Here is a 1,153,433-nt window from a genome sequence, read left to right as displayed (position 1 = left end):
AAAATTTCCACACAGAGCCTTCCATGCTTTGAATTATTTGCTGGCATTTGTAGTGTCCTTTCTTCGCACCACTACTACACTGCACATAGGAGCAGTAACCTTGAAAGTTTTGAGCCATTACACATTATGCTAACCAAGACAGTCTGATATTCAGCTCCTAATCTTGGTTGGTCCTGAGATTTACTTTCTGTTTCTGAGGCATCAAAAGTCTCTTTAAACCTGTGATGGGTTAAATTGTGTATCTCAAAAAAGATAAGTTGAAGTCTTGGCTTCTGGCACCATGAATGTAGCCATATTTGAAAATAGGGTCATTTCAGATGTCATCAAGTTGAGGTGAAGTCAGTTGGGCAGACCCTAATCCAATATGGCTGGTGTCCTTATGAAAAAAGAAGGGATCTAAAGACAGACAAGCACAGAGGGAAGATGATATGAAGAAAACCAGTAGGAATGTTAAATAGGGACAGAGGGAGACATTTGGAATGGTGCAGCTACAAGCCAAGAACACTCCAAGATAAAGGAAATGGCAGGGCAGGATCTCATCCAGAGTCTCGGAAGCATGGCCCTGCTGACAGTGGGATTCCAGACTGTTAGCCTCTAGATCTATGAGAAAATACAGTTCTGTTAAATCACCCAGTTTTTTGATACTTTGTTATGTGGGCTCTGGGTAACTGACACAAATCCAGAGCATTGTTTTACATGTTTGGAAATGCCTGAGAACCTCAGTGAGTTCAGTGATCAGTTTTCTTCTCAAGGAATCTTAATGATCAGTTTTCTTTTTTCCTTTGGCCAAATGAGTCCCTGCTAAATATTCAGATTTATAAAGTTTACATAGCCTGCTATCTTTCCTAATGATGAAAACTGAGAACTGAAGTTACCTGTATCTACTAATTTTATTGTCTATATTATCAGAGCTTTACAATTTCTCAAGCATCATGCTTTTGTTACTCCAGGCAGTTGCCAATAACTGAATTGTTCTTTCCTGGGACATCCAGAAAATTCCATTTGAATAAACAATACTTGAACAGAAAACAGGAAATGACAGTTTTACTTCCCAAGACTATCAATCCCTTACCTTAAGATCATTTATCCACCAATGCTAAATTATGATATCATTTAGATACTGACCTTTAGCCAGACTCCAAAATCTCATCAGTCCCTCAGAGGTACCCTCCCAGCTTCTGGATGCTTACAAGACTCTGTCATGTAGTGATCTCCTTTGCTACAGTAAAAATAAACTGAGCTTTGTATTATGAACAGATAGTTTTTGTGGCAGCAGTATTTGAAAATCTAGGTTGAGAATTTAGAATAGGGGACAGAACAAGAAGACACTGTGAATGAGTTCAAAGACTTCCAACTACATAGGCTACTTGAGTTACTTAGAAAAACTAAACTGGGGAAAAGTCTTTGGAGTCTACCCTCAAAGCCTTTTCTCTGTTTCAGTCCCTGAAGCAGCAAAAGGATACATGTTTTGGGGAAATCAAAGATAGAAGCTCATTTGGAGAGAAAATTCAGGAGTGGACCCTGAATCATATGTGACTGGTTTTCTCCACTTTCTGTGTATAGTGTTGAACCAGAAAAGGGGATATAATACACAAGCAAAAACCAGAATGAATTTCATCACCAGACCTACAGTACCAAGTCGAACATTTTGAGAAAGACTAAAAACACAATTAGAATAAGTCTTAGAATTGTGAACCTATAGAAAACAAAAACTTCATGTCCCCACTCCATCTGGTAAACACAGCAAGATAAAGGATTCTTTTGTTTAAGGTTCTTGTAGCTGATATATAAACGAAAAGGACTTCGAAAGAAAGAACTAACCTGCATTATTAAGAAGCTTAAAAAAAAAAAAAGTCAATGAAGGTGCTCAGAGGAGGCATCAAAAAACCATTTTCCTGTTTTATCCTGAATCTTTTGGGAGATAATTCTCTAAATATTAAAATACAACCTTACAAAATTGTTATTAATGCAGGTGTTATGATATCAAACTTAAGTCTACCATTACACAGCCTTTCATTGAGAATCAACACACTTCACACGTGGTAATAGTCCTGGAGCTTACCATGCGAGACCTTTACCTGGACGATATTCCTCCTTCCTATGTGAAACTAGACCTACCTTAGTAAGAAGGGATCCAAATGAGAATAGCCACAAGAGGGCGCTTCTGAAGTTCTCTATCTTGCAATTTCTATCTACAAGAGGTCAAAGCCAATTTTGAAATCAATGTACCAATACTCTTATGCCTAAATCAAGAACAAATTAAAGACATCAAGTTCGCTGGGACTTCTTGTGGTCAAAAAATTCATTACATACGGACAGGACAGGAATATTGGGCCTGAACACATTTTCAGCTTTAGGTTCACCCATTAAAAATTCTATCCAAATTCACAAAATCACCTCTAAATCTGAAGGATAAATAAGGAGAAAAACCAATAGTGAAAAGACTCCCCATACGCTGCACCATTCCTTGTAACACACCTCTACTTCTAGTCAGAAAACTCCAGAGCACTATTCTCAAGTCCTCAACCAGAACTTGTGGAAAAGATTTTAAATTTCCCTCTGATTTTTGTTTTACACAGCATAGGGAAGAAAGACCTTTTGTTGTATGCTAAAAATGAGGTGAGCTTTGAGACTGAGTTCATCTATCTACTTAAAGTTTCACTTCAGAAAAAGTAAAATGTTTCTAAAGATGAGTGCAAATTATGTCCAAAATTCATAACCTAGGACATAATTATAGAGCAGCAAACCACAATCCTGGCACTTCTCACTTCCCTGTAATGACAGCAGAGGACCTGAGAGAGAAGAAAGGAGCATGAGGGAATGAATTCCCCAAGTCCCTCTGGAACAGTGATGCTCTCCTTGCTTCTTAGTAACTGGACCCATGTTCTCTTTCCCTTTTTATTTTATTTTTTTTCTAGAAGAAATAAAGATAGCATGAAAAAATGTATTCAGACCCGTCATTCTTTGTGAGTAATTCAGCATAGATCCACACATCTCAGAGCAACTGAATATTAAATAGGACAAGTTGGAGCATGTCAACTTTAAGGGTATAGTATTATACCTCTTGCCTCCACCAATTCATATTTCAACATATGAAGCCCTATCTGCCCCATACCTCAGAATGGGACTGTATTTGAAGGTGCACCCTTTAAAGGAAATGAATGTAAAATGAAGCTGTTAGGATGGACCTCATCCCATCTGACTGGTGTCTTTATAAGAAGAGGAGGTTTGAACACACACACACACACACACACACACACACACACACCAGGGATTCACACACATGAAGAAAATGCCATGTGAGGACACAGCCAGGAGATGGCCACCTGAAAGACAAAAAAAGAGGCTCAAAAGAAATCAAACCTGCCAACACCTGGATCTTGGACTTTTAACATCCAGAACAGTGAGAAAATAAATTTTGTTGTTTAAGTCACCAGTCTATGATATCGTTATGGCATCCCTAGTAAACTATCTATACTGTTTATCAGCTAATTGACTGTATTTATCAGGAGTATGATTTAGCATTCTTTTTTTAATCATCTCTGAGTAAGATAGACCTGATTTGGCTTGTTGCAATGGGTTTAAATTGGCTTTATCTTTTGTTTAAATAAAGGCAATGAAGACTAAAAACAGAAGTGCAACATTTCATGAGAAATCAATTGTGTATTATTAATTACATATTTAATTTTAAAAGGAAAAAAGATTACTATCATAGCATACAGTATTGTAAGGGTATTGAAGGGATTTTTTTCTACCTTTGAAGAATATTGTACATTTATATTTTTATTTAAAACACTCTTAACAGGGGATAAAAAAGTATTATCAAAAATTTAGTTTATTGAACAGAACTGAATACACTTGTTTTCCTACTAAGCATCAAGTGGTAGCTTTTAAGAAAATCAATGTAAAGTATCAACAAATTAAAAGCATTGAGTATTTTCTCTGCATATCAGAGTTGTCAGGTGATGAATGTCAGGTGATACCTCCTTCTACATATTTATTATTATTGTTGCTTTTCTCAAATCCTAAATGAAAAAATAATCTATTATGAGGAACTAGTATACTCTTAGGTCTTTGTGTAGTTCACTGATACATTGTTAGCACCTAGACAGAGCCTGAGTATAATAGGTACAAAATTACCATTGTTAAATATGTGAATCAATATTTATTGAACATTTGTTGCTTCTTTTGCAAATAATCTCTTTCCTTTTAATGCAGGTATTTTAGAATGTATTTTTTAATTTTTATTTACTTATTCATGAGAGACGGAGACAGAGAGAGAGGCACAAGCAGAGGAAGAAGCAGGCTCCCCAAGGAGCACGTAGCCTGATGTGGGACTCGATCCCAGGATCACGGGATCATGACCTGAGCTGAAGGCAGACGTTTAACCATCTGAGCCACCCAGGCACCCTAATGCACATATTTTGAAGTTCATAATTTTACATTAAAATATTTGTCTCCTCACTGGAAAATTATGTTTCTTTAACATATGGACCTTGAAAATCAGTTAGACAAAAAAGACAGTATTTCCAGCAAATCCTGTCATATAAAACAAATGTATTTACTAAACAAAAAATGGAACACACTTAAGTACACATATGCTTCAAAATAAGTTTCATTTTGACAAAATAAACACTAATGGAAATAAAAATCCACAGATAATTTCTATGTTTACTCTCCATAGAAAAACTGATAGAACAAGGAAATTTTTAAGCACTGTGAAAACAGAAAAGTGAATAACACATGGTGTTTTTAAAAATCTCAAATAGCTCACAATCTGCACAGTGAGCAATATATATGGATAAATATTTCCAGGCTAGCGATGATAATTATCATTCACTGATCATTTGACAAGTGTCATGTATCAGTCAAAGCATTCATTTGTATTTCTTTCTTTAATTAGTATACTGTGGTTTATTATCCTCACTCCTACTTTATCAATGGAAAAACTCAACATCTTGAGAGCCCAGTAACTTGCTTCTGGTATAGCACTTTGAAATTTCCAACCTAGTACTCAAATCTAGGCCATCAGACCTCAGTCCTCCTTGTCTTAAATGTGCCCCAGAATGCAAAGAGAACACTTTTAAAATCAGGCAGTGCTGGGAGGTTAGAGAGAATGGAACACTGTTATATGGCTGACTTCTCCTTAGAAATAGTAGGGATTAGAAGACAATGGAACAACATGTTTATGGAGTTGTGAAAGTTAAAAAAATATAAAAACTATCTAGTGGGACAGTTTTTTTGTTTGTTTTTTTTAAATGATGCTAAAACAAAAGCATTTTGTCAGAGGAATGCCTTAGAGAATTTGTCTCCAGCAGAAATCCAGATGTACAGAAAGAAAGAAGAACACTAGAAAAGAAAAAGTGGATGATAACCATAAATGACCTTAATATGATCTTTTATATGACCTTTATATGATCTTTTATGAGCATGTATGTATGTTCACATATATAAAAACTTCTTTCAAATATTACTGACTAAAAAAAAATGATACAAATATATTCTGGGGTTTATACCATAAGGAGAAGTAAAATGTAGGAATACAAAGTACAAAGGACAGAGAAAGGCACAAATAAAAACGTACTCTCTCTGAAGTTCATGTACTGTCATTAAAATAGTATAATATTTTTCAAAGATCAAATGTGACAAGTTAAAATATTCATACTATTCACTCAAGAATAACACTGTCCATTAGAACTTTCTGTGATGATGAAAGATTCTATTAACCTATGCTGTCCAGTCCTGTAACCATTTGCTACATATGGTTAGTAAACCTTTAAAGGTGGCTAGATCAGCAGCAGAACTGAATTTTTAATGATATGTATTATTAATTTAAATTTTGATTTAATGGCTATAAGTGGGGAGTCTGGGTGGCTCAGTCAGTTAAATGTCCAACACTTGATTTTGGCTCAGTTTATGATCTCAGGGTCCTGAGATCAAGACCCATGTAGGACTGGGTGAGGAGCCTAGGATTCTCTCTCTCCCTCTCCCTCTAACCCTCCCCACCTCTCTCTTTCTCAAAAAATATGAATAAATAAATAGGTATATAAATAAATAAATAAATGGCTATATGTGCCTAGTTGCTACTCTATTGGGCAATTTAGATCTAAAACAATCAATACAATTAAAAACGAAGAAGTATAACTCAAATATCTATAGAGTAAATAAAAGGAAATAATAAAAGATAATTATTCCAAAAAAAAAAATGGAGGAGAATTGAGGGGAGAAAGGAACAAAGAACTTCTATAACCAAAACTTAACAAATATGAAGATGTTAGACTTAAATGCATACAATAATTTGATCATATAAATAAACACTGCAATTAAAAGACACACATTCTCAAGTTTGATAAGCAAGTAAGACTATAAGAGCAAAAAATCGAAAATGCAACAAACCATCACGAACTTGAAATACAAAGACACAAAGAGATTTCAAAATAAATATTGAAAGAATATATACTGACTATAAGAAACTGGTATAACTGTATTTATAATAGAAAAGTATTCTTCAAAAACTCACCAGAGATAAAGCAGGGCATCCCCTGATGACAAAAGTGTCAATTCATCAGAAGACATAACAAAACTGGGGCTCTTGGGTGGCTCAGTGGGTTAAAGCCTCTGCCTTCGGCTCAGGTCATGATCCCAGGGTTCTGGGATCAAGCCCCGCGTCGGGCTCTCTGCTCCGCAGGGAACCTGCTTTCTCCCCTCTCTCTCTCTGCCTGCCTCTCTGCCTACTTGTGATTTCTCTCTGTCAAATAAATAAAATCTTTAAAAAAAAAAAAAAAGAAGACATAACAAAACTAAATTGGTGTTCACCTAATGATAAAGATTCAAATATATGAATAAAAAAACCCCACAACAAATCCATAGCCATAATCATATGTTTTTAATTCCCCACTATCAGTAATTGATAAAAAACTAGACAAATAATTATTAAGGAGAAAGGATCTCATTGGCTTATTTGACATTAATAATATATTACATCCAAAAACCACAGTCACGTTTTTTTTTAAAATAAACATCAAATATTCAGCAACACAGATGACATTCTGAGCCTAAGTTGCAATGAATTGCAAAAGATTGATCTTATTCAAAGTTTGTGATCTGAATGCAACAGAATTAAGTTGGAAATCACTGAACATAAGATATCTAGAAAGTCCTCAAGTGTTTGGCAGTGAAACCATATATTTCTACATAAATTATGGGTTAACTATTGAATATAAGAAAGTGTATAAAATGTTTCACACTGAAATATTATGAAAGGTATCAGAGAAATATTTTAAAGGTGTATCTTAGGAGTGCTGGGTGGCTCAGTTGTTAAGTTTCTGCTTTTGGCTTTGGTCATGATTCCAGAATCCTGGGATTGAGCCCCACATCAGGCTCTCTGCTCAGCAGGAAGCCTGCTTCTCCCTCTCCCACTCCCTCTGCTTGTGTTCCTATCTCACTGTGTCTCTCCTGTCAAGTAATAAATAAAATATTTTTTTATTAAGGTACATTTTAAAACTCCATGACAGGCTGATTATTGCTATTGTAGCTTGCTTGGAATTCTCAGGACACTGAAATATTACAATATACATGAAGGAAAATAGAAGTATGGAAATAGAAACAGGAAGTATAGACTAGTTTTTAAAATAATATTTTAAAATCATTTTAATGTTTAGGGACGCCTGGGTGGCTCAGTTGGTTGGACGACTGCCTTCGGCTCAGGGCGTGATCCTGGAGTCCCGGGATCGAGTCCCACATCGGGCTCCCAGCTCCATGGGGAGTCTGCTTCGCTCTCTGACCTTCTCCTCGCTCATGCTCTCTCTCACTGTCTCTCTCTCTCAAATAAATAAATAAAATCTTAAAAAAAAAAAATCGTTTTAATGTTTAGAATAGAAATACTATAATAAGTCAAGGAGGGGATTTGTTGAAATGTACAACATTCAGAATTAAGATGTCCGAGTTATTTCTTATGTGGATTTAAGAAGGAAAAGTCCCTACTGAAGAATGATTGAATGCAAATCTTCAAGTGGCAAGAATTGTTGAAATAGATGATAAAAGAATGTGAGATTGTTTACAATAAAAACCATGTGTAGAAGAGTTAGCTTACCCAGAGTTCAAACAGTGTTTGTCTTTATAATAGCAGAGGAGATAAAAACAGATAAAAACTATACATTTAGAAGTAAAATAGAGGACATTGGAGAGGTTTGAACCTAAGTTCTTAAAGACGTGAGATATTGGGCCATCAGCTGAGATGTTTGGAGCAGAGGTAGAAGGACAACAACTTTATAACAAGAGAGGGACTCAGGTTTAGACGCGCTACTGTGACGTGAGACCATCAGCTGTGTGGAATCATATATCAGGATGGTAAGATAGAGTGAAGCATCAGGCCATAAAACAAAGCAAAAGAATGTCCTATAGAAATCCTGTCATTTATTCAACTTTTAAAATCAAGGAAAAATTTACATTAAAGTATTACCTATGCAAACATTTCAAAAATTCTATTTGGATCTTATAAAGAAGTACCAATCTTCATTAGAAGGATTATAAAATCAACAACTGTCAATATGTATTTTCTGTCCCTTCATTATTGTGCTTTATAGATAGCCAATTTCAGACTAAAAAATGACTTAGTCGAAAATGGATTCTGTTTTATTCCAAAGGCATTGGTGTAAATGTGGTAACTTTTTTTTTTAACTACATGTTTAGTTTTTAGCATTTATTAATTGCGATATTTCACATAAAATTCCAATTTTCATCTTTTCTCAATGGGATCTTAAGCTTGTCAATACTATCTCTAAAATACTCTCAGATTCTAGGGGCAATTGTTTGGAGATAATCAGGAGCTACTCCCTTTAGAGGGGCCTGTAGTCAACCATTTACCACATCTCACTGCCCACAGCTCAACTTGTTTCATCATTTCTCACAATTCTTGAACTATTGTTGAGGTCATGATATATTTAGGGAAAAAGAAATGATATCTTGGTTCTTTGGTGGGAAGGGCATGTGTGAGATGAGATTTCATTTTCATTAACAGACAAAGCCATAGGTCTGTATAAAATTCATGTACACACATTTTTATGTGTGCATATACACATGTGCATCCGTGTACATTTCCTACACACATGTGCACACACACACACACATACACACACACACACACATAACTTTGGGCAATGAATCCATTCATTCATTCACGTTACTTCCACGGCCCCATTGTTGCAATTTTTCCTTTAAATCTCTATTTTGCTATACAAAATGCATGTAAACATATGTAAAGACACAGATAAGTTTGACAAAGATGACAAAAAATAAGATGAGAGCAGTTGATCTGTTCTGTCTTCTAAGGATATTGGAATATTGCCTGCAACAGTCAAGCTCAATTCTTCTCACATATTTGATTAACACAGATGTAAAGAACCTGTTTAGAACATTAAGAAGACAATAAGCAGATTAAGAATTCCTAAACAAAAAGCTTTTACAGTTTGCATCCAGATCTTAATGTTGCTAATTAATGCTGACTTCTCAGATATAATATAAGGATAATTATGAGAGATTAAACCCTAAGATCTTTACATAATTCAAATATAAAAAAAATAGTCCCTAAGCATACAACTTTCTCAGTCCTGCAAAGAAATAATGGTAATAGTAATAGTTATTATATCTAACATTTGGAAAGTGTTTCTGTGACTGGAGATGTTCTAAAGGCTATCTATACAGTAAATCACTGACTACTCACAAAATGCTTTGAAGTGATCACAAATGATCTTTATTTTAAGAAAAATAAAATGAAGAATAAGTTACGGTGTACCCAGATCAATCAGAAAGTAATAGATAGGGTTTTGAACCTAGACATCTTGTTGGGAAAGCCAAATATAATTGATTCTTGAACAACGTGAGTTTGAACTGCACAAGTCCACTTATATGCAGATCTTTAAAAAATAAATACAGCATAGTAGTACAAATGTATTTCCTCTTAAGATTTTCTTAAAACAGGGGTGCCTGGGTGGCTCAGTGGGTTAAATCCTCTGCCTTCGGCTCAGGTCATGATCTCAGGGTCCTGGGATCGAGCCAAGCATTGGGGTCTCTGCTCAGCAGGAAGCCTGCTTCCTTCTCTCTCTCTCCGCCTGTCTGTCTGCCTGCTTATGATCGCTGTCTGTCAAATAAATAAATAAAATCTTTAATTTTTTTCTTAAAACATTTTTTATTCCCTAGCTTATTTTATTATAGGAATACAGTATATAATACACATAACAGAAAAAAAAATGAGTTCATTGTCTGTTTATGTTATTGGCAAGGCTTCCATCAACAGTAGGCTATTAGTAGTTAAGTTTCTGGAGACTTTTCAAAAGTTAAGTGAGGATTTTCTACTGTGTGGTGGCCCAGCACCCCTAACCCCTGTTTTGCTCAAGAGTCAACTGTACAAGGTCTCTCTTCAATTCATGAGTTTTTACCCAGATTTTCAATGAAAATCAGACTGCTGTTTAGGGAAATACCATCTTCTGGTATTTGGGGCAGGTCAAATCTTTTTTGTATCAGCTTTATTCATGCCTTGTGGAGTATTTAACATCACACTATATTCCAGAAACATTCCCTTATTTAGTGTGAAAAAGACTTAAAATTTTCCAAATTCTCCCCTCTTGGTGATATTGCCACAGATTGGACAATCATTCTAGATATTTTTACACCCTCAAGTATGCAAAGAGCAATATACAAGCTCCCTGGAGATGCTCTCTTAATTTGACCTTCTTTTCTGCCCACATTTCCCTGTACCCCTTGTTCATGTCCCTTTTTCTTTGTTGAGGTGACTTTCACACTTTACCCAAGAATGTGATTACAGACCATGGCAGAAAAAACAGTGATCAATAAAGAAATGCTAAAAAATAATATCCATGTGGATACAGGCTAGTCAAATCATTGGTTATCAAGTTAAAAGGTAACCCCCCAGAAGAGTGTGCAAACATACACCCCTCAATTCCATTTTTCATCACTGTAGTTTACACCAAATAAAGTTAAAATCACAAATGCTACCTGGTCATGGTGGATAATCTTTTTAATGTACTGTTGGATCCTATTAGCTAGGATCTTGTTGGGAATCTAAGCATCCATATTCATCAGGGATATTGGTCTGAAATTCTCCTTTTTGGTGGGGTCATTGCCTGGTTTGGGGATCAGGGTAATGCCGGCTTCATAGAAAGAGCCTGGACGTTTTCTTTCTGCTTCAATTTTATGAAACAGCTTCAGGAGAGTAGGTATTATTTCTTCTTTGAATGTTTGGTAGAATACCCCAGGGAATATGACAAGTCCTGGACTCCCTTTTTTTGGGGGGGTGTGCGTTTGATCACTGCTTCAATCTCCTTACTAGATATTGGTCTATTCAGGTTGTCAATTTCCTTCTGATTTAGTTTCCAGGGAAGGGCTGGCTCTCTCCTCCCAGAAGCAGCTGCCAGCCAAGCCTGACTCCTCCTGGCTGCCCTAGGACACTCTCCTAGGGCTGGGAAACCAAGCAATATCTGGGCATCCTTGGGGAGAAGGCTTGGCTGGCCCAGAGGCCTGCTCCAGAAGGGACAGGGAGCAGAGTGGTCTAGAGGCACCTCTCCAGGTAGGGGAAGGGAGGGTCCCCTGTCTAGCTCCATCCCCAACAGTATGTGTTGGTCTTAGGCTGACAGTTTCTCATCTCCTCTCCCCCACTCCAAACTCTAGGCCCTCTGTGAAGCTGTTGGGGGCAGTCCATGGCTCCTGGAGGTCTGAGTGCCCTGGAGCAGATCCCTGGACCTGCCTGTCATGGCCACCCCCACTCCAGTGTCATCCCTGCTGGCCACTCTTGTCACTCTACACTGGTGACCCAGTCTACCTCTTTGTGTGTGCTAGTGGGGAAGGGGACCCTGGGGAGACAGTGTTCCCCTTGGCAGCAATGGATCAGTTGTCCCAGGCAGGGCTGTCTGTGGGCTAGAGCCAGGGGTCATGGCTTTCATGTCTTCAATAGCCTGAGATTAGGTTCCATCCTGGGGAGGGGGTGGGGGGCTGTGGTGTGGCCCTTGTGGTGGCATGGGAATGGAAGCATAGATAGAGATGTGCCTCCTGGCCCAGGAGTGCCCTGGCCTGGGTGCTGGCCATAGCCAGTGCAGGCACGTGGATGTGCATCCACATGGGGTCTGTGATTTATCCATGGGATGCAGGGGTGGCTCAACATTTGCAAATCAATCAATGTGATAGAAAATATCAATAAGAGAAGAGAGAAAAAATACATGGTCCTCTCAATTGATGCAGAATAGCATTTGACAAGATAGAGCATCCATTCCTGATTAAATCGATTCAAAATATAGGGATAGAGGGAAATCCCTCAACTTCATAAAATCTGTCTATGAAAAACCCACAATGACTATCATCCTCAATGGGGAAAACTGGCAGCCTTCCTTTTGAGATCAGGAACAAGACAAGGATGTCCACTCTCTGCACTCTTCTTCCACATAGTATTAGTATTAGAAGTCCTAACAACAGCAATCAGACACCAAAGAGAAATAAAATGTATTCAAATTTGGCAATGAAGAAGTCAAACTCTCTCTCTCTTCACAGATGACATGGTACTTTATATGGAAAACCCAAAAGACTCCACCCACAAACTGCTAGAATTCATACATCAATTCAGTAATGTGGCAGGATACAAAATCAATGTGCAGAAATCAGTTGCTTTCTTATACACGAACAATGAAAATACAGAAAGGGAAATTAGAGAATCAATTCCATTTACTATAGCACCATGAACCATATGATACCTGGGAAAAACCTAACCAAAGAGGTAAAGGATCTGTGCTCCAGGAACTACAGAAGACTCATGAAAGAAATTGAAGAAGACACAAAAAGATGGAAAAGCATTCTATGCTCATGGATCAGAAGAATAAACATTGTTAAAATGTCTATACAGCCTAGAGCCATCTATACTTTCAATGCCATTCCAATCAAAATTCCACAGGCATTTTTCAAAGAGCTGGAGCAAACAATCCTAAAATTTGTATGGAACCAGAAGAGACCCCAAGTTGCTAAGGAAATGTTGAAAAAGAAAAACAAAACTGGGGGCATCATGTTGCCTCATTTCAAGCTTTACTACAAAGCTGTGATCACCAAGACAACATGGTATTGGCACAAAGAGACACATAGATCAGTGGAACAGAGTAGAGAACCCAAATATGGACCCTCAACATTACGGTCAAATAATCTTTGAGAAAGCAGGAAAAAATATACAGTGGGAAGAATACAGTCTCTTCAATAAATGGTGCTGGGAAAAATGGACAGCTATGTGTAGAAGAATGAAACACAACCATTCTCTTACACCATATACAAAGATAAACTCGAAATGGATAAAAGACCTCAACGAGAGGCAGGAATCCATCAGAATCCTAGGCAGTAACTTCTTTGACAAAAGGCAAAGCAACTTCTTTCAAGGTATGTCTCCAAAGGCAAAGGAAACAAAAGCAAAAATGAACTTCTGGGACTTCATCAAGATCAAAAGTTTCTGCACAGCAAAGGAAACAGTCAACAAAACTAAGAGGCAATCTATGGAATGGGAGAAGATATTTGCAAATGGCAGTACAGACAAAGCGCTTATATCCAAGATTTACAAAGAACTTCTCAAACTCAACACACACAAACAGATAATCACTTCAAAAAACAGGCAGAAGACGTGAACATACACTTCTCCAAAGAAGACATACAAATGGCTAACAGACACATGAAAAAATGTTCATCATCATTAGCCATCAGGGAGATTCAAATCAAAACCACATTGAGATACCAACCTACACCAGTTAGAATGGCCAAAATTAACAAGATAGTAAACAACAAGTGTTGGAGAGGATGTGGAGAAAGGGAACCCTCTTACACTGTTGGTTGGAATGCAAGTTGGTGTAGCCATTTTGGAAAACAATGTGGAGATTCCTTAAGAAATTAAATATAAAGCTCTCCTATGACCCTGCAACTACATTACTGGGTATTTACCCCAAAGATACAGATGTAGTGAAAAGAAGGACCATCTGTACTTCAATGTTCATTGCAGCAATGGCCACAGTCACCAATTTGTGGAAAGAACCAAAATGCCCTCAACAGATGAATGGATAAAGAAGATATGGTCCATATATGCAATGGAATATTATGCCTCCATCAGAAAGGATGAATACCCAACTTTTGTATCAACATGGACAGGACTGGAGGAGATTATGCTGAGTGAAATAACCCAAGCAGCAAGCATCAATTATCATATGGTTTTATTTACTTGTGGAGGAATAACACGGACATTTACTTGGGAGATGGAGAGAAGAAGTGAGTTGGGGCGAAATCAGAGAGAGAGACAGACCATGAGAGACTGTGGACTATGAGAAATAAAACTGAGTTTTGGAGGGAAGGTTGGGTGTTTGGGTGAGCCTGGTTGTGGGTATAATGAAGGGCATGTATTGCATGGAATACTAGGTGTGGTGCATAAACAATGAATTCTGGAACACTGAAAAGAAATTGAAAAAAAAAAAAAGATAGACACACACAAAATCACAAATGCTAAGTATGTGTAAGGCAGGATGTACTGCACAGTCTGTGACATGCTGCCTAGTTTTCATATTCTATGGATTACTCTATTTTGAGCCCTATCTGTTCTTGTTAGCTGCCTTTTAAAAATCTGTTCTTGTAGTTTCCTCTGTATTATGGTAATGCTCAAAGTTTTAAATTAAGGAACTAGAAACTGAGTAATTGGAGAACAAAACTCCTATTTCCTACATGGAGCATGATAATAGAAGTCCTGGCTCTCAGTGTAATCCAACTTGACATCCCTTTACCCAATACACATATGGACATACACAGCACACACAAATTGATACACTCTCCCTCTGGTCAAAGATGATCACTGATAATATCATCATTTTCCCCTCTGTCAAATGTGGGGCTACAAAAACATTCTTATGTGTCATATTTATTCACTATAGTGTTTCTTTTTCATTTTGTTGGGGATATTTATGCTGTAAAAGAAAATGCCAAAAAATGCAATTACACAAAACAACAATTTTAAAGTGCTCACAGTTTTATGGGTGAGAATTTGGACAGTTCATAACAGAGGACTCATCGGAGCTTAGGTGGTTCCAACAGTTGGAGCTGAAATGGCTATGGTGTCTTCCCTGGAGCCACAAGTCTGGGGTCTTGGTTCTTACTGTTGGATCCAAAAATGTCATGCTCAGTCATATGTTTGGCACCTGATCTGTCGGCTGACTTGGTTGAACTAGCTGAGACTACGTGAGCAGATTTCTCTTCTCTTCTCTCTTCCTTCTCTTCAGTATCATGGCCTCAGGTTGTTGGTCTTTTTTCACAGCAACTGGCTTCCCCTAATAGCAGCATTCCAAGGGTCTGGATAGAAGTTGCAAGGCTTCTTGTGAAGTGGCTTTGGAAATCCTGAAAGAACTTTCCATATGTACAACTGATAAAGTAAATAATTAAGGAAAGCCCAGATTCAAAGGGAATAGAATTAGACTCCTCCTCTTAATGGGAAAAATAGCAAGAATTTGTGGCCATCTTTAATATATGACTGATGAAACAAGATGGGATAGGGAGGGAGACAAACCATAAGTGACTCTTAATCTCATGAAACAAACTGTGGGTTGCTGGGGGGAGGGGGGTTGGGAGAAGGGGGGTAGGGTTATGGACATTGGGGAGGGTGTGTGCTTTTGGGTAAATTGGAAGGGGAGATGAACCATGAGAGACTATGGACTCTGAAAAACAATCTGAGGGGTTTGAAGTGGCGGGGGGGTGGGAGGTTGGGGTACCAGGTGGTGGGTATTATAGAGGGCACGGCTTGCATGGAGCACTGGGTGTGGTGAAAAAATAATGAATACTGTTTTTCTGAAAATAAATAAATTGGAAAAAAATATATATATGACTGATGAGTCTACGTGGTTCAGAAACTCCAATGTTGAAAGAAAAGTATACTCAACTTGATTATAGAGTTCTTTTGGCTTAGTTGATGCAAATTATACTGAGATACTTCTGCCTCTTGACTGCTTGGCCCTTTCTGTATATTCTCTGTTCCTATTGTAGGTTTCCCATTATCAATTTACCTACATAATCCAGGAATTAAGAATTTCCTACCCTCTCCCACACTCCACAATAGAAATAGATTTTATCTCATTTGAAACTCTCAGTGAAATCTAACCCATTTTCACGGCAACTTTACACACAGAGTTTTATAGACACTGTGCCTTTGGAAGTATTAGCAGTAGTAGATGATTCCATTAAACTTCCAGTGAATGTTGTTCTTATATCACAACCTGTTTATCTTAGTAACATGCCAGATTCACGAAAATAAAAGCGCACAAGCATGAGAAAAGAATGGAAAAAATAATGTAGTGATGTTGGGTGTTTATTTTTTGTCATTATATGTCAACGTAGCTAAAATAATATTAGTTAAAAAAAGGATTATTTTACTATCACCTAATTAAACACATTCTTTGTAGTATAATCACTCACTATCATTTTAGAAATACACAGAAGCAAAATTTCTGTAGCAGCTATATTTTCACAGATTGCAGAAGGCAGGCTCTTTCAAAAATTGTCATGAGATTTCCTGCTTTTCAGAATTCTACAATTTCTTAGTTTAAATTCCTCCAGGTAAATTTTAAAGTAATGTATTAATATCCAGTTGATGGAAGGAGAAAAGAAATGGAGCTAAAGCAGTACAGCCTATTCCCATTTCAATTAAGATTTTTTTTTTTAACTCAGAATTATTACCAAGATAATACTCCAGATATTTCTAAAACTATTTTGGTAAAACAGTTTGAGTAGCCCAAAAACTGCATCTGTGGTGCTGCAAAACAAATTATATGGGTTTCCAATTGAGAAAATATTAATAGAATTAAAGACTTTAATCTCCAGTCCTATTGGGACAAAAAATAAGTAAATATCATGGTTATAATATTTCTCCTCAAAATATTGTCTCATTTCATAGAATTAAATTATGTGTCCTTTAATATACCAATTAATAAATGTCAAAATTATAGAATCCATTGTCTAGCTATTATATAAGTTCTTTGGTAGTTTTTTTTTTTTAATATTTTATTTGAGAATGAGAGTATATGTGCATGAGTGGGGGCAAGAGCAAAAGAGAGAGAGAGGGAGAGGGAGAAGCAGACTCCCCACTGAGCAGAGAGCCCAAGGCATGGCTCAATCTCAGGACCCAGAAATCATGACCTGAACAAAAGTAGACATTTAACCAACTGAGCCACCAAGGTGCCTGGGCAGTTTTATTTTAAGCAATTCAGGACTAGTATGCCCTTGTACCATTTATTTAACCCAGAAAATTACATAATCACCATGTAAGAGTAAAAATTAGAGAATATACAGAAAACAGTAATAATTTGTGAAGTTGTCCTTCTCACTAGTAGAAAAAAATGTGTTTGATTCATAGGCAGGGAAAAGAATATAGATGTAAATGTTTATGCACAGATATATACACATAGTTAAATAACTTGACAGAAATGGTTTATGTCTAACAATTGATAGCTGATTAGAAAAATTCTGTAATGATATGTACAACAGTTAAGAGATTCTTGTTTGGGTCTTCCACTGTGAAGTAAAATCAGAAATATTTTTCAGCTTAATACAGCTCTTCCATTTTCTTCACAATTTTCAGTTATTAGAAACAGATGGTGTTTTGGTGGTAAACACAATTAATTTCATTTTATAGAATTTACTTAATTAGATTTGGACTTCATGTCTCATGTGCATTGGATTTCATTGTTATACATATTGTTTATAATTCTGCCAGCTGTCATAAGTGCATACTTGTTTTTTTTTAAATTCTCAAGAATATCATTTCTAAACAGGGTATAATCTATTCATTTTACTGAATAAATTAGAAATAAAATACATTACATTAAAAATGAATTTTATAGAATGTTATATGTAGTCAAATAATCTTGTTCCAAATGCATGGAGAATTCAAAGTATATGCAAATTTTAGAACATATCACCATTTTACATCTCTTCAATTATGTTAATGTTTTTGTTTTTCATTTATAAAGTATTAACTGAAATATTTCATACTTCTAAGATCTACAAAAATACTAATCATGAGAAAACAGTTGCTTATTAGACCATGAAAGCATTCTCAAATTTTTTATGTTTTTCAGAAATGTTGCTAACGTAGAGTGTATATAAGAACCAAATAGTTTGTTGAAAAGTGAAAACACTGCCCACTTGTGATATATTGGTTCTAATAAATGCATCTCACCAAAATGATTGACTTTGTATGTGCAAGTATGTGTGTACACAGATTTGTGTGTGCATGCATCTTTTATTGATCACGTTCAGTATTCTAAAATCATATTGCTGGATTAAAGACAATAACATAAGATATATTGTTTATTTTAATACTTTTAAAATATACATTTTTATTTTTGGATAGTTTGTTCTTGTCCTCAAAATAAAATTTTCTCATGGTACGAGGTCTATTTTACCTGTCACGGATCATCAACAAAAGGTTATTTAACTACCTTGAGCATATTATTCTTTTGCCTCTGTAAAAAGCAATTAACAGTTTTGTAATTCCCTTTGGTAATGGTCTCTAAAAAGTATAAAAATCCATAATCTATCTAGATGAAATTCTAAAGAATATTTTCAATTTGTTTAAAACAGCTTAAGATAAATATTTTCTTAGAAACAATTTTTAACAGCTTAATTTTCAGGGCTTAAGGTTAGGTTATATTTCCACTTATCTTACTGACAAAAAATTCTGTCATTATGAAAAATAATGGCCAAGTATTATAAATAATAATTTGAGTCTCAAAGGTAATGTTTAAGTTGTACTGACAAATTCCCTCAGTAGTAATACATTATAATCAATAGGTTTAAATTTTACATCTTTTTAGCAGGTAAGTTAATGAAAAATAATTTACCTGACTCCAACATATCAACATTTCAAATATAAACTCTAATCTTTTTTATGTCCATTTAATGGAAAACGTTTTTCCTGTCAAAAAAAAAGTATAACATCTCATATTTCCACTAAATTTTAGCAAATCTATCGGGTAAATATCTTTAAGGTAACAATTAACAATTTTTTTTTATTATACCATGAAGCATTTTTACCCTTAAAAGAAAGAATGTTTAGATTTCTATTTCAATATTAATCTTCTGTTTCTCTCCCCCGTGCCAATAATTATTTAAATAAACATTTCATCTCAGATTCATCATTTATCTATTCCGAAGACACAAAACAGTCAAATTTCAGGGCCATTAGTAATTCTGAAAAGCCCCACCATATTCCTATTGATCTAAAAGTCTGAAGGTAGGTACCAGACTGAAAAAATGTCTAGAGAATACCTAGAGAAAGATAAAGCACCAGCCACTACCTCTGGCTGCAAAAGTAGGAAATGAAATCTAAGGATGTTTTGCAAACTGCAGTTTGAATATTGTGTCTTCTCACACAGATCCTCTTGTCAGAGGACAGAAGACATACAGTCAAGACCCTTAAGGAAATGTGACCATGTAAACGATAATGGCAGATGTTAACCTGAGAAAGGCAGGCTGAAAAAAAAAAAAAAACAAAGTAACCAAAAATTCAGTGACCACACAGTACAGGAAATACAGAATCCATAAATTATTCCAGGAAAGTTGTTAAATGGATACTCAGCAACAAAAGCAAAAAATAGCCTTTGGAGATAAAAGAATGTAATGCCAGGATTGTTACAATATATTATCTAAAATATACAATGCCTAGTTTTTAACAATAAACTACAAGTATGAAAAGAAGTAGAAGGTATGCAAGTATAAAGTAGAATAAATGATACAACAGAAAATTTTGCTAAGAAAACCCTGGTTTAGGACTTAGAAGACAAATAGCATAAGTTAGTATTATAAAAATGTTCAAGGAAGAAAGGAAACCCTATGTCTGAAGAATTAAAGAGAAGTATGACAGTGATGTCTCATCACATAGAGAATACCTATAAAAAGATAAAATTACTTGAAAAAAAAAAACCAAAACTTTGTAAGTTGAAAAGTACAATAACTGAATAACTGAATTTTTCTTAAGAAATCACAAATCCGGGGCGCCTGGGTGGCTCAGTGGTTAAGCCGCTGCCTTCGGCTCAGGTCATGATCTCAGGGTCCTGGGATGGAGTCCGCATTGGGCTCTCTGCTCAGCAGGGAGCCTGCTTCCCTCTCTCTCTCTCTCTCTCTGCCTGCCTCTCTGTCTACTTGTAATCTCTCTCTGTCAAATAAATAAATAAAATCTTAAAAAAAAAAAAGAGAAATCACAAATCCAAAAAGAACAAACAAAAAACACACTAATCACTAGAAGGGCTCAATAACCATTTGAATTCAATAAGAAAGAATTAGCAAACATGAATATAAGTCATATGCAGATTATCTAGGCTGAGGGTTACAAAGAAAGGAAATGAAGAAAAATGAACAGAACCTCAGAAGATTGTGGGCCACCCTCAAGCACATCTATATATGTGTATACTGGGAGGCTCAGAAAGAGAAGAGAAAAAGGCAGAAAAGATACTTGAAAAATTGTGATGGAAAACTTTCTCAGTTTGATGAAAATTATTAAATCTACCTACTCAAGAAGGTTAATGAGATACAAGTAAATAAACACAAACTGATCCTGCTATGTACATCATATTCAAATATTTAAAGACCAAGACCAAAAATAAAAAATATATATATATAAAGCAGCAAGAGTAAAATGACTTATAACCTACAAAAAGAACCCCAGTGAGCTGACTTTCCGTCAGAAACTGTGGAGGCCAAAAGATACTGAGATGACATTTTTTGTGTCAAAAGAAAAAGAATGATATCCCAAACTCAGTATCCTGCTAAGTGGTCCTTCAAAACTAAAGGAGAAATTTAGACTTTTTCAGATAAACAAAAGTAGAGAGAATTCATTGTTAGTAGACCTGCTGGGTAAGCAGTACTCAAGGAAGTCCTTCTGGGGCCCTGGGCTGCCTCAGTTAATTAGGTATCTGACCCTTGATTTTGGCTCAGGTCATGATATCAGGGTCCTGGGATGGATCCCCCTTTGGTGCTCCACTCAACGGGGGGTGGGGGAAAGGAGGAGTCTTCTTCTCCCCCTCCCCCTCTCCCCACTCACACACTCTCTCTCTTTCTAATAAAAAAAAAATCTTTAAAAAATAAAATAAAAAGAGACTCCTTCTGACTGAGATGAAAGGAAACCAGACAGTAACTCAGATCCATGCAGAGAAATAAAAAGCAACAGTAAAGCAAACATCATAGGTATTATAAAGGATAGTATAAATATATTTTTGGTGCAATACTTTTTTCTATCAATTTTAAAAACAACTGGATAAACAACTACTTTAAAATGTTGTTTATATACTGATAATGTTTAAGATGTATTTTGTATGACAGTAATAGCATAATGGCAGGAACACACTCCATAAAATTATAGCAGAAGACACATTCTTCTCTATCTTTTCTAGGATAGACAATAATTTAGATGATTATTTTACAAAAAGCTATTATTGATTATTATTATTATAATAAAAAGCTTGGATGTATTTTAGAAGATTGAAATTATACAAAATATGTTCTCCAATAACAAAGAAATCAGAAAATAACAGAAGGAACATTAAGAAATTAACAAATGTGTGAAAAGTAAACAATAAACTCCCAAATAACGATGACTCAAAGGAAAAAAAATCACAAGAAATATTAGAAAATACTTTGAGGTGAATAAAAATAAAAATACAACATACAAAAACTAATGAAATATGGCAAAAGTAGTGTTTACCCAGGAATTTATAGCTATAACAGGCATTATTAAAAAAGAAGAAATAGTTCAAATCAGTAACCTCAACTTTCACCTCAAGAAATTGGACAAAGATGAGCACACAAGATCCAGTGCAAACAGAAAGGAGATAATAAAGATTGAACAGAAAATAAATGGAAGAGAAAAGAGAAAAATAATAGAAAAAAATTAATAAAACCAAAGATGGTTCTTGAAAATATCAATAAAATGTCAAAAATATCAAAAAAATCAATAAAAATGTCCAGGTAAACTGACCAAGAAAAAAAGAGAAGATTCAAAATTACAAAATCATAAATGAAAATAGGACATTGTTACTGGCCTTAGAGAAATAAAAATGATTATAAAGACAAACTATGAACAAGTATATGTCAGCAAATTCAACAACCCAGATGAAACACATTCTTAGAAAGACACAGATATTAAAGTGTACCCAAAAAGAAATAGAAAATCTGGAAAGACCTTTGCAAAATAAAGATATTAAATTAATAAAAGACTTCCCACAAAGAAAGCCCCCAAACAGACAGATTCACTAGTGATTTCTACCAAACTTTCTCAAACTATTCCAAATGAAGAAAAAGGCAGGAATACTTACTAACTCCATCAGGCCAATATTACCCTGATACCCCAAACAGAAAAATACATCAAAAGAAAAGAAAATTACAGATTGATATTCTTTATTGTTATATAAATAAGCCAAAGTTGTTTCCTGTGTGTTGGCCCTATGGTGTTTACTTCTTCATAGCAAGCTAGGATTGCTAGCTCAAAAGCCTGTTGGCAACAAACTCAAATATTTACAGGTCTAATTACTTTAAGTATAGCCCAAGTAAGCAATTTGGTTTTGTTTTTGTTTTTTAAACATTTTATTTTTTTAAGGTAATCTCTACATCCCATGTGGCATTTAACTCACAGCCCCAAGATCAAGAGGCCCATGCCCCACCAATGAGCCAGCCAGGTACTCCCCAGACAGGCAGTTTTATAGGCATTTAGAGAGATCCTGCCTAACTTTGCATGTTCCACAAAACTGTACCCCAAGTCTCTCTGTAGATAAAACCGTGGGACTACAAAAAAAAAAAAAAAAAAAAAAAAAAAAAAAAAAAAAAAAAAAAAAAAAAAACCCCAAGCCACTGTTGCCCTGAAGAGTTTTCTGACTTGAAAGTTCTCATCACGGTCCTGAGCTACAACCCATGCACCAGTAGAGCCCCTCTCCAATTCGCCTGTGTCCCAGGATACCCTGTCCTTTCTTCTGGGTGGTGACGCTGTATCACTGTCTCTGGAAGGTCTTCTGCTCTGAGAGACTTGCCCTTACAGCCAATCTTGTCAAAGTGCTCCCCAAGTGAAACCCATGTGCCACTGCTACCTTGCAGCCCTATCTTTTCCTTGATCAGACCTGAAATCCTCAAACCCACTACACTGAAGACTAGAGATGTAAAAATCCTCCACAAAATATTAGTGAACCAATTCCAGCAAGATATAAGAAAAAGTTATACAACAAAAACACACGGGCTTTAGTCCCAGAATGCAAAGGGTTTCAAAATACATATATAAAATCACAACAATAAAATAAAAGGCAGAAACCATGTTACTGTTTCAATAGAAATAGAAATCACATTTAGTGAAATCCAATACATTTTCTTGATAAAATACTCAACAAACTAGGAATAAAATGGGATTTTATTAATCTGATAAAGGGCATATATAAGATCCCCGCAGCTAACATCATATCCAATTGTGAAAGACTGAAAACTTTCTCCCTAACATCAGGGACACAAGTGGTTCATGCCACTCTATTCAGCACCATTTTGGTGTTTCTTACCACGGATGTTAGGCAAGAGAAAAATAAATAAACGTCACCAAGGAGAGAATGTAATATTTGCAGGTGATTTGATTTTGTATCTTGAAAAATTATAAGGATTCCACGAAAATGATTAGAAGTAATAAATAAACTTGTCATACTCATTATAGAATATAATACTAATGTACAAAATCGTTTGGACTTAATTAAAAATTAAAAATGTTATGCTTAAAAGACCCCATCAGAAAAGTGGAAATACAATCCAAATAATAGGAGAAAATTTTTGCTAGATTGGGTCTGCTATTCATATTTTATAAAAAACAAACAAATAAAAACAACAAAATTCTTGCAACTTAACAATAAAAAAGCATCCAAGTAAAAAATGATCAAAATTGAGTAGACATTTTTCCAATGAATACTGTATAACGGTATGACCAATAAATAAATGAAGCAATTTCAACATTATTTGTCTTTAGAAACATTCAGATCAAAATTCCAGTATGATATCACTTCCCACATATGAAGTGGCTGTACTTTGAAAACAAAGCAAGCAAGCATTGATGAGCATGTGAAAAAATCTTACATCTTGCTGGTGAAAATATAAAATGGTACACCCCCTTTAGAAGGCAGAGGGACAGTTCCTCAAGAAGTTGAAGACTTACCAGGTGACCCAGTAATTTCACTTGTAGGTAATTGTCCAAGAAAACTGCAAACATGCATGCATGTAAAAACTTGTACACAGATGCTTATGATAGCCAAAAAGCAGAAACAACTCAAATCATACTAAGTGATAAGTGGATAAACAAAATATTGTGTATCAATGCAATGGAGCAGTATCCAGCAATAAAAAATAGTAAAGCACAGAAAGCGATAACTTGGAAGGACCTTGAAAACATTACTTTAAGTCAAAGAAACATACCTAAGAGATTAAAGTTCATATGAATCCCTTTTTGTGAAATGTCTCAGATGGGCAGATTTACAGGGAACGACTTGTGGAACTTGGGACTAGAGTAGGAGGAGGTGGTTAACAGGAGTGATAGTGACTGCTAATGGCTTTGCAGTTTCTTTTTTGCATAACGAAAATATTTCAAAATTAAATTATAGAGATAGTCACACAACTTGTGAATATACTAAAATACATTGAACTGCACAGATTAAAAGGGTCAAATGAATTGTATGGGATAAATTTCAATATAATGATATAAAATAGATCCCTGTGTTTAAATTAAAGTCCCTTCAAGCATTTAAGTTCTATGATTAGTCTTCTTAAACAATGTATATAAACATGTAAAATATAAAGAAGAAACCAAATAAATCACACAAATATTTCCTCCCAGAAAATGTTACTTTTGTCTTATTTCCTCAATGGTCTTTGGAGTCAAGTTGCCTGGAGCTGAGTTCTGACCTACTATCTACCCTCTGTATTACCTTGGTCATCTTTTTTTTTTTTAATTTTAAATTTTTTATTAATGTATAATACATTATTAGCCCTAGGGGTACAGGTCTATGAATCGTCAGGCTTAGACACTTCATAGAACTCACCATAGCACATACCCTCCCCAATGTCCAAAACCCCCCACCCTCTTCTTACCCACTCCCCTCAGCAAACCTTAGTTTGTTTTGTGAGATTAAGAGTTTCTTGTGGTTTATTTAACCTCTCTGTGGTTCACTTTCCATCTTTGTAAACTCAGAAGGGTCCTGTAATGACTAAGTACCTCCATATATGCAGAGTGTCTGTAACAATGCCTTTCATAGAATGATATATGATGGTCAGTGTTATACTATTACTAACACATACACAATTATGTTCGTGCGTATAGTTAACATGTGTGTAATTGCTGTTAGTACTTTTTAGCATAACCTAATTAGGGTTTATAAAGTTCACTGAAATGTTAACCAAAGTTAAATATATTTTAACTTATATAACAATCATTGGTAGTTACATTTCTAGTCAGTAAAATCATGCAGAAACAATAAAAGGATAAAAAGAGAAAGAAGATTGTGTGTAAGATTGCTAACCAAAAGGTAGGTAAAATAGGAGCACGTGGGTGGCTCAGTTGGTTAAAGTGTCCAACTCTTGGTTTCGACTCTGGTTATGATCTTGGGGTCATGAGATGAAGCTTGCATTGGGTTACCTGCTCAGTGGGGAGTCTGCTTGAGATTCTCTCACTCTGCCTCTCCCCCCACCTGCGTGCTCTCTCTCCCTCTCTCTCTCAATTTCTCTAAAATAAATAAGTAAATCTTATTTTTAAAAGAGGTAGGTTAAAGAGATTAATAGAAGAGAGAGTATGTGAAGTGTTTAATAACATTTTTAACTTTTTTATAATGAAAAAAGTATACATATGTATACACACACACACAACACATATATATATCAGTAAGTTTATTTAAAAATCTCTCCATATACATAAATGTCTACGTTTAAATGGATAATTGTTTGTAATTTTAACTGATCACATTTTCTAAAACTTCTGTTTTCAGAAAGATAAAGAAAATTTTGAATCTAAAATATTTTATTTAGCAGGGTAGGGTCAGTTACTCTGTGATCAAATATATTTTTCTACATCAATGAAAAGTATTAGAATACCAGCCCAAGAAAGAATTAACAAAATTTTTGTGGGCACTTGTGCATTTTTCTTTTTGTAAATATGTCTAGAAAACTGAGTGAGAGATAAGCAGGGAGAAAAAATAATAAAATAAGGAAAGAAAAAGATAAACAACTAGTAAAATTTTGAATATGTATCAGTCAACCAACTAGAAAAAGTTACTATTTAGATCTTTTAAATATATGGCCTTGGTCTAATTTACTCTTTTTGTGTGTGTATAGCAAATAAAATATAAAGTTTTTTCTGTTTGTGTGTGTGTGTGTGAACAAACAAGAAAAACAATCCTCTGAATTATAGACCATGTTAACCATGTGACCCATTTTATACTTGTGAAAATATTTTCAAATTCTCATTGTTGATTCTGTCTCTAAAGAGGCCACTGAACCTATCACGTAAGTAAAAATTGCTTTAGAGAGGAATAGATTTATCTGGGCAATTACTACATTGACTAAGGAACAAGGAGGCTGAGTTCCCTCTTAGCACAATTGTTATTTTATTGACTAATGTTAAGTAAGACACAGAGTCAAAGCCTTAGGACACAGGAACAATTATCCTCTCCTGGGAGCGAAGCATGATGCTTCACAGACTTGAATTCTAGAATAAATCAGTGGAATAGTGTTGGCAGCAGTATGGATCTACTATTTGAAAATAAACTTATCCCATGTGGTTACCATGATGACTGAAATAAGTGTCCAGCAATATACAATTCCAGCCATGTTTCCTTAGTGGGAATTATTTCAGTCATTGTTAATGTATTTTTGTTTAAACTGATTGTTTTCTTGATACCTGGGAATATACTACTATGACAACACAAATACTGCAAACAAAAATAAGCTAGTTTTATGGCATTATCTAATCATTTTTCTTTTTAGTAATGATTTTTTTTAAATAAAATACCTTCACAAAAATATCACAAATCACAAAAAAAATCACAAAAACACCTTATATAATTTACAGGTCAGGGTTGTATGATAAATCCAATCTCTGAAAAGGAAAATGATGATTATCAGAAATTACATTGGCTGCAGCAACCAGTCTCAATGAGAAAAGTCACACATATTCTGTGTCTATTCTGTGTAAGTATGTTGTGCATTTATTCTTACTGTGTGACGAATACTAAGAGCAAAATAAGCCTGGTGGAAGAATTCAAGGTTTTCTGTAGATTAAAAACGACAAAATTAGTCACTGTTCTTAGGTCTTTTACTTTCTCAGAAACCACATATGTGATCTACTTGTTTCCTTATTCCTACAAATAATTTTAAATCTTTGCCCTGAGTCTTGAGACAGACCCATCCAGATACCAAGTGTCCTCCATTATAGAATTGTCTCAAAATTTGGTCTTGAAACCCACCCCTTTTGCATAAGTGATGAATGCTAGAAATCACAAGAAAGATAAAAGTTTAATTACTTTTCCCATTTATGTATTATTCTTTTTTCAACCATTTATTCAGCATCTCTATAGCTGAGTAGAACATACAAGGATGAGTGCCTCATCTCAGAAAAGAGCTTCACAGTACATACATTGACCTACTTTTTTGCCAAACATTCTTATCCTTATTTCTTGTTTTTTTTTTTAAAGATTTTATTTATTTATTTGATAGACAGAGACCACAAGTAGGCAGAGAGGCAGGCAGAGAGAGAGGTGGAAGCAGGTTCTCTCTGAGGAGCGGAGAGCCCGATGCGGGGTTCGATCCCAGGACCCTGATATCATGACCTGAGCCGAAAGGCAGAGGCTTTAACCCACTGAGCCACCCACGCGCCCCTCTTATCCTTATTTCAGTTCAACTATGGAGTAAATCAAAATGGACACATACTTGCTCTCTGTCCCTCTCTTTCCTTCTCTCTCTCACACACATACGTGCATGCACACTGCTTTTAACAAAAGTCAGTGTTTTAACTTATCAATGTGATAATACTATTAACACATGTAAACAGACATTGATGTTCATGCAGGTAACTGTCCACATAAGTGTGACACTTAGTATGTGCTAGGCATTGTTCTAAGTACTTTAACTATAAGCATAAGTTAATTTGGATTTATAAATTCAATAGCTTTGTTTGAAGTTTTTACACTTAAATGTATACTTTTAATATACATTAATAGTTTAAATAGCGGGAGTAGCTTAAAAGGTTGACAATTGTTCTGAGAACTAGTTCACTTGCAATGAAGGTGGAAATCTGACTATGTGTTGAAAGTGAGGGTATTTTACCATGTGATCTCAAAGAAGTAAGCAAAACGGACATGAATGTAGAATGGAAGAGGATCTGTTTTTCCTGATAAATATTTAATTGCTTGGTATTTTAACCTATGAACTGATTTTGACTTAAAGTGATTAAGATTTAAATATTAATATTTAATACTTATAGAATATAGCTGAAAATGTTTCTTTTTTTTTCCCAATTTATTTATTTTCAGAAAAACAGTATTCATTATTTTTTCACCACACCCAGTGCTCCATGCAAGCTGTGCCCTCTATAATAGCCACCACCTGGTACCCCAACCTCCCACCCCCCGCCACTTCAAACCCCTCAGACTGTTTTTCAGAGTCCATAGTCTCTCATGGTTCACCTCCCCTTCCAATTTACCCAAATTCCCTACTCCTGAAAATGTTTCTTAAAAAACATATAACATAAGAAAATATAAATCACCTACTCTGTCTATATTTTAATTATAATTATTAATAATTAATTAATAATTAAAATTATCAATAATAATTTTAAATTGTAATATCAATTTTAAAGAAATATTTGTGGTTTTTTTAACGATTTTTCATTTATTTGACAGACAGAGATGACAAATAGGCAGAGAAGCAGAGGGAGGGGTGGGGGAAGCAGGCTCCCTGCTGAGCAGAGAGCCCAATGCGGGGCTTGATCCCGGACCCTGACACCATGACCTGAGCCGAAGGCAGAGGCTTAACCCACTGAGCTACCCAGGTGTCCCATATTTGGGGGGTTTTGATGCAGACTGGTACGGTTGAAATTATATCTCCTCCATGGAGTTTCATCATAATCTTGTACAGATTAGCCCAATGTGTAAGACTGAGTTACATCATCTGTGAAACAGAGATATTATGCAACTGATAGAATTATTATGAAGATTGAGATAATAAAGGCAAAGTAATTAGCACCATGCTTAGCATAACTCAGTAAGTGGTAGCTGTCATTTGAGAGACACATTTGAAGACAACCTCATTCTGTTAAAAATAAAAATTCCATAAAATTTAGGACTCCCTGGTGGTATATAACAAAATTGTAACTGAAGTGAACCCAGAGTACATCCAGAATTGACCACTGTGAATAAATTACAGTTCACTATGGATGTACTATACCAGAACATGGCTGTGTGCATGTATGCCTATATTATATCAGTGAAAGGAATCATGACAAATAATCAGAATTTTCTGCTCACTAAGGATCCCTTCTGAGCTTGCCTATCTAAGGGTGAGTTGGAAAGACTTTTGTGTATAAGACAAAACATTCTATGCCACGTAGGGCTGGAAATAACAATAAAAACTTTAATTCTTGCTATAATGATTGATATTACACAGAGATCATAATGACAATTTTGATCATTTTTTACAAGAAAAAATAAACTTCTTTAAAAATTTCTTCCTTTCTTGCTTTTTATTTTGAAACAAAGTTGAGGAAATACTGTGTTCTGATGCGATGAATTAACACTGGGTTTCCCCTCAGGTGAAGTCATTTATCAAAAGTTATGCAATATCAGTGAGTTACTGTGAGTAAGTATAATACATGGTAGTAACCAAACATTTCATTTGCTGACAAATTTAATTTCAAAGATTTACATTCAAATGTATATTGGGGACATCTATTTCTATACCTGCAGATTTATTTATAAATTATTTTTTGCAGTAGGTGGATTCCATAAGACCATGGGATATGTTTTATATGTCACATTTTTGAGATGTTTTTATAAAACACATTTTGGTAATGAGCCAAAAAGGAAAGAAATACAAACATTTGAATGTCATGCATGAGAAAGAGCCCACATTAGCTCACTTCTCCTTTATGTGACGAAGTTTTATTAGTAGTAGAGTCAATGAATTGAAATTGCATACGTACTGAACATATACTTATCTTGTACTAGAAACATATAGTATGAGAAATAAGACAGTCCTATTTCTTAAAACATAGTTTATATAAGGTAGACTGGAAAGTGAACAATTACAATAGAAAGTGACAAATGTTATGGCAGCAAAATCTGCAAGTCTTTTTTGTTTTTGTTTTTGTTTTTGAAGTGTAGCTGATATACAATATTATATCAGTTTCAGGTATACAACACAGTCATATCCATGACTATGCAAATGACATTGCAAAATTCTCACCACAATAAGTATAGTTACCATTCATCACCATACAATGTTATTACAGTATTACTGACTATACTCCTGATGTTGTATTTTCATCCCTGTGACATATTTATTTTATAACTGGATGTTTGAACCTTTTATCTCCTTTGCCTTAATTATCCATCCCCTATTCTCCTCCCCTCTGGCAATCACAGGTTTGTTCTCTGTATTTATGAGTCTATTTCTGTTTTATTTGTTCATATATTTTGGCTTTTAGATTCCACATAAAAATTGGAAGGGGAGTTGAATCATGAGAGACTATGGACTCTGAAAAACAATCTGAGGGGTTTGAGATAGTGGGGGAGTGGGAGGTTGGGGTACCAGGTGGTGGGTATTATAGAGGGCACGGATTGCATGGAGCACTGGGTGTGGTGAAAAAATAATGAATACTATTATGCTGAAAATAAATAAATATATTTAAAAAATAAATTAAAAAAAAGTGAATTGTATGGTATTTGTTTTCTATTTGACTTGTTTCATTCAGAATGATACCCTGTGGGTACATCCATGTTGTAAATAGAAAGATTCACTCTTTTATATAGCTGAGTAATATCCTATTTCATATATATATGTCACATATATATGCCACATGTTCTTTATCCATTCATCTATGGATGGACACTTGAGTTTATTCCATAACTTGGATTTTGTAAATCATACTGCAATAAACATAGAGTGTGTATATCTTTTCAAATTATTGGTTTTGTTTTCATAGAGTGAATACCTAGAAGTGGAATTATTGGATTGTATGGTATTCTTAATTTTAGTTTTTGAGGAACCTCCATACTGTATTCCATAGAGGCTATGCCACCTTACATCCCCATCAACAGTGCACAAAGGGTTCACTTTTCCACATTCTCACCAATACTTGTTATTTCTTGCCTTTTTGATGCCAGCCATTCTGAATGGTAAAAGGTGATATCTGATTGTGGTTTTGATTCATACTTCCCTGATGATGCAGTGATGTTGAACATCTATTCACATGTCTGTTTGCTATCTGTATGTAGTCTTTGAAAAAATGTCTGTTCAGGTCATCTGCCCATTTTTAAATCAGATTACTTGTTTTCTTGCTGTTGAGTTGCATGAGTTCTTTGTATGTTTTGGATATTAACACTTTTCAGATATATCATTTGCAAATATTTTTCTATTCAGTAGGTTACCTTTCTGTTTTGCTAATAATTTTCTTCGCTGTGCAAAAACCTTTTTAGTCTGAATACCTAGTGCTCAACACCAGTGCCCTCCTTAATACCCATCATCCATCAGCCCATCCCTGGCCCACCAGCCCTCCAGAAACCCTCCGTTTTTTTCTCTATACTCAAGAATCTCTTATAGTTTGCTTCCCTCTCTTTTTTTTTTCCTTCCTCTATGTTCATCTGTTTTGTTTCTTAAATTTCACATATGAGTGAAATCATATGGTATTTGTCTTTTTTTGACTGACTTACTTTGCTTAGCGTAACACATTCTAGCTCCATCAACATCATTGTAAATGACAAGATTCCATTCTTTTTGATGGTTAATAGTCCATTATATATATATATGTATATGTGTGTGTATATATATATAATATTATATATATTAAATTTTCCTTGAAAAGTTAAAAGTAGAACAATCCTATGATCCCTACTACGGAAAGAGCCCAGATGTCCACTAACTGAGGAATTAATAATGAAGAGATGGTATATCTATCTATAGATATAATTTTTCTATTGTTGATAATGTTGCTACAAACATTGAGGTGCATGTACCTCTTCAAATCAGAATTTTTTTTATATCTTTTGGGTAAATACCTAGTAGAACAATTGATGGGTCATAGGATTGTTCCACTTTTAACTTTTCAAGGAACCTCCATACTGTTTTCCACAGTGGCTGGACCACTTTGCATTCCCACCAACACTACCCTTTTCTCACATCCTTACCAACATCTATTATTTCCTGTATTGTTAATTTTAGCCATTCTGACTGCTGTTTATTTTTGCTATCATTTTACTTCTCTGAGGAGACAGATCTAGAAAAATATTGCTAAGGCTGATATCTAAGAGATTATGGCCTTTGTTTTATTTAGGAGTTTTATAGTTTCAGGCCTTGCATTTAGGTCTCTAATCCATTTTGAGTTTGCTTTTATGTAGGATGCAAGAAAGAGGTCAGGTTACATTATTTTGCATGGGGCTGTTCATTTTTTCCAACACTATTTATTGAAAAGAATGTCTTCTTTGCACTGTATACTCTTGCTTCTTTTGTTATAGATCAATTAATTGGTCATATAAGTGTGGGTTTATTTCTGGGATCTCTATTTTGTTCTGTTGATCTATGGACCCATATTTGTGTCAGTACCATATTGTTTGATTAGTATAGTCTTGTAGTATATTTTGAAATCTGGGATTGTGATGCTTTTAGTTTTGTTTTTCTGTCACAGGATTGTTTTGGCTATTCAGAATCTTTTGTGTTTCTATTATATACATACATATATAGTATAAATATAACATTATATTATATTATATATTTGAATATATATATTAGAATATATATGTTAGAATTATTTGTTCTGGTTCTGTGAAAAATGCTATTGGTATTTGGTAGAGACTACTTTGGATCTATATATTTCTTTGACTTCTATGGACATTTTAACACTATTGTGTCTTCCAATTCATGAGCATGATCTATCTTTCCATTTATCAGTGTCAAAATCCTATGAATCTTATCAAAGCTTCAGGAAAATACTATATAATACAGTCTTTGCAAAATTGGAAAAAGGAAAGTACTTTACATTAAATTAATGTACACACACACATAGAATAACATGGATAAAGACTTATAGCAGAACAGGAATCAGGAAATATTTGTACTATTATGATTCTGCTGTATTTGACAAGTCCTTTTACTACTCCAGTTGACCTCAGATTTTGGAAGATATTAAATTAGGAACACACCATTTAAAACATGAGTTTTTAAGTAGAATGAATTTTAGTATCCCTCTTTAAAAAGAGATTCACAAACAATAAGAAGGTTGACATGAATGGAGGTATTTCCTGCGAGTGTAATACTCCTATTACTGCTCTAAACAACCCTGCATTAATATGGTCTTCTGTAATCATTAGCCAAAAGTGTTATTTTTTATTTTTCATGCCTAATGATAAATTTTAAAAGCTTACCTCTGAACATTTAAGTGACAAGCAGCTTTCTGAAATCATCACATATAACCAATTGACTAAACGCTCACAATGATACTGTGAGATTGGATCTGCTATCATACCCATTCTATAGGTAAGGAAATGGAGTACAAAGAGAAATACAAACTTCCCCCAAATTCTGCAGTAAATGGGTAAAATCAGGATTCAAACTAAGTTTAAGAATAAATTCTCTTAATCTACTTGCTAAGTACATTACAAACTTCATGGCTTACAGTTTTCACTAGGGGTTTTAGACTAGAAAATACATATTCACAGTAGTCCCATAAACCAATGCTCTAAGCACAGGGTCTTACTTATAAATAAATACGTTATAGGTATATTATAGGTACATGTAAGTAGCCAGTATTATATTGTAGAATAAAATTATAACCATGCTTTTGGGGTGCCTGGGTAGCTCAATCAAACATCTGACTTCACTTCAGCTTAGGTAATGATCTCAGGGTCATGAGATTGACCACCATGCACATGCTCAGTTTCTTTCTCTAAAATAAATAAATAAATAAATAAATAAACCAAAAATATAACTAGGCTTTTAACTGAAGACTCTTGTGACAGTTATTACAAACATATGTTGTAGGATTTTCAAGCTATAATATGTCTATAGTGGTAAATAAAGTAAGAGGAAAAGAACTTTCATTTTTATCCACTAAAATATATCTAAGATTCTTGTTTGAAGAGAATATTATTCATTTCAATGCCTCTCTAGAAAGCCCAATGAAATGACCTATGATTTATCAAAATATATCTAATTAAGAAAGAATAAATGTTATCTTAGCACTTAAAATTATATGCTACCTAGTTGTTGTTGTTGTTTTTAAGATTTTATTTATTTATTTGACAGATAGAGAAATCACAAGTAGGCAGAGAGGCAGGCAGAGAGAGAGAGAGGAGGAAGCAGGCTCTCCACCAAGCAGAGAGCCTGATGCAGGACTCAATTCTAGGACTCTGAAATCATGACCTAAGCCGAAGGCAGAGGCTTAACCCACTGAACCACCCAGGCGCCCTAAATGCTACCTAGTTTTTAGTACTGGTCCTGTTGCTAAGAAGCTGTGAGACCTGGGAATAATCATTTTACGTCTCTGAACCTTAGTGTACAGATCTGTAACGGGAAGGCCAGGAATCACAAATTGATCTCTGAGGTCCCCTCAGGCTATAATAAGCTATGATTACATGAAATTAGTAGAATTTGAATAGAATGAAATCAATAGAGATAAACATGCCAATTAGTACATAGTAATTCAGAGCTTCTCTCTCTTAGGCTCATGTTTAAAAAGATATGTACTGCAAATAAAAAAAATTTAAGTAGAAATATTAAAATTATTTACCACTATATTTTACTTTTAGGAAAATATTTCCCAAACCAAATGTTTTGATACATTGTTATATTGAAATAATTAACTCAAGTAATTTGAAGAGAGATTTGGGATTATGTAAAAATTGCTTAATACATATTTGTAACAGGAGGAATATTCTATTGCCAGTACTATGTATGTTTGTGTTTTTAGTGTAACAATCTTCATCAGTTTTACTTCCGTGTTCTAAGAAGCTGTTTTCTGTTAAACATTGTCAAACCCATCACGTTGCATTGCTCTATATTAAAAAAAAAAAAAGATACATGCCATTAAATACTAAAAGCTTATGTTAGAATTTGATATTTTAACTATGTCCATTACTTTTGCAACATTTTGGAGTTGCTGGGGAAAAAATCTAGTGCCAATTTTCCTAGGAACAAGTAAGTATTATTTTTAAATGAAATATTTTCTCTCAGTGTGTCTCTCTATATTACTTTCCCCTAATAATTAATGATAAATTCAAATAAGAGAGAAATGCCTTTTCAGAGAAAGCTTATAAAATATTTTAGGATTTTTTTTTCTTCCCACATAAATGCTCTATATCAAAAGAGATTGTTTTAGATTATTAATGTAGAAACAATGACTATGAGGGCTTCCATGAAATAAAAGATTGTCTTCTGACAATTTACATTTTCAGGGCTAAAACAAAGCCTTTAACCCACCTTATGAGATAGAAAGGTGAGTTCTTTGATCTTTCAGCTTTGTCATCTCTTATGGAACAAAGATAGCTTTATTTAAATCAATGGTGCTGGCATAACTGGACATCCACAGGCAAAATAATGAATCTAAACACAGACCTAAACACCCTTCACGAAAATTAACTCAATACAGATCATAGACTCAATATAGATTACACACTCAATATAGATCATAGACTGAATGTAAGTGGTCAATCCATAACATGTAATCCTAGAAGGTAACATTGAAGAAAACTTGCATAACTTTCGGCATGACATTGCCTTTTTTTTTTTTTTTCCTCCGAATTTATTTATTTTCAGAAAAACAGTATTCATTATTTTTTCACCACACCCAGTGCTCCATGCAAGCTGTGCCCTCTATAATACCCACCACCTGGTACCCCAACCTCCCACCCCCCCCCGCCACTTCAAACCCCTCAGACTGTTTTTCAGAGTCCAGAGTCTCTCATGGTTCACCTCCCCTTCCAATTTACCCAAATTCCCTACTACTCTCTAACGCCCCTTGTCCTCCATGCTATTGGTTATGCTCCACAAATGAGTGAAACCATATGATAATTGACTCTCTCTGCTTGACTGATTTAACTCAGCATAATCTCTTCCAGTCCCGTCCATGTTGCTACAAAAGTTGGATATTCGTCCTTTCTGATGGAGGCATAATACTCCATAGTGTATATGGACCACATCTTCCTTATCCATTCATCCGTTGAAGGGCATCTTGGTTCTTTCCATAGTTTGGCGACTGTGGCCATTGCTGCTATAAACATTGGGGTACAGATGGCCCTTCTTTTCACGACATCTGTATCTTTGGGGTAAATACCCAGGAGTGCAATTGCAGGGTCGTAGGGAAGCTCTATTTTTAATTTCTTGAGGAATCTCCACACTGTTCTCCAAAGAGGCTGCACCAACTTGCATTCCCACCAACAGTGTAAGAGGGTTCCCCTTTCTCCACATCCTCTCCAACACATGTTGTTTCCTGTTTTGTTAATTTTGGCCATTCTAACTGGTGTAAGGTGATATCTCAGTGTGGTTTTAATTTGAATCTCCCTGAGGGCTAATGATGATGAGCATTTTTTCATGTGTCTGATAGCCATTTGTATGTCTTGATTGGAGAAGTGTCTGTTCATATCTTCTGCCCATTTTTTGATGTGTTTGTCTGTTTCGTGTGGGTTGAGTTTGAGGAGTTCATTATAGATCCTGGATATCAACCTTTTGTCTGTACTGTCATTTGCAAATATCTTCTCTATACTGCCTAGAGCAATCTATACTTTTAATGCCATTCCGATCAAAATTCCACCGGCATTCTTCAAAGAGCTGGAGCAAATAATCCTAAAATTTGTATGGAATCAGAAGAGACCCCGAATCGCTAAGGAAATGTTGAAAAACAAAAATAAAGCTGGCAGCATCACCTTACCTGATTTCAAGCTTTATTATAAAGCTGTGATCACCAAGACAGCATGGTACTGGCATAAAAACAGACACATAGACCAGTGGAACAGAGTAGAGAGCCCAGATATGGACCCTCAACTCTATGGTCAATTAATCTTCGACAAAACAGGAAAAAATATACAGTGGAAAAAAGAGAGTCTCTTCAATAAATGGTGCTGGGAAAACTGGACAGCTATATGTAGAAGAATGACATTGCCTTTTAATACACAACACCAAAGATATGATCCATGGAAGAGATAACTGATAAACCGTACCAAATTAAAAGTAAAAACTTTGGCCCTATGAAAGACACTGTCAAGAGAATAAGAAGAAAATCCACAGACTGGCAGAAAATATTTGCAAAATATATATCCACTAACACACTGATAACCAGAATTTACAAAGAACTCTTAAAATGCAACAATAAGAAAACTATCACTCCAATTCAGAAAACGGGCCAAAGGCTTTAACTGACACCTCATCATAGATGATACATAGATGCTAAATAAGCATATGAAAATACATTTCACATTATATGTCATCAGGGAAATGCAAATTAAAACAGTGAGAGGCCACTACATACTTATTAGAAAAGCCGAAATCCAGAACATTGGCAACACCAAATGTTGGTGAGAATTTAGAGCAACTGGATTCTCATCCATTAATGTTGGCAATGAAAAATGGACATTTTGGTAGATGTTTCTATGGTGTCTTATAAAACTAAGCATTCTCTTACCATGTGATCCAGCAATCACTCACCTTGTTGTTACTCAAAAAAGTTGAAAACTTGTGTCCACACAAAAACCTAAGAAGAGATGTTTGTAACAGCTTTATAATATATCAAAACTCAGAAGAATCCAATATGTCCTTCAAAGGGTAAATGGATAAATAAATGATGGTACATCCAGAGAATGGAATATTATCCAGGGCTAAAAATAAATGATAAGACAAACAAACAAACAAAAAACCATTGTCTATTGCATTAGCTATGAGGGAGATGCAAATTAAAACCAAAAGAAGCCATAAAAAGAAATGGAGGAACTTTAAATGCATATTACTAAGTAAAAGAAGCCAGTCAGAAAAGGCTGAATACTGTATGATTCCATCTACATGATATTCTGGAAAAGGCAAAACTGTTATATAGGTAACAGGGTATAAATTGGCAAGACTTCTGCACTAAAAAGTATAAAAATATTTCTGAAAGATGACATATAAATAATGAGCTTTTCTAAAATTGGAAGATTCAATGTTTTTTAAATGTCATTTACCTGCATTACCCTATAGATTCAATTTAATCAACAGAAAATTAAAATGGTTTTTCTAATTTTTCTTTAGGTACTGATAACCTTGCTTTTTATTTTATTTAAAAAAATGTGAAGGAACAAACTTAGTGAAAATAACTTTTAAAAATTAAAAAAAAAAAAAAACTTGGAAGACATCCAGTACCTGATTTCAAGACTTACTATAAAGATATATTGATTATGTCAAATGCTTTTTCTGCATCAATTGAGAGGACCATGTGGTTCTTCTCTCTTCTCATATTAATTTGTTGTATCACATTGATTGATTTGCGAATGTTGAACCATCCTTGTAGCCCAGGGATGAATCCCACCTGATCATGGTGGATAATCTTTTTAATGTGCTGTTGGATCCTGTTGGCTAGGATCTTGTTGAGAATCTTAGCATCCATATTCATCAGTGATATTGGTAAAGGATCTATACTTGAGGAACTATAGAACACTCATGAAAGAAATTGAAGAAGACACAAAAAGATGGAAGACCATTCCATGCTCTTGGATCAGAAGAATAAACATTGTTAAAATGTCTATACTGCCTGGAGCAATCTATACTTTTAATGCCATTCCGATCAAAATTCCACCGGCATTCTTCAAAGAGCTGGAGCAAATAATCCTAAAATTTGTATGGAATCAGAAGAGACCCCGAATCTCTAAGGAAATGTTGAAAAACAAAAATAAAGCTGGCGGCATCACCTTACCTGATTTCAAGCTTTATTACAAAGCTATGATCATCAAGACAGCATGGTACTGGCATAAAAACAGACACATAGACCAGTGGAACAGAGTAGAGAGCCCTGATATGGACCCTCAACTCTATGGTCAATTAATCTTCGACAAAACAGGAAAAAATATACAGTGGAAAAAAGACAGTCTCTTCAATAAATGGTGCTGGGAAAACTGGACAGCTATATCTAGAAGAATGAAACTCGACCATTCTCTTACACTGTACACAAAGATCAACTCAAAATGGATAAAAGACCTCAACGTGAGACAGGAATCTATCAGAATCTTAGAGGAGAACATAGGCAGTAATCTCTTTGATATCAGCCACAGCAACTTCTTTCAAGATATGTCTCCAAAGGCAAAGGAAACAAAAGCGAAAATAAACTTCTGGGACCTCATCAAAATCAAAAGCTTCTGCACAGCAAAGGAAACAGTCAAAAAAACAAAGAGGCAACCCACGGAATGGGAGAAGATATTTGCAAATGACAGTACAGACAAAAGGTTGATATCCAGGATCTATAATGAACTCCTCAAACTCAACCCACACGAAACAGACAAACACATCAAAAAATGGGCAGAAGATATGAACAGACACTTCTCCAATCAAGACATACAAATGGCTATCAGACACATGAAAAAATGCTCATCATCATTAGCCCTCAGGGAGATTCAAATTAAAACCACACTGAGATATCACCTTACACCAGTTAGAATGGCCAAAATTAACAAAACAGGAAACAACATGTGTTGGAGAGGATGTGGAGAAAGGGGAACCCTCTTACACTGTTGGTGGGAATGCAAGTTGGTGCAGCCTCTTTGGAGAACAGTGTGGAGATTCCTCAAGAAATTAAAAATAGAGCTTCCCTACGACCCTGCAATTGCACTCCTGGGTATTTACCCCAAAGATACAGATGTCGTGAAAAGAAGGGCCATCTGTACCCCAATGTTTATAGCAGCAATGGCCACAGTCGCCAAACTATGGAAAGAACCAAGATGCCCTTCAACGGATGAATGGATAAGGAAGATGTGGTCCATATACACTATGGAATATTATGCCTCCATCAGAAAGGATGAATATCCAACTTTTGTAGCAACATGGACGGGACTGGAAGAGATTTATGCTGAGTGAAATCAGTCAAGCAGAGAGAGTCAATTATCATATGGTTTCACTCATTTGTGGAGCATAACCAATAGCATGGAGGACAAGGGGCGTTAGAGAGTAGTAGGGAATTTGGGTAAATTGGAAGGGGAGGTGAACCATGAGAGACTCTGGACTCTGAAAAACAGTCTGAGGGATTTGAAGTGGCGGGGGGGTGGGAGGTTGGGGTACCAGGTGGTGGGTATTATAGAGGGCACGGCTTGCATGGAGCACTGGGTGTGGTGAAAAAATAATGAATACTGTTTTTCTGAAAATTAATTAATTTGGAAAAAAAATATTAAAAAAAAAGATATATTGATTAAGAAAGTGTGGTATTGGTATTAAAAAAGATGAATATACCAATGGAAAAAAAAGACAACAAATATATCTATAATACAGCCAATTTGTTTTTTATAGAGCTATTAAAGCAATTCAAGATAGAAAAGAATACATTTTTAATAAATTGCACTAAAAGCAACTGAAAATCCATAATGAAAAAATGAAACTTGAGCCTTATCTTATATCATATATAAGATTAATATGAGTTGTAAGAAATGCATAAATGTGACATGTAGAACTCTGAAACTTCTTGAAGAAAACATAAGAGACTATTCCCTTGAACTATAGACAGTCAAATATTTCTCAAAACCCATCTTTAAATGATCTGTTAAGGCTTTATGTAAATCAAATACTTTTTTAAATAAAACAACACTTTAAAAAAAAACAAATTTAGAAGTTAAGCCCCAAAGGAACAACATTCACAAAACATGTATGTTGCACATATATGTAGAAATGGAGTTGAATCCAGAATATAACAAATCAACCACTATAAAACAAATAAAAAAGAAGAAACAAAAAACTATATAAACACCAAAAAGGAGGCAGGAGCAAAAGCTTGATCAGACACTTCACAAACATGTTAGACAAATTTGAATTAATAACCTTGGACCATCCAGGCTACTATAAAAAAAATACCATAGACTAGTTAGCTTACAAACAAAAGAAATTTATTTCTCTGGAGTCTGGAAACTCCTGAGATGATACCAGCTGATTTTATGTGGGGCTCTTTTCATATAACCACATATGGTAGGGGGTAAGAGATATTTCTGGGTCTCTTATTAGGGTACTCATCTTCCAAAGGCCCCACCTCCAAATACCATCACAATGGGGTTTAAATTTCAACATGTGAATATGGAGGTGAGCAGCATAAACATTCAGTCTATTGCATTAGCTATGAGGAAGATGCAAATTAAAACTAAAAGAAACTATATGCTGCCTCATTAGGCAATCAAGATTCAAAAAGTTTGTCATGGAAGGCAACATTAGTGGGGTAAAGACAACTGGAAAAGATCAGGAGGGTATTTGGAATGATAACCATTGTTCTTAACTTTTGAGAGGGTGAGTTCAATCAGTGGAAAAGAGAAGGGAATGGTATTCCTAGGTTTTCTGCTTCACAACTAGGTAGATACAATCCTTAGATCAATCTTTTATTATTAGGAAATGTCCCTTTAATAGCATTTATTCTTTAAAAAACTGTTATTTGTTATTAGGGTAAGTCTCTTCAGTTTGTTTTATGTGATTTGAATGGTATTTCCCCTTTGCCCTTGCCCTTTAACTGTCAATCTTTATATATCTAAATCTCAAATATGTCACCTGTGGAGAGCATATATCTGAATCTCATTATTTTATCCAGCCTGACAACTTTTGCCTTTGGGATGATACTTTATTCATATGTTGTTGCTGATATGATTTGACTTGTATCTTTCAATTAGCTTCTTGTCTTCTACATATTTATTATCTTTTAATTCTTCATTTCCTGATTCCTTTTACATTAAATGAATATTGTGTAAAATTTTAATTTAATGATTTAAAGTTATCTTTTGAGTTATTTTCTTAGTCATTGCACTTGAGCTTACAACATAAATCTTAAATATTGGACTCCAGCTTTTGGACTTTATTCCAATGAGATGTGGAAACTGTTCTTTATTGCTCTTTCCCTCCTCCACTCTTTATGCTCTTATTTGTATACATATTTATGTCTATATTTGCTTTAAATCCAATAATCCACCAGAAATTATTACTTTTTATTATATGATGCATTTTAAAGAAGCTGAGAGAGAAAAGTAAATATATACTTACAGATTTGTTTTATAATAACATTTTTATTTACCATTATTCTTTTTTTTTCTTGTGGATTTGAAGATAATTGGTGTCACTTGTTTATGCCAATACAGCTTTTCACCCACCTTTTTTGTGCTATTATTCTCAATTATATTGCACTTTAATATGTTATAGGTGCAGTAGTATAATTACATAATATTGTTTTAGACAACTGCTTTTTAAATTAGTCAAGAGAAAAGGGAAGAAATGTAATTATACAGTATTTTGTAATTACCTATATAATTATCTTTAACAGAACCCATTGTTTTATATTTCATACAGATGTCACTTGCTTTCACCTTGAAGAATTTCCTTTAGCATTTCTTGTAAGATATGTCTCCAGGCAATGAATTCTATTTTAATTTATCTGGAAATGTCTTCATTTGCCATAATTTGGAAATTAATTATAATTAGTAGAAGATGGATAACAGAATCTTGATTGTCAGGTTTATGTTTAGCTTTTTACTTTCTTTATTTTGTTCTATTTTTTCTCCAAGTTTTAATACAAATTCCACCTGGTTAACCGAGTGTAATGTCAATTTTGGGTATAGCATCTAGTCATTCATCACTTCCATACAACACCCAATGCTCAACATAAGAGCACTCCTTAATACCCATCACCTATTTAACATATCCCACCTCCCCTCCATCAACCCTCAGTTTGTCTTTCTAGTTAAGAGTATCTTGTGATATTGCAAATGTCAAGATTTCATTCTTTTGGATGGTTGAGAAATATTCCATTATATATGTGCACATATGTGTGCACATATATGTGCACACACACACACACATACACACACCCACCACCTCTTCTTTTTTTTTAAATTTATTTTTATTCATTTTTTAAAGATTTATTTTAAATTTTTATTTTTTTAAATTTCTTTTCAGTGTTCCAGAATTGTTTATGCACCACACCCAGTACTCCATGCAATACGTGCTCTCCATAATACCACACACCACCGCTTCTTTATTCATTCAACAGTTGGTGAACATTTGGTCTCTTCCCATAATTTGGTTATTGTTGATAATGCTGCTATAAACATTGAGGTGCATGTGCCCCTTCAAATCAGTATTTTTGTATCCTTTGGGTAATACTTAATAGTGCAATTACAGGGTCATGGGGTAGTTCTACTTTTAACTTTTTGAGGAACATCCATACTGTTTTCCAAAGTGCCTGCACTGTTGCCTTCCAGCCAACAGTGCAAGGGTGTTCCTCTTTTTCCACATCCTTGTCAACATCTATTGTTTTCTACGTAATTCATTTTAGCCATTCTGACTGCTATGTGGTGTTTCCTCATTGTAGTTTTAATTTCTATTTCCCTAATGATGAGTGATGTTAAGCATCTTTTCATATGCCTGTTAACCATCTGGATGTTTTAGGAAAAATCTTTCTTCATATCTGTTGCCCATTTTTTTCATTGGATTATTTGTTTTTAGGATGTTGATATATTTTTTTAGATTTTGATATATTTTTTAGATTTTTCATATATTTTTTAGATTTTGGATTATTAACCCTTTATCAGATATGCCATTTACAAATATCTTCTACCATTCCAAAGGTTGCCTTTCAGTTGTGTGGGTACAAAAGCTTTTTATCTTGATATAATTCCAATAATTTATTTTTGCTTTTGTTTCCCCTGTCTCAGGAAACATATTTAGTAAGAAGTTGCTACAACCAATGTAAAAGAGGTTGCTGCCTGTGTTCTCTTCTAGGATTTTGGTGGTTTCCTGTCTTACGTGTAGGTCTTTCGTCCATTTTGTATTTATCTTTATGTACGGTGTTAACAAAGTCGCCAAGTTTCATTCTTTTGCATTCCCAATGACATTTTTTGAAGACTATCTTTTTACTGCTGGATATTCTTTCCTGTTTTTTCACAGATTAATTGGCCATATAACTGCAGGTTTCATTTTGGGGTTTTCTATTCTGTTCCATTGATCTATGTTTCTGTTTTTGTACTTGTATCATACTGTCTTGATCATGACAGCTTTGTAATATAACTTAAAGTTGGGAATTGTGGTATCTCCAGCTTTGCTTTTCTTTATCAAGATTGCTTTCACAATTCGGGGTCTTTTGTGGTGTCATACAAATTTTAGGATTGATTGTTCTAGCTCTATGAAAAATGCTCATGGTATTTTGATAGGGATTGCATTAAAATGTATAGATTGCTTTGGGTAATATAGACATTTTAACTATATTTGTTCTTCTAATCCATGAGCATGGAATGTCTATTCATATCATCTTCAATTTCTTTCATCAGTGTTTTATAGCTTTGAGAGTGAAGATCTGTTCATATGGATGTGTCGTATGGTTTTTGGTGCAATTCTAAATAGGGTTGTTCTACCGTTTCTTAGAATTTCTTGTTTTTGATGGTAAGTTTGATCATTTCTTATTGGGACTCTCATAAATAATGACTAGTTTTTCTCTTGTTGTTTTTAAGATTTTTCTCTTTGCCTTTCACTTTTAATATTTTAACAATGATGCATGTGAGATGCATGTAGAGCTTCTTGTATTTATCTTCTGTAGAGTTTATTGAGCTTCTTCAGTGAGTCAGCACATTAACCTTTTCACAAAGTCTGGAAAGGTTTCAGTCAGTATTTCCTCAAGTATTTTTTTTTTTCTTTTTACCCTCTTCTGTTTCAATTACACTTTTGTAATTTGTCCAGTTAATTGTGTCTCACATTTCCTTTAGACATAATTTTTCTTCAATCTTTCTCTTAGTTCTTCATAATTTCTATTTATTTTTTTTTCAAACTTGTTTATTCTTTTTTCTGGTAGTTGGAAATGGTTGTTTAGTTTCTCTCATAAATATTCCATTTTGGTCATTATAGTTTTCGACTGCAGAATTCCCATTCTATTATTTGTAATAATTTAAATGTTTTATTGATTCTCTATTTGATGGAACATTTTAAATGGATGTATTTATACATCCCTTCATTTTTAAAGCATAGTTTTTGAACATATTCAAGATATGTACTTTAAGTCTTTGAATTCTGATACACCATCTGGGCCTTTTCACAGGCAATTTCTAATCCTGTTTTCTTTGCCCTATACATGTCATACTTTTTTGTTGTTTATATCCATGATTTGTCTTTTTCTGGGAAAAAAGTGGACAGTTTAGATAATATGGTGTAGCAACTCTGACTACCACTCCTTCCCAGAGGTTGTTCTGTTGTTATTATCTTAGTCAATTTTTGTTTAATGATTTGTGTAAAACTAATTCTGTGAAAGCACTTTTTCCTGCGTTTGGAAGCCTCTGATGTCCCTTTCAGATCATTTCCCCTTGCTTTAATCTTTTAGTCAGGCTACCTGTGGGTCATTTCTGAGTTGATATAAGCTGCATTTCATAAAGGTTTTACTTAATTCTCTTGACTATTTGGATTATACCATTTCCTATTAGATGTCTGTGGCTTATTTCATCCCCAGTTTCAGCCAAAGATCATTTGCATGGAGGTAACTTCTCTGGTCATTCCCAAGAAGGTTTAGCCTTGGGCATGTATTCAGTCTTCTAGCCTGGAGGAAGGTGAATTTGCATTTTACTCTAAATTTTTGAATTAACCTATTAGAATAGTTTATCATTCAGTCAGTGTTTGGCCAAAGGTTTTGTTTAAACCTTTTATTATATCTGTGGCTTTTCCATCCTGCGGGTATAAGTCTGTTTGTGGAGGTGCCTGGATGGCTTAGTTGGTTAAGTGTCCAACTCTTGATTTCAGTTCAGGTCATAATCTCAGGCTCATGAGATTGAGCCCTGAGTGTGTTCTGTGTTCAGAGGGGAGTCTGCTTGAGATTCTCTCTCTCTTTCTCCATCTCCTTCTCCCCACCTCACTCACTCCCACTGTCTCTCTAAACTAAATGGATTTTTTTTTTTTAAGTGTTTCTGTGGTACCAGGGTGGCTCAGTCTGTTAAGTGGCTGCCTTTGGCTCAGGTCATGATTCCAGGGTTTGGGGATGGAGCCCTGCATTGAGCTTCCTGCTCAGTGGGGATCCTGCTTCTTCCTCTGCCTGACACTGGGCCTGCTTGTGCTCTCTGTGTATGTGTGTCAAATAAATAAATAAAATCCTTAAAAAATAAAATAAAAACTCTGTTTGTGGCTCAAAGATGCTTTCAAGTTTACCCCACATCCTGCTCTGATTACTCCTGACTGAGTTCTACCAAATGCGTGTACACAAGTTTCCCAACTCCCAGAGTTGACAATGATCCCTAAAGGCCTATTCTTGGCTTTCTCTTCCTCTTGTCCTCTCTATTAAACTTCTAGCTATTCTTCTATTTGCTTGTATAATTAACCTCTCATCTTCCTCTTATTTTTCTCCAATGAAACCTCTTTTTTTTTTTGATAATACCATTAGGCATGGAGGCCTCCATTCTTTGACCCAAATAAAAGCAGTCCCTCAGGCAGAACTTTTGCTGGAATGACTCCCTCTCTCTCTGAGTTGACATTGGGTAAGGGTGGCAACTACTGGGTTTCTCAGCTTCCTCCCCCTCCCTACACCATGAACCTCTTCCTTGAAAGTGAACCAAGGCAGGAGTACCTGGGACCCTAGTATTCTTGGTTTGATATGCCTGGGTAAGAATTCCCACCATATAAATGGAGTGTCAGGTGAGTAAGATCTGGTCTTATTATTTCCTATATGGAAAAGAACCTCTGTAACAGGGAGCTGGTGCTATAAGTGAGAAATTCAGGAAGTCTCCCTCTCCCAGGGTGAAACCACAATCTCAGAAGAGTAACTAAGAAGAGGAACCCATCTTCTTGGTATTATCTGCCTGTAGTAAGAGGCCCATATTGAGCTGCTGTTGCTTGCATGTTGCTAAGAGTGATGGTAAGGGATGAGGTCATGGCTCAAAGATTTCTGTCATTGGATACATGATTCTTGTCATTGAATCATGGCTACAGATTCTTGTTATTCTTTGAAGGGATTTATTATATTTTCTTGAATGACCATTCCTCTATTCACACTGTTTTTTAGGACAATTTCCAGATTCTCTATTTTTTAAATTAATTATTATTATTACTTTTTGCATTCATCTCATCATGCCTCATATTTCAAGAGTTATAAATATCTTATGAAACCAGTTCTGATCCCTTCCAACTGGAACCATTTCTTCTCATTATATCCCACTATGCCTAGCAGAGAGCCTTTCTCACAGACAATGCCTATAAATGTCTGCCAAACAGAGTTGCTTAGAGCTAACCAGGACATGAGTCATTACTGATTAAAAAAAGAAAACAAAACAAAACAAACAAAAAAACAAAAAACAAAAACAAAAAAACACTAAGCTAAGAATGAAGAGTAGAGAGTAATGAGAATTGTAGAGAAGTGTCATGGAGAAGATAGTACTGGAACTGAATCTTGCAGAAAGAGTAAGATTTAGACAGGTGGAAAGGAAAAGAAGAGACAATGCAGACAGGAGTCGAAGCATGAGGAAGACCTGCCACTTTCAATTATTTCAGACTCTTCAGTCTCCTTAAATAACTTTACAAATCCTGAATTAATTTGTTGTTTGCTGAAGAGAACTTCTGCTGAGCTCTTTATTCCAACATTTTGGAAACCTCTTGTTCCCCTTAGTTAAGGGTTTTGTTGCTGTTGTTGTTGTTGTTGTTGTTGCTATTTTTTGGTGTTTTGCTTTGTTTTCTGTCTTTTTTTTTAAATGCATATTAAAGTAAACTAAATATTTCTCACTATGTATATGCAAATTAGATTTAAGTATTAGGCTCAGATAAGGATTAACCTTTTTTTTTTTGAAAAATTTTTTTAAGATTTTTTATTTATTTATTTGACAGAGAGAGAGATCACAAGTAGGCAGAGAGGCAGGCAGAGAGAGAGGAAGGGAAGCAGGCCCCCCGCTGAGCAGAGAGCCCGATGTGGGACTCGATCCCAGGACGCTGAGATCATGACCTGAGCCAAAGGCAATGGCTTAACCCACTGAGCCACCCAGGCGCCCAGGATTAACCATTTTTTGGTTTTGTTTTGTTTTAGCCTACATGGGTATGTAATGAGATATTTTTAAAGCTGTGAAGTCTCTGGTAAGATTTTTTCTGTTTATGCAATTGCATACTGCACTGCAGAATATTTAACATCTCTCACTACAATTCCCTAAATGTCAGTAGCACCATTCCAAAAATTGCAACTATTAAAACTCCTCAGCCAATTTCCAAAATATACACTTTTATAAGATTATGGTCATATGATGCATAAATTCTAAAATTTGTGTGTGTATAACTACAATATATCTTTGATAGAATTCAGTGACAGTGTGTGCTGGTCTATCTCATTCTTTTAAACCATTGTTTACTTAGAGTATCATGGATGTTTTCTATTGTTTTATTCTAAAAGAAAAATTTGTTGGTCTCTTAAAGTTTTCCAAGTAGGTTGGATTTGATTCGCTCTTAAAGACTTAAAATTAGGGGCAACTGGGTGGCTCAGTGGGTAAAGTCTCTGCCTTCAACTCAGGTCATGATCCCAGGGTCCTGGGATCCAGCCCTGCATTCGGGCTGGGCTTTCTGCTCAGCAGGGAGCCTGCTTCCTCCTCTCTCCCTGCCTGCCTCTCTGCCTGCTTGTGATCTCTGTCTGTCAAATAAATAAACAAAATCTTTAAAAAAAAAAAAAGACTTAAAATTATTTGCTACCAGACTAATTTTTACTACCATAGATTAAATAAAATTTTTAAAAATATATAGTACCTTTTTCTATAAATATGATTTCTTTTAATTTTTACAGCACACAAAGTTTCTGTTACTGCATTTTAAGAGGGAGAAACTGAGGATCCAAGAGGACAAACAATTTGAAATAATTAGACAGGATTAAGAGAGGTAAATGAATCATTAGTCACAATAGCTAAGCTACAGAAACAACCTAAATATCTATCAGTGGATGAATGGATAAAGAAATTGTATCTATACACAGTGGATTTTATTTCCATCATTAGAGAGAAGAAAATCTTACCATTTGTGACTACATAGAGGAGTCTGAAGCATTATGCTAAGTGAAATAAGCCAGAAAAAGAAAAATATAGCATAGTATCACTTGGATGTGGAACTAAAAAAAAAAAAAAAAAGTCAACTTGTAGAAAAGTGGTTGCCAGGTCCTGGGGAGGATGGTAAAAGTGTATAAGCTCTCAGCTCTAAGATGTACGCAGTCTGTAAAACATCATGACTACACTGATAACACAGTACTGTAAAACTGAAATTTGCTTAAAGAGTAGGACTTAGATGTTCTTACATACATACATACATACAAACATACATACACACACGGGTACGTTAATTAAGTAGATGAAGAAAATACTTGACAATGAATATGTATATAAAATCACCAGGATGTATACTTTAAATACCTTATAGTTTTATTTGTCAATTATACCTCAGTAAAGCTGAGTTGTTGTTTTTTTTTTTTAAGAGCCAGAGGTAAATTTCAAACCAGGATTTATGCCTCATCCTTCGCACTCTACAGCTAAACTGCACTTCTGTATTTTGTTCTGAATTAGTCACTTTACACCTCTATCAATAATCTTGAGTTCTAGTCTTTTAAAATATTTCTGCCTTCATCCAACTCTCCTGAATAGAAACTAGTGTGTAAATTGAAATGTCTCTTCCAAAGAAAGCCTGTAAGCAACTAAATTGTTTAGAAATTGGGGAAATGTCTGTTCCCTTGCCTACAAGATCTTATTCCATTTATCAATTGCAATTGTTTAGATCAAAGTTGAGGGACACATGAAATTCGCTGTGAAGTCTGCAAACTACAGAACATGTGGCATTTATTTCTTAAGTTTTTTTCAGCACAAAACCTTGAAATTTGCCATTACATTCTGGACACATTTCTAACAGGCATTATTGTCTTCAATGAGTGTTTAATGTCAAAGAATAAACAAGGACAATTTCCTTGAAGACATATTCTGATTGTTTGGAAAACATCAAAAACATTAACAATTCTTGAAATGAGTAGTAAATTGTGCATTGTTCTTTTAAACACAAGCATTTTCTGACAAAGCATTATGCCAGATCTCCATTAGGTGTACTCTGCTTGTATTTTGTCTTACTATTGTGCATGTAGTCTTTATTATTTCACATGAATTACCTTTTATCTAACAGCTCCCCCCCCAAAAAAAAGACTTGACAATTATATAAAAGGATTAGAAGAGAAAATAAATGTCTGTTTCCAGAAATTTTATTTCACCCAAATCTCATCTTTGCAGAGTCTACAAATCTCTGTTCTCCAGATTAAATTTGTTTTCAGCAGTAAACTACAGAATGATAAATATAGCATGATTGTCCTAACTGGGACTCTAAAGTGGATATAATTTTTTCTTTCTGTTTTAGTAATAAGTCCTTACCTAAACAGGCATTTATCAAAAAAAGTGAAGGAGGAAGGGTGGCATGATTTGACTTTTATTTTTTCCATTTGATGATAAAGAGCTCATTCTGGTTGAAAGCTTCATACAGTATTAGAATAAAGCTCATTTGCCACCCTAATGCTTTGCACTTTCATAAGCCATTTTACCCAAAAATTTCTTGACTATATCCATGAAAATTAACTCTGTAGATTTCAATATTATTAGAAGTTGAAGGATCTTAAAAGCACATGAATAGACTGGTATTGTATCAGAAAATAAAAATAAACTCTATCACTTATAGGACAATACTTTGGGCTCTTGGGCCTGAGTACTAACTTAATAAAATATTTTACTTATTCTAGCCAGGAACATATTATTATAAGTTTATTCAGATTTTTAGAAATTATGTCTTCTTTGAAACATTAGATTTTTTTAAATTACAGATTTATTGACAGTTTTAACACAAAGAAGAAAATTCCTTTGTGCACTTAATCCATGAATTTACATATCTGAGCAGTAGTCAAAAATAACAGTATTAAGTGATTAGTATATATTAATAAATATAAGTAATAATAAATATGTTACACTTAGTTATTTAAAAATGAAAGCAAATGAACAACCACTGATGGGCAAATTGATATAAATGTGTGTGTGTCTATGTATGTAGGGAACTACTGAACACTCAAGTATATCATAATTTATTTCATACTGCATTATATAAGTTCAATTATAATCTCTATTACCTTTCTATAAACTCATTTTCTAAATGAAAATTACTCAGATCATCAAGATGTCATTATATTCCTTAGGATAAACATCATTAGCCTTTACTAACTTATTTTTTAAACTACTTTATGATGCATCTTATTACTTACTCTTTACAAACTTTATAAACTGTTATATGGTGAAACAGTGCTTTTTACTTAACAAGTGAAATTAACAGAATTTTATTTTGAAAAGAAAATATTGAGCAGGTTGTTTTTCTGCAGGTGTCTTTAAACATGCATGGAAACATGCATGTTTAAACATTCTTTAAACATGCATGGAAATTACAATTTGGATTCTCCAAACAGTAATTATTTTTAAAGAACTTTATTCATTTATTTATTTATTTGACAGAGAGAGAGAGAGAGAAGGAGAAGAAGCAGGGGGAGGGGCAGAGGAAAACCAGTCTCCTCACTGAGCAGGGAGCTGGCCATGGGACTTGATCCCAGGACCCCAGGATCATGACCCAATGAAGGCAGATGCTTAAGAGACCGAGTCACCCAGGCACCGCTCCAAACATTAGATTTTGATTTATATACTTGTTCTTACATGGTAAATAGATTGTCTATGGAAGGCAATAGTATTCTTAATTATTTTAAATATGATTATGCTTAAAGAGAACTTGGCTATGTTAAATAACTTGTCTAAAAGATTGCATATTTGGGAATCAAACTGAATTTTGAAGCAAAACCTTTTTTTTTTTTTTCAAAACACTAACATTTGTGTTTCTCTAAACCAAATAAAGAACAATGTTTATTAAAAAATGTAAAATACCCAGAATACATAAAACGTAAGTAAGATCTCCTGATTGTCGTTCTATTTCATTTTGACATTTCCCACTTTAAATTAAACATAGATAAATGTGAGAAAAATTAAGCGCTGTATATCTAAATATACATATTGTGTTGAGTGCGCATATTGTGTGTGTGTGTGTGTGTGCCTGTGTGTGTACGCAGGCTTTTGTGTTAGAGACAGAGTTCAGTAAGATGATTATTCCGTGTGAGGATACAAAGCTCTTCCTTTTTGTTTCCACTGACTAGAAAACATTTTCTTGTCTGAATTCCTATAAAGTAAAACAATATTTTCAATCTTCAAAAACTCGAAAGCCTAAACTAAAAATACATGGTTAAAAACAAATGACAAAGAGAAAAATGTGTAAAGGAGAGCACGGCAGAGCAAATACACTGAAGGGTTTTTACTATTTTATAAATAAATAGTAGACAAACTTCAGCAAACATCTTCTGAATTCCCTTTTACCCCCAAAATCATTTAAGAAACATCATTTCAGGGATCAAAAAACTGATATATAAACAGCTAAACAGAAAGTACCCCTCATTATCATTAATGGGGTTTGGGTAGCAAATACTAATACCATTACATAATGCAGCTTTGAGCCTCTGCAGGAGATAAATCTGAGAGGCCCTCATTAATTCAGAATCCAATAACGAACAATGCTCAGTTACTCAAATGTTGTAGACTGTATTTCTTTCACAAGAAAAAAAAAGTGGTGAACATTCTAATGTTGGCAGAGCTTCTCTGCTCCGTAAAATTATCCAGGAGCATGAGGTGTCAGTTTAGCATTAACTCAGCAATACTAAATCTGTGACTGCCAAAACTAGGTCTATGGTCTAATAATGTAATGTAATTTTTTTGTAATGTAATGCTATTTTTATCTATGTGATTAGTAAAGATAATAAATAGATTATTGGTGAAAGTGTACCTTTATGCAAATCAAATTCAAATTGCTGGTATGTATCAATATTTGATATGTCCCTTCAGCACTTTGAGGAAGTGGTACCGTTTATGAAAATTTCACCTAGAGGAAAATCGTATAGATGTGCACAAATGCATGAAAAATAACGTGGTATACCATTGGTGATAATAAAAAAATGTACATTTTTTTTTAATTTTAGGTGTTGGTAGTGATTTAAAACAGGTTAAAATTTTCAGACCATCTCCAATAACATGACAGAATGCAGGAGATTTTTGAAAAGTAATTTCAAGAAGCAAATAACTTAAAATGTTTAAAAAAACGGTAATAGAGCTTGTTTTGATTAAATTCTTTCAGATGTTGATGGGGCGCCTGGGTGGCTCAGTGGGTTAAGCCGCTGCCTTTGGCTCAGGTCATGATCTCAGGGTCCTGGGATCGAGTCCCGCATCGGGCTCTCTGCTCAGCAGGGAGCCTGCTTCCTTCTCTCTCTCTCTGCCTGCCTCTCCATCTACTTGTGATTTCTCTCTGTCAAATAAATAAATAAAATCTTTAAAAAAAAAATTAAAAAAAAATTCTTTCAGATGTTGAAAAACCAAAACCCTAAAGGATTTAGAATGCATAATATTGCATATTATACTTATATGCCTACTATTTATATGTATACATATGATGTATATTTGTAACTAAGTCTTATTTACTAGAAACCTGAGCATATGAGAAGAATGAGTAGAGTTAGAGAAAGAGGTGTGGGCTTATAGAAACACTTATCTCAAGTTGAATCCCACCTCTACCATCTGTAATTTTCAGCAAGTAATTTATTTTCCCTAATTTTCAATTCCATCACTTGAACAATCAGGCTAGTGAAGATTTCATTTGTTTAACTGTGGGTATAAATAAGGCAATATTTGTGTAGTACTCAATAAAATGCTAAGAAGTTAGTGTTCATGGATGGCAGTTCTATTGTTTTTCATTATTAATATTATTGTTATTGATTATATGTTTGTTAAAAGGGATCTCTGAATGCATTTAACCCAATAATTGTGCATGTATCTCTTACACAGATCGACCAGGCTCTGCAAGAACTTTTTTAGATTCAGGGAAGCACTATGCTTTTAAGAAGTCCCATTATCTATAAATGTTATAATTTTGTATACTTCCTGCTATACTAAATATATATGTGGGTATATACCAACAAAATTGATAGCTACATCATTTTAACATTTACTCAAAATTTTCATGAGTTTGCCTAACAATTTATAAGCAAGTAATTTATACATTTAACTATTTTATTATTAAGAACAAATTAGAAGATAATTATAATATAATCAGCTTCATGGGAAAGGGTACAGTGATGAATTTTCGTTGGAAACCTAATCAAATGACATATATATTAAAGTTGGGAGGCTTCTATGGAGCAGAACAAGGCTGATGTTTTGTGCCATTCTTGAGAAACAAAGTTTAGTAGTTGGGAAGATGGCAGAGCTGTGTCATACCATATTTCCATTAAATAAACTTTGTTTTTGTGTGTGTGTGTGTGTGTGTGTGTTTCTTTTTTTTTATTTTTTTTCCAATTTATTTATTTTCAGAAAAACAGTATTCATTATTTTTTCACCACACCCAGTGCTCCATGCAAGCTGTGCCCTCTATAATACCCACCACCTGGCACCCCAACCTCCCACCCCCCCCCACTTCAAACCCCTCAGACTGTTTTTCAGAGTCCATAGTCTCTCATGGTTCATTGTGTGTTTCTTTTTTTAATGAGAGGTTGATTATTAACATACTAAATCTCATTTTGGTAGGATTTTGGTGGGGGAGGAGTTTAATGAGTTTGAGGCAATAACTACTTACCCATCTCTAAGGAAAGCATCTATATAGAGGAAATCTTTGATTTTTTTTTTTTTTAAATATAGAGCTGCTAGATTGCTTCCTTTTTGCATATAGCTAGAATATAATTAAAATAGATAATTTGAGAAAGTAATTACTGAGTTCTTCTTTCAGTCCTTGCACATTCATTAAGGATTATATATAAATCTAAATTAGCCTAAAAAGTATAGTTGTTGACAGCTCAAAAGCTATCTTAAGTTATAATATTAAGAACAGTCATTTTTCTCATAAATATCTGTGTTTAATTTGGAACTATGCAAAGTTATATTAATTTGTCAAATCAAGGTTTTAAAATACTTCAGAGTAATAGATGATAAAGTAGCAGAACAGTCTGAATTTATATCATATATATATATTTTTAAAGATTTTATTTATTCATTTGACAGACAGAGATCACAAGTAGGCAGAGAGGCAGGCAGAGAGAGAGAGGAGGAAGCAGGCTCCCTGCTGAGCAGAGACCCTGATGCAGGGCTCGATTCCAGGATCCTGGGATCATGACCTGAGCTGAAGGCAGAGGCTTTAACCCACTGCAGGGGCCCCTATATCTTATATTTATTTAAATGGAAAACAAGGCAACCTTGTTTCTTTTTTCATCTTAAATTTTCAAATCTTAGATGCTTTGTTAAATCATTATTATTGTTATAAGATAAACTGTATACAAACTGATACTTTTTTCACCTGGGGCTATTCAAATTATAGGTAATAGGCTGTTTCTTTTTATTAAAACCAAAAGAGAGATGATGATGTTATGCAAAAAAGTTACTGCATTGCACACATCAGCTCACTGTGTGTAAACTCAAAATAGGATAATTGCATAGAATTTCAAGCCAGAGCATGAGTAAAAAATCTAGCATTAGTAGATATTTGAAGTCCTAAACTCGAGTACAGTGTGAATTGCATGAGTTTATTCTAATGTTGATAGTCTTTCTAGTTTTCACCTTTTATTCTCAAAGGTGATTCTCAAACATTGATTCCTGCTTAGTTATCCAATGTCCATTAGTAAATGAATCATTTGTTTTTTTCAATTGAAAGTTATCTTTGGTAGAAAAATGAAAGGGACATAGAAATTGAACAGGAAATTATGTTAAAAGGATAAAAATAAAATAGGATTAAAATAAAAATGGGATTTGTTTCAGCATAGTTTACTATATTAGAAAATTAGACCATTGTAAGGTATATTGAACAGTTTTATATTGCAGGGGAAGCAGATATTTATTAAAACACACAAATTAAAGTATACAGAAATATGTTTTTAAACTTTTCATACTTAAAAGAAAACAAAACCCTTTTCCTTATTAAGTGAAATTTCAGGTTTTTAGCCATTTTGCCAAATATTAACCCACTGTAAACTTTGGGTTAATCATTCAAGAAGACAAAATGTAAAAAAAATAAAATTTTGAGGGAGTTCTGAGTGGCTGATTCAGTCAGTTAAGCATCTGCCTTCAGATCAGGTCATGATCCCTGGAATTGAGCCGCATAGCAGGATCTCTGCTTAGCAGGAAGCCTACTTCTCCCACTGACCTTCCCCCCTGCACCTCTCTCTTACTCGCTGTCTCACTCTCTCTCAATGAATAAGTAAATAAAATCTAAAAAAAAAAAGAAAGAAAAGTTTTGAAATATATTACATTTCTTGAATAGAAGGAAGAGGTAAGAAACTTGCTATACTCGATATCAGGACATTATATAGTCATGATAACCAAGAGAGTGTGCAGAGGGGTGAACAATTGGACTAAGAAAACAGAAAATAGTGGTCAAAAAGACTACCCTATATGAACATCAGAGGAAACCAGAAAGTATTCATAAGTGCTTGTCAGAAACTAAGCTTAACTACCAGACAGGGGGAAAAAAATGAAAAAAGAAACAGTGTCACAATCTCAAATGTTGATGAGATATTGGAACAATGGATACACTGTCAAGGACAAACTGGAAGTACTATTAAGAAAATCAGTTTGGCATTACATTATCTTATAAAGTTGAAATTATACATTCCTTATGATCCAGCAATCACACTTCCAGGAATATAGTCTCATGCAACTAGAACTCATGCCTATTATTCATAATAGATCAACAGCAACAAATTAATCTGTGAAATAGATAGTGACTTAAGTATAGCCATACAATGCAAAAGTAAACAATATATTATTTGAGATAAAAGAGTAACATTAAGCAAAGCATTGAATAATACAAAATTCCTACACAGTAAATCCTACTAAAAGGAAAAAGGAGCACAAATGTGAATCAAGAGTCTCTTAATGCTTCTTAAGGAAATTGGACAAGACACACGCATGTATTTCTTCAAATTGTGCATATAAGTTACATGCAGTCTTTGATGAACATGAAAGCAAATAGAAACTAAATGTCATGAGAACTGAAGTAGCAACTGTTTTAAAGCTAAAAAATGAAAGGTCAATAGAATTTTTAATTTAAGGAAAAATTATGATAATGGATAAAAGGAAGAAATCTAAATTATTTCATGCAAAAAATATTATTATTTTATTCCAATAAACTAAACAACTTCTGAAATGAATAGCACATAATTAAGGTATATACAGTCACAGTTTCAGATGATTATTGGTGTTATTATATTCAAAAACTAAAAAGCCGCTCAACATCCTACATTAATATAGAAAAGGAAGAGACAAAATAGAAGCCACAGTTACTGTGGAACATTCTTTATTCCCCAACCATCAATAAAGAAGTCCCCTCTCAATTAAAAGGACAACCTCTCAGTTTCCCTGCTTTCATGATAAGCCTCACCACCTGACTTTATTCCTAGAAAGAGGAGAGTACAGAGGCTTATTTGTGACAGACTGTCCTTTATTAAACAGTAAGTTATTGGTTAACCTATTTATTAGAAATAATACATGCTTATCTAGAGTTTACCTACCACATATCAATTCATATGTTTTTATGTTTATTTATCAAATATGCACTAGATGTGGGGGTAATTTTCTCACTGAAGTAGAATTAAAAGCAAATCTGGTGTGGGGTTCCTTGTGGCTCAGACAGATTAGCGTCTGCCTCTAGTCATCATCCTAATGATGAAGTTCTAGAACCTAGGTGAGGTTCGATGGGCTGAGGTCCGGAGCCGATGACCAAGAAAGAATTCCTGAGACATCTTTGGTGCAAAATGGTGGTTTATTAAAGCGGGGACAGGACCCGTGGGCAGGAAGAGCTGCTGCCCCGGGTTGTGAGGGATGGCAGGTTATGTACCCTGCGGTTGGGGGAAGGTGAGGGGAAGGGATGTTTCAGTGGAGTTTTCATATGCTAAAGAGGGCCTACAAGGTGCCAGGATGTCCCAGGCCTACCGGAGGCCTTGCCCTTGCCTTGCCCTTGCGGCTTGATCAATGTTGTCTTTAGACCAGCTATTAACATTAAGATAGTTGGGAGACTTTTTGGTGGGGTGTCACAATCCTGCTATCAATCGTCTTTGTTAGTGAGATTTAGGACATTTGTAAGCCAAGGGAGACTCCTGTCTAGCAGGATTGTGAGCTCTGCAAGTTAACTATTTGCTTATTGTTCATGGCAGTCAGGGCTGCCTGAGGGATGCTACACATATGACAGGGGGGAGCGGATGGAGGGGGGGTGCAAGGCGCCAGCTTTTGCTTTGTCTTCAGCCAGCCCCGTGCTCCCTCATCACTAAGGCCTTGGGATCCGAGCCCCATATCAGGTTCTCTGCTTAGAAGGGAGCCTGCTCCTCCCTCTCCCATTGCCTGCCATTCCCCCTACTTGTGCTTTCCCTCTTTCTCTCTCTCTGTCAAATAAATAAATAAATAAAATCTTTAAAAAAAAAATGAAATCTGGTGTGACTAGTACATATTAACAAATCATTATACAATAGGAAGTTCAAGAAAAGGATTTCAACCAGGTAATGGATATTAAGGAGGGCATGTGTTGTGATGAGCACTGGGTGTTATATGCAACTAATGAATCTTTGAACACCAAAAAAAAAAAAAAAAAAAAAAAAAGATTTCTGTTAATTCATAATGCACTGATGCTTTCCTATTCATCATTTCCTGGTCACACATATAGATAGATGATAGATAGATAGATAGATAGATGTGTTCAATAAGTTGAAGTGAATCATTATTATGTTGTCTTATAGTAATACTTATTGCCACTCACAAATTAATAGCCTAATTTTATTCAGAAAATTAAATTCCACTTCCCACTATTTAATATTTTTAAATGATCATAACAGAAATACTGAGCTTAATTTTTTTTTTATACTCCTAGGAGTACACAATAACTCAGGAAACAATATGAAGAAAGAAAAACAGTATTAAGTTCTAATGAAGATAACATTAATTACATAAAACTCATTTTAGAAGTTAATCACATAGGAAGAAGTGTAATAGAGATTTAGCAGGTAACCTATAATATAAGCTCAGATTAATTTATGAAGAAACAAAGAGAAATATATTTTAAAAGATTATTCAGAGACATATTTTCTTCTTTACCTGAAGCGAAATTAGTACTGGTACATAATGCCCCATGAAATTGGGATTTTTTTCCTTTCAATACTTGGGTCTCATAAAAATGAACTTTATTTTTCTTAGACTGGAGCCTTAAAGAATAGCATTTTAGTGGAAAACTTCTTATCTATAAAATTCAAAGAGTAATGTATCCTTGTACGTGGAAGATTCCATGAAATCTAGCATGTCCCTCCCCTTCTTTCCAGTCCACATCACAATGACATCAACTTCTAGTTTGTTCCAGGTGGAGGAAAGAGTGGTGGCTTATTTCTGACAGATTGTCCTATCTTAAAATACAAAGAATATTGGCTGATTAACTTATTAAGAGTGATACTTGATCTAAAATTTTCTTTCCACATTTGTTAACTGGGGAATTATTTTCCTGCTTAAGTAAAATTTAAATAAATATCTGGCATCAGAACTTGGTGCATGGAGAAGTTGAATTTTAAGGAAAAGATTTCTTTGGAAGCATAATGCATTGTTTCCCTTTCAGTTTTCCCAAAAATAATACAAAATTTATATTTATAGATGTGAAGGGGGTTCAACTGTGTATTAATCCCTATAAAATTCAGAGGAGAAATAAAACAGCATTGTATTAGTTAGAGTTGAACTTGAACTCAGCCTTAAATAATGAAGAGAAGTTTCAGTGTTGGAAGAGGATAAGGAAGATGCTGCTGAAATTGAAACCAAAGATATAGGAAAAAGGACTAGTTCAAGAGAACAAAACAAGATAAAAATGGCCACTTAAGTAAAATCAAGAGTTTCTGTTATTCATTCAGTCTAAAAATAGTTTAAGAGCACCACCTTTTGGGAGACGATTCTCTACTGGTTCCCTTATGCTTCTGAACATCTTGCAAGCAAAGGCTCTGACAGCTTTTGTTCCAGACTGTATTTTCAATGCTGTCTATACAGTAAACCACCCAGAAAGACAGAGATGGCATCTTTCTCAGACCAAAGAGAAGACTTATTTGCTAACCACAATAATAAGGTTAATGTCTCTCTCTTGCACAGTTTGGACGGGTTTGATTATATCACCTGATAAAAAGATGAAATTAAGTTCTTCAGATGGGAGCAAAAATACTTCCTGTATTAAATCTATCTGACCCATCTGAATCTTGTTTCTGATGTGGGAATCTTCTGTTAGCTTGAAAGGAGAATAAAAACTTAGCCCTTTCACAGTTCTGGCCATTTACCATGTACTAGGCATTTTTTAAAGCACTAAAGACCCTAATGGAACAAAATAGACAATAATTTCCACTCTACTGGAGCTTACATTCTAGAGATGGGAAATTTAAAATTCTAAAATTTTAAAGGCATTAGGGTAAAATTTACATGAGGAGGTGCCCTGTGAAAACATCAGAATGATTATATACTTGAAAGATGTTATTTATTTTTATGCACACACAGACAAATGTTATTATAGCACTGCTTTTCAGAATGAACAAACAGAAAAAGTGGAAATAACATGAATGTCCATCAGAAAGGGAATGGTTATGGTTAACTAAATTGTGGTGTAGACATAAAACAGATTTTGCTTACACACACACACAAGTATTCACTTACCCGGAAGATAGTTCATAACCTATCAAGTGAAAAAGCAAGTGCAGGTGTTGAGTTGGATTAATATATATTACTTTTTAATAACAAAAACAATGAAGGTAGGAAGGAAAGAAAAAAAAGAAATAAATGAAAGAAGGAAGAAAGGGAGGGAAGGAGGAAGGAAAAAGGAAAATACTCCATACTAGTCCCATAATTACTCCATATTAACATTTGATAATCTCTGAAAATATGAGTGAATACAGATGGCAAGATTATATATGTATATATACATATACACATATATATATACACACACATATATATTCTGAACATCTGAACATATATATATATATATAAATATATATGTATATGCCTAAACAGATATATATATATATATATATATATGTGTATATATATATATCTGTCTTTTTTGAAGTTTTTATCTAAATTTCTGTTAGTTTACATATAGTGTAATATTAGTTTCAGGTGTTTAATATAGTGATTAACACTTCCATACCGGATGGTGCTCATCACAATTGCCCTCCTTAATCTCCATCATCTATTTAATCCATCCCCCCACTCACCTCCATTCTGGTAACCATCAGTTTGTTCTATATACATAATAGTCTGTTTCTTAGTTTGCCTCTCTCTCTTTTTTCCATTTTGCTCATTTGTTTTGTTTCTTAAATTCACATATAAATTGAATCATATGGCATTTGTCTTTCTCTGACTTACTTTGCTTAGCATAATACTCTCTAGTTCTATCTACATTGTTGTAAGTGGCAAATGGCAAGATTTCATTCTTTTTAGGCTGAATAATATTCCATTGTGTGTGTATGTGTGTGTGTGTGTGTGTGTATGTGTATGTATATATATATATATATACACACACTAACTCTTAATGGACACTTGGTATATTTCCATAATTTGGCTATTGTAGATGTTATTTAAATAGAGGACAATAATAAATATTGTAAGACTGGAGCTTAAAATCAATGGATGAGTACATATTTTGTATCCAACTGGGATCCAATTAGGACCTCTTTAATGACATACATTTTTAAATTATTAGTAACAATGAGAATAGAGACAAAGTTATTTAATCACTTGTGTTTCAGGGACAGTGGTTTAACTATAGTTTTAGCATTTATTGTAAAAATGGGTTAATAAAAATTAGAAAAAATAACTGTTATACAGAAATTGACAGAATCAGGAAAAAAATGATAGAGTAAAGAAGTTAGAACTATGGTCTTAGAAATTACAAATCTGGATATTGATAACATAGATGAGAGGAAAAAAATTAAATAAAAGGACTTTAATTTTGTTTTAGGCACCTTGAGTTTAGGATGGTATTAAGAATTCCAAGTGAAGGGCACCTGGGTGGCTCAGTGGGTTAAGCCTCTGCCTTCAGCTCAGGTCATGATCTCAGGGTCTGGGATCGAGGCCCGCATCAGGCTCTCTGCTCAGTGGGGAGCCTGTTTCCCCCTCTCTCTCTGCCTGCCTCTCTGCCTACCTGTGACCTCTCTCTCTCTCAAATAAATAAATAAAATCTTTAAAAAAAAAAAAGAATTCCAAGTGAAAAACTCAAGAGGCAGTCGAAAATCTAGGCCCAGAATTTAGAAAAAAAAAAAAAAAAGATTGAATACAAAAGTATATTTAAGATTATCCCAAGTTGAGGATTGATTTTGAAAGCTGTGAGAAAAGACAGGCTTTCAAGGATGTTGCAAAAATGAAGCAACAAGTGGCCAAAACTGAATATTGAATCACCTGACTTCCAGAATAGTGTAGAAAATAATCCATCAGAAAGAAATTGAAGAGGAGAAAGAGAAGCGAAAGGAAGGCAAGGGGATTCCAAGATAGTACATGGGCTTAACTACCAGGACAGATAAGAACGTCAACAAGGAGGGAGTGACCACATTGTAAGTTGTGACAAAAGAATATTAACATTGGAGGAGAAACTATAGGTGACCTTTAATTTTGTAAGGGCGAGGTCATAGAATTCATAAAGATCAAATAAGGTAGTTGGAAAGCAATTTATTTTTAATGTTACATAAAATAATAAAATTAATTTCAAGAAGTGTTATGCTGACAAGTTATCTCTGATTCATTTTTTGTCTGGCAAATAATTTTATCACATAGTAAATGTTTCATTTATAAAGTATCATCTAAGTAAATCTCTTACTCTTTGTATATATAATGTAATTTGAACATTACAATTAGTAGTAATAGTGCCTAACTATAGTTTTTTTTTTAATTTCAAGAAGCCTTTTCTATACTGAGTTCTCAAGGATATCAATTGGTTTCTTCTATTCACTCAGTTATATTAACAAGTAGGTGAAACTGAAATGATTCACTATGAGCAAAGGGTTATAGAATCAGAGGAGCAATAAAAATTCTCCAGTATTTTTCCTTCATTTTTTATTTCATTAACTTGTTTGTTGCTTTAGGAAAGAAAATGTATTTTCACCTTATTTTTTTCAATTTGTGATATAAGAAGAATAATAATACCTGTTTCAAACTTATCTAAAATGTTATAATTGATTTTGAAGCAAGGAAAAAAAAAGAAAGGAGGGGACGCCTGAGTGGCTCAGTGGGTTAAGCCGCTGCCTTCGGCTCAGGTCATGATCCCAGGGTTCTGGGATCGAGTTCTACATCGGGCTCCTTTCTTGGCAGGGAGCCTGCTTCTCCCTCTGCCTCTGTCTGCCTCTGCTCACTCGCTCTCTCTCCCTCTGACTCGCTCTCTCTCCCTCTGTCTCTGACAAATAAATAAATAAAATCTTTAAAAAAAAAAAAAAAAAAGAAAGGAAAAGTATAATTTAAAGTTTCATTTCAGGGGGCACCTGGGTGGCTCAGAGGGTTAAGCCTCTGCCTTTGGTTCAGGTCATGATCTCAGGGTCCTCGGATGGAGCCCCACACCAGGCTCTCTGCTCAGCAGGGAGCCTGCTTATCCCTCTCTCCCTGCCTCTCTGCCTACTTGTGATCTCTCTCTCTCTGTCAAATAAAATAAAATAATGTCTTAAAAAAAAAAGAAGTTTCATTTTAGGAGTGCTCAAAAATTTTGAGTAATTTTTATTATATTATTTGGTTTAACTACATCATTTCATTATATTTAATAGTAATATGAAAAATATATATTTCTCTAAAATATATGTGAACGCCTATGCCTCTGTCTCTCTAACCTAAATCTCTCTAGGTTTATGAATAATCACTGAGTTCATTAGAAACTACTGATCTGTGCAAAATAATGTGATACTTTCATATATTTAACTTCGTGAAAAAATATATTAAATACTTTTAGATTTGAAGCCATTTTTATGTGCTTACCATTTTGTTGATCACCTTAAATAAAATCTAATGCACAATGTTTTATTAGAATGCTAGTTTTTGCAACTTCCTGGTAAGATTTTAGTAGGCTGTTATGCTCTTGATGTTGAAGAGAAGAAACAAAATGTTATAGATTGTTTACTGTGATTCAGACCACCACTGTGATATCATAAGCATGGAAACCCTTAGCCATATTTCTTTCATTACTTTTTAATTTTTGTAGATTTTTAAAAAGTGATTGTGCAGATAACAATCAGAATGAGTACCAAGAGAAGTTACAGGAACATATTCTGCAGTTATATTAAAAGCAAAGGACACACACAAAAAATTACCATACAAATGGTACTGCTTATGATTTATAATTTAGAATTAAGTTTCAAACTTTCAATTCTTATGATTCAGGACATAAAATCTTGCCATATGGAATCAAGAAGAAATATCCTACCTAAATTTTATTTCTGTGTAGATGAACATCTTATGTATTTTTTAACTAATATGATAGATTTAAGTATATGGTACAACTTAAGATAATTGTAATAAGCTACCATTTATTGATAGTTGGTGATATTCCAAGCACTATAGTTGTATACAGTTTTTCATCTGATTCTGAAAATATCTCCCTTACCTAGGAATTATTATCCCGATATTTACATGAAAAGGAAGAAGGAAGAGATAGAAAGAAAGAAAGGTGGCTCAGGCTTAGCAGCATACAAAAGAACAAGGACATAATTGCAATATAATCTATTTTATGAATTTCAAATACTGTAGCAATAGTTTCTGATGTTACATTGTTAAAATATCAATGTTGGGGCACCTGGGTGCCTCAGTCAATTAAGTGTCCAACTCTTGATTTTGCCTCAGGTCATGATCTAATGGTCCTGGGATGGAATTCCACGGTATCAGGTTAGGTGCTTAGAGGAGAGTCTTGAGGTTCTCTCTCTCCATTTCCATCTGCCCCTTCCCTCTGTATATAAGCACATGCACTCTTTCTCTCTCTCTTTCTCTCACATAAATAAATTATTAAAAAATAAAAATAGTTTAGAAATATTTATTATAGTACAAAATATAAACAAACAATCATTTCTAGATGTTTTAGATAAAAGTATTGGTCCTTCTCACCCAGACTCCAACATTAATTGGAAAATCCCAATTTTTCAAATAAAAAGTAGATTATTTTCTCTTGTGACATAAATGATAAGTAAACTTTATCTCTGATTACTTTCCATCAATTATAACCTAATTATAATTGACAAAATTTACTTTTCAAGGTTTCTACTTATTTACATTGCTCTGTTTTTACTTAGCAAGTTTTAACTGCATGTAGATATTTTTATGATAATATTTGGTATTAGGTGAACTGTATTAGTGGAATGAATGAAGTTAACCTTATCCCTTTTATATAAAATAATGTTAGCCTTTCAAATAAGAACTGAAATGATTTCTGATCAAATCAGAAAATAACCACATGCTTCCTGATTTTGAACTTTTACAATTCATTTTATAAATGTGCTTTTAATTTCTAAATCAAAATGTTATTAAAAGGGTTAGCTACAGAGTGAAGATTTTTTGGCAATGCAGGGAAAATTGTGAGAAATTAAAACTATGGATTAAAATGTACAAGTAAATTCAGAGAATCACTCTTTTCCATCAAGTTTTGAGTCAAGTGAGAAAAAAAGCAAGGAATTCACAGATGTATAACTAACACATGACTCCTTTGTTTAACTGATAAAAGATACAACTTACTTGAGATAAAAATGGTTTTCAGAACTTCTTACTGTTCTTGAAATAGCCCATGCAAAGGAATGTTTGAAACTATAGAAGAGATATTATTGACCCATGTTGCTACCTTTTCCTATTTGGTGGATTTTTTTTTTTTTTTTTAAATGCCAAACATTTTCTGTGGGTCAGCATGGGCATGGTGGAAGCTAGCTAGCTATGTCAGCCTGCCAAAGCATGGTGACCCCACAGAAGGTCTGTGGGAGGTGGACTACCAGGGCAGAAGCTGATCTAAAGAGTTTCCACACCTTGCTATCCTGGCAGAACCAGCCCTCATAGATAGCTCCACTTAGTTGAAAAATTGGGATGAAGACTCTGACCCCTACCAGTTAACACATCCTTCTCCTAAAAGAATATTAAGGAGTGATGCATTGTGGAAACAGCCAGGAAGATTTAGGGAAATCTTCTCATGGATGAATACAGAATACTTAAGAAATGGATCATCCAAGTTGCTTGTAGTTTTTTTTTTTTTTTTTAATTTCCAAAATTCAGTTCAAAATATACAAAATGTAAAATCCAATTTTTATTTTGGAATCCTAAGAGTGTTGACTATAAATCTTCCTGGTTCACATTATTTTGAAGATGGTATACATTCTCCCTCCCCTTTTATCAATAATATACTCAAAGTGTAGATGGTCAGATTATATAATTGGAAAACATGAATTACCTTCTGCTTGAACTGAGATACAATAAGGACAATAAGCAATCTCATTTTTACTTCTTTAAAAAGATATTGATAATAATCAATAAGGTAAATTAGGTCAGTACGGAAATATCCTTTCATGTCATTCACCCATGATAGCCCTTTCACAGGAATTTCTCTAGCATTTAAGTAAAAACTCATTTTTTCTGCATCACTAATGTAATAAAAATTCATGTACTGAATCATTAATTTTCTATACTAATTATTATTTTATTGTTTATTTATGTTTGATATCCCCAACTTCTAAAATTTACATAACCCTTAAAAATAATAGTAACTTGAAAATAATAGATATTCAATACATATTTGGTAATTTGATTTTTTAACATTATTATTTTATAATTAACTAGTGGAAAATTTCAGCCTCTGCTTGAACTGAGAAATCCCAAAGGATATTAGGAGTAGAATAATATGGATTTGAAATACCTCTGTTTCTCACTTTATTTGTATAAATTACTGTTCTTTTTAGATCTCAACCTATTTTATAATTTCTTTATGCACTATTTCATCACTTTCCAAAGATCTGATTGTGGCATTTGGCAATTATTGATAGAATATCAATAGCTATTTGTAAATGAAGACAGATGAAACATATTGTGTAGAAAAACATTGAGGTAAATATTTTCATTGACACTCTGCTTTATTCTCAAGATAGTTCCACTTTATTTTAGGCTCTGGGTCAAGTTTTCTTCTATTCTTGGACCCAATCTAGCTTCCATTATATAAATAGATCTTAAACACTGTGAATAAACTAGTGAAAAAACGATTAACAAATCCCTTCCTCTTTTAACAGTCTCATGTTCATTTCTGAAATATGTCAGTGGTGTAGGAAAGAACATTAGGGTTCAAAGCTGAAGACCAAGAAAGAATTCTTCAGATGCCTTTGGTGCAAAAAAGTGATTTTATTAAAGCATGGGGATGGGACCTGTGGGCAGTAAGAGCTGCACAGAGGTCATGAAGAGTGGCTCATTAATACTTTCAAGTTGGGAGGGAGTTAGGGATAGTGTAAATCCCTAAGAAATTTTGAAAGCAAGGTTTCCAAGATCTTGAGGGTCCTAGCTATTGTTGGGAAAAGGTCATTCATAATTGTCTAGTAAAACCTGAGTCATGACACTCTTCAGATATATATTGGTGGGTTATATGCTTGGGGGGGTGACTGCCAATATGTATCTTGGGGGGTATAGATAAAGGAGATTTCCAAAGAAATTTTTATATGTTCAGGTAGACTTACAGGAACCTGGGGGTTGGACTAAGATTGCGGTTTGCCCTTAGCAAAGTGTTAACATTGAGACCATTGAGTCCCTAGAGGAAGGTCACTCTGCCTATTTCAAGGACTTATCAATAGGCTGTAAGTAGTAAGGAAATTTTATATTTTTTATTTTGTCTTTGTTTCTTGCATCATCAAGATTTCTATTCATAGAATTTAGGTGTATTATTGTTATGTTATGTAATGAATTGAATTTTTTATTTATACTTTTCTTCATTGTAATGGCTAAGTAACTCCTAATTTATATCAGAGAACTGCACATTCTAATTTATTCACACGTGCCTTTACTGGATTCTAACTCCATTTGAGTATAACTCATTTGGCAGTAAGCAGAACTTATAGAAGGAAAACAAAATGAAGGAGGGTGTAAGTGCAGATCTTAAAGGAAGTATGTGAATCATACTTCCTTTCAGAAGTATGGGAGATCTGAAAATATGCAGGGAATGATCCCAATCTTTTGATACCGGTTTAGTCCTGATTTAGGACCAAGGATGTGATCTATTCTGGAGAATGTTCCATGTGCACTAGAGAAGAATGTGTATTCTGTTGCTTTGGGATGAAATGTTCTGAATATATCTGTGATGTCCATCTCATCCAGTGTATCATTTAAGGCCTTTATTTCCCTGTTGATCTTTTGCTTGGATGATCTGTCCATTTCAGTGAGGGGAGTGTTAAAGTCCCCTACTATTATTGTATTATTATTGATGTGTTTCTTTGATTTTGTTATTAATTGGTTTATATAGTTGGCTGCTCCCACGTTGGGGGCATAGATATTTAAAATTGTTAGATCTTCTTCTTGGACAGACCCTTTGAGTATGATATAGTGTCCTTCCTCATCTCTTATTATAGTCTTTGGCTTAAAATCTAATTGATCTGATATAAGAATTGCCACTCCTGCTTTTTTCTGATGTCCATTAGCATGGTAAATTCTTTTCCACCCCCTCACTTTAAATCTGGAGGTGTCTTCGGGCTTAAAATGAGTTTCTTGAAGGCAACATATAGATGGGTTTTGTTTTTTTATCCATTCTGATACCCTGTGTCTTTTGATTGGGGCATTTAGCCCATTAACATTCAGGGTAACTATTGAGAGATATGATTTTAGTGCCATTTTATTGCCTGTAAGGTGACTGTTACTGTATATTGTCTCAGTTCCTTTCTGATCTACCACTTGTAGGCTCTCTCTTTGCTTAGAGGACCCCTTTCAGTATTTCCTGTAGAGCTGGTTTGGTGTTTGCAAATTCTTTCAGTTTTTGTTTGTCCTGGAAGCTTTTAATCTCTCCTTCTATTTTCAATGATAACCTCGCTGGATATAGTATTCTTGGCTGCATGTTTTTCTCGTTTAGTGCTCTGAAAATATCATGCCAGCTCTTTCTGGCCTGCCAGGTCTCTGTGGATAAGTCAGCTGCCAATCTAATACTTTTACCATTGTATGTTACAGACTTCTTTTCCCGGGCTGCTTTCAGGATTTGCTCTTTGTCACTAAGGCTTGTAAATTTTACTATTAAGTGACGGGGTGTGGGCCTATTCTTATTGATTTTGAGGGGCATTCTCTGAACCTCCTGAATTTTGATGCTCGTTCCCTTTGCCATATTGGGGAAATTCTCCCCAATAATTCTCTCCAGTATACCTTCTGCTCCCCTCTCTCTTTCTTCTTCTTCTGGAATCCCAATTATTCTAATGTTGTTTCGTCTTATGGTGTCACTTAACTCTCAAATTCTCCCCTCATGGTCCAGTAGCTGTTTGTCCCTCTTTTGCTCAGCTTCTTTATTCTCTGTCATTTGGTCTTCTATATCACTAATTATTTCTTCTGCCTCATTTATCCTAGCAGTGAGAGCCTCCATTTTTTATTGCACCTCATTAATAGCTTTTTTGATTTCAACTTGGTTAGATTTTAGTTCTTTTATTTCTCCAGAAAGGGCTTTTATATCTCTGGAGAGGGTTTCTCTAATATCTTCCATGCTTTTTTCAAGCCCGGCTAGAACCTTGAGAATTGTCATTTTGAACTCTAGATCTGACATATTACCAATCTCTGCATTGATTAGGTCCCTAGCCTTTGGTACTGCCTCTTGTTCTTTTTTTTGTTGTGAATTTTTCTGCCTTGTCATTTTGTCCAGCTAAGAGTATATGAAGGAGCAAGTAAAATACTAAAAGGGTGGCAACAATCCCAGGAAAATATGCTTTAACCCAATCAGAAGAGATCCCAAATCATGGGGGGGGAGAAATCCCCCCTCACGGTTGGGTGAGGGATCTCCTCTGATTGGGATCTCTTCTGATTGGGGTCTCCCGGTCTCTTCTATTTGGGAATAAAAAGAGGTTCAAAAAGAAAGAAAGAAAAAAAAAAGAATTAAAAAAAGAGACTGAATTAAAAATTCAATCAAGAATTTAAAAAAGAATTAAAAAAAGAGATTGAAGAAATTGGGATCTCTTCTGATTTGGGGATAAAAAGAGGTTCAAAAATAAAGAAAGAAAAAAAAAGAATTAAAAAAAACGAATAAAAAAAGTAAAAAAAGAAAAAAATATATGTATATATTATATAAACTAGTTAAAAAACGTTAAAAAAGAAAAGGGTAAAAGTTTAAAAAAATTTTAGCAGAAGAAGAGAAAAAAAATGAAAAAGAAAAAAAATTAAATTAACTCAACCACAAAAGGAAGTTTGGAAAGAACCCAAATACATGGAGACTAAACAGCATCCTTCTAAAGAATGAATGGGTCAAGCGGGAAATTAAAGAAGAATTGAAACAAATCATGGAAACAAATGATAATGAAAATACAACGGTTCAAAATCTGTGGGACACAACAAAGGCAGTCCTGAGAGGAAAATATATAGTGGTACAAGCTTTTCTCAAGAAACAAGAAAGGTCTCAGGTACACAACCTAACCCTACACCTAAAGGAGCTGGAGAAAGAACAAGAAAGAAACCCTAAGCCCAGCAGGAGAAGAGAAATCATAAAGATCAGAGCAGAAATCAATGAAATAGAAACCAAAAAAACAATAGAACAAATCAACGAAACTAGGTGCTGGTTCTTTGAAAGAATTAATAAAATTGATAAACCCTTGGCCAGACTTATCAAAAAGAAAAGAGAAAGGACCCAAATAAATAAAATCATGAATGAAGGAGGAGAGATCACAACTAACACCAAAGAAATACAAACTATTATAAGAACATACTATGAGCAACTCTACACCAACAAATTTGACAATCTGGAAGAAATGGATGCATTCCTAGAAACATATAAACTACCAATATTGAACCAGGAAGAAATAGAAAGCCTGAACAGACCCATAACCAGTAAGGAGATTGAAACAGTCATTAAAAATCTCCAAACAAACAAAAGCCCAGGGCCAGATGGCTTCCCCAGTGAATTCTACCAAACATTTAAAGAAGAACTAATTCCTATTCTCCTGAAACTGTTCCAAAAAATAGAAATGGAAGGAAAACTTCCAAACTCATTTTATGAGGCCAACATCACCTTGATCCCAAAACCAGACAAGGATCCCATCAAAAAAGAGAGCTATAGACCAATATCCTTGATGAACACAGATGTGAAAATTCTCACCAAAATACTAGCCAATAGGATTCAACAGTACATTAAAAGGATTATTCACCACGACCAAGTGGGATTTATCCCAGGGCTGCAAGGTTGGTTCAACATCCGCAAATCAATCAATGTGATACAACACATCAATAAAAGAAAGAACAAGAACCATATGATACTCTCAATAGATGCTGAAAAAGCATTTGACAAAGTACAGCATCCCTTCCTGATCAAAACCCTTCAAAGTGTAGGGATAGAGGGCACATACCTCAATATCATCAAAGCCATCTATGAAAAACCCACCGCAAATATCATTCTCAATGGAGAAAAACTGAAAGCTTTTCCACTAAGGTCAGGAACACGGCAGGGATGTCCATTATCACCACTGCTATTCAACATAGTACTAGAAGTCCTAGCCTCAGCAATCAGACAACAAAAGGAAATTAAAGGCATCCAAATCGGCAAAGAAGAAGTCAAACTATCACTCTTCGCAGATGATATGATACTCTATGTGGAAAACCCAAAAGACTCCACTCCAAAACTGCTAGAACTTGTACAGGAATTCAGTAAAGTGTCAGGATATAAGATCAATGCACAGAAATCAGTTGCATTTCTCTACACCAACAACAAGACAGAAGAAAGAGAAATTAAGGAGTCAATCCCATTTACAATTCCACCCCAAACCATAAGATACCTAGGTATAAACCTAACCAAAGAGGCTAAGAATCTATACTCAGAAAACTATAAAGTACTCATGAAAGAAATTGAGGAAGACACAAAGAAATGGAAAAATGTTCCATTCTCCTGGATTGGAAGAATAAATATTGTGAAAATGTCTATGCTACCTAAAGCAATCTACACATTTAATGCAATTCCTATCAAAGTACCATCCATCTTTCTCAAAGAAATGGAACAAATAATTTTAAAATTTATATGAACCAGAAAAGACCTCGAATAGCCAAAGGGATATTGAAAAACAAAGCCAAAGTCGGTGGCATCACAATTCCGGACTTCAAGCTTTATTACAAAGCTGTCATCATCAAGACAGCATGGTACTGGCACAAAAACAGACACATAGACCAATGGAACAGAATAGAGAGCCCAGAAATAGACCCTCAACTCTATGGTCAACTAATCTTTGACAAAGCAGGAAAGAATGTCCAATGGAATAAAGACAGCCACTCCAATAAATGGTGTTGGAAAAATTGGACAGCTACGTGCAGAAAAATGAAACTGGACCATTTCCTTACACCACACACAAAAATAAACTCAAAATGGATTAAGGACCTCAATGTGAGAAAGGAATCCATCAAAATCCTTGAGGAGAACACAGGCAGCAACCTCTTCGACCTCAGCCGCAGCAACATCTTCCTAGGAACATCGCCAAAGGCAAGGGAAGCAAAGGCAAAAATGAACTGTTGGGATTTCATCAAGATCAAAAGCTTTTGCACAGCAAAGGAAACAGTTAACAAAATCAAAAGACAACTGACAGAATGGGAGAATATATTTGCAAACGACATATCAGATAAAGGACTAGTGTCCAAAATCTATAAAGAACTTAACAAACTCAACACCCAAAGAACAAATAATCCAATCAAGAAATGGGCAGAGGACATGAACAGACATTTCTGCAAAGAAGACATCCACATGGCCAACAGACACATGAAAAAGTGCTCCATATCACTCGGCATCAGGGAAATACAAATCAAAACCACAATGAGATATCACCTCACACCAGTCAGAATGGCTAAAATCAACAAGTCAGGAAATGACAGATGCTGGCGAGGATGCGGAGAAAGGGGAACCCTCCTACACTGTTGGTGGGAATGCAAGCTGGTGCAGCCACTCTGGAAAACAGCATGGAGGTTCCTCAAAATGTTGAAAATAGAACTGCCCTATGACCCAGCAATTGCACTAGTGGGTATTTACCCTAAAGATACAAATGTAGTGATCCGAAGGGGCACGTGCACCCGAATGTTTATAGCAGCAATGTCCACAATAGCCAAACTATGGAAAGAACCTAGATGTCCATCAACAGATGAATGGATAAAGAAGAGGTGGTATATATACACAATGGAATACTATGCAGCCATCAAAAGAAACGAAATCTTGCCATTTGCGACAACATGGATGGAACTAGAGCGTATCATGCTTAGTGAAATAAGTCAAGTGGAGAAAGACAACTATCATATGATCTCCCTGATATGAGGAAGTAGTGATGCAACATGGGGGCTTAAGTGGGTAGGAGAAGAATCCATGAAACAAGATGGGATAGGGAGGGAGACAAACCATAAGTGACTCTTTTTTTTTTTTTTTTTTTTTAAAGATTTTATTTATTTATTTGAGAGAGAGAGACAGTGAGAGAGAGCACAAGCGAGGAGAAGGTCAGAGAGGGAAGCAGACTCCCCATGGAGCTGGGAGCCTGATGCGGGACTCGATCCCGGGACTCCAGGATCACGCCCTGAGCCGAAGGCAGTCGTCCAACCAACTGAGCCACTCAGGCGCCCCCCATAAGTGACTCTTAATCTCACGAAACAAACTGTGGGTTGCTGGGGGGAGGGGGGTTGGGAGAAGGGGGGTAGGGATATGGACATTGGGAGGGTATGTGCTTTTGGGTAAATTGGAAGGGGTGGGGAACCATGAGAGACTATGGACTCTGAAAAACAATCTGAGGGGAGTGAAGTGGTGGAGGGGTGGGAGGCTGGGGTACCAGGTGGTGGGTATTATAGAGGACACGGCTTGCATGGAGCACTGGGTGTGGTGAAAAAATAATGAATACTGTTTTTCTGAAAATAAATAAATTGGAAAAAAAAAAGAAGTATGGGAGAAGGAGGGGAGAGATTAGAAAAGTATATACACAAGAAAAAAAGCATGGAGACAATCTTCACCAATGGAATGGAAGATAAGAGAACTTATATATTTTTATAAAATCTTCAGGGGTTCCTGATGTTGCTGCTAATAACTGACCTCTTACATATTCATCCAAGTGCAAGCATAAATTCACCATTAAATTAATTTTAAACAAATCTTTGATAGTGAATAAATTAGTTTCAACCAGATTATTCCAGAGGTCTTAGTCCAAAAGTTTTGTTTATCCTCTGCTGATTAACATAACTTAAAAAATGATGAATCTGTCCTAATAATACCTCAAGATTTGGGTGACAATTTCTTACAATCCAAGGTGCCATCAAGGCAAGGTTTCATTTATTCAGGAAAGAAAGAAAGGGAGGGAGGGAGTGAGGAGGGAGGGAGGAAGAAAGATGGAAGAAGGGAGGAAGAAAGGAAAGAAAGCTAAGAAAGAAAGCAAGAAAATGAAGGAGGGAATGTAGGAGGGAGAAAAGAAGGGAGGGAGGGAAGGAGAAAGAAAGAAAGAAAGAAAGAAAGAAAGAAAGAAAGAAAGAAAGAAAGAAAGAAAAGGAAAGATTTTAAGTCTAGACAAAGTTCTCTTTCTTTCTGAGTAATAAGCAGCTAGGCGCAGAGTGGCAGTCTAAACTGAGCCAAATGTGAGCTACTGGGAATGTGTCAGAATCTTTCTTTAGCAATCACCATTTCAAATTTGAGAAAAGGAGTCTGTTTTTATATTTTAAATGCAAGAAATTTACATGTGAAAAGGTGAATTGAAAGAGGATATTCTTTTCAACAATATTAAAGACAACAAGGGGATTCGTATTCATATTTTCTATGTAAAACATGAGTACTTGGCCTTTCAATTCCAAATAAAAATAAAGTTTGGCAGTTTGCAATTTTTAAATGGTTTTAATTATTTACTTGACAGACAGAGATCACAAGTAGGCAGAGAGGCAGGCAGAGAGAGAGAAGGAAGCAGGATCCCTGCGGAACAGAGAGCCCAATGTGGGGCTTGATCCCAGGACCCTGGGGTCATGACCTGAGCCTAAGGCAGAGGCTTTAACCCACTGAGCCACCCAGGTGCCCCTGGCAGTTCGCATTTTTTATCATGCTATCAAATATCTAATAGCATCTGAGTTACAACACACCTAATGTGTTTAATTTCAGTCAAATACATGATAGATGGATCTAGAAATAGGAGGTAGGCCTAAGTGTTTGTCTAAGTTGGTCTTAAAGAAACTAAAAAAGAATATACACAACAAGTAAAAACCTCAGCACAGACAAATATCCAAGAATACAACTCTAAATTTCTTTTCTTAAAATTAATGCTAACATGAAAGTCAGCTCTAATGTGTGTGTTAATGTGAATCAAAATAGTCAAATCAAAGTATTCTCAGGCAACTCATTTTTTCTGTCTTCCTTTCCTTTTCAGGATAGGTAATAATTGTGAAAAGGCAGATGCATGGTCAGGACATTGACAGGGAAGCCTCTGATATTTAGTTAATGTATCTCCTTATATCCACCCAAAGAGACTCATATGGATTAGATGTCATGTCATCTGGTTCTAACAACACCATCACAACCCATTGCCTTAGCTGAGATGTCCTTGGTCTGGGTCTTACTTTATGTCTTATGGTCAGTCTGTTAGTTGCTACAACAGATATTCTACCTCCAACTATGAAGCTTCTCCAGTGCTCATTCTTTTTCATCTCTCTCCCCAACTTAAAGGCCTTTCAACATAAGGCAACAAAATACTTGTTGAAAAGTGAATTAAATAATATGCATTGATTTTAAAATATAGTAAGTATAGGAATAATTATCCTATAATTGATTTATCAAAATGACCATCCAATGCTTTGGGTGACTTCATTGTTGCAGCCTTCCCCTCAAGTTCAAAATGTTATCTAATATTAAAATGACAGCCTCCTAGGGACACCTACCATAAGGACATTGATAAGACACAGAAAGTTGTGTTAATGACCATTTCTTAGCCTGGCTTCATCTGTTACACACCACTAATCATGTATCATTTAACTTATTGCTCTAAAATATTAAATTTGTTGTCAGGGGAATGCAGATTCAAACGGCACTGAGGGAACTCTTAAACGCTATGAAAATGACTGAAATTGGAAAACTGATGTTCCCCAAAGACATGAAGATGTGTATACAAGAAAGAGTTTTATGGGAAAAGATTTGTAGAAAAAAATGTTTTTCATGATAGCCCAAACTGAAAATATCCAAATGTTCAGCAACACGATAAGGGTTGCACTGATTGTGATATGCCAATATCATGGCATATTACTGAACCGTCAAAAGGAAAAACCAGGGGCGCCTGGGTGGCTCAGTGGGTTAACCCTCTGCCTTCAGCTTAGGTCATGATCTCAGGGTTCTGGGATCGAGTCCCGCATCGGGCTCTCTGCTCAGCAGGGAGTCTGCTTCACCCCTCTCTCTGCCTGCCTCTCTGCCTACTTGTGATCTCTGTCTGTCAAATAAATAAATAAAATCTTAAAAAAAAAAAGGCAAAACCAAAGCTATATTCATCATGACATGGGTTAGCCTCCGCAACATGCGAAGCAAAAGATGTCAAACAGAAACAATGCTTCATGATTTCATTTAAATGAATTTTGTGAAGGTGAAGGTTGGCTGGGAAGGGACTTAAGAGCTCTTTCCATCTGAGACTTTAAATTTTGAATTTTCTCTCTCTTTGTACCAGAGTGCTTTACTCAGGTGTGTGCAAACATAAAAACTCATCATATTAAAAAAAAAAAAAAACCTCATCATATTGTATGTCTTTTTAGAAAGTTACCTCAATTACAAAAAAAAAAAAAAGTGACATACTGATAGAAAATTGTAATTTTGAAAAGACACTCTGTATTTATATAAGAGATACACTGGGTGAGGCAGGCTGACAGTACCATGAACTACCTAAAGTGAAACAGAAAGTTTTGATATGAGTCATAAAAGAGTAATGAGAATACAAAAATTTCCCTCCAAACTAAATAAAAAAATGCCTCCTTACACTTCAGTGTTACTCCAGAGTTGTATTAGGACATGAGATGGGAACATCATCTCAGCTAATAACTAGCACCTGATCAGGGCTGACAAAAGCTATCATAGATAAAATTTGTTCATAAGCTTTTTGTTTTGTTTCTTTTGTTTTTTAGATTTTATTCATTTATTTGACAGGGAGAGAGCAATCACAAGTAGGCAGATACACAGGCAGAGAGAGGCTGAAGCAGGCTCCTGCTGAGCAGAAAACCGAACACGGGGCTCAATCCCAGGACCCCTGAGATCATGACCTGAGCCAAAGACTGAGTCTTAACCCACTGAGCCACCCAGGCGCCCCAACTTATCTTACTATAATTACTTAAAGTAACAAAATTTTTAAAATGAAAATTTGAAATTAAATGCTTAGATTTTTCTCCCTATAAAGTGTATACTCTTTTTCATTATGACAACTTGCCTTTTAATTTAATAGATATACACACTTATTGAAAAGTATACATTATTTTCATATAAATCACATTTTTTAAAGTTTAGATATTATCACCTGTCATCAAATCATCTCACTTCCCTCATCTCAGTATTTCCAAATTTTTCTCTATCTCTTGGTTTCACTTGGTCTGTATGAAGATTAAAAGTAGGAACATAGTGAAGGTTTATAGTGAGAAATATAAAATAACTTTAAAGATGGCAAAATCACATTGTCTAACTAATACACTCTATTAAATATGTAACATTTTGAATTTATCTTCTCACTTTAAGGAAGTAAAAATAAACATGTTTCCAGATTCTCCAAAAAATATTTAATCTAGACAATGTGTTCTAGTTTCATTAATCATTTCCTTTAAACAAGCACAAAATGTATTTTATCCATACATAGAAGCAAATTATCCATTGTCTAACTGGTGGGATAAAAGGATCAATGGTATCCTTTGAAATTGCTCCACCAAGAGCTACTCCTATGTGATCACTAACATTTTTAATAAATTTTCAGTACAGAATTCAGTATGTTCCACTTAATCTGATAGTTTAAAGGACTGTCTGTTTTGCACAGCTTAGTTTAGTTGGCTGTTTTCCTTCTACCATTCTGAGGTGAACAGAAGAAAACGGACATTTATTTTTGAGTTTAGTTCACACATGATATTACATTAGTTTTGGGTGTACAATTCACTGATTTGACAAGTTTATGCATTATATTACGCTCACCACAAGTGTAGCTGTCATCTGTAGCATTACATTATTACAATATCACTGACAGTATTTCTTACACTGTGCCTTTTATTCCTAAGACTTATTCGTTCCATAACTGGAATCCTGTATCTCCTATTTCCCCCTCTTCCATTTTTCTCCACGCCCACCCTCCTCATCTCTGGTAACCATCAGTTTGTTCTCTATATTCATAGGTCTGATACTATAAGGAAGATATGCTTCCATATCTTGGCTATTATAAATAATGCTGCAATAAACATAGGGGTGCATGTATCTTTTCAAATTAGTATTTTGTTTTCTTTAGATAAATATCCAGTAGTGGAATTACTAGATAATATGGTAGTTCTATTTTTAGTTTGGTTTAGGAATCTCCATATTGTTTCCCTTAGTGGTGGCACCAGATTGCATTCCCACCAACAGTGCACAAGAGTTCACTTCTCCTCACATCCTCACCAACACTGTTAGTTCTTGTCATTTTGATTTGAGCCATCCTAACTCATGTAAGGTAATATATCAGTATGGTTTTGATTTGAAAAATGCTTATCTTAATAACATGTATGGTAATAGGAAGAAAGAAAGTGAACATTATAGTATGTGTGAATTTGGGTGAGAAGTGGAGTTTGTAGGGCTATTTTAATGACTCAGAAAGAAATCTGAGGACACAAAGTAACTGGGCGGAAAAAAAGATGTAAAGGAAAACTAGATCTCTAAAAACAAATATCCACTCTTGGTCATTTTCGCCTGGATTGTGTGGCAATTCTCATTGCCCTTCTACCTTCTGACTTGCGTATTATATACCACGTCACATGTGGGTTTTTCTCCCTGTATCCTTCTTTCATTATTTCCAGTGAAGCTCAGTGTAAATTCCAGTTACTATATATACTTTAATATTCTAAAGAGAACAAATAAATATGAATTCTCAAAAGGATTGTTAAAAGTATACATGTTTCTGTATCACATTTTTAAATAGTGTTGCATTTTTTTCTAGGGTTTCCCCTAAGCAGTGTTTTTCAAATCTGACTCTTATTCCTATAACCAGGGGAGATTTTAAAATGCACTGATATCCACACATCAGTATATTTTTAAAGCACTCCTGGTGATTCAAATGCACAGCTGTGGATGAGAACTACTGCCAAAAATCGACTAAAACAATTGATTCACTTAGTGGACGTTTCATATATAACTGATGACATGTTCAAAATCAGGCAAGGAAATGATTTGTTAGAATGCTTTCTCTATATGAACTGAGATAAAAGCGTTTATCATGTATACCTGAAAAGAAAAATAAAATTATCACTTTCCAAAACAAAGATTTCAGAAAGGCATCTTCTTTGAAAATGCAGGGTGTTTGCTTTCTGTTAAAAACAAAACAAAACAAAACAAAAAAATGTTTACTTTTAAAGTCAAGGGCTTTCCACTTGTCCTCTTCCTCCTTCATTTCTTCTTTCCCCAGAGCTGCACAGAAGCTAAAAGGCAGTGGTTTATTTTTACTTTTCTATTTGTAGAATTCTTTTAAAAATGACCTGTAAGAAAAGTAGTACTTAGTGTTACAAACCGTTTTTTTAAAAATGCAATAATTGTACTTGAATAACTTTAATTTGGAAAATAGTTTATTTTAAATGTCTTAAATAGGAATTAACTTGATAAATTCAAGTTCAAAAACCCAAAAATATATTCTAAAAGTGGTTATCCAAATGATTATGACACAGAAACACGTTTCAATATATTTTTCTCTTTCAATTACCACATTATTTTCTGAGGGCTAAGGTTCTATTTTCTCTAGAGCCAAGGTAATTCAATATCTCAATTTGGCCTAGAAAGCTAAAGTCTTTACACCCTGTATTTTAGGGAATGTCCAGGTCAGAGCAGCTTACCCCAGAAATAACTACTGTGTGTATCTTCTTAGTGATATAGCTAAAATGACCTCATTTTGTTCTGGTTCACAATGTAATTCATGATTCCTCATACTTTGTCCACATATTGTTTAGTTTCTCTTCTAGGACTCATTCAGCCCCAAGAGATGAAGGAATGCTCGTTTCCAGAAAATTTTAGGATTTAAAGACACTTCAAATATTCTATTCTTCTATCAAGACCTCATGCTTAACTCAGGAGATAATGACATTTAAGACAAATAGATTCACTTAATCTGCTAACTACTGTTTCAGGAAGCTTCTGTTTCCCTGATTTTGCATTTCTCTTAGCAGAGTCTTTACTCTCACTTTGTTCTGAAGTGTGAAAGTGAAAGAATAGTTCTTATTTAATTGATTTTCTGAGACCTTCACATTCTGGTGCATTAACCAGGCACCATGAGAAATAAATAAGTGATTACTTATCTTAACAAGTCTACCCATAGAGATTTAGAATCTTTGTCCGATATAGGACCTGGTTCCAAATGCGTGCCGAAATAAGTTGAGCTGGATGGTTTATGATTAGCTTCTACTGACTGTTTTGTTTTATTTTTGCTTTTGTTTAATGATTGTTTGATGTGTTTTAATAATGAGCAAACATCTAGGTAAGCAAGACCAACTGCTTTGGCTAACTAGAATTTGTGAATCTCATTTTGACCAGCCTTAACCAGGTACTACTGAAACAGAGATTCAATTGTAAGGAAGAGTCGTTGTGAGTCTAGGCTTCTTAGGTGTCTATGACTTGGTTTCTCATCCATGAGTACAAAAAGCCATGTTCCATTGGGGGTTTTGCACTGTATTGGCAAGTGCTATCAGGCAAGCATCTTCAAACCTACTCCCTCTCGATATCGCTTCTCGGCCTTTTGGCTAAGATCAAGTGTATATTGTTTAGACCATTTTCAGAGTCAAAGGAAGATACTATGAATAAGATATCATTTTCAATTCATGTGGATTTTCTCAGAGGCACAGCAGAACTATCCCAGCACCCACATGATCTCTAATTAATTAGCTATATAAATTCAGAAAATGGTTTAGGTAACAGACATCAAAACTTCCTCTTAACCTACAGAAAGGAAAAGCAGAACACTGTATAAACCAACAACAACAAGAAATATTCCAAGCAATGGTGCCTGTCTATTATATATGCTATTCCTTGGTTGAAATAGATAAACAACTTTTTAAAATTATTTCAAATCAAAGACTTAAAAAGAAATTTTTCAGGGATGCCTGTCTGGCTTAGTTGGAAGAACATGAGACTCTTGATCTCAGGGTTGTGAATTTGAGTCACACACTGAGTGTGGAAATTACTTAAATAAATAAGAACTTAAAAATTTTTGTTCATGCATATCTATAATAATCTGGAAATAAATTTTGCTCCAGAAATCAAGAAATAACTGAGAGAATTTTAATTCAAAAATCATTATAAAAACCAGAATGAGAAGAAAGAGAGAATAAAATATTATTTTATACCTATTCACCTGGTTTAAACTAAGGACTCTGAGGACACAAAGACTTGGAGTCACTGTGGACAAGAGGTTTCTTGCTGATAAAACTACTTTGGAAAAAACAACTGAGATGTGTATAGTCAGATTGAACGTATATATACCTTAAGATATGGTCATTTCTTTCCTATATATGCCCAACAAAATCTTTAATATCTGTGTAACTAGAGGCATCCAAAGAACAGGAACCCTGGTTGTTTGAGTGATACACTCCAACCAAAAGAGACACTACTCCAGTAGGGAATGGGTAGACAAATTGTAGAAAATCACAGAGGTAAATATTACACAATAGGGAAAATGAAGAGACCACTTAAATGAATATCACTAACAAATACTGTGTCAAGAAAGCGAGTCTCAGGAAACTATTTATGAAACAATTATATAGAAAGTTCAAATATAAGTAAAATATTATATTTCAGATGCATATATGTTGATTAAAAAATAAAATGGGCCATGATAAACTCCACATTCAAAGTAGGGATTACTTCTAAGAGTGAGACATAGGTGGAAGAGCACAGATCAATGGAAGTTGTTGTCATTAGCTTGCCCTCTTCTTTGCATTTGTGGATATTCATTCAATCATTGCAATACATCTTTTAGATGCTAAATAATTAATACTCATACCTGTACCAGTGAAGTTAGTGTGTATTGAATCAAAGGTTTGGTCAATCCAGGTTTTTGTACTGGGTTCCAAAAGGTAGGGGAATAAGGCAAACATATTAAAAAAAAAAAAAAAAAAGAATAAACAAACAAAATAAATAAGGGAAGAGAGTTCAAATTAGCCAAGCAGAAATTTGAAGATTAAATAATAAATGAGCAGTGTTCCAGATAGATAGAACATTATTTGAGTAAAATACAAAGAACAAAATATCAGCTTTATGTGTCAGATATGGTGCTGTATATGTATATAAATATTAACTCATACACATAACAACTCCCCTTGCCCCCATTTTACCTCAGGAAATGTAGTCAAAGAAAATTCACATAACTCGGATGTAGCAGAATGTGCACACTTTTCCCAATACACCATCACCAGAAAATGGCTGGTGGATTATGTCATGAAAAAGAAAAAAAAATCTTACTCAGAAAACACAACTAAAGAAGAAGGAAAGAATGAATGCTACTATCCAGCAAAATGTGCTGGCTCTCCACAAAGAGACAACTGAAAATCAGGGAAGAATCTACAATCTTGACCAAGCCCTCCTAAAATAATTGAGAGTAATAGAAGAAAAGAGAAAGAGAAGAACATGCCCCCTAACGTTAAATAGATATTGCGTCACAGGAAGAAGTATACTCCTCAGTGTTTCAAAATCCAAAAGCCTGGAGTCACTAGCCTTTAGGAAAGGACACAGAAAAAGGTACTGAAGCCCCCTTTCTGCCTCCAGGGGCTTGGCTTCTACAAGTTCAGTTCAGGAAACTGCAGAGACAGATTCTTCAGTCTTGTTTAATTTCCACGTTGTTTGTGAAATCCTCATGTTCATAGCAGCATTATTCACAAGAGCCAAAAGGTGGAAGCAACCTAATTTTTCATCAGTGGAAAAGTGGATAAACAAAATGTGGTATATGTGAATAACTTAGAATATTATTCAGCCTTTATTTTTTTTTTAAAGATTTTATTTATTTATTTGACAGAGAGAGCTCACAAGTAGGCAGAGAGGCAGGCAGAGAGGAGGAAGCAGGCTCCCTGCTGAGCAGAGAGCCCTTTTTTTTTTTTTTTAAATATTTTATTTATTTATTTTATTCAGCCTTTAAAAGGAAGGAATTTTGACATGCGAAAACATGGGTGAATCTTGAAGACATTACACTAAAAAATAAATGAGTCACAAAAGGACAAATACATGTGACGAACTTCGAATTGTCAACCTCATAGAGATGGAAGTAGAATAGGAGCTGGGACAAATGGGGATGGGGAGTTAGTGTTTAACAGGCACAGTACAGAGTTTCAGTTTGGGAAGATGAAGAAAGTTCCTATCCCTGTTTTAGCACTCAGACAGGTTTTACCTCAAAATGCACATGTATTTCTCTGACCATAATTGTATTCTGACCATAATGAAACCAATACAGTCAAAAAGAATTTTTCAGGACATCTCTTAGGCAACTGCCAAGAGTTTAGTTTGATGTAAACCAAGCCAAACTATGAATTTATCAAATCAACTATAAATAAGAGTAATAAACAAGATTTAGTTTTGTTTTTCCTACCTCGTGGAAGCTTTGAAATAAATGGAGCAGAAGTTAAACAATGTATTAGAAGTTACACACTTCAAAGTACATGGTAACTTTACAAGCACTATTTTTGTATCTCCATGTATTTATGTGAGATTCTGTGTGTGTGTGTCTCCATAATTTCATTCAAAGTTACTGTCTTCGACTCTGTAAAATTGCTTGAAAGAGAAATTGTGGTAAACTGGCTATTCTTCCAATTGTTTCACTCCATACCTGTGTTGGATAGGGACAGAAATCAAGAAAACATTGGCAAGCCTTTTGTCATGTAGATATTTTTTCCCTAACTACTATTCACCTATCTGAATAAAATGCAGACAAAAGCCGAAGAGATCAGTCTCTTTGAGGATAGAAAGTAATCCTTTCTGCCTCCAAATAAAATTGAATTATAATAATCTTATCTTTCTGGGTATCCATGTTGTTTAAAGATTGGAAGTTAAATTTTTTAAATGTGGGCAGAAATTTGTATCTAGAACATGACATTTTCACTATAATAGTTATCCCTATTGTAAGGCTAGTAAAGTCCAATCAATGATAAATGTCAAAATCATAAATGACTAAACTGTGTTCTGTGTAAGCATTGAAAACATGGAGAAAAAATCTACTTTGGAGTGGCAAAAAAAAGAAAAGAAAGGAAAAATTATGATGGCTGTTCTCTAGGGAGTATTCTCTAAAAATAAATGGCAAAAGGTATACTTGAAACGGCTAAATTTAAAAAGAGTAGAAAAAAATGGAATATTTTCATTTGTTTTCAACTTTTTTTTCAACCAGTGTTTTCCTGAGTAAGATTAATAGTACCATTTAAAATTACAGTAAGACTCTCATAAGGAGATGTGACAGTAGGAATGCTTAAATGAGAGTAAAGTAAAATAAAATGAAATTGAACATTTCTCAGGAAACAGAGGGATTCTGGGGAGTGAGGAGAAGGGATAGGGTGGCTGGGTTATAGACATTGGGGAGGGTATGTGCTATGGTGAGTGCTGTGAACTGTGTAAGATTGATGATTCGCACCCTGTACCCCTGAAGCAAATAATACATTAAATGTTAATAAAAAATAATTTAAAAAAAAAGAAACTGAACGCTAAGCAAAGGTTATCAAAACTAGTTTGAGAAGTTATATGTGTCAAGAACTTTAAATATAGTACCATGGTTAACATTCACTTCAGTATTCTCCTATAGCTATTATTGCCCCCCTTTTCAAATGAACAACAGCAGGAAGAAAAAAAAAAATAAGAAAACAGTTACATACTTTGCAAAAGCTGTATAACTTACAACACTAAGGCCAAGTGCTTGCTTATTCATTTCCGCTCATCTCTGCTCCTGGATAAATGAGGTAAAGAACATTGCAGCATCCGTATTGGATGAAGTCGTGTTTGGCTGTGATACTGAGTTCAACCGGCAAAAATGGTAGGGCAAAAAAATGTGTAATAAACTAAGAGATTTTTGGAAGACTGGTCAAAGGTCTCTGGATTTGTTGAATTTTTAGCCTTGGCTAGATTGTGGCTGAGCAAGCAGTAATGCACGGGAGTTCAGTTGAGGTTAAAAACGATCTTCTGGGGCGCCATCAGGGGAGCTTAAAGGCACAATTCCTCTAAGAACCTGTGTGACTAAGAACTTGAATTCATACAGTCAGCGGGCAAAAAGAACTTTTAGAAATGTGTTGGGAGAAGTACAATTAGGTCACTTCGGGATTGTGAAGTTACAAAAGGCAAAGATGCTGTTCCAGGGAACTGCCCTCCGTAGGTCATGTTGACCTTCAGGCTCAGGGGCCCTCATTATAGGTATGCACTGAGAACACATTCTGAGTAGTCTGCTGCAGAAGGGTATAAGGAAAACCAGCTCCTCTTAATTTTTTACCGAGTCATTAGAGAAACTGGGTGATTACAAAATATGATAGAAGACATAATTCTAATACAAAGTTAGACATTTTAAATTTAAAAGTTTCTAAAGAAATAGAGTAGATTCGAGGTTATTGGCAGTATGAAGGCGTGGTTGACACAGAGATGTGGGCCCCAGATGCCCCTTTAAGGAAGTACTTGCTGCCAATTCTGAAGTCACTCAATAGATAGACTCCAGCTGTCAGTTCCTTTAAGGACCTTATCTCTGTTGCAGAAAGCTAACTTTCCAAGGCCTCATCCGTTCTGAACAGCCTGCATTTAGTGACTTTTCAAGGAGCGGGTATAAAGGATTGCAATGTCAGCTCAATGTGGGCACCTTGACAAGCAGTCTTCACCCCAGAGCTTCCCATGGGATGGGCCTAGGCTTTTTTAAGCCTGTAAATCAGTTTTGCTACTTCTCTTGCCAAATCCTGAGTCAGCATCCTTCTCTTCACAGGTGTTGATTCTTATTAAATATTTTGCACCCCAAACTCCATCTCAAAATCTGCCTCTGGAAAATCCGACTTGTAAGTTCAAGGTTAGTAGATCACATAACGTGCTTCCTAAAAGGAAAAAGAGAGAGAGGAACATTTAACCATTAATGATATACATTGATTTCAGGAAAAAGTTAACCTTGGAAAAATAGCAATTGAAGACGCACTGATTTATGAAAATGTGAGCAAATGTCTAGCCTTCTTCTGTAATAGAAACATCAAGACTGGAAGGAGAAGACCAAAAGTCAATCTCAAATCTGTCATTTCAGTTGCATGGCCTTGAAGAAGTCTCTTATCTCACTGAGATCCAGTTTCTTCTTTGGTAGAATAGTCCTTTACTTAAGTAATCAGACTACTTTGCCCTTTTTTTTTTCCCCTTGAAGTTACCTCTTCTGTTCAGATAGCCTTTGTTCATTGTACTAGAGTGTCCCAGCGAATAGAAAAAAGATTCATACTCAATAATGATTGAGATGAATTGTACAGAAGATATGACTTATTAAATCAACTTATCAATACTTCTGCTGTTCTGAAAATAAAACTTCTCCCTAAATTTCTCAACTTCTACTGAAATAATTTTGATATTTTTGTTGAAGGACTTCTTGTGTATAAATGAACTTTTTCCTTCTAATGTAATTTAGGTCATTGAAACAGATAATGGTATGTCTAAATAGAGATTATTTAGATGCCACAGAAAATATTATTTCTCTCAGTGCAAAACTACTTTCTCTCAGTGCAAAACTACTGAAAATCTCACAAGGCTTCTTCTTTTAAGAAGCGTCATCCACAGTATGAGGACTCTTTCAAGCTTCCTGAATAAACTGACAATTCTCCTCTTTGTCCATCCAGTGTATGTGTGCCTATTTCTTAAAGGGTGTATAAAATACATAATATTTCATTACTTTCCTATCTGTTTCTCCCGCTATGGATTCTCCAAGACTATGAGATCTTCAAAGCAATGACTTCTTGTCCTGTATATACCCATTAGATTTCAAGTGTTTGACATATATTATTAAAAAGAGAGAGAGAGATAGGTAATGATAAGTTGGTTATGAATGAGTTATGTATATCCTATAATCCAACATGTAGCTTGTAGTTGAGTTTCTTTAAAAAGTCCTTTAAAAGTTCATTAAAAAGATGGGGAGGGAGAAGATGGGGAATTACCCCCTTTCCATACTCCAGCCACAAAAGAATGGTTAAAAATGGTTAAACTATTTAAACTGATACAGAGCATAGGATCATTGCATATTTGCGCACAAATTCTAATCCTATGAAATTTTCTGAAGGTTAAGGACTTTGTCTTTACAATGGGTTTAGCAAACTTTGACCCACAAACTGTTTTTACTTCTTTATTATTTTTTTTAAAGATTTTATTTGTTTTTCCAAAAGATAGAGCACAAACAGGGGGAGTGGTAGGCGGAGGGAGAAGCAGGCTCCCCGAGGGAGCCAGATGGGGGACTCAGTCCCAGGACCCTGGGATGATGACCTGAGCCAAAGGCAGATGCTTCACTGACTGAATCACCCAGGCATCCCTCACAAAGTAGTTTTAAAGAATGTTATCTTTACACATGCAAAGTCCTAATATGATGTCTAGCATATAATCAGTATTCCATGGCAATTATTTATCTTCTCATCCAAAAAATTAAATAAATAAACTGACTCACCTGATGAGTTTTCTCTAGATCACGAGATGTTCATAGCTATGAAGATCACGTTTGCAAAAGAATCTTGGATTCTAGATAGTAACTCCCACATAGAAGTGTTTTGGCTCTCAGAATCTTAGGCAATTTTTTTCAAACTCTGTTGTTTGTCACACCATAGAAGCTAGGACCTGGACTTCTTCCATGCAGCACAAACATAGATATCATAGTCAAAACTTATAAAAGAAAAAGTTCTCTCACTGTACTATTTTCCAATCTCTGCTTATTTTTAACTCCTGCCAACAAAATGGTTAACAAGCCTGCCACCACAAGGTTAGACCTTAATTCAGAAATAATTGTCTTCAAAATTTCATATCCTCTCACCATGCATCCTTTGTGTCTTCTGTTAAAAATAATACATCTTTAAAGTTGTCATAGTAAGATTGACTTCGTAGGAATTTGTGAGAACTAATGAGCCAATGAGTTTAAAGTTCTAATAAAATAATAGGTTAGTACATTTCATCTCTATCCTTGAATACTATGGTACTGTCACTAGGAATCTTACTAATGATATTATTTATTTACCCTTCTCAATCTTTGAGATAGACAAATAAACTGTATATAGTCTACATACTGGCTTAGGGGAAAACCATAGTATAAGAGTAACACAAAATTTTATTTAAAAGAAAATATCTAGATTCATATTAGCTACTTCTATGAGACAATTTCATGTTACCCTCTTCTCCCATCCTTGTACCCAAATATTTGTTAGTTCAAGTATAATGAAATGCATAATTATATGATATGGCTTTACCTCCCAATTTATATAATTCAACAAAAATCTGGAACATATCCCCCAAGTGTGACCTAAATAGTCCATGAACTAAGGGTCTGATGGCAGGGATATTGTGCTGAAAATTTCTACATCATCATGAGTTGAAACTAAGTGAAATCTTCAAAGAACATTTTTTTGGCTCCTGGCTAGTCAAAAGCTTTTGTGACAGTGTATATCACAAAATACATTTTTTTAAGACCTTATTTATTTTATTTGAGAGAGAGAGGAAGAGCAGTGAGGAGGGACAGAGGGAGAGAATATCAAGCAGATTTCATGCTGAGCATGGAGCCAGACGCAGGACTCAATCTAATCACCCTGAGATCATGACCTGAGTTGAACCAAGAGTCAGACGCTTGATTAAGTGAGCCACCCAGTCACCCCACAAAATACATTTTAAATACTTAAAATACACTAACACATTATAGAATATGTAGAAGTCTTACTGTGCTCTTGACATAATTAGGCTTGGTAATATTAATCAACAAATCAGTTAACAAGGAGACTCATAAGGTAGATGCCTATGCTATCTATGTAGTTAGTAACTATATTCATTTACTGTCTGAAGCTTTTAAATGGTTCCAAGGTTATGCAATCTTTCTTTAATAAATCACATATTTATTATATTGATTAAAAGTTTAAATAAGAAATTAAAAATGGGAAATAACTAAAAAGCAAGGATTTTTTAAAACATCTGGACAGTCAGTAAATTTTATAATTTTTACAGTTGCCTCATCTAATTCTAACATGACAACTGACTAAATGACTCGCCTTTTCCAAGTTAACTATTTATTTTGATTTTAATAGATTAAAATAAATAACTATTTACAAACATTTTTCGTTAGTTTATTAAATTATTTATTTGAATTAAATTAATAATAACAAGAACATGACAGTGAAAATGTGGATTAATCCTAATGGCTACTTTTAGTGCCACCTAGTTGCGAGAGTTTTCAGTAGCAAGTAATACTATCATGTGTAACATCTACATGGGGATTTGTTAAAAAAAAAATATTTGTACATAAGAAGTACTCTCCTTTTCTTCTCTTTTCTTTTTGTTTAGATTTCTTTTAGATTAGATTTCTTTTTGTTCTTTTGTTAGATGTGAATCCCAGAATTTTATTTTGACATAACGACTCAATTCATAGTTGGAATGATGTTCCCAAAAATAAGACTTCAGAAAGGACAATTTTTTCCCCATAGCAGTAAATAAAATTTTTTAAAAAGTGAATAGTGAAGCCACCCTCTCTAAAAGTTTCTTCTCTGAGAAGATACAGAACTGATGCTTATAACTTCATTTTAGTATTCACAGTCATTCTACCTGGTAGCCATGATCTCCAGAACACAGATGAGGAAACTAAAGACTTATGCTCAAAGATCCCTTAAAATAATTTGTAGAGAGATTATTATAAAGTAAATGGAATATTTTGAGTGACTTTGTGGAATATAAGGACAGTAAATTAAAAGAGAGAGAGAAAGAGAGTAAATTTCCTCTTTAAGTCCATGGTCTCTGCTCTTGAGATGTTCTTTCTTACAATCAGTTCTCTCTGCCTTTTATCTCTGAATGACAAATGTCCCTCCAAGTCCCATACTCAGTATCAACTCTCATATACTTCCTTCAATTTCTGCAGCCTTAATACCGCTAAGATACATTACTTGGGTTAGATTACAATTATATCTTTATTCATACAATACACATTGATTTTTTTTCAGAAATGGTTGCCATTTTTGAGTATTATATACAGTTTAATCCCTCTAAATTGCATATTTAAGACATTTTTTAAAGATTTTATTTATTTATTTGACAGATGGAGATCACAAGTAGGCAGACAGGCAGGCAGAGAGAGAGGAGGAAGCAGGATCCCTGCAGAGCAGAGAGCCCGATGCAGGGCTCGATCCCAGAACCCTGAGATCATGACCTGAGCTGAAGGCAGAGGCTTAACCCGCTGAGCCACCCAGATGCCCCAAGACATTTTTGATAAAGAAATTCAAAGGCATACACTCAAACGTAAAAATTATAAATAAAATCTACTCTACAAAGTTTAATATGCAAAGCCTACATTTAAAAAACACAGTTTCAATCTAAGGATGTATCACTTGTAGAGTACAACTGAACAGCCTTAAAGGATGGAGTGGTTTACCAAGAAGAGCATAAGATGGATTATGAAACTCTTTGGATTCTCTTCCTAGCTCTGTTGTTGCTTGACTTTGGCAAGATCGAAGATACAGTCAACTTTCACTTACTTCATGCATATGAACTAAATTAAATGATTCCCTCCCACCCATATGGTGGACTTTCTGCACAGATGCAGCTAGTATTACATGCTGAGCAAAATCCCAGCTGTAAACTGAAAACGGTGCTTTCATTTATTTCCTATTGTTTTTAGTTTTTTGAAAACAAGCTTAAGAAGCAAATGAAAAACACAAAACAGAACCAGAGTACTGGTGAGGTCCACAATTTAATGATGAAAGATAGAAAGGGCTGGAAACAAAACAGAAAAAATACACATTTAAAATGTAAAGAATGTATAAATGGGGAAACTCACATTATTTGCAAGGATCTTAAAATGTATATTCTTAAAAAAAAACAAAAAGATATCCTGCAAAAGAAAGATTCAGAAACCCCAAATGTCCTCCAAAATTCTATTGAAGAAAATAAGTTGTGAGAGAAAATCTTGCACTCCATTTTCTTTCAAGGAATATAAAAGTCTGAAAGCAGGGTAGGGAATCTGTGGTACCTCAAATGTATATCAGTTAATATTCAATTAAGGCCATGGGCAATTGTCAGCTTTAATATTAAGTTCTAAAAGAGGTGGGTAAAGATAAAATCAACTCTTTACTGTAACTCAAGGCTTTAGCTATTCTTACAAGGAATTTCTGTATTCTTTGGTTCCAGATCTCTATATCTGTTACTGTAGAAAACCACTTTTACAATTCTTCAGGCTAAAAGCCAACCTGAAAATCTGGAAGGATTCAGCATAGTCATGTGTGTGTATATAATAGGCAGAGACAGAAAGATGTGCCTGAATATGCATGTGCATTTTATAAAATGATGCACATAAAAACTCTAGCATCGGTATCACTATTCCAATAAAACCCCTTCTCCAGCTAGGTATTCTGTGCTCTCACTGGCATGATTCATTTTATCTCTGTCTCCATGTCTATCTTTATCTCTGTCATTTCTGTTTCTTTTCTTAGCAGAAGCCTTGTCTATAGGCCTAGAGTAATTCATAGTAATGGCAAATAGCCTGGCCTCCAGATCTTTAAGAAATTTATTTACCTTGAGACATTTCATCACCTTTAATAATGTAACTTGGATGAAATGAATAACATTTCAGAAAAGTTCATATTTCTCCTGAGATCAGCTCCAAACTTCATTTTAATAGTACATAGTAAAGATTAGGCAAAATTAATATCAACAACAACAAAAAGTATGAACTTTGTTGTTTATTCATTTGGGTGTCATATATAATTCTATTTACCTAAAATGGGCCTTTAGTATCATATGATATAGCTTGCCATTTCCTTCCTACAAAAAATTTTAACTCTACCCAAATAGCCCACATTTGAGAGTAAAAAATCTTAATATTCTTGCAAATGTCCAGTATCCTCATGTCAAATAACAAACATTAGAAGTACATAAAATATATATAGAAAATCTTGTTCAAACAAAAATTCTGCTATATTTAGCTAACCTTAGCCACAAGCAGAGACTAAAAATATATTCAAAGTTAATAAAGGAATGCTATCACTGAATTGCACTGAGCATATGTAAGTAAAATAGTATCAGAAGTTGTAAACATCCCGTCCTGGTTTTCTATCACTGTGTAGATAACCACCTCAAAAGTTATGGCTTTACAACAACAGGTATTTACTTTGTTCACAGATCTCCAGTTCTCCAAGGCTAAGGTGGGATGGCTCCTCTTTACTTTACTAAGCAATATTGGGCTGGCTAGACTTCCAGGATGATTTGTTCATATGGCTGCTGACTGAGCTACAGCTGCTGGCCATGGATCTCAGCTTCTTCTTTGATGGCTATCTGCTTGAAGCTACTTGGGGTTCTTGTTAGGATATGGCTGGATTTAAGAGAGGTATTTCCAAAAGACATGAAGTGGGAATTGTCAGTTTCCTAAAGCCTAAGCCTAGAAGCTGTCAGCATTATTCTGATATATGAGCTATCTGTCAACGCAGTCATACAAACCTCCCACATTCAAGGAGAAGGAATATCAACTGCACCTCTGGGTAGAAAAGTATCAAAGAATTTATGGTCAGCTTTAATTTTCCACAAACTAACAAAACTGCACAATGCAGATTATATGGAAAACCAGTGAGCCAAATTTGAAATACCCACTAATTTCAGACATTTATTCTTCAAACTGTGTCCCTCATTAGTGCACTCCAAATTTATGTGAGTATAACATTTTTAAAGTGTCTCCAAAGTACACAAGCGTATTGTGAATAACTGACTTTCAATAGATTCAACAATTTTGACTATATTAAAGATATTTTATATATAAGACTATGCAGTTTATCTTCTCTGTATATCCCTCACTATTTTGTTAATAAAAATTCAATTAAATATAGCCAATATGGTTATGATTAACCTATTAAATTATAGCTAAATTACTTAGTACTTTGATAACTATGGGTTTCTGGCACCTAACATTCACATAGTTATAAATGTTATAATTTTTATTTACTAATATTAGAACCTATAACTGTTATAATAATCATCACTTTTAAGTACCTTAGGCCATCCTAGACTGTCACATTCTTAATGTGTCCTTCTTAGTCTAATAAATCAAAAGAAAATCCAAAGAAGAATACAATTAACGTGTAGTTCTTACCCAGTAAGACTCAAAGCTAACCATTATCATTGCTTCTAAAATTTAGAGCATATGTTTCTTTAAATTGTTTATGAAAAAAAGTGTAATAATTTTAGACTGACATCTGAGTATCAAAAATCCTGTGGTATGCCGTAAAAAGGGCCATCTTAAGTTTAAATGGGACAGAAAGAATCATTTCACTGAAGAATGAAACTCTTCAGCAGAGAGGAGAAGCAAAAGCAGAGAGGCATTGCTTTTTAGTAGAGCATTAGGGAAGAGACGCAGAAGCAGACAGGCATTGTTTTTTAGCTGAAAGTTATAAAAGGCAGTAAGCTCATCATTTTTCTGACCTGTTTAATTTTTCATTCTACGTGGAATATATCATTCAACAACAAAGTTCACCCCCGTCTCAAGAAGGCACTTGGAAAGCACCAGGAGCTGTTTCTTACATACACATTCTCCTCTTGCATATCCTTTATATTTCTTATTTGCCAGGACGGTGGTAAACCAAAGTGACAGCAACTTTAACTGAGTCTGCGTTGTCATTCTTGCCAGTCTTTGAGCCCTGATTAGGCTTTGTCGTCTAGCTCACAACTGACAGAGCTGTCAAAGACAAAGATTCCATACTCTAAAAAGAATCTGATGCTGTGAAAAACAAGAGAACTTCAGAGGTCATATTTTAACAATCAAAGGGCAAATATTTCCTCTGGTCTCAAGACTACCTCTGAAATATGTTTCCTTCAGCACATACAAAAAATAATATACTTACTTGAATGATCAACTCGAATCTTTAAAGTGGAAGAAATCCTCAATACTAGCAATTATTACACACATTACAAATGAGGAAACTACTGAGAATTGTAGGACCTTGCATTAGCCACACAATTCTTTAGCAGCAGAGCAAGAATTGAGACCTAAGTTTCTAGGCCTCCAGTTTAGAGCTTTTTAGATGGTTATCAGAAGTTGGGATTTTCTACTAAAATATGTTATCAGTATAAATGATGTGACAGGCTATTTTAAATCTTTATTGTATTAGAAAGTGTATAAGGAAGTATCTTTGTCAATTACTAATAATACCCTGAAAAAACAGGATAGTTGCAAAAGGAAGCATGGACCAGCTATCTGGCTAAAATTATAGACAGAATGCTGTGTTTCTGCCACTGAGACATACAAATGCTGAAAATAATTTATGAACACTATGTAAAATATGTGATATATTTAGAAATGGAGAGAGACAGAGATGCTTGAAATTGACAAAGGGAATGTTCATATTACCTAGTGAGAAATGAGGAAAGGGGGCAGAAGCTATGTGACATGTGTGTAAGGTGACATGTTTTGCCTGGGATGTCCTAGGGTATTGCCTGTTCTACCATAACCAATAGCACCACCTAGAAAGTGATGGTGGATATAAGGCCACAGACCAGGACAAAACCAAAAGAAATCATCCTATCCGTGAATAGAGAAAGAGACTGCTGACTATTACCAGAGAGCTGGCTGAACTGACAGCTTATAAATTGAAAGAGTGTCATTTGTGGCTGAACAGAAAACCTAAGCCTGAACACCAGAGTTTCTGGTGACAAATCTCCTGTTTAAAAACCCAACATAAAAATTGTTCCAACAGCAAGTGTTTCATTAGGAACTTGTATCAGTGTTGATGCTACCAGGAAAACAAGGTGACTTTAATGAAATAATTGGTTTAATAAGTGCATTGAAATTACATGTTTGTAGGGACAGAGAGGGGAGCTGCAATCAGAGGAAATGTCACCCAATACAAGGCCATTGCAGATGGGAGGGAAGGAAAACAAACATCAAAATCTTCATCGTGAGTTCTCAATCAGTTGGTTCCCAAGACCTGGCCTGATTGTGGAAAGCTCTTCTTGACCATTTCATCAACAGCACCAAAAAGGGGACTTCTTGCATTCTTGCTGAGAAATTCCTGTGACTTTTCAGTCTAACCATATTCTGCAAGAAAATAACGTCTCAATATTACATGAGCTCTCTTATTGGTAAACTATAATTCAGGGATTCTAGAACAAGTAGTTCCCTGCTTCTGCTCTGTAGTGAAGAGGAAACTACAAAAAGGGCATGCAGTTGATGCTCATTTAACACTGGACAATCGGCACAGGCCCCAGGAGAGTTGAACGTGCTCCAGTCTTTCATAGATCCTTTTACAGCCCAGGAAACATGAGAATCCTTCTGAAAACAATACCTTTATTTAAAGAAAGGGCCACACAGAATGGCAAAAAGCATGGAAATGAATCTTTTCCTCTGAAAGTTAATTAGGAGAATAAAAAGGAAAATCCACGGCTAGAATCTAGAGATTTGGGACAATCTGAAATTTATTTTACATTACAGTTAAATTATTCAGAGAGAGTAAAAGAGAGAGAGAGTTCATAATGGGCCTAGGATATTTTAAAATATTGGTGCTTAAATTAAAAAGTGATGTAATAGAGAGTTAATTAGTTAACTGTCGTTTAATTGATTATTTGTTCAATAGATCTGAAGGAAATACCAAGAATATATCATAGTGAGTTTAAAGATGAAGACTGAGCTAAGCAGACAGGATAGGAATTGGATATATGTCTTTAAAGGAACACTAGAAATTGGAGGAAAGTGATAAAGAAAAAAGACTATACTTAAATAGGAAGTAAATTAATTTTTATTCCGGAAATATAGAAAGATATGCTCTGAAACTGAAAGACCACAATAAGTTCTGAGTAGGAAAAGTAATCTCCACTCTGAAAACAGCAAGAACAGAGAAATTCCTTTTATATCTATAGGTATATAGGAATTATGGTAACAATTGAATAATTGAATAATTTTAAGATATATATAAAAGTCCCCTCCAAGTCTATTGACTAGCAATTTCATCATAATCAAATAGTATTTTTCACCTTAGTTTACTCATTTAGAAAGTAGAAAGAGTATCATCAATTCTACCTACATCAGTGAGATATGCTCAATAAAATAGAAGGCTTATTATCTTGAAGTTAAGAAATTGTAGAGGAATATGTAAATATGAGCTGTTTATCTCCATCACTGATTTGCAACCTTAATGAGGCATTATTTATCATTCATTCATTTAATCATTGCTCCAAATACCAAAATGTTTATCCATATGAAAAAAATTAAATTGGGAAAAGTGTTGGAATGGGATGACAAGTTACTTAGGGAAGAAAGTTTAAGACCGTAGGTGAATTACAATTTGTTTAAAATTTTCATTTCCACTAAAGCATCATAACTGTATTTAAATGATGCCATTAAGTGGATTAAAATGCTGTATGAAAGGTACAAGTTCAAGATCAGAAACTGCTTTCTTTTTTTTTTTTTTAAAGATTTTATTTATTTATTTGACAGAGAGAAATCACAAGTAGATGGAGAGGCAGGCAGAGAAAGAGAGAGAGAGGGAAGCAGGCTCCCTGCTGAGCAGAGAGCCCGATGCGGGGCTCGATCCCAGGACCCTGAGATCCTGACCTGAGCCGAAGGCAGCGGCTTAACCCACTGAGCCACCCAGGCTCCCCCAGAAACTGCTTTCAAGTATGAGAATTACCAGTGATGAAGACTGATGGTTTCAGGTTATCCTGACCTTCTTAGAATTACATCTAAACAGACAAGTCCTCCAACTTTGGAGACACTACATTAAATTGTCACTTTTCAAGATCGAACCGAGCTATATGGAGGTGAATATGTATAATATTAACTGTATTAATCTAAGCATTTACTAATGGTTTTATTTTAAGAAAGAATGATGAATTGGAAATTAAACATAAATCTTCCTGCTACATTCCAGTACTTACATAAGCCATCTTAAGTCTCCAGAACCTGGCATTTAGCAGTAAATCAATAAATAAAATAAGTAGTAGTAAATGGTAAAGTAAAGTATTCTATTTTAAAAATAGAAGATGGAAAGATAAATTGGTTTCAGTTTTACTTTTGCTTTTTTACAACGCATACTGCAAAGTGAAACCTCAAAGATATTTTGTGAAATAGAGTATATAGTGTTTATAGAAAACAATTCAGAAAAATAATCAGTGTATAAAATATAACATTTCCTCAAAGAACAGATTCCTTTAAAACCAAATTATTTTATTCAAACATAGAATGGATCTTCATAATGAAAACAGCTGTCAATATAAGTTGGGCTTTTTTAATGGAAAGGACTTAGTACATTTTCCCCCAAAGAAGTTAAAATAAATTGGGGCCACCTTAATCAAGGTTATGACTTCCTTGAGGCTCATCTTCTGACAGAATCATTTTCTACAATCATTTTCTTTTCTGTTAGCAACTATTGTCTGGGGCTTTTCTGCTTCCGGACAGTTCCCTGTCTGTAAGTCCAAGGGGAAAAAGAAAAAAGAAAGAAAGAAAAAAAAAAAGATCTGATACCCTATTATTTGCACTTTTTTTTAATAATCTAAACTCAATTAGAATTGATCCACAATTAAGGATAAATTCATGTTAAGTACTAAATTTCTGGATTACAGGTGGCAGTCTAATTAGAGTGAGCCTTAACAATGATGCCTGACTTCAGTTGGCAAGCAGTGAGAATGGGGGACTGGAGAGTAGAGAGGAAGGCAAACCTGAGAGCTGGTTATCACGCAAAAATAATGGCGATTTCTCCTAGCCTGGACATCCCACCCAGCAGCAGGGCTAATGTGCCTCTCCTCCCACTACAAATAGCACAAAGCAATCCGTTTTCCTAGCTCTTAAAAGATTTGCTCAAAAATAAGCAATATTCAATGCTGATTTTCTAAAATACCACCAAAATAAGTTGATGAGACAAACCCGGATTCGTTTCTTACCATGTTAAAGACCATCACCTGGACAGAAGCTGAAAAGCACTTAATGAGATTTTAGTCCAGTATAATGTGGATCATTCAGTGTGGAGGCTTAGTTACAATTGGGTAGAACCAAACAAAATTGGTTAGGATTGTGCACCCAGGGAGGAGAGAATTTTGAGGTGAGTACTACAAAGGGTCTTCACATCCAGGGAGATCCGAGAAGGAAAAATGAAATTATTTGCAATTTTCACCTTCAGGGGCAAGAGTTTTCTGCAATACTAAAATTAAGTCCATGAAGTCAGTGGAGGAGCAAAGGCGTGTTAATGTAGACAGTAAGCTGTGTGAATGTAGTCCCCATTCTCAGCAGGGAATCCCAACAAAACAATATCAAGACTGATGAAGCAAAACAGGAAAGCAGACACCAGAACAGAGAAACAGCAGGCTCAATGAAGAGAAACGTTTTAACACAAAGAAACAAAACTATAAGACTGGATTTAAAGAAAGGCTTTAGACATACATACACATACAAATTGAGTAACACCACAAACTAAAAATTAAAAAAAAAAACAAAAAACACCTCAATATGTAGACTAAATTGCAAAATGGGTACTGCTAAAAAGTTAATAAGCAGGTGGAGTCCACATTGAGGATTGCTCTCAAAAGGAAAAGGGGTTGTAATGTATAAAGAAAGAGGTAAGGGCTGCCTGGGTGGCTCAGTGGGTTGAGCCTCTGCCTTCAGCTCAGGTCATGATCTCAGGGTCCTGGGATCAAGTCCCGCATCGGGCTCTCTGCTAGGCGGGGAGCCTGCTTCCTCCTTTCTCTCTCTTTCTCTCTCTCTCTACTTGTGATCTCTCTCTGTCAAATAAATAAAAATCTTAAAAAAAAAGAAAAGAAAAGAAAGAGGTAAGTCACTTAAGAAAATCACGTAAGTTCCAACATCCAAACTGAAGGAGCACCAGAAAGAGGAAACACAGAGAATATTGAGAAATCAACGATATAAAAATCAGTTTCACCTGAGAATGTCTCCAGATAGAATTAACTCTGCATTTCCATTCTGATGAAATATTTTTAAAAGATTTATTTACTTATTTATTTATTAGAGAGAGAATACGGAAGGAGTTGGATGGGCAGAGGGAGAGACTCCTCAAGCAGATTCCCTGCTGAGCACAGATCCCAGTGCAGGGTTCAACCTCAAGACCTAAAATCATGACCTGAGTGGAAACCAAGAGTTGGAGACTTACCTAACTGAGCCACCAGGCACCCCTGAAATATTTTGCTTTTAATATGAAATAAAAAGAAAACGTTTATGCTTCACAAAGCAAGGTTATGCTACTATAAAAAGCAGGAAAATATTTGAGCTGCTGAGGAGCCCATGAAATCACTTCTACAGTTCTAGAAAGTGCCTGTTGCTTAGGCACTGTGCAGTATCGTGTGTCAGAGATGGTCTACTCTGGGATGGAGGCCTGTTTTTCTTCAGCATTCCCTTGAAGCCATGATGGCTGGGAAGTTCTTCATATCTGAGTGACCATGAGTGACCAGAAGTTTTTATGATGAAAAGTTTATAACCTTCTTACATTGCTTGGATTCTCTCTTATAACTAACATAGAGTAGACTGACGGTGGGTCACTTGTCTCCAAACTAGTTAGCTTCTTTGACTAAATCCCAGTCCAGTCATGGATTATTTTCTGAGTCATTTGGTGGAATTATTTTAGCTAAATTTATAACAATTTCCTGCCAACATCCATCCATGTTTGCTATTCCCACAAAATAATTGTTCCATACCTTTTATTTCTGCATTTGGATGTAAAATTCCTGGAAAAGGGTGCTATCAAAATGAATCCATTTTATTAAGAAAGGTATTCTTGTTCCTTCAGAATGGTTATTCAGAAAAATAAGTTTCACCTGTCAACTGCTCATCACAAATGATACAAGGTAGTTATAATGTTATTGTGGGTCAGGAGCCACAATTTGATCTTTGAGCAGCTAAAGAAAATGCTTCCTGAAATCATTTTTTTTAATATTTTATTTATTTATTTGACAGACACAGATCACAAGTAGGCAGAGAGGCAGGCAGAGAGAGAGGGGGAAGCAGGCTCCCCGCTGAGCAGAGAGCCCGACATGGGGCTCGATCCCAGGACCCTGAGATCATGACCTGAGCTGAAGGCAGAGGCTTTAACCCACTGAGCCACCCAGGCGCCTCTGAAATCATGTTTTATTATGAGCTGCATTCTCTTTTTAGATTCATAAAGATTGTTAGCTATGTTCACAGAAAAAAGAGAAGCATCCTGCCTTGCTCCAGGACCCACCATGAAAGCCAGGCTTAAATGACACCTGCTAATTTAGATCTGAATGAAAGCCTCTCATTTTATTCATTTTATTTTTCAGTACTAACATAACACCCCTCTTCATACACTTTATCATTGAAGCTACATACTAAGGGAATGAAGGTGTTGTGTTTCCACTTTCTCTTCATAGTCAAACAAAAAACAAAGGTGGATTTAGTAAGCAGAGACTTGATTGGAAAGGATTATTCTAAGGGTGGAAAGGATTATTCCAAGGGTAAAAAGGACTCGTGCAAGAGCAGAGGGGAAGAATTGCAATAATGAGAACGCTCTGATCATAAGATCTTAGAGCGTCTCAAGGACTATAGGCAAAGAGAATTGTTCTGTTCTAGAGAAGGGTGAACAGGGCTAAAAGGAACCGTGTGGCAGAAGCGGGATGAAAGAGAAGCAGAATTGGGCCGGAGATCAGAGAATGTTTTAGTCTGAGGCCAGCCTATTCTCAGGAAGAGTGGTTAAGAAGTTACATGCCGGCCAAAGTTAGGGACCTGGGGAAGAAGAGAAGCTTTGCCCCAAACTGTTTTGTTCTGTTTTGTTTTGCTTTAACAAGCATTTTGTTCTGATTGACCAGTGGGGACAAGTAGTTCACCCGGTGATGTATGAAGCCACGAATAAGAATTTGAAGAGTTTGTGTCTGGTTTTGTCATAGGAAAACAAGGGAAACATCCATGATCTTTATCTAAGTCAAGTCGGGAAGGGTGACTTATTACAGTCGGCTTCTTTTCAGAACACAAAAGTGTGTGTGTGTGTGTGTGTGTGTAGGGAGGATTGTCGTCATAAAGGGCATTGTAGACAGGAACCAGAGATGCCTAAAAATATGTTTAAAAACTTCAAAGCACAATTCTGTATAATCTCTTGCAGTCATTCAGTGAGGATAGAAATAAAGCATTTAGGAGTTCTCTGAGTAAAGAAGGGTTGAACACAGCTTTCATCTGCCTGTTGCATTTCTTGTTTGCCCCTAATAGGCACATGTAAACATGCAAAAACATTAGAACAGTATCTGTTAGTGTTTAAACACCTTAAAAGTGTAAGACTTCTATCTCTAAAATTGGTAATGTTTCTATAGATTACCAATGATATGAACTTTATCAACACAAAATGGAATGTTCACATTTTATTTTATCTTAAAGAAAACCTAAAATAAGTGACCTGGGCTTCTAGTTTCTCACTTGAAATGTAGCAAATGAGTAGATAATTATTCCGAAGTTAAATATAGAATGTAGCTCTTAAAATAGTTATAGAATACAGAATATTATTATTCTATAACAAAAAACACCAAGTTCTAAACTATAGATTTTGAGTGGGGTCTATCTTCTAATCCCGAGTCTGCTGTTTACAGAATTAATCTTGTCACTTTGGTAAGTTATTATGTCCTCTGTGCCTTATTTCCTACGACTATAAATTGATTTCACCAATGTTTTCCAAAATTAAATGGAATAGGTATATGAAGTTAATTCACTGTATGTGGACTATAGTGCCAATTTAAAAAAAAATAAGGGGGAAATTTTTTTAACATATATTGTGCAATGATTATAGTGTGCAATAATTACCACAATAATTTTAGTTATCATTTACCAACTTATACACATTAGGGGGAAACAAGCAAAGAAAAAATTTCCTTTTTCCTTGTGATGAGAACTCTTTGGATTTACTCTCTTGAAACCTATCCCTATATATCATGCAGCAGTGCTAATTATAATTGTCATGTACATTTTATCCCTAATACTTATTATTTATCTTACATCTGGAAGTTTGTACCTTATCATCACCTTTTTCCAGTGCCCCTTTCCCAACCCCTGGGGGCCTCTGGTAAGCCCAAATCAGATATATTTTTCTGTGAATTTGGTTTGTGTTTGCTTTTTGGATTTCTCATATGAGATCATACAGTATCATTTGTCTTTCTCAGACTTATTTCATTTAGCATAATGCCCTCAAGGTCCACTCCTGTTCTTGCAAATTGCAGGGTTAACTGAGTTAATCAATTCCCCTATGATTCCTGGTAATATGGACAATGAAGACATGATACCTACCTATGACAACTGCCTGAGTGTATGCAGCGAAGTTGTCACAGTTCTGGTTCTGCTCACCTACCGATAACTCTTCCCTGAGTCTGTCCACATACCACAGATCCAGCTACTCTTGATTATTTTTTTTTTCCTAAAACAAAATCCAAAGGCTTTTCATGCTCATATTTTTTTTTAATTTTATGAAATATTTTATTCTGCTAGCACTAAAAAATATGACAAATGCCCCCAGTTTCAAAAGCAAATCATTTTCATGTCATACCCCTAGCGTTTCCTCAACTAGCATAATAATAACTGGGTCATTATTCCTCTGAGAACTGAAAATGAATGTTCCTAAAGAATTGAGTTTTTAAAAGCCATAATAACAAGGACTTTTAAATGTCACATTTACTTACCCAATTCACCTTTTGTTCTGCCGTGTAATTTTAATATGCCCTTCTATGTACTGTGTATGATTCCTTTCTGTGGCATTCTCTCTAGAAAATGGTGGATTTTCTGTAACTGAGCCTGCAAGGAAAACCAGAGGAATCTTTGAGATTATTCGTTGTATAAAGAGAACTATGATTCAATGCTGGGGCATTTTTTTAGTCTTTATGGGAATCCTTAATAATAATATTACACTATTTAATAAGAGTGTCAAGGAGAAATGAAGTGGACCTATAATCATTTAATAGCAATTAACAAGAAAATTTTTGTGCCTCATTTTGTCCTCGTATGTCTGTTTTTGTCAGGGAAGTTTCACTACTGGCTTACAGCACATCTTTTTTGGCAACAATGATATGAGTCTGTTAAAAAGTAAATTGAGCAATAACACCCCGAGAAAATGGGACTATTCAAGAGCTGTGTGTAATTATCTGAGGGCCCTGAGGAGAACGAAATGGAGCATCTGCTGCTAAGGAAAGAATCAGCAGTTGATGCCTACATGCAGTGAAAAATCAACCCAATCCTGTGGGCAGACATTTTAATACAGTATCCACACTGTAACCTCAGCTCACCCCGTATTTAACTGACAAAAAGGCTTGGAGTCCAATAGACCATAGTCTGTATTAACACTTCATAGGGAAAGGAACAAACTTGTACTCAAGCACCTTTAATAATCTGTTGTTTTATCTATTCTGTTACGTGCTACCTGGTCTACAAAGAGGGTGTGAGAACATTAAAAAAAATAAATAAATAGAACTGCCATAGATTCAATTTCTCCAATGTCATTTTCTCTATCAAACACCTATATTGGCGATAGATACATATCAACAAGTTGCCATCTAAGTACCTAAACCAAGTTTGTTTATAGTATACTTTGTGGATTTGAACAATACAAGAATGAAAACCAAACATTTATATGTTAAGGTTTATCTGATTCACAGCATTACTAAATTACTGTCAGTGTTCATAATGTCAATTTCAAATGTTTACTATGCAAATATACACAAACCCACAATGGATTGTTTTCCTCTTGAATGACGGTATTTCTATGTCCTGAACAATAATATTCCACTTTATCATGATTATTCAGGTTAGTATACCAAGATTGAAAGAGAATTTCTGGAGTTGCAACAGTTAAAGGTACCTACCTTGTAAGGCTATAGCATGGATTGAATTAATACACATGATCTAGAAATAATTTAGAATGATTTCTGACACATAGAAAGTACTATAGAAGTGTTTGCTATTATTATGACCCTTATTTTTGAAATATTCTTTTCTTCATCATGTATTACAGTCTGAAATGTCAACTACTACTAAAATATCAAATGTCCTTTTAGAAGAACTGGAAACACTACAGGACTCCCTTTTAGACAGGGTGCTCTGCAGTTTCTGGAACAATGCTGGCCATAAAAGCAAATTCATACAAGCTAATGAAATACATCACGATTGCAAAGACAGAAGTGTCTAAACCCCCAGAAATATAAGAAGGAACTTGGTTTCAATTTTCACCTTGTTTGGGAGCACAATTATTATAAGGGAGGCAAGGTCCAACCAATAGGTGGCCCAGGCAATGGAAAAGAGGCACTGGGGATGGGAGGATGGACCCATAGAACACCCTGACTCAGTTGTGACATTCCTGACAGCTAGACACAAAATCTGGGTCCAGGACTTGGGTCCCAGTTTACCAATTTCTTAAGTTAAAAGTGATGGAACAGAAGTCACTCAAACTATGTTCCATTTTTATTCTTATACCAGCTGAACTTGGTGCAAGTCTTTTTTTTTTTTTTTTTGACATTTACAAAAACTTTTTCCAATATTACCTCATTAATTCACCTGTGAAAGATAAAGGGCAGATATCTCTATTAGAAATTCACAGTATAAAAATAGGTCTAATGAAGAGGAAGGTACAAATTCACATATTACCTCAAAGGACATTTCCAATTTTATTCCTCTTAAACAAACAAACAAACAGAGTTACAACACTAAAGCTTCAAAAGTCCCAGGCCTGGAATCTGGCAGTCTGATTCTAGAGACATTTATTAATATTCTGTGCTTGAATATGACAATTCCATCAGGGACCAAGCAAGTAACACATGCATAGGGCTGTGTTGGGTTGAGTGACCCCTTCTTAAGGGGTCAACTACCACTGGGCTCAAGCCAGTCAACCCCTTCGGGGCATCAGCACAACATTTCTAGATCTTCTGACATTTTGCCAGAGCTAGAAATTGCAATTTCAATGTCATTTCCCTACATTTCAAAAGTAGGCGAATGGCGTGCCTGGATGACTCAGTCAGCTAAGTGTCAGACTCTTGATTTGGGCTCCCATTATGACCTCAGGGTTGATGCGATCAACTGTGTTGGTCTCTGTGCTCATTGTGAGTCTGCTTAATATTCTCTCTCTCTCTCCCTCTGCCCCTTCCCCTCTTCATCTCTGTCTCTCTAAAAATAAATACATAAATAAAATCCTTAAAAAAATAAAAATTTAAAAAAAGGCAACTGATTCAGCTTTGTGAAAACACTACTAACACTACTTCAAACACAATTTATGAGTGAGATTCTGCTGTGGTCAAACTCTTTACTCCAATGAGTGGGCATTTTAAATCAGAAAAGAGTCCTCAAAAAGAATGAGCAGTGGGTGAATTTGGTAGCAGCACTAGGGGATAGGGATGGGACAGTGTAAATATTAGTTAAGTGTTGGGATGACACTACCCAAGAGTGGCTTGGGTAGATATACCATGGACTTCCGTCTTTCATGTCTTTATCTCTGCCAGTGAAATAACCCAAATTCAAGTATATATCTATGTGTGTATGTGTGTGTGTGTACACACACACAAACTATTTTCTGAGAACATTTTGAAAATATTACATTTTTAAGACTAGTTTAAATTTTAGAAAGATTTTAGAAGCTATTAGAAACCATTTTAATAAGATTATATATAAATGAAAACTATTTGTGGAGCATAACAAATAGCATGGAGGACAAGGGGCGTTTGAGAGGAGTAGGGGATTTGGGTAAATTGGAAGGGGAGGTGAACCATGAGAGACTATGGACTCTGAAAAACAGTCTGGGGGGTTTGAAGTGGCGGGGGGGGTGGGAGGTTGGGGTACCAGGTGGTGGTTATTATAGAGGGCATGGCTTGCATGGAGCACTGGGTGTGGTGAAAAAATAATGAATAATGTTTTTCTGAAAATAAATAAATTGAAAAAAAATAAAATAAATGAAAACTATTGGGAAAACTTGCCATTTTTAGGGTTATGCTATGTAAAGGAAAAAGAGTTCCCTTGGTCTGAGAGGGAGGTCTGGAAATAATTTGTGGGTAGGGGGAGGTAAGTGTGTGTTTGACACCATTTGTTTTTTAATTTGAGCAATTTAGGCTATATTTTTAACAATTTAGCTAAATCTTAAGGAATATAAGGAATCAAGCTAATGAAACATGGTCAGCAAATCAAAAAGTTCTGTCCTGAAATAATATTTTAAGCCTCAGAAGATAATTCTTTAGCTCCTGGTATTGGTGCTTTCTTTTGATCCAAGCTATTTCTGAGGTATAAATCTTCCAGAGGAAGTGGCTATTGAAGTTTGAAAGGATGCTTTGAAGGAGTCATAAAGTAGGTGACGTGTAGCAATGAAGCCATTTGATTCTATGTTTTGTTTTGTTTATTTTTGCCAAGAAATCTTGATTATATACCTTGCCCTCTAATTGACTTTCCATAACCATTAGCTTTCAATCCAAACACTTTTGGCCTCAGAAGGGTCCTGGGATCGAGTCCCGCATCGGGCTCTCTGCTCAGCAGGGAGCCTGCTTCCTCCTCTCTCTCTGCCTGCCTCTCTGCCTGCTTGTGATCTCTCTCTGTCAAATAAATAAATAAAATCTTAAAAAAAAAAAAAAAGAAAAGAAATACTAACCACTACAGGAGCAAACCTCCTTTATAAGAACATGTTACTCTTTCTTCAAATATGTCATAGATGAAAGTCAGAAGCTCAGACAATGAGTGAAAAGTTGGCTTAAAAACATAGATATTATTGTCAAATTAGCAATAATAAAATTGGGTAGTGTCAGAAATGTCATGCATCCAGAAATCTACCAGGAAATATCTGCTATCATTCTCAGAAATAATTCTCCAAACTGGTGAAGACGCATTCACAAACTGAGATCTTGCCCAAGCAAAAGGAACAAAATCAAATTAATTGGTGTTATATATAATTACAGGGCCAAGTATCTGGCCCAGTGTTTGGAATATGGTTAAAACTCCTTTAAATGGATGGATATATGGCTTATATGAATACTATTATCCGTCAAATTATCTTACTGCAGGTAAGATTAGTGGACGCCAGCTACCTTAAGTAGAAAAATAAAATCACTGGAAAGGTAATAAAAAGATCACAGAATGTTTGGAAATCTTAGAGAAACTTAAAGGTAAAAGCTAATGGAGAGATTATGCTGAGTGAAATAAGTCAAGCAGAGAAAGTCAATTATCATATGGTTTCACTTATTTGTGGAGCATAACAAATAGCATGGACGACAAGGGGAGATGGAGAGGAGAAGGGAGTTGAGGGAAATTGGAAGGTGAGGTGAACCATGAGAGACTATGGACTCTGAAAAACAATCTGAGGGTTTTGAAGGGGTAGGGGGTGGGAGGTCGGGGGATCCAGGTGGTGGGTATTGGAGAGGGCACAGATTGCGTGTAGCACTCGGTGTGGTGCAAAAATAATGAATATGGTTACACTGAAAAAAAAAAAAAAAAGCTAATGGAGAAGGTGGCCAAGCACCAAGAAGTAAATTCAAAGATACCTCGCAGAAACACCTGGATGAGATATGTTGGCGGCATTACTCTAGGTCACCTGGGTTCACCACCCTCACCTCTCATGAACATCCAACTTACTGAGTTCCGGCTACATGTTCAAGTCCTCTAAGCATTATCTGGCCCCTTAGGATGCTTTAGTGGAATGGAAAGACCCATGCTCCTGGCAAGATTCACACAATAGAAATACTGCTAAAGTAGAAAATAAATTTAAATGTAGTAAAAATTTTAAAGTAGCAAAATCCACTATAATATTATACAATGAAACACCATCTTTGTGAGATTATAAATATATATATATATACATATATATATCATATATATGTGCTAAAATTCAGTCATGTATAAAATTCACTCATTTATATGTGGTAATAGATTTTATAGATGATGAAGCTCTCTTCATGATATATCTATGTATATAGATTATAGAGATATAGATGCTAAAATGGTAACTGTGATTCATGTGGATTATGGAACTTTGAGTGAGTTTGCTTGTTTTTAGTTTTATTTTTATATTTTAATAGAAGTAATTGAAATAAACCAATTATAAAGTTTTAGATTATTAATTCACTCTCTTATTCATTGATTAATTAAAAAAATGTTTGGTGAATGACTACTACGTTTAAAGGCTTTGTCAGAAATTAGATAATGTTTTGCAATGAACATGGCAGTCTCCTTGTCCTTATAAAGTTACAGTCAATTATGGGGGTGGCACATTATAAAAATTCATAAAGAACTACAAGTTTTGAAATGGAGAGAAAACATAGTTTAGTTTGTAATATAAAATCTAACTAAGAGAGTGACATACAGTTAAGACTAAAAGAATATAATAGTCAGCTAAGAAAATTAGAGATAGGCCAGGGGCATGAAGCTTTTCTGTAAGAGAGCTTTAGAATACATACTTCCAACTTGGCAGGCCACATGGTTTCTGTTGCATGTAAACCGACACTGATGATACACAATAAACAAATGAGCACAAGAGTTTTCCAGTAAAATAGGCAAGACGTTGTTGGTCCATGGACAGCAGTTAGCTCACTCAAGCTAGGCCAAGAGAACAGTTGGTGTGTATGAAAATCTTGAGATACAAACCTGCATATATGGCTTATTAAAACACATGACATTCGCTGAGCTCTATGTCTGAAGTAGGATATACACTTTAAATTCATTATCTCATTAAACTTATCATCTCCTCACAATTACTGACTTAATAGGTGCTCTTATTATTCTCATTTTACATACGACTATCCCATACCTATCGCAAAAGTAGAGGAAATCTATTGTTTGTACACTAAATTTTCTATCACTCATTTATCATTCTCTAGAAGTTACTAATGCCACTTGAGTTTTCTAGATATATTTATCCAACGTATAGTTAGTAAAAAAGAACTTTTAAATTTATATTTTGTAATGTTTATAAATCATCACCATTCCTTTCCCATGACATGTTTTTGTAATTCCAACATCGTTAAGTAACAGTGAAAATGGACAATCCTGTTTAATTGTTAATTTCGAGAGACATGATTGAATTATCCAAATATTTAGGATATTACTTGCTGTTATATGTTGGTACATTAGTTTCCTTCTAAAAACAGTATTTTGGTTAGTTTTTAATAACACTGTTTGCTGTAGTTTATTAGTTTTTGTGGCAATTATAAATGGAATCATATCTAGTTATACTTGGAATCATCACTTCAATTCAGCATTGTTCTGGATATCCTTGCTAGTGGAAAGAGAAGAAAGAAATTAACATGTAATGATAGAATGGGAAGAAATAAAGCTGTTTTTTTTCTCAGATGGAAATATTTCATGGAAATTACAAAATAAAGAAATAATTGGAATGAATAAAATAATCCATTGAACCCTTTGAATTCATGGTCAGTTTACAATAATTGATTTTGTTTCGATATTATCCATATTTCCTTATATTATTCCAAAAACAAAAAAAAATCAGAAAACGAACAAAATTATTATTTCTAATAAATTAACAATCATCTAAAGGCTTAAAATTATTCTAAGAAGTATACAAAATCTCTGTATGGAAAACTATAAAGAAATAATTGAGAGTAATGTTGCAAGCAATGATATATATATTTTGTTCATGAATTGGTATACTCAATATTTTAAAATATTACTTCTCTTCATATACCCAAATCAATATCAATTTATTATAATCTCAGGCAAAATCTCAGCATTGTCTGAATGTGCATGTGCATGTATAGGTGTGTAAAATTAAGCAAATTGATTCTAAAAGTTTGCAAATTGATTTGCAAACACAAAGGGCAGTGAAAGTTGAAATGCTCACTCTGAAAGATGACATGACTTATAAATGTATCCTAATTAAAATAGCATGGCTAATTACAATGTCAGTAAGTTCAAGGATTGAAAAATAATTCAATGGATTAGAATAGTCCAGAAACTGTCCTACATTCATATAAACTCTTTGATTAAAAAAATGATAAACTTTTTGATCAGGACACAAAGAGCACTATAGACCAATGGGTTGTCATGAATCCTAACTTTGTTTTATATCATACACAGAAGCTCACCCCAGGTGGAGGGCAGAAGTAGAAGTAACTCTGCAAGATAAAACCATAAAGTTTCCGGGAAAAAAATTAATAAAAAAGTTTCATGAATTTTAAATAGGGTAACATTTCTTGACCAGGATAAAAAGTGCTAAACATGAAGAAATTATACAATGTCTGAATTAGGACATGTTATTATCAAGAGCTATCATTACTGGGGCGCCTGGGTGGCTCAGTGGGTTAAAACCTCTGCTCAGGTCATGATCCCAGCATCCTGGGATCGAGCCCTGCATTGGGTACTCTGCTCGGTGGGGAGCCTGCTTCCTCCTCTCTCTCTGCCTGCCTCTCTGCCTACTTGTGATCTCTGTCTGTCAAGTAAATAAATAAAATCTTAAAAAAAAAAAGATCTATCATTACTATGGGTAATGTGGTGATGGGCTATATTCCCACCTATTTAATCATTAAACATATAGTCTCAGATTATACAGTATCATTCTGTAAACAATAAAATAATACAAGTCATTCTTAACACAGAACAAAAGCTCTCAAATAGGCATTCACCAAAGAAGATATTTGCATATCTCACAAATATATGAACAAGTGCAAAATCTTACCAATTTCCAGAGAAAATCAAATTAAAACAGCACCACCCGCCCAAACATTTGAAGTTAGTGAGATAGCACTACCCACCCACTCAAACATTTGAAAATTCAAAAACCTGATATTACTGAGTGTTGTTGAAGATGTGTATCAACTGAAACTCTCTTACCTGTTGTTGGGGACATAGATTGTTGAACAGTTTTTGGAAACCTCATTGGTAGTAACTACAAAAGCTGAACATAGACATGTCAATTTATACAGTAATTTTACTCCTAGGAGTGTGCTCTATAAAAATGTGCACGAAATCATGAACTTAAACACCAATAGTGCATTACTCACAAAACTATGTAATATAAATTTCTTTCTATCAATAATAAAGCAGTGGTAGTATAGTATCATACAGTGAATTACTTTACAGCAATAAAAATGAACAAACTAGAGATACACACAATAGCATGCTTTAGTCCCCAAACATAATGGCCAAAAAATGCAAAAAGAAAAGGAAACAATGCGTGACTTCATTTATGAACATAAATTCAAATTCTAGGTTTCTGGTGATTTTGATTTTGACCTAGTACTATGTAGTAGTTTGATGGATATGGTGATTGTTTTTTTTCTCTTCCAATTTTTTTTCTTGTAATAAAATACATATAACATAAAATGTACCATCTTAATCATTTTCTTAAAGATTTTATTTATTTATTATTTGAGAGCATGAGCAGGGGTAGGGACAGAGGGAGAAGGAGAAGCAAGTTTGACACTGAGCAGGGAGACCAAAGTGGGGCTCCATCACAGGTCCCTGGGATCATGACCTGAGCTGAAGGCTGCCGCTTAACTGACTGAGCCATCCAGGTGACTCTCATCTTAATCATTTTTAAGTGAACAGTTCAGTATATATTCATAACGTTGTGCAAATATCACCACCATCCACCTCCCTAATTCTTTCCTCTTATGCAACTGAAATTTTATAATGATTAAAAATATTAAAAAAAAAATAAACTCCTGGGGTGCTTCGGTGACTCAGTCATTAAGCATCTGCCTTTTGCTCAGGTCATGATCTCAGGGTCCTGGGATCGAGCCCCAATCAGGCTCCCTGCTTGGCAAAGATTCTGCTTCTCCCTCTCCCACTCCCCCTGCTTGTGTTTTCTCTCTCACTGTGTCTCTCTCTGTCAAATAAGCAAATAAAAATCTTTTAAAAAAATAACTCTTCATTCCTCCCTCCCTCCAGTCCCTGGCAAACAATATTCCACTTTTTTACTACACTAAATACCTTATATAAGTGGAATCAAACAGCATTTGTCTGGCTTATTTTACCTAACATAATGTCTTCAAGGTTCATATATTTTGTAGCATATGCCAGAATTTCTTTATTTTTTAAGGCTGAATAATATTTCATTGTATGCCTATAGCACATTTTACTTATTCATTCATCCATATATGGACACTTGAGATGATTTTATGTTTAGCTATTGGGTTTATTTTTGACACCCTTTATTAAAATGGTTAAGCTTGAGGTGTGCATTTACTTTTATATGCGTGTGTGTATATAGTTTCTGGTTTGAAAAATGATTTTATCCATATTCAAAAGATCTCTGAATTTACTGATCACATTATGAATATCTCATGATAATTCTGTATTTTATAATTTATATTTTTATGCTTAGAAAAAGTGATATCTGAGATTGCATTAAATAATCATATTTTAAGTTATAATATTAAAAATTCACACATATTAAGATATATATATTTCACATATTTCCACATATTTTTATCTTCCATAGTGTGAGTAAAAGCTCAGTTTATAAACGGCCAACTCTCCAAAAATTCTGAATCTCAGAATACCAGCTAGCAAACCTTAGAAAGCATTGAACATACCAGCTAGTTTAACTAGCAGAGAATTAAAGGAATGGTAGCCAGAGAATTAAAATGAGCACAGTTATATGATTACAATGAACACATAAGAGTAAATATGAACATGATTATATAATTAAATCATGATAGGGCCTGAACTTGTTTTTCTGATTGTTAAATTTGGTCCTCTACTCTTTGGCACTCCTGTATACTTCCCAGGAATTCCCTAGGTATGGTAGGTATTTCTCCAGTCTCCCATTTCTAAGCTTGGTGTTTGTAGTGGGTTGAGATGTGATCCTCACATAAGAAAAATAAATGCTGAATTGTTTGTTTTTTGAATATTGAGTTTGATAAGCTCTTTATAGATCTTGAATCCAGTCAAGAAGTGCACAGAAGACATGAAGAGACATTTCTCAAAGAAGACATGCAAATGGCAAACATTCATATGAAAAATGCTTAACATCACTTGACATCAGGGAAATATAAATCAAAACCACAATGAGATGTCACCACATACCCATCAAAATTGCTAAAATTAATAAGACAAGAAACAACAAATGCTGGCAAGGTTGCAGAGAAAAGGGGAACCTTCTTACACTGTTGGTAAGAATGCAAGCTAGTATAGCCACTCTGGAAAACCGTATGGAGGTTCTCAAAACGTTAAAAATAGAGCAACTCTACAACCCGGCAATTGCTCTACCGGGTATTTACCAAAGTCTACAAACATAGTGATCCAAAGGGGCAACTGCACCCCAAAGTTAGATGTTAGATGTCCATTGACAGATGAAAGGATAAAGAAGAGGTGGCATGTATATATATATATATATCTCCATTAAAAATGAAATCTTACCATTTGCAATGATGTGTATGGAGCTAGAGGGTATTATGCTAAGTAAAATGTCAGAGAAAGACAATTATTATATGATTTTGCTCACATGTGGAAATTAAGAAGCAAAACAGAGGATCATAGAGGAGGGGAGGGAAAAATAAAATAAGACAAAGTCAGAGAGGGAAACAAACCATAAGACTGAACTATAGGAAACAAACATGGATACTAAGTAAACAAATTGTGGTGTATAGTAAACGAAACTGCTTTAAGTGGGTAGGAGAAGAATCCATGAACCAAGATGGGATAGGGAGGGAGACAAACCATAAGTGACTCTTAATCTCACGAAACAAACTGTGGGTTGCTGGGGGGAGGGGGGTTGGGAGAAGGGGGGTAGGGTTATGGACTTTGGGGAGGGTATGTGCTTTTGGGTAAATTGGAAGGGGTGGTGAACCATGAGAGATTCTGGACTCTGAAAAACAATCTGAGGGGTTTGAAGTGGCGGGGGGTGGGAGGTTGGGGTACCAGGTGGTGGTTATTATAGAGGGCACGGCTTGCATGGAGCACTGGGTGTGGTGAAAAAATAATGAATACTGTTTTTCTGAAAATAAATAAATTGGAAAAAAAAAAAAGAACTGAAGTCCATTAATCAAAGGAAGAAAAACTCAGAAACACAAATACATTTCCATTTTGCTATTTTTAAAAAGATATATTTATTTATTTGAAGAGGGAGCACAGGACGGGGTGGGGGGAGAAGTCTTAAGTGGACTCCACACTGAGCACAGAGCCCAACCTGAGGCCAGATCGCGTGACTCTGAGATCACAACCTGAGTCTAAGTCATGAGTCAGAAGCTCAACGGAACTGTGCTACCGAGGCACCCCTCCATGCCCCTGTTAATCACGACTTTAGGTCCCAGATTCCTTGATAGAGGCAAAAGATTCTTACACAGCAAGCACTGAAGTAAGGAGAAACTATGGATTTGACCCATGCTTCCACCAATTAGATGAGTGTTACTTCCAGGCCATCCAGACACCCAAATTTCTTATGTGTTCAATTTTTAAAGATATAAATTAAGATATGATTAATTTATTTAAACAACATCTTAGTCTGTTCCTTGATTTAACTATTGCTTTTTGTACTTTTATTTGATTAAAGGAATGGTTTTAGCTTGGGGGCAGCAAGATTACTTTACTAAAACATAAAACATAAATTCATCTTTTCAGTGTAGTGCAAAAGCAGTGCTTTCATTACTGGAGCTGGTTCTTTGGGATGTGTGTTCATGTGTGTATGAAGGAAAGAATTTTCAAATTTGAATAGTGAATGAAAAATTAATAATTTTAATAATTTGGGGGTTTTGACACATGTATAAAATACAATGAAATGAAAGTTATCAGGATTATAATTGCTATAAACATTAAAAAAAACATATTATTTGTCACTTGAAAATGACTTTGGTAGTGTGGACAGTTATGTTTTTTCTTCCTCTTTACCGTTAGTTGAATGGTATTGTTTGCTTTTAAAATCATTTATTTGTCATGAAAATAATAGTTGAGATTCAACATAAAAGGAATAATGATATTCAATTTATGAGACTGACATACATGTTTTTAGCTTGCATTGAGTTCAATAGGTATTATGCATATTACAGGCAAAGTATAAATACCTCCTTTTTTTGTGCATTCTATTGATTGTTAAGCATTATTTTTTCAACCTCTGGATTGATTTATCAAAAATATTCAGAAAAGAAAATACTTGTAAACATATTTTCAGACACAAATCGTGTACTATTTCCCTTTAGGATAGCCTTTTCTAATCTTTGAGAATCACTATAAATAATTCTGTTTAGACTTTTTCGAGGCTACATCTTTAACATCTTTAACTACATCTTTAAATTCGAGGCTACATCTTTAACTGAAAAATTTTAAGCATGTATTTCCATTACCATTATGTCACTAGGTACATATAGTATTCTTCCAGATTTGGTCATTTCATGACTTGCTACTCATGTTGTTAACCTCATGGAAAAATATTAATGTAATAACTTGACTGTGCTTTCTCTTAATCAAGTTAGAATGGGCTTCCTTCTCCTCCTTGTGTTTGATTGAAAATTAGCAGGATCAGATCACAATCAGTGCAGTATTTTTCAAACAGCAGGCTTGGGGGTTACTTATTTTATGGACCAGGATCCACTCAGGAAGTTCAAGTCCACTTGCTTTAAGACGGAGTTCAGGAGCCTCCTTTGTAAAAATGTATTGACTGCTGTGCATATAAAAACTATAAATCTGATGCATAAGAGGAAAAAATAATGTCTGTTTTTCTTTCTCCACACTATGTTTTGAAACAAGTAGCTTATTGAAAAATTCAAAATCTATTTATTTTAGACAAATTTAATGAGAGCTTCCTATATATTAGAATTGCTATGTAAGCATAAAGAAAAATTGAGTCAGAAGAATACCTATGGAAAACTCACAGGTCAATACATTTTTTCAGGAAAAGACCAATTAACAGAATAAGCTCATGGTCAAATTTCTTCAGCAAATAATAAACAAAGGAACTCTTTTTTTTTAATTCAAATTAGAAGAGGTCCAGAAGTAACCCTCGGGGAGGATTTTGCTTCAATCCTAAGAAGGATAATATTTACCAAAAAAATAGCAACAGCAACCATAACTATTTTAGGATGGTTTAGATACTATGTATGACATAGATTATCTCTTAGTTAATTCATGCAGTATCACAGTGAGATATGCATTCTTAGTTTTTCTTTCATTTTATAGGCTAGATTTAAAGAGATTAAATAATTGGTTCAAAATTGTACAGTTTGCAAGTGGTAAAGCTATCAGTTGAACCAAGATCAGATGGGCTATTCTATCTCACACTAAGTGGGCAGAAAATCTCCCCTACAAAATTAAAAATGGCCCTAAAACTTCTAAATTGAGTTTGGCTACATTGTGGCAAGAATCTTTAGGATCTTCTAGGAATTATGACGAAATATCAGAGACAGGGTTGATATGCCACACCATGCTAACGTTAAGGAGAAATCTTAAAATAATTGCAGATATTTCACTTATTTTCTTAGTCTTCATACTGCCCCCTTCAATCTACCATCCCATTCCAAGAGAATGAGCTCTGTCATGTGGAATCCTCAAATTATGAAACTTCATTATCTTATGGAGTCTCACAAAAGTCTATTCATAGAAGTCTATCATGCATCTGGAGGCAACTAAACACATCTTAAGGGAGTATGAAAAAGTCAGTGTTCATGTGTTTAGCCATCATTTAAATATTTTTTCTTAATTATTTGTGTTAGACATGGTGGGAGGTATAGGTAAGTGTTTTGAGCAAAACGGAAGCATTACCCTGGGGGAACTTAAGTTTAATTGAGGGAGTAAAATAATAAAATTAAATAAATACACAAAATAAAATAAAGACTCTGAAATAACAAACTAGATGACCCAATAGAGGAGCATGGTCAGGGAAAACTTCTCTGTGAGATAAATTTGCCATACATATAGGAAGAGATGAGTATTTCAACAAAGAAGGAGATTTATAAGAAAGAGACAAATTGAAATAGTAGAATTAAGAGTTACGTTATCAATGGTGAAGATCTTCTTCAACCATCTGAAAAGTAGGCCTGAAAATATTTCAATGGATATTATATAAACTGAAATAAAAAGAGAAAAAAACATTGGAAGAAAAATTTGAAATCTATATGACAATATCAAATAGTCTAACATCATGTAATTAGAATCCAAGAAAGGAGAAGAGAGCTATTGATAGACAGAAAATTAATAAGGATATAGAAGTTGTGATAATACTACCAAAAGGAAAAGAAATAGAACAAAATAAAAATAAGACTAATAGAAAACAAACTACAATATAATAGTCTGAAATACTACAATATCCATAATAACATTAAATGCAAGTGGTTTAACATGCTGATTAAGCAGCAGTATTAATCAAACTGGATAAGAAATTATGCCCCATATACATGGCATATATAAGAAATTCACTTTATTTGTGAGATTAAGAGTCACTTATGGTTTGTCTCCCTCCCAGTCCCATCTTGTTTCATTTATTCTTCTCCTACCCACTTAAGCCCCCATGTTGCATCTCCACTTCCTCATATCAGGGAGATCATATGGTAGTTGTCTTTCTCTGCTTGACTTATTTCGCTAAGCATGATACGCTCTAGTTCCATCCATGTTGTCGCAAATGGCAAGATTTCATTTCTTTTGATGGCTGCATAGTATTCCATTGTGTATATATACCACATCTTCTTTATCCATTCATCTGTTGATGGACATCTAGGTTCTTTCCATAGTTTGGCTATTGTGGACATTGCTGCTATAAACATTCGGGTGCACGTGCCCCTTTGGATCACTACATTTGTATCTTTAGGGTAAATACCCAGTAGTGCTGGGGGGAGGGGTTTTGGGAGAAGGGGGGTGGGGTTATGGACATTGGGGAGGGTATGTGCTTTGGTGAGTGCTGTGAAGTGTATAAACCTGGCGATCCACAGACCTGTACACCTGGGGATAAAAATATATGTTTATAAATTAAAAAAAAAAGAGTAACTGGGAATGAAGAATAAATGATCAAGGACTCAAAAAAAAAAAAAGAAATTCACTTTATTGTGCTGGGGGTGGCGGGGGTGGTGGATGTGTATCAGCAAAATGAAGGAGTAAGAAACTCAAAGCCCTACCCCTCTATAAAAGCAATGAAAGAGACTGGTGAAAATCAATTTTCTTTCAATGTCTGGAGCACTTATTCAAGAAAAACAGCTGAATGTCAGTAAGCACAGCAAACTGTGTGGTATTTTAACTTAGCCCAGTTTGATACCCCATTCCCTAGTTCATCAGTATCTCTGTAAATAACAGCCCACATTCCCAGTACTGGGAACAGACCACTTTTACAAATAATTAGAATTATTAGTGTTATTTATTTATTTTTTTTTATTTTTACCTGTTTAGCCATTCCTTGGAAGACCTGCTCAAAAATCTTGCATTTCACCTGACTCAGAACTGGCTCAGTCTAAATCTGCCTATGTAGGTTTTTTGTCAAAAACATTTACAGGACAATCTTTTAGTTGCAGCTGCCAGAGGTCATAAATAAAAATTAGAGCACATGAAGGACTGACTGAAAACCTTGGGAGAAGTGGGTGCTTAATGAGATGTTCATAAGGGCTTTGAAAAGCCCCAGCATCTTCCTGGGAATCTAGAAGATGGCACAGAGGCCCTGAGTCATGTGCATGTTCAGAAATGACCTGAGCAAGTTCTCAGTATTTAACGCTGACTAACCTCGAGTCTATGTGGAAGCAGAAAGTGAATGTTTTTTTTTTTTTTTAAAGATTTTATTTATTTATTTGAGAGAGAGAGACAGTGAGAGAGAGCATGAGCGAGGAGAAGGTCAGAGAGCAAAGCAGACTCCCCATGGAGCTGGGAGCCCGATGTGGGACTCGATCCCGGGACTCCAGGATCACGCCCTGAGCCGAGGCAGTCGTCCAACCAACTGAGCCACCCAGGCGTCCCCAGAAAGTGAATGTTAAGGCAATGTTATCAACTGCCTGTCTGAATGTTAAAGGTGCATACACAGCATATACAGAGAACCATTCAGCAAACACTGGAAGATTTGTTTTGGTTCTAAGTTTTTAAGGAAATTCTGTTTCATCATTAACAGATGACTAAGCTAATAGAGCAGAGACTTCAGTGGTCAAATACAATAAAAAATACTGACTTTACAGATTTAGTGAAGAAAAGACATTAAACACATAAACAAAAACAACTACATTAAACAGTAGAAATAAAAATCTATAGCAAAGAAAAAAAAATCTATAGCAAAGAAGTATATCTGATTTCTAGTGTTTTACGTGCAGTGTTCAACAACAAAAACAACAACAAAAATGAAGGGCATGCAAAGTAATGAGATAGTATAGTCCATAAATAGAGAGAAAGAGCCATTAATAAAAACTACACTTGAGGAAGCCAGACATAAGAATTTCTAGGCAGGGGTGGCTGGATGGCTCAGGCATTAGGCATCTGCCTTCTGCTCAGGTCATGATCCTCCTGGGTTCGAGCTCCACATCAGGCTCCTTGCTCAGGGGGAAGCCTGCTTCTCCTTTTCCCACTTCCCCTGCTTGTGTTCCCTCTCTCACTGTCTCTCTTTGCCAAATAAATAAAATCTTTAAAAAAAAAAATTCCCCCCCAAAAAAAATTCCAGACAGATACTTTTTAAAGATTTTATTTGAGATAGAGAGGAAGAGATCAAGCATGAGCATGGGGGGGAGGGGGCAGTGAGAGAGGCAGACTCCCCATTGAGCAGGGACCCCCACAGGGCCCTCAATCCCAGAACCTGGGATCATGACCTGAGCTTCAGACAGATGCTTAACTGACTGAACCACCAGGCATCCTAAACAAATACTTTAAATGAGCTACTTGAAACATGCTCAACAAGCTAAAGAATACTATGTCTAAAAGAGGAAAGTATGAGAATGCTACCTCACCAAAAAGACGGTATCAATAAAGATTCAGAAATCGGGCACCTGGGTGGCTCAGAGGGTTAAGCCTCTGCCTTCAGCTCAGGTCATGATCCCAGGGTCCTGGGATGGAGCCCCACATCGGGCTATCTGCTCGGCAGAGAGCCTGCTTCCCTCCCTCTCTCTCTGCCTGCCTCTCTGCCTACGTGTGATCTCTGTCTGTCAAATAAATAAATAAAATCTTTAAAAAAAAAATTCAGAAATTATAAAAAAGAACCAAATAAAATTTTGGGAATTGCAAAGTAGAACTGAAATGACATAGTAAAAAACTCAATAGGAGATTTGAGCAGACAGGATCAGCAAACTTGAAGAGGGGTCAAGTCAGATTATCCAATCTGAGATAGAAAATATAATGAAGAAAAGTGAATGGAGCCAAGACCCGTGGGAACACATGTATAATGGGAATTTCAGGAAGAAAGGAGGGAGAGAAAAGGAAGAAGGGGTTTTGAAAAAATGGTCAAAACCTTCCCAAATTTGAAGAAAATGTTTTTCATCAAACATTTCATCAAAAAGCATTGCTTACATATTTGGCAAACCCAAATGAGTAGCATGCAGAAAGGATTATACATCATAACCATGCTGGCTTTATCACAGGAATGTGAGTTTTTTTTAAACATATGAAAATCAGTCCATGCAATATAGATTAAAGGGGGGAAAAAGGATTATTTCACTAGATGCAGAAAAAAACATTTGAGAAAACTCAGCATGTATTCATGATAAAAACAATACATTCAACAAACTAAGACAGGAAGTTTTAAGGGAAAATTCCTTAGTCTGATACAGGGTATCTATAAAAACCTACAGTTACTGTAATAGCTAATGGTGAAATCTTGGAAGCTTTCCACCTATGATCCAGAACAAAACAAGGGTGTCTTCTTTTGCCACTTCTATTCAATATTGTACTATATTATTCTAGCTGGGACAATTAGGCAAGAAAATAAAACATCATATATTGAAAAGGAAGAAGTGATACTATCCCTATTTGCAGATGATAAGATCCTAAAGTATACACACACACACAACTATTAGAACTAGTAAATTATTTTAGAAATGTTGCAGGATGAGAAATCAATACAACAAAACAGTTGTGATTCTGTAAATACATGAAAAATGTAAAAATGAAATTAAGAAGACAATTCCATTAATAGTACTATCAAAGAGCATAAAACTTAATCAAAAATTATAAGACATACACTGAAAGCCACAGAGTATATTTTAATAAGAAAATATCCTGATGGTAAATAAACATGATAAAATGTATGATATGATTAGTGAGATGCAAATTACAATCTTTATAAAATACCACTACAAACTTATTAGAATTAAGTTTTAAAAAAATACTGACAATATTAAATGCTAATGAGTCAAAACAACTGGAGTGTTCACACATTACTGGCAGGAATGTAAAATGGCACAGCCAGCTGGAAAATACTGGCAGTTTCTTATAAGGTTAAAAAGTACGTTAACTATATGACCCAGCAATCCCATTTTTAAATATTCACCCAAGATAATCGAAAATTTACATCAACACAAAAATTTATATTTGAATGTTCATGGCAGCTGTGTTCATGATTACTCAAGTCTGGAAACAGCTCCAGTGTCCACCACGTTTTGAATGAGTAAACACAATATTGTACACCTGTACATTGGATCCTACTCAGGAATAGAAAGGAATGAATTACTGGTACAGAGGACAAATAAATCAAGGGTGTTATGCGGAGTAAAAGAAGGCACCCTAAAAAATGTTACATAATGTATGATAACCTTTATGTAACATTCTGTAAAAGGTAAAATTCAAGAAAAAAACAGAAACAAAACAAAAAAAACAGAAAAAAGTTTATAGGTTGCCAAAGACTGGTTGGAGGGAAGAGATTGGAAACAGACACAAAGAAACTTTTTGAGATAATGGAAATTCTTTTTATACTGACTGCAGTGGTGGCTACACAACTATATACATTTTTCTAAACTAATAGAACCACACACCTGAGGGAGTAAATCTTACTGTATGTAAATTATACCTCAATAAACCTAAGAAAATAAATACTACTGAATAATTAATATCACCTACAAAAAAAATAGGTGCTTGTTTTATATTCACAGGCTGTTTAAGTAAGATATGCCTTTCAATTCTATATACTTTCAAAATTTATCTCCAGGTCAGATGGTTTCTCAGCACCTCTCACCTGTATATCTAATTGCCTACTTGCTACTTGCACTGGTATGTCCCACAGGTAATTCAAACTCCTCACAGTAAAAACAGAGATCATAAACTCTGTCATCTCTGCCTCAAACTTGCTTTTCATCCTTTGTTTCCTTTCTCAGATAGTAGAATCCTGGATACTATGCTCGTTTCCTTTTTTTTTTTTTTTCCTTTCCTTGTATTCAATCTGATCCAATCTGTATCTAGCAGATAGTAGAGATCAAAAATATAGTTTTGAATGAATGAATAAATTAAGGAATTCTGCTCCTGGAAATAGAATAAATGTTTGAATGATACCAAAGAAGGCCTCTGCCTCCAGATAAGCATCATGAAACATTAGCTCCGCTTTTCGAAACAAAATGATGCAATTAAGGGCAGAGGTGGGGGATGGGTCAAAATTAATCTGCTGCTGAGATGCAGAAGTTAAGTATTTTTAGAGAAACAAGAATAGATTGATTGAGGCAAACATGTCATAAACTCTTCTGTGTTTATCTCCCTAAGTTTTATGCTCTGCATTCTGGATCTTATTTATAATTCTTATATCCGTCTCTATTTATGAATTCATAACTGCCTTGTTCTCTCATAGGCACTCCATTTCTCTATATTTTATGCCTGGCTTTGCTAAATCAATTAAGTTCAATTGAATTTAGCTAAATAAGTCACAAAACTAAACCCAGAAGACCACATTAACAAAGACATACTGCTGCATTCACTCCCAATGAATATTTAGTAGTAACCGTATTTCCTCAATCTGAACGCTGATTTGATTTATTATTTAAGGCTGTAAATAGCATAAAATTGATTTGTCTTAAAATAATAGGCATTCTTATCTAAAAGGAATGAAAAATGCAGTAAACTACAAGTTCTAGTATTTGTGGAAGTTGTCCAGGTCATTCAAAAATAAAATGTAAGTGGGAGACCTCCAGGGGATGTGACGGGCCTTCCCTGCCTCCCCTGCCTCCCCTGCTTCCCTTCCCCATCCAGTTTCTGTGGCCATCAGTCTGCCTTGAAGCTGAGCTGGAACTGCATGTGACTTGTTTCCACAACCCCATGATGGCTAATGGCTAATGGATAGGACTGTGGTTACAAAGCACTATCTTTTGAACAAAACAGGAGTGGGACTTCAAAATATTTTAGTGCCTCTTTTGCTTCATAAAACCACCAAGTTTCCCAGAAGAACTGGCCAATAAAACTGCCAGATAGGGGAAGGTCAAGCACAAAAGAACTAATAGGATCCTCAGGGGAAGAGCAATACAGCCAGCGGTTATTACCACTCATGCGTAGACCAGAAGGTCTATTTAAAAAAAAAAAAAAATCAGAGTTTTTTTCAGCAGATAGAATAAACAAATTTATTCTGCTTTCCATATTGATGTCTCCTCTTTCAGATAATCCAGACCACTGTTTTCTTCTTTCAAATTGATTTAAGAGTCATACCTGTAAAGTTTAGGGAGGGAGACCAACCATAAGCGACTCTTAATCTCACGAAGTTTTCTAAATGCAACCTTAGAGTGAAGCACTTATAACTTGGCTCATGAACTGTTTAAAAAAAAAAAATTCTAAAGTAATATATGCTGGATAATACAAGGAATACTTTAAAATAGTTTATATCATCAGATTGTTATTTATTGCACATTTTTGGTCTATGTCGATAGTTTTTCACTGACACTAAACAATAATATATTTTAGGGACCTTTTTCTCTTTGTTAGGGCATTTTTCATGGGTTAATTTAATCTTTCTTGGGTATGCATTATTACTACTTTTTATAAAAAATAAGATACTAAGATCAGTAAGAAAGAAATTTTAAAATGCTAATTAATCTGATACAATTCCTCCTATCACTTAGAGCTTTATAGACACATTTGAGATTTTATTAGCAACCATCACCACTGTACATATACAAGTAGAAATAAAAGCAAAAGTAATTAGCTCAGGTATTCCTAAAATGTATTAACATTCAGAATATAATAGTTAATCACTTTCTGGCAATATTGATAAATTTCCTCTGTTATTATTATATCATTACATATTATATTATGTATATATAATATATTACATATTATATAATGTATAGTATGTTATATGTTATATCATTATGAGTTCACAATATTCCTTAAAAGACTTTATGAACTAACCATAAATCACTGATGATGTGATGTTAAGCTAACTTCATAAAACTGTCACCACTGAACTTACTGCTCTACATATTTGATTCACAAGCTCCCCGAGGCCTGCCCCAAACTAAGTCAATCTGGAAGAAAAAAAGAAAATTCCAATGGTCTCACTCAGATTATCTTCTATGACTCTGCCATCCATTCTATAGATTTTAAAGTTAAATATTCATTTTTCCAATATGTACAGACTATGACAATTATGCCATGATTACTCTCTGGCTGACTTCAATTTTAAGACAATTTCAACTAGAAGATACCGATATCAGAGATGTTCACATCTCTGTGCAACATCTATGTGCAAGCATATATCCTGACAGAAGATCCACAGCTAATAAATGGTCAAGACAGAATCCAAAACGAAGCCATCAGACACAAGAACCAACCAATTAGACCTATTTCACATATGCATTTGCCTGTCCAATATTCTGAAGAGAAAAAAAGATGGGAATTTCAAATTGCATTACCTCAATACTTTCCCAGTTTAATTTCTGCTTCCCTAACTGCCATCCAATTACCATAAGGTACACAGTACCAAAGGATAGCAACCATATCAAATTACTTGTTTATTTTATAGCCTACTAATTCTTTTTTTTAAAGAAGATCATTTTTATTTATTTGATGGAAAGATGTAGAGCAGCAGACAGAGGAAGAGGAAGAAGTAAGCTCTCTGCTGAGCAGGGAACCTGATGCAGGGCTCAATCCCAGGACCCTGGGATCAGGACCCCAGCCGAAGGCAAATGCTTAACCAACTGAGCCACCCACGTGCCCCAAATAAAATCATTTTAAAAAGAGTTTTATGTACCTGTCTTGCTTGAGAGTTTAGGTAAATCTTCAGGAATGACAAATTGGTGGAAGAATTGTTCAAGGCACGATTTCCAAGACTGTTTCATTCTATAAGCCAGACAAGAAAAGGATTACAGATAGCAGGTACACAATACTTGTGGAATGCATGAATGAGTAAATGAATCTCATGTTCATTTGTCCTGAATAAAATATGAGATTTTATTTTTTTAATTGAAGTACAGATAAGAAACAATTTTGTATTAGTTATGGGTGTACAACATACTGATTTGACAACTCTATACATTATTCTGTAATCACCACGCTAAGTGTGGTAACCACCCGAGGCCAAAAAAGTTATTACAGTATTATTGACTATGCTATAGCTTTCTCTGCGCTGTACATTTCCATGACTCATTTATTTTATAACTGGAAATTTATACTTTTTATTTCTCTTCACCTATTTCACCCAACCCCCTAATCCCTGCCCTTGGGCAACCACCAGTTTTCACTTCTTTGAATGTATGATTCTGTTTCTCTTTCTCATTTATTTGTTTTGTTTCTTAGATTCCACAAAGTGCAGTCATATGGTATTTGCCTTTCTTTGACTGTGAAATTTTTATTCTTGATAGGACAACCCCTCCAGAGAGGTCCTATTGAAAGCATCTTCTTTTCAATGAATAATTCCTGTTGACCCAGTTAAACCAGAATAAAAAAAAAAATTAGAAGTCAGTTGCTACTTTCATTTCTACTAAAGCATATTTTCTCTTAGGACAGAAAGGTCTATTTCACTTTTAGTAGATGGGTGAGGATGAAGGTGATGGTGAAGTTTGAATGGCCCCCTAGTGGAAATGAGAATAAAAACAGATTTCTAAAGACATAAGGTTATGCCTTTCAAGGATATCATGGACCATACAAGAGATCATGTGGATGGCTAATAGAAACATGGTGAGTCCTAATTTATGGATCTCACCCAAATCAATTAGCATTTCAAAAATATTAACCAACAAAATGAGTTTTATAGAGGTACTATTTTCTTGAAGATATGATAACAGTTAAAATTCTAATAATAAAGGAATAGAAGTGTATGCTTCTCAGTATAATGTTCACATTTATTATTCCAATCTAGATTGTCCCTCCAATAGTTAAATTAGGACAAAATTTATAACAATTTCACAATAAAGAAGATAGAACTCAAGTCATGACTGACGAGTTTAAGAGTTCAACTCCATGGTCTTCCTTTCCATCATTTTTCATTATCACCTGTTAAAAGAACAAATCATGGATAAAGCCATTAACTTACTTCTGAGAGTCAGTTGTGGGTGTAGGAAGCCTGCATGTATCATTATGAATCTGATTCCTCAAACCAATGATGGCTAAAGTTGGTTCACATATTTTACTTACCCTGATGTAAACTACCTTCTATGTACCCTGTCTCATTATGGTCCATTTAAAGCCTTATACAGCCCTGGATCCCTAGAAGTTGACCAGAATTATGCCCTTGTTTTTTTTTTTTTTTTTTTTTTTGTCTAGGTTTAGCAATATTTTGACTGTTTATCTACAACATTGTTTCATATTTGTTTCAGTTCTGCTCTGTACCTAAAACAAAAATGGTTTGTCTAATCCTTCTGCTTATTTATTGAAGATTTATTGCTACTGTATTTCTGAGACATAGAAGTAGCATAAAAGCTTAGAGTCACATTTTACCTCATGACTTGCCTAGGAAAACATCATGTCTTTAAAGGATTGGAGTACTATAATTGTTCTGACTATACTACAAAAGAAGATCCTATCCTATTGTGAATTTTTCCACTGAAGATTTGGTTTGGTTTAATGAACCTCTTCTTAGGATACTTGTGAGGAGCCCTGGTGTTGTATGTAAGTGAGGAATCCTGAATTCTACTCCTGAAACCAATATTGCAATGTTAACTAAAATTTAAATAAAATATATATGTTGTAAAAAACTGAAATAAATAAATAAATACCTCCTTCCAGTCATTTTGTGGTGAAATGAATAGAGTTGTCCAAAAATGACTGTGGCTGTGTACTCTGCATTTCCTGGTCACCAAGCCAGTTGGGAGCTCCAGCTGACTAGCCCCACATTCTCTCACCAGAAAGGGCTGAATGAAACCTCAGCTTCTCAAGGAACAAGTTGTAGCTGTTCCTTGACAAAGAGGATATAACTTGCCATGGGAGCCAAGTTTCTAGGTGCTGTGCAGCTGATATTCCCAGACAACTTTTGTCAGTAGTTGGCATCAAAATTCTTGATTGCTTGAGAACAAGCTCCCTTTGTTTTCTCCATTCAGAAAACTACTTTCTCACACTTGTTTCCTATAATGAATAAAAAGAGCAGGCAAGGTCCCTTGAAACATGAACAGCCTTGTATGTCCTTCAGCCCTGGCAATTCTTTCTGTGGGGAGATGAGAGAAACCTCAGTTTTTTCTTCTCCTGCTGACCAGGTCTTGCAAATAGGACTTTGTTGAATTCACCCAGAATCCCAATAGAGGAAAAGTTAGAGACCCAGAAGTAGCCTATTTCACAAAGTACAGTGCTTTGAACACTTTTTTCTGAGCCCTAAATGATCAGTTAAGTATCCAAGCACAGAGTGAGCAACTCAGAAGCAGTTTCCCCTAAAAGTTATGGCTCTCACCTTCCAACTAGTGTGTGTGGTTACTATAACTTTTCATTTCTCCCTAAGTTACCAATTCCTTTTATTTCACTATCTCCTCTATAGTAGAGGCTTAGTAAACCTGAAGTAATTACTCTTATTGAAGCAGAACTTTTAAATATTTTTGAAAACTTCCTTCTTCAAATCATATAGTATTTGGTTATTTTTTTGTTGGGATATTTAGGCACCCACTGATTTTAAACATTGTTTACCAATGCTGTTGATAAAAGTTACGTCATCATTTCCACCTGAAGACGATGTTCCTTTTCTTTAAAAATAAGTAGTTCATATTGTTATCATTATTATCACAAATATAATAATACCTTCATTGTACAGGTTTAAAATTTTGCTTCTTTAGTGTTTTCTGTTACAGATATTGCATTTTCTATATTATATCCTAATATCTGCAACAATATTTCCCAAAGTAATTGTGTAATATATAGAAATGAACTGTTATTATTCATATGTCAACCATACTTCATAACAATTTAAAAAAATTTAAAAATGAAAAATAACAACACACAAAATAAATTACCCAATGTAGTGAAAACAGAGAACTGGAACTGAATGTACAGTTTTATATATTTTAATGATGCTACTTTTTTTAGTATATGTGCTGCCGAAGCGAGCACAATGATGCTACATTTTTATATTCTTCAGTTCACCATAAAGTTTTCATTGTTAGCTTATTTTTAATATATAATTGATCTTTATATGTATTTTTAAATGGTTAATTGCAAAAACAGGAATATATAATGCTGTTTTTTTCTGAGTAGGGATTACACATAGCTTTTTTTTTTTTTTTTTTTTACTTATTGTCTACTGTTCTTTAAAATAAGTACTTACTATAAGAACATTTAAAAAATGCCTTCAGAAGTCTAAGGGGGCATTGGAACAGTTTGGAAAAGGCTTTATCACCAGATATTACTAACAATAATATGTGTCAAATATTGTCTAGCTCAGAGTTTCTGGGAGGAGGAGTATGTAGAATAATTGAGACAGAATACTTATGCCCTTTTTAAAAAATCTTAATAGAGAGGAGTCAGTCATCTCCCAAAGTCTAAATTTTCTCATTTAGATATTTCTACTATATTCACTATATATTCATTATTTTACCACTTCTTAATATCATGATTCCATTATTACCCTGTCCTTTTTACTTGCTAAAACTATCCTTTTTTTTAAATTTTTTTTTTTTAAGATTTGTTTATTTCAGAGGGAGAGGAAAGGAGAGAATACGAATGGGGGAGGAGCAGAGGGAGACTCTCCAGCAGACTCCTCCCTATACAAAGCTCAATACCAAAAACCTTGAGATTTAGAACTATTGCTTTGATACCTGTCTTTTTAAACTAGCCTATTTATGGATATAACGCATTGTTGTTTTTTTTTTAGTGTGCCTGGAAAAATATCCCTATTTGTCACAAGTACCACCGAAGTTAGGTTTGATTAGCTGAGTTTTAAGGTAACAAAAATTAAGACCACTATCATCATGGTACTTTGCCCAAAGTCACCTACAAAGGAGCAACAAAATCAAAAGTCAGGCCCCATTAATTTTCCAGGGCCACCATCTTGCACATTCACATGGTAGCCAAAACAGAAGGGCAGCCATGTTCCATCATGTACCATAGCTCTAACTGTGGAGTTGCTGACATTTCCTTCTCAATATACCAGCCTACCTCCCAACCTCTCATGGCTAAATGCGGCAAGTTGTTTGGCTTTAGAGCATGAGTATGCCGGTGGCCATAGACTTATCTACTCCTCTGTGAACTCGTAAATGAACAGACAGCTGCTTTATCACTGGTATGAAAAAGAAAGCTACTTAAGATTGCACTGTCATTACTGTTTCTGACTAACTCAGAAAAATAACATGGATGAGAAAGTTGACCTGTTTGTGGATTTGGTTTTATACAATTTCTTTTAAGAAAATCCACAGTCAATGAATTCTGGCATTCATATTTTGCCAGCCCCTGGTAGATGTTAAGGTTGATTCACGTCTGTTGACTGTGTTATGTGAAGGGCTATGTTCCCTAATCTTACACTACTATAGGTAGCTTACTATGATGGTTAAGGTATCCTCTTGACTACCAGGAAATTTGCTTTACTTTGATAAACTGAGGTTTCTCACCACTCTTGTAACACGAGTGATCTTTGTTATAGAGAGAAAGTGCCCTTATTTAAACTACCCAGTAGATTTTTCCATTGCTTAAATGAGGGTCTCATTGCTACTTCAGAAAACACTGAGTGATATGGTGGTGGCTGAATTAAAGGCAGGGAAGAAGAGTAAATGGCATCATTTGTTTTAAAATAAAACCTGAGGTAAAAAACGCTAACTGCGTTTCAGGAAATTATATGAGATGAAAAAAAGAAAAACAAGCAAACAAACCTACACAGCTGCTTCGCACTACATTTACTCTTTTTTGAAATAATGTGCCTGGGTCCAAGAATTCTACCTCTCAAGAAGATAATTCTACATATCGCCATCTTGTTATTCTGTGTTATACATAATGAAATCATATCAAGGCTAAGAATTAATACCATTATTTAAATCTAAAGGATTGTAGCAGCTCGTATTGATTCTTTACCTTCAAAATGATTTTTTTTTCATTTAGGGTATTGTAGAAATGATACAAATACCCTTATCAGCAATACAAAATTTTTAAAAAATATTTTATTTATTTGTCAGAGAGAGACACAGTGAGAGAGGCAACACAAGCAGGGACACTGGGAGAGGGAGAGTGAGTCCTCCCGCTGAACAAGGAGCCCAGTGTGGGTCTCCATCCCAGGACACTGGGATCATGACCTGAACTGAAGGCAGCCACTTAATGACCAAGCCACCCAGGTGCCCCAGCAAGACTAGATTTAAATGTTGTTTGAAAAAATAAACCTTATCCCACAACTAGCTATTTTCATAGAACAGAATTTATTCATATTTACCATGGCCATGGGCTTGTGCAGAATCATGACAGAATATATAAAAATTTTTAAGAGGTGGAAGGAAGGAAGTGCCACTTGGAGTATTCATGATCTTATTAGGGTTCATGAGAAGAGCAAAAAGGTTTAGATAAAGTTTCAGTGCACTTAATGTCTAGCAATTGTATTGTGCTAGACAGATTTGGGTGGGGAAAGGGACTGATATTCAAAGAAACAAGGGAGCAAAAGATATTGCTTGACTGAAACCACTGTTAACTGTCATAGGTGTCCCTCTGAAACTGAGGGCTCTTTTTCTCATGTGTGTTTCCTCATGCTGCTGCCTACCTCCCAAAAAAGTCGTATTAGCTCATCTTCAGCTCATCTTGAGATTTCCTGTAACAACAGTTAACTATATTCACCCATTCTTTGGACCCATCTCTTTCAAAAGAAATCTGCCTGGAAAAGATCAAAATACATCTGAATTAGTTTCCTTCTACCTTGTTTACTTAATTCAGTAAAGGGCTCCTTGTTTTTGCCACATCAAACTTTGGAAACAAAGATTGCTTTCAACATAGCCTGGAAAAAAATATTTTACTATCATCATAGGTGACTTGGAGCAGCCTCTCATCTTTATTTAGATTTGTCTAGGAAGAAGTCAGGCACAGATTTCATGCTCCAAAAATTCCAATACTTCAAGTCGTGCCCCTCCAAATATTATCTTTACTGTACTCTTGTCCCATACCAACACTGGACCTAGACATGTTGATGAGAATCTGGCTTCCTCCTCCTGGGAGGAGGAAGTACTACAGGAAGTAGGTACTCATTGCTCCTTCAGAAAACACTGAGTGATATGGTGGTGGCTGTACTGTACAAATACTACAGTTCAATCCCACTGTACCTATGTGTTTTGAAGGTACAAAAAAAGGTAAATGCACAGCAATGGCTAGTCTTTGTCTTTAGACAAATAATACCCACTCTCATAAACTTCTTCTCTATCTGGACATGTTGGCTAAAAGTGTCTGCAGGATAAGAGTTAGAGAACTTGTTTTTGGTCACTGAGGACCAAGTCTTGCTAATTATGCTTTTAGAACTCACAATGTCACCAATTGTCTCTCCTTTTGGGGATGTGACAAATATTTTGAGTTCTTAATTTTTTTAAGATTTTATTTATGTATTTGACAGAGAGAGAGAGAGATCACAAGTAGGCAGAGAGGCAGCCCAAGAGAGAGGTGGGGAGCAGGCTGCCTGCTGAGCAGAGAGCCCTATGTGGGGATTGATCCCAGGACCCTGAGATCATGACCTGAGGTGAAGGCAGAACCTTAACCCACTGAGTCACCCAAACGCCCCTATTTTGAGTTCTAATTAAAAAAAAAAAGGTTGGTATTTTGTTGTTTCAGAGAAGGACTAAATCTATGTAAAAAGAAATTTGTTTAAAAATATATGTTAGGGGGGCACCTGAGTGGCTCAAAGGGTTAAGCCTCTGCCTTTGGCTCGGGTCATGATCTCAGGGTCCTGGGATGGAGCCCCGCATGGGGCTCTCTGCTCAGCGGGGAGCCTGCTTCCCCCATCTCTCTCTGCCTGCCTCTCTGCCTACTTGTGATCTCTCCCTCTCTCTGTCAAATACGTAAATTTAAAAAAAAAAAAAAAATATATATATATATATATATATGTTAGGAATTTTGCAAATGGACCTGTCTAGAAAGTTTATACCTCACAACTCAAGAAAAACAGAGAATTTAGTAACAATTTTTTCCGTCAAAGACACTACAATTCAAAATTAATAGTATTAATGAGGGAGACGGGCACCAAAGTCAAGGAAGCAAACCAATATTTTCATTGATCTATATATAAAATTTTAATTGAATCCCTAAAGTAAAGATCATGACTGAAGTAGGCATAGAGTCTAGAGAGAAGACTCACTTACCTCCTATTCTTCATATATATGTGAAGAATAAAAATATATATGCACATATATATGAATATATATACATATATGTACATATGTCACATAAATATAAGAATATATGTATATATCCCATATCAATATGAGTATGTCTATATATACACACATATATATGTATGACGTTTGGCATAAAATCTTGCCTCAGAGACATGAGTCTACAACTGTTCGCATCTGTAAAGAGCTGTAAAGTTAGTCATAAGGCAAAAATGAAAAAGTAGAACTTGCTTAATGGTGAAATGGAACGGAGTAGAGAAGAAAGAGAGACCAGTTGAAACAGATATAAAAACATATGTATAAAGTTATAATTAACATTTAGGAGTATACAGGAGAACAAAAAAGATAGAAAATTATCTAACCTGATGTGGTAGTTACCATATCCCAAAGATGATTTGCCATAAAAGCTTTTAGATTTCGACATCTTACATTGGTAATGTTAAGTACCATTCACTGCTTGCCAGAGAGGAAAACTAGTTGACTATTGCTCCAGGGAAGTGTCTACTGAAAAGACTGAAAGTAATAATAAAATACATACTGTACCCAGACAGATAAGAAAAATAATCAAAGGGATATTTTTTTAGGGAGAGATATTTTAAAGAAGATAATTCTGGATTCTAGGGTTCATTTTAAAAATACAAAATCTAAACATTTGAATAAACTGCATTTTTTTAAATTAAGATTATTTCTAATGTGAAATGTATTAGAACTTTTCTTTACATATTTTATCCTCCTCCTCCATTCCTTCCTCCCTCCACATATGCATATATTGCAAGATGTTGCATATACTCATTTTTACATCTGGATCCCTGGGAAATCCCAGGTTATATTAAGAGAACAAGGTCTTTAGAAAAGTTGAAAAGAAAAAAATAGATATTTTTTGAATAATAACACAAAAGGATATTCCATATATTTATTAGTTTATAAAATATTTATTGAGAACTGATTATGAGCTGGGTATACACTAGGTATTGGGAATCCAATGGTAAATAAACGCGGATGTTTCCTACCCCCATGGAGCCCAGAGTTTTGTAAGTAAAACAGTACATGGATAATCACACAAAGATAAATATAATATTACAAACTATAGCTGTCTCTATGAAAGGGAGATGACTTGTGCCAGAAGAGTCTTAGTAGTAGGACTTGTCTTGGTTATAACCATTATGGAAGCCATCAGAGAGGAAAAAATGATGGAGCTGGGAAATGAAGAAATACATAGAGTTGAGGAAAGTTTTTCTAGCATAAAGTTCTCCTTGAGAAAATAAAGGGAGATGGAGTGCTTGAGGAACTGCAATACAGAAAGAAAGTAAAAGAGTAATGGGGAAGAGATCATATATACATGATCTCAAATAGCTAATGGCTCACTTATGACCTGTGTCCTAAAGCCAGTAAGAAGCTGGGGAGTATTTGACTGAGGTTAGTGACATAATCAGATTGTATTTCAAAATGAACGATGTGTTCTATCATGTGTGAAGAACAGATTGTATGGGGTCAAGATTAAATTAAAAGTGATTATTTAGAAGGATATTGCAATATTCCAGATGAAGAAGATGTTTATGTTAGGGAGAGAAAAAGAGATGGTGTGACATATAATTCTGAGGTAAATTCATAGGGCTTTGTAAAGCTTTGAATATTAAGGGGTCTGAGAAAAAGAAAGTGTGAAAGAAAACCTCTAGGTTTCTAATTTATTTTAAAAATATGGATGGTGGTTCACTGAAGAAGACTGCATTGGGAATGAAAGAGTTAATCATGATTTTTAATGTGGAACATGTTGTTCAAATCAAATAGAGATATCAAGAATAAAATTCATATGCAAATTATGAGACGAGAGGGGCTGTTTTGTTTTAGTCAGATGCAGATTTCTTAAACGTGAGTTTCATGGTTATAGATAACAATTTAGGCCCTGCACATTAATACCATGACTTGCTATAATAAAATATAAACCATGGAAAGTTTGGATTTCTGTGAAGGACCAGGAAGGACATCATAGCTTAATTCCCTGTTTCCTTAAGTAGAAATGTAATGTATTTCCAACCCCAGTCCTTTAGTTCAACAGAAGGAAAATGTGACACACCCAAACAAAAAGCAGCTTAAATCAGAGGACTAAAGGATGGAGAAGCAGTTGGATTCAAAAAGTTTGAGACAATGCAGGAAGAAAGAGATCACAGAGAAAATTTCCTTATACCTATCTGAGTTGGATTTAGATACAGACTGATAGGAACAAAGGAAAATTGAAAAATGCATTGTGCACCTTCTTTATGCCAGACTGAGAGAGGAGAGGACAATTTGATTATCTAAGACCTATGGGCTATACTTTGCTTTCTTCTAGACTTTAAGAATAAGTCTTTTGGAGTTTTAATCTACAGGAAAATTGAACTGGAATGAAGTATGTCTCCAAGCATGTTAGAGTGCTGAATTTGAATTAAAACACATTGTGGAATTAAGTCATTTTGAAGGTTGTCATAGCAGCTAAACTGTTAATTTTTATCAAAGCAAAAAGGCATCTGGGAAAAGCAATAATGGCCTGGGGATTAACTCTCTCAAGAATGGGATATCATGAAAAACAGTGATTTCAACTCTAGAACTTTACTTGGTGGGTCTTATTTTGAGATTGAATCCCTAAAAAAAAGTGATATTTTTTTTCCCCATGTGACTTTATCATACAGGGCTCTCTAAAATACATCTAAGGCAAAGCAGCTTATGGACAATAGTTCACATACATGCCTTGTCCAACACATAGCTGTTTAAAAAGTCGGTCTCCTTGAAAATGGAGGTAGATTCTTGAGCAATATCATGAGTTGGTGGGAAGACTCAAAGCAACAGATATGACACAGAAAGCACCAGGTATCTGGATTGGTGCCGTGGAATTAAGGATATCTCAAGTGATGTAACCTGTGTTGTAGGTCTTTAATACTAACCCAGGTTTGGTTATTTTTCACTAGGACGGTGCAACACATAGTCAAACTGAAGGATATAATTTATTGCAGCAGACAGATAAAACAAAATTAGCAAAGGGAAAGGTGTGTGGGGCCTGGTATTGAATGAATATTTACATTCTTCCCAAATTCATATGTTGATATCCTAACTCATAATGGATGATGTTTGGAGATAAGGCTATAGATATATATCTATTATCTATATCTACATCTTTCCATCATGTGAGGATACAGTGAGAAGGTGGCCAACTACAAGCCAGGAAACCATTCTTACCAGTACCCAACTATGATGACAACCTGATCTAAGAATTCCAACCTCCAGAACTGTGATAAATTTGTTGTTTAAGCCACTCAGTTTATGGTATTTTGTCATGGAAACCCAAGCTAAGTGATATATCACTTTTGTGAAGGAAACTAGGTACAAGCTTCAAAGAGTCCTCTTCCAGTTGAGTCACACAGTATGTGCTTAATTACTATGGTAATGAGCTGTGGCACCATGTATAAAATGTTTTCTACCAGAGAAATTTGTGAAAGTCTCAGTATCCAGGGTTTTAATTGAGGACTGGCCACATAGGTACCCTCTGTCTAACATATTCCAAACTTCCAGGCTCCCAGAAGGTAAGCAAGTATTCAACATAAACCGTATAGTTCATGCAAAGATTCTAGGCACAGTAAGCCATTCTTCATTTGGGCAATGGTAGAAACCCTCCCTAAATCTCAGATGCCAGACAAGGACCAATCTTACAATTTTACAAAGAAAGAAAAGCAAAGGTTGAAAAACGAAGCATTTGAATGGTGCACTGAACATATGAAAGAAATATTGTAACATGAAATTTCTGAGAGCTTAAGAAATGTTGACAATTGATGTAAGCTTTGGGGGTCTTGTCTTGAGATGGTGTCTGGGGTGAAAGCCAAGACTCCAACATTACCTGTACTTGACTGGTTACTGGCATTCGGTGAAGAGTTTGACAGCAGAAAAATTGCCAAGAAAACATATGTGGAATATGAGACCATCTGGCATAAGAAGTTTAAAAGAATTTAAGCTTTGTAATAATATGAAAATATTATTTGCAAAAGGCAATTCAGAGGGGAGACCAAGGAATGAGTTTCAGAAAGCCAGGCAATGATCAAGAATTTGTAGGTGGAGCTCACCTTATTCAGACCTACGTGATTTTAATTTAGACCTCAATCCCTGACTCTCAAGGAATTTTAGAGTTTTCCCCCAACCAAGATTCTCTTTTATTGCTAGAATTAATTCAGGTGGAAAGGAGAAAGTCATAACATACAAATAGCACCCTACTAACCTCATACACACACACACACACACACACACATTCATAGCATGAGTTTAAGATGGTGTCTTGACTCAGGTTTATATTATGCTGAGTAAGAAAGAGGGCCGCAGGACAAAGCAGATTGTTACTCTGGTAGCCATATTGAAGTTAGTAGAAATTGGAATATTGTTAACTTCTACAACCATCACAAATTCATATAGAACATTGGTCCATTGTCTGCAGTGTCATTTTCGAATATCTCCTCCCATTCCGTGGGTTGCCTTTTTGTTTTGTTGATGGTTTTCCTTTGCTATGCAGAAACTTTGATCTTGATGAAGTCCCAAAAGTTCATTTTTGCTTTTGTTTCCTTTGTCTTTGGGGACATGTCTTGAAAGAAGTTGCTGTGGCCAAGGTCGAAGAGGTTACTCCCTATGTTATCCTTGAGGATTTTGATAGATTCCTGCCTCACACTGAGGTCTTTTATCCATTTTGATAAATGGATAACATTTATTTTTGTGTATGGTATAAAAGAATCGTCGAGTTTCTTCCATACATAGCTATCCAATTTTCCCAGCACCATTTATTGAAAATACTGTCTTTTTACTACTGGATATTCTTTTCTGCTCTGTCAAAGATTATTTGACCATAGAGTTGAGGGTCCACCTCTGGGCTGTCTACTCTGTTCCACTGGTCTATGTGTTCGTTTTTGTGCCAGTACTATGCTGTCTTGGTGATCACAGCTTTGTGGTAAAGCTTGAAATGAAATAACATGATACCCCCAGTTTTTTTTTTTTTTTTTTAACCTTTCCTTAGCAATTCAGGGTCTCTTCTGGTTCCAAAATGTTTTAGGATTGCTTGTTCCAGCTCTTCGAAAAATGCCTGTGAAATTTTGGTTGGGACAACATTCAAAGTATAGACTTCTCTAGGTAATACAGACATTTAAAAATGTTTCTTCTTCTGATCTATGAGCATAGAATGGTCTTCATCTTTTTGTGTCTTCTTCAATTACTTTGATGAGTGTTCTGTTGTTCAATACAGATCCTTTACCTCTTTGGTTAGGTTTATTCCCAGGTATCTTATGGTTCTTGGTGCTATATTCTTTCCAGATTTTCCATATTTTTATTGTTAGTATATAAGAAAGCAACTGATTTCTGTACATTGATTTTGTATCCTGCCGCATTACTGAATTGCTGTATGAATTCTAGTTTGGGGGTGGAGTCTTTTGGGTTTTCCATATAAAGTATCATGTCCTCTGCGAAGAGAGAGAGCTTGACTTCTTCTTTGCCAATTTGAATACCTTTTATTTCTTTGTGTTGTCTGATTGCTGTTGCTAGGACTTCTAGTACTATGTTGAACAACAGTGGTAAGTGGAAAACCTTGTCATGTTCCTGATCTCAAAAGGAAGGCTGTCAGCTTTCCCCTGGTGAGGATGATATTCGCTGGGTTTTTCATAGTAGACACTACAGACAAGGGACTGAGATCCAAGATCTATAAAGAACTCCTCAAACTCAACACACACAAAACAGATAATCACATCAAAAAGTGGGCAGAAGACATGAATGAACACTTCTCCAAAGAAGACATACAAATGACTAACAGACACATGAAAAACTGTTCATCATCATCAGCCATGAGGGAGATTCAAATCAAAACCACATTGAGATACCACCTTACACCAGTTAGAATGGCCAAAATCAACAAGACAGTAAATAACAAGTGTTGGAGAGGATGTAAAGGGGAACCCTCTAACACTGTTGGTGGAAAGGCAAGTTGGTGCATACACTTTGGAAAACAGTGCAGAGAGTCCTTAAGAAATTAAAAATAGAGCTACTTTATGACCCTGCAATTGCACTACTGGGTATTTACCCCAAAGATACAGGTGTAGTGAAAAGAAGACCTATCTGTACATTAATGTTCATAACAGCAATGGCCACAGTCACCAAACTGTGGAGAGAACCAAGATGCCATTCAACAGATGAATGGCTAAAGAAGTTATGGTCCGTATATACAATGGAGTATTATGCCTCCATCAGAAAGGATGAATACCCAACTTTTGTATCAACGTGGACGGGACTGGAGGTGATTATGCCGAGTGAAATAAGCCAAGCAGAGAAAGTCAATTATCATATTGTTTTACTACTTGTGGAGCATAAGGAATAATATGAAGGACACTGGGAGATGGAGAGAAGTGAGTTGGGAAAAATTGGAGGGGAGACAATCCATGAGAGACTGTGTACTCTGAGAAACAAACTGCGGGTTTGGGACGGGATGATTTTTGGGGAGGGGTTAGCCTGGTGGTGGGTATTAAGGAGGGCACATATTGCAAGGAGAATTGGGTGTGGTGCACAAACAATGAATTTTGGAACACACACACACACAAATAATTTAAAATAAAAAAAAAAAAAATCATTGGCCCAGAATTCAGCAAGGAGTTTTGTTGAAAATGGCAACAGAAAGAAGAAGGAGGAGGCGGAAGAGAAGGAGAAAGAGAAGAAGAAGAAGGAGGAGGAGGAGGAGGAGGAGAAGAAGAAGAAAAAGGAGGAGGATGAGGAGGAAGAACGGGGGGAAGAGGAAGAGGAAGAAGAAGAAAGAAAAGTGGTCTTGTGATGGCAATTTATTTATGTTCTGAACTTGCTGGTCTTGGAGAGGCATACTTTTCACAAAGTAATAGATACTTTGAAAGAGTCTAGAGTCCTATTCTTGAGGCAGGAAACCATAGCTTCAGAGATAATTCATTATGAAGACTGTGGATATTGGGGAAAATATATATTATCTAGTATGGGATTCTCTATTCTAAAGCATTCCAAACAAAGAAAACAATAGTGAGGTTGTTACTTTTGGAAGTATTGAAATTGATGGAAATAAAAAATTTAAACACTATATCCTGTCATTATCAAAGATTTTCCTAAGTAAGATATGTAACAGAAATTTATTAAATAAGTAAAAAAAAATTCAGTGCAGAACAGAGCTTTTAGTGAAAGTGGCATGTGTATTTTCTTCTCTGGTTATTCAAAATCCTAACAAGTGGAAACACCAGTTTCATACTTCATTTCTTGTTATTCAGGAGGAAGAGTGCATTAAATGATCACACAGTGGTGAAAGGGAAATTCAGAAACCATATCCAAGTAGCATGCTAGTTAACAGCTTTGGCAACATAAAGATTTATACCTATGTGTACGCTCACATAAATGTAAAATCATGTGTATACAAATTTAAGAATAAGCACACACACACTCTCTCTCTCTCTCCCTCAAGGAAGACTAAATTGGATGTTTAGTCTTTTTTTTTTTTTTTTTTTTTGGATGTTTAGTCTTGATGTGAAATTTGAGAGTCACAGGAACACATAAACTAGTAGCTGCTACAGGAAGGTAAATTTTCATATAATGATGAACCCCAAGAAATATAACGAGAACCAGTTATGGTTGAAGTTTTCAACTATATAAAGTCAACCAACTACAGGACTATCTGAGAGGAAATCTCCTAGGCCTTAGGGCACTTGTGATGATGACTATAGACAGTTTATCATTTGCCCTGACCTTCATAGATTACATTTGGGGGTTAAACTTTGAGGAAATAGAAGTGAAAATAATTGGTGTTGCCCGGGACAAGTGTGTATATCACAAAATTGCTACTTTGGGAATAGTAAATTCCTTCTATATACCTATACTGAAGGTATATTGATCAAGACTATTGTGTCTGAGTTAAGCAAAAGGATAGTTTCATTATTTGAAGGGAGGAGGTAGAACTTCAGCAAATCAGAGGAACAAATCCTCTAAAATACTAACAAAAATATAAATATAGGCATAGGTATAAGTTTATCTCCAAACATGATCAATAAATAAAATATGCAAGTATTCTCAGTTAGGTAAATTTAAATTGGAAATGAGTTCACAAAACATTTAAATAGACAAATATAGACTCATAAAAATAGGAAGAAATACTTGGAATTTAGGTTTGGTTATCTTGTGAATTTTACATGTAATACTTGAATGAAAGCTTTACTCCCCCCCCCAACCCCCGAGAAAGGGTTTTCCTAACATCATATAGAAAAAAAATAAAAATGACAAAAAAAAAAAAAGAAAAGAAAAAGACTGTATTCCAAATCTATATTCCTTAAACCTTAAAAAAAAAAAACAACACTATCCAGGAGTCATTTCAAAAACACATAAAAGGATATTATGTTTAAATATGTAGGAATCACTGGGTCAGATGAAATTACACAGATTCCCTTCATGCAGATGGGGGAAAAGCCCTAAGATATTGTGCATACAAATAGGCATAAAATAGATGGTGCTTCATTTCCGAAATGATTTTTTTAACTGAAATGTGATTTAAGGAAACACCTACAAACTGCAGAAGATTTGGAAAAATGCAAATCTCAGAAGAATTTTGCAGTCTCATATCTAGAGAGTGTTCGTTCTAACGAAATGTGGCATCATATGTATTTGGTCTTTCTTGGTTCCTGACAAGGAGCCTCTAAAACCCTCAGAATGCCCCGAATGATAGAAGCATCTTCTGCTATTCATAAAGAGCCCCCCACACAAGTTTATGTTATAGGGTTTAATTCATGGCAGGGTCCCTAGATAGCTTCAGGATAGAGACTGGTCACCAATAAAGGCAAACACAGGATTAGAGGGTGGAAATTTCAGCCCCATCCTCCGCCTTCGGGAGAAGTAAGGGGACTAGATGCTGTATTCTAAAAACTCCTGAACAATGCAACTTGGAAAGCTTCTTGGTGGGGCGTCTGGATGGCTCATTGGGCTAAAGCCTCTGTCTTTCACTCAGGTCATGATCTCAGAGTCCTGGGATGGAGCCCCACATCGGGCTCTCTGCTCCACGGGGAGCCTGCTTCTCTTCTGCCTGCCTCTCTGCCTACTTGTGATCTCTGTCTGCCAAATTAATAAATAAAATCTTAAAAAAAAAAAAAAAAAAAGGAAATCTTCTTGGTTAGTGAACACGAGATATATGGTTAATATATACAACATGGGTAGATACATAGCCGGGGCACAGGGGTAGAAGAGTACCTGACTTCAGAGGTCCGAAACAAACCGGATTCAGCCACTTGGTACTGGCAATATCCAAAGGCAGAGAGACAGTGATGGTAAAACAAAAAAGGAATTTATTTCAGTGAGACCAGCACCTGGAAGACAGCAAAATATAGTTTCAAAGACTGTCTCCAAACTGCTGAAAATATTTCTGGATTTATATAAGGAAAATGTGCCACAAAAGTCAGTGGATACTGCCAAGTGGGCCATAAATGTCAGGTTGATAGTTGTCAATCTTGAAGGGTCTTGCTGGCTCAGGGCAGTCATTATTGCTTGTGGGGATAGTTTCAATTCCCATCCCAGGATGCTTTGCCCACTGGGTCTTTTACCTGAGTTAAGAGATAAGCTGGAGGGGCACCTGGGTGGCTCAGTGGGTTAAAGCCTCTGCCTTCGGCTCGGGTCATGGTCTCAGGGTCCTGAGATCGAGCCCCACATCGGGCTCTCTGCTCGGCGGGGAGCCTGCTTCCTCCTCTCTCTCGGCCTGCCTCTCTGCCTACTTGTGATCTCTCTCTCTCTCTCTCTGTCAAATAAATAAATAGATGTCTTTAAAAAAAAGATGTATCTTATAAAAAAAAAAAGAGATAAGCTGGAAAGAAGAATCAATTAGAAAATTTGAGGTCAACATGGAGGTAGCTGGAGTCCTCTTTCGGATAGATGGATAGAAGGGTAGTTACACGGATAGATAACTAGAATCGTACTGCCATAATGTCTTTTAAAATGGCTTTTTGGATAACTGGGAAAAATAAATAAATAAATAAATAAAATAATCCCCATTGGCATTATATTGAAGTTCTCATTCTGACTGATACGTAATGTTGTCTTTGCTTTTTCAACCATTTGATGTGTGAATGGTAGCATCACCTTTTGCTTTTAAGTGTGGATTTCCCCGATGATCACTGGGATTGAACCAGATTTCTATTAGCTGTTGGACTTTTGAACCTCTTCTTTCGCAAAGTGCTTGAGTCTTCTTCCTACTTAAAAAAAGAAAAAAAAAGTTTACCTTGTTTTCTTTGACTTGTAGGAGTTATTTATTTTGGCTATAAGATCTTTCTTAGGTACCTGAATTCTGAATATTTATTCAGAATTGTTTTCCACTCTGTAGTTCAAATTTTCACTCTCTTACTGATGCCTTTTGATGAACTGGAGTTCTTAATTTTAATGCATCTAAATTTGTCCTCTTTGTAAGTTTTACAGTCTGTTTAAAAAATTATTGTCTGCTCCAAGATCAAAAAGTTGTTCTTTGATATCTTCTTTCCAGACTTTTATGACTTTTTTTTACATATAGATCCACGATGCATCTGTATTTTCATTTTTGTGTGTAATGTGAGGTCAAGGTGAAGATACTTCCTTTTCATAAATTGATGTTCAGTCAACATGTATTGATAGCACAATCATTCTTCCAATTCACTGAAATATAACAGTGTGGTCACTGTCATAGTTAGATATCATAATATAGATTTTGATGTACTCCCAGAATTTATATCCTGTCCCTTAATGGGTTTCTTTTCCTATTATTTTTTAGGACACAGGATTTGGTTGTTGTTGTTTGTTTGTTTTTAAGATTTTATTTATTTATTTGACAGAGAGAGAGAGAGAGACCACAAGTAGGCATAAGAGGCAAGCAGAGAGAGGGAAGCAAGCTCACCACCAAGCAGAGAGCTCAGTGGGGGGCTCAATTCCAGGACTCTGAGACCATGACCTGAGCCAAAGGCAGGAGCTTAATCCACTGAGCCACCCAGTGGCCCCAGGACACAAGGTTTTAATATGGCCTTGTAGCCTTATATTAGAATTACATTTGATTCTCTTATATCTCTAGATTTGTTCTTCTACTTAAAGATTACTTTTCCTTTTCTTGGCACTTTTCATATCCTTATGGATTTATAATTTGTTTATCAAATTTTGAGAAAAGAAAAATCTCTGAACATTTTGGTTTGTATTGCCAATAAAAAAATAAATTTGTGCAGAACTGACATATCTACCATAAAGTCTTCATACATAATCATGTTATTTATTTTGGTCATTAGTCATTCCTTTCAATAATATTTTATTTAGTATAAATTCTTATAAACCTTTGATTTTTTCTGAGATATTTGATTATTTTTATTGCTTTTTAAAAGATATTGGTCCTTAAATTTCCAACTGTTTTGTTTTATTTTTATAGAAATATAATATTTTTTCATATTAATCAAGGGCCCAGTGACAACTATATATTCATTAATTTAATAAAGTAATTCATTTAAATCATAATATTAAAAAACTCTAAAGAGTTTTTAGTTGTCATGTTATTGCCAAGAAAATAAGTTTTATTTATTTATTTCTAATTTTTATGCTCCTTTGTCTCTTTTTTTCTTGCCTTAAAGCAATGTTCACACTCTCCACTACTTTATTAAAGTGGAAATAATATCCTCTCCCCTCTCGGTAGAATAAAGTCTAACTTTTATTTTTTTAACCACTAAATGTATACCCCTCTAGATTTTCTGTAGATACTCTTTGTCATTTTAAAATTTTCACTGAGTCTGAGTTTACTAAAAGATTTTTCATGAAAGGTTGTTGAATTTGTCAAATGCTTCTTTTTGGTTTCTCTTGATGATTTTTTTCCTTCTTTCTTGAACATTCTTTTTTTTTTCCTTTCTTGAATGTTCTTGACAGGATTTAGAATTCAAGGTTTTGTTAGCCTCATAAAAGGAATTAGAAAAGGTCACCTTCAATTTTTTTTCTGTTTTCAGAAGACTTTGTGCAAGATTGGGGTTATTTCTTTTTGAAATAATTGGAAGAGATTTCACTATTAAAGCCATCTGGTTGTACAGTTTCCTGTGGGAATATTTTTTAGGTAATAACAAATATAATTTCTTTAACAGATGCCTCTCTACTGAGGTTTTATATGTCATCCCTTAACTTTAGTAAATTGTATTTCTGGGACATTTCTTCATTTTAACTAAATTTTCAAATTCTTTTGCTCAAAGTTGTTTATAATGCCATTTAATTATTCATATTTAGATCTATATTTATGCCCCTTTTTCCATTTTTATTTTTGTTTTTCTGTTTATAATCTTTTTTGCCTTCATCAACTTTGTTAAGGATTTATCAAATTAATATTTTCAGTCTTTTCAAAGTTCTAATGATTGTCTTTTATTTTCTCTATCCTGTAGTATTGTTAAAATTTCATTCATTTCTATTTTCATCTTTAGTCTTCCTTTTTTGTTTTTCATACTCTTCCTTATTGAGATAGAAAGTTAAAATCTTGATTTTTACCCTTTCTTTTTTCTCATACATGCAAGCAAGGCTTTTTTTCTCTTTAAATTCTGCTTTGTCGGTATTGCACAAGTTTTGATTTGTCATATTTCATTACAACTCAGTTAAATAATATCCTAATCTCCATGCTAGCTTATTCCTTCATCCGTGAGTTGCTTAGGAGTGTGTTACTTAATTTCCAGGTAGTGCATCCACTATTTTCCATCTTAATTCTATCATTAGAGAATATATTTTAAATTGTCTAATATTTTTAAAATTTCAAATTGTTTAACATTTTTTGTTGTTGTTGTTTAAAACAGTTTTTTCACTTTTTTTTTCAATTTATTTATTTTCAGAAAAACATTATTCATTATTTTTTCACTGCACCCAGTGCTCCATGCAAGCCATGCCCTCTATAATACCCACCACCTGGTACCCCAACCTCCCACCCCCCCGCCACTTCAAACCCCTCAGATTGTTTTTCAGAGTCCATAGTCTCTCATGGTTCACCTCCCCTTCCAATTTACCCCAATTCCCTACTCCTTTCTAACACCCCTTGTCCTCCATGCTATTTGTTAGGCTCCACAAATTGTTTAACATTTTAAATTTTGTTGAGGCTTTGGGATGGCTCACAATATGGCTGGTGTTGATGAACCTTACGTATAAACTTGAAAAGATGTAAATTCAGTTGTTGTTGAGTGCAGTGTTCTACATATGTCAATTGGTTTCAGTGTGATAATTGTAATATTCAGATTTTTTTTGTCCTTCCATATTTTGAGTGATTTTCTAGCCTCCTGAAAAGACACTACAGATAACTGAACAAAATCCTTTCAGACTGATTCCCTTCAAATGAATTTTCAATATTGCTTTAGGTGATTTTAATTTGCATCCATCTTTAAGAAGATTCGTTGAGAGATCAATGTTTTGGCCATTGAAGTGATCCTTAAATGGATGGCAGTATTCCATTTATGGCACAAGTTTGTACTAAGCTCACACCCTGGGAAGCTCTGCAGAATAATCCACTAACATTATTTTTTTTAAGTAAGTTTTACAAGTAAATGCAATCAAGTGAAAGCATGTTTCTTTCATACATAGATGTTATTTTTATCTAACTTTATAGCATTTCACAAATGTATGTGTTTAAAGTAGTAAAAGGGAACATATCATTTCCATAAAATCTAACTATAGATTCCAACATTTTGAAAAAAAATTTTTAACTGTTCTTTGCTAGTTGTCCTATGAATCACAAAATGATTTCCTTATTATGAATTATTTTTCTCACCAAATAGTCTCAGATTATATGTAGGAGTAATAACTCATCAAAAAAAGAACAAAAGTCAAGAAGCAAAAAATAATCCCTAAATTAGATATGGCAAACAGTTAGCCTAATGGCAAAATTTGGCTCTCAGATATGTTTTGTTTGATCTGTGGAATTATTAAAAAATTAGTCAAAATTTTGACAATGGAAGATGTTGTATAAAAATAACAATGTTAACTTTTTTCAGATATTAGAAATTTGACAAAAAACAATGCCATAATTTTCTCTGCATCCCACCACCTTCAATGTTAGAACAAGAATCTGCATCCTAATACCTTTCTTCACTTAAAGTTTCTGCCTGTTAAATATAGGGAGGTATTTTCAGTTCCTGCCATAACCTTAAGCATCCTGGTAATTATCATTCATTACACATCTTATCAAAAATAGTGTGTTTGGGGTCCTGATTGGGTGCAGGATATTGTAGGTCAATCTATAATAAAGATTATGGGAACAACTGGCAAATAATATGCAAAGCAATATGCATCAAATTTGTAAGATCATATATTTGCAGAACATTCTCACAAAGTTGTTAGTGGAATTTTAATTGGGTTAAAGTTATATATGAGGATTTTTAATTTTAAAAAATTGAATGCACATAAATAACATAACCCTAATAGTTGTGACATGGCACCAGATATCATAGTAGAATGGAAAACAGATGTTGAGGAAGAGACTGGGATCTAATTATTGTCTTCTAAGGAGTCTCCCTTTTTTCTCAAATTCCAGGTCTTTGAGAGTAGCAAGAGAGAATTCCCTACAGTGTCCAACATAAAAATATGTTATTTGTGTTGTTTACAGTGGTCAGGAAATTCTTTGTTCAAGATCCAGGGTGTATGCCATAAAAAATTATTTAATGTCAATAGAACATAATAGTAGCTTCTGGAATGGTTATCGTTTTTAAAAGTTCCATTTTCTGGAATCAGGATGTCAGTTTATAGGTAACCTGAAAGAAAGCTGACTTAATCAAATGTCTCTGAGCCATGTGGAATCAGGGATTATGACATAATTTTGCCAGGAAATATTGTAGTCCAACAGTCTAAGACAGGGATATATTTTCAAAGAAGAAGGCATTAAGCTGCCCAGCAGCTGTTATACATTAGTTATTCACATTATTTTCTGAGGTGACAAATAATTCACTGTGGAAGTTGTTTGCTTCTTTAGATGCAGAGACACATTCCAAGACTACAGAATTCGGATACATTTTCCAACTAAAAGAAAATTGCTTGCCTGATTTCCCTTAATCCATGTTGATTCTGGATTTGGCCAAACAAAACAAAGTAATAATATTTAAATGTCCACAGCTCTTGAATCTTCAATTAAGAAAAATGGATAAGACCAAGTCATGGTTTCAATATAAAACAGAGGAAAAAAATCTGAAAGTATGAAGTTTAAATAACTGGACAGAAAGCTGAAACATAGAGGTAGTTTCTCTTTTGACCCTTATGGGCAACTCAATGTAATTAAATTTAGCTGCCGGGAAGGAAAAGAATAAGAAAATGTCTATATAATAACTTGAGCAACACTATAGTAATCTTTGGATAACAGCATTGATGTAGCTTAAAAATTCACCAGTATATAGAGTTTCTTCTACTTTAATTTAATGAAATTCACCAACACATCAGCTAGGTAGAGTTTTTATAATCCACAAGGACTACATTTGCTCACCCAGAAATTGCCTGGATGAACTACTGAAGATTTCCACAGATAACAACAACTTATTCTTCACCCACCTTAAACCTCGAAACCATTCTATGTAAAGAAATACCATGAAAACATACACAGGTGGCCTTGAAATTTAAATGTATAGTTGGAATTTCCCCCTCCCCACCAAGAAAAAGAAACCATTCTGGTTGAGGCTGGGATGGCTAATTATCCATGACCCACTTCATAGCTTTATTTCTAGTCCATTTGATTCAATACAGATAGAAGTTCAAAACTAGGACCAAATAAAAACAAGTGACATATTTTTAAACATTTAAGGCAAATCATCAACCAGTTTCTACTGACATACTTAAATACTTTAACATTCTAGGACAATCATTCTTTAGGTCTTCTCATTCCTAAAATGTTTATTGTTAAGCAAGTACTAAAAACAATTACATGGGATGCCTGGGTGGCTCAGTGGGTTAAGCCTTTGCCTTCGGCTCTGGTCATGGTCTCAGATCCCGGGATAGAGCCCTGCATGCGCTCTCTGCTCAGCAAGGAACCTGCTTCCTTCTCTCTCTCTGCCTGCCTCTCTGCCTACTTGTGATCTCTCTCTGTCAAATAAGTAAATAAAATCTTTATTTTTTTTTAATTTAAAAAATTTTAAAAAATACTAAAAACAATTTATAAAATAAGGAAGCATTCTCCTAACCTAAATCTAAGGAAAATAACTTATTGGAATACAACTTCATTTTCATGTGAAAATTTGTCCTTAACTTTTACGGGCCTTTTATATATGAATATTCTGGGGAGACAATGTGGAGCCTGTGGGCCTATGTCCACCATGGTGCAAAGATCCATTATTATATTTTCCTGGAGTTTCCCATAGCCTGGACATGTTTGTTTTCTATTGATATTCTATTTGTATCATATTACCATGAATACTCCCTGATATGAAAACTTGATAGCTGCTCTGTTTATCAAGGTTTCAAGATTTTTTGTTACATAACACTGTCATGTACAGTTTTAAGAATTGACACAATGGGGCACCTGAGTGGCTCAGTGGGTTAAAGCCTCTGCCTTCGGCTCAGGTCATGATCTCAGGGTTCTGTGATTGAGCCCCGCATCGGTCTCTTTGCTCGGCACAGAGCCTGCTTCCCCCCTCTCTCTGCCTGCCTCTCTGCCTACTTGTGATCTCTCTCTCTGTCAAATAAATAAATAAAATCTTTAAAAAAAAATAATTGACACAATATCCACAGTTAAGTTTTAAGGAATTTCAGTAGGAATAAATTTATTAATTTAACAAACCTTTATTGAGATTTTACAGTGTGTCATGAACCAACACTAAAAAGAATGGTAAGACTTGGAAAAAGTAACCAAACAATGAAGAGAGAACAAAATATACAAATGGCATAATACAGGTGAGAAGAGATGTTGTTTATTCATCCACCTTTTTAAAGTTGCACGGAAATTAACACGGGAAAGAGGTGAAGAAATTGTTCCTGGTGGTAAAGTTTTCAAAGGCATTAAGAGAATGGAACAACCATAGAGAGTAACAAGTAATCTGCTGTGGCTGAAGCAAAAGTATGAATGGTGGATAGGTGAGAAATGGGTTAAATAGGTCATCAGAGACCAGACCTCAAAATTCCAGGTGAAAAATTTATACTGAAGCTATTGAGAATTTAAATGAGAATAACCAAGTAAGACTGTATTTTAGAAAGATTGTTCCAGTAGCTATCTTGAGCATGGATGGATTAGAGGAGGATGAAACAGGCAGAGGGAAACAGGCAGTGATAAAGGGGATAAGGAGGAAGTAAGAATTATATTATAGGGATAACAAGCAGAGTAGGAAGGATTTAGATGTGGAGAAAAGAAAAAATATTAAAAAAAAAATTCTTTGGCAGCATGTTGATTGAATTTATTGGTCACTCCCCCTTAGTTAGAATTCAGTGGAGGAGGAAAATATGTTTTGGAGGGAAGAAAAAGAGTGATTTTGGACATATTAACTGAGAATTCGGTATGATCTCTAAGTGAATAATTAGTCATGATATTCAAAGAATTTAATAACTGGTATAGCACGGGCAGTGGTGGCTAATCAGGGTGGATAGCTAATCCCCTGGAAGAAGGTCCTGCTGTCCAGCTGGGAAGGAAAGAGGAGCTTAAGTGCTGGATGGTTGGCCGTCCGTCATAGCAGGGCTGGAGCAAGCATCTCTAGTCCAAGCAGATGATGCTTAAGTGTATGGGACAGCAGCTTTAACCCACCCACATAATGTTATTTCGCATGATCACAGCAACACCAATGCAAGCAGGATGAATACCACCCTCAACATGTGGACCTGCAGATTATGAGAGCAAGCTGTATTAGCAATAGGGGTTTGAGGACCTTTTCCCTTCACACCAGTTCCCAGAGTCCTTTGCATCAACAGACCTACTCTTTCTATTGTATTATTCAATAGTGCTTTTGCTCAAATTCTTACAAGCTTATTTCCCAAACACCAGGGGATACTCTTTTCTCTATGCTTTTCACTAAATTAATTAATTTTTTAAAATCTAAAAATGCCAAAGAAAGAATTTTTAAAATCCCAAAGATGAACATATTCTTAGGGAGTTTTTGCAAGTTTCTTTTAATTTTCTACTTGAGGTAATATTAAGTAATGACTGGATATCGTTTAGGTTTTATAATAATTTTTTTTCTTTTTTTTTTTTTTTTTAAAGAATAAGCACTGGGCTATCTGTATTCGTAGCATGTTTCAGTGTCAAATACTGAGAAGAGGCATAGATGTTCTTCCTGCAACCTGACAAGTTAGCCTGCCTCTGTTTCATGGATGCTAGCAAGACATGACATTCGTAGGTGAGGCACAAATTACTTTATTAGACACAACAATTTCAGTAGCCAGAATATCAGCATTTTCTTGAGAAAGTTACTCAGGTTCCAGCTCCCACAGGGCATGCCAATGATGACCAGGTGAAGCTTGCACATGAGTTAACAGGAAAAAACTGTGAGCTTAGGGAACTCATCTTCTATTATAGGCACTAAGAATGACTTCCTTTGCTCCAGAAATAAATATTATTTTACTCTACTGGACAGTTAACAAATCTGCCCTTTGTGTTGAAGGGAGACATTATGTCTATCTCCCAAGCCTCTTTGTTGTGTAAACATCACTGAAAGGAACTTATACCAAGATGCAGAAACTTAAAAAAGAAAGAAAGAAAGAAAGGAAGGAAGGAAGGAAGGGAAAGGAAAGGAAAGAAAAGAAAAAGAAAAAGAAATCCATCGGGGATTATCTCCCAACCATATCTGCCCCTCGTTTCTTATTATCTTTATTGCTGGGAAATTTCCTCATAAGTATACCTCTTCATGGACTATTATGACTAATCTGATAGTGAATGGCTGGAACCAAACCTGTTCAATTTTTCTCTTTCAGCATTTTCTTTAGACTGTTATTGACTTGACTCTAAGCAGCAGGATGAGGCCTGCCTTCATATTTCAAACGTGCCCTAGCATCTTAGTCTTAACCAGCTGAACAAATCAGGGTACACCTTAGAAAACCATGTACTGTTCTCCTCAGGTTTCTGAACTGGCTATTCCACATGGCCGCAGGCATTAATGCAGTGCCACAGGGTGTAGTACTTGAATGTAATACCAATTACAGACCCCATCTTTGCCTCCAAGAAAGAATTCTAGGGCATATCAACATCCAAAACAGGCCCGTGAACTGAGGATAGATGAAAGTCTTCCAGAGCAAGAGGAGTATTTCCTTAGACATTGGATGAACAAGTCAGATATGTTTTTAGAAAGGAGGCAGGGACTATAATCCAGAAATTCCCAATTTAGTTTGAATAAATTGGATTAGTGTTTGTTTCTGGGGAGCCTATTGAGGGAGTTAAGCTTAATTTATACTGTCTACATTATCAGCCAAGGAGCCTTCCTCTCCACATGAAATGACAAAGTGACAGCCATAGAAATGGGCATGGAGAAGATAGTACAGCTGTCTTGACAGGTGTTTTGTTTGGAAGATACAAGATCAGCCATCTTCCACTGCTTTCTATAAACTTATCTATAAGATGAAGGAGTGTAGTGATCAAATTGTGGACAAAATCGGTGGACACGACACAGAGTAGTATATTCAACCATGTGGTTTTTATCTTTATGATCTAGGACCATGTTGAATTAACATACAAAAATCCAGGTAACTGAACCTTTTGCCCAAGCTGCTACTCAGGGTATATAACAATCAGGTTGATCTGATGTTGCCTTTAGGAAAAAGAATGAAGCATCTTACCTAAGAATGGTGGGGACAGAAACCTCACATATGTGTATGTAACCCCTATCTTGTTCATCCTAATCAGTACCCAGGAAGCAATTGAGAGTGGATTATTCCTTTTTGTCACATTCAATGACAAAACTCCCTTACTAAGATGTGAGAATGAAGAAGAGTCAAAGGTAGTAGTCAGAAACCTTATACACCAGTTTTTGCAGTCAAATGCTCTACCCCTATACACCAGTTTTTGAAGGGACAAAAATAGCAGATGTCTATGGATGGGAAGGGACATGGATATTCATGAATATCCTGAAAATTTGTTATTGTTGAATTGTTTCTATATTAAAAAGCCCACTATTATCAGATTTCAGATGGTTTAGGAAGTTGAAAACATGGCATGTTTTAGTTTCGAGTGTTACTGTGGTGTAGCCAATCAGAAGTTTTGACTAGAGCAGCAACTCTCTAACCTAAGAAAGTATCAGTGTGATGAGGCTTGACATCTCTCACTCTTGAGGTGGCCCTCTCTGTGTGAGCTTAGTTTTCTAAGTTCAAAAGTAAGTAGAAGCTGATAGTTATTGCATAAAGAATTTCTGTAAGTATGATTTTTCTTATGTCAGTACATTCATAATTTCAACTCCATCATGTTCTTTCCTATTTAGCATGTGCATTCATTTTTGAGGGTAACTAACAAAATACAACAGAATGCGTGGCTTAAAAAAACAAAAAAATTATTTTCCCAAGGTTCTGAGAGCTTAAAGTTCAATATCAACGTGTCAGCAGATTTGACTCCTTCTGAGGCTTCTCTTGGTTTTTAGATGGCTGCCCTTTCCCCTTTGATTTTGCCCTTTGCCTCTTCACAAAGTCCTCTGTGCACATACATCTCTGGTGTCTCCGTACATGTCCATATTGCCTCTTTTTATATAAACACCAGTTGGATTAGGGCCCACTCATATGACTTCATTTCTCCCTAATTACCTCTTTAAAGGCCCTGTCTCCGAATACAGTCACATTCTGAGGTACTTATGTTTAGAGTTTCAACATATGAATTTTAGAAGGACACAATTCAGTCCATATAAGCCTATTTCCTTAAATATTAGGGTTCTAAAATATCTATTTCATCAGGGTAGCTACCTCTCCTACCTTAGGTGTCAGGAAGATTTTCATACCTTTGACAGAATGGACTTAGAGAAAGGAGAATTTTAGAAGCACGACTCAACGAAGGAAGAACAGGTGTATTTTGCCCATCTTCTCATCATTCTTCAGGGGGACGTACTGGTGATCATGTGTCCACCAGGCACACAGGATGGATTTACATTCTAGTAAGAAGTCTGATCCATGGAGGAACATACACGAGTTACAGATTTGGATGCCAGGAAGTCTGGATTGGCTTGCACTTATTTTCAAGAGTTATCTGAAAATAAAGACCTCTTGAAAATTGAATGCCTCTCAGTTTTGCAGGAGATAATGTCATTGCAGTCACTCCTGTTAGAAGAAAGATGGTCATGGTCCTGTGAAGGTGAGACCACAGTAACCAAGGCCAAGGCCAAGTCTGACAGTGCAACCAGTAAAGACACAATCATTATAAGACTCAGATAGTTTATTACATGATATATACAGTGAAAGAAATAGTGAAAGGTGGTTATATTCATAATCCACATAGCAAAAGGGATGATACTGAAACAAAAGGCACCAAACGGTTGCACTGCCAGTTGTGGGAAAACCCACTGAGAATCAATTCTCACCTGCAGTTCCTTAGTTTCACAGTCTGTAGCTATATCCTGAACCAAATAGAGATACCTTTTCAGAACCTTGGAGGCAATGAGAAACGGTCTCAGTATGGCCTCCCAGGGGAAAAGAGGGGCAGGTGAGAGATAGCCCTGAGGTAATGTCTCACTAGGCACTCCCATCTTCTCTTGTCCTGAGGATACCACAAGGAAATTTGCCAAGATTCAGACAACAGTGCTTCAAGCTTTTGCCCCCATTCCCTGAGTAGATACATGTAAGGCTGCTAGAACACTATGGTGGGGCCATTTCCATCCAGATCCCCTTGGATCATTTTCCATATAGCCAAGGCAAAGCTTCAGGGTCATTTTCAGACAGTCCTACTCTTTGTGTCATTTAGATGCAATACTTTGTAATTATTAACATCCACATGAATCTTATGCAATAGAGATGATTTCTGTGTATCAATTGCATGATGGAACTCATAATAGTCTGTAAGCATAATTGTATACAAAGGTAGCAAAATAACTCATTTTAAGGGAAAAAATCAGTTTAAGGTTGAAGGCAAAGATGCATTAATGGGGATTGCCCATTATTTCTGTTTTTGTGATTAACAACCTTAATATCACTGCCAGAAATTTGGTCATGCTATGGGAGGTTACCAGGGTCCCTTGTGAAAAGCAAGTTTTAGCAGATGTTTTAAGTTCCAAAACACCACAGTCCTTTTTAAGTCATTTTGCACTTAAATTATTCAATGTTGGCAGATAGTTGGAGCCATTTCATTAATGGCGGCAACTATGGGTTGTTTTTCCTCTTTCATGTAAATTAAGGCCCATTGTAATGATGGGTTAGGTCACTTAGGGTGTCTGAAGGCCAGAAACTTTGAAAGAAACCCAGGATTTTTAGAAATAGAAAAGCTCTGTTCCACATTTCACTCTAATATGAAAAACCACAAGATTGGCATCATCATACTGAGATTAAAATAGACTCATTCAACAAAATGTCTTTTTAGTTGTGGCATGTATATTATCTGATTTTTCAAAATGTGAGAAACTTAATCTTATTTCCTGCCATAACAGCGTGTGATTTTTCAAAAATATATATTCATACACATAAATTAATGTCATTAGCCAAATGATCCTATAATTTTAGTTCGTCACCTTTGCAAACTGAGAAAGAAAATGCATTGCATCATAATAACTTTCACTGAAACATTGCAAAAATAGACAGTTTTAATAAGCTATAGTGCTCAAGAGACATGAAAATAGAGTATTAAGAGTCAGCTTGGGAATACACAATGAGGATTAGTCACATTGCTTATTCAGTATCATACCCCATAGCATCTAACTAAATCTGTACTACATTTGGCATTAATATCTCACAGCAGAAAAAGGAGAGAATCATTAAACAGTAGGAAGTGATCTGTACTGGTTATCTAATACAGTGCTTTCTAATGCAAGGAGTAAAATGCCAGGGGATTTACAATATGTCCCAGTGAAGTGCTGAAGGAAGTCAAGGTATTAGATATTCTATTCACATGTGTTCTGTCTCTTCCATTTTAATTTAATTTTTGATCTATTAAATATGCTTATTTATTAGTGTTACATGAATTTTTGTAGTTGTGTAGTCACACAGGCATGTAATTCAAAGAAATATAAAATGTTAGCTGTGTATGATTATTTTTGCTCACAAAAATGAGAAAACAAATAATTTTAGGAACGAAAGGTAAAAATGGAAAGTATATCACACTACTTATATTACTGACAATTGAATATTCAAAAATATTTCAATGACACAAAATATTGATAACAATCAACAAGCTCAAAACCCAACTGTCAAAAAAAAAAAAAAGAAAAAAATAGAAAAAAGAAAAGGAAAGAAAAGAAAAAGAAAACGAAAAAAGAAAAAAAGGAAAAAAAAAAAAACTCCTCCGGATGCCTGGGTGGCTCAGTGGGATAAGCATCTGCCTTTGGCTCAGGTCATGATCCCAGAATCCTGAGATCAAGCTGACATCTGGCTCCCTGCTCAGAGGGGTGCTTGCTTCTCCCTCTGCTTGCCTCTCACTCTGCCTGCTGCTTCCCCTGCTTGTGCTCTCTCTCTCTCTCTGACAAATAAATAAATAAAGTATTAAAAAAATAACATTCAATTATCTTCATAAAAATCCCCTTTCAAAATAACATGTATTTGTTTCTGGTTACTTCTGTAACAAATTAAACAACACATATATATTCTGGAGGTTAGAAGTCTAAAATGGGTTATCAGGATTGTGGTTTAGGGACATTCCATTTCCTTGCCCTTTCCAGCTTTCAAAGACCACCTACATTCTTTGGCTCATGGCCTTCCTCCATTTTCAAACCTGGAAGTGTAGCATCTTCAAGCCTCATTCCCTGTTCCTCTGCTTTGATAGTTGTGTTGCCTCCTGTGTGACAAAGTCCTCCTGTGTCCCATTTACACAGACCACTGTGCTTACAGGCTGATCTGGATAACCCACATTCCATCTTCCCATCTCAACATCTTTAATTTAACCATATCTGCAAGCTTTCTTTTGTTACATAAGGTAAGAGTAACAGATTCTGGAGATCTGGATGAACAGGGACAATTCAGGAGGCCATTATTCAACCTATCACACATATAAATCATTCTTAGCTTTAAACTCTTCCAACCAAAACAATTTTTTTTTTAATTTAGACCTGATATTCATTCAAAAATACACCTGTACCCTCCTCTTTCTATTAATTCCTTGATGGAGGAGAAGAAATTGGGAGTGAAGTCAGGTAGAACTTAGCTTTACCCCAGGGGTGTGGAATTCAACTGAAATACTTAAAAAATACCACCCAACAAGATTTATTAAACTGGGATTCAAACCATGTGAGATAAGTCTAGATAAGCCTTTTTCTTTTTTAAGATTTTTTATTTATTTATTTGACAGAGAGAGATCACAGTAGACAGAGAGTCAGGCAGAGAGAGAGAGAGGGAAGCAGGCTCCCTGCTGAGCAGAGAGCCCGATGCGGGACTCGATCCCAGGACCCTGAGATCATGACCTGAGCCGAAGGCAGTGGCTTAACCCACTGAGCCACCCAGGCACCCTAGATAAGCCATTTTTATAATTCTCTCAACCTTGAGTTCTTATTGTTGTTGATTAACCTCTTTGCTTTTGTCTAACATCTGTTTTTCAAAGTGTATATAATTACTGTGTTCTAATAAAAGAAGAATATTTTTTATGGGCTTCACATGTAAAAGACAAGTTCATTTGTGATAAAATTACTGAGGGAGCAGATTATTTCTTTTTTAATTCTGAACACATTACTCCTTTACTTTCTCAAATTATGGCCCATCTCATTTTCCTCCCATGTGGCTAGCTTTCCTGTCCTATAAATGTTCCTTTACCTAATAAGCTCTGAATATGAGCCAGGAACTTTCAGATCTACTTTACTTAGATTAGCCCATTTAAAACTTGAAAAGCTTTGAGGTATGTATAATCATTAATCATTCAAAGATAAGGAAACTGAGTAGTAGAAGGATAAATATCTTATATAATTCACTCAATATATAAATGCCTTATTAGTTGATACAACTAAATTATGTCGTGGTAATTAACAACTACATAAATCCACAAAAGGTTACTTTTTTTGATAAGAGTTATGTGCAGAATCACACAATTTTCAAGGCAGCTGTGCTCCTTGTGTTAGTTCAGAGTTCAACTACTTTGATCTGATAGCCCAACATGTGCTTCGATGCTCAGTTGTAGGGAAAGAAAGAGCAAAAGGTCTTCTGATGGCAATTAAAGGACTCAAACAGAAGTGACATACATTGGCATCTTTTTTTTTTTCTTTTCAAGAATATTAATATATAAGGAAAAATTGGGCTATTAATTCTTTGTTTCCTTGACTTAATATTTATGAAAGTCTATCCCTTTCTTTCATTTCTTTTGACTTTGCTTAAATTTGGGCAAGGCACTTAAACAAATCTTAAATTTTAATATTCTGGGTCAATTCTCTTTCTAAATTGGTTTATTTAAGAAGTTTTTGCAATCCTATCTTATTTTACCATCTTCTTCTTTTTATTTCATCTTATCTGGTCTTCGTTTTTACTCCTATATTAAATACATTTTGGGTGCCTGAACAATATTAAAACAGCTTCTCTCATAAAGATATAGCTCTCTATGATAGGTAGTAAAATATGTCAATTAAATAGTATTCAGAAAAAAAATACTGTTCACCTGCAGGAAAGACGTTATCACTCAGCTGGCAGCTGTCGACTTCTTCAGGGTCAATCTCCCCCAGAGGAAAAAAAAAGAAAGAAAGAAAAAGAAAACAACAACAACAACAACAACAACAACAAAAAACGATCTTGCTCCAGGTCATGATTTTCCTGGGACAATCCATATCTGGTGACCGAGTGTGGTGGGAGTACAAATGCCTACCATATCAGCCCAGACGGACAAACCTCGTGAGCAATATTCACTTCAGCATTTACCAAAGTGGTAAAATTGCTTTGTGGTTCAATTTATCCCTCTTCAAAAACCTACTTCCTCTCCTTTCCTTTTTTAAAAGTACTGTTCCCTAGTGAATATTTTGCACTCTGAACTGTGTGTCAATTTACATGATTAGGAAGTCTCACCCTGCAACACTAACATTATACATGTGGAATTTGGCGCATCTCTGTCATAGTATTCTCTGTTCTACACCAGTTAGAAATCTTGCAGACTATCACACTCATCCTATTGATGAGGTAATGCTTATTGATTGACCCAGATGAGCCAGATGTGGCTAATCCACCAATGGGACTAGTAGGATATATGTGGTCGATAGGCTGTGAGAAAATCACTATGAATACTCAGTGACTGACCATATAAGTAAAATACTTAGGGGAATAGTCGTCAAAGGCATCCTCTCAAATATAAAAGAGAAGTAACCACACCTTGTAGTCCTACCATTAAGAAGGAAGTACAATGTCTGTTAGGTTTTGGGATTTCTGGTGGCAACATGTTCCTTATCTGTGAATATTGTTAAGATTCATACACTTTTGATTTTTCCAGCTTTAAGTAGTATTCAGAGAAGGACAAGGGTCTACCTCAGGTCTAGGTTTCAGAGAAAGCAGCCCTATCATGTGGCCTGTATAATACAACAGAGCCTGTACTATAAGAGGTTTCAATGGAAATGTAATGGTTGTGTTAACTTTGCAGGAAATCTTAACACAGGCCCTTGGAGTTCTGGAACAAGAAGATGTTGTCAGAAGTAGAGAATTATGAATCTTGTGAAAAACAGATCCTGGAGTTCCTGGAGATCCTGGAGACCATGCAGTATTATGTGACCATAAGGCCAGAGCAGCCCACAATTAGCTAGATACTATCAGATTCACCAAGTCATAGGGTTGTATGGACCCAGCGCCATTCATTTTAACAAAGAAGTGGTACATTTGGGATTTAGCTCTTGAGTGTGACCATAAGGCAGAAGCAGGATGCACAAGCAGGTAGACTAGAACTCCATGGCATTCAACACTGTCACATCGGTGCTTTTTTTCAACTCACACTTAGACATGGGTCATTCCTTAGGGCCATTTTAGGAAAACAGGGAAAAAAGTCCATTTGGTTATAGATAGCCTGGATTTCTATGTGATTAAAAATTCAAAATTTAGGATGACCGCATTATGCTTCTTTCAAGGAGGATCTTCAAAGACAGAGTTTAGTAAAAATACTCCCAATGGGTAATTTCAGGAACATCATCACATAGTCTAATTTACATATGATAAAGGAAACCCAGGATTATCAAACATATGGTCATATGGCAGTTGCAAATGGCTGGGTCATTTGGTCAAGGGCCTGGAAAGAAAAAGATTGGAACCAAGGAATTCAGGGGGAGAGGCATGAAGATGACACATTGACATGGACACAAACTATTACATGTTAACAACCACCAGAAGACATTCCACAATGGATGTTAAATTAAATAACAAGAGGACAAAATCACTGGGTAGATTAATATCTAACAGCTTCTGTCATTGACCACCCCAGAACTAACAATAGGTACAAAAAAGAAGTGGTCACTATTGCAGAAGTGAAGTGGAGAGTATGTATGGGTCCAACAGAATGGACCCTCCTTAAGACTTATCTAGTTACTGGGGCGCCTGGGTGGCTCAGTGGGTTGAGCTGCTGCCTTCGGCTCAGGTCATGATCTCAGGGTCCTGGGATCGAGCCCCGCATCGGGCTCTCTGCTCAGCAGGGAGCCTGCTTCCTCCTCTCTCTCTGCCTGCTTCTCTGCCTGCTTATCATCTCTCTCTGTCAAATAAATAAATAATAAAAAATATAAAAAATATATAAAGACTTATCTAGTTACTGTCATTGTCAAATACAGCTTGCTATAAATAAAGATCGGTACTGAAGACCCAGCATGGCACTATTTTAGGAGACAATCCAGTCACTCATTGGCAAAATAACCTGTGTTAGGTTCTTTCCATCCCAATACGGTGACCACTTTGTTCTCACAGAAAAATATTCTGGATATGAGTTTGCCTTTATTGGCCTCAAGACGTCAACAAGTATAACTATTAGAGGGTTTTCAGAGTGTTTAGTCCATTGGGTTGGATCCCACTTAATATTCCCTGGGACCAAGAAACTTACTTTTAAGCACATGAGTAGACCTGTGGCCATGGAATCCACTGATCAAATTACATTCTATATCAGTCAGGATATACTGACCTAATATACAATTGAAACAATGGCTGATAAGTCAGCATTCTGGAGGCAATAGTCTTTGAAAATGGGATATCATTCCCCAGGATGCAGGATATACACTGATTCTGTGTATATGGCTCTGTGTCCCAACAGAAAGGATACCTGGTTCTGTAACATAAGGACAGGAATCAGAAGGATTCCCAGCAGCCATTATTCCAGTGTTCCACTATGGAACTTTATACTTCCTATCCATGCAACCCTGGCTCTTTAGAATAGAGTCTTTGGTTTTCTAAAAGATTAATGTTTTTGCCAGGGCAAACAGCAAGTATCCCACTTACCTATAAACTATAATTGCCTCTGGGCACTTTGGGTTTCGTGTGCCAGAGATGAGTGGATAAGACATAAAGTCACCATCTGAACTGTAGTAATTGATCCTGATTATCACGAAAAGGTAAGAGAAGTTAAGACTTTGTATGAAAGCCAGGTAGCCTGGTTAGGTACCTCTTGGTGATTCCTTGTGCAATTCTGACTTTAGAAAGACAAATATAGCAACTCGGCTTGAGAAGTTATGATGATAAGGCAGTCAAATCCTCAGAGACTGGGGGTGGGGACCCAATCACTAAGTCATCCTGAATGCCAGTAGTAGCTGAGCATGAAGGTGCAGGAGACTGATGGTGGAGGAAAGAGTCCACAACTGCCAGCTGGGTCTAGAGGAGAGCCAAAGTATGGAGTCTATAGTTCATCCAGCTAAGCTCTCTCTTCCCTCTCTTTTCCCTTCTGGAAAAGAGCCCCATGGAGCTTATCACTGAAAATATAGGGGAAGTAGATCCAAGAGGCACAGGGGGTAGATTATGATAGTCATAGACATGCTCCATCTAGATTGGGCACTTCAAGAAAACACTAGTGGCTCAGCACCTTCATCCCTCCTCTCAGCCATAGAGAGCTGCCTGCCAAAGGTCACACGTTGGGACAGCCTGTACCTGATTACTGAGAGAGGTAGGAACATAAACGCCTCCTAGAGAACAAGTAATATCTGGTGAGTGATCAAAGCAAATGTGAGAGCATAAGACTGAAAGGCAAACAGAATGACCGTCATGCTAGAGGTTGCCAAATAGTTCCCACTGCCTAGACACACACCCTTTGGGAGCTTGCTACTCTTGAATTTCCTGGCATAGTCTGGATCCTTTCAGAAAATCTCCTAGTATTTTTTCCCCACCTTAATCTGGGTGGAAGTGGATTTTTATTTCTTACAGCAAAGTTCTTAGATCTAGGCAAGCTACCTATTTCATGCTTACTAGTTTATGTTCTTCTTTTATAAAGGCCACTTTTTTCTGTGACAATAATATCCTATTTTGGGGGGGTTCCTGCCATAGATGATTTTCAAATATTTGTTCTTCGTTGCATCTTCCTGATAATTCTTTTTTTTTCCTTCCTGATAATTCTTTATTTACTTCACTTTACCTAGAATTTCAAAGGAACTTTTGCCCTATTTTTCCCTTTAATTTCTTTATTATAGATTGACCAAATAGAAACTCATTCAAATGCATCATTTCATTAATTGAGATGTGAGAATGTGCCTTGTCTGGGCAGACCTTTTCGTATAAGCACTAATTAAATCCCCTCCTCATATCTAGACCTGAAATATGATTTACAAAATGCAGTGTTCCGCCCTATTTCCATAAGGCAACTACATCCATAGAACATAGGTTTCCTGTATTAAGCTCTAACTAAGACCATCGCTTGGTTTTCTGATAATCAAAAATAAGGAATAACAGGATGCTGAGAATGTACTATTTCCGGGAATGTTCTCATTTCCACCCCACTGAAAGTGCTTTATTTTGGATGAAAGTACGTCTACATTGCAATGTTGTATCCTTCTTCACCACTTTCAGTCTTCCTGACTCCCTGCTGCATTGATTTCTTAGCATTACAATTCCCAAATGTCTATAAAACTATGGGCAAGAGTACAAAAATCTTCTTCAAACTGTATCAACTGTACAGCATAATGATAACATTCTGGTTTTCCAGTTAGTGGAGATCTGGGTCTCTGGGTCAGACTTTAAAGTTAGAAAATAAATGGGATTTCTTTCTATGTTTCTGCTGGTAAGTCTGCTTGATTTCACCAGTAAAGTATGAGTAAACCCATAATTATCTTTCCAATCTAGTTCAATCATAGTTGAACAATTGTAGTTAATGGGATTAGCTTCCATATTTTGGTATCAATATCTCCATGTTTCCACTCTGGTTAGTTAGTTGTTTAAGCTATCTTCTGGTCTCAGCCTACCACAACATTGTGAAGTCAAAAATTATTTTGTGTTTGTTTAATCCAGGCTCTTTTGTCTCTTATCTTCCCTTCATTCTTGACCATGCACTACCAATGATGATAATAGTCTTTTTTTTTTTAAAGATTTTATTTATTTATTTTACAGAGCGAGATCACAAGTAGACAGAGAGGCAGGCAGAGAGAGCGAGGGAAGCAGGCTCCCTGCTGAGCAGAGGACCCCCCCCCCCCCGATGCGGAACTCAATCCCAGGACCCTGAGATCATGACCTGAGCGAAGGCAGCGGCTTAACCCACTGAGCCACCCAGGCGCCCCCAAATGATGATAATAGTCTTAATGCTCACTTCCTTGCTTGTGCCATTTATTAAACTATTGTGAATCTGCCTCAATCTTAGCTTTCTATGTTCAGGCTTGCTATGCTAAGGCTGGAACTCTACAAATCATCTTTCTTAGTTGGCTAGCTGGAGTCCATGAACTATGAAGTGACGTGGGTGAATTTTACTTATGATATGCTGATTGAGAAAGAAGCCAGACACAAAAAAATATATGCATACCATATAATTCCATTTATATGAAATGATAACACCAACCAAAATAAATTTAAGGTGACAGAAATCACAATAGCCTTATGGTGTGCATGGACCGACCAGAACAGGACACACACACACAGACACACAAATATTTTTAGATGATTCTGTCTCTATTAAGGTGTTGTTTACACAGAAATGCACACTTGTCAGAATTTATCAAGTTGTACACTTAACATTTATATATTTAACTGTGTCGATTTAACTCAGTTTAAAAAAAAACTAAATTGACAATTAGAGGGGGGAAAAAAAAGACAAGCCAAAAATCTCCAAAGACAAAACAAACAAACAAGCATAAACAGCAAAACAAAGTCCTAAAAATTAGCACATGGTTTTAAAATTCAAAATGATGGTTACCTTTTGAAAACGCAGATAGTGACTAATTGTCAGTTACTAGCATTAAATATTTATTGAGAGAATTGTCATAACTAGCATAGAACCTACTCACCCACAAAATAGATTATCAAAAAAAGGAAAAGCACAAAAGAAGAAAAAAGAGAGGGTGATGATGAACTAGACAAAACAAATTAACCTTGTAATAGGCAGAGTTTTGAGCCAGCCCAGCACCCCCTTAAGTCAGAAGGAATAGTGAAATCTGTCCCACACGCTTCATGTGATGTGAGCAATAACTTTCAGTTCTGCTCTTCTGGTTGACAGCTGTTTTCAGGGTAAGAAAAACAGAAAAGAGAATGAGTTCTACTTGAAGAAAACAGATGGCTACTTAAGTGTATAAATTTCTGCAATTTAAGATTACAAAAGCAGAAAGAAATATACTTTGTACACAGTCTTTATTTTTAGACTTTGATTGAGACTTTCCCTCTAGCTGCATTGTCCATTGCCATTCCAGGTTGTCAATAATGTAGCCAGTTTTAAAATGAGAACTAAATATCATGGTCACTACAGCTGTTGCTTTATTTGATGTGCATGTATATATTATCTGTTCAATAGAAGTATCTCTTTTATTATATGTTTATTTTCCAGTTTTACACATCTGTCTATATGCATTATCTCTCTATATGTATTAATAGATGCACTATTAAGTTATTATTGGCACAAATATTAATAATTGCAAAGCCGCAGTCATCCAATTTTGCTACACAAGAGAAATGCTTTTGCTACAGTTTAATAACTGAGATACTGGAATAAAGCTGTAAGCACTTAGGTTATTGCAAAGGTGTTTTAGCAATTTAGCAATATTTTTTGTGATCTTTGCTGGAGGAACCAAAAATATTGAGGCTGTTAATCTACCATAAATCTGCCAGCCCAAGTTTCTAGATCTATTCTAATCCCTTCCTCAGGTGCATTTCTAAATTGTACTATGTTTCCAGAGACCACACCTGATATAAGTCCTTACTGAACCAGATTTCTTTCTTTCCTAAAAAACAAAAATTTAAAAACACCCATTGCAACCCCTCTTTTTGGATATTTCTAATAAGATGGGAAATATTTTAGAGAGGGGCCTACTTAAATGAGATATAGAAAAAGCCAAGCTACTCTCTCAATATCCAGGTCTCTTTCCCCTCATGTCACCTGGGTAGTAACGCAATGTAAAGTCATTGAGAGGGGAGTTGTCTATCTTCTGGTTGAGCCAGAGAGATGACTGATGCTTTTGGGAAGGTTGGTAAATCTGAGAGAGATTTAAAAATAAGCCAAATTCAAAGTAATGCCCTGCATTCTAATCCAAAGGCAGAGATGATCTTTCGGTCTGCCCAGAAAATGGCTCCAACTCTGTCTTTATTAAGCTTGATCTGTTAACGGTTTTGTTTAAACTGGCTCTATACAAAAAGATATAATATATATGAATAAATATATACAAAGGAAATAAGGCAACAGAGATAACTACAGTAGTGTTGTCATATCTATAGAATTTGAAATATAACAAGAACACAGCTACCAGAGGTGCCTCAGTGTTAAACAAGCCAACAAAGAAAAGTTCTCATTTTAATTTGGACAATTTTAGATTATTTCTTGGTCTCAAAAATATGAGTTGTTGTCAGTAATTTTTTGTTTGGATTATCCCTGAATACTGAGGCATGACTGAGGATATCTGTCAATTAAATACACACACACACACACACACACACACACACATTTCCTGTTATTGTTGTTATAATACATTGATGTAATAATTATTAACATAATATTAAACAGAAAGAGAGAATGTGTGTATATTGGAGACAGAAGCTTCCAAACATGTTTATAATTACAGATATCTGTTAGCCCAAACACTTAACCTGGATATTTAATATGTATTTCTTTTTTTTTTTTTTACACAGTAATTACTATAAATCTAAATAACCTCTAGCATGATCAGATGCTAGAAATAGTATAAAGAGCACATTTTCAGTATAAATATTTGAGACTATATTAACCAAGAAAATAAGCCAATTCTTCATTTTATTTTGAATAACAACATCAATCATTACATGGAAGTTTACATGAAAACATGTAATGTTTTCCTACATCTAGGTTAATTTCCCTGTGAAACAGTGTTTTCTATTGTAGAGCATTAAATATGAAGTTTAGTATCCTTGCATGTCCTATTCACTTTATAAACTGTACCACACTGTATGCCATGGAAAACAATGGAAGAAATAGAGCAAGTAAAATTTTCTCAAAATTATTTTTTATGGAAAAGAGATATTAAGAGCTAATAGTTAAAAATAGCTGACATTTATTCATTTCTTTATATGTACTGTCTGGTTTTCTAAGTGATTTATGTTTAATAACCCATTAAATTTACATTACATTCATGGGAAGTAGCTGATTTTATAAATGACTACCACAGTGCAGAGGAAGGTAGAATACCTTACTCAGGTTCACAGCTGTTTTGGGGTCATAGCTTGGCATGTCAGGAATTTGACTCCTGACATCCCAGCTAAATTAATCACATGCTTTATCCTGTGCCATATACTTTATTTTCTTGTTACTAATCATGTTTCCCTAGATTTATAGATTTAAATCTATCTTAGCCTTACTTCCTGAATTTTCAGCTAACATAATATTACATTGTAAAAAGAAAAAAAATTAAATTGTTGTAACATTATGTTACTTCAAAATTTTGTGGAATAAAGTTAGAATAGCAGTAAATTTATAAAAAGGATAAAAATGAATGCAATTAAAATGACCTCATTTAGATAACATTTTTTAATCCTTAGGACAAATATATTAAAGGAAAAAGGACATCATTAATGCTCCATTATCTAAACCTTGAGAAATCCAAAAGGAACGATAATGTACGCAGAAAGTATCCAACTTTTTTTGTTCTTTCAGGTACTGATGATGTGTTGAGGAAGATAGAAAAAGTTTACTCTTACTTGTCACTGACAACATCCTGTGACCTTAGAGCTATTCCCTGTCTGTATCATGCTTTCAAGCCACTTTATAAACTGTGAACGTAAGCATGCCTACAAACAATAAGTAAAATGTAAAGACTTGTATGATTTGCATGCCCCTAAAACAATAACTACATAGAAAAGTCAAGGTAAATCATGATCTTAAGCTTTCCTTCCGGGAAACTCACTCTAGAAAGGATATTGTTAGACCTTTAATCTTACCCTATCCCACTTTGTGCTTGAAGTTTCAATACATTTCAAGTGATACATGAGACCAGATAGAAGACACTGTTAAGTGATGTTCAAGTCTCAGTTCTTAATGGGGATTTTGTTCTTCTTTGGTTCTTATAAATGGAATTTCCTTCACTCTCTTTCCTTAGCAATGGCTTTAAATCCTTTGAAAGATCCTTTACCAATCACTCCTGTCATACTTAGCACTGAATAGCTCTGTGTTGCCAAGGAAAGAAGAAACCAAATGTTTTAGTGACATTCAACTAGAGGCATATGTCAAAACAGATATGTACAAAATCACAAGATTTATTAAAATTGTTGTTAAATTTCTGCCCCTGAAAATTTATAATTAGCTACATGGGAATATAAAGTCATTCTTCCAACCCTTTTGACTCATTCCCCCCATAGTGTCCATCTGTCTCTTTCTCTGTCTCTCTGTCTCTCTCTGTCCCTCTCCCTCTCCCCACTATGAGAAAAACAAAAAATCATGACTTTGAGGTGATGCAACATTTATTTTCAAGGAGAAAGACTAATAACACAACATGGACATTGACCTAAGTGAAGTCTAATTTTTCAGAAAAAAGACAAGTGCATGAACAAAACATTTTTCTAACCTCAATTCTTATTTTAAGAAAACAGAGTTCATAGGTGAATAAAGCATGCAGTTCCACCAGAAAACAATCTGTTTTTCCTATTGAGGAACACTAATTTTATTGTCATTAACTTGTTTTGCTATTATCTAATCAGTATGAAAACTGTTAACATTTTCAACAATGAAGCCATTGAGCTCCCTGTACACACATATACCCAATTTCCTTCATTCCTGAACTTTTTACCTCCTACAATTACTTCAAGTTAAAATACATAGACTGAATCGTGTGGTATCAGTCTTCCCTGATGGTTATGAATTACCCATTCAGCAAAATTTATCTCCAAGACATTAATACTTTTTGTTTGTCCTCACCATCCTCATCCTCCTCACCAACCCCCATTCTTGACCTGTAAAATCTCTCATCATCCTTCACTTGGACTGTCTCAGAATTTTTTTTAACTATTCAACCCCCTTAAATAAGTGTCTAAAAACTCCCAAGAATAATATATCTAAAAGAAAATATGGCCATGCCACAACCCTGATTTAAACTCCTCCATATCATCCTGACATACGTTGTGGTATTTCTCAAATGGAAAATCTTAGTGACAGAAATTTTTTAACATGATTATTTCCAACCTCTCCAACTTCCTTCCAAATTATTATATGGCATAAAATGAAGTTATTCCTTTCAAAATCTTCCTGAGTTCAGACCTCAGGACCTCCTGGGTTCAGACCTTCAGACCTCATCACTTCCTTTCAGTTCTTCTTTCTCACCCTGAATTATTGGCAAAAGTCCAAACTGCTTAAAGTGATAAATAAACCTTATCCTGTTCTCCCTCCAATATGGAATCCTTATTTTAACTCTCAATACTTCTTAAATGTTCATAAAACTTACCACTAATAGTCAATCATTTCTAGATCCCTCTGCAAACTATGTTTAGCTATCCTTACAAGCTAATGTCTTTGCCTAATACAAAGGGCAGTGTTTTGCCTGATTTTGTAGTTTTATGGGAACACAGCCAAACCGAATCCCCATGCATTGTCTGTGTCAGCTTTCACACTACATTGGCAGAGCTGCAATAGAGTGTATGGCCTTTAAATACTAAGGTATTTGCTATCTGGCTCTTCCTTTACAGAAAATATCTGCCAACCCCTGACTTAAAATACCTTTTTTCTCTTTCAACTATCTAACCCCTATTTACGTTCCAGATTTAAATGGGCAGTAGTCTATAAGAAATATACAAAATGTGCACACTGCCTGCTGAAATCGGGTCATCACCACTTGTTTAAGTAAGTTTTTCTTCTGAACAACCATATACGTTAACCATATGTTTAGTCTACTGAAGTTTCCTGTAGATTTTCCTGTCTCTTTTGCTTTGTAAGAGACACTGTCTTTTGACTTCTGTATCACCAACTGTTACAACACAGCAAGCAGACAATATTCCTTGGACTGCAGAACTAAATAAATATATGTCAAAACCAGTGCTGGGAAGTGGGGATTCCAAGCTGATGAATATCCTGTGACTGTTTTCAATGAGATGAAAGAGTAATAGGAAAAGTTTTGCAATTATTAATTATTATAATACAGTATGATAATGAGGCTACTTATAAGAATAAAGAGAGAAGTGGAAAAAGTAATTTCCAGATGGAAATATGTCAGGAAATTTTGTACCAATAAAAGAGAAAAAAGATTTGGGCACCAAACATGTGCCAAATATGGCTAGCTGGTTAGAATTAATGGTATAATCTTCTAACATAACTAAAAATCTAAGAGAAAATAATATGACTAAGTCACAAATTTAAGAAATAGATGAGTATTAAATTCAATCATTTTCTGAAGCTCAGGCTCTTTCCACTGTATGGGATCAAATTGCTCCTTCATCCCTCTTTCCAAAGCTACATGAAAGCCTGCATGAGAATACCAGGCTTAACCTTGACTCAGATTCCATCTCCTTTGCTTTCCTAGCTCTATGCATGCTTGTACTAGGGATGTGGAGTGAGTGAGGAAATGCAGCCAGTTTTTCACTTGGCTTGTAACTCCAGTCTCTTTGAGTGGGAGATGGGTGGGTGGGGGAGGGCATGAGTTCATTCTAGAAAAACCTGTCCTCTTTCAACTTTTGGTATCCAGTGTTCTCTCTCTCTCTTTTTAATTATAATATTTTAAGTATTGTTAATTTGCCACTCAGAGTTCTCTGCTCATGCATCCAGTGAAAAAATATACAAATAGTAAGTCCGTCATAAGTATAAAACTCAATAAATGTATTATTCCATACAAATTCAATAAGTGTATACATTATTAGAATGTAGGATTATATATTGCCTATATTTATTGACAACATAATTAGAATGTTTTAATGGAAGACAATTTTTAATATATTCAGGAAAAGATATGTGAGTAGTGCATTCCCAAAACTACTTTTGAAACATTCTTAATATTTTCTCTAAGAAAGTATTAATGAATAATGCACTCACAAGGAAAATGTTCTTGAGTATTGTCATAAGTAAGAAAATTTACAGAGGGGTTCTTGGGTGGCTCAGAGGGTTAAGCCTCTGCCTTTGGCTCAGGTCATGTTCTCAGAGTCCTAGAATTGAGCCCCAGATGGCGGCGGGGGGGGGGGGAGGGTGTCTCTGCTTGGTCTCTGCTTGGTGGGAAGTCTGCTTCCCCCCCAACCCCCAACTTCCTGCTTGTGATCTCTCTCTCTCTCTGTCAAATAAATAAATAAAATATGTTTTAAAAAAGAAAATTTACAGAGATTTCCCAAGTCTTCTAATTCTTTTTCCTATAGGCTGTTAATTAACTCAGGGTTTGCTGGTCATCTCTTCTCATTCTGATGGGGGAGGGTGGCTTTAACCACAATTTCATGCTCAAACATCTCCAGCTAAGAAGGAAACACCAGTCTCTGTGGTCATAGTTGCTCCTCTAAATTGCATAATATCAAGCTTTCTGTGGGCTTTCTCCCCATACTTTCCCCAGCTTGGTTAAACTGCTAATTCCCCAGTTTATTAACCTTCCTGCCAGGGATCAAGATTTCATTTCCCTTGTCTATAGACACTTCGGTATCTAAGACTGATAATCTCTAGATTTGGCTCAGGCATGGGAAAGGAACTATTTCAGAAATCCCCAGGTAACATGATTCTCCATTTATTATTCTCTGCAATCTGTATAAACAAAGATGAATGGGAAGCTGGGGCAATGGTTGTGGGGTAACACAGCTAGTGTGATCATGGTTTAGTAACTTCTCAGAAACGTTTATGACTGATTATTAAAATGCTTTGATGGTTCTTTCTTGGGAAGATGGAGTGTTTATTGTCTCTTTTTCTTCACCCTTGAATTTTAGTTGCCAAATCTAAGGCAACTGGAAAAGGTATCTTTATTGCATAGGCATTGAAAGTTGGATCATTAGAGAGAAAAGTCCAGTTGAAAATACAGCATTTGTGTTATCCAGATTAGTAGAGTAAAATACGCAAAGAAATAAAAAGATGTGGCATGTGGAACAAACCTCCATGTTTTGAATTTTGGAATGTAAGGATAATAAAGAAGAAGGAAGAAGGGGAAAAGAGATAGGGTTAGGGGGAAACAGATAAGGTGTCTTATATGCATATTTAAAGTTTTCAAGGAAAGTTATGTTTTAAATATGCTTTATTCCACATGATCTGATACATAGAGAAATTTTCAGGAAACATGTCTCATAATGTTTTTATTTGAACAAATTCTGCCAAAATTGAGTCTTTTATCTTTATCCAGAGCTTCCTTTTACATAAAGGGTAAAATTTATGAAAATTATTTTTCATATTTTCTATAAAGTGTTACTTTAAACAGAAAACACTGTCACCATAATTGTTAAATATTTTAAATGTTAGCATCAGAATTTCAATGAAAGTGTTGAAGACAGTTCAGTTTACAGCTCTGTGGGAAACTCTTGAGACTAGACCTGAAACAAATATCTAATCAGGAAGATACTAAAGATGGCTTAACAACGGCATGCTATCAAGCTGGAAACCAGTTCTCTCTCCTGCACACACACAAAAATGGAAGTGCAATGGCTGTTCCTGAAGCCATAAATTACCCTGAGTTACCCAGCCACCTACCTAAAGAATATGATATCTGTGGGTTTTTTAATATTAAAGGAAGTCTCATTATGCAAGGAGCAGATTTTTATAATACTGGAAAGAATATGCCAAATAGTATAAAAATCTGGATGCATGGTTGAATAACATTATTAGTTTCAAAGGTAAAATAGGAAAATTCTAAAAATAAGTGTTGTCCACTTTTATGTCACAGATTCCAAAAGCCAATGTTTCCAGTGAAGACAATAAGTAAGAGCTAGGAGATCCAACTGAATTCCATAAATAAACTATATTACATTTTTTTAAACCAAGAATGCATATTCAATAAAAATGAACAAATGCGTATAAACATGAAAAGGAAACTCTTTAGTGATTCAGATTTTAAAATCTGAATAAATACAGGGTAAGCATAAATGTTATGTTTTCATTTTTAATGATGCATGTGTTCAGATGAGAAAAACTATTGCACTTGTGGACTTCTTAAAAAGTTGTTTTTGTTCCTAATGAAATAAATATTATGTAAATATAAATATTTTAAGTATTAGATTAAAAAATAAAAACCTTTGGAAGGTTTCAATGTTACTTCCACAAAGGATGTTAAAGCGATCTCTTGGTAGGACAGTGATCAGGGATCCTTTCTTATTTTCTAATTTAAAATAAGGGATTAGGCAAAAAAAGATGTTAACTTGCAGATACATTTTTCAAGAAAAATGAGTTAGTCTCAATATGTGTACCAATAAGATCTCCTACTCTGATTGAATAAATTTAATTTTCAGATTCAAATATGAAAGTCTTTTTTCTCAGGAGGGAGGCATGCTTAGGCAAAGACCACAAAGCATAAAAATCAATTCTCAAAAAATGGGCAGAAATTTGGCCTTTATAGAAATGATGCCACTAAAGTATGAGTTCCTAGTGTCTTATCCTTTAGACACACATCATGAACTACATCTCTTTTATTTCACAAACTCCTCTATCTCTTGTGTCTATGTTGTGTTAGCATGAATCATTTCTAAAATTTGAGTTTTGAGAAAATAACTTTACACATTGAAAGTCAACATAATCTCTAATCATCCAAAATTGCAAATTCTTCATTTTGCTCTTTGAGCCTCTGCTAATATTTAGCTCTTTACTCACACTAAACACTTAGACTAATTCTTAAAAAACTACTTCATATAATAAATTGCATATGTAATACAGGAAAAAACTTGCAGTTGTGACAAATATATCTGCAATTGCTTTAATTCCCCATTTTTATTTTCTAGTAAGCTTCTGAATTCATAAATTGTCAATTCAATGTGTGTTCTATACTTAACATGGGATATTTCCAATGATTTATTCTCCACACAGACACTCATTTTATTTGATATTAGTTATGATTCAATATAACTATCTTTATTGAATCGTCTAGAGTGTTGATGTAGAATTTGTTTATGATTTATTATCTTTTGAGAATCTTATATAAAAGAGGCAGGTGCAAGACATGAAAATCCCAAAATGAATAAAAAAATATACTTAGCTACCCAGTCCTATGAGAAAGAGAGACACTTATCAGATTATTTTAATAACAAATAAAAAGTGCAATACCAGAGATAGTCACATTGCACTGTGGGTTCACTATGATAATACTTTACTCAGACCAAGTAAGAAGTGGATTTCTAAGTAAGATGCCCACTAAACTGGATCTCAAAGCATGAACTAAGAAAATAATCTAGTATGGAGCTGGAAATATGATGAAGAAATTGTTTGTCTGAGAAAACTACAGGAACAACAATAATAAAAAAGAGAATTAGCACAGTGTAAGACATTCAAGGAATTAAAAACCAGAAATACAAGGCTAAATTCTAGAGACAGAAGATTTAGGCAATAAAAGAGGGAAAGTTCAGGTGATAGAGATTTTCCTCAACTAAAATGTCTTGCGAAATTGAAAGAAGGGTGTGAATTGGAATGTAGGAATATATTTGACGTGAGAAATTGCGGAGAGTGAAGTGACAAACATTAATCCAAGATTTGCACATTTGGTGCCTGGGTGGCTCATGGTAGCAACCAAAGATACAGCAATACAGAAGGATAATATTGATGTAGTTTGCCAGGGGGAGATATGGAACCATGAATGATAGAAGGCACTCTGTCTATCTTAAGCAGAAAGGAAATATATTGAAAGTTATAGTAGGCAGCCTTTAAGATGATCTAATCCCCGTAGGGTTAACGCTCTTTCATAATCTCCTCTCCTCAAGTGTGGGCTGGATTTACTGACTCACTTGGAATATGTAGAATAAGACAGAAGCGACAAGACATCGTGTCAGAGATTGGGCTGTAAAAAGACTGTGGTTTCTCTCCTGGCTGCTCTCTCAGTTCCTCTTCAATCACCCAGCCTCGTGAAAGCCAACTACCATGTCCTCAGAAGGTCCCGTGGGGAGGTCTGTGTGGCAAACATGGAAACAAATGCCCTGAGGCCTGCCAAAAGCCACATGAATGAGCTTAAAATTAGATTCACCTGTCCTTGCTGAACCTGGTGATGACCACTGCCTCACCAACAGCATGATTTCAAGAAACCTTGAGCTAGAGGAAACCAATGCAGCCACTCCCAGATTCTGGAGCCACAGCAGCTAAGACACAATAAACATTTATCCTTTTAATCTGCGACCTTTTGTGATGATTTGTTATATAGCAATAGATAACTGACAGAGGAAGATATCAGATACACTGCATTTGGAAGAATACCCCAAAACACAAAACAGAAACCAGAGAAGGAACTGAGGCTACTAAGATGGCTTAATCGTTGAAAGAAGGATGCCATCATGGAAATCAATAGACTTTGAGTCTTCAATCCACACATCATGACTTTCAAAAGTGAGAGAGAGAATCTGGTATTATGTTGGTCATATACTCACCCTTAGACAACATAGGATGGTAAAAGAAAGGATCTAGCAAAGATGGCCTTTTTATTCTCCAAAAATGCCTTAGGCTTCTGTTGTGAGAGAGCAGAGCTCCAGACAAAAGAGATACATTCAAATGAGATGGAGGTATTTCTACGAAATAAAACTGACATGCTATCAAAAACAACATGCAAATTGATGTTGGGTGGTTAAGATGAACGTCTACTGTCTGAGAAAAAGGAATTCGATATTAAACACATTTTTATGATAACCAAGGGAAGATGTACACACACTGTTTAATATGTGAGTCTGAAACTTACATGAGAGAGAACAGAGACTTCGTTGAGAGGCATCAGCACTTTGTATTTGAGTTTAGGTAATTCCATTTGATTATCCATGGAGAGCAGGGTGAATAAAATGTACCCTTAATTGAGGAAGGAATATTATGAAATATTAAGATAACAAAGAAATATAAACATTGTAAAGGAAAAAATAAGCTGATAAAGATGAATAAGAAATAATGGTCAGAGAGATTTGAGGAGAATCAGCAGAATCCTGGGAATCAAAGCTAAAAGATAAGAGCACTTCAAAGAGGAAATGACTGTCAGCATCAATTATATTAGAATATTTCAGTAAAATATGAACGCAAACTGGTACTCACCTCTGGAAATCAATGTTGATAGTTTCTTTTTCCTACAGTGAAGAATATCAATGGCCAAATTCTGCTCATAAAAGTTGGTGCTCATCTTTGTATGAGAATCAAGTTCCAAATTTTAAGTGTAGCACTCAAAATTCTCCAATAATCTTCCTATTCAATTTAGTGCATTCAAATGACTTACCTCCTTGATAAGATTATATTTCCCTTGAAGACAGAGACTATATCTTACTTTTCTATCTACTTTAATATCTACCAATATAATATAGTAAAATATAATAGGTTACCAATTAATCAGTCTTGGATAAAAGGGGCTTTATTTTTTCACTCAGTCTATGTAGGAATGTAGGAATCATCTATCTTTCTAATTATCCACCCCTCATCTCGGTACCTGTCTTTTTCAAAGCCTAGACTGTTCATAGCTAGCTCAATTATACTTTAAGTAATAGGGTTGACACTTAAAATCTCCCTCCCTCCTGCATATCTGGTGTACTCAATAAAATAGAATTCCCTATCTCTTCATTCTTCCCCTCATTTTTTACTAATTAGCAAGAGAGCAAATTGTACGTAAACATCAAGTTTTGTTGTTTATAGTTATCTGCCTTTTCTTTCTTTTTTTTTTTAAAGATTTTATTTATTTATTTGACAGAGAGAGATTACAAGTGGGCAGAGAGGCAGGCAGAGAGAGAGAGGAGGAAGCAGGCTCCCTGCGGAGCAGAGAGCCGGATGCGGGACTCGATCCCAGGACCCTGAGATCACGACCTGAGCCGAAGGCAGCGGCTTAACCCACTGAGCCACCCAGGCGCCTTTTCTTAATAACATCCTTTTTAGTGTAGAAAACAAACAAACAAAAATAAAAACAACTAATTGCCACTGTATGGTGTATGCCTTAATCTTTTATGAACTATAATCTGCATTTCCTTTGAAAAGACAGCTACACTATTAGAACCACAATAGTTTTTGTGTAAGTCCCATTAATTAAGGTGTTCAAAAGTAGGCTTTAATACTTGGACAAAAAAAAAAAAGTGCTTAATATATGTTATCTACACCTTTTCCATTTGTTAATTTAAAGAAATGTTTCATGTGTACAGATCTGCCAGTCCATGATAACAAAGAAGCAAAGTGTAGGAGGAGCTGCTTGGGAACACACGAGTTTCTAGCTTTTCTCTACTATTTGAGTCACCTGCCTAATAATCACATAAACTTCAGGAAAATATTTCATAAACTTGGCTTGAAAACTAAAACTAGTTTTTCAGTACTTATTTTGTTTGGATATACATTTGGAAGATCTTTTCCCAGGTTAATAGTAATACTGATTTGTTTCAGTGACTCCTGATGTTAATATTTTATAAGGCTTGCATGCAATTTGTGACATGACTTATTTAAAGTTAGCAGGAGAGCAGCCATCCTCCTTTGCCAATTCCAGTTCGCATACTAAATGCAGATTTTCTCATGCAGTACAACACCTGCATAAATTTGAAAAATTGAGAATCATGAAAATGGTATTTCAATAGCGGTTCAGTTCAGGAAAGGGACAAAATTTGCCATGCAGTCTAACACGGTGAACAAGGTTAATGCCTTGTGGAAATTGTATTTCCCTGAGACTTTGCTGTTGTTGATGATGATTTTACTTAAATACATGCATAATCCTTCTATTCCACATATTTTTGTCAGATGGATATCAAAATACTGCTAAAGTATGACTATCATGTAAAAGGATACTATAGCTCCAGCAAAAATAAGTCACAAGGCACACATAAACAGCACACATACACAGCTGAGTGGGAGGAAGGCCACAATTCTCTTTAAATAATGAAAATCTTATGCAATCTTACTTTACTGAAGGAATAAATACTTGCTAGTTTTTCAATTTCCTATATTTATTCCCAAATTCAAAGGTAATGACAACTTTGACAAACCAAAAAAATATTTACCCGAATTACACAGCAAATTCTCATTTTGTGTACTTTCATTTTAACCTGGGAAAACTGTCCCATTTCAGTAGACACACACACACACACACACACACACACACAGGGAGAGAACACAACAATCTGTCTTCTGTTATCAAGTTATGGATCATTATGAGGAATTTAGTATAGTCAAAGTTTTCTAAAACTTGATGCTTTAAAGAGTTTGAAATGTGTAATAAATCAAAAAAGTTTGTCCTTTAGAAATGAATTCTTGAACTCAGCCAACTACTGTACACATTTTCCCCATACCTCTCTCTGTCTCTCTGTCTCTCTTACAAACACATACAAGCACAGACACACACACAAATTTTTTACCATAAATAATCAAAGCAAATTACTAAATTACTCTAAAGACCTTAATAATTCTTAGCACATAAAATAGCAAATATCAGCAGAAAAATCTTATAGGGAGACTCTAGGATACCAAATAAATATAGGCGAACTTGTTCAATAAAAATTTGTAAAGTTTCTGTTTTGTTTCATTGAAGTGAAGGTGTTTGTATGGTGTACTTAGCTCACAAATGTAAATTTCCACGCATACAAAATTATAAAGGTAATTAATGTAATTGTTTCCAATTCTTTTTTTTTTAAAGATTTTTTTTATTTGTTTGACAGAGAGAAATCACAAGTAGATGGAGAGGCAGACAGAGAGAGAGAGAGAGGGAAGCAGGCTCCCTGCTGAGCAGAGAGCCCGATGTGGGACTCGATCCCAGGACCCTGAGATCATGACCTGAGCCGAAGGCAGCGGCTTAACCCACTGAGCCACCCAGGCGCCCTGTTTTCAATTCTTATTTTCAAAATTAGTTTTTAAGTGTCAGGTTAAAAATCAGCTGAAAGCATCAGTTTTCAAAGAAAAAGTCAATATTCTTTAAGAATCTATAACACTGAAGTTTCCCAGTAATGGATGGAAGTGTCTTTCTCTTCATTGTGGTAACTACCAAAGATGACAAAAGCAAAGTCTACCTTTTTGCCACTCTTAGATTCAGTTTGATTAAACAGTTATTTAAATCTTTATAAATTTCTTTGGAAATATTTTAGAACTGTATTCAAATCTCTTTGTTGTGTTTTAAAAACTAATATATATTATATTATTATATATTGCTATTATATATTATTAATAAATACATACATCAGTAGTAAATGAGCCTTTATATGAGGGTTTAAATTTCCTATGAAATATTGTTTAAGGAATTTTGTACCAAATTTTTTTAATATATTTGGGTTTATTTGTTTGTTTATTTTGTTGGGATTTTTCCTTGTTTATTTATTTATTTATTGGCTATAATTTTTACATATTAGAATGGTATTAGATTTTCTTCTAAAAAGTTCTATTTGGTTACTGTGATCTAAGCATTATGAAAAGATGATGACACATTTCCCATATTCAACCAACTAATAAAGTCATAACTTATCTATATTATCCATAGATAAACTTTTTTTAATATTTATTTATTTACTTACTTGAGAGAAAGAGACAGAGTGGGGAGATAGAGGGAGAGGGCATGAGAGAATCTTAAGCTGATGCCCTGCTGAGCACAGAGACCAATGTCAGGCTTGATTTCATCACCTTGAGATAAAATTAGATAACCTTGCAAGATAACCTTGCTGCTCCCCCTGCTTGTACTCTCTCTCTATATCTCCTCTCTCTGTCAAATAAATAAATAAATAAAATCTTTAAAAAAATAAATAAAGTTATGGATAAATCTTATTAACAGTGCTAAATAATTATAGCATGCTACTCAGGAAATGCATTATTGCAATAAAAGTATCTATACTTCTCTATATAGCTTCTGATCCTAGTTATATAAAGAAAATATAAAATAACATTTTTAAATTATGGGTTGATAGAGATGGAGAGATAGGTGGAGAGGGAATATTTTGGTTTAGAAGTACTAATAGATACAAAAGTTAATCATAATCATCTTAGGAAATCATTTTTCTTTGGCTTTTTCCTCAGTCGGACTTTATGGGAATAGAAAAATCATCAAGGTAACTTGCTTACCTCAAGAAATTCAGTCTTATTTTCATGTTCCCTATTTTCCTATTCTTCTCTTGCAAACATATTTCCCTTACTTACTAACACTTTCAATCCCTTTCTTGGCCACACACACACGCACACACACACATAGTCATATAGCTGACATTGTAGGATCCTTCTAAAGCAAAGTTGATTGCATCGAGCAAGTCCAAGTCAATTCTTTCATAGTGGTCTCTTTCAATTCTAATTGAAATTAGAATTGGTAATTCATTTATAAGAATGAAGAGATGTTTTAGTCCATATGTCTTCTCCAATGTATAGTTTCAAAATGCACTTATTTCAGGAATGAATTATTCATCCATGCATTTATTCATTTCAGAAACATTTATAAGCAATTTCATATATATCACATACTCCATTATGAATTAAAAAATTAAAGGAACTGAGACTCTGAAGTAGAGACAATTAAGTAAACAAATAATGAAAAAAATATTAGAAAATCAGTGTAAGAAAATAGAAGAAGACAGAGAGGAGGATATGCCAACTATTTCTGCAGTTTGACAGGAAAGCTTCTATGAGAATACCAAAATCGAGTTGATTATTTTAGGTCAAGTGAGACTTTACCAGATGGAACCTGGAATTGAGGATGTAGGAATGGCCACTTCTACCAGAGAAAATATCATATGACAAAGTGTAAGAAAGAGAGAGGGGAATAATAATCCTGTAGATTTGAAGTATAAAAGTAAAAAGAGTCCAGATCAGGGAGAGACTTAGGTGTTAACAGTAAGATATTTAATCTTTGACAATCAGGAAGTACTGAAAAATGAAGTATGGAAATGTCATTCTTAATTTTAGTTTCATATTTTAAATTTTACTTGTTTGAATAAACACTTGTAATTTCATGTTTGTAGTTAGCGTCCTTATACTTCCTAAATGTTGTAGGAACAATATTTAGAGTCAGATAAGACTGGTATTCCTTCTGAGTGTTCTGTATAATGTGCTGAGTTGGTTCTGTCTTCTAATCTGCTATACTGGATTGTGATTTCCTGCTTATAGTCCTATAACACTCATGCTTCAAGGATAATGGCTATATTTCTAATGACCTAGGTGGCCCCTAACATTTCAAATAAAATAAAATTATAACAATTATTTGGTTGAATAAGTGAATGGGTGATTCACTCTCTTCTACCCCTGCTCCTGGGAAGTACTTGCTCTTTTCCCACTTTCTTCTATCTCAGTAAATGTCACCACAATCCATCCAATTACTCAGGACATTTACCTGTGAATTTTCATTATTCTACTCCACACAACCCACATTAATCCATGAGAAAATTCTCTCAGTTCTCTCTTTAAATTAGATCATGATTTGACAACTTTTCACATGGTCAATCATGGTCTGAACTATTCTAATATCCTGCTGACTTATTTCTCTAGTTTCTATTTTATAGTTTCAATAGAGCGGCAATAGTTATTTTTTAGCAAAGATATAAATTAGATCATGTCACTTCTGTGCTCAAAATGGTCTCTGGTTCAACATCTGCCTAAGATAAAGAAAGCTAGAAAGAGGGGCGCCTGGGTGGCTCAGTGGGTTAAGCCGCTGCCTTTGGCTCAGGTCATGATCTCAGGGTCCTGGGATCGAGTCCTGCATCGGGCTCTCTGCTCAGCAGGGAGCCTGCTTCCTCCTCTCTCTCTCTGCCTACTTGTAATCTCTCTCTGTCAAATAAATAAATAAAATCTTAAAAAAAAAAAAAAAAAGAAAGCAGGAAAGAACATCACACCCACTTAAACAATAATAAAAACCCAGATAAACTAAAATGTTAGAGATTTTTGTGAGCCAGTTTCTATTGTCCTACACAGAAAGCTTAAGATTCAATCACGAAACATGAAATTAATGAAAGAAGAAAAAAAAAATATTACCAATAGACAAAGCAATCAACAGGACCAGACTCAGAGATGACCACTATGGAGGAATTCTCAGAGAGACATTTTTTTTTAAGATTTTATTCATTTATTTGAGAGAGAGAGAGTGAAAAAGCATAGAGGGAGAGAGAGAGGGAGAGAAACAGAAAGAAGAATCCCAAGTGGACTCGGAGCCCAACAGCAGGGCTTGATCCCTGGACCCTGAGATTTTGACGTGAGCTGAAACTAAGAGTCAGACGCTTAACCAACTAAGCTGCCAGGCAGCCCCTCCCAGATAGATAATTTATAATAGCTATGATTAGTATGGTAAACTGCCTAGTATAGCTTGGAAAAATAGATGGGGAATTTCAACAGAAATAAGAACACTGTGAAAAAACACTGAGATCTAAACATGCAGGGTAAAACAAAACAAAACAAAACAAAATAAACAGTAACAACAACAACAACAACAACAAAAGAAACACAAAAACGTTACTCAAGATAGAACTGTGAGACAATGATACATACTCTAACATGCATGTAATTCACATTCCAGATAGAAGTGACAGAGAGGGAATGGCACAGAAGAATATGATGCCAGACAAAAAGTACATTAAAACACACAAAAAATGAACGGCTCTGGAAGTTGTTGTAATATAGGGAAATATACAAGTACTCCCCCCCCCCCTTTTTGGTTAAAGACTTTAAAGCAGAATTTCTCAACCAAGAACAATTTTATCTCTCAGGACACATTTGGCAATTTCTGGAGACTTTTTTTTTTTTTTTTTTTTACTTTATGCCTGGGTGAATCTAGTAGGTAGAGACCAGAGATGCCACTAACATATTGTAAAGCGGACCATCCTAATAGCAAAGATTTTACTTGATCCAAAACGTTAACAGTGCCAATACTGAGAAACTCTGTTAAAAGATATTTGATGTTCTAAAGAATAATGATAGCAATGTTCTGTGGCACAGGCAAAATTTAAAAAGAGTAAGTATAGTAGCCCCAAAATTAGGAATGAAATTAGAAGCATACAACTTTAAGTTCATTACAGGTAAACTAGTATAATATTATTTGAAGAAAGCCTGTGCTATATTAAAGATGTTACTGTAAACCCTAAGATAATCACTATTTTTATTTTACAAAGGTACAAATAATAAAGCAGTAGTGGAGGTAAATGAAATAAAAAGGAACACACAAAATTAAATGACAGTCAAGCAAATAAAAATAAGATCAGGATAAGGAAAGAACAGGATAAGTAAGAACAAGGTGCTAGATTTCATTTGACCATATCAATATTATATTAATTTTATGAATATATAATATAATAATACATTGATATAATTATTATACTATAATTTGTAACATCATATAAATTATATAAAATTGATAATCCTCTAGCTTAACTGGTGAAAAGAAAGAAAGAATATACAATTACTGGTATCAGGAAGGAAAGAGTAGCCATTATCACAGATCATAAAGACATTAAAAGAATAGCACTAGACTATTAGAGTAATTTTATGCCCCTAAATCTGACAGCTGAGATGGAATGGCAAATTAACTGAAAGACTCAAAGTACTCAAGAGCACATTCAAGAAGAAAGAGTGTGCTGAGTAGTCCTAAGTTGATTTTAGAAATTGAATTTAATCATTAAGAGTATTTCTTACAGGGGTGCCTGGGTGGCTCAGTGGGTTAAAGCCTCTGCCTTCGGGTCACGTCATGATCCCAGAGTGCTGGGATCGAGCCCCACATTGGGATCTCTGCTCAGCGAAGAACCTGCTCCCTCCTCACTCTGTCTTTGCCTGCCTCTCTGCCTACTTGTGATTTCTGTCTGTCAAATAAATAAATAAAATCTTTTAAAAAAAAAAGAATATTTCTTTTTTTTATTTTGCATTTTTTTAAATTAATTTATTTATTTTCAGCATAACAGTATTCATTATTTTTTCACCACAACCAGTGCTCCATGCAATCCATGTCCTCTATAATACCCACCACCTGGTACCCCAACCTCCCACCCCCCTGCCACTTCAAACCCCTCAGATTGTTTTTCAGAGTCCATAGTCTCTCATGATTCACCTCCCCTTCCAATTTCCCCCAACTCCCTTCTCCTATCTCCCCATGTCTTTCATGCTATTTGTTATGCTCCACAAATAAGTGAAACCATATGATAATTGACTCTCTCTGCTTGACTTATTTCACTCAGCATAATCTCTTCCAGTCCCGTCCATGTTGCTACAAAAGTTGGGTATTCATCCTTTCTGATGGAGGCATAATACTCCATAGTGTATATGGACCACATCTTCCTTATCCATTCGTCCGTTGAAGGGCATCTTTGTTCTTTCCATAGTTTGGCGACCGTGGCCATTGCTGCTATAAACATTGGGGTACAAATGGCCCTTCTTTTCACGACATCTGTATCTTTGGGGTAAATACGCAGGAGTGCAATTGCAGGGTCATAGGGAAATTCTATTTTTAATTTATTGAGGAATCTCCATGCTGTTCTCCAAAGAGGCTGCACCAACTTGCATTCCCACCAACAGTGTAAGAGGGTTCCCCTTTCTCCACATCCCCTCCAACACATGTTGTTTCCTGTCTTGTTAATTTTGGCCATTCTAACTGGTGAATCTAACTGCTGATATCTCAATGTGGTTTTAATTTGAATCTCTCTGAGGGCTAGTGATGATGAACATTTTCTCATGTGTCTGATAGCCATTTGTATGTCTTCATTGGAGAAGTCTCTGTTCATATCTTCTGCCCATTTTTTGATATGATTGCCTGTTTTGTGTGTGTTGAGTTTGAGGAGCTCATTACAGATCCTGGATATCAACCTTTTGTCTGTATTGTCATTTGCAAATATCTTCTCCCATTCTGTGAATTGCCTCTTTGTTTTTTTGACTGTTTCCTTTGCTGTGCATAAGCTTTTGATTTTGATGAAGAATATTTCTTACGAAGACAAATCCAGGCCCAGATGATGTCACTAGCATATCCCACCAATTTTAAGAAGATATAACATAAATTCTACAAAAATCTCTTTCAGAAAATAGAAGCCAAGGGAACCACCGTTTTTATAAGGCCATAATTACCCTAATTTAAAAAAACAAAGGATTCTACCAAAACATACAGATATCATTATATCTAATGATAAGAGTGAAGTCCTTCCCTACAAAGATCAGGAACACAGAAAAATGTCCATTTTTACCACTTCTATTTAAAATTGTACAGTACAAAAAACTGATGACAGAAAGCAAATAGTATCTAAATAAAATATGGTTTGGGATTGAAAGATTCAATATTGTTCAGATGGCAGTTCTAAAGAGGTAATGTAGATCCAATAAAATTGCAACTGGTTTCTTTTTTTTTTCATTTATTTGTTTTGTTCTTTGTTTTTAGAAATCAACAAATGAATTCAAATTTTGTTCAGAAAAGTAAAGAAACCATAATAAGCAAAACAAATTTGGAAAAGATAAATATTAATAATATTTCTTCCAGAGACTTTGGTAGGAAAATAAAATAACAAGCCATTGTCTAGGAGAATATTGCAAAACACTTATCTCCTCATGGGCCTATATCCAAAGTATATAAATTATTCTCAAAACTCAGTAATAAGACACAAAACGATCCAATTTAAATGCATGAAAGAGTTAAACAGATAACTGATATAAAAGAAGATATATAAATGGCAAATAAATCCATGAAAAGAAGTTCAACACCATTAGCTTGTAGGAAATTGTGAAGTGAAATTACAATGAGCTAGTACTATACTTGGAAGTGCACAAAGAGCTTGTCCTATGCTTTCTTCTAAAAATTTTAGAATGTCGGCTTTTAAATTTAAGTTTATGATCCATTTGAGTTAATTATTTTAAATGAGTTTTTGTTTGGGGTTTGGTTTTGGCTTCTTGCCTATGATATCACCTTGTCCCAGTTCCACCTGTTGAAAAGACCATTCTTTCTCCATTTTGCAAAATGGTTGAGTTTTTTTTTTTTTTAAGATTTTATTTATTTATTTGACAGACAGAGATCACAAGTAGGCAGAGAGGCAGGCAGAGGGATACGGGAAAGCAAGCTTCCCGCTGAGCTGAGAGCCTGAAGTGGGGCTAGATCCCAGGACCCCAAGATTATGACCTGAGCTGAAGGCAGAGGCTTAACCCACCTAGACATCCAGGGGCCCAAAATGGTTGTGTTTATATGTGTTTATCTCTTCCTAGAATCTCTACTCTGTTCCGTTGATCTAAGTTTCAGTCTTTTTGTTAACACCACACTCTCCTGATTATTGCAGCTTCATAAGCGTTGGAATCAATTACTGAGAGTCTTTCAACTTTGTTTTTAAATTTTATTTATTTTTATCTCTTATGCTAAAATATAAAATCCATGATTACAAAGTCAGATATAGTCTACTTTTGTCCTTTTGTCCATTTTGTCACTCTATTTTTTTTTTCTAGTCACTAGAAAATTACTAGGCAAATGTCAGATGCTCAGAGTATCTGTTGAATAAATGGTAACATCTGAAAAGTCTTTTTTAATTGGCATCACCTTAGGAATGAAGATTCTTATTATCATCGAAATTCTTTAGGTATATCAAGAGTCTAAAATTTCTTAAACTTCTGAAATTTTACACTGGGTGTTTTGAAGCTTTTGTTTATTCATTTTTTACAGGATTCTTTTGGCAGTCCCTATGACACCTTTGGTTTCCTTTTCAGAATATTTTTAATTCCTAAACTATAATATTAAGAATAAATAGGAACAGGGGCGCCTGGGTGGCTCAGTGGGTTAAGCCACTGCCTTCAGCTCAGGTCATGATCTCAGGGTCCTGGGTTCGAGTCCCACATCGGGCTCTCTGCTCAGCAGGGAGCCTGCTTCCCTCTCTCTCTCTCTGCCTGCCTCTCTGTCTACTGTCATCTCTGTCAAATAAATATATAAATAAAATCTTTAAAAAAAAAAATAAATAGGAACACAGATATATTAAAATAAGAGTCTAAAATAAATTTTAAATTGCAAGGTTTAGGGACTCCTGGGTGGCTCAGTGGGTTAAGCCTCTGCCTTCAGCTCAGGTCATGATCTCAGGGTCCTGGGATGGAGTCCTGCATCAGGCTCTCTGCTCAGCAGGGAGCCTGCTACCCCTGCCCCCCTGCCTGCCTCTCTGCCTACTTGCAATCTCTGTCTGTCAAGTAAGTAAATAAAATCTTTAAACAAATTGTCAGGTTTATTAATTAGTACCTCATTACTAAATATATTAACATGATTTAGCAGAAATATTCTAATAATTATAATTACAAATTAGCAGTAACAATAAAATAAAGTATATATACAATATCCCTAATGGGATAGGAATAGGAAAAATATGTATTATTTCTTTTGATAGCAAAGTATTGCAAATACTGCTAATTTTTGCTATCCATGCCTATAATTGGAAAAAAAAGTGTAAAATATCACTTGGGGACTAGTGAAAACAAATATGTAATCCATCCCCCATCTAAGTTCATGGATTCCTTATTTTCTAACCATGAAGCTCTTGAACAACTGAAGACACCAAATTAAGAAACTCTCCTTAAAAGACTTTTTTTTCCAAATGCTACTCATTTTTAGTAGTAGAGAATAGTCTGTAAAAATTTAGTCAGCAACAATGAAACAAACGAGCAAACAAACCAGAAACAAAATCATAAATATAGAGAACACACATCCTCGGTCCTAAATCAGGACTCAACCGGTATCAAAAGATTGGGATCATTCCCTGCATATTTTCAGACCACAATGCTCTGAAGCTAGAACTCAACCACAAGAGGAAGTTTGGAAAGAACCCAAATACATGGAGACTAAACAGCATCCTTCTAAAGAATGAATGGGTCAAGCGGGAAATTAAAGAAGAATTGAAACAAATCATGGAAACAAATGATAATGAAAATACAACGGTTCAAAATCTGTGGGACACAACAAAGGCAGTCCTGAGAGGAAAATATATAGCGGTACAAGCTTTTCTCAAGAAACAAGAAAGGTCTCAGGTACACAACCTAACCCTACACCTAAAGGAGCTGGAGAAAGAACAAGAAAGAAACCCTAAGCCCAGCAGGAGAAGAGAAATCATAAAGATCAGAGCAGAAATCAATGAAATAGAAACCAAAAAAACAATGGAACAAATCAATGAAACTAGGAGCTGGTTCTTTGAAAGAATTAATAAAATTGATAAACCCCTGGCCAGACTTATCAAAAAGAAAAGAGAAAGGACCCAAATAAATAAAATCATGAATGAAAGAGGAGGGATCACAACTAACACCAAAGATATACAAACTATTATAAGAACATACTATGAGCAACTCTACGCCAACAAATTTGACAATCTGGAAGAAATGGATGCATTCCTAGAAACATATAAACTACCACAACTGAACCAGGAAGAAATAGAAAGCCTGAACAGACCCATAACCAGTAAGGAGATTGAAACAGTCATTAAAAATCTCCAAACAAACAAAAGCCCAGGGCCAGACTGCTTCCTGGGGGAATTCTACCAAACATTTAAAGAAGAACTAATTCCTATTCTCCTGAAACTGTTCCAAAAAATAGAAATGGAAGGAAAACTTCCAAACTCATTTGAAGAGGCCAGCATCACCTTGATTCCAAAACCAGACAAGGATCCTATCAAAAAAGAGAGCTATAGACCAATATCCTTGATGAACACAGATGTGAAAATTCTCACCAAAATACTAGCCAATAGGATTCAACAGTACATTAAAAGGATTATTCACCACGACCAAGTGGGATTTATTCCAGGGCTGCAAGGTTGGTTCAACATCCGCAAATCAATCAATGTGATACAACACATCAATAAAAGAAAGAACAAGAACCATATGATACTCTCAATAGATGCTGAAAAAGCATTTGACAAAGTACAGCATCCCTTCCTGATCAAAACCCTTCAAAGTGTAGGGATAGAGGGCACATACCTCAATATCATCAAAGCCATCTATGAAAAACCCACCGCAAATATCATTCTCAATGGAGAAAAACTGAAAGCTTTTCCACTAAGGTCAGGAACACGGCAGGGATGTCCATTATCACCACTGCTATTCAACATAGTACTAGAAGTCCTAGCCTCAGCAATCAGACAACAAAAGGAAATTAAAGGCATCCAAATCGGCAAAGAAGAAGTCAAACTATCACTCTTCGCAGATGATATGATATTGTATGTGGAAAACCCAAAAGACTCCACTCCAAAACTGCTAGAACTTGTACAGGAATTCAGTAAAGTGTCAGGATATAAAATCAATGCACAGAAATCAGTTGCATTTCTCTACACCAACAACAAGACAGAAGAAAGAGAAATTAAGGAGTCAATCCCATTTACAATTGCACCCCAAACCATAAGATACCTAGGAATAAATCTAACCAAAGAGGTTAAGAATCTATACTCAGAAAACTATAAAGTACTCATGAAAGAAATTGAGGAGGACACAAAGAAATGGAAAAATGTTCCATGCTCCTGGATTGGAAGAATTAATATTGTGAAAATGTCTATGCTACCTAAAACAATCTACACATTTAATGCAATTCCTATCAAAGTACCATTCATCTTTTTCAAAGAAATGGAACAAATAATTCTAAAATTTATATGGAACCAGATAAGATCTCGAATAGCCAAAGGGATATTGAAAAAGAAAGCCAAAGTTGGTGGCATCACAATTCCGGACTTCAAGCTTTATTACAAAGCTGTCATCATCAAGACAGCATGGTACTGGCACAAAAACAGACACATAGACCAATGGAACAGAATAGAGAGCCCAGAAATAGACCCTCAACTCTATGGTCAACTAATCTTCGACAAAGCAGGAAAGAATGTCCAATGGAAAAAAGACAGCCTCTTCAATAAATGGTGTTGGGAATATTGGACAGCCACATGCAGAAAAATGAAATTGGACCATTTCCTTACACCACACACAAAAATAGACTCAAAATGGATGAGGACCTCAATGTGAGAAAGGAATCCATCAAAATCCTTGAGGAGAACACAGGCAGCAACCTCTTTGACCTCAGCCGCAGCAACATCTTCCTAGGAACATCGCCAAAGGCAAGGGAAGCAAGGGCAAAAATGAGCTATTGATCTTGATTTTATCAAGATCAAAAGCTTTTGCACAGCAAAGGAAACAGTTAATAAAACCAAAAGACAACTGACAGAATGGGAGAAGATATTTGCAAATGACATATCAGATAAAGGACTAGTGTCCAAAATCTATAAAGAACTTAGCAAACTCGACACCCAAAGAACAAACAATCTAATTAAGAAATGGGCAGAGGACATGAACAGTCATTTCTGCAAAGAAGACATCCAGATGGCCAACAGACTCATGAAAAAGTGCTCCATATCACTCGGCATCAGGGAAATACAAATCAAAACCACAATGAGATATCACCTCACACCAGTCAGAATGGCTAAAATCAACAAGTCAGGAAATGTCAGATGCTGGCGAGGATGCGGAGAAAGGGGAACCCTCCTACACTGTTGGTGGGAATGCAAGCTGGTGCAACCACTCTGGAAAACAGCATGGAGGTTCCTCAAAATGGTGAAAATAGAGCTACCCTATGACCCAGCAATTGCACTAGTGGGTATTTACCCTAAAGATACAAACGTAGTGATCCGAAGGGGCACGTGCACCCGAATGTTTATAGCAGCAATGTCCACAATAGCCAAACTATGGAAAGAACCTAGATGTCCATCAACAGATGAATAGATAAAGAAGAGGTGGTATACATACACAATGGAATACTATGCAGCCATCAAAAATGAAATCTTGCCATTTGCGACAACATGGATGGAACTAGAGCGTATCATGCTTAGCGAAATAAGTCAAGCAGAGAAAGACAACTGCCATATGATCTCCCTGATATGAGGAAGTGTAGATGCAACATGGGGGCTTAAGTGGGTAAGAGAAGAATAAATGAAACAAAATGGGATTGGGAGGGAGATAAACCATAAGTGACTCTTAATCTCACAAAACAAACTGAGGGTTGCTGGGGGGAGGGGGGTTGGGAGAAGGGGGGTGGGGTTATGGACATTGGGGAGGGTATGTGCTTTGGTGAGTGCTGTGAAGTGTGTAAACCTGGCGATTCACAGACCTGTGCCCCTGGGGATAAAAATATATTATATGTTTATAAAAAATTAAAAAAATAGAAAATAAAATAAAAAAATATATAGAGAATAGATTGGTAATTGCCACAGGGGTGGGAGCTGGGAGAGGAGAATAGGTGAAGAGAATTAAGAGGTACAAACTGCCATTTATAAAATAATTAAGTCACAAGGATGAAAAGTGCCGTGTAGGGAGTAGAGCCAATAACATTGTAATAATGTGTTATAGTGACAGATGATAACTATATTTATTGTGGTAAGCATAACATTATGTTTAGAATTGTCCAAAATCACTGTGATGTACACCTAAAACTAATACAACATTTTATGCTACCTCTATTTCAAATAAAATTTTAAAAAAATAGTCAGCAACAATGATTAAATGATCTTACTGAGTATATTTATATCTCTCTACCTCTCTATTTCTCTCTTTCTTTATATCCATGTAACACTCTATAGGAATTTTGCAAAAAAACACAAATTAGCAAAAATAAAATTTATAGAAAATTTTCTTATCTTGAGTGAATCAAAGAGAGTTTTCTGCTTCTACAAAATGATGTTTGCTTTTAAAATAGGTATCTTGGGACCCTTAGCTATTTCACAGAAAAAAAGATCTGAAACAGTCTAGTGCTCAGGTTCCTCAAGTTGGCTGCAAAATAGTTCTCTTGAAAGCATCTGATAGAATGCAGAGATAAGGAGCCAAAGGTAAGGGGAAGGTCTGCCAAAAGAGTCTATAGAATTGAAAGTATTTGCAGAGAAGTGCCCCTTAGGTAATTGATAAAAACTAGAGATAGAGTCCACGGAGATAAGAAACTACCAAACATAAGAGAATAAAAAATTTCTGCTGGGAAATACTGAGTTAATCCATCAACTTGATTTTTTTTATGCCTTTTCTATTTCACTTTCCTTCACTAAAGTCTTTATTTTGACAATGTAGAAAGGTTTACACAAACAGCATGTAATGGAAAAAGTATACTAATCCCAACATTCATTTTTTAGGACAAGTTTACTTGTTACAAGGCAGGCAGAAAGTTAGCAATTTTTAGCACATTTGGACTAACCATAAGCAAACAGGCCTTTACAAAAACATTGTAGAAAGTTAATTTGTTTGGTTAGTTGAATGGAACTCTGGCTTTTAGTGGGAAGAAAGTAAAGGTTACAATAAACAGCCAAAATGCACTTCTGCTTCCCAGCCCTACGTGAGGCTCCATACAGGTGAAAACTCTTGCTTTAATAAAAATGTGTATACCAAAACCATTTTCCTAGTTACACAGAATGGGGTTATAGAGTTGTCAGGGAAGGAACGGGTATTTGATGATTCAAATATTTACCAGATGTTTTACTTGGTATAAATAAATGTGTCCTAAATCATATTACCTTTAGGATCATAGGAAAGACACTAGAAGTAGTTTACCCCAATTTCTTGGATCACTAGGCATCACACACACACACACACACACACACAAAGTCTCAGGCCACTACTCTTCCTTGTTGAGTCTAGGAATCCCCCAAAGAAATGCAACAAAAATCTAATTTACTACCTGGTTGCCTCTAGTTCTCTGAAGCTTCCCCTTACCACCCATTGTCTTTCTGTCTATGTCACTTCTGCTCTGCATGAAGCCACCAGCCGTGGTGAGCTCCTTTCTGTTCTGCCTGAACCCATCTGCAGCATTACGCTCCATGAACAGAGCTTTCCTTGAGCAGACTTGGGTATTGCTTGACCTTGACAACCTTAGGGAAACTAGTCCCTCTGCAGCCACAGAGTTCATCAACATCTCTGCCTGTTTCTATGCTCCAGAGTTTCACGTCTCTCTCTGGAAGACAGGAAAATATATTCTCTTCAATGTATATGAACTTTTTATTAAAAAATTATTTATTTATTTATTTGACAGAGAGAGAGAGAGAGAGAAGAGAGAACACAGGAAGGGGCGCTGCAGGTAGAAGGAGAGGGAGAAGCACGCAGCTCCCTGATATGGGGAGCTCAATCCCAGGACTCTGGGATCATACCTGAGTGGATGGCAAATGCTCATCTGACGGAGCCACCCGGGTGCCCCATATATGACTTTTGTAAAAAAAGATATCAGAGCAGAATTGTTTGCCACCCCCGCCCCCTCCCTGGTGATACAGTCTTTTCATCCTCTCACGTAGTCTTCTGGTCCCCAAGATGCCAGGAGTTAGAATGTTGACATGTGAATGAACAGCCTTGCGTTCTACCCAAAATGACTGCTTCATTCTACCAGGTAGACCTTCTGCTCAGTCTGGGCCCCGACCATTAATTTTTCATTAATGATTTTTTTTTTCCTAAGGTATCTCATGATCTTTTCCTATAATCTGTGTTTTACAACATTCTATAATCACCATTCTGTCAGATGGGATTTGTATCTTTTTCTTCTATATTCCATGGACATTTGTGACTTTAAATCTGAGGAAATAGATAAAAGTTTATAAAAATATTAAGCATTTGATAATAATTAAAGAATTTGTACTTGCCCAGAAAATTATTTGCTCATCCTTAGCAGTACGATCCCATTGACCAATGTGGCCAGCATATCCCAAACTCAATGAAAGCTCAGAAAGGGCAACATGGTACACAGCCCCCTGGCACATACATCATCTCCCTAATGCTCACTATAAGTTGTTCATGTTTAGAATTACTGATTTATATTTTATAATAAATCACGATAAATTGAAGTCACATAGGAAATAGCAAAGTTGGAGTAAAACAGGTATCTCTAAACCCCCAAACAGATATATTACTACTCAAAATGTCATTGGAATTATCATAACAATTGACAGACTATCAAGACTGATACAGTGTGGCATATCCTTTTTCCTCTGTAGCCCAGCATATGGACAAACACTATGGAATGAACTCAAGTCTGAGAGATTTCTTTCCTGTGTGAAAATCAACAGCTCTTAATTTTGGAAACTGAGAAGGAAATATAACCTTCCTTATTCCTCTTACCTCTTAGACAAACTGTTCAAACTCCTTTCAGGATATTGTGGGAAACAAGGTATGTGGTTAGATCATAGTCTCTCAAGTCTACCCTCAACCCCTCTCCAAATCCCATATTTATTGCTGACTGACTGTGTCATTTGAAATCAAGTATTTAACATCTTTGCCTACATTTTCTTAATTGAAAATGGGGATCACGATAGTGAGTAATTTTTTACTTAATTTTTCATTTCTTTAATTTAGTTATTTAAATAAAATTAATTTTATTTAATGTTATTTAATTTATCTAATTTTGAAAATTAAGTGAGATATTACCTATAACAGGCACTCAAGAAATAATAGCTATCTTACATTTGAAAGAATACATAATGCATTGGTTAAGTCAGAAAGTCAAAGAAGAGGCTGAAGAGTGTGTGTTTTAACTCCGGATATGTTTATTAAGTCATTAGGGAAATAATGATCACAAACTGTGATTGATCTCTAGCTTTAATGAGCTAATACTATTTTTCTAGTACTGTTATTACTTACAACTATAGATGAAGATGTTTGAGGACAGAAGAGAAAGTAATTTATAGTTGCTTGTGAGTGAGCAGTTAGACAGACTAGGAAAATAGAGCTGGATTGCAGGGCAGCATTAAGAGGTCACGTGCTGTTAGAAGTCCTGAATTTAAAGTCAGATCAGCCAACAAGGCTTTTTATTCTTTTTCAGCCACATTCAGCTGCATGCTTATAGTTGTCATAAAGAATAGAATTGAACCAAAGTAGATCTTTTACTATCAGGGAGCAAAGAATGGAGAGACCAGGTGTATCAGTTAAATAAGCGAGGTCATGCTGTTGAAAATAAAATAAATATGACTCAGCAGCTTAAAATATCCAGTTAAAAAAAATCATGCTTATTTCTTCCTCTTGTTTTGGTTCCATCATTGTCAAGATGATTAGTTATATTCATGGAGGCTGAACTTCATAGTTTCAAGGGTCACTCAGGACTCATTGACCAGAGCTAAGCCAAAGGCTCCACCTGATGGCAAAGCGACCAGAAAGTGAAATCCTACCTGAACAGGAGAAAATCAGAGTGTCTGGTAACAGCACTGACGCTTGTCAAACTTTACAAGTGGAGGGATCATCAGTATACATGTTGCTATTAAAAAAGAAAAAAATATCAAAAAACAAAAAACAACCACCACCACCACCAACAACAAAAACTATGATAGGATCTGTAGAGGAGTAAGGTTCAGTTAGAGAAGAGTTAAAGAAACAAAGGGTAAGTGATCACAGAATCTATAAATAAAAGTTTTTAAAAAGATGGAGGGCAAGTAGTGAAATCTAATAAATGTTTTAAGGAACAAAAAGTGGTTTAAGGCAGAGATGAAGAGGTGGGTTCAGTCTGAGAAAATGAGGAGCAAGAAAGATAATGTCCGTTTTCCTGTTCAGTTTATGAGAACTACAGGTAAAAGATCTTAGGTTAAAGCCAGATATCTGAACCAAAAAGGCAAGCAAAATGAAGGAAGAGTTTGGGATTAGAAAAGTTTTAACTGCTAAAGGATCATGTGAGTTAGAAGACACAATGGCAGGATTTCAGAAATTGGGGAGAACAGCAGACAGAGTCAGACTAAGCCATGTGCAGATCCATATGGGGATGTGTTTCCAGGGGATGAGGTATGACTGTGGATTTCTGGGCATCTTATGATGCCTGATGAACAAAGAAAAAGGGCATAATGAGATTTGTGTCTATGTTCTCCAAGATTGATTATAGTGGTGATATTTTGGAGAGAGAAGAAAGAGACTCCAGGAGCACTTGTTGGCTTCATCTGTATCTGTAACATCTTCACCACTGGAAGTGTTGAAGAAGTCAATGGAGCCATAGGATCGTACTGACTGTTGCTTAAAAGATTGGCACAGTAGCAGCAACAAATTCAGACAGTAAAAATCCTAGAATGCATTTAGTGTCCCATGCAAGGTAGCCTTTCAGCTTACTAGGAAATCTGATCTGAGTTTAATTTTCTATATGGATGAAGACCCTAATAAAAGTCCTAATTAGCTTGACGTTCACTTCTGTGAAATAAGTAATGGGTATATACATAATTAGATGTTGAACCAGAGAAATTGTTGGAATTGTGTGTATGATTTCATTGCTAAAGATTTGTTACAGTGATGAGGTTTTCGCCTGTGTGGTTTATCTGGCAGCATTGTTGAGTAGATAATTATTTTAAAAAATAGATCTATTCGACTAAGGGATTAGAATGAAAAGCTATTAAAGAAGATAGTGATACAATTGGTTTCTGACCCAGTAAATGGTAACTTGAGAAAATAAAAATTTTAAATCACTTAATTTATCACATACCTTTTTTTAGTTTTCTGTAATTTAAAAGCATAATTTTCCCCATCTTTACTTTTAATGAACTCCCTACCGATTAGATCAACCTGAGTGCCTTCTCTAAATTTGAATTAATAGATGTTTATACAATAAACATCTCTATTGCATATTTCATATGACCAATTAAAAAGTCTGCTCTAAAAATAAAAGGTTTGAATTAAGCAACTTATAAAAGACCAACATTTTTATAGTAGCATGAAGCAGAAGTAGTATATTTTAAAATTAAGTTTAAAACTTTCCCTATAAATAATATAGAAAGGGATATGTTTTATTAATATGCAGAAATGAATATCCAGAAAATGTTTCTAAAACTAATAGTAAAAGAACAAAACAATGAATAGCAATCATCCTGGCTTTATAGGGAACTGATGTATTCAAGTCACTTTCTATTTACCTCTAATAATCAAGCCACAGTGAGGTTGTGGTTAGCACTAAGAAATCACAGGATAGCACGTCTTTTGTACTTCCAAACCCAAGATAAGATTAAAGCTAACAAGCATTCTGGGAAGAAATTTAATCTGCATTACCACAATGTTCAACCTTCTTATTTTTAATAAGTATGTTTGCCCTGATGAACTAGTTTAGCTGATAGAGTATACCTTAATCACCTTTAAGTAAAGAGTATAAAATTTGAAGCCTAAATTCATAGACAGCATAAATGGAGCATCTGAAATGTGCAAGAAAAGAAAGTTCTGGTCAAGAGGGTCCATGTACCAGGCTTCCAATCTATTCTTTATTATGGAAGTTTGTGCTCTAAGTTTGTAAATGAGATTCACTGCTAGAAGTGATGATAAATTTGAAAAGCAATAAATATTTTGACATTCACACTCTCAAAAATCAATTGGAGAATTTTAAGAGGATTATAAAGATTTTATTTATTTTGATATAGGCTCCTCAGCTGTGGTTAACGTGGTTGCCGTCTCTTTCCTCTGGGACAGGAGCCATCAAGCCAATGAACCTGCAATTGCAGAGAAAAAACTGCTTTGCTGATTTTGTTTAGGAGAATAAATATCTTCAGCCTTAGACTTGATTAAGTTGTAGGTAGTTTCAGAATGGAACAGTTCTTTTTGGCTGAAATGCCTTCAATGCAATAAAATCATGATTTCAAGAATTGCTGGGCCATTTGTTGATTATTAAGTCACAATTTCAAAAGCGATTCACTGATTTAGATGAGAAAAACTCCTTAGGATACATACGAATTACAAAACTTCTCCCCTACAGGTGTACTTCAGATTCAAGTGAACTAATTGGACTAAAAGAAAATGTTTTGCCCAAAACTGATGACATATTCTTAAGGCTTAAGGTTTGGGGTGGAGAGGAAGGGAGATAATGAATTCAAGAACTACCTGGAAATTTTTATGAACAATTCTGGCCCATTTTGGTATGCTCTGACTCTGTCTAACCACTGGTTATATGGATAGAAGTCAGAAATACAATCCTGATTTTAAATTCCTCAGATTCTTTCTTTTTTTTTTTTAATATTTTATTTATTTATTTGACAGACAGAGATCACAAGTAGGTGGAGAGGCAGGCAGAGAGAGAGGAGGAAGCAGGCTCCCTGCCGAGCAGAGAGCCCGATGCGGGGCTTCATCACAGGACACTGGGATCATGACCCGAGTGGAAGGCAGAGGCTTTAACCCACTGAGCTATCCAGGCGCCCCAATTCCTCAGATTCTTAAACATTCCAATTCTTCAACAGAGATACTGGCAAGTACTTTTATTCTCATTGGCTTAACAATAACAACAACAAAATCCATCAGTAATTGGCACTAGGCCTAAAACTATATCACTGCTAAAAGAGTACACATTTTGAAGAGTAAAAATTATATTTAGCATTACATCACACATAATTCATTTCAAGTTCTGCAACATGTTCTTCCAAGCCCATCATGATCTTTTCCCTTGTGTTCCGAACTTGTTTCTTCTATACCTTACCTTATAGTTTATATTCTAGCAATTCAAGTTTAAATGGTTCCTGGAATCCAATCCACCCTGCTATTTTCTATTCTTTTATACACATGCACACACACACACACACACACACACAGACACATATACATATATATGCATGTATATATTCATATATAAATAAAAAATATATTTATACATTTATATTCATGAAATATAGAACATAATATATAATTATATATTATTTATCATATATTAAAATATATTTATAAATGTATATTTATAGAATATTACATTATGAATTTATGTTTGTTAAAATATTATATTTTTAACAATATTAGATCTATAATATATAATATTATATATTAATCAGGCTTGGAAAATACACTCAACTCCAATTAATAAAACATAAACTACAGAAAAGACATGAGGCACAAAAACCAATGAAGAAAAAGCCTTACCAAAAATACCAAATTAAGACAGAGAGGAAAGATTATCATCCAGCTGTTTGCTAAGACTTTTCACTGACTTGTCAGATTAAAGCAACCCCATGTGTGGTCCCAAAGAAGCCTGGTAAGATCAAAATACCTATGGAGAAATCTAGACAAAAGATGTGTCTCAAAAAGAATGGTGGGTGTGACTATTGACACAAGGGGCTGACTGAAATCAAATAGCTAAATGCCACCAAGTTTTTGAAAGTTGTATTCCAAAAGTGTCACCAGCTAGGTTTAAAAGATACTGTAACTAACATGTGAAACAATCCTGAAGCTCTCAATCTTCCAATGGCAGAAACAGGGAAGATTACACAACTTCCACGATGGACATACTCTCTGATGAGCCTTTCTGATGGGGCTAAGAAGAGGGAAGGAAAAAGAGAGAAAAAGAGGTCAGGGTCAAATAAGGAACAAGGAGGGGTGCCTGAGTGACTCAGTTGGTTGAGCATCTGAGATCATGATCTCAGGGTCACCCTGTGTCCAGCTCCCCATGCAGCTGGGAGTCTGCTTCTCCCTTTACTCCCTCACACACTCATGCTCCCACTCTCTCCCTTAAATGGATAAACAAAATCTTAAGAAAAAAAAAAAGAGAAACAAGGGTTGGTGATTTACTACACAGGAATGAGTAGAATTTGGGTTTAATCAGGAAACATTCTGTTTGTCTAGTAATGATAGACCTGTAATACTGTGACACAGAGATTAAGTCCTCTTCTTTCTCTATCTAAATGGGTATGTTTATTTGGTTACAGTAGTCCAGTTTCACCATAAAATATAGGGTGTGGATGAGGAATATACTTGTGTTATTTGTTCATTTGTTTTTAGATCAAAAGGAACTTTATCAGGAAGTGATTTAAATCATGAGATATAGACCTTTGCATCTTATGCCTTAAACTTAAACTCTTTTGGGGAAATATTAATTACATTTTTCCATGCAGGAGAAAAGTCCAGTATATGGCATCAAAGTGGAAATTGAAATAGTTGGTGTTATTTTTTGAATATGTGCTTTTTACCCTCTAACAGTAGTAACCCTATCTCCCAGAAGTGAGGTACAATTGCCTACTCCAGTGTAAGGTATGGATAGGTAATTTGTTTTAGCCAATGGAATGAGCATAGACACGACACACAAGATAACAGTTCAAGTTGAATCTTCAGGTACATCTCTGCAATATATTTGAGACCCCTCTTCTTTTAAAAACAAACTATCCCAGCAGTTGGTCAGTCTTTCACACTGTGTTCTGGAACTAGAAGATGCATGGAGCTAATCTGAGTCCAGTCAAGTCTGGCTTAATAGAGCAGAGCTCAATTAACCCAGAGCTGACCTATAGAGCTTACCTCCAGCAAACCTGTAGAGTCGATGTTATTGTAGTAAAAACAAATATTTCGTATTACAATAAAGAAAGAATAATCAGGAAAAGCCTTAACAAACAGGTGCCATCTATATAAATAAAAACGTGAAGCAAAATATATTTGAAGCAGATTTAAGAGAAATTGCAAAGTCAGGGTAGTAGGAATAAAGTTGGCTTGTTGCAGAAAAAAAAAGAGTTATTCTGATTACAGAACAAATCGCATGATAAAGAAAAACAAGGTGTGGACTGAAACTCTATGCAGATTGGTAGGATCCACCATCTCTGGAGCTTTCTGACTGGCATAATAATTTAACCCAGGCAGCCTATGTTATGGCAATGTGTTCTAGCTTCTGTCGTGTCTATGCTGTGAGAGTTGTCCTTCCAGAGTGCACCCAATTTTCACAAGTAAGCTCTAAAAAAGCAAGGATATTTCCAAGACTCTTACATTCACATTATGATTTGTTAAAAAATATTAAAATCTTAATTCGTTAAAACATATTCAAATCTTAATCTGTTAGTGTGAAATCCTTTAAACTTTCATTGACTCTGAGTTCACCACCCATAAGAATTGGTCTTAACATTAATCTGAATGTAGAAAAAAAGTAATCAAATGGCAAAAAGCAACATTTTAATTACCTCCCTTACATAATTGGATTTTTACTACAAAATACGAATATATATTAATTTGTGTAAAACAGTAGTAGTTGTAGTAGTATTTTATTCAATAAGAGAAAAGCTCTGTCAGCTACTGAGAAAGATTATCTTTGAACTATGTGACCTAATGAGCTGTGGTCCAGAGGGTAGAGACATCAGTAACATTTCTTTCAGTCTTGATGTCATCAGAGCTGTGTTTGGGGGACATGAGTTTATTTCAAAATGACAGGTGAGCTTTGTAACAATTTTTCTTTTTCTGTTTCTTAGAAATGATGATTTTTCAGTATGGTTAGTATTTTTTTTTATCTTTTCTAAATGGTAAGTAATCAGGAATAGTGAAATTGATGCTCGTTTTTATTTAACCTATGAACTCTCTGTGTCACTAGGTGACTGAACCATCTTCCACATAATGCAGTTTTGTCTGTTGCCACAAAGAAGAGTTTTAACATGAGCAGATATAAAAGTATTCAACAGTGTGCCTCAATTCAGTAATCAGTGATTCATTGATTCAATGTGGTATTTTATGTTTTAATCCCAACTGAATGGTATCAGTTCCTTTGATTAAGATGTCACTTTACAGAAAAATGAGACATTCATATTTTTTTTCCCTGAACAGTATAATTTTGAGATTGGCTTAGCAACCACATTCAAAAACCAGTCATATTACTTTAACGTTAAATCTCATACTTACATCATTATGCACTTAAAGTAATTTGTAGAGCATTTACCTAAACACTGAAAGTTGAAAATGTCACTTGGTTAGTTTATTTGACTTAGTAATATAAATTAAGATTTTCATTCCATAATAGCTGTAGGAATGCTGACAATACTGACTCCATCTTTGGCCCTCCATCTTGTTCGTGTTTGCTCAATAGCCTCTCTTGCGACTACCTGTTTTGGTAGATTAATACACATACCTTAGAAACATCCACTAGGGTCAGATGAGGGATGCTTGCTTGGGCCCTGCATAAATTTGTTAAGGTTTATATAGACTCTCCCCTTCCAGGCACCTAATACTTGTCACATACTTTAGTGCTTCTCAAATGCTATTTAGACACTTTAAAGTCTTTTCTTACTTGTAGCAAATATTAGGTAATCTCAAAGTTCCTATACAGATTGCTCCTTGTATTACTCTGCAATTCCACAATTACATTCCACACCCCACAGCCACATCCAGTCCCTTTGATCTTCTTTTGATTTCCTCTAAATTTCATGCATCACAGATCCTCCAAGTACTTGAAAACCTTCCTACCCCTCTTTGTCCAGACAATGTCCCCTCAATCTGTGTTTCTCAGGACTTACATCATTTTTGTTCTGAAAATTTTTCTGTAGTTCTGGACGACTAGATTAGATGCTTCTGTTAATGCTCTCCCACAAAGAGTATATACTCATATTATATATTCTCATATAGTTATATATGAGTTATATATTCTCATATAGTTATATATGAGTTATATATTCTCATATAGTTATATATGAGTTATATATTCTCATATAGTTATATATGAGATATATTCTCATATTAATTTTCATATTCATATTTATTCTCATATATTCTCATATTAACTCATGTATTTATCTCTAAAACTATAATACAGAATAACCTTTTTTTTTTGCCAATTCCTTCTTATTTATTTAAATTTGGGAAAAATCATGTTTCTAATTAATTCATCTGGTACTAGTTATTCAAGTTGGAGAAAAACTATCTGTGGCCAAATAAAAAGATGGCTGAATTCTAGAATTACAAAACCAAATATGACTCAGGAGAAGGTCTAACATGTAGAAAAGAGACATGTGATAAACTCTCCTGAGTATTTTTAGAATGTCTTACTCCATTTGAGAATGATATTTGCACTGAGTACAAGCTCCTCACTAGACCACTTTAATTGTGTCTCTCGGCAGATATTTGGTAATTGCAATGCATAGGTCAAATAAACTCCGTAGTACATTCTTCAGCACTTTTAGCAGACTTCCTGCAAGTTAAATACAAGTATCAAATAAGAAATTGCAGGATCGGGCTTTTTTTTTTTTTTTTTCCTAATTAGAGAAGAACTTTTTATTACCATTTTAAGTATTGCTATTTCATCTGTGATCTTGAGTTAGCTACTGCTTGATAACTCTGGTAGAAGAAAAAAGGTCATGGCTAACTTTGTATAGGCATTTAGCCTTTGTCTTGTCACAGCAGGAGCCATTGTTCTCTGCAATGCTTAAAGAAAAGAAATCTGTGGCTTTTATGATGATTGAGAAACTGTATAATGCCTGGGTGGAGGGGTTAATTGGGAATGAAAGGGTTTAAAATCTCTCTCAAAGCAGATCTCTTTGGGGAGGTCATTTTCAGAAGGTTATAGATTTATAGATCTCTGAAGTGGGTTTTTTTGTTGTTGTTTTGTTGTTTTGTTTTTTAGAAACATATTCTTTTAGAGGTTCCTGGGTGGTTCAATCAATTAAGGATCTGACTCTTGATTTCAGCTCAGGTCATGATTTCAGGATCCTGAGATGGATTTCTGCATTGGGCTCCTGCTGGGCACAGAGACTGCTTAAGATTCTCTCTTCCTCTCTCCCTGCCCCTCCCCCTGCCCCCTCCCCTTGCCCACACAGGCTGTCTCTCTCTAAAAAATAATAGTAATAATAATAATAAATTAAAATAAATTTTAAAAATAAAAGCATATTCTTTTAGAAAATAGAGAACCAGCCAAAAATCCTGAGGATCAGAATTACAAGGGATTTATTAATGAATAAGAAGTAATTTCAAAAGTTCATTAGGAAATCTAACAACTTGTGTTAAAATAGTGTTATTTGCATGTATTTTACTGAAGATATGATGAAATAATACTAATTTATAACAGGCATTTTGTAACTGGTTGTTTCAGTCATTTTTCTCAGTTTATATTGAACAGTTATTACATTTTTGCTTGCGATTAAATTGTATTCAGAGTAGTTATATAGATTATCTTCCAGGGAGTCAGTTAATTTTGTTCCATTCAGAACTCAAAATGTGAACAGGATATCTTTGAAACTATAAAACAAAATTCAATTAATTGACTAGTCCAATAACTGTAGGATCTTATGCTAACCACAGAGAAAAGAAAAAGAAAAAATAAATTTACATAAATATTTTCTACTTTCTGGTAGCTTATAATCTACTAGAGTATAAGTGGCAGTTTCAAAAATTAGTTTGCAATAATAGGTGTCTACTGCCATGTCTGGAAAAATGCCACCACAATAACCTACAGATAAACAAAGCCCACGTTTATCACAACTATAGTATAGGAAGCCACCAATTGGACAGAGTTCTAGAAGCATCTCAGAAGGAGACATCCATGGTATTATATTCAAAAGGCTTTGGAGATCTCATTTAGAACAGGTCTTCTGTAAGGCAAATATAAATTAAAAATAAGAGGCTTAATTTGCCCTGCTGAAAATAAGGGAAGAGATCTTGCTCCCCCCCCCCCTTTTCCTTGAACAATTTATGTTAGAAACTTAGAAACATGTTATTTGAAGTACTTTCTTCTCTCTTTGGCATGTATATAAATCCCCTTGAAGACTAGATTGTCATTTTGTTAGTATATGACCTAGAAATGTCTTTCTCCAGGAGCTGGGAACTATCTCTTTAAAATGTGATGATCAGGGCAGGTAGCACCTCTGTCTCTGTGGGACTGTAGAAGCTCAACTTCGGAGGGCATCTCGTTCCGAGTTGCAGAACTACTTCCTATCATAAAGATATTAGACATTTATTTTTCTTCTGGATAAAGCAAATTAACTCACACAGATGGTCATCCGGATTATAAGGAAAGGTTAAGAACTATGTGTGACAATGCTGTTAAGTCCTCTGACTTGAGGGTCAATCATTGCTTATCTTGAAAACATATAAATAATGGCTTGTATCCGCATGGGTGTATAAAAGAGTGAGATTTAATTTTGTCTTCACAATCTCTTAGCAGATTACTTGTAACCCATATTAAGTTCTGGTTTAATTAGTGTTTTTTCAATAATGAATGGGTTCTCATTCTCCTTATCTTTGTAGAAAAGATTTCTGGGTTGGGACATTTGGTTTGTACTTCTATGTGCCCAACACTTCCAGTGCAGGGGTTCTGTTTGGGGCTGGGCAGAGATTGTGATATAGTAGTTTTGGATTGGTGAGCACAGTGAAAGAATGGTTTTACGGGAGTCTTGATGAGTAAAGATTTGTTTGTTCAGCTGAATTGGGCATTATTATACTGAGAAGGAGCTATTTACTCTTACAGAGGCAAGTAAACTAGCCCGTTTTTCAGTAAATGGATATCCAATAAATTCCCAAACCAATTAATAAAGTTGTTACAATATCCACTTTCTGGGTAAAATATTTCTGAAGTATTAAATTCATATTAATTGCAGGCAGTAGAATATTAAATTCATGTTAGTGTAGACAACAAGCTGTGTGGCTCTAAGTGATTTCAATTCTCATGTAGAAAATTGCCATTTAAATGGTATAAGCCAAATGTTGTTAGTGTTCAGAGTAAAGGGACATCATATTTCAGTTATGATGAGAGAAAGCATGTTCACAGTTCTGTTGGAGATATGACTATTCTTGAAGACAAGAAAAAAATTCAATAGGAAGGCATGAGTAGTAAAAATGTTCTAACTAGAATTAATTGAAAGCGTGTGAAGCTATAATCTGGGGAGAGGATATGGATATTTAGCTCCATTGATTAGTAGCCAGATGAGGCTAGAAAAAAGATAGAAAGAGATTGTGAAAATTCTGACTGTTGACCTTAGAGCTTTGTTTTTTACTTGATAAGAATTGGGGGCTGGGAGGGGGAATTAATCAACAAATGATTTAATAAGACTTTCTAATTCAGTAATATCACCAGAGAAAGTATCCCAGCTAGAATGTTTCAGGTGCAGGATACATTATTATCAACTTTGTTTTTTTTTTTAAGATTTTATTTATTTATCTGAGAGAGAGAGAGAAAACAAGAGAAAGAGCACAAGTATGGGGAATGGAGGAGAGGCAGAGGGCAAGGGAGAAGCCCACACTCCCTGCTAAGCAGGGAGCCTAGAGGCAGGGCTAGATCCCAGGACCCTGGGATCATGTCCTGAGCTGAAGGCAGATGCTTAACCAACTGAGCCACCCAGGTGCCCTATTATTGACTTTAATTATCCAGTATTTAAAGATGTCCGGAGCAGGTAGTTCAAGGGTTATTTAACCTTTTTACTATTCTCTTGTTGACAAAATCGTTTTCCTGAGGATTAAACCCCACATGCTTATATGGCCAAGTCCAATCTTAGACTTAAGAAGGTGGTTTTCTGTTTGTTCATCTCTTTCTCTCTCTTTCTCTTTTTTAATCAGAAAGGCACACCTTTCCAGAAATCCCCTCAGAAGACTTCACTCCAGATTAGAAGATTGGAACACATGCTCACACTCTTGCTACAAAGGAAGAAATATGAAAATAAGTGGAAAGAAAAAAAGAAGAATGAGGGCAAGAAACTTCTTTCACAAATATCAAATTACATTACACAAAGCTGAAAAAACATTGAGAAACATCATTTTGCCTGAAGAACTGACAGAATGGATGACAGACCACTTAAAGCGACAGTCAAGAAAAAATAGAACAAATGATAATGATTATATAAAATGTCAAAAGAGTTGTGATGATAAGCTAACTAATTAAAAAAAAGGTATAACTCAATCTCAAATTATATTATGGCATAAATTCCATAATGATTAACATAATTAATTATAAAAATGAAGTTAAAAGCTGGATATAAGAATATATTTTAAACTTTAGGATCAGTTTATATCACAATATAAAAATGATATCTTAAAGGAAAAGAGAAATCACAAATAATTTAAACTACATGACCAAAATAAAGCACCAGAAAAAAAATGTAGATGAAAATGCTCTTGGGGACGCCTGGGTGGTTCAGTTCGTTAAGCGGCTGCCTTCGGCTCAGGTCATGATCACAGCGTCCTTGGATCGAGTCCCACATCGGGCTTCTTGTTCCGTAGGAAGCCTGCTTCTCCCTCTGCCACTCTGTCTGCCTGTGCTCCCTCTCTCTCTCTCTGATAAATAAATAAATAAAATCTTTTAAAAAAAAAGAAAAAAGAATGCTCTTGAAATACTTGCCATTTATTTTATGAATACTTATATATCATTGTTAATTTATAAATCATTTTCAGAATTACTTTTAAAAACATATATAGTTGTCCCCTGAATAGGAAAAAGGAGAAAGAAAAATGTAAAAGAAAAAAATGTGAAAAGAAAATTACTAATAATCAATAATTGTAAATTTGAGCACAATGATGTTTTCTACCATATTGTCAAAGAAGAATAAAAATAGACAAGAAATGTTAAGAATGTTGGAAAGTTGGTCTTTCATATCTTGCTTGTTGAAGCAAAAAATTAAAATACACCTCATTTCTAGAAGATGATTTGGTAATATATATCTAATTATTAAAATATGCCTTGACTTATTATTATGGCCCATGGGTACTGAGTAATACTGTGGAAAAAGTACTATTTGATGTACTTTATTTTTTTTAAGATTTTATTTATTTATTTATTTATTTATTTGACAGAAAAAGAGAGCACAAGCAGGAAGCATAGCAGAGGGAGAAGCAGGCTTCAGGCTGAGCAGGGATGATGTGGGTCTCAATCCCAGGACCCTGGGATCATGACCTGAGTGCAAGGCAGATGCTTAACAGACTGAGTCACCCAGGTACCCCTATGTATTTTTCATAGAGTAACCTGTATCATGTTTATAAGTCTATAAAATAGGAATCATTCTTTTTCACTTTTACAGATGAGGAAATAAGCATTAAGTGGTAGAACAAATTCAGGTGACAAGTTGATAAGTGTTTGAGCCAGATTTCAAAACCATAGTGTCTGTCTCAAGTGCTTCATACAGATAAATGTCATATTACTCTGCTTCTGTAATTTTAAGAATCTTTAAAAAGATAAGGAATTATAAGATGTCTGTAGAATATATTTATATAAGCAATTTTTAAAGTAGCTTAACCTCTGATATGAAATAACTGTCCAAACAAGAATTTTGCTTAAAATGTTTACATTTCTCAGGGTGCCTGACAGGCTCAGTCGGTAGAATGTGTGACACTTGATCTTGGGGTCATGAGTTTAAACCTCACTTTGGGTGTAGAGATTACTTAACAAAATGTTTACATTTCTCAAAACTGTTAGTAATGATCCTTTTCTTCCGGCTGATGATTAAACCCACTCATGTCCTTCACTTTAAAGATCTTAGGGAAATGACAAAATTCAAGTTCTGAGAATGTCTGATTTGTAGTCTGTTTTTCTTTCTCTCTTTCTTTTTCTTTTTTAAACAACAGTTTGGCAAATTCTTGACACTATGTGGAGAAGCATGGATCTCTGGGACACAGGAAGTAAACTATAGGAAGCATAGATTGTTCAAATTGTATGATTCTATGCCCTACTTTCAATCTTCTTTCTTTTCTCTCCTCACCAGCCAAAATATTTCATTACAAGTTTTGTTTCTGTGTTGTTTTCCAGTCAGCAAGCATCAGGATTTGTGTTACATTTGTTATTTTGGATAGAGATCATAGACTGAGTCTGTTTGTCTGTCTATTCTGTGTTAGGCTAACCTCCTCTTAGGGGATGGTTAGACAGATGAGAGAAGATACTTAGATATAGATAGATAGATAGATGATAGCTAGCTAGCTAGAGGAGACATAAAGACAAAGAGAGTCTCTGTGTCTCTATCCTCAGCTTAATTTATCCAACAACAAACCAAGAGATGAGAGAACAGAACTAACAATTCTGGTCACTTATCCTCACTCTTTTTTCTTCTATTTTCTATTTTCTTAATCCACATGAAAGGGGAAAAGCATTATTTCTGCCTTTTCTCAAGAAAAAACATTATGTAACCCAACTGATACAGGTTTTTACTCTGCTGGAATTCTCTACTCTGAATTTTTCAGACTGGTTCTTCAGGAATTTGGAATATCCCTTTTTGTTTTTTTGTTTTGGTTTTTGGTTTTTGGTCTGAACCTGGATTTCAAACTGTTTCCTTACTAAAGGGATCAAGTACCCCATGTGTTTTGGGATGTTGTCCTCAATATTCAGCCGCCAGTGGGATAAACTTTAAAAGAGAAATTATACTTATTTCTGTTATACAGATGTATTAATAGTAGACAAACATAAAAGCAACAATTTTTTTTTTCTCTTAAGTACTTTTGGGAGGTTAAGTCATTTTTTAAAATGGTATACAAACTGTGTTAAATCAGAACAATTAAAAATCTTATATATTTGAAACTGGGAAGACGAGGGGGAGCCTATAAAATTACACTACAAGTCATGCAACAGTATTTTCATAAGGATTAAGTAGAAATTTAGATAATGGACTAATTAGCAAATAAGGAATGGAAGATGTGGCTACAGCAAAATGAAATGGACTCACAAATTAAAATTTGTCTAAGAGTTTTAACCACAAACAAGGGGGAAGAGCTGTGTAATAGAAATGTTGTGCCAAGTGTTCCACTTTCCCTAAACCTAAACTAATCACTAGTTTTACTTTTGTCTTCAAGGAAAAAAAAAAAAGAAAAGAAAATATTTGTTCAAAAGCATTAGGATTTGTGTTACATAAAATACTCATTCTTTCTAATTTTTATAATTTTTATTCTCAAGTCCTATCACTAAAAAATCTGATGAAATTAGAAATATGGCATTTAAATATTTACATTTAAATGATAGCTTATTCTTGGGACATCTGGGTGGCTCAGTTGGTTAAGCAGCTGCCCTCAGCTCAGGTCATGATCCCAGGGTCCTGGGATCGAGTCCCTCATCCGGCTCCTTGCTCGGCAGGGACACTGCTTCTCCCTCTGCCTCAGCCTGCCTCTCTGTCTGCCTGTGCTTGCTCGCTCTCTCTCCCTCTGTCCCTGACAAATAAATAAATAAAATCTTTAAAAAAAATGATATCTTATTCTTGATGAATGGATAAAAAGATATGGTATAGATATACAGTGGAATATTATGCATTCATAAAAAATGAAATCTTGCCATTTGCAACGACATGGATGGATTTAGAGGGTATTTTCCTACGTGAAATAAATCAATCAGAGAAAGATATTTATCAATAATCTCATCGAGACATGGAATTTAAGAAACAAGGCAGAGGATCATAAGGGAAGAGAAGAGAGGAAAAAATGAAATAAGACAAAACCAAAAAGGGAGAAAAACCATAAGATACTCAAAATCTTAGAAAACAAACTGGGGGTTGCGGGAATGGAGAGGAATGGGAGGGATCGGGTGGCTGAATGATGGACATTGGGGAAGATATGTGCTATGGTGAGCACTGTGAATTGTGTAAGACTTATGAATCACAGACATTTAGCCTTGAAACAAATAACACATTATATGTTAATTTTAAAATAAGTTTAAAAAATAATAATTTATACCGTTAAACCAAGATATTTCTCTCTTACGTGGAACTTGATATCAACATGTGAAATGGACTCTATGGGATGTTGGAGAAGATTAAAGGTATAGAAGGTAATCTGAAAAATAGAATTCTGCAGTTTAATTTTATGTTGAAGGACTTTCTGAATCTAGTTTTGTTTGTGTTTTAGTTGAGAAGTGGCATTACGTTCTATACATGTGGAAACATTTTAGAGCAATATTTTCCTTTAAAACAGTAAGAGATACATAGAAATGTATGAATCATTGATATATGAACATGATTAGGGAAATTAAATTGTCCATGACTAAATAATTCTTTAAAAGTGTGCTATTAGAAAAATCAGAACATGACAAGTTGTAATTATTACCTTTTAAAAATATCAGTATATTTAGAAAAATATACTATGGTAAAGTAACCATTAGTTTTACAGACAATAAAGAACTAATGCTAATAAAATATATATGTAGACATGTTATTTCTAACTAGATATTTTCTTAATTACCTTTCTTAATGACAACTTTGGATTAATTCATTACTTTTTCTATTTCAAATGATGTCTTTTTATTTTTTTAAGTCTAGAGATGAAGTGGCTTCCTTTGAAATATCAGTATCAATAAATATATGCCACAACTTATTAACATCAAATTAAGTGAAAGAAGCAGACAAGTGGAAATTTAAAAATTCAAAGATGTCGCCCAGTTCATCTATGCATATCTTACTGATTTATATTGAAGAAACTCAAATATATCTGCTCTTAACTCACAAATACTAGCAAAAATAAACATAGAACATGAGTTTAAATTATACAGATGAGGAAGCTGAGCTATATAAGAAAGAAGAATGTGAATGTCAGAGAAAAAAATCAAAGCTAGGAGTACTTATCTACTATCATTGCTCCAAAGAGTAGAGTGGTGGCTGCCAGGGACTAAGGGGTGAGACAAATAGGAGATGATTGTCAGAGTACTAACTTTTAGTTATAAGGTGAGTAAGTTCTGGGTATCTAAAGTACAGCATGGGACTATGGTTAATACTGTATAATTGAAACTTGTTACGAGACTAGAGCCCCAATGTTCTCACCATAACAACAGAATGGTAATTATGTGAGGTGGTAGATCTGTTAACTAACTTTGTTGTGGTAAACATTTCCTGATATATATGTGTATCAATTCATCACACTGTATAGCTTACCCATGCAACATTATATGTAAGTTACATTTCAGTAACACTGGGGGAAAAGCTAAGGAGATAGAAGTTTCAAGAATCTCCTCAGGTTCTTGATGCATAAATCAAAAGAATAGACATACTTGATATTTGGATTCTTAATTCATTTAAGCTAAAAAAGAAACCACTTCTATAGGGGGGAGTAAAGTTTTTTGTTTGTTTGTTTGTCTGTTTTCCTGATACTTATACTTGAATGATATGTCTCTAGAGAATCCCTTGGGACATAGAGACATAAGTCCTGAAAATACTGTATTGAGTTCCAATTACATGTTTAAAATAACTTTCTTCAATGAAAGACAATTTTTCAAAGGACCAAAACACTTATCAGCACTCCAGTTGTTTGATTTAAGTGTAAAACTAAGACCACCTGGAGAAGTGATTATTTGATGAAGACCAGACAACTGTTTCAGAACTAACCCCAGTATCAAATTTTATAAGTAATAGGTAATTTCCTGGTCAAATGCATGAATTCAATCTGACTTCTCTTCCATTTTTCTTTATACACTTATTTTTCAGCACAGTTTCTGATAGATTTTTTACTTTGGAATGTTTATTCCTTCTTATTCTTCAAAGGTGCTTGTAGATTTCCCAAGTTACAGATGAGGAAATAGATGCCATCTGAAAAATAAGTTTCCTGAATATTCAGTCAAACAACTGCATGTGGACAAAGCTTGAAAGAATCCATTTCCAGAGAATAAATATACAAGTTCTTTGCATTACCAACATTTTTTTAAAAACATTTTATTTATTTATTTGAGAGAGAGCAAGCATGAGAGCAGGGAGAGGGATAGAGGGAGATGGAGAAGCAGACTCCCCACTGAGCAAGAAGCCTGACCTGGGAACTGAACTTAGGACCCTGGGATAATGACCTGAGCCAAAGGCAGACACTTAACTCACTGAGACACCCAGATGTCCCTATACTACCAATTTGAGCCCAAGTTTACCTGAAGCTCCAATACTCCTTGGTTATAATTTTACAACCTCATTTGATCATGCTTTAGGCAGAAACAATTTATTTTTTAATATTTTGTGATTTATGGTACTTTAAATAATGTGTAGCAGTACACGTTTAATGAATTTTATATGAATATATAAATGGTATGCTTAAATCAATCACTATCTAACTGCCTATAATTTGGTTCATCCATTATTTAATCATTAATAACCCATTCATGTAAGATTTCAGCAATCAGAATAAGTCTTCTGAATAGGTATGTTTTGTCAATGAGGATGACTTCAGGTATAAGTTACAAGAAAAAAAAAAATGGATGAAAGAGTAAGACGACTTATTATCTTGAGTAACAAGAGCCATCCAGGGAAGGATGGTTTTTCTAGTGGTTAATTTATTGGCTTAGTGATATTATTAAAGACCTTATATAGTTCTTCTCTGTCATTCCTAGTATATTTCTGGAAAACTTTAGGGATATGAGAAAAGCAAGGAACCTCCAAATAATGCATACCAACATTCCAATGTGTAGAATGTCATGATGTGTCCAATCCCTGGCAACGGGAATGGTACTATAGATCATAAATCATCCCTGAGCTTGGGGCTTGATATTGGCTAACATAAAGAATAGCAAGATAAAACTTTTTTTCTGGGAACATAACTAAAAGAATTTGCTGCCCATATTTACATTGTATTGATTAGGAACATACTTTAATTTTCATGGAGTAATAGAATTTAGAACCACTGATAACATTTTTTATAGATAGAACAACCTGCCTTTTGAAAATGTATTCATAGTTCTATTGCTACTCTTCTATGTCCTGTTGGTTTGGAGTTATCCAAAACTCATGTTTGAGTGTTTCACTTTTTTTTTTAAGTGATCATTTTTAAATTTCTACTGCATTGATTTATGCTCTGATCTTTTTATTTCTCTTCTCCTGCAGGGTTTAGGCTTTATTTGCTGTTCTTTCTCAGGTTCCTTTAGGTGTAGGGTTAGGTAGTATATTTGAGACATTTCTTGTTTCTTGAGAAAGGCTTGTATTACTATATACTTTCTTCTCAGGACTCTGTTTGCTGCATCCCAAGGATTTTGAACAGTTGTGTTTTCATTTTGATTTGTTTCCATGTTTTTTTTTTAATTCTTCTTTAATTTCCTGGTTGACCCATTCATTCTTTAACAAATCAATGAAACTAGGAACTGGTTCTTTGAAAGAATTAATAAGATTGATAAACCTGTAGCCAGACTTATCAAAAAGAAAAGAAAAAAAGGACCCAAATTAATAAAATCATGAATGAAAGAGGAGAGATCACAATCAACACCAAAGAAATACAATTATAAGAATATACTATGAGCAACTATATGCCAGCAAATTTGACAATCTTGAAGAAATGGATCCATTTCTAGAGATGTATAAACCACCAAAACTGAACCAGGAAGAAATAGAACACCTGAACAGACCCATAACCAGTAAGGAGATTGAAACAATCATCACAAATCTCCAAACAAACAAGAGTCCAGGGCCAGGCGGCTTCCCAGGGGAATTCTACCAAACATTTAAAGAAGAATTAATACTTATTCTCCTAAAACTGTTTCAAAAAATAGAAATGCAAGAAAAACTTCCAAACTCATCATGTGAGGCCAACATTACCTTGATCCCAAAACCAGACAAAGACCCCATCAAAAAGGAGAATTACCGACTAATAACCCTGAACATGGATGCAAAAATTATCACCAAAATACTAGCCAATAGGATCCAATAGCATATTAAAAGGATTATTCACCATGACCAAGAGGGATTTATTCCTGGGCTGCAAGGTTGGTAACATCTGCAAATTAATCAATGTGATACAATACATTAATGAAAGAAAGAACAAGAACCATCTAAAACCCTCAATAGATGCTGAAAAAGCACTTGACAAAACTCTTTCATGACCAAAACTCTTCAAAGTGTAGGGATAGAGGATACTTAGCTCAATACTATAAAAACCATATATGAAAAACCCACAGCGAATATTACTCTCAATGGGGAAGAACTGAGAGCTTTTACCTTAAGGTCAGGAGCATGACAAGGATCTCCACTATCACCGATGTTATTCAGCATAGTACTATGGAGTCCAAGCCTTAGCAATCAGACAATAAAAAGAAATAAAACACATCTGAATCAGCAAAGAAGAAGTCAAACTCTCACTCATTACAGATGATATGATACTTTATGTGGAAAACCCAAAAGACTCCACTCCAAAACTGCTAGAACTTGTACAGGAATTCAATAAAGTGTCAGGATATAATATCAATGCACAGAAATCACTTGTTTGAAACCAACAACAAGACAGAAGAAAGAGAAATTAAAGACTCAATCCCATTTACCAACATAAGATACCTAGAAATAAATCTAATGAAAGAGGCCAAGAATCTGTACTCAGAAAACTATAGAGTACTCATGGAAGAAATGGAGGAAGACACAAAGAAATGGAAAAATGTCCCATGCTCATGGATTGGATGAACAACTAATGTGAAAATGTCTATGCTACCTATAGAAATCTACACATTTAACACAATCCCTATCAAAGTACCATCAACTTTTTCAAAGAAATGGAACAAATATTCCTAAAATTTATATGGAGCCAGAACAGATCCCAAATAGCCAGAGGGATGTTGAAAAAGAAAGTCAAATTTGGTGGCATCACAATTCCAGACTTCAAGCTCTATTACAAAGCTTTAATCATCAAGACAGTATGTTACTGGCACAAAAAACAGACATATAGACCAATGGAACAGAACAGAGAGCCCAGAAATGGACCTTCAACTCTATGGTCAGCTAATCTTCGACAAAGCAGGAAAGTCCAATGAAAAAAAAAGACAGTCTCTTCAACAAATGGTGTTGGGAAAATTGGACAGCCCCACGCAGAAAAATGAAACTGGACCATTTCCTTACATCACACACAAAAACAGACTCAAAATGGATGAAAGACTTCAGTGTTAGACAGGAATTCATCAAAATCCTTGAGAAGAACACAGGCAGCAACCTCTTCGACCTCAGCCACAGCAACTTCTTCCTGGCAACATCTCCAAAGTCAGGGGAAGAAAGGGCAAAAATGAACTACTGGGACTTCATCAAGATCAAAAGCCAAAGGAAACAGTCAACAAAACAGAAAGACTACTGACAGAATAGGAGAAGATATTTGCAAATGACATATCAGTTAAAGGGCTAGCATCCAAAATACATAAAGAACTTATCAAGCTCAACACCCAAAGAGCAAATAATCCAATCAAGAAATGGGCTGAAGACATGAACAGACATTTCTGCAAAGAGGACATCCAAATGGCCAATAGACACATAAAAAAGTGTTCCATGTCAGTAGGCATCAGGGAAATACGAATCAAAAGCACAATGAGATACCACCTTATACCAGTCTGATTGGCTAAAATTGACCAGTCAGAAAAGGACAGATGTTGGCAAGGATGCAGAGAAAGGGGAGACCTCCTACACTGTTGATGGGAATGCAAGCTGGTGCAGCCACTCTGGAAAATAGTATGAAGGTTCCTTAAAAAGTTGAAAATAGAGCCACCCACACACCAGCAATTGTACTACTGGGTATTTACCCTAAAGATACAAATGTGAACTGAAGGGGCACATGCACCCAGATGTTTACAGCAGCAAAATCCACAATAACCAAACTATGGAAAGAACCTGGATGTCCATCAACAGATGAATAGCCATCAAAAAACCTGAAACTTTGCCATTTGGAATGATGTGGATGGAACTAGAAGGTATTATTCTAAGTGAAGTAAGTCAATCAGAGAAAGACAATTATCATATGATCTAATTGATATGAGGAATTTGAGAAACAAGACAGAGGACCATAGGGGAAGGGAGGGGAAAATTAAACAAGATGAAACCAGAGAGGTAGACAAACCACAAGAGACTCTCAATCTCAGGAAATAAGCTAAGGGTTCCTGGAGGGGAAGAGGGTGCAGAGAGCATGTCTGGGTGAGGTACATTGGGGAGGGTATGTGCTATAATGAGTGCTATGAATTGTGTGAGACTGATGAATCACAGACCTGTACCCCTGAAGCAAATAATACATTATATGTGAAAAATAAATAAATTAAAATAATCAGTTTTTTAGGTCCAAGTTTCTAGATTATGGAAACCAATTCCAAGCCTTCCTTAATTGAGCCCATCAAGGTATTTTCCTATCAGCTTTTATTGTATGGTGTTAAAGGGAATCATCACAAATGCTTTTATAAAATACAAAGAAGGAAAGAGAGAGAGAATGAGAGAGGGAAAGTGAGGAAGGGAAGGAGGGAAATACCTAAATTGCAGGAAATTTTGTCTTTTTAATTTTTTTGCTAGAAAAGGATATTTAAAATAAAAAGTTAAAATCATTACAGAAATCATATGAACATTCTTTTTGCATATTTAATCATTCTGCCATTATAACTGATTGTACATTAAATGCTTACCATGTGCCAAGCTAGTGTTTTGACTAAAATGATTAAGATATATTGCTTCTCTAATCCTTTAGCTATTTTAACATTTATTTCAGTAGAAGCTATATTATATTTTAAGAAAACAATGATTATTTAATGAGGGGGATCTTCTTCAAGTATTTTTTTTTTTAACCAATGTTATCACAATATGGGAAAAAATGTTTATGAATAAGAGAACACACATATCTTGTTTGGGGCAGTATCCACCAGCTATGCATTATCCCCAAAGAATGAGATATGAATTTAGAATACCTACATTATGTCTAAATAGAAAGCAAGGATATTGTCTCATTGCCAGCAGAAGTAACTTAAAAGTGAAATAATTTTTAAAAAATACAGAGGACATATATACTAGCCAATTCTATGTCTTTGTTGTCCAAAAGGTCTTTGAGGATATTAATTACTTTCCCTCCTCCATTTACCCCATCCCCAGTGAAATATAATGATGGTTGGTGTAAGGCAAGAGGATCATTGACACAAATCTAAATTTCATGAAGAAATAACATTTTATTATGGTAAAAGTAAAAATAACAAAGGTATTGCTATAAGACAGAATAATTGGTTACAGTGTGACTGAAATATGAGGAACTTGGTGGAGAGTTAAGGATACATGAGATTCCATTAGAATTGGTAGACAGATTAAATTATGCATTGTCTTTTGTCATGAGTCATGTAAGAAACAATGAAGTGTGTAGTGTGGATTACTTCCAAGAGATTTGGAGTAGGAATTGGAATAGTGCTTTGAATCCTGGTGCTTCTATTCACTCATTTATTTCTTATTTATCTTTTATCAATATATCTATGTATTTATTACAATGAGGTTATACAGTTATATAATGAGGTTATATAATGAGGTTATAATGAGATTTTAACATATTTTTAAATGAAATATGTTTAATCTAATTTTGAGTTATTATTTGCAGGTCAAATTTTCTTTATTAGTTATTTTATTTATTATCATCAGCAATAATATTTTCATGTGATAGCAAAACTCTGATGCTAATAAAAAATAATGGGTAAGTCTTTTGGGGGAATCTTGTTGGGAAATTTGTTTCCTAATCACAGTGCCTCTTCCTTGAGATTCAGGATATTGCTGATATGCTAATTTTGAATGATTATCACTCACAGAAAGATTGAAGTCTCTGAATTACTAACTGTTCACCACTGATCCTGGGGCTTGAGTTTCATATGTAGGTTTAGGCATTCTTTTTTTTTTTTTTTTTTCTTTAAGATTTTATTTATTTATTTGACAGAGAGAGAGATCACAAGTAGGCAGAGAGAGAGGCAGAGAGAGAGAAAGGAAAACAGGCTCCCTGCCTAGCAGAGAGCCTGATGTGGGGCTCAATCCCAGAACCCTGGGATCATGACCTGAGCCTCAGGCTGAGGCCTTCACCCACTGAGCCACCCAGGCGCCCCAGGCACTCTTTTATACTGTGTATTTCTCAGTACTGTCAGTGAGCATAGTCCACTGGTTCCCATTTCAGGCTCCTTGGCCCCTGTAAGGCTATCTCTGGGGATGACCATACTTAGAGTTTCTGAAGGCTTTTCAGGTCTCGTTCCCCCACAGCACCAAAAGGCTCTTCTAGACAATGTCATTTATTTCCCTCCGATTGATGTGATGTCATGCTCTCACAGGTAGTTCATAAGCTGAGCTACAGCAGGGATGGACATTACTTGGGTGATTTGGAACATTCTTCTAACTCAATTCAGAGCCCTCACCTGGTCTCCATTCCCCTTCCTACATGATGATTTGTGCAAAAGTAGTGTGGAATGTCAGCATTGAAAGAGATACAGTTTTAAAATGCCATGATTATTGCCTAAAAAAAAAAAAAAAAAAAAAAAAACTTAGAAAATGAATATGTCATTGAAGATGTATTCTACTTGTACTCTGTAATATCCCAATGGTAAATATAACTTTTATTCAGATTTTCCTGCATATTCTGAATAAGATTATATGTGATATCATTATCAATGAACCAAAGTCACATATCTTTATTCTATTAGTTATTTTATTTATTTGAGGGAGTCCTTTGAAGCCAGTACACATGGATGGCACAATGAATGATACAGTATCAAAAGTAATGATGTAGGCGTCATTAAATAAGTGGCATTCAAGTACTGCAGAGGCAAAATATCCATGTAGTTTTCATTCAAAGAGACTGAGAAGAGCCATTCCTTTAGGTGTAGTAATAACATTGTTACCTTTTTTTCTTACAGTGGAAGCGGTGAAGTTAGCAAGATATGGCACAAAAGACAATAAATAATGAGAATAGATGGTCTCTGAGGCTGAATAAGAAAAGTTGGTTTACTACCATACAAAGAATCTTCCTGTGCACTATGGAAAAATACATAAATACCTCACTTCTGTCCTATTTTAACTCTTCATTAATAAATCACTTTACCCCACATGGGTCTGTTCATTCCTTACATATCTTTAAAAATCAAACTATTTGTAGATATATAGGGTCTCTGTAAAAATTATCTGCTTACAGCTTCACATACCCTTGGGCCAGCCCAGAAATATGGTATCAGTATAGTATACCAGAATAATCACATGATCTGGAATCTACTTTCTAATGTCTCATCCATTCTTCACTGCCATGAGATTTGAGGGAAATTAATCCCTTTGTTTTTCTTTTTACCTCTTCAGAATGTATTTCTTTTGACTTCGCTTATATCATTAGTATGGTGTGAACAAAAATTACCCACATAGAGCAAACGTTTACTAATTGTTGGCTACTGTTATTCCTACTAGTCTAGTGCTCCATAAGTATACTGCTAATACTATACTACTGCTACCATATTAATAGAATATTGATGGGCGCCTGGGTGGCTCAGTGGGTTGGGCCGCTGCCTTCGGCTCAGGTCGTGATCTCAGGGTCCTGGGATCAAGGCCCGCATCGGGCTCTCTGCTCAGCGGGGAGCCTGCTTCCTCCTTTCTCTCTGCCTGCCTCTCTGCCTGCTTGTGATCTCTGTCTGTCAAATAAATAAATAAAATCTTTAAAAAAAAAAAAAGAAGATTGTTCCTTGAATTAGAGAGATGATAAGGGAAAATTTCCTGGAGGCAGAAATGTTTGAGAGATCTTTAAGAATACATTCTTAAGTATTTAATATTCATTGCTGTTTTTGAAACTCCTCTATTGTCCTTCATGTTCAGTAACCTCTGGTATACACACAGATTTGAACGGTCCATGGTTCCTGAAAAAAGATGGCTTGTGAGAAGTGGCACAATATGGAGATGAATTACTTCTGGGGAATGACATCACTTAGAAGGTGAACTACAGGTACAGAAGAAGAAGGGAAAAAAAAAAGAATACAGAAGAGAGAAAGAAAACCTGAAGTAGGAATTTAGAGCTTGAGACCCCAAGGAGAAATATGTAAGCAACCTTTCCTCCAAATCTCCGGGAATCTCTAAGGACATTGGAAATGAGTATCTTCCCTTGCACCCATCAAATATGGAGAGTCTATTTATGACAATTTTACCTAAATAGAAGAAAAGGTGACAAACAACTTGGAGAACTTGGGAACACACAACTTAGCATCTGGTTATAAAGAGAGTTTCCTGTGTTATAGAAGTGAAGGAGTCTGCTTAACTCAAGTCTCCAATCTGAAAATAAATGAGGCACATTATATTCTACTCACTTGAATAACATTTTACTCATATTGAAGATGGAGTCATAAATTCACTTAAGCTTTTTTAAATAATCAAATCTGATATTTAACCACATCTTTGTTTCATTAGTGTTAATTTGTTCCTCCAGTAAAATCTACCAGAACATTATTATGTTGCTACCACATCGAAGAGGCACCTCTGTGGCAAGCAAGCTTCAGTATTTCAAGGTTTCAAAAGAGTTCATCCCTAAACAAGGCTTTCATTATAGCACCTACATGTAAATTAACACTTTTGACCCAGCCGCAACCTATCTTCTGACTACCAGCATTTTACACATCATTCATTGGCCGATTCACAGTCTCTAGTCTCTGATCAGCATTTCCATGTATGGTCCGCCCCTTGACATTGTATCCTGGTGGAATCTTTTCAGTCGACTGCCCTCCTCCATACTACTTCTATGCTTAAAGGGCACTTCCAGTCTTTCTTCATCAGGGGATATTTTGTATCATTTTGGTGTAATAATTTAGTATAAACTCTCAGCACTTATTCTCTAAAATGCTACTGGAACTCATATTCAAAATATTTTCTAAGGAGAGCAGATAGTGCTGACTTGTGGCATCATTATTTTTTCTGTGTCTAAACATACTGTATTCCTTACTAGTTTCTGATCTCAGGAGGATTAGGTCCTTGTCATATACTCCTTTGCTTTGTACTGTGCTCAGCACATAACAACAATAATGAAGGCCTCATCTGATGTTTTCCAAAAAAATTAGTAATATCATACACATTTAGGATAGATACAAGAAATAGGGGCACTGAAGAAATTTTAGTGATACATAATTTAGATCTAATTTTTAGAAAACGAAATATAAATTGGAAGTTATGATACAACACAAGTATATTTTAGATTAGCTATGAGTTCTTTAATAATTAAACTGTATAAACACTCTCCAGACATTTCACAGTTGACATGATAAATGCCTGACTAAATCAATTAATAAATAAACAACCTAATAAAATGCTGATGAACAAATATTAATCAACTGGAATACAGATTAGAAAAAATACTGGTAGTCACTTAACTGTGAAAGAGTGCAATTTTGAGCCTGGAATCTGAGCTGTTGGCTATGAAGCATTTACAAAATATGTCAAATATAAATATGAGTAACAATTTTTTTGGAAAAAAAAAGTTCCATATTTGCTGAATTTTCCCTATGATGACAAAGGGCTGGTAAGTAGCAATTTAACTTAAAAATGTTTTCTTTAATATATAAGTAATACCTTCACAGCAAATAAAGAAGAAATACCTCTGAAAGAGACTTATGCTATGGAGAGATCATTTTAATAACCAAATTAGGAAATTTTTCATTGCATGTATTTTGTTATTGAAAATGAGGTGTGTGTCAAATGTATCACTTACTAAAACTCTCATTTATCTAAACTTTAAAACCATATTATATGGACTGGTGAAATTCTGTGCCTTAAGAGTTTCAATGTGTTTTGCATATTTTTATAAAATGTAATATAATAAAAATGCATAGTAGCAAAATAACTCACACCATTAGTTATTTAAAGTATCTCATACACATTAGGGAAAATAAAAAATTCCATAGTTAAATTAAAACTGCAACCTTTGTTGAATATTATATGGTTTAAAATGAATGTCTTGGGGCATCTGGGTGGCTCAGTAGGTTAAACATCTGCCTTTGGCTTGGGTAATGGTCTCATGGTCCTGGGATAGAACTCATGTCCCACTCCCAGCTCAGAGGGGAGTCTGCTTTTCCTTCACTTTCTGGACTCTCTCTCTTTCTCCCTCATTCTCACTCTCTCTCAAATAAATAAATAAACTCTTAAAAAAAAACAAAAAAAGAACGCTTGCTTTACCATGGGCAGATAGTAGTAAATTGTTTATTTATCTTTGTATATAATTCCAACATTTATTTCTGAACTATCACAACCATTAGGATAAAATACCCAAATAATCTGAATTTAGAACCTGATTTTTTACTCTCTGCATTACAAATTCTTAAACTAACTTTAAATTCTAGTAATAGCAAAGCACGCTACTTCTTACAAAACATACTATCATTCATTCATTCATTAGCCAATTAATATATAACTTAGTAATACATTTAGAACAAACTGTTTAATTACATTAATAAAGTTAAAAATTTGAAGCAAGCATATTTCATCTTGACCTGATACTTTAACATTTTTATTTTATTCTCTTTCTATTCATGGAAACAGTAGTCCCCACTTTTTAGAATAATAGCTCCTCTTTATATATGGGAAGATACATTCCAAGATCCCCACGGATGCCTGAAACTGTGGATAATACTGTACTTTATGTATACTATATTTTTTTCCTAAACATACATACCTATGATTGCTTAATTTTTATATTAAGCAAAGTAAGACATTAACTCAATAAAACAATAATTATAATATCATACTGTAGTAAAAGTTATGTGAATGTAGTCTCCTCCTATCAGAATATTTTATTGGATTGTACTCACCATTTTTCTCATGATGAGGTGAGATAATAAAATGCCTACAGGGGGGTGCCTCGGTGGCTCAGTGGGTTAAGCCTCTGCCTTCAGCTCAGGTCATGATCCCAGGGTCCTTGGATCAAGCCCCGCATCAGGCTCTGCTCAGCAGGGAGCCTGCTTCCCCCTTCTCTCTCTGCCTGCCTCTTTGCCTACTTGTGACCTCTGTCTGTCAAATAAATAAAAACAAAAATCTTAAAAATAAAATAAAATAAAATGCTTACATGAAGGGATGAAATGAGGTGAATGATATAGGAATTGTGATATAGTAGTGTTAGGTTACCATTGAACTTCTGAGAATACATCAGAAGGAGGCTCATCTGTGTCCAGATTGCAGTTGACCTTGGGTAAGTGGAACCCCAGAAAGCCATGGATAAGGAGGATCAACTGTTTATAATGTCACCTTATGTTATATACGTACATAAAAGCACAGTGAACTGCAAAGATTTCCTATCAATCATCCATATTCTGAAATCATGTTTAGCACCCCCAATATATCACAGAAGATAATTTAATGCTTATGGAGTATACTATTTTATACAACTCGATAAACAAATCTGAAGAAAATTCCTTGCATAGAATTATATTCCAGTTTTAGCTCATTTTAAAGCTCTTGCTTACCCCAGAATCTTGAGGATTTTCAAGCAGGTACTCCATTAACACATTTTTTCCAACTGTACTTTCTTGAAAGCCTGCTTATATTATTACTAGCAACAATGAAAGGAGCTAAAACATGGTAAGTGTGATCTTAAAGAAATAATTTTCACTATTTCCAACCTACGTGTCTTTAAGAAAAATCTAGTATTTAGAGATACAACGGAATGAAAATCGACCTTTTCTTTTACTAACTCTCTTTGATAATGATGGCCTCATTCTGTTGGGTCCCATTGTCCTTAGGATTTGACAGAAATATATTGTCTGAATTATGTGGTATTGATTCTACGATACCAGTTGATACTTTTAAGAACTAGAGATACAATGCTTTGGCTAAATAAGAGGATTTTTTCCCCAAATGTCTGAGATGATCTATAAAAAACCCCCACAATCCCTGTAAGTGCTTAGCTGCCATCACAAATAATTCAGTCATTACATTTGTCCATGATTCCGTAGGCTTGGGAGATATGTCAATGCCATAAATCTATTTATGATAAAAATCAATGTATCTCCAGTTATGAATAGAAAAGAAATCAGAATAAAAGTACAATGACCACTGACTGGACAATCATATTGGCAAAACTGAGAGTTAGAATTATCTATGATACCCTAAAGTAAATAATGTTGGTTCATTATTTAATATTCTTTTGATTGTGAGTAACACAAACTTCAAATTAAATTATGTCTTAATGAAAAGATTTACCATCAGAACAGAAAATGTCATGGTCAGAGTTTAGTGACACCCATAGGGTATGCATGGTCCTGGGAAAACATTTTGGCAGGGAACCAATCAGTATGAACAATTTGATTTTTTTACAACTGTGTTAAACTGTCATGGCGTGTGTGAGGTATAGTGATTTACTGAAGACTGTTTATCTTAATGGTAGAGAAGAGGGCCATAAATATCTGTTCGTTGTCCAAGAGTGCACTTGAAGATTTTTTAGTGTCCAGCCACTATCTCTTCCTGGGCAAGGCCATCAACCATCTCTTTATGTACTTTGTTGTCATTTGTGCCCTTCCTGGGTGTATTAGGTCTCTACTGCTGCAAAATTGGCACAAACTTAGCAGCTTGAAAATAAAATTTATGATCTCTCAGTTTCTAAAAATCACAAGTCAAGACACAATATGATTTGATTCTCTGCTGAAAGCCTGGATGGACTGAAATGATGGTGTGAGCAGGACTGTCATTTCCATCTGGGCGCTGGGTTCTCTTTCAAGCTCACTAAACAATGATGGCAGAGTCGTTTCTTTGTGATTGTAGGACTGGATCCCCGTGGTCCTGCCAGTTGTTGTCTACAGGCTGCTCTTAACTCTTGGAGAACCCCTGGATGGGATTCATTACCATATAGCTCCCAGACAGTTCATAGAATAGATGTTTGTTTGCTTTTTTCCATCTCTTCTTCAGGCAGCCAGATAAAACATTCAGCTTTTAAAAGCTCACCTGGTGATTCCTGGCCTACCCAGGATAGTTTCCCTTTTGCTTTAAATGTATCATTATCACAAGAATGATATCTCCATATTTCCATAAGTTCTATCCACATTTAAAACGGAGGGATGATAAAAGGATAAGAGTCATTAAGGACCATCTTAGCATTCTGCCTACCGCACTAACTTTATATCCAACACAATGAGAAAAAGTAGAGAAAATTATGACAGAACTACCACTCATACCCCTGTGACCCTTCAGAAGTGATTTGTATAAAAACAACATAGATTTTTTTGCCCCTGTAGTTCCCTAACACCATTTACTTAATGTTGGCTTCATCAGGACCCATGATGTTGCACCATCTGTGTGTTAACCACAAATCCTGGCCTGAATGCCTCCTTCAAAGATTGTCACTGGGCTTTGCTGACGATGACCCCAAAGATGTCTCACCAAGATTATGTAGAAAGAATATATGATGGTTCATTTTTTTGGTCATGTTAAATATATATTACCCTGAATTCTGTAACAGTAAATCTAAATAGTTTTTCATCTGTATCTTCTCTTGAACTCTTCAAGCCATAATCAATGTAGTTTTAGAATTTTATCTCTTTCAACCTTGACCTCCCCCCCTTATCTGCCTTCCATGTACAACCACAAGTGGAGAGGATTGGATAAGAGAGGATTGTCTGACCCTTATCCACATCTTGTACATGTTAGGTCCCCTTTTCATTGGAGCAATGATCTCAAAAACTCAGAGGATACAGGTGCAGCCATCCCTAAAGGACTGGTGGATACATGCCAGGGCTTGCAGCTATGGTGAGGCAATTACCAGGGTGCCTACTCTGGGTGTCAGACAGAGTAAGGGATTCACATTACCCCTGCAATCATTCAGTGCTAGCCAGAGGCAGTGCTTTGTTGAACACATGCTCTCTCTCTCACTCACAGCTCAAGCCAAACCTCAAAGGTGAAAGTAACTAGTTCATAGCCCCACATTTGGAGAGTCGGACACATGATCCGTGTCACTCCCTCTTCAGTGAATCTGTAGAAAAATAGAGCCCTAACCAGTGGGAGTGACTGACTCCTGCATTACCCATCTGGAACCCAGCCAGCCACAGGACTCCTTACGATCTCAAAGGGAGGAGCCCTGGAGCTCCTCCAGGCATCTGATTGACCCTGCTAAAAGGTTTGTAGAAGTGTCAGAGAAGACTTTAAGGGGAGAAAAGGACCCTGGACTCATGAAAATCCTTTTCAGGGTCCATGGTGCCGAAGTAAGACCACTGAAGACCCTGGCACATCCTAGGCACTGGAGAGGCTTTACAAAATTTCAATGAGGGGGCAAGAGGCTGAGGCCAGGGCTGGAGCAGATAACTCACATGCCCTGGCCCTGGGATGGTAAATGGCTTACTTTTCTCCTCTACTGGCCCTTTTCTTGCCACTTTTGGTTTATCCTAGAAATATCTTCCTGACAATCTATTTAGTTACCTCATTGCTGACCTCAGGGGAAAACCCGTATGTTAATTTTCTATAACCAAATGGACCATCAAAATATGTTGCTAAACAAAGCCAATCTTTCTTCATTTCTCCAATTCTGTTATCACTTTTTTTTATTAAGATTTTATTTATTTATTTGACGGACAGAGATCACATGTAGGCAGAGAGGCAGGCAGAGAGAGAGAGAGAGAGAGGAAGCAGGCTCTCCACCAAGCAGAGAGCCCGATGCAGGACTCGATCCCAGGACCCTGAGATCATGACCTGAGCTGAAGGCAGAGGCTTTAACCCACTGAGCCACCCAGGTGCCCACTGTTGTCACTTTTTAATCTACTAGTTATATATAATTGAACGTCTCCCACAATATTTCATGAGTGTTACGGGAATGCAAAATTTTTGTTTTGTATATGGCAGAGACTGACTGCATAACGTGAAGTAGCCAATTTCCTGTCATTTTACTTGTTCAAAAATAACTCAGAATCAAATTTCTTCCCTAGCTGGATTTCGTAATGACATATGACTCTTAAATCTGATTTTATCATAGCCTCCAACATAAATCTGAAACCCATATTAGTAGCAAATTCCATTTGTATTCATAGGGTCTGTTATTTTACATTTAGTCATAATCTCACCCAAATCATTACCTAGAATATAGATAGGGAAATATTTGAGGTTCTCAAGTCCTCCAATTCTATAAAATCCTTTAGGAGCTTATTCATATTTTTAACAACCTCTCTTGTCAAGAAATTCATTTTTCTTTCTCACACTTTGTTGAACTTGTCATTTTCTCCTTTAAAAAAACTCTATAAACCTTTGCCTTGGTCATTTTTTTTGTTTTTGTCCTTTAGTTGAACTACACATATATGAAATACAGTTAAATAGAAGAAGGAATTATCAATTTTAAATGTATTCAGATTTGGTTTAATGATACTAACATGAATAAAAATGAAAAAATATATAAGTTTAGGATTTATGATGTTAGGAAAGTTCCTGCTCTCCATTATTATTCTTTTTTTTTTTTAAGATTTTATTTATTTATTTGACAGAGAGAGATCACAAGTAGGCAGAGAGGCAGGCAGAGAGAGAGAGAGGAGGAACCAGGCTCCCTGCTGAGCAGAGAGCCCGATGCGGGACTCGATCCCAGGACCCTGAGATCATGACCTGAGCCGAAGGCAGCGACTTAACCCACTGAGCCACCCAGGCGCCCCTCCATTATTATTCTTCCCCTTGAAAACCAATATCATATTAAATAGCTGCAAAAAATTTATAAGTTAAAGTTGCATTGTACTTTAAATCAGAAAATTATGAAGCTATAACAAATTTTAAAACTTGTATATATCTAAGGTAAGCTAAAATACGTAATTGTTTACATTTAAGTTCTAAAATAATATTTCCTAATTTTTCTTGATTAAAATTGACACAATCTGGGGCATCTGGGTAGCTCAGTTGTTTAGAGCCTCTGCCTTTGGCTCAGGTCATGATCCCAGGAGCCTGGGATCGGGCCCTGCATCGGGCTCTCTGCTCAGCGGGGTACCTGCTTCCTTCTCTCTCTGCCTGCCTCCCTGCCTACTTGTGATCTCTGTCAAATAAATAAATAAAATATTTTTAATAAATTGACACAATCTGTCTCAAATAAATAAAAAAGATTAAGCGAATATGTATCGGCTGCTTGGATTTACTTCTTATTAAAACTGGGGCACCTGGGTGGTTGGCTCAGTGGGTTAAAGCCTCTGCCTTCAGCTCAGGTCATGATCCCATGGTCCTGGGATCTAGCCCCATATCGGGCTTTCTGCTCAGCGGGGAGCCTGATTAAAAAAAAAAAAAACTGAATGAGAAGGAAGTTTTCAAATCCAAAGATCTTGTTTAATAAGAGAAACAAATTAAAATCCTGAGATCTTATGTGATTTGTGCCCTTGATTTTAGATGTAATTCAAATCAAGGAAAAACCCAAAAGTCTAATACTTCTGTCATGACCAAATAAATCCAATTATCTAAATAAATATGTGCACAGATGGTGTTTAAATATATATGTTGAATAAAAAAAGGAATTAATGTATCATTTTGTGATATATTGACAAAAATATTATTACTGGAGTTAATGGAAAGAGCATGACATTCCTAGTTCTCTTTGTTCCCCAAGATTATATACTTGTATAATTATAACAACCATGTCATTATTATCTAGTATCTAAAAGAACTGAAGCAAGATTAGTATATTTGCGTGAGAAACGGGAAATTTAAAGTCTGTAGGGTGAGAATAGAGGGTTCGAATACAGCAAGGGATATGAGTGAAGCAGAGTCATGAATTTGGGAGATGCCACAGGACAACTAGGTCTACTCCCCACAATGTTGTCCAGCCTTGGTATACACTGAGGAAAATTGGGAATAAATTCAGTTTCTATAAATTTGTACATGTCAATGACCAAGTTAGGAATACCACGTGCTGATTATAACTTTTCCTGTTAGGAAGAAAAGAATGACTGAGTTATAAATAAGCATCTGTTACTGTTGTGACTCCTCATTCTGCCTGGGTCCCTAGTCCTAAGTTTACCATCACCATCTACAAACAAGGAAAAGAAAGATAAATAAAAACAAAACAACAAAAACCCTTAAAACTTAGGTAAACTAGAACATTTCATGGGTAACTCTCAATTTCCTGGAACAAAATAATTACCCAAACAGGAATAGCTATTTTTGCTGTAGAAAGCTCTTGAGAATTAACTATGAGAGAGGTAAGATGCATACCTTAAAACAAGATTTAATTGGAAAGTTCTGAGTCAAGTTGCTAGGGGTTGTGCATAATTCATGGAGTTGATACCTTATTAAGACTGTTTGCAACAAGTTCAATGTGCTTCTTCTCTCAGTGTAGTGGTAGAAAAATTTCTTTTATTATTGCTATTATTGGTTTGGAGCCTTAGAAGATTGCATTTGGGTTTTTTTGGTGTTTTGCTGTTTGTTTTGTTTTTGTTTTGTTTTGGTCTACATATTTTCTCTCTTCACCTGACTATTGAATGTGTGAAAAAATGGGAGGGCGTCAATCTAAAAAACAGAGTGTTTGGAAAGGAAAGGGAATAGAGTTAGCTAGAGAGGTAATCAGGAACACATCTAACAAAAGTTTATTAGAACCTTATTAAATAAACCTGGACTTTGTCTCCAAAGAACTATTTTACTGGTGAGGAAGGAAAAAAAAAAAAAAAGAAAGAAAAAAAAGCTGAGTCTGTGGAGAAGTGCAGGGACATTGTCAAATCCATTACATTAAAAAAAAAAAAATCTGTTACATTGCTGATGTGAAATGTTGGGATTTGGAACAAGAGAGCAAGGCATCAGGCAAATCAATCAGGAATTCTTAGCAGCAAAAGTTAGGTGATTATTGAAGGAATCCCTCCCAGCAGTTCCATGGGGAACATGATCATATAATTCATGGTTCAAAGTAGGACACTTTGAAAGTGAAAGGAGTATTATATGTTAGGACAAGAATAAAACACAAATACCTGTGCAAACTGCAAATTCATCACAGAGCAAAGTGTCAGGGCCTCAGCAGTAGTGGTAATAATTAAAACTACATTATCATCATTTGTTATTGCCATCTTCACCATCATCATCATCATCATATCTTGTATTGCCTTAATTTAGATGTTTCAGTCATCTGTTTTATTTGTTAAATACTTTAACCTTCTTAGCTACCTGATGATAGGCATGATTATTACTATTCTTCTTCTTCTTTTCCCGGGAAGAAAATAGCGACATTGGGAGAATAAATAAATTTGGCAGATGTCATACAGCGGAAAAGTGAGAGAGCCAGAATCCAGGTCTCCATTACCCCCAAGGTCTAGTTAACACTGTGTCATATAAGCCAACTCTAGCAAGGGAGTCAGCTGAAGCTTATTTACAAATTCCATGCTACAAAGAATAGAGGCAGATAGAAAAATTGCTCTAAGGCAGGGGTGGGGGGAGTGTTACAAAATTAAGAACTGAATATGCACAAATAGAAATATAGTTCTCAGTTCATAGACATAATAGTTTCACTGAACTCTGCAATGAATTTTTTTTTTTTGCCAAAATAAAGAAGACTCGTGAAAAGTTGTCTTAGAAAAAGGAACAGTCCAAGTAATCTTAGTCCATTATTTTGGGCCAAGGCCCAGCATAGCTGCAAAGAATATTACCTGGAAATTGTATCTTCTTTCTCAATCAAAGAGATCTCATTGATCAGTAATAGTACTACCCAACTACTGATTTTCCCAAATACTTCTTGAATGCTTCTTTCTAGCCAAGGTAGCGTATCAAAAGTTTACCAAACATTTCTACTCATTTTATTTCTTTGTTTTCTTTGTAAACAATGGTTCATCTTTTATACAATGTTTCATCAGACAGTGTCTCCCCAAACCCCTGTCTTGCTCACATCCTTGTCATCTCCTAGTGTCTTGTGAGTTCTCCCTCATAGGCCTTTTCTGACCACCTTCTACTTTCACGTACCAATAATTGTCTTAACTATGATTATAATTGTTTTGTATTTCCCTGATGCCGAGTGATATGGAGCACTTTTTCATGTGTCTGTTGGCCATCTGGATGTCTTGTTTGCAGAAACGTCTATTCATGTCCTCTGCCCATTTCTTGATTGGATTATTTGTTCTTTGGGTGTGGAGTTTGCTAAGTTCTTTATAGATTTTGGACACTAGTCCTTTATCTGATATGTCGTTTGCAAATATCTTCTCCCATTCTGTCAGTTGTCTTTTGATTTTGTTAACTGTTTCCTTTGCTGTGCAAATCTTTTGATCTTGATGAAATCCCAAAAGTTCATTTTTGCCTTTGCTTCCCTTGCCTTTGGCGATGTTCCTAGGAAGATGCTGCTGCGGCTGAGGTTGAAGAGGTTGCTGCCTGTGTTCTCCTCAAGGATTTTGATGGATTTCTTTCTCACATTGAGGTCCTTAATCCATTTTGAGTCTATTTTTGTGTGTGGTGTAAGGAAATGGTCCAATTTCATTTTTCTGCACGTGGCTGTCCAATTTTCCCAACACCATTTATTAAAGAGGCTGCCTTTTTTCCATTGGACATTCTTTCCTGCTTTGTCAAAGATTAGTTGGCCATAGAGTTGAGGGTCTATTTCTGGACTCTCTATTCTGTTCCATTGATCTATGTGTCTGTTTTTGCGCCAATACCATGCTGTCTTGATGATGACAGCTTTGTAATAAAGCTTGAAGTCCGGAATTGTGATGCCACTGATTTTGGCTTTCTTTTTCAATATCCCTTTGGCTATTCGAGGTCTTTTCTGGTTCCATATAAATTTTACAATTATTTGTTCCATTTCTTTGAAAAATGTGACCATATAGTCTTATGGCATTCTCTCTTTTTTTTTTTTCCAATTTATACCTCCAATTTGAATTTTTAATATGTTTAAATATGTTAAATTATTGCAGGGCTGCGAATATTTTACCCATCTTTGTAATTCCATCACCATCCCCACCAAATCCAAACATTAGAGCATACATAGTAATCACTCGGTAAATATTTGTTGCTTTCATTTGTGGGTATCCCTTTCATTAAGGATGTTCCTTTGGTTTATTTTCTGCACTGCTTTATTTGGTTCCTCTTGTTCTATCACACATACACACACACACACACACACACACACACACATATATACATATATAGACACAAATATATATAATATATATGCACATATATATATATTTCATATGTATAAATGCCATATTTATGCAACACAGATGAATTAGGGAGTCTCTATAGCAGGAGTACCAACCATTAATGTGCATTTTTCAGAAGCAATGAAATGAAAAGAGTGCATTATTCTCATTGAACAGGGGCGGATTTACAAGTAGCACTTTCCAACTCATCACTGTGAGATTTGCATTTGCATTACATGACCCTGGAAATTTGGTAGGAATAATTTCCTATTCATTGCCTTCTCTTCATTCGTGTGTCCATTCAATAAAACTAAGCATACATCTCGATTAAGCTTTGCATTTGGAAACCAACAATGCCCACGTAAAAGCTCAAGTGGACAGACATTCCCCAACAAACTCTTTTTTATGAAAAGATCAATGACATATTAGGCTGTACAGAGCTGAAGGGTCTTAGTACATTCTGGTTTTTAACAAGCAACAGGAAAATTACAAGCTAAATCAATATGTCCAACAAAATGCCTGCTCATTTGCTACTGACATAGGCTATTCCTGGAGATCCTTGTACAGCTCTTTTTTCCTACATTTTGTTTTCAGAACTGGCACATGGAAACTTGAGGACTGAAATACTAAGACTTCAAAGCTCCCACTCTGTGTGGGAAGCATCTTTCACCGACATCAAGGATGACACAATCACTTTCATCATGGGGCTGAATAATAAGCCTTCCTCCAGGGGGCAACTCCTTGGAGGAAGCTCCCTGCACCCATTATGTCAGACTACAATTTAGCAACTTGAGGGATTGTGGCCCACTTGCACATAAGGCATTCGTATTTTTCTAAGGCTTTTGTCCAAGTGATAATTTTAAGGCTATATTTTGAGATTAAAAAAGAAATTGTCACTGAAATTTATATTCTGAACACTTGAAAAACACTGAGTCCTATAAAATAATATTGTTTTCATGCTAAAATGTCACTTTAAATACAGATTTTCCTACAGGGAATATAACAACAGCCATAGAAAAAGCAAAACTGTGTCCTAAGTATTTGAAACTGAAAGGAACATTAAAAAATTTTGCTTTTAGCTGAATACAATAGAAAAAAAAAATGATACTGTACTGCTTTTAAACACATTTACCTCACAAATAGCCATTAGGGAAATTAAGAGAAGTTTCTGGATGTTGTATTAGGTACACATTTTTGAATTACACAAATACAGTTACTGCCTTTAAACAGCTACTTTCAAATATATTATTAGCCAAAGTTCTCAATAATGTAGTCTTTTATGGACATTGTGGTACATGCTCTCAATTAAACCTTTTTTTCAGTCTACCAAAGCATTGCAATCTTCGGTATAAGCTTGTAATCGTTGGTATAAGCTTAAATTATTAGGAAATTGGTTTCCTTTACTTTCTTGCAACATAAGCCTACTGCCCGCAAACCACCTGTCAAACCGGAGAACCTTACAGAAATGGTAACTATCACACAAGTAAGAGTGAAAAGTCACCTACTACCTGGCACGAATGGGTATTTTAACAGTGATACAAAGTATGAAAAGGAAAAAAAAGTAATAATTCATATACCTTTGGGTGTTGAAACTGATGTTTTTTTAATGTTATGTTAGTCACCATATAGTACATTAGTTTTTGATGTAATGTTCCATGATTCATTATTTGCATATAACACCCAGGGCTCCATGCAATGCATGCTCTCCTTAATACCCATCAGTGGACTAACCCACCTTCCCACCACCCTCCTCTCTGAAACCCTCAGTTTGTTTCCCATAGTTCATAGTCTCTCATGGTTCATCTCCCCCTCTGATTTCCCTGCCCCCATTCATTTTTCCCTTCCTTCTAATGTCCCCCATGCTATTCTTTTTTTTTTTTTTTAAAGATTTTATTTATTTGTCAGAGAGAGAGAGGGAGAGAGAGCGAGCACAGGTAGACAGAATGGCAGGCAGAGGCAGAGGGAGAAGCAGGCTCCCCGCCGAGCAAGGAGCCCGATGTGGGACTCGATCCCAGGATGCTGGGATCATGACCTGAGCCAAAGGCAGCTGAATTTAACCAACTGAGCCACCCAGGCATCCTCCCCATGCTATTTTTAATGTTCCACATATAAGTGAAACTATATGATAAATATCTTTCTCTGCTTGACTTAATTCATTTAGCATAATCCCCTCTAGTTCCAACCATGTAAGTGCAAATGGTGGGTATTCATCCTTTCTGATGGCTGAGTAATACTCCATTGTATATATGGACCACATCTTCTTTATTCATTCATCTATTGAAGGGCATCTTGGCTCCTTCCACAGTTTGGCTATTGGGGACATTGCTACTATGAACATTGGGGTGCATGTGGCCCTTCTTCACTGCATCTGTATCTTTGGGGTAAATACCCAGTAATGCAATTGCTGGGTCATAGGGTAGGACTATTTTTAACTTTTTGAGGAAATTCCATGCTGCTTTCCAAAGTGGCTATACCAACTTGCATTCTCACCAAAAGTATAAGATGATTGTCACTGAGTTAATGCATAGAGTTTATGGCTGGTATATGTAGTAGTAGTAGCAGTAGCAACCATAGTACTACAAATATCATGGTAATAATAACCACAATAAAAATTATTTTTTCATCCGTCAGTGTTACCATCATCAAAATCATCACCATAACCAAACTGAAGACATTTTCCATAAGCCTATGAAACCACTTAGTCAATAAATTTAAGAAGGCCTTGATATTCAAATATTCTTACTATCTTATATTAAATTCACTCTAATTGAATATAACATTTGAAATTGTTAAGTACTCAGTATCTGGTTGTGATGAGAATGAGCTAGCTCTGAGCATGAGATGACACTATGGGAGGAACCATGAAGACTTCAAAGTTTTGTCTAGAATTTTAGATCAAAATTTAGACCTGGTATGTGTAACTTCCCCTTTGTCCCTACCATAGCTTCCTCTACAGGCTTCCAGTGTATGAGATTTGAATGTTTTTAGATTAGGCAAACTTTTATGAGACTGCTATACTTAATGGTTTTATATACATACATTTTACATACATACACATACTTATCACAAAATAATAGAAAGACTGAAATTAAAAAAAAACACCTTGAAGGTTCCTTTCCATTTATGTAAATCTTATTGAAATAAAACTATAAAAAACAAACTGCAAATTTTGACACAATGAAAGTTCTGGTGAGATAATTTCTCTGTGGTTAGACCTTGTTCTATTGTCCATATTATCAAAGAACAATAAGAACCTGGTTTCAGAGTCTGTCTTTATCAACTGCTTTATGTCTAGCACCTGGCCTGTAATTGTACTTAAGGTAGAACTATTTAATGAACAAACAGATGCATGCATTTTCCTTTTAATTTAACCAATTCGTGAACTATTTTCAGGCGTAGTTCAAATGCTTTACTACACTGTTAATATTTAATTCTTGTAACAATTTTATGCAAAATGAACCAACCTTGCCAACACCTTGCTTTCAGATGAAGGGTTTTGTGAGTCATGAGAGAATGAGTTTCCTTTGTTAAGTCCCCCAGTTTGTTTTGGCAGGATTTGGGAACTCATACACATGTAAGCAAGGTTAAGTTTAAAAAGAACCAATCTAGGAACCTAAATAAAACAAGTGCATCTAAACAGTAACAAAATACAGCTGCTCACCGTGACTACTAAAATCTATCACTCAGTAATGTCACACTTTTGTTAGTTTCTCTTTTAACAAGGACCATTTGAGTGTACTCCTTAATTAAGATGTTTAAGTGTGAAAATAACAAGTTATTCGAAACATAAACCATTGTGTTTGGCAATAGTTTTATTTTGATAGGCATTGAAGTTTGGAGTTAGCAAGGAAATTTGTAGCCTATCTATTCCAAACACCTACACAATTTTGGAAAAACTTCAATGACTTATTTGAAAACCCTACATCTAGGGGCACTTGGGTGGTTCAGTTGGTTAACCGTTTGCCTTCAGCTCAAGTCATGATCCCAGGACTCTGGGATGGAGCCCAGTGTTGGACTCACTGCTCAGGGTGGAGCCTGCTTCTCCCTCTACCTGCCGCTCTCCCTGCTTGCCCACTCCCTCACTCTCTCTTTCTCCATCAAATAAATAAATAAAAATCTACTAGAAATAAATAAATATAAAATAAAAACCACACATGCAGTTGTAGTATCTTGTCGCGAGTCCCCCAAATCCCAGGTCTATAACCTCATCAATTAAAATGTTCTTGGAAAATCGTTAATGTCTACTTAGCGCGAATGACTGTGCTTCTATTTGTATATTAGGAAACAACTTTCTTATTTATTTATATATTTATTACTTCGGAAAACTAAGTTTCCTGGGATTTTTTTTTTTTTAAATTTCTGCATCTTATTGGTTTTTTCTTCTCTCTCTGTCTCTCTCTCTCTGTCTCTATCTCGTTTTAGATTTCTCTCTCTACTCCTGGGAACAGGGTACCCTACACTTTCAAGACTACTAACACTGCTATGTTAGTTTGTCTGGTCAGTGACCCTTCAATCTTAGAGATTTGGGCAGAAAAAGGAAACAGTAAGAAGCGGTCAAGACCAAGCATCACCTGTGTGTTCATGTGAGCCTTCGCATCTCTAGTGAACCAAGGGCTTTAACTAACATTAGGGTTTTTGGAGCCCAACAGAAAGTCCTCTGAAGAGGTACTTCCACTGAGTTCTATAGACATTACCACAGATTTCTATTCTCATTCAAATTGAAAGCCCACTGATTTCCAGCTAACTGGCTATTAAAATGGCAATTCAGAATACACTCTGATGGTTGTGTTAAATGAAACCAACTACAGGTTACCCTGCCCCCTCCTCCAGCTCCAACAAAGAAAAAGATTTTTATTACCTTGGTTTTTTTTTTTTAGACTTTTAAAAATTCATTTGACAGAGAAAGACACAGTGAGAGAGGGAACACAGCAGGGGAGGTGGAAGAGGGAGAAGCAGTCTTCCTACCAAGCAGGAAACGCAATGCCGGGTTCAATCCCAAGACTCTGGGATCCTGACCTGAGCCGAAGGCAGACACCCAACAACTGAGCCACCCGGATGTCCCTACCTTGATTTTTATCTTTGCAAATATGTGTTTTTCTTATTGTAATTCTTTCGATTTATCAGATAAATAAAGTTAAATGCAACATAGCTTCTACAAAGGTTTTATATTAAAAAATAGGGTCAAAGTTAGCAAAATCATTTACTTTCAAGTTTTCTAGCCACCATATTTATGGATTTTTTTTCTGATTTTGTTTCAGTCTAAAAGAAGCATGATAGCTTTTTTATTTATCATTTATACAATGACTGTTGTTTTGAATCAATCATTACCATTCTTGGTAACAGATTGAAAACAGATTGTTGTGTATGAACAATATCCAAATTTAATATTTTAGATAAGCCTCATTTTGTCTAAAAGCTGATAACCAGGGAAGTTATAATTAGAATATAAGAAAAAAAGTCTTATAATTAAGGTTAGGCTGTCCTTTTAATTCATATCCATAATATTCACATGCATTCATTAATTTCAGATGTAATTGGAAGGCACATAATTAATGCAATGGCTCTGAATATTTATCAAATTACCACCAATCATCATAGTTTCTTGATGATGCTCTACAACACACTGCATGGACATCAATAAGATACTAATTACAAATTACTAATTAAAATGACTCCACAAGGCCTAAAAAACAGCATTACCGTTTAAATTAAATTTAGTTTTATTGACTTAATTATTAAAGGATGAGCTGTTTCTAGCTGTAAAATTTTGAACTGATATTTTAAATTACTTCTGTTATAATTAATGCCAATTCTTCCAAAAGTAGGAAACACAAACAAAAAGATGCTCAGGATAAAAAGTTCGCACAAATTAACACATGCTTGCTTACTAGATGCCATGAAGTGAGATAAATGTTAAAATACGTCGATACATTTTTATTTCAGCTCTTAATTAAAAAACACACACACGCACAAAGAAATGTGGAAGTAATGACCTTTCAAGAATTTCTCAGAAAACCTTTTTACATTCCATAAATGCAAACATACCTAAAATGTATTAAAACAATAATAAAGACCACCTCTGATTTTTCTATGGTATTATGTAAAACACTATTGTAATTAATCTGCTTCTCTCCAAGCTTGAAGTCCCCTGCTATGCATCAGCAAGGTGATCATTCTCTAATAAGTCTTTTCACATTATAAACTCTAGAAGAGTAATCTTTTAATCAATTAAATTATGTATTTAAGGAACAATTCAAACTTAATTAATTTCAGAACTCATCAGATGAAACTTGGTTCAGAAACACAGGCGAATCCAAATTGTTTCCAACTTCAAAACATTACTTTTAGCTGGAAACACATGTTAATTACTTAGGCATGCCAAAATTAATATCTCAATTAATTTTTTTCACATTTGCGCTGACAAGTGGTATACATTTGTAAATGTACACTTTGTGTTAAAGGACGCTTATGTCAGTTCACATATTCAGGCCCCTTTCAAGGGTGATTAATTCAGGGGATCTCCAGCTAGGAGACCCTAAAAGGCTGTGGGTGGAAAGCAAAAGCAAAACAACAAAATAACTTCAGTATTGACCATCTTTCCTGACTTTATTGTTGGTAGTTCTAGCACTATCAAATTTAACAAATATTTTCCAGAATTGTGAAATACAAGAGGCCTCCCAGTTAATTTGGAAGGTGCCAGTGCCCTTCACCATCCACAAAATGGATGGAAAAATGGAGGAAAGTTGGAAAAAAGGCAGACAGAGGCAAGGCACACAGCCCCTACCCCCCACTCCCCTACCTCCATCCAAAGAGGAAATTACCCTTAAAATGAAAAAGACTCCATCCTGTATTCTACAACACCCTGAAAAGAGCCCTCCACCCTTTCCCAAGTAAACAACTATGTGACCGGTAGATAAGGACAAGGACAAAAACTCAATTGGGTGACAGGCACATGGAGATTTAATCAGATTAAAACAGCGTGCCCACATTCTCATAAAAATCCTAGACTTAGAAACTCCACCAGCAACTCTCTAGGATCCCCTTCCTCTTCAAGAGCTTTGTACTATTGTTCAATAAATTGTGCATTGCTGCCCACCCCTCTTCATCTCTTCATCTGGTCTACCTCTTCAGTCTTTGAATCAGCATGACCAAGAACTGCAGGCACTAGAGGAAAAGAAATCCTGAAAGATACATAGTTCTGACATTGCAACAAAAGCTACATTATCAATTGCCTGCTTGTATTCTTAGTGATGAACTCAGATTAAGAATAACAGTGTCCTGTATTTTGGATTGAAATAAACAAGTTTATTCAAAGCTGAACTCACTAAATACAAGATTATAATATAGATGATTTTTTTAAAGCTTCACTGAAAATTTTCCAAGGAAACTAGTTTTTCCACAATAATGTCACTGATACCACCTTTCAAAGCATAAAATGCTTGAACTTCATATACTCTTTGAATCCTATATTGTCTATTTTTTTTAATTTGTTATCTCTCTCCCATAGGGAAAATTTTACTTTATTTGAAGTCAGTACTGGAAAACTTCTAGAACAGTACTTTCTGAGGAGTCCTGGCTATACCTTTATTTTACTCTAGAAAATCTTTCCTGCTGTCTCTGAGGGCAATTTAGGATGAATGGTGTTAACCAAGATGTCCTTAATATCCTCCACAGTTTAACTAAAATTTAGACAGGCTTCTTCCTGCCTTTAGATCCCTGACCTCCTTTTCACAATGGACCTTATAGAATAGAGGTAGCCTAAACACAGAGAAAAGCATTCCATATGCAATGGCCCTAATCACAAACTCAATAAACAACCCATCAGCAGACTCATTGATCAACATTCCCTAAGACCCTCTGAAACCCTGCCCCGTAAGGTTAATGAGGTTGAAACTAGCAGAAAATTTCAAGCCTTTTTTTCAGGAAACTACTTCTCCTTTAGCAGCTAGTATGTCTTTTCAGACGCCACTAACAAATCCACTATCTGTCTCTGCAGAAGCCCGAACTCAAGGTCAACCAATATGCTTCCAGCCTACGAACAAGCAAGGCCCTGCATTCCCTACCAGAGATAATCAGCCCAAAGCCTGTTCCAGTTTATACTGGCTCTTGGAGCAAGCCTTAGCTCCTCTCCTTATCCTAAGATAACCTCCTGATACCAGGCACTAACTCTGCCTAGTTCTAACGTTGTCTCCAAACCAAAGTGAACATGGGATGTACATTATATATATGTTTGCTCAATGTACATGCTCCATCTTTTCTTATGACTAGTCATAAGTTTCCCTGCCCCTTTCATCAATATACATGTAATCTCAACCCCTTATAAAAACTTGTTTTCTCCCTCTTCTGGGAGGCAGAGTTGAGAGTCACCCTCCTGTCTCCATTGGCTGCCTCTCATATAAAGCCTTTCCTTGCTGGATTCTTGGTGTCTCAGTTCCTTTCCATCTAGCTCATCCCAGCCTTTAAAAATTTGACCATTCATTGTTCCAGCAGAAATGAATTCAGACTTAGTTATGGCCTCTCTCCCCTATTATAATAGTCTCAGATAAATTCATCCATGCCAGGTTAACATTGTCTGGTGTAATTTTCTTTGACAACCTTGTAAAAAAGGCAGTGATGTTACTGTACTTATGCATACAATGTTTGAACTAGGATGTACAATATGAGAATTTGAGGACTTCTCGGTGGTCTATAGTTAATGAACAATGATGACTTCTAAGGGTGAATGCTTATGCACTCTAACAATCTGAGTTGTATTAGTTGTTGATACTGAAAGAATGAGACTGAGAAATATAGTAAAAGATAACAGAGATGGTCACAAGGTAATAAATATGTGAACTAATAGAAATTATCTGCATTAAATTCTCATAGGACATTTAAAAACTGATGAATGTGAGCTTAACAGAGACAAGTGTGTCAGATAAAAGGGCCTGGTTATAGACTAATAAACTGGTCTCTTCCGTTAATGTAAATTACTACATGGAAACAACCCTTCTTTGTACTATATTGTTGATAAATAGGTGCTTATAACCAATTATTTTTGAAATTAGATGCTTGTCCAATGTTTCTTTTCAACAAACTACTCCTAGCCTATATTGACCTGTTCCCCTTGCCCTACCCTATGTTTATAAATGCAATTACATATAAGATTTTATTTTCTCTTTCAAATTGTAGGACCCATTGTATTCTGATGTTAAATACAATGAATACAATAAAGAATTTTGCTCTATTGGCTCTGCAAAGGTCATAGAGATGCCCATGGGTAGAAAAAGAAGAATCGTCAATGCATCTATGTATAGTTTTGAGATTATCTGTTTGTTTGTTTTACATCCAGTGACATCCATATCTCCTAGAATAATTAGAACATTAAATTACAATTTGCTCCAAAGTCCTATAAAAATATTGTTCTATTTACTACATTATGTCCTTGTATCTATACATTTATTTTTCCAGAATGACTTAATTTATTCCTCTTACAGTCATATTGAAGAACAAAGTGATTTTTGAGCCTATAATAAGTCAGGCATAATTCCTAAAAACATCCTCACATGATTATTTTTTATCACCTAAGTATAAACTATCTTCCACAGAAATTCAGCAAAAAATTAGGATAAAGTGTTAATGAAAACCCCAAGGAAAATACATACCAAAATATTACAATAAATAAAATATTGTAATCAAAATATCAAACTGAAATGTCTGACTCCAGATGTCTTGCTCTTAACCATTCTTTTCAGGAAAGAGGAGTAAGAAAATGGACTTTCCTTCAAAAAGCTTACAGAGCAGTATGAGATGAAGATAATGTGTAGAGGTAAGTGATTCAGGCTGTTTACAATTTAGGAAACAGTAATAACAAACCAACAACAGTGGTTAACATCAAGACTAATAGTTGTGAAAATAACAATAGCTAATATTTGCTTCGCACATGTTGTATGCAGGGTGTTTTACTAAACACTTTCCTAAAATATTTAACTTATTTTTTTAATTTAATCCTTCTAAAATCCATATGAGGCTTACAGAATGATAAAATGGAGAAAAGATAATGTAGTTTGCCAAAAGTCGTAACTGTGGTAAGTGACGAAGACAGCCAGTATTTATTTATTTTTTTTAACAGAATATTGATCTTAGGCAGGGGAAATGTCTATCTTTACCACTCTTTTTCTTCAAGAGTTCATATTTGGTTGGGCAAACCACCCTTTTATGTGTAATTATTTTTTTTTCTAGTAGAGAAAAACAAGAATTCATGAACTTGTGGAATGCTATAGACACAGGCTATCACCAAAAGTATAAGGAAATTCTTCTAATCTTGCCACACACACACACACACACACACACACTCACTCATTCAGAGTGTTAATTTTATGGGTTAACTTGCCTGGACACAAGATGACCAAATTAATCATTATTTCTGGATTTGTCTGTCAGGGCTTTTCAGAATGAGATTTACATTGGAATTTGTGAACTCAACTCAGCAAAGTGGACTGCCCTCCCCAGTGTAGGTGGTCATCATGGGATCCAATGAGGACCTGAATAAAACAAAAAGGCTGAGGAAGAAGGGATTAATTCCTTTTTTTTTTTTTTTTTTTTCCTGCCTCACTGGTGAAGTGGGACTTCTCATTTCATCTTCTCTGACCTGGACCTGCAGACTGGAATTTACACTATCAGTTTCCTAGTTTGAAGATTCAGACTGAATGATATTACTGGCTCTCCTGGGCCTCCAAGTACACACAGCCGATCACGAGACTTTTCAGCTTCCATAATCACGTGAGCCAATCCCTCATGTCTAATCTCTATCTATCATCTACCTATTCGTCTGCTCTTCCACCTCTTATTGATTCTATTTCTCTGCAGAATCTTGACTAATACTTTCAGGCACACACACAACATAGCAACACACACAGACACACGTTTGGGATTCTTCTATCTCCACACCTGAAGAATTTAATTTTTAATGTGTCGCACCTACCAAAGTGAGATTCAATAAATACAAGTGCAGATAGAAAAAGGCAGCTGAAGACCAAACATAACTCAGTCAAGACTAAAACACCCTCAGTGACTCTATGAATTGTAGGTTTATGATGCTCATCACATACTCTTTCCCCTTAAATGTTTTGGAATGTTCTTTTAAAGATTTCATTTATTTATTTGTCAGAGATAATGAGAGAGAGCATAAGCAGGGGGAGCTGCAGAGGGAGAGGGAGAAGTGGGCTCCCTGCTGAGTAAGGAACCTGTTGTGGATTCAATCCCAGGACCCTGAGATCATGATCTAAGCCAAAGACAGATGCTTAATCAACTGAGCCATGTTGGCACTCAAATGTTTTGGAATTTGTTCTGAAAATATGCAGATAATACAGGCTGCAAAAATTTCTTCAACAGGCAAGTGTTTAACTTGATCCAGTGCATTTTCATTCCTGTTTCCGTTTTAGTTGTCTTGTGTAATGTTAGAGAAGGAACTACTACTTTTTTCTTTCTTATGAGAGATCTATGACAACTGTATTTTGAACTGCTTCTTTCTTACTGTGAGAAATGCTTTTTTTGTCTTAAAAAGGAGTTATAACTTCCCTTTCCTATTCTAAAGGTACAGACTTTGATGCACTGTTAGTTAGGGCAGATCTTTCAGAAGTGGAGCTTTCTTTTGAACAAGCACGAGCTGAAGGGGCATGACCATGTGTCCTAAGGAAAAATGTCCAGATATGCAGCTGATGGTTTTCATTTTAGTGGTCCAGCTCTGCAGCTCTTCCTTAGAAAGTTATTCTCTGAAAGCTTGACTGATTGTTACTTTTTATTTGTCTCACCCTAATTCAATAGACTTCTAAGAGTATTTACTCTCTTCTCCACGAGGTTAAATAAAGCAGACCTTATATTAACTGCACATGTCTAGGAAAATATCAAGTAAGCACAATCCATGAAAATTAAGACTAAACATCTTGTTTTAAAGTATATGTAAATAGTTATTGGAGTCAGTATATACTTAGGCCTAAAAAAAAAAAACTCTAAATAATTTTGTCTCTGGTTTAATTTGTAATTGCAATTAAAAATAATGGTTGTTCTCCATAGCCTCCCACTTAATAGCCTCACATTTTCTTTTATACTAGAGAGAAGTGTACGGAGAAATCCTGTTTTACAAAATGAGCTACCAATTCCAGCTTCTCCACACTGTATACTCCTGTCACCTTCGAATGCTGGGAGTGATGTGAGCAGCAGTGGTTTAAGAAATGTTAATAAACTACACTTCATTTTCAAGTACATTTTACCGTTCTTTGTGGGGACAAGTTTTTCTTATTTGAAAATGCTTGAAGATAGCCAGGCTAGCCAAAATGGTAAAGACACATTGACAATAAAACAATGTAAAGGACACCTACAGATCTATGACAAAAAAGGGTAGGGAGGGAGGAAGAAAAAATTAAGAATTTTACAGAGAAGGATTTAGTGTGGAGTTTTAATATGGAAGCAATAAATGTCATACTTTCAAGCAAGGATTAATTTTATTACAAGATTCTTACATATAATAATTTCTTTCCTGACTGGAAAATATGAATATAATAATTATATAAAAGTAAAAACATGCAAATAAAACTCTCCATTTCATAAGCAGATTTCAGAATCCTTCCACACACAAGACTTTTCTTTACCTATTACATATAAACTAATCTGACCTTTCTAACCTCTCGATGAATGTTCTTCATATTCTTATCTAATTCATGCACCTAATTTAGTCCTAATATGAGTTGAGTCCTAATATGAGTTTACCATGTTAGAAAGTCAGTTGTTTTTACTGGTGTTGTTTTATTTTTCTGTTTGTTTGTTTGTTTTGTTTTTTTCTGTTTGTTTGTTTGTTTTGTTTTTGTGACCAGCCATGCAGAGTAAACTGTCTATGAAACATGTCTTACATTTAAAACTTCAGATTGAAATTTACTAAGGAATAATAGAATCTTAGCGGAATAGCTTTGGAATATATATTCTTCTTATCAAGGTCAATTTTCTCAAGGTCTTATGAACAGATGAAATTCCACTTACAATGGCACAGACGGAAAGTTATCCTATTTTTTGAGATTTTGTTATTCAATTTTTGAACAGGCAGAAATGTACATGGAATAAAAATCAAAGGCACAAAAGGGTCTACAGCAAATATTGAATTCCCCTTATTTATATCCTACAGCCTCCAGGTTCTAGTATCTGAGATAACTATTATTACCAATTCTTTATTATTTTACTTGAGATATGATGGGATTATATAAACCTAAGTACGTTCTTATTTTACATGCTTTTTAAAACCTAGAATCATAGCTTAGATATTGTTTGTTATCAGTATATAGAGACCTATTTCATTTGTTTGAAAGGAAATATCCTGCTCTCTTAAAAGGATGTACTGTAATGGGCTCAGCCATTCTTTACAGAGAAGCATTTAAATGTTTCCCAAATTCTTTCCCTTTAGAGACAAGGTTGCAGTGAATCTTTCCCAATTTGGGTTCCACCAGAAACAGAACCTGAGAAAAGTTCTTAAGTCAAATAGTTTGTTTGATAGGGATGCCGGAAACACAGGACAAGAAGTGACAAAAAAGAATCCATGTTTTAGGAAACTGGCTGTTGTGGGCCATTGAAACTCAGTCCTGCTGGGAACTCTGGCGCAGGGAGTAGAACATTCCTTCGTTTTTCCAAATCAGGGGCTGGGAAGCCATAGCACAACTCCTCATCCAGCCCATCATCTTATCTCTCTAGCACTGTTGGATTTCCTTATATATGGTCTGAGCACGCTCTTAAAGATGGTAGAGAAGATGTAAAGAAGGAACTGAAATGATCGTCAACATTATTCTTATTGATACCTTTATGAACAAGGACTGGGAGTATGTCAACTTTTAGTTCGCAAATGACCAATATAGCAGCAATGTGTGAATCTTTCACACATATTTGTCCACCTACAAAATTTTATGATACTTGACACCATATTTGCATATTTATGATACTTGACATCATATTTTCTAATAACTGAAGAAAATAATGGTATTTTACTTCTGTTTTGGCTTTCTATAGTTCCATTAAGGTTAAGATTAAGCTAAAAAAAACAAACAAAAAAAAAGTAGCCTGAGTCATTTTATTTGACTTTCTATGAACTATCTATTCACATACTTACTAATTTTAAAATCATGTCATTGATCTTTATCATTTATGACAAGATCACCACATATTGAAGAAATAAAGTATGTGTTATATAAGAATTATATTTGATTGGATGTATTCAAGTATTTTGAGTTTCAGATATTTAATACTGTGCAGAAAAATAGGATGGTTTTTCAGAAATTGATAGGTTCATGGAAATTTTTCAGCTTTGGACAAAAATAATCAAATCTATATTATAGAAAGTCTTATCAATTCAAATTATCTCCAACTTCTTTAATATACAATAAGATTCTTTAATATACAATAAGATTTTCTGATTCTTTAATATACAATAAGATTCTTTAATATACAATAAGATTTTCTGATTCTTTAATATACAATAAGATTCTTTAATATACAATAAGATTCTTTAATATACAATAAGATTTTCCATGCTATAATTCTTAATATTAAAAATATTTGGCAATTTAATAGCATGTCATTATAGTAAAGGCCTACAAGCAGGATGAAAGCATAAATATCATTGGAGACAAATTCAATAAAACAGAAGAAAAGAGGATGGATAGAGGGTTGTGGCCTATTGAAACCTTAGATATCTCCAAGAAACTTAGAATTCAACCATAGCTTGGTTGGAATAACATTTAATGATCAGGAAAAAGTTAATTAGGGCATTTCTGGTCTAGGAATGACATGAGCAAAACCATGGCACTAGAGATAAATATTTTGTGCCTCTGGATCAGTGAGCAGACCAGTATTGACCATCTTGACTCTATTCATGTTTTGGACAAGAAAAGGTCTTTGGAGATTCTAGGGTCAGGCAAAAGAAAGGTGACTAAAGAAAAGCTTCTAAACCCTAACCTGGGAAATGTATACAGTTATGATGAGTTATACTCATCAGATAATGATGAGTAAAGTTCGGCAAATAATCTGCTTGAAAGAATCACTGAAGTTCAAGTTGTTCTGTAATAAACATACAAAACAATAAAATTGGTGCCTTTTGAGAACCAAGTCCTAGAACCACCAGAAAGGATCACATATGGAGATGATCACTGTATAACTGTATTTTCTAGCATTACCTGCAAGAAGTACTTGAAGAACATACTCATAGAAGAGAAGAATATTGAATATATACTTGTCAGCCTTTAATTATTTCAGTATCTCATTGTTAGTGGAAGAAACTTGTTAAAAATTTAATACCAAAGCTTAGATTTAGTACCTTTATACTGCTTTATATTTGCAGACAAAGAAGTGCAAAACTTTATAATGCAGATTTTGAGATGAATGGTTTTTGAATCTAAATTTGCCTCTACAACATCCAATCTGCAGTGAGATTTTAGTAATTAGTAATTTTAGTAATCTCTTTTCATTAGAAGATGAAGTATTAACTAGAACATTAAAGGAAACCTTAGTTCTCCCCTGACAAGAGGCAGAAGTCAACCACATTGGTCCTAAATGGCTAAATGAACTGATCCCCTTTTCTTTACTGAAGTAGCTGTGATTGACATTAACTCCTCTTGCCTTAAAACAAAATCATGGAGATGTGATTTCCAGGGAATCTCAATTTGCTGTCTCATTAATTCTCATTTTTATTTGATGAGTTCCTAGGAACTAGTTCCTCTGCTCTGTTCAACAATACTATTCTCACTTTTGTTTGGCACTAGTGTTAGCACCTAAAACTTTATACCACATGAGCATTGATGAATGATCATGGAAGTAAATCAATTCATCAGACCTGTAGCCATTGGAGCATCAGTTTTCTCTGTGGAAAACTAATGGGTTTGGAAATGAAGTGACTACAAGAAGCAATGTAATGAGATTTACAGTTTATTTTTCTCATTCAACCCATGGCTTCTCTTGACATAGGAGTCACAATATTGAGAGACAGTGTTTAATATAAAATTGACTTTATCATAATATCATATGGATACTCAGGTCAAAGTTGTATTGACAATGCAATAATTGGAGAGAAACAGTGATAAGATTTCTCTAGAAAGATAGTAAACTTCATAAACTTGAATTAAGAAATATTACAGAGATAATATACATCACTTAAAATCAAACAGTTGTAGGCAATTAGTTTGATATCAAATAGGATTGAAGAACTTTTATACAATCTTGGTGTGACACATATTGTTTATTAATCATGAAACCTATTTTCTCTTCTTCCTGGGAAAGCTGACAATTTTCCCACTTTTCTTATAGTTAAGAAGAGCAATATGACTATGTTTGAGCCAATGGGATGAGATCTGATGTGACACACCAATAAACTTCCCACAAAGTATCAGTCATGGACACACTCCCATCCCTTCATCATGACCTTGGTCCTGATGCACTTTCATTTGCTTCTTTTTTCTCTTATGACATAGCTATCAGCAGCTGGTGAGGCAGATGTGCAGTGATACTCATCCCCAGTGACATTTCAGCAGCACTCTCCTGGGTAAATTCCTAGTAAGTCCACCCCAGTGATCCCAGAGGTCATTTTTGATGTTTCACTAACTGTACCTTAGAGGTGTGTTTCCTGTTTGCCTCATCTGACCTCAGTTTTCCAACTGCCTGTATCAAGAAGGTATGTTACTTGCTTGCCAGTCTTGGCTGTGGTTCCCTGCCCACCAGACTCAGCCATCTATACCTCAGAAGTATGTTTTCCTGTTTGGCCAGCAACTGTCAACTAGTTGTGGCCTAGAGCAAGTTAAATTCTCCATTATCCAGTAGGGCCACAACCATACCGTCTCCAATGAGATATGAAATCCAGACTTGACAAAGGGCCCATCTTCCAAGTTTGTCCCTTCTTTGGGTCTCTCCCTCTGCCAAAGGATATTCTTTGGAATTTTCTTTACCCTTTGTAGTGAATAATTAATTATATATTATATACCCTGTTCAGATTACTCTGTGGTTTCTGTCTCCTAATTAGGCTCTATTGATACAGTAGGATTAAGTATCTAATTAAGTATTCCATTTACTGAAATACCCAGACACAATTCTACACAATCCCCCAATTGGCAGCAAACATATCTTTTCTCTACAGATAGGAAATTGCCAAATTCTCCACTGGGAAATCTAATGAGTCCCAAAGACACAAAGACCCTGATAGGTATGTTTCCCCAACTAAAAAGGCCAATCACATTACCCTAGAGTGAGGCTCTCAGAAGACAAAATATATCCACAAGCCCAGAGTTTAAAATCAGCTATTTATCCCCCGCCTTTAAATGCAAGCAAACAATGAAGGATTACCAGACATCTGAGGGAAACCTCTAAAGGAAAGAGAATAAAACAAAAAAGAAAACAATTTGGATGAAGTAGAAATTATTCAAAGAATGGAAAAGTTTGAAAAAAAATAGTATTGATAACAGAGTCAAAAGATTTTGCATTGCAACCATGCAACAAAGTTATTATTTAAAAGACAAAAAGACACTCTGGTAATTGAACCAACCATAGGAAATTAGAGCAGGTATGTCAGAATTAATAAAAGTAACAGATATATTAGAATGTAAAGTTGGAGAAATCTCCTTGAAAGAGAGCAAATTATAAAAATAAGGAACATAAGGAGATGGTATGATCATTAGAGGCTTATTACAGGAACCTAATAGCTACATATATGCTATTTCTGGGGAAAAACAAAACAAAAACAAACAAACAAAAAAACTAAGAATAAAAGAACCCAGAATATCACACATAAAATAATTAAAACAAAATTTTCCCCAAACAAATACGTGATTTGGCATGTCCAGCACATGTTTGAAAGTAAAATCAAATCAAAGCACATGAAATTTCAGATCATTATGGACAAAGAGAAAATTCTATAAGATGTGGGAAAAAAATAGTTACATACAAATGATAATGAAACACAATGGCTACAGTTTCCTTCATGGTTACACCAGAAGCCAAAAGCAATAAGACAGTGCCTTCAAAATGTTGAATCAAAATTATCTTCAACTGAGAATATTTTTGAAAACATTAATACCCCAACATGCATCAGGAAGGAATGACATTTTTATCTAACATCCTCATTTTTTTTTTATGATTAGCCCTTTTTTAGATGGTTCTGACAAATGTTTTCCACTAAAACAGAGGAACAAAGGAAAGAAAAAGCTACCTTAGGACACATAAACTAGAGATCTAATGGAAGTCCCAGGAAATCTCAAGATGCCAGCTGTGCAATTGGTGTAGAGAGCAACTAGCCAAGAACAAACCAGCCCAAGTGTTCCAAGAGAGGACTTTAAAAAGTTGAAATTGATAGAATGTGTGATGGTTTCCATGTTTTAAGAAGTGATTTAGACATGAATGAGTGTAGTAGAAGTATACTTCGAAAACTGAGTGGAAAAAAAAAAAAGAAAGAAGGCTACTAAAAATTACAGGAATAATGGGAAAATGTTTAGTAAAAAGTCAAAGTAAGCATACTTTGCTACATAGTTAATTAGGAATAAGATTTGCATTGTGTTCATAAAGTAAACATTGGTCTATCACAAATTACCATGTAACTGAATTGGGAGGATGAGAGCATTAAAGTAGGTGTTGGGAGGGAAACATAGAACTAATTCTTCATCTTCTACTTTGGAAATCAGTAATATTTAAACCTAAAAAAATCAAAATACGATCACATAATTTAGACATAAAGAGATGAAGTCAAAAAAATAGGGACTAAATGAAATGAGACCTTAGAAGAGAGGGACATAGGGAGTGGGTTGCAGAGACTATTTTTTTCATAAGGAATTTTATAGTTATTTTACTTTTAAACTGTATGTATAAAATAACTGCCATATAAGACAGTTTAACGTATTGATGTCACTGTTTTAATGGATTGAATTTTAAAAGCATGTATGAGCTACCTTTTTAGTTTATTTCACTTTTCTTTTTTTCATAAATTATGTAGTAGTGGTTTAGAGAAATGAAGCTTTGATTATGTTGATAAACTAACTTGAAATACCATGTAAAATGAAATATTGAGAGAAAAATATGTGTGGTATAGGGACATTTTTGTTATTTACTATAAGCCTTCTTTTCTCTATAATGCAAATAAAAATTTATTTAGAGCACGAGGTTCCTTAAAGTGTTATCTGTATGATTAAAAAAACCTCTTAATTTTCCCTAGAAAATATTCAACTTTACTGGAATTTTAGTTTTTGTAACAAATGTCTCCATCATTTTATTATTGGTGAAATCTAGTTTCTTGATAAACCACATATTGTCTTCAAAGGGTATTCTTTCCAATAAAGATTTCATGTCTTTGCCTAAGTGCTCTGGTTTAAACGAAATGTTGATGGTGTTTCATAAATTGGAACCATAAAGATTCCTTAAGAGTTCAGCTTAATGTGTTTTCATGTCCATTAGATAAGTCAGTAAATAATAATTCTGTAAGGGATTAATGGGCATAGCAGGTAAACCAGCATACCATTTGCTAATCTCCTGAAATTGCTGATCTAGAATTCTATTTATATATTGTCTCTAAAATTATTCATGTCTTTGAGTTTTTATGTTGTCTGGCCTATGAATTAGTAGACTGTAGTTGAAAGTTTTATTTTTCGGGGGAGACAATGTCAGGAGGTGATAATTTAAACGTTATAGACATAAATGCTGCACTTGGCATGATACTATTTGATATTGTATTCCATCTATTTCACTTTTATTTCAAAAACAATGAAAGGGCTCTCAAAGGATTACTTCAAATTTAAATGTGACTGTAGACTAAAAAAATAAAGAGGTAGTTTAACTGAATTCACTTTTATATGTTACACTTAACTTAAGAAATGGACCTAATTAAGATGACTATAGGAAAACAAAAGGTGTGGCTTTTGCCAATTGTTCTCTTTATAACTTCCTGAACATAGACTTTTTACTCTTCCCTGGCTATTTCTTTTCTATCAAGTGGGTATGCAATTATAGCCCCAATCATGTTCTATATTTTGTATAGAACAATCATGCTCTATATTTCCCTTTCCTAAATTCTGGAAATGACTATCTTATGTAAGTCTGATAAGGATATCTTTTTATAATCTCATTTTAATTTTCTCTACCAATCTATGCATTGATAGCACTGATACATAGAACCAAAACATGAGCTTACTTAGCTATCTACACACAAGTTTGGTGTAAACATTTTAATATAATTAACATAGAATATATAACAAATACTTTTCAGAAAACCATATCAATTTGTCCATCAACAGTTTATGAATGCTTATTTCCTATAGTCACAAGACACTGACAGTTATGATATTTAAACATATTTCTAACATGATAGAACAGACCATTGAACCCCAGCATTGTTCTAATTTGTAATATTATACATTTAACCATTATATTCTTAGCTTTATTTCAAATGAAGTTTAATATAATGCAAAGTAGAGGTGGTAAAACTGAATCCCAGAAGTAGAACATCAAGTTCAGAGTAGGTAAAAATCTTTCTATACTTACACTGTTTATCATGTCCTAACATAGTATTTGGCATATAAAAATTTCATTTTATTGCTATCTTCAAAATGCTCAGTACATTTCTGAAGATAATGATGTGACACAGAGTTTAATACCATTGAGTCAGAATATGAATTCATAAACTTCTTTAAAGGTTGTTTGATTTCTCTAAAACTCAGCTTCATCTATAAAATGCTATATATAAATATTACATATAATATTTAAAAACTCATGAATGTCCTAGATTTATAGGACTGAAGGGAAATAACAATATGAAAAATTATGGGCATGATGCCTTAGCCAATGTTGATTAAGACTGGAAGTCATGATATATAGAGTACATGATACTTGAAGCAGGGAAGTATTGTTCCAAACAGTGGAAAGACAAGCAAATCAAAAAGGAAACAGATACTCCAGACTCCTTCAAGGGTCTTCATTAAGACCAATGGTCATAAATTTCAAAAATTTTAGAATAATAAAATGAAAATGATTCTAGAAATATGAATTTTTTACAATTTAAGAGGCCTAAACTATTTCTGCTTTCCTTTTCATTTATTTAAGAGGTTGGCTATGTTTTTGTCAAGAATCTTCAACGTGGATTTCCCATATATGAAAGGAGACTGCGTCAGAGTAACTCCAAGAAATTTTAAGTTGATTATGTTTTTGAAGTCTGCCAAATTCTTTGAAATATCTCTGTACATAGATGTACCCCATATATCAGCTCAGGGTGGAGATGAAGTTGGGAATAGATGGATGTGCGTAGCAAATGGCTACATTGCAAAATGGTTTTGGAAGATAAAATGATGTATTCTGTGTTTCCAGATTTTTAAGTCTATTCTCTTTAAATAAAAATAAACATTTAATTGTATCCAATTAATACCACATAGAATACAGAATTCCAAATTCTCTGTCATTATACTTGGATTTATCCTACATGAAATGTAGGGATTTATAATTTTTGGCTAATGGTAATTGTGGCAATTCAATTTTGAACACAATTGTCCATGTAAGGCACTTCAGAAAGAGATAATGGATCCTGAGATTTCAGAAGCTGTTGGCCAAATTTGCTGAAAATTCAGATTTAATAGCAGTAATCACTAGAAGCAAGAGTTGGAGGTGAGGAGTTCTCGTGAATGACCTATAGATGTCTCAGAGGTTTATCTGAATAGAGAATCAAATACAGTTTTGATCCAAATTCTGTAGACCTAAATATGAAAAGATCTGGCTGTTCACTAGAGAATGGGCAAAGTAAACACACCTGCTAGCAGAGATTAAAGGGCATGTTGCTTTGAGAAATGAGTATTAAGGACCTAGAAAGTTTTCTGAAGATGTTAAAATGTATATATTGTGAAAGATGGAGATAAGCCTACCTTTTGGGTTTTCTTTTAAAACATAGCTAATTTTGCACTGTTCCTTCTGAGAAATTTGTTGGGAGTGTGGCTAACAAAGGTGCAGAGGGAGCACAGGGAATTTCCTACTGTTCACTGGATACAACAGTTTATTCACTAACGCCACTCTCAGGATGGCTGATATACTTGTTACTATTTAGGAGACATGTTCGCTTCATAATCTGCCTGCAAGATTTTTTTTTTAATTTTGTTTGGTTTATTATTATTTTTTTATGGTGAAGAAAATGTGTGAGTTGTTCCTTTAATTCATATATATATATTTTTTAATCCAAAAGAACAGGTCTCTCAATTTGGTACTCAAAGACTCTTTTATCGGCCCATGATTTTTTTTTCCCCCATACTGCAGACATGATAGAAAAATAATGTTTCTTTCAGGCCCCCCCCGCCACTATTTCACTCATTCTAAACTCTTTCAGTTCTCATATTGATCCTTAGTCGTTCTCAAAGGTAAATCATCTGAAATCTAAAACTTCTTGGCAACAGAGACAGCATTTTTTAAATCTACAAGAGTAGCACTTTAAATTTTAGAGGCTCCCCCGCCTTTTTGAGTAACAGTAAATCTGGCTGATGTCAGTTTTAGACTGCTCATGTTAAAGTAACTTGGAGGACTGCATTCATTAAGCATTTTTGATGAGAATGGAGTTTTCTTAAATCCATTTTCACAATGGATAACTTGCAATGTACTCAAACAGCAGAAACTAAGTGTTATTCTCTAGAGGAAATTAATTATTTAGGTTGGAAGAACATGTAAAAATATTGGAACAAAATTGGTTTCAAAAAAAGAGAAAGAAAGAGAGAGAGAGAAAATGATGATATAGTCAGATCCCAGACCGCATCTAGAATAGAGCTTGACTCTGGGACGTTTTTCTCTAATTCTCCAAGCTTTTAGTATTTCCAGCTTTAGAACTAGAGAGTCAGATCTGCTAATTAACAAAAGTTCTTCCAATTCAAAACAATCTAGAATTCCAGGAAAAAAAATCACAAAACTTGTGTTGATATTGATTCATTATTGGAAATGATGAATATTTTCAATTATGTTTACTTACAGAAATTCATTATATTAGTGTTAAAAATAAAACAAAATATACCACTTAAATTCATTTTTAGTATAGCAAATGTTCAAAGTTAGCTGAACCTTCTAATATGTATACCTATCTGTATATTCATGCATATGTGGGAAAGTAGATCCCCAAGAAATCATTAATTAATTATATTACAGTTAAAAGGAGAGGCAAAATATACATCAAGACACCGATATTTTTTTAAAGTAGTATTGAATGTCATAAATTCTAAAAGATGTTTGATTTATGTTTTAGGTATCCTCTGTGAAAAAATAATTTAATGTTTCAGAATGGAAAAGCTGTAGTGGATAATTAAAGCAGATAAGTACTTCTAGTTTCTTGAAAAATACCTGAATGTAAAGATACATCTAATATAAAATGGAGTCCCAAATGGTAATTTTACAGACCTGTAAAGGAGGTCTGTAAAGGAATAACCGTTTCTCTATAATATCATGTATGACATTTATAATTCAAAAGATTTCATGTAAATTTTGATTCTGAAGCATTGAGTAACCTCACAAGAAACTTTAACTTGTTATTTTACACCCAGACTTCATAGATCTACAGCTCTCACTTAATCAAACTTTGCTTAAGGCACTCTTCAACGAGTATTCACTTAAGTAGGAGTATATCTGTGCTTCTGTTTCAAAGTATAATATTTACTCAAACTATAGACATTATCTCTGATATACAACTCTAACCTCTGAAATCTTAAGCAAGTTGCTCACAGTCATGCAGCTGATAATATGATCAAAGGAGATATATGAACATAAGCATCTTAACCTCCATGTTCTTCTTCACTGAGCTGCACTGCTTCCGATGCATGGATATAAGAAGAACAGAATTTTCAGCACATATAACCAGGACTCCATATAGAAGTATAGCTTGGTATAGGTCATAGATGAGTTTATAAAATGTAAAGATGCATCAAGTGAAAGGTATCTAATTTAGTGATTGTCTTTTCTGGTCCCCAGACCCATTTCTGATGTGAGAAAGTAAGGGAAGTTTCCCCCTGCAGAGTACCAACCATTTCTCAGATATCAGCAAGTGTGCAAACATATGGCTCAGTTCTAACACTATCTACTTGGAGATACTACCAGAATCAATAGGTCAAGGGTTCAGTCCTACAAGGCTGACCTGCACCCAACCTGACTTCAAAGGCCAGTCACAAGCCCCAGGCTGTCACCGGTGCTTCTGATGGACTGGTGGTTCCAAGGGCCTTCTCCTTAGGTTCTTTTAATTTAATGAAGACACACAGAATTCAGGGAATCACTTTAACACATTTACCAGTTAATTAAGGAATATGGTTTAAAAATACAAATCAACACCCAGGAGAAGAGATGCATAAGAAAGGGGATGGGGAAATGGAACAGAACATCCATGTCCTCTCTAGGCAGGCCACTCTCCCTGAATCTCCACGTGTTCACCAATCCAGACGCTCTCTAAACCCAGTACTTTGGGGCTTTTATGGAGGCTTCACTGCATAGTAATCACTGATCAAATCATTAGCCATTGGTGATTGATTTCTCAGAGTTCATGGAGGTGGAACTTGGGGTTCCAACCCTGTAGTCACTTGGTTAGATCTTCTGGCAACCAGCCTCCATCCTTAGGTTACCCAAAGGATTCTGAAAGGTCACTCATTAAAATAACAAAATAACAACATTACGGTCCATATCACAGGAATTTTCAAGGGTTTTAGGAGCTGTGAACCTGGAACTATGGACCAAGACGAGACACATATGAGAAATATATTTTGGTCATCTGAATGGCCAAATACAGATATCTTATGAATCACAAAATCACAGATGGAAAACTCAAAGTTCTGGAGAATAATGGAAAGAATGTAAAAGATAAACTAAAACAGAAAAGAACATCAAGTATATTTTCTCCTTCTTCTTTCAGGTACAGTTTGGAATGAGCCATATAATAAATGAAATGTAAGAATGAGGGAAAGATCAGTACTAACATAGTCCAGTCAGTTGAAGACAGCTGAAATCGTTACTTTGAATTCTACAAATGTTGTTGAAGGTGTGTCCTTTGAGAAACAGATAAAGTCAAAGGGTGACTTTTTCTTCAATTTAGAATAGGAAAGCAAGGGAACTGGGATTAAAAATATAAGAGAGGGAGGAAAAAATTGACTGCAGAATTTCTCAGAGCAGGCATTAACATCCAGAACTTAGGCTTCTGGATCTATTTTTAGGGGAGTAACAGGGAAGGAGAGCATGAGTGAGAACTAGTGAGATAAAGGGGAGCAAATTCTGAATTGTTTGCACTTGCTGTGGGTGACTGTTCCTTTATTTAAAGCAATGTCTTCCATTATGTGAAATTGTCATGGCAGTGTATTGAGTAATCCTTCACAAATGAAGAAAACTCTCTCAATGAATATTTAATATTTCCCTTGAAAAATGGAAAATCCTTCTGAAGTACATTGTTTTGATTAAACCAACAAGTAACCACCACAAGAAAAAAAAAATAGGAGCGTCAAATTTCCACTTGATGTTTGCTTTAAAAAATGTGAAGGTGTAAACTACCAAATAACAGATGTGTTAGCATGGGTGTCATTTTTTTTTCCATGATTATGCTAAGAAGGTTAAATGAGGTATTCACTTTATTTGATAATTACCAGCTGTAGACATGACATAGTTATTAAAAAGTCAGGAAGATTATGCATTAAATCTGACATGCTTATGGAATACTAAAAGCATTTTCACCCTATATCTGAAATGTGTTTCTCTTGTATAAAAGTTTTAAAAATATACTGCCTAATCTTGTTTTAAATGACAATATGTGTTCTACAACAATCTTTCTCATTTTTCCTTGATCTAAGAATGAAAGCATTTATGTACATAAATCAATGGCACAGTGTCATGCAGTAAAGTTCTGAACAGAGGAAAAGAAATGTGCTTTTATCCTTAGTAATTGCTACACGTAGGTGCTTTGGACCCATACAGGTTCACCCTTGGATAGTGACCCTCACTGAGTTCTAAGAGAGCTAGATCCCTGAAAAGAAATCATCTATTGCCAGAGCAAGCCAGAGGTGAGTAGCTATGGGCTGACATTATCATATCAGTGCTTTCTCTCATAGTGTTGTAAGAATATGGAGCTCATAATTAATAGGACTCGAAAGAGTCATTGAAAATTCTCCATGTAAAGAACATTGGGAGGGCAAGATGGTGTGGTCAGTCAGCACAGGCCTTCACCACACACAGTGCTGAAGAGCTTGCCTGGGGTTCTGTGAGGTCTCTTCTTGTTCTATAGCTTGAGGCTGGGAATTGTGCTGATTGGGCTGCCAAAGGCATACATCATTTTCTACATTACACCTGTTTCCTTGCACTGAATTCATAAAGGTAATCCTATTGTGTTTCTTCCTCTTGGCCTGAAAAATCTAACCAATTATATAAAAAATATCAAAAAAGTTGAATTAAGAATCAGAAGAGCTAATGTATAACCTTTTCTCTACTATTGAGTAAGGAAGTAGCATGAAGTAAGTCATGAACATCCTTTTGCCTCAATTTTCTTATTTATAAAATAGGACTAATAGTAAATGCCTTCCTTACCTGCCCTATGGAAATGATGCAAATAAAGTACATATGAAAAAATGTTTTTTAAATTGAACATATTAAAAGGAAATTAGCTGAACTATTTTATGGAACTAGAAAGGACCATATGGTAATTTCACCATCAGATCAAGAAGCTTCTTTGTATAAAGACAAGAGAGTAAGAAGTTATTTATTTTGTTTTCTATTTAAAATGCATATGATTTGTTTACATGACAAATTTTTGAAAGATGAAACATAAGATAAATTTTAAGAAAGAAAAACTTCTCCAACATAAATTCTAACCAGACTCATTTTTAAGCAAAAATAAAAAGAATGTATATATAGAACTTAATTTTATAGTTTGAATTAGGAACACATTATAAATTGTACGTTTCACAAATAAATTTAGACTTTTGATCTTGGGTGACTCTACAACTCTGGCTTATACAATGGCATCCTACTTCTTCATGGGGAAACTATCTCCGATCAGATGAAAAATGAGCTAATACAATTTGGATCAAAATTTCCAAGCCTTTGAAGCTTTGGGCCTATTGGAACAGATAAGACAGAGTCATGTAGACTTCATTTGTTCCACTATGTAAGCCATTGATATGTTTACTGAGAAACCATAATGGAATAAGTTAGTAATCATAGATTATTTAGAACAAAATTGTGATTTAGAGACATGCAATCATTTTAGATAATAAGTGATCACATCAATGCTTCCTGTGTAACATGCATTCTTCTAAATGCTTTACATGTACTAACTCAATTCTCATAGCAATCCAATGAGATAATGCATTAGTTCCCTATTGCTACTATAATAAATTACCATAATCTTGATGGCCTAAAATAACTCAAATGTATCTCTTACAGTTCTGGAGGTCAGAAACCTGAAGCGAGTCCCATGAGGCTAAAATCAAGATGTCAGCAAGGCAATACCTTCTGGGAGCTCCAGAAAATAATCCCTTCTTTGCCTCTTCCAAATTCTAGGAGGTACTGGCATTCCTTGGCTTCTGGTCAAGGAATAGCCAAAATCTCCTTCTTAGAAGACTGATTGTGATTGCATTGGAACTACTCAAATAATCCAATATAATCTTGATATCTCAAGATCCTTAATCACATTTGCAACATTTTGTTTAACATGTAAAGTAGTATATTCAGAGGTTCTGAGGATTCAGGATTCAATATATGTTGGGGGGAGGGCATTATACTTTATACCACAGATAACTTTTTTTTATAAATAAAGGAGAATACTGAGGTTTAGAAAGAGATCAAATAATTTGTGTAAGGTTATTTAGCTAGTGAAATGGTAAAGTTTGAAATCCAGTACAAGTTCTCAAGTTCTTGACTACCATGTCATTCTGGCTTTATGTTATTCGAGGTAGAATAAAGCCCTGAATTTGAAACTTTGACTGATGCATCATAATCATCACTTCTTTTTTTTAATATTTTATTTATTTATTTGACAGACAGAGATCACAAGTAGGCAGGGAGGCAGGCAGAGGCGGAGGTTGGGGGGAAGCAGGCTCGCTGCTGAGCAGAGAGCCTGATGTGGGGCTTGATCCCGGGACCCTAGGATCATGACCTGAGCTAAAGGCAGAGGCCTTAATCCACTGAGTCACCCAGGCGCCCCCATAATCACTTCTAAACAAGGCTCTATGTCACAGTATTGGGTCATGCCTGAAATGTGCTCACTGAGGGTGGATGAGCTAACTGTTTTTTCTGTCTGCCCTCATTAGTGTGTATGTCAGCAGTCCTTAGACTCCATTGGTGGCACAAATATCTCCCTGGCTCAGGTGTCCTTGACAATGCAGAGCAACCCAGCCAGACTTCCTGTGATGCCTTTGCCACTGAGAGTCTATTTTTGTGTTCCTCTAATAGCAGAGCCACATGTTCCATATTCTCTGTGATGTTGTTTCTCTGTCTTGTGTGTGTGTCCAAATCACCTGGGGATTAGTATAAAAGTGACTGTGGACCCACAGCAGTCCCACTCAATGAGAATCTCCCAATGGTGGGCCCAGCTAGAGTTGTTTGATCATTTTTTTCTGCTTATTCTGACACACACCAAATTTTAAAAATCACTTTAGGTTTAATCTTGAGTCATAATCTAAAGTATTTTCTCATCATTTTGTTTCAGAGGGGATATTTGCCAAGATTTTAGAAGGCTTTTTTTTTTGTAGTCACAAGGGAGGAGAGGCTACCATCACTTAGTGCATGGAAGCCAGGGTTATTACTAAACATCCTGCAGTGGACCAAACAGCCCCCTCATGACAAATAATTATCTAGCCCCAAAGAAATCTGTTCAAAAAGGATGTGAAGAGATGATGAGGTATCTATTATTTAACCTAGATCCAGTCTTCTCTGCAAATGAGCTTCTTCACATCAGTATTTTCATTTAGCTTTGACTCTGAAATTTAAAAAAAAAAAAAAAAAGGTGAGAACAGGTACGCAAAAAGTTGAAAAAAATTTTATATGTATAGGGTTAGAGATAATAAGCTGTCCATATTAATATTTTAAACATATTTTATAAAGAGTAATACTATACTCATTTGTCTCCCAAGAGCAAAAAAGCATCTAGGAAATAGTTGAGCAATCCACGCTCCCTGATTGTGGTTCACTGCCATTGTCTGAGTGGTTTCCAATCTCTTAAGATGATAAACAACAGATGGAGAGTGAGCATCACCAACTTTTTTTTTTTTTTAAGATTTTATTCATTTATTTGACAGAGAGAGATCACAGAGAGGCAGGCAGAGAGAGAGAGAGAGAGAGAGAGGAGGAAGCAGGCTCCCTGCTGAGCAGAGAGCCCGATGTGGGACTCGATCCCAGGACCCTGAGATCATGACCTGAGCCGAAGGCAGCGGCTTAACCCACTGAGCCACCCAGGCGCCCCGAGCATCACCAACTTTTATAACCATTAGTCATTGCCAGAACACCGAAGCTTGACTTTTAGTCTACAAGCTGTATGTCCCTGAGAAAGTTAACTAACCTTTCTAATCCTCAATTACCTCATCGTTGAATGACTGGTGATTGTACACGCCAATATTATTTATATTCTTGTATCTCCAAATAGCAAGAACTGATAAATGAATGGAACTCCATCTGTTTCAAGGGAGCTCTTTTTATTGAGAACTTACTAGGCACATGGGCATTGTGTGAGTATTTTATAAAGATTGTCCCACAACCCCGTATTTTTAAACAACAAATCTAAGAAGAAAACAATATTTTGTTTCTTTGATTGTTTGTTTGTTTTAAAAGGTCTATACACGTTCTTATCTTCTACATTGTGAGAGGACAATCTATAACAGTAAGAAAAGAAATCTCTGTACTGCCGACATTCTTGTGATAAGACAGAAGACACTGGGATTTTACGTCCTTTGCCACTTATACTGTTAAGTGCTGAGAATCTCTGTAATGATTATTTTTATTTTGAACAGCAGAGTTTAAAGAACCTAGACATACAAGGAGAGTAAAGCTATTAATTCATTCATTCAATAAAAATTCTATTATTGATTTCCAGTATTTGGGAGACTGGAAATAAACCGCCAACAGAGCAGAAAAAGCCCAGGTCTTCTGAGTACTAATGTTCTGGTGGCGAGAAACATTCATTCTCCTGGAACCAGAAAACAAGAGTCACCTCACATCCCAGGTATGTGTGGGAGCCTAGGAAGGAACTTGAATAGAGGATGGATTAGGTTGATTGCATCTGTTTATTCTATTTTATTTTATTTCTTTTCAGTGTTCCAGCATTCATTGTTTTTGCACCTCACCCAGTGCTCCATGCAATACGTGCCCTCCACAATACCCATCATCAGGCTCACCTAGCCCCCCATTCAACCCCCTCCAAAACTCTCAGTTTGTTTCTCAGAGTCCACAGTCTCTTGTGGTTTGTCTCCCCCTCCAGCTTCCCCCAACTCACTTCTCCTCTCCATCTCCCAATGTCTTCTGTGTTATTCCTTATGCTCCACAAGTAAGTGAAACCATATGATACTTGACTCTCTATGCTTGACTTATTTCACTCAGCATAATCTCGTACGGTCCCATCCATGTTGATACAAAAGTTGGGTATTCATCCTTTCTGATGGAGGCATAATACTACATAGTGTATATGGACCACAACTTCCTTACCTATTCATCCGTTGAAGGGCATCTTGCTTCTTTCCACAGTTTGGTGACTGTGGCCCTTGCTGCTATGAACATACACATACAGATGACCCTTCTTTTCACTACATCTGTATCTTTGGGGTAAATACCCAGTAGTACAATTGTAGGGTCATAGGATAGCTCTATTTTTAATTTCCTAAGGAATCTTTACACTGTTTTCCAAAGTGGCTGCACCAACTTGCATTTGGTCTTGATTATGTACATGGATTTGTGTTGAGTTAAATGTCCAAACATTATAGCTGAGGGAATTGAGTTTTGGTAATTGTGGATTAAGAAATTTGCCCATGGATGCCCAGTTATTATGTATTAGATCAAAGAATGCAATTCAATTCTGTCTGATCCCCAAATCAGGGTCCTAATGACCTTGCTGCACTATATTGAATTGTGATGAGGAATAAAAGTGGAAGTTAAACTGATTGTCTCAATACTACTTTGCATATCAAAAGATGGTCTGTGCTTAAAGAAATGTAGTGTGGTTTGTAATTAGAAAGGCCATTATTAATTGAATAATACATTTCATTGTGGGTTCCATTTACATATTACAGCTTTCTCCTTAGTTGACTTTAACTACCTAGTGTGTTTTAAATGAAAGAAAACCAAATGAATAATCCACAAAAATAACTACAATGCCTAAAGTTAAGTAGTACCTACCAAATTTCAGGTACCATCATAGATACTGCATATATATATATATTTTTTTTTTAAAGATTTTATTTATTTATTTGACAGAGAGAGATCACAAGTAGGCAGAGAGGCAGACAGAGAGAGAGAGAGGATGAAGCAGGCTTCCTGCTGAGCAGAGAGCCTGATGCGGGACTCGATCCCAGGACCCTGAGATCATGACCTGAGCCGAAGGCAGCGGCTTAACCCACTGAGCCACCCAGGCGCCCTGCATATATATTTTTATTAAATCTTACAGGAAACCTGAATGGCAGTATAATTGGTTCTATGTTTTTGTTTGAGATAATTGATATTTTCTCCAAGGTTTACAAATAATACCAGAATTAAGATCTGTTCCTAGGTCTATAGTTTGTAAAAGTCAAGAACTGAAGTTTTAGATGTTGAAATATGTGTTTTTTGTTTTTACTTTGTATTTTTTAGACAATGTCACCACTTTCAATCTGAAAGACCAAAATGAAAAATAATAATAATTAAAATATAATTTGTATTAGAAATTTACAAAAATAAATGAATACTCAATAAAATGAAATATCAGTTTTCAATTTTGCTTAAGGTTATACTGTTTATATATCTGAAGTTACCAAAGCTTAAACTTACACTGAGAATTTCGGGACAAGTGTGCTACTGCCTCTTCTTAATGTCCAGAGTAATTAAATAATGATCAAGCATTGCTATTGACAGAAGTAGAATTCAAAATTATATATAGATATAGATATAGATATAGATATAGATATAGATAGATATATAAAAAGTGTCAAGGTGAAGACAGCCTGGTCACTTAACTTCCCTAAAGATTACGTCCTGTGTATGACTTGATTTTGACATTCGATTCAAAATCATCTTATTTTTAGACATAGCATTGGTGGTTGCTTTAATGGAAGTAATGATAAATTACTCTTATTCACCTTATTTTTAATTCTTTTAAGTTTATAGAAAATCTGGATACCTGTAATACATAACTTTTCTTTTTTTTTAAATAAAGCAGTAGCTGCAATTCATTCTTTGCAAAAAGATGCCACAGGCAAAGCTATTAAAAATCTTTGTAACTCTACACACTATACCTGTTTGTAAGGTAGATCATTAAAAGGCAATTTGCTAGATATGAGTTGAATTGCAAGACAAATAATGTTTACAAATATGAGCCATTAAATTGAAAACCACACATAGTGTTCTGCCATATGACATTGAATCTATAAACATAAAACTTAAATTGCTTTTAAAGTATACCAAATTTGGGGGGATAAAGGGGCAATCCCCTGCAATGTAATTGAAGGCAAAAATTTATAAGAGTGAATAGGAAAATAGACTTGGGGAAAACTATTACTTAAGAAAAATAGTTTAAAGAGGAAACTGTATTTATAGTTTGCAAGTGTGGACTTTTAGTGAATTTCAAGTAGTCTTAGAATAAACGTTTTCACAAGTCATGTCTCTATATTTTAAATACTAAGGTGGGGAAAAGGAGCTAAAATAAAAATCACAGAAAATTGTATGTATGTATGTATTATTTTTTAATCAGGAGAAATTTTTAAATGCATGATTTTATTAACAAACTTTCAGTTGTGCATACTCTCTTCAAGGAAAATATATATTTATCTTTCTATACTAGAATATCCTTTAATAATTATTACACATTGAAAAAGCAAAAGAAGTATTGAGGAGAAAAAAATACTGGTATGAAAAATCTTATCCCATTTTCCCCACCCGTTTCCCATCAAATTAGTTATCAATTTAAAGTGTTTTTATTTCCATGTTTTTAAATTCAAAAGTATCTTCGTCATTACAGGGGTTGTTTGTATGATCAAAATTGTTGAGAGGATGGAAACGGAGATGCTGGGGGGCTGTAGTAGGAGCATCCAGTTTCCACAAGGCCTATGACCTCATTTGCACACTATTCTCTCATCAGAGCAATCTACATACAGTCACCTGTTTGTTCTGTGTTGAGAGGAAGAATTTTTCTCTACTCCTCAAGATTCTTCTGGCTATTTTAAGAATTAAATCGATATGGAAGATATGAACAGGAGAAAATCACATTTAATTACTTACATATAGGGCTCCACAGGAATATGAAGCCCATGGACAGTCACTCAGTTGAGGCTTTTATATGTCATCCTGAGCTAAGGGGAAGAAAGCAGGGGTTTGGGAGTTCAAAGGGAAGGAGTACAATTTACAGGAAGATGAAAAGAGTGAATGTTTGGTAAACATATTTAGCTGGGCCATACAGAAACAATGGGACATACAGAAAAATGGAACATAGAGAGAAATTTTAATAGTTTGCCAAGTTCCTCCTCATCTACCACAACTAGTTAATATTGCACTGTAGCTATTTGCAGTGATTGCTCCCTTCTTAGAACAGGTCTTCCATCTAATTCTTTTAGGCAGTTGGTAGTGAAGGCAAAATGAAAACCTTCTTGAGACTTCTGTTTCTTTTCTTTCCTTTTTTTTTTTTTTATTATGTTACTCACCATACCCCTACATCTTTTTTTTTTTTTTTTAAGATTTTATTTATCCCTTTGATTGACAGAGACCACAAGCAGTCAGAGAGGCAGGCAGGGAGAGAGGAGGAAGCAGGCTCCCCACTGAGCAGAGAGCCATATGCAGGGCTCAATCCCAGAACCCTGAGACCAGGGCCCAAGCCAGAGGCAGAGGCTTTAACCCACTGAGCCACCCAGGTGCTCCTCATTTGTTTTTGATGTAGTATTGAGACTTCTATTTTTTAAAGATGACTGGCCCCAGTTACCATATGATCTCACTGATATGAGGAATTTGAGAAATAAGACAGAGGATCATAGGGGAAGGGAGGGAAAAATGAAACAAGATGAAACCAGACAGGGAGACAAACCATAAGAGATTCTTACTCTCAGGGAAAAAAACTGAGGGTTGCTGGAGGGGTGATGGTGGGAGGGATTGCATGGCTAGATGAGGGACATTGGGGAGGGTATGTGCTATGGTGAGGAAAAAAAAAATAAATAAAAATAAATATATAAAAATTTAAAAAATAAATAAAATGCTTGACCCCAAATAATCCACATTCCAAAGAGACACAGTGTGAGGCAACAAATTCAGTTCACCTACACTTTCTCTTTGCACAGGCATTTCTGTTCTATGTTGAAATAGCCTAAGCCTGTGTGCATTTCTCTATCTCCTGGTTAGAGTTCAAGATAATCTCAAAATTATCCACTTTAAAAATCTTACCTCTTCCAGTCTCTTCGCATATCAGACCTGGTTAAATGCCTCTTACCAGAAATTGCATAATACCCAGTTTTTATAGGTATGATAACAGTTATCACACTGAACTACAACTTTTTTTTTGTGAATTAAAATCAAAAGCCTTCTAAAATGAAAAATTCCTTGAAGATGAAGACTACTTTATATCAGACTCACCAGCCTGGCATAATAATTGACATTTTGCAGATACTTATAATTTTTTTAAGATTTTATCTATTTATTCAATGGAGAAAGAGAGAGATCACAAGCAGGCAGAGAGAGAGGGGGAAGCAGGCTCCCTGCTGTGCAGAGAGCCTGATGTGAGGCTCCATCCCAGGACCCTGAGATCATAACCTGAGCCAAAGGCAGAGGCTTAACCCACTGAGCCACCCAGGCACCCCGAAGATACTTGTAATTTTAAAATTGGTGACATTTATTTCTGCCATGAATGTTGTTGCTTTGCAATGCCTTTAATAATATACAGTTGTGGGGCGCCTGGGTGGCTCAGTGGGTTAAGCCTCTGCCTTCGGCTCAGGTCATGATTCCAGGGTCCTGGGATCAAGCCCCACATCGGGCTCTCTGCTCAGCGGGAAGCCTGCTTCCTCCTCTCTCTCTCTGCCTGCCTCTCTGCCTACTGCCTACTTGTGATCTCTCTCTCTGTCAAATAAATAAATAAAATCTTAAAAAAAAATAATAATATACAGTTGTATATATAGACAGACGTCTATTTGCACATCAATTATATAAGCAATACATATTTACTATGTATATGCACCCACATGTACATACCTGCATATATAGTTACATATATTTACATGATATGCATACATATGTTTCTGTGTTTATATAAAATTATTTGAGTTTATTTCTTCCAAATTGGATATTTCTTGTTTTTTTTTTAAATTTAAATCAGAGTATCTAGCATATTCTTGTTCTTTGAAAGGAGTCCACGTGACAGAAGAAATCAAAGCTATGGTTAAAATTCATTTCTAAAATATTAAATAAATTTTTAAAATTTACCATGACTGCACATAAAAATTGAGTACTCACCTAGAAGAAGTATTGTATGAATTATTGTTTTGTGTTAATGAACAAATTTATTCAGTAGGATGAGATGTGTTGGAAATTGCCATTCACTATAAAATTAATGAAACAGAAAAAATTTCCCTTTGCAATCTAATGCATTTTAAAACTCAACATAGATATTGAGATTCAAGTTTTTATTAAATGCAGCTTGATCAAGTTTCAGCATGCATACATCACTGTTGTCCAGCAGTAATTGAAGATTTTGTTGCCTACACTACTATTATCAGGAATTTCATGTGAATATGAAAATGAAGAGAATGAATATGAGGATTGATCTAGGACCTCTGGAGGGTGCCAAGCTCTTCATTTTCATAAGAACTTATTTTCAGATGCCTCATGAAGGTTAAATGCTTTTCAAAACTTCATTACAATTTGGATTTTGGAAAGCTGATCCTGAAAATAAATGTATAAATCAGATCTTCTTAAGCCCCACGGTAAAGGAGATCTCTGTGAGTATCCTGTGCCTAGTGATTGTGGAAGCTAACATTGACTTATTGGTAGGTGCTGAGAAGGAAATCCTCATTAAACATATTCAATGAAGTAAGATGTGCTTATATGAAAGAAAATGGTTGAGATTTCTTTGTTCTATTATTTGAATGTGTAAGTTTAAGAGTGTGTGTGTGTGTGTGTCCATGGGCTTCATGTTTGGATTAATACATTTAGAAAAGACTGAATTTGATTTTCAAAGAGCAGGAGCAAATAATCCTAAAATTTTTATGGAAATAGAAGAGACCCTGAATTGCTAAGGAAATGTTGAAAAAGAAAAACAAAACTGGGGGCATCATGTTGCCTCATTTCAAGCTTTACTACAAAGCTGTGATCACCAAGACAACATGGTACTAACACAAAAACAGACACCTAGACCAGTGAAACAGAGTAGAGAGCCCAGATATGGACCCTCAGCTCTATAGTCAAATAATCTTTGACAAAGCAGGAAAGAATACCCAGTAGAAAAAAGACAGTTTCTTCAATAAATGGTGCTGGGAATATTGGACAGCTACGTATAAAAGAATGAAACTTGACCATTTTCTTACACCATACACAAAGATAAGCTTGAAATGGATAAAAGACCTCAATGTGAGGCAGAAATCTATCAAAATCCTAGAGAAGAACATAAGCAGTAATTTCTTCGACATAGGCCACAGCAACTTCTTTCAAGACATGTCCCCAAAGACAAAGGAAACAATAGTGGAAATGAACTTTTGGGACTTCATCAAGATCAAAAGTTTCTGCACAGCAAAGGAAACAGTCAACAAAACAAAGAGGCAACCCACTGAATGGGAGAAGATATTCACAAATGGCACTACAAAGGGCTGGTATCCAAGGTCTATAAAGAACCCCTCAAACTCAACACACACAAAGCAGATAATCACATTAAAAAATGGGCAGAAGACATGAACAACCACTTCTCCAAAGAAGACATACAAATGGCTAACAGACACATGAAAAAATGTTCTTCATCACTAGCTATCAGGGAGATTCAAATCAAAACCATATTGAGATACCACCTTAAACCAGTTAGAATGGCCAAAATCAACAAGACAGTAAATAAGTGTTGGAGAGGATGTGGAGAAAGGGGAACCCTCTTACACTGTTGGTGGGAAGGCAAGTTGGTGCAGCCACTTTGGAAAGCAGTGTGAAGACTCCTTAAGAAATTTAAAATAGAGCTACCCTATGACACTGCAATTGCACTACTGGGTATTTATCCCAAAGATACAGATGTAGTGAAAAGAAGGGCCATATGTACACCAATGTTCATAGCAGCAATGACCACAGTCACCAAACCGTGGAAAGAAGCAAGATGCCCTTCAACGAATGAATGGGTAAGGAAGATGTGGTCCATATACACTATGGAGTATTATGCCTCCATCAGAAAGGATGAATACCCAACTTTTGGGTATGAATATCAACATGGACGGGACTGGAGGAGATTATGCTAAGTGAAATAAGTCAAGCACAGAGAGTCAATTATCATATTGTTTCACTTACTTGTGGAGCATAAGAAATATGGAGGACATTGGGAGACGGGGAGGAGAAGTGAATTGGGGAAAATTGGAGAGGGAGACAAACCATGAGAGACTGTGGACTCTAAGAAAAAAACCAATGGTTTTGGAGGGGGTGGGGGGGTTGGGTGAGTCTGGTTATGGGTATTATGGAAGGCACGTATTGCATGGAGCACTGGCTGATGTGCATAAACATTGAATTTTGGAACACTGGAAAAAATTAAATTAAATTTAAAAAAAGAAAAGACTGGATTTGATCTTATATTAGACACACAAATTAAAGATAAGGATAAAGGTATGATTTGTTTACCACATGCAAGTATTTGGATATTTGTACTAAAATGGCAGTGGATTTTACTGAGGATATATGGAAGATAAAGGCTAAATTGATGTCAGAAAAAATCTAATTGCTTATAAAAAATGGTTGGTATTTCAGCATTGCTCCACAAAGTTAAGCAAGAGTTCAGCTTGTTCTCTGGAAAACAGCATGGAGGTTCCTTAAAAAGTTGAAAATAGAGCTACCTTTTGACCCAGCAATTGCACTACTGGGTATTTACCCTAAAGATATAAATGTAGTGCTCCAAAGGGGCATGTGCACCTGAATGTTTATAGCAGCAATGTCCACAATAGCCAAACTATGGAAAGAACCTAGATGTCCATCCACAGATGAATGGATAAAGAAGATGTGATATATATATATACAATGGAATACTATGCAGCCATCAAAAGAAAAGAAATCTTGGGGCACCTCGGTGGCTCTGTGGGTTAAAGCCTCTGCTTTCGGCTCAGGTCATGATTCCAGGGTCCTGGGATTGAGCCCCATATTGGGCTTTCTGCTCAGCAGGGAACCTGCTCCCCCTCCTCTCTCTCTGCCTGCCTCTCTGCCTACTTGTGGTCTCTGTAAATTAAATAAATAAAATCTTTAAAAAAAAAAAAAGAAATGAAATCTTGCGATGACATGGATGGAACTAAATGGTATTATGCTTAGCGAAATAAGTCATCAGAGAAAGACAACTATCATATGATCTCCCTGATATGAGGAAGTGGAGATGCAATGTAGGGGTTTGGTGGGTAGGAAAAGAATAAATGAAACAAGATGGGATCGGGAGGGAGACAAACCATAAGAGACTCATACTGTCACAAAACAAACTGAGGGTGACTGGGGGGAGGGGGGTAGGTGGGGCTATGAACACTGGGGAGGGTATGTGATATGGTGAGTGCTGTGAAGTGTGTAAACCTGGTGAATCACAGACCTGTACCCCTGGGGCTAATAATATATTATATGTTTATAAAAATACAAAAAAATAACAAAAAAAAGGAGTTCAGTTTGTTGCTCTCCATCATGTAGGCCATGATCTTCTTCTGCATCAGTAAGAATGAGTCTTTCATCTTCTTGTGCCAGCCCACAGTAAGGAAATAAAAGAGAGAATGGGTTACCTCATTAATATTCTGTGTCCATTTCCAATGTGTGGGTTTTTTCTTCCCAAACTACCAAGCAATTCTCAGACACTGGGTGCATGTCTTACAGTTCAACTCAATTCTGATTCTATCTTCTTGGAGATATCATCAGATTCCAACGCAGGGGCTCAGTCCTACAAGATGTCCCCACACACTCTCAGACAACAATCATAAGTCTGGATTGCCACCTGTGTTTCTGACCAACTGGCTACAGATTTCAGTTTTGCATGGCCCCATCCTTAGATTTGTTTAATTTGCTAGAGTGGCTCAAAGAACTCAGGGGAACATTTTTCTTACTAGATTACCAGATTATTTTAAAGGATATGGCTCAGGAACAGCCAGATAGAAGAGATACATAGAACAATGTCTGGGGAAAGGGTACAGAGTTTCATGTCCTCTCCAAGTGTGCCACTCTCCCAGCACCTCTACATCTTTACCAGCCTGGAAGTCTCCAAATGTCACACTTTGGGGCTTTATAGATACTTCCTTACAAGGGCATGATTGAATAAATCATTGGTAGTTGATTCAACTTCCATCTCCTTCCCTGGAGGTCTAGGGAGGGACTGAAATTTCTAACCCTCTAATCATATGTTTGGGCTCTGGACAACCAACCCACAAACTTGGGTGGAATCTGTTTCTAATGTTAATATTATTAACATAATAAAGGACAACTTTGCCCCTTTTCTCACTTAGGAAATTCCAAGAGTTTTTGAAGCTGGTGCTGGGGACAGGAATGAAGACCAAATATATATTTCTTATTATAAGTCACAATATCATGCTCATACATAACACTTCAATGCTAAGGCCTGGAAGTGAAATGACCATTTCGGTCCACCCCTAGTTGGCCTGAACTCATTTATGTGACCATTCTTAACAGCAAGGAAAGTTGGGAAGTGCCCAGTTTAAACTCTGGATGGGAGATTCATTGATTAAAAGGAAGAAATAGAGAATGCATGTTGGAGGGAATGCCATTATATCTGTCACTGTAATGTCTGGCAGTTTTAAAAGTCTCTGATTTTTATATGTGTGGGTTTTGTTTTGTTTTGTTGCACTTTTTTAGCCTGTAGTCTGTTCCCACTTAGAATTACTTGGAAGAGATTAAAAAATATTACTCCAAATCGAATTCAGAATGTTATTATCTGATTATGCTACTGCCAGTCTAAAACACCGTTTCTAACTGTACTTCCGTTGTCTTGTGTGACTCAAGTCTTAGAGACTGGCCATGGTTAATTGCCTTTTCAGAGTTACCAGTTACAATGTTAAACGTATTATCCAGAATGAACTTGTTATACTTCCTATTATGTTTGGACAGTTAGTATTATAATCAGGATTTGCAGAAAAGATAAACTGGTATAGAGGATATACTGTTTCTAATATATTATACAATTGGATACACTATTTCTAATATGTTTGTTTTGTTTTGTTTTTAGATTTTATCATTTATTTGACAGAGATCACAAGTAGGCAGAGAGGCAGGCAGAGAGAGAGGAGGAAGCAGGCTCCCTGCTGAGCAGAGAGCCCGATGAGGGGCTCGATCCCAGGACCCTGAGATCATGACCTGAGCCAAAGGCAGAGGCTTTAACACACTGAGCCGCCCAGACGCCCCGATTTCTAATATGTTACATGTAATATATAAAAATATATATGTAATATCTATATCTAATACATAGAGAAATAGTGTATTCTCTACATCAGTTTATCTCTTCTGCTAATCCTCAATGTAATGCTATTATATATAATTAATGTTTATAATATTAATATTAACTAATAATTAAATATCAATGCATTAATAATTATGCAATTAAATGATACATAATAATTATAAATATAATATGATTATATTAGGCAAAGAATCAGAGAGAGAGAGACAAAAAGATAGATTCTGGGAGATTGAGAGAGAGACCATCATAGATTCAGACATAGAAAATAGACATATCTGTGAAATTGAAGTCAGGTTAAAAATATCCCACTTAACTCTAAATAACTTACAAACACCGCTTTGCAAATATTCTGTTAAAAGCTACTTGTTTACTCAAATGTAGCCACTAATTAGTGTTACTCTGTTACTTTTATAGTGATTTATTTTTCTACATCCTTAAACCCCCAAGTGTCTGTGTTTTGTGTTCAAACATTTTAATTAGTTTTAGCTAAAAACATCCAGTGTCCTAGAAAGCTAGAGTTTGAAGAAGGGCTTATGAATGTGTTTGGCAGAACAAGATTTAAAGCCCAAGGACCCCTCAAGGAGACTGGAACCATAATGGTATTACCTGAACTAAGCCAATAAAGAATGATAATCATGGCAAGAAAAGAAGAAAAAAAAAAACAAACAAACAAACAAAGGAATGGAGCTAGTGGGGTTCAGTGCAAATCCAAACCATTTGCAATGTTCCTTGCTGTGACAGAAGAGTCTTCACTAACTTAAATTATAAGAAAAATTTCCTATCCTAGAAGAGCAGCTGTATGTGTTGGGATAATTGGGTTTTGAGGATGGACACATTCAGTCCTACAGTGGTTCTAGTTCTTCTCCGCTAAGATTCTCTTCATGAGGCTACTTTATTTTTAGGTGGAACAACAACAACAAAATAACAGCTTCTAAAAGTTCTACATGGGGTGTGGGAAGATCCTGTCCAAAGTAGGACTTCCTTAAAACCCCCAGCAAATACCTTCACAACGCACTGCCACAAACTGAACCATGAGCTCGTTCTTGAACCAAACATGCCCAACTGTGACCTTACCTCCCAGTTTCCCCCAAAATGTTACCTGTTTTCTTTCATAATTAAATAGTGTCCCCTTTCATTCTTAAAAATGCTTTATTTTGGATAATAAATTATGTTGCTGTTCTACCTAAAAAGTCATACTAGTCAAATCCTGAAATTTGAGATGTGATCAGCTTTCATTGGGGCATAGGTGCAAGATGAAGAAGGGAGGGATACGCTGTGAAATCAGGGTTCTTGATGAAAGAGGAAAAATATGAGAGTCTGCAAGAAATCCACAGGGTCCTACCAGGTATCTTTTTCTGGGTTATGAACTGAATTGAGTCCCTCCCAAACCACAGATTAATATTTTGAAGCCCCAACTCCCACTGTGACTGTTTTGGAAATTGGGGCACTAAGGAGGTAATAAAGGTGTAGTGAGGTCTTGAAGATGAGACCTTACTTCAAAAAGACTAGTGTTCTTGTAAGAAGAGGAATAGACACCAGGAATCCCTCTCTGCTCACCATAGTAAAAGCTCTTTGAGGATGAGAAGTTGGCTGTCTGCAAGCCAGGAAGAGTTCACCAGAAACCAATCCTGATGACACCTTGATCTTAGACTCCGGAACTGAGAGAAAACATACTTTTGTTGTTTAAGCTACCCAGTCTGTTGTGTTTTGTTAGGGAAATCTAAGCTGGTTAATGTATCTGCTATGTATTTTTTTCTCTACTAAGAATATGGAAATTTACCTATGGTGTTGGGCACTTTCAGCTGTGAATGCTTAGGGGGAACATGGGTTCTTCTTTTCTACTTTTCCCCTTCATCTACCTCTACATTTAGAATTCTTTGGTTCTTTAATTACAGAGCTAAATTCTCAATTCTGGATGAAAAGACTGAATGTACACTTTGCCCACAGTCCCCAAACTTATAAAATGCCATATGCCGTGTATATATTCTGGAATAATTGTGACCCATTTTCGATTTCCCCTATGGCCCACTTATGAGTTGACTGAGGTGTGGTAACATGGACGGGCTCAGCATAAATTTCATCTGACTTATAATAACAAAATTAAAACAAGCAAACAAACAAAAAAAATCCAAGAAAAGGAAAGTGGGTTTTTTGTTTGTTTGTTTGTTTGTTTTGGAGGAAAGCTTCTAATATGAGATCAAAGAATATGAAGGAGAGTTAAAAGAGGTATGTTTAATCAGAATTGTAGTGAAATTCACGGTGCACATTTTAGAGAGAGTTTTTTTTTTTTAAGATTTTATTTATTCATTTGACAGACGGAGATCACAAGTAGGCAGAGAGTCCTGCACCCTGAGATTATGACCTGAGCCAAAGGCAGAGGCTTTAACCCACTGAGCCACCCAGGCTCCCTAGAGAGAATTTTTTTTTTTTTTAACCTAACCTCAACTTGGATCTTCCTCATGTTTGTTCAAATGTACCTACTTCTCTCATTTTTTCCCTTCCTAGTTGAAAATCCTTTTTGATAAAGAACAGGATTTCCTATATGCTGTATTTGTCCTTAAATAAACAGAACTTCAGGTTAAATTCCCTTAAAGCTGTATTAGATTTGCTCTTCATCAAGTTTGTTATTAAGACACATTTACCAAGGTAGTGACTATCTAATCTAGGCATTCATTTTAAATTTAATGTACAAGTTCTAAAAAATGCAAGGCATGAGGGGGTGGAAGATTTATGCTGGATATATACAATTAGACTGTACTGGGACCGTCACCATCTAATTGTTAAGACAGCAGTTCATTGGTTTCTAAACATTTTGTTTACACACCGCTATTGAAGATACAGAAAAGTATTTTTAACATGCCCAGGAGGATCTGAGAGAACAACTTGGAATAAAATACTTCTGGAGTAAAATGTGAATATTCACACTAAGTATTATGAAGATCGTAAGGTTAACTCAAGTCAGCTTTAGCTTCTGAAACAACTTGGATTGGTTGTATTTGTAGCTCTCTGAGTTAACAGAAGAGGCTTTTACTTTCTGGGGAGTTTTGGATTTCAAAATAGAACGAGAGGTTAGAGACCCGTAATATCTTCACAACCCAGTTTTATGAGGAGGAAATTGAGATACAGAGAGTAAAAACAAAAACAAACAAACAAACAAACAAACTCAGGGCTCCACAGCTGGTCCCTGACAAAGGCACAATTCAAGTCCCTGCATTTCAGATTCTTCAAGTCATCTCTGTGAGACAGGTAACAAACCAAGAGAAATCCTACTGTCTCATGGGGTGAGGAAGGTGTCTTAGTGGAGGTGGCATTTGAGCTTTACTGTGTTGGATGTTTTTAAGTGCATTTCTGACTCAGTATTTTTCCTCACCAAGTAAATAAAAACACAGTCAGCATGAGAAAGAAATTCAAACATGATCTTGACTTTTGGATGAGTTTGGAGGTGACAACAGTTGGAAATGGGACGAGAAAGGATGAAAGACCAAGTCATAGACTCTACACATTCAACTCATGCTTGGAAATCCGACACAATCCTGAAAGTAGCAGAAATATGATTGAATGATGAAATGGTATCTTCGGAGTCGTGGAGGATTAATGAGTTAACAATACATGGATAGAGAGAAAGGAAGGAATTAACTGAACACCTTCATATACATAATTCCAAAACAAAGCAAATGAGTAATGTACAGTCCCCATTAAACCCTGCCCCCCAAAATCAATGCATAAGTTTACATGAATTTTTTTTCTATTCCCTTTAACAAATCCTATCTGTACTAAGCTTCCAAATATTAAATTATGACGTGACCTTTTCCATGTAAAGCTGGGTACAGTGTGTAGTACAGATTGTGGTACAAACATGGCATGTCCTCCTTTAAACTGTAAGTTTGGAGCTAATCTGAAAGAAATTTTTTTATAAAATTCTAGTCAATATTTGGTATTTAGTTAATACTTTGGTTAGTTTAAGAATTCACTACTGAAGATTTTAGAAATGATATTATGGGGAAGTATCTTGAGATAACTGGTTATCTTTTAAGCTCCAGGTTGTAATCATAGGGCATAAACACAACCAGTTGGATTGATTGGAGGATCTTATGTAAAGCTATCACTCACTGAGTCAAAACAATACACTAAGTTACCTAAAAATGTAGTGTTTATTTATATTTACAAAGTAAATAGTAAACACCCTTTCTCAATATATTGAAGTAAATCAAGATTGAGTACAGAAAGGGAGTCAAGCAAAATAATGTGCCAAAATCTATAATGAAATATCAAAATTGTAGAAGGAGTTAATAAAAATGTGTTAGCTGCAGGTTACAAGTCACTGTTGCTTTTGTTATCAGTATATGAGAGAATTAAGTATAGTAGCACTCAAATAACACCAGGATAATTAAAGTTCTGTCAGGATCCCTATTATAAAGCCCCATTTTTCATGCTCAACCATGTAACTTGCCCCAAAGAATGAAATTTAGGGCATAGCTGAAGGCTAAGAAACTAGCTTCTAAATGGAAACCTTGGGTAAAAGTGCACACATTACATATGTTGTGTGTGCATTTATCTATATATATATATATGAATCTCTGTGTATGCATATCTATGGGTGCATATACATATATTCTAAAAAAATTAATTTATTTAATGTAATATTTTTGAAAGTTAATTTACTGTGAAAACTTCAGGAAGTTTAGTCAGTTAGTAGTCATCCATTTGTCTATGAGCTACTAATTCTAATTTTTTGTTTTTTTTTTCCTAGAAGCCTTTATTTTTTGTGTGACATCACTTCCCTTAAATATTAAGTTTATTTGCAGAAATTCATCTTACCTAGTTTGTAATTATGCTTTATCCAATTCTACATTTAGCTTCTACTTGTCTCTTACTTTCCCTACCAACTCTAAAGAGTGTTTTGAATTTAAATATTAAATTGCAAGGTCTGTTCAGCATTTGAAGGGTGCAGAAAACATGTCAATCATCCACAAAGGCTAACAGACCTTTGTTAAACCTAGAACTGACCCATCTCATAAGTCATGCTTATGTATAACTCATTAAAGGATTTTTTTCTAAGTCTCAAGTTTATTTTCATGTTTCCACTCTTCATTATTGTTCTTTATTTTACTGATTAAAAAAAGAAATGCCTGGAGTATAAAAAATATAAATTTTGTGATAAAAATTGATATGGACATACAAGGTAAAAGACAAGTTATAGGCTGAGATTTTTTTTGAAACTTTTTTATCTCCTGTCTTAGCCTTTACAAGAGAATAATTGGAAAGGGAAGAGTAAAAGATTCTTCTTGCAACATCTTAGAGTCATAATGTGTTTTTGCAAAGTTAAACTGTCTGACTATGTTGAAATTTAAGTGCTACCTAAATATAATTTCCAAATGAGCATATTTATACATACTATCCATTACTAACTTATGTACATTATTAAATAAAAAGCATTTCCATGCACCCTGGCATGAATTAAAAATATGAATGCTACCCTACTATTTGTTATTGTTCTAAATGGTTACATAAATACACTAAGAATCTTTCAATGATACACCTTGTTCTTCTGAAAATGTTTCAATTTTGTACAAAATTCATAAACTATGTCTACTGTTAGAAGAATAAGCGTTTGTAAATGCTATTTCAAAGATGGTTCTCTATCACAATAGTAACAAGATTCTGTTATAGAGAATGCATCTCACTACTATTAATAATAACAGTCTCTACTGTAAATCACATTGCTGTGTGAGAATTTAACAATTGCCATCTCTAATTTTCACAGAAGTGACCTGTTTGCTAAGCAAGTTCAATAATTTCAATCATGATACTATTGTTGAAAATACATTAATAGGCAAGCTATTGTGCCCGGTGCAGGAGAAACTAAGTGATGGCACAAATATTTCAGAACTCTCTGACCTCAAAGAACCTATCAACTAACTAAAGGAGATAGACAGAAATGATGTCTACTGATTCAAAATACTCTCCTTATGATGCATTAAATATTTTAGTATCCTCCTACCTAATTATTTCACTTTTATTTATAAAAAAATGCAGTTTACACAATATATATGTATAAATGTGTCCAAATTTATACACAAACTTAAAATTAATTACTTTAATATAATCAACAGATGGATCTATATTACCCTAAAAATAAGAATTGAATTATATTTAATATCAAAGTTTAAAAATTCTATATGATTTTCTTAGAGAAAACAGGGCACCAACATTCATGGTCTATAATTAGGGTTGCTAAGATAAAGAATCACTATTGAAAAGGAACTGTATCAAATATAATGGCCCTTATTTCCACTCAGAAAGTAATCATTATTTCCAAGCTACATTGGGCTGAATTTCTTGCTAACAAATGTGATAATATAGAACTCTATGAAAATTAATGTTGCAATGAGAGCTTCAAAAATGATCTCCTCAAAAAATAATATTAGTGCAATAAAATAAAAAAATTACACATTAAGTTCCAAGTTAAGCCCTCATAGAATTAATACAAAAATGGGCTGTGATATACAATTTCTTCCTTTTAAACCTTTTTTAAAGTGTTGGAAGATGTTTAGAGTAATGTATCTATATACCAAGATTAAGATCATAATGAAGCTCATTTATCAGAAATGTTTAGAGGGATTTCAAAGAAGTAAAGCAAAGAATTTCAGAAATAATATTTAATTTCCATTACTAATATAAGACATCCTTTTTTACTGTTATTGATTATTTCACTTCTTTTTTTTTTTTTTTTTTTTAATGTGAGTGTTCAGACCATTACAGTACTCGGTTTGATTTTACTTGAGCCATCATGTGCTGGTAACTTACTTTTCTTTGTCTTAGAACCATTGTTTTCTTGTTCTTACTTTCTTTTTTAAAATTTTACTTTAGGGGTGCCTGAGTGGTTCAGTGTTTCAAGCCTCTGCCTTTGGCTCGGGTCATGATTTCAGGGTCCTGGAATCAAGCCCTGCATCAGGCTCTCTGCTCAGCAGGGAACCTGCTTCCCCCCTCTTTCTGCTGCCTCTCTGCCTACTTGTGATCTCTCTCTCTGTCAAATAAGTAAATAAGAAATCTTTAAAAATTTTATTTTACTTTAAATACTTATTAGATTTCATTTGGAACATTCTGTTTGATTTGGAAGTGAGCCAGAAAGATACCACTCTGGAAAACAAATAACTTTCCCTATTCTTTACTACATAATCTCCCACCTGTATACATAAACTTCTGTACAGGTTGTTCCTGCTCTTAGATTATTCTAGAATAAATGAAGTATAAAGTAGTGAAAGTTTTGCATTAAAGACACCAGTTCTATTTATAAATATGCAGAAAAGGGGGAGGCAGAGAAGAGGCCATGGTGGTGCATAATCAGCAGCATCATGAGCTTTTGGGATATGATAGTCTCTGCTGAAAGGTCTGTATTTACTCTCCATGCACTAGCATAGCTGTGCTCAGTGACCAGTGTTCATTCTGATTTATTGATGCTCCATTTTAACTGGTTGGTACCCAGCTGTACAAGTTGTTAAATATATTAAATATCACCCTTCCTCTGCTGGTGAACTTGGGCAAACTAATCCTTTCTCAGCTTAAACTGTGAAACAAGAAATTTGAACTGATTAGTCGTCCAAATCCCTTTCTGTCATTACAGTCTATCACTTGGGACTTAACTCCACATGATGAGCAGAAGTCACAATGCAAAGTGAGAATGCCATAGAACAAAATTTTGAGAACACTGCAACTGGACCACTGGGTTGAAATATATAATAATATCAGTTGTTAAAATAGAAATTGAGAGTAGGCACTCCAGGGTCTTGTGGAGATGATTTTCTCAATTAGACAACATGGGCCTATGTGGAGATGGAAGCCAGCTGGTTTTGTAAAACTAAGCCTCAAGAGTACAAAGACTAATGTTAAGTATGCTCTTCTTCTAGAAGCTTGCCTAGCAACTGAAGCTTTCTTGAACAGAACTACAGAGCCAGAAATTTCCAAAATACTAAATCTACACATTGTGGTTTGTTAAAAATTTTGTTTTAGTTAAAATGTGGATAATGACTCTAACTGCCTTGATTAATACAGTGGATATAAAAACACTTCAGGAATGGAAGTATACTAAAAATATATTAGTAAGTTATTATTTATCATGAAGTATCATGCTTTTGTTCATACATACATGAGATACAGCCTTTACAATATCATAAGCATTGTGATAATGAACTACTTGTACTCAAATCTTTTTGGCAAAGTCTGCCTCCGGGAAAATCTAGCCTAAGTCAGGTCAGTGTGTGTGTGTGTGTGTGTGTGTGTGTTCTTATGTACATGCTAATATGTTAGAGCAGGTTGGGAGGTGAGATGTAGTACATTCCAGACGGCTGGAAAACCATATACAAAATGATGGAGATAGAAAACAAAGAGAAGAATTCTAACAATACCTAATAATTCACAGAATGACAGAAGGACATAACATACAGAGTGGTAAGAGAACATCCTGTAGTGGATGTTAGAAGCAAGAATATAAATAGCCTTCTATGAACAGTGAAAGGAATCTATACTTGCTCATGAAGACCACTGGGAACTTGCTTGGGTACAAGTGAGTGGGTACAAAGGAATTTGTTTGGGTACAAATCCTATTAAGGAAGTTTCCTGTATCCTTTTACAATAACAAAGAAGTTTAAATGAGCTAATGAGAAGATGATTAAAGAGTAAGATACAGACACAATAGTTACAGAGTTGTTTAATGTCCAATTATTTTATGTTGATCAAAACATATTGGTTACCAATGGGAGAAAAGCAAAACTGAACTTCTACTCTTCCATCATGTAACAATAGAGTAACATGACTTATACTGCCCTGTGTTCCATTTAACTGATCCTTTCTTCTGTTTGGTCTAGCGTGTTGTTGAACTGCTCTACTGAGCTTTTCCTCTATTATACTGTTGAACTTCCCTACTGAGATTTTCGTCTAGCTCTTGTATTCTTCGGCACTATGATTTCTGCTTGATACTTTCCAATATATTTTTATTTTTTAAAACATTTTATTTATTTATTTGACAGATATCACAAGTAGGCAGAGAGGCAGGCAGAAAGAGAAGGGGAAGCAGGCTCCTTGCTGTGCATAAAGCCTGATGTGGGGCTCAATTCCAGGACTGTGGGATCATGACCTGAGCCGAAGGCAGAGGTTTTAACCCACTGAGCCACCCAGACACCCCTATATTTTTATTTCTTTGATGAAATTATCACTTTGTACATGTACTGCTCTCCTGACCTTAGTGAGCATCTTTATGACTGTTATTTTGAACTCTCTATTGAGTAAATTGTCTATCTCCATTTCATTTAGGTTAGTCTCTGAATATTGATATTGTTGTTTTGTTTGGAACATATTTCCCTATTTATTCTTTTTGACTCTCTATGTTGGTTTCCATGCAGTAGGTAAAACAGCTATCTCTCCTAGTCTTGACAGAATGGTCTTATGTAGGAGTTGAATCTTGTCAATCAGCCTGGCCTGAGATTTTGATTGTCTCTAAAACCTTGGTGATTTGTCCAAGCCATTTTTTTGTTTGTTTGTTCTCAGAAGCTTCTACCAGTTGAGGTGTACCAAAACCCATCATTGTCCCAAAGCCATAAGAAGTGCCCATCTGCTTAGTCAAGATTCCAGATATAATTGTCTCATCCTTTGGTTCTCCAATGCAGGCAAATTGGAAACCTGAGTTTCAAGCAACAGTGGACGTGAGATAATGCAATCTAGCTCCTTTTCAGGGAGAAACTAAAACTGGGTGTGTGTTCACTCACACTGTACTGACCCAGAGGGAATAGTTGTGAAAAATTTTTGTGCTCCATAATAGAACCACCTCTTGGTTTGGATGATCCTGGGAGACTGTGGCTCCTGAGCCTCATCAGCTTCCAGAGCTCAGTTATCTGGGATCCAGTTTCTCTGATTGAAGGTGAAAATTGGAGTGCTATATATGGGACAAGCTTATTCTAGGGAGAAACTGAAAACTTGGTTATACTATTGGAGAAATGTGTATGTAGGGTAAGGAAGAGACAATACGGTTCATGCCCACAGCTCATTCAGGCTCCAGGGAAGATCCCAGCCAGGTCCCATGTGCAGGGTGATTAGAAACTGGAACTTTTGCCAGCAGCTGGGAAAGTATTCAGTCAACTCATTTCAAGAAAAATTGGGAGATGGGAGCTTTTGTCTTTGTCCTCTGTGCTGAGCCTGGGTGGGTAGTTGCAGAGTGTTTGTGCACTCATTTAAAAACTGCCTCTTTTTTGTTCTGTGTGACTCAGGAATGCATGCCCACTGCCCATCAGAGATAGGTAATTGTGGGGAAGACACCATTTGGGTGACAGTCTTAAGTATTGCATTACTGAATTATTAAGTGTATGAGTGAGATCCTCCTCGGATGAACCTGAAGATTCAGTCTTACTGTTGAGCAAGACAGAGGGAAGAGGGGGCCAACTGGCTACTTTGGGTTCCTAGAAGGATATCAATCAGCACTAGATTCAGGCTAATTAGAAGCTGAACCCTCAAACAATAGCTAGTAAGGTATCACTCAAACGCTTCCATGGAAAAACTGAGATGGTTTTTTCTGTCAGCTCCCTCTGCATGGAGTCTAGAAGCAATAGCCAGAGGTAGTGCTTGTGTGTCCCTTTAACAACTGCTTATGTGTTTGTCATTTTCCTGTGACACTCATGAATATAATACTCACTGGCTAGGAGAGCTGGGTGATTTGGGGACCTGTCCCTTAGATGGCAGTCTTAAAAGTTGGGGAGTACAAACACTTTGCTTGTCGGGGAAAACCTGGGAGTTGGGAAGGCCCAGTTGTAAGGTACTGTGCTGGGGTAGGGTTTATGGTGAGAATGTCTTATTTATTTCTACTTGTTTCAATGTGGGCATTTTCTCAGTGTCAGTGTGTAGGAGCCATTCAAATCTGGCTTCTGGATTTCTCTCTGTGGAAATTGCACCATGTGTATCTCTGTATTCTGTGCATCCATGGGAGGAGGGAAATTCAGGAACCTCCTATATTACCAACTTAATGGCATCACTCTCTTCCCATTTTATTGAATACATTTGGAAAACTGTGGAATATTGTTTCCTTTATTTAAGTAGATTTTCCAGGGAAATATGAAAAGAAAAGGAAGAAAATCCTCACCCTAGTAGGATGCCCAATGCTATTAACAGTCCCCCTAATTGCAGCCTTGTAGGCTATACTGTAATTATTGTTCATAACTCTCCCCTGCATCATCAAGATAGGTTCATGGAAATTCTTATCTACATGGTTTGCAATGGCCACGGGTCAGCCTCCATTCTGCATATTTTACTACTTTTCCAACAAACTGTAAACTAAAGTGCAGAAAGCTTTTAATATTTCTTTTTTTTAATGTTGTGCATATTTTGTCAGTGTAAAGATGTACATGAGCATGGCTTTTCTCCAGAAACCAAGAAAGAGCACCCTTCAGCTCAGATCAGCTACACCACACTGTCTCCTTCGAATTAGGACTCATCAAAGAGTACTGCATGGAGATCCTTGGTATAAAATGTCTAGTTGAAATTCAGATATCTACTTAGTTCTGAAAAATTACTGGGACAGAGCTGACACTTAAATTTTTGTGAACAATTCCACTCTATCATTAAGATATTTTTAGGCTGAGATTATTTTTTTCTTAAATGAGGCAGTAAGCAAAAATCTCAGTGTGCCGTGTAAAAATGTATTAATTTTAACATGGCCCTTTGTCTCTATTTAAATATTATATCCATTTATAAATGGGTTACTGAACTGATGAGAGAATAAGAAATGGCCTCCCAGATATTCAGACATATAACCAAGAATGAAAATCAGCAGTCTTGGTTTAAAAAAATAAGATATGGTGAAATCAGGGGCTCCTGGGTGGCTCAGTGGGTTAAAGCCTCTGTCTTCAGCTCAGGTCATGATCTCAGGGTCCTGGGATCAAGCCCAGCATGGGGCTCCCTGCTCAGCAGGGAGCCTGCTTCCTCCTCTCTCTTGCCTGCCTCTCTGCCTACTTGTGATCTCTCTCTCTCTGTGTCAAATAAATAAATAAAATCTTTAAAAAAAAGATATGGTGAAATCAAAATAATTTCAAAATTTAGCGTGAAAAAGAATTGTTTTAAGATTTTGAATCAAATATTCAAAGTCTTTGGAGTCATATCGGTCTCTGGAGTCCTATTGAACTCATATTTTGGGTAAGCCTAAAATTATAATGTAGCAGATATAGTATTACTGGATTTTTTTTTTTTCTTCAGTGTCTCTCTGTCACACCCTTAAATCTCCAGATCTGACATTTCTGCAGGGAGAATAAAGTCCCAGAGTAACAATTATATAGAAGAGAGCCTGCTTCTAACGCAACGCTAATAAACTCGACATTTCGCTTGTCCATCTTTCGGGCACATTCCATTCCTAAATCTCCTGTTCATGATGTCTTCATTCTAAAATAGTTGATACTCCACTTCTGCGATTCACTTCCCACTTTTTTCTTAATTATCTACCCATTAAAAATTTGATTGAACAATTATGCCTGACTTCAAGGGAAGTGTGCATGCGTGCGCGCGTGCACGCACACATGCACGCGCATACCAGCACCCTTAGATAAAACAAACATTTGAAGTAATTATGTTACTCTCTCAGGTTGTAAAACTGAAATTAAAACTCTATTGGTTTGCTACTTTTTCTCAGTTCCCCCCCCCCGAAGTGATTAGCATCTTATTCAAATTTATGAGCCCAATATTATTTATGTTATAAGAATTATGCTAAATATCAGTGATTGAAGGTACCATAGTCAATGTTGGAATTCTGCTATAATATTCTGTCAAGTTATCATTAAGGAACTCATGATATTAAGAAAATCCATCCTATTTTTATTTGTATACTTCTCAGAAAGATCTTATAAAGAATCCAAAACTACGACTATTATCTTTCACTTACTGGTATTATTTCTACCTATGGGCCACACAAAACAAGTCTCCTTCTGAAAAATGTTATCTGTTTAGATATTTTCAAGGTACTATGATTTCTTATATTAACATTTTCTTTTCAAGATGATATCCACAATTCCGTGAACTATTCTCATGAAATACTTTCCATACAGCTCAACAAATTTGTGATCCCTTATTTTTCCCCCTAACATTACAGTACCTACAATCATGTTAGTTTTCCTACCACTTATTCATTGTCTGTTTTCAAACATTGAAATAAGTTCCCTGCTAAATGAAACCTATCTGCCCTCTTCATTATTAAAGTCTTAAAATACACCACAATTCTTAGCACATAGTATATTCAATAAATATCTTTTATATGAATAAATAAAAGGATGACTCTTGTAGCGCTAAATGATCTTAGAAAATAAGCACTGAGTTTAAGCCTGTTGCTTGAGATATGGTTCTAAGCTACAAGAAGATGTGTGAATTGCTTTAAATCATACAGTTTGCAGCCAGGTTTGTAATAAAATGCGGGTCAGTTAATTCATTCCGGGGCTTATTGCTATTTTAACAGATGTCTTTACCCTGACAACTGGAATCTGCATAATCTCACTTGTATTGTGACATTTCTAATTAGACATGATTTTTACATATTATTCCATGCAGCCTGGATAGGAATTATAGAATAGTTCTCATGATTGAAATATTTTAAATGTAGTCCTCTAAAATTGTGTCAATTTTTAAAGCAATTGATGTCCTTGTTGCCTCATACTTGTGACTAGCAAGCGCTCCACGATTTTTAACATCAATTGGAGTTTGTGCATTTTCACACTTCATTTATCCCCATTAAGATGATAGCTGTTGGTTTCATCCCATGTTTCCAGAGTATTGAGATAATTCTAAATCTTTAATGCAGACATCTATGATATTAACTAGCAATTTCACATTTGCGTTTACCACAAATTTGATTAAAGTGCATCTATGCTTAAGGATGCAAAACAAAGTCTCCAGGGCTGAATTTGATTCATGTAAGTATCTTCATTAGCCAGTACAGTTATTTTTTAAATGCACAGGAAGGTGTATTAGTTTTCTAGGGCTGTTGAACCAAAATGTCAAAAAGCTGGGAGGCTTAAAACAACAGAAATTTCTTCTCTCCTAGTTCTAGAGGCTGCAAGTCTGAAATCAAGATGCTGGCAGGGCAGTGCTCTCTCTGATGACTCTAGGGGAGAATCCTTACTTATTTCTTCTAACTTCTGCTATTTGTCTGTGTAGAGGCAAAGGACAGGTTGCCCTAAGTGCATCACTTTGGCATATTGAATGTTTTAAATAAAAGTTATCTAAGAGACATCTGTGAAGAAGGAATACTCAGCCTGTCCTCAATACCCCTGAAAGCAGGAAATAAATCTCCCATGTGAAGTTACCCTCCCTGAACCAGGAGGTACGGAAGAGATGAATCCCTTACCACTAGAGATAGGGACTTCAAAACAGAGAAGGCTATATACGCACTTTTCACTTTTACCAATTTTCTCCCACAGCCCAAATTCTGTTTAGAATTCCTTACTAATTGAAGTCCAAAGTTAAGTTTTTATTATCCTGTCTATTCTTCACAGATTTAGTGTCTCTGTTTAAAAAGCATAAGAACTGTCTGTCTTGGTCCATTTCTTTAGGTCTTGGTGTCATTGTTGGGCTTCCATGGACACATATAAAACTTTGATTTCTTTCTCCTATTAATCTGCCCCATGTAAATTTGATTCTTAATCCAGCTAGAGGAACCATGGACAGCATAACTTTTATTCTCCCCTGACATCTGCAATCCTTGTCTCATGTCTCATTAAATGCATCTCTCTAGTCACATGGCCATCTTTTCCCTGTGTGGCTTTACTTTGTCTTTCCTCATGGTGTGTCTGTCTCTGTGCACAAATTTCTCCTTTTGAAAAGTATGCAGGACATATTGGGTTGGGGCCAAATCTAATGAGTTCCTTTTAATGTAACTACCTCTGTAAACCCTATTTCCAAATAAAGTCACATTCTGAAGTACTAGAATTAAGGACTTTAACATATTTTCGTGTGGGAGACACAATTCAACTTCTAACAGAAAGCATTTAGATTTGTGATATCTATTCATAGTTGTGTGTATATATTATGCTATTCATCATATTATACAGATTATGTCATGCAAAACATACATGTCATACATGAAAGTCCCAAGTGGATATATGTCCAAACATAGACTAACTATGGTGTGTTCTTGTATATGGGTATGTATATGTGTGGGCATAATATATATATATATATATATATATATATATATATATATATATCAAGTTACAAACTTTTTAGTCTGCATAAAAAAAAATCTGCTTTGACAAAACCTAGTGGTTAGAAATTTAAGGTAGTTTTCAGCACATAGGATTTTTATCTGATTGACTTAATTGTGAAGTTAGTTTATATGACCTCGTTTTACACACAATAATATCACAAGTCCTCATTCCTCTTTCAATATGATAGCAGATTTTAAAATGGAGCAAAAAGAGGAAACTGTTTTCATCACCATGCTGAAGTGCTAAGATGATACAATACCTAGCAATATTTCTATAGATCTAATAGCTTCCAAGAGAAAACACGAATTTCCTTTAAACGTCTCTTAGGTTGAGAGAAAATAGTTCATACATGAATGTGACAGAATTCAGATATTTTTCAGCTAAAGTAAGTCATTTTCTTATTTCTCTTATTTATAGCTTAATATTCAAAATAGCAGAGGTCATCAACTTGCATATATGTCACAGCTAAAAAGATAGAACGACAGTATATTCAATTAAGAGATTTATATTCTTACCAATGATAGACATGGGAAAATAGAGCAAAATGGATCATCAAATTCTAATTTTTTTAAACAGAACTATACATTTGTCTAATCAATCTGTAAAAAGTATTTTAAATAACATATGGGTTACCATGGGATTTGTTATGATGGGATGAGATATAATGTATAGTGGAATTCTTACTCGCGAAAATCTTAGTTTAAATTCCAGACTTAGTTTCTTACCTCATGATCCATTAAAATCAATGTGTCAATCTGATTTTACTCCTAGAAAATGGTTCCCAATTCACACTGTTCAACAGGAGCGTCTGCTGGCTGTAAAGGTCACCACTAACTTCATGTTGGTTGGATTTCTACCATCTTGTAGGATCTAATCATCATTCTAGAGTGTGGTGTTCAGATGGAGGGTTGGATAGTATGGGGAGAAATAATAGATAATCTAAAGGGCTTGAGTGAATATTTCTTTAATAGTTCTAGTTTAATTTCACACCTAGAGAAAAATGAGGTCTTTCCATTCAGGGTTTCTATAGTCTTATTTCTTATGTCACATACAGTAACCAGCTTGTGGATGGCTGTATGTTAGAAAGCCATTTATGACCATTGTCTCAGAAATGGCTACATTATTTATAGATATGAAACATAGTTTTATATGATGAAATAACAGGCTTCATAAAAATGATTATAAGAAAGAAAAATGTTCTACCGTGTACATCAGTATTTAAAAGGTACACTTTACAACATAATGGTGGTTATCACAGGAAGAGTAGAAAATTTGAAAAGAGGTCTTGAATCTCTTTCTTATTATTTTCAACATATTAACGTTGAATTCCAAATACAAACTCTAAATATTATCCTAAGGCACAAATGATGTTTTTGATGTGGTATCTCTCAATGTAAGTAATAACTGTATAGCTCACTGATAGGGATTCCTTGCCAACATTCTCTGACACAGACGATTGGTTTTCTAATAGGGATGTTCAGCTTGCCATATTTAAAATTTTGCCTCAGTAACACTTTTTCTACAATGAAGTTAAATTTATTTTAAGGAAGCTGAACTTGAAGATTTACTTTAGTCTTGGGATTTTTATTTAAGAAAAACAAATTTAAGCATTCAGTATTCAGGAAAAGAATTTCTTCCTAATGCAGCATAATATTCATATTGCAGAGATTAAAACCTTTCTAACTCTATCAAGTTATCATCTGGTTAGTTACTTCTGATAGTTTGAAGAGTTATAGCAGTAGAATCATTGTTTTTTTTTTTTTGTACCAGGAAGATATATACATATATATGTATACATACATATATAAATATAAATTTTGTTCAGCAAATAGTCATTCTCTCTTCCATCCATTGTGGGTGAGTTTATTACCTTGCCCAGTGAAGTATGATTTGGACTTGAGCCTTACTTTTGCCAATGGATGGGTTTATATGCCTACAAAAATGTGAATACGTTTGATCAGAGCAGAGTTCTTCAGTATGTTCACATATTTTGGTTTACTTCTTATGCTATTAGGGTATATTAGGCACTGTTCCTTTAGCCAAAATAACACATTGTGAGGACCTGAACCCCATCTCCAACTTCAGAACCTAGCCAAGCAAAACTTCCCAGACAAACCCTTTCTAGGTCAACTGAATTTTTCTTAGGGTTTCACTAAATCTATCTTTACTGGTGCTGTTTGGTCGTTTCCTATCCACCTGACAGCAAATCAGTAAGCACCATTCAGAGTTAATATTCTTACAGGGGTAATTGATTCTGGTTTTCATGGAAGGGTGGGTAGTTGCAACACAGTAGGAACAGGAAGGTGTATGGCTGGACCTGAGCTGACTCCTTGGGTTTCTTCTTGGCATATTTACATTGGGTAACAATCATAGTAACCATAGATTGACAATGGTATGGAAACCAGGGTCTCAATCCCTTGAGAATGAAGGTCTGGTTTATCCCATGCAGTGAGCAAACTACACCTGACCAAATGGTAGAAGAGAACATGATGAGTATTATTTGTAGCCTCAGTACCAACTGCAACAGCGACTACTATGGATTTTCTATTATTTTTTCTCTTATAAGGTTTTTTTTTCTCCTAAATAAATTATGCTTTGCTTCCATCATGAAAAAGAAGTATTGGGGGGTGCCTGGGTGGCTCAGTCGTTAAGTGTCTGCCTTCGGCTCGGGTCATGATTCCAGGGTCCTGGGATCGAGCCCCGCATCGGGCTCCCTGCTCAGCAGAAAGCCTGCTTCTCCCTCTGCCTGCTGCTCCCCCTACTTGTGTGTGTGCTCTCTCTCTCTCTTTCTCACTATCAAACAAATAAATAAAATATTAAAAAAAAGAAGCATTGGTACACAGAGAATTTATTATGAGAAACAGGTGGATCTGAGTGGCACAAAGAATGAACTTCTACAAACACTGTCAGCACCCTTCCACTAGTGTGGTACATTTATCATAATTGATGAACAAATAGTGATATATTTTTAGCTCCAGAATCCACATTATATTTGTATTGTACATTCTATGGGTTTTGACAAATGTATAATGACATGTGTTCACCATTACAGTATCATACAGAATAGTTCCCCTGCCTAAAAATCCCCTCTTCTCCATCTATTCGTCGCCACCCCCCATTACTGACAACTGATCTTCTTATTGTCTCATAGTTTTGTTTCTTTCCAGAATGTCATGTAGTGGGACCCACATTCCTCTTTTATTAAATGCTGAGGCTGTTATCACAACGAGATCAGAGATGTGAGGCGTGCTGCATTTTTATCTTGAGCTGTAGAGTTAGCGCCTCAGTCTGAGTCTTTGGGTTCTTGGTATGAATCTTTGTTGAAAACTACAAGTGGTAGGAGAACATTTCTCTTACGTCCAGAAAGTAAGTTATTCATAGATTTTCAACTGTTCTATTTACCTTCAAGAGATACTTCAGCAGCAGTTGAAAACTGAGCGACTTGCCCCAGAGAGAACAAAAATTGGAAAAAAAATATATGTAGCCATAAATCTACCAAAAATTATGTGTAGAAAGTCACAATTGAGAGTTAGAGTTAATTAGTAGGCATAGGAGCCATAAGTAAACAGGCCTTTAGGTTTGCGTTCAAATTCAACCATTTCATGACTCTGCAAGTTAAATATTGTGATTAACCATACTATTTCTCCTAAAAAGTATTCTCCATTAATCTTTCTGGAGTAGTTTTCCAATATACCCTGTAGCCACCAACTTGAATTGGCCATAGTTGTTCTGCTACATGTGAGGCACTTCAATTTTTTAAGGGATTACATGTTGCACTACTTCAAAACATGATCACTATTTTTCTTATTACTTCATCTTTGCACTTGGAAAAATATAACCACCAAATTGCTATCTCTGTCTCACTTCTTTCTCTTGGTATTATAACCACAAGCAAAGCAAACAGATGTTTAGCTCACAAAAAAATGTAGAAAATATGCTAGGCCAAGAGAAACAACAACAAACTTAAAATGCAGTTAACATTATTTTCTCTAATCCATTAAAGGTGATTACCCCAAAAGGGTCCTGTTAATGCTACCCCTACATTTCTAGGAAGTTGCTGATTGATTACTTATTATATAGAACAATTGCTTTTCTTTGGTCATTCTGAATCTAGCATAGTACCAGTTATAGATCAATGACCGACTTTCTGTGATACCCTAGCTACTATGGAATAGTGTGTGATTTGAAATTCAGTTATTTATAACATAATCATCAGTATTATCTGTTATTCCAGCAAGAAAAAAAATACTGCATTTAGTACTACTAATTTATGAAATAAATCAAGTTTAAAATAATCCTGAACACAGTTAAAAAAAAAAAGTAGAGGTAGTCACAAAAATGAACAATTTTATACACTCTGATCTTGTTAGGAGATTAATATTGTCTATCTCATTTAGATTGCTTTTGGGTAATTATTGTATGTTAGCATACAAGACCAAAAGTCTAAGTTTAGAAGGTCTAAGTTATTGATAAGGGGAAATATTATGAAGTAATTATTTGAATAAAAACTTAAAGTATGAATATCAGCTATTTTTTAAGATTTTATTTATTTATTTAGTTGACAGAGAAACAGAAAGAGAGATGCAGCACAAGTAGGGGGAACAGCAGGCAGAGGGAGAGGGAGAAGCAGGCTCCCTGCTGAGCAAGGAGTCCGATGTGGGGCTCGATCGATCCCAGGACCCTGAGATCATGACCTGAGCCAAAGGCAGACGCTTAACTGAACCACCCAGGAGCCCCAAGTTTTGCATTTGTTTAAATAATATTTTCTTCCATTAGTATTGCTTTCAGTGTCTTTTTCTTATGATTATAACTGTGTCTCTATCTATCATCTCTATCTATGTACATATGTATATATATATCATCTTCACTGCAAATTGCATGATCATAAGTCCTTCTCACTCATATGTTGAGGTATTCATTTTTTACTACTGATTTAAATTAACCTCTTTAGTAATGATTAAAGCTTTGTACATTATAAACGCTGATTGTTTTCTCCATTTTTATTTACTTTTCAATTTTGCTCATTCATCAGTATTTAAAGCACAGAAGTTAAAATGTTTGTGTGGTCCAGTCAATCAATCTTTTGCTTTATGGTTTCCGTGTTTGGTGGTAAAAAGTGGTTTTGAGGCAAGAGTTTTCATTTTCAATAAACTTTTATTGAGCACTTGTCCTAGCTTACAGGCAGAGAGAGTCAATTAAGTGCTTGTCCTGTTTGAAATTTCAATCCAGTTGTGGAGATTAAAAAAATAAATGTACATTCACACAACATTAAGAAATGTTTTACCAACAGCAATCTACAAATAAATGCAAATTGATACAGTGCAAATTGAGAACATATGTGCTAAGAATAAAGGAATGGGTAATTGAATAGAATTTTACAAGAGAGGGAAATTAGAGATAATAAAAGGCACAGGGCTTTCAAAATTTTCATGACATCTTTTTTAGTGGTTTTTCTATGCATGTATGAATTATTCCACTTTGCTTATCTTGAAACAAGCTGGACATTGTTGAACAAATTTTGTATACTTTCTGCTAGGACACGAAGAGTTGCAATGCTATAAATACTTAAGTAGAAATGTTATTTTCAGCATCCTTCTATGAGAAATTGAGAGAGCTGAATATGGATGGAAAAGAAAAATTATTTCTCTTACCAACCATGAACACACCCCACACCACCCAGCTGCCATTCACCACTCTAGACGCTTAGTTTCAAAGGTAAATATATAAAAGAGAAAATTGTGAAGATGATGATAGTATTATAAAATCACCAAAGGAATAAAAGTCACAAAATAAGAAAACAGAACTGCTTACTTTTACATCCAAAAATATACATCATAATCTAGTTGTCATCATTGGCGTCTGATGCCCGTTTGACTGGGAAAAAAAGAATTGCAATTTTGGAGAAATATGTTAGTGAAATCTTCTCAGTACTTTCTAGTTATCACTTGATTTTGTTCTAATGTCTTCCAATGATTTCCTGGGGGTTGTCCGTGCTCTGCCTCCCTCCAGCAGTCTCCATTGCCCACTGCTAATGCCAAATGAAGCAGGAAGAGGTGATGGCATTGTTGACAGTGGCTTATTTTCAGTTCCTATGCCTGCTGTATACTTTACCTTTTAATTTTCCTACACTTGGACTTTGAATGATTTTATTCAGAGCCATAATTTTTATTCTTGATTAGAGCATCTGCCATGAAGACCTAAATTCCATAAGGTGAGCAGGACAGGGGGAAAAAAATCTCATGATGTTGCATTCATATTATTTCTTTAAACCAGAGAAATTAAAATTATGCTTCTCCTTCTTATTAGCTAATTAGATCACTTGATACTGAATTGAACCCACCAATTATAGTGTTCTCAAGATAAAAATTTGCCTGGGCACCCAGGTGGCTCTGTTGGTTAAGCTACCGCCTTTGGCTCAGAACATGATCCTTGAGTCCCACACTGGGGTCTCTGATCACCGTGGAATATGCTTCTCCCGCTGACCTCTCTCCTCTCATGCTCTCTCTCTCTCTTTCTCTCAAATAAGGAAAATCTTAAAAAAAAAAAAAAAAAGATAAAAATTCTCCTAAACCACAATATACAGTTTTGTGGTATCTTTCCCAAAAGCAGGATAGGAAACAGTATGAAAGGACATCTGCTTTCTTTCTTAGAGTAACATGTTTTGGTTCCACTGATTGTCCATTTTTTTTAAGATTTTATTTATTTATTTGACAGACAGAGATCACAAGTAGGCAGAGAGGTAGGCAGAGAGGCAGGCAGAGAGAAGGGGGATGGGGAAGCAGGCTCCCTGCTGAGCAGAGAGCCCTATGCGGGGCTCAATCCCAGGACCCTAAGATCATGACCTGAGCTGAAGTCAGAGGTTTAACCCACTGAACTACCCAGGCACCCCCTGATTGTCCATTTCTAAGATGTGTAACTATTATATCAGAGTTCAGGGTTTCTGACAATTCTATGAAAGCTGCTTATTTCTTTATAATCCTTCTTCATACAGTATATATGGTTTTTATGACCCCACCCCTACCCCTTGACAGAACTGTATTTAAAAGGGAAATATGGATCCGCCAAAATCTCTTACAGTCATGTAAGGTGATAACTTACTTTCAAGAAGCAACATACCATAAAATTTGTCTCATTGTCTTGTGTGTTCAGTTAGAAATGTGTCATTTTAGAATAAAAAAAAGTGTATTGTGTTTGTTTTTGCAAAATTATATTTTGACTCATACTGTTTATCAAATTTAACCATGTATGTTTTTGATTTTGTTCTCTTACTCATTTTGACTCAGAATTTTTCAATTACTTCTGAAAAATGTTTCCCATTTTAATAATGTCAATGAGAGCATAATATCTTACTACATTGTGATAGGATAAAAATGAAAGATGAAGGGAAAATCTTTTCTGGACCCAATATTTCATGTAGTTAATACTCATGAAAATAAACCTCAGAGGATCTTAATGAATCAGAAACTCAAAACAAATGCTTGGTAAATTAAAAAAAAAAAAAATTCTCCTTAAGGGCCTTGGAAATATTTGGAAGAGGAAGAAACATGAACTGTTAAGTAGAGGTAACAAAACCATCACGTTACAAATTTATTTAAAAACTACTAAATTGCTATCCTTTCCAACATTTCTGTTTTGTCATGATTAATATACACCATCCCCTCATTACCCATAAGCATTGGTCTCACCTTGAACCAAGTCTCACATAGGACACTATGGAATAATAAAAAGTTATTCACCATTAAGGGGTCAGAAGACTGAAATAAATATAAATAAACTTTATAACAGTAACTCCAAATTTTGAAATTCATGTTAGTGTAGGAGAGTCATTGTATGGAGTTAAAGAATCAGTTGTGCTGGAATTGTTATTTGGGATTGGATACAAAGAGAGCCCTTAGGAAATTTAAACATTCTTATACTTGATTCTTTGTGATTAAACTTAACCTTTTTGGTCTCATTTCTGGAAACTATACTCTTGAAATCAAAGTTCCATTTAAATTGAAGTCCCGTCTATTCCTGGAAAAACTCTATGCCTGCCCCCACCATTTTCCTGTGCTGTATTTTCTACAGGCAACTTTTTCTTTCACTCCCTTCAACCATGTAGTTCCTTCTTAACCTACCAGTTTTGGTATTTCAGAATGTTTCTTGAGCCTCCAAAGCCAGGAAGTTGCCATTCCCACTGCACCCTCTGGTGGTCATTTCCATATCCACCTTAGTTGATTAATTTAAGCCAATCCCAGTATATCCCAAACTCTACACCCTGTGCAGTTTCAGAAAAAGACATGTGATCCGAGTCTAGACAACAGAACCAGAAGTAATTCTATTGAAAGACTTCTAATAAAAGTTTCCTCATTCACAAAAGAAAGTCACAGGAAAATAACAGTATCTCTTCTATTTTTAAAACTCCACTATTTTTGCTTCTGCCATTCCTATTGTTGATGTTATTTTTTTTTTTACATGATTTCTGGGACTGCTGTACTATCTTTTTTAACAGGTTGAAGTTGGAATCAACCAAAATGGTGGAATAATGAAGACATGAGAAGAAATTAAGTTTCTGTCCACATCGTGGTGCCAATACATCAGCCACATTTTAGGTCATTTTTAGAAGTTATTATTCCTCTTGTTTATCCAGCATCGGACTTGCTCTGTATATTTGCAGAATCTTCCACTTTCTTAAAGAAGAGCCCAAAAACTCACTACCAAATCCAAAAATGCCTTATGTTCTTTTCCTTAGCTTTCCTTGTGTTGGAAGATTTTTCCCATGGAATTCATCCCTGTGCAGCTGGAGTCCCTTGAGCCAAAGTATATAGTCAATTTTTGTGTATGGAAACAGTCCAGGATATTTACGTTTTTTCCCCCTTTTTTGGAGGAGATTTGCTTATATCCCAAGATAATATATATAGATATGTTTTCTCCCTCACTCTCATATCTCCTTATATTCTGCAATAAAGATAATATTCCTGTTGCTCTTTCTTTCTCTGGAGGGGAGGATAGACAGGTCATGAGCTGTCCTACATAAGATCAGAGTTTGCTCATTCTGACATTTCCTTCCTGTGAGGCACCTCACAGCATATGCAGATAACTTCTGGCTCTCATTATATTTCCCTGTGGAAACTGATGTGTAGGGCACAAATATGAGTGATAAATGGTGTTTGTCTCTGACCAAGGAGTCATCTGCATTTTATTAGCCTGCCACGGGTATAAACTCAACATTCTGTCCCAACACTCAACAAAAAGAATGGACTCGGCATGGCAGCATGGTCCTTGACATTTTTTCTTTAGTATTTATTTATTTATTTGAGAGAGCATGAGTTTCCTTCCACCCCCAGAAGGGGCAGAGGGAGGGACAGAATCTCAAGCAGACTCGCAGCTGAGTGTAGAGCCTAATGTGGGTCTCCATCCCAGGAGCCTGTTATCATGACCTGAGCTGAAATCAAGAGTCTAATGCTTAATCCACTGAGCCACCCAGGCACACCCCAGTTCTTGATTTTCTATGGCAAGTTAATTTGTTAGTTGGCAAATGGAGTAAAAGTACAGACTCTTTATTGTTTTCCATATCTTTGACATCTTATGGTTAGAGTTTAGTCACATGACTAAATCCAACAATTGGATACCTTATCCATTCTCAACTGGAAATGTTCATATGAAAAATCAGGTACCATGCTGAATTTCTAGACACAGCAGTTGCATTTTCCAGCATCCGTTGGCAGTTGTGTCAACATTGTGAGGTGCCAGAACTCTGCCTGTTGGTGCTGGCAGCCTTGGGATCCTACTAAAATGTAAGTCAGCTCATGTCACACAGAAACTTTCTCCTCCTGCCAGAGGATTTTTTATTCTCCATGATACTCACCAAAGTCTGGTTTACTTCATCGTCTACTTTCTATATCCCCACTCTGGAATGTAATCTACATGAGGGAAAGCCTTTTATATGTTATTACCTCCATCTGCACATGATAGACTCTCAAAATATTTCTGAAGGAATGAATACCAAGAATTTGGAAGAAATTAACATTGACTCACTATTTTTCTCTTGAGGAAATCATCCATTGTGTGGAGTGAGTAGTTTTTTTTTTTTTTCTAACATCTATAAATGTAGAATAAAATTTAAATATCTGGAGAACAAGTGGAAAGTGACCATAAAGAATAAAATGTACTGATACATACAATTTGTAAACGAATTTTAGTATGCAAATTGCCACTATGATTAGCAATTGTGTTAGTTACCTAGCCACACAATGAATTATCCAAAAACTTAATGGTTTAAAATGATAAACATCATTTCACACATTGTCTGTGGGTGGGGAATCCTGGAGTAGCTTAGTTCATGGTTCTGGTTTTGAATCTCTCACAAGGTTCCTATTAGAATTGTGGCTGTGGCTGCAGAGATCTGAAGGCTTGACTATGGCTGGAGGATCTGTTTTTGTGATGGGCTCATTTCCAGAACTGGCAAACTGATCAGGCTGTCGGCAGTTTTCAGTTTTTCACCACTCAGTGCTATCCTTAGGGGTGTTAGGGATGACTTAAAACGGAGCAGCTGACTTCTCCCAAAGGGAGGGATGCAATAAGCAAAGACATCAACATCCCTTTTATGATTTAGCATTAAAGTCATATTCTGAGCATTACTGGGGCAATACTGGAGGCTGGCTTCCACAGCAATAATGAAGTCCTACAAAAGTCTTACATTCCTGCAAGGAAAGTATAGACATTTAGAACATTTGTAAGATCTGTAAAACATTTTTATTAATAGACAAAGGAAATGACCAGGCAGGCGAAATAAAATAAAGTGTGTAGCTTTGTGATGTTATAAGAGATTCTTAATTTCTCTAGGCTTCATTTTTAGTTTAGGCACAATTTAACCAACAGAGAGATTGAATTAGCGATATATTCCTGCAGCTATTGGTGGATGCTGGGAGGTTATATAACAAACTGATCGAAACTCGAGACTTCCTCACACACAGTGAGTGCTCATGTTATTATTTACTAATTTCAATCCCTGGCAGATGCTTTTTTTTTTTTTAAAGGAATTGTAAGCTCTAGTGGAGCCTAAATATATGACCATTTATTAGATGGTATCTGTCATGTCTTTACACTTTGATGTGTCCAAAGAATTATGTAGATCCTTAAAGAATGCATTGAAGAGACCTTAAAGTGTTGTGTAAAGTAAGATATATTATGAAAGTAATAAATGCTCTAAATTGTAGATAGTAAATTATGAAAGTACTTTTCTTCTCAATATATAGAAGGACTGTGAAGAAAGAATATGTTGACTAGACCAGCATTTGTTTTGGCCCACGCTCTATACGACCAATATTTATCTGCCATTTTTACCTCTTATATACTGTATTACTTAGCATCTGCTAACCTGAAGATAAAGAACCACACAAGGAGAGGTAAATGAAGGTTTCCCTGGGATCAGAGAACTGCATTTCAGGGAGCACAGATTCAGGTAGAAACCCAGTGTCCAGCTGACAGAAAGAAAGTAAGGGGTTTTTATGAGGAAAAAGAAGGGGTACAATTCTAGGAGTTGAAGAAATGGGGGAAAATTTTTTCTATAGGTGTTAAGCTTAATTACTCTGCATTGTACGTTGATTGACTACTGATTCTCTCTTTAGAAAGTACTCAAACATCACCCTTGTGATCAGGATGTCCCTCTTCCCTCTGACTTCTCCAGCAGTTGCTTTAGACAATTGTCATTTTGCCAAATCCAGAGATTTTGGCCCAATTCAAACAAAGGTGGCTATGGCTACGGAAGTTTCTCAGCAGGTGCAGCTCTGACTCTGTTTGAAAAGGGCTTGTCATTTCAGTATTTCACACTCTACCTAGTGCCTACTGAGACTATTACAAAACCTTGTCTGCATTCCCATTAATTAATTAATTAGTTAATTAATTTGTACCACACCCACCATGGGGCTTAAACTCAAGACCCTGAGATCAAGAGTCCCACGCTCTACCAACTGAGCCAGGCAAATGCCTCTGCATTTCCTTTTAATTTTCTGTTGTCAGACTTCTTTTTTTTTTTTCTTGCTTTGTTAATTCCTTTTTTATTAAATTATAATGTATTACTTGCCCCAGAGGTACAGGTCTGAGAATCATGTCAGACTTCTTAAAACTTGCATTTGTTACTATCATTCTGAATTTTTACTGAGAGAAAAACTCTACATGGTTAACCAAAATTTAAATTTGTACCCTAGTTTATGTTTAGTATGGTATGTATTGTTCTCTAAGCTATTCTCACTTGTGTCTTAATGTGCTTAAATGTTCCAAAATATTATAAATATTTTTAAAACAATTGAATGTCTTTAATTTTACTATTATTAAAAATGTGTTTCTTGTGCTTTCAATAATAAGAACAATTTTTAAGTTGCTATGATATTATGATTTGTAATAAGAAATATATGTTGAGTCTTTATACCTTTTGGCATAGAGCCCCCCAAAGCCTTGGAATTTCTGAATTTGTGAGAGAGACAAAAAATGTCTTTTGTTATGTTAATGAGACAACTTTTAGATCTCCCAAGGATGAGGGCTTTGAGGAAGCATCCAACTGATTAAATGGCTGGAACTTTGAGTGCCATTCTCCTAACCTCTGGGGAGGAGAGAGGGACTGGGCATTGAGTCAGTGGCCAATGGCCAATGATTTAATTAATCATGCCAATGTAATGAAGCCTTTATAAAAACCCCAAGGTATGGAATTTTGAGGGCTTCCAGGTTGATGAACATGTGAATATTTGGGGACACTGGCACTACCAGAGAACACAGAAGCTCTATGCCCTTTCACCATACCGTGCACTATGCATTTCTTTCATCTGGCTGTTCCCAAGATATATCTTTTTGTAATAAATCAGTAATATAGTAAGCAAAATGTTGAAGTTGTGTGATCCTCTCTAGCAAATTAATAGAATCCAAAGAGGAAGTGATGATGGAAATCTGCAATCTATAGTTAGTTGGTCAGAAATACCAAGCAGCAACTTGGATTTGTGACTAGTATTTGAAATTGGAGAGAGGGGAGTCTTGTGGGGCTCTGCCCTCTGTGGAATCTGATGCTATCCCTGGGTAGATAGTGTCACAGTTGAGTTGAACTGCAGGCACCTAGCCAATATCTTGAGCACTGCTTGTTGGTGTGGGGAACCCTTCCCCTACCACACACACACACATTGAAATTTGTGATGAAAATCCAAGACAGCAGTCTTAAAATAAAACAGATAATCTGGACTTTTTGTGTCATTTTTCCTCCTCAATTTGAATGGGTACCTTCATTTGAGTCAACAGTCTATGCAAATGAACAGTATTTTAGAGATGTATGACTTCTCTTAGCCCTACACAAATTCATGCAATTGAATTGAAAATTCTACATGCTTCAAAATAAAGTAAATAGAAAATTCAAAACTTTAAGTCTTTAAAAAATAATAAAAAGCATTCACATTATAGGGGTATCTGTGTGGCTCAGTTGGTTAAATGTGGCTCTTGATTCTGGCTCAGTTCATGATTCAAGACCTGGGATCAAGCCCTGCTATGGGCTCTGTACTCAGTGGGGAATCTGCTTGAGGATTCTTTCTCCTCCTCTCCATTTGCCCTTCCCCCTGCTTGTGCACCTGCTCTCTCTCTCTCTAAAATAAACAAATCTTAAAAAAAATTTTCACATTATATTTGATGTCTAATCCACTGCCTGTGACTATTAGATATCTTCTGGAAGTACAATAGTCCAGGTTGTTCTTTCCCACTGGAAATCTATTTTTATATTATTTCCCCAAGATTGTATTTTTCAAAGTTTAATCTTGTTAAATTTTTTCCCAAACATTTTTAAATAAAATTTACTCATGTTATAAAATTACTTAATATTTAATGAAGTCTGTTTTACACACCTATAATATTAATCAAAATAAAATTTGACTGGAATTAACAAGAAAGGGGCCAAATATTTTCCTTTTCTCAGAAACAAATAGAAGATATGAAGTTTATGTCATTCCCTACGTACTCATGAAATGCTGCCTTACACAACTAATCCTACAGTTCACACCACACCCTTTCTTTTTGGATTGAATCCATATACCTGGAGATTAAACTGGTCAAGCATTCAAAGGTGCTTGGAAAAAACATAACATTAAGCTATGATTGTCCACACAAATAAGCAATTCATGAAACCAAATAAAGAAATAAATCTACTTTATAAAACACATTGTTTAAAAAGATCTTCTTAGTTTTACATAATAGATATTTATTTTGGGTTCAAATTTAGGTTGACTTGGAAGTTCTCAATATCCTGAATATAATTCTGGTTTTAAAGTTCTGCATACAAAGAGCCAACATCTATTTTTTGAAACCATTAAGTTGTTTGGTTTTTTTTAAGATTTATTTAGTTATTTATTTTGAGAGAGAAAGAGCATGAGCAGGAAAGGCAGAGGGAAAGATAGAATCCCCAGAAAACATTCTGCAGACAGGGAATCCGATGCAGGACTCAGCCCCACCACCCTGAGATCATGACTTGAGTGGAAACCAAGAGTTGGTCACTCAACTGACTGCACCACCTAGGTGCCCCAAGAGCTAACATCTGTTTTAAAAAGATGGTAAATATCCTTTATATGATATTCTTAGATTCCATGCTCTTTTATTTATAAAATATATTGCAATTATCTATTTTCTTTTTCCTCAGCTAAATGTTCAGCTCCATGATGTCCGGTATATATATACATATTCATTTGTTATCTCTGTATTAAAAGTGCAAAGTAGTTATACGTAGTTGGTAACATTATAGTATTCTAAACTTTCTACAGAGTGATTTCCAAGCATTTGAGGTTATGAAAGAATAGTAGACATTTGGGACTAGAAATGGATTATGAGATTCAATGGACTTTCTAACTTATACATAGGGGGCCAATTGTATCAGATATTTTCCGAGGTCATATAGCTTATTAATAAAAGGCAAGGTAAAATGCAGCTCACTTATTCAACAAATGTGCATAAAGTACTATGCAACAGGTACTCTGAATTGGTAGCACTCATGGGATGTAGTTATAAATTAACATCGTTCTTTCTTCTATTTTTTTTAAACCTTCCAAAACTGAATATCCTCCCCTTAATCCTGATTGAAAAGCTAGAATGATTTCATGACATTTTTTATCACTATTAAAGAGCAGAAAGTCAAACAGTCACTTTATAATAAAAATACACCTTCAATTAACTAATTAAAACCATCCAATACATAGATCAATACTGTAAGCATCATTCAATGATGATTTTTTTCCCCCAGTTAAAGCCAGCTGTGGTGGGTTTCCAGCTGCCTTGAAGTAGAACTATGGTTCTTTGACTGCCAGTTATCATTCACCAATTTCCCTTTCTTTTTCTATTTTAACACCTTCAAGAACAAAGAGATTAGAGAGATAGGAGGGGAAGAAATAAAAAATAGTTAATTCATTGGTACTATGAAGGATGGTTTTGTATTCTCATGAATAATAAATGTCTAAAGCTTCTCCTTCATAGATATTATCTGAGTTCTCTGCTAGTTCCCTCAGTTTTTGTGATATGGGCTTGGTTTTTCTTTTAACCAGCCACCCAGATGTCACACTTTAGCATCTTTTCCCTGTGAAGCAGGCTACAACCTCCTACTGTTGATATTTTATCATCCTGTAGACTATCTCTTGTGCTGACTTCCTTATGGTGGTTGCCTCACCTGGCCCCAGAAATCCACATATTTCTTTTGCTGCCGGTGTGTAGTTATTTTCAAGGTTTAGATCGTCTTCCTATTGCCATTGGTCCCTACTTTCCTCAAGTATGAGTCAGAATCTTATTCTCTGTGCCTTTCCCATGACATAAAGTATATAATAAGCTCCAAGAAGGACCTAGTTGAAACCCCTTCTAAGCATGAAGTTAGAAAAAGAATCCCATCCATATATCACTCCTTACTTTGGTAGAGAACAGATTAAGACTCAAAACAATTCCCATCAGTCTGGCTCAAAAATCTTCCCTCAATATGTACTCCCTCAAATACATCACAGATAGGAGTAATCAACAACAACTACCAGTAACCCATTTTAAAGATCCATATGAACCAGCAAATATTTCAAGATACAAAAAATGTACTTACTGTAAGTTTAACTCTTTGTTATAGCAGTTGTATGTTAAACATTGCCATGGAAAGGTAATGGTGAACTAAAAGATTTCTGGTCCCTGTACCCATGGAGCTTAGTTTGTAGAAAGGGAATTACCATTATTCAAATGATAGTAGTAACAACGGCAAAAATAAAGTGTGAAATTACAACTGAGTAAGTGCTTGGAAGGGGAGGTAAATCCTGCTCTAAGCCACCTCCTAAAGACTGTTTGGACCAATAAAGAGGTTGGTTGAGGCTTCTGTAAGTAAGAGACCATTTAGTTGGGGTCTGAAAGTTGAGTACAAATGAACCTGATGAGAGAGAGTGGAATTTGGGGAGAATTAGGGAAAACATCTTGGGCAGAGAGAATTTCTCATTCAATGGTTTAGTGCTGGGACAGACAGAAACAGGTCAGTGGGCTTGGATTTGGGGTGAGGATTCCTGGGAGCAAAACTTGAGGTGAGAGATTCTTACAGGGAACAGACTATGCAAGGCCTGATAGGCTATGTTAAACATTAGTTTTTAATTTTAAATGTAATGTTAATCCATTAAAGAGTTCTAAACTGAGGGTAGAAGTGGAGGATAAAACTGCTGTTTTAAAAAGAGTATTTTTTTAAAGATTTTATTTATTTATTTGACAGAGAGAGATCACAAGTAGGCAGGGGGGGGGGAAGCAGGCTCCCTGCCAAGCAGAGAGCCCAATGTGGAACTCGATCCCAGGATCCCAAGACCGTGACCTGAGCCGAAGGCAGAGGCTTGAACCCACTGAGCCACCCAGGTGCCCTAAAAAGAGTATTTTAGACTACAGTTTCAAAAAGGTCTTGTGGGGAAAAGCATACAGACACAGATGACAGATTAAGGAGGTAATCTCCAGGTGAGATTTGTTTCAATGAGAGTGAGTTAGAAAGATCTTCCAAAGGAAAAAAAAAAAAAAGTAGGGGAGTGGAGGAGAAGAAAGAAAGATCTTCCAACTTTACGGTAAAGCTTATACCCTCATTTTTCCAGCATTAATTTCCAGACTTCCTGGTGGCATGAATGCTAGACCAGTTATAATTTTGGCCAAGTTCAAAAGACACATTTTATAAAATAATAGGGTACAAATGTAACCCACCAGTGAAACTTGCTTAATGACAATGCAGAAATTTCCACTGATTCTACATTTTTCAGGTTCAAGTATTATCTATAATACTTACTAAATTCAATGTTACTTAAATATTGAAGGAGGCTCACCTTAGACAACTATTTAAAAACAAACTAAAAGTGTTCTACTTTATGTCTTTATTGCTAAATGTTTGCACAGCATATGATAAGGCAATAACATGCATAGAACATCTTTGTGCAAAACACTGTTTCTACAGTGATATTTTAGGAAGCCTCAGCTACCCACTCTTAATCCTTGCAGACAAGGACTTCCATGACATGGATGCTTTCTCTCACTGAAAAAAGATGTAATCTTCCACTGGTCCCCATCTCAGAATTTATATTCTAACCTTGATGATCTGCTTTTGGTTCCCAGACTTACCAATTAGTTTCAAGCTTCTGCAACTTCACAAGTCCGTTGGTTTGAAAAAAAGACTGTTTCCTTTTCATTCTCTTGGATTCAGGCTTCTCATCCTTCAGCATGTGGTGTAGATCTGCCTTAACCAGAAAGTCTCCGTATTTCTTATCGCTATCCCAACTCCAATCTTCAAGGCAGGATTATATATCCTCCTCTTTTCTTCCCTAAAGTCCTTTTTCTTCCCTAAAGCACTTGTCATATGTAATTACAACTTTATTATTGAATATCTAATTTTCCAACTATAAACTCTTTGATGAGATTGTTTTTAATTTATTTCTGTCTGCCTAGAACTTAGTACATTGTGTACATGATAAATTCTCAGGAAATATTTGTTGGAGTGAACTAAACTGACATCCCATAACATCTTTCCAGGAATCCTCACAATGAAAACATTTTTTGAAAAACATTTCTTATTATGTGTATTTTGGTCCTAATGGCTACTATTGAATGCAATCTTATATTCAGAACCTGTAACTTTCTTTGACACTAATTAGATTAAATCAGTTAATGAGGCTGCCATGGCATATTTATAGCAAAACACTGGAAATAATGTAAGGATATTTCAAATTAATCTATATTTTCTTTAGCTCGTTCTTCTTTGGAAATGCCAAATAAGGCAATTGAGTGTTCACATTTTTCAGAATGCATTTTAGGAGCAATTCTAAAGTGTGAAGTGCTGAAATAATATACATTTATCTTTTTTCCCTTATCTCAGAGCTCAAAATGATAATTTACCATATTGAGTTCTTAGGAGCTAGCACTATGGAAATGTATAAAAAATAAAGAATATAAAAATTTTTCTAATAATTTGCTCTTTGGAAAACACAGTTGAAATTATCTTGAAATCCTGAAAGTATGTTTTGAACAACAAACCTCACAATATCGATATCCTATATTAGTGTACATTTTATAACTGGCAAAGTCCCTTCAAATATATTTTTATTTCATTCATAATATTATTTTGGGTTCTTTGGGATCTTGCTCTGTGTTATGCTAAGAACTGAGACTACAAAGATAAATGTGACACAGTCTCCACTTTTCTGGAGCTTTCACTCTCATTGGAAGAACAGATAATGGATGATTAGAATTAAGGACAGTAAGTGTATTGGGTAAAGGGAGGTGACACTAAGTTTTCTGTAAGAAATTCAAGGTAAGGTAAACAGCATTACTTTCTGAGTGATAAATGAATTCAAGAAGAAAACAATAGTCTCAAAGCCTGAAGACATAAGCAATATATTTACTGAATGTAAGTATCAGACCTGAAGAAAGAAAATGTTACTCAGAAGAAAGTTCAGCCAATGGAAAAAATTAAGATACAAGGGGATCATAGAAGCTAATGCAGACAGGTTTTTATTTTTGTTTTTTAGAGAGAGGCAGTGAGACCAAACAGAACTCTATATAGGGTCCAATCTCACAACTCATATCATGACCCTGAGATCATGACCTGAACCAAAATCAAGAGTCATATGCTTAACCGACTGAGTCACCCAGACACCCCAAATGTAGACAGTTTTAATCAAATACCTATCTATGGGAGTGGGCTTACCTAAATTAAAAATAAATTACTCTAGTTCTATTGTTAAAATTGATTATATCAGGGGCGCCTGGGTGGCTCAGTGGGTTGAGCCGCTGCCTTCCGCTCAGGTCATGATCTCAGGGTCCTGGGATCGAGTCCCGCATCAGGCTCTCTGCTCAGCGGGGAGCCTGCTTCCTCCTCTCTCTCTGCCTGCCTCTCTGCCTACTTGTGACCTCTCTCTGTCAAATAAATAAAATCTTAAAAAAAAAATTGATTATATCATTAGGAGTTGTACAAGAAGTTAAAGTCAAATAACTTCCAAGAATCCACTCCCATATATAAGGCCACACCTCTTATGGGTATGGATATGGAAGCCATTAAATATTTTATTCCTTTAATTTTTTCATTATTATTTGAAGATTACCAAGCAAACTTTAATTATGATGTTGTTTCCCTCATAGATCTCCCACAGGACAGAAAATATATAGTGCTAGTTAGGCTGAATTAAACATTTCCATCTATGTGGAAAGGACATCTCTTTTTGTGTTAACAGATGGCATTCTGATGTGACTTCCTTTAATGTAAATCTACCACTAGGAATGGAATTCCAAAATGTTCTAAAGAAATCAATTTCCAATGCCTGAAAGACAGGACTGTGGCAAACTTTGCAATATAGAAGAAAATCTAGATGTAGAAGTTTGGGCAGAATTCAGGAGAGAATGCAGGAGTTCATGTTCTGGATTCACTGCCTGCTGTCTGTGTAACCTTGGAAGATTTACTATCTGGAGCACAGTCTCTTTATCTATGAAATGAAAACAATTATGTTATTTACCTGATAGAATTGTTGTGAAGATATCCAGCTGCTTAAGTAGAATGGGATTTAAGATAGGGATCAGTGCATTTCACAATCACTGATAAATCCAAAGCAGAGTATTCTAAGGTCTGGTTACAACTTCCAGAAAAATTTTAAGAATGGATGCCTCTGTGTCACAATCAGGATGTTAGGGAATCAATAAACCATCAGTGTAAATATTGGGTACAGATGGCCCTTCTTTTCACTACATCTGTATCTTTGGGGAAAATACCCAGTAGTGCAATTGCAGGGTCATAGGAAAGCTCTATTTTTAATTTCTTGAGGAATCTCCATACTGTTCTCCAAAGTGGCTGCATCAACTTGCATTCCCACCAACAGTGTAAGAGTGTTCCCCTTTCTCCACATCCTCTCTAACACACGTTGTTTCCTGACTTGATAATTTTGGCCATTCTAACTGGTGTAAGGTGGTATCTCAATGTTTTTTTTTTTTTTTTTTTTTTTTTTAATTTGGGAAATTTAATATATTTCCCCCCCTCTTTTTTATTTTATTTTTATTTTTTTTATAAACATATAATATATTTTTATCCCCAGGGGTACAGGTCTGTGAATCGCCAGGTTTACACACTTCACAGCACTCAACATAGCACATACCCTCCCCAATGTCCATAACCCTACCCCCCTTCACCCAACCCCCCTCCCCCCAGCAACCCTCAGTTTGTTTTGTGAGATTAAGAGTCACTTATTGTAGGAGAAGAATAAATGAAACAAGATGGGAGTGGGAGGGAGACAAACCATAAGTGAATCTCAGTGTGGTTTTAATTTGAATCTCCCTGATGGCTAGTGATGATAAACATTTTTTCATGTGTCTGATAGCCGTTTGTATGTCTTCATTGGAGAAGTGTCTGTTCTTATCTTCTGCCCATTTTTTTATAGGATTGTCTGTTTTGTGTGTGTTGAGTTTGAGGAGTTCTTTATAGATCCTGGATATCAACCTTTTGTCTGTACTGTCATTTGCAAATATCTTCTCCCATTCCGTGGGTTGCCTCTTTGTTTTGTTGACTGTTTCCTTTGCTTTGCAGAAGCTTTTGATCTTGATGAAGTCCCAAAAGTTCATCTTCACTTCTGATTCCTTTGCCTTTGGAGACATATCTTGAAAGAAGTTGCTGTGACTGATATTGATGAGGTTATGTTCTCCTCTAGGATTCTGATGGATTCCTGTCTCACATTGAGGTCTTTTATCCATTTTGAGTTTATCTTTGTGTATGGTATAAGAAAATGGTCGAGTTTCATTCTTCTTTATATAGCTGTCCAGTTTTCCCAGCACCATTTATTGAAGAGACTGTCTTTTTTCCACTGTATATTTTTCTGTTTTGTCAAAGATTATTTGAACATAGAGTTGAAGGTTCATATCTGGGCTCTCTACTCTGTTCCAGTGGTCTATGTGTCTATTTTTATGCCAGTACCATGCTGTCTTGGTGATCACAGCTTTGTAGTAAAGCTTGAAATCAGGTAACGTGATGCCCCCAGTTTTATTTTTGATTTCAACATTTCCTTAGCTATTCAGGGTCTCTTCTTTTTTTTTTTTTTTTTTTTTTTTATTTTTTTATTTTTTATTTTTTTTAAATTTTTTTTTTTAACTTTATTTATTTATTTGAGAGAGAGAGACAGTGAGAGAGAGCATGAGCGAGGAGAAGGTCAGAGAGCGAAGCTGACTCCCCATGGAGCTGGGAGCCCGATGTGGGACTCGATCCCGGGACTCCAGGATCACGCCCTGAGCCGAAGGCAGTCGTCCAACCAACTGAGCCACCCAGGCGTCCCTCAGGGTCTCTTCTGATTCCATACAAATTTTAGCATTATTTTCTCCAGCTCTTTGAAAAATACCAATGGAATTTTGATCAGAATGGCATTAAATGTATAGATTGCTCTAGGCAGTATAGACATTTTAACAATGTTTATTCTTCCGATCCAAGAGCATGGAATGGTCTTCCATCTTTTTGTGTCTTCTTCAATTTCTTTCATGAGTGTTCTGTAGTTCCTTGAGTACAGTTCCTTTACCTCTTTGGTTAGGTTTATTCCCAGGTATCTTATGGTTCTTGGTGCTATCGTAAATGGAATTGATTCTCTAATTTCCCTTTCTGTATTTTCATTGTTAGTATATAAGAAAGCCACTGATTTCTGTACATTGACTTTGTATCCTGCCACATTGCTGAATTGCTGTATGAGTTCTAGTAGTTTGGGGGTGGAGTCTTTTGGGTTTTCCATATAAAGAATCATGTCATCTGCGAAGAGTGACAGTTTGGATACCTTTTATTTCTCTTTGTTGTCTGATTGCTGTTGCTAGGACTTCTAATACTATGTTGAACAAGAGTGGTGAGAGTGGGCATCCTTGTTGTTTTCCTGATCTCAACGGGAAGGCTGCAAGCTTTTTCCCATTGAGGATGATATAGCAGCAATGACCACGGTCGCCAAACTGTGGAAAGAACCAAGATGCTCTTCAACGGATGAATGGATAAGAAAGATGTGGTCCATAGACACTATGTGCACATACATATACACCATCAGAAAAGATGAATACCCAACTTTTGTAGCAACATGGACAGGACTGGAGGAGATTATGTTGAGTGAAATAAGTCAAGCAGAGAGAGTTAATTATCATATGATTTCACTTATTTGTGGAGCATAACAAATAGCATGGAGGACAAGGGGAGGTGGAGAGAAGGGAGTTGAGGGAAATTGGAAGGGGTGGTGAACCATGAGAGACTATGGACTCTGAAAAACAACCTGAGGGTTTTGAAGGGGCGGGGGGTGGGAGGTTGGGGGAACCAGGTGGTGGGTATTAGAGAAGGCACAGATTGCATGGAGCACTGGGTGTGGTGCAAAAACAATGAATACTGTTATGCTGAAAAGAAATAAAAAATTAAAAAATAAAAAATAAAAATAAATAAACCATCAGTGTAGCTCTTGTCTCCAGAAATATAAAATTGTCCCTTCTGTCAATGGATTAGGGACACACTACTTCCACATTCCATTCTAGAACCACACCTTCTCTGTTAGATCATTAATTGTGAATGGATAGTCCACGTAGTACCAAGGGGTGGCATTCTGTCTTTTCATAAATAAACTCTAAATTTAGATTTTATGAGATTGCATCTGATTGAAAGAACCTCAATATATCAACAACCCCAGTTACAATGTGGTCTGGGGAAGGCAATTTAGCAAGACATAGGTTATTGCTATAGAGTATGCCAATCTAATGTAGTAGATGACACTGTTCTATCTTCTTTTAATTTAAAAAATTTATACATATTAGGTAAGCAAAAGAGATCTCCTAACAGTGGATGCATACAAATGGATTTTTAAAAAACACATGAAAAGACAAACAAAAATACTGATTGGAGCTAGTAGCAACAACCACAAAAAGTTGTTAGGAGATCCCCAACAGTGAGGAGAACTGTAATTAAATTGCTGAATGGAGATCTTATGGCATATTTATTTATTCCCAAGCTACTTCTGTTTTCTAGAAGCTACTTCTCTTTGCTACTTCTGTTTGTATAGCTAGAGGGCAGAATTTAAAACATGAAATGATGAACTAGAAATTCTGTGAAGAAATCAAGGCACAGTGAATCTTATAACCATAGTAAGAACATGAATTTTATCCTGAGCTTTTATTGAGTTACTGGAATTATTTTAAGTACAGAGAACTAATCATGTCTGTGTTTATAGAAGGACAGTCCACAACTATATGAACCATGATATGGGCAGGAATGGGTGCTCCAAGCAGAAGGCAGACAAGGCAATGAACAGGAAGATGAGGTGGGTATTTGTAAATCACTAAATAAAAATGATGAGAATATGTGGAAATTTTATAGCAATGTTAATGGAAAGAAGATAGTTTATGTATTTAGATTGTATATCTAAAAATACTTAGAGTATTGGGAGTAGATAATTTAGATTTAGAAAACTATTTTGCATTATAGAACAATTTATAGCTATAGGGACAGGTTTGGGGAGAACATGATGAGTTCAAGTCCACATATTTAATATACTGACCTGCCTGAAGGTCTTCCACTAGCAGATATTTCACATATAGTTAATTATATGGACAAGTGGTACCTGAAGAAAAAGATCTGCTTCAGACATAAGTATTTTGTAAATCTTTACACATAGGCAATAAATGATGCTATAACTGTTGCTATTATTTAGATAATTTAAGTAAGGTCTTACATATCAAGCTGTATAGAGGCAGTAAAATACAGGATAGAAACTTCCAGAAAAACTTTTTAATCCACTAAAGGAGCCTGCAAAAAGACATAAGTTATGACCAAATAATTCCAGCCATCCAGAGTGGCTGCCCTGGCTATGGCAGCCCAGCCCTCTGGTGGAGGGAGGGGGTGGTTTCCACCACCTAAGGAGGAGACACACAGTCAGCCTGTCAACCCACACAGCCTACACCACCTGCACACTGCCTACCGTGTTGGAATGCTGGCACTGGAGATGCTGGGTCGCCGAGCACATAATGATCACCCCAACAACTTCTCCCGCTCCCCGCCTCCACACTGATGATGCCAAATGGTTGCTGGGCTGGCAGCAAAGCTGGGAGATGGTCATGGAGACGCTGCAGAGGCTGAGCCCTGCTCATGCCCACAACCACTTGCGTGCCCCAGCCTTCCACCAACTGGCGCAGCTCTGCCAGCAGGCTTACATGCAGTACATCCACCACCACCTGGTTCTCCTGACCCCTGCCGACTACGACGACTTTGTGAACACGATCCGCAGTGCCCGCAGCGCCTTCTGCCTGACACCCATGAGCATGATGCAGTTCAACGACAACCTGCAGAACCTCAAGCGCCACAAACAGACCAAGGAGCTGTGGCAGCGGGTCTCCCTCGAGATGACCACCTTCTTCCCATGAATCTAGCCCCTCTAGGGTCCTATACAGGGACACAGGCCTGTGGCTATGGGGACCCCTCACACAGGGAGTGAATCTTGGCTGGACACATCATCCCCACTCAGTTCTCTGGTAGCCCAGACTGGCAGCTGCTCCTGGGCTGTAGCCTGGGGCCAAGATGTCTCAGACGCTAGAAGCCTAGGGTTGGGGGAGACAGCCCTGTCTGGGAGGGTGCATTGGGTGGCCTTTGGTATTTATTTGGCATTTATAAATATATAAACTCCTTTCTTACTCTAGTCTGCCTGGGACTTCACCTTCCTTCCCTCCATGTGCAGATGAGCTTTGAACCGATGTGGGGGAAAGACTGTTATTTGCTTTAGTCTTAAGTTTCTCCCACTCCAGTGAGGCAGACAAAACAGAAAAATAAGGATTTTTATTAAGGACATTTCTAGCCCACAGCTAGGGATCATGCTTAGCTCTATGAGCCACTGTCCAGCCTAAAGAAAAAATACATATATACATATATATGTATATATAAAAGAAAATATAAGAAAAACCAGCAAATATAAGAAAAAATATATATATATATGAAAAACCCCTAGTTCAGTGACTGAGAATGCTGAACATATAGAAAGGTCAAAGAAGATCATATTGACAAGCTATGTATGGGAATACTACCTAAGTCATTGGAAACATTGATAAGAGTATTTAGAATAAAATGACAAGTAAAAAAACTGGAATTTATTGAGTTGAGGATGGAATAATTGATAAGGGAGTAAGAACGGTGAGAATAAATCACTTTCCCAGAAAGTTTGGGAGTAAAGCAAGAGATATTTGGTGACATCTGGTTAAAATCCAGGATCATAGAAGCAAAAGTAAAAGAGCTCTCTGGTCGTGTGTGTGTGTGTGTGTGTGTGTGTGTGTGTGTTTTCTTTACCTGTTTGTTGATTTACTTGTTTGTTACGCTGGGAGGTAATGAGTATACTTACACAATTGCACTATAGGGACAAAAATGGTAAAGTATATTTGTCATGGTGTGTTTTGCTGGGTTGATGCTGCTTTGTTTCTGGATTCATACTTGGGATGATCATGGGTTGCTGGAAAAAAATACTTAGAAGGAGGAGGAGAATCTAAGCATTCGATTTTCATTGGAGAATGGATTGAGCAAACGGTAAAATGACCAGAAAGATCAAAAGAAAGGGAAAAGAGAACAAGTTGCTTCAATTTTGAGAATTATTTTTGTAGACAGAAGCCAGCAGCCAGGTTACATAGTAGAAATTATGAAGTGAAATATCAAAAGAATATACTAATAAAACCTCTTTGTGGTGTAATCCTTTTTTTTTTTGCCAAATTTTAAACCTTTGGGGGTAAGATTTTATTCACATTTTAAAAGCATGACATTATGAGATTTCTCTAAGGGAGGGCAAAATTTAGTCAAGTTATAACAATATGATGATGAGAAAAAGACAAGAAAGGAGTGAGATCGAAAGAGCAACTCACATTTAATCTTTACATGAAATTTCAAGTGGGATATGGCCCTGTCTGAACTACAGATGAGAAAGTGGTGACTAGCACAGTTGTAAAAATGCACAACTAGAATGAAAACACAGATTTTAAAACCTATGAAAACTCCCACATGTTAACTCATTCATCACTGTAAAAGAGAAAAAAAATACCTCTTTTTAGAAGTAACAGAGCAAAAACTATAATTGGGCCCAGAAAACCTATTCTGTTCTTTTTTTTTAATTTTGAAAAATAAAACAAAATTTTTCAAGCTTTACTCTAAATCTTTGGTTTTCAGAAACAATAATTTATCAAAAAGAGAAATAATAACAAATAACAAAGAGCTTGAGTAGAGCAACTTTAAAGTGTGTATAAAGTAAATCTTCTGTGAAATGAAGAAGTTGCACAAAGGTCTTTAATAGAATGAGGAAATATTGTTCATTTATTAAAATACATGCATGGTACTTATTATGCTATGTTCTCCTGACTTTGCAAACATTGATTCATTTACTCCTTATCTGTATCTATTTATTTTTTTCTTTTATAGGAAAGGAGATTCAGCTGTATTTGAAAGTAAGAAAATTTAATCGAGGGAATTGATCAAGAGCAGAACAACTAAACAAGGGAAGGTAGAATATCCCAATTAACAACAACAGAAACCTGTACCAGTTTTCAAGTGGAGGGAAAAATGAGAGGAACAGGGATTGTCAGAGCACCTGGCCCAAGTGACCAACAGAAGGTGGAAAAACAGATCCCTCCAGTGGTAGCTACTGTCCCTGGAGAGCTGTAGACATCCAGGAAGCCATGAACTCAGGGAGGATATCCATGGTTCCTAGGGAAACCACAGAAGCAGAGGGAGTGTTGTGGGCTCACTTGTGTCCCTAGCGCCCCCCCCCCATTCATATGTTGAAGTCCTAGGCCTCGGTTCCTCAGAATGTGACAATATTTGAAGATAGGGCCTTAAAAGCAGTAATTAGGTAAATGACATCATACAGGTGAGCCCTAAACCATCTGTCTGGTGTCCATATGAAAAGAGAAGATTGGGACACACACAAGAGACATGACGAGTGTGTGCATATGGAGGAGAGTTCATTTAAGACACTGTGCAAAGGCAGCCATCTACACGCCAGGAGAAAGGCCTCAGAGAAAATAAACCTGCTGACACCTTGATCTTAGACTTCTCACCTCCAGAACTGTGAGAAAAATCTGTTGTTTAAACTACCCAGTCTGTGGTATTTAATTATAGCAGCCCTGGCTGACTAATATAGAAGGCCTAGGCATGGACTCTGACGACTTCTTTCCTCTAGCTGGAAGGCCCCCGTCCCTTCTTCCCATGGACCAATGTTGCTGGAGAATGAATGTGAGGCCTTCAGGAAGAGCGCACTTGTGATATAAAGCAGAACAGCTGAAAGCACAGGGACAGCATGTGTTGAAGCAACCCTAAGTATTATGCTAGCTTCTTAGCCCATTTTAAAGGGAAGACAGCTCTTCAAAGGCTCAAATGCACCAACCTACTCACCTGAGATCACAGCTCACTATGGTTCCAAAGCCCCTGCTGTAGCCAGTCGCTATGCTGACTCTTGGTTGATTTATGAGGTAACAACCTTCCTTTGCTACCCATTTCACCATTTTCAGTGAGAACTTGGGCTGTGGCAAGGAATATAGTAATTGCACAACACTAATGGTAACACAGAGAGAGCGTCAGGGTTGTGTGTGTGTGAGTGTGTGTGTGAGAGAGAGAGAGAGAAATAAACCCTTTGGAAGGTAGTCCTAAACTGACTCAATTAAGCTAAGTGTTTCCAAGTATTTGCAATTATAGTATCACATTGAATGTTATACTTTGTTTCTTTCTAATCCTTTTTTGGTAAGTACCATGGTAGTATGCATTTATTTAAATTGAAACTGTGCGGGGAGGGCTGAGCAACAGCATACGAGACTATTGAAATCAGACATCCTGTGGGGATAAAAATTATATTGTTTAAATTGTATTGAAAGACATTTCGTCATTCCTTTCATTGGCTAACCAGATATCCATTCTTTTTCTTCTGTAGACACATCTTACTGAAATTCATCAACCTCAGTTTTGCCAAAATAATTTAAGGGAAAAACTAATAAACTGGAGAGGATTATATATATATATTAAAGAAACACTGACAACCTAGTTTCGCTACATCTGGTCCAAGAATTTGGATGGCTTACAAATAAGGCACCTGTTCTAAGTGTTAAATCCATTATCTTGTTCATAACAGACCATCTGAACCCACTCTTCTGTGATTTCTCAGAATTAATCAGTCTCCTAAGTCATGCTTGAGTGGCAGTGTTATTATCAATAACACCAATAATTTGGCAATCATACTTTAAAGTATTAAAAGACACATCTAAACTATGCTGAATTTTTCCAGACAAGTAAATATAAATTTTCATTGGAAGGTACGTTGTGCATATGAATGGAGACTTCTTCAAAGCCCACGTTCCAACCAGTGACATCACTGTGGGCATCGGGCTATTGCTTTATAAATTGTGCTCTTAAGCAAATCAGTAGTCTACTAAATAAATGATTTTTATTACTTCATCAAAAATCATTTTTTTCTGCAGTGTTTCTCTTCTCCCAGCATATAATTTGCAATATATTCTTACTTCCATTTAAAACTTTCAGACTCTGAGGATTTCTGATAACTCTGTAATAACCTTGAGAGTAAAGCTCAAATGGTCTTTCATGTCTTAGGATCCTGAAGATGTATCGCCTTTTTAATAGGATCTCTTGGTTGTTTTGCATAATTCATGGCTCACATAAGACTTTAACAAGGAAAAATGCATAGTTTATATGATGTTTTGTTGGCATCCTGCATATTGATTGTCTATTATATTTCATGTCTTGATTGCAATATTTTTCTGAAATAATTCACTTTTAAGTGGTAGAACTGTAATACCAAGAGTGACTCAGGACTCTGTATGCTAGAGGTTTTCCTATTTGCATACTCTTATCCTTTTTTATTTTGGATTACAAGGTAGAGGCATTTCTAGATGCAATACCAATATAAGACATTAAAGGAATCCCCTTTCAACAGAGTTTCATGGTCTTCTGTTACCAATACTGGAAAATCAATGCTTTTACTAAATCTTATTCAAGAACCTCCCTGGAATATAAACATCATTTAAAGCAAAGCTCGGACTTAGTGAATTATTAATCATGTTTAGTAAACCATTGTTACCTCCCCTTAAATTTTAATCACAGTGTGATGCAAATAAAATAAAATAAAATAAAATAAAATAAAAACATGCAACAAAAGCCAAGGTAGAGAAATAATTTTTCACTGATATTTTAAAAGTGTATCATTTCTCATTTTTAATTTAAGCAATCAACAAGTAAAAATAAGGTAGAAAAAATTTTAAATAAACTTAAAGTTTTCTATAATCTAACTTTATTTGTTTAAAAACTTAAGCTTACTAGTTTGTGGTTGAAGTAACTATTCTTTCCTAATCATTTTATTTATTTCCATTAGTAGAAAATATGTAAAAACAATGTTAAATCCACAATTGTCTGTCCTGCTCTAGCTCTTTGAGTTCTGTGGAATTCTGTTTTCTGAAAAATTTATCCTGAATGACAGAAAATAGGGAGATGTTAAATAAAGGCTAATTATTAGGAGATTTTTTTAAATAAGGAAATTAACTGTGTAGATGTATGTAATTCAGTCTTCATTGAAATATATCTAAGTATATTTTCTAGGTCAGCCAATTGAATTGAATCGATCCAAACGGCCAGTTAATTCATCCTTTATCTATACTCTTCAAGTACAACAGTGAGATTGCTTCATCCTTTGGAGGTAAAGACAATCATAAACACAAGAGATCCAGGGAATCTGGGCAAGGAGATTGTTAAAAAAAAAATCACTTAAAACAGTTATGGGTTCATCTTTTATGCAGCTGTTTGATTTTCTTCTTTGTTCAAATGGTTGTATTGTTAAGTAGCGACAGCCTGAGATGACATGATTATATGAAAATGTGTGAGAAGTGAACAAATGTTCAGTTCCAGAGACAATGCGGCCTTTCTTCCCCTGTTTTGGCATATAAGAAGAGCACATTTTGACCTCAGTACAATTTGTGAGATTAGTACCATGACAGTGGAAGTAATATGCAAGCTTAACATGTCAAGGAACAATTCCAGGCCAATCCTTTTAAAAGTAACTCTTTTTAAATTTAATATAAAAAATAAAAACAGTCATCGGATTGGGAAGATTTGTTATTATATCAATATAATAGAATCTCTATTTCATTTGTCTAATATGCTTTCTTAGGGTAGCTTTATAGATTATCACATGAAAATTCACTGAGCTCCTTTGGGAAGTATAAAGGGAAATTCAGCCTGAAAATCTGATATAGTTATTTTAGATCTGTTTTAAAGCTGAGGTTCTCCACCAGGGGTGATTTTTCCCTCCAGGGGGCATTTTACCATGTCTACAAATATTTTTGGTTTTTGCACCTGGGAAGGTGTTACTACCATTAGTAGGTAACAGAGCCAGAGATGCTAATCTACATCCCACAGTGCACAGAAGAGCCTTCCCATGATTATTCAGCACAAGAGGTTGAGAAGCCCTGTTTAAATGAATTAAAAGTGGAGGTGCTGCCTACCTTTACAGAAGGAAAAGTTGCTCTGCGGAATGTGAAAACTTGTCTCCCCTCAAAAACCTTGTTATAGAATGTGCTCTGGTGTCTATATAATTTCTAAATCAAAACTGTATCTCTGAGGGATGCCTGGGTGGCTCAGTGGGTTAAGCCTCTGCCTTCGGCTCAGGTCATGGTCTCAGGGTCCTGGGATCGAGTCCCACATGGGGCTCTATGCTCTGCAGGGAGCCTGCTTCCTCCTCTCTCAGTCTGCCTCTCTGCCTACTTGTGATCTCTGTCTGTCAAATAAATAAATAAAATCTTTAAAACAAACAAACAAACAAAAAAAACTGTATCTCTGAAAAACGTCTATGGATATGGACTTGAGAAAGCAAATAATTATATGACTTTTTCTTTCATCTGTGACCAAATTATGATTTAGAGGTAAGGTTGGAAATTTCTGAATTATTGCTGCCAACCAAATATAAAGAAAGCATACTTGTAGAAAGGACAATATGATTAGATAAGGTCAGGTGGGTTAATGTAAGTGAGAGAAGGAAAAAATAGTAGATAAAACAAGACATTTGAGAAGTGTGTCCCTAACATTTTGAAATAAATAACAATGATGACAAGCATGCCCTTTGACAATGCCGGGTCTGGAAATACCGTGAAGATTTTTTCTTTTTTTACAGAAGTTGACGGTACCTCGATCCAATATCTTAAGCCTTAATGTTTGAAGTGGTAATGTAGATGTGCTTTGGCATGTGAAGGAGAACAACTATGCTAATTTTTTTTAACTTTCAGTATTCTAGCAACATGTTGGTGGAACACTAATGTAAATGTCGCCAAAGGATATACTTAACAGTCTACATGACGTGCTCTAACTTTGATGGACCAGAGCAGATAACGAAACAAGTGTGTATTTGTACATCAGGCAATTTTTAGGCTAAATATCATTATGGGTTTTCCTCTCCTTAAAAGTAGAAGGACATTTTAACAATATCAATTCTTCCAATCTATGAACATCGAATATCTTTTTCTATTTGTTTGTGTCATGTTTAATTTCTTTCATCGGTGTTTTATAGCTTTCAGAGTACAGGACTTTCACCTCCTTGGCTAAGTTTATCCTTAGTTATTTTATTCTTTTTGGTGAGGTTGTAAATGGAATTATCTTCTTAATTTCTCTTTCTGCAACTTCATTACTAGTGTACAGATATGCTACAAATTTCTGGGCATGAATCTTGCATCCTGCAACTTTGATGGATTCATTTACTACTTCTATGTTTACCATCATGCTATCTGCAAATAGTGACAGTTTAATGTCTTTATCAGTAGGGATGTCTCTTATTTCTTTTTCTCATTTGATTGTTGTGCCTGGGACTTCCAGTACTATGTTGAATAAAACTGATAAATGTGGACATCCTTGTTCAAAGGTTCACAAGAGACAAAGCAATCCACAGAGTCAGTGTAATTCTTTGTCAAAGTACTAACATCATTTTTCACAAAACTAGAAAAAATAATACTAAAATTTGTATGGGACCACAAAAGACCTAAATAGCCAAAGCAATCATGAGAAAGGAAAACAAACCTGATCTCTGTAGAGATAAACTACAAAACTGTAGTAATCAAAACAGTATAGTACCAGTACAAAAATAGACACTTAGATCATTGAAACAGAATACAGAGCACAGAAACAAACTCATGCATATATGTCCAATTAATCTATGAAAAAGGAGGCAAGAATATACAATGGAGAGAAGGCAGTCTCTTCAACAAATGGTGCTGGGAAAATGGGACATTTGCATGCAAAAGAGTGAAGCTGGACCACTTTCTAATGCCATACAAAAAACAAACTCAAAATGAATTAAAGACCTAAATGTGAGACCATAAAAATCCTATAACACAGGCAATAATTTTTGTCACATTGGCTGTGGCAACATTTTTCTAGATATGTCTCCTAAGACAAGCAAAGCTAAAGCAAAATTAAACAATTGGAACTAGATAAATTTTTTAAAAAAAATGTTTGCACAATGAAAGAAACCATTTGATTAATGACAAAAAGGGAAAATTAATGACATATCCAACAAATGGTTAATATCCAAAATTTATATAGAACTCAACAACTCAAGAAAACAAGCAATCCAATTTAAAAATGAGCAGAAGATATTTTTCCAAAGAAGATCTACAGATCAACTTACAGGTGTCAGAGTGGCTAAAATTTAAAAAAAAAAAAAAAAAAAAAACAAGCCAAAAACAAGTGAGGTGAAGATGTGGAGAAAAAAGAACTCTCATACTGTTGGTGGGTATGTAAATTGGGGCAACCACTAAGCATTAAAAATGAAATACCATATGATCCAATAACTTTGTTACCAGGTATCTATCTACCCAAAGAAAATGAAAACACTAATTCAAAAAAATATATGTAACCCTATGTTTCTTGAAGCACTATTTATAGTAGCAACCAAAATCTGGAAATAACCCAAGTCTTCATTGATAGATGAATGTGTATACACACACACACACACATCTCAACATATATATATATATCATCTATGTAAATATATATGTGTATATACATATATGTATAGATATAATGGAATATTATGCAGCCATATATTACGCAGCCATAAAAAGGACAAAACTCTGCTATCTGTGACAACATGGATGGACCTGGAAGATATTGTGCTAAGTAAATGCTAAGTAAAATAAGTCAGACTAAGAAAGATAAATACCATATTATTTCACTCATATGTGGAATCTTAAAACAAAAACAAAGAAACAAACAAACAAATAAAAAAACTCAAAATGAATAAAGAAGCAAAAAGCAGAATCAGACCTGTAAATACCGAGAAGAAACTGAAGGTTATCAGAAGTGAGTTAGGGTAGTTAGAGAGGAGAAGGGAGTTGGGGGAAATTGGAAGGGGAGGTGAACCATGAGAGACTATGGACTCTGAAAAACAATCTGAGGGGTTTGAAATGGCAGGTAGGTGGGAGGTCGGGGTACCAGGTGGTGGGTATTATAGAGGGCACGGATTGCATGGAGCACTGGGTGTGGTGCAAAAATAATGAATACTGTTATGCTGAAAATAAAAATAAATAAATAAATAAGAAGTGAGTTAGGTGGGGATATTGGCAAAATGGGTGAAGAAGAGTGGAAGATAGAAGTTTCCGTTTATGGAATGAGTAAGTCACAGGAATACAAGGCACAGCACAGAGAATATAGCCGATGATATTGTAATACCGCTGCATAGTGACAGATGGTACTACACTTGCGCTGAGCATAGCATAAGGTATAGAGAAGCTGAACCACTATGTGGTACACCTGAAACTAATGTAACATTGTGTCAACTATACTCAAATAAAAAAAAAATTAAGACATAAGGAGAAAGAAGAAAGCCCACATCATTGCTTTCAGTTTTCAAAAATGTTTCAGCCTTTTTTTAAGGAGGCTCCACACCCAGTGTGAGGCTTGAATTCACAACCCCGAGATCGAAAGTCACATCCTTTACTGATTGAGCCTGCCAATCACCCCTCAGCAATGTTTTTATTTAAAAAAAAAAATAATAATATGTAACTGGCCAAGTTAACCCAATTGGCAGAATGTTTTAAATTTACAAAGTCATCTCTTTAAATAACACTATCGTTGAATCAAATATAGTTAAGCATTCAACCTTTTGATTGCTTCTTCATAAAATTAACTCATTAGAAATTAACTTTTGGGGCACCTGGGTGGCTCAGTAGGTTAAAGCCTCTGCCTTTGGCTCAGGTCATGATCCCAGGGTCCAGGGATCGAGCCCCGCATCGGGCTCTCTGCTCTGCGGGGAGCCTGCTTCCTCCTCTCTCTCTGCTTGCCTCTCTGCCTACTTGTGATCTCTGTCTGTCAAATAAATAAATAAAATCTTAAAAAAAAAAAAAGAAATTAACTTTCTACTGCTAATGGGCATAGCACCCGAATCATGTGTGTGTAACCTCTGCCATCTCTCAGGATTAAGCCTGGCTTAGTATGTTACTGTCACTGTCTTGAAGTTTGTAACAATTGATTTCGGACAAGCGGCCCTGCATTTTCACTTTCCATCAGACCCTACACACTTATATAGCCGATCCTAAGGGTCACCCTGAGAGAAAGGAGCCAGGGAAGAGCTTCCTTTGCTGTAAAGGACACTAGCAGGGAAGCACCCATAAGGAGAGGTCCTCATCCTGGTGCCAGAGAGGGACTACCATAGGTGGCGTAACATTCATCCTGTTAAAACATAACCGCCACACGATTGTAAATTTAGGTCAGAAAATTCCCTGTTAAGGAAACTGTCACTGAACACTGAAGGATGTTTAGAAACATTCATGGCCAGGGCGTCTGAATGGCTCAGTCGGTTAAGCACCTGCCTTCAGGTCAGGTCATGATCTTGGGGTCCTGGGATCGATCAAGCCCTGTGTTGGGATCTCTGCTCAGTGGGCAGTCTGCCTGTCCTTCTCCCGCTGCCCCTCTCCACTGCTCATGCTCTCTCTCAAATAAATTAATAAGATTTTTTTAAAAAGAAACATTCATGTCCTTTTTTGATTTGATTCAAGTAACAACAGCCTCACCTCCTATTCTTAATTTGTAACCACCAAAAAAATCTATCTTCCATCTATCTATCTATCTATCTATCTATCTATCATCTATCTATCTTCAGGCATTGCCAAATGTCCCTTGGGAAGCAAAATGCTGTTAACTGTGAAGTAGTGTCTTCTATGTTACAAGACCATTTTATTCCTCATCCTATCCCCAGATAGGAAAGAAAGCCAGGTGCATAGCAGACTCCTGACACCCTTTTCAATTTATTATTCAAACCAAACCAGTTCCGGAGTTAGAAGGATGCTGTTCATAATTACACTGGGAAAACAGATTTAAATCAACACTGTGTTGGTCAGTGGGGAAAATCAGTCACATGACCTATGAGCCACACATAACCGAAGATGACCGGAGAAAGCCTTTTACCTGAGCTGAGGGCCAAAGTGGAGACTGAGTGAAAAGGACAATTTACAACTTTTTTTTTCTTTTTATGCTCATATATTAAGTAACTGGATCCAGTTTCAATTCCAAAGTGTTAAGAGTACTTACTTGAACTATACTGTGTTAGAGAGTTGGACAGCATAACAGGAAGTAATCTTCAAAATCTTGGCATTAGCTTCTAGAAGCCATTCTAGTACAACAGATCTGAGGTTTTCACAGGACTTTACCAGAAGTCATTTGATTCCCAGGTTCACGCATACGGGCCACATGCTTCTCTGGCAACACATTTACTTTAATTTCTCTCAGACCGTCTAGAAGTTGGTAACAACTTTGGACATACTATTTTCTTGTAATTCTCTTTACCTCTTCATATTGGCAAATATATTTATTGTTGCTTTGTTTTGTTTTCCTAAAGACTCATTTCTAGGGCTTAATTATCCCTTTTCCCACCCCACATCTCTTTAGGGGCTAAATAGTGTTGCCAGCAGAGGTGAAATATTATGTTGCAGGAAAACGTTATTGATTTACACAATATCCAATGAATAAAAAATAGTATTTGACAAAGCAGATGTCTGCATAAAGTTAGCGCAGTGACAAAGCAGGGAGAATTTTATCAAAAATACGATACTACGGGTCCCTGGGTGGCTTAGTCTGTTGGGCTTCTGCCTTCAGCTCAGATCCCAGATTCCTGGGATCAAGCCCCACATCCAGGTCCCTGTTTAATGGGGAGTCTGTTTCTTCCTCTGCCCCTCACCCTTCTTGGACTCTCTCTCTCTCTCCCACGCTTTCTCAAATAAATAAAATATTAAAAAAAATACAATACTAGACATGAGTTTCTTTTATTTGCATATCTTCTTTTGCCCCAATAATTTAAAGCATGAATAGAATTCTACTCAAATAGTTCTTTATCCTGGTCAGCAGAGAGTGATGTCAGAAGTTCAGTAGTAAGAAAATAATAGTGTAATATTGTTCTTTTGTATAAAATTATCTTGATAATTTTGTATTTCAAGTAGTGAAAAAAATATTTCTTAAAAGATTGTGATTTTAGTGTAATTAGAATTCTTTATCACAGTAATAAAATTATTTTTAGTTTACTATAATTTTAACTTATTTTTTCAACTTTACCTTATTATAGTTTATACTAAAAATAAATTACTCATTCTAATTACTATCATATTTGTTTTTTAGGGCAATGGGTTTTTTACATGTTGAACCTTCAAAAATAAAATTAAATCTTGACAATATTCATTTTTATTTTATTGTTCTTTATCTAATTGTAAATGGTAACTATCAAATGGCTTGAAAATTAAGGCTTTGTTTAATATTTTAAAGAAAACTTGATTCCTTTAACAGGAAAGGTTACAGGAAGTAATGTGCAATATTTTTAATCAATCAGTAGACTTGAAAAAAATCATATTTTTAGCCCAAATTAACTGATTGAACTCCTTTCCAGTTATAGGTATCCCCTGCTTTCCGAGAGTTTGCTTTTTGCCACTTGCCTTTTACGAAGTACCCAAATTAGTATAATAATAGCTTTTTTTTTTTTTTTCTAAAAGCCGAAATCCTTTTTGGATTTCTTTTGATTAGTAAAAAATAAGTATTCATAAAAGTGAAACAGCCTAATGTGAACTTCCAGAAAGTGGAGGTCATCTTTCAGTTTAGGAACATTTCCTTGGATCACTCTACTTTGCTCAACTTTCAGATAACGTGAGAAACCTGTTAAAGCTACAAAACTCAAGTGAGCTTATCCTAACCCCCACAAACTCTATTTTATTCACTCTAGTCTATTCCTACTCTTACTCCTCAAGTGACAATTTCTAACTCTCCCAAGTTCCACTTCAATATGTTCAAACTCTACCTATGCCTAAATCTACCTTTATTTCTTCTTCTTCCTCTACTTCTCTTTCTTCTTTTTTTTTTAGTTTTGTTGTTATTGTTTCTCTTGTGGACAAGTTTGGCTGCCCCCACCCTCAAACTTTTTATGGTACATTTATATGGTAGATTTGACAATTCCTTTGAAAAATTTCATGTTTAGTTAGATTTTACCTGTCCTATTTGCAGGATATTTGCAGAAGGGGACATTGGAAGGGGTCAGGTAGGCCTGGGGATTTTCCAGTTAATGCCTTCCTTTCTGTTGCTACACTGATGGACTGTTTCAGTAAACCATGATGCACCCATGTAGTCCTCCTGCCTCTCTTCCCACCTCCCCTGGTTTAAGGACAGCTTCTTGTCCAGTTCGGAGTTACCTATGATTCTCCTTGCTCCTGACTCCAAGGCACAGACCACGCTTATCTTTAGGGTGGAAAGATGTGCTGGTATAAGCTGGGATTTTCCACCTCTAGGCTATATGTGTCCTTCTCACTCTACCTTGTCCAGTGTTCATACTCTGGTTGACCTTGGCCCCATTCAAAATGATTTCCACTTTGGGTGAGATACTTCCCTTCTGGGAATATGTTTTTACTAACTTTTTCTGAGATCTGCCACTGCTAAGACCTCCTGACCATTCCTATTCTCCCTTGCTGCTTTCGTCATGGTTTTGAAAGTCTTCCCACAAGGGCTCTACTACTCTGGGTTGATATGGGATGACTCAAAATTAATGTGAAATTGGAGCACCTGGGTGGCTCAGTGGGTTAAAGCCTCTGCCTTCGGCTCGGGTCATGATCCCAGGGTCCTGGGATCGAGCCCCACGTCGGGCTCTCTGCTCAGCAGGGAGCCTGCTTCCTCCTCTCTCTCTGCCTGCCTCTCTGCCTGCTTGCGATCTCTGTCAAATACATAAATAAAATCTTAAAAAAAATTAATGTGAAATTATGAGGATAATCTCAGTCTTCTAGTTTTGCTGAAAAGAAGCTCGGTTTATAAGGCTTTGACTTTCTGTATTTTTTTAATTATTCTGTTCAGTTTAAAGGAAGAAAATTAAGAAGCATCAGAAAAGAAATTTCTCTGTACTTACATCCTTAATGGCTTTTTAAAGTCAATCACATAATAAATTCAATTTTTATATCAATAAATGTAAAGATCATGTTCACTGAGAAAGTGAATGTAATCTCTCTTTCTCTTTTTCTCTCTCTGTGCGTGTCTCTCCTTCTCACTACCTCTCTGTTTCTTAAGGATGGCTTGTACATTGCAAAGAACGATAAACAATGAGATAATAAATGCTGAAGATTTGGATATCCGAACAAAAAAAAAATTGAGAATGTTAAAAATGCAATAGATTTAAATGTCATTGATCATTATTAAACTAGAAAAATCTAAACATTCACATTTTAGCTATGAAAAAAGAATATTTTTCAAAATTCTCTGTTTTATAGGTATTATACAATTAGTTTTATTGTGTGTATCTTTTAAAATGTTTTCTAATTTGGTTTAATTTAAAATGTCATTTAAATTTACTTCTCAAACATATTTTTAAGTCAATGTGCAAAGCACTGAGTTAGATGCACTAAATATTAATAAACTGTGCCAAACCTTAAAATGAATTACCAATATGAGAACATATACAGGATGTAGGAGATAGTATATGGATTATTTTTTCACTGTATATTTTCTCTGCTCCACAGAAACAGACTCTACATAATCTGAATTATTTAGAAGAAGATTTTTATTGTTAGAATTCTTATTAAACTACTGAATCTGAAAAATTCTTTTATGTTTTCTAAAAAAGAGGCTCAGATTCACCATGCTAGGAATTATTTTGGTCCAATTTACTGAAGATTTTATTTGCTTCTATTTTTTTTTTTTATCAATTGCTTGCATATGCACACTTCTGAGAAAGTGTGGCCTACAGTATGTGGTCAATAAATAGTACAGATTTTCAGTCCCTTACTCAAAATCTATGGGGCTGAATGTGTTTCAAAATTCAGGGTTTCTATATTTTAGTAAGATAGATTGTCAGAGATATGATATTTACTGCTTGACACATCAGTAGGGTCTTGGCAGTACACAGTAATGTTTCTGAAAGGAAGTGGGTGAAACATACACACATTAATTGGAATTAAAAATAGCAAGACAACACAAAGAAAACCTTTTAAATAGCTTCGTTATAATTCCAACCATATTTTTTCATTCAAATGAGTTATAGGAAAATTCTGATTGCAAAGGTTTTGGATTTCAGAATGGCAGATGAAAGTTCAGACCTGAGGTGGGAGACCATCTTTGCAGCTCAAAACACCTTTTGACACAAGACTAAAGAGTTTTTGGAGCATTTTAAGTGCCACCCATATGTCAGGAGAGAGTACTTCGCTATAGATGTGATAAGAATCTTATAATTTTATATATGAGATTTGGGCTGTTTAAGCTCTGCCTTTGACTTGGGAATTTGCTTTTGTTGAAACTGTGAGTCTTCTAAGCAGCCAAAACTGTGTACCCACTAAGTATAAAGTGGTGTTTCATCCCTTGCAATTAGGTTTATTTTTTGCAAAGAAGTCTAGTTAATAGAAGTAAAACAATTTACACCAGCATGAAGCTGTATATATTTGAAGTGTCAAATGAGTGGTAAGGATGATGAATTTTAGAAGAGCTTAGAGATTTAGAAATGAGAGAGACACCAGTTCTTCACGTTGTCTTCTCTGCTCCCTCATAGCCCCCAAGAAATATTTAAGTCTGAGGTAGAGAAGCATTTGGTTGTGGTAATAGTTCTCAGAGTTCTGTAGTTATAGCAATATTTGTCTTTGCTGATTTTATAAGGGTGTATATGGGGTGAGTGTGTTTCACACAAATATATGTGAGAGAAAAAGAAAGAAAGAGGACAGAGAGAGAGAGAGAAGATCGTGAGTCTTTTGTACACATCCTAGGAGATTTAAGAAATAATGCTAAGTTAAATGATTATGATATACATTGTGGACATATTGAAAATTTTCCTCTCTTCCATTTATTAATTCATTAATGCATTATTCATTTATCATTTAATTGCTTATTATGTGTCAGATATGATGCTAGGCACACAATAAATCCTGGAAAAATATGCTGACTTTTTTTTGGAATATCCCACATACCTTTTAGATCAAATTGCTGTGTAACAGCAAATAGCATTTGAGTAGTATATCCAGAAAGAGTCAAATTAAATTCAATTTATGGCAGAAGGAATATTCAATACAAGACAGTTATTTGTCATTTTTATGCTTTCCAATTTTCTCATAAGACATAAGTTCAAGAAGTCTATGTCCATTAATATTGCAATTCCTAATTATCTATTCTTTTCTTGCCAGAAAAACAACTAACTTTTCCTTATGGAATGTACTTGACAGCAAGTTAGGTGTTTATGCTGAAAAACAGCATCTGTTCATTTTTCCAAACGAAAGCTATAGCTAAATTTCCTTTAATTACAGACATCCATGTTAGTTTATTTTATACACTATTTCCTGTGTGATACCTTTTATGCTGTGATTATACATTACATGTTTTGTTTATTATATAAATTCTGATTCAAACAAAAAAGTTAGCTTAAAAAACTCTTCTTAAAATTAAAATACTGCCCACATAGTATGTGTTTCAAAAATATCTCATACTTTAGGGCTTTCCGTATTTTGAGCCCCAAATGAACAACCTACTTAAGAGGATTTAAAAAAGAACAATGCTGGTGCTATGTTACTCAAAAGTCTATAATTTTCAGCAAAAGATCTGCAGGAACCCAGAGGTTCCATCAATACTCCTCCAGGGCTTCAGTTAAATACAGGGCTCTCCTAGCTGGGCTTACTTAGAAAAGTTTTCAAACATTACTAATATAGTAGCATAATCCTCTAAAAACAACTATATCTGCATATTTTAAAACATATATATTTTTTCACTTTCTCTACTTACTGTTTTGACTGAGGACAATGTACTGTGAATATGTGTCATTTTTCTGAAGATACCTGGTACAATTGTGATTTGCCATCTCTACTAGTCCAGTAATACTTCAGCAATATCATTGGAGCAGGATTAGAATTCCTGTGGAAAATGGCTAGCTCTTTATCCTCCATTCTGAGCTTTCAACTTGCTTCATTTCAAAATCATAAGAAGGCACACACACCATGTATGCATGTATGTACACAAGCATACTTGTATTTTATGTTTTGCATAAACTAAATATTAAAAAGATTACAATGTTAATAAAAGTTTAAATATATATTGCAATGTAATTTCAAATTGAGTCATTATATGAATATTTTAAATTGTTTCAAGTCAGTCCAAAATCACTAGAGATAATTGGTTTTCCAGCCAATTCTATAATAAATAAAGCTGCTACAAACTGGACTCCTGAATTCTTGACTGTATACATGATAACCTTGAAGTTGAATTAGTGAATATTAAGCATTTATATGCAATGCTGAATAATCTTCCTGTAACATTGTGCAAAAATCACAGTTATGGACACATTTTTTTTTTTTTAAAGAATAGAGTGTACAACACTGAGTTGAATTCTGAAGAATGGACTTTGGTGATAATGATGTCAATGGAGCTACATCAACAGTCACAAATGGTAGCTAATGTTGTTAACGAAGGAGGCTATTTATGTATCAGGGCCGGAGGTATATGGGAAACCACTGCATCTCCTGCTCAACTTTGTTATGAACCTAAAATTGTTCTGAAAATAAAGTCTATTTAAAAATAGCAAAAGTGAAAATATTACCAATAAAAAAATTAAGAGAGTAACCAAAGCCATGTGAAAATAAGAACCATTATCCTTAAAATATCTTATTTTAAAGAAAGGAAAACTGAAGGCATCAATCTCAAGAAAGTAAAACAAATAATAAAATTAATAGTAGAAAGCCAGTGGTTAGGATGCAACTTTTAAAAATGTGTAATTTTTTAAAAATTTATTTATTTGACAGAGATCACAAGTAGGCAGAGAGACAGGCAGAGACAAAGAGAAGAGGAAGCCGACTCCCTGCTTAGCAGAGAGCCTGATGCAGGGCTCAATCCCAGGAACCTGAGATCATGACCCAAGCCTAAGGCAGAGGCCTTTACCCACTGAGCAACCCAGGCGCCCCTAAAAATGTGTAATTTAATGGTTGCAAACTGAAAAAATGGAGGAATGACACTATCCTTAATTTCCTGAACTCTTCTCAGTGTCAGACCTTGTTCAGTGTTCTGAATACCTTATTGCTTTGAATCCTCAAAACAGCTCTATGAGGCTGACGCTTATTTCCATTTTACATAAAGAACTAAGACCTAGAGAAAGGAGGGAGTGTCAAGGTCAAACAGAAAGTAAATAGTGGATGTGGAGTTTCAACCAGTTCTACTTGAGCACATGCTCTTAATAATTAAATCATAATGTCTATAATATACAAATCTAGTGCCATTTTTTTATTTTTTTTTACTTATTTTCAGTGTCCCACAATTCATTTTTAGGCATCACACCTAGTGCTCCATGAAATACACACCTTCCATAATACCCCCCACCAGGCTTACCCAAACCCTTACCTTTCTCCTCTCTAAAACCCTCAGATTGTTTTTCAAAGTCTACAGTCTCTCGTGGTTTGTCTCCCCCTCCAATTTCCCCCAACTAATGCCAATTCTTAAGGAAATCAGTGAAATAGAATAGTTTCTGGATAGGTAGATGGAAGAAGTGTATAAAACTTTTCTGTGAAGGATTACAAAACTCCAAAGTATAGACAAAAATTTGACATAATATGAAAGAGAAAATGGATACACTTCACCATTTTAAAAATATATTTCTCTCTGATTAAGCAGATAAAAAAACTATCAAAGGCAAGTATAATAAATTCAACATAATTAGAAAACAATTCAGTTATCTAATAAATATAAGACTATTACACCCAACAATTTAAGACTTATATTATTCTCAAGCAAAGTTAGAATAATTTTTTTAAAGATCTATTTATTTATTTATTCAAGAGGGAGCACAGAGGGAGTGGGACAGAGAGAATCTCAAGCAGGCTCCCTTCTGAGTGCAAAGCCCAGTAGTCAATACCGGGGACTCAATTCCACCACCCTGAGACCATGACCTAAGCTGAAATCAAGAGTCCAAAGCTTAACAAATTGAGTCACCCAGGAACCCCAGAAAAATTATTTTTTAAAGGCCCTACTTTAGAAACAAAAATATATGAAGTACATATATATTAAAAAGAATATGTCAATGGTTAGATATAGCACATTCTTAAATTAGAACTACAAAAATCAAATTAAGTAGCATAGTTCATCATAATACTAGACAAGATAATTCTAAACTTTATATGGGACAATGACAACAGCTAAAGGCCATGAACAGACAGAGTGCTCCTGAAGGGGCAGAAACAGCATGGCTGGCTTCTTTGAAAATTTTTTTGGTTCATCGTGAAAATAAAGGTCCAATTTATTAGAGACACATTTGGATGTCAAAAAGGTAACCTAGAGTTTGACTGTCTAATCAACATAAGAAACCTAGAAGCTGTACTAGGGGAAAAAAAACATATTTATCTATGTAAAATATAAAACTTTTGTAAGACAAAAATATATGACAGACAAACCCAGGATATAAAAATAAGAGGAATGTTTGACATTCAGCAAATAAAGGGTTAACAGTTCTTTTGTACATAGGCATGTGTATCTTGATAACAAAATTAAATCCAATATAATATAAACAAAAAAATCATATAAAAATTACAAACAGGAAAACCAAATAACCAATTAACATATGATGGCAAATAGTGCGTAATCTTCTTAATGGGCCAAGGAAATAAAAATTAAATTCACAATGAAATACACCTGTGCATCCAGCTGATTACTAAAAAACAAAGAGTACAATAGCTTCTACATTTGGAAGAGCTGGTGGGGGTGGAGTTGTCAACTCTTCTAAATAACTGTAAAGCAACAAACTTTATACCCAAATGCTTAAAATTTGTATCAAAGGACTACACAAATCTCTATGCAACTCATAACACAGCCTTTGTATTCATAACAACCATAGTGGACAAAACAGAAAGACAAATGGAGACAGAATGTAGGAAGAAAACACTTTACTACACCTCCATAAGTCTATGGTAAACCAAATGAGATAATAATGTAAAGACTTATCAGCAAGTCAGATCTAATTCTAATATATTGTATTACATTTCTTGAAAACATAAATTAGACATTCTTTTCACTTATACACAGAACATTTAAATAATGTTATCTATTTCTACAAAGAAATTTTCAACAAATTCTGAAAAGAAGAAATAGTATAGAGAACATTCTTTAATCTCAGTAAAATAAAACTACTCACAGATAACAAATCAGAATTTTAAAAGCCAACCACACATAAAAAACAACAAAACTTGTCTTCAAACAACTCCTAGTTCAAAAAGAAATCAAAAGTGCATTTTTATCTGGGATATAGCTAAGGTAATTATTATGAGAACAATGAATAATTCTAAATTTTATATTAAATTAAAAAGAAAGTTTAATACTTTAACATTTAACACAAAAGCTTAAGGAAAAACCATAAAATAAAGAAAGAAGATGGAAGAAAAATATTAAATTGCAGAAAATAACACATAAAGGGAAGAATAGTGTTACACCTTGTAATTAAATCTTTAAGCCAATTCTCTGGATAAAATATTAAAATATATAAATAACAATAATCAGAAATAAGGAAGAACACGTATAGTACACATATAGAATTAAAAAGGGAAAATAACCACTGGTACATTGAAAATTTGAAGAAACTGAGGAATGACTTTGCTCAAAACTATGAAAATAAATGAGATTAGGAATGAGACAGACAATTGAGTGTGAACATTTATTACTATAAACATTACCAGTGCAGATAAAACACCAAATAAGCAAGTAGTCCATTGGAAAAACAGTTAAATTTGTTCCCAAATCTTCAAAAACCCCAAGGGCCATAGAGTATTAATGGGGAATTCAAATTTTAGAGCACAGAAATTTTCACAGATATTGAAATTATTTCTGAACAGAAAAAGAAAAGTTTGTTTCTTTTTTTTCTGAAATCTGCATGGTGCCATGTTTCAACTCTTCATACATGTTGCATAAAAGGAAGACAACAAGCCAATCTAATTTGTTAACAGCCAAGGAAAAATACCATGTATTAGCAAACATAATCCTGAAATATATGAAAATAATAATAATGAAACATGACGAAAAGCAGTTTTTCCATCCTTGGGAAGGCAAAATCATCTATTTAGTGAGGAGTACATATATTATTCTATAAGTATTATCCATAGATATATGTAATATATACATACATACATGAATACTCATTTGATATATAATTTAATATTTATATCATGAATAGATGTTAAATATATAACATGTTAAATAAGTAAACAAAATTGTTAATAGGAAATCAGGAAAAATTATTAACAAATGATTGTTATTGTAATTGTAATTGTGAATAGATAAATATTTCTGCAACAAAATAAAATTAGAAAAATATGATAGTAGTGTCTGGGCAGATAAGTGTAGAACAATGGAATGTCCAGATATGTACTTAAACAGTTATAAAAATTTAGTATGTGTAGGTCAGGAAGTAGTCATTTGATATATATAGTGACAGTCATCTGGGAAAAAAATGTTTGAATCCACATTCACTGCAAATGGAAAATAAGTTTAAAGACAGAAAATAGATTCATAAAAGTGACCGAAGAAGCCATATGATGACTGTTTTAAAATGACATAGTGGATGAGATCTTACTATGACCAAAACTGAAAAAAAATTTTTTTTTATTATTTGCTTACATGCAAAGAAAATATTTTTGACCTCACAAAAATAAAAAAAATCTCCTAGATCAGAAAACAAATACCATAAGAAAAACAATTTGTCAAATGGGGAAAAGCATTTACAACACATAGCTAAAACAATATATAGTTGTCAAAATGTCCTTCAAATTACCAAGAAAAATCTTGGTAGAAAAACTAGACAAACTGATAAAGAGTTCTGAAAAAAGGAGCTTCAATACCTTCAGTAACAATTGACTGGAACAAAGATCACTGAGGTATGGTTTTCCACTGGTCACAAGGGCCAAGATGCTAATGTTGGGTAATATGGGTCAGCAGGATGGGAAATAAGAGTCACTCCCGCCCCCATGCTGCTGGGGATATTGCAAAGTATCAAAACTGCATGGGCAATTCTCTTTCAAAATAACAAATATACACTTTCAATCAGGAAGATCCAACTGTGGAGTGTTTAGTTCCAATATATTTACACATTTTGAAATGATATATAAGCAAATAAACAAAAATCAGGACAAAGTGATAAGGATTTAGGGATATGCTGTGCATAGTCCCGGAAAAGACAGAGGAAAGTGAAGAGAAAATTGGAAGAAAGGAGTTCTAAAAATATCACTAAAGAAAAGAGTAAAGTGAAAACTACTCTGTTATGCCTGTTTTCATAACAAAAAAAAAAAAGAAAAGAAAAGAAAAGAAAAAGAAGAAAGAAATATCTAGCTAGGTTGTTAGTTCTTGCATGCACATAAAAAATCTCTGAAAAAAATATGAAAGAATAATAGTATGGGTTCAGTAGTTAGTGTGGGGAAAACTGAGTAGGTAGGATCTGAGATGGGACTACCCCACCTAAGGTAGGAAGAACTGCCAAGATAGATTATTTTTTTTAATCTTTGAATTTAATGTGTTACCTCATTAAAATGGGGGGGCAAGTAGTTGTCAAAAGATTTTATCTATCACCACTTCTTTATTTTTCTAGATTGATGGCTAATGAAATGTAATAGAGAGGATCCCCATTTCAGTGACATTGAAGATTAATTATCGTTTGATGATATGTTACGCATTCATTTTAATAAGAGTATGTTCCTAGTATTTCAATTGCTTTATTTTGAAAAAATATGCGGATTGGAGAAGAGGGAGAAAACAGCACCTGCAGATGTTGGGTCCACGTAAGAAGAACCAAAGTCACTTGGAGACACATGAGCCCAAGGGTAGGCATGCTGACCTCTAAGTCTCAAAGCCTACTCACCACATGGAGGACACACCCAAGCTCACAGAGCTGTATCTCCATGAACAATGGAATGTCCTGAGAAAGGAGCCAGAGGTCCTGAGAAAGGAGGCAGAGAAGAGCACAGCAGAGCTGAACCTGAAAGCTAGGAACTCTTTGGGCAGTAGAAGCTGAAGAAATTTAGAGCAGAGTCAGGAAAACAATCTGAAATTCCTGATCAACTGACAGGCATATAATAATCAGAGCTAAAAGTCATATTTCTTAAGGAACGATGTTCATAGTGACCAACCATCCACTCATTCATCCTTTTGAGCAAAGACTTGTGTGCCAATAACACTTTACATTCTGGCTAATTAGGTAAAAAATGACTTTTTAAAAATATTTTATTTATTGACAGACGGAGATCACAAATAAGCAGAGAGACAGGCAGAGAGAAAGGGGGAAGCAGGCTCCCTACTGAGCAGAGAGCATGATGCCCTCTGGGGATGCTGCAGCCCAAGACCCTGAGATCATGACATGAGCCGAAGGCAGAGGCTCATCCCACTGCGCCACCCAGATGCCTCTAAAAAATGACTTTTAAAAAATATTTTTAAAACTTTTTTTAATAGCTTAATATTTCATAGCTTTTCAGATTTGGCCTCTAATATAGATTCCTCTGTGATTTTAGCTATGAGTTCCCTAAGTTGATACTATTTTTTTTAATACTCAGGTGGAAGAAAAATCACTAAATCTTTCTTATATCATGTGACTATTTTTTTTCAATGCACGTATTTTTTTTCACTGTTTATTTTTTGTTCTTGATATAAATATACAGTTCTATAGTAAGCTGTTAGTTGTTTGGGGGATATTTGAAGGCTATCTTCTTTGTTTTCTCTATCATGTGAATTAATACAACATATGCCAATCTGGGGTATAATATGTTAAGAGAATTACATTTATTACCTAAGAAATGTTTTGTGACTATATGTATATGTGAGCCCCATATTTTGTATATTGAGAAGCAAGTATTAATTCCTGAAAGGCAGACAGCTGTGAAAACATTTCCTTGCTGTGATCAAGTTCTCTTCACATCACTGATTTATCTGTAAAGATAAAAAGGAATTCCAAATCTATAGTAGATAGGAATCAAATGGATAGGTTTAAAGCTAAAAACAACAAAAAAACAAAAACAACAACAAAAAACAAAAACTTCATAAATACATTGTTTCAAGTGCGCACTTGAAGGAAACAGAGGTAACTTCCCTAAGACTTCCTCCTCTGCTTCATTTGATAAACTGCTTCTCAGCATATCCTCTCCTCAGGAAAGAGCAGTTTGGTTTTTCCAAGTTCCCTTTATTTTTCCCAAGTTGCTCATTGTTTGTTTGTTTGTTTTTGTTTTTATTTTTATGAAATGCTCTTTATCATAAGCAGTTGATAGAGTGTTCACAGCCATATTTGCAAAGTCACAAAGTTTCCATTCTCTTCTGAAGAACCTATCCAAAAAGAAAGGAAGGGGTTTTTTTGTTTGTTTTTGTTTTTGTTTTAATACAAACATTTCTAACCTGTTTATTTATAATAACAAAAAAAGCCATGGTGAAATAACATTTCTTACCCATAGTTTTGATTATAAAAATTGTGACATTATAATAGCCTAGCATCCGCTTTGAATTGCTATACAATTTAGAAATAAACTTGCCTTTCCCAGTTCTCTTAATACTTCTTTTTTGAGCTAAAATATCTCCTAAAATCTGTGATTCAAAGATGCTGACTATTAAATTTTAGTTGAAAGTTTTTAAGAGTATTATGAAAATCTTCTTAAAGAGATTTAATAAATTCAATAGCCAAAATTAATAAGATTGCAAAACAAAGAATTTAAATGTTCATTTAATGGCTAATTTTAGCTACTTCTGCCTAGTTATATTTCAAGCATCATTTTGTGATACTCAGCATTTCATTTTGGTGTAGTTTTTATTGGTAATTATTTATTGATTTAGCAAAGTGGAAATTCAGGTTGGTTCTTCACTTATAAAGAATTTGACTAAGTCACAAAATAGTATTCTCACAGTATAATTATTATCAGCTGTATTAGCCTGATGCATTTATGGAAAACTCTGTCTCATGTCTGAAGTTTTACAGATGATCATTCTCACATAGAAGATTCTGTGAAGCATGCAGTGGCTGAGCTCGGTATAAGGGCACTACTTGAGTTATGGGAACAGGTATAGGGATATTAGCTATTTTAATGAATCACCACAAATTATCTGGTGTATTTCAACATGTTTTACTGAAAAAAATTTTACATATGGAATGAAATAACAAACCAATATACATTTCTTATTTTTTTTTTAAGGTTTAGGTATTTATTTGAGAGAGAAAGAGAGAGAGAGAGAGTTGAGGGAAGGAAAGAGGGAGAGGGAGAAACTGAAGCAAACTCTATACTGAGCGGGGGCCCAACACAGATGCGGATTGATCCCACAACCACAAGATCATGACCTGGTTTGAATAAGATAATTCTTGGATTACTAAAAAAAAATGTAGTAATTTAAGATAATTTTATTATTTTAGTATTTGACAATACTGTCAAAGACTTTCCAACATGATTTTTCCCCAGATGTGATATATTCAAGAAGATATTTTCTCCCTAAAATCCAGGTATATTGAATTTCCTCACACATTTACCATTTGTAAGGATCTCTTTATCCTACTTACTTCCAAAGATGATATTTGTGAAGATAACTGGAACATCAATATATTCATGCTAACAAAATACATCCTTTTGAGTAAAATAAGAATCTATGAGGTCTACACTGATTTAAATAAACAAGTTAATTATAAATGGAATGAGGGAAGTTATTTCTTAAGATAAAATAAGTAATAAGCATAGAAGGAATAACAGAAATAGCAAATCTCCATTTGGCAATTGTCATAGTTATAATTAGCTACTATGTGAAAGTTAGATGAGCATTGGGATACTTGAATAGTCTAAAAGTACTTTTCAACAGATTTCTTATTAATTATAAGAAGGAAGAGTAGATAAAGCTAACACACAAACTTAACATAGTGATAACAATTAGGATCGTTCTAGATGGCCATGCAATGAGAGTAACACATCATCAGTTCTATGATATTCCTGCCAAAAATGCATAACCTGCATGTACTCATGAGGAAATATTAGACAAATTCAAATTCAGGCATATTTCTACAAAATGACTGACCTATATTCTTCAAGAATTTAAGGCTGTGATGATCAAAGTAGCCCTGAGGACATATTTTAAGATGAGAGAAACTAAAGAAACATGGTGATCAATGCAAGGACTGATCAAGGATTAGATTTTTTTCCCCAAACAGCATTGATGAGAAAGTTGGTGAACGTGAGTGGGATGTCTTGGTGAAAGGGGTTATGGGATTGTTTTCATACTATACTTGCAATGTTTTATTTAGTTTTTAAACTATTTATGTATTTATTTATTTTAGAGAGAGAGGGAGAGAATCTCAAGCAGATTCCCTGCCGAGCACAGAGCCCCATGTGGGGCTCCATCAAATGACTCATGAGATGATGACCTGAACCAAAATCACTAGTCAGCCACTTAACTGACTGAGCCACCTGGGCAGACCCCAGTGTCTTATTAAGTCTGAAATTTCACCAAGACAAAAAGAAAAACATTGTACTGATAACTGCTAGTAATATATAAAGTTACTCCTAGCCCCTTGGAGAATATATTATTAAAATAAAACTAGAAGATTAGGGTCTGATTGTTATTTATCTATCAATCTTTTGTCATACATACTTGTGTTCTAAATAAAATATGTATTCTAATTTCTTGACTAGATTAACAGACACTCTTATTGGGGAAAATTAGAATTTTTCTGTGATGAACCACAGAGCCAAGAATCCAAAGGAAAATGTATTAAATTCATTTTTGCCAAGTACTTTTTAATGAACTATGAACTGTATCACAATGCTATCAGACTGTATGTCTACTATACATGAAATATACTTAATTATTTTTTTCTTTAAAATTATGAAAGATTCAAGCATCCTTGGCCAAATAATTATCTATCATGACAACATTCTTTTAAAAAGCATGAAGTAGATTTTATTGCATCACATATAAAACAGATTTTGAGACAGATGACCTAATACATAGTGTCATGGCTCTAATTTTGATGATGAGATAAGAGAGGTCATCCAACACAAACTTAAATTATCTCTTATGACAAATAAATGACCCTTATGTTTCCAAAGGTCATCAGTTATTAACTTTAAGATAAATATGAAATTATAGGAGATTTGTCATATTACTGTCTTATGGACTACCTCAAGAATAGAAACCTATAACAACTTTAAAAGGACACAACAACATTTAAGTGTGTGTGTTTATTGTATAATAAGCTTCACCCCATGAAATTTTACTCTGATCACAATGAAATGTATTTTATTCACCATATCAGGAAAAGAAATCACCACTAAACAGCTTGAATGTTATGTTCATTCAAATTTGTTATGGCTGAAAAGAAAAGGAAAGAGGTTTTCTATGCAGTCGTGTTTTTCAATTTCAGTAAAACAGAACGAGATTATATTAGTTTTATGAAAACACCTGAGATCTGGGGTACAGGTCTTGTTTTCAAGCTTAAGCATAGGTGGGAAGTCATTTACAGAATATCGTTATCATATGCACTCTACCAAAAATTGTGAATAAAAGGCTGTGCAACAATTTAGCTTTAGAAATCTGAACTGTCCACTTCTTGCTGAAGCTTGAGATGAACATCTGGCAAAGGAATTACAAGTCAAAAATTCTGTGACTTCTTCCATTAATTTGTAAATATATAGCAACCAAATGGAAGGTATTTATTTAGAGAACTTCTCAGTTATTGTTAGTGACAAACTGTATGTACTTTTCCAAAAATCCATGTATTGTCATAGTAATGAGCTTCCGTGATAAAGGCAAAGCTATAACTTGTTTGGACTATCTCCATTTCCCCTGCACATGTGAGAAGACTCCATTTCATCACTCCCCTATCAACAAGATGGGGCCAATGGCAAGTTCTGGGCAACATCCTATGGGCAGATGGGCTGTAGCAAGCTTTCACTCCTAGCCATAAATTTATCACACATTCTTACATTCTGCCTCTTCATGTACAGTGGCAGGATGGCAAGATCCAAAGTTCCATAGACCCAAAAAGTGGAAGAAATTCCCTTCCCTGAATCATCCCTTGAAGAGAGAGAGGCCCAGGATAGTTGTCTGACCAAGAACATCTATATTGGACTATGATGTAAACTTAAATTATGTTAATCCATTGATATTTGGGTTTTTTTTTTTAGCACTCATCTAACTAATACAGCTTTTTATTTTAATGATCAGGTAATCTTGAAAAAAATGATATACAAGTATGTGTGTGTATTTGTGTGTGTGTGTCTCCATGAGTGTGCAAAAAAGAAAGCCAAATTGTATAAATTCCCCATTGTCAAACAGAGTAAATGGTTTTTCCCTTCCATTTGTGCAGTTAATTTTTTTTATTATTTTTTAAAGATTTTATTTATTTATTTAACAGAGAGAGACAGTGAGAGAGGGAACACAAGCAGGGGAAGAAGAAGAGGGAGAAGCAGGCTTCCCGTGGAGCAGGGAGCCCGATGCAGGACTCGATCCCAGGGTCCTGGATCAAGTCCTTGATCATGACTTAGCCAAAGGAATCACGACCTGAGCCGAAGGCAGACGCTTAACGACTGAGCCACCAGGCACCCTGCAGTTAATTTTATAAGAAATGCAGTCTATGCAAAATATCCTGATTATGATTTTTAAAATTTTTTTTAAAGAAACCTAAATTCAACATAGATTTGGCTAAGCTATCTGATCATCTGTATCACTAGTGCCATGTAATCAGTGGTCCTAATGTTCATAACAATGGCTCTGGGAAGGTACAAGATGCTTAACCCTTGGGCCAAGATTTTATCCCAGGGACAAATTACAAAATTTGTAAATCCAATGGACCAAAGATTATTTTTAAATATGAATGCCCACATGGAGGATATAGAATTTAATCTGTAGTGGAATAGACCTGGCAGGTCGCCTCTACACACTGGTCATTCCGAGAACAACTTCAGGTCTGTTACCACACTAAAAGAACAGACAGCAAGTATGTAGAAAGCTTGGCAGTACAAAAAACACTTTACACGGACCATCTGACTAAATTCTCGTAACCAGTCCAGGACTAAGAATCTGATTATTACCCCTCGTTTATGAGTTAGGAAACTAGCCAGAAGGCCGCTATTCGGAGACTAACCTAGAGGGAGAAGTTGTACTGAAGGTATCCTCAATACTTCATTCATGTCTAATAAACAATAATCACCTGGAAGGTCTTCTTTGCAGAGCAAAGTAAGCAAGGATTTCTCACGTGTTCTCTGATTCTAAGCTTGTCCTGTTTGCCAATAGCACAGATGTCTCCAACAGGGAGACCCCTGTGATATTCTAGTAGTATCTCTTTCCTGGGTCTCTTGCTGTGCTCCTTCCCTGCACCTCCAAAAAATGATAGCCAAAGATATGCCCTATAGTGAATAACCATCCTACTTCTGAACTGAGGAAACTGGAACCCGAATGCACTTACAACAATAACTTGTTGTAAGTACATACTGGAAGAACCCAAGCTCACAGATAAAATAAGCCAGTGCTTTGCACTTTAGAAGATGTGTCTTGGCTTTCAAACCTTCCTGCTCTATCCCAACCCCACAGGAGTATAGATTATATTCTAATAGTAAAAGATCAAAGTAAGAAAAATTAAGAGCTGACCTCAGCTGCCAGTTCCAAAAATCAATGTTCACACCCACCCAATCTCAAAATGCTGCTTCAGCCTGGTGAGGAGAAATGGTGATCTCAGTGGAAACTTCAAGATAAAAAGAACACTGTGTTGTGGGAGCTAATCAATAGCTTTCTGAGGAGGAGTAAGTCATTCAGCTGAGCTTTAAGCAGGATCCTTCTTCCTGTCAAAGTTTTAAGAAAGGGGTTTGAGGATTATAAGTGAAAGTTATACCTTAAATGCAGCATCTCAAGACTTTGGGCATGTGGTAGCTCCCTTTGCTTTGATAATTAGGGAGAGAATGACAGGATGCAATTCTTTTTCAGCTCTGTTTATGAAAATAAAGAAAAGAGGGTTGTACCATTAGTAATTAGGGGACACCATAAAGAATTGATATAAATCTAGTGGCTATATCAATATAGCTTACACATGGGAGATTTTGACTTACAGATCAAGTGTTATATGTCTTTTGACACATTGTAAATATTAATTTGTGTTCATTAATTTTGACAATAACTTTATTTTTATATTACCATCCTTTCTACAATATAGAAAATGGTCTTCAGCCTTATTCTCATCCAATGAATTCAATATCCAATTACTTACACCATCTTATTTTCCTTGTGTTAGAGATGGATGGGCATATATTTCTACATCAATATTAAACTGTATCGGAAGGTGAGGTGTTCAATTCAAATTGGAAGGATTTCTATTATTAGTTTATTTCTTTTTTTTTGTTTTGTTTTGTTTTAATTTTTTTTTAATTTTTTTTCTCTTTATTTTTTTTCCAATTTATTTATTTTCAGAAAAACAGTATTCATTATTTTTTCACCACACCCAGTGCTCCATGCAAGCTGTGCCCTCCACAATACCCACCACCTGGTACCCCAACCTCCCACCCCCCCGCCACTGCAAACCCCTCAGATTGTTTTTCAGAGTCCATAGTCTCATTTCCATTTGAAGGGTGGAGAGAAGTTGGAAAGAAGTTAAAATTTATTTTGATTTTGAGAATTTTATAAATGTTACCTAATTTAATTCTGATGATAATACCATATAAGATAGATATTGGTGTCTTCTCTTTCTTTTTCCTCCCTACCCCAAAATTTTAGTTTAACTTTAGGAAGATAAAACTTTAAGAATTTAATTACTTTGTCCATCATGACTCAGAACCCTGTCTGATTCCAAAGCTACTGCTTTAATTTTCTTTATTTAGAATAAATAAATAAATAAATAAACAAGAGGGTTCATCTGGGAGCTATTCCTTACAGGATAATATTGAGAGAAATTGTCCAATCTGCTTAGAAGGGGTAACTTTTCTTTTCTTTCTTTTTTTTTAATATTTTAAATTTTATTTATTTATTTGAGAGACAGAGAGCGTGTGAGAGTGGAAAGGTCAGATCGAGAGCAGACTTCCTGCCAAGCAGGGAGCCCGATGTGGGACTTGATCCTGGAACTCCAGATCATGACCTGAGCCGAAGGCAGTTGCTTAACCAACTGAGCCACCCAGGTGCCCCACAGGTAACTTTTCTTAAATGTAACTTAATGAAATGTTCTTCTTATGAATACAGAGCAAAGAAGCTCAATCAATTTGCAATAGGGAAGAGCGCCTGAGTGGCTCAGTCTTGAAGCAACTGCCTTAGGCTCGGGTCATGATCCCAGGATGCTGGGATCAAGCTCTGCATCAAGGCATCAGGCTCTCTGCTTCTCCCTCTCCCACTCCCCCTGTTTGTGTTCCCTCTCTTACTGCATCTTCTCTCTGTCAAATAAATTACTTTACAAAATATTTACAAAATATTTTAAAAGAAAAAAAAAGATGCAATGGGATTTTGATAATTTCTTAAGAGTTTTTTGCTCCTCCAATTTTTGTCAAAATGCTCCTATTTGCTGTTATGGATGTACAGCATGTAATTAAGTTGTTCCTGAACAATGTGGGTGACCTGAATTCTGACCACAATTCTATGAATTGTGATCCAAATTCTGATTCAGCCTTGTCTCCCATTATCTCTTTAAGCAGTGTTCCAGAGAATGTAATCTGACTTGCCCCGACTGAAAACTTACAGATTCCAAGGCTTTTCTGCTCTCCCAGAAGAAATAGTTACATATATGGTTTCCCATTGTCTTGACACATCTTAGTTCAGGAAGTGGAATGTCCAATCCAAGACATTAGCTAGTACTATGAACCTGATTTAGTTTCAGAGCTTCCTCCCTTTGAGATTAGGGCCTGGCGGAGGGTAAGAGACTGCTGAGTGATGTAGGCAGACACGACAGCTTCTTGTGCTTCATCTTCCATGAGCTCATCCTCCTCTCCTCCCTCTCCTCCACAAAAGCTAACTAGGTAGTTTACCTGTGCATCATCAGTCTTGGGTGAGTGGGGGCAGGGACTGGCCGGTGGATAGCAGACATCTTATCTGAACAGATGCTGTTATGAATTGGTTTCTCCTTCTCTGGATCTGGAAAAGTTTCTTTGGATGTTGCCTTCTCATGCTCCTTTCTTTTGCAATTATCTTACTTTGAGTGGTGGTATCTCCACACATTAATAAAGGTGGCCACTTGTGACAGTTTCCTTAGAAACTGGTGGCTACCTATGGTTTCTTTTGGCTGAGATTTCCCCACCCACCTGGATAGCCATCTTGGACAGGACATAAAGCAACTGCTTACCGAATTGCTTTCACCAACATGGGATGCATCTGAATCATAGGAAATGCATACCCTTTGCCTCAATACTCTGGAGTATCAGGCCAGTCTTGGGTACTAGGACTCTCTTGGCTCTGCCCTATAGAAGGCCAACGTGTGGGAATGAGCCCAGGGAAAGAGACAGGAGTTTAGGTGAAGCCCCTCCACCCTTGAACTTTGAGCTGAAGTTCCCTTCTCTTTTATGGGTGATCAAAATGGGATTAACAGCATATCTTTCCACCAAATACCTTCCTCAAAAGACCCTGCTGAGCTTTAAAATGTTATTTGAACAAAAGAAATGTGTTCGAGGGTCATGAAATAAGTTCTTAGACATTTCTTTTAAAACTCTGAGTGTGTTGACTAATTTTGAACTCTTATAACTGATGTTAGCTCCTCAGTTTTTTGTTTTGTTTTGTTTTTTTTAGATTTTATTTATTTATTTATCAGAAAGAGAGGGCGAGAGAGCAAGCACAGGCAGACAGAGTGGCAGGCAGAGGCAGAGGGAGAAGCAGGCTCCCTGCAGAGCAAGGAGCCCGATGCGGGACTTGATCCCAGGACGCTGGGATCATGACCTGAGACGAAGGCAGCTGCTTAACCAACTGAGCCACCCAGGCGTCCCTAGCTCCTCAGTTTTAAACTCAGGCTGGAAGTTTTGAATATACACACCACGTTACAAGCAATTGAAGGTCTTTTCATTTGTCAAAATACCACAGCTATCCATAAAAATTTGGGTCATAAATAGGAAAAGCGGAGAGTAAACATGTCTTATACCTGCTCTATATTAATGTGAAGGGCAATTAGATCTCAAGAGCACACATAAATACAAAAACAGTGTGCAGGTTAGGAAAACAAAGAACACTCTGGGTACATTTAACAGGAGGGAATATAATGTAGGGAACTTTACACTTACACAGTATTCTGGAAGAACTTGGGGTCCCAAGATCTGAAAAACACTCTGGCATATTATCTCAATTTCCTATGGAATTAAAATGAGTACTTTGCTTATCTGGAAACAGATAGGAAACCCTCAGATTTCCATGCACTTCCCTGCAGAACCCACTGAAGAAGAATGGCTTTTCACTTAATGCTACTCAACCAACAGGGTCTGACTTAGAGCGTTCCTAAACTGATTAGCCTGTGTTTACAGGGAAAAGTACAGAAGGGTTGGGGAAGCCGAAATCCCTGCACAGAGATATGCGTATGATTTCAGTTGCTAGAACATCCCAAAGATAAAGTAGAAAATATTCTTAAATGTAAAACGACAGTAGTTGTGAAAAACTGGAAACAATCTCAGAAATATATGCAATCTCGAATAAATGTACTACAATGCCTGTAAAAATAAGGCCACGTAATATGAAAGAATAAAATTGAGTTCAAAGAAACTAAGTACCTTGGTTTTTCTGAAGGAGAACTGATGATGTTGGGAAACTGTTCTTTCCAAAAACATGCACACTGATTAACCTATTGTAAAAGCACTTATTTATTCTTTAGTAAAAGTGACCTTCCGAGAAAACACATTTTCAAACTGAAGTCTTACCCATCTGAGAGATGATAAAGATGGAGGCTTTGTAACATTTTTTTTATACTCAACACATACATCAGGAAGGCTCTCAAATAAGAGGCAATAAAACCCCTTAGAAGAAAATGACAAAAAACTTCGCCCTGTGTGTGTGTAGCCCAGTGATTCTGTAGACTAGCGACAGTGGCAGATAGTCACTAAGGAGCTCCAAAGTGGAAGGTAGCAAAGGGAGGTCTTACAAGCTAGCCCAGTGCACACTTCATTAACTGGATCACTAGCGGTACACAGAGGAGCTCCTGATGTACATCAGAGTATAGTTCCAAAGAGTTTATTTCACACACACACACACACGCACATACACCATATGGCATTTTAGAATTAAGAAATCCAGATTTTTAAAAAGTTATTGCCCTGAAAGCTAGAACATTTTGTATTCTGTTATTCATAATATTAAACTGAGAAACTGGAATTAGCAAGCACAAAGCCAAGTGAAGCATATTATTTATTGCTCTCTTTGAATGGTAAAAGGACTTAGATTTCACCCAAGATTCTAATAGTACCACTTCTTCAAAGAATGTGAAAAGAGATTTCAAATACAAAAATGTCGTTTTTCTTGGGCAGCTGTTATCTTTTTTTCCCTCCCCACCATGGATATACAGCTGAGATTGGGGGTGGGGGGAGAAGGAAAGAAAGAAAAAGCATTGATTCTGACAGATTTTAAATATTTTTGCCAAGAGCTATATTTTATAGCAACATGTATGCAGAATAACAAATATTATAAGAGTTAACATAATATATATTCTTTGCAGCTGTGCTCTTAACCGATGGCAATTTCAAAGTAGAGCAAATGACCACAAAAAAAAAGATTTCAAGTACCCCCAAGGGTGCTCACTTGTTCTGTCTTCTCATCTTACTGGTTTCTTCTGTTTGGTACTAGTTTCCATAACTCACTTTCAGTTAGTTCTTTCTTTCTTTTCCTCCGTTCCTTCCTTTCTTTCTCCCTTCCTCCCTTCCTCCCTCTCTCCCTCCTTCCTTTCTTCCTTCCTTCTTTTCTTCCTTCCTTTTCTGTAAGTTAGATCTTTGTGAAAGTGTTGGGATTTATCTAGGGTTGCCCACATAAAGAGGCTTGCATTCCCTGGAAGAACACTGAATATTAAAATTCAAGTTGTCAAGAAAAGCCTGCCTGTCTGGCAGCTGATTAAATGTTATTTGTGAACTCAGGTACCTTTTTCTCCTTTCTGTGGGGAGATTGAGAGCTGGCATCATTTCTGATAAGATCAAGTGTGATATTGCCACTCTGAGACTGAACACTGCAGCTCTTACAGAATCCTGTACATTTAAATTCCCTATGTTCTCAGAACGTCCTGGAGATAATAAACTTAATAATTTTATTAGAAGGACCTGTATGAAGCTGATATACAGTCTAAGGACACATTATTCAATAAACATTCAGTGAGGGCCTGGTCTGCTCCAGAAACCGTACTGCGACCTAGACATAGGATGGCCTACAATAAGAGATGATTTTGAGGAGATTAGCATCCTCACATAAATTTCCTCTACTGAAACAAATTTAATGGACTTGACAAAGACCACAACCGTCACGTATTCTCCTGAGTTGGCAATTCTGCAATAGACTCTCATTTATTCATTCTTCTGACCAATACTATCTTAACAATGTCAGGTTTTAGAATAATCCTAATTCAAATAGTCTTCTCTTTTATATTGTGGGAGGGGCAGTAAATCACATGTTCTTTCTAGACCTTTGAGTTTGATCACTATACTTTCTTCTACTACTTAAGGGTTACTTAATATTTTTAGGAGTTATATCTATGGATATTTTTTAAAGTAACATATAATGTATTACTTGCCCCAGGGGTAAGGTTTGTGAATCATCAATCTTACACACTTCACAACACTCACCATAGCACACACCCTCCCCAATGCCCATAACCCTCCCACCCCCCAACATCCCTCAGTTTGTTTTGTGAGATTAAGAGTCTCTTATGGTTTGTCTCCCTCCCAATCCTATCTTGTTTCATTTTTTTCCTTCCCTCCCCTATACGAACCCCCGCCCTACCTCTCAAATTCCTCATATCAGAGAGATTGTGTGATTATTGTCTTTCTCTGATTGAATTATTTCGCTTAGCACAATACCTTCTAGTTCCATCCATGTCATTGCAAATGGCAAGGTCACTTAATTTTAAAACACCAAGGGCCTTTTCTGTCATAAACACGTCCCCCAAATCCCAGTGTGGGGTGTTCAGTATCCATCATCTTTCCATTCTGTGACTCAAACCTATTTAACGATACACGAGAAAGTTTGGCCCTGTGCTAAATCAACACTTCCTGACAAGGGAATAAACAAATTCTGGGATTGGAAAGCTTTGTCAGCTCCTACACAGTGTGGATTACAGTAGGGACAAGGAGAGCCTTGTCAGCAATTTGGCTGACCTAGCCCATTCAGATGTGACGCTCCTTCCTCAGCTTATCTACAAGAAGGGAACATTCAGACCAGGTAAAGCTATATTTACAATCAGAAGTTCTAACACCAGATATTGCATAGGACCCAGGCAGGGAGAAATGGCACTTTTGTTCGTATGAAATGAAGAGCAGGTCAGCAGGGCTCCCGGTGTGACAAGGCACTTTCTTATTACATTGAAGAGGTGATGGCAGGGTGCTTGAAGTTCTCGGACGGAAAACAAACCCAGCTCTGGAATATTTATTTCAGCAGCACAGAGATGCTTAAAACCAGTTTCTTCTTTTCACAGGAAGAGACCCAACTAGCATAGATATCTGCTTAAAGTGATTTTTGTTTGGTGAGCCTGGATGGTGGGGTCAGTTAAGCGTCCCACTCTTGCTTTCGGCTCGGGTCTGGTCTCCATGTCCTAGGATCAATCCCCATGTCAGGCTCCTCGCTCCGTGGGGAGTCTGCTTCTGATTCTCTCTCTCCTTCTCCCTCTTTCCCTCCCCACTGCTCTTGCTCTCTAAAATAAAGAAATAAGTCTTTAAAACAAAATAAAGTGATTTTAGGTTCTGTATACCAGTGATTAAAGAATGAACTCAGTTCTATCCTCAAACCTCAAGGCTAATGTGCTGACAGTCTCTTCCGTTATATAAACTACGTCCCGAATTCAGATAAAATGTTGCTCTTGCTTTTCATTTTTATACATAAACACACACACAGACACACATAGATATATATATTTACTCATACATATAACATTCATAAACAATTCACATATTCAAAATATAATGTTATCTGCACCAATATCCCAGAACCCAAAAAATGAATTATAATTTACTTAATTCTACATGAATAATTATAGTTGGATTTCAAATATTATGGCATTATCTTCATAGCAGATGACATTTTCATTGTATTAAGAGTAGCCCTCTTCAGACTGTTAGGAATCTGCGTAATGTATCTGCAGTTAAAAATCAAGTTATTTCAGGGCGCCTGGGTGGCTCAGTGGATTGGGCCACTGCCTTCGGCTCGGGTCGTGATCTCAGGGTCCTGGGATCGAGTCCCGCATCGGGCTCTCTGCTCAGCAGGGAGCCTGCTTCCCTCTCTCTCTCTCTGCCTGCCTCTCCATCTACTTGTGATTTCTGTCTGTCAAATAAATAAATAAATAAAATCTTTTAAAAAAAAATCAAGCTATTTCAGGTTTTTTCAAATATATTTCAGGGCTCCTCTCTGGTTCCCTTGCTGTTTATGAGGTTTTGGCCTTGTTTGGTTCTGTTTTGTCTTTGTGGCCGACTGACTTACCCAGCTTCATGAAGCAGGTGTCTATGTGTTTACTCTATATTGACCCACAGCTGAACGATGGCAAAGAGAGGGTGGAAAAAAAGCATTTTTCATATATTGATGAAGATATGGACTGGAGAAACAATAGCATACAGATCAATTTGTGGCTCAGAAATCTGGAATTGTGTTTCTATTGTTAAGCAGGCAAAGAAGAGAGAGTTTTTCAGAATGTTTTGTCAATAAAAAGGGATCATGACCCAAATCAAACAATGCCTCATATTTTCAACTAAAGCTGTTTGGCCTTTAAAATATTAGCATTAACTACATCTGTTACTATTGTCCAGTTATTTTGGGGGGCCATGTGCACTAAGGATTAAAAATACTAGATATTTTGGGGGTCCATGTGCACCAAGGGTTAAAAATATTAGAAGGTATGCATTCTCAAAAGGAATAGGGGTATTGATTATGTGGTTCACACTGACTTCATGATGTAATTGGCCTGGGCGTGCATCCCAGGCATGGCTAATTTTTCAAAACTCCCCAGAGTCTTCCAGTGTGGTGGAGTCAAGGTTGAGAACCACTAGAATAGTGCTTCCAAAATTTAAATGTGCATCTCAGTCTCCTGGATATCTTGATGTACTGCCAATTCTGATGTAGGAGGTATTGCATGGGTCCTGAAAGAATGTCTTTGCACAAAGTCCCTATAGGATGTGGTTGCCACTGTGGCAGGAACTACGTGTTGTATAGCCAGGGGTGAGATGATGTGGCAGCTGTGATTGCAAAGTCAGCAAAATGCCCGTTTTAACACTGGTTATAAGGCCTAATCTCTCTCCTTCTCTCTAAGATTTATTAATTTATTTGAAAGAGAGAGGTGGGGATGGGCAGAGGGAGAAGGAAACTTTAGCAGACTCTATGCCCCACTGAGTGCAGAGCCTCTTGTGGGGCCCAATCTCATGACCCCCAAATCATGACCTGAGATGAAACCAAGAGCCGGTGTCTGTGCTGACCCCACCATCCCAGCACCCATCCAATCTTTTTCAACAATGTTATACAGAAGCCTCAGAAGTTCCAATTGCCAATTTTTGTTTGTTTCTCAAATGGACATTTACATTGTTTTGCCACATTGTCCACAATTGGTTATGTTATTTGCATTCATGTTTCTAGGATCCAATGATGAACAAATAATGCTTTCTGAATTAAGTCACATGTCTACCTATACATTTTGGAAGATATTATAAGGCTCCATATATTGAATATGCTGCCAAGTAATAATAGAATGAAAATTGATTGGTACATCTTCATAGAAGCCCGTCTATTAGGACCTTGTGGGGGGGGGCATACTCCCTAAATAATCATTACATGGAACACCAGAAAACATTATTAACCAGGATGTTTATTATTTTCTCTTTTAAAAATATTTTCTAAATTATACAACTAGAATACAAATCTAATTAAATTCTGAAGCATTTCAAACACTCTATAAATGAACAAACACCAGTCACCATATTATTGAGTTCAGAATTTTATCTGATAGTTTCATGGTCAAAACCTTTCAAATACATCAGAGATTTACTTTGTATTCATATTGTGAGACTATGTGGTTTAATATAGGCAATAACCAATACGGTTGTTCTTCATCCATCTCTTCAAGCACTTTTTTAACCTATGTCATGTTTTTCTAGGAGCAAGACCTAGGTTCATATTTGTTGTACTTTGGCAAGTGGCATCTTGGCAAGTTCTTTTTGCTACTTGGTTCAAATAAGATGTGTTCAGAAAGTGAAGTTTCATGCTATCTGTGCAGAATTCCTTCTTTGTTAGTGGTGTGTGCAAAGCCATCTGTTCTCTTTAAAGCAGCAGTGATGACTTGTGTGGGACAGTGAGTGCTTGTCAGTGCCTGGAAGATGGTCCTCTGCATAAATCATTATCCTGTCTTTATGTCTCACAAGCAGTGAACCCTTTTTAGGCTGCATTTCTGGCTGAGGTTGGCATGCACTGGGGGAAGAGTATCAGAGTCAAGGAGAGTTGCTTATTAAATTACTCATCTCACTTTTACAGAACAGCTGCTGAACCAAACTGGCTAAAATATCTTAGTAGTTATCCATGGCATATGTTTGAATACAGATGCTCACTCTAAGCAATTCAAAGAGCCAAGGCTGTGGAGGTTGATAAATGCTCAGCTTTTAGATAAAAAGCAGAGGTTAAATGGATATGTCAAGATGCTTAGCTTGCTTGCTACCTTCCGCTGAAGAATAAATGGTGGCAAGCTTACCACTAAACTATTTCCAAACATAGCATGTGAAAAAAAATTAATGAAAACATTCATCTACTGCTTTTAATATTGCTTTGGCTCCATTAATAAAATGGATTATTTTTTAAGAAGTAGAAACAAACAAACAAACAAACAAAAGAAACTCTTTAAATTCTATTCAGATCAAGGCAAATCATAGAATGATATGTTTATTCATGCAATAAGATGTGCAAATGCATATATACCTAGTATTTCCTATGGGATTTACCTTATTGGAGGCAGAAACTCCAAAGAGTTCACTCCAAAGAACTATTTATTAAAGGTTGATGCATTAAATTATGACTTTCGTGTGCATGGCCTTGAGATATGACATTTGGCCTTCCAGAACTTGAAGTCAGACCACTAGCCAATTCTCATGGGTCACTTAGCATCCATTAAATTACAGCAACTTTTAGTCACAACTAATCTTGAGGTGTTTGAACTAGTAACCTAGACATAAAATGTTTCATAACTCATTACAAGTCTCTAATCAATGAAGTGACTCTGATTTGAGGAAGGAAGCATCTTTTTTTTGGGGGGGGGTGGTCAGTTCCTATGTAATTCCTAAGTTGATTTTAGCTAAAAAAAAAGAGTATTTAAGAAAACCTAGTTTTCTCTTTGAACTGTTCCTTCCTGCATAAAGAATTGGCTCCATTAAAGTCATTATTATTTTTAGCAAATTAAGAAAATATTGATGATGATGATGCTGGCATAGACTGTCTCAGTTTGAGTTTGAATTCGATTTCCTGATGGGTCTTTATTAGGAATTCTATTTCCTGCTGCCTACTAGATGATAGGCATTTGATGGAAAGTCCTTTTTTTTTTTTTAAGATTTTTTTCAATTTATTTGACAGAGAGAGACAAAGTGAGAAAGAGAACACAAGCAGGGGGCATAGGAAAAGGAGAAGCAGGCTCCCTGCTAAATAGGGAACCTGATGCAGGGCTCGATCCCAAGACACCGGGATGGTGACCTGAGCCAAAGGCAGACACCTAACGATTGAACCACCCAGGGACTACAGTCCTTATTTTTAATACCAAACACATGCAAACATGTTCAAAGCAGCAGCAATTCCCTAGGCAGATATAAGCCCATGCAGCCTTTAATATATTCTTTGATTAGCTGGATAATTAATCACTTTTATTCATATGCTCAATACCACATTTACCACTCAATCCACAATACCACTACTAATTTAAACAAAATTCTGCATCTGACATCTTTTTCATATGCAGATTCAGTTCATCCTCAATACTTTATATCAAGAAGGAGAATAAAATAAAGCTCAGGAAAAAGTTAAAATAATCCATGACTGCATTATTCTTCAAAGGAATTCTTAAGCCATCCTTTGAAACATTGTGAGAAATCTCTTTGTGGAGAGTGGATTCATCATATCTGCAGGTTACTGAGATGACAGAATGTGTGGAAATGTGACCCTAATATTAGCAAGAAAGATCAAAGTAGAAAATTAGAGTCACGATGGTCCACTCTTCTGTTAAAATATTAAAAAACATGATCACTTTCAAGTACTAGCATTATGATCTAAGTTGTTAGAAAGTAGGCAACACGTAAGACATAAAAAGGCATAAAGCCTTGTCGAAGTTTGTTTGTTTGTTTTTTAATTAACCTATGCAATTTGGAAAATGTCACCTGGAAACTTACGATGTCCAAGACTGCCTCATCTTTTCCATTTGTTAGGGCTTTGAATGAAGAAGACCAGGTATTTGTGAAGGAAGCTCTTTCAAGTTTAAAATTATCTATGAATTGGAAGAATGTTCCTTACTCCACACCTAACTCTATTTCTTAGTGTTATGTAGACATAAGCTGAATGGCTAAGTGATGGACTTGGCCATCCCGTCCCCTATTCTTTTCTCAAGACCAGAGAAATGTCTTTGCCAGCTACTAACAATGTCTGTTTAGCTTATTCTCTGAATTTCTTTTAGTTCCAACTCTTCTCTCAATTACTAAGAGGTCTACAGTCTATCCTCTGAAGTCTGCAGTTTTATACTTTATACAAAGCTATTTATTTCTCTTAGCTTATATGCGCTTATTATTTAAAGCAATTTTTAAAATAAAAATATTTCCTTTACATCCTGTGCAACTTATTATTTTCTTTATTATTAAAATTCATAAGTCTATGGATTATATCCACTCTGTTTCCATATAAAATATTGTATGATTGCAAAAATAACTTTTCTAAAATTTACTGTATAATACAGTCTATGGATATACCATAGTTTAAAGTATCACTTTTCTGATGTTGAAGTTTTTTTTTTTCATTTTTTTTAACTTTCATACTTTGAAATGTTGGAATTATGAGCAATGTAAGAAAATGTGTCTCAATCTTCATCTACCTCTCCAAAGATTATCTATAGCGTTTCTTTTAAATTAGTTTGTGCTTTCATTACTTTATAGAATCTACCATTGCCAAGATGACCAAGAAATTATTTCAGATCAGATAAACACCCTTACTTGAAACCCCGATTTAACTGACTTTTCTGGTTTTTTTTTTTTTTTTTTAGATCTTATTTATTCATTTGACAGATCACAATTAGGCAGAGAGGCAGGCAGAGAGAGAGAGAGAAGCAGGCTCCCTGCTGAGCAGAGAGCCTGATGCGGGACTCGATCCCAGGACCGTGAGACCATGACCTGAGCCGAAGGCAGCGGCTTTAACCCACTGAGCCACCCAGGTGCCCCTTAACTGACTTTTCTGAAGAACGGATTCCATTCACTTAATTTGTCTTCTTGAATCTCCCTATTCTTCTGAATATTCAATGACTATTATTCGCTGTAAGTGTGCATAGTTCATTTAAACACATAGATGCAACCACAGACTTATTTTCTTCTCCTCAACTCTTGAGGTTTCTTTCCATTTAGAAGAAAGCAAAAGATTCTGACTGCAATAAATATTACCTCAAGATGTTATCACCTTGGAACTGCTTCTTTCCTACTAATCCCCTTTTTCTGGTCCTCCATATTCTAGAGTGTCTGGTTATCAAGTATCTTGCTCAGTCTTATATCGACTCATAGTTACCCTTTGGCATCTGATTGACTTATCTTCTGGCTTGCTTTACTAGTTTCTTTTCCATTTTAAGGTAAAACATACAGGACATATAGAAATGTGTGTGTATCATAAACATACAGTTTGATGAATTTTCACAGTGAACACAACTGTGGCAGGCAAAATGCCAATTTGTTCCTGCGATTCCTGCCTCTAGTCAACCGGCCTGTATCATTCCCTCACCTTGAGCATGAACAAGACTCAGGCAAGGGAATTTGATGGGATTCATCACTCCTATGATTAGGTTACTTGGCTGATGTGATTAAGGTGCAAAATCAGTTGTCTTTGAGCCAATCCAAAAGGAGATTACCTGGGTAAATCATGGGTAAATGCTTATTCAGAAAGGCATCTAAAGAGGATCCAAGCCTTCTCTGAAGGGAGAGATTTTAAGTTAGACTTATTTCCCTACAGCCTTAAAGAAATGAATCAAGTCTCCATACAGTAACAGGGCCTGTGGGCAACCTCTAAAGGGCCCCAGCTGACAGCCGAGAAAGAGCAGACTGCATGCTGCACCCCAGGCAACTGAATGCTGCCGACATCCCCAGTACCTGGGAAGAGGACCTTGAGCTCCAGAAAGGAACACAGGCCTGCCAACACCTTGACTGCATCCTGAGCCCCAGAGTGTGGACCCTGTTAGGCCCTGCTCTACCCATGGAAATGATGTGATAAGAAAAATTTGTGGGTATTTATTACACTAAATTTATTTGTGGGAATTTATTACACTAAAATGGAAGACTACTACACCACCCCTGTGAAAAACAGCCTCATCAAGCACAACAGATGCAGCATTACAGGAGCTCCCAACATGCCCCCATTTAGCCACCACACCCTGAAACAGTGTGATGATGATCCTGAGTAACACTACGGGGGAATGTTTCCTATTTTTGAACTTTTAGTGATCACAACTACTCACTGTCAGCTATTTACACCAAACGTCTTCCACTCAACATTATACTGACGAAATTCACATTTTCCTTGTAGTGATAGTTCAAGTATTCTCACTTTTCATGATATTTCATTTTATGACTACACCACAATTTATCCATTCCTCAACTGACAGGAATTTGGGTTGATTCTAATTTTGGGCTGTTAGGCATAGAATTCTTCTATACGTCTTTTTGTGAATATGTGTGCCTTTTGGGTGTACATCTAGGAGTGAAATGGCTTGTCACAGAGTTTACACATTTTTAGCTGAATAGAGGATGATTTAATTATCACTGTCCAAAGCCAATGATCATCAGGGACCAGAGATTAAACTTGCCTCTGAGACTTCTGAAAACATGGAGGAGAAATAATTATTTACTGGAAATGATGGTTAGACAAAGAGGAAGGAAAGATGGGTTAAGTGCGACAAAGAGTAAGGCCCAAAAGATGTATTTATGTTAAAATTCAGGTATAGCTAATGCCCATTTAGTTTCTGGAAACTTAAATTCATCTCAAGAAGGAGGCCCAGCAAAATAAATCATAAATATTTTAAAATTCTTATCTTAATTCTTATTTTTGATCAATTCTGAGTTCCCCACGACAGTTTCTTAGTTTCTTTATTCCTGTTATCCCTCTCGATAAGGCAAATATTGAAAACTGTTTGTCCAATGATGTACCTGACATTTCTACTGATTTAACATTTTCAACAGTAACTGTCTTCCTATTCCCCTAAAAATAAATCCATATGCAGTATCTATTTTAGTCAAATATTGTAAATTTCTGAATTCATGTGTCTTATTGATCAGCAATATTACTTATTGATTTTAAATGACTTCAGTGATCATCCTGAACTTATCCATAATGGAAATTCCAATATTTTGAAATACAGAATAGTAGCAAGGGGGATAAACTCTTTAATAGTTGTGGTGGTAAATATTTGATTTCCATAATTTATTATAAAAAATCTAACTTCTTATATTTTGAAGTTTTACTTGTATTTCAAAATTTACTTTGTATTTACTTGAATTTACTTGTATTTAAAAATTCTAAAGTTCTCCTCTTAAAGTAAAAATATGGTTGGGACCAAGAACAGATTACTAATACTTCGTGAATCTCACAAAATCAGCCACACTAAGCTTTCAGGCTCACTTTTCTAACAAGTTTTGAAAAAATAGACTCAATATTCCAAATGCTATCTTAGTTTAAAACTTGAGTATATCTGAATTAGTGTCAGGTACTAATTTTATCTCTCAACTCTGGTTTCTGACTATGCCAATTATCTCTCTTGTTCTTAGTATGAATCTATAAAAGATTTCCCCAAATAATATAATATTTCTGTAAAAATTTTCTCCTTAAATAAAACTTGTGTGTACTTTGAATCCTTAGTAAGTTAAGATGAAAGTATAATAGAATATCTGCAATCGGGGCACCTGGGTGGCTCAGTGGGTTAAAGCCTCTGCCTTCGGCTCAGGTCATGATCCCGGGGTCCTGGGATCGAGCCCCACATAGACTGTCTGCTCAGCAGGGAGCCTGCTTCCTCCTCTCTCTCTGCCTCCTCTCTCTCTGCCTGCCTCTCGGCCTACTTGGGATCTCTGCATATCAAATAAACAAATAAAATCTTTAAAAAAAAAAAAAAGAAGAAGAATATCTGCAATTGATGTTAAAAACTAGTTCATTAAAGCTATTTTTCTTATCCCATAACAAATTAAAAGTGGCTTCCCATGGCAAAATAACAAACAATATCTTATAGCGAAAGAATTGAAGATTGCATTGACTGTGAAAGAGAATTCAATTTGCTTTCATATGACATTTATACATTTATTATATTACATTTTGTGTTTTTTTGTGAAAAAGCACAAAGACTATAACTATAACAAAACATTTGCCAAGATACTACATATAAAATCTGTTTCTCTCAATTATAATAAATTATCATGCATTTAATAAAGTCAAATTTTTCCTCTCTGTAGGAATTTTAAGTTTTCCATAACCTTTCTAAGATAAAAGCATTAATTAATCCATAGCATATCATATCATTGACATGGCTCAATATACATTGTGGGATGAAAACTTAACCCTATTTTTACAATAAAAGTAATTAGGATAATATCCTGCATCTGACTCTTGATTTTGGCCCAGGTCACAATCTCCAGGTCCTGGGACCCAATCTGCATCAGGCTCCTTGCTGGGCTGAGCACTGAGCCTGCTTAAAAGTCTCTCTCACCCTTTGGCCCTCCCACACTGCCCCCTCACTCAGGAAGGAAGGAAGGAAGGAAGGAAGGAAAGAAGAGAGAAAGAAAGAAAGAATTCTGTAAATATATACCAACTTTTACACATAGGCCTCAAGTGACTAATTTCCCCACTTTGATCTAGATCAATTTTTCTTATTTGTTCTAAATTTCAATGAATTTGGGGAGGAATTCTTGATCCTTCCTAGCAAAATGGAACACTGGAAAATAACAGAATTGTCTCTCATAGTACAGGTCTAATTTCATCAGTTTCAATGACTTTCTCATTGGATCTCAAGACAGGACTTGCATTTGATTCTGCCTGAGTTTGTCCTTTTCACAATCTATGGAATTATTTATTTTGTACTGTTTAGAGAAAAAAAAAATCCTAGTTACCTAAACTTATAAACAATAAAAAGTGTGAGTTAGTATCTATGGTACAAAGGGTTTCCCTTTACTTAAGCCTTTAGAGACATTCGAAGGCGCCTGGGTGGCTCAGTTGGTTAAGCGACTGCCTTTGGCCCAGGTCATGATCCCAGGGTCCCAAGACCAAGTCCTGCATCTGGCTCCCAGCTCGTTGGGGAGTCTGCCTCTTCTGCTGACCTTCTCCCCTCTCATGTTCTCTCTCTCTCTCAAATAAATAAATAAAACAAAAACAAAAACAAAATCAAAAAAACAAAACACCCTTTAAAGACATTTGAATTGGTCAGGAAGAAACTGTTCTATAATAGATAAAAAGGTAGGATGGCCCGCCATTAATTTAAGTGTTCACAGCAAAGTTAGATTTCCCTTATGTTTTAAAATGTACAGCTGCCCCAGGAAACATATCCATTTTCTATATTCCTACCTTCATCTTAATAGGATAGAGAAGAAGGAAGGTGTGATGTGTTATTATTGAGGATATTACACTTACTACTTTGTAAAAGAACCTTGAAGGGTCCAGTGTTGTAACAAATGCCACTGCTCTTTGTATTCCTGCTTGCTTGTTTGTTTTGCAAGGGAATGATCAAAGAAGGATGGGTACTGGGCTATCATCTGTTTATTGCATAATGTAATTTATAATTTAGGACTTTTTATAATCTTGATTTAGAGAAAGATGTGTAACCATGACTTGAGAGCCACTAAGGTCCTAATTTTAAGGTGCTACTTTTATTTTATGAAGTGATACAGAAATTCGGGCTGGGTCTGGGCACTGGGTCTTCACTTCGGTTATCATTTGCATCCCTTCTGGGATGTCCTATTCCAAAACCAAATCCTTTCATTAGGAATGTCTTTCTGTTGTTACTCCTAGAAGAACCCATCCACACTGTGTGTGTTCAAATCTTTCTCTCTCTCTCAGCAACCTCTGATCCTCTTTTCGTATTCATCTTTGTTTGTTCTTGTTTTCCAACGTAGTGCAAAATTCTTCACTTAAAGTACATTGACTCTGGAAGACGTTGTTTGAATCCTAGACTCTAGAAGACGTTTTTTGAATCCTGGTTCCCAAAATTATTAGACAAGTGTTCTGTAAGAGCATCTGACACTTGTTTTCTCATCTGTATGAGCATGATACAAAATATGACCTAAATGTTGCTTCGAGGGACAGATGACCAGATGTTCGGTGCATTGTCCTTAGCATGTGGCTTAAATTCAAAGAACGCTTAACAAATGGTACATTCATTTCTTACTAATTCCCTGTCTTATATTTCAATTATCTGAACTTTTGTTATTATCTCCTTTATCTTATATATGTTATATGGTTAAAAATTGTAACAAAATGGTATAAAATATAGTAAAGGGATTTTTGTGGGTTTTTTTTTTGTTTTGGTTTGTTTGTTTTGTTTTTTTTACATTTATTTTGTTTTGTTTTAGTTTGGTTTTGGACAACTTTTTTTATTTCTACATTCAGAGACTTAGCCCCTAGGATTGTTCTGGAATGACTGACAGAGTTTTCAGTTAATTTCAGCAGATAGCAATTTAAGCCTCTTAGCTGCAAGATATTCTTTAACCCTTTGGAACAGCCCTTTGAAATTAAAGATCAGATTGTTGCCAGAATATGATTTTTTCAATTTTGAAAGAGGGATATAAGAAGAATCTAAAGGATTCAGTTACCTTTATTCTACCCTGATAGGGTGTATGAGAAAAACTAGACTGGTAAGTCATAAGTAAGGGAAGATGATATAAACAGTTTTCAAAGTAATATCAGGGAAATGTCTCAGTAAAGTAAAAATTTTAAAAGTGAACAAGAGAGAGTCAGATGTAGCCCCGAAGGAAATAAACTTGCTATCAACAAATTTCACCTTGTATTTTACAGATGATCAAACTGAAGATTAGAGAGTTTAAATTGTTTGCACAGAGTAATTACAGCAGATAATATCAGAGCTAGATCTGTAACTCGAGTTTCTTAATAAATTATCCTTTGTCTTTCTTATCCATTCACGACAGGATCAGCAAAAGCCAAAGCCCTTCAGTCATTACGCTTATTGCTAAAACTGGAGAACGTAGGACTATGAAATACAGAGTGAAATGATGCCCTATCAATAATTTCTCTAAGTCTGTTCCAAGTGATAGCAGGTTCAATAAGAAGTTTAATGGGGGGGAAAAAAAGTATCTTTGGCATCTAAAACATTTAGAAACACAGTCCTTGGCAAGATTATCTTCTTGGCCAAATTTTTGGACAGGCTTTTCTGAGCTCTCTCTTTTTTTTTTTTTTTTTTTTAAAGATTTTATTTATTCATTTGACAGAGAGAGATCACAAGTAATCAGAGAGGCAGGCAGAGAGAGAGGAAGGGAAGCAGGCTCCCTGCTGAGCAGAGAGCCCAATGCGGGACTCGATCCCAGTACCCTGAGATCATGACCCGAGCGGAAGGCAGCGGCTCAACCCACTGAGCCACCCAGGCACCCCCTGAGCTCTCTTTTTGATGAAGGTTTCCATGCACTTCATTGTAGAGTTTAGTTCTACCAAGAATCCTGTTAAGTAAGTTTTGTAAAAATATCAACGCCCCCATCCTTGGTATCTGATCTCCCAGGCAGGTCTTGAGGAAGAATCCTGGGAGATCACTATTGCCAGAATGCCTCCGTATCTCTGATGCTTCCTGTCAGTAATTTTCCATCCAGCATCCCCACCCTGTTCCCTGGGTGCCCATTCCCACTTGTTCATGCTGCATTCAGTTCAATACTAAAGTCGCTGTCTCCCAATTACTATAGTACTTATAAATAATATCTGCTTTCACATCTTGAACATCGATCCTACTCTGGTTTTCTTTGACATCCCAGTCCTTATTTGTTAGTGTGTTAAGGGATCAGAGATACCCGATATAAATAAACATTCAAATTGATACAACCCCTTGACTATTATAATTAACACATTTTTGTCTATTTTATGCAATTATTTAATTGATGATCTAGATATTTTTGTATTACGGAACATTTTTTGATCATTGCTGTTCTGTGTCCATGCCTCGTGATTTTTTCTTAATTTTTTTTTTTTATTTGACACAGAGAGAGGGATCACAAGTAGGCAGAGGGACAGAGAGAGAGAGAGGGGAAAGCAGGCTTCCCATTGAGCAGAGAGCCCAATGCGGGGCTCGATCCCAGGACCCTGAGATCTTGACCTGAGCTGAAGGCAGAGACTTAACCCACTGAGCCACCCAGGTGCCCCTGCTTGTTTGTTTGTTTGTTTGTTTTTTAAATATATTTATTTATTTGACAGAGAGAGGAGTTTTTGTTTTGTTTTGTTTTGTTTCATGCCTCGTGATTTATGAGTCAAATAGGAGCTAAGATTCAGAGTAAGTTATCATTTGTCTGACTTTTGGTCCTGGTAATGCTTTCTTTAACATACTTGGAGTTTTCCTTGAACCCATAAACTAGAGGATTAGGATCCTAGATTTTAAATTTTATTTACTGAAATATTTTTATTGCAAATATTCATATAATTTATTATGAATAAAATATACCCTCTCAACATCATTTAACAAGTCAACCCTAAAGTACATGGGTAGTGATTTGTATATTATAGTTAGAGGCAACATTTTAAAGCAAGTCTATGGGGAGTTATAAATGTGTAGAACCTCCAGGCTGACCCATAAAGCTAATCTTCACTGATTTTAAAAATGCATTTTCCATTTGAGCCATTAATATTTAGAGTTTATTTTCAAATGGCCCCGTTTATCTGAGTATTTTCAAGTGTCTCTGAGATCACTCTGTAATAATTCAAAATCATTCAAATACAGGCCCTCTAGTGTAGAGATAGTGACATTACTTCTGGTTTAACCTTGTATTGGTGCAGTGGAAGGAATCCTAGATTAAAATCAGGACATGGTCCAAGTTCTTGCTTCCTGTGTCATCAATTAATGACTTAGAGTCTCAATTTCCTCACTGGTTAATGCTTTTCTTGACTCACTAAATTATGGATTTCAAAACCAGCCAAACATGTAAAAGTTCTTTTTAAATCCCACAATAGTCTATAAACTTTGGTTGGCATTTTCGTTATAGTGCTACATGTACATGCCCCTTCTATATTCTGTGAATACCTTAAGAGACATTCTGCTTTGAGCAACACATATCCCACATTTTACCCCCCGCTTCTGAAAGGATATTAAACATACCAACAAAAAGTGAGTTAGAAGTGAAACAAACGTGATTAAAATACATTTCCCAGGACACACACACTACAAAAGAAGTATCGCCCATGAATATCTGTATCTCCACTGAGATTCAGACACAATGACATCCATTAGAATATGATCAGTGAATTTAAGTTGAACTGAGTTTTGAAAGGAACACAGATAAGAGGCATTGAAAATGGTGTGGTATTAGCAATTGCAGTGACTTTTTGATATTTCTTACATTCTTTAAAACCCAGGTCAACTATTTTTTATTTCCATTTGTAGAAATCTTACCAAAGGAACAAATAAACACTCATAGATGCTTTGTCATTTCAAAGTTATTAAAATAGGTCCAAGGGTCAGAATTCATATAGAGAGTGAGATTGTTTTTGAGAACATAGATATTAAGGATCTGATCACTCCTGGGTGTCATAAGTATCCAGAGGGTGGTTATATCATTTCCATTTGGATAGCTTTTTGAAAACATAAATAATACGTATCCTTAACTAGAGGAAAAATACAGCTGTCTAGACGTGTATTGTCCTATATGAGAGCCAATAGTTACATGAGGCTCTTTGAATTTAAAGTATTGGAAATTAAATAAATTGTAAAAATCTGTTCTTCATTTCAAGTACTCAATAGCCACATGTGGCTAGTGGCTACTGTATTGGATGGCAGCAATTCTAGAACATTTCTATCATTGAAGAAAGTTCTGGAAGACAGTGTTGGTCTATTTTTTTTAAAGAGGTAAAAAAACACATACTGTACCTCATGTCTATTCTTTAATCAGGTTGTAAAATTTTAATATTCTCACCCAGAATTTTAGTTCTTAAAATCTTAATCATTTAAATTTCTAGTCATTTATTGATCCTATATATTGTGCATTGTTTTGTGGAAAAAATAAAGAAAAATGTGAGATGTATTCATATTATTACATACAAAAATCATAGGCTCCATTCTTCCCTATGTATTTTACATCTGGGTATTCAAAGTTTTTTTTTCCCTAAAAACTGAGATAAATTTTGTTTAAAAATGCCTAGAGAAGTCATTAGTACAATACTGTAATTCAATAAATATTTTCTTCCCTTTAATTTCAAAGGAAACCAGCACCACCACCAACAACCAATGAAACTAACAATACATACCTGAAGGTTAAATACCAAATACCAATTCTTTAAAAGTCTTTTCTTCCATAAACTTTGCTATATTTTTATAATTTTGATGCCTTGAATGTATACCTAGGAAAACAAAACAATTTAAATGAATTTGAAAGGTTTATGTAATATCTCCTGAGAGTTTGCTTCCTGTCCTACTATCTGCCTTTACCAAATATAGATCTTTTCTTTATTAGCTTTGGTATTTGTCTGCAACTAGTATCTGTTCAATTACCAAATTGTTTGAAGTAGCCTGATGATCAGCTAACTGAAGACCCTTCCATACTCAGAAATTCTCTCTTAAAAACATTGAGGATATACAGCAATTTCAGTTTGGTTGCTTATTGCCACATTCATGATTTCTGCATACTTTTTTATTACTATATCCTGTTCTGTTAAAACAAATAGACAACTTTCTGTTGAGATTTGAAATGATGACATCAGCTCGTCTGGTTCCGGTAAAAAGGTAAAGGACACTATAAAAAATTATCCTATTACATGTCTGCATGAGAATACACACACACATGCACGTACACACACACTACAGACCCAACATATTTTTATTTTTTTTAATATATTTTACTCTTGAAGAATTGGACATTATCTTTTCTTTCCTTTTCAGTGGCTTAATTGTCCCAATCTTATTACAATGAGTAACATGCAAGTCATTGATCTGTTAAAATCATTGTTCAACACAGTGTTGCCAAATCTTTGAAAAGTTAGTGACCTTAATCCTTGAATGAATTGCTGACTTTAGACTCAAAGTTTTTTCAAACGAACACTTGTTTATCTTGGTGAGTATTCTGCCTTTCACATCACTGGTATCTACCTTTCTACAATTGGAACTAATGTGGGTCTTTGATACATCGCACTTGCCACTCTTATCCATGCGAAGGTTTTTCTTTTGTTATCATTTGTCTTCATTCTTCAAGACAGTTCTTTATCCAGGTAGCTGTCTTCCACATCCCTCCGTAACAGCCGACCTTGTAGATTTAGTTTTCTATCTGGTCATTTAGGGAGCAATTTGTACTGTAGGAAAATTATGTCCCCAATTTTCTCTGACAACTGTATTATTTTATCAAGCAAAATACTATCTGGTTTGTCAGGTATGGTTGTCTTCCTGTGATCCAGGCTGATTTTCTTTAAACAATTCATCACTCTTTGAATGCTGCTTTCTCAGCTCTGATCAGCATTTCCTGTTATTTTCAGTGCACCTGAATTTATTCTGACAGAGAAATAAAAGTTGCAATTCCCTTTCTACTGAAAATACTGGACTTTTTTCCAATAAGATATTTCTTATATCCCTTTAATTTGTTATTGTAATAACTCTATGTTTTATTCTCTAAGGGTTTCAGAACTGGCAGACCATTTTCACATACATTATCTCATTTAAATTTACATATTTAATATGGGTTACAAGATGGTAGTAAATGAGTCAATTTTGTTAAAAAATCATTTTCAGAAAAAGATAAATATTGTTACATTATTTTTTATTTAATGAAGGACCTGGGTGGATGTTACATTTGGTTAAAAAGAGAATGCAAAAAGTAAACACATTTATAGATCAGGAATATTCAAATTATTATGTATTTGGAGGCAAAGTTGGGTTTCCCTAGGGTGGAGGAGAAAAGTCAATTGAACCTCTTCTAGCTAGGGTGGAATTTGCATGCTAAACAGTGACTTACAAGTTGTGATTATAAAATAGCTCTAAGGTAATAAAACACTAGAATCAAATAACTCAGAAGGGTATGCTGTAGACAGTGCATAGTTTTCCACCAGAGTACAAATATTTTTCTCCACTTTTCATAAATTAAATAACAGTGCTTGGTAATAATAGTAACTTCCTATTGAACACACATAGGAGTAAATCAAAATAACTGCTAATATGGCACAAACTAAATTTTATCCTGAGTTTTAGGTACAAAGCAAATATTCATTAACCTGTGTTTTTAATTTAATTTATTGTTTTCATTAACGGAGTCAGAATAACAATGGGATTCCAGAAAATGCTCCTGGGGAGAGCTTTCTAGAGGATGTACAGCTGCATCCTTATGTGTCCCAAATGAGTAACAGATGGCACATGAAGAAATTGATAACCTTAGCTTATAGGGCATAATGGTAGAGACTGGGCAACAGGGATTGTGGGCTAGTCACTGCTCCTCATAAGCAGCCCCGTTTGTATCTCCAAGTGTGACCCCAAGGAGCAAGGTTTGAGGTTTCCCTCCTCCAGATCGTGCAGGCAGTGTGTACATTAGGAAGATCCAAAATCTGATGTTCTGTGTACTTGCGGCTAAAAACGTGCTCAATCGTGGTATCTTTTTCAGCAGCTACTTGCCACACTTAGTTCTACCCTTTCGAAACAAGAGGCCTGTGGAGCTATAGGGAGATTCTGGGGTCCCGGTACACAAGTAGCAGAGTGTACAATTGAAGTGGAAGGAGTGTACTGCGGAGAGAGGTGGGGCAAAGCCAGCGGTGATCTCAACTCTGTGCCTTCATTGTGCAGTACTTCCGTTCACTTTCAGTTATTCTATTTTTTTTAAAGTTTTTATTTATTTATTTGACAGAGATCACAAGTAGGCAGAGAGGCAGGCAGAGAGAGAGGAGGAAGCAGGTTCCCTGCTGAGCAGAGAGTCCAATGCGGGGCTCAATCCCAGGACTCTGAGATCATGATCTGAGCCAAAGGCAGAGGCTTAACCCACTGAACCACCCAGGCGCCCCCAGTTATTCTATTTTTAAACGGCACACAACTCAACCTGGTGATGACTTCTTTAATTCCATATGCATATTGTCCTTGATTAATTTTGAATTCTTGACTTGTTAACATTTCATTTGACTTGAAAATAATTCACATTACCATGAAAAATTTTGACATGTCCTTGGTGTGTAAGAGAAATGCAAAAACTAGAGATTGTGTAAATATAATGTCAACCAATTTACACTGTTCAAATTAAGTTTCTTATCAGTGGGTTTTACCAACTCACCTCATTACCTGATGTCCACCTGGTATGAAACTGTCAGACTGATAGAGTCAAATATGGTCATTCACCTATTATGAAAACCACCCACTAATTTTATTCTTACATAATATGGAATTGTAGTGAAGAATACAGTTCATAGAATCTTGCTGCTACAATTTAATATCTATATGACTCTGGGCAAGGCATTTAATGTTTATAAGATTTACATTCCTCATACATGAAATGGGAGTAAAAATAATATCTGTTTTAGAGATTTGTTAGGACAGTTGAATGGGTAATGCATGCAAAGCACAATAACTGTCATAAAGTTAAATTAGAAAAAAAAAAAAAACTTCGCTCTGTAAATTGAGTATAATTTCATTTACTTGTTTCCTAAATCTAGTCAGCTCCAGGCACTTAAAAAGAGGCTGGCATTTTAAAGACTTTTATGAAAGGGCACTGTGTTTAATCTCTCTCTTAATAGGCACCCTGTTACACTTAGATGAATAGTTAATATGAAGTTTGACAAAATTAAGATTCAAAAATCTCTAGGCAGTTATTTGATGATCATAGATAGTCAGTGCACTCACTATGAGCAAAAAGAAAAGACACTCTTGGAATAGAGACCAAATGTTTCTTATAAATAAAAAGGAATGACAGAGGGAATGATCAATTCCTATGCTACCAACCCTTTATGAACAGGGAATTGACAAATTTCTAAAATCCCTTCACATCTAGTCTTTTAAAACTGGGTTTTGAAAGCATAAACTCCTCATGCCGAAACAACAATGGAATGGTGAAACCTCTAACTCACCTAAGAGGAGTTCAGGCCAATCCTCATCCTCCATTCTTTTTACAAGGTGGTGAATGGGGACCTGCTTAATTGTCAGGTACAGAGCATTTTCAGAAGCCTTTGATACATGGAAGGGTCCCCAAGGTCTTGGTCAAAGGATGGGACAAAAAGGGAGGTTACATTGTGTTACCTGTTGCGAAATCATTTTCCGAACAAACAATTAGGCTCCTAGGTATTACCATTGATTGATTTTTAATGAAATTTCTGAACTCTGTGATGAACTGAATGAAAGTATAATAATATGCCCTAGAAATCCCACAGACATAGGACCTCTGAGATCTACACAAAGGTGAAGACCAGAGGATGACTCCAGGGTCTACAGAGACATTGTTCCAGTGAATAAAATTTGGTAGCCAGTGTAATACTGCATTTTTGACAGATTTAATTCAGTCTATGTCATGTTTCCCATAAGATCAGTGTGCACATTTTTAGAAAGTAGACTTTAGCATCACCGAAAAAAACAGTCTCTAAGTTTACAATTTTCCATTTGAAACTTATACAGGCTTTCTCACACAAAGGAGAAATATATGCTTCACAATCTTTTAATCTTGGTTGACTTTTATTGCAAATGTTTTCATTTCTGCCATTAAATTTTTTTCATCATTCTATGCACTTTCTTTTGTGTTTTCACATTTTATACTTTAATGAATCTTAACTGTTCTTTAAAATAGTCTGAGTCATCATTTAAATTTGGCCCTTGTGTTTATTGATACGCTGCTGTTCTTTCAAATTTAGTCTGTTTTCATAATGGTAGTCATAACTCGTGACCATATACCTGCTTCTTAATAAAATTTCTTTAGTTTTGTGTTATTTCTTGCAACCCACATTGTTTTTTTTCTTTCCAGAAAATTCTTTTCGCTTTTATGTTATGATTTGCCATGTGTTTTTTTTTTTTAATTTTTGTTTATTTATCTGACAGAGAGAGATCACAAGTAGGCAGAGAGGCAGGCAGAGAGAGAGAGGAGGAAGCAGGCTCCCCACTGAGCAGAGAGCCCGATGCGGGACTCGATCCCAGGACCCTGAGATCATGACCCGAGCGGAAGGCAGTGGCTTAACCCACTGAGCCACCCAGGCGCCCCATTGCCATGTGTTTTTGATAAAGTTCAATTTCTTTATTTTCTTAGTTTTGCTGTTAATTTATCCCTTAATCCAAACATATAATAAAAGATCATATACTTTAATCTGTTCCACAAGTTTGTTTTTGCTTTTGTTTTTTCTTTTGGAGTCGCTGCAGCTTAAAAACAAGCTGATATCTTTATTTCCATGAGAATCAAGCATTAAAGAAACATGTATAATTATTTCCATGTTTGATTATAAACCCAAGAAGCTAGAGCTCTTGGTATGCTAGTTATGATCATAAAAATAGAGAAATTTTATATTAAAAAATATATGGAAAATATATGAACCACCAGGAGCGCCTGGTGGTTCAGTTGATTCTGTGTCTCCCAGCGCCCTGGGATCGAGCCCTGCGTGGGACTCCCTGCTCCGTGGGGAGACCATCTCCCTCTGCTCTCCCACTCAAGCTCTCTCTCTCACTCTCTGTCTGGAATAAACAAATAAAGTCTTAAAAAAAAGAAATATACAAACTAGTTTTCAGACTTAGAGCTTAAAATGTTCCAACTGTATAGAACTTTTTATGTAAGGAATAACGCTGGCAAACTCAATTTTGTTATTTAAACTCTTCAATTCTTTACATATATTATCCACCTTTTTAGATATTCTTTACACAGGTGACATAAATATAGATGTAGGCATTTTACCTTCAATTTATCAAAGTTATCCCACTTCCTCCTATCATTTTTCATTATCCCCATAAAAAATATGTGTCTTACTTACGTAATTGCACATTTTTTAAATAATTGCACTTTTTTCAGAAATGTCAAATGCTCACTCACAATCAGCTCCAATTGCTGAATTATAGGGTGAAATGCCTCAAAGGAAGCCCCAGAGATCCCCCTGTTTATGCTTGAGTCCATCATTTCATGGTGAGAAAATGCATCAAGGGAAAACATTATCATATTCAATAGCTAGTATTGCAAGATTTTAGACTTATCTTTAATATTATCTAACAATTCTCAACATGTCTATAACTGAAAGAACCTAGAGACAAATATTTAATGTGGTTTCAAATTCATATCAAAACCACTAAACAAACAACTCTATAACTGAAGTTCTGACATTGATAATGTCCCAGGCTATATGTGGTATGCCTTTATTCTTGTTTTGCTGTTTTGTTTCCATATATATGTATTTTTTTCTGAAATAGAGTTGTAACGTAGTAAGACAGAGAAAGTATTTTTTTGAAGGAGTGACGGTTGAGAATTTCCGGTTGGAATAGGTGGGACAAAAGAAATAATTGAAGAAGGTTATAATGTTGGGAATTATTTTAGGAAGTTGGAAGTAAATGCATATATGTGTATTTGCATGTATCTAAAATATAATATGTGGTATAACATGTCATAATATTTAGAATGTTCAAATTGGTTACTGAAAATAACTTAATTTTGTAAACTATAAATAAACAAAAGGAAGGATGATGCCAGATTAATTTTTTTAATTGCAAATGCGAAGCTAACTTTAATTTAAAATGAAATATTTTTGCATTATTCATCACTTTGGATTACCTATGTTCTGGTTACACTCCATTCCTTCTGATAAACAAAATTTTACTGAATGCTGAATTTTGGAGTAATTGCTTATCAGTCAAAACAATTGAAAAGGAATGTAATCTATTACATGGAGAGATGAATTAGCTGTTCCTTGACAAACCATTTCATGCAGGTATATTGAAAGCATAATACAAACCACAAAAGAAATTAAAAAGAGAGAAAGAAAAACTCTATTTAGTTTCTGTGTAACGACTTCACATTACTGATTGCTTCCAAATTAAGTTTTGGGTACCCCCTACCTTCCCTACTTTCCCCACATTTTCCACATGGAAAAGCCAGCTAAACTTTTCAGGAGGTGGGGAATGGGGAGAGTGGAGGATTGAGGGAGTGGGGGGGGTGGGGCTGGGGGAAGTGGATGGGAATGGGCTGTAAGGATCTTTTGGAAAGCAGGTCTTTTCCAGTTGTCCAGGCATAAATAGTTCCAGTATTTTCATTCTGAAAGTAAACGCAGAGCCTCAAGTCCTCGTGGACTGCAGTGGCTCATACAATCCGCAGTCACTAAACGACCAGTCCTTCTCTAATGTTGGCTGCCCATGGCAACCACCTGTTCTGTCTGAATGATGGAGCATCTAGGAGCGTGAAGGGGCAACTCCCAAGCACAACCTGCGCAAAGGGAATTGGCTCTCCAGCTCCCTTCACTATAATTGAATGCCCCGTCTCTAAATCAGTATGTAGCAAACGCACCACCTGAATGTTATGAAGACAGAGAGAAACACCTCTTCACTGGGAATCTGCTGTACATTTTGTAAAATGGTTCAAGTGCACCAATATAATTTTTCAGCAGGATTTTAAAAATAGAGCACTGGCAAAATGGTGTTCAAATTATGGGGACCCTTCCTTGATGCTTGATATAGGTAGTTCTGTATTTGAAACTTTTTCTATCTTTTTAAGTATGTACAATAGTTAATGTGAGAGCAAGCTGTTACATTTAAAAAATTAGGAATATACTTCTTATTCCTGCTTTCTTGTATCTAGGTTATAGTGAATAAGTTTTTTGTTTTTGTTTTTGTTTTTCAGTAAATTGCAACTCTAATCAATGGTTTTTGGTATTTTTATTGCATGCCCACTCTGTGCCTAGGATTTTTTCCTAGGTAATACTGAAGAAGATAGCCATGTTTTTCATTTTGACTCTATTTTTAACAGTCATGGCATTGCACTATATATTTATCCATCAACTATTTAAATTCAACAAAGACATATGCTGCCAACAGAAACTAGTAATCCCCTTTATCAATTCTTTAACATGGTTTTGAACATTCACTTAATGTTTTTTTTCCAATTTATTTATTTTCAGAAAAACAGTATTCATTATTTTTTCACCACAACCAGTGCTCCATGCAAGCCGTGCCCTCTATAATACCCACCACCTGGTACCCCAACCTCCCACACCCCCCCCGCCACTTTAAACCCCTCAGATTGTTTTTCAGAGTCCATAGTCTCTCATGGTTCACCTCCCCTTCCAATTTACCCAAAAGCACATACCCTCCCCAATGTCCATAACCCTACCCCCTTTCTCCCAACCCCCCTCCCCCCAGCAACCCACAGTTTGTTTCGTGAGATTAAGAGTCACTTATGGTTTGTCTCCCTCCCTATCCCATCTTGTTTCATGGATTCTTCTCCTACCCACTTAAGCCCCCATGTTGCATCACCACTTCCTCATATCAGGGAGATCATATGATAGTTGTCTTTCTCTGCTTGACTTATTTCACTAACCATGATACGCTCTAGTTCCATCCATGTTGTCGCAAATGGCAAGATTTCGTTTCTTTTGATGGCTGCATAGTATTCCATTGTGTATATATACCACATCTTCTCTATCCATTCATCTGTTGATGGACATCTAGGTTCTTTCCATAGTTTGGCTATTGTGGACATTGCTGCTATAAACATTCAGGTGCACGTGCCCCTTTGGATCACTACGTTTGTATCTTTAGGGTAAATACCAAGTAGTGCAATTGCTGGGTCACTTAATATTTTTCATGGATGTAGTTTTAAATCCCAAGCAAGTAATCAGAAAATGCTTATAAACTTAGACCAAATATGCTGGGAAAGGTGCTTTGAGCTATGAAAGGAATGCTCGGCTGGCAGACTGGCTGCTTGGTACCTTGAGCTGAAGTGAAAACAGAGCTGAGACCAGGTATGTCATGGAGGCTTGCTGAAGCTCAAATCCCGGGTTGGGGTGTTTCTTTCCTACGTAAAAGGGGTAGAGCACAAATGGTACATTACAATGGAAAATACTTTTGATGAGCTTCTGTTTTTTGTTTGCTCGTTATTTTTTCAATAAAAAGCTCAGTGTCATGAGAGAAACCCCAGAATTCAGGCAAAGCTGCTTTCTGTAAGGCAGAGGGATGAGTTGGGACAGGACAGGCAAGACAGGAGGATGAGAAGTGGACTCTAGTTACCCATTGGAACTAGAAACTCAGGATTTAAGTTAGCACAGAATGCATTTTGCAGACCCTAAGTGGGTTTATTTTTATTTTTTTACTATTTTTAAATATTTTATTTATTTGAGAAAGAGTGAGCAAGAGGGAGAGAGCGCATGAGTTGGGATGAGGTAGGAGGAGAGGGAGTAGCAGACTCTAGGCTGAGCAGGAAACCCTAAGCAGGGCTCCATCCCAGCACTCTGGAATTATGGCCTGTAGCAGAAGACAGACACTTAACCTACGAAGCTACCCAGATACCCCTAGAAGTAGATAAAAATGTCTACCCCCTATTGACTTATATCCAAAAAAAGAAAAACATACATATATGAGAGATCGGGGCGGGGGAGGGGAGAAGGACATGTAATATACATTCTGATTGATTTGTAATATCTTCTTTAGTACATTTCAATATAATGCCGCTATCTCTCTATCTCTTTACCTATTTAGGTAAAAGTTCAATACAATATGCTAGAGGAAAAAGTTATGAAGGTGACAATTTATTTCCAGTGTAATTAGTATATTCATTTAGAGTACAGTGTGAAGTTGTCTCACATTTATTCAGGGGATACTAAGAAATATAATTTCATATAAATTATCCATTACATTCTGATAGTATTTTAATGAGATACATTAGAATTTTACAGACATGGAAACTGAGAATACAAGGCTCTAAGAAATGGTATCAAGATCATATGGTTGGGGTCCCTGGGTGGCTCACTGGGTTAAGCCTCTGCCTTCAGCTCAGGTCATGATCTCGGGGTCCTGGGATTAAGCCCTGCATCGGGCTCTCTGATCAGCGGAGAGCCTGCTTTCCCCTCTCTCTGCCTGCCCCTCTGCCTACTTGTGATCTCTCTCTCTGTCAAATAAATAAATAAAATCTTAAAAAAAAAATAAAAAATCACATGGTTAGTAGTAAGTGGTGCTCACAGGAATTAAGGAAAATATTATCACTGAATGATAGAAAGACCAGAAGGGAAAATGGATTCATGAAAAGGATCAGAGATATGCAATATGATTATTTCAAAAGAGGTATGCATTATAATTATCATAAAATTGATTTTTGAAAGGTGTATTCAAATAATTTACCTTTTTTAAATCACTGACAAAATTATTTTTTGAGAAGGTTTTAATAACATTAATTACAAGTTCTTTGGGAAGGGATGCCTGGGTAGCTCAGTCAGTTAGTTAACCACCTGCTTTCCACTCAGGTCATGATCCAAGAGTCCCAGGATTGAGCCCCTCATCAGGCTCTGTGCTCAGTGGGGAGCCTGCTTCTTCCTCTGACCTCCCCCCCCAACTCATGCTTTCTCTCTCTCACTCTCACAAACAAATAAATAAAATCTTAAAAGAAATTTTAAAAACCTTCTTTAGGAATTTGGAATAATGATTTCCAAAAGGGATTCTGAGAGTCTCATATCTAGATTAATTCTGAATAAACCAGAGTTCTTGTTTATTGTTTTGTTTTGTTTTGTTTTGTTTTGTTTTGTTTCTGTACCACTGTGAAACATACTATCTATCTGTTCTGACAGAATATGCCAAAAAACAAAAACAACAACAATAACAAAGAGCAATTAACCTTCATGACAAATAGGATATTATTTTCATAAGATGTGGCATTAGAAATATTTTAAAAACATGACATCAATAAGCACCTTGTGAAACTGTTAAAGGGAATTTAGAAATTCTTTTTATTGTTCAATGGCTGAAGCTCCAGGAAGCAACAACCCAAACAAACACAGGCTCTCCCTGTCTTTTGCCTGGCTTAATACTAAATTATGAGTATGGTAAAATGTTGCAATTTCTATTTTGTTATTCCCCAAGGCAGGGATAAAGAAAGAGTGAATTGCCTGAGCGTTAGGTATTGTTTTTTACATACATTTGATTTAGGGAAAAAATAAAGTCTGGATAGTGAGTGCCCTTTGCAGAAGTGACAAAGGGACTTAAAGGAGGATTTCATCACCACTAAAACAATAAAGCCAAATGATAGCCTGTGAATACTGCAAACCAATATGTTCTTACAACAGGGCAGGGAGATAAACCCTATGTCCCAACCACACTGAAATTCAAACCCTAGAGGAGCTCACTTTACCCCTCAAATCTCCTTCTCTCACTCTAGATTCCAAGTGGTTTAGAAATTGCTCATGCCTTTGCATTTTACTGGAAACATTCAAAGTAATTACAGTCAAAGTGAATTTTTAAATGATAATGTTAAGGAGTGAAGATATATGGTGCAGTTTATTTTTTTAAAAAACCTCAATAAGCTAAGCTATTTGTTGTTGTTGTTGTTGTTGTTTTCCATTCTTAGGTGTTGGGCTGAGTCTGAATATTAAATCTACTACTTATAAATAGGATGAAGAATGATGTCACTTTCGTTCCTGACATAGGTGGGTAACTTGGGCTCCCTCTGGTGTCTGCCTAGTTCCTTCTCAGGTACCTAAAAGGGACAGAAGAAAAGATCAAAGTTTTAAAATATCAACTTCTATAACAAAGACAATGATAAAAAGAGCAAGAATAACATACATTTTTATAAAGCCTTCCATAAGAAGTGAGCATGACTTTTAGATTAATTTGAAATAAGGAAATAGGCATTCTTATGATAGACACTTATGCACAGACTGCCATTTAGTCAAAATGAAAACAGAGACCAATGTGATTTAGGAATGGTCTTCAGAAATTTTGCCATCAAGTCTGAAAACTGTAGAAACAAGTTGTTCAGTGCTGAAGGAGTCAGTGCTTAAATTTATACTTAATATATAAATAATAACAGAGCTCATTAATATCACCTATATTCAATCAAAATTATTTTTACTAAAAACAACCAATGTTTGTGTCCAGAAAAGCCTTTATTTAAAAATAGAGACAATTGGAGTGACTGGGTGGCTCAGTGGGTTAAAGCCACTGCCTTCGGCTCGGGCTGTGGTCCTGGGGTCCTAGGATCGAGCCCCACGTCCAGGGAGCCTGCTTCCTCCTCACTCTCTGCCTGCCTCTCTGCCTATTTGTGATCTCTCTCTGTCAAATAAATAAATAAAATTTAAAAAAATAAATAAATAAAAATAAAAATACAGACAATTTCAGGAAACATTAGAAAAATTCACAAGTTTTACGAACTTTATAAAAGGCTGTATGTGACTTAAGAAAGGTAACAAAGAGAAGATGTGATCAGTTATAATTATATGGAAGACACTCCATATCCTGATATTTCATCTTGTTAATTTCATTAAATTCTGGTGTGTATAAGTACATTTAAATCTACTTGACTTTGATTTACCTGTTACACAGTGCTAGGACTTTTGCTCCGTGTATGTGTGTGTGTATAATTATAAATATATGTAATATGAATTGCATATATTTATGTGACCATGTTACAATATTAATAAAATTATGCAGCTTTATATAGATTAATAACGTCATTATTTGTATAAATATACATTAAAATATATATAGCCACTGATATTTTCTCACATGTAATTATAAATTAGATTCTTGGGTCCAATTTCAACATGTTTATCAGGGTGGGAGGCTTCCCACACAACACCAAGCATTTCTCAGAAGGCATCCAAGAATTCAAGTCCCTTCTGACTTTTCATAGTGAAGATAACATCAGATTCTAGAAGCTGAAGTTTCAGTCCTATAAGACTGCCCTTCCTCCACAACCTCAGATGCCATCACAAGCCTGGGATGTCATCTGTGCTTCTAACTGACCAACCACAGATCAAAGGTTCCCACAACTTCCTCCTTGGGTTCAGTCAATTTGCTAAAGCCTCAGAGAACTCATAGAAACATATTACCTTCTAGTTTACTGGTTCATTAAGAAGGATATAACTCAGAAACAGCCAGATGAAAGAGATGCATAGGGCAAGGTATAGGAAAAGGGCACGGAACTTCCATACCCTCTGCAGGGCCCACTCTCTCTAGAGTTCCATGGGTTCATCACCCCAGAACCTCTCTGAACCCTGTCCTCTTGGGTTTTTATGGTGGCTTCATTACATTGGCGAGATTGATTAAATCACCATCTATTGGTTATTGATTCAAACTTTCAGGTTTTTCTCCCCTTCCCAGATTTTGGGGTTGGGGTGGGACTATAAGTTCCAATCCTCTGGTCATAGTTGGTTCTTCTGGCAAACAGCCCGCACTTTAGGCAGATTCTAAAAGTCACCACTTTAACAGAACAAGAGCCACCTTAATCCAATTTCAAAGGTTTCAGTGCTAGAAACGAAACTATGACAAAGACCTAATATATATTTCTTATAACACATAGTAATATCATTGATTATCATTTTTGTAGTGCTATTTCTTTTTTTTTTTAAAGATTTTATTTATTTATTTGACAGAGAGAGATCACAAGTAGGCAGAGAGGCAGGCAGAGAGAGAGAGAGAGGAGGAAGCAGGCTCCCTGCTGAGCAGAGAGCCCGATGCGGGACTCGATCCCAGGACCCTGAGATCATGACCTGAGCGAAGGCAGCGGCTTAACCCACTGAGCCACCCAGGCGCCCTGTAGTGCTATTTCAAAAGTAAATAATTAGGGGTGCCTGGGTGCCTCAGTTGTTAAGAATCGGCCTTTGGCTCGGGTCATGATCCCAGGACCCTGGGCTCTAGCCCCGGAGCCTGGCATCAGACTCCCTGCTCTGCAGGAAGCCTGCTTCCCCCTCTCCCACTGCCCCTGTTTGTGTTCTCGCTCTCTCTCCTGTCTCTCTCTATGTCAAAAAATAAATAAAATCTTTTTAAAAAGTAAATAATTGAAGTTGGATAAAATATGCAGGAAACAAAATATACTTTTCTAAATACAAATATAATTCTAGAAATAAATATATTATTCCTATAAGAATCAGGAAATCATTAGTTTAAAAAATTATTCAAGCTCCAAAATAGAAAGCACCTATAGGAAAACAACGATTGGGTGTTGACTATCCCATGTTTAGGTAAACTATGCTGTGGTTTCACTGCCTTAGCATTACAGGACTAACACCCTGCTGGGACCTTAAACTGAGGCTAGTGCCCTCAGGCAAAAACTCATCCTAGGTAACAATCTGCAGTGGCAAAGAAAGATAAATTCCAGGTATCACTCCCTAGCACCCCCTACGATCAACAGTCTCCTTTGCCGCCTGTAGTGATTCCTTTTAACTCCACATAGATAAGTCCTTTGTGTAACTTACCAAAACTCTGTTCTTTTGGTTTGATTCAACCAATCTGGCCTTAGCCTGGAATCCCAAACCACTCCATGGTTAATAAATAAAGGGACCTTAATAAAGGCATGTGCTCCACATATGTATTTATAAGTACATGCCTTCATACTTCATAATTACATCTCTTATTACTATACTTACTTGACTGCCATATTAGATATGTAGAAACTCTTCCTGAAAGAAAGGTCAAGCTTATGCAGAAATTGTTTGATATGATAGAAATAATCCACCAGTCGAGTCCTCTAATCAAGGTTAGGGAAATTTTGAAATTAAAAAAAAAAGCAAGAAAACCAAAAAATCAACAACGGAAAAGCCCAGAATCTGCGCTTTTGTCAACCCTTGTTAAATACGCCTGGTCATAACAGAAATCTATAGCTCCTTTGTACAACAGTGACATTTTTATCATTTATTGTTGCCTTTAAGTCACCTTATAAGAAACACATACACACACACACACACACACAGGAGAAATGTCCTTTCTTCCTTTGAGAATATAGTATATTATGTATAAAAGAAAAAAAAAATGCAAGTTTTCCTCCATGAGATCTATTTTCTTCTGACGTTGAGTGAGAAAATCAACTCTGTTAAGGGCCTATTTAGCCAGAGCGATTCCATTCAGTTGAACAGCCATTTTGTTGTTTATGTAGTAAAACTTAAATTGACCCTGCCCCCCCGCCCAGGGGACTTACTTAAAAGCAAGATCGGGAAACCAGTCCCAGGTAACAGAGCCCAAATACAAGAGCGGGTCAGGCCAGGTGGAGACATCTGATCAGTGGGGCACGCATACTGTCCCCCTAACTACCAAGGAGTGTGGGCCCCGCCATTTGGGCGCCAATTCCAACCAAGGCGATAGGCTAGTTCAAATATCTACTATAGGGTAAATTGTAATTCAATTGACCACCTGTGTGTGACCTAGTATGACTATGCAACTTTCTCTGTGTGTTACAATCTCATTGGCCACCTGTGCCTGGCCAGACTCAACCACATGGCCTTTGCCCTTTAAAAGTTAGTCTGTGAGGCAGGGAGGGGTCTCCCTCTTGGTAAGAGGTGGCCCCGAACAGTCAGTTTGATTCTGGATGCTTGGTGTGAAATAAAGCTTTACTTGACCTTCGCTTTGTATCAGTCTCACTCCTTTGACCACGGACCTATCAACTCCAAATCTCTCTAGCGGGAAGAACTGATCTGAGTGTTGGCTGTGGTCCTCCATTTTCCTATGGCTCCAGCACATAGGGACAGAGAGGAGCTCTTCTTAGCATCAGACCCAAGTCTGAGGTGTTCCCACTGACAGGGAAATACAGTGAGGGATGTGAAAAAAGAGTTTTGGAAAGAGGGAGCACCTGGTTGATGATCAATCTTTTTAACAGCCTAGCTCTAAAAGCTTTATCCTTTTATGGTAAAAGGAACGAGTCTGTTAGACGGAGCTGCAAACTACAATCTCAAATCCCCACACTTTCTTTTGCTCATTTGAAATCCACGTGACACGCAGGGTACGACCTCATGTACTGGAACTCAATTTCTGCATGTGTGTGGACTGGAGAAGTTGTAGAAGACATTAGATTCTCAGGGAAGGAAAGGAATGGAAAGGTAATTTATTCATCTTTCATGGACCACAGATAAGATAAATCCTTTCTGCTTTCACTCTAGGTTACCAAGTGGAATCAACAGGGGCCGTGACAGCCGAGAAAGGACTAGAGGAGAAATTATCACCCTCGCAATTCTTCTCCTGCGCCCAGGTGTGAGAGACAGAAATACAAATATAGAAATCGGTTTCCCTGACAATTAGTAAAAAACCACCATTCAGGCAGAAAGCTAAGGGCCATATCATTCTCCATCTAGATGTTGACATAAATTGGCAGTTATTTTTGCCTCTCTGAAAAAAAAAACCCATAAATTATGAATTGAATGTATGCCATATTTAGTTGTATTACTTTTGGTAGCTCTGTCTGTCAGGATAATACTGCCTTTTTACTTCTAAATTAAATTTCTGTACTTTGTAATTCTATTTAGAAAAAAACACTGCTTTTTATCAGACATAAACACATTTCAAGGGAAAAGTACAAATTTTCATATAAACTGTCATGGTGTTTTCTCTAAATTTAAGAAAAGAAAAAGTGCAAAAAAGTAAAATAATGAGTGTTAAGTTCAATACATCTTCAGGTATTGATCAAGTGATGGCATGCCCATTTAAAGGAGGATATGTATAACTCCTAAAAGTGGATTTAGTATAGAGGCAAAAAAAGTGGCATCACTAATTATTCTAATTATTTTTCTTTCAAAAGGGCATGAGAAAAGGTCCAGCAAGTTAGATAAGGCAAATAAATGGTGAACCAGAATGCATTTTTCTTTCTAAGTAGATAACCCATCTTCTCCAAAAGTCATAGTTATGTACCATCCCAAACTATAAAATCACATTCAATTGTTTGTTCTAAAGTGTTACCTATAATTCAGCAATCAGCACAGGTTAGCAGAAGACTTTTATTCCCATAGCAAATAACATGCAAGGAAAAGTTTTCAGTGTGTATGATTACCAAGATTTTTAAAAGATATTACTTCATTTGTATCATAATTGTGTTGAAAGGGTAAAAGACCCAGTGGGTCCCATAATATAGGATATAGATCAAAGCACTCTGCCCTGAGTACATTACCCAAAGATAGAAGTGTTGAAATGCAGTGGCTAATGTATCCAATGCTAATATCATTCTGATATTTCAAATATCAGAGTAATGGGTCTGGAAAACCAAACCAATTATGAGCCTTGGATGGGCAATCAACACCCCACTGGGAGGAATGCAGGGTAGAAAACGCTTCAGGTAAGTGTTCAAAATAGCAGAGGAGAAAACGCAGGTACATGCAAGTCACAACAAAATAACAGATTTTCTAGCAAATGCTAAAGTGATCAATAACACCATGACGTTATTTTCCACACTAAAGAGTGGGCTAGCAGTCTTTGACTTATTTTCTCTGTAACAAATTATGAATGTAGACAAAGTTTATTTTTAAGAGCAATGTATAATATATCATTTGAAGCATGGAGTTTTCTGCTTATGCCCATGTCAGAAAAATATGTTTATTTATTTATTTTGTTTAGGAGGGGGTAGGTAGCATCGTGAAAACGGTACCACACACTATGGGCATGATTCTGAGCATGCCACTTCGTATCTCCAGGCTTCTGTTTCAAGCTTCCGGTCTTGTCTCAGTCCTGCTGAAGGTCTTGCAGCGCTAGAATCCTATAATCCTAGGGCAGGCTCTTTAGGTACTCTCAATGGCCACAAGGATTTAGGAAGACAACACAGGGCACATGCATTGCCTAGAGGGCTGGATCTGCTTCATGAGTCTCCACGCCAGCCTTTTTGGGGAACAAAACAAAAGAATATGGCATGGGAAGCATGACTTTCCTCCTCCCATTTGCACCTCCTTTATTTCAGAGTTCACTGCTTTGTTCTTGTCTGTTATAGACAGAACGCACACTCTGGAGACACATGGCATTTCCCTGTAGGACAGAATGACCCCAAGTATAGCACATTCTTTGCCAAGCTAGAATTGTTCCTAATAATTCTTCAAGATAAAAAAGAATCTCACTGCACAGAGGCCCATTTTGCTAATATTAAATTGATTTCTGTAGATGATTATTCAACACTTAGTGGAAATCCAACTGTGCACCAGGTGCTGTTGGAATACAAAGTTAGTCACATTCCCCACCCAGTGGGCATAATTACAATCCAAATTAGACAGGTAAATCAAACCAACACAAACAATGACAGCTTTCCTAAACGCAGTGGTCATTTCTGAGTATGAAGGGAACCTTAAGGTCAAAGGATGGAGAACCCCACGTCCTGTCATTTTATCAGGCCAAGCGTATCTTGAATGCCACTGCTTTTTAAAGATGTTAGAACAAAAATAGAACCAATAACAGATCTGTGGCCATATTCAAGATTTTTTTTACCAAGTGGAAAAATACAAGGGATAGAGTGGTCCACTGGAACATAATTTATGTTAGTGCCTCTTTAATTGTGTTTGCAGTATTCACAAGGAAGCATTCTGTTTGGATAATTACTCATCTTCGTGAAGATCGGTAATTTGGTTCATGAACACTTCAGAAAATTACTCAAAATGTTGCAAGGAGAGAATTTCCTACAAACACTCAGACCTACAAAGTATAAATAAGTGCTTCTTTCATCCTCTTTCTACCAGAGTATTTTAAGAAATTTCTTCTAAGCTTTTTTGTGGTTTTAAGTTGTTCATAAGAGGTTTGTTTTTTTTGTTGTTGTTGTTGTTTGTTTTGGCGAAAAGAAAGCCAGGTATTTTCCTTCTTTTATGTGTATAATTTATTATACCTCACACTAAAAAAATTATAAATGTTATGACTAAGGGGAAATTAAGTATATGCTAAAGATACTTGTAGGTGATAAATGTATCCAACATGCATAATAAATAAAATTACTTAATCTCATGTCTCTACATATATACAAATGTGTTGTCATTAACACTTATTTAACAGCACATTGGGTATTATTTATTTATAAGTTATTTTATTCTTTCTAATTGTTGACAACCAATAAAATAATAGTTTTAAAAATTATAAATTCTATAAAACTTTATGGAAGTATGTATATATCTATTGTATATGCCATAATTAGCCTGTCAAAACTTGATAATTACTATTAGAAATCAACAAATATTGTCAACCTTTTCAATGTTAACTTCTTCACCTAGAATTTTTGTTAATTTAATTTGATTGTTTCCTCATTTAGGTCATCTAAGTAATCAAAATTGTACTTCATGTGGAGAATTTTGAAAATTTTCTACTTTTTCCCTTTTACAACATCTTTGTTTTTCTGAGTCTTTAGTAAATGGCTTAGAAGTTCGTTATATCTAATGCAGATGGGGGCGTCTGAGTGGCTTAGTGGGTTAAAGCCTCTGCCTTCAGCTCAGGTCATGATACCATCCCATCCTGGGATGGAGCCCCACATTGGGCTTTCTGCTCAGCAGGGATCCTGCTTCCCCCTCTCTTTCTGCCTGCCTCTCTGCCTACTTGTGATCTCTGTCTGTCGAATAAATAAATAAAATCTTAAAAAAAAAAAAAAAAAGAAAGAAAGAAGAGGTTGTAAATGGATTGAAATACAGACCTATGCATTCAGGTATGAGTCCAAACCATAGCTCTGACACTTCATGACCCTGATCTTCTCCCGTTGCTAGAGCTTTCCATCCTCTAGCTTCTCATATATAAAATGGGAATAATAATGCGTGCCATGATGTTTCTCTGAGGAATAAATTGTGTGATGCGTATCAAGGGCTTACCTCAGTACCTAGGGCATATTAGCTGTTCAAAGTTTACCAAATTGCTCATGGACCTTGTTGGAGGAGTTCATGGAAAGGACATGACCTCTAGTTGATACTCCATCTGGACTGGGCAGTCTGAGGCTCCGCACCCTCTCCCCTGTCCTTGGAGTATATATTCTACTCACCATTATCATGGTAGGGGCCACTTTCAAGGATGTAGTCTCGAGAGCAATATGAATTTGAGACTATCTGAGTGATATGTGCGATAGAACCCTGTTAAAGATGCTACATTGAACTTTTAATATTCTGGCAAGAGTGGGTGTAGAGATCTGCTCACCTTGTAGTCACCCAAGATAAGCCTCATATATACATCCCCTTGTTTATTAAACCTGCCACCTACCAATCTGAAGTGGCCTCTTTCTTTGTTTCTCCCTGCCCTGCATTGGGGAGAGTGGGGGGAAGGTTGGTTTCAGACTTCACCTGGGAAACCCCCAAGGTTGAAAAACAACACATGTCAATATTAGCATATTCTCTAGTGCAGATAGGATACATACTTCATATTATACTAGAAAACACAATGAATGGGTATTTTCCTTCTACAGCAATCTCCACCCTATGCTATTTTTCTCATTACATTATAGCCATCATGCTAAGGGTTTAGTCATTTACATTATAGGCAAATCAAAATTTTCTTTTCAATAGATATCTAGTAAGCACTTACAATCAAAAAAGAAACACTTTTTTAAAAAAGATTTTATTTATTTGAGAGAGAGAGAGAATAAGCATGTGCAGAGGAGGGGCAAAGGGAGAGGGAGAGAGAGAATCTCAAGCAGACTCCCCACTGAGTGCATAGACCTGATGAGGGGCTTCATCTCACAATCTCATGACCCTGAGATCATGACCTGAGCCCAAACTAAGAGTTAGACACTTAACCAACAGAGCCACTCAGGTGCCCCCCAGAAGGTAATTCTGTATGCTACAGACAGCACAGAAAAAGGGGTCTACTATTGAAAGCTGATAGTACAATGCTTTCTGAACTATCTATGTTAAATAAACCCTACTCTAACTTGTGTACTCTCTCTTTGCATTATGCTTAAAGAGTTGATTATAGCCAATTATCTGTTATTTATTGAGCATCGATTTTGTTGATCACCCACATGTAGAAAAAATATATATAAACTTGCTATTTGGGAATTTTAGCCAATAAACTGTCATCCTGTGATGATTTGGCTCGGGTTTGCACTTTTAAATCAGTTTTTGGCATTGGTAGCTATAGTCACTTTGGTAATTAGAGATGAAAGTTGAATTAAGAAGAAAGAATCTATTAATATATAATAATGGCATCAGAGTCACCAATAAATAAAACTGTTCCTCTGAAATCATTAGAGTGGAGTATAACTTTTAAAAAATATCTTAACAGGCAATACTCACACTTCATTTAGGAAATAAATTATAGAATTATATTATGTAGTGATTAGGAAATTGATCTTGCATTTTTCCATTTTTAAGCATTCTGTAGCAGAAAAATTATTACTCTAGATTCTAGTTATAGTTTTGCTCTAGAAGCTCAACGAAATTGGGCCGGTCATTTAATCTTTCTTAGTGTCAGTTTTTTTCATTTGTAAATTTAGAGAGTCAGACTCATACGTTCCGTCCAAACTTTCTCATCTTTTTCACTGAGTATGGAATACACATGATGATGGTGTGTAGAACAAAATGTTTCGTTTACCACTTGTTTGTAAGTAAAAGGAAATCCAGGCCTAACAGGCTTATAAACAAATTATGTTTAGTAGGTCTTCTGATTTTTAAAGAAGAAAAATGTCATATATCTACCAAATAATATATACAAGTAAATGGAGTTAAGACAGAAACATTGAATTAAACATCACTTTGGCCTTTCTAATAGGGAATGAACCTGATTTTACTATACTATACTTAGGTGTTACTGTGGTACTTTCTTGAGACATCACCTGTAATTTGAAGAAGATCTACTTAAAGGTCAAATTTTCTGAACATTGATTTTCTATCTTGTATGAACAATGAATTTTGAAGTTACATTTTATGACCACTATTTAATATTGCCATTTGCTAATTTCAAGGTGCATTAGGTATAATTATTTTTTTAATAAGGGCAGCAGTATAAAGTGTATTCAAGTATCAGGCTTCATGAAGTTGTCGTATTCCTGTTTCCTCCCTACAGCATTTTCCTCTCCGAAGCCCTTATTAGTACCAGTTTCTCGATACCACAAAGATTTTTAAACATGACTGCTCCATTTCAGGGGTGACTTAAAGAACAGATTCTCCAGTGTTTTAGGACACTGTTGCTTCAATTCTGATGAATTAAATAATTCCAATATTCATTCCAGAATGACCCCAGACCTTCAGGACAAGCATTGTAGCTTAAGTAGGAGCACTTGCTATATTCCCGTTTCTGGGAGCTGGTCTGATAGCTATTCGTCAGTGTCATTATGGAAACAGTTATGAAGTCAGAGGAGGGATGGAGCCCTAAACTGGTGGGTGATCCAGGCAAGGGGCAGTTTCCATGATAGGAGGCATGAGATGATTTGTGAAATCTCTGAAGATATGATTTGAAGTGATAAAGAAGGGATGGAGTCAATACCAAAGCTGAGAAAGACAGTATAAAACGGGCCTGCAAAGCTGACATGCTAAAAGGAGAGAGGTAACCATAAAGCCAGAGTAGAGAAAGCAAGAAAGACACTAAGGTTGTAGGTGAGTCTGGAGCAATTCCATTGTGTCAGTTTTTTTCATTTGTAAATGAAAAAAGATGTGCCTAGGCACATCTCCATTCTGGTTTACCTGGGTTCTTTTTTTTTTTTTTTTTTTCATTTGTCAGAGAGAGAGATCATAAACAGGCAGAAAGTTAGGCAGAGAGAGAGGGAGAAGCAGGCTTCCTGCTGAGCAGAGAGCCCTATGCAGGGCTGGATCCCAGGACCCTGAGATCATGATCTGAGCTGAAGGCAGAGGCTCAACCCATTGAGTCACCCAGGCACCCCACCTGGGATCATTTTTAATGACCACAAGGGACCTACATCCCTGATGTTACTTGAGTGGCTGTAAATTGGTATGAATGACATTATTCTCAGTTTTGTTTAATATAGGGCAGAGTATTAAGTATATTGAAGCAGGGCTCATATCACTTAATGGTAAAATATTCTTCAAATAATAACTCTTTGTAGAAAAATAAAATTTATCCAAAAGATGATTAAAGAAACTTTGAATTTCACTTTGATCTTAAATGTGGGCTACAATCAAAAGGAAGGATACACAAATAGTGCTTATTGTCATTGTCCTCTTTAGCTATCAGTTCTTTTCCATTGTTTTTACTTTAACACATTCATTCAACATACACTTACTGAATCCTTGTCACTCTCTGGGTTCTATGCCCTGGAAATCTAACAGTAAACAAAAGAAATGATTTCTTCATGCTTTTTATCCTCAGAAATGTCTCTGATGGGTCCTTCTGGAAACCAAACCAAGTTTTTACTTTTTCTTGATGCATTTTCTTATCTATGGGTTATTTCCTCAACAGCTTAGTAATCGAAGTAAAAAAACTGATAAAATTATCTTAGCATTCTGGACATATTAACAGTTTGTTAAATGAGGTCCAGATCATAATGTAAGTAGCCATGTCAGCAAACTGCTAGCAATTTCTGCATTTTGGGGCATGGGCCAGACATGTTTTTGTTCTTATTTTATTTATCTCATTTTATTTATTTATTTTTTCATGTTTTCATTCTTGAAGGGATTCTGAAGATGAATCTATTTCAATATGGAGATATAAGGCACATATACATCTGTTTTTCTGGGATATCTCTGACTTAATGAAGTCATCTCTGTGTAAGCTATTTTCATCTTAAATGTTGAAGACATTTTAAAGAGTAAATTGAGCACATAATTAGCAAACTAGATGTTTCCTGAAATATAATGTTTGTCTTTTCGCTTTTTTAGAAGAGATTTATTTATTTTAGAGGGAGATTGAGAAAAAGAGAGAGAGGGAGAGTGGGGGACAGGGGCAAAGAAAGAGGGAGAGAGTGTCAAGCAGACTCTTCACTGAGTGTGGAGCCTGATCCCACAACCCTGAGATCATGAGCTGAGCCAAAACCAAGAGGAGGCTTAACCTACTGAACCACCTAGGTGTTCCTGTCTTTTTGTTTTAATGAAGATGGAACTGTGCTGGCTTTATTACAATAGTTGGTTCTTAGAAGTTGTTTTCCCCGTGTCCCCAAATCATGCCATTCCAAGACATTAGTTTATAGGGAGACTGAAGAACAATGTGTCAAGTCAGTAGGACTTGCCAGACTGAGCTTCTTATAGGTTGTTTTGCTCATAGAGTTATATTTAAATAAAGACATTTTATGTAAAGAATATGGAGCCCCCTTGGGGTTTCTCTATTAAATGCATTTTTCCTTTTGGGGTCCAGCATATAATATCATTTAAATTGAGGGAAAAAAAACCTTTGGAAATTAATTTTCCATTATAATTACTGCCTTTTTTGGACCACAAAAGGTCATACTATATCTAGGGTCAAATTTTGTTCTGGAAGATGAGGATTTCATTCAGAAGTATTAAAAATACTTCTGAGAAGAAAATGGGACAGGCTTTTGTTTTAAAGAAGCAAATAGACTGCTCTTTTTCTGGGGATGCAGGCAGTCTAAGAAAGACAGTTTATTTTATTTATTTTAATTTTAATTTATTTATTTGAGAGCGGGAGTGCATGAGCAGGGAAGTGGGGAAGAGGGAGAGGGAGAAGCAGACTCCCCAATGACCAGAAAGCCCAATGCAGGGTTCAATCCCAGAACCCGGAGATCATGACTTAAGCCAGAGGCAGACACTTAATCAACTGAGCCACCCAGGTGCCCCGAGAAGGACAGTTTAGAGCAGGATTTCTCACCCTGATGTTTTTGATAACTATTCACTGTGGAGGGCAGTTCTGCACATTGCAGGATGATACTGGATGTCCTCCCAATCATGACCAAGAAAAGGGCTCCAGACATTTGTCAAATGTTCCCTGGAGATCTAAATTGTCCTCAGCTGTGAAGGACTGGGTTAGAAAAATTTTTCGGCAAGTAACTGGTGCCTAAAACAACTCACAGTGCTAAGAAAGAGAATCCATTAAGGGGACTCAATGTGGAGAGAAGAAGTGTCCCATAGTCTCTAGAATGGGTATCTGGTTTTTCAAGATACACCTTTTTTCAGAATGGTTTAAGTTGACAACAAAATAGAGAATGAAGTAATGATTTCCCATTTACTCCCTCCCCCATACATATGGAGATTCCCTGTTATAAATACCAGTCATGAGAATTCTACCTTTTTTTTTTTTTTTTTTTTTTTTGAGAATTGTACATTTTTGACCAAGGATGAAGCTGCACTGTCACATTATAATCACTCAAAGCCCATAGTATACCTGAGTGGTCATTTTTGATGTTGTACAGTCTATGGTTGTGGAAAATGTATAATAACTTATAACCATCATTATACTATCACACGGCGTTTTTTCATTACCTTAAAATGAAATTTGTGGTCCACCTTTTCTTCTCTCCCTTAACTGCTGATCTTTTTTCATCATCTCCATAATTTTGCCTTTTCTAAAAAGTCATATTATTGAAATCTGAACAAGAGAAATTAAAACTATTGGTTACTGACAATTAAAGAGTTTTTCAATACTTATTCTAATAAAGAAAATGAGAATCTGTGAATCCTGAAGGAGAAAAATAGCATTAAAAGGACATAGGATATTAAGGAGAAGTCCTTCAGTTCACCTTAAATTGAACAGTTTTTCTAGAGTCTGGTATTTTAATCGAAGATGATTAAAGAAACCACAGAATAGAAACTCTCAAGAAATTCACAAACAAAATATAAAATGTAAATATAATAAAGTTATGATAATGTGAGTGAAGTGTTTTTAGGTTTTCTTGATCAGAGGATAAAGGATACATTTAAGAAAACAATGTATGCAATATAAATCCAGTACCTACAAATGGTCATTTAAAAAAAATTTTTTTTATTAACATATAATGTATTATTTGCTTCAGGGGTGCCAGTCTGTGAATCATCGGTCTATACAATTCATAGCACTCACCATAGCACATAACCCTCCCCAATGTCCATCACCCAGACACCCCATCCATCTCACACTCCACCCTCCAGCAACCCTCTGTTGGTTTCCTGAGATTAAGAATCTCTTATGGTTTGTCTCTCTCTCTGGTTCCATCTTGTTTCATTTTTTCTTTTTTTTAACCGAGCTATACAACTTCTAGCAGGCTATGGATATAACCTCTACCATGTTCAAAGCTTTATGGGCAACGATATTCACACTGCAGTGTTTTTCATTAGAATAAAAATTATAGAAAGACACTAAATGCCTGTGTAGGAAAATTGTTAAATATATTAGGGTGTAGTTCATGCAATCAAATAATTAAATTTATATTCACAAAAATTAATGACAATGTAAAATACTAATTTCCAATATGAAACAAGATGAAATACGACAAATTATACTATCTCATGCTAAGAAAAAATAATTTTGTATGAAATATTGAACAAAAATGGGCCCATGTGCTCAAAGGTAGTGTCTGTCTGGTTAATAGGGTATAGACATTTCTAATTTTTTAATTATCAGAATGTAGGAAGTTGGGAATAGTAAATAAATACTAATTGGCAGTAAAGCATGTACAGATATATTGTTTCATTTCTCTATCTTATTTATATATTGCCAGGTCAATTTCTTCCTTAGGTGTTGAGTTCCTCAGTTTTAGGTAGGTTATTAAATCTGTAACAGGTATTAAGTACATATTCATTTAAATATGAGGACTAATGATTAAAAACGGTTGTAGGGAAAATGCATCATTACTTTTTAATGAGTGAGGATCATCTCATTAACATAAAATACAAGTGTTTTAACCTAAATAATTCGCATTAAAATAAAAGAATGTGTATATTCAAATAATATGCATTGGTTAATTATTAGGGACACTAGTAATGGTTTGTGGACATATAAGAGGGAATCTTGTTGCTACCAGTATTTTGTCTATTAGTAGCAGAATTGCTTATCCAACTTGAAAATTAACAGAAACATAATTCTATTAAGGAAACAACCAAATATGCAGTGAGAGATTTTCAAATTTAACTACCTATTGTATTTGTCCTGCCAAAATGCATTTGGTTAATGTTCTGTTTCCTCTCAAACCTATACCTCTTGGGATCACTTGCCAGATATGAAGGATTTGCTGTTATCTAGGATGTAATAACTGCCCTCCATAGGATAGGATTTGTTAAGACATCACCTTGGTCAATACTACCTATGGACAAAAAAATATGATTTCTGAGTGCTGTGATCAATATTTGGGCAACCAGCTCTTCCCATTATGATCCTTGTCATATCAAGCAGGTTCATTGCTATCTACCACTTGGTTCCTTTTTCCTGCCTCATTTTGTCCCAACTCTATTCTCGAAGTTATGTCAATCACTATTTTGTCAAGGTGTTACAGGTCTGTTACCATATCTGCTCTGTCCATCATTATATTTGCCGGGAATGCTGTGGCGGAGAAAAATATAATACTCCTTGGAGTTAAAAAAATATTATTCTGGCAAGTGGCAAATTACAGGCAATTATTGCATAATTTCAGAGCGAAGTGAGCAGTTATTTGCCCAGAGGGAACATGAAGTAGCCATGAAGGAAAATGACCCCATGTATCTTGAAAGAAATTAAAAAGTAAGAATCAGTGACAATTAGGGTGCCTCAAGTGTCATAAATCTCTCCCTTCTGTTTCTTAATTTCAAATAGGATGGCTAAGAAAGTAAAGCATTTACAAAGGAAGGTGTTAAAAATCTAAATTCTACTGCTACAGTAGCTACCGTCAGATGCTCACAAATAGCCTGGCAAACGGTCTAAAGTACTGTTGTATCAAGAGAGTTGAAATTATTTTCAAAGGCATGACTGTTAGGAAAAGTGGCGCTAATGGAGAAGGAAAAGCAGTAGCAGGATAATATATTTATAGAGGTTTCAGGCTATCTGCCTACATATACAGTGATTTTTTTTTCCTTTGTGGTAATAAAAAAAAAGTCAAAACAGACAATTTTCTAGACAAGTAAATGAATGGGTATAATGGTTTATGACATTTCAAAAATATAAATGAACACACAGAATGTCCCATTTGCTCATAGTATGATCTTAACACACGTGAATTCTGTTAACAGAGACTAAACAAAAATAACATCAGAAATATGCAAACCAAAATAATGTTTAAATCCTGCCCACAACCCACCATTCATGTCTGGGATCTATGTGTGGATTGTAGACCTGCATACCTTTTGCAAGAACCAGTTACAGACGGAAGAGGTAGAATCTCCCAGAGAAGATAATTTCCACACATAATGCACCTTATCGTTTTCTATCTCTCTGCTACTCCTTCATGTTCATTTTATTGATTCCTCTGAAACAAATTTATCTGCTTTCATTTAACCATGCATCCAGTCCTGTTGATATTTCTTATTACTTGCTCTTCATAGCTTCCTGAATCCTGTTCAACTTTCTCTTATTTTTATAAATGGAATAACTAAACCCCCAGCTAAACCTCTGAAACACTTCCTCAGGTAGATGGACACTATGATCATCTGTCTTCAGTGTAATTATAAGTCACATAAAGGAGGAAGGATGCTTTCCTATACCTTTTATCTCCTGCCCAGTACACATGGCTTAGTCACGTTCAGAGATTTGGGACATTAGGTAATTAGCACTCAGTGTCTGCACGCGAGAAGCATGTGTCTGCAGTAGGCAAAGGTAATTTTTCTACAAGTTGTCCTCACACTGGCAATCTGTTGTGGAGCAGACCTGACCAAGGCAAATGTCGGGTCGTGCATCATTTTGTCAGTGCATTGGGGGACGGGTGTGCTTCTGATGGAGTCCTGGAGGGGTACTTCTTCCTTTGGCTAAGAAGCAGTTTAAGCAAATGTGGGAAGGTTTTCTTAGAGTGTGTGTCACCCTGCTATCGAGACCTCCTGGCAACATAAATTCAGGATAACTATACATACAACCCCAGAGAGCCTGTGTTGATAATCTTCCCATAGGTTCACAACTCACAGCTTATGCCTCAGGGATGGAAGGGCAGCCATTCTGGCTCCTCCTGACCATGCATGTCCGGGCTTCTATTCTGAGAGGTTGTAATTACTATTATGATATTTTAGCATAACATGGTCCCAGACCCCTTTTCCAACTCCATCCAATATTTATATTTTACACTGTACTTTTTCCAAATTAGACTTCTCTCTGTTCTCCACACAAGCTGTGTGCTTTCACATCCCCAGGCTCTGGATAAGCTCCTCTCTGTCCTACCCATGTCTCTACCCAGCTAATTTCTCCTCTTTCTTCAAAGCTTCCTAAAGCCTTTCTCAATCCTCTATTCAGAAATGATCGCCTCCTCTTGTGTCCCGATAACAGTTTTTCTCTTATGACATTTTCACAGCCTGATTTATATGATCGAATCTTGTGTTTATTCTTGAACTATTCACTAACACTATTAGCAAATTGAGGGTAGGACCAATACCTACATTGCCTTATATTCCTGAGTACCAGTGCTTTATTTTTTTCAATTGTTTCCATACATACAGGTACACACACACCCATACACATCCATACACACAGAGACTTACTTTTTCTTTCCCGTTCTCTCTCACAGATAGTTTGTACATGGTCTTATAATATAAATCTCTACTCAGAAATTTCATTAATATCTGATAGATCGTTGCTACCTTCTCTCCTCCCTCCACCATATTCTGAGCAGAATTAATAGCTAAATTAACTTAAAGGGTACCAGTGAAATTCTCCTCTGGCATGGTTCAACCCTTTGTCTGAAGTAAATGTAATTCGACTTCCAAAAATAAAGAGGGAAATCTAACCGTCAAGATTGACCGGTGTTTGTGTGTGTGTGTGTGTGTGTGTGTGTATTTGTATGTCTTGCACACTTGACCACTCCTGGTGTCACACTGAAAATTTCAGGTTTTGTAGTGAAGAGGCTATTTGGCACAAGTAGTATGCATTCAAATTTCTTCAGCAACCCCGTGTGTGTATGTGTGTGTGTGTGTAGCATGTCTTGACTCCTTACAGAAATCAAGAACTGGTGAAAATAAAGGAGACATTTTCAGACCTATAAATGTGCTGTTTCCACCCTTTTCTGCAAAGAGCTGACAATGACCTTACTTAAGTACAGTTGGTGCCTCTCAGATTGTGGAAAGGGTGTGAGGAGGGAGCTTTGACAAAAGAACTTTCTAAACGCATTTTCCTAAATATACTACTATAAAACCAAGTGAAAAAGGAGGTTCTCAAACTGAGAGGTTCTGAGAGAGCCATTGGTTAGACTTCAGCCATCAGGGATGCTGAGAGCTGCCTTTGCCTCCACTCATCTCAAAAACCCATTCCAGATGCCAAGTAAGTGAATCTTCTGGGTAAGAAGATTGCATTCTGCCTGAGGAACACAAATCGCAGACAGTAACTCCTCTGTCCCTGCTAGCTCCTTTCTATCCCTTTGGACTCCCTGAAGCAAGAAAACCTGCATTTCAGCATCAAATCCCGATGTGTGTGTGTGCGTGTGTGTGTTGTGTGTTTTTTGCAGGGCGGTTCGCGCCGAAGGGGTGGGGGTGGGGGGGCTGGATTTTGAGCTCTACAGTATTTCTATTCCCTCCTACTTCCCACTTCTCATCCTCACTAATAAGGAAATGGCCAGTGGTCTCGCGGGGTGAGAGGTGAGGCAGTTGAGTACCCTAAGGAACCAGAACAACTGTGCAGAAGAAAGGATCCATTGTCAGTTCCAGCCCGGCGCTCTGACCCAGGCCGACCCACCAGGGCCCCGGGGCCAGGGAGTGTCTGCCGCTTGCTCGCTCTTGCCGCAGGCTTGACATCGCACTGACGAACCCTCCTTAGCCTTCCAGGAGAAAGAAGGGTACACCCCAACCTTCAGAGGAGGAGAGTTAGTTCTGGGAGCTCGCCACGGCTCCATCAGTCCAATTCACACGCGCGCGCACGCAGGTGTGTGCACGGGTGCCGGGCGGGCTGGGGACGAACCCCCGCGCAACTCATCTTTGCACCTTTCCAGGACCTCCCTCGTCGCACTCCTCTCGGGGACCTGGCCGGTGCAGTGCGCTGGGGACCCAAGGCGGAGCTCGCAGAGAGGGGCTAGGGGGGGACTTTGGACGTGTCCAAGGACGCGGCTAACGCCGACAGCCGCGTTTAACGCAGTCGCTCCAACACCTCGCCCCCTCCCCAATCTCTGTCCCTTAAGTACCTGCTCTGAACGGCAGTGGGTCGACGTGGAGGAGAAACACCACTCACATCCTCCCTACCCTCTACCACCGGAGGAGACATGCAGTGTAGACACTAGAGGACCACTGCTTCCCCTTTCCCGCGGCAGCGGGGAAAGCGTGGGACGCGGGCAGGCTGCTGAAGGGTTCAGCGAGAGGGAAGGCCTGGGAGAGACAGAATCTTTCCCCTCCCACGCCCTTGGAGAAATGAACGCGGCAGCACCCACCCCCGCCCTCCGAGTCCCCACTCCCGCTCAATCCGGGCGCGCGTAGAGCCCGGGGCCGGGGCGACCGCCCGCAGCATCAGCAGCGGCTCCAGCTGCCCACTTCGGCGAACTGGCCGGCGGCGGTGCAGGCGCTCCAGGCGGCCCTCCCTCCGCGGCCCAGGGGCGGCTGCCAACGTGCGGGTCTCCGTGAGGCTGAGCGTGCGGTCGCCACTCGCAGACGTGCTCGTGCCAGCCCGACCGCGGCCGGCCACTCTAGCTTGGAGGCCCCGGGACCCGAACCCGCTTTTCCCGAGCTCGACTGCGGACGAATCCTGGGGGCCGCGCGTCTGGGGAGAAGCGGCCGCCGTGCGGCGCGGAGGGATACACCTCGGCCGCGCCTCCCCTCCCCGCGCCCCCGCCCCCGCCCCCCCTCCCCGCCCGGCTCTGCTGCCGCCGCGGCGGCCGCTGCTGCTGTTGCTGCTGCCGCTGCCGCCGCCGCCGCCGCCGCCGCCGCCGCTGCCTGGATATAGTGCGGCAAGGAGCGGAGCTTGCAGTCACTTTGCGAGGAGGAGCGCGCGGGCTGCGGGCGGCTGGGGCACCCCGGGAGCGGCGGCGGCTCTAGCTGGGGCGGCCGTGGCAGCGGAAGGTTCTCTCTCCAGGGCTGGACTTAATAACTTTGGAACTGTCCTCCAGTGTCACGTCCTGAACATGAGCCTCCTCCTCTCCTTCTACCTGCTCGGGTTGCTTGTCAGTAGCGGGCAAGGTAGGAGTGGGGTGCTTGATTGCCTGTACTTTCCCTCCCCCTTCCACCCCTTCCACCCGACCGACAGGGGCAGGGGGAGGCACGGGGAGAATTAAATGAACGAACTAAAGTTACAGTTACGGTCGTTGGTGGGGTGATTTTCACTGTTTATTTGAGCTGCCGCTAAAAATTGTATCTGTTCTGTGGAACCCTTAAATGAGAGGAAACACAGAACTGGAGGCTGGCATCGGTGAGCAGGAGATCGAGGCAAACTGCTTCTTTTTCTGGGATCTTGGCTTGCTCGGATTTTCATGATCGAAAATTGGATGAGCATGTTGGTGTGTATTAGCAGTTAAATATCTGAGGCTGAGGAGGGAAGGGGGACGACGATGTTTTACAGAAGCAGCAAAAACTATCAGCATTAAACTCGTGTGTGACACATCTCTCGTGTGCAAGAAATTGAATTCTTAGAGACTCCTTTTTTTTTTCCCCCCCCTTTCCCAAGACCCCCCATCCCTGGCTAGGAAGTGAACGATGATGGTTTATTTCTGTTGAAACTAAGAGAGGGGCCATGGATGTTGTGTGTAAGACGGCAGATGGATAAAACTAGGCATGTGTTGCAGTCATTCATTTCCAGCACCCCCCACCCTTGTTAATCCATCAAGGTTGAAAATTTGTATAGCGTCAGACTGTAATTCCACCTGTAAGGGATGTTTTAGCTTGTGGAGAACTGGTGAGATTTTTATGTCTTGGGGTGGGGGGCGGGAATGAATAGCTTACTAGAATAACCTGAGAGAATTTGTGGAAGCTACCTCTATTTATGTCTATAGAGGTAGATCTGAATTTATCTTGCTTTGCTTGGGTAGTTCACGTTCACATGAAATATATTTATAATAAATGGAAACATTTTCAACTGTCCAGACAAGTTTGGACATTTAATTGGGAACACAAAATGCTAAAACATACATTGGTGGAAGTCTTTAAAGAAAAAAGAAAATAGCTGTAATTTTGTGATGTGTAATAATTGCATAGAGTGTTATATTATTAGTATGGCATGAAAATTGTTTTTTTGAGAAAACATAAATTATAAGACAAGTTAAAATATCTCCACTAGATTCAATTCTAAGCATTTTCTAGCCTCTTCGGTGTTGCTCATTTAGTCCAGCAGGGGGTGGTAGAACTCCATTTTAAAATCAGAAATGGTTGTTTCTGTTCTTCCACACTCACTGGGCCCTTCTATCATTCTTCAGCAGGGCTTGACATTTTGGATATGAAGCCTTCCTTTCTCTGCCCTCACCTCCCTAAAGCTATATAGTGTTAATGGCTGATGAAACATGATTGGATGCAGATTTTATGCTCAGAAATCAGAATGCAAATACTGAATGTTGCTGTAGTTTATAAAGTGTCTTGGTAAGATGCTGCTCATTTCCCCTTGATAATATAGAGTATGCAAAATTTCAGTCATAGAAAAATTGCAGATATATCCATCTGAAGCTGATAGTAGCCCAGTTAATTAAATCACTATTATAGCAAAGATCAACATATACTTTATGCCCTACAGATATGTTGCTTTCATTTTTGCAAAGCTGCTGATTATGTTTAACTGTTCATTTATAACATAGACAGGTATTAGTGAATCCTAAGAAGCAGTTCCTGAAAATTGCAGTTAAAATACCACTGCAATTAACTGAGTGTAGCTAGTGTGGAGTAAGATGGGGACATAATAGAAAGCAAGTTTATGCAGACTTACGATTACATTAGGGCTGGTTTGGAAAAGAAATATGTCTCAATGGTGGAGTCTGTGAATTTACATTTATAGACACTAAGTGTGTTGGAATTTGGGGGACAAAAGAGAAATCTAGGAATGTTTAAATATTATACGCAGGCACAATTTAATTTAGGTCTCTATATGTGACATACCTGAAATTTGTGATTCCCCTAATTTATAATTCAGAAAGCAGGGTAATTGTAAAGAAGGGCTCTAAAATTAAAGCATGCCTGAAAGGGAGCCTATATTCACTGTCATGAAACAGGGAAGGAGGGGAACATCATTCGGAAGATCTCTTTATCTAGTGTGATTTAAAAATGCATGGCACTGATAGAGGCATAGATGCACATCAGAGAGACTTAGCTTTTGTGAAACTGGACATGTAGTACTTCTGTGCCATGTCTCCTAATGAAGTCAGAGATGCTGGGAAACAGCAATCCTGATCTTGGAGTCCGATTCTCCTATGCCACTGTTTTGTCCTCCAATTAATGATGCAGAAGCAAGTATCAGATACACCACTGGAGCAGTTTTTGAAAAAAAGGGATCTAGTGCAACTCATAATTTTGTTTATTCTTTTATAAATGGGGCCATAGAAAAGCCTCCAGTTCGTGATCCCTGGGCTTACCTTAGAAATACTAAAATCCCCAGCTTGCTGATTTATGTTTCCAACAATATACTTGCAGGGGATTTTATGAAGCATGATTGAAGCTATTGCTTTGGAAAGTGGTGTGCAGTTAGACTGGGGAAAGGCAATGATGATGTATTCCCTTTTAAGTAGTCAAAACGTTTTGAACTGCAGCAGTTGAGCAGCAGAAAATGACAGAAGTGAAAAACTGAGCAACTTAAGTGGATGCCAATACCATAATTAGCTAACAAGGTCTAATAGTTCTAACTTTCAACACAACATTATTGTTCTACTGTAGTGAAAGCCTTTTTTATTACAGCAGGAATACGCCTTTAAAAGTCTCTCATTTCCACTGCAAGATTAATATCTAATGAAGTAAGGTTGGGATTTAATTGTCAAGTCTGAATTTAATTGTCAACTGAAAGGAGATTCTGTAACTCTTAACTTCTGCTATTATTTTTCTTTGTATTCAAAACTTGTTCACAGTCTCCGTCATCATAAATCTCAAGTAATAACCTGAGTCTGTGATTCACAGTGTATTTGCTGTTTGGATCTATGTAAACCCAATTCCCAAACTGTAATACGTATGTGCTGCTTTCCTGAAGCTTTATCATTTTCTAAAATTATTGCCCTCTCCTTTTTAAAAATTACTCGAGTGTGATTAATAAACATCTATTAGTGGATGCTTATTCCTCCAGTGTGATAAATGCTTCTGTGTCAAACATAAATAGGATTTTTGTATGACACTGCAAGGTAAGAACAGATCTCTTCATCTCTTTTGCAATCCAGTTCAACCATACAGTTAGAATACTTACCTAAGCCAAAATCATGGGAGGGGGAGGTGAATTGCCCAGTTAATTAGTTGAACTTAAGGCTCTCTGCTTACATTTTCTCTTTCTGGTGAAGTATCAGTAAGTCATTGTTCATTAGAGACCTGTACCTTCTAAAAATAAAGCGTGGGGGTGTGTATGTGTGGGTGTGTGGGTGACTGCTAGTTTCACTTCTGCAGGAAGCGTGGGTGTATGGGTGACTCCTAGTGTGTGGGTGACCGCGAGTTTCATTTCTATGGGAAGGTCTCCACGAACCTGTCTTCAGTGTAGGCTGTTCACAGACAGCCTCTCTCGTGTCCGTTTTAATCTACTCTGCTCTAATTCTTTGATATCAGCCTCTTTTGGAACATTTCTATTGAATCAACTCCATATGCATTTGCACTTAGAGAAGACAGGCTGTGTGAATTAATACCGTTATTGTCAATGAGCCACCCAGAGGATTTCCTTTCCTGCTTTATGTCAAAGGAGTTAAACAGTGCATTTGACCACTTCGGTTTCTAATGCTGAATTGGAGCCCAGGAGAAGAGCAAGAAGGGAAGGTGGTGAGCCCCCAGGGGGTCCAGGGAGTCTTTTCAATGGCACAGTGGGCTAATGTTCTTCCAGAGGTAATGGCCCATTAGAGAAGCAATTAATGGAAGAAAATAACCTCATTCAGTACAAAAAGAAAGTCAGACTTCATATAATTTAGTAAATAAAATGGCTTTCTTTCATACAGAGAGCTAGTTTGTGATGGGACTGAGAAATGCGCTCTAGAAATGGACGCTGGTAACCAAGGCTAACAGTGTCATTTGTTTTTGTCTATTTTCTTGGGAGGCAGGAATGTGAATGGAAACAAGGTTGCCAATCAGAAGGCCCCAAGGAACTAGTCTGTTGCTCTCTCTGGCTTTTGACATTTGGGAAATGATTTTAATTTATCTGTTTTCAGAGTCATTCTCATAGCAGTGAACTTTCAAAAGCGTGAAGAAAGGGATTGATAAGTGGTAGCCCAAGTTTGAATTGCTTTTGATCTGTTTGTTTGTTTTGGTTTTGGTCCAGAATTAAATGAGTCCTCTGGGTGTTGGTGTATGCAAAATTAATTTAATAATTTTAATATTCTGATAAAGGGGTACCATTGTTTTTCAAATTTTATTAATCTAGATTCTAAATTCCCTGTGCCCTTAATACTCTCCCAATTATGCTGAGGATGGACCTATTTAAAATATTATAAAATAGCTTTAATTTTCCAAATTGTATGCTATGAGAACACTTTGAGATACACCCAGTGCTTGTATTCCTTCATTAAATGTAATCTTCCTGAGCTTCATAGAACCAAGGTATCTTTAATTGTTCAGCAAATAAAAGTGCTTCTATATGGCATTATTTAAAATATTTTAATAACTTTTAACTATTTGCAAAGTTATAGTTATAATAGTGCTGATTCCAAATGGCTATCAACGTACTTCCTGGTGTCACATATTCACTTGGGCCATTAGCAGATCATCAACCATTACAAGGCATTTTAGAAAGCCTTGATCTAATGCAACAGACTTGTCTGAGTTTAAATAGTTAAGAGGTATGATAAGGAAGTTTAAGAGTATTTACAAGCATAACAGTCAATAGATGACAGTTTTAAGGATTTCAGGTCAGTTGGTCAGAATTTTCTTGGCTCCATTTTGTTATTAAAAATAGCACAAAAGGGGAGAGAATGTTGGATTTGAAATCAGAAGATTTAGACCATTAAGTCTTTGACTTTGAAAGAGTAACTTAAATTCTCAGATGTGTAGGGCTCCTCTAAAATGTCAACCCTATTATGCCAGAGGTATATTATAAATACAGACAAATCTGCCATGGTTTAAAAACATTTCATTTATTCAATTTTTTAGTCATCACAAACTTCTCTATGAATAAAAACAAATATTGTGCGGGGCAGAGATAATTTAATTCATTGATAATGGTGGCTCATTCATCATTTACTCATTTATCAAACATTTATTGAATGCCTATAGTGCCTCAGACACCTTATTCAGCAGCATTCCTAGGAATGGTTATATAGGTTGTGTGGTGAACAACTCCAGGGGGCGCCACTCATGGGTGTAGTGATAGAATGCATATTTATTTTCACAATTTTCCAGCAGATGGCAGTAAAGAGTCTTGAGGAATGGGTTTCTTATTGTATCACAGATCCCTTTTATGGGCCAGCACCAGGTTGATATGAGTCTGGAGAAGCTTAGGGTGGGCACAGAATTAGGATAAGTGATTTACTAAAGATCCGAATAGTAGCGAGAGCTATGGTCTCTAAACTCTTAATTCAGTTCTCTGAACACCAAACTTTTGCAGCGGTTTAAAAATATTAACATTTCTTCAGCTCAGAATAATAGTAATATTTAAATTTTATGCCATTTTGTCAGTTAATCAATTAACAAATACTTGTTCAGGACTTACAATGAGCATAATGCCACCATTTTGTAACCCCATAGACCACTGGCTCAAAGTGCGTTCACTTCCTTGTAAGGAACGATGAGCAAGAATCCAAAGGACTATTAACTATTTTATGATGGAAGAAATTGAAATGCAGAAGAATTACCTGATTTGCCTATATCAGTTATAGTTAGGAGTTATTTGGATTTAAGATTAGATTTTCTCATTTCTAGTTCAATGCCTATTTTTTAAATGTATTTAATGTTTTGTTTGAAAATTTGCAGGTGTGTGGAAGGGGTAGTGCATAGAATCCAATGCTGATAGTTGAGAAGGCAAAAAATATAAAAGCCAATTAAGCATATGAGGTATCAATAAACTGGTCAACAAAATGTTGAAAAATGAGAAAAGATATATAATTAATTAAAAATTAAGGGGTATAAAGAAGCCCATAAGAATTCGACGCGGAGAAAGAGCTAAAATTTGTTGAATGTTTGCTAACTGCCAGGGTCTATTGTAAGCACATTACATTGGTTTAAGTAGCTTAATATGCACAACAGCCCTCTAGTTATTATCATCTTACTCTTCCCTTTTTACACTTGAGGGCTGTGAGGCACAGAAAATTTAAATAACTGTCTAAGGTTGCATAGCCAGGAAAGAAACATGTGAACTCAGAACATGTACAAAAGACTTGCCCTTTTAACCAGGGTACCAAATTTTGGGTACCAAATTACTTTATTTGAAGGAATGGTACAAATGAAAAGAAGTTAAGTAGATGTTTTGGTACAACTTATAGAAAAGGTAAGGTAACCCCAACATGCATGCATGGCCTCAGGGACCAGGTGGCTCTGGGAAGACAGCCTAAGGCTTAGCTCTCACTATCACTGTTTCCCAAGGTGTGCTTGTCAAAGAGATACTCTGCCATGCCAGATTCGGGGGCCCCCATCTTGCGCAGGTTGGTTACGTGGTCACCCAATTCTTTGATGGATTTCATCTGCTCATTCAGGTAATGAGTCTCAATGAAGTCACACAAATGGGGGTCATTTTTATCAGTGGCCAGTTTGTGCAGTTCCAGTAGTGACTGATTCACACTCTTTTCCAAGTGTAATGCACACTCCATTGCATTCAGCCCATTCTCCCAATCATCACGGTCTGGTTTCTTGATATCCTGAAGGAAGATTCGGCCACCTCGTTGGTTCTGCAGCTTGTAGAACCAAGGTAGTGAATGGCACTACCTTGCCATTCACTGAAACAGAAGGGGATTCAACATGGAAGAGGGAGAGGATAAGACAGAGTGAACAACAAGTGAGCATATTGGGAGAAAGGATGCACTAAGTGTTCAGAGGACAGAAATACTCCAATTCATTAAGAAGTTGGAAAGGTGAGTTGTTGGACTTGATTATGGAAATATTGATGGGACTTAGAGGCATGAAGGCCTTGAGTCAGGCTAAGTGTAGGTCATCAGAAGCCATTGTTTCGGCAGGAAAAGAGCATGCTTAACATTTTGTTCTGTTTTGAAGTCTCCTGGCCAGGCATGGGGCCTACCAGAGGGAAATGAAAAAGGAGTTGAGGGTTCATGTCTAATGTTTCTTTGAAAAAAATTAATGAGTCTTAATAAGGCATTCGATTTGGGAGATTGGGAGGCAGGTTGTACCTGAAATTTTCAGCCTTTTCATGGAAAGAATGGTTATCTTAATAGAAATAGGGAAATAGATAATAAGACCACTTATTTTAGGTGAGAAGGGTTTGTGTTCTTGTTTTGCTTATTTGTAATTTTCTACATTGATACCTTGAGGTTCAGGTACAAATGGAGTCTAGATGGAAATGTCATGAGTAACTTTGGAAAGGCCAACTGTTGATCTTTTCATTTCAGAATTTTTCTCCACTTTTATTTAACTTTGTTCTCTTGTTCTACCATCGCTGTTTGTGCTAAAATCATTTGATAGGTGTGTGTCTGGAACTTTGAGTAAAATTTCAAAAGCATTTAGGTCAAATTTGCTTTTATTATATATTCTTCATTCATCTTCACTGCTTATGCGTAGCACCCCCCCCTTTTTTTAATTGTGGGGAAACAAAAGAAAACATGAAGAAATAAGAACATTTAAAAAAATGAAAATAGCTAAACTAAAATCAAAAACCAAAAAAAGTTTGATATGAAATATACAGACGTGGACATTCTTTCTGTTCATCTTCAGGGGAACTAATATTTTTGAGAGCCTCCCATGTGCCAGGTGGACATTCTCACTCATTGTCTCACTTAGTCCTGATAAAAATCGCCTTTGATAGATGATGTCTTGAGACAGAGAGTGTCCGCTTGGCCTTGCGCTATTATGTATGTTCTGTGGCTGACCCCCAAAGTTGCCACTAATGTGCATCCTATGCATGAAGATACAATTCTGTTTCTTTGTGTGTTTCTTTGATACAGGATTGGTTAATAGGGGGCTGATGCAGGAACTGTGTTGTTCCATATACCACTTCTTCAGCCCAGTCATTTTTGAAGTGATCAAGAGCAAGCTTTCTCACTATTAAAGAGAAAGCCTTAGCTTTCTATGAAGATGTTAATAAAAAATATGAAAAATCAACTCAAGTGCTTTTCCTTTACTGCGAGTATTTGTTTGTTTAGCAGTTTAAGAACCATCTTGATTTCCGGTGTAGTACATATCTGGGAATACTGAGACTGCTCCTAAGAAAACTGGAAATCACTTTCTCCTTTGTTAAAATGATGTATTTGTTTTTACTTTTTTAAGGGCTACACCCTGGATCATAATTTTCATTTTAAAGTGAATGCCCTTCAGGCCTTGTATCTCGAAAGAAGATGCAAATACTAGATACAAGCATCTTTAGAGATTTAACTGTGCTAGTATTTTCATTAAGATTGTTATGGTAGTTGTTAGTGCTTGGTTACACATTTCTGTAGGTTTGGAATGTTCTGACCTCTAATCCTGTCTTTTCCCATAAGCCATGATATTTTTTACTTCATAATTTTGCAGACACCAGCATTTTCCAGGGATGCAAATATGGTGTTAGCATAGAAATGCATGCCACCACTTGTAAAATAAACCAATGTAATAAAGCTAAGACTTACAGTAGAGTACATCCTAATTTAAGAAAATAAGCACACATAGACTTTAAGTATTAATGAGTGTTGTGGACAGTTTTTCTAATATTGTAGCTTGTCCATTCTCAACCAGCTGTTTAATAACTACGGTACTACTTTTTTCTGATTACTTTTATATTTATTGCCCTCCTTAATTTATCTCTGATTATTATCATTTACCAATGACAAATATTGAATACACTGTCTGAGCGGAGCAGTTGCAACTTTATATTATAGTAATAGCATTCTGTCATCAATGAGAGAAATGTGAAACACAGATTATGTAAAAATTAAAATATAACATCAAGTATATGCCGTAATATGTCAAAGTATTGATCAATATTGACCTGTTTTATTTAAATTTTCTGTATTTACTTATGTAAACCATTTATAATTCTCTAATGTTTCTAATGCCAGCTGAAATTAAGTACATTTTCAATCCTGTTCATTTTTTTTAAATGCACTTAATCTCACAGAATCACTGGGTCTGTCCTACCTATTATATAAATTATATACTAATATTTTAAACTAGGTTAAACTTCGGAATTATCAAAGGGTTAGAGTTACATTGTAGAATTTAATGATTTCAAATGTATATATACTAAGACGTATTAGGTAACAACAACTTTGATGGTCAACTTAAATTTACCTACTTAAAGTCCCACAATTACCCTGAAATGTAGGTAGTATTCCTGATTTAGAGAAGAAGAAAATGAACCTTGAAGAGGTCAAATTAATTACTTGTCCAAGAAGAAAGACTTGAAAAATGGTTGGCTTAGAACTTGATACAAATATTTTATTCTAGATGCAGCATTTTTCCTATAACAATGTCTGTGCTTTCACAGAAATGTATTTTACTCCTATTAATGGAGCAGTTTTCAGAAATAACTTAGTCGTATAGTAGATAATTTATGTTACTCTGCTCTTCAAAGTTACTTTTGGACTGTATTTACAGGATACATGCTGTTCATTTTAGAGGACTCCCTTTCACTTGACTTATTTGGGAGTTCCTGACTTAGAACTGTTAAGACTTCTACCTTTTATTCACTTGCATGATCCTGTTTTCTTAGCCTCATTCCTGTTACTACATACACCAAACACTTATGCACCATTTCTGAAATTCCCAGATTTGGGCCCTGTGTTCAACACAGCTTATGTATTTTGCAGTTTTCCTAACTCTCTTTGTTTGGACAATTCCTATTGTTTTTCTTCAAAACTCAGTTTAGCCATTTCATCACTGAAGACATCTTTCTTAATCTCAACAAATCTACAGTAATCCCTGTAAGTGAAAAGTAAAAAACAAACAAACAAAACACACACACACACACACACACAGAGTAATCCCTAGCCAGTGTGCAAGACACGGAACACCCAGTCATGGATGGTAATATACCCGAATTCTGCATGTCAGACTTCATTGTAACTGTATGTGACCTTCTGTCTGAACTCTCTGAGAGCAAGAACACCTTTCCATGCTGGCTTGCCATTAAATACAATGTACTTGGTTAGGGAGTTCACTGTAAATTCTTATGTGTATTCTTGAAACATAGTAGATGTTTAGTAAATATATGCTAAATGAATATTTAAATATTACCCAGCAGGAGTAAAACAAACTAACTAAAAATATATTTAGTTTGGACTGTTGAGAATATATTATCTGTTGGTTTGGGTATTTGTTTTAAAAATTTTGTTTATATCACTATTGCATGTGATAGGCCTTCAATAAATATTTGAGTATCTATAAAATAATCCAGTCAAAAGGAAAGAAAAGATGACCTGTCTTACCTCCTGAACTAAAAATAAATTAGGGAATAAAGCAGACTTTTAAATCTTGCTATAAGATTTCTTATTTTGAAGCCCTATCTGGGACATAGGAGACCATTACATTGTTGAGGTTTCTGAGTCTTCACTACATAGAAATAAATGAGGGAGATATAATATGTTGATAAGGGTATAATTAAACAGATTAGATATTGTCAATAGTAAATGTCTGATTTGTCAATAGAGCAAGTATTTAAAGTCCTCAAAAATCAAGATAATCCCTGGGGTTAATTAAAAGTTGGTTATTCAGTCAATGATTATTGGAAGCCAATTCTAAACGGTATGTATGGGAAGACAAGCAAGATAAGAGTATTTTGCTTTATTTTTTCATAGGCACTTGGGTTTTGTTTCTTTTACAAAAAATGAAATTCCATTTAACCTAAAAACATGCTTTCTTGTCCGTTAGCCATGTTTTGTCATGATATTATGATATTTTCTATGTCAGACTTCAGTGGTAAGAGTGTTTAAGTTAATTGGACAAAATACATTTTCAGCTACTCTTGAATGTCTTTATCACATATTTATTTGTCTCCCTTCCATTAGCCTACTAATGTTGCCAGTATTTTGTATGCCACTTCTAACTTGAAACACAGTTTGCAATTAGAGATATGACCACTGCTTCTGATTCATCCATGTTTTAACTTTCATTTCCCTCCTTAAATTTCACATAATTTATAAACACTTTAATTGGTTATCCATTTGAGTCCTTTTATTTCATAGCCCCCTCATAAGCCCCAAGGTAATGCATTTTACCTCTGTGGGCATTGTGTGTGGTCTGCAGTTTAGCAACATAGCTCAGCACAGGTTATTAAAGGATATTATGCCATTCTCTGTGCTTTACTAAAAACTTACACAGCCATATCCAAAGTGGATAGGAAATATTCAACTCTAGTATTCTCATGATATTTAAATAATACTTCGTACAGAATACTTAGTACAGAATCTTGAATAATTATGAAGTATCCTAAGTTGCTAATGTATTTTCTCTTTCAAGTCCTTGTTCTGTTTCTATTGTATGAAACGTTTTATTAAAAATACCCTCCATCCTACCCTGTGCATTAATAGATTATTTGGTGAAAGATGACTTCTTCAAGGAGAATGGCCCTTCTTCTTGCTAGGAAAATCAAAGGATTGACATCATTGGGGTGTCTGGGTGGCTCAGAGGGTTAAGCCTCTGCCTTCCACTCAGGTCATGATCTCAGGGTTCTGGGATCGAGCCCCGCATCGGGCTCTCTGTTCAGCAGGGATCCTGCTTCCCCCTCTCTCTCTGCCTGCCTCTTTGCCTACTTGTGATCTCCCTCTGTCAAATAAATAAATAAAATCTTTAAAAAAAATTTAAAAAAGGATTGATGTTATTAACTATGGTGGGGAAGGGGACTTACTTTTTAGTTACCTTTCCCTTCTCTCTTCCTGTTTGGCTGTCTCTCAGAAGGCATCTCATTTAGATGTCTCCACATCTCAGGTGATGTACCTAAATGTGGATGTGTGATAGGAGAAAGGAGGTTGTCCTAAGAAGTATAAATTGTCTTTGACTAATAGTGATTCCAGAACATATTCTGACTCCTGAACAGAAAGGCATACAGGGAGCTAAGAATGAGAAAGGAGAGTAAATACTGTTAGTCAAGATCAATCCCTGTTTTATTTCAAGGGTAATTCATCAGCTAAACAGTAATGAGGGAAGGGGTGGTGGGGTCAGACATTGAAGAGCTGGGATAAAGTGTGACATACCTGCAGAGGAGAAGGAGGTGCCCAACAAAGCAAAGAAGGGCTGCAGACATCCTGGTGTCCTCAATGAACAGTGTCTGTTTGTAAATATTGAATGAATGAATTGAATGAAGGAAACATCAGAGGTAAACAAAGCCAGACACTAGTTACAGTGGTTAAGGACAGATCTTAATCGGTAATACACCATATTGGAAAGGAAGTTTATTATTGTATTCAATAAGGTAAAGAGCCTAGTGTGGCCTGAACTGAACTTTGCTTGGTACAGAGGTGACCCGGTATTCTAAAGGCACAATGAGGGAATAGGGAGGAAGGTGCATGGGGGCTCAGTGGAGCCAGGGAAGTGAAAAATTACAAAAAGCAGGAAGGAGTGGTTTGGTCTGTTTGAAACCCACCTGGGTTTGTTAACTGATGGTTAGCAAAGCTAGGCTCCTTCCCTCCCACAGAGGTTGGGAGATAAGAGTCCCATCGTGAGGTATGGACTGAAACAAACAGAAGGTCTTTTTGCAGCCTCGAGTTTTCTCAGGCACTTTAAGTCATCCCAGGGATGCCCCCTTGAACTGTTAAAAATAATGTTAGTACTTCATTCAAATCTTTATAGGTTAGGGTTGAGACCTAGTTGAGAAGAGAGCTCCGTGGAGCTTGGTTACAGTTTGGCAAAGGGGAGAATGTCAGAAAAAAAAAAATCTATTAGTCACCCTGCCAAGTACTGGGTTACCTCATTTTTATATTGACTACATATATAGGATTTCTGAAAATTATTTTACAGATGAGGGAACTGAATTTCATAAAATTTAAATGGCATCTAATAAGTCAAGGACTTGAAATTTAAATTTAGTTAATATTTGGTTCTAAAACTTTACTCATTTCTGTGGCTGAAACATGGTACCTTTGAAGCAGCTAGGGATAGCTGAAGGGAAAAAAGAAGTACTAGGAGTAGCTTTAGTTTCAGTTATTTCTGGCTATTTCTTTTGAATGGCTAAACTCTAGGTGAGTGACTACCAATTAGCAAATGAGTAGATCTTTTAGAGACCTTAAACATTAATAGGCACAGAGAACCAACAGGATTTAGAAATACAGGGTTCATGGTGTTTGTAAGGTGGGGCAGTTTGATTGTTCAGGTTAGTGTAATTCTTTAAGGACTATATAACATTAATATTTAAATATAAGCTATATTTTTTAAATGGCTTCTCTTATTGTAAAAACTGGAGTCATGAATAATTCAGTAAGTCATCTGTTTGTGGTTGACTTACTGAATACTTTCATAATAAAATTACATCAGTTCAGGATGTTTTTCGGGTCAAAGAAGAAAAGGATATATTTAGACGGACTTAAAAATAAAAATCTGTGATAGCATGTAAGAAATCATCCAGAGGCAGATTGGGACTGCATGTTTCTCTTAGGTTTTGGGTATTTTTCCTTGGCTTCATGGAAGAAAGTTATTTGCAACAGTTTCATGTATCACGTTCTTCTCAATAAAATCTGAAGTTAGGAATGATAATTAAATATGTCACTGGCCTTGTATTATGAAAAAAAGGATAAATTCTCATATATCATCCAGGAGACTTTTCTCAGTTCTCATTGGCTAGAATTGTGTCATAGGAACTCTCCAAAACTAATGGCTGGTGAAGAGAACACCATCACCATGATTTCCCCTGATGAATCAGCTCCTTTCTGTTGCTGAGGAGAAGGTCAGCCTCCCTTGAAATATCTGATTCTTCCATCAGACTCAGTGTTCATTTACTGAAGAACGAGGGAGAGGAAACCCACCAGTGTGTGGTCCGGTGTGACTGCCACGGAAGAGTTGAGGGGCTCTTTTTTTTTTTTTTTTTTAAAGATTGTATTTATTTATTTGACAGAGAGAAATCACAAGTAGACGGAGAGGCAGGCAGGGAGAGAGGGAAGCAGGCTCCCTGCTGAGCAGAGAGCCCGATGCGGGACTCGATCCCAGGACCCTGAGATCATGACCTGAGCCAAAGGCAGCGGCTTAACCCACTGAGCCACCCAGGCGCCCAAGGGGCTCTTTTTGACAAAGAATGTACACTGTGTCACAAGTCAGTATTTATTAAGCCCTTACAGTATGCCATTTCAGTGTACTTTGTATGTGCGATCTGTTAGAATTCTTCAGACTTACTTGTGAGGATGATTCTGTTCTAGAGAAGGGGATGGGAACAGATTTTGAGGTGTTTGAATGACCTGTCAATCTCACAAAGCTGCCCCGTGGCGACATTGGGATTGGAACCCTGGCTGGCTGGCAAGAGTCCTCTTTCCCTGCCAGGTCCCTGTAAAAGGAAACCGCTAACATTGGGCATAGTTTTACTATTGTTAAGTTGAAGAATGGTAGGTAAGGATACTAACTTCCTTTGTGAACAGGGTGTATCTTGGGAAATCCTGAGAAAGCTGTTACACTTGATCTTAATATCTGTGTTTACACATCTTTTACTATCTATCTTTTTCTTTTTAAATTGTACAGATAATGAAATTAAGAGAAAATGTGATAATACAGTTTATCCAAGGTCACATAGCTGTGAAGGAGCCAAGTGGGATTTGAATAAAGGCACACTTTGACTCTGAGGGCTCAAGTACTTTCCACTATACAGTGTTTAAGGACTGTATATATGTATGGCAGGGCTGGAGTAGTAGATTTAGGATAAAACAAATTACATAAACCTCACTGGTCTTCCAGAATCTTATGAAATAAAAGAAGCTAATTTTTTAAAGGAAATCTATTTCATTTTCATTGTCCCCCCCCCCCCTCGCCCCAAACCTGACAGGTGGATAATGTTCTCAAATTTAAGGGGGCCAAGGAAAAATATTCATTGGATTCTGGAAGAGATGGATAAAAAATAGAAATAGAGGCTAGAATCTCCTTTAGAAAGAGAAGTGGAAACTGAAAACAAAGAATATTGGTTTGATATTGACTGATGAGACCGGCTAACTATGAGTAGAAATGAGTAGATTCACTAATCAGGGTGTTAATCTACTATATGCCTAGACCAAGATATGAACCACACCAGTTCCTGACCTCTCTATGGCTTCTTCCTGAGACTACACAGTGAATTAAAAGGCAGGATAGTGATTAAGATGCTTGGGGTATAAAACTCTGTGCGTGCTCTGCAATTACTTTTTCTTAGAAAGCCATTCTGCTTCTTCCCACCCCCTCACCCCCATGCCACGTACTCTCACCAGCACTGTTTTTTATGAATGGCCAAATATATAAAATTATATATATATATATATATATATATATATATATATATGGTGTGTGTGTGTGTCAGAGTATGTGTGTATGTATACCTACCTATACATATATATGTAAAAACTTAGGAAAATCATTTCATCATTCCATGCTGAGTCAAAATGCTTGTTACATTTATTCCATTATTTTCATTAGGGCTGAAATTCATGAATATTTTAAGCGATTTGTTCTTTGCTGCTTTTTGCCTCTAAGAAGGAAATGTACTCCACAATAAAACATTGGACTTATTATTCACACTTAGTGTAACTGAAGACTAATTAGCTAGTGTTTAATTTCTCAAGACTACAAAACAATATCTGTTGTCTCTCGGTTACACAAAATGAACAGCTAAACAGCTCTCCCACCTTATTTTTTTAAACAAACTCTCAGCACACAAACATTCATAATTTATGATGTTTTCCATCAAAACATATTCCCTGAATATAGATAAAATCAGCATTTGGAGCGTGGATGCTTTGGTTCCAGCTCAGGGACTGTGATTGAAATGCATGCACATGCTTGAAAAATTCTTCATTTTCATTTTCCCCAATTTCTAACTGAAGACATGAAGGCTGCTAAGTTTCTAGCAGTGTTATGCTCTCTTTTACATTGCGTTGTACAACTGAGTTACAACATTTGTTTCAAAGCTGCTGAACAAATTGTTTAAAGTAATTTGTAATATCACAATGAGGACTGGATCGTAAAATTATCGTAGATACACATTCTCTTGTATCTGTGTTTGATTGCCATGTCCCTTTTGAGGATTACTAAGTAGATAATCTGCTTCTATTTCTGATGACAGAGAACAAATTCATTTGTGTAAAGAGCTTTTGTGAGATATGTTGCTGATGTTTTTCATATAAAGAATTTCTGTATTTGCAGGTATTCAAGACAACCGAGTTTACTTATTTGCAGCCAAGTAATAGTGTTCAAGTTAAATAGTTTCTATTAACTTTATCATTGACTGGTTTATGGTTTTATGGAAATAAAAAGTACTTTGAGAGGAGCTTTCCTTTTTCAGTAAATGGCATTGAATGGTCCCATTTTAAAAGATGTCTTTGATATTCTTTTAGTCCTTATGGTTTGGTGACAGCAGTCAAAATTGTTTCTAAAGTGTTCAGAATTCACATCGCGTGGCTGGTTGTTGAAACGTTCTGCCTGAATAGTTGGGTACTAAATGAATTCATGCCAGCCCATGGCAGTTCCAGTCATTGAGGCCAATGGCTGCTTAGTGCTGGGGCAAAACTCTTTCCCATGCACAAGTTGGTAGTGGTTTCCTGCGAATAAATTTGGATCCTGTGGCCCAAATGATGTCTTCAAGAAATAACTCAACATCTGTGTTTTATTTCCAGCTCTGTTCCATAGTCAGTGAAGCCCAGATCTCTACTTAGAGCTAAATATCTTTACATTCCCTTTCGTGTCAAAGCAAAAGTTTTGTTAATTTTACTTGCAAACATTTTTACTTTGATTTGTGGGCATGCAAAAGCTTTGAGCCCTCAAAATAGCCTTTCGTGTCGGAGGCTGTGTGGTGAAAAGCACAGAGTCTGAACTCTGGCAGATTTGAATTCAAATCCTACTCACCCACTTGTTTAATAAGAGATCACAAACAAGTGATTCATGTCTCTATGCCTTCGTATTCTCATCTGTAAAATGGGGATAATAATAGCACTACTTACATAGTAATGTTCAATTAATATTGCTATCATTATTAATATTACTATAAAGCCAAGGTATAATTATATATATGTTTTTTATAATTTATTAACCAGCCTTCCTTAAAAGGCTTCTAAAGCATTTAGCTCCATGAAAAACAATGCTGTGGTAAAATGTCAGATTTTTTTTTTTTTTTTTGAGGTAATTATTAGTTTTGGAGAGCTGTGTTATCACTGTGCCATTGATTACACTCTGTTTAGTTTTCCCACCCATTGCAAAGGATGGATGGCAGGCCACTAGTGACTTTGGCATTTGGGACTTTTATGGTATCTAGGGTCTCTTCTTCTTTTTTTAAGATTTTATTTATTGATTTGACAGACAGAGATCACAAGCAGGCAGAGAGGCAGGCAGAGAGAGAGAGGAGGAAGCAGGCTCCCCGCTGAGCCGAGAGCCCGATGCGGGGCTCGAACCCAGGACCCTGGGATCATGACCTGAGCCGAAGGCAGAGGCTTTAACCCACTGAGCCACCCAGGTGCCCCTAGGTCTCTTCCTTTCTTTGCCAGCTGTTTGTTATTGTGGTATAGGGCTTCACAACTGAGGTAGAACGAGGAATTAAAGATAATTACACCATTTATTATGTGACCAACTCAGAACTGTTTAAATCCTGCATCTAGTGTCAAGCTCTGTCTTGCTCTCTAGGACTTTCCTCCTCTTCCCGTAACCCTACTCAGACTCATTTCTGGGGTTAGCTGGAGGTTTATTGTCCTTGTTTGTTTCTCTACTCTTATCCATCACCTGTTTTCATCCTTCCCAACAACTAGCTGCAGTTCATCTCATTTTAGGGAATGGGAAACTGTCCTTAGAGCAGGTGCACTCTTCCTTCTCCGTGGATCATGTTTTATAACCCCTTTGTTCTGAGTCATCAGTTATTGATATTTAAAGGGATGCTTGTTGTGAAATACTCTTTTCTTTCAAGTGACTGGGTTTTAACTCTAAAGTCCTAGCAGTGAAAGCTCCCCATTCTGCCATGCTCTACTTAGAAGTGCTATTTGAAAATCAACGCTCATGGTGACATGTTGGCTCTCCACTCTTGAACTCCCTGTCAAGGGCTGGATGGCTCAGCGGACCAAGTGCAAAGCCCTGGGCAGCAAGTTCAGAGAACTGCAAGGTGATACTCAGTGTGTAGACATATCAGAAGGAAACGGAAACATGACAGAGGGGACATGAGCAAATGATGATCATTGTGTTTACATAAAGTAGAAGGATGGATTTGATCCCCAACTAGAAATTCCAGAATAATTTTCTAGAGGTAGTGTTTAGACCCTTTATAAGATGACAGTTTTGAATTCTCTCAGTTTATCATATAAAATGAAGCTCAAACCTTGTTTCATTTGTGAACCCTTTCTTGGTCATTCCAAACTACATTTCTCCATTATAAATCACTAGAATATAGATTAGTACCACCCATTTATAATCTCATACAGTTCCGGGTTGTAAATGGTTGTAAATGTTTCACTAATCTTACCTTCTAATCAGATTCTAAGCTTATAGACAAAGGCTTTATGTTATGCAATGCATATACTGGATGCTCAGTGAAGGGCTGTTGAAAAAAATAAATGAATGATGCTCTTACAGTGATATCTATATTTATAATAAAAGTAGAGATTTAAAACCGTGACAAAATGAATTTGTGTTAAATAAAAAAGACAAGTATCTGGCTTGAAATTAGCACACCTTACTGATAAATGGTAATAGAACATTTGCTCTTTTTTAAGAGTATTCTTTAAGAAGATATATATATATATATATTTTTTTTTTAAGATTTATAAAATAAATATATTCATAACATCAAAAAAAATTTATTGACTTAGTGAGAGAGAGTGAGCATGAGCATGTGGAGGTGTGGAGGGAGAGAGAATCCTCAAGCCCTGCTAAGTTCAGAGCCCAATACAGGGCTTGAGCCCTGAGATCATGGCTTGAGCCAAAATCAAGAGTCAGGAGCTTAACCTACTGAGCCACCCAGGTGCCCCAAACATATATTTTTTTCTGCTTGGAACAGTTTTGGTGGGAATATAATTAAACAACCCAAATTGTGTCCAAGTTCTCTGAAAATATATACTGAAATATTAAACTCATGTGTTTTTCCTCTTCATATTAATTCAGGAGTTTAAGTTAGCAATTTAATAAGGAATATTTATACTTTTCCTTCTCAGTGATCTCTCTTACAAATTTTTACAGAAGATAGCAAGTAAGTGTAAACCCAGAGCCTTATCTTCTGGTATATACCTTAGTTGCTTATGTGCATTTTCTACATACCTAAGTCCCCCCCACCCCGACTTTTATTATTCCATACCAAAAGTCTATTTCACTTATAAAAAATATGGACTGACTTTTCAAATAGCACCATCCATATAAATATTTGAATTATTTTGTTACTTAAAACTATTATATTAGTAACACTTATACCCAAGTGAATTCATTCTGACTACTAAATGTGTCCAAAGAATACTCTGAAACACATATAGCTTGAAATAATTGTAGAATATTTAAACATCATTTTTTTTCTAAATAGTCCATTTATGTTCATGTAATATTACAGAGTACTGACAATTTCTCAGTCATCCACTTTTGATTATTTTTAATGTTTCACTTGATGAAACAAATGTCAAAATTCTTATAATCTCTTTTCAGTTTGATTTCAACAGGAAAAAGTTCAGAAAATTAAAAGATTTTTTTAAATTTGTATATGATTTGTATATGAACATATAACTTAGGATAATTACATAAGCAAAACTGCAATAACAGAAGCACACTGAAAGTTAAGTAGGAGAAATTAGCTATCCCAAAATGTCTGTGATTTAAAATAAAATATCCCTATATATTTAATTTACTTTAAATTGTGTTACAATTTATAGCCTGCAAATGTGAAAATTGATCTGTGGTCACACTGAGAGATACACGCACAATGGTACTCCTAAAAACCTAAATAAGAACATAAGAGGGAAGAAAGGTAATAGAATAAAAATAAAAATTGCTATGTTAGTGCATTTAAAGTTACATTTAATTCAGAGTTTTCTGGGTAAAGGGTAAGATAGGTTATATGATTTTTATTATCAAGTGATCAAATTATACCATACTGTTTATCCAGAAGAATGATTAAAATTGATTTAATGTATGACTTTTGGGGGTCAGATAGTTTTAAACAATTTAATAGATGATGAGTCCCATAATAGTTTTAGGAAAGATCCACATATATTTTAACAGTACCATTTCATATAGCCAACTTGGAAAGAGCCTAGGGCAGACCAGATTATGTTAATCTATATCATTTTCTTTTATGTAGCATTCAGTGATTCATTAGTTGCATATAACACCCAGGGCTCAACACCACACATGCCCTCCTTAACACCCATCACCTGTTTATGCCATCCCCTCACCCCCGCCCCCTTCTATAACAGTTTGGTTCCTGGAGTCCAGATTCTCTATGGTTTGTCTCCCTCTCTTGATTTCTTCTCATTCAGATTTCCCTCCCTTGCCCTATGGTCCTCCATACTCTTCCTTATGTTCCACCTATGAGTGAAACCATATGATAATTGTCTTTCTTTGCTTGACATATTTCACTTAACATAATCCCCTCCAGTTCCATCCATGTCAATGCAAATGGTGGGTTTTCTGATGGCTGAGTAATAGTCCATTGTACCACATGTCCATGAACCACATCTTCTTTATCTATTCATCTTTTGAAGGGCATCTTGGCACCTTCCACAGTTTGGCTATCATGGACATTGCTACTATGAACATTGGAGTGCATGTGCCCCTTCTTTTCACTATGTCTATATCTTTGGGGTAAATACCTTGTAGTGCAATTGCTGGGTCATAGGGTAGCTCTATTTTTAACAGCTTGAGGAAGCTCCACAATGTTTTCCAGAGTGGCCGTACCAGCTCGCATTTCCACCAAAGTATAAGAGTTGCCTTTTCTCCACATCCTCACCAACAATTTTTGTTTCCTGTCTTGTTAATTTTTGCCATTCTAACTGGTGTAAGATGATATCTCATTGTGGTTTTGATTTGTATTTCATGTCTCTGTTAGCCATTTGTATGTCTTCTTTAGAGAAGTATCTGTTCGTATCTTTTATGTTTATTGACTGGATTATTTGTTTTGTTTATTGACTGGATTACTTATTGACTGGATTATTTGTTTTTTGGGGTTGCTTCTTAGTTTTCTTGACTGTTTCCTTTGCTGTGCAAAACCTTTTTATCTTGATCAAGTCCCAAAAGTTCATTTTTGCTTTTGTGTCCCTTGCCTTTAGAGACACGTCTTGAAAAATGTTGCTGTGGCCATTGTCAAAAGAGGTTACTGCCTATGTTCTCCTCTAGGATTTTGATGGATTCCTATGTCACGTCGAGGTCTTTCATCCATTTTGAGTTTATCTTTGTTTATGGTCTAAGAGAAGGTCCAGGGCTCCACCTTCAGATTACTAGAACTCATACAGCAATTCAGCAACACGGTGGGATACAAAATCAATGCACAGAAATCGGTTGCATTTCTAAACACTGACAATGTGACTGATGAAATCTATATCATTTGTTTATATCTAATATAAATAAAAGAGATAAGCATTTTTTACTGTTTATTGCTTAATTTTTATTCTTAGTTCAGGGATACTAGATTTTTTACATTAAAGCAAGGTGTTAAAACATAAGTTTGAGTGATGAATAATGAAAAAAAAAATCACAAAGGCATTTTTTTAGGATTGAGCTTGTATATCTTGTACGCATTCCTATTTGTCAAATCCTTGCAGCCACGGAAAGCCTATGGGTAATAAAAAGATATATAAGCCCTGGATCATTTTCTCAAGGGATTTACCATCTAGCATCAGTAATAATACACTTATTCCCAAAGCAATAATACAAGGAATATGCGATATTTCCATATAAGTGACAAAATGTGATATCAGCCTGTGAATGCAATTTGATTATATGGGTGCCTACCAAGTGCTGAGAATTTGATTGAAACAACACCATGCAATGAAACTCTGACTCAGGAAATCAACCAGTTTTATTCTGCCACCCACAGCGTACTCGTTCCTTTATGGGACCATTATTGCTGGGGTCAGGTACCTTGCTTTTTGCTCATGCACTTCTCCCTGAAGTAAAGAAGATGGTTAGGTTTTATGTTTTCCAAGAATTCCTATAAAAGCAGACCAACTTAAAATATTTATTGATAAGAGAAAGAGTTGCAAATTATTTTTATCAATAATCTGATTTTATAAATGGAAAGAAAAAAAATCCCTTAAAGGGATAAGTGACTTGTTCAGTTACTGGCAACCAGTAAGTAACATGACTTGATCTACTTTGACTGTCAACTTAAGTAGAAAAAATTTGAATAGTTCGTATTAGGGGAAAAGCTGTGTTTGGCCAAACTTTTATAGGCTTTTAAAAATTATTTTAAATGTGTCAGATTATTTCCAGTGTTTTATCCAAATATCCATGATAGTCTCTTATTCCAAAGGGAAAGGATTTAAAAGTTAAAGAGTGGAACTGTTGTAATGTGTTCTGTCTCTCCAAGAGTGGCAATACCTTTATATCAGAGAAGACGTTTCCAGGATACTGAGTATCCCACTGTTTCTTTAATATTTTATGAATAATTAGAGGAATTCAATTCCTATCTTTTTAAATACTAAAATCACTGTTAATAAAGATAAGAGTTTCTACTGCACCTGAAGTAAGTGTGTTAATTTTACTTGGAATCATACCAGTATATTTTATCTTCCAGGAATTCTGTGATATAAATGTTTATTTTCTCACAAAAGGAGACATTTTAAAAGAAAAATAACAGAAATACTGCTGCACTTCCAAGGCAGAGAAGGTTATGTTGGTAGGATGGAGCCAATGAACTGAATGGGTATACTAGAGGTGTGAGCTACTGTGAGTCAGAGTGAGAGAGCAGATCAAGAGGGAATTGATTTGTGAAGTGTACCCATGGGTATGTATGAAGTCCTGGCCAAACAATGTTGATCGAATTGATAAATGTCTTTGGGCAAATTATGTGAAAATAGAGTTGAGGAACTTCAAGGACAATCACTATTTTTTACTAAATTGTGAATGATAACAGGAGATTGGGAAGAACATAAGCCAATTTCTATGGTGGAGTCATTTAAAAGGTTAAAGTCCAGAAATAAGTTTAATGAGAGCATTGAGAACTTGGGAAATGTTGGTGTAACATGGACACATCCTGAAAATGTGGTGATGATGGTTCAGAGAGGGACTCATGGAACGCTTGGAAGTAAGCCAAGTTCAGGCTGACCATTTCCTAACACTGTATTAAAGGCCAACAGAAGAATACTTACCTGGAGATAGCTAGGGTCTGTTTGAGAAAAGCAAGAGGTTGGAGAAGAAGGTGTAAAAACATTTTGAAGTTTGAAATTAAATGCTCAGAATGTAAAAATCTCTTGAAATCTTAGGAAATCCAAGATCAAGACACCATCAGATTCAATGTTTGGTGAGACCCCACTTGGTAGTTCATGGACAGCTGTCTTCAAGCTGTGTCCTTATTGTTAAAAGGGACTAGGAAGCTCACTTCACCCTTTTCTATTAGGGCACTAATCCCATGAATGAGGACTCCACCTTCATGATCTGATCTTATCTCAAATGTCTCACCTGTTAATCTCATCACGTTGGGGTTTAGGATTTCAACACACAAATTTGAGGCAGAAAGCGCTGGGGGAGGGTCACCAACATTCACTCTATAGCCCTATTTAACCATGACAACTTTCTTTTTTCCTTGAGTCCTGTGGGTTTTGTTTTTTTGCATTTTTTTTTAATTGACCATAGGCAGTCTGGGGTATTACAGTATATTTTTCCATTGTTAGATATTGTGAGTTCCCTTATGTGTTTACTTACTTTAAGACATCTTTGGAGAATCAGGTGTTTACCAGTCATTTTGATAAGCATTAGGATATAAATTAGTTTATAGAGATGAATAAATGTGTAAAACTTTTGTCTTTTCCCTCAGGGAGCTTTAAGTTTTCAGTAGAGAAAACAGTTAAGCAAACACCTCCTATACATTATTTTAATTTTAACCCAACTCTCAAATATGGAAACTATTTTTGAACATGAAATAGTCTTGAAACGTAATTTCATCATATTATTTGACTAGTCTGCTTTCAACTTTAGAATTATTTCTTCAAATGTGGAAATGAGAATGTAGCTTTATTTCAAGCTTTATAGCAAGGGAAGAACCGTGAATAAAAATACTTTTTCTAGATTAACACATATAGTGAGTTCACATTACAGATGTGTCACATTGCAGATGTGTCAGAAAATGGACACATTGTTTGAGCCCTCTGTTCTTCCTTTTAATTACTCTGGACCATATTCTATGTTATGTATATCACTTCCCTAGTTATTTCAATAATTTTACTATACCAAAGTGAGTTCTGAATATAAATACGTAATTCTTTATGATGCCCTTTTCTCTGAATTATATTTATTTCTTGTTTCTAGAGTGAATGAGGTTGTTGCTAAAATATCTCCTATGCTCACTGGCTTGTTGATTGCTTGATGATTTTGACATTTTTCATAGGTAACAAATTTGTTGTTTTGATTCTTTAGAAATGATATGAGTCTCCCAATTCCAACTGAACAAATAACATTAAACTCATGATCCTACTCCAAAAATATATGTTGTATTAAACTATTTACTAATTAGATTCTTTAATGAAGTCTGGCCAGCTCTTTGAAGTGAAAACCAAATACAGTGATTCACATTTCCCAAACAGACCTTCAGTCTAAATGATTTTGAGTCATATTTGAGGTCACTTTGTTGTTGTCATTGTACTTAATCTTCCCAGCATCTCATTGTTATTGCCAGAAAACTTTGGTGTGCAGCCTGCATGTAATCAGGGACAGAAAACTGCAGCATAGACTACTTTAACTGAATTAAAATGAGGCAGGGCCATTCAATATGCAGACTTACACAGGACAAACATATTAAATTTGTATACAAAATGCCCTAACAGTCTGTCTTTGGTAATACATACATATGTATGCTATCTATAATATACTAATAATTTTAATTAAAAATCAGTATTGCATATGAGGATACCTGATTGTACTTGATATTCTCCCAGAGCATAGGGAAACAAAATGTGTGTGTGTGTGTGTGTGTGTGTGTGCAGGATGTTTAATGTTTTCATACAATTTTTTAAATTATCTAATCTACAACCAGATATGTAATCCATGTTTTTCATAGGGACAAATGTTAAAAATTACTTTTAGTATTGAAATTAAGTATGGGAGAAACTAATTTCTGAGAGAATTCATTTGAATGAAAATATAGCTCCTCTTGGGCTGCCTTGGAGTATGGGCTTAGGGGAATGAGTAACACGTAGCTTCTTTAGAAAGGTTGTGGTTGTCACCCATAAATACAAATCAACATGCTTTGATTTTAAAAACAGAAATTGTTCACTAACCAAAGGTATGCTATTGTACAAATGTTTTCAGTTTGCTTTTCCCATCTATTTTGACTTCCTACATTGCTTCAAACTTTGTTATATTTTTCAGACGAAATCTGTGACAGTGGTCAAGGTATATTTTAACTCCATCAGAAGCATTTAATGCAATCAGAGAACAATAGATTCTTTCTGATGTAAAATTCTTAGTTGTCATGTTGCTAGTGTGCTGTTTGTGACTAGAATGCAAAGTAGTTTTAATCCATACATCCTTTTTTCTGTGCTGGGATGCCCGCCAAATCTATGTCTGCGATTAACTTTTGAGGTTGTCAGCTCTAAACAAATGTAGGGGCAAAAAATCTCAGGATGGTGGATTTGTATCTAATGCACATTTAACCATAGTGTTTGTTTTCAGAATTAGAAAACAAATAATTATCTCCGTAGACTAAAAGTTTGCTTGACACCACATTTCCTTTTTTAAATTGTCCTGTGCTTTTAATCTGAATATCCAGTAAATTTCATGTAAAATGGTAGAATTTAATAAAAATTATCTGTTAAAATTATATTACATAATTATACATGTTATTAGAGTAGCTAGAACTCCCTCCTTTTTTTTTTTTTAAAGATTTTATTTATTTATTTGACAGAGAGAAATCACAAGTAGATGGAGAGGCAGGCAGAGAGAGAGAGAGGGAAGCAGGCTCCCCGCTGAGCAGAGAGCCTGATGCGGGACTCGATCCCAGGACCCTGAGATCATGACCTGAGCCGAAGGCAGCGGCTTAACCCACTGAGCCACCCAGGCGCCCTAGAACTCCCTCCTTTTTAGCTGGAGGTGAAAGTCAGCAACATTTAAGAACAATGTTACCTGATTTGCTTTAATTCTTTGAATGATTAGTTAATATTCTAGCCAATTGTCACTTAGTGAAAAAAAAACGGTTGGGTTCAAGACAAAATTCCTGGATTCATAATTAACATTGACTTAATTTCTCCGGGCTTCCATGTTTTCATCTATATAAATCTTCTTTCCTTTTGTTCCATGCTTTGGGGGTATTCACCTCATTAGTACTGAGTAGGGATAGAAGGTAAGAAAATTCACATTAAATGAATACAACTACTATATCCTAGTTTCTGTCAGACACTTTGAATGAATCCTAGTAGCCAATCTATTAGGAATGTTCATTTTATGTAAATTCCCAATTAAGAAACTAAGTCTCAGAAAAGGCAAATCACTTTTCCAAGGTTGTCCAGTTAATAAGGGAAGAATCTAAAATTCAAAAACTGTGATTGTCTTATCTGCTTTCAACAATCTTGTTCATATGACTGCGGATAGCCTTGACTCTATATACCTCCAGCCATAGCTTCAACTCTCATTTCTTACTGCCTTCATGATGATGGAAGGGAGGAAGTGATTTTGAACATTTGGTCAAAGGTCTGTAAAAATACAGTTATTGTTGTTGTTGTTGTTTGGGGGGGGGCATTAACTATCCCAGATCCTATAGTAAGAATTAGACATATATAATCTCTCTAGAGACTAAACATAAACTTATAGTGTAAATACTATTACTGAGCCATTTTCAGAATATGAAAACAATGCTCAGAAGCTTTAAGTGACTTTTCTAAACTTCAAGACGAGGTAGCCTAACTTCAAAGGCCATGTCTTTAACTACATGGTGTTAATTTCCTTTCCCTGCTGTAAAAGATTACCACAGAGTTAATGGCCTAAGCAATACAGATTTTTTAAAATTTCAATTCAATTTAGTTAACATAAACTGCATTGTTAGTTTCAGGGATAGAATTTTGTGATTTATCATTTGCATATAATACTCAGTGCTCATTATATCACATGCTCTCCTTGATGGCCATCACCCTGTTACCCCATCCCTCCACCTCCCCCCAGTAACCTCAGTTTATTCCCTGTGGTTAAGAGTCTCTTATAGTTTGCCTCCTTCTGTTTTTATCCAATTTTATTTTTCCTTTCCTGCCCCTATGTTCATCTATTCTTTTTTCTTAAGTTCCCCCATATGAATGAAATCATATGGTATTTGTCTTTCTCTAACTGACTTATTTCAATTAGCATAGTACCCTTTAGTTCCATCCATGTTGTTGCAAATGGCAAGATTTCATTCTTTTTGATGGCTGTGTAATATTCTATTGTATGTTTCTATGTGTGTGTGTATCTGTGTATATACCAAACATCTTCTTTATCCATTGCTCTGTTGATAGACATCTGGACTCTTTCCATATTTTGGCTACAACTATTGTGGATATGGCTGCTGTGAACACTGGGGTGCACGTGCCCTTCACATCACTATGTTTGCATCCTTTGGGTAAATACCTAGTAGTGCAATTGCTAGATAGTAGGGTAGTTCTAGTTTTACCTTCTTGAGTATCCTCCATACTGTTTCCCAGAGTGGCTGCTCCAGGTCTCATTCCCACCAGCAGTGCAAGAAAGTTCCCCTTTCTCTGCATCCTTGCTAACCTCTGTTGTTTTCTGAGTTGTTAAATTTAGCCACTCTGACCCATGTGAGGTGGTATCTCATTGTGGTTTTGATTTGTATTTCCCTGATGATGAATGATGTTGAACATTTTTTCATGTGTCTGTTATTAAGGAATGCAGATTTATTATCTCACTGTTTTGGAGGTCAGAAGTCTCAGTGGGCTAAATCCAGGTGTTGGCAAGTCTGTGTTCTTTCTTGAGGCTCTAAGTGAGAACCTATGTCCTTTCCTTTCCCAGATACTAAAGGCCATCTGCAGGTCGTTGGCTCATGGCCCCTTCTTCCATTGTCAAAGCCAGTGGTGTAGAAGGTTCACATTTCTCCCTTTCCTTCTGTCTCTCTGTCATTGTATCTTTATCTGAATCACCAGCCCCCCCCCTTTTTTTAATAAGGGTCCTTGCTATTATTATGAGTCCATGTAGAGAACTCAGGGTAATCTCCCCATCTAAAGATATTTAATCATTTCTGCAAATTCTCTTTTGCCATATAAGGCAGCATTCATAGATCCTGGGGATTAGGATGAGGACATCTTCAAGAGCCTTTTTTTTTCTGACCACAAGTATATTTTAGAACACATGATGTTAAAGGAGATAAACTGAAGAACATAATAGTCCTCTCTATGAGGAGCTTAAAAGAGATTATCCAGTATTAATTGATTAGTAAGGGAAATGTTAACACATTTGAATTCTGCATCCAATGTTGTTTAAAATAATGCACAAATATAAAGATACAGTGGACTTCAAAAGCTATATAAATTGTATGACAAGAAATTCATCCCAATGATTTTAATTGATAAAATTAATATCAATACATTAATTAATTACCTCTTTTGAGGCATGGCAACTAATGTGTATCATTAGTCTTACCATGTATTTTTTCAGTCATTTTTCATTTTGTATTTGCCATTTTATATTGAGTTGTTTTACAATCTGCTGTAATGATTTTTAAGGACTAGACAGGGTATTCATCCTAATGAAGAAAATGCCATTCTGGGACATGGTGAGTTTTAGTATATTCCCCAGAGTCTCGCAGCTAATTGGTAATAGAGCCTCACCTTGCTCCCTTATTCACTGGACTCGAACTCTTACATGATTGCTGCTGAGTCCAAACACTTCCCAGATTCTGAAAGAACTTAAGGAGCCCTTAGGCTTCTGATGCTATACCTATTTAGGTTCATTTGTGTAATATAGTAATTGGCAAGAGTTAGTCGTCTTTGTTGTGATCTAGATCATCTTGATTTTGGTGGGGGAAATCTGCATTATATGACACTTTTTTTTTTTTTAAGATTTTATTTATTTATTTGACAGAGAGAGAGATCACAAGTAGGCAGAGAGACAAGCAGAGAGAGGGGGAAGCGGGCTCCCTGCGGAGCTGATGCAGGACTCAATCCCAGGACCCTGAGATCATGACCTGAGCCCAAGAAGAGGCTTAACCCACTGAGCCACCCAGGTGCCTGTCCTATGACACTCTTAAAGTGGGTCTTTCATATACAGGCAGTGCTGGTCTATGGAATTGGCAAGTGAACTAGAGTCATATTTAATGGTCCCAAAAAAGCTTTTGCGAAGTTAACTGATCAGTGTTACCTCAATACATATTAACATACTTTTTATTAAATCTATTCTCCCTCTGTCCCTCTCTCTGTCTTTCTCTGTCTCTGTCTCTCTCCTCTCTCACACACACATAACACATACAATTTTGTTGTCTTTATTTGTAAAAATACATTTTGGCTGTCATCATATAGTCTGTGTATGGTTTCAATAGATTTTTTGTTTTTGTAATCTTCATACAGAGATATTATTTTAGATTGTGCTTCATAGTGGAGGAACATTAAAGTAAAAGTGGTTTGCTAAATTTCAATATTGACTAGATATTTTTAAACTTAGCAAAGATAAATTTTGGTCCATTACTCTCTGATGTGATGTCAGTGTAATATTGAGCGTACTAATTTAGGAAAATATCTAGCTGTTTTTGACCCTTCTAAATTAATTTATTTAACAAAATTGGTTTCATTCCGTATCACTCCATAGATAATTTTCTGTAGGAAGTGATTTTCACCTAGGGGCAATACATCCTAGCCAGTGATTATGGAAATGGAGATAAAACTATAGCAGTTAAAATATTTTTATTTATTATTTAGTAAGGAAATTAAATTACAGATTATGTTTACTTAAGCGTAATACATAAAATGGATATTTTAAAGTCAAAGTTTTCTATGTGATTTCCTTTGTCTTATAGGCTAATACATCTCCATGATTCCTTCTTCCAGAAAACCACTGGCATTAGTCTGTGAATTATAGAGTGGCTACATATCAACACCAGAAAATGTTATTGTAATTATTAGAAACACCATCAGCAAATAATCCTAATGTCTATAGTTTCTCAGTTTGAATAGAAAAAAATATGTGTTGACTATAGCAAATCAAAATAAACCTCTCAGTACTTCACATCCACATTCTGTATTTTGCCTTAGTTCTAAAATATGGATTAGCTCTTAGAGTTTTTTTTTTTTTTTAGGAATATAATTACAGTGTATTATGAAACTATAACAGAATGTTATTTCACTGAAGTAGTCAAGTACTAATTTCTGAAACAATAGAATAGTCAGAGACACAGTTATTAACTTATTTCATGAGGTAAATTAATGGTTATTGGTAGCTAGGAACAAATTCATCAGTACTGTATTGTGACTTGAATCTCTTTTTCATAAAATACATTTAGAAATGTATCCATGCACCTTGGCGAAATTCTGTTCTGTTTTGTTTCTGGTAGTAACTTTAATTCCTAACAAACCTTTTGTTAATTTCCTTGTTTATTTTAATACAAAATTCGTAATGTACACCACATTGTGTTCAGGCACATGGGATGATAAACTGTTAAGTGAGCATAGCTAAGATCATGGTGTCAGAAAAAGAAATGTTCTTATCTTTCTTACATGTAGAATGATAGTGATTATAGAATGTAATTTTCAGTAGTAGTCCATGCCTTCTTGTAACTTTGTAGGTATGTTTTCTCCTAAAAGCTACTAATCCAGTTAAAAATTTCCAAGCAAATGATTTTAAGGATGACATTTAAACTCTTGAAAATGGGAGCGTGAAATTGAATGATTTATAACTGATTATTCACTTCAAGTTGTTTCTGTTCCATGTATTTCTTAAATAATAAGAAATGCGAGGGATTTATTGGTATTTACAGGCTCTGTGTTAGGCTATGTGTCCAATAAGGTATGACAGGAAAAGCACTGATTTACTGATTTCCAACCTAAGACTAACTGTTAAATCTTTATGATTCCCATAAATGAAGGTATAAGAGAACATTATGGAGATATTACTAGAGCTTGGATTTTGTCAATTAGAAGTTCAAATCTAAAAGTGGGGAGGGTAGAGGAGAATTTTGGTTTGAGGGACTGATTCATTTTGACACATATTTCTTTATATACCATATATTTGAAGTTGGTACTTCATGTTTACTTGATTAAAATTGGAAACTATGTAGTAGAATGATTCAATTTTCTGATAATTTTGATCTTGTGATAATAGAACTTCTCTATTTGAAAAGTAGAATGCCCATTTTAAAGACATATTAATGCAGATAATATCATTTGTCTTGGGATATCTTATAAATTATTCTGCTTTTTCTGCTTGTGAGATTATAAAAAATGGGAGGAAAAGATGAATATGGTCTCTCCTGTTTTTTAGCTTTAATTTATGGTTTATTTTGAGTTGTTTCTGTTCACAAATGTTCACAATTGTTATAAGATTTTTCCTGCTGCTACTGTTGAATAACCAGTCGGCATGGTCCAAATCTGAATTTGTTTTAGTGACTGACAAGATTGATTTTTATTAAGAATACAAAGATTAAGACACAGATCAATCAGCATACTAAGAACCATTTGGTCATTTCCCCCCAAAAAGAATATGTACAGATCTGCAGAAATTGTTTCAGCTGAAATTTTTGTGTATGAAAGAAACTCATGGATTAATTCAATATTTTAAACGATTTTATTGTCTGAAAGAAATAAAAATTATAAATTGCTCTTCGCTGAGAGAACTCAAATCCCGATCTTCTACTGTCACTTCTGAAATTTCCTGATTTATTTAATCCCATTTTGACTGTGGAGTGAATGCACAAGCGATCTTCATGCTCAGTAGGTTTCAATTAGGACGGCTTCGCACAGGGAACACTCTGACAAGGCAGAACCTCTTTCTTCTCCTGGAAGACATTCTTTCAGTATTTATCATCTTACAGTGTTAACCAGACCACTCACCTTTCCAACCACACAGCCAGCGGATATATTTCTTGGTCAGAGAAACTAAGACCTATCACTATGAAGTTTGTTTATGCCATTCTTCTCCATAAAGAAATGTGCCCGGACTTGTTCTTTTGTAGTTTCTGACAGTTCCTTTAATTAAGAAACCATATGTAACAGGTGCATTAATATAAATTTCTTCTTCAACAATAATGGCTTAGTAAGGGATTTTTTTTTTTTAAGAGGGAACAGGAAATCTTGTAGACAAATAATGTAACTCGAGGAGAAACTCAGGGCTATATTAAAATATATGCATATGTTAAATTAATATTTTAATAATCATTTTGGTTTTTGATGTGTGAGCACATTAAAAATTAAAATGAGAATATTTTCCCAGCCGCTCCATAACTTTCTGCTGTGGACATATGCAAATCACTGAGTTGCCAGAGGGTCACTTATGGTATTTTCTCTCAAGTGCAGCACTAAATGTTAGGATTGCTTGTTGATATCTAATCCTCAGTTAACATCATAAATCAGCACTTGTCAGATCAGGGAAGCATATTAACTAGAGTTATTATATTTCAAAACAGTTAGGAGTGTTTTTTATTCTGACAGCTTCCCAGAGAGGGGAGTCTGTGATGAGTAGCTGTAGATATTTTACACCGGTAAGGAGGCTACACATTGCCAGTTATTACTGTTAAGGGCAACCTCAGCTAGCACGTCGTAATTCTCTCTAGAGTCCTCCATTTTAATTCTTGTCACGCCACAAAGTTATTTACTCCCTTTACCAAGCTAACAGCTGCCAGCCGAGTGCAGTTTTATGGAGTTATAGAATTTTAGAAAGGGTCGGTGTAGGGAGAGAAAATCTACAGGTACCTTACGAGTCTTCCCTTTCCTGTTGAAGATGCTGATCCCTTTTCATTATTGAGGACTTACTAAGCTGCTCTCGCCGCTCGAAGATGTTTAATTTGCTTGCTTCAGATTATACAACTGACTTCTGTTCTAGCATCCAATTCATTCATTTTCTGTCTCTGTCTCTCAATGTGCTGGTACCTACAGAAAAAATGGCTTTTGCAATTTTAATGTATTATTCTGCAATAAGCCAATGGAAACCTCTACATAGAAATAGTGCCATATTGTACAAAAAGTATTCACAAAAATTAATGTAATTTATCCAGTTTAAAAAAAAAAGAAAACTATCAATTGAAACATGGTTTTCTTCTTTTTTTTTTTTTGAAAAAACATTTCCTGATAGATGCATATTTACAAAGGGCTGTAACAGTAACAGAAGCAATGGCTACAGAACAACATTCTCTTTCTATAAGAATATTACAAAATTACTATAGCCAAGAATAAGGTGAGACTTGTGGAAAATTACGACTTGGTGAAGCTATGTTGTGATGTAAAAAGATGCTGTCACTCACTAGTTATGTAAATAGATGGCTTTAAATAAAACAACTGTATGCTTAGCTGATGACAGAGAGAAAGTAGATGCATAATTCTTTTTCAGTTCTTTGAGAATGATTTTTAGAAGAGATAGCTTAGGAACACTGACAGTAGAGTGAGGTGAGTAGTCTTTAAGAAAACAATTACCCTAAATGCTTTTCATCTTCCTTATTCCAGTAGATTATTATCACAGAATAATACCTGAACCTAGGTGAGAGCATTTTATTCTGCAGTCTTTGATGTAGTGAAAGTTGCTATGAAGGTGTGAACTTCTTGAGTTTTTCACAAAGTAGATATAACAAACTCTATGTAAGTGAACTTGACTTGGATTCTGGGAAAGACTTCAAAGGACATGAGATAGCATGCACGTGTGTGCATGTGTGCACACCTGTACGTAACATGTACCATCAAACACTTAAGCTGGAAGAGGGAAAATGGTGATTGTTCAGAAGTTGTTTGACTTTGTGGTTAGTCATTGGACTGATTGAGTAGGGGAAGTTTTTAAACCTGAGGTATCTGAATGTGAGCTCACCGTTTAGTAGCAGCTTGCCTTGTGGGTAGTATGGCAAAATTGGACAGAAGAATTGATTTGTAACAGCTTAAATGACTGTGTCAACCTTCATTAATTTTAAGCACAGTGGAACACTTTTGAAGATATTTACACATTTTTTTTCTTAAACAGTCACACATATACAAAGATAAAATCTATTTAAACAGATTAAGAATCTAAAATTTGGAAAGTGTCTGGGGATTGTTCAACCTGACCCTTGTAGGGGGGATAAATAGACATAAAACTCTCCTTATCTCATGGGTTAAGCATATGCTATTTCTTGGAATTAGAAGGAAAGTGAGGTTTATCTCTCTAAACTTAGAAGTAAATGTTAATGTACAAAAATCTCAGGGATTTGTCTTTTCATGTATCTTAAATTATTTGAGCTTCAAGTTTTTTATCTATAAATGAGGAATGTTGCCAACTACAAAATCAAGTGTGAATTATTCCCATCAGACCCTTTATCTCATATAGCAGCTGTTATATAGGTTGACATTATGCACCAGAAATCAGCTAGGTTCTAGAGAATGAGGAATTAAGTTGGCTAGGTAAAAGGAATGCAAGCTCTACATAGATCTTATTTTCTGCAAGAGTTGTCCTTGATCAATAGGTTTAAATAACAACAAACTTAATTTTCCTAGAGAACGCATTACTACATTTTCTCTCTTTGAAAGCTTTATAAAAAGGGAAGAGAAACAAAATAAAATGCCTGAAATCCAGATGTCAGTATTAGTATTCAGATTTATTTTAACACCTGCCATCAACATAACTTACCCCCAATTAATGTTTGTGACATCATTACACCAAGAAATGGCAGGCATCCTTTTGATTAAGAGATAGAGTGTGAGGCACATTAAAATTTTCCAGAATCGGAGTGTATGTTGATTCAAATTGGGCAGCACAGACTCAAAGTGAGGTCAGGAGGACTCTACTAATGAGAAGGGAGAGGTTTTTGTAGAGATGTGGCAACAAAGCAAGGACATTGTTTGACTGGCTACAGTTTTGAACAGGTCCCTTATTTGGGAAAGCCCAGTTGGCATTTTGCACCTGGGTGTTCTTAATATTAATTCTCTGGGATTTAAGTTCATTGACTCTGGCTTTGGTTTTGATTTATTAGGCTACCAAAGGCTTTAGAACCACCTCAGCCTCCTGGATTCCTTGTTTAACTACTTTAATATTTTTAAACATGTCAAATGGTAATAAACTTACACATATGAATTATACCCAAGAAAACAGTTGTATATGAAGCCATCGTCTGATTAAGGAAACCGACTCTTCCTTTCCCTGTCTCATGCCCTCTATAAATGGCTAAATTAAAGTCCATGAATATCACAAATACAGTAATTGGATTTATATGGGAAGTATAGTTCAGTGGTTAAAAACGAGGACTTGGGGCACCTGGGTGGCTCAGTCATTTAAGCATCTGACTCTTGATTTGGGCTCAGGTCATGATCTAGGGTCATGAGTTGGAGCTCCTTCTTGGGCTCTGTGGTGAATGTGGAGCCTGCTTAAGATTCTCTCCCTTCCCCCCTCCTCTTCCCTCCTTCCCTCCTCTCTAAAAAGCAAAACAAAGTGAAATAAAAACCAGGGCTCTGGACTCAGTATAGAAGTCTAGTGACTCACAGTAGAACCTAGGATGAATAATTCAATCTTCTGTAAAATAAGAGTGATTATAATATTTATCCCATGGGATTATTTTGAGAATTAAATGAGATAATATAGATAAATTAGATGGTACAATTCTGACATCTAGTAAGTAGATTTTGTTTTAAAAAAATTGCTTAGAAGAAAAGTATTATATGCAATGTTAGTAATTTATCTTATTAGGGTGATGCTGTCAAATTATATTTTAATTTAAAATGTAAAATATGCCTATCAGTCTTTGAAAAGTTAGAAATAATATAAAACCATAAGTGCTGGAACTTAAGAACAGGTTGTACTGGAACATGCTAATTAAGTATTTTGGATTAATTGATAATTTTGGCTATTTTAGCCATAGGAATAGTGTTTTTTTTTTCAAATATTTTATTTAAAAACTGCATGTGTGTGTGTGTGAGAGAGAGAGAGAAAGAGAGAGAGAGAAGAGTGTGCTTATTAATGTGAAATTTCACTGCAAAACATATTAGTACATTTTACCTACTAAAATGTGAATTTTAGTATGTCGTAAGGGTGTATTTTATAACTGCTACAATCTTAAAAAAATGTAAACTTATTGAAGATTTATGCTGGAAGGACTTGATCTTTCTTTTCAAGGCTGTGAAATAGCTTGAATAGCAACAGAAGAGCAGGGTTTGTAATAGATGGTCCCCATTACTCTGCTGGTTTATCTGATATTTCTGTATTACATTTAAGACCTGTAAGCTTACAATGACGACCAGAGTGAGGAAATGCAAGCCTACTCCATCCCACTGTGAATGCCACTTCAATCTCCTATTAGATGTTGTGTGCCTTTAAAACACAGACAAAGGTGAGATAGAAATGCCATAGAATCAGTGCTTCCTTTTGTGTAAAAAGAACATAGTAGTACTTGCTGTCTGGAATTATTATGGATATTAACTGATTTAATATAAATCAAACTCAATATGCAAGACTTGTCTTCTAGCAGGTAGAACTAAATGTTAGTAGCAATGAATAAATAAATCAGTGTTTCTGTCATCAGATTGGCTTGCACTGAAAATCGACAAGTAGGTCTTAGGGAAATGATCATCTGAGACATCAATTTGTTTCAATTTAACATTGCCACATATATCACAAAGTATCAGCCATGTTCTCTTCTTCCTTGCCTATCTGCAGAAGTATTGCATTTTTTGAAGATCTCTTTGAGCTATCTGGTATACCAGCAGTGAGAACATTCATACCAGATAGATAGTCTTTAAGCCACTGGATCCACATTGTCTAAGTTTAAATTTTGGCAACATCGCTTACTAGTTGTCTACCTTTGGAACAATTACTTAGCCTCTCTTTTGTTCATTTTCTTGCCTGGAAAAGAAGGGTAGCTATGGGTCCTCTCTCCTAGGATAGGCATGAGGACTATAGGTAATGTGTAATGAGTAAAGCACTTAGAAAAACTCAGACCTCAATAGATATTACCTATTGTTTTCTGCATCATGTAGAGCTCTATCTCATGATACTTGTTTGTACATCTCTCTTCTATAGGAGACTCTGAACTCCTGAACAGTAAGGGAAATGTTAGTTATCTTTCTGTATTTCAAGTCTATCCTAATTTCAAGCAGATGGCAGAAAGTTAATATTTTGACTGTTGTTAGAACTTAATTTTACAAGTTTTCTCAAATGCAAATTGCATGGTTTTGTTTTGTTATTAAATTCTAAAAAGATTTTATTTATTTATTTGAGAGAGAGAGACACCACCAGCTGGGGGAGGGGGGCACAGAGGGAGAGGAAGAGAGCGAAGCTCAGTTTCTTTACTTAGCTTATGCCCTTATAGATATTATTTTTAATTAAACTGAAAAAAAAATCAGTAAGAATAAAGTGTCCCTGGACTATAGTATCAATGTAGACATATAACTAAGAAATGAGCTACAAGCACTTTTTGATGCTGGCAAAAAGTCTAAACCAAGAGATGACTCAGAATTAGTTAGAAAGGGAAATCTGTATCACAGAAGACTGAACTATGCTAATAAGAAGTGGAAAGGAGGAAGAAAGCATTTATTTTAAAAGTTGCTTTAAGAGAAAAGATATATATATATATATATACATATATATATATATAATTTTATATATACATATATATATAATTTTATATATATTTTATATATATTTTATATATATGTATATATATATTTTATATATATTTTATATATATTTTATATATATATACATATATATATATATAATTTTATGGGGCATGATTTGAGATTTAAATGTTTGGATTTGTGAAGAGAGAATCTAATGGCATTTTGGATAAAATGTAATTCTGGTCCTCTGGTGGGGGGAGAAATTTATAAACACATTTTAACGGAATTTATCCATTCCTGAGGGGCTCAGTTAGTTAAGCATCTGCCTTCAGCTCAGGTCATGATCCCAAGGTTCTGGGATCAAGCCCCACTTCGGGCTTCCTGCTCAGCAGGGAGTCTTTTTCTACCTCTGCCTCTGCCCTTCCCCAGAATCCTGCCCTCACTCTCTCTCTCTCTCAAATAAATAAAATTCTTAAAAAAAAAAAAAAAAGTAAACTAACCTCTAAAGGAATTGAGGTGGTATTTGCTGCTAAAACACACTACAACTTCCTAAATACCATTTGAAATAATCTATCTGCATTTGTATAGCTGCTTTATGAAACAGTCTATGTCCTTTTACAGAAAGGTTTTGTGTTATCACTTGTTTGTGCAAGTTAGAGAAGCTGTCACTAAATAGTTGTGTTATATTTGCTTTAAATGATAATGATTATATACTTTAAAATGCACTGAGGAAATTTCTGTTTTTTATTGGGGTATTTAAGACAAAGCTTGTAATTCTTCAGTAGTTTCCTTGATATGATTACATGAATTTTGGCTAAATAAATATTTTTTCTAAATAACAACTATTTGAAAAAATAGAAAAATATGCTTAAAAACAAAACTAGTTTTGCTAATGGGTTGTCATTTAGATTCTAAGTATTCATTAACCAGGAGGTGGCTAATGAACAGCTGTTTAATGAGCAGCAAAAATGAATAGACAGGTTTTTTTGTTTGTTTGTTTATTTTACACTGACTGAAGGTATAGTTAATGAAATAAAAAAACCTGAAATATATCCAACTTGATATGACTCAATGGAAATATATTCTAATAATAGAATTTAATATGGTTTGGAGACTTTCATTAGAATTTCAGAAAATTATTGATACAATTTTAGAGATAAATGAAAGTAATACACAAATGGCAATTAAAGTCATAGAAACAAATATAGTCAGCTCATTTCAATATGTTATGCAATGTTTTCTTGTCCTTCATTGTATCTCATTAGGTAATTGCCATGTTACTGCTCTTTTACTGGGGTAGGAAATTCTATATATTTGTGGATTCCTCCATCTTGGGTTCAAGTTTACTTACCTGATATTTCTTATACACTATGCATCTCTTATAAGATAATCATAAGGCTACTAGAAAAGCAATAAAAACATTTTCACACACATTTAATAGTAAAATATTTGGAAGACCAATTAAATGGGTCTGCATTTTATAAAACGGAAAATCACAATCTTCAGATAACTTTTCCATTTTGAAACAATGATTTCTTTCACTTTCTTCTATTTGGTCTATCACTTAAAACTAATTTTCAGATACAGATCTCTTAAATTTTGGTTTCCTAAGTGAAATTTTTCAAAGAAGCAAGCTGTTATCCCTATACCTTAATAAAATTTCATTTTCTGGTTCATTTGGGCAAATATTTTCCTTTTATTGGCCATTAAACACTACATTTTATTAATGATCAGTTGTAATTTTACTTTACTTCCCTTTAGTAATCACCAAAGCAAAAATTACAGCTTTTCTCTGATTTTACCTCATACCTACTGGTAAAATCAAATTGTTTTATTTAATCCCCTCCTCAATCTAAATATGGAACAGTTTGGGGAGTAACACAGTTGAATTAATCATGGTTTATCTCTAATCATTAAGGAAATTTTACAATGCTAGGGTAATATATTTTTTCTTTATTTTTATATTTAATTTATATACTGATGCAGCTAAACGATACAGATTAAATACCCTATAATGATCAAATTCAAATGTAATTTTTCACGTCCATAAAATAACACAACATTAGGTTTCTAATTACATGTTTGATTCTTTTTAATGGATTTATAGTTGATGGCAAAGACCCTTCTGAATTGCCTAATAAAAAGAGCATGAGAATTGGAATTAGCTACTGAGTATCATAGCTACTTCTTCCTCTGTGTTACTGTAAAGAATTCATCTGTGTGTTACTATAAGGAATTTATACCCTGAAGTCTTCATTTAATATGGTAGGTAATATTACATAAAATTATGCATAGAAATGAGCTTTTGAAAAATATGTTAGTGTATGCAAGTGTAGGTATTAATATTGGGGTAGGAGTGTTTAAAAAATAATTATTACCCTAGATTATTAGATACACAGTAATCTAAACAGGTCTTTTTCAGGTCAAGTGACTGATTGAATGACTCCTTTCATTGACTGACAAGAACTTGCAGAATGTGGATGTTTATCTAATTCACACTGAGTACTGTAAAATGCAAAACTGGCTTTATTCCTCATGAATCCATTTTAATATGATCATTGCTTAATTTGTATTTCACAAACTTTCCCAATTTATGACAGAGGTACAGAAGGGAAAGTTACAAATTTTTTTAAGGATACCCTGGAGAAACTATCATTTTAGAATCCATGTAATTTAATTATGCTAAAATCTGCTTTTAGCAGGATTTAAGATTTAAGAGATTATGTGCTACTCAGGTAACTATTTTTGGGGGGGGGCGGTGAGAGGGAAGATTATGAACAGTCAATAGAACTTTAGGGTCTCAAATACTACCAGTCTGGCCAAAATAAAGAATATGCATTGATTTATATTGCTTTCTGTGTTGTTCCTTAACCCCATTTGGTTCCTTCTTTTTTATTCCAGCTCTGTGTTATGCTGACCCCACTTAGTCTAGTATTTCACTTTTGGATTTGTAACATGTTTATTTGTCTTACTAGAATGCAAGATATCAAAGTCAGAGACTATGTCTTTTTGATCTTTGGATTCTCTATAGTAAGGGGCTGAAAGATCTTTTAGTACTAGGTGTAGTACCTTTTTGGTGCCTCACTCTCTGGATCAGGGAAATGAAAATGAACACATTATGGAAGTCCCTCTGTGATTTTAAGAATTAATCGGTCAATTCCCTAAGTCAGTGGTTGGCATACATAGGCATTAAAAATGTGAGTTATTATTGGTTATCATCATTGTTCTTTTCTTGAAAGTTGTAGAAACACTGATAGTGCTACCCAAAATGAATCTGGCTGTGAAAATTGTTAAATATTTATTGGTAACAGTATGAGAACCTTGATTTCTTTTTATCAAGTGACTTTAAATTTGGCAGTCTTCATACCAAGTAATCTGGGCCCAGCATCACTTGGTCTCCACTGAAAGGGGAATTTGTACCAGCTGCAGAGAGGGCTGTTAACAGCAGATTTTTATTTTTTTTTTAATTTAAATTCCAGTTAGTTAACATACAGTGGAATCTTAATTTTAGGTATACAGTTTAGTGAGTCAGCACTTCCACACAATACCTGGTACTCATCACAAGCGCCCTCCTTAATTCCCATCACTTATTTAACCCGTCCCCAATGACCTCCCCTCTGATAACCACCAGTTTGTTCTCTAGATTTTTGTCTCTTCAGAACCGTTTCAGTTGTAGATGATGCCTAAGGTCACTCCCTTCTTCTGGATCTGTCTATAGCCTATAACCAGTGGAGGTGGTATATGAAAGTCTGGCCTTTATTTCCCAGCTTCAAAAATAGTCTAAAATACGCCTCTAACTCCAGAAATCCCTATGGGCTTAGCTGAAGCTGTCATTGGGTCCACATTGCAGTTTGATATCTCTCTCTTCTATTTATTTATTTAGAGAGAGCAAGAACTTGTGAGCGAGGAGGGAAGGAGCAGAGGAAGAGAGAGAATCTTAAACACCCTCCATGCCCAGTGCAGAGCCAGGCACGGGGCTCAGTCTCACAACCTGGAGACCTGAGCTGAAATCAAGAGTCAAATGCTTAATCCACTGAGCCACCAGGTGCCCTAGTATCTCCCTCTTCTTAATCCTGTATCTCTTCCTCCATTTTCACAAGTGTTGATTCCAAGAGCACTCCATAATAAACATCCTAAATAAACATCCTAAAGCACCTCAGAGGCTGTTTCCAGAAAATCCAGCCTGAGATACACAGTGTTATAACTTTTCACATAGTGGATGTTTAAGAAACAGGTATAAAATCAAGCTGGAGAACAAAATTAAAGCATTCTATCTTCAGCATCCAACGTTTTTGCAACTCAGCTTTCTTAGGGCATGAGGGGATAAGACTGGGCATAGGAGTTTTGCTCAGTGTTGTAGCTTTGTTGGTGCCTAGCACAGGGTCTGATGCCCTAACAGGCTCCCGGCAAATACCACCGTGTGAAAGAACAGGCAGAATAATTCTTTGACTTTGTAACATTTGCTGTTTAACTTCTGTTGCCCACTCCTCTTCCAAGTCAACCCTTTGGGTTCTCAGAAAAGTGTAGGAATATCTTTATTTCTGTTACTGCAAGAGAGTTACTAGTTTCCTGTTTTGCTGCTCTTATGGCAAAGATGTAACAGAAACAGCGGCTCAGGTAATCAGCCTCAAAGATAATTCTCCATTATTGTTATTGCCAATATCAGGCTAGCCTCTCCAATGAAAGGACAGAATCTTTTAACCATGATCTTAGCGAGCTCTCTAACAGGGGACTCTAACTCATGATGCCTTTTTCTTCAGGGCATTCCAGAGATTTTTGTCCAAGTCCTAAAGTAGGGGTGACTTATAGGATCTTTCTGTCTAGCACAAAGAGATTCTGTGGGGCCTCTGCTGGACAGAGTCTAAGGAGTCATAGTTTATAGGGAGCATTGAAAACCTTAACTTCCCCCAAAACTGTAAACTCCATCTTCCTTAAAATGAATTTCTTCCCTGGAAGAGTTTTTGTCCCTTAGGCAAATAGACCTCTGGTGGCCCACACAATAATCCTGCCAACCAGACAGGCTCAGACAGGTTAGAAACCCTATAATGAACCTAATTTAGGTTCCAGCTGGAGTTTCCACTATAATTAGAAAGTAAGTGATTATATAGTATCTTGCATATTCTTTTCCTTTAAAGCAAAAATTTTAAAAAAAATAGACAATATTAGACTATTTAGCACAGAACTCTTGACTTTCTAAGGAAGTTTAGAGAAAATAAAGGGTTCATAAGCTTCAGATGGTCAATTCTGATTTTTTTTGTGTGTTTTTGTATTTTGTTGTGCTTCACTATTCTCTACCATTTTTCACAATTTACTCACCTTGAAGGGTATGCATATAATTTCTTTTACTTAGAGCAGACACTTTATTGAATATCAGGAAAAAAAAAGCAAAAAGCAAAAAAAAAAAAAAGTGATTTGTGTGTGTGTGTTCTATTGTGAAGATGTTGAGAATCAATTATTATAATTTTATAGAATTAACAAGTTATATTGATAGGCCTAATTTAAAATTTAAACTTTGCTTCTGAGTATTTATATGGTGGTTATATATTTGAAAGTTGAAACAGAAAATAAATCTGTAATATAAAAATTGGGGGTGGGCATCAGGGTGTATTCTTTCATGTTATCTGTATTTCCAATAATTTTTTCTTACAAATTCTGATGAAACTCATCTGTGAAGTATGTGGATCAGAAGCTGTTTTAAATAGTTGACTTTTAATAATTTCCAATTCTTCTTATATGTTTTTTCCCTGCTTAAATTTCCTGAATAAAGGTCAACTTTGTGGACTACATATTATAAATAATCTATTTTATCTTAATTTAATTATTTGCCATTTATTTTCATGTGACATCTTTTAAAATTATATATATATATAGATAGATAGATATATACATATATATACACCCTTTATTATCCCTAATGCTGTATATTTTTCTCTATTTTTTTTTTGTTTTGGTCACTAGTATATTCTTTTTAAGAAACTAGCTTTTATTTTTATTCACCTCTTTCTTTTTGTATTTTATTCTCTTAAATTAATTTTTATCCATATTGGTCATTTAAATTTTTCTTTATTTTGTTGCTCATTTTCTTTTCCATACATTGTATATACTATACCATGTGTATATATATGTATATATATACACACACACAAATATGGTGTTCCCAGAGGTTTAGATTTAAACTATTCTTTTTTAAATTCTGTATGTTTAGGGATGCCTGGGTGGCGCAGTTGGTTGGACAACTGCCTCCGGCTCAGGGCGTGATCCTGCAGTCCCGGGATCCAGTCCCACATCAGGCTCCCAGCTCCATGGGGAGTCTGCTTCGCTCTCTGACCTTCTCCTCGCTCATTCTCTCTCTCACTGTCTCTCTCTCTCAAATAAATAAAATAAAATCTAAAAAAAAAAAAAAAATTCTGTATGTTTATATAATTGGGAATCTCAGTTTTTAATTCCATGTAGATTTAAAAGATGATCCTTAGAAAACCAATTAGTCAGCCCAACCCAAAGTCTAGAATGAAATTTCATATTTTCATTGGTTTGAATTGAGAATTAGAAACTCTAATTTTGATAAAGTAAGCATTGTATACTACAGGACATTCTTCCCTAGTTAATTGTCACCACTAAAGCTTTTTGTCATTTTGTGTTATTGCATAGCCTGATTACAAATATTTTCAATAATATTACCCATTAGGAGTCTCATTGTTGGATATAGTTTAGACAATGTTGCCATACTATACAAGATAGAAGATATTCAGACAGTTGATTTGCTTTTAGAAATTCATTTTAACTTTTTTTTTCTAAGATTTTGTTTATTTATTTGGGAGAGAGATCACAAGTAGGAAGAGAGGCAGGCAGAGAGAGAGGGGGAAGCAGGCACCCTGCTGAGCAGAGAGCCTGATGCGGGACTTGATCCCAGAACCCTGGGATCATGACCTGAGCTGAAGACAGAGACTTTAACCCACTGAGCCACCTACGTGCCCCTCATTTTAACTTTTTTACTTAATTTGTACATCTTACTACTAATATATCCTTGTGGTCTAACTTCTTAGATTAATATAAAATGTTAAGATTGTAACTTTGATTCAGTACATGAAGATATACTACTCATATATACTAGCTCATGAAGAGTATCACAAAATATTTAGGGGCATAGTTTGTAATCATAGACTTGATGAAATCTATTTAGTTGTACTGCTGAGGAGTAATGATCTAAATATCATTATTAGCACACATACATATAGAATCAGTTTATCTTAATACCTCAAAAGTTCATGATTTATGATTGTTAGACACTCAATTGTAAGACATATTTAAGAATTTCACTTCAAGTCTGTGCATAAGTAGAACTAAAATACCAATGCCAAGCTTCAAAATATGAGAGAAAATATTTTGTCCAGGTTAGTTTATAGCTGGCAACTCTATGGTCATAATTCAAAAAGAAAATAAATTTGTTTCAAGTTATATCAGGCTCCACTTTAAATTGTTAGAAGATAAATGAATTGAAAGTTTGACTTAAGCAATATATTTTTATAAAAGTTAATTCAACTCTGCCCATTAAATTTAGATTCTGAGTGTCTTGAAGAGAAATATGCATGTGGGAAAAGCATGACAAAACCTGAATGTGTACTACTTATTTGAAGTGAAACTTTAACTTTTTAAAATTCTTCTTTCCTAGTCCTGAGAGAATAATCTATGAGAGTATTTATGTCTCATACATCTTTACAGATAAAAACCTTCTTAAAGTGAAATTTCTTTTTTTTTTTTTTTTAAGATTTTATTTCTTCGACAGATAGAGTGTGAGAGGCAGAAAGTCAGAGGGAGAAGCAGACGCCCTGCTGAGCAAGGAACCTGATGCTGGTCTCAATCCTGGGACTCCAGGATCATGACCAGAGTTGAAGGCAGTCGCTTAACTCACCCACCCGGGTGCCCTTAAAGTGAAATTTCCTAAATGAAGGAGTAACTTGGTTACTTGTTGTTTGGATATTTGTTAAATCCACACAGTAAGTTTCGATTATTTTCTTTTAAGATCCACGGGAAAATGTGTATCACCAACACTTTAATGTAAAATGAAACAGAGATACCAGCTACAGGAAAGAAATTCATGTATCATATTTCTTTCTCTAGCATTTCTTAAATTTTGGACAACCCAGCATTGTTACCTGTTATGTTTGGTCTGTATTTGATATGTCTAGATAAACAGAGAAAAGAGTTAAAACAGGGAGGCCACTGGGGCATCTGGGTGGCATAGTCAGTTAAACGTCTTAACTCTTGATTTCAGCTCAGGTCATGATCTCAGGATAGTGACATCGAACCCCACTTCAGGCTCTGGGCTGAGTGTGGAGCCTGCTGAAGAGTTTCTCTCCCTCTCTCTCTCTCTCTCTCTCTCTACACACGCACATACACACACACACACATAAAAAATAATAAAACAAAAAATAAAAAAAGAGAAGCCACTGAAGTAAGCTAAATTACCTTCCAAACACTTAGACATCATCTGTGTAATCACCCTATAAACCACTCAAATAATGTGTGTGTGTGTGTGTGTGTGTGTGTGTTAGTGTGGTTATGTCCACTGGGCAACTTAGTAGGATAGTTTAAAACTTTATCATCTCTCTTGATCCAGCAAGAAATTATCTGATAGGTCATGAGTAGGAAACTATACTGATGATTCCCTTTACTAAAAATAACGATCGTTTCAGTGTATTATTTCAATGTATTAATCAGATATGTTTTAGGTAGAGGATAATGATGGGGAACCTGAGGATAATTTGAGAGCAGTCCTGCTTGAAGAGTGTCTTCTTAGTCTATGTTCATTAATTTGAAGTAGAATGAACTCTTGGAAGGACAGATGTTTCCTTAACTGTGCTTAAGTACGAAAGCCTATCACATCTCAGAACAAAATGGGAAACACTGTGGGAAATGCTGGTAGAGGTTGTGGTTATGAGAAGGCTCAGGAGCCCCCCACGTTGAATTAGACTAATAACCTCATCGCTCTGTGCCTGTTATTTACACTTCCTAAGCCTTAATTTCCTCATTGGTAAAATCATTATAAGAAGCCTAACTCACAGGTTGATAGAAAAATTGAAAGAGAAAAATCCAAGTTAATACAATATCTAGACTATCCCATGCTCAGAAATAATAAGCTCTTATCACCATTATTATTACACTTACACATCCCTAAATATGTATTACACATTTCTATGGGACTAGAAATCCATTAGAGTGAATAAAAGATAAAATAGTCCACCTGTTTTTAAAGTACCTCATTTTAAGACTATAATAGTTTATATCCAATAAACTATTTTCTCTCTGGGGATAGAAATTCTGGCTTAGGCATTTTTAATTACACTATATCAACTACTGCGTGTGCCTGTAGTTTAAAAACAAAACAGAACTAAACAAAACAAAACAAGAACAAAAGCCGTGTGTATATATTAGAAACCTTACCAAGGCTGACAGGGTTCATTTTAAGATTTAAACATGGAGTCAGGTTTTTGGATTTATTGACGAAACTTCCCAATAGTATATACCTTGATCAACAACATGTATTGAATATATTTGTGAAGAAAAGTGGCAGAAGCATTGTGGAATTCCAATAGAAATTAATGAGGAAGTAGATTTTATTTGACTTTTTCTTATTTTCTCCTACGGTGTAATTTTATTTTACATTCGTAGAACTACGTTACCCATTCTTCTAGCTCATTTATCAAGTTGCAAAAATTCCTCAAGAGACAAATTAAAATAAATAGGTAATTGCTAGTGGGGAGCAAGTGACAGGGATACGTATTGTTTTTATCACAAAAGACTTCTCTATTGCTACTTCTCTTAGAGAAAAAAAGTGATCTGAAAGGCAAACAGGAGTTAGTCCTGTTCAAGGTAACTAAACTCACCAAATTGTTGCTGCTATAGAAAGTTGGAGGGTAGCTTTGATTTATACCTTTAAAAATTGAGAATAAACAGAGATAGAAAAAGATATCATGATGAAAAGGCCAAGGGCAACCTGCAGATTTGGGAAGGGAACACTTCAGTAATTGGAGCTGGAATCATGTAACCGTAAAGAAACCAAACAGTAGACTCTTTGTACTTTTTTTTTCCTCTTCCATCTATTTTTTTGGCATTATATAACCTCTTGAATAATATGTTGGAATGAATACTTTTTTATTATCAATAATCCTACTCCTTTGAGAAATACCTTTTTTTTTTTTTTAAGATTTTTTATTTATTTATTTGAGAGAGAGAGACAGTGAGAGAGAGCATGAGCGAGGAGAAGGTCAGAGAGCGAAGCAGACTCCCCATGGAGCTGGGAGCCTGATGTGGGACTCGATCCCGGGACTCCAGGATCACGCCCTGAGCCGAAGGCAGTCGTCCAACCAACTGAGCCACCCAGGCGTCCTGAGAAATACCTTTGAAGGAAAGTTTCTTTGTTATATATTTTTCCTAGGAAAAAAGATTAAAAAAAACTTAAATATAATTGTTGAGTCACTATGTTGTACACCTGGAACTAATATAAAACTGTATGTGAAATATACTAGAATCAAAAAAAAAAACCTTACTAACGACAATCTTAAAGAGCAAAATTTATAGAATTAAACTTAGGATAAATGTACATATATATATATAATATATATAACTTAAGATATATAAAATTATGAAATATACAATATTTAAACTTATAATTATTGGAAAAGATGTAGGTATCTAAAACCAGATTTAAAGGCATACTTCTAGAAGGAGTTAAAAGGCTTTCTTTGTAAGCACTTTAAACTTCACCTTTTAACTGTTGATGAAAATATACAGAATTTACAACAGCAGTTATGTGAAAACCAAAAGATGACAGGGAAGAGGAGAGATTGTGATTGCAACAAGTACAAAAAAACTAGAGATGTAATAAAGCAATGGAACTATCTGTCAGTGGATAAACCAGTTATATATTCTGTTTTCATAGTTTGAATGGTTTACCATATAATGGCAGTTCCATTTGGAAGATATCCTATATATAACCTGAATGTAATCAAGGTTTCCAGATTCGAGAGGAGTAATCTCTACGTTTATTGTACAGTACTTGAACACTTATATTTCACAAGTGTAAGTGATCCCCAGGCAGGACAAAATATTTACACATTCCACAAATTGTGATTGTTACTTGTCATCTCTCTTCTGAACTTTCTCATAATTTCTCCCCAATTATAACTGGTCTTCTTGGGAACATCTCCAAGCAACTGATGCTCTTACATTAACCAAGGCATTTCTGAAGTTGTCATTTTTAAAAGACTCTTTCCTAAGGGTTGAAGATAATATAATGCAGTGACAACATTAACTAGCAAAAAAAATAGGGTCACTTGCCTCTGCTCCTAGAAGCTTTAGGCCTTTCACCTTCCCTAGGGCTTTTTGGGTTTGCTGTGTGAGTGTGTGTGTGTGTGTGTGTGTGTGTGGTGTTTTGTTTGTTTGTTTATTTGTTTTACAGCCATTTCTCTCTTGTGACCCTCATCTTCATTATGTGATACTCCCCAGATGGTAGCCTTACTTACACTGGACCGGAAACTCCCAATTCCTCTCCCCTCTCTGTATCCAGACCTCAGCCACTGGGAAGAGAACATGATTTTCCTGCGAAGAATTTCCTGCTCCCAGTCAAAACGACTTCTCTTTAATTGGACGTAATGCTTAACACTTCATCAAGAACCACCTGCACCAGAGATCAGTAATGCTCAGGAGCTCTTCTTGGTGGATTGATGACAAATGCTTAACTAAGAGAATGTAACAAAGTGGCTTCCAAGCACCTTTCTCTCCTACCCCAAAAAGTCTAGCTTTCCAAAGAAAAAAAAAAAAAGATAAAATATTAAATAGCATTTTATTCCCATTTTCGGTAGTTCCTTTTCTTTAAAAAAAAAAAAATACAATTGACTCTCTTCTCTATGCTATATCCCCACTTTCAATAATTTAAATTTCAGAAATACATGTAGTTGAGTGTGCGTGTGTGTGTGTGTGTGTATTCTGTGATGTTATTTCATTGTGCTCATGCATACCTAAGAGCAGTTTTCACATTATTATGCTGAGAACTCCTCAAATACCCATCTACTCTATAGTAAAGCTAATTATATTTTATTGTCAATTTATATTAAGGGAATCATCAAACATTTGTTGATACACTCAAAGAAAAATTGAGAAACATAAAGCAGTTGGCTATAGAGTTGAATTATGTTATGTTAAGGATATGGTTTCCAGAGATTTTGAAACACTATTTTGTCAGCCATACATTCAGGTGTTTGTGAAAGCAGGCTTACAGTGAAATTCACAGGAATTATTATTATTTTTTTAATTTCACTTGTATATTGACCCATTGGGTCACGTTTTTCCATGTTTACTAAACAGAAACAACAACAACAAAGAATCAGTTTTTTGTCTTATAGTCCATTTGTAGTTTTTGTTATAGGAAAATAGCTTTTCCATTCTTCACTGCATTTCTTACTGCAGCCAGCCAAATATAGACGTCTTTGTATTAATTTGTGTTACACTGTTCAGACTCTCATACCTTGTCTGAAGGACCATCCATAGTCATTGGTTTCCAATAGTTGTTTAGAATATGACATTCAAACTTGATTTTAATAACCCAGATATTCCTTGATCGTGGGTGAGTGTATTTTTCCCTCTCCTCCTCTTCTACCTCCCTTTTTCCAGGTGATTTGCCCATTCTCCCTACCTTCCTGTGGCATGGACATTATTTCTTTTACAGAAACTTCAGTTTTCATTAACTATTTCATTTACCATATCACACATTTGAGTCTCTTCATGTTTGAAATGAAGAACTTTTTATCTTACATATGTCAGCTTCTTTGCTTCTTTGCATTTTTGCATTTTTTGATCTAGAGCATAGCATTTGAAATGTAAGGGAAATATAGATGAAGGCAGGGAAATAACCTTATACTATGTCAGTTGATTCAGAAGAGAATATTTAAAGCCAAAGTTTGAAGCTAAATAAGTCAGAAATTTAGGAACAGATATGATATGGTATTGGAAGAAAATAGTGTGAGCAGAGATAAAGTGTTTCAGAATTTCAGATTTGACTTTGGTTAGCTTAATTTAAAACTTCAATGAGATATCACCTCTCCCCTATTAAGATGGCTATTATTTTTTAAAAAATACAGTTGTTGGGCAGGATGTGGAGAAATTGAAACCACTGTGTACTGTTGGTGGGAATGCAAAATGGTACAACTGCTACAGAAAACAATATGGCGGCCACTCAAAGATTAAAAATAGAACTACCATACGACCCAGCAATCTCCCTTCTGGGTATTTATCCAAAAGACATGCAATTAGGATCTCAAAGAGATACTAATATGCCAGTGTTTATTGCAGTGATATTCTAAATATGTAGAAACAGCATGTATGTCCATCAAAAGATGAATGGGTAAGGAAAATATAATGAAATATCATTCTGCTTTAATAAAGTAACAAATTCCACAAACATGCGACAACATGGCTGAACCTCATGGAAAGACAAAAACTACATGATTCCATTTACATGAGGTATCTAAGATTGTCAAACTCATAGAATTAAAAAAAAAAAATTGGAATGGTGGTTGCTGGGAGCTGAGACAAGGGGGAAATGGAGAGCTACTGATCCAGGAGCATAAAGTTTCAGTTAAAGAAGATGAGTACCTTCTGGAAATCTGCTGTACAACACTGCACCTACAGTGAATAATACTGTACTGTAGTCTTAAACATTGTTAGGAGGGTAGATCTTATACTAAGTGCTCTTTAAAAAATCTATTACTTTTAAAAAGTTTAAGTGACATTTTGGGAGGGAGACAAACCGTAAGTGACTCTTAATCTCACAAAACAAACTGAGGGTTGCTGGGGGGAGGGGGGTTGGGAGAAGGGGGGTGGGTATATGGACATTGGGGAGGGTATGTGCTGTGGTGAGTGCTGTGAATTGTGTAAACCAGGCAATTCACAGACCTGTACCCCTGGGGATAAAAATATATTATATGTTTATAAAAAATAAAAAAATTAAAAAATTAATAAAAAAAAACTTTAAGTGAAATTGATATTTCATTCCAGTCTTTGAGATGATGTATATGGGAGTGTTTTGTAAATAGGAACAGGATTAAACGATCATATTATTAGGGAACATTTTAACCTAAGAACTTTTTTATATTTAGAATACAGTGGTCTGTTGTGTGTGTTAATGCAGTCTTTATCTTTTACGTAGCATTTATGATACAAGCCATATTTTATTGAGAAGTTAAAAATGGTTTTGCACAGTATCCTCTTTGATTTTAAATTAACCTATTCTCAAACTCTAAAGTAGTGGTTCTCAGAGATGTTTTGTTCCCCAGATGTAATGCCTAGAGATATTTTTGGTTGTCACAATCGTGCAAGAGTGTGGGGATGCCGCTAGTATTTAGCGGACGGAGACCAACAATGCTGCTAATCTTCTGTCTTGAATGGTGCCACTGCCATCAACCAAGAATTATCCAATGCAGATTGTCAGTAGAGTGGAGGTTGAGAAATTCTGTTGTCGAAGCTAAAAGGTTGTAATGTCTGAAAGATTATTTTTGGTGGTGTGTCTGTTCAGATGTGGAAATGCTCAACTGAATGGATTTTGCATCATTATAATTGATTATGTGAAATATACTGTCCACATGTCTGAACTATAATATGATTATAAAATTAGAGTTGAATTTGTACATGCTTGACATATATTTGTAAAGAGTGACTATTACAGATACACTGATCATGGTATATTTATTTCATTGGTCTTAAATTTAATAAGATTTCTTAGGCAATACCCAGTTTAAAGAAGTAATTGTTTAAATATTTCAACTTACCACATCACTGAAAATGAACAAAAGGATCACATCATCAGTGAAAATCATCACCATAGTCAAACAGTTTTAATACCTATTCCAGCGTTTAATGACACATAAAGGTATTGTGTTATAAATGCATTCTCCTATCTGTGTGTGTGTGTCTACACATTTTTTCGTCTAAATCCCCTAGATTTAGAACATTTTCCTTAAAAAATTGTTTTATCTGAAGAAAAAAATGTCAGTTGATGTATGTATGATGTAATTTTCTATCCAGATGTTTAAATTTATTCTGAAGGAAGCAGTTTCAGGCATTAGAAGATCAGAAACATTAGTTTCAAGATACACAGGAACATTAGCGATATTAAATGCCCAGTAAAACTGCCTATCAGGAAAGATGTAATCTATCACACCAATATTAAGAAGAGGTGGAAAGTGACAAAATTGAAATACTGTGATATGTCTGTTTTCTGGTATCCACACCTTAATGGGGGAGGGGAGTGAGTAGTGCACATATATGTACATGTGCATCTGTGTATACAGCTATCGGCTACTTTTGGAAAGCTCATATTAAGCCATTTTACTTTTACAAAAGACCTACATTATACCTGTTTTTGCTAACTGAAAAATCCAAAAAGGATTCTCACTGTCATAATTTTTTTTTTTTGAAAACCAGAAATATCTTCCAGCATTTGTTTTGCAGCAAGTCCTTTGTTATCAGAGGCCGCACACACGTCAAGCAGCAAGAGTGGCCTCGCCAACCTCCTTCCCTGGAAACTACACTCAGCATCTCAGCATCAAGCCACCATAGCTTGAATTGTGTCTGAGCATGTGTGTTCTATCTCAATTTATTTTGTGCATCTGTTAGCAAGATGCATCCTAAGGCATTGGAAAAGCCTAAGGTTATTTTTTTGGCCTGGGAAACCTAAGAAAAAATTTTTTTTTCTATTTTAAAATTAATGGTAATTGCATCTTTGCTTTATATCATTTTGGCTTATGGAAGTTTTCATAGAAATGCCCTATTTTGAGAGTGCAGGGGAGACAAAGAGAGAGATATCGATGCATGTATGCTTTCTTATTGGGGAAAGAAAGAAGGTTTTTTGCCTGTTCCGTTGAAACTTCAGTGTGACAAACTTGAGCACTAGGACAAGCAGAGGGGAAGACATGGGAGCTACAAAACAATGAGGAACTGCTCGATAGAATGTGCTCATGAATGGAGGCAAGTCATCTAGGGTCCTGGTGAGATTTGTGGGTATTAGGCATGTGGCAAAAAATGCTAAGAGGGATGGGAAAGATCCAAATGAAGATGGACCTAAAATTGAGTTTTTTTTCAAGTTTTTATTTAAATTCCAGTTAGCTAACATACAATGCTATGTTAGATTTAGGTGTAGAATTTAGTGATTCATCAACTTGCATCTAATGCCTGGTGCTCCTCACAAGTGCCTTCCTCAATCCCCATCACGCTTCTAGCCCATCTGCCACCCACCTTGCCCCCCGCAGCCCTCCCTTTGTTCTCTATAGTAAAGAGACTATTTTTTGGTTTGCATCTCTGCTTTTCTGCCCCTGTGTTCTTTCCAAGGGATCTTCTTGGCTGACTTCTCCCTCTTCTTTCCAAGGTATAAAGATGCTTACTGGAAAAAGAGGAAGGAATAAGTATAAGGTTTGAAAAGATGGGAAGGTTCCGAATAGCTATGAATAGCAAAGATCCCAGCTATAGGACCTAAGCTGGGATCTGAAGAGTTCTGCTGAATGGTACCAATCTACATAATATGCAGCTACTGTGATATTTCTGTCCTAAAAGAGAGTTAAAGGCCATATTAAATATTAAACAGTCTCTTTCAGAGTGTTCTTGAAAATATAGTCTTAGTGTCATTTCATGTTATTGCTGAGGCTTGGCTTGATTATTAGTTGGCTGCTGTTAACAACCACAGTTTTAGATACTGAACACATCATTTTTTCTATTGTATGGCGTACTTTTTTTTTCCCCCAAGTTCTAAAGATAAAGAACATAAAGAACAAAATCATTTAAATTTAGATGCATTTTATACTTCTAGACGTAGTAAATGTTGATGATCCCTTTCTTAACTGAGCTGAAGGAGAGCTTTCTTTTATTAAAAAGATGAAACTCTCAATAGATAATCTGACTAGAAACATTTAATTCATTCATTCAGTAATGAGTTAGAATTTAGGCAGATAATTTCCCTGAGGCTGGAAGAACAAAATACTTTTAACCTTTTATTTCTTTGAAATGTATACTAACTGGCAAAATAATAGAAATTAACTGGGTGGCTCAGTTGGTTGGACGACTGCCTTCGGCTCAGGGCGTGATCCTGGAGTCCCGGGATCGAGTCCCACATCGGGCTCCCAGCTCCATGGGGAGTCTGCTTCGCTCTCTGACCTTCTCCTCGCTCATGCTCTCTCTCACTGTCTCTCTCTCTCAAATAAATAAATAAAATTTTAAAAAAATCTTTAAAAAAAAAAAATTACTGGTAATTAAGTTACTGGTATTGATTGGATGTTTAAAACACAAATTTAAAAAAAAAAAGACCTATTTATAGCCCTCTATTTGGGTCTGGACTACTGTTATTTAATTCTGTTAATTTATTAAATATTCATGATGTATTTTAAAATAATCTTTATTTACAGTGTTCTGATACTCGATTATAATAATATCTCAGAAATAATAGTAGCACTTTACTGTAATAGCAATTATCATCACATTATATGTTCTGTATTGGAAAGCAGGAATAATAGAGAGTAGAGGGTGGGGGAGAACCTACTTTACAAAATAAGGATTGTCCAGACACCTTTACTCTAGATGTTCCCGCTCTCCTCACTCAAATGATAAAGCAGAATATCACTCATATGTTTACTTGGTTATCAGAAGTGGTCAAATGTAATGTTAAAACATTAATTGGGGGAGGCATTTTTGTTTGTTTAAAGTGAGGAACATATCTTGAAGGAAAGAGAGGGCTTTTTTATTTTTAATTTTTTATTAAAAATTAATATTTTTATTTTTAATTATCAGTATATACATAAAGAAAGCTGAAGGATAATAGTTGGGTATACATAAAGTTGTCACCATCTGCAAAACACTCATGGCCAGGGTACCTTGGTGGCTCAGTGGGTTAAGCCGCTGCCTTCTGCTCAGGTCATGATCTCAGGGTCCTGGGATCAAGTCCTGCATCGGGCTCTCTGCTCAGCAGGGAACCTGCTTCCCTTCCTCTCTCTCTCTACCTGCCTCTCTGCCTACTTGTGATCTCTCTCTGTCAAATAAATAAATAAAATCTTTTAAATAAATAAATAAATAAATACACTCATGGCAACATCTCAAAATATTTTTTGTTTTTTGGTTATTTTTTCTTCAATATACAGAAATCATCATCCCCATGTAGAATGTCATAGCCATAGAACATCTATTTTAATAACATCAATAAATCACAAAAAATAACATCTGGTGGTAAATCACAAAGTATACACAGTTTCATTATCCTACTATAATACTTACCCAACAAACAGTTGGCATCCACCCATGCTATATCTTAGTCAGGGATACAACATGCCTGCCCTTTCAGGACTTGATGACTACAAAGGAAGCAGAACAGAGACAATTACATAAATAGGAAGAGCATTGTGATAAGTAGGAGTAGAGACGGTATTATTTTATTTATAATGATACTGAGACTTAAGAGAAAGCATTTGGCTCCATCTAGGTTGTTAGACTGGTAAAAAGTAGAATTTAAGTCCATACATATTTTATTTCTGGTTTTATGGCCCATACTCTTTTGGAGATTTTATAGTATTTACATTTATTTAACTCTGTTTTAACATATTTAGTGACATTTTTTTTCTTTTAATGAGCGTGCCATAGGTCTGTCAATTGAGAAATTTTTTTTTTCCAAAATTATTTTACCATGATCTGGTTTACTTTATATAATGTTTACTTGCAATATCTTTTATATTTACTACAAATGAATTTAGTTGGAACATTTCTTTGATTGATGGCCTGTGAAGTTATGTGATGTCTTAAAACAGAGGCTGTTGCTATACCAAACCAACAGTGGGAGACTGGCTTGTATCCCTCCTTCAATTCCTATGTTGAAGATACCTAACTACCAGAATCTCAGCATGTGACCTCCTGTGGAGACAAGGTTGTTGTGGAGCTCATTGTGTGAAAATGAGGTAATTAGAGTGGGCCCTGATTCTAGTGTGACTGATACCGCTATAAAAAGGGGGAAATTTGAAGATAAACACCCAAGGAGAATCCCTTGTGAAGATGAAGGCAGAAATGGAGGTGATTGAGCAAAATCCAGGGGCCACCAAAGCTTGCCAGTGAACTGTCAGAAGAAAGGCGTGGAACAGATTCTCCCTCAGAGACCTAGGTCAGAAGGACCCAGTTTCTTGATCTCAGACTTTTGGCCCCCAGAACTGTGAGACAAGTTGCTGTTGTTTAAACCACTAAGTTAGTGGTATTTTGTAACAGCAGCCCTGGCCAACTAATACATATGTTTTGAATGGGAAAAATGTATTGTTTGTTTTTATATTTATACTAATAGAAAGGTCAATTGTAGCTTGCCTAGAAAAGAAAGCCCTCATATCGGTGATTGAAAATAATCTTGCAATCATTTTCAGAGTACAAAATTAGTATATTTATTTGGATTTGAAAAGCTTATTCTATGTCAGACAGAACAATGATTATATATAACACACATATGAAGGAATATGTATGAAGGAAACAATACTGTTTTGAGTTCTCAGAATGTGAAGCATTTCTATTTTCAGATCCTTGCAGTGACTGTTAACCTTACATTATAATTTATCACAATGAAATCTAACCTATGAAAAGAGAGCATGAACATTGGCATAAAATAATAAAACTTCGGTGTTTTTTTTTCTGGTCCAAAGTTATCCTACTTAACTATTTTCTTTTACCCACTGCTGGCAAAACTAGTTCTATAGTACATACAAGTAAATAGATTTGTAATCTCTGTGAATCACCGTTGAATCTTAAACTTGCCCATCAAGTCAGAAAGCTATCTATCCTTACAGTCTTAATACTGTGGAAAGGATGAAATGTGTGAGGTTTAAAAATCACATATAAATTTAAGTGTGTGAGGAAACAATAAATTTCCCAGTTAATAAAATAGCTACCTTAATATGTGTGAGGGCCTCCAAAAGGAAAAAGGAAACAACATAACAAAAATATGCCAAACAAAACAAAGACCAAATCTCATGCAATAAAATGTGCTTTGTAAATTATTATCAATGCTTTTTTTTATTATCAATGCTTTTTATAATATTTATTAATGGCAGTATCCATTCTAATTACTATATTTGCATTTTAATAGCTTTAAGAACTTAATAATTATGAGGCACATTGTTAAGTTTTGGCGATAAAATAACTTAAAAAAGCTTTTTATATCAGTGGAGTTTTTGGTCTGCAGTGGGCATGGGATATTTGCATAAATAATTATATTTTGATTACAGCCAGGAAGAAAGCAAAATTGAAGGATATAATGAGAAATAATAACAGGCAATTTTTTTTTTGGTTTAGACGTGTAGGATGAGACATGTTGTTATCTGAGATGTGAGTGATGCTAGAGATTCCTGGCAAAGACTTGGGGAGCACAGATGTCCATAGAAGGAATAGGACCTGTGAAAACAATGAGCTGTGAGATTTTAAGATTTTATTTATTTATTTATTTATTTATTTGACAGACAGAGATCGCAAGTAGGCAGAGAGGCAGGCAGAGAGAGAGGAGGAAGCAGGCTCCCCGCTGAGCAGAGAGCCTGATGTGGGGCTCGATCCCAGGACCCTGGGATCATTACCTGAGCCGAAGGCAGAGGCTTAACCCACTGAGCCACCCAGGCGCACCGAGCTGTGAGATTTTAGCACGTGCTGGCAATAAATAAGAACAGTGTGACTACAGTCTAGTGAATGGGGATTGCTTTGAGCTGGAGATACAGACAGCGATAAGACTACACTTGTCTCTGAAGGGCATGTACTTTGCTATTAATACTTTGCTATTAATCCAAGCACATAACCTTAATCATCCTTCAGGTCTCAGTTTAAGCTTTGAGTATAATAAAAGGAGACCCAGTGTGGTTGTCCCAAAGAACAATGTTAATCTTTATTCTGCTTCTTAAAAAGACTGACCTAGCACTTTCATGGAATGTACTGTGTGGAAAACTTCTCAGGTATCATTTCCCCAGAGTTTCTCAGTCACAGCATTCATTAAAAATTGCACTCTCTCGCTGATGTATTGATGCAGTTCCCACCTTATGGTCTCTGGTCATTTATTTCCTTTTTCTCCACCCAAAGCCTCCTGGCTTCCATCTGCAAAGCCACACTAGTCATTTTAGGAATTGCTCTAGGTTCAGAACCGTCTGAGAAGTGTGGTTTCTCTGTCACTTTGATTGCTTGTTTTTTAGAAATTCATATGGACAGTTTCTGATAAAATTCTGCATCCTGTGAGAAATGTGAATCTCAGGTCTCCAGACATCATTTTTAGTTTATTGTAACTTTGTGTAGTGGTGGGGCTGTTACTGTAATTTCTCTTATGTTAACCTAGGCATCAAATCCGTAAGATCTCCGTCAGTTGACTGCTTGATTACCTACCATCACCTCTTTTTTATTATTCCCTTTTAGAAATAATAGAATAATATAGAAATTATAGGCCAACAGCACTGCTGTACCTTGAGTTCCATTTAATACAGATATTAACTTGAAAACCCCAAGTCACATGTACCCTGGTTTTTCATTTTGATCATATGAACACTAAACACTTTAAGAATTTAAGCTTTATGGGGCGCCTGGGTGGCTCAGTGGGTTAAGCCACTGCCTTCGGCTCAGGTCATGATCTCAGGGTCTTGGGATCGAGTCCCGCATCGGGCTCTCTGCTCAGCAGGGAGCCTGCTTCCCTCTCTCTCTCTGCCTGCCTCTTCATCTACTTGTGATTTCTCTCTGTCAAATAAATACATAAAATCTTAAAAAAAAAAAGAATTTAAGCTTTACTGCTTCCATTTATATCTGAGAATCACAAACGCCCTCTAATTAACAACAAAATAAATGCTTTAAACAAGTCCACAGCTGAAGCATCATAAACTTGTTTGCATACTGGCGTTACATGAATGTTTTTGTTCACTTTTGAATGGGTGAATCTTCTTTACAGAATGTTTCTACTCATGTAAATATTTCTTGTTATTAAAAATGGTGGCTTAAAAGGTTATTCCTTTATTCCTGTATGACAGGGTGTCCAGAGTCCCAAATCTTTGAGGATGGCTATTACTAGTTAATTCAATATTCATAGTTTAAAATTGGAAAGTGTTAATTTTTATTCAAGGTCATAAAAGTATTTGTTACTTTGATGGAAATAGGTGCTATGACTAATATATTTGTTATTAGATATTTATAAAATGGTTTATATGGAAGAGTTGTATGTCAATAAATTTGAGCAAAGTGGACAAAGGAGGGTTCGATTTCATTTCAAAGATAATTTTAATTCACTAACTCTTAGCTAGATTAATGCTCCTAATAAAAATTAAGCACTCCCCAATGCATGGCATGTGTACCAAATGACCTCATTAAATAGGTATATGGCGAACAGATGCCTCTATGACCTGTCTCCAGATTTACTGAGGAGGGAGTGTCCTTGCTTTAGTGTCCCTATGATCAGTGAATGAATCTCCAATTAGAGACACAAGGACGACATTGCCTCACGGGATGTTCTCTATGCAGTTTGGCAAAATCTGAAATGTTAAACAAGATTCATCTTTTGCTGATGAATTTATCATCTTCTTTACAAGTCAATAAATGCTTGATTAATAAGCAGATTTTAGTCTTTGAATATGTTTTTTCAGTAGGATACCCTTTTCAGGCAACGGGCATCAGTCTTTAGGTTCATTTTTGTAAATATTACCACATTTTAAAACGATACATGATTTGAATTATTCTGTACATAATATTGATCACTGTGAATGCACTGCTTTCCATAACATACATATGCCCTTAAGGTGTCTAATCAAACCATTATTTGTTTGTTGTTACTGTAATTGCTTCTGCTACCGTGATTAGTTTTATAGGTTTCTGTTAGCTACAAAATAATATAGCTGTTAAACCAATTCTTGACCTAGTGTCGTTCTATGGATGGCACCTCCATGTATAGGAAAATTCAAGGTAGATATAAAAATCGTAACATTGGGGGCGCCTGGGTGGCTCAGTGGGTTAAGCCTCCTTCGGCTCAGGTCATAGTCTCAGGGTCCTGGGATCGAGCCTCATATTGGGCTCTCTGCTCGACAGGGAGCCTGCTTCCCTTCCTCTCTTTCTATGCCTGCCTCTCTGCCTACATGTGATCTCTGTCTGTCAAATAAATAAATAAAATCTTTAAAAAAAAATCGTAACATTGTAAAATTAATTTTTCTAATGCTGTATTTTAGGTTGTTGGCTTTTCTGTTGTTCTGCCTTCGTCTTAAAAATCAAAAGGAAGGGATGCCTGTGTGGCTCAGTCGGTTAAGTGTCTGCCTTCGGCTCGGGTCATGGTCCCAGGATCCTGGGATAGAGTCCCACATTGACCTCTCTGCTCTGCGGGACGCCTGCTTCTCCCTCTGCCTGCTCTGCCTGCTGCCCCCCCCGCCGGCTTGTTCTCTCTCTTTTGACAAATAAATAAATGAAATCCTTAACAACAACAACAACAACAACAACATAACCAAAAGGAAATGTAGCATGACTTTAGAGTCAGTTGGTGTATTGACATCGAAAGCTCTAACAGATACATGAAATGGGAGCTAAGTTTGATGATAAGGATTTAATGTGCCCACAGCATTGTTAGGTGGTCTTAATGTTCCTATAGAAATCCCAAATTACTCTGTTGATTGAAAGTGCTCATTTAGTCTTAGCACTTTGAGAGAACCACAACATAAGCTACCCATCTACTGAGCATGTTACTTAATGTATCTAAATGTTACCTTGCTATTGGAAAGCTTTAGAAATAGGTACATTAGCTAAGTAGGCTTATATACACTTGGCGCATACATTATTAAGAAAGGAGCTTTCTGCATAAACAACTCCTTAGTAAAATTGTTTGGTATGTTTATCAGCTCAAAAATTTTTAAATATGAAAATTTACTAGGCAGCACATGTAAATTTGTTAAGACTTGTCAAATGTAATTAACTACCTTTAAAGCTGGCATATGAGGGAGAATAATACTTCAATTAAAAATGCATTACTGAAAAATCCTTCTATAGGAAAAGATAAACTCTTTATAAATGTATGTCAGGAAGGAAAGTATGCTATATTTCTATATAAAATAAGAGAACTAAGTAAATGAATATTATGAGTAGTAAATGAATATTATGAGTATACATTTTATAATACATTTGTGATACATATAGAGAAAGAAGAATGTTGATCTTAAAATATGGATACTTATTTAACATGGGAATGATGGGAATTGCCTTAAGAATGAGCATTTTCTAATAATAGGTCACTCAACTCTTAATACATGTGGAAACCTTTTGGAAAATCTGAACCTTGATATTACTCATAAATTAAAATCCAGAGCATTCTGTGTACTCCTTTGCATCATAATATTTTTCTACAGGCCATTCTTCAAACACCGGTAAATGCTTTACATAATATAACACAGCTTTCTTATTTATATTAATTATATAAAATTATCTTATATTACTTGGAAGAAAGAAAAAAGTAGACTTCCATAAGTTACTTGAGAAGATTAACATGATATATAGCAAACAATTAAAGGCAAGGAACATATCTATAGAATAATTCTATTTTGATAAACCCAAAATTAATATGTGTATTTGTATGTATGTTTGTATAATCATAGGAATTTTAGAATGTACCACATTGACTTGTTAATTAATCTTGGCTATAATAGGGAGCTAGGATTGTGTATATTGGGATATAGGGTGAGGAGTTGTTTCAGGAATACATAAAGGATAAATAATTTCTTCAAAAATGTGATGTATTTGTCAAGCTTGCTTTCTTGATGAAAGAAGTAACTGAGGAAATTGGCTTTCATGTATCTAATATATTAATTTAACTTTTCAGGTTATAATAAGTTTCTATAAAAACAATGTCTGTACATATTCAGACACACTTCCCTTCATCATCCTGGTAAGAAAGGATTCCAATATAAGCATCTTAACTAAATCCTAGCAAGATGAAATATATATTTCTATCATCCACCTACTGGTGCTTCATTTTCAAGAAGATTAAGATGAATTAAGTATGAGTGATGAGGAGTTTACATAGTATCGATATGTGAAGATCTCCACAAAAGTTATTGTTTTATTTCCTTTCTTTAAGTTCATCTATAGTAGCCATCCTTAGAGGTCAACAGTGATCTGATTTTTAAGGTCAATATGAATGAAATCATATGACTTCTCTTGGTAGCTTATTACATTGGCAAAGTTAACTTTGCTTTCTATAATATGGGTTATTAAGTGAAGAGTGAACTCTCTGTCTCTTAATTATAATGTCCCTAAGTGTATATATAGGCACTTAGACAAGTAGTGATTCACCTTAAGTCATTATGTTGAGGATAATGTTTAACAAAATTGACATATTTCAGAAAATATAGAAATATAGAAATATTCCTTTTGGCTTTTAGTTTAAATTGTGCTTTCGATTTTAGAGAATTTGATTTTATTAGTATTACTTAGGATTCTTTTTATCAGAAAAATACTAAATATTACAATTCAATACAACTTTGGTTTGAACTAAGAACCTCTAATAATTTTGGAGAAAAGTAGATGGAAGAGATCTAAAAAAAACAGGCATTTAAAATTTATTAGATACCATTTTCTCTCCTGGGAGGTAAGAATTTGGATATCTGACTCTCTGTTTCTTCTCCAAAAATAATGAAAAATCTTCTTTATCAATTCATCTGTTGATGGACATCTAGGTTCACGTAGATGGAACTAGAGGGTATCATGTTTAGCGAAATAAGTCAAGCGGAGAAAGACAACTATCATATGATCTCCCTGATATGAGGAAGTGGAGATGCAACATGGAGGGTTAAGGGGGTAGGAGAAGAATGAAGGAAACAAGATGGGATTGGGAGGGAGACAAACCATAAGAGACTCTTAATCTCACAAAACAAACTGAGGGTTGCTGAGGGAGGGGGTTTGGGAGAGGGGAGGTGGGGTTATGGACATTCGGGAGGGTATGTGCTATGGTGAGTGCTGTGAAGTGTGTAAACCTGGCGATTCACAGACCTGTACCCCTGGGGATAAAAATACTTTATATGTTTATAATAAATAAATAAATAAATAGAATTTTTAAAAAATAATGAAAAATCATTGGTTGTAACAAATATGATTGATTTTTATTTCAACTTTTTTAAAAGTAAGTTTGAATTTGACTCTTTAGGAAGGTGATCAAAATGACTCCTATCATTCAGTGAACTGAATGGATCAAACAGAGTGTTTCCCAGAAGCATATAGAAACATTCTACTCCACATTCTTGAATTATTATGTAACATATGCTGGAGAATAGACGCTCAGTTAGAAGTCGAGTGAACAATAAATGGTACCAAGCTAGAGTGGGTGTTGAGAAATATTGGATTAGATAGATATATGAGATTTATATCTATCTAATTTTATTTTCACTGTATCACTTTAAATGATTTCCTTTTTAATATCTAATTTCCTTTCAGCCATTTCAACTAGAAATAGAATATATCCTATAAAATTATAGATTTATAGATTTTTGGGTTTTGTGATGGCTTGTCTCATTTAACCTAATGTCTTTAAGGCACATCTATATTGTAGCATATGTCAGAATTTCCTTCATTTTATGACTGAATAATATTTCTGTGTGTGTGTGTATATAATCTATAGATACACACATATGTATTTACACATATTGTTTATCCTTTCAAATTTTATCCATAAATTTTTGAAGTTTATTGACATTGCATTAAAACCTGTCATATCCAATGTGTTACTCCTCAATCAGAATGCATAACTCAGTGAATGTATAATATAAAATTACAGTGAATATGGTATGATAACTCAGCATTTCCTTGAGACCCTGCACATGCTTACTTATGTACCACAGAAGGTTTGGGCCTCTGATTTTCTTTTTTTTTTTTAAAGATTTTATTTATTTATTTGACAGGCAGAGATTACAAGTAGGCTGAGAGGCAGGCAGAGAGAGAGGAGAAAGCAGGCTCCCCGCTGAGCAGAGAGCCTGATGCGGGGCTCGATCCCAGGACCCTGGGATCATGACCTGAGCTGAAGGCAGAGGCTTTAACCCACAGAGCCACCCAGGCGCCCCGGACCTCAGATTTTCTTTACTTTTTTTTTTTTAAGATTCTATTTATTTATTTATTTATTTGACAGATCAGAAGTAGGCAGAGAGGCAGGCAGAGAGAGAGAGTGGGGGGAAGCAGGCTCCCTGCTGAGCAGAGAGCCCGATGCGGGGCTTGATCCCAGGGTCCTGGGATCAAACCCTGAGCCAAAGGCAGAGGCTTTAACCCACTGAGCCACCCAGGTGCCCCATCTTAGTGTCTCTGATTTTCACTGCACCTTTAGTATACCTGAATTGAGGAAGTGTTTAAGAGATTCATATTTAGCCCACTTAGTTTTGTAAATTATCATTCAACAGTTTTCTTCCCGCGCTGGCATAGTAGAATGGCAGCCATTTTGTTGGCACCAGTCCAGGTGATCTCCCCTTAGTCTGTCCAGTGCAGGCATTTATAGGTTACTTAACATGATCAATAAGTTCAATATGTGCTTATATTTCTAGTGTTTGTGACCACAGTGTGTTTTAAGCAGATTCATCTTTCCTATTTTATAGAAAAGATCTGATTGAAACTCTGATTGAGTATTTAAGTGACTTGCTGAGGGTCAAGTGCTTTTATCAGAGTCAAGAATAGAACTAAGGCCTCTTGGTTCTCTAGCTATAGCTTTTTCTCCAATATAGTGTTCTTTGTGGTTTCTCATGTATTATTTTTATTACAAGTTTGTTTGCTTAGTCTTGGTTTGATTTAATCACACTTCCTTAATTGTGTCTTGAAATTGTCACATAGCTAAAACTGTGTTTAATGCCTTATCTCCCTAGAAATATATCCAGGTATTCCTGTCTGAGATTTATGATACATACAGAAATAGAATTACTTATCGTAAATTTGCTGATATTACAGAAAAGATAATATATAATTTAAAATATTTTTAAATGATTAATACAGAGATACCTTGAGGATATGCTTTAATATTCCATATCAGGTGGAATGCAGTTTTCATCTTAGACTCCAGCTCAGTTGACTGGAACTTCTTCCAGTGGGTCAGGATCTGCTCTTCATCAGTGGGTCAGGGTCTGGTAGATGGAGAAGGTGAGAAGCATGAGTCACTGCTTCTGAAGAACCATACGATTAGATGGAGTTTAGCTAACAGGTGTTCTTTGCTGCTTCCTCCCTCTTTACTCTCTCTTGATTTTGGAATTAATAAAATCAGATTAAAGACATTTTCTGTGACAGGATTGATTTGGGGGAAGCACTAAAGAATCATGTGCTATCTTTGTTAGTGATGGTGATTGTTTTATGTGTGGATATTGCATATACGGGACTCAGTTCTCATTTTAACAATTGCTAATAGAGCCACATTCTCTTACCCGAGTCATGCCTTAGTGACAGCATGGGAACAGATTCATCATATACTGAGATAGACTGATATATAACCAAGAGCTCAATCCTACAAATGTTTGTTCAGATGACTAGAATCAGTAAGTTTTGTGGGCAGTAGCTGATAGGTAGTACCCAGTGAACATAAGCAGGTACCATACAGGATGACATGGATAGGTTTAAAGCCTAGGAGGCACAATAATTCTGTATCAGCCATGATGGCAATTGACAGCTTCCATTAATTCATAATCAGTTCTAAGTGTGGTGCTTTTGGATCTACCCATGTTAATGCCCAAATGAAATCAGAGGCTTACAGATAAGCCTTACTTTGCTTCAATGTAGAGAGATTTTGGTCAATATAAATGGCAGTTCCTTGAATCTTCAGCATTGTTGTTCAAGTAAACCTCAACTTTGTCCCAAAGTCACAATAATCTGGTATAATTGCTCATGTTCTAAATGCATGCAGATTTTCCTTTTTGCAGGATTCATTCTTTAAATCCCGTATAAACACAATTCAATACAGAAATATAAAATGAGAGAAACTTAACTAAAAAAAAGTGAAAACCTTCTCTAGAGATAAACTGAGAAACATGTTTAAAAAAGTGAAAAACTTTCTTGCTTATGATGATGTAGTTTAAGGATATGATCATGAAGATCAGCATTTTCAAAAGAATTTCAATAAAAGTGTAATTTGTATTACAAGGGAAATGGACTGAAAACATTCTTCTATAGTGCTTTTATGGGATTTTTAAAAGCTGACTATGCATTTAATGCTGCACATATTGAAACTTGGGCTCTTGTAATTTACTGAAAAAACAAACAAACAAAAAAAAACTTAAACAAAAAGGATGTCTTTAGTTTCTGTTCTGATCTTTTTGAGTGCTTTGCTAAGTAATTATTTCATATTTATACTGGCAAAAATTTGTTAGAAAATCAGAACCATTTATTTATTTATTTATTTTACTGTTTTCTTTTGTGCACATTTCACTTCGCCTAGTTTTTTCTATTAAAGATCTTTATAGCTCTGTCAGTTAAGTTTGAGACATGCCATTCCCTCTTCCTTTTTTTTTCTTTCCTAAATATCATTTGTTTTAAAACTGGGTCAGTCTGCTTTGATTTCATTTCCTTGCTTTCTGAAGATTATTGATTCCAAAATGAAGAAGCTCCCTGACATTCAGTATTATATATGATTCATAAAATAGCTTTGAGAGTCCTCACAGCTGGCCATGTGGTAGGTAATGTTCTCCAGGTCCTAATTTTCTACTTTTTTTTTTTTTTTTTTTCAGGCACAGTGCGGGGAAAACCTAATTCTGCTCAAAAGGCTTCCTTTTCTGGGAGCAAAATGGGCAGAATCCCATAAGACACAAATTTCTTCTCCGCTCTCTTCTTCCATCTGGTTAGGGAGGCTCAGAGAATTAAACGAAGAGGACTCCTTTGCAGTGAGTGCATTAACAGAGAGTGTGAGGTGACCATAACCTTGGCTGTATTGTTAAGGCTAATTTCTTTCCATGATTAGAGATTGTTTGTCAGGGAAAAGGCGGCAGCGTTGAGCAGAGAAGTCATAAAAAGGAAATCTGAAATCCTAGTCCTCAACTTCTCTGAGTTTCAGTTCTTACTTAGAAAAAAGAGGGACAACCCCTACCTTTTTTTTTTCTAATTAATACATATTTATTAAAATGGCTAAAATCCAGAAGACTGCCAACACCAAATGCCAGCCCCTGCCTTTTAAGGAAACTTTATGAGACGATATTGTAGATCAAGTGCAAATCACAAATTAGTTTTTCCGTAATTTGCAACTCAGGTGATGATTACTAAAGATAGACTACATGTAGCACTGGAATTGACTTAGTGCTTTATTTCATCCCAGTTTTTCCACATAGATTATTTAAATCTAAGCAAAGAACACTTCTGCCTTCTGTTGCAGATTCTAGGTTGGATTTTTTTTTTTTTTTTAATTTTCCTTAATAGGGTAGGCCCTCAGTTACCTTTCAAAGATAATTGAAGGATTATGGAAAATGAATCATCTGCTGGTTCTTGTACAAAAATAAAAAAGACAAACCCCTGTTTTGCTCCCCTCCAAGTACTAACCAGGCCTGACCCTGCTTAGCTTCCATGATTAGACATGATCAGGCGTGTTCAGGGTGGTACCTTGTTTCTCAATTTGTATCTATCTTCTTTCTCAATTTCACATTATTAAGACTCATTACATTTTGAGACAGTAACATTTTTTAAAGGATAATTCCTATATGTTATCAATGTTATATAACCCAAAAAGGGAATCAGAACCTTTGCTTTCATATACAAATTTTATAAGTAAAAATGAAAGAGAATTACAGGATAAAAATCCCTTTCCTCCTGTATAAAAAATAAAATAGTTCAAATACATAGAAGGAACAGGAACAAAAATGTTAAGATAAATTTGAGATGAGCTTTCACTGATCCCATTGCAAAAGAGCTACAGGTCTTGTTTAACTGACCTTTACTAATAGATCACAGGTCAATATTTTATTGCCTACAGCCTTATTCATTTACTAGAGCATGATTTTATTCATTTACTTGATTTAGAGAAAATGGTCATGTGATTTTCATAGGCCAAATTGCAACTAACTCTTTAAGGTTTTGATGAGGTCCAACAGTGAATTTTGAAGATTGTAATTTAGAGAATACTGTAATCAAATGTTGGTTTTAAGGGAACAGAAATGATAGAAGAATTATCTTACAGTGATAGTAAAATTGAAGTCAGTAAACTTCTACTTCATATCACTTTATAAACGGGGCTTAATTTTCAGTAAAGATGTATCTCACGTAAGGGGAGTATATTGTTCTATCTTAACATACAATAAAATATAAGTATTTAGTATTACTACCTCTTGTTTAGACTCAGTTGTTTTTAGGGCCACATGTAATGTGCTTGTGTATTTCAGTGTTTCTGTATGAAGTTGAGGCTTAGCTATATTTGTGTGTTATCATGTAAAACAGCATGGTGCTATATGGCTTCAGCCCACTTTTATTCTAAAGAATTAATTGTAACTTCTGACTTTTTTTTTTTAAATCTTGGATCATCATCTGACCATTGACATAAGTGGCACTTTCCTTAAGTGTCCTGTTTCACAGAATATTTAATCTCTCACCATAATGGTAGCTAAATTTAGTTTGAAAAGTAGCTAGCTCAATTGGTTTTTAGTAAAGACGTCATTAAAAGTGATACTAGATGTTACTACTACTTTCACTCCTGTGATTATTACATCTAATGATACTGCAGTTAACAATAGTTAAAGGGCTTTGTATTTGCCATGCAGTGTTAATAGTGCTTTTGGGCCTTATCTGAGTCTTTGCTGTCACCTGAAGGAGATACTGGACTGATTTGTTAATATCATCTTTATACCCCGTGCTCCATGGTAGTAGAACCGTAGTTTGTCCATCTCCTTCCCTGCATTCCATCTCTACTAGATACCTTAGATTTTCACTGATTCACCAGTCTCTTCGGCCTCTGAGCTTTCATACTTTGCTTGGACTGCCTGATAAGCCCTTCCACTTTCCCAGGACCTCTATCTCATGAGGGACAAATACCCAAGTATATGTAGTCCAGAAATCTCCCTAGCTTCTCCTAAAAGTCTGAGTGGGAAGCCTACTGTTTGCTCCTTCCAGGGTTTTCCTTCTGCCATCAAAACAGGGCATCTGTTGATTCGGCTGTCTGATTGGCTCCTTATTCCCTGAGGTCAGGAGTCTCCATTATAATCAGTAGTAGTGACGGTAGTAGTGGCAGCAGTCCTGGTAATAATAGTGGTAGTGGCAGTTTTATCAGTAGTAGCATTTGTATTTCCAACTTTTTAGTATAGCACCTGGAACTCAGCACAGACCTAACGTTTGAATGGATGAATGAATGGAAGAATGGGTAAAATGTTATCTTTGTGGTAATTACCATTTTCATTTTATTGGGGAGAAAGCTGTGGTTTAGGGAGGTAAAACTTTTTCTTTGCAGATTTATCAGCTGAACTTGGAATCTAGATTCCAGTGAACTCTAAAATGCATTTTTTTTATTTAGTTGAGATTTTTATTGAGAGAATTGTAGATTCAGTGTTGTATTTGGGTTTTTCAGAGAAGCAGAACCAGGAAGAGGTAGATGGATGGATGGATGAGTAGATAGGGATATAGCTAGAAGAGATTTATGATGAGATACTAGCTCACCTGGTGATGAGGCTGAGACATGTCAAGGCTTGCATGTCCATGCAAGCTGGAGACTCAGGAGATCTTCGTATTGTTTAAAGGCCCGAGAGCTGGAAAGCCAAGGATGTAGATTCTAGTGCAGGATGAAAGCCTAAGAGCTAAGAATATAAAGGGTGGGAGAAGATCAGTGTCCAGCTAAACAAGCAGAGAGGAAATTTAGCCCTTCTTTGCCTTTTCATTCTGTTCTGGCCCTGGAAGGACGGGATGGTGCCCACCATAGGGAGGAGGGCCATCTGCTTTCCTGAGTCTGCCAATTCGAATGCCAGTCTCTTCTAGAATCCCCCTCACAGACACACCCAGATATAATGCCTAACTAGCTATCTGGGGATCCCTTTGGACCCCGTCAAGCTGACACATAAAATTAACCATTGTAAGAAATTAGAGAAATTCCTTGTAAATTTTGTCCAGCTTTTCTCAATGGTAAGATTTTCCAAAACTCCGGTATTATTATAACTGGATATTGACATTGGTGCACCTAGCTGATTCAAATTTCTGTTTTACTTTTACATATTTGTGTGTATTTTGGGTGTAATGAGTTTTATACAATTTTATCACCTGTGTAGTTTCCTATGTCAACCAGCGTAGTGGAAATACTGAATGGTTCCAGTACCACAAGGATTTTCATATTATACTTTCACAACCACACATATTTTCTTTCCCCTCCTCCCTGGTTCCTGACTCCTTGCAATCACTGATCTGCCTTCATTTCTAAAATTCTGTTATTTCAAAAGTGCTATATATATGGAATTATATAGCATGTAATCTAAGATTCTTCACTTTAAAATACTGGTAATCAATAAAGTAGTTATAATAATATTATTAATGATTTACTCTCATCTGTGCATGTTATATATTTATCACTGATTAAAAGGCAGTGTCATATCTGGATACTTCCTCTCCATGTCATAAAGACAGGGACTGTCATTCCCCACCTCCCCACCCCTCATTCTACTGCTTCCCAGGTGACCTGTACAGCACACATCATGTAGTTGATATTCAATAAATATTTGTCTAAAAGAAAGAATATAAATTTGTAGTTAAAATGGCAGAGTTTTATACTCTGGGTTTATATAGTAAAAAACAGAACCTTTTCATCTTTGATAATCATCGTTCATGTAATTAAAATATTTTTATATTGAGTTAAAATAGTTGGTCACTGTACTGGTGTGATTTTACAGATATTAAAGAAATCGACGCACCGTGCTCCTGTGTCCACTTCTACTTCAGTCAATGGTTAAAATTCTTCCATTATCACATTATTGTAGGATTCAGAAGGCTAAAATTTAATCTTTTTAAAAAACTAAATTCTGATTGACATACAGTATTATATTCGTTTCAGGTATACAATGTAGTGATTCAACATTTGTATGCATTGCAAAATGATTACTATGGAAAGTCTAGTTGCCATTCATCATTGTACAATATTAACACAGTATCACTGCCTGTTCTCCATGCTCCACATTGTATCCCCATGACATTTCTTTTACAACTAGAAGTTTATACTTCTTGATCTCCTTCATGCATTTTGCCCTTCCTCAACCCCCTTCCCTCCAGCAATCACTGATCTGTCTTCTGTGTCTAAGAGTCTGAGTTTTGTCTTGTTTTTATTGGTTGTTTTGATTTTAGATTCTTCATGTAAATGTGGTATTTGTCTTTCTCTGTATGACTTATTTCATTCTTTTTTATGACTGAGTAGCAATCCATTGTGTATATATATATGTGTATATGTAAACATCACAACTTCTTATATTGATTGTATGATTTGCAAATATATTCTTCCATTCAGTTGGTTGCTTTTTCATTTGGTTGATGGTTTTCTTTGCTGTTTAGAAGCTTTTTAGTTAGATGCAGTCCTATTGTTTACTTTTTCTTGTTTTCCTTGCCTTTGTAGTTAGATTTTTAAAAAAGTCACTAAAACCAAACTTATAGCCTATGTTTTCTTCTATAAGTTTTATAGTTTAAGGTCTTCCTTTAAGTCTTTATCCTATTCTGAGTTAATTTTTGTATATGGTATAAGATAATGGTCTATTTTCATTCTTTTACATGTATCTGTCTAGCTATCCCAGCGCCATTTATTGAAGGGATTGTCTGTTTTCTGTTGTGTATTCTTGCCTCCTTTTTCAGATATTAGTTGACCTTATATAATGGGCAGTATGAGCATTTTAACAAGATTAATTATTCTGCGTTATGAGCACAGAATCTCTTTCCATTTATTTATGTCTTCTTCAATTTCTTTCATCTATGTCTTACAGCATTCAATGTACACACTTTTCACTTCCTTCGTTAAATTTATTCCTAGGTATTTTATTATTTTTGATGCATTTGTAAGTGGAATTGTTTTCTTGACTTCTCTTTTTGATAGTTTATTCATGGTGTTTAGAAATGCAAAGGATTTCTGTATATTAGTTTTGTATCTTACAAATTCACTAAATTCGTTTATTAGTCCTAACAGTTTTTTGGTGGCATCTTTAGAGTTTTCTATATGTAGTACCATGTCATCTACAAATAGTGACAGTTTTATGTCTTTCTTTCCTATTTGTATGCTTTTTATTTCTTTTTCTTGCCTAGTTGCTATGCCTAGAACTTCCAATACTGTGTTGAATAAAATTGGGTAGGATGAGAATCTTTGTATTTTTCCTGATCTTAGAAGAAAAGCTTTCATCTTTTCATGCTTGAGTATAGTGTCAGCTGTGAGTTTGTCATTTATGACCTTTCTTATATTGAGCTATGTTTCCTTTATTCCCAGTTTCTTGAGATTGGGTACATTGATGTTGAATTTTATCAAAATCCTTTTCTATATCTATTAAACAATCATGCTATTTTAATATTTTGTTATTGTGGTGTATCACATTGGTTGATTTTCAAGAATGTTGAACCATCCTTGCATCCCTGGAATGAATTCCACTTGATCATGGTGTGTGATTCATTGTATTGTTGAATTCAGTTTAATAGTATTCTATTGACATTTTCTGCGTCTATGTTCTTCAGAGATAGTGGCCTGAAATTATCTTTTCTTTGTTGTTGTATTCTTGTTTGGTCTTGGTAATAGGGCAATGCTAACCTTATAAAATGAATTAGGAAGCATTCCCTCCTCTTCAATTTTTGGAAGACCTTGAGAAAGATAGATATTAAATCTTCGAGTATTTGGCAGATTCACCAGTGAAGTTATCTCATCCTGAACTTTTGTTTGTTGGGAAGTTTTTGTTTTTTTTTTTTTTTATTATTGATTCAATCTCCTTACTAGTGATCTGTCTATTCAGATTTTCTGTTTCCTCTTGATTTTGTCTCAGAACACTGTACATTTCTAAGAATTTATCCATTTCTTCTAGGTTGTCAAATTTATTGGCATGTAACTGTTTATAGTAGTCTCTTATGTTCCTTTATATTTCTGTGGTATAAATTGTAGCTTCTCTCTTATTTCTGATTTTATTTATTTGAAGCTTCTCTTTTTTCTTGATGAGTCTAGCCAAAGATTCATCTATTTTGTTTATGTCTTCAAAGAATCAATGCTTAGTTTCATTCATTTTTTTTCTATTCTCTTTTTAGTCTATGTTTTCTTTATTTTCACTCTGATCTTTATTATTTCCTTCCTTCTACTAAATCTGGGCTTCATTTTTTTTTCTTCTTCTAGTTCCTTTAGATGTAAAGTTAAACTGTTTAAGATTTCTCTTATTTCCCGAAGTAGACCTATATTGCTATGAATTTACCTTTTAGGATCACTTTTTGCTGCATCCCATAGATTTTGGTGTGTTGTATTTACACTTCATTTATCTTTAGGTACTTTATATTTTTTCTTTGATTTCTTCTATGATCTAGTAGATGCTCACTAACATTTTTAATCTCCATGTGCTTGTAGTTTTTTTTTTTTTTTCAGTTTTCTTCTAGTAATTTATTTCTAGTTTCATGCCATCATGTTTGGAAAAGATGCTTGATATGTTTTCAGGCTTGAATTTATTGAGACTTGTTTTGTGGCCTAACATGTGACCTAACCTGGAGAATATTCCATGTACACTTGAGAAGAATGTATATTCTGCTTCTGTATCTATGGAGTCTGTCTGATCTAATGGGTGATTTAAGGCTGGTGTTTCTGATTTTCTATCTGGATGCTCTATCCATTGATGTCATTGGGATCTTAAAATCCCCTTTTACTCTATTGCTGTCTATTTCTTCCCTTAGGTCTGTTAATATTTGCTTGGTGTTTCTATGCTGGGGATATATATATATATATATATATATATATATATATATATATATTTATAAATGCTATAACTTCTTCCTGAATTGAACCCTTATCATTATGTAGTGACCCTCTTTGTCTTATCTACTTCTATAGTCATTTTTTAAAAAATTTTTAAATAATCTCTACACCCAGTGTGCGCCTCAACCTCACAACCCTGAGATCAAGAGTCACACAATGCTCTGAATGACCCAGCCAGGTTCCCCTCTACAGTCCTTTTGAAAGTCTACTTTGACATAGTAGAGGTACCCCAGCTTCTTTTTGTTTCCATTTGCATGTAATATTTTAGCACCTCTTTACTTTCAGTTTGTGTATTCCTACTTCTTAAGTGAGTCTCTTAAATTTAGACAATATATGGATATGAGATGTGCCTTTTTTTCTTAATCCATTCACCCATTCTATCTTTTGGGAGTCTATTTATATTTAAAATAATTATTGATAGGTAGATAGGTACTTGCTGTCATTTTGTTAATTGTTTTCTGGCTGTTTTTGTAGTTTCTCTCTGTTCCTCTCTTCTCTTTATCTCCTACCTTATGGTTTGATAATTTTCATTATGGTTATATTTTGATTCTTTTTGTTTTCATTTTCCCTTGTGTATTTACTGTAACTTTTTGTTTTGTGGTTATTGTGAGGTTCACATACATCATCCTACTTATAGAAGAGTTTATTTCAAGTGACAGCAACTTAAATTTCAACATATTCCAAAACTCTACCTTTTTATTTTACTTCCACATTTTATGTTTTGATGTCACATTTCATATGTTTTTATTTTATGTATTTCTTAACTAATCATTGTATTAACTTTACTACTTTTGTGTTTTAACCTTCATAATAGCTTTATAAGTGATTAATGTACTACTTTGGCTATATATTTACCTTTTCCAGTAAGATTTTTACTTTCATATGTTTTCTTGTTATTAACTACGGCAACTCCTTTTCAGCTTAAAGAAGTCCCTTCAATATCTCTTGTAAGATTGGTTTAGCAGTGATAGACTCCTTTAGCTATTTCTTGTCTGGAAAACTCTTTGTCTTTTCTATGATTCTGACGTTACTGGGTAGAGTATTCATGGTTGGAGGTTTTGTTGTTTGTTTGTTTGTTTTTTCCTTTCAGCCTTGGGAATATGCCATGCCTTTCTCTTCTGGCCTGCAGAATTTATGTTAAGAAATCTGTTGGTGACCTTATGGGGTTCCTTTTGTATATAACAATTCCTTTTTCTACTTGTTGCCTTTAAGGTTCTCTTTTTATCTTTAAATTTTGACATTTTAATTATAGTGTGTGTTGGTATGGATCTCTTTGGGTTGTTGTTATTTGGAACTCTCTGGGCTTCTTGGACCTAGATACACAATGCTCTGAATTGTGTACATTATTTCTTCAAATAAATTTTCTGCCCCTTTCTCTCACTTCTCCTTCCGGGACCCACATAATGTGAATGTTATTCTGCCTATTGGTCTTGTCTTATTGGTCCCTTAAGATATCTTCATTTAAGTATTTGTTTCCTGCTCTCTCAGGGTCACTTCCATTGCTTTGTCTTACAGATTACTGATTTTTTCTCCTTTGTCATCTAGTCTGCTGATGAGCTCCTTTATGTATTTTTATTAAAGATTTTATTTATTTATTAGAAACAGAGAATGAGCAGGGAGAGGGGAGAGGGAGAGGGGAAAAACAGTCTTCCCACTGAGCAAGGAGCCCCATGCAGGGCTCTATCCCAGGACTCTGGGATTATGACCTTAGCCAAAAGCGGACACTTAACCAACTGAGCCACCCAGGCAGCCCCTCTAGTATACTTTTTAGTTCAGTTATTATTTTCTTCAGTCCTCTTACTTCTGCTTAGTAGTTTCTTATATTTTCTATGTCTTTGTTGAAATTATCTCTGTGCTCATCCATTGTTCATTCAAGTTTGGTGAGCATCCTTATGACCATTACTTTGAATTCTTTATCAAAAAAATTAGCAATATCTGTATCATTAAGATTTTTTTCTTGAGGTTTATCTTGTTCTTTCATTTGGAACATATTCCTTTGTATCCTTATTTTGCTTGACTCTCTGTGTTTGCTTCTATGTGTAGACAAAAAATCTATGTCTCAATCTTAAAGGAGTGGACCTTCTATAGGTGATAAAACTTTGTTGAACTTCATGGTAGTTGTAAGTTGATCCTTGAATCTTTGTGATTGTCTAAAGTGCCTAATTTATTCCTGATATGTCCCCATTGTTGAGGGTCTTCCAAGACCCGTCAGTCTTCCAAGGTGAGGAATCTCTTTTACCATGAACTTGCTACTTATAAAAAAAATGCCTAGTGGTAGAATTGTATGTGCACAGCAGACCACTGTTCAAAATGCATACTGCATCTTCAATGGTCAGGAAAGGTTTATCCCATTTTCCTATGCTACTTCATTTGTATTACAAGCCTGAGGATGCATAAGGTGGCTTTTGAGGTGCTACAATGATCAAGGCTATCAAAGAACAATGCAGGATGCTTCAGTGTAGCAGCATGTCACCACCTCAGAAACTGTAATTAGCCATTTTGAAATATTTACATAACAAGATGTGTAATGTGGGTTTTGGTAGTGCTTAAATATGAGTCCTAAATAAAATGGACAGTTAATTCAACTAGAATAGTGAATAGAGCAGTTTAATTTGGTTTAAAATATCACACTCTATGCCTCAAGAAGTTCCCAGTTCAAGTGTGTGTGTGTTTGTGTGTAATTTTCTTCCTATTCTTAGTCTTTACTAAGTTTTTACTAAATTTTAGTCAATGTGCTTATGTTATACTGATTTTTTTAATTTAAAAGATTTTATTCTTAATTTTTTCAAGTACAAAGATCAGTCCATCCTTTTAATAATGATATTTAAACTTTTATGGACATATCTAACATTGTAGTGTCTTCCTGTCAAGACAAGTATTTATTGTATGACAATTTAGGTTGCCACTGACATTTAGATTATGCATTGCTATATTTTACCTCTTAAATTATTTCCTGATAATTGCAAGGATTAGAAAGGAAATTTCAGGTTTGAAAAGAAAGCCTACTTTTTGTATTCCTTTGAGGGTTTGTGTTGCTGTCTTTTATTTACTTCCTCAGGTCCCCTCTACACTTCTGTACCCTTCTCTGTTCCAGAAACTATTTTAGTCTGTTGGGATTGGCCAATAAGGACTCCTTTCAAGAGACAGAAGGAAAGGGGGTCTGAGTATTATATATTCCTTGACTTATTCTTTGAGACCGTGTTCTGCCCTATTGCCACCGTTTCCCTTCAAACAACTCATCCACACATCTCTTCTGGGTTTCGATAGCTTCTTCTCCCATTGAGGAGACAACTAGTAGCAACCACTCCATCCCTGCTAGCCCTGGTCCCTGAACTTTGCCTTATTGTTCCCCTATTCCTTGTCCACACCTTTGTAATTAGTCCCTTTGCAAATAAAGTGTTACCTTAATTTGAGTGTACCAGCTGTATCCTGTGGGGACCATGGGGAGATACAGCATTTTGGGTAGCACAGATAGGATGTGGAATCCACTGAGACAGGAAATTGTGAGATTATTGCATAAGGTACTAAGAATGCATCTGTTTGGATTCTGGACTGAAAAATCAAACAAGAGTCTTCTGTTTGTCTTTTCCCTTTGTCTTTGGCTTTTGCATCATTTCTGACAAATCTGATCTGTGTGTAATCAATAGTTGTGTGATCACATAAGGACTCAATATAACTAAGAGTAGTATATCAGAAATCAGTCATGTCCTGAAATTTATCCTTACTATCTGAGTATCATTTTTCAAATACATTTAAATAATTAAATTTATATTGAAATAAATATCTCCTCATTTGTTTTATATGTTGACATTCTTTAAAGTGATGTGGAACTGTAATTATATTACAACAAGCATATGACACTATATTAAATAATTAATACTTTATTTTGTACATGAAGTTAATAGCTTTCAAACAGATAAATAAGATCCATATTAGCAGTCAATACAGATATTATGTGTATTACCCAGATCACTTTAGAAGAAGCTTTATCTTTTTTTTCAAGCTAAGCAGATGTCAATAAAAATTTAAATAATGCAAAGCCAATATAATAGATATTAAGTTACGCCAAATTTTTAAATTCATATTTCATTGTTTAATGTACTAATATCCCAATATCAAATAAAATAATCTTCAAGAACTATATTTAAACTATAACTCCATTTATCAACTATAAATTTTCAAGAAAGAGTTATGTTGTAATTCTTCACTTTTTGAAACTGAATTAAAAACAGATGTCCATGTTGTTACCTCATACTTTCATATTAGAGGAAAACTCTAAATCACGTATAACAACCCTTGTGATCAGTCATGTTGTATTCAGACAACTATTAAAATAATCTGATATTGCAGGGGTTCATTTTGTGATGAAATTTTTCCTTCAGGATCAGCTTTGGGGAATTTTTTTTTTTAATTGAGATCTAATTTACATGTAAGTTTATGTAAGTTTAAGGTGTATATGTGCTGATTTGATACATTTATGTATTGCAATATGATGACCACCATAGCATTAGTTAATACCTTTATCATGTCACACAATATCATTTCTTTTTTGTGGTGAGGACAATTTAGATCTGGTCTCTTAGCAGCTTTGAAGTTTATAATATAGTATTGTTGGGCACCGGGGTGGCTCAGTCAGTTTAGTGTCTGCCTTCAGCTCAGGTCATGATCCCAGGGTCCTGGGATTGAGCCCTGCATCAGGCTTCTAGGATGCCTGATTCTCTCCCTTCCTACCCGCTCATGCTCTCTCTCTTTCTCAAGTAAATAAAACTCTTTAAAAAAATAATATAGTATTGTTGACTATAATCGCTATCCTGTGCACTAGATTTGCAGAACGTATATGTGATTTTAACAATCAGTGTTCAGTGTAACTGTTTGTTGGACACATACATTCACAGCCAGAGACCTTATAAGTAGTGGGTTTTAAGCTTTAGGGATCATAGATTTACAATTGAGGTAGCTAGCCATCTTATTGTAATCTTTTGTGAGTTTTTTTGTTTGTTTTGTTTTGCTTTTTAGCAAAAACTGGCTGTTCAAAGCCTTCCACTCAATACAAGGAGTTTAGAACTAGAGGAATTATGCCATGGAAGAAAATGGAATCTTTATTTGAAAATACAATAAAAAAATCACCCCAATAGAGAAGTATTTGGAACAATTACTGTTAATAAAGGAACCTACCTTTAAAAATAATTTTGTTTTCTGAAAAACTATCCCCAGTAGCAGTTTGCTATTCCCAAAGTTATGGTGCAATTTAGAATATAACAGCTTATTTTGGCCAGAAAACTTCTATGAGGTTTTTTTTCCTCCCTTATGTATCTATCCCATCTGCTGGCTATTAGTGGCAATCAAACCCACAATAAAGAATCACATTAGAAACCACTACTTTTCTTTTTTTTTCCTGTTAGTTTTCTGAAATTCTCACACTGTTGGTAATGATGCAGACTGAATATTTCTCTGAACGTCTATGTGTAATTGAAGCTGGATACCTACATCAGAATGAATTGTCTGAAACTGAGATCTGAGCATGGATGCCCATGACGTCTAAAACAACTGTTCTCTGCTTGCTTTCTTTTTCTCTGTGTTAATGTTATTCAGTTATTATGCCCCTTCCCTCTCCCCCAGAATTCCCCGCTGTGATTTGTCACTGCTGTTTACATAGCATATTTAAGCTGACTGTCCATGTGTTCCTGAAAGTCAACTGACTTTATATTTCAATGGTGAAACATGCTACTAATTATTTTTCTTTTGAGTTTATAAGTGTATCACCTGTGTGCATTGCAACCCCTAGTTTTATTGTTGAATATTTTATTTATTTGAGAGATAGAGAGAAAGAGAGAGGAAAAGAGAGCATGAGCAGGGAGAGTAGAAGAGGGAGAAGCAGGCTCCTCGCTCAGTAGGGAGCCCGATGTGGGACTTGATCCCAGGACCTTGGGATCATGACCTGAGCCAAAGGCAGTTGCTTAACCAACTGAGCCACCCAGGTACCCCCCAATTCCTAGTTTAAAAAACTTGCCATCCTCTTTACTTATTTCATCCAAGAGACCATATTCTAAATCAGGAGATAAATAGTCAGAAGGCTACAGGCATCAATGCAGTAACTGATGGGGTCCGTGATCAAAGGAGCAAGACTGATACAAAGTGAAGGTCAAGCAAAGCTTTATTTAGCTCCAGCACCGAGAATCAAACTGACTGGCCGGGGCTGTCTCTTACTGAGAGAGCGACCCCCGCCTGACCTCACAGACTAGCTTTTATAGAGCAAAGGCCATGTGGTTGAGCCTGGCCAATGAGATTGTAACACACAGAGAAAGTTGCATAGTCATGCTAGGTCACACACGGGTGGCCAGTTGAATTACAATTTACCCTAGAGGAGCTATTTGAACTAGCCTATCACTTTGGTCAGAATTGGCGCCCAAGTTTGACGCCCAAAAGGCGGGATTTACATTCTTTGGTGGCTAGGGAGATTTTATATGTGCTTTAATGATTGGATGTCTCCACCTGGCCTGACTCGTCCTTGCATTTGGGCTCTGTTATCAGGGACTCAGGGACTGGTCTACCATATTCTACTGGTTACCCAGACTTGTTTCTAAGTAAGTTTCTCTGGGGGGCCAGGGTCAATTTAAGTTTCTGCATAAACAACAAAATGGCTGTTTTATCAAGATGGAGTCGCTCTGGCTACGTAGGCCCTTAAAGTAACTATAACAACTTGAACAACAACAGTGAATGGGTTGAAATGTGGGGATTGGAGGAGAGGGTGTGAACTCTTACTACCCTCTTGCTCCTTTCTACTCCAGGTCTGGTCTGGACCTGCATCATTAGCAGCCCCTGGAAGGTTGTTGGAAATGTACTCTCAGGTCCTACTCCAGACATTTTCAGTCACAATCTGCCAACCACAACTTCCCAAGTGATGTGTATATACATTAAAGGTCCAGAAGCACGGCTTTTCCCTCCCTTCTTAAACTTTCTTTGTGTCTTTCTATCTGCTCTTGTCAGATCTGCTATCATTTTTTGAGGTATGTAGATTTTTAATGTGAAAGTTCTTAATTTTCAAAAATTATATAATTTGCTTTTTGTTGTTACTGTCATTTCCCCCCCCCCTACTTTCTGGGACCAATAAAACAAACTGAAAATATCATTAGGTTTGAGAGACTACCAGTTTGCAAACTGTTCCAAAGCAGGCAATGTCAGAAGTGAATATGGGCAGCCTTATGATATTTTCAGGAAACATTAGTACCTAAATAAAAAAACAAAACTATTAATAGCAAAAAAAAAAAAAATCAAGTATTGCCATCACTAGATATGCCAAGTTTTATTTAGTTTTTAATAAATGGCCTACGTTTATGTTATCTGTATTGCTGCCTGCTTTCCCTCTTCTACTCTGTGTATTGCAGTCTTATAGCAGCTAGAGTGACCCTATTAGAAATGAAGTCAAAACTATCAGTTTCTTCAGTGGCCTCTGTCTTACTCAGGAATAAAAGTCAGCACCTTGCAAGCTTTTTGAAAGACTCTTGATCCAGTTTCTCTTGTTTAAAATTATGTCCAGTCACCCTGGCAAGCTTGCTATTCCCTCGGCCACCTAGAAGACTCTGCCCCGTCTTCCCAGATATGTGCGTGCCTTCCTCCTCAGCTACATGAGCGCTGCCTCAAATGCAGTTTTCACAATGAGGCCTTCTTTGATGAAAACTGGAAACGGAAAACCCCTCACCTTCCCTTCAGCCCCTGACCTTCTTTGGTTCCTTCCTTCAGAGCATTCACCACCATCAGACTTCTGCAAATTGGTTTTTTATTTGTTCATTCCCTGTCTCTCACCACTCGAATGTTCATCCTGAGACAGGGACTTTCGGACTTGTGTTCATGGGGTATCCATGGTGTGAGTACAAGACTTGGCACATGTGTGGTAGGCTTTTAATAATAGACCCACATGCTGTGAATGGATTACACCCTTGCTTAAAATTTATGTGATACTACTCCCTTGTCTATAGGTTTTAGTTTGTTTGGTAATAGTACACAGTTGAAGATTTTATTAAGAAAGCGTGTAGTGCAGGTATAACATGCTTAGAATGTTTTTTATTCTATAGGTTATATGTATCTGTGAGTTATTTATTCCTCTGTTATGCTGAAAGTTTTATGACTATATTACTTTACTTTTAAATGTGCCCGTAACATAATATCTTCTTTAATAAAATTTCTTCAAATTGTGAGTTCTAAATTCACAATAACATCTCTATTCTAAGTTACATATTTGAACTCTATTGTTTTGAACAAAATGCAACTTCAAATAAAATAAGAGCTCTCATAATATAGTATAATGAAACAAGTCCAGTTATCCTTAAGAAAAGTGTTTTTCCCCCCCTAAATCAGAATAGCAATGAAACAATCTTATATAATTCTTCCTTGAGATATTTTCCATTTTACTGAGAATAACAGTGTGATTCCAAGTGCTATTCAGGTATCATCCTAAGAAAGATTTGAAACTGTATGTTACTTTTCTCAAGTGCACTAACTAGCCTCATAATTATCTGACACTGAACAGGTTACCCTAGATAGAATATCTTAAAAGGCACAATGTGATTTATTACTATAATTAAATTTCAATGTTCAAGAACTGATGCTTTTAAAAATAAAGATTTTTCATTTTTCTTTTGGTTTTTTTTTTTTTTTTTTTTTTTTACTTTTTATAAAATCCTTCAAAGATGTACTTAGGAACACCTTAAAAGCTAATATTCATTTATGTATTCTCCATCAATTAAGGAATTGGTCTACAAAACCTTTGTTTTTAACGCATACATGAAGCCCTCACAAACTAGGTGTTTAATAAGTATTTGATAAGTAACAAATGAATTCACTGAAAAATGAATTCGTGGTCAACATATGTATTTGTCTATAGAATAGTTAAGTTCTTGCACTGAGTTCTCAGTGATAGGTGGGGAACTTGCCTGTTATGGGAAGGGTCATGAGGCTCTTTATATAAAATGGGTGGTTGGTAGAGCGTCTCTTGACTGAAGAGTTCATTGAAATGTACTCTCTGAAACATTGTCAAATGTTAGATAAAATAACCTTAAAGGGAAAATAAATAACCTTGTGATAGATAAAATAACCTTAAAGGGAAAAATATTTTGAGTTTGCATCCAATCTACTTTAATGACAGAAGATTTTTAGTAGCCTTCTTACAGTTTCTTTTGAATTGAGTTTCAGTTTATGTATTAAAAATAATTTTAAATATTTATTTTTCCCTTATCTGCTGCAAAATAGATGGTGATGCTAGAGGAATTTTCTGCACTAACAATTTAATAAATTTTAGCTTTTAATTTTGGTAGAAATATCCATTAGCATGTATAGTTATTTTTATTGTCTAAATAAGGGCAACACATAGTAGCTACCTGCTTTGATGCTAGTAAGAAGATAAATGCGTAGCATTTCTAGAGATGCTAGGTTAAATGAACATCAAATTCCTTGATTTAATATTTCTATTTTAATGTGGAAAAGAAAATGTGAGACAAAGGAGTGATACAAATTGGGAAATCTGGATAGGAACTTGAATCCCTTGATTCTCATCTAAGCCATGTATATACATGTAATACATAGTTACATATTGCAGACATGCTCTAGAGATATTAAACTGATATATAATTCAATTAGTATATAATAGAAAATAATACTTTATATCTCTTTAAAAACATGTTGTTTTTACTTTCATTTATATAGTAAAATTCTATTTAATATTATATAAAATAGTAAAATACAAATAACAGCGTCAGTTACAAGTATTCAGAATTTTTGTAGCAATGAGGGGAATATCAGTTACTTGACATTACCTACAGTTTTTGTAACCTTTTAATAACTTTTCATAATATGTCAAGTCCAAAGATACCAGAAAATACAGGAATTGGAGGAGGATCAAGGAAGATAATTGGTCACACCCAGGAAAATTAATCAATAGGAGTAATAAATTGGGTCAAGGTTTAAATGTTGCGGTGCTCAAAGCAGGCATGGCCTATGAATAACAGGGAGGCTGAGATTCTGGTCTGCCTCCTGAACTATCATTTTGCCTCGTCACTCTCTCCTTCCCTAGAATAGCACAGTCTTCTTTTGGGAACTGCCTCTCTACTTTCTCTAGGTAGGGGTCTAACTGACAGATGCTATTGGACACTGCTGCCAGCCTGGGGATGGACATGTGCTGTAAACTCATCCCATCATTGTTAAGGGTGTTTCTAAGTGGAAATGGCAGGAAAGAACCTATTCCCTTTTGGATCATGTGGTAAGGGGATGTGTACTTGAAAGGCTCTGTCGATGACCCTTCAAAGGAAGCCAAGCAAAAATGATAACAAAATTCTTGATAGCATATAGGTCTTTGCTCCACTAATCCTCTCCTGTCCTGTGATGTGGTGACGTGAGCCAGGAATTCTTGCTTAGGCTGAAACTAGGTTCATTCTTTAGTTCTCAGCTTGATTTCTGATTAAGGCATCTTCTGTGGCAAGAACAGTTCTTACTAGTGCTGTTTGAGGGCAGATTTTATGTTAGTAGGGGCTGTACCGAAACCACAGTTTTAGGTACAGAAGAAACAGGAAATAAACATAATATAAGAGAATAGAACATAAAGATGAAAGGATGATAGCAGGCCTCAAACTCAGTGTCTGTTATTATGGAAAATGAAGCAAAAAATCCCAATATTTTATTTTCAATGAGATGTCCCAGCTCATTTATTTAATGAATCATCATATTGAGCCTCAGATCTGGAATCCCACAACATTTCATAGAAAGCTACTCCTTTCAGAACTCTCCCATTTCAAGCAACAGCCTTAGCCCAAATAAAAAGGAGACATTCATGATCAGAATATGTCCTCTACCTAGGTCTCAACCCATTGAGGTCTGTTATACTTATTTTTGAACAGGACTCTAGCTTCTAACCTTGACCCAGATAGGGATAGTTTAATATTGTGGTTCAATGTATGTCTCTTTTCTTCCAGCCTAGCATTCAAATTCTCTTCTCAGTACTCTTTCTGTTTTGGCTTTGGTTTGGGAAGCATTTACGGATCTTTAAATCACAAAATTTCCCTATGGCTTTGACCACAAGGCCAGTTGTAGGACTGTGTGAGTGTTGGGGGAAAAGGAGACCCAAATATTTTGCAATATTCTTGACTATACGAATAATTTGAGTCCCCAGGTCTGCATATCCAGACAGTTCTGGTGAGCTAATTTTATAATTTCAGAAAAGAAATCCCACACTGACCAGAAAGAGTTATGTTTTTATCAGGTCTCTCTCTTGAAACCTACCTTCCCACTAGGTCCCTAGGAGATTACTTAGGCACAAGTTCAGAGACCTTCAGGGCAATTAGTTTGACTTTAAACAGGTTGAAAGAGAGTATCATGAAACACAGAAGTGTGGGAAAGGGATTAACTCGTGTGGGTCCTGGTCTTAGCTCAGAGGACCCCATCCAAATGTCCCTTCCAGCCATGCTCAGTCTTACACACCAAATGGAAACTTAGAAAATTTTCAAGAAGGCACCAAGAAGCCTGGTGTCTCTGTGAGGTCTCTGTGATTAGGACCTCATCAGGGGCCCAGGTTTTCTAATCTAAAGAAGGTATATTTGGCTTACTTGTCTCTCTTTTTGGCTCCAGTCATGGTTGTACAAAGGATGGCTTTCCCTTAGCCCAGAACTCATTATACTCCCATCCCCAAACTTCTGACCTTCTAATATTTTATGTCTATGAATAGCATTGCCAGTGATTCCATTGCCCAAAAGGATGACTAGGAATCATTTCCTATCCATTTATCCTCCCATACCCAGCCCATCACAAATCATGCACACTGGATGTCTTAAATAAAATCATCTTGGATGTCATCCACTAGTGTCCATCTTCACAACCTCCTTCATGGACCAAGCCATCAGTGGTATAATCACTTCATAATCCATTCTAGTTCCTCTTCTAGAGAGAGCATCCTGTTTTAAACTGGAGGCATGATTATACTACATTTTTGCTGCCAAAAAATTGATTTAGTCACCTCTCAGTCTTAGAATGAAGTATACCAGACTATGGTAGGGACAATTCCTTTACTGTGACCTGCTTTTGTAGTACCTCCTCTCTCCCATCTCTCTCCCTTAGCAGCATCTTTCCCTGTGACTAATGTTGGTCTCTAGGCTCCAAAGTGCTATCTGTATTTTGGTCCTTTGTACTTCCATCATTTCACTTCCTTTGCCTAGAATGATCTTGCCTTCCTTCATGGCTTCCTACATTTCATCTAAAATGTAATTTCCCCAGGGAGATCTTTTTCTAAAGGAAATGTCTCTGAGTGGGTCAGATGGCTTTTTCTCTAAACTCTCCTTGCATTTTGCACTTCTTTATTTCTCGTCAAATTTGCAAATGTATATTTATCTTATTTCCAGAGATATGTTTATGTTCCCCACTGTGTCAGCTCCATGAAAAGAGATCCAGTTCCTCATTTTGCTACAAATCATATGGTTAACCTCTTAGTATTGTGACTGGCTCTGTAGGTTGAATACTAAAAAAAAAAAAAAAAAAAAAAAAAAAAAAATCTGAAAATTGAAATTTATTGATAATGAAATTGAAGTGTTCATTGATGAACTTATATGCACAAATACACATTTGATGTTAACTTATAGAGAAATGGAATTGTTTTAAAAGCATACAGACAACAATGAAAACAAATAATTAGATTGTTCAAAAAGCAAATGTATTCAGGAAGAAAATGGAAATATATGCCCTGAAAAACCCTACAGGAATGGTAACATAAAGATAATTACAATGTTTGGACTTTTTTTTTCCTTATCTGAAATGTAAGGAGTTTGCTCAGTCATTAAGGATGTTCTTCTAGAAAAAGTATTAGAATATCAAGTATATTTCAAAAAGATTTGCTTGAATGAAAAAAATTCAGTGTGGTTTTATAAATGGCACTTATTTCAGGGTTTTAAATTGCGTTTTCTGAATAAGTGAATATAAGCTTTGTTTTGAACTTTAAAAATGTGTACTACAAGGTAGCTTTCTGCAGGGATATTAGTTATGGCATAATTTGAGGGCTTATGTATAGATGTAAGTGAATATGTTTAAAGACAATTCTCAAAGGGTAAGTTAACTAAAAGATTTGAGAAAATTCAAATTAAACACTTCTAATTGGCAAAATTTCCATAGGGATATTAATCATAATCAGTGAATAATAAAGAATATTGGTGCATATTAGAGACATAATGATTGACTTCTAAGAGAGTTTTAAGTTTCTCTGAGCATTGGTATTCACTATTAAAAGGAATCAGTTCATTAGATTTCTCTAGACAGATTTATTAATTAACACCTGATTAGTTAAATATGATCACTTTCCTGAAGTAGAACTTTAGGCTTGAATGTCTTGAGAAATGTAAAGCCAGGGGTGCTTGGGTGGCTTGCTCAGGTTATGATCCCAGGTTCCTGGAATGAGCCCCACATTGGCTCCCTGCTCAGCAGGGAGTCTGCATCTCCCTCTGCCTCTGCTTCTCTCCCTGCTCTTGCTCTCTCTCTCTCTTAAATAAATACAATCTTATTATATGTGTGTGTGTGTGTGTGTGTATAAAATCAATTCAGATTAGGTCTATGTTTTAAAAAGTGAAGTGTATACCAGTTCTAAAATGAAAGTGTTAACTTCATTGTCAAAAAATATAAGTCAGGGGCACCTGGGTGGCTCAGTGGGTTGAAGCCTCTGCCTTCGGCTTGGGTCACAATCCCAGAGTCCTGGGATCGAGCCCTGTATCGGGCTCTCTGCTCCACAGGGAACTTGCTTCCTCCTCTCTCTCTCTCTTTCTCTGTCTGCCTGCCTGTCTGCCTAATTGTGATCTCTGTCAAATAAATAAATAAAATATTTAAAAATATATATGTCAACAAATAGATTCTTTCGAAGCATGTATGCTCCAGTTTAATCTTTTCATTTGGAGATAAAATTTTTGGTATAGATCACATGAGTGCCTTATTAGTCACAGAAGAAAAATTAAGGCACATATCTACACATAAGACTTTTTTTTAATTTATTTTTTATTTATTTTCAGCATCACAGTATTCATTATTTTTGCACCACACCCAGTGCTCCATGCAATCCGTGCCCTCTATAATACCGACTACCTGTTACCTCCCACCCCCTGCCCCTTCAAAACCCTCAGATTGTTTTTCAGAGTCCATAGTCTCTCATGGTTCACCTCCCCTTCCAATTTCCCCCAACTCCCTTCTCCTAACTCCCCATGTCCTCCATGCTATTTGTTATGCTCCACAAATAAGTGAAACCATATGATAATTGACTCTCTCTGCTTGACTTATTTCACTCAGCATAATCTCTTCCAGTCCCATCCATGTTGCTACGAAAGTTGGGTATTCGTCCTTTCTGATGGAGGCATAATACTCCATAGTGTATATGGACCACATCTTCCTTATCCGTTCGTCCGTTGAAGGACATCTTGGTTCTTTCCAGTTTGGTGACTGTGGCCATTGCTGCTATAAACATTGGGGTACAGATGGCCCTTCTTTTCACGACATCTGTATCTTTGGGGTAAATACCCAGGAGTGCAATTGCAGGGTTATAGGGAAGTTCTATTTTTAATTTCTTGAGGAATCTCCACACTGTTCTCCAAAGAGGCTGCACCAACTTGCATTCCCACCAATAGTGTAAGAGGGTTTGCCCTTCTCCACATCCTCTCCAACACATGTTGTTTCCCGTCTTGCTAATTTTGGCCATTCTAACTGGTGTAAAGTGATATCTCAATGTGGTTTTAATTTGAATCTCCCTGAGGGCTAGTGATGATGAACACTACACATAAGACTTTTGATACAATTGAAGCAGTAGTGTGACTAATTATTACAGCAAGCACATAAAATATTCCATACATTTTTCAAAGTCATCTATCTGTTGAAAGACGTAGCTACCTTCACCTTTAGCAAAAGATAAGAAAAGGGAGAAAACATGAAATATATAAACCGTAAGTGCGTATCCAAAACTAAATATGGAAGCAAAATAAAGTGAAACTTAAAAAGTGAGATCTTAAAGGGAGAAAGACTGATAAAATACTTCTGAAATATGCCTATTTCTACAAAGAATGAAGGTATCATGTACTTGTGAAAATATAAAGACAATAGGCATGAATATTATAAAGAAAAATGTCAGTGAATAAGAAAATATTAAAAACTTGTGTGTCATTTATTAAAGAAAATCATGTTATTTTTTATCCTTTGTTTCAAATTTCTAAGTATCAGCTTTCCCATAGTATCTTTCAGAGAGTCATGATTTATCTTTTTTTTTTTTAATATTTCTAATCTAGCACAGTATCTGATATAGAGTAGCACTCTTTAAGGATTGGCTGTTGACTAGTACATCTTCCCATCAGAAATTGACAGATGGGGGCGCCTGGGTGGCTCAGTGGCTTAAAGCCTATGCCTTCGGCTCAGGTCATGATCCCAGGGTCCTGTGTTCGAGCCCCGCATCCGGCTCTCTGCTCAGCGGGGAGCCTGCTTCCTCCTCTCCCTGCCTACCTCTTTGCCTACTTGTGACCTCTGTCTGTCAAATAAATAAGTAAATCTTTAAAAAAAAAAAAAAAAGAAATTGACAGATGTACTTTTTAAAATAAATGGAAGTTGGAGACAAGAGCGAAGAAACTAATAAGGTAGGTATATATAAAAGTCAACAGGAGCAGAACATCTGTTCATGGGAAACTGAAAAGTCCTTAATTATCCGACGGGAATAACCATAAGATTCATTTACCCTTGGATTTTGTCATTGTCTTACCTTAAATTTTACCATTACCTCTTACTGTTTATTTACTACGTTAGATAACATTGTCACAAATTCTGATCAATAAGAGTATTTGCCAGGTTGTTTCAAAGTTTGTTATCTCAGACAGAATAGATAAGATGTTGACTTTAAGTGTATTAATTAATTTTATATTCCTAGTTGTTTAGTATGAATTTCTTTTTGCATTTTCTTTCTTTCTTTTTAAAGATTTTATTTATTTATTTATTTATTTGTCAGAGAGTGAGAGAGAACACAAGTAGGCAGAGTGGCAGGCAGAGGCAGAGAAAGAAGCAGGCCCCCCACTGAGGAAAGTGCCTGATGTGGGACTCCATCTCAGGACCCCGGGATCATGACCCAAGCTGAAGGCAATGGCTTAACTGACTGAGCCACCTAGGCATCCCTCTTTTTGCATTTTCACTCTGCAGTGACTATGATGAATATGATTTCACTATGCATATGACTGTAATGATCTTTCAACGTGCATTTACGTGGAAGTGCAGGGCCATAAAATGACAGTGCAAGATGCATCTACACAAACAAGTCAATGGGAAAATGATGATTGTTCAGTTACATTTAAGTTTTTATTTTTTTTTATCAAAACATTAAGACATCTCTTACTTTGGTCATGAATACATAGAGACATAAAAAAATAATAAAACTAATATTTATTTAATACACTGTAGTTTAAAGTATTAGACATATTAAGAATTAAAGGAACTTCTTTCTTTGTAAAATCCTTCTCCAGAGTTGTGTGAACAGTGCTTGGCTTCTCATTGTATAATTCATGGTTACTATCTTTTTCGGATGCCTTGGTGACTTGTCATAGTTCTTTCTAAGTTTAGATGAGCTTTCCAGTACTTTATTCTTTGCTCTTTCAATGTCGTGAAATATTTCTGAGAGTTCCTTTAATGTGATGTTTTTGTTGGCATCACTTCCTTTGGAATATCTTCCTCCTTTTTGTCAAAATCAGTTTTTTCATCTATGCCAAGTTTTGCCTTAACTAAGTTTCTCTGGCTTCCTGTCTAGAGCCTCTGCAGTGGCAGCAGTAGCTACATTCCCAAGCAAGTTATTTCTTCTATAACTCCATTTGACTTTGAGGTAAATTTTACTTCACTTCAGCACTCACTCTGAGGTTCTTCCTCAGTTTTCGTTGGCCAGTTCCCTTATTCATGATCCATTTCTGTTAAATGTCATAGGAGTTCATCACTGAGAAACAGAGAGACAACACAACCATCGGCTTTGCTTTTGGCTCATGAGTTGGATAGGCTGATGTGATCGATCACCAACACACTATGAAAGAGGTGACATTATTCATCATTAGTCATGATGAGCATCTGTTATTTACATAGTAATCTACGTGCTGAGGAGCTAGCAGCCAGGTGTGAACCTAATGCAGTTACAGTCAATATGCCATTGTAATAATATACTGTGTTGTAGAGGCTGATATTATTTAATTGAACTGTGGTAACCAAAATTCATACACCTTGGAACGGTGGAAAGCAAGGACTACCTGCATGTTTATTATTTGGTATGAATATTGAATAGTTTTTTTTTGTGTGTGTGTGGACATATATGTAAAATTATCTTTTTTTCCCATTTTATTCTTTATTTTCTCTAAAATAAAAATATGTGAGTTTATGGAAAAAAAAATAGAGCCTAGTAAGACTAAGCACAGGTCCTGCTTCTTCCATTGGCCTGGAGGCTTAAAGTCTGTTTTTGCTACTTCTCAGGATTACTTTTTTTTTTTAAGTTTTTATTTAAATTCTAATTAGTTAACATACAGGGCATCATTAGTTTCAAGCATACAATACAGTGATTCAACACTTCTATACAACACCCAGTGCTCATCACAAGTGCCCTCCAATCCCTATCACCTATTTAGCCCATCCCCTACCCACTTCCCTCTGGTAACTGTCAGTTTGTTCTCTATAACATGGAGGTTCCTCAAAAAGTTAAAAATAAAACTACCCTGTGATCTAGCAATTGCACTATTCTGTATTTACCCTAAGAATACAAAAATACTATTTTTGGCAAAGGAATATATTTTAAGGAATATATATATATATATATATATATATATATATAATATATAAGGAATATATATAAGCAAAGGAATCCATTCACTTCCACGCTTATAGCGGTATTATCTACAATAGCCAAATTATGGAAACAGCCCTAGTGTCCATTGACTGATGAATGGATAAAGATGTGCTACACATGCACAACTGAATATTACTCAACCATAAAAAGAACAAAATCTTACCATTTGCAACAACATGGATGGACTTAGAGAGTATTGTGCTAAAAGAAGTAAGTCAGCCAGAGAAAGACGAATACCATATGATTTCACTCATATGTGGAACTGAAGAAACAAAACAAATGAGTAAAGGAAAAAGAGAGGCAAACTAAAAGACAAACTTTTAAAATTATCCATTAACAGAGATGTCATTTAAAACTTCTCATATCCTATTATAAATATAAACTTTTCTATATTTTAAAGTGCACATAGTTTTCCGTGATGGTCCTATTTATGTTGCATTAACTTGGACACATAGTAGATACCTGTTAAGTGAACAGTAAAAACTTATCTGGCTGTTTCAAGCATGCCAAAGCCAGTGTCTGCAAGGAAGAGTCTGCAGGAACTCCTTTATACCAAAACACTAATTGTTTTACCTTAAAGCGCTCTGAGATTGATTCATTCTAACCTAAGCACAAAAAAGCAATATGTAACTCAACTTAAATGTTTGAACTGATAACAAAAATATAACCATGAATTGGATGAATATTGTCACATTGGGTTTTGTGATACATTCTTTCACAGATAGGAATCCTAGCACAACTTTTAGCTCTCATGTGATGGGTTTGGACAAAGAGCTAGAAATAGAAGTGAGTACATGTTCTCACTGACAGGCCCCTCGGAAGGCCGGGTGCCGGACACCTGAAAGCACATATTCTACAGCAATACATCTCATCGTGGTAGCCATTAACCACCATGGCACTTGAGCACTTGAAATGTGGCTAGTCCAAATTGAAATGTTCTAAGTGTAAAACACATGCTGAATTTGAAGGACTGCTAGGAAAAAATAATGTAAAAATCTCAATAACTTTTGTATCAGTTATGTGTTGAAATAGTATAACATATTAAATAAAATATGTTATTAATATTTCACCTGTTCCTTTTATTTTTCTCAATGGGGCTGCAGAAAATTTAAAATCACATTATGTGACTTACATTGTAGTATTGGGGTGAGCATGACCCCAGAACCATAATGAACTAGGTTCAAATCCCAGCTTCCCAATCTCTTCGTCATGTGAGAATGGAATATAACTCTTTTGTTCTGTTTCTTTATCTGTCAAATGTGGAAAATAACAGTTACTAGAATATAATAAAAAAAGTTTTATTTAAGTAAGTTAATAATAAATATTAAGCACTTAGATATTTGCCTCATATTTACTTAAGTGCTATGTGGTAGTTACTATTGTTGAGCATTGACCACAGGAGGAAATACATTGAATGTATCATTTCTTTTAAACTCTTTTGTATGTTTGTGTCCTTACAATTAGTATCCTTTACTCTTTCCAGACATGTTGCTGTATAAGTGGATCAGATTACGTTTTCTTTACATCAGCCATTTTGAGACCTCTTTTCCAAAGAATACACACAGGACTGTTGACAGAGTTGAAACACAGCCCAGTTTCATCACCATCTTGTTCATATTTCATCACAAGCATATTCACATACTATTCCACTTTTTGGTTCACTTCTGTGTATAATAATTGTATCTATTGTGTGTGTGTATATGTCTGTGTTTTAATTATTCTCACTTTCCTTACCAAAGGATGACTTTTTTCTCACACTGTGGCAAAATGATGGGAGCTCTTTTATTTTTTATGGGAGAGCTCTTCCTTGCTAAGAAATGATTATACTATTTAGTTTCAAAAATAAATTTTTTTCTCACTATGCCTCTGCACTTGTTTTTTTTAATTTTTAATTTTTATTTTTCTCCATTTTTATTTAAATTCCAGTTAATTAACATACTGTGAGGGTACTGGGTGGCTCAGTCGTTAAGCATCTGTCTTCGGCTTAGATCATGATCCCAGAGTCCTGGGACCCAGCTCCACATAAGGCTCCCTGCTTAACAGGAAGCCTGCTTCTTCCTCTCCCACTCCCCCTGCTTGTGCTCCTGCTCTCACTGTCTCTCTCTCTGTCAAATAAATATAGTCTTTTAACATACTGTTTAATACTGATTTCAGGTGTACACTTGAATGTTTCAACACTTATTTATAACACCTGGTGCTCATCATAAGTTCAAAAGTAACTTTTAATTTACATGTAATATAAAATTAAATTTTCATATGTAAATATTAAGTACAATTTTGAATATAAGAAGGTTTAATACTAGTGTGTAGTTCTGTGGTTCCTTTTATAGTCCCAAGTAACCACAGGTGTTGTATAAACCACATAGATTTATAGGTTATAGGTTCATTGACATGAATTTAACTTTCAGATATATTTTCAGAAAAATACTTTTAAAATGGAAATGATTTCTAAATGTAGGTGACTTAACTAGATTTCTGTGGTAAATCAAGGATAAATTGCATTCATATCTGTTTTATGTTAAAAATTTTCTGTTGAGATATTTTGAGAAAATAATTCTTTTAGATATCTGTAGTATAATTTTTCATTTCTTCACCATAGATAATGTACAGTATATCAATTTGCTTTCTGTGTTTTATTTAGTGAACAGTACTTGTACAACCAGAACAACCATAATCCAAAATAACTGTTCCTCAAACGTAGGCTTCCAATGACATGACTCTGGTATTTCTATATCCTTTTCTTTTTCTCAGTGTCGTGTCTAGTGCTTATGCATAAGCCTAGACAATGAGAAAAAGAAAAGGGTACAGAAACACCAGAGTCAGGTTGTCTAGGGCTTATACATAATTCCTAGACATTGAGAAAAAGAAAAGGGTATAGAAACACTAGAGTCATATCATTGTAGATATCCTAGATATCCATAAGTAACTACATTCATCATTCATGATGGTCAATGAGAACACAGGCTTTAGTGTAATTTTTAATCTCAGTTATGAATTTTCTCAGTTTGAAATATTTCTATCCTGATGTTATTGTTTTCTCTTAAAAATATACCCTCTTATCCTAACTCATTTTATGTCCCATTCTTTGGTTAGTTAATTTATCTATTAATATCACATGATAAACTTCATCTAGAGCTTTCCTAAAGTCTATACTTTATGAATTGAATTTGAATGTGTTCAGGCAGTAATAACCTCAAAGTATTGTAATGGGTTTGTTAAGCATGAATTCTCCTGCCTGAATTCATGTTGGCTATAATTAATCAAATTATGCTTTACCAGGTGTGCATTTTCTATGCTCCCTAAATACGTTTCCATGAGTATAATTCTACAGCAGATGTTAACCTTTGTCACTCTTAATTCATCTTCTGTTGTTCATTTTATATTACATTCTCTGATTTAAGTATCCACTTAATGAAATAATAATACTCATTAAGTAATAGAAGAGATTATTTATTCCAGTTGAACTTCTTAGTTATTTTAACTAGAATTTCCCAAGGATTAAATCTTAACTATGTTCTTAAACTCTAAATTCTTACAGTCAACAAATATATATGAAATGATTTCTGTAAAATAAATTTCAAGTTTTAGAAGGTTACCATTCCTACATTTTTCAACTTTATTTTCACTTACAATCATGTGGACAAAGTAAATGAGAATCTCTGTAGTAGCATTTACTCAGATGAAGAAGTATCATAATCAATCCCCAGGAGAAGGTAGTTTATCCCTGAGTTGTACATTGGGGTCTGGAGGTAATGAGGAAAGAGTACAATTACAGCTAGTCTTTAAATGTGCCTAATTCAAAAAGCAAAGAAAACAATTTAAGGTATTCATCATCTGCTACACAAATAGCACTATGACATATACCATCAATCTTTAATATTGTCCTAAATTATTATTTGGCTTTGCAGTGTGGAAACAGTTAAAAGAAAAAAACAACAACAACAACAACAACAACAACAAAAACAGTATTCTCTTCTATTGGTAATTTTTTTTTCTTCGTCTTTTATTTTCCCAGTTTTCATCAAATATACTTATCAAAGCATCTCCCCTCTTACACATAATGATATTAGCCAAGCCATCTTGCTGAAAGGTCTTCCTTCCTCTAGTGGTTGCTGGAAATGGACCCCAGTCATCTAGACTCATGCCAGATTCTTATCGGTTACAATAGACACCATATTTCTGCCTGTATTCCTATTTGACCTCTTGACTACATCGGACACATGTATATATGGATGGACAGAAAGACAAATAATGAGATGCTACAGGTCAATAGCTGCTTTCAAACCAATGCTATAATTACGAAAGCCCAGCTTTGATTTTCCTGCTGCTGCATAACTCTTGTTTCAGGGTGTGGAAAGTTGAGATTGATTTATCCCATAGCACACCACAAAAAAAGCTTTTGAAGTAGAGAAATGTGTCCACAAATGTTTGTTTAACTCACAAGTATGTTTGTAGGTACTCAGCCTACATGGGACTGTCCCTGTGTATTCAATAGGGATCAGTAAATATCACAGCACTGTATGTTACCAGACATTGACTATGTGCCAGGCACTGTGCTGGTGATGGCCATTCAAAGACAGAGTAAAAAAAAAGAAAAAGGAAAAAGACAAAACAGAACCTGCAGCTAAAGGGCAGTGCCACGCAATGAGGATTAATGAACACCATTTTTTAAAACAAAATGTATTATCTCTTTAAAATTGTTATCTTTTTGAAGGTGCAAGTGAGGAGTAAAAAGAAGTGTGGCCTTAATAAAATACAAGTAACAAGTACTGCACTTGGGTGGCTTAAACAACAAAAGGATTCTTCTCACGGTTGTGGAGGCTAGAGTCTGGGGTCAAGGTATTGACAGAGTTGGCTCCTTTGAGGATTTTCTCCTGGGCTTGTAGATGGCCTTCTTTTCCATGTGTCTTCACATCATCTTCCCTTCTTATCTGTTTGTGCCTAATTTCTTCTTCTTCTTAGGATACAAGTTTCATTGGATTAGGGCCTATTCTAGTATGTCTTTGTAACTTCATTACCCCTGCAAAGATCTTCTCTCCAAATATGGTCACATTTTTGTGGTATAGGAGGCTAGGATGTCAACGTACAATTTTTTAAGAGGGCCCAGTTTATCCCAAAACACCCTGGAAAATTTTAAATTAAAATTTTTTAAAAAGCACATAAAATATTTTTGACCTTGTTTTTTAAATCAGAATTTGTATTTTCATTTTTATTTCATTTGTAGAAAGATTGAATTAACAAGATATATAATTAGATGTTATGCTTCAAATAAAAACTAAAGAGAAATTTCTGGTGAACGATATAGCTTATAATATCAAAATATACCTTTGTTCTGATATCTGCAGTTTTTCTTGATTTTTCCTATATTTGCAGGAGGCAGTAAGTACTTTAGTAATTGAATGCACAGTATAGGTCATTACAAGATTTTTTTAAGGACTCTATTCATTTGGGAGGGAGAGAGGAGAGAGAGAGAAAGAGCAAGAGTGCAGGAGAGCGCAGGTTGGGGAGGAGCAGAGGAAGGAGAAGCAGTCTCCCTGCTGAGCAGGGTGCCTGATTGAGGGCTTGATCCCAGGACTCTAGGATTATGACCTGAGCAGAAGGCAGACATTTAATCAACTGAGCCACCCAGGCACCCTAACAGATACTTTTTTTTTTTTTTTCCTAACAGATACTTTTAATGAATAAAAATGGAATATGGTTCTCTAAACTGGATTCATAAATGGTGTTACTTTTTTTTAAGTACAACATAGATTTCTCTTTTTTTTTGGTCTATTTTTCTCACAAAAATATATACCATACAAATATTTAAATACCAATCATTATAATTCTATACATTTATACTCATCTTTTTACATTTATTAGAATTATAACATTTTAATGCATAATTTAAATGATAAAGAACAAGTAAATATTAAATGAACTACTTTAAATTTTATTCTTACTACAATATATGCCTTTAAGGTTTAATTTTATAAAATTGAAAGTACACATATATCATATAGTTCTAAACTATTTTTAATTTTTAGTACTTTATGAATAAAATTTTTGTTAAGTATTTTCATTTTAATTTTTTGGTTTTTGTAGTTTTTGACTTTTATAGTATTGAAGTCAATTTTTGGAAAACCTATTATTTATAAAGATGTGCATTGATGATATAAATGCAAATTTAAATATCCATATGTGCTATAATTTCAATGCTATAGCTATATTTCTGTTAGAAGTATTAGCTTTTTTCTTTATATATCTTCATAATAGACCTATTTTGTAATATGATTAATTTCTTTATGTATCTTCATAGAATTAGCCTTATTATTCTTACTCATATCTGACATTATATTAAAATATTCAAGTGGATTCCAGAACAAAACAGGGATGATCCATTTTTAGTATGTTACCATAGATTAGATATTAAACCTATTATCAGATTTATTGCTAACATTTGCTTTATTAGGGAAGTAGTATTATCCCCATTTTACAGACAAGGAAGCTGAGTCTCAATGGATTGAGCTGAGGAATTGGTTCCATTTTATTCCAAAGCTGAAGTATTTTCTGTGATGTGCACTGAGCTGTGAGAGAATGTGCTTCGTAACTCTCTCTGGATGTTCATTAGCTGTATCTGACTGCAATGTAAAAACTGACAAAAAAGAATTGCCTTTGAAGTTGATATCAATATGGAAAACAGTTTTTGTTATTATTTTTTAATTTGAATTAAATTAATTAACATGTAATATATTATTCATCTCAGAGATAGAGTTCAGTGACTCATCAGTCTTATGTAACACCGATTGCTCATTATGTTATGTGCCTTCCTTAATGTCCATCACCCAATTACCTCATCTCCTCACCCACCTCCCCTCCAGCAACCCTCATTTTGTTTCCTAGGAATAGGAGTCTCTTATTGGTGTCTCTGTATCCTTTGTCTTATTTTCTTTTTCCCTCTCTTCCTTTATGATCCTTTGTTTTGTTTCTTAAATTCCACATGTGAGTGAGATCATATGATAATTGTCTTTCTCTGATGACCTGTTTCGCTTAGCATAATATCCTCTAGTTCCATCCATGTTGTTGCAGATGGCAAGATTTCATTCATTTTGGTGGCTATATAATATTCCTTTGTGTATATGTACCACATCATCTTTATCTATTCATATGTTGATGGAAATCTGGGCTCTTTCCACACTTTGCCTATTATGGACATTGTTGCTCTAAATACTGGGGTGCAGGTGCCCCTTCAGATCACTACATTTGTATTTTTGGGGTAAATACCTAATAGTGCAACTGCTGTGTCGAAGGGTAGTTTGATTTTCAACTTTTTAAGGAACCTCCATACTGTTTTGGTATGGCTGCTCCAATTTGCATTCCCACCAACAGTGTAGGAGGGTCCCCCTTTCTCCACATCCTCGCCAGCATCTGTCATTTCCTGACTTGTTAATTTTAGCCATTCTGACTGGTGTGAGCTAGTTCCTCATCATAGTTTTGATTTGTATTTCCCTGATGATGAGTGATGTTGAGCATTTTTTCAGGTGTCTGTTGGCCATCTGGATGTCGTCTTTGGAGAAGTGTCTGTTCCTGTCTTCTGCACATTTCTTAATTGGATTACTTGTTTGGAAAGCAGTTTTTTAAATCTACTATTCCTCAGAGGCCTAAAATGGCTTCATCTGGAGTGCTAATTTTAAGAAATTTCCAGAGACTGATGAAAGGAAAATTTCCTGTCTGAAATCTCCAGGTGTAGGAAGAGCTAGGGGATAAAGTTTGGTGAGAGTACTTACAGAACAGTAGGAATCCAATGGGGAACCCATGCACAGGTGGAGTGACTGTCCATGAATTCATCTGTTCACCACTATGTCAATAGGTATGTATGGATGAGCTTTCAGACAAGGAGTTAGACATTTTCCAAAGGGTCAAGGAGGCAGAAAGAGTGAAATGAAGTGAGAAAGTGATACCTAAGGATCAGTAATCAGAATTCTAGACCATAGAAAGATGGATGGTAGTGAAGTATATATACTTTGCCTTTATTTATCATCAATTTCGGGGTAACCCAGCTTAGCCAAGCTACATTAAATGTATAAAGTAAGAGTACAGAAATGGGCTCTAAGGAAAGGGACAGTTGATAGCTTAAATAATTTTCAAGTGCCAGAAGGAATATTGGCGGTATTCCTCCATTTCTGTCCTTGAACCTAAAGTTAGTAGTAGATATCTCAGTGCACCTAACGCCCCTGCCTTATCATTTTTACTTCTATGCTGCTGACCATAACTTAGTCACGATGCTTCTGCTTATCTTGCCTTTTTTTATTTTTCTAATGCCATCCACCCTCTTATTGCCTATATTCCAACTTGATTCCTTGCTTTGGCTGTAACTTGCCATGATTTTGTTTTTTGTTGTTGTTATTGTTGTTGTTTGTTTGTTGTTTTTTAGCCTCCTTTGTCTTCTGCTGGCCAGCACAGACTAAGGAATTAATCAAGGTTTTGTTTATTGTTTTTTTTTTCTTCAATTTATTTATTTATTTTTTAATTTATAGCCTTTCTCCCTCTAGCCCTTGTCCCTCTCTCCTTCCCTCCCTTCCTTCCCTCTCTCCTTCATATTTTTCCATTTCTCAAACTTGAGTCTAGTTCCTCTGAATATGGGCTTTTGATATAGTTGGCATCTCGTTCTGCTTAGACGGTCTTCTCTTTCTCCTTTTTTGTTTCTCTGGCCTGTGACTGCTAGTAAATCTCCTTTCTCACCTCTGCAGGGCCTAGACACACAGGTACATATCCATTTTCTTGGGCGCACACTTCTTTCAGGCATCCGTTCACCACTTCATTTGTCTTAATGTAACAGATGTGCTTCCCCAGGATTCAGTTTGCTCAGCCTAATAAATTTGATCTGTGACATTGACTTACTGACTAAGCCCTAAATGTCCCCAACAATATCCTCCAATGAAATCTACGTAACAGGGTGACATTTAAGGACACACCAAGTGTGTAATGTATGATATTCTGAGGAGGTAGTTATCTAATAACAGTCTAATGTGAGTCTATAATATTTACTCTTTAACAAATATTTCACAAAAATTACCTCAATTTAGCCTTTTACATGAATAAATAACGAATAGTATGTGTCAGTTTTCCTTAAAAAATAATATATAGGAGAATGCATACCCCTAAGCATTACAGATAATAGATAATAAATATATGTTGTTTGGACATGGGACATTTTATAATTAACTATGATTATGCATTTGTATTTTTTCATACAAATGCATAATCATAGTTAATTATAAAATGGAAATGATGTTTCATTTCTCTTGTGTTTCTCCTTCTATGATTGTGATTACTTAGATACTGCTTTTTTATTTTTGGAAGCCTGAGCTATGCATACTACCCTACTTATAATGAAACATGCATGTTCTCAATGAGTCAAGGCTGACTCAATATAATCAAGTGATTTTCTGATGCTAGAGTCAGACTTCCTGTGTCTGAATGCCATTTTCAGTGTTTCCTGGCTGTTTGACTCTGTGCAGGTCATTGGACCTCTCCATGCCTCAGTTTCCAAATCTGAAAAGTGATGATAACATATATAATTTATACTGTTGAGGATTAAACAGGATAACATGAAAAGTGATGATAACATATATAATTTATACTGTTGAGGATTAAACAGGATAACATGAAGCACCTAGTAAACACTAAGTAATTGTTAATTTTGATGTTTCTTTTATTTAATAGGTACTCATAGCTTTAAAGCTTTCTTTTATTTCAAATATTTAATCCTGATGTCATAGGGTAAAACAAGGCACAATTGTCAGACAAGTAAGAGAAAAGTTATTTATGACTCACAAGCTAATACTGATAAGTAATATGTTTAAATGTAATCACTTTTCCAAAAAGTTAGAATAGTGTTCTCTGACTTCTGAGGCAACCAACGGAACAAAAGCAGCAGAAAGGAAGAATGAATTTAGATTATTGTACAAACAACTAAATGATGCCAAGTAAAAAAAAAAAAAAGTAATTTAAAATCATTAGTTTTGTTATTCCATTTTTATTTTTTGAGTTTACACACAGCTGCTACCTGAAGCCACAGGTTTGACAATGATTAGTGGTGTTTACCAAACATCTCCAGCTTTCACCTTTTGGGGGTATGTTCCAGGATTGTATTTGCCTGCTTCTGAAATTAGGCCTCGCATGTAACAAATTTTGGCCAGTAAAGTGCAAGAAGAGGAAGTGGTCCCCTTTCTTTGCTCTACTCTGACAATCCTGGAAGCTCCAGTCAAGGCAAAGCTTCCATCATCCTGAAACTGTGACCATGATCAGAGAGCCCCCTGCTGACCTTCACCGGAGATGAAACAAGTGTTAAAATAGGACACTTTGTAGTTGTAGGTAACTACACCATAACAGGCCTAAGCTGTCCTGACTGTCACAACATTTATTTAGATTTAAAATCTAAGTGTGTAGTATAATATGCTATGATATAGGATATAATATGACATGATAGAACACTTTTTATTAGAAACACTATTTACTTAAAATTCTCAATTTGAAAGGTGGTAAGAACTTGACAATTTAATTTTTTAATTCCTCAAAATATAGTACTTCTCGGGTGGTTGTGTATGTATGGTGTGGTTCTAGTGTATTACAGAAAACTTTGAGCAGAGCAGCTCAAGGGAAGTGAATTGGACATTTAGTAAGATTCTTTGGCACTTAACATATCCTTAATTCATGGATATGCACCAAAACAGTTATAATAAAAATTAATTTCAAGTGCAAAATATGTGTAAATCACTGTGGTAAATTTTTGAAGGAAAAACATAAATGAAAATAGGGGAAATGAGGCATCCACATTTGATGGTTTTCTAACTTAATGATGCTGAGTTATAAAAATTCCAGTAGAAACTATCATTTGTGTATTGTGAAAGAGTTTGAAAAGGTCTTTCAGTGAATCAACCTGTCTTTGGTTTGGGGTTTTATTTAAAATGAGAGTAAGAATGAAAGATGGAAAGACAGAAAGAAAGAAAGAGGAGAGAAAGGCACCATTCTCTGCCTGTTGCTATCTTCCTGATAGGTGTTGAGACAAATAAAAAAAGAAAATCCTTATATATAATTATGTAGTATATCTGTGTGTTATCATACATTCTTTTGTGATTTTGCCATTTTTTATAAAATATGTCATAAATAGTTTTAAGTCTCATCATCTAATGCATGCATTCTTGTCTTGTCTTTTTATCAAAGGATTCATTCTTGTGAATCAACAAGGCATAGACCCAGACCAAAGAGAGCTTTCATCGTTTTTAAGAAAGTGACGCTAGCTTACAGTCTCCTAGGAAACTCAAAAATCCAGCAGCTGTAGAAAGCCCAAGTTTTACAAAACAGCTATTATTGGGGTAAAATCTTCCAAAGAAGCATACCCTGCAATCTCACCTTATTTTTAAATTTAGTCTAAGAAATACTTATGCAGTGTTAATGGTTAGCCATTTGTTACAGAAGAAAAAAATGAACAAAACCCAGATTTGGACAGTTTCCATATTCCTTGATCTGTGTGGAACTGCAATTAAACTCAGGAAACTTAACAAAAGGCTGATTATTTGAAGGGAATGGTCGTCAAACAAACACAGAAAAAAAAATACAAATCCAGTAGGCACAGACAGAATCATTAATGAAGCAGTGTAATAGCAATTAATTAGGAGAAATGTATATCCACCCCAGAGAAATATGTATTTCAAAGTATAAAATATAAAAATTAACAATACATGAAATAGTCAATTTCTCTCCATGAAATTAAGAGCTTGAGCTAAATGAGCTTCAAAATTGCTATGGAGAGAAAAAAATTCTGCGATACTCTTTTTTTTACTTTGTGAGTGTCTAGCATGCTCTGTTTGTTATTTACATTCCCTTTTGGATGCTAAGAGAGCAGCATGATAGAATATTGCTTTTAGAAATATGTACCTGTTTTAAATTCCCATGCTGCTATGGAAGATGGTTGTACATATTGCCTTCATGGGGATATTAAATTTTTGTAATTAGGTGAACACTGTGTAATATTAGGCATTTCATTAGTGTGTGTTAATGACTCCTTTATTATCATTGGATCTTGACGAGAAACAGTCCTACTTTTAAGAATGAAAAATTAAATTCTAGAACCATTTCCTTGACAACAACAAAAAATAACATCTGAGAAAATAAACATTTGTGGAATTTTCAGCGTGTTGAGTCATGCTTGCCCCTGTGGGGTAGAACAACAAAGAGGAATGTCTGACATCCAGCAGATCTAAACAGAAAAAAAAAAAAAAAAAGATTTTTAATATTATTTCTGGGACTTTGAAAAAGTTCAGTAACTTCTCTGAAATTCAGTTTCTTTATATGAAAAATACAGACATTGTAATTACCTTAGATGGGTTTAGGAATTTTTTTTTTTTTTTGAGATACTATCCTAAGGTGTTTTTTTGTTTGTTTTTTGGTTTTTGTTTTTTGTTTTACTTCTTTATACTTATGACATTTTTCTTTCTTTTTAATCTTTTTTAAAATTTTACTTTATTTTATTTCTTTTAGTGTTCCAAAACTATCTTAAGTTTTTAGCAAATGTTACCACCCTTTCCACTCTCCCTTCCCATAGAGACTTAAGTAAATTCTTAAGCAGTTGCTATAATCTGATATAAATGGATATATATCATTATCATATAATATATATGTTCTGATATTTATTTTTATATGTATATAAAAGCACACATATATGTATATGTGTGCTTTGTATATTTGTTTGCCAAATGCAAAATAAATAAGATGGAAAAATAAAAATAAGAAAAAATATTTGCCATATATGTTATTGAATAGCTTTCCTATAATCTCTATATTTTCTCATAGTTTCTTTTATATATATATGTGTGTGTGTGTGTATGCTTTTATGGAGATATTTACTACTTGCCATGCATTTACTTTATGAATGGCATTGAGAAAAACAGACATATTTTGCTGTCACGGACCATATATTCCAGTGGAGAAGAGAAAATGAGAAAGTTAATAAGCAATTGAACGACTAGGTATTTACCAACGCATACAAAAATACTTATTCAAAGGAACACATGCATTCCAATATTTATAGTAGCATTATCTGCAATAGCCAAATTATGGAAAGAGCCCAACTGTCCATTGACTGATGAATGAATAAAGTAGAAATGGCGCGAGTGTGTGTGTCTGTGTGTGTATGTGTTATATATACAGATACACATATAATATATACACACATATTATATATATATACACATATAATGTATATAATGCATATATAATTGTGTGTGTGTGTGTATATATATGTATTACTCAGCCATAAAAAATAATGAAATCTTGCCATTTGCAATGACATGGATGGAGCTAGAGTATATTATGCTAAGCAAAATAAGTCAGAGAAAGACAAATACCATAAGATTTCACTCATACATAGAATTTAAGAAACTTAACAGATGAACATGGGGTGGGGAAGAGAGAGAGAGGCAAACCAGAAAACAGACTCTTAACTGCAGAGAACAAACTGGAGGTTGCTGGAGGGCATGTGGGTGAGGGATGGGTTAAACAGATAATGAGGATTAAGGAGAACACTTGGCATGGAGCACCTCGTGTTGCGTGTAAGTGTTGAATCACTAGATTCTGCACCAGAAACTAATGTTATACTGTTTGTTAACTAACTGGAATTTAAATAAAAACTTTAAAGACACAAGAAAAATTAGAAAGTTTAAATTCTTTTTCAAGATGGTTACATTTGAACTGAAGAGCCGAATGATACATTAAAACCAAGCATGCTGTCATCTCGAGAAGATTGTTTCAGGCCAAAAGAACAGCCAATGCAAAGTTCCTAAGGAGAGAATCACCTTGGAATGGAAAGGAATAGGAAGGAGGTCCTGTGACTGGAGTATAGCTAGCACGGTCTAGTAACAAGCCACCAGTGGCCCTTAATGGTCCCTGCTTGTGTCATCTGTAGCCACATTGTACTGCGTTTGGTTTATATACACAACAGAGTATGGCAAAACCGATGGTATGTTACTTCTGAGATCAAGTTATAAGAAACACTGTGACTTCTTTCTTGAATTATTTTTTTTTTCTTTCTCTTGGATTTCCTGTTCTGGGAGAAACAATGTTGTGAATAGTACAGGAGGGATGTTTCTGTAGAGAGGAGCTAAAGACTCCTGCTACCAACCAGGAGAATGAGCTTAGAGTGAATCCTCTAGCCCCAGACAAGTCTTCCGAGATTGCTCCGCTAACAGGCAGGATGCCTGCAATTATATGAGAGGCAGACCTGCTTGGTTAAGCTCCTCTGAGCTTCTTGACCTTCAGATATAGTATGGAGAATTAACTGCTTATTGCCTCAAGTACCCATGTTTGGGGATTTTTTTTATGCAGCCATAAATAATAAATACACAGAAGAAGGGTGCTTAGAAATGAAGTACATGATGTAAGATTTCACAGACCTTGGTAGAGTTTGAATTTTAAGTTATTTAAAAAAAAACTTAAGTTATTAAGTAATTAGAAATTATGAAATACATAGGTCAAGGGGTTTGACTCTGTTATAAATAAAACTAAGCTGATTCTTGAAGACACAGTAATTTGAAGGACTGTAAGAATTCATCAAGATGTCACGTTAATAGAAGTAATACAGATGTGTGTGAGATAATGATTAGAATTGAATAGAACAAACACAAGTGGAGGTATTTGGGTTACAAAGGTGACGGAACTGGCAAGAAATGCTGACGATGGGGATATCCTTAATATACATGATTACTTAAAATCCATGAGAAAAATAAAAGGCAAGTAACTAATGAATTTATAAATGACAAAAATGTATTTGCAAAAGATGCTCAATCTCATTGAGCAAAAAAAAAAAAAAATCAATAGTAATGACATTTTTCATCCTGCAGATTTCAAAAGACTGATAACACTTCATTGGCAAGACTGAAAAACTTCAGTCTCATTTATTGTACATGTGAGTCTAAATTGATATAAACTCTGTAGTCTGCAAAGCACATATAATTTGTTGTAAGGAGTCTACTTCCAGGAATTTATTCTAATGAAATTTTGCAATATTAATGAATACTTACTGTTCATTGCAAGATTATTTACGTTGGTGGAAATTTGGAAGTAGTTTGTAGCCTCACCCTTTTATCTGTAGTGAATCATGCTTATGGCGTCATGTTAAGCAAAATAAGGGTTTCAAGATGGTGTGTTTATCATGAATTCATGTGTGTAAAACATTTGTGCCATTTTTCCATGGTGTGTGTGTGTGTGTGTTAAAAGGTAATAGAAGAATGTTCATTTGGAGTTGATTTTTACTTTCTTTAGATTTTTCTCTATTAAGTTTCTTTTTGCTGACATGTTTTTTTTTTCCCATTGTATATAGGCTTTATTTTTTAAAAAGTTATAAGCTCCTGGAAATATTGGGAAAAAAAAAGATTTCGTATATACCCTGCAAAATATGCCTCACTACTTCTCCCATTAATCCCCCACCAGAATAGTGCATTTATTACAGTTAATGAACCTACATAGACACACCATTATAACCCAAAGTCCATAGATGCCCTTGTTGTACATTCTATGGGTTTGGACAAATGTCTAATGGAATATATAGATAAAGATATAGATATAGATATAGATATAGATATAGATATGGATATAGATATAGATATAGATATAGATATAGATTGCAGAGTATTTTCACTAAAAATCCTTTCTGCTCTGCCTACTCATCCTTCCCTCCCACCTAACCTCTGGCAACCACTGATCTTTTTACTGCCTCCCTAATTTTATCTTTTCCAGAGTGCTATACAGTTGGAATAATACAGTGTGTAGCCTTTTTCAGATTGTCTTCTTTTACTTAATAATACATATTTAAGGTTCCTCTATGACTTAACAATGCTTTATAGTTCATTTCTTTTCAGCGCTGAATAATATTCCATTGTCTGTATGTGCTACAGTTTATTTGTCTCTTTACTGAACGACATCTTGGTTGCTTCCAAACTTTGGCAATTAGGAATAAAGCTGCTACAGACATCTGTGTGCAGGTTTTTGTGTAGACGTAAAAGTTCAACTGCTTTGGATAAATAAATAAATAAATAAATAAAGGGTATATTTAGTTTAAAAAAAAAAAAACTCCAAAATGTCTTACAAAGTCGCTGTATCATTTTGAATTGCCATCAGTAATGAATGAGCATTCCTGTGACTCCACATCCTCGTCAAAATTTGGTGTTGTCAGGGTTGTAGATTTTTACAATTCTAATTGGTGTGTAATGGTATTTCATTGTTGTTTTAACTTGCATTTCTCTGATGAAATTTGATGTTGAGCCTCTTTCAATACGCTTATTTGCCATCTACATATCTTCTTAGGTGAAGTATCTATTAATGTGTTTGGCCATTTTTTTGTTGTGTTGTTTATTTTCTTATTGCTGAGTTTTAAGAATTCTTTGTATAGCTTGGGTAACAGTCCTTTATAATATGTGTCTTTTACAAATGTTTTTTCCCAGCCTGTGGCTTTTATTCTCATTCTCTTTATAGTGTCGTTGGCAGAACAAAAGTTTTCATTTCACTGAAGTCCAGCTTATCAATTCTTTCTTTTATGGACTGTGCCTTTGGTTTGACATGTTATTTTTACAAATGCAAATAATCCAAAACTATGGAAAAAATAGAAGAAACTAACTGAAGGGAAAGTACTTAAAAATCTTAATCTATATCATATTTTCTATTGTAACAAGTAACTACAGAAATAATTCTATTGCAGTAGTCATTTTCCCCTTCAAGCATTTTCTTTGTAGTTATACTTTTGGATTTTCCATCGTCTATTTTATTTACTTGTTCAAGTCTTTAGAAAACTTTCTTTACATTTATTGGTTTTAATTAGAGCAGAAAAAGTATAAGAATAATAAGAAAAAAATAGCACAGGATTGATCATTGAGGAAAAAATAAAACAGGACATGCAGTTTTTTAAAAGAGGAAAAGGAAAATGAAAAAAAAAGGAAAAGGCTACATATTCGCTACAGATTTATTACAGATACCAAATTTCCTGGTTTTTAAATAAATCATGGACCAGTCACAGATTTTTCATAGAGATTGCTAACGTGATGATTTTTTATGTCAGTTTTTGCAAAACAATTTAATTGGATAAAAACTATTTCCTCCAAATTATTCTTAGATTAAATTGTAGTTTATTCAAGATCTGTAGATCTGTCCTTCAAGAATCTTACCCACCAAAATACTGCTTTATAATTTTGGCTCTTGGTTGATCAAGAATCAAATCTAAAATCAATATGAAAGTTCCGCTTTCCACATTTATTTGATAGTAATTTATCTTATTTAGGGATTATTGGAGGTCTTAAAATATCTGGCAATTTAATCTGGCAATAACAGCCATAATAATAATAATGTGTTACATTTGTAATTACTAGTCTTATTTGTGCTTTACATACAGTATTTCATTTTATATCTACCATAACTTGGGGTAACTTTAATGACCTCCATGTGAGAAATCAGACAACTGAGGCTCAGAGGGGTTAAATGGTTTATCCACCATTATAAATCAATTAAGTAGTAGAACAAGAAAATGATTCCAGAGCTCAGAATGAAATAATGTCTCCAAAAACATAAATCAGATGTTTTTTCCATTCAAAATTGTATATTTATTCACACAGTTTTCAAAATGTCCCATTTGGTTTCACTATTAAACAGGGGCAGGAAATTTGTTCTGAAAAGTGTTTTTCCACCCCAGTCTCTCCACCTACATTTTTCTCTCTGTATAGTAAATATTTCAGTTGCCCTATTTTTTGTGTAATTTTTGTTTTGAATATACTTGCTTTATTAATTCAATTAAAAATAGCTTTATATATGTCTTAATATACTCTATTTACTACATATAAGCATTTAAGACAGGACTGTAGTCCTAAAGAGCTTACATGGGGATATAAAGCACGTTAGAGAAATCATTGAACAGGAAAAGCAACTTGTAGTCCAGTGCATTCATTATTGACAACTTGGGTCTTATCTCTTTAGCACTACCCAGTGGATATGATATGAACCGACTTTACTTCTACCTTGATGCCATTGCTAAGACTTAAAATATATTTATCAGAGTATGAATTACATATCTGTCTTCTTTAATCTGGTTACTTCAAAACATTCATAAGATACTACTTGGATATAATCTGGTATTGTTCTGCAGTTCATTAATATATTCACGAGTATATGAAAATGCCCAGTATACATTATTGCACCTAATGAGTGGAAGTATATTTGTTCGATGTATAACACTTGCAACATATGAATGACCATGAAGTTTAATTATTTAAATCCTATGTTTTTTATTTATTTTTTGTATATTATGTCTCAAAAATGGCCTTATGCTTGAAAAGCTAAATTGTTTTACTCAAACATAATCAAGTATTTTTAAAAAGCAATTTGGCTCATAAATACTCTATTCTCTCTCTCTCTCTCTCTTTTTTTTTTAAGATTTTATTTACTTCTTTGACACAGAGAGAGAGAACTCAAGCAGGGGTAGCAACAGAGGGAAAGGGAGAAACAGGATCTCTGCTGAGCGGGAGCCTGTTGCAGGAATGGAGCCCAGAAGCCTGGGATCATGACCTTAGCTGAAAGCAGATGCTTAAGCGATTGACCACCCAGGGGACTCTATACTTGATTCTTTTTCATTAAAAACATTAAAATGTACTGTACGCTAGGCTTTAAGTCTCACTCAGGAATTCTGCAATGCGAGGCAGTATTTTAGACAGCTGAATTTCTTTCACAGTTTAATTTCTGTTGTAAAAGTTGAAAAACAGTGATGTAGAATACATCTGGCCATCAGTGGTCCTTTTAATTTTGAGGATATACTGAAGCTGTCACACTGCTGTCCAAATCATTGTCAGAAGTGAGTGTGCTAATTGAAAAGCTCTGGCTATGAAATGAAGTATTGTGATTTTATCAAGCAGGGATAACAACTCTATATAATCTGTGGGTTTTGAGGCAAATTGATTATCAGATTTTAAGAGTGCACCACAATTAGAAAATCCTACAGTATATTTTTTCTTCCATTTCTGATTTATTGTGAAGACTGCATAGAATTTCATATATGAATATTTCTACCTAGATGTAAAATTCCATACTCACATAACTCATGAATCTTCTCCTTGCTTTCTGTTGGATTTGGAGGACTGTGTGACATACAAAATACTGAAGTTCAGGAATTTATAATCAAACTCAGAAATCATATGCTTTTATTTTCTGAATCAGAGTGTGTGTGTGTGTTTGTGTGTGTGTGTGTATGTATGTGTGTATGTATATATAATTTATTTGGAGACTCCATGTTTCCTTACTCTAAAACTATCATTGAACATTGAGCAAGGACAAGAAGAACAATTTATGACTGAATATTGACTCTACTGTTTATAAATGGAACAAATTTAGTACCTTAGTCTAGAAGCTTCAGGTCTTATTCCAGTACATACAGATAATAACTACAGAATAAGTGAGATTATCAAAAAACTAAGGAAAAATGTGTCTGGATATTGTGCTTGTTTAATAACAACAATTGAATATAGAGACATGTCAAAGTACTTATCATGAAAAGTAGTTATTGTAAATATTATTTCAGAAAACATTCTTTGTGTACTATCTTTTTTTATGTTTTCATTCAAATTCCATTTAGTTAACATACAGTGTAATATTAATTTCAGGAATACGATATTGTTATTCAACACTTCATACAACACCCCATGCTCATCACAAGTGCACTACTTAATCTTCATCCCCTACTTAATCCATCTCCCCACCTACTTCGCTCTCTTGTCCATTATTTTAAAAAGCAATGAAATTAATTCTTCATAGAATATAGTTCCAAGCAAAGGATTATTCTCTGAACAAAAAAATAGGCTTACTTTCAAGTGAAATAGGATATTATAATATCCATCATGTTTTCCTGTCTAATCAATCTTTCTACATTTTGAAGAAACTCAAACCTAAATGAATAATAAATTACAGTAACTGTATTTTTCCAAGTTCTGATTATTCTATTTTACTTTTCATGCAATACTGCTCTTCTAAAATATCCAGTTTCAGTAAAGAGATCAAGACTAGAATTGTGCATTTGGAATTGAAAGTGCAGAGTTGTTATTTAAAGCTGCAGACTGGATATGATCCATTAGAGAGGGTAAGTGGAGGGTGGAAGAGATTCCAGGCTGAGCTCTGGGACTTTACAGCATCTGGAGGTCTTCAGGATGAGATTAGTCTCAGAAGAGACATCGACTGACACGGAAGAGAAAGAATAGCTCCAAAAGCCAAGTGGAGAAAGTAATTCAAAGAAGGAGAAATTGAATCCTGTTACAGATGAAGGCAGATTAGATACAGAGCAGGGATAATCTGCTCACTGGAACAAGAAGAAAGTCAAAGTAGGTGGTTCCAGAAATCAGGTGATTGGTAAAACCAGTGCGTAGATGGGGAAGGTGGAAGTTCTCCTCTGATTCTATTTCATTTTCAACATCCGAGTCCCATTCATCTGTAAATGTGAAGATGAGGAAGGGAATGTTTAAAGTGAGGAAAATGGAGAAGGCATGGAGCACTCCACCAGAAAACTCAGAACTCACTGACTAAGGAGGATCTCTGTCTTCTCATTGGCCTGTGCATTTTTCAAAGCAAAACTTGCGTCTCATGACCAGTAGGTAAAAAGTGCAATGGATGAATTTGGCATAGTAGATTAATGTTTATTGCGTGAATTACTCAACCATTATTTTAATGAATCACATAATCCAGGCATACCTCTATGTTATTACGTTTTGCTTTATTGCCCTTTACAGATACTATGTATTGACAAATTGAAGGTTTTTCTCAACCCTGCGTTGGACAAGGAATGGTGCCATTTTTTTTGTTGTGCCATTGTTGTGCCTGTTGGTGCCATTTTTTTCCAGCAGCATTTGCTCACTCTATGTCTCTGTGTCACTTTGGTTTTTCTCATAGTGTTTCAAAACTTTATTATTATATTAGCTCCATCTAAGCTTTCAGTGAATTATAATCACTGATCACAGATCAATATAACAAATATTATTATTATATTTGTTATTGATCTGTGATCAGTATAATAATATAATTATTATTGTTATATTTGTTAAATTGATCTGTGATCAGTGACTATAATTCACTGAAAGCTTAGATGATGGTTAGCATATTTTAGCAATAAATATTTTTTTATTTTTTTAAATCTTTTTAAAAGATTTTATTTACTTATTTGACACAGAGAGTTAGAGATCACAATTACGCAGAGAAGCAGGCAGAGAGAGAGCGGGGGGGGGGGGGAGGAAGCACGTTCCCCACCGGGCAGAGACCCCAGGATCATGACCTGAGCCGAAGGCAAAGGCTTTAACCCACTGAGCCACCCACGTGCCCCAAAGTTGTTTTTTTCTTTTTTTTAAGTAAGGTATGCACATTTTTTGAGATGTAATGCTATTGCATACTTAGTACAGATTACAGTATAGTGTAAACACAACTTTTATATGTCCTGGAAAGCCCAAAAATTCACTTGGCTCACTTTATTACAATTTTTGCTTTATTGCAATTATCTATAGTTATATATCTACCAACTATAGCTATCTCTAAGGTAGTGTGCCTGTAGTTGTATTAAAGGATGTTTTATTAATATGCTGAACAGTTACACGATTATGATTTGGTACAGACATCGCATTGTCATTTTATTTACCATAATTTTATCGTACACAAAATTCAAATTTTTGCCTTCTCTGTTAAAACAAAATATTGTATTCTTAACAATAGAATTCTTAATTCTTTCTTTTTTAAGACACAATACTCTATAATGATTCCTTATGTTTTATTTCAACTCTGCCACTGTTTTCTCCCTCATTCTCTCTCTCACGATATATAGATTTTTTCCTTTTTTCCCCCTAAAGCATATTTTGGGTTTGGGTTTTTTCCCCCCTTACATTCTGCTCTGAATTTTGTGTTTAGATTTTTTTTTTTTTTTTTGGCCTGTGGAGAATAGAGAGGCAGCTTGAAAAAAAGTAACTATTTTTCTAAAAGCATGACCCATCCTTCCATTCTTCTCTCACTTACCTGTTTCTATTATAACTTCTATCAACAGTGTTGCTTTCCTTTTTGAAATAAAGTCGAACCATCACAGGCAGCCTGAATGAACTTTAAATATACCTCAAAGGAAACTGAAATGTCTTCATTCCTTCTCACACCTTCAGGGCCTGCAGTCACTGCTCTCTGGCACTTACTTTGTGACGCCCTGATTGCCAGATGGTATCAGTCCTGATAACTCCATTTAAGAAGTGTAGGGAGAGAAAACTTTATCAGTCTGTCACCATCAGGCCTTATCACCCACAAGCAAGTGGTCAAAGCTAGAAGAATAGTGCGGATCAGAAAGAATGCCCCAAAGCAGATTATTATAGGAGATTGGGCAGGAAGATTGAGCAAGTTGCAAAGGATTCCTCTTTTTGCTCTTGAATCAATAACACGCATTGGTAGAAGCCTATCTTGAGGCCTCCTTAAACTAGGTAGGGTTAAAATTGGCTCCCTAGGATTAGAAAGAAGGCTGTGTGTTCTGTCGCTTTTCCACACGTGGACCTGAAATGCAGTGCCTCAGTTGCTGTCCTGCACAGAGCCATTTATTTCACCAAACTTCTTTGCTATGAGTTAGCATAAGGTGTTGGGTCTTTCAGAAGTTAAGACCTTCCCCAGTAGTTCTCAAAGGGAGGATATCCTGCAAATCCATGGACCAAAACTTTCAGGGGATTTTGAATTAAACAAGCTGTTTTCGTAATGATGGTAGGCAGTTGTTGGAGTTTTTCGGGGTGCTGATATTTGCTCTCACGGTAGTAAAGCAGTGGTGGGCAAAAATTCTTAGCAAGAATCAGACTGTGCCACAAGATTTTTCTAGTGGTCCTTTTCTTCACTATCACACAACCACAGGGGGAAGAAAGCCAATTTCTCTTAAGAATGTACTTCAGTAAGCAGTGAAATGTAATGTTTTACATCTCAACACTTGACTACGCATCTTTTCAATATTTAGTGTGACAAAATTGCAACTACATATAGAGCACTTCTGCTGCAAACAAAGATATAATTATCTCGAGGAAAAAGCAAATGTGGTTTATTTGAGTGTGAGCTGAACTAGCTATTCTTTTTTTTAACATGGGACATTATTCTTACTTGAAAAAAAACATGACTGACAAAATGTGGTTACTCAGATTTGGGTTAGCAGACATTCCTTTTTTTTCCCCTAAAATGTGCAAAGCAAGCCTGTCATTTCAAGGAAACTACAAACAGTATTTGTTGTCATCCGTATAATTTGTGCTTTTAATCAGCTAATCTTAAATAATGAGATGTATACTGCACTATGAATATTTGATATTTTTCCCTCCAGTTATTTATCTAAGGTTTTAAGACTTAAATTAATGCCTCTTTCATTCTGATTGACCTTCTAGTAATCCAGTATTAATGCTGGTTTCAAGAAGGTATAGGCATATTGTTAGGCAGTCGATTTTAATTTGAATGACCTCAACTTCATTCTAATTGCTATATTTTAGAGTTAAAACAGTCTGAAAGTTTCATACCGTTCTGAGTTATAATCACCCATGTGAGTTATAATCACTCATGTGAATCAGCTAATTTTGTCATGTCTATTTTAGCCCCCGTTTCACTCCCTTCCTTAATCTGTGCTTCCATAATATATTCTTACTATTTAGTATGTGAATACTCACGAACCAAAAGAAAAACACCTCCAAATTTATATTCCTTAACATTTATTAGAAAAATGATAAACACTTTGAGTATGCCTTTTGGATTATACCTGACTGCCCAAGGTCCTCGTTCCCTACCCAATTTTTGGGAGAAGAGTGTGGCCAGCTTTCTCAAGAATATTCAGGCATAGACACACTTGAAAGTAACATAAAACATCTGATATATCATTTTTCGTTTGATATTGGTTTTTAAATGAGCCTTTGTTCTATACAGTATTTCATTCTTTAAATAGAATGTGGGTTGTTAGAAACAATATTTCATCCTATATGGTACTTTTAGAAGCATCATTTATACGTTGCAAGTGGTTTTGCATGAATGTTTTTCTAAAATTGTTTGGGAATACAAGTGTGATCATAGACTAATGAAGCTCCTGGGATATAACCCTTAGTTTACAAGGGTCGGTGTTAATGCACGGCCATGGGGACAGGTTAGTAATAAGGGTGGATGTGTCACTGGTGCCAAAAGCTGTTTCTTAAAACTAAAGAGCATGACAAACAATATAGCTTAGGCTATTTTAATGATGCCAAGCGTACTGAAAAAGTGGTTTATCAAAAACTGTCACAATGAACCACTGAGCAAGCTTCTTAGGGCAAGGGTCGGAGACTGAATGACAGACCAAACAGCTCTGCTTTTTTTTTTTTTTCCTTCTTTTAATAACCTGGTTTCTCCTTTTGTCTGTTGCTTTCATTTGAAGACACAGTTTTCCTACATGAAATAGTGTGAAAAAGATGCAAGGAAGCCATAATTAATGACTGCTCCTGCAAGTCGTTGTTAAATTTACTTGAAAAATTGTCCCCTAATATTAACCAGCATGAAAAAGAAAACTAGCACAAGAAAATTTCTTAGACCCTTTTCTAGTCTGTCCTTCTAGCTTTCCCCTTTACTGTCTGCCTCAGCTCCTAATGCTCAGTCGCTACTTAGCACCCTTGTTGTTTGATTAACATACAGTGCAGACTCAAGGTGCACATTTTATAGGAATTAGTTAAGTTAAATAGAAACATAAAAGTGTCAAATTTGTTTTCCGTGTCCCATGTCATTTAATTCTGCACTGCATCTCTTCTCAACAGGTAAAATGTTAGATTCATTCTGGTCCTAATGGCCAGATCAGTTGTTAAAACAAACTGTTCTCACAGGCAATTAAGTCCCATTGCCAGCTTCTGTGGATAGGTTCATGGAATGTTTCTATATTCAATGTTCATTTTCCTGGGGACAGAGTCTTTCAAGAAAATCTTACATAACATGACTTTTTCCAGATTGCTATCATGTAATTCTATATTCTGAATTAAGCGCCTTCGTTTTTTTAGGCACTCATGATTCTACAACCTTCCTTCCTAACAACTATACATATTTTCCCCCCCTGGATAAAGTTTACTTTTGAATTCAGAACCACGGAAAGTGTGTGTGTGTGTGTGTGTGTGTGTGTGTGTAGTTTGCAGTGTTTTCTTGGAGAGGAGTAAAATCTTTTTGAATTGGCTCAAAGATGTTGAAATGTTATCTTGTGAGATAACGGGAAATTCACGAATAGATCTGGAGTTCAGGATTCTGACTCCACTTCTTGTAGATTCTCTTCTTTCCTTTTTCATGGGTTGGGTCTTTCCTTGGTTAGACTGCTTCCAGTGTGGATACATAAGTTCCAGGCATCATATCCAGATACAGTAATGTCCAAAGGAAGAGACTATATTTCCTCTTCTTGCATTTCTTACCTGAGGATCAATTAATTCGTTTTCAGATCCTCCCAGCAGACATCTCTTTTACCAGAAGTGAGTTATGTGCCTTGTATGAACAGATTATCAGGATTGCTTGGATGGATAATCTGGGGAAACCACCACTCCGACTAGTATAGTACCATCGGGGGAAATAGTTGTTTTCTTGAACATTGTTAGATTGTATGGGACATGACATACAATAAAGAAAATGTACCCTTCAGTACTTTGTAAGTTAATTGATATACATAATATATCATGCCTGGAGTGAGCTGGTGAAGTTGTTTCGGCATACTGACCTTCATTCAGTTCATTCAGTATCTTTCAGTGTGAAGTCCTTTCCTATGTTGACACTCTGGGACACTCCTTTTATTTGTCTGTTAAAACTTAGATTTTAAAAGAACTGTAGTATTGTTTCATAGCCCTAAGTTGCATAGTAAGCAGTAATTGCTCTTTTGGCTAATATATTTTTGTTATTGCTGGAATCATTCATAGTTTATAAAGCAGCAGAAAATGTGCAAAATCTAATCAGATACATCTTAAAATAACTTTTATTTTATTATTATCCTATTTAATAACCCAATATAGAAAATAATGCAAGTCTCTTCACTTGTGTCCTCAGATCACTTCCTTGAGGGATCTTGAAGAATCTTCCTAGATTTTCCAAATTGCTTCAAGTCCCTCTGTATTTTTTTTTTTTCTATCGCTTAAACACCAGTTGGGTAGTCCTTGATTTGATGGCTTTCACCTTATTGAACTGGCCCATTTAGCATAGTGAGTGCTGCAAGAAATAGTTGTTTACTGACTCAAAAAATATATGAATGAATGAATGAGTCACAGAAATAATTAAAATTGCAAGGCAGTGTCTTTGAAGAAAAGCAGAAAACCACCAGGACTACTCTCTGTACAGAGAGCAGAGTCTTCCATCATTTCATTCAACTTGTGAAGATTTATTGAGGATTATGGAGCTGGTCCTTAGTTTTTTAAGGATATATCACAGTTTGTGGTCCACATTTATATGTATGTTTCCATGGTGGTATTCCTCATTAGATTTCAAATTCTGTGAAAAAAGAGCTGTGTCTCATTTGATTAACAATTTAAACAAGAACATAGCTCAGTAATAGGCCCATACTAAAAAACTTAATCCAATTCTGTTTAATGATTGAAGTAACGAGGAGATTAATTTATATGATATTCATGACTTGTACTGACGGAATTAGAGATGACTGCATATTTATTTAGGAATAAGCTTTCAAATCTTACTTTTTAAAAATATTTCATTTATTTATCTGAGAGAGAGAAAGAGAGAGCCTGAGCAGGGGAGAGGCAGAGGGAGAAGCACACTCCCCACTGAGCAGGAAGCTGGATGCGGAACTTGGCCTCAGGACCCTGAGGTCAGGACCCGAGCTGAAGGCAGATGCTTAATCAGCTGAGCCACCCAGGCATCCCTAACATTTCAAATCTTAATGGAACAATCAGTGAGCACTAAATTGGAGAAAAATCCTCAATTTTCTCTTCTCAAAGTACCTATCTGTTAGAGTGCCTACTGAGACTCAACAAAAAAAAAAAAATAAAGAGTAAATTCTTGTGATGACACTATTTGGTGTATGTTTGTTTGTTCTTCAGAGTGACATTCCATCACCCTTTTCTCCTGCTCCATACCCTTGCTTGGTTAAGTGGATCATGTCATCAGCAGGAAAGGAGTTTAAGTTGTCACTACCCATGCCTAACCATCTGTTCTAAGGAATTATTTATCATAAACAACCACCAAGGCATAAAAAGAAGGGTATGATTCAAACTGAAAATGAGTTGAAGAACAGGTGCCTTAATGGTGTAGGAATGGGAGAGGTCTTTCTGTCTTCCTGCAAGATGGGTGACCGGAACAGGGCCCTGAAGGCTTAACCAGTTCAGACAAGCTAACAGGAAGGGACATTGTAGCTGGAGAGAAGTTAGTAGGGAAGAATTCTCCAATTCAGTGTAAAATCTGAACTGATCAGTAGCCATACTAATTAGGATAACACTGAAAGAAAGGCTTTTGCTTTATTTTTATTTCTTCTCTTCTTCCATCATTCTCTCTCTCTCTCTCTCTTTTTTTTTTTTTGCTCATCCCCTCTTTCCTCTCTCATTTTTCTTCTCCCATCTCATTCTTATCTTTCCCTTTCCAACATTTCCAGTGGCGAGTAATCCCTTCTTGATCCCTGCTCCCAAAACACACACTCTTGTGTCTGTTACAGTTGTTTGAAATAGCCTGCTTGCACTCTCCCCACACTCACTAATTTCTGATATAAAAGATCAGCACTTTGTTCCCAGTGTTTCTATATGACAGTGTTTTTAGGAACCCAATTATGTTTAATTATGTCTATGTTCTACAAGTTCTTAATATTATGTTCACTCTTAGAGTTTTGGATTAGTGAGTACTATTTTATGGGTACCTTGTTTTGTTTGGGTTCCTGTTTGTGTTTGTTTTCATTTTATTTTGTTTTGAGCATTTTGTAGTCTTTTTGAAAGTTCAACTGTAATTTTTTATTTGGAAGATCATGAAACTACATTTGAACTTCATTCAGAGCAAGGTAATTGGGCATTTTCCTTCAGTTCTTATTCTCTTTTTATATGTTCTTTTTAGCATAATGATTACTCACAGTAACATTATAGTCTTCTTCTTACTTTAATTAATGTCACATCTCAATTCTAAGTGCTTGTTTTCAGCCCCAGGGTACTAATTTCATATCTTGTTTCTTAAATTAGCTGACTGTAAGCTCAGATTTCTGGTGGTTATGATAGTCATATAGCTATTCCCTGTTCCCAACAATAAGAAGAAATTACTGTTTTAATGAAGAATTTTCTGCTATTCTGTTAGGTATTTGATTTTAAAAGAACTGTACTATTGTTTCATAGCCCTAAGTTGCATATTAAGCAATAATTTGCTTTTCAGCTAATATATTTTTGTTATTGCTGGAATCATTCATATTTTATAAAGTGGCAGAAAATGTGCAAAATCTAATCAGATGCATCTTAAAATAACTTTTATTTTATTATTATCCTATTTAATAAGCCAATATAGAAAATAATGCAAGTTTTTTAGAAGCCTTAAGAAGATTTGTTTATGAACTCTATTTTTTCTTTGATAACAGTGTCTAGGAACAAAAGAAGAAGAGATCCTCTAGAGACGTCTTAAACTGTTAGGAAAAAAATAATTCCAAATGCAGGTTACAAATACTGAAATTTGTATTTTTAAATTTATTCCACAGAAAATTCTGAATCTTAAAACATAAATAGATAAGATTTGTATTAAAGTAAACTCTGTTGTTTGTGTTTAAATATAACCTTTTTACTTTGATTTAAATTTTTGCAAAATCCCATTGTGACTTTAACCTGCCTTGGTCCCTAAGCACTGATTTTTCTCCATTACCTCAGTGTTTGATTTGTTGCCCAGTGAGTAATGATGATTATATTGAAGCCCCATCATTGTTATAGTTGCTTTAATAAATATATTGTCTTTATCTTTAGTTAGAAAGTTTTACCTGTTGCATTTGTTCCTTATGTGCTATAGAGAATGAAAGATACTTTTTTAGTCTTCATTATTTTGTTAGGGGAAATAATGCATTTCCTGAACATAGAGATTTTGTTTACATTAATAGCTTTATTAATGATTTCTGAGGATAATGACATGTAAATTGAGTTTTCCAGAATTGTATTTAAAAATGAAAAGTTGGAAAAGAAAGTGATGTCCCTTGACTGTTGGAAGTCATACATGATAAAAAATACAAGTGATATGATGAAGAAGAAAGTAACATTAATTTGGGGAGAGAAAAGGAATTTCTGTGGTGTCACTGTGTGTATGTCTGCGTGTGTATCTCCCTAGGACGTGGTTTAAAGATGATACTGGAAGTGTGAAGTGAAAGTAGGAAATGTATTTATAGCCAGTGGAAACTGTTGATGCAGAACTCCTGCAATAAAAGGGAGCTTGGATTCAACAGGATGGGGGAAAGAGTAGCTTGGTCCAGCATGGAAAGACATATAATGACCTTTTTAAAGGCAATGAAAATTTTAAAAGAAATTTATTTTTTATTTTTTTAAAATCTGAGATGAATTTTTTTAAGATTTTTTTTTTTTAATTTAGTTGACAGAAAAGAGAGAAAGTGAGCACACAAGCAGGGGGAGCAGCAGGCGGAGTGAGAGGGAGAAAACAGGCTTCCTACTGAGCAAGGAACCTGATGCAGGGCTTGATCCCAGGACCCTGAAATCATGACCTGCACTGAAGGCAGACACTTAACTGATGGAGCCACCAAGGTGCCCAAGAAATTGACTTTTTTAAATAAGAAATTTATTTTTACTTGTATACTGTGAAGAACGTTATTGAACATATATTTTTACTTTATATGCCTGTTGGGTTTCTCTATTTTTCACTGATCTTTGATATGATTACTATCTATAATGTTGCTTTCTAATGTTCCAGAAGTTTCTTTTCCTTTTATAAAAGTCTGAAGGATTATGCTCTGCCAACATTGATTTCGATGATTCACATTTTTACAATGAGCATCACAGATCCTTCCTCCTTTTCTCTGACCTTCCACCTTTTTGTCTTCAAGCTGTTTATTAAAAATTATTCTTTAGGGTGTTTGAGTGGCTCAGTGAGTTACGCCTTTGCCTTCAGCTCAAGTCATGATCTCAGGGTCCTGGGATCGAGTCCCACATCGGGCTCTCTGCTCAGCAGGGAGCTTGCTTCCTCCTCTCTCTCTCTGCTCGCCTCTCTGCCTGCTTGTGATCTCTGTCAAATAAATAAATAAAATATTTTAAAAAATTATTCTTTAGATTGTATTTAAGATAGTTATAATCTTCCAAGCACATGAATTGATGCCCGGAAGAGAATAGATGAAATTACTAGACTTATTTAATATTTGCTGTTTGATATAAACTCCATACAATGGAAGGAATTCTTTGGTGTCATAATTTTATATTTAGTTGCATATCACAGCTAAAAATTTGAATAACTTTGACAAGGCTCTAATTATGATTGGTAAAGTTATGAGAGTTTTTTTATTCTGTTGTATTTATTAAGCAATTAAGATATGTCCAAATATGATTATGGATACAAAAGTTATTATGATCCTTCTTTTAAGTTCAGAGCTCTTAAGGATAAGAGAATCCATTCTAGACAGTTTAAACAGAAGAGGACTTATCATGGATTATAGCTTGCTCACTGAAGTGTTTTGAGAGCTGATGGAAAAGGCTATATATAGGCTAAGCCTTCAGGAATGCCTGCCAGAATCTTGATGTTCAAGTGACCCACCAGTGGATCTGATGTCTCCATCATGACGTGGTCTATGATAAATCAAGAAGCTAATACCTGATCTATCTGCATATCATATTGCTTCAGAAAAGGTGATGAGATAGGTTAAAGGGAAAAAGACAATTCATTGAGCTGAATCTAAAAGAGTTATTATGCCTGATTCCAGAAATAGCTACAAAATATAAGAGTATGAGCTTGAAAGACAACACATTCTGATAAACACTTGAACCAATTGGGTTTTATAAGGAATTAAAACCAATTACTATTATTAGTGGAGGTCTGATAATACTTATAAGTTATGAAATATGATATCCCAAGTAGCAAACATTGGTAGACTAGGAAAAGAATCAACCTTTTAGTTAGAGGAATTATGTCCTATGATTGTCCTTGCATAATTTAATAATAATCCAGCATTTTAATGATGATGACACATTTTATTAAACTTCTTAATATAACCCGGTAAGGTGATTACATGAGATGCCACATGGTTCAATATAGAAAAAAGATCCTATTTTCTGTATATAGTCAAAGCTACTCCATAGACTATATAAAGCCTAATTTTCACAAGACATGCAATCTAGAGCCTTAATGTTAGTAACAGGCAGAGGAAAAATAAGTGTGAATCCTTTGTCTCACAGTGCATTATTTCTCCTTATATTAGTTGTGAATTTCCACAATAATGTTACACAAAAAGCTATCCCAATAATTACTGGATAAAACATCAGCTATTTATTATTTCTCACAATTCTGTGGATTGGTTGAATGATCTTTCTGATCTATGTTGGCTGACTTGGGCTGGGCTTGCTCAGGTGTTTCCAGTCAGGTGGTAGGTTGACTAGAAAACTAGCTGGGTCTTAGCTGTGCTAGTCAGTTTTCCTTCACTTGCTCTCAGATTTTCTAGGAACACAATCCTGTGTTCTCAAATCAGAGGCAGGAATCCAAGAGTTTTGGAGGCATGCCAGACCTGTTGAACCATAGGATTAGAGCTGACACACTGTGACTTCAGGTTCATTTTGATAGCCTAGGAAAATTATTAAAGACTGTCCCAGAAGTGAGAGAGAAATAAACTACAACTTTTGTAGATATTGCAAAGCTGCATTGCAGACCATTTACCATACTCTCCTATACACATCTTAGAAACAAATCAAGCAAGCTCATTATCCTCAATGAGTTTTCCTCAACTGCTTCTCCCTTATTAAAATAGCAACTCAGTTTCAAATAAACACAACTCTAAGCAGGATATGTATTGTCCTTGCCAGTAAAATTACCCAAACCCTAGTACATTTTAAAATTTATTGAGCACACATTATTTCAGAATTCTGCCATGCCCAATACAGAATTGAAACAGAACCAAAACAACCCAATTTCTAGTATAGTCTGTAAGAATCATGGAAGTTTTCACATCATCTTAAATAAAAAGCTAAACAAAATGTAAACAAAAACATTTCTTAGATCTGTGAGAGAAATGAGGCCCCCCCCCCCAAATTGAAGATAGGTGTTTACTGACAGGTGGACACAGAATCGCAATTTACCTGAACAGAGTTGAAATGTCCTCAGAAACCAGTGTCAAAGTAGGGAAACCTGAATTGTAATTGAAGAATTGCTGGGGGACACCTGGGTGGCCCAGTTGGTTAAGGTCTGCCTTTCAGCTGAGGTCATGATCCCAGACTCCTGGGACAGATCCTCTTGTAAGACTCCTTGCTCAATGGGAGTCTGCTTCTCCCTTTCCATCTGCACCTCCCCCTGCATGTGCTAGCTCTCGCTCTCTCTCTTAAATACATAAATAAAATCTTAAAAAAAAAAAAAATGTTGGAAGCTCAGTGTGGAAGTTTCAGAGATAAATAATGCAGAGAAATCCACTCATCAGGAAACCCCCATATTTCTGTGAATTTTATTTCCTGGGTTTCTACCAATTCTCTTTCACATGGTCTCACAATGAAAGTCAGGGAGAAATGCCCATGCGCTTCTACCACAGGGAGGGCAAAAGGAACCATTTTGAGTAGGCCAGAACATTCTGCAGTTCTTAACAATGTCTGTTCTCAGGAAAAGTATTAAAATAGAGCTTAACATGCTGGGGTTTTATTGGAGTCTAGCTGACTTGGGTGAAAGGAAATACCCAACTTCTGCTCTGTTTATCCTTCCTTGTGGGAGACAGAAAATTCCCAACTGTAGCCCATCTAGCATCCTGCCCCTCCTAAGAGTGAAGACAGCCTAAGAAGCACATGTGAAGTCATAATCTAGAGTCACAAGATCACTAAAGACCGAAATCTAATTATAGGATAACAGAGTTCTACCCTCCCCCCACACCTTACCATCACCTTACTAATGGCTTCTTTACATCATTCCTTGTAGCTAGTACATTATTGCTAGAAATCATGCAAAAAATTACAAGACATACTAAAAGTCAGAAACACAATTTGAAAAGATAGAGCAAGCATCAGAAACAGACTCCTATGTGGAAGGGATGTTGAATGATCAGATTAGATATTTAAAAAAACTTGATTAATATGCTAAGGACTCCAGTAGATAAAGTAGACAGAATGCAAGAACAGGACAGTGTAAACAGAATTCCTAAGAAAGAAATAAAAGGAAATGATAGAGATAAGAAACTCTGTAAGAGACATGAAGAAATCCAATTGATGAGCTTATCAGTAGACTGGACATTGCTTAAAAGAAAAAGAATATCTGAGATAAATGAAAACCTCAAAAACTGAAAAGCAATAGGAAAAATGACTTGAAAAAAGAGAAGAATGTTCAGAACTGTGGGACAAGTACAGAAGGTATAGCATAAATGTATTAGAGATGTCAGAAGGAGAATAAAGAGAGAATGGAAGAAATACCTGAAACACTGAGTGAGAATTTCCCCAAATTAATCTCGGGCACCAAACCACAGAACCAGAAGCTCAGAGACACCTAGCAGAAAAATGCCAGAAAAATGACACCTAGCCACATTCAAACTACAAAGAAACCAAAGATAAGGAAAAAAATATGAAATAAAAAAATACCTTACCTATACAAAAACGAAGGTGAGAATTGTATCTGATGTCTCAGAAATCATTCAAACAAGACAATGGAACAAAATAAAGTGTTGAAAAACTATTTCCTACAGTCAACAAAACTAAGAGGCAACCCATGAAATGGGAGAAGACATTTGCACGTGACATTACAGATAGAGGGCTGATATTCAGGATCTATAAAGAACTTCTCAAAATCAACACTCAAAAAACAAATTACCCAGTCAAAAAAATGGCTAGAAGACATAAACATACACTTCTCCAAAGAAGATATACAAATGACTAACAGATACACGATAAAATGTTCAACATCACTAGCCATCAGGGAAACACAAATCAGAACCACAATGAGATACCCCCTTACACCAGTAAGAATGGCAAAAATAACAAAACAGGAAACAACAAATGTTGATGAGGATGTGGAGAAATGGGAATCCTCTTACACTGTTGGTGGGAATGTAAGCTGGTACAGCCACTCTGGAAAACAGTATGGAGGTTCCTTAAGATGTTAAAAATAGGGGCGCCTGGGTGGCTCAGTGGGTTAAAGCCTCTGCCTTCAGCTCAGGTCCTGATCCCAGGGTCCTGGGATCGAGCCCCGCATTGGGCTCTCCGCTCAGCAGGGAGCCTGCTTCCCCCTCTCTCTGCCTGCCTCTCTGCCTACTTGTGATCTCTCTGTCAATGAAATAAATAAAATCTTTAAAAAAAATGTTAAAAATAAAGCTACCTACTACCCAGCAGTTGCATTACTAGGTATTTAAACCACAGTTATAGATATAGTGAAAAGAAGGGGCATATGGACCCCAATGTTCATAGCAGCAATGTCCACAATATCCAAACTGTGGAAGGAGCCAATATACCCTTCACTAGATGAATGGATAAAGGAGATGTGGTCCATATGTACAATAGAATATTATTCAGCCATTAGGAAGAATGAATACCCACCATTTACACTGACATGGATGGACCTGGGGGGCTTGGGGGTTGTTATGCTAAGTGAAGTAAGTCAAGCAGAGAAAGACAATTGTCATATGGTTTCATGCATATGTGGAACATAAGCAATAGCACGGAGGACCGTAGGGGAAAGAAGGGAAATCTGAAGGGGGAGAAATCAGAGAGGGAGACAAACCATGAGAGACTCTGGACCCGGGAAAACAAACCGAGGGTTTCAGAGGGGAGGAGCATGGGAGGATGCGGTAACAGAGTGATGGGTATTAAGGAGGCTACGTGTTGTGATGAGCACTGGGTGTTACAAGCAACTAATGAATTGTTGAACACTACATCAGAAACTAATGATGTGCTATACAGTGGCTAAGTGAACATAATAATAAAAAATAAGCTACATATGAAAGAAAAAAGTGTTGAAAGAGAAAAAAATGAAAAAAAATAACTTTGAACCATGCAAAGTTGCCTTCAAAAGTAAGGGAGAAATAAAGACTCTGATATGAACAAACCATATTGGTATCTCAATTTGCGGACTTACTGCTGATGCCATACTGTTAGGTAATTTTTTTTTTTTTAAAGATTTTATTTATTTATTTGACAGAGAGAGATCACAAGTAGGCAGAAAGGCAGGCAGAGAGAGAGGAGGAAGCAGGCTCCCCGCTGAGCAGAGAGCCCGATGCGGGACTCGATCCCAGGACCCTGAGATCATGACCTGAGCCGAAGGCAGCGGCTTAACCCACTGAGCCACCCAGGTGCCCCACTGTTAGGTAATTTTATGCGCCAGGAGTGTTTGGATTCCAGATTTGTATTTGACAGACCTCTTCCTGTGACTCATCTTGTATCTCTAATTGGAAGAGAGACCCAGATACCAACCCAACGATGGGGCCGGAGACCCTATGGTGTTGGACTGCTTATTGCTAGTTATGATGATATGGAACCTCCCATTTTCCAAACCTTTCCTTTTGCCAACTATTTTGACTGTAGAGCCATGTCCGTTGGAGCCCATTCTCAATCAGCTCATACTTAACTTGGGGAGACATATGTCTGGATTTATGGAGTGTAATTTAAATGGACTGGTTAAACATGGTCTACCGGCCTTACAAGAGACGCTTCCAGCAGAACAGAACCTAACTATGAAGAATATTTCCATTGGAATTGTTGGCAAAGACTTGGAGTTTACAATTTATGATGATGATGGTGTATCTGCATTCCTGGGAGGTCTTGAAGAATGACCGCGGAGAAAGGCACTGCCTGCTCAACCTGCTGATGTACCTGCAGAAAAGGCTTGATGAACCGAGGGAACATTAAGTTACAAGCCAGTCTATGTGTGGATTATCAAATCTGTAAGAATGCAGGAACACCGACTAACGCCTGGGTGGCTCAGTGGGTTAAGCCCCTGCCTTTGGCTCAGGTCATGGTCTCAGGGTCCTGGGATTGAGCCCCACATTGGGCTCTCTGCTCAGCAGGGAGCCTGCTTCCCCCTCTCTCTCTCTGCCTGTTTGTGATCTGTCAAATAAATAAATAAAATCTTTTAAAAAATTTAAAAAAGGAACACATACTGATGACAGTAATCTATACTATGAACCAGAAGATGCAGGGTGGTGTTATGGTATGTTTTAGTAATCAGTCCAGATGTGTTTTTCCTAAGCAGCTTGTCTAAAGCCATATAATGGCATGCGTTTTCTTTGAGAGGGTCTATATAATCATTTTTTAGTAAGTATAGTTATCTATACTAATGTTTTTATATGAAGAACATGGTGTCTTTGTGGTTTTAAAGACAACTGTGAAATAAAATTGTTTCACCTGAAAAAAGTACATTGTATGATTTTCAAATATATGACATTCGGAAAAGGCAAAATTTTGGACACACTAGAAATCAGTAGGTTCTAGGTATTAAGAAAGATAAGAAGATTAATAGGTAGGGCAGAGAGGATTTTTAGGGGAGTGTTCTGTATGATACTGTTATGGTGGATACATAACATTATACATTTACATATACATTATACAATTGTCCAAACTCATAGGATGTAGAACACCAACCCTGCCCTGAACCCAACTCTGAATACCTTTGGACTTTGGATGGTAATGATGTGTCAATATGACCCTGCAATTGCACTACTGGGTATTTACCCCAAAGATACATATGTATTGAAAAGAAGGGCCATCTGTACCCCAATGTTTATAGCAGCAATGGCCATGGTTGACAAACTGTGGAAAGAACCAAGATGCCCTTCAGTGGACGAATGGATAAGGAAGATGTGGTCCATATACACTATGGAGTATTATGCCTCCATCAGAAAGGATGAATACCCAACTTTTGTATCAATATGGACAGGACTGGAAGAGATTATGCTGAGTGAAATAAGTCAAGCAGAGAGAGTCAATTATCATATGGTTTCACTTATTTGTGGAGCATAACAAATATCATGGAGGACAAGGGGAGATGGAGAGGAGAAGGGAGTTGAGGGAAATTGGAAAGGGAGGTGAACCATGAGAGACTATGGACTCTGAAAAACAACCTGAGGGGCGGGGAGTGGGAGGTTGGGGGAGCCAGGTGGTGGGTGTTAAGGAGGGCACGGATTGCATGGAGCACTGTGTGTGGTGCAAAAACAATGAATACTGTTACACTGGGAAAAAAAAAAGAATAAGTAACACTTAAAAAAAATATATATATATATATATATATATATATTCATCAAAGTTCATTAATTATAACAGATGTATCACTCTGGTGGTGGATGTCCATAATGGGGGATGTTACACTTATGTAGCAAGAAGGAGCATTTGGGAAATCACTGTACCCTTTGCTCAATATTGCTATGAACTTAAAACTACTTCAAAATATCTATTCAAAAAATAAACAGTAAATGGAGTCTACATTTGTCTACCTTTAAGACCTGTTTGATTTTTTTTCTTCTTTTTTCACTCCACCACCTAGGATTATAACACACTCGTTATTAAATTTAACCTCAAGTGCTGTTGCATGATGTGGTGAATGTCTTGGGATATTTTTATCTTGTTGCCCTATTTTTTTGGCAAATATCTATGATGGGTGTTGCAAATAACATGTTTTCCTCTATATGATGAAATAACTAAATTAGAAGAGCTAAAATATATTGGATTTTTATTAATCACCTTAGTCTTTACAAAACCTTATAATTTAGATGGCATTGTTATCCCATTTTACAGATGATGAATCAGAGGCACAGAAAGAGATCACATTTAAGTTCATTCCTGGGGCATCTGGGTGGCTCAGTTAGTTAAGCTTCTGCCTTCGGCTCAGGTCCTGATCTCAGGGCCCTGGGATCGAGTCCTGCATTGGGCTCTCTGCTCAGCAGGGAGCCTGCTTCTCTCTCTCTCTCTCTCTCTCTCTCTGCCTGCCTATCCGTCTACTTGTGATTTCTCTCTGTCAAATAAATAAATAAAATCTTAAAAAAAAAATTAAATTCATTCCTGATTATTTTCAAATTGCATTTGAGTTGATTATCTTTGGCAAATGTAGGGGCAAAGATTACCCAAAAAGTGGCACACCAGGTTATGTTGCCCAAACTTATGCTGAAACACAATGCCCTTCAATCATTTACAGTGAAATTATAGTGGATTCTTGTAAAATACTTAGAACTTAGAAGTTAACACTATCTTCATATCTACACACAGTGTAGATATATACTGTAACACTGTAACACTGTTACAATATTAACAGAAGTTAACACTATCTATATATCTACACACATCATTAGACAACTTGGATTTTGTCTGGCTTACATAAAGACAGCAATATCAAACAGCATTTATTACTTTGTTACTCACCTGAGATACTTAGACCTTTCAGGATTTAGTGTAAAATTCGAAAATAGTAACTAATCATCAATTTTAGAAGGTTATGTTTGCTACTTGAACTAGAATAATAGAGTAAAATATCATAGAGACATAGAATTAAGGAAGAAACTTATGCTCACAAAAACCTTGAAACTTACATAAACCCATTGCATTGAATTTCTGAACCATGAACCATACCTAACAAGTGGTTTAAAACATATATTGTGGTTATTTTAAGGACAGTTTTTTCTTCCTCTAGGCTTTCTTTCATACGGTATGACGCCATTCCTTCAGTAACCTGAGTTCCTACGCTATTCTGCAGCCATCCTATTAGAATTAAGAATAAAACTCGATCCAGCTTCTCTTATGAATGGTCCTAGTGAGTTATTAATGTCACCATTTTTACCTTGGGAAAAAGAATGTAAAGCTAGAGGGCGAGTTTTTTAGGAGTCTGTACCAATTCCCTCCAACAGTCACGGTTGCTAGGCAGAGCTCATAAAAAGCAGTCCCGGGCACACAGGTTACTTTATAGCCAGAATGTCTTTAATGCTCAAAGCCAGATAAAAAGAGACAACATGGGGATACTTTGGGCATTCTCTCCATGAGAGAAGGCATGAGGTGTACACTTGGCTATCTCTTAAAGGTCTGATTTCTTATCTTGGGGTTATGGGGTCGAGCCCAGGGTTGGACTCTGAGCTTAGCAGAGAGTCTGCTTGGGATTCGCCCTCTCCCTCTGCCCCACCTCAATAAATAAATAAATCTGTAAAAAATGATAATAAATATTCAAAAACCCTCACTTTGTAATTGTTTCATTACATATCTCTATTAACTATGCTCCTTCGGTTATTTACATCTATTGTATATCTCTGACATAAATACTATACAATTTAGTATTACTCTACATCTTCTTTAAATACCACATTTAGTAATGTCACATTTATGGCTGTTTAACCACCTTTGTATAAGACCTACTGTGCAGTTATTTCCCAGTGAATTCTTACTATTTCTCCACGCAGGATCTTCCTTCAACTATAGCCCACCCTGGTGTGGGATTTAGTTAATCTGACTGCTTTGTGGAAACCTACTTTGAAATTTCTGCATGGAGATAATAATTTTTTTTTTTAAATCAGGCTATTTCAGCGAAAGTAGAAACCAAATATTCTTTTCTTTGTGAATGAACCCCTTAGACTCCAAACAAATCTGGTTTTCCAGAATTGTTGAACTGGCATGAAATCAGCACAGCACAATAGTCTTTAAATTGAACTTGAATAAACTTCATATTTCATTAATTTTCAGATTTGATAGAAAGAAATGATGGAAAAAGAGATAAGCAAACACTTCATTTTTTTTTCTTCTCCAGTGTATCAGATTTACCCAACAACAAATTTGTCTGCAAAGCTTTTCCTTTAGCACTTACTTTGTTTGTGCCAGAGAATCTCTAAGCTTCTACTAATACTGTGATGTTAGCTAACATGCTTTCAAAAATTGGCCACATCCAATTATGTTTATTAATCAGAATGTTCTATTAGTCTCATTTATAAAGGGTATTTTTCTTAGCAAAACATAATGAAATAATTGCCTTTGACAGTGTGTAGTGAGGGAACTTTGACTGGGGTAAGTGCTATGAAAAGATGAGGTCAGATTTGAGATTCATTTGTCATGTTGTCATGGAACATTAAAAATATTTATGGAGAAAAATTTCCTTTGAGTTAATGTAACCTAATGAAAATAGTTTTTAAATTATTATGGTACCTTCTCAGATTGTACATCCAAATAGATTTGCTTATTCATTAGGGCTAAACATACATATGTACATATGCTTACACACACATATACATATACTTTAAACATAAGAGATGATTTTTTATTTTTTGTTCTATATGTTTATATTTCTATTACAGTTACATAATAACCAAAATATGAGGATATTATTAAATATCTTTAGTAAGCCCCATATGCATGTTTTATGCAGGGTATGCATGCATACATGTATATTGTGGTTGTATTTGTATATTATTTGTGGACAACCATATATTTGATGTATTTGTTGAAGCCCATTTAATCATAGGAAAGTGAAATTTCACTGGCATCTCTATGGAAAGAGAAGAATCTCTTAGTATGAAAGTATGAAAAATCTTACTATATGTATCTCATATATATATTTATAAGCCTTATAAAAATTAATGACCTCATAATAGAAATATTAGCAATTAAATAAAATGCCAATTTTTTTACTAAGTAGTCATATTGAAAAAAAAATCTGAATGTATTTTTATATTTCCAGACTTATTTTTCTAACTGGTATATGCAGGCACTTTAAAAGTCATTGTCTTATTTTGTAAATTCAAAAAACTTTTTTTTTAATTTTAAGAATGTATTTATTTTATTTATTTATTTATTTATGAGAGAGAGAGAGAGAGAGGCAGAGAGAGAAGCGGATTCCCCAAGGAGCAGGGAGCCTGATGTGGGACTCGATCCCGGGACCCTGGGATCATGACCTGAGCTGAAGGCAGATGCTTAACCATCTGAACCACCCAGGTGGATCAGAAACATCTTAATCCTCAGCATAATGGTATTCTTCCTTTCCAGAAACAAACAAAATGTATATCAAAAAACTGCAGGGGCGCCTGGGTGGCTCAGTGGGTTAGAGCCTCTGCCTTCAGCTCAGGTCATGAGATCCTTGGGATCGAGCTCCGCATCTGGCTCTCTGCTCAGTGGGGAGCCTGCTTCCTCCTCTCTCTCTGCCTGGCTCTCTGCCTATTTGTGATCTCGCTGTCAAAAAAATAAATTAATTAAATCTTAAAAAAAAAAAAAAAAAAACCTACAAGTAGGGGCACCTGGATGGCTTGGTGAGTTAAGTATCTGACTTCAGCTCAGGTCATGATCTCAGGGTCCTGGGATTTAGCCCCACATTGGGCTTGTCCCTTAGCAGGGAGTCTTCTTGTCCCTCTGCCTCTCTCTTTGCCCCTCCCCATCTACACTGGTGCTTCCTCTTTCTCTCTTTGTCTCTCAAATAAGTAAATAAAATCTTAAAAAAAAAAAAAGACAGCTAAATTTTACTGCTTCAAGTATTTCAGTGTAAGAACTTTCAAAAAATAATAATAAATATACATCTTCACTCTGTATTTCATCTATATTTCCCCATTATTAAAAAAATAAGAATCAGTCTTTGATATATAAGTACACCAACCTTATAATGTTTACATGATTTTGTTTTGTCTATAACTAGTTTTGACCTAAGGAAATTTGATCCTTAAAGGAAATTATTACACAAATAATAAGTATTCAGTAAATTGAATACTTTAATGTATATTTACAAATAAATATCAGAAAAGAGACATCCTCAAGTAGAAGAAAAAGGCCAAAGTGAAACATTTGCGAGGATGGTCAAGTAATTGATTATATTTTTACATAAACACATTTAAATTAAATCTATCTGCATTTCTATCTAAACATGTATACTTTGTAATAAACTGTCCAAAATCTACTTAGAGAATGTGCAGTGATATTAACAACTGGCAACTTGGCTGGCATTCCGCTCACAGCTGGGATCGGTATTTCGTGATGGCAAGTGTGGTATGTTTGCCATCTCATGTTACTACCTATCATTTTTTTTCAGTCAGAAAAAGAACAGTAGGCCAGGAGTGAAGTGGTGTCACCACACTACTACCTGCTACATCTGGGATGTGAATTTTAAAGAAGATGAAATCAGACAGAAAATAAACTGTGAATGGTAGACTGTGAATACTACTGGCTTTGCTTATTGTGTTGGTCAAAGAAGAAATACAGAGTGAATCAGATTTGTGCAGAAATAATTATTTTTCTTACATTTCAGGGACAAGGCCATAAGAGTAAGGTAAAGTCTTTAGTTCAGAATTGAAATTGATGCATGCCTGGTATTCACAGGAGAATTATCTAAGTATTATACATGTCACCATGACTTCCAAGTTAACATCTGATAGGGAAAATTCATCAGTATGCAAATTGAGAGATAGGGTGACTGATGCAGTGAACTCTTCATATAACATATACCAAAAAGATCAAGATCTCTCTTCCTTTTTTTTTTAAGATTTTATTTATTTATTTTACAGAGAGAGAGAGATCACAAGTAGGCAGTGATGCAGGCAGAGAGGGAGAGGGAAGCAGGCTCCCTGCCGAGCAGAGAGCCCAAGGCTGGGCTCGATCCCAGGACCCTGAGATCATGACCTGAGCCAAAGACAGAAGCATAACCCACTGAGTGTCTCAGGCATCCCACAAGTTCTTTTTAATTAACAATTGAGACATGAAAAATAAAGGATGAAAGAAGATAAAAGTTGAGAATTCTATATTACCACATGCAAAATCTGAAATTTATAAAATCCTGTAGAAACAGAGCAAAAGTAGTGTATTAAAATATAGAGATGCTTTTTAAACATTTGGGTTTTTTTGCTTGTTTTTTTTTAAAGATTTTATTTATTTATTTGACAGAGATCACAAGCAGGCAGAGAAGCAGGCAGAGAGAGAGGAGGAAATCAGGCTCCCTGCTGAGCAGAGAGCCCAATGGAGTACTCGATACCAGGACCCTGGGATCATGACCCTAGCTGAAGGCAGATGTTTAACCATCTGAGCCACCCAGGCACCCACTTTTTAAACATTTGATTTGATTGTGGATGAAATACAAAATAAATATGAAATATTTGGATTTTTGTAAGACAAGAAGTAAAAATGAGTTGAAAGCATATCTCAAGATAAAAAGTGGTTTGATATAGAAAGATAGTATTGAAACAGAAGATCAATAGCTAAATGAAATCTAGCCTTTGAGATGGTGAAGAACCATAATTATTACTGTACAAAATTGAACCAAAATTGTACAATAAACAATACAGAAAATAAGAAGGAAATGTTAAGAGGACTAAGGACACTTCAATATTTTATGGATGTGCAAGACCAAAATAAAAATAACTAAAGAATAGGGGATAGAAATGATTTAAAATAAATGCAGCAAATGCTGCAAGTATGTGTAACAAATAATAAATTATAAGATGTACCTAAATTGCGGGGCACCTGGGTCGCTCAGTGGTTTAAAGCCTCTGCCTTCAGCTCAGGTCATGATCCCAGGGTCCTAGGATCGAGCCCCACATTGGGCTCTCTGCTCCGTGGGGAGCTGATTTCCCCTCTCTCTCTCTGCCGCCCTCTCTGCCTACTTGTGATCTCTGTTTGTCAAGTAAGTAAATAAAATTTTTAACCAAAAAAAAAATAATAATAATAATAATTATAATAATAATACTAAGATGTACCTACATTGCTTCTTGAATAGCAGTCATCAGTTTTGCAGATAGGTAGATTTTTTTTTTTAATTTTTTAAATTCATTTATTTGAAAGAGAGACAGAGTGAGAGAGACAGAGTGAGAGAGGGGAGGTCACAGGGAGAAGCAGACTCCCCATGGAGCTGGGAGCCTGATGTGGGACTCGGTCCCAGGACTCTGGGATCATGACCTGAGCTGAAGACAATCACCTAACCAACTGAGCCACCCAGGCACCTGGTAGATAGATTTTAAAACATGAATTTGCATATGCTATTTATTGCAGATCTGTTGATCACATGAAACTGTATGTCACAATTTTAACAATGTTTTAAAATTGGAAGATTGAAAATAATTTAGATCAGTTACTATATAGTTTTCTTTATTAAACACCTTATTAATCTAATTAGAGCAAATCAGAAGGTTGAAATAACAATTTAACTTGTCTTTTTAATTTTTAAGCTGCCTATTAATTCTGTAGGCTGTAGAAAATTTAACATAAGAAATTATCAAAAGATGGTAAATATATTTTATATTTTGTATATATTATATATATATTTATACAATATACAATATATACTGCATATATACAATATACAGTTTTTAACAAAAATCAGCTATATAGCTTCTATACTCCTGGTTTGGGAAATGCAAGATGGATTTTGGACTTAGAAAATCCAATCATTGTACAAGAATAAATGAACCTTTACCTGAGATTTAAAGGAGTATTATCCATCTATCTATCTATCTCATCTATTAGAGATTTATTTTATTTATTATTTTAAAGGAATATTATCTATCATCTATTAGATATTTATATTATTTATTATTTTAGAGGTGGGAGGGGAAGAAGGAGAGGGGAAGAGAGCCCTGAGTATAAGGCCTGTCCCAGGGCTCCATCCCACGATTCCTAGGTCATGGCCTGAGCCGAAATCAAGAACCAGACACTTATAATTGACTGAGCTACCCATGCACCCCAGAATATAGTTTCATTTAACTAAGAATATGAAACCAATGTCTTCAGAATAATGAATATGTTTTGTTAGAATGGACCTCTCTACACTTTATAAATTATTGTGTCAGATATGCACACTTATAAAGATGTTAAATAATGAAGAAACAGAAAAATGAATATATAAAATAAAACATATTAAAATAGTTAATATGGTCTAAATATGTTTTAAACCAGAAAATTGTGCGTGAAATGTCTTTTGGGTTATTTCTTGCAATTTTGTGCTCTATGGAATAATGCTAGCATAATAATTTGCCAGGAGCGAGCACTTTGTAACTCAATTTTATACAACTGGAAATTATGCAAAAGTTATCCTGTTCATTGTGGGGAATAAATATTTTCAAAAGGATTTTATTAAAGATACTTAATAAAATATTTAGTGGAATACCTCTTATTTTAGAGTGATTTTAGTAATATTGACCAGCCATCTAAGAGGTATATCCCAAACTCTTACTGGGCTGTGTAATTGTCGCTCATAATTTTTTTTTAAGATTGATATATATATAAAAGCCTCAACCTCATTATATGAAAAAGAAGCATATATAATTACAACTAATCCCAAATATTACTTGATAACCTATGGGGGATAGTCAGTAGAAATGAGTTAATAGGTTTAAATATTAACTGAATTAATGTGGTAAAACATCATTGCCATAGAATACTACCCATAGCTGAAGAAATATTTTAATTTTACTTGCTTACTCTGTACTATAACTTTATTTTTACGTAACTTACAAGCTATTGTGGTAGTCTTTAAAGACATTAACTTATTAAATCAAAACTGTTGAAAACATGTTCTTTCAAAGGCATTTTTTCTTAGAGCCATTTTAAAGAGAGGAAAGTATAGAGAATATCCCTTTGTCCCTGTCTGCACACATAGATAGCCAACTCCATGATCAACATCACCTACCACAATGGTACATTTGTTACAACAGCCGAACCTACACTGCTACATCATTATCCCCCAAAGCCTGTAATTTATCTTAGCGTTCATTCTTGGTGCTGTACAATCTGTGGTGCTGTACATTGTGTGGGTTTGGACAGACATATAATGACATGTATTCATCATTATGATATGATACAGAGAGGCTTTCCTGCCCTCTGTCCTGTTTATTCCTCCTCTTAACCCCAACCCCTGGCAACTGCTGATCTTTTTATTGTGCCCGCACTTTTGCCTTTTCCAAAATTTTACATATGGAATCATACAATATGTACTCTTTTTCAAACTGGTCTGTTTCAGTTAATAATATGGATTTTAAGATTTCTCTGTGACAGTTCATGACTTGACAGCTAACTTTTTTTAATGCTGAGTGATGTTCCACTTTCTGGATGTACCATAGTTTATTCATCCATTTACCTACTTAAGGGCACCTTGGTTGCTTCCAAGTTTTGGCAGTTATGAATAAAGCTGCTATAAACATCAGTGTGAAGTTTTTTTGCTTGTTTGTGTTTGTTTTTTGTTTTCTTGTGGACATAAGGATTAATTTTGGAGGGTCAATATCAAGGAGCACAATTGCTGGATCATTTGGTAATAGTATGTTTGGTTTTATAGGAAATCACCAAACTCTCTTCCAAAGTGGTTGTATCATTTTGTATTCCTGCCAGCCATGTATAGGAGTTCCTGTTGGTTCATATCCTTGCTAGTATTTGTTGTTGTCAGTGTTACAGATTTTGACTGTTGTGATATATATGGGTAGTATCTTTCTTTAATTTCTTTAATTTTTTAATTTGCCTTCCCCAGATGACATGTGATGAGGACTATCTTTTCAAATGCTTATTTTCCATTTGTATGTCTTCTTTCATGAGGTACCCATTAAGGTTTTAGCCCACTTTTTAGTCTGGTTGTTTGTTTACTTATTTTTGAGTTTTTAGGAGCTCTTTCGATGTTTTGGATCACAGTCTTTTGTTAATCTTGTCTTTTGCAAGTATTTTCTTCCTCTCTGTGGCTTGTCTTCTCATTCTTCTGACAGTATCATTGACAGAACAATTTTTTTTTTAAGATTTTATTTATTTATTTGACAGAGAGAGATCACAAGTAGGCAGAGAGGCAGTCAGAGAGAGAGAGAGAGGAGGAAGCAGGCTCCCTGCTGAGCAGAGAGCCCGATGCGGGACTCGATCCCAGGACCCTGAGATCATGACCTGAGCCGAAAGCAGAGGCTTAACCCACTGAGCCACCCAGGCGCCCCAGAACAATTGTTTTTAATTTAAATGAAACCCAGCCTGTTAGTCCCCTCCCTGCCCAACCATGGATCATGACTTTGATGTTATATCCAAAAAGCATCACTATACTCAAGGTCATCTAGATTTTCTCCTATGTTAACTTAGGATTTTTATAGTTTTGCATTTTTACCTAGGTCCATGATCCTTCTTGGATTAATTTTTGTACAGGATTTGAAGTCTACATCTAGATTTGTGTGCATTTATGTGTATGTCCAATTGAAAAGATAATCCTTTGCACCATGGTATTACCTTTGTTTCTGTGTCAAAGAACAGTTGACTGTGTTTATGTTCATCTATTTCTAAGCATTCTGTACTGTTTCTAAGCATTCTGTACTGTTTCAGTGATCTATTTGTCTCTCTCTCTCTTTTTTCTTTTTCTTTTTTCTTTCCTTTTTTTTTTTTTTTTTTTTGCTGATACTAACTATATCAGCAAATATTGACTACTATAGCTTTATATTAAGACTCGAAGAGGGTAGTGTCAATTCTCTATCTTTGTCCTTCTTCGGAATTGTGTTGGCCATTCTGTGTCTTTTAACTTTCTGTATAAAAATCAGAATCAGTTTGTCAATAGCCACAGAATAACTTGTTGAGGGTTTTGCACAGAATAACTTGTTGGGGGTTTTGCACTGAATTTATAGTTTATAGCATTGGAAAGAAATGACACCTTGACAATATAAAGGCTTCCTATCCATGAACATGGACTATCTCTAAAAATTTAGTTTTGTCTTTTTTGTTTGTTTTAAGTCATTAGAGTTTTATAGTTTTCTTCCTATAGGTTTTGCACCTATTTATTTAGATTTATGCCTAAGTATTGCATTTTGGGGTATGCTAATCAAAGTGGTATTATATTTTTTATTTCAGATTCAACTTGTTCATTGTTGGTGTGTAGGAAAACAATTGACTTCTCTGCACATTAACCATCACTACTTTATTCTTTTTGTTACATTACTTATGATAGTCAAAAAGTGTTAACAACTCAGATGTCCATCAGTGCATGAGTGAATAAATAAAATGTGGTATATCCATGGCTGGAATATTATTTGACAAAAGCAGAATAGTAACTTTATAACTACAGCAATATATATAGATATCTATATATAGATATCTATAGATATATCTATATATATCTCCACATTGGTCTTTATGCTCTACTCTTTTAAAAATTATGTATTGTGGGGCACGTGGGTGGCTCATTTGTTGGTTGTCCAACTCTTGATTCCAGCTAGAGTCATGGTCTCGCGGTTGTGGAATTGAGACCCACATCTGGCTCTGCACGGGATGTGGAACCTGCTTGGGATTCTCTCTCTCCTCCTCTGCACCTCCTCATCCCCACTTGCATGTGAATGTGTACACGCACATACACACACTCTCTCTCTCTAAAAATAAAATTAGAAAATTTAAAAAAAATTAAAAATTGTGTATCGATGTATAATCTGTGTAGAATTATGCCATATTTTTCTCTAATTAGAGATCTGTTATTACTGCAATTCTATATATATATAGATGAATTACCTACATAATAGTGCTGTATAAAAACAAACATTAATTTATTACTCAGTTTATACTCATATTCATATATTCAGTTTATATTTCATTCAGAATCTTTTAACTTAAAAATAAATGTAATAAAAATTACCACTTAAAATATGCTTGTAGCATTAAAGATGCTATCTCTTGTAGTAACTTCACCTAATTTTTCTTTCTCTTTTTCTTTCCTTGATATTCATTTCATCTCTTATATTTCATTCATTTATTTCAATATATATTGAACTCCCACTATGTGCAAGATCCTGTGCAGGATCTGAACATATAAAAGTGAAAAATATAAAATATATATCAGTGTAAATGGGTATGTAGGTATATTAGTTTCTTATCAATACTGTAACAAGATGGGCATAAGTTAGTAGTTTAAAACAACACAAGTGTATCATTCTAAAGTTGCTGGAAATTGGAATTTTGTAATTAATCATAAGGAACTAAAATCTAGGTATTGGCATATTTTCCTTCTCAAGGCTGTAGTGAAGAATCCTTTTCTTTATCTTTACTAGTTTCTAGAAGTTACCCGCAAGCATTTGCTCACAGCTGCTTCTGTCTTTAGAGCCACCTGTGTGGAGTCTTCAAATCCTTCTCTCTTGCTCTTTGTCAGTCACTCTTGGTCTTTCTCTTATTCTCTCTTTTGCTCTAACCTTTGGTTAGTCACATGGTCTCTGACTCCCTCACCATTCTCTTTCCCTTACAAAGCCCCTTGTGGTCACAATGAATCCACAAAAATAATCCCCAGTAATCTTCCCATCTCATTTCAAATCCTAACATAAACCCATCAGCAAAGTACCCCCCCATGTAAATTAACAAGTTCATAGGTTCCAGGGGTGCCTGGGTGGCTCATTGGTTAAGCTTCTGCCTTAAGCTGAGTTCATGTTCCCAGGGTCCTGGGATAGAGGCCTGCATTGGGCTCCCTGCTCAGTGGGAGACTTGCTTCTCCCTCTCCCACTCCCCCTGCTTGTGCTCCCTCTCTCTGTGTGTCTCTCTCTGTCAAATAAATAAATAAAATCTTAAAAAAAAAAAATCGTGGGTTCCAGAGATTAAAAATGCACATCTTCAGGGGAGGGGGGATTTTTCTATCTATTGCAGGAGGTATTTCTATATATCTGTTATAACTTCCATTTATAATACATGGGTGCATATTGAATGAGAGAAAAACAAAGTTCAATATCCTAATGTTAGATTTCACAGAGTGCCTGTACATATTAAAACAGGTTATTATTGAAGTCCATAAACATTGCTAAAGATTTTAATGGAAGGCTCTCTTTTTTTTTATAAGATTTTATTTATTTATTTGACAGAGAGAGAGGGAACACAAGCAATGGAGGGTGGGAGAGGGAGAAGCAGGCTTCCTGCCTCCGAGCAGGGAGCCTGACTTAGGGCTCCATCCCAGGACTGGGATCATGACCTGAGCCAAAGACAGATGCTTACAGACTGAGCCACCCAGGTGCCCCTCGAAGATTCTTTATAGAATAAACCCAGATTTGGTTTTGTATGATCAGCATAGATAAATGTCTATTTTTATGAAAACATATTGTTATAGAATATAAAACAGAGACAAGTACATAAAGCAGACATTTGTACCATAATTAATATTTTTTAAAGGATCACCCATGTAAACACTGTGCGCTGGAGAACCCCATGAGAAGAGAACTCTGTCAGCACTGTGGAAACATTTGTATGTTGGGGCAACTGGGTGGTTCAGTGGGTTAAGTGCCTACCTTCTGCTCAGGTCACGATTCTGGAGTCCCAAACTGGAGCCCAGCGTTGGGCTCCCCACTGAGCAGGGAGTCAGCTTCTCCCTCTACCCTTCACCCTGCTCATGTTCTCCCTCTCTCTCTCCTCTCTCTCAAATAAATAAATAAATAAATGCACGTTATTCCCAGGGTGTAATCTTTAGAGAGAGCTACTACCCTACCTTCAGTAATCTTTTCCTTGATATTTTTAACCCTTAGACGTATGTCCCTAAACAATATATTCTTACTTGATTTTATAATGTAAGTCAAACTACATTCTATGTATTATGATATGTCTTGCCAGATTATATTTGTAAAATCCACGCATCATTTTGCATATACATCGGGATTTTTTAATGTGATTTTGTACAACATTGCACTGGTTTCATTTATAATCCAATAATCTTAGAGTGAAGCCTATTAGAAAGTATAGATTGAAATAATAAGGTATAATAAGCATGATGATAATAATAAAGAATTATGTTGGCTTTCCTATCTCATTACACTTCTATTACCAGTCTATACAACATGTTCTTTACTCTAAATCTGAAGCAACAGCCATATCTGGGACATGCACAATTTCTGTGGCAAAGGGAACAAGTAAGTGGGTTGAATTGGGTTTTGTTCTTTAAAGCTTATTCCAGAATTTCCACTTATCATAACCCAAATAGGTCACAGACCCATATGTGATTTCAAGGAAGCAGGGAAGTACACTTATTTTGTGTAGCTTGAGGGGAGAGACCTGGTTGGATCTCATGGACTACACTAATCGATTCTGTGACTGCAGCAGTAATTAGTCATAAATACTCAATTTGTTATTTCTGCTACAAAATCATACTCAAGTACATGGTCATCGTGTGTAAAGTGCGTTATTAATTTGTAACAATTTTAGGAAAATGCAATTCGTAAGTTAAAGTTTTGTGAACCTGTATTGAAATGTGGGTAAAACATGATGCTTGTATAGTAAAATTCAAAAGATAGAACATTCCACTACCAGTATTGTGCTAAAAATAGGACTGTAGATGCCAGAATATATAAAAATGATCTTACCTTAATAAAATAATTTACAAAATTAGAACTTTGGGAAAACAGATACTTTTTTATAATGTGACATTTCACATCATAGCAGACTTTTAAAAATGTTAGTACTTTAAAGTGCCTATAGAACATTTTAAATCAGGTGAGTCTTTTGTGTCATTCAGTATGACTTGGGAAAATGTTGATAGCATAAAGATGAGCTCCTTTTAGTTGCTTCCAAGCCTTAGAGGATATCCTTTGAAGACATTTGTCAGTTTGGGGGAATTTGTGTGTGTCTGTGTGTGTGTGTGCACGCGTGTGAATGCATTGAGATTCTTTTCAGTTCTCCTTGTTATGACTTATTTTCTTATTTTCTTTTCCTTAATCGGTGTAGGGTATTAGCAGGAAAGTGGCACCACAATTTGGTATTGGTATACTTGGCTAGAGCTTTTATAGCAGTGTTTCCTTAAACTCAGCTCACTCCAGACATCAGCTTATTGTCATCTCATCTAAAGTCTGTATTCCTCTAACAGAGAAACACATATGTCCCCCCTTCCAAACTCTGATCAAGCAAGGCATTTCTAAAAGCAAGTCCTGCCACTTGCTGATGCCTTATCTTAGGAACGGCTTCATTTCACATTCCCAAAATGTTTGCCAGCACAGACTTCATTAATTGTTAGGCTAAGATGTCAAAGTGAAATTTCCCCCGTTGGTTTGCCTTGAGCTGACACAGGTATTAGAATTCTCCCCAATCCACTCTGCAAAACACCTTTACAGCACTTTTCAAACCTTGGTGTAGTAGTGAAAAACAATTAAGAAAAAAACAAAACAAAACAAACAAACAAAAACCAGGGACTTATTGATAGATGTGTTTGACTTGCCTTTTCTATATTTCATTTTCATTATCTGTAAATTGAAGATGATAGTGATAATCATAGTTCCCAAATCTTAAGATCTAGCTTTTGTTCAGTGTCTTCATTTGCCTACCACATCATAGGAATGAATTAAAAGTAATTGCTTCTGTCACTTTACTAAATGTGTCCCACACCATTTTGTGAGCTACATGAGACTAAAGGTTGCCTTTTTTTTCATATTATACCTCCCAAATCTACAGCAATATTGCAAACAGAATGCAATCTTTATATACTATCATTAGACTATAACAGATAACTGCTTTTAGCTATGCCATATTCATGAAAAAAAAGGTTTTTGCAATGTTGAAAATATTTCTAATAATTAAAGCCCAGTTTTATAGCCAAACGTTTTAATGCCAAAAATATGTTGCATTGTTTCAACATTGGCTTTTTATTTGACATTGTGGTCATTGACTTTAAGTGATAGTAAATATCTCTGTGTTTATAATGCAGTCATTATATACTCATGGAAAATATATATGGAAAATATATACATATTTTCTATTTTTCCATAGTTATTCATCACGTTGTTCATGCTAGGACATTTTCAGCATAGAGAATAGTTATATAAAGTAGTGAGTGAGATGGTGGCCTTCCCCAGAACTTATAGAGTTACCTACCTTCTTTGGAAAAAAGGTCTTTGTAGATTTATTAGTTTGCTAGGTCTACCATAAGAAAGTGCCACAGACTGGATGACTTCAAATACACATGTTCATCTTCTTACAGTTTTGGAGGCTCACAGTCCAAGACTGGGGTGTCAGCAAATGTAGTCTCTTATGAGTCCGTCCTCCTTGGCTTATGGATGGCCTCTTGGCTTAGAGATGATCTTTCTTTGCTGTGTGTGCCTCCTTAGTGTCTCTCTGTGTTTACAAATTTCCTCTTCTGATAAGGACTTCAGTCAGATTATATTAGGGCCCAAATATATGGCTTTATTTTACTTTAATTACCATTTAAAAAAAAAAAAATTTTTTAATGCATGTGTCAAAGAGAGAGAGAGACAGCATGAGGGAGAGCACAAGCAGGGGGAGGGACACAGGGAGAAGCAGACTCCCCGGCAAGCAAGGAGCCCGATGTGGGACTCAATTCCAGGACCCTGGAATCAGGACCTGAGCTGAAGGCAGCCACCTAACCAACCTTGCCACTCAGGCATCCCTAATTACCATTTTAAAGACCATTTCTAAATAGGACTACATTCTGTGGTACTGGGGATTAGGCCTTCAACATATGAATATTGTGGAAACACACTTCAGCCCCTAGTAGCAAATGTAATTGAACTAAGGATTTTGATACGAAGATTATCTGGGTGGGTCCTAAATTCAGTGACAGGTATCCTTCTAAGGCAAAGGGAGAGGGGGATTTGAGATCAAGGGAAAAGAAGGAGGCAATATGATAACAGAGGCAGAGATTGGAGTGATGTGCCCACAAATCTAGGGATGCATATATCCACCTTAAGCTGGAAGAGGCCAGGAACAAATTTCCTCCTAGAGCCTTAGATGGAGTGGAGTGTGGCCATATCACATTTCAGAATTCTAGCCTTCACAATTGTGAGAGAATACATTTCTTTTTCTTTCTTTCTTTCTTTTTCATTTCTTTGCTTTAAGCCATCAAGGATAATGGTAATTTATTATGGCAGCCTCAAATAACTAATACAGATTTGCTTATGTCTCTTGTTCTTAGCACCTGTCCCTGAAGATTTAGAATGGTCTTTCATAAACACTCTTAATCCATTTAATTTTTTCTGTAGAATATAAGAAGGGAATTAATATACAAGATACACAGTAATATACATATATATACATACATGATTGCAACAATCTATAGATATCTTTATTTCATTTTGTGTCTTTTGCATATGATGTAGGATAAATATTCAAGAAATTTTAAATTCTTATTTTTAGCATCTCCAAGATGCTGGAGAAAATCAGGATTGTTTGAAAATATGTGTACGGAAAAGAAGTCTACAGTATAAATTTATAAGGATTTGCCAGTAATATATATACATATGCATATATCTATGTATTAAAATATTTAAAATGCCAGTACATAATGAATATTTGCTTGTGCATGTGAAAAATACCACTGCCCTTGTTTGTTAAGCTCAATTTGCTAATATTGTTAATTATAAAATTTTTTTCTAGTATAAATAAATCTAAAATTATTTAGTTTATTGTTATAAAGATTTGCTTTATTGGAAATACACTGATAACTTTCATTTTTTTTAAAGATTTTATTTATTTATTTGACAGACAGAGATCACAAGCAGGCAGAGAAGCAGGCAGAGAGAGAGGAGGAAGCAAGCTCCCTGCTGAGCAGAGAGCCCAACACGGGGCTCAATCCCAGGACCCTGAGATCATGACCTGAGCCAAAGGCAGAGGCTTTAACCCACTGAGCCACACAGGCGCCCCAATAACTTATTTTAAGAAAGTATTCACCATGAACAGGTTTTTCACTGAGGAAGATGATGTCCCAAGAATTTAGGACATAGGAATAATGGATTCTCAGATTTACCCAGAGTTTCTTTTTAAAGAATATTTCTCTATGACTAGAATAAATTGTCTGACTACTATTTAGAAAATAGGAAAAATATTAAAATCCCCTTCTAAATCATTAGAATTGATAGGATGCTGTTGCTTTGTATCAGTTTCAGAAGTTGGAGATTAATAAACATAAGGAAAAACGAGTCTTGAAAAATAAATGGTACTAAAAATTTAAACACAGTTTTGTGAGATACAAAGATAAATTATTCTCTTTCAATACCTGGATATCAAAGATAAAAGTTTCTATTTTAGTCCTGTTGGCTAGAGCATCTGAAAACTCCACAGGGGGCCTCTGGGCACAGCAACTACATTCAGTATGCCAGACTTTCAGTAAATGATTCTTAGCGAAAATAGAACTGTTAACAGAAACATGATCATCTGTATCCTACCATTAGTGCTATTTTCCTTTTGGGCCTCAATAAATTATCATTGCAAAGTTAACAAGCAAGGTGTATTTTAATTTTGAAAATGCAGAATAAAAATCACAAGAGGTGCACAGGTTTTTCTTCAGTGTGAGTCTCATCAGCTGCTTTCTCTTAGTGGCATCACTGGGGTCTGGAATCTGGGACTCTGATTACAGCCAATGCTTTACTTGGAGGGACTCAGCAAGAGCTTATAGTATTCTTTCGTGTTCTTTTTTCTCACTTTGGTTCAAACCACCTCCCGGAAAATCTTGAAAAATCACTTTATTCTTTCAATATTTTTAATAGTTTACAATTTCTGAATCCACAGATTATCAGGAATGCCCCCAATTCAATTTAAGGATTGTTAGATCAATTAGTTAATAAAAGATCTCTGCATTTTGTTGGTGGCGGGAATGCAGAGGTCATTCTGGGATGGTTTATATTGAACAGCCAGGAATGGAGAGCATCTGTTTTCTTAATTTAACCCTGACTTGAGATACGCCCTGCCTTGAAGGCCTTTTGTAAACTATCCACGGGGACAGTTTATCTCCAAGCCTGGAGGCAGCAGATTCTCTCCTTGGAGGGAGAGATGGTATCTTAAACAAGGCTATTTCCCCATCTTTGTACATTTTAGTAAGTTTTACTTTTTTGATCCTGATAAAATTGGAGGACATGACATTTCATCATTTCAAAATGCATAGGGTATTTGTGGTATTTTGTAATAGTATTCATGCAAACTATTTTTCAGATTTTGTTGCTAGAAAATCTGTAGAGTGGATACAAGAGTGGGTGTATAAAGGTGATGTGTTGTCGTTGGACACACTTCTCTGCTTCCCGTAAATTGTTCTTCCATCAAGAGGGGCACCTGGGTGGCTCAGTGGGTTAAGCCGCTGCCTTCGGCTCGGGTCGTGATCTCAGGGTCCTGGGATCGAGTCCTGCATCGGGCTCTCTGCTCAGCAGGGAGCCTGCTTCCTCCTCTCTCTCTGCCTGCCTCTCTGCCTGCTTGTGATCTCGCTCTGTCAAATAAATAAATAAATAATCTAAAAAAAAAAAAAAAAAAAAAAAGAGGCACAGCCTGTCGGGTGTCTCCTTGCTAACAGCTGCTGGTGATCTTTGCTTCCCTCCATTAATTCACCCGTGGTTAAAAATGATGCTATTTTAATTCCATCATTCTTTCCTCACGTATTAGCAGATATTTTTATAAGGAAAAACATCCCTCAGGGCTCTAGTGATTAACTGAACATAATAAAGGAGATAAGAGCCACTTGAGCCCTGACGGGACAAAACTGACCACATTGGTTACAAGCACACATTTCTTCACCATGGACAGCGCACGCCCCTATCACCACCAGCTGCTCCCTTTTCCCCCCACCGCCCCCAGCACAGTTAGGATGTACGGATGCCCCTAAAGAATGAGATGCTTTGCTATGATACAGTTCTGCTTTCCTGACCATGATAAGTAGAAGTATTAATTATAGTATTAGTATTTGCTGAAAGCCCTCTAGGACTTCTCCGCAGTTAATGGGGGAAGATTTCAGAATTGTGGGCCATGAGGCTCCCCTGACTGTATTTCCATGATTGTGATGACATCATTTGAATCTAACAAGAGCATTGTACCATGGGGTGAGGCTGGTATCATCATCTGTGCTTTACAGATGAGGACACTGGGGCTTCAAGGTCAGCCTGCTCATGGACAAGACAGCTGGGAGAACAAGAGGGCTGGGAAGCAGTAGGGCTCGGATGGACGTTCAGGTGTTCTACTCTGGTGCCAGTCTTCCTCGGGGCTTCCAGTCCTTTCCTTCTCCTCATTCTTTTCCTTTTCTTTCACGCTAAAGGTCACGTCCATTCACTTGTAGAAGGAAAAAAAAAATGGAAAACATCCCTTTATCAACCCATGGAATCAGAAAGGCAGAATAACTACTTGATTCATTGTCAATGACTAGCTTTCAAAATAAAGATTTGCTTGTTTAGAACAATTAGTAGTTTTGTTTATTCTTTATTTATTTTAAATTTTATTTATTTATTTGACAGACAGAGATCCCAAGTAGGCAGAGAGGCAGGCAGAGAGAGAGAGGAGGAAGCAGGCTCCCTGCTGAGCAGAGAGCCCGATGCGGGGCTCGATCCCAGGACCCTGAGATCATGACCTGAGCCGAAGGCAGAGGCTTAACCCACTGAGTCACCCAGACGCCCCCAATTAGTAGTTTTATAAACATCATTATGAACTCTTGTTTATAAATACATCTGATGGCTTTCTACCCAATCAGGTTATTCTCCTTGTCGATATTCACATTTTCTCAACTTCTCCTCATGGGAACCTCTTCAGTTTAGCTAAATTCTTCAAACACAGAATACAGCCCGAGTAAGTCTGGTAGCTTCCAGGCTCTCTGGGATAATGGTGTTCTAGGTTTAAGTTACGTAGCTCCTTCCTCACACTAGAAGTCAGTCAGAGCTCCAGAATGAACTACTTACTTTTACTGGGCAACTGTATCTGGACACTGTAATCTGGGTGATGGGGAGTCTTATGACTACATTATGCCTTGTTTCTGCACACTTCAGAGAACAGAGCTATGAAAATCCATAGCTGATAGATGTCTGATCTATCTGACATAGATATATAGATGAAATAAGTCAAGAGTCCATACTCCGTTTTCCAATTCATATTCAGCTCTTAAGGGTTTTTTCATAATCAATTCATTTTACATCTTCAACTTTCTGCTGCTTTTCAGCAATATTAGAAATAATCGAATTAGAGTAACATTTGCTTTATTCCACAATGTACATGAAAGAGCCTTAGCAATGCAAAAAACAAAAGAACAACCAATAATGAATGCTGTAAAAAGTTTAAGATTCTGTTTTGATAGCTTTTTCTATCCTTAGGTTCTGTCTCGCTATAAAATAGTCCAATTGCTATGGTTAATGTCACTTGGAATCATTCATCCATGTGTGTTTGTGTGTGTGTCTGTTCAATAACTAGACACATATTTAAGTTCCCTTTTTCATTTTTCCTTCTTTTTTTTAAATTTCTTTTTCATCGTATTTGTGTAAAATATTTTGAATGGGTTTTCACTCAAAAAGCAAAGCAGAGAAAAGTGTGTATAATATGAATGTATTTTCTTTTTTTTTTTTTTTCATTTTTGATACCTGGGGATCAAATCATAGTTATATACAAATGAGTACTCATGCCTTTGTTGAGCTATGATTTCAGAGATGTAGCACACTTTATTCAACTGGTTCTTCATTGGAAAATAAATTTGGATTATTGCTAGTTTTGTTGGGTCCCACCCCATCACATGGAGTGCTGCCATTATTTGCTTAGTTTTCAAAAAATACTCTTTTCAAAAATACTTTTGCTAGTGTATATTTTAGATATATTCCTAGAAGTTATATTGCTGGGTTAAAGGGTAAATAATTTAAGAATTTATCGCATTGTTTGTTCACAAGCTCCTTGGGTGCTTCCCAGGTATACTCGGAAACTGGTCCCTATACTCAGAGGGCACAGAGAGACTGAGGAAAGAGGCAGGCCACTCCAGATTGGTGTGTGGCAGGTTTCATAAGCAAGGGAATTTGCATACAAGGTTTGTCCTGGGTGGCTGCAAGATGAGTAGATCTCCACACCTGCCTGCCAAGTCTTCAAAGTTTACATAGAGTCCTTAACTGGGTTCGGTCAAGTGTACCTTTCAGATGGTCTCAACACCACATTACTGTCTCAAGGCCATGTCCTTCAGGCAGCCTGTGGGATCAGGCAAGGCAAGCAGAAGCACATTCCAAGGATGGGGAGGGGATATCAAACCTCTGATTCCCCAGATCTGGTTCTGGGTGGTCGCATCTTCTGACCTCCTCCAACGCACATAATGCCAAATTATTCTTCATAATGATTTTATCAATGTGTCATCCCACCACTAATGTATGATGGTTAATATTTAGCTGCCCCCTAGTTAGTTGAATATGTTGTTACATTTTTTTTTTTTACTTTTTGCCAATTGTAGAGGTGAGAAAATGGCATTTCAGTTTCTGGATTATTTCCATTTCTTTTTCTAGGATGTGTGCTTTTTTTTCCTCTATTTTTTAATGCTGTTGAAGATTTTCTTCAACTTTAGAGCTCTCCATTAAGCATATTAGCTCCTTGATATTTTAAGGTGCAAATATTTTTCATAGTTTGACATCTGTTTACTTACGGTGTCTTTTGCTATGAAAGTTTTTAAATGTAATCAAGTGTATATCAAGTTTATTTCCTTATTGCTTCTGGATTTTGAATTATAGCTTAAAATAATTTTTCTTCCCCCTTTTATAAAAAAGGCAACCAAGTTTTTTTCTGTTATGTACAAAGTTTTATCCTTTTACATTTAAATTTCTAGCCATTTTGGAATTTATCCTCATGTATGATATGATGAATAGATACAATTTGATATCTTTTCCTTACTGTCTCCAGTCATACACACACCTACTTATTTAAGAACACACTTTTTTTGTCATTTTTCCAAGAAGCCATTTTCTCTTTTTGCCCCGTATTTCTTCTATCTATTCTTGTACCCAAACACAGTTTAAAGTATTTAAAATTTTTGGCATCCTATGGAATTTTTCTTCCTTTTCCTTATTTTGTTTTTCCTCAGGATGTTTTGGCCAATAATTACTTCCATTTGTTTGTTTTTTCAAATAAACTTTTGAATCCTATTCTTAATGCTTCAGACAATTAAAAATGTGACTTTACTGGTATTGCCAAAAATGCTTAACTTATAAGTCAAATCTTTATGATGTGGGGTCTTCCTACCCCAGGATACAGTATTTGTTTTTTAGTACTGTATATTACTTTTATGCCTGTGATCATTTTTTCTAATATTTCAAAATTAAATTGTTTTATTATATGCCAACATTATACAGTTGAAAGGCTAGTAAAAAAGAGGAATTTAAAATAAAATATAAAAATGATATATTAAAAAAAAGCATGTATATAGCAAGCAAAAGAACGTTGCTGAGAGAACTCAAGACCCAAACACATGCAGACACACACCATGATCATGTATTAAAGGACTCAGCAGTATCAAGGTGGGACTTCTTTCCAAATTGATCTATACATTCCACTTAATTACAATCTTTATATATAATTAAATATATAAAATATATAATCTTACACATAATTAACATAAATTATATACAAAATTTATATGTAAATTTTATATTTTAAATATAAATATTAAATTAAATATATAAAACATATAAATATATAATTTTATATTTTAAATTTTAAATTTATATATAAGTTATGTATAAAATACATTATATATAAAATTATATGTACTTAATATAAAATTTATATTTTTAAAATGTTAAAATAAAATATATGATTTTATATTGTTTTCTATATTGTATAGATTATAAATAAATATGTAATTTTAAAATTTAAGATTTCCATTCATGATACATCTGTGAATTTCTTTTTCCTTACCATCATACAACACAGGAAAAATCCTCCCCAGTTCAGATCAGCACCTGTGCTCCCAGCTGCCCACGTGCCTCCATCATTCCTTTTTCCCCCTTTTTATATTCATAGATTTAATTATAAACAAGCAAGAATACAAAATCTAAGATGTCTTGATTAATGAAATTCTTAATCAGTAAATTAAATACAGGTAAGTCTAGAGAAACAAGCAGAAAGCAAGCCAACATTAGTGGAAATTTCCTTGAAAAGTCAAGGATTGGAATGCATGTGAAAAGCAAATCAATGTATGAGAAGTTGAAAGAAAGAATGATCACTGAGGCTGGAAAAACTTTATTGCCACTGATAAGGATATTGAACAATCCTTAATTCCTAGTAAGAATTCCAATGCATCTTGATACATCAGTGATTTTTTTTTTAAAGGATTTTATTTATTTATTTGACAGAGAGAGATTACAAGTAGACGGAGAGGCAGGCAAAGAGAGAGAGAGAGAGAGAGGGAAGCAGGCTCCCTGCCAAGCAGAGAGCCCAATACGGGACTTGATCCCAGGACCCTGAGATCATGACCAGAGCTGAAGGCAGCGGCTTAACCCACTGAACCACCCTGGCGCCCTACATCAGTGATTTTATTTTATGATTACTCCGCTAAACTTTTTCGAAATTTCTTATCACTGAAAAACAAGAAAACCTTTGGTAATGACAAAGCAAAAGCAGAATGGAAGGCTTGGAAGCTAGTGCTAATATGAATTGTAAATTATTTTTACAATAGCTTCATTCAATATGACAAGAAAAACAACAAACATTTTAAATCGTGTTACTTGTTTTTATTAGTAAGATTTGTCACCCTCCTGACTATTACTTAGATATTTTTAAGTTGAGCAGTTATGAAATGGAGTATAAATTATTAACAACTTATTGAAATTTATATGTGTAATCACAGTGATGAAAACAATCTTTATGTTCCCCGTGTAACCATGCACTGTCTTCTACAGAATTAAATATTGATGAAAACTATTTTGACTTTAGTTTTGTTATGTGGGTTTATTCTTCTGTTATTCTCCAATGGTTTAAGGTAGTTTGTAAATCTGTATGCTACAAACAAGATGAAGCCAAAATAGAAGAGGGTAAGAGGATTTTTGTAAAAGGAGACTATGAATAGTAAACTATGACCAACACAAGAGAATTTATAAATTAAAGATTTATCTATAAGAGGTTTATGATCTCCAGTACGCATGGAACAATTCAAGACACTGAGGATAAAAAAGATGAATAAATAAGATTTTTTTTTAACCTAAGGATTTTACAGTCTAGTAGGAAAGATAGGCAGTGACTCTGGTGAAGTGTGATACATTTAACAATAGCAGTGTACTTAAGGAGCTTGGGAAAAGAGTGAGGACTATGATTAAATTTGCCTGAGGGAAGCAAGAGAGCCAGGAAGGCTTCACAGAGAAGCAGGCTTATAGACAGTCAAGAAGCAGTATCTTTAAATAGCAGCTGTGCCTGAAAACTTTTGCAGTGGAGAGGCACATTTTTCTATATTTTCTTAAAAAAAAAATAATGGATAAAGGGAAAGTATGAATTGAATAAATTCTATCATTGGATGCTGTTATAAAAGTATTTAAAATGTAAGAATAAGCCTCTGTGATTATCTAGAATAGTCATAATGTATTTTTACTGAGTAAAATATTTCTAAATATTAAATTTCATTTAACTTTATTTTACAAAGATAAGCTCTTTCTAAGGGTAAAATCACAGCCTTAGTTTACCATTAGCTTATATTCAGGTTTCTATTGTTAGTTTTGTATTGACTCTTACATATTATAAAAAAGCTAACTTTCTGACATGAATATGATCTGATCCTTTCCAGCAGATGTTTAAGCCTTTTGTGATGATCTTAAATACCTCCTGTGGACTGAAACTACCTAAAGGGTTTAAGCTTCAATATTAGGACCACAGAAATGAAGGCTTTCTCTATTTTAAATATTGTTGAACAGGAAGGGGTCACGCACAAGCCTCGTTTGGCAGGAGAAGCAATTACTGATGCTTCACAACTGTGTCACCTTTCTTCCGTTGCTTTCTATTTTCTCTGGGGGCAAAAAAGAAAAAAAAATTGTTCTGTAAGAAGATACTGTTAAAATGGAGATTTTTTTAAACAAACCCAAAAGAAGGCAAATATATAACATATCATTCCAGAAACATTTATTTATTTATAATTAAAAGTAGAGAATAATAAAAAAAAGTGGATAATAGTGCTGGGCTGCAGTTTTCTTTGTGGGAAGCTGTTTTAGTAACTTCAGTGGGAAGTATTCTCGCATGTGCATAAGTTGTCATAGTTATTAATAGTTCTGAGAATTTCCCTGAGATTTCCCAGTGTATCCATTTAATGCTCAGATTTTTGCATACACTTTGACTTGAATTTATTTACTGATCTGCAAATAATTATTAGAGCAGAAGTAAAAAAATTTGTGATTCTAAAGTTGTACATCTCATGCAGTATTTACTATATTTTTTGTGCTAGTAATGCATACATAGCTACCTTTGTTGATTTTTTGTTTTCAAATGAAAATCTACTTCATCTGCCAACACTTTTTAAAAATCTGTTTTTCCAGTTTCAATATCATAGAGCTTTGTTGAAACCAACTGACCATGTATATTGGATCCATTTCTGGAATCGATTATGTTCAATTAATCTATATTTCTATTATTCCAATACCAAACTATCTTGATTTCTATAGGCTTATATAAATTAATGAAATTAGGTATTATGCACTTTCTTATGTTAATTTTTCAAAATCATTTTAATTATTCTATTTTTCTTATAACTTTAGAAAATTCTTGAAAATTTTCTCAAAAAAATGTCTACAGAGAATTTTGGGGAGATTGTATTGAATCTATAGATCAATTTTCTCAATTTATTTATTTACTTATTTATTTTTAAAGATTTTATTTATTTATTTGACAAAGAGAGAGCGCAAGGAGGCAGAGAGGCAGGCAGGGAGAGAGGGGGAAGCAGGCTTCCCGCTGAGCAGGGAGCCTGATGCAGGTCTCCATCCCAGGACCCTGTGATCATGACCTGAGCCGAAGGCAGATGCTTAACCAACTGAGCCACTCAGGCACCCCTATATATTTGCCTTCTTGCCTTTATTTTACTATTTGGGAACTCCAGGACAATGTTGAATAGAAGTGCTTGAAAACACACAACCTTGTCTAATTCTGATTTTATGGAGAAAACATTCAGGTTTTCATCCTTTAATATAATAATGTAGGTATTTTGGAGGTATTCTTTATTAGATTAAGGAAATGTTCTTCTGCTCAAATAGATGTGTGGCAATGAGGAAGGTGGAATGTCCAGAGTGTATGCCTAGTGTTTATTTTTCTTGTCTGATACCTGTTACACTTTTATACCTGAGATAGAGAATACTTGACACATAAGAATTTGAGGGGATGAGATCATATGACTTTTAGCACATAAGGTTGGAGAAGACTGCTTCAAGTTTGGGTAGATATATCTATCCAGGCAATTGAATTCAGATTTTCCAAATAACAAAACAGTATAAAGCGTAGAATAACAAGGTAGATAATACCATAAAGAAGTAAGTAGCAAATTTCATGTGGGAGGGGGCGCCTGGGTGGCTCAGTGAGTTGAGCCTCTGCCTTCGGCTCAGGTCATGATCTCAGGGTCCTGGGATTGAGCCCCACATCAGGCTCTCTGCTCAGTGGGGAGCCTGCTCCCCCTTCTCTCTCTGCCTGCCTCTCTGCCTACCTGTGATCTCTGTCAAATAAATAAATAAAATATTTTTTAAAAATTTCATGTGGGGAATTACATCGATAAAATAACCCATTTTTCTTAGCATATCATTTATATCTAAAAATGGGAGAATTGTTATTGAATGAAAATTTTATACATTTTGACAACAGTGCTGTATGTGAATGTTACTTGATGACAATTTGCACAAACCAACTCTAAAAAGTATTTATCAAGGAAATTAAATACGGATATCATATTATTTGAATTTGAAGAACTATTTTAATTTAGTGTAAGGATGCATAGTGGTCCCAAAAAAGAAGTCTAAAAATTAGGTCTGTGTCAGTAAGAGATGTATGATGACAAACAGCATTCTGAGATTTTCTTTAAAATACTGTAGGAAAAAAACAATAAGGGAAGGAAATACAAAGCAAGTAGAAAAATATTGACCATTCTTGAAGCCATATGTTCTGGTTTTATCTATGTTTGACAATTTCTATGACATTAAACGCAAATGTGCCACTTAAAAGTAAATTTTTGATGATAGATTTTAGAGAAATATACAGATATACATGTACAGATATATGTGTTATGTATATATATGACACTTTCAGTTATAAATTATATGAAATTGCTATGGAATGAAATACAGAACTAGAAGACCAACAGCAGATATCTTGAAGCTAACATTAAGGTAGTTGGAAAAAGATCAGATACAGAAGCCATACAAACATCTGGAGAAATGATAGTGAGAGGGGGCTTTCACTATGATAATAAAAAAAAAAAATGAAGAAAGGTAAAACTCAAGATGCACCATTGTTTTGGTAAAATCCAAAGATTTTGCAACTGCTTCAAGTTTGGGGGCAAAAGAGGGGAGAACATTCAGCTTTGAAACTGAAGTTTTGAACTTGACTGTAATAATGCTGTCAACCAAAGTAGCAAACAGAGAAAGGATCGTAGCCCTAAGAGGAAATTGGATGGTTGGATATGATCTAATTGTCAGATGGTATATTGAAGAAAAGGCACTTCAGAAAGTTTTTGCCAGATGAGTCCTCACCACAGTGAGTGACAGAGCATTATCTCTTCCTACACACTCTGATTTTTGAGTCTGCTTAATGTTGCTATTGAAATGTTATTGTTTGAATATATTTAAAAATTGGACTCATTTAAATTTTGACATTTTATAGCAACTCATAAATATCTTGAAATTGCTTATATGTATATCTATACCTTGTGGATATTTTATACTTCCTTTTTACTTTTTAAAAAACTTAGTGCAAAACACTATAGTCATATGTTAACTATGACTATTCATGATATCACTATGACTATCATGCAGTGTTTTATTCTTCCTTTTTGTCAACTTCTGGCTAAATACATGATTAGTGGCATGATGAAATTTAGACATTTACTTTGGTTTTAATATATGGTATGAACTCCTTTTTTGAAATAATCAAAATCAATAATCAGTAAAATTTATTTAAATCAATAAAATTTTAATAGAAATATTGTAATATGCAAAATATGCTGAACAGTTTAGATAATTTAAACATGGATTTTCTAACTGCAGCATAATTTTTTTTGTTAGATTCTTCACAAAATAAGGTATTCTATCTTTTAAAACTATGGGGACCTTTTTTTTCATAAAAAGATTTTAAAAAGTATTTTAATCCCAAGTGAAGGTGCATGAAACACCAGGAAAATCTTGGGAAACACCCTTTAAAACAGTTTAAAAATATTTATTAACTAATATAATTTGGTATGTAAAATGACCATATTAAACTTTAATTTCCATATATAGAGAAGACCTTCTTTCTTTAGTTAAATTATCATTGATAAGGTTGTAGTAATCTGCACACTTTGCATCTTACCCTTGGACTCAATATCTGAAAAGTGCTCGGAGACCACTCCAAACCATACTGAATCTCCGTCAATCTTTTCAGACATTTATACACAATGATGTCAAAGATAAAAATGGTCTTGCTACTATACCATGCATCTTCTATAATATTTCTGTCTCATACTATAAATAATAAAGCATTTTTCTTCCGTTTAATGGAAACAAACCAAAATTAGGTAAATTCCAAATTAGTAGTATTTTAATTCCAAAGGAATAAATTTATTTCTGAATTCACCTAAAAAGCTCTGACTAGATGGCAATAGGATGGCCAAGTACAACAATATTTTGACAGTAAGTCATTTCACAGCAAATATTTGCCCTTCCTCTTTGGTCTGGATATGGGTAACATGTATTACAATATGAGCGTGGTATAGCATGTCAGGAACTTCTTTTTTTTTTTTTTTTTTTTTTTTTAAGATTGTATTTGTTTATTTAACAGACAGAGATTACAAGTAGACAGAGAGGCAGGCAGAGAGAGAGAGGAGGAAGCAGGCTCCCTGCTGAGCAGAAAGCCCGATGCAGGACTCGATCCCAGAACCCTGGGATCATGACCTGAGTCGAAGGTAGCGGCTTAACCCACTGAGCCACCCAGGCGCCCCAGGAACTTCTTGATAATCCTATGAAAGTGATACTAATTTGTTGCTTGTTTCTTTACTTCTAATTACTAAGTCATAACTACTGAATCAGTTTTAAATAGATAGATAGACGACACAAATAGATGCATAGGTCTATGGATAGATATATAGATTTTTGATAAAATATAAATGCGGATATGGCTGTAATTATAGATCTATGTCATACTATCTAGATAGTATCCTTTCGTAAATATTTTCCAGAGATAACAAAATGAGAACAACTGAATGTATCAAAAAGAATGAAGAGTTTCTTCCGAGAAACCACAATCATAACTGTATACAAAACTATAAATATGATATAGTTGTAATTTATCTGCTAACAAAGACACTAGGGAAAATCTTATCCAGGGTTGGCTAAGAAGATTGCATCTATCCTAATAAAGACTTATTGTCTCTTTTTCATTCATTTTCTAAGTCCCACCTCTCTTCTCTCACAATTGCCTAATACCTCTTCTTTTTATCAGAATCCAAATTATTACTGTTAGAATTTTCTGCAGAAAGTGTCTGCATCCACAGTTTTTCATTTTACTGCAGAGGAACAGCTGTATTCCTCTATTCCTATGGATTTTTTTTCCCCCGCTTTTCTCTAATAGACTCTGTAACATGCCTGCTTCATGTTCCTTATTCCCTGGAATGGCTTCTCTACTCATCTGTGGACTCTTCGACTCATGACTGCATCTTTCACTCAACTGATGTGTTACTCACGGTCACATTAATAGAAAGGAGTTATATCCTGCCCAGAATTTTGGCAGGGGGAGTAATTCACCACTTGAATCTGAGCTAAAATTAGCCTCCACGTTGGTTAGAAATATGAACACCTTGCTATGTCCTATGCAATACCATTGAACATTATCCCCTGGCTGCTGCGCTACAGATCTGTCTCAACTATATTTTTACACACAATGTTACAGATTGCGGTAGCTCTAAGAGTTGGCAAAAATTCTGCTTTTGTACCATCCCAAATTATTTTGAACACAGAAGAGTTGCAAGTCTTCAGGATGCTATGGAGGCTTATGATCACAAAACAATTACATATTTAAATTTTAGAGAGTAATCGTGTATCACCATATTTGTACCATCATCATATTTGTGCATTGCCAAGTAAATGAAAGGGGAGAATCAAGTACATTACACTTGATCCTGTGTGCCCTGTTGTAAAATCTTCAGAATGAGAACTTCCTTTATACGGAGTCATCTGCGTTTTTTAAAAAAGATCTTCATAAAACATGCAAAGAACAGCTGCCTGTACTTGCAGCTGCAAGACAGAAATATTTTAGTACACAGTTTCTATTTGTACAGAGGCAGGTGAAGGTTAGCTGGATCCACTCTAGGCAAAACGGTGAAGCCTTTGAAGTTTTGCTGTCATTCTTGTCGTTTAATTTCTAGCTTACATTGAGCATCCTTTACAGCATCTTCTTCCTGTAAGTGCAGGCATGGAAAACTTGGAGGCACCTGGGTGGCTCAGTGGGTTAAGCCGCTGCCTTCGGCTCAGGTCATGATCTCAGGGTCCTGGGATCGAGTCCCCGCATCGGGCTCTCTGCTCAGCAGGGAGCCTGCTTCCTCCTCTCTCTCTGCCTGCCTCTCTGCCTACTTGTGATCTGTCTCTGTCAAATAAATAAATAAAATCTTTAAAAAAAAAAACTTGGAGGGCCTCCTCACTCTCCCGGACATGGATATTTGTGCTTAACGGAAAGGAGCCAGTTAGGCTGAAGTTCTGGGTTCTGAACTGACCTTGATCTGGGTTTGCATTTCACCTCTGTAACGCTTACCAGCCCTGTGATCTTTGAAAGTTTACCCTCAGTGTTTTTCATGTATTTGTTTACTCAGAAAGTTACTGAATGATAATAGGCATAAATATAAAATAACAACAAGCCTACCTTTTTGGCTTATAAGAATTAAATATAATAATTGCTTTAGAATAATGAATTAAATGTATTTGGAATACAGTATGTGTTGGATATAATTTTAATTTTCTCCTCTTCTGTGTTAATCTTAAAGTTAATTATAATTTAAAACTCTTGCACATGATTTTATATACACGTGTATGGATGTATATATGTGTATATATATTGTGTGTGTACATATGGTATATGTGCATTTTATTCCACTTAATTTTTACAATGTGAATATCTTGCCAAGTAAAATATATATATATACATATATATATATCATTCATCCAATCCAATTCCAATGTTAGAGTTAAATATTTTATATATATATAAAATATTTATATATATAAAATTTATATTTTATATACATATATACATATATATTTAAAATATATTATTATAAAATATATTATTATTGTAACATATATATATTTTATAAATATATATGTGTGTATGTATATATATAATATAAATATTTTATATATTTATATATAAAATATTTAACTCTAACATTGGAATTGGATTGGATGAATGATATAGACAAGGAAAGAAAAGGCCTCCATAATGTAGACATTTATTATTATTGAAGTAAGGAACAACTGAGAAAAGGCAGTTTCCACTTACCGTATGTTTTCAAATATGTTTTGCCTTTTTGTGAACCCTAATTAGATTACCGAGGGTTTGCCTCACCATTTCTTATTATCAAGTCCTCTAATTATATGCATTGTGTATTTTTTTTCTACCAGATTCAGTTGTTATTTTTATTTTATTTAATTTTCACCATGTGAATATTTAGTGTCAACATGTGAAAATTGGAAAAAAAAGATAGTATGTGAAAATTTAAAATAAGCATAAACAATAGGTCACCTAGTAATATCATTTATCCGTTTTCATGATATAAAAATTGACTTAATTATCATTTCCTTGTAGCAAAACTATTTTTTTAAATCCATGGTTATCAAAGTCAAGAATTTTACAAAATTTAGTTTCTAGTGAATATTTTTGCTACACAACAGATGAAGCTAAGTTTCATGATGGCTCTTTTATGAAAGATAAATGTTTTATTTCTTTCCTAAACAAGATTCTAAAATCTTACAATATTATCTAAATATTAAGTTCAAAATATTAATATGTATATTAAATAGTTAATATTTCTAAATATTAAGTTCAAAAGAGTGTTAAATATTAGTTGAACAATTTTAAAGGTGAAAAACAAATTTAAGGTGAAAAGGTACACAGACTGTACTATGCCCTCATTATCAGTAAAATAGAATAAATCTGATTTGTGCCATCATTTCTTAATATCTTATTATTTCCTTTTTAAAATTTTAACTCCATAATAGAGTGTTGTGTGTACAAGAGAAAATGCATAAAGTAAATTTTCTAGGACATCCTTGTGAAGTATGAAAACAAAGCTCCAACATCATTACATTTTAGTCTTTTTTTGCAGTAATATTTTTCTTCAGTTGTTCGTGTAATCTTTTAGTCTTGAGATATATTATACTGAATGAGCACTGAAACACTGAGAAATATTGGAATGATTTTTTATTCTGTTCAGGCATTGGATTAAAAAGGATTCTGGGGGCGCCTGGGTGGCTCAGTGGGTTAAGCCGCTGCCTTCGGCTCAGGTCATGATCTCAGGGTCCTGGGATCGAGTCCCGCATCGGGCCCTCTGCTCGGCGGGGAGCCTGCTTCCTCTTCTCTCTTTCTCTGCCTGCCTCTCTGCCTACTTGTGATATCTCTCTGTCAAATAAATAAATAAATAAACACTTCAAAAAAAAAAAAAAGGATTCTGGCTACAAATGCATAAGATCACTTCATGCTATAATAAAGGAGCCCCTGAAGTACCAGTTGAGAACTTTGGACTATCGACCTATGTTCGGGTTTGGTTTTGTTTTGTTTTTTGTTTTCTGTATAGTTTTCTCTTACTATCTAACGTACCTCCATTAAAAAGCAGAAAAATTTTCCTATCATCAGTTTAGACAAAAGAACAGCTAGATCATTTAAAACAAAATTATTATACATGAATATGCAACAGATTAGATAGAAAAAAGGATCAGTAATCTTAACACACAGAAGAAAGGACTGAGGAGTTAAAAATGCCTATATGGCATTTGCTGCATTTTTTATTTATATAATTTTTCATGTACTTGTTGACAAATATGAATTAAGCCCTTAAGATGTCCAAATTTTAGAGTAATTTATTGGGAGTTAAAGTTGTTTTTAGTATATTCACAATTAGATAATCATAAAAATTTGTTGCAAATGATAGTTCACTATACTCAATTTATGACAACCTCATAATTGTGGAGGTTAAATGATCTGAGTGAATGTATCCTATTATGTATTATATATTAATATATTTTAGTGTTTACTGTAAGGGCCAATTATAAACTTGAAGGCCATAAGCCAAAAAGAAGAGCTAGCAAGCTAGAGGCACGGCCATATAATTGATAGTTGAAGCATTCAGACCCCGGGAAGGCCAGATGAACAGAGATTTGCAGTCATTCAAATCAGGCAACATTCCAGGTCTATATGACAGATGGCAAAAACATTTGTCCCAATAGTGTGTTTAATGATATTAGTTTTGTACTTTAGTATTTTTAAATTAACTTGGATTTTGCAGTCAGTTGATATTTGTTCGAGGAGTTTCTATCAAGTTCCTCAAGTTTGGGCTCATATGACAATCTTTTTCCTATAGGATTTGCATATATATTTATGTTAGGAAAAACTTTCAATTTACTTTACGGCATGTATCTTTAGGATATATGGTTTTAAAATGTTGTCCACCATTCTGTTTCAGCCCCAGTTGGTGTACTATGATCTGTTTCTGACACAGACCACTTCCTAGAGGTATTGGAGACCCCATGAAGGAAGGCCTCAGGGCTGCCCTAATTTGAGAGGAGTTGAAAGTGAGGTCAGCAGTCCATCCATTCTTCTGAGGGCCTTCATTCAAATACAGAGCTTTGCAAGACTCCCTTAGGTTTGATAATTTGTTAGAATAACTCATCGAACTCAGAGAAGCACTCAACATTTATCATTTTATTATGAAGGATACAACTCAGGAAGAGCTTAATAGAGAGACACAGAGAGTAAGGTCTGGAAAAGTCCCAGATAGTGTTTTGATGTCCCCTTTACTTAAATCAGGGCAAGTCACCATCACATTAATGTGTGCACTAACCGGAAGCTTCACTCTATGAGGTCCAAAGTGGAAGCTGGACTACTTATGCCATGACTGATGAAATCAATTGCCCTGTGACTGAAAGCACTGGCCAAATTCTAAGGACTTAGAATCTCCTTCCCAGGCACCAGGGAAGAAGGTAATCAAAATCAAAATCAAACAGCCACTATTTAATTTACATGGTATTTGAATTCAAGGAGATCTCTGAGGACTAGAAGTATGTAGTATATGGATACAGTTTAGGAATAATTTGGTTCATGAGAATACATGATAGAATGTAAGAAGTAAAATCATTTCATTTTTCATTTGTTTCTCCTTGAGTCTCTGCATTATATTGCTCAAAAATAATTAGGATTTTGGCAGGATGAATTCTGTGACTAGAATCTCCTAGTGTGTCTCACTGAATTTATGATATATTTAGAGATATTTATTATAATACTCATATTTGCATATCATTTCTTATACTACTTTAAAAAACTTACCCCACATCCAGTTGAAAAGCAAATTTAGAGAATGATTTATTTCACACAGATATTCATCTGTACCACATTTGAAATGTAATCATATTTTCACAAAATAAAATTCTGGGACGTGATTTCAGAACTATTTCGTATAATGAAGGACAATTCTCTACAGAAGTTTAAAAAAAATATTCTTCCTGTGAAATAGGAAAATAAAGTGGGTCATATGTCTGAAAAATATACATAAAACATAGAGACGAATGTTTGCTGATTCACCAGATTGTACATTTTCATGAGCAGTTGTGCTTAAAACTTTGTTTAAATACCAGTTGAGCAAATTACTAGCATAAAATATCACAATTTACATATAACTGTAGGCTGTTAGGGGATTGGAGTATATTTAGATCATCAGAAAACTCTGCATGAAAAACAAAGGTCCTCTCAAGTTCATATACTTTCTCTCCTCACACTTAGTTTAAAAGCCTAAATTTTGCATTATCTTGTCCCAGTCTTATATTTGACATATTTACGTAACTGATTACAGGTATGGAAAAGAAAAAAAAAAAATCCTTGGTAATGATTGGCATGTACCAAGATGCAGACAAAAGCTTGTAAAAACCTGTCGGATTATCCCAAACCCTAGGAAGCAAGTAATTGTTGTTTCTAAATGTTACCGGCATCAACACTGATCTGAAATATATCCTTTGTTGATGAAAAAAAAAAAAAAAACAGGTTGATGTTTAATCTGTCAAAAAGTATCATGAATAAGTAGTTTAAGTTTTTCACTTGGAAGAAATTCGGCAGTTCCTGTGAGGAGATTAAACTGCTTTTATGAATAGATAAAAAAGGGAAGTCCCAATTGCTTACTCAGTCCTTGTGCTTAAAATAATGAAGTGTCCAATTAGCATATTCTTTCATCCCCTTTCCTAAATAGTTATGTTGAAGCAAAAAAGAGATGTTTATATAATCATATATTTCTGTCCTTGATGTATGGCACTGAATTAATGATGTCAGGATACAGACTAAGAAATAAACTCAATTCCCCTGAAGAAGCTTACACTCCAGTAAAAATAAAGATTAAATGCATTATTTGCAGTGGTGACAGCCAAAATCAAGGTCAGTGATTACCTGTAGGAGAAAGCATGATTGAAGGCCATTCACTAGAAGAGAAAGATGTAGGAAGATAGAAAGGAGAATAAAACTCTTTCATTGGGCAGCTTATGCCTGTCTGGTTCCCTTACTATGTTAAATGTTTTGTATTAATAAGCACACTCTCTCATTGAAGACATTTTGCTTTGTAAAGTGATATTTTATGGTTTTATTTTACTTTTATTTTTTTTTTAAGATTTTATTTATCTGTCAGATAAAGAGCAAAAGCAGGGGGAGTGTAGGAAGAGGGAGAAACAGGTTCCCCATAGAGCAAGGAGCCCAGTATGGGGCTCCATCCCAGGACCCTGGGACATGACTTGAGTTGAAGGCAAGTGCTTAGCCCACTGAGCAGTCCAGGTGCCCCTATTTTATGGTTTTAATTCCTTTCCTTATCTCTCTCTCTCTCACACACACACATTCTGGAAACCCAACATTCTCACGTATTTTTAATTTGCTTAATTTTTTCTTTCATCAGAGAGACACAAAACATCTGAGAAACACAGAAATGTGTAATCAAATGTAGTATTATTGATCACAACTTATTTTAAAGCCATGCAAAGCCAGCAAGAATCAGGCTCGACCAGTACTTGATTGCACCCATGTTTCCGTGGGATATGGGCACCAGCTCTGAGTTACACAGTGAGACCCTGCTTACTTCCTTTCCACCTTCCTGGCAAAATTTTTGTTAGAGAAGGCAAAGGATGGTCAGTTACTGAATCATCAGTCGTTTGAAGCATGGCAAAACAACAAGAAATAATAGTGTAATAGGTGTGCAATAAGTATCTGATTGTTGAATTGGGGCTCAAAAGGCAGGAAGAAAAATTATCCCCACAGAAGGTCATGCTTGAAAGGCATTTCAGCTTATAATTTAAAAGCAAATTAATGCGGGGGGTACCTGGATGGCTCAGTGGGTTCAGGTCAAGATCTTGGGGTCCTGGAATTCAGTCCCCTGAGCAGTCCCTGCTCAGTGGGGAATCTGGTTCTCCCTCTCCCTCTACCCCTCCCCCTGGTTCTGCTCTCTCGGTCTCTCAAATAAATAACTTCTTTAAAAAAATTAATGCCAGAAGTCAGCTTTTTAGAAATGTCTTCTTGCCACTTTTATATGGGCCAACACATTCCAAAGGCAGTTTCCTCTTTTCTGTAATTTTTTAGGTTGATACTCAGAGCAGTCTGCTTCCACCGTCTTTTGTTTCTCATGAAGGGAAACACATGAAACAACCAAAAGCACTTTTTTTTTTTTTTTTTTTTAGTGCAGGGTATCCCTTTTAAAAAAAAAAAAACTTCTGTGAATTATCTACTTAATCATTACAAAAACCCTACAGAGAAGCTACTGTTATTACTCTTCTTTTACACATAAATAAATTAAAGCCAAACAAATTTAGGTAAATGAAAGATCCGAGCCTGACATTGCTCCCAGAGTCTTCTGATCTCACCCTTATCTATTGCTCACCCTTAATTGAGATCAGGGAGGGACTTGATAACAACAGTTTTCTCCTGACCCAATATCCCTGGGTTAGACTATTGCAGTGAAATGAAAACTGAATATGTTACCTGCATCACTGAAGGTCTACTGCTGCGGGAGTCTGAGCTAACACGCCAACACCCAGAAGTCTCCAATTATATTTAAACTTGAGTGGACAGTTGCCACCAGGTGGCGCCAAATACAATCAGAAATAGACGGATAAACTTGCATCCCAAATTATCAGATTCTTGAGGTAAAATCAACCCTATAATGTTTTGCAACTCTGTAGTTTACAGTATTGAGAATTTTTTGACTTCACATATTCGTGTTATGGTGGGGCATTTTGAATCAGTATCTGAGACGTGCCAGGAGGTTTAAAAGCTACTTCTCTAAACAGATGAAATGATTGAATTTGCCTTATAATAGCTCTAATTAAAAAAAAAAAGAAAGAAAGAAAGAAAAAGTAGAGTTGTTGCCTGAAACTCTTTAATGAGAAACACAGTCCCTGAAGTCTACTGTGCCATCTTTTGTTAAATCATGGTTAGAAAATGCTCTTTTTGGGCGTGGGGTGGGGGGAGGTGCGGGGGCTGGGAGGAAAAGCAGGATGCAGGGGAAGAAGGGGTAGAGAGAGAGGGAGAAAGAATCTTAAGCAGGCTCAACAACCAGTATGGAGCCCAAGGCGGGACTCCATCTCATGACCCGCAGATTATGACCTGAACTGAAATCAAAAGTTGAACACTTAACCGACTGAGCCACCCAAACACCTCGGGAAGTGTGCTTTTAAAATTGAACCAAAATCTACATTTAAATAACTTTTTCTTTTTTACTTTTCTTAGTTCTAATTTGGAGGGTATTATAAAACCAAATGAGTCTTCTCCAATTTAACTTTTCTTCAGATACTAAAAAAAAAAAAAATAATAATAATAGTCTTTAGAGCTATTTCCAAAGCAATTTATCACAATTCTTTTGCTTCTTAGTCATGGATTTATTTATTTATTTATTGAGGAAATATGAATTCAGTGATTTAGTCTGTGCTTGACCCTGTGTGAGGTGTCAAATGATCAGGGGGGTCAAATGGTGAGTCAATCAGACAAAACCCCTGCCACTGTGGGGTTTATATTCTAACGGGAGGAACACAATTCTCAGATAAACATAGTGATTACAGATCGTGTTAAGTTCTCTGAATGTAACGGGGAAAGATTTCAGATCGTAATAATGGAAATAAGATGATCCTGTTCTTACCATGTGCCAGGCACCATTGCAAGTACCCTTCACCCATTATCACATTTCATTCTTACAACATCCTTGTTCATGTTTGTTCCCTAAACCACCTTTGATAATTCACTAGATAGAACTCAGAGGGCTCAGAAAAGCTCTGGTATTTGTGTTACAGTTCCTAACAGTGAGCAGATACAGACTGAAACGGGCAAAGAGAGATGGTACATAAAACAAAGTCCAGGAGAAGCCAGGTAAGTTTCAAAGCGTCTCTTTCCAGTGGAGTCACACTGTGACACACTTAATTCTCACATCAGTGATGTGTGTCAGTACATGCAAAATGCTGTCAATTAGGGAAGTTCAAACGTTGGTATCTAGAAATTTTATTGAGGTCAGTCACATAAGCATGCAGTACCCCATGACTGCCCATAGCTACTAAGACTCCTGTCCCCTCCCAGAGCAAAACATTCACCGTAAATTTCACAGTTTGTCTAAACTGGATCCACATGGTACAAAACCACTCTTATCAGGCAGATCTTTCCAAGAGCTGGATTATTCCCCAAGAACCACCCAATTTCTTTCTTTCTTTGGAATGTGAATGCTTAGAACAACCTGAGTCTGCTGAATTAAATTTGATGTCTCAGTTCACCTGCCAGGTCCGATCCTAGGCTCTCCTACTGTTAAGCGATTATATTGTTTTCTGAACATTTAGTATAACATTTGTGTTGCCATCAGACAACAAACCAATGAGAATTATAAATGTATTTGCTATGCCTTCCCACCAGAATCGGTCCTTGCACATATACCAGATATGTTATGGACAAGCGTCATAGAAACTGGCCATGATTCAGTTATTTCTGGGTTCTAAGTCAGTTGGAGACAAGACAGTCACTCTGTCTTAGTCATGGGCTTGTATTGAGACTGGTTGGGGGCAAAAATGATTTAGTTTGAGCCTTCCGTGTCTGTCTAAGATAGGGCCATCCTCTGTGACATTTCAGATCCATTCTGTGATGCCTCCTGCTTTATTCCCACTGGGAATCATTGTTTTTTTGTTTTTTTTTTTTTTTTTACAATACTGGTTAATAGCTTCCTGCCTACAAAAATTGAGGTGATAAGGATTTGTGCACAGCACACTGTGGCCTGTCGGGCATGCGGTAACCTATTTTGTCCGCATAATCAGGGACCTTTCTAAGCATTTAGCCATCACTGTTTATAGTCACATAGTGATTAGTGTGCTAAGACACCTCATACCCTGATGGCATAGTAGGGGATAGTTTTAGAAATTTTTTCCCAAATAGTATCTTTTGTAGTAGATATAACCAGAAAAATGGGAGCCAAAAGGTGCCGGTATATTACTAGAATTTCACTCAGTTATCAATGATCGGTCTGGATCATCAGCTATTGTATGACCAAAATGCCTCCCAATACAATGCAACTCAGATTTATAGATTTTTGTTTGAATGCGTTACTTTCCAAAAGTAGGGATTGTTTTGGAAAACAGATAGTTTCACCCTTTTGGGTATCTGGTATCTTAACTTGGGCTACAGGCCTTTCTTTGGAATATGTACAGTTTGAACAGCCCAGGACTGTGGAGCTCACCCTCTACTGCCCAGATGGCTACTATTTGTATCCCCACTTGCCAGTTTAACTTGGATATGAAGTTAATAACCTTCTCAAAGTCCAATGATGCAACTTTAGAAAGGTTGATCAAAGAAGGAACGAGTGACATTTAAACAAAGCCTAAAAATGAAAAGGAGCTAATCTTAGAAGGAGTGGAATAGAAGGCACTCCACATGAAGGAGTAACTGGTTTAAAGTCCCCAAGATAGACGAAAACTCTGAATATTCAGAGGATTGTAGAAAGTTAAATGAGGATTAGCACAGTCAAGAGTGAGTGAGGGAGAACATAATGTGAGGTAACATTCAAGAGATAGACTCCAACAGATTACGCAGGGCTTTTAAAATTTTTGGAAGAGTAAGAAATGAGATGATGATGATATTTACTTTTCAAAAAGAGTCATTCTGGGACGCCTGGATGGCTCAGATGCTTAAGCGTCTGCCTTCGGCTCAGGTCATGATCCCACAATCCTGTGATCGAGTCCCGCATCGGGCTCCCTGCTCAGCAGTGAGTCTGCTTCTCCCTCTGCCTGCCTCTCCCCCTGCTTGTGCTCTCACACACTCTCTGTCTCTCTCTCTCCGGCAAAGAAATAAATAAAATACTAAAAAAAAAAAAAAAAAATGTTGTTCTTTCTTAAAAGTGCTGGATTATGGTAGAGGAAGAAGAGATGATAGATGGAAGTAGGTTGCAGTTCTAAGGAGAATGATGGTGAGCAATGCAACAAGAAATGAATTCAAGTTAATTTGGGGGAGATGAAATCCAGAGCGCATGGAGATGGTTAGGATACGTCAGTGAAAAAAAATCAGGCATCTAAAGCTTTGAGCTTTATTACTGAGCTTATTTACGTTTGTTTGAGAGAGACACAATAAATATAACAAGTGAGCTAATTATGTATTAAATATGTAAGTAATATGGGAAAACAGAGCAAGTCAACAGAGATTACAAGCAGAGGATGAAATGAAGCATGACCTTGACTGGAGTGGTCACTTTTGGAAAAGTGGCATTGGAACCATCTGTCCATTATTTCTCCAGATAACTTAATCCTCTTCTCTGAACTCTAGTTTGCTCCTACTTGTGATGTATTTCAATAACAATGTCAATTTTCTTCACCTGGTTGAGTTTCTAGTTGTAATCTGTACAATAAAATTCTATTTTGTTGCTTTTCCTTCATGCTTCATGGGTCTCTAAGCAGCTGTTTATTCTTCACCATACTACATCTCTTCCTAAAAGATATTTTTGGTGGCATGGAATCATTCTGGTTAATTAGAATATTCCATTTCATCAAATTTTGTCACTACCAGCGTAAGAAATAGTCACTTCCTTTGCCATAACTTGTTAAATACTCTGCTTTAATTGTTGCCTTACCTCCCACTGACATTCTTAGTTTCACTTTTTTTTTTTCTCATTCTCTCTCTTTTTACTTATTTATTTATTTATTTTTTTAATCTAACTAATCTCTACAGAAGTGGTTTTCAATTTTGGAGAGGGGAGTAAAGTATGGGAAGCAGACTTGCCAGTGAGTGGGTGAGAATTAAACCGAATGTTTTTGTCCATTTTCCGGAAAGGCCTGCCAGTCTTACCCAAGACAGAATGACACCCTATCTCTCACTCTCTTCTTGAAGCTTATTATGCCTTATAATAAGATCATCAAAAGGCTTTACTCATGATTAAATGTAGATTTAGAGATAGAGAAAAAGTATATCTCAAAGAGATAGGATTTAATTTCACATGACAAGTAAATCTGTTTTTAGTTTGAATAACTTAGAAGAAAGATACCACATTTCAACAGATTGTCCTTAAAAACCTTATGAGCTTCCACTTTTGAAAACTAGAGAAAAGAGGAGCAAATTAATCCAAAGGAAGCAGAGGAAAATCAATAATAAAAATTGGAGCAGAAATCAATGAAATTGAAAACAAGAGATCTGTAGTGATAATCAACAAAGCCAAAAGCCTTTTGGTTGGAAAATAGATAAGTTTCTAGCCAGGCTAAGAAGAAGAAAAAAAAGAGAAAAACCAAATCGCTCATATCAGGAGAAATAAAAGAGGGGCTATCAACTACAGATGTCCTGCATATTAAAAGGACTAAAAGAATACTATGAACAACTCTATAATTAATTACAAATTTGAGAATCTAGATGAAATGAACACATTCCTTGAAAGTCACAATCTGCTAAAACTCACACAAGAAGAAATAGATAATCCAAAGTATAGACATTAAAACAATGATTAATAACCTTCCAGAACAGATAGATGGAGGTCTACATGGATTCACTGGTGAATTCTATTGAACACTGAAAGAAGAGATTATACCAATTCTCAACAATCTTTTCCAGAAAATAGAAACACAGGTAATTGCTTCTAGTTTATTTTGTTAGTCTTGAATTACTAAAACCAAAGTCATTACCAAAAAAGAGAGAAAAAAGAATCACACGCCCAAAATTTTCACTAATATGGTTGCAAATATTTCTTTTTTTTTTTTTTAAAGATTTTATTTATTTATTTGACAGAGAGAGATCACAAGTAGGCAGAGAGGCAGGCAGAGAGAGAGAGAGGAGGAAGCAGGCTCCCTGCTGAGCAGAGAGCCCGATGCGGGACTCGATCCCAGGACCCTGAGATCATGACCTGAGCCGAAGGCAGCGGCTTAACACACTGAGCCACCCAGGTGCCCGGTTGCAAATATTTCTAATAAAATGTTTTAGCAAATTGAATCCAACAATATATAAGCAAAATTATACACCATGATTAAGTGGAGTTTATTCTCGATATGCAGAGTTGTTTCAACATTTAAAAATCAGTTGATGCATTTCCTTACATTATAAGCTAATTAAGAAAATCTCATGATTATGTCCATAGATACAGAAAAGATTTTGACAAAATTCAGCACCCATTCATGACTAAAATCTATCTGCAAACTAATAATAGAAGGGAACTTCTTTCTTTTCTTTTCTTTTCTTTTTCTTTTTAATATTTTATTTATTTATTTATTTGAGATAGAGAATGAGAGTAAGAGCATGAACTGGGAGACATAGGGAGAAGGAAAAGTAGCTCCCTCCTGGGCAGGGCGCCTCATGCAGGGCTAGATCCCAGGACTCCAGGATTATGACCTGAGCCAAAGGCAGATGCTTAACTGACTGAGCCAGTCAGAGGCCCCTAAGCGGAACTTCTTTAAAACATCTACAAAAACCAGGGTGCCTGGGTGGCTCAGTGGGTTAAGCCGCTGCCTTCGGCTCAGGTCATGATCTCGGGGTCCCGGGATCGAGTCCCACATCAGGCTCTCTGCTCAGCAGGGAGCCTGCTTCCTCCTCTCTCTCTCTCTCTCTCTCTCTCTGCCTGCCTCTCTGCCTACTTGTGATCTCTGTCTGTCAAATAAATAAATAAAATCTTTAAAAAAAAAAAAATCTACAAAAACCTACAGCTAACACCATACTAAAGAGTGAGAAACTTGAAGCTTTCCCACCAAGATCAGAAATGAGGCAAGGATACTGCTTCTCATCACTGATTTTTAAAATTGTACCAGAAGTCCTATCTAATGCAATAAGATAATAACAACAAAAAAGGAAGTAAGGGGCATACAGTATGGGAAGGAAGAAAACAAAACTTTGTTCTCAGGTTACATGATTATCTATACAAAAAAATCCAAAGGAACTGATGTAAAAAGCCTCCTAGAACTAGTAAGTGGTAATAGCAAGATCACAGGATACAAAGTTAAAATACAAAAAGTGCTTTACATATCAGCAATAAACAAGTGTCATTTGAAATTAAAAACATATTACTATTTACAATAGTACCCCAAAATACTGAGCTATAAATCTAATTAAATGTATACAAAGTCTATAGGAGGAAAACAAGAAAACTCTAATGAAAGATATCAAAGAACAACTAAATAAATGGAAATATATTCTATATTCATGGGCGGTAAGATTCGATCTTGTCAAGATGTCAGTTCTTCTCAACATGATCTATAGATTCAGTGCAATATTAGTCAAAATCCCAGCAGTTATTTGGTGAGTATCAGGACAGATTCTGAACCTTACATGGTGAGGCACAAAACTTGGAATATCCAACTCAACATTGAAGAAGAACAATGTGAGGGGAAGACACAATTCAACTTGTAAGGCTTCCCAAAGTGCTTCTGTAATCAAGACACTGTCGTATCGATGAAATAATAGACAAATAGATCAGTGAAACAGACTAGAGAGGCTACAAATGGGTCTGTGTAAGTAGAGTCAACTATTCTTTGACAGAGGAGAAAAGGCAATACTGTGGAACAAATACAACTTTTTTCACAAATGGTAGAATAACCAGGCATCAATATGTGGGGGGAAAGAAAAGAATCTAGGCATAGGACCTTATACCCTTCAAAAAATTAACTCAAAATGGATCGTAGACTTAAATGTCAAATTTAGATTGCAAATCTATTAAAGTCCTAGCAGATAAAAGAAAAGAAAACCTACATGGCTTTAGGTACGGTGGTAACTTTTTATAGTTATTTATTTATTTATTTGTAATAACGTTTTAGACACAACACTAAAGGCAGTATCCACAAAAAGAAGAATTAAGCTAGATGTCATTAAAACTAAACAAAAAATACAAAAGACAATGTCGGGAAAATGAGAAGACAGGCCACAGACTGGGAGAAACTATTTGCAGAAGACATAATTGACAAAAGGTTGTTTGCCAGAATATGCAAAGAATTCTTTTTTTTTTCTTTTTTTTGCAAAGAACTCTTAAAACCCAACAGTAAGAAAACAGACAATGCAATTAATAAATGGACAACAAGCATGAACAGAAACCTCACCAAAGATGATATACAATGGCAAATAACTATATGAAAAGATGTTCAACCTCTCATGTCCGTAGAGGATGCAAATTACAAAAGCAAGATACCTCCTACAAACCTATTAGAGTGGTCAGTTTCCGAAATACCGACAAAACCAAATGCTGGTGAGGATATGGAGAAAGAGGAATTCTCATGCATTGCTGGTGGAATGCAGAATGGTACAGGCACTTTGGAAGGCAGCCGTTGGGCAGCTTCTTGCAAAACTCAACAGTCTTGCCGTATGATGCAGCACTCACACTGCTTGATACTTACCCGCATGATTTGAAAGATCATATTTACCACAGAAACCTGCACCTGCATTTTTGTAGCAGCTCTATTCTTAATTGTCAAAACTTGGAAGCAAGTAAATGTCCTTCAGTAAGTGAATGGATTAGTAAACTCTGGTACGCTCAGACAATGGAATATTATTCAGTGCTAAAACTAAATGAGCTATCAAGCCATGAAGACACATGGTAGGAACTTACATGCCTATTCCTAAGTGAAAGAAACAATCTGAAAAGACTGCATTCCACATTTTTCCAACCATATAATATTCTGAAAACAAAACAAAACAAAACTAACCCAGAACCTTGGAGGCAATGAAAAAGATCAGTGTTTGCCACGTGTAGGGGCAGAGAGAGGGATGAACAGGCAGAACACAGAGGATTTTTAGGACAGTAGAAGTATTTTGGATACTATGACAATGGTGGATACATATCCTTATACATTTGCCGGATATCAGGAGTGAACTATAATATAAACTATGGGACTTTGGGTGGTGATATATCAATGTAGGTTCATTAGTATAAATCTACCACTTTGCTAGAGAATGTTGACATTGTGGGAGGGCGTGTGTGTTTGTGAGAACAGAGGGTGTAGGGGACCTTTTTCCATACTTTCCACTTAACTTTGTTGTGAAACTAGGACTACTCTAAAATAAAGATTATTTATTAAAAGAAGTCTTATGTGATCAGTGTCAAACTTCTCCATTTTATTTTAAAGATCCTTGGACACATCTTCAGCTTTTAATTTTGATATTGTAATAGATTACATGGTCAATTAGACGAAGGTGTGGTAATACATTTATAATGTGACACTTGCAGGTTCTGGTGTGATTAATTGCTATGCATTAAACATTGGCCGAGAAACCACACTTAGTAATGATCATGAGATTATTACTATTTGAACAAAGTTCTAAACTGGAGGAAGACAAAGACTTGTAGGATGTTTTCTTAGGAAACTATTTCAGATTACAAATATCCATGCTGCAATGCCTTGTAAATGGTGAGTATTAGTGATAGGAATCTAGGAATTAAAAACAAAACTGTATTGAGCACTCCATGAGACTATACACGAATAATACTAGTTTGTCCTGTGATATCCCTGTTTTGTAGGGTATGTTTTGCCCTGTTGTGACATTGAGGAACTTGTGAGGCACCCAGACCTAAAATAAATTGCTTGAAGTCACACAGATAGGAGATGTTGGAGTCAGATGACCATGCTCTTGCCTCCAGAGTATGCCTTGTAGCTATTTTATGATCTTGTCTCCCACCTTCCTCTTGACTGTCACTGACTAGAAATGCAAGAGCAGTGAGTTTTAAGGAAAATATTTCATTCTGCTGTTTTCTAGGTCAGTAGCCATTTAAGAAGTTTGATGGATAAAGAGGAACAAAGCAACACAAAAAATATCTCGGAAATATTTTCTGTAGCTTAAAGATTGTGGAGTACAGTTGATTGAATAACAAACTGTTTTAACGGAGAATGCTAATGTGGGCAGAGAGAAAGGTTGATACTAAATCAGTAGAATATTGCTTTGGTAGCTAGAGTAAATGCGGTTGTAGTAGTTAGCCTAGTAGCAGGTTTATATTCTACTTATATTTCCATATTGCAAGAACTACTTCTTATATTTTTAAAAAGCCTAGTCATTGTGAGCAAATGAGTCACTTTTTATGTCTTTTATTCCCCAATTACCTTAATAAATCAGCATAGCCCAGACAGAATGTGGCTTTTCCACATATTTATTTGCCTTACCAAATACAGATGATCTTTTTTTTTCCCCTAGTCTAGTGTCCTATTTAAACTTTTTTAGCAAGCTTGCATTTGTTTCCAATTGTTTTCTGACAGAATAGTGACAAAGTCATCAGTTTGGTAAATTAGGAGGAAAGAATAACAGATCTTCACATCTGGAGCCTCAGGCTAAATTAAAAAAAAATTCTTCAGACATCACCTTTATTTAAGTATTTATCAGTTTGTGATGTCTTACAACTCACTCAATAATAAAATTATTTTCTTCTTTGATACATTTATGTCATTTTGATCTAGCTTAATTTAATCTTTAGGAGAAATTTTTGAAGTTTTATACATATATATATGTATACACACACACACACACACACACACACACAATTTCTTATTCCTACTCGCTTTCTATCTATAAGTGTGGAAAATTGTCCTGTAGAAAGACACCTTGAAACAGTGGCTTCTTCTATACACATTGCATATTGCACAGTTGAAGTCACATATAAATATATAATCAATTGGTTGCCATTCATAAGGTTTGACATAATTATATGGAAAAAGCAACTGCATTGGTTTAAAAGTACTTCAGCATTTAAGTAGGTATTGTGTTTCCTCTCACTAACTAAATGGCACCATCAATTTCATCTAGAGCTTCAGGCAATTCATTAATACTTCAGTAGATGAATACATGACACTTAAAATATTTATCTAACTGAAAACTGAAGACATAAACTGCATCTAACATGCTATTGGCTGAGATTTTTCATAAAATTTATAGATGTTGTAAGTCACTTTTCATATATATCTCATAATGCTGTTTTCCAAATGTATATTTTATAAAGAAGAAATAAACAATGAAGACAAAATATATTTGTTTAATCCACTTCTCCTACTTGATCTGCTGCTGCTTTCAGTTTTTACCTTGTAATATTTTTTATGAGACTCAATAATAGTGGACTTGACTAATGGTTACAGTGTAAAATGTATCTTTACTTTGCTTTCTTGCATGGGGATTTGAGAGTGCAGAGTGATGTAAATAATTAATATAACACAATGCCTAGAGCAGGGTATTTAAGAGTTGTACAAATGAATGATAAAATGATGACATTTTGCATTATTTGTTTATGAACATACAAGAAAACTTCTGTATTGATGTAGAAATGTATCTCAGAAAGGAACTATTTGTCCTCAGGGGTTAAATTTTTACCCTTCATTGGAAAGAAAGTAGATGAAGCTCAGTGGAATTAGGTTTGATAACCCAATGAAGAGTTACATATATAGTACTAGATTTTAGAGTCTATACCAGAGTAACACAAACTTTATTAGAGACATATTAATGGCATTTTTTTCTTCCATTTCCAAGGTTGTCAGTGACATTGAGCCTGGTATCCACTTAGATGTGCACTATGGAAATGAAGTAAAACATAACGCATTTAGTGAACATTGACAAATCTAGTAGAGAATGACGGGAAGAATGTCACTATGAAACATGCTAAGTTGGCTTTATTTAGTGGTATCTTTAGGTTTCCTTGGAGTAAGTCAAGAGCTTAACTCCAAAGGCAATGCCATGAACTTCTTTTATAAGAGGCCTACACAATTTCACATGGATGCACTAACATTCTGGGGTATTAAATCCTGCATTTTTTTACATCCTTGGAATAATAAGCATATGCCTAGAAAAATAAATATCCCCGATACTTTCAAAGTACCTGCCATAATTATCACTCCTTATCAGTCAGATGTCTGATAAAAATTGGCAGAGAATCTGTCCACAGTCACACTCTCTAGCAAGCCTAGATCATATCCATGTGGCTGGTAAGTAGCATATTATAGGCTTGAAAAGTCATGAGACCTAGAGTTGACCTGTAATTTTGAAATTTAGAGGTTTAACCAAAGCTTGTCTCCTATTCATTCATTCACCCCCCTATTTACAATATGTTTTGTGGTAGAATTGCCAGATTACACAAATGCATATACAGAATGCTTACTTAAATTTGAATTTCAGATAAACAATGTGCAATTTCTCAGTACACGTATCTCCCATGTAATATTTGGGATGTATTTATTCTTTTAAAAATCAGTTTTTATCTGAAAGTTTTATGGATGTCTAAATTTAATCAGGTAAACCTTTATTGAGACATCTAGGGGAAGATGAAGATGGACATAATTTCTGCCACGTGACCAGCCCTGTTTGAGAGATAATGAACTTCCCACAAAAATCTGTATTTTTGGAAGGCAATAAGCATGAATTTCATTTTAAAATTTAATTCATTCAGCATATATTTATTGAGTGCCTACTGGATGTAAGGAATTCTGCAACGTACTTGGTAGTGAAAACATAAGATCATTGACTTTAGCGAGAGACAATTTAGCTAGAAGACATAATAAGCAAAATGGATCAGTAAATATAAATGGAGAAAGATGATATGAAGTAAATGAAACAGTAACATGAGAGAGAAGAGGGCCATCTTTAAATAAAGAGGCCTGAGAAGGGCTAGATGAGGGAATGACTTGAACTGACACCCCCAAAATAAGAGTGATCTGAATTAGTCATATGGAAATCTGAGATAAGAGCATGCTAGAGAGTGAGAATTCCTATATAACACTGTCCTATATCAAGAAAGGACTTCATATGGAATGTAAAGGAAAATTATTTATGGAACACAGTGAAACATTTTATGGAAAAATTAAATAGGTCCTTGTAAGTCATAGTAAGAAATTGGATTTTTTTTTTCTTTTGTTTTCCTTTTTGAAGTAGAAAGTCATTGGATTCCTTAAAGGAGAAAAATAACAAACTTTGTATTGAATTTTCAGAAGACGAATTTAAGTAACATAGGGAGAATATATCGGAGAAGAGACAAATACAAACTGAGGGACAAGTTAAGATGCAAATTCAGTGGTCTGAGGGGTGCATGGGCAGACGGCAGACTTAGAAAACCAGAGTGGTACCAGTAAAAATGGCAAAAAGTGGAGAAATGTAAGGTTCACTTTGGAAGTGGTAAGTGCATGTGAGACTTGCTAAGAGCTTAGCTGTTGGAACTAAGAGAAAACAGCGATAAAGGATGACTCAGCATTTTAGGTAAGAGTGGTACCAGTGCACTTAGAGAAGGAAGGCCATTGGAAGAAGAGGGTTATGAAATAAAATCAAGTGTTAATTTTTAGTAGAGATAAATGGACATACTCTATGGTAGGTATCCTAATTATTTTTTTCTTTCTTTTTAAAGATTTATATATTTGTTTTGAGAGAGAGACAGAAAAGTCTTATGAGTTGGGGAGTGGCAGAGAGAGAAAGTGAGAATCTCAAGCAGACTCCCCACAGAGTGTGAAGCACTTTGGGACTCGAACTTAGGATCCTGAGATCATGACCTGAGACAAAAATCAAGAGTCAGACATTTAAGCAACTCAACCACCCAGAAACACCTTCTAATTATTTTTTTGTTCCATTCCTACAATGAAATAGCCCAACGTTTTCATCTAATAGTCGAAACAACCAATTTAACTCCCCACCCCCCCCTTATCACCTAGCAGACTAATTCTCTGCAGGAAATTTGGTTAAAAACAAATACCTAAAAATTAACTTTCCCTAAATTTCAGAAGCACAAAGCATGTTTAAGCACTACATGGTATTCTAAAAAAAGAGCATTGAGGTAGCTGTGAAATGGTCCTGAAAAACCCCATTTTCTTAGTCAAGAGATAACACCGTGAATTACTTGAGTTTGAAGATATAGGCTATTTGTATTACTTGTTACCTTTTCTCAGTCATTTGTATAGAGATGTTAGATTAAATCAATCATATTTTGTAAGTGTATTGATGACTTCAGTACCATTTCCAGTTTATTTGGCTAAAAATTACCATCAGAATAATTCACAGAAAGTTCTATAACCATAAATATTGAGAAACAGGAGTGTCACTTAAAAAATCTATATATAATTGAGATATCCTTCTAATGGTGATGGATAATCATAATTGAATTTCATTATTAGCCATCTGTCTTTCACATCCACTTGCTGATTTGATTTTCTAATAAAATCATTATGAATATCAATCTGGTTTTTAAAAACATATTGAATTTAGGATATTTCTATGAAAATGTAATTGAGCATGATACATTTTTTTTATGATACATTTTGATAATGTAACATAGTGTCAAAAGATAAACTGAGTCAAATTTTTTAGGAGTGTATTTGAACAAAAATTGATTTGAATTGGGCAGCATCCAGTTTAGCAGAGGAGCTCCTAAGAGCTGCACACAATGAGAGACTTTTATAGGCAAAAAAAAAAAGCATGTTGCTTATTACAAAGTTACTTATTTTGGGGGGATAGGAAGGGTCTATCAGGCAGATTATTTAACTAGTGCTGATGACGTGATTGCTGATGGACTGTTTTAAGATTCCACTTCTGGGAGAGCTGAAACTAAAATAAACTATAATTAAATCTTAGTTTGGTGACATGGGACTCTGCATAAACTGCTCATTTTGGGTTTGTTATCTTAATTTTGACAATTTTCCTTTTTGATCAGCCTCTCAGTTTAAATGGGGACATATGATTAAAACTGGAAGGTATTAGTGCTACTCCCATAAACTGCGTCTGGAGTCCTCACAGCTTCTGCTGGATCTCTGTGTGGTGTTCACTGGTCATGATGTGGGGTTCACAGTCTTAACTCACTCATACTCTTAGCTCCTTTCCTGGTCTTCTCGTCATAGGGAGATCATTTGCTTGTCAGTTAGGGGGTTGTGAATAAGCATTTAACGATTTTGAAAGAATATGGTATACCAGAGAGACTATTATGATTATCATAAGCAGGATAATTCCCAATGTCTAGAGTGCGGTTGGGAGCCTTGATCCTCAAAACCCAAAAACAATCACAATCAAGTAAGTCAAATGAAGACCCCATTCAAGAAGACACTTTCTTAAGCCAACTTGTTTATTCATTGAACTCCTGTAACTGGGTTTCAACTTAATTAGATGTGTTAATTCAAGTGCAGCAAGGGTCTTGGCCAGAGCACAGATACCTCCTTACTCAGCTAAAAGATAATCAAGGGCTCTCCTATTATTGAGAACAGATATGGCCAGAGAGTTTAGGGAATTTTGTTGGGCCGTTTTTGCCTTCACAGCAGATTCTGCAGTATCTTCAAGAGTTAAGAAGAGATTCCTGATCAGAGTCTCATTTGTACTTATTCTTGCCAGGGGAGTAGGAATCTGCCAAGGGAAGTGAATCATGACTGCCTCCTGATAATTCCTGGCTTGGGACTGGGAAGGTGGTAGCTGTGGAGGCCAGTAGAATTTAAGGATCTGTATACCACACAGGTGATTTTATTCTGGTTACCCTGACCTTGTGTCCCTTTCTTTGTATAGACTCTTGACTCAAGTCTCCCTAGGTTGGGGGTTGTTAGCTAGAGAACCCCAGGATTAATGAGTTAGACACAACACAGAGGGGACAGAGTTTGTTCCAGAAGAACTGAGGCATTAGAAATCGAGAGAAATTTGTGACAGGAAAACTACAGGATCATCACCAAAGTGACAAATACAGCAGTGGTGTAGCGGCTGGATTACCCTCCTTTGCAATGACCTGAGACATATGAACAATGGAATTATCTTTCCAGGCCATAGAAAGGCAAAAATTGTCCAAAAGAATCTGAAAGACTGTCATGATGTAAGAATCAGAAAGGTGTTCAGAGAGTGAAGGAAGAATAGAATAAAACGTTCTTGATTCAACATCTTGGGAGGAAGCAGTCAACCTTGATGTCAAAAACTTCTCTTTGATTCTGAGGTCTCCAACATTTCCACAGGACCAGATGTACTGTGCCATATTTTGGGGGTCCCCAAACTGATGGTTTGTCATGCCAAGATCTCAGGATACAAAATGGGACAAACAAAAAGTCAATCGTTATCCCTGGGAGAGAAAGGATCAACTGCATAAGGAAAACTGAAGGCAAATCCACGAGTCCTAACTCAAATATCTAATTCTCACAAACTTTTTTTGGGTGGGGAGGGGAGGGTTTTGATTTTTTGTTGCTGTTCTGCCTGCCATTCTGAATTTGGGAAGAAAGGGATAATATGAAATACTACCTTCCTCTCTTGATCAGGCACTGGTTAGATTTGGGAGAGCTGGCTTTGGCAACAATTCTCAATCTTTACCAGCTTCTTCTGCTATTTTCTCGAGAATCCCATCTATAGGTTGCAGAGTGAGTGGGGTGTCCCAGTGGATTTCATCCTGGTCACAAGAAACTGTAGAGGAAGAAAAATATTTCCTCTAACCTTTATGTTGAGTACTTGGCTGAGACCCCTTTTTTCCTAGGCACCTCATAAATGGATGAGGTTATCTGGATTAGAATTTCTCAACTGTGGCCACTGTAATTGAAGGTTATCTTTGGTAAGGTTAACCTGCGTGTTTAGTCTTTGAACAAAATTTTATTCCCCTCTAGCCTCACACTGTACCGAGTCCAGTTTCTAAGGCAGACCAGTCTGATCCTGACTGATTTTTGGACCCAGGCTCGAAAAAGAAGTGTTCTCAAATAAAATCTGAAAGCACATAATGCAAAAATCACAGAGCTAGATCTCAGGGGGACTTAACCCGTAGCCTTCAGAGTCAGCAGGAAAAGCAGTGAGCAGGGTTCACAGGTACCTCAGCCTGGTTCCTCAGTGCTCCGATGAGCCTCCAGGGGTCTCTTTCAGTTACCCCTTCTGACACCAGAACTATTAAAAGATAAACTGAGGCATATTAAAAAAATGTTAAAAACTTATCTGCGCAAACATTGATTCTAACCAGGTACATCCAGTCAAGCAGATAGAAAGTGCTATAGGACATGAAAGACTTATAGGCAGAAGGGAATGGGAACAAGGAAGTCACACAAGGCAAAAAAAAGTAGGTTGGTTATTGCTAGGGAACTTTCCTTTAGGGGATGACAGGGATCTAGCAGGCAGATTACCTAACTAGCTCTGATTAGGTGATTATTGACTGGTTGAAGATTCTAGGTCTGAGAGAGCTGAAACTGGAATTAGGGCTTGATTTGGTGATGTGGGGCTTAGCTGACTCCCTTCTGAGCCTGTTGTCTTGTTTTTAACAATAGAAAATTAAAATGTGATCAAAATGTAAGTAAACTTATTTAGAGGAAGAAAATAACATAGTTGACATAGCTTTTATGTAAATTTATTTTAATTTGAAACAAAAAAAATAAATGTATTTTTCAGAATTTCACTTTTTATGCAAAAGGTTTGAAATTTTATATATTAAATATATTTATGGCTTTTGTAATAAAAGCCATAAATATATTTATGTTTATGTTCTGTTCCAACATAACATTGGAACAGATGTTCCAAGTGAAAATATATCACATACTTTATTTTCCAGCTTTTATACAAAATCATGAAATTGTTGTAAAGCAAGGTTTAGTTAAAGTAGGTGGTTTATGTGGTATATTTTTCAACATTTAACTGCACTAGATAATTGTTGTACTAGTTATTTATTGTTCAGGATTATGAAGCTGTTTGTTGATGTAATGATAAGAAGGAAAAACAAGCAAAAAATCCGTAACAAACCTTAGAAATTAAAATCTTCCCAACATCATTCTCTATTACAACCAAAAACTGCACTTAAATAGGAATATCTAAGCCATATTACATATCAATGCCTATTTATCTCCACTATTTCCAGTTATTTTATTGGCACAACTTTAATGTGTTCTTATAACACAGTGCCGACCACATTGACAGAAAGGAAGAGAGAGGGAGAGGGAGGGAGACATAAGGAGAGGGAGAGACAGATGGATATATTGTGGGAGCTGTTATGAAAATTATCTCCCAAACAACTCTTTCTTTATTCCATTCCATTCCATTCCATTCCATTCCATTCCATTCCATTCCACTCCACTCCACTCCACTCCACTCCATTCCATTCCACTCCATTCCATTCCTTTTCTTTCCTTTCCCTTCCATTCCTTTCTTCCCCTTTCCTCCACCCCCTCCCCACCCTCCCCTGGGCTCTCCTCCCTCCCTCCCTTTTCTTTCTTTTTTTCTTTCTTTCTTTCCTCATCTTTAGCTTTATCAGAAACTTAAAGGAAGACCATGTGGTGCAGAGCCCATGTTTACCAGTTTTTGGTGTTAATGACTTATTTCCTACAAATAAGTTAATGTTAATCTTCATATGTTTTTCCTTTGTATTCCTGTAACTATTTTCTAATTATATTATATATATATATATATTTTAAAGGTTTAATCTATTATATATATCTGACTCAAAATTTGTGTTTATTCATAATGTTTCTGAATGACTATAGAATATCTAGAAACTTATGATTATATTCTTCATAGTTTATCTTGGGCTGTTGTAGAAATATTTACTAATAAGGATTACCAAATACTTTTTAAATGCTTATTATTTCACATGAGGAACAGATAATAATAATAGTAAAAGTGAATTATGTAGCTGTTTTTATTTCATATTCTATCAAAATTATCATATATATATTTGAAGCCAATAAAATGAAAGGAAATCATATATTCAGTTTTTGTGAAAAACTTATTTTGTATAACATATATTAATATAATATATTAACATATATCCCTCTCTCTCTCTCTCTCTCTGGCCCTTTCTTCCTCCTCCTCTCCCTCCTTCCCTTTATCCTTTCCCTCCTTCCAACAATGAATGGGACATTTTCGCCTCAATGAAATGAACTGTACTCCATCTTCTTTGTCATACTGACCATCACTGCTGTTATCCTGGGATAATATTATTGATAGGTAAGTTTATAATATAAAAAGAGGAGTATTTTGCTTTATAACGCCTGACATGTATTTTGGGAAAACATCTTATACATGTTTATAATTCTGCTTTGGGCAGGAATGGATAGGAATTAAGTACTACGATTTTAACATCATTATTTTGAAGTTAATAACAAGTTGAAAATCAGTCTTTTATATCTGATTAAAGACAGTAAGGACAACAATAATAAGGGTATTAGAAAATGAATTACTTAATAAAGGGCATATTATTGCTGTTTTCTTCTTGTAATGGTAATTCACATAAAATTTTTCTCACCAAAGCACCCAATCTCAATGCATTATTGCATCTTCATTTTCATTTCAGATAGAACAATTATAATCCTGAATTTGGCTAGTGCCCCTGATTTTCCTTTTCTGAAAGACAGAGAACAAGACAGTGAGGAGGTCAGGGGGTAGTGGGAGCGATGGAGAGAAGGAGGCTGCATGTGCTATTTCAGATGGCAAACATTAAGCATAGTAAGCACTGCTTTCTTTTCTTTTAAACTAAAGATTTATATTTATTCAGATAATTTCTGATCTCTCTGTTATTCCCTCTACAATTTTCAATTCTTATATAAACCATTCAGCTCAGGAAAACTTTAATTTTCTGAATTTTTATCAGTAAGACAGATATTTTTCTAAGAAAGAACATTAACACAAAATAATATTGTATTTGGAGTCCATACTCCATCACTGGGGTTGAACCTATCACTGGGGTTTAAAGAGATGAATTAGACATCCTTTTAATCTCATACCTTGGATTTCCAAACAGACATTTTTAAAGCGAGTTATGATTTATAATCTTCTTCACCTGCTTTATTTTATGTAATCATTTGGTTTAAACTCTTAATCTGGTTTTATATAATTCTTTAACACTGGTATAAATTATTGAAAATAATAGTATTATAATTTTATTGTTTCAAATAATACATTTTTAATATTTAAAAATAAAATTAAAGGATTACCTGTTGTCCTTTCCTATGAAATGGCCTTCTTATTCTTAGGGCTCACACTTGAAAAGCATACATTCTGCCTGCAGACCAGTGTCAGATATTGGCATAGAGAAGGTCAAAAATTTGTCACAAATGTCAGGTATACCTTACAAATATTTATCAGTTGACTTAGAATTGGTGAAGGCAGATTCAGAGATGAGAGACCATAATACCTGAACATTGCTCAGTCTTGATGATCTCACTCATATCCTGATAAGTATTTTTCAGGACTGCCTCCGAGTTTTTAGAATGTTTTCATAAAATTAAGGTTTGAAATGTTTTTACATTCTAAAAAATTTTAGAGCTTTTGTGTCTTAAAAACTATTAGGAAAGTACACTATTTGCTGATAACATTATTAAATTAATGTTTTCTGATAGTTTGCTTCATGTATTTCTCCGATTGTATATTTGAAAACAGTACAAAATCATATATACCTGACAAAGACTGATTTCCTCTTTTTCTCCCTTCATAGACAGTTTTGTCTTAAGAAGTTATTTTTTTTTTTACTGTAAAAATACTAATGAGAAATCCTAGTCAATTCTAAGATGACATTCTCCCAAAATGTTATGGGTGTTAAATATAATTAATTCCAAAAGCTGTTGTCTTCTTTTATGTGTGGCATTTGTCAAAAAGCCATTCTCATACTTTTGGCTTATTATGGTGTATCTGGGAAATTTTATTCAAATTAGAAAGTATATTTACTTCATGATAGAAATAAATATTTCTGGTTATTACATATGTTATTTCCATGAGAAATATGTAATTATTTATTTTAAAAAAAATTTTAAGTTTCAAGTTCTTATTTAAATGCTAGTTAGTTAACATCTAGTGTAATATTGATTTCAGGAGTAGAATTTAGTGATTCTTCACTTATATACAACACCCAGTGCTCATCACAAGTGCCCTCCTAATCCCCATCACCCATTTAACTCACCCCCCAGCTACCTCCCCTCCAGCAACCATCAGTTTGTTCTCTAGCCTTAAGAGTCTCTTATGGTTTGGCCTTTTTTTGAAAATTTTATTCTCCTATGTTCATTTGTTTCATATCTTCAATTCCACATGTGAGTGAAGCCATATGGTATTTTCTTTCTCTGACTTATTTCACTTAGCATAATACCTTCTAGCTCTATTCATGTTGTTGCAAATGGCAAGATTTCATTCTTTTTGATGGCTGAGTAATATTCCACTGTATATATATATACATGCACACACATACATATACACACACACATATATTACATATATATAATACACACACACACACACACACACACACCACCTCTTCTTTATCCATTCATCAGTCTTTGAAGATTTGGGCTCTTTCCATAATTTGGCTATTGTTGATGGTGATGCTATAAACGTTGGGGTGCATGTGCCCCTTCAAATCAACAGTTTCATATTTTGGATAAGTACCTGGCAGTGCAATTTCAGGGTGGTAGGGTAGTTCCATTTTTAACTTTTTGAGGAACCTCCATACTGTTTTCCAGGGTCGCTGTACCAGTTTGCATTCCTGCCAATAGTACCGGAGGGTTCCCCCTTCTCCACATTGTCACCACATCTTTTGTTTCTTGTGTTCTTGATGTTAACCATTCTGACAGGTGCGAAGTGTTACCGCATCATCACTCATCATCAGGGAAATACAAGTCAACACTAGGACATTATGGGCTAAAGCTACTGTAAACTTCAGTGTCAGAGCTGTTCCTGGAGGCAGTAGGGTATCCACCACAGAGGGACCACTCCTGTGTTATTTCAGTTATCTACTGGTATGTAACCAAAACAGACCCAAACTTCATTAAAAAAAAAAAAAAAGCGATTTATTGTTCCTCATAGTGTTGTTGGTTCACTGGGAATTCTCCTTCATTGTCAAATGGGGCACCTGCAAGATTCAAAATGACCTCATGGAAATGCCCGACTGTTGTGCCACTTCTGTAGTAGGGATCCAGCTGGAGTTTGAAGGCAGGGACTTCATTAGTCCTCCACATTGACTTCTTCTCAGCACTGTTTGGGCTTCCTCAAAGAATAATGGCTAAGTCCCAAGGAGGAATGTTGGCAAAAGCTGTGCAACTCTGAAAATCCAGACCCCAAAGTAACACAGTATCACTCCTGCCACATGCAATTTTTTCAAAAGAGTTTGTGGATTGAGACATAGGAAGGGAAGTAAAATGGGTTTTCTTCCCCTGGACTATGAGTAAATACAATTTATTTACTCAACAAATGGTAATTAATTGCTTTCTATATTAAATATCTTGTAGACTTTGAGTGCTTAAAGATTATTTCACTTATTTACTCTTTGCCTTGTTTCACAAAAGGTTAATGTATTTATGGTAGCTTGTGATAAAACACTCTAAAACAATATCACAAACAGAGTAATACCATATAGTAAGCCATCATCCTAGGAAGTAGGAAGAAGGTCATATAGAGAAATATGTACTTTGCATTGATGTTATAGGCCTCAAACTATAGCAAAGCCGTGGGCAGTTCAGGAACATTCTCTTATTAAAAAGCTATCAATATGATTTTTCTTAGAAGTGTGTGGTGGGTGTATGCACATGTGTGTTTTAGAAGAACGTTGTGGTATTCTGCAATCATGTTAACTCTGTGAAAGTAGCATTTTTCTTTTTCATGACCTCCTCTGTTCATGGGTACTTCAGCATCCGTTTTGTTGAAAACAAACTATAATCTCAAACCTAGTTTACTGATACAACTATACATTTTCACATTAGAAAAAAAAAAAGATTGATTGAATTACATTTTATAAAGATACAAACTCAGTTTGGTATGACTTTTCTACGTGTTATTCCCTGGCGTTGAATTTCAATGCAATAAGGGAATGTGCTGATAGAAGGAAAATTACTTTTGATTTAAGTTCTAAAATCATTTTGTCCTTTATAGAACACAACTATATAGTTTTTCTGTAAATATGTAGTAGTTGAATGTGTCTCTTCACAAAATTATGGCTTTGTAGCACATAATCTTAGCATTTTATGCAAGTAAAAACCTATTCTGTTCTCATCTTACAAGGTTTATTTAATAGAAGTGGAATAAACAACTTTGATGTGGAAATATATAATTTACAATAACTAATGCTGTTTTCATATTTACCTAAGCCTTTTTTTCCCTGTGTTGCAATGAATAAAAATAAAATAGTTATTTCACAGTGTGCATTTTATAAGAATGCTGATGACTGTGATGGCCACAGACCCTTTGTGTATGACTGCTCCCCAGTCATACCCATTCTTGTATTAGGGCCTTTGCACTTCCTGAAACTTCTACTGGAATGTTTTTTTCCAGATACTTTTATAATTTGGCTTTTTCATCCTTTCCTCAGATCTTTACTGAAATGTTTCCTTCTCTGTGACAATCTCCCAGCCTTCCAGTATTTCTTATCCCCCTTTCTGTTTTTTTTACACAATACTTGTCACAATATTGTATTAATTATCAGTCTGTTCTCTCCCTGTTCCATTAGATGTAATCTTTGTGACTACTAGGAATATTTTTTATTTTAATATTGCTCATAAGTGTATCCCTATCACCTATAAGAGGTACTGATACATAGTAGCACTTAGTAATTTTCTTGAATGAATGAATGGTCATTATTGAAGCAATGATAACTCAGCAATAGTAATGATGAAATATTTAACATACATATTTAACTGAACTTCACATATACGGTCTTATGTTGATTCTTTTAGAGAATTATTTAGTAACCTTATGACAAGTGAAATTCCCAACAGCAATAGAAATACGTATTAACCTGCACTTGGACACATCTCAGTAAATGTAAGAAACATACATAATGTGAAGTCTCTGGACAATATAAAAATGTTTTAACAGTTGGTTAAGATTTAGTGTGATAGCTATTTTCATAGTAATTTCAGAATAAATATTTTTTAGCCATTCAGTTACTCTATATCTTTTGATCAGAGCATTTATTCCTTTTACTTTAAAGTAATTATTTACAAGTATGTACTTAATTGCTATTTTGTTACTTGTTTTGCAGTTGTTTTTGTAGTTCTTCTCTGTTTCTTTTTTCTCTCTCTTTTTTTTTTTCCCCCTTTTGGTTTTTGATGTCTTTCTTTAGTGTTATACTTGGATTCCTTTTTCTTACTTTTTTTGTGAATCTATTATAGGGTTTTGATTTATGGTTACCATTAAGTTCCTACATAAATGTATTATGCATATAGCAGTATGAAGTTGATGGTCGCTGAAGTTTGAACCCATACTTTCCGAATACATATTTTCATAGGATAAAAATCCCTATAGTTTTCTCTGGTCTTGGGTTGTAGAGACAGTAGCTTCAATTTTGATATTCATCTCCATTACACCAGCTGTTAATGTGTTTCATGATCCTAAGTAACATCTATAAATTTCGCCATGTGTCTGTTTAAAAATGTTCATTAGTGCTTTGCTCTAGTTGAATTGGCTTTGATAAAATTTATATTAGCAATCTTCACCAATCCAGTTTTGTTTTAGCTGTTCAGTTTGGAATATTACTTCACACACAATTGCTATCATAGTCCTAATGCACTGGAAAGCCAATATTGTTGTGATTTTGATGGAGATTGGCACTCGACAGTTTGACAGGCTGGGCAGTATTATTTCTATTATGATGCATGTATGCCTTGTCCAAATCATTTTGGTCACTTGCTCAAAATGTACTATGGACCATTTGAAATAATCTAATAATAATTTCTCTAATGTGAAAAAAATAGTCCAGAAAAAGTGAGATAATTTTTGTAATAATCTTTAAAACTAAATTGTGAAAATGTATTTATGATATTTATATTAAATAGTGCAATACAGATAATAATTCACTCAACCAGCATCAACTGTGCATATTTCTGTGATGCACTAGGTGCTAAAAATAAGGATATAGTAACAGGTAGCAGTTCTTGAGAAGTTACTGTATCTTCCGCACTGTGGTCTTATTTTATATAAATTACATTATGCATCCTGTACTCCCACTGTATGAGGCAGACATTAATTTATTATTTCCATTTTACAGAAGAGGAAATGCAGGGACACCCAGGTTAAATCATTTGCTTGGGTCATACAACTGATAAATTATGAACCTAGAATTCAGATGCCTGTGGTTTGACGGTAGAAGCCAGTCTCTTAATCCCAATGCTATGTTGCCTCCCACATAACTGTAACCAAGCCACAGAAGTTATTGTCAATGAGAAAGAGAAACAGATCTATCTTTAGTGTGCAATGAATTTTATGAGAAGGGTACGTGGGGGTTGTCCTGAGAACGTGTTGGAGCAGCCAGCTGAAGGAGCTTTGGGTGGCAAGGACATAAGCTGAGGAAACTTGATGAGAAGGCAGACCTAGTTTGTCTTTTCATTGTTACATTTCCCAGCCTGGCCATGACAGCACTTTGTGGAAGGATGGCCTAAGCAGATGTGACATCTAAACAAAATCTTAAAGACCTAAAGTATGAAATATGGAGGAGTCTCTTTCGAATTTTTCATATGCATCTGAGCTGAGATGAGCTGAAAGTACTTGTTTTAGCTCATGTCAGATTCTTAATCTGTTGTATCTAAAAGAATACCAGAATCTTTACTGACCAGGAAGACTTAGGTGGTCAAAGTTCAGTTTACTATACTGAGACCAAATTGGAAAAATAACAAAAATGTAAATAAAAACCAAAGTAAATCCTACTAACTCCAAAATATGACATTTTCATTTTAATGATATAGCAATTTAATAGAGGTATAGAATTGGATGCTAATTACCAAATTTTGAAGTTTCTAACCATAGTAGGAATTTGCCAGAATATTTATTAACTAAGATATTATAATAGGAGAAAGGAGAAAATATTCACTGTCTAATACATAGATACCCATAAAAATATTACAAGAAGAATGTGCTTCAGCATTTTTTTTTTCAGTGCTCTGGAGGGGTTTTACTATTATTGTACAATATTTGTGTATTTTGTTTAAAATGCTTTTAAGAGAGGTAATTTAGTTTATTGAGGTCATACTGTTGACAAAACATACAGTTAAGATTAGGAATCTGGAGAAGAAAATAAAATTAGGGAGTCAATTTCTGTGAGATACGGGAAATGCTAATGACTTGCTATGTCAGGGGAGTGCTTTAAAGATGGTATTTGCAAAGAAAAAAAAAGAGAAAGAAAAGAAAAACAAGAAAGTATCTCAACTTGACAGAATACTTGAACATTCTTTGCTTTAACTGTAGAGTATATTTTGGTATTTGAAAAGTGGATGGCGTCTTGTTGTGGTTCTCAAAACAGGCTGCTTCTTCCAATCACCATGGGAATGCTTAGAAATACTGATGCCTGGGCTTCCCCTCTAGATTAAGATTTAATTGGGCCTGGATGAAGACCTGGTCATGAATATATTTTTTAAAGCTCCCAGGTGATTCTAAGGAACAACTGTTGTTGAAAATCAGTAATTCAGGGCTTCATAGCAAATTATTTGTTGGGAAGAGTTAATATTCAGAGAACAGTGTCTTTATGTGATAGCTCTATTTGTTGCCAGTTTTTCAACCTAGTAAATACCAAGAGTGTTAACAATTAAAGAAATTGTTCTTCATTTCTAAGGAACTTCTAATGAAATGAATCAATATTGAAGTGCCCAGGCTGTTTCTAGGAAGAGCAAATGAAATGTGTTCTTTGGGAAACTGTTCAGCAAGTACTGTCATTTTAGCACTTCTCTAGCCCTATTTTTACAAAAGGCTGTTCAGGTTTAAAGTGGAGGGATAACTGTACACAGAGTACGCTTAGAAATGCAATTGTCAGAGGCGAGAGAAGAGTCAGTACTAATTTGGTCAATGTGGACAAATGACACTATATATATTCTCTGTACGAGGAGAGTAATATGCAAAATATTATGTAAAATATATATGCAAAGTAGTGATGCATTTTTCAGAAATTTGATAGTACCATGTAGCAAGTTAAAATGGTGGCTTAATCTTTCACAGTTATTAAGTCTGATATTTAATACCCTCATATACATTCAGATATTTACATTAGTGTTTCTGTTTCCAAATGGATACATATAAGTATTTAAGAATGCCTGCCAGAAAATCTCATTCATCCGTTGACTCTAGATATGGTTTTGTTCCATGCTTGTTACTTTTGACACTAGATGGGGGTTAGCTAAGGCTCATGCTGGAGGGTAATGACACTCATATAACACGTGGTCCTGAGCATTTATTATTCAGATACTCAGCACATTTATCCTTGACTAACCTGCTCATCATATTTCATTTCAAGTTTATCCTTTTAGACTCTTAAAATTGCTATTTTCTTCTAAAATTGTTTCTACCTTACTTATAGAAAATTACCTTTGCCATTATATCCACTAAACCTCCATGGGACTATAACTATTAAAGTTAAATTATTTGCTTTTATCTTTAAAAGTTTGCCTTATAGCCACTTTGGAAAGTTGTTTGACAATATCTTCTATAACTGCACTTGTATTGTACTATCTTTCACTCAGCTTGTCTGGTCTTATATATATTGGCAAAAGAACTGAAAAAGTTAAGTTCATAGTAGCACTATTTCAATTAACCCCAAATGGGAAAACTATGTCAATCGGTAATAAAATGGAAAAAATACATTATGGTATATTCACAGTAATTATTATTCAGCAATAACAAACAGAAACCTAGAGTTACATGCATAATATGAGTCAGTTTTCCATACATCATATTGATGAAAAGGAATGAGAAATATATAAGCACATAATATACAATTATATTAACTTACAATTAAAAAAACTTATTGTATTATTTTAGAAAACAGAATAAATGGTCTGGGGCAGGTGATGTCTACAAAATAACACAGCACAGATTCTGTTGTCTTTCTTGATGTAGACTCTAGTTATTCTTAGTTGTGAAAATTCATAAGCATATAACTTCACAATGTGTGTATTTTTCGCCATGTCTGTTATACTTTAAAAAATGTTAAAAGAAACATCCAAAATTTTGCCAGAACCTGAGCTGGAACCCTAAAAATATCAAAATAAGGATAGCTGGGTTTTTGTTTCTTTTCTCAGCATTTTCTGAAAAATAACTTAGAATACAGACAAAAGTATGCAATTTGTTATTACCGCAAAGAGCAAAACATGCTTCTGTTAGCAAAGCTATATGGACAATATTTGGAAGCCAGATATGCTCACCAGTATAGTACCAGTGCTGCAAATGCGGGCAACATTTGAAAATTATTTTCTTATTATTAACCCCTATCATTCTGGAACAGACTAGGTTGAATAACCATGTATGATGGAGTGGGAGGGGTATAGTTTATTGTTGATTGCACTAAAAATGAGGAAGCATCGTTATTAGTCATGGTTAACCATCAGTGATGATGTAGTGTGTGTTTGTGAGTTTGTGTGTGTTAAAACCAATTAAAATTTTGTAAAAGTCTAGAAATGCTGTACTCTGAGGACAGTTACATAAAACAGTAAATACTGTACTCCACAAGTTTACAAATGTACAATTTTCCATGTGTTTATCATTTTTCCTTCTCTTATTATTCTCAAATGTATTGTTTTTAGGAAAATTCTTTAAAGAGTAGGGAAAATAAATTATTAATTCCATTATAAAGAGAAGCAAATTAGGAGCCAGATGGGTTAAATGACTTTCCAAAGGTCACAAGGGTAATAGTTGTTTGAGTAAGTACCAGAATCTGTGTCTCCTAATTTTTTTTTGTCTATTTTTCTAATTAACTTGAAATATATGCCTAGATTGGCCAGGAGTTTATAGAACATGATCTCTGTTAAAACACATTTCAGATTATATTTGAAACTGGTTCGGTTCAACAAAATAAAAGAAAAAAAATCAAGATTTTTTGAGTTCTATGACATCCAATTATATTTACAATTTCAGAAATTAATTACAACTTCATAAGTTAAAAAATACATAAGACTACAGTATCTCATACCACTAATGTGTTTATTTCAATGACAATAACTCATTTTATCCTGTTTTCCATCAATACAAAACAGCAATAAATGGGAACTTTAAGAAATTATATTGTAGGAATTTTGAATTTACCTTCCCCTCCAGTATAAAAATTTATAATGTAAAAAGAATTATTACTTGGACACAAATCTTGATTATACACAAACATCCATCCTCAGTAATATGTAGACTGTGGGTTATGAAGGACTTTGAAAGGAGAAATCATAATTTTCTCTCTTTTTTCTTTTTTCATGATGTCATGATAAAGTCAAGGACTAAATAAATTTTTTGATCCAAATATAACTATCATATGATATAAACCAAGCAAATAGAAGGTCATGACACAAGTGGCTCTAGTTATTAAAACTTTATCCCTTCCTTGGGATTATGCCATATGACTTCGTATAATTGTTGTGTCTTGGGTATTCATTAAACCTGTCTCCCTGGTGAATGAGCACATTAGTGAAATAACACATCAAATTGTCATGAGAGCTGAAATCAAAAGGGTAGATTATGTCACCATGGTCAGATAGATAATATCTCTGAAATTCTGTACTTCAAACTTTATAAAAATATATTTCTAGGCAGCTTTATTACTTAAAATAAATGTGTGTGCTAACACATAATATTAATGATGTTATTAAGAATAAATACTTGGGCAAATATGGAGGATATTCATTTACTTCTCAAATTCTGTGTGCTTTACAGGGTTCAAATGAAGCACAAATAAAGGAGTGGAAATTGAGTACAAAAGTTATATTGAAAAAAAAGAAAATATGAAGGGAACAACTCTTCAGATATTGGTCTAATATAGCTGTTAATAGATTTAAATACTTGTGAGTTTTAGTAAATATTCAGTAGTGTATGGAAATCAGAACAAAGTTTGGAGATAATTATTTTTCATGTTCAATGATGGAATAAAGGTATAATTACTACCCATTAAGGTCCTTTAACAACTGTATTTTGAAATAAAAATGAGTTATTTCATATGGAAGATTGAAATATTTCTATAATTGGCTGTGCTTTAAAAAACCAGAAATCTCATTTCATGGTGTTTATCTTTAAAGGAAGCTCTTATTAAAATAAAGCTGGATATAATTCTGACTAGAGATGCCCCATTAACAATCAGCAAGACGCTGAATTAAAATAAGTGTTTGATAAATAATTTCATAAGGGCCCTTGGATTTTCCAGCCACGAAGCAGTACCGACATTTATGCTCTTTGCTGATGGCAAAAGTAAACAAAGCCGTGAATTGCGAGAAATGACAGGGATGATTGCCTCTTAGGGGTCCCGTGGATCACAAAGAGACACCTGAAGAGATGAAAGGTTCTGTCCAATGGTGAATAGTTTAGTCCATTTAAAAAACAAGAGCATATGAGAGCTGGATATATTCATTATGACTTGAGCAGTAGTTGAAAAACAAAAGAAATGTAAACCTTCAAAGTACAGAACCTTTTTGTCAAGTGCAAATTTATGTAGGGTCCCCTGATACACAAAGTATAAAAAGGAGGGCTGATTAAAATGGGGCAGGTGTCTTGGAAACCAGCCCAGAAACTTATGAGAAACCTCCAGGGATCCCAAGCCTTCAGTAAAACACATGTGCATTTTAGATTATACAATGCTAGACCCAGTAAAACTTCAGTGTTTATCTAATCCCACTCCTTTATTGTACAAATGAGATATTAAAGTTCTTCTGGTTTGGGGGTTTGCCTTTTAATCCCAAGGAAGTAGTCAGAAACTTTTTGTCTTCTGAAACCAAATCAAGGGTATTAAAAACTACTTGGTTCTTAAAAATTTGCTCTGTTGGTCCTATTTTAATAGCAAATCATTTTTGAAGACAACTTTTAAATATATAATAAAAAATAAGAATAAAAATGGGTCATCTCTTACAGAGTGGCTTGGAATTTAATAATGAAAATTTTTTTAAAAAACTACTTCTAGATAAGATTTAAATATTTTGTAAGTAAGGGTGTCAAGGATTACTAATTGGACATTACAGTTTCCAGACTTGACTGAAGTCACAAGATTTAAATGGTATCATAAACCAAATTAAGCAAGATTCACTTTTTCAAAACAGTTATTTTTGAATAACTACTTTGGGATTACTCTTGAATCCCCAACCACTAAAGGTATGAAAGTGATAAACTGTTTGATGTTGTGGTGGAAAGGTATTTTTGAAGTGTTTTTCTTTGGAGAAAACTGCTAGGAATTTACACCTCTCTGTGCCAAAGGCAAAAGTGTGGGTTGGTTCTCCTGTCTTCTCTGATCAGCCTTTTATGGGACCACTTAGAGATATGACCCTGACAGTCAGGGAGACACTAATATTGATGTTCACCTAGTCTCTGAATTTTCTGTAGGAGAGAGGTGGGCAAGGGGTTGTACTGGTGATGGGGTAAAGGAAGTAGTTGCTAAATTGCAGTCATTATGAACTTCTAGAGTTATCCAACAGAAAAATGTATATGTGTTAATAATGACCAGATTTGGGCCATGCAGAAGAGATGCACTGGAAAAGAGAAGGAATGATTCAGGCTATATGCAACTGAGCCCTGAAAAATGACAAAACAGAAGCTGGGAAGAGACCACTGGGTTCCTCGGTGTCAAAAAGTGAGCAAGCAGCTGCTGGAAACGTTACCTCAAGTGAAGACAGGTCTCCAGATACCAGCAAAAGTGTCCTGTGAAGAAATGAATTAGTTTTAACTGTTTCCTAGTTTCAGAAAGTACAGGACCATCTCCAGACAATGAGAAGATGGTTTACGTCTCTTATCTACCCGCCCATCCACTGCTTTCTGGAACTAGGAAATAGTTAAAACGAATGTATTTATCCACAGCACACTTTTGCTGGTATCTGGAGACCTGCCCTCCCTTGAGGTAACTTTTCCAGATACAGCTTGCCTGTATCAAATGAGACGATGGTTCACCTCTCTTATCCACCCACCCACCCACACTCTACTCCCCCACCTACTCCAACCCACAAGGTTTTATCCAGGGCCAAGGGAAGAAATTTCCCTACCAAACAAATTTGAAATGAGGCAACAGGAGAAAAATAAATTTGCTTTTTTATGATTTTGTTCGAATCTTGTTTTTTTGTAGTGTAGTTATCGATGTAAGAATTTACCATTGATAGTAATAATACATTTGGTCCACGCTCCTAGTTAAGATTACAAAGCTTCTGGATTCTCTTCCACTGAGTGAATGCAATGTGTACGTACGTACGTATGTACGTGTGTGTCTGTGTGTGTGTGTGTGTGTGTGTGTGTGTGTTTTAAGAGCCTAGCACAGGAGGTTAAGAGATTACGAGAACAGATTCTAAATCAAGACTAGCTGAGATTACATTCCAGCTGTACCACTTACTAACAGTGTGACCTCCAGTGATTTATTTAATTTCTTGGTGCCTTAATTTGCTTATCCATAAAATGTGTGTAAGAAGACTACACCCCCCACAGGGCTCTTTCAAAGAATGAGTAAGATGAATGACTCTCAGCACATGTGAAGTACCATAAAATTATGTATTGTTGCGAACACTGTTATAAATAATAGTGCTGGTTAGCTGGATATCTTGTTACTGACAATGTTGGGTCAAAGGTCAGACGTATTTACATATTTATTAAAAGCTGTCAAACTATGCTCTGGAAAGCCATTTACAAATGATCTCCCTTTAGATTTAAAAGCAAAAGCTACATATAAATGGAGGCCTTGTGAAGGGAAACATCAGCAGGTCCCTTTAGCGATGACTAATAGTTTATGGAGAGCCAGCCGCTTTGAAAGTTATTTGGGAGAAATACACAGAACAGGTGGACTGTACGACCTCTTTGCCCTGTGAAAATTAGTATTTGAAATGACCCGATTCTCAACCTGAGAATTTTCAAAGTGACAAATTATGCTCATTTGGCTTGTAATGATGTCCTGATTATAGGCTATAAGACCAATGATGGATTTCCTTGACTTCTTTTCTTAATGTTCTCAAATCCTGTTGTGACCTTTTCATATCCAAGCATGTAGCAATATTTTCAGAAACAGCTAAAGGTTTCATAATTATATATTTAAATATGTACTGTATGTCATAGGATAAGCTTACATGTTTTATTTTCAATCAGTCTTTCTATATGTGCTTTAATCCTTATTTATTTATTTTTATTTAAACAAACGTGTGATGAAAGCAGCTTTAGGAATTAGTGAATATCTCTTGTCTTTGGTAAGAGATACTTTAGGTATACCTGTGCAAAAATAATTTTTTAAAATTTTTTTAAAAAGATTCATGTATTTATTTTATTTTATTTTGTTTTTTATTTATCTTTTCAGCATAACAGTATTCATTGTTTTTCACCACACCCAGTGCTCCATGCAATCCGTGCCCTCTCTAATACCCACCACCTGGTTCCCCAACCTTCCACCCCCACCCCCTGCCCCTTCAAACCCCTCAGATTGTTTTTCAGAGTCCATAGTCTCTCATGGTTCACCTCCCCTTCCAATTTCCCTCAACTCCCTTCTCCTCTCCATCTCCCCTTGTCCTCCTTGCTATTTGTTATGCTCCACAAATAAGTGAAACCATATGATAATTGACTCTCTCTGCTTGACTTATTTCACTCAGCATAATCTCTTCCAGTCCCGTCCATGTTGTTACAAAAGTTTTAGAGACAAAGAGAGATCATGAGCGGGAGTGGCAAGAGGAAAGGGAGAGAGGATCTCAGGTCAACTCCATGCTGAGCATAGAACCCATCAGAGGGTTTGATCCCACCACCCTGAGATCACAGCCTGAGCCAAAACCCAAGAGTTGGACACTTAACTGACTGTGCTACCCAGGCACCTCTGTTTTAAGATTATTTTAATATTATTTTCATTAGTACATTCTTAGTATTTATTGAGTTTCTGTTGTGCAGCAGGCATAAAGCTAGGTAAAGGAGATAAAAATGTGAATAAAAAGCAAACCAGGTCAGTATCCTCACGATGCTGACAACTTAGGGACGAAATGGACTGTTAACAGTCTTACATTTGTGACTTGCTGGCGTTTTGAGGGATGAATCAGATCACCTGGGGAAACTTGAGAAGAGGCTTGGTTTTAAAAGCTAAAGAAAGGGGTGCCTGGGTGGTTCAGTCAGTTAAGTGTCTCCCTTTGGCTCAGGTCATTATCCCGGGGTCCTGGTATCAAGCTCGGAATTGAGTTCCCTGCTCAGCAGGGAGCCTGCTTCTCCTCCTCCTTCTGCCTGCCACTTCCCCTACTTGTGCTCTCTCTCACTGTCAAATAAATAAATAAGATCTTTAAAAATAAATAAATAAGTAAAAATAAAAGGCAAAGAGAGAAGAAGCCAATGAGTGAGAAAGAGAAACAAGAGAGGTGGGATGGAAATTCTGAGTGCTCTGAAATGGAGAAGAGATTGTTTCCAAAGGGAAATGGTGGTCAAGTCCGCAAAGGCCACCGATAACTTCTGTGTGATGTAGAAACATAGAGGTTATTGGAAACCTCTTCAGAGCCTGTTCATGGCCAGAGTAGCCGCTGAAAGTAAACTGAAGAGGATTTAAGAGTGAATCAGAAAAGGGAAACGAAGACAGTGCAGCAGCCGTTCCTTACACAAAGCTTAGCTGAACAGAATGCAGAGAATTGGGTTGTTTGCTGGAGGGAGATGTGGGCTCAAGGTGCATCTTAAAGACAGTGGGTCTCAGAGTGCGACAGAATGAGCCCTGCAGGGCTGAAATGACGACGTAGGTAAGAAACCTGAGAATGAACGAACGATGTGTAGCATGGGAGGAAGGCGTAGAGAAATTGCAGGTTGAGGTCAGCAATACCAATCTGTTGCTCATGGGAAGAGACTTGAGAGGGAGGAAATTTCATGGGCCTGAGCCCCAGCCTCAAGGTTTTATGTGTATCCCTCAGTGTGGCGGGGCTGGTGGGATCCAGTGATAGAACAAAGTACGCAGCTTAAGGGGAATAAAGGAATTCTTTATAGTCTTACAAATAACAGGCTATTTCTGTTTCTTCTTCAGAGTAGTTGGTTTGTGTGAAACAGTTAGCTTTGAATTCAACAGATACTGGTCTTAAACTTAAGCTCCTTTTCTTGTTTATGCCAGTTACCTGAAATCATAATTCTGTACCCCCCTCTCTCATCCCAGTCCATCTGGACAGATACGTCTCTATCATTCATGTCCAGGCCAGTCTGGGTACATAGTGAACTCTCAAATTTCAACTGGATGAACGAATGGATTTTATGTGTGTAATACTTATAGTTTATGTGGTTATTTCCTTCCTTATTATTTTCTAAAATGTCCTGTAAAATCTGACCTGTTTGAGCCATGCTAAGAGGAAGAAAAGATAAAGCTTTTTAACCTATCACTGGCAGAAAAGTTAAGGAAAATACAGCCTGTCCTGGGAATAATCATGGCCATGACAGTAAAAATAAGCTTGAAGAACTTCAAAGAATAGCTGAAAATGAGTGAAGAGGATTTATAAACTTGGTTTCATTTTCATTACAGTTAATATCTCAGATTTTATTCAGAAGTTCTCAATAATAGTTATTTCAAATGTAGAGGTAAATATAGTTGTTACAATTAAACATTGGTATTGAACTTAAAACATCTTTATTCATCTTAGTAATGATCTTATAGTAAATTATGTTAATTGGGATATGTGTTTCTCTTTCATATGAGACCAGAATTTTTCAAAAATAATTTAAAAAGAAAGAATAAAATATGATAAACAACTCACATGTATTATCATTTGAAGTAAGTTCCCAGTGTATAATTTTTACCTTTAATAAGACAAAGTCTGACTTCAGTGAACAGTTCTAGTTTCTTTTTATTAAAACTATAATTGTAATTATTATATAGTTTTTCTTTAATTTATCATATGGTTGATCATTTCTTCAATTTATTGGAAAAGCATTCCAGGTTGGAATGAATTTGAATTATGGCTATGTATATACACACCCATACACACATAGGCACTTAACAGTCATATGAGATATACACATGTAGTGCTATTTATAATCAGAAATACTGAGTTCTTACAATATGCTAGGTCTTGACTGAAGCTCTTTACACCTATTAATTCATGAATTTTCATAATGGGTAGGTGTATCTCCCATTTTAAAGACAAGAAAACTGAGACAGAGAGATACAGTTTAACTAACTTGTCCAAAGTAGTTTAGCTAGAAAGGGACAAACAGCCACTCCATTATACACCCAGGTGTTTCTGCAGAGCCCAATAGAAGTAGTAAATCTTACTGGTAGTTATATTAAGAATTTACAAAAAAAGGGGTGCCTGGTGGTTCAATCGTTAAGCGTCTGCCTTCAGCTCAGGTCATCATTCCAGTGTCCTGGGATGGAGCTCCGCCTCTGAATCTCTGTCCGGGAGGAGCCTGCTTCTCCCTTTCCTGATTCCCCTGCTTGTCTTCCCTCTCTCACTGTCTCTCTCTCTCTCTGTCAAATAAACAAAATCTTTAAAAAAAATTTTTTTTAATAATTTAGAAAAAAATTTTTACAAAATTAAAATAAATACAAGCTTATATATAATTGATTTCAATATTTTAGAATATAAATAATTAACCAGAGGAGTGCCTGGGTGGCTCAGTAGGTTAAGCGTCTGACTCTTGATTTTGACTCAGGTCATGATCTCAGGGTCAAGGGATGGAACCCCGCGTCAGACTCTGTGTTGGGTGTGGCACGTGCTTAAGATTCTCCCCTTTGCTCTCCTTATGCCCCTCCCCCCATAAAATAAATAACATAAATCTTTTAAATCAGCAATTTATTAGAGCTGACCCCTACTTTGAAATGGAGAAGACTGAGGCTCCCGGTATACCTGATGATAATAAGAGGGCAGAAGTGATATTGTTAAGTTGATGGTGAGGAAACAAATTTCATAGCACCCACTGAGGCAATAAAGGAAGGGAGAACATTAGCAAACACTGTTCATTTTTATTGCCACATTTCAGTAGAAAAACAGATAGAAACAGAAGGAAATAAATGTGAATACATGTATAAAATTGTTAAGATGTAAGAACTATAATATTTTGCTTAGTGTCCTAAGTTTAAAATAAAAGAAAAAAGAATAATCTGAATTAAGAGTATTCCACATTTATGCCTTAAAGGAAAATTTTGTTCTACAGAAAAGACTTCCAGTATTTACCTTATTCTCAAAGATCCATATAGAAATACAAGCATAAGAACCTAAAATAATCAGCTAAAAAACAGAGTCAACAGGGAAAGTAAAATAATTAGGTGACTGTGCATATTTTCTTTTCAAAACCACTATATTTTTGTTTCTATGATAACATGAGATTCTGTCTATAGTAGATCATCCCAAAGGCATGCAGTTCTAAAAATTAACATTTATACAATATCATTAGCAAGAAGTAATTTTTTACAGGAGTAAAATCGAGATCTGGAATGTGGAGCACATTTTGTGTTTCATATAGAAGGATAAAAAAAGATCGACTAAAACATATTCTGATGCATGTTTGATCAACTAACTCTTCAACATGTATTTTGACAGCTTGTGCAGTGTTGCAGATCTTGCTGTAACTGTAATGAACAGTTCAATGTGTGAATATAAAATGTTAGACTCCAGTAATATTTCATTAATTTTATATTTTCAGAAACACCAACCCTAGGAGGGAAGTGATTGAATGAGAAGTGAAACTGTGAGCTACATTGACCTTATAAACTTGTAGTGGGGATGGAAAGACTTTTTTTTTTTAAGATTTTATTTAATTGAGAGAGAGAGAGAGAGAGAGCGCACAAGCAGTGGGGTGAGGCAGAGGGAGAGGGAGAAGTAGACTCCCTGATGAGTCAGAAACCAGACTGGGGCTAGATCCAGGAACCCTGGGATCATGACCTGAGAGGAAGCCAGACACTTCATTGACTGAGCCACCCAGGATCCCCTAGACTTTAAAATTTTGATAGGACTGAGAAACATGTGATTTTAGATTATTAAAATAATCAGATCTAATGAAGTACTTCACATTCTCAATCGTCTTAAGCTGCATCAGAGTGTGAAGCTTCTGTGCAGCTAGTTGATCTGAGTTCTAACCAATCACACTTTGACTTGAGTAAGGTCAGATGGTGTGATAAACACAGACAGATACCACTCGGACCCTCAAGGAAGGACTTGTTCCTGCTTTCTTTGAGATTTGTCAGGAGACAGACTTCAGCTGTCATCCCACTTAGGGGTTGCCCTACTGTAGAGTCATTTCACCCAAAGTCATGGCCTTGTTGGAACAATGTGGATTTAATGGCTAAAGTGGGCATAAAAAGACTTGAGTGTTTCAGCCCAATACAAGGTAACTCTGAGGGACCAATTAAATCCCACAGCTCCCTATGAGGATTGCTGAACCCATTGGACCATCTTCTGGCGTTGCATTTGAATTTTGTTCTCCATAATGCTGAGTTCTTCCCTTCCTTTCTGAAGGGCTGACTTCTGAACACTAAATATTTAATGGAGTCTGCTGCAAAGAGGTTCCAAGTTATGACGTAAGGATATAGAGCTAGCTCATGGCAAGTTACCATCTAGGCCCTAGGGTTACAGGGTCAAATTTTATAGGACCTGTCTCTGTTTGGACTGCTATCCTGAAATACCACAGACTGGGTAGTCTGGATAGTCTGGGTAGCAGAAATTTATTGCTCATGGTTCTGGAGACTGGAAAACCAAGATCAGGGTGCCAGTATGGTCGATGAGGGCCCTCTTTCTGTCAGCAGATGTCTTACATCCTCACATGGCTGCAGGGCAGGGATCTCTGTGGGATTTTTTTTTTTTTTTAATGGACTGTAATCTCATTCATGAGGATGGAGACATCCTCATGTCCTGATCCCTCCCAAAGGCCTCACCGTTACATTGGTACCATTACACTGGGTGCTAGAATCCCACTATGTGCATTTTACAAGGATGAAAACATTTAGACCACAGTGGGAGCCAAATGGGTAACTTACTGAGTGAATTAGCCTAAATATAATATAATAGTAAGTATGGCAATGATACCATGGGGACCAGAAATTGGAGAGCACAAGCCTCCTCTAAAAACAAACAAACTTAATCAAAATATAATGTGAGCCAAACAAAATATGTTTTATAATGAAAAGGGAAGACTCACCATTGCTAAATCTCCAAAGCATAAAGTCATGTGTGGCAAGGGAGGGAGAACAGAAATCGAGCAATAGTCAGGGATTTCAGATCCTAAACTCCGAATAACGTGACATTTTCTAACTAAAATATGACTATACAAAATCTGAGGCAAATTATTGCTGTACTTTTTTGTATAAGAAATACACCTTGCCAAGATTCTTCCTGATCCATGGCTAAAGAGTTGTCAGCATAGAAATGATGAAGGTCAGTGAGATACATACAGTAGACTGAGTTGAGGAATTTGCCAGAAAAATGCTGAGAGAAAAAATCAAACCCCCTCTTGAATGCAGTTAACATGGGACTGAAATATGAGTTAGGCTTGGTGAAGTGGAAGCATCGCACATTTGGTGAAAAAAAAATCAGTCTGAAGGTTGTCTCCATAGTTACCACAGCTAGGGATAGGATTGATACTTTCCATGTCTTGGTCGTTTTCTCTGTTAAATTACTCTAATATGAATACTTTGCACTTTGCCTTGTTCATAAGACTTGTGAGGATCATGGGAGTTAACGTATATGAAAACACTTTATTAGTGTTTATTGTTTCATCCCCCCCCCACATATACGTATGTATTATTTAGAATTTTTTCAGCCGCTTCTCATGTACCCATGGAGAATTCTTTTTATTTTTTTTTTAGGTATAATTTCCCTTTGGAGATCTGTCCTTTTTCAACCTTTAATATCATTAACTCTATTCTACCTATTTGCATTTTAATGTAATTAAAGTCATTACAAGTTTTTCTTTTGCATATACTCTGATTTAGCATAACCATACAGAATAGAAGAAAAATAGTACGTTCTTTCAGTTTAGCCAGAATGTATTTTGCAGGGAAGAAAACTATATAAAAAAAATGAGTTGAATTAGCACCTTCATACCATGAATAAGAGAATGACCTTATAGAAAGTGAAATTAGAATGCTTTGGAAGTTGTAAGGAAACCTGCTGGTTCACTTAATAAAGTCAAACATTGGTCATTCAAGGCTAGCAGTGGAGAAGAAAGAATTTTCACCATTCTGACTTCTGTCCTCAAGATTAACTTTCTTCTCAAGGTCTGTTAATAATAACTACTGGTCTAAAGATATGAAGCAGAAAAAGTCATTGTATTCTTTAAAGCTCCTGCCTGTGGCTGTAAACTTGCTTGTGCTCCTCTATATATTATATGCAAATATACCTCAATCAATAGCACAGAGCTCCCCATATAACAAATACTTGATGCATAGTTTCTTAATGAACATAAATGTCAGAAACCAAAATGGAGCATTAAGAAATGTTTTTACTATTATTTCAGGAATAAAACAGAATGAATGAAAACAGAGAAAGTTAACATTCCACCTTTAACCTTGAACTTAGTGACCTTATTCAGAAGATGGCCCTAATAAACTGGATGGCCTCCCTTCATGATCTCAATAGAGAACAGAAATAAAATAAATTAACATATATGCAAGAAATGCACATATATATGTGTAGAGACTGTTTGCAGTATAATAGGATAAAGTATATGTCAGATAGTTTGTAAAAGTTTTATTATACAAGTTCACCTTTTTATTATATAATTGTCTAAAATGTCTAGAAAATACTTAAGTCATAAATTGTTTACATCATATCTTGTGTTTCCTGTTAGAAAATTTCAAGGCTAGGGCCTGGCCCTTTGAATATTCCACAGCATTTAAACAGTGACTTCATGCAGTCTGGCAAACAGCCATTGAGAAAGAAAATAAAACTCTAGGATAATTCAATTGTTTATAATTTTTATTAGTGTATATATTAACTGACTATACTTCTTTGCCACTACATCAAGACTGATGTATTTTGAGGAGGTTCTAATATGAAAATGTTTCAGTTTGTGTGTGTGTGTATGTGTGTGTGTGTATGGGGTGTTTCTTTTTTTCTTTTCTTTTTTATTTTTTTTTCTTTCTTTTTTTTTTTTTTAATCCTCAAGGAGACACACCTTAAAGTAGAGGAAGAAAAAACAAACCAAGGCAGGATAGAAACTAGGCTGACTTAGCTGATAGATCCAAAGCTATGCCATGAACTCCGGGCTTGACCCCTAAGTAACCGTACCACGAAAGGATAAGTAGAACATGTACTTTGAAAAGAGATGCTTTACTTCGGGAAATAATGAATGAACTTACATTGGTGTCAACACTTCGTTCATACCAGGAAACACTGCCTGATGGTTCTCAGAAGTCGCATGACTCATGTAGCCAATCAGCCCTCTGGAGTGGATTCTAAGAATTCCAAATGAGACCAAACCATCCCAGTAAGAAAACGGAAATATTCATTTGTCTTTCATTAGTAGTTTTTCCAGCTATTATTTTTTCCGGTTCCAAGAGATAAGAAGGATAGAAAACAGTAAATGGCCAGATAAACCTGTCAGGTATAATTTGTAGAGCCTTAGAACCTTCTGGTCACTGTGGAACAGGGAATTGAATGCACAGAAAATGCAGATCACATCTTTAAACAGTGTACTTGGTGTTTAATTTATAATGCTATCTTCTATTTATCAGGTTATGATTGGGCTAAATTAGTGACAAGGTTTATAATGTGATTATTCTAAAAATAATTAATGTGGTCCTTCACTTCTTTGAATCTCAAACTTCTCAACAACATTTTGATTCTTCAAGAAATAAAATTAGTCTTTTAAACATGTGTGAATGCACACAGATGCATGGGCATGCTTATCTTAATCTTCTCTAACTTTAGACTATAAATTTTTAGGTTCAGTAATAACGTGTCTATAGATCTTTTTTTCTACAATTGTATCAGAGTGCATAGTAATGAGTAAATGATTGAAGGATACATTTTATGATTTTGTGTATATTTCCACCTCCTAAGCAGTTTGCTGGAATAACATAATGCAATTTACTATTGCTTGTTGATACTCTAGGTGCAGATAATTAAGCCCACCTCCACAGTAAAACAATATCCTCATTTCATTCCATTTCTTTACTGTACATGCTCATCATTTATTTTATGAGTTGATATTAAAAGATGTAGGAAATAAGACTATAAATGTGAATATAACCTCTTGTTTTTAGACTGATTGAAATAGTTAATCAGGATCTAAAGACAAGGACAATTCCCCAAGTTCATGATCTTGAGTTAATCTATTCCCACTCCCTTTTAGCCAGGAATACCTCTTTTAATGAGACAGAGGTCATCTCCTATAATTAGTAGATGAAGGTCAGAATTCTAGAACAAGTTTCCCACCTAAGGATCACAGCTCAGATAACCTAAATATAGCTCAGTAACAGCAAATGACCACATATCTTTCTTTGACAGTAAAAGGACAATAATGGTATCTTCATACAGCCAATTAATGGAAAAAGAAGCATAATCCAGAAGAAAGAGAAAAAAAACCTGGAAGATTCACATACTTTCAATATCCACTAAATGGATATCTGTGGCCCTTAAACTGGATAAACAATGTAGTTCACCCTCAGTGGTTGGTTGGTTGGTTAGTTGATTGATGATTGATTGATTTCAGTGTTCCAGTATTCCTAGTTTATGCACCACACTCAGTGCTCCATTAAATATGTGCCCTCCATAATACCCACCACCAGGCTCACCCATGACCCCTCCCCTCTAAAACCTGTTGGTTTCTCAGAGTCCACAGACTCTCATGATTTGTCTCCCCCTACAATTTCCCCCAATTCACTTTTCCTTTCTGTCTCCTAATGTCCTCCATGTACTCAGTTGCTTTTAATATACGTTTAAAAAAAATCTTTCCAACAATTGCAGTGAACTAGATAGTGTAAGGTGATTCTCATCCTTGGAACTGTACTTTTTAATCCCTTGAGGAGATATACCCACCCTCACATTTTCTGTTCCCACTGATTGAAGGCAGCAGCTCTGGATCAGTTTCAGAAAAGTAACTTTCTAGAAGGCGTACTGTTTTCCCACCTTTTCATCAGAGTATTGGGAATGTAATGATTTGCTTCTCAGGTCATCGTTATGAGTACCAGGTGTTTGCCTCCAATTATAGAGGCTGCTGAATTGGGCAAACTAACTTGGGGTCCAAGAATACCAGTGGTTTCATACATGGAACTTTATTTAAATGTAATTAGTATTTTGGAACTCTATTTTAATTTATATTTAATATTATATTTACTTATATGAATATATAAATATATAGTTATATACAGTATACATAATACAATATATAATACTTGTTCTGTACATGCATTTAATATTTATATTTTACTTAAATTATAATCCAAAGACAGAGTTATCAGACTATCAAATAATCATTGACATAAAAATTTCAAAAAGATGGGAAAAAAAAGTTAATGACTCCCATGTAAGAATAATTTGACTTTTAAATTAATCGACTCCTCATATCTATGGTCTTTATTTCTTTTGTTGTTTTTGTTTTCTTGTTTCTCTCATGAACAACTAGCTCTAAATCTGCTTGTTTATTTATTTATTCCTGTGTATTTCACCTAGGAAATGAAAAACTAGACTTTGTACTCTAGAATAATTTTCTGAAAGCTCATAAGAGTCAGCTGTACAAACTTTTCACACATGGATTAAATGACATTTATTTTGCCAGTTTCAAGGTTTTTTGCAGGGTATCATTTCATACATATAGTAAATGACCTCAAAGTTAGTTTTAAATTGCCCATAATGTCCTTTGGCAGTATGATTTCCTACAGAATAGAAAATTTGTATTATTCATTCTTGAATCCCAGGAGTCTAGAGCATTTCTTAACATATGGTAGATGTTCAGTTGATATTTAATGAATAAAGGAGTAAAAAAAGTGAGGTGATGCTGTCCTGTTGTAGAAAGCCAGGAGCACACAACGGTGTGAGAGTTTCACAGGTGACTTTGCTTGGGATAATCCTCAGTATCTGAAACAAATAGAATGTAATGGCTTTGCTAATGCCCTTAAAAAATGTATTGATATTGATAAATTGATTTTTGTTGTATCACTGGGATTCAGAATTGATTTATAAATGTAGAGGCTTGTTTATACAAATGAAGTTTACTAAGCATTTGTCTTATGAGTTCCTTCTTTGGACCATGCCAGTTTAAAATCAATTACTTTTGTTTGTGTTTCTTCTTATTAATCAATAAAAGATTTTGACATTGTTATAGAATATTTGACATTTTTTAACACTGAAAGTCATTCATTTATTCATTCATTCAGTGTCTATTGAGTACTAGAAAGTATTGCCTAATATAGGTGGCAATTATTACTACAATTCTCCATCTTCAATTTTGAAATGTGTTTACTTACTGAGTTGGAACTCTCTCATCTAAAAGTGATTTTACTACTATTTCCTGATTCTTACAATTTTAGCTTTAAGCTTTGACTTTGACATCTATTACTTCTAACATCTAAGCATGGCAGTTATTCACAGAGCCATGCCAACATAATAAAACTATAAAATGTATATTTATGGTGCTCAAGATAGTTACAGCTGAAATTATTTTTATGGGCACGTTTTATCTTTGAGATTTCCTATAGCTTTGTTATATTTGGTAATAAACACATACTCTATAACTTTGTGGTACATAATTTATATAAATCAATGAGGATAGAGAGATTTCTTTGGAAGCCTGTTTTGTTCATTTTTTTTTTTCTTCAATAACATTTTCAAACCTGGGATAATTTTTAAAATTGGAAAAGAGACCACACTGGAAATCAGATCTGGATTCCAGCCAATATTCTGATAAAGAGTCCTCTAACCTTGACACTAAGGTTAAATGGACCCTTTAGATTGTATCATGAATATTTGCATAGACTGAAGTGAAATTATCCAGTTTATTTGAGGTAACCTTTTTCAGACTGGTGATACTTCTGCTCTCTAACATATAGTAAAAGGTTTTAGAAAAATTGGCTTGTTGCCAATTTATTCATATCATTGCATACAGCCATCTGGCAAATATTTTCCTTAATTGCTTTTTGGGGTGTTATGCATAGCAAGGAACTATTGTAGCTCTCTCCTGACTACAATTTCTACATTAATATGGAACTTGATCCTCTGATGGCAGTTACTTCTATTTTCCATTTTTCCTTTACACCCTTTACTTTCTAAATTTCCTTTTTATAGGCACATGCATCATTCTTTGTAATAATAGACATGTGAGATATTTAATGGATGTTTTGATAGAAATTATGTATTCCTATGCATGTTCATATGTATAGATGTATAGATGTATACACACACACCCACTAAAAATTCTGATGGGTAGAGACCATTTCTTTTTCATCTACTATACCATTAAAGATGTGAATTTGTAATATTTTACCTGCTGATGAAACTTCAATATATTTACATATTAGAACTGAATATTCGCTTTTTTCTGTATATACATTCAGACATTTTAATAAAAGTGTCTTATAAAACCATTCAGTGGTTTATAATTGAGTGTTGTAAATATTCAGTATGTCAGAACTATGCACCTTTCAATGGATCTTTAAAATTTTCAGTGGATCTTTAAAATTATATTTTAATTTACGTTAGTGCCTGGATACCACTGCAGACTGATTGAATCGGAGTATTTTGGAATAAGGTTTAGACGTGTAATTTTTAATTTTTTTTTTAAGATGTTATGTATTTATTTGACAGAAAGACAGCAAGAGAGGAAACACAATGGGGGGAGTGGAAGAGGGAGAACAGGCTTCCCGCAGAGCAGGAGCCCTACATGGAGATTGATCCTAGAGCCCTGGGATCATGACCTGAGTTTAAGGCAGATGCTTAACTGACTGAGCTGCCCAGGTGCCCTTAGATATGTAATTCCTTTTAAGTTTCTCATGTCATTCTGATGTACATTAACTTGTTTGAAACCTCCTGCTTTTTATGTAGATTATAACTTGTTAAAATCTTGTTTTAAGTTTAGAGAATTTTTAATAAATAATGAATAATGATGTTATAAAGCCTTTTTTTCCTTTAAAATAGAATAACAATGAAATACAGCCAGCATAATAAATAACCTATATTCATACATTTGACTACTCAAAAGGAATTTCCAAACTCCTTAATTTTTAAGGAAACTTTAAATTTAGTTTCAAGAAATTTTAAGAGTACTCTTGCAGTTTATCCAATTTTATGTTACCTAAAATATTTTCTGTGCTTTCTTAGACATGGTAGATGATTAACAACTGTAAACTAAATGAATGAAGGCTGTTTAGAAGAGTTATATGAATGATAGAATGATGGTTATCTTGTATTTTATAATGCTTTAATTTGCAATGTGTTAAATTCCACATCATAGTTGTAAATTTATATTTATATGTATTAATAGACTCAATTTTATGTGTTGATAGGATAGATTTTCACAGTTTAAAGTTGAATATACTGGGTGTCTGGGTAGCTCAGTCAGTTAGGTGTCTGCCTTTGGCTTAGGTCATGATCCTGAGGACCTGAGATGGAGTTCCATATGCCTGGCTCTCTGCTTAGTAAGGAGCCTACTTCTCCCTCTGCCCCTCCCCCCACTCATTCTCTCTCTCTCTCTCTCTCTCTCTCTCTGTCAAATACATAAAATCTTTAAAATAAATAAAAAATAAATACAAAATTTGAATACTGTGTCTTGGAAACTTCTATTATAACTAAATTCTTCAAACTACATTCCATACTATATAAATTACAGTTATATATGGAAATATAAAAGTCAGCTTACTTTATAGTTGATTCACGTAATTATTCTTAGCTAATTATGCTCCGCAATGCTGCTATGACCTTAACAGACAGAGCCCTGAAGCATAGTAAAATGTCACATAGCCCTACTAAGTTTGAACATTTATCAGAAATACAATATCTAGTAAATTCTTATGAAATAATTTTTTTAAAATCCATTTTTAAATTACTGATTTTTTTATGTCCTCGTGTTATAGATGTTGTTATATGCTTCTGCAACATAAAACGTCATGCTTAATAATTTTTTTTTTAATTTTCTCACGATTTGGAACCCAAGTTATTTTAAATTTATACCTTAATTTCTCAGCATATAAATTGGAGATAATGTGGCTGGTTTTTGTAATGATTAAATAAAAGGATAAATGCACTGATTCATTCAGTAGGAAGCCAATGGAATAATATAGAGTACTGCTTGGTTTGGATCTGTAACATGTGCAGTTAACTCAGATTATTATAGATATTAAATAATGTCTTATTAAAATTATGAGGGGATAATTTGCATATGGATGAGGAGATAACTAATGTCTCTTTCTTTAGAATATACAAGGTATTTATAGATGTCTAAATAAGTCAAAATCATTTTAATAGACATCTCTCAGAACTTTAGCAGTCTTTAGAAAAATTGTTTAAAAGATCCTATGATAATTATTGAATATGAAAACCAAAATAGGGGCTTTTTTATACCAAGCAGAGTTTAAATAATATTTGATGTACTTAATGAAACACACTAGGTTTTAGCTTTGACAAAGAAAAGTTCTGCGTCAAGGAACTTGGGCCATTGTAGTAAGTACCATGAGTGCACTGTAAACAGCGATTTAATGCGTGTTAAATTATTCCTCATATTTGAATTTCATCATCTTTAGTTTTCCTTGTATTTAGTTTGTAAACTCTAGATTTAATATTTGTGTGTTTTTAAGTATTATAATTTACAAACTGGAGACCTAGAAAATATTTTCCTTTACAATCCTACTATCTAGTATACTATACTATAATCCAAATACAGACCCTGCAGTCAGAAGTATGAAGCAATTAATTCTGCACAAGGGGAGGGCTGGAAAATTTTGCCAAGATACTGTCATTATAAGAATTCTCATCTTGAAGAATGAGTACTGGTACGGTAGTCCAAGACAGGGCGAGAGAAAGGATAAGGAAGTAAGACATATAAAAAGGCAAAAAACAACAAAAGAGCATACTACAAGAGGGAGTGATAGAAATAGAGATAATTGCTAAGGACCTTTTGTGCTAAATAAGAGAATTTGGATTTTAATACGTTGTCACTAAAACTAACACATACAAAAAGCAGGGGAACGTAAAATAGGCATTTATAAGTAAATTGTGTTTATATTGACTTTTTGTAAATTAAATCATATTTTACGTAACATCAGAACCCTATTGGTTAAGGCCCTCTGGGAAGTAAATGGTTTGTAATGAAAGTAAATTGCCCTGCTGGTTGTGGTGAGCACAGCATAACAACCAGAGTTGTTGAATCACTTTGTCGTACACCTGAAACTAAAGTAAGATTAATGTCAACTATACTTAAAAAAAAAAAAAAAAGTATAAAGTATATTGCTAAAATAAGTTCAAAACGAGTAGTGATACTCATTTCAGATATATGTAACCTGAAACACTTCTCTGCTTATGAACTATTTTATTATCTGCCTTGTCTACTGTGTAATTAGATATGAAACTTGTAGGTATTAGAGAACCATATCATTCAAGATGGACCTCTGTGCCCCAGAAAAAGATACTACCCATCAGAAGGCAACAAATTCCAAGTACTAGGAGCTCCATAATGAGAGTGCACTGAATGCAGAAAGCTAAAGTCTAATTTCCCTGTGCCTTGGCTACTTTATGAAGAATAAGACCTTCTTTCAGAATTTTGTCATGGTAATTGACTATTTGTTGACTTAATTGTCTTACTACTTTATTTTGTTTTTGTTTTCATTTTTGTTTTCTTAGTTTAATTACATCAGAGACTGTATAAGAATTTTACATCAAATTTAGAACCTGCTAAATCAGATGGCTTGACAAAATTTATAATTAATCTAGATTTTTAGATAAATTTGATGTAACATTGTAAAAAAAGATAAATCACCCTATAATTATCTAAAAAAAATAAAATAGGAGAAACAGAAACAAGATATATTTTAGATTATATAGTCATATTTGTTTGCATGCATATAACACGTAGCACAGGTAAATCGGAATACTGTTATGTTAAAACACCAAGTGTCCCATTAATTGGGGAAAGTTTCAGCAAAATTGAGGTCTTATATAAAGGGTAGGAATGAATGTGTGCAAGGGGGAGTTTTGGCAGTCGGGAATAAGTGGTGTGTTATCTATGCCAGATGTTTTGTCTGTGTCTTTGCACAGTTTTCCTGTGACCAGACACCAAAAAAGATGCAACTTCAGTGCTTCATGGAAACTAAAACCATTCTGTTGAATCTGTTACACCAAGCCAGAAGAGCAAGTCTGGGTCTCTAGCTCAAGGGAGCAAACTGTATTGTCTGGTGGGGTTTGCCCACAGAAAGCTGAATAAGAACCTGCTTATTATGAGCAGTACACAAAGTTATTATGAGTCTACAAGTAACTAACCGGTAGGGTATCCTGCAGCTATGAATTATGTTCGTTTATTCAGTAACCGTTCCAGATACTTATTCCCAAGTTAAGGCCAGCATGAGAACTTGTCAGCTGGTAGGAGACTGAGTGAATATGATGGTAGAGAGCTAAGCCTATCAGTATAAGAAGACCTTCCCCAAATGACAAAATATCAAATAATTCATGAGCATAGAAATTGGTTGACTGCAAAACTATCACAGTTAAACTGTGATAATAATCATAATGGGATGCAAGTGTTTTACTCTCTTCTTGTTTATATACATTGTCAAGAAGAATTCAACCAAAAGCTGTAACAGTGTGTTTCTTAAGAAAGGTATGACTGTCAGTTTTCCAAGTTAAATAAGCGAAACTGTGCCTCTGAATTATGAAACAACTAGTACATCATTAATTTTTTTGTGACTATGAACTTAAGTAACCAAATTAATAGAAGTGCTGTTAGATCACAAGCCCCTTTGAAGTTGATTACAATTAGTTGCTAGGAAGAATTTTCCAAGGTATACTGAAAGTATAACGAGGTATAAATATTTCCAGAGTATAAAGTAGAAGAGAAAAATTTTTAGAGTGTGGAAGGTAGCACTGGACAATGGTGTGTGACCTTGAATCAATTGGCAATGAATAAAATAGAACATATTAAAGAAACATTTTAATTATCACTTCAAACCATTTAAATGTCTTCAAACTCATAAAATGCAATCTGTATGAGGCAGCAGGGAAGGATGAAATTGTCTGTCTCTGTTGTAATATTAATACCAATTAAAAGATTTTGTAACATGAAGAGCCTACGCGGGCAGACATCTATTAAACATCAGGATTTTATTCCTCGTCCATTTTTAAATTAGAATGACCTTGGGTAAAATACTTAGACTCCTTTTTATTTTAGCTTCTTTATGGCAAAATGTATATAAGTTTTAGCTCTCGTTTAATGGATATATTTGACAATAGATCACATTTTGATTATAAGATAATATGAGTGCTTAGAAAGTGGTACTGCCTATGTGGAAGTTATTATAGAAGAGATCTTAAGGAAAAAAATCTTGGACATTCTCACCTGTAGCTACTTAGCTTATGGGCAAAGAGAAACAGAAAAATAAGTAGCTATTTAGTTCTTAAAATAGTTAAAATTCGAAGCATTAGTTTTCTTTTTTTTTTCTTTTAAATTCAGTGGAAATTCTAGAACTGAGAAATACAATATCTTTTTTTTTTAGATTTTATTTATTTATTTATTTATTTATTTGAGAGAGAGACAGTGAGAGAGAGCATGAGCAAGGAGAAGGTGAGAGGGAGAAGCAGACTCCCCGTGGAGCTGGGAGCCCCATGCGGAACTTGATCGCAAGACTCGGGGATCATGACTTGAGCTGAAGGCAGTTGCTGAACCAACTGAGCCACCCAGGCACCCTGCAGCATTAGTTTTCTTATAGCTTCATTTCATTTCATACACAGTGTTTTCATGTTCAACTAAAATTATCTACTTAAATTAATAAGCATGTTTTCTCTTTGTGATTTATGTTGTTGAGAATGGACCTTAAGAGTTTCACCCTTAATAAACAAGAGTTTGAACAGGATTTTAAAAAATTTCGATTCTTACATTGATACCTTGTGTATGATTGGGTTTAACATAAAAAAAAAAAATAATTCCTAGTCTATGATCTGTATCTATGTTGTATTTCCATGTGCTTGCTTTATTTACCCCCTGAAATTTGTGCTCTCAGCATCCTGTCCAGAGGTAAATTTGAGAACATGAAATGGTCATGGGCAGGAATTAAGAATTGATTCTCATTTCATTGGGTTGACAATGGGTTTAGATTGCATTTGAAAACATGGTACATGTGGAGTTGGGGGAGCAGGTCTTCATCATGTGAAGCAGGAAGACTAGAGAAACTTTTCAGCCAGTCAAGAGAATGGATCTGTGTACACATATATGGGTCATTGCAGAATGACTGTCTTTTAATTCCATTTTGTCATAACCTGCTATCATAAATGCTTTCGCTCTCTGCTCTATTAAAAGAAAGTGTGTGTTCAATACATGAGACCAAAGAGTGAGGACAGGAGGGGTCCTTTCACTGGAGGACTGAGGGGAAAGAACAGTGGCAGATATTAGAAGCCCATTATTCTCAAAAAATGGTGAGGCCCACTCATCGCCAACCCCCTCAAAAGCAGCATAGTAATATGGCAAAGTGGTTGGAGTAGAAGATTCTTAGAAACTTGTCCAGAACATAGCCTCTGAGGAATAGGCTGGGATTGGAAGTGCTGGCTAATATTTGATTATAAATTCAAGAATTGATGTCACTGCAGTGGGTTTGAATGAGAACATAGAAAATAAACAGTTGGTCCCTCTGCCACAAAACAGTTGAAATACTATGATAGATCAAACTTGGCCATGCAATCCACTGTTTTCCCTTATCTCCAATCAAGTTCATTTTACTTTGAGACAATTTATTAGTTGCTGAACATCACTATTTTGGTATTTACTGCACTTTAATTTGTCAATAGATTAGAAATATATAGAAAATTTTAAAAAAACTGTTTTATTACCACTTACAATAGTTCTAAGCCATCATGTCATTTTACAGTCATAACTTAAAGTTTTAATCACCTAAGTTCTACAAGCTAAGGGAATTGCAGGTGACCCTTGAACATAGGTTTTAACTACATGGGTCCACTTATACATGGATTTTTTTTACAGTACAGATTGTAAATGTATCTTCTCTTCTTTGTGATTTTCTTAATAAGATTTTCTTTTCTCTAGCATACTTTATTGTAAGAATATAGTATTAATAAATGTAATGAACAAAATATGTGTTAATTGACTATTTTACTCATAGGGCTTCTGGTCAGCAGTATGCTGTTAGTAGTAGGTAAATTTGGGGGGAGTCAAAAGTTATATGCAGATTTTCTGCGCACAGGGGGTTAACACACTAACCGCCATGTTGTTCAAGGTTCAACAGTGATTTCTTTAACGCTTCTTCAAATAGTGAGATATTTAAGAGCACTGGGCCACTCCATGACTGGTTTATTTTAAGAATCCTTCCTGAAATACAAATCCTTAAAAATTGGAGAAAAATAACACACTTAAAAAACTCTCTCTTTCCAGCTTGTATTTGTGAGCACAAATCTACCTGTATTAATCATTAGGCAAGGTCTCTTTGTTGACTGGAAAGAGAGGAAGCAAGCATTCTATCTTGAAAAAGGGCAACCAGAAACAGATTATAGGATAGGCCAACTGGACAGTAGCCCAGGGCTATAATCTGTAAGGATTGTTAGAATGTCTTTGAGAGACAATAAAGTGAAGAACATCTTATTTACCAGAATTCCCCTAGAGGGAGAATATGCTTTGTAGTTGAAGGGGATCCTTTAATAAGTTACTAGTGATGTTGGTCTAAGAGGGGAGAGAGAGAGAGTGAGAAGGATGGGAAGTGGGGAGCAACCACCAAACGGGACACTAAGGGGCCTTCTATATAAGAGAGGTACAGGGCTTTTCTTTTTTTTTTATTACTCTCCCCAAACATAAACACACATATGTGTACACACACACGTGAGTTACTAATATCAGGAATTGCTACCGGGAGTTCTTTCCCATGTTTCATAAGTCACTAAACAAATTTTAATAATCTTAAACTCTATGCTAAATAAACCTAAGTATCAGATTTTTTTTTTCTAAATTATACCTTTAATTTCTTAGGTTCAACTCCAAGGTCAACACCATCCTTTCCCCAAATGTAGACTTAGCAATTGATGGGCAGTTTCATCCAAAATGAATGAAAACTTCTTGCTTAACAGTAGTACATCTGATTTTTTTGTAAAGCGTTTTTATTATTAGAAACAGTATGCTGTCATATTTGCCAGACATTGTGATAAATCATTTAGGAACAAACTTTATTTAATCCTTACAATAGCCATAGGTAACATATGTTATGAGCCAGAATTCAAGTCCAATTCAAATCTGCCTGACCCTGGAGTCCTTGGCACCTTGGTATTTTCAATGTATTTCAGGAAATAGCCTTAATTTAGGTACCATAACCCATACTTACACTCTTTATCACCTAGTGGGTTAGAAAGGATTATTTGTTTTGTGTTAAGCTATAGAAGTTAGCTAGATAAAGAGAGTAAAATACACTGAAATACCTTATAAAATTCATGTTACAGAAAGGGCAGAACACATTTTCTGAAAAAAAGTACCTGCGTCCAAGATTGAGATGCTGTTGATTTCCTCTCTGCTATAGTCCCTGCTTCTTTCCTCATGTCCCTTTCATTGTCTTCTCTCTTTGAAAATGAACTTCCTTTGTTCCATGGTCTGATAGTAGAAATATACTGTCACCTTCAGCCTGTAAAATGTTGGTCTGGCCTGATTATTAACCTTTGTAGATAGAGCCTTTTTAGTGCTCTTTACCTTGAGTCTTTATATCTTTATATTGTGGGAGATTCAGAGCAAATGGGTCAATTGGACATTGTTGTTGGGGATTTAATATGACACAGTCACTCTAGAAATTGGTTTGGTAGTTTCTTACAAAACTATATATGCAGTAAACCATAGGACCCAACAATTGCATTCTTCAGTATGTATTCCAGAGAAATGAAAATGTATATTCACATAAAACCTGCATCCATATGTCCGTTGCAGCTTTATTTGTAATAGCCCCAAACTGGAGTTAGCTCAGCTGTCTTTCAATAGGTGAATGGTTAAGTAAGCCATAGAACATACATGCCATGGCATACTGTTCTGTTTAAAGGGGAATGGTTACTTTGTAACAAGTTGGTTGAATATTGGGTCATTGTGCTGAATGAAGAAAAGCCAATCCAAGAAGGTTGTATACTGTGTGATTTTCTTATCTAAAATTTTTGAAATAGCAAAATTTAGAAATAGAGAACACATTTATGATTCTTAGGGTTAGGGATGTTGGTGGGGCAAGTGAAAGAAGAGTATGTGTGAGAAGAAAAAGCAAGAGGAATGTTCCTTGTGGTGTTGGAAGCATTCAGTATTGTTAGTATTGTTATCAGACTATGATGGTGGATTTACAAAATTATACAGATAATAAAATTGTAGAGAGCTTAATAGATATACACATATAACGCACATACCCAAATGACTATAAGCTAAACTTGCGGAAATCTGAATAAAAGAGGTGACTGTACTAATGACAGCATCTTATTTGTGATATTATACTATAGTTTTGAAAATGCTGTCACCAGAGAAAATTGGGCAATGTGTATATGGGGTATTTTTGTATTACTTCTCCCATCTTCATTTGAATCTTCAATAATTTCTGCTAAAAGCTCAACTTAAAGATGCACTTAATTAAGTAAAAACTTGTTCCATGAATGAATAAGTGAATCAATCAGTGGACAGCTTCTAGCTGTATGTGGATATATAATGACTTATGACCTTTTTTAAGTTGTTTATTAATAACCTAAAATCATTTCCAGACTTCTTAGATACATGGATGACAGCTATAGTATATAGAAGTGCAGGAATTCATATCATGTGAATGGTACAAATTTAGTATATCTAACTTTAGTAATAAGTTCGAACTTAAGTTTAACTTTAGTATTAAGTTTAGTATTAAGTTCGAACTTGAGAATTATTGACCAAAGGTAAAACTACAGTTTAAATGTATAAATATATAATCTAAAATATAAAATCTTAAAAAAAAAAAAAAACTACAGTTTAAAATACTTTAAAGTTGGGGCACCTGGGTGGCTTAGTGGGTTAAAGCCTCTGCCTTCAGCTCAGGTCATGATCCAGGGTTCTGGGATCGAACCCCGCATCGGGCTCTCTGCTCAGCAGGGAGCCTGCTTCCCTTCCTCTCTCTGTCTGCCTCTCTGTCTACTTGTAATCTCTGTCAAATAAATAAATAAAATCTTTAAAAAAATAAAATAAAATACTTTAAAGTCATAATTTTTGGTAAATGCTTCCCAGTCTTCAACTGATTTATAAATAACATTTTATACTGTTACCTCATTTAAAACAGGGTGTGTAGTTCATGACCTCATAAAATATACTAGAAAGCAATATTGTTCAAACTCTGAGTATTGCATGCTGCCTCAAGAACTTTCAAGATAAAAGCACTGAGGCGATGCTATTAGGAATAGTGCTTTTGAGATGTGTTCACATTACAGCCTTTTTACACCTTTTACAGAAAAAGAATCTTATTTTTCTGTCTAGGGGTCTCCATAGGCTCATTCCCATTTGAAACACATCCTGTAAATCTTCAGGTTTCATATGAACATGGCTACCCAGGATGTTAAAATGTCACAGCAATGTACAAAAATAACATCAACTGACAACATAAAATGATTAGGTATACACCAAGTTCAATCAAGGAGTACTTATATGGTTTTTTGGATAGATTTTTTAAAACACTGCCTAATGTAAACAGATGTACAATATTAGGAGCAATTAATTGAAGGACATTTCAGATATTCTACAAATGGACCCCTTGATCAACTCAAATCAACGAAACTGAGTAATTGACAACCATATTTTGACAGCTGCACTCAATGTACATATGCACCTGAAATCTGTGTGATTTATTTGCGAGGACAATATTTGAAAATCACTTTCTACTTTGAGCTCAACCTGCTAAGATGTACCAAAGCTAAATTCTGAGTGTTTGTTTTATTTTCCTTCCTTCTGTGAATGAATTTCACTTACACTAAAGATGTGTAGGAAGTGAAGCTCATGGTACTGTGTGGGTGCTTTTGTGCTTTCCACTTATTTTGTGTAACTTTTCAATTTCTGAGAATTACAGTCTTTCCAAGTAAAGCATTTTATGAAATATGCTTGTGGAGTCCAGATTGTTGAAACAAGTATGGTAATTACCCATACTTTGCATTCTTTAGTAATGTCAGTATTTCTAAATAGCCAGCTCCAATTTTCTTTCCATGATATCTCATTTCTGTGAAGTACTTATTAAATTACACAACGCTTAGTGAAAAATTAATTTGAGTAAAGTCACATATTTAATATGGACGCCATGACAATCGGCAATGTAACTACACTGTCTTAAGATTTGAGTTTTTTCTCCCCAGTCCAAAAATTATTTTTAATTCCTGAGAAACTCCTAGAGAGTTTTATTTCTTGATACAATACGAGCTATCCTCTCAGCACAAGATATTATGAGGAAGAAAAAGTATTTGCAATCAGGTTTTAGACCTTGAAATTTATTTGGGTATTTGCATTAAAGAATCATGACTGCCTCAAGTAAAGCAAACAAGTTTCTTAAGAAAGGGAGTAATGGGGGCACCTGGGTGGCTCAGTGGGTTAAAGCCTTTGCTTTCGGCTCAGGTCATGATCCCGGGGTCCGGTGATCGAGCCCCGCATCCAGCTCTCTGCTCAGTGGGGAGCCTGCTTCCTTTCCTCTCTCTCTGCCTGCCTCTCTGCCTACCTGTGATTTCTGTCTGTCAAAATAAATAAAAAAATCTAAAAAAAAAAGAAAGGGAATAATGAAATTAAGATTAGTTTGTTAGGGGGACTTAAACTCTGATATAATTAATTTTAGTTTGAAGTAGCACTAAAACAAAGTCTTGGCAAGAGGAAGATTTAACTCTGGAAATATGCTGATTTAAGAAGGCTTGAATATATTTAACAATGCGAAACATTGTGAAAAGCCAGTACTAAAGTTTTACTAATCATTATGTTTGTGAAGATCAAAACCTACAAAACAACAACCTAAGGTCATGGAAATATTGTAGAGTATAAAGAACTTCTATAGAACCAATTCCAGATGTTAAAGATATTCTAAAAGAAGCTCCATGAATGTAGTGAAGTTATGTGCTTCAGATTTTCCATACGTTCATCTGTTCATTTTTCTACAAAGAGTAATACATGCTGTGTCAAAAGCTTTCAGGATAAAACAATTTGGGCAATGCTGTATGTAACAGAGCCATAGAGATATACTTGGATTAAAGCAGCAAAACTTTGTTAAAGAGGTGTTTGAAGAACACACTTAAGGATTATTTTTCATGTAGTCAATTCATTAGACAAAATTAGTATTTCTTAAATTTTTCTATAATAAATAATATAGAATTTATACATTTGTTCATTCTCTGCAAAAGGAGATGTGTGTGTATTATATATATATATATATATGCACATATATGTGCATATATATGTGCACATATATATTCACATATATATGTATATGTTATCAGATACTGACGAAGTTTCTTCCCATGGAGGAATAAAAGAAGTCACTCTGATAAAATCTTTTATCTCTTTTTCCTATCTCTTTCCATTTGCATGGGAAGAAATATAACTTGTTTGGCAAAATAATTCTCACCAAACCTAGGAACAAATTCAAGTTGATAAAATTGAAGGCTGATAAAATAATTCTTTTGATAAAAGAAACAGGCATTGTCCATTTCCCAGGCTTTTGGGTCCCAGACTTCTATATCCAATTTTAGCAGAGATAGTCAAGAAATATTTAATGATTTTTTTTCCAATTTATTTATTTTCAGAAAAACATTATTCATTATTTTTTCACCACACCCAGTGCTCCATGCAAGCCATGCCCTCTATAATACCCACCACCTGGTACCCCAACCTCCCACCCCCCCGCCACTTCTGTGTGTCAGACACTGTGCTACAGCATCAGGAAAATATCAGGTAGTCTAGAGCTAGGTACTTAATTATCAGTCACTAGGAGTTTGTAGCACCTGGAATAAACAAAAGTAACAAACAACAGATGTATGAAAAGCACAAATTGAGTAAAAGGAGTAATTGGGGTAGAGGTGAATAAAAATCAGAGTGTGTGTAAGACAATGCTGGGTTTTGTGGGGTAATAATTTATCACCTTTTTCTTCCTCTATGAGTTACAAACCAACTGAAAATAAACATGGAGTTGACAGATGGAGAACTAAACTTTAGCTTCATCACTGCTAATGCTGGTTTGAGGGACATAACCTAGATATATGGCCACAGCCTGGCTTCCTAATACTTATTCTTTCTTTTTCTTTTTTTTTTTAATTTTTATTTATTTTTAAAATTTCTTTTCAGTGTTCCTAATACTTGTTCTTTGAAATGAACTTATCCATCCATAACTACAGGGCTGTTCCAGTAGGATAACTGTAGGATTGGAGGACACAGCAGAATACATGATCCTACCCAAGGCAAGGCTGAACGGAGCATGCCCAGGTCCTTCTCACCACCTTGTTAAATCCATCACACTGTTCTTGACTTACTTAACAATGAAGAAGAAGGCTGAGAGGAAAGGCAAACCTGTGCTTTCAGAACATGACCCTGCTGAGAACTGGAATGGGAATCCTTTTCTTCTAGAAATGTGAAGAGCGATAGTTTCAGGCTCTCCTCTAATCAGACATATGTCAGAAAAACCTGGATAGCATAGACCAGTGATACTTTAGCCAAATCAGAAAAGAAAGAAGTCCAAAATATGTTTAGCAAGTGTGTATTGGTAGAGCAGGCAGTTTGGAAAACTTGGCTGAGGTTCACTTTATGATCACAAGGCAAGTGATAATTGGCAAGCAGAAATTCCCCAAAGAAATAAAGCTGTTTTTTTGTTTTGTTTTGTTTCTTAAACTTGGTAAAACTACTGATGTGCAGACTGACAACTGATAGCACAAGGGAAATCCCAAGGGTGTCCAGAAATTTTCCTTTGGGTAGAAAATACAACTTCCACTGTGAGTGAATATAGACAGGCAAGAATTAAAATAGAGAGTGAAATATATGACACCCAGTGCTATTAATAATAATGTAACGTACCATCAGGGCATTGATCGTTCAGTATGAGCAACATTTGGGGAGAATCACTGCGGAGGTAAATTACGTACAGTGATCTCCATCTGTGTACAAACTCTAGAGCACAAAGTTGGAACACGTCAATGTGAAAGGCAACCATCCATCTGGCCTTGGAGCACAGAAATGCTAAATACCAACTATTTGGTATTTAGTTTTAGTATTTTAATTTAGTATTAATACATGCTAGTGACACTGAATTCATATTTAGATAGATTTTTTATTTCTCTGATTTACTTCATCATATCACTGTTGTGAAACTGGAGGGGTGTAAGGCACAGTAAAAATGAAAAGAAAATCTTAAATATTGTTCCTACGAGTGATAGGACTTTAAAAATAATCCACCAAGGTTCTCATCTTGTGGTTATTCAATCAAACATGAATGCAGTTATTGCTGGGGAGGGATTTTGCAGATGGAATCAAGACTCATCAACTGACCTTAAAGAGGAAGATTATGCTGGGTGGAGTGTAATCACATAAGCCTTTAAATCAGCAGAAGAGGGGCACCTGGGTGGCTCAGTGGGTTGAGCCTCTGACTTCGACTCAGGTCATGGCCTCAGGGTCCTGGGATGGAGCCCCACATCAGGCTCTCTGCTCAGCAGGAAGCCTGCTTCCCCCACCCCACCTCTGCCTGCCTCTCCGCCTACTTGTGATCTCTCTCTCCGTGTCAACTAAATAAATAAAATCTAAATATAAATAAATAAATAAAAATAAATCAGCGGAGGAAAGCAGAAGTGTCAGATAGGAGAAGAGAGAGGCAGAGAAGAGATATAGTAAAAGGAGAGGTCAGAGATTTAAAGCATGAAGAGGACTCAAACACATCTGCTTGCATGGAAGATGAAAGAAAGGAACCACAACCAGGGAATGTAGGTGGCCTCCAGAAGATGACAATCATTCCAGGCTAAAAGCCAGGGGGGAAAAACTGGAAACTCAGTTCTATAACCACATGGAACTGAATTCTGTAAACAACTCTAGAACCTCCAGAAAGGAGCCCAGCCCTACCAACACCTTGACTTTGGCCTTGAGCAGAGGACAAGGTCTATGCATGGTCAATACTTCTGAGCCACAAAAACTGAGAGATAGTAAATGGGTACCTTGAAGCCACCAAGTTTGTGGCCACTTGGTACAGCTGCTATAGAAACCAGATACAGCACAAGAGTGCATTTAGAATACGCTCGTGGGTGGGGCCTACTTGTGCTTCCAAGCGTGACCAGTATGCTGAACCAAGAGCAATCAAGTGCACAGAAATCTTAATCACCAGATTCTAGCTAGCACGTGCTGAAATAGCAGTAATGGAATTTTTCCTACTTTTAAGATTTGCAACACAGTACACTTTCAGAAAGTCCTCGTGGAGTTCCAGTTCATTGCTATTCAGACTTTTGTACTGTGGATTTGCACTTTGGAAGGATATTCAGTGGCTAGAAGTTGTATGGAAATAAACCAAGTATGTGGCCTAATCCTAGCCTGCAGGGCAGGCCTGCTCAGCTCTGCTTCCTCACTCACTGCATTGCTTAATTCTTTAAAAGAAGAGCAGGAAGCTGTCCTAATACTACCCACATATCTAGTACAATTTTGGAAGTAAATTTGCTTCCAAAATTTTCACAAAGGGAAAAAAAAGCAAACAAACAAACAGTGGGTGATGGTAAGAATCATGTTGTGTGTCATTTCTGTGAACCAAGAGACCATTTGCTTACTTTTCCCAGACATACCCCAACATATCAGTATCCACGGATTATGGACAAAATTTGGAAGCATTCAACCCCTTGATATGCAGAGAAAATGAGACGAGATCTTTACAGGGACATTGTTTTTCATATCACGTGCTATAAGCTTTTATAGCATAAAGTAGTTTCAAAGTTTGAAGATCCTGTTATAGATACCAGTTATCATTAAGCCCCTGAGGCCCAAAGATTATAAATGGTTTGTCCAAAATCAGCACCATGAAGGTTTCCTTTTTGGTTTTTTTGCGACTATAATGCTCATTAAATTGGCGTATATATTATCTTTAAAAGAGAGTAACAACATTTATGTGGGTAGCTCATAAGCAAAAATAATGCCCAGTTGCAAATAGCAGCTGTAATAAAAGGAGAATTTTTTACATAGTAGTTTCTAAAGGGAAGGCCCATTAGCTAATACCCTGATGTTTTTATTCTGTGACTTTCTCCTACTAGAAATGAAGAAAAACCACTCTTTGGAGGACGCACAACCTTCTACCTTTTCTTCTCCCTAAGAAACTGTTGGTGTCAGCTGTTCAACTGGACAGCACTGTTTGTCAGCTAGACAGCTAATAATTGCATTGGTGGTTGTGTTAGGAAGAAGAAATGCCCCCTCCCTCACCAAAGATGTCTCTGTCCCTGAAGCATATGAATACGTTTTTGTGTTTCAAAGCAGAGGAAATGAAAGTTGCAGATGGAATTAATGTTGCTAATCAGCTGACCTTAAAATAGAAGTATTCTTCCCTAGTCCCTTCAGAAAGAAACACAGCCTTACTGATACCCTAAATTTAGCCCAGTAAGACTTGTGTCAGACTTGTGACTTAGAGACAGTAACTTTCTCTTGTTTAAAGATACTAATTTCGTGGTAATTTATTATAGCAGAAAATAGAAAGCTAATACAAAGTGAATAGTCGCACGTTATTATTTTGGTTTTACTCAGTTTAAAACGTTTATTCACTTCCGTCCCTTCAAGGAGCTTTACCTCCTATCATCCCACTGTGTCTTTAATCCTTTTCTACTCCATCTGCAAAATCTATTTTCATTCAGTGAGCCTTCAAAATAATTCCCCTGTACATCTCAAAATGTAATATGTTTAGGAATCCTCATCTTATGTTAAAGTGTAGGTTCTTTTTCAGTCTGACCTGGGGTGGGGATTCTGCATCTGTGACAAGCTGCTGGTCTGCAGATCATACTTTGCTATCCTGAGTCGGTGAGTTTGCCACAGGTGGAACTACCTTCAAACTGCAGGCTGAGTCATACATAATTATCTCTCTATATTTTTAAAAAATTTTTTTTTAAAAATTTAAACTATTTTATTGATTTGGCAGAGAGAGACACAGTGAGAGAAGGAACACAAGCAGAGGAGGCAGGAGAGGGAGATACAGGCTTCCCCCTGAGCAGGGAGCCTGATGTGGGGCTCGATCCTAGGACCCCGGGATCATGACCTGAGCCGAAGGCAGATGCTTAATGATGGAGCCATCCAGGTGCCCCTATTTTTAAATAAACTATATATAGATATAGATATCTATGTCTATATCTATATATAACAGGCATATTTTTGGAAAATTCTTGTGTTTGCTAGAAATTCTAAAACTTTCACTTCCATATTGAGAAAATAAATGGGTTTGAGTGGTTTAGTAACATCATCAAGATTGGAGTTACTCATGAAAATCTTCCAAAATATTATGCTACAAAGTATCCAAAGTTCCAGTGAAAAATGAAACAGTTTGGTTACCATTCGGAATTGTTTATATAAAGAGCTTTTGATAATTAGTGATTAGTGTTTAGATATCTGTACTAGAATGTGACATTTCTTTTACATTGTAGCTTTTTAATTGATGTACTCTCCAGAATTCAGTACAGATTACAAAATCAACTGAATGTGTCTGCTATTATGACTAAGTGCAAAGATAACCACTTCCCTTTGAAAGTCTGCATTTATCTTCACACATAGTCATTATCTCCAAGGAGAGCTATAGTTAGATGGTGGTGAAAGAAATAATAACTTCCCAGTAATTCCAGAAGATGATCTAAATAGACCAGTATATATCACATCGTGGTTTCCAATCATCCAGGGAACATTTATAAACCAGTATTTAAGCCTTCTCCCAGACCAGCTAAAACAGAATTTCTGGTGCTAGACCTAAAGCACTAGTATTTTTTTCAAAGCTCCCCAGGTGATTCCAGCGATCTGTCAGGTCAGGGTTGAGTTTCATTGGTCTGGAACTGCACTAATATAGTAACCACTAGTCACATCTGAATATTGAGCACTTGACTTATGTGTAGTTCAAATTAGGATATCATGTAAATGTAAAAACACACCAAATGTTGAGGGCTTAACATGAAAAATGAATGTAAAATATCTCATTAGTAAATTCTATATTGATATATTGAAATGTTAATAATTTGGAACTATTGAGTCAATAATATATTCTAAAAATTGACACCTCCTTTTTCTTTTTAAAATTTTTTAAAAGATTACTTAGCATACATGGGGAGAGGGGGAGAGGGAGAGGAAGGGAGAGAATCTTAAGCAGACTCCATGCTGATTGTGGAACCCAACACTGGGGGGGAGGTGAGTGCTGGATCTCATGATCCTGAGATCATGATCTGAGCCATAATCAAGAGTTGGATGCTTAACCAACTGAGCCACCTACACACCCCTTCACTTTTTTTTCTTTTTCTTTAATTTAATTTAATTTATTTATTTGACAGAGAGAGATCACAAGTAGGCCGAGAGGCAGGCAGAGAGAGAGAGGAAGGCAGGAGGAAGCAGGCTCCCCGCGGATCAGAGAGCCCGATGCGGGACTCGATCCCAGGACCCCGTGATCATGACCTGAGCCGAAGGCAGAGGCTTAACCCACTGAGCCACCCAGGCGCCCCCCCTTTTCTTTTATTAATCTAGCTTCCTAAAAATTTAAAATTATGTGGCTTATGCTTATGACTTGTCTAATCCTTCATCTTTTTAAAATTCAATTATCCAATGTAATGGTACATCATTAATTTTGATGTTATGTTTAATGATTCATTAACTGCATATAACACCCCATGCTCATCACTTCACGTTCACTTCATAGTACCCATCACCCAGTTACTCCATCCCCATGTAACACTCCCCTTTCCCCATCAATCCATTTTGTTTCCCTGAGTCAAGAGTCTAATTCTTCTATTTAGTGTTCATCTACAAAATCATATAGGCTTCTAATCTGTTAACTCACAGAGCACTTCTCTCTTCTGATGTTACTTCTCTCTGTCTTTTACTGTAAGTCAGACTGCTGGTGCTCAAACTATCCTATTGCTACTTTAGTAGACATTGAGTGAAGCAAGTCAGCTATGATGAACATCTCCAAGTTTTTCCTTACAGAACTTTTCTTCTAACTATTCCTCAATTAATGTGTGGACTCCATGATTGATGAGTTCACGATTTAATTGTTTATGGCCAGTAAAGTTTCATTGCATATCTCAGTATGATAGATATCAATATTCTACAATTTTTTTTTCTGGAAAAATTCTCCCTTTAAACATAATAACTGAAGAAATACTGATTATTAAGTATTGGTGAAATAAAGTGGGGAAAAAGTAATTTTTATTTTGAAAAGTGATCATGGCTTCTTATATAGAAAAGGAATATGGTAATCTAGAATCATTTGTATAATAACTACATGTGTTTTTTCCCACTCTCTTCTTTATCTGCCTTTTTGTTTCTTCTCTATTCTTAACTCCACTTGAATTTGTAGAGGAATGGAAGAATATAAAACTTTTAAGACTATATATTATTAGGTGAGCTAGAAAAATTATTCTTCTTCTGTTGGAAGGGATTACTTCTCCAGTCAACCCCTTTTCATCTTATGAGAAAATTTAAGGAAATATTATATACTCTTTCATTCTCTTTTTCACTCTTTTTCTACCCTTTATCTTTCAGAACATGAAGCTCTTTGATCCATCTGAAGCCTGGTTGTTATTCTCTGTATTTTTCATTACTTCTACTCTTCACTTTTAGAACAATAATAATTTTCCAATGAATACATGACATATGAGAGTTTAAAAAATATATTTCTACTAAGAATTAAAATTATGTGCATCTTGGGAGTATATGTATATGCATGTGTATGATACACACATATATATTTATTGTATTAGTAATAGATCTCCGCAGAAACAGAATCAGTAGGGTATATGTGGGAGACAGTTCAAGATGGTAGTATAGAAAGACCCTGATCTCATTACAGGTACATCAGTTCTACAGCTGTATATAAAACACTTCCCTCTGAAAAAGACCTAAAACCTAGCTGAATGGCCTCTCCACAATGAAGGATAAAAAGGCCATATCAAGATGGATACGTGATGCAGAGATGAGGTCTCACCAGAAACTCCACCCCTTGTGTGGTGACACACAAGCAGGAGGGATCTCACAAATATGGGTCATATCCCTGAAGAGCAAAGATCTTGAGCCTCACATCAGGCACCCTAAGCTTGGGGCCTGCACTGAAGAGATGAGTCCCTAAAACATCTGGTTCTGAAAACCAATGGGGAAACCCAAAAGGCTATAGGAAACTGAGAGTTGTCTTTCAAAGGGCTTGTGCAGACTCACCTGTCCTAGATCTAAACACAAAAGCAAAGGTTGAAAAGTGTCTAGAATACATGTGAAAGAGATTCATGGGCTAATCTTAAAGCATTTGTTGGGCAGGCAGAGATCATTTGGAACTCTGGGGATGCAAGTTTTGGCAGTTGCAATTTTTGTACTCTTTCCACCTTGCTAGTGCCCCTTGTCCTGCCCCTGTGCTGTTCTTGGCCCTCCTCTGCTAAAGTCAGCAAGCAGGCTTGCCTTACCACTGTGCTCTTATCCAAACCTGCAGAAGGCAAACAGGCATGCCCCAGCCTGACACTTCCTCATGACTTCCCTCTGCTAAACTTGGCAAACAGTCTTGCCCAAGCCCACAGCCCCACCAAAGCCAGTGAGTTAGCACAATTGACACAGGGGACCCCCTTTTGAATGCCTAGCTCTGGTGGTCATAGAAGCTTGGATTTCTGGGTCCCAGGACTGAAATGGGGACAGTTCTTGGCAGATTACCATCCTTGGGTCACTGCACAAACAACAGACTGAAACACAACTATCTCCCTGTTACCACTCCCTCAAGACTGGGAAAGATAGCTTTTTTGCCTAATACATAGAAATAAATACTGAGTTCAAGCAAAATGAGGAAATAGAGGAACATGTTTCAAACAATAGAATGAGATAAAACCCCGGGGGTGGGGGGAGAAACCTTAATGAAACAAAGAAAAATATTATCTAATAAAGGATTCAAAAGAATGATCATAAAGATGCTCACTGATTTCAAGAGAAGAATGGATGAACACATAAGGCTTCAACTAAGACATAGAAAATATAATAAAGTGCCAAAGAGAATCACAGAGTTGAAGAATAAAATGATTGTACCGAAAACTACACTAGAGGGGATCAATAGCAAACTAGATGAAGCAGAAGAAAAGTTCAGTGACCTGGAACACAGGTCAGTGAACTTCAGAGCACCAACAAGAAAAATAATTTAAAATGTGAAGATCCCCTAAGGGACTTCTGGTACAACATCAAGCAGAACAACATTCATATAATAGGGATTCCAGAAGGAAAAGAAAGGGACACAAAACTTATTTGAAGAAATAATGGCTGAAAACTTCCCTAACTTGGAGCAAGAAATAAACATCCACATCTAGAAAGCTTAGAAACTTCCAAATGAGGCCAACCCACAAGATCCACATCAAGATACATTATAATTAGAATGTCAAAAGTTAAAGATAAATAGAATTTTAAAAGCAGAGGGAGAAAAACAACCTGCTATCTACAAAGGAACCCCCATAAAAGTATCAGCATATTTTTCAGCAAAAACGTTACAGGCTAGAAGAGAGTGGCTAAATATATTCAAAGTGCTGAAAGCAAAAGAATTTCAGTGAAGAAAACTACGCCTAGCAAGGTTATCATTCAAAATTGAAGGAGAGGTAACGAGTTTTTTAGACAAGCAAAAATTGAAGGAGTTCACCACTACTAAACTGGACTTACAGAAATATTAAAGAACCTTCTACAAATGCAAAAGGAAAGGTATTAATTAGTAACCAGAAATTATACGAAAGTAAAAATGTCACTGATAAATTTTATATAGATATATCTATATAAAATTAGGGTAGTAGACTCATTACTTTCAAAGCTAACTTAAAGGCTAAAAGCCAAACAAAGCAAAAATAACTATAACTGCAACAATTAGTTAAGAACTATAAAGATTTAAAAACATATAAAAGGTACATTGAGGAAGGTATGTGCTATGGTGAGTGCTGTGAAGTGTGTAAACCTGGCAATTCACAGACCTGTACCCCTGGGGCTAATAATACATTATATGTTTATACAAAATTAAAAAAAAAAACATATAAAATGTGACACAAAAACCAGTAAAAATGTAGAGTATAATATGCACTCAAACTTAACTAGTTATCAACTTAAAATAGACTGGTAAATATATAGGCTGATATATTTAAGCCTCATGTTAACCACAAAGCAAAAACTTATAGTAGATAAATAAATGATAATAGAGTAGAAACTAAATATAACACTAAAGAAAGGTATCAAACTACAAGAGAAGAGACCAAGGGAAGAAGAAAGAAACAGAGCACTAAAAACAACCATAAAATAGTTTACAAAATGGCAATCAGTACATACCTATTTATAACTTAAATGTAAATGGACTAAATTATCCAATCAAAAGGCATAGAGTACCTGAATGGATTAAAAAAAGAAAAAGAAAAAGCAACACCCGCTTATGTGCTGTTTTTGAGAGACTCGGATGTAAGGACACACACAGATTGAAAGTGAATAGATGCAGAAATTATTCCATGCAAATAGAAACCAAATGAAAATTATCATAGCTATACGTTTATCAGACTGAATATACTTTAAAACAAAGACTCTAATAAAGACAAAAATGGCCATTACAGAGTTATAAATGACTCAATCCAGCAAAAAAATATATTTTCAAATTTTGTAAATATTTAAACACCCAATGTAGGAGCACCTAAATATTTAAAGTAAATATTAACAGATCTAAAGAGAGAAAGTAACAGTAATGTAATAATAGTAGGGAATTGTAAGACCCCATGACATAAATGGATAGATCATTCAGACAGAAAATAAGAAAACATAAGTTTTAAATGACACATTAGTCTGGATGGACTTAATGGATATATACAGAACATTCCATCCCAAAGCAGCAAAATAAACATTCTTCTCAAGAACACATGTAATACATTCCATGTCAGATCATATGTTAAGCCACAAAATTGGTCTCAATAAATTTAAGAAGGTTGAATCACATTATCTTTTCAAAGCACAATGATATGAAATCAAAAATCAATCATAGAAATGTGGGGGCGCCTGGGTGGCTCAGTGGGTTAAAGCCTCTGCCTTCGGCTCGGGTCATGATCCCAGGGTCCTGGGATCGAGCCCCACATCGGGATCTCTGCTCAGCGGGGAGCCTGCCTCCTCCTCCCTCTCTCTCTGCCTGCTTCTCTGCCTACTTGTGGTCTCTATCTGTCAAATAAAATAAATAAAATCTTAAAAAAAAAAAAAAGAAATGTGGAAAAGTCCACAAATATACGGAGATTAAACTACATGCTACAGAAAAACTAGTTGGTCAGTGAAGAAATCAAGGAGAAATCAAGAAACACCTTGAGACAAATGAAAATGAAAATACGATATAACAAATTCAGTGGAATATAGCAAAAACAGTCCTATGAAGAAAAGTTCATACAGGTCTACCTCAAGTTCAAGAAAAATATCAAATAAACTATTAATTTTACTATAAAGTAACTAGAAAAAGAGGAGCCAATGAAGTCCAAAATTAGCAGAAGGAAGAAAACAAATACAGAGTGGAAATAAATGAAATAGAGACCCAAAAAATAATAATAGAAAAGATCCATTAAAATAGGAGCTGATTTTTTGAAAGGATAAACAACATTGATAAATCTTTAGTTAGATTCAGAAGAAAAAATAGAGAGAGGGTTGAAATAAAATCAGAAATGAGTTTGGAAAGTTATAACTGATACCTAAGAAACACAAAGGGGTGACACTAATGCAAAAAATCATATGCCAACAAATTGGACAGCCTAGAAGAAATGGGCAAACTCCTAGAAACATACAATCTTTCAAGACCAAATCATGGAAAAATAGAAAATCTGGATAGACTCATTACTAGAACATAAAATGAATCAGTAAGCAAAAACCTCCCAAAAAGTAAGTGTCCAGGGCCAGAACACTTCACTGATAAATTCTATAAAACATTCATAGATGATTTAATATCTACCCTTTTCAGTCTCTTCCAAAAAATTAAAGAGGTGAAATGCTTCCAAACTCCTTTTATGAAGCCAACATTGTTACCCTGATACTAAAATCAGACCATGATGTCATGACAGAAAAAAAAAAATTACAGACCAATATCCCAATGAACATAGCAAAAATTCTAAACAAAATATTAGTGAACCTAATTCAATAATATATTAAATAATTCAATAATATATTAAATGTATTTACATACATCATGATCAACTGGGATTTATTCCAGGAATGCAAGGATAGTTCAATATTCACAAATCAATCAAAACAATTTGTGTGATACACTGCATTAACAAAGGGTAAAAATAGTATGATTATCTCTATAGGTGGAGATAAAGCATTTGCTAAAGTTCAGCATCCATTTATGACAAAAATTCGGAACAGAGTGGGTGTAGAGGAATGTTTATTAGCATAATTAAAGCCATACATTACAAGCTCATACCTAACATCATACTCAGTGGTAAAAGTTGAGAGTTTTTCTCTAAGATTAGGAAGAAGACAAGGATTCCTATTCTTTCTACTTTTATTCAACATGGTTTTAGAAGTCCTAGCAAAACAATTAGGCAAGAAAATAAAAGGGATATATATATATATATATATATATATATATATATATATGGAATAAGTAAAAATGCAACTGCTTGCAAGCAACATAATTTTTTATGAAGAAAATGCTAAAAACTACACACACAAAACCTGTTAGAAATAGTAAGAAATTCAGTAAAACTCAGGATACAAAATTAGCATACAAACATCTGCTTGGGAGCACCTGGGTGACTCGGTCGGCTAAGGGTCCAACTCTTGATTTCTGCTCAGGATGTGATCTCAGTGTCATGAGATAGAGCTCTGCATCAGGCTCTGTGCCCAGCAGGGAGTCTGCTTGATACTGTTTCCCTCTCTCTTACCCCCTCCCCAACCCTCTCTCTGTCTCTAAAGTAAATCTTCACAAAAAAATCTGTTGCATTTTTGTACCACTAACAATGTCAGAATGACCATTACCAAAGAGAAAAGAAATAATGAGTGTTGGCAGGAATGTAGAGGAAGGGGAACCCTTGCACGCTGTTGGTGACAAAGCAAACTGATGTAGACACAGTAGAAAAAAAGTATGGAAGTTACTCAAAAAATTAAAAATAGAACTACTGTATAATCCAGCAATTCCACTTTCAGGTATTTATCTGAAGAAAATGAAAATAGTAATATAAAAAGATATGTACTCCCGTGTTCATTGCAGAATTATTCATTATAGCTGAGATTTGGAAACCTACTGTGGCCATTGATGGTTAAATGGATAAAGAAGATGTGATATATATTTAAATGTGTGTATATTTATTTTTTTATTTTTAAATATATTATAAATGTATTTATATATAATATACAAATATTTATGAAAATATATTTATATATTATATATAATATATACATAATATATATTTATAAATCTTTATGGATTATTTATATTTATTTTGCATATATATATAGCTAGATAGATATAAAAACTATATCATAAAGGAATACACTCAGCCATGAAGAAAAATGAAATTTTGTTTTTTGTAACATTGATGGGTCTTGAGTGTTTTATGATAAGTGAAATAAGTTAAGACAGAGAAATATAAATAAATACCAAATGATTTCACTTATATGTGAAATCTAAAAGCTTAAACAAACAAAACAAAACAAAAGCAGACTCACAAAGAGTCAGTTGCTAGAGGGGAGGTGGGTTGTAGGATGGGTGAAATGGTAGAAGGGATTCAAGAGGTACAAACTTCCAGTCATAATCTATTTAAATCATGGGGATGTAGTATACTGCATGGTGACTATAGTTAATAATATTGTGCTCTCTATAATGCAACTTTATATCATGACGGGAAACAAGACTTATCATACTGATCATTTCACATTGTATATGAATATCAAATCATTATTTTGTATTCCTGGAATTCATTTAATGTTATATGTCGATAGTATCTCAGAAATAGGATATATGTAGGCATATTAATGAAAGAGATTTATTTTAAGGAATTAGCTCATATCATCATATGAATGGCAAGTCTGAAATTTGTAGGACAGCCTGTAAGGTTGGAAACAGAGGATTAATGTGTTATAATCTTGAGGCAGAATTATTTTGTTTTTTGAGACTGTGATTTGCTCTTAAGATCTACTAATTGAATGAAGCCTACCTACATTATTAAGGGCAGTCGCCTTTACTTACATTAACTAATTGTGAATGTTAGTTATATTTACAAAATATCATCACAGCAACAATTAGACTAGTATTTCATCAAACAACTTCTACCATAGGCACCTAAGTGCACATATTATATATAAGTATATATAAAGTATATAGTATATACTTTTATATATATATATATATATGGGTCATTTAGAAGGATTTTTAGTAAAATAAATGAAATTTAAAACTTAGTTTTACAAATTTAATAGAAGATGTATTTTTTCTTGTTAGAAAAACCACATATTTTGGGTAGTTTATCAGTTAGGAAGTATAAAATTAAGACAAGTACTGAAAAGATGTCACTTTTGAATTCTCCATATTACACAGGTCCATTAATACAGAAAATAAGGGCAATAGAGATGAAGGGCATCCTATCAGCTTGGGGGAAAATATGTAATAATGATGATCTCAGCTCACTAAACAAGTCTAAAAGTTCTAGCTTCTAATCATTTCTCTCATTTAAAAATCATGGCTACATTAAGTACTATTCATTGGACTGTGAAGTAGCTATAATGCATTTTTTATATAGTCTTACTATATTAAAATGTCAACTAGCTTTTTACATATTTGGTCTTCTATTAATATATTTAGTGTATTTAATTTCCAACTTGGTATTGTTTTCTTGCCATATTCAACCTGGCTTATTTCTTTAGTATCATTCATAATTTTAACACTTTGACTTTACTGAAGTTAGAAGCAGTGAATAAGTTAATAGATAGATCTGAACAGTTATAGAATTTTATCCACTAAAACATTTAATTTTCTTATATCTTACTAATGCCTATTAGAGCACATCATAAAATTCTTTTCATTAATGCCAATTGCACAAAAACTAATTGAGTGAATACAGTGGAAGGAAAATATAATGAACTAATTGGTATGCAAATCATTTGCAAAGTGAAGCTAAAAGATTTAAAACTGGAATAGCTTCACAATTCTTTTAAAGCAGAATTTCATATTATACATACTCAAACAGAATCCCATGTATTTTCAATATTATCCTGAAAAATGAGAGAAACTATGTTGTTTTTAAATCGATGGCCATTCTACCTCTTTAACTCCCCGTCTCTTTGACTGAAATCTGTTGATCTAAGGAGTAAACTCTTTTTTCTTTAAGTTGTGATGTTGTTGTTGCAATACTGATTAAGCAAGAAAAAAAAAGGGGGCCTGGCAAATGTGAATTTAGGACCCTCTGTTAGTCAATTATTGTAACTTAGTTCTTCTCAAACTTTAAGAAGACTTATCTGTAAAATAGGGAAAATAGCATTTTGTACATGGTTATGATAAAAGACAAGTCTGTATGTAGCTGACCCTTGAACAACAACATGGGTTTGAACTGTGCAGGTTCACATATTTTTTTTCAGTAAGTATATAAATTTATAGTATTGGTAAATACAGTACTGTAAGTATATTTTGTATTTCTCATAATTTCTTAGTAACATTTTGTTTTCCCTAGCTTATTTTGTTGTAAGAATACATATGTAATCATTAGCCCTCAGGGAGATTCAAATTAAAACCACATTGAGATATCACCTTACACCAGTTAGAATGGCCAAAATTAACAAAACAGGAAACAACATGTGTTGGAGAGGATGTGGAGAAAGGGGAACCCTCTTCCACTGTTGGTGGGAATGCAAGTTGGTGCAGCCTCTTTGGAGAACAGTGTGGAGATTCCTCAAGAAATTAAAAATAGAGCTTCCCTATGACCCTGCAATTGCACTCCTGGGTATTTACCCCAAAGATACAGATGTCGTGAAAAGAAGGGCCATCTGTACCCCAATGTTTATAGCAGCAATGGCCACAGTCGCCAAACTATGGAAAGAACCAAGATGCCCTTCAACGGATGAATGGATAAGGAAGATGTGGTCCATATACACTATGGAGTATTATGCCTCCATCAGAAAGGATGAATACCCAACTTTTGTAGCAACATGGACGGGACTGGAAGAGATTATGCTGAGTGAAATAAGTCAAGCAGAGAGAGTCAATTATCATATGGTTTCACTTATTTGTGGAGCATGACAAATAGCATGGAGGACAAGGGGCATTAGAGAGGAGTAGGGAATTTGGGTAAATTGGAAGGGGAGGTGAACCATGAGAGACTATGGACTCTGAAAAACAATCTGAGGGGTTTGAAGTGGCAGGGGGGGTGGGAGGTTGGGGTACCAGGTGGTGGATATTATAGAGGGCACGGCTTGCATGGAGCACTGGGTGTGGTGAAAAAATAATGAATAATGTTTTTCTGAAAATAAATAAATTGGAAAAAAATAAAGAATACATATGTAATTCCTAAAGCATACAAAATACCTGTCGATGATTTATGTTACCACTAAGGCTTCCAGGCAGCAGTAGACTACAAGAAATTGAGGTGTTGGGGAGTCAGAAGTTACATGTGGATTTTGAGTTGTGTAGGGTGGAATCAGCATTCTTAACTCCTGCATTGCTCATGGGCCAACTATAATTACTTTCTGTAATATATATTCAGTCTGTCATGCCTATACTAATATACATATAAATGACACATTTTTATTATACTGTTGATGTAGATTAAATACATCCTGGCAAACCATCTTTACAAACCTTATGTGTATACACAGACATGTCCTTCTCTCTGATTATTATTTTAAGGAATATTCTTTATATCCTGGTATATAAAATTATCTATCATATATTTATCGGTGTTTAGTGGTTTAGATATATCAATATCCGTAACAACCTCAGTGAGGTAGACATTCTACTCCCCATTACTGATAAAGTAACTAACTGATGTTCAAAGAAAATAAGCATTTCTAATTGCTCTAAATAGTAGTCACAATTGATGTGGAAGACTGCCTGAACATAGAGCCTGTAGCGTAGCTCAGTACTTTATTTTTCCTATTTAGTTGTCTGTTCCTCTTCAACATAACATCTGCTTCTATTAAGCCATTGACATTATTCATTCAAATATTGCCAATATCTAAGACATTACAAAACCCAAGTTTCCTTAATCTTATTTTGTCATAAAGCTACTGGCACTGTGGAAGCTCGTCTCCTTTTTTAACATTCTGCCATCCTACACCCCCTTGGCTCTTGCCTTCTGTCACTGGTAGTCTCAACTTGTAGCATATAGTGGTAGAAGAGCAGTGGACTATGGACATGGACTTGGATTGGAATCCTATAATCTCAGGCAAGTCACCTATTTTTCAACCATGTTTGCTCATCAGTGGATAATAATGGTACATATCTTGCAGGGATTTTATGAAGACTGAATGGATAACATTTGTAAAGCACCTAACATAGTTCATATGATACTTCAAAATTTGGTTGCCTCACTTTACTAATTTATTTTTGAGAATGGGACGATGAGACATATGGGTTTTCTAAGTTTCTGCCATTAAACCCTCTTCTTCCACTCATTTTATTACAATTGTACATTTCATCCACACTCATGTTTATAAATATGACTTTACTTTTTCCTACCTCTAGTTATTCTGTTCTTATGTTCTAGGTTCTGCTTTCACTTTTTCACTGCTTACTTTACTGTTGCTTTAATCTCTGCTCTTTTCTTTCGTTTTTTATTACCCTATATACTCCATTCTCAAAATACTCCTTATAATGTGTATATTTTAATATTCAAATTCCAAAATGGCCAGCAACTCTCCATTGTTGTCCAAAAAAACTAAAACATATCTGTCAAGATGTTAAATGTATTTAAAAATCCCCCTGAAATCTCTTTATAGTAAACATCATCTATGTTGTCTATTCTTTTTTTTAATATTTTTATTTTTTTCTTTTATATATTTATTTGACAGAGAGAGAGAGAGACAGTGAGAGAGGGAACACAAGCAGGGTGTGTGGGAGAGGGAGAAGCAGGCTCCTGGCTGAGCAGGGAGCTCGATGCAGGGCTCGATCCCAGGACCCTGGTATCATGACCTGTAACGAAGGCAGACGCTTAACGACTGAGCTACCCATGCGCCCCTACATGTATATTCTTGAAATCAAACACATTATTCAAGACAAATCAAGCGCTTCCCTATAACTAAAGTTATTGGAGATTTTTCTAAAGAGATGATGTCCTCATTACACATTTTTATATATTACATACTTCGTTAAAATCTTTCCCAGGAGACTTACTCTAAAATTCTTTTTTTTTTTTTCATTTTATACAACACTATGCACATGATGTATCCACTTAGCTCCTGTACTATTCACTAAATTGTCTTGATTAGATGTCACACTATGTTGTCACCTTTATATAATTTCACACATGGTTCTTGATTCTAGAAACAATATTAAAAATTAATTAACAAAATTCTAGAATAACAAAAATACCCAAGCAATAAAGATAGATTCAGTGGGGCGCCTGGGTGGCTCAGTGGGTTAAAGCCTCTACCTTTGGCTCGGGTTGTGATCTCCGGGTCCTGGGATGGAGCCCCGCATCGAGCTCTCTGCTCAGCAGGAAGCCTGCTTCCCTTCCTCTCTCTCTGCCTACCTGTGATCTCTGTCTATCAAGTAAATAAATAAAATCTTTTTTAAAAAAGATAGATTCAATACCATTTAGTAGTTTTTAAAAAGTCTGCCCTACTTTCAGTTTTCCCCACTCATGTCTATGAGAATCATGAGACACATCAATACCATGCTTTCAAAATTCTGACTATCCTGTTTTATTCTCTAAAAGGACACATTTACTTTCTCATTTCTCAACAAAACTTTGAATTTTTAGGTATATAAAGGAAATAGTGAAGAGGTAGAAAAGAAAACATTGCCCTTCTTTCTTTCAAGCCAAGTATACAGTCTTCAGATCAGTAATAGCCACCTTGGAGAGTACTAGAATGAGGTTTTTGTGAGCCATGCAGATCCTCTAAAGAATTTATAAAACAGGAGAACATAAAGCTTGAATTAATGCTCCATGCAATGTTATCTGATGTATAGAAAATTTTGTCAGTACCATTGAAACAGGCTTGCTTTGCAAGTTCTTTTCAGACTAGAACTTGAGTGAGACATACAATTGAAAAAGATAATAGTTATATTAATGAGATTCAGAAACTATGCTTTATCTCAAAACACTGCCAAACTAAATACAATGTAAACAGAAATAAAGTGACATGCTTAAGAAGAAGAAAGCATAATCTAGACACGGAAAATGAAGCAGAAAAAGCATTTGCAGTCATCACATTCCAAACACAATTGGAGAGATCTGAAATATAGCCCATTGGAAGGAAAAAGCAATCACTGAACATAGTGCATGACAGGGCGGGGGAGTGGAAGATTCAGAGTTCTGTAGAACATTTGTTATCATAGTGGAGTTCCGTAAATGCTTTTCTTATGAAACCACTGATACTGAGTTTCCAATCTAGCCACACAAATGTGAGCAATTGGAATGTTAGCACAGAAAGTCAAAGACAAAATTTCCCCCCATAGGTGTTACCAAATACTACAAAGCCTTGATGACTTAAAGGTTTTTCATGTTTTTTCTCCTCTGTGAATTGGATATGAATCTTTCCAAGGGAGAAAAACAATCTTATTTACTTTAACAGGCATAGGGCTCCTTCCATTCCGCCGCAGATGTTACTGAATTTCCACTGTGCTTAAGATGTCTAAGTTGTATCTGGAATGTATAAAACATTTAAGGATAATCTAGGTAGCATGTAAACAAATGTTTAGAGACTGTTATCTCACATTTTCAAATAGATGTCCTTCACCAAGGAATTCTTTTAAAGAATTAATTTCTCGTGCAAATACTTTTAATCTTTATAAAAACACATAGACATATGTTAAATATATTTTAGAAGTAATGTATAGTTTTATCCATAAAATTCATTTAACCATCTTCATTTTATACTTTAAATTTTAATTAAATCCAAAGGAAATTTAGAAAAGGAGATTAGCATTTACATACACAGTGGCAGCATTTGGAACAATCTAATTTTTAATATATGATTGGCAGGCAAAGATGTGACCTGGATAGATACCCTTAGGGAGTCCTATGGGAAAATAATAGATTTTTAATTTTTTATATACACCCATTGTCTGTAATATCATTTCTGTTAAATATTTTTAAAGTGACTAAATTTGATGATGAAATAGAAAAATTCCTGGGACATTACCTTTAAGCTAAAATAATAAAACATTATCAACCACAGTAGGAATATGTGAAGAACTCTGCTTTCTTTATATATTCATTATATATTAGAATGGCAGTCACAAAAGGCTCATTCCTTTACATAACAGAGTAAATCAACTTAAAAACCTTAGAAAATATGAGAATCATCTGGCATGCATTATTTATTTTGAAGGTGAAGAAATTCACATATAAGAAAGTTTACAGACTCACTCAAGCTCACATTGTTAAAGTCATAGTTGACCATTTCTATCTTAGTGTATTAATTAAAACAATACTGAAAAGGAGTTCCTGGGTGACTCAGTGGGTTGAGGCCTCTGCCTTTTGCTCAGGTCATGGTCCCAGGTGTCCTGGAATAGAGTCCCACGTCAGGCTCTTTGCTCAGCAGGGAGCCTGCTTCCTCCTCTCTCTCTGCCTGCTTGTGATCTCTGTCTGTCAAAAAAATGAATAAATAAAATCTTTTTTAAAAATGCTGAATAATTTATTATAGGTGTCAGAATATATATGTATATTATAACACTGATACTAGATATAAATCCATTAATTATTTCTTTCCATTTTCTTTTTACATCATATTCTACTTAATTTCTTAATCTTTACCTTAAACTTTAACTAAAGTTAAAATTATAAATATACAGCAAATCAAAACGGAACTGAATTTGCAATAGCTGTTATTTTCCAATGATAGTATTCCAGTGTTGATTTTTTTAAATTTTTTAAATTTATTTATTTTCAGAAAAACATTATTCATTATTTTTTCACCACACCCAGTGCTCCATGCAATCCATGCCTTCTATAATAACCATCACCTGGTACCCCAACCTCCCACACCCCTGCCACTTCAAACCCCTCAGATTGTTTTTCAGAGTCCATAGTCTCTCATGGTTCACCTCCCCTTCCAAATTACCCCAACTTCTTCTCCTCTCTAAAACCCCTTGTCCTCCATGATATTTGTTATGCTCCACAAATAAGTGAAACTATATGATAATTGACTCTCTCTGCTTGACTTATTTCACTCAGCATAATCTCTTCCAGTCCCGTCCATGTTGCTACAAAAGTTGGGTATTCATCCTTTCTGATGGAGGCATAATACTCCATAGTGTATATGGACCACATCTTCCTTATCCATTCATCCGTTGAAGGGCATCTTGGTTCTTTCCATAGTTTGGCGACTGTGGCCATTGCTGCTATAAACATTGGGGTACAGATGGCCCTTCTTTTCACGACATCTGTATCTTTGGGGTAAATACCCAGGAGTGCAATTGCAGGGTCATAGGGAAGCTCTATTTTTAATTTCTTGAGGAATCTCCACACTGTTCTCCAAAGAGGCTGCACCAACTTGCATTCCCACCAACAGTGGAAGAGGGTTCCCCTTTCTCCACATCCTCTCCAACACATGTTGTTTCCTGTTTTGTTAATTTTGGCCATTCTAATGGTGTAAGGTGATATCTCAGTGTGGTTTTAATTTGAATCTCCCTGAGGGCTAATGATGATGAACATTTTTTCATGTGTCTGATAGCCATTTGTATGTCTTGATTGGAGAAGTGTCTGTTTATATCTTTTGCCCATTTTTTGATATGTTTGCCTGTTTCGTGTGTGTTGAGTTTGAGGAGTTCATTATAGATCCTGGATATCAACCTTTTGTCTGTACTGTCATTTGCAAATATCTTCTCCCATTCCGTTGGTTACCTCTTTGTTTTTTTGACTGTATCCTTTGCTGTGCAGAAGCTTTTGATTTTGATGAAGTCCCAAAAGTTTATTTTCACTTTTGTTTCCTTTGCCTTTGGAGACATATCTTGAAAGAAGTTGCTGTGACTGATATCGAAGAGATTACTGCCTATGTTCTCCTCTAGGATTCTAATGGATTCCTGTCTCACGTTGAGGTCTTTTATCCATTTTGAGTTTATCTTTGTGTACGGTGTAAGAGAATGGAACTCAAACACCTGGAAGCTAAAGACCACCTTGCTTAAGAATGCTTGGATCAACCAGGAGATCAAAGAAGACCTGAAACAATTCATGGAAACCAATGAGAATGAAGACTCTTCGGTCCAAAACCTATGGGATACAGCAAAGGCTGTCCTAAGGGGGAAATACATAGCCATCCAAGCCTCCCTCAAAAAAATTGAAAAATCCAAAATACACCAGCTGTCTCTACACCTTAAAGAACTGGAGAATCAACAACAAATCAAACCAACTCCAGACATAAGAAGGGAAATCATCAAGATTAGAGCTGAGATCAATGAGGTAGAAACCAGAGATACAGTAGAACGTATCAATGAAACTAGAAGCTGGTTTTTTGAAAGAATCAATAAGATCGATAAACCATTGGCCGCACTAATCCAAAAGAAAAGAGAGAAAGCCCAAATTCATAAAATTATGAATGAAAAGGGAGAGATCACAACTAACACCAAGAAGTAGAAACAATCATCAGAAGTTATTATCAACAGTTATATGCCAATAAGCTTAGCAACCTAGATGAAATGGATGCATTCCTGGAAAAATATAAACTACCAAAACTGAACCAGGAAGAAATCGACAACCTGAATAGACTGATACCTAATTGAAGCAGTGATCAAAAACCTCCCAAAAAACAAGAGCCCAGGACCTGACGGATTCCCTGGGGAATTCTACCAAACCTTCCAAGAAGAAATAACACCTATTCTCCTGAAGCTGTTTCAAAAAATTGAAGCAGAAGGAAAACTTCCAGACTCTTTCTATGAAGCCAGCATTGCCCTGATCCCCAAACCAGGCAAAGACCCTAACAAAAAGGAGAATTTTAGACCAATATCACTGATGAATATGGATGCTAAGATTCTCAACAAGATCCTAGCCAACAGGACCCAACAGCACATTAAAAAGATTATCCACCATGATCAGGTGGGATTCATCCCTGGGCTACATGGATGGTTCAACATTCGCAAATCAATCAATGTGATACAAGAAATTAATATGAGAAGAGAGAAGATCCACATGGTCCTCTCAATTGATGCAGAAAAAGCATTTGACAAAATCCAGCATCCGTTCCTGATTAAAACACTTCAAAGTATAGGGATAGAGGGAACATTCCTGAACCTCATCAAATCTATCTATGAAAGACCCACAGCAAATATCATCCTCAATGGGAAAAAGCTTGCAGCCTTCCCGTTGAGATCAGGAACAAGACAAGGATGCCCACTTTCACCACTCTTGTTCAACATAGTATTAGAAGTCCTAACAACAGCAATCAGACAACAAAGAGAAATAAAAGGTATCCAAATTGGTAACGAAGAAGTCAAACTCTCTCTCTTCGCAGATGACATGATTCTTTATATGGAAAACCCAAAAGACTCCACCCCCAAACTACTAGAACTCATACAGCAATTCAGCAACATGGCAGGATACAAAGTCAATGTGCAGAAATCAGTGGCTTTCTTATACACTAAGAATGAAAATACAGAAAGGGAAATTAGATAATTGATTCCATTTACTATAGCACCAAGAACCATAAGATACCTGGGAATAAACCTAACCAAAGAGGTAAAGGATCTGTACTCGAGGAACTACAGAAGACTCATGAAAGAAATTGAAGAAGACACAAAAAGATGGAAGACCATTCCATGCTCTTGGATTGGAAGAATAAACATTGTTAAAATGTCTATACTGCCTAGAGCAATCTATACTTTTAATGCCATTTCGATCAAAATTCCACCGGTATTCTTCAAAGAGCTGGAGCAAATAATCCTAAAATTTGTATGGAATCAGAAGAGACCCTGAATCGCTAAGGTAATGTTGAAAAACAAAAATAAAACGGGGGCATTACGTTACCTGATTTTAAGCTTTACTACAAAGCTGTGATCACCAAGACAGCATGGTACTGGCATAAAAACAGACACATAGACCAGTGGAACAGACTAGACAGCCCAGATATGGACCCTCAACTCTATGGTCAATTAATTTTCAACAAAACAGGAAAAAATATACAGTGGAAAAAAGACAGTCTCTTCAATAAATGGTGCTGGGAAAACTGGACAGCTATATGTAGAAGAATGAAACTCGACCATTCTCTTATACCGTACACAAAGATAAACTCAAAATGGATAAAAGTCCTCAACGTGAGACAAGAATCTAGTGTTGATTTTAAATGAGGTCAACACACTAAAGAATTTACAGGTGTACTTATCTACTATCATGCATAGTAATATTTAAAACAATTGTGTTCTGGGATTTTTAGAATAGAACACAAAGAGAAACTAAGAATCTGGTATCTGAAAGATACATTAATATATAATTGCTTCTGACTTAATTTTGAGTAAATAAAATTCAAACACTGAAAAAATTAAATTAAATTTTAAAAAAAAGAATAAAACACACACCATAAATTTCAGAATAACACTTAGAAAGTCCTGACATAATTCTAACTGCAAATAGCAAAAAAATATGAGAGTATGAGGATTTAGCATGAGAATTTCAGGGCAGGAGGATTTCAGGATAGGATAGGAGGTTTTTGTGGACTAAATGCTGTATTTACTGTATTTATGGGTAACTGTGCGTATTCCAGAAATAAAGATGTATAAGGAGAGTAACAAGAAGGCGAATTCCCTGATGAGGTCACTGTGTGTTTGCCTATGACCATCTGGAGATATATGTGTGCATACACACATATCCATATGCATATGCATATGCATATACATATACATATAAATATATTCCCAGCAGTTGTCATTCAGAAAGAACTTGCTAAAAACAAAATATGTATATTCATATCTGAAAATAATAACGAGTAGAACATTTGGGTCTTTATAATTGAATCACTTTAGAAAGGGCGCTCTTAAATTCACTAACTGAATGACATGTTTTTGTTATATAGATTTAAAATTTTTCACATTAAGTTACAGATCGTAAAATATCCTTCATTCATTTCAATGATAAAAAAAAATCTTAATACTTTTCATCCAGGAATATACTATTCCATGGTATCTGTAGCTTATATCCCTACAACTTTATAACCCTTCCAGATAATATCATCACCACACTAGTCAGTCAGTGTCTGAGAGAGGTCTCTGCTCAGCCACCATTTGCACAAGTTTTGTCCTTCACAAGTTGCCTTGACCAAGGAAGACCAGTGAGAGATAAAACCCAGATCTTGTTCTGCACACCGAACACACGACCTTGGTTCAGGACTGCATCAGCTGGTAGGACAGGCCAGCTCTTTGTCATTTCTTTTCCCAGGAAGTGCATCTTTTTAAAATTCATAAACCTTGAGTGACAACTCATAGTATCTTAGTGAATAAATAGATAAAATACTGGTACTCATGTACCATCTATTCCACGAATTCTAAAGAGATAATAAAGATAAGTTGTACAATGTATTAAATGCTGGCAATTATTATTAAATAAAAACGTCAAATTAACCAAGCTGGAGTGGTCAGGGTCAGGGTCTTTCAGCAAACACTGAAGATAAGGGAGTGATCTGTCTTGCTGAGGGACTAACAAAAGATCTTTGATTTTAACTCTGAAAAGTGAAAGCACTGATAAAAATTTGATTAGATATGTCATAAGATCTAACTTATGTTTTTAAGTAATTAATTTTCAAATAAACAATCTTCCTGCTGTGTTGATCAAACTTCTGTTTCTTTTTAAGTGATTACACTTACTACACTATTGATAATGGAATCAAATTTTGAAAGAGGAAAAGCAATTAGGACATTATGGCAAATATCCAGGGTGAGAGAGACGTGACTTATGAGAGAATTTTAGTCGTAGAAATGGAGTGATCAGATACTAAATGCCATTTCAAGGTGAACCTGTAAGGATTTTCTGATTTATTATGTGTCAGTTGTGAAGGAAAAAGAGGAATAAAGATTATGAAAATTATCAAACCATAGTATTTCCCCATCGGAATTATCAAACCATAATACTTCTCCATCACTTTCTCTATTCCATAGGGAAGCGAGACATTTTCTGTAATTCCGTTTATGCCTAATCCACGAGATTTTTACTATTTGTCCAACTCTACAATTTTATCATAGAGAGGAATGGAAGCTAATGATGAAAAAAGTATGAAACATTTGCCATGGCCAAATAATGGCTGTCAGTCAATAAATATATAAAAAGATAAAGATCTGGGAAATGCAGATGAAAACAGCAGTAAGACACTATTTCAAACGTGTCAGCTTGAAGAAAAAGTAAAAATATGTTAATGCCAAGTATTGGTAAGGATATGACGAAGGAGTCACTCTCATATATTTTTGATGGGAGTGCAAAACAGCAAAAACAATTTGATAAAAAAATCTGACGATGTCTTGCAAAGAGGAAGTCTCACGTTTACTTTAACCCAGCACATCTCCTCCTAGGTACGTGTACTGCTGATTCTCTTGCCCATCTTCTCAAAGAGACAACAGTAATGTGCAGCGCATAGTACTTTTTCATGGCCAAACAACTTCCACAAAGAATTACCTTGATGTTTATCAGCATGCGAATGCATGTATTTCATTATTTACACAATGTGATTTTATTATTTCCCTATTGTTATTTAACAAATAACCCTAAAATGTAGCTGCTTAAGACAGTGTGCATTTAATTATCTTACAGTTGCTGTGGGTCAGGAGTCTGGGCATGACTTAATCAAGTCCTCTGCCTCAGGATCTCTCATAAGACTAGAGTCAAGACGTTAGCCAGAGCTATTGTCTCATCTCAAGACTAAATTGGGGGAGAATCTGCTTCCAAGCTCACTTAAGTGTTTGTTGGCGGGATTCAGTTCCTTGTGAGCCGCTGGGCTGAGAGCCTCAGGTCCTCAATGACTATTAGGGGCCTCCCTTACTTCCTTTTTATATGGGGTTCTCCCTGCAGCAGCTCACCGCACGGCAGCTGACTTCCTTCCGAGCTAACAGGTGAAAGAGTAAGAGAAGGTGTGGAGAGAAGCCAGACATTTCGTGATCTAATTTCAGAAGTGGCATCCCGTTGCTATTGATTTTGATTCGGGATAAGTCAGTAGGAAGCAGGGATCATTGGCCCACGTGTTAGAAACTCTCTACCACAGCTTCTAAGAGCAATTAAAATACAGAACAATTAAAACATATGATCTAATGCTGCAAGTACCAGTGTCTATGTGTAAACCCCAAACACTTAACAGTACATGTTAAATGCAAAGGGCAGGGTACATAAGGTTATATACAGTATAATACTACTTCTATAAAACACAGATATATCTGATAGATGATAGATGATAGATGGATGAAAGATTTAAAGAAAATATGAACATTCTATTCAGGGCAGTGGTTTCTTGTTTGTGGGACAGGAGGGGATCATATCAGGAAGTATAAACAGAAGGGTTTAATTGTTTTTGGAAGAATTTATTTCATACTCTGTATGTTAAGTATAATATAATTATGCAAACATGTTTTATAATATTTCAGAAAAAAATTGAGAACCTGCAGTGTACTTCAAAAGGGATTCAACTGTATCATGGAACTTTATGTATGGAATGAATGGAAAACCCCTGGTCCCTGCTCTAGGGATAGAGCACACAGTGCAACGTCTGTCTGGCTCATTCTTAGCTCCCTAAACCCTTTATATATGCAAATTCATCACATCTTCCCTGATTCTCGAAAGCAAGCCTCCAAAATTATTTGAGTCTCATCGTGCTCCACTTATTCCAATTTGTTTGAATCAACTTGTTTTCTTGATCTGCCTTTGCTCTTGACCACCTTATGTTAAACTGAGTATTATCAGACATTGTGTGTGTGTATGTGTCCCAACACTTGTTTCTAGACTGACTTTCAACACTGGGTCCATAGGAATACCATACACTCCTTGCTATATCATGTTTCTCTAGCTACAAATGCAATCATAGTTTATGGCAGTTTAGTTTGGATAAATAAATACCTAAAGATATTTTCTAAATTTAAGTTGACTTGAGCCAAAGATCCATACTTTTCTCCTATTTTAAAGGGACTACGGAACCTGTCTTGGGGTAAATCGCTATCATTTTATCTGTAAAATGCTTTTTCTTTTCTTAGTTTTCAGAGTATAGATGATTTTTTTTTAATAAGGAGATAAATTTCAAGAATTAAACAAAAAAATGAGAATGACATGTAATGGGACTTTATGTAGAGGAGAATTTTGTAATTTTAAAGAAAAGCTATTTTAGATTCAGTATGGGTAAAATATTTTATAAGAAATTTTGTATCCAGTTTTGTATGATGGGGAATGTATCTATGTTTTGTTGATAAATATGTAATACAATGAAGTTGGATGAAACATACTTCTTTTTTTTAAGATTTATTTATTTACTTATTTGACAGATAAGAGATTACAAGTAGGCAGAGAGGCAGGCAGAGGGGGAAGGGAAGCAGGCTTCCCTCTGAGCAGAGAGCCTGATGCAGGGCTCTCCCAGGACCCTGAGATCATGACATAAGCCGAAGGCAGAGGCTTAACCCACTGAGCCACCCAGGTGCCCCGAAACATACTTCTTAATTAAATTAAATTTGTGATATAACTGAAGACCCAAATAGTAGAAAATTTCTGTAATACTCATTTGTAATCCTGAAACCAAAACCAGACAAGAGTAGCTCAGGAAAATTAAATCCTAGGCTTATCTTCCAAAACTACGAAAGAAATGAAATAAAATATTAATATAACAAATATACATACACACACACACACACACACACACACACACAACAGGTTTTTTTCCAGAATGCATGGGTACTTTAACATTACAGAGACTATTAATACAATGCTCAACATTACTAGATCAAAGAAGAAACAAACAAATAAATTTATATGATTATTTTAGTTGATGTAAGAAATGGAAGAATTTAAAACTCATTTATAAGGACTGTTAGCAAACTGGGACTACAAGGTAATTTTCTTAATTTGATAAATTGTATTTACCAATAGAAAATAGGGCAAGTATAAATAATGGAGACACTTAGGTCATATCTTCTTTAATTAAGAAGTAAGATAAGGCTCCTGCCAAGTCTTGTTTATTGAATATAATGTTAAAGTTGTAGCGGACACACTAAGTAAAAAATAAAAAGGACTGGAAAAGAAAGATAAATGTTACTACTTGCAGATGACCTAATTGGTGACAGAAAATTTAACAAATCAGACTAAGCATCCTTCATCTAGGGATTAAAGAACTGTGATTTATTCCCAGGATACAATAATATTAAATATCCGTGAAAACAACTGAATTGTATCTTCATGAATCACTATGGATAAAGACTTTAAAATACAGTATTCAGTGAAATGCTAAGATGTTGAAACTGTATTTATTTATTTATTAAAGATTTTATTTATTTATTTGACGGAGACGACAAGTAGGCAGAGCAGCAGGAGGGGTGTGGGCGGGGGAGGCTCTCTGCTGAGCAGAGAACCTGATGCAGGGCTTGATCCCAGGACCCTGGGATCATGACCTGAGCGGAAGGCAGAGGTCTCAACCCACTGAGCCACCCAGGTGCCCCGAAACTGTATTTAAAACAATACAATTGATTTAAAACTTTAAAACATACCAAATAGGGTGTGGTGTGTCTTCAAATTATGTGCATGTGGCCTAAGGACAAAACTGCTCCTGGGAACCATCTCCTACCTTGGGGTTAGTTTTTATTCCTAGGAAGAAAGGAGATGAAGTGAAAGTTGAAAATTTTCTGTATCTGCTCCAACCCTAACACTCTGTTTTGTAAAGAGTACAATTTGTATGACATATGGCAGAACATTATATCTCAGTACTGGATCATAATTGTTATTCGGTACTTTTTTAATATTTGAAACATTCTATTACTATTTTTAAAAAATAAAATAAGTGATTTTTTATTTTATATGTTAAAAATTTTAAAATTATTTTGTATATTTAAAACATGAAATACATAAATTATCACTTTTTTGTATTTCAAAATGTATTTGTGTACATATTCACATGTATTTGTGTACTCCTATGAAAAAGCTTGGCTTAATCATTATGGTGGACATTTGTTTCTTCAGTCACTTTCACTGCCACTTTTGAGCAAAAACATATCGAACTTAGAGGGTTTATTGCCATATTTGAGGAGATTTTAAATTATCAAGTAAACTTAAAAATTAAAATAATACACTTTAATGCATTCTCAAATGCTTATCATTTTATTATCTTAAGGACTTATGCTTGAATTGCTAGGTAGATTACTATAGATCCTAATATTAAGACACATTTTCCTTGTAATTGACTAACCTTGTTCATGTCTAAATTTTACTTCAGGTACTGAGTAATAAATAATGAACTGTAAAGCTATTTATAAGAAGCTATCAGTTTTGCCAAAAATTAGTTTACTAGCTTATTCTTTAAACATTATAGTACTAATTACTACATTTCTTTTTTTTTTAAAATGATTTTTATTTATTTATTTATTTGATAGAGAGAGATCACAAGTAGGCAGAGAGGCAGGCAGAGAGAGAGAAGGGGGAAGCAGGCTCCCCGCTGAGCAGAGAGCCCGACGTGGGGCTCAATCCCAGGACCCTGAGATCATGACCCGAGCTGAAGGCAGAGGCCCAAACCACTGAGCCACCCAGACGCCCCTAATTACTACATTTCTATTGGTTTCTCTATTCCATGGACATTTCTAAGTACTCTGCCTACCTCAATTTATTTAATCTTGGTAAAAACCTAGTGAAGAAGTGAAGAGTCTGAAGTTACTTGCCCAAGGTCAAAAAGCTAGGAAGTGGTACATTTGATATTTGCAATCTGATAATATAGCTTTAGAGAAAAGGTTTTATCTCATTATCTCATTCATTCTGTGTATCAATCCTTTCTGTTTTACTACATATGAACCTATTGCATAACTAGTTCAACAAATATTTAGTGAAGGCACTTTTGTATTAGTCATTGTTCTTAAATTGGGAATGTGGAAGCAATACAGATTTTTAATGCTCTAAAAATTAAATGAACTATCTCAGATGTGTTTATAAGCTAAGGGACATAAATATATCTGAATAATCCCTTGGTTGGTGGTATGGAAGTCAAATTAAATCTTGAACAAAAACAATAAAATATGGTATATCTAACATTTTGAAGCATGTATTATATGCCATGGAACTTTTCTAAGAGCTCTATTGATTGATTTATTCAAATTTCACACACACACACACACACACACACATACATACACACACACACGCCATAATTATCATTATCTTCTACGGTGAACAATTTGAAGCACAGATATTTTAACTAATTTGTCTGAAGTCTCCCAACTATGAAGTACCAGATTTGGATGATCAGACTGGGGTCCATTAGTAGTCATCAAATGCCTTATTTTGCTAAATAAATAAGTAAATTTTTAAAATTAATAATGAAACAATAAGCTATTTTATTTTAATAAAGCCAGAATTCATTAATAAACTAATAGAATATCTATTATGGTTGTTTAGTCTATATAGTTTTAAAATGTTATTATTTTTAAAAATTTTCAGCAAACATTCTTTGGTTCATTTCTTTCTTGACCTCCAGGCAATACTTCTCCATTGCGGTTGATATCCTGCTCTCTCACTCACTGTGATGCCAGCATTGTTTTGGTTTCATATCTTTTCTCTTTCCCTTCCTTTCCTTATACTTAATTTGTTTTTAAACAACTGTTTCCTCTTTTATTTTCATTTATTTTTATTTTTTTGGAATTTTGGTTGGTAAAACAGTTTCAGATTTGGTTTATTTGTGTGTCCTTGCTTAAAAATATTAAAATTGGAAAACTCTGTGGCCCCCAATAACTGTTTGGTTTTTTTGTTGTTGTTGTTGTTGTTGTTTTTCAATTTATTTATTTTCAGAAAAACATTATTCATTATTTTTTTAACTGTTTGTTTTTATTACATGATTTGGCTGGACCATGAAATCCAAGCCTATGGCCTAAAGATGTTAAAGCCTCATCTTCTAATCACAATGTGCTTTGATACTTAAAGTACAAATATTATTTTGTGATTTTTTTTCTTTCCCCTCTATCCTTTTGTTTTCCACTCTCACTTCATTATGATGAAAAATATTAAGTCCACCTTATTCATCTTTGTTAAATTTTTATTGCTGGTAAGACGTTTATCCATAATCTGTCTTGAAGAATTTTGTCAAAATTGAATTGTGTTGTTCTCCAAAATGATTCCAGGTGATCTTGGGCTCAGAAAATTGTAAAACCACAGATTTAATGAAAACTTATTTTGGCAGGTTTATAATTTAAGAATGTAAATATTACATATTATATATTTAGTTGGTTCAGTAACATGCCCGAGAATACCTATGATGTTCAGAACTATTGATAGAGTGTTCTTTTCCACTTTATGCACATATTTTTAGGTGGATAGGATATTTCACTATAGTGAAAGAAATGAGACAGATGTGTAGTAATAATTTGTGCAATTATAAAATATTTTTGAAGACATTATTCTAATGTGTGCTGGGTGCTAAAATTTTGACATCCTCACAGAGTTGCCAAGCAATTAAGAATAATGGCAAGACTAGAAATTGGAAATTAATCATTGCTAAAAATGTAGAAGTAGTATATTGATTTGTACTAAGAAAAAAATTAAAAGTACAATGCCAAAAGTACCTAGTTGTCTAACTATTGCAGCTATAGAGCTGATTTAGTAGATGAGGGGGCAGTAAATTTAACCGAACTTTTCATAAAACAGAGATGTTCATGGAACATCCAAAATATTGCCTAATAAATTGAACTGCTGTAGAATTTATATGACAGTTCTCCCTTTTTATAATTTAATGGGAAAAGTTCTGACAAAAAACTTACAGGAATATATGTATCATTATCGTATACTTCCTGGGAAAACAGTATGAGATATGCACTTTTGGAGAAAGTAACAGACTATAAAATTAAATGTAAGTGCCAATAGACTTGGCTTATTTTCACTATAATTTTATACTATAGCATGAATGCATATTCTTGTAGATTATTGCTGTTCAAGAACTCTACTATATTTCGTGGTTTAATCAATGTCAGAAATTATTAAAAGGGCAAAATTTAGGAAGAAATTAACACATCTTGTTTCTGAAAATTTGAAAACATTAACTGATTGAAATAAATCTTGTATAGGATCATTCTGTTTGATTTGAGAAACTATCTTGTGAAAATACTATTTACAAATTTTATGTAGTTCATATTATTTCCAACCAAAATGATCTTATCTTTCCAATTGTTGGGAAGCCAAGAATTACAAAAACTGATGTTATTTCCATACATATCTAACCTCTTTTGGGGGGTGTATAGAATTACAGTTTTTCATAAATATTTCAAATGTATTTGCATGTTCAATGCATACCTAAACAGCAAACACAGAACACGTTACGGAGTTTTCTTGTGTCATTATAAAAGCCAACTTTGTTCATTTTAATGAAATTATGTTCTCTTGAAATTGACCATTTCGCTTAGAGGTCTCAGGTTTCTTTTACCTTCTAACTTTGAAACACTCTTCTGCATATCCATCTCATCCTTATTTTATGCATAATTTTATAGATAATCCAAAGCCTTTAGGGGACATCTGTGTGGCTCATTTGGATAAGCATCTGACTTCAGCTCAGGTCAAGAGCTGAGGGTCCTGGGATCCAGCCCTGGGTAGGACTCCCCTCTCAGTGGGGAATTTGCTTCAGGAGTCTCCCTCTGCACCCCCCAATCCCGACTTGAGCTAATGCTGTTTCTCTCCAATAAATAAAATCTTAAAAAAACAAAAAAAACTTAAGCCTTGCACTAGAGTGCAAACTCAGTGACAATACAGGATCCATACAGAGGTTCACAAGGGGCTTTCAGATGGTCGATGGTACTAGATTCCTCATATGCAGTAATCTTAACTTAAATACAAACCAGTCCTGCATATCTGAAGTTTCTATTACACTCAAATTTTATGACATAAATGTAAGAAAATAGTTTTGAGGAGATAATGTTACAAATACACGTTTATATTTAGTTGCTACTGGAAAACAAACTGAGATTGATGACTTAAGAATGAGGTTCTACTAACTTACAGGATTAATGTTAGTCTAATTATAAAGTCTCTGAACAAAATACTTTCATATCTTTAAGTCAGGAGAATGAGTCAATGATTATTGTGAATAAGTTATACAGCTATGTTAGAGTATTGCTTGGGTTGTCACCTGATGGCAATCATCTGTTTGGTATCAGAAGGGCATTTAGCTTTTCTTCTGGTGAATGGGGTTTAGATGCCTTAGACACAGAGTCAATGATCTTAGGCAAATTAAACTTCTTAGGTGGAGAATAATATCATTTACCAAGACTAATTTTTGCTAGATATGGAAGGATATATTTCCCTGCAGGTTTTTTCCAGCTTTATTGAAGTATCGTTTGACAAAACTGTAGGATATTTGAAGTGTGAAGCATGATGATTTAATGTCTGTATACATTTAAAAGGATCCTGCCCATCAAGTTAATTAACTCATTCATCGCCTCACATATATATCTTGTGTGTGTGTGTGTGTGTGTGTGTGTGTGTGAAAACATTAAGTTCTACTTTCTTAACAAATTTCAATTACACAATATGGTATTATCAACTGTAGTTACCATGTCATGTATTAGATCTTCAGATCTTATTTATCCTTAAAAGTTGTTACCCTTTTTCCAAACTCTTCCTATCTCCCTCTCCCCCAGCCCCTGGTAACCACTTGTCTACTCCCTACTTTGGTAAGTTCAACTGCTGTTTTTTTGTTTGTTTGGTTGGTTGGTTTTTATTCCACATGTAAATGACACCATGCTTCTGTTCTCTATTTGGCTTATTGCACTTAACATAATGCTTTTCAGGTTCATCTATGTAGTTACAATGGTAATCTCCTTCTTTTTAAAGGCTGCATAACAGTACAGTGTATGTGCGTGTGTGTGTATGCATATGTGTGTGTGTTCACCAGATTTTAAAAATTCATTCATCAGTTAGGGTATACTTAGAGTGTTTCCATACCTTGACTATTGTGAATAATGCTCCTATGAACATGGGAGTACAGATATGTCTTGGAGGTAGTGATTTTATTTCCTTTGGATGTATGCTCAGAAGTGGAATTGCCAGATCATATGGTAGTTTTCTATTTTTAATTTCTTGAGGAATCTCCATAATAATTTACATTTTCTCTCTAGTACTTCACATTCTCAACAGTGTACAAGTGTTTCTTTCCCTCCACATCCTTTCCAGCATTTGTTACTGTTGTTTAAAAAATATTTTATTTTTTAGATTTAATTTTATTTTTTGGTAAGACACATCATTACATTATCTCATTATGGTTTAAATTGTATCTCGCTGATGCTAGTGATGTTGAGTATTTTTTCATGCACCTCTTGGCCATTTGTATGTTTTCATTGGAAAAATATCTCTTCAGGTGCTTTACCCATTTTTTAACTGGGTAATTTGGTTTTTTTTGTTGTTGAGTTGTATGTGCTTCTTGTATATTTTGGATATTAATCCCTCATCAGATATGGGATTTGCTCTTATTTTCTCCCATTCCATAACTTGCATGTTTTTTAATGAAGAATGAACATTATTTTAAAAATATTTTAAAAGGGATTTTATCTTTTAACATCATTCCTGATGTAATACCAAGAATGTTTCAATTTTACATAAGATCCTTTTCATCATTAACCCACCAGTCAACTCACTCTTGTAAGTATTAAGGATTGCTTGTCGTCAAGACACTGATATCTGGTATACTTAAATTTAAGTTGAAATTGTTTTAATATACTTTGTGTGGCAGATGAAATTTTGACATCGCCAACTATGGATAAAAATAAAATGTAAAACCACAGGAAGTTATATATGCTTTTCCTTCTTCATGAAATTATTAATTTGGGTTATAATACATATTTGTCTTGCTATGTAGAGATAGTAACCAAAAGGAAAAATTGTGATTTTTATTATTATTTTTTGTATTCAGTAATGGAAGTTAAATCTGGTAATTATACCAAATAACTATCAATATACATACCTTATCTTCTGAAATAAGATATAATTTCTATTTAATGTAATGGAAAGTATATATTTAATAGAATACATAAAGTTCATAATTTTCACATACGTTGAAAATAAATTAAGACTTAAGCTTAAATTGATGCATACATCTACAATTTTAGAGTACTATGTAGTCATTATTTCACCTGATGTCATAATTTCTTTGATTATAATTATGAATATTTCATTAATATACACCTCTACTAAAGGGGTGTATATTACTTTCTAAAGGAAAAGAAGATCTGAGGAGTAGTTTTTTAAATACTTAGAGAGGTTTTACTAACAGCCTAAAGTACACTTGTTAGTATTGGAAAAAATAACAATCACTCCTTAAAGGATATCCTTGCAGTAATTTATCTGTTCATTTATTAACAATATACTATGTACCAGAGAAGCACCCTGCCTGGAAGGTTCCATGATTGGTAGAGGAATAAGTCCCTCATGAAAATTTACACTCTACATGCAGTAAGAAAGTGAGCAGGTATGTGTGGTGATAGGAAAAATACAAGAAACTATTTGAGCATGTAATGAAAGTATCTTAGTTCAGAGGCAGGACCAGGAAAGACTCCCTGTAGGAAAAGATACTAATAAGCACTGACACATCTTTTAAATGGGCATATGCATATGAAAGAAATATAAATCAGAATTTGAATGAACTTCTCTTAAGAGTGTTTGAAGTATTGACTTACTCCCAAGAAAAAAATTTTCTGTTAAAATACTCTGTGAAAATAAGATGCTGATTTTCAATTCTGTAATAACTTTTTTTTAGTGCTGACATTTCTCATTTGCACATTATCCATGGTGTGAACCATATATGCACCTTTTTTTTCCAGCATTAATGAACTCTTAGCTCAAGCTTTCTCTAAGAGTTAATGAGTATCTGGAGTAGCAGGAGCTTTTAAGAGGAGTTGAGGACCCTTGATCCATATGGTCATTACCTTACAGGAAATGCCTGACCAACAGGTCATTATTGCTGTTATTGTGCTGAGAATTTAAATAAATGATGAATAAATTGCTCAGTAGATTCTTTTGCAATTCACATAGATATTTAGTAAAAAGCAAATTGCAGCTAATGGTATTTTAGTTCCATATTTTACTTTTATAGTTTCTACGTTTATAATGACATAACATAGTCTATAATATTTTCCAATTTTAAAAGTGAGACATTGCAGCGTTAGAGTTTTCGTGTAATTTCCAGGTATCCATCTGGCAAGTCAAAATAGGACATCAAATTCAATTATGCAGACACCTTTAGTGTTAGATAATTTTATGGTAAGTATACAGGAAAAATAAGTGGTATTTAACATGAAATATTTACATGCTTTGGTAACAAAGAAAAATAGCTTTATCTTTTTGCTTTTTACCAATTTAAACTTTTATTAGAACTTAATGAAATATAAATGTTCACATATTTTACATTTTAGGTTGGGCAAGTAAGAAATACTTGAGATTGAAGTATTTCCAGAGACATTCAAGGAAATTTAATTCATTGTTTATTTATTCTTCGGTTAAATAATGTCAAAATTATTTATTATTTTATATATAAATTAAATTGACCAGCATAAAAAAACTACATTGGTAAATGGACCTAGCCCACTTCATTATTTCTAGAAATTAAATTCATTAATCATGAAAGTCTCCAGAGATATCTAAAATTATGAACTGAAAATGGTATGAGTGCAAGTAAGTGGTCAATATACTTCCAAATCAATAAAGACCCTTTGTATTGAATATAACAGAAAATTCAAATAAAACTGGTATTATAGTGAATGGAATTAATTGACTCACCTAATTAAAAGTATAGTGGTATGATTGACTGTAGATGCACCTTTACCCAGCTGCTCAAACTCAGCAAAAAATCCACTCCTCTATCTGCCGATTGCTGTTTGCTTAGTTCCTCTTCTACATTCAGATCTTGGCTCAAAGGCCAATACAGTTTAGGACCACCTGTCATCAACCTCAATCTTTATTGGACTAGAGGAAGTCCCCCTGTTTTATGTTCTCACAGCAGCTTCTATTGTTTTCTCATTGTACTTATTAGTAGTAATACGTGTATGTGTAGTTGTAATTTCCTTATTATTAAAGTTTGTAATTAATTATTTCCTTGCCTGATACATCTTAAGCATGTAGTCTGTAATGAATGCTGCAATGAAATCAAACACCCATCACCATTCTTTTTTTTTTTTTTTTTTTAAAGATTTTGTTTATTTATTTGACAGACAGAGATCGCAAGTAGGCTGAGAGGCAGGCAGAGAGAGAGGAGGAAGCAGGCTCCCTGCGGAGCAGAGAGCCCGATGTGGGACTCGATCCCAGGACCCTGAGATCATGACCTGAGCCGAAGGCACAGGCTTTAACCCACTGAGCCACCCAGGCGCCCCACCCATCACCATTCTTAATACACAACATGACCATGAAGATCAATACGGTCTGCGTTACTTTCTCTTGGCCTTGGTTCAGTGTTCGCCATTGCACTGCTCTCTGCTGAAATCCTGTCTTCCATGAAACTTCCCTGATTCTCAAAACAAAACAAAACAAAAGAAAAACTAGTCTCTGTTTTTGAAACCCCATGAGATATTATCTTTCTTTTAGCATTGGTCACGGTCAAGTATCCATCAGTGATTTGAGGATGTGTGTTATTTTCTCTACTAAATCATTAAATTTGGAGAGCATGCATCGTCTCGTGTTTCAGTTTTCCATGGTGGAAAATTCATAGCTATAAATAAATATATTTGAGTTGATAAATTAAAGAAGCACTCCTCTTAATTTGACAGTTTGATGTTATTTACAACTACTAGTGTTTCCTCGAAAATGTGAAAGGGATCTGTATTTTTATTTGTATAGCTAGTGCTTTATAATATCATATCTAATCCAGTTTGTGCAAATTACATCACGTAAGACTGCCTTCTTTTAAAAGAATTATCCTCTAGGGGCACCTGGGTGGCTCACTGGGTTAAAGCCTCTGCCTTCGGCTCAGGTCATGGTCTCAGGGTCCTGGGATTGAGCTCCGCATCGGGCTCTCTGCTCGGCAGTGAGCCTGCTTCCTCCTCTCTCTCCATCTGCCTCTCTGCCTACTTGTGATCTCTCTCTCTCTCTCTCTGTCAAATAAATAAATAGATTTAAAAAAAAAAAGAATTATCCTCTAATAAAAAATAAATAACAAATAGATTTTTGCTATATGATGGTCTCTCCATATCCATTTGTAAGTAAAATGGAATGAGATAAACTCAGTTCTCTTTTATGATACCTTATATTTCACAAGCATGAAATACTTACTAGGTAACTTCATTGGTTCTCTTTCCCATGAGAGAAAATCTCAATAACATCAGTAGATAGTTAAGATCTAAAAAAATCAAAGTTTCGCTAGATATATACAGGCAACGTAGGTAGTTACTGAATCCAATACATATAAGATGAAGTTGTTTCTGTAGGTTTTCAAACAGTGGCTCTTTAAAAAATATTTTGTGCGCTTTTTTTTTCTTTTTTTTACTATCTAAAGAGTATTTATAGCCATTAATAGGTAGAGGTATTGATTTTGGTAAGTGAGAGTAAACTGTTTTCAAAATGTATTATATCTTTATTACCTAGTAGTTTTGCTTTTATTTATGAAACTTGGTTATTTCTTTATAACTCTTAAATCATATGTATTCATATATAATAATGATTGACACAAACTATTAAAAGACCACTGTTTCCTATTTTTGTAGGCATTTTCATAATAAAATCTTTAAACTTGGAAGTATTGGGTTTAAACTTATGACACTGTGGTATTTAAAAAAACTTTTTTTTTCCAAAAAATATTTATTTTTGTAAAAAGGAGAGAGTGTGAGAGTGAGCACAAGTAAGGGGAGAGGCAGAGGGACAGGGAGAGAGAGAGAATCTTCAAGCAGACTCCACGTGAGTACAGAACCCAACATAGGGCTTGATCCCAGGACCCTGAGGTGATGATATGAACCGAAATCAAGAGTTGCTCAACCAACTGAGGCACCTAGGTGCCTAAAACTCTTTATTTAGAATTATTTGAAGCCACACTATATTGGATGACCTAATAAACCCACATAATAATAGCAAACACTCAGTTTCAAGCCATACCCACAGAGATGACTGTGTGTATTCATTTTACAAACAAAAATTTGAAGTTCTTACATTTTCCCTATTACCTAAAATATCATTAAGAATAACAGAATCTTTAACATAGACACTTTGGCAATGTGGAGGTGTAGGACAGAAAAAGGATGTTAAATATGCAGTTCTGTTTTAGCACAGTTCCTCTGTCTTAACGTGTCCATTTTCAAAGTTTCTGTCTTTCTATTTTTTATTCCCTTAAGGCCAAAGCTGTTAACCTTAGAATGCTGTCCCTTATTTATGTTTCTATCCCTGGTTTTTCTGCTTTCCAAGCCATTAATTACTGATTGACAGTTAATCCTATTTCTGGAGGCACATGGTTGGTATTTTCAGGAGAGTGAACAGAAATAATACAGCTGTAATGGGCATGACTACCTAATTCCATAATCCTTTCATTAGTCAGGCATCTCGTTTAGTAGAGTATTTAATCCTGCAGAGAGCCCGGAGGGATCAGCTCATACTGTCACTGTGGTTTCAAATTTTTTAAGGGTTCATATCATTACATCTGAAGAAAAGTTCTAACTATGTTCTATAATAAACTATGGCAAAAGGTAGATTGAACATAAAACTTTTGGCATATTTAAATATTTCATAACAAATGATGGTACAGTGATGGGCCTTGTGCCCACTATTTTCCCTTTTAGCATTCCAACTCCGAATTCCCAATTCCTGTATGAATCAGAATCCCAATTTGCTAACTTCTGATAGTCTTCATTTAAATGCTCTTTAGCTTGCCTTATAGCCCAAAGATTATATTGAAATAAAGGATTTCTCTCCCAGATTAAGAATATATATTTTATATATGGTTTCCCACTTTATCAAAGCACATGTTCTACTGAGTAATAATCAGTTCAAGGTTTACAGTTCTCCAAATTAATTTGAGACTTGTCTTTCCATAAATTTTAATTAAAGGAAAATTCTACTTGCTATACATTTTATTATCCTAATAAAGGACATTACTGTAAAAAATAAACTTCATTCATCAAATCATGCAGCAAAATTATGGTTTAAGTGGGGTTTTTTAAAATAATATTCATATTTAGTGTTGTTTCAAAGTTTTAAGCATTATTAAATACTGAATTTCAGGCAATAAAAAAAAATAGGATAACATTTTTGGAGGATCTTCCAATCCTTTGAAATATTTTATTTAATGCATTTAAATTCTTAAAACTAAACCCACAACATCACGATAAATTTGCAAAATGAATTATTTTCATTTGCTATAAAAGTTTGCCATATGAAGTGATTATTAGAATAAAACATAAAAAATTATTTAGATTTACATATTTTTGCTTCCTTTAAAATAATATTTATTTTAAGATTTTTTAATTTATTTGAGAGAGAGAGAGTTAGCACATAAGCAGGGGGGAGGGCCAGAGGGAGAGGGAGAAACAGACTCCCTGCTAAGCAGGGATCCCCACACGGGTCTTGATCCTGGGACCCCAATATCATTACCTGAGCTAAAGGCAGACACATAACCAACTGAGCCACCCAGGCACTCTTAAAATGATACTTAAATTCTCATTTTTTTCTTAGTCTAACAGTCTTCTGACCCTGAACATGGGAAGTTTTACAAATAACCTTTTAATTGTGGAGTGTATTTTTTTTTTAAGATTTTATTTATTTGACAGAGAGAAATCACAAGTAGATGGAGAGGCAGGCAGAGAGAGAGAGAGGGAAGCAGGCTCCCCGCTGAGCAGAGAGCCCGATACGGGACTCGATCCCAGGACCCTGAGATCATGACCCGAGCCGAAGGCAGCGGCTTAACCTACTGAGCCACCCAGGCGCCCCTGTGGAGTGTATTTTTTAACATAAAGATAGTAGAAGACCAAATATATTATCATATGTGAAAATACGAAAGCAGATAAAGATGAAATCATAGAAACATTTAAAACCACGAACATTTTAGTTTTGAGTTTCAATTTAACTTTTTTAAAGATTTCATTTCTTTATTTGACTGAGAGAGACACAGCGAGGGAGGGACACAGTAGAGGGAGGGAAAGAGGGGGAAGCAGGCTCCCAGCCAGAACAAGGAGCTCAATGGGGGTCTCGATCCCAGGACCCCAGGATCAGAACCTGAGTCGAAGGTAGATGCTTAACGACTGAGCCACCCAGGCACCCCTCAATTTAATTTTAAAAGCAAGTTTTTGTTTTAATTGAGTAAACTCAGGGTGTGTCAATATTTTTTCCTCTTAATATTAGCATTTCTTAACTCAGCCCTACATAGAACCACCTCTGAAGAGGGTAAAACATGTAAAAAGAAAATGGAATCTTTAGTCATTTTAGCAACAAACATTAGGGCAGTAGTCTTTCTTGTAATAAGCTGGCCATTTTCCCCTGACATAATCAACTGGCAGTTCAGGGAGTTGTTTACCTCAATTTCCTAGGGTCGCAAAGTGGCAGCTCCTCAAATATGTATTATAATACTGATAAAGGCTTCAATCGCGTGGCATAATCTTCTCAGAGCAATTCCCCTTGGTGGGTCATTAGAGCAAATAATGGAAGTATTTGTAATCTCTAGATAAAATTGGACTAAATGAAATTAGGTTCCCAGTTTCCTTCATATGAGAATATTTCCTAATGTTGTCAGCATTTATTGAGCAATAAACTGGGGTGTTGACATTGTACAAAAGAGAGACAGAGGCCTCCCCCATCTTCCTTTAGCTTCGCCTCTAGAATGTTTGTTCTTTAAATTAAACATTTATGCAAACTGTAGTTTCAGATGCTGTGCAAGCCCAAAGCTAAAAGGGCTGGTGAGGAGTTTTTCCCTGAGGCACTTGCAACCCATATATATATTTTTTAAAGTTTCCATGTGCAGAGGGAGAGTGTGCATGCCTCCACAGCCATCTTCAGGCAGCACTCATCCAAGCAGACAGCTGGAGCAGAAAATTTTAAGAGGGGGGAAAATGTGGTTGATGGCAGAAACAGTAGGCAAGCAGTCTGTTAGCTATAATCTATATATAGGGTATTACTTTGCAACCAGCAAGTCTTCATAGAAATTAATGGTGTACCTGTGAAGACCTTACTGGGTAATCTTGATAATGGCTCAGTGTCATGATTGTTCAGTTCTGGAGTGGTAATAAGAGAATGTGAAGCTTTCTTCATTTAAGCATTGAGTTTGCAGGTATCACATAGATCATCTATCTAATTATTGAAGCTTTTTTAAAAAATACTTTTTTATTTATTTGACAGAGAGAGAGAGATCACAAACAGGCAGAGAGGCAGGCAGAGAGAAGGGGAAGCAGGCTCCCCGCTGAGCAGAGAGCCCAGTGCAGGGCTCGATCCCAGGATGCTGAGATCATGACCTGAGCTTAACCCACTGAGCCACCCAGGCACCCCTAATTATTGAAGCTTTTTGCAAACTTGTATGTGATGTGTTCATGACCACAAATATGGGACCATTCAGGAATAACCTGTAGACTTTTGTTCCCAAAATGGTGGGAGTTTTTCTGCTCTTGCAACACATTGTTTCATTGGTCAGTAATGAAAGATTTGGCAGCCTTTACATGAAAATATTCTAGTGAATAAAATATATGTGATTTAATTTCAAAACATTTTATAGAATAGTGTATTAAAGATTAAGGTCGGAGATACTTTAATATTATATATATATTATATATTTATACATTATATATATTAAATATATATAATATATATTAGCACAGTAATTATGTGCTAATAAATATATATTAGTATTATAAGTAATAAATACATAAACTAATAAAAATAAATTATATTAGGTAATATAACACTTTTTTAATTTCAAACAACACTTGTTTCAGGAAATATGTGACGAATTTTCACTTTGTCCCTGTCTCTCTCTCGTGCACACATATGCACACACATACACAATGAATGACACCATCACCTAGCTTCCATTTCTTCTAGAAGTTGTGTTTTAACTAATACACATTTTTAATGTTGCAAATTGCTTCTACTGAACAAGTATTTAAAGAATTAAAATGAAACTGTTTTATTTTTTTTTATTTTTTTTAAAGATTTTATTTATTTATTTGAGAGAGAGAGAGTGTGAGAGAGAGCATGAGCGAGGAGAAGGTCAGAGAGCGAAGCAGACTCCCCATGGAGCTGGGAGCCCGATGTGGGACTCGATCCCGGGACTCCAGGATCACGCCCTGAGCCGAAGTCAGTCGTCCAACCAACTGCGCCACCCAGGCGTCCCAAAATGAAACTGTTTTAAATGGGACTACGTCAAACACCCAACAGACTTCTTTTAGCCGCTTATGAATTGTAAACTATTCCCATTTATGGTGGCATATAGACCTAAAAAGTAAAGTGCAAAAACATAAATGCTTTCTCCCAAAAGTTTATAAGGTTTTAGTGATTGGGGCACTTAGGTGGCTAAGTCATGAAGGGTGACCTTTGACATCAGTTCAGGTCATGATCTCAGGGTCATGAGATTGAGCCCTGCCCCTGTTGCAGGCTCTACCTGGGCATGGAGACTGATTAAGATTCTCTCTCCCTCTCCTTCCCCTCCCCACAGCAGCACATATGCTTGCTAGCTCTCTAGTAAAAAAGGGATTTTAGCAATTAAAACAATACTAGCATGCAAAAGTATTTCAGATTAATTGGCTGAAATATTTTTAAAAAGCAAAATTCTGCAATTCTGCATTAACTGCTTCTAAAAGAAAATTGACTTTTGTACTACGCTGTTGCATATCCAGTCTATGGAAAGACTACTTCCTTTTCTCCCTCTTTATCTGACATGTGGTATAGCAGAAATTATACTTAACCTAATTCTTGTTCTGTCACTAATTATCTAAATTGTCTCTGGGGAAATCTCTTATTTGAGTGATAATTTATCCTTTTGGAAAATTGTGCTATTTATAATAGTTTGTAGATTTATATTTTCATATCTACCACCTCATATTATTCTTACATCAGTCCTATGAGACAACATATCACTTAGGCTAACTCTGTAACCCATTAAGATGTCAAGAATTGTTGAGGGTTGAAAGTGAATATAGGCAAATTATCTATCTTCTGTACGTCAACTCTCATTGGAAGGAATGAGAATAATTATTCCACCAGATTGTGAGGATTAATTGAATTAATATTTATAAAACTTTCAGAACAGTCCTTGGCACGTGTAAGTACCAAACAAAATTGCAGTTATTATTGTTGTTGTTCTAAACAGCAGCATCGCTAGCATCATCATGACACAGTTAAAACTAAGACCAGATCTCTTACAGGACTGTATTACAGTGATTAGATTAAAACCCCATACAAAGGAGCACCTGGTGGCTCAGTTGGTTAAGCATCTGCCTTTGGCCCAGGTCATGATTCCGCGGTCCTGGGGTCCAGCCCTGCATCAGGCTCCCTGCTCAGCTTCTCCCTCTCTCACTCCCCCTGCTTGTGTTCCCTCTCTCGCTGTGTCTGTCTCTGTCAAATAAATAAATAAAATCCTTAAAAACAAAACAAATAAAAAAAACAAAACAACACTATGTAAAGGATATGGAAGTTTTTTAAGAACTGTAACCTCCTTTTTTGTATAGTATTTTTAATAAGTTCAGAGCACACTTTGGACCATAATGTGTCAATAATATCTTCAGTTAAAAACAAAAAAAAAATCACCTGCCCTTTAAAAGGATAGTAAAACAATGGCAACAACAAAAAAATGATTTTTTAAAAAATATATTGGGCTTTTGGAAATTATTTTTGCTGACCTTAAAACAATCATAGTGTCCTGATGGTTTGTCTATGAGAAAAGGCTTTTAGGACACCGTTCTAAATGATTATAAAAGTACCATTTCATGATTTTTTTAGGCTGGTCCTATTTACTTAAACTTGTAAGTTCTATGAAGTGTTTTGCATATTACTGTTAGCTTTCATATTCTATAAATTACGGAATTAAAGCATGTATATGCAGATTAACTTGGCCAAGCTCACTGAGGGTGGGTGATGGAGTGTACACTGTAACCCAGATTTATTCTGCCCAAGTCGCGCATGCTTTACCCCGCTGCAGCAGGGCAGATGGTGGAGAGGGCTCTAATGACAAGCTGTCTGGGAAGTCTTGCCAACTCCATTCATGTGAAGCAGTTGCCAGGTTGTTAAAGTGTTTATTCCAGGTAATTTAAGGAGCTGAAATAGAGACTGATTTAATTTTTTAAAACGTAACCCATGATTTGGTACAAAAACTTACATACCTCTCAGCATCCTGTTGACCAAAAATTCTGCTTAGAGGGTACTGTGATTGTGATCAATAAAGTTTGGTCCTGAGAGTTCAAAAACTGTCTTCATTGCTTGGTTAGCTTCCCCACTAATTGATGGTACAGAAAAAAAGAAAAAAAAAAAACCTGCTAATTGTGAATAAGGTCTGGCTAGAAATCTAGGTTGAGAGATTAAAGGATAATGTCATTAAATAAAGATTTGGAAATTATTAAAATAATGTATCTCGGAAAAAGACTGTGAAATTAACTCATTCATTCAATGAATTATACCAAATTCTACAACAATTGTTGAGCACCCATGAAGGTCCTGGCACCTTTGGGTAGTGGGAATACAAAGACAACATACGACGTATATTGATAAATGTTTATTGGTTATTTGTTCTTAATATTTAAGTAGCAGGTAAGGCTTTTGGAATCACCATTAAGGGAAAGAATTGTATAAGAACTGACTGAAGTTTTTCCAGTCAGAGAAGAAATAAGAATAGCAGGAGAAATGGAGGAAGAAAAGATATAGGAGGATTTATCTGTGTATTTTAGACCTTATTTCAAGCAAAACCAGATGAAGTATCAGCTAAGGTATCTTACATACCTAAATTAGTACTTCACACAAAGAGATAATTGAGAGATAAAGCAGAGGACCTTGAAAGAAATACAGAAAACCCATAAGGCAGATGGTTCCAATGTTTTAAAAACCAAAGAAATGATCTAATGTCAGTGCATGAGGGCAATGTTCGCATGAAACTCAGTGTCCCAGAGGTTCAATATTTCTATTAATGAAGAGCAAAAGTCTTAGAACTGTAGGAAGGAATCATTTAGAATGCATAGATATGTTCCAGACCATTTGAGAAAGAGAATTACACCTTGAAAAAAATCATAAAATACTGTTAATTCTTTGTAGGGGAAATAGTATATAGCTCATAAAGTTTAGCAGAGGTTCTATTATTACTGATTGAAAAATGTTTAGGGCTATAATACCTTTTTTTTTTTTTTTTTTGGGCTTACCCGTTGATGAGAATTTATTTTACTGTTGAGATATGCTGAAAAGTAAGTCTTCAAAGCTGTTTTCTCTATTATAGTTGACTAGCCTTGACTTTGGTCCTGACACATGGTCCTGACATGGGTAATCACAGTAGGGCCATCATATGAACTTTGTAGCTTAAGACATAACTGAAGCCGTTTGCCAGCACTCAAATGCTGATTAAAAGATGGAAATATAAATTACTTGCAAATGCTATAGCTTGTCCTCTAGAACACACATTTCTGGGAAAGAATAGAGGAGAAGGGACGGGTATTATTTAAGGAAAGTAAGGTACAGCCTATTTTACACATAAAAAAAAAAAAAAGACCAAAAAAAACCTTATGGAGAAAGATAGAGAGCAAAGGGTCTAATTCCAAGATGCATATCTGAACCACCTAAGGAATGTTTTTTTCTGTCCTTTCCCTAAATTCTGCTTTAATTGATCTAGGATGGTCTCCAAACATTGGTATATTTTAAAAGCTGGCTGGGTAATCTTATGTAGAAACAGAGTTGATAACCATTATCAAGATTAGAAAGACTATTTTTCTGCCTACCTGTACTAAGGTGAGACTAAGTCACAGTTGGTAGAAAGCTCTAGAAGGACACAGAATATCCTATTTTCTGCATTAAAAGTTATAGCTAGCTAATCAAAAGAGTAAATTCCCTTTGTGAAAGGAAATTTTTCCTTCCTAGAAGGAAAAACAAAGCTTAGTGAAAGGAATAGCAACACTAAAAATCAGTTATTGGAAATGTATACTTAACTTAGTTTTGAAATCAAGTACATAGCTATGTAGATTCTAACATCCCGTAGCAGCCTCTCAAGCATCTTGCTGCTTTTTCTTCTTAGAAAAAGATGAAGTTTTGTTATGAACTCTATGGAGGGAAAATAAACACCTATAAAAATTTTTATTTTGAATTGAATTTACATATACCCTCCATATTAAATGCTAAAGTTATGTATAAACAAAACAACAAAATAAGAACCTTCTGTATAATAGTACTTCATGGTGATATCAGCTAACTTTATTGGTTAACTAAAGAATACTGATTCAAAGGGACACATGCACCCCAATGTTTACCGCAGTATTATCAAAGTAGCCAAACTATGAAAAGACCCAAATGTCCGTTGACTGATAAATGGATAAATAAGATGTGGGAGACATATAGGCATACAAATATGCATATATATGTATACACACATATACGTATGTATATATGTATATATGTGTGTATATATGTGTATGTACACACACACACATATACGATGGCATATTACTCAGACATCAAAAAGAATGGAATCTTGCCATTTGCAACAATTTGAATGAATCTAAAGTATATTATGCTAAGTGAAATAAGTCAGTCGAAGAAAGACAAATACCATATGATTTCACTCATAGGTGGAATTTAAGAAATCAAACAGATGAACATTGAGGAAGCAGGGGAAAAAGAGAGGAGGAAGCAAACCATAAGAGACAGTTACCTACAGAGAACAAACTAAGGGTTGATGGAAGGAGGTGAGTAGGGAATGGTCTAGATAGGTAATGGATGGGTATTAAGGAGGACACTTGTGATGGGCATTGGGTGCTGTATGTAAGTAATGAATCATGAACTTCTACACCTGAAACCATTTTTGCCATATTGCTAACTAACTAGAATTTAAATAAAAAATTTAAATTAAAAAAAAAAAAACTTCATTGGTTAACTGTCTTCTCAGCTTCCCCCTTGAATTGAATCCATGACAAATGATATGTCTGTTCAATAACAAGCATTGCCAGGAAAAGTCAAAATTCTTCAAATCACAATTTAAAATAAGTTGAGAATATCCAGTATCCAAGGAGAATACCACCTGTAAGACTGGTGATTGAAATAAGGTTGAGAAACATCTTGAACCATTCCTTACATGTTTCTCCAAGTTTCCATGGGCCAACCAGATTATCTGTTACATGTATATTTCATGTAAATTCATGTACATTTCATGTACATTTGTATACATTTCATGTACATTCGTGTACATTTCATGTGCATGTACATTCATTCCTTCAAGCTTTAAGCTATTTTTCTGCCTAGTGCCCTTTCTCTTCCTGTATCAGGAAGAGATCAAATACCATAAACCTGTGGATTATTCACTGTATACTGAATTCACCACTTCCATGGCTGAGAAAATTAATAACTCCTTTGTGCTTCCATGAACTTTTCAATTTTATCACACTATATGCTTATATCTATGTAATTCCATGTGTGAGTGTGTGTGAGTGTGTGCGTGCATGTGTGTGTGTGAGTGTGTGCGTGCATGTGTGTGTGTGTGAGTGTGTGTGTGTGATATCTCCCTTATTTGTGGGGGGTAAGTTATTTGAGAACAGGAATGTGTCATTTTCCTTTGTCATAAGCCTAAGTGTTTTCCCTGTTGTTTAGATTCACATGAAAAGTTGTTCTATTGTGAAGATAGACTTGTAAATGGTAGCCTCAATAGCCAAATAAGCCATCTCTTCAGTAAGATTGCTGGGATGAGGCATGAAAATAATTTGGATTACGGTGTATTTTTTCTTGGATCCAAATTACCAGAAACTTTAAAAATTTAAACGTTTAAAAACAAAATCAAAAAACAAACAAACAAACGAACAAAACCAAAACAACAACAACGAAATGTACCAAAGTGTTTCCCTGTACTCTTCTCCTAAAATCATGTTGCAAAAATCAGAGCTCATAATATTGGTTTATTTTATACTGTTTATTTCTCTCGTATTTTTCTTATGAAGACATTATTTGCATTCTTCCTCTCTCTTTCTCTCCTCTTCCTTCTGAGAGAGGGAGAGGGAAGAAGGGAGAGAAGAAGAGAAAGGAAGGGAGGGAGAGAGGGAGAGAATGAGAAGGAACAAAGGAAGCATAAAAGGAAAATAGGTAGATAGGTAGATGGTAGGAGGTGAGAGGTGAGTACATAGTTGGGAGATACGGTGGTTTTAAAATAAGCCATAAATTCATAGTTCTCCTTTCAAGTGATGGAGCCTTATTTTCTTCCTTTTAGAGTGGATTGTAGTTAATGGCTCACTTCTGGCAAATAGAACAGAGCAGAAATGACAATGTGCTAGTTTTGAGACTAGGTGATAAGGGCACTGAGACTTCCTTCCTCTCTTTCTCTGTCTCGGATGCCTCACTGTGGGGGGAATGAGCTGCCATGTCCTCAGGACACCCAGGCAGCCTGTGGTGGAACTGATGTAGCCAGGAACTGAGACTTCCTGTTGCCAGCCCCGTGACTGAGTTGTTTTGGAAGTGAATCATCCAGGTGACATCCCAGCTGCAACCACATGAAAAGCCCTGGCCCAAACCACGCAGCGGAGCCATTTCTGGTTTCTTGATTCCAGAAACTGTTATAAATATATGTATTAACAGAGTTACAGCTAACTTTTTTGTAAACTGGTTTGTCCTGCAATTTGTGTGTGTGTGTGTAACAGTCAATTTCAAAGAAATCTGCAAACATTTTTTTTTTTTCACCTATTTCCTATTCACTACATTTTCTGGATATTCACAATAACAATAATGAATTAAAGGAAACAAAATGAATCAGAGAAAAGCTTCCTTACGTGGTTCAAATTTTTAAAATTTAAAAATGAGTTTTTTAACTTTTGTAAATAGCCAGTATTGACTGATATTTCTAGCACCTCATTAATCTATACTTTTAGTGACACTGTCATTATCTTTACTCATTTGAGCCACCTTAGCTTATCTGCCTAATGTTAGCTTTTCTGTGATTCAATTGTCTAATACCTCTATTTTATTTTCCCTAGTGCATTCAAACTCGCTACTGTATTGATCACCACCGCTGATTTAAACATCAAACACGGGCATTCAAAATTTACAGAATAGAAAGCTATAAGTCATGACTTCATGTACTTTTTGGAGAACAATGAATGTAAACCTTATTTGTAGATGGGGAGACTCAGAATTCTCAAGCCATACAGCTAGTATGTAACCAGTATGTGAATTATGGGTCCTCTTGATTGCCCTGTCTCTATAGCAGAGTTTAATGTGTTAAAGAACATTAATTAAACAGAGATATTACAGTTATTTGATACTTCAGAGAAATCGAAGACAAGAAGAAAAATTCAGAATGAATCTTTGAATTTGGTTTAAAAGCTAAAATCTGTTTTATTTTGGAAAACTTGCATTTCACTAACCATGTCTTGGATGAATGAAAATCTATCTAGGTATTCCTAAAATAATGACTGCACAAGTGAAATATAACTACCCTGTTATTTATGATGAATTATTTTTTATCCCCTGATAAAAATATCCCCTGAGGAACTCCGAGTTGAATGAAATGAGTTACCCTACAATCATATTGTTTATCGTAACCAGGGCTTGTAGATACATATTGCCATGTAATTACAGCATTAAAGTATAAAGTAGGACAAATGCACATTCATACTTATTCACACCTGCTTTTCTTCGATCATCCTGTTGGATGTGATTAACTCAGAGGAGAATGTTTTTACCATTGCTCATTATTGCACAGAGGCTTGCTTTCTTTCATTTTTAAGAACATGAGTTTAAACAGGAAAACTGTTTAAAGGTGCGTGCATGCGCACATGCGTGTGTGTGTGTGTGTGTGTGTGAGAGAGAGAGAGAGAGAGAGCACGTGCAAGAGAGCTAGGTCCCTGAGATAAAGACCATAGACTGTATTATCTCCACGTAGATTATTAATCCTCCAGGAGCGAGAATCTAACTTGCTGACCCAGCTGCTTTGTTCTTTCCCGATCCTTGACTCCTGCCTCTCATGGAACAGCAGTCTTTTTTAGACAGCGTAGTTGCTCTCACTCCAAATCATAATCACTGAGTCCCTTTGCTTTGCTTCCTATCCACTTAACTAGTAGTCATTATCCTTTCACGATTTAAAGAGTATCATTTTGCTACTCAATAAATAATTGAGTAACGTTCCTTTTTTTCCTTTATAATCTTATAGCACTCTTCTAAGTGTTTTTTGACTCATAAGACAGACCATGATGCCTGAGAGTTTTTGCTTTCTTATGAAAGTCCACTAAAATTTTCAGCTTTCTTTGTGTACCAAAATGCTTTGCTCTTAAATCAGAAACATAAGGTTTTGATTAAAACTTTCAGGTACTAAGAAAAAGAAAATTCAGGTTGATTGACTCTGTGACTTAAAAAAAATATCTTGGAAGTCAGATAATGCTAATTTCCGAGAAAGCCTTTATTTCTCCTGATCTTCTAGCTCCTTTTATCTTTTCCAATAATGTGGTAAAGAATAGTAATAATAATAATAATGATGATAATGATAATAAGAGTAATAATAATAAATCAAGGTGATAAAGTAATGTTACCTAGCAGGTAACTCAAAAAGAATGTAGATTTTTTTTTCTGCGTCTGAACCAATTATTCAATAGACCCTTACCCCAACATTTTCATGTGGGATTCCTCAAGAGAATTAAATTTTATAGAAAATGATTTGACTAATTCTTTTAAGTACAGTATATTGCTAATATCATTATTGATGCATTTGAGAGGAGTTAATAGTTTGCGTACAATGCCTTGGGCACTGAGTTTAATTCTCCTGTAGAACTGTGATTCAGAAGAGCTGTTCCACTCCCAAGGTACCAAAAAATATCTGTCTGCCCCACCTCCCTCTTTATTTGGTTAACCGGGGAAAGTAATTAGAGTCCTCATTAGGTCCTTTATCTTCATTTATATTACAAAGATGTACTCTCATTTCTGAAATTTGGATGTGTTGTATAGCCAATATGTGCATTCACTAGAGAAGTATTTTCTTTGTTTCCTGATACCCTTTTGCTAAGATGTTGACCTACCTTACAACAAATGTCTTATTAGGGTCAGGAAAATTGAAGACCTTCTTTTTGCATCTCATCAGCATCCTCTTCCAGATTTATTTTTCTCCCTCAATCTTTTGGGGACTAAAATAGAATGTCCCTGCAACAAACAATATTTTTCTCTAAATAAAATATTATAACAACTGCTAAAATTTAAATTGGATGAAGTATTTAGAAGTGAATTGTTTCTTCTGTTAATTTCTTTAAATCTGTAGTTTTTTGGGGTTTTTTCCTGTGGCAGGATTATAGAATGAAATGACAGATGTAACACAACCAAATCTATTTAATGGTTGTAAGAGTAACGGATTAATATTGCATGGTTTTCCACCAAGTATACCATGCCTCTCCACGGTCTAGCATTTGAGTGATTTCAAGAACCAGTGCCCTGAGGCTTTTTTTTTTTTTTTTTTTTTTTTGGTGCTGTTGGATAATGTGCAGTAATAGGTTCAGATAGACTAATTTGTGGCTAAGTGATAGCTAATATATCTTCCTCCCAGATAGTATTTAACTTGATTAAAATGGACAGGTCAACATAAGGCATTTCAAGTGGGAATTTCAAGCACCATTGAAAGCTAATTGGGCAAGACAAAGCTTATAAGGAAGAAAGTATACTTGGAGTCGCCAAAATTCTAAATGGATGCTAGGAAAAATTATATTTGCATCAAATTTGATACAAGCTCTTTGGTCCTGCTCGGTGCATGCTGTCAAGGGAGCTGCTTACTTTACCTAGGAATTTAACTTTCATTACTGATTAGCAAATTGGAAAAAATTCCAGTTGACTTATATAATGGGACCACATGAGCCACATGTTTCCAAATTTGCATTTGATGGAGAGTGATTTTAAAAAATATAAAAATTATCAGTCTTTTTCTAACATTTTTCCAAAAAGGAAAAAGAAATTAAGGAGGGCACATTGTGGGATGAGCACTGGATGTTATACACACCTGATGAATTGTTGAAAACTACATCTGAAACTAATGATGAGATATCTGTTGGTCAATTGAATTTAAATTAAAAGAAAAAGAAGCAAACATATCAAGATATGCAGTACATAGGTCAACAAGTCTAATGTTTATACAGAGACCCTGGCAGCTAACTGCATTTGGAAGAGAGGAAAAGCAGAGATCCCCACAGACCTGAGCATGAGGGATCTCCCAGAAGACATTCCAAGTGCACTTAAAAATTTTTTTTTTTAATTTATTTGAGACAGAGGGAGAAAGCATGTGAGAAAAAACGAGAGAGAGAGGGAATGCTCGCACATGCAGGGGAGGAAGGGCAGAGGGAGAGGGAGAGGGAGAAGCAGACTCCCTGCTGAGCAGGGACCCTGAGATGGGACTTGATTCCAGGAACCTGGGATCATAACCTGAGCCAAAAGCAGATGCTTAACCAACTGAGCCACCCAGGCACCCCTCAAATTCACTTTTAAAACAATAGCGTGGGCCAAACAATTTCTACTGTTCGCCTTATAACCACCAAGGATCAATCTGTAACCCTGGAGAGAAAATTTTAACCCCAAACTTTCTCTTAAATTATAAATGTTTTTATTTATACTAAATTTCATCCAGTGTAATTTTAAGGGTCATTTTATAAGATGTACAAATAACTATTTAACAAATTCCTTTTCTGGTGAGGTTATATTTTATTCACAAAAAAATTCTGATCATAGGTTTTTCTCTACAGCTGATCTAATATTACATGATTATAATTGCTTGTCGTTTATTAGATAATATGTCCTTCATATAATAATATAGGGCAGAACTAGATTAAACTAAGCACATGATTCTTTTTAACACCTGATCTGCCTATACTCTTTTATGGGGAAAGAATTAATGCAACACTTTGTTTTGTTTTGTTTTTGATTATATGTCATTAAAAAAGCTAAGTGCAGGGCACCTGGGTGGCTCTGTGGGTTAAAGCCTCTGCCTTTGGCTTGGGTCATGATCCCAGAATCCTGGGATCGAGCCCCGCATTGGGTTCTCTGCTCAGTGGGGAGCCTGCTTCCCCCACCCCCAACTACCTGCTTCTCTGCCTACTTGTGATCTCTGTCTGTCAAATAAATAAATAAAATATTTAAAAGAAAAAAAAAAAAAAAGCTAAGTGCTCTTTCTCTTCCTCCAGTATTCATTAGCTAGAATTATTAACAGATAACTTTATCTAAGATTGAGTCTGACTCTCTTTGTTTTATAATCTATCCAAATATGTTCTCTCTCTTTTTTAAAAGATTTTATTGATTTATTTGGGGGGGGGGCATGAGATGGGAGAAGGTCAGAGGGAGAAGCAGACTCCCTGTGGAGCTGGGAGGCCAATGCAGGACTCGATCCCAGGACTCCAGGATCATGACCTGAGCTAAAAGGCAGTGGCTTAACCAGCTGAGCCACCCAGGTGCCCCAAATATGTTCTTTACAAACAAATAAATAAATTAGATTATGGAAGATACTGAAACACAAGATGCACAGGAAAATCTTTCAAAAATTAAACCAAATAAAACAAAATAAGAGCGATGTAACTACTTTCATGGCTTAAGTATTTGTGCTATTTTATAACAGATGGTTAAACAAATAAAAATATCCCCATACCCATGCTCTCTTACTGTATACTTAAACACAAGGAACTATACTGGATGAACTATTAGCCAGGATCAATTATAAAATGAAAATGAAATCATCATCTTTCTGTCTTCCAAAACTTCTTTTTCTTCTCTCCTTCCCACTCATCCTCCCTCACTTCCTTCCTTCTCAGTCCTTCCAGAGACATCATTTTCCTTCCACTCAGCCAGGTCCAAGTCTTCCATTTAAGTTCTAGCCTATACTTATGTTCAGCCTATTTTTGTCACATTAGAAGCATTACTGCCATCTGGACCTAAATTGTCAAGTCTACCAAAACCACTGAAAAATGGCTTTTTTCCCCCCTTCCTTGTGTTATTGGACATATTCTTTCTATGCTCTGGGGTATTTTTCTTTCTCTCTAATTGTGATGGGTGAATAAGTACGTCTTTTGACCATTTCTTCTAAAGTCCTTCCACAACTCTTAGTATTCATGTTGCCTTCTTTTTGCTATCACACTTTGCTTATGCAAATTTCCCACATTCTTTCTCGAATATTAATATGGTTGGGTTTCGCTCCTGTTTCCCACTAAATTAAACTGAGCATCATCTCATCATTTCTTCCCCTCTTTTAGTGTTAGTTTTTGTTATCAAAGAGAATATCTAGAAATATTGAGTACTAAAGAATCTGTTCATGGCATTGTTTTGCAAAAATTCCTAATGGAACATGAATATTTCATTTTCTGATGTGTCCTTCATTAGGACTGAACTGATGCAGTTACTTAATTTGAACTGCAGCTGATTTATTTTTGTAATCCCAACAGTACCTAGAACCATTCTTCTTTTATATGGTAAATTCTTAATAAGTACTATTTAACTGAATCTTCCTAAACTCAACCAGTCTTTAGAAAATTGTTGAGTTCTTATATTGGGAAATTATTAAAACTAAATTATCTATGCTTTCAAACTTGCAGGTATCAAGAAACAGCTTAGACACTGGGGTCTAGGGCCCATTAGGCAACTGACCAAGATTTCTGAAACAGGGTTGTTAGTGATTATGAGCTCAGGCTTTGGCATTAGAACTCAGTGAGATATGTTAACTCTCACCTGAGGAGACTAGAAACTTTGAAACACAGAGGAATTATAAAATCTAAGACCTTTACTGAATTTCCAAATAAAAGATAAAAAAATAGAATGTTAAAATAGAATAGTCAAACAAAAATCATTGATCAGAAGCAAATTTCAAAACAAGAAGTCAACTACCGGAGTCTGAAAACCAAGATAGTCCAAATTTTAATTTCATCATATTTGTTCTGTTTGTCTTATTTATTTTCCTTAACTGTGTGTCAAACAGTACATTAAGCTTGTCACATTATTAGTCATTTTAATTCTTAGAAAAACGCTATGAATTCAGTGGTATTCATCTGTCGCTTTGCAGATGAATAATCTGAAACTAGAAGACATCAAGAAAACTGACATTTCCCAGCTATTGGATGGCAAGGCCAGGATAGGTTAATCAAGTCTGATGCCAAAACTGAAGTCCTAATCATTCATAATCCTTAGAAAACTTGACAGAGAGCCTGTATTCAAAACTGTTATTTGTGGATTGGATTTTATTTGGCAGATGGGTCATGTCTGTGAATAATCAGAAAATCACATGTTGGTGATTTGGCATTGCCTCTTGGTGCGGTTCCCCCCTCTAGAACATCTTTTGGAAAGAGGTTGGGCTTAAAGACTAGAACATAACCAGTCGTTTGGCCCATAATCTTCTTTTCATACATGTTACTGAAATTGACCCCATTCTACTATATAATATGCTTCACTTCTTCAATTGCCCAGTTTAGGTTTGGAGTAAAGTTATAACAAAGCAGGATACCTCTAAGGCAGGATAAGGATACATGAAGTGTGTATGGGGGGTGATAGAACCCCTTCAGTGATTCCACAAGACTCAGGGTGGTAGGTCCTCCATTTGTGACAAGGTTGGATATGTATAGCTATTGTGAAAACAGACATTATTCCCAGTATGTGTATCCTTTTTCTATTCATTATTGATGGTTAGCATATACATTAGGGTTTTTATGATTTTTTTTTGTCATCACAAGAGTTTGGTTCCAAGTAAAATCTTGAGTAAAATAAATCCAAAGCTATCAAAATGATATTGACAACACAGCTAGGATGCAACGGGAGTGTTGATAGCCTGAAGTCTTTTGAAGGGTCATAATACCTCTCTATGCTTTGAGAGGTCATGGCCCTCGGCACTAGAATCATACTTTCCTGTACTGCAGAGAGCTATAGGTTACCTGAGCTTCCAGACTTCTCAGGGAGGTGTGCCCTATTTACCAAAGAGACTGGAGTGCTTTTTGTGTCTCCCTTTGTTCAAGACTTTCCCTCCCAAGATCGAAGCCTGGCTGCTTTAATCAAGCAGGGCTTCACCATGCTATGAACCTCTATGCTGTCTCTGCTTACTTCTGCATCCCTGGTGCCCTGGCAAGTAGGAAGTCATCTGCTGCTAGCATTCTACGCTATCCTTCAGTTGATGGTGTTTTAGGTTGTGCGATAGACTGCCTTCCAAAAACAAAAAACACTTTATCAAAGTATTCTGAAAAATGCTCCATGTTTTCTTTTTTGTTTTCCATAGCATGAATTATTTCCATAATTGGTTTTTTTTTTCCCATAGCACTACTTATTTCTCCTATTTGTCTGACTCCCACCTCCTCAAATGTAAACTTCACAAGGGTAGAAATCTCTGTCTGTTTTCTTCACTGATGTAACCTGACTGCCTAGAATAGTACTTGGCATATAGTAGATTCCTTGTGAATAGTTGCTGAATGAATGTGGCCCAACATATTTGACCTGGGCCCTATGCCCTGCATACTCTAGGCTATGGTGGTTAGGCCTAAGAGGCTCAGGGTGCCATACACTTTCAGTAATTGCCATCATCATCCTCCAGAATACAGTTTCATTGAAAAGTTAGCCCTCAAACATGATCCCTGGTTATGACTGACACTAGATGAGGAAGTACTGAGGTAACTGCCTTTTCAATATAGGTATACAGCTCCACCTAAGTCCATGCTTAAAGATGAATTTTCTATAAGGTAGGGTAGACTGGGTTAACATATGGCTTAATCCTGGCTGCTATAACCAATTACGGTACCTGGGTGGCTTAAAGAGCAAACATATATTCCTCACAGTTTCAGAGGCTGAAAGGCTGACCACAGGGTGACAGCATAGTCAAGCCTGGTGAGGGTCCTCTCCCAAGCTGTGGTCTGCCTACTTTTTTTTTTTTTTTTTAAAGATTTTATTTATTTATTTTTTTTGACAGAAATCACAAGTAGGCAGAGAGGCAGGCAGAGAGAGAGAGAGAGAGAGAGGAGGAAGCAGGCTCCCTGCTGAGCAGAGAGCCCGATGCAGGACTCGATCCCAGGACCCTGAGATCATGACCTGAGCTGAAGGCAGAGGCTTAACCCACTGAGCCACCCAGGCGCCCCTGGACTGCCTACTTTTTGTTGTATCTTCGCAAGGTAGAAAGAGAATGAAAGAGCTCCTTAGAGTCCCTTTCATAAGGCTACTAATTACATCGTGAGGGCTCCTCCTCTCACATGATCTAATTATTTCCCAGAGACCTCACTTCATACTACCGTCACACTGGGGTCAACATCCAAAGTTCAGGGGAACATAAAATGCAGGGCAGAACAGGATGGGGGCATAAATAAAATTTTCAGTTATTAGAATACTCTAGATGTTTCTGGGGATCTGACCTAGTCCCTTCCTTGCATACAGAGATCCATTCTTTTAGCTTGATTGTGTAAAGCTCAGTGATGGACTGCTTATACTTTCTTGCATACACACGGGCTTTTGGGTGTCCTTGATTGTTGGAGGGTTTCCTACACTTAGAGACTGAAATAGAGTCCCTCCCCCCTCCACCTGTTGATGACCTAAAATGCAACCTCTATACAATCATGTGCATTTTTAAAGGAATGCCATGTTTCCGAATGCAGAGAACAGATGCTCACACAAGTCCACTCTAAAGAACAAGTTACTATATTTCAAGTATATTATAGTTCCTCAGCTTGGAGATTCAATAACTAAACTGTTAATGAACCTCTAGAAGAAGTCACTTCTGTGTGTTGAACATGCCAGTGATCCCCATCCAGAGGAGATCCTATATACCTTGGAAGTCCAGCTTCATGAAACATTACAGACGATATCATGACCTTGAGCAGTGCATACTCAGTAACACTAGAAAAGCAGTAGTCCTCTGTTCTTTACCAGGAGCATCTTTGAAGATGTAATTGTTGTTCCCTCCTTTGGCTTTCCTGCACTGGACCAGCAATCATTCATCTTTTTAATCAAGCTGCTAGTATAGAATAGAGCTCTGCAGTGATTTAGTATGTCCTAGGAATCATTATCATAGGCTTTCTGTATGTAGGAGGTGAATTTCACCCTGTTCCAGTTTTTCAGATAAACAAGATAAAAAGAAACCACTTGCCTGGGATTGCCATTAAACTGTAAACTCTTTGGCTTGTAAAATTAAGTGATAGATTGAGTTGGAACACAACCAATTTCTCTGTAGGTCAGGAGCAAAGAGTGATCATGGGAGTAATCACGGAATTGACAGCCAGGCACTCCCTTCTGTCTCTTAAGTGGAGAGTCAGGTAAACTGTATATAATCTTATCCCCCATTCTGTATGAAAGACAGAAACTTCAGGAACCTTTGAAGCTGTATAAAATCTCCAATGGAATTCTTGTGGCTGTGATTAGAGCAGATTACTTGTCATCTGAGATTGTAAAGGCTCAAGAAATCTAACAGTCTTCTAAATTTTTAATAGACCAAATGGTACAACGAATAAAATCAAGAATCCAGGAACCAGAGATGAAGGAGAAAGAACATAAAACTGTTGATTTTTTTCTTATCCAGCTACACTCCTGCATATGTAGTGGGGAGGAGGAATCCACTTATGTAAATATTCAGTGATTGGGGGATTCATAGATATATGCACCATCCTGTCATTTTTGGGTCAGGTGCACGTTTTGGGCTCTGGTCAGTTTCCTGACCCCTTGGACTCATATCTAAAGGGACTAACTGATGAGTTTTAAAAGCACAGCTATAAGACAGAGTGTCATAAATTTAGTTAATATTGAAAAAGTGGACAAAGTTGAATATTATTTATGAGTTATAAAATATGTGGTTTTACTTTTCTGTTCTATTTTAAGGTATGCATATTCAAAATGTACTAATAATTATAGGTATTCAGGACGTACTCTTTCTTTACTTCTGTTAAGGTTCTAAGCTAGGTCACAAAATATGAAGGTATAAAATACTTTTATCAGCCCCCATACTCAGTACTCAGTTGCATGAGATGTAGTTGGTTTGAATGAAAAAAATAATAGTAATGACTAGGTTAGTGTGTTATTTTCAGTCTGAAACCTATCATAGAACTCACTGTTGCAGTAATAATCATCTTTCTTTGCAATCAACAAATCAATCAGTCAAATAGTGTTATTCAGATTTGCTTCTTTCATTATTTACCTGGTATTAAAATAAAAAGGTCGGATTCTAGGAAATCTTTTAAAAATATAAGTTAAAATAAGTACCCTGTCTTTCCCGTGGGTGGGAGTGGGGAATAGATTTGCATATTTTTATTTGGAAAATTTATATTTAGATGTGTTGATTTTTTTTTTAAATATCCAATTCGTGTTTACATTCATTCTTTAAGACATGAAATAGACACCTGCAATATTCCAGGGCATTTAATAAATTTAGTAAGGCATTGTCTTTTCTCAGCAAAAATTCAAATTAGAAAAATGGCCATATAAACAAATAGTTATCCCTTAAATGTGGTAAGTTAGACCGAATGGTATGCTGAAGGAGCAAGACACAAAGTGACAGAGAGAGGCAGACAACCTAATTCTGGAGGGCAAAACAGAAGGGAGGAAATAGGAGGCTTGCCATGTTGAAGAGGAGGACTGCATGAAAAAACGACCTGAGGAGACTTCTGATGTGTAATTAACAGCTTCCAAGGGGGCCCGTTGGAGAAGGAGCCATACTTACATGTGACAGAATTTGGAACATAGGGTACCCTTAAATATTTATTATTACGCTAGTTTGGTAGAAATGAGTTACTTTGATACTATTATAATTTCTCTTAGCATTGATTTAGAAATTTGGTTATTTCAGGTGTATTTATTACATTATAATAAGATTTATAATAACTCTAGTCCAGGGGCGCCTGGGTGGCTCAGTGGGTTAAGCCACTGCCTTTGGCTCAGGTCATGATCTCAGGGTCCTGGAATCGAGCCCCACATCAGGCTCACTGATCAGGGGGAAGCTTGCTTCCCCCTCTCTCTCTGCCTGCCTCTCTGCCTACTTGTGATCTCTGTCTGTCAAATAAAATCTTTAAAATATATATAACTCTAGTCCATAGTTTTCTGCAAGTGGTGACTGAGACAATAGCTTTTTGTGTTTGTAGGGATAAAACTTAAAATTTTGCACTACATTTTCTACCCCTCACCAGGGTAATGAGATCCTGGAAGTGAACACCAGAATATTTTGTATTATTTGTGTATGCGTCAGCAAATTCTATAGTCTACTGTAGAAAGTCCTTCCTAAGGGAAGAAATCTTTAGTACCTCAGTCCACATTATTGAATTCAGGCCTCTCTGATCTGAATGTCTGTGCCCCTCCAAAACTGGGATGGTGGCATTTTAATGCCCAAGATGAAGAGGTTAGCAAGTGGGGCCTTTGGGAGGTGATAAAGTTATGAGAGTACAGCCCTCATGATCGATTAGTGCCCTAATAAAAGGGACCCCCAAGAGCTCTCTCCCTCTTTTTGCCCTGTGAAGACACAAGAAGTAAGCAGTCTACACCCTGAGAGAGGTCTTCACCAGAACAGGACCATGCTGGTGCTGTTGACTTCTCAAAATATATAAATTGTTTATTTCATGAAACTCTAAACTTTTCAGCTTAGGGAAATAGTTTTCTTGTGGTTATATAATAGCAAGCTTTCTATATGTGCTCAGGTGAATCTACTTAGTGATCCCATGCATGGTTATTGAGTGAGCCACTGAATGAGTAAATAATTGCATTTACCTTTGAGTTATAAATGTCAGTTTTATTCTAGTAGTCATTGTGAGTTACCCTGTGCTATTGAAAACCTTTAAAAATATTATGACTCATGCCTTATAATATTCTTTCAAAACTGTTTATTTTAAAAGAGTGTATTCCTATAAAAATATTTTGAATTCTGGGACGTAATGTACTCATGTTATAGTAATTTTATGATTTACACTGAGCAAAGGAAATTAGTATGGTCTTACATTAAGGATGGCATCTTTCATGGGTCCCTTATAATAGTGCTTCTAATTTAAAACATTTTTGTACCTAAAGTTGAGGAAGACCTGTTCTTTCTTTTCTTCACACCATTTCATACTAGAATTTGCAATATCCTGACAGGTTTCAGGTTTTCTGAAAATGTATATCAAGGTGTGCTGATAAGCACTATGAGTGCTGAATAGCCAGCACTGTGATTCAATTCAGGCAAGGAAGGCAGGTGAACACTGATGTGGCTGGGCTGTGACAGGTGTTTGATTTCTGATTCGTCAGGCTTATGAATAAGGCTTATACTAACCTTAATCTGGAGAGAAAGTCCACACACTTGGAGTAGACAAAGCACTTAACATGGGCATCCAGACACTTAGGAATTAGGCTCAATGCAAACACTCTTCTTAATTTAATTTATTACTGCATAGTATTAGCAGTGATTCAAAATTTTACACTATGTTCTATCCTAGTTTCATCAAGGCAGCTAATAAGTTACATGTCTAAGTGGTGTCTATTGAAATAAACTTGGATTGGATGTAGAACTTGGACTTAGCTGCCACTTCAGGATATTTTAGTTTTAATTAAATGTCACGCTCACCAAAAGTGATGAGTGAGCTGTGCTTGGTCTGGTAACACACTCTGGGCCTACCTACCACCCCGTAAGCAGAGATCGCATCACTTCACACTCAGATGACATTTTTCAGACTAATTGGCATAAAGGGATATTTTTTACTTTTATTTAAATTTTAAGAAAAAATGATTTATTTTAAAATATGGAATAGACGGTCTTATTGCTTCCAGGTTTATAAATATTAAAGTAATTGTTTTACTTTTATTGACAAACTATTTTGCTGAGTATGCTATGTATTGAAGTTTATTTAAATTTGAGTTTCAAAAAATAAACAGACAAATTTGGAGTTTCAACTTCTATATCTCATTCTAAACTTACTACGTGTTACTTAATTTCAGACAGTGTATTTTGGGGAAAAAATTTTGTCTGTTTTTACAACAAAAATATATTTAAATCTGCACGAACTTCATTTCACAAACATTTCCTCTTTGCTATGATTTATTTACAATTTCTTGGTAAGTCTAGGTTTTTAAATGCTTGACATGTGGGAGAATCTCCATACATAAGTGATTGATTTTTGCTCAGTGCTGTGGTTCTATGACATATAAAAGTGTTATGACCGTAAAATATATTGCCTCACCATGATAGTGTTCCCAAGCTCATTATTTCTTGACATTTCTTTACAGATCTTCTCATTGTATTTCTTTCTTTTTATCCTTATTTGGCCTTTCTTTTCCCTCACATATTCTCTTTTGAACACTGATTACTTTTGGAGTACCAGTCATTTGGATGACATTTTTATATACTTCTATTCACAAGTAAAATGCATGTTTGGACTGAAACACAAATATCCACAATTACTGAATAATCCATGATAGCAAAACAGTTTACTCAAAAGGCACTTAATATGTCACTAATTTAATTTATGCAATTTTTTCTAAATTTAGCAAGGCCTAGATTCTCAAAAATAGAGTAGTCTACAGAGAGTAAACATAGATCAAAAACTGCTATTTATTCAGTTCAGCCAACAGAAACATTCATGGAGAAATATGAATAAGAAATTTTCATTTGCAGGGCACCTGGATGGCTCAGTCAGTTATGTGTCTGCCTTCGGCTCAGGTCATGATCCCAGAGTCCTGAGATCGAGTCCTACATTGGGCTTCCTGCTCCATGGAGAACCTGCTTCTCCTTCTGCCTCTCGCTCTGTCTCTCATGAATAAATGCATGAAATCTTTTTAAAAAGAAAGCAAAAAGAGACATATTCACTTGTTTTTGTTTCATTTTCTATAGTATCACTTCGTGTATACACATTTTTAAATTTTTTTTTAATTCAAATTAGTGGACACGAAGTGTAATATTAGTTTCAGGTGTATAATATAGGGTTCAGCACTCTATTATAGGACATCATCTGCTGCTCATCACAGGTGCAGGCCTTAATCCCCATCACCTAATTCACCCATCCACCCTCCTCCTCCCCTTAGGTAACTATCAGTTTTTTCTCCATAGGTAAGAGTCTCTTTCTTGGTTTGCCTCTCTCTCTCTTTTTTTCCCTTTACTCATTTGTTTTGTTTCTTAAATTCCACAAATGAGAAAAATCATATGATATTTGTGTTTCTTAGAATGATTTATTTCACTTCGCCTAATATTCTCCAGCTTCAGCCATGTCATTGCAAATGGCAAGATTTCATTTTTTAAAAAAAATTAATTTTATTTTTTTCAGCATTCCAAAATTCACTGTTTATGCACCACACCCAGTGCTCCATGCAATACGTGCCTTCCTTAATACCCGCCACCAGGTTCACCCAAACCCCCACTCCCCTCCTCCAAAACCCTCAGTTTGTTTCTCAGAGTCCACAGTTTCTCACAGTTCAACTCGCCCTCCGATTTCCCCCAACTCACTGCTCCTCTCCATCTCCCAATGTTCTCCTTGTTATTCCTTATGCTCCACAAGTAAGTGAAACCATATGATAAATGACTGTCTCTGCTTGACTTATTTCACCCAGCATAATCTCTTCCAGTCCCGTCCATGTTGATACAAAAGTTGGGTATTCATCCTTTCTGATGGAGGCATAACAGTCCATTGTATATATGGACCATATTTTCTTTATCCCTTCATCTGTTGAAGGGTATCTTGATTCTTTCCACAGTTTGGCTAGTGTAGCCATTGATGCTATGAACATTGGGGTACAGATGGCCCTTTTTTTCACTACATCATTATCTTTGAGGTAAATAACTAGTAGTGCAATTGCAGGGTCATAGGGAAGCTCCATTTTTAATTTCTTCAGGAATCTCTACACTGTTTTCCAAAGTGGCTGCACCAACTTGCATTCCCACCAACAGTGTAAGAGGGTTCCCCTTTCTCTACATCCTCTCCAACACTTGTTGTTTACTGTCTTGCTGATTTTTGCCATTCATTTTTATGGCCATGTAATATTCCATTATATCTATCTATCTATATCTGTATCTCACATCTTCTTTATCCTTTATGGACACTTGGGCTGCTTCCTTAACCTGGCTACTGTAGATAATGCTGCTATAAACATTGGTGTGCTTGTATCCCTTTGAATTAGTATTTTTGTATTCTTTGGGTAAATACTTAGTAGTATACACATAGATTTATTATGGACTTTCTTACAAACCAAACTAAGCCAGAGAGGATACAGAACAGAAGCAGATTTGAGAGAAACTTAATGAAGAGTGAGTTAAATTTTGTGAATTTTATATCAGTGAGAGGAGAGGGTGAGAGAACCTTAGAAATTTCTTTTTTTTTCTGGCAAACTAGATTTAATAGATAGTAAAGCCATAACTTAAGATAGAAAATAAAGAATGGAATAAAACAGAAAGAGAATGCTTTTGAATTTTGATATGTTGATTTTGAGGGTTATGAAAGTTTTTTTTTAAGTAAATCAGTATAATAGGCATTAGCAAATATGTTTCTAGTTCTCACAAATTATGAGAGGGAGATGCATACAAATTTTATATCAAATACATATAATTGACATGTGGAAGAGGGGATGATGGATAAATAGAAGCTGAGTTTTGAGTGCTTACAATGAAGCCAGACTACACTGAATATTTAAAGAATATTTATGTGAAGGGTATAGTGAAGTAAAGATCACAAGCACTGAGCACAAATTTTTGGATTCAAATCTGGCTTCACCATATATTGGATGAGTGACTTTTAGGATGGAATTGATTAGATGGGGTCTGTAGCTTGACAGAAAAGGCCAACTGAGACAGAAGCATTAAGGAGGTAGACCAGTTTCTTTTAAAAGGACGCGGGTGATCTAGCAACTGGTATATTTATTTTGCTACCTTAGGATGGGAAAATTGAATTCAAATATAAAACAACAACAACAACATGGAGTTGAAGAGGAATTACACTAAAAAGTTTAACTTCATCTTTGTAAACTTAGATGAAAGAATTTATTTATAAATAAATTTCAGGGTGTAGATGGCTCAGTTAAGTGTCTGCCTTAGGCTTAGGTCATGATACCAGGGTCTCAGGATCTAGCCCCACATCGGGCTCCCTGCTGGGAGATTCCTCTCCCACTCCCCCTGCTTATGTTCCCTCTCTTGCTCTCTCTCTCTGTCAAATAAATAAATAAAATCTTCCAAATAATAATAATAATAATAATAAAATAAAATTTTCATAAAATATTCATAGCCATCAAATTTCCTAAAGTATTTGAAGATAGTCTTTCTTTCTTATGCTTCCAAAGTTCTGAATTTTCTTAAACATCTTCAAAATCTAGTAAACCACTTAGACTGTTGTAATACGGTGACATGAGAATTCAATAATAAAAAAAGCAAGTAATCTATGTACCTAGTTCTCTTAAAGCAGATAAGTTTTAAAAGGTTTTCAATGAAAAATGGAGAAAAATCATAATCATTTGGCATAAATAATTTATAAGGACTTTCAGTGAGTAAGATTCCTTGAGGGTTTCTGTAAGTAGTAGGTAAGTGCCTTAGTTCTCCCAGCTCCCTGGATGTGGGGGCCAAGGAGTAATAGCGCTTGCTTGAAAAATGTTACAAGTCATTGTACCAAGATAAATCAGTGCCTTAAGTTCTTTCTGCGTGTCTGTTGAATTTTAAGTAAATCCACCTCTGCTTTGTGTCAGGCATATAGTAGACTGATTAAGTTGTCACTTTTTAAACCTCGGTAGGTGATAAACTGGCCATTTTAAATGCCATTGTTAAATGTTGTATCAAATTGCAATGGGCTCTTGGGCCCCTCATGGAACTTAGAAATGCCAGTGACTTCATTGTATTTATATTCCTACAAATTAAAAAAGCCTCTTTTGAATATCTGCTATTTGATATGCCTGGTTAAATTATTAATTTAAGCTTTGTTATGACAGCAGTTACTTTTGTTAAAATGGTCCCTGTGTTCTATTTTGAGAAATAATTTTCATTTAGGAAAGAAACCACAGTTCCATACATTCCCTCCATTAGCTCTTCTCCTGATACTCTTTTTCACTTTGGTGACCTTTGTTTCACTGAAGTAGAAGATCTTAACGTCTTTGACTTTTTCCCTTTTTCACCATTTTTCTAATTGATCAAAGAGGTAACTCCTATTATGATCTTTCCTTGTTACATCCATTGCTGTCTTTCCATATTCCTTGCGACCAGCCAACGCAGATACTCAACATAGCATACTCTGAAACGCTTGTCCCTTTAATTCAGTTGTCAGTCATCTTATCTTCTGCCTAACCTTTATTAAATGCCAATTTTGTCATGTCAGTATCTATTCATAAAAAATTAATGAAGAAAAATTTAAGGTTCGATATTTACCATGGCTTTTGAGATCCTCTGATGTCTTTTCAAAACTATTTCTCCTGATAATATATTACCAATATTATACATGAAGTTAACCTCCTCTATATTGATCTCTAGCTATCCTCTGAATGTTCCTTGAATACCTTTGCCTTACCTGGAATGTCCAGAAGCACATATATTTCTCATATGTCATAGACACATTCACATATTCACATATGTCTACCCTCTTTCTGTCTACTGCAATATCTATCACATCTTTTTCAAGTTTTTTTGCCCTCTGTGAAGGCTTCCTGATTATAAATCTCATGATGGCCATAATTGATACATTCCATCTTGTTTTATCATTTTTCCTTTTATGTAGTATTAATTTTGCCAAATAAATTATAATTCCTTTGACATTCGGAACTGTGGTTTATTATTTTTATATACCATTGTATTTAAAAGAGTGATTTGGGGGCGCCTGGGTGGCTCAGTGGGTTAAGCCGCTGCCTTTGGCTCAGGTCATGATCTCGGGGTCCTGGGATCGAGTCCCTCATCGGGCTCTCTGCTCAGCAGGGAGCCTGCTTCCCTCTATCTCTCTCTCTGCCTGCCTCTTCGTCTACTTGTGATCTCTCTCTGTCAAATAAATAAATAAAATCTTTTAATAAATAAATAAATAAATAATTAAATAAAAGAGTGATTTGCAAAATGCAAATAGTTAATAAATACACTGATTTTTATAGATAATTTTTTATTTACCTAACTGTACTTTAAAGGTCGATATTACATGGATTTCTTTGAAATTAGTTGACAGAGGTTACAGATTTATCATGGCTCCACTTTTCAGTCTATGGGTTTAAGATTTCTCTTACTTTAAGACTCTATCATGAAGAGGGGTGCCTGGCTAACACAGTCAGAAGAGCATGTGACTCTTGATCTTGGGGCTGTGAGTTTGAACCCCACATGGCTGGGGTGTAGAAATTACATAAATTTTTTAAAAAAAGAGAATGTATTGTGAAGATACTGACATTTTTTTCAATGATTCAACCCTATTCTAATACAAAAAGATGATTTATTGATTAATTTATAAGGAATGCCATGATTTAATCAATGATGGCCCTTGTAGGCAATGAATCATTGAAATACTACACTCTTCACAGTTTTCTTTAAAGTTATTATATCTATTCCAAATGCATAAAAAGTAAAACATCAAAAAGGGGTTGTTCAGCATCAGTGAATGCCATTTTATTTTCAAATTCCAGTCCTAAATGGAAATTGTAATTAGAAATGCTTTTTATTTTTTTCTAAATGAAATAAAGGCCTCATATTACCATGCACTTTCATTTTTTGTGTGTGTAATTTGAAACACCAAAAATGGAGAGATTAACTAGGTAGGTATCAAATATATCAGCCCTGTCCACTTTTCTCTGAACACAACTTTTGACACTACAAAACTTTAATTTTCTTCTGACATTTGGGTCCAAAATGAGACTGTTGGATGTGGCCACAGGTCAAGAATGATTACGAGAAACTCTGGATGTTAAATCACTAGAGCCATGATTAAGACATGACCTTAAATTTTAGTTGTCCAGGTTTTTCCTAATATGCACAAGTTTTAATGTATCTGTAGAGGTCAATTAGAGCACATCTAGCCTTTGGGAAATGTATTAAACTAAAGAATTATGTATTTTCTTTATATACTTTAATACCTGAAGTATAGCAATGTATTTAGTCACCAAAATGTCCGTGGAAAGTATGGTCTTGATTAATGGGTGAATTGATCGTTTTTACTGAAAGAAAAATTAACCAAGTATTTTAATATAAATTAACTAATTAATTTCAGGCTCATTTTCATTTTATTACAATGAATAGGTTATCTATTATACCCATCAGCAAATCTGTGTAAAATTACCCAGAATTATATTTAATATTTAAAGTGCTTACATCCTTTGTCTTTTCTATAAACTTTTCCTTAGAAAAACAAATTTACTACAAAGACCAAAAATGGAAAGTGTTTAAATAATAATCAGCAGACATTTCTCAAACTGTCTGACATCCTTAAATTCTTTTTAAAACAATGAAGTCATTGCACAATTTGATATTGTCAATAAAGTCAGTGTTCTGTACCTGCTGTACAATAAGCTCTTGGTAAGTGTTTATCCATTGTTCTGCTATGTATTCATATGTTATCAGTTTAATTAAAGGAGGAACAGAAGTGAGGTTGATGAGCCTTCACTTTTAGAAATTTACATTTAAATAAGGTAGAGAAGTAAATATAATTAGCTGTTATGTAAGTTCCATTTGTTTAATGAAAATGCCTACTGATCAAAGATATTTATTTGTTGTTACCGTAGAGGAGGCTATCAAAGAACATTTTATAAAGTTATTGATATTTTACTCTTGCTTTGAAGATAGGATATAGCCAGCCATGTGGACAAGTGAGAAAGGGAGAGAAAAGCGGAAGAAATAGTTTGAGCGAATCCACATCGACAGGAAAGTAAAGGAGTCCATGAAAAAATGGCAGGGATGATTCATTGTGGTTGTCTGTAGCTTCACAGGGTTGGGAGAGAGTAATTGGAAATAAACTTGGAAAGGCAAGTTTTCTTTCAATTAAAATTTGTGTAATAACTAATTGGGCTAAGCAAATCCACTTTGAGGACTTTTGAAACAGGCAGGTGAAATTAAACAGCTTTAAAAACTTATCCATGCAGCAGCCTGAGAAAAACTTCGTGGAAAGAGATTGAAGAGATAAAAGTCACAAAAAGAAATACAGAATCTGATATATCACTATCTCAGATTAAAATAAACATCTCACATTAAAATTAATGAGTACATGTATTAGGGGGAGAAGTGTTGGAAATAAATAAGAATGCAGGCAAATGATATTTCAGAGGCTCTATCTCCAAGACTTGAAAATTGATTGATGATGCCCCAAAATGGAATATGAACAGTGAGCAACTTTTGACAGATGGAAAATAGATTCGGTTTGCACATAGAAAGTTTGAAATTAAATTATGCTATCCGACTGAATTCTAGCTGAGGATTGGAAATCATAAGATTAGGTTTTGGAAAAGTGCATACTGAAGATCCCAAGAGAAAAGAAAGAAAAGGGAGGAAAGAAGGAAAACATGGAACAGAATGGAAATTCCCTTTTTATTTTCAACCATATAATGTCTTTTTTGCCTCCTTCCCTTCTATCTGTTAGAAGATCTTTAAACAAGAAAGCAGTGCCACTTGTGGGGCTTGCAGCTCAGTGACAGATGAGCATAACCCCTTTCTGAAGAACTGTATCATTAGCCCACACTGCCCAAGCTGTTCATAAATTAAGCTCTCTTCAACCTAAACTCTTTAAGCTAAACTCAGATCTTTTCTATCTGCCCAGCTCTTTCTCAGTTTATAAAACCCCCAACCACATGCTCAGAATTGTGTATCCCCAAAACCTCAGCCATCTCTTCCCATTTAAACTTCTTGTAGGGACAGCCTCAATTTCCTTAACTTCTGCAATTTGCTTCTGTTGTCCCATTACACTTAAACTAAATGCAGTGGAACGATTAGTTGTGCTTCAAAATGAAAAGTTCTCATCTGTGAATGCTCACTGGAACTGGCCTTGTTTGTAGCTTTTAGATAACTCTGTAGTCCCCTGGTTCTCCTCTTTTTCTTCCTATTCTTTCTAACTTCTGTGCTTTTCTTAACCTATTTCTCTCTGAAATCTCAGATTTTACTTGACCACTTGTTGAGACTCTGTAATATGCCAAGCACTCTTTGAGAATTAAGGAATTATGAATAAAAATAAAGCCCAGACCTGAGAGGAGAAGAAAACCCTGTAAGCCAGCCTGTTTCCCAAACAAAGAATGTGTTATTCAATGATGGGGAGTATAAAGAAACATATTTTAAAGAGCTTAAATATGTCCAGCAAGTCTTCCTTGATCAATAGTTTCTTCTTCTCTCATGCTTTTGATTGTACCTTTCATTTCTTTAAATGTTTCTGATATAATTAAGTTATGTTTTGAGTCTTATTCCATTTTTTGAAATTTCATGGGTCTGTTTATCCTTTTGAATGTTTTAGTTGACTCTTGCTCTCAGTGCCTTATTTCACTTTTTTTTTTTTTTGGACAGAATATCAGTTTAGGTTGAAGAGAACTTAATTTATGAACATCTGGGGCAGTGTGGGCTAATGATATAGTTCCTTGGAAGGGGATTATGCTCGTCTGCCACTGAGCAGTGAGCCCCACATGTGGCACTGCTCTTTTGTTTAGTATTTCAGCTTGGAGGTTCCCAAAGAACATGTGTCTATAATTAAATTCCCGAACCTGGGATATGGCAGAGTGTGGTTAATCTGTTTAAACAGAAACAGTTCCCTCTCCTGCACAGGCTAGGAGAATCCACTCTCCTTATCACTGCCCTTTTGCCAGTGGGCTGATTTATTTTCTACCCTCCTCATACTAAGGGTGAATTTTATTCTGCTCCCATGTTACCTGGTGTGCTACAGCACCCCCTTTTATAGACAAGTTTTGACCCCATCTTTATGCAATCTGTGCACCTTTTGCTTACTACAATCCACAAATTTCCAGTATCACTTTATACTCTGATTTTTAGATTGTTCCTCATTTCTTTTTTTAATCCCTTGATGCTCCATTACTTTTCTGAAAGGCCAGCTATAGGCATCTGGAAGTAAGGGATGGTGGGAAGGGTTTTGGAGTATGGTCACACTATCTTGCCTACCATATTATTAGAAATATAAGTCTTTCAATTTGTATTAAAATATAATTCTAAGTATCCTCTAAAATTTTAGAATATTGAGCTATTTTATTTCAAATCGGACAAGGTTATTGAACATCTTTGCTATTTTATTACCATCACCTTAGTTCCTTCACTTAATTTACTTATCTTGTGAAAATAGTGTTCATTCACATTTCTTATGCAGTGTTTTTCATCTTTTCATGGAAATATTTTAGTAGGTAGTCAAAATGCAGTTTGTATTTTAATTGTTATGATGACAGTGTAGGATTTCGAATGAGGTTCCAAGTGTTGGACAAACATTTTGTAGTCATTGCCCAATGTGGTGGCACATATACAACCAAGAATGTAAATACGGAAGTGAGTATAAATTGACTTATTTATGTGACAAACAAATTTCAACATGTTATATTAAATAAGTCCTGTATTTGATCTGGTTGTGAGTTATATACTAATGGAACAGACATAATATTGTTAGATTATATTTTATAATTAGATTGCATTTTATAAAACTTTCATTTCTTTTTATAGGTAATAAAAATTTACAGGGAAAATAATTGCTGTTTGGGTCATGTCATTTATAGATCATGTGATAGAATCTTAGAATTCATGTTAAAAGCCATATTTAATTTTGATTTAAATATTTTTTTCAGCTCTTCTTCAAGTGACAATTTCACTTAGCAAAGTAGAGCTTAGTGTGGGTGAATCTAAATTCTTCACATGTACAGGTATGTATTTATACATATATTTTCAGATGATAATGTGTTTTATGCTTTAATTATTTAATATTATATATTGGCAACATTTAAATGGTGAAAAACAATCTTCTGAAAATAAGACCTTTTATTATCATTGGGTTTATGAGGTTGGAAAGTGTTAATAACCCTATTTTGTATGTTAAAAAATATGAATTTTATTTCTGTTAATTTCAACTTATTACTTTTGACTGCCAAACTAGCTCATTTATTTTGAAAATATCTTATAAAATATAAAGTATCCACAATAACCTAAATAAATTCAAATAGTTGTCCTGTATAAACAGTAATATTAGGATGAATGTAAATATTATAACTGAATTATCTTTGTAAATATGCAATGAATAAATTAGATATGGCACACTGCACTGTAGTTACACCTGAATGAAAACTTTGAGACAAAGCAAATCAAATCCATCCTTAGGAAGAGTGAATTTTTTAAAAAGTAGATATTTAATCAGCAAAACTTTTGCAAGAATTTTGTGACTATTAATCAAAAGTATCATATATCATAATACCTGTGGGAAATTTTATGGACCTCATTTACTTTAATCATGCACATGCAGAATTTTTTCAGAAGACATTTAAATACTTAAGCAACAAATTCTAATTCAAAGTACTGTGGAGCTCACAAATGCACACATTCGGCTTCTATTTATATTCATCAAATTCATTTTTATGCACACAAGCCTTCATACCTAGTTTTAAATAATATTCATCTAGAGCCAAAATTGCTTTTTAGGGTATTTTAAAATTGCTTGTATTCCTGAATATGCCTAAGTAATTCAAATCTGAATTAAAATAGGCATTTCTGACATAAAATGCATTATACAAGTCTTGAGAATTGCATGGTTTATTTAAAGTATTATTAAAATTAATAAAATAGAAATAATAATAACATTTATAAATAACATATACTATGTTATATTACATGATATGTATGTATAATATCACATTTTATAAAAAACTAATAGAAGCCACAATTCTTCCTAAAGGTCTAAATTGATAGGTCTGTGAATGCTTATTTTTGCATATTGACAAATAGGCAGAGAACAAGTGAAATATTGGTTCAACATCATTTATTATATCAGCAGAGCTTGGTCATAAGAATGTATATCATTGTTTTAAATCTCATCCATATTTTGTATACACAAATACACAAATGCACACACACAGCTCAGTTGTGTCATATATTCACAAAATAATGAGTATTTTGAAATTGGAATTGTATTATTTTCTTACATTTGCATATCACAGTGATTTAAATTATATAATGTTATTACCTCTATAGGTATTACATAAGGTCAATTAAGACATAATTTAAAAGAATGAATTCATATCATTTAGTGTGCTAAATTTTGCTCATAAAATATGGCTAAATAATGAAACATTTTTATTTTCTTATATAAAGATGTGTAACCAAGAGCCATACAGTTGTCATATAAGTGGCCTTATATATAGGAAACAGAGTAGTAAAACAAGAATCAAAAAAAAAAAAATGATGGGGGGAAACCCCTGCAAATCAGAATGCTTTCATCTATTTTTCCTACTACAATGCTGACCAAGTTGCTATGTCTCTGAAATTTCTTGATATACTAAAACATAGACGTCTAAACTCAGTAAAATAAATGTCTTAAATTTACACTGTCAGGGGGTCAGACCCTCAGAGGGCTAAATAAGAGTATGTCATAAATAGCAAATGAAATTGTATACTACATTTTTAAGAAAATAAAAACTTTAATGTTATTTATCAGTATCTCCAGTAGTCTACTCTTAACAAAATAACATGGAAAGTTTCACTGGAGATTATCATTTACTAGAGATGTCATGAAAAGAGAATCATGACTGACTGCTCTATGAAAATGCGGTATAAATTCTCCATGATAATGAAATTTTATATCATATTATCAAGTAAGAAAATAACCAAAATATTTCACAGAATGTTCGATATAATTTGCTGTATAAAATGAAATTTTGTATTGTTCTAATTCAAAGTGCTGCTCATTGAAATTATTCATTTGAACTTCTCTGTGGAGAGGGCGATCAAAGCAAATACCTCCCCCAAACCATCATCACGATGGTTTTATGGTTCTGTCCAGAAAGAACTGAAGATAACATAACTAAGATCCATTTAAGATTTAACTAAACCGTCTTCCATACTTTTTACTCACGCATGTCTAATCTGATGTGGAAAGCACAATAATTTGTTTCTAAAGGCATTTCTTTGGGAAAAAATAAGATGGAACACTGTTTTTCAAAGTGGTCCTGCAGATGTTAATTTTATGCATTTTACCCTGATACTTTTGAGTTAATAGTGTATACTGCTTCCACAAATTATCTCTCAAGGAATTAGGTGAAACACATCCTTCAGGTGAGTAAAAGCAAACATTGGAAGCTTCAGCTTTTACGAAGAGTGTATTAACCTGGATTCTGAATTGGAAAACTTAAATAAATGTTTACCCTGTAATGATTTGGTTGTAATTGCCTAGCAGTATAAGTATCATTTCAATGCATTCTAATTATCATATGATTAAATAGTTAACAGTTTTAGATTAAAATGATGAAACTGTTCATTTCAGTTGAGAAGAGAGTTTGGGATTCCATTTTGAAAAACAGTTATTAGCCTTATCTGTATAAGTTTAACAACTTGGGAAATTAATAACAAATTCAGGATTATCAAAAACCAAGGTTTATTTTGTATAGGATTTACATTGTTATGAACTTTGCTTTTTGGGGGAAAAAAGTGCTATCTCCTGACCCTGACAAAGAGAATTGGGAACAGGTGAAATCATGTTAGTAATCGTGTTTCTGTTCAGATATATCAAACATTTTAAATTTATGTCTGACTCAGTGGCCAAGCCAGTTTTATACGTTAACTGTAGTAATAACTCATACATTGCTATAGTAAAATTTCAACTATCAGAGCTTAAATACCATGCTGTCAGTTTCCTGTAGAACTTTTGGGTTTTGCTTATGCAAACAGGACTGAATTCTCAGCATTGGATAAATAAGGATGAACATGTGTGCTAACATTTGTGTTTACTTTGAATTTTGTAAGATTTTCAGACTTCCAGCCTTCTCCTATTTACATTTTTTCCCCAAATTGTTAAAAGTTGTCCCATAATAGTAAATGTCAATGCCAAAACAAACACTTGCAACAGATCTTCAAACATATCTTGTCCGTGGATCTTTGCAGCAATTGGTGAACCTGAGAGTATAGATTGGTATAATCCTCAAGGAGAGAAGATCATTTCAACACAGAGGGTAGCAGTGCAAAAGGAAGGTGTCAGATCACGACTGACCATCTACAACGCAAATATAGAGGATGCAGGGATTTATCGTTGTCAAGCAACAGATGCCAAAGGACAGACACAAGAAGCTACAGTTGTTTTGGAAATTTACCGTAAGTCATGCATTTATTAATGGATTAAAAAGTGGCTGTGAGAAAAAAATGCATTTAATAAAAACTGACACTCATGAAAAACTATGTGCTAAACAATATCCTGAGACTATTACAAATATCAGCTTGTTTCTATTTTACTATAGTGTATCTCTAAAATAGAATGGATAATAAGAAATAGTAGAGGATAAACACATAGATGGACATTTCTGTTGGTTAAATCACAGAGATGAAAATGATTTAATATTCTCCAGCCATTGAAAATCTTTTGGGTAAGTAGAGAACATTATTTAGTATTATGAAATTTGTAAGGAGTACTTTTTCATACTAAAATAAAAGGTCAGGACTAGAACAAATGAAATTGCATATATGATAGCAGTGACCAATCTAGAATGAGAATGGAGGAGTAAATACAGAAAAACTGAAAACTCATCTAGTGGAGAATGATATCTACCTGGATTTTTCACCATCAGAACTTTTATTAATAAAATGTTCCACGCTTATACTTCATCTTATGACTTGAGATTGACTGCCTCTACATTCTTTCCCCCTTCTTACATTTAGGAATCATTAGCCTACTTTTCTTTTTTTCTTTCTTTCTTTCTTTCTTTCTTTCTTTCTTTCTTTCTTTCTTTCTTTCCTTCCTTCCTTCCTTCCTTCCTTCCTTCTTTCTTTCTTTCAAGAGTTACTTACTTATTTCCTCTTTCTTTCTTTCTTTCTTTCCTTCCTTTCTTTCTTTCTTTCTTTCTTTCTTTCTTTCTTTCTTTCTTTCAAGAGTTACTTACTTATTTTAGAGGAGGGGAAAGGGCAGACAGAGAAGGAGAGACAGTCTTAAGCAGACTCTTAGCTGAGCAGGAAACCTGGCACAGGGCTGGACCTCATCACCCTGAGATCATGATCTGAGCCCAAACCATGGTTAACCATGCTTAACCAACTGCACCACCCGGGTACCCCAAGAATCATGAAACTGTTTAAGAACACATTAAAGCCTGTTGACCCCCTAGGCTTGAAACCAGCCTCTATCACTTCCTTTTGTGGCTTTAGCAAATGTCTACCCTCTCTGTCTTCAGTTTTGTCATCATAAAAGAGATCTAATAGTATTGCCTACCTCATACATAAAGCTGTTTTAAGCACTATATTAATTATTAATATTATATAAAGTTTTTAGAACAATGCCTTACAATTAATGTGTGATAGTATTTCTACTATATTAATGAAAAATATCTGAAAAATTATAAATTTTTTTAAAATACTAACTCAAGATAGTTCTTCCTTAAAGTTTTATTATTATGACTATTACTACTATTATTGTAGAAACAAGATATGGAAAAAAAAAGGCAAAGCATTCCCACAGCACGACTTCCTTCTTGATCTCCAGTGCAATTTGCTAGCACATTACTGCCATTTTTCCTGATTTCGACTTTGCCCCTACTCCTGGTAGTTTCAAAACTCCTAAAGAAAAAGATGATATATCTATTTATATGATCCCCACTGTACCTATTTCATAAATAGAAAAAAAATAAATTGAAGTGATCATTTCACAGACATAGTATTTGGAAAGATTTTTCATTACTTTGAGTGATGAAAAGGAAGGTGCCTGGTGTTTTGTTTGTAAACTAAAGAAATGACTTTTTTTTCCTAGCAAGAACAATGAATTACTTTTGTGAAAATTTCTCAACAAGCATAAAGACCCACATTCTTTCATTCATTTGACACACTTACTGGGTGTCTACTACATGGCAGGCAATATTCTAAGTCCTAGACACTCAGTAAAAAGAAAATGTTACCCACTTGGTGCTTATTATTTTAATAAGCAGAAAAACACAATGAATGAACGTAGGTAAGTGCATGGATGCTAGATAGACATGCTATAGAATTCTATAGTGAAGAAAGTTAGTGTGGTAAAGAGAGGGAGAGTTGAATTGGGAAGAGAGAAGGTTATTTTATCTGCGAAGGTCTAGCGGAAATCTGAAGGAATTCAAAGGAGCACAAGGCCCGAGGATGGGAACAAACCTGGAGTATTCAAGGGATTGCAAAGAAGACTTTTTGTCTGGATCACAGGGACTAAGAAAAGAGAGAAGAAATCAGGATCAGAATTGTGGGGCTGACTCCAGTTCACATAGTACGGCATTATGTGGACTACGAATTTTCCTCTCAGGGAGATGAGAAGTTCTTGAGTAGAGGAATTTTTTTTTTTAATATTATTTATTTATTTGACAGACAGAGACCACAAGTAGGCAGAGAGGCAGGCAGAGAGAGGAAGGGAAGCAGGCTTCCTGCTGAGCAGAGACCCTGATGTGGGGCTCGATCCCAAGACCCTGGGATCATGACTTGAGCCAAAGGCAGAGGCTTAACCCACTGAGCCACCCAGGCACCCCGAGTAGAGGAATTCTTACCCAGCCTAAGGTTTTAAAAGATCTAGGGTTAGTTGATGATTTCATCATCGCATCAATCAGGTTTTGGAATACGTTACTGGGAGAAGAGAGAAATAATACTTTTGTGGTTTGTTCTACTTTCTTGAAACAGAAAAACTCACTTTCAAAGAAGTGGTATCTCCTCAAGAATTCAAACAAGGAGAGGATGCCGAAGTGGTTTGCCGCGTTAGCAGCTCACCGGCCCCTGCTGTCAGCTGGTTGTATCATAATGAGGAAGTCACCGCTATTTCCGACAGTTAGTATTTTGGTAACTCCCTAAATTATATGTTCTAATAATAGTGCAATTTTTAAAAAGACTCCATCTACCTGACTGCGTATAGAAATTTTATTTTTTGGATTCCAAGCATCTAACAACTTAAACTCTGAAGTTGGGAGTTGGCAGATAATGGACCTCGGGCTCAATTCAGCCCCTCTACTGTCTTTTTATGGTGTTGTGAGGTCACAGCCAAACCTGACCATTACATAGTAGCCAGGGCCACTTCGGGGACAGGGTTGAGCAGCTGTGACACAGATGGAGTGGCCAAACAAAACTATGATATTTATCATTTGGAGATTTACAGAAAAGGTTTGTCGACCCCATCTTTCTAAGAAAAAATTAGTATAAACTGTATAAGGATAATAAATAAATGAAGGACTCAGTCCTGATGCATTCATATTTGACACATCACAGTTCAAACATCATCCCCTGGACTCATCTACGTAATGTTAAAATAATATCTCTGTGAACCCTGTTTCTTACTCTGACAGTGTTCTTTCAAGGACACCTACATATTCTAAATATTATGGTAAGATACATATGGATAATAGATGGAAAAATACATTCATTCAAATTGTCTTCATAATTTTGATTCAGACTGAGCTAAAATTCCAGAATAATATGACATCTGAAATTGAAAGCATAATTTGCTTACATTATGCTACTTTACCATTGTGCATTGGGAGCAGTTTCAATTTAGAATATTTTTCAAAGCACCTGCATTTGCAGAGAGTTATGAAATAATTGAATCTTTTCAAATACTTTCCATCCTGGATGATTCTGTTGTGTGTTTCTAAGAGCTAAAACTTATAGCATAAAGGAGAGAGAGCAGATAGTATCTATTTTTGAATATGTACAGAGGACATGTCATAATCACGTTTAATAGTCAGTTTTTAAATTTTGAGACAATTTCTCTCATCATAGCATTTTCAGCTCTTGTCACTTATTGACTACCTCTCTCTTTTTTTCTATTATAATAAGTTAGTGAGAAATCGTACTTTATTTCCTCTTATTTTATTTCAAGATAACTACTTTATATTTCATTAGCTCATCACATGAGTACTTTGTGCAATGTATTTTCAGCTATTTTTTCCCTCAATAGTAAAGAAAAGGCAGTTCTTTTATAGCAGTTAGATGACAATGTCTAAACATTTTCAGATTGCCTCATCTTAGGCTTCAAGTGTACATCTGGTTTATTGTAAACCTTAATTACATGAAGGTTTTGAAATGAATTATAGTTTTTAAAAGACACAGAGAACAAAAGCCTCAAAGCAGAGATTGATAGTTAAGTGTGACGGTAATGGAGGAGCACTACTCTGTGCTATAGCTCACACAGTTTTTCCCAGTATCCAGGGACAAGATGATTTGAAGCTGGAATGCCATTATGGCTCTACTCTTTCCTTGGCCTGGCAGCTTTGAATTTTCTAATAGCTCTGTATCTAATTCAGATTCTCTCTCTGTAAACAGTGGGTTATTATCTCCAATTTCAACAATAGTTGTGAGTTTCAAATAAGACTTGCACATAATAAATATTTGTTAAATGAATGAATTAAATATTTGCATACGTATCAGTTTTGCTACACAATGACATTTATCTTTCTCCTTCCTTCTCATTGAGTTTTTAAATCTTGAGAATCAGTGTTACCAGAATGATATGCACTCAGGTTATAACTAGAATAAAAAAATTGAATGTAGAGGAAAGTGACTAGCCTAGAGTAAACCTGGTTCAGAGTTGCATGGCAAGCAAAGGAAAAAAAAAAGGGCACAACTTTTTTTCTCTTTTTAACTCTAGAATATAAAGTATTTATGTGGACTGTGAGGAAGGACAAACTTTTCTAACCTTTTGATATTGGAGAAACACTCCACATGGTTTATTGTTGAACAATTTGCGCATTCATAATGGCTTTACAAGAAATAATATTCTTTACCTGATTATATCTTCAATGGCTCCTTTATTAGATCTAATGGAAGAAGATTAAGTTTATAACTATGAAAGGAACATGTAAGGGGATTTGAAATAATGTAGTGTGTCCAGGTAACTTTCTGAAGCTTTAACGTGGCACGTGAGTCAAGTTTGTAGGTTCCAGATGACAAAAGGAAGGTTTGGAAATGTCCATCTTATTGGCCATGCTTTTGGTAGTAGCTGTATGGCAGATATTTATAATTAAAATTCCAATAGGATACTTGAAGTGGAGGTTCTCCATGTTGCTTGTTGAAAGAAATCCATCCGCTAAAGAGAATCCAAGCATTTAGGGAGTAGGGAGTAAAGGTGGCATTTTGTTATAAAAGTTGAATATCCCAGTGGAGGGATATGCTATTCCAGATGCTCATTTGACCTCAGCCAATTTGAAAGTTGTCCCTAAAATATTCTAAATGCTTTGATCATTGACTAATGAGGTACCCTGTTTCCATCAAAAACTATGAGTAAAATAATCTTGATCAATATTCTTTTTATGTAACCTACTTCCAATATAAGAATTCATTCAATTTTGGACTACTTGTTGAAAACCTAGTACGTGCCATCTAATGTGCTGGATGGTGGCTAGTCCTAGTTAACAAGATAAACAAGTTCACTGCCTTCAAAATACTAATGATCTAGTAGAAAAGATTAATAGAGAAATGAATGAAAACAAGGCATACTGAGGTCTATTAGAAGGAAAGTGCAATGATAGAGAATGATAAAGAAAGAACATCTCAACTTAGGGGTTTTTGTAATTTTATTTTTTCAGTGTTCCAAGATTCATTATCTATGCACCACACCCAGTGCTCCATGCAATACGTGCCTTCTGTAATACCCACCACCAGGCTCACCGAACTCCCCACTCCCCTCCCCTCCAAAACCCTCAGTTTGTTTCTCAGACTCTATAGTCTCTCATGATTCGCCTCCCCCTCCCATTTCCCCCAACTGACGTCTCCTTTCCTTCTCCTAATGTCATCTCAGCTTGTTAGGGCAAAAGAAGGTGTCCAAGATGCCTGCTGAAGAGAGAAGTAACCCTTAATTATGAAAAAGAGGTTAGTCAGGCAAAGAGTGGTGGGGACTTTTCAGGAAGGGAAAACACCATCTGCAGCAGCCCAGAGGTGAAAGACATCATAAATGGTGCTTTCCAGAAACTAGAATTAGTTCATTATAATGAGAATTTATGAATAAGTGCAACTAGAATACTTATACTAAAAGAAAAATATAAACCAGGATTGATCATAAAGACTAATAAGAGAGGAAACTGGAAAGGAAGGTTGAGTCAGGTCATTATGACCTTGACATCTCTGTAAAGGAATCTGGCATTTATCCAAAGAGAACATCACTAAAGGATTTTAATCAAGGCAGTGACATGACCTGATATGAATTTGAGAAGGCTATTAGTACTTCATTGAGGAGAATGGATTGGATGGCAGTCAAGACAAAACTCCAGTAACTGATAACAGTTCAGATCCTAATGAAATAATTGCTGAAGGAGAAGGAGATTTAGACCAAGTAATAATAAAGGTGGAAGTGACAGGACATGGGGTCTGATTGAATATGCAGATGGAGAGAGATGAAGAAATCAAAGATGGCTCAAGGAATTTGACTTGGGCAAATAGTTCAACATAAAGACGTGAAGACAGACCTGGAGAGACCATATGAGGAATTTCAGGTGGAGATAGTAAACTAAACTTTAAATTTGCTGAGATTAAAATACTTACAGTTCTTCCCAGTAGCTATATCTGGTCTACCATTAAGCACTTTTATAGTCATATAATGGTCTGATCTGAAGAAAACTTGTGTCTCAAAATATAGATGGTGATTGAAGCCATAAGAATAGATGAGACCAACCTTCAGTGGCTGGGAATAAGAAGAGGGCTAGAAAAAAATCTGCTTGAAGGAGCATAAAGCAGATTGCTTATTTCATTTATTTTTCTGATTGCAATAATGAAAACTTGGTTTTTAATGAAGTTCTGTATAATTGAGAAAAATGAATAATCTCTAATAATCAGATAGTTCTCGTGTCCATAGTTATGTGTGATTGAAGCAGTGCTCTCTTCAAATGTTTTCTGCCTTTTGATAGCTTACTAACATCATTCCATGGACTTTACATACATACCTAGGATTTGACTTGAGATTTTCATATAGTTTGTTTTCTGTTTTGAAACATTGATATGTATTTCAATTTAGCAGGTAGCTACTGTTTTCCTAATATTTTAGTTTTCTCTCAGCCAGTAGAGGTAATATATTAAAATGACCATTTGAAACTAAAATTTTGCCTTTAGAAGAAACACTGATTTATTCCCATCAAATTATGTATTATATACATTCAAATTATTTTCCTTTTAATATCAAGTATAGCCTTCCTGATTAAAATAATTCTTCCCCTTATTATTTTTTAACTAAATACACTTTGACCATTAAAGAACATTAGAGTTAAATGATAATACATATTTTAGTAATTTAAAAATACAGTATTACAGTTATCAAGGTATGATTATATGCATCCCAATCTAAATTTGAACTTCTTAAGTTGATAATTGCTTCCCACCCTAATTTCCAGCCACATGCTTGAATAGATCTTTTCACTGACCTTGAAACATTCTAAATTTTTATGAGTTCTGAGTTACTCCAGGACTTCTTGTGACTTTAAATTTAAAATTTTTTGCAGATTCTTTTTCTTCAAGCTTCCTTGGAGAAAAGGAAAATTTACCAGGGGAAAGCATCTGCATGAATATTTGTGTCTCTCTTCTTCAGGTCAACTTAAAGAAGAAATAAACATTATGGGAAAGTTTGTGGAGTAGCCTCCCCTTGTCTACGGGGGATACATTTTAAGACCCCCAGTAGATTCTTAAAAGCAAAAATAGTTCCAAATCCTATACTGTTTTTTCATTAAAAAAAAAAAAACTATGGTAAAGTTTAATTTATACCTTAAGCATTTAGTTTATAAATTAAGAGATTAAGAGCAATTGCTAATAATGAAATAGAACAATTATAACAATATGCTATAACAAAAGTTGTGTGAATGTGACCACTATCTCTCAAAATAGCTTATTATACTCTACTCACCTTTTTTTCCTTTTATGACATGATGATACAATGCCTATGCGATGAGATGCAAGAAGTGATGTAGGGTTAGGCCTATTTTGATCTCTGATAAAATGTCAGAAGGAGGATCATCTGCTTCCAGACCATGGCTGACTGCAGACAAATGAAACTGCAGAGGGCAAACCATGGATGGGGGGTTGGGGGCTTTACTGTACTTCCTGAGCTGATAATCATGTCTGCAGCTTTATAATCAATATTTTACATCTCTGGGATCCTCTGAATCTACATATTTCTACTCTTTGTTTATTTTCTCTCTTGCTTACCCGTAGGAAGCATAGTCCTCCCATAGTCTGATGACTTCCCTATTTGTATTTGTAGCCCAAAGTAGAATTGGTATGGCATTAAGGAATTGCATTAAGGAATTGCTATGACAGGTGAACCCCAAACCTGAACTGAACCCCAAACTGCCTGATATCACAGCAGTTTATTTCTCAGTTATACAAAGTCCAGTTGGCAGCAAGGGTGGGGGTAAGAGTATACCCCACACATCCATTCAGCGCTCCAGGCTGAGGGCGGCTCTAGCTTTTACTCATGTGGTTTCCATATTTGCCCTAACCCATCAAGCCAGCAGATAGGGAAAGAGCAGTAAACACTGGAATAGATCCAAAAAGTAATATTTAATGGTATAACAGTAAATATCCCAGAGATGAGTACCTTAAACTAATGGGTCCAAGGGGTCAAGCATGTATCTCTTATTTACCAAAGTATCTCAAATACTGTAAAAACCAACTAGCGGAGACAAACCATAAGTGACTCTTAATCTCACGAAACAAACTGTGGGTTGCTGGGGGAGGGGGGTTGGGAGAAGGGGGGTAGGGTTATGGACATTGGGGAGGGTATGTGCTTTTGGGTAAATTGGAAGGGGAGGTGAACCATGAGAGACTATGGACTCTGAAAAACAATCTGAGGGGTTTGAAGTGGCGGGGGCGGTGGGAGGTTGGGTACCAGGTGGTGGGTATTATAGAGGGCACGGCTTGCATGGAGCACTGGGTATGGTGAAAAAATAATGAATACTGTTTTTCTGAAAATAAATAAATTGGAAAAAAAACAAAAACAAAAACAAAAAAAATGCTGAAAGTAAAAAAAAAAACAAAAAACAAAAAAAAACACAACTAGATGATGTCCAATGATGTGTTAATTAGTGAAATGGAAGATATTGCTTTTGCAACATGTTTTAAAATAAGACTAGAAGTCAGACCATTCTTTACTAGACCAAGGGGAAAGGTCTTAACACTGCAACAAAATTATGATGATTAAAAACTCGGGCCAGACACTGTGGAAACACTGTCAGGCTGAGATGCTGGCTAGGCTAGTCAGATTATCTTAAGCAATCAACTAATGCATGCCCTCTCACAGCTTATTTTTAATGTATATTCATGTGCATATACTCATACCTAAAATGAAGTCTTGAAATAAAATTAAGTCTAATCTGTTCATTCTTGATGTGGATTATCTGCATTTAGAGAAAAAATTCAAATAAGTTAGAGATATGGCCACTTTATATGTCCTCTATGTGACTTGAATATTATTGCATCATTTAGCTGCCTCCTCGGGGTATGCAGAATTATTAGTTTAATTATTGTGTGGGAAGGCTGTTCAATCAATTTTCTAACCCTTTTCCATACTCAAGTTGCTACAAAATGTCTTCATGTCTGCAATATCTAATCTCTCAACATTGTTCTTTTGTGTATCATTTCTGCATTCAAAGTACCAAGGGGAAAATAATAGCCTAACCATTTTATGTGGAAATAAAGTCTCGAATGTGTTTTAGAAAAAAAAGGTGTAACAAGCCAGTGTGGAGTGGAAAAATTGAAGCCATGAAATTACATTTTACTTTCAAATTCGAATTTGTTTGTTGATGAAAAGTTTGATAGTGTCAGACAAGTGCCATATTTTAACTCTTGGCAATTTAGAGCACACTGGACTCTGCTTTCAATTACTGATATCATTTCCTCCCCTTTGCTTACTTTCCAGATCGCTTTGCTATGCTAGCTAACAATAATCTGCAGATTCTCAACATCAATAAAAGTGATGAAGGTATATACCGATGTGAAGGAAGAGTGGAGGCTAGGGGAGAAATTGACTTCCGTGATATCATCGTTATTGTTAATGGTAAGCAGCGAATAATTTGTACCTATTTTATTATCGCATGTTAGCAATATATTTATTGAAAGGGCAGCCAGTGGATACAGCGCTCCTAATATACCTCTTCTCTACCTGGAGGAAATCTCCTCACCTCAGTGATAGCATCTATTACATTGTGTGTAGCCTCAAGGGCAGGATCCGTGACTTATGCAACACCATCATCTTTTTTACAAAAAGTCTTATAAGAGAGTCATTGCCTTTTGCTGGCTTTGTAGTTGTTGAAAGAATGCCAAGTGAAACATAGTTAAGTATCATACTAGATTTTACTTTTAAATTGCATGAATCCCTTGTTGCTTAAATGAATCTGTTTAACAATTTTGTAGGTTTTCTTAAATTTAAAGTTAATAATTGTTTCCACAAGGAGATTAATAACTAAGTTTATGGCATCATGATGACATCTCTACTTCCAAACTAGGCTTCTCCTACTATATTTCCTGCCTGTGTTAACATGACATTCTGTGAGGACAGAAGATATTTTAAGGTTATTCTACTTTGACTCTATTTTGGTAATCTAATCTGTAAATGACAAGTCACCTCATTTTTTTTTTTAACATCTCTTAAATATATTCTACCATGATGCCCTCCTTAAGAGTGAAGCCCTTTCATTAAAAAAAATTTTTTTTTAAATTTCCTCTACTCTCAGGCTCATAATTTCTATTTTTATTTATTTATTTTTTTAAAGATTTTATTTGTTCATTTGACAAAGAGGATCACAAGTAAGCAGAGAGGCAGGCAGAGAGAGAAGGGGAAGCAGGCTCCCTGCAGAGCAGAGAGCCTGATGCGGGACTCAATCCCAGGACCCTGGGATCATGACCTGAGCCAAAGGCAGAGGCTTAACCCACTGAGCCACCCAGGCGCCCCATAATTTCTACTTCTTCTCCATCCAACCTTTCAACACTTAAAATTGTCAGTGCTTCCCATTACCTTCAAGACAAAATCAAAACTGCTTTTTTTGGCATAAGAAACCTTTTATGATCACCAGCCCTTCTTCCTTAACATTCAGCCATGAGCAGCCTATGTTTCAAACATATGGAAATACTGGTAGTGACACGACACAAATGTACTTTCAGTTTTTTCTTCTGCTTTAAAATAACAAGTTAGGGGGCGCCTGGGTGGCTCAGTGGGTTAAAGCCTCTGCTTTCGGCTCAGGTCATGATCCCAGGTTCCTGGGATAGAGTCCCACATGGGATTCTCTGCTCAGCAGGAAGCCTGCTTCCTTCTCTCTCTCTCTCTCTCTCTGCCTGCCTCTCTGACTACTTGTGATCTCTGGCAAATAAATAAATACATAAATAAATCTTTTTAAAAATAAAATAACAAGTTAAGGGTGCCTATGTGGCTCAGTCGGTTAAGCATCCAACTCTTGATTTTAGCTCAGGTCATGATCTCAGGGTTGTGAGATGGAGCCCTTATCAGGCTCCATGCTTGGTGTGGAACCTGCTTAAGATTCTCTCTGTCTCTCTCTGCCTGCCTCTGCCTACTTGTGATCTCTCTCTCTCTGTCACATAAATAAATAAAATCTTTAAAAAAAAAAAAAAAAGATTCTCTCTGTCCCTCTCCCACTGCCCCTACACCTCTAAAAAATAAAGTAAAATAAAGTAACAAATTAATGATAACGATAGTGACAGGATTCTGTAAGCAGAATATCAATTGTTCTTTTTAGAATAGGCAAAATATAAAACTGAGGAGTTAGCCACATGTTTCCTGTAAGTTAGGGGAAGGATGGAGAAATAAGTTTGTGTCTTCTTCTGATTCCTATCTTCATCCTGCCATGAGCTATCTCTCCAGTTTCTTGAAGACTGGAGAACACTAGGAATCTCATATAGATCTGAAAAAGTTCTTTGGCTGAGTAATATTCCAATGTGTACATGTACCACATCTTCTTTATCCACTGATTTGTTGATGGACATCTGGGCTCTTTCCATAGTTTGGTTATTGTAGATGTTGCTGCTATAAACATTGGGGTGCAGGTGCCCCTTTGGATCACAATGTTTGTATCCTTTGGGTAAATACCTAGTAGTGCAGTCATTGGGCTATAGGATAGCTTTATTTTTTAACTTTTTGAGGAACCTCCATACTGTTTTCCAGAGTGGCTGCACCAGCTTGCATTCTCACCAACAGTGTATGAAAGTTCCCCTTTCTCCACATCTTCGCCAACATTTGCTGTTTCCTGACTTGTTAACTTTAGCCAGAAATCTTACCATTTGCAACAACATGGATGGAACTGGAGGGTATTATGCTGAGTGAAATAAGTAAATCAGAGAAAGACAATTATCATACAGTTTCACTCATATGTGGGATTTAAGAAGCAAAACAGAGGATCATAGGGGAAGAGAGAGAAAAATAAAATAAGATGAAATTAGACAGGGAGATAAACCATAAGAGACTCTTAATCTTAGGAAACAAACTGAAGGTTGCTGAAGAGGCGGAGGTGGGGGGGTTGAGGGGATGAGGTAACTGCATGATGGGCATTAAGGAGGGCATGTGATGTAATGTGCACTGGGTGTTATATGCAATTGATAACTGAATACTACATCTGAAATTAATGATATACTCTATGGTAATTACTTGGATTTTTTAAAAATAGCAAAAAATAAATAAAAACAAAAGTTCATCGGTCTTTCACTACCTGCAGCAAAAGTAGTTTGACCACCAAGTTCATGCTGAAAGAGGAAAAAAATATGAAAACTCTGTTATCATTTTCTCTCCTTCTTGAAATTTATAATTAATTGAGATTAGTGGATAGTATAATGGAGTAGACCAGATGGTATGACATAGAAATTAGGCAGTCTGATAGAAATTACACATGCTAATGGAGGAGACCAAAGGGCCAAGACTTCAGAGGAGATTTCTTTTTTAGAAATAAAGAGTCTGGTATTTACTATGAGTACCATAGTTCAGAGGTTTTGACCTTCAACACAGGGGGCAGATTTCAGTGCATGAAGAATAGGTTTAAAATGGAGGTGCGTATCTATATATGTATCTCCACGTATTTCTATTGGATAAACATCTCTAAGCTATTTCTTTCTATTATATACAGTAAACAAAGATAACTTACGCTGTTGAGTTTAACTATTAACAACTCTCTACTGTGACTTATTTCCAAAGTAGTTTATGTTGGCATATAAAAGTGTATTTCATCACAGACAAGTCATTGTCCTGAGTATTCTTTCATGAAAATAGGAATTATAATATTAGTTTTTACATGTTGAGTTTTGGAGGCAGTATATAAATTTTACTGTTATATGTTTTATATGTGTAATGTCAGTGTCAAATTATGCACATATTTTTACACTAAAACAGTAACTCAAGTCTGATGTTTAAAAGGAAGTATTGGGGCACCCGGGTGGCTCCATTGGTTAAGCATCTGCCTTGGGCTTAGGTCATGATCCCAGGATCCTGAGAAAGAACCCCACATCAGGCTCCTTGCTCCATGGGGAGCCTGCTTCTCTCTCTGCCTGCTGTTCCCCTGCTTGTGCTCTCTCTCTTTTTCTTTTTAAATAAAATTTTTTTTTAAAAAGTAAATGTTATTTAACAGACAGAACATGTTCTCCCCTTATTAACTACTTTGCTATTGTAACTTCTACCTTAATGTATTTAATAAGTGTTCTAATCTGTTTCCATACTAGTTTATCAGTGAATGTTTATATATGATTATATGTGTTTTGAAGGAGGCTTTATTCGGGTATGAGTGTGTTCAGTTAACAAAGTTTGAATCTTCAAGTGCATCATGGTGTGCACTCAAACTGGGATATTGAGTTCTGCATGTCTGTTCCTATTATGTCAGGGTTCACAAGTAGATAACATGGGACTGTGTTCTTTTGTGCCACTCAGATCAATCACATAGGTGGTTTTCTGTTCTGTCTGCATCACACTGAGCCTCCCAAAGGCAGATCATTCTCCTTCCACATCCCAATTTCCTGTAACAGAATCAACTACAGATCCTAATCTGCCCTTTACCCGAACACTGCTTTATCTCCACTTCTTCTAATTAGTCACATTTTCCCTTTATGGTTACCAATTCTCAAACCTTAGAATTCCCGGCACCACTTTTCTTCAAAATAACAGTGTTCACAAAAATCAACCATTGATTTATTCCGCTTCAGGAAGATGAAGTTGGACCCTGTCAAGGGAATGCATTGACTGATGCCACCAGTTCGTCTGTGCTTTGCTCTCACATTCTGCTTTTACCTCAGCCAGAAAAAAAATCATTCTCCTCCAGTCTTATTGACTCTTGTGCTGCTTACTGGCGACTGGCTCCTTTTAAATTTTGAACTCTCCTTAAAAGTATCCCCCTATTAGTTCTCTCCTATAAAACCTCTTGAGGACATTGCAATGAAAAGTTGAAGGGTCCAAAAAATAATAATAAAATAAAAGCAGTAGCTTTATCCATGTCATGTTTTCTTTCTTCAGTTACAAATTTGACTTGTTCTATGACCTTTTCCTCAACTTATGTTGAAAACCCTCTCTCTTAATTGATACTGATTTTTACCCTAACTGATTTGCATTTTATCTTGGACCTTCTTTACTTGTCTCCTTCCTCCTCAAGTACACTGGAATCCTGAAAGAAGGCTCCAGGCAACTACTTATGGACATTTCATTTCTCCCTTATAAAATCTTGAGTCTGGAAGAAGCTCTGATCTTTCTTTTATTTTTTGCTCTTTGAAAACGTCTCCCTCACGTTTCCTTTCTTCCAGTTCATACACTTTTGTTTCAATAATTAGTTGAAAGATATTTTTGGTAGGTTCCTCTGTGGTACGAATAATCCTAAATATTAGGAATTTTTTTCTTATCTCCCTCTATGACTTTCTTACTATATTTCTCAATGCCTGTGTATAGTTTTTCACAAATACCTATCTCTCCTCCCTTGAAGAGGTTATATGTTATTGCTCATTGACCTGTGGATAATGGTGCTTCCAGTGCAAGAGTTAGAAACCCACCCAATTGATGACGTGACTTCTTCTGGCCAGTGGCTTATAGGCAAATGCAGTAGACACTATGACTGAACTCAGAATGCTAGAAGAATCACATGTTTCTTATTATGTTCTTTCCTTCTGACATGAAACTAGCATGCCACAAGGAGAGAATTCTCTTTGACCTTGAACACCATGATGAAGACAAGTGAAGCAGAGTCCCAGCTCATCTGCGGGTGCAGACACATTACATAAATAAGAAATAAAGTACTTTTTTTTAAGCCTGAAATTTAAGGGTCATTTGTTATCACATAAAAGCAGACAAATGCAATGCCAGTGGCTTTTTCCTATTTAAAATAAGCAAATTAAATACTGTCTGACCTAGGGGTACTTCTGAAATTACTTCCCTAATATGGCACAGACATCTTATAATCCTACTTTCCCCTGATAATGATAATTTCTTATGATTTTTCTATCACCTTATCTCAAAATACTAGAATTTCAACTTAAGACTTTTGACTGCAGTTTCAAATATTAATAACATAAAGTAACATAAAATAATCAACTTTACTAAAGTCCTTTATTGTTTATGGGGAAGCTGAATACAAAACATACTAAAGGAAATTTTTATAGATATTAATGGACTATTTTATAATAAAAAGGAGTACCTATTGTAGCTGAAGGGGAGATTTGGGATAAATCTATTGATGAAAAGGTGTTACCTTGTAGAAGAGAGAGAGAGAGAGAGAAGAGCAAATAAAGCAGCATCTGCAAAAGCAAAAAGAGGTGTGATGTGAAAAAACATCCAATAACTTAACTGTTACTGGAATGTGATATTTTGGGGATGGAGTAATGGTAAGGTTAGACAAAGCTGAAAAGTAGGGAGCCAGGCCATGGAGGACTATGGACTCTCTTCTATGAGGCTAAGATGAGCTGACATAGAAGAACAGGGAAACTAGAGAACAAGGAAGTCGACAGAAGGATGGAGGGAGGAAGAGCAAGTGAGTTAGTTCAAGTGAGAGATAATTAAGGCCTGTGCTAAAAGACAAAGAAATAAAGGAGAAAACAGATAATTGGATGATATTTGAAGCAAAGCCTTTCTGTTACACGTGTGTCACAGAGGCTAGAGCAATCAAAGGTCATTTGAAGACTTTTACTGTAGGTTCTAGATTTCCAATACAATAAATACAAACAAAAGTGACCAACAAAGTATGAACTGAAATATATCTGCTGAATTTGACTATTACGAGATTATAAGAGACGTTAGGGTCAATGATATCATTTGAGAAGTCTAGAAAAAGTTCATACCGCAATGTCTTGAAGAATGTGCATTGTACGTTGATTTGAAGAATGAAGGTAGCAAAGGCACAGCATTTGTTACCTCAGCTAATTGGAATCAGATGTTAAATGGGAAACATCACAAGGTTGAATTAGACTAGAGGAAGTGGTTGGTGTTCTAGGACACTTATAAGGAAGATATTCCTTGCACATAAGGAGAAGATATTTTATGTTGAGCCTGGAGGAAGTGAGTCAAAAATGAGCTAGGATGTGGTTAAATTAATTCAAGGATAGGTCTGGTTGATAATTTGAGAGAAATCTTGCCCCATGACTTCCATATTCTATTTTCAGTCATCTGGCTTCCCTCATCTGACAAACATTGATGTATTCTGGATAGTTCTCAAATATTTCTCCATAGTTTTACGTGTTTACGTCTTCTCTTTATTGGATTTTCAAGTAAGCTTTGTAACATACCTTAATTTTTTTCACAAATCTTCCCGTGGCTGCTGTCCTTTTATTATTATACCTTATTATATTATTACATATTTGATAAATTGGCTGGCTATCTTCTCTATAAATTCCTGAACTCTTTTTACTAGATTATTATATTATACAACCATCCACATGTACATATTATTGTATGATATCCAGAATCTTTTCTGGATACAGAAAATGTATCCAGATACATTTCTTTAAAGGAGAATTAAAAATAATTTCTCTTTTTAACCCATGCTCATTCTCCATCAGGTTCCTGGCCCTTAGATAAGTAGAAATGCTCTCTAAAACTACTCAGAAAATGTCCATATAAATGACAGATCTGGAAATAACTTTTAAATTTAAAGTATAGTCAATAGAGAGTTATTTTTATAAAATGCTCTTTTAAAGTATAATGATTCATTATTTTTCAAATCTTTTGTAAATTTGTGGAGAGCGATCCACTAATTGCCAATTCAAACTTGGGATAATGGAGGCAGGAACAATTGAGAATGGATGAAAAACACCTAGCAGTATAATTTTAAAGCAATTGTGTCTTTAGTCTTCCTTTGAACATTAAAATCAACAGTAAATGACAATGGCCAGAGATATTTGTGCAAGTACATGTCAGAATAGAGAGTGTACTTTGTTAATGCAGTGGCCCTCAGGCAGTGATTTTTGTATTCCTACCCATTTTCTAGCCATTTCTTAAAATTAAGAAAACTGGAAAAAGTACTTTCCTGTTTTAAAAATGAAATGTCAGAATTTTCCTCTTTAAATTTTATGCAATGTTATATAACATAAAGGATATAAAGAAATATAAAAGACTGTGAACTAGCCTCTTGTGTATCAATAATACGATTGAATTAACCATTCAGAGCAATAGTTTGTCTGTTTAATTACTGTAAATTATGATGGAATTCTTTTTTCTTTTTTTAATATTTTATTTATTTATTTGACAGAGAGAGATCACAAGTAGGCAGAGAGGCAGGCAGAGTGAGAAGGGAGAAGCAGGCTCCCCGCCGAGCAGAGAGCCCGATGTGGGGCTCGATCCCAGGACGCTGGGATCACGACCTGAGCAGAAGGCAGAGGCTTTAACCCACTGAGCCACCCAGGTGCCCCTGGAATTCTTAATTTATAGCAATAATATATAATATATAATTCACCAAAGAGTCAGTAAATAAACACTTGTCAAAACCAGAATATTTTCTGATATTATTAAATATTTTTACCCCTAATGATCCCTTTAAGTATCAAAGATTAGAAGTCTGAGACTATAAGGGAGAATTTATTTTCTTTTTATTCTTATCCAACGGTATTTTAGAAATTTCCATAATAAAGAAAATGTGATGGATTATGTTAGCAGAGAGTCCTGTTCCCCAGTCTCATTTCTTGAGTTGGGCCAAGAAAGAATGCAGAGCCAAACTCTTAAGCAAGCAAGCATCAAAGTGAAAGTACTCTTAAGGGTGGGGAGCAGGCAGGTTGTCAAGGTTGTCTTTTCTTTTTATGTTTACAAAGTTCTGAGTCATTGCTAAGGTGGTCTCTGACCGAGGTTGCTTTCAATCATCTAACAAACTCCTCCTACCTGTCAGGAGGGAGAGTTTTTGGCTCCCTATGGTCTTTGTCAGAATTCTTATGCAGCCTTCCCCGGCAGCGAGGGGAGTGAAAACCACAATGTAAATGTATTATAATGAAGTTATAGGTTACTATAGGACAGGAGTTATAGGGAAGAATGTATGCTAATCAACTGGGGTCTTTTCCTGCTGTTTGGAACTTGGTTCCTGTTGGGTCCATGGTCAAAGGAAGGAGACTGATACAAAGCGAAGGTCAAGGAAAGCTTTATTTCGCGCCAAGCATCAAGAATCAAACTGACCGGCCAGGGCCGTCTCTTGCAGAGGCGACCTCTCTCTGCCTTACAGACTAGCTTTTATAGAGCAAAGGCCATGTGGTTGGGCCTGGCCACGCACAGGTGGCCAATGAGATTGCAACACACAGAGAAAGCTGCACAGTCCTGCTAGGTCACACATAAGTGACCAGTTGAATTATAATTTACCCTATAGTAGATATTTGAACTAGCCTATCACCTTGGTCAGAATTGGCGCCCAAAAGGCAGGGCCCATACTCCTTGGTAGCTAGGGAGACAGTATATGCCCCCACTGATTGGATACCTCCACCTGGCCTGACCCACCCTTGTATTTGGGTTTTGTTACCCGAGACTGGTTTCCTGGGCTTGCTTTTAATTAAGTCCCCTGGAGGGGGGGCAGGGTCAGTTTAAGTTTTACTGCATAAACAGCAAAATGACTATTTAATCCAAGATGGAATTGCTCTGGCTAAATAGGCCCTTACAGTTCCCACTCATTTTTTATCATTTCCAAAGCACCTATTCCCTGTCATATCCAGCTAAAGTGCATACTCCGTTAGATAGATAGATGATAGATAGACAGACAGATGGATCACCTACAAATATCTAAGGACATTTTTCTTTGTCTTTCCTCTCAAACAATTAGTGTGAATAGTTAATATAGTTTCTTCCTTTTCTTCAATCTGTATTTTTTTTTCCTCAGAATTTTCTAAGTACACTTAAAGGGCATAATATTGTATTTGCAAGGGTATAGAGAAGCATACATTTATTTTACAACCTATTCCTTTCCATCTCTGATGATAAGAGAAGGCAGAATTATCCCACGGACTGAATCAGAACCTGGCTCTGAACTCAACCATCCTCTAGATGGCAGTGTCCTGGGTAGGTGGAGATTGGTCTTTGTAATTTTTCTCTAACACTTGGTTAATAAGTGCAGAAGTGAACACTACCATTTGTGAAAGCCAGAATGAAAATTTCAAGAAATCTATAGAGGACACAAGATACTGCAATGATTAAAATATTTTACATTTTATGGAATAAATCAGTAAAGTAAAAGACCCCATCAACATACTATCTGGCGTTGTGCAGATGAATGACTTTAAGGACAATTAGTGTCTAGATTTCATTCATGACATTCATGAGTTTTGTTCTTCAAACTGGGTTGCACCAAGGGATGACTGAGGAAACAGTGTCTCTATTTAATTCATATTTAATTCATATTGCAAGTTACTTATGACCAGTATCTCTTGCTTTCACTTTTTTTTTTTTTTGCATCACGTCCACTGGTTTTCAATAAAGTGTAGGTGGTCAGAACATGTGTCTTTTTAACAGAGGAAACAGTTAAGAAACAGAAAGAGTTACATTTAAGTTAAATATGAATTAAGTAAACACCCAGTTACAAGTAAAACTAGTCCCCTATACCGAACACATTTTGAAACACAGTATGGTCTGCCCCTTTATGAAGGTACACTTAGTTTTACTAGGATAAATGAGTGTGCAATCTCTGTGTCAAATGAGTCTTCTGTCACAACAACAACAACACACACACACACACACACACACACACACACACCCCTTAGCTTGATTTCTATTTCCCCTATAAGACTTAGTTCAAGTATCAATTCTAGCAAGCTTTTCCCAATTTTACCTGCCTTGTTATCTGACTTCTTCACCTTGAGATCTCATACCATTAGAAAATTTTATCTCTGTAAAATTGAAAGGACTCACCAAATTCCATACAGTATGCTCACAAGAAGGTCTTATTTTAAAGGAAAGAGGAATGTGCAGCGACAGGATAAGAATGCAGGGAAACATCAAGGAAGCCTCCAGGGCACAGTCCCCTGGGGGAGTTCCTCCTGGGCTCTGTTTGGTGAGGAATTGCTGAGAAACTCTTAGCTCTCAGTGGGGGTCCTTAAGTAATTAAAGCAAGTTTTACCAATTGGTTAGTCCAGGTACAAACTGTTAGTGCAGAAATGTTTGGGGATTCCTAGGGGAGTTTCTGGTTCATCATAAATTCCAAAGCCTTTATCTTTGTCCAAAGTCAAAAAACAGACATCCAAGCATCCCCAAAGCTATTTTAGAACTTTTTGTGCAGAGCTATTAACAAACTCCATCGCTACGGCCTCTCTCAGTGTACGTTTCACACTGATTTGAAATGATCTATTTGTGTGTGAAATTTTTTCAGACTAGACCATTAATGCTTCAAGAACAAAGGTAATATTTTATAGCATCAAGAAATACCTTAGAGTTTTGGATATAGAAAGCAGTTAACTTTTAGAATAATGTTTTCAGTTTTTAATTATTTTATACTAAAGTAACATTATCCCAATCACTGAAGATATTTTAATTCAATAATTATCATGGCTTACCTTTTTTTCTCTTTAAAGCATAATCCAAAATAATCCAAATTATTCTAGTATTACCTTGAGGACATTATACTACCCATTATACGACCAATCTACTAATCCAATTTCAGTTACCTTGCATGTATTTTAACAGTCTTATTGAGATATATATATATATATATATGTGTGTGTGTGTGTGTGTGTGTATAGTTCTATATAATACATAATAAAATGTATTTAAAATGTCATATATACATATACATATGTACATATATGTATATATATATATGAATGCCAAGTATATAATATGAACCAATCACCACAATCAAGATAATAAATTTAAGTGAATATACCTATTACCCACAAAAGTTCCAAGAATTTATGTAAAAGTAATCTTGCAGGGGCACTGAGTAGCTCAGTCGGTTAAGTATCCGACTCTTAATTTTTGCTCAGGTCTTCATCAAGACCTGATGAAGACCTGAGATCAAGCCCCTCACCAGACTCTCCGCTGGGCATGGAGCCTGCTTAAGATTCTCTCTCCCTTACTCTCTACCCCCCTGCCCAGCTCCCCCCCTCTCTTTCTTTAAAAATAAAATAAAATAAAATAAAAGTAAAATAAAAATAAAAAATAAAAGTAGTCATCCAGTATATACTCTTCTAAGTGACTTCTTTCAATCAGCAAAATTATTTGTAGATTCACCTATGTTGTTTCTTGCAAATAATACTTAATTTCTTTGCATTGCTTAGTAACATTCAATTTTAGGAATATTTCATGATTTGCTTATCTATTCATGCAAATGACTATTTGGGATCTTCCAAGTTTCTGGCTTACAAATAAAACTGCTATAACACATTTGTATATATGAGACTTCGCATGGGTATATTCTTTTATTTCTCTTGGGCTAATACCTACAAGAGGTATGACTAGATCATGAGCTATGTATATTTTTAAACTTCTTTTAAAACATCCACCAGGGGCACCTGGGTGGCTCAGTGGGTTAAAGCCTCTGCCTTCAGCTCTGGTCATGATCCCAGAGTCGTGGGATGGAGTCCCACATCGGACTCTCTGCTCGGCAGGGAGCCTGCTTCCTCCTCTCTCTGTGCTTGCCTCTCTGCCTACGTCTGTCAAATAAATAAATAAAATCTTAAAAAAAAATAAAAAACATCCACCAAATCATTTTCCAAAGTGGTTGGGCTATTTTATATTCACCAAAGCAGTGTATTGGCCTTTCAGTTGCTCCACATTCTTAGCAAAATTTCCTATGATCAGATCTTTTAGGATTAGACATTTATTGTTTAGTGGTTTGACATTTGAATATTTAGTTTGCATTCCTCTAAGGACTAACTAAAGTCAAGCATCTTTTCATCTGCTTGTTTACCTTGTATCAGTTTTCTTTTAAAATCTTTAATCAGCTTGCTTTACTGGATTATTTTCTTCTTATGGAGATTTCAATTGCACTGACCCTAATCTTTCAGGGGAAATATTCACTATTTCAGTGTCAAGTATATGGTTAGCTGTTGGCTTTTCAGAGATGCTCTTTATCAGGTTGAAAAGCGACCCTTTCCTAGATTGGTAAGAAATTTCATCAATAATGATTTCTGGGTTCTTCCAAAGAGTTCTTTTCTGAATCTGAGATAATAACATAGTTTGAATTTTTTACATTGATTAATTTGGTGAAATACATTTTTTGATTCTAGAATGTTAACTAACCTTCTATTTCCATGTGGCCATAATGTGCAATTCTTTTATATAACATGGGATTTAATTTCCAAAACCTTTGTTAAGAATTTTTGCATCTGTGTTCTTAGGAGATATCATTCTACAGTTTTGTTCCTTTCCTTTTTCTTTTCCTTTCCTTTTTTTTTTCCTTTCCTTTCCATCTTCTTCTCCCCCCCCCACCCAAGTTTTTTTCTCTTGTTATGCCTTTCTCTCATTTTGGTACCAGAATATGATTGGCCTCATTGAATGAATTGGAAAGAACTTCCTCTACATTGTGAAAGTTTATGCTAGGTTTAATTTTCTTTATTAAATATTTAATAAAATTCATCATTGAACCCATCTGGCTCTAGGGTTTACATAGCGGGAAGATTTTACACTGCTATTTCAGTCTTAATAGATAAAGGTTAGCCACTTCAAGTTATCTATTTTTTCTTAATTGAAATTTGGTGGTTTATACCTTTCAAAGAATTTGTCCATGTCATCTAAGTTGCTGAGTTTATTGGAATAAAACGGTTCACAGTATCCTCTATTATCCTGCTAATATCTTTAGAGTCTGTAGCCATCTTGACTTTTCAGGTCCAGTATTGGCAACTTGTATTCATTCTCTTTCTTCTCCTCTTAATCTTTCTGTCTCTGTCTTTTGTTCTCTCACTTTTTTCCTTTGTCCCTTTGTCCCTTTTCCTTTGTGGCTAGTATTTTACTAATTCTATTGGTTTCTTAAACTGATTCAGTTTAGTTTTCCATTTGTTTTCCTTTTTTCTATTTTATCAATTTCCAATCTGATCTTTATTTCTTCTTGCTTATGTTGAGTTTAATTTGATCTTCTTCTCTATTTTCTTTTAGTAAAATCTGAAGACACTAATTTGAAATCTGTCTTCTCTTCTAATGCGTATATTGAATGCTTGAAAATATCCTATTTATACTGTTTCAACTCTATTACACAACTTTTAGTATGTTTTTTATATTTGCCATTCAATTAAAAGTGCTTTGCAATTTCCTTTCTGATTTCTTATTTGTCCTATGGGTTAATTTAGAATTGTGTTATTTTGTTTTCAAATATATGGGGATTTTCTAAATATTGTTCCATCATCGTTTCTAGTTTGGTTCTAATGTAGTTAAAGAAACCACTTTCTATGATTTAGATCTTTTCAAATGTATTTCCTGTGCAGTAGGAAAGAATGTGTGATCTGCTGGTTTGATTAGAGTTTTAATAATAAGTAGTCAAGTTAGGGTCAATTGATAGTGTTGAACAAGTCTTCTTTATCCTTCTTAATTTCTTGTCTGCTTGCTCTATTAATTATTGGGAGAGGGCTCTTTAATTGCTAATATAATTATAGATTTAACTATTTCTCCTTACAGTTCTATTAGTTTCTGCTTCATGTGATTTGAATCTCTATTATTATATGCATAAAAATTTGGAGTTATGTCCTCTTGATGAATTGACATCTTGATCATTAGGACATTAAGCAGTATATAGTCAGTTTAGTGGTTTTTTTTTTTTCTTTTTTTAAATTCTCAGTTCTGACAGTCCTTGGCTTTGTATCAAAGAGTTTGCATAATTTATATTAAATGTCTTATTGATTTAGTTGCTATTTGCTTTCTATATATCTTATATGTTCTTTGTTCATTTTTTCTATTTATGATCCCTTTAGATTTTTGGAGTATTTTGTATCAATCAATTAATTTTCTATCTTGGCTCCTTAACTATAAATCGTTATGTTATCTGAGTAGTTGATTTTCACAATCCGTCATCAAGCGATGTTCTATTATTCACACATTGAATAACAGTATTCCCTTTCAGCTTCTGTATAATTGTCATCATGTGTTTTACATCTATATAAATTATAAATCCTATATTAGTTTTCCATCTGTGGTAACAAATTACCACAAATTTAGTGCTTGAACAACAGAGATTTATTACTTCATAGTTTCTGTAGATCAGAAATCCAAGCAGGCTCAGGGTATCACAGGTCCACAATCAAGGTATTTGTGGGATTGTGCGCCTTGCTATCTATTCTGAGGAAGAATCTCTTCTAGTAATCAGTTTATTGGAAGAATTTGTCCTCTTTTTGTTGTAGAACTGAGGTTCTATCCTTGCTAGATATCACCCAGAGGAGCCTGTCCTGGGCTTTGAGGGACATCTCTGGTCCTTAAATATGGCCTTCTTCCTGCAGTGCCGACAATTGTATAGTCAATCCCTCTCATAGGTGGGGTATTCTGGCTTTCCCTTCTGCTGCATCTCCTTCTCTCTTCTGTTTTGTATTTAAACAAGAGAGAGTTCTCTGTTTTTAAGGGTCCATGCAGTTGGTCTCACCTGGATTATCTAGGATACATTAGGATACTTTTCTCATTTTAATGTTTATAATCTTAATTATTATCTGCAAATTTCCTTTGCAATTTAACATATTTATAAATGGCTGAGTTTATGGCATTGATGGAATTGATGGCATTGACATCTTTATAGAGGAGAGGGACATTATTCTCTATTATTCTCTACTGCCACTTCTCTTTCTCTCTCTCTCTCTCTCTCTCTCTCTCTATATATATATATATATATATTTGTTTAAGTTGTCAGCGAGCTTTTAAGGAGACTTTAATAAGGAAAGCAAAACTTTCATATGTGAACAAATTGTTACCATTTCTAGATTTCTTCATTATTTTGTGTATATCCGTATTTCCTCTGGTATCACTTCCCAAATGCCTGAATGAGTTCCTTTAGCATTTCTCACAGGGCAGTTCTGCTAGTGGTGATTCACTTCACTTACTGTATACCCGAGAAAATTCTTCATTTTGCCTTCATATTTGAAATAAAATTGTTGAATACAGAATTCTAAATTGAAAGTTTTTTCGTAAGGGTTTTTTGTTTGTTTATTTTGTGGTATCTTAAAAATTCTCAGCCATTATCTTTGGCCAGAATTATTTCAAATGAAAAGTCTACTCTTATCTTTATTTTGTGCTACTATACCTTATGTGTCCCACCCACCCAGTTCTCCTAGATTCTTGAAGATTTTTTTCTCTTTTTCACTTGCTTAAGGCAATTTGGATATCATATATCTTGGTGTGGTTTTCTTCATTATTCATGTACTTAGTTTTTTTTTTATACACTTGGATTATAATCCTTATCAAATTTAGAAATCTTTCAGCCAATAGGTCTTCACATACCACTTTCTGCCCCACACTCCTTTGGAACTCCAAGTTCACATAGACTAGGCCACTTGAACTTATCCCACATCTCTTAGGTGTACATTTCCTTTTAGTCTTTTTTTTTTTTTTTTTCCCCTCAATGTATTACTTTTTGGATAGTTTTTGTTACTTCTTTCAAGTTATCTTTTCTTCTGCAATGTTTAATCTACTACTAATCCAGTATTGTGTATTGTGCTTTTAGATACTGTAGTTTGAAGATGTATAAATTTGATTTTTAAAATATCTTCTATGTCTGTAACATGATCAGTCTTTGCTCTAGATTCTTGAACATATGGAATGCAGTTATAGTAACTGTAATATTCTTGTCTGCCAAATCTATCGTCTGTGCCATTTCTGGGTCACTTATGGTTGAATGTATTTTTTTTTTCCTCATCATGTCTCATATTTCCTGCTTCTTTTCATGGTGAATACTTTTAAATTAGATGCCAGAATCTGTGTATTTTACTCCTTTACTGTGCTGAATATTTTTGTATTTATTTTAGGTCTTTTTCAGGAATCCAGATGAATTACTTGGATACAGTTTCATCCTTTCAGTTCACACTTTTAAGTTTCGTTAAAAGTGTGCAGCGGGGGGGGGGGGGGGGGGGGGGGAGGGTACAAAATAGTCCAGAGCTAATGTTGCCTCACTCTTGAGGTAAAATGTTTCTAAATTCCTTATTTGACATATTTTACAAGGTGCTTTATGGTTTTTTGTTTTGTTTTTAGTTTTTTGTTAATTCTGGCTCATAGGATTAAAAACTATTTGTTTCCTTGTTTGAGCTTTGCAAATTGTTTCTCCTGAATCTTTTAGGAAGTTCTTTCCCTGGCCGCAGTTGTTCCCTTTCATGGGTGTACACGCAGCAGTACTCATCTGGAACACCCCAGGAAAATTCACTGCAGATCTCAGAAGTCTTCACTGTGTACCTCTCTCCTGTCTGGAACTCTGTCCTGTGTGCTTTGCTTCCCCTGACTGCCTTTCCTGCCTCAATTCAGGGAGACTTCTAGACTCCAGCTGGGCCCCTCCTCACTCGACTGCAGCCTAGAAACTCTCTCTAGACAATTGACTGGGGTAGTAGTAGGACACACTCATTTCCTTTTATTTTTCAGAGATCACTGTTGACTGCTTTGTTGACTGATTCAGAATGTCTTGAAAACTGTTGTTTTGTGCAGTATGTTTGATTTCTTGGTTCTTTCTTTTACTCAGTAGGATAAATCGGGTGCCTCTTTCTACATCTTGGCTGGAAGCTGACATTCTGCTGTACAATATTTCAACATAGTGAACGAAATTCTGCAGAGACTGATAAGGATTGGAATAATGTTAGCAATATGTTTTGTTTAAGGTGATGTTGCTCACTCATACCCTAAATCCTGACCTCCAAATACCACAGTCTCCTGTTCTGTACTGAATTCAAAATCATTTTGTATCTACCTATCTGTGTCTAAATTTCACTTTTGCCTATATTGCCCACACATTTTGTTTTGAAGTTAATTGGGTTTTCTTAATTAATTTAATTATACTCCAGTGTGGACACTGGACTGTTGATAGCAGGGTATCACAAAGATGCTCTGAAAGAGCCAAAGGCATGGACTGAAACATGGTCAACATTCTAGGCCAGTGGGTCCATGTCTCATAAACATGGAGGACTATAGAAGCTGTGAAATCTACAGTTCATGATAGATAAAAACAAGCAGCAAGAAGTAAACGGATTTTCAGAATTCATTGGGCAGATCAGAGTAATGAGTTAAAGAAAGGAGTAAGTTTAAAAAGTAAGGTAGAAACAAGCTCACTTGCTCACCTTAAACAGGAGTCGAGACTTCCACAGAGTGGGAAATTTCTGAGACTTTCCTGCTTCTGAACAATGAGAAACTGACTTCTCCAGGAATCATGGACTGTTTTAGTATGTCACCTTATTGAATCTGGTAGACAATCGTTATACATCTAATTATAAATTAAATAATACCATTATTTATATTATACAATGATAGTATTTTAATACAATTGTAATTTTTTAAAACCTCACCATGGAATTTTTTTTAAGTTCGCATGTTTAATTTATATTAACATAGAGTAAAATTCAGTTTTTTTAAATTTTCACTGATTAGTTTGATGAATTTTAATGTATGCATAGATTCATGTAACCACCACCATCACAATCAGCAAACAGACTTATTCCACCATCCTCCAACAATTTTGTTTTTCCTTTTGAAGTTACATCTTCCTACAACCACTAAGCCTCACACAACCACTACTTCTTTCCTTCACTATAATTTTGTCTTTTCAAGAATGTCATATAAATGGAATCATCTAAAATCCAATGTTATCTAGGGTAAATGCCTAGGAGTTGGGTTGCAGGGACATGAGGTAAGTGTGTGTTTTTAATTTCATGAGAAACTGCCGAATCATTTTCCACAATGGCTGTATAATTTTGAATAATTTCTAATAATGTATAAGAAGTCATGTTGCTTCTCATTCTTACCACTGCTTGATCTTGCCAGTTTTTTAATTTTTTTTTTTTTTTAAAGCTACACATCAAAATAGGTGGATAGTGAAATCTCTTTAGTTTTAATGTGCATTTCTGCAATGTGTTGCCATGGCCAGTGATGGTGCGTACCTTTTCATGTGCTTGTTTCTCATTCCTGTATCCCTATGTCCTCCAGTGAAATGTCTCTTTGCAGTGTCTGGACTGGATTTTTTTTTTATTGGATTATTATTATTTTTTTTAATGAGATTGGATTGGATTTTTTTTTTAATTTTTTTTTCCATTACAGTGTTAGGGTTCCTTACAGATTCTGTAAGTTCAGTTTTGCTTTCCAAACAGCCTCTTTAGTAACGTCTGTTCACTTCTTTTCACTTCTTTTTCTTATTGTTGAATTTAGATTTTCTTTATATGTTTCAGATACAATTCTTTGCTCAGAGATGTGATTTGCAAGCACTCTCCCCCATGCTGTGGCTTATCTTTCACCCTTTTAACAGTGTAATTCAGAAAGCAAAGCCTTTTAACTTTACTTTTAAAAAAGTCTGAGTACTAATCTTTTTCTTTTATGGACCATTCTTTTGGTGTCATTTCTAAGAACTCTTCACTTAGTCCCAAGTCACAAAGATTTTTCTCCCAAATTTTTATGTAAAAGTTTTATACTTTTACATTTTCAGTTTAGGTCTTTGATTCATTTGGGGCTCAAGTTTTGTATGAGGGATAAATTCTGTCCTCAGTTTCATGTATTTGCATATGGATATCTAGTTAGTTAAAAATAATTGCTAAAACACTATTATTTCTCCATTGAAATGCCTTTGCACTTTGTAAACTAAAATTTAAAACTTTGGCCGTATACTACTATAGTAGGAGTCTATTTCTATCTCTCCCTCCTGTTCCACTGATCTATGTGCCTATCCCTGTGCCATATTCTCCAGCTGCATAGCTTTATCCAGGCCTTAAAATCAGAAAGTATGATTTCTATAACTTTGTTCTTCTTTCACAAGAACCTTTTGTAAATTCTAGTTTCTTTGCCTTCCACTAAACTTTAAAATCATTCTGTCTATAAAATTATATACTCCTGGGATTTTTAAATTTTTGTCTCCTGGGATTTTAACTAGTATTGTATAGTCTTGATAACAATTTTGTGATATCTGACATTTTTTTCAATGTTGAGTCAACAAATATGTGAACGGGGTTTGTCTCTTTATTTATTAAGGGTTTTTATTTTTTCATTTCTTTTTTTTTTTAAAGATTTTATTTATTTATTTGTCACAGAGAGAGAGATCACAAATAGGCAGAGAGGCAGGCAGAGAGAGAGGGAAGCAGGCTCCCTGCTGAGCAGAGAGCCCAATGTGGGGCTCGATCCCAGGACCCTGAGATTATGACCTGAGCTGAAGGCAGAGGCTTTAGCCCACTGAGCCACCCTTTTTTTTCATTTCTTTAATTTGTTTTTAATTTAAATTTTAACTAAAATTTAAAATTTAATTAAAATCTAAAATTTAATTAAATTTTAATTAATTTTTAGTGTTCAGATGCCACATGAATTTTGTTTGATTAATACCTAAGTGTTATATTTTGGATCTATTGTATATGGTTTTTATTTTTAATATAGCATTAAATAGAATATAAATATTTATAAATATAAATATGTATTAATATATATTTAATTGTTCATTGCAAATATGTATTCAGAAATATGATTTGTTCTGTGTTTTTCTCATATCTTGTGACTGTTAGGTGCATTTATTAGCTCTAGCAATGTTTATAGATATTTGGATGTACAGTGAAGACATCAGTGCATCTGCAAATTGAAAGAAGATCATTTTTTCCTTTCCAGTTGCTTGGTTTTTATTCTCATTTGTTGCTTAGTACTGGGTTGGCCTTCAGAATGATGTTAAATAGGACTGTTGAGTGGGGACTTCCTTACTTACTACCAAGCTTGGAAATAAAGTATTCATTCTTTTACCTGAACATCATCTGGATTTTATTTGTTTTCAGTGTGTTCTGTTTTCCATTCTTCTATTTCTTCTTCCCTGCCTTCTTTTGGATTTTGTGAACATTATTTAGCATTCTATTTTATTTATTGTGTTTTTGGCTATATCTATTCTATTTTTTTTTCTCACTGTTATTGTGATTACAATGTACCTATTAATTTGGGAAACAATATTTTACTGTCTCAGTTGAAATGTAGAAACTGTAGCACCATCTAGGTCCTTACATACCTTTTTTTTTGTCTTAGTTGTCTTTTGTTTTATATTTGCATTAATTGAAAACCCCTGTACTCAACATTAAAGTTCTATTTCAGTCATAAAACATACTTTTATAAAGATATTTACCATTTCTCTTGCTCTTTCTTCATCCCTGAAGTTTACTCTGATAAAATTTCTCTTTTGACTGAAGAGTTCCCTTATCCAGTTCTTTCAGGATCAAGTCTTTTGGTTTTATTAATTGTGAATGATAATGTTTTCATTTTACCCTCATTTCTGAAGGATATTTTTGCTGTGCATAGAACTTTATTTTGACATATCTCTCTTTATGGCACTTTTTTTTTTTCTCTTTATGGCACTTTAAAAATATTGTTTCACCTCTTTTTGGCCTCTAGGGTTTCTGATAAGAAACCTACAGTTATTTGAATTATTATTTTCCTTTAACTGATACTTTTTTTTTGTATTTGTGTGGCTTTAGCTTTTAGCAATTTGATTATGATGTTGATATTTTTATTTTCCCAAACAATCTGAATTTTCCCAAATTCAGGCCACATATTGTGACCAGACTTCTGTAGATTGTGGATTAAAAATCAGTTACATTTTCAAAACCTTTGCAATAGTTTCAGATCTATATACCTGTACAGTGTCCATTTCAGTGCCTGTGTGGTGGTTCAGCTCTCAGTTCAATTCTCAAAGTCTTGGTACTGTTTAAGATCAGATCTACAAATGCACAGCTCAGGGCTGAGCCCAAGATTTCATGAATAACTTGATACGGTTGCTTTCCTAAGTTCTTTCTACCCTGTGATGCCTCCCATACTTCCTGTTCTGCAAGTCTCCAATTTACTACAGTCCCTTAGACTAAAAACTGAGGCTTTGAAAAATAAAAATAAAAACGGGTTTTATCTGTTCCTCACTGTCACAGATGTGCGCTTATTGAGGGCCCACTAGCTGGAGAAAAGACAAGGAGGGAAGCAATGGGATTAATTTTGCCCTCTTGGGACCACTGCTCTCCTGACTGATGAGGAAGAACATCTTCTCTCAGAGATTCAGGCACTTGTAGGCTCCCACTGCTGTGCCAGGGGATCTCTTCTCTCTGAGACTGAACTAGAAGGCTTCCCTGGATCTCTGTCAGGCCATGTTAATTATTTTTAGAGTTCCTAGCTGCCTTCATTCCAACCAAGGTGTTCTGAAGAAAAAAAAAAATATATTTTTTTCCACAGGTTTTCTATTTTTTCCTTTTTTTTTTTCCCACAGGTTTTCTTATACTATTTCAAATTCTGTTATTTTTCTAGTAATAATTTGCCTGCTACTATTTACATTTCAAAATCCTCAAAGAGATTATCCATGTATCCTGTCCTAGTGTTAGGGAAGAATTAAGGGACACAGACAGGATGCTTTGGGGTTACTTTGATTAAACCAAAACTGGAAATCTGCAATATTATTTTTAAACTTGTTGACACGTATATGATCAGGATTTTTTGTTCTTTTTTTAAACTCAAAATGAATATCTTTTCAATAACCATATAACTGAAATGATTTACAGCAGCTCCCTTGATTGATACTCAATGTGTCATCCTAGTGTGCCTCTGAATGTTTAGCTCAGACTCTAGGACAGCTCAGCCTACTTACTAACTTTTGACAGGAGTGTATTTAAGACCATATGTATCTACTTTAGTAAGTGGGACAACTTTAAAGGACTTTGTAGGGGATAAAAGGAAAAGAGGCTGCAACTCTTCTTTCTTTCTGTCAGTCTATCACAGATGAAAATTATATTGGTCTAATAAAATTTGTTCTTTAAAAAAATATGTAATAGTAACTTCCCAAAATTAGGAGCTATTTGATCATTTGATGATTTGTTCTGATATCTATACAGAAATCATAGTAAACCGAACAGTTTTTAGTACCAGGGTAACCTTTTCCTCCCAATATTTTTGTTATTATCAGCATTTCCTTCATTCCTGGTATATAAATGAGCCAAAGAAGAACCTCTTTCTCCTATATTAGTCCTCATGTTGTTTTCTTCTTCTTAGCATGGAAAGATGGGATCCTTCCACAATTAACTCAAAACCTCATTAGCACCAAATTCAAATTTTTGCACATCTCTTGTTCTAAATATAGCCAAAATATGCATATCTTAACCATTTAGAATCCACCTGCTTTGCACAGCTTGCAGAAGCGCACCCACCTTCTACTAGCTGTAGAGGAGACAAACTCTGGGGCAGCCCGAGGGACTGCTGCCCTCTGGAGTTCTCCTGCTGTGCTACTGAGTGCAGTCACCTAGACACAGAAGCCTCTTTCCCAAATCCACCTCTCCCAGGAGTTTCTTTGCCCCCTGATTGTGCCCCTTACTATACCTACTGTCTCTGGAAGGTCTCCTGCTAGGAAGAATTCACCCTCTTATGCAACCTGTCCAAGCACCACCCAAATAAATCCTATTGTCTAGGGCATGCCACCATGATCAGTCCTGCAGTCCTCCAGCTAATCCCATTTCCCAACAGATTCACTTCTCCAGAATTTCTCAAACATGATCCTCCTGGAGCACCTGGGAGGCTCCGTCAATGCCTTCAGCTCAGGCCATGATCTCCGGGTCCTGGGATGGTGCCCCATGCCTCCACTGCCCTTGGACTCCCTGCTCAGCAGGGGGTCTGCTTCTCTCTCTCTCTCTCTGCCCCTCCCTTCTGCTCCTTCTCTCTCAAATAAATAAATAAAAATTAAATAAAAAAAAATAAAAAAAGTGATCATTACTAACTCTCTAAGAATGTGTTCCGAACCCTTACACATTAAGATTAATTTTAATCATACACTATGGCTTTGATTTTAAATTACTTTTCTTGGCAGTTTTATAAGACTTATTATTAAAGGCTAATTTGAATTAACAAGTTGTTTTCTACCTCATTTTGTACCTCAGGTGACATCAAAAGTTTTTGCCTTAGAACTCCTCATATTTGTAAAATTATTGGGGGTTCCTCAAGGTTTTGTTTATGTAGGTTATGCCTATTTATGTATATAATATATATTTCATATTAGGCATTGAAATGTGAAGTTTTAAAATATTTGATTAATTTATTTAAATTTTAAAATATTACTTTAGGGGCACTTGGGTGGCTCAGTCAGTTAAGTGGCTACCTTCGGCTCAGGTCATGATCCCAGAGTCCTGGGATCGAGCCCCACATTGGGTTCTCTGCTTAGCAGAGAGCCTGCTTTTCCCTCTCCCTCTGCCTGCTGCTCTGCCTACTTGTACTCTCTATCTCTGTGTCAAATAAATAAAACCTTTAAAAAATTACGTGAAATGTTACCTTATTGTTAAAAATAATAAGTATGCTAATCCAAGTAACGTGTTAAAGAAAATAATGACATTTTGAAAAATATAGTAAAACAGTGACTACTTTTTACATTAAAAAGTACTGTTGCAATACAGTTGACAATGTCATATTTGTTTTAGGTGCATACCTTAGCGATTTGATAATTCTGTACATTACTCAGTGTTCACCAAGATAAGTGTAGGTCATCATCTGTCACCATAATTACATAATTATTACATAATTACATAATTACAGTATTAGACTACTTTCCCTGCTCTACTTTTTATCTCTGTGACTTATTTATTTTATAACTAGAAGTTTGTACCTCTGAATTCCCTTTATCTATTTTACCCAGCTCCCTACCCATGTTCCCTCTGGCAATCACTAGTTTATTCTCTGTATTTTAAGTTTACTTAAAAATACTCTGTATTTTTGTTTACTTTTTTGTTTGTTTATTTGTTTTTTTAATATATTTTACATATGAGTGAAATTATATGTCCTGTGTTTTCTTAGTCTGACTTACTTCATTTAGCATAATACATAATATCCATAGTTGAATGGATCTATCCATTCAACTATTGATGGACACTTCGGTAGTTTCCATATCTTGGCTATTGTAAATAATGCTGCAATAAACAAAGGTATGCATATATATATTTTTTGAATTGGTGTTTTCATTTTCTTTGAGTGAATACTCAGTAGTGAAATTACGGGATTATATAGTATTTCTATTTTTAATTTTTTGAGTTAACTCCATACTGTTTTCCATGGTGGATACACCAATACTTTCTGACCAACAGTACCTGAGGGTTTCCTTTTCTCTATATTTTCACCAACACTTGTTAGTTCTCATCTTTTTGACACTAGCCATTCTGACTGGTGTGAGGTGATACACTGTGATTTTGATGTACATTATGATTTTGATTTCCCCACTGATTAGTGATGTTCAGCATCTTTTCATGTGTTTGTTGGCCAACTGTATGTCTTCTTTAGAAAAATGTCAATCCCAGTCCTCTGTCCATTTTTGAATCAGATCATTTGGATTTTTGGTGTTGAATTGTGTAAGTTCTTCATATATTTTGGATATTAACCTCTTATTGGTTATATCATTTACAAATATATGAATATGTCTCCTCAGGCAAGAAAAAAAAGCAAAAATAATTACTGGGACTATACCAAAAATAAAAAAGCTTTAAAAAAATTTTTTTTTTAAATTTGACACAGAGAGAGAGAGAGATCACAAGTAGGAAGAGAGGCAGACAGAGAGAGGGGGGTGAGCAAGCTCCCTGCTGAGCAGAGCCCCACACTGGGGCTTGATCCCAGAACCCTGAGACCATGACCTCAGCTAAAAGCAGAGGGTTAACCCTCTGAGCCATCCAGGTACCCCAATAAAAAGCTTTTTTGCACAACAAAGGAAACCATCAACAAAACAGAAAAAGCAACCTTTTGTTTTATTTTTTACATTTTTGTAAGTTTCTCTAGTGTGTACTGTAACAGAAGACAGGGAGATTCTCATATCTGTTGCTGCATTCAGTCTTCTGTGATATGTTTTTGAACCTGAGAAAAGAACACTTTTAAACAAGGAGATGATTGAACTTTTCCTCCATTACCACAGTCCAGTAATTGGGATTGTGAAAATTGTGAGAATTTTGTTGCAGGAGAAATCCATATTTACACAGAGAGGTGGCTGGAAAGGGAAGGCATCGTAAGACCCCCTGAATGGATTCCGAGGACTTCTGAGTTTCTTGAAACACACTTGGAGTACTATAAAGTATTGTTAATCACAAAGTGTACTCTGAAGAGCATAAAAAGGGCCATGCTTAATCATTAAAGTATCCTTCAACATGTTTAAGACTTTCAGAATTTTTTTTTTTTTTGCCCTGAGTTATTTTCTATATGAACTTTAGTCTTTTATTTAGTTATCACCTCTTACTGTGGAAACAAGGAGAAAATCAAAGTAGTGCTTTCCATGCTTCCAACTGTGATTTTTCACTTGGGTGTTCTTTAATAAGGGTTCTAATGCTTATGGACATTCAGCTATGAATTAACTAGGAAATTACCTGAAAATCATTTACTTCAAATTTTATTGTTTTATTTTCTTATTTTCTCACTATATATATATATATTTTTTTTTTTTTTTTTTCTTCTGCTTAGAAAAATAATCCATAGTTGGGGTCAAAAAGTGTAATGACCACTGAAGGCAATTTGATTTAGTCCTCTTCAGTCAAAATTATATATACATTTACTCTTTGAGATATCAATTTTACTTCTAGATAATTAACTAGAGCATTGATTGCAGTAGATAAAGATTATAATAGATAAATATTTGGATATTCTCAGGTGACATAATACATGCTCAATAGAAGACTATTACAAAGAAGACTGTAATTTGAACAGGAGTGAAGAATTTCTCTATGTAGTAACATGAATATATCCCTTGCATGTATTATTAGTTTGAGAAAAGAAGCATGGTACAGAAAAGGGTATATTTTGTAAGAGAAGGAGGAAATATAAAAACTGTGTGTTATTATTTGCATAAAATTACAAGCAATTAATTAAGAGGTTAAGGAGGAAAGGGGTAAGGTACTGTCAAGAGGGGAAGGTCAAGAATTTTAATCAAAATGTATTTCACTTTCTGTCTCGATAACTTTGACTATTCTAAGTACACAGTAAGAGGAATCATAAGAGTATTTTGTCTTTCCGTGACTGGATTATTTTACTTGGTATAACATCCTCAAGGTTCATCCATGTGTAGTATAAGTCAGAATTAACTTTCTTTTTAAAGCTGAATAGTATTCCATTTTGTGGACGTACCACAGTTTGCTTATCCTTTCATGCATTGATGGACATTTCATGCATTGATGGACATTTAGGTTGCTTTCACTTGTAAAATATTGTGAACAATGCTGCTGTGAACATGAACATTGCTGTACAAATGAGACCTTGATAGCAATTAGCCTTCCATGTCTTCTCCTGGAAGATCAAATCTCCAGTAGACTGCAGAGATACAAGACAGTTACATTAGACAGATTCTGCAATTGCTGCCAAGATGGTTCTTACTATTCTACCATCTTTTTCAAATCCACCTTTATACTAATTTCTTTTTTTTTTTTTTTTTTAAGATTTTATTTATTTGACAGACAGAGATCACAAGTAGGTAGAGAGGCAGGCAGAGAGAGAGAGAGGGGAGGAAGCAGGCTCCCTGCAGAGCAGAGAGCCTGACATGGGGCTCAATCCCAGGACCCTGGGATCGTGACCTGAGCTGAAGGCAGAGGCTTTAACCCACTGAGCCACCCAGGCACCCCTATACTAATTTCTAAGTGTCACACAGCCTTAAGAGTAAACACAAGGAAAAGTAAGTAAGAAAGGACTGTGAATCTTAGTTTTAGTAGTCTTCTGCCAAATAGAGGATATACATGGGAATTTATTTGGTGACATATATTTTGCCCAGATCTGATTAATCAATGAGTTATGCAAGAATACTTTCTTGGGGTGCCTGGGTGGCTCAGTGGGTTAAAGCCTCTGTCTTCAGCTCAGGTCATGATCTCAGGGTCCTGGGATTGAGCCCTACATCGGGCTCTGTGCTTAGCAGGGAGCCTGCTTCATCCTCTCTATCTCTGGCTGCCTCTCTGCCTACTTGTGATCTCTGTCTGTCAAATAAAAAAACAAAATCTTAAAAAAAAAAAAAAAAAGAATAGCTTTCTTGACAGTGGTGGTGATTGGAGGTGGAGGTTGTTATCCTTATCTAGAATAAATTTGGGGGGCTATTGGTGGTGGTCAGTTTGAACCACATGCATATTCCATAGTGAATGCTATGTTTGTTCTTCATCTTCTGAGAAATATTTAAGTGGTAGTGTGTGGAGGAAGAGGGCAAGACACAAAAGACATGTGGGACTGCTGGATGTCATTGTTGATGAAAGGGAATTAAGCTGTCAAATTTGTGGGATCTTAGGTGTCTGAGCAGCCAGGGAGGAAAATTATAACATGAATTTGGGCCAAAAGCTCCATTTAAGTCAGAGTTCTGGAGCTACTTGCATCTACATTCTCATGTTTCTTAAAACCAAAGAATGAGAACTGAACCTTACCAGAAAATATTGGCTACTTAGTATATATAGAGTATAAGTTATTGTAAGGTTATTAAAACTAGAATTTCAGATATAGTCAAATAAAAAAAGGATTAAGAAGTTAAATTCCTAAATATGGGTCTTATGAGATAGCAAGGCATTTGGATGAAATATAATTGTAATTTCTTTTAAAATTATTTAATCCAGGGGCTTGGGTGGCTTAGTTGGTTAAGGACTGCCTTCTGCTCAGGTCATGATCCAGGGTCCTGGGATTAAGCCCCATGTGGAGTTCCCTGCTCCACGGGGAGCCTGCTTCTTTCTCTCCTTCTGCCTGCCACTCCTCTCTCTCTGTCTCTCTGTCAAATAAATAAAATCTTTTAAAAAAATTATTTACTCCAACTCAATAGCAAATTCAGAACCAATGAGGTAGTACACATAAAAATGCTCTATAGTTTGATCAGTGGCTTACAAATTCCCTGAATATCCTGGCATCAGAACTAGTGAACACCTCTGCAGGTTTGGAATGCTATTATTCTTCAGAATAGTTCCGGAATTACTCTTCAAAGTACCCTATAAATATGCAATGGTAATATTGTTCGACAAATCCACACTCTAAGTAAGAACGCACATTTCATGAGCTGAGTCACTGTATCATAAAATGTAAACATTAAGATTTGTCAGTTCTTACAAACCATCCAGCATATGCAGTTTATACTACAGAACAGAAAATCATGAGAAAGAATAAATAATGTGTTTCAGTAGTAAAAATAGTAGGACAAGCGCTGGAGCATGTGATTCCCCATTTTGAAATGTTAAATGTTTTCATTTACACAAATACAGAAATTTACCCAAATGGAGAATTTTTTTTTAAAGAGTTCATTTACATTGTAATTATCTAATGGGTTAAAATATTTATTGTTGTAATAAAAAAATAGTCATGTGCTATTGCAACTACATTTATTATAACAAAATGAAAGGCATTACATTTTGATTAAAGTGTTCTTTTCTATAATTACAAAAGAAGTAAAACTAGGTACAGAAAGTCAAATTTTATGTTACTTAAAATGCAGAGTTAATGTCTCAAAAACAGTCCATCCTACTGTAATACTTGTAATTACTATGTTACTTTAGAGACAGCATGTCAGATCATGTCCCTTGTATCCAAATTCATAAAGGCAGAAAGTTGATTCATTGTGCTTAATTGGTAAGATACATATCAGTTCCTATAGCCACCATCAATGACAAAAATACAACATCAATGCTGACCTGAATGCTATTGTGTAGATATTTAATTAATGTCACACTTCTCAATGCCTGTCTGGTCATGTTGTTTAGGATATATAAAAAACAATTCTGTTAATATAATTAATTTTAGGAATATCATTTTGTCAGATTCAATTGAAAATCATTAAAGTGTGCATTAAAATAAAAATTTATGCTGTGCTTTGATATTTAGCATCTATTATGGATACTATTGATTTATTTATTGCAAACAGTCCATTTCAGTAACAGTTTCAACATGTCCAAATGTGCAGCATATACGGTTTTTGCAATGTAATTAGTTAGAAATTGGGGAAGCTTAATTTTTAAAATTGAATTGTTCATGAAAATCTATTTCATACTCTCTATGGCTTGAGCAGTTTCTCTTCATAAAATGTTCTATAGTTGTGTGAAGAAATTAAGTGCAGTTAATCAGAAAGAACATTATCGTTTGACACCTAATTTGAAAGCCCTGTCTTGAAGCAGTGAATGATTGCTTATAGAATTACATATACCGATGAAGACCCAAATAGGAAATCCATTTATGCTCCAAGTAGATCTCAGTGTTGCTGTCAGGGTGGTATTGTCTGTTTTTTTGTGAGAAATATTTCATAAAAGTATACATATAAATTTGTTAAAATGTCTAGTTTCTCGTTTATTCTAAATTGATGGGTTAAAAACAGTAAAATAACACAGGTGTGTATTATTTAATTATTGTACCTTGGAATGCAGGTCAATGGTCTTTACTGTGCAACCAAGTCCATCTTGTTGATATAAGTAATGTAAGTACAGAAGTAAGTGAACAAGCTCTAAAGATTAGCATTTTAACAATGACAACAACAACTAAGTAGTTCTAAGGAAGTCTCGATGGTGTTGATGAAATGTTTTTCATCTCTATTTAATCTATGTTTATGTCTTTTTTCAGTGCCGCCAGCAATCACAATGCCTCAGAAATCCTTTAATGCCACAGCAGAGAGAGGAGAGGAGATGACATTATCTTGCAGGGCCTCTGGCTCCCCTGAGCCCTCCATCTCCTGGTACAGGTAAGTGTTACACATATACATCCTTCCGGCTTGTATCCAGAATCAATGTCATCGAAAAAGATTTCTGATCTTATTTTATCAAGAATAAAAGCATTCTTTAGAATTTTATTAAAAGGTTGTGGTGGTTTTGTTTTCAGTCAAATTGGTTAGAGTAAATTGTTAAAGAGATTAACAGAGTGAATTAACCCAAGTCAAAGGCCCGCATGTTTCTGGCCAAAGTGGGCCCAGAAGCCCAATGACTAATTCAACCACGTTAATCTTACTTCTAGAGAGTATCTAGAAATAGGAATGCTAGTATTAATAGCATCACCACTGTGTGTATATAAAAATCATATTTTATTAAAATGTAAATGTATGTTTTATTTATGTACCATATTATTCAGGAAAAAAGCTAATTATCTACAGTTAAATTTCCATAAATGTAGTGTCATTTTTTAAATTTTACTTCATCAAAAGAATAAACTCTCTATTCTAAATCTGTTCCTTGACAGTTTACTTTTATATATTTCTACAGAATTTTTAAATGTTACTTGATTTCTATTAACATCAGATATCAACATATTTCATTCTTTTTTAAAATTTTTCATTAGCTTTTTATTAATTGACAATTTTTAAATATTTTGCTTCTAATTATTTAATACTAATTTGATTCTGTCCATGGTTTTTATTATGTTCAGTTAGCCACTGTATAGCTTTTGATGTAGTGTTCAGTGGTTCGTTAGTTAAGTATAACACCCAGTGCTCATCACAGCACATGCTGTCCTCAATACCCATCAACCTATTACCCCCTCCCCCCACTACCTCCCACTCTGAAACCCCCAGATTATTTCTTGGGGTCCATAGTCTCTCATGGCTTATTTCCCTCTCTGATTTCTCCCCCTTTGGGTTTCCCTCCCTTCCCCTATGGTCCTCCATGCTATTGCTTATGTTCCACATATGAGTGAAACCATATGTTGTCTTTCTCTGCTTGACTTACTTCACTTAGCATAATCCCCTCCAGTTCCATCCATGTTGATGCAAATGGTGGGTATTTATGGTTTCTGATGGCTGAATAATATTCTTTTGTGTTTATATACCACATCTGCTTTATCCATTCATCTGTTGAAGGGCATCTCAGCTCCTTCCACAGTTTGGCTATTGTGAACATTGCTGCTAAGAACATTGGAGTGCACATGCCCCTTCTTTTCACTATGTCTGTATCTTTGGGATAAATGCCCAGTAATGCAATTGCCAGGTCATAGGGTAGCTCTATTCTTAACATCTTGAGGAAACTCCATACTGTTTTCCAGAGTGGCTGTACCAAGCTTCATTCCCACCAACAGTGTAAGAGGGGTCCCCTTTCTCCACATCCTCGCCAACATTTGTTGTTTCCTGTTTTGTTAATTTTTCCCATTCTAACTGTTGTAAGGTAGTATCTTATTGTGGTTTTGATTTGTATTTCCCTGATGGCTAGTGATGTTTAACATTTTTTCATGTATCTGTTAGCCATTTGTATGTCTTTTTTGGAGAAGTGTCTGTTTATGTCTTCTGCTCATATTTGACTGGTTTATTAGTTTTCTGAGTGTTGATTTTGAGACATTCCTTATATATCTTTATAGATCTTGGATATCAGCCCTTAATCTGTAATGTTATTTGCAAATATCTTCTCCCATTCCATGGGCTGCCTCTTAGTTTTATCGACTATTTCCCTTGCTGTGTCCAACCTTTTTAACTTGATGAAGTTCCAAAAGTTCATTTTTGCTTTTGTTTCACTTGTCTTGGAGACATGTCTCAAAAGAATTTATTGTGGTCAATGTCGAAGAGGTAATTGCCTATGTTCTCCTCTAGGATTTTGATGGATTCTTGTCTCACATTGAGGTCTTTCATCGATTTTGAGTTTATCTCTGTGTATGGTATAAGGGAATGGTCCAGTTTCAATATATTTCATTCTTTTGGGTTTTGGCTCTAACTGTTAAAAAGGAGATAATGAAACTTTACAAATGGACAATCTTAAAAATATATCTTAGTTATTAATTCTGGTTACCACTCAGGCATAGCTACAGATATTTACAGTCTCTTCTATGCTTCATGAACCAAATCGTTTAAGAATAATCACAAGAAAACAATTAGTAGAAATATATTCATATTGACAAAAATTAGCCATAGTGAGGATTAGGTTTTTTTAAAAACTTTTTCAAGAAGAATAATTACAACCCAATTCTCTTTTTTTCTATTAATTCCTGAGAACTTACTGATATTCTATTCCTTTCAAACCCTTATCCGTTTAATACAGCAGGTAGCAATAAACAAGATATTTCTTCAAATAAGGTAAATAGATGTTCTTTGCAAACATTAATTCCTTTGTGACATACTGTTGGTATTTTCTAAAGGATTACACATCAAACATGAACATATTCACCCCAGATAATGATCATGTATCTCTGAGAGTTCTGGTTTCTGGTGTGTATCCTTAAGAGTCAATATTACATCTAATTGCAGCACAGAAAAGCTCCTGGATCATTCATTACAATGAACAAATATTGTTCTAGAATCTCATTCTCATCATTTTATCTTTCCAGGGAGACTTCCTTCTGTTTAGATTTCTGTCTTAAAGTTCAACATTTGTTCAAAATTCTCATATTTAAGTGGAAACATAATTATCATACAGGCTAGAATAAGTCAAATTCATAGGCTAATATAGTAAGTCATTTAAATCTATATTTTTTATCTTTACATCTTCAAATAGCATTTGTTTCATCCCTTTAATGGTACAAATAATTGTTCCATTCTCTAGATATGTAATGTATAATAGCAGAATGGGAATATATGTTAATGACATATTAATGTCATAAAAACAAAATTAAAATTAGTTTTTACTTTGACATTTATATATGTCATATTTATATATGTGTATATACAATGTGTAATTATAATGCTTATTATTTTTTTCTTAAATATTTGGAAAATTTTCCAGTGAAACAGCCTATGCTAAGACTTGTGTTGTGTAAAGGTTTAACTACAAATTCAAGTTCTTTCATAGATCTAGGTTTATCCCAGAAATATCTTTGTCTTTAGTGGTCTCTGGTGATATCTATCTTTCCAGCCATTTGTCCATTTCATTTCAGTTGTTTTTACTAGCATATAGTCATTTACAGTATTTTCTTATTATATTTATAATTTTTGCATTATCTATATTGATCCTTCCTCTCTCATTCTGATAAATTGGTCACTGGTTATTTGTTCTTCTCTCTTTTCATCCTGATCAGTCTAAAAAAATGTTTATGAAAAGAACGATCTTTTCAATGATCAGCTTTTGGTTCACTTACTTTCTTCTTGTTTTTCTATTTTCTAATTCATTGATTTCTGCTCTTATTTTTATTATTGTCTTCCTTTTTTTTAACTTTTTATTTAATATTCTCTTCTATTTTTAGTGGCTCAAAGTGGGTACATATGTCATTGATTTTAATCATTTATAATTTTCTAATAGAAGCATTCATTTCTCCCTTTTACGATGCTTTAATTGCACTGTACTAATTTTAATATGTCCATTTTTGTCCAGTTCAAATATATTTTTAAAAGATTTTATTTATTTATTAGAGAAAGAGAAAGCATGCATGAATGCAAGTTGGGGGAGGAGCAGAGGAAGAGGGAGAAACAGACTCCCTGCTGAGTGCAGAGCCTGATGCAGGGTTTGATTCCAAGACCCTGAGATCATGACCAGAACTAAAGGCAGGCATTTAACTGACTGAGCCACCAGGCACCCCTTATTTAAGTATTTAATGTTTTTTTCTTGTAGTGTTATCTTGTTTGTTTCAAGTTTTATTTACATTCCAGTTAGTTAACATATGGTGTAATATTAGTTTTAGGTATAGAATTTTAGAGATTCATCACTCACCTATAGTAACCAGTGTTCATGACAGCAAGATACCTCCTTAATCTCCATTACCTATTTAACCGACTTCCTTCCCCTCACTGCCCCTCTAGCAACCTTCAGTTTATTCCCTGTAATTAAGAGTCTCTTTTGTGGATTGCCTCTCTCTCCTTTGTTCCCCTATGTTCATCTGCTTTGTGTTTTAAATTCTGTGAGTGAATTCATATGCTATTTGTCTTTCTCTGACTTATCTCACTTAGCATCATATACTCTAATTCCATCCACATCATTGCAAAATACAAAATTTCATTTTGATGGCTGAGTAATATTCCATTCTACTATTTCTTTATCCAATTACTCTATCCTTTCATCAGTCTATGGACATCTGGGTTCTTTCTAAATTTGGCTATTGTTGATTTTGCTGCTATAAATATCAGGATACAATTGTCCCTCCGTGTCAATTCTTGTAACATTATTTTTGGCATTGGTTATTTAGAATGTTGCTGATTTTTTTTCCAAATATTTGGGTATATTTCATATGTATTTCTGCTACTAATTTAAAACTAAATTCCTTAATTGTTAGAAAACATACTTTGTATGATATCAATTTACTTAAATTTATTAGGTCCCACTTTATAATATTTTCAAATGTTCTGTTTGCACTTGACAAATACATATATGTGTATATGTGTATATATCTATATAGAGATAGATAAATAGATAGATATTCCACTGTCATATGGAGTAGTCTCTAAATATCAAATAAGTCAGCTAGGTGATTAGTATTATTCACATCTTCTATATCCTTACTGATTTTACAACTATTATCTCTTTTTGTTCTCAGTTCTCTCTGTTTTTATTCCATGTCTTTGGAAGTTCTGTTATATGTTTAAACATTTATCAATGTCAGTATTATAAAAATTATTAAAGACTTTGTTTAGGAATAAAATGATACCAGATAGAATTTTGAGTCCTTTTTTCTGTTTTCAAATTTTATGTCTTTAAGTTTACTGAAATATATTGCTATATTTTCAGATTATTGATTTTTTTCTTTAGCAATGTTTAAATTACTCTCAAATTTACCAGAGTATATATCATCATCCTATTTTTTATCTCTATAAGTTTGATGAAGGACTATTTTTGAGGCAAAATTGGTATAAGGTATTATTAGTTTCAGGTATACATCATAATAATTTGATTTTCTGATACATTACAATGTGATCACAACTGTAAGTCTAAGTACCATCTGTCACCATACGATGATTTCCCTTTACCCATTTGACCCATCCACTATCTGCCTTCCCCGTTGACACCCGCCAGTCCATTGTCAGTATCCATGAGATTGTTGTGTTTGTTCAATCTTTTTGTTCTTTAGGTTTTACATGCAAGTAAAATCATATGGTATTCATCTGTTTCTGTCTATTTATGTCATTTAGCATAATACTTTTAGGGTCCATTAGTGTTGTTAGAAATGGCAAGATTTCCTTTTTTTCCTATGGGATTTTTCCAGTTATCTTTTTGTAGCTGATTTCTATTTTCATATCGTTGTGATAAGAAAAGATGCTTGCTATGATTTCAGTCTTCTTAAATTTAATGAGACTTGTTTTGGGCAAAATGCCATTTATCCTGGAGAATATTCCATGCACACTTGAGAAGAATGTGTATTCTGTTGATTTTTGATGGATTGCTCTGTGTATATATATAGAGATAGATAGATAGATAGATAGATAGATAGGTAGATGTATATATCTATTACATCCATCTGGTCTAATGTGTTGTGTAAGGCCAATGTTTTTTTATTGATTTTCTGTCTGGATGATAGATCTATTGGTGTAAATGAAGTATTAAATTCCTTTACTACTATTGTGTTGTTGTCAATTTCTGCCTTTAGGACTGTTAATACTTGCTATATATATTTAGGTGCTCCTATTTTGGGTGCATAATTATATATAAATGTATCTTCTTTTTTGAATGACCCTTTTACCATTACATAATGCCCTTCCTTGTCTTTGTATTGTATTTGTTTTGTTTTAAAGTGATCATTTTGTCTGATATAAGTAAAGCTATGCTAGCTTTGTTTTCATTTTCATTTGCTTTTTCTACCCCTTCACTATAATCTCTCTGTGCCCTAAGATCTGAATTGGGTCTCTTATAGGCAACATATCAATAGGTCTTGTTTTATCCATTCACCCATTATATGTCTTTTGATTGGAGAATTTAGTCCATATGCATTTAAAGTAATTATTGATAAGTATGTACATAGTGCCATTTTGTTAATAGTTTTCTGGATGGTTTGTAGCTCCTCTTTCTTCCTTTCTCCTCTTTCTCTTTTCCCTTGTGGTTTCATAGCTTTTTTAGTGTTATGTTTAGATTCTTTTCCCATTATCTTTTGTGCATCTACTATACAGGTTTTTGCTTTGTGAAGCACACATATAACAGACTGTCTGTATAGCAGTTTATTTTAACTTGTGAGCATTGTAAGTTTTGAATACATATTAAAGACTCTAGATTTTTTCTCCCCCACCACATGTCTTATGTTTCTGATGTCATATATTTTTTATTTTGTGTATACCTTAACAAATTATTGTAGTTTTAGTTTATTTTACTACCTTTGTCTTTTAAACTTTTAAATTTTAAGTGGTTAATCTGCTCCTTAATATATTTGCCTTTTCCTGTCAGATGTTTACTTTCATATGTTTTCTGATTACTAGCTAGTACATTTTCTTTTTAGCTTGAGGAAGTACCTTTAACATTTCTTGCAAGGCTGGTGTAGTGGTGTGAAATCCTTTAGCTTTTGCTTATCTAGAAAACTCTGTCTGTCATTTATTCTGAAGGATAGCCTTGCTGGGTAGAATATTATTGGTTGGAAGTTTTCCTTTTAGCACTTTGAATACACCATGCCATTCTCTTGTGGCTTACAGAGTTTATGCTGAAAAATCAGCTGATAGTCTGATGGGGTCTCTTTATATGTACCAAGTTATTCTCTTGCTGCCTTTAATATTTTCTCTTTTTCTTTAACTTTGACATTTGAATTATAATGTGTTATGCTGTGTAGCTCTTTGGGTTCATCTTTTTTGGGACTATCTGTGCTTCCTTGAACGGGATGTCTATTTCCTTCCCTAGGTTGGTTAAGTTGTCAGCTATTGTTTCTTCAAATAAGTTTTTTGTCCCTTTCTCTTTCTCTTCTCCTTCTGGGACCCTATAATGTGAATGTTACTCCACTTGATGTTGTTCCATAGGTCCCATAAGCTATCTTCACTTCGTAAAATTCTTTTTGTTATTATTGTTGTTGTTCCTTTTGGGTGAGTTCCACTGTCCTGTCTTCCAGGTTGCTGATCTGTTCTGCATCATCCAAACTGTGGTTGAAATTCTTTAGTGTATTTTTTTTTCAGGTCAGTTTTTGTATTCTTCACCTGCATGACTTTTGTTTGATACTTTCTTATATTTTCTGTTTGTTTGATGTTCTTACTGTGTTCATCCATTCTTTTTCCAATTCAGTAAGCATCTTTATGACCACTACTTTGGACTCTTTACTTATCTCCATTTCAACAAGGATTCTTCTTTTCTTTTCTGGATTTTATGTTGTTCTTTTTTGGGGCATATATTCTATTTTTCTCATTTTGTTTTTCTTTATATTTCTGTTTCTGTGTATGAGGTGGAATAGCTATCTTTCCCATTCTAGAAGGAGTGGCCTTGTGTAGGTGATGAAACTTTTCATTCAACCTTGCCCTAATTCTTGGATGTCTTTTGAACTTCGTGTTTACCTACACAGTCTGATTTATTCTTAACTGGTGAGAGCACAAGCGTGGAATGAACAGCTTGGCATCGTGGGGGCCAGGAAGATATAGCATTTGGGCAGGGTGAGCCTGCTGGCTTCAGAAGCCCCAGAGGGGCCCCTAGATAGGAGGGAGCTCACTGGCAATAGTAGGGCCACCAGAGCTTGTGGGAAGGGCAAATCAGGCAGCTGCATCAGCTATAGGATTACAGCTACCACAGGACTATGTGGGGCAAGTCCTACAATACTAGCAAGGTTGAATGAGAATGTACAAATGGTGCCACCAGCATCTTCTCCCCTGGAAAATGTCCTACCAGATGCCTGTGTCTCCAGCACATGCTAATGAATGTCTACTGCATATAGAAATGTGCTTTCCAAACTATGTTTTTTGTTTTGTTTTGTTTTTTTTGAGATTCCTGGGGTAAGTCTGTAAGACCTTTAAAAGCATACTTTTCATTTCTCACAGCCTTTTGGATCTCTAACATATAAGCCCTTTTGCTTTGCAGAATTAGATATTTTGGATGTTCATCTCTCCAGTGTAAACCCCAAGGGTTGGGGTGCCTGATATGGGGTATAAGCCCCTCACTCCTCAAGGAGAAACTCCAAATTTGTAATGTTCCTCCAAATTGTGATTTGCCATGTTGACAGTAGGAATTTTGGCAAGATTATATTTTTGCTTCTCTTACCTGTCTCAATCCTTTATCCTTTGTTGTGGAGAAACTCTTAAGCTAGTTTTCCTGTAGTTTTCAAGGGGAATTTATCCTTGCATAGCTGAAGATTTGTTATGTCCATGGGAGGAGTTGAGTTTAGGATCTTCCTACACCACCATCTTGAACGTCCCCTCCATTTACTCCATATTTATTATACATTCTATGATACAGAACTTTCTCTTTCCTCTTACAAGCTTATAGCTCATTTTTACTTTCTTGAAAATATAGAATATATTCTAATAGTTATTTTAACAATCTTTTCTCCTATTTCTATCATCTGTATCATTTCTGGATCCTTCTAATTTATTGACTTTTCTCCTTGTTATATGTCATATTTTCCTACTTATATATTAGCCTGGTAATTTTTGATTGAGTGCCAGGTATTAATGATTTTATGCTTTGGAGTACTGGATATTCTTGTACTCTCTTACTCTATTTTTAGATGTAGGAGGTAACTTGGGATATGTTTGATCATCTGAGGATTGCTTTTAGATTCTTTTAGTGGATCCAGAGCAAGCTTCATCCTAGGGTCAGCTTGATTCCATTATTGAGGCAATATTCTTCTAAGGAGGTGACTTAATGTCCTGCATTTTAGGTCTTTTTACCCTGAATGACTGAGAAGCAAATTATTCCTGTTTCTGGGATTGCTGTGTTTTATCTTTTCCAGTGGTTCTTTGCCTATGCTGGGAAAGCCTTTTTGGCATGCAGTCACAAATCAGTAGTTAAAGATTGGTTGGGGATACACTGCATATCTCTTTACCTTCTTTCTTGTGCAGCTATCTTTTCTTATATTCTCTGGTTCACAAATTCTAGCTACTTTAACCTCCTCCAACTGAGAACTCTGCCTCGCTGTGCTTGGGTTCCCCACTATAAGCTACACACTTGAAACTCTCCTTGCATAGTAAGCTATGGTGGTCTTAAGAGGTCACTATTATGAGCTACTTGTTGATTAATGTTTAAAAACTGTTAATTAATCAGTGCCTATTGTTTGCTCTTTACAGTGGGAGGGTAGATATGGTCCCTGTTACTCCATTATGCTTAAAAGTGAACTATCCTCTCTTCTTTATTATCTCCACTAATTCCCTGATTCTAATCCTTATTTTCTCATGCCTAGAAAAGGGGTACTTAGAGAAGTGGTTTACATTTTAAAGTATAGGCTTACAGAATTCCATCAGAATTCTTTGGGAATCTTTTTCAGACATGGGATTCCTCAGAAGTAGAGTGTGAATAATAGCAAGTGTATTCTATATCACAAGTTTATTAGGAGAGTGGTATTAAAGATCTTACTTTGGTTATATCTCTTGCTGATATCTTTAAATTGAGCTTTTGAAGGAAAAATAGTCTTTACACACAGATTTCCTCTAAATCTCTTCAAAATCTCCCCATTCACTTCAGAGCCCAAATCATAATTATTTTTTTTCCCCATGAAAATTTCTGGAGTATTTTACCCGTCATCTTTTTCCTTCTCTCCTACTATAGTATATCCCTCCTTGTCCCTACCTAACACAAAAAAAGTTATTATAAATTCATTAATGGGCTCTACCTTATCTTCAGTTACTGCTCTTAATGCCAATGATATTATAAATTCTTTATGATAGGTAGCCATGTCTCACTCATTTCCTATACTTCAAACATTTGGCATGATATTCCAAATGAGGTAGGAAAATAACTCTCTTTGTCAGAAAGAACATTAGAATTTAGTTAATCTGCTGCTTATATTACTATGTAAATCTAATTTTCTTCATCTATGATTTCAGGGGTGGGAAAATCATATTTACAATTTTAGTTCTCTAATATGTGAATGAGGGTAAGAAGGACAATGGACATATGAGCTAATTGTGAGTTTTAAGTCAAGTTGAATATATAAGGAAAGTGTCTTATAGGCCATAAGTTGCTTAAACTTCTAGAGTATTATTATTATTATTGTTGTTGTCCTACAAATTATTACTTTCTATTGATTAGAGTAAGAAATACATTGTATCACTAGTTGCTGTGAAAATTCTACTTATACATTATATTCTTGACAAAGTTGTTGAAACATTATTTTTGATTGTTATAAATTTTATATTAATAAAAATAAGAAAAAATATTAAAAAATACAGAGCAATACTATATATGTAGTATTAATATTTTACAGACTACTTTTGTACCCCACTCTCATGCGATTTTTGTACATTTCATGATATCTTTAGAGATGTCAATAGAAATGGGAAAAGTGGATGTTAATGAGCCATAGAAGTATAAGTTTTATATTAGGATATGTGCCAATGCTTTCTGGAAGTGAAACCAGAATTCACTGGAAAGATCATTTAGGATATTAAAGTAATATTCTCTCTCATTTTAGGAAATATTTGTTATAATTCATTCAAAGATTTTTTCTTCTTCTTTTTTTTTTTTTTTTTTAATTTAAACTTGTGTGGACAAATAGATATCCCATCCCCTAAGGACAGATCCTAAACGTTTTACATTAGTGGGCCTTACAATCAATTCAGTCCTTCAAAATACCATTATAAGAAATAAAAGGAAAACTAAAGGAGAAAGAAAAAGAGAAGGAGGAAAAGGAAATGTAAATAAACTAGAATGGAAGGGAATAGACAGTATAGGAAGGTTTCACATATATTAAGGAGAATTGTAGAAATTACTTAAGATTTAAGTATGTTTAAGACATTTCTTACTGTAAGTCAGAAAAACTTTGAAAGACTTTTTTTAATAGATAACAAAAAGTGGAACTGGAAGAGAGTGAAGACTATTTCAACTCAGAAATAACTTGGAAAATATTGAAAATTATTTATGTTTAAGAGGAAACATATCTAAGAATGAATAATGAATTAAATCATCATATTCAGGATAATTTCTCTAACTGCATTTGCACATAATTGTTTCATCTTACCCTCTTATTGGTAGTGCTTATTTGCAATATAAATTGGTAACATATTTAAATTGTGTTTATTTTGAAACTTCTTTAGAGGATGTTTCCATAGAAAGTTTCTTAAATGTATCCTAGGTACCTGGTAAATAAACATGTGTTGACTCACCAACACAAAAAGTGTATATGGAATTAAAATCGGCAGCACAATTATTTATTAATTTTTTTGCTATTAAAGTAAAAATTGAACCAATGTGCTTATTTTGCCCAAGGTCAGTGTTAAGATTTCAACATAGCTCAACTATTATTCTTGTCTCTAAGTTTAAGCGATTTTCAATTATAATTTCAATATCTAGTAACTGAGTTTTACTGGATTACTAAAAGTATACTTGTGATTGGAATATAGCTTTGTCTATCCAAATCCATATAATGATTGAAAACTACCGATCAAAAAATTGAATACAATCTCCTCCTGAGTTATGAAGTCAGATTTATGAAGATCAACCTCTGTTTTCTTCTTTAGGAATGGCAAGTTCATTGAAGAAAATGAAAAGTACATATTGAAGGGAAGCAATACAGAACTCACTGTCAGGAACATAATTAATAGTGATGGGGGTCCTTATATCTGCAGGGCCACAAATAAAGCAGGAGAAGATGAAAAGCAGGCATTTCTCCAGGTCTTTGGTAAGTATTATAGCATAGTGGTTAAAATTATGATGTCTAGAGGGAAGTCTGAGTCAAATCCTACTCTGTCATTTATATGTCATTAACTTTCTAAAATTAAATCTGTTTTCTCATCTGAAACATATTTTAGCATTGCAGCTACAGGTTGAATTATTTGAAGAATTACATGAAATGATACATGTATATTCTTATAAAATATTGGATGACCTATAACAGAAGATGGAAGAAAATTCCTTTAAATTACACATAACTGGGATCTGTTATAACTTACAGATCATTTATATTTACATATATATATATAGGTTGGTCTTCATAAATCTTTATGTGACACATGTTGAGATTAGTTTTACTTTTAATATACTTCAGAACAACACATCTGTAAGCTAAAATTAGGAAATATTGACCTGTATCCATAAGAAATTACTTTTCTTCATTCTATTAAAAGGATATGTAATATGAATGTCTTTCATATTTACCAAAAGCTGTATTGTTTTCTTTGGGGAACTTACAGAAAGTGGATAAGCAGTAAGGTGTTTTTTAAATTGATTTAGCTTCCATTATGTTTGTAAGAAGAAAACCAGTTTTACTTGTGTATTTGGAATATGTCATTGTCTTTAAAAAGCATAATATAAAATTATATGCATTAATAACATTTAATATGTTTTCTCCATTTTTCAAAACACTGTTATCAAAATTCCTTCACAACAAAAAGAGGAAGTGGGAAGAAAAGAAGGAAAATTCTATGAGAGTAAGAAGGACCATAGTTCATGTAGAGGAAAGAGTAAACAAACTTAAAATTGTTAGAAATCATAAAAAGTTGTGAACTTATTCTAGCAGTATTCACCACTTAACAAGATTGTTCTCTTTAGAACCTACACTAAATAAATATGACTCAGTATAAAAATTTATTAATTACTAACAATAGTTTCTGAGATAATCCCAAAGAGTAGACATTCTCAATTTACATCAGAGTGCTATTATGAAATACTAATAATTTTTTTATTAAGCTGGCAGTGCATGAGAACAAAGAGATAAAAGAAAGATTCTAATATTTTTATCTTTTCAAATGGCAAATACTTCATGATATGCTATATCACTATTGTAATCACTTTTTTATAGTAACACTAAATAAATTTGCATTGTGCTTGAAACAAAATCAAATATATATAGTAGAAATCCAACTAAATCCATTTAAGTCGATGCAATAAACACTGAACTGTTAAAAATTATACATTCCATACTTCCAATATTTGAAAACTAGGTTTCCAAGATGAAAAGCAATTTATTTATATCCCATGATCAGTTGCATTTAAAGATTAAATAAAGTGTTACTTTTCTGAAATACCATGTGCTGGCTTTCACCCCTTTTAAGTTCTACCATGTAAAAATTTAAGAAATGCAGATAATACAGATTTTATAATTGTAAAGATCTGTGGTATCATGCAAATTTGTGGATGGACATATTTTTAATATAATGATAATTTAAATTAGTAGACATAATGTTTTCTCTCATTACTGAAGTCATAATTATAATGAAATGATTAGTTACAATGCCTAAAATATTGTTAAAATAAACTGAAGTAAAAAATAAGTCAATTGGAATAATGTAACAATCTAACATATATATACTTACTTCATAAATATTTTAAATATTATGCATAATTTTACTTACTACATATTCAAGATACAATCATCATTTTCTTTCTCGGGCGGAATTATTTTTAAAGCTTAAGAGATAATCACTAAATAAGCAGATGTTACGCATGAACACATACACACTCATAAACATAAAGCCACCATGTGGCTTTAAAAGAGGAGATTTTAGGGGCGCCTGGGTGGCTCAGTGGGTTGAGGCCTCTGCCTTCGGCTCGGGTCATGATCCCGGGGTCCTGGGGTCGAGCCCCACATCAGGCTCTCTGCTCAGCGGGGAGCCTGCTTCCCCCTCTCTCTCTGCCTGCCTCTCTGCCTACTTGTGATCTCTGTCAAGTGAATAAGTGAAATCTTTAAGAAAAAAAAAAAAAAAAGAGGAGATTTTAATTTTGTAGATTTAAGAGAGAGAAAAATAAAGGTCTTTTGAAATCACAAAGTTTCAAAAGGAATTATAATTTGTATGTTGGCTTTTAAGCCACTTCAAATTTTTTTTTATGATAATCGATGAGAATTATTTTCTAAAGCTTTTCTCCCTGTACTTTGCCAGTCTCTTGGCAGTCCTTTAATGCAAAGTGTGCTGCTGTAACTGTTAAAATGTTAGTAATTCTATACTGTACTAATGTGAACTTAAGTGCCCACTGTGGCTTTTGAGTCTGAATAGTGATATTTTCCTCCCATACAGATTGAGTAATGTATATATTCTTTACAGTACAGCCTCACATAATACAGCTTAAAAATGAGACTACGTATGAGAATGGTCAAGTCACACTTATATGTGAAGCAGAAGGGGAGCCTATACCAGAAATCACTTGGAAAAGAGCAGTAGATGGCATCACATTTTCTGAAGGAGATAAGGTAAAAGGATCTCAATATATAGTCATTTTCAATACCATTGTATTTTCAGAGTTTTGCACATTACTAAATCTCACATTGGACTTCAGTTTACCAAGTATCTTGTAGGAATGCAAGAAACGGTTGAATTTTTCGAGAGGTAATGCTACCACACTCAGCCCGAAAATTAGTGGAGAAAAAGTGAAAGTGTAATATTTAAAGATGTTTTTCATTATGTCACAAAATTTTAGGTTGTTGTTATTCATGAGTTTTCTTACAGGAATTTTGGCATACATGGAATTTATAAGTTATTGCAATTTTAGCTCCACACCCCATGCTGTAAAAACGAGAGTCATCACAGTTGACCAAATTCTCTGTCATCATTAACTCTTTACTCTTTAGAATTGTCTTGTGCAGTGCAAAGTTAGGTGTCACCTTCACGAGGTGGGGATCCTGATGATGGGAGCTGAAATGATGGGGATACTACTGACTGGTGATCAGTAGACGTATTTATTTCTTACAATCACTTCTTTTATACCTTCACAAGATCCGATGGCAAACAGGATATAGATTTATGTGCAGGGTGTGGGCTACATGGGAGATGTGATTTACGTGCAGGCAATCAAGTGAGACAAATGAACAACAGCGATTATCTCTTAGCTTTAAATGACAGGAGCGAGTTAGGGATTCTCCACACTTACCAGATCTGTCTCAAGGAGGACATGAAAACACTCCAGGGATCCTCCCATGTTTGTTCTGGGCCCAGGAAGACTCTTGCCCTCCATCTCCTGGAGTTTTCTCACAGGGTTTGACTCGACCCCAGTCACACTGGCGAGTATCTGGGTTGTGTTTCAACAGTTAGGTTTTGCTTTCATGTAATTTAGAATCTAATAAAGAGAAATAAACACAGACAGAACAAAATACAGTACTTTGGTAATTGTCAGTCCCATGTAAATGGGCGACCTGTCACCAGAACACATTTACATTACTAACTAATTAATAATAGATTTTCATTATTGCTCATTTTAATAATTATTCACACAAACTCCAACGTATGGACAAAGTGAAACAGAAAGGAAATGATAGTGAATTAGTGATAAAATGAATTGACATTTCACATGTGTAAAAGAGGGTAAGATTAAGATTACCAATATCTTTTCTTAATATTAAAGAGAACCTCCTTTAAGCTTTTCATTAATTTAAATCAAGTTCTGGAAAGCACAGTGATTTCTACAATATAATTCTGTACCTTTGACATACTAATAAGGATAGCAGAAAAATCTGAAACCCACTTTATCTGAAAGACAGTTTCTATCCCTCCAACTCATCATGTAGTTTTGAACAACTTGCTAACTGCATAAATTGACAAAACAGCCTTTTCCCTAGCTATTTACCATTTATTCTCTGTAAGAATTGTATTCACATATATATGTATATATGTATGTATCATATACATATATCTAAGATATACATGGTATGTATTCATATATATATCTATATATCAAACTTCTTTGCCTCATGTCCTCCTCATGATGGCATTTTTAAGAAAGTATATCTTTTTTGATAATAGTAATAATATTTTGATATACTTATTGTATATATACAAACTGAAAATCAGATTTATAAAATATCTTCTGGAAACCCAGAGAAACCATACAGACTTTGCTTTAACATTTTCTTAACAGAAAATCCTAGATATTATTAAGGCATAATTGTCAAATCTGAAAGGAGTTATATTTCCATAAAATTTTTTAAATTATAAAAAAGTAGATATAAAAGACTATAGGTAATTGTTTTCCTGTCAATTTAGTACATTTCTTTAGATCTCTCAAGAATAATGATTTTCATGTCTTCAAGCTCTTATTAATTATACCTTCATATTCCTAACTCATGCTTTCATTATATTTTTGACCACTGTAAAATTCCTAAAAGTTCTTGTCTTTTTTTTTTTTTTTACTAGTAGCTGTTGATCAATTTGATGTGAAGTTATTTCAAAGTATGGGACGGGAATTTGCATGTCATCCCTATGCAGGGGTTTTACTTATCTTCTTTTTATCATTCCAATTTTAGTATATGTTCTGCCAAAGTGAGCAAGCCAGCACCTGAAAGTTCTCATCTTAAGATAGTGTTTACTCTTCATTTAATGGATATTTCCTTATGTGTATACCAAAAATGAGAGATGCATTATGTCCAGTTATTTTATCATGAAAAATTATCAAGTAACCAGAAGGCTGTGACATTTTTTTCTATACTGTAAACCCCCGGCCACCCAAAACTATATTCAGAAATTTCTTCTCTAGTAGTTATGAAGAATAATCAACTAGTTTTGTTTGAAAAGAATTGTCTCTATTAAAATACTCTTTTTATTTTTTATTTGGTTTATTTTCTACAAAACAATTATAGAAAACCATATATGCTTTTGTTTTTCCAAATGTAACTTCTATCCAGTGGGTAAAGAAATGAAGGTCATTCACTTTCTATCATGACATTTCTCCTAAATTATTTTGATTCATATCTTATTTTCTGCATAGTAAACCTCATTTCTCATTACTAGTTTCTTCAACAACCGAAATTCAAAAACTGAATGGTTGACCTGAGCTTTGAAGTAAGACATACCTGGTTTGAATCTCAGCTCTGCCGTTTGGCAGTATTATCTGAACTCTTATTAATATGAGTTTCTTCATCTTTAAAATGTGGATAATAACATTTACTTCCCTTAAAGGAAGAATAAATCTGGGAAGTAGTCCTAACCCTTTACATTTTGTAAATATTCAATAAACTTTATTTTATCTTTGTTATATTATTTGTCATATTACATAATTTTTAAAGCAAAGTTTGTCTTGTTTGTTATTCTGAATAAAATCTAGTTGTTAATAGACTCCAAAAAGTCTGGTAACTGAGGTTTGATTAAACACTATCACGGAGTATATTCAGATCATATCTGTCTTGTCATGGAAAGCATGAGATTGTATTTTCCGCAAGAATCACTTGGAGAGCCTGTTAAAATGCACCTTCTAGAATCCCACTCCCTGATGTTGATTTAGTATGTCTGATACAGGACCTAGAAGTACATATTTAATAAACTCATAAGGGTGGTATCATATGGATTGACTTCAGGCCATACTCTGGAAAATAAGACTCTTAAGTCACATGAAATTTAACAGCTAATCCTGTCAACAGAAAAGTGCTCTTAACAGATTACTTGGCACCTGATAGAAGCTTGGGAAATATGGAACAAAACAAATCAAAACTTCCCGTCATGTATATACTATCAATGTTTTGATGAAACTGCTCATTCTGTAGGTCATAGTGAAACAGCATCAGTGTAATGTGCTCATACTAAAAACTTAATCCAAAAATACGGCAGTGCACTTAGCAGTTATGTTCATCAGTCTAGATTTACAAATGATGGGGTCTCAATTAATAATATCCCCTTTCCCTACCTAAATTCTCAATCACTAGATAAGACAAAAAATAATAATAAATAGAGATAAAATGTCATGCGACTTAAACCAGCGGGTAAGTGAATGTTCTTATACCGAACCAGAGAATTAAACAGTCTTACCCAGCACAGTCCTGAGTAGCATTCGACCCTGTAGCCCCCCACTGTGGGAGAGCAGATATCACTGCCAAGGTTACCATCATGGCTGAAAGCAAGGGAGAACCTCTGGTCTCTCTACAGGAAGGTCCTTTCTGAAAATAAGAGAGCAGCTAAGAAAAACATATTCAGTATGATCAGTATGATATCCTCATAGTTACCCATCAAACATCTGCCTGGTTCTCATGGGGAAGAGTAATTAAGGAGTTGGAAAGTCCAGAACTGGTATGTTCACAAGTTCCCTTCCCATGGAATAAATGTTAGGAATCCATGAGAAGTGTTTATTGCCCAAAATAGCCTTATGTTAATAACATCTTAATAAGCACTGTATATACATTTTCACAACTTAACTTCTGATATTCTTACTCCATGCTAAATGGCCCCAAAACAAAGTGGAACAAAACAGCCATTTTCTTTTGTTTATGATTTTGTGCATCAGGAATTTGCAGAGGCTCAGCAAAGGGGACATCACGAGGCACTTCAAATGTGCTCACATGTGTATGTTTTCTGTATCTATAGTTTTGTAGAACAACTGAACTATGTATATTAGTATACCATAAAATATCCTTGCATAATATGGCATCCTTCAGAAATCACAACAAAAAATGGGGTCCTTAAATACATTTAAACTCATGACTATTTCATCGAACCCACTATAATGCATCTTATCTACATTTAAAATAGTGTATGAAATTTTAACAACTTCAGAAAATTTCAGAAATATGTATAATATGTAAGAAAAAGAGTATTCACTTGCTTCAAAAATATTTTCTTAGTATTCATTGTTATTTCAAAATAACATTTTGTCCATCATTTTATTGTTAAAGAAATTTCACATTTTTCACTTTTAGTTACCCATTTAATTGAAATTTCTAGACACTTTAGTGCAATTTAAGTATTATTTATGATTCTCTCTAAAAATATTGATTTACCAGGGTTATCCAGAAATTCATTACACTTACAGATTAATATTAGCAATTTATTTTGGAGTCATCTTAAAATACAATTGTTTATAAAAATCAGAAATCTCTAGCTTCTTCATTAAATGGATACTATACATACAATCTTAATAATATTTAAATGTTATATAATAGAGTTTAGGACAAAACCAAAGCTACTGTTTTAGAATATAAAACAACCATGAATTGAAAGTTATAAATTGTTTTTTAATTAACAAACTAAGCAATCTAATTTTTTATACTAAAATCTCTATTTAAAAAAAAAAAAACCTGTTCTTTTTTCACAGAGTTGATCTACTAATTATGTAAGATTAAGTTTCTACAGTGTTTGACAGAGTGCCTGGCATTAATATATGTCATCTATTTTTTTTTTAAGATTTTATTTATTTATTTGACAGAGAGAGATCACAAGCAGGCAGAGAGGCAGGCAGAGAGAGGAGGAAGCAGGCTCCCTGCTGAGTAGAGAGCCCGATGTGGGGCTCGATTTCAGGACCCTGAGATCATGACCTGAGCAGAAAGCAGAGGCTTTAACCCACTGAGCCACCCAGGCACCCCATCTGTCATCTATTTTGAACCAGTTTCTTTAGATCATTCCTTCTTATAATTCTTATTAATAAATGTTAGTATATATAAGATTATAGGTATTGGAAGTCATGCAAAATGTCACACAAGTCAACATTTAATCCTAATTCTGTCACTTTGTCCCTTTGACACTTTGGTGTATCACTCACTATATTACTTCTTATATCTGACCTCAGTTTTTGCATGTCTGAATCAGGATAATAAGATATCCCTAAAAAAAGTTTCTGAAGATGAAATGAAAGTCCATATAACAATATCCTAGACACAAATCAAACATTTTAAAAGTGTTATTTTCTCTTGTCTTTGGATATATCCAGTCTTCAGATATTTTATGCATGAAAAAATGATCATATGGATTCCCTGTTGATGACTGCTGTCACAAAGGGAACCAGATAAATAAATTCTCTGAGCATGGTCATATGTTCTGTATGAATAACACAAGAACAATAGGATGGTGTAACAGCTGTTATAGATTGTGCTTCCATGATAACTGTATGTAGAATTTACTATAAAATCACCTCTAGCAATATCAGTTCCAGATCTTGTAACTATTATCACATTCCTCATGGAAGTTGACAGTGTCCAGCATCTGCATTTGAGTATTCACCTCACTCACTGTATGTTTGATGTCAATCTCTATCCCTGCAGGGAAGCGTAGATGAGAGCTCAAACTTTCTATCTTGGGTGAAGATAGATTCCAATGCTAAAGAAAGGCTGGTCCTTCTTTTAATGAGACATGAAATGTCACAGATTATTTTCCTCTCTGTCTTCTCTCCCACACCAAAATTTTCCTCTCTAGGAAGTGATTCATGTTTTGCCTTCTTTTGGGCCCATGTAGACCTCCCACATTACATAGTGATAAATATTGATTCTAAATAGACTCTTTCACGTTGTAAGAAAGGCTAAACAGATCATTAAAATGCGAGGAAAAAAATGCCACACTCCACAAAGCAAAGTTACTTCGCAGTGCCTTGTGCATTCTTTTTCCAAACTAGGACTTCACAGTCATCTGATAAACCTGGCGTCCTTTAAACATGTTTAAAGAAATATTGTTACTTGTTATTTTAAGAGTAAATGTAAGTAAAAAGATCTACGGGGAGTGATTTTTACTTCTAGAATTCTTACAAAATGGTAAATATAACAGCTTGCAAACCTGCCTATATGAATAGAATGTTTTATATAATAATTACAAAGTGCTTATAATTTTGTCTGGGAGATGACATCTCACATGTGCCACTTATCTACTCTTTTAAGATACAGAATCTATAATTATTTTACTCCTGTTGTACTTGTCCTGCATAGTAAATTATAGGCCTTCCTCTACTAGAAATTAATCCCACCCTACATTGAATAAGAAGTATTTGAAATGTGTTGCGATAAGTTATAACTGTCTTAAAGCAGAATTTCTCAAGCTTCAGTCATTTGACAGCTTCCTCACTTTTTCCTTTTTTAAATTTAAATTCAATTAGCCAGCATATAGTACATCATTAGTTTCAGATAGAGTGTTCACTGATTCATCAGTTGTATATAATACCCAGTGCTCATCACATCAGGTGCCCTGCTTAACGCCATCACCCAGTTACTCATTCCCCCACCCACCTTCCCTCCAGCAACCCTCAGTTTGTTTCCCAGAATCAAGAGTCTCTCATGGTTTGTGTCCCTCTCTGATTTCTTCTCATTCAGTTTTCCCTTCCTACCCCTATGATACTTTGTTTCTTAAATTCCACATGTGAGTGAAACCATATGATAATTGTCATTCTTTGATTGACATCCTCTCTTTTGTAGTCATGTGTTTCCTGTTATATAGTTTTTTTAAATGAATTAGTTTTCAGTTTATTCTAATCCTGCCCAAAAATACCAGTGGAATCAGTATACTAGTTATACTTTTAAATGTCATTAAATAAATATAAAACTATAAAAAATTGTTTTTCAAAGTCATATTAAAGCTAGCATGCAAATTATTCTTTTACATATCTTACTCTATGGGTAATTATTCTTTTACATATTCATTTACAAATTATTCTTTTGCATATCTTACTCTATGGGTAGCTCTTATAGCTATACATTAGTAAATGATTTCAGTTAGTAAATAACTGAAAGAGCTATGTACAGCTATAGCATGTACACAGATCATACTTTTAAAATAACTGCTTTTCAAACATACTTTGAATTATCATGCTACAAAATTTAGTTATGAAATTTTGGGCACTGTAGTACATTCAGACATACTCCGATTAGGACAGAAAGCCATTCTCTGTCCTCCTATTGATGGGACCAGGCACTTCCTTCCAGTAAATAAATGTGTTTCATTATTAATGAAAGGCTAAAGAGATTACAGATCCTAGTAACAGAACCTCATTTAGTTTCAGTCCTTAATACCAAATGGTCCTTTCAAAATGATGCCAATAAACTCAATACATAAAGCAGAGTGGTTAACCTCAAAAACAATTTCTTCCTATTTTTGCTGCAGTGAAACATCACATTCTAGTCATGGTCTGAGTTTAAACCAGTTCAAAACTTTGTGATTAAAAAAATAGGATTTTCTGTTCTTTTACATTCATTTTGAAAACTGTATCTGTGTCCAAGAGAGCAACCTGATTCTACATTAATTTTCATATTTTAAGTCTATATAGCTTTTTGTTACTTCACAACGATTTATTTAAAATGAATTTTAAGATTAAAAAATTACTAAGCATGAATAGTTTAACATTTAGCTTTGCACATACATGTACTGAAGCAATAGTTGTACTGAAATGCTTCTTTCTATCACAACAGTGCAGAAATGGTGAACAGTTTTCTCCATGTATTTAGGCACTGTGATCTGGACGATACTTAAAATGCTCTTGCAGACTAAAATACCAGGTCAAAGGGATTTCTGGCAATAATAAAGATAGGGAGTTCTGTCACAGAACTACTTGAACAAAACATGATGTTTTAAATTTTATAACAATTTAAATATCTCAGCATATATTTATTATTACATAAATGTATTCATTATTAGATTATTGATTTATGCTTTAGGATATTATTCCTTATTGTCCATGTACATCTTTGGACCTAAAAAATTTCCCATTTAAAAAAATGATTTATTTAAATCCCTTTAATGAAAGGCAGAAGGTAACGGTGTGAATGTTTCACATCACATGAAAATCACATGAAATTTTCAGTGTTGAAAATTCTTAGATCTTTTATATTTAAAATGTGAAGATTACATTAACCTTTTCTTGTGTTTTTCTTTTTTTTTAACTCTAAGGCAAATATGACTTCTTGAAAAGATAAATTTCATAAAATGTAAGCAGTAAAATAATCTTTAAAGTGATAAGATTTTATATGACTAATGTTTTCTTTATCACTTACCCAAATTCATTTAACAACTATCAACAAATACTACCAAGCGCTGTTATGTTTGCATGAACTATGTTAGGCACAAAGAATGCAGCACTGAAAAAAAAAAACTTTTCTGCTTTATGGTGCATACAACTTAGGCGAGATGGAATCAAAGCATACTTAAAATCAGTAGTCTTTTCCTTATGAATATGCAATTTTGAATTATGCAATTTTCACATGCAAAATACCAATTTTGAGTATGTAAGTGAACTTTTACAAGACTGCAGATATAGCTTTGGTATATTTTTCTGTGCTAACACAGACCCAGTTTAACTTGTCCTTCTGACTGGTCTGTGTATTCATGCAGGTTGGAAAGTAGGTCTGCTCTCATCAGAATATCTCCACTCAGGTTGCTCCAGGCTGATAAAAATTGCTTGACTCTGATTTAAAAACAAAAGCAAAAAGAAAAATAATGGTAAAATTGGCAGCACCTTTTGTATTACAATGAAAAAATAAGATTTTCAATTTCCTTTTCCTCTTTAAATAGAAATTAACAAAATGAGATCAACAAATCCACAATTATGGATTTAAAAAGGAGAGACTGTGGAGTTTCAAGTACCAGCAATTTATTATAAACACTGTAGCGAAATGAAAAACTAAAGTATGATGACATATTTATAGCATCATCTTTAAGTATGAAGGACAGTATATAAGTATCTTTTATATATCTTTTAAGTAGCTGTACTTCTGGGCAAATTTTTTACAGCTGATTTTTACTGCTTTTATGATGAATTTTATTTGTACCTTTCACCAAACCTAGAAGATGCATTTTGGTATGTAGTCATGGGCAATTTTTAGTGTCTGATTCAAGACCAAAAAACAAACAAACAAATACAAAAACACAGGAACAGAAAGGTCAAGATGAGACGTACAATGTAAAAAACAAATAGGCAAGTAAAATCAATAAAATGTTTTAGTAAATAATTTAAAGAGCAGTGATGATACATTTATTCAAGTATTTTAAAGACATCCATACATATAGTTGAACTAGCCATTTGCTTAATGTGGATAATCATATGACAAATGAGGGGAAGTTATAAAAAGGCAAAGACTTTCCATGAATCAGAGATTACAGATAATGAAATTATTAAATTTCAAATGAGAGAATGCCCAGTCTGTTGAATTTTTCTAGCGTAATTTGCAAAATCATCAGTGTCCAAAAGGAAATCCCTTCATTTGATGTAATACTGCATCAGAGGATCTCAAAGAGCTAACCATAGAGTAAGATAATGTAAAAGAATAATTTGCATAACCCATGGGTTCCTAACCATGTTAGCTTTGGTATTCCCAGTTCATATAAAATGCAGTCTAATGAACTAGTGTTACATAGTTGTTATAACATCGATTCTTTATTGCAATTCTGAGACTTGCCATTTACCTGCTCTCTCATATCAGGTGAATTGCCGTATTTTTCAAAGGTACAGCTCCATTGTTTATACAGTAAGTCCCCATCAAACTCTACCATTTCCTTGTTTTATAAATCTCTTTATCAATTCAGTAGGTAACCACACATTTTTAATATACAGTTTTTATTCCAATGCTAAGTCCTTTTTAAAATTATTTACTAATTTTCAGTTCATGCCTTTTTAATCGCTTAGTATAGTGAGGCAGTGTATTTGCAATCTCCTTCTTCTATAAAGCTTTTCCATATAACTCAGTCATAAGGAAAGTTAAGACTACTTTGGTAATATCTTTACATTGGGAAGAAAAAAGTCAAATTTTGATTGTAGAGAAGAGTGCCAAAGAACATACTCCTGGCACCTGTAGATTTTAATGCCTGTATTTTTTTTCCCCTTTGTAGAGATAATGGGCTTTTCTGAGGGATTTTGTATTTGAATGACATTTTTAAGGTCCTCCTAATGCATTTTTTCATACTAGTGCTCTGAGAGCAATATTATAGGTCCCTGCTGGGCAATAGGTAAAATGGATACTTCTATTCCCTATCTGATGTAGGTGGTAGAATATAATTAGGCAGGTTGGAAATCTTCCTGGATGCTACTGAGCTTGCTGAGAGGTGGGTTTTCAATCATTTACAGCTTCCTGAAATTTCTTTTCCAGCCCACAGCTTGAATAACAATTATCAAAGAAGTCAAGTCATAAGTTCAACATATCCTTTTAAAAACTACTTTTGAGAAAATTCTGTGAAATATTTTAAAAATAAATATGTCGTTCTTTAAAAAAACATGATTTATTAATGAACTAATATTTTTAAATGTGTTATAAGAATTTCCACTTGAAGGAAACTGTCATCAGGTTTGTAAGATGATATAATAGTAGTTCACAATTTTACAGGAATTGTTTTGTGGAAAAGTGCTATTTATACACTGAAAGTAATTTTACCACGGCTTTGTAGCAGAAAGTATTTTTCTTGTGAATACTTTATCCTACATTGACTTCAGTTGATACTTATTTCTTCTTACAAGCAATCTAGTGCTATCCCCTGAAAAAATAGAAAATCATAGAGCTTATAAAGAAATAATGAAGATGTCAGTGAAAATTAGTAGACTTAAAATAATTTTTCTGATATTTGTAACTTTGGTATTTTCTGAATAATATTAACTAAAGTCAAGAAACAAGATGAAGCAAATTGGAATGAAGGTATGACAGCTATGTAGTCATTTGGGTGCAATTTAAAATAATCCATATAAAAAAGAAATTCAAGTTCCTATTTAATAGATACACCATATCTGTGAAAATATTTAAACAAACATCTAGTAAACAGCTTGCATAAAAATAATACATCAGATGTAATTCATTGTCAACTTTAAGCATGAGACAAAAACAGGTGCACAAAAGAATGTTAGCTACACAATAATTAATGAATAAAATTGAATACATTTTAATGAAACTTAGCATAGTTATTGCAATGCCTTCATTGCACTTGATTGAGGAGTTAACAGGTAATAAATTTAAATGATATATTAAAAAAAGGTTTTCAATGATAACTCTGTTCTGCCATCTACTGAGCAGTTATGATGGGCATTGGGGGTGGGACAAAAATGTTTTCGATGTAAACCAGCCTTGGCTATAATGTTGCATTTTCATGATCTACATTTTGGAGCAGCATCATTACTGTTGCTTGGTAATACACAGGAAGATCTTATCTAGCTTTCTAAATCTCTTATTCTCAAATGCCAGATTTTTAGACGCATTTTTTTAAAGGTTTTATTTTTTTATTTGACAGAGATGACAAGTAGGCAGAGAGGCAGGCAGGGAGAGAGGGGGGGAAGCAGGCTCCTTGCTGAGCAGAGAGCCGGATATGGAGCTTGATCCCAGAACCCTGGAATCATGCCCTACGTTGAAGGCAAAGACTTTAACCCACTGAGCCACGCAGGTGCCCCTTTTTAGATGCATATTTAATAGTGCGTCTACATTTAAGAAAGATGTATTTGTGTTCTATCAAATATGTAGAAGCAATGTAGTTCTAATATTTGTGGATCCTACAATGTTTTTCCCTGACCTAGACCACCCATTTTGCTCACCTTTTTAAATCCCCATACTAAATTTCATTGTCTATTATTATAATTATGACCTCATATGCACTCCTCAATCTTTTTGGCTTCATGAAATGTTTCTGGCACAACACCACTCATGGTTTAATTAACCTCCACATCTATTCCACAAGTGTGTTAGAACATATGAGCTTACCTGGAGGAGAAAAGCCTGTAATCATTCTGAAAGGTCTTTCTTTAAAGTTGTGGCCCATATTCACTGTGTGTTCTCTGTGTTGTGTACCATTCATCCCACATTTTCCTCGTCCATTTTCTTGGCCAGGTTAAGATAACTACCTTATGCATTTCTTCCATCCTGAAATTTGCAAATTTTCTCTATCCCGAAAGGTTTGTTGATGATCTGCTTCTATTTTACTAAGAAAATAAAGAAAATTTGAACAAATTCCTACTACTACATCTACACTCATACATAACTGAACCTATATGTTACCCATGAGTGAAATGTGTGGGTTTTTATGTGAATCCTAGTAGTACCCTTTCTAATATATGATGGGTATCAGTCCAGTAATTCAGATCCCTATTCTCAACAATATTTTTATTCAATACCTTATTTATCATTCCTGTCACCTTTCAAAAATATTCTATCTTTTTTTTCTTTTATGGTGTATATATCATATATAACATATATATATTTGATGTGTATATCTGTAACATACACACATACCTACTACACATACCCTTCATACATGAGAATATATGTATGTATATGACATAGACACAGTCAGATGATAGGCAGGTAGATAGATATCTCACAGCTTCCACATACCATTTGATTCTACATCCTGCCTATTTAAATGAAAAATGTTTAACATTAATCTAATTTTCTTCCTCTAGTTATTTCCTGGATACAAACTTTGATCATGTCACTACACTGACAAGTTTACCAGTAACTCCCATCCTCTTAAATTTAATGGCAAATTATCACTCTTCTTTTTTTAATTTTTTTTCTGCCTAGTAACAGCAGTGAACCAGTGAAATTATCTCTTTTGCTTAAAGCATGTTCTTTGGCTTTCTGTATGTTCCTTGTTTTTCTTTTGCCACACACTCACTCCTTTCAGTACTCTTTGATTAGTCTTTACCTTCTAATTGATCTTTAAGTGACGGAGGACCCCAGGATGGACCCTATTCTTGAATTCCTTTTTCTATGCTTAGTCCCTAGACTTATTCATCTAGTTTCATGGCTTTGATTATCACTTGGATCCCTTAAGCTCTAAATCTCAATCAACGGACCTTTTCACTGAACCTTAGTCTTCTACATCCAATGGTATACCACACAGCTTCATTTGCATATTAAAAATAGCTTAAACCGAAAATGCCCCCATACAATTCTGTACATTTTCTTCACATTTGCTTCTTCCTCAGTCATCCCACCTCATTAAACGGTGGTTTTTACAGTTATATAACTGAAATTCTTAGAGCTGTCTTTGATTCTTGTCTATTATTACATCCATATTCTTATTCTTATTTTTTTATTTTTATTTTTTTTTTGGCAAATCCTTTTAGCCCAATCTTAAGTATATTCAAAATTTTATCATTTCTTAACACCTATCTATTACTGTTCTGGTCCAAGCCATCATAATTATTTGTCTAGATTATTACAATAACCTTTTAAGAGGTCTCAGTGCATCCCCCATGCCTCCCATCAGTCTCATTAAAATAACTAGATTGCTCCACTTGAAACAACACACATAATATCACTCTTTTGTTCAGAAGCTTCCAGTAGTTTTCTTGTATCATTTGGAAATTCATTCTATGACCTACAAGGCTCTATAGGGTAGGCTACTCTTCCAATTTCTGTTTTCTCCTTTTTCCTCTTAAATCCCAATTAGTTTCAATCAAGTAAGATTTCATATTCCTCCATCAATCCTTGGATATTGCAAGTTTTTCAGTGGTGTGTCCACTTTATCTACCTAGAACATTAATGTTCTAGGTAAACACATTTTTTGATAAATATGTATCAAAAATATTTTGATACATATTTAAAGTCATGAATGTAGTGTTTTTCTAAAACAATCTAAAAATATGGATCAGACAGGTCTGTGATCAATCTTTACAGTTATGTATATCAATCATTAGATAATAAAAAATTAAGAATATTATCGTTAAAGGGAAATCTGGTGGAGCTAAAGACCCAGGAAGCAGAGACGGTCAGGAAAATTATATTACCTTTGCTACAAGACAAAAAATTGATGAGGACCAGTTTTCATCAAGCCTCTAATTGTGTGTTGGAATATGCAGGCTTAAGAGGAGGTCAAATAATTATACTACAGGGCAGAGTGTTGTAATTTTATGAGAAGGTACTAAAAAGCATACTAATAGTGAGTGAATAGGTAAAGTGCTATCTCAAGGTGCTGATCAAAACAGCCAGCCACACATGTTCTTGTAATACAGGAAGAGATGGATAAAGCCTTGATAAACCTCCAGCATCTCCTGTATGGTTCACACAGGAAAAGTGTGCAATTTAATGGCTTGGTTGTCTCCTACTTCTATACAGACTGCACATGGGATCCCCTTAATTATCACCTTTTCTATCATTTGACTCTAAGTATATTTTAATTTACAGATAAACAAAGTATTACTTCTCTAAGCAAAGGATTATATCAAATCATTCGAATGATCGACTTATGGATATGCTACTACTACTACTTTAGCATTATATGTCTGTATTATTAAAATTTTGTGCCTGTATCATCACAGTTCCAATGACTCCAATGACTCCAATGACTCCAATGATAGATACATTGAACTTCAGAGTTGAATGCGAATGTCCACAGAGTAAATGAACTCTCATGTTTTAGACATAAACTAAGTTCTTAACTGGTTTCGAACTTCGTAACTGAATGTGTTTTCTCTTGCTGCTTTTAGGATTTTTTCCTTATCTCTATATTTTGTAAACTTAACTACAATATGTCTTGATGTTGGTCCGCTTTTGTTGATTTTGCTGGAATTTCTCTGTGCCTCCTGGATGTGGATATCTGTTTCCTTCCCCAGATCAGGGGAGCTTTCAGCTATAATTTACTCAAATAAACCTTTTGCTCCTTTTCCCCTTTCTTCTTCCTCAGGGCTTCCTATGATACAAATTTTATTATACATTATGGAGTTGCTGCGTTCCCTAAGTCGATATTCGTGATTCAATATTTTTCTTTCTCTCTTCTTTTTTAGCTTCATTATTTTCCATAATTTTATCTTTTACTTCATCTACTCATTCTTCCACATCTTCCATCCTTATGGTCACTATATCCAGTTGGTTTTACATCTTAGTTAATAGCATTTTTTATTTCTGCCGGACTAGTTTTTAGATATTTTATCTCTGTGGTAAGGGACTCCCTGTTGTCCTCTCTGCTTTTTTCAAGTGCAGCAGGTATCCTTTGATTATTGTTTTAAATTCTAGATAGGCATATTACTTACATCTATTTCAATTAGATCCTTGGCCTGTGACCTTTTCCTTTTCTTTCTTCTGGGATGAATTCCTCGTCTTGGCATTTTGTTTAGGTCTCTGTCTTCTTCTGTGTGTTCAGAAAGCCTGTTATGTTTCCTGCTCCTGAGAGTAATGGCTTTTTTAAGGAGTCACATACTTTCAAGGGCCTGGCACTTCAGTGAGTGCCTTGGGTGTGTGCTGTGGACACTCTTCTGCTGTGCTTTGGCTGCTGTTTCCCTTGCCAGAGTTTCTCCTTGCCAGAAGTGGTAGGTGTTTGGACTTTGGCCAGACATGTAATAATACAGACATGCAGTGCTAAAGTAGTAGTAGTATATCCATAAGTCAGTCATTCAAATGATTTGATATAATCCTTTGCTTAGTGAATTAATACCAGTTTTAACTAGGTGTGTTCTGATCTGCTTGTTATAAAAGAGATTTTATGCTATTTACACTAGAGCTGAAGCTTTTCAGAGCTCTGTGGTCAGTAGATACGATACGTCTACTCAATGGTGTGAGGAGGGGGTAGTGTGAGGGGGGAACATGGTGTGGAGAGAGGGGAGTGTTGTGCTGCTTTTGTGGGGGATGGGCCTGCTGTGCTGGTTCTCAGGCACACTTGCTTAAGAAAAGCAGAACCCACAGAGCTCAGGGAGCAGGACTTGGTGTAAGCAGTTTAAGCAACCAGGGTTGGTGTTTTGCTGCTTACTGAGAGGTGGGGGAGAGCAATGGTGTAGCTGACTGACTCTTTTGTCCCCAGAGAGGCAATGCCACCTCTCCCAGATGTGTGTGCTCCAAGAAGGGGGAACCATCTCTCCCATTATGTCCAGGACATTCTCAGAGAGGAGGGCTATCCTCCTCCTCCAGGGGAGCACTGCAGTGCCCTCGGGGCTCCACACCAGCCATGCTGCATACCTCTAAAACTTCAGTCTTGGAGCCTCAGCTCCGCTCATTTTCCCAGTCAGTGGCTTTGGGGAAGCGGTTTCCTTATGCAATCCCTTATGTGCTCCTCGTCCTCTCTCTTTCTCTCTCTCCTCCGCTCTCTGTGATCAAGGCTCACTCTCCTCCGTGGCACCTGTGATTTCTCCCCCAAATCACGTCTCTGCACCTCCACGGTGTGACCTCTTCTCTACCTCTGGTTGTGCAGTTTGTTCTGTCAGACCTCAGACCAGGTTCTTGGGTACACAGAATGATTTGTTATTTATCTAACTGTGTTCAAAGGACAAGACCAGCCCAGGGTCCTCATACAACTCTGCCACTTTAGCTCCTACCAGTCAAGTGCTTTTTAACTTGTGGTATCAGTCCGATAAAGATGGGGTTGAAAGCGGTGTGTTGTGTACCTAAGAATTCTCGTAACTATGACAGAAAGTGGTCCCTAGAGGGTAAACGCACTGCATTTTCTGATGTTAAGTATGGAATTAGTAGCAACTTAACATACTTGTGGGGGTGTCTGGGTGGCTTAGTCGGTTAAAGGTCCAACTCTTTATTTCTGCTCGGGTCATGATCTCAGGGTCCTTGGATCAAGCCCCAAGTTAGGCTCCCCACTCAGTGAGCCGTCTGCTTGTCTCCCTCTGTCTCTGCCCTTCCCCCCATTCTCTCTCTCAATAAAATACTTGTTAGAGCTTCTCTTTTATAATGGATAAAGCAGGGCTTGATTTACACTCTGGCTTTAAACAACAGCAACAACAAACACAATTTATGACATTATGGGCAGCACATTGATCCTTGAGAGAAGAGAAACAAATGATGTAAGTCCTGTGATTGCTCAAGCATAATGTCTGGAGAGAGTTTCCAGGCTACGGCAAAGGGACGAATAGTCTGGTTGTTTCTCTTAGTTGAGGGGACAGTGTTCGGAATTTGAGTGATCCACGTGCTAGAATTCTTAGTATGGGGTATTAGAGAGGAGAGAGCTCTGTGGAGAAGAGAGGAATTTGCACAGAGAGCGGTCCAGAGATCTTCGGCATTTTCCCCTGGATTCTTCAACTGAATACCGGTAAGTGTATGTGCGGGAAGAGACTATTCACAGTCATAGAAAGAACCACTGGAACACTGAACAATGTTCCTTTAGTAATGTGACCAGATTAGTCCTGAACTGAAGATTTCTCCCAACTCGCCCAACAAAATTTAAAATTCTCAGAAAAATAAAATTGTTTTCAAGGAATTTAATAGTGTCTCAGAGAAGAGACCACACATATTTAAAGGAATAAAAGAAAAATAGAGCACTCAGAATCTGACACCCAGTCAAAAATTATGAGATATGCAAGATGCACAGAAATATAACCCATAGTAAGGAAAAACAAATCAATCAATAGAAACAGATCCATTAATGACATAGGAGATGATATTAGTAGATAAGAACATTCACATATGTATTTTTTACATATAATATATATACTGCATAAGAGAAAGCAAGAGCATAATAAAGAGAGACATAAAGTTATAAACAGATTAAATGACAGTTCTAGAGTTCAAAAAATGTCTGAAGTAAAAAAATAAGATTAACAGCAGATTAGATATTACAGAAGAAAAGATTAGTGAAATCAGAGAACAGTATAACTTATTCAAATGAATACAGACAGGAGCAGACTAATATGTTCTTTGAGTAGTCTTTTATTTTTTTCTTTAAATATGGACTGAAGAAGACTTATTTGTCCCATTAGATAAAACAAAGAAAAAATGTTCCCAAATTATTTTTGGTTTCTAAAAGTGTAAAAAATTCCATTATATAATGAATATCTTGCATGGATTTATATAGCAATATATTAATGGAAAAGTATAATGCCTGATTATAGCTAGTGCTTTTTGAAAATATAGTATATAACAGGTACTTTTTTTAAGCACTTTGTATAACATCATTGTACTACTCCCTAGTGTTGTGCTTCTTGCTTTTAAAACTTCTTTTATGTCTACATTTTGAGCTGGATTACCATACTTCTTAAACTGGTTACATAACTGATTATTAACATTTCTCATGTACCTAGAACCGAACTTGCATAATCTTATATGATTCTAACCAGACGTGGGAAGAAGCAACAGAGAGTAAATACTGTGTATTAGATAACTTGTACTGTGATAGCTCGAGGAAAGTCAATAACATTTAAATCTCAGTGCCTTTCAGTTAAAGAACTTTATGGATTTTTAAGCAGGTTGAAGCAGCAGGCCATAGACTTGACCTTGGGTTCAGATCTCTACATTGTTGTAACAGTCTAGGAAATGGTCTAAAGGAAAGTTCCATCTTGACTATGCTGTTTAAAATTTTCTTTGGTAAAATATATGATGTAATTAAAAGCAAAGACAGACGATTATAGTAAAATTAAATCTCATGTCTATTGCTCACCTGTAATAGTTACTAATATTATATGATTCCAATTCTATTATTTTTAATATTGTGCTTCATCTGTTTCCAGTGGGCTATCTTTGTGCTAAACAGCAAAACATTTAAATTTTGGATTAAAAAAACATGAAACCAGGTCACCTATGGATTCTTCATCCCTCTATTAATCATGGAATCTGTGCATATTAGTGATTACTCACATTACTTCCAGTGCAGTATGATATAATAACATGATATCAATGTTCACAAGTTAAGTTTAGTTATGTGACAGAAGTCATTGCAGTACAACTGAGTATCTTGTAATAAATGTTGACTAGGAAGGTTTAGAGTATAATAGGCCTCATTTTTTCACATCTCTTTTCTGTCTTCTTATGGTTGTGTGACATGAAACTAAATTTTACCTCAATAGAGGATGTAATCTTTATATCAGAGTTTCTTCTTGGCTTCTTTATTTCTTATTGATTTTTTAATAAGCAGTTCTTACATTTCTTATTTTCCATTATGAAGGATACACAGAAAAAATGGGAATCCAGAAAAGGTAGTGACCATCCTATTTTTCTTGGTTTCTTAACCTTGAAGAAAACACCAGAATTTTACATAGCTTGAGATCTTGAATCAGTTCTATTTTCTAAGTCTTGAATTTCCATTCTAGCCCATACTTATTATTTAATTTCATGTGTTCTGAATTTTCTGAACAACCCTGATATTCAATATTTTGTTTTATTATCTTTAGATGAAAATTATACACATAATTGCACAAAAATATAAGTGTCTTGTCAGACAGAGTAGCCAACAGTTATGTTAGAATTATGGTCAAGCACATTCTCCTTATTTGGATTTACTTTCTTGGAGCTTCAATCACAATGAGTAGCCATAATAAGTAATTGTAATATTACAGACATGGGGTCAGGTTACTTTAAATGACTTTGACTAGTGTAAATTTGAAGGAGGTGGTGCATAATCATTAGAATCTTAAAATTTGAAAACCACTGAATGGTATCATAGAGTTCGTATCAATGTAACACTTACAAGACTGACCCCTGACACCAAAGTCATGGTCTTTGGACAGGAAGGTCATCCTGATGAAGAGCAAAGTCAGGAATACAAAGCAAGCCACCCAAAAATGTAATGGAAATTACAGACAAATTCAATATCTAGAGTTTTATTAATAGCATTATGGATATAATAAAATATAAATCCCATTATTCAGTAATTTAATTATTTATGTGTGAAATGTTTTATCATTTATCAGTAGGAATTTTACTCTCCTATAGTAGTTTTTTCATCCTAACTTTAATTTTGTTCTTTACTGACTATACTACATATTTTTCATTGACAAAATATTATAAATAATTAGGATGCAGTTCATGAGATTGTGAAAAAAGTCCATCAATAGTAATGCACTGGTGGGTAAAAAGAAGATAGGAGACTTACTATTTCTTTGTGAGAGTAGAATGCCTTTAGCTATCACAATGAAATGGATATATATAAGCTTATATATTTATGACTTAGATCTGGATATAAGGTGTTTTATGTAATTTATTTATCATGTACTAACAAGTCCCAAACTCTATAAATATTCACTCATTTAATCTGCACAGCAATACTATATGAATGTTGCATTCTTATACCCATTATACAGAGAAACTGAAGCACTTCTAAGTTATGTAATTAACTTCAGGTCACAAAGGTTGTAGGTGGCACTATCAGGATGTAAACTTTCCAGTCTGATTCTGCAGTCTTAACCGCTGTGTTATACTCAAGTTGGCAACACACCCAGGCATTAACATCAAATAAGCAGGTCACAATCTGAAAACCATCATTTTGACAATTGTTAGTTGCAACCCAGCTTATATAATATTTTAAAATTGAAATCTCTGAAAAGTTTATTCTACTTCCACTTTTTATCAACATTTCATTCATTAACATTTCAATTTTAAATATCAGTTTTAAAGTAATGAATATATAATATGAAACAGAATGTATGCAAGTTATTAAAATATGGGTATATATAATAAAATATGAATACATACATACATATGTATAATTTATAAACATAAAGTAGTTTACCAATGATAGATAATATTTACCATCTGGGGCTCTGTGAGAGGAACCTAGAAATACTCTTACTTTTTTCTTTCATCACCACTTCTCATTCAGCCATTTTACTAAACACAGTTGATTCTTCCTCAGACATTTCCAGAATGTATCCACTCCTCTCCATCTCCACTACCTCCACCTTTCACCAGCACCTGATCAGTGCAGTATGCTTCCCTTGGGCTACCCTTCCTCCTCCTGAGTTCCTTCTTCACTCCACAGGGTGAATGATCTCTTCAAAGAGCAAATGCATTTGCCCTGCAGGCCTACAACCCTTCATATCCTTTTCCAGTAGCTTCTAGAACACCTAAATTCCTTCCTTTGTCTTTAATTATGAACAGTTTTATTTACAAATAATTCATAGAAAATGCAATTCATTCATTAAAATGTGCAATAAAATGTGCCTTAGTATATTTGCAGAGCTGTGCAATCATCCACAGAATCAATTTTGGGATATTTTCATCATCTCAAAAAGAAATTCCTCCCTTCTTGGCCATCACTTCCAATCTCCTCACACCACCTGCCAGCCCTTGGCAACCACCTATAAACTTCTGTATCCATAGATTTGTCTATTCTGGAAATTTTATATAAATGGAAACAGTCAATATGTACCCTTTGTTGCTAGCTATTTTCACTTAGCCTAATGTTTTCAAGGTTCATCCATATTGTAGCCTGTGTAAGTACTTAATTTCTTTTTATTGCCATATAATATTCCATTCTATGAATATATCACATTCTATTTATGCATGTATTAGTAGATGGACATTGTGGTTCTTTAACTTTTTGGTTTTATTAGTAATGTTATTATGGACATTCACGTATAAGGTTTTGTGTGCATGTATATCTTTAATTCTCTTGTGAGTATAATTGCTGAGTCATATAATAAATCTGTGTTTAACATTCTGGATAACTGTGAGATTTTTTTATCCAAAGCACCTGCTCCATTTTTCCTTCTCACCACCAGTGGTACATGAAAGTGCCACTTAGGCCACAGCTTCACCAACACTATTATATCTCTTTTTGATTACACAAGCCCAGAGGACGTGAAGTGGTACTGTGGTTTGGATTAACATTTTTATGGTAGCTAATGACATTGAGCATCTTTTCATGTTCTTACTGGTCTTCCCTTGACCTCTGAAGCTCATTAGAGCAGCCTTGTCCCTCTCCAGCCACTTTATGTCCTACCCCTCAACTTTATATTGAATATTCCAGTTCTCAAGAGCTTCTTTCATTGTTTTGAATGTGCCGTTTTCCCTTCTCGTTTAGGCCTATGCAGTTCCCATTTCCGTCCTCCTTTCCTTTCCTTTTTGCTTGAGCAGAGCTGACTTCGTGAATGTAGTACGTGCACAGTTGCATAGAGCCTGACACTCGGAATGGCCCTGCGTTTGCTTCAATCTATTGCTGTGGTTGCCTTGAAACTCACAATATGTTTTGGACAATAGACCCCATATTTCATTTTGGAGCAGGTCCGGCAAATTATGTAGCTGGTCTGATGCCTGACTTATCATAATTACTTATCTTTCAGTCTCAGTTTAGACAGAGATACCTGCAAGACATCATCTCCCACCTCCGTAGACTGTCTTCTGTGCTTCCCGAACTTCTTTCATTCCAGCATGTATTATGATTTTTCATCTCTTTCCTCTAAGCCCTTTGACCTATGAGACTAAAGTCTTTGCCTTTCTGATCCATTGTTCTGTCCTCAGAAACCAACATAGTGTGTATCACATAGCTTCGATTAGATATGTAGATCAACCACGCAGTTATGGCTCAGGTGATGGGTCACAGAGGGAAAGTAATTTCGAATATGAACTCCAGGGCCAGACAGCCTCGACATCCAGTGCTATCATTTGTAAGCCGTGTGGAGTCTGGATATTTAATGTTTCTGTTCCTCAATTTCCTCATCTTTAAAGTGTGAGTAATATTAGTCCAAATCTCATAGTAGTATCACTGGGATCAACTGGGATTAAGTGAACTAATAAATGTAAAACATTTAAAATACCACCAACAATCATTGTTACCTGTTATCAGTGTTTTATTCAGTTCCTACTTGTTGAGTAAATTATTGACGCTATGTACAAAGAGGAAGAGGGCACTAGAATAGGGAAAAATTATGTAACTTAAGAAGTTACATTGTCCATGTTACTCTTCCTTACATGAATTTGCAATGCTAGGAAGAAGGAAGTTGTACAAAAGTTCAGGTTAGGTAATCAAAATAGGAAGAAAATTAAGATGTTGAGAGCAAGCTCAGAGCAAAGAGAAATTAATGCTAAGAGTAAGGATAGGAATCTTATAAGGAAAGGAAGAGAATCTGTTGACATTTTTTGCAGAAATTATTCAACTTAACACAATGTTAACACAATTTTGAGAGGTTAGTTTGGGTGAATTAATGCCAGTAACCTTTGGAAAGTTCATTTAATTAGTGGTTATGCTTTGACATTACTGCTATGTATTTGAAGTTGTATTTAATTTACAGCCAGTAGAGATATAACATCATTACAAAAAAGCAACCAAAATGTATAATCAAGGGGTGCATGTTTTCTGTATGTCTGTATTCGTCTAGGGTTCGGCATGCTGTCTCTGCTTGCCTATCCAACATCAGGGGATCCCATGTGCTCTGACTCTCTTCTCTGTGCCTGCCTGTTTCTCTCAGTTCCTTCATATGACTTCTGGGGGTATAGGCTTGGAATTCTCTCACAAACCTGCTCCTCTTTCACGATTTTCAGGTCATAATACATACCTCAGTTTATCAGGAACATTCTTCTAACTCTACCCCACCTCTCCACTGACTCACCCCCAAGATGAAACTTTGGTATTCCTACATGGTACTTTTCAGTTTATTTGTATTATTTTTTAAAAATTATTATCTCCTGAACTTTTATTTACCAAAAGGTAAAAATTGTTCAGATTTGCTCAATGTGTATCCCCAGTGCCTAGGTGCTTCTTGTAAAATAATTGCACAAGAAAAAAATTGCTGAGTAACTAAGTGACAGGATTCACCAATCTCCCAAAAGACCAAAGAGGTCAATGACAACGGTATGAAGAAGAAAGATGGGGAATACTGTCACCTCAAATGTGTTATGTCCAACAAGTGGGTTCTAAACTTGGCAGTAAATGTCTAGTCAGGTCAAGTCACAAAAACAACCTATAAACACGATACCTTGTATAATTTCAAATGTCCCACAATTAAAAGGGGCAACGCAATATTTGTGTTGGAACTAAACTCCAGAAGGTAGTTATCATATAGGTATTTCATCAAGTGATTCTTGGAAGGACAGTAAACTCTATAAATGACCATTTTTTCAATAAACTCTATAAATAACCATTTTATAAAAATATTGAAATACTATTCAATAAACAGTTCTTAAACTGACCTTCTGGAAAGGCAAAAATATAACATTAAATCAAATTTCAAAAAGTGCCTTTCTGTAAAGGATTGGAGTAATAATGTATAGTCAGGCACTTTACTTTCTAATCATCTTACCTAATGCATTGATAGAACCTGAAAATACTAGATGGACAGCTAATATCCCCATTAACCTGTCTCAATCAAATATCAGATGTCTTAAATGAATCTTCGGTAGGTGGTGAATCAAAGCCAAGATATAAATTAATTTTCTTTCAGAAATGTGTAATGCTTTTTTGTAGCACAAAGAGAAAGATGTCCTTTGAAATGTCAGATATGAGAGGGAATGACTTTGGTCTTCTAGTGTAAGCATTTGAGACAAATGAATGTTATAATTATTATAGAGCCAATGTCAAGTCTGAAAATGACTTATGATTTCCCAGGGAATCACACACCTTCCCAAAGAAATTCTGTTCTTCCTGTTAATAATTCCAGATACATTGAAAATAACTTTTCAATTCCAACATCTTTACTAATATCATACTAATTTTATAGACACCAATAGATTTTTGTAAGACAAATACCATATCATTTATAATAGTTAATAACATGAGGACCTGTTTATTTTCAAAGGACTATATTTGCCTTTCAATTCTGTGAAAGAATGGTATTTTTCCTAATAGAAAAGTGAAGAATTTATTTTGTATCATTAAAATGGTATTTTATCCCATTAATAAAGATACTAAATGTAAGTTTTTAACTCAAAGTAATAGCTGGAGGAATACTTTTCCTTTACTACATCTAAATTTCACTATAACTTAATTTGCTTTAAAGATATTAGAATATAATGTTTCTGTCCTTGGTACTAGTCCAGGTGACTTTAACATAAAGTACCATAAAAATAAAAATGTTCTCACATTTGTCCAACTATAATATCACCCTACAGGGTGAATTCTGAAGTTCTAATAAGATTAGAAAAAGTAGTGTGTCCTAGGAAAAGTACAGACTTCAAAGTAGTACATTTAATAATTATATACAATAGTAATTTTTTTAACATAATTTGATATTTTCCCAATAAATTAAGGGAATGATGAGAGAATCCTGCCATGTATATATGGAAGGGGGAAAGGGGGAAAGGTTGAGGCAGGGCTGTGGACGGTACTTATGGAAATGACAGTAATTCAGATTAATTGGAAGTCAAATTAATGGTATCCAAATTGTGAAGTGTGCTCAGACAGAAAAGTGATGTCTTAGAAAGGCAGGGAATTTATTCAGAAATCAATACAATGTTATTCATTATTATAGAGCAGGGGGGATATGAAATCTTCATGAAATTTTTGTGAGAATTAAAAGTTTGCTTTTTAAAAAAAACATTCTTAGCTACACAAAGAAATAATTTCTGCATCTGCAATGGGACTTTGCTAGAGGAACATAGGGAATCACATAATGCTGATGGCTTTTGCAGAGTCAGGGAATCTTTCTCGGTCACATTCACCCTGAATGTGATTGTTGTTTCTGAAATCCAGAGACACCCCTTAGTGTTCCTCGAACTCAGCAGCATGACTAAGACTGCAAATAGGTGAAGCAGAGAGCAGAGACGTCCTTGGAAACACAGTTGCTAGACGTTGAAGGTGATAATTTTGAACACAATGATAAACTGACATTTACCATCATTTAAATTATAAACAGGTAAATGTTCAAAAACTGATTCAAACTGAAGATGTAGTCCAGCATGGGGCATGAGAAAGAATCTGTACCATTCACGGAGGGGGAGACCGTGGAGTAGAGCCGGTCATGCTGGGTGAGGGAGTTGTATGTTCGGATCTGCACACGCTGGTTTGAGAAACATCAAATGGGCATGCCCTGAAAGAGCCATATCTGGTTCCATAGCTCTCCAAGGACAGAGGTGTCCTGCCTGGAGGAGGAGTGACTAGAGATCGCAGCTGCTAGTATGGGAGGGGATGAGGGTGTCTTAAGCAGAGTGCATTGGTTGCATCCATGACAGAAACCAGGGGTCCCCAGGGAGAGAGGAAGCTGCAACGCAGACTAAAAAGTAGTCAGGAAAGAGACACTGGAATTAAAAATAGGAGAGTATGGAGAGTATCCATCCAGGAGAGTATCCCTGAAAGCCAAGGGAAGTCTGCACTTAAGGAAGGAAGGGTAGTTCCCTAGGGTCCAATGATAGTTAGAGGTGCGATAAGGTAAGGAACTACTAACCCATTTATATCAAAAAGTAATTAGTTACTTTGAATAACAAATTGGCCATTCTGCTTTTGAGTTTACTCATTCTAATTTTAACTTCTGTGAGTTTCTGCATTTTTTTTTTCTTTCCTCTCAAGGAAGTAATTGGGTTGGCAGAGGAACATCTTAAATATTGGCAGCAGAGAATCCCTTCTGCTTGAAAGCTTCACCTTACTATTTTTTAGCAATACTTGAGAATTGGGGAACATATTTTTGGCCTGATCTGGGTTGCATAATACATTCTCAGCAAGTTTTTGTTTCTTTGTTTTTGAAGAACATTTTTACGATAATGATAGTAAATGAATTATGAGTGACTGGTTTAGTTGTATAGTAACTGCATGCCTGTATAAAACTAGAATGCAAAAAAAGTGATCATATTGTGTCCCAATCAAATTCATGTTTGAAAAAGAGCTTTAAAATAGTCTGTTGCTATAAATAAAAGAAAATAAGTTTTAATAATACAAAGTACATGTATTGAAATTTATATGAATTTCAGTTATATAGAAACTTAAAAAACCATTATATTATTACATAATAACTTACATATTTCAAAACCAATGTGTGCCATGCAGTTTTTATTGAGGCACAAAAACCTCAAACACTGAAAGCAATCAATTCAATAATAGTAAAGTACATGTTACAAGTGAATTATAAAATGCAAATTTCACTCTATTCCCTGATTGTACAAAATAAAATTCAGTAAGTAAACTATCTCTGTCTTAATATGTGTGCTATAATGGTATTTAAGTGATTTAAGAAAACAATTGTAGGTATATCAATTAGGTTGCACACAAGAATTCTTATTTGAAATGTAATCTATAGGCTATTGGATTAAAAGCAAGTCCTTGATTTGCATCAATATTCATGGAGCATGTGATTAATCTTTTTCATGTTGTTTCCATTGACTTTCTAAGAAGGACTTATATAGTGCTGTTTTTAATAATTTCTGTTATGAGTAATGTACTACATAGGCTTATGAGCAGTGCTGTTTCATTCATTCCAAAATAACTATAAATTCTTCTTCAAGGCTTTAATTTTCATACATCTTGATACATTGTCTTTACACGGTGAAACAGGAAACTAACCTGAAGGAGGAATATCATTTTCACTGGGGGGTTTCAGCTAGAATTGAATAGGCATTGTTGATCTGTTATGTTTTCAAGAAGCGTAATTGGAAGCCAACAAAGCCCTTCCTAAAAGAACATGCCAGCTTTTTAAAAAGCACAGAGTACACTAAATAAAAGGGGTTGATAAAACACGTGTTGAAGTTTTTACTACATGTGACTGTCCCTGTAAGCGGGTGGGCAGGTACAACGGAAAAGCCAAAATCAATCAGTAAGTCCTAAATACAGAAACATTGCTTTCAAAAAAAAAAAAAAAAAAAGTAATGCAGGTAAGACGTTATTTTCATTTATCATATATGTGATAAACACCCTATGTTTGGTCATCATTTTCACACAAAACAAGCGTAAAATCTTTCTTTTTCCTGAATCGATGTAAACAGAGCCCAGACGGCCGTATCGAAGTCAAAGGGCAGCATGGAAGCTCCTCGCTGCATATTCAAGATGTGAAGTTGTCAGATTCAGGGAGATATGACTGTGAAGCTGCGAGTAGGATTGGAGGGCACCAAAAGAGCATGTACCTTGATATTGAATGTAAGTCACTTTCCTTCTGTATGTTTATTAAAACAACTTTGTCTGCTTTGAAAAATACGAATTTTAGTAGGATCCTCCAAATAGCTCTGTAGTTCAGGATTCGGTATTTGACTGATAGCTCTAGAACGAACGTGGCCATTCATAGTCAGTTATTAGAGACATCTAGTGGATGTTATAGGACATTTCACAGTGCTATAAATTTAATGGTTTTGATACTGCTCATTCAGAAAATTGTGATTTTCTTTTTTGCAGTGTTTAAGCCAAACACAGTATAAATTGAATTGCTTTAGCTGTCAGTTATTGGTTAGTATCTCCTTAGAGTTTTATCTGTTTTCTTATAATATGAACGGTCCTGTGTTTCACCTGAGTAGTTATTTCGTTGAATTATTTTAATTCTCGTAAGATATGAAGTAGTGTTTTTAAAATGATTGAATATATCAACATTCATATTTTATCAGAATAATGCTTGTTGTCTGTAAAGTTGGAATTATGACCTGAGATTTGGAGAATATGAGGGCTGATTTAAATGCACAATCCACTTTATATCATTGAGTGGGATTTTAGAATAATGTCATATATAGGTTCATAAAAGGGAAGAAATTTAATATTATTTTCAATAAATATTCAAGATTCATCAATGTTGGAGATTCTCTGATGTTCAAGAGGACATAACTGTCATAGTGGGAGTGTATAAGATACTCTGATCGACAAAATATTACTATTGGAGAATTTCTAGTACATTAATATCGATAGAAGGTGGTGATAACTGTGAAATAAGATTATTTTCTTTTTGAGAATGTCTCTAGAAAGCAAACACTTCCTCAAGAACAGACACAAATAATCCATATTATTTTACATATTCATAAGTGTTCTTATTAAGAAATTCATGGAAAGGCCACTTATACAATTGCAAAAAATTATGAAGGATATAAAATAATTATTTCACAAAGTACGGGTTTCATTTGCTAAAGTTAGAGAATCTCCAAAAAGTTGTTTAATTGCCATCGTATTTCTCAAAATAAAATCAAAGAGACGAAAAAGCCATGTTATTCAGGACACACAGAGAAAGAAGTGATACTAATAACTAATTTAGCTTTTTTCCTAATAGTGTTTTCTGCTATTTTTTCATTATTTTATACATATATATATTAATAAGCTATGTATTAAGATATATAAATTTCTTTTTCAAGTCCATCAGCACTTGCAACAAATTAGAACTATTTCTCAAACTTTCAACATGTTTGTTTAGATTTTGTAATTCAAAATATGTATTTAAATCCAAAATTTACTTTATTATTTTTTTTCTTTTTCTTTAATGTGAATCTACATTAGCAAAAATTTAAGGGTGCCAAAACATGATTTATATTAGAGCTGTCCAACCTGTTTGGAGGGCAAGTTCATCGACTTCTCCCAGCCTCTTCTTACTGTGCTAAAATAGTGGTAGGAATCATATTCTCTTAATAAAACTTAACTTGGTTTTTTTTTTCTTTGCATTTTGTAAAAATTTAAAAGCTTATTTGACATATCATAGAATTATTACTAAATCACTGCTGTAAGTACACAGAAAAGTGGAGCTCTGGAGAAATGAGCACTGTCAATGTTTCCAAAACACAATGAGGCTGACAGGGTCATACAGGCAATATTGGATAGCTGTACCTGTGCTAGGATTGATGCTAATTAGTTGTGTGACCTGCATCCCTGGGACCTCAGTTTCCATATACGTAAATTAAGAGGGTTGAAGGAAAAAATTCTTGGGGTTTCATCATACCTAACCATTTAAAAATGCACAGCCACATTCTTCAAAGGTGTCCTAGAACTTCTGAATTGCCCTCCAAGCATGCCTACCTAAGTTTTAATTATGAAATAAATAAAAAATTAAGATCTATAATTTCTGTGTCTATGTTTTAAAACCTCATTGAAAAGAATTTTAAAAAACCATACTAGATCAAATTTAGGGTGTTTTCATTGAGCTGTTTAAGATTTAGAATCAGTACTGAGTGACTGTGGACACAAAATAAATAAAACAGAGCTCATGCTTTATTAGAATACTGGGATTGACAGAGATTTAAATCAAATCTCAACTTGAATTCAAATTCTGAAGTGATGGATGGAGAAAAATATCAAGATAATGTGAAATGCTGATATAAAATGATGTGAGATTTGTAGTTATTAGTGTTTTCAACTAGATAGAAAATAATGGGGTAAACACATGATTGTATATATCAGTACAGAAGTGCATGTTCTTGTGATCTTTTAATAAAATAAATACTTTAATACAAAAAAAAAGTACTTAGGGCACTCTGTTTTTCAAGGATTGATACTACAAGATGCAAGTTGCTTTTGATCACAGAGGTATTCTTCCTTTGCTTTAAAGGTTGAAACATTGGTCAGCCTGTTTAATTTTCTGAAGTAAATGCTTAGAATAAAGCTCACGAGCAAATAGTATCTCTTATTTAGGAAGGATTTTTAAAAACCTTGCTTTGTAAAGGAATGTTTTGAGAATTCTTTGAACATTCCTTGAGATTGTTGTTTCTTGTTGATTGAAGCTGGTTAGATAAAACTATTTCAAAAATCATAAAATAGTTTTTTTTAACTATTAAACCATTAAGAATAATTTTTGTTTTATTTTTTGGTAGTTTTCAGAGCACATGATCAATTTTTCCTTTTTTTAAGAAATTAAATATTTAGTTTCATTCTTCTTTAGTAAAAATAATTAGAACAATAAATATCCCCTGTTGACAACTTTTCTGAAATATAGTTGGACCACAGTACAATGCCAATTTATGAAGGGCAAAATGTGATCAGTTTTGACATATGGGTGTGCCTGCAAATCTGTTACATCATCTAAACAAACATTTACATCACCCCCATCAATTTTCTAAAGCTCCTTTGTAATGTATTTATTCATTTACTCTCCCTCCCAAGCAAATGTTAGTCTACTATCTGGCACTATAATTTAGTTGCACTTCCAGAACTTTATATACAGAATCATACATCACTTCAATTTTAATTTTTTGCTAAGCACTTTCAGTCAGCATGCGTTGATATGTTGAATATGAATCAAAAATTTATAATGTGTTCTTGTCTTTGCATTGTATGGGCAAAACAGAGTTTGTTTATTCACCTGTTGATGAGCCTTTGGTTATTTTCAGTTTAGGGCTACTACAAAAAACTTTTGTGTACATTTTTGAACACTGTGTGGATATAGTTCTTTTTTTCTAGAATAAATATGATTCTTGGAAGAGAAGAGCAAAAGATTTAAATTTTGCTCAAGTCCAGCTTATCAAATTGAACTCATATGTGAACTTAAATGTTCCATTTAAGAAATCATCATCTAAGCAAAGGCCACAAAGATTTACGCCTAAACATTCTTTTTTATTTTATTTTATTTTATTTTATTTTTATAGATTTTTTTTAAAAAGATTGTTTTTTAATTTGTTGGACAGAGAGAGCACAGGCAGTGGGAGGGACAGAGGGAAAGGGGAAGCAGATTTCCTACTAAGCAAGGAGCCTGATGCAAGACTGGATCCCAGGACCCCCAGGGATCATAACCTGAGCCTAAGGCAGATGCTTAACTAACTGAACCACCCAAGCGCCCCCTAGGCTTTCTTTTAATGTTTTATTGATTTAGATTTTGCATTAAATCTGTGATCTGTTTTGGATTCATTTTTATGGAGTCAATACATATTTTTTCATACATCTATCAAAATAATTCAGCCCTATTTTTGAAAAGACTTTCCTCTTTCTAACCAAGGATTTGCCAATACTGTTGATATTTACAAAACACTAGCTTTGGGTTTTGTTAATTTAATTCTTTATATATAAATCTATTTTCTAATTTGTTGGTTTCCATTTTATTTTCATTACTTCCATTCTATATATTTTGGACTTGCTTTAAACTTTGGTTATAAATCCTTGAAGTGAAATATTAGGTTATTACTTTAGATATATCTTATTTTCTAATATAACCATATAAAACTCTAAACTTCCCGCTAAAGAATATTTCAACACAACCCCCAAATTATGATATGTTGTATTTTTGTTGTCATTCAAATAGTTGAAAATATTTTCTAATTTTTTCTCGTGATTTCCTCTTTGGTCCGTATTTATTTGTAAGGATTTAATCTCCAGATATTTAATGTTTTCCTAGATATTTTGCTGTTATTCATTACTAATATCATTTAGTTCTGTTTAAAAAATACTCTGTTGTGTGATTTTTTAAATTCTTTTTTATTTATTGAGATATATGTCACCGCAAATGATCTATTTCAGTGACGACACAGTGTATTTAAGAAGCACGTGTATTCTGCAGTTATAGAATGCTGTGTTCTAGAAATATCAATTAGATAGAGGTAGGTGACAGTGTTGTTTGAATCTTCTGTCTTTACTGACTTTTTTTATACAGCTGTTTTATCAGAGTGAATGCAGAGTGAGAGGTGTGAAAACCCTCCTCCATGATTGCGAACATTTCTCTCTCATTTTAATCCTGTTGATTTTTGCAGTCAGGTATCTTTAGGCTCAGTGAGGCCATGCCCATGTATAGCTTGTTAAATTGTATTCTTTTTTTTCCCCTGCTAAAACCAGTGACAACAAACTTAATTGCTAGAAACAACACAACTCCGTTCTCGTTTAGTTCAAAAGGATTTTCACTGGAATGAAATGTTGGTAGGGCTGTGTTCCTTTGTGTTCTTTTGTGGAGATTGTTTTCTGTCCCTTTCAGCTTTTAGAATCTGCCCACATTTTTTGGCTCTTGGTCTGCTTCCATCTTTAAAGCCAGCAAAGGCAGATGGAGTCTCTCTCACTTCACCCCACTCTAATTCTGCTGCTTTTCTCACATCTTCTCTGTCTCTGACTTTTCAGTACAGGAGACCCACATTGGATAATTCAGGATATTCTTCTCAACTCAACATCTTTAACTTTATCACAGCAGCAAAGTTCTCTTTGCTGTAGAATAACATACTTACAGGTTCCAGAGGTTATGATGTGAATATCTTCCGGGGGGGGGGGGCGCAGGGGTAGGTCATTGCCCTCTCTCCCACACATGTCTTCCTCATGAATTATTTCTTTCATTTTCTCCAGTAATCATTTGCTTTAATATATATTTATCTAATATTCAGATAACTACTCATACCTCCCTATGCTAACTGTTTATACACCCTTTTTTCAATTATTTACTTTCCACCTTGTTGCACTTTTATGTGAAATTAAATTGTGTCTTTTTAGGCAGCATATGACAGAGTATTGCTTTTTTATTAATTCTGTCAATCTGTAACTTAACATTAATGTTTGAAGTAGGAATCAGCCGGAAATGGGCCAAGTAATAAATATTTTAAATTTTCCTTATATGGTCTCTGTCACCTAGAAACTATCTTAAAAACTTGTGCATTTCTCTCTTACAACAATTAAAAATGTAAAAACCATTCTTAACTGTAAGCACGCATATACGAGGTCCTTGGACTGAATTTTGTCCATAGTTCATAGGCTAGACTATTAAACTGAATGCTGTATTTGATATGATTTCATTCAGGTATAAAATTTTGTTTTCTGTGTTTTCCCTCTGTTTTTTCATATTCTATTTGTTTTTTCTGCATTATTTTGAGTTATATGAGATATTAATGATTTATTTTAATTTCTAAAATTTTTTTTAAAGATTTTATTTATTTATTTGACAGAGAGAGATCACAAGTAGGCAGAGAGGCAGGCAGAGAGAGAGAGGAGGAAGCAGGCTCCCTGCTGAGCAGAGAGCCCGATGCGGGACTCGATCCCAGGACCCTGAGATCATGACCTGAGCCGAAGGCAGCAGCTTAACCCACTGAGCCACCCAGGCTGGCAATATACTTTTGGTATTGTTTTTCTTAAGTGATTCTCTAGGAATTTTTTTGTTCCTATTGATTTCAGAGGTATTACATCTACATTCACTGAAATCTCACCATAATTTATGATAAATTTTGTATTGAACAGTCATACAGATTTTAGGAATTGAAGACAAAATATTTTAGGGGCCCCTGGTTGGCTCAGTGGATTAAAGCCTCTGCCTTCGGCTCAGGTCATGATCCCGGAGTCCTGGGATTGAGCACCACATTGGGTTCTTTGCTCAGCAGTGAGCCTGCTTCCTCCTCTCTCTCTCTGTCTCTCTCTGCCTGCCTCTCTGCCTGTTTATGATCTCTATCTGTCAAATTAATAAATAAAATCTTAAAAAAAAGAAAATATTTTAATTTACTTATCCATCTACCACTTATTTCACTCTTTCTTCGTCTCTAAAGACCCAATTTTTTTTTTTTAATATATTTTACTCTTTCAGCCTGCAGAAATTTCTTCTCCATTAATTTTGACCATATGTATTTGGGATAGATTCTACCCCCCCCCCCAATCTGGAAATATTCTCCTCATCCTTCATTCCTGAAGGATTTTTTTTTTTTCCTTTTTTCACCTGGAAGGAATTATGGTTTGCCATTTTTTCAAAGGCTTTGTTCCACTGTCATCTAAGCTCCTTGGTTTCTGATGAGAAATTCATGATGATTTGAATTGTGAATTTCTCGTATGCCACATGCCGTTACTCACTAGCTGCTTTCAGGTTACTTTATCTGTATTATTCATTGTTTTGATTGGGTTGGGTTAGGTGCAGTTTTCTTTGAATTATCCTGTTTGGGGTGTACTGAGCTTCTTGAATCTGTAAATTTATATTTGTCTATAGTTGAGCATTTTTGGACATTATTTATTCTTATTCTTTCCTAATCTCTTTCTCATTTCTTGGGCTTAATTTATGCATGTTAGACCTTTTAAAATAACCTAAAAATAATCTCCGAGATACTGTTCAGTTTTATATATTTTAACTATTCACCATTCTTTAGATTATATAACTTCTGCAGTTTAAATTCAAATTAACGGAACTTTTATTCCATCATCTCCTTTTTGCTCCTAAGCCCTAATCAATGAGTTCTTTAAGATAGTATTTTTTTCCCTGAGTTTCTAATATTGTTTTGTTTCATATTTTCTGTTTCTCTGCTGACTTTTTAAAATTCTTACTCATTTTACATATTCTCCTCTTTATTTCATGGAGCATAGTTAGAATAGCCACTCTAAAAATCTATAAATCTAAAATCTGATAAACTCAACATCTGGGTCATCTAGGAATGCATGTGTTGATTATCTTTTGGGGGGTGGGATGGGATGGTTGGGTGATAGACATTGGGGAGGGTATATGTTATGGTGTGTGCTGTGAATTGTGTAAGACTGATGAATCACAGACCTGTACCCCTGAAACAAGTAATGCATTATATGTTAATTAAAAAAAAAAAAAGAATTGGTCATGTTCTTCTGGTTCATTGAATATCAAGAAATGTTGGTTTGAATCCTGGGTACTGTAAATATTATGTCGTGCAGACTCTAAGACTTTTGACAAACATCTGGAAAAAATGTATTAAGCAGATATTCCCCTCTAAATTCTGTGTTGCCTACTATAAGCGGTGACTCAAATCTCAAATAACTTCTTAAAGCCTTTGCTATATGAGTTTGTGCCTGTCCCATGCATTCAAAGCTCAGGACTTAGGCTGATTTTTGTGACTTATATGAAGAATTATGGCATCTCCTTGTATGATCCCTATTTGGGATTGTCCCCTTTCTACTCATCCTGTATTTGCTTCTCCCAAGGAACTCTGCACTTCTGGACAGATTTTAACTCCAGTATCACCACCGTGAGGCACCTCAGCTATGGCCTGCCCTCTATACAAAGTCATAAGAGAGAAAAAGAAGTGGGAAAGTAACTTATCTTCCACAATCTCATTGATTTTGTTTACAGAAGCCTTGGGTAGTGACTTTTGCTATTGTTTTTGTATTTTTTGTTTAGTTTGAGTCTTCTCTGAAGCTTTTAATCATTACCAGTAGGGGAGATGGGCAATCACAAGTTTATACTGCCATTATGGAAGCAGAAATTTCTATATATTCTTCATATGACCTTAAATCATAAAAATATTTATTTTCCCTCATTTCTGGAATCAAGATATGAATGTTTTCATTTCAGGTTTTTTTTGAGTTTTTAGTATATTTCTTCCTTCTACTTTTTTTTCAAATTTCATTTTTGGCTTTTATTTTTTATAAATCATATGTTTGCAAACAAAGCATTACTTCAATCAAAGATTATTTAAAATGCAAAGTCCTAAAAGGAGTTGAGTTTCTCTTTCCCTTTTCAGTATATTGATATTCTCTGCAGTCAATTTTATTTATTTCTACACAAACCTTAATTATCCTAAAAAATGTATTAGTTCTCCATGTGTAAATCACTTCAGATTTAAATTAAGAGACAGTCTAACTTTAGCTGAGGTTTAGAATAGATGTTCAAAGTTTTTAATAGTATCCTTCAGCTATAGAAATATAATTCTACTGATAAAGGCTAAATTTTAAGTAAAACAGAAGAAAATGTCTTATATTTTAAGATGAATAAACATACTTAATTGAGCATTCCATTGACATTTTTCCTTCTTCTTTTTCTAAAAATTTCCAACTGGAAGGAGCTTCTGCTGTGGTTCTAACCTACACAGGGATGCTATATACAAGATGTCGCTTCTGGTTTTCTCCTCATGATGAATATCATTTAAATAGTCCTTACAATTATTTGTAAGTCTCTAGAAGTATACCTTCTTTCTTGATTAATCCAAATTCTTATACTATTTCTTCATATACCTTAATGAAAATTCTTTATTTTTCACAATTAAAATTACTCATGATTTCTAGGACACTACAAAATATGTTGGGAGCCTAGCCCACTTTTCCAAACTTATACTACATTTAAGAATAAATATTAGCTTTAGTATGCTAAAATTTTCCCATCCATGTGCCTGACCTCTTCTCTATGCTATAACCTCTTACAATTATATAAGATTATTACCTCTTGGATAATATAATTTATCAAAACTGAATCATAAAAATGCTTAAAGTTGATGAAAAAGATGGTGGAAAATTCATTTATGTAAAGTTATGTAAATATGCTGGTGAGAGATGAACTTTAAATAAAAATTAACATAATTATTAATCTTAATTTCATTAATTGCTGAAGTTCAAATTTTATTCTTGTGATAGAAATAGAGGAAATGGCATAGCGCTATCATCTGTCTACAGTTAGGATTATTTTGGGGATTATTAAATGATCATTTGGAATATGTAACCATGGTCTTCATTTAAAATTTAGTCAGCCTGCTCTTCTCTTTCAATTATTTTCCTTGTAAATTAGTGTAATTTTATTATGAAATTTGGAACACTTTTTTAGACTTATGATACCACCACTGTAGTAACTCTTATATTCCTTCATATAAAGATTAGTGGACATTTTGATTGGATATTACACCAATAATAAGTATTGACGCTATCTAATAAGCTTATTTCTTGGTAATTGAAGCCTGTGTTTTTATAAGATAGGACGTTTTATTTAGCAGCTAATTTATTATACCACTGAAACTCTTAGAACTTGACATGCAATGCTATGAGAAGTTATTTTGTAAATAAATATTTACAAGTGAGAAATGGTAAAAATATTTTTATTCTGCGTCTTTAAATCAAGGACAGTATAGGGAACTGTGAAAACTATAAAATCACACAATGTCATAAAACACTGACCAAAACAGTCTTCCCTGCCTTATTCAAGCAGCTACCGTCTCTGATTTCTAAAAAAGAGTGAAAAAGAATCAAGCCATTTATAATTGACACCAACCATATTTACTATAATAGCACTAAAGTTAAGGTCTTTAGATTCAGCCCCCCCCTTTTTTTTTAATTCAAAACCTCTTTTATGTTTCATCTGAAACAGATTTCTTGGCTTCCTGCCAGTTCATTTTCAACATTTCAAAGGCATTACCTTACTATTAAACATAGGTTGAACTAAAGTTCCAATTTGTAAAACAAAGGAGGTAATAGGCATATGATATGTGGTTTAATACACTAAGCACCAATTACATGTACATTTGATTAAAATTAGTATTGTGACAATCTACTTATTGCATATTACCTGTTAATTAAACTTAATTATTTTATGTGATAAATTTAATTTAACAGTTACATGATAACAATGCATGTTAAGAAATATTGAATTTTTCGTTTACATTTTTTTTCTCATCCAGCTTTCTGCACCTGCTTTTGTTTCTTGTTAGACATAATAGCAATATTTATGTGCATTTTCTCCTGTGGTGTAAAAGCATTAGGAATATCAGAAACCTTTTAAGGATGTGGCAATATTAATTAATCTTATAACAGATGCACATTACTTCCATATTTACATGCCTTTCCTAGAATTGAATTTGCTTTATCCCGTAATACTTTCTTCACATTTTACAGTCTCCAGGTAACAGTGATTCTAGCAGCGTGAGCTGCTGCATGTCCAGGATAAGGTAGATAAGATGTGAAAGGATTTTAATATTTTAAAAAATATATCTTAGTAAATACTTTGAAATTAGAAAAATTTCCTGGTTGTGGCAGACACACATTTCTATCTGTGATTGAAATCTTGTCTTACGATCCCAAATTTAATACATTTAAGCTGTTCAGACTTTAAAGAAGAGGGTTCATTTGTAGAAATAAGTTGGTTCTAATGCTAACAACGGTTTAGGCTTTATATCCAGTATGAAAATTTCAAGGACAGTCTCTTAGAGAAATATAAAGCTATCTCTATCTGAAGAAGGTAAGAATGGCATACGAAAAGAAAAAGATGAAAAATCTTTTACTGCTCAGGTGTATTTTTTTAACCCAAGCTTTACATGTATCCCCTGGGAAAATTCAAAATACCATGCTCCTCAGGTAAAGATACCATCAGTTACTCGAGTCTATCTCTCATAGATACCATTTGATTCAAATCAAATCATTTTGTTCAAATGTACTTCAGAGATTAAGATGATGAAAAGTTGTTAAGGAATTTTAGGAAATATCCAACTCTTGAAAGATAAACCTGAGAAATGAACAAATAAATATTAAAGAAATAAAAATAGTCGTATTGTATAACTACTGGATTTATCACTGCCTCTTGGCATCTGCTTAACTGCCCAGAAATAGTGAGCTCTGCCTCCAGGTTGTCACAGCTTTCTGTCCTTCCTCTGGGCTGAAGACCTTGCCCCAGAAATCCCAGTTCTTCCTAGCAAGTGAGTGTCTTAATTTGAGCTGTGATGACAAAATATCGTAGACTGAATGGCTTAAATGCAACCATTTGTTTCTCACCGTTTGGCAGTCTGGAAGTCCAAGATCAGGGTGCCAGTGCAGGCAGGTTATCGGTGAGAGCCTTCTTCTGGCTCTGTCCTTACATGGCCTCTCCTGGATGCAATTACACGGAGACACTTCCTCTTTCCTTAAGGGCATTAATTCCTGTGATGGGATTCTACTCTCCTGACTTCTACAACTAATTACCTCCAAAGATCCCCACTTCCAAATCCCATCAGCTTAAAGATTAGGCCTTCAACCTAGGAATTTGGGGTGGGGTGGGGAGGGTACACAAACATTCAGTGCCCAGCAGGGAGTTTTCCGGTTTTGATGGAGATCACCTGAGAGATGAAACTAGTGCAGAAGGTCACAGAGTGAAGCTTCCCACCAAGATCCCATCATCCTAAGACTTGACTGACTTCACAAGTTTTATGTCTTGAAGATCCTGAAAGATATGCTAAGACCCTGTGGCCGACTGCTTACAGCCTGTCTTAGTCCCTTTAGGCTGCTAGAAGAAATGCCACAGATTGGGTGGTTTATTAACAACAGGAGTTTATTTTGCATGGTTCTGGAGGCTGGAAGTCCCTGATTAGGGAGCCAGCATGGTGGGGTTCTGGCGCAGACTACAGCTTCTATTTCTGTCCCCATAGGATAGAGAGCAGAGCTCAGGAACAATGTTCTCTCCTGACTCCCTCAGGGTACTGATCCCGTTCATGAGGGCTCCATCCTTATGACCTCGTCAGCTCCTCATGCCTCCCAATGCTGTTATGCTGGGGAGCAGGGTTGCTCCATGTGAATTTGGTGGAGATGAGGCACAGACATTCAGTTCATAACAGTGCTTCTCCACTTTCCTCCTTTCCCTAGGAAAGGTGCCAGTAGACTTACCTTACTGGATTTGCTACTTTACACCTTCATCCACAAATACCATGGCCACCAAAAGTTATGATACTGAGTCTTGGAAAAGGCCAGTCCAACAACTTGAATCCAGCCAGCCAGAATTCTGTGGCCATAAATCCTTTCATCCTCTGAATTCTGTCCTTTAATCTCAGTGGAACACTAGCAAGAACATGATTTTCCCAATATTATCTATGTATTCTTGACGCCTGTCCCCTGACAGAAGTCCACTTTTGTTTGTGATGATTTAAACTAGATGGTAGTTTTCTAATATATTGGGCTTTACAAAAATAATATTCTGAGTATTAGCAGGCATTCTTAGATTTTAATGAATCTGCTGGATCTAATCCTAGGAAATTAGTCATCTAAATGATCAAAACTTAAGTTTCCCGATTTGTAAAATGGGAGCAATGGATCAAAACTTGTTATTTTATGAATTTAAGCATGCTTAGGTTAGAATATTAATTGTGTATTTTTTCACCCAACACTATTTATCGGGCAAGTCCTACAAACCAAGCACTTTTCCATGTGTTGAGTATAGAGAATTAAACTAAGCAAGCAAAAATGACTTTATGAGTCTTACCCTCCAGCAAGGAAAACAGATACTAAACAAAACAAAGTCGCAAAATCTGTAATATGGGACAGTGAAAAGGGCCAAGGAGAAGAAAATAGAGCAGTGCAGTGAAATTCATCGCAAAAATTGTACATAACAAACACCCCGAAACTCAGGGGCACTTGGTAGTAATTCTCCTACTTAACTGGAACCAGCAGATACATTCTGTAGGGGGCTCTGTGTTAAGCAGCAAGGCTTAACTCCATGCTTTGGGTCCAGTAACACTTGTAGCCAGGCGGAAGAGGTGACAGCTACAGGGATGAAGGCATTTCCTTGTGATGGCAGAAGCATGAGAGATCAAGCCCCATAACAAAGCTGCTCATGTCACATCCAGAAAGTCAGGTGGCTAAGCCTATCGCCAATCCAACAGGGGATGGCCCCCTATTGGGAGGACTTTGCGAGCAAATATCTGCTGCATAAATCACGCCATCTCAGAAGTGTCTATCTGTGAATGAAAGATCATTTTAAAATGATATTCAAGTTTATGAAAACATGTATATTTACATTTCTCTCTAAATTGCTTCAGAATTGTGTCATCACATAGTGAATAAGAAAAACCGACCTAATTTTCACTATGTTGTTTTAAAGATGTTAAAGAAGTAAATGGTATTTGTGTATCTTCATTTAGTGACCTTCATAATAATTACTCAGGTTCACAATATTGTATAACATCAGAAGTAGTGTATTATTAGTGCTTTTCAAAGATGCAAAATGACTGATGGGATATGCAATATGTATCCAAGGAAGCTGGAAACTACTTATATGGATCAGCTTAGGAACTATCACAAAATAACATGTAATTTAATGCAATTATAATTAAAAATGTGTCATAGAAACTATACAAAAGGGCTAATAAAAAACACAAAATCCTTTTAGAAATGTGATATCATCATAGTATTTTCAAGAAGAAACTAAGATCAGATCATATTGATTCTATATGCATACAATTTCAAAGATCTATGTAACTCGTTTGCCTTATTACACTTACTCACATAGATCACTTTATTTCATATGTTTTAGGTCTTCCAAAGTAAAAGTTACTCTTTGCTCTATTATTGCTGATAAGAGAAACCATTTATGCTCCTCTGATGAAGATGAAGGCTTGATAAGAGAAATTCATCTCTTTACAATAATTATTTTTATCACCCTTGTTATCTTAAAATGCTTCCTATGTAGCAGGATTTAAAACATTGCTTGTTAGATACAAGTAATTCAGTGATAATCCTGTTTGTTTAAGAAATCTTTGATTTATCTTGGGCTTGCCAAAAAAGTCTTCTAAAAATTATAAGAGCAATTATCAATATAGTCAGCCCAATAATATAAAAGGTATTCTAATTTTTAATAATTTTTTTCTGTGATTTTTCTCAGATTTCAGGTGATGAATTTCTGCTCCCAGTTCTTGTGAGTTATCAATGCTAACAATTGATTTGACCATTTTTCTTGCCCTAAGCAACAGTTTATATTATGATTACTTATTTTAACTATTTTTAAAGAGTGTTATTTTAGACTTTTATCCAAGAATAAAGATTAGATATGTAAAAATTCCAGATCATATCCTAGTAAACCAAGATGATAATTTCACTTGAATATGTACACATTTATTTTAAAATATTATTTAATTTTTTTTTGATTTGCAGAATGAAATATTCTTTCCTAGAACGAATAGAAATGTTTCGACTATAGCATATATGCCTAAAACCAAAGCCAATTATTCCTAACATCTCTCTTTTTCTAAAGTGAGGAGAAAAAAGGAAGAAAGTGAAAGAAACACATATTTTTGCCTGCTTGGATTAAAATTGTAGGTGACTGAGAAACTGATTACCTATTTAATCAAAGGGATAATAAAATCATTTAAAATAAACATAAAGGGAATAAAATGTTTCTTTGATCATGTCTTTGTTATACAGTGGTATTTTTCATTCCGACTATGGTTTACACTGTGTTCTTAATCCCAGCTGAGCCATCCAGGCAGCCCTCAATCTTATTTTCATTTAATCTCTCCACTCCTTCATCCAATAATATTATTATACAACTGTTGACTATTTCTAATACAGATTTTATACATAATAGTATAGTACCAGCTGCTTGATACTTATTGACACATTCATTCATTAAACAGATACCTATTGACACACACATTCATTCATTAAATTAGTATTTATTTAATGCTTACTGTATGCTAGGCTGCATATTGCCCTTAGGGAAACACAAATAAAGAATGCACATATTTTAGCTCAAAAACAAAGAAAAAGCTAAACATGGAGATCCATGTCAATATTATTTTAGTAGAAGCTGTACATTTTTTGTTTTTGTTTACTATGATGCAGTGCTCTGAAAATATGTCATACATGATTCATTTCCGATCATACTTGAATTACTTTTATTCCATTTGACTTAAAATATTTTGCTTTGTTATGTAAAAATAATTTTTAAATGATAGCTTATCACCTCTTTAAAGGAAAAGGTGTTCTAATCAAATGCACATCAAAAATATAAAATATAGGGGTGCCTGGGTGGCTCAGTGGGTTAAGCCTCTGCCTTCGTCTCAGGTCATGGTCTCAGGGTCCTGGGATAGAGCCGCCCCATTGGGCTTTCTGCTGAACGGGGGGTCTGTTTCTCTCTCTCCGTCTGTTTCTCTCTCTGCCTGCCTCTCTGCCTCCTTGTGATCTCTCTTTCTGTCAAATAAATAAATAAAATCTTAAAAAAAAATAAAATAAAATACAGGGACGCCTGGGTGGTTCAGTGGGCTAAACGTCTGCCTTCAGCTCAGGTCATGATCCCTGGGTCCTGGGATCAAGTTCTACATCTGGCTTCTTGCTTAGTAGGGAGCCTGCTTCTCCCTCTGCCGGCCACTCCCCCTGCATGTGTTCTCTCTCTCCCCTCTGACAAATAAATAAAATCTTAAAAAAAAAAAAAAAAAACATGCCAACATAAATGGTAGTTAAGCAGAAGGAAATTGTGATCTAAGTCCAATTAAATAGTACTCTGCGGGTGCCTGCGTGGCTCAGTCAGTTGGGCTGCTGAGTCCTGTTTCTAGTTCAGGTTACAATCTCAGAGTCATGAAATCCAACCCCACCTTGCATTCTGCACTCAGCAGGGAGTCTGCCTGAGAGTCTGTCCCTCTGCCTGTCCCCCTACTTGTTCACATTTGCACACTCTCTATCTCAAATAAATACATCTTAAAAATAAATAATTAATAGATAAATAAAAATTAAAACATAGTATGATTATTTGAATATTAAAATATGTGACAATTTGATACCATTTTTTATTTAAGACATTTAAAGGAAGCTAGAAGAGTTTTATATAATTTCCCACATTTCAACCTTTCAATTAAAAGGCAATAAATATAAAGGTAAAATAGTGATGATACTACCTGATGTAATTGCAACTTAATTTATTCATTACATAAATTACTTAAATATTGCTTGACAGGTCATAAGACCATGTTAATTGTTATAATCATTATTTCTAATGTTTCTATTATTATTATTGTTGTTATTGTTATTGTATTATGGCAATAATATTGAGGGTTTGTTTTCCATTATTGTGATCCAGACACTCCTCTATGCATGTAATAAGTAACTTTCTAGAATGCACAATCATGCACTTTTAGATATAATAGTGAAAATGTTTTAGTTTGTTTTTGAAATATTTTAGGTCATCAGTGTTTGATAAGTTCATGAACAGAATTAAACTTACTGCATGTAAGACTAATCACTTAAACATCAAATTGCATCACTAGATTAAACAAATGTACTTTTCACTTGATAGGGCTTTCTTTTCCATTCTAATAGTAGTGACAAACTCCAAAATTGTTTGACATCAATAAGCACAAATTACATAAATTACAGAATGTACTACAGTTAAGGCAGATTCTGAAGAAGCTAACATTATTATTATTTATAAAACAATTTTAATGCTGCTATATCTGTATGAGCAATCTTTCTTCTTTTGACAGATCAGAAATTTTTACAAAAGAGATCCACTTAAGCTTTATTTCCAAAATTTCTATGTAAAATTGTGCATAATAATAATATAGTTCTTAAAATACTGTAACTTTCTGGAAAATTCAATTATATAGAGCAGCTATAGAGGAAAAAATAATTATAACTAGTGAAATGTTTTTATTAGTATATTTATATATGATTTAAGGGAGGGAAATATTAAGACAAGAAAAAGAAGAATAGTAGTACAAAGAATATTCACTGTACTTATAATCAAGCTTTTCTTATTATCAGCAATAATTCTATAACTGATATCAATCAAATTAAAGAAAAACCCAGTGTGTGCTAAGAAGTTCTATATAGGCGTTATCTTCATATGACACTTATGACTCCAGGGTCATAAAATATGCTAAGATTTATGCATAACTTGGTTGTTCAAATTTAGTACAGAAAATGCACATCCAACACTATGGTGGGTTAATTGGCAATAAGCACACGTCTAATTTAGTATTCCACATAGCCACTAGAATTCCCATGGTACATGGACTGAGTCCAGTTAATTGCCATAGCTGATTCTGCCTATGAGTGAACACGCAGTAGAGCTGGATCTATGAAATTATTAATTGAATTATCCTCTAAATGTGCCAAAGGATATATTAGTTTTTATTCCCTTGGTAGTTTCCCTCAGCATAAATCAAATGTGAAAATTCAATGACTGAGAAAGCGTCAAGGTATTTTAGATATTAAAAAAACATGTGCAGTTAATTCCTGGTTAATTTAAGGGGCTGGCTTCCTCACAAAATAAGCAATAAGAATCTATGAAAGACAATGTATTACCACAGAATTAATGCTGCAGTATAGTCCTAAATTCTACCATACTGGGAAAATGAAACACATGTCGGTGTATCTTTCCTTCTCTGATGATTCTGATGATATCCAGAATCCGTACTTACCTGGATTTTTACTCATTTATTTAACTATTATTTACTGAACATCTACTGAATGTCAAATATAAATTCAGGTGCTGTACAGAACCGTGAGAAAAGCAATATTGTCCTCACTGTCATGGTGTGCTTTAATTTGGGAACTGGAAAGCATTAAGATGAAATGTATCAAAAAGTGAGGAGACGGATAGGAAGCTAGTGCAAAGTGTGGACAACAAGGAAGTAGGTTAGGGATGGTGAGTGCCTCAGGATGGAACTTATCTCAAATAGAGACAAAGTAGACACAGAAATAGGCATGGGCCAACTAATGCGGAAACTTCTAAATCTTTATAAAAGTTTTTGATTTCAGAAGTGTGAAAAGGATCTTAGAGAAAAGATTAATCAGGATAGTAACGTTATCTTAAAATAGAAGCTGGAAGGCTGGCTGGTAAGCCAGGAAGGACCAGCCTTCTAAAGTTAACCAGGTAATGATGACGGCCTCAACCAGGGACATTATAGTGACAACTGAGAGAAGTGAATGGTATTTTTATGTACTGTGATTTATTGGTGAGTAATGAACGTCAAATGTTTAAGAAGATCTTATTTATTGTGGTTCTTAAAATCTAACATTAAAGAAAAAAAATTGAAAATGTTTTACCAGAAGATATGATGATTAGAAGAGAGGATAGTATTTCATGGCAGTATAGAAATTATTTGGAGAGTATGCAAGACAGATTTGCTATAAACCAAATACTGTTTTAGAGGGGCAACACGTGTTATGTCATCAGTATGATTTTCAGGGACAGATTTATTTTTCATTGATAGTAAATCTTACCCTATTATGCTCTTCAATTTGATTCACAAAATGGGTAGTGTACAGTGAGTTTGTGTACTGACTTGCCTGATTCTATTATTTATGAACCTTTGGAAATTCAGGTCAAAGATTTTTATAGTTCAGATCCCAGAGCCCGTGTGTTGTCTTTTATTATCATTTTCAGCCAGCTCATGAACAAGCAGAATTCAGGAATCCAGGTGGGCACTCAGCAAGATGTAAGGCTTTACTCAGATCACAGGTACCAACCACAAATAAAGCGTGTTCAGAAAAAAGCCTTCAGAGCCTGAGAGGGAACAACAGGAGAATGTGAAAAGCTTTCATTGAGCAAATAGCCAAGGAGGAAAGTTTGGTGCCATGTCAGGAATGCCGTGATGAGTGCTGGCTGCACGTTCAGCCTGAAGTCTCAGCCATAAGGCAAAAAAATAAAATAAAAAAGTACATTCACCAAACAAGAGTAACTTGACATCAAATCTGAAGGCAGTCTGAAAAGTTTCTTTAATGTCTCCCGGTAGGCCTGGAACATACTTTTCCTGATCCCCATTTTGAGGAAATGACAAATTTAGATCCTGACACGCTCTGCCGTTTCTTCTTATGCTGACAACTTTAAATTAGAGATTCAGTCAAGGTCATGGATAGAAGTGTGGTTGAAATGTCTTAGCTCAGCTGCCACGTAATTAAATTTAAATGATTTCTCCTTAGACATCTTTCCATTGTGATAGGAGCTAAGACAACATAGTTCTTTGATTTTTAAGGTCTGTGTTCATTTTACAACCAGTGTTACATATTCTCCTTCTCACAGTCTATGCAATAATGTTTATAGTCTTGTTAATCATCTATTCATGAGTAGAAGATGCAGGAGCCTGAAAATCAGGTGCTTCCTGATATTTTCACCACCAAGGAACTCACATGATTTTCTCTCATGCATTCTTCAGTTTTAGAGATATTAACTTATTAAAATGATATTAATAAAAAGGATTATTCTTCATTTTCATTATATGCATACATATATGTATATAATTACATGTATGTGTGTAAACTCCCAACCAGAGGCTTTTATAAATATGAGATAATTAACATTATCCTGAAGGATTTATAATTCTTGCCCAAAGCAAATTTCATCTCTATATAATCCAATGCTTCTTTATATATGGTAAATACTATAACCTTATCTCTATATTTTTAACTTGCCCAAGTCTCTTGTTTTCTGTGTTAGTAAACTCCTAGAGGTTAAAGAAACAAGTTCAACTCATAATTCTATAAAGAAAAACAGAATCAAAAACCCAAAGATCAAATTAATAATCAGAGGTTTATTAATCAATTAATGTCGAGGTGACATAATTGCAATCTGGCAAAGTTGGGACCCGAATCCAATGGCAGGCCTAATGCTATTTCTGATATAATATATTTATAAACAGCAAGTGCAAAATTCTGTCTTCCATTGTGTTCAGCCACTCTGTGTGTGTGTGTGTGTGTGTGTGTGTGTGTGTGTGTATGTGTGTGTGTCTAGATTCTTATAGTCAATCTTAATGTGACAATCCATGGGAAGCATTTAGGACTGTATTCATCATATTTTATGTGCTCAAAAAATGTTAGAGGTAAGGGGTCATGATCTTCCAGCAGTTTACTTCGAGCCCTCCCCCCGCAATGTCCTAATTAGGCTCAGAGCTAATAACTTTGAGACAAGAACCTTACCCATTGCACTTCCATTGTATTTATGTGCATGTACATGTACTTAAATCGCCTTCATTATACTTATGTATTTCTGCATCTGCCTGACCTACCAGAACGGATTCCCTGTTGACATGAATCGCCCACATTTTAATAGTAGGTAGCATAAAACAGACACACAATAATAATTTGGGATAATTAGTGCAGCAGCTATCTTTCCCGGAGCAGTGCATTTGGAATCTTTATGAAGAAGCCTTAGACGTCTATTTTCCCACAAGCTCAAAATATGATTTGATGAATAGCCAGGTCGGTGAAACCTTTATACCTAAACGATTATATCCACACTTGTTAATGGTTACCTTTGTGTCAGTGGACATAAATTTTGGTATTTTGACTGGAGATGTGCAATCAAGTCAATGATTTAAAAATTGCAGTATTTTGTTTGGCCAGGCACCCTAAATATTAGTTAAAATGTCAAACCAAATACAACTAAACCATAAATAAAATGTTAATCATTCACAGTAGATTGTAGAATATACTTGAATCTTAAACAAGTTAATGTACAAGTTATTGTTTAAGGGATCTAGTACAATACATGATATCACAATATTGAGTATTGAAGATGAATTTTGCCCTTGATAATCCAAGGAAAAAATATAATATGCTTTTTTAACTATGCTTATGTAATAAGCATATCACCACACATGCAGTACCTTAAGTTTTTAAAGTATGAAAATGAGGCCACTTATGATTTAATTCCAAATAATATCTCTCAACAAATAAAACAGCTTGAAATTTCCCTGAAATGATGCACATATAATGTTCATACTAGAACACACACACACACACACACACACACATAAAGTTCTGTAAGTTCACTGACACTAAAAAACATCAAAATTAGAATTTCACTGTTAAGAAAGGTACCCGTATTTTTGTTTGTTAGTTTTATATATGGAGAATATTTTGCAGTTACATTTAGTATTTTTTGCTATATCTTATGAATTATATTTTCAGAAGAAAATTCCCTTACTTTTCATTATATTCTAGAATATTCTTTTATTAGAGATATCATATACTCAAGAAAAATATATTTAGGGGTGCCTGGGTGGCTCAGTCAGTTAAGCATCTGCCTTCAGCTCAGGTCATGATCCCAGGGTCCTGGGATGGAGCCCCGCATCAGGCTCCTTGCTCAACAGGGAACCTGCTTCTCCCTCTCCCTCTGCCACTCCCCCTGATTGTGCGTTCTCTCACTGTCTGTCAAATAAATAAATAAAACTTTTTAAAAATATATTTGGACATTAACAAAATATCTATAAATTGTAATTATCAGATTCAGATATGAAGATAATCATACTCAAAATGGTAATTGCATAGCACATGTTAAAATTATAGTGATGGAAGCAATGTAACACACTCTCAACTCTTAATGTTTTGAAAAGGAATAGCCACTTGATTGAGCTCAACTTGGGAAATTCCTATGAATTTTCCTGATGTAAAAATTACATAAATTCACTTTTTGAATGATTTATTTATCAGAGAGAGAGAGAGAGAGTGCGCATAATCAGCAGGGAGGAACAGAGGGAAAGGGAGAGAGATTCTTTTCTTTTTTTTTTAAGATTTCATTTATTTATTTGAGAGAGAGTGAGAGCGAGCATGGGAGGGGAGAAGGTCAGAGGAAGAAGCGGACTCCGCATGGAGCTGGGAGCCTGATGTGGGACTAGATCCCAGGATTCTGGGATCGCAATGGGAGCTGAGTGGCAGTTGCTTAACTAACTGAGCCACCCAGGCGCCCCAAGAGAGTTTCTTAAACAGAATCCTTGCTGAGCTTGGAGCCCTATGTGGGGCTTGATCTCAGGACCCTGAGATCATGACCTGAGCTGAAATCAAGAGTCAGACAGCCAACCACTTGAGCCACCCAGGCACCCAATACATGCATTTTTAGATGAAAAATATAATTTAAAATGTGTTTAAAAATCAATTGTGGCTCAGTGGGTTAAGCCACTGCCTTCGGCTCGGGTCATGATCTCAGGGTCCTGGGATCGAGTCCCACATCGGGCTCTCTGCTCAGCGGGGAGCCTGCTTCCCTCTCTCTCTCTGCCTGCCTCTCCATCTACTTGTGATTTCTCTCTGTCAAATAAATAAATAAAATCTTTAAAAAATATATATATATATTTTAAAACATTAGTAAATATGTTCTTCTGGGGATTAAATTTATTCTTTATTGAGATGTCGAATGATGTCTTCAATTTATTGAGGAAATTTACTTTTTTTTCCCCCAAATATTCTTTTTTTTAATTTTTAATTTTTTATAAACATATAATATATTTTTATCCCCAGGGGTACAGGTGTGTGAATCGCCAGGTTTACATACTTCACAGCATTCACCAAAGCACATACCCTCCCCAGTGTCCATAACTCCACCCCCCTTCTCCCAAACCCCCTCCCCGCAGCAACCCTCAGGGGGTAGGAGAGGAATTTTACTTTTAAGGCAAGACTTCACTTGTCATGGATCAAGAGCAGAAGTGCTATGGTTAGCATATTCATAATTTCTTAACCAATAAAGGGCTAGACTGCAAATTTTGAGATTAACTTTGAAATGCCAATCTTGAATATAAGCAGTAATCAAACAAATTTTATACACTACTTCAATTTATTAATCTTATTAATTCTGAGAGAAAGGTATATTCAAATTTTCAAACTGGAGTTTAGGGAATTATCTTTGACCTTTTTTTTTTTTTTAACATTTTATTTATTTATTTGACAGAGAAAGAGAGAGAGAGCTCACAACTAGGCAGAGAGGCAGGCAGAGGGAGAAGAGGGAGCAGGCTCCCTACTGAGCAGAAAGCCCGATAACAGGGCTCAATCCCAGGACCCTGAGATCATGACCTGAGCCGAAGGCAGAGGCTTAACCCACTGAGCCACCCAGGCACCCCTATCTTTGACTTTCTGATATTGAAACAATGGATTAACTTTTCTCCTGTTTACAATTTTAAATAAACTTATAATTTATTATTTTAGCTTTTGGTGTCTTGATGCTGAAATTGAAAGGGTATATGTGTTATTTCATATTACCTCAAATTATAAAATAAACTTGAGAGAGCACAGAAACTTCAAGTAGGTGGGGGACCTTGAGCATTTGTTCCCCAGTACCCAGAAGGGAACACAGGATGAAATCAGGAAATAGTTCTAAGATGTAAATTCTACAACAAAGCAAAATATACTTTATTGTTTTATCCTTGTTCTTATTTTTCACTTCTCTCTTCCAACCCTCCTTCACTCTCCCTCCTCCTCTTTCTCCCCATTCCAGGTTTTGTTATTTTTCAATTCTTATGTAAGGTTAAGTTTCCTGCGTTTTTATCTAAGCACCTTTTATTCAAGGATATGTCGCTAAAATGTGATTCTAACCATTAAACCCTTAGTGCAGAAAATAACTGGCATGCCCCAGAGTACATTTCTTCTTACCTCTTAGCTTCTCATATATCAGCAGAAAAATTGGAAAAGTGACGATGATTTTAATTACCTCATTTTATTGGCATCACCTAGAAATAAGTGAGTGTGCAAATGTGCACCTGTTTCCATCAAAATTTTTCCTAAACTGTACTGCATGTTTCCTTTATTGCTTGAATACAGCATATAGGACTAATAAAATACTTCCTTGATTACTTGGTATAATCATTTCAAACACTAACTTCATTATTGATGATCTACAGAAACCACTTGCTGAAAATGTACTTAGTTATTAATAGAAAAACTAACACAGTGGTATGATTTCCTAATGCAATCATAAACAGCCAAAAGACTATGGGTTGGCTCTGCCACCACCTTCCCAAGTATCTCAGAATCAGTTTTTTGCATATAGAACAAAGATTTGCAGATGACTCTCATGTTCCTTTTCAGCTATTAGGTGCCACGAAATCTGTCCAGTTCTGCAGAACTTGAAATGACCATGTGCACAAAAGTATTACAAGTTTAACTTTTTCATAGGTAAATACAATAAATACAGAGATCTCCTCATATAATGAGAACGTGGGGGAATTCACACACAGTTGGGTATAAATATTTTTTATCTCCCTGTCTGAAAGTCTGACTGGGGTAAATTTCTTTATTGTGTGATTGATTTTCAAAAATTGTTTCATTCTGGAAGACCTGGGTGGCTCAGTCGTTAAGCGTCTGATATAATCTATCATATTTTGTCAAGGAAAAAGTATGCGGACACTGAAAAATGGTAAAGAGGGCCATATTCAAGTCTATTGCAATGGGGGGTGGTCAAGACTGTTGAATAGGAGAGAGAGCTAAACTCAACTCCAAATATAACAAAGACAAGTGGGGTCTTAAAGCCAATGAGCAGAATGACAGAAGTCAGTGGATGGAAAATTACTAAGAGAAACTTTATTACATTTCAACTATAATGTGCTTCTTGCTAAACGAACCTGACAGAATTCTTGCTAAAAGCAGGCCACGGACATGGGCATTAAGGGAGGATAATAAAGGACTTGATCAGATTTCAGAGATACTCGGGTATCAACGGAACAATTCCCCCTGAATCGACTTAGCATGATTCTTTAGTAAAGGAAGAAGCAGACCAGGAGAGGGCCGGAGGACAAAGCCAAGTCCTTATAGAAGGGCTTATGGAAGCGTGACAAAAGTTTTGTCAAGGAGAGCATTGTTGCCACGGTCCTTGGTTCTCACTGTGACCAAAAGCTTCTGAAACGATTCTTCTCCTTTTCCATCCACTAAATGACATATTTCATCTTGTCACAGGCAGATTTCTCTGATTTTTTCCTCTACTTTTTGCTCACAAAAATGCTCTTCCAATAGAGTTATTTCTGTTCGTTGAAATTTGTAGAATATTTTATTTTGGACCTGAACGGAATTTGGGGGACATAGACTGCCTTGAGAGACATTTCCACTACTTGATGTGCTGTTGATGCCATATTCTTCTCTCCTCTTCTTTCCCCCGGCTGTTTGGTTAACTGCCAAAGTTTATTTCCTCTGCACAATATTTGAAGCCTTTCATGATGTAAAAGGCCTACTTTTTAAAAAAGATCGACGCTCTGAAAATTACTATTTTTGATTTATCAAGATGAAATATGGCTACTGGTTTTTAGCCTGAAGTTTTCACATGTTGCCTGTGCCGGAGTCACATCCTTCAACCAGCGACCCAACACTATTTGTTGGATTTTATTAACATGCCAGTCTTGTGCCAGTGAACATTGCTGCCTTGCTGTTGATGGGGAATCTACAAAGCATATAATGTAGAGGAATTTACTTTATGTATTATTGTAGATAGAAGTTATCAATATTTTCTTGCCTCGCTCCACAAATACATTTTTTTAATGTGGCTTTCAGTATAGCATGCATTGCCTGTAAGCATGTTTGCATTCAACATCAGTGATTCCAAATTAAATTCCTACTGAGATCATCAGGCAAACAATTAGCAGCAATTGCTTACTTTTGTAGAAAAATCAAATCTTGCCCTAAGTTTATGGTTAATTTATAATACTATAACACATATTCATGCAGATACTACATCATGGACAGAGTACACTGTGAGTCAGCTATTAATAGCTCGATTAGAATGTATGATTTTCATATTGGGCTATATTTATATGCAAATAAATTATCCATAAACCTTTCCTTAGAATATTAGAATATTAAAGAGTTTATATTTCATATTTGTTAAGAGTAATAAAATGTTTTATAGAGCTAGAGACATAGATATAGATATAACCTTAGCTTTTGACTGAATATCAGCAAGTTTTGTTTCTCTTACAGTTACACCCCTAATTAGTTACACGTCTTTAGATTTTTCACTTAATCTTCCAGGTTTGGGGAAAAACAATTTTTTTTCTTTTATCCTTGAAAATACCTTCTGTTCAATTTAACCAAACTGTTGAATTGAAAATTCATTGACTGCTCAATTTCAAGTAAATTCAATGTACATTTTTTAAGAACCACATAAACGTCACACACAATGTAAGCAGTCAGGTATATAATTGTGACCAAGACATATCTTAACTCATAAGAGTCAGATCATTTGGTGGATCTTTCCACTGCCTATTACCATGCTGAGGGAAAACACAGAATCTGTGGGATTCTGTGTACAGAAGCTCAGCCACAACTGAAGGTCATGGAAAAGGTGTGTTTAGGAAGTGTAGAGCCTAGTTTTGAAGGCAGCCAGAGGGGAAGAACAGGCACATTGCAAGTGGAGGGAAAACCATAGGCAGATATGTCTGTGTAGTATTTAGCACACCTGAGTGCCAACACGTGTTATTACTTATTTAGACAATTCTGTTTTATGGGACGTTACGCTTTTTTGAGTTTTTGTTAAGGTAGCAATGCATTAAAAGCCTTTTATATAAACTTCTAATATTTCTACTTATTTTCTCTGGAGAGAGATCTATGACTGAATTGTAGAAGCAAAATTATAAAGCTTTTTAAGGTTCTTTTTCTTTCTGAGGAATTGTTCTGATTCTATTCCCTTCAATAATGTATGATGGGATCCACATCACCAAAATGTTTCTAGCACTGAATGATACAATTTTGTTGCTGAGGTGAATGGATCTATAATGAATGGTCTTTGGTTAAAATCACCATAAATTCATATCCTACGATGTAGTGCTGGAGTAAACTTGACAGCTCTTACTCCAGATCCTTCATGCTTACAACAGGACAATATCTTCCTCACAAGGTTATTTGAAAGATAAGACAGAACTCAATGTATAATCTCACTGTCTTAGATAGAAAACAGTCAAGTAGTATTTCATACCTCTGTGTGAGACTGACATTATAAACATACAATAAAACAAATATAGGATAAGAATTTTTCAATTACTTGTGCATTTGTACTACAGATTATAATTCTTATGTATCTTCTATAAAATCATATACAACAAAATTGGTGTAGCTCATTTTTAAGTACTTGGGGTTAGTAAAACAAAACATTTAAGTTAGATTACTAAAGTTGATATTCTATGCGGTGATACTAAGTTTTAAGTAGTCAATATTAGTGACAATAATAATATAAATATCAGCAACATTTTAGCTACCACTTAATATAGGACTTTGATTTTATGTAAAAATTTTAAAGATGAATTCTTTCAAATACTTATGCTGTTAACTACTGAGACTCAAAGAGGCTATGGTTGATTGGCATTTGTGCTACATCATTGTTCTAGAATGGAGCAAGACTAAAAATCATGTTTGTGTGTCTTCACAATTAGGTAATTTCAATAAGGTAATATAATAATATTGTCTATTTTCTCTTAACTGTTTTTATAGAGGTCTGAGGTAGGCTATGGAGAATTGGCAGAGCTTCATAGGAGCTGATTAATCTTCAAGTCAACTTTGTGGATTAAATTAAATCATCTCTGATTTAATTAAAACTGGAAATGATATTTCAGGAAAAACTTGTTTCTTAATTGTGATATTGGCATTTCAACTTAGATTTTATATCTGTTTAAAAATATCTCATAGAAGAAATTATATGAGTAAGACAAGATTTTTTTTTTTTTTTGAGTAAGACATGATTTAAAAAGGACCCAACACCATCGATTTTGTTATGCTAACTCACACTTTATAATTAGAGGTTTGTTCCAGAAAGAGATTTCACATATGTAGATACCTATTAATTAACTGAGTAGATAATTTTTGTCAGGTTATCAAAAGCAGAATTAACTCTGAGCATTAATCTTTCATACTTTAATAATTGGCCAACTTTTAATATTTGTATATTAATTAAAAATTATTTGATGAAACAGTCAAATAACATATTTTCATGAGTTCTCATGTCACATATTAAATATATGACATTAGAATTTCTGTGGCTTCTTAATTACATTCAAGCAGTAATTATTGTTGTACATACTAATCAAGTGATTATTTATCTTAAAGAAGAGGTCTATAAATGTTTTATTGTTTTGCTTTACAGATGCTCCCAAGTTTATATCAAACCAAACAATTTATTACTCTTGGGAAGGAAACCCAATCAATATAAGCTGTGATGTGAAATCTAATCCACCAGCATCAGTCCATTGGAGAAAAGAGAAATTAGTCCTGCCAGCTAAAAACATCACTAATTTAAAGACATATAGTGCAGGGAGAAAGATGATATTAGAGGTAAGTCTTCGTGTACATATGAATAAGTTGTATTATTTTAGCAGTCACCTACTGTTTTAGAATGCATATAAAATGTTAATATAAATACAATTATATAATATACATTTATATTACATAATATATATAAACACATACAAATTTTATTGTGTCTCTTTCTTGTGTATTTACTTAAAAAGAAAATTTTGTGCATTTAGATCATGGACCATTAATGATTAATAATATCTCACTCTTGTATAAAAAAGAGTCTATTGTAAAAGCCATTATTGTTCATAAATTTTTTGGAAAAAAGTCAGTTATATCAGGAAAAAATAGGGTGAGGGAATTAGTAATTTACCAGTTATTAAGGACCAGAAGTGTTGCTGATACTAGTTATTGATTTTGAGATTATGCCCTCCGTCTAAGACGCATACATAACTTTTTGGTGGGTGCATATTTACAAGTCTCTAAATAAACCAGATTTACTTGTTCAATGCCTCACTTCATTTTATATTTTAAATTAAGATTATAGATAATTGTCTTTATACTGCCAAGTGCCTGGCCTTTTAATTCTGTTTGAATACAATACCTTTTATTTATTAATTGTAGATTATGTGTGTGTGTATCAATTCCCAAAGATTTTGTGTCTATGATCACAATCATGAACCTTCCAATTCCTCATGTTTTCAATACAATTGGGAAGCTCTCTCAAATAACCTTATTTAGCTAAAAAGATGCTATGTTTTTCACTGTAATTCAATTTACATTCATTTTAAAAATTCATGCTTTAAAATAACATTTGACAGTCAATGTATTAACTTAAAGGTGTTCTCATTGGTGCCATATTTACTTTTCTACCTGGTAATTGGACTTCATGAAAAATTTGGTTGACAGAAGGATTTAGCCATCACTTCCCTAAATATTTAGATAACTGACTCTTTGCTCATTAAATGATTGTCTTTATCTGTTTCTTTCTTTTTAATTTGTATTTTATTTTATTTATTTATTAATATAGCCAAAAAGATAAGAGGGTAGGTCTCTAAAAGGAACTATTGTTTTATATCGATTTTCTAGGCCTAGGGCAGAAAGGCTTTGACTATCACTTACATGCCCAATAAATACGTATACTATAAAATATTAGTAAGGCAAATATCTGTGCACACCACCCATTCCAAAGGATTTAAACACCTCGGGATGGGTGGTGTCTAAATTTGTTTGAATTTAAATTGGTTACTTTGTAACTTTATTAGAAGAACTATTGGGAATTGACACAGAGGTCAGTTTCACAAAGAAACTTGGTTAGATTTAACATAAAATTTAGATTCTTAACTAGTTAAAAAGTGAGGTGAGGTTTAACTTCAGTTTGGGGTACTTTGTTCAGGCTGCCATAATGAATACCACAAACCGGGTACCTTAAATAAAGTAATCTCCTTCCCCCCACATACTTCTGTAGGCTGTAAGTCCAGGATCAAGGTGCCAGAGGGTTGGGTTTTGTTGAAATTTCTGTCCTCGGATTGCAGGTGTGCCCTCTAACCATGCACAGAACGAAGAGAACTGTGGTATCTTGTCTTCCTATAAGGACATCAGGGCCCATGTTTATGACCTCATTCAATCTCAGTTAGTTCCTTAAAGACCCTATCAGGGTTTCAACATATTTATTTTGTGGGGGGTGACACAATTTATTCCATAACAGGTAGATTTAAGTTCATTCATGTTTAAATGACTAATGTGTAATTTCTGCTTTGTTCATTTTACCACTTTTCAGTTTCTGGGATAGCTCGTAATTCGCCGTAGTCAGTATTAAGCAATGTGTTATAAATCTGGCATTTAAATATTTTAAACATTTTCTATTTAAATATTTTATCCATATAAATCTCTCACGTTATTTAATCTTCTGCCTAAATGGCATTCCTTTCCACCCCAAAGTAAAAACGAAGTGATTTTTGTTTTTATAGACCGCATGATTTATTGGTTAAAAAGCATTGGCCTTGGGATGCCTAGGTGGCTCAGTTGGTTGGGCAGCTGTCTTTGGCTAGGGTCATGAACCCAGGATCCTGGGATTGAGTCCCACATCTGGCTCCCTGCTCAGCGGGAAGCCTGCTTCTCCCTCTGCTTGCTACTCCCCCGCCTGTGCTTTCTTTCTCTTTGACAAATAAATACAATCTTAAAAAAAAAAAAAAAAGCATCCACTTTGATCATACACTTTTTATGTGTATACTATTTTTTAAAATTAAATCAAAACCCTGAATAAATAACTAATGAGTAACTAATATAACTTAAAATAAAACAAAATGGCAATAACTACCCCAAAAAAGCAACGATAAGCATTACAGATTTTAAATTAATAACATTCATATTTGCTTAGGATAGTACAGTATTTTTTTTTGCTTAAGAATTATTATAATAGTCACATAATTGCTAATTCTTAAGAACGTGTAATACAATATACAAAAATACAGTGTGCAGTTGATAACAAATGGGTCAATAACAGATTTCTTGAATTGGTTTTTAAAGTTTTTCCTTTTTCATTGAGCAAATATGTAATTCAGTCTTTTAAATTTATGAATTTTAAAACATAACAGAATATTCCATAAATCCTTTGGATTGGTGCTAATAAAATAATCTGTAAAAGTCAACTTTTTTTTTTTTCTGAGCACTTCCTAAGATAATAAGGTAATAAGCCAACATTTTAATATATTGGCAAACATTGATGTAGAAACTTTCTAATAGGTTGATTAGAATAATATTGTGCTTTTGATAATCTGTGGTGTTGTTCTTTATCTTAAGTAAAAGGCTAAGTATTAAACATATGATTTTCTCACTATGGAACACATAGAAAGAGGAAATTAAATTTATGAAAGTTTAGGAAAACAACTAGAGAACTCTTTTATTAGCACTTTACTCCTAGCTCATATTTTGATGTTCAAAATTATATTTGTTGATCAATGTATTATGTACTATTAAAGCCCACCATCTTAAGTAAGCTTGAATTATTTACCTGCATATTAAAATGTGAAAAAAGTGGAGTCATATGTAGGTGTTCCTAGCACTTCCTGGATAAATATCAGCAATAATTGGTATTTTTAAATGTGTGAATATTTTTAAACTGCTTTATAACATACCTTTGCTGTACAATACTTTATTTTTTGATAAAATTACCTATCATTCCATTGAAATGGGCTTGGTCATAAAGTCACTATTGAATGCTGCATTCACATTGCTTTCCTAGGACACATCAACTATGCAGCAGGGATCATGATTTGCCAGGTTATATATAGGTCTGTGGGCTTTTTTTTTTTTTTTTAATAATCTGTACTACTAGAGCTGTTTTCTGAATTTGTTAATCATACAACATAATAAAGAAATGATTTCAGATAAAACCGTAAAACTTTTATCTTTGATAGGTCAACTTCCAGGAACAGAAAACAAACCAACAAATGAAAAAACCCTGAATTGAGCCTTTTAAAAGTTGTTCCAACAAAACTGGCTATTTAAAATACTTGCTTAATATTGAGGGGCTGCACAATAGTCCTGATTCTTTGTCATGGCCATCCTGTCTATATTTTATCAATTCAGTGCACATTGTTCCCTATGGACTGTACAAATAGCTCTCCTATGCCTGCAAAATGTAGAAATGTTGGGGGCAAATTCTTTCTCACTAGTAAAATTATGGCCAAGTCAAGTTAGCTTGGTTTATTAAAAGCTGAATGTAAGAAAAATGAATGTTTTAATCTCTCAGGAGTACTTACAAAAGAATGATTAAAGTCTCTAGTCCTTAAACTTACGATCTATTCCTAGATAGACAGCTAACCAGGGAATGAATGGCACAGCTTTTTTGTACTTTTTCAGAATTATCATCTTCAATGGACCTCAAAATTGCACTTTTAGTTAAGAGCCTCCCATTACCACAAAATCATTTCCCCCCCTTTTGGGATAGAGTTGAAATTAACAGCAACTCTTGTAAGCATATTCTCTCTTAATAATAGTTACTGGGATTGAAAATTATATCTATTACTATCATCAAATCTCTTTTCTGAATTGATACTTCAGAATTTCGGTACATTAGAATTACAGGGTTGGCCCCAATGTTCAGCAATAGATTCCTGGAAGGTTAACTTAATTACGGATTTCAAATGTGTAAGGACTGAGGTCAGCTATTTTCCACCTAAACTGAAAGAGAATGATAGGAATTGAACAGAAATGGAGGCAAGATACTATTATTAGCCATCAAGATAATGTGCCTATCTACAGGGGTTGCTACCCAACGGCAACATTTTCTAGCAAAATACATACCTGGGAAGATTATTTTTCTTCCTTCCTTCCTTCCTTCCTCTTTCTTTCTTTCTTTCTTTCTTTGGATAAGTAAGTCCTCATCCTTCATTAATATTTTATATTCAATAAAATCATGAGAGGGGGATAAAAAAACCTGATATATTTCCAGCCTTTCATGAACTTTAAATCTGCTTGACTTTAGTCTAAAAGAGAAAACAGAGGGTTAATTAACCATGCTTTTGGTACAGTGTTCTGTTTTCAACTTCATGTCTACAGCAATTGCAGAATGTATATTTTACAAACTGTGAGCCACTTTCTGAGCTTTCCATACACAAATATCTAATGACTTTTTCTATTCAATCGATATAATAAAATGATGGCATTTGTCTACCAAATAAATTAATAGTTAAACTATATTTCACCTAGTGAAAATATAGTTACATGCATTACATCTTAAAAGGGTGTGATGCTTACTTGACAGAGAGAAAAAGAGTTATGACAAGGAGTTGTGAATAATTGAACAAGTGTGAAAATGGTGGTCATACTAGAATCTACTTTAAAACTGCCATGATTTTGTTTTAAAATTGTTAAACCTCTATTATTATGATTATTTTAGATAGCACCTACATCTGACAATGACTTTGGACGATATAATTGCACAGCCACTAACCGTATAGGAACAAGATTTCAAGAATATATTCTTGCTTTGGCTGGTAAGTATAGCCCAATAATTTCTGAGATCTCATAAAATATTTCTATAAGCAAATAGCTTTATTTTTATAAGACATGATATAGGTTATTATTAGGAAGAATGAACCAGTGCTTAAAAATTTAGAACAATTGCATCTGACAGATAGTGAGGAATTAGAACATATTTACTAATCAAGATTGATTTTAAACCATGATTCTGATTACCCAACTTTACAAGTGAGCCATCTACAAAAGAAGTAAAAAAGATATGTCTTATGAAAGCAAATTATATTTTATGTTGAGTAAGAATCCTATCAAAAGATTTAAAAAGACATCTTGAGAGAAAATAAACTAAAATTCACCTATTTTAAAATCCTAAGCTTGAAAGTACAAAGAATAGCTTATTTTTAAGGCAAATAGAAAATTTAAAGTTATATAACTTTCAATGAAAAGTGTTTCATTTTATATATGAAAACGTTCTAGTTCTTGCCCAAAAGTTTAAAGATACCAAATAATAACATGTAGACACAATTCATTTTAACTAGAAATTGTTACGTTTTTGTTATATAAATAAGCTATATATAACACACATATTTATTTCTAGAATTTGCATTATGTTTTATAAGACCGATTGGAAGTCTGAAAGTATACATTGTAGTATATTTCGCATAGCTCAGAAGATACAAAAACATGATTTTTGCCTTTTAGAACTACATAGAGAAATATCAGAAAATTATTGTAATGTTAGTTTTTTTGGATTGTTATGTTTTAATAGAATAAGTAGTTTCCACAAAAATATTTTAAAATGTTTTCTAAGTAGAGTTCTAGTATATAACTATAATTTTATATTAAGAAATATATTTACTTCTGTTGATATGTAAAGTCATGCCATTAGTTAGAAAGACCAAAAGGGAAATTTAAAAGTTTACAAAGCTGATAATACTCAAATTATTATGTAACTGGAATCTCTTTTTCTCCAATTCAAATTTTGCTACACTAGAGAAGGGAGAGAAGGGGTTGTGCAAAAGGGCTTAAGGGAAGAAAGGAGGAAGGAAAATAATGAGATAAGAGGGAATTTAGGGAGAAAAGGAGGGAGGAAGGAATTAAGGAAGAAAGGAAATAACAACTATATGTCATTTATCATGAAGTTTTTAGAAAATTAATCTCAGAGGTGCCTGGGTGGCTCAATCTGTTAAGCCACTGCTTTTGGCTCAGGTCATGTTCCCCGGGTCCTGGGATGAGCCCTGCATCTGGCTCTCTCCTCATTGGGGAGCCTGCTTCTCCCTCTCCTTCCCAGTAGTGCTCTCTCTAGCTATCTCTGTCTCTCTGTCTCTCAAATAAATAAATAAAGTTTAAGAAAAAAAGAAAAGAAAATTAAGCTCAGTGAAAATCATAGGACGTAGACTATCCACATTTAGGGAGATGAATAAACCATTACACAAGCAATTAAATTCTAGGAAAATGAAATGTGCTAAGTCATATAAAAATTCACTGATAATAAATTGAAGTGAGCATGATCTTTACTGATCAGAAGCATTCACTATTTACATTAATTCCAAGTCTCAGGAAATTAGGCAAATTTTCTTCTAATTAGTATGAAAATTTTTATAGATAATAACCAAATATGTGATCAGTATATGTATATACAGTTATATCAATACTGATATACAATTTTACATTGCTTTTTTACAAATGATGTAGGTCTGTATAGGTAAACTTGCTAATGACTAGATTTTTAAAATATTTTAAGTACTTATAATTCTGGAAAAAATACAAAAAATAGAAATTATATTCATGAGATTTTTATATCTTATTAAATTCTCAGGAAATATTTATTGTCTGTATACCTTCATATCTAACAGTTTTTTTTTTAAAAAAAGATTTCATTTATTTATTAGAGAGAAAGAGAGCTCACAAGCAGGGGGGAAGGGCAGAGGGAGAAGCAGGCTCCCAGATGGGGGCTGGATTCCAGGATCCTGAGATCATGACCCAAGTCGAGGGCAGACACCCAGTGGACAGAACGTGAACTACCCATGTGCCCACATATCTGACATTTCTTACTGTGACATTTTTCACTGAAAAATGTATTTGATATCTATCCTCCTAATGAAGATACTAACTTAATGAGTTTCCCTCAGCCTAACCATAAAAAAAAAGAAAGAAAGAAAGAAAGAAAGAAAATGTTCCCTCAAGCTAAGAGCTAAAATGTTATTGGGAATATTTCTTGAATACTGCAACTTTCCTAGTGTTTCAAAATTTTGTGACGAATACATACCTAAAATTTGTTTCAGAAAGAGATAGATTCAACTGAAATTGTAACAGAGATATAAAAATAAATTAGGCCCTGAGCCTTAGATGGGAAACATATCTTTAAACATCAGCAGTAATAAACATTATTCCTTTGATGGGACCTCTTTATCTAATGCTTACAAAATTTAGTTTTTCCTGAAGAATTTGAACAATGAAAGTGCATTGTGATTTTAAATAAAATGTAAGAGAAATGTTACGTAGAAATTCAAATATTTCAAAATAGATGTCAGTATCACAGCTCAGTATCTCATTGGCCTATCTGACCTAGTAAAAGGCCCAGATCATTTGGCATGTGTTATTTTATGTTGTAACAGATTACTCTGATTTAAAAGGGCAATGAATTAAAACAGCAACAACTGCATATGAAATTATGTGTTATATATTCTGAGAAAACTGTAGGAAGAAAACACTTTTTAACTTCCTTTGTTTCAAAATCTTTTTTTTTCTTTTTTCTTTTCCTTCCTTCTTTACCTCCTTTATAATTAAGTCTTACATCTGAGCACAATAGACATCTGTGTGCAGGTGGGGGTGCAGCAGCCTATCATAGGGCATCAGACCCTTAGCAGAGTTAATAGACTAAAAGGGGGTTCAGTGGTCTAGTGTGGGGTGTTGGAGTCTGGGCAGGTAAGAAGCATTTGCATGTGGCAAGATAGAAACAGCAAACCAGAGAGGAATGTTGGAACCTAATCAGTGTAAGGTGGGGTCCAAGTAAAATGATAAGGTAAAAGATCGATGATTCATGTCTGTAAGCACATGGGTGTCATCAGCAATTATATAAAAACACAAAAACTAGAATGACCCTGGGATAATGGTTGGGTATTGGAGTTATTGGTGTGAAGTCTGGTTTTAATGTATGTAGGTAGATACAGAAAGGGGAAAAGAAGTAAAGGTGTGTGTGTGGGTGTGTGTGTATGGGTAGGTGTGTTCAGTCATTTCCACAAGGAACTTCTCTTTGTCAGGAATTTTGCTTAGAAAGCAATTTCTGTATATGTAAATGATGAATCCCTAAATTCTACACCTGAAACCAATTTTACCAATTCTACACCTGAAACCAATTTTACTGTATGTGGTAGCTAACTAAAATTTAAATAAAAACTTGAAATTAAAAAAAATAAAGAAAGAAAGAAAGAAAAGAAAACAATTTCTCAGCCAGCTGTATCCACAGAGAGGACTTGAGATCTCCAGCACCTCAGCAGCAAAGACCAAACATGGCTGGCAGCTACATTTTGGTTTCTAAATACTAAAAGTAACTAAGGTTTCTTGAAAAATGGCTGATTCTAGGAGTGGGACAAGGAAAGTACAAGATAAGTCTGGAACAATGTGTTTTGCTAGGAGGAAAAGAAATTTTAAAAAAGCATCCATCAATCATTTTTAACAAATACCATAATACAAATAATTTACCTGAGGGGCATCAATGGTTGCTAATGCAGGTATATGTTGTGAAAAAATTTAGCAAGTTAGATGATAAAAAAATAAATAAATCAATCAAAATACTTTTGAAGTGTCTACCCCCAACTTATCTTTAATTACAAAGGGAAAATAGCAACATTATAGTCGTAAGCCTACCAGATCCCACTTTAATTAAGTGATCAAAATTAACATCACCAGTAATGAGAAAATTAAACTTGGATGCTACCAGAAATAGGCAATGAGAAAAACACAGAATAACAATTATAATTTTCCTGCCAAAAATGCATAATCAGAATCTAGTATGAGGAAAGGGAAGGCAAATCTGAATGGAGGTGTCTCCAAAGTGTCAAAGCTATGCAAAGGAATGATTAAGGAAACTTTCTATATTAAAGGACAATAAAGATAAATAACAAATAAGTGCCATGCCTGCATCTTTTGTTATAAAGGACATTACTGGGATGATATGAAATTTGATTGTAGTCTTTGGATTAGATGGTAATTTAATTGTTTTCTAGAGTTTATGTAAGAGAGAGTTTCGTTATGGTAAATGCACACTTAAGTTGGCACCATGTCAACTTACTCTAAATGGCCCACATTAAAAAGATAAGTTCTGTGCAGTAGTCTTACAAATTTTCTACAAATATGAAATTATGTTTTTAAAAATGAGTAGGGGCACCTGGGGGGCTCTGTTGGTTAAATGTCTGACTTTTGAAATCAGCTCAGGTCTTAATCTTGGGGTCGTGAGTTAAAGCTTTGCGATAGACTCCACACTGGCCGTGGAGCCTACTTTAAAAAAAAAAGGAAACTAAGGCCAACAAATTCCTAAATATAGAAGAGCAACATAACTTGTGAATATAGCTAGCATTCTTGATAAAAAAAAAATCTTTTGTGTATGTGCATACATCATTTCTATCTGTGATCTTATAAATGGTTTTAAAACAGTTAAAAGAATTTTTGCATATTAAATAATCATTGATTCACAGACAACTGGTGTTTTTGAATATAGAGGTCTAATTTTTACTCTGAAATATAGTAATTTATTTAGACATCTTTTTTAAATGTTTTAGTAAGTATGATAATAGTACTTTCTTTTTTTTTTTTAAGATTTTATTTACTTCTTTGACACAGAGAGACACAGCAAGAGAGGGAACACAAGCAGGGGTAGTGGGAGAGGGAGAAGCAGGCTTCCCACCAAGCAGGGAGCCCGATTGCCTCAATGTGGGTCTTGATCCCAGAGCCCCAGGATCATGACCTGAGCAAAAGGCAGATGCTCAATGACTGAGCCACCCAGGTGCCCAGTAGTACTATTTCTTAACAATGGTGGTCTAGTCTTTATTTGGCAGGATATGGAAGTGTATGGTACAGCAATGTATGGAAATTGGCATAGAGATACCACTTATATTTGTAAGCTGGATATTTCATCTCTATGCTGCCCACTTCATTTGCTTTTATCTCTGCTGGGAAAAAAAAGCTTGATAAAGTTCTAGCAAGAAGACACATTGGAGTGGTTAGCTAACTTGAATCCTGAGTAGTCATCGACATAATTCTCAAAGTAGCTCAAAGACATACATGAGAAATTATTTATACTTATTTTACAGAAAAAACATACATTCAGAAATTAGCAAAAATATGTAAAAGCTCAGTTTGTTATTATTATATCTATTATGATGATGATTTAAATAGTAAGTAGGATAAAATATTGGCTAGGTCAAAGGTCTCCTATGAATAAAGGGTCAATGAGGAGGCAGAGTCTTTTTTTCCTCTGGTCTTACTTCCTACATGATCTTAATTGGCCAAGTCCTAATTTTAACTCCATTTTTATTTTTACATTCTCACAATTAATATCAAGGAACTTATGTCCATTTTTCAAATGATTTTTTAAAAATAATTTATATTTAACTGTGCTTGAATTAAATCAGAAAAACCATGAACAGGGTCTTCCTATTAGTCCCCGGCTTCATATTCAGGAGCAAGGATTGGTTCAGTCCTCTTTGGTTTATATTCTATCTTTAGAAAATCACGATATATGGGAAATATTTCCCATATGTGTTTGATAACCAATTTTGCTATATTAAGTTTTTTATTAAAATACCACATATAAATACAATTAGATGAAGAGAGGGACAGAGAGGTTTTTTTAAAAAGACTTCTTCAATAGTTTTTTTTTTTTTTTTCAAGTGTACTTCTTAGGGTGATAATCTTTTTTTTCTAGCTAGAAACATATTTTCTTTTTTGATTTAAATACTCATCTTAGAGAAAATTAAAAATATAGAACAAAATATAGAACATAAAGGAGAATCAAGTTGTAACAATATAGTTAACAATTATCATTCCTTCCTTACATTTTTCTACTTCTAATAGTCATGATCTGACAAGGTAGTCTATATGTATTTATATGTGTATTTTTTGAAGTTTTTCTCAAAAGACTATTAATCTAACTTTTGCAGATTATCAAATGATTTCATTCATTATTCCAACTTTCTTCATTTCATCTCTTATATTTAATTCTTAACTGTAACCTTTTTCATATTAAATCTTAATATGGTGAGCTCCCATTTGCCTCATTAGTTGATAGGCTTTCCTGATAAAGTCACCTTTTCTTGGGCACTTTTAGGGGAAGGACTCTGCCGTAGCTGGCAGGCAGCACATCTCACATTGGGAATGGGTGCTTCTGTGCTGAAGGGGGTTTCAGTGCTCCACAGAAGCCACTCCAAGATCCAGCTGAGCAGAACTGTGTGAAGACTAAGTGAGAAAATGAATTCAAAGCCCCAGCACAGGGCATGGACTCAATAAATACTAGCGGGCTACTATTATGGCCAAGTTCTAGTTCATATTGATCACTTTTTTTTGCGTAAAAGTCAGTTTGTTAAATGCCTCTTTAGATATAATGCACAGGTCTAGGGAAAAACAACAACAACAACAACAACACACAGATCTGGTAATTGTAGACCAAAGCAGAGTAAAACTTGATTGTGTGGTAATGACCTCCCTTATACTGGACACTGTATTTCTATTAAAGATTACAAAATTTCAGGTCATTTTGCCTTTGTTTCCTTTAGTCCTGTATCTTTTGCACAGAAACTGCTCTTAAGTGAGTTCTCCCATGCTGTGCTTCACAATTGATTTTTATTTTAACCTCAGTCAGGACCCTTTACTTACCCCTATTAAATCTCATCTTGTCCATTTGGACTCATCTTTTTAACCTACTGAGACCTTGTCAAATCCAATGTTTTAGCCCTCTTTCCAGGATTGATTTAATTCAAAAATACCATAAAGTGTGGTCATCTGTATTTTCACCTAAGTCATGGGGAAATCTATCAAGGCATTTTTGGGAAGAATAACCTGCTTATAGGCTAACCTGGATCAATTGAACAAAATTCTGTATTTATGGAATTATAGTCAATCTGCACATCCTTATAACTGAATCATATTTGATCCAGACCCTTGTTACATAAAACCTGAAAGCAGGTGAAAGTTGGTTCATTTGGAAACAAACTTTCCTCAACTGAATATAAAGCCAGGTTTCTCTTACATGATCAGTTTTAGTAACTGGTCTGGAAAAGTCTATGTCTTGCTCTATTTTTTCCAAAACTATGAGGCAAACTTTTGTGTGCCTTCATAAACTATGTATAACATCAGCTTAATTTTGTAATTCCCTGGTTCCTCTGGAAGTAAAGAAAATTAGGATAGTTAGATATTATTTTCAAGGAGCCCCTCCTTGCATCAATTTTTAATCATTTGTTAGTTCACTCACTCACCATGTGTATCATGAGTTTCTAGTAAGTACCAGGCACTGTTTTAGACTTTGGGAATCAGGAAATGAGTAAAATATGGCCCCTGATCTTTATACTGAAGTTAGAGTACAAAAGAAGGGTAGAAATCTACATTTAGAGAAACATGGAAATTGGAAATTGGCCCATACCCTATACCATATTGAGATCAGTCTCTATAATGTTACCATCATAAAAGGATCTTTCTGCTTTGTAACTGAAAACTCCAAACTTCCCTTGCTATATACATGATAGAGACAGATGCAATGAAATGAAATGAAATGCTGGGGAATACAGAATGGAATTCCCTTTAGAATTCTTGGGGATGGTTTCAAATAGGTGTCAACTTCCGAGTTCAGTTTGAAAGACTGAGTAGAAACAGGTTCCTTGAAAAGAAAGGGAGAAATGGCAAGAATCAAGGGTTCCATGTTGTGAAATAGCATGGACTGTACAATCACGGGAGACTGGAGGCCATATTGTGTGAGGACATCAGTGGTGGTGATGAGAATAGGAAAATAATGAGGTGGTCAAATTATGCATGTCCTTAAAAACATTTAGCATGTTTGCATTCATCTACATATTTCATGTCCATGTTTCTCTAAATAACCTAAAATTTATAAGTGTAAACTTAAACATCTTAACATCTTAAGGTAATGCCCACTGTTCCAGAAAGGGAGATAATAGAATGTATATATTATTTATACATATATATATATATGTATGTATGTATGTGTGTATGTATGTGTCTGTGTGTAGAACAGGAAGATGGATTACTTTCCTTTTGTTTTGGTGGGTGTCAGTGTAAAAAAAAAAAAAGTAAGCTTTTTATTTCTTTAGTGAAAAATAATTCTTATCTTAAAAAAAATCATCTTGATCTTATAAATTCTTCTGGCAACCACATCAATTCTTTGCCCTCTACTCTTCCTTAATAAAAAAAAAACTTCACAAAAGAATTGATTATATTTTCTGTACCTAATTACTTTTCTTTCATTCTGTCACAAACTCTTCCGGTTGGGTTTTTACCTTTACTGCTCTATAAAACCTATTATCAAGGTATCCGTTGAGTTTCTTCATGCTCAATCCAGTGGCCCATTCTCAGTCCTCATACTTCTTGATCTACGGGCAGAATATTACCCAATTAATCACTTCTTTCTCCCTGAATCTCTCTTCAGCCTCCAACTTAGCTAGCATGTCAGCATGCTTTTCTTGTTTTCCTTCCCCATCGGGCTCTCCTTAATATCTTTTGCTAGTTATAAATCTCTGACCTGTTAAAAACCACTGTCTCTCAGTTTTTCGATCTTTTTGTTTTTATATAAACTCATATCCTTGATATGCTAAATTCTTATGGATTTAAATACCACCTGTATTCCACCTGTAACTCCAATATATATCTTCATCTTGGATCTTTTTCCTGAATGTTAAATTTCATAACCAACTGCTTAATTCCCTTTCCCTTTAAATGTTCTATAGGCGGGGTGCCTGGGTGGCTCAGTTGGTTAAGCCACTGTCTTCTGCTTAGGTTGTGATCCTGGACTCCAGGATCTAGTCTCACATCAGGATCCCAGCTCCCTGGGGAGTCTACTTCTCCCTCTGACCTTATTCCCTCTCATGTTCTCTCTCTCTCTCTCAAATAAATAAATAAAATCTTTTTTTTTCCAATTTATTTATTTTCAGAAAATCATTATTCATTATTTTTTCACCACACCCAGTGCTCCATGCAAGCCGTGCCCTCTATAATACCCACCACCTGATACCCCAACCTCCCACCCCCCCGCCACTTCAAACCCCTCAGATTGTTTTTCAGAGTCCATAGTCTCTCATGGTTCACCTCCCCTTCCAATTTACCCAAATTCCCTTCTCCTCTCTAACGCCCCTTGTCCTCCATGCTATTTGTTATGCTCCGCAAATAAGTGAAACCATATGATAATTGACTATCTCTGCTTGACTTATTTCACTCAGCATAATCTCTTCCAGTCCCGTCCATGTTGCTACAAAAGTTGGGTATTCGTCCTTTCTGATGGAGGCATAATACTCCATAGTGTATATGGACCACATCTTCCTTATCCATTCATCCGTTGAAGGGCATCTTTGTTCTTTCCATAGTTTGGCCGTGGCCATTGCTGCTATAAACATTGGGGTACAGATGGCCCTTCTTTTCACGACATCTGTGTTAAAAAAAAATTGTTCTGTAGACAATGAAAATGTCCAGATGTCCAGATATCCAAAGCCAATCACCCCTACCTACCTTCCTTTGGCATTCTTTCCATATCAATAAATGTTAACTGCCACTTTTCAGTTGTTCCTTTTCAGTCATCTTTAAATCTACTTATGTACCCAGGCCCAACCCCTTGATGTGTCTTGTTGATTCTACTAGCAAGGTATTTCCAAAGTCTCCTTGGTTTCGTGAAATCAAATTCTATATTTTGGTTGTTTTTATTTCTTTGGTTTGTTGGTTTGCTTTGCTCTTAATATAGATTGTGCCATAAATTCCTAAATCGGTCTTCCCGCTTTAGCAAGAAGTTTCCCCCTGGTGTATATTTTAAATAAACAACAACAAGAGGAGGAATTCTTTAAAAACAAAAACAAACAAATAAACTAATTAAAAAACGTGATTTTCTTCTACTCAGAGCATTTTGGTGGCTTAACGTTTTGTCCAGGGATGAAGCCATAGTGATTATGAAAGCCTATGAGGCTTCACAATGTTCCTTCTTATCCTGCCCTCCTTGACTTCTCTGTCCTCTGTCTCCTTCTCCCCCAGCTTAGCCATGCTCCACTGCCCAGATCATCCCCCTTCTTTAAAAACCCAAGACATAGTTCATCTTTTTCCTTACTATTTTCTGTACCTTGCATTTTCATGAGTTGTTTCTTTCTTTCTTTTTTTTATTCCTTTAGGCCCTTGGTTAAATATTACCTTTTTTTAGCAAAGATATTCTTGTTCCCCCAATTTCTTTTTTTTCTTTTTAAAAATTTTTATTTAAATGCAATTAATTAACATATAGTGTATTATAAGTTTCAGAGGTAGGGTTTAGTGATTCATCAGTTGCCTGTAATACCCAGTGCTCATTACATCAAGTGCCCTCCTTAATGCCCATCACCCTGTTACCCCATCCCTCACCCACCTCCCCTCCAGTAACCCTCAGTTTGTTTTCTAGGATTAAGAGTCTCTTATGGTTTGTCTCCATCTCTGATTTTGTCTTATTTTATTTTTAAAACTACAACACTTCAGCTTTCATCCCTATCCCCCAACTATCTCCCATGCCTGCTAAATTTTTGACCACAGTATTTACAGTAAACAATTTATGTATATATAATTACTTTTATCTAAATACAATGTAAAATTTACAAATATAATTACTTTTATGTAATTACAATGTAACCACCAAAAGAGTAGAGATTGCTGTCTCACTTTTGCCTCCAACATAAAACTGACTGACTTGTAGTAAGTTTAAATGAATTATTGACTGTATAAAGGATTTAGTATGTTTTATTTAATATGTTTATTAGTCATAATGGAAATGCCCCATTAATAATGGGATATGGGAGTCCATGACTTGTGAGAAGGATCAATACTTGAGTATTACAGAGAGAAATAATTTCCACGTATACCTCAGGTGTAAATGAGCACTTCAATGGAGAATATTAGAAGTAGAAATGATCTAATTAAGGAGAGCTTCCTGGATTACCTCAGGTTAATCATTGGACTTAAAAATATAGGAACAAATAAAATAAGAAGCAATTATTCAGAGAGTTAATATAACCACTGTACAAAGAAAAGTTTAAAGATGTGTGATCAAGTGTTGTGAAAAGATCAGTAGAATAATGCTTTAGATTTGGCAATTGGAGAAAAACAGATAGGTAGTGAAATAAGAAATGTATAAGGTTTTAGATGTGTTGTGAATTTGCTATTATGTTTAGATGAAGTTTGTAACTGAAATAGGAACAATAGACACAAAATCTTATTGGAAGGAAGATGGTCACCCAGAGCAGAAGCAGATGGAATCCATCTTAGCATAGTCCCCAGATGCATGCAATTGATATGACCCTGCACATTATATGACCTTGCTGAATCCAGGAAGGTCAGTCCTTTATGAGACAATCCCTTAATAATTGAGTCTTTTATCAGATGGAGACTGACTAAGAAACCAAGCAGAAAATAACTGAATATTGAGAGTTGAGTGGTTATAAAATCATTGAAAAGACAGAGGAAAGGGAAGACCAGAGAATCACCAGTCTTCTGGCTTCAGAAGTCAAATAGCAAAGTGCAATTCAGTGGTCAAGTCTGCAACTGCTAACCGGAAGTCAGGAGACCCTACTGCCAAGCTATCCTTCTGTTGACCTGACAGCCATCCCACACAGAAACCTGTGAACAGGCTGTGGGGTAGGGGGTCCAGGTTCTCCCTTCATTCACATCTGTAGGGCCTCTTGTCCAGATGAACCTCCTCAGAAAAGTGGGAGTGGTTTTCCCTTCCCATCAGTAATGTAAACCACTTACTCGATATCTCACCCTGAGTGCCTTCATAGCACTTAAAACCATACCAGCAAGTAAGTCTGCAAAATGGAAGATTTTGCCTTCCATTTCTTCTGATAAAAGGGAGTAGCTTAGATGATAGAAATGGATATGATGCATCAACAGAAAAAGTCTAAGACATGTCTGTTACCTAGATTTAAAGCACCATTCTGGCCCAATACTTACTTGAGTATTTTCACTTCAGGGAAGGTTGACAAATATCAAACTCTTCCAGTTGATCTAAGGTTAGCCATACCCACATCCTCATCCTCAGAGCTGAGTCAGTGATTCTGAACCATACCTTTGTCACCAGCTTCCCAGTGTCTGAGGAAACCAGATTCCCAGGAGTAAAGATGTTAGGGAAGAAATTACAAACAGCCTGTTGAAATAGCAGGACTGGGAAGCAAAAAAATAAAATAAAATAAAATAAAATAAAATAAAAATTTTCATGGCCTGAGAAGAAAATAGAACTGAAGAAAATGTATCATGTGAGAGATCTTTATAGTTCATGGTAATAAGATGCAAGGAAGACTGAAAATACAAAAGACTAAAAACACAAAAGGGAAGAGAAGAGCTCTCTGGTAATGCAGTGATCTAGAGAAGAAAGAAGTTAAAGAAATTGCATTCAGAGATGTAGGGTTTGGCCTTCAAAAAAAAAAAAAAGAGGAAGGCAGCCTTCCATTTCAGGTTCATCCAGAAGCGATAGGGTACAATTTGAGCAAGCTTGCTTGATGACTTCTATTTTTCGGTCTTCATATTGAGATCGATTTATATTTGCGAAGAATCGTGGATGCCGTTGAGGAAGAGTGTGCGAGCTAAAGCACATATGCAGAGCTAATCGTTGTTGCTGTTGTCTTCAATAGACTATATTTCAGCTTAGCCTATAGCCAGAGGAGTTACTGCTCCGTAATTCCATGATTCATCTCACTTTAAAAATGTTTCTAAAACATTTACTCATCCGAGATTTCCTATGCAGTCTCATTATATTCATGAGCTCCCTTCCGTTTCTTCCACATGTGTACCTTTGGACATATACTTTGAGAATTTTGCTTTATAGAGTGTATCTTTACTTTGGGATTCTTTTTTTTTTAAGAGGAATATGATATTTAATGTATTATTTTGGATCTGTTTTCAGACATCTCTATCTATATCTGATTGTTGTGCTTTTTTTTTTTTAAATAAAGTTCTTTGTACCATGTACTTTCACTTCACTTACTAGTTCCTCTTTTACTTTTTCTTAAGATTTTATTTATTTATTTAAAAGAGAGAGAGAGCATATGTGAGCAAGGGAGGGAGCAGAGGGAGAGGGAAAGTGAACTCCTCGTTGAGTGTGAAGGCCAGGACCCAGAGATCATCACCTGAGTGAAACCAAAATATTCAACAGATTCAGCCACCATGCGCCCCATAATCCCTCTTAATATTTTATTTTATCAGGATTAAATTCAGAGAAGCAACTTTTTTCATTTTTTTTTTAACCTTTCACAAGATAACATAATCACCAAGTCAGACTTCCTGAAAGTTTTCTCTTTTATACTTTGATCAAGCTGTGGCTTTAGGCATATGTATACATATCAAATTCTTTGTCAACATTATTTATACTCTGACAGCCTTTTTAAAGAAAAGAAAAGTGAAAATGATATTTGTGAATTTCCAATGATTTATATCCGCCAATTTATCTTCACGACTGCAACTTTAGTGTTGTCATTATTACCCATTTTTTTAATGAGGAAACGAATAACTAATGTATTTAATTTAACTGCATACTGCAATTCCTACAACAGTCTGCTAAAGATTGTTTTCATCCTGCTCCTAGATCACAGCCCCAGTTCTTTGGTATCATACACCATTCACATCTCTAAGCTGAACCTCAATATTATTATATCTCTTACCTTCCATTTAATTAAAATATTACACTCAAGGTCAAATCAGTTATTTTATATTATTGAATTTACTTTGTTCCTTGGCTTCAAAATATTCTAAGCAGGTGTTTGTGTTCTCTGAAGCCAAACTGATGGTGTCCAAAAGATGTTGGGTTATGCATAAATTCTTAAGACACAGATTTTTACTCCTAGAATATGTTGTTCTTTCTTAAGGTTCTATGCAGGATGATGTATTGGATAAAAACAATTCTGTGTGTCTAACACTGAAAAGAAATAAAATAAATTGGAAAAAAAAAACAATTCTGTAAGTCTGTAAATATGTCATAAATAAATAATACCTCAATTAAAAAATAAAATATTGATATTGTGGATATGCAATAATGCAACAGAAGGGATATGGTTATCAGGGAAGGATAACAAAATGACAGTGACAATATTTGCTAAGTACATCTCAGGTCTGTTTTGTATACTGCATTACTTAATCCTTATGGCAACCTTAGCAGTGGGTATCATTATAATTTCCACTTTAGAAAGAAAAATATTGATGAAAAACAAAGGATTTTTCTAAGATTGCAGTTCAAAAATGTAGCAAGGACAGACTTTGGATGCATAGATTCTGATGATATATATCCAAGCTCTTCATCTAACTTTTTGCTGGTTCTAGTAGAGGTGAAAAGAAAGAATAAAGAAACACATGTTTGTACAATAATTTTATTCATTCTGTATTGGGTGGCATTCATTAATTATTGAGATGGAAGGTGCTAGGAAGTAGTTTAGAAAAATATACTAACAGTGATTGTTATGGAATTAGATATCCGCAAGGCCCATTGTAAACCTAGGACCATGTTTGATAGTCTTTGACAACATGATTCTCTGTTTGCATAGACTCAGTGAGGTCAGATAATTCAGGATATTGAAAGCCAGGCTGAAAAGCCCAAGCCTGATGTTATCAAGAGGAGGAAGCTCTGAATACACTACCCAGGGAAGTGACGTGATTAGAGTGGTGCTTTAGAAAGATTGATTTTGCATTTACATGCCGTATGGATTGAAATTTGGTGGGATGTCCAATAGCAAAGGAAGCCAAGAGCCGCTAATGGCATTGCAGGTGGAAGCAGATGAGATTTGGACTTAGAAGTGGAAACAGTAAGGAAGAGTAGAACACAAGAATTATGATGTGGGAATGATGAAAATAACTTTGTGACTTATGATGTATCGAAGAGATAGACTTGAGGATGAACATGATTATAAAACAATTGAGAGTGGAGAGATGAGTCAGGGATATTGGTTCTAGGCTTATTAGACCCTTTCCACTTGAATAGGTTTTGTACCTTTGTATACTATTTTTAATAACCGAAATGTTCAATTCATCATCTATTTCCTGGGGACTGAGTAGAGTCTAGTCACTTTTCTTAACGTTGCATATATGTATGCATACATATGTGTAAGTGTGGAATACATTGGTCGTAAGTGGTTGGAAATCTAAAATCAGGAGGTAAAAGAAATAAAAGTATTTAGGGATATATGAGAACTGCAAGTCATAAGCATGGTTTTCCTTTTAGTCAGTAGCAGAAAGAAGAGACCAGCAAAAAATAAATGCAAATGAAAAACCAGGTAAGAGTCAGGCCATCGGAAAATAGACAATCTGGCTAGAAAAACATACCCTCTGGCTCGAGTTTTAGTAATGGTTCCTTTGTGCTAAGAAAAAAAAGCTGCTTATTTCTCCGTAGTTGTATCATGTCAAGGGCACAGGTTAGCTATTGATACTTACCTCTGTGATCAGAGTAAGAACCAAGAACCATGTCCAATCTGAATGTGTGGTCAAAGGTGGAGTCCAGGATGTATCACATCTCTCCCTTCCCCCCTCAGTACTTAGCACCTTTCCTTTTCAAATGTATCCTTAAACTGAAGATTATAATTGCTGTGATGTCCAGTTTAGACCTGGCTCACAGTAGAGCATAAACAGGCATTAAGTGAAGAATTGGCAGTTCTGTTATAACCAAACATGAAGTTGGTGTATGTTTTGTTTTGTTTCTGCAAACTTTAGGTCAAACCTACAGATTAAAAGAATTTACAGTCATAACCTGGGGATTAAAGAAACATGAAACTATGGTAATGTTTATATATGGCATCTTTCATTGATTTTTTAGGTCATTTGTAATTTTTATTTCCAGGTAAGATTTTAATAGCAATATGATTTTGGGTTACATCAATATTCTTCACATTAATCTCCAAATCTTAAAGTTATTCCATAATGCACTTAATAGGATATCCAAATAATTTACAGTTACTAATTAAAGCTGAAATGTACACTGTTGCATTTCTCTACAATATTCATATCTAAAAGGCCATAAAACTGCCTTCCTGGTTCTTTCCCAGTACCATTTATAAGGCATATTTTTATGTGATCTACAGTGCTCTCTTTCAAGTCTAGCAAATGAGGCACACTTGGCTTTTGACAGTCATTAAAGATTTTTATATGAATGTTTGATTGTGTCAGAACAGGAATTTACATTGACTGTGTTATTTTCAATCAAGTTTTTTCTTTTCTTTTCTTTTTTTAAGATTTTATTTATTTATTTGAGAGAGACAGAGATAGTGACAGAGAGCATGAGTGGAGAGAAGGAGAAGCAGGCTCCCTGCTGAACAGGGAGTCCCATGCAGGACTCGATCCCAGAGCCCTGGGATCACCACTTGAGCTGAAAGCAGGTGTTTCACTGACTGAGCCACCCAGGTGTCCTCAAGGTTTTTTTTTGTTTGTTTGTTTTGTGTTTTTTGGTTTTTTTTTTAATAAAATTAATTTCAGAGATTGTGTGTGTATGTGTGTATATATATGTATATATATATATATATATATATATATAATATATGCATTTTAAAGATTTACTTATTTATTTTAGAGAGAGGGAGCAAGAGGAGGGTAAAGGGAGAGAGAGTCTTAAGTAGCTTACGCTGATTGCAGAGCCTGGAACAGAGCTCAATCTCAGGACCCTGAGATCACCGCCTGACCTGAAAACATGGGCCATATGCTTAACAGACTGCACTAACCAAGCACCCCTTACTTATATATTTTTATAATATAAGTATATATTTTAAGTAAACCATATGTAAATTTCCAACTTTATGATTGTTTCAAATATAATACTGAAAAGAAAGAGAAGAGGGGCAGCTGGCCGACTCAGTCACTAGAGTACGTACGTGACTCTTCATAGTGTGTCGTGAGTTCAAGACCAAGGTTGGATGTAGAGATTACTTTAAAAAAAAGGGGGGGGGAGAGGATAAAAAGAAACTGAGAGATAGAGAACACTTCAGTGTTTAACATACCTCTAATTTTTTATGTTTCTGGAGTAGAAGTTTCATTAATTTCCTCGTGAGACTTTTTTCTCTCTTATTTTCTCCTCTTGCCTCATTAGCATTTTTGATAATTATTTATAAAGTTTTGTATACTGGAAAAAACAAACAGGATACATTATTGAGCTTGAAATAACGTAATGGATGGACACAAAAACACGCAAGACAGACTTTCTAGCTGATTTTTAAAATATAAGGGTTTCACATAAAGGTTTATTTTACTTAAATAATACATAAGCAAAACTAGAACAGGAAGTTTACAGTTTTATTTAGTTCATAAGGACACTTACTCTAAACTTGACACTTTCCCCCAAATTGTTATTATAATTTTAATGAACAAAAAAATAAATCTCACATCTTCACAAGATTTTTGTACTGATGATTCAATAAAGTCTTTGTTTCTTCTTATATTTTTTAATAAAGAATTTATTTCTTTGTTTGATAGACAGAGATCACAAGTAGGCAGAGAGGCAGGCAGAGAGGAGGAAGCAGGTTTCTTGCTGAGCAGAGAGCCCAATATGGAGCTTGATCCTAGGATGGGGCTTGATCCTAGGACCCTTTGATCATGACCTGAGCTGAAGGCAGAGGCTTTAACCCACTGAGCCACCCAGGGACCCCTCTTCTTATGTTGTTTTTTAATTGTACCTTCAGTCTCTGTCCCTTTCTTTTTCTTTCTCTTACACACACATGTACACACACACACATACACAGGGGAGCTTGTTTTCCTTGAATGCAAATAAAATCCCCATATTGTATAGAAAAGGCAGAAGTAAAATTAATGCCTCCATCAATGGAATTTATTTACAAAGATTTTACTCTTCATTTTCTATAAAGATTGACTAATGTATACTTTCTTGCAATTTGAAAACATCATTCAGCAGTTTATGCAAGCTATCTAATTCAAATATATTAAGTGACATAGGGAGCAATTTTCCTTTATTTCTAATTGTCAGCATACCATTAAGCCTTAACAATGGCTGCCCATATTACCTGCCTTATATTTCCTTTGTTTTTGCTTTCCTGTAGATGTGCCATCCAGTCCCTATGGAGTGAAGATTATAGAGCTGTCACAGACCACAGCCAAGGTTTCTTTCAACAAGCCGGACTCCCATGGAGGTGTGCCTATTCATCACTATCAAGTGGATGTCAAAGAAGTGGCATCAGAAACCTGGAAAATAGTACGCTCCCATGGAGTTCAAAGTGAGTCAGTGATTTCAAAGTTTGTCGGTTAATTCAAGCTGACCTTCAGTGTTCTTGTGTGATGGGGTTTTCGTTTTTCTTCAATGTGGACTTTCTTTTTCTTTTAATAAAGTGGAGTTGGGAAGACATTTCCACTGCCCTTTTCTTCTTAGGAATAATTTTAATACAGAGTGGAAAGGTTTTCATCTTTAATAAAGATAGGGGAGTTTAACAAACTCCCCAAAGTTCGATTTTTGGAGAGAAAATTTAGTATGTAGAATTTTGGTGGTGGAGAAACAAATGCTGACATGATAGATTTGATGGCCGGATAGTCTGAAATGTGTTTTGTTTTTTAATTTATTTGTAAGATGTCTTCCATAAGTAGAAAAGTCATGTTGTAAAAGGTAGAAGTACAAAAATGTAAAATGTAAAAATCTTATATATATATATATATATATATATATATATATATATGAAACCATCTATAAAAATTACCTGTTTACTAAAATTTATTTCAAAATTGTGTTTTGAAAACTCAAGTTTTCCTACAAATTATGGTCTTTCAAGTAATGGAATAAGCTAATTCTAAGAAGTTAAAACAATTTACAGCACTTCTTTTCACATACAGAATTTCATCATTGTGAAAATGTGATTTGTTTTCCCATTATAGGAAGAAGCTAAAGTAGGAAATGACAATTAATTACAAGAGGGAGACTCTGTTTGTTGGAATATAGAACTATATTGCATAGTTCAAAAGGACAGTAAAGAAAATAGTGAGGAAACTATTGTTCTGTAGTGTCCCCCCTCTGCTGGTGCTGGCTCTGGCTTGATCCTAACATGCCTGGTATAAGGGCTCTGTAAAAGGCATGAGCTGTTCTAAAGAAAAGCACGAGCCCTCCTGTGAAAAACTGTCCTAGTGGACAGCAGAGACAGAACAGATAAAATCATTCTAGTTTCACCTGTGTCAACACCCCCTAGTTCCATTTTTACTGAGAGTAACTACAGGTTTTTGATAGAAGTGCCAGAAATATTCATTAATCTGTCATAGTCATTTACTACACGCTTCAGATAATACCCCCCAGACATGTCAGCTCTTACCGTATTTTGTGTTTTTTTTTGTTTGTTTGTTTTTGTTTTTTGGGTTTTGTTGTTGTTGTTTGTTTGTTTAATGATGACAGGATTTGGATACATACTTTTTTTTGTGCAAATGCTATGTGGTTCAGGAGAGAAGACAGTACCCCAAAAGAATGAGCAAATGAGTTCTGAGACTTTAGTGAAGAAGCCATTATCTTAGATTCAAGAACACTATTTTTTTAAAAGAGTAAACAAGAGACGTGAAAGATGAGAGACAGAAAGACAAATGAATTATTTCGGACACTACAGAACATTCCAAGTGTGTGCTTTGCACAACCATGAAGGAAAGTAATGTTAAAACTGAATATTAGATAAATTAAACTTGGCAGAATAATATTGCCACACCTCACCCCTCCACCCTGGTGAAGAAGTTTAAAAGATTGTCCCAAGACTTCTTACAAAGCTACAACACAATTACGGATTTATAATTGCCTTGATCTGATGGAGTTGTTCATGTTTCCAAAACCTGCTTTGTGACTCCAGGAATCCATGCTTCAGAAGCAGATTTCTATGTTTATAAAACTTATATATAAGAAAGAACACAAATCAGTTCATAGTTCATAAATATTTATTTTATTTTAGTCGCCGTGTTAAGAACTGAAAATAAATCAATAGATTTTGAGCACAAACTAAAGAATTTGGTATTATCAATATCTTCTATTTTATAGAGGATAAAGCTGAGGACTAACTATATAAAGGAGAAAACTGAGACTATAAAGTTTAGCTTCTTATCTGAAAGGAAATATGGGTAAATATGGGTAAATAATAGAGCTAAAATTCAAAACCTAACAGGAAATCTGATTCCAAAACCTTTCTGTCGACTGCTATGCACCTTTTTTCCCTCTATTCAGTTAAGAGTTGAGAAAGTGGAACAAAAATTACTGCCTTGTAAAGTATGAATATGACCCATTTTATAAATATATATGTATATGTGTGTGTGTGTATACACACACATAAGTGTGTGTTTAAAATTTGAAAGTATGTTATACAATTTTAAATATATTTATATATAAATAATTTTTATAATATTAAAATATATATAATGTGTAATGTGTGTATGTTTGTGTTTGTTGGCAATACATTTTAGATAGCTAGTGGAAGGAGTTATATAGGGAATTTAGGGAATAATTTGCCTGACCAAGTTAAATATGAATTAGAAAGTTGAAATATCACTATTATTTAAAAGTTTCTTTTTAGAGAAGAAGAAAGCAGGAAGGAAGGGACAGGAATGGGGAGAGAGAGAAAAAGGAAAGAAGGACAACCTGTCAGTAAGAATGGCTAAAGTTGGACATTTTAAATGATTTTTTTTATAGATTATTTATTTGATAGAGATCACAAGTAGGCAGAGAGGCAGGCAGAGAGAGAGAAGGGGGAAGCAGGCTCCCTGCTGAGCAGAGAGCCCGACATGGGGCTCGATCCCAGGACCCTGAGATCACGACCTGAGCCGAAGGCAGAGGCTTAAACCACTGAGCCAACCCAGGCGCCCCAAGTTGGGCATTTTAAACATGTTTCTTCACTCCACCCCATATATGTATGGTTGACAGGGTCCAGAATATATATGATAGACATTGTGTACATATGAGTTGTGATTATGTGATGTAGTCATTGATGGTTTCAAAAGGATTATAATTGATAGAGAAATAATTACATAGTTCCTTCAATGAAAACATAGTGCTTCAATGCAATACAAAGATATAAGAACAGTTTAGTAAAAATTATTACAAAAGATCTAAAGAATGTGGGCCTAGTACACAGCTGTCTAATGCAGCTTGATTTAAGGGTGAAAGTTCAATGATTTGGAGCAGAGGGCAAGTTTAACAATAGTGAAAATATTAAAAATTGTCTTCAACTTTATAATTATCTGTACATATTCTGGAAGGGAGAGCCATAGCTTTCATTAATTTCTTTAAAGAAAAGTATCTTAAAAATGTTTTTTTTAGTTTGACTTTATTCTCAAATAATAGTTTAGCTGAGTATATAATTCCAGCTTGATCATTACTTTCCTTTGGTGATCTAAAGAGAATATTTTACCCTCTACTGTCTTCCCTTGTTATTTTAAAGTCTGCTGGAAGTTGTCCTTTCTTTGTAAATATTTTGAGTTTTTTCTTAAGCTGGTTTTTGTGATATCATTTGTTCTGTTTGAGGTTCTTGGTATTCCTCAATCTAAAGATCCATCTCTTTCATCAATTCTGGAAAATGTTATCATTAACTTGGATATCTTGAATATGAATATTATTTCTTCCCTCATTATCTCTATACATTTATTCTATTAATCCAAGTTACATGCTACATTTGTTATTCGAGATATTAGACTATCATATCTCTTTCCCTAGATTTTTTTGTTTCATTCCTTTGCCATGTTATTTTTGTTCTACTAGTTCACTAATTCATAATTCACTTATATCTCCCATTAAAACTCTATCAAGATTTAAATGATCATGGTTTTAATGTATATAAGCTATGTTTGTTCATTGTATGTTTCAGCAGTATCTCACTTATGGTGGTCTGTTTAGTAGTATATTTTATGATTTAATTGTGATCCCATAGTTTGTTAATCTTATTTTCTAGGATCATGCAAAGCCTGGGGTTTGGGGGCTTCTTCCACAAAAGATAATCTTTTGCTTCAGGTAGTTGCCCTGGAACTTTCCAAAGGTGGAAGCACCAGAGCACCTTAAATTAATTTCTTCATTTGAGATTTTCTGTGCTATGAGAGCCGGTTTATAGGTACTAATTTTCAAGAAGTTTTTATCCAACCCCCTTTTGCTGAATTGGGATTTGGCTCAAGGCCAAGCCAAACAAAATTTTTCTAACCCACGGTTTTACTTTCTTCTAAGGACTTTGGCATTCCTGGGTCCATGAAGGGGTACAAGTCTCACATCTCCCTCTTTCTTCTTTCCCCAGTGAGGACATTCAAACCCAATCTTCTATATTACAGATCTGTGCAAAAGCTCTCAGCTATTTGAGTATCAGCAAGGTTTTCCACAAGACTGCAATAACTGATAGAAAAGCAATTTCATAATTGCTCCTCTAGCTTCAGGTCTCCCCATTCACATCATTTTTTCATATTTCAGAGTTAGCCTTCCTTTCCTATGAGATTATATGTGCAGTTAAAAAGATTTTTAGAAACGGTGTGTATAATTGTTAGCATATTTAAAAGACTTGATTTTTTGATTGTGTAGGTAATCGTATTGAAATTCTGAAGGCATCTCTTAAAGCACATACATAGTTTTGAATGGTGAAGAAATGCTTTTTTTGTGCCTTTGTTTTATAGTTTGAATTGATAATTCATCTTAAAGTTTGAGTTTTGTAAGCATAGCTGTACTCGTTGGCTTTAAGGCATTTGTTAGAAGACAGATTTAGGTTTATCTGTGAAAAAGTTGTCGTGGTTGTGAATATTTCAGCTGTGACTTCTTACCCTCGACATGGTTTTATTTGTTTATTTTAATTTACGTAAGTTCAGTTGATATTCATTTATTTTTCTTGGCTCGTAAAATCTATAATGCATTGTATACTATTCATATATCTACTTCTACCTAGAAGTAAATATCTGTTCTTGCTTGATTGTGGTGGCATAAGCAAGAAAATTTTAGCAAAAAAAAAAAAAAATTTCTATTAGTAGATTCTGATCCTAAATAACTCATTAATTAATTTCCTGTGAATTTCACCTGCTCACTCTGCACCTGGCCCTAGGTTTAGGGTGCATTTGCAATCTAGACCAGTTATTATCTTCTTCAAGGTTTAGCTGAAGTCTTACTGATCATCCCAATCACTGATGTGATACAAAACTAAATTTGAAATGAGGAGAGTTGTGAACAAATCTGATATCAACAACCTGAACTATTCAAACTTCGAATGTGAGTCATTCTGACATTTAATTTTGAGTGAAAAATACGTATCACAGGTGTAGCAAGACTTTTTGATTGGGAGGGATATATGACATTTTCATTATCCTATCATTTAACACTTTGTAAGCATGTTCTATATACCTCATTGGGCACAAATGAAGAGAAGATAATAATCTTGCAAAACAGCTACTCGTTTTTTGGTATTCAAAATAAAAATGAAAAATTAACATTTTAAAATATCAAGTTCTTTTTATCAGAGCATAGAACAATTCTCTCAGACAGCATAATCTATGTCTTTTAATTTGTAAAATGTTTAGCCAGCTAGAATCACACATAGATGTCCTTTCAATCTCAACTAGATTATTACATGCTGTGCTTTATTTGGGCCTAAGGTTATAGTAGAATTTCTCTTTGTTCTTGAAAATAAGGGAGATAATTTTTATTTGAAAATAGTGGCATTTTCTAAATGGGACATTCATTAGAAACTTATTCAAATTCTCACCATTTTTACTAATCAAAGGATGTAATAACTGACTACAATTTGGAAATAAGTTCACAGTTGGACTTTCAGTTCTTTCATTGCATAATTTCACTAAACCTTCAATATGGCTTTGCAGGATGCAATTGCAGTGTGTATGTTTTAACCTGCAGATAGTAATTTTAACATTATAGCATTTAGTTTGCAAATGTTGTGATTAAAGTTATGTACGTGCTTCATTATTACATATAGTGCCAAACTTTTTACCCAGGTTTTAATTTTAGTTCAATTTTAATTAAAATCTGAAGGAAAAAAAAAATCAAACTTGTATGGTAGAGAAATCCACTTTCAGCTTTGTGAAGAAGTTATTCCAAGTCAGTTTTGAAGTACAGGTTTGAATTTATAAGTCATATGCCTGTGCCTGAAAGGTCCACAAACTGATTTTAAATAGGAGCTTAAATTGGAATAGAATAAAGATTAATAGATCAAATACAAAGAAGGATTTTGATGCAACTAAAGAGATGCTAATTCCCAGTACCTTCCTTTGTCTCAAAGGGGTAGCCCTAACTTCAATGGCGCCAGCAGCTCTCTTGGAATAAAGAAACTTCCTGGTCTGAATATTCCAAAATCACGAGCTTAATATTATTTATATAGATTCAGGAGGAGGCTCCACATCAACAATGAAAAGCTTATTTATTACATGCATGGAATTTCCCTGTACAAACAGCGTGTTACAGCACCTCGTTTCTCCATGTTTTAGTTTTTCCCTAGGAATCACTTCCATGCTCTGCCATCTTCCCATCGACCCCAAACCACAGGCTCTTTCTCTTAGTGCAGCTGGCTTGATACAGCCTACAAAGTGTGCTTTTACATTATTTGCCTCAGATAATTGTTTAGCTTTTAAAACTGGACATTAATGCCCTTCAGAGGTATGGCAGATTTTGGCACAATTATTTTGTAATTTTTTCCCACTGCTTTGTATTAGAATTTCTTGATCAAATGTTAGCAGTTTTTCAATCTTCCTGTTTCGAGTGTTTCCTCATTGTCTCTACATTTACTCTACTCTAAAATTTTAACAATTATATTTTTTCATTTACCTCTTGTTCTTAAAATTGTTCAATCATGTATGCAATATATTCTCTTCTCTCTCTGATAATTGTAATGACATTTCATTTTCAGAATTATTTTTGCTCCATGATTTGGTTTTCTTTTCCTAGACTTATTTTGTTGTTGTTGTTGTTTGTTTTGTTCTTATTCACATTGGAGACATTCCCCAAGTATTGGTAATCCTTGCCTGAATATGTGCATTTAAAAGTAAGAAAAAAATCACCCCTAAGCTCTGTGCAAAGACAGGGTTTTTTAACCCTTGACATCAGATGGGTTTCTAACTTCCCCATCAACAAAGATCTGTGAAATAGTAACAATCTTAAGATATCATTTTGAGGCTGTTCAGTTATTATTGGCATACCTGGCTACCAAGGCACTGTGGAAAAGTAGCTTCTGTCAGATGGTGTCGTATGCTTCCCACAAAGTTTGCCCAGCAAATCAACTCCATGCTCCCTCATGTTTAGAATTCCAACGTACAAAACTTTTTCGGTCCTACTTATCCAGATAATAGACCTTCCATCTTCTGTTGAGGTGAGAGAGAGGAATTCATGTTCTCTTAAATCTGAGGAAAGAGCAAGAGAGAGCAATTGTTTAAATGTTTGATGATCATCCAGTTCTGTATCCTTTTGGACTTAAAATTATTGAGACTTTTCTAAAACTTCTGTAAGTCTAATTAGTTTACCTCTCTTTATCATCTTATCTTCATATACAAATTTTTATAATTTCTGATGTAACATTATATTTTTATATGTGAGTTTTTTCAATTTTTAAAACAGACAATATTAAATTAACTTGTTTATATATTGATGACATAGTATTGAAAATTACACTTTCAAGAAAAATGAGCATATCAATGTTACTAATGATTAGTACCTATAATTATCTAAGCTTTCTGTTCTGTTGAGCAGCTTATGGGCAAAAATATTCTCATTTTTCTTGGAAACTGACTAGCTTCACATGCACATTAAGTAGAAATTTTAAATATAGATGAAGCTCCAAAATTTGGCAGTTTTCCCAACAATACCCAGGATAACAAAGACCATCGGATATGGATACACACAGCGTAAATTTGCATATATTGTATAATATACAACCACAAGAAATATTTACATAGACTATGATGTAAGTGGAACCCTATGGAAATTATTCAATAAGGCAGCTCTGCCTATTGGTAGATATTTTTACATTGTGTAAAAGAACCTGTTAAAATCCAAAAGGTAATTTAATACAACCAGCTCCTTATTGAAAAACATGCTATTTTATTTTCACTCAAAATTTTTTTGTTCAAAAGCCCACTAATCATGCAATAGATTTCAGATTATTCAACAGCTTCTGGGTTCTTCAGTGGTAATTGAGGAACATACTGTATATAAACAATGCTATATAAACAGAGTGAATAATAACATAATAGAGCAGATTTATTTCCATTAAATTATTAACTAATTTTAGTAGTGAAAATATACAGAGTTGGGCTTCTTTTGTTATGAACTGTAACTCAGAAAGTAACATTGTCATTAGAACCACTTTATTGAAGTCATTGCCTATAAATGTTTTCTGGGATCATTATTGAATTTAAAACCTTTTTGCTTTTGTTCTTACTTAAAAAGAAGGCTAGTGATTATTTAAAATACAGAAGGAAAATAATGAGAATGAGCATCATATCTCAACTAAAGTTAGAGTAAGTCCACAAATGTATTGCTTCAAATGCATCACTTTCAGAAATTTATCAGAAATTTTCTATGTTGTGTTATGTTGCCACTAAAAATAATGAAAGAAATAATTGATATGCCTTTGTTACTTAAAACTTTTAAAAAAATTTTTTGTTGTTGCTTTTGTTCTTTTGGAAATGCACCTCAGAAGATGTCCCTGCATGACAAATGACATGATCATCCTTTTAGATCTTTGTCTTCTGCTTCTTCTGTCCATCAACCAGACACAATGGTCCCTTTTACCAATAAAAAGGAATTTCCTTGTTTTTTTTTTTTTTCTTTTACCTTTGTGTGTGTTTTTGTCTGTGTTCTTGAAACACATATTATCATAAATTTTCTTTTGTTTGGTGATATATTGGCAGGCATCTTTTCTAATTAATGAGTGAAGAGTTCATGTGGCCCAATGACATGAACATGATAGTTACTTCAGGTGTGCAATGCTAGAACATACCAGGTCTCAACAAACTTTTTGGCTACAGGCTGTGATGGAAAGGGTCTGAGAGGGTTTTGGGATTAGTTTGTTTGTTTTTTAAGTAATCTATGAAACATAACTCTTTTCTGTTATAGTAGGAATGTTTTTTCTGTAGAAGGATTGTAGTTTTTCTGTGGTTTACCAATACCTAAAAGTTATTATAACATCATTTCAAATTACACTTAAGATTTTTATTCCAATGTTTCTTTAATCCATGTTATTTACAGTAGCCTGGGTGATACTGGATTACCAAATAGTTTACTACTCAGTTTTACTGTTTTAGAAACAATTTTAAGTAATCATTATTTAAGATTAGCTCTAAACTACTGCAGATTTTAAACTCTTAATATATTCTAGCGCTTTTAAAAATTCTCTACAAAGAATATTTTCTACAATTACACTATTTCCAACATAAATGTGTCTGAAGAAAAATGGTTATCATTTTAATGACTATATTTCACATGGTTAAAGAGAAATTGACTATAAAAATCATCTATTTTAAATACAAGGGTAATAAACTCTTGTGAATTTTAAAGAAAGGGAGATAAAAGTAATCCACGTTAATTCTGTATTTTTAGTGAAAGGAAATTTGTTCTAATTTGAATATAATAAGTAGAATTCTGTGTGTTAAAAATGAAAACAAGAATACCCTGGACTGTTTTCATTGTGCCTATTAAAAAAAATGAGCTAAATCAGAAATTTATATTTAATAGCAATCTTACTGAATTTAAACTACATAAATCAAAACATACGGGAAATACACAGAAAACAAGGCTAAGAGAGAAATTGAGTGAAATACCACCCTTATGTAAAATTACTTTTATGCTGGAACCTTCCCCACATATACCAATATGAAGACCCCAATTCATTCATAATTCTGTACTTAGCCTGGTCTCTGTTATAATGAGAAAAAGAGCTCCTATACAAATGATTTTTAAATTTTCAATAAAATTGGGGCACCTGGGTGGCTCAGTGGGTTAAGCCGCTGCCTTCGGCTCAGGTCGTGATCTTGGTGTCCTGGGATCGAGTCCCGCATCGGGCTCTCTGCTCAGCAGGGAGCCTGCTTCCTCCTCTCTCTCTCTGCCTGCCTCTCTGCCTACTTGTGATCTTTCTCTGTCAAATAAATAAATAAAAATCTTAAAAAAATTTTTTTTTCAATAAAATTAATGAACTCTTCTGTATGTATATAATTTTATAAATCAGAGAAATAAGTGGTATGAAGAAATGAAATTAATTTATATAAGATGTTTGTGAGTAGTGAGAAAAGAAACATGAATATTTCATGAATGTTTTATAGATATTTAATCCACAGGAAAAAGAAGTATTCATTGGTTACTAAAAACTTAAAAAAAATAAGAGTCCATCTCACTGCTCAAACATACACATTTTTGGACACTTTAATATTCAGTATAAATATGATTTTTCCTTGAGTGTAACTCATAAATTTTTCTTAATTCTAGTGAAGAATCACTGTGGGGTGACCATTGTAATTATTTTAGTACAGAATTTAACTAATAGGAAATCTTAGAAGATATGTTTAAATTTTACACCCCTAAAGTTTTTTAAATCATGCCTAAAATAATTCACTTTACTAAATAAGCATTATTTGATTTTTTGATTATTAAAAAGTTCATCATTATGAACAGCATTTTCTGTATTATAGTATATAAATATTCTCAAAGTTAAGAAGGAGTACATAGCTTTTCCTTTATGTACTAAGTGGCTCAAGATTCTTCTGTTACTGGGAAGATTCTAAGGCCTTCTTCAGTAATGCCATCATATAGGCAGGATGGCCATCATGGCCTGGCATGATCATAAATGGTTTCAGAGACTGACAGTACTCTAGTTCCCAACTCTTTTACATCATGTATGGACCATGCAGACAATGTTCTTACTTTTCATACTCTTGCCATTTCCTGTGTTCGTTCTTTTTTCTACATATGGAGGTCTGATTAACATTTTACACTAATAATGTACTGCTTTGATTTTTCTCACTGCCCTTTCTAGAAATCACTAAATATTATCACATGGTTTCACTTACTTGTGGAGCATAAGGAATAACATGGAAAACATTGGGAGATGGGGAGGAGAAGTGAGTTGGGGGAAATTGGAGGGGGAGACAAAGCACGAGAAACAACTGTGGACTCTGAGAAACAAACTGAGGGTTTTGGAGGGGAGTAGTGTGGGGGGTTGGGTGAGCCTGGTGATGGGTATTAAGGAGGGCATGTATTGCATGGAGCACTGGGTATGGTGCATAAACAATGAATCTTGGAAAACTGAAAAAAATTAAATTAAAAAAACACTAAATAAATACATAGCCCATCAAAGCCTGTCCACTCACTGTGGCATACACACATTCTACATTCTTATGGCCACGCTTGAGTTTACGTTATACTGTCTATCCATCCATCAAGGTCCAATATAAATTTGACCTTTTTGGTAAGGGTTTATTTTTTAGTAGAAATATTTTTACATTCCTTTGAAATTCTATAGTAAATATTGCTTATACTAACTAGTATTTGGCAGCTTCTCACCTCATAACGTAAGTATTAAGACACAAGTGACATTTATCCATCTTGATTGCACAGCTGAGAGCCTGTGTAACATAATGTATGGACCTTTGAATCTTCTACATCACCTGAGATGAATAAATGGATTACTTAATTATTGGGTTTGCTTTTACTCAAATAAAATTACATAGCTATTAACTCTTTCCAAACTTCCATGAAGTATGACTGTGTCCAGGCTAAATTAAATGGAACCATCTAAGCAAGTTGGTTGTTTTTCCCTTTCTTTGGAGTTTTCAAAAGATTCTGCTAGCTTTTCTGGGTGCTAATATTATAGAATAAGCTGTTCCATAAAACCTGGTACTAGCTCACCTAAGATTAAAGAAAGAAGAACTCCTTAGGTCATAGAACATTCCTATTCAGTTCTGGAGATTGGGCATATCAGTGGACAGTTAGGATACTTATCACATCATAGAAAAATTAGTGAGCTCTGTAAAACTGCTTCAATTTAGATCGTTTTACTAGAGATCTTCATCCTCACAACTGAGTTCTGTGACACAGCCACACATAGTATGAACTTTGGATTTGGAGTTCAAGACATGTGATCTCCTGTCTAGGGGAGCATTATTTTACCCCCTCATTTATTGGTGGGGTTGCTTATCCTACATATTATATCTATAAGACTTTGAGTACTATTGACATTTTTAATAATAATAAACATTCTAATACATGGATATGGGATATATTTCCATTTATTAATATCTCTTTTAACTTCTTTCCCACAATTTTTGCAAAAATATTTTGTAGTTTCTGTTCTGCAAATCTTAATTTCTTTCATTGAGTTAATTTCTAAGTATTTTATTACTTTTTATGCCATCAAAATGGAATTGTTTTCTGAATTTTCCTTTTTAGATTGTTCATTGTTAGTGTACATAAATGCAACTGATTCTAGAGTGTTGACTTTGTATCTTCTCATGACACTGAATTCATTTTTTTAGTTCTGAAAGTTTTTTGTGGAACTTTTAGAATTTCCTACATATAAGATCACATCATCTGTGAACAGAGATAAGTTTACTTCTTTCTAATTTAAATGCTTTTTAAATTTTTTTCTTGCCTAATTGCTTTGATTAGAAATTCCAGTACTTTGTTAAATAGAAGTGGTAAAAGCTGGCATCCTTGCCTTGATTCCTGATTCTGGAGGAAACAAATTTTAATCTTTCACCATTAAGTATGATTAACTGGAAATTTTTGATATATGGCTTTTATTATGTTGAAGTATTTACTTTTTATTCCTAGGGTTTTTTTTTAGTGTGTTTATCATCATAGGGTATTAAATTTTGTCAAATGCTTTTTTTTCATCAATTGGGATGATTGATATATATATATTTTCCCTTTATCCTATAACTGTGTTGTATTACATTGTTTAATTTTTGTATGTGAAACATCCTTTTTAGGAATAAATTCTTCTTGGTCATGGTTTACAAACCTTTTAATATGCCACTGAATTTGGATTCTAGTACGTTATTGAGGATTTCTGTATCACTGTTCATAAAGGATACTGATTTTCTTTCTTTCTATCTTTCTTTCTCTTTTTGTAGTGTTTTATCTCAATCCAGTATCATGTTAATGCTGGCTTCATAGAATGAGTTAGGAAGTGTTTTTTCCTCTTCATTTTTCTTTAAGGAATTTTTGAGAAAAAATTGTATTAGTTTGTCTTTTTCTTTTTGTTTAAGATTTATGTATGTGAGAAAGAGGAGTGGGGGAGGCACAGAGGAGAGAGAAAATCCTGGAGTAGGCTTCATGCTGAGCTATGACCCTGATGCAGGGCTCAATCCCAGAACCCTAAGAGCATGACTTGAGCCAAATCAAGAGTTGGACACTACCAGCTGAGGCACCCAGGCATCCTGGTATTAGTTTTTCTTTAAATGTTTGATGAGAATTCATCAGAAGCTATTAAGTCCAAGGTTTTTCTTTGTCAGGAGATTTTTGAATACAGCTTCAATCTTTGTATTAGTTATAGGTCTATTCAGATTTTCTGTTACTTTATAATTTAGTCTTTGTGTAGCTAGGTTTTGTGTAACTAGAAATTTGTTCTTTTCATCTAGGTTATCCAATTGATCAGCATACAATTGTTCATGGTAGTCTCATAATCCTTTTTAGTTATGTAGCATTTGTAGAAATGTTTCCAGTTAATTTCTGGTTTTAGTAATTTTAGGTTTTTTGTTTGTTTGTTTGTTTGTTTGGTCTTAGCTTATGTAGCTGATGTTTTTTTAAACCTGATCTTTTTTTGAAGAATCAACTTTTGGTATCATTGATTATCTTCATTATTTTTCTATTTTCTATTTCATTTTTATCTGTCTTAATTGTTCTTATTTTCTTAACTCTGCTGACTTGGAGTTTAGTCATTTCTTTTTCTAATTCTTTGAGTTGTAAAGTTAAGGTGCTGATTTGAGATGTTGCTTGTTTCTTTTTTCTTTTTTTTTTTTTAAAGATTTTATTTATTTGACAGAGAGACAGAAATCACAAGTAGGCAGAGAGGCAGGCAGAGAGAGAGAGAGGGGGAAGCAGGCTCCCCGAGGAGCAGAGAGCCCGACCTGGGGCTCGATCCCAGGACCCTGGGATCATGACCTGAGCTGAAGGCAGAGGCTTTAACCCACTGAGCCACCCAGGCACCCCAAGATGTTGCTTGTTTTTTTTTTTTTTAAGTTTTTAATTTGTATTTTTGATTAATAATAAAGTTGTATATTTTTTCATACTTGTTTTTTAATGTAAGCATTTGGAGATATGAATTCCTCCTGAGCCCCATTTTTGCTGTGGCCCATTAGTTTTTTATACATGATGTTTTCATTTTTATTCATCTCTAAGTGTTTTCTAACTACGCTTGTGATTTCTTCTCTAACTCGTTGGTTTATTTAAGTATGCAATGTTTAATTTTCATTATTTTGTGATTTTTTAAAATTTCCCTTCTATTAATGATTTCTAACATCCTACTGCTAAGGTTAGAAAAGTTATTTTATATATAACTTTTAAAGTCTGTTGAGATTTAATTTGTGGCCTAATATATGGTCTATCTTGGAAAATATCCTATTTGAAGTTAAGAATAATCTAGTTGTTTGGACAGTATTCTAAATTTAGTTGGTTTATTTTGTTGCTTAAGTCCTCTGTTTCCTTTCTTATCTTCTAATTTATCTGTCCATTATTGTGAGTGGAGTATTGAAGACTCCAAATATTATTGTTGAGTTAATTCTCTGTTCATTTCTGTCAGTTTTTCCTTCATATGTATTTTGATGGTCTATCAGTAACATGTGTTAGTTTATAATTGTTATATCTTCTTCCTGTATTGAAACTTCTATCAATGTAATTTCCATTTTGTCTGCTCAGATGCTTTTTGATTTAAAGTGTCTGTTTTCTCTGATATTAGTATAATCAGCCTTGGTCTCTTCTGGTTACTATTGGACAATCTTTTTCCATCCTTGTACATTCAATCTATTTGTCTTTGGATCTAAGATGCGTATAGTTGGATAATATGATTCTAGTCATTCTGCCAATCTCTGTCTTTTGTTTGGAGAGTTTAATCCGTTTACATTTAAAGTAATTACCAATAAGGGGAGGACTTCTGTCATTCTGCTACTTGTTTCCTTTATGCTTTACAGATTTATTTTTGTCCTTTATTTTCTACATTACTGTCTTCTTTTGTATTTAGTCAGATTTTTTGTGGTGAAATGTTTAAATTCCCATCTCATTTGTTTTTGTGCCTATCCTATAGCTATTTTCTTTTTGGTTACCATGGGAACTTCATTTAACATCCTAAAGTTATAATACTTTAATTTGAATTTATAATAGCTTAGCTTCAGTAATATACAAAAACTCTGCTCTTTTATAACTTCATCCTCATCCTTTTTGGTTGTTGGTATCAAAAATTACATCTTTATGCATTACATGCCTAAGAACATGAACCAATAATTCTTTTAAATGTGTTAATATCTTAAATACTGTAGAAAGAAAAATTTGGAGTTACAAACTAAAGTTATGATAATATTAGTTTTAGAATTTTCTTCAATGTAATCTCTAAAGTCATGTAGGAAACCACAAGTACAGTTGCAAATCATTGTTCCAGTAGTACCAGCTTTTGTAGTTGTCAGTGTAATGGCCTTTATTGAGATCTCTATTTCTTCATATGACCCTGAGACATTGTCTAGTGTCCTTTTATTTTACACTGCAAGACTCCTTTTGAGCTTTCTTGCAGAGTAACAAAGTACTCATTTTTTGTTTGTCCAGAATGTCTAAATTTATTCCTCATTTTTGACAAATAGTTTTGTCAAACATAGCGCAGTTATTCTTTAGCACTTTGCATAAACCATTCCTCTGCCTTTTGTTATTGCCTAATGTTACTGCCTAATGTTATTGAGGATGCCATATATATAATGAGTTACTTCTCTCTCGCTGCTTTCAAGATTCTCTCTTGAGCTTCAGCTTTTGAAAATTTGATTATAATATATCTTGGTGTTGGACTTTTTGAGTTCTGCTCCTGTGAAATTCATTGAACTTCTTGGATGTTTACATTTCTGGCTGAACTTTTCAGGCATTATTTCTTCAATTATTCTCTTTGTTTCTTTCTCACACTCTTCTTGTGAGACTCCCACAGTATGATTATGACTCATTTAATCATGTCCCACTGGTCCTTTAGGCTCTGCTCATTTTCCTTCAGTCTTCCTCGTCTTTTTTTTTTTTTTTTTTCCTTTCTGTTTAGATTCAAGAGTTTTCACTGTCCTATCTTTAGGTTCATTGGTTCTTTCTTCTGCTCACTCAGATTTACCTGTGAAACCTCCTAATAAATTTTCCATTTTAATTATTGTACTTTTAAGCTCTATAATTTCTTTTTGAATTCTTTTTAGATTCCTTCTCTTTATTTTAGCCATACTTTTTTTTTAATTGTTGTTTTGTTTGTTTGTTTGTTTTCTTTGTCCACATCTTCTTTTAGTTTTTTGATCATCTTAAGATGGTTGTTCCAAGTCTTTTTTCTAAATACCTACCATGAGATATTTTTCAGGGAAGGTTTCTGTTGATTAAAACATTTTTCCTTCAATGGACCATAATTTCCTGTTTCTTTGCATGCCTTGTGATATTTGTGTTAACAACTGGACATTTGAATTTAATAATATGATGATAACTCTGGAAATTAGTTCTCCCCCTTCCCCCGCATTAACTCTTGTTATTCTTGTTTATTTTTCTTTTTAAATTATTGTTGTTGTAGGCAATGTCTTTGCCAAGGATTAGACTCATGTTAACTTAAGGTCTTCTTAGGGTACTAGTTCTTTAAATCCTTAGGAAGTCACTTTTGCCAGAGGAGGTAGGGCATGCAACCGTGAGGAAAGGTACAACAACAATGGCTGCCCATCTTCTTGTCTGCATCTCTGTGATCAAAAGCTGCAATCAAAATCAGAGCAAGAGGGTGCCTGCGTGGCTCAGCTGGTTAAGCAACTGCCTTCAGCTCAGGTCATGATCCTGGAGTTCTGGGATCCAGTCCCGCATCAGGCTCCCTGTTTAGCAGGAAGTCTGATTCTCCCTCTGACCCTCTCCCCTTTCATGCTCTCTCTCTCACTCTCTCTCTCAAATAAATAAATAAAATCTTAAAAAAAAAAAATCAGAGCAAGACCCCTGGTATTTGGAAGAGAGTGTCCTTTTTTATCCCCCTGACTCCTACATGCTGAGTGCAGGCTGCTGCAAGAATGTTTGTGCATCTGCCTTCTACTTGGCTGGGGTGGGAATGGGAAGCTGCTACTAGCTAACAGCTGAAATTGACCAAAATTTACCACAATTTGCAATCTATATCCTCCCCTAGAAGTTGCGAGCCTTTAATAAACTCTAAGTTTCCAGAATATTTACATCAGGCAGGCAGATTCTGCCAGTACAATTTTTGTTTGGGGGAAAAAAAGATTCTTGGTGCTTCCTCCTCCACTTCCTTCCTAGAATCCTCCCTTTCCATTTATAATTCTTCATGTTCACTGACACTTTAATTTATAGACATTCATTCTTTCAACTTTAAAATACAAGATTCAGATGACTATTTTAAAAGCTTTCATTAGGGAGTCCAGTGGAATTGTTCAGATGAACATCTTCCGTTTATATGAAATGTTTGTAAATAAGTGAATTACACATGTGAATATTTGGTCATATAATTATCTGCCTCATAATTTAAATTCTCCAAAAAAATTCAAAATTCTCTAAGTCAAATAATTTGATACCTTCAAAACTAGCTGTATAGAAATATATTTTCATAAAATACTAAAAATATTTACACATAATTTTTTGTCACAAATTGTTTTGGTATATGATATCTGTAAAATATGAATGGCAAGCATTCACAATAATTTACCTGAAACACTTAAAGTTTGATGGAAAATGGAATACATATGTATTAAACAAGATAAAGAAAGGATCATACATAATCCAAAATATCTGGATAAAGTAGAATGTTTCTGTGTTCTGAGATTCATTGAAAAATATCAAGCAACTGATGGGAACTGGTAGAGATGTCTGAATTAACTACAGAAAAGCATACTTTTTTTAAGGTGAAATTTTAAGTGCCATTATGAGTTTTAAAAAATAGTATATAACTTCCTTTAAATTAGAGAAAGAAAACTTTTAAAAAGTAACTAGGGGGAAAAACTGCCCAAGTTGCACTTTGTTCTGAATCTTATATTTTAAGGGAATCTCTAAGCTGTCTGTATTGTTTGGTGTGTTGAGATAATAGAGAACATAAATAATAGAGCAAAACCAGCTCACTCCTCATTATTTGGAAAAATGGCTAAGGATATATGGCCTTGGGCGGGATATATGAAATAATCTGTTTGATTTGTTTTAAAAATAAGTAAGACAGAAAAAATTGGCTAAAATGTATAATAAACAGAACCATCTGGGAAATGTCTCTCTTGTGCAGTGAGAGGGCTCAGAATCAGAATTCAGTGATCAGATAGTCTGAGCCTACTTTGCTTTGAATCTCTCATCATTGCATTTCTGCTTTTATTATAACGTGCTCCTGTGAACTAAAGAAAAAAAAAATCGGAGTTGTATTTATCTTACGGTGCTAGGAATTTATGAAGATTATCAACATACATTTATATTGTGCTTTCTGATGACAATCCAGAAACACATAAGTAGACTATTCTAAAAGATTGTGTTCTCTGATAGCTTAAATTAAATCTTAAAAGTCATAGGCAGTATTACCATTTTTGTTAGCTTATCATTTTTAGTTTTATATGTAATTAATGTCTTTGGGAAAAGAATACATCTTTCTACATTTAGGTTTATGAGGATTTTTTTTTTAATTCCTTTCTGTACTCTGGTTTTCTAGGCTATGATACAGCTTTGAGAAGATGAAAAGATTTAACTCTAAGACAGAATCTTGTTTAAATCTAAGCTTTGCTACTTAGTGGTTGGTTGATCTTTCTGAGCTGCCTTTTATTTATAAAATGTAGAATGCAACCAAACTGTACTAGTCTATGAAATGAAATACCATCAAATGAGATTTGAGTTATGGATTTTTTTTCCCACTAGCAAAAAGTTTTTCTTGAAGAAATAAAATGTGCTTTAAGTGTTCAGCAATACAAGAGTGAGGTCAATAAGTGATAAAGGATACCAGCTATAGATTTAACAGTGTCCACTTTGGGTCAGTTTCTTTGAAAGTGATGTTTTATTTAGCATATTTTTAAAAATAACTATTTAAAAACTCTTTATTGAATTCTTACTTCCCATTCAAAATGTGTAGGCTCTGTGAGGGATGGAGACTCTCTTTCACTCTCTCTCTGTCTCTCTCCATATGTGTGTGTGTGTGTGTGTGTGTGTGTGTGCAAGCGCATATGTTTTCTGCTCACCTGATTCTTACAATAAAACGTTTCCAAACGATAAAACAATAAAAGCTTCCAAATACAAAAGTAGGGAGCATAATCAGTAACAGAAAAAAAAATGTATGTTATTAGGAGGTTATATTTAAGGTTTATAAAAAGCTTAAAAGTTTCTATAGGCACGGTGTGGGGGGTCATGGCATTTAATTACAAAAGCTTAACTTAAGCTCACAACCCCTGCCAAAAAACCTAAATAAAACGGAAAGCTACAAAAAGCTTGTAGCATTAAAAGTTTTGTGAGCACAGACATTTTGAGAAATTAGTCTATTTAGAAGTGAAAAATAATACTCTGTTTACATTTAATCATCAAGAGAGTTCGTATTTTACAAAAACTTATTGTTTTAGACTATAGAATGAGATGTTTGATAATTACAGATCTATCATATTTTATGTACTAAGTGGATCCGGAGAACAAATATCATTTGAACTTTTCTTGGATGAATAATTTTATATGCTAAGAAATAGATTTGAAGTGAAAGAAGTATGAATTGTTTGCGGAAAAAAATTCTTTGATGAAACTGTTCTGTTTTTAAATCAAGGTTTTTATCTAGAGTATATACTTCAAAAGGATGCCATTTGATTTCAAAAGACAGTATGCACTTCTTGTGTAAAATCTCGTGTCAGTTCAAACTCACTTGTTAAATTGTCTATTTTTATGCTTTATACTCATGATGAAAAAGAACACAAAAGCAGTACAATAAGGAAAAATAATTTTGAATTTCAGAAGTGATGAGCCGTGGTCTTAAAATATGCCATCAACATACTCTTGAGTAAAAGCCCCACACAAACCACATAATTATTTGATTAATTTTTCTTCCTGCTTTTCATCAACACATATCAATATAGATCATCTATTACACAGAATCAATTCTTAAGTGTTGTATATCTTAAAATATATATCCGTGCAAGTTATAAATTATGATTCATAGAAGTTTTTAGTCATTCTTGAAAAGATGAGAGTATATCGTTTTTCAACTAATGGAATCTTGAAACACAATATAATCTGTACAAAAATGCATATTCTACTTTTCAAAAGGAAATAAAAATCTAGCTGAACTGAGGTGATTGTTTACATAAACTTCTTAAAATTTAAAGACAGTGCACTGGCATAGTCCCTCAAGTCTTTCATATGTATGTGGGGAATAACTGAAGTGAAAGTACAAAAAAACAGTCTACATTATGGATAAAATACACTTTTCTTTAAACCTGTCGCAAACTCCTGCAGAAGACAGTCTGATTATTCTCCAGGAGAAGAAGAAGGAGGAGGAGGAGGAGGAGGAGGAGAAGAAAAAGAAGTAAGAAGAAGGAAGGAGGGGAAGGAGAAGAAAGTACTCCTGGGTGGCTCAGTCCGATAAGCATCTGCCTTCAGCTCAGGTCCTGATCCCAGAGTCCTGGGATGATTCTTGCCCAGGGCTCCTTGCTCAGCAGGGGGCCTGCTTCTTCCTCTCCCTGCCCCTCCCCCTCTTTGTGCTCCTGCTTGAGCTCTCTCACTGACAAATAAAATCTTAAAAGAAGAAGAAGAGAAAAAAGAAAAAGAAAAAGGAGGGGGGGAGGAGGAAGAAGAAAAAGAAGAAAAAGAAATAAAAGGGGTTTTTGGCTTATTTTCATTGCTAGGGAACAAAAGCTGAATCTTGGGTGAGAACCTTCGGGGATTTTATTATATTTACAGATTTATCTGAGGAGATCAGCAGTAAGTGTAATCCATCCTAGCTAAGCTTTGTGATTTCTTGTCTCAAGGTTCCTGACAGCCTGAATAAGTGGCCTTTCAGGTGGCCTTTCTACCTCCGGGAGTCCTTACCTGCTTACACTGAGGGCTAGAAAACCCCATGGAGAGGCCTGAGGTTTAAGAGAGCCAAAAGAGCATGGCTCAGTTCCATCTCACTTTAGAACTTTGCTCAGCCTAATGAGTTTGCAAATATGTAATTTATTTTGCTCGAAGAGTCATAAATAGTCTGTAGCCTCTGCTTCTCTTGACAGCTAAAGGGATGGTATTTACAATATGTAATCTGAACAAACTAAAACTTACTTTATTAACTCCCTTTAATGAACTCTGATTCCCCTCTTAAAGGGAAAATGAAACTTTAGATTTTTCTCTCTAGCAATACCATCTCCATACTTGGAAAAATAATGTAAAAACGTTTCTGTTTTCCTTCATTTGCCAGTTTCAATGTCATTAGTTTTATGCATTTCAATATTTGCTAGACTTTTGCATTTACAGTTAGATGACAAAATAGTTGTTTATGGAACTTGATTATATTTAAAATCAGGCAGAAACATTAAATTAATGAAGAAAACCAGATTCTTTGCAGAACCTATACCTGTTGCCATGTCACAGAAAAATTCATGGTGGTTTATAATTTTCAGAAGAATTGCATTATGATTTCCAAATCATGCTAACTGAATATAACTGTAAAATAATTTATGCCATTTGTCCTTAAAGAACTTGTAGTAGTTTGTAATCTAGATCTACTCTCACCTAATTTTTGAGTTGGATTCTAACAAATTATAGGGAAAGAACCGATCCCACACCTCAGTTTGTGATTCTTTTGTTCTATTGTATGCGCACATTTGGGGAAAGAAAGCCTTCCATTAACTAACTTCATAATTTGAGGTATGAGTCTTTTATAAAGTACGCGGCCTTTCATATTTCAAGTGGTAGTTTGCTTTCAGGCTCTACCTTGGGTGTTCAAAAACCCTGTGTTTGGTAATATGCCAAGAAATTGTGGATGATTTAACGTATGTATCGTCTCATTTAAGAAAGGCAAGTCAAATTACAGATCCGGGCTTTGCCTCCCCTGACTCTTTTCCTTTCCCTCTCTTTAAATGGGTCCCAATTTATGGAGCGCTTTCTGTTTCATACAATAATCTTTATGTTCACACAATGTTAATAAGCCTTATAATAAGGGTTATTGTAGCAAAACCCTTACAGTCAGAACTCAAAAGCAGACTGACTTCTTCTTGTGTATAAACTTTGTAAAACTTGCTGCAATAGGTTTACTTTAATGCCTCTCCCCTGTAATTTTGCCTCCACAAGGCCCCCTCATCCACATTACCGTTGGCTGTTGTAGCCCAGGGCTGTAATAACAATTCAGGCAGTAAGTCACCTCTTTGCCTCTCTTCTCTGCAAACGCTCTGGCTCTGCTGTGAAACTCAAGTCAGCAGAGGGGAGAGTCTTGATACGGAGAACAGAAGAATATGAGGAAACTTGGAGAAACGTGATTTTCTGATTTGCTTATAATGTAATTAAAGAAATGAGTTTCTCCCTGGCAGAGACAGAGGGACAACTCAACACTCCTCACAAGTCCTGTGAAATGACAGAGGAGAAAGAATGCCGACTAACCATTTAAGTCAGGAAAAGCTTTTACTAGAAACATTCAGATAATCCAAGTAAAATGTGGAAGGTTTTTCTAGGGGGAGGTGGGGGTTGTTTTAATTATTTAATCTAATAATCTCCATTTTTCTTTTTCGATATGCTCTGATAGTTTGCTAGTTCTATTATCCATAACCTAAAAAGAGGAACCGTCTGATCTCCACACTTTTGATTTCCAGATGATTTTATTTACAAATAAAGTCACGTGATTTGAATTCTACTGATTTTCTTGCTGAGTTGTATCAAGGCACACAAATGAACAGAAACATTACCAATTGTTCTAACCTACATGGCTGAGTTACAGTGTATCAATGATCTTAAAATGATGGTAGCAGTTGCATCTTTACGTCATAGAAATATGGGGAGGCACATAGAACATAGCAAAGTTGTCTGCAGCAGGAAAGTCGTCTATAGCAATCTCTCCTGTATCTGTGCAAATGTTGATATTTATAAATAAGTACCCAAATACAGAATATTTTGCCATTAAAAAGAGTCAAAGATGAACAATTTTTGGGCTATCTGTTATTATTTTGCATTACTTCAGTCTCCATATAATATCCTCATGTGCATAGATCATTGATGCGTGGTGATGATTATTTTATGGAGCACAAATTATTTTATCTATACCTACTTTCAATTTATTTTTCTACTTGTGTTTCTGTGACGCTTAATAAAAGTGTCTTCGTTGATGAGCTGGGAGACTCACTCAGTCCTGAGACAGTAGGATCTCAGTCGGTGGTGGAATTAGGCTCAGAACCAAATGACTTCCTTCATGACTTTAAAGCATGCATCACAACAGTGTCTTCTTGCAAAGTTTTTGTAGTCAGACTAATACTTGCATGAGTCTACTATGTCCCCATGCTATATCAAGTCATTCTCCATTAGGGTAAAGGCAGGGGCAGTCAAACACCGACTGCTTCATGACGTCACATTCAACATTCACTGGTGCGTGACGATATTGACTGTTCAAAGGGGTAAACATTTTTATTACAAGCCCTGATGAACAAACACACTTTTATAAAGCTTTAAAAATCTCTGCAGAACAGTAAGCTTAGTTCACACTGGCTTTAAATTTGTTTTATTTATTTATGGCAAAATTGATAAGATAGGATGACTTTTAAACTTTTGCATTCCTTGTTATACTGACCTTGAACAGAAACTTTCTTTCAAAGACAGTAGGATTTCAACTTCTCAGCATTTTAGCTTTCAAAGTTTTCATTGGATTCCCTCCTCTTTTCCCTTAATCTGTATGATCTAATGCACTAACCTCTCAATTGTAGCTATTTATTTTTCTTGGATTGATATTACATATATAGATTGATTCCAGGTCACCAACCAACTGGATGTGGGTTTCCTGAAAAAGCTTACAGGTTGTTAGCTTGGCAGCAACACTTGGATTAAGCCTTCATATTCCCATTTATTTTAGTAGTTTCTAATCAGTTGGATATCCTTGCTCATCAGACTTTCCCACATGGCCTCCCTTAACTTTGACATCAGGTATTATAATCTGAAGCTTTGTCAAAGCAATGCACTCTCAAAAGCAAGGTCAGTTTTCTTACAAGGTAGAGAAACGGAGAGGTACAGATGTCAATTTTGCCAACTGGAAATATATCCTTTCTGCTGGCTTTAGAACATCTGCACTGTATTAAATAAAGTCTGTTTGATATCTGGGATCTTTTTTGCCATTAATAATGATCTGATATATATGACAAAATATATCAGATACATGTAAAAAATATATATATAATTTTTATGTATTTTAACTTCTGCATTTTAAACAAAGAAAATATCTTTACTATTAATTCATTTTTTCTTTTCTGTAGTTGAGTAATTAATTCAATGAAATTAAGCAATTATAAGAAAAAGCTAAAGAGATGTCATGATAATGAATATTAGGGAGAGTGTGAAACAAAAGGAAGTATCAAAACAAATTCATTAAGTATATTCATACCATGTGGAATGAAAAAATGTTATCTAAAGAATCTATATTATAATGCAATTAGTTTTAAGAAATATGTTAATAAATCATAATTTTATTAATGTATACCATCATCAGTCATGGGTCATATAAAACCATGTCTCTGCAAATCTGATCTTGGTTACCTTGATTTAAACTTTTATTTTATGACTGATTATATCGTGTATTAGGAATTGATCATTTTATTTGGAGTGATTATATAAGCCATACATAATTTCTTTCTGACTATCTGTTAAGGCTTTACCACTTCCACTAGTAAATTTGTGTGCTATTTAGCAAAAGCAGTAAGGTTGGAGGAATCTATGGAATTTTGTTGACTTCCTCAGAGGAATTTATAAAGATGGGGTATTTTAAAGCTACCATTACACCCAAAATTCTTTGGTAAATTGAAGAAGTTGGCATGACCTAGGAGATATTTCTAATCACCTTCACATCCCTGTACTTTTTCAGATGCTCTCTTCTTAGTGTCATATTGAATCCAGGTCTGATGGGAAGTATAGAATTAAAAAGAAATTCAGAGAAAAAATAGAGGAGGTGACAACCTTCAAACCAGCATTAAAACAATTTGATTTGGTTTAAGATTATCACATAAATTATCTATTTTGGTTATGGAGTCAGCTTTATGACACTTTTCTACCATGAGTGGAATACCCCATACCCAAGACCAGAGTTCTGTGTGTTTAATTCCATATCTCCATGAAGTTCCATAGAAGTAGTGTATTTAAAGTAGATAAAATATTTGGGATGCATATAATAAAGATATTTTGTTTAGATTATTCTTATTTATTGAATATAGTGTGAATGCATCATGAAAGAAGCTATTACATTTCTTCTTTGGTAATAACTGCATGGAGTCTGCAGGCTAAAATCAAGGTGAAGAAGGGCAGTGTTCACAAATCATCCTCTTAAAAATATTTTCTATTTTTCAGGTGTTTTCTGGAAAGATTTACATTGAAATTATTCACTCAACTTTGTAATAGGTTGGTTTCTTTACTTATTAAAATATATTAACCATAGATATATATAATATGGTTTTTTTCATCTTCTAGCAATGGTTGTTTTGAGCAACCTGGAACCAAATACAACTTATGAAATCAGGGTTGCAGCAGTAAATGGAAAAGGGCAAGGAGACTACAGCAAAATAGAAATTTTCCAGACATTACCAGTCCGTAAGTAATCATCTCTTTTTTGCTCTTTGTTGCCATTCTCTTCACTGCAAACTTAAGACATCTTAAAATTCAGGGATGTGTTTCAACACTTTGGGGAAGTGAATTACATCTTTGTTGAAGTGGTTTCTGAAATTGGTGGCATCTAAGTCTTATAAAAATAACTTTGCTCTGAATGAGGAAAAAAAAAAAGTGCACACATAATAAATACAGTAAAACTGCCCTCAGGAAGTTGTCCTCATCAGGAAGGTGTCCTATTTATTAATAGTCCGATTAATTGGATTATCGTGCTCAGACCATAGTCTGTGAGAAAGTAAAAATAGTGACTATGTAACATGTCCAATATTTCATTATTTTGATGAGACATGACTATTGCCTTTATCCCATAAATTCTGTAGGCCCAAAGTGAGAGAAAAAGGCACCACTGAATTAATCCATTTTCATGGTGACTGCAGAAGATTAACTATTGTAGCCTTGTCCCTGCTACTGTCCTCCTTTGGGGGTATTGTAAGGCTGTGGAATTACATAAAGTGAAGATAAATTTGAAAAGACTTCCATTTCCTTTATGTTGAATAATTATTTGACAATGTGAGGAATTTACCGTGACCTAACAAGCGCTATTATAAAATCTGGGCATCACCGTGCTTGTTATGTACACCTAATACAGCAAATTGGCGAGAATAAATGACCTTATCCTAATTTGTGACCTGCTCTTGGTTCTCACAGAATCTGTCAGATGTCCCCTTTTCTCCATTTCTAATGCTTTTATCTTTTTCAGTCCCTCCCTGTTTTCTCTCCAGGACAACTATTGGTTCATATTAACTCATAGCTACACTTTCAGACTAGAACGACTTTACACGAATTTAAGCAGATCTGTAACTTCTCTACTTCTAATCCTCAACACCAGCCTTCAGCTTCCGTCCACACCCCTTTTGTCCACACACACATTTGCCTGCCTGCCCTCCTCATACCGCCTTCCTCAGTGGCCTCGGTGCTCTCGGCATCAGTAGGTGGAAGTGAGGTTTGGTCAGACTGTTTTCCTTTCCCTTTTCTGTCTTGGTTCCTCTCTCCATGTCACTGCACATCAGCCCCCAAAGAGGACAAGACCAATAAGACTTTGGCTAACCTCTCCAACTTTGTCTCCTCTTCAATTAGGCACTGTCCCCTTCATTTGTTTGTAGAACACCATCCTAGGTGCTTCAAACAGAAAACCCATCTATTTCACTCTTTCTTTTTTTTTTAATCTTTTCTTTTTAACTCATAATACTTCTAATCTCTTAATGTACTGCTATTGACTTGCAGACCTCAGTCTTAGACACTGAAACTTTAAGGGCCAGGTCTAAATTTTTTTATTCTGTTTTTGTTTTGTTTTGTTTTACTTTTAATTAGAAATATGCATTTTAGCTGCTTCACAAATTTTTTAAAATATTTATGTATTTATTTATTTGACAGAGAAAAAGAGAGAAAGAATGGTGTGTGAGTGGGGGAATGGGCAGAAGGAGAGGGAAAGGGGAAGAAGACTCTGTGCTGAGCACAGAGTCCCACGTGGGACTCAATCCCATGACCCTGAGATCATGACCTGAGCCAAAATCAGGAGTCAGACGCTTAATAGACTGGACCACCCAGGCAGCCCTGTAGCTCTTTCTCAAGACTTTTTTGAGGTTTAAAATAGATGATATATGTAAAGTACTTACTTTGTCATAGCTGCCCATTATTACTTTCTTGATTATTATTTATATTATTACTTTGGCATAAACATTCCATTGTTTAACTACTAATAGAAACTATTATTTTAATCAATTCCTTTTTGATGAAATTTACATTTGTTCTGAATTTTCTTTTCAAAGGAAGTTAGCAATTGTAATGGAATCACAAATTTAGTGTATTGTAAAGGTTAAATATAGACCTAAATATTTTAAATTTATATGTTAAAACATTTGTAACAGAAAATATAGTTCCTGCTGTATAACTATTATCTCAAAATGTTGTTATCAAAATAATATGATTATAATATTATTAAATAAAGTCATACTGTATAACACAGACATTCTAAAATGTAATTTAGATATGATATTAAACTACCTGAGTATAAGATCCCTTTTATAATATTTATATTTTCCCACTGTCTCTTGTTAAGTCTTTTTAAGAAATTATTGTACTGGTTTTTATAGACATTTAATTTATTTATTGAAAATATGTTATATTGAATATGGATCATTTCATATCATAATATCTGCACACCAATTTAATTAATTTTAATTAATTTTTAATTTTAATTTGTTTCTGTATGGCTGTAATATACAAGGCTATTTTATTATATACTTGCATGTCACCATAGCCCATTGGCATATTTCTTTAACTATATGCCTTTTTCAAATAAACTACTCATTTCATATGGCTATAAACACCATGTTAAAAAAGATAACCTGCTGAAGGAAAAAACAAACAAACAAACTCAGATTCTCCAAGTTTGGAGTCATAAAATCCTCTTCATTCTATTCTGCTTAGTTTGTCTTGACATTCTTCTGAGTAGACCCATACATATTACAAGTTTCTGGAACCTTGCATAGTAAAGCATGTCTCCTGAAAGTTCCTTAGTATTACTATATTCCTATCTATAGGGAATTGAAGGAAAAAAGTGTAGAGGATGCTAGTGCATGCTGAAAAACATCACATAAGTGACACACAGCAAGAAGTTCCCTTTCCATGTTGTCAAGCAGTGATGGCACCCTTCACATAGAAAAATACATTTCACTAGATCCCTGTTCATATTAAACATATAAGCATCTTTGTTATAAAACCACCTCCATGGGATGAATCACATCAAAGGCAAATACGTTCCTGATGTTAGAGGAAAACATAACATATTGGAACGCATGTCTATTGATTAGATATCACAAAATTTCTGTATTCAAATCTGCATCTACTTTAAAAATACTCATTAAGGGGCGCCTGGGTGGCTCAGTCAGTTAAGCTTCCAACTCTTGATTTTGGCTCATGTCATGATCTCAGGGTCATGAGATTGCGCCCACATCAGGCTCTGTGCTCATGGACTCTGCTCATGGACTCTGCTGAGATTCAGTCTTTCCATCTCCCTTGCCCTGCCCCCTCCCTCAAAACAAATAAAAAAATCTTTAAAAAAAAACACCCAGTAAAGCTGATAGGTAATTGCTAAACCATTAACTTATTATCTTTCCTGGTAAGTATATATTCCACGTAGTCTGATAACAATGTTTATATTAAAACATATGTACAAAATGTTTACAGAAATTAACATGAATAAACAGGATTGCATACTATTAATAACCCAAGAAATAAATGTTTCACTTGTATAATGCAATTCTATTCTCAGAACATTTGCACATCAGTATAAATGATATTTTGGTTCTCAGGTGTCACAATTTTGTCATGACGCTGCAATATTTATGTAGATTTATGAATATTGCTGTTTCTTAGATGGGGAGAAGGGATCAGCAGTTTTATCACAACAAAAGGCAGATGGAAAAATGGTAAATTCAGGATCACATCATTTTTTTTTTTTAAACTACATGACAATGTTCTCTTTATTAGAATGAAATTTTTCCAGGTATCTGAGGTGTGGATAAAAACCAAGAATGTTGTATTGCTTATTTAGGTGAACCAAGTCCTCCAGCCATACATGGGCAGCCAAGCAGTGGAAAGAGCTTTAAACTAAGTATCACCAAACAGGATGATGGAGGGGCCCCTATTTTGGAATACATTGTCAAGTATAGAAGTGTAAGTGCCTTTTTATTATCATTTTGTATAATTTTTTCAAATTGTATTAAATTTGTATTAAATTTGAATCCATAGACATATTAGGCATGAATGTATATTAACAATGATAAATAGTACTCATAGAAATTAAACTGCTAATTGTCCATTGCTGAAATTCATCATGATAAATTGTGAAATACTTACCTTTTGCATGTGTGCATAAAATCTAAGCATTGATCATCAAAAAATGCCATGTATTCATCTTGTGATTTCTAAACTTAACATTTCAGAAATGAAAACATTTTCCTTATTTTTCTCACAAATTTAACAGGATGTTTTTGCCTTCCATTCTGCTTGATATTAGTAACTTCAAGCTAAGCCCCTCTTCTTAATTTTAGTTATTGTAATTTTAGTTATTTAGTATTGTATTGTAAGTAATTAGTTATTGTATCAAAACTATTTCATTTTTTATTCTTATGAATTATTAGATTATTAATGCCTTAAGTTAATAAGTGTTTTGATATGAATTGATATTGACATTTAGTCACTTGATTAAAACACAAATTGCCCCAAACAACATTTAACAAAGAATTGAACTTGTGGAAGAAGGATTAGTTCTTTTCAAGTTTAATTAGCACTAGCTAATATGGGATTTGGGATAGCTAAGAGCTGCCTTGGGACTTATGGATGTAGAGGTGAAGGACATCCTCTGGTTGCAGAGTGATGAAGAAAGTGACATAGTGGACTTTACGTTTGGCTGAAAATTATACCTAATGCCACTTAAAGTGGGTTCTCTGCTATGGAGTATTTGTGTCTCTTATGGAATATGTTAAAAGTGAAACACAATTCTAAATTAAACTGTGTGAAATTTATTTATTAACATTTATGATTATCCCTATAATACACTATCAATTTTACATTTATGTTTATGGGACACTTAGTAATACTTCCCAAGTTTATTATATTTTAACAAATAGTGTTTTAAGTAATCATTCCCTAATAGTCTATAAATGAAGCTGTTTTCCCATAATTTCATAATTTTCTAAATTATAATATTTTTTAAAAATTTAAACATCTAAGTTTTAAAGTTTTGTTATAAGAGGAGCCTTTTTTTTAGGAGTTTGATTTTTGAACAGCATACCTAAATAATTAATTTTAGACATCAGTCTTTAAATTTAAAATTAATAGTCCCTTTCCTGGAACCCTCTTTGTTGCAGGTTTCATTCTGGGAATGGTGAGCAGCCGGGGAGGGGTGGGGGGGTTATGACTAACTGTCTAGGAAGGTTTCATGCCTGTTCCCCAAAGTGGCCCTGAATGGCTCAGTAGTCCTACTATGAACATGATGGTTTCATGCTACTCAAATCAGGTTTCATAACTGCTCTTGTTTGATCATCTGGAAACTCTTTGGAAGGAAAGAGTCTCTAAAGATCACAGGCCTGAACAGAATCATGAACTGAACTGGAAGAACAGATTTCATTGCAGATTGTGGCCTACAATTAGATAATTTATGGCACAAAATACAGGTAGATGATAAGAATTTATATGCAACCCCAGTAAAATCCCATAGTGAACACTGAGATCCAATGAGGAGTTATAAAAATACATCTAATATATTTTCTATTAATATAATTTGTACCTAAAACTAAAAGCAATGTTTGACTTATCCTTTGAAGAGTTGGATATTGGAAATAATACCAGTGCTATGTTGAGTTCAACCAGAATCATTTATTTCTACTGATGATAGCAGTATTTATTATTCCTATTATGACTTTTATTCTTATACTAGTGGCTTTTATTAATACAACATTATTTTTGAAGAATGTATGACTTCTTCAGCTATAAAATCAGGTATCCAAAATATTTTTCTTTATGTTCTTTCATCCTTAGCACATTGACTTTTATCTTCATATAGATTATCTTTAATTTTAAGATGGTGGATTCACATCCACATTTAGAATGTGAAGAAACTAGAAAAAACAAAAAGGTAATAGGCTGTTTAAGCTGAATTTGTCTTTCTTTTCCAGCAATACAGTACACATTTTCTAAAAACTCCCACTAAGCAAAATTAAAATTGTGTCCCACTAGACAGAAATATTTCTCAAGACTAAAAAAAAAAAAAAAAAAAAAAAAGAAAGACTATAACTAAATGGAAAGTGGTTATAGTTGGGTGTTGGGTCAACTTAACAACAGGGCCTGGGTTCTGTTACAAATTGTTAAAATAATTATCTTTTTTATTAAATAGCCATCTCAGTCCTCTTGGGCTACCATAATAAAATGCCATAGTTGCTTGGCTTAAACAACAGAAACTTGTCTCAGTCTGGAGGTTGGAATTCCAAGATCAAAGTGCCAGCCAGTTTGGTTTCTTCTGTGGCCTCCCCATATGGCTTGCAGATGACTGCCTTCTTGCTGTCATGACTTTCTTTCTTCCTTCCTTTCTTTCTTTTTTTTAAAAATAAATTTAATTTTTTAATTCAACTAACATATACTATATTATTGCTTCAGTGATTCATCACAGGTAGAGGTGAGTGATTCTTTAGTCTTATATAATGTCCAGTGCTCATTATATAACATGTCTTCCTTAATGTCCATCACCCAGTTACCCCATTCCCCCACCCCCTCCAGCAACCTCTAGTTTATTGCCTATGATTGAGTCATGGCCTATTGTATGTACACATATATCCCTGATCTCTCTTTGTCTTCTTATAAAAACATCAGTCTTACTGGATTAGAATTCTACCCAAATGACCTCCTTAAAGCAGTATCTCCAAGTAAAATCACCTTGGAGTTTAGGGATTTAACATGAATTTGGGGTGGGAACACGATTCACTCCATAACAATCAGACATGAGTCCTGTGTATCTGAAAGGACCCACTATTGGCATTTTGAATAGCATAATAGTGAGCCATCCAGAAATCGACCCTCTATTACAGAATGTTTAATATCCCTGCCCTCACTCATTACACAGCCAGTTGTGCCCCCAGTCATTACTGAAGCCAAAAATGTTCCCTAGATTAGCACTGCATCTGTTCAGAGCCAATTAGATTCACAAAATGGGAAGAAAAAACAAATAGCATTTTAGATATTCAAAGGGAAATTATATATTTTATAATAATGTATTCATTTTATAATTTTATTGTTATCTATTTTTATTATTTTAATTAATAATATAAACCATCATTTAAAATGCTGACCAAATTCTTTAACATGAATTAGAATTGATTTATTATGAGTTTTGTGTGAAACATATATGGATACAAATAAGTTACAGTGTTAAGTATAATAAGATTAGAAAACTTGGAGTAATTCAAGTTTCCATAAAGAGGATGAAAATAGTTTAATATTTAGACAGAGTGGACATGGCTTAGTCTTCGATTAAAATTTGAACAAACTTTTATTTCCAGTAAATGTGTATCTTGCATTCTTTTTCCGTTCTCTTCCCCGTCAAACCAATAGTAGGGGAGCCCTATTTTTGTCTATTCACTCAACATCTGTGTTTCCCCTACCAGTACAAGAAAAGTTTTGGTCTCTTCTCAATTCCATCTTACTTCTGTAACTTTCTAACTTGAAAAGGTGCTGGCAGATTTGTTTTTACATATCTCAGTGAAGATAATTGGTTGGGTCACTAAAGCATAGCTGCAACTGACCGCCAATTACTGTGCTACCGCTGTCAGACTGGGTAGCATTGGAGCATGGAGCACTGTTTTAGCAGCAGAATTTTAGGCTCCTATGGCAAGATTTATTAAAGCAATTCCTCTCCATTCTTTGTATTTCAAGGAAGGCATTTCTCCGTCTTGGACATTATAAATATAAATATAAATATAAATATAAACCATTAATCAAACATAAAGGAAAGGGGTGTTGGAGACATAGTTACAGGATGAATAAGTCAGTGGTGTAAAAGGCACAGAATAAAGAATATAGGCAATGATATTGTAGTAGAGATGTGATGTATCTGGACAGACGATGCTACACTCATGGTGAGCCAAGCAAGATGTATAAACTTGTCCAATCACTATGTTGTACACCTGAAGCTAATGTAACATTGTATGTCAACTATACTAAAAAAAGTACATTGATACTTTTCAACACCTTTTAATGGCTAAACTGAACCTTACTGAATGTGGGTGATGTGGTGGGCGTAGGAAACAGATATCAGAATATAAGACTTAAAATCTAAACAGTTTTGCAGCAGTAAGTGTCGAATAGAAATCTTCCTGTGGAAATTATACCGATACTTCAACTCTCCCATCTCAACATCATTTGGCTAGCTCTGTGCATCCAAAGGCCAACCATTCTGATCCAATTTATCTTTGCCATATCATTTATGGTATGCCTTCTACTTCAACACATTAAAATAATCTCTATATGTCTATTTTTTTTTTTCTTTCCCTTCCTTCTCTGCCCCCTTCATCCTGCAAACATCATGCTCTATAGGTCTAATAGGAAATTCCATGATTCAATGTAAGTTCTATGAATGTGGTGAAACAAGAGCAGATCTTGGGAAGGACTAATTTTCTCCACATTTTCTTTCTCAACAGATTAGTCCTTCACATTTAAAAATTTGCATGTTAAGGTTTGTCGGCTAGATATTTATGGCAGTCTTTGCTTTGATGGTTGCACTTGTATTGAAATAGTAACTATCTCAAAAAGGTTTTTAATCATCTGTTCTCTTTGTGTGATTCCAAGCCATTTCATCTGTTAGTTCCTCAAACTGCATGAATTACACAGTAAAGTACAATTGAGTAACTCAAAGCATTATTTAGAGATACGCAGTGCATTTTTTAATTGCATAATCTCTATGATAAAGACATAGGAGAATTCAGAAAGTAAGCAACATCATAAAGATTTTAAACTTGATTGATTCTGGGGCACCTGGGTGGCTGCTCAGTCAGTTAAGTGTCTGTCTTCAGCTCAGGTCATGGTCCCAGGGTCCTGAAATAGAACCCTGAATTGGGTTCCCTGTTTGTAGGGAGGCCTGCTTCTCCCTCTCCCACTGCTTGTGTTCCTTCTCTCGCTGTGTCTCTCTCTCTCAAGTAAATAAAATCTTAAAAAAAATCAATAAACTTCTTTGATTGCTTCTTTGACCGTTGCTTTCAACTCTCCAGGTGTGTGTGACTATATGTTTTACAACCTGGGAACAACAATATTGAGATAAAATATTCCTTATGAAAGTGTTGATTGCTAGCAGAAATTGAATCTAAGTATTAAACCTGCATTTCACCAGGATGAGGAAAGACAAATTATATCCTAATATAGAGAATATGTAATACAGATCAGGAACATGTGTAGGGCACATGACTTTGTTCAGTTACACATTAAGAAGACAGACTTTGTAAGAACAGAGCTAGAGTAGTGAAAGAATTAGATGTCTCTATGGATTCTTTGTGAAAATTAATGTCTCTAACAATAAGCCAGTAGGATTAAACCACTTTAATCCCGCTTATTAATTTCATAATATATATGGAAAAAGAAAGAAATTATTTTATGTATAGAATATTTTCCATCTACTTTGTGTTGTAGAGTCAGTGTACTCCATATAATTTAATAAATAGCTTTTTACATGCTTCCATGAGTTTTTCACTGTTTTCTCCCTAATTTGATGATAGCTGTGGGATCATAACTATCACTTAGTGTTGGCACATTAAATAAGTCTCCGGAGCTAAGAAGGACTAAAGAAAATTAGTTGCTTAAAATCAATTGTGAAGAAAGTACTTTAGGGACTAGCAACAGTGCTCTAGCATACATTTCTGAGTCTTAATTGACCTTCTTAAGCTATCGGGAGTTTGGAAGGCTGTATCTCAATGGCCACAGGAAGAGAAAAGATAATTTTTTAAAGGGTCTTAAAAGAATACATACATGAAATTGAGTTCTTCTTGTTGAGATAGCTAATTTTCTAATTAATTATTAATAATAATAACTTATTTTCTGATTTACTTATGTTGAGGTGAAATTTATTTAAAACCATCAATATAAGTTTTGAAGCATTTCCAAATAATAATTATGGATGTTAAAGAGTTCTAAGCTTTCTCTTAAATTTTCTTTGGCCTAGTGAAGAGGAGGAGTTTTATTCATTCTGGTATGGAGATCTTCAAAAAGACTATTTGTTGTCTGAATGAATAAATACAAGAATCAATGAATTAATGAGTCTGTGTTGAGCAATTACACATAATTTTATAATTAGTTTAATAAATCTAAATAATCATGAATGCAAGAGAAAAAAAAAACCACTTGTACTGAGTAAATTTTTATGGATTGAGAGAACGCAGAAGGTGATGGAAAGGAAAAAATTAGATTCCAGTTGTCCCTAAAGAGATATGTGGATGATGGAGACTAGGAATAGATTAAGTAGGATCTATTTTTACAAAGTTTTACCAAACCTCAGTATATGGAACAAAGGCAATTTGAATTAGTTATGATAATAGAAAAAAAATCGGAATTTGAGTCAACTGTATACTTCAATTAAAGGGAAAGAAATTAGAATTTGAAGCTTCAGTGAAATCCTCCATATTTTGCATCTTTTGAAATCAAAACTGAGTGTGTGTGTGTGTGTGTGTGTGTGTGTGTGTGATTGCTAAGTCACCTCTCTTATGTTCAGAGTAATAAATGGAGCTGTAGAGAATTCTGGGGCCTTTTGTGAGGTCATACAAATAGAGAATAGCTGAACCACGTTACCAGGAAATCCAGGAACCAGAAACTGCCTTATGTGGAAATAGAAAATCTTAAAGCATAACATAATAGAGTCACAGAAACCTTAAAATTCAAGTTAGTATAAGCTAACCTCCTCTAATGTCCACTGTTGATTCTATTTTCATTTAAGATGATATTAACCACATATTCTCTGAGACTTCCAGAAGGATTACTGAATTAATTCTTATTATAAATAAAAACAGGGAGTCCTCTACAAATAAGAAAACCAACACCTCCTTTATCTCTTCTCAGCTTTCCTCCCTATAGAGATGATAGCAAATATTTCCCCATATGCTGATATTGTCATTTTAGAATAATTGATAAGGAGAGGTCTTAACTGTCATTTGGCCCTGCTATCTATTTTCTGAGAAAAAAAGATTGCTTAAGAGAAGCTATATCAAAGCAAAATGACCATTTTTCTTTTAGTAGCTGCCCTTCAACATTTAATTGGCTTATTAATAATAGCCCTATTCAGCAAATCATCTCATTAAGTTACCTAGGGGAACATTTTGCAACTAGATTATCTTAAATAGTTCCCTAGGCATTTAAATTCTGTAAATTAGGCACTCTACAGATGCATAATTGAGATTTTGATACTTAGGGGAGTATTTGGTAACACCCACTTTAATTTTTTTTCCCTATTCCCTAAGAAAAGCAATTAAGGGATTAAAAAGCCTCCTTGTGTAATGGTTGAATGGAAAATGAAATTGACTTAAATGGGGGGAAATATTAGAACTCCCTTTGGTTCCTTATGCCATCAGTCCAACTATCTAAAATGATGGAGGGGCTTTTAATGTATCACATTAAGAGCTTCAACAATTAAGAGTTACATGATGGGTAATTCGGAAGAGACTATCTACATGTCTTGTGCTTGTCTGGAAGTTTCACTTCAAATGCAGATTTCCCAGACATAGTATTTTTGGAGGATTATGTGAAGGACATGAAGTCTCCCCATCACTGTGAAGAATAAATTTTATCCTTGGGTAATCCAGATCTCAGCTGTTGGCTCATTTTCTGCCTCTTTCAGCCACATCTGCACTCAGATCCAGAGCAAAAACTCAATTCTGGATTTTCACTGAGATATTCATTCTTACCAAGCACTTCATAGTTACTTAGGACTGATGGAATTACTGGGAAAAAAGGATGTCCACGGGGCAACTCTTTACTGCTTCATATACCCTTTGTCTTTATCTAACCTTTCACTTCTCCTGCTTTCACCCCCTCCTTCCTGTACATGTGTATGTATACACATACATGTACAGACACAATATGTATACACATATATATACACATATACATGTAATATATCATCTAAGATTGTTTTGAATCAATATTTTTAAGGTTTTTTTTTTTTTGGTCAATACCTATAGTTTTTGTTTTTTTTTTACATTTTTACATTTACTGAAAACAACAAACCTATAATATGTATTTTTCTACCTCCCAGTGTTTGTGCTTATTTCTGAGATTTTCAATCATTGTGCTTACTTTTGGATCCAAACCGCAGGGAAGGAATCACACTTTTTCATTAACTGTTAGGACAAATGAAAAGTGACACTTCCCCAGAGCCCCAGACTCTATTAAGTTTCCCTGTTTCATGCCCCCAGAGCATTCTTGGTTTTTCAAAAAGCTCATGTCTTTCTCCTGGCTGGTATGAACTCGAGTATTAGCGTATTGTACATGTCCTGTTCACTATTGTGCTCAGAGTTCTAGAACTGCCCCTCTACCCAGTAAAGGTGGAATGAATAATTGACGGTGAATTGATGAAGAAGGGAGGTGTTGGGAAAATCATGGCTGTTTGGTACATCAGTCCCAAACATTTCAAAAGCATTCCTCACTTCCTTTCTTAGACTTACTAGTCAATTAGTGATGTAGGCAAGTTATAACTGTCATATGGCCTCTTCAGTATGCTTCATAATACCTTAAAATAGGACTGGGCAACAATTCATAAACTTAATCCATTTCTAAGTATCAAAAATCAAGGAAATGCCTTTGTTTATATGGGAACTTTAAGTTTATATGGGAACTTTAACTTCAAAGCATTAAGGGTTTTAGTTTTAGATGAAATATCAAAACAAGCTAACTGAAACCTTTGTAATAAAAATTCTATGTAACGAAAAATAATTAAGTAAGAAAATAGAGTAATAATATGGTATCAAAATAATAATGTCTTCCTGTCTCCTTTTAATGGACACTTTATGTTTGTAGTACCATCAATTTAATGCAATCATGCATTTAACTTCCACAATTTAATTTCAGAGAATAAATCCTCAATTTTCACCATAAATGCTGAAAACATTGTTATTCTTTATAGTCAAAGCAACATTGTACAACATTGGCTCAACTGGGCTGAGCACTGAGGTTAAAAAGATTGATCTGTCTCTCCTCTATCTATCTATCAATCTATCTGTCATCTCTCTATCTCTCTATCGATCACCAGGCTCTAATTTACTGATAGTTTTAACTCTGGGAAATTGAGATTTGTAATTATAAGTGATAATTTATTAAGCACATTATTCCAGCAAATTATTATTTTATTTTCATATAGTTATTATAGAAATATGTTCTCCGTAATAATAGCTGTCATTTGCTAAGTGCTTATGATTCCTAAGGCCCTGGACTACCCAAAGTACTTGGTTTTTGTGGTTCTCTTCATTGCTTCCTCATAAAACTGACAGATGCAGCTGTTACTACCACTTCTGTAATAGAGATGAAAGAAACAAGGTAAAGAGACTAAGGAATGTGCCAGTGTTTAAATGGATAATGTGGCACAGCTAAACGTTCACATTGTTTAGGTTAGTTTAAGTCATTAAATTGTATAACTTTATTTTTCTTTTTTAATTGTAGTCATAGTATAATTTTCAGATAAGGGTAATTCAAATATGGATATAAAACATTTATTTTATTTTATTTTTATTTTTTTAAAGATTTTATTTATTTATTTGACAGATAGAGATTACAAGTAGGCAGAGAAGCAGGCGGAGAGAGAGAGGGGGAAGCAGGCTCCCTGTTGAACAGAGAGCCTGATGCAGGACTTGATCCCAGGACCCTGAGATCATGAGCTGAGCTAAAGGCAGAGGCCCAACCTACTGAGCCACCCAGGTGCCGTAAAACATTTATTTTAGAAAAAGGATCAGGATTTAAGTGTAGATTTTCAAGGATAGAATGATACATTTTATTTTCTTACACTAATAACATTTTTAACAGGTAATATTTTTATGAGTCTAAAACATCAGAATAATAAAAATACCCATAGTAATTTAAATCTGTAAAAAATATCCAGCCTCTATTTGTAAGACGTTTTACATTCCTTCCCCCACCTCAAGCCTTAAACAATAGTCTCTGGGATTTATTTTATTTTTTTTTTTTAATTTTATTTATTTATTTATTTATTTATTTATTTATTTATTTATTGTGCAGAGGAAAAAAAGATTCCATCTGGACATCTAGGAATTTATGAGGGTATATATTTTTAATAAATTAATAACAAATATATTTACTTTCTTTTCTGACCCCTTCTATTTAACATTTCAAACATAGAGAGAATTTGGAAAACTACAGTAAACACTCTATACTCTCCATCAAGAGTCCACAATTGTTAACATAGTGCCACATTAAAACACCTTTCTCCATTTATTCCCACACATGGATAAATCCACTTGCTAAAAACATATGATAAGAACATCATGACACTCCATTCTTCAATACCCCTTCAACAAATATTTGGGAATTCAAGGAATATTCTCTGCATAACCATAATACTATAATTATATCCAAGAAAATTAGCAATAATTTCATAATAACTTTCTTTTTCTTAACATTTTTTATTATGTAGGTCACCATACAGTACATCATTAGTTTGTGACATAGTGTTCCATGAGGCATAGTTTGTGTGTAGCAGTCAGTGGTTCATGCAGTATGTGCCCTCTTTAATACCCATCACCAAGTTAATCCATCCCCCCAACCCTCTCCCCTCTAAAACCCTAAGTTTGTTTCCTGGAGTCTATAGTTTCTCATGGTTTATCTCCCCCTCTTATTCTGCCCCTTCATTTTTCCCTTCCTTCTCCTAATGTCTCCACGCTAACCATTATGTTCCACAAATGAGTGAAGTCATATGATAATTGTCTTTCTCTGTTTGACTTATTTCACTTAGCATAATCTCCTTCAGTTCCATCCATGTAGATTCAAATGTTTGGTATTCATCCTTCCTGATGGCTGAGCAATATTCCATTGTATACATGGACCACATCTTCCTTATCCATTCATCCATTGAAGGGCATCTTGGCTACTTCCACACTTTGGCTATTGTAGTCATTGCCGATATGAACATTGGAGTGCATATGGCCCTTTTCACTACATCTGTATCTTTGGGATAAATAGCCAGTAGTACAATTTCTGGGTTATAGGGTAGCTTTATTTTTAACTTTTTGAGGAACCTCCACACTGTTTTCCAAAGTGGCTGTACCAACTTGCATTCCCACCAACAGGTTAAGAGGGTTTCCCCCTCCCAAAAAAAAAGAAGAAAAAAGAAAAAAAAAATGTTTCCCTTTCTCTACAACCACGCCAACATTTGTTGTTTCTTGTTTTGTCAATTTTTGCCACTCTAACTGGGGTAAAGTTGTATCTCAGTGATCTCAGTGTGATTTTGATTTAAATATCCCTGATGGCTAATGATGTTGAACATTTTTTCACATATCTGTCAGACATTTATATATCTTCTTTGGAGAAGTGTCTGTTCATGTCTTCTGCCCATTTTTTGATTTGATTATTTGTTTTTTGGGTGTTGAGTTTGAGAAGTTCTTTATATATCTTGGGTACCAGCCCTCTATCTGTAGTGTCATTTATAAATATCTTCTCCCATTCCCTGGGTTATCTCTTAGTTTTGTTGACTGTTTCCTTTACTGTACAGAAGCTTTTTATCTTGATGAGGTCCCAAGTGTTCATTTTTGCTTTTGTTTCCCTTGACTTTGGAGACATGTTTTGAAAGATGTTGCTGTGGCCGATGTTGAAAAGGTTACTGCCCTTGTTCTTCTCTAGGATTTTGATGAATTCCTGTCTCACATTGAGTTCTTTCATTCATTTAGAGTTTATTTTTGTGTATGGTGTAAAAGAATGGTTGAGTTTCATTCTTCTGTATATAGCTGTCCACTTTTCCCAGCACCATTTATCGAAGAAATTGTCTTTAACCTTTGGATACTTTTTCCTGCTTTGTCAAAGATTAGTTGACCATAGATTTGAGGGTCCATATCTCGACTCTCCATTCTATTCTGTTCAGTTGATCTATGTGTCTGTTTTTGTGTCACTACCATGCTGTCTTGGTGATCACAGCTTTGTAGTGTAGCTTGAAATCAGGCAACATGATGCCCCCAACTTTGTTTTTCTTTTTCAACATTTACTTGGTGATTTGGGGTCTTTCTGGTTCCATACAAATTTTAGGATTGCATACAAATTTTAGGTTTCATACAAATTTTTCCAGCACTTTGAAAAATGTCATTGGTATTTTGATCAGGATGGCATTGAATGTATAGATTGCTCTGGGCACCATACAAAAACCATCTATGAGAAGCCCACAGCAAATATCATTCTTAATGGGGAAAAGCTGAGAGCCTTTCCCTTAAGATCAGGAACACAACAAAGATGTCTACTCTTTCCCTGATTGTTCAACAGAGTACTGGAAGTCCCAGCAACAGCAATCAGACAACAAAAGAAATAAAAGAATACATACTCAAATTGGCAAAGAAGAAGTAAAACTCTCTCTCTTCCCAGATGACATATACTTTATGTGGCAAACCCAAAAGACTCTACCTCCAAACTACTAGAACTCATATAGCAATTCAGTGATATGACAGGATACAAAATCAATGCACAGAAATCGGTTGCTTTCCTATACACTAGCAATGTAACTGTAGATAGAGAAATTCGGGAATTGATTTCAATTATGATAACACCAAAAAATTTAAGATGCTTTGGAATAAACCTAACCAAAGAGAAAAAGGATCTATACTCTATAAACTATAGAACTCTTATGAAGGAAATTGAAGAAGACACAAAAAGATGGAAAAACATTCCATGCTAATGGATCAGAAGAATAAACATTGTTAGAATGTCTGGCAATTATTCTAATGGATATACTAAGCTTTTTCTGTAAACTATGTTTCATTTTTTTCTGTCCACCTGGCTACTAATAATCTAAAAATGGCCAAACAGCAAATTGATGCCTGTGAAATAAAAATAAAATCCTAATGAAGGTGAATTATCACCACTGAGTTATCAAAGATTAATTATGAAATCATTCTTTGGCTAAAATTTAAAAAAATACAGAATTTTTATAGAAAATTGTTAGAAATGACTTCATTGACAAAGTAACTTTCTTTATCCCTGTAAATGATAAAATATCATTTTTTGAAATTAATAAAAGCCCTTTTTCTACCTGAAGATAAATTATATTTTTTTAAAAATCATAACTTCAATGTATTTACAAAATATATCTTATTGCCCCTACAGAAAGATAAAGAAGATCAGTGGCTAGAGAAAAAAGTGCAGGGAAATAAAGACCACATTATTTTGGAGCATCTACAGTGGACAATGGGGTATGAAGTTCAAATTACAGCTGCCAATAGATTGGGATATTCAGAACCAACAGTCTACGAGTTCAGCATGCCACCAAAGCCAAACATTATTAAAGGTAAGCGAAACTATGTACTTTCTTAGGTGGCTATAAATATGATATCATCTTTTATAAACTCCTCTGGAATTTTTCTTAATACTAAAAACATAATTTTATAGAAGGGAGTGTAAATCCTGACTTCTAATCATGGTTATTGTGACATGTCTTACTCAAGATTTCTCAAATTGTTCTTGCCATGGGGTATCAGTTAGCTGGTAAATGCACTTTGACAGCTTTGGTGGCTGAAGGGATGGGGAGAGAACAGAAAGAGGGGATGGAGGGTAAGAATGAAGTGTCAAAAACCATCATGAAAGATTTCTATTAAGTCCAGAAAATCTTTTGCAAAGAAGACGTCTCTACCAAACACATGGAGGCTGGTCCTTCACTTTTGGAAAAATGTGATCAAAGATAATGATCAGTCCATCCATGACTGATCAAGCCAGTTGATTTTGGAAATACAGACTCAATCACATGGTGAGGCAGAAAAACTACAGATGTACCCCAGAAAAAAAGTATAACTAGGGTTTCAAGGAGGCTCACAATATTTCAAGACACTTGACATCAGTATTCACAGTGCACTGGTGAATTCTATCTTTATTAAGTAACAGTGCTTGCATCATTGTATGCTAGTGATGCTATAAAAGTCCACAGGAAGGATATTAAATTTTTTTCAAATACATGCTCTAGAGGTAAAGATGCAAGAATTTGTCCAGATTCGTTGTCATATTTAACTCTGAAAGTTGTCACATGGATTATATTTTAACATCCATCATTCCTTTAAATATAATATGTAACATTTACTGATGAATTTTATACATACATGTATGCATATATGTAATATACATATACTCTTCGTCTGTATATATGTAGAGATGAGAGCAGCATATTCATAAGCGTGACTTATTGAAGTCATATTATATTAGAGTGTCTGTATTGTTGCATAACACTGTTGAGACTGGGAAAAAATAAAGTTTGTTAGTTCAGACATGCTCTTTAGCCCTCTTGTGAGTTCAAATTGATATTAATCTCGTTATGAGTTTGTGACATAGTACATCTTTTTTCCAAATTGAAAGCATCTTTATACAGTTAATATTTCTGTTAAAAAATAATTACTATTGGTTATATGTATATTACTATTGGTTAAAAGTAATTGATATTTGGCTTTGTATTGTTCATATTAATTAATAAGTGCTTCCAATTACAATTTGAAATTAGGAAGCTGGGAGCATCTAGGACTAATACTGATATGTTGTAATGGAATTTAAAAAAATTTACAAAGTACTTGTGCATTTGTTATCTCATTATCTCATTTATATATCTCTGAATCTGAATTGAACAAGGAAGAATTATACTCATTTTACAGATGTAAATTTGGAAGGTTAAGGGATCTGTTTCAAGGTCAGAGCTACTTTAGTCATGTGACAAATCCAATACCCTTAATAAGATGATACACCTAAGAATAATGGTTGAATATACTATCAAGTTCATTGCCTCTGTGAGTTTTAAACATCAGTAACTACCTCTACAAATACATCTTATTTTTGTAGTAATTATCCTCTACGCAGATATCAGCAACATGATATAAATATGATTCTAAATCTGAGTCAGAATCTTCAAACGAGGATTGCAGCAGTGTATTCCATTTTCTTCAATCTTTAATTCAGCTCATATGTTTGGAGAAAAATAATTATTTTTATCAAGATAAAATTGATCTTGCATGAAGTTGGAAGACGACATTTTAGTAACATTTTATAGGTAATAGATTGTGAAAAAAAATAGACTTTAGGTAGGTTACTTCCAGAGTCCCTGTTATTTTTTATAAAAAATCATTTTTGAAGGATGCCTGGGTGGCTCGGTCCGTAGGACGTCTGCCTTCGGTTTAGGTCATGATTCTGGGGTCCTGGGATTGAGCCCCGTATCAGGCCCCCAGTTCATCAGGGAATCTGCTTCTCCCTACCCTCTGCTGCTCCCCCTGCTTGTGTGTGCTCTCTCTCTCTTTCTAATAAATAAATAAAATCTTTAAAGTAATCATTGTTAATAAAAACCAAAAGTAAGTATGGACAAAAAGGTAAATAAGAATATATGTATATACACATATACATACATATATAGACACATACATACATATACAGGCACAAAAATACCTAAGATATATTATGATACATTTACTATAAAAACACATTTTCTTTGAGTTTCAGAATCAGATTGTGGACAGTACCTAGAAGATAAGTGAAAAGAATTACAATTTATAATTTCAGTTTAGCTCTTGTTACTTAATTTCCTTTGATACACATTTCTTTATCTCTAAGATAGTTTCTTCTGGTCCTGTTATATTAAGATTCATTCATTTGTTCCAGATATTTATTGGGATCTTACTTTATGAGAAGGGCAGACATGGGTACAGAGGAATGACATGTGAAAAATACAGACTAGCCTCTGCCCTCAGGGACTTTACAATCTAGTAGGGAAGGTAGGCATAAAGCCTAGGGTTAGAATAATGACCAAATAATTGCAACTAATAGATGTGCGCGTGCTGCATGCTGCATGAAGGGGTTTGGCACTTGTACCTAACTTGTGAGAGGGTGGAGTTCAGGAAGGGTTCCTTTAGAAAGTCCCTTTCCAAAAGAAACTTATAAGAAATGAGTCTTCCAAGGAAAAAGTGTCATATACAAAAGCAGCCTCTGCCTGGGAAGTAGATACAACATGGTTGAAGAGAACCTGGAAGTGTGAACAAAAATAAGGATGAAGAGGGATCTGCGACCCAGATAATCCAAGGTCTTCTGAAAATGACACAAGCAATCTTATAAAAAGTTCTTAGAAGCAATAAGAAATCATTTGCAGCAGGGACGTTATATGAGTAGATAGACATTACAGACAGATTAATCTAGCTCAGATGGTGAAAGGAAGAGGTGGGTGAATAGAACACTTGGAAAAAAGTGATAGCAGGAGCAAAAGAGAGCTGTGAGTAAATTCTGGACACAGTGTAGATGTAGGTTAACCTTATACGTGTAACATATTGAATTCAGTAGATATTGATGACTTTGAGTTTCTTGCTTGGACAGTTAGAACACTGTGGGCATCATCTCTCAGGATAAAGAATTTGAGGAGCAGAATTTGGAGAATAGGATCAAACACAAGATCGGTTTGGTGGTCTTTAAGTTTGAAATGTCTAGTAGTTATATGTATGTGTATAAAGATGAGAAGACAGCCATAGATTGGAAACATATATTATTACATTAACAGGTTCACAGGTGAATGGTATCTGAAACCTGGGTGAGGATAAAATTAGACATTGAGTAATACCTAAGCTCTATGGAAAGGAGGCGACATCTAAAATACTCATAGATGTCTCCCTGGTACCTAGAAGGGTGACAGGCACAGCACAGGTATTCAAGGAGTACTTCTTGGGTAACTGAGTAGAGAATGAAGAACTGAGTCCCAAAGAACTAAGATATTGTACAGGAAGAGGAAACCACAGCAGCCCCTACCCCCGCCCTCTGAGACAAAGATGTAGAGTTCCTGGCAAAAGAGAAGACTGTAGTATCTTGGAAGCTAAGAGAGAATCATCTTTCAGGAAGAAAAGCTGTAAATCACATGTGCCACTTCAGATGCTGCTGAGAGGTCAGCGAAACTCAATGGAAAGGGATGTGAAGTGTCCTTCATACATACAACTTTGCTGAAGTGGCTGAGAGAGAAATTAGGTAGGAGTGGGCTGAGGATTTTATGTGAGGTGAGGAGGTTTAGATTCCATGTTTATTTAATGCTTTTAAGAAGGTTTTCTATGAAGGTGAGCAGAGCTAAAAAAAGAAAAGAAAAGAATAGAAACAGTGTTAGAAAGACTTGTAGGATGAAAAATGCTGGAGTGTGTTTCGTAGCTGATCATGCAGTCAAGAAGTCAGAAAAAGCTATCTGAGAAGATAGGAGAAGGAATTCCTCCTCTCTAAACTGGGCAGCTAATACAAAGCAATAGCAGCCTCCTAGACAAGGAGAAAGAAGAAGAAAAGATTATAAAAATGTTACAAAATAATGTCTAATTAACTGTAGCCACAGACTCAAATCCTCAATCCATTGGCTACTCAAGCCTCATGGAAAGCCACGTTAAAGATATGCCTTTATAGTTTAAGCATTGCTCTGTTTGGCTCTAGAGGTTTCTTGGGGCAGTTTTAAGGGCTGTGATGGGTGATGGTGAATTTGGGAGCCTTTATGTCCATGATATCCTACAGAGTTAAAATTATGTACTGATAAAATAAGGAAAATAATCTGCATATGTTGTCATCAAAACTACTCTTGTATGATTTCTTATTCCATTTTAAAGTAAATATTATAAATTCACTCATATCTGAAATAAGTTATCTATAATAAGCTAGCAGGTCTTAAATCTTTTTATTCTAGCTTTAGAAGATGTGAACTTTACAAGTTAATTTAGTTTTAATTCATTTTTGGTAGCATGCCTTGTAAACTGTCTAAATAAGTTTACAGACTTTTGAAATTAAAAAGCCATTGCTTATGTGCATTTAATATATTTAACCCTTGTAAGCAATAAGCTAAATATGGAATACATGTAATCATTGGACTGAAGAACTATTTTTTTAACAATATGCTCACCTTACATTCATACATTACATTACATACATATATATATTACATTATATACATACACATGCACACACACACATATACACAATATATTATTGACAATACTAGCTTTTCTTTGTATGTGTATTAGAGGATACCACACTTCTCCATAATTTATTATTCCAATTTAAAAAGTACTTCATGATGAATAATATTTTCTCATTTTCTTTTATTAAATATGTATTTATTTTGAAAGATGTGTTTCTTGAGTTACATAGAACTGGAGTGCAAAATCACAATCCTGTTCTTTTTTGGAATATTCATAACAGCATAATGCCATCTCACTTTATTTATAAACAATGAGAATATTGAACAGTTATAACAAATTCTTTTTTTAAATTTTATTTTAAAATTCTTTTTTTTAAACTTTGTTTTATTTTTTTCAGTGTTCCAAGATTCATTGTTTAGTGCATCACACCAAATTAATTCTTATAAAATAATTACAAATCTATGGAATAATAGTCTGATAAAATGACTTTTATGGATTTGTTCTGTAATCTTTGTGGCTAAAAACACTAGTACTTTGGTGGTTTGAATATAATCTAATGTTTTAAAAATTTCTTGATGATAAATTTATTTTGAAAAACATTTTCCACCATTTCTTTTGGTTTATGACAGGTTTAAAACTGTCTGTTTTAACAAAAACAACAAATTTTTTAGTAATTGCTTCCTTTCTCTCCTTTTGTTACTATGAATTGAACACGTCTAATTTTAACACTATCAGTATAATTTGGTGACAAAGAATTCCATTCATACGTTGTTGAGATCTGATGATAAAACTATTCTACCATATGAATTCAAGCACGTAATAATACATCTATAGGAGTTCCTCAAATTTAAGAAGCTAAGAAAGAATTATACAAATCACCACCACTAAATATGCTGTTAAAATTTTTCAGGTTTTTTTTCTTTTGTCTTTTCATGGTCATTTTGATTATACTTCTAATGAGCTGAAGAGTGAAATAATTTTGATAACACTCCATCTAGTTCTAAGCAATACTAATATACTCTTACAGTTCTGAATAGCTCAACATGAACAAAAAATATATTCAAGTACATGGCAAATACTAAAATGCCTTCTTAAAGTTAAATTTATTATCTGTTCAGAATATGAATAAGAACAATTTTAAAACAATGGTGAAATTGAGTTTTAGTTAATTGGAAAGAACTTTATTTTAACTATCTGAAATCTCAGTCAAAACTAAATATTAATACTACATCCAAAACAATATTTCTTTGAATTTAGCACGTAATGAAAAAGTCAACATAGTTTCTCATGATTGATTTGTTTTCAAAGTTATTTTTAAAGAGGTACAATGACAGGGTTGCCTGGATGGCTCAGTGGGTTAAGCCTCTGGCTTTGGCTCAAGTCATGAACTCAGGGTCCTGGGATCAAGACCTAAACCTGGCTCTCTGCTCAGCAGGGAGCCTGCTTTCCTCTCTCTGCCTGCCTCTCTGCCTACTTGTGATTGCTCTATCAAATAAATAAATACGAACTTAGAAAAAAAATAAAAATAAAATAAAGAGGTACGATGACATAGGTCTAGAGTTTGCCTTTCGTTAGTTGGATCAGGACTCCTTCCTTCTATTCTTATGGCCAATTTTCATTGTGTGAATATGTAATTTTCATTGATATTTCTTGGTAGTTTATTCACTATTAAAATATAACTACTTTAATTAAATATTTCTTCTAAGATACAATGGCAGCGAAAAGTACTATCGGTAAACATTGCAGAATAATATGAGTTTGTATCTACAGTAGCAATGTGATTTTACCAGTATAGTAGCACAGTGAAATGGCAGATGCCTTCTCGGTTATAAGTTGTATCTTCATTTGAGAATAATTAAGGTGCCTACATTTAAAGAATCAATGACAGAACTACTGTCTGATTTATGTGTAATAAACATTATTAATATTGAGTATTAATATTGAGGCTCAGCTATGATTTAATATGAGACAACTATTTAGAAATGTTTTATACAGATTTTAGTCATTCTTTGTCTTGTATCAAAGTAATTCTTTGTAGGTAATTTGTAATGGCTTTGTGTAAATCTTGCATTAATTATTTTCTCTTTTTTTTTTCTTTCCTACTGTCACTTTTTTCTTTTTCTTTACTTTCATATATGTAAACTTACTCTTTTCTTCCTTAATTATTTTATTCTTACTCTGTTTTCAAAAACAATTTCCGTCATGCAGATAAATGCTGTGAAGCGAATAAAGGTGAAAGCAGAAGCAAGTCATGGCAGCTGAATGCTGCTGGGTTTTCTTTCATTCTAGCCATAAGTTTGTCTTGGATGTTTTAATGTTGTTGTTATATGATATTTCCTTTTATGCCCTGAAAATTTACAAGGTTAATCTGAAATTATGATAAAAGGTTTTCTATGGTCCAACTAATTATGCATGTATCTTCACCCATGAACAATTAGCCTATTTTTCCCTTCCCCAAATTGTCAAACTTTAAAGTAGATAATTTGTCAGAAAATCACTGAAAGAAAGAGAATAAGGATTGTTTCTTCCAGGATACAGTTCACTGAATAATTTGCTTCATTCTAAAGTTTCCTTTAATTTCTGAAGTTGACCTTGTTAAATATCATGTCACTTTTACTTGGAACGTAAGCATTTGCTGCATCTAACCTATTTTATTTGATTATTTTGCAAATCTAATTCAATATCCATGAGCATACATTGTACAAATAGTAATTTTATTATGTAGAATTATGGATCTTTTATGTTGGTTTAAAATGTTATCCTTTTAAATTTAAGTTTCTAACTTTATGGACATTTATAAAACTTCATAGTGTTTGCCATTTATATAAAACATAACCCTGATAACTTTTATTATATTAGATGTGTACCCCTATTGTGCTGCCTATTTTTCTTTTAATGACCTAAAATGTCATAAGGAATAAAAGTGGAAGAATTTCTTCTTTTAAATTTGAACACCAATTTTCAAGTATCCATTTTTCATTATGTGAAAATATCTCACTGCAGTTGTTCCAAAGTGAATAATAAATTAAGTTTTAACGTGTTTAAAAGTTGCACCCTGTTCACTGGATAAGGACTGTACTGTGAGCTGGCATCAGCTGCTCTTACCTACTTCTTGAGAGAAGATGAAATTGAGGTGAGAAGGAGGTGTTGCTACATTCCATTTTTCAGAGGAAGCTGGATTTGAGGGAGTATCATGAGTAATGATTTCAGTTTTGACAATTTCATTCATTAGGAAATAAGAAAAGTGTTTTGGGCTTTTTACTCTCAAACACACTCTTGCAAATGATTCTTAACACTCATACAGGACAATTAGAAATCAATCAGATTTATGTATATCACAAGAGTGACCATACCTATCTGGTAAATCAAACGATTGGATTCTGGGCTTTGAGAGTACCTCATCAAAACCTATTTATTTTGCTGCATGAAAACATTTTCTTATTCTTTAAAAAAAAAGCTACAGGATCCTATTACGTAAGATGTAACGCTAGACTTCTCCTTAGTAGTCTGTTTTCTTTATCTTTTCTAAATTCTGCTAGGCACTGCTGTCCTTTCTTCTGACCTAGCAATGGACCCTTTAGAATCCAAAAGTAATCCGTCCACAGATTAAACACTTTCCTATTTCCTTCCCTTTTCTTCTGCTGAGACAAAGGGACTCCCAGACTTGGGCAGGATGGAACTCTAACCTGCTTATGGAGAATGTTTTGTTTTTAAAATCACCATGGCAGGGGGGGTCTTAGTCAGTTAAGCATCTCCCTTCAGCTCAGGTTATGATCCTGGGGTCCTGGCATTGACCCCACATTGCTCAGCAGGGATCCTGCTTCTTCTGCACACCCTCCACTTCTGTTCTCTTTCTCTCTCTCTCTCAAAGAAAAATGAAATGAAATGAAACAAAATTACCACAGCCAACTTTTTTTTTTTTTTTGGACTAAAGAACTAATTATAAGTGCATGTTATATTCCAGGAGGTCTGTATTTGGGGAAGATATGTAGACTGGTTGGTTACTAATAACCAGAAAGTGCTGGGAAAGAAAAGAGTGCCAATAACTCTTCCAGGAAGTTTTTCCTGTTCACTATAACCTGCCTGAATCTTTCCAATAAGACAAAGGCTTCCATAAGATTCATGCAGAAATTATTTTGACATAGTATATGATAGAAAATGCTTTTGTGGAGAACATGGAATATGGATTTCATAAGATAACATAGCTGATTTTTAAAAATTTAATATTCTATGACTTAAGGTCACCAACAGTGATATGAGGAATACTCAAAAGTCAGGTTTACATGGTTTACATGGTACTTAAAGTGATATTTTGACAGTTGAGAAAATAATCTCAAATGAAAATTTTATTGTCTCACAGAATTATTTACATTTAACAAATTCTTCACTTAGTTTTGATAAACACTTAAGTACAGAACAAGTTTTTAATCCTGAAATTAATAAGCAATGTATCACTTGACCAAATGTTTATGCTTAGAAGAACAGTTATTTTGCAGTGCTGAGAAATGTGTAAATTCTTAAAAATAGATCCTCAGACATCTTAAAATACAGGTTCTGTGCTTTGGTTTATTTCTACAAGAAATAGGAAAGCACAAAACTCTGAATGGCACAGCTATAACATTTCGATAATTGCGACCTTAGAGATTATAAATTACCTTCTTAGATTTTTTTAAAATCTTAATAATATGTAAGTTTTGCTACTAAATTATCATTTTTATTATCTGAGTTTTAGTTTTGTTATATGCAACCATGTAATCTGACAGTGCTGTTTAGTCTAATTAGTATCTACCTGTGGGTATAAATGAATGTCATTGTTGGTAAACAAAACATAAAAATTCAACTTCTTTTAAGTCTCTCCTTCATATCATCCAGTGATTTTTTTTCAACCAATAAATTCTTAAATAAAATCCTGTGTCTAAGGTGTATAAAATATGAACTTGTGTGTTAAGGTGAGTTTTCTGTTAACCATTACATGTAATGTGTCTGTGTCTGCAGATATGTAGATCATATCTCTGAATGTTAAATCATTCCAGAAATTTGAGTATCCTCTACCAGTTACTAAGTTAGTTGATTAGCTTGAGGATGATTGCTGCAATTCCATGTGAGATCAGGATTAATCTCTTCTATAATCGTGGATATCTCCTTTTTTCTTCTCCCCACTCTTGCCTGGCTTGTCTTCTTTTCTTCTTTTATTATTTACGCTTCTGGTTTCTCTACTCCAAACCAAACTCTGTAATTATTTACCAAATCACTAGAAGGCTCACCTATACCATGTGCCAGATGTGCTAACTGAGTATGGCTAGAAGAAGACAGTTCTTTTCTAGCAAACTTCTTGTGTGGAGAATCGTAGGTCAATTGCCACTTTGCATCCTCTCTCCTCATATTAGTCATTGGAAATAATGACATTTTATAAATGCTACACTCTTACTATTCCAAAAAAATGACACAAATGAACATATGTATATTCATTTGTGGTAGATCTGGATAAGATTAAAATGTCTTATGGCTTATTTTAAAAAATTTCTTTCCTTTAGCCAAAATATCTTAAGTATTTCAAAATATTAAATAAATAAATATATTTTAGACACTGGATTAAAAATTTATGTATATAATTTCAGTTAGACATATAAAATGAATACATGCATAAATAACTTAATTGAAAATAGTTTTCATTATTTAAATATACAGCAGGTTTTTTTAAAATTAAGAATTAAAGGGGCACCTGGGTGGCTCAGTGGTTTAAAGCCTCTGCCTTCGGCTCAGGTCATGGTCTCAGGGTCCTGGAATTGAGCCCCGCATCAGGCTCTCTGCTCAGCAGAGAGCCTGCTTTCCCCTCTCTCTCTCTGCCTGCCTCTCTGCCTACTTGTGATCTCTGTCTGACAACTAAATAAATAAAATCTTTAAAAATAAAAAGAAAGAAATTAAGAATTAAAAATACAAGTATGCACAGAAGTTCATAGGTTATACAATTCCGGTCAATTTGGAAGCCATTATAATTTAACTGAAATATATTCCATGTAAGAATGGTGACTTATCATATTTAATTTAAAACTGAAATAAGGAAAATTCTACAGTAGTTTCAACTTAGAACATTTGGATTTGTGATTATTTAGTTATAGTCAACAAAAAAGAGTGTGCAAGAAATAATTAATCTTTTTTGGGACAGGATGAATTCTATTAGACATCTGAAAACTATTGTATTTATTAATATGGTATACCTAAACTGGGAATGGAAAAATAAATTTTAATTTTACAAATGATTTTAGTGATTTAAGATAGATATTTATATATCAACAGTAGAATCATTAAGTATGTTCAGGTCTAGTTTTCAAGAAGAGATAGCTCATGTTACTTGTAACAACACTTTCAGTTTTGAAGTAGTTAGGCAATCTCTCTCCTCATGTAAAATTATCTGAAAATTTCTACCTGTTTGTTTTTGGTTATGACATTAACTGCATTAAGAACTTTAAATAGTGTGTTACAGTGCTACCTAAATTAAATGTTATTTATAATTCTCTTTAGCACTTATGTATTATAATTTTACTTATCATGAAGGTTGTATCCACATGTGTCATTTAATGTATTTTATTATGACTCAAATCTGTGAGGTGTAATATCTTTAAACAACCTTTGAATAGGTACAAATTAAGTAGGTTCTCTCTTATATTAGCTTTTTTCCTTCCTTCCTTCCTTCCAATTTATTCTAATATTCTTTCTCCCTTACATTCCTTTAATTCCCCCTCTTTGTCTCTCTTCCTGGGCTATTCTCTCTCTTTCCCAACCCCCTCCAGCCTTCCATCCCTTTCTCTCAATTTCTGCCCATGAATAAATAGGGTTTATTTTTTCTACTTCTTTTTCATTAATCACTGTTAAATTTTAAAGTCTTACAATTTGTGCTATGGATATATGTCCTAAAACCTTCAGAAAGACTAATTCATTGAAGGGATAGCTCAAATTTGCATACTTTAAATTATGGGACCTGCAAATATTTTACAAATTGCCCTTGAAATTATCTCAATATGCATTGAAATTGGCAAAAATTCCATTCCCAGCTGATTATGTCGTAAATAATAAAGAGAATTATTTAATCACTGTTAATACTTGATAGTTTATCTTAGAATCCAGAAGGTATTACCACAGTAAATTTTAGGACCTAACTAAAGGAAAAAAATCTTTCTAACCTCTTCTTAACCTGATCTCTTCTGTATTACCATCTAAATGGGTAGAGTTAACATTTAAAGTTACCACTTCTTTAAACTTTTAAATATAAAGCTATAGTATTATCTCTTTTTAATTTATTGTACTTAAAAACTTGATGAAATACATAAAGATTATAATAGCATCTTGACAGCTTCTCAACTTTTACCTAAGACAAACAACTTCAGTAAACTTAAATTTAGTTGTTCTTCCATAAAGACAGAGATAAGAGTGTGATATCAATGCTGTGTTTTCCAAATACCTTTGGTTTTATTATCTTACATAATATGAGCCAGATAAAGATTTTCTGATAGTAATCCATTCTTCCTGTATGGCTATTAATTAATTTTAAAGACTAAATTGAAAGAAAAATCAAAACAGCTAAGGAATACACATATGTTCAAGAGTTCTGTTATTATATCTGTGCTGATCTGAACTGCAACTGATGTCCTTAACGGCTCTGTTGGTCAACTATTATTTTACCTAATTTTTAAAGAAAGGTTGATTCAAGTAGACTCAAATTTCATTTTAAGTGTGAATTAATTAAATGTATTTTTAGTTATAATGTAAAGTTTCTTAATTTGTATGTGTTCAAATTCAATTAAGTTATTCTTTATCATTCCATTTTAACTAATGAAAATGCAAAATAACATATTTATAAGCATTGCATAATATTAAGAGATAGCATCTTTTTCTTAATTATACCATATTTATTTTTATTATGTACTTGTACTAAATGGGCACTATGAAATAAATCTCCTAGTTAGTCTTTTTTTAAATGCAAGCAATTAAAAATTACTGTTTTATGTAATCTCCATGATTCATGAACTTCTTTAAGAATATTTTATCTCACATCTTTCACTGATTTTATGTATAACACTTGTGTTTTAAAGTGACTATTTCTGATCATTTTAATTGCATTTGTTTTCATCATGGCTTATTTTCTTGAAAAAAATGTACATTATAAATGTATTGTCTTCAGTATCATCTCTTATTTAAAACCCTCAACATAATATCCAGCACTATGTGTAATCCTATGCATGTGTTTCATAGTAAATTAAATGTCATTTTATTTTCTGTACCTCTGTGTCTCCATTGTTGTAATAAAGAAAACTGAGGAAAAGCTTTGTTATATGTGTTTTCTTTATTACTGGTACAAATCTTTTCTGTCCTTGTTGTGTGTTTTCATTCCTAACTTGATCAAATCCAATATCACAGTGTAATAAACATACAATCATTGAGTGACTTCTATTTGGGACAAATACTTAAGATTCATATTGAAAAAATAATTTAGAAACACTACTAAATAGTGTTTCTTTCATAGTAAACTAGTTCCAAAGACTTCTTACAAACTTCAGTAACAAGTAGGAGACCAAAATAGTCAGAGTCTATCTCAATAACTAAATAATTTTAATAATGCAAGCTTTGTTAAATAGTTTCCTTTGCTAGCAAAAGTTTAAAAAGGCAGATGTAAATGCTTAAAGAGATTTTTCACATCTCTTTGATCAATGTATTACTGTAATTCAGTTTAAGCACCAATGGAATGAAATTGTAGAAAATTCCTAAGTTTTGCTTCTCAACCATGGACAAGGTTTGAAACAAAAAGGATAGCTTCAGTTCTGTTTCTTAATGTGTACTATGCCACATCCCGTGTGGAATATTTCCTTCGTTCCTCATAAAATCCCTCTGAAGTATCATTTCTCCCATATTTTAGAGGAGAATAGTGAAGCCTAAAGAAATTGAGTAGTTTACACAAAAAGTCATAATTAGCATCCAGGTCCAGGGCTCTTAATAAAACATTTTATTTCTCTCTTTGTTTTAGTACTGGACCTGGGTTCAAATGATAATTCTTTAATATGGAAATTATTCAATTAGTTTTTATAAAGTAAAAAATTGCTGACTTAGATATGAATACAGAAGTCTCTTAAATAATTATATCAAGTGCTGCATTGTCAGATAAAAATGAAATAGTAGAGAGATTACAAAGGAGAAAAAGTCGGTTTCCGTAGTGTAGTGGTTATCACGTTCGCCTCACAAAGGAGAAAAAGTTCATTTTCAAGTTTTGCATTATTTTAAGGCACACTCAATCTTTCTTATTCCAGAACAGCCCACCCTCAAATGTAATCTTAATCTATATATCTCCCATCAAAACATATTTGTATATATTTCAATTAGTTTTTATGAAGTAAAAAATGTCAATATAATATCTGTATTTTGTTATAATTTTTAAACTTCTTTCAATTGATTCAATACTTACAAAAGTTTTGTACATTGGGAGAGAAAGAAAGTTAAGTTTTTTTTGTTCTTGGTTTTGTTTTTCCTGAAACCCCTTGAAAGTGAGCTGGTATCAAATGGGAAGTATCTAAGAATCGTTGGATATTTGTAGAGTGATGTCATGGTGACTTTATGTTACTCTATTACCTATATATTACTTCATTGTTTGGGGTCACTGTGAAAAAGCTAAAGAAATTTGAGTAAATATATTCTAATATCCTAATCAATCCTGTTATCTTATTATGTCAACAAACTGAGGATCAGAGAAGCCCAATGATGACTAGTCATTGACTCAGCATTCCTTCTATCTTTGTTTTATCAAATTACACTGAATCGGAGATGGCATAACTCAATCCCTAGTCTACAATTTATATGGTCCTGTGTCTCTGACCTAGTTCCTTTGATTTCTTCTTGATTGCCTCATAAAAAATCAATGTGGCTCAGGAAAGGCCATGTACTAACCAGCCACAGATCTTTCCAGTAATCATGGTACTTCAACAAGTCAGCTCTTGTTATAACCTTTCTCACTTTAATTCCTACACACAGAGCTACTTTCCCATGATCAGTGTAATAAACTTACATTCAGTTTACAGCCCCTAAAGAATATCAAATTAAATGTAATCACTTTATGATTTTTACACATTTTCTGAAAACATCTTATAAAATTACTTTTTTACATTGTTTATAGAAAGATTATTTTCTAATAGTATGAAGTAATATTTTTACATACTGGCTAATAAAAACATAACTATGGTTTCATATCAGCATCTGTCCCTTTCATTTTAAGAAATAAAAATAAACAGCTTGGAATTAGAATTTGCATCATGGCTATATCCTTTCTTCTCTACTGATTTCTCATTTATTATTACAAAGAGAAATAATTAAAATATTTAAAATTCATATTATAATAAATAGAGGATATTTTTTCCCGCTTAGATAAGGTTAACAAAAGTAAAAATCAGCTCTTCAAACTAGCATTTCTGTTTGAGAAATGCATGAACAACTTTCAATTTGCTATTGTTCCTATATAATTTCACAGAGGCTAAACTGAATGTATATGTTACATGGAGGGTTAAATGCAAAACTCTGATGTTCTTCAAAAATGATAAGAAAAATATTCTCTTTGCAGTGCTTACTGGTGGAAAACAGAAAAAAAAATATTGTGGCGTTTTTCTATACTAGCCAGAGACTTACTGTTCCATCAGATGGCTCAGACATGAAGGAAAGTTTATTTAAGGGAATAGAAATATTTCTCTACAGCAGAGTGTGGTCTAATTCATTGGTGGGTCCCCTCCTACCAAACCACAGAGCTAAAAATGTTTACAACTTTCCTGTGAGTCAGTCATCACTGAGGATGCCATTTTTTTTTTAATTATTAAAGGGTGTGAAAGATTGTTTATGGAATTTACAGACATTCCCAGTCAACCCAGGCAACATAACCATTTACTGGAAGATTTTAAAGATACAATTCTGTATTTTTCCTCATTCTTAGATAGACTTTACCTTTTAGAGGAGTTTCAGGTTCACACCAAAATTGAGAGGAATGTCCAGAGTTCCTATATAATGCCTGCCCCAATACATGTATAGCCCCCCGCATAATCAACATGGGAAGTGGTACAAATGTTACAATCAGCCAACCTAGACTGACACCACTGACATCATTTTTACCCAGAGTCCAAAGTTGGTATTAGGATTTATTCTTGATGTTGTACATTATATGGGTTTTGATGAAGGTGTAATGAAATCTATCCACCATCATAGAATTTTACAAAATTGTTTCATTGCCCTAAAAATCCTCTGTATTCTGCCTATTCATCCCTCCTTCTCTCCTAACTCCTGGCAACCACTGGTCTTTTTTTACAGTCTCTAAAGCTTCTCCTTTTCCATCATGTCTATAGTTGGAATCATATATTACATAGCTTTTTCACATTGGCTTTTTTCACTTAATAATGTGCATTGAAGGTTCTTTCATGTTTTTCATGATGTGATGACTCGTTTCTTTTTCACACTGAATAATATTCCATTGTCTGGATGTACCATAGTTTATCCATTTGCCCAGGGAAGGATACCTTAGACGTATTTTTAAAATATATTGAAAATTTGCACTCTTATTTTAGAGTTGAAGTATACAATACAATATACTATTTAGATGCCCTATATAATAATATACATTATAAGTGGTCTTATGTGTTTAGATGTTTAATTTTAAAAATGTAGCTCTTTAAAATCTATAACCCTAATGCAGAAATTGAAGTCTCTAAGACCCGATGCAGTGAATGTCTAAAACTGGAAATTTTTCAAAACCTAATGTCATAAATTCTTTGGAAGATAATACCATCCATATATTCATATTTTTCATCTATTGTCTTACATATTTATAAAATTCAAAGGTTTATAGACTTAATAATTTCATAATAGATTAAACAGATTGGAGTTTCAACAATTTAAAAATATAAATTGTAATTTAATCCTATATGGGTGTGATTCAATTTTGTAAAACATTGTTTAAGAAAAAAGGTATTTTTGGGGTTCCTGGGTGGTTTCGTCAGGAGAGCATCTAACTCTTGATTTCATCTCAGGGTCTTGAGGTCAGGCCCCTTGTGGGACTCTGTGCTCAGTAGGGAATGTGCTTGCCTTTCTTTCTCTGTCCCCACCAAAGGCACCCACTCTCTCTTTCTCTCAAATTAATAAAATCTTAAAAAAAAAAAAGAACTAGAAAAAAAGGTATTTTCCATTTGTGCAAAGAATTCTATTTTCTATTTATGGAATAGTCTTTTAATATTAACAGAAAAAAAAAGAATTTTGCCAGTTAATGGTTAAACCAAGGGACTAAAGTTAAATTATTCAATTCTTCAACACTAGCTGATGTCTATTTTGGTCATATTCATTCCAGTCTAGGAAGGTTTTCTTCCTATAAGCCAATACAAACCTTCATTATCTTATAAGAAATACCTAAATCACTTTCACCAAAGAAAACTGGACACATATCATAAAATTTAAACTGCATATGGAAAACGTATGGAGTCAGTGAATAAATAAGAATACATTTCAAAAGTAGCAGTTTGAATAAATATGACATATAAAATATTTTGTATCTCTTTCATTTTTTTGTGAAAGGGTCAGTGGTTTCTATGCAGGTACACTTAGCGATTTGAAATGTCAGTGTAGTTAAGGGCATAGGTATTCTGTTGTGCAAAGACTTTAGGTATTTCACAATCTCTCATGGTTTATCATTGTACCAGATTTGTGAAACACTTACAAATATTCATTTCTAAAGTTTTCAGTTATTTGAAACATTTATCAAAAAAGTGCTGTTATCTATTAGTGTTTAGCCAACTTTTTAAAAAAAATTAACACATTTTATTTCATTCTTTTTCTTATGTTAAATATATTATTTTAACTTTTTCTGAGAGTGTAACAGGTTTCCATCAACACTCCCATGGAACAATAATAACTTTATATTTTTGAGTGCTCCTTTTCATAGGGAATTGTTGCCAAAAGATAGATACTAAAACCTTAAGGGGGATTTTGTAGAGTAAAAATAAACAAACAAATGGTGTGAAGGTGATAAGCCACTTGCAATGTTATTCCACTTAAAAGTATACAGAATAATTTTATGTAATTGTAAATATATATTATGTGAATGATAATATTATTTTATATTATTTTAAAATATATTAATTTTTAAAATATATTAATGGACCCTCATTATCTAATCTTGAGTTAATCACTGATCACATGTTCTAGGATGAGTCTATTTCCTCACTGCTTCAAACATCAAGCAGGGATGGACAAGCCTGGGTGCATTATGGAAATGGGCATGGAATAAGAAAGAGGGAAGACTGACCAGACATTCTCGGCCATAGCCCAGGCCTCCTCTAGCTTCCTCCCTGCAACAAAATCTACTTTCCTATGTATCTCTAAGAACTCTCTGCCATCTTTTGGGAAAAGATCATACTTGTGAGGTTTTGGTGGTGGTGGTGGTGGTTGTCAATTTTGGTTTGGGTGATTTATTTATCCCCTTGGTTGCAGGGTCCATTCTTATTAACTTCATCACTTTTATCACTTAACTCCAACCTGTACCCATCATACTCAATATCTCACCTCTAATATTTGTTTATCTATGCTAATGTCAAAACATGCCATTTATTTTCATACATCTCCATGTTTGTTCACAGCATGTTCTGACTGAAATAGACTCTTTTCATCACCTGGAAAGCTTCTCATACTTCAATACTTTTCAAACATTGTCTTCTCTATCATGTCTTACTTGACCACTAACTACTAATTTATATGTTTTTCCCACTTATCTGCTCAGGCCACACTAATTTTTACCACGAGTTAAGCAAACAGTTGCACTGCATTTCATTTTCTAGGTTACATGTCTTATTCATCTCTCCCAATTCATATGAGTCTCCAGAGTAGAGAATCATTTGCCTTTTTCATATTTTATCTTCACCACTGTTTGATAAAGTTTTTAAATAAAATTGTGCTAGAATAAAGGACGGTCATGTATTTCTGCCCAATTTAGCCTTGGGCAAAAATACTTCTATAATATCAAAGGACTAGAAAATATTTTGAAAAGATAGTTAATTTATAATTTTGCCTTTGTGAACAAACTTATATAGGAAAAGACATTCTTAGGAAAGTATATAGAGTTTTATAATTATAAATACCATTTATATAATATACATGTTTACAATTCCCTTCCCATTAACAAACCAAATATCATCAATTAGCTAATTGTCTTGCCCCAAATCAAATAGTAAACATAAATAAATAAATAGGTAAATAAATAAATAAATAAATAAAAGTCTGGTTTATATGTGCTGCTTTCTTAACTCACTTTCTCCCAAACAATATTTCCTAGTACGTAGAAGGATTTGAAGGGAAATTTTGAATTATCATTTAGTTAATATATATATATATATAATACATAAAAATAGTTATACATGTAAAGAACATTTTAACATGAGAATCAAAATAATTAAAAAAATGGAGACACAGTGCTAAGAAATAAGTAATGTAAAATACAACTTTACTCTCCTCCAAAGAAATTTGGTAGTAAGCAAGAAACCATCTACATCAATATTGCTTAACTGAGTGTAACTAGAAAAAACATGATCACCTTATTAAAATGTATTGAAAATAGCTTGAGGACTTAAAACAGATGTAACCACAGTATGCCTTGTTAATATATTTGAATAATACTGAAAAATTATTGATGAATTTTACTTATAATATTTAAAATCTGAAAATTTCAGGGGCACCTGGGTAGCACAGTAGGTTGAATGTCCAAATCTTGGTTTTGGCTCAGGTCATGATCACAGGGCTGTGAGACTGAACTCTGAACTGGGCTCTAAGCTCAGCATGGAATCTGCATGAGTTTCTCCATCTCCCCTTCTATTCCTCTCCCCTCCCACCACATGCTCTGTCCCTCCTGTTCTCTCTAAAATAAATCAATAAATCTTTTTTTTTTAATCTGAAAATAGCACTTTTAAATGAATGTGTGGATTCAAAAATAGTTTCATCAAGTATTAATCTCTGACATGAACTTTTGTAATTTGTTTTTAAATTATTGCAAGAGCTCCCATAACCTCAATATATGCCCCTTTAATGCACAGCAAATTACTTGTAGGTGATCCTAAAAAATAAAAATATGTCAGACTGGTCACAATACCCTTACAAATAGTGTTAATTTCATGAAGTTATATACTTCTCTCATAACTATAACTTTTCATTTATATATATATATTTTTCAAGATTTTGAATTTAAAATCCCAAGATTCGTTTCCCAAAATGCAATCCCTTCTAAAAAATACTCTGCAGTTTTCTTTTCCCTGGTAACAATGCTCTTTCACAGCCACACAAGATATTACTAGTACTGCATACTGTTTTTCTTTACATTGTTCATTGAAAACCGCATGCCTGAGGGACGCCTGGGTGGCTCAGTCATTAAGCACCTGCCTTTGGCTCTGATCATTATACCAGGGTCCTAGGATTTAGCTCCACATCAGGATCCCTGCTCAGCAGGAAGCCTGCTTCTCTCTATCCCACATCCCTCTCTTGCTGTCTCTTTCTGTAAAATAAACAGAATCTTGAAAGAAAGAAAGAGAGAAAGAAAGTGCATGCCTGAAAATTCATGTTGTACCCGCAGATTTCATTCAGCTAGTTCACTAAGCAGTTAAATATCTGAATAATATGAACTCAAGTGAACTTAAAAAGTTGCTAATAAGTGCATTTTGTCAGGAGTCTGAATGATGTAAATGATTTCATTATCTCATGAATACTAGACGCTGTCTAAAAAGGAACCAAATATGACAGAGAAAAAGTTAGAACACAAAAGAGGTACAGTCTTTATTTTAGGGAGGAGGTTTTGATTCACTTAGAAATAATCTGTTGAAAGTTTCAATCTTATTTTTTATTTCAGTGAAGACAAATGTGTCTAAAATGCACAAAATAACTATAACAACAAAAGAAACAATAATGATAACAGCAACAACAAAAAAATCTGATGATGAGATAAAGAAGGCAAGTGAATTACGGAAGGGAATTAAAAAAAAATAAATAAAAATAAAAGAATATATTTTTATCCCAAACCAGGCAAAAGTCAATTTCATCCGTCAGTGACAATAAGAGAATTTTTAATAATTCTTTTGCTTTCATTTATTTTAACATTACTCTTACAAAGATCAAGACAGATTTTCATTTGACATACAGTAGTATGGGAATGTCCAGAAAGATAACTTGCTATATGAATAACAATTAAAAAAGGAATGATATTTAACCATGTTGAGTTCTAGTCACAGTGAAATGCACATCTAAAACCAGAAGAATGAAAATGATCTAAAACCTTAGACCTTAATAAAGAAATTTATCAAAAACAATAATAAAAATTCACTTGTAAAATGTAAATATGAATTTATAATTATTTTTATGCATCATTGTTCATAAAGGTTAGCAAAATTGAAATGTTTACATTTCTAAAATCAAGGAACGTTGTGGGTAAAAGTGGAAAAGTTCTATTTTTTTTTTAAAAGAAAGTACTATAAACAAAAAACAAAAATCAGAAGTTACTAAAACAAAGTGAGCATAAAGTAGTAAGTATAACACATGAAATAATAATGCATTTTTATGGTGCTTTGGAATTCCCAAACTGTTTTCATAATATGATTCTCAAAGAATATTTTAGCTAGGATACATGAGAATTTTACCCACATTTTACCAATAATGTAACAGAATAAAATTGTAATCATGATTTAGTTATATCTAATGCAGTGAGTGAACCACAAAATATGAACAATACATTGCTTTGCATTGTGTCTATCAAAGTATAAATATGTCATAAAATTTACCTGTTTATAATTTATATGAAAAACATGTATCTTAGGAGGCATAAAATTTACCTGTTTATAATTTATATGAAAAACATGTATCTTAGGAGGGTACACTCCATTTTTTTCTGGATGTACGCAGAAGCAATAATAAAAGTACCTTAGAGGGTACAAAGAATATAAAATCCAATTATAGTGGCTCTTGAATTTGCTGCTTGATTTTTAAATTTTTTAAATTAATGGAAAAAAAAATAAATTAATGGAAAATGGTATTTTTAATCCTCCTTGCTGAGGCAATTTGTAACAATGTCCTCCTTCTTTCTAATTAATACAGTTATTAACCAGACACTGGAAACTTTAGAAGTCCAAATCTTTATTTCAAACAGGGCAATTAAATATGAATTAAAATGGAATAGATCCATCAATTCAAGAATGAACACCAGGCACCATAATAAATGCAGGAGGCCCATGGTCATGACACAGAGAGAAATGTGGTATTTGGAGAAATGGAAATAGTGTGAGATATTGTGTTCAGACTGAAATATCTGCGGTTTTAACACTTCCCTTTTAATAGCGAATTTTATAATATAAATAAATCAAAACTTACTTTTTAAATTTGTGATTATGTCTACCAAGCTGACCTGAAAGTCATGTTTTTTTCAAATATATATACATTTTTGTATTTATTTATTTATTTATTTCTATGTTTTTACTGTGTTATGTTATTCACTCTACAGTACATCATTAGTTTTTGAAGTAGTGTTCCATGATTCATTGTGTATAACATTCAGTGCTCCATGCAATATGTGCCCTCCTTAATACTCTCCACCAGGCTCACACACCCTGCCCCTCTCCCCTCTAAAACCCTCAGTTTGTTTCCCAGATTTCATGGTCTCTCATGGTTCATCTCCCCCTTTGACCTCCCCCCCTTCATTTTTCCCTTCCTTCTCCTAATGTTTGAAATGATTTTTTTCTAAATGACTAAAATACATAAATATCACATTTACACATGCCTGATCCCCCATTTAGTTTAGATGAAAGAAGACTATCAAGTCCAAAGACAAATCTCACATGATTTAGATTCTGTTTAACAAGTCAGTGTTCCCAGTAGGGATTACAAAGCCTTATCATTGCATAATAAGACATTTCTCTTGAAATTGAAAAACTTACTAAAACTTGTTAAACTTATTAAAACCTGTATAACTTTAAAAAAAATTTTTTTTAATTATTTTGTTGAACCAGTCTAGACCCTTGTCTCATTCCTATACTTTCCCTCTCTCTGCTACACTTTTTTTTTTTTTTTAAGATTTTATTTATTTATTTGACAGACAGAGATCACAAGTAGGCAAAGAGGCAGGCAGGGAGAGAAGGGGAAGCAGGCTCCTTGCTAAGTAGAGAGCCCCATGCGGGACTCAATCCCAGGACCCTGAAATCATGACCTGAGCAGAAGGCAGAGGCTTAACCCACTGAGCCGCCCAGGCACCCATCTGCTACACCTTTTTATTCTTTGTTAATTTGGGGGATCCTAGGAGAAAATCACAAAACATAAATTTAATTTACCAATTTAAGATAATGCCCAAGTCTGTAAGTGACAGGTGATTTTTTGAAAACAGCTCATCTAACAACACAATGACAAGCTGTGTGAAATCCTTAAAGATGGTAGGTGGTTTTTAAATTAGTGCAATATCTTTTTTTTAAGGATGCATTACCCTAGTGTGTGCCTTCTATAATGCAAGATTAACATTATCCTGGTGAAAGCCCTTACTATTCACTGTATGCCCTTGATAATATAAAAGTCTTACTTTTTTGTTCGTTGGCTGTGTTGTTTGGAAATTAATGAATAAAATTAAATTTTAGGAACTTACATTTTTTAAGTAAAAAAAGACTTAAAAGAATGTATAAACCTAAAGATTTATGTTAATTTTTATTATTTCGATTTTAGTACATAACAGGAAGCCCATTTAGTTCTACACTAATTAGGCTGGTACTCAATGAAAGTTTGTGAAGCATAAATGGTTTGATAGTCCTTTTTTTTTTTTTTTAAACTATGCAGCCACGAAGTCTTTAGATAATCCAGATGTCTGATTTTGAAGTAGCTGGGTATCATGGCTTAGACGGAACCCAGCTGCAAAAAGCATCTTGCTTCACCTCTTTTCAGATAAGACATATATATGTCAACATATATGTGAATGGATTTACACCCAGATTTTCCATAGATCCAAATGATGTTTGAAAGTGTGTTACTCTGAGCAGGATGAAGAAAGTACGTGTAAGCAGGAGAAAAGTATACCTACTGTGATTTTGGAGGATATAGTACCTAGAAATGTTATGAGAAACACCAAAAGGTTTTTGAATATCTTCTTGTCTTTATTTTATATTTATTTATTTTTTAAAAATATTTTATTTATTTATTTGACAGACAGAGATCACAAGTAGACAGAGGAGGAATCAGGCTCCCCACTGAGCAGAGAGCCCAAGCAGAGGCTTTAACCCACTGGGCCACCCAGGCGCCCCTCTTCTTGTCTTTAATACACTGTTTACTTACTGATATTTAGGAATATCTCTTACAGAAATAACTACCACTATTCTGGGAGGAAAACTGAAATCTCCATTTTTTAGGACCTAGTAGATTAAAAACAAATTTTTTTTTCTTCGTGTTTTTATTACTTTTCCAAGTCTGAAAGTCATGATTAATCTACTTGGAGACGATTATATGTACACATTGGAAAAATAAATAAATAAAATGCTGAACTATTTTTTTTTTTAAAGATTTTATTTATTTATTTGTCAGAGAGAGAGGGAGAGAGAGCGAGCACAGGCAGACAGAGAGGCAGGCAGAGGCAGAGGGAGAAGCAGGCTCCCTGCCGAGCAAGGAGCCCAATGCGGGACTCGATCACAGGATACTGGGATCATGACCTGAGCCGAAGGCAGCTGCTTAACCAACTGAGCCACCCAGGCGTCCCACTATTTAAGGAGCCAAAAAACAAGGCTGCTTTTATGAATATAGTATACAGATTTTTGAAAAACTAGTATTATCAATGTAATAAATTTCATGGAAAATTAATTGTGTTTTAGTTGAGTTAATTTCTATAGCAGAAACATGAAGACATGCATGTGACAAATTTATAATGAAGCTCTTTTTTCTTATTTTAATGCTTTGATTTTATGTATTTATTTCACTTAGGATATGATTGCTTAAAGGTTGGGGACTTGTATTAGTTCAGCTTGTCAATGTATAAATTTCATGGGATAAAAGGTTAGGTGGGAGGGAAATTATACAAATTCAGTCAGCCTGATTCTCCTATTTGCTTTCAATAATAAAATATATACCAAAAAATAGGTGTTTAAACTTTGTAATTCTTATTTTTTATTAAATTCTAATATAAAATCCCCTTTTTCAAAGAGCAATGCAAAATGATCACTAAAAAGAGAGCAAAAAGCAAGAATACATAAATAAATGACTTATATTGTTGTACATCATTTAAATAGTTCTTCCTCCTCTAACAGTGTGGGGAAAAAATAGACATTTTCTGTAAGAAAACTATACATTTTAATTTATTTACTATGTTATTCTTCTCTTGATTATTTGATGATCTACAAAATACATCTAACACAGGTATAAACAATATAAACCTGAAGTCAAATAGTCTTAATTTGTACTGACCTAATTTCAAGGGTTATCCTATGATTTAAGCCACAGTACTCTCTGGACCTCAGTTTCCTTATCTGTAAAGTAGAGCTGATAACATTGTTTTCTTGTGTAATGGAGTTGTAAAAATTATCATAACACATCACTTATTGTAAAGCATATGTGTAAATACTCTGGAAAGCTAAAAAAGAGAAGTTGAACTTAAAATCCTTTAAATGATTGCTATGTTCAGTTTCAATTATTTCAATAATTAAAACTGTAATTAACTTAAAAAGAAAGTATTTTCTGTATGTTACTGAAAAATAAATCATTGTTAGTCCCCCCAAAAAAACCTAGTGATATAATTTTACATGTAGTCATGATTTTGTTTGTGAAAAAGCTAAAGACAAGTAAATTCATTTCCCCATCAGAGTAAATAAGTGTCAGAAAAAATAAAAATAAAATAAAAACATTAGAAAATTTGGCTTTCATTGTTATTATAGTCTAACTTCATGAGCTCTTAGAAAATATTACCATTTAAATACATTCTTATACCAATTAAAAAAACCTATAACTTTCAAAAGAAAATTACAAATCTATTACATAAGCCTATTTGCTATACATTCTATCCTCTGCAATGACAAGAAATACTTGATTTTCCATAAAAATACCTTCAAGTTACCTTCAACATTTATAATCATGAGTTAAAAAGGTATAATTTTGTTTCACTAGAGAAAGATGTAATAGCCATTTTAGTATCAGTATTCTTTTACCATAAGGTGTTTTACAAATATGTTTCTAAGAGCTTTTCTAAAGATGGAGATGAAATGGATCAATACACTGGTTTAATGCTAAAAGGTCATAAATAAAATATTTATCATTTAAAAGCTAACTAGCCAAGCCTAAGTAAAAATTACTGTATTTCCAAGAGACTAATCAATGGTTAATAAGAGAAAGTGTCCCACATTAGAATGCTGATGGAAGAAATATGTTTATAGATTAGTTTAACTTTAGATGGTCTTTTTTTTCCACCAAAACCTCATTTCCCTAGAATTTTACACTAGCAAAATAATAGTAGCAGCAATAACAACAACAACAACAATAATAATACAGCCAATACTTGTTAGATTTTCACTCTGTGCTGGGCAATAAATGCTAAAGGTATTAGGTACATTATTATATTCACGGCAGTCTTTCCAAAAACCCCATGATCTAGTTTGTGATTGTTGTTGTTTCTGTAATTTTCCTCATTTTAATAAAGTGGCATCTCAGTCTTAGAGAAGTTAGCAGCCTCACCCAAGGATATACAGCAATATGTGGTAGACACCAGGTTTAGGGCATTAAAGTAGAAATCCAGTCTCTTCATCCTTAAAAAAAAGTAAATAAAGGGGTGACTGGGCAGCTCAGGTTTTAATCCCAGGGTCCTGAATTCAAGCCCTGCACTGGGTTCTATGTTGGGTGTGAAGCCTAAGTTGAAAGAAAGAAAGAAAAAGAAAGAAAGAAAGAGAGAGAGAGAGGGAGGGAAGGAGGGAGGGAGGGAAGAAGGAAGGAAGGAAGAAAGAAAGAAAATGAAGATCTAATAATGGGCCAGGGAGATCATCAGTGATCTGTGGGATTTATTGCCTGGAACCATTCTGCATGTGAGAGGAACCTAAGTGAAGTAGCAGAGAAGTGACTAGTTTAAAGCAGAGGGTCATTCAGTCAATATGTCCAGAGGGTCTAATCCCAATCAGATTTGTAAATTCAACTCTTTTCTGAGCTTTGGTTTTTGAATCCTGTGCAATATATAAAAATGAATTCCTGTGGATTTTGAAAAAAAAATTTTAGCTTTGCATGCAATCAAAGAAATTTCACAAGTGAATTGTCCTTATTATATTGTAATGGTACATTCAGGTAAGAATCATTTTTATTTAAAAATGGATAATGGAATAAAATGTATAAAATGTTTTAATTATTAAAAGCCTGGTTTGCTTAATATATTATTTTTATAGCATGAGACACTAGTTTTTTTTTCAATCTTACCTATATATATATCTTTGAAAATTGATAAATAACATTTAGACTCTCACTCTCCATTTGCATATTGAACTTTGCAGAAAACAACAACAACAACAACAATTCCCACGGTTGGAAAATACTTTTGTCTCCAGTCTTCCCTCAAAGTGGGTTCATGTGATAAGAGAACAGTGCTATGGAAACTAGTAATTTCTCTAGATCTTAGCTGGGCAATATTCCTAAATATTATAGCTGGGCTAATATATCCTAGCTGAGCAATACTCCTAAATAGTATGATAATGTATGATGGAGAATGGAGATTCTGAGAATGGCAGGAAAAAACTAATTTTCCTCCAACACAATAACATGTTTGTTTCCTGTTTTTCTTTATCAGAAATAAAAGAATTATAATCAAAAGTATATTTGCTTGGGCATGAAAGTTTCAAGTGTGTTGATAAGATCCTTAAGGAATTCTCACCTGCGACTTCATGGAGATGCTACAGAAGCACCTCCATGTTCCAGCACAGGTCAACCACAAGATCGCCTTGGGAAAGTGCCAGGAACCATGTCACAGATATATATATATATTTTTTTTTTCTTAAATAAAACATGTATTTCCTGGGAATAAAAATAAAACAAATATAGATGTGAGGCTCAGTCATTTGGTAGAAAAATCAACTAGGATTCAGACTGGTGTGTCATCATTCAGCACCAGCTTGTTGACTTGAAATAAAAAGTTATACTGATTCCTTCAGATCACAATCTTTTTGTTATTCAAATGTTACACTGAATTCTAAAAATATAACTTAGAAAAACTTTGTTTTGCATATGTATTTTATCAGAAGTGATTTTCTCCAAATGCAGTCTACATCTCTCCCTGTCACTTGTATTACCCACATTTTACATACTTAAGATGCTATTATGATGCTAAGTAATAAATGTATTTTATCATTAAAAAAGATGATTATAATTTTATAATGTTATGTAAGCAAATGCTAACCCACTTGGGTTAAGAATCATTTTGAATAGGGGCACCTGGGTGGCTCAGTGGGTTTAAACATCTGCCTTGAGCTCAAGGCATGATTCCAGAGTCCTGGAATGCAGCCCCACCTGCGGCTTCCCACTAGGCAGGAAGCCTGCTTTTCCCTTTCTCTCTGCCTGCCACTCCTCCTGCTTGGGTGTACTCTCTCTCTCTGTCAAATAAATAATTTTTTTAAAGGTGTCATTCTCTAAAATTGTCTTACAAGAATTCTTTTTTTCCCTCTAGATAACATAGTATCACCAGTTTAACCTCTTTCCATGGTGATTACTTTTGTTCAACACAACAGTGGCTGTGTAGTCTACACTTATCTTCGACTATAGTTATAAAACACTTCATTCATTTTCACTACCACTGTCCTTTATGCCATTTCTACTGTGTCGGTCAGCAAATTCCATCCTACTCCCGGTCATCTCTTTCATGGATAATTTCTGTATTACTTCTAGAAGTTCTAGAAGTAGATGACTCCCATCATCCCCTATCTTCCCATGATGCGCTTCAGAAAGGTCATAAGCATCATAGTTCTATAAAAGTTTGCCTCTCTTCTGATATGATTTATGAAAATACTAACTGAAAAAAATGCAAGTAAACCCTTTGTTCTAAAGTGATGATTTTTCAAAATATTTCAAAATATAGAGATTTTTAAAATGTGTTCTCTGTCAAAACAAAGTGCTTAGAGCACACATAGTTTGCAAGTTTAAGACTTAAAGCTAAGGTAATTCCATATAGAACATTTACTTAATCTTCTTTTACAGGAGTTTTGACTATATTTTCCTTTTAACAATGTGATGATCCATTAGTGGTTGTGACTTTCTGATAGAGTACAGTTGGGGATGTGATAATATTCATTATATTCCCTTCAGGGAATCAAGAAGGATATTGGAAAGAGAGCTACTTCAGAATTTTTCTTTTCTTCTTTTTTTTTTTTTTTCTAAATGAAGTCTGAAAAAATATTGCAAATCATTCACATGTCAGTCGCTTAAAAAACTGTTTGAAAGCCAGAGAAAGTTTCCCAACAATTATGAAATGGGCCAGTGATTATCACTTTATTCCCAACTCTTTCATTAAGATTTATTTTCAAAATAACTGTCTATTTTTTTCTCATTTGGAGCTTAGTAAAATTATTTTCTTTTATTTTTTAAGATACGCTTTTTAATGGTCTTGGGCTTGGAGCAGTCATTGGCCTGGGCGTGGCGGCGCTCTTGCTAATCCTTGTGGTAACGGACGTCAGCTGCTTCTTTATTAGACAATGTGGGTTATTGATGTGCATCACGAGGAGAATGTGCGGGAAGAAAAGTGGCTCTAGTGGGAAAAGTAAAGAACTCGAAGAAGGCAAAGCTGCATACCTGTAAGTAGCATTCGCAGCGCGTTACATTAACACGAGTGCCATAGTCAAGCTTGCATACTTTCTTCGCGGACTTTTTTTCTGAGCAAAGAGCTTGGCTCTAAGACCCTTGGACACTGTACTGTCTGCTTTCTGACTTTAAGCCTATATGACCTTAAATATAACATGTTAGAGATCCAAATGCTTTTCAAAACAGACTATTAAGAAATAAATCTAAAAATAGGATCCACACCAAAAAAATAATTACTGTTATGATTCAAATAGAATTAGAAAAAAAAATAGAAATACAGACAGTAGTACAAATGTATTTATGATTTCTCCTACCATTTTTCAGTTTATACTGAATAAAAGAAGGACACCAGCAGTAATCTGAGTTAAAAACAGGAAAATTGAGTAAAAATGTAAATTATGACAATTCCTTCAAGTGCAGGAGATCACTACATAGAAGTTTCAAGGTTGTATAGAGCTGTTGTATGAGCTTTGCAATACATTAGTATGGATTCTGTACTTAATCTTCCAAATTTTGATCAAAAGCTGACTATATGTTAGAATTTTGCACTCTCTATGGCATCTCATTCAATTAGAATATGAATTCCCCAAAAATACATAGAGCTGAATTCTATAGAAAAAAAAAAAAAAATTCCTTCCTCATGTAAAAGGGCAGCTAGGAGGAGGTTTAAATACTTTTTGTTTTGTTCGGTGGTGTTTTGCTAGATTTGAATTTAATCTCAAAAGTACAATAGGCTCAATGTAAAGAAAAGTTAGAAGGCACAGGAGAGCATGCATACTCACATGTAATATAAACACACAATGTGTATGTGTATGTGTCTTTGTATACATATACATATGTGTGTATATTAAACCTGTAATAAAAAATAACTATTCTTAAGAATTAAGAACATTTCCTCTACTTTTTAAAGTATTACACTCTTTCTGCAACACGTCTAAAACATACAAAAGAGTTAAAAGAATTTTATAGGCAACAACCATTTATCAACTACTTGGATTCTATAAAAAATATTTCATTATATTTCTCTTATCCCATATTTATCTGTCCCTCAATCCATTATTTTACTTGCATTTCAAAGGTATCCATACACTTAACCCCTACACAGTTCAACTTGCCTATCATTGCATGCAGTTCAAAATTTGTTAATGTTTTCTTTAGGTAAAACTTGCATAGAGTAAAATGCATAAAATATTCTGTTTGATGAGTTTTGACAAATGTTCATATCTGTATAACCTAAGCCTTACCAAAATTCAGAAACTTAGCATCATCCTTAAAATTTCTCTAATGTTTCTACCCAGACAACTCATATTCCTCCCCCTGTACCAGAGAACTACTATCCTGATTTTTTTCATCATAAATAATTTTTAGCTTTATAGAACTTGATAGAAATTGATTGTTGTAATATTTACTCTTTTTATGTCTAGCTTCTTTCATTCAGTCATGTTTTAAGATTCATTCATGGTTGTTTTTCAGAGTCCATAGTCTCTCATGGTTCACCTCCCCTTCCAATTTACCCAAATTCCCTACTCCTCTCTAACACCCCTTGTCCTCCATGCTATTTGTTATGCTCCACAAATAAGTGAAACCATATGATAATTGACTCTCTCTGCTTGACTCATTTCACTCAGCATAATCTCTTCCAGTCCCGTCCACATTGCTACAAAAATTGGGTATTCATCCTTTCTGATGGAGGCATAATACTCCATAGTGTATATGGACCACATCTTCCTTATCCATTCATCCGTTGAAGGGCATCTTGGTTCTTTCCATAGTTTGGCGACTGTGGCCATTGCTGCTATAAACATTGGGGTACAGATGGCCCTTCTTTTCACGACATCTGTGTCTTTGGGGTAAATACCCAGGAGTGCAATTGCAGGGTCATAGGGAAGCTCTATTTTTAATTTCTTGAGGAATCTCCACACTGTTCTCCAAAGAGGCTGCACCAACTTGCATTCCCACCAACAGTGTAAGGGGGTTCCCCTTTCTCCACATCCTCTCCAACACATGTTGTTTCCCGTTTTGTTAATTTTGGCCATTCTACTGGTGTAAGGTGATATCTCAATGTGGTTTTAATTTGAATCTCCCTGAGGGCTAATGATGATGAGCATTTTTTCATGTGTCTGATAGCCATTTGTATGTCTTGATTGGAGAAGTGTCTGTTCATATCTTCTGCCCATTTTTTGATGTGTTTGTCTGTTTCGTGTGGGTTGAGTTTGAGGAGTTCATTATAGATCCTGGATATCAACCTTTTGTCTGTACTGTCATTTGCAAATATCTTCTCCCATTCCGTGGGTTGCCTCTTTGTTTTTTTGACTGTTTCCTTTGCTGTGCAGAAGCTTTTGATTTTGATGAAGTCCCAGGAGTTTATTTTCGCTTTTGTTTCCTTTGCCTTTGGAAACGTATCTTGAAAGAAGTTGCTGTGGCTGATATCAAAGAGATTACTGCCTATGTTCTCCTCTAAGATTCTGATGGATTCCTGTCTCACGTTGAGGTCTTTTATCCATTTTGAGTTGATCTTTGTGTACGGTGTAAGAGAATGGTCGAGTTTCATTCTTCTACATATAGCTGTCCAGTTTTCCCAGCACCATTTATTGAAGAGACTGTCTTTTTTCCACTGTATATTTTTTCCTGTTTTGTCAAAGATTAATTGACCATAGAGTTGAGGGTCCATATCTGGGCTCTCTACTCTGTTCCACTGGTCTATGTGTCTGTTTTTATGCCAGTACCATGCTGTCTTGGTGATCACAGCTTTGTAATAAAGCTTGAAATCAGGTAAGGTGATGCCGCCAGCTTTATTTTTGTTTTTCAACATTTCCTTAGCGATTCGGGGTCTCTTCTGATTCCATACAAATTTTAGGATTATTTGCTCCAGCTCTTTGAAGAATGCCGGTGGAATTTTGATCGGAATGGCATTAAAAGTATAGATTGCTCTAGGCAGTATAGACATTTTAACAATGTTTATTCTTCCGATCCAAGAGCATGGAATGGTCTTCCATCTATTTGTGTCTTCTTCAATTTCTTTCATGAGTGTTCTGTAGTTCCTCAAGTACAGATCCTTTACCTCTTTAGTTAGGTTTATTCCCAGGTATCTTATGGTTCTTGGTGCTATAGTAAATGGAATCGATTCTCTAATTTCCCTTTCTGTATTTTCATTGTTAGTGTATAAGAAAGCCACTGATTTCTGCACATTGACTTTGTATCCTGCCACGTTGCTGAATTGCTGTATGAGTTCTAGTAGTTTGGGGGTGGAGTCTTTTGGGTTTTCCATATAAAGAATCATGTCATCAGCGAAGAGAGAGAGTTTGACTTCTTCATTACCAATTTGGATAAAAAAAAAAAAAAAAGATCAACTTAAAGATTTTATTAAATAATCAATATTAGGAGAAGAAACCTAGTACATGAAGTCCTATCTAATTTATGGAGGTATTAATTTGAAGTGTGGGAAGCAATAGCCTTTAAATCAAAGTGTGTGGGGTGCCTGGGTGGCTCAGTGGGTTAAGCCTCTGCCTTCGGCTCAGGTCATGATCCCGGGGTCATGGGATCGAGCCCCGCATCGGGCTCTCTGCTCAGGGGGGAGCCTGCTGTGATCTCTGCCTACTTGTGATCTCTGTCAAATAAATAAATAAAATATTTACAAAAAATAAAAAAAAATTAAAAATTTTAAAAAAAAAGATTCATTCATGGTGTTCTGTTTATCAGTAAGTCATTTATTTTTATTGTTGAGTCATTTCTATTTGTTTTTCTGTACATACATTTAGGCATGTAAAACCTCGTGTATTAATTTCTAGGCTTAGCAATATAGGAGAATCTATTCTTTACAAGCTGCATTGTTTTTTGTTTGTTTGTTTTGTTTAGATCTCTAAGCCTATTTCAATTCTACTACACAATTCGTCCATGATTACTTCTTATGGATTCTTTATAAGGGATATTTTCACTTCATGGGATGCTAAATTAGGTAACATACATTTTCATTTCAAAAAACATTAGATTCATTTCACAATCAAAATGCCATCTACTTACTTGTTGGACACAGAACACAACAAAGAACAAACAGAAATCAGGCTCTACTTCACACTTGAATGGAATAGTAATGTGTGCCATAGCAAATAGAGTGGGATCAATTCATAATCCAGTATCTCCTACTTTCCTCATTAGAACAAATTCTGCTTTTTAATTACCTGCTGTGCTTTTACATTGTTTTATTAACTAAATAAATATATACCAAACTCAATATTAATTTCTTTTTCACAAATTGAGAAAAAAAATATATGTATAGATTGATACATTGATTTTATTTATTTGAGAGAGAGAGAGAGCTGGAAGAGGGCAGAGGGTGAGGGAGAGAGAAAGAATCCCAAGGAGACTCCACACTGAGCACAGGGCTCCATCCAGACCTTGATCTTACAACCTGAGATCATGACCCAATCCAAAACCAAAAGTCAGACACTTACTGACTAAGCGACCAGGGCATTCCCAATAAGTGTTTAAGGATTACTTTAGCTACTTTTGAAAAATGAATTACTGGAAGGTTGATAGGTGTAGAGGAAAGATTTAGAATCAGAGAGAGTGAGTGGGAGGATCTTGAAATACTCCAGGTAAAAAAGTATATTCTTTTGGACCAAAGTATTAGTAGTGTGGTCATATACAAATGTATGGAGTCTAGAGATAGCTGAGGTAGAGGCAACTACTGTTGATTGATTTGACTTTCGGGTGAAAGAAAGAGAAATCATGTTTTTCTCTTCATTAACTGGAGGGATACTGGTGACTATGTGCAAAACAATGAGGTATATTCAAGTTCTGTCATTTATTTTTATTTCACTCTATTAATTCTCTATTAATTGGTAATTTATCCATCAACACTTTGGTTTGTAGGTCCTGCTGGGTTTAATTAACCTTAAAGAATTGGGAAGATGAAAGCATGGAGTTCGTTCTGTGTTTGTTATCCATCATAACTTTTTACATCATCATTTCCCCTGCTTTGGGAAAATGCTTTTCAACTCTTTTTCAAAAATTCATTGTTTGAATTGGGAAAATATTGTACATATTTTTTTCAAAAATATTATATGAAATCACAATGGGAAATAGAATATAGCTGATTTGGCCTCTAAACATGATTGGAAGTATGCTTAGACTAGTACTTTCATGTTATTACAATTACAGGACTATGCAGATTTATTATATAGTATGTTAATTACACACTTAGAATACTCTTGTTTAAAGAATATCAAGTTCCAAAAAAGAGAAATTAAAGTCAGTGGCATACAGAATGTCTTTCAGGTAAAGTTCTAGAATATTCCATTATTTGGCTCTAATAAATTTAAATTAAACTTACATTTATCTTGCATTCTCTTTTATCTAATAAAAATGGTGAATGATTTCTACTTTATCAAGCTATGCTTATACTCTTGTTCACCCAAGCATTAATTTGAGCTAATAAATATTTATTGAACACCTATATAGTCAAGCACTGTTCTAAGCCAGAGATATAACTATGAGGAAAAGTAAACTAGTCCCTTCCATCATCTAGCTTTTATTCTGCTGGAAAAAACATATCAGTTAAAAAACAATCAAATGGATGAATAAATAAGTAGTTTTTGTTATAAATGCTATGTGTAAAAAAAAAAAAAAAGATTTTCCTGTTTAGACTTAGGTTGTAAAGGAAATAAAATATTGAAAACTAATAGAAAGTAACTAGCCGAAATGTGTGTGTGTGTGTGTGTGTGTGTGTGTGTGTGTGTGTGTGAAAATGCCTTTTCCATGTACTGAGAGATATCCAAACCAGCTTCCTCTACTGCCACATGAGGGAAGGCAAATGCACAACTCCAGTCCACTCCAGCCATCCTGACTCACTTAAGAGGGGTGATCCTGAGAAGAAATTGTGAAGTTTAGAGTCCAGGGGCTCAGACTTACTAATGACTGAGGCCTAATGACAGGATTATTGAAGGCACTCTCTCCACACCCCACTTTACCACCACATTACTAAATGCCTATACTTAGCAGTTCCTTCTAAAATGTATATCATGTCCCAATATCAAGGAAAACTATAAATATACTCAAGGCAACAGATAAGATAAGCATCAGGGCCAGATTCAAAAAAAGGCAGGGATGTTGGAATTATCAGACCAAGATTTTTTTTTTTAAGTATATGATAAATATGGTGAGAACACTGTAGGACAGCATGCAAGAAGGGATGGGCCATAGCAGAGAAATGGAAATTCTGAAAAAGAATCCAAAAGAAAGGCTAGAGACCAAAAAGATCCTGATAGAAATGAAGAATGCCCCTGATGATCTTACTAGTAGACTACACATGGCTGAAAAAAGAATCTCTGAGCTTTGAAAAGATCTTAATAGAAGATACCAAAACTTAAAAGAAAACAGAAGAGCACCTGGGTGGCTCAGTGGGTTAAGCATCCAACTCTTGAATTCAGGTCAGGTCATGATCTCAGGTCATAAGATAGAACCCCCATGTTGAGCTCTGCCCTGGGCATGGAGCTTGCTTAAGATTGTCTCTCTCCCTTCCTCTCTCTGGCCCTCCCCACCTCTCTCTAAAAAAAACAAAAAAGCAAAGAGAATAAAGATGGAAAAAAATCCACAGAATAAAGTAGTATCCCATGATATCAAATACCATAATGCATTTATCCTTGTCTTTCATGACAATTTGGGTGAAGCTTTCAATATTTTTTCGTATTAAAGTATGATATGTGGTAGCGGCTTAACCCACTGAGCCACCCAGGCTCTCTCTGTCAAATAAATAAATAAAATCTAAAAAAAAAAAAAAAGTATGATATGTGGTTTGAATTTAACTTTTACATTAATCTTATTGTAAATGTACATTATGTTCTTAGACATGGAATGTAAATCAAAATTGAAAAATACTGACAAATTGCCCACAAAATGCTATACTCATTCATACTCCTAATAAAATCAGAGAATATATATTTCTATATAGTTTCTCAAACATTAAATATTATCAATTTATTTTTATTTAATATAATAAGTGAAAGATACCATTTAAAATTTTCATTTTTCTGATCCAGTAAATTCTGAACTTATTTTTTTTATGATTCTGCTTTGGTCACTTTATTTCTTCTGGGAAATTTTTTTTTTTTTAAAGATTTTATTTATTTATTTGACAGAGCTCACAAGTAGGCAGAGAGGCAAGCAGAGGGAGAGGGAGAAGAAGAAGCAGGCTCCCCACTGAGCAGAGAGCCCGATGTGGGGCTCAAACCCCGGACCCTGGGATCATGACCTGAGCCGAAGGCAGAGGCTTGAACCCACCGAGCCACCCAGCCACCCCTCTTCTGGGAATTTCTTGTTCGTATTCTGCACACATGTCCATGGAGTTATTCAACTTTTCTCTTACTTTCTAATTATATAATGTGACCCTTAATTATTTGATGTTGTATTTGTTGCTAATATTTTCCCCAGTCTATCCCAAAGTTTGAATTTTGCTTTTGATGCCATTAATTATATGAATCTTTCCATTTTTATTTCAAAGCTTATGAATTTTATAAATATTTATTTCTTATGTGCTTTGAGATATTTCCATTTTGTTTTCCCTCAATTTGTTTAAGTTGCAAGTTTTAGTAATTTATTTCCTAACACTAAATCCTCTTTGCCTCCTTGCCCTCCTAGAATACTGAAGACAGTTATTGATTAAGACCTGTTTAATCAATGTCCTGCTTAATCAAAGTCCTGCTTAATTAATGTCAGGCACTATTCTAAAAACTGTAGAAATTAATTTGGTGTCATTATCATCTCTGGTTTACTATCCAGGCAACAGCACAGAGAAATGCTTATGCAGTGAGTTAGTGAGAGTCAGCTAGTTTGGTCCCAGGGTATATCCTCTTAACTATTCTGCTCTGCTTGTCATTTCTTGCTTAATAATCAGTTCTAGAAACCTGGCAGGAATTTATTTAGTTTTTAAGAGTCTATACATTGTGAATTGTCCATAAACCATAACATACGTTTTATGACAATTTAAATAAAATATTGCTTTATCACTTTTTACAATTCCACAGTAAATATCAGTAATAATTCTGATATCACTTCAAGTATGATTAAATATAATTTATAAAGGATGGGAATTAGACTCATTTAAATTATTAGTGTGCTTCAAATATTATCACCGAAGGGCAAGTAAAATATGCATTTCAGGCACACCTGGGTGGCTTAGTGGGTTAAAGCCTCTCCCTTCAGCTCAGGTCATGATCCCAGGGTCCTGCTTCCTTCTCTCTCTTTCTGCCTGCCTCTCTGCCTACTTGTGATCTCTGTCTGTCAAATAAATAAATAAAATCTTTAAAAAATATGCATTTTAATACTCCTTGTAGTATTTACTGTAATAGAAGATATTGGAAACAACCTAAATGTCTGTTGGTTGGACACTAGCCAAGTATATGGTGGTGCATACATATGATGGGATAGTATGTGCCATGAAAAAGAAGAGGCAGCTCTAAATATTCTAGTATTCATTGAAAAGGCAAAATTATATTGTCAGTATGTACCATTTGTTTAAAAATAACTCCTTGCATTTCTATGCATATATGCTAGTATATGAATAGAAGGAATGTCTCTGGAACACACAATTTGAAAGTGTCCTTGTCTTTATGATAGGTAACTAAATATCCCGTAAACAGGCAATGACAGGGAGATATCTTTTCTGTATATATCTTTTGAAGAATTCTATAATATATGAATAGACCAGTTAGTTAAAAATGTAAAAGATTACTAAAAACAAAAATAAGGATTTTAAGACAACTCACCATGTTCTCTTATAACACTTTAACTTTCTTTTAGTAATATCTATTTTATCATTTCCAGTTTAAAGTGGTTTGCTAACATATTATTTTCAATAAGGAGTATACAATTAAAATCCAAATCCGCCATCTTATTTTTTTTGCATTCTGTTTTGTTTAATCCACACCCATAGATCTGCACCTGTTAATATAATTAAACATAAAATCCAACCTTTTGAATCACTTTTTTGCTAAGAATCATCAATAGCCACATTTTTTGAAACAGTATCATCATCTATGTCATTAGTAGCATTGATATTATGGAGAATTGTTTAAAAGAATCAATTGCAGAATAACAACAGCAAACAAAACATCATCAAACTAAAATTTAATTGTGATGGGTGCTTTAATTATCTTTACTACTATAGAGATCTTGCTTCCTTGAAGTTCCTATTCAGGTTGATGAACATGTCCTAATTGCCAGTTCTTACAAATATTTGCATTTTAGAGTTATAAAGGGTTGTTCACTACAATTCTGAATTATAGAGTTCTAGATTTTCTTCCATTTCTACTGACACTGACTCTTCAGATTTCGATGTGCTTATATGTGAAGGACGTACAGAGTCAACATTTTTAAGATCTGTGCCACTGTAGGGGTTTTGTTGTTTAATTTCTTTGTTGTGTACTGCTAGCATATTTGATTTTTAAGAACTAATTTTAATGTCATATATCTATCATTACAATACTAAATATATTTAATGTGCCCAGTGCTCCATCATTACCTCCTTCCCTCACCTTGAACCCCTGGCAAACATTGATCTTTTTATTTTTTCTGTAACTGTGCTTTTTTACAGAATGCAATGTAATTGGGAATACATAGTACGTAACCTTTTCAGACTGGCTTATTTTCCTTGGCAATATGCATTTAAAGTTCTCCCATGTCTTTTTGTGGCTTGATAGCTCATTTCTTTTCATTGCTGAATAATATCTAATTGTGTGGATGTACCACAGTTTATTTATCCATTGACTTGTTGAAGGACATCTTAGTTGGTTCCAATTGGGGGCAATTACGAATAAAACTTCTATAAACATTAATGTGGAGATTTTTACATGGCATAGGTTTTCATTCCATTTGGGAAATTTGTTAGAATACAGTTGCAGGATTGTATAGTAAGACTATGTACCTGGGTAGGTGAGGACCCCTATCCCTCCCTTACATTTTTTTTTTTATTTTGCTCCTTAGTTATAATCTATATTATGAGAATATCATTCCCAATGCTTATACCTCACTTTATCCTTTATCATCACTAAATCCTTTCCTTATTTTTCTTTCTTTTTGTTCATTTATTAAGGAATGAAACTTTGCAGTAAACTTTCTAATTTTACAAAAATTTCACAATTATATAAAATTATACTTATTCTCATATTTTAAAAATCCAATAATGATGACAAGGATTTGAAATTACAAATGAAAACATCATGCATATATGTTATAATATTGTTTTATGTAAACTATTTTCTTGAAAACATGAATATGTAAAGTCAATATCATAGTATCGTTAAAATAATTATATAATTCATAGAAACACTTAAAGCAATGAAACCTCTCATATATATAAATTTTATCTTCTAAATTTTAATATAGAAACAATATTTCTGATGTTATATTTCAAATTAAAAAACCTAAAGCATATGGCTAGTTGGGGGAAAAGCTACTTCATGTCATAATTTCCTATAACATAATATTTTTTTATTTATTTCCCAAAGTAAACTGCATGATCACATTCAAAATTTGGGCTTCTTGGGGCACCTGGGTGGCTCAGTGGGTTAAAGCCTCTGCCTTCGGCTCAAGTCATGATCTCAGGGTCTTGGGATCGAGCCCCTCATCGGGCTCTCTGCTCAGCAGGGAGCCTGCTTCCTCCTCTCTCTCTCTCTCTCTCTTCCTGCCTCTCTGTCTACTTGTGATCTCTATCAAATAATTAATAAAATCTTTAAAAAAATAAAAAAGACAAAATTTGGACTTCTGCAAAACATTAACACAATTTTGATGAAAAAAAATCTTAGATAAATGGAATTTCTCCTTTCTGTTTTTTTCTGAGTGAAAATTATGTGGGTGAGATGAATTTTAATGGGAAAAAAAATTTAGTGGTATTCTTAATCTGACCATGTTGGATTTTAGTGAGGGGAGATGGGGTTAAGTGGAGATTCTAAACTATGTTTCATAATGCGTCCATTTTTACATTACATGAATAAGGTTTTTTTGTTTGTTTATTTTTCTAGGAAAGATGGATCAAAAGAACCAATAGTGGAGATGAGGACAGAGGATGAAAGAATCACTAATCATGAGGATGGGAGCCCAGTAAATGAGCCAAATGAAACCACACCACTAACAGAACCTGAGTAAGTAGCTTCAGATGCTTAATTATTTTTGGATAAATATTTATAAAATAATAACATCTTATCATTACTTGTAGCATATATATACAAATAACATTATTTATAGAAAAGTGTTTCTTTTTCAGAGAAAATAAATGAGAATATCAAAAACCATTTTCTAGGGAAACATTCCACATGAAAATTTTGTATCAATGCCAGAGAAAATCTACTATTCAAATATATATTTATAATTTTATGTAAAAATGTCAAAGAGATGGCACATGTTAGAGTTGGATTTTCTTATATTTATTTTACTCTTAAGAAAGTGATACTTTCAGGGCATCTGGGGTGCACAGTCAGTCAATTAAGGTTAAACCTCTGAGTCTTGATTTCGGTTTAGCTCAGGACCGCAGGGTTATGAGATTGAGCCCGGTCTCAGACTCTGTATTCAATGCGGAGTCTGCTTAAGATTCTCTCTCCCCCTCCCTTTGCCCTTTCCCGCTCCCCCCACTCACAGATGCACTCTCTCTCTCTCTCTAAAATAAATAAATAAGGGGCACCTGGATGGCTCAGCGGTTAAGCATCTGCCTTTGGTCCAGGTCATGATCCCAGGGTCCTGGGATTGAGTCTGGCTTTTGGGTCCTTGCTCAGTGGGGAATCTGCTTCTCCCTCTGCCCTGGCCCTGCTTGTGCTCTCTCACTCTGTGCACGCTCTCTTTCTCTCAAACAAAAATAAAATAAAATAAAATAAAACTTAAAAAAAATAAATATTTTTTAAAAAAGAAAGTGATACTTTCAAAATAGGATTTAAAAAAAATATTTTATTTATTTATTAGACAGAGATTGAGAGTACAAGCAGGGGGAGCCACAGAGGGAGAGGTAGCAGTGGGCTCGCTGCTGAGCAGGGAGCCCAATGTGGAATTTGATCCCAGGACCTTGGGATCATGACCTGAGCTGAAAGCAAGACGCTTAACTGACTGAACCACCCAGGTGTCCTCAAAATGTGATTTTTATTGAAATAAAAAAGGGTCAGGAAATTGGCCATTACTCTGAATAGGAATATCACAATTTAAAATAAAAATTGATAATGTGAATATGTACACAATCTACTTTGAAAGGAAAGAATATTCATTCGGAAGAAGAGATACTGTTAAATTGTCTTTCATTTTAATGTCCACATAGGAAGTGATGTTTGCTCTCCATTCAAGATTATATTATTTACCTCTTTCTATACCCATCAGAGCTCCATCATAGCCATAGCAGATATTTCAGATAAATTTGCAAAGATGATGAACATGTGCAAAGATCATATTCAGGCAACATGAAAGTTAAAATGATTAAAGCCAAAGGCATTATTAAGGAGTGAAAATAGTATTCTATGGAATATATTGAATACAAACAAAACCATGACTATAACATTTTTCCTTAAATACTGTTCACTAAAATTACCTCTAAATTTTATTGTTGTTTGTTTGTTTAAGAATCCTTTTTTTCTTTACCAGCATACACTCACTTGCAGAGAAATTTGATTAGGCTTCTCATCCTAAATGGAAGGTTGAGTGTTGTCACTAGTGAAAAAAACAACTTGTTTTAGAAATGCCTGCTACGTGCTCTCAAGGGGCTGATATAATTACTATTTAGAGAAATACAAAGTACTACTCTGCAGCTAAATTTTCCATATAAATCCTCAGGTCATGCCATTTAGAGATTATTACCTATTAAATGGAAATTTCCTCTGGTGGAGGCAGCTTTTACCTGGTGGGTTCTATAGTTTCAGAAGTCTTTTCAATGAAGCAAAATTTTACACAATAAAACAAACAAACAAGTAAATAAATAAAACAGGTACCTGGGTGGCTCAGTGGGTTAAGCCTCTACCTTTGGCTCAGGTCATGATCTCAGCATCCTGGGCTCTCTGCTCAGGAGGTGGCATGCTTCCCCCTCTCTCTCTGCCTGCTTCCCTATCTACTTGTGATTTCTCTCTCTATGTCAAATAAGTAAATAAATAAATAAATAAAAATCTTTTTAAAAATGTAAATAAAACACATTTCTATCTATTGATTAACACCTACTATGAGATATTGGTGTGTATGTAAACTAGTCAAGAACTAGGGAGGGGTGTGTGTGTGTGTGTGTGTGTGTGTGTGTGTGTATTTATATTTATATATGAAAACTAGCCAAGAACTAGGTATATATAAACTACCTATAGGCATATATAAACTTAATATATATAAACTTAAAAATGCAAACCAAACCAAACCAAACAAAAAACTAGGTAAGAAAATGCCTTTACATGTGATAGGGCAATATTGTGCAAAAAAATAAAACAAAACAAACAAGATGATCAATAACTACTCCAACCCTCAATTATAGAAAATAGTCAACAAAAAATAATAGAAATAACCGTAATTAAAAAAAACAATTTAACATAAATTGAAGTAGTGAAAATTATATATGCAAAAATTCATCATCTAATAAATATTTGAAAACATTGGTTAATTCCAGTTTTATAATTATTTGAGTAAGAGATATATTAAGCATCATGATAACCTCTTATCCAAGCTCTAAATTTCTCTATATTTCTCTATATTTTGCTGCTTAGAGGTGACACATTGGTTTTACCTTTTTTTTATCAAAGTTTACCAAACGGAAGAATGGAAGAACTGTGAAGACATTATTTATAATACACAAAGAAGAACATGCCCTATTAGGTACAAAGTAGATGCTATTTCATTACCAGGAATGGATCATAGTAACTTTTACCATGACTTACTTTTGACTGGTTAATTTTCACATAATAGCTTTGATCTTCAGAATTTAATGGCTTGCTCTTCCCATTCAAAAATAGAAAAGAAATTACAAGTAAATTCCGGAGAAACTGGCATAGTAACGTTCACTACCCCACGAAATGGTGACCTTAAAGTACAGAATTGAACTGGAATTTGTTTTTTATGTGGGAAAAAATATCTTGTCGAGGGGGAAATTTTAACCCCAAAGCTGTGTACATAAGGAGTAATCATAAACTATTGAATTCAAAACTGGTAGAAAAAAACATACCTTTCATCATTGTCATCATAGGAAGAGTTGTGAAGCTATCATTAAGAAATAAAGCAGTACCTGGGTGGCTCAGTCAGTTAAGCATCTGCCTTCAGCTCAGATCGTGATTCCAGAGTCCTGGGATCCAGCCTTGCATCAGGCTCCTCACTCAGTGGGAAGTCGGCTTCCCTCTCTTCCTCTTCCCCTTTCCCTGCTCTTGCTCTCTCAAATAAATAAATAAAATCTGAAAGGAAGGAAGAAAGAAAGAAAGAGAAAAAGAAAGAAAGCTTATTTTCCTTAATAGATTTTAATTGCTACTCATAATCGATTATGTACTCATAATTGATACAGAAATAACAACAAAAAATAATAGTGAAAGAGGTTAAAGAAAACGCATACAGAAAATGTAGAAAAGTGGGAAAGTCCTGAAATGCATACTTTCATCAAGTTCCAAAGAATACAGCTAATTCGGAATTAGAATATAGCTTTTGAATATAGAATTAGAATACAGCTGAAAAACAATCTGAGGGGTTTGAAGTGGTGGGGGGGTGGGAGGTTGGGGTACCAGGTGGTGGGTATTATAGAGGGCACGGCTTGCATGGAGCACTGGGTGTGGTGAAAAAATAATGAATAATGTTTTTCTGAAAATAAATAAATTGGAAAAAAAAAGAATACAGCTTTTGAAGTATGTAACAGAACATGGCAGCAACTCTTAAGGACTTTTCCTTTTCTTTTTTTACAGATTTTATTTATTTATTTGATAGACAGAGATCACAAGTAGGCAGAGAGGCAGGCAGAGAGAGAGGAGGAAGCAGGCTTCCTGCTGAGCACAGAGACCGATGCGGGGCTGGATCCCAGGACACCGGGATCATAACCTGAGCGGAAGGCAGAGACTTTAACCCACTGAGCCACCCAGGTGCCCCAACTCTTAAGGACTTTTATTTAAAAAAACTTAGGTACTAATAACTCATCTAGTTGACATATAAAGATGCTGTCTTGTTTAGATTCCAAACCATTCTATTTTCTGTATCAATAACTGGTTATCAAATCCAAGCCACTCTAGAGTGAATGATGTGGTGCATCTAAATCTACAGATACATTGTTTCATTCATCATTCTGCAGTACCTCACATTTTTACAAAGGACAAAATTATCTGATTATTTAATTATTTTTCTATCATTTTGATATGACTTTAACAAATCTAATTTTTTTCTAATAATTATAGACACTGCCTCCTGTAAGACAGTAATTTAGTATTAAGGAATAACACTCAAATTGCCTTAGAAAATGAAGTTCATTATTTTTTTATTTCCTTCCAGAAAATTGCCTTTAAAAGAAGAAAATGGTAAAGAAGTCTTAAATCCAGAAACTATAGAAATTAAGGTTTCTAATGACATCATACAATCAAAAGAAGACGACAGCAAAGCATAACACCAAGATCACAAAGGCTTGAACAATGCTACACAGAGCATTTGGATTGCAGTGACCCTATGACCAAAACTATTCCATTGACCTTAATTTCTTGGGAAACTTCTAGCTTGGAATAGCTTGTACACATATACATATGATCAAATATTCCTGCCCATGGTCCATTACCTTTTGTTGTTGTTGTTATTGTTGTTGTTTATTTTGTTATGAATTTCAATATAGAGACCTGACTGGCACCAACTCTTGGGTATCAATTTGATTCTGTGATTGAAATACTGCAATTTGTTATACAGTTAAAAGTGCTCTGTTTCTTTAGGACTATATATTTCATCCAACAACCTCTCCAACAAATTAGGGTTTAAGAATCAACAAAAGAAAACAAAAGCTTTGTGAGCTAAATGTATAAGAAAGCCCTGCATGTTTTTCATACTATCTTGGACAAACAGATTATTAACATGGATTTCAGTTTAAGATGAAAACAGTTAATAAAGGGTATACTTTTTATCAGGAGAATTTCAGGGAACTTGGGCTTGAAGGAGCCATTATCTATAGCAGATATTAAAAATTGAGAGAAATTTTGGAAAAATTCTTTTAAAGTTATAGTTACAGTGCTACTTCAATGTTAATTTTTGATAGACTGAAGTGCCAGATCAAAATTGTTACCCATTTGAATGAATACTAGTTGTGTGTAAAATTAGATTAGAAAGATTCCGTAAATCTCTCTCTTTATATATGCCATAATCACTCACAATGGATTACACAAGAAAATGTATTGCAAGTGAAAATAATATTGATTTCTGCCCTCAGCTTCAAATAAAGTAAATTGAAATGGTAACAATATCAATGTTGTCTTGATATATTTATAGATATGTGATTATCTTTTACTTTTTAAATAATTTTATCAAAAAAAAGTCCTTAGTGTTGAAATACTTCAAACCATATCCTCAGATACATTTTTGACCATTGTTTTAGTTGATCTTTGTTTAAATATTCATTTTCCCAGTGTTACGGGTCAATCATTAAATGTAATCAGCTAATGGAAATTAAAATCCTGAGTGGTTAAACAAAGAAGAAAATAACATTTAAACATGCCATTAAAGTGTTAGTGATAAACACCTGAATTGCCACTATCTGATCTTCTTCTGGATGTGGTAGCTAGAAGTCATTTTAAGATTTTGATAAACAACTTTGGTTGAAGAAATTCCTTGGCTATTCAACACAAACTTTCTAATGTTACTTGTTAGGGCCTATACCACAATAAAATACTTATTAACTTCCAAGCTATGCAAGCTCCCAGAGGTAAAAGACTAAAACATGATTTTCCCTCATATGTATGGTAAAATAAATATATTTATGATTATAAATATACATACCAGTTGGGAGCAAGTTTTAGATTATTTGTTACCCTAGAGAGCCAAAGGTTTCTTTAGGCCCCATTACATTCATAATCTTTAGCGTTTTTCAGGTGGTATTATAGTTCTAATATTGACTGGTTGGGGAATGCATACCAATAGAACATTGGAGGAGAGTTTTAACAGTGCAGAGCAACCTGCTTAATGTGTCTCTCTAAAGAGATAATTTGATGAATATGTTCAATGAAATATTAATGCTACTCATCAACACTTTTATTTACGAAGTGCTAGAAACTATCAGGCAAGGAGAGACAACCAACTAATTTTACAAACCTTCAATCATTAGCAGGACAGAATGTGTCTGTCTGCATGTTCGTGCACTATATCTCCAACGTTGTTGCCATAATTCACAGAATTATAGTGCAGGAATCTCCCCCTTGGTATTTTTTTTCTGGCATATTCTGAAGAAAAAGAATTCCTGTGCCTACCTAGCAATTTGAGTAGAAATTATCCAACTGGTCTTTTGATAGAATTGATTGTTGCTATTTAAGTTATGTTTGTCTGATCACCTGTTTGCTTTATCTGTTTTTTCCCCTTTTGTACCAATGTGCTATAACTAGTCAAAGTACTTGAATTTGTTTGTGCAAAGTTCACAGGCTTAGTAAAATGTCCATAAAGCAATAGCCATGAATGCTATTCTTTCCTGGATAGGGCTGGCTTTAAACTAATAATGGTGAAAGAATTAGGAAAACTGAGAAACCAGTTTAGCATGTTTACTATTATTATATTTGTGCTATACTTCAAGAGCAGAGAAATCATAATAAAGAACAAATATTTTTGTGTTTCTTCAATTTGAAAGTTCTGTCTCTCTCATTTCTTTGGACTTTCCATGTAAAGCAATTTACTTAAATATTTCTTTTATATATACACATATATATATATATATATACACACACACATATGCATATATATGCTATTAAACTTCTTGCCACTAATGTGGAGTAATGATCTGAAGTTAACAGATAATTTGAAACTAATTTTAGTCAGACTGTTTCAAGTGCACTGCTTCAGTTGTCTGAGTGGTCCTTATCTCTTGTCCTTGAAATCTGTGCCATGCAGGAGCAAGGCAATACTGTGATTAAAATAATAATAAATAATAATAATAATAACATGTCAATGGAATGCTCCAACTTACTATATCTGTAAAAGTTTCCAAATAAGAGATGCGTGTAGTAAATTGTAAAACATGAGTAGAACTGAAATAATCTGTTCTTATTTTTCATTCTTATTCTAGATTAAACATGCCATAGAACTGTAAAAATGTTATTTTTACTGTTTGAGGGTACTCTTAAATGTTAGTATAAAATGTCAAAAGAGTTGACTGAATATAAGTAGGGTTAAATTATCAGAACTCTATGCTAATTTAAACAAAGAAGAAAAATATCGCTAAAAATATTGGTATTTCTTGATAGATTATGTGCAATTAGGCAATGACAATCTATATTCAATAATATATAAGAAAGAATAGTAATATCAGCATTTTGATAAATGTTCTGTTTCTAAAACTGGCACAAATTAATGTGTCAACGTATTTTACAATGCTCTTCAAAAGAATTTAGAATTGTGACTTCTAAAAATTTATTTATTATTTTTGTGGATTGATTTATTGCCATTCTATTGATGCTAATGTCTAACATTAATGTTATGTTTCTCTAGTTTTCCCTTATTTTTAATATTAATACCTATAAAAACATTTTTCAAAGACTATTTGATCCAGCAAAGTTTACATGAATCTTAGTCTTTGATTTCAACATTTATATAAATAGAAGGATTTTATTAATCAAATTATTTATTTGAGCACCAACAATTAATTGTAACTTTATAACCATACCTTTATTTTATGTTTCTTATTTTAAATAATTAAGATGTATTTGTGCCTTTGGATTAGCATGACATTCTGCTTCATTAAAAGAAAAAAAACCTGCAAACTCTATTGATGTACTTTGCTCATATCTGTGACACTTAAATGGTATTGTCTTATTTACATTTAGTGAATAAGCTCAATTCGAATTACTTTACCTTGAATACAAAATCTAAATATAACAAATTATACCATGTAACTTATTTTCACTCAAGACAAAACAATTCTTTTGATGCACACATAAAATATATTTCATTTTGTCTGTATTGTTGTTCTAGATAATAAATACTCTAGATATTGTTAAAATTGATTTCTACCATTTATGAGACAATGACAACAGATGATATTTTAAGATAGGATAAATTGTTTTAGTGTCACCTGGGTCTACATTATCCTGTTGTGCTTTTATTTGGGGATCACACATCATCCTTTATAATGGGAAGATAACCACTGATAAAAATACCTACAACCGAAGTAATAGAAAGAATAATCTCCATTTCTTAATTTAAATAATTAAATAATCTCCATTTCTTAATTTTGAAAAATATGAGAATAGCATATTACAATTGCTTATTAAAGTTACAGTTTGTTTTCATGAAGTATGATGTCCAGGGCTAATTTTAGTTGCTCATGGAGTTCTTTCTCACAATCATATCCAGAGTGTTTACTCAACAGACTTTAGGAGTAGATAAAGCTATTTTTTTAAATGAATTGTTTGCATTATTTATCTGTAGAGAGGAAAGATTTGAATCTTTGTATTAATCCTTTGAAGATTTATTTGAATCTTTGAAGAGTTATTACATTGTCTCTTACACTGAAATTGCATATGGAAGTATTAGGGTATGCTAAACTTAACTATGGAAGGTCAAAGAAATGAAGTACTTCCATCCTAAAATGAAAATCTTTCAAGAAAGTATTCTACTCATGGGCTTAATCATGTTCTGAGATGAAAAAATCATATGTATAAATGGGAAACTTATAAAAGAGCCTAGATGTAGTACTTGCTGAACAAATACAATTTCCTTCCATGCCCTTACTCTCTTTTTTAAAAATTGCATTTACCCATGTAGATGCATCTATTTAACAACATTATATGGGAATGCTAATAGATTATCTCCCCTCCCAAACTTTTATATTATATATAATACTTAATATTTATTTGATAACACATTTAATATTCTTAAAAATAGTTCATTATTCACTATAGAATTTTATCAATAACTTAAATACCTTAGCTACCACTTTAATTTTTTCTATAATTTTTAGGATTTTGACCACAGTATATTCATAATTATTAATATAAAAATTGATTATATAAATTTGATATTGCCTTTTTTTTTTCTAAAACAAAAACACATAACACATGAAAAGTTGCATCTGGTTTTAGCATTCTTTAGGAAAAAATTAACAATGCAATGACTTGGAGCATTTCAAATCACAGCCAGGAGTATGAGAATAGAGGAACAAAAGAACTGAAAGAATCAAGAAAGGCAAACTGAACTCCTCCTACATTTGGGGTAGATAAGAACGATTTTAGTGTGAAATGTGCTGGGCCAGGGACTAGGAACACTGCTTGGATAAAAACTAAGGCCAATTTTACTGATGCAAAGAGAAAAACGAGTGAAATGCAGAGGGGATAGTTAACATAGAACCTAATATTCAATTTTGCAGGTAGGATTTTTTTTCAAGAACAATATGCATTATATACAATAAATGGTACTGTTAAGAGCAAATATATTTGTTCCAATTCTTAAAGGAATGTTCATGGTTTAGCATTTTTGCCTCTAAACTGTTAGGAATATGTAAACTTCTTACAAATAAAGTTTTAAAAAATATTTTTTTCTTTTGGTGTATGAATTCTATGCTGTGTTCAGTATGCATTAAAACATACTTGTATTTTCTTTAAAGCGTATGTCCATTCAAATCCTATATTCTTAAGTTAGCTACCACAAAGTTTTCTTATTGTTTCAATATGGTATGTCCCTATGAAATGCTGTATATATATGTCTAAACTGTAAAAATTATACTGCAAATGTTGAAGTTTTGTATTTATGAGAGACATTGAAAGTATGGCTTACAGTATATCAAAATTGTCACTCTTCACCATTTGTATATTAATAGTAAAGATACTTTTACTTTAATAAAGTGTTGCATTTATGTTTATTTTGAATAACATCTCTGCAGTGAGTGAGCTTATGACTTACATATATTTCATTTTTTCAGATATTATCATTTTTAAAGAATTTCCAAACCAATCTCTATATATTAAAAAAAAAAGGAAGAAGAAGAAGAAGAAGAAAGGAAGAATGCTTTCTGCAATTTTGCTTTACCCTGAGTTGCAATCTTTTGATAATAAGCAGTAGGTAAAAGAAGTGGTTCTCAAAATGTGGTCCCTAAACCAGCAGCATTAGCACCTGGGAATTCATTAGAAATAAATATGTTTCTTGACCTCATCACAGACCTCCTAAATCAGAAGAATCTGGGAGGAGATAAAGGAGTTTGTGTTTTAACAAGCCTTTCTAATAATCCTAATGCACACAGAAATTTGAGATCCAGTGGATTGGAGACACATTTTGGGTGGCAATCTAGAAGGTAAAAACTTTTAGTTCATGTTGAAATTTTATTTCTCCTTATTATATAGATTATCTTCTTGCAGGACTTCATGAAATACAAAATAAGAGAAGCCAATCATTCCTCACATGCTTTATAAGGTGTTTTCCTTTTTTTAACCAGTGTAAAGTTCAACTTATTCTTAAAATGAAGAAAAAAAAAGCAAATACCAAATTTTCACAAGGTAAAAATTTTCAACATAAGTCTTACAAATATCACAAAGTACATACATATGTAGAATAAAAATAACATTAAATAGGTGGTGAAGAATATATTGCTCTTGTTCTGTCAGTACCCTATATTTGATTAAAAGAAGTTTTATTAAAATACAAAATGTACCATGAGAAAGATGCATAAACAAAGTCTCTGATATACGATAAAAATGGATCCGGTAACTGTTAATATTTTAGAGAATTTCTTATATTTCTTTCTAACCAAACCCATCACCTACTATAATTTTCTTTATTTGTAATATAGGTAATGAATATATGCATCCTAAGATTCATGTCATACATGGGGTCAGCACTTTAAAATTTCTTTTTAAATTTAATGAATTTTTCTGAATGAATTTTCAACACCCAAGTTAGAATGTTCTTAAATCATAAATAATGTTTTCTGCTTTATGTGAAGTGTCTTATATATGTTCTTATCCTTGGCATAAATTTGTTTTCCAAAATAAAATGTATACATTTGGATATTTTCATTTTCTTGGATAGCAACTCATCTTCCACAGACAGAATATTTTTTGGGGGAAGGAGATGCAGGGGGAGGCAACTATATTATTGTACTAGAATAATATTAAATTTAGTCAAACTTTAATTTATTCTGCCATTTTATTAATCCAACAGGCTATAATGACAGAGGTTTCTAGTATTAAGATATCTTAGTATTTGGCAGAAAAGAAAAAGATTAACTTGATGATTCAGTTCACATCAACATCTTTTCTTTAACCTTGAATTTCCACATTCACCTGCAGATCTCTTTATCTTCCTTTATCTGCCATAGCACAAGCATGGTCAATGTCTAAATCTGACCTGGCAAGACTGAGACATATAAGAGAAAGAATGATTGCTAAAATTAGTCCAATCACATCAAGGAATCAAGAAATTACATTCACTACAAACATTCTCAGAAGAATCATTTTTAAAGTGGAGGGTTGTAGAAGGAAGCTGTAAAGTTCCCCCTTATAGAAGTGGATGGAACATATACTAGAGATGTCTCGGTGGGGGCTGGGGAAGTTTTATCACCCAGTCTGACCAGGTGAAGACCCCCTAACAATTCTGGTGGAAGCATCCCCTGGAAAGCATAAACAGAATTTTCACTAATTCAAAAACAAAGAGATTCATATCTTTACTCACCAGAAAAAAGAAAAGATGAGGGAAGAAAGTCTCACAAACTTGCAGTAGGGATAGAACTGAAATCACTGAAGTAATACTAGGAAACAGATAAGAGCACAGGTATTAGAATTAGAATATACCTGGGCTCCCATTCCAATTCTAAACCTATTGCCAGCTCTGAACTTTAGCAATTTATGTAAAAACTTAAACCTTGATTTCATCATATAAAATGTGGTTAGTTCTAAAGCAGATAATATTCATCTCTGAGTTGATGTAAGGATTTATGGAGATAATGTTAATAAAACTCTTTATGCAGTGTCTACCACAGAAAATACCAGTAAATGGTGGCCATAATTATCTCTATATCTGCCATATTTTAACACTGATTCTAATAAGTTGTATTAGACAGCTACTTCACATTCTCTAGAGACTAATCATAAATAAACTGTTTAATAATTCATTAACTTATTGAATAATAGGTTAAAGTGGAGTCATTGAAAACTTGAAAGCATGGCTTTCCATTTCATCATCTTCTACTTCTGTTTCAGTTATCTTTTGCTGAATAAGTAGTCAAGCCAAAACCTAATGGCTTAAGATATATATTAACATATAAAACATATATCAACGATATAGTATTTTTTTCATGACTGTATCTGTTAACTTGACTCAGCTTGGCAATTGTTTTGCTCCATATGATGTAGTTGAGTTCACTCATGTGGATACTGATTTCTAAGAGGAAACCCTAGAATGGAAGTCTTGATGTGTTTGTACTTACAAGACTGTTTGCATCATCACACCAGTAATATTCAGCTAGTGAATAAACACATAGTCAATGTGTGAGCATAATGGGGTGTAACAAGAGCATGGTATATTTGAGCAATACTCTATGTTATAAATATGGAAACATCCTCCTTCTGTCCTGTGGTGTTTCACATCTTTTCCACATGCAAAATTTACTTCTCCCCTTCCCGAGATTTTCAGTCGTATTTCATCAGCTTAAGAGAATTGAGCTGAAATTTCAGATTTTATTCAACTAAATAAATTTGAGGTATCAATAAGATTCCTCAGGTACCATGTCTTGGGTGCACTTTTTCAGTATAGAGGCACTGAGAAGACCATTTAACTGTCCCCGGAAAACCCTAGACAACTGTGAGACATGAGCAGAAAAATAACATAGACATTGCCATTTAAAATAAAGTGGGAGGAATTGGAGGAATTCAACAATTAATGTGTCTACAGAAATTTTGAAACCCAGAAAATCAAACACTACCAGTTCCCCTTGCCTCTACCATAGTGCATTTTCCTTGGTTTAGATCCAATTCTACTCTCCCTGGGAGTGGTTACCTAATCCATTGCTCTCAGTGGCTCTTAGGATAACTCAGAAATTCTTCCTTTTCTGTAGGAAATGATGTGTGGTTGTAGCTGAGTAAATTTCTTATCTTGCTACCTGGCCAAATATATCTAGTACTTAGAAATCTATTTTCTGGGGCACCTGGGTGGCTCAGCGGGTTAAGCCGCTGCCTTCGGCTCAGGTCATGATCTCAGGGTTCTGGGATCGAGTCCCACATCGGGCTCTCTGCTCGGCGGGGAGCCTGCTTCCTCCTCTCTCTCTCTCTCTCTGACTGCCTCTATGCCTACTTGTGATCTCTCTCTGTCAATAGATAAATAAAATCTAAAAAAAAAAAAAAAAAAAAAGAAATCTATTTTCTTCTAAACCAAGTCTTGTTAAGTTCAAGCTGATACAACTTTAAAAACTGTGAGGGTTTTTTTCGTGTGTGTTTTTTAAGATTTTATTTATTTATTTGACAGAGAGAGATCACAAGTAGGCAGAGAGGCAGGCAGAGAGAAGGGGGGAAGCAGGCTCCCCACTGAGCAGAGAGCCTGATGTGGGGCTCGATCCCAGGACCCTGAGATCATGACCTGAGCCAAAGGCAGAGGCTTAACCTACTGAGTCACCCTGGCACCTCTGTGAGGTTTTTTTTAATGTATCAAATTATAACCCTGTATGAGACAAAATCTATGCTCTCAAATTTTTTTAAGACAATGGTCTTTCTATGTTGGGCTACAAAATGAGGTGCTATAAAATAATGCTCTTAAGATTCTCAAAAGCCTATTGTCTAATTAAGAAGGTCTATAAGGCACTTCCTCAAATTTCTATGTGACCAAAACAAAGGGCACCCCAGTGATTTTTGACCTCAAGATTATGTTTTACTGAGAATAGACTAATTTGATATTTATCCTTATGCCATTTATTGTTTTGAGAAGCTTGTGACAACTCTAAATGTGGGAATGAGAGAAAAGTCTTGGGTATAAAATAATTCCTCTAAAATCTGCTAAAAATTTGAGTATCTATCTTGTAAGCACATCTTTCTCATGAAAGATATTATCATAATTGAGAGGAAAATAAAGATAGATACCACTTTCAGTATGCTGCGTGACAATCTTCTTAGTGAGATTCATAAACTCATTAGTTTATTTTCTGTTTTGCAATTTATCAGAGGCAGCAGTTTTCCTAATTGTTCTGTTAGTATAAACGTGGTTTTCGGGCGCCTGGGTGGCTCAGTGGGTTAAGCCGCTGCCTTCGGCTCAGATCATGATCTCAGGGTCCTGGGATTGAGTCCCGCATCAGGCTCTCTGCTCAGCAGGGAGCCTGCTTCCTCCTCTCTCTCTCTCTGTCTGCCTCTCTGCCTACTTGTGATCTCTGTCTGTCAAATAAATAAATAAAATCTTAAAAAAAAAAAAAAAACGTGGTTTTCTTTGTCTCCAGTGTCTTAGAATAACTCTTCTAGCAGCTTACCCACATTCAGTCCTCTAGATCCTGTCCAGCCACAAAGCTGTAAGTTGTGTAAGTTGTGCATTAGTAGTAGTAACACAGTTGTAGTTACAGTTTGTCTTTTACTCATCTGAGTTGTATTCCTTTCCTATTGCTGCACCAAGGAAGTTGGTGAGCTTAAAAAGCAAACCCAGGATACCGGGGTGGCACAGTTGTTTAAGTGTCTGATTCTTGGTTTTGGATCGGGTCATGATCCAGAATCAAGCCTTGCATCAGGCACCACCCTCCCCCCACAACACTGGGCTCGGTGCTCAGTGTGGATTTTGCTTAAGATTCTCTCTCCCTCTCCAATAAATAAGTAAATCTTAAAACAAAACAAAACAATCCACAAATTTATTATTCCATAGTTGTAAAGGTGTCAGCAGGATTGTGTTAGTTTGGAGGCTTCTAGAATGTCTTAGTTCAAGCTGCTATAACGAGTTACCAAAGTATCTGTGGCTTGAACAACAAGCATTTATTTCTTACAGTTCTGGAGGCTGGGAGTTTGAAATTAGGGTGGCAGCGTGGGTGGGTTCTTGGTGAAGCTTCTCCTTCTGGTTATGCCACATGGCCTTTCCTTGGTGTATGCGTTCACACAGTGAAAGAAGAAGGGGTGGACAGAGGGATAGAGGGAGAGGGGGCGGGGAAGAGGGAGAAAGTGGGGTGAGGGGGGAGATCTCATTTATGATTCTCTTTTTATGAGGCATTAACTTCATCATGACCTCATCTAAACCTCTAACCCTAATTACTTCCTACAAGCTTCACTTCTAAGTACCACCACATTGGAGACTATAGTTTCCACATAAAAATGTAGGGGGGGGATATAAATATTCAGTTAATAACATGAAGACTGCCCACATTCCATGACTCAAAGTATCCTTCCATCTGCAAAGCCTGCAATGGTGTCACTCAAACCTCTGTTTCTATCAACATGCCTTCTCTGACTCATACTACCTGCCTTTCTATTTTTTGTTGAAAAGTCTGTGATCATATTGAGTCTACCTGGATAATCCAATATAATCCCCCCTTCTCATAGCTTCTAACTTAATCAAATCCTCAAAGCCTTTTTTCCTCCCCCTCCCAGGTAAGGCAATATATTTGCAGGTTTTAGGGATTGGGACCCAATCCCTATATCCTTTGGGGGTTAATGCTCTGTCCATCAATCTACATTATAAGCCATTGCCAAATATAATGGTAAAGCAAGCACGTTTTATTAAACTATGATTTTTTGTGTGTTGACTTTGCTTAATTTGATGTTTTTTGCCATAGAGATGTGCTGAGGTCAGTTACACCATTGCATTAAGCTAGACCCTCAGGGGAAACTAGAATGTAGAAAACATTCTCTCATCCTCTAAGTCTTTCTCCACAGGGCTTCAAATCATCTTGCAGTCCTGTACAAAGATTTTTAGAGTGTGGTGAATGGCTTTTAGAGAATTTTTCAGGAGCACAAATTCCAGTGTGCAATTATTTATCAAGCCTCTGTTTGCTTTACTCTTGTTAATATGACAACAACTTCCAAACTTTGTGCCCACCCAGTCACCATGAGAGAGGATTTCATCAAAAAGCATGATGGATTAGCAGCGGCAAGTAATATATATCCTACCAAGCAGTGAAATGGCTCAAAATATTTAAGTTGCAATAGATATAAAGAGGTTTTACACTCAGAAAGAAAGTCATAGAATGGAATGAAATAAATAATAGAGTTTATATAGGTACAAGACACCTCATTGTTAATTCCCATTACTTTTATAACTAAAATTCTGACCAGTAGAAAAATGAAATGCTTTTTCTTGCTTTTATGTATGTGGGAAGTGGCAGAAACAAAATTCAAATTCAGGTCAAGCAACACCTATTCTGATTTTTTTCCATTAAGCATCACGTATCAAGAGACAACATGTATTAATGATGAATTTAAAATTAATCTCTGAATATAACTGGTTTAAACTCAAACTTTAGTTATGCTCTCCATATGTACATTAGATTTGACAATAAAGCAATATTAATAGAGTCAGCTATATAACTTTAAAATATATTTGCTGATGATGTACTTAAGTGTAAGAAATAAAATATTGACATAAAATATAAGGAACAACATTATAAAATATATGTTAAAGCCTGGCTATTCAAAATTCAGAGAAAAATGAATTCAAATAATCACCTACCTTATTTTTACTCTGGAGTGCTAAGGAATGGCTTTTAATCCAATTCTGCAGCCTAAGAATGTTTTAAAAAACTGATTACTTAAAATAATCAGTAATATTTAAAAATCAGTAATATTTTAAAGGAGAGAATTGGCTCCTTTTTTTTTAATGGTCTTTGTTCCGTCTCTTTCTCTTGACAAGAAATTATTCATAGATCATAGATCTAAAAACACATATTCATAATAACCTATGTTTCTTGGAGATTTCAAATTAGTTATTTTATCATTTATCCAGATTTTAAAATATTCTATACTTTACAAATTGAGCAATAATTGTGATTTTCAATTGTACATAACAGGTTAGTGAAAAATCAAATAATGTTCAGAGAACACACTTTGTTATGACTTGACTACTTTTAAATTTATTGAGACTTATTTGATGACACAGACTATCATCTATCTTGGCAAATATTCCATCTAAACTTGAAAAGAATGTGTTTGGTGCTGTATTTTTGTGGAGGGCTCTATGAATATCAATTATGTCAATTTGGTTGATAATACTATGTAAGGGTTCTATATTTTTACTGATTTTCTGTCTCCTGGTTCTATCCATTATTCACATTATGGTGTTAAAATCTGCAACTATAGTTGTGAATTTGTCTATTTCTCCTTGCAGTTCTCTCAGTTTTTGCTGCTTTTGTTTTGAAGCTCATTATTCGATACAGAAATATTTAGAATTGTTATGTCTTCCTGATGAACTGGCCCCTTCATCATTGTGAAAAGATCTTACTTATCCTTCATAAAATTCTTTGCTCTGAAATCTACTTTGTTTGATATTAAGACAGACACAATGTTAGCTAACAATAAAAGGAATGAATTATCATGAATAAAACTGCAATAAACATAGTAGTCCTGATATCTTTTTGAAACCATGTTTTCATTACCTTGGGATATATACCCAAAAGAGGAAATGTTGGATTACAAACTGTTTTCGAAGTGGCTGTATTAGTTTACCCTCTTACCAACAGTGCACAAGGGCTCCCTTTTCTCTACATCCTTGTCAACATCTGTTATATCATGTGTTCTTGAGGATAGTGTTTCTAATATGTATGAGAGATATCTCATTGTAATTTTGATTTGTATTTACCTGATAATTAGTGATGTTGAGCATCTATTCATGTACCTCTTGGCCATTTGTGTATCTTTTTCAGAGAAATATTATTCAGTTCCTCTACCCATTTTTTTAAAAAGATTTTATTTATTTATTTGTCAGAGAGAGAGGGAGAGAGAGCGAGCACAGGCAGACAGAGAGGCAGGCAGAGGCAGAGGGAGAAGCAGGCTCCCCGCCAAGCAAGGAGCCCGATGTAGGACTCGATCCCAGGAGGCTGGGATCATGACCCGAGCCGAAGGCAGCTGCCCAACCAACTGAGCCACCCAGGCATCCCCTCTACCCATTTTTTAATCAGATTGTTTGGTTTCTATTTGAGTTGTATGATCCAAAATATGGAAACAACTTAAGTACCCATCAATGGACGAATGAGCAAAGAAGAAGGATATATAGTATATATATATATATATATTTAATGTCTACACACAAGAGAATATTATAGCATAAGCATAGAATAACACAGGAAAGAAGAACATTCTGTTATTTGTGACAACATATGGACCTTGAGGGCACTATCTTAAGTGAGATAAGTAGAGAAAGACAAATACTGTATGTTTTAAAATATATACAGAAGCTCAAAATTTGATCTTCTAGAAGCAGAGAGTACAATGGTGGTTACCAAGGGGTAAGGACTAAGTGAGGAAATTAAGATGATGTTGGTAAAAGGGTACAAATTTTCGGTTTGAAGATGAATGAAGTTCTGGAGATCTAATGTACAACACCATAGTTATAGTCAACAATACCATATTATATACTTCAAAGCTGTTAAATGACTAGATACCACAATATCTAGTTAAGGTGCTGTATACCGCAAACCTACACAATGTTATATATCCAATATATCTGAATTTTAAAAAGGAGTGAATTATTGCAAAAAACAATGTAGATGATTCTCAAAATTATGTCTTGAGTGAAAAAATCCAGAAACAAGATAACAGGTTTTGTGATTCCATTTATTAAAAAAAATAAAACAACAACAACAACAACAACAAAAAACAACCCAGAAATGAAAACAAAAACAAACAATACAAATTTTAGGAAATATAACCTAATCCATAGTGAATTAAGTATCAGTGGTTTTCTGTGTGTGAGGTAACTGCAGTGCAGCAGAGGGAGAGATTACAAAGTGGTACCAGACAAATTTGGGGGGATAATACATATATTTATTACCTTAATTGTTTTGATGTTTTCACAGTTATGTACATTTGACAAAAATGGCCACATTATGTAAATACATACGTAAATTCTCTTGTTTACTAATCATGCCTCAAGGATGTTGTCAAAATGAAACATATATTTCTATGGCTCAGAGGAAAATATAACAAAGTTTGTGCTCTATAACAGTTGATGAGGTCAAGTTGTAACTTCTTCAAAAAAGAACATGCATTTTTCACTGAAGATATCAAAACATTATTAATCAAGTGCTCTTCAATTTCTAGATGGGAAAATCTAACTACTCAGAATAATTAATGGAATACACTATAAATCATTATCATAATTTATCCTTTAAATTCACTTTCTTTGATATCCCATCTGAAAAAAGCCTTATTTTATCCTGACATTTAAGAAAACTAAATGTCAAAAAAAAAAAAAAAAAAGAGACAGAGAGAGAAAGAGAAAGAAAGAAAGAAAAGAAAACTCAATTTCTTTCTAAATGAAGTGGAATATTTATTTTGCAGTTTGGAGACATTTTAATGTACCTATGATAGAAAATTAAATTTAATTAAAGTGAATAGGAGTTGTAGCTTGAAAGTTATATTTAAAAGTCATATTTGTGAAAAGAGTATCATTGCTTAAAACTTAAGGTAAAAAAAAAAAAAGAAGTAAAATAAATTACCTTTGTCAGTTCATTAAGAATGAATGAGTGAATGAATGAACAAAAGGTCATAGACCTAAATGTGAAATGAACAACTATAAAACTCCTAGAAGATGACATAAAAAAATTTAGATGACCTTAGGTATGGCAAGACTGTTTGCATATGACACAAAAGACAGGATCCAGGAAAGAAATAATTTGTAAGCTGTACTTAATTAAAGTTAAGTACTTCTGCTTTGTGAAAAACAATGTCAAAAGAATAAGGAGAGAAGCCACAGGGGCACCTGGGTGAGAGAGGGAGAGATGAATAGTCAGAGCACAGAGAATTTTAAGGGCATGGAAAATACTCCATATGGTACTATAATAATGAACACAGGTTTTTATATATTTTTCCAATTCTGTAGAACATACAATATCGAAAGTGAGCTTTAAGCTGAACTATGGACTTTGGTTGATTATGATGTGTCCCTGTAGATTCAATTTTGGTTAACAAAAGTACCACTCTGGCAATTGCTGTTGATAACAGGGGAGGCTCTGCATGTGTGGGAGCAGGAAATATATGGGGACTCTCTGTATCTTCTTTGCAATTTTGTTGTGAGCTGAGAACTTCTCTTTAAAAAAGTTGTAACAAAACCATAATTAGGACACAAAACAAGTACTTTTTCCAACCACAAGTATATGAAACTAGAAATCAACCACAAGAAAAAATCTGGAAAGAACACAAATGCTTGGATGTTAAATAGGATGCTACCAAACAATGAATAGGTGAACAAAGAATTCAAAAAGGAAATTAAAAAATACACGAAGACAATGAAAATGAAACCACAGTAGTCTAAAATCTTTGGGCTGCAGCAAGTGTTTCTAAGGAGCAAGTCCATAGCAATACAGATATACTTTATGAAACAAAAAAGTCTCAAATAAACAACCTAACCTTACATCTAAAGAGCTAGAAAAAGAACCAACAAAATCCAAAGCTGTGGAAGGAAGGAAATAATACATATTAATGTAGAAATAAACAAAATAGAGACTAAAAAAACCCAAAAAAACAAAAAACCAAAAACCAAACCAAAACAAAACAAAACAGTGAAGAGAATAGACCAGAGGAACCAGGAACTGGTTCTTTGTAAAGATTAACAAAATTAATAAACCATTAGCCAGATCCCTCCAGAAAGAAAGAGGACTCAGAAATCAAAATCAGATATGAAAGAAGAGAAATAACAACTGACATATGCCAACCAATGAGACAACCTAAAATAAATGGATGAATTCTTAGAAACATATAACCTCCCAAAACTGAACCAGGAAAAAATACAAAATTTGAACTGACATATTACCAACAAAGAAATTGAATCAGTAATCAAAAACTCCTAACAAACAAAAGTCCAGAGCTAGATGGCTTCAAAACTGAATTCAGCTAACGTTTAAAGAAGAGTTAACATCTATTCTTCTTAAACTATTCCAAAAAATAGAAGAGAATGGAAAATTTCCCATTCTACAAGGCCCACATTACTCTGATATCAAAACCAAATAAAGATACTACCAAAAAAGGAGAACTACAGGCAAGTATCTCTGATGAGCATAGACACAAAAAATCATCAAACAAATATTAGCAATATATTACAAAATATATTAAAAAAACATTCACCATGATAAAATGGAATTTATTTCTGGGATACAAATATGGTTCAATATTCACAAATCAAAGTGATACATAATATCAACAAGAGGATAAAAACTGTAAGATCATTTCAGTAGGTGCAAAACACATACTAGACCAAGTACAACAGCCATTCATGATAAAAACCCTAAACAAAGTAGATTTAGAAGGAACATACTTCAACATAATAAAGTCCATATATAAAAAAAAATTCATGGCTGGGACTCCTGGTTGTGTCAGATGGAAAGCGTCTGCCTTTGGCTCAGGTCATGATCTCGGGGTATTGGGATAGAGCTCTGTGTTGGACTCACTGCTCAGCAGGGAGTCTGCTTCCCCTTTTCTCTCTGCAGCTCCCCCTGCTTGTGTGCTCTCTTCTCTCTCTCTCTCTGTCTCTCTCTCTCTCTCTAATAAATAAATAAAATCTTTAAAAAAAATCATGGTTAACATCATACTCATTGGTGAAAAGCTGAAAGTGTTTCTCCTAAGATCAGGAATAAGATAGGTATGTCCTCTCTCATTACTTTTATTCAGCTTAGTATTGAAAGTGCTAGCCACAGCAATCAGACAAGAAAAATGGATAAAAGTCATTCAAATAGGTAAGGAAGAATTACAACTATCACTATCTGCAAATGACATGATACTACATGTAGAAAACCCTAAGGACTTCACCAAAATAACTACTAGAATTGATCAATAAATTCAACAAAGTTGTAGGATACATAATCAATATACAGAAATCCATTGCACTTCTATACATTAATAATGCAGCAGCAGAGAGAAATTAAGAAAACAGTCTCATTTACAACTGCACCTAATATTGTAAAATACTTTGGAATAAACTAAACTAAAGGGTTGAAAAACTTGTACTATGAAAACTATAAAACACTGATGAAAGAAACTGAAGATGACATAAACAAATGGGAAGATATACCATTCTCAATGATTGGAAGAACAAATCTTGTTAAAATGTCCATACCACCCAAAGAAAACTACAGATTTAATTCAATCCTTATCAAAATACCAACAACATTTTTCACAAAACTAGAACAAATAATCCTTAAATGTATATGGAACCACAAAAGACTCCAAATTGTCAAAGCATTCTTGGAAAAGAACAAAACTAGAGGTATCACAATCCCAGTTATTAAGCTATACTACAAAGCTACAGTAATCATAATAGTACGTTACTGACATAAAAGTAGACACACAGATTCAATTGAGCAGAACAGAGAACCCCAAAATAAACCCACAATGAGATGACCAATTAATATTCAGCAAAGGAAGCAAAAATATTCAATGGGAAAAAGACATCTTTCAACAGTTGGGAGTTGGGAAAAGTGGAGAGTTACATGCAAAATAATGAAACTAGACCACATCCTTATACCATATATACAGAAAAATAAACCCAAAATGGATTAAAGACCTAAATGTGAAACTTGAAACCATAACAATTTTAGAAGAGAGCACAGGGTAGTAATTCTTTGACAGTTGTGTAGCAACATTTTTCTATGTATGCCTCCTAAGGCAAGGAAAACAAAAGCAAAAAGAGGCTATAGGGACTACCTCAAAATAAAAACCTTCTTCACAGCAAAACAAAAGACAACCTACAGACTGAGAGAAGGTATTTATAAATGATATATTCAATAATGGGTTAGTATCCAAAATATGTAAAGAACTTAACAACTCAACACCAAAAAACCCACAAATATTCCAGTTAAAAAATAGACAGAAGACATGAACAGACATTTCTCCAAAGAAGACATACAGATGACCAACACACACATGAAAAGCAGCTCAACATTACTGTCAGAGAAATGAAAATCAAAAACACAATGAGATATTACCTCACACCTGTCTAAAATCAAAAGCACAAGAAACAACAAGCATTGGCAAGGATGTAGAGAAAAAGAACCCTTGTGCTCTGTTGGTGGGAATGCTAACTGGTGCAGCCACTGTGGAAAGCTCCATATACAGAGTTACTGCAAAAAATTAAAAATAGAAGTACCATATGATTGAGTAATTCCACTACTGTGTCTTTACTCAAAGAATATGAAAACACTAATTCAAAAATATATATGCACCTCTATGTTTATTGCAGCCTTATTATAATAGCCAAAAATATGGAAATAACCAAAGTGTCCTTTGACAGATGAATTAATAAAGAAGATGTGCTATATATACATAATGGTACCTTATTCAGTTATAAAAAAAAGAATGAAATGTTTCCATTTGCAACAACTTAGATGGATCTAGAGAATATAATGCTAAATAAAATAAGTCACAGAAAAACAAAAACCCTACAATTTCAATCATATATGGCATTTAAGAAAGAAAACAAATGATCAAAGGGAAAAAAAAGACAAACAGGGACGCTTGGGTGGCTTAGTTGTTTAAGTGTCTGCCTTTGGCTTGGATCATGTTGGAAGGGACCTGGGATCTAGTACCCCATCAGGCTCCTTGCGCAACAGGAAGCCTGCTTCTCTCTCTGCCTGCCCCTCCCCCTGCTTGTACTCACCATTTCTCTCTCTCTCTCTCTGACAAATAAATAAATAAAATCTTTAAAAAGGACTAGGTGTTTCAGTCCTTAATTGTCTGCCTTCAGCTCAGGTTATGATCCTAGGGTCCCGGGATTGAGCCCCACATCGGGCTCTCTGCTCAGTGAGAAGCCTGCTTCTCCCTCTCCCACAATCCCAGCTTGTGTTCCCTCTCTCGCTGTCTCTGTCTCTGTCAAATAAATAAATCAATCTTTAGGAAAAAGAGAGAGAGAGAGAGAGGAGACAAACAAAAAATCAGACTCTTAAATATAGAGGACAAACTGGTGGATACCCTATGGGAGGTGGGTGGGCAGATGTGTGAAACAGGTGAAGGAGATTAAGAGTATATTTGTCGTGATGAGCATTGAGTAATGTATAGAATTGTTGAATCGCTATATTGTACACTGACACTAATCTAAAACTACATTAATTATACTAGAATTAAAAAAATATATACATATTTATAAAATAAAACAAAGACAAAATGGAACAAGAAAAATGACAAAACTCAAAAGCATATATTACAAAAAGAAGTGGAAACAATTTATACATTAGCCTAATGAAGAAGTAACATTTCATTTTGTCTTAATACCACAGGTACTACAGTTGAATTGAATACTAAATGCTCTTGGAAAATATGCAAGTTATTCTCAGAATACTGGCTTATCAAATACTGATCTAGAATGTCATAATCTTCATTTGCTTTGTCTACCTACTTAAGTTCTAACCTTAAATCAAGTCTACCCATATTCTATATTTCTCTGCTAGTTCTTCTTATTTTTTTCTTAATGTTTAAATTATTTTTATTTAAACGACATGTATTTATTTCAATAATATTGCATATCATTTAAAATTATTTGACCTAAATATACTAGTTTACTTAAAATAAACTAGTTTGAACATAATACTGTATGTTAATTATTCCTAAATTAAAATAAATGAATAAATAAATAAATTTATGTTCTCTATCTTTAAACAAATAAATAAACCTTTTTGGGTATATTGTAGAAGGAGACTAGCTCAGGAGTAAATTTCCATCTGTAGAAAACCTAAAAAATTAAATATAAACCTTAAAATTAAATTATGTCTCATATATAAAACAATTTTAAATCATCATATTGAAAAAAAAATCTGTAAAAATAGTAAAACTTACCACTTCAAATCTTCTAAAATGGAAAAGACTGACCACATTGAATGTTGGTGAGTTGTATAAATAATAGAACTTTTATACATTGCTGCTTAGAGTTTACACATACAACTTCTAAAGTCAACTTTTAAAAAAGTCATTTCTGAAGGTAAACATTTACAGTATGTTTCAGCAATTGGACTCTGGGGAGAAAATGCTCCCAATAGAAATCAAAACATGAACAAAAAAGATTTGTATAAGCTTTCAGAGCAGCTTTATTGATAACTGCCAAAAGCTAAAAATAACTCAAATGCCAATCAACATGAAATGGATAAAATAGTTATGTTACACTGAAATAATGGAATATTACTGAGCAATACAGAAGCATGAACTGCTGAGACACACAGCAATAGGGATAAATCTCATAATCATTATGTTAAGCAAGTATGTGGTATATGACTTAATTTATAAAAAGTCCAAGAACAGACAAAACTAATATATGGTGATAGAAATAAAAACAGAGGTTGCTTACTGGATTGTTTGAAAGGAAGCATAAGGAAGCTTCCTAAGATGATGTAAATGTTTTATTTGTTTTATTAATATTACCTTCAATGTTTTATTAATATTACATATAAAACTTGTCAATACTGTTTGATTTTTGCACTTAATTTTACCATATGCATTCCTTGCTCTGCATATAATTTTAACCTCAGTAAAAGTAAAGAAATAGGATTTTGAATATGAAAAAAGAAGAAAAGAACTCTATCCAAGAAAAATTTTATCAAAAGCAGAATTTAACAGATTCTTATCAAATGTTTAATTATTACTGAATATAAATAAAAACGACAACACAGAGCAGTAACTGAAAAAATGCAAGCGGTTGCTGTCCAGGGCTATTACATCTGATTCTGACTCCCTATGATTTTCTAAGTGATTTTATTTTTAAGGTTTACCTTAGTACTACAAATTACTTTGACTCCTAATATTCAAGCCTGAGATGGAAGAGTTGTTTGGGAAATGATTACAACACAGGTTAAATCTCCAAAATTTATAAATGTCCGTTCATAAAATAAATGATAACTTACCTTCCTGATCACCTCAGTCCTTTTTTCTTATGTTTATTACATCTCTTCCTCCAGTTCCAAGTGTCCCTATGTGAAAGCAACACAGATAATTCTTCAACGAAAGGTTGCTGAAAATCGTAAATAAGCACTCATTTCATGGGTTCTCAACTTGGCTGCATGTTAGAATCACCTGGAAAGTTTTGAAGTGGTAATGGCTGAGTCTTACGTGAAACTCACCCCCACAAATTCTAACTTAAGTAGTGCTGGATATGGCCTCATCCAGTTAAAAGCTCTTTAAGTAATGCTGATAAACAGCAACATTTAGAAACCACTGACTGAGAACTATAGTGTGCATTAGGGACAGAAACAGAGGTCCCAATACCTTACCCCTGAAAAAGGTATGTTTTCAGCAGTAAATTCTCTGGTGTCCTTGGGTTTTAAAAAATTAATGTCAAAATATGTGTGGAAAAAGCAATGGAAAAAATGGGAGATATGTCACCTGTCACAGTTAAAACCTTATTAGCCAAAGCTCTAGCAAACCAAACTTCAGCCACTTTCTTGAGAATGGTTGGCCCTGAGTTTATTCAACAGTACCTGGATGATGGCCCCAAACTAGCTGGGGAATTATTTTGAGTTGCTGAAAACATGCACCATCCATCATTGTCTATTGATGAAATTGATACCATTGGAACAAAAGATATGACTCAAATTCTGGTGGTGGGACATTCAACCAACAACGTTGGACCTGTTGAACCAGATGGATGGAGTTGATTCAAGGAGTGACGTAAAAGTTATCATGGCCACAAAGCGAATAGAAACTTTAGATCTAGCACTCATTAAATCAGGCTGTATTGAAAGGAAGATGGATTTTCCCGTTCCTGATGAAAAGACTAAGCAGCATATTTTTCAGATCCACACAAGCAGGGTGATGCTGGCTGATGGTGTAACCCTGGATGATTTGACCACGGCTACAGATGACCTCTCTTGGTGCCAGCATCAAGGCAATTTGTACAGAAGCTAGACTGGTGGCTTGAGAGAATATAGAATGAAATTAACAGATGAAGACAATAAAGTCTAAAGAAGGTGTTCATTATAAACAACAACAACAAACCCAAGAAGGCACCCCTGTGGGGCTCCATCTCCAGCAGACCACAGTTTCCTTCAAGGAAATGATTGGGAGTGTCCTGACTCCTCTGAAGGATGAGGTTGGGGAAGTTGCCCAAAGGAACCCATGTTCCAGTAGCTCTTTCTTAGCAGAAACTGCTGTGTATCTTTTTGAGGTGATACGTATAATACCTGCCAAGATGCCTCCATCTGCTGCTCACACGCAGTGCTTTCTCCCCAACAAAGCATGCTCCTTCTCAAAAAAATTAAATAATAAAATTAATTAATTAATTAAATTTTTAGAAAAGGAGAGGGGAATGTCAAAATTAGGGGAAAAAATTTGATCAGGCTGCGTTGAAAGTATGCTATATTTATAGTACTTATGGATGTATCTCTCCATATAGTTTCCTAGTGGTTTCTGGATATTACAAAATACATACTTGATTTATAGAAATCTACTAATAACATTTTCCCGTCTGGCACGAAGTGGGGAAACCTCATCTCCACTTAGATTCCTTTACCTTTAGTTTTCCAAAATTTAATTATAATACCTGTTTTTTCTGTTGCTTTATTTTTTTTTAATTTATTTTATTTTATTTATTTATTTTTTTAGGATTTAATTGTTTGGGTTCCACTCACTTTCCTGAAAATGTAGGTTTGTGTGTTTTGCCAACTTTGGCACGTTTTCAGCCATAATTTATTCAAATGCTTGTTTAGCTCCACTCTCTTTCTTCCCTCCTGTGGGACTATGAAGATGCATATGTGGAATCTTTTATTATAATTCTATAGGTCCCTGGGGCTGCGTGCAATATTTTTCAGCTATTTTTTCTCTCCATTGTTCGTAGTAAGTGAATTTTATTGCTCTGTCCTTATGCTTATTGATTCTATCCCTTGTCATCCTACTATTGAGTTCATCTAGTGGGTTTTCAAAAGTACCTTTTATTCTGTTTTCTAGTTATATAATACCAATTTGATTCTGATTTTTAGTTCTATAATGTGAATTTGATTGCTTTACAAATCTTAGTTCTGCTCTGGGATTTTCTTTCTTTCATTTTTTTTTTTTTTTTAAATCTATTTCCAGAGAATCTGTAATTGATCACTGAAGCATTTTTATGATAGGTGCTTTAATATCCTTGTGAGATAATTTATTTCAGTCTTGGCATCAGTTGACTGCTCTTATTTATAGTAAATAAGAAGTGGTCAATCACCCTAGGGGACTTTATCTTACTCTTTAGGCATAGATGATAGCCCACAGATTTTTTTGCTTTGTGAGTGGCTTGACTCTTTGTAAGTGAGGGGAGAAGGAAAAATTTTACCTGCCTATAGAAAGGGGAAAGAGGCTTATATCCCTGCATTCCTGAAATTGTATCTTTATTCCAGACATTTGTTATGTAAATAAAATGTTTGATGGGTGCCAGATTGTCTTCTATAGACTTCTCAGCCTAAGAGGAAGAACTCTTTCAAGGTCAAGGTTCTCATTCTTCTTGAAATATAAATATTGAGGAACATAGCTCCTGTGCTCAGGGCTCCTTGGTGGCTTGTCTAGAAATCTTGCCAGAGTATAATCATTTGGTCCTCTTAGAGAGAAGAAATTTTACTATTATTTTATATCAGAACAATTGAGTAGATAGATGGCTATGGATCCAATTTTCATGTTATATAAAGAGTTTCAGGAGACTATGACCTTTTTATAGGAATACTGAGAAACCCAGGGAAGATTTATGTCCCCACAATTAGGAGACTCTGGGCTTATTTCAGTGTTTTTGTTTGTTTTTTGAGAGAGAGCATGAGCTGGAGCAGGACTGGGCTTGTGTGTGTGTGTGGGGGGGGGTGGTCAGGAACAGAGGGAACAGAAGGAGAAGGAGGGGGAGAGGCAAGCAGACTCCAGGCTGAGCACAGAGTCCCTGCAGGCCTAATCCTACAACCCTGAGATCCCTACCTCAGCTGAAACCAAGCGTCAGAAGCTCAACCAACTGAACCACCGAGGCATCCCTATTTCATTGTTTTTACCTTTATTCTTTTAGTAAGCAGGATCCTTATTTAGGTTTAGGCCCCAAGTCTTAGTTCACTTTTGTAGGCTAACAGTGGTCCTTTCAGAGCCTTTGCAATTCTGTCTTGGTTGACTTGGTTTGTCTGTTGCAACTGGTGCTTTCTTTTCCCTTGATCATGCTGTGTGTGTGTGTGTGGGGGGGCAGTTGGTGATTCCCCAGATTGGAAGATTAGAAGAGGGATTTGGTGGGTTCCACCAGAAATTCCACTTGCTCCTAACCTGAGCCAGCCAGAGTCTCTGGACAAAAAAGAGGGGGATCATGTCCACATGGACAAAGAAGCTGCTAAGAGAATTGTCTTAACATTTAGCAGGAAAAAAAAAATACTCCCCCAGCAGGCTGCTTGTTGTCTGTGGGGTTCCTAACTGACCTCTTTACCATCGATATTGTCAGAGGGATTCTCTTTTGATTCAAGAAGGAAATCAGCCTCCTTGGACTGCCTTCTGTTGCTAGGCTGGAGGTCTGAAGACAAGGAGTCTAGGTGGTCTTTGTGTGTGTTGTGGGAGTACAGCCAAATTGCCTCAATGCTGTTGTTCAGGTCTTGGCCTTTTTAACCCACTCACCTTCCTATTGCCTTGTCAGTGCTCTGTCTTCACTGTCTCTTGAATTATTTCCAGGGTTTAATAGTTGTACTTTGTTGAAAGGAAGAGGAGAGAATAGGGAGAAATGAGTCTGTACTATCTTGTCTGGACTGAAGGTCCCTTACTGTAGGAAGTAAAAATGGAAATCTAAGATGTACTTTAGGTGTGCTTTAGGGAAAGATGACAACCTATAAAAACGTGTTCTGAGCATCTAAAAAACTTACTGTTGATACAAGCATATAGAATTGAAGGAAAAACTGATAAAAAAGGAATTGTGATGTCAGATTATTTTGTAAGTATCTTTAAATATTTGCTTTACAAAAGCAACAATGAAGAGTAGAATGTTTATTGTGCTGTGTTTTGGGAAGGAAAGATACTTTTGAGATCATTATGCCTTAAGAATTGTCTTGGGCCTACATGAAAATAGTAGACAAAAATATATACTTTTATAAGATTTACTTATTTAAAAATATATATAGTTTTATGATTTTTAAAGGTATTAGCTTTAATGCATTTTGATGACTAAACTATTCACTACTGATATCAATCACAACCAAGGTTATTTTTTAACTGTATCTTATTATTGTCTTATTGTCATGTTAATCTATGGCTTTAACTAACTGGTTTCTTTTCCATTTTCTCTTCTTTTAGCACATATGGGTTGTATGAGCCAAGAGTAGAACAGTTTTCACACTACCAGAATGTTGCTCTATGTTCAGGGCTGGGCAAGAGATGTAATCCCACACAAAGAGATATACTTGGATTTTGGCAGGGACTATCAGGATAAGTACACTCTCCTATTAGAAGAGGATGCTCATCCCAAAAGCTGGGTCCCAATCTTGTAATCACATGTGGTTTCCTGTCTGAAAAAGGTAACCTAAAGAAAGAGAATCAACTGATGGAAGGAAACCAAATTTAATGACATTAGTTGAACCTCTAAAAGAAGTTGTGTTAGGATGCCTGGGTGGTTCAGTTGGTTGAGCATGTGACTCTTGATTTTGACTCAGGTAATGATCTCAGGGCCTTTAGATCAAGCCCCACGTCAGGCTCTGTACTCAGCAGGGAGTCTCTCTCCCTCTCCTTCTGCCTCTCCCCCATACTCTCTCTCCAATAAATAATCTTTAAAAGAACTTATGTCAAAGCCATCCATTCCTCTGAAATTCTTGATTTCAGAAGTTAACACATTCCCTAGGTTAAGCCAGTTTGAGTAAGGTCTTTTTATCTGTATCCTAAATATTTGTAAGTATATACAAGGATTACAGTGTGCTTTCACTTTTATTTAACTCATTATCTTTATCTCCATCTTTCCTGGAAGATTAAAGTTCAAAGAACTGGGGTCTAATTTAACTGCACAGGTTTCTTTCTGAGGTGTGGTCAGTTGGTAATGACTCTGAATATAATTTCTCTTTCCGCTAGCTATTTACTTACAGATAGGGTACCCCAGGAGGACCCATAAAAATAGTGATCACTCTTCATTAAGAGGATCAGAAGGAAATTGGGCCATCTGTGATGTTCCCAAAGGTAAATAATAAGTGGATGTCAAACAAATAACAATGAGAAACCCGGACAGGGTTTTTAATGTTCTGATAATAACAGAAGCTGTGAGTGACCTATGCTGTAACGGCCATAAATGATCATGAACATGAATGAGTCATTAAGGTTTTGCTATTCAAAATTTTACTCAAAATAGAGGACATCCTAGGATGGGAATGAAGTTGAGGGAGAATATACTTGTATTATGGATCATAAAAAATTTTCCTCAACAACATACATTATATCAAAATTAAAGCATTTAAAAAATAATTATGCTGTTTAAATTCTTAGCCTTTCCAGATTTACAACTCTAAAATACTTTTTAAAAAACTATCAAATAGCTGTTTTCTGACTCCAGCTATATGATTTCAAATGGATATTTCTTGTAGACTATTAGGTAGGTCATCAGTGAAACCAGATGTGTCCTCACACTTTGTGTGTCTTCATACTGTCTCCTAGCCAGAGAGGTGGCAAACCCGGTGACAGGCTTTTATTCCATGGAGGAACTAAATGATCATACTCACATTTTCCATTGTGGTTTCCCTGAAGTTGTGCTCAGTAGCAGATCAAGTACATTATTTCTATTGCCAGCAGTGAGCTCATTTGGAAGAGATTCAATTCCATGTCAAGGACAATAACCTTCCTTGTTCAGCTTTCCATTCCTGTCCTATTTTGCACACACACACCCCTAAATCAGTCCCATACACCCATATACCATAGGCTTACAAACTGTTAAAGCCTAGTCTCCCAGCTTCCTCTCTACCCACTGTCCCAAGCTCCATATGTTTCATTTATAATGGGATCTCTATTCTCATTGCCTACACCACAGAACCTCTCAGGACCTTGCCTGTGGTGATTCTCCTGTCTAAAATGTTCTTCCTTTCTTCTCAGTCTGTGAAGCTCCTTTCCATTCCTATGGTCTGGCTCATGACTTAGTATCTATGCACTTCCTGTCCTGACCCAGTCACTCCTTCCCTCTTCTCCCACAGTACCCTCCCGTGCCTTTATTTTAATTGGTTCTGATTCTTCAACAGACCAAACTGAGCAAGAAGAGAAGTTGTTCATTTGATATAGTTTCTTTGACTGGTGATTTGTTTTTTACAAGAAATCTTTCTCTAAGGATTCAGTGATTTAAAAATGATTCCAAGACAAATGGAATCATTTTAGGGGGGCAAATCCTTTCTAAGGTTGAAAGAGGGACTAAAGGATGTCTATGAAACCTACAAAATTATTCTAAATCATTGTGCATGTTTGCTTATATACACAAGAAATCATCATTTGATCAGACACATTCTCAAATGTGTCCCATGGACAATAGAGGTTGAGGATCATGGCTCTAAGGATTACGTAAGAAAGCTGAAGATCAAGAAGCAGTAAGAAACTGCTCTTTGTTATTTTTTCATATGTTTCTTAGGATTTCTTTCTTTTTTTATTGTGGCAAAATATAAATAAATTAAATTTCCTATTTTAACCATTTCAAGTTTATAGTTCTAAGGCATTAAATACAGCTGACCCTTGAACAACTACTAGTTTGAATAGCATGAGTCCACGTATGTGCAGATTTCTTCCTATAAATACAATATAGTTCTGTAAATGTATTTTCTCTTCCTTACAGATTTTCTTAATAATATTTTCTTTTCTCTAGCTTACTTCATTATAAGTATATAATCTATCATACGTACAATATACAAAGAATGTGTTAACTGACTATTTACATTATTGGTAAGTTTTCTGGTCAACAGCAGCTATTGAAAGATTTCAGAGAGTCAGAAGTTATATGTAGATTTCTGCCTGCATTGGAGAGCCACAGTCCTCACCTCTGTGTTGTACAAGGGTAAACTCTATATTCACATGTGCATCTTAAGGTTTTTTTTACTGGATAACATTTCTACAAAGGTCAAACTAGATCATAATGCTTTATTTAATTTGATTTTAAAAATGACCACAAAAACTCAATTATTACTAATCCCTAATGAGATTTTTAGAAATATTGGCATGAATCAGCAGTCTCAAAGATAAAACTAAAATTGGAGTTCAATTATGGGTTTTGACATTTTAAAATAAAAGCAGTCCTATGCTTTGCGCATGACGCTCTATTTTGCAATTAATGAATGATTCAAAAGACAATGCAAAGGGATATCAGTATGTGAAATACGGTATACCTCCAATTAAATCATTAATCCATCTCCTTCTGCCCCAAACTGAAAACAAGCTAAAAAAAAAAAAAAAAAAGATGTGAAGAATAATATTGTTTTGTGTTCTTACAGGATAAATTTAGACAAACTATTAAGGCATGCATTTCTATATATTCTATTCTGGCCTGATGGCACAATTGTGTCTTAAGTAAGCAGGAATTACAAGAAAATTAATGTCCCATTTTTTGGTAATGAATAAAATTAATGATATAATTAACTTTGTTCATTTGATTGATTATCTCTTGTACTAGGCTGAGAGTAAAGTGTTCATTATTTTTTTTTAAAAGATGTTATTTATTTATTTGAGAGAGAGACAGTGAGAGAGAGCATGAAAGGGGAGAAGGTCAGAGGGAGCAGACTCCCCATGGAGCAGGGAGCCTGATGCGGGACTCGATCACAGGACCCTGGGATCATGACCTGAGCTGAAGGTGGTTGCTTAACCAACTGAGCCACCAGGAGCCCTAAAGTGTTCATTTTATTCCCAACTACATACTCAGATTCTAACTCAGAGCCTGGCACATAACCAGAATTCAGTATGTTCTTGGTAAAGGAGTGTTTGTTTCATTTGCTGCATTTGCTGCACTGACTGACTGACTGACTGAATGAATGAATGATCTTTTCCTCCCCTTTTGGCCTGGCTTCTCTCCTACTAGCTTCCACCCACCCTCATGCCTCTCTCTCCTCTAATTCTTATCACCAAATTTTGACACATTCTCTGCTCTCTGTTTCCAACATCTTTCTTTTTTTTCCTCTCTCAGAATCTCTATTTTTCCTGTCAATGTACATCTTTCCTCAAATATATGTGATTTCATACTACAACAGAAAAAAAAAAAAGCCCTGTTGCTTTGTCTTCTTATAAGCAGAATATGCAATAAAAATATTATTGTTATGCAATATCCTTTTGTTCCTCTTCTGAATTATTCAAAAGGTAAGATGTTATACATGATTTTTTTATTCTTAAAAAAAAAAAACTCAATTTTTTTTGTTTGTTTTGCTCAACTTTAGATTTTTCTATCCTGTGGGTTTGGAATCCTTGACATAAAAATGGTCTATATATCACAGAAATGTAGGGTGAGAAAAACATTACTGAAAGATCAATCTTACCAATCTAAGCAAAATTAACAGACATGTACAATTAAAATTCTTGTATTACATAGCTTTTTAATGAGATAAAAATCAATTATGAGTTTGTGTAGTTGCTTCAATTATTGGTTATTAGAAAGTGATTTTTCTGTATACCAGAATCCTGACAACTATTAAGGTAAATTTTTACACAATGAACTACGCATAGACACAAAATAAAACAGATAAACTTCTTAAGCTTAAGGTCCTCAACCACATGTAAAACCAAACAATACGTTAATTATAAAAAAAATGACGTGCTCAAAAGAATTTGAATTAGCCCCATTACACTTATGTGATATGTACAGTTGATTTACTGAAATTAATAATGTTGATGTTGGGTTTGGGAGTAAAATTCACCTTTTGAATTTTACTTCTTTTCTTGATCATTGCTATTCACAATAATATATTCCCCTTCGAGATGTTTCTATAATTGCTATGAATATACATCCTTTACAAAATTAGTTTTTTAACAGTTCCCCAAATCTGGAAGGACCAATTAATTCAATAATACACCCACTAAATATGATGATTTTAAATTAATACTAGTTCTAAAGACCAGTTACAAGCTAGTAAGTAAAAGGACCATGGTCAGATAATATTCTCCTGGAAATATAAAGGTTTTGTGGTCTGGTTTTTGTTTGTTTGTTTGTTTGTTGTTTGTTTATTCAGTTTGTTTCAGTTCAGTACGTTTATACTAGTTTGTACTTTAAGATAACTTAAATCTTCTACCTCTTTCATTTTTTTCCCTCAGTTTAAATCACAGTGAAATCTTTGCTTGAATCTTTACCATTATATGATTTTTCTTTTACTTGTTATAGACACGCTCATACACAAAAGGAAATAAATACGAAAATCACATGGCCATGTTTGTTTACGAAGTTTACATCTCGTTTTACAGAATATTTTGACAATGATTTTTTCAAGATTATCATACAATTGAAAACCCATGGTTAAAAATACAGTAGACCAGGGCGCCTGGGTGACTCAGTTAAGCCTCTGCCTTCGGCTCAGGTCATGATCCCAGGGTCCTGGGATTGAGCCCCCGCATCAGGCTCTCTGCTCAGCAGGGAGCCTGCTTCCTCCTCTCTCTCTGCCTGCCTTTCTGCCTACTTGTGATCTCTGTCTGTCAAATAAATAAATAAAATCTTAAAAAAAATACACTAGACCTCTGTACCCCTAAAACATTTCAGAAGCCTGTAGGAAGTACTTTTGTACACTAATAAGTTAAGTCCTAAGTAGAATATTAAGAAACATATAGTGACATGCCTTCACTTTATATAGATTCTAAAACAAAGATCTAGGTAAGTTAAGTATGTAACAGCATCACACCACACCATTATAATCTACAAAAGTAAGAGTCAGAATCAGCTCTATCTGATTCCATGGCCTTTATTCTCCCCTTCACTGCTGATCAGTTTCTCCTGTTACTTATTTTGATATATACTCAGTGACACTATTTCACTACTTTGGTAAATGCAGCTCAGCATTATGAACAATCCACCAGCTATTTGCAAATATTATATTAAATTCCAAGTTAAAATGCACCAATATACTTCCAAGTGCCACTAGTTAGATGTACAATAACCTTTCAAAATTAAAAGAAAAAAAATTAACTCAGCAATACTGTCTGTCACTTACTTCTCTTTTGGACATTGTTCGAGTTCATAGTTCCTTCGAATGGAATCCCAAAGAAAGTCCTGGGATTTAAAAAAGAGGGGGAAAAAGCTCATAGAAATTTCTATACTGTGTAGATGAGCTAAGATTAATAGGACTGGGAATTCCTTGGGGTGCCTGGGTGGCTCCATCCTTAAGGCTTCTCTGCCTTAGGCTCCGGTCATGGTCCCAGAGTCCTAGGATTGAGACCTGCATTAGGCTCTCTGCTCCAGGGAGCCTGCTTCTCCCTCTTCCACTCTCCCTGCTTGTGTTCCTCTCTTGCTGTCTCTCCCTGACAAATAAATAAATAAATTCTTTAAAAAATAAATATGACTGGGAATTCCCAACAGAAAGTCATAAAAAGAGAGGGGAATGGAAGCTGGAAATTTGGAAGAGGACAATTGCTTATCACAAACATTTGATCATTTGTTCATTGTGCCATGTTGCATAATCATTGTACCCATCTTTTCCATCATCAAAGAATGCACCATGACGTTGTTTGAGTTATTCTCCTTTATTCAATGAGTTTATCAGTTTGTACTTCATCTGTGTTTTTACTTTGAACTTCTCTCTGTGTTTAGCACCATTAGATTGGAAACTGCTATGGTGAATCTGAAATGGTATGGAGGCAATGGGAAAGCTGTAGTAAAGGAAGAAGAAAATTATGAGATATTTGATCTCAGTGGCAGTCAATTTTATATCTGGTCTTTAATGGAAAATAAGTGAACATTCTTACCCCTGACCTTTCACTTTAAAGTGAATTACTGTTATATATTTTCCATCATTAGTTTTTCCTCTGATCCTTTTTTCTCATAGAATGCAATTGACTTGAATAAAATCCCATCTTTTCTGAATCTCAGCATGTATTCCGTTTGAGTGTGGATGGTAAGTTATTTTTTTCCTACAGCTATCTAACATGGATGTTCCTAAATAGCTTCAGGATAAATGTTAGGGCTTCAAAGGTTTTAGTTTAGTTTTTTTATCATACCTTTAGCATGTTGTGAGCCATTTTTCTTAAAGTTGGAAAGTCTATTCCTTTAAAATTATTTGCATTAACTAAAAACAATGTATCCTAACTTTTGCTGGTATGGTCTGTATCAATTACACCCTAAAGAGTATTAGGCTAAGTCAAGGCTATATAACAAACAACTAAGGAAGTATTGAATAGTCATAATAAATTAAAATATTTCATAGGGTAATTGAGACTAAATCAACAGTCAATTAAAAATGGAAAGAAGTTATTTTACAATGTGTAACATAAGAAAAATGAAATCTTACTGTAACAGAAGAATGTTGTTAAATATTCATAGGCGCGCATATTCGCTACAGGAAAATAAATATTTGACCTCCTCCATGCTGTAGACTAGACACAATCTCAGACTCATGTCACTAGTATGTCCATGTGACCAGTTTAGAAGGGTACCAAGACATGTATGGGTCTGTAAAAGTGATATAGGGCATAAAGGGACATGTTTTCTGTGGAGAATAAACAAAACAAAACAAAACCAAAAAACAGTAAGTTTTTTTCTGCCTAGTACAGCCATGGATTATGGTCTAAGAAGCATCTAAAGTATGTAGTAGATTCACAGCTTTGGATGCTGGGTAAACTGACTAGTGTGTTTGCTCTTTGTCCATCTACTTGTCCCCATAAGCTGAGAGAAGGTCTCCCACTTATCATTTTCCTAAGGATCAGACTCAAGTATGTCCTTATAGGAGACGAAGTAAAGAAGATCTGTATGCGACGTTACATCAAGATTGATGGCAAGGTCTGAACTTATACAATCTACCCTGCCAGTTTTATGAAGGTCATCAGCACTGACAAGACTGGTGAGGATTTCTATCTGCTCTATGACAGCAAGTGTTGCTTTGCTGTTCATTGGATTACACCTGAGGAGGCAAGTATACGTTGTACAAGATGAAAAAGATCTTTCTGTGGACAAAAGGAATCCCTCATTTGGTGACCCACGATGCTCACACTATCCTTTATCCTGATCCCCTCATGAAGATGGATGACACCATTCAGACTGATTTGGAGACTGGAAAGATTACTGATTTCATCAAATATGGTAATCTGTGTATGGTGACTGGAGGTGTTAACCTGGGAAGAATTGGTGTGATCACCAACAGAGAGAGACACCTTGGTTCTTTTGACATAATTTACATGAAGGCTGACAATGGCAACAACTTTGCCACCCAGCTCGCCAACGTATTTTATCGGCAAAAGAAATAAACCATGGATTTCTCCTCCACGTGGAAAAGTACGCACCTCAGCATTACTGAAGAGAAAGACGAGAGACTGGTAGCCAAACAGGATAGTGGGTAGAATGGTCCCTAGGTGGCGTGATTGGAAGTCTTTCTCCTTAACTGAAGATCATACAACATGATAAAAAATAAAAACATAAACATCCAACTAAAATTTGTTAGTTGGATGTAAAAGTGATATAGGGCATAAAGGGACACGTTTAACTAAAATAATGTTAGTGATGAGGGCTCAAGACTAGAGCCTGCCAGGAGTGGTATGAGAGAGCACATTTGACTACAGAACAAAAATGGAATCTGTGGGCCCCGTGGTCATTTTTTTCTCTTTTCTACTCTCATGAGTTGAAAAGGAAAGATCTGGTGCTTTTTCTCTGGGTGTTACTTACGTGGATTTCATAATAGTCCTTTTCTTAAAAATTTTTATAACGATAAGAGAGGGCTAAAACTTGAAGCAAGACTGGAACATCAAGAAATTTATTCTAGGGAATTTCTCAATGTACTAAAATCTCTTAACATTTATTTTTTTTGAATATTTTTTAAAATTTTTTTTCCAATTTATTTATGTTCAGAAAAACATTATTCATTATTTTTTCACCACACCCAGTGCTCCATGCAAGCTGTGCCCTCTATAGTACCCACCACCTGGTACCCCAACCTCCGACCCCCCCTGCCACTTCAAACCCCTCAGATTGTTTTTCAGAGTCCATAGTCTCTCATGGTTCACCTCCCCTTCCCATTTACCCAAATTCCCTTCTCCTCTCTAACGCCCCTTGTCCTCCATGCTATTTGTTATGCTCCACAAATAAGTGAAACCATATGATAATTGACTCTCTCTGCTTGACTTATTTCACTCAGCATAATCTATTTTAAAAGGTATTGTTAAATTGGCAATATTTAAATTTCTAAATTTATAATATTTAAAATTTATTTTAAATTTATTAAAATTTATCTTGAAATTTATTTCTTTGTTACTGACATGGAGAGTTTGGTACAAAAAGAAGATTTTAAAAATGCTTGAATCTTTGATGAAATAGTGGTACAATGTTACAGATATAGTTATGCTTTAGTTGGCTTTGGCACAGAAAGTTTCTCATTCTCCATCTATGTTAACCCCTTTCTCAAGTTCAATTTATTTCCCCCTTTTCTTTCACATGAAAAAAAAGAAAAAGTCACAGACTTCAATTTAGAAGCAATAATAAGAAATAAATCTTCTGAGATTTTGCTTTAATTAAAAAGAGCTGTGTCTGCTTACCATTTTTTTTCCCTTTCTACATGCAGTGATTCTATTATCAAGGATGCTAATGGACAGAGAAGTGGAATGTGTGCATTTAGATATGGGTACATGGACAAGAACAAATATTAATTTAATAGTTTTACATTACTTGGGAGGCTCTGTATATTATAATATTTCCCATTACAATTAGGTATTATATTGAGATACTCAATTTTTAAATACTTATTTATATTTTCAGAAAGGCAAAGATATTTCCAGAGGGAAAACCCGTAACAGTCTTTTCTATTTTTCCCCCAAATGACTTTCTTTTTAGAAACACTGCATAGTTTTTTTTCTCAAAGCATTTATGACTCAGAAGAATTTCAGAAGCCACCTCTCTAGATCTAGAATATAGAGAGTTAAGAGGGGATGGGTCCCTCAGACTATTCCATATCATGTGGGATATTGGGAATGTTCTTGCTGTCCAGGACAGGACCCACTAGCTACATGTGACCACTGAATATTTGCAATGTAACTAACGTGGTTAAGAAAAATTTAAATTTTGTCATTTTCATTCATTTAAACTTAAATGGCCACAGGAAGTTAGCTGCTATGCTATTGTTCAGTGTACCATGTAGAGTGGGGCGTTTAAAATATACTTGCTCTGGAAGATGATTTTTCTCCTCACTATTTAATAATACCAGGAAAAGGTACTACTTTCCTGTGTTTATTTTAACCCATAAAGACTGGACTGTTCCATGAATCAGTATACCCTGATGTTCTAGTGGCTTAACAGACAAGTATTTGATTTCATACTCTATGCCCAGCCTGCCTGGGGGGTGAGTAAAGGACGCTGTGGTACCTCATGACATCAAGGGCTGCAGCTTCCGTGAGCAAAAAAATGTGGATAACTCAAAAGGGCTCCTAACTGACTCCCACCAGAGTGACACATCGGACTTTGCCTCACAATTCATTAATCAGAGTAGTCACATGGCCCCAGGGAACCTTCAGAAAGGTTTGGAATCTTGGCAGAGCCTAGAGCAAAGAAAGTAGATAGTGGTAAGCAGAAGAAATCACTGGTGCTCTGTATTTCACCTGTGTGATCATGAACCCATCAGAGTCTTCAACTTCCTGTTACTTCCTTCCCTTAAAACAGGCATATGAAAGCTGATCTCCTAGAAGTACTGTGAGGATTAAAATGGAAATTGTATCACACAGAATCTGGCTCATAGTAAATGTACAATAAAATTCAGTTCTATTGCTTTTTTAGGTCATTGTTCATTTTTCATGTTTTTTTTTTCCCTTTTCATCATAATATTATCTACTTGCAATTTCACTTGATGTTATGTTTGTAAATTTTTTCCTAATAGGATGAGAAGATTATTCAGTGACACAAAATTAAAGGAAACATGAAATATGAGAATAATTATTGACACAAAGTATTTATTACCTGATAGTATACTTACTTGAGAACACAGTTAATATAGAAATGCATATAAAAACTGGAAAAAAATGTATGATCTCTTGATTACTTTTTTTCTTTACTCTCAGTAGTGAAAATTTCATAAATCTGAAATACTCTGCAAAATAGAACCACACAGTGTTTTCAGGCATGGTGTGGGCAATTTTGGGGGGAAGCAAATGGAAAATTAACCATGTGTAGTGAATACTTGAGTAAATATTAGAATTAAATATGTTTATATAGCTAGAGGGCAAGTTCCAGCGGCTCCTAGGCATAGTTAAATTATGCGTTCTTATTTTAGAGAATATGTGACCTTTATATTGTGCTATTTTGGAAATGGAATCTTTTCATGATTTTGGTATGAAAATGCCATGGGTGGGGTGCCTGGGTGCCTCAGTCCTTAAGTGTCTGCCTTCAGCTCTGGTCATGATCCCAGGGTCCTGGGATCGAGCCCCACATTGGGCTCCCTGCTCTGCGGGAAGTCTGTTTGTCCCTCTCCCACTCCCCTTGCTTGTATTCCCTCTCTTGTTGTGTCTCTGTCAAATAAATAAATAAAATCGTTAAAAAAAAAAAGAAAGAAAGAAAAGAAAGCACCATGTGTGTTCTTATTTAATTGTGTCTAATCAGATTCTAACTAGTATTTAACAGTAATAAGACTGCTTGATTAGTGTCCTTCATTTTAGTGATGGTTCAACAGTGATGGTTGCAGTCTTTCAAATGAGTATGGTAGAAAGACAAAAACAGAAAAGCTCATCTTAGTTCTTGAGACTGAGACAACTTGACCAATGTTATATCTCATTATTGCACCATGAGAGCTGAGGAGAGCTTTAGTCTCATTATGGTGAGGATCTTCAATGCCTTCTGGTGAGTGTTCGATCACAGTAACATATTGTGGAGTCACCCTGACCTTCCTCCCTTTCCACCTGCTTAGATATCCTCATACCCATTGTCCTCTTCACACACACACACACACACACACACACACACACACACACACACACACCAGTGCCTACTCCTTTCTGCATTTTCTTTCTTTTTACATTTCTCTGCCATAGTTCTTAAAATGGAGACTATTGCCATCCTAGTTTGGACACAGATATTTTCCAGAAGGGCCTATGTTATGATGACATGGCCTCAGCCACTATTGTGTTTCATTCGAGACTAGCTTGAGGCTGAGGCACTGAAAAGAATAAGCCAAGTCTGGTACAAAAAGCTCATCCTTTAAATAAGTAACCTAATTTCCCATAAGCTGCTATCTGCTGTTCTCCTACCCCACATTTAAAATCTGTGTCAGATTTCTCAAGTTTGGGTATGGGGCCATACCCAAACTTGAGAAATCTGATACGGATTTTATAACGTCTTCAACTATGAAGGTTAATATCCCTTTTGGTATAATTTTTTTTTTAAGATTTTTCATTTACTTATTAGACAGAAATCCCAAGTAGGCAGAGCAGCAGGCAGAGAGAGAGAGGGGGAAGCAGGCTCCCTGCTGAGCAGAAAGCCCGATGTAGGGCTTGATTCCAGGACCCTGAGATCATGACCTGAGCCGAAGGCAGAGGCTTAACCCACCGAGCCACCCAGGTGCCCCGTGGTATAATATTTTTAAGCAATATTTCCCAGCATTCAATTAGAACTTGGAACTTCCTAAAACTTAGTAAGTGTAATTTTAATATAAAGGACTTAATTTTTATTTAGGTAGGAAACTGAGCTTCCTAGATGCCACTTTATTTTCTGTGTATGTTTGTACGTGTGGGCAATGTTTCCGCCCTATTAAATCACTTGTTATGCTCATCCTTGTATTTGAAGCACTGAGCCCAGGAGACCATCACTGACAAGAAAAAGCTTCTATTTCAATTACTTTAAAATTCAGTGTTGTGTCCCTAATTTTCTGGGACTACTTCTAAAACTAATCAGAATATGTTTTTATGTCTATCTCAAATTAATTGTGAAGATATGTACAACCCATGGAACCTCTCATTTGTTCCTTTTCCAGGTGGTAAGATTTTCAAATCGAACTATAGTCTTTAAAGCTAAACTTCATGGTTTGCAAAAGCAAGGGAAAAAATAAACAACTATATAGTAGAGTGGGCAATGATTTCACAAGAAGGGATTGATAATATCCAATGAAACATTTTAGCAAAATACACCTTTCAAACCAGTCTATCCTGACAGAAGTTTCTAGGCAAAATACTCATTAGCATTTAATCAAGACAGTCAGGGGCCTTGCATATGCCTCCAGCAACTGTCAAGATACTGTATTTAAATGATGAATAAAGTGACAATGGAAACAAAGGTTCTTCATAGTCTAAAGTGTCAAATTTAGAACAGAGCATAAACCATTAGTTCTAGAATATGTGCATATGAGGTTAATATTTCTCTGTCAAATTCTAGTACAACTTTAACATCTATTTCATGGTGAGAAGTATTTAGAACATAGATTTTAAAAAGAAACAGTTAAAATCCATCAATGCAAAAGATGCATAAAAGTAAGGTGTAATTGTTCATAATAATATGTATACTTTTAGCTCAATCTGTTTTACAGTAATTAATAAAAATATGAATATTTATAGATTAGATATCAGACTGGGTACAAATTCTTCTCCTTGCCTTCTCAAGGTCTCATTAAATGTCAGAATTTCTACAGTTTTATGGAGATTAAAAAAAGATTTATATTAAGTATATGGTGTTCATATTTTTAAATATGTTAATATGCATATAAAAGTAATATATGTCTATATTTTTACTCTTATGATAAACTAAGGAGCGTGTGTCTGGCAAAAGTTATTTGCAGGTAACAAAAAATATATGATACCCTTGAAGCGGAAAGTATTGAATATAGGGAAATTGGTAAACACAAGCATGTTGGAAAATCTGGAAAAGCAGGCTTTAGGTTGGGCCACCATTGTAATGACTGTTGTTGAAATCAGCACAACTGTTGTGCGCTGACCACAGGCACTTCCTTCGTTGTTGGGACCACCAGAACTGTGGGCTCTGGAGCACGTGGGTCTCTGCTTCCATGCTCAGGAGCAAAAAGAATGGCTTGAGCACCAGACCTATCTACTGTTGCAGGATTGCTGGGTTTTTGTCTCATGGAGTCAAAGAATGAATTACAAAGAATGAAATGAAGTGAAAGTTCATTAAAGGAAGGTGGCAGCAGAAAGAGAAGAAAAAGCTCTCAGGAGTGAGAGGGGTCTCAGCAGTGTTGCCTCTGAGGTTTTTTTAGGGTGGGTCTTTTATTGAAAACTTGACCAGGAAGCTTGAAGCCTTGAGATTCTCGTGATTTCTTGGTTTGAGCCAAAACTATTGATAATACCCTTAATGACTTACTTCTTTGAGGTCTGGTCATTTTATGTGATTACAGTGCCACCACCAAAGACACACACTCCCTGCCATCCAGGGCCAGGTAGGCCAGTGAATCCCTTAACCTCTTGTTCACTCTAGTTTAGAGCTCCAGCCTGCCAGGAATAGAGAAACAGGTGCGCCCTGTCTCTCCCTGCCTCTACCTTAACCCTTTCCTTACTCATTACTCATTCAGTTCCCATTTAATGTAATTTGTACAACCCAAATTATAAAGGAATTTAGAAAATTTAGGCTTTTAGGGTTTTTTGTTTTGTTTTGCTTTGTTTTTGACTTTCTAGCCTCTGTGGTACAGGAGGGCCCAGGAGAAGAGTGTTGGCCTCTAAGCTTAGTGATCCAATCTACCTGTCTGACACAAAATGCTGAACCAGATATTTGGAAAATAGGAGAAAAATGGAAATTAAAAGGGAGCAGATGGGCAGATTAACTGTAACACAGAGCACCAAAAGAAAGGATAATTCTAAAAAAAAGAAAGAAAGAAAGAAAAAAAAAAGAAATAAGGGATAATTCTTTTCTAGGTAGAACTAGAAGACACAAACTCAGAGTAAATATTAAAAAAGTAGGGTGTGAGGGGCGCCTGGGTGGCTCAGTGGGTTAAGCCTCTGCCTTCGGCTCAGGTCATGATCTCAGGGTCCTGGGATCGAGCCCCGCATCGGGCTCTCTGCTCAGCGGGGAGCCTGCTTCCCTCTCTCTCTCTGCCTGCCTCCCTGCCTACTTGTGATCTCTCTCTCTCTCTCTGTGTCAAATAAATAAACTAAAAAAAAAAAAAAAAAAAGTAGGGTGTGACATGGGGAAAGGAATACAAGTGATACATTAAACACTGAACTGACAATTCTGATTGTGTCACCCTTTCTGCAACTCACAAAATAAATATGACTACATTTTTTTTTTTTTAAAGATTTTATTTATTTATTTGACAGAGAGAGATCACAAGTAGGCAGAGAGGCAGGCAGAGAGAGAGAGGAGGAAGCAGGATCCCTGCTGAGCAGAGAGCCCGATGCGGGGCTCAATCCCAGGACCCCGAGATCATGACCTGAGCGGAAGGCAGCGGCTTAACCCACTGAGCCACCCAGGCGCCCCAGACTACCTTTATTTTAAAGATGTCTGTAATATTTTCCTCTAAGGGATAGAGACATAAGTTCAAAGTTTGCATTTCCTTTACTGTGGATCCAATCTTTGAGTTTCATTCAAAAGTAATAAACATTTACACAGTCACAGTATTATAAACATCAGCAATGTGTTTTTAATGTTAGAAAGAATTTATAGTTAGAAATGGAAGCCTAATTATAGTTTTAGAATAAAAGACAAATACTATGTTCTTTCATGATACAAAGAATAAATATTAGAAGTATAACAACAGAAAAAAATTTGAAAGAAAGACTCAGGGACTAATTTCATAAAATTTTATAGGGGAGAGGGCTTGTTGGTAAATCCTGACTAAAGGTTTTATATTAAGATACAGAAGATTAGTCATAAAACTATTCTCCAGAACTAATAAAAACAATACCATTAACATAGATAACTTCTATGAATTGGGATTAAACACAGAAGAAGAAAGGCTTCCAATTTTCATGCATATGCTCTATCTTATTTATGAAATGTGTTAATACCAAACCCTCTTGTTGCCACTGAACTCTGAATTATACCATGTTTTTTTCAACCGAAGTTTGAGACCTGTCTTTCCCTTTATACTGACTCCATCCACTAGGAGGCACAGAATGGATATTTCAACATTCCCTGAACTTTATACTTAGATCATTGCTGTTTTTGTCTCCTCATTTATGCTAGGTTATGGTACCTATTGCTTGAATTTAATTACTGTCAATATGTGTGTGAATACCAAGTTTTATTTCTAGTTCACTGGTTTCCCCTACACTTTAGACTCAAATGTAAAGCTTCCTGCTGGTCATCTCTATCTGGGTAACCCAGAGACATCTGGAACTCATCATACCCAATGCTGGCTCTCTCAGTTACTGGAATCACTAGTGACCTAACAGAGTACAGGGTCTTAGTGGATGATGCGGTTTAAAGTTGTGAGGTTTGGAGCCATCAGCCAAGAAAGAATTCTTGAGCTGTCTTTGGTGCAAAACGCGGTTTTATTAAAGCATGGGGACAGTAACTGTGGGCAGAAAGTGCTGCACTGGGGTCATGAGGAGTGGCTGATTATATGCTTTCAAGTTGGGAGGGGGTTAGGGATGGCACAAGCCTCCAAGGTATTTTGGAAACAAGCTTTCCAAGACCTTGAGGGGGCTAGCTATTGTTAGGAAAAGGTCATTTATTACCATTTAATAAAACATTAGTCATGACCCTTCAGATGTTAATCAGTGGGCCATATGCTTGAGGGATGATTAAAAACATATCTGGGGAGGGGGGGAGATGGGAGAGATAAAGGAAGTTTTCAAGGGAATTTTTATATGTTAAAGTAGACTTGGAGAATCCTCTGGGGTCAGGATAATGTGAAGCTAAGATTGCCTTTTGCGCTAAGCAAAGTCTTGAGATCAAGACAGCTGAGTTCCAGAGGAAGCTTACTCTGCCTGTTTCAAGGACTTGTCAATAGACTGTAAGTGGTAAGGAAATTTAAGTTTTCTTTTTTTTTTTAAGATTTTATTTATTTATTTGACAGACAGAGATCACAAGCATGCAGAGAGGCAGGCAGAGAGAGTGAGGGGGAAGCAGGCTCCCCACTGAGCAGAGAGCCTATGCCAGGCTCGATCCTAGGACCCAGGATCATGACCTGAGCTGAAGGCAGAGGCTTAACCCACTGAACCACCCAGGCGCCCCAGAAATTTAAGTTTTCTTTTGCATTTGTGTCCCACATCCGTGGAAACCTCTCCCACTCAACCATTCTTTCCTCAAATCAAATTCATGTGAATTTTTTTCTTTGAAAATATTTAATCTTTCTCCCCCTCTACCTTTCTTTGTATTATTTTAAGCTTTCATGTGTTTTGGTCTAGAACCCTACAGTAGAGCCCTCCTATATCCCTGTTTTCAGTACTCTTGAATGTCCCATTTTCAACAAAGCCATCAGAGGGACTGCCTAAAATGCAAATTTAACTTGTGCTTCTTCTCTACTCTAAAGCTTTCAGGGGCTCCCCTTTCCTACAAGATATGGGCTAAGAGCCGCAATATAATTAAGTGACTCTCTATATTATCTATATCTTCATGCACCTTTTAAATTTCCCCTTTGTATTTTTATTTCCACAATCCTAAATAACCTGCCACATCTTACATATATCCAGAAGCCAAAATGTTTCTCTTCTCCATGTCTTGCTTGTGCTCTCACTACCCTGTTCCTTAGACTCCCTACCTGCTCTTAAGAGGTTTCCATGACTAGTCCTTCTTCATGCTTACTAATGTATACCTTCTAAACACGTATTATCCCGTGTACGTAGTACTTGTTGCACTTGCCAGAGTATCTTAGAACAGTCTCTTTTTTGTGGGTTTGTTTTTCAGATAGCCAGATTCTTGGAGTCAGCATCTGGGTCTTAATTACCTCTTATCCTGTTGGCACATCAAGCAAATGCTTGTCAGATAAATTCATTAGTCAACAAATGACCTATTAGTGATTCTTTTGTCAGTGGGCATGGTATGCCTTTTCCATGTCAAGAGAGATGCTCTTGAGCTACCAGTATTGATAAGCTACCAGCATTGCTAAAAAAAAAAAAAAAAAAAAAAAAAAAAAAAAAAATTAGCTAAGTATCTTCCATAAAATAATTTTCTAAAAATTGAAAATGTTAACTGGTACATTTAATGCAAATGAGGGTTTTTTTTTCTCATTTTGTTTGTTGCTCCCGTCCTAAGAAACGTGTTTCTTTGAGCAGGTGCCTCCAGGTGTCAGCCTGCAGGAAGTCATTTAAAACTGGGGCACACCAGGGTAGTTTCCATGGAAGCAGAAATTAACCCCCAGGAACCTCATATGTTTTAAGAACCTTCAGGAGCACATCTGGTATAGCCTCCATCAGAGACAACAATTGAGGCAAACTCTTATTATAAAAGACAAGTGGAAGGAAGAGCAGCCACCTTAATCATCATTTCCTATACTGCTATAAATTTTTCTTCAAAGTGGTATGTGTTTTATATGAATATTCAGAGTAAATAGCCACACTTTAATTTTATTTTTATTTAATTTATTTTTTAATTTTTTATTAACATATAATGTATTATTTGCTTCAGGGGTACAGGTCTGTGAATCATCAGTGTTACACAATTCACAGCACTCACCATAGTATGTACCCTCCCCAATGTCCATAACCCAGCTGCCCTAATCTTCCCCATCAGTCTCCAGCAATCCTCAGTTTGTTTTCTGAGATTGAGAGTCTCTTATGGTTTGTTAAAGTGTTCTTTTCCCAAATAATAAATTATTTTGATTTAAACCTTTGTATAATAGCAATATTAGATATTTAAGATGGATAAACACTTTCTTTCAAGTAGTAAGTAGTTTACCCAATCTTTTGCTTTTTGCACGAGTTTATTTTTTTATTTAATATTTGTAAATACATTTAGTCATATTTTCTCAGAAAAGGTTTCAATAACTCAGAAAAAGCCTGGATGAAGCTCGTGAAGGAACTCATCATGAAGGAAAACACTGTGGTCTAACAATTCTCATTGTTAGGAAGAATTCTTTAAGGATCATACTGGGTTTATCTAACAATCTGTACCCTGCACTGTTACAAGGGTTTTGTACATATTAACTCATTTAATATTATACATTTGTAAACATGAACTCATTCAATCTTCACTGACAGAGCTACTGTCTTTAATAGAAACAATTATCATCTGTCCCTTTCACATAAAAAGGGAAATCTGGCAAAGTCTGCTTAAAAAATTTGTCCAGATCATATAGTTAAAAAGTCTCAAAGCCAAAGGTGGACCTTTATCCATCTGGAATCAAGTTCAAGACCATTGCTGCTTTGTCATGTCACCTCTTTCTTGTTTCTGCTACAGATAAACAGAGATCCCAATTAACAAAAGCTTAAAAAGGACTGTTTAGATCTCATTTCATGCAGTTTTAAGATTTGGAAAAATGAAAAGAATATGAATGGAATGCTTGTCACAAATTCTTCTACAAGTGTTTGTTCCTTGCTTTTGTCTGAAACCTGCAACTGCTTAAACTCCCCTCACATCCTTGTCATTTCTGAGATTTCACTGGGATAACATTGGATGATGAATTTCTATAACCTGAAAAAAAGATTTGCTTAATAAGCAGATCCAAAGCAAAATGAAACTCTTTCTCACCTCTATTTCAAAATTGACAATGAGAAGTACAATTAATGAAACAAGAATTTTAAGGAGAGCCATGTCCTTTAACCTGTATTGTAAGTATCAGTAAAATATTATTAAATAACACTAAATTAAAAATTCCTTTTTTTGGGGGGGGAGGCATATCCATTGAAATGTTCTAGGAAAAATTTCAAACCTGTGATTATTCTAAGCATCCAGACTCTTATTCTTCCATACTACCATTTTCCCACTAAACGGAATCATGACCCCTTAGAGAAATTAATTCATGTATGGAATTAAAAGGTACAGAGTAAGCCTGGAATGCCTTGCTAGGTCAAAATGTAAGACAGCTTCCAAGTTTCACTGGTTCATGTCAATGACCCAGAGACTAAATTAACAGAGGATCATACTGACCAAGTGGCAATAATTTTAGATCAAAAGAATATTGATTGAATTTGTCTTACAGTTAATATTAGAAAAATCTTAAGTCCATAATGAAATGTACACACAAAGATGTTAACAGACAGTATTGATTAAGATGAAGAGGATAGGACACATTCTGCTGAGTCTTCTAATCAGTTATTTTTTTTATCACTAAATTGTTGTGCCAGGAAAGAACATAAAAATCAGTAAATGTAAATAAAACTAAGAGGTTGTTTATCTCTACTGATTTGAAATATTCTATATTGTCATCTTGGGCCACAAAAAGACATGAAAGTTATCTTGAATTCACTTGGATACACTTTTAAGTATCTTTAAGAGTTTTGTGATCTTTTTAAAAAAAATTATTTATTTCACAAAGAGAGAGAGATCACAAGGAAGCAGAGAGATAGGCAGAGGGGGGAGGGAGAAGCAGGCTCCCCGCTGAACAGGGAACCCTATTCCAGATGTGGGGCTCGATCCCAGGACATGACCTGAGAGGAAGGCATAGGCTTAACCCACTGAGCCACCCAGGTACCTCAATAGTTTTATGATCTTAAGATTACAAGAGATGGGTGAAATTTTATCAGGTTTAAAAGCATTTAAACCTACCTTTTTTTAAGGGCTTCAGGGAATATCAGAGTCATTGTATAAAGAATTTAGGAGATGCTGTCTCAGCTAAATAGTCATTTAACAGGTAAAAATCCTGAACAGTCTCTGGAATGGCATACATCAAATGGAAAAGTACTTTTTCAAGAACATCTACTATAGCATAGTAAAAACAAAGTGTTTGTGGCACTTGACCTCAACTTGTCCCCTCTGCTAGTAGCTTAGACAGAGCTCCTTCTCCACGTAAGTCTCACTGTTAGGGCCACAGTTCCAATCTGGATATGACAGGACACTAGAAATTTTTGTACCATGTAGTTCTGTGTTGCAGAAGCTGTATTCTAGCAAGTGCATTTAGGAGTTCTGGAGCTCACTTTCCCCACTTCACCCAAGATAACAAGGCAGGCCAACAAATCTGGATTCTAATAACCCTGACAGCTCACAATTAGGGTGAAGGTTCAAGATCAACTATTTTCTCAAGACAAGGATGTTTGCTATCACCCCTTCAACAGTGTAGTGGAAGTTCTACCCAGGAAAAATAGGCAAGAAAGTGAAATAAAAGGCATTCAAATTGGGAAGGAAGAATTAAGACTATTTCCACTTATAGACAATATGATATAAGGTAGCTATCTATCTATGCATTTACTGAGAGAGAGAGAATTCTAAGGAATATACTAGTGCATAGGGATACACACATGGACACAAAATAACACTAATAAATGTTCTCAGTAAAGTTACATGATACAAGATCACTATATAAAAGTTAGTCTTAGGGACACCTGGGTGGCTCAGTTAGTTAAACATATGCCTTCGACTCAGATCATGAACCTGGGTCCTGGGATCCAGCCCTGGATGAGCCCCACATCAGGCTCCCTGCTCCAAGGGGAGCCTTCTTCTCCCTCTCCCTCTGTCACTCCCCCTACCCCTGTGCTTTCTTTCTCTCTGTGTCCCTCAAATGAATAAATAAAATCTTAAAAAAAAGTCAATTGTATTTCTATAGACCAGCAATAAAAAAATACAAAAATGAAATTAAAATAATATCATTTATTACAATAGCACGAAGAACACTAAGTTACTTAGAAAATATAGCAGAACAAGCTCAAGACATTGAAAACCACAAATCAGGGATACCTGGGCAGCTCAGTCAGTTAAGCATCAAATTCTTGGTTTCCATGAAGGTCATGATCTCAGGGTCATGAGATTGAGCCCTGTGTTCAGCTCCACACTCAACAGGGAGTCTGCTTGAAATTCTCTCTCCTTTCCCCCCTCCCCTTCCCTTACTTACACACACTCTCTCCCTCTCTCAAATAAATATATAAATAAAATCCTTTAAAAAAATTCCTACAAATCATTATTGAAAGAAATTACAGGAGATCTAAATAAATGGAAATACATCCTGTGTTTTGGATCAGAAAATGATATTGTTACAATGATAATATTCCCCAAAATGACATACAGATTTAATAAAGTATATAGAAAAAAAAACAATTTCTTCTTATTTTATGAAAAACTGATCCTAAAATGTAGATGATTCTGCAAATATTATGAATTATGTTCTCCCAAAATTTATATGTTGAGTTCTAATCCCTAGTACCTGCGAATGTGATTGTATTTAAATGTAGATCCTTTAAAAGGTAATTAAATTAAAATGAGATCACTAGGTTGGGACCTAATCCAATACTAACAGTGTCCTTATACGCAGGAGAAATTTGGACACAGACAGACATAAAGAGAAGATTGTGTGAAGACACAGTCTATAAGAAGATGGTCACCTATGAACCAAGGACAGAGACTTCAGAAGAAACTAACCCCACTGATTCCTTGATCTCAGACTTCAAGCTTTCAGAATTCCAAGAAAATAAATTTCTGTGGCTTAAGTCACCTACTTAGTTACAGTAGCTCCAGCAAATTAAAACAGCACATAGGACATAGGACATAGAACAATCAAAACAATGTTAAAGAAAAAGAGAAAATTTGGAAGACTCACACTTTCTGATTCTACAGCTCAATACAAAGTTACAATATTAAAAACAATGTTATTTGACATCGTTATTTGACATCATTTCCTGGTGTTTTTTAGTTGTTAAGCTGTATACTTCAACACTTTTTAAATACATAGTATTAGTCAATCCTTTAATGTTTGTATATTTTTGAGTAGAAGTGCCTCCTTTCTCTGTGGATCCCAAAATTACTTAACAAAGTAGGAGGTGATTGAATGTATCTTGACCTTAACCTATATATAAAATGAAGAGCTATAGCAATAGGATGTTAAGAAGTGGTGGGAAGTGGCCTCCTGCCTTCTGACCTTCTGGTTATTTAATGTCCACCTGGCTTCTTCCTGCATCCGGGGACTTCTTCTTAGTTACTGGTGGAAGCCATACATAAAAAATATACATGTGTGTGTGTATATATATATATATATATATAGTTTATTGTATATGTAGTATATACATATTATATATCTGTGTGTATGTATGTGTCTATACATACATGTGATATTCTGACCACTTTGCCTTGCTGGGGAAATTTTAAAGTAATTTACTTTTTTTTTTTTTTAAAGATTTATTTATATATTTTAGAGAAAGAGAGAGAGAGGACAAGTGGGGAGAGGAGCAGAAGGAGAGAGAGAGAGGAAGAGAAGCAGACTCCCCACTGAGCAGGGAGCTAGGTGTCGGGCTTTATCTCATGACCCTGAGATCATGACCTGAATCAAAACCAAGAGTTAAGACGCTTTAACTGACTGAGCTCCCAGGAACCCCTAAAGTAATTTACTTTTAAAAGCTAGGCAAGTATCATTCATGTAACTTCAAGAAGTTACATGCCTTCCCTTTCCTTGACACAGATCACAGAATGTTATCATTCATTCATTCAATGAAGTGCTTTACTTCAAAAGCACTCATTGATTATTCGTGAATAATAATCACACTGTCAATTTAAAGCTAAGAAACCATCTTCTTGAAGTGAAAGCCTAGTAGAAGAGAAAAGCTAACATCTAAAATTGTGTTTTTAAAGCAGGCAATGGGTATTAAGAATAACTTTAGTAGTTTACTAATTTAACCTTAAAGATGGTCCACTGAAGCTATTCAAAATGTACTTTTATATCTGATTCCAAAATCTTTTTTATAAATGGTATATTTTTATCATATATGAATATATGATAAGGACTATATCTAACTTATATACAAAGCCAATGTCTAGGTTTATGTGTTAGCTGAGCTTGAAAAATCCTTGATAGGGGGTCATATTTAGTTCTTATAATAAGTTGATTCTGTTGTTTAATTGTGTTGGCAAACTTGTTTCACCATTTTCATTTGTGTCAGTTATGGTATCTCCCAGTTGATGCTTACAATACTCCATTTACTGCTCTTGTATGTCTGTTACATTGACCTGGCCCGTTCAATATTACTGCTCTGTCACTGTTTACATTATTATTCAGAGCATATATTATCCAGAAAAGTGAACTGTACCTGCCTCTCTACCTAGGAAATAAACCTCAGAAGAGTAGGGCATGGACTGCAACATACTACATGTTCAAAAATTATTTATTTAATAAACCATTGACCTAGGTGACTATGCATTCTAGTGGCAGTTTTCAGTTCTCTGAGACTAGCTAAACATTCTCCCAGATGTTCATACATTCGAATACTGATTTATGCTAATCATGCTTCTCCTTTAATTTGTCCCCATCCCACAGAAATAAACTTCACTTTCTTAAGTTACTTATAATCAATTCAAATTTTTAATTACTTTCTTTGCCCCAAAGTGAAAGTCTTATTTCTGAAAATGATGTATTATGTTGGAATTTGCTTTATCAGTGTATGTAAGTTTAATTAAAGTAGAGAAGTTCTAGGTAAGTTTTCCTGTCAAAACAAATTTGTTAAACATAGTTACATTTGGAACCACTGAAAAACAAATTATGCACTGTAATCCTTGATTCCAAGGATTCTATTATTTTTTTGTTTTGTTTTCAAGTCAGTTTATTTTTAAAAACTAGTTTGAATTATTATGTTGATGTAATAGTAAGCTAAAACAATCATAAATGTCTAGGGTAGTTTAACTATATAGTTTAAAATTTGTGATTATGTTATCCATTAAAATTCTAATAATATTAAATCTATTTCATGAATGTAAATTATTATGAGCTCTATTGTCTTATATTTTTGGGATAATAAAACAAATGTTATGCATGTTTGTTTTAGATAAAAATATTTCACAGGTTTATAAAATATATAGCACAATGTCTGAGGTTTGGTATAGAAGAATATTTACTGACTTCTGTGGATCACAAGTGGAAGAATCATTTTTATTCAATCATCAAATTCAAATTGAATAATTATAATATTTCAACATTATGGTAGGCAGAATAATCAGGAGTTTTTCGTTGTTGTTGTTTTTGGAATTACAATGTCAAGTTTTATCTTTGTTAAGATGATGCAATTAGATGTTCAGTTTGAGTCTGAGTTATAGAAAACAAATACATGAAATACAAAATCACAGGCAGTAAATGAGACCACTTTGTCATACCGGGAAGAACATTTATTTTAACAGAAATTTGTATAATGATAAATACGTTTTATAGGATGTGAATCATGAATCAAATTTTTTATTCATTTTTCACTTGACCTAACATATCCAATGGAATATAATTTGGAAAGTTTTGATTTGACTTAGTAGTTGTTTATATATTTAACGTGAGCTAAAGCGAACACTTTGTGTTGTTTTCTATGTAGCTTTTGTCTTATATAAGATACTAATAAGAAACACTACTCAGTCTCTTCTGTTATTTCTGTTTTTACCACTATATTTTACTTCTTAATTCTCTTATCTCAGACTTGTGTATTATCTACATTCTAGATGATATCCATCAATCTCCAGTTATGTTTTTAAAACAAACTGACAGTTCTTCAATGTTAGAACATTGCTTTTTCTCCCCCTGAATTCCCAGGGATCATACATTTTGTTCCATTGTCAGATTCTTTTTGTACTCACTTTAATGGCAATAATGTTAACCTCTCAGAAAGAAGTTGAAACTCCTTAGAATGTTAAACAAGGCCCTTCGCAAGTTAATCTGAATTTACTTGATCAACCTAACCTCTTTCAGTGTCCTATCCCAACATTCTTACTGTCCCTCCAAAGCTAATGGTGCAAGTATTGAGCTCTGTATCATGTCTTGAGAAATCTAGCCTAGGGTTCTAAGAGGTTGAATTTCTAGGAAGAGCTGAGGTTAGTTATCAAAGTCTTGAGTAAAGGTAAAGAAAAAGGGATCCCAAATGAATTTGAGTCAATAACTGAGTAAACAGAAGTCAAGCTTTTTGCATAGGAATAATTTAAGAACCCAAACAGAAGACGACCATGAGGGTGCAGGTGGAGCATAGGGGATGGTGCCATACATGACAAGATCTGAGCAAAATCAAAACAAAGAAAACCTGCTTTGCACAACTTACATAAAAGCACTCATTTTTTTTTTTTAAGATTTTATTTACTTATTTAAAAAAGACACAGCGAGAGAGGGAATACAAGCAGGGAGAGTGGGAGAGAGAGAAGCAGGCTTCCCAGCAAGCAGGGAGCCTGATGCCTAGCTTGATCCCAGGACCTGGGATAAGGACCTGGGATAAGGACCTGAGTCGAAGGCAGACGCTTAACAACTGAGTCACCCAGGCGCCCCCAAAGCACTGTGTCTTATAACTGGAAATCCAAAGTGAGGTGAGAGTGAGAGCCATAGCTTAGTGATATTATTAAGCGTCAGATATTTTCTCCATCTGCCCATCCAATAAGGGAGCAATCGAGAGCAATTATGTATGTCTGGTTTCCTTTCTTGTCACAAAATGAATGCTTATTATGACCATAACTACATGTTTCATTGTTTCTACTCAGCAGGCAACTTTGCAAAGTTCATGACCTCAGCCAGACATGTTCAGTTCAGGTCATGTGACTGCCTTGGACTAAGGGGAGTCACCATCAGAATATCATGGATTGATTGGCTTAGAATGAAAAGGATACAGCTCTAAAATTAAGGATGAAGGCCCTGAGTCATATGGGGCATAGGGATAGTAAATGAACAAATTAATTTCATTTAGTAATGAAAGAAAGAAAGATTCTATGTAGACCGTCAACATGGCCAATACAGTAAATATATATGTCATGTGCAAATAGTAATCAAATAAATCAGATGAACAAATAATATATGACTAACAAATGAATAAGTGATTAAAAATAAATAATATGAAGAAAAGTAAAGAGTCTTACTTTTAGTAAAGAAGCTCAGAAGTTTCAGAACACACCACATGGACTGTATGACATTTTGGGAGATTTCCTGTATTGTTTGTAAACAGATGGTGCAGTAAAACTGGAATGATAACACCTTTGGAGTCAAACCAATATGGGTCAATTTATTGCTCTACACCTTTTTTTTTTAAATTTTATTTATTTACAAATAAATATTTAATTGATACAGAGAGAGAGAGAGAGAGATCACAAGTAGCCAGCGAGGCAGGCAGAAAGAGAGCAGCTCTCCCTGATGAGCAGAGAGCCTGATGTGGGGCTCCATCTCAAGACCCTGAGATCATGACCTGAGCCGAAAGCAGAGGCTTAACCCACTGAGCGACCCAGGTGCCCCCACTCTCCACTTTTTATCTGTACAGCTTCTCTTGAGTAACTTTCTCTTTCTCTGAGTTTATGTTTTTTAGCTTAAAAAAATCTTAATTTTGTGTAATACTGTTGGTAGGGGAATAAAATGAAAGAACATATAGAATATATTTAACTCAAAATCATCCTCTTCCTTAGTCTTATCAAGGAATGTCTTTTTCTTATATAATGTAAACTTCAAGATATAGGTCAAAATCATTTCATGTTTTTACGTCTGCTGCAATAGATTGCAAAAATGGCAACAATCATCTCCTTCTCTGTATCCACACTCCTTTGTCACATGTCTTTGCAGCTCTTTCTGTCAAAAGAGAGACTCCATTTTCCTACCCCTTGAATCTAAGCTGGACCTGCAACTAGCTTGACTCATAAGACATTTTAGACAAGACACAATGCCAGTTCCAAGTGTAGCTTTCAAGACTTCCTTCACATTTCTGCATTCTGTCTTTGTCCTCTGTGCCATATAAACAAGTCTGGACCAACACACTGAAGATGAGCGGCCCATGGACCAGAACTGAGTCAGCTCAATATCTCAGCTGAGGCCCCAGCTATGGGCTAGCAAAGCCAGTTGCTGGCTCCTTTTCAAATTTGAGAGCTAAATAAATGTTGGTTGTTTTAAGCCATTAATTACTGAGTGATTCGTTCCACTGCTAACTAGTCCAGAGGTGCCTGGTTGGCTCCTTAAGCATCTGCCTTCGGTTAGGGTCGATCCCAGGGTCCTGGGATCAAGCCCCACATCAGGTTCCTGGCTCAGCGGGAAGCCTGCTTTCCCTTTTTCACTACCCCTGCTTGTGTTTCTTGCTCTTACTGTCTCTCTCTCTCTGTCAAATAAATAAATAAAATCCTAAAACAAAACAAACAAATTAAAAAAACCCAACTAATCCACACGTCCTAAGGCACATTTATTCCTTTTGGCGTGCCAACAGTACATTGCACTTTTTAATCAGCCCACTTAGCACATTATTCTTAGGCTTGATACTGTCTTTCTTCTTCTGTGAAGCATATATCCCACAGGACAGGGACCATTTATTTTGATCATATTTGTAGCCTTAAAACTAGGTTAAATACCTGACAAACAGTAGATATGTAGGAAATGCTATTAACTGGTGAATTTAGTCTAAGTGGTCAGGTTATTTGTAACACACTGCAAAACTTATCTCTTCTTTCCTTAACTTATCCAGATAATGCAGCCATGACTTGCTTTATGTTTTCTCAAGCTGCAGAGGCATGAAACATCCTGAGAGATTCACTGACATTTGCTATCCAAACATTTTTGTTCCAATTAATAGTGGTGTTTCTCAAGGGGAGTGCAGCACAAATGAGTGGTCTCAGAGACATTCTCTCCCTGGGAAAACTGAAGTGGAAAATCAAAATATGCCATGGTTTTAATGAAAAACAGTTCATATAACTCTCAGTAGAAGTGGAAAACTGGGAATTATATTGTGAAATAGAGCGTGTCAAACACAATGTGGCCATTGCTCTCAGCTATTTTCTCTGGAATAATTCAACAGCAAAATCAATGAATTGACCAACTTATCTCTTTAACAAACCTGTAAGGATTCCATTATTTGACAATGTTACTCTTTTAAAAATCTCTTTCTTTACATTTCCTACCTGTTAGCCATAAAGCAATTATGATTTGCTTTATGTATATGTTACATATGTTACCATTGTATAGGAATTCAATGCTTAATCATATCTACACAAATACATTATCATAATATATTTGTAAAACTCAAGTGCATAAAAAGCCATTTTTGTTTTAATGATGACAACAATCCAGGGAGGAAGCTTCAGAAAAAAATTACCACTTTCATTTCATATTAAAGACAGCAAAATACAAGGAATTAGTGTATTAAATTTCACAAAGTAGTTAACTAGAGTCAAATTTAGAACCAAAGTCTTCAAAATCATTGTCTTTTTTTGAACAAATTTTATTCTATCTGATTTTTTTTAAATATGAATTTTTGTATTATCTCCTGCTTTCTTCTTGTTTTTAACCATTGAGCACCAGGTTATTTATTTGACTCATAGTTTTACATTAGGGCATCAAAGAGAGTTATGGAAGCTTCTAAACCTGACTTCCGATGGTAGCAATTTTGCATAGGGAGGAAGTCACTGCCTGTGAATATAAATAACTTTAAGGATGATCATGAAGAATATACACCTTTTGGTTTCTCAAATAAGTAAGTTAAAGGAATTTGCAGCCTGAGGTGATTCTGGTATTTTCAGTAAGTATGTGATTTTACTTACACATGGTCAGATGTACATGTTAGAAAAAAATTATTCTTCAACTTTATCGCATATTGTCATTCCTTCTTCCATTTAATCAATCTTCACACAGTGCCTGCTATGTTACAGGGATCATGCCAAGTCCTGGCTTTATGGTAGAATACAAAACCAACATGGTGCCTGACTCATGGAGGCCACACTCCATGTGAGACACATATTTTTAACAAAGAGACACATAAATATGAAATTTGAAATTGTACTTAATGTTTTGGTGAAAAGAACACTCAGGTGCTCTGTAAAGAAACAAAGAGAAAGATAGATTAAGAGAATGAGCATGCGAAGGAAATGGACGAGTGAAGTCCGAGAGACGGGTGAGAGCTTAGAGTTCTGAGGGGCTGCTGGAAAGAAGTGAGTGAATCTAAGAGTGCCAAGAGCTAAATTTTGGGAAGGTGGGAGAAGCTAGGTCATATAGAACCTTCAATATCAACTTGCCTAAGACAACTGAGAATTCTTTAGACAGATTTTAAGTTGAAGAATATTACGACCTAATATTTTTTTAAACAGTTTAATATGGTTTTTTAAATATCACCCTGGCTGCTGTATGCAGATGGTTGATAAGGACAGAAATTGAGAAACAAGGTAGACAAGTTATCAGAGTACCCGAGTCAAGAGATTTTGTTGGCTAGTACTCCTGTGGGACCAATGAAGATGTGATGAATTATACATAGTTTTTGATTATTTTGAGGTTAAAATAATGCAATAGCAATCAAGCCATGTGACTGATTGTGTATGGGAGTTCAGAAAACTTATATATGTCAAGCATGACCTGCAGCTTTGTTGAAAGCATGTCTTTTATCTTGGATATTTCCAAGATTCCTAGGAAAAGTTGGATGGATATATTTAGGGAGCATTCAACTCAAGACCCATGCTATGACATGGAAACACTTGAAGATGAAGAGATTAGGCTAAGTGAAACAAGCCAGCCACACAATGACAACTATTGTATGATTCCATGTATCTGAGGTATTTAAGTAGTCAAATTCAGAGACTGAAAGTAGAATGGTGGTTTCCAGGGTTTGAGGGAAGGAGGGAATGGGAAGTCAGTGTTCAAAAGGCACAGAATTTCAGGTGGGGAAGATGTAAAATTTCTGGAGATGGATAGTGGCCATAGTTTACAACAATGTGAATGCACAGAATGTGTACTGAACTTTGCACATTAAAATGGCTGAAGTGGTAAATTTGTGTAATATATATTTTACTCCAAAAAATTAGAAAGATATTGATCTCAGCAAATCAATAAATCTTTTTACTAGAAGGAATTCATGAAAAATATTAATTTAATGTATAATCTATATCTATGTGTATGAACTGAAGTATAATGTATGAAATTGTACATCATTGCTTTGCTCGCATTTTGAATTTGATTCAGCAACGCTCTGAGGATGCCTTGCATGCTCTGTGTGTCAGGTCTGAGGCACTGTCTTGTTCTTGTTAAGATCTGGTGTTCCACTTTTTCTCATTTTAAATAACTTTCACCTGACTTTCATTTCCATACCAATAAGTTCATTCTAGCAATAAAATTTTATTGTCAGTCTTTCCAAGTTTTTATTTTCACCTTTTTATGAAGACTATCAGGAGACATGAAAGAGCTTTACCCTTATATACCCATGTGCCACTCAAATTTATTTCCTAAAGTTAATCAAAAAGTTTTGGAGGATTTACTTTCTCTTATGGTTATCCAAATGTGTCAATTCAGTAACGTATAGGTGTTCTAAAAATTCAGCACCATGAAGACTGCGCTAAAGCCATTGTAATTATGAAACTGAATGCATCCTGAGCTTTTTGAACGTAAAGAAGATATCTCTACCCACCCCCCGTCTCACTTGATGTCTTACCCATGATAGGTGCAAAAAAAGACTTGACTGGTAGAGAGGATATGTATTATCACCTGTCATCTTTTGACTAGCCTTCTTATATTTGACTAAGCTCCCATGTTATTCAACAGAGAAGTGAAATAAGTCAAAGTCCCAGCTTTCCTTATAGCGAGAATGTGGGCATGCAACCTGTATTTCCCCACTCAGATGTCCCCATGTGAGACCTTAAGTGAGCACCACGAAGGCACAGATCTGCCTCAAGCTATCCTTTTGCTGGAGCAAGCGATGGTAGAGATGTCTGGTGTTGGGGGACAGCAGTGGTTCAAGATCCAGTTCTTGAGCCAGAAGTGGCATCGGTGTGGGGCAGCTGTGTTTTTTGCGGAGTGGTAGATTTCCTTGCATTAAGTGCTAGGTGAAAGCAGGAGCAACAACATTGTCTTCATAAAACATTTTTTGTTTGTTTGTTTGTTTGTTTTTGTATTCCTTCAATTTCTTTTCCTAGAACCAGAGCCTCAGTCCTGTTTTTCTAGGTCTCATAATGATTTTATATGCCACCTACCATACTTTTAATTAATTGTATTTCTGCTTCAACAGGTGAAAACTGAGTCTAATCTTTACAACAAAGAAGCAGACTGATAAAATTGATAGAAATATTTGTTTAGTAGTCAGCCAGTTGTTAATCAATGGCATTTATCATTCATGCATTCAGTCATTCATTCACTTACTCAGCATCTACAATATCCCAAGAAGGGAGTTGGGAGCAAGGTAGGCAAAGACTAATAACATAATACTTTGCCTACAGCATATTTAAGTCTAGTCAAGAGAACTGGTCCGTCAATGGACAATCAATCACAGTGATAGTGAAATGAGCAATATAAATAAACAAACAGAGAGGGACACATGAGAATGCAAGAGGAACACCCTTGCTAGGCTTGAGAGATCAGAGAAGGCTCCTGATTAAAAAACAAACAAACAAAAAAAAAACAAAACAAAAGCAAAAACAAACCTTGTTTTCCAAAGTTTGGTTAATAGGTCACCTGCATTAGAGTTACCTGTTGATGCTTAAACATGCCAGGTTGCTTGTCCTGTTCTATAACTACTGCATGAAAGTTTCTGCTTTTTCAACAAGAATCTGCATGTGTAGCCAGCATGTCAGGAAGGTAATTTGGGTAAGGGAAGGAAATGGATCTGGAAATTTCCCTGTTCAAAGTGCCAAAAGCAGGAAAAGCTGAATGATTACTCTCCAAGACCAAAGACTGAAAGGTATAGATAGGGTTAAGGATCTCTAGACTGACATTGATGTAAAGTGCCAAAGTTTTGTGTCAAAGAGGTCAGCCTTCTAATCTTCCACTACTACATTGCCTGTATTGTTAACGGTTGTGCAAGCTGATGTTTCCCCACTTTGACAAAAAGTGAAACCACACACATTAGAAGATGGTGAGGATTCACTGTTATTAAATGTATAAAAACATTGACTTTTAAAAATGGTTAACTTCATTACCTTTATATGTGTTTCTGCCAAAAAGGGTTGCCTCCTTTTTGTTTGTTTGTTTGTTCATTATACAGGTATTGGTCTTCAGTTGTTAAATATGAATGTCAATTCACTTTATGCCATGCAAAGGAGAGCAGCTACACACATGGGAGCTTAATAAACGACTTTCAACAATAGTCGTGATAGTGGTTTATACCTTAAGTCATGTGTAATATTATTGACTTCACATTACCTTCCACTCAAGAAACATAGCCCTTTAAGAAAAACATATGGGGATGAATTTGTTGATTATATGAACATTGGCTCTGACCTAGCTTGCAAAAAATAGCAAATGAGAGAAAGACATATTTGGCTAAATGTCAAAGAAAATATTTTAAAACATATTGGGAAATATGTTAGCAGATGTTTCTCAATGTTTAATATTGTTTTTGGTGAAGCTTACTGTTGGCATAATATTTTCACTCAGATCTAAACTGCTTTGTTCCTAAGAAAATGAAAAGTGTATCTACCTCTCTGATTATGACCCTTTTGTTACTTATTTGAATAGAAGAGAGAGGACTAGAACAATTATGCTTGAAATCACTCTTTATTGAAGCTTTCCATTTTGATATTTCATGCTGTCCTTGTTTTCTTGATTTCCCGTGAATTCAGATATTATTTTCTAATTATGGCAAGACAATAACAGCTGAGCTACAGCAGGATTTTTCTATTACTGAGTTTGGTAAACAAGGTATTCATGATTTCAGCAGATGTCTCTGATTTGAGATACTTCTTTCTAAGGAGGGGATGAGTGAGCTACAGGCATAGGTCCATCATACCAGGAACAATGTTATAATTACATGGTCAGCAGCCCCCAAACTCTAGCCATTACTCATCAACCATGAATTATTTACTCATCAGTCACGTTGCTGGTGCTTCTTTAAAATTATCTTCATTCCTTCTACCTTGTAGATTATCACATAAAACTTGAATATGACTTCGTTGTTATAATATGACTTTCATTTTATACTATTGCTGTTAATGTGATAACTGCATTGCAAAAATGCTTGTTCACCAGTACTTGTTATGGGTCTTTTTGCTTTAAGGCAAACATTTTTTTTTTGAAGATTTATTTATTTATTTGAGATGGGGAAAGGGCAGAGGGAGAGAATTTTCAAGTAGACTCCCTGATGAATGTCCAGCTTAATACCACAACCCATGAGATCATGACCTGAGTGAGAACCAAGAGTTTGATACTCAACCCACTGAACCACTCAGGCCCCCATTTTAAGACATACATTTGCATGTATTTTTTAGACTCAGTGTTTTTATTATAGACTGTCTGTAGACAAAAGTATGTATTTTTTGCTATGTTATACAAAACCTTCCATGATTTGATGTTAATCAGGCTTTTATGGATATATCACATGTCACATCCTTTACAAATCCCACACTCAAGCTGACATGAATTCTTTATAAGACATGTCTATATTCTCTTAGCTTTATGTATTGATGACTCTGTTTCTTCTCCACATGACAGATACCTTTTGCCTATATTTCCATAAGTTCCTTCTTTAAAGACATTGTAAATAGAATCCTCTATTGATGGACATTTAGGAGACTTCTAATATTTTGTTATAACAAGCAAGCTTCAGTGGACATTCTTGTCCATGTCTCCATATGTGTATGTACAAGGGTTTCTTGGGAATATGCACACATATATAATGTATGCCTAGCTCTGTCTGGCTTCCCAGAGGCCTTGGTAGAAGGTGTGACAGCCCCAAGATGATTCATCCTATGCTAGGAGGTAGAGGTGGACTTCCCTTTCCCCTACTGCACATTGCTTGTTCTCAGTGGAGCTATATGACACCATTGGAAGCATGCCATCCACTGCAGACACATGGAAACCTACTACATGTGCACCATATTCAGGGAGCTGTTCGTGGAATTCTGTCCTGGTGGGAGGCAGCAAGAACTGAAACAGGAACTACTGACATTTTTTCTTTTCTTTCTAGGGAGATTTATGTGAGCCTCCTTTTCTGAGGGTAAGAGCTGAGGCTGGGGTTGGCCAAGAGCCATGAGCCCTGGCTCCATAGTGGACCATTCACCAGGACTGAAGGGTGAAAGGCCAGTAATAAGAGTCCTTTTCCCAGCTCATTAGGTTTTAAGAGCAGACCACTGTAGTCTAAATAGTTTATTTTTGCTTTTGTTTCCCTTGCCTCGGCAAACATATCTAGAAAAATGGATATATTTTTGGCCAATGTCAGAGAAATTACTGCCTGTGTTCTATTCTAAAATTTTTATGGTTTCCACTCTTATATTTAGGTCCTTAATTCATTCCACATTTATTTTTGAGCATGATTTAAGAAAGTGGTCCAGTTTCATTCTTTTGCATGTAGTTGACCAGTTTTCTCAACACCATTTGTGACTCGGTGGAGGGGATTAAGAGTATACTTTTAGTGAAGAGCACTGAGTAATGAACAGAATTGTTGGATCACTATATTGTACCCTAAAACTAATATCATACTATATGTTAATTATGCTGCAATTAAAATGTAAAAAGATGTATAAAAATAAGAAAATAAAGTATGTTAAAAAAAGAGAGAGAGAGAGAGAGAGAAGAGACTGCCGGACATGTTGACACCACAACAGAGTAAATCTGCCCAGGAGTTGTTTTTAATGGGAATGTATCTCGAGTCAGTGCCCTTTGATCTTCACATGGCCGCTTGTTTGGGTTATTTATCAGTTAGAGGACAGTGGAATAATTTGAGCTTAAAAATGTTGGTAACACTTCAAATCACATCTATTTCTATTTCTATTTATGTTTATGTTTGGAGGAAAAGGAAACAAAAGCAAAAATGTACTATTAGGACTTCATCAGATTGAAAGCTTCTGTAAGTGAAGGAACCAATCAACAAAACTAAAAAAAAATACCTTCAGAATAAGAGAAGATATTTACAAATGGCATATATGAGAAAAGGTTAATACCCAAAATACATAAAAAGTTTATAAAATGAATCAACCAAAAAGTGAATAATTCAATTAAAAATGGGTAGAAGACATGAATAGACATTTCCCAAAGAAGACATACAGATGGCCAATGGACATATGAAAAGATGCTTAACATCACTCATCATCAGGGAAATACAAATCAAAACTACAATAAGATACCACCATGCACCAGTCATAATGACTAAAATTAACAAGTCAGGAAACAGCAGGTGTTGGCCAGGATGCAGAGAAAGGAGAACCTTCTCACACTGTTGGTAGGAATGTAAACTTGTGCAGCCACTGGAAAACAGTATGGAGGTTCCTTAGAAATTTAAAAATAGAACTACCCTAGGATCCAGCAATTGCACAACTAGGTATTTACCCAAAGAATATAAAAATATTGATTCAAAGGGACACATGCACCCCAATGTTTATAGAAGCATTATCGACAACAGCCAAATTATGGAAAGAGCCCACATGTCCCTTGACTAATGAATGGATAAAGTGTGATCTGTGTGTGTGCACACTGAATAGTACTAAGATAACAAAAAGAATGAAAACTTGCCATTTTCAATGGAAATGGAAATAGAAGGAATTATGCTAAGTGAAATAAGTCAGTCAGAGAAAGACAAATACCTTATGGTTAAACTCATATGTGGAATTTAAGAAAGGAAGTAGATGAACATAGGGAGGAAGGGAGAAGACAAACCAAGAAACAGACTCAACTACAGAGGGCAAACTGAGGGTTGTTGGAGAGGAGGTGGGCAGGGGATGGGTTAAATGTATGATGGGGATTAAGGAGGGCACTTGTTATAATGAGCCCTGAGTTTTATATATATGACGAATCACTAAATTCTACTCATGAAATTAATATTACAGCATATGTTAGCTAACTGGCATTTAAATAAAATCTTGAAGCTACAAAAAAATTTCCCTATATATAGAACTATAACATGTAAATTTTCAATTTTACAAATTATGCTGAATTTGGCCATAAGTAGTTGTACCAATTTAGAATTCGACCCAACAGTAATGATCTTACCATACCTAAGTAGTCAATACTTAGTATTGGTAGATTTTAATTACCGCTAAATTTTAAAACATTTTAATTTTGAAATATTTCACAAAATGTGATACCAACAATTTCATTGTGGTTTTAATTTTAATTTCCCTGAATACAAGAGACATTTCCTAAAATTCTATGATTACAGAAATAGATAAATTTTATCCATTCAAGAGTAAAACAGTGTAATCATAACTAAGGAACTAGAGCACATTATAAGCATGAATTATTCTTAACAATTAAAATATTGATTTTAAAAATGTATGTATACTTATATATTTTACTTTTTATATAGTAGGATTCCACTTATATAAAATCTAAAAACAAGCAAACCGAGCCTATTTATACTTTTGGATACATTTTTAAATAGCAAAAATTGTTATTTCTGGGAATAGTGGCTAAGGACTCTCACTGTAGAGGGGGACACAGACTTCTTTTGATTCTGGAATAGTTTATCTTATTGGTGGGCTCACCAATAGTTTATTTTTTCTATAGTTTTTCAACTCATAAATATTTTTATGATTAAAAATATGGATTACATATAGGTATTGCTGTTTTATTCTCTGTTCTATCATTTTTCCTTACAAGACATGGAAGAGAAAAAGTAAGCTGTGCTTAACGCCATTCCACTGCTAACCTACCTGGGCTGAGCCACCACAATGCATTGTCTATATTGTTGCAATTGCATGACAAATGGTCTCCCTGGTTCCTTCTCTACCCTTCCTTTATACAGACTATTTCATTTTTAAAATTGCCATTAGTTCTGCAAATATTTAAGTCAGATCATATCATTTTTCACCTCAAAAGCTGGTGATCAGTTCCTATTCCAATCAGAATGACAAATATATTTCACACAATGGCTGTAAGATATTAAATCTCTCAGCTTATCTTTTACTACTCTATGATCAGAAATACAGGAGACTATTTTAGGACATTTATTCTAGATATCTGTTCTGCTTGGAAGACTATTTCCGAAGACATGTGCTTAGCTAACCCCTCCCCACCTCCTTCGTGTCTTTTTTCAGATCACACTTTCTCAAACTGGTCCACCTAAACAATGAATTCAATGCCATAACTTGCTCTCCAATGACACTACCTTGCTACCGATCTCTTCTCATTCTATTCCACTTTCCCCGTTTTCAGTAGCACTTGTCAATTATAATATGCTTTACAATTTGCTTATTTATTTACTTATTTCCTTCCATTAGAACATAAGTTCCCCAAGGCAGGGAATGATCTCAAGTAGTGAGCATATGTGACACTCAATAGATATTTTATATCATGAGGCCTAAATAAATAACCTAGAGAAGAGAAAATTTCCAAATTCTATCTCATACTCACTCAGGGCAATTTCTCATGGAGGACAAATCAGGACAGTTTGTGGCATTAAATAAATATTTTTTCTGTGTGTATGTTTGTGTATTCTTACAACTTCATTTGGCTAAATTTGTCAGAAGTCAATATGTGTGTGATGACACAAGTCCATGAAGATATTACCAGGTGCCGTATTAGAGACCCAAGGTCCAAGAATTCTGAACTTTCATGAGAAAAACCCACAATAATATTATGCAGTAATCATGACAAGAAGTATTAGCCTTGGCTTGTCACTTTACTTCTGAACAGAACTCAAAAGAATGTTGACCCTAAAACAGTGTAGAAAACATACACACTTTACTTCTTATTACATTGTCTAAAATAAATCTTGTAGCCATACCCAATTTGATAAGCGTGAGAAAATACAATCTTACTATGTTCCAGAAGGATAAGCAGAAATATTTGGAACCATAATAATGACCACCTAATTGGCCTCACATAATTCAAGAATTTCTTTTTTCCCTCATGCCCACCTTAAGTTTTTTTCTATAAACAGAGGAGAAAAAGGCTCAAGTTATGAGTACCTGGTATTAGCCAGATGAAACAAAAGACATACATCTCTGAAAGATTAATGCTTATTGACTAAAGACCAATGCTAATCCAAAATATTACAACAATGAGTACTCTGGAACTTACCTCTCAGCTAGATTATAATCTTTTGTTAGATTACTTTATAGGTAAATACTATACAATGGCATCTAACCTAGAGGTTGCTATCCCTGAATTCCTCTTGTAATTACTCTGAACATTTGTTAAAGACAGACCTTTTGGTATCACTTTAGGAGACCAAGACTGAGTAGATCTGAGGTGAATATCATGGATATATGTTTAAAATGAATATCTCCTTCAATGGATGCTGGTGGTGTTATGTGGAGACTAGGATTTATACCCCCCGCCCCCCAAAGAGTTAAAAGTCTCAAGCTTTCCTGACTTCCAGAGGACTGATTCAGATATAGCCTGGGATCACGGAATCAGTATTTGTAACTAGTACCTCAAGTGATTCTGGTCATCTGACAGACTCTATAACTATTAACTCAACCTATTGTTATAGAGGAAGGAACTGACAGCTAAAATGAGTTGATCCCTTGTCTTTGAGGCTGCATACGGCTGTGTAGTGTTGACACTAGAACTAAGGGATAATAAAGAATACTCAAAATCAAAAAGTATAGAGGTAATCTAGTTGCCTGTTAAAAATGAGAAAACTGAGTTACAAAAAACAAAACTGTTTACCATCAGGGCAAGGAGTTTGCAATTCCTGAGTCCTAACACATTGACCACAGGACATTTATGACTAATTATGACATCGGTGCCTGCCTGCCTGCCTGCCTTTCCCCCTTCCCTCTTTCCTTTAATGGTTTTCTATACTACATAACTATTCTCAATCATTTGCTTGCTAGAGAGAGAGAGGAAGATTTTGAGTCCTGGGCATCTGTCCAGAATGGCAGAGATCATTCATAGGGAACCAGGAAGTGCCTCCTTGGGGCCACAGCCTCTCTTGAGCTCAAGCTGCTGCCTATAGAGTCATACTGTATTTTCAGCAAGCTATGACATCTCCGCTGTCTGCCATTTCCCCCTGAAAGCTGCTGTTGCCCAATTCTTGCTGTTTTTTTTTTTTTTTAAACTTCAGCTTCTCTTTGCTGCTAGTGAAGGAAAGAAGTGTCCAGATCGATTTAGTTGAGTATTTTTGTTAAGCTTTGTGAAAAAGTAGTAAATAAATAATTGACATAATAAAATTTAAAGCAAAAGAAAATTTGTGAAGTTGTTAAAATCATCTTTTCTGGTCCATCATTGTTGACTATAGCCTAAAGAAATAAATTGGAATCTCTAAGATTTTGCACCAAACTGTTATTTCCAATGAAGAGATTCACAAATGGTGACCACCACGTCCCAGTTCCTCAAGCAAGACAAGAAGGCACCACATGCTTGATTATAGATACCTTCTCCTCCCATAACTGTGCATTTGTAAAGATGTTATCAACTCTCGAATGTTAACTTCCAGTGTACTGTTCAGTTTTTTTATACCAGAGAAGCCATAGGAAAACACTACAGTGAATAATAATGAGTCTTCAAAAATTAAATTACAGAAAAAAGAGATGTTTAAAACATTAATAAACTTCTTTAGTTACATCTCAAATTTATTTTTTAAAGGTTTCATTTATTTATTTATTTGAGAGACAGAGAGAGAGTGCATGAGCAGTGGGGAGGAACAGAGGCAGAGGGAGAAACAGACTCCCAGCTGAGCAGGGAGCCTGATGTGGGACTCGATGTGGGACTCTATCCCAGGACCTTGAGTTCATGACCTGAGCTAAAGGCAGACACTTAAACAACCGATCCACCTAGGTGCCCTAAAATTGTCTCTACTATTTCTCACTTTTAGCTTCTGCAGAATAAGCACACTATTAAGTGAAACCAAATTTCTCAGTCATAGAGTGTTTTCTGAGGGATCAGAGCTGTGCTGGAAACTTAAACACATTCTCTGAGCCCTTGTACCTTTGCTTCCTCTTTTTGCAGGCAATCAGGTCTATTCTAGATTTTTGTAGACTCAGGCCTTCAGTTAAGGGAAAAGGAAGTTACTGAGGAAAGGTAATAGTAAATACTGATTCACAAATCCATCAGTCTATTACAATTTGTACCAGAAAATAGCCCCTTTAATTTTATATACATTATTTCACAATGATTGATATGGTTATTCTTTTTTTTTTTTTTTTTTCTGTTTGTAAATATTTTAGGAGCACCTGGGTGGTTCAGTTAAGTGTCTGCCTCTTGATTTTGGCTCAGGTCATGATCTCTGGGTCCTGGGATTGAGCCCCACGTCAGTCTCCCTGTTCTGAGAAGAGCCTGCATCTCCCTCTCCCTTTGCCATTCCCATGGCTTGTGCTCTCCTGCTCTCTCTCTCATTCTGTCAAATAATTAAATTAAAATATTTATTAAAAGATTTTTAGTTGGTGTTTCTAATAGAAAATGATTTAAACATGCAAATTTAATGTCTATGGTGCAATAACATTTGTAAAACTAAAAAAAATGTCCATAATAAAATTTTAATACCAAGTTTGACAATTATTACAGGATTTCCGCTAACAATTTTTGATGTTTCAAGTGGAAAAGAAAATAAGAAAGGAAATTATTAGGAAAAAAGATTACTTGTGATTTCCTTCTGAAAAGATGGTGAGAATAAAAACTGATGGTCATGTTTTACTGTGATTAACCTAGCAGCAGACCCATTATTTACAGTTTTCCCCAAGGCTATACTGTATGTTAAGCCCATTTTTATCAGATTGTCTTTATACAATTATTCTTAATTATTTTGCCATTTTGTGGAAATGACTAATCCATGTGTCCTAAATGAAAAATATCTGCACAATTACCTAACTGCATTTTAAATCTTACCTACTGTTCCAAATCAGAGACTTGAACACCTGATGCCTCTCTGAATTAATACTATAATTTTACACTACAAAAAAAACTATTAGAAGTGCCAGTTTAATTACTGAAACATCAGCCAGTTTTCCTTCCCTTTTTTTGCGCTAGAGAAACTTTATTGGTAACATATAAAAATACTCAGATAGAAAGAATATTCTTTACCTTACATAATTCTTAATGTCTTTTTTTTTTTTTTTTTAAAGGGAGATAAAATGCTGGGTGGGGAGGAACAGAAAGAGAAGGAGAAGGAGAGGACCTTAAGCAGACTCCATACCCAGCACGGAGCCCAACTCAGGGCTCAATGTCATGACCCTGAGATCATAACCTCAGTCAATATAAAAAATCTGGTGCTTAATGGAATGAGCCACCCAAGCATCTCTCAACTTCTTTATATGTTGGCCACCCAGGCATCCCTCAACTTCTTTATATGTTTGCCTAAAAATGGACTAGTTGCTCTCAACTGAAACAAAACTCCTCTGAATGACTGACAACTTTTGTAGACACAGCTGCAGTGTATAATGATGGTAAAATTGATTACTTAATTTTCACTCTATTCCTATTACAATTATAAATATATTTGGAGAAAGGTAATTTTCATAAAGATAAATCATTAGGCATTCTTTCCTTGATTCAATCAGCATTTGTTTTATTTTGAAACACTAGTGATGCATTTACTTCAGCTAGCAACTAAGTAGCATTAAGCAAGAATACTTTGCATTATAGAGCTTCTAGAATGCTCTAACATTTATATAATTAAGAATTTCCAAAATTCCCATGAATATTAAGACTTCTGATCCCCACCATTAGATCCTGTCCTCAAAGAATTGGAAAAAGTTTAGACAGGTATCTTCATTTTTAACAATTGTCCCAAATTGATGCTTTAGGGAATTGTATTAGAGAAATACAGGTTTTAAAATCCAGTGAATTAAAATTAAACTTTATTTTTAAAACCTGAAAGAGTAAGTCTTCTATCACTTGAAGCCATGACATTTTTTTTTTCATGGCAAATAACTTTGTTACCTATAGTTTCTGAATAATTCTAATCAAAAGTGTTTATTACTTTGCACTTCCAAAACAAAGATTGAATTTCATAGACCTGTGAAAAATTTCTAAGTGGCAAGTAGCATTTATATAAATAAAATATTTAAATTCATTTGAAATGGAGGGAATTATATATGTGTGTGTGTATATGTACATATATACATATATATGTATATGCATATATATGTGTGTGTGTGTGTATACACACACACACACACATATATATATATATATATATATTTTTTTTTTTTTTTTTTAGAAGGGGGACCATTGTGCAAGTGCTAGTTGGGGAGAGGGCAGAGGAGGAGGGAGAGAAAGAATCCCAGACAGGCTCTAAGCCCAGCACAGGGCTTATAGATCATAACTTGAGCAGAAGACAAGAGTTGGAGGCTTCTCTGACTGAGCCACCCAGGCACCCCAAGGATTTTTTTTTTCCCTCGTACATTCAATAGCTCTATTCTTAAATCAAACTTGTATACAATATAAAGTTAACACTCAGAAAGCAATCAATACTTATTTACCACTTAGAAGTATTTTAAAGAAAAATACATTTCAGTGTGTAAATTTGGGAGTAATGCTCACAATGGTCATATTGGGAAATATTTAGTTAGGTAGTAAAAATCTCATTCTTTCTTAATTTCCAAAGGTAGGGATTCATTATTTTAGGATAGTTTATTCTTCAGTTTTTATTTATGTTCTAACTTTCAGTGCTTATGATATCATAACAAGATATCTCCTCAAAACATTATGATCTCCTCTACACTCAAAGGGTATAATGGTAGATGGGAGGGAAGAAAATAGTAGAAATTGAGCATTAAAAAAATTGGTCAGGTCATAGGGCAGTTCTATTTTCAACATTTTGAGGAACCTCCATGCCGTTTTCCAGAGTGGTTGCACCAGCTTGCATTCCCACCAACAGTGTAGGAGGGTTCCCCTTTCTCCACATCCTCGCCAGCATCTGTCATTTCCTGACTCGTTGATTTTAGCCATTCTGACTGGTGTGAGGTGAAATCTCATTGTGGTTTTGATTTGTATTTCCCTGATGCCGAGTGATATGGAGCACTTTTTCATGTGTCTGTTGGCCATCTGGATGTCTTCTTTGCAGAAACGTCTGTTCATGTCCTCTGCCCATTTCTTGATTGGATTATTTGTTCTTTGGGTGTTGAGTTTGTTAAGTTCTTTATAGATTTTGGACACTAGTCCTTTATCTGATATGTCGTTTGCAAATATCTTCTCCCATTCTGTCAGTTGTCTTTTGGTTTTGTTAACTGTTTCCTTTGCTGTGCAAAAGCTTTTGATTTTGATGAAATCCCAAAAGTTCATTTTTGCCCTTGCTTCCCTTGCCTTTGGCGATGTTCCTAGGAAGATGTTGCTGCGGCTGAGGTCGAAGAGGTTGCTGCCTGTGTTCTCCTCAAGGATTTTGATGGATTCCTTTCTCACATTGAGGTCCTTAATCCATTTTGAATCTATTTTTGTGTGTGGTGTAAGGAAATGGTCCAATTTCATTTTTCTGCACGTGGCTGTCCAATTTTCCCATCACCATTTATTGAAGAGGCTGTCTTTTTTCCATTGGACATTCTTTCCTGCTTTGTCGAAGATTAGTTGACCATAGAGTTGAGGGTCTATTTCTGGGCTCTCTATTCTATTCCATTGGTCTATGTGTCTGTTTTTGTGCCAGTACCATGCTGTCTTGATGATGACACTACTGGGTATTTACCCTAAAGATACAAACGTAGTGATCCAAAGGGGCACGTGCACCCGAATGTTTATAGCAGCAATGTCCACAATAGCCAAACTATGGAAAGAACCTAGATGTCCATCAACCGATGAATGGATCAAGAAGATGTGGTATATATACACAATGGAATACTATGCAGCCATCAAAAGAAACGAAATCTTGCCATTTGCGACAACATGGATGGAACTAGAGCGTATCATGCTTAGCAAAATAAGTCAAGCGAAGAAAGACAACTATCATATGATCTCCCTGATATGAGGGAGTGGTGATGCAACATGGGGGCTTAAGTGGGTAGGAGAAGAATCCATGAAACAAGATGGGATAGGGAGGGAGACAAACCATAAGTGACTCTTAATCTCACTAAACAAACTGTGGGTTGCAGGGGGGAGGGGGGTTGGGAGAAGGGGGGTAGGCTTATGGACATTGGGGAGGGTATGTGCTTTTGGGTAAATTGGAAGGGGAGATGAACCATGAGAGACTATGGACTCTGAAAAACAATCTGAGGGGTTTGAAGTGGCGGGGGGGTGGGAGGTTGGGGTACCAGGTGGTGGGTATTATAGAGGGCACAGCTTGCATGGAGCACTGGGTGTGGTGAAAAAATAATGAATACTGTTTTTCTGAAAATAAATAAATTGGAAAAAAAAAATTGGTCAGGTCAAATCATTGGCTCCTGCAGTTTCTACTTCCTTCTCCTCTTTATTCCCACATCCTCCATCCTTCTAGCTTTTCTGTAATTCTTTGCTCTTTTGGAGATCTGCCTCACCATGAAAAGAGCACAGGCAGCTAACCTACTGGTTTAGGAGGAAGAGGAAGGACCTGGAAACCCGATTGCTCTGTTCATTGCATGCTTCCTCAGCCTGCTTGAAGAGCTCCAGGGAGGAATAGAGACCACTGAAGGTCCATGGAGCACCTGGCCGGCTTGCACCTAAGTGCAGGATGTTGAATGATCTCTGCTTTAAACCACTGAGTTCTGCCTAATCTGTGCAGCAGCAGATAGCACCAACATGGGGAGGGGCACAGCCACCAGAGGTAGAGCTGATGCAGGAGATGATGCCACTGGGACATAGAGAGTGTAATTGGTAAAAACAGACTTGTGAGGGAAGAAAGATATGGATTTTTAGCTTACATAATTATGGAGATAAAAAGTTAGGGAATAAACAGTGAAGTTCCATAAACTTTCATCCAAACTGTTAGGACCAAATGTGTATGGAATATTGAATCTGCAGACCTTATACAGTTATATAGGATGTAATATATGGTATATTTTGTAGCATTCATCAGCAGATTCCAGGACAATGTCTCACAATACATTACCCTGAAGCAAAACAAATGAATAGTCACACTAGATAAATTCTATAAAGTTCATTTCAGTCAGGTGAGGTTTTGCTTCCAAATGAGTTATTAAAAATATTTTAGTTTTTAGAGCTTCATGAATTTCAGAACTACAGATGAAGTCCCTGATATGTTAACGTAGTAGAATATTGCAGAAGCATGAAAAATTAGAAGAACCATTGAATTGGATGTAAAGGCTAAAACCTTGTTGGACCAGCTAAGATAAGAAAATACAATGAAAAAATAGATATGGTTAGTGAAAACTCCAAGCTATTGATGGAATAGTTGAGAAAGGATACCCATGCTTCCCTCTAGAAGGGAATTTAAGTAGGAATTTACCCTCAGTCCCAGTTCATACTCTTTGTAGTACTGTTATTAAAAAAAAAAAAAAAAAGAAGAAGATAGTTTATAGTTTACTGCCTTTTCCATACACATAATCAAAAAGATCTGCAAGCCTGAGCACAGTGTGTAATGTGGAATAAGAGGGCTCTGTGAAAGGTGGGTGAGTAATTTCACACCAGCTCAGTTGTATGGCCACTGTCCCTGAGAGGCTTTTCCGCATGTGTTTTAAAGTAGTCTCTTGGGGCACCTGGGTAGCTCAGTCATTAAGCGTCTACCTTTGGCTCAGGTCGTAATCCCAGACCCTGGGGTTGAGCCCTGCATCAGGGCTTCCTGCTCAACAGGAAGTCAGCTTGCTTCTCCCTCTCCCACTCTCAGCCCTGCTCGTGTTCCCTCTCTCGCTGTCTCTTTCTGTCAAATAAATAAATAAAATCTTTATAAATAAACAAACAAACAAACAAACTAGTCTCTAGCTCGTGAAAGACACAAAAGCCTCATTATGTCCTGAAAGGTAATTAGAACTGGCAGAAAACATAAAATTCTGTGGCATCTAGAGGTTCAAACTACAAATTTATTACTGCCCAGTTCAAATCTGATAATTTAACAGTATGTTACAACTTAATTCACATTGGCACTGTTTGTATGTCAGCAAGAGAACTAGATACGAGGCCCATACTTTATGGTCTTTAATCATATTTTTTTTTTTATTAAAGATTTTTATTTATTTATTTGACAGAGAGAAATCACAAGTAGGCAGAGAGGCAGGCAGAGAGAGAGAGAGGGAAGCAGGCTCCCCGCTGAGCAGAGAGCCCGATGCGGGACTCGATCCCAGGACCCCGAGATCATGACCCGAGCCGAAGGCAGCGGCTTAACCCACTGAGCCACCCATATTTTTAAAATTCTGTAGATTTAAATCCCATCTTGCTATAAAATACATTATCATTACTATTATTGTTAATAATATCATTGGAAATTTTAAAATTCTATATAATTATTTTGAAATGGCATTTAATGGGATAGCATATAATCTTGGGAATATTCAGATGCCATAAGCGATAATTATTTTTTGGTAAATAAATGAACATGGAAAATTATGAGTCTCATTTTATTATGGTTCATTTATTGGTTTAATAATGACATTTTATTAACTAGGTGAATGAATGATGAGTATGTTTTTAACCATTTATTAATACTGGACAGCTGAAAATTTTTTTTTTTTATTTAAACAGGCTATGTATATTTGAATGCCCATGTTTTTCTCTTCTTAATTTTCAGTTTGGTTCTTCAACATTTTTGTTGATATGGTTGAAATGTCAAATTTTTATGTATTATTAGTAAAATTTCCATGGAACAAATAGAAAAATTTTCAGTCCATGATTTGTATTTATTATTGTTTGCTTTCATCAAACTGGTGTAAACTTTTAAAAACTGTATATTTCCATGCTTGCCTGGCTATAATAATTTCTAACCATTCATTTCTATATATAATGCTTTTTTTAAAACAACTTTGCTGAGTTATGATTGACAAACATAAAGGAGTATATATTTAATGTATACAACCTGATGAGTTTGGGGATAAGTATTTATCTATGAAACCATCACTATAATCAATGCTATAAAAATATCTATCACCTACAAAAGTTTATTCCTGTTCTCTTTATTTTAATTTTTTTTTGTGATTAAAACCATGTACGATCTACCCTCCTAGCAAATATATAAGTAGAGAATACAATTTATTAATTACTGGCATTATGCTGTAGATTTCTAGGACTTAATCATCTATGTACAATGTTTTAAAGTCATGTCTATTCTGAATTTTGACTATATTAAAAGAGTGATATCAGGTATAAGGCTCATATATTAAAACACTCAAAACACAGTTGATATTAAAATGTGACTAGTGTATATTTACTCTCATATTTCCAATTTCCCCAAAGTTATTAATAAATAAAAAGGCTCTCCAATTTTTTATTTTTTTGTAAAAGTTTGAGAATATTTTTGGATTCCTTCAAAATATAAAGAGCCTAATAAGTTAGCTATCCTGATACTATTTCATAAATGCTATTTCAAAGAGATGAATATATTCTAGGAGTCTGTTAAAATGAACTTAGTTCAGAAGAGATTTGATCTTTGTAAGAAATTAATTACATGGAAAATGAATCATTCAAAACATCAAGTACTGAAAAATAACAATTCTAATTTTTGAAGTTCAAAGATATATATTCCAAATAGATAAAAAATAGCAATATAAACAAAAGTAAAAATAAATTATGATTTATCTAACTCTGCAGTTGGACAAAAGAACAAAACAGGAATTATGGACAAATACATTATTATTGAAATATAAGGATAGCATATTTTTTTTAAAAAACTTACAAAAATTATTTGAAAAATCTTAAATTTTTTTTTATTTCTAATATGAATTTTGACTTCAGATGGATATTTTCCCTAAAGATGTAAAAATAAACTTTTCCATTGAGAATATATCAAAACTGTATTTCACATTTATTATATCTGATTATAACCATCTGAGACTCATTAGGTACCATTAAATGTTAATAAATGACACAGACTCTAGACTCTTAGTTGATCAAAAGCTCCTTCTTGATCAATGAACAATGAGAAAAGCAAAGAGCTAATCTTGATTCCCTCCTGTCTCTGAGACAGAAGTAGCTCTACTGCTGTTCCTACTTTAGTAGCTCTACTGCTGTTCCTACTTTATGCAGAGACCACAGTTCATTTGAAGTTGTTATCTAGAATTCTTTCCTTGTGGTGCACCGGGTGCCTCAGTAGGGTAAGCAGCTGTCTTTTTGGCCCAGGGTCCTGGGTCGAGCCCTTGACCAGGCTCTCTGCTCAGTGGATAGCCTGCTTTTACCTCTCCCTCTGCCTGTTGCTCCCCTGCTTATACTCTCTTCCCTTCTCTCTGTCAAATAAATAAATGAAATCTATAGAATTCTTTCCTTTGAGGAATGCTTACCTTCTGAACATGCTTTTGTGAATAAAGGCTTGTGAGGGGAGGGTTAAGAAAACACTTATTTGTGACATATTTGTGAGTTAGTAGTGCTATTAAACTAAAACTTTAAGAAGGTAAAGTATGGATTTCATACAAATACAAAAGTAACATGTCGAGTCTTTTAACTCATTAATTCATGTGAAAACTAGGTGGATGTGAAAATCAGTTGAAAAGAGAAATTTGAAGAACAGCCACATCTATATATTCCAAAACAAATTTGCTAAAAGTTGCAAAATTGGTTCATATTGTATAAGGAAATAAAATGCAAATGCAATAATTGGGGTCATATTTTCCACAGAGAAGGAGTCAATTGTATTTCCACTAAAAAAAAAAAAAAATTATACACTTTGCAATGGATAAGAATTATTTCTTTTTCCATTCATTTTCTACAAGTTAACTTTGACACTTACAGAGTCATAAAATTATCTATTCAATAGAAGGGCAATCAAAGGTGAAAACACAGAAAAAATCCAATAACCCTTGAAGGACCACTCAACAGTGTCTAGAACTACAATGAAAGGAAACCCAGTAATCTTATTTGTCATCTACATGTTGTGGAAATTTTTTCCTGAGAGTCTTCTATTTGTGTCCAAGGCTGAGAGGTTTTCTTGACTTAACTATTCCAGTTTGGCTACCTTCATGCTTTCTAATTCCCCAGAGTCAGTAAACAATTAATTGTGATGTTATTCTATAATCTCCCACTATAGAGATTTCAGTGTAAAAATCAAAATATTAGTTCACAATTTTGCTTTTACCTCAAAATACACTGTGCCTCCTAAATTTAAATAAAAATTAAATTTTGAGATAGACATACTTCCAAAAAAAGTATTCCTAAAATAAAGTATCCCTAAAATACTTTTAGGAATAATAGTAAATAGAGTCAAACATTCTCAAACACAGAACTGGAATTAAAAAGGCAAATTTTAGCCATCTGCCCTTTCAACTCTTAAGTAGGACCAGAAATGTGACTGAATAACTCAATGGGACAGCAGAAATGTCATAATATAAAAATGGTGGCTAGAATTAATGGAAAATAAAGGACTGCATTTCCAAACACTAAGCATTAATTGATACATGCATTATTTGGCTTAAGTTGCATCCAGATAAATAGATGGGGAAATTAGGACATGAAAGCAAAGGGGAATACAAAGATGTAGAAGTAAATATCCTCAAATCCTCAGGTACTCATAACTAATAGATTTTTGTTGTTGTTGTTGTTGTTTTTTAGGAAATGGTAGAAAGTTATTTCAGCCCTAGGTCTCATGGACTGCAAACCTAAAGATCCTTAGCAATACAAAGCACCATTAAAAAAAAACAGGCAGCTGGGGGTCCCTGAGTGGCTCAGTTGTTAAGTGGCTGCCTTCAGCTCAGGTCATGATCACAGTGTCCTGGGATCCCAGTGTCTCTGCGGGGAGCCTGGTTCTCCCTCTCCCTCTCCCACTCCCTCTGCTGTGTTCCTTCTCTCGCTGTGTCTCTCTTTGTCAAATAAATAAATAAATAAAACCTTAAAAACAAAACAAAACAAAGCAAAAAACAAAACAGGCCATTGTTCTTCCATCATGAGTGGCATTTGAATAAAAGGGGTTTGTATGATGGGGAAAGTATTTTAGCTGTATAAGTAGTGAGTGGGGACAGTAGCAAAAGAAAAAAAATCTACATATAATAAACATTACTTTCAAGAGAAAGGCACAGAATACAATAGATCAACTAGAATAGTTACCTTTCAGAATAAAGTCTTTACACCAGTCTATGCTTGAGCCCTTCCATAACTCTGTAACTTCTGAGAATTCTGGACTCTACAACTTTCCCAAGTTTGTGTCTTATCCTGCGGAATTGATTTAGCTATCCCAATTCAAAATAAAACCCTTTATTTCTAGTGCAAAATAAAGAGGTGAATAATTTGAGTTTCTATCTTTAGTTGTCCTTGTGATGAAGTTCTAGAACCTAAGTGAGGTTCGGTGGGCTGAGGTCCGGAGCCGATGACCAAGAAAGAATTCTTGAGAAATCTTTGGTGCAAAATGGTGGTTTATTAAAGCACGGGGACAGCACGCATGGGCAGGAAGAGCTGCTGCCCTGGGTTGTGAGAGATGGCAGGTTCTGTATCCTGCGGTTGGGTAAAGGTGAGGGGAAGGGAGGTTTCAACTGAGCTTTCATATGCTAAACAGGGCCTACTAGGTGCCAGGATATCAGAGGCCTACTGGAGGCCTTGCGGCTTGATCAATGTTGTCTCTTGGCAAGCCATTCACATTTCTGCTATCAAGCATCTTTGTTAGTGAGATTTGGGTTCAGAAGAAATTTAACTTTATTTAGGGCTTGAGGAACTGAGTTATTTGCCTCTGGAAATTGTGCTATTGATAAGGTAACTTCTTTGTTTGTAGATCTCTAGGACATTTGTAAACCAAGGGAGACTCTGTCCTGCAGGATTGTGATCTCTGCAAGTTAACTATTTGTTTCTGGTTTATGGCAGTCAGGGGTGCTTGAGGAATGTCACACACAGTACGGAGGAGAGTGGGTGGAGAGGGGGTGCAAGGTGCCAGCTTTTGCTTTGTCCTCAGCCAGCCTCCGGCTCCCGCATCACTTGGGTTGGACTGTGGGCATGGGGGAGAGTCAGGTAGAGGAGTGTGTGTATGCGTGTGTGCGTGTGGGTGTATGTGTGTGTGTGTGTGTGGATGCGCGAGCCTGTGCACAAACGTGCATGGGCGTGTACACACAGAATAAGAAATAGAGACATCCAAAAAAGAAGGGAGGGGAAGAGGAGGAGAACAAAAAGAAGTAACAGGAGAGAAAAGAAGCCGGGAAGGCAGGGAAGAAAGCCAGGCTGGGCTTGCAGCAATACCTGGAATTCAACAGCAGAAAAGCCACAGGAGTTCTGATACGGCACAGGGTAGCTACATGCTTATACCTAGAATCACAGCCTCGGATACACCCGCAGTAGGAAGAGAGGAGGAAGCACGTCAAAACCTGTGCCCTTTGGGTCAAGGGTTCAGGTTAAAAGAATTGTAAAAATGTTCAGGGTATTACATAAGTGTGCTGTTGCTATAGTTAAGTATGTACTTTTAAACCCCAGTGAAAAAATCCTGCTCTTTTCTTTTCCTTCTGTTCTTTTGCTCTAACTTTTATGAAGTGGGTTGCAATCTTCTTGGGTCCTTAATGCCACTTTCGTCACTCCTCGTCCTCACAGCGGATAGTTTTAGATTTGGGAGCCTATTTCACTAAGAAGGATAACTCTGCGTTATGAAATAGTCTGGTTGGCGGTGAACTATTATCTATACTGTTATCACCACAAGCTGCTGAAATATCTGGCCTCTTCTGCACCTACCAGCTCTAGGAGAACTGATGGAAACTTAATTTGTAGAAAGGATTTGGGTTGAAAACGAATTGATGAAAATAATGAATTGGTCAAAACAGAATACTTAAAATATGTTCCCTTTCATGGAGTGGTAAATTTTAATGGACAGATGACATTTGTGTACTTTAATTTGCCATCAGCTTTTTAGTCATTTGTCTCATATACTCAAATTTATCATTTAAAACTTTAAATGTATTTTAGTCAATTATGTCATTTTATGGCTATGTTTTCATAACATTTTGAATATTATTTCCAGCTCTAAGCAATTTTTTGAAAACAAACTTGTTGAAATAAATGTAATCGGCAAAGTTTGTTTAAATAAATTTTGAGCAACCCAAGGTAATATGAATTGTAAAAACACTAATAATTCTGTAGGTTACATTTATATACTTTTTTGTTGTTGTTCATTTAATCATTTAAGGCCCACGTTTCTTATTTGGCCATAATCATACTTTTAAAAATAACAGGAAAATATTTGAACAGTTTTTCCATTAACATTTGCTTTGGTTTAGTATAATTATTATTTGCAGTTACATTAAGAATTGAATTTCCATTGTTAAAAATATATTCAGGATTTGGAAATAAGCAAAAGGTTAAAACATGCCAGGTGTGTAAATAGAATACTATTTCTAAGTGGAACTTAAAAATCTTTAAAATGAACCAGATTTCTGTGTTGGGTATTTAATGAATAAAAATTTATAAAGCCAAAGAATAACATCTGAATAATATTTTGTACATTCAAAACTACACCAAGGACATTAAAAATAAAAAAAAAAAAACTCACATTGATATATTCCCACACTTTTTTTCTTAACAAAATATAGAAAGGAAGTGTTGAAATTCCTTTCATTAAAAAAAAAAAAAAAAAAAAAACTAATACCTACTCAGTGAATTCAAATTCATGGATGCCTTTGTCCTCTGGTTATTAATAGGACTACAGGAACAAATTCTATAATTCTATGAAGTATTCAAATACGAACACTTAAAGCACTTTAACTATAGGAAACAAACTGAGGGTTGCTGGGGGAGGGAGGTGGGGCATGGGGTAAGTGGGTGATGGACATTAAGGAGGGCACCAGATATAATAAGCTCTGGTTGTTACGTAAGACTGATGAATCAGGGCACCTGGGTGGCTCAGTGGGTTAAAGCCTCTGCCTTCAGCTAAGGTCATGATCCCAGGGTCCTGGGATCGAGCCCCATATCGGGCTCTCTGCCCAGCAGGGAGCCTGCTGCCTGCTTCATTTCCTCTCTCTCTGCCTGCCTCTCAGCCTACTTGTGATCTCTGTCTGTCAAATAAATAAATAAAATATTAAAAAAAAAAAAAGACTGATGAATCACTGAACTCTACCTCTGAAACTAATAATACACTATATGTTAACTAATTGAATTTAAATTAAAAAAAAGATCAATTAATAAAGAAGGCAAAGATAAATGTAAATGTAATAATGTAAAGAATGTCAAGTATGCTAGGAAGATGCTCTTTATTGTATAAAATATACATAACAAAATAATAAAATTTACCATTTTAAACATACAATTCTGTCTCACTGAGTGCATTTACAGAAGGCATTACATCACCATTATCCCTCCCCAGAAATTTCTCATCATCTAATATCCAAACTCTCTACCTGTTAAAAAATAACTCGTCATTCCCTGCTCCCCACAAGCCCTTTGAACCTCTACTGTACTTTCAGATCTCTGTGAATTTGACTATTTTGGGTATCTCATAAAAGAGGAATCATGTAATTGTCACTTTGTTGTCTGACTTATTTTATTTATCATAGCGTTTTCAACAGTTATTCATGTTGTAGCATGTGCCAGAATTTCATTCCTTCTTAAGGCTAAATATTCTATTGTATGTATATGTATCCCATTAATTTGTCATCCATCTGGAGATGGAGATTAGGGTTGCTTCCACTTTTTAGTTATTGTGAATAATGCTCTATGAACAATGGTTGCGAATATCTGTGGGGGTAAGAGTTAGTCAAAAGTGCAAAATTTCCTACTGGTTTGAAGGTCATTTTTTCTTAAGCATTTGCTTGATTGCTCTGGTCTTCTCATTGTTTTTCAGAGACCCTATAAGGTTCATAAAGCCAGTTTCTGGTTGTTTTGATGTTTCCATGAGGGAAAAGGGGCTTGGGGCCTATTTTGTTCTACAAGAGAAACCTTTAACCAGAATTGTCTCAGCAATTTTTTTTAACCAAAAAATGAAAATCTTGTTATATTGAAAATAACTTACCTCACATTTAAAAAATGTGTTACAATTTCATGTAATTCATGGTGCACAGATATAAATCCACAGACTGTTCATACACCAGAGAAGTTCCCAGTAGATGGAACTAATGTTACGTATTTTGTTTTTCAGCAACTGTGGAGGTAGGTGAGAAAAATACTATTATCATTGTATCATGTATCAGGGAATTTAGGCTTAAGGACAAAATGTGATCTACATAACTCCTAAGTGGTGAACTGAAAACTTGAACACATGCTGTGTGATTTCTTACTGTCAGAACATTTTCCAACAGTTTCTCTAATTGGATTTTTCTGTTTGAATTTATACACTCAAATGTTGAGTCAAAACTTGTCTGCCAATTTCTCGTGACAGCTGCGAGGATATGTTCAAGGGCCATAACCATTAACTGTATGATCTTCTTGGTCTTCCTGGGCCTTAATAAGTTATGGAAACATGAATATCAATGGTATTTATGGTTTGCTAGTGGGATTGGTGGTTTAAAATAAAGTTCCCATGGCCTCTGTCTACTCAAAGTTAAGCACTTCCCCAAGTTTCTCCTCGCAGATTTGAACGAGGACCTGGACCCCAGGCAGCTGGAATAGTAGGTTAGGTTGGCTTGGGAAACCGTGGATAAAATAAAGCAAGAGCTAATTAGATCAAATCTAAACGAAACCTCAGTGTAACAACATGACATCGCATATCCTTCCTTGCTCACTTTACAACATAAATATGAATAAATACACCTCAGCAGAAAGTGTTTTTTGTTTCTAACATTCTTAGGCTGAGATCAATCAAATGTCTTATAAAAACCAAATTCAGTGGCCTTTCCATTATCATTTTATTTGATACCTCGTGGTTTCTGAACCACTGTTTGCTTTGATTCTTTTTTTTTTTTTTTTTTCTTTTTTTTTCTGGCCACTTCTCAGGATAAGCTGCTGACTCTTATTCCTCTCACACACCAGAATTCACTGATGTTTTTTCAGGCTTAATTTTGTAACTTTTCTTATCTCTCTTTTCATGATCTGCCTGACCATCTAATCTCATTACTTCAACTGTGATCTACTTACTGATGTTTATAGAGTCTTTCCTGAAATCTAAATCTGTAGTTATTCATTCTCACATTTATTCATATTATGGACTCATATTTTAAGTATTTGTCAGACATCCTTTTCAACAGCATCTCCTCAGTATTTCTAATTTGATGTCTCCAAGAAAGTTAAATTTAATGTGCTCCATAGGGGCCCTATTTTCCCTACTTCCAGTGCAGTCCCTTTTCAGATTTCCTTATAACTATCATTGATATCCTCGAGTTGCTTAACCAAAACCCTAAATTCCTCTTCCCTCCCCACCCTGATTGAATCCATATTGATAAGTCTCCATCTTCTCTCTTTTTCTTTTAAATAGGAATCATTTGCTTTATAGAAAAGATGAACTTACAACCAACAGCTATTAAAATTAATTTGAACCATGAAGGCACAAATAGGCTGAATCATGAAGATATTACTAAAAATGTGTAAAATTTGAGTCCAAAATTCACACTTGAGTAATGAGAAGTTGACTAGTGTTCATAAGTTACAGAAGGTGCTTCAAAGATCTTATATCTTGGAGCCCTTATTCAGAAGTTCTTATAGAACATGTTAGGATAACTACAAACAAATTTAAAGATCTATCTATCCAGAGGCAATGTGTTTGAACTTCTGGAACCAATTCTTAAGTTATTCTTCCTGAGGTTTCATTATATTGTTTTAAAATGGCACTGGAGAATGAATAGATGGAAACAATAAGATTTTACAAGAGTGAAAGCATTTATGAAACCATATAACTGCCAAAGAACATATTTTAAAGCATCTTAAATGGTTTGATTAATGAATAATTTAAAAAGTCATTGTAGCTAACTACTCCATGTTAAATGACCTTTATCCCTTGGGCATCTGATAAAGAGAGGTTCAGCTTTAAACAATATGAAATGAATTAGAAATTCACATGCTTATCCCAAAGTCATTCATTTTATGAACTGATTACCTCTTTTTTCTCTCCATAGATTTCTTTATGGATTTTCATACAAAATGAGCTATATGATGACTGTGAGAAATTAAGAAAGGAGTATTAGAGGAGGAATCTTGTGATAACCCATCTATGCCTGAGCAAAACTGCCTGGATCCCTTGAAATTGCGTGTTTAATTTCTGCATGTGTCAAAAACTTCCATGTCTGTGTCTTTGCTCAACGACCTTCCTGGTATAGATTGGCTTTTCTCATTCTATGTCTAAATTCTTATCTCTCAACACCTACCTCATAGGTCACCAACACTGTGAAACTTACCCTGATTCTCTTATTCATGATTAATACATCATCACTTCCATGCATTCTCTCCTATAACACTTTATCTATAATGTGATTACATGTATCAATATTAATGTGCATTACCACTGGTTGCGTATACGAATATGAACCCCATATAGTTAGTAATATTCCCTTTCTACCCAATAAATTTTTAGCTCATTGAGGTCAGAGACCATAACTTTGGCAGTTTTATAAGTCCTTGGAAATGGCAAAATGCCTTGAACATAATAATTGCTCAATATTGTTGACTTAATTGAATGTACTGCTCCACAATATTAATTTACTGCTCAAAGAAACTGACTTGGGAGTCCAAAACTTTTATAATCTAAATTCATCTTAGTTATAGCTATATTTTGGTATTAGTCCATACAGATATTCTGAGGTTTAGTTTAAAAATATCAGTTAAGAGGGGCGCCTGGGTGGCTCAGTGGGTTAAGCCGCTGTCTCCGGCTCAGGTCATGATCTCCGGGTCCTGGGATCGAGCCCCGCATCGGGCTCTCTGCTCAGCAGAGCGCCTGCTTCCCTCTCTCTCTCTCTCTGCCTGCCTCTCCATCTACTTGTGATTTCTCTCTGTCAAATAAATAAATAAAAATCTAAAAAAAAAAAAAAAAGAATTAAAAAAAATATCAGTTAAGAAAGAGAATATTATACATATATTGTATTTTTTATTTATTTAATGTAAGTATATGTTTATATATTTATTATTACTTCTATGTCAGTTAGTTATAAGAACAGCAAAAATAAATGTCTAAAAACCACCTATGCATAAACAGGAGAAAAGCTTTCTTACATTCTTTCTGGATATTAAACACATTAAGAATCTTCCTGTGGTGATGATCTCTCCAGCTGGACATCTACTAGAACAGAAATGACTTTAGTTTAATTAAAGTTCCTATTGACACAGTTGGTTCCAAAACATAGGGTAATCCTTGTGGAACATGCAGTGGCCATCCTACTTATTTTCATAGCTAGGGTTTTATTCCTGATATCCACCGTTCACCTTACTTTTAACAAAAAAAAGCACCTCCAGTGGGCTACAACTCTCTCTTACAGTTCTACAGATTGGAAACATGGATATTTATTGCAGTTAAGGAACCAAGAATTTTAAAGAGGCACTTTGCCAAAGCTGGCTGATAAATGACCTCGTTCTCCTTCAAGTTTATTGTCAACACCGTGCTGTGCTGGCATTCTGAGATGCATGATGTGGTTCATGTTTTTTCTGCATGAGCTTCGGAGTATCAGCTCTCAGCAAAGAAGTGTGCTTAAATGGCTGGTTTTATTTGTTTACCAAAGGCTGTCTCTTTTATAATTCATCAAAGTATAAAAAAGACTATTTTAAGCAGTTTCTAATAATTAAAATTTAAAATACCAATACACAGATGTTCTTCCTCTGCTCAGGCTAGGTGGGCTTGATCAGTTTGCAACCCATGCAACTGCATGGAATCCCACGACAGAGCCCTGTTCTTGGTTTCACGTTCTGTCATTACTGTCTTGAAATTCTGAGTTATTTTTGAACAAAGTGCCCATGTAATTTTATTTCATTCCGTTTTAAAATGCCTGTGGTATCATGGTTTAGAATGAATCAAGAGGTTTTGGTTCCCGATGCTGACAGTTATAAACCAATTAGCTGAAATTTCTTTATTTCTGATTCCTTGAATTGGCAGTTTCTGTACTATGACCTAGAAAATTGTATGGCAAGCTTTAATTTTCTCAGTAAACCCCACATCCTTTGTTTTTTGTTTTCCTTTTCCTAATGAGAAATTAGACAGAAGTGCAACCTCTGAAAATATTTAATACTGTAGCTAGTCTTGTTCAAGTGTGGGTTGAAAAGAAAGGATGGTCCACTTTTCTCTGGGCATAGAGATGGGGAGGGTAATTTGAAGATGATGAGGCAACACTGAGGAGCCCACACATGAGTCAAAACACTATTTAGAAACCAAAAATCAATAAAGCCAAAGCTATTGGAACAATGGCAGGTAAGTAAAAGTCTGTTAGTGTTCAGAACCCCAAAACATTTTATTTAGAGGACTAAAGAAACATTTGATTTGAATGCAGTTAAAAAAAAGGTACTGATCTTGGCTGCTTGATATAAAGCACAGCAGGCTTTCCAGAGGATTACAAGCTACTGAGTGTTAGAATTTTTCTTTTTTAAGATTTTATTTATTTGTCAGAGGGGGAGGGGGAGAGAGAGAGCACAGCATGGAGAGCCGCAGGTAGAGGGAGAAGCAGACTCCTTGTAGAGCAAGGACCCCAATGTGGGACTCTATCCCAGAACCTGGCGATCATGACCTGAGCCAAAGGCAGATGCTTAACTGACTGAGCCACCCAGGCATCCTGAATGTTAGAATTTTAAATCACAGACGATTTTTATCTTTGCATCTGAATACAGAGTATGACTGATTATAAAATATACAATTATATTATGTGCAAATTTAAAAATATTGTTATAGTGGTTTTGAATTTATCAAGGAAATATGACACATTTGTTAATATCAGCTTTCAGGTTATTGCTATGATCTCATACACAGTTTTGTAAAATTGTTTGATTAGAACTGGGCGTGTCCTACAGACATGTTGCGCTTTATTGGAATTAGAAATGGCCCAGACACAATGCCATTAACAGGAGTTCAATGAACTATTCCATCATGAACGGCCCTAGAATATTGGTAAACATTGCTCAGCATCCAAATTGAGCTTTAGACTCAGTATCTCATTATATAAGTGCAAGGCGTGAGTTTTATGTGCTGAAACCATGTCAAGCACTATTAAACTGACAAGGGTATAGAGAAGGAACGATACAGACCTCTTGGAAACTCTCATTATTCCTCTCAGTCAGGAAGCTGGAGGTCTACAGTTTCAAGAGAGAAATGGAATAATTTTTCAAAGCTGTCACTGATCAATATTCTAAATGCACAGTTTTTAGGAAAACACAACACAGAGTGATTCTTTACCAATATGCGTATCAGTCTGGTTATCAAAGTCATATATCAACATTGTCTGTGCTCATTAAATTTGTACTTGAATATAAATGTTTGAATATGCATTTTTATGTAGAAAAAAAAATCTTTAAAAGAATCTAAAGTGGATTCAAGGACACACTTTGCAGGTGATGATTTACTAACTAGATATATGACATTTTGATGGTCCCTCAAATCTGTTTCCCAGAAGATCCATTGCCCTTTTAAAGCTGCGATGTGTCCTAATGCCTCAGTCACACCTGGGCCCTTCTGAGTGGATTTTTTGAGTGATAGAAATGATACAGGTGGCATCAGTTTTTCTAAAAGCCAACTTCAGTAACTTTGAAGGTCTTGGCATCAGTGGGAGAAATACTGACCAATTTTCTACAGAAAACAGAAAAATAACACTTGATAACCAATGAGACCATTAGGGTTCTCGTCTTGCTCTGAGAATTCTCTGATCTTCTTTCATCCTTTAACAGGAAGGAATCTATTCATTCTAGCAGAATGTTAACAATAGAGTTCAACATTTGATATTTCCTTTACCTTTAAATAAATAAGTGTCGCGGCCCGCACGACAACACGACCAGGGTCGAGAGGGTAAGAGGACGGTGAGACGAAGATGAGACGTAAAGAGCTGGGGACAGGAGGGACACAGTGGATGATGTCCAAGCAGTGCCAACTTTATTACGAAGTGTGCATGATTATATAGAAAGCAGAAACATTTAGGGGAGACTAAGCTCCCACCACATACCAAAAATAGTTTCTCCAGGCTCTTGTTTGCCAGTTCCCTTAGGTTAAACACGCAGACATCCTGACACCAGCATGTTGCTTACTTATGGATAAGTTCCCTATTGAGGAAGGGACTGAAGAAGGGCGCCAGGTGCATTTTATGGCCCATGCAAGAACAGCAAGGTCCAGGCATGGATTGATGATGTAGACCTGCATTGTCCTGTTCCTGATAAACCCCAATGGGTAGTCACGTAGGCGATCATGAGACTCATAGCACCAACCCTTTCTCAGCACGACTCAACCTTTCCATTGCTGAGGTTGCTTAACCCCTTAATGTTAGGGAGGCACAAGTCAGGGCCTGGTTTGGCTCATATCTCAAGCCACGCCTTCTGCGTGGCTTCCCACAAATAAGTACTGGGAATGAAAGTGTGTCTGGTTGACTGAAAGTGGTTAGGATGAGCCAGTACCAGAGGCTAGAACACCAGAAAGGTAAACAGAAAGGATAGGTATCTCTCCAGACACATTCCAAGCAGAATGAAGGCCACCAGAAGGCAGAGTTTGGTTTCAAAGCAAATACTGAAGGGAAAAAGACAGTATGATATAGAACACCCAGTGGAGTAAGGCTATCCTGGGTTAAAGTCATGACCCTACATTTACAGATAGCTTATGAACAAATTACTATTTATTTATTTCAGGATTTCTTTTCCTTTAGTGCCTGAGTTTCTTGGTCATGCTGCTTCAAAGAAGGAAGAGGTAGACCAGATGAAGAGTGGTGGGCAGCAAAGCAAATTTTATTGAGCAGTACAAAGCTCCTGAAGAGGGAAGGGGCCCATGGGGGTTGACTCTGGAGTTTCTAAGTCTAGGGGGTTTTATGGGGCTTGTTGGGGGGCTGTTTTAATCTGATTAACCCTCCATAAGCCTGTCACCCAGTCAAGTTTTTGTCACATGGGAAAGAATGGAGGGCTCCTACCAGGGTGGTGTAAAATCCTTTTAAGGGAGGCACTTGGGTGGCTCAGTGGGTTAAAGCCTCTACCTTCAGCTCAGGTTATGATCTCGGGACCCTGGAATCCAGCCCCACATCAGGCTCTCTGCTCAGCAGGGGGCCGGCTCTGCCGGCCCCCCGCCCCTGCCCTACCTGCCTCTCTGCCTACTTGTTATCTCTGTCAAATAAATAAATAAAATCTTAAAAAAAAAAAATCCTTTTAAGAGTGGTTTCCTCTTAGGGCAAGGCCCCTTATCCCTGCTTTCCTTTCTTCCAGCTACCCTTCATCCTACTGTTGAGCAGCACTTTACTCCTTCAGAGTAGGAGAATGGTAACACCTTCATAGACAGTAAGATGGAAATTAAATCATGTAGATAAAGCATCTGGTAGAGAAAGTTGTACTTTGTAATTGCTCCTAAATTTTGGTTATTACTACTGACTTCTCAATGAAAAATATTCCTTATGTCTCAAAATTAAAGGAAAATTTTATCATCTCATTTTTCTTTTTTTTGTGTGTGTCATTTTGGAATGAAATAGTTTGATTCTAGTTCTCTTCTACAACATTTTAGTAAAGTGAGTAATAGCATGGATTCTGGACCTACTCTGTGTTCAAATGTTGACTGTATCACTTTCTAGCTGGGAGACATTGGGCAACTGCTTTTCCTTGATGTGTCTTGGTTTCCCCATACAAGAGTAAAATGAGATTGAATTCTAAGTTGCTATGAGGACCAAGCTAATCTTTAAATAGTTTATAATAGTACTTGGCATATAGAAACTTCTATGTAATAATAGGTGTAATTTTTCAATAAAATTATTTTGATGGCATTTTGAGATATTCATCTACATTCAATGTTATAAACTATTGCATACACTTATTGTGCAGATTTTTCATAGTAAAATATTTATTAAAATTATGTAAATTAATCTGGTAAAATATTGACATTATGATGGCTTTAAATTTCAGTATCAGTTTTGGAATCAGTAAAATAGTTAAGATTTCTTTAGGCTCTGAGAACATATGGCTTCCAAAATTCATGTAGATGCACGTAATTTATGTTTTTATTTTATCTGATTCCCTTGTCAGGTGCAACCTTCCTGTCTGTACTAACTTTCTTTGTTTTCAAATGCATATTTGAGCCTTGATTCAAATGTGTACTTAACCTCGATTACTATTTCATTTCCCATTGTTTAAAATATATACTTGAAGCACTCTTCAAATGCATGTAATCAATTTAGGGTTCCCCTCCTTTTTGAATTTCAAAACAATTTTTGAAATGTGTTTATGTGTGGGGGTGGGGCTCTTTGCCAGAAAACCTGGGGTTAGCCCCATATGAATGATAATGTGAAAAGGAAAGCCTACAGAAACTAAGGTATGACAGTCATAGCACTCAACACACCCTTCCATCTCTTCCTGCATAGATTCTGGGGTAAAGAGCAAAGGTGTGGTTCAACATTTCCAATTCAATGTTTCCACAACACCTCAAAGTCAATATGGATCTTTTGACTGATGTCTTCAATCAGAAAGTGTTGTTTTATTTTGTTTTTAACCTTTAACAGAGAAAGTCAATTCCCTGTTAAAAAGAAATGGTATTCTGAAATAATATCTTCAAGGAAAGTTTGAATGTTCCTTTATTACCTGAATAAAGAAAAATTAATGAAGAAGTGTTCCGGGAGCAGAAGGCTGGCTGAGGACAAAGCAAAAGGCTGACACCTTGCAACCTCCTTCCACCCCCACTCTTGGGTGAGACATCTGTGACATTCCTTAGGAATCTCCCACCCATCTTAATGTTAATACTTTACTAGAGGGGAAAAGGACCTTGGCAATGGCAAAGCCTCTGGTAACCAGTATCTTTGTGGTCCTCTTTAGCATATGAAAGTTCTATTGAAACCTCCCTTTTCCTTACTTCCCCCAACTTCCTGGTACATAACCTGCAGTCCCTCACAATCTGGGGCAGCGCTCTTCCTGCCCATGGGTCCTGTCCCCATGCTTTAATAAATCACTATTTTGCACCAAAGATGTCTCAAGAATTCTTTCTTGGTCATTCATTGGCTCTGGACCTCACCACACTGAACTTCACATATATTCTAGAACTTCATCAGAAGGATTGAAAAAAATATGTATATAAAATGGACTTGGAGAAAACAACTATCCTGTTTTAAGGCTTTCGGTTTTTAAACATTATGTTAGTTACATGACATCTATTTTGTTGTTATTTAATACTTAAAAGAGTTCTGTGAGTTGCATATTATTAATCTTTCTTGGAAGGGAGAAATTTGATGTAGAAAAAAGTTAAGTAACTTATACACCTGAACATAACTTCTTACTAAGATTTCAGTATAGTATTAAAAACACCTGCATAGATTTATATAATTATGTATATAAGGTATGTTCTATTTCCTCCCAGGAAACCCAAACTCAAATGCTCTCAAGGTTCTAACAGAAAGCATTTAGGATTGATGGAGAACTAGGTCAGCTGAAGATTGTTGTGCCTAGAAATACCCTACTTAAAAATAAATAAATAAATTGTATGTTATGTGATCTGCTTGTATGACATGTACAGAATAGGTAAATCTATAGAGACAGAAAGTAAATTAAGGTGGTTTAAGGCTGGGGATGGGGATTGGAGGTGATAGCTAGAGAGTATGGGATTTCTTTTTGAGGTGATAAAAATGTTTTATACTGATAGTGGTAATGGCTATACAACATTATAAATATACTAAAAAACATTGAGTAATTCACTTTATTTTTTTTGAATTTTTACTTTTTTTAAGATTTTTAATTTATTTATTTGACAGAGGGAGAGACATCACAAGTAGGCAGAAAGGCAGGCAGAGAGAGAGAGGGGAAGCAGGCTCCCCGCCAAGTAGAGAGACAATGTAGGGCTCCATCCCAGAACCCTGGGATCATGACCTGAGCTGAAGGCAGAGGCTTAACCCAGTAAGCCACCCAGTGCCACTATTTTTAAATTTTTAAATGTGAATATAGTTTACAGACAATGTTACATTAGTTTCAATACAGTTCATACAAAATAGTGATTCAAGAACTCTATACCTTATGCTATGCTCACCATAAGTATAGATGCCATCTGTCACCATGCAAGATGGTTACAATACCATTGACTATATTCCCTATGTTGTATCTTTTATTCTCCTGACTTATTCATTTCACAGCCAGAAGACTGTATCTCTGCTCCCCATCACCTACTTATCCAACCCCTAACCCTTTTCCTTCTAGCAACCATCATGGCTGTACACTTCAAATGGATGAACAATGTAGTATATCAATAAAGCTGTTACAAAAACTTAAGACAGACAATGGGGTGACTGGGTGATGGACATTAAGGAGGGCACATGCTGTAATGAGCACTGGGTATTATACAAGATTGATGAATCATTGAACTCTACCTCTGAAACTAATAATAATACATGATATGTTAATTAATTGAATTTAAATAAAATAATTACTGGGAAAAGAACTTAAGACAGCCACAGTAAATTAAAGCACAAGTCTTCAATTTTGTTAAACATATGTTCAGTCAGTTTTGGCAAATATACACCTTGTTCTCAGATATTACAGTAAGTGATTAAGGGAAGTATTTATGCCTATTTTCTGAATAAAGAGATTAGCTATGATTTTAAATCAAGACCAATTAACACATTTTTTTTTTCCTTTAGCTAGGCTCAAGTTCAAGGGGCCAAAAAAAGAGAAGCAAAAAATTGGATTTCATGAAGGTTGTGTTTTTAGAGAATAAAACAAGCAAGAGAAAGGCAAGCAAGTTGATGGAGTATGAAAATAATTACTTATGATCAGATTATGGGCATTTCGGATTTATGGGTAATGATAAAATCAAAGCTTTGTCATGAGAATTAATTATGGAAGGACAAGTTCCTTAGAGAAAAGATCCAGGAAGTAAGAGGCTTGGGGTCTTGGGACAATCACTGTAGATACTGAAATCACCTAGAATTTTGTATGAAATGTCTTGAGGAGAGGACCAGTGGGTGAGGAAATAATTTTAAAAGTAAGAGTAATAGGTTTGAATGATTTAGTCACATAAAATTCAAGGAGTTTTAAAAGTAATATTTTTTCCTTCCTTCCTTCCTCCCTCCCTCCCTCCCTCTCTCTTTCTTTCTTTCTTCTTCCTTCGGCAAATTTTCAATTGTAATCCCATTGCTCCCTCTTTGAGATGATGTAAATCTTTTCCCAGCCCCAGTCCATTCTGCAACCCAGGAATGTCTTTCTCAGGGACTTGGGAGCCATTCCTTTGAAGTGTAATTATCAAGAAAGATTGTGTTCCTATTTCCTGGTCTTTCTGGTAAAGTTGGAGTCTAACTACCAATAAGAAGCAATTAGCAAACACAGATGCCCTCGTCACTTTGAGAGACCTGCCCCCTTTATGCTCCCCCCTACTTTTTCATTAGCTCTTCTCAGTGCTCAGAAATGCCCTGGATCTTTTGTTTCCAAAAGGTTAAGTTCACTTTCTCCTCCCCTGCAATAGTCTTAAATAAAGTATTTCTTGCCTATGTAAATCTGTGTGGTACATTTTTTTAAGACAATTTGTGAGCAATTATGTTGTTTGCCACCGTAGAAAGGAGACTTTATGTATGCCTCATTAGAAAGTTCTGAGAAAAGAGTTCTTCATGGGTTATTAATGGTCTAAGTGAGATTTAACCATAATTACCTCTGTTCACCTTGCATGCACCTTAATATCACTAAAGGAGACCTTGGCAGGAACTGGAATGCAAGTAAAGTTCTACCAAAACCTCTTCACCTTATTATAACGCCCCTTATTTCAATACTACCGGTTCCCTCAAAACTAAAAAAATCCTATATAAATATTGGGGTAAAAGGTATAACCCAGAAGTGATCTAAAATAAGAACCTTGGGTGGCACAGAAATCTTGGGAATGAAACATTGACCTTAGCCTCCCATTTCTTACAGAAAGTGAGAAGCCAGGATTAAACTCAACTAGCACAAGCTAGAAACAGCCATTAGACAATCATATTGTACTAAGTCAGTTGACAAAGAGGCATGCAAGTTTAGTGCAGAGTGATTAGTGATAGGGGGTGGAGCCAACAGAGCTACATTCAAAATTTACTATTTGTTTCCTCAAATATTGTAACAGAAATATGTTTTTTCTTAAGTTTTCTCTTATAGATTCTATCTACGTGTCTGTAGGGAAAGAGTAGAACGAGAGAAGACAGAGAACTTGTTCATTCTTCATGTAATATATTACTGACAAGTCAAATACACAAGTGTAAAATAAAAAAAAATAGGCTGAGTAAAAAGTCTTTATAAAATATTTACGTACAGTATATTTGTTCACAAATACTTTAGCATTTTTACAAAATGCATAATTTTTGCTTTGTAGACCAAAGAAAGACAGTTTGAATGTTTCCACTCACTCTCATTCTTTCCAATCTGTTGTTGAATCAAAGTCATGAATCACTCTTAGGTATTTGAAGTGCTTTCTTTAAGTTACTTTATATTCTTCTTGATTACTGAAAACATTATTTTAAGAAAAGCCCCATTTTATGTAATCAGTGGTAATTTTGGAGCTGTAATCTTTTTTCCTAGGTATTTGTAAATACATTTGAAACTTCAGGGATTAGTTTACTGGCATTTTTGTAGACTATATTCTTTTATCCTTTTCCTGGTACACAATTTCAAAGTGCTCCAGGCTATTTAAATTAAGCAAGGTAGGCTTCAAAACAGCCAGGAAGCTCTGAGTGTGTCAATTTTACATGAATGTATGTGTACTGGATGGGGAGAACTAAAGACATATAAATTGCTTCATTTTATTTTATTTATTTTATTTTCATTTTTCCTTTAAAGGATCTTGAACTCTGAAGCTTGCTGATCTGCTACTAGATTCAAATACTGTGTAACCATTATTTAGCTGTGTGACTTTGGGCAAATTAAAAAGTTACTTAATGGGGCGCCTGGGTGGCTCAGTGGGTTAAGCCTCTGCCTTCAGCTCAGGTCATGATCTCAGGGTCCTGGGATCGAGCCCCACATCAGGCTCTCTACTCAGCAGGGACCCTGCTTCCCCCCACCCCTCTGCTTCTCTGCCTGCTTGTGATCTCTTTCTCTCTCTGTCAAATAAATAAATAAAATATTTAAAAAAAAATAAAAAAGTTACTTAACAAGAACTCTCATTCATTACTACTGGGAATGCAAAATGACACAGCCATTTTGGAAGATATTTTGACAGTTTCTTACAAACCTAAACATACTCTTACTGTATGATTCAGCAATCCTGCTTCTTGGTATTCAACTACCAAAAGAGGTTGAAAAAGTATATCCACATAAAAACCTGCAATCAAATGTCTATAGTAACTTTGCTCATAATTGCCAAAACTTGGAAGCAACCAAGATGTCCTTCAGTTGGGGAGTGAATAAAAAGAACTGTAGTACATGCAGATAGTGAGCTCTTATTGAGTGAAAAAGGAAGGAGATATCAAGTCATGAAAAGACATGGAGAAATCTAAGTGTAAGTGATCCCAACAAAGAACCTAGGGTGGCACAGAAATCTCTGGTATGGAACATTGTCCTTTCCCTCCCATTTCTTGCAGAGAGTGAAAAACCAGAGCATAACACATCAATAAGTGAAAGAAGCCAATCTGAAATGGCTATATCTACCTTACGGTTTCAAGTATATGACATTTTGGAAAAGATAAAACTGTGAAGAAGGTGAAACGATTAGTGTTTTCTAGGGGAGGGGGAAGGATGGATAGGCAGAACACAGAGGATTTTCATGCAGTAAAACTATTCTCTATGATTTTGTAATGGTGAACAAAAGTATTAATTCATTTGTCAAAACCCATAGAATGCACAACTCCAAGGATGAACTTAATGTGAACTATCTACCTTAAGTGATAATGATGTGTCCATGTAGGTTCATTTTTCTACAAATGTACTTCTGTGCTAGGGGATGTAGATAGTGTGTGAGGCTATGCATATGTGGGGCCAAGGGGTATATGGCCATTCTCTGTACTTTCTGCTCAATTTTTCTATGAATACATCTCTAAGTTATGTTTATGAATTAAAATAAAGTACTTAATCTCAACTCAGTTTTATAAAATGTGGAGCATAGGTAATAATCACACCTATTTCATACAGTAGGTATAAAACTAAATCAACAGATAGCATTTGCTTAGAATGCTGCTTGTCTTTCACCACCCACATGTTAGCTGTTACTAGTGGTAGTGTATCTTTTAGATTTACTATTTCTTCTTTTCCATTTCTATGATTTTTTTTTTCAAAATTTTATTTAAATTCAAGTTAGTTGACATATAGTGAGTGTTGTATTAGTTTCAGGTGTAGAATTTAGTGATTCATCACTTGGGTATAGCATCCAGTGCTCATCACCTAGTGCCCTTCTTAATGCCCATCATCCAATTAGCCCATCTCTCCTCCCACCTACCCATCAGCAATGCTCAGTTTGTTTCATACATGTAAGAGTCTATCATGCTTTGCCTCCTTCTCTTTTTATTTATTTTATTTATCCTTCCTTTCTGTTTTTTTTTCTTAAATTCCACATATGAGTGAAATTATATGGCATTTTTCTTTCTCTTACTGATTTATTTCATTTAGCATAATACACTCTAGTTCCATCTACGTCATTGCAAATGGCAAGATTTCATTCTTTTTTGATGGGTGGGTAATATTCCATTGCACATTTATACATATCTTCTTTATCCATTCTTCAGTTGATGAACATCAGGGCTGTTTCCATATTTTGGCTACTATTTACATTGCTACTATAAACATTGGGGGGCATATGCCCCTTCAAATTACTATGCTTGTATCCTTTGGATAAATATCTAGTAGTGCAATTGCTGAGTCCTGGGTTAGTTCTAGTTGTACCTTTTTGAGGAACTTCCACACTGTTTTCCAGAGTAGCTGCATCAGTTTGCACTCCTACCAATGGTGTACAAGTTTTACTTTTTCGCCACATCGTATCCAACACATGTTGTTTCTTGTGTTGTTGATTTTAGCCATTCTGACAAATGTGAGGTTATATCTCATAGTATTTTTTATTTGTATTTCCCTGATGATGTGTGATGTTGAACATCTTTTCATCTGTCTGTTGGCCATCTGGATGTCTTCTTTGGAGAATTGTTTGTTCATGTCTTCTACACATTTCTGGACTAGATTTTTTGTTTTGTGTTTTGTTTTGGGGGGTTAAGTTTGTAGGGTACTTTACAGATTTTGAATACTAACATTTTATTGGATATGCCATTTGCAAATATCTTCTCTCATTTCCATAGGTTGCCTTTTAGTTTTGTTGATTGTTTCCTTCACTATGCAGAAGCTATCTATCTGATGAATTCCCAATAGTTCATTTTCTATTTCTATTTCCCTTCCCTCTGGAGATGTGTCTAATAAGCAATTGCAGGAGCTGAAGTCAAAAAGACCACTCTCTCTGTTCTTCTGTAGGACTTTGATAGATTCCTCTCACATATTTAGGTCTTTCATCTATTTTAAATTAATTTTTGGGTTTGGTATAAGAAAGTGATGCAGTTTCATTCTTCTGCGTGTTGCTCTCCAATGTTCCCACCACCATTTGTTGAAGACACTGTCTTTTTTCCATTGGATATTCCTTCCTGTTTCATTGAAGATTAGTTGACCATATAGTTGATAGCCCATTTCTGGGTTCTCTGTTCTGTTCCATTGATTTATGTGTTTGTTTTTATACCAGTACCATACTGTCTTGATGATTACAGCTTTGTAATACAGCTTGAAGTCCAGAATTGTGATGCTTCCAGCTTTAATTTTCTTTTTCTGCATTGCTTTGGCTATTCAGGGTCTTTTTTGGTTCCAATTCAATTTTAGAATTGTTTTTTCCAGCTCTGTGAAAGATTCTGACATTATCTTGAGAGGGGTTGCATTGAATGTCCCATTGCTTTGGGTAGTATAGACACTTTAACAATACTTTTTCTTCTAATCCTTGAACATGAGATGTTTTTCCATTTGTTTGTGTCTTCCTCAGTTTCTTTCATAAGTGTCCAATAGTCTTCAGAGTACAGAAATTTTACCTCCTTGGTTAGGTTTGTTCCTAGGTATTTTATGGTGTTTTTCATAAATGTAAATGGGATTGATTTCTTGATTTCTCTTTTTGTTGCTTCATTATTAATGTATAGAAATGCAACAGACTTCTGTGCATTGATTTTTATCCCGTGAATTTGCTGAATTCCTGTGCCAGTTCTAGCAATTTTTTGTTTTGTTAAGTCTTTCTGGTTTCCTGCGTAGTATACCATATCATCCATGAAGAGTGAAAGTCTGACTTCTTCATTGCTGATTTGAATACCTTTACTTCTTTTTGTTTTCTAATTGCTGAGCCTAGGACTTCCAGAACTATGTCGAACAATAGTGGTAAGAGTGAACATCTCTGTTGTGTCCTGACTTTAGGGGAAAATTCTCAGTTTTTCCCAATTGAGGATGATATTAACTGTGGGTCTTTTGTATATGGCCTTTATGATTTTGAGGTATGTTCTTTCTATTGCTACTTTCCTGAGGGTTTTTATAAAGAAATGATGTTGTATTTTGTCAAAAGTTTTTTTCTGCACCCATTGAGAGGATCATACGGTTCTTATCATTTTATTTTATTAATGTGGTGTATCATGTTGTCGGATTTGCATATGTTCAACCACTCTTGCAGCCCAAGAATAAATCCCATTTGGTCATACAGTCCAAAACCTTTGGGATGCTGTAAAGGTAGTCATAAGAGGGAAATACATAGCAATACAGGCCCTCCTCAAGAAGCAAGAAAAGTCTAAAATACAAAATTGAACAGTACACCTGAAGGAGTTGGAAAAACAACAGCAAATAAAGCCTAAATCTAGCAGGAGAAGGAAGATAATAAATACTAGAATAGAGGGACGCCTGGGTGGCTCCGGTGGTTGGGCAGCTGCTTTCGGCTTGGGTCTTGGTCCCAGGGTCCTGGGATTGAGTCCTGCCTCGGGCTCCTTGCTCAGCAGGGAGCCTGCTTCTCTCTTTGCCTCTGCCTGCCTCTCTGCCTGCTTGTGTGTACTCTCTCTCTCTGGCAAATAAATAAACTCTTAAAAAAATAGATAAAATCTTAAAAAAAATACTAGAATAGAAATAAGTTTTATACAGATCATTGAAACAAGGAGCTGGTTCCTTGAATTGATTAACAAAATTGATGAATCCCTCACAGGACTTTTCAAAAAGAAAAGAGAAAGTACCTGAAAAACAAAATAATGAATGTAAGAGGAAAAATGACAACCAAAACCTCAGTACATTTCTTTGTTCTTAATAGTCATCAACCACCCACACTTAATTTATGAAGTAGACTAAACAGAAATTCTTAGCCTTTCTTTACATCAGGAAACACAAGATAAGAATTCGAATAAATTCTATAGCATCATAGGTCAGACTGAAAGTAGGCCTTCTGTCTCTTAGAACAGTACTTTTTCCATTACATACTTTAAGGACAGCTTTACCCTCTTAAAATTATAGGTAACCCTTCATAGTACAGTATTAATGGAAAATTCACGTGTGTGAGAACCATGCAAAGCAAGGAATACTTGCATTGAGGAACCCAAAGAACTTGTTTATGTAGTGTATACCTCTTGATGTTTACCTTATTAGATATTTAAAGTGAGAAGTGTAAAAATCCAAGACACATAAGGATGTGATTCATTATTCTTCAGACTGATGATACTAATAAGAAAATTACACTGTATGCTCCTGGGAAAATAAGAGTGAAAGGTAAGTAAAATCTTAGTCTCTTTTTTTTTTTTTTTAAGGAAAATAAGTCAGTTTGATCTTTTAGATGCCAATGAAAATGTCCTGGAACATCTAGTACTCCCCAAACCACAGTTTCAGAATGACTTCAAATTCGGTATATCGTGAGACCACTTTGTACATGGCTCAGCAACCTCAGCAACCTCACAGTCCCCCTGCTCCTTAGAGAGAACTTTTCCATATCCTGCCAATTGTCTTTCAGCTTGAACATTAATTTGATAGTGGGCAACTTCTGAGTCTCTATCCCCTCCATATCCATTGATAACTTTCTTGTATGTGTATACACCTTTGGAAGAGAAGGCCTTAGAATCTAAGAGCTTTCTGCCTATATGAAACTCTCAGCTCAATTCATGCACAGCAAAGCCTGGGGTAAGAAGCAGCTCTGGTCTTAGCTAAAGAACCAGAGAATCCTGAGCTGTGAGCAGGCTTCAGAAGCCACAGAAGTGGCCCAGGGCAAGCTGGAGGATGAAGTGGCTGTTTTGTTATAACCAAGTAGAAGGAGACCACAGAATGAGGTGTAGAGTTGAGCAGGGCAGGGCAGTGTATGAGCCAGCTGAGACCCATCCAGAGGCTTCATGAATAATCAACAATGTGGAGAAACATTGGTTGGCTACTTAATGCAGTTTATACAAGGTAATTTCCTTTGTTTTTAAAACATCATGAATGTCGATGAAATGCCCTTTCATTTCACATTTAAGCTATAAAATGTCACCGCCATTTCCAGTTTATTAGATGATGTGTTTCTTTAAAACTTTTGGTTTCACAAATACCAAGCTCTATTGTTGCATAAGGTCAGAATTATTTTCTGTCTGCTCATATGCAGTTTGACAAACTAAATCAATTTTTGGTTTTTAGGAGAATAGAGCTACAGCTAAGAGGTTAGATTTTGTATACATAGCAGTTTTTCATAAGGAATCCTTATACTGAGTGATGTGATATGTACTGAAACATCTCCCTATCATGGGTTTTCACACACAAGTTGACATAGGATATGCTGATTAATTATTGGATATTCTTACCTGTAATTCTGCATTACCTGGAAATGTTTATTGAACTCCTATTTTGCACAGATCACTGGATTGATTGCTGGGTATAAAAAATAATATAAAACATAGCCTTCCATAAAGGCATATCATGGTCTTGGTGAGAAAACACACATGCATTCATAAACATATGTAGGTGGATACAGTGTAGTTATAATAATGTAAACGCTAAATGTCAGGTGCTGTAAACCAGAAATGTAAGAGGACAGAGGAAGGATCTCTGTTGGAAATCTGTTTTTATCAACTCAATTTTTTTTAGGAATGTACCTCTTCCCCCTCAGACCATGTGATATAAGAGGATAATGAACCCCAATGAAGTGTACATGACTCCTGCTTGTTAATTAGCATATTCTTCTTGCTAGCAACACTGCCTCACTCTGGACCAATGAAAGTCTGCTTCTTAATTTGCTGGACCGATGTTGATGGAACTATTTTTGTGCAGGACATAGGCTAATAGGATTAAATCATGGGAGTCCTCCTGACCATCTTTGTCACTCAATTAGAAGAGTTTTCTGGGAGTAAAGTTTAAGACAAAGAAAGCAGTATTGAGAGATGCAGAAAGAGGGGTATTTCTGGATATAGTTACACCTAGAGTTTCTTCTACCCCTGGACTTTTCCAGGGATGTGGGACCAAAAAAATATATATATATATTTTTTATTATTTAAAAAACATTTTTTAGAGATTTTATTTATTTATTTGACAGATAGAGAGTACAAGTAGGCAGAGCAGCAGGCAGAGGGAGAGGGAGAAGCAGACTCCCCGCTGAGCAGGGAGCCCGATGTGGGGCTTGATCCCAGGACCCTGGGATCATGACCCGAGTGGAAGGCAGCCGCTTAACCGACTGAACCATCCAGGCAGCCCCCAAAATTCTTACTCTTAAATTAGTTTGAGTTGAATTCATGAAACCTGCCACTAAATGAGTCCTGATTCACACTGGAGAAATAATCACTTGAAGACTGAAATGGCCCTTTCTTACTCTCTCTATATAAATAAATAAAATATTAAAAAAAAAAAAAAGACTGAAATGGCCCAAGAGGGTTTCTTGGAATGATTTGAACAGAATCCTGAATGTTGTTTAAGACTCATTTGATGCTCATCATCATTAGCCCTCAGGGAGATTCAAATTAAAACCACATTGAGATATCACCTTACACCAGTTAGAATGGCCAAAATTAACAAAACAGGAAACAACATGTATTGGAGAGGATGTGGAGAAAGGGGAACCCTCTTACACTGTTGGTGGGAATGCAAGTTGGTGCAGCCTCTTTGGAGAACAGTGTGGAGATTCCTCAAGAAATTAAAAATAGAGCTTCCCTACGACCCTGCAATTGCACTCCTGGGTATTTACCCCAAAGATACAGATGTCGTGAAAAGAAGGGCCATCTGTACCCCAATGTTTATAGCAGCAATGGCCACAGTCGCCAAACTATGGAAAGAACCAAGATGCCCTTCAAAGGATGAATGGATAAGGAAGATGTGGTCCATATACACTATGGAGTATTATGCCTCCATCAGAAAGGATGAATACCCAACTTTTGTAGCAACATGGACGGGACTGGAAGAGATTATGCTGAGTGAAATAAGTCAAGCAGAGAGAGTCAATTATCATATGGTTTCACTTATTTGTGGAGCATAACAAATAGCATGGAGGACAAGGGGCGTTAGAGAGGAGTAGGGAATTTGGGTAAATTGGAAGGGGAGGTGAACCATGAGAGACTATGGACTCTGAAAAACAGTCTGAGGGGTTTGAAGTGGCGGGGGGGTGGGGGGTTGGGGTACCAGGTGGTGGGTATTATAGAGGGCACGGCCTGCATGGAGCACTGGGTGTGGTGAAAAAATAATGAATACTGTTTTTCTGAAAATAAATAAATTGGAAAAAAAAAAGACTCATTTGAGAGGGAAGGATGAAGAAAGATATTTAACGTAGGGAAAATACAAAGGGCAAAAATCCATAGTGGGGAGTTTAAAGTCTAATTTTATGTAACATAAGCTGGCTTCTTGTATGGAAAGTTTTGTATGCAAAGTTTAATGAAAGGGAAGTGACTTAATTTAGCAGAGGTAGCAGTTGGTAGATGGTTTTAGGGGCACTCATATTTAAGCAATGGAACACAGAACTGAAATTTATGAAGGAAAGCTATAAAAAAGAATCCAAATAACCAATAGAGAAGGAAAAAAATACCTATTCTTTATACATAGATATATCTCTCTGTATACATATATAGCTCCATCTATTGACTATCATCATCATCTAGATCTGTGTACATATATCAAGAATATGAGTTTTGTCTTGTTACTGGTCCTGTAAAATTGTACATATGATAATATCTCAAACCATTTACAGACAATTGCCAAAATTTCTTCCCAGCTTTTTTTTTTTTTAAATGTATTTATTTGACAGAGAGAGAGATCACAAGTAGGCAGAGAGGCAGGCAGAGAGAGAGAGAAGGAAGCAGGCTCCCCTCTGAGCAGAGAGCCCGATGTAGGGCTCGATCCCAGGATCCCGAGATCATGACCCGAGCTGAAGGCAGAGGCTTAAACCACTGAGCCACCCAGGCGCCCCTCTTCCCAGCTTTAATTACTATTTCATTTCATATTTATTTTAGCAAAAATAACATATTTAGGTGAATTCGTAAAAAATAAATGTTACCAAAGTTGATAATAAAAACTGCCTTTTTTCTGCTTGTTTCTTGATTGTTTTTCTCCATCCCCGACTTCAGCACTAGAGAAAAATACTTCCAAGTTTTCCAGCTGTTTCTTTATATATTAGCTTCATATTTCTACATAATGTTTATACTGTTTCATCTTAAATTTTCAATTTCAGACATCATCTATTGTCTTCCTGCCAAGTTGACACCCACTTCTACTTCTCAAATAGAATCTTGATTTTTGGTCACATTATGAGTCAGTATTTATTTAGACTATGTAAATATGTAGCTTATGTCAATACTGTTCTTCATTGAATCACATGAGACTAGGAGTATGATGCATTTTTTTTAATCAAATAGATTTTTTTTTTCTGCTCCATCAAACCTCTTAAATAATTTTTAGGAATATTGTTTTCCAAATGTTCAAATATATCACTATAACCTATCAACTTCAGTTTTCTTTTTGGATGTTTCTGGAGCTCTCCCACTTCTCTTCTGGATCTCAACTTCAAGCTTCATGTCTTCAGTCCTATTTTCAAAATAACTGAGGGTTCCAAGTACTGAACTTTCTAGGCTTTGATGGAATCATTTTGTTCTGGAATTGTTCCTCCCCTTTCTCTGCTAAGTGAGCTACTGCATCTCTATCTGCTGATTCTTAAAAAAAACATGCCGAAATCACATTAAGGTTTTTACATATTTATTTCCACTTAAAAAGCAAACAAACAAACAAACAAAAAACTGCTTTTCTATGTTTTAGTTTCAAATAGGAGAGGAGATAACCACATATGGTCAAACTACCTTGATTATCTAGAAATTGCCACATTCACTTTGTTCCCCTCTCCATATCTCTGAATTTTATATTTTGTATTCTCTTTGGAATATGAAAATGTTTTCTTTTCCCCCCAAAATCTTTGAAAATGTTTTAAAAGTTTGTTTTATCTATTAAAAAATCACTTTTTGATATTTAGTGTTATCCCCAAATGTACTCATTTTTGTCCCTTAAATTCACCATTTATATTCCCCAGAGTCCCCACATTTCACTTTTTATTAAGAACTATAAATAACTCAAAAGTGATTTTCAGGTCCCTATGCTTCTGCTAATAGATTTTAGTAATGTCCCTGACTTGCTTTATAGTCACATATAAGGGTACATCAATCACTTTGAAAACTGATTATAGAATAATGCCTATACTTTAAGAATCTCTTTAAAGTCAGTGGCCTGCAAATATATATAGGTATCTTAATAAGTTAATAGGCATTTGTCCTTAGAAAACAGTTACCCCAGAAGAGTGTAGTATATTATAACTTTAGGTGTTGGCAGTTTGAAACATGAAAAGTTGAGTAATAATCAGTTCTAAAGCTTTTTTGCAGTCCAATTGATGGCCCCAGGGTGCCGGATAGGTTCCCTATCAATCAACTAGAGATGGCAACCCCAATTCAATACAATAGGTATTGATTTCACCCACAGACCTGCTATGGGCCAGAAATGCAAATTTTGCTTATTTATTTATTTATTTTTTTCTAGAAATGCAAATTTTTGATCAATCCTTCCATAAATCTTTTCTTTTCCAATGAAAGCAAAAACAAAAATAAAACAAAGAAACACCAAAAACCTCACATCTAATTTAGAGAAAAATTTGATAGATATACAGCTTATTTTTAGCTCCTAACTATGGTCTTGTATGTCTTTATTCAATGATGATAGCTCCGAGTAAATTCCTCTTAACCTTTTTGTGTGTGTTTAATTTTTTAAGAATTTTGAAGTCTTTCAAGTGCTTTTGACAATTACCTAAATTCTATCTGTCTGTGCCCACTGGACCCATTTATCAGGGTAAATTCTAGCTGTCCATAGATTGGAACCATTTATCAGAGAGGGACTGGTAGCAGAAAGAGAGAGATTCAGTCAATCCTCATTATTCTTAGATTTCGTATTTACAAATTTGCCTCCTTGCTAAAATTTATATATAACCCCCAAACCAGTATTTCCAGCACTTTCAAGGTCATTCAGAGACAATGCCCAGAGCAGCAAAAAAATGTGATTTGTCCCTAGTGTACCTCCACAGCTGACATGGACCAAGGCCACTCTGGCTTCTAGCATCAGCTCTTGTATTCTAAATAAGCATCCTTTTCACAGTCTGTTTAGTACTATGCTTTTTGCTTTTTTGTTTTTGTTGTTGTTGATGATGACTTAGCTGTTTAAAATGGTCTGCTAGCTGGTGTTGAAGTGTGGTCTGAATTTCTTAAAGGCAAGAAGATTATGATATGCTTTACTGATAAAATGCATGCATTAGATAAGCTTCATTGAGGCATGAGAGATTCGGCCCTGCGTTCAGTGTTAAACAATCAGCACTATATATTAAATAAAGTGTCTTTAAATAGAAACACATATTTAAAAAAGTTATGTATAAGGTTGAAGTACATGTTGTGACCAGAGTCTCACAGTACCTAACGCTGTATTTTCCCTAGGAACAATGGTTCCATGCTTGCTGCATCAGTCTTCACAGGGACTTTGTAAAACGTAATTATCAAGAATAATGAGGGGGCACCTGGGCTGCTTAGTTATTGCTTAGCATCTGCCTTCAGCTTGAGACATGACCCCAGGGTCTTGAATGGAGCCCCTCATGCAGCTCCCTGCTCAGCAGGAAGGCGCTTTGCTTCTCCCTCTCCCACTGTCCCTGCTTATGTTCCCTTTCTCTCTGTGTCTCTCTCTGTCAAGTACTTAAATCTTAAAAAGAAAAAAAAAAAGAAGAAGAAGAAGAAGAATGAGGACAGACTGTATTTACTTATTAACCCCATGGATGCCTATTCTGATTGGAAAATCTTGAGGTAAAAGATTATGCAGGTTTCAAGTCAAAGATGGATAAAATAGGTTGGCCTTGGTTCCTTTTTACTATTATACAAAGACTCAAGATAACAAAATCAATAGTTCTATTTTCATTTGCATTTGTTCACTTTTGTTCCCCAAATGATTAAACAAAATAATAGGTGATATAAACAAAATTTATTTAGTTATTCATGAAACTGCAGTCTTCACTCTGAGAACTGCAAAAGGGTAAGAAGGCAGGAAGCTTTTAAAAAAAGAATAATGAACAAGGAAGAGATGAATAGAAAATATCTGACTGCTGGGGCCACATAGTGACCATTGTTTGGGGTGAGAAGGAACCAGGAAGTAAGTATGAGGCCCAGAGTTAGGATTGTGTTTGGAACCTGGCTGACTGGATTATAGAACTAAATTTCTTACAAGCAAGGTATCCATAGGGACCTGGAAGTTATCTGAATTTCCGTTCAGGAGCAGCTCCATCTTACGCCTAGAAAGTTATTCTAGCACTTCCATGGACCATAGGAAAAGGGGCGGGGGAGAATGACTCAAGTATCTTTGTAGGAACAAAGCTATTTTTTTCCCTTTTATTTATGGCATGAACATGTACATAAACTTAAACTGTCTTTTATATTAATTTACCTTCAAATTTATGTCTTCTGTTTCTTGATACTTACAGCAATATCTGAACTTCTAAACCCCAAATACGGAGAGGTTCTGAGGTAACTGTCTGGTAAAAAGAATTAAATCCTTATAATATTTCTGTCCTTTTCTTAAAAAATTCTAAACTCTCAGTTCTATAGAATCACATATTGTGATATATAGAAAGTTCTATAGAATCACATATTGAATGTAAACTACATTATTAATTGATGCTAATTCTTCACAAAACTGAGTGGATTTAACTATCATAATTCATCTGCAAAATCCAAGTGATCATTTCAGTTAAAATAAAATGGGCTATAAACTAATGTTTCAAATGATTTTGCTATGCTTTGATTTTTTTTCCTCACTAGGAATTACTGCTGCAGCAAAATAAACTACAGCCTAATATATAAAGTGTGATTTATACAGTCATGTGGGTTTTTTTTATGTTACTTTGAATATTGATGTACTTGGATATATTAAAATCAGAGTCTCTTTTTCGTAACTCTACATGCAAATATTTGATTAAATGACCCTAGTCACCACACGAGCCTTTGAAAGTTAGCTTCTCAGGACTATTATCAATAGTTAAGATAAGACCGCCCTTATCTTGCCTTCCCATTTCTGCTTTAGTTGCGATATTTTTTTTTCCCGAAAATATATCTTCCCAGTTGCTGAAGCAGAAAAACTACTTTATTTCTACCTCAGTGGAGCTTCTGTTTTGGAGGTTGAAACACCTGCTATGCATATATTATGTAAAGAACATACCAATCATTTAGAATGAAAGTTTGAATATAAGTGCCAGACATTACTGAAACCTGTTTCATAATGTGCTTATGTATCATTTTCATTGTTTTACTATTTTGTTCTGTAGAAGCAGGCAAGCATATGTGTCTGTGGGTGTGTGCTTGTGTAATTAATGGATGAGAGTAACAACTAGTGGTTAACATAAGCAAATAACCTTAGTTAATTATCTGTGGTAACACTATTTGAAAAAAAGTCTGTGAAAATGATGCAAAAATGTCTAGTCCTTGTGTTTCTGCTTCATTCTATTTGCATTGAGTTATCTGCATTTAATCGGGATGCTTTTCTAATACTTTTTCTTTCTCTAACACAGGACTGAAAATGGTCTGCACATTTTAAGGACTTGCAGATGGATTCCACAAAGTTCAACTAAAATAGAAAGTGGGCACTAGAAACAAGTGAAATGTGGAATTTGACCCATTGCCCAAAGCTTTTTAATAACTTTGTGATCATGAGGTCTCAAGCAATTTACCCATCCCAACCAGCTCTTTACGACTGATATTTATATATGCCCTGGTCTTTCTCATCTTCTTTATCTCCTCATTTTTTTTTTTTTTTTTTTTTAAGGCAGCAGAAGGTACTAACAGTTGTTAGCAAACATTGGAGATAAGGTCCCATGTTTAAGCCTCACTAAAATCCTTTTTTTTTCATCCTCCGTTTTTTCCCTTGTCTTTTATGACAACATCTCTCTTCTGGTTTTCCTCCCACTTCTCCACCTTAGCTTGCCCAGTCTTATACATATCATCTACCTGGACTTGGCAACTTGGTCCTTTCATCGGTTAATTCTGCACTACTTTGACAGAAATTTTTCCATATTAACAGTTTTTTTTTTTTTTTTCCCTCGTTCTACCTCTATGACTTCCAGCCCTGGTTGGATATTCTCCTCAAATATCCATACTCTTATGTTCAAACACTCACTTCAGATTGCCATGTTATTTCCAGACACCTTTTCAACTGATGCAAAAGTGAACCCATGAATTCCTATCTACAATTGTTTTGTAACCCAAATTTAAAGTGTAGTGATTGGCCTTCCAATGATCAAATTCAGAAGAGCTAGATTTTTCTAGCTGTCTTTCTTACTATCTTTACCTAATTGATGATCAAGTTCTATTTATTTTACTCATTAAGTATCTTTATAATACAGTAACTGTAGGGGCACCTTGGTGGCTCAGTGGGTTAAGCCTCTGCCTTCGGCTCAGGTCATGATCTCAGAGTTCTGGGATCGAGCCCCACATTGGGCTCTCTGCTTGGCAGGGAGCCTGCTTCCCCCTCTCTCTCTGCCTGCCTCTCTGCCTACTTGTGATCTCTGTCTGTCAAATAAATAAATAAAATCTTTTAAAAATATATACTAACTGCTTTCTAAATGTTTCACACCTTTTGGGGCTCATATTGTTATCACTTCTTACTACCTACATTATAGCAGTAACCCAGTTAACTGGTTTCCTTCCTCCAAATTATTTTTTTCTACATATGAAATTAATATTATACAACATGACGCCAAAAGCAATGGACAGTCAGTAAAGGATGTAAAATTGAATGTTGTTATCATATCTGTGCTAGAAAGCTATCTGCCACTAGTGAAGCATCACCACTAGTGAAGGAAGACTCTGGTTTGAGGGATGATGAGCTAATGTTAAGGGCCTGAGATTAGGAAATACTAATAGAAATCTGTGTATGCATATATATGTGTACACACAGATGTGCACATAATACATATATACATATACTTAATACATAGATTATAACAAAAGCATTTGTTTCTCTTGTTCTTCTTCAGTGATTTCATGCTTTCTAGGGTGTATTAAATGTGGGGAATATGAATCAGAAACAAATTGGTCAATAATGTCTGAACAGATCAAATAACGTTATCCGGACATCATTTTCTTTCACAGGCTATGTGAACTGTTAAACCTAACCAAGATATATTAATTTCTTCATACCTTTTTGTGTCTGATGATAGTTGATGTTATAGATGGTAAGTCAAAAATTGTGAGTGTAATTTTTTTCTAGGCTCAAAAGTCACTAAATCATTTTTAGTAAATTATTTGGCCCAGATTAGTTCTCTGAACATCCACATTTATATGAAAAAATCTATTCAGGTATCTAGCACTAATAAGGCAAAATGAAAATAAACTAGTTCTATGACATAGTAAATTGTTAAGCTAAAGATAGAAAATGGTGCAGACCTCGATGCTTCTGTTACCTTTCTTTTATACTGTTACTGTTTTAGTTAGTTCTCTTCTGCTCTAATGAACTGCCATGGACTGGGTGGCTTTTAAATAATAGCAATTCATTTCTCATATTCCTGGATGCTGAAAGTTCAACCTCAGGGTGCCTGCATGGTTGAGTTCTGGGGAAGGTCCTTTTCCAGAGTGCAGATTGCTATCTTCTTGAATCCTCATTTGGTGAACAGAGGATGAGAGAGCTCTCTGGGGGTCCTTATTATAAGGGCACTAATCCCATTCATAAGGGCTCTACCATCATGACCCAATCCCTGCAGGGTCCTACCTCCTAATGTAACCACCGTGGAGGTTAGGATTTCAACATATGATTGTGGTGTGGAGAGAGACATATTCAGTCTTTTGCAGTTAGAAATTTTAATATTTCAAACTTGTTAGTCTATGTGAATTCCTTTCACGGATTGATTGCTTTTCATCAATCATCAACAAAGTGAGTGATAAATTTAAACAACTAAATTTACATTTCTCATTGTATTGATATTTCATAGAACAGTTTTGTGAAATATAAGATTTTTGCAATATAATAAATATTTCATAGGAAGTAATAAAATTTCTCAATTCCAATAATTCTTTTGAATATTCTTAACAGAAATTTCAGTAGAAAAGAAAATAGATTTCTTATTTAAGAAATACATATAGCTTCACTAGTTTTTTACTCTAAATCTTTTTTATATTGTTCCTACTTGCTAGAGATACATGTAATCTATAGTCACATATAGAAACATATTAATATTATTTTTATTTAAAAAGTAATTATTTTCCAAAATACAGAGGTACAAAGTAATTGAGCATAATAATCAACAAGACCATAATTTTTCTTATATGTATGGAAAAGTTATTTTATCATAGTGGAAGTGTGGCCAAATCTGGCTTTTAATTATATAACTATTCTATTATATATAACTGGTAAATAGAAACAAGATCAAATAAGATGGGCAGTTTTTTTTTTTTCTTCTATTTTCTTATCTCAAAACGGAGAAATGCCAAGACATAAAAGACCAAAGGATAAGAATCTATGTATACTTGGGGGCATGTGTGTGGCTCAGTCATTAAGCGTCTGTTTCTGGCTCAGGTCATGATCCCAGGGTCCTGGGTTCTAGTTCATATCAAGCTCTTGCTCAGGGGGAGCCCTGTTTCTCCTCTCCCATTCCTCCTGCTTGTGTCCCCCTGCCCTTCTCTCTCTCTCTCTGTTAAATAAATAAATATAATCTAAAACAATTAAAAAAAAATCCATGTATACTCCATGGTCTGAGCCCTCCAATTTTAATTTCAACCCCTCCACTTATAGGTACATGATCATGAAATATTCCCTTCCTCATTTCAAATGCAATGTCTCTACCTCTAAACCAGAGATAAGTATAATGCTGTCACAGGCCTATTTGAAAGTTTATATGAAAAAATTCATGGAAAATATTTGTTACTCCATGATTTTTAAAAAGGTAGCATACTATAAAAATATGTAAAAGTTGTAACTTCTTTAAAGATCTTGAAAGACAGTGTAAATAAGGATATTGAACCAAAAAAAATTCTACTTCATATGAACAAATGAGTGTTTTCAATGTTGACTTCTTTCAAGCATTCAAATTTCCATGTCTAAGTCACCCCAATCAATATTTAATCTGACTTTAGTTCACATAAGAATTTATATAAATGAAATAAACTAGATACACTTTTAAGTAGACAGCTATTTTATATCTTAGTTTTTAATAATTACAAAGAGTTTAATACCCAGTATAAGCTAAATATTAGTATTTTATTTTCTTTTTTTTGTCCATTTTATTTTATTTTATATTATTTCTTTTCAGTGTTCTAGCATTCATTGTTTATGCACCACACCAAGTGCTCCATGCAATATGTGCCTATGTGCCCTCCATAATACCCACCACCAGGCTTACCCAACTCCCCACCCACCTCCCCTCTAAAACTCTCAGTTTGTTTCTCAGAGTCCACAGTCTCTCATGGTTTGTTTCCCCCTCCAATTTCCCCCAACTCACCTCTCCTCTCCATCTCCCAATGTCCTCCATGTTATTCCTTATGCTCCATAAGTAAGTGAAACCATAGGATAGTTGACTCTCTCTGCTTGATTTATTTCACTCAGCATAATCTTTTCCAGTCCCATCCATGTTGATACAAAAGTTGGGTATACATCCTTTCTGATGGAGGCATAATACTCCATTTTATATATGGACCATATCGTCTTTATCCATTCCTCTGTTGAAGGGAATCTTGGTTCTTTCCACAGTTTGGTTACTGTGGCCGTTGCTGCTATGAACATTGGGGTACAGATGGTCCTTCCTTTCACTACATTAGTATCTTTGGGGTAAATACTCAGTAGTGCAATTGCAGGGTCATAGGGTAGCTCTATTTTTAATTTCTTAAGAAATCTCCACACTGTTTTCCAAAGTGGCTGCACCAACTTGCATTCCCACCAACAGTGTAAGAGGGTTCCCCTTTCTTCACATCCTCTCCAACACATGTTGTTTACTGTCTTGTCAATTTTGGCCATTCTAACTGGTGTAAGGTGGTATCTCAGTGTGGTTTTGATTTGAATCTCCCTGGTGGCTAATGATAATAAACATTTTTTCATGTTTCTGTTAGCCAATTGTATATCTTTTTTGGAGAAGTGTCTGTTCATGTCTTCTACCCATTTTTTGACACGGTTATCTGTTTTGTGTGTGTTAAGTTTGAGGAGTTCCTTATAGATCTTGGGTATCAGCCCTTTGTCTGTAGTGTCATTTGTGAATATTTTTCTGATTCCGTGGGTTGCCTCTTTGTTTTGTTGACTGTTTCCATTGCTGTACAGAAGCTTTTGATCTTGAGGAAGTCCCAAAAGTTCATTTTTGCTTTTGTTTCTTTTGCCTTTGTAGACAGGTCTTGAAAGAAGTTGCTGTGACCCATGTCGAAGAGATTACTGCCTATGTTCTCCTCTAGGATTTGGATAGAATCCTACTTCATGGAAATGGATAAACTCCATTTCGAGTTTATCTTTGTGTATGGTGTAAGAGAATGGTCGAGTTTTAGTCTTCTACATGTAGCTGTCCAATTTTCCCAGCACCATTTATTGAAGAGACTGTCTTTTTTCCACTTTATATTTTTTCCTGCTTTGTCAAAGATTATTTGACCATAGAGTTGAAGGTCCATATTTGGGCTCTCTACTCTGTTCCACTGGTCTATGTGTCTGTTTTTGTGCCAGTACCATGATGCTTTGGTGATGATAGCTTTGTAGTAAAGCTTGAAATCAGGCAACATGATGCCCCCAGTTTCATTTTTCTTTTTCAACATGTCCTTAGTAATGTGGGGTCTCTTCTGGTTCTATACAAATTTTAGGATTGTTTGTTCCAGGTGGAATTTTGATAAAGATAGCATTAAAAGTATAGATTGCTCTAGGAAGTATAGACATTTTAGCAATGTTTATTCTTCAGATCCATGAGCATGGAATGTTCTTCCATCTTTTTGTGTCCATCTATGAAAAACCCATAGCAAATATCCTCAGTGTGGAAAAGCTGACCATCTTCTCTTTGAGATCAGGAATATGACAAGGATGCCCAACTCTCACCACTCTTGTTCAACACAGTACTAGAAGTCCTAGCAACAACAATCAGATGACAAAAAGAAATAAAAGATATTTAAACTGGCAATGAAGAGGTCAAACTCTCTCTCTTTGCAGATGATATGATCCTTTATATAGAAAACCCAAAAGACTCCCCCCAAACTACTAGAACTCATACAGCAATTCAGTAATGTGTCAGGATACAAAATCAATGTACAGAAATCAGTTGCTTTCTTACATCATAACAATGAAAATACAGAAAGGGAAATTAGAGAATCAATTCCATTCACAATAGCACCAAGAACTATAAGATACCTGGGAATAAACCTAACTAAAGAGGTAAAGGATCCGTACTTGAGGAACTACAGAACACTTATGAAAGAAACTGGCAAATATTGCCATTTTAAAATAAAGCAGTTATATCACTCCTTTAAACACTTCCAATGGAATCAAAATAATGATTTAATATCCACTATTATCCATTTTCAGGACTATATCAACATTGTTTTATTTAACCATCAGAAACTTTAAGTTTTTTTCCTTGTAAAAGCACTATCACCCAACTCGCCACACTAAATTTTTATCAGGAAGTGATATATTTTATGCTAGGAAAAGTTTTATTGATTTAATTTATTTTTGTGGCCATAAGCCTCTCTAAATATTGAAAAATTCATTCAGGAGTATTATTATTATAGCAATTATTGCTGTCTATAAATTATGATGATAATTGTTAGTATATAATTGATATAGACCATATAAATGTATTCATATTTTCATAAATAACTTTTACACATTAAAGTGATTTTTATATAAAACATTATTTTATGAAATATGTTGGAGTTTTTTATTATATTAAATATAATATCTATGAATGAATCACTTATTGTTAGAATGAGACAGAGTTTACCATAATTCTTTTCTCCTTATTTTTTGTTTCATTTTTATACATGTAGGTATTGAAATACCTTTTGCATATAAATAAGTAAGGAGGAATAAGAGTACACTTATCGTAATGAATACCAAGTAATACAGAATTGTTGAATGACTATATAGTACACCTGAAACTAATATAGTACTGTATGTCAACTATACTGGAATTACAATAAAAAAGAAAAAGAAAAAAGAAAGAAAGAAAGGAAAAATTGCTATAAGAAGAGTATTCTTCTAGCAATACTGTTGAATTATTTGAACTCCTCTTAGAATGTATGCAAAAGTCTTGCTCTAATTCTTCAACATATGTCCTTTTTAAATTACCTATCAGCTTACAATTCATGTAAATAATCCTTCAATTTGTTTTAAAAGAGTTAGTTGAAAACCAATGCCCTTCCAAATTTATTTATTTATTTATTCATTTTAAAGATTTTATTTATTTATTTGTCAGAGAGACAGAGGCAGCACAGGCAAGGGGAATAGCAGGCAGAGGGAGAAGCAGGCTCCCCACTGAACAAGGAGCCCAAAGTGGGACTGGATCCCAGTACTCTGGGATCACGACCTAAACTGAAGACAGATGCTTAGTTGACTGAGCCACACAGGCATCTCAGCCAAATTTATTTTTGTCTTGTCATAAGAATTCTTTATTTTCTCAAAAACCATAATAAATTCTAGTATTATGAACAATTATCACTAGAAGTTTAGTGTTGGAAAGGAGGTGATTGATTTTTAAAGAGCGAGAATTTTAGTATACCATGGTGGAAAATTGGACCTAAAGTTCCATCAAAGACTCTTAGGAGAGATTTAATATAAAATATGTAATTCTTTAATTTGAAAATTAATTCCTTTAAACTATCTGTAACCACATACACTTGAACGACTCCAGATACTTCAGAGGCACCTCATAGCCAAGTGGTAGACTATTGATCTGAGGAACAGTACCACACTGGTTAACCAAACAGCATCACAAAGGATCTTTTTGGCTGCCTTTTTCAGATTTCCATTCCTAGGCTCCCTTCTAAGTAGAAATTCTGGAGACTCACAGGGAAAGTTAAAAAAAAAAAAGAAAAAAAAAAGAAAGAAAGAAAAAAAAGTCTTTAAAAGCAGCTGATGTATAACTTTTTTTTTTTTTTTTAATCTTACCTAAATTTGTTAGGGCCTTTTTTTTCTTCCCCCTTCTTTTTTTAAATCAAGGCTGGATATTCTCTTGGGACATAGTCTCTTTTGTGTACAGAACAGTTTCTTATTTTAATTTCCTACATAATTTAAAACTTGATGAATTGATTTCATTAGCACATTAAATCTGCACAGCACTTACATTGCCCATTTCTCTTAACACAAACTAAAGTAAAAAAATAACCTCTGTTGTTGTTTGAGATTTCATTTGGGTAGATTGGGTTCTGACTGATTGCCTCATCACAAGTTGCATTGATTAAGATGAAAGTAGCTACACTTCTTACATCTCCTCAACATCTTATTTAAAGCTTATTTCAAACTTTTATTCATTTTAGAAATTGTGTGTTATACATACTTGGAAATAGTTTCCAAAAATTCTTTAAGACTTTAATGTATTCACAAGCTCTTGATTTTCACCTTGCCCACACTAACGCCTTTCATCCAGGGCAATTTTTAAACATCAGCTGCATTCTTTATCAAGTGAAAGTTGCATACAGCTGATAAAAGCAAAGATCCATGGTCTGTTTCTAAAAGAAAGAGATAGTTTCCCTGTCCTAAGACCTGTACTGTAATTGTGGACAGATTCATTTTCATTCAATTGGATAGCCATCAAAAGGGGTAGGTATTAATCAAAATACCTCAGTTCAAGATCTCCTCTAAAAATAAAACTTAAAGAGTACCTATTACTCTTTGGTTTGAGAGGCTAGATTCTGATACTTTCCACAGCATTATGTTTTAAATGTCTAAGGACATTGAAATTTTTATTATTGTTACCGACAAGGGAAAATTTTAAACAATTATATGTAGATTAAAATCCTGGTATATTTAGGGGCACCTGCGTAGCTCAGTTAGCTAAGCGTCTGATTCTTGGTTTCAGCTCAGGCATGGTCGTAGGGTCATGAGATCTACCCTCTGGGCTGGGCTCTGTGCTCAGCCAGGAGTATTTTTAAGATTCCTTCTCCTGCTTATGTTCTCTCTTTCTCTATCTCAAAATAAGTAAAATCTTTAAAATGTATTTTTCCCCCCAAAGTCTTTCTACTAGAAGAAAAGCCCTGATTATTTATCATGAAAAGATTCATAATATCACATCATAAAGAAAATACCCATAAACCATGGCAATCTGAATAATTGAACTTTCACTTTCCATGTGTATTGTGGAATAATACTGAACGATAATTAGGATTAACCGAGAATTTATTATATACTGGGCTCTAGACTAAGAAGTTTAGCTATGTTATACCATTTAATCATAGCAACTTCATGAAGCATTCATTTTTAAATTGGCACTTGACAAAAGTGTAAACTGAGGTTTATAAGATACCAATAAATCTAGGATTTAGACCTTTAACCTACATGACTCAGATCTGTGCTCAAAAGATTTTGCTACCTCTCTGAAAAGCAGACATATTTTATTCTCCTTAGATGGCCTAATATTCAAATAGAAGATAAATAAGATGAAATAGTTATGGGGATTAAGACATACAAACTTCCAGTTATAAAATAAATTATGTCCCAGAGATGAAAATTACAGCATAGGGAATATAGTCAATAATTCTGTGGTAATGTTGTGTCACGGTGACAGATGGTGACTGCACTTATCATGTTGGGCACTGAGTAATGTATAGAATTGTTTAATCAATGTGGTGTATACTTGAATCTAAGACAACATTGTATGTTAAGTATACTTCAATTAAAAAAGGGAAAAAAGGAATTTAAATAGAAAGGAAAAGAGATAAATAGAGCAAATAACTAAAATGAGTATGATTTTCCCCCCACATATTTTATGGATAGGGACAATAGATCCTTCCTGAGATAAGAAGTCTGGGTAGCATTTGCTCCATCACAAATTCAGTGTTGTAGTGGTTCAATAAGATGTGACACTTTTTTTTTTTTTTAAGATGTGGCACTTTTGAAAGTTTGTATCAAACCTGATGAAAGAGAAAGAAGAAAATACACTATTTTTGAAAGCAAAACAGAATAGAGAAAAAATATTGACTATACCTTTTTCTTGAGAATCCCACCACCTCCCATCATGATTTGTTGATTTACAGCAGTGACAATTCTTTTAGATATTTTTCTTGAAGGTCAGTCAAATTTATCCACTCAGTTGGGTTAGGATTTGGGGCAGTTTCTTTTCTATTCATGAAGCCATAATCTTACTTCCTTGGGATAAAGTTTGTGGATCAGTAGAGTCATGATGGCTGCAAGGGCTGGGACTCTATATCATGTGAGGGAAGCTCTCCGCACAGAGAAGAATTTGTAAGACTTTAACACGGCTATTGTTTCTGTAATGAGCAAGGCTAACAGAGAGAGACACTGTGGAAATTCATTGGTACTAAAAACGCAATCAGTAAAGAATTATGCCAGAACCCATTCCTCATCAAAACCATCTACCTCCATTTTATTTCTTGACTTGGGATGGTCAATCTCCCAATCAGCACTTGCTGAGTATCACGCAAAACAAAACTATAACCAAAGCCTTTGCCCTTCTAAATATGTAACCTACTTACTCTTTTCACAAAGAGAGATTTTACACAGAGCTATTTTATTGTTCTTCAAAATATTTAAAACAATATTTTCTGAATAAAAATATTTCATACAAACGGTGAGATAAGTGTTTCTAGTGAAAATATATCCAATGTTCCTTTCCCCAAACACCTTACTTTTTGTTTCTTACCCCATTTCAGAGATGGTCTGGTAAGAAAATACTAACAGCTGTTGCATTGTCAACTTTGGTGTCAAAAATCAAGTCAAGTTCATACATAGTAGGGACCGCTGTTATCTAAGATCAGACCATAATCATATGTAATTCAAAACCAAACTCAATAAGACTGGTTTTCAAGTGAATTAGCCAAGTGGCTTTAATGCTAACTGACAGTTGTTATTCAGCAAATGAGGGTTTAGCGGGAAAGAAACATAAATTATACTGAAAACCTACCCTGCTGCCCACAGTATAGGTAAATTATGATTTAACTCCACCCTAAACAGTTTAGTTCAAAGATCTTAAGAAGCTATATAAAATGCTAGCATTGATGAATCCAGTGATGACATACAATTTTGACTTTAGAATCTATTCTCTTCCACTGACCTAGAATATACTGTCTTATTAATTTATCTCCAGTAGGGAAATATGGGATATTGGAAATATTGTTATGCAAGTATTCTCTCGGTGTACAAACAGCAACATACATTCATGTAGGTTTACTACTACCTGGTTGCTATGCCCAATAGTTTTACCATGCAACCATTATATACAATCTACATCCATTCATTTGTCCCACCCTATAATTTTTTTAAAAATGACAAAAATGACCATGAGTATATCAAGATATTATTGAAAAGGAAAAGAAAGAAAAGTTATTTTAATTCAGATGCTGCATTAAGGATGCGTGCCATTATGTCCCCTATATTCCTTTTTTTGTATCCACATATATCATTTCTGAACTTTGAGAATCTCTTGAAGTTAAAGGGTATTTCATGCAAGCTGAGATAGATGGGTCTGTTGAAAAATTTAAAAATTAGGATGACTATTAATTTTGGCCCAGACTCTCACACTGTATTTCTAGGAGAAACCTAAGCCAATACCATAATTCTCATAAGGTTGAAGTTCAACCAGAGCAAGAAATTGATCATATACATGTTCAATCACTAAACCTACATCTTGACAGAATAATGATGTAGATTTCACATTTCAAAAACGGTATTGCATACCAAGTATAAATTCTAAATTTATTCCAGAAACCTCGAGCTCAATAATTTAATAGCAGTGTTACCTAGTAATTGGAACTAAAAAGATTTAACATGCTGTCTTTTAGTTTTACTTATGCAAGGGAAATTATTTACATCACTTGTCTCCAATTATGTAGGCTGACTTCTAAGGGCAGAGTAGTTTTTCAGAGCTGCCTTTAGGAAAAGAGAATAAACTAAAAGATAAATTTGGTCTGGAAATTCTATCTTGTAGAACCACACTGGCTAATACAAAAATTAAAAACTTATTTTAATAAATATTTTATGTTTTTCAGAAAAACCAAGATTTTATGCTATTAACACCTTTATTAAGACCTAAAACCCCTATTTCAGACTCCATTGTCATCTTGAACTTGTAGGAATCTGAAGATTAAGCATGTCTTACAGAGCTGTAAAACAAACAGAATCCTTCAGGCTTGTTCTTCTACCCTTGAAATCAGAAGCTGATTTTTCAAACACTGGTGTGAAGAAATTAAACATAACCAGAAGCAGGATAGAACAATACTGTAGAGATAAACAAAATTCCTTCTGCTGTACCAATTTTGCTATGAGTGATTCAAAGGAGAAAAGTTATAGAGCAGAACATGGTTGCTATGAGAATTGCAGATCACTCCAGCAAGAGAGAAATGCTGTGGGTTTATAACCATATTTGAAAAGACTTAACTTGATTTTTTCCAGAATTTTTAAATTGATGTCTTTAAAACTTTACATGATTTAGATTAATGATAGTGGGATTTTTTTTCCTTGAGAAAAACCCAAACACACTTGAGTTATTAAGCATTTACTAATTGATTGAGAAATTTAACTATTAGTGATGATTTATTAAAGTATGGGCTTTTTGTAGTTTTTATATATTTAATACAATTATCATTTTTGCCCAATTGATGTAGCTACTGATATAGCAAGTGCAACTGGATTGAAAAAGAAATGAGAAGGAACAAAGATATTGACAAACTCAGAGAAGTTAATTTTTGGTTGAGGTAATAAAAATAAAACGTGAAAAAATTTTAAAAAATAAGTAAAATGTGATTATATGGAATTTTGTGAAAAGAAAATCCTTTCAAGGAGTTAACAAGTAGTTCTAAAATATCAGCTTTCAGGGTGCCTGAGTGGCTCAGCTGGTTAAGTGTCTGACTCTTGGTTTCCACTCAGGCCGTGATCTCAGGGTCCTGGGATAGAGCCGGACATGCCAGTACAGAGTCTGCTTGAGATTCTCTCCCTCTGCTCCTCCCTGCTCAAATGCATGTGTGTGCTCAGGTATGTGGGCCCTCTCTCGAAATAAATTAAATCTTTAAAAAATATATCAGCTTTCACTAATACATTTTTTTCTCTAGGTGTCCAATAAAGCTGAAATTAAAATCTCACTAATAATTTTCCTATATATTGTTATAACCTTATAAAATATTTCATATAAAATTTCTTCATATATTTCTTAAATAATTCCAAGACTTTCCTAAGGAATTTAGGATAAATTTGAAGCCACCACTCTATTCTCTTTGCTATTTCCTGTGACTATGTTTCAATTAGGGATTTCTGGTCTAACTAAAGCTTACCGGATGGTAACAAAAATACATTCTATAGGGGCACCTGGGTGGCTCAGTGGGTTAAAGCCTCTGCCTTCGGCCCAAGTCATGATCCCAGGGTCCTGGGTCAATCCCCACATCGCATTGGGCTCCCTGCTCAGCGGGAAGCCTGCTTCCCTTCCTCTCTCTCTGGCCTCTCTGCCTACTTGTGATCTCTGTCTGTCAAATAAATAAATAAAATCTTTACATTATATAAGAAAGTGGAGGTTGGAATCCCAAGGCATTGACACCTAAGTAGAAATATTTTGACAGTGAATGTGTAGAATGAACAAGGATGGATAATGATGAAAGCAATGATGAAAGACTGGTGTGGGGAATGAGGAGACTGTAGAAGTCATGTAATGAATGCTCTGCTTTCATGCTCAGTTTCTCTTACCGGTTCTAGTGTATGTCTGTTTACAACCTTGTTTGGATTGGTTGTATGCAAATTCCCAAACCCCCTTTGTCGGTATTGGATATGCTAGACCTGCAGTTCTAATAATCTCTCTGGTTTCTTACTGATAGGAAAATTAGGTAAACAAAGTCTGTGGTTGCTGGTAGATGTGGTGGCTCCCTCCAGACCTAGCGATAACCAGAGCTGGGATGTAGAGTCATAAGTCATATATTCACAGGACACACAGGCCAGGGGAGGAGGGGAAAGAAACTTGACAAAAAGGGGAATTTATTGTCCTATTAATTATGCTGGTCTTTCCATTTGGGGATAGGCTTAAATATTTCTAGAATGTAGAGATAATTCATAAAAGAGTATGGGAAGAATCTTAATTGAAAAAAATACAAGACAAAAAAGACTATTATTGGGACGCCTGGGTGGCTCAGTTGGTTGGACGACTGCCTTCACTCAGGGCGTGATCCTGGAGTCCCGGGATCGAGTCCCACATCAGGCTCCCAGCTCCATGGGGAGTCTGCTTCGCTCTCTGACCTTCTCCTCGCTCATGCTCTCTCTCACACTCTCTCTCTCTCAAATAAATAAATAAAATCTTTAAAAAAAAAAAAAAAGACTATTATTCACATTCAATGTCTCTAATTTCAATTTTATGGCCTTGTATTAAATAAATAAGCTAAAAAAGATGAAAGGGAATTAATGTGTAGAGATAGTAAATTTTATTTTACATGTATTTGTTTTTAAGAGAATATTTTTAATTTGGCATAGTTGAGAATATGGAATTGGTTTTTGAGGAAAAGTGAAACAGGTAAGGAGTTGGCTATAGGTGGTCAAGATGTCAGAGTTGAAGACAAAAAGTTTGTGTTCCCTCCTTCCTAGACAAGTGAACAGAAGACCAAGAACTGAGCCTTAATTGGCCTCACCATGCATTTCTCTTACGCTAAGCAAGGTTCTAAAGCCTACATTCTTCTTCACGTTTCACTAAATCAGTCTAACTTGGGCATCAAGTGATGGATTTCGACATTTGGTGAAGTAAGCAACTGAAAGCAAACAGAACCAGAACATTAAAGAAGTATACAGAAACACAAATAGTGAGGGTTTGAAGTTAAATTTTCACTTATTGTAACGACTACAGCTTATTCTATTGATATGAAGAGAAGCAGGCCTTGGATTTGATGCATTTGTGTTTTCAACATTAAGCATTCTATATTTTATATGCAAATATATATATTAACTACAAAAACACATTGAAAAAGACTTCTCCTTAGGAAACCTATAATTCAGTTTGAAGGAGTAAGCATATATGATTCTAAAAATATGAGATGTACAGAAACAAGTGATTTTTACTAAGAGTTTAATAAGAATTATAGGCATCCAGAGTACATGTATTTAAATATGTACAAAATAATTGAGAGAGACTCTACAGAATAAAACGGACATTAAAGAATATGTTCATTAAAAAATGTGATGTAAATGAACAAAGAAAGTATTAGAAATAAAGTTTCAATGTTCATGATAAGCTTGTGATTTGATCATGATGTCAAATAGTTACCTCCTAAAATACTGAGAGAAGAAAATAAGTTCTATTCTACACTAACACCTTCCTTGTCATTGTCCATGGATCTGACCTCTCTGTCCCTTTCAGCCTCCTCATGCTTCTCTTTCAAGTTTTGCCATTATAACTTACCAAGGGTGCAGGTTTCCAGAATCCTTACTTTGTTGTTTCCATGTTTAGAAATGATATCTATTTTGTGTTTCTGAAGTGTTAAGGGGGCAGCTCCCTGCTGGCTTGGTCTTTTGTGAATTTCCACTGCTATTTCTTCATTTCTACAGGCTCTTCCTCAGTCATTTTGTATCAGATAGTTCAGTCTGAGATTTCATAGAATATTTCTGGAATTAAAAAGTGCTTTGTAAGCAGTTTCTTAATAACAAAACCAGCTAAGAAATTCAAAGAAAGAGTCTATTTTGAATGACGTTCTTTTAAAACCTGTCCTGAAAGTGATTAATCTCTCCATGTAGTAACAAGTGAGAAAAGCTATAAACTTTAATATGGAAGCAAGGGAAGAGGGAGAGTGAGATTAGCCACAGAGGTTCTTAACTGGTAACAGCAGATTAGTTTATTCTTTAGACTGTGATTACTGCACACTGGAAGGGAGGCCGCAGAAATACTAAACATCCACTTATCAACATAGCCCTTTACATTTGGTTTGATATTAGAACTCGGAAAAAGTGTCAATAAACAGTGGAGGACTTGATGGAATGCATTTAGATAAGATTCAACAGATAAGATAAAAAACAATCTTTGTATTCAGTGGTTTTCCTTTAAGATTTTATTTATTTGAGAAAAAGAGAGAGCGCAATCATAAACAGGGGGAAAGGATAGAGGGAGAAGCAGACCCCCTGCTGAGCAGGGAGCTCTATGTGGGACTCCATACTAGGACCCCAGAATTATGACCTGAGCAGAAGGCAGACACTTAACCAACTGAGCCCCCCAGGCATCCATATTCAGTGATTTTCAAGTTTGAGGAATGTTGTCTGAGGTTCCTGGACAAGAATTGTCTTACCTTGTTTTGTTTTAATTCAATTCTGTTCCGAGTCCTCTCCCTGGAACTAATTGTGTGCCCTCTCTTGGAGGGTATGGTAGAAGCAAAAAGGAGCTGGACATACGTGTGTTAGAGCTTTCCAGGTGGTTAGAAAACAACCTCATCTTTCACTAAGTGTTATTGCACAGTATCAAATTGTGGACTACTGGGTGCAAATAAAGACATCAGCCATCTTTTTCATTGTTATTTATTTATTTATTTATTTGACAGAGAGAGAGAGAGAGAGAGAGAGACCAAGTGAGAGAGGGAACACAAGCAGCAAGAGTGGGAGAGGGAGAAACAGAAGCAGGCTTCCCTCCAAGCAGGGAGACCAATGAAGGGCTCAATCCCAGAACCCTGGGGTCATGACCTGAGCCAAAGGCAGATGCTTAACACCTGAGCCACCCAGCCCCCCCTTTTTATTTATTCCTAAATCCTCAGATAGCTAAGTCAAGATGTTACATTGGGAAAAATAAAATGCATTCATCTCTTCTTAATGTTTGTGTAAATGACAGGAAAGAAATACATAAAATAGAGCTATGATGTCTCTCTGTGACATAGGGATTAGCACATGAGAGATTTTCAATAAATCAATGGAATTAAGAAAGGAGAGATGAATGCTGACTGAAAATGATGATGAAAGCCCATATGAAGACATAGCTTGAAGGGATTCAGATATGGGAAGTCAGTTCAGAGAAGAAAGGGAGTCCTACCAATAAAATCCTGGGGAAGTTCTGGATGAAGGAGAAGTAAATACCATGTATGCAAATAGTGAAAAGTGAGGCACAAATCATAGAAGTTAATGGGAAAAATGCAAATAGAGTATTTATCTCCTTTTACTTTATTTTCCACTTTATCCTTCAATAGAAAAGAATAAATCTCCCTCAGCAGAATGACTTGCTCTCTATTCACTAATCTAACCTGTCACCAAAACAGAACTTCTGTGATCTTCCCTTGAGACGTCAGCTGGCAAGCCAAAGTCACAATTATTTTAAAACATGAAAAAGAAACTCTAAAAAAATGGGGGGCTATTTTTACTTTAGCGTTATTAGAAGGAATTGAGGGACAAAATATAACTAGGGGGAAAAAATAAAGCTTAAGTCTATTCTTGGAAAGACTGAAAGGAGATATTGTATCCATGAAACAAAGACCATTTTGAATTCGCTAAAATTAACATGAACAGTAGGGTTGGATGAGTAAGCCAAGAAAAAAACCCAGCAACAAAAAGAAATGAGAAATAAGCAAGAAAAGAGAAACCTATAAGGAGATTCCATACCAGATTTAAGAAATTTCCCAAAACAGAGAATCCAAAAAGTAGAATCCAAAAGTAGAGCAAAATATCAAGTATTAATATTTTTCTTATTGGTGAATAAGGATCTATGCCTCTGACCAAAAAGACCTATTAATTGTTCAGAACAGTTCCTGAGACAACAAAAAGAGGCAATGCACAGACAGTATAGAACATTGTGGGATTTCCAACTTCTTAGGACCAAAATACAGCATAGAGTATCCAAACAGAAAACCAAAGCCCTGGAAATAGTAACAATTATCAAATTAGTAGCTGGTATTTTATCAGTAAGAAACTAGAAGACACTGGAACAATGATCTCTGAAAAAAAAAAAATCTACATTTCCATATTCCTCCAAACAATATATCCAGTGAAGATAGAAAAGAAGTTAATAGGTGAGTAATGAACATTTTATAAAGAAAACAGAAATAATGAATACAGGAGAAACAAGAACAACTACTAGGGAAACAGTGCAGAAAACTCTCTGGTTGATTTAGTTCTAAGTTCTGGAGAGCAGTGTTTCTTGGTAAAAATGAGGCATTGATGGGAAGGATATAGGACTGGACACTAAAAATCTTGGGGATAGGGGTGCCTGGGTGACTCAGTGGGTTGAGCCTCTGTTTTTGGCTCAGGTCATGATCTCAGGGTCCTGGAATGGAGTCTGGTATCAGGCACTCTGCTTAGCGGAGAGCCTGCTTCCACCGCACCCCCCCAACCCCGCCACCTGCCGTCTGCTTGTGATCTCTGTCTGTCAAATAAATAAATAAAATCTCAAAAAAAAAAAATCTTGGGGATAAATTAAAAGCATTGTGTGTGGTATGAAAAGCAGAGATATAACTTATACTTGGTGTCATCATTATTCTCCCTGAGTGGCCTAGGAGTTGTGACATTAAACCTAAAGTGTAACAAGTAAAATCCTTGCTCACCCTCTGCTCAGTTTTGAAGAATAGTCAGAGTCTTAGGAAAAGGAAGTGTTTTCTGTTGATATGCATTCTTCAGAATCATTTCATGGACACTGTCTAGTAGACTTACATGGCTTTAGCACAGAGTAAAAACCTTACCAAAGTTAATGAGGTAGGAATGAGATTACAGCCAGCTGAGTATGAGAGATGTAATTAGGGGAATGTTGTCAGGGGGACATATGGAAACACAAATGTCTACTTTTTAGAAAAGAAGAATTCAAGAGGTACTGCCTGTGCTAGAGGGAACAAAATTGGGGCTGAAATCTTGAGGCGGTAGAAATGGGGCCATTGGGTACAGTGGCATACACAGAGAGAAGGGTTGTATACACGTGAGCAGCTGAAGCACAGGGAATGAGAAAAGTGGCAAACACCTACAATTTTTTGAGAGCTTTTTTCTGGGTCCAATCTTTTAGAAAGTTTTCCTGGTTAAGATGCAGAGCAATGATGTGCATAAAACATCAATCACTGTTTTACAGAAAAATAACCAAGGTTCAAGGAGATTAAGTAACCTGCCAAGCTTATGCAGCTGGAAAGAGATATGACCTGGTTCTGAATGCATTTCTACTGCTTGCAAAGCTCCTACTCAATGCACTGTACCCAACTTCTTTCTCCGGAGGTCACTTCTTTAGTAAAAAGTGCTGGGGCATAAATCTAAACCTTCCAGCACTGGTTGACTTGCTGCTTCAGAGTTCACACCCTGAACCAAGTACTGTTGTGTTCTGTGAGAGTAAAGGAAGAAAAGAATGATCAAAGATTGGAAAAAAAAAACAACAAAAAGTCCATGTTCCATGCTTTTTATCAAGACTTGAGTGTAGCCTGAAGAAGTACCACTGCTGTTACAATGTATGAGATAAAAATAATGCCTTTGTGTTTATTCAGAAAACTATGAAAAAACATGTATTTTTTACCGACCTCTGTGGTTTAATCTATTTTCTCTTATTTGTGAAAACATATGGAAATGAATTTTGTTAGTAATTTCTGATCTTACTATTTTTAAGTGATCTTTTAGAAGTAAATGTTTAAAAACACTGCCTGTTATTTCTGTATTACAATATTTAGAAATGACTTAAAAATAAAATCTTTCATCCTGTGATACCTGGTATTAACATAAGTTGTGTCTAAATGCTATACCAGAACTTTCTATTAACATTTAAATGTCAGAGTATCTATTTTATTTCAACAATGGAAATAAGGACATCCTTTTTTTTTTTTAAAGTACTATTTAAAGGAGTCCATATGTTGGTTTGACAGTAGCTGATGTGCTTCAGGTTCTTTTAAATGTCTATATGAGGGGCGCCTGGGTGGCTCAGTGGGTTAAGCCTCTGCTACCTTCAGCTCGGGTCATGATCTCAGGGTCCTGGGATTGAGACCCGCATCAGGCTCTCTGCTCAGCAGGGAGCCTGCTTCCTCCTCTCTCTCTGCCTGCCTCTTTGCCTACTTGTGATCTCTGTCTGTCAAATAAATAAATAAAATCTTTAAATAAATAAATAAATAAATAAATCTCTATACGAATCAGTTCTGGAATGCAGTTTGCTTTCCTAATTGTCCTCTGTCAGTATTTCGCCTGCAGGTGACAGATACATAGTTTTGTAGAATTTTTTTGTATTATATCCCTATTCAGATCAAGAGTTTATGGGAGATACGGAGAAAAAGCACGAGAGACTCTTAACTCTAGGAAACAAACTGAGGGTTGCTGAGGGGGAGGTGGGCGGGGGGTTGGATAACTGGGTGAAGGGCATTGGGAGAGCACGTGATGTGATGAGCACTGGGTGTTATATGAAACTGACAAATTACTGAACATTGCATCTGAAACTAATGACTTACTATATGTTGGTTAATTGAACTTAAATTAAAAAAAAATAAAAAAAAGTTTATGGGGAAAAAGTGCCAAAATACAGTTGGTTTTATCATGCTAAATCATACGAGGCCCTATAGCTCAGGGGTTAGAGCACTGGTCTTGTATCATGCTAAATCATTCAAAATAGTGTCTATCATAGTAATTTTAAGTTTGTCATCTACTTTGCTTTTGAGTATATAATAAACATCAGTAAAATGAATGACATTTTGATCACCTAATGTTTAACCTCCAAAACTTCAATTTTATATACACTTCAAATATTAAGAGAAGTAGATTTTGTATTAAAGCTATGTGAATATTTTCTTTCAAGCTGAAGTTTTATTTAAAATACAAAAAAAAATTTTTTTAAATGCTGATAAATAAAGCTAAAGGATACACTGGCCTCTTCCTTCTGGTCACCACCTACCCATGTATAGAGTGGTAAATAGTAATTAACATGCGGGCAGAATTTCACAGTAGTTTCCTGTTAGATTATCTGTGCCTAGATGTTTGTCAGATTCTGTGTGTGATCTGAGTTTGTTGTAGGCCTGTGAGGTTGAACACTCTCTGGCTTGATGCCCAGCCTCTCATCCCTGTCCCTGGCCATAACCGTAGCTTTAGCGTGCATACTTCTTTCCATGGGAGGATTTGCAGTAGATCTCTTCTTCATCATGCATTGCCACGGTTGTGGTATCTACATTTTTCTGCAAACCATGCACAGAAAGCAGCTGCATTGGAAGCTTCTCCCATCACACTGCATGTCTTCAGGGTGGTATGGGGTCCTTCTATAGGTTGCACACTTGTTTTCACCTTCCCAGACTGGCATTTCCAGTGGGAGGCAGGACCATACACCCCGGCGTGGAGATAGCAAAGCCAGACTTGGGGGAGCGTGCTGCATACTCCTGAACCTACATGAAGATTTTTGGTGTTACGTAAATTTGACTGGACTTGGAGTGGACACTATGAATTTATTTTTATTACAGTTATCCAATTTTAAGCCTCAATTTGAATAAGAAGTTTTGAAACAGAAACCATTACTGTGTGAAAATCAAAATGCCATTGAAGAGATTCAAAATACCATCTCCCGTTTAGCTTGTGGCTCAGAGGAGTGGACGGAAAACTATGGGAATGGCTCCTTGATGAAATATTTTTGAAAAGAGTGGAGGAATTTTATGAGGACAGGGTTGATTAATCAAGGGTCCTCTTTGGGACATTTGAGTTTGAAATGGCTTATCAGATCACCTCGTGGTAGCAAAGTCTGTGTATTTCTGGCAAGGTGCTAAGGAGGATGTAAAGAACATGCTTTCCCTTGCATTTCAGAGTGGTTGTAGGAACTGTGGAGGGCAGTTAAGGACAAATTAGGGGGAAAGCCCTCTTTTCAAGCAATTTAGGTAGAAGAATTATTTCCAAGGTGAATATTCTGGATCCTATGTGTGTTCAGCTACCTGATAAGTTTCATTACCAACATCAAGCACACACACATCTAAAAAATAACAAAAAGTTTATTTCAACTAAATAATGCAAGAATAGATTAATCACTATCACTACATCATACAAGTACAAGCGATTAATCATTAAAATAAAAAAAAGACAAACTCATTTCACTCAGAAACTACACCAAGCAACAGCAAAAGGCAGAAATTATAAAAGCAAAGTTAATAGTTTGACTACACATAAATATAAAACCTCCATTTAATGAAATATACCACAAGAAGTGGTAAACAAGCAACAAATTCTTAAAAATAATTGTTGTATAAGGGCACCTGGGTGGTTCAGTCAGTTAACCTTCTTGCCTTTGGCTCAGGTCACGATACCAGAAGATTCCAGGGTTCTGGGATAGAGCCCAGCATGGGGCTCCCTGCTTAGCAGGAAGCCTGCTTCTCCCTCTCCCTCTGCCTGCTGCTCCCCCTGCTTGTGCTCTCTCTGTTAAATAAATAAAATCTTAAAAAATAATTACTGTATATATAAGATAAAAGAGTTAACAAACAAAACATTTAAAGATCTCTTAATAAATCAGTAAATAATAGACAAACTTTCTAGTGAAAAAACTGAGCTATGGTTAGGCCAGACAATACACAAAAGAAAAACTTAAGAGGAGTATATCCAATTTTTAAAAAATCTAATTGGTGGCCCAAGAACTACAAATAAAATAACAAAACCCCAACAAATTAAATGTTTCACGTGTTTAGAAAATATTCCCTTCAATTAGGGGTTCAAGTTTAAATTTGTATAAGCTTTTTGCTGGGCAGTTAGTTGAAATAAGTTTATATTGCATTGAACCAGCACATTGGAGATGTTTTAGAAAGCCTTGGCCAACAGTTTAATAATCACAACATTGAATACAATGACAAAATTTAGAAAGCAGTTAATGTCTAGCAGAAAGTGATTGATTAAATAATCTATTAAGTGGAATATTAATGAGTCATTAAAATAACATTATAGATGAAGTAGACATCTGTTGTAGCTCCTGGAATCACCCCAATTTGACCTTTTTTTCTGAGTACTCATACTAATTAGCCTTTGTGAACTACCATCCCCTTTCCCTGCCACATGCAGAATGGACGGAGTCCTGATGAGAAAGGTCCAGATGCCCTACACTCTCCTGGATCTTGAGTCCTGATGAGAAAGGTCCAGATGCCCTACACTCTCCTGGATCTTGAGTGGAGTGACACAGGCACCCAACACTTAAAGCCGATCAATCCCGACAGAGGCACATGGGATTGATTGACAGTCCCTTGGTCTCTGTTACTTATCTGTCCTAACGACATGTTTTTTTTTAGCTTCTCTGTAAGTTCTACAAGCCAGTCAGTATACTTGTGATCGTTGCTTGCTTAGTATACCATACTTGGTTGCTGTTGCTTGCTACCAGATAACTTGAAATAAATTAGATATATTTATCGAGGAAATATGGTCTCCAAATATTGGTGATTATAGAAAGAAGTTACAGCACAACATATTCATGTGATTATATTTTTAATTTTTTTTCCTTTTCTGTGTATTTTCTCTCCAAAGAAACAAATGTATTTTAATATTTACCTAATAAAATATCATTAATATATTTAACTAATAAAATATAAACCATAACAATATATGTTTAGTAAATTTGGTTTAAAACATAAAACATATTAGACATTATGGGTCCAATAATTGTAATTTGAATCTACACTTACCTCAATAAGTTTCTATTAAAATGCCTTATAAGTATGGGGCCCCCGGGTGGCTCAGTTGTTAAACATCTGCTTTTGACTCAGGTCATAATCTCAGGGTCCTGGGATCAAGCCCTGCATCCGGCTCCCTCATCCTCTCCTCCTGTTTGTGTTGCCTCTATCACTGTGTTTTTCTCTCTGCCAAATAAATAAATAAAATCCTTTTAAAAATGCCTTATAAGGGGCGCCTGGGTGGCTCAGTGGATTAAAGCCTCTGCCTTCGGCTCAGGTCATGATCTCAAGGTCCTAGGATCGAGCCCCATATCAGGGTCTCTGCTCAGTGGGGAGCCTGCTTCCCTCCTCTCTCTGCCTGCCTCTCTGCCTACTTGTGATTTCTCTCTGTCAAATAAATAAATAAATTCTTTTTAAAAAAATGCCTTATAAGTATATAAAAGATGTCCAAGTTCATTTAAAAATAGGTAAATGCAAATTAAAACATGAAGGAACTGTATTATGCATAACAGATTGTCAAAATAATAAAGTTTGAAACCTAGAGTTGGTAAGCGTGTGTTATTCCATAGTGTGTGTGTACCAGTTTAATAGACAGGTCGTCTGCTCAGGATTTCACAAGGCTAACATCAAGGGGTCAATAAGGCTGAGTTCCGTTCTGGAGCTTGGGATCCTTTTCCAAGGATCATGTGATTATTAGAAGAATTCTTCTCCTTGCTATTGTATGAGTACAGTATTGCTTTTCTTGCTGGCTGTCTATTGAGAGCTCCTCCTACTTCCCAAAGACTATCCAAAGTTTTCTGTCATGTGATCTTTCTCATGTCCCTTTCATCATGGCAATTTACTTCTTAAAGACTAGCAGACTCTGGCTTTACTCCTCTAAGATGGGGTCTTATATAATAAAACATAATCAGAGGAATGACTATATTATCATTTTTGTTATATTCTATCGGCACAACAAAGTCAGAGTTTCCATCACACTCCCGGTGAGTGGATTTTTCAAGGGGGTAATGTTTAGGGGGTCATTTTGTGTATGTCCATGAGTTACTTTATAATTCCTTGTCTCAACATCTCACTAGCCCTGCTTTTAAAATAAACATATTGGGGGATGGGGTTAATAAAGTCCAATTTATTCATATTAGATTCAGTCTTGCAAATTGACCATGCTGATCACAATGAACAAATTAAATATTTTCAGGTCATTTGAACATATCATTGTAGAAACATGCATGAATCCAACTTAATATAAAGTACTAAATTCAAGGAGTGTTCAAAACTGTGAACTATCTGGATCTGAGGATATTAACTTTGCATGATCCTCTCTAAGGTAGGGGGAAAAAGCCTTCTTGAATTGTTCAGAAAATCTTTGATTTGAGTGTATAATGAATAAATATCCTTCAAAAAAAGAAATTTTGAGTTATTTTTGGAAGTAGTTTGAGAAAAGACAAGATTCAATCAATCTTACTTGAGGCTAGAGAGAGATTTTGGTTAAAATAATGCAGGATATTCATATCCATTCTATATTTATATTTCCCTGAGCTAAAAATCAATTTAGCCAAAAGGATCATGTTTATTTATACATGAAGAAGGATATGACATAAAGACAAATATAATTCCTAACCTCATGTTTCACTTTTTCAGAGTAAGCATAAAATATATAAATGGAACATAAATTTGAAAAAAAGTTAATATTTAATAAGAAGTATAAAAATTTTTGAAGCAAATAATCTGCTTTAAGGACTTGTGTAAAATACAAAACTTAATGATTATTGAGTTCTAGCTGGGAATATGATAGAGCAAGGACAGGATAAGGTATACTCAAAGAAAGATGAAGGTTGATATATTAAGTTTAGTGCCTATAATTCCTCTAATCAAAGTTTTATTTGGTTTATTTAACAAAAATAACTTGACTTCCTAATTTTCTTTATTTAACTATTGTCATTTTTAAATGGAAAAATTCTAACAGTACATCCTTGTAGAACTTAGTTTTATATTTTTATTTTATTTAGATTATACAATTTAAAGTCAGAAATTTGACATACTAATTATTTTAATTTATAACTTTTTTCCTGGATTTTACTTTGGTACTTAAACATGTAAACTTTTAAATCAATGTATTTGTTATTTTTATGCTAAGGATGCATTTATTAAGTATTACTTGATAAGTAAATATCAAGTTATTTTGCTGTAAAGTACGTGTGCATGTATTTTTTCTCCCGAAAATTCTGCAATAAAGCTAAGTAAATTTTTTTCTCCTTGAATATGGATTAGCAAAAAAAAATTAATATAAAATGTGAAGAATGAGGGTCACCTGGGTAGCTCAGTCCTTAAGCATCTGCCTTTGGCTCAGATCATGATCCCAGGGATCTGGGCTTCCCATAGGTCTCTTTGCTCAGCAGGAAGCCTGCTTCTCCCTCCCCCACTCCCCATGCTTGTGTTCCCTCTCTTGCTGTCCCTCTCTCTGTCAAACAAATAAATAAAATATTTTAAAAGTGTGAAGAATGATACTATTGAGTGGAGTACTTATAGTATACATAGCTAGAAATAGCTGCTTTTATAATATTATGTTGTCCATTATAGGAAATAATTTTTTGAGAACAAATTATTTGGCTACAAATGAAAAAGGATTTATATTTAAGATTAACTACAATTAACCAGGAATTGAAAAAGATGATACATTTATGTGGTATTGTACATATATTCTATACATATGTATACTAAGACTGAATATTGATTTTCTTTCAAATCATGTAGAAACAGTTCACAAATGTGTGAACCAGGATTCACTGTATGTGAATAATTTTATTCACATAATTTTATGATTGAGATATTCTTTTCTTTTTTTTTTAAATTTATTTGATAGACAGAGATCACAAGTAGTCAGAGAGGCAGGCAGAGAGAGAGGAAGGAAAGCAGGCTCCCTGCTGAGCAGGGAGCCCGATGCGGGGCTTGATCCCAGGACCCTGGGATCATGACCTGAGCCGAAGGCAGAGGCTTTAACCTACTGAGCCACCCAGGCGCCCCTGATTGAGATATTCTGTGTGGAAATGTCCAGCATGGTATAATTATAACATACTTAAGTTTCTGTAACACTTTCAACCTATAATGGCTGATAAGAAGTGTGTGAATGACAATACTAAGCTCCCTGAAAGGACACCAAGTATATGTGGGAAAGTTTTAGCTCAGCTCCAGGCAGCTACACAAAAATGGTGGAAGAAACAGAAGTTCAACATGCAGAGGACCATTTTCTAGGACAACAGGGTAAGAATTCTTGAAGTGTGTTTCTGTTTTTGTTTTTGTTTTTGTTATTTTTTTTCCAGAGAGTCACAATGCTTTGCTTTATTTTTTGTTTTGTTTTCGTTTGTTATTTTTTTTCAGTATTTGACTTATTTTTTTTAATTTAATTTAATTTTTTTTCAGTGTTCCAAAATTTCCTGTTTATACAGCACACCCAGTGCTCCATAGAAGACGTGCTGTCCTTAACACCCACCACCAGGCTTACCCAACCTCCTATGTCCCTCCCCTCCAAAACCCTCAGAGTCCACAGTCTCTCATGATTCATCTCCCCCTCCGATTTCTCCCAGAGAGAAACTATTTGCGCAGGAATTTGCAAGGAGTTTTAGAGGTACAATTCCAAAAGCATTTCATATATACTCCATAGGGCTGTAGCTTCATTTAGGAAGACTTTTGGGGTGACCAAATGTCTCTGTTGTCCATCTCAGGTCCATCTCAGGAAAAGTTGTGCTCAAACTAGGAAATTCTATAGCCAGGGCAGAACTAGGAAGGGTCACCCTAGTTTTGGATCTGACTACACAAGCTAACTTAGAATTTTTGCAAGAAAAATGTATGCCCAAGCTCCTACAACAGATTCCATTAAATTCGATCTGGGATGAGTCTCCAGTATTGTTTTGTTTGTTTGTTACATTTCTACTGCTGCTCTAATAGACGGCCACAAATTAGTGATATAAAATAATACAAATCTATTACTTCTCAGTTCTGTAGTTCAGATGGGCAGGTACATCATGACTTGGCTGATCCATTTCATTAGAATTTCAAAAGAACAAAAGCAAGGGGTCAGCAGACTTGTGCTCCTATCTGGAAGCTTTGGGGATGAATTCCTCGCTCATTCAGATTGTTGGCAGAATCCAATTCCCTGCATAGACAGGACTGAGTTCCTTGTGTCCTTGCTAGCTATAAACTGTGAACTATATTACCAGATACCAGAGTACTCTTATGTTCCCTGGATCATGACCCACTGAACTCCATCCCTGGCCTGAGTCCATTCCATAAATCAAATCCCTCTGAGCAGCCCTCTGCCTCATCTCTCCTGTCTGTTTTCCACATCGGACTCTTGTCCTTCCTCTTCTGATCAGAAGTGCTGTGCAATTACATTGAACCCACATGGATAATTCAAGACCATCTCCTTATTCTAAGGTAAGATAATAACCTTACTTTCCCCTGCCATATCCTTTCATAGCAGTACCTAGATTAGTGTTTGAATAACCAGGGGATGGAAATTTTGTGGGAATATCTTTAGAATTCTGCCTGATCTATTTCATTCTAGTTTCTCTGGGTAATTCTATAGTGCAGTCAGAGTTGAAATATATTTGTAGTGATGCATCCCTCCTACCCTCTTATCTGATCTTAAACACTTCCATCCCTCTATAAGAGCCTAGTATACCCACCATGGAGAAACATTTGAAAATCTCTCTGGGACTTCTGGTTTCAGCCCTGACATATAAAGAGCTTAGGACCTGTATTTCAATCCTATTGCTTCTATAACAAGTTTTTACAAATATAGTGGCTTCCAATAGCACAAATTTATTATCTTACATTTCTGGAGGTCAGATGTCCAAAATCAGTCTCATTGAGCTAAAGGCAAGGTGCATGACCTATCTATTTTGTCCACAATTTTTTTCCCAGATAAATAAGGCTATAAATCAATAAACAATTTTACTTTTATTCAGGAAATGTTTACAAGCTTTTTTTTTTTTTTTTCCCCAAGCAAAGTGTGAGCTCACTTGGGCAAAGAAGTCTCCCCTCGGACAACAGGTTGTAATCTGCCCACACACCTTGCTTGTTAAACACCAGTTTACTTTCAAGACCCTCGACTCACAGTTTCCATTAGTCTTAGATTATTATGTTACAATCTTTGCCCAAACCCAATTAATTTTTCTCTTTAAAGAAGGGAAGTAATTGGGGCGCCTGGGTGGCTCAGTGGGTTAAGCCTCTGCCTTCAACTCAGGTCGATTCCAGAGTCCTGGGATTGAGCCCAGCACTAGGGTCCCTGATCAGCAAGGAGCCTGCTTCTCCCTCTCTGTCTGTCTGCCTCTCTGCATACATCTTTGTCTGTCAAATAAATAAATAAAATCTTTAAAAAAAAAAAAAAAAGGGAAATAATTTAAAGTAATCTGAAACACTTGCTTTATCTCAGACCCCAACCACCCGTAAATGTCCTCCTCTGACAATTCCCTTCTGAGACACTGCAGAGACTCTTAAGTTTCTCTTACTATAGCAGGACTGCTAAACGTTACCCAATGAACAGATTATTCTGTTGGTTTTTTGATGGTATCAGCAGTCAACACTTGTCTTGTGATTTGACAACCTGCACCCATTTTATACACTGTTAATGTAGAAATGTTTTATTTTGCCACTTAATGAAGAAATAGAGTCTCTGAGAAGGTAAGTGATTTGTACCATAGCACAGCAATCAGAGACGGAGAGTCAGGTTCTAGTCCCTGGTTTGACTCAAACTTATCCAATGTGTGCGGTCACTTCAACGCTCTACTACTTCTACTTCCTTCTCTATACAGTTAAGGGTCTTGAGAAACCCACCCACTTCTATGCAATAGAATAATTCATCTTTATCTCTCATTTTCACCATCCTCTGAGCCTCTGTCCTACATTTTCCACCGCCGGCGGGACTTTTCCACTTGAATGCATTTCCATCATCCGACACCGTTTAACTGACACCATTTAAACTAAGCTCTTGTACACCAAAAATGTAATTCTCCGGACTTCATTATTATACGGAAATTTGACAGTGGTTTTAAAAATCTTAAGTATACATTTCTTGTCCCCCTTTAACACTGTAAATGTCCTGAGGAAAAGGATGGAGTATGGTACTTCTCAACACCCCTCTCTGCTAAGCACAGTGCGGTGTGTGAGGCATTCAGGGAAAGGGAGCACAAAGGAGAGTATCTAAATTGAACAGTGAAAAATGATTGAGCTATAAGTCATTTTAATTACCACATTCAATTAAGTTCAGTGTGACATTTAAAATTACAATTCAATTGGCTTCAATGGTCATGAGCTGGCATCACCAGGGGGTGCTCAGAAAAAAAAAATAACAGGGGTGCCCATAAAGGATAATGACTACACCTTCACCCCGAGACACGCTGCTCTCAGGTTTCTGGCCCCACACAAGGAATGAGTTCTTGAGGTGATTCAAGGGAGGAGAAGAAAAAAGGAAACAGAAAGGTGGAAGCTTCTCTTTATTATTTGTGCTTTCTCTCAGCTGAAATTGTCTACAGAAGAGGGACATTTCGATTTTTAAGGATATTTGGAAAGGAAGCACAGTTTAAATAGGGAAGAGAAAGTGGAATACTAGAACAGGGCGGCAGGATTTAGACCAGCAGTGTGATCACAGGAAGAAGCCTTTAAAGTTTCTGAGAATCACCTCGGTTGACTCCCACGCAGATGATGTAAGCCAAGGCAGTTCTCCATTACTCTAAGCTTGCAAATCCTCTCTAAATCGGATGATCAGCAACAAATATGACAAAAATCATGTCCAAAGGAGTGCAGCACTGTCAGACACCAGGGTTCTAAGTCCCAGCATTGGTAGGGAACGGAAATCGGGAAATCAAACGTAAAGAATTTTTCTCTGTGCCAGAGTCTGAGAGAAGATTAAGACATCATCTGTTCAGTCAGGGGTAAGTCGCATGACGCAGCATTCATTTTCATTCAGTTTTATTCCACAAAATCTTAGTAAAAGTCATGTGCTAGATACTCTATTCACATTATGGGAATACAAAGGAAGTGAATACATCACATATGTCCTCAGGGAGATGCATTCGTGTGTAGATATAAACCTCTAGTGCTATAGGGGAATTCTACATTTCTCCATGTTCTGTCCTCTGATCCATGTTCCCGGATGATTTTCTACTTTGCCCCATCTTCTCAAACTTTCCAAAGCTCCTCCGCCATCCTTTCTTGCAGATGATCTTGCTTCCTATTTCACTGAGAGAATATGAGAAAACTGAAGAGAACTTCCACTTGTTCTGACATCAAATTCACCAGCCTGTTCACGGGGTTCATACACCAGTTTTAAACACCACCTGCTCACTGAGCACTTCCAAATACTTAACCCTGGCTCTAAACTTTCCCCTGAACTCCAGACTCATATACTTGGGAGCTTACTTACCATACCCACTTGGAGGTCTAAAGAGGCATCCAAATTTTAGTGTGTCCTAAAAAGGGAGGGGATAGTTTTATTCTTCCAATTCCTTATGCTCCAAATCTTGCATTTATCCATGGCCTCTCTTTTCATCTGATGTGACCAATCTCATTATTTATTTATTTATTATCTATTTATTTGGCATAGAGAGAGAGAGAGGGAGAGCACAGGCAGGGGGAGTGGGAGAAGGAGAAGAATGCTCCCCACTGAGCCAGGAGCCCAACAAGGCGCTCAATCCCAAGACCCTGGCATCACACGCTGAGCCTGAGGCAGATGCTTAACTAACTCAGTCATGTAGGCTCCCCTGCTGTCACCTATCTTTCCCATCAGTAAATCCTATCTAATCTATCTTTGAAACACACCTAGAATCTTATCAGGTCTCACTGTTCTTCTGCACAGCCCAGGCCTGCCACAGCCTTATCCTATGTGGATTATTGCCCTAGATCCTAACTGATCTCCTTTCCCAGCTCTCTCTGTGCCACTGTATTTTTTGTGATCTCACTAAGGAGTCCAAGAATTGTCCAAGAAATGCAAACAGACTTCTCACTTGTTTGGAAATCAAATTTGTCCATGAAGAAGCTTCTCTGTATTTCTTGGGGAGTTGGCTGCCCTGATTTATTCATCTTACATATTGGGCATGGTATTCTTGAGCCCCACTTGTATTCTTACTCTGGAACCTTCCTCCCCACAGCTCCGTGTCAGGTGAAAGTCTGGCCCCTCCCCTCTGACTCTCCCTTCCCTGCTCTGCTCTGCCTTGCTGGCCTCTCTGCTTTTTTCTCGAATATGTCAACTTTGTTCCTACTGAAGGATCTTTTCTCTTGTGTTTCTCTCTGTCTTGGACCAACTTGCGCACACACTGTATTGAGACCTCCTCCAAGCTCAGTTTTTACCTGATTCAAAAGGCTTTCTCTCACACACATACACATTTCCATTCCCGTATTCCCTTTCTTCCTATGGTTATTTTATTTTTGTTCTCTACAAAAATACCACCAGCTAACTTTTAGAGATGTAGCATGCGTTTGTTGTCCGTTTCATCCCACTTGACTATGAGCTCTGTGAGAGTAGAAACTTAACCTAACTGATAATATTCAGTGCTTGGTATTTGTGCCTGCCTTGGAGTGGAGCTGCAGTTAACTCTATTTTGAGTAAATGAAGACTATTTCACAGTTGGGTGTTTCCACTATGTCTAAAATTTCTATCTTTTCCTTAATGTAAGTATGGTTCCTCTGCAGACCACCAAATATGGCTGATGTTTCTGGAGTTAAGAAGATGACTAATAAATGTTTGTGAGTAATAAAATAAGTGAAATTTTATGGTAGGACTAGGCGCTCTAATGTTTTACAATGAAGACCTCTGATTTGATACTGTGTGGCTTTTTGTCAGAGAACCATGTGTACATAACACAAACACACCCAAACTCCAAAATGCCATAAATTCATCTGAATCTCATGAATCTCAAATTCATTTATGTGGCTTTTAAGTATGAGTGACCTATGTTTGCCACCTCACATGTTTCATTTTAATAGCCCATAATCCAGGGACCCATACTGTTTTATTTTTTTTTCTATTTTATCGAGACTTTATTTAAGTTCAAGTTAGTTAACATAAAGTATATTATTAGTTTCAGAGGTAGAATTTAATGATTCATCAGTTGTGTGTAATACTTAGTGCTTTCTACTTCAAATGCCCTCCTTAATGCCCATCAGCAAAGGACCCTATATCCCCCCACCAACTTCCCCTCCAACAACCCTCAGTTTGTTCCCTATAGGTAAGAGTCTGTTATGGTTTGCCTCCCTCTCTGTTTTTAATCTTACATTACTTTTCCTTCCCTTCCTTACATTCATCTGTTTTGTTTATTAAACTTCACATATAAGTAAAATCATATAGTATTTGTCTTTCTCTCACTGACTTATTTTGCTTAGCATAACACACTCCACTTCCAACCACATTATTGCAAATGGCAAAATTTCATTCTTTTTGATGGCTAAGTAAGATTCCATTTTACTTATATACCACATCTTCTTTATCCATTCATCAGTCGATGACATAGACTCTTTTAGCTCAAGCATGTGAACATGAGTGCCCTGTAAAGAACCCTACATCACAGTCCTACCAGTGTCTGTGCTCATGTGACACTCATTCTGTCTCCTTCTCTTCTCCCTTGTATAAGAGCATGTGACTTTAAAAAAATATATATATTTAATGCCTATTCTATTGATTTTCAGCCAATTTAAATGTAAACTATTATTTTTTGGTGTATGTCACTGGTGGAATGAAATCTATTTTAAGTATGATTTATAAGTGCAAATCAGTTCTCAAAAGATAGCATGCGTGATAGCATGCGTATTTGGAGGTATTAACTAGTATCGTGCTACATGTATTGTCCCTTTTCCCCCAATCCTCATTTATTCAACAACATTGTTAGTTTCCTTATGAATCTAAAATAGAGAATTTATCCTCATATATGCTACACAGGTTTGAAAATTAAGGTTCCTCTTTATAATAGGGAGCAAATGTTTCTGTAATATTATAATAGTATTGCCACTTGCAGCTTTGCAAATTTGATTAACATTTGGCATTTCTATATGGAAATGTTTATAGAAAACTACTTTATTCTTAGGAATAAATTTTTAGGAATGTAACAGATTAAGATTAATTTAAATTTTCCCAATGAATGTCTGATGTTCATTCCTCAGTGATGTGAATAATGAACATATTTTCCAAGGTCCTGGGGCATTGCAATGTTATTTACATACATACAGATTGTAATACAATTATTTCATTTATGTTGGCAATTTCTTCAAATGGCAAAATATATACTTTATAAGATACCTGATTTTTCTTCCTATTCTTACACTTAATAAGGACTAAATCAGGTAATCTAGACTGTGACTTAATTGCACTACTGAACTAAAGATCAATTTTGGTTATCCATCTAATCCTGCAGAATTATGAATTACTCCCATTGAAGTTTAATAAACAAACTCTCTGTGTGTGTGTGTGTGCTCATCTAAGCTCAATATATTTAATATAATTTTTAGATTAAAAAGGTCATTTTGATAAAACCACTTTGTTATAATAAATATTTTCTTGCTCTGAACTGCCATGTGGAATACAAATTAAGCATCTTTGTAAATATGTTATCTGTAGTATCTATAGGTTAGTATTTCTAGCATGGTGTTACATAAGAAACATAATATAATACCCTATGTTAGTAGAGCACAGACTTTGAATTCTGGCCCTGGAAGTTGATGGTTGTCATGGAATCATTTATATTATCTTGGCCTAGATGAAGCAACAAACACTTTTTTTTTTTTTCCTTAAAGATTTTATTTATTTATTTGACAGACAGAAATCACAAGTAGGCAGAGAGAGAGAGAGGAGAAAGCAGGCTCCCTGCTGAGCAGAGAGGCTGATGAGAGGCTCGATCCCAGGACCCTGAGATGATGACCTGAGCTGAAGGCAAAGGCTTTAACCCACTGAGCCACCCAGGTGCCCCCAAATACTTATTCTTAAAATGTGTGGTTGACATTAGTGTTGGAGTTGGAGGACAGGTTAGAGTGATGCTAACTGACCCATATGAGAACTGGACTCAAGAACTTAGTTGCAGTAAATGCCAAGTGTCACTTACTTTGTTAGCTAGCTATTTATGAGCTAGCTATTCTCTTGATATTATTCAAAATCTGCATGCATTGCACATCACAACTCCAATGCTGCCTTATTCACCTTCGGTGTTCAGCAGGAACATGTCCTCAAAAGGTATTTTAGGCAGCATTTTTTTTTTTTTTTTAGATTTTATTTATTTATTTGAGAGAGAGACAGTGAGAGAGATCATGAGCGAGGAGAAGGTCAGAGCGAGAAGCAGACTCCCCATGGGCTGGGAGCCAGATGTGGGACTCGATCCTCGGACTCTGGGATCATGACCTGAGCTGAAAGGATTTGCCTAATCAACTGAGCCACCCAGGCACCCTAAGATGCTTTTATAATATGTATGATATAAATAAATGTAAAATTATAAATGTCTGTATATAAAATACTTTAATAGCCCTAAGTATATTTTCTAAGGATGACTTATATGATGAGAGTCCCAGAAGAAGCTCAGTTTGTAGAAACTGATTTCACACATGTCTGCATAGGTTTTGGTCCATTAAAATCATCCATGTGCTTGAGAGAATGATGAAACTCATGGGAAACATGTGACCAGATTTGTTGAACTGTCAACTCTTAAGGCCTAGACTCTCAGAAAGGCATGAACACTAAGAACCTTCTTCAATACCCTGGGCAGTATATTTATTGAAGGGAAGGGAAGGGAAGGGGAAAGGAAAGGAAGAAATCCCTTCTCTTCTTTCATCCCAACCCCAGGAGAAAGTATTAGAATGAGTGTTAGGATAGAGGCAGCTTACGAAGGCCAATGGAAGGATTTTGAGTGCAACACTGAGGAATATTGCTTGAATTATCTTTCAATCCAGCCCTACTAAGATAATTTTTCACAAGGTCTTCAGGAGGGAGAATATGTAATGAACTGAACATGTAAATGAAATGAAATAATTGCAGTCTTAGTGGGCAATGTAAAAAATGACAAGGACAGAGTACTCTGGATTTTATGTAATTATTTTCATAAATAACTATTATCTTCATTGTTGACTCATTTTTTACAGAAATATTGCCATATTTCTAGTTGCTCTTTCACATTAGCCATTGCAGAATGTAGGCAAATGAAAAACCCTTTTTAATTATAAATGTGAATTTAAGAAGGTAATGCATTTAATGTAACACTCTTTAATAACATTGATTATAAAATATTCTTTAGTGTTGATCATGCATGATTATATAATGGTCACACACATATAGAGGTATTATATATAGCAGATATATATTTTTTTTTTTCAAAGATTTACTTATTTATTTATTTGACAGAGAGACAGAGAACACAAGTAGGCAGAGAGGCAGGCAGAGAGAGAGGGGGAAGCAGGCTTCCTGTTGAGCAGAGAGCCTGATGCAGGGCTTGATCCCAGGAATCTGCGATCATGACCTGAGCTGAAGGCAGAGACTTAACACAATGAACCACCCGGGTGCCCCTATAACAGACATTTAATAAATATAAATGCACATGGATTATAAGCAAATAAATGTTATTGAAATGCATTATTAATAAAATTGATGAAGAATCCTCAGTCTAGGTAACGGTCTAGGTAAAACTGATTAAAATCAATATATTTACAGACAATCTGGTCAATTAGTGCTATAATTTGCTTTTTTTTTTTCTTTTTTTTTTTTCAATTTATTTATTTTCAGAAAAACAGTATTCATTATTTTTTCACCACACCCAGTGCTCCATGCAAGCCGTGCCCTCTATAATACCCACCACCTGGTACCCCAACCTCACACCCCCCTGCCACTTCAAACCCCTCAGATTGTTTTTCAGAGTCCATAGTCTCTCATGGTTCACCTCCCCTTCCAATTTACCCAAATTCCCTACTCCTCTCTAACGCCCCTTGTCCTCCATGCTATTTGTTATGCTCCACAAATAAGTGAAACCATATGATAATTGACTCTCTCTGCTTGACTTATTTCACTCAGCATAATCTCTTCTAGTCCCATCCATGTTGCTACAAAAGTTGGGTATTCATCCTTTCTGATGGAGGCATAATACTCCATAGTGTATATGGACCACATCTTCCTTATCCATTCATCCGTTGAAGGGCATCTTGGTTCTTTCCATAGAGTGGCGACTGTGGCCATTGCTGCTATAAACATTGGGGTACAGATGGCCCTTCTTTTCACGACATCTGTGCTATCAGACACATGAAAAAATTCTCATCATCATTAGCCCTCAGGGAGATTCAAATTAAAACCACATTGAGATATCACCTTACACCAGTTAGAATGAACAAAATTAACAAAACAGGAAACAACATGTGTTGGAGAGGATGTGGAGAAAGGGGAACCCTCTTACACTGTTGGTGGGAATGCAAGTTGGTGCAGCCTCTTTGGAAAACAGTGTGGAGATTCCTCAAGAAACTAAAAATAGAGCTTCCCTATGACCCTGCAATTGCACTCCTGGGTATAATTTGCTTTTGCCTGTGAAAACCCAACTATAGACATTATAGCCAAAGATTCTTTTGTAAAAGCTGCCATACTGAATAAAATCAATCACATTTCTTTTTTTTTTTTTAATTTATGGATTAATTTAATGGTTATTTTAAAAATTAATGCGTCTTGGGGCGCCTGGGTGGCTCAGGGGGTTAAAGCCTCTGCCTTTGGCTCAGGTCATGATCTCAGGGTCCTGGGGTCGAGTCCTGCATCAGGCTCTCTGCTCGCAGGAGCCTGCTTCCCCCTCTCTCTCTCCCTGCCTGCCTCTCTGCCCACTTATGGTTTCTATCTGTCAAATAAATAAATAAAATCTTAAAATAAATAAATAAATAAATAAATAAATAGTTTAAAAATTAATGTGTCTTAATAAATAGGAACAACTTAGATAATCCCATAAATATGTTTATTGATATGAGTGTAAGTTGCATTTATAGAATCACAAAATATTTTCTAAAGTGAAAGTTATGATTTGTTTAACCAACTAAATCTTGTCAGCTTTTGCTGTATTTATTGGAATTATAGTAATTCTTGTCTTCCTTCTCTCTTTTTACTTTAAATAACAGGAGATTATTTTTGCTATATTGTAATAGCTATGGTATCAGTTTAAGCTTTGCCTCACTCCTCTTACTGCAGCGGTGTACAGTTGTCTCTGTTGGATGCACTGGTGCAGCCAGTTCGTCCCTGACAAGATAGCTGACCTAGAAAGTACTTCTTTCTAGGTCAGTTACGGGGCCCATGTTAAGTGGAGTGGTTTAAGAAGGGATCTATTGATGCTGTAGATGTTTTTCTTTGAAGAATTACCAGTATCTATTTTTCTTTTCATGATGAAATAGTCAATGATAATCCAAAACTTTGAATTGCTCATGGAAATGCATCTTGATTAAAGAACAGATAGATTACAATCAATAGTTCACTCAGGGTTAGAGGCAGCTATTAAGTGCTCAAATTATTTACTGAGGTATAACAAACCACCTAGAACTTAATGGCTTACATAACCTCCATCTCCTCATGACTTCTCATTTTCCATATCTTGAATTAGAACCAGACATAGAGGGGATGGCTTGTTTCTAATGGAAAGACTCCAATGACTGGAGAAAATTGAATATCTGGAGGTTCCATTACTCACACGTCTAATGCCTGAGTGGGAAGGGCTCCAAGGCTGGGGTCAGCAAGGAAGATAGACAAAAGTACCTACAGATGCCTGTCCTTGAGGCTTGAACTTCTCCCAGAATGGAATTTGGATTATGAGGCAATACATCTCAAGAGGGACCATCCAGAGAGCAAGTGAAACACGATAATCAGGTGGTAGTTGCATGACCTCTTCTAAATGAGCCTCAGAAGTGCTATAGCACCATATCCTCCATACTTTCTTGGCTGAAGCTACTCTTAATAGCCTGAGCATCAAGGAGTTTGGAACCATGTTTGAAAACTGCGATTGGCTCTGGTGAGAGTAGTGAGAGAATAAGCCAGATGTAGTAGTTCCTTAAATAGAGCAGGAAAGAGTCTGAAGTCGTGTCTGAGCTAGAGTATTTAATCTAACTAGACAACATCTAGGGAAGAAGTTATCGTATAGGGTTGAGATAGAAGTAAAAGGATGTATAAGAAAGAGTAAATAAAGGTAAATTCTATATTTTTTGTTTTATTTTAATCCACATAGCATATTAGAAAAACACTAGAATTATTTATTTTACTATTTATTAAAGCATCAGGGTGATCCTTTTTCATTCAAATATACATTCTTCTAGCAATTTGTTTAATGATTTTTCTTTTCTTTTGAAGCTTCCCAAGCAAATGCTAAATGAAAGGGACATTGAAACGTATTACCTATACATTTAATGTAAAAGTTAAATAACAAATGGATGAATACGGGCATACACACATAAATACATGCATACATAAGTAGGTCTTTTTTTTTTATAAGGTAAGTCTTTTAAACCTTATTTTATACTTTCAGAAAATATTTTTATTTAATTAAATTATTTAATTAAATTTTTATTTAATTCAGAAGAAATTTTAGTTCCTTTTTTCACTTAGAATAATCCATAATCATTATGAAAACATTCAAAATCAGTCATCATAGAAATACTATGAGTCTAGTATTTCTAGACTATGTACTCCTATGTCTATACTGGGAAAAGTAAAAATCTATATTATAGGTATTAAGCAGTTAATATTGTAGAAAAAAACAGATTCAAACATGCTGATAAATACTAAGCTTTTAAAAGGAATAGGTTAATGTGCTGGTAAGTGTCACTTACATATGGGTAGGAAATGAAAGTTATGGGCAATAAAAGTCAAAGCTGATTTTTTAATGTAGTAATATGAAACACTTTTATCATTACACTTAAAGTCTGTAAGTGATAACTTTACTGCCTATGAATACTTATTGGTACAAAGAATTTCAGGAAAATTTTGAAGATGATAACTTCTAATGAAGTTCATTAGACAAATTGATTATGCTCAATTATTTTCTACAAATACAAAATTCAGGTTCATAAGCATAAGAGAAGATTAGTCCCAATGTATACAAGGGAGTGTTGTGCTTATTTGGGGTGATTAAATTTTGTGAATAAAATATACTCAGCATGTAGTAGATGCTCAACAAACAATTTATTCATTGGATGTCATTATTTAGGCTTTATGTAATTTATATGTTTCCTTAAACTTATATTCTTCTCATTTTAAAAATTTTGCTGTCAAAGTTTTAGAGATTATAATTGACCTTAACTATCATTAATTCGGTCTTCAAGGATTTTGACTTACGTTTTATGAAATTCAAATCAGCATTATAATTCTTTGAAAATTTTGATTTTTCTTGCTACCTTCCCTTTATGTTTACCCATAAGTGATCTTTCTTTCTTGACAGCATTTTGGGGACATTGAGTGGCATCTGAAGAGAGTCATGACAGCATCTGCAGGAGATTTACAGCACTTAACCTGTCAGGGACTCGTCCTTAGAATTAAAGAAGAACAGGATATCTTTAGAGCTCAGGTCTCATGCTTAGTTACATTCAAAATATCTTGTAAAATTAGTTTCAATGTCAGCATACTAATGCCTATGTCAGCTTTTTAAAAAAGAGTGGCAATGATATACAGCCACCTAACTGACTGGAGACTATAAAATAGATGGAGTGGTCAGATTTAATCCTACGTAACCTTTTATCCAATGACAGTAATTACTTATTTGAACCTTTAATTCATTTAAATTTGCTTGAACTTTCAAGTGACTACCCACATATTTTCCCTTTTGACAGATAAAATTAAATGACTAATATGTAGAACAACCTACCTAATGTTATGGTGTGATTGACAGTTAAAAAAATCATAAAGCACCTCTTTTCCAACTTTGAAAAGTCAAATGTTTAATAAGATCAATTTATATTTGTTACCTTATTACACTGATTTACACAGAAACATCTTCTAAACTAAAAGTTCAGGATTAGGAAGGAGATTCCAAAAGATTCTGGAACACATGGAAATTCACTGTATATATGCACTTTGCTTGCTAGAAGTTCAAAGTCTTCATCATATTTTCAAGTGTGTCTGTGACTTTGGTGAAGTTATGGTCACTACTTAAATGGTATTTAGAGCATTTGTGGAACAAATGACAAAATGACCCTATCAAGAACATATTACAAATGTATTGCTCCAATGAAAGAATTCAATATAAATGTTCTTCTCATTTTCCCCTCAAATATTCCATTCTCTAACTCACTTGTATCTCTTAAAACTGTAGGCTATGTTTACTGACATGAAATCCTTTGAAACAGTTTGCTTTAAGTGGGCTGCTGAACAAAAGTCATACAAAAAGTTTTGTCTTACATTTGTACTCATGTCATTTCTGCATGAGGGAGTAATAAGCCATCCCTTAATTGGGCTCACTGTGGAGCAGTTGTGAATATCCACTTTGTCCTTAACATATGGGGAAACCGTATTTCCCTTCACAGTCAAGGCTAAGAGAGTTAGTGTACTTGCACTGTGTTTGGGAACATTGTATTAGTTGTTAGGGGAGTGACTGTAACTGGTGAAACTTCTTTTTGGTTCTACGGTACTGCCTGAATACAGGGTGTGGCACCAATAGTTTACCATTGCCTAAAATCTGCTTCTATATTATCCCGGAAATTTCTCATTAACTTCACTCCAGTGATATTACTGCTATATTCTTTCTAAGACTATCAATTCAAATTCGTATAATTTAGAGTCAGTGGTTGAGACAATGGGCAGCAATCAACTCTGTATGGACCGATGAAAAACTGACTCCAAACTTCACTGTGAAAGAGAGAAGGCAAGGGGTTCAATGAATGCTCAGCTGAACGCTTTGCTTTTCTTTGCTCCCGCTTTTATTGGTCTTCAGAATAATCACAAATCCTTATCAGTGTTTCTCAAGCACAAGATGTGCAACAAGGGTGTTTATGGGAAAGATACAATATGCTAATCTGCATGTTCTAGGAGTGCTTCTAAACATAGCCTAAGGAATAGTGCATACATCTCTTAGATCAAAGGGCAACTCTTTGGTCTGAGAAAGCTTAAGGGAAGGGAACCTCCTGCAGCATTCCAAAGACAGAGTGATCAGGCAGGCCTTGGCATTCCAAAGGCCCTTGTCTGTCTTTGAAACCTTCCCTTGCCCCCAGGGGCCTCTGTGTTAACATTTTTAGCAAGCCAGGTATTATGGTTGATTTCTTTTTCTACATTAACCTCAACCCGTGGTCACCTAGATACAGAATAGAGGATTCAAGATAGTTTCATTAAAAAACAAATTAAATCACATACGATGAAGTCTACAATTAGTCTGTTACTTTTACTTTGTAGTTATTACTGGCAACCATTTTTTCCCTAATTCTAATTCAAGGTGGTTCTTTGATGTCATCAGCTATAAGAATAACCAGAGCAGCCTGTCATAAATGACAGTTATTAGGATCCACCTCAAGTTTTTAATTCAATAGCTCTTGGGTGCAGCCCAGAAATTAGTATATTTAATAAGCTCCCCCTAATTACTCTGTTTCTGGTTTTCCGAAAACCTTGGTTTGAGAAAAATTGTTTGATAAATTCAGTTGGGTTCTGTACATGAAAATTTATCTCTTTTCCCTATCCTCTATGTGAATTGCAGTCAGCAGACATATTGGATAAACCTTACACTATTATGAAGAAAAATCAAAGCATGCTTTTAAATCTGAAGAGTCTTGCTTTTATGTGTAAACTTTTGTGAGCGTAATGTTATTAGTTTATTTTGTATTTCCGCTACTCTTTGTATTTTTCTTTCATGGGTATTCTGATTTGATTATTATTTACAATCAGAGGATATTAGACATTTATATTGGACATTATATGACTTTATACTGAAGTAAATAATTGCCTCGCTTTACACCTGAAGAGCCTGTTTGCAAAATAATATGGTTTTTACTTTAAAAGTAATGACATATTTAAGATCATTTAAATAAAAAAATAGTTATATGTGATACTTGTTCTAGTATTAGAGCTAGTATTGAAACTAATTTTAGTGTTATTTGTGGAGTCCGAGAAAAATTAAGGCCATCCCACCTCAGGTTTAGCCTTAGCATAAGTACAGCCATCTTAGCTCCGGCAGCCATCTCAGACCCCTATGCCCAAGGGCTGAACTTTCCCCTACTTTACTTTAGTTCTAAGAACCCACACCCTGCTTTAGTAAGCCCCACCCTGCTTTGGTCCCAGAAACCCCCACCCCGCTTTGGTTCCAGAGACCCCCACCCTGCTTTAGTAACAGGAATCCCCACCCTGCTTTAGTAACAGGAATCCCCACCCCGTTTTAGTAACAGGAACCCATAAATACCCCTGCCTTAACTAAGCTCAGGGTCCAAGTCCCTACTTTGCTATGTCGGGCATACCTGGGCCCAAGTTTAAGCTTGTTGAATAAATCCTCGTGTGATTGCATCGGTGTTGGCTCCTTGGAGGTCTCTCAGACGTGAAAACTCTGGTATAACATTATTTCTGAAATCTTCCTAAAAGAAAGTTCTTGCTAAATAAGAACTTTGCTCAATAATAATATTTAACTCTGTTTTTCATTTGAATAATATATACTTGAAAAAGTAAAAATAATACAAATATTCTCAATTAAGAACAAATAGTAAGCTAAATAATTTCTCCCATTTTTCAAATGTTAGTGCTCTGAGGTAAAAGGTATTTTCCCAGCTTATTAATGGAATACAGATTTTATATATATATATATATATATATATTTTTTTTTTTTTTTTTTAAAGATTTTATTTATTTATTTGACAGAGAGAGATCACAAGCCGATGGAGAGGCAGGCAGAGAGGGAGAGAGAGGGAAGCAGGGTCCCTACTGAGCAGAGAGCCTGATGCAGGACTCGATCCCAGGACCCTGAGATCATGACCTGAGTCGAAGGCAGTGGCTTAACCCACTGAGCCACCCAGGTGCCCCAGATTATATATTTATGTATTCATTTTTATGCACATACATAAAATTCATAACTGTATATATTTTATATATAAAATCATATATATATGTGTGAGTGTGTGTGTGCACATATATATGTGTGTGTGTATATACATATATATATATACACACACACACATATATATATGATTGTCCTCCAACTTTTGTTTTATGTGACAACATATCATTGATATTAAGCCAATATAAGGGTCCTAAAATTAAACTGTTTTTTTTTCAATAGCATCTGATACATAAAATCATTAATGAATATTTTGTTAAACATATTGAATAAATAAATAGATGAATGTATTATATCTCTTGGTTCACATACCCCTATAATATTTCATTTTTGCTTATGGTCATAAAAATTTTCAACCAATGTACCTAAGTAGTAATATTTAAATAAAATTGGATAGGGCACTTGGGTGGCTCAGTCTGCCTTCAGTTCAGGTCATGATCCCAGGGTTCTGGGATCAAGTCCTGCATCAGGCTTCCTGCTCACCCACCCAGCTGCCTGCTTCTCCCTTTCCCTCTGCTTCTCCCTCTGCATTGCTCTCTCACTCACTTTCTCTCTCAATTAAATAAAATCTTTTAAAAATAAAATTGGGTAAAGAATAAAAAACACATGTTCAGGGTACATTTTTCCTTAAGAAATAAATTCTTGTACATTTCCTTATTAGGAAAAAGAATAGGAAACAATTTTATATCATCATAATATATATATCCAATATCACATTGCCTTCTAAGTATCACAAGATATATGCTGCCCTATATTTACATTTTCTGCATATCTATGCACATTTACATAATAAATGGGTACAACTGAAATAGTGAAAAATCATCAATGTACAAAGCTGAAGACATCATAGCATATTTATTTACTCACCAAGCATCTATTAGATATGTTCGTCAAGCATCTGTTATGTGTGTATGTGTGATATAACAACCTATAAGACAACATGATCCCTACTTGAAGGCATACATTTTTAAGAAGGCAATCTTGAATGTTCATATAGATTTTGCCTCTTTTTAATTTTTTTTAAAGATTTTAATTATTTACATGAGAAAGATTACAAGAGTGGGGGCAGAGAGAGAGGGAGAAGCTGACTCCCCTCTGAGCAGGGAGCCTGATGTGGGACTTAATCCCAGGACCTGAGCCAAAGGCAGATGCTTAACCCAGTGAGTCACCCAGGTGCCCAGATTTTGCCATTCTCTAATTGTATAACTTTGTATTTATATAACTATCAAATAGTTAAGACGTTTTCTACAAAGCTCATATTGCCAAAGTTTACAATCATGGGAACAAAACACCAATTTCATTGATAAACCTAATCTTTGGAATGTACTTACCCCTAATTTATTTATCTTTCATGTGTTTCTCAGAACTGGCGGTTGTTCATTTATTTTTGCCTTATTACCCATTCCCCAACAACTCAAATTCTTGCTTTTTTATCCCTGTTCACATGAACAACCTAAATGTGTGTAATATATAACAAATGTCTACTCATGGTTAGAAACTCAAAACATTATTACTTTTAGAATAATCTTCCTGCTAGCAGTAATTAAAACTTACTTTTTATTTTTTTTCTCCTCTTTTTTCCTTTAGTCTTATTCTGGAATACTTGATAGAAATGTACTAAACCCTCCCAAAAGCTTAATTTTCCCTGTTTAAAACTGTGTGGAATAACAATACTGAGAACTAATACTGCCTGCAGACACAGCATGTCTATTAGGACGAAGAATTAAAGCTGCCTACATTTTATTATTCGTTCCAGGAAACTCTTTCCCTAGAAGACAAGTCTGTAAATCAGTAAATAATTTCATTGTTTTTTTTCTGGAACTTCTCAGAAATCAGTTTATCTGAAGACTAACCTGGTCAAATGATTCCCTTTTCAGGGCAGCAATATGCTCATCTGGGCCAAAAACCCCCTTTACAGGAAAATAAGTTGTGGAAACTGGCAAACCATTCAGCTTTGGAACAAACCATTGTTTGTTCACACTTATTTTCAAGACTCTCACTGAATCCATTAATCTCAAAAAAATTACTTCATAAAACTGGCTCATTTCAATCAGATGTCCACATTGAAATGTCTACCTTAAACTCTCCAGTCCCAGACACTGAACACCTGGTGGTATTTCCCCCATGGCTTCACCGCTAAGATGCATCAGATTGATGCCTTGTAGTTGCAGACAATAAACTTAACTTTACATGATCAGCTCTGGTCATCTTCTGGAAATCTACAGCCAACAGTCAGACGTCCTGGCAAGATAGAATTGAGTCCTTTTTCCACTGTTGTTCAATTTTCTATCATCTATTTCCTCCCTCGGGAATAAGAAATGCTTTTCTACAATTCTTAAATTATTTAATACAATTTGCACATTTTTATCCTTTATAAAAATATGTCCTATTAGTGATCACACTACTAATTGTCCTATTTTTCCCTTTCCCAGGCAGTACTATGACCCTGTCAAATTGATAATTTTTAAATACAGCAGGTTATAAACTCAGCTTTGGTTGATAAACAGGCTATTATGATGATCTTTTGGGGAGTCAAAAGTCTAAGCTGCCTGTGTCATAGTAAATGTAAAAAAAATAATGTGTAAATGTGAAAAAAAAATGAAAAACAACAACATGAAAACCCTTTGTCAGTCAAATAATAAGTAGTCTTATTAAAATTAAAATTTTCCCTAGTTGTGACCAAATCCTTCACCAGGCTGTAGTGTTTTTCTTTTTATTGCAATGCAATGTATTTTTAGCTAAATATTATTCACAATAGTTTACAATCAAATAGGAATGTCTTTATCTGTTTTTAAACAGTAATTAAAGAGACTTTGTTTGTGGATGTCTTCTGGGTTTCCAAATCTTATTTTATACATTATCTTTTTCCCTCTGTACAACATAGATTTAATTTTTTGAATTTCACGTTACAACTCTTAGGTTATTAATTTCTAATTGTACAATCCACACAAATGGTTGGAGTTCAGTTCTTTCCCCAAATGAATACTGTGTTAATGCCTTGACAAATGCAATTACCTTATCTGTCTGCCTTCCATGGCTTTTAACATAAAAACTTATTTATTTTTTTAAGCTTCAAAGATTTATTTATTTGTCAGAGAGAGAGAGAGCACAAGCAGAAGAAGAAGCAGCAACTGAGAGGGAAAAGCAGGCTGTCAAGGAGCAGGGAATCCAACATAGAACTAGATCTCAGGACCCTGGGATCATGACCAGAGCTGAAGGTAGACACTTAACCAACTGAGCCACTCAGGCATTCCCATAATATGTTTTGACTAAGCATAAGAAGCATCATCTATAGGTGGATTAAAGTCTAATTGTGTTTAGGTAGACTTCAAGAGAGCCAAGATTCATCCCTGTTCCTGATACTCAGTGTTGAGCTCTATCCTCCCCTTTAGTCATTTGCTTCTGACCAAGAGTACACAGTAAAGTTGAGGAGATGTCACTTCCCAGACTTTTTTTTTTTTTTAACAAAAGACTAACTTCTGTATTGTTAGCACACTCTTCCAGTTACCTTTTCAGTTTGTTCTTTGATGAGGCAAACTGCCATGTGAGAGGGGTCCCGTAAGGAATTTTGAGCCACCTGGGGCAAACAGCCTGCAAGGAACTAAGGTCCTCAATTCAACATCCCACGAATAACTGAACAAGAAACACTAAGTGAACTTGTAAATGGTTTCTTCTCAAATTGAGAATTCAGGTGAGACTGGGTACCCTGGTCCTGGACCTTGTGTATAGCCTCCTGGGAAAACAGAGGGCTCAGCTGACCCACAGAAACTGCTTATAAGTATGTGTGTGTTAATTACAAAATTTGGGGTAATGTGTTATTCAGCCTTTGAAAACTAAGGTACATTTTCTAAGATATCAGTTAGAACTTCCTTATTTTGTGGTTACTTTTTTTTTTTTTTTTTAAAGATTGTATTTATTTATTTATTTATTTGAGAAAGGGAACAGAAGCAGGGGGAGTGGGAGAAGAAGTAGGCTTCCTTCCAATCCAGGAACCTGATGGCAGGGCTTGATTCCAGGACCCTGGGATCATGACCTGAGCGGAAGGCAGTGGCTTAATGACTGAGCCACCCAGGCACCCTAGTTTTTGTGGTTACTTTTTGATGTCTTTCAATTTTATTCTTTAAGTGCAAAGATGATTTTAAAAATAGGCCGGTATATCACAAAGTTTTTGTGGTTTAACCGTTCAGAAGCCATAAAATTCTTTTTTGTTTTGTTTTGATTTTTTGTTTGTTTTTGTAGCATATACAGCTTTTACTGATTAAACAGTAAGTAGAGAGAGGTTTTTATTTTTGTTTGGGTAGTCTGTGGAAGAGCTCAGGGAGGAGTCCTGAGAGCCAGGTTTGAAACAAAGCGTTCTTAAACATACACCAGGCTGTGAGGAAACCGCTCAAGCTCCTGTTGCCCCATTAAGCTCTAGGGGAAGGTGCTACAGACACTGTGTCTGTGCCACAGACACAGACAGATACAGGAAATGACTCAAAATTAAAATCACTACCACTTCTGAGAGTTGGATGTGTGCTTCTTTTTTCCAACTACAGCTGACCCTGGTACCACATAAATTTTAGGGGCACTGACCCCTATGCAATTGAAAATTCATTTATACAACTATTGACTGGCCCCAAATTTAATTACCAACATCCTACTATTGACTGAAAGCCAATAAAAGTGAATTAACACTTACTTTGTATCTTATGTGTATTAGATACTGTATTTCTATAATAAAGTAACTTAGAGAAAGGGAAATGTTATTAAGGAAATCCCAAGGAAGAGAAAATACATTTACAGTACTATATTGTATCTATTGGAAAATGTCACATGTAAGTAGAACCACAGAGTTCAAATCTATGCTGTTCAAGGCTCAACTGTAGTCCCTTCCAAACTGAAGTATCTCTTGAGTATATCTGATTGGTAAACCAATGACATATATCTGAATCTTGACTCCAATATAGGCTGATATTTTCAGGCTTTTTGAGATCAATCTTGAGTTGATGAGACTTAGGAATCTGAAAATTCCCCCAGTATAGCCAGTATGAAGAAATAAAAACTCAGGCTTTAAAGAAATGAAAGTGCATGTCCTGAAGCATGTATTTTTTTTTTTAATGAGAATCTTCTGTGGGAAACAATAAGAGGGATTGAGCACCATCTAAAAGCAGAAGATATCACACTAGTTACAACACTTTAATATTATTTAATATTATTAAAGCAATTCAAAAATTTCCCACATTTCCAATTCTTAATTTTGAGGTTAGAAAGGAAAAGTCATTGCACTCAAAATCAAAGGAAATTAAAAAAAAAATAAAAGGAAATTGCAATGATTAACAATATATATTTGGAAAGTGATTTAACGACACATTTTGGAAAGGGATAGGACTAAAGCAGCATGGTAAATTTACATCTGAAAAAATATTTAAATGTTCATATTCTTAAAAGGAAAATTTCAGGAAAAATAAAGTATACATATGAGAGATTTAAATACATATGTGAAAACAAAGTGAGTCATGGTCATTCTCAAAATATGAGTAAAAAAGAATAAAAAAAGAAATATGACACTAAAGAAGTAAAAATCGTTAAAGTCACAAAGTTACAGATATCATAAGATGCTGTTGACTATGAATGGCCAGTTTTCCCTCATTGCTAGGCAGTCAAAAATATAGTTGTCATCTACATAATCTGGCATGTGATAAAAAATATTCAAATCACATCTAGTTTTCTGGTAGTTTTTAGTGAGGATAGTACCCTACATCTTCAAGACTTGGACGGGTTCTCCTCACATAGTTCCAAATATTCATTTTAATTTTTATACTTAGCAAATTTATAGTTTTCCGTGTACTTTTCTGGAATTTCATTTGAGTATAAATTACTTTAGGACACAGTATGAGTGTCTCATTCATCCTTCCAACCATATTGGTTTCCCAAACCTGAAGCTAAAAATCATGGATGCTACAGAGCTTTCTGTGGGCAAAAGAAAGACTTGACATTTCACATACATTTATTTGACAGACTAAACCATGTCAATCTATGAGATAGGAATACTAAAACTTTTTTAAATTAGGAAGTCTCCTGGAGGAAAAATTAGTATTGAAGAAGTGATATTTTGAATGCTTTACATTTTAAGATGTTGATTAACATGATATTAAAATGGAAAGATGAACTTTAGTAATCAATTCTTAAAATAGCATCGAGAAGAGAGATCAGTATTTGAAATTATTTGGTATGCATAATAAAGGGCCTATTTTTTTCTTATTATGCAATAAAGAATTTTAAATAAACTTTACACATTTTGTCTAAACTGTTTTCTGTCATTTGGCAGTAAATATTTTAGAGTCCTTTCTGCTTTAAAACAATATTATTTTTACATATAGGTTATGGATCTAGAATGCACGTAGGAAACTTCTCTCTTATAAATGCTGTCCTTAAAATGCAAAGACCCTTAATTAGCTCATTCATGGTAGTCATTCTCTAATAAATATTGTAAAATATAGTTTAAAATATACAATTGTTACATTTATTAAAATGTCTTATTTCAGAGAGGATGAATATGTCCTGATCTATTCATTCACATATTTATTTAAAAACTTCAACTGTAACTATATGTCAATAGTCAACTTCCAAAAGACAACACTAAAATCAAATTTGGGGCACCTGAGTGGTTCAGTCGGTTAAGTGTTTGACTTTTGGTTTTGAGTGAGGTTATGACCTCAGGGTTGTGAGACTGATTCCCACAGGAAGCTCCATGCTAAGTGTGGAGTCTGCTTGGGTTTCTTTCCATCTCCTATGCACACTCGCTCTCAATAAATAAATAAATAAATAAATATTTTAAAAAATATCACTCCAAATTTCTTGCTTACCATAGTATGAAACATTATTGCTATTATAATCTTGATAGTTTACAGTGAGGAGAAGTCAAAGTCACAATATTCATAAAAATTTTGGATTAATTTAAATTGGATTTTAAAATTAGACTCCCAATCAGGATTTGTGATGTAATAGTTTAAGTATAGTGCTCAGAATGAATCAAGAATTTTCAAATATTTTCTAAAAAAATACAACAATCAATTGCTCTGAGATGAAGACTATTATGTTGACTAGTGTTTGGATAAAAAGATATACAGGAAGCTACTTAAATAAACAATAATGTTATTTGCAGCCTCATCTTTCTGGCTGATGCCCTGGAATAGTAAAATTAATATGGCATAGGATTTTTTTGTTGTTGTTTAGATTTTACTTATTTATTTAAGAGAGAGTGAGCTTGAGAGGTGGAATGGAGAGGGAGAAGGAGAAACAGACTCCCCACTGAGCAGGGACCCCCCCTCCCCCCCACCCCATGCAGGGCTTGATCCCAGGACCCTGGTTTGTGACCTGAGGCAAGGCAGCTGCTTAACCAGCTGAGTCACCCAGGTGCCCCTGACATAAGTTTTTAATTAGTAAAGTCAACTTAATGTAAACAGTGAGCTTTGTAGTTACAGATGTTTTCCTCTTGAACCCGCTATCTTAATATGTGTACCTCATGGAACTAACTGGCTATAAGAGTAGAAGATCAGACCTGTGGCTAGGTCAAGTCACATAGAGGATACACAGGACCAGGCACATATTTGCTGGGCCTTATCTATATATGGCCAATGTGAATTATAGTAACTCATCAATGAAGTTTTAAAATAATGAGTAGAGAAGAGGCACTGACATATTTGTTTCTTATTCGGTAAGTGCCTGTGAAGATTTTTCCAGTGTTCAGGCATATCTCATCCTATGTTGGTATAAGGATACTTAAATATGTGTAGTGTGTGTGTGTGTGTGTGTGTGTGATCATCAAATGTAGAGTCATTGGATAATATCTTGTCATCAAGATTGAAAAAATGCCATGGCTTTTCAGAATCTGTTTACTTTAAAACTATATAAAGCTTAAAAAAACCCAACTATATAAATCTTTCCTCACAGTTTCTTGACAGAACTTATTTAATGTTGGTGACATCACTGCTCATGGTGCTGCGTCATCCATTGTGTTACTTTATTGGTACTGGCTTCTCTTGACTCTCTCAGTGGTTATTACCATACTTCCTTGATGATAATAAGTAATGCAGATCTTATTAAGGGTACGAAAGAGGGTGCACAAGGTCATTTGTTATCTACTCCCGTTTTTCTGGGACTAAGTGTGGTACTGAACCCAGTCATTTAATACTACTGTTATAGAACTTTGGAAGCTCAGTTTGAGTAAGAATTTCTTCATCTTCATTGTCCTTGAAGCATTTTCTTTTTATTCTAGTCCAAAGATTCTGTACATAGACCACTTGAAAATCAGATCAAATCAAATACCTTTTTTTTTTTTCTTCATTTCTTATATACTTATAGGTTCCTTTAAACTGGGTATAAGGCTTGGGAAGAAATTGGAATCACCATCACCTTCCTGCCTGTTTAGGGTGGGAAGAAATATCTCTTGAAAGTACTAGTTTTTTTTTTTGTTTTTTTTTTTTTTTAATAGCTTTATGCTGTTAGAGATTATGAGCTTTCTTTCTTTCTTCTCTTCCTATCTTCCTTTATTTCTCCTTATGGGACTAATGCTAGTAAAACATGTCTACAAAATAATATACACTGATTAAAGATGGCAGAACAATATCATTTGTCAAAAGAATATAGTTTTGAAAAAAATTACCTAAAATTTGGAAATAAGACAAAATTGAATATTCACTATAATGTTTTCTTAGTGTTAAAATTGGGCATGTTAGGGGTTTTTTAGATATATTTTACAGGGAGGAGGGGCAGAGGGAGAGAGAAAATCTCTAGCAGACTCCCCAGTGAGTTGGGAGCCTGACAACATGGAGCTTGATCTCAGGACCCTGAGATCATGACCTGATCTGAGCCTAAATCAAGAAGAGTCAGATGCTCAATCAACTGTGAGACACCCAGGAGCCTCTAATTGGGCATATTTTAACAGGTACTTCAAAGAACCATTTGATTTCTCAGAGTATGGTCTAAGGGTCCTGAGGAATCCCCCAAATCTTTTTAAACATCTATGAGACCTTAATTTTTCCTACTGCATAGTGGGTGAAGCTAAATTTTCTTCATGTACTTTAAATTAAATAATGTATTGTATCCTATTTAATGCAGAAGCAGAAATAAAAATCCTGTAGTTTTTTCTAATATTAAAAGATTTGCAAACAATTATATAATAATGTCACATATTCCACTTTTTGTTATGGAAATATATTTATTTTTCAGAATAATATATGTTATTTATAATAATCTCAATGGATTTATCATTTTTGAGTGAAATAAACATTTTTAAAGATTTGTTAGGTTTAATTTCTAAAATGGTAAATTTCGGTATATAAAACCTACAAAAACAAAATTCATTAGTCCTGAATTTTTTTTTGTATTTTTCAATAATTTTTAATATAAAAGATTACTGAGAAAAACATCTTAAGGACTCCAGCTGTAGGAGACTATAGCTGGTTTAACCTATTTGGATAAAATATACAGTGGAAAAAAGACAGTCTCTTCAATAAATGGTGCTGGGAAAACTGGACAGCTATATGTAGAAGAATGAAACTCGACTATTCTCTTACACCGTACACAAAGATAAACTCAAAATGGATAAAAGACCTCAACGTTAGACAGGAATCCATCAGAATCCTAGAGGAGAACATAGGCAGTAAGTTGCCACAGCAACTTCTTTCAAGATATGTCTCCAAAGGCAAAGGAAACAAAAGCGAAAATAAACTTCTGGGACTTCATCAAAATCAAAAGCTTCTGCACAGCAAAGGAAACAGTCAAAAAAACAAAGAGGCAACCCACGGAATGGGAGAAGATATTTGCAAATGACAGTACAGAGAAAAGGTTGATATCCAGGATCTATAATGAACTCCTCAAACTCAACACACACGGAACAGGCAAACACATCAAAAAATGGGCAGAAGATATGAACAGACACTTCTCCAATCAAGACATACAAATGGCTATCAGACACATGAAAAAATGTTCATCATCATTAGCCCTCAGGGAGATTCAAATTAAAACCACATTGAGATATCACCAGTTAGATTCACCAGTTAGAATGGCCAAAATTAACAGAACAGGAAACAACATGTGTTGGAGAGGATGTGGAGAAAGGGGAACCCTCTTCCACTGTTGGTGGGAATGCAAGTTGGTGCAGCCTCTTTGGAGAATAGTGTGGAGATTCCTCAAGAAATTAAAGATAGAGCTTCCCTATGACCCTGCAATTGCACTGCTGGGTATTTACCCCAAAGACACAGATGTCGTGAAAAGAAGCGCCATCTGTACCCCAATGTTTATAGCAGCAATGGCCACAGTCACCAAACTATGGAAAGAACCAAGATGCCCTTCAACAGATGAATGGATAAGGAAGATGTGGTCCATATACCCTATGGAGTATTATGCCTCCAGAAGAAAGGATGAATACCCAACTTTTGTAGCAACATGGATGGGACTGGAAGAGATTATGCTGAGTGAAATAAGTCAAGCAGAGAGAGTCAATTATCATATGGTTTCACTTATTTGTGGAGCATAACAAATAGCATGGAGGACAAAGGGCATTAGAGAGGAGAAGGAAATTTGGGTAAATTGGAAGGGGAGGTGAACCATGAGAGACTATGGACTCTGAAAAACAATCTGAGGGGTTTGAAGTGGCAGGGGGTTGGGAGGTTGGGGTACGAGGTGGTGGGTATTATAGAGGGCACGGCTTGCATGGAGCACTGGGTGTGGTGAAAAAATAATGAATACTGTTTTTCTGAAAATAAATAAATTGGAAAAAAAAAAAGACCTAAAATAAATGGAGCAGCACCTCCTTCATGGATGAGGAGACTCAAAAAAAAAAAAAAAAAAGAAGTAATGGGACTACATACTAAGTTATATACTTCTGTCTGTAAGAAAAAGTAATTCAAAATATATGGCTTAATTACCCACTAAGACACATATTAACCAATTTAACCAATTTAGCATCTAAACTAGCATCTAAACTAGTTTAGCATCTAAACTAAAATTAGCTTTTTAAATTTATTATTATTATTTTTTCTATACATACTCAGTTCCTGCTCTTAGAAGCAGCTTTACCATCTTACTGGCTCCTTCATTTATAAGCTTATAAATCTCTTATATGGTTAAATCTAAAACTGGACAAGAGTCACATTTTTAACTTTTTGAAAATTTACTTTGACAGCAGATTAACTGAATTTTATATTTTATGTGAGTGGGAAAGATCTTATGATACATACTCACAACCTTAGTTTTGACCCATAAAGAAAATTAAAACATGACATTTAACAAGAATGCCTGAGTCTCTGATAGCATACCAGGAAAATAGAGTTTCTTCTGAAATTCAGGTTTACTAGAAGGTGGAGTTTTTCAGGAAATGAAATAAATGCCATCTTCACAAAATTTAACTCCAGAAGCCTTGATTACTACTTGAATTTACTAAATAACATTTTTGAGACAGGATTGGTTTAAAGTAGTAAAATGTATTCAAAGCTAAATGGATTTTCAAAAATTAGTAGTAGAACATGCAAATATATGAACATAGAATGAGGAAATCTATAGATTTATTTTGTCTCTCAGTAACACACAGATAGTAAATTTACACATTTTACAACAAATGCTTTGAACATTTGAGAAATGCACAAACATATAAAACCCAGATGGATAAATGTGACCATATCTAGAAATTGCTATTATAACAAGAAATCTTTAAAATTCTCATATTCTGGTAATTATGATATTTGGTCAAATATTTTTGCCAGGTTGGACAAAGTTTATTTATATTGCTTATGCAAGTACCACATATTCGGGAAAACCAATAACAATAAAATCTGTATAACAGCAAAATATCACATTTTCTTTAAATATATAATTACTTAATTATGTAATGAGCATAGGCCATGAGTTAGGTACTAGAAGTACTGTATAAGTATGTTATCAAAAATATTTCTTTAATTATCTAGAAACTATATTATTTCCAGTACTTTTATATTCATAATTGGTCCAAGAATTAATCTGCCGAGGTGAGATTGAATCTCATGATAAGTCTTTCTGAACTTATTCAGGTTTTGAAAATAATTAAATAGCTAAATAAACTTTAGCAAATAGCAAGACATATTTTCCTCAATTTTTGAATTATTAAATAATGAGCATGGGAGGTTTTATCTCACCTCATGAACAAGGGAACAAGGGAAAGAAGAAAGGAATTTGTTTCTATTTTGAGAGATTTACTCTAGACCTGTCATAATATGATACATGAAAATATTTTAATATGTTTTAAAACTGGAAGAAGAATTAAATATTAGTAATTCTACTTCATTATTTCATAAATTAGAAAACTAAAGCCAAAGTGTTTTGGTAACTTCACCTGAAAGTAGACTCAAATTTATTCAGCAGCAGGACTGAGAGTAACACAATTTTTATGACTCCAAGTCCAATTGGTTTACTACTAATTTGGTTTATTACCAATTGGTTTACTACCAACATTGTCCTACAGAAAAATAAAGCAATAGAAAACAGAAAAATTGTGCTCCATATCAATGTCTTAGCAAAATGGATTATTGGTAATAACAATTAGGAGAAATAATCTCCTCAATCAGGTTTCTGTGTGACCTTCCATTATAAGTGATGGATTTATAAAGGAGGTTAACAATCTTTTTAGCCTTTACTAGAAGGAGCTGCTATTCACTTGCCAATCATGGAAGCAAGAGGAGATGGCTAAGAGAATTAACATATGAGGAAGAAGAAAAGACAACTTGAAAGTAGATCAAGAAAATAATAATGACTTAAGTAAAATAGAAGAATATATACAGCATGAACCTGAAGACATACTGTGCATGAGATAAGACCCCTCAGGAAATTAGACCCCTCAGAGGTAGAGCAGAGAGCAGCATGGAAGGATCAGTGGGCGCGGTGGCCAACGCAGACTTGGAAAGACTGACTGCATAAACTGGAAGATGGCTGTGATGGGGGTAAGTAATGATTATAATTAAAGAAAAGTCCACAAAATGAGAGATGAAAATCACGAGGTTACCAGAAATGCAATAGGTTGCTAAAACTCTTTTTTCCTCCTTGGTTTTTGTTTAAAAGAAGTAGCTGTTTACAAACAAACTGGAGTTCAAGTTGTTCTGAAGGTGAAGTATATGTAACTGAACTATCTGAGTGAGAAATCAGGAAGATCTAGAGAGAACATCTTAGAGACCTCTTTTTTTTTTTTTTTTTATCAGAGAGGGGGGGGGGAGAACGAGCACAGGCAGACAGAATGGCAGGCAGAGGGAGAAGCAGGCTCCCTGCCGAGCAAGGAGCCCGATGTGGGACTTGATCCCAGGACGCTGGGATCATGACCTGAGCCGAAGGCAGCTGCTCAACCAACTGAGCCACCCAGGCGTCCCTCTTAGAGACCTCTTAATAAGCTCAAATCCTTTAGCAATATGTTCAGCTGACTGAATATGTTCAGTCATAGATTTTTTTTTTAATTTTATAGCACAAGACAATATTTTTCTTGACAATTTTTGGTGTAGATTTTGCAAGGAAATATGGAAGGTATTTTTTAAAGTTACTTTTAATGTGTATGTTTTTATCACTCCGTAGGAAATGTCTCTATGCCATATTTCATTTCCCCCCAAGATTTAGCATAGGACAGCAATGGTGAGAAGAGATTAATAATGCCTTTAACCCAAGAAACTAGCATATTGCAGGTATTGAGGGTAAAGGAGAGTCACAAAGGTTTAATGGCAATGTGAAACTATTGGGCACTGCAAAAAAATTAAGAAGAGCAAAAACTGAGAATTTACTCTTGAGACCTTAGTGGGACATCTATAAAGAGGTATCTGAGAGAGCTGGAAAGATTAAAACTAAACAAACAAACAAAAAACAAAAACAAGTGAGAAGACAGGATTGAGGTACTGATTTCTTTATTCCATGAGATTAAAGGCCACTATTGCTATCAAAGAGGGGGAAGGGCAGAAATTCCTGGGGAATGAATATAAATAGTCATGGACTAAACAGACTAAAGTTAATCCTGAAATGCTCAACACTAGGAGGTAAAAAGAAAGTAAGAAATTAAGTATTTATATATCTTTGAAGGCATTCACTTTTTAAAAAAAGATTTTTATTTATTTATTTGAGAGAGAGATCACAAGTAGGCAGAGAGGCCGGCAGAGAGAAAGGCGGAAGCAGGCTTCCTGATGAGCAAAGAGCCTGATGTGGGGCCCTATCCCAGGACTCTGGGACCCTGAGTGGTGGGAGGGGGGCAGAGGCTTAACCCACTGAGCCATCCAGGCACCCCAAGGCATTCACTTTTTATTAAGCCTGGTTCACACATGTACAAGGAGATTGTGGTACAAGGGACTCTGGTTTGGGAGCTGGAGATTGTAGATTAAATCTTTTCTTCACTCTTTCCAGCTGTTTCTTATTGAGCATGATCTATAACTCTTCTTGGACTTTAGTTTCCTTATTTGTGAAATGTAAATAATAATACCCACACTTCTGTACTAGCAGTAATTTGAAAATTAGGGCTGCAGTTTACGTAAGTTCTCAATTCAGGGTTATACAAATACAGATTTTATGGAGTGATTTTACTACAAACTACATTTTCCACTGATCTTGGAACTTTTAAGCCAGTATTGATAAGGTGTGTTGGGTCACCAGTGAACTCCATGTTATTTCCTTGATACTTTAGTAGACTAGACTAGAAGCTGACACCGTGAAGACAATAGTCAATGCTCCTGTGTTCCTTGGATGAGGCATCGTAAAGTTAATGTAAATAGGAATTTGGCCACCTCCCACACATCTAGAAATAATGGCTAAGATAGAAGGAGATGACTCATTTAAAGATGAGGAATGGAACATTCTGTTGACTGATAAATAATTTTCAGCCTTAAAATAACAATCTGTCAGTTCAAAAAACAAAACAAAACAAAATAAATCTCCATATCTAAAAAGTAAATTAACAGTTTTTGAAAGGATCTCTAAACCTAGGTTTGGAAAAAAAAATAATCTATCATCCCCCATTTATATGTAGGGCTTCCAGATAATGGAATTCAATACCTTTAAAAGGGAAATTCAGATTAAAGTTTCATCTCCTATAAACTAAATCTTTTATCCCAAAATGAAAGTGGTGAGTTTTTCATTGAAATGTGGTTTCTTCGATATTTAGAATTCGATTATCTGGGACAGCTGAATGAAAAAGAGCTTAATTGCCAGAGGACAATGTGTAACAGGGAATGGAAAGGAATAAGATATTTGAGTCATGCATTTTTCCCTAAATTTCAGTGAATCTCTGTTGTTATGATTATCTTTAAGCCTCAAGGTACTTTTTTCCTTGTACATCATAAAATCTTTAATTAATCATTTGCTGGTGCATATAAAAATGAAATGAATTAGATTCAGCTCTGAATTATCCATAGTAATGGAAGAGTCACATATAATTAAAAAATTATAATACGGAGGGAATTGGTAAATATATATATATATATATATATATATATATATATTTTTTTTTTTTTTTTTTTTTTTTTTTTGCAATACAGTTAGATGCAAAGACTCTGTTCAACATTCACTTGCTTACCCCATGGGTACATCTTCAGCTAATTGTTGCTCTGCTTTTGTATCTAACAACTTGAACTTCATTCCTTTAGTTGGGTTCCCCAAAATCAAGAAGTTAGGAAAAGCAGCTTATCTCAAAAGAAATATAAGCACATGGGGTTTTGCAAAACATGATTCATCACCATCATCTATACCATCTTTGCTCCCTGTCTCAATACACTAATGCTTTGTGAGAACGGCTTCCTAAATGAATTGCATATCTCTGTCACTAGAAGATATAATACTCAATAGAGGCCAATATTATCTGTCAATAGTATCTGCTTTTAAAGAATAGTTGCAGTACCATGCTGTCTTGGTGATTACTGCTTTGTAGTAAAGCTTGAAATCAGGCAACGTGATGCCCCCAGTTTTTTTTTCTTTTTTTTTTTTATTATTTTTTTTTCCAATTTATTTATTTTCAGAAAAACAGTATTCATTATTTTTTCACCACACCCAGTGCTCCATGCAAGCTGTGCCCTCTATAATACCCACCACCTGGTACCCAACCCCCCCCCCCCGCCATTTCAAATCCCTCAGATTGTTTTTCAGAGTCCATAGTCTCTCATGGTTCATCTCCCTTTCCAATTTACCCAAAAGCACATACCCTCCCCAATGTCCATAACCCTACCCCCCTTCTTCCAACCCCCCTCCCCCCAGCAACCCACAGTTTGTTTCGTGAGATTAAGAGTCACTTATGGTTTTTTCTTTTTCAACATTTCCTTAGCAATTTGGGATGTCTTCTGGTTCCATATAGATTTTACGATTGCCTGCTCTAGCTCTTTGAAAAATCCTGGTGGAATTTTGGTCAGGATGGCATTGAAAGTATAGATGGCGCTAGGCAGTATAGACATTTTAACAATGTTTATTCTTCTGATCCGTGAGCATGGAATGGTGTTCCATCTTTTTGTGTCTTCTTCAATTTCTTTTATGAGAGTTCTGTACTTTCTTGAGAACAGATCCTTTACTTCCTTGATTAGATTTATCTAACCAGGTATATAGATAACCAGGTATCTTATGGTTTTTGGTACTATAGTAAATGGAATTGATTCTCTCATTTCTTTTTATATTTTCATGTTAGTATGTAAGAAAGCAACTGATTTCTGTACATTGATTTTGTATCCTTCCACATTACTGAATTGCTGTATGAGTTCTAGTAGTTTGGGGATGGAGCCTTTTGGGTTTGCCGTATAAAGTATCATGTCATCTGTGAAGAGAGAGAGTTTGACTTCTTCATTGCCAAGTGAGATGGGGGAAATTGGAGGAGGAGACAAACCATGAGAGACTGTGGACTCTGAGAAACAAACTGAGGGTTTCAGAAGGGAGGGGTTTGGGGGGACGTGTGAGCCTGGTGGTGGGTATTATGGAGGGCACGTATTGCATGGAACACTAGGTATGGTGCATAAACAATGAATTTTGGAACACAGAAAAGAAATAAAATAGAAGAAAATGGAAAAAAATAAAAAATTAAGAAAAAGAATGGTTGCTTTTCTTATGCCTTCAAACTCTCTATTAAACATTTTACTCTCTCACACTACAGTGACCTTTGCTTACACATGCTCTTATCATACCTGAGCAACACTCTAATCTATTGATGGGAATTTTCCTTTATTTTTAACTGATAAGTCCTTGTTCATATTCTTGAGCACTAGAATATAAATAAAAGAATATTCAGTTGAGAGAGAACTGATTTCCTAGGTGTTTACTTTTAAAATATGTAGTCTAATTGACAGAGTATTTGATTTTTAAGCTCATATATATTATACCTATGCAAAGGATCAGTCTATTTCTGACCTTCTCATAATGAGTTATTATAGGAATTCTAGTTCTCTCTTAGTGTATGTAACATCATCTTGGGTTAAAGCTGACACATTTAAAATTCCCAGATGTGGAATGTGACAATCATGATTTCTAGGGGGTTTGTTTCCAGGCATTTTGGACATGTAAATTTTCTTTGGAGAAGGTGAGTATAAACACCTGACAAAATTCTCTGATTGGAGCAAATGACACTTTACCTCAGCCATCAACATCTTTTCTCTTTTGTCAATTTAAGAGAGGAGATTAATGGAAAAAAAAATTTAAAACTAGTTCTTTGGTAATTAGCCATGACTGGTGCAATTCAAATTCACAACTTAATGGCAATTCTGAATTGGTTTACATTACTTAACGCAAAATGTTCTCACTTGGATCTATCATCCATTAAATGAGACATATTAATAAATGATATTTTAAAAAGCAAAGCTTAATTGAATACAAGATACTTATAGAAGATAGGTTCACCGTGCTGAGAGCAATTTTTACTGCCTGCTGGAAACGGTGTATTCTCAAACTCAAAGGAAATGAGAGGTTTTTAGAAACCACACTCCAATTTCTAAGATGAAACAGATACAATGGCCATTTTTTTTTCCTATCTCTAAGTGACAAGCAATTCTAACACATCTTTGTCTGCTTCTTTGAAAGATTACCCTGGGTTCAAATATATATCCCAATAAAAAGTCTATAATATATAAAAAACATGTAACCTTCCCTTCATAAGGAGACAATAAAGTTTTTATCTTTTTGGATATATGTGAAGTTTTTACTTCAGAAAGTATACAATAGACAATACAAAATATGGAAAATAGTTTCATACTCTTTCATTCTATGCAAAAAGGTTTTTGGTTAAATATTTCTGAATTTTAAAAAAGTCCAAACATTTTATGTTTATATATTATGAAGTGATTTATCATATTGTTCAATTCGACTAAGAAAGATGGAGTATACAAAAATACCTGCTTATAAGGTGCCTGGCTGGCTCAGTCATTAAGCGGCTGCCTTTGGCTCAGGTCATGATCCCAGGGTCCTGAGATGGGGTTCCCTGCTCAGCAGGAAGCCTGCTTCTCACTCTCCCACTCCCCATGCTTCTGTTGTCTCTCTCATTGTGTCTCTCTCTGTCAAATAAATAAAATCTTTAAAAAAAAACCTGCTTATAATAAGCAAAGCATGGAAAAATGTATAGTAAAATTAGAAATAGGTGTTACCAATAATGAAAGAAATAAAATAGAGGGACTTCTGTAAAAATTAGGCTTCTTTAAATAGTCTTTGTTTTGTAAATTTTACTTTGGAACTATGCAAATATTTCATATAATTATTTAACAAAATTAAATTAAAAATTTAAAATAATACAAACAAAAGTAAAATGTAACAAATGCATATAAACATGCACAAAGTTGGTCAAATCCACACAGGTAGATTTGACTAAATACAGAACTTGACTAAATTTAAAATACAGAAACTTGACTAAAATTTGTAGTAGAACCAAAATAACTATTGTGAAAGTATTAGTATTTTTCAAAATTTATATTGCTTAATGTGGTGTTGATATTTCCATTCTGAGATAGTTGTATGCATCACAAACTATATAAATTGAACAATTATGTAATTTTTAAAATTCTGTCACTCCTGATGTCCTAGAAAAATGACCTCCCCATCAAAAGTAAAGGAGATACAAATATAAAGTAAAGCAGATTAAGTAAAAGTCCTATAATTTGACAATTTATTTATTTATTTATAATTAGAATCCACTTGAGCATGGAACCCAGTGTAGGGCTTGAACACAAGGACACTGAGACTGAGACCTGAGCTGAGATCTAAAGTTGGCCACTTAACTGACTGAGTCACCCAGCCCCAAATGGGAAACATTATCATGATGTTGTTATATACTTTATCTTGAAAATCAGCAAGCAACAACAAAACTTTTCTAGCACTTTCTATTGAAAAGACCTAGAAACAATGGGCTATACTCTAATAGCATCTCTAACTAGTGCCCAGATAGGTCTTACACAAAAATTAAGCCAGGATATGGAGGAGAAAGGTCTTGCTCTAACTAAGGCTAATATCTATGTATAATATCTTTTTTTGTAATGGTATTATTTATTAATTTGACAGAGAGAGCACAAGCAGGGAGACTAGTGGGCTCTCTATTAAACATTTTACTCTCTCACACTACAGTGACCTTTGCTTACACATGCTCTTATCACACCTGAGCAACACTCTAATCTATTGATGGGAGTTTTCCTTTATTTTTAACTGATAAGTCCTTGTTCATATTCTTGAGCACTAGAATATAAATAAAAGAATATTCAGTTGAAAGAGAACTGATTTCCTAGGTGTTTACTTTTAAAATATGTAGTCTAATTGACTGAGTATTTGATTTTTAAACTCATATGAGTGTAGAGAGGGAGAAGCAGATTCTCTGCTGAGCAGAGATCCCCTATATGGAACTCCATCTTAGGACTCTGGGATCATAAGCTGAGCAGAAGGCAGATGCTTAACTGACTGAGCCACCCACTCCCCTAACATGGATAATATAATACACAAGATGAGTCTTTAATGTCCTAATATCAGATAGCAATGAAGATCTGGAAGAATGCTAGGATAATGTAAAAAAAAAAAATGTAAAAAAAAATGCAGGAATCTAAAGGAAGTTTCCACTGGCCAAAGGTGGCACATGTTTAACATCTCCCAAAATAAGTCCATCAAATATGTTTACACCCATAAGTTATGAGTTAATTAAGTTTTTTAAAAAGTCATTTTTGAAGCTTGAAGAAAGACTGTGTTGAAAGCTCCTAAAACAAAGCTGGGGCCATCATGTTGCCTGATTTCAAGCTATATTACAAAACTCTGATCACCAAGACAGCATGGTACTGGTACAAAAACAGACTCATAGATCAGTGGAACAGAATAAAGAGCCCAGATATGGACCCTCACTCTGTGGTCAACAAATCTTTGACAAAGCAGGAAAAAATATCCAATGGAAAAAAGACAGTCTCTTTAATAAATCGTTCTGAGAAAATTGGATAGCTATCTACAGAAGAATGAAACTTGACTATTCTCTTAGACCATACACAAAGATAAACTCTGAATGGATAAAAGACCTTGATGTGACACAGGACTCCTCCAAAATCCTAGAGGAGAACATAGGCAGTAACACTTTCTGTGTGGACACCAGCCACTTCTTTCAAGACAGGTCTCCGAAGAGAAGGGAAACAAAAGCAAAAATGAACTACTGGGACTTCATCAAGATCAAAAGCTTCTGCACAACAAAGGAAACAGTCAACAAAACAAAGCAACAACCCACAGAATGGGAGAAGATATTTGCAAATGACACTACAGATAAAGGCTGGTATCCAAAATCTATAAAGAACTTCTCAAACTCAACATCAAATAAACAAATAATCAAGTCAGAAAATGGGCAGAAGGCATGAACAGACACTTCTCCAAAGAAGACATACAAATGGCTAACAGACACATGAAAAAATGTTCAACATCATTAGGCATCAGGGAAATACAAATCAAAACCAAGTTGAGATACCACCTTACACCAGTAACAATGGCAAAAATTGACAAGAAACAACAAATGTTGGAGAGATTGTGGACAAAGGGGAACCTCTTTACACAGTTGGTGGGAATGCAAGTTGGTACAGCTACTTTAGAAAACAGTGTAGAGTTTCTTCAAAAAATTAAAAGTAGAGTGACCTATGACCTAGCAATTTCACTACTGGGTATTTACCCCCAAGATGCAGATGTAGTGAAAAGAAAGGTCACATGCACCCAAATGTTCTCAACAGCAATATCCACAATAGCCAAATTGTCAAAGGAGCTGAGATGCCCTTCGACAGACCAATGGATAAAGAAGATGTGGTCCATATATACAATGGAATATTACTTAGCCATAAGAAAAGATGAATACCTACCATTTGCATCTACATGAATGGAACTGGAGGAGATTATGCTAAGTGAAATAAGTCAAGCCAAGAAATACAATTATAATATGGTTTCACTTATTTGTGGAACATAAGAAACAGCACAGAGGAAATTAGGAGATGGAAAGGAAAAATAAAGGGGGGAAGCCAGAGAAGGAGGTGAACCACGAAAGACTATGGACCCTGGGAAACAAATTGAGGGTTTTAGAGGGGAGAAGGGTGGAGGAATGGGTTAGCCCAGTGATGGCACCATATACATGGAGCACTGAGTGTCATACACAAACAATGAATCATGGAACACTACATCAAAAACCAATGATGTATGGTATGGTAACTAATATAACATAACATAACAAGTAAATAAATAAATCTAAAAAATCAAAAGGAAGAAGTACTTAGGTTTTTCTCTTAAAAATTGTATGTCCTACATACTGAGTAATCAAGTAGAAAATGATGGGAAACTACTTTTTATACTCATTTTCCAGGTAATACATAATGAATGAATAATTGGATTAGAAATTTTTTTTTGCAAATATCAGTGAAATACTGGGTCTATGTATTAATCACCAATAGCTGTTAACATCACACACACACAAAAGACAACCAGAACATATGTGTTGCCTGATGTAAATTATGTGTCTCTTGTTAAAAAACAACAACATAGATATATTATATCTTAGATAAACTTATATAAACTTAATTTTGTTTAAAAAATCCAACCTGAAATTAGGATCACCTACCAATGAATACCATGAACAGAAAAAGTGGTTTTATTACTTTTTAGTAATACAGTCTACAAAATCCAGAATGTGGAAAATGCTATAGGAAGGAAATGTTTAAAAACAAAACAAAATAGGAATAACACCGACACCAAAACAGTTTAATCACAAACGAATGAAAAGGAGAGAAAAGGGGGAAGGAGGATAAAGTAAGAGAAAGAGAATGAAAGTCTGTAAAGAAAAAGGAACTTTAAAAAATATATAAATTTACATATATTTTAAGGCACTGTTAAAAAATTGTGACACTGATTTGATTACAGTTTGAACACTGACACTAAATATTAAAGTATTTGCACATATTTTAGGTGTATTAAAGCTACTGTAGTTATATTTTCTAAAAGGCTTACTTTTTACAGATACATACTTAATTCTGTGAATGAAATGTTTTGATGTATCTAATTTGCTTTATAATAAAAATAGAGGTGGGAGTGGGTGGAGATACAGATGACACATGAATTGAGAAGAAATACCAGCGTAAGTGGATAACTCTGGCAGCTGAGGGATGCACACAAGGGATCTATTACATTATTGAAACTCCTTTTCTTTCTTGCTTTCTCTCTCTCTCTTTCTCTTTTAATCTTTTTAATTAGCTGAAGTTTTTGATTTCTAGAGTTAAAAACAAGGTTAACATTTAGAGAAACTGAGAATGAGCACTTAGTTTAAGCAATTTTTTAGTGCATTTATTTGGAGTAACTTAAGACACATTTCAGGGCACTGAGTTGGTTGAGTGGCCAACTCTGGATTTCAGCTCAGGTCATTATCTCAGGGTGCTGCAATTAAACTCCATGAGGCTCTGCACTCAGAGGGAGTCTGCTTGAGATTCCCCTCCTCTGCCACTCCTCCTGCTCATGCGCTCAAAGAAATAAATTAAATTAAAAATTAAAAATAATTTAAAAATAATTTTAAAAAAGGATACTTTATGCTTTTGAGAACTGCACTGTCCAGTATGGTATCCACTAATCACATGCAAATATTGAGCATTTGAAATGTGACTCATATAAATTGAGATGTAAATATGTAATAAATTTCATATAATTGTGCAATAAATTTCGTATAAAATGTGCAATATCTCATTTATAATTTTTATATTGATTGGATTTTGAAATGATATTTTGAATATATTGGTTCATGAAAATATCTTACTGGATTAATTTTCCTTGTTTTTAAATTTTCTTAGTGTGGTTATAAGAAAATTTAAAATTATATCCATCACTTGTAGTATGTTCCTATTGTACAGTGCTGTTCTTGATAATATCGTCAGGCAAACTAAATAATGCTACTAAGGGCTCTTGAAAAATTAGCTTTAATGTAGAAATATACTTGATTTAAATATGCAGAAAATTATAACTGGCTAAGGCATTTAAGCCATCAAGAAAGACAATAACAAACAACAAATTACTTATTCAGCTAGCAGATGTACTACAGAGAAATGAAAAAAAATGAATATTCAAAGTCTGAAATAAAATACTCCCTGAGCATAATTTCCTGAATGTTTTCATTTAATTGATTAAGTATAGAAAAATAAAAGATACTTTTGTTAAATGTTATTTATAGAATGATTTATCATTATTGTGCATAATCACAATTTTAACTGGGAAAGTTTTATTGCATCTTAGAGAAATACTAATAACTATAATATCTAATTGTTCCAGAATTATGTTTAAATATTTAGTGTTGAATTATTGAAAATTTCCCTCTATGCTTAGTATTTTCTTCCAAGTTTCACCTGACAGATGAAACTGCAACATTTAAGATGATTTTGTCAATCAGTAATTTTATTTAGTTTATTTTTATTTTTTATACATTTTTTAAAGATTTTATTCATTTATTCAAGAGAGAGAGAAAAAATGAGAGCAAGTAGGAGAGGGAGTAGGGCAGAGGGAGAAGCACACGCCCTGCTGAGCAAGGTGCCTGATGTGGGACTCAATCCTGGGACTCCAGGATCATAAGCTGAGCTGAAGACAGTTGCTCAATCAACTGAGCCACCCAGAAGCCCCAGTAAATTTTATTCTCATAAAAAACTCAAAGTTTATTTGGAAGAAGGATAAAGTAATACATACATGTTTAGATAGAATAACACCTTGACCATATCCATTAACTTTATTTTTCAAAGAAAAGAACTTTTAGAAAATATCATTATAGATAGTTATATAAATTTCTTAAATTGACTAAAACTCATCACTTCATAATGAATCATGTGTCATTACATATATCTACCTACATTTAAAAAAAAAAAAAAAGGTCTAACTCCTTTCTCTCAAAAAGAATAAAATTCATATTGCTTTTTATTACACTCTTTCTCCCTGTCTACTTCTTTGTGCATGGAGGTCATATTGGATTTGGTCTTAACTAAGTCTGAATCTTAATTCTATTATTATTTATCTGCTTTTTGCAAGTTCTCTGACACTGGTACTTCTGAGTAGCTGTAAAATATTGAGATTATATAACCTATTGTGGTTTGTTGGGAATATGTGAATCTGAGAGATGGAATGTTTTACCAATGTGACATCCAATTCCATGCAAAATTGAGATAAAAGATATTGTAATAAAAGTTATGAGAACGTGGATTTGCTCTCTCAAAATATCTTATTGTACTGTACTCACCTTTCTCTTGTAATGATGTGAAATGATTTTTCAAGGTCTACAGAATGAGATGAAGTGAAGTTGATGGTATGGACGTTGTGATATAGTAGCCCTGGGCTACTATTGACCTACTGACCATAAATCAGAGGAAGGATCATCTGCTTCAGGACTATGGTTTATTGGCAGTAATTGAAACCTCATAAGTGGGGCTACTATAGTCAATATCAATTTGTTTGTCTAACATTTTTCAAAGATAATTTACTGATGAGAAGGAGTGATATGCCAGGCACCTCTGGTTTTACTACAAAACAGATGGTACAATTCTTCTGTTTTCTGTGTATGGATGAAAGTCTTTACAAGTTAGACCATGGACGGTAGTATTGAAATCACATAGTAATGATGTATGCGGTCCTTGCCTTATGGAACAATATCAGACAATAATAGATGACTGAATAGGGCATTTGTAAATGGAAAGAGAATATAAATGTAGACTTGTCTAATCCCCAATTATGTAAATAAAAGTACATTTGAATATCTATCAGGATTGTGTTATAAAATGGAGGGGGATAAATTCTACAGTTTAAACTACCTCAGAAGACAAATTGTCTCCCTTATATTTTATTCTTTTTTGGACATGACTGTACTACTTAATAGAGTAGGTGAATTAGGGAATTTTGTGTAGGCTGCATGACTAAATAGAAAAAGTAGGGTCACTTTTTTTTTTTTTTAATCCACTGAGTACCAGCCTATTATTCTCTATAGTTTTTTGAATGGCTCTTTTAAAATTTTTTCCGATAAGTATTTACCCCTGTGCATTGCTAAAGACACAGGGACTGTATTTATGGTAAATTTAATTTTTAATTCATTTTAAAAACTTAATTCAAAATGATTACCGTTATGAGATTCCTGTATTTTCTTAGGAAAATTCTCTTCCTAAGAAGTAATAAAACTAGAAAGAACATTTCAACTTCATTTATATCAGCTTCTCACATCATTCCCCTTTGGCACAATCAGTGTAAACGAATCTCAATCTATTTTGGTTTCCATTTGCAAAAAAAAAAGGACTAGCAATTCCTCTCTGACAGCCAGCAAAAGAGAAAACACAGAAAACCAGTTCTTAAAATTTAAAGTGCTCTTTTTTCTTGGCAGTTGTAACTGTGACTCACAGTTCAGGACTGTGGTGAAGACGTAGGTGTGAGATATCGTTGTAAAGTTGCTTGCTTAAGAACATCAACAATTTCATGTACTGAAGTCTGCCTTTAAAAAAAAAAATAAGCAAATCTAGAGAAAGTTCCTTTCTTGTTCTAGGTAGTTTCTCTAATTTCTGCAGGTATAATCCTGAGTAACAACACAGGATGTTTTTCTGAAAGAAAGAGAGAAAGAAAGATAGAAAGAAAGGAGGGAGGGAAGGAGGAAGGAGGAAGGAATGAAAGAAAAGAAAGAAAGAAAAAAGAAGAAAGAAAGAAAGAAAAAGAAAGAAAGGAAGAAAGGAAGAAAGAAAGAAAGAAAGAAAGAAAGAGAGACTACATTAACCATATTAAAGAAAAGAACTTTATTAGGGGAGAAATGTTGATTAAGAGTGCCTGCCTGCTATTTCAAGATTCAATACAATCTTCTTGATTTTAAATTACAAAGCATCAACTTGAGGAGGAACAAAAAGAAACTTCAGTGCCAAATCAGACCATTGAAAAGAACATATCCTCCCAAGAATGATGGTCTGTAATTAATGCCAATCATCTGAGGAAGATTAGAAACTATAACCAGCCCAAAAGAAAAGTATAGTGATTTCCACCCACTCTTTTTCTAGAGAGAAACTGTCATTCGATTCAGTGGAAAAGCATCTTGTGGGGTAGAAAGGATGATGGTGGTGGTGGTGAGGATGATGGAGACGTAGAAAACTCCAGGACAGGTTAAGTAAAAATGGTGAAAATAATCAAAGACAATATTCATTCTAGGTTAATATTTCATTTTACATTAAAAAATTATTTAGATAATCATTTTTTATGATCTTTTATTCTCTTCAATGACTTTCATTTTCTTATATCTGTCCTGGCTAAACATTCCTTAGATTATGAACAAGTATTTATTTTCCTTTGTGTTCAGTGCTTCTACTTAGCTCATGATTAGATTATATCTGGCTGAATTTACTCAACTGCACTTAGAGTTTGCAAAATAAGTTTAGTTTCACGCCTTATTTAGGTATTAAAAACACTGCTTCATAGCTCTTACTGTATTTTTCTGATTAGCTCAGTCCAGAACCCTCCACAATAACATATACTTCATTCTTTTTCAATCAACCATTCCCATGTTAACAATTCCAAAACTCAGCATTTTAAATCAATAATTTCTTATTAATGTGTCTCATAGTTCTGCAGGTTGCCTCTGATCAACTGAGTAATCAATTCTTGTAGTTGCAGATAGATAATGTCTAAGGATAGATCAGTCTGAATTTTCTTTTTAAAGACTTTATTTATTTATTTGACAGAGAGAGACACAGGAAGAGGGTACACAAGCAGGGCGAGTGGTAGACAGAGAAGTAGGCTTCCCACTGAGCAGAGAGCCCGATGCTGAATGTGATCCCAGGACCCTGGGATCATGACCTGAGCTGAAGGCAGAGGCTTAATGACTGGGCTACCCAGACCCCCTGATTAGTCTGAATTCTTAAGTGTGCTGGACATTTAAAGTGGGTACCTAACTCAGATGTTTGGTGCTTTGGTGCTTCTTTTCTGATCTCTGTCTATAGTATCTCATTTCCTCCTCATGGCTTTGCCTTCGTAGAGCCTGCTGGATTCAGGGCATCGGTACTTCTTATAAGAAGCTGGCTTCCAAGAACAGGAATCAGAAGCTGAATGCCCAGTTAAAGTCTACATCAAGAACTGGCACAGAAACTTTTTGCCTTTATTTTACTGATGAAAGCAGTCAGTAGGTCTTCTCACATTCAGAAAAGTTAAGAAATAGATTTCAATTATTTATGGGAAAGTGTAATGCAATAGTGCTGAAGAGTATGTAGGATGGGAAATACTGTTGTCTCTATTTACATAACTGTCTGCCACCTATTTACTCTTTCTTCAAATATATGATCTTCATTCCTGCTTCCTTCCTCGTCTGTACACCAAAACTTGATAAATGCTCTCACTTTTACTTTGCAGAGAACATTTCTTTAAAAGATTTATTTATTTATTTGACAGAGAGAGAGAGAGAGAGAGATCACAAGTAGGCAGAGAGGCAGGCAGAGAGAGAGGGGGAAGCAAGCTCTCTGCTGAGCCCCAGTGTGGGGCTCCATCCTAGGACCCTGAGATCATGACCTGAGCTGAAGGCAGAGGCTTAACCCACTAAGCCACCCAGTTGAGTGAAACCTCAAATTTCAGCTCCCGGTTCTATAAGGATTTTTGTATCTGCCCTTATCTTTCTTTTTTTTCTCCTATTACAATGGGTAAGGATCTGCTTACAAAAAAAGTAAACTCTTCATCGTGTCGGCTGTGGATTTTATCCTTACATTCTTCCTTGGCACCTCATGATGCCACTTCATCTCTTCTCTTCAAGATCTTTGGTTTCACTCTTTCTACTCTTTAACTCTCTCTTCATATAACATGACTCAGTATCCCCCATTGTTAAAACAAATAGGCATGCATTGAGCAAAACATAACAGAAGTTTGCCTGTGTTCAATGTACTCATTCAATATCTATGAGGATATCAGCCTGCTTATCTTTCAGTTTCACCACAAAAATTTTTGAAAGAGCTGTCATCATTCCCTTCTTTGTATATTCACTCTATTCTAAAGGAGCTTGTCAAATGTCAAAACAAGTTCTCTAGTCCTAAGTCTAAAGGGTATTTTTTAGTTGCCTTTGACAGAATAGACCATTTATTCTAGCAAAAGCATGTTGAAGTATTGCTGTTTCTGCCTCAATGTCTCACAACAATTTTAGCAAGATAGTTCTTTCTGAATTCGGTTAAATTTGCTCCAGGGGCTCAAGAAGAACCTGAGGACAGAAGCAATGACCATTTCCTCCAGTGGCTTAGTCAGGTCAGGTTTCCTGTGTCCAGCTTCCTTATCCTTTGAGATGAGTTTGTCCCAGAAGTTTCTTCACCATTTTTAATAAAATTCTAATTGTCTATCCCTACTAGCTCATTGGACAATTTTGAATCACAGTTTAAGCTAAGCTTGTACCAGTAATGTACTGGAGGAATAAAAAACATTTTTTCATAAAAAATATTGGATAATAGTAGCTCTATTATCTCTAATAGGTATTAGTTATCTCTAATAAAATTTCAGTTTCTTTATTTGACAGAGAGAGATTACCAGTAGGCAGGCAGAGAGAGCGAGAAAATTTCAGTTTCTTAAGAGAGACAATTGTCCCTTTGTAACTAATGTATTTGGTCCCAGGACAACACAAAATTTAACATCCAATACTGAATAGGAAAATAAAAATTAAAAATCCACCAGTAACAATCTTTTTTTCATGAGTTGTTTAATATTTAAGCAATGGGAATAAATCCATGAGCCTTTAAAAAAATCTAGAATTATGTTTATAAAGGGTTGATATCTGAAAGGTGGATTAAATCATTCTTTTCTTGTATAGTTAAACAAAAATTTAACTGTGGTAGGGTGAATCACTCTGACCTCTATCAACTATGATTTAATGCTTTGCTATAATTTCAGTAGATGGAAATAAAAATGGAAAATGAAATTTGGTACATTCTCTTCTCTGAAATAGAATGTGGTTATATAGTTTTTTTTTTAATATAATTTAGAATATAAGGGGAAAAAAATGAGAGCAGTTGGCAGACTATTCAGAAATATCAGAAAGACCAAATATTTAGGGTCCTGAATAAGGTTCAGAATTCTGAATAAATTAAGATCTTCACTGAATGATCTTGGGCCAATAAACCATGTTTATGGGAACTGTGATGGTTAATTTTATGTGTAATCTCGACTGGGGTGCAGGATGCCCAGATATCTGGTAGACAGTATTCCTGGGTACCTCTATTAGGGTGTTTCTGGAAGACACTATCATTTGAATTGTGAATTGACTAACACAGAAATGACTCTTCCCAATGTGGGTGGCCATCATCCATTCCCTGAAGGACATGAATACAACAAAAAGGTAGATGAAGGTTGAATTCACTCTCTGCCTGAGTTGGGACATTGCTGCCCTCCATTCTCCTGGATCTCAGGCCTTCAGACATGTACTAAAATCTGTATCATTAGCTCTCTGGATCACAAGCCCTCAAATTACACCACCGGCTTTCTTGGGTGTCTAGCCCACAGATGGTGATTGTGGGGCTTCTCAGGCTATATGAGTCATTATCTTATTATAAACCTCATTTTATATTTATATAAAATCTGATCCCATCAGTTCCATTTCTCTGGAGAATACTAATACTAGACTTCAATGGCAGAGGATGTTAATATGCAAATTGTTACTTATAGTCAAGGATCAGTTTCAATATTATAACATATGAATAACACTTCTAAAATACTTACAGTTTTTTTTATTACTGTACCTCTAAGATGCTGTGCATATGAATCTTTAACAGGAATGAATCAAAAATTCTAAAATCCATTAAATTCTATATCATTATTTGTGTGAAATGCCATATCACTTATTCTATTTAAAATAGGATACTCTGATATATTGACAGAGTCCACAAGTGCTAGCGAACACGGGTGTAAAAATAATCAAGAAATGAACAGCATAAAAACCTCATAAATGACAACAAAACTGTGACATATTTTTATGAAAAAGAAATTTGGAATATGAAGAAGACAATGATGCAAAATATGAAAAATAATAATTTATATACAGTGTTTTGTGTTTTCACATTGCTTAAAGCTAGCTACCTCCTTTAGGAATATAATGACACCTATAAAATGTATAGCATACACTTAACAATATATTCCTAAATACTACACATATATACTTAAAGGTCTTAAGGGTCTTCAAAAAGTGTGAAGATTGTGAGGATTTTTTTCTAATATAAATTCCTTGCTATATATATAGCAAGGAATTTTTGTGTTGTATGTGTATACATATTAATACATATAATGTATAATATCAATCAAACTAAAGTTATTTTGTTTTTATGAATATCTAAATTTGTTCTATGGCTAGCCTCAGGTCACATTTCTGTAAGACACCATTTTAAAAATCGATCATACAGTGAAGAGTAAGTTGTTTGACCCTCTGGTAACTTCTCTTAAGTTATACAATAAAGCATATAGAGAACACAAAAGTCATATGGGAAATAATTGATTGGATAGGAGAAGAAAGATACAAGGCAAAATAAAGCTTTACCTACCTAATTTATATTTAAATTTTATATGGACCAGTTATGTAGCAAGTGGGAAAGCTTAGGCTATTGGTAAGAGAAGTAACCTTCAGTTTCACCAAAGCCAATTCTTTGATCTGTGTCCTCAGTTCATTCCATGCCATCTTTGGTGATTTTCTTTTGTTTTCCTTATTCTGTCCCGCTTGTCAAAACTTTCTCCATGAAATCCTTCTTTAACTACAAAAACCTCAGGATTTTCTAGCCTTCAAAATATTTTTCCCTTGCTACCACTACAATGTAGTATCTTCTCTGTTTCATTTTTATTGACATCAAATTTCCCTGCCAGTCCTTGAACTCATGGCTGCATTTTGATCTCACACCCTTTTAACACTATAGCAATGACTCCAAGATAGCAATTTTCACAGAATTTTCAGAAACCTTTTCCTCCTCAATTACTCAGCAGCCTTTTGTAAAAGGATATACTTTTCTACATCAATAGTCTCTTCTATAGTGTGGATGCAAACTCTAGAGTTGAGATGTGCTCACTCTAGAATTCAGACATGGATGTAGATACTTGGCGCTCCAAAGAGTCTAGGTTAGGACATTTGGGGAATTGCTACTGGGAGCTACTTTTCGTAAGTTGCTTCCTGGGAAATAACTAACCCAGGGAAAGAGAAAATTGAAACCGACTGATTTAAAAAAATGAGGACAAGGGGCGTTAGAGAGTAGTAGGGAATTTGGGTAAATTGGAAGGGGAGGTGAACCATGAGAGACTATGGACTCTGAAAAACAGTCTGAGGGGTTTGAAGTGGCGGGGGGGTGGGAGGTTGGGGTACCAGGTGGTGGGTATTATAGAGGGCACAGCTTGCATGGAGCACTGGGTGTGGTGAAAAAATAATGAATACTGTTTTTCTGAAAATAAATAAATAAATTGGGAGGAAAAAAAAAAGAAAAAAAATGATGAAGATTCAGAGTTTAAACTGAGGAGTATTCAAAGATACTACATGTCCTACCTGAGTCATTTGGCTCTAGGTCATGGTCCCATAGATATCATCAGGAGATGACCAGAACTTGAGAACAGAAAAGCAACAAGAAATCATTTCACTGATATATTCATGAAAAACTCTGTTTGGCTTTGCAATAACAAAGGAACAATAACTGACAGATCTTTCCATTTCACAAACATGTAGAACATTTGTTCTGTATAGAATTTCTATAAGTTATATAAATTATAGAATTTAGAATTTATATAATTCTAAATTTATATGTTTATGTATTATAAATTATATATTTTATTATTTATATAATGTAAAGAATTTATATAATTAATGTATGAGAGTCTTTCAGGTTGTGGTTTACAGTACAAGACTATCCACATACATTTTTGGTATTTCTTCAGGGAACAGTTACTCAAAAAAATATATGTATCATTATACTCAGCAATCTGGCTCCTGAAATATATACAACAGAAATAAAAGTGATAGTATATAATAAAGATATATGTATAAGAATATTTATCCCAGAATTATTTCTAAATAGCCAAAATTAGAAATAGAGTTTTTCTTTAACTTTTTTTAAAAAATATTTTATTTATTTATTTGACAGAGACAGAGAGAGAGATCACAAGTAGGCAGAGAGTCAGGTGGGGCTGGGGGGAAGCAGGCTCACTGCTGAGCAGAGAGCCCAATGTGGGGCTCGATCCCAGGACCCTGAGATCATGACCTGAGCGGAAGGCAGAAGCTTAACCCACTGAGCCATCCAGGCGCCCCAGAAATAGAGTTCTTATAATCAATAAAAAAGTAGGTAGACAAAAATGTAAGTGTGCCATGGTAATACACATCATGGAAAATTTGCAACCTTTAAGGAGAAGAGATCTTCTTTGTTTCAGTTTGAGAGAGAGTTTTTGAAGTTGTTTTTAGATAGGAAATCAAAGTGTAGAAAAAATTGTATATCATTTCAGTATTTCTTTTTTTTTTAAAAGATTATTTATTTATTTATTTATTTGACAGAGAGAGAGATCACGAGTAGGCAGAGAGGCAGGCAGAGAGAGAGAGAGAGGAGGAAGCAGGCTCCCTGCTGAGCAGAGAGCCCGAGGTGGGACTCGATCCCAGGACCCTGAGATCATGACCTGAGCCGAAGGCAGCAGCTTAACCCACTGAGCCACCCAGGTGCCCTCATTTCAGTATTTCAAAAAAGAAGATGAATACTCAAGTGTGCTGGTAAATTTTATGGGTCAACTTAACTAAGTCATGGATATCCAGACATTTGGCCAATCATTATTATGGATGTGTCTGTGAGAGAGCATTTCTGGAAGAGATTAACGTTTGAATTGGTAGACTAAGTAAAGTAGATTGCTCCTTATTCCCACCTACGTCAGTAGGCCTCATCTAGTCCGCTGAAGGCCTGAATAAAATAAAAAGATTGAGCTTCCCAAGAATGAGGGGGAACTCCTCTTTCCTGATTACACTGAGCTGGGGCATTGGTTCTTTCTTGCCTTCAGACTGAAATGGAAACATTGGTCCTGTCTGGGCTCTTGCATTCTTCCTGGAACTGCACCTTCAGGTCTCCTGGGTCGTTAGCTTGCTGACTACAGATCTTGAAACATTTTAGCTTCCATAATCATGTGAGTCAATTCCTAATAATAATATATATTCCTTTAGTTCAGTTTCTCTGGAGAACCCTGAATAATACACAGTTGATGCCATTAACACAAACTATCAGAATACAAAATCTGGTACAGACAAATTAGAGTCCAGAATCAGAATTTAACTAAGAGAATCTAACCAGAATTAGATTTTACTAAAAGTTACAAGGATATAAGCAACCAGAAGGCACAAACAATGCAGGGAGATGTCAGGCACAGCAACAGAGCTCCCCAGTGCTTTCTTACTACATCAAATTGTGTTGTGGCCCAGATTAATATGTGAGGTTTCTAAGAAATGATACCAGTCACATAAATTATACCCAAAAAAATCTATCTCAGTCATAAACCATGTCCATCATCCTCAGATGGTCACAATCTTACATGACATTTCCAGGAGAGCATGTTTAGTAGATGCCATTAACTTGTTTGCCAGGAAGCCTGTCATGACCAGGTTTATAAGAAACATAGATCATATCACCTGACTCTTATTTCCTGGGAATACCAATGATTTTCCATAATTGAGAATAGATGACAGATCTGCTGCTTCCCGCATTTACTTTCTGGATTTTGCTATGGGTTATGTAGCAGTTGAAACAGAGGCATGTAAAAGTAAACAAAGTTTTATAAAAAAGGAAGACAATATATATGAAAAGTCTTTATTTGTATAAAATAGTTATGCATCAGTTACATGTTTCAAAGTTTCTTCCCTCATAATACTTGTTTATAATGTCTTGCATACTGTAGATACTCGATAAATAAATATATATATATATATATATATATATATATACACACACACATACACACACACACATACACACATATATTTTAAGTTTTTATTTATTTATTTGACAGACAGAGATCACAAGTAGGCAGAGAGGCAGGCAAAGAGAAAGAGGGGGAAGCAGGCTCACACTGGGCAGGGAGCCTGATGCGGTGCTTGATCTCAAGACCCTGGGATCATGACCTGAGCTGAAGGCAGAGGCTTTAACCCACTGAGCCACCCAGGCGCCCCTAATAAATATTTCTTAAAAGAATGCAGAGGTCTACTGTTCAAATAACTTACATAGTCAAAAAATTTCTTACATAATAAGAATAATATAATGTTATTTTAAAATTAAATGTTGCCTTACTCTCCACATAAGTAATTCTATTGAAAAATTTCAATGGAATATAGAAGAATAAATTTCATTAAAAGACTTTGGGCATCTGATTTGCCAGTGAAAACTGATGTGAGACTAAAACGGACAAAAATTCTCAAATCTTATTTCATCAATTGCCTTGAACATTTGCTATGAAAATTGAAATCATGAGCACTATTGTTTTTCTCATTCTCTTAATGCACTTGCAAATACCATCTTTGATTCAGATTGTGAATAGTCATTGTTTTCAACATAGTTGTTGTTTTCAACCTGATTGTCTCAATAGGTGAAAGTTTAAATAAAGGTCCATATTTATTGACTAAAATTTTATAAAATTAAAATGCTTCTTATATTGATGTGGGAAACAAAGGAAACAAAATATTAAATTTCCTTAGTACTTACAGCCCATAGATGAGTCGTTGAAATAGGCAGTGTGACCTTCCTCTAAGAACTCAGCTGTCTCACGATGCCTGGGTGGCTCAATCAGTTAAGCATCTGTTTTCAGTTCAGGTCATGATCCCAGGGTCCTGGATTTGAGCCCCACATTGGGTTCCCTGCTTGGTGAGGAGCCTTGTTCTCCCTCTCCCCTGCTTATACTCTCCCTTTCTCATTATCTCTCTCTCTCAATTAAATAAATAAAATCTTTAAAAGAAAAGAACTCAGCTGCCTCAATGTTGATACTTTGTAAGGGTAAAAGGCAATCTTAGCTTAACATTATCCTGACCTCCAAGATCCTCTAAGTCTTCTTTAACATCTAAAAATTCCTTGGAAACTTCCTTTATCTCTGCCTCCCAAGATATATATTGGCAATCATCCCCCAAGTATATGGCCCACTGATTTACATCTAAAGGGTCTCATGACTAAGGTTTTATTAGACAATAATAAATGACCATTTCCTAAGAAAAACTAGCCCCTCAAAGTCCTGAAAACCTTGCTTCCAAAATTCCTTAGAGACTTACACTATCCCTAACCATCTCCCAACTTGACAGTATATAATTCGCTACCCTTACGACCCCAGGGCAGCTCTTTGTGTCCATGGCTCCTGTCTCTGTGCTTTAATAAAATCACCTTTTTGCAACAAAGACCACCCAAGAATTCTTTCTTGATCATTTCCTCTGAATGTGATTTCCACATCAATATTACCTGATATAAAATAAGAGAAATTTATGTAAATGTTAAGTTACATAGAGCAATGTTACACAAAGCAATGCATCTCCTAAAAAATACAGTGTAGAAATAAAGAGATATTTTTCAAAATTAGTGGTAAAACAGTGCAATGATATTCAAAAAGCTCATTTCCTCCTTTACCTTTTTCTCCACTTGCCCCTCCTCCTCCCCTTTTTTTCTCCTTCTCTTCCTATCATTCTCCTGTTTGTCAAAGTGCTCTTCTCTGTGTTCTGGCCTTCACAGTTTTCTGTGATTGGGTGAAATCAATCCTGAGATTTGATGAAAAAATAAGATGAAAACTTAAAAAAAATATTTTGTATCAGTTTGAAAAAAGAAATACTAAATTAAGTAATTCAAAAGAGGTATTCTAATGTAGGGGAAATTGTTTCAAGGTTGATGGCAGGTTGGGAAGCCAAAAGGGGACCATTTAGATGCAGACAGACCAGGGTAGGGGAAGCAGTACTCATGGCAACCTGGAGAATTGGAGATGGGTCCCCTTGAAGTTGAAGCTGAGCTGTCTATAGAGGAACCATTGCCTGGCTGTTGCAGCAACCTCTGGGAGGGAGGGTGCCTGACGCTGGTCCTGGAGGACTGAAAGATCTGGAACTGGAACCAACAGCTGCCTGGCCAGATGCTCACTCTGGGGAAAGGCTGGTAGGAAGGGCATGCAAATAAAACAGAATAGTTCCTTTCTCCATACTTCTTTCTTTCTGATCTCCATCTTGTTCCCCTAGTGAAATGAAATAGTAGAAAGCCAGAAAGAAAGGAAAGGACTTGCTGCAGTGAAGTCCTCATATCACAAACCAAAGCAAAAAAGAATGGTCTATGTTTGGAGTTAAAAGACAGCAGATGAAAGAATGGCACCATCTTTTGGTGGTTCAATAATTGAACACTAAAACTCCATTACCCAGGTTAAGGGTAAACATATTTCTTCCAAGGTGAAGAATACTTAAAGTCCAGGGAGACAGTAAAGGGTGCATTGTATTTTTCAAAGCATGTTTCATTTATCACATAAGTGATGTATGAACTTAGATTTTATTTTTCCTCTTCACAACTATAAAGAAAAGATATTGGAAATATTTTTAAAGTGTGTTTATTACTTGTGTCTTTTCCAATTCTTTCAAGTTATGATGCATGGTTGTTCATCCTGAGTAAATGTATGTATTTCAATAGAGGCCACATTAATGGACCAGTTCAGACGTGCACATTTTAAGTATTCCCCATATTACTTCTATATAAATCATGCTTCATAAGCATTGAGAAAATAAATATGAAGTTTAAAGTGATATTCTTTGCTTTAAGGTGTACGTTATCTGTTGCAAAGTAAAACTTTTCTTGTAGCTTATGTCCAAGTTAGCAAATTTCCACCAGTATAGACCATGATTGGACCACTTTTTTTTTTTTTCTTTTCTTTTCTTTTTTCTTTTCAAGGATTACTCACAGAAATAAAGAACTTCTGGAGAACACTTTAGTTAGGAAACTTCTGAGGACATTTCAAATGTAAAAAAAAAAATGTTTACTTGATGAAGCAACTGAGGCATAAAAAATAACTCACCTGCAGAGACCACATCTGGAGTGAGAGAACCCCTCTGCAACACAGATTTTATAATGTCTAAGAAATATTTGTACTACTACTCTACTAAGTTCTGTACTAAGTTCTTTGCAAAAAATTATTTTTGGGCAACAGTATACTCAGGCTCTTATATAGGGAATCTGATTTATATTATGTCAGACTAAGGAATTAAGCTTTACAGATCATTATTTAACCTCACTACTAATTTACATTTTCTTCTGCTCTCATAGCCTCTTCCAAAGTTCTCAATTTATAAATTCTCCTTGCCTACCTGTCTGTTGAACAAGTATCTGTCAGTTGGTGATGCCATTATTACTATCACCAGAACAATCAATATTCAAATTTAATTCAAGGAACCTGCATCCATTTGTCTTCAAACTATTGGCATGGGATGTGTTATATTTAAACACTTAATTTGATATACTGCATGAAATAGATAAAAATTAAATGGGGTTGCAACCTATCAAATATATTTTCATGACCTATTCACTTACTGTACTTTATCAGTGAATACAGAATATTTAACATGAGATATAGTAACTTTTATTTAGGAAAACAGGTTTTCCCATAGCCTTGCCAGTTCTTGAATATTCACTAGGTTATACCTTTTGCATAACGTAAGACCGGGGACCTGATTCTCAATCAAAACAAAACAAAACAAAACAAAACAAAAACACCCCCAGAGAACAAAACAAAACAAAAAAAACATAAGCCAAAACAAACAAACAAAAAAAAAAACAACAAATCTCTCAGAGGTTAGTTTCTTATCTGTCCTGTTTCTCAATGTTTTCACTTTGCCTGAAAAGTGCCTGACCTTAGTTATCTCTCATTAACTTTATGTTGAATAAATGAAGAAATTAATGAGTAATGCACTATTGTTTTGTATGAAAACTGCTCTGTATGAAGGAATATAGGCACACACTTGATAGTTGATCATTTATAGAAATGTATATTGACACTTTATAATATATTATTGAGCATTGAAATTACTGAGATCATGTTTCATTAACTTGATTTATAAAATTAAAAAAAAAACATAATATTAAGCTAACCTGATGCAAGATACGCTTTTAGAGCCCTGTATCCCATCACTGCTGCACACCTTTGATTTCAACACAGCCTCAATGGCAATATCTGGTAGGCTGACTGTCCCCCCTGCAAAGTCATGTTTCTCTGCCTTACTACAAGAGACCTCTTTCTAAACCTGGACAGGGTCACTCAGCCTTCCTGAACGTGCTGCACAGAAGTTCAAGTAGTTAAGACTATTGGGAACAAGGTTGTCTCCTTGGGGATGGGAGTCAATGGAGAAATGTCTCAGTCTCCTATCTTATGCAGGACAGTTCTAACATCTGCTCTGTACAGTTCTTTAAGGATCTCCAAGGGGATTCAACCCCAGATGCTCATATAATAATAACAACATCTCACCCCCAATGGTGTAAGAAGGATGTGGTCAGCTCTACATGGGTCCTTTAGGTTGCTGTGTATGACAGCATACGGCAGACACCCCATGCCTGTTTCACTTTTATTTTATCCTTAGGTTGCCCATTTCTGCTTCTGAATCTCTTCCTTTGCTGCCCTTTCTGAACCTCTAAAACCCAGACATTTTGCATCCACGTATTGTTCTAGTCTCTACCTCTTATATCCTTTTGACACGATAAACACTTAGAATCATAGATTATGGACTTGTCTTTGCTCAAATTTTGTTTCAAATTTCCACTGCATTTTTTATTGCTTCAGGCTACCTTGGATTTTTCCTCCTTCTTGATTTGACAAATTTCACAGGACTTTCTTCATTTGTTTCTGTCTGTCCCATGTGCTGCAAATTATGTTCCTTCCTGATTTACTGTGAACTTTTAGAAAATACTCAGACATAATCTATCACTCATTTGAGATGAAAAAAATACTTTCAAATTTCTTTCAAATTTTTCTCACTGAGACGTATTGCTCATATGTGAATAGATTTAATACAATTTAAGTGCATATATCTCTAATGATTATTTTGACTATAGCATAGTTTTTAATAGCACAAAACCACTAATTCTTAGTCAAGATATTTCTGATTGTAAACTTTGACAAGTCCAATTTTTTAAAAATTATGTAACAGTATGACTAAACTAAACTTTGCCTAACTTTCCAGGGGTGTTATGAATTGTTGGCATGTGGAATTCAATTATTTTTCAAATTGATAGTGAAATACAAATTAATCTACTATATCATCATCTATTTTGAAGACAGAGACTGCAATATTTTCAGTAATACAGTACATGGACTAATTGTTGGCAACATTTCTTCTTACTCTCATCTAAACAAGACTGTGAAAGCTTAGGTCATCCTTTATTTCCTAAAGGCCATTATCCATTTTCAACTACAGATCCATTTTTAAGACTAACAAGACTAAGAAGGAATTACCTAGGCATGGCACATTTCCATAAGTATCCTTTCTAAAGTCCCACAAGGGTCATTTCTCATTGCACTTAGTAGAATGTGACCCGTCAATGGCTTTTATATTGCTGGCACCCCTTTTTCAATACTTATACCATAGAAGAGTTGGCAGTGTCTCTCCAATTTCTAGTTCCAGAATTACTTTCCAAAGCATACTCGTAAACTTACCATTTAAATATTTAAAATGATGCAATCAAAATTTTTCATCCATCCATGTGTTTATTTATCTAACAGCTATTTATTCAATCCCTACTACATGTCATAATTCAGAAATATTGTAAACTATTGGGCATTATTCCTATATTTTTTTATGGAAAACTATGGAACACTAATAGAAAAAAGGATGGAAAATGAGAAGAAAATAAAATAAAAAATTAACTCATCCTATTACCTTTTTCCCCTATGGTTGCAATAGATTATATTACCAAATCAAATATTAAATAACTTGTCCAAACTTTGCAAAATCAATTACAAACCAAACAATAAATAAATTTTAAAAAAACCACGAAGATCTCTTAATTGTTCATCCAGTGTTTTTTTCTAATTATCCAACACTTGCTGAATTTAGGCTGAATTAAATTGATACGGATCCCATTATTTTAGTCATTGATTCGTATAACAAATATTTAGTGGGTGCCTATTGTATGACAAAAAACTATCATACAGGGGCGCCTGGGTGGCTCAGTGGGTTAAAGCCTCTGCCTTTGGCTCAGATCATGATCCCAAGGTCCTGGGATCGAGTCCCTCATCCGGCTCTCTGCTCAGCAAGGAGCCTGCTTCCTCTTCTCTCTCTCTCTCTCTCTGTCTCTGCCTGCTTCTCTGCCTACTTCTGATCTCTGTCTGTCAAATAAATAAATAAAATCTTTTAAAAAAACTATCATACAATCTTGTCATTACAGACAAAAATCCCTATTATTGTGACTATTAAATAAATAAATAATACAGTATGTCAAAAGATTGTATGTGAAAAAGGCATGCCACAGATTAAGGGGGCATTTAGAGTGCAGAGAATGAGTATAGAGACAGCTGAAACTTGAGAAGTTAATAATCTTCATTTAAGAGGTGACATTTTCTTTCTTCTTTTCCATCCTTTTCTGTCCTTTCTTTTTTTTCTTTTTTTAAGAATGGAAGGTTGTCACGTGTTCCTCCTCATTTGGATGTGTCTGGACTCTTGGAAGCTTGACTAGCCTACCTTCTACAAGTGGACCTTGAGAGCTTGTTTGCAGTTTGCAGCAGGGGAGCACAGCTACTCTTAAATCCTTTACTTGAGAATGGTCCTCCTCTATGGGGGAAGATTGTCCTCTTCGATGGAGTGTGCACCTTTGGAAGGGACACACAAGGAGTGAGGGAGGAAGGGGACACCTGCCTAGCCAGCCAGATCAGCCTAATCCACACTGCCGATCAAAGGGGTGATAGATGTCACAGCCAAATTGCCCTCACATCCTAAGAGGTGACATTTCAGCAAAAAATTAAAGGGTGTGAGAAAGTTTACCAGGTGGACATTTGAGAAACAACATGTTTAGCAGAAGAAATAGACAGTGCAAAATTCTTGGGCTGTGTGAGAACAGCCATGCAGAGGCCAATGTAGCTGGAGAGAATAAGAGAGTGTATCATAGAAAAGGAGGTCAGAGAGGCAGTGGGTGAGCCTGGACAGAAAGGGGCCTCTGGATCATCAGAGGGAATTGGTATCTTACTCTGATAGAAATGAGAACCATAGCAAGGTTTTATAAAAGAAATGATATGACTTACGCCAATAGCTTTATTAAAAGAATCTGCATATGTTGAGCAGAAACATTTTCTTCCAACAAAATTATTGCACAGGAGCTCATTTCTACCCTATAGAAGAGAGGGCTCTGGTGATACCCCAGGTTCCAAATATGGGTGATGGGACTGCCCAAAAAGTGAAATAGCAAGGTTTTATAAAAGAAATGATATGACTTACGCCAATAGCTTTATTAAAAGAATCTGCATATGCTGAGCTTTAAATTTAAAAGACTTTAAAGGCACAACTGTGGACAAAGGTTCAACAGTGTGGGGGCTCCTGAAGTAACCCCAGTGCCCGCTAGAGTAGTCAGATTTGAAAGCTGCATTTTATGGGGAGTTCTGACTGGGGAAACAAAGAAACATTTTCTTCCAACAAAATTATTGCACAGGAGCTCATTTCTACCCTATAGAAGAGAGGGCTCTGGTGATACCCCAGGTTCCAAATATGGGTGATGGGACTGCCCAAAAAGTGAAATAGTGAGTATAATGTCATCCAGATAGATGGGACTTTTAGGGACCATAGTAGGAGACATAGTTCCAGGGTAAGAGAGGTTTTCATAGCTCTGATCTTGCTACAATGAACTCAGATTGGAGAAATATGAGGAAAATTTAAGACTCTTTTCTACTTACTTACTCTAGTATGTTATCCTTCCATCTTTTTATTTTTTCTTTTTGAGGTATGATCAACAGTTAACAGTAGTGTATATTTAAGTTAAACTTCTTGGTTATTTGATATGCATATACATTGTGAAATAATCATCTCACTCAAGTTAAATAACATATTATCACCTTAAGGGTTTAGCATTTCCTCTTTTTTTAAACTTTTATATTTTTAATTTTTTTTTTTATTATTTTTTTTCCCAATTTATTTATTTTCAGAAAAACAGTATTCATTATTCCCTCACCACACCCAGTGCTCCATGCAAGCTGTGCCCCCTATAATACCCACCACCTGGTACCCCAACCTCCCACCCACCCGCCGCTTCAAACCCCTCAGATTGTTTTTCAGAGTCCATAGTCTCTCATGGTTCATCTCCCCTTCCAATTTACCCAAAAGCACATACCCTCCCCAATGTCCATAACCCTACCCCCCTTCTCCCAACCCCCCTCCCCCCAGCAACCCACAGTTTGTTTCGTGAGGTTAAGAGTCACTTATGGTTTGTCTCCCTCCCTATCAAAATACAACGGTTCAAAATCTGTGGGACACAACAAAGGCAGTCCTGAGAGGAAAATATATAGCGGTACAAGCTTTTCTCAAGAAACAAGAAAGGTCTCAGGTACACAACCTAACCCTACACCTAAAGGAGCTGGAGAAAGAACAAGAAAGAAACCCTAAGCCCAGCAGGAGAAGAGAAATCATAAAGATCAGAGCAGAAATCAATGAAATAGAAACCAAAAAAACAATAGAACAAACCAACCAAACTAGGAGCTGGTTTTTTGAAAGAATTAATAAAATTGATAAACCCTTGGCCAGACTTATCAAAAAGAAAAGAGAAAGGACCCAAATAAATAAAATCATGAATGAAAGAGGAGAGATCACAACTAACACCAAAGAAATACAAACTATTATAAGAACATACTATGAGCAACTCTACGCCAACAAATTTGACAATCTGGAAGAAATGGATGCATTCCTAGAAACATATAAACTACCAAAATTGAACCAGGAAGAAATAGAAAGCCTGAACAGACCCATAACCGGTAAGGAGATTGAAACAGTCATTAAAAATCTCCAAACAAACAAAAGCCCAGGGCCAGATGGCTTCCCGGGGGAATTCTACCAAACATTTAAAGAATAACTAATTCCTATTCTCCTGAAACTGTTCCAAAAAATAGAAATGGAAGGAAAACTCCCAAACTCATTTTATGAGGCCAGCATCACCTTGATCCCAAAACCAGACAAGGATCCCATCAAAAAAGAGAGCTATAGACCAATATCCTTGATGAACACAGATGCAAAAATTCTCACCAAAATACTAGCCAATAGGATTCAACAGTACATTAAAAGGATTATCCACCACGACCAAGTGGGATTTATCCCAGGGCTGCAAGGTTGGTTCAACATCTGCAAATCAGTCAATGTGATACAACACGTCAATAAAAGAAAGAACAAGAACCATATGATACTCTCAATAGATGCTGAAAAAGCATTTGACAAAGTACAGCATCCCTTCCTGATCAAAACCCTTCAAAGTGTAGGGATAGAGGGCACATACCTCAATATCATCAAAGCCATCTATGAAAAACCCACTGCAAATATCATTCTCAATGGAGAAAAACTGAAAGCTTTTCCACTAAGGTCAGGAACACGGCAGGGATGTCCATTATCACCACTGCTATTCAACATAGTACTAGAAGTCCTAGCCTCGGCAATCAGACAACAAAAGGAAATTAAAGGCATCCAAATCGGCAAAGAAGAAGTCAAATTATCACTCTTCGCAGATGATATGATACTCTATGTGGAAAACCCAAAAGACTCCACTCCAAAACTGCTAGAACTTATACAGGAATTCAGTAAAGTGTCAGGATATAAGATCAATGCACAGAAATCAGTTGCATTTCTCTACACCAACAACAAGACAGAAGAAAGAGAAATTAAGGAGTCAATCCCATTTACAATTGCACCCCAAACCATAAGATACCTAGGAATAAACCTAACCAAAGAGGCTATATTTTTAATTTTTTAAGTAATCTTAAAAAGATTACTTAAACATGGGCCTCAAACTTACAACCTTGAGATCAAGAGTCATATACCCCACTGATTGAGCCAGCCAGGTGCTCCCATTCTCTTTCTTTTTGAATGTATAGGGGAAAATGCTAAAGATCTACTCTGAGCTAATTTTAAGTATACAATACAGTATTATTGACTATAGTTAAGTGTCAATCTCTGATGCTTATTCACCTTGCAAAGCTGAAATTTTGTACCCCTTGACCAACATCCCCCCATTCCCTCTGCCCCCATCTCTAGAAACTAACATTTTACCTTCTGCTTCTCTACCTTTGACAATTTTAAATGCCACATATAAGTGAGAATATGCAATATTTGTCTTTCTGCGTCTGGCTTATCACTTAGCATAATGTCCTTCAGGTCATTCATATTGTTACAAATGGCCGAATGTCCTTAAAGACTGAATAATATTCCTGTGTGTGTGTATGTGTGTACCACTTATTATGAATCAAATTGAAATGCAAAGCCTGAACAGACCAATAACAAGGAAAGAGGTTGAATTGGTAATCAAAAACCTGCCACTGAAACAAAGCCCAAGACCAGATGGCTCCATGGGTATATTCTACCAAACATTAAAAACAAAACAAAACAAAACAGAGCAACAACAAAAAAAGCAAATATTTTTTAAACTTCTCCAAAATAAGAGAAAACACCTTTAAATTCATTGTATGAGGTCAGCAACAACTTGATACCAAAACCCTGGACATTGTAAGAAAAGAAAATAATAGGTCAATATCCTTGGAACATAGGAGCAATGATCCTTAAAAAAACACTAGCAGACCAAATCCAGCAGCACATTAAAAGGACCATACGTCATGACCAATTGTAATTTATCCCTAAGGTACAAGGATAGTTCAACATATGCAGATCAACCAATGTCCTTAAATCTTTATACATATCATAATGTCTTTTCTGAAATCTATGAAACCAGTTATATGTTAAATACACATATACTATGTATTTAACAGTCCTGGTAGGAGTTTATCATCAAACATAGTGTTATGTTCACAGAAAATCATATGAATATCCACACTAAGTGGGAAAAACAAACTCTAAATAATGTCAAGTCTTTTCACTTACAGAGTGAATGCATAGCAGGCCATACATTATTGCCTATTGAATTATGAGAATACTTTCAGTTTTCAGAGATTTTTGGGTTTTATAATCACAGATAAGTGATTATGCACCTGTATTTTATCATATGTTTTATTTCAGTTGCTGCAAATATATAGTCACTTAATCTAAAAACAGCTTAATAAAAGAATTCAAATATACTTTGTGGTGTAGGGCCTTAAATTAATGCCCAGTATTATGTACTGTCTTGGCATCTGATAAAACAGGCTGCCATGATGAATTAAAAAACAATTTAAAGATTTTTAGAACAGAAATACTTTCAGGAGCCTGGAGATTTAGTTGTCAAGTCTAAAATGAGACTATATATAAAAGCTTAAGTTGTTAGATTTTTATCTGATCTTAATTTTAATATTGACAGTTGGGAAAAATATACTGACTATCCCTAATGTGCATCTGAGCACCGGTTGAAAAATTAAATGTACATAAAATAGAAGATTTGCTTAATTGAAATTTGTTCACATTTTTATAGTTTATGGGAGGATGTATTTCTGGCAGGATAAAAAACATAAAACACCCACAGACATTTTGATATATTTTTCATTGATGTCCAGGGGATGACTTCACAATGTATTTTATGTTGCCATAATTTTATGGCGTGGGAGACACTTGTTTTCCATCACTTTTCTGATGTATTATTCTGAAGCCTCTGAAACAGAGAAAGTTCAGTTGCTTACACAAAAACATAATTCACTTGCTATTAGATTTATTGAGGGAAAGAAGCTGCCTATTACATGTGTTCACTTTTTTACATTCTGGACCATATAGCTATTAAATTTAAATATTGGAAGGTAGAGTCAAAACATGGTGAGATAAAATATTCTATTAAGGTTTCCACCCATTTAATTCAGTAAATGTTAAGAGTTATTTCCATTATTCTTACTTTTCAAATACAATATTTTTATTAATATTGTGAGCAGTGAAAACAGTCAACAAAAATTTCCTTCCCTTAATACATTTTTATAAAAAATACAAAAAATAGCAATTTCTTATACAATAAGAACTAATAATAGATTTATTTTCTTCCTGTTACATAAATTTGTTTTCAAGAGCCCTCTAGCAAGAAAACGTCTCAGGAAGAAAAAGTCTCAATTTAGTCATGTTTAAAAGTCTTCCTAATATTCCTTAAGTTTCTGGGAAGAAAAAGCAATACAAAACTTTATCAAAGATAAGTAATAGCACATATGTTAAGTCTATCTCTGCCTATGTCTCTCTCATGGTCATTATATTATGCTAAATTTTCTTTATCCTTGACAATTGTGCTCAATATTGTTCGCCACCCATTTTGGCTGCAAATATATTTACCAAGTGTCACTTACTTTTCCTCAGATTTTTCAATGTTTTTTTCCTTTTTTACATAATCTTTTGCCTTCCCCATTGATACTAGTCTTAGAAAGACCCATGTGAGAGTATCAAGAGCATTTTTATATGAATTCTGCCAATTTCATTTTGTAGTCTAGGAATTAGACATCTCATATTTCCAAGTCCTTGGAAAGAGCTGATGCATTTCTCCCCCCCCACCCCAAGCTGATGCTAAAAGTCCCATCTAATTTAATGGACAGAACAGTTCTCCACAAGTTATGTTGTAAAAATATTCATTAACATTGGTGGAAAGTGCTACTCAAACAGCAAAAAATGTGTCTGTAAATCTTATTAAGATTCAGATGCTCAAATAACGCAACTTAGAGTTGAAAAATCAGTGAAATTCAGCAACAAGGATTCTATCACATGCACATTTTAAAAATGGAATTTGCTACAAATATGATAAGTTTCTGTATAACAATTCAGTTGTGGTTTTTAAAAAGTAAAAAAAAAAAAAAACGGTTTTCATTTTGAAAATGATATTCTCAAAATGACACTTGGTTTTTTTGGGTTACATAGCTGACAAGAAATTAAATTGGTCTTGCTTTGCCCATGAGTGTAGCATAACATGTTATTCAAGATTCTTTTACACTAGGATATTTTACTTACCTAAAAATGAGATTCAGGCTTTATATTTTTCAAATATATTTGTAATACAGAGTCTCTATATAATTTCTCCTTTTAAAATGATGTTTTGAAATATCTTTATTCTAGACCATAATATGCATTTTATTTTTTAAGTGAATTTATTTTTGATTATGTTTTAATCTTTATCTACATGCCATTACTTACTTATGGAGCACATGTAAATATTTTAGAAACCAGATTAGTTGAAACATAATTAATGCTCTATATGAGACTAAATGTCACTTGTTTTAATACTTTTGGAGCAAACTTTTAAATATTTTGTTGCTACAAGTTAAAAACTTTGTTATGAATAAAATGTGTTTTTTTTTAAGCAGTATTTTTATATCTTTGTAAGAAAAGTGGTACTATTCACGTCAATTTTGCCTGCCATACTGATGTGATTTTTCTTTTCAAAATATACATAAGGAAAACAGTTTCAGGGAAGCTCTATGCTTAAAGACAGAAATCCATAAAAATCCCTCATATGAGTAAATAATTAAAAATTAAACTAGACTATATAGTTAGGTGTTTACATTTTTTAAAAAGTCAGTCAAATATCTTTCTCATAGTTATAATTTAACAACTACATTGATGACCAAAAGCTTTTTCTTTCAGTACTTCTGTAGGAAATAATAAAGAACATCTTTAAAGATATTGGATCAGATATCACATCATAAAAGAAAGTCTTTCTCCTCAAAAAATAAATTATGCATGAAAGAAGAGGAAGATCAAATAAGGGTTTAGAATTCAAAACTAAAACCCTATCAACAAGCTTATATTTTGTAAGGAGTTAAACTCTTTCTCTACATACTACATTACCCATTTTTACCTCTAATCACGTATATCAATTCAATCCCATTTTTCAAATAAATCCAATATGGTTTATTTATTTATTTTTCTCATTTAAACCATTTGCAACTGGAAGTAAGTAACTCAAAAGTTTAGTTAAGGAAATGACATAATGATAATTTTATGTTTTCCATTGTAGAATTTTAAGTAGAAACAAACAAACATTAAAAAATATATATTTGGGCGCCTGGGTGGCTCAGTGGGTTAAGCCGCTGCCTTCGGCTCAGGTCATGATCTCAGGGTCCTGGGATCGAGTCCCGCATCGGGCTCTCTGCTCAGCGGGGAGCCTGCTTCCCTCTCTCTCTCTCTGTCTCTCTCTACCAGCCTCTCCATCTACTTGTGATTTCTCTCTGTCAAATAAATAAATAAAATCTTTAAAAAAAAATATATATATATATCTATATATATATTTGGGTGCCTGGGTGGCTCAGTGGGTTAAGCCGCTGCCTTCGGCTCAGGTCATGAACTCAGGGTCCTGGGATCGAGGCCCACATTGGGCTCTCTGCTCAGCAGGAAGCCTGCTTCCCTCTCTCTCTCTGCCTGCCTCTCCATCTACTTGTGATTTCTCTCTGTCAAATAAATAAATAAAATCTTAAAAAAAAAAAAAAAAATATATATATATATATATATATTTATTTATTTATTTTAGAGAGAGAGAGGGTGAGAGTGCTCAAGCAGGGAAGGAACGGAGTGAGAGGGAAAAGGAGAAGGAGAGAATCTCAACCACACTCCCCACTGAGCACAGAACCCAATGCTGGGCTTGATCCCAGGACCCTGAGATCCATGACCTGAGCCAAAGTCAAGAGTTGGTTGCTCAACTAACTTAGCCACCAGAGCAGTGCCCTACATTTAAAAAAGTCGGTATTAATCAAATTCCAACTTGAGCATTGAATTAGAGGAAATCTCAGATGTAAAGATAGTTCTCTTAAAGCTAAGACTAATTTCTATCCACCAAGATCACAGACTGTACAGTGATATTAAGAAAGAAAAGAAAGATAATTTTAAGGAAAATGACAATGAAGGGGATGTCTTCGTGTTCCCAACAGATAATCTGTGGTCCTACGTTTATGTTGTTTTTTTTCCTGGCAATGTGCAATTATTGTGAATATTACATGAACATTGGAGAATTATATATGTTTAACATCAGCAGGAGACAATATATCAAAAATAAAAACACAGAGGGAATTTAAGAGCATTGTTATCCTGGATTTAAATAACAGAACAACGACGATATGACAACAAATCTCCCTGTCTATTCCTTTTCCACATGCAGAACATGGAAATAGAAATATTTAGTTGTCAGAAACCAGTAGGGTTCATAAGAGGAGGAAGCTGTTGCCACAGAGATGAAATAAGCCAGTTTAGCTAACTTTTTGCACTAGGTATCTGGACTTCTTTACAAAAGCCACTCCAACTCTCTCCTACAACAACACTCAATAAATCTGCATATGGCCCCCTTGTTGTAGAGTATAAAATTGCTAGTATGGGACATAGAAAATACTATTTGTATTCCTGGGTTTTTGTTGTTGTTGTTATTGTTTTTTCTTTTTTCTTTTTTTTTTTTGAAACTGATAGTTTTGTATTATCTATGCTTAAAAACATGTATTTTCGTGTCCAAAAAACATTGATTTGGATATATACTCCAGGTACATGAGTGTGGACAAGTGGCTTAGTTTAGTTAACTGTTTCTCCATTGTAAAATTGAGAAAGCTGATAGTATTTATCCACAGAATCATCATCAGAAGTCAATTGACTAGGCACTGAATGTAGTCAGCCTGTTTCCCAGAAGAGAACCCACCAAATAGACTGGTAACACCCATCATCGCCTTTTTCAGGGTCACTGTGAGGCTGGCATTCATTCCACTGTGCCATGTTTGCCTAAGTTTTAGCCACTCTCGTCATCTACAACACTATTTTTCTTTTCTCTGTATAAATATCTATACTGGAAAATATATATATATATATATATATATTTTTTTTAATCAGCTGGTCAGACCAATTTTAAGAATGGTAATATCAAAATGTTTATGATGGATAAAGGTGATTCAAAAAGGTATTTATTTTATCATTTTCTATTCAATAAAATTTTACTTTAATTATTCCAAGAAAATTATAAACAGTTCTAGATTTCGTCTTTGTGGCATCTCATGCTGGTATTAAAACAAACAAACAAACACCATGTATTAGGGAATCATCCTCACCATCTAGTTCATTGTGTTACTGTTTGCTCTCACAGCCTTCTAAACTGTAAGGCTTGGGAGAACTGGCCTATTGTTTACAGAGCATAACTCTCAGTCACCATCAGTGTGGTCACTCCTACTTCCTTTTCCTTTTCTGAACTTTCCTTTATTAACTAACCACTTAACAGATTATATTTCCCTCATCTGAAACTGCTCTATATTTTCCACAAAGCTCCTAGAAGCAGAGTGTAAAAACAACCAAACAACCAAACAAACAAGAAACAGCCAAAGCACTGAGAATATAATTGGGGAATCACTGCATCATGTCTGAGTGCACTGTTTTCTCCTTAGGATTCAGCACTGTATTTGCTTTCCCTGGAGCTGCATCACTGATCAGGGCTAGTTTGTTATCTACTATGACACTCAGCTATGTATCTGCCACACTCGTGCATCTGACATTTTTGCATTTTGAAATTTATTTTCCTCTCCAGTTATATTTCTCTCATCTTATCTTTAATACATTTTGTTCTGTGTGTCTGTGCACTCCTAGAGGTCACGTTAAATTGTTATCATATTCTCTTAGTTTTAAGCTCTTTCTTCTTTTCCTCTTGCTGTTTAATGTTTTCTGAAGAGTTAATGAGCACAGTTGATATTCTATCATCTTGATTTCAGAGTTCCTTCTGTTAAATGATTCACAGCTTAATACTGACCACATGCGTCTACTAAGATTTCATTTATCAACTATCATTCTGGTTATCTTCAACTGATTAGAGCCTGGGCTTAAAGATTTCTTCCACATTGTCCAAATAATCAAGTCCAATTTACCTTTCCCAATATTTGTTATTGTCAGTTATTTGATCCAAATATATTTTTCAGGTTTATTTTTTTCACTACTTTTATAACCTGTCAAGACCAAACTGGAAAGGGGAGAGAACTGGGTAGATGAAAACAGGGGTTTCTTTCATTCATGCATATACTCATTTATCTGCTCAATATCAGGATAGACCTTCTATGGGCCAGACATTTTGTAGGTTCTGGAGACACAATAATGTAATGAGATTATGATGCTTTGTTTTGGAGATAAATAATACAAATGTAATTTTGTTACAGTGTAGAAATAGTGACCAGAAAAATCTAATTTGGGATATTAAATGTGAATAGAAGTAAATTAGAGAGGTGTGTAGGAGAATAAAAAAGAGAGAATGATGTGGACAAAAGATTAGAGAAAACAGAGAAAAGAGTCTCTTTGTGCAACTGATGAGAATTTTGAATGTATGATGAGGAATTTCATGGGATGATATAGGAAAGGTCAGCTTATGAATTGCTTTCTGAATGAGATAAGAATTTGGATTGTGAAATTAAAGTATCTACATGGATTTTTGTGCCATATACTGAGATTGGTAGTACAAAAAGAAAATCTTTTGCTTAGTGGGGTGTGTTTAGTTTGATCATGTTGAAATAAAGATGTACTCACGTTTCAACTAGAAATGGCAAGTATTTTATTTATGATAAATTGTGGTACTTGATCTAGATTAGAGAGAAAGTTTGGGGGTTCATTGTCATAATGATGGTTAGTAAAAGCGACTAGTAGACATGTCACTAAGAGTGCATTTGATTTTTTTCTGTAATGCTGAAGTCCAGAGGTTGGCAGTTCAGGATTGGAAAGTTCTGTCAGGAATCCAGAACTCATGATACTTCTCTGTTTTATTATCCATTGCTTTGGACACTCTGATGCACTGTCAGATCTCCATCACTGAAGGACGTTTTTTCCCAGTTATTGATGGGCTGTCAGCACATTGTTGTCAACCTGTTAAGGGGTAGTTTCAGGAGCAAAGAGCTGCTTCTCCCCAGGTCTCAAGCTTCCCAGGGCTACCAACAACCAGTGACTGATCACTATGGTATAAAACCCTCATCACTTCAAACCCACTTTGAGACTATTTCTGAAGGACAACTCTAGCTCCATAGATCTTCTGAGATTGCTGGATGCTATTATGGGAACCTCATCTTAGTTCAATTTCTCCTTCTGTCCAATCCTGTTTCTTTGCCCTACATTCTACTATAGATGATCTAAAAGACACCATTAATATATATCTTGCATATCAAACTCCATTTCAGTATCGACAACTCAACTTGTGAAAGACTCTATTCACAAGAATTTCTCATAGTCCATGATAGCCTCTTTAGCTATAACCATTATGTACAAATTCCAAACAACTTAAAGGAATAAAGAGAGAGAGAAGTTTGACTTTTATTCATTTCAGCCATTGCAAAAGTTGTGCATTTTTTTATCCCAGTGTCCAGAACTTAGTTTCAAAGCTATACCTATCCAAAACTACACTTGGAAATGTCATTTTTATTTTGGTTGGCTATGTGCCCAGATAGAAGATAGAATAGTCTCTGTAACATTTTCCCTCATTCCTTCATTATGAGAAGCTATCTTAAGCCCTGGTTAGAAATCTGAGTGATGTCTATGAATTCAGGTCATGAATCTAAAGGGTAGATGAAAAATGAGGAGGATACAGTCTTCAAACTATGGCTGAGTGCTATTAATTTTCCAAGGCAAAACATGACAACATCTTTGTCTAAGAATTTCCTGTGTTGAGCATTATTTTTTTTTGATTGTTTTGAAAATAAATTATTTAACTAGGTGTAGATTATTTTCTACAAGTTGCATCCATGTGTTCTATTCAATATACTTTTACTGATTACATTCTGTGTATCAAGTGCTATGCTAGGCATTTCAATAGATGGAAAAGATTTGCTTGAGTGACTTTAGAACACAATTCACTTTGAACTCTTGGATTTGCTATTGTCAAAAGGGAAACAATATTTTTCTCAGAATATTTATTGCTATGCATGTTTATGTCTTATACCTTAGCTATGCTCTATTCATGAGGACAAAACATCTAGATGAAGACACATTATATAAACATATAAAGCACTACCTATGAAAGATAACAGTACATAATAGCCAAATTAGTGGCACATAGACACTGAAACTCATGTCTTGACTAGGAACTTGTGAAAAACTGAGTTTACATTTTTGTCATGCCATTAGAGGCCTATGCCAAAATATATCCAGGTTTCTGTTTGCCAAAACATGATTGTCCATTCTCATTAGAAATTAAAGTTTATGCCAGCTGCCCTTACTGATTTGTGATTTTAACAAAATATTTTAACATACATTTACATCTTCTGATATTAGTGTCTGACAAATAACATTAGATCAACACCATAAATCCAGACTGTCACATAACACATACTTGAAATAGAATTAATTACCAATTTTGTACATATATTACCTTCACCTTGCCAATTTCTTAGGATTTTTGATAACTTTTTCCAAACGTTATTCTCAATGTCTTTTGGAGCTTCTTGGTTATTGATTTTTGATTTGATCTCACAATATTTTGCTTTCATTGTGGTATTTCTTATTTTGTTCATGGGCAAACACTAGCTATGTATTGTCCTTGATAGAAGGGCTGTGGCCTAGAGATGCCCACAGTTATCAGTTCATAAAGATTTGTGGGAGAAGTGACAGGTCTCAGGGTGGGGAGCGCAGCCTTTTTTTTTTTTAACAGGTTTGTATAAACATGCTTTTTTGACACAATATGTTCCTTTTGTACGCAAGTCCTCAACTATTAAATGTTTTCCTCACAATTTCCTTGTAATATGCCAAAGAGAAAAATACATTAGATACCACAATATAGATAATTGCGTGCCTTATATGCTGTGGTAGAATGAATAATGGACTCACAAAAGGTACCCAGAACCTATTTTTTTAAAAATATATATATATATATTTTATTTGTTTGACAGAGAGAGAGAGATCACAAGTAGGCAGAGAGGCCTCTCTGCTCAGCAGAAAGCCTGATGTGGGTCTTGATCTGGACCCTGAGACCATGACCTGAGCTGAAGGCAGAGGTTTAACCCACTGAGCCACTCAGGAGCCCCAAGGTTATCTACATCCTAATCCATGGAACATATGAATGTAACCTTATATGGCAAAAGGAACTTTGCAAGGAAAATTAAGTTGGGATTTTGAGATGAGAAGATTAGTCTGAATTTTCAAGATGGGCCCTATTGTCATCATATGAATCCTTATAAAAGAAATATTTGCCACAGACTATAGAAGAGGAAAGCCATGTGAAGGAACCAAAGTGAAACAGACTCACAGAGAGAAAGAGATTGGACACTGACTTTGAAAACGAAAGAAATGTCCACGAGTCAAGAAATACAACTCTAGAAGTTGGAAAAGGTGAGGAAACTAATTCTTCTTTAGTGCCCCCAAAGACAGAATGGTACAGTGAACATTCTGGTTTCAGCCAAGTGAAACTGATTTTGGACATTTGGCTTCCAGAACTATAAGAGAGTGGCTTTGTATGGTATTAAGCCATGAAGTTTGCAGTAATTTGTTATAGCAGGCATAAGAAACTATATAAAAACTGCATGCTTTATCGTAATTGACCGTTGTGATTCCAAACCAAATTAATTTTCATTTCTATTTGTTGCCTTACTTTTTCAGCTAAAATTTTGATAAAGAATTATTATATATACTCAATGTTTACTCAGAATATAGGATAATTCTACACTGAAGCAATAACGAAAAGAATCATTATTGCACAAGGACTCTATATCCGTGATTTTGGCACAAATTAGGTGCTGTTCCCCTCATCTCCTCCCTTGAATTCGTGTACAAAATTTGTATTTAGATATTCTTTAAACTCCTTAGGAGATTCAATAAACATATATTTTGCTAAAGCACTACAGTTAGTCTAGATTCATTTGAAAATTTGAAAATCTCAGGCTTACATTTTCCTAGTACTTTTGTGGAATCCACAATTTAGAAAGAAATTAGTGTTTCAAGGAGCAAATTCAACTATTATTTTTTTCTATTTTTAAATGATTTTTGTATTTTTTTTTCCCCACAAGAGATATGGAGGATGTTTTGGACACTTGAAACAGATGGAATGTAGCCTCACAAATTAAAGATGAACATAAATAGAGCTAAAATAATTACAAAAATTAGTTTTAAAAGTTAATTTGTTACACTATAACTTTCAGTATAAGGTAGAGTAACCGTGAGATCCTTATGGACACTGCAACATTAACTGATGATAAATCATTCAGTGATTGACTTTATTGCCTTCTCTGAGCTCCAGTAGATATTATGGTAATTATTATAAAAAATCTTTTTCCATTTAACATTTTATGATGACAGAAATCCTTTACTTACCAATGTGAGAATCCATGTAGTCTTTCTTAGATTTTTGCCATTGGCTGCCTACTTAGTACAACAATTAAAGGAATATCTAATAACTTTATTATTCCTTTAATTTCTTAATTATATATTAATTAATTAAATCTTAATTAATTAATTTCTTAACTCTTTAAAAGATGAAGTGATTAAAAACTGTATTCTTACTATAAGTGCTTTAGACAGAAAGCTGACCAATAGATGCCACAATCTTTACTGAAAATGGTTCTTTTCTTGACATTGTAATGCACTCACTTCCTTACATGGCTATGCCATTTTTTCTTCTCAATACTCTCTCCTCATTCCTCATTCCATATTCTCAACAGATTAATTTATCAGCTACATTTCTGAAGCCAGTCAGCTCAAAAAACTTTTAGATTCCTACCTCATATTTCCTACTGAACCTTCCCTTATCTACCAGTTTGTTCATAATCTCTAGCGGGAAGGGAAATTAGGGTTTTCTTATCTCATTCACTTATGTCTCAAGGAACACTTTACCATCCCTTCCCCACTTACATGCTTTAATTCATTTTTCTTCATTAGCTCTTTCTCCCTGTTTCCAAATATATTCCAGTTTGTTCTATCCTAAGAGTTATTATTTTCTTCAGTTCTGACCAACTCTTTAATCTCTCTTAATCTTTTTCTTTCCTTTCTCTGCAAACGTCTTAAAAATGTAGAGAACTTGTCAATTTCACCAGCCCATTATCCACTCATTACTCAAACCCTTAAAATCTGGTTTATATTTGGGTCATTTCTCATCTCTACAACCATATCTTATTCCTGGCTGTCTCCTGTGTTGTCCTGTCATTCTTTTCTGTTCCATATGTAGTTTTATTTCTGAGATTAAATTAATTAATATGTGAGGTTAAGTAAGATTATATGTGACAAGAACTCTAGCTGTAAACTACAAAATAAAGATAAAAATAATGAATTATTGTAGTACTACTACATTTGCAATAACAATTATTGTTAATAGTATTATTATTTCCACTTCCTCAGCTTAAATATCCCCTCTAGTAAATGAATTGCAAATGTGTATTCTGTTTCCTTTCCTAAGATTTATTCTCATATATTATTTTTCTTCAGATGTGATTTCTATTTGAATAATACACCTTTTGATAACTTAAACACAGCATAGGTAAAACGTTTACTCAACTTCATTTCTTAGGGAAAAAAAAAAATGAGACAGCATTTGCTTTCTCTATTGCTACCAATAGTTCTCCCAGTCAGAAAATGGACAGTTGGCATTTCCTCTGACTTAGAAGCAAGAACTCTGGATCCAAACCACATGAGCTTACTAGTTATTAGTTTTGTGGCCTTGAAAATTTTATTTATTCTCTTTGTTTCTTCAAAGTGGGGTTACTAATAAAAACTTGCCTCACATCATTGTTCTGTGGATTAAACACATTGAAATATACAACACTTAGGTAAGTGTAGAGCACACAGTAAGCATTATATGTGAGTTCATTATTGTTATTTGCTCTCTTCCCTTATTTAACTGGTCATAATCCTGATAATTTTCAGTAGTAGGCTTTATGTTCTTACAAAAATAAAACTGAATTTAATTTGAGAAAATTGGGATCTAGTCTCAATCCCAGTACTTTTTAGATTTTTTGGCACGTAGCTTAACTTTAAAGAAAGTTTTATTAAGTAAAAATGGCAAAACAAAAATGAGTGTGCTTATCTCGTCATTCTTTTCAGTTTCAAACAAATTTTTTTGTAAAAATTTGTAGATATTTAGTATTGTATCTTACATGTACCTCCCTTTTGATTAATATTTTCCTTAAGCTATTTTCAAAGCTTATTATCATATGATTGGGAGAAGAGATGATGGAATGACACTGTCTGGTCTAGGACCTCAGCTTCATCACCCAAGATTAAGGAACTGCAGAGGAATTATTCAATTTAGCTGAGCTTCATTTCCCCCTCTATAAAATGGTACCAGTATTGGTATCTCCCTGTGCAGATGTAAGCAAGATTTTTTTTTTTAAAGATTTTATTTATTTATTTGACAGAGAGAAATCACAAGTAGACGGAGAGGCAGGCTTAGAGAGAGAGAGGGAAGCAGGCTCCCTGCTGAGCAGAGAGCCCGATGCGGGACTTGATCCCAGGACCCTGAGATCATGACCTGAGCTGAAGGCAGTGGCTTAACCCACTGAGCCACCCAGGCGCCCAATGTAAGGAAGATTGATAAGGTAGTCAAACAGAATAGTTTTAGGATTACAGTAAACATGCATTTTCATTCTTCTGATTACTATCATTTCCACAGTTCCATGTTGGTTTTTTTTTTTTAAGATTTTATTTATTTAGCAAAAGACCATAGGTGTGCGAATAAGGGGAGGGCAGAAGGAAAAGATGAGAGAGAGATTCTCCAGACCACTCTGTGCTGAGTGCATATAGCCCAACCGGGGGTTCTGTCCCGTAACCTTGAGATCATGACCTAAGCCAAATCAAGAGTGGGTTGCTCAACCAACTGAGCCAGCAGGTGTCCCTCCATGTTCCTTCTAATCCATTTTCAGTATATGCTAAATAGATTATTAAATCAATAAACATGTGCCATATGTATTTCAAACAGGGCTGGATGGAATTTCTACTTTTCTTATTTTTTCTTCTTTAACCAACTTGAAGATCACCTATATTATTTGGTTTTATATTTTAATATATACAAAACCTTCAGTAACTTTTCTAATGAGCTCAGAGTTGTTGTAAGAAAATATGAAACAGATGCATACATTTACATTTTAGAGTTAAATCATATGTTTGAGTGGCCTCGACATTTTCAATATTTTTAAGTCTTTCTTTTAAAAGGGAAGAAAAAGCTTGGAAATAATGTAGAAAACTCTCATAATAAATAATTATTTTTAATATAAATGAAAAGTAGTTTGCTTCAATCTAAATGAAAATTGTTTTAATATCATTTCATAACAACTCAGTAATTTACTGCTTAAACAGTATATTTTTTTCTGGGTTTAAGAAAAATAGTACACGAGTTATTGTTAGTTCAGTATGCTGGAAATATATGATCTGCTTCACAAAAAAAATAGAAAAGATCACATTTAAATTGAAAAATTATATTAATGAATTATTCAAATTTTGATTGATTTCTAAACTTGCCTGTAAATCATGCTGTATTTCTTTTCTTTCACAAGCCCATTAAGTGGTATATGTTTTTAAAATTATATCTCATTTATCATGCATCAGTTAGAATATCAAAAAATATATATATTGTTGAGGTCTTCCTGCATCATTCCCATGCAGTGATCAAATAATTAAACTTAATTATTTTCTAATCTTTGCTAGGTGTGAGGAATTCCTTCTTCTTCTTTTTTATTTTTGCTTATTTAGTCCAGAAAATTTCATAACATTTTATCTTCTTGTAGTAGTTAAAAATTTATATAAAATATTTTTCCTTCTTTTCCTGCATTTTTTTCTCCCATAGCCAGAACTATGAAAAAAAATATTACATTGTTGTTTTTATTTTCCACTATATTACAAAAGGGAAGTCCTTGTCAAGAAAACATCCAATTTAAGATAATTTTGTCTCTTGCAAATCTTAAATATTTTGTTTATTATCAATTTAGTCCATGAATACTCATGTATATTTACATATGCAAAGAACAGAACAGAGATCAATATGTTTCAATAAACCAGTAACTGCTTAGAAAATTGTTAAGTAACTGAGAGGTATATATGATATTGATACTGATTATTTGGTTAATGAAGAACTTTTAATGTTATTAATATTTTTAATATACTTTTTCTTAACAAATATTCCCAACAAGGTAGAAAAAGTTATTTCGGTTTTCCCTACATTAAAAACAAAATAATAATGTGTTCCAATAAAAGGCACCAATGTTTCTTGGAGAAATGGCTGATTCCATATTTAGGTAAGGCAAGGTAGAAGATGTGCATGTAATATGTTGTTCCAGAAAGCAAGGGAGTATTCAAATTCTAATGTGAATGTGTGAAAAGGGCAAGAATCTGGTTCAAAGGTGTTTATATGGGACAAATTTAGGACAGACTGTGTATTTTAAGAAAAAAAAAAAAAACACAGAAAGAAAGAAGAAAATGATTGATGTTAATGGATTTTAAAAATTTAAATAACAAAAGTTTCCATGGATCCATAATGATATTTTAACAAAGAAGGGAGGAGGGTAAAGAGAAAGCTCTTGGTAACAGAGCAAAGCTAACATGCAGAGAAAGAATAATAGAAGACACCTTGTCCCATCAATGTAATCATCATCAATGGAGCTAAGATTGGATAAAAAACTATTAAATAACAGGATATTTATAAGATATTTACAATATCTCAAAATATAACCTAACAAATTACTTATTGATTGTGAAGAGAAAAGTTCCTTTATAATGTTGAAATCTGAGGAACATCTTATCCAAGTGATTCAACTTAACAAACAGATATTGGGACACACTGACTTTTTATAGCCACCTACATATGTTATGTACAGAAATATCTGCAATGAATTTCAATGTATTTGTAATCATGAGGACAGATCACACATATCCAGATTGTGTGATATTCCATATGAAAGACTGAATATTTAAATGGTCAAAATCTAGATCATGTGTAAAAATAGAATTTTGACCCACAATCTAGAACAACATGCACACACAGGAAGTCAACCCATTATCTAGAATAACCAATCCAGGAAGTCAACCTACCTTCTCTCTACAAGTCTTGTAGTATATCAGAACCTTTCTTTAGCAACCAATATGGGAAGTCAAGCAATAACCCCTGCAAAAATCGGCCCCAAACGGCTAGGACTTGATTAATAACTGACAGCTTCCCAAATTTTTGCTCCCACTTTTAACTTGGGGATAACAAGAGAAAGTCAAATATATACCTTTAATGAATCACACATGATACCTCCCTTCTAATTAGTCCAGCTAATAGCTTCCCCAGGTAAATGCCATGAATCAGGGCATATCTGAAGCTTTTTCTTTTTTCCACTATAATGCTTCCCCATTCATGTGCCTGCCTTTGAATGTGCCAAAACACAAATGATGGGGATTGACTCCCTTGTACAGCAAGCTCTGAGTAATAACGCTCATCCTCATTTGTATGGTCTACTTTTTTCTACATATAAAGCATCTGGCATGAACTCTTAAAAAATGTCAGTATCTTAAAGGAAGAATATGGGTTTTATTTTATAGTATGTATTCAGTAGTAAATTTTGTAGGTTACTATTTCAGCATGTGTGTTATTGTGTGTGTAAACATTATGTGTGTGCTTCTGTATGTGTATTTCATTAGGACGAGCTATATATGGCAAAAAATTAAAAATTAATGGATGAGCGACGGGTATATATTCACTTCATAGGTTTTACATATTTTCAAATAAAGACACGTGAGGGAAGGAAAATGTAATGCTGTGACATTATCTATATTCTATAATATTAACTATTAAGAGACTGAAGAAAATAAGAAATGCATGTTCATCAATAAGATTAAGTATTTTTATTCTTCCAGGCCCTTTCTTTGATTTTAGATGAGATGTGATCCTATGATAACTTAAGTCAAGCCATTAGATTTTAATAAAAATTGTGATTATGTCTGCACAATAAATTATTCATACACTACCAGAAGGTCAAGGGATCAATTTCACACACACACACAAAAATGAGAATTAAGTGTGTTTATTTACTTGCATTCAGATTGCAGTTTAAGTGCCAAAAGCTCTATTTTATAATTCTTGCATATTTTAATTTGGAAATAAATTTCAAGTCAGATACATTCTCTTTAAGTATTGCTTACACCATTTAATATTATATAATTGAAATGTGAAGGAAAACAATGGAATTCCTATCCTAATCAAAAAAGTCATTTAGAAACCTACTTTGTAGTTCTTAATCTTTTAGGGGAAGAGGATCATAAATATTTTCTCTGAAAAGTAAAAAATCATGTTAAGGGGATAAGAAAACTGATGCATGATGAGGTAATAAGACAATAAAACAGTTAAATGAAAGATTAGCTATTCATAAATTGTGCAATAAAAGGTATTTGTCTTTATGTTGTTTTTCATTAATTTGAAAATTAAAAGAACCAGCAGGATATGGAGAACAAGCTAAGATTGGAATCAGATTGTTTAACAGAACTGAAGGGTTTTAATTGACAGAAAATTTAATCAGCTAAAAATAATGTTGCTGAAGAAATGTTTGAAGTAGTTCAAGGGTTCGTGGTATGATAAAGAAGGGCAAAACAGTATATAAAATATTTATTATTTCTTTGAAATGATGAATTAAAATATGTTGATGAATTAAAATATGTTGAAAGTTTCAACATATTTGAAACTTTAGTTCTGAAAATTTAGTTCTCTTAAATATCTGTTTTATAATATTTGAACTTTGTTTAGTGAAATTTCTTTTTACAGTAGAGTTTGAGCAATAATAACAGGTAAATCTTATTTCAAAGGTTTAACAGATATTAAATATCTTAAGTTTTCTCAAATTATATATTGTGCTTTTTTTACTTCATATATTACATGGTTTGATTTCTTGAGGTAATTTCTAACGCACATATGGCAATGTACACAGGAGAACATTTTACTCTTTTTCCCTCTTTGTACACAGAACACATATTCTAGAACCTGGCAGTTTTTTTAACAGACAAGCTCTGGAATTTATTTTTCTTTTTCCTGTAAACTAAACTGTTGCCAATTATGTATTAGTTTTAGTTGCCTTGCAATCCAACTATTTAATATACTTTTTTATATTATAATCTTGCTTTAGAAATATTAATTCAACATATAGTGAGACTATTACATAGATAGGAGTATCACAAATCTTTTAAAGCCTGAAACAATGAGAAACAATATTGTGGAAAGACACAGAAATAATTAGTGTGGAAAACAGAAGTAAAAGAAAAGACTAATGGGACACCTGGGTGGCTCAGTGGGTTAAGCCTCTGCCTTCCGCTCGTGATCTCAGGGTCCTGAAATCCAGACCCGCACTGGGCTCTCTGCTCAGTGGGGAGCCTGTTCCCCCCCCCCTCTCTGCCTGCCTCTCTGCCTACTGATCTGATCTCTCTCTGTCAAATAAATAAATAAAATCTTTAAAAAAAAAGACTAAGTTAATGTTTGGGTTATGGAAATCAAAAGACTAAGAAAAGCCTTACATTTTGTATTTTGCTATATTAACTATTATTTTTCACAAGATGGTGAAATCAATAAAAAGAAATTGGAACCATTTACTAGGAACCGATGCCAAGTCTGCACAATGTGGGGTTATTAATAGTATTTGAGAGTGAGACAGAGATGGGCTTAGAGTTTAGCCCCAAGAACTGCAAGTCCTCAAAAATGTTATCCACATTCTTGAGCTCCATTTGCCTTTCCATAAAACGGGGTTATGAGTACGGAATGCCATAATGTATGTAAATCATTAATATCATGTCCAATTTCTCAGAAAACAGAGGTTATTTTCAAATATTAATGGCAGTCATTAGCATTATAGTCAAACTCTAAATATCATTTATTATCCCACAATATTCAAAGAACTTCACATATGTCAACTCATTTACTCTTTATAATATGACTTATCAGGTCAATACTGTAGTTATCTCGTTTTGACATACCAAAAAACCCAGAAATCAACAACAACAACAACAAAAACTGAGAATCAGAGTTCCTGAATAATTTATTCAAGAGATTAAGTGCTGAAGCCATACACTTTGGTCTGGCTTAAGTATCAATCATGCTCTTAAGCCCAATGCTGTAATGCCTGTTTGTCAAACCCATTAGCCAATGTAACCTACAACAAGGAGATGATTGCACCCCTGGGGTAAATATTACCTAGAAACACTGACCTCCACAGGGTATGTGCTGGTTAGTTGCGCTGAAGGTAGCCATGATCAGGGTGTAGCTGAGCTGGAACATACCCTGCACAGTGCTGGCTCAGAAAGCTTGCTGATCGGAGTGGGGGCTGATGAGCTTTAGATAAGGAGTAACATTCCTAAGGTGAAAGTGACAGAAAGGGCTCCCAGAATCTTCCCATTAGGGGTTAAACTAAATGAAAGCATATGGTACTATTGAAATAAACAGGATTCTTGTGAAAATTGTGAAAGAAGTTATGAAATGGAAACTTGGCTGATATCATAGTACAAAATTATGTTTAAGTTGAAGAAAGAAATAACTAAACATAACTACTGGATAGTATCAAGGAGGAGTGTTGAGTGTTTATCTCACTGGAGCTTCTGAAAATTCTTCATTTTCATTTCCATTCCTTCCATTCATTTCTCCCTTTCCTCCTTCTCTCCATTCCCTTCTCATTCTTTATTTCCAGTTTTCCTCCTTCTCGCTTTCTCTCTCCCTGTTTTCAAGTTTATTCATTTTTTTTAAAGAAGTACTCATTAAGTACCTGTTCTGTGAATATTTTTGTTTTCTTTCTGGGTCAATAGCAATCTTATGAGTTAGCCTAACACTGGGATTGGATATGCGAGTTTCAAATCATAAAGTTAGGTTATTCAGTCTCGTAAACTACCTCTTCATTTACATAGATAATGAAAATATTGATTTAATTATTAAGTTAAATTTGAAACAAATATATGAATTACTTGTTGCAATAAATAAACCTATACTCTAAGGCCTAACGGATATTACAGTCATATACCTAAAACAAAGGATGAGTGTGTGTGTGTGTGTGTGTGTGGTTGTGTTTGAGGAGAGTGCACAGACCCAATGCCAATTGTATTATAAGTCAGTTCTTCCCAACAACTGAGACTTGGGCTTGCTGGCATTTTGAACTTCTTTCTGCCATTTGGAATAAATTTATCAATTTGAGCTCACATTTTCTTGTTAAGCTTATTTCCTCCTGCTAACTTCCCACTAATGTATGAATCATTATTAATACTCTCCATTTTTCCATGTTGTAGGAGTGTTTAATGATTTTTTTTTCTATACTTGCTGAGATTTTTTTTTTTTTAAGATTTTATTTATTTGTCAGAGACAGAGGGAGAGAGAGCGAGCGAGCACAGGCAGACAGAGAGGCAGGCAAGGCAGAGGGAGAAGCAGGCTTCCTGCCGAGCAAGGAGCCTGATGTGGGACTCGATCCCAGGACCTTGGGATCATGACCTGAGCCGAAGGCAGCTGCTTAACCAACTGAGCCACCCAGGCGTCCCAATATACTTGCTGAGATTTAAGCACTAACATTTGAATACCATATGCTTCTCCTCATCTTCCTCCAGGGTAAAAATTTGAATGTCTGTGCTGGTCCATACAAACTTTTCATATTGTTGCCAAACACATCATAGATATTAGAATTGTGTGCATCTCGCTTTCCAGTAAATTGAATTAGTTTATCAGATGGATGGTTACTTATTCATTTATTTTGTGAAGGAAAGCTAAAAGGCTTAGGTAATTGCAGACTGAAGGTGAATTTTAAAGGACGTATGACTTAAGCCTTGTAGTATTATAGAAAATATACTATGTTTATAAATGTGGTTGATTTTTTTTGTGTGATAAATATTAAGGTATTTTTTTGTCCTCTCAGTAGCTCACTCTCTATCAAAGTATTTAGGTTATTTCATAATTATTGGGTAATCAATGTTTTCAGCATTAAGTGAATAAGAGTCACAGATAACCTTCCAAGGATTTCCATCCCTGAGGTGACAAAGAAGCTGGAGAAGATGCCCATGACTTTAGGACTGATGTAAAAATAGCATTTAGAAACAATAGAATCTGAATAAAGTTGGCAGATAGGGAAGGGGAATGTTTCAATGACCGGTGGAATGGATGCCCGACTGAAGATTAGAAGGGATGAAGAAAATCTTAGGATTCTCATTTTGGGAGGTTATTTCAAGGGTTAAATGATCAGAACAGCATCCGGCACTGCGTAACAACCCCAGATGGAGTGGCTTAAAATCTTCAACCCCAGCAATATGGGCACTCAAAATAGAAAATAAATAGAATATTTAGGAAAAATATATTGTTTCTTTTACTAGATTTTGGATTTATATTCATAACTACAAATAAATCTCCAAAGAAAAATATCAATAGGCCCATAAAGACTGTATATTTATTGTCATCTTTTAACCGTGCTTCCAATTTGACATATTGAGTTACTACTCTCTAAAAAAAGGTACTATTTGCATTATTTAATAATAGTATCTATAGTTGTCATCAGATGACTGAACTTCTTTTTCATTTAGGTACTAAATCATTTCTCTAGGTATTTTGATTCTCTTGAAATGTAAGTTAGTTAAATAGTGATATTTACTGAGAAAATTGTATTCACTGGGGTAACAAACTGACTCATAGTTTAATCTTGGTTTCACTTTGTAATCCCTATGATCCTGTTAATCTGCCTCTTCAGGCCTGTTTCCACCTACCTAATATGAGAATAAATACAATACCTCATAGCTACTTTTTTTAGTTTTATTGTAAAACTAACAATAATGGCAATAGTGATATTAAACAGAATTGTATACCAATAAGAGTAGAAATAGCAAAGTATCAAAGAAAAACAAAACAAAACAAAACATCTACATTGTTGCAGGAGGCATTGTGCTAAGCACTTTCTCCACAAATTGTATTGGGCATTTTCTACTGATTAACTTTTTTAATATTCACAACAACTCCTGAGGAGGGGAATATTTTACCCTATTATATAAATAAAGAAATTTTGGTTTAAAAGATTAAGCTACTTCCTCATGCTACCAAGACAATGCATATTGGTTATAATTCCCCTTCAGAGGTGGCTCTTTGCAGTCACCGTATGATGTAAAGGGAAAATGTTAATCAGGTGGAAATGTTAGCTCTTTCCCTGACATTTATAGTTCTCAAATTTGGGGACATCAGAAATATCTGAAGGACTGCTTGAAACATGGATTACTGCTTCCTTCCCCTGAGTTTCTGGTTAATCAGGACTCGAAGAGAGCCCAAGAATTGTATTTCTAACCAAATTCCAGGTGACAATAACACTGCCAGTCCTAGGAAAACATTCTGAGAACCACTGTTCTAGATCAGATATGTGGAGAAACCCATAACGGTTACAAAGTGGCCTTAGTGAAGGAAGTGTAGGTCTACATATGCTTGGATAAGGCCAGTCTACTCTCTAGACTGAACAAAACTAAACCTATGAGCAAATAATTCAACAAAGCATAAAGATCTTCTGCAAATTGGTAAAAAGTTCATTTATGGCACCAAAGTGGTTGATAACAATTCAACTCAAGTTGGAGTATGCGATTGGGGGAGTTGAAAAGGTGAAAAGTAGAAAACGTTGGATAGATAAGTTGATGTTTTAGCTAAGAAGTGTTGAAATCCAAAGAAGGTTTCCACTAGTCAGGGCACAGGACTTGGATGGTGAAGCCTGGGCTACAGGAAGAGTAGATCTGAAAAATGAGGCTAGTACTAGGTTAAGTAGACTGTTACATCTGTTACCAATAAAGAATTTGGACTTCATGCCAAACACAACATGAATTTCCACATGTGTCTTGAGTGGCTGTGAAATATCTGCTTGTTAGTAAGATTAAGTGTGTTAATGAAATGATCCTGGGAGTAGAAGAGTTCCTCAAATAGAGGTGGTAGTGTGTAAAATATAGAGGGAATGAATTTGATAGATAGTCAAAAAATTAGTTTAATAGGATTTTGTTGTTATTTGCATCAGTTGGTATCACTAGAGCCTAAATGATCAGAATCAGGCTCTGGCTAAGAAATTATATAGATCAGTGGTTCCCGGACTTTGGCATATTAGAATATCTGGAACAACTTTGAAGAATCCTGATTTACAGCCCACACCCCTTTCGATTAACTCGGAAGCTGTGGTAGTAGCAATAATTTCCAGCTGAGTTCCAGTTGGGTATCTGTAATTATTATAGATAACAGTGCCATTTACAATAGACATGTAATGTGGATAAGAATGTGTCAAAAAGAAGGTAGAGTAACAGGATCTGAAAATATAAGAAATGACCTAACAATAGAATAAATGGCCATGGACGTGATAAGAAGATGTGAGAGTCAGAGTAGAGGTGAAGATACTAAACCTCACACTGAAGGAGACATGCCTGAGTTTCTGAAACTAAGGGAAAGGAGGTAACTCATGACTTAGAAATAAATAAATTCTGCACCCAAACAGAAGGAAGCTGAAACGTTCATGCCTAATAGACTCCCATCCCTCTGGTAAGGAGTGGCTATGCCATCCCAGTGACAAAGGGGAAGGAGGAAATTGGGGTACAGAGATTGGCAAAATCACTTTCAGCTATGGAACTGGATAGCAGGGAATGTTTAGTGGTGGGGCCCTGGTAAAGTTCAGGGACATCTCAGAGGGAGAAATCCTTTAGAAGAAGAGAAAAGATCATAGGAAAGTGACTGATATTGTTGCTCTGAACATGACCATTTTTCTTACTTCTGGGAACATCTTTTTAAACACTACATTAAAACTAGAGTCTGTAAAAGAGCTCTCATATACTTATATGTCTTGTTTTTTTTTGGGTCAAGTAGTGTGATCCAGAATAAGTACCTGACCCTCACAGACCAATTAAAGCCCTTCCCCAAGGCTTCTGTAATTGAAATAACAATAAGCACAAGTCATTCCTTCTCTAGTGTGAGGAGCTAGCTATCAACTGTGAGACTTGGACTCTGTGAGACCACTTTCTTCACTATGGAGAACTGATGGTCTGAAGTCAGAGCAGAAGAAAGGCGCCAAGGAAATAAAAACAGAAAAGAGAAATAGCAACAGGAGGGGAGTTCCTAAGGTGCTCCAAGCCCGTCCTGAACTTCCTGTGCTGTGGTTGTACAGTCTTTCCTGTAATTTGGAAGTACACAGTGGTATCCCAGTGTCTTTCGAGATTTATTCCTTTTCTTGCTGATTTTAAAAAAGATAGCTGTCTAACAAAAAATGCGTGAACCCTGGGGTGCCTGGGTGGCTCAGTCAGTTGAGCATCTGACTCTTGATCTCAGCTCAGGTATTGATCTCAGGGTCATGAGTTCAAACCCCACAGGCGGCTCGACACTGGGCATGGAGCCGACTTTAAAAAAAAAAAAAAAAGTGAGAGCCTTATAAACTTGCTATGTGAAAAGTACATTTCCTGATCCCCCTGCAATAAGTTGGGCCCATGTTCAGTAGAATGTGTTTAGAAATATTGCGTGTTATTTTCAGTCCAAATGAATTAGGAAGCATGAATGCCTTTTCCATTCTCTCTTTTTCTTTAAGCCTGGATAAAGACTGATCTGAGATCTTAGGAAAATGCGGAAGAAAATCGCCTAAATCCTGAATTACTGTGTAAGAAAAAAAAAAAAAAACAGTTCTATGAAAGCAACACACAGTAGATTTTTATGTTATAAAAAACTAGTTCTGATCATGTTAAGCTACCAAAACTGTAGACTTTCTTTGTTTTGGCAGTTAGTGTTACTCTAACATCCTGAATAATGAACTAGGAAAATCTGATTTGGACTTAGATACATTATAACAAAGAATGCAAGTGTGGCAGTCATTATCTTACTCACTAAATAATTGAACTTTTTAATTCTTCCTAGTCCTCCCTTCCTTTGCTGACTCTAATTACATTATGTATTTGATCTCAAGAAGTAAGTTGTCAGCTGTCTCTCTCTCTCTTTCTCTCTCTCTCTCTTTTTGTAAGTAGACGCCAGGTTCCAGGTGCCGCAGCCATCTCTGATTTTATATTACTATTGTTTTTTATTTCAATGTTTTGTTTTAGAGAGTTTCTTTTCCTATGTCTTCAAATTTACTCATCTTCTGCAATGGTACAATTGGGTGAAAATCTCATCCAGTGTATTTTTTATTTTGAACATTATAGTATTCAGCACTTACAGCTTGATTTGTGCCTTTTTAAATATTTTCCATGTCTCCAAATATGTTCATTCTTTCTTCTAGTTGCTTAAATATCTGAAATTCAATGTCTTTATCTAGTAATTAAGTATATAAATTAATTCTATGTAAATTTTAAATCAGAGATTTTTCTTTTCATTATAGATAGAATTTTTCTACCTCTTTGTGTTGGATGCCAGGTACTGTGAAGTCTATTCTCCTGGATGCAGCTGTGTGTGTGTGTGTGTGTGTGTGTGCGCACACACACACTCACGCACGCTCCTATAGATAATATTGTACTTTGTTCTAATGTGCATCAAAATTACTTGGAATCAGACTCATCCTTTAGAGATTTGCTTTTAAATTTTGTTAACTAGGCCAGAGCAAATTTTTTCTCAAGATTGAACCCAGTGCCTCATGAATGAGGATGATTTCCAATCTGGCAAGTGAGAACGACTCCTTTTCTCAGCCAGGTGTCAGTTACCATTTCCTATGATTACTTCAGGTTTTTCTTCCCAAGCCTCCTGTACTTTTTGTTACATATCCGCTAAAAACTCAAAGGCCACCATTTGCGGTTTTCTGAAGTTGTACATCTCTGTAGTTGTCTCCTCTCTGGTATTCTGTTCTGTCAATTCCAGCTGCTTCTGCCTCCCTGTACTCCCAGTCTATCTTTTCCACGCAGGGAATTCACTAAGTGGGATTCCCCACTTGGTGCCGTGATGTAGAAAGTCTCTGAGCCTGAACCAGTTACATAATTTGCATGCCCAGTGAAAATGGAAAATGCAAAAGCCCTTCTTCAAACATTATTAAGAATTGCAAAGCAGTGACAGCAGACATCACACCAAATGTTCAACTCTGTGCAACTGCACAGTTTTTGTGGCCCCGGGAACCCTGTATGCTCAAGGGAAGAATTGAGGACAATTGTAGTTTCCTGTCTTATGGATTGCTATCCTTCATTACTCAATGTCCAATGTTAAAAAAAAAAAGTTTTTATATTTTGTTCTGATTTTTAGATGTCTCAGATGAGACAAATCCTTTCTTTGTTACTCTTTCTTGGTCAGAAGTGAGCTTCCCTTACTAATCAGCTACCTGGGAACTTCTCACTTACACAGGGATCTTTCCTACTGAGATGGCTTCAGTATATCAACTATTTTTCTTGGATTTTATCAATTCCGTTTATCAACTAAAGCTAGATGTTAAATGATATAATTTTATTTAGTATTCCTTTAAAATCTGATACCTATATGCTTTGAAGATATTGTATTGTTTACAAATTGAAGGTTCAAGACATCAGTGGAGGAAGTAGCTGCATATATGGTAGAAATAGCATGAGAACTAACTTTGAGAAGTGGAGCCTGAAGATCGGACTGGATTGCTGCCATCTCATGATAAAGCGTGAATGGATGAGGAGTTGTTTCTTATGGATGAACAAGGAAAGTGGTTTCTTTAAATGGATTCTACTCCTGGTAAAGATGATCTGAAGATTGTTGACATGACAACAAAGGATTTAGAATATTACAAAACTTAGTCAATAAGCAGTGGCAGGCTTTGAAAAGATTCACTTCAATTTTGAGAGAAGTTCGACTGTGGATAAATTATTATTAAACATCATGTGCTGCAGAGAGATTCTTTGTGAAAGGAAGAGTCAATTCATGCAGCAAACTTCATTGTCATCTTGTTTCAGCAATTGCCACAGCCACCCCCTCCTTCAGTAACCACCACTCTGATCAGTGAGTAGTCGTCAGCTCTGAGGAAGGGTTGCTCTAAAGCTTGCCAAACACTCAGATAATGGTTAGTGTTCTTAAATTCAGACATGTGTATTGCTTTCTTTAAAAAAATATTTTTATTTATTTATCTGACAGAGAGAGAAACAGCAAGCAGGCTTCCAGTGGAGCAGGGAGCCTGATGTGGGGCTCAATCCCAGGGTCCTGGGATCATGATCTGAGTTGTTAGGCAGACACCTAACAACTGAGCCACCCAGGCACTCCATGTGCCTTGCTTTTTAAGACAAAATGCTATTGCATACTTAATAGTATAGGGTAAACATAACTTCTATACGCATTGAGAAACCAAAAAATTCATTTCACTTGCTTTATTGTGGTAGTATGGAACTAAGTATCTCTAAGATATTCATGTGGCTGAATTATTATTTCTGGCACACCCATCAGAATTGTTTATTAATTGGATTTGTGTTTGGTTGTGATATATTTTGAGATTACTTTTTTAAAAGATTTTATTTATTCTACAGAGAGAGACACAGAGAGGGAGCACAAGCAGGGAGAGTGGGGGAAGGAGAAGCAGACTTCTCACTTAGAAGAGAGCCCAATGCATGGCTTGATCCCAGGACCCCAGGATCATGACCCAAGTTGAAGGCAGATCTTTAATGACTGAGCTACCCAGGTACCCCATATTTCTAGATTTCTTGATGAGTCATAGTATTCAGTGCTGTGCAAGTACCTAGAAAAAAAATAGACTTTCTCTTCATATAAACAATTATCGTGGATGTCTGGTCTTGGATACTACCTCTAACGCTGAGCACACAAATTGCAAATTTTACTTTCTGCAAGAACTTGATTGGTGACACAAGGAAGTATTAGGGCTTAGTAAGAGATATTAGTTGTAGAAGAGTCTCTGGGCAGTTGAGGGATGGGAATGCCAGGAATGTATAAACCACCATTCTTCTTTTTTTTGGAAAGAAGCTAGCTGATCATGTGAGAAATAGTAATAGTAATAAAAATATTGGCTCCATAGCTCAGGGGTTAGAGCACTGGTCTTGTAATAAAAATATTGTACAGACCCCAAATATATGATATCAATTTTTTTCTGTTGATGGTTTCTATTTCATGATCACTACCTTAAAGCATTGTTATTTGAGATTATTATTAATATATTTTATCAAGGAGAGTTTGTTAAAAAAATAATGATGTAAAAATATATAATAGCCTATGAGAATAAACTAGGATGACTCTAGTAGAAGCTGTAAAGCTGTGGAATGAGATGAGTACTCACAGCTAACCCTACCTCTACCAGAGTATTGACAGCCACCAGCTAGGGGTACATCACATTGTTTTCTAAGAAAATAAATGAATCGATCTTTGTACTCGATGAATGACTCATTTTTTCTTTGTTTGTTTATTTGTTTTAGCCAAAGATGGTAAAGGCAGTAAAATTAAAATTATTCTTTCTGATATGGTAACCACTAACCATGTGTGGTTATTAGGTCTCTGAAATGTGGCTAGTACAAAATACAATCAGCGTACCATATATTTCAGACATATTAAAAAGAAAAGGTATGACATTAATAATAGTAATTTTGAATATCAAGTACATGTTGAAATAATACCATTTGCACGTATCAGCTAAGTGAAATACAGTACTGGTATTAATCTAACCCTTTTTTACTTTACCTTTTTAGTGTAGCTACTAAAAATTTATTCATTTATTTATTTTTAAAGATTTATTTATTTATTTTGAAAGAGAGAGAGAGCAGGGAAGGGGCAGAGGGAGAGGGAGAGAATGTCAAGCAGACTCTGCACTGACAGTAGAGCCTGATGCAGGGCTCAGTCTCATGACCCTCATGTCATGACCTGAGCCGAAATGGAAAATTGGATACTCAACTGACTAAGCCACCCAAGTGCCCCCCAAATTTTAAAGTAAATAAGTTCTTCACACTTTATTTTAGTGGTCAATGTTAATCTCAAAGCTCTTGGGCATTAAAAAGCATCGAAGAATAACAATGCATAGAGCATAGTGGCACTTAGTTGTTTGCAAACTCTCAATTTTGTAAAGATTGAACCAAAATTTTCTTTAGAAAGGGAAAAGCTTTAAAGCTATTACTACTATTAATCCTTTCAAAATTTTATAAATTAACGGTACAAAAGATATTTTTTAATCTCTTCTTTTCAGTAGCTTTGTTATTTTTAATAAAGTCTTGTTTTTCCATTTGTATGTCATTTCAAATATTTTTTCTTTATCTAATATTTATCTTCGTAATAACCCTGCATATTAAGACAGAAATTATCTCCATTTTATTTTTATAGTTTCCTTTTCTCCTTTGTGTATAGGGAAGAGAGAAGCTTAAAGAAACTAAACTCCTAGCTTAGTCATCCATTCAACATTTACAGTTAAGACATCATTTCTTATTTTCACAAAATCGATACACTTTTGAAAAATTGGCTGTCCTCAATATCATTCTCTTAGAGTCTACATGCTACTTCTCCATCTACATGAACCTGCTATACTTCTCAAGCTCTCATTTCACTTTGGATATTGCTTCTCTTGCCCTTTGGAGACAATAACATTGCCAAGGAACTTCTTAGAAACTCTGAAGACAAGAATTCCAGCCCACGATAGGCTGGGAAGGAAGACAACATTATGAAATCCAACACTTCTCTTTCCTTAATTAATGTCTCACATCTCAAATAACTTGGTGATGGCTCTAAACCAGGGTCTGCTTCATGGGTATAATACGAAGTTCCAACTGTGCATAGTCACCATCTGAACCCTTGAAGCTGTGCTTACAATTGCCTGCTGATACTGAGATGGTAGTGGTGTGAGCAAACACTTGTCCTGTTCTAGACGACCTTATTTAAACTGTGGAGGAGAAGGGAAGCTCCAGGTAGAACAAATAAGTTATCCACTTTGGGCTATCAGTATTGCAGAATATGGGAAATACACCATTAAAATCCATCCTGTGTTTCTTCCTCTTGTATTTGTAATTTTGCCTATGCCTCCATGTGATAATTACTTTGAAAACCTCTGTATTTGTTTTCTAATAGTGTTAAAATAAAATTACCACAGACTTGGTGACTTAAACAACACACATTTTTTACCTAGCATTTCTGTATCTTAACTGTCATTAGATGTTGGCACATGCTACATTATATTTCACAGGCTTTTAAGAGAACCTTCTCCTTTTATTCTACAGCTTCTAGAGGCCACCCACATTCCTTGGCTCATGGTTAACTTATTTCATCTTCAAGGACAGTGCTTTTGCACTTGTCCAACCTTTCTCCCCAGGTACATCTCCCTCTGACCACAAATAGAAAGGGTCTCTCTTTTTATTTTTTTGATTAAAAATCACTCATGTGATTATATTGGGCACAGGCTAATCCACACATCTCAAAAGCTTTAACTTGATCACATTTGTAATATCCCTTTTATCATAAAGGGTAATGTATTAACTGATTGTAGTGATTAGATTATGGACACCTTTTTTTTTTTTTTGAGGGGTGCATTACTCTAACTAGAGAACTTCTGTTGCTTTGAGTCTTTCCACAGGACATACATCCATTAACAGCAATAATTATTTTCCTTTCACATAGATATTCTGCCAAAGAACACATTGCAATGGCATAAAAAAAATCCCTGCCCTTCCCTACGACCCTGCAATTGCACTCCTGGGTATTTACCCCAAAGATACAGATGTCGTGAAAAGAAGGGCCATCTGTACCCCAATGTTTATAGCAGCAATGGCCACAGTCGCCAAACTATGGAAAGAACCAAGATGCCCTTCAACGGATGAATGGATAAGGAAGATGTGGTCCATATACACTATGGAGTATTATGCCTCCATCAGAAAGGACGAATATCCAACTTTTGTAGCAACATGGACGGGACTGGAAGAGATTATGCTGAGTGAAATCAGTCAAGCAGAGAGAGTCAATTATCATATGGTTTCACTTATTTGTGGAGCATAACCAATAGCATGGAGGACAAGGGGCATTAGAGAGGAGTAGGGAATTTGGGTAAATTGGAAGGGGAGGTGAACCATGAGAGACTATGGACTCTGAAAAACAGTCTGAGGGGTTTGAAGTGGCGGGGGGGTGGGAGGTTGGGGTACCAGGTGGTGGGTATTATAGAGGGCACGGCTTGCATGGAGCACTGGGTGTGGTGAAAAAATAATGAATACTGTTTTTCTGAAAATAAATAAATTGGGGGAAAAAAAAAATCCCTGCCCATATAATAACCAAAAACTTTTTGAAAAGCAGTTTATCTCAATATTATATCTTTAAATCATCTACTCTTCCATCTAAACCAAGACTTGGATTTATATATTAATTTGCCTATAATAAGGAAAGTTGCTAAGTAGTAAGATTTACTTTGTTTTATATGATTTTTCCTCTTTTAGCTATAGCAGACTTTATAAATCTGACATTTTTACTTTGCTATCACTGACAAAAACATTTAAAAAATTCTAAAAGATAAATCTTATTTAAGATTCAAGATCTTTTTTTTTTTTTTTAAGATTTTATTTATTTATTTCTCAGAGAGAGAGAGGGAGAGAGAGCAAGCACAGGCAGACAGAATGGCAGGCAGAGGCAGAGGGAGAAGCAGGCTCCCTGCCAAGCAAGGAGCCTGATGTGGGACTTGATCTCAGGACACTGGGATCATTACCTGAGCCGAAGGCAGCCACTTAACCAACTGAGCCACCGAGGCGTCCCAAGATTCAACATCCTATTTAAGATTCAAAACAAAGGAATTACGTATCCTGTTGAATTGATACTTTTTAAAACTGGGTAAATATTAAGCCATCAATACTTAAAATTTGTTCATTCTACTAGAGTTCTCCAGAGAAATGGAACCATCAAATTAGTAAGAAATATCTGTATCACTACCTATCTATCATCAATAATCTATCTAAAGAAAGATTTGTATTAAGCAATTGACTCACACAATTAAGGGGAGTATATTATGTGTCCAAAATGTGTAGCATTATCCAGCAGGCTAGAACTGGAGATAAGAGTTGATGCTGCAGTTCTGAGTTTAAAATCCATTGATGAATCCGCAGGCTGGGAACTCAGTAGGGCTTGTATGTTGAAGTCTTAAGGAAGAGTTTCTTCTTCTTCAGGAAACTTGCCTTTTTCTTTCTTTCTTTCTTTCTTCCTTACTTTTTTTTTTTTTAATGGTCTTCAACCATTGGATGAGGTGTACTCTATTTGTGAACAGTAATTTGCTTTATGTCAATGAGTGTAAATGTTAATAACACGCACAAGTACATTTACAATAAAATCTAGATCAGTGTATGGCTATACAGCTGGGCACTAACCAAACCGACAGATAAAGTTAACCATTGTCACATTAGTGTTAATTATTGTGAAATAAAAGCTTCATCTGAAGGACTCATTATTTTTATGAAGGCATTTACATTAAATATTTTCTTACAACGTTTGATTTAGTAGATCTCTATTGAGTGCCTACTACATAGATGTTTATAATATAATGTTTTAAGGTGTCTGGATGGCTCATTTGGAAAAGCATGCAACACCTTTTTTTTTTTTTTTTTTTTTTAAGAGAGAGAGAGCATTTTAAGGACTGAGATCATGACCTGAGCCAAAATCATGAGTCGAACTCTTCACTGAACTGAATATTTCAGAAGATCATGAGACTCTTGATCTCAGGATAGTGAGTTTAAGCCTCATTTTGTGTATAGAGATTGTCTAAATAACCAAAACTTAAAAAAAAAATAAATTTTGTATATAAGTATGTAGATATCTACTAAGCACTGACACACAAGGCATAATCACATAAAGATGAATGAGATACTTATCCTGAATTCAAGAAAATTGTTGTCCCGTGAAAAAGATAAATATATGTACAATCATCACAGCACAACATTTTTGGCACTAAAAGAAGAAAGATGTCAATAGCATGATTGCAGTGAGAAAGAAGTATTCATTGATACAGCCTAAAGAGTCATGCTTGAAGGAACTAAAGAAACTGGCTAGCGGACAAAGTAAGAAAGGGCATTACTGGAAGATCACTGACCAAGTGGCATGAATTTCTGTTGCTGTCCCAAGAGCTGAACACGCCAATGTATCTTAAATGATGGCTAATGTTAGGAGGGTAAGTGGAGTCACACTGTGAACGGCCTTGAATATCAGACCACATTTCATCTTGCAGGAACTAGGGTGCCATTAAAAGAATAGTTGCTTAAAAAAAAAAAAAAGGTAGTAATTGTTAATTGAGAGAACACATCAGATTTGTATTTACAGTCCTTAAAAAGGCAACTTCCATTTGAGGAAAGGTGCTAGCTACTTGCACCCTCCCCAGTGTTTCTAAAGAAAGACCATGTGGAGATTCTCAGTCAGTCATCCAAATTTTAAAGGGCTGTGAATCAGCTTTAATTATTATCATGACTTACTAATAACATGAACAGATGATTCTGATTTACAATGCTGCCTAAGAACCATAGCAATTAAAGATGGTAAATGAAGAGAGAAGAACACCTCCTTTTCTTTGTTTATGTTGGTGTTTATACTAATGGATCTAGACCACAAACTACAGAAATAAAATAATTCCTTGTTAAATATCTCTCTATATTTAAAGATGAAACTTTGTTTTTTCTTTTAAATCATGGCTGAAAAAAATAAACAAAAAATAAAATCGTGGCTGATTTTATAATATTTAGATATACTGAAGAGTTCTATTAAGTGTCAGGTATATTAATAGATGGCTGTATTAATTTCTATGCTGCATAATAAATTGTCACAAATTAATATAAAGCAAACTTTATATCATGTTATAATAATAAAGATTTAGTGTCTCAGTTTCTTTTTTTAATATTTTATTTATTTCTTTGACACAGAGCAGGGAGAGAGCAAGTACAAGCAGGGGAAGCAGAGGGACAGAGGGAGAAACAGGTTCCCCACTGAGAAGGAAGCCCTATGTGGGACTCCATCCCACATCACAGCTGGAGCTGAAGGCAGATGCTTAAACAACTGAGCCACCAGGTGCCCCTGGTATCTCAGTTAAATCCAGCTACAGAGGAACTGGATTCTCCAGGTCTTATCAGGTTAAACTCCAGGTGCTTGCCACATCTGCATTTTCATTAGAGGCTCTCCTAGGACATGACATGTTTCTAATTCCTCTCAGGTCATTGGCAGAATTTATCTCCTGTGTCCATAGATATTCTTGGGTTTTAGCTGACTACCAGCTGTGGTCTAGTTTCAGTTATAGAGATGATCTATAATTTCTTGCCACATGGCCCTCTCTATAGACCCTTTCACAAATGGTAGCTTACTTTCTTTTTTATTTTTTAAGATTTTAAGATTTTATTTATTTGAGAGAGAGAGCATTAAAGAGGGGGAGAAGACGACTCCCCACTGAGCAGGGAGCCCAAAGCAGGCCTCAATTCCAGGACCCCACGATCATGACCTGAGCCAAAGGCAGATGCTTAACTGACTGAGCCACCCAGGTGCCCTGGTAACTTACTTCAAAATCCAGAAAAGGGGAATCTTCCATTTCAGGTTGCTAAAAATGCAACTTAATCAGAGGAATAACATTCCATTACCTTTGCTATATTCTACATGTTAGAAACAACTCACAGGTCCTACCTGCACACAAGGAGAGGAAAATACACAAAGGTGTGAACATCAGGAAATGGGAATTATTAGGGATCATCCAGGATAGTCTTTCACAATATTATATGCAAAAAAGTCATGTTTAAATCTTTTGGGAACCTCCAGAATCTTCCTGAAGCATTCTGGATCAACATGTAAAAATTATTTCTGGAATACACAAATAGATCAATGTGTTAAAAAATAAACACTTAAACACTTCATTCATCAAATTGCTAGGAAAAGGATGAAAATGCAACTTTTTAGTACAAGGACGATTAATAAAGATTAGTAATCTAGGAGGATTTTTAACAATAATCAATACAGATAACTATTATTTTTCCCGAGTCATATTTAGGCTATTTTACATTAGAGAGCTTTCATAATATATGTATAAGTTAGATGCATAGCTTAAAATAACAAAATACCATATATAGTATATACATATATATACACACACACCATATATATATTATATATATATACACATAAAAATATATCTTTAAAAATACACATATATATTCTTAATGCCTGAAAGTGGTGAAATGAAAGTCTTATCCTATTGGTAATTAAGTGATTTTATATTGAATCATTGACCATCATAGATTTGCATTGAACGTATGAAATTCAAAGTGAAGTATCTAATGACTCCACACATGGCTACAGTGAGTTTAATAAATCAATCCCAAAGTCTCTGTAGGAGGGCAAGGGCTTCCACCTCTCCAGGTCCTTTCGGCGATGACTTTATTTCAGTAGAATGACTGCTTTCCATAGGCACACTTGGCCGCAAACAGTTCACGTGCTGTAGCTCCTAAAGCACAATGTATCACATTACAACGAGAAAAGGTTCACCACAGACAATAAATGCCCCATCAGGCCTCAAAAGAGACTAGAGTTATAACCAGAATTAGATGATTGTGGGACTTTTGAGTATTTTGCGTAAACAGAAATATTGTGTTGCTAAAATTAACCATTATTGGAGAGGCAATACTCGCAGAAATATAACTGACAAGTTAAAACTGTTCAGGTCTTCTCCTGGAAATATATCTTTTATGTTATTTCCACAGTTATAATCTCTGGATCAAAATTTCAATCTTGTGACTCCACCCAACTGGAGTGAAGTGTAAATGCTAATTTTGGACAGCGTTACAATCTTTATATGAAGCATTAACCTGAATTATTTCTGTTTTTTTTTCCTGATTTGTATTCAGTGGTCCTTTTTGTTCTACTTAGAGAACCCTATTAAATGAAAAATAAGAGAAAAAATATATATGGTGTTTTGTGCATCATTTTGTCAACAAACGTTTTTGTTATTTCTTTGTATTCTGGGGTTATTGTCCCTTTCAGGACCTACCTACATAAAATAAATGTTCTTGACTTATTTATATCATCTTGTGTTGTTCAGCTTCTCCCACCCTGCCTTTCTCAATCTTCTGTGCCCATCTTCAAAAAAACTAAAATAACCATGCAATGTTTTAAATTGTACAGTACACCCTTGAATTGAAAAGAATATTTCTAAAACCTGATTTATTGAGCTCCTATGTCAGTCTTTCAATGTTTTATACAGGAGAATTCATGTTTTCAATTCATAAACATGCACTTAAGTGAAAATATTATGTATGGTTCCTGATTAGGTATTAAGCTTGAAATATTTTCTTTAATAAGCAGGTTAGAACATGCGTCTCTCCTGATAATATGTTTAGTAGCAAAAATTTAAATAATTGATTAACCAAGCGTACAAGCAAATTGCTTTACACATTATTTATTTTGCTTTGTGGAGAAAGTGCCTGAATTGGTCCTTGAAGATTGTCTGACTCTTATCATATACAGCATGGTTTCATATTATCCTAAATAAGATTTGATATGAACTCTATTGTCAATAATCTCCCAGAGCCACAGTGCCCATGATAAAGACCATAACCTGTTGGTTCCTTTATTCTGTCATTTCTTTTTTTTTTTTTAAGATTTTATTTATTTGACAGACAGAGATCACGAGTAGGCAGAGAGGCAGGCAGAGAGAGAGGGGGAAGCAGGCTCCCTGCTGAGAAGAGGGCCCGATGTGGGGCTCGATCCCAGGACTCTGGGATCATGACCTGAGCCGAAGGCAGAGGCTTAACCCACTGATCCACCCAGGCACCCCCATTCTGTCATTTCTTAATGCATATAACATAAATAGAGTGTTACTGTGTGCCAGCCATATTACACAGAGTATGAATCAGATATGCATCCTGAATGTAAAACAGATGTAACGTAATAAGAAACCACATATTGAAAATGCAAGTTCCATTTTCATTCTGGATATGTTAATATTTATGTCTGCTTGCTCACATACTTTTGTGATGGAAGATGCCTATTTCTGCTTCATCCTCACTCTGTATCCCTCTAATTCCATCTGCCTTAGTGGTTAAACTTCATATCACATGATCCAGACCTTCCACGTCATGGTCATGGCAATTTGATCAAGATGATACATAATGAAAGCATTCAATTTTCAGGCACCTACGGTTTATGCAAAATGGGCTTATAAAGATAACAACACCTTGGGCACCTTGGTGGCTCAGTCAGTCAAGCATCTGCCTTTGGCTCAGATCATGATTTTGGGGTTCTAGGATCTAGTTCCACATAGGGCTCCTTGCTCAGCAGGGAGCCTGCTTCTCCCTCTGTCACTACCCCTACTCCTTCTCTTTCTGTCTCTCTTTCTGTCAAATAAATAAATAATTTTTTTTTAAAAGACAATAATATCCAAGGACAGTTTTTGCAGAAATTCAAGCTAAGCCTATGTAAAGACTTTGAGTGGTGTGTAAGATTTTGAAAGATCATTAGACTGAGGTAGTCTAGAGAAGCTATTATGGGCCATGTTCCCTGTAAGAGTGCTTTACTTCCTATCAGTACCTGAGTTACATTGGATATTTGAGAACTGTGATAGGAAAATTGAGATTAGTTGGCCTGGAACAAATCTGTTAAGCAAGAGAATCCTCACTGATGTCATTATTTCTAAGTAAAGGAAGGATTTTATAAAGAAAGACTTTATAGATTATAGATTATAAAGGATGACTTTATAATCTTGGTGAATGTGGGCTGAGTTTGGGTGGTAGTGGAATTGAAAAACACTCCAATCATTATTTTGTATGTGATTCATATGAGGCATAAATTGAGACTCTTCCCACCATGTCATTTGTGGGCATGAGTATAAATGGGAAAACACATGAGGAAAAATACTATTTACTATGTTGTTAGATAATCGATCAAATTTATTATCACTAAGAACTGGTTGTTTGCTTTAGAATGAGAGCCAGAAATTTCAGTGATATATTTTAGAGTGTCAGGTATTGAGTTTTCCAATGATGAGTACAATAATATCTCCACTCCATGTGTTCTTTCTACAGTGTGACTTATAATAGGATCTGTATACTCTCCCTTTGAGACTGAATGGCTTTTTTTTTTTTTTATTTTTTTTTTATTTTTTATTTTTTTCCAATTTATTTATTTTCAGAAAAACAGTATTCATTATTTTTTCACCACACCCAGTGCTCCATGCAAGCTGTGCCCTCTATAATACCCACCACCTGGTACCCCAACCTCCCACCCCCCCGCCACTTCAAACCCCTCAGACTGTTTTTCAGAGTCCATAGTCTCTCATGGTTCATCTCCCCTTCCAATTTACCCAAAAGCACATACCCTCCCCAATGTCCATAACCTTCCCCCCTTCTCCCAACCCCCCTCCCCCCAGCAACCCACAGTTTGTGAATGGCTTTTTATGACCGCCTCAGCAAAGGAATGCCATGCCCATCCACCATGATCTTTTGGGATGCTTGCTCTTAAAAAACCAGATAGAATCCATGAAAAGGCTGTGTGCATGAGTTTTGTCTAATAATTTAGATGAGATTCCAGCTGATATCTAGTCTTAAATCACCACTGTGAGTTAACCATTGGAAAGAGCTTCCAGGTCTAGCTGAATTGCTTCAGCTAAACTTCTTGAACTAAAGACAAGGTTACCTGCTGAATCCCATCCAAACCATGACAAAAATACAGATACATGAACAAAAGGATGAGTAATAACTATTGTTCTCTTTGTCCACAAAGTTTTGTGATTTTCTCCATAGCAATGGATAAATGATACAACTAGCAACTCATTTATTGTGCTGTTTTGATTTTTAAAATTATTTTTATAAATGGGATTTATTATTGCAGTTTCTACTCTTATCCTAATACTGTACTTAAACAGTGCCATTGGTGGTTGTATTTACTGTTTATTTCATATGATTCACAAGAACTATAAATAATATCAGAATGGAGTTGTGAGT

General features: G+C 35.1%; 2 protein-coding genes and 5 pseudogenes across 3 annotated transcripts; 5 read left to right on the top strand and 2 right to left on the bottom strand.

The window, feature by feature from the left end:
* The first annotated feature begins 312,793 nt into the window (after positions 1-312,793).
* Positions 312,794-313,346, top strand: LOC122910013 (annotated as a pseudogene).
* Positions 313,347-396,736: 83,390 nt separating this feature from the next.
* On the top strand, positions 396,737-921,450 carry NCAM2 (neural cell adhesion molecule 2). 2 transcript variants are annotated; one of them, XM_044251090.1, is made up of 18 exons: positions 396,737-396,882; positions 695,307-695,381; positions 698,605-698,811; positions 701,335-701,478; positions 708,542-708,679; positions 738,716-738,833; positions 750,558-750,718; positions 753,078-753,223; positions 781,169-781,319; positions 809,308-809,495; positions 814,360-814,456; positions 832,685-832,858; positions 858,391-858,510; positions 862,142-862,263; positions 875,431-875,611; positions 904,828-905,032; positions 916,055-916,174; positions 920,502-921,450. In XM_044251090.1, the coding sequence occupies exons 1-18, from the start codon at positions 396,828-396,830 to the stop codon at positions 920,611-920,613; spliced, it is 2,514 nt and encodes an 837-aa protein (XP_044107025.1). In that variant the 5' UTR covers positions 396,737-396,827; the 3' UTR covers positions 920,614-921,450. The 2 variants fall into 2 exon arrangements, with proteins under 2 accessions (XP_044107025.1, XP_044107026.1); XM_044251091.1 differs by lacking the exons at positions 904,828-905,032; positions 916,055-916,174; positions 920,502-921,450 and adding an exon at positions 882,426-882,883.
* On the bottom strand, positions 403,195-404,970 carry LOC122908390 (ferritin heavy chain-like). The gene is made up of 2 exons (XM_044251153.1): positions 404,647-404,970; positions 403,195-403,682 (listed from the first exon to the last, which is right to left on the bottom strand). Exons 1-2 carry the CDS (start codon positions 404,968-404,970, stop codon positions 403,347-403,349), a joined length of 660 nt encoding a protein of 219 aa, XP_044107088.1. The 3' UTR covers positions 403,195-403,346.
* Positions 524,895-525,690, top strand: LOC122908368 (annotated as a pseudogene).
* On the bottom strand, positions 755,192-755,291 carry LOC122911032 (annotated as a pseudogene).
* Positions 921,451-942,639: 21,189 nt separating the features above from the next.
* Positions 942,640-953,112, top strand: LOC122910012 (annotated as a pseudogene).
* An 839-nt stretch (positions 953,113-953,951) lies between these two features.
* Positions 953,952-954,709, top strand: LOC122910352 (annotated as a pseudogene).
* The last annotated feature ends 198,724 nt before the right edge of the window (positions 954,710-1,153,433 follow it).

This window comes from Neovison vison, chromosome 6 (genome assembly GCF_020171115.1).
Source record: "Neovison vison isolate M4711 chromosome 6, ASM_NN_V1, whole genome shotgun sequence".
Taxonomy (NCBI): Eukaryota; Metazoa; Chordata; class Mammalia; order Carnivora; family Mustelidae; genus Neogale; species Neogale vison.
The sequence above is the reverse complement of the archived record's forward strand: the minus strand, read 5'-3'. Positions and strand labels throughout refer to the sequence as shown.

Coding starts and splice junctions, on each gene's coding strand:
- NCAM2 (XM_044251090.1), top strand. CDS start 396,828: ATGAGCCTCCTCCTCTCCTTCTACCTGCTCGGGTTGCTTGTCAGTAGC. Junction 695,382..698,604: donor TAAATTCTTCACATGTACAG/GTATGTATTTAT, acceptor GGATCTTTGCAG/CAATTGGTGAACCTGAGAGT. Junction 916,175..920,501: donor ACACCACTAACAGAACCTGA/GTAAGTAGCTTC, acceptor ATTTCCTTCCAG/AAAATTGCCTTTAAAAGAAG.
- LOC122908390 (XM_044251153.1), bottom strand. CDS start 404,970: ATGACTGGGCTGAAGAAGTGGTATATGGAACAACACAGTTCCTGCATC. Junction 403,683..404,646: donor TGAACAGAAAGAATGTCCAC/GTCTGTATATTT, acceptor TGGTTCTACAAG/CTGCAGAACCAACGAGGTGG.